Source organism: Dendrobates tinctorius, unplaced genomic scaffold (assembly GCF_039654945.1).
Source record: "Dendrobates tinctorius isolate UK_male_01 unplaced genomic scaffold, ASM3965494v1 ptg000073l, whole genome shotgun sequence".
Lineage (NCBI taxonomy): Eukaryota > Metazoa > Chordata > Amphibia > Anura > Dendrobatidae > Dendrobates > Dendrobates tinctorius.
Window position 1 is genome coordinate 10,801,644 of NW_027361741.1, and position 1,153,433 is coordinate 11,955,076.

The 1,153,433-nt window shown below is 44.3% G+C and overlaps 4 protein-coding genes and 1 long non-coding RNA gene across 12 annotated transcripts in view; 2 read left to right on the forward strand and 3 right to left on the reverse strand.

Annotated features, from left to right (window-relative positions):
- Positions 1 to 66,057: 66,057 nt before the first annotated feature.
- Positions 66,058 to 254,672, reverse strand: LOC141096185 (sodium-dependent serotonin transporter-like). Its single transcript, XM_073582648.1, has 13 exons — positions 254,380 to 254,672; positions 191,103 to 191,237; positions 189,713 to 189,932; positions 174,789 to 174,927; positions 140,092 to 140,226; positions 99,497 to 99,600; positions 98,115 to 98,242; positions 84,136 to 84,248; positions 83,585 to 83,716; positions 78,535 to 78,634; positions 72,695 to 72,795; positions 69,578 to 69,745; positions 66,058 to 67,592 (listed from the first exon to the last, which is right to left on the reverse strand). The coding sequence occupies exons 1-13, from the start codon at positions 254,585 to 254,587 to the stop codon at positions 67,512 to 67,514; spliced, it is 1,764 nt and encodes a 587-aa protein (XP_073438749.1). The 5' UTR covers positions 254,588 to 254,672; the 3' UTR covers positions 66,058 to 67,511.
- A 37,812-nt stretch (positions 254,673 to 292,484) lies between these two features.
- Positions 292,485 to 433,018, reverse strand: LOC141096307 (uncharacterized). Of its 3 annotated transcripts, XR_012233640.1 has the most exons (7): positions 432,937 to 433,018; positions 416,111 to 416,194; positions 335,596 to 335,730; positions 314,751 to 314,841; positions 314,457 to 314,639; positions 300,036 to 300,181; positions 292,485 to 293,238 (listed from the first exon to the last, which is right to left on the reverse strand). It is a non-coding gene; the product is annotated as an uncharacterized lncRNA (long non-coding RNA). The 3 variants fall into 3 exon arrangements; XR_012233642.1 differs by lacking the exon at positions 314,457 to 314,639; XR_012233641.1 differs by lacking the exons at positions 314,457 to 314,639; positions 314,751 to 314,841.
- Positions 433,019 to 434,290: 1,272 nt separating this feature from the next.
- Positions 434,291 to 878,655, forward strand: SGSM1 (small G protein signaling modulator 1). Of its 2 annotated transcripts, XM_073582650.1 has the most exons (26): positions 434,291 to 434,487; positions 434,567 to 434,610; positions 550,833 to 550,908; positions 635,038 to 635,200; positions 636,739 to 636,891; positions 655,088 to 655,155; positions 666,028 to 666,173; positions 686,659 to 686,790; positions 710,203 to 710,327; positions 738,246 to 738,313; positions 741,628 to 741,791; positions 742,172 to 742,313; positions 748,975 to 749,076; positions 754,953 to 755,091; positions 756,357 to 756,421; positions 759,166 to 759,311; positions 761,505 to 761,633; positions 762,008 to 762,190; positions 765,475 to 765,546; positions 790,034 to 790,630; positions 797,600 to 797,724; positions 805,926 to 806,008; positions 817,824 to 817,933; positions 864,670 to 864,766; positions 864,862 to 865,029; positions 877,874 to 878,655. In XM_073582650.1, the coding sequence occupies exons 1-26, from the start codon at positions 434,472 to 434,474 to the stop codon at positions 877,960 to 877,962; spliced, it is 3,402 nt and encodes a 1,133-aa protein (XP_073438751.1). In that variant the 5' UTR covers positions 434,291 to 434,471; the 3' UTR covers positions 877,963 to 878,655. The 2 variants fall into 2 exon arrangements, with proteins under 2 accessions (XP_073438751.1, XP_073438750.1); XM_073582649.1 differs by lacking the exon at positions 748,975 to 749,076 and having other exon boundaries at positions 434,292 to 434,487; positions 742,172 to 742,301.
- A 71,946-nt stretch (positions 878,656 to 950,601) lies between these two features.
- On the reverse strand, positions 950,602 to 967,726 carry LHFPL7 (LHFPL tetraspan subfamily member 7). The gene is made up of 3 exons (XM_073582846.1): positions 967,517 to 967,726; positions 963,029 to 963,167; positions 950,602 to 951,073 (listed from the first exon to the last, which is right to left on the reverse strand). Exons 1-3 carry the CDS (start codon positions 967,724 to 967,726, stop codon positions 950,814 to 950,816), a joined length of 609 nt encoding a protein of 202 aa, XP_073438947.1. The 3' UTR covers positions 950,602 to 950,813.
- A 35,756-nt stretch (positions 967,727 to 1,003,482) lies between these two features.
- Positions 1,003,483 to 1,153,433, forward strand: part of LOC141096188 (beta-crystallin B3-like) — a 368,074-nt gene continuing 218,123 nt past the window's right edge. Inside the window, exons 1-5 of one of the 5 annotated variants that reach the window (XM_073582654.1) lie at positions 1,003,483 to 1,003,696; positions 1,078,613 to 1,080,112; positions 1,084,869 to 1,084,953; positions 1,100,729 to 1,103,509; positions 1,111,308 to 1,111,430. In XM_073582654.1, coding sequence (XP_073438755.1) covers positions 1,078,662 to 1,080,112; positions 1,084,869 to 1,084,953; positions 1,100,729 to 1,103,509; positions 1,111,308 to 1,111,430 — 4,440 coding nt within the window. In that variant the 5' untranslated portion in view covers positions 1,003,483 to 1,003,696; positions 1,078,613 to 1,078,661. The remainder of the gene's footprint in view (positions 1,003,697 to 1,078,612; positions 1,080,113 to 1,084,868; positions 1,084,954 to 1,100,728; positions 1,103,510 to 1,111,307; positions 1,111,431 to 1,153,433) is intronic. The other 4 variants (XM_073582655.1, XM_073582656.1, XM_073582651.1 and 1 more) reach the window with 4 other exon arrangements.

Consider the following 1,153,433-nt stretch of genomic DNA (forward strand, 5'->3'; position numbering starts at 1 on the left):
ATAATCTAACGTGTTTTTCTTATCTTTCAGGTTACAATTGGGGCTTATCTACAGAATTACAGAAATGCTGTAGATAAGCCCCTGATGTCAATGCCGGCAGCTGATAGGGCAAAAAAAAGGGTGACAGATTCCCTTTAAAAAAAATGCAGCTTTGCAAATAGGGCAAAAGTATAAAGAAAGTTAAGTATAAAATAACAAAAAATTGCAGTATTGTACGTGATGTCGTAAATGCGAGTCTCTAGACACTGTTACAGTACAATTTCTACATTGTAGCAGCTAATTACATTTATTTATTAATTTAAGTTAGATATATTTTTCATCCCCAGAAAATGTCAGCCATGTCTTACATGTAACCCCACATAGGTGTCAGTGGGCATGTTCATATCGTTGTGTTCCAGCTAAACTATTTCAGTAGGAAACATTTAAAAAAAATCCAGTCTTGAAAAGATGCTACATTAGGGATTTGTGTATTAACATTCTAAATATTTTCAAGCCTGCCAATAACTGATAAGGGGTTTTAACTTTGTAAAATAATAGTATGATTGGAGTTTCTCTTTTGGACTATTAAATGGCTGCAAAACGCACTTGGGTTTCACAAGCCAATTTTGCATTTTTGAAGTTTTTGACCTTGGTGAAAGCTGTGACATGTTTCTGAACTATTAGACATTTAGTTTTGTAATAACTTTGCTAGAGCAAAGCTATTGTGGTGTACATACAGTACTGAATGTTACATTATTGTGACTGCCAGGCCAAAAGAACAAATGTCACATATTTCCACCACTATTTTTACAGATAAATTTTGGTCATTTTTGTATTTTATGACATGTTGATACATAAATCTAAATAATCTTTAATCCATTATATGTAATATATGATCACTCCATGGCTTAAAAAAAATTAAAATATACAATTTCTTCCAAACTCTTTTCTATATTTTCTTGCATTTGAATATGTGGTGTGTATATATGACTTTTTTATTACTGCAGGATTTTTTTTTTTTTTTTTTTTTGAAAGTAACAAAACTCATGTTTGTTTTTTTAATAAATATATGCAAACGATTTACTGCTGATTAGTTCAGCCCAAATATTTATGGCCATGGGTTAGATTCCCATGCAGGAAAGAAGCTCCAAGGCCTGCTGTCGTCAGAGAAGGAGATGAAATGTCCAGGGCTTCTGTTGTGTTGTATAATGAGTGTACACTGTATGAATAAAGCAGAACACACAAAATCTTTTTTTTTTTTTTTATTCAATTTTTGGTATGTTTAATCTTGTGCTAAAAAACAGCTATGGATTCTTCTAAGCAGCTGCCTTGCACTCTGGAAATGGTGGAGGCCTACAAAACAGGAGAAGTCTATAAGAAGATACCAAAGCGTTTTCAAGTTTACCTTTCCTCAGTTCGAAATGGCAGTTAACAGGAAAAGTAGAGGTCAAAATAAGGTCTGGAAGACCATCAAAATTTCAATGAGAGCTGCTTGTAGGATTGCTAGAGAGGCAACTCAGAACCCACGCTTGACTGCAAAAGTCCTTCAAAAAGATTTAGCAGACTTTGGAGTTAATACCTTGTTCTACTGTTCAGAGACACCTGCATAAATATGGCCTTCATGGAAGAATCATCACACGAACACATTTTCTGTGTCCTCACTGTAAAATTCTGCTTCAGAAGTATGCAAAAGAACATCTAAACAAGCTTGGTGCATTTGGGAAAAAAGTAATGTGGACCGATGAGGTTAAAACAGAACTCTTTGGCCACAATGCGCAAAGGTATGTGGAGAAAATAGGGCACAAAATTTAAGGAAAAGAACATCTCACCATTAGGCATGTGGGTGGAGCAATCATGCTTTGGGGCTGTGCTGCAGCTAATGTCACGGGAAACATTTCATGGGTAGAGGGAAGAATGCATTCAATGAAATTTCAACAAATTAATGTTGCAAACAACGCTAGCTGTAAAAAAAAAAAAAAAGCAGAATTTGAAATGAGGTTGGCTTTTACAAATGGATAATGATCCTAAACACATGTCAAAAACCACAATAGACAATCACAAAGGGTGGAAGCAAAATGTTTTACAACAGCCCTTACAGTCCCCTGACCTGAACATCATTGAAAATCTGTGGCTAGACCTCAAAATAACAGTGCATGCCAGACGACCGAGGAATCTCACAGAACTGGAAGAATTTTCTATGGAAGAATGGATGAAAATCCCTCAAACGAGAATTGAAAGACTCTTGTCTGGCTACAAGGTCCTAACCATGCAGACTACCTGACAATTGTTCATGGCCCTGATCTGGCCCCAGGAACCTCAACACCTCGTGGACATGTCGTCTTGGAGAGCTGGCTGAAGACGGACCCAGAGCAGGTATCTTCAGTCTCTGATAGGTCTGGTGAAGAGAACGTCAAGGTGATAGTATCTTACAAGTCTCTGCAATCCACCAACCAGAGGAACTCCAGTCGGTCCTTCAATCCTTTGGGGTGGTAGCTGTTCTCAACATACGGAAAGAGACTATCCTATGCCCAGTTCCTGGTAGTACGCTTGCTTTGTCCTATGCTGAGGATGGCTTAATGGGGAGAAGCATCCTAGTCGGGAAGATGGTGAGAGGTCACTTTTCTTCTAGTTGCACTTCCTGTTAATTCAAATCGCTAAAGTACACCACTTTTTTACATTTTTGGTTGAATAAATTAACAATTTCAATTAACAATTCTAGTGTAAGTGGTCATCAGAGTTTGCTAGGTAAACCATTGGAGCAGAAGAGGGATTAGTATTAGGGGTTCTGTTACCTTAGTCTCTGAGTCTTTGCTTTGGGATGGTGTGGGAGCCATTGGCTTCATCTGCCTGGGGCACCAAATACTTTGTCATGGCCCTGCCAATGGTCGCCTTAAAGGCAGCCAGGCCTTTGCGTAGGCCTTGAGGAAAAACAAACAAGGAATCCGAATGGAGAACTGCCTGACAAATAGCTCCATACCACACTCAAGATGTCCAGCTTGTGCAAAGCTTTCTCCTCAGGAAGAGAGGGCAAACAGCAAAAGGAAGGTAAGACAATATCCTAGTTAAAGTGGAAAGACAAGACCATCTTAGAAAGAAATGACATAACTGGCTAAAACACCAGGTTGTCTAGGTTCATAAGAAGTTAAGTAGCATGACAGGAGATGACGGTCTGCTCCAAAACCTGACGGATGTAATGGCTATTAGATGTATCTAATTATCTTAAAAAGTGGGTACTGAGGCACCTCCTAAACAAGAATGAGGACCCAAGGATCAATGGGGGCTGATATTGTGGCCTAGCATGTGCCATTCTCTGGAGAAAAGTCAAATTGCTGCTTAGATATCAGATCCTTCTGAAATAAAATAGTCAAGGTGGACACCTGCCTCTTGAGACAAATAAGCATCAGTCACAACTTTGGACCAGACTGGCAAGGAGAAGGACATTGGAGCAACATTAATAGACTCACACCAGGGAAAATAGGTCTTTAAGTGCGATTAAAAAAAAAGGGGGGGAAGCCAGCGCTGCCTATGGTCAGAACGCAATACATAAAGTGCATATGCACATATTGATTTCTAACTGTACTTTAATATGAGATATTAAGCAAATAATTGATCAGTTCTTTGACCCACCCCACCAGGTCACGGCATTCTCATATGGGGCAGTCCTACTCTACGTTTTTTATATTCGCTGTGCCATTGCGGCCTCCTAAATGTATTAAAAGCAAGACTGTATAAAATGCAAGTGTACCTGAAGAATTTCTGAATCACTCCCATGGCGCCAGAAAGGGTGAGCGCAGATAAAGGCTGACCAGGTCTGAACATGGACATATCAGATCTAACCTCCACACTGCCAAACCAGCAGTCCGGGAAACCTTGGAGCTATGCTTAACAATTCTATGAATAAATGTACTCCGTCTTGGATCTAAAGGGACCGGTTCACTGCACAATGACAGATCTAACATATTTATGTATAGGGATGTCCAACTCCCGTCTCAGATCCCATATACGTACAGTATCAGTCAACTGCTCCATAACCTAATAGAAGGGACGGTGCTGATGTCAATATACCTTGGATAGTATAAAATACGATACGTGATTTACTAACACACACACTGTGATGATGTTTATAGGTTTAGTTATTAAAAAATAATCCTTTTTAGAAGGGGTTAAATAGTTTACAATGAGGACCGGTGCTAATGCGACCAGCCCCACTGTAAACTACAGAATGAATTCAGCTCTGCACAGCCTCACTGGCTGCCCGGAGATGAACTAATTAGCGTGGGAAAGTTTCTGACTTTTTTCCCACGCTCGTCAGTTCACCTCAGGTCAGCCGCTACAGACCAAAAGTTTGGACACACCTCATTCAAAGAGTTTTCTTTATTTTCATGACTATGAAAATTGTAAATTTACTCTGAAGGCATCAAAACTATGAATTAACGCCTGTGGAATTCTATAATTAACAAAAAAGTGTGAAACAACTGAAAATATGTCTTATATTCTAGGTTCTTCAAAGTAGTCACCTTTTGCTTTGATTACTGCTTTGCACACCCTTGGCATTCTCTTGATGAGCTTCAAGAGGTAGTCACCAGTAATGGTTTTCACTTCACAGATGTGCCCTGTCAGGTTTAATAAGTGGGATTTCTTGCCTTATAAATGAGGTTGGGACCATCAGTTGTTGTGCAGAAGTCTGGTGGATACACCGCTGATAGTCCTACTGAATAGAGTGTTAGCTGCTTTTTTCTTGCCATAAAACAAATTCTAAGTAAAGAAAAACGAGTGGCCATCATTACTTTAAGAAATGAAGGTCAGTCAGTGCTCAGATATCGCAGGTTAACAGCAGCTCAGATTAGAGACCGGGTGAATGCCACACAGAGTTCTAGCAGCAGACACATCTCTACAACAACTGTTAAGAGGAGACTTTGTGCAGCAGGCCTTCATGGTAAAATAGCTGCTAGGAAACCACTGCTAAGGACAGGCAACAAGGAGAAGAGACTTGTTTGGGCTAAAGAACACAAGGAATGGACATTAGACCAGTGAAAATCTGTGCTTTGGTCTGATGAGTCCAAATTTGAGATCTTTGGTTCCAACCACCGTGTCTTTGTGCGACGCAGAAAAGGTGAACGGATGGACTTAACATGCCTGGTTCCCACCATGAAGCATGGAGGAGTAGGTGTGATGGTGTGGGGGTGCTTTGCTGGTGACACTGTTGGGGATTTAATCAAAATTGAATGCATACTGAACCAGCATGGCTACCACAGCATCTTGCAGCGGCATGCTATTCCTTCCAGTTTGCGTTTAGTTGGACCATCATTTATTTTTCAACAGGACAATGACCCCAAACACACCTCCAGGCTGTGTAAGGGCTATTTGACCAAGGAGAGTGATGGGGTGCTGCGCCAGATGACCTGGCCTCCACAGTCACCAGACCTGAACCCAGTCGAGATGGTTTGGGGTGAGCTGGACCGCAGAGTGAAGGCAAAAGGGCCAACAAGTGCTAAGCATCTCTGGGAACTCCTTCAAGACTGTTGGAAGACCATTTCTGGAGTAGCTCATCAAGAGAATGCCAAGAGTGCCTAAAGCAGTAATCAAAGCAAAAGGTGGCTACTTTGAAGAACCTAGAATATAAGACATTTTCAGTTGTTTCACACGTTTTTGTTACTTATATAATTCCACATGTGTTAATTCATAAGTTTTGATGCCTTCAGAGTGAATCTACAATTTTCATAGTCATGAAAATAAAGAAAACTTTTTGAATGAGATGGTGTGTCCAAACTTTTGGTCTGTACTGTATATCCATGTGTATTCTATGTGTATATATCCTTTCTATTCTTTATTAAACCTGTCAGTGTGATTTTACTGTATCATGCACTGAATTGCCGGCTTTTCTAAAGGACACCGAATACATATTTCTCGCAAGTCACACATCTGGTCCGTGTGTAATGCGTTGTTTTTGCGTACCCATAGACTTGCATTGACGTACTACGAGAGTAGTACGCTGACAATCGCAGCATGCTGCGATTGGCACGGACCGTAAAATACGCGCAAGAAATATACGACTGATGGGAGCTATCCCTTAGAGAATCATTGGTCCGTGGGCAATGTGTGGTTTTTACGCCTCTCACTCGTCCGTATTTCTCTCTAGTGTGACCCCTGCCAAAGGGACAGGTACCTGTCAGTTTGGGGCACTTAATAAAGATTTTGCCATTAAGTATGGGACTGGAGGTGGGACTCTAAAAGAAATGGGGATCACATTACCATATTATAAATCTAATACATAAGATGAGGCAGAAAATCAAGCAGTTTAGGGGGGTAACTCACTTCACTAGGTTTTCACCTATTTGGGATAACATCTATTTTCAGGAGTTCAGTAATATGAAGGGATTTGGTGAGCGGAAAGAGGTGGGAATTGACCTTATCTATCAGTTCATTTACGGAGGGAAGCCTAAATCATATGAAATGTTGCAGGAAGAATTTCAATTCCCAAGGCTAAATCTCTTTCAATATAGACGGGTTCAGCACACATTTCAGACACAAGGCAGAAGAGGGCCTATAGAAATACCAATAGACCTCACATTATTATTATTGTGCATTTGTATAGCGCCATTTATTCCATGGCGCTTTACATGTGAAAAGGGGAAATATAGACAAGTATAATAAACATGTGTAAGACAAGGGACACACAAGTACATAAGGAGAGGGGACCCTGCCCGCGAGGGCTCAGTCTACAGGGGATGGGTGAGGATACAGTAGGAGAGGGTAGAGCAGGTCGTGCGGTGGTTCAGTAGACCGAGGATCATTGCAGGCTGTAGGCTTGTCGGAACAGGTGGGTCTTCAGGTTCTTCTTGAAGGTTTCCGTTGATGGTGAGAGTCCGATGAGATTTTATATTTAGAAACAGTGGAACGAATGGGGCGATATCTGAAGTGTATAGAGACCTGCTACAAGCCTTTTTGGGAGGACACCCTATCAAAGCTAGAAGGAAGTGGGAGTCAGACTTGGGACAGATAAACTACGATAGGTGGGAGTCTATTCTAGAATATGCACCCAAGATATCCATGAGCGAGCCCAGGAGAACTCAAAATCGGAGAAGCAATTTTTTCTTTATTGTGCATCCAGACAAAAATAGACTCATATCATATGAACGTTTTCGGTCCAACAACGGACCGAAAACATTCATATGAGTCTATTTTTGTCTGGATGCACAATAAAGAAAAAATTGCTTCTCTGATTTTGAGTGCCAAGTAATTTTGTATATGTCTATGGGTTGGAAACATTACTTGAGCACCAATTCGCCTGTTTTTCTCTGGAGTGCCATGTTTTTTTGTATACGAGCCCAGGAGAACGTCACAGCTGTATATGATCCACAGGGTGTATAGAACCCCTGATATGTTATTTAAAGCAGGGTTAAAGTCTAACTCCGACTACCCAAGGTGCTCACAGTCTCAGGCAGGCATAATGCATATGCTTTGGCATTGTCCCAGATTGTCCTCCTTTTGGATCGTAGTGTTGAACCGTATTGGAATGGTGTATAGGTGCATTGTCCCTAGGGACCACTGACATGTATATTGGGGTACATTTAGGAAATAAAAACAGATAACATGACCAAAATAGCAATTGCGAGATTATTGTATATTGCCAGAAAATTGATTGCAAAATACTGGATGAGAGGAGATTCCCATCCAGACACGTATTTATTGTCCAAACTATATAGTTCAACTTGAAAGAAATATTTACATCAAGAGGAATAAACAAATATTTTCATAAATTATGGCAGCCATGGTTGGATAGAATTAGAGTAACACCAGTATATACAATTGCAACGTAAAACTCACGGCAAACTGTATCGCGGAGTGGGGGGGAATGGATGAAGTGTTGATTGCACTGGGAAAGGTCTCCATGGAAGGGGGGGGGGAATTACTGTAATATTGTAAAGCAAGTACAGTCATGTAATATCTGTCCTGTTGGTTATGTTGACGTCAAATTTATCTGATTAAAAAAGAAAGAAAACACATTTAATGTTTATTTTAAATACATAGCAAAATGCATAAAACTTAAATTTAATACTGCACATACATTATAGAAATTTAGTCCTAAAGAAATATAACATAGAAGTTGGGACACAAACTCAAATAGGGATTGAGGTCGCACAAATACAATTGGATCTGTCAGTAGATCATTTCAGCCCTTTTAATTACTTTGTTTCCAACCTTACTGCTATACACTGAAACTATCACTGTATTTATGGTCACATACATTGAAGCTGAGCATTGTTTTGAGGACAGTTATGTACAGAATAATAAGATAATTATTAGAAAAAAATCACTATAAGCAGCATAGAGAAGAGAATTAGAAATCTTTTTGTCCATCCTGATGAAAAGAGGGCACCCACTCCCTGGGACCAGAAATTGACGATGGAGGGGTGCTGGTCATCCTTCTTTTCTGTTTAGCCCATATTTCTGTTACCGTCTTCTTAGAGGTTTATACACACAGACAGCCAGGAGGATCATAGCAATGAACAGGACACTTAGGACACTTCCAAGGAGCACTGGAAGAAAAGATATAATAAGTTTAAGTATTGCAGTGAATATGTTCGGATGATAATGGACTAAAGTTTAGAAAAACATGGCTGCTTTCTTTTACAAACAGAGCCACCCTTGTCAACAGTTTGCGTGTGGTATCGTAGCTCGGTCCAATTTATTTCTATGGAGATGAGTTGTAATAACAGAGACAACCGGTGGAAAGGTGTGGTTCCTTTTTGAAAAAAAGCAGCCATGTCAGACTGTCCCACTGTAAAACTTCATAGCTCTATGGCAACTATGGTACTAGGTCTAGCTTCAGAGCCAACGTAAGACAAGGCAACCCCCTTGTGGGGTTACTTGGTACCAGCATCAGTTTTTTGGATGTTTCAGGCATAATTTAACCCCTTTCTGACATCTGACGTACTATCCCGTCCATGGGACCCGGGCCCCTATGCCCATGGACAGGATAGTACGTCATAGCAATCAGCAGCACTCACGGGTGGAGCGCCGCTGATTGCGGCCGGGTGTCGGCTGATTATCACAGCTGACATCCAGCACTATGTGTCAGGGGCGGTCACGGACCGCCCCCGACAAGTTAACCCCTGGCACACTGCGATCAAACATGATCGCAGTGTATCGGGGGTTTAGGGAAGCATCGGCAGGGAGGGGGCTCCCTCCGTGCATCCCTGGGACCACAGCAGCAGCGCGATGAGCAGCGTGATGTGCAGGGGCTGCTGCGGGGGCCTCCTTCCCTTCCGGTCCCCGGATCCAATATGGCAGTGGGGGCCTGCAGGGAGCCGGCTTCCTCATGCCTGCAAAGCGCCGGCATGAGGAAGCCTCCAGCACTGCCTGTGACAGATCGCTGATCTGTCACAGTGATCTGTGATGTGACAGATGAGCGATCTATCATAAGACAGTGATGTCCCCCCTGGGACAGTATAATAAAGTTAAAAAAAAAGTGTAAAAATAGTTTATAAAAAAATCGCTAATTAAAAAAAATAATATTCCCTAATAAATTCATTTTTTGGAAATAAAAAAAAAAACAATATAAGTACACATATTTAGTATCGCCGCGTCCGTAACGACCCACCCTATAAGACTGTCCCATTAGTTAACCCCTTTAGCGAACCCCTTAAAAAATAAAAATAAAAAACTAAGCAAAAAATAATACATTATTATCATACCGCCGAACAAAAAGTGCAATAACGCGTGATCAAAAAGACAGATATAAATAACCATGGTACCGCTGAAAGCGTCATCTTGTCCCGCAAAAAACGAGCCGCCATACAGCGTCATCAGCGAAAAAATAGTTATAGCTCGCAGAATAAAGCGATGCAAAAATAATTATTTTTTATATAAAATTGTTTTCAGTGCATAAAAGCGTCAAAACATAAAAAAAGACATAAATGAGGTATCACTGTAATCGTACTGACCCGAAGAATAAAACTGCTTTATCAATTTTACCGCACGCGGAACGGTGTAAACGCACCCCCCAAAAGAAATTCTTGATATGAAGGTTTTTGTTCATTCTACATCCCAAAAATCGGAATAAAAAGCGATCAAAAAATGTCACGTGCCCGAAAATGGTACCAATAAAAATGACAACTCGTCCCGCAAAAAATAAGACCTCACATGACTCGGTGGGTCAAAATATGGAAAAATTATAGCTCTCAATATGTGGTGATGCAAAAACTATTTTTACAATGAAAAGCGTCTTTTAGCGTGCGACAGCTGCCAAAAATAAAAACCGCCATAAATAGTAAATCAAACCCCCCGTTATCACCCCCTTGGTTAGGGAAAAATAATAAAATTAAAAAAAGTATTTTTTTCCATTTTCCGGTTAGGGTTAAGATTAGGGGTGTGTTGTGGTTAGGGTTGGAGTTAGAATTGGACTGTTTCCACTGTTTGGGCACATCAGGTGCTCTCCAAATGCAACATGGCGTCTGATTTCAATTCCAGTCAATTCTGCGTTGAAAAAGTCAAATGGTGCTCCTTCCCTTCCAAGCTCTGCCATGCGCACAAACAGTGTTTTACCCCCACATATGGGGTATCAGCCTACTCAGGACAAATTGCAAAACAACTTTTGGGGTCCAATTTCTCCTGTTACCCTTAGGAAAATAAAAAATTGGGGGCAAAAATATAATTTTTGTGGAAAAAAATGATTTTTTTATTTTCACGCCCGGGCGTTATAAACTTCTGTGAAGCACTTGGGGGTTCAAAATGACTGCTCACCATATATCTAGATAAGTTCCGAGGGGGGTCTAGTTTCCAAAATGGGGACACTTGTGGGAGGTTTCCACTGTTTAGGCACATCAGGGGCTCTCCAAAGGCAACATGACACCCGCAGACCATTCCATCAAAGTCTGCATTCCAAAACGTCACTACTTCCCTTCCGAGCCTCGACATGTGCCCATACAGTAGTTTTCTCCCACATATGGGGTATCGGCGTACTCAGGACAAATTGGACAACAACTTTTGGGGTCCATTTTCTCCTGTTACCCTTGGCAAAATAAAAAAATTGGGGACTAAAAGATCATGTTTGTGGAAAAAATGATTTTTTTATTTTCACGCCCGGGCGTTATAAACTTCTGTGAAGCACTGGGGGGTTCAAAGTGCTCACCACACATCTAGATAAGTTCCTTGGGGGGTCTAGTTTCCAAAATGTTGTCATTTGTGGGGGGTTTCCACTGTTTAGGCACATCAAGGGCTTTCCAAACGCGGCATGGCGTCCAATCCCAATTCCAGCCAAAAAAGTCAAATGGAGTTGCTTCCCTTCTGAGCTCTGCCATGCGCCCAAATAGTGGTTTACCCCCACATGTTGGGTATCAGCCTACTCAGGGAAAGTTGCACAATAACTTTTAGGGTCCTGTTACCATTGGGAAAATAAAAATTGGGGGTGAAAAGATCATTTTTGGGGAAAAAATATGATTTTTTAATTGTACCGCTGTACGTTATAAACTTCTGTGAAGCCCTTGTGGGTTCAAAATTCTCACCACATATCTAGATAAGTTCCTTGGGGGGTCTAGTATCCAAAATGGGGTCACTTGTGGGGGGTTTCCACTGTTTAGGCACATCAGGGGCTCTCCAAACGTGACATGGCGTCCGATCTGAATTCCAGCCAATTTTGCATTGAAAAAGTCAAACGGCGCTCCTTCCCTTCTGAGCTCTGCCATGTGCCGAAACAGTGGTTCCCCCCACATATCAGGTATCTGCGTACTCAGGAGAATTTGCACAATAACTTACCCTTGGTAAAATAAAAAAAAATTGGAGTAATTTTTTGTGAAGCACCTGAAGGGTTAATAAACTTCTTAAATGTGGTTTTGAGCACCTTGAGGGGTGCGGTTTTTAGAATGGTCACTTTTGGGTATTTTCTATCATATAGACCCCTCAAAGTGACTTCAAATGTGATGTGGTCCGTAAAAATAAAATGGTGTTGCAAAAATGAGAAATCGCTGGTCAACTTTTAATCCTTATAACTTCAAAAAAAATTTTGGTTCCAAAATTGTGCTGATGTAAAGTAAACATATAGGAAATGTTACTTTATTAAGTTTTTTTGTTTGCCATATCTCTGTGATTTAAGGGCATAAAAATTCAAAGTTGGAAAATTGTGAAATTTTCAAAATTTTCGCCAAATTTCCGTTTTTTTCACAAACGCAAGTTATTTGAATGAAATTTTACCACTAACATGAAGTACAATATGTCACGAGAAAATGTCAGAATCAGTGGGACCCATGGAAGCGTTTCAGGGTTATTACCTCAAAGGGACAGTGGTCAGAATTGTAAAAATTGGCTCGGTCATGAACGTACAAACCACCCTTGGGGGTAAAGGGGTTAATAATGGTTCATGCAATGGCAAAAAAAAAGTTCCACCACCATAAAGTGATCTATCATGAAAATTAGTTGCCTAAGGTCTATTGACGTAATACACCAATTGGCACAAAACAAGTTAGAAGGTTGATTCCAATTTTCAGTCTGGTACTGTCACGCCTCAATAATGATTGACTTCCTCTAAGAATGTTGCCAATTTACATTGTGGTTGTCAGTCATTGGTGAGATGGGGGGCCGGAGGACACAAATTACAGCAATTCTAATGTATTAACCCCTTAGTGACAGGGCCAATTTGGTACTTAATGACCAGGCCAATTTTACAATTCTGACCACTGTCACTTTATGAGGTTATAGCTCTGGAACACTTCAACATATTCCACTGATTCTGAGATATATTCGTGACATATTGAACTTTATGTTAGTGGTAAAAATTCTTCGATTTAACTTGCGTTTATTTATGAAAAAAACAGAAACTTGGCAAAAACGTTGCAATTTTCAAACTTAATTTTTGTGCCCTTAAATCAGAGAGTGGTGTCACACAAAATAGTTAAAGGGAACCTGTCAGCACTTTTGGCCGATATAAGATGCGGCCCCTGCCTTTCAGGGCTTATCTACAGCATTCTATAATGCTATAGACAAGCTCCTGGTCTGACCTGAAAGATAAGAAAAATAAGTTTTATTATGCTCACCCAGGGGGCGGTCCGGTCCGATGGGTATTGCAGGTCCAGTTCCGGCGCCCCCCATCTTCTTGCGATGCCGCCTTCCTGCTTGCTTCATCGCTCCCCAGCATCGCGCTCCTGCGCAGGTGTACTTACCTGCTCTGTTGAGGGCAGAGCCAAGTACTGCAGGGCACAGGCGCCGGTAAGGGTCATTTGGGAATTTGCCCCAATTTTTGTATTTTCACAAGGGTAATAGGAGAAATGGACCCCAACATTTTTTGTGAAATTTCTCCTGCGTTCACTACTTTTGAGGCACAGTGCAAAGCTCAGAAGTGAAGGAGCGCCCTATTACAGTGCAGATTTTGCTGCAATGGTTTGAGGATGCCATGTCACATTGACAGAGCCCTTGAGATGCAAGAACAGCAGAGCCCCCCATAAGTGACTCCATTTTACAAACTTAACCAATTAATTAATCTAGGGGTGCAGTGATCATATTGACACCACAGGTGTGTCACAGAATTTTATACCACTAGGCAGTGTAAAAAAATAAATTAATTTTTTACCACCTAGATTGTGTGTTAGCCCCAAGTTTTATATTATCATACTGGGAAATGGGTAAATATTGCACCAAAATTTGTCCCATAAATTCTGCTGAATGTAGAAATACTCCATATGTGGCTGTACAGTACTGCTTAGCCACATGGCAAGACTCTGGAGGGATGGTGCGCTATTTGCCTCTAGGAGCAGTTTTTCCTAGAATAGTTTGCAGACTCCATATAAAGGGCTCCTAAGTGCAAGATAAGCAGAATCCCCCTCAATGACCCCATTTTGGAAATTATACCCCTTTGGTAATTTATCTACAGGTGTACTGACGATTTTGACTCCATGGGTGTTTTCCAGAAACAAGCAGTAGTGGATGATTCTGAGCGCAAATTACAAACTGCAATCGGAGTGACTAGTATGTTGAAGTGACCAGTACGTTATGCCCAGCTCATGCTTCTGGAGACACTCACCCGTAAATTAGGTGGGCTTTCACCACTACAGAAATGCCAAACGTGTGGGAGCTAAACGTGGTTTGGACACACTGGGACTCGGGAGGAGGCATTTGGATTTGGGAGCGCAGAATTTGCCGAATTTCTTTTGAGGGGACAAGAGCCAATTTGCTTTTCCAGAGCCTTTGTGATACCAGTATTTGGAACATTTAGGAATACATTTATCCAGTGCTCTACGCTGAGCACTTACTTATGTGTTTCCATCTAAATCTCCGAGTGATGTAGCTCAGATGAAACCGAGGGATCTATTTCACTATAATGAGGTAGCAGAGTTACTCTGGACTTCGCTGGCCTCTGTTCCGCGTTTTCCTTCTTTTCAGAAGTGCACAAAAGTATGGTTCACAGCGCTTTTACCCTTGCCTAAAAAGACACCGCCGGATCACAGGTCCTATGGCGTCCACAGTGACTCCATCTGCCTCATTAGAGAGAATCCTATGTGACGTCGGCGCGAGCGCCTTCGGAAATTTTCTCACAGCGCTCGTGCTGACGTCAGAAAGGTGAAGTGAGTTCATTGGCTGTAAACTTGCAGGACCTGTCAATGTCTACTGGATAACAGGCTGTATGGACACATCATGCATCCATGCAGCCTGCCATCTAGATGTAGCAGAGCTAGACGAGTCTTGGGACAAATGGATTAAAAGCATCTCTGCGGAAAGGTGAGGAATTTTGTTGCTTTGGTTTTTTTTTTACCTCTTTTGCAGATGATTAGGACGTAAGTATGGTTTAATTAAGATTATTAAAGGAGTCTGTGTCTTTCTTTCAATTAAAGGACTAAGTTCCTCTGTGCTCCTACTGGGCATGCTCACGAGACGAATTCCCATTGGAGATCGGGAGTCATGTGCCCAGGTCCTGCTCCAGATCTCATTGGTCCATCTCGGAGATCTGGTAGGTCCCGCATTGCTATAAAAAGCGCGCATGACCGTTCGGCCATGCGCTAGTATAGACTATACTTGCTATGTGTGAATGGTGACGGATGTATGGTTCTGGTGACTGACTCATTATAAAATCCCTTCCCTCTGATATTACGCATGTGGATAGGGAATTAGTTTAGCAGTTAGCGCCAGTCAGTGGCAAGCCTTAAGCCACTCTGCACACCGCACCACTACGCTAGCGCCCGACATTGTGCTTGCTTTCTGGCTTTGTCGTCTAGCGGCAGTGTCCTACGCCGCGCTGCAGTTGCAGCCCTTCTTGGCGTTCGCTGAAGCGACGCCGCACACACGGTAGGTCTAGAGGGACGCAGCTCCTCTGTCTTAGGTCCTGCTCCTGTGACCAGATACTGTGTGTGCATGTACCTGAGGCCTGTGTCTCTAACAGGTTCAGCATTTTGTATGTTTTTGTTGCGGCACCTCTGTGTGTGAACAGAGCCCGCTCTGCGCACTCCGGGTGAAGTTGAACTCGTGCGCATCATACCGCCATATTGCTCCTCTGTCATTACCTAGCAGCGGTGTAACACCTACTGCACGGTGGACCCTGAGCGGTGAACGCACTTTATTATTTATTTTTATTTAGTGCATTCCGCCGTTCCTAACAATATCTACTTAGTCTATTTGAATTTACTGTATGTAATCCATCGCCTCTATCCTGTCAGCTCCTGGAGTTATTTCACAGTACATGGCACATGAATTGCCGGCTTTTCTTCTACGTAATAAATATATATATATATATATATATATATATACACATACACACACACACACATATATGTGTGTGTCACTGATATCTATATATCTATGAATTCTGTGTGTATATACATTATCTATTCTATGCTGTCAGTGTGATTTTATTGTATGCAGCACATGAATTGCCAGCTTTTCAAAGGACACCGGTGGGTAAAAATTGGACAGCACTCGCATGGTCCGAGTGCTGTGCGATTTTTTTCTTGCACCCATAATAGGCTTTTATTGGCGAGTCTTGGCCGAGCCTCGTTGACAATCGCAGCATGCTGCGATTTTACAAGCACACTGCATACGCACGAGAAAATGAACGGTGATGTGAACTACCCCATAGATTAATACTGGTACGGGTGCTATGCGATGTTTTCTCACATAGCACTCGGCCGTATTCTAAGGTAGTGTGATGCCGTCCTTAAGCGATTTATATGACCATATAGCGCTATCAAAGACAAGTCCAGCAAGACTTTTACATGGTCAATCCATTCCACTGAGAAATCAGAGTTTGAATTAATATGTAAATGAGGCTGAAGGACTGAAAAAGCTCTAAAAAACTATAGGGAGAAAAATACTTTACGATTCCAAGAAAGAAGAAATAGACGGCACTCCCCGATCTTGTGGAAAAAGTTCTTTTCTTTCTTTATTGGCAACGGTAAAACCTTATGGCCGGGAGAGTGAGGATAGGGATGATGACATTGACAAAATTCCGATAAGTGACTTTTTTTTTTTTTTTTTTGGGGGGGGGGGCATGTTTGTGCCTGCAATCTGGAATTCTTTATTTTCCTATGTATGGAACTGCAGCATCTTCTGTGTCTTATTATAGCAGAGAATATGGGCTATTTAGCATGCCTTCATTATATGTACAGTGGGGCAAAAAAGTATTTAGTCAGTCAGCAATAGTGCAAGTTCCACCACTTAAAAAGATGAGAGGTGTCTGTAATTTACATCATAGGTAGACCTCAACTATGGGAGACAAACTGAGAAAAAAAAATCCAGAAAATCACATTGTCTGTTTTTTTTTTTCATTTTATTTGCATATTATGGTGGAAAATAAGTATTTGGTCAGAAACAAGCAATCAAGATGTCTGGCTCTCACAGACCTGTAACTTCTTCTTTAAGAGTCGCCTCTTTCCTCCACTCATTACCTGTAGTAATGGCACCTGTCTAAACTTGTTATCAGTATAAAAAGACACCTGTGCACACCCTCAAACAGTCTGACTCCAAACTCCACTATGGTGAAGACCAAAGAGCTGTCAAAGGACACCAGAAACAAAATTGTAGCCCTGCACCAGGCTGGGAAGACTGAATCTGCAATAGCCAACCAGCTTGGAGTGAAGAAATCAACTGTGAGAGCAATAATTAGAAAATGGAAGACATACAAGACCACTGATAATCTCCCTCGATCTGGTGCTCCACGCAAAATCCCACCCCGTGGGGTCAGAATGATCACAAGAACGGTGAGCAAAAATCCCAGAACCACGCGGGGGGACCTAGTGAATGAACTGCAGAGAGCTGGGACCAATGTAACAAGGCCTACCATAAGTAACACACTACGCCACCATGGACTCAGATCCTGCAGTGCCAGACGTGTCCCACTGCTTAAGCCTGTACATGTCCGGGCCCGTCTGAAGTTTGCTAGAGAGCATTTGGATGATCCAGAGGAGTTTTGGGAGAATGTCCTATGGTCTGATGAAACCAAACTGGAACTGTTTGGTAGAAACACAACTTGTCGTGTTTGGAGGAAAAAGAATACTGAGTTGCATCCATCAAACACCATACCTACTGTAAAGCATGGTGGTGGAAACATCATGCTTTGGGGCTGTTTCTCTGCAAAGGGGCCAGGACGACTGATCCGGGTACATGAAAGAATGAATGGGGCCATGTATCGTGAGATTTTGAGTGCAAACCTCCTTCCATCAGCAAGGGCATTGAAGATGAAACGTGGCTGGGTCTTTCAACATGACAATGATCCAAAGCACACCGCCAGGGCAACGAAGGAGTGGCTTCATAAGAAGCATTTCAAGGTCCTGGAGTGGCCTAGCCAGTCTCCAGATCTCAACCCTATAGAAAACCTTTGGAGGGAGTTGAAAGTCCGTGTTGCCAAGCGAAAAGCCAAAAACATCACTGCTCTAGAGGAGATCTGCATGGAGGAATGGGCCAACATACCAACAACAGTGTGTGGCAACCTTGTGAAGACTTACAGAAAACGTTTGACCTCTGTCATTGCCAACAAAGGATATATCACAAAGTATTGAGATGAAATTTTGTTTCTGACCAAATACTTATTTTCCACCATAATATGCAAATAAAATGAAAAAAAAACAGACAATGTGATTTTCTGGATTTTTTTTTCTCAGTTTGTCTCCCATAGTTGAGGTCTACCTATGATGTAAATTACAGACGCCTCTCATCTTTTTAAGTGGTGGAACTTGCACTATTGCTGACTGACTAAATACTTTTTTGCCCCACTGTATGCTGATGCAGAGTAGATGCATGACACTTTGGTCCATTAGGACCACTGCATATTTGCACTTTATTATTGAGCAATATATTACAACACTGTAGGGAAAGCTCTTCGCTATTTAACAATATCTAGGTAGCGGAAATCTTGGCCAACTAGTACCGTATTTTTCTGACCATAAGACGCACTTTTCCCCCCCAAAATTTTGGGGGAAAGTGGGGGGTGTGTCTTATGGTCGCAATACATGGTACTAACCTGGTGGCTGGTGGCAGCGGGCGGGGCTCTGCGGTGGTAGCAGCGGGCGGCGCTCTGTGGTGGTGGCAGCGGGCTGTGCTCCGGTGCAGGGGCGGCGGCTCCGCCGGCATTTCTTCGCAGCCCGGAGGCCCCCGCAGTTCCCTTGATGGCCGTCGCCATGTTGCCGTGGCCTCCGGGAGCATGGCCTCCGGGAGCATGGACGCCGGAAAGATGGCCGCCGGTCCGGGGACGGTGCATGTGCGGGATCAGATCTCGTCCCGAGATCTCGGGGGACGAGATTCAAATCTCGGCAACGAGATCTCGTCCCCCGAGATCTCGGGACGAGATCTGAAGCTGCGCATGCGCCGTCCCTGGACCAGCGGCCATCTTCCCGGCGTCCATGCTCCCGGAGGCCACCGCAACATGGCGGCGGCCAGCAAGGGAACTGCGGGAGCCTCCGGGCTGCGAAGAAATGCCGGCGGAGTCGCCGCCCCTGCACCGGAGCACAGCCCGCTGCCACCACCGCACCGCAGAGCGCCGCCCGCTGCCACCACCGCAGAGCCCACCTGCCCCAGCCCTGCTGCACCTGCCCCTGCCTCAGCACTGCTGCCCCTGCCTCAGCACTGCTGCCCAGCCCCAGCACAGCTGCCCCAGCCCCAGCACTGCTGCCCCTGCCCCAGAGCAGCTGCCCCTGCCCCAGCACAGCTGCCCCAGCACCAGCGCAGCTGCCCCAGCACAACCAACCTGCCCTAGCACAGAGCCGCCACCGCACGAGCCTGGACCACTGAATGACCCCTGTGACTACTTCTCCACCTGTGCCGGATCCCTTCCCAGGTAAGCTGAATTCGGACTGTAAGACGGACCCCCATTTGACACATTATTTTTTTTTCCCCTATTTTCCTACTGAAAATTGGGGTGCGTCTTATAGTCCGAAAAATACGGTATTTCATATGGCCCAGTATACGAGATAACTGGTTGGCTCAAGAATACCTTCCTGTGAGGGTTAGTTTGAACATTTACAGTACATCTATTTTGCGACTAATATCCCTACAAAAAAATTAGTGTGTTATATACCATACTCAAATTAAGGCATTTTTCTTGACTCATTCTAGGAGCATTAAAGAATGTTATTTTTACAAACAATTTTATTTGCCATTGGTTATTCAGCATCACATGTGTGTCAGTTCTGTGGTTTTGTTAAGTTTTGTCTTTTTGTGTTATGTGTTAGCCCTTTAAGGGACTATTTTAGATATTCACGTATAGATAGAGGAGAAAAAATAATGGTGGGAAATTATTCTCACTTGTGGTTATTTGTTTCAAAACCTACCTGACAAATAGGTGCTTTTGGTATTTTTCTTTTGTAATATATCTAGATAATTGAGTAAACAATAAAGTTCATTTTTTATGGAGGTTTTCTCTATGGTGTTATAGGGAAGTACAACACCCAGAGGGATTAGCAAAATTAGGATTATTTAGTCTAGAAAAAAGACGACTGAGGGGCGATCTAATAACCATGTATAAGTATATAAGGGAACAATACAAATATCTCTCTATTGTTTATACCAAGGAAGGTGACGGTCACAGGGGGGCATTCTCTGCGTCTGGAGGAGAAAAGGTTTTTCCACCAACATAGAAGAGGATTCTTTACTGTTAGCGCAGTGAGAATCTGGAATTCCCTGCCTGAGGAGGTGGTGATGGCGAACTCAGTCGAAGAGTTCAAGAGAGGCCGGGTTGTCTTCCTGGAGCGTAACAATATTGTATCTTACAGTTATTAGATTCTTTAGATTAGAAGGACGTAGATCTGGGGATTTATTCTGATGGAACATAGGCTGAACTGGATGAACAAATGTCTTTTTTCGGCCTTGCTAATTATGTTACTATGACTATCGTAGATCTGAAGCCTCTCTCACTCTAGCTCTATTGCCAGCCCAGGGCCAACTTGTCCTGCTTAATTGACAGCCTCTATGCTGTGTGACTCAGGCAAAATAGTCAATTAAGTACTTTCCTCAATAAATAAATATAGTGAGATAAGTTATGAATAATCCATTAGAAATTTTATTATCTCACAAATATGCAAAACTGGGTAATAATGACCCTGAACACAATATACAGGAAAAGTACACTGCCCAAGAAAAAGCCCGCCACATGAAACGCGCGTCGGGGCAACCGATGCACATGGCTCTACACGTCACTCTCTCCCACATGGGTAAGAAAATTGTTGTCTCTCCTTTTGCACTATTACTGGCACTTTAAAACTACTTCATGGACGGTGTTGACACTGGGTCCCTTATATATATAGTCCACTCTCTCTTTGGATTATATATATTTTTAGAGGTGATTTTGCTTTATAAGTTAGGCTAGGTTCACATTTGCGGTTGAGTCTGCAGCGTATCGTCCGTAACCTCATGCAAAAACACATGCTAATGCGTTTGATAGGCCAATGCTATTTCCAGGCAAATTTTTTAAAACACAAGCCACGCCCAATGGGCATGGCTTATGTAAATTCTGGCGTACGCTTGCGTTCCCATAGATAGTAATGCACTTTTTTTACGCACTTCATTCGCAGTTATCTGCATGCAGATGACTGTGGATATTTTCCGCCACAAAAAATGCAACATGACAGAAAGCTGCTGGCGAGGAAGAGGCTGCCGGAATGTGCTGCTGCTGCGGGGAGGTGAGCTGTGCTGTGTGCCTGTATGTGTGTGTGAGAGGGGTGATGGGGAAGGACAATTATATTGGTGGGGAGAGGCAATGATGGAGGTCGGGGAAGCAATGATGGAGGTGATGGGCAATGATGGAGGTGATGAAATGGGCAATGGTGGTGGGGGAGGAGGCAATGAATAGGTGGTGGAATGGGCAGTGATGATAGGGGTGGAGGGGGAGAAGGCAATGATGGAGGTGGTGATGAGGACGAAGATGGGGGTGGAGAGGGGCTGCATTATACTTTATGAGGGGGCTACATTATATTCTATGAGGGGGCTACCCCTCTATGATTCTTCCCCAACCCCTGCTACATAATTAAGATGTGTACTACCTTATATTATACCTGGATATTAGCGTGTTTTACTGCACAATTACTGGTCTTGTATTTATTGTTCTGTAGCTACATCGTGGGCCACAAGAATGATTTCTCTGGTGGGCCCAAGGTGCTCCCGTCCGACGCTGCTTACACCTTCTTCTGTACATCCACTTTAAAAACTGGTGTCTAGCTAAATCCATTGATCATTCACGAGCCTTACAGCAGGATACTCAATGGCATTTGCTTCACCTGTCAGCGGTTTTAATGTTGTGGCAGAATGTTACCTATTGCTCTGGTATCATCAGATCAGCCATTACACAAAGCATACGCCGTAATGGCCCCCTTTTTGGAATCTGTGGCCCTATAGACGCATCAGCCCCGATAAAGACGGAATAATGGCTGCACACCCGTCCCGCTGCCCTGCTGAGGGTGCACACTCCCGCCCGTCCTTCCTCCCCCCTGCACATGGACAGAGCGCTGCCTTCCCGGGACTCACCCAGGTTCTGTTTGAGCAGCACATGGTAAGGGCGGCTGTGCTCCGGCGTGCTGTCAGTCTGGGCATGGCCGCTGTGTGTGTACAGTGACAGGTGCAGGACGAAAAGCAGCGGGGTCAGCGCGCGCACAGTCTCCATCCTGCTCAGCAGCACCCGGCCGTTCCCCATCTCATCCATCACCCCCTGCGGTAGGAGGGCGGGCCGAGATTCTGGAGGAGGAGCTCTACTGACCTGACTGGGAGGAGCTGGGGGATGAGTGGCCCGAGCGCTCGGCAGCGATTACCTCAGGAGCGGGACGGGTCCTGCATTGGGTGGAGGGATGATGGTGGGGGGTGACTCTCTGAGCAGTGTGTAGAGGTGCTCCTGTGTGTGGCCCTCTCTGCGGTGCGGTGTGCTCCTGTGTGTGGCCCTCTCTGCGGTGCGGTGTGCTCCTGTGTGTGGCCCTCTCTGCGGTGCGGTGTGCTCCTGTGTGTGGCCCTCTCTGCGGTGCGGTGTGCTCCTGTGTGTGGTCCTCTCTGCGGTGCGGTGTGCTCCTGTGTGTGGCCCTCTCTGCGGTGTGCTCCTGTGTGTAGCCCTCTCTGCGGTGTGCTCCTGTGTGTGGCCCTCTCTGCGGTGCAGTGTGGTCCTCTCTGCGGTGCAGTGTGCTCCTGTGTGTGGTCCTCTCTGCGTTGTGCTCCTGTGTGTAGCCCTCTCTGCGGTGCAGTGTGCTCCTGTGTGTGGTCCTCTCTGCGGTGTGCTCCTGTGTGTGGCCCACTCTGCGGTGCAGTGTGCTCCTGTGTGTGGTCCTCTCTGCGGTGCAGTGTGCTCCTGTGTGTGGTCCTCTCTGCGGTGCAGTGTGCTCCTGTGTGTGGTCCTCTCTGCGGTGTGCTCCTGTGTGTGGCCCTCTCTGCGGTGCAGTGTGCTCCTGTGTGTGGTCCTCTCTGCGGTGCAGTGTGCTCCTGTGTGTGGTCCTCTCTGCGGTGCAGTGTGCTCCTGTGTGTGGTCCTCTCTGCGGTGTGCTCCTGTGTGTGGCCCACTCTGCGGTGCAGTGTGCTCCTGTGTGTGGTCCTCTCTGCGGTGCAGTGTGCTCCTGTGTGTGGTCCTCTCTGCGGTGCAGTGTGCTCCTGTGTGTGGTCCTCTCTGCGGTGTGCTCCTGTGTGTGGCCCTCTCTGCGGTGCAGTGTGCTCCTGTGTGTGGTACTCTCTGCGGTGCAGTGTGCTCCTGTGTGTGGTCCTCTCTGCGGTGCAGTGTGCTCCTGTGTGTGGTCCTCTCTGCGGTGCAGTGTGCTCCTGTGTGTGGCCCTCTCTGCGGTGCAGTGTGCTCCTGTGTGTGGCCCTCTCTGCGGTGCAGTGTGCTCCTGTGTGTGGCCCTCTCTGCGGTGCGGTGTGCTCCTGTGTGTGGTCCTCTCTGCGTTGTGCTCCTGTGTGTAGCCCTCTCTGCGGTGCAGTGTGCTCCTGTGTGTGGTCCTCTCTGCGGTGTGCTCCTGTGTGTGGCCCACTCTGCGGTGCAGTGTGCTCCTGTGTGTGGTCCTCTCTGCGGTGCAGTGTGCTCCTGTGTGTGGTCCTCTCTGCGGTGTGCTCCTGTGTGTGGTCCTCTCTGCGGTGCAGTGTGCTCCTGTGTGTGGTCCTCTCTGCGGTGCAGTGTGCTCCTGTGTGTGGTCCTCTCTGCGGTGCAGTGTGCTCCTGTGTGTGGTCCTCTCTGCGGTGCAGTGTGCTCCTGTGTGTGGCCCTCTCTGCGGTGCAGTGTGCTCCTGTGTGTGGCCCTCTCTGCGGTGCAGTGTGCTCCTGTGTGTGGCCCTCTCTGCGGTGCAGTGTGCTCCTGTGTGTGGCCCTCTCTGCGGTGCTGTGTGCTCCTGTGTGTGGTCCTCTCTGCGTTGTGCTCCTGTGTGTAGCCCTCTCTGCGGTGCAGTGTGCTCCTGTGTGTGGTCCTCTCTGCGGTGTGCTCCTGTGTGTGGCCCACTCTGCGGTGCAGTGTGCTCCTGTGTGTGGTCCTCTCTGCGGTGTGCTCCTGTGTGTGGCCCTCTCTGCGGTGCAGTGTGCTCCTGTGTGTGGTCCTCTCTGCGGTGTGCTCCTGTGTGTGGCCCTCTCTGCGGTGCAGTGTGCTCCTGTGTGTGGTCCTCTCTGCGGTGTGCTCCTGTGTGTGGCCCTCTCTGCGGTGCAGTGTGCTCCTGTGTGTGGTCCTCTCTGCGGTGTGCTCCTGTGTGTGGCCCTCTCTGCGGTGCAGTGTGCTCCTGTGTGTGGTCCTCTCTGCGGTGTGCTCCTGTGTGTGGCCCTCTCTGCGGTGCAGTGTGCTCCTGTGTGTGGTCCTCTCTGCGGTGTGCTCCTGTGTGTGGCCCACTCTGCGGTGCAGTGTGCTCCTGTGTGTGGTCCTCTCTGCGGTGCAGTGTGCTCCTGTGTGTGGTCCTCTCTGCGGTGTGCTCCTGTGTGTGGCCCTCTCTGCGGTGCAGTGTGCTCCTGTGTGTGGTCCTCTCTGCGGTGCAGTGTGCTCCTGTGTGTGGCCCTCTCTGCGGTGCAGTGTGCTCCTGTGTGTGGCCCTCTCTGCGGTGCGGTGTGCTCCTGTGTGTGGCCCTCTCTGCGGTGCGGTGTGCTCCTGTGTGTGGTCCTCTCTGCGTTGTGCTCCTGTGTGTAGCCCTCTCTGCGGTGCAGTGTGCTCCTGTGTGTGGTCCTCTCTGCGGTGTGCTCCTGTGTGTGGCCCACTCTGCGGTGCAGTGTGCTCCTGTGTGTGGTCCTCTCTGCGGTGTGCTCCTGTGTGTGGCCCTCTCTGCGGTGCAGTGTGCTCCTGTGTGTGGTCCTCTCTGCGGTGCAGTGTGCTCCTGTGTGTGGTCCTCTCTGCGGTGTGCTCCTGTGTGTGGCCCTCTCTGCGGTGCAGTGTGCTCCTGTGTGTGGTCCTCTCTGCGGTGTGCTCCTGTGTGTGGCCCACTCTGCGGTGCAGTGTGCTCCTGTGTGTGGTCCTCTCTGCGGTGTGCTCCTGTGTGTGGCCCTCTCTGCGGTGCAGTGTGCTCCTGTGTGTGGTCCTCTCTGCGGTGTGCTCCTGTGTGTGGCCCTCTCTGCGGTGCAGTGTGCTCCTGTGTGTGGTCCTCTCTGCGGTGTGCTCCTGTGTGTGGCCCTCTCTGCGGTGCAGTGTGCTCCTGTGTGTGGTCCTCTCTGCGGTGTGCTCCTGTGTGTGGCCCTCTCTGCGGTGCAGTGTGCTCCTGTGTGTGGCCCACTCTGCGGTGCAGTGTGCTCCTGTGTGTGGTCCTCTCTGCGGTGTGCTCCTGTGTGTGGCCCACTCTGCGGTGCAGTGTGCTCCTGTGTGTGGTCCTCTCTGCGGTGTGCTCCTGTGTGTGGCCCTCTCTGCGGTGCGGTGTGCTCCTGTGTGTGGTCCTCTCTGCGGTGTGCTCCTGTGTGTGGTCCTCTCTGCGGTGTGCTCCTGTGTGTGGCCCTCTCTGCGGTGCGGTGTGCTCCTGTGTGTGGCCCTCTCTGCGGTGTGCTCCTGTGTATGGCGCTCTCTGCGGTGCGATGTGCTCCTGTGTGTGGCCCTCTCTGCGGTGCGGTGTGCTCCTGTGTGTGGCCCTCTCTGCGGTGCGGTGTGCTCCTGTGTGTGGTCCTCTCTGCGGTGTGCTCCTGTGTGTGGTCCTCTCTGCGGTGTGCTCCTGTGTGTAGCCCTCTCTGCGGTGCAGTGTGCTCCTGTGTGTGGTCCTCTCTGCGGTGTGCTCCTGTGTGTGGCCCACTCTGCGGTGCAGTGTGCTCCTGTGTGTGGTCCTCTCTGCGGTGTGCTCCTGTGTGTGGCCCTCTCTGCAGTGCGGTGTGCTCCTGTGTGTGGTCCTCTCTGCGGTGTGCTCCTGTGTGTGGCCCACTCTGCGGTGCAGTGTGCTCCTGTGTGTGGTCCTCTCTGCGGTGCGGTGTGCTCCTGTGTGTGGTCCTCTCTGCAGTGTGCTCCTGTGTGTGGCCCTCTCTGCGGTGTGCTCCTGTGTGTGGTCCTCTCTGCGGTGTGCTCCTGTGTGTGGTCCTCTCTGCGGTGTGCTCCTGTGTGTGGCCCTCTCTGCGGTGTGCTCCTGTGTGTGGCCCTCTCTGCGGTGCGGTGTGCTCCTGTGTGTGGCCCTCTCTGCGGTGTGCTCCTGTGTGTGGCCCTCTCTGCGGTGTGCTCCTGTGTGTGGCCCTCTCTGCGGTGTGCTCCTGTGTGTGGCCCTCTCTGCGGTGTGCTCCTGTGTGTGGCCCTCTCTGCGGTGTGCTCCTGTGTGTGGTCCTCTCTTCGGTGTGCTCCTGTGTGTGGTCCTCTCTGCGGTGCGGTGTGCTCCTGTGTGTGGTCCTCTCTGCGGTGCGGTGTGCTCCTGTGTGTGGCCCTCTCTGCGGTGCCGTGTGCTCCTGTGTGTGGCCCTCTCTGCGGTGCCGTGTGCTCCTGTGTGTGGCCCTCTCTGCGGTGCCGTGTGCTCCTGTGTGTGGCCCTCTCTGCGGTGCCGTGTGCTCCTGTGTGTGGCCCTCTCTGCGGTGCCGTGTGCTCCTGTGTGTGGCCCTCTCTGCGGTGCCGTGTGCTCCTGTGTATGGCCCTCTCTGCGGTGCCGTGTGCTCCTGTGTATGGCCCTCTCTGCGGTGCCGTGTGCTCCTGTGTATGGCCCTCTCTGCGGTGCCGTGTGCTCCTGTGTATGGCCCTCTCTGCGGTGCCGTGTGCTCCTGTGTATGGCCCTCTCTGCGGTGCCGTGTGCTCCTGTGTATGGCCCTCTCTGCGGTGCCGTGTGCTCCTGTGTATGGCCCTCTCTGCGGTGCCGTGTGCTCCTGTGTATGGCCCTCTCTGCGGTGCCGTGTGCTCCTGTGTATGGCCCTCTCTGCGGTGCCGTGTGCTCCTGTGTATGGCCCTCTCTGCGGTGCCGTGTGCTCCTGTGTATGGCCCTCTCTGCGGTGCCGTGTGCTCCTGTGTATGGCCCTCTCTGCGGTGCCGTGTGCTCCTGTGTATGGCCCTCTCTGCGGTGCCGTGTGCTCCTGTGTATGGCCCTCTCTGCGGTGCCGTGTGCTCCTGTGTATGGCCCTCTCTGCGGTGCCGTGTGCTCCTGTGTATGGCCCTCTCTGCGGTGCCGTGTGCTCCTGTGTATGGCCCTCTCTGCGGTGCCGTGTGCTCCTGTGTATGGCCCTCTCTGCGGTGCCGTGTGCTCCTGTGTATGGCCCTCTCTGCGGTGCCGTGTGCTCCTGTGTATGGCCCTCTCTGCGGTGCCGTGTGCTCCTGTGTATGGCCCTCTCTGCGGTGCCGTGTGCTCATGTGTATGGCCCTCTCTGCGGTGCCGTGTGCTCATGTGTATGGCCCTCTCTGCGGTGCCGTGTGATCATGTGTATGGCCCTCTCTGCGGTGCCGTGTGCTCCTGTGTATGGCCCTCTCTGCGGTGCCGTGTGCTCCTGTGTATGGCCCTCTCTGCGGTGCCGTGTGCTCCTGTGTATGGCCCTCTCTGCGGTGCCGTGTGCTCCTGTGTATGGCCCTCTCTGCGGTGCCGTGTGCTCCTGTGTATGGCCCTCTCTGCGGTGCCGTGTGCTCCTGTGTATGGCCCTCTCTGCGGTGCCGTGTGCTCCTGTGTATGGCCCTCTCTGCGGTGCCGTGTGCTCCTGTGTATGGCCCTCTCTGCGGTGCCGTGTGCTCCTGTGTATGGCCCTCTCTGCGGTGCCGTGTGCTCCTGTGTATGGCCCTCTCTGCGGTGCCGTGTGCTCCTGTGTATGGCCCTCTCTGCGGTGCCGTGTGCTCATGTGTATGGCCCTCTCTGCGGTGCCGTGTGCTCATGTGTATGGCCCTCTCTGCGGTGCCGTGTGCTCATGTGTATGGCCCTCTCTGCGGTGCCGTGTGCTCATGTGTATGGCCCTCTCTGCGGTGCCGTGTGCTCATGTGTATGGCCCTCTCTGCGGTGCCGTGTGCTCATGTGTATGGCCCTCTCTGCGGTGCCGTGTGCTCATGTGTATGGCCCTCTCTGCGGTGCCGTGTGCTCATGTGTATGGCCCTCTCTGCGGTGCCGTGTGCTCATGTGTATGGCCCTCTCTGCGGTGCCGTGTGCTCATGTGTATGGCCCTCTCTGCGGTGCCGTGTGCTCATGTGTATGGCCCTCTCTGCGGTGCCGTGTGCTCATGTGTATGGCCCTCTCTGCGGTGCCGTGTGCTCATGTGTATGGCCCTCTCTGCGGTGCCGTGTGCTCATGTGTATGGCCCTCTCTGCGGTGCCGTGTGCTCATGTGTATGGCCCTCTCTGCGGTGCCGTGTGCTCATGTGTATGGCCCTCTCTGCGGTGCCGTGTGCTCATGTGTATGGCCCTCTCTGCGGTGCCGTGTGCTCATGTGTATGGCCCTCTCTGCGGTGCGGTGTGTTGTTGCTGTGTGTGGCCCTCTCTGCGGTGCGGTGTGTTGTTGCTGTGTGTGGCCCTCTCTGCGGTGCGGTGTGTTGTTGCTGTGTGTGGCCCTCTCTGCGGTGCGGTGTGTTGTTGCTGTGTGTGGCCCTCTCTGCGGTGCGGTGTGTTGTTGCTGTGTGTGGCCCTCTCTGCGGTGCGGTGTGTTGTTGCTGTGTGTGGCCCTCTCCGCGGTGCGGTGTGTTGTTGCTGTGTGTGGCCCTCTCCGCGGTGCGGTGTGTTGTTGCTGTGTGTGGCCCTCTCCGCGGTGCGGTGTGTTGTTGCTGTGTGTGGCCCTCTCCGCGGTGAGGCTTTAAACTAGAAGAAGAGGGGATGGGAGGAAAAACAGCAGAGAAGAACATGCAGCAGAAGGACAAACTAATCAAGGATACTAGATGTGGTAAAGAAGGACCCAAGACAGGGAACTCAGAAGAAAGCTAAGAAAAAGGAAGCAAAACTTCTTTCCTGCATGCTGACCAATGCAAGAAGCCTGACCAATAAGATTGAAGATCTGGAGTTGGTAATGTATGAGGAAAAATACGACATAGTAGGAATAACTGAGACATGGTTAGACGACAGCTATGACTGGGCGGCTAACTTGCAAGGATATGATTGGTTTAGGAGGAATCGTAAAAAAAGGAAAGGGGTGGAGTCTATATATAAAGTCCACTTTAAAACCCACACTAAGAGAAGATATACAAGAGGGAAATGAAGAGGTGGAGTCTCTATGGGTGGAGATACAAGGAGGGAAAAGTAATAAAATCCTCATAGGGGTTTGTTATAAGCCACCAAATATAACAGAAACCACTGAAAATGTATTATTGAAACAAATAGACAAAGCAGCAAATCACAATGAGGTGATTATTATGGGGGACTTCAACTACCCCAACATAGACTGGGAAACTGAAGCCTGCGTATCTCAGAAAGGAAACCAATTTCTGTCAGTAACCAAGGATAATTATCTGTCACAACTTGTGCAAGGCCCAACTAGAGGGACAGCTCTTCTGGACTTAATTTTAAGCAACAGGCCAGATAGAATAACAGAAGTACGAGTCGATGGGCACCTAGGGAACAGTGACCACAATATAATACAATTCCACTTGTCCTTCAGTAAGGTGCCCTGGAAGGGGGTTACAAAAACGCTGAATTTCAGGAAAGCAAAGTTTGATCAGATCAGCTTAGAGAGGACCTTTGCCGAATTGATTGGGGCAATGTCCTCAAAAATACGAGCACAGAAAATAAATGGGAAATATTTAAATCAGTTTTACATACCCACTGCGAGCTAGCCATACCGTACAGAAATAAAAGGGCTAGGAACAGGAGAACACCAATGTGGCTAAATAAGGATGTAAAAAGGGCAATAAATAACAAGAACAAGGCATTTAGGAAGCTAAAACAAGAAGGCAATGAAGAAGCATTAAAAAGTTATAGAGAAAAAAATAAAATGTGTAAAAAAAACAAATACATTTAGCAAAAGTGGAAACTGAGAGACTCATTGCTAAGGAAAGTAAAACAAACCCCAAACTATTCTTTAATTATATAAACAGTAAAATGATTAAAATTGATGGTGTCGGCCCTTTAAAGAACAATGAGGGTGAAATCATAGAGAGCGATGTGGGAAAAGCAAATGTTTTAAATACTTTTTTTCTTAACAGTGTTCACAAAGGAAAAGGATTTGCCAGGGGAAATGCAGAGTGATAATGTAAACTCCCCATTAAGTATTACCTGCCTAACCCAGGAAGAAGTGCAGAACCGCCTTAGTAAGATTACAGTTGACAAATCACCAGGCCCTGATGGCATTTACCCTCGGGTATTAAGGGAGTTAAGTAATGTGATAGGCCTCTATTCCTTATATTTAAAGACTCTATAGAAACAGGGTCTGTTCCTTTTGATTGGCGGCAAGCAAATGTGGTACCAATATTCAAAAAGGAGTGTAAAAGGGAACCTGGAAACTATAGGCCGGTAAGCTTAACATCTGTTGTGGGTAATATTTTTGAAGGGTTTCTAAGGGATACCATTATGGAATATCTCAATGTTAATAAATGTCTAACTCAATATCAACATGGATTTATGAAGGATCGCTCCTGTCAAACTAACCTGATCAGCTTCTATGAGGATGTAAGCTCTCAAATGGACCAAGGAGAATCATTGGATGTCATTTATCTCGACTTCTCTAAAGTATTTGACACTGTCCCACATAAGATTGGTAAGTAAGATGAGAAAGCTTGGGCTAGGAGAAAATGTGTGTAGATGGGTAGGTAGCTGGCTTAGTGATGGAAAACAAAGAGTGGTTATTAATGGGGCATACTCAGATTGGGCCAGGGTTACTAGTGGGGTACCACAGGGTTCTGTATTGGGCCCCCTACTATTTAATATATTAATGATCTAGTGGATGGCTTGCACAGTAAAATATCAGTATTTGCAAATGATACAAAACTATGTAAGGTAGTTAACACAAAGGAGGACAGTTTGCAACTACAGACAGATTTGAGTAAATTGGAGAATTGGGCTGAAAAATGGCAAATGAGGTTTAACACAGATAAGTGTAAGGTTATGCACATGGGAAGGAGAAACAGATGCTATAATTACTTACTAAATGGGAAACTGCTGGGGAAATCAGACATGGAAAAAGACTTAGGCATCTTAGTCAATAAGAAGCTAAATTGGAGTGCCCAGTGTCAGGCAGCTGCCACCAAAGCAAATAGGGTCATGGGATGCATTAGAAGAGGTCTGTTATTGTACACTAAAAGGTTGAGACAAGAGCGCAATAGGGTCTTATCTGGGTAAAACGTATAAATAAAAAGGTATTTATACTCACCTTTTCAAAGAAAAAGTAAAGCCTGTATAGTCAGTATGTCAGCCTGCTGCACGTCCAACGGTCCACAGCGGTGACCGCAACAAAGATTCTTAGGGATAAATTCTTGGACTTTAGGTGCGCTGCCAGACAGATTCCATAGCCACACAAGGTTAAAAAGTTAACCCTTTAATCCCTACGCGTTTCGAAGCATAACACTTCTTCAGGGGTTGACACATGAATAAAGAGAGCTGTCTCCACATTTATACATGCAGGATTTAAATTTGGCGCCATGAAAGACATGTGATGCGCCACAAAGGTCAAAGATCAAAATAGTTCAAGTGTCATAGGTCATAAAGGTTAACTCATCTATGGATAATAAAGTCAATTGTACATTTATTTTATTTCGCAGGTAAAAATTAAAAGAAAATAAAAGGAGAAAAAAGGAAAGAAAAATGAACCCACATTGTGAGGAAAAACGAAAGGACCGCAGTCCAACAAACACACACCACCACACCAGGGAGAGTGTCCGGATCGAAAAAGGAAAAAACTAATTATAACTCCATATGAACACCAAAATAACCGGAATAAGATATGTCTTTAAAATGTATATATGTATGAAAAAAGATAATTAAAAATATGTATAGGGATCATGAAATATTAATAAAAGGACCATGAAAAAAATAATAAAAAAATAAAAAATAGTTAAGGTGTCCAAGTCTTTGTATTGCCTTTAATTCCAAAGGAAATCAGTGGCACAACTCGATGGGCGGAAAATGCTTATAAAAACAGCCCCACAGAAAATCGGATCGCTCACCATTCAAGACAAAAATTGATTTGATAGTAATAGAAAAAATTAATGAAAATCCATAAGATTAATATTATTATAAAAACGCATCCATTATTTGATTTATAGCAAGAACAATGGGAACATAACACAAATTAATAAAAGAAGATAAAAACTTTATGCCGAGAATCAAGTTAACCCATTGACTATATATCAAGGAAAAAACGCAAAAAAGGGGTTTAATTAAGGAACCACTGTTATAAAGAAAAAACTATATATATGTGCGCGCATAATTGTGGGAGTTTTGTAATTTATTAATATGATTAAAATGTGGAAAAATATAAAAATGAAGTGAAAAAATGAGAAATAAAAAACAAAAAAACGCATTAGTTATTTGATTCAGAAAATTCTGTGCATGTCCAAAATTGTAGGAGCATGAGACAGGGTAACATACCAAAAATAAAAATTAAAAATAACCCATTGTGTTTCGTATAAAAGGAAAGCGAAAATCCTGATGAATAGATTTAATAAGAAGGACTATCCTGAAAAATTAATAAAAAATGCCTATAATAGATGTTTAAATATGTCCCAAAATTCTCTTGTTAATGGAATAAAAAAAGCTAAAGCCGACGATAATAAATTTACCACTAATTTTATAACGCAATTTTGTATAGCGAACAAAGAAATTAAGAAAATTCTGTGTAATAATTGGCACATTCTACTGAATGACCCACTCCTGCAAAAAGTACTCCCAAATAATCCGAGGGTCACTTTTAGGAGGGCTCCTAATATCAAAAATCTTGTAGCCCCCAGTCGTCTAAAAAATGAGAAAAAAACCCTTGTAATGACCAGCAGTCCACTAAGAGGCATTTTCCGATGTGGGAAGAAAAATTGTGCTTGCTGTAGTATTATAACACATAGAATGAAATGTTTTAGATCAACCACCACGGATGAATCTTTTCCCATCCGAGATTATCTTAATTGTACTTCTGAATTTGTGATCTATTTAATTGAGTGCGACTGTGGGAGACAATACGTTGGCAGAACCACACAGCCACTACATCTCAGAATTAACTCCCATAGATATAATATAAAAAGGGGCTTTTTACAACATGGACTTTCCAGACATTTCACCTTGAAACATGATAAAAATCCTCAAGGATTGAGGACAAGCCCCATCGAACAAATTCCTATCAACCATCCGGATAGGATGGGGCAATTAAATAGGAAAGAAATATTCTGGATTTATAGGCTGAATACCCTGAAACCGAATGGGTTAAATGAAATTTCTGAAGTGTTTCTCTAATATTGGTGTTTTTTTGGTATTTCTAACCCCTACTAATGTGTTAATCCATTTGTGTCCTATCAATATCATTATCTAGTATAGGTACATATATATATATATATTTTTTATATGTATTTTAATCTTTTAATATGCATTTTTTATTATATATTTTTAATATATACTGTTCTAATATATACTGTTATATATGGACATATATGTATTTTCTTCCCCTTCTTTCCACTTTTCCATTACACGGGGTCCCTCATTAATATTCAGTTTTCTTCTCATTTCCTTTTATACGAAACACAATGGGCTAATTTTAATTTTTATTTTTGGTATAATGATTTTTCGTTTCTAACAATTTATTCTTGTTACCCTGTCTCATGCTCCTACAATTTTGGACATGCACAGAATTTTCTGAATCAAATAACTAATGCGTTTTTTTGTTTTTTATTCCTCATTTTTTCACTTCATTTTTATATTTTTCCACATTTTATTCATATTAATAAATTACAAAACTCCCACAATTATGTGCGCACATATATATAGTTTTTTCTTTATAACAGTGGTTCCTTAATTAAACCCCTTTTTTGCGTTTTTTCCTTGATATATAGTCAATGGGTTAACTTGATTCTCGGCATAAAGTTTTTATCTTCTTTTATTAATTTGTGTTATATTCCCATTGTTCTTGCTATAAATCAAATAATGGATGCGTTTTTATAATAATATTAATCTTATGGATTTTCATTAATTTTTTCTATTACTATCATATCAATTTTTGTCTTGAATGGTGAGCGATCCGATTTTCTGTAGGGCTGTTTTTATAAGCATTTTCCGCCCATCGAGTTGTGCCACTGATTTCCTTTGGAATTAAAGGCAATACAAAGACTTGGACACCTTAACTATTTTTTTATTTTTTTATTATTTTTTTCATGGTCCTTTTATTAATATTTCATGATCCCTATACATATTTTTAATTCTTTTTTCATACATATATACATTTTAAAGACATCTTATTTCGGTTATTTTGGTGTTCATATGGAGTTATAATTAGTTTTTTCCTTTTTCGATCCGGACACTCTCCCTGGTGTGGTGGTGTGTTTGTTGGACTGCGGTCCTTTCGTTTTTCCTCACGATGTGGGTTCATTTTTCTATCCTTTTTTCTTTTTTCTCCTTTTTTATTTTCTTTTAATTTTTACCTGCGAAATAAAATAAATGTACAATTGACTTTATTAACCATAGATGAGTTAACTTTTATGACCTTTCTATGACACTTGAACTATTTTGATCTTTGACCTTTGTGGCGCATCACATGTCTTTCATGGCGCCAAATTTAAATCCTGCATGTATAAATGTGGAGACAGCTCTCTGTATTCATGTGTCAACCCCTGAAGAAGTGTTATGCTTCGAAACGCGTAGGGACACATAGAAGAGGTCTGGGGACACGAGATGAAAACATAATTCTCCCTCTGTACAAATCACTCGTCAGACCACACTTGGAGTATTGTGTGCAATTTTGGACGCCGGTGCTCAAGAAAGACATTACTGAACTTGAAAGGGTTCAAAGGCGGGCTACTAAAATGATAAATGGAGTTGGTTCACTACAATACCCAGAAAGGTTATCAAAATTAGGTCTATTTACTCTAGAAAAGAGAAGACTTAGGGGAGACTTAATATATATATGTACAAGTATCTCAGAGGGCAATACAGAGATCTCTCCAATGAACTGTTTGTACCAAGGACTGTGACAAGAACAAGGGGGCATTCTCTTCGTTTGGAGGAAAGACAATTTCTGCACCAGCATAGAAGAGGGTTCTTCACGGTGAGAGCAGTGAGGCTCTGGAATTCTCTTCCTGAGGAAGTGGTGATGGCCAACTCACTGAATGAATTTAAGGAAGGAATGGATGCTTTTCTTGTGAGTAACAGTATAGAAGGTTACGAATAACAGAATATTATAGGTAGATGGTTGACCCAGCTTAGGGGAAGGAATTTTATTCCCTATGGAGAAAATTGGCTTCTACTCTGTGGGGGTTTTTTTTTGCCTTCCCCAGGATCAACAATGCACAACAGCTGCACTAAAAATAGTCTGAACTAGATGGACATAAGGTCTTCCTTCAGCCTTCAAAACTATGTTACTATGTACCAGAGGTAGTTACCTCATTGATGCAGTCCACAAACTTTTCCCCTAAACAGAAGTAGAATCCACTGTTCTGTAGGATTCCTTCAGGAGGACTCTAACTAGTAAACACTTTGCTTGATATATTTTGTACTTTGTCGTACATTGTTGATTGCACATTGTTTAACCTGTTTATTGTAACTTTTGAATTATTTACACTCCTAGTTCACAAACATCACGAGGTACACTCTCGATACATTTAGGTTAATCCAGAACAAACCTTTTATTCTGAAAACCACCATGAGTATCCAACTAATGACTTATAATGTAAGAGGCCTAAACAGCACCCAAAAAAGGTTCACCATATGGAGGGAAAATAACAATTCTCATGCTGATCTAATATGTTTACAAGAAACTAAATTTATGAAGGATAACCATCCCAAATTTTCCCACAAAAATTTTCCCCACATTTTTGAGTCTGCAAATTCCAAAAAGAAGGCAGGTGTTCTGTCATAAAATACTATCTCATTCTAGCTTACTGAAAAATACCACGACACTCAAGGCAGGTATCGCATATTAATTTGTCAACTAAACACCCAAACTTATACTATAGTCAAAGTTTACGCCCCCAACAAAGGACACAAAGTTCTTGGACAAACTATTAAAAATAGTCACCTCAGTCAGGAAAGGCGAACTTATCATGCTAGCGGATTTCAATATTGTCCCAGACGGCCACCAGGACTCTTCATCAGCAAATCAGCACCAGTCCACAATCTTCAACAACTGGTTTAAAAATGAACTCTGATATTTTCAGATGCATCAACACCACATCTAAAGAGTTTACACACTTTTCCGCCGATGTCCACCAGTCCGCTTCATGCATTGACCTATTGATCACTGATGTATTTACACTTCCTAAGTTTAAAAAAGTTACAATCAAAACCATATCTGACAACACCCCAGTTGCAAGCGAATTCATGTTAGGCCCCTCTTTAAAAAACTATTTCTTATGGAAGTGCCACTCTTCTCTCTTACATAATCCCACCCAAAAAGAAGCCATGAAATCTTCCCTAAAAAATTACTTTGAAGATAACAGCTCTGAAACAATCCATTTATTCGGTGGAATGCACACAAGGCCGTTTTAAGAGGCATCTGTAAGAAAAAGTTCTTACTGAGAGCTGGAAGTGCCGGAGAAAAATGCAGACGATCTTATCAAGCTGAGGTCGAAGTTTATTAAGAAATGCACGGCAGATCAGGTACAGATAGTCAGTGAAGTCAAAGCATGCGGGCACAAAAATAGGAATTCAGATGGGAAGAGATTCGCTGTGAAGTCTGGCGATGAAAAGGCTCCGTGCTAAACTATGGGTGCCTTTTTCTACATAATAAAAAACAGAAAAAAGCTGCATTTTGCCGCAGAGGGCGTTTACATGATAATTCTAGAGAAACGTGTGGTTCAGAACAAAGAATATAATGACACAATATGAAGACATTAATTAACGTTTCCCAAGCAACACTAAAACCCATAAAAGTCATTAGTATCTATAGCTACTCTCCTTAATCTTATCCCTGCTTCCAGGCTTGATCCATAAATTCATGCATTTGACATTTTAATGAGTTTGTTCTCTACCAACATTATCACGTATACACACATTGACCATATATTTGTTAACCCTATTCCCCTATTGATCCAATTTTCCTTTATGCTCGCCTGCCAGGTTTCATAGCAGACATGATCTCATTTCACATCCTCCATCTCAAGGTACATTTTATTACTTCTTTTGTAAAAGTTGAGTCTGTATCCTAATTTTCACAAGATGGCTACCTGGTTCATCATGGCCGCTCAGTATATTATAGCGGACCATTCTCTTACAAGTCCCCCTCTTGTACTCTATCCAGAGTACAACATACAGTGCTGTAATATTCAAGGGTGAATTATTCAAAATAAGAATTTTGAGGTAATTCAGCACTTTATGCACGTGTGTGTGAGGCAAAAGTCCCTAAAAATAGCACAAACACATAATAAAAAATAATTCAAATATTAGTCCAAAAAAATAAGTTGCACAATAATTAAGTCTATTGGTCTTTTCCTTCTCATTCTTTGGCTTCCGGATTTCCTGATCTTCCACCCCTCTCACACTATCAGAGTCCCACTGTATAGTGTGAAACATCTCCTGATCATCCAGTAGGTTCATGGTCCCAGGAGTTGAATATGAAAATCTTCAGCTGACCTGGAGAAAATAGAAAAAAAGTGGAGTATCAGTCCTTACCAGAAATCTTGGTAGAATTCTTAAGAAGTTTACATTGATCAATGTGAACAATTTTAACACCTTTGTAGCTTGAAATTTGAGAAAAGACTTAATCATTGTGGTTGGGATGTAAGGCACTAGCATGTCATTAACCCTTTTGTAGTACAGGCACTCCCCCTCAATGGGTAGGGACTCAAGGGAATTGAACAGGGATGAGTCTCCATCAGTCTCCTGTGCCTTTATGAGATCTTGAATAGGAGAAAGAACGAGGGGGGCTCTCAGGGTTTTTTTAGTGACTGCAGCGATGACTTCTTGGGGATATTTGTCATCGCCCGTAAGTGCTGCTTCCTTGGCTGCGTGGTCTACATATGCATTGCCAAGGATGTGGCAGTCAGGAGTCAACCTCTGGTGCCGTTTAATTTTACAGAAGGACCATAAATTCGGGAATTCTTTGCCCCGCTGCTCAATTTGTTTGAGAATGTCTGAATGTTGCAAAGGCTTATTCTGTGAGTCAACCATCCCCCTCAGGGCCCATACATTGAGATACAGGGTGAGGGAGGAAACAACATAGGCGCTGTCACTGAAGATATTCATTGGCTCTGTACATACAAGAATGACCTGTAAAGCTGCTTCCAATTCCGCTCTCTGAGCAGAGAAATGACCGGGGAGTTTACACTGCAGTAGCAGTGGCTTAGCTGGAAGCCACACTGCGAAGCCTGTGACGTAGTGCCTCCCTTTGCCAATATCGAGCTCCGTCGATATAGGCACAAGGGATTCTCTCCTGAAAATCTGCTTGGAAGGGAGAATGAGTGACATTAGCCTGTTCAATTTGACAATCGTGACTTTTTCCTGCATATTGCATCATGTGGGCTAAGTGATATTTCTCACCCACTTCGACTTGTAAGTCTCTAGTCTCAAAATCAATGATCCATTGGGCCATTCTCTGCGAATTAATACCTGAAGCTTTTCCTTTCAGCAAAGTTTTTAAAGTGACATGCGGGGTTTGTAAAATTAAAGGAGCAACCCCACTATATGTCTCACTTGATTCATAGTCCAGTGCACGCCCAGTAGGTGCTTCATGCACAAAGTGAATCCTTTTTCCACGGGGGTGAGCAACCTAGAGTAGTAACCTAGGGCATACAACTGACTAGACACTTCTGGGCTTTCTTTGGGCCATTTTTGTAGAGGCACAGAAGAAATAGAAACATCACCGGTGTGGGTCTGAATGTAGAAAGGCTGGGAAGGATCAGGGTTAACCAAAGCAGTAGCTGCCATAATGGCGTGCTTCAATCCCTCAAAAGACTAAGGTGGCTCCCTCTATATTGACAGGGGCAAAGTCATCATCAACAGATTTTAGTAAATCATACAGTGGTTTAGCCTGATAAGCAAAATCTTCAATAAATTCTCTAGAAAAATTGATAAGACCCCAAAATTTTCGGAGCTCAGTAATATTAGTTGGTATGGGGACAGCTTGAATAGCTTTATCCCTGTCATGCATGGGTTTCTTTCCTTCTGCTGAGACAGACACACCCAGAAATTTAACCTCTGATTTCATCAATTGTGCTTTGTCTAGACTCATTTTGAGTCCTGCATTTTGTAAAGCCTGACAAACATTTTCAAGGGTCTCTTTGTGTTCACATTCATCGACGGTTTGAATCAATAAATCATCCTCATACTGTAAGACTTTTTTCTCCATAGCCAAGGGGTTCTAACACCTGAGCCAATGCCTGAGGGAAATACACAGGAGAACTGTGAAATCCCATGGGCAACCGCATGAACAAGTATTGCACATTCTCAAAAGTGAATGCAAAGCGGAGAGCAGATTCAGGTGTTAGCGGTACTGAGAAAAAGCCATTTACAATGTCCAAACAAGAAAACACTTTACAATCACTCCTCAGCTGCGACATAACTTCAGGGACAGATGCAACAAGGTGAGCTGCTGAGGGAGTGTACTTATTTACAAGTCTCAGGTCTACCACCATTCAAAAACTGCCATCTTCCTTTTTTACAGGTAGAATAGGACTGTTACATGGAGAATTACCTTTTACAACAACACCTTGCTTTTCCAATTCACTGACTGCAACCCTTATGTAAGGGATTGCATCCTCAGGAATACGGTACTGATGCTGGAAAGGTGGCAGTTTTTCACCATCAATTTTAACCTGAGTTGCATTAACCCACAATCAGTTTTCTTTGAGATCCACAATTCAGGGAACCTTTGCTTCAATTCATTTTTCAAAGCATCATTGTCAGCATTTTCAACATTTTCCTCAGTACATAATCCAAAACTAGCAATGGGTAATTTGTGACTCTCCTCATCCGCCTCCACAGGTACAATTACAGAACAGATCTTTGCTTCTTTGTTCCGCCACAGGACTTTGTTACATAAGTCTACAATTCCCATTGCTCCCAAAACATCAGTACCCAAAATAGTGGACTGTAACTGTGGGTTTACCCAAAAAGCGCATCGAAGACCCCTTTGCTTAGATCCCCCTGTGTCCTGAAATCTCAGGTTTACTGGACGATTTTTTACTGCTTGAATACAGGAGCCCTCAAATCCTACCAAAGTGGTAGTCTCAGGCAGTCCAGGGGGTGACTGCATTTTGTGTCTTGTTAATGAAACTGAGGCTCCTGCATCGATGAGGACGTCTTCCCACGGAAGCCCCTCTATTCTCCCTTTGACATAAGATATCCCGTCCTTGCCCAGGGAAAGGTGGGCAAGGGGAACAGGGGGAGCACCCCAGCAATCAGTGTTAACCGGCTGTGGGAAGCCCGAAAAATCCATCATCCCCATCTGGACACGGCTTCCGTCCAACAGCTGCCACCTCCGCCCCAAAGAGATCCGTATTCAGGGTCCGGTCCTCATGTCATGTTCCCATAGCTCCATAATCAGTGGAGCATAGGTATGAGGAGTGACCCCTCCCTGAATAGCATGGACCTCTGGGCGTGGATGAGTAGGAGCTATCGGGGAAGGAGCAGGAGGCTCCTGTGAGACTGGGTTAACCATTTGAAGACCATTATACTGCTCATACTGCCTAGGATCATTCACTGCTGGATACGGAGGTCTAACTCCGAAAGGTGGTCTAGAGAACTCCCGGGGCCGTTGGGGGTTAAATGGCTCGCGGGGTTCTCGGGGTACAGTCCCTGGCACTAGGTTGGGACAAAAACGTTTAAAGTGTCCCAGATGTCCGCAAGAGTAACACAGGGGAGGACCTCTCATTGGACCCTGTGGGGGGATCTGCCGAACGGGACCTGCCCATTCTCGGCAGCTGGTCGTACCCCCCAGAATTCCTGGCCTCCCTGAATCAGCAGATACACCCCGAGGTGAATGGTATGCAAAAACATTGGACTCATCACCCTTCACCTCGGACTGCATCGTCCTAACATTGGTTAACAAAGCCTCCACAACATCTTCAATAGATTCAGCATTTTGCAAAACTCCTGATTTAAAACCCCTTCCAAGGGTACCTTTTTTTTACAAATTTTTCCATCATAGCAAATTTATCACCCTGGTCCATAGTGTCTAAGGTCTTATCAAACACAACACACCAGGCTGCAACCCATTTATCTGCCTCTATCCTGAGATCACTCCCCTTCCTAGTTTTAAAGGAATCTAACAATTCCGGAGAGGGCTTTCTTCCCCTAACTTCTGAGAAATCACAAACTTCATTCTGCCCTGGGGTTCTGTCAGATCATATTGAATCCCTTTTGCTTGCTAAGCTTTAAAATGGGACATGAACTCAGGAGGCACAAAAGACATGAAATAACGGGAAGATCCAATTTGGAATTTATCTAGCCATGATTCAAAACCAAGAACATTGCGAAACACTCCCTTACTTTCCTCACAATTAGGCAAATTTTTAACAAATTTAAGATGGACCAGGGACATTTGGCCAGGGATTTTTCTCGGGGTTGAAGCAGCAGCAGCGTTAAATTTAAAGTCTACCTGGGATGAATCATCTCTTTCCTCCTCTTCTGCCAACTCTTTATTCAACTGTGTCTGCATGTGCTGACGTTGTCGGGACAATCTATCCTGTGTGTTTGTGTTCTCTCAGCCAGTCTCCTAACATTGACTTCCATTCTGAGACTGTATTTACGTCAGCCCCGCACTTCTCCACTGCAGACTCCATCTGTGCTATAAGTGCTCTCAAAGGCTGCAACTCAACCCCCTCCCTCTGTGTTTCCTCTGCTTGCTTCAATGTCTCATTCAACTGTTCTAATCTCTCTCCATACGTTGCCCCACCCCAGGTGACCCCGTATACATACTGTGGTGTAGGCTGTCTATCAAGAGCCTGATCAAAAGTTATGACTGTCTTACACAAAGCCGCTACTCGGCTACTTGTCTTCCCTAGCGAATTCTTTCTATCTAATTCCCTGTTTTCTTTGGTAAACCAACGCATACAATTTAACCACGTGGTTTCCACATTAACCCCCTCCAGCTGGGGTGTGCCAGCATATTTCTCTGCCTGCTTCCATAACCACTCCATATTTACAGTGGTCTACAAGGATGAATTTTTCTCTGTTCTAGTATCAACAAATGCAATTTAAGCAGAGTTAGATACTCACACCTCTCTTGGATGGAAGACCTGCTGCAACTTTGGGTCAACCAAAAAATTTCAAAAGAGGTGCAGCCGTGATTCCAGCCTCACTCGATACGCTTGCCAAGCGTCTACCCATGCCCTTTTAAAGCTTCTTGCTACCCGGCACAAAAAAATTCTCACGTCCTTGTAGATAACTTCATCTTAGTTGCACATATATTTTTATAGTCTTTTTTTCTGTAATAATAATAATCTTTATTTATTTATATAGCGCCAACATATTCCGCAGCGCTTTACAGTTTAACAGTTTCAAAACACAAGTCATAAGTAACAGCGCTAACAATGCAATAATTAAAGCAAAATAAGACGACCCTGCTCGTGAGAGCGTACAATCTACAATGAGGTGAGGGAGATACAGAGTACAGGTGTGTATTTACAATGGTGTATTTACAATGAAGGTCCAGCCATCTTGCAGGAGTAAAGGATGGATGGAGATAGTGAATGGGCTACGCACGCACACTTACACAAAGAATGACTTTGATTAGTGAATGTGATAGGCTGCTCTGAACAGGTGTGTTTTGAGGGAGCGCCTAAAACTATGCAAATTGTGGATAGTCCTGATTTCTTGGGGTAGAGCATTCCAGAGGATAGGAGCAGCACGGGAGAAGTCTTGGAGTCGGGAGTGGGAGGTACGGATTAGTGCAGAGGTTAGTCGAAAGTCGTTTGCAGAGCGCAGCGATCGGCTAGGCCGATAGACAGAAATGAGAGAAGAGGTGTAAGGGGGTGCCGCACTGTGGAGAGCTATGTGGGTGAGAACAAGTACTTTGAATTGGATCCTATAATGAATGGGCAGCCAATGTAAGGACTGGCGAAGAGCGGATGCGTCCGAGTACCGATTACCCAGATGGACGATCCTGGCTGCTGCATTGAGTATGGACTGGAGAGGGGATAGTCGAGTGACGGGGAGGCCAATTAATAGAGCGTTGCAGTAATCCAGGCGAGAGTGGATCAATGCAACAGTGAGGGTTTTTGTTGTTTCCATAGTGAGAAAAGGGCGGATTCTAGAGATGTTCTTTAGGTGTAAGCGGCAAGAGCGGGCAAGGGATTGTATATGGGATGTAAAGGAGAGATTGGTGTCAAACATAACACCCAGACAGCGCACCTGCTGCCGGGGTGTTATTGTGGTACCACCCACGGAGAAGGAAATGTCAGATTTAGGGAGGTTAGTAGACGGCGGGAGCAGAAGAAGTTCAGTTTTGGAGAGGTTGAGTTTCAGATAGAGAGCGGACATGATATTGGAGACTGCGGACAGACAGTCACTGGCGTTCTGTAGTACAGCGGGGGTAAGGTCGTGGGAAGACGTGTATAGTTGTGTGTCATCAGCATAAAGATGGTACTGAAAGCCAAATCTGCTGATGGTCTGTCCAATTGGGGCCGTGTAGAGAGAGAAAAGAAGGGGGCCAAGGACTGAGCCCTGAGGTACCCCGACAGCAAGAGGAAGAGGAGATGACGTGGAGCCAGAGAACAAAACACTGAAGGAGCGGTCAGAGAGATAGGAAGAGAACCAGGAGAGTTCAGTGTCCTTAATGCCTAGTGACTGGAGCCTAGAGAGTAGGAGATGGTGGTCAACAGTATCGAAAGCTGCAGATAGGTCAAGAAGAATGAGCAGAGAGTGGTCACCGTTACGTTTTGCTGTCAGAAGGTCATTGGTCACTTTGATGAGTGCAGTTTCAGTCGAATGTAGGGGGCGGAAGCCGGACTGTGAAGGGTCTAGAAGGGAGTGAATGGAGAGGTAACGGGTAAGGCGGGAGTAAACTAGGCGTTCCAAAAGTTTAGAGATGAAGGGGAGATTGGAGACTGGTCTGTAGTTGTTTGTGCAGGATGGGTCGAGAGCAGGTTTCTTTAGTAGTGGAGTAACGATGGCGTGTTTGAAGGAGGATGGGAAAATGCCCGAGGAGAGGGAGAGATTAAAGATTGTAGTTAGGTGGGTTGTGACGACTGGAGAGAGAGACTGGAGGAGATGTGAGGGAATGGGGTCGGTAGTGCATGTAGTCGGACGAGAAGAAGAGAGGAGTCTGGAGACTTCTTCTGTTATGGGATCAAATGTGGAGAGTGAGCCAGGGGAGATGTAGGAAGGGATGGGAGTCACAGCACTTGGTGGTTGGGAGCAGATTTCTTGACGGATATTATCTATTTTTTCTGTAAAGTGGGAGGCCAGGTCATCAGCACAAATGTCTGTGATAGGGGCTTGTGCTTTTGGCCTGAGGAGGGAGTGAAAAGTGTCAAAAAGTTTCTTGGGGTTGTTGGCTACTGAGGAGATCAGGGTGGTGAAGTAGGTCTGTTTGGCAAGGTGAAGGGCAGCGTTATAGGTTCTTAACATAAATTTGAAGTGGATGAAGTCTTCTGGTGTGCAGGTTTTTCTCCATAGGCGTTCAGCACTCCTGGAGCATCGCTGGAGAAGTTGAGTTTGCGATGTGAGCCAGGGCTCTTTTACTCTGTGTTTGGAGGTTCTGAGGGTGAGGGGAGCTACTTGGTCAAGGGTGCTTCTAAGAGTGTCATTGTAGTGATGAACAGCCAGATTAGGACAGGAAAGAGAGGAGATTGGGGACAGAGATGAGTGTAGGGAATCTGAAAGTGTCTGAGGGTTAATAGCTTGTAGATTTCTGACTGTGTGGTAGGTAGGAATGAGCTGGGGTGGGCGAGGATTTGTGAGCGTGAAGGAGAGAATGTTGTGGTCAGAGAGTGGAAGCGGTGAGTTGTTTAGGTGGGAGATTGAACAGAGCCGGCAGAAGACCAGATCAAGGGTGTTACCGTCCTTATGTGTCTCAGAGGTTGAAAGCTGTGAGAGGCCTAGAGAGGTGTTAGTGATAGAAGCTGGGATGCAGATGTGGAATTAGGGCTGTTAATGGGGATGTTGAAGTCTCCCAGGATGAGGGTTGGTAGTTCTGAGGACATGAAGTGTGGCAGCCAGGCTGAAAAGTGGTCAAGGAAGAGGGTGGGTGAGCCTGGGGGCCGGTATATGACCGCTACCCTGAGGGAGAGGGGACAGAAGAGCCTGATGGTGTGGACCTCAAAAGAAGGGAATAAGAGTGATGGGACTGGGGGGATGACCTGGAAAGTGCATTGTGGGGACAGGAGTATGCCAACTCCACCACCAGGTCTGTTTGTGGGTCTCGGGGAGTGAGAGAATTGTAAGCCACCGTAGGAAATGGCAGCAGGAGAGACAGTGTCAGAATCCTGAATCCAGGTTTCAGTGAGGGCCAACAGATTAAGAGAGTTGTTCAGAAAGTAGTTGTGTAGGAAAGGAAGCTTGTTACAAGCAGACCGTGGATTCCAGAGGGCACAATTAAAAGATTGAGATGAGGGAGTGCAAGTAATGTTAATCAGATTATTGTGGTTTCAATATGAGGTAGGGTAGGGGTCGAGGTTAGGGGATGGTGGACCAGGGTTCGGGGAGATGTCCCCTGAAATCAGTAGGAGAAGGAAGATAAAGAGCCAATAGTTGTTGGAATTGTAAGTAGTTTTTTTCTGCGATGTGTTTGGGCAAGATGGGCTGAGGTTTCTCAGGAAGGTGAGGAGTGTGTGGGAGCTGTACATGGGAGAGGGAAGTATAGAGGGGCTGATGTGTATGAGTCGTGATGGAGGGGGGATAGGGTGATGAATGTGGATGGCAAGGGAACACAGGAGGATAAAAATAAAGCACATGTTTAAAGGGGAAGGCAAGGTGTGGGTTACCTGACTCCTGCCCTGACTAACTGCCATGTATAACTGCCGTTTTGCTGGATGCTTATCTTCTGTGATGCTTTGCTTATGGGATGCTTGCGTGCTGTACCCCAAACTGCGTGCTTCCCCTTAGCAACTACTACATATATAGGCCACACTACAGGGTCAGGAGAGAGGGATTGTGGGAGATGTTTGGGTATAATTTGGCAGCTGGGGCCAGCACACCAGGGGATGGTTAGATGATCAAAGGCACTAGACCAAGATGTGGCAAAATGCTATAGCACCTTCCACCTGATAAGATCTAGAAAGGCCCCAGTCACAGATCTAAAGCAGTAAGTATTACATACAGTGCAACAAATGAATTATACCAAAGCTTTAGCAAGCACATTTAAATATGCAGCAAAATGGTCAAGCAGCAGAAGTATGGAGTTGTACCATTTGGATATATTACAGCAGAGAAATAGAGGCAGCAGAGGTGGGAAGTTGTATCATTCAGGCTGCTTGCTGGCAGTGAATGGAGTAAATACATGCAGGGTGGCTCAGTTGATTACCATTTGGATATATTACAGCAGAGAAATAGAGACAGCAGAGGTGGGAAGTTGTATCATTCAGGCTGCTTGCTGGCAGAGAATGGAGTAAATACATGCAGGGTGGCTCAGTTGATTACCATTTGGATATATTACAGCAGAGAAATAGAGGCAGCAGAGGTGGGAAGTTGTGTCATTCAGGCTGCTTGCTGGCAGTGAATGGAGTAAATACATGCAGGGTGGCTCAGTTGATTACCTGTGTGAAGAGAGAAGATGAATGTTAATTCCATGCCATGTATAACTGCCGTTTTGCTGGATGCTTATCTTCTGTGATGCTTTGCTTATGGGATGCTTGCATGCTGTACCCCACACTGCGTGCTTCCCCTTAGCAACTACTACATATATAGGCCACACATTTTGATATATTACAGCAGAGAAATAGAGGCAGCAGAGGTGGGAAGTTGTATCATTCAGGCTGCTTGCTGGCAGTGAATGGAGTAAATACATGCAGGGTGGCTCAGTTGATTACCATTTGGATATATTACAGCAGAGAAATAGAGGCAGCAGAGGTGGGAAGTTGTATCATTCAGGCTGCTTGCTGGCAGTGAATGGAGTAAATACATGCAGGGTGGCTCAGTTGATTACCTGTGTGAAGAGAGAAGATGAATGTTAATTCCATGCCATGTATAACTGCCGTTTTGCTGGATGCTTATCTTCTGTGATGCTTTGCTTATGGGATGCTTGCGTGCTGTAGTTTTCTTATAAAAATCGGGCAGGCGGACTCGGAGCGATCATGAGAGGTTCTCCTTCAGGCTGGCTTCCTTTGATCAGTTTCACGTGTGGCCACATGCATTTTTTTGTTTTTTCTTCACTCTTCCAACTTCCAAGCCCTCACCTACAAATTCTTCCAATGGTTCTTCTGGAGGCAGCTCTCCGGAGCCGCTCCTCCTGGCTGGCAATAGCCACTTGTAAGAGAAAGTTCTTATTGAGAGCTGGAAGAGCCGGAGAAAAATGCAGACGATCTTCTTATCAAGCTGAGGTCGAAGTTTATTAAGAGATACACGGCAGAACAGGTACAGATAGTCAGTGAAGTCGAAGCATGCGGGTACAAAAATAGGAATTCAGATGGGCAGAGCTTCGCAATGAAGTCTGGCGATGAAAAGGCTCTGTGCTAAATTATGGGTGCCTTTTTCTACATAATACAAAACAGAGAAAAGCTTAATTTTGCCGCAGAGGGCATTTACATGATAATTCTAGAGAAACGTGTGGTTCAGAACAAAGAATATAATGACATAATACGAAGACATTAACGTTTCCCCAAACAACACTAAAAACCATAAAAGTCATTAGTATCTATAGCTACTCTCCTTAATCTTATCCCTGCTTCCAGGCTTGATTCATAAATTCATGCATTTTACATTTTAATGAGTTTGTTCTCTACCAACATTGTCACATATACACACATTGACCATATATTTGTTAACTCTATTCCCCTATTGATCCAATTTTCCTTTATGCTCGCCTGCCAGGGTTCATAGCAGACATGATCTCATTTCACATCCTCCATCTCAAAGTACATTTTATTACTTCTTTTGTAAAAGTTGAGTCTGTATCCTAACTTTCACAAGATGGCTACCTGGTTCATCATGGCCGCTCAGTATATTATAGCTGACCATTCTCTTACAGCATCTTGATACAACTCTCCACCAGAGAAAAGAAATTGAGAAGAGCAAGAATTACGGAACTTCAATCTCAAATATAAAACAAAGAATCAATACAATCCAGTCTACCTTCTCTCTCATCACCTATACAACTAGAATTACTCAAGCTTAGAAAAGACTTAAAATCTGAGATTTTCTCATTTCATGATTCCGCCATTAAAACATCCAAACACAAACTTTATACTTTTAACAAACCAATGAGATTCATGATGAACCGACTAAAGACAACACAATAGAAAAGATAAAATCATTTCTACAAATGGTACATCCCCAGGATTGATTTTGAAAAAACTCCACACCGCGTGTCATGTTCCTGGGTCCCTGAGTGTTACTGAGAGGGAGGCAATCCGTGATTTGGAGGATTTGCTTGCTGAACAGAATGGTCCATCCACTAGTAAGTTCCCTCCTTCGGTGTGGCCTAAATCCACTAGATTCCCCCCCTTGTCGCTCAGTCCTTCTGTGGACATTTTCACTAAATTAGTGAGTGAGTACTTTAAGAAGCTGTCCTCACGGCGGAGATTGGACAATCTAACCCAAAAACAACGCTTGGCGATCTCCCAATTACAGGTATTGGGGGATGTGGTATTTAAGCCAGCGGATAAGGGGGGGAATGTAGTGGTGTGGCCTAATTGTAAATATGAAAAAGAAGCCTTCCGCCAACTGAGGGACCCAGCAACATACCAAAAATTGCCCTCAGACCCTGGGGTTCGTTTTTCACACGAGCTCAGATTAATCTTGGAGAGGGCATTTAAAAGTGGAGTTATTACCAAAAAGGTCTTGGATGGTTTGGTGGTGAGATTCCCCAGAACCCCCACATTCTACCTCCTACCTAAGGTCCACAAGGATGCCCTCGACCCCCCGGGGCGTCCTATCATGTCAGGAATTGGCAGTATATGTGAGCCTGCATGCCGATTTATAGACTTTTATTTAAAACCATTGGTGGAAACACTTCCATCTTATATCCGTGACACGACGGACGTCCTGGCACGGGTCGATGGCATCCTTGTGGAACCTTCTACTATCTTTGTCACTGCAAATGTTGAAAGCCTCTATACTTGTATTGACCATTCGGTGGGTGTTGATGCTGTCCGCTTGTTCTTGGGGGCCTCCGGCCTGGATGGCCCTCTATGTGAGCTGGTTCTCGAGCTGGTTGACTTTATCTTGACCCACAATTTTTTTGTTTTTAAGGATCAATGTTATCTACAGAGGCGGGGCACAGCCATGGGGGCGGCCTGTGCGCCTTCGTATGCCAACCTCTTCCTGGGCGCTTGGGAGAGGAACCTGTTTGGCGACGGGGCCCCGCAGGGCGTCTCCCATGTGCTGTGCTGGTACCGCTTCATAGATGACATTATATTTTTGTGGGACGTACTGTCGACCAGCTCGGGAATTTCATGAGGTCTTTGAATGACAACAATTGCAATATACATCTGACATACAAGTATGACGACAGAGGTGTTGACTTCTTGGACGTCCGTCTGGAGTTAGACGCCGATCGGCGCATCCAGACGGACGTCTTCAGAAAGCCCACCTCTGTGAACTCTCTACTGCATGCATCTTCGGCCCATGATCCGGCCACGGTGAGGGCCATCCCGGTCGGACAGTTCCTTCGCATGCGGCGCATCTGCTCCACCGATGATCGATTCGAGAGGCAAGCCCTTGATTTGAGTGATCGTTTTTTCAAGAGGGGCTACAGTCGCAGGTGTGTTAAGATGGGTTATAATAGGGCTAGACGCACCCCCCGCAGTGGTCTCCTACGGTCAACTAAAAAGAACATTAGACAGGATGGAGACGGACCTATACGCTTTATTTCAACGTATAATCATGAATGGCGCAATATGTGCGCCATTCTACAAAAGCATTGGCCCGTCCTGGAGACAGAACCGGCCCTGAGGACCGCCCTGGGGCATTCCCCTTCCATGACACCCCGTCGCTCTAGTAATCTAAGCGACCTCTTGGTTCGGAGCCACTATGTGCCTACCCCCAGAAATTTCTTCGGGTCGAGTGGTCCGGTTTGTGGATCATTTTCATGCGGTCATTGTCTGGCCTGCGTCAATGTCCTGCGTTGCTCCACCTTCAGCTCCTCGGATGGTATGAGGGAATTTAAAATCAAACAACGGATATCATGTGGCACGTCAAATGTCATCTACTATGCCACTTGTCCGTGCCCTAAAATCTATGTGGGTTTAACCACGAGGGAGCTGAGGGTGCGAGTACGTGAGCATGTGCGGGACATTGACGCGGCCAGGACTGCACTTGATCCCACGGAACTTAAAACTATTCCCCGACATTTTCGGGCGCATCATAATTGTGATGCGGGGCTGTTGAAAATCAGGGGGATTGATGTGCTACATATGGGTATAAGGGGTGGGGACTATAAAAAGGTACTTGGGCAAATGGAGGTGAAATGGATTGTCCGATTGGACACTATGAGTCCTAGAGGACTAAATGAGTTCTTGAGTTTTACCCCATTTCTGTAATCTTTTGTTTAACCTGACTGCTCCCTTTTTCCTTTTTCCATTTTCTACCCTCCGCCTCCTTTCCCTCCTTTTCCCTGTCTTCTTCCTCTATCCCCCCTCCTTCCCCTCTTGGTTTACGCGACATTCCTTTTCCTCCTTTTACGCCTAGGTATGGGTAGTAGAGATACGTGTGATATATGTTTTACATACATCTTCTCTCTTCCCTGTTGTCCTTGCATGACTTCATATTTTCCATGTTGCTCAACAGTGGTTGTTTTTAATTATGTTTTTTCTTGTTATATATTTTTATTTATTGTTTTTATTTAATATTTTTTTCTATGTCTTTAGCCATTTTCCAACATGTCCCTGTCTGGTCTCAAATTAGCCATATACAACGGATCGGATGCACCATCTTCTCAATCAAGCATATCTATGGATGCCTGTATACCTTCGCTATTGGGCCGCACATCCTACTCGTGTTATATTTGTATTTATGGTTTTCTGGCCCTCTATTATGTATATGCCTTAATGAACCTGCTACGTAGCGGTTCATACACCTATCTTGTGTACTTTCTACCTTATTGTATTTTTATACATGTTCTGAGGTGTTTAAATTATAAAATTAACATTTGAGTTTTTTGATTTAGATTTATTACATTGTATGCGGCTTTTTACCCTAGATGCATGTGGGATTGAATTGTGACATGGGGTTAATTAGTTACATTACATTGGCCCTTTATTTGATCTCTTTTGATCCGGTGTTATATATATCTGTTTCTTCTGACCCGCTGCCCTTTTATCCATTCATGGCCGTACGCATCGTTGTGTTGTGTGTGGCTCCATTCTGTGGTCGGCGTCTGTTAGCATGGTGCGCTCTGCCCGGATCTTCCGGCGCGTGCGCAGTATGTGTGATGCCGTACCACAGTCTAGGACCTGCAGACGCCACTGCGCATGCGTCGCAAGCGCCATTATTATTGGTGAACGCCGGTCATGTGACCGGGGTCAGGGGCTATTTGAAGGCCCTACAGGGGCTCTTTGTTATCACTTTCCTCCTTGATAAAGCGGCGGGGACGCCGCGAAACACGCGTCGGAGGTCTCACTGCTGTACTCCCTCTCCCTCCCCTCCCCGGTAAGTTTTTATACGGGTCTTTATCTACAGCTTTAGGGTCAATTAGCATTGGGCACACGCTATCTCTATCATTATTTGGCACTTGCTTTATTACATTTTGTGACCGCTGCTGTAGTGATTCACCCTTTAGGTGTCAGTGTTTCACCTTGTTAGGATTAAGATATGTTTCCCATTATTGATGCTTACCTGGTCCTCCATCTGGGGGAGTGTGAGCGGGTGTTCCATGGGATTTATTGTCCACATTTATTCATGAACATTTCTTTGTTACCTGCTTTTTTGTAATTTAGCAATAAATAAAAATTTTTTTTTTGTATTTTTCTATATTTGATTGACTGCGTGCTCTTTTCTTCTCTCCGTTTTAATATCTGTTTTGAGCTGGCGCTTAGGGTGTTGGAGCTGGGTTGTCCCTTGTCTCCTCACCATCTTGTATTTATGGGATTCTGGTTGTTAATCCCCAGGATATTGTAGATACATTCACCAAATTTTACCATAATCTATACAATATTAACCTACCAACCATCCTCCCCTCAACCAGATAAAACTTCTATTAAATCTTTTCTTTCATCCATTAATCTTCCCAAGATAACCCCGGAAGACTTAGATTTACTGACATCCCCTTTCACAACTGAGGAAATAGCCGAGACCATGCAACACTTAACTTTTCAAATCCACAGGCCTGGTCGGTTTTAGCAACGAATATTACAAAATTTTTAACAAGCTTTTATCCCCCCATTTATCCCAAATTTTCAATCTGGCATCTTCAGGCTCTTTCGCCACAGAGATTTTAGAAGCCATTATTATTCTGATCCCCAAACCAAAAAGGGACTTGGACAAGGTAACAAATTACAGACCAATCCCTATAATAAATTCAGACATAAAAATATATTACAAAAATCCTAACAGATTGAGTCACATAACTCTTCCAAACTACCATCAACCACATGGAAGTATACCTATATGTCATCTCTGTATATAGTATATACCTGTATGTCGTCTGCTGTATATAGTGTATACTTGTATGTCATCTCCTCCTGTATATAGGGTATACTTGTATGTCATCTCTCTTGTATATAGTATATACCTGTATGTCATCTCCCCTGTATATAGTATATACCTGTATGTCATCTCCCCCTGTATATAGCAACCTATATGTCATCCGTCTCCAGGTTCCCTCCCTTCTGTACACGGTGGAGGCGCAGTGTCCCCGCAGCAGAGAGCGGTTCTGTGCACCTGAGGCTGCGGTGTGAGGAGCAGATGTCGGAGCTGCCGGGCGCAGTACAATCTGGGGATGCTCGGGGGGCGAGGAGCCCAGGATGTTCTGAGGGGCAGGGAGCCCAGAATGTGCTTGATGCTCGGGGGGTGGTGAGCCTGGGATCTGCTCTGGGCCGGTATTTCTCTGCTCTATTTGTCTGCTGAGGGAGAGACAGCAGTCGAGATACCAGGATGGATAGTGTGGGATATTAGGGGTTCCATTTCTTTACTCTTCTGTAAGTCTTGGCTCCCTTTCTTCTTTTTCTGTAAGTCTTCCTTATTGAGGAGTAATACAGCTTTTCTCTTCTAGAAAGCATATATCAACCTTGTGGGGAGTGTAATACCATTTAGTTAGAAATTGTAAAGAAGGACTAATTTATAGTGGCATTAGTTGTAGCTGTATAAATAAGTTTAAAGCGAACCAGGCATTGTCAGGTTGGTGCTGTTACACCAATTAAAATGATACCTGGGTTGGAGAAATCCGTCTTGTGTTTCTTTTTTAAATCTGTGTTTGAATTTTTAAGTTAATGAGATGCTTCATGCCAGACAAAGAGAAGTTCCTGATTCTGAGCTCCCCTGCAGTCCGTGTCAGAGGGTGGTCTGTGACGGCACGGTAATAAATTGTGTTATTTCCGGTTTTACAGAAGGACGATAACACTATAGAAATGATAAGAATAATAGTCCTCAGTTACAACAACTCTCTACAAGGAAAATTGCTGCTCATAGCAACCAATCACAGCTCAGCTTTCATCTTTTAAACAGCTCTGGTGAAATGAAAGATTCTTAGTGATTGCTTGCTATGGGTAACACAGGCAGTGTAACCTGTTGCGGTCAAGAAGATGTGCCTATGATATATATATATATATTAGATATATATAAGATTAGATATTTATTATACCGGGCTTTGCATGTGGAGTGAGTGTGGCTGTGCGGAATGGGCATGGCTTGATACACACGTAAGCAGGTTGCGGGATGCAGTGACGGACAGGAGGCAGAACAAGGGTTAACAATTTCCCTTAACAGAGGGAAACTGCACATAGGGAGGCAAACGGTTCAGATGCAAAAAAGATGTGCAGAGGGAAACGGGAAAAAATAGCAGTTCGTTTTAGATCAACTTAGCCTGTTAGGTGTCTTCCATTCCATGGCAGTTATGGAGCAGGCAATGACGCCAACAACGGCTGGTGCAGGGTTGTTCCGGTGGGGTCCTGTAGTAATGATGGTCCGTCTTCTGGCGGCAGCAGTAGGTGTCCGGTACCTTCCACTGAAACCCCAGTCCATATGCTGCAGTGGCTGACAAGGTGCGGACCACAGCACTGTACAAGCCCAACGTGGCTCGTCAAATATACACTAGCAGAATCAGGGCGCAAGTGTCTGTCCCGTACCTGGTTCTCTCCTTGTGGCACGTGCACTGTACTCATGGTCACGAAGCACACAGCACCTCGCTCTCCGCCAGCTATCGGGCGCGCTGCACACATCCTTGTGCTGCGCACAGCCTGTTCCCGCCAAGACTGAAGCGCCGTCAACAGCTAGCGCGATGTTTCTCCAACAAGCAAACAAAAAAGGAAGCACACTGTAGCGCCACAACATGCAAACATGAAATATGAGAAATGAATTGCATTACTGCATTAGAAATAAGAAAAATTGAGAAAGTTTAGTGCATAAAATGGGCAATTTTATGTGTAACTGGAAGCCACAGTAAGGCATTTCTCGTTTTCCAGGACCCTATCTATGCCAATCCTCACTTATACTGAAGTCCTCATCTGAATGGGAACCTATACAAATCCTCTGTAGGATATCTATATCTCTGTGGAGGGGTAGTGGCCCTGCTTTAATTAAAAATGCTTGCGGCTAACAGATGGAGTGCGCAGTCAGAAGGTTAATGAATACAGGTTTCAAAAACTGACCATCACATCCAAGCATAAGCATAGTGTGAACAGGTGCTCAACCTAGAGTCACCAACTCATATACATTCAAACAAAAAAGGAAGCACACTGTAGCGCCACAATATGCAAACATGAAATACAAAACATGAATTGCATTACTGCATTAGAAATATGAAAAATTGTTTTTTGTTTGAATGTATATGAGTTGGTGACTCTAGGTTAAGCACCTGTTCACATTAGGCTTATGCTTGGATGTGACGGTCAGTTTTTGAAATCTGTTTCTCCAACAAGGTCCTGCAGACCATGGTCTGACGACGAGGGCAGTAGCGAACAGTCCTGAACTCTGTCCTGGCTCTTAGGCTGGCGTGCAACGCTTAGCTAAACAGGGCTCCCGGCTCTTTCCTTATTACTGCAGTGGGCTCAGGCAGCATCCCGGCATCAGATCGGCCAAGTGTCATTGCGGCCAGACTGCGCATCCCCCGGATCCCGCTGCAAATGCACCTTGCCTCTGTCACCGCCGGTGGGAAACTGCCTGACGCTGAACGTGCTTTCCCTTTTAACCACGCCCCAGATTATGGGTCAGAGCACAGGTCCGGGCCTTTTTGCCTTCCCCGGGGAAACAAGGGACGCAGTCTCAACAATTCCAGAACAGGCACCGCACAGGTACCTGCGGCCCTGTCTTCCTCCTTACACATACATACACTCAGTTTTATATATATAGATATGGAGAATGAAGAGAAGCAGACAGGAAGCTGAAATGGAGGGTACTGTTTACAGTATACTTTAGGGCCCTGATTTATCAAGAGTGGCAATTTTCTCAAAGGTTTCAATGAGGGGATGTGGTGCAAGTCTCTTCATGAATCAGGAGTGTCTGACGAGTGGTGTGTGCTTGTGTGTGTCACACCAGAAATCTTACACCATTCCCTGACTGGAGTAAGATTTCTGGGGTAGGGAATGCCACAGCTCACCATGAATTAGACAAGACGTTGCATCACACTCCCGGTACGCCAAAGTTCCACCCAGCTCTGCCCATTTTGGCTTAGCCGGGAGAAATGGCATGAAAACATGAAAAGTTTTGCGCAACTACAAGTTGCGCCAACATTTCAAAACAATTTATGCCAGAATTCAGAAGAAATTGCTGTGATGAAAAAGCTAAAGTGTGAAAAAATCAGATGGAGGTTGCAATGATGGAAAAAAAATGCTGGAATGCTTCTGTTAGAACATCTAAATGTTAATATAGTGTAAACAGGGTCAGATTGGAGCATCGGGGCACCGGACAATTATCCATTGGGCCAGCGTTCTTGGCGGGCCCCCGAGCAGCATGTAGAGAGGGCCCGTTGGCTTCAGTTGAAACGTATTGCAGTGCAAAAAGTCTACACCGCAATAATTAGCATGGCCGCCGACCTATCAGAGGCCGGCTGCTGATATCAGTGCACCCAACGCAGTATTAAAGTGACCTTGACGGGCGCTCTGACGTCAGCCACCAGCCATTGATAGGTTGGTGGCCATTTTAACACGACGGTCCCGGATCGGGAGGGAGACAACCCCTGCAGAACAAGCAGGTAAGAAGAATCTTTTTTCATTTGTTTCTTCTGTGGATGTGGCATGATGCGTGGCCAGGACCAGGGACATGAGACCAGGGGCACGGGGACAGCATAAGGGAAAAGAGCCCAGGATCAGGGAAATGGGGCCAGCACCAGGGACATAGAGGCTAGCATCAAGGACATAGTGGGCCCGAGATGGGGGACGTTATTAACTAAAGAGGCTAGGTTGAGGAACTTAATTACTGTATGGAGGCCAAAATTAGAAACCTACATTACTAGTTTATGGTGGCAAGTGGACGGACATAAGTACTGTACGGGTCAATTAGAGAACATTACAGCTGTAATTTTATTTACTTTTTAGAATACTATTTTCCATAGGGGGGAACAAAAGGGAGGTCCTGTTACTGTGCAGGTCAGCACTATGTCGCCTTTTTTCTTCATCTGGTGTAGTGTATAAGTCAGGGAATACATGTGGAATGCATTCTAGAAGTGATCAACTATTGTCTGCGCTGGATGAAGAAAAGCAAAGTTGAAGGACTTCAAATAGAGACATCATTGGTAAGTCAGTGTGTTATCTGTGCACTGACACTATATAGAGAGCTCCTGTGTATAATGGCCTTGGTGATCACTGTATTATCTGTACACTGACACTATATACAGAGCTCCAGTGTACAGTATATAGACATTGGTGAGTCAGTGTATTGCCTGTACACTTAAGGTACTGTCACACTTGGCGAGGCACCAGCGATCCCGACCAGCGATATGACGCGGTCAGGATCGCTGGTGCATCGCGAAGTGGTCACTAGTGAGCTGCCACACAGGCAGATCTCACCAGCGACATAGCAGCGGTTGGGGGTCGTTACCTGTCAGACGAGGTGATCCTGACGTCCTCCCGCCCACGTCCACGCGTCGCTCGTCGGCGCCACAGGAAGCCCATCAGGAAGCTGACGACGAGAAACGGCCCAGGACGTTCTAGCGCGATCAGCAATAACGAGCGGGGGAGCGGTCGGAGGTAAGTATCAGACATAGCGATATCGCTAGCAATATCGCTATAACGTCACAAAAAACAGTGACGTTATAGCGATATTGCTAGCGATATCACTTAGTGTGACAGGCCCTCTACAGTATACACTGCATACTATATAGAGAGCACCTGTATGTAATGTAATAGGTGGTGTTAACTGTTAGTATTGTGATTTTTATTAATGATCAATATTATAATGTTCAGTCACTATTCTAATATGTGGTCCGATCGTGGTGTAGCGGTATTTATCCCTGAGTGTGGTATTATTCGGTCTCTATATAGTCTGGTCACAGTGTGGCAGTATTTCTCCATTGTATGTGGAATTATTTGGTCGCTATGTGCTGGTAATATCTGGTATAGTTACGGTGTGCTGCTATTTCCCCCTTGCACAGTATGCGTTATTATTCTATCACTGTGGTGGTAATATGTAGTCCAGTCATGGTTTGCCAGTATTTATCCCTTGTATGGGGTATTATTCAGTCACTATGTCGTGGTAATATGAAATCAAGTCATGGTGGGCCAGTGTTTGTCCCTTGTATGTGGTATTATTATGTCACTATGTCCAGTCTCTTGTATGTGGAATTATTTGGTCGCTATGTGCTGGTAAAATGTGGTCTGGTCACGGTGTGGCAGTATTTCTCCCTTGTTTGTGGTATTATTGGTCTGGGAATAGTGGATTGTGTTGTGTATGGCGATCAATTGTTCTCTCTGATATAAATTATATGATTCTTGATTTCTATTAGTGTTTAAATACTTGGAACAAAATGTACTTACAAGGCTTTTCCTGTGGAAACAAGTTGTGGAGACACAGCATTGTATTTTAATTAACCAGATGCCTATTTTTAGCAAGACAGAAAGAGCAGACTGTTATCTAAATGTTGACTTTTCTGGTTGGTCAAGAAAACAGACTTTTGCTTGTGCAAGCCTATAATATTGACTTGTGAGTTGACATTTGATATAAGATATAAGATATTGTGCTCTTATCCTTTGATAACTAGTGATGTTTGCTGATAAGTTAATTATGCATTGTCTAGGCCAGCTAGTTTGTTGACTTAGAAAACAGAGGAGGAAAAACTATGCAAATAGATTAAATAATCAAGTAATGCTACTTACTCTCATCTCCATTCTTACTCTTTATGTAAATAGTGAAGGACACTTGTTAATGATAAAAAGAGGTTACATACCTCTATTGAGAGACAGCCAGAGATTCAGCCAAGACATCCAAACATCCAGGAACTCTACAGGACTGCAGCCAAGACATCATGGATCCATCACGAGGGACACAGATTTATCATTCTACATGATGCCAACCTAGGGGACCTCGGCGACGACCGGAATAATACAGATCTGCTTTATTGACCATCTCTAAGCCACGGATACGTTTGGAGAAAGCCAGAATTGGGAACTGCCGGTCACCTGGATGCATGGAGATGTTTGGAGAAGCTAGGTTGTGACCCTTGGATAAATTGGCCTTGTACCTCAATGGATTGTCATCTTCCTAAGCTTGTCAATACCTCCTCTCTGTGTGCGTGCCACAGGTGACGTAGTCGACCCTGAAAGATGAAGCCAGGTTGTGACCCTCCAGTCAGCTGACCTGGTACCTGAATTTACTGTCATCTCCCTATGCTTATCGTTACCTCCTCATTGTTCATGCCACAGGTGAGGTAGTTAACCCTGGATGCTCTGAAGTAACAACTGCCATTATGCTGGCGAGTCAGCAGAAGGGTGAGACTCTGTAATGTGCACCATCTTGGGGTATTTTGCTGGGACTGTTCTACGTGTTATCTGCCTGTTTTGTGGCTCAATAAAGCATTGCCACGCTGTTTTACCCTCACTCTGTGTTGTCTGAGTAGTGTTGTGCCCACGTTAAAAGGAGAGCAGGTGTTCAGTGAGATGATCACTGGTCCATGCGGTTTTGGCTAGCAGACCAGGGCGCTCGCCAACCCCCTGTGTCTCCACACAAGTGATCACCTATCCACAGAATAAGTGATAAGTTATTGATTAGTGGGGGTCTAACTGCTGGGACTCACACTGAAGGGCAAAATGTCAAGCTTTTATCCACATTAGACTGAAGTGGCATGACTTTATCCATTCATTTTCTCAGTGGTTGCGAGCACTGCACTTGTTTTTGTTTTTTTTTGGAAGACCCAAATGGAACTGTGGTCAGACATTCCACATGCTGCTCCATTTTTAAAATAGGGATAAAAGTGTCCTGTCAGGGATAAAACTTCCCAATTCTTCTGATCAGTGTGGTTTCCAATGATTGGACCAAAATGATCAAGAAGTTATCATCATCTATCCTGTGAAGCCCATGGATCAGTGTGTTTTAACCAAAGAACCCCTTTTAAAGTAAACTACAGTAATAGTATATCCCAGTTAGGGTGGCACACAGTAAAGAGCAGGAGATGCCTCTGTTTCACAGTCGATGCTCCACTATAACGGGGATAACGGCTAAGGCTGGTTTCACATTAGCGCTTTTTAAGCGCACGCACGGCCGGGGGTAGCTCCGCCCCCGAGCCGGCTCTCTGCCCGGCGTGCCCGCCCCTTGCTTGTAGCGCCGCCTCCTAGCGCACAGCGGCGCCTGCGATCGGCGCACCCTATCTTTAGCATAGGGTGCGCAGATCGTGCGCAGGCCATGCGCTAGTTGCGCTTTGACCTGCGCTGCGCACTTTTGACGGTGCGCCGTGCGCACCAAAATCCGAAAAGTTTGATGAAGTTTGGTGAATACTGTGTTGGGGTCCTCATACACTATGGGGGATAATGAGGCGGACATCATACAGTGTGGGGACTATTATGGAGGCCCTCAAAGTGTGGGTGCACTCAAAGTGTGGGGACTACTGTGGGGTCTTCATAAAGTGTGGGCGCTAATGTGGGGGTCCTCATACAGTTTGGGGCTCTCAAAGTATGGGGACTACTGTGGTAACCATCATAGAGTGTGAGGACTATTGAGGGGGCCCTCAAATTGTGGGGGCTAATGTGTTGGCCATTATACAGTGTGGAGCCATTATGCAATGTGAGGACTACTGTGAGGGTAATTATACTGGGATTTGGGGACTAGTGAAGACATAAAATGTATAGGAGAATTGTGGGCCCATCATACTGTGTGTAGGGGAGTTGTGGGCCCATCATACTGTGCATAGGGGAGCTGTGAGCCCATCATACTGTGTATAGGAAAACTGTGGGTCCATCATACTGTGTATGGGGGAGCTTGGAGCCCATTATACTGTGCATAGGGGTGCTGTAGGCCATTATACTGTGTACAGAGGAGCTGTGGACCCATACTGTGTATAGGGGGGCATTATACTGTTTATGGAGAAGCTGTTGGCCCATTATACTGTGTGTAGGGGAGCTGTGGGCTCATTTTATCATACTGTATATAGAGGAGCTGTGGGTCAATCATATCATATACTTCTTGTAAGATGAAAGATTTTAATGTACCAGTTGTTTTTTCTAAATTAAAACCTCAGTTTTCTAAACTAAAACCCACATATTTGTCACAAAGTGCCAACACGGCAATTTAACCTCAGGCAGGTTAAATTGCCATGTTGGCACTTTGTGATAAATTGTGGATTTTGGGTTGCAGTTGAGCACTCGGTCTCTAAAAGGTTTGCCATCACTGCCCTAGAACATACAATGTCTGCATATTGTTAGCATATCTATAACTGTATATTTATCGACACTGAACCTAATTTGTCAAATGCTAACTTTGTCCAAGTTTGTTTGTAACTTATGAACATCCTCCATCCTATACTGTAGCTTAATGACATTTGCAAGATAGAAACAAAACTACTAATCCTCCTTTCTATACAATTATTAAGAACGTTAGATAATAGTGGAGTGAGCACTGAACCTTGGGGGGACTACACTTATAACCGGAGACCATTCAGAATAACAGTCTTTTACTATAACTCTTTGGGTGAAGTCTTTGAGTCAATTTTCAAGTCAATTGCAAACCTCACTTTCAAACCGAATTAGGTATCTAAAAACATTATTTACAAAGTCTAAAAACACTATATCCAGAGCTTCCCCTCTGACCAGGATTCTACTCATTTCTTCATGAAAAACAAATCAGGCTGGGTTGACAACTTCTATTCTTAGTAAAACTGTGCTGTGAGATCACTTATAATGTTGTTTGATACCATATACTTCTGTATATAGTCTCCTAAACTAATGTTTTATACAATCATTGTTACCTAGAAAAGACCTAGAGCCCTTTTTGAAAATAGGCACAAACTTAGTTTTGTGTAAGTTGTGTGACATTGTAAAAGTCATTAAAGGGTCTCTATAAATTATGAACAGGGGCACATGAATAACTGAACTGAGTTCTTTAATAACTCTTGGAAGAAACCCAAATGAGCGCCCTAACAGAGGGAATGGAGAATTCAGGAGTGGCTACTGTACATATAGACATAGCCACAAAAGCAGAGACTGGAAGGCTAACACTAAATTTTTGTGGCCTGTTTGGACTAAAATAGGCATGGCTATGACGATAATTTAATAAACGATTGCTGAGCTAGTAACTTACTTTAACCTAAGGTATATTGGGATCCTTACATAAAGGAGAAGACAGCAATTACTCATAAGGATAAAGTTTAGTTTACTTTATTTTGATTGCACTTAATATATTAGTTACCATATAATTTGAACTGTTTAAATAGGGTAAAACAATAATTTAACACTCAAAACATATTATTACAATGTGACAGTCAATAAAAATGAGAAACCTTGTGCAATGCCACTTATTTTGCAGTTCTGTCTTAAGTACGGTAAATTATTTGTGCTATTTAATTTGCTATTCTTCACTATCTGTTATCTCAAAATGTTATAAAAATTCAGTATTTGATAGCAAAATTCACTCTATTTTTATGAAACTCATAGACAGTTTACAAGAACTGTATAAACATAACCTGTTGCAAGAATGCATTTGACTTATTATGCATTCTTACCATCTGAAATGTCATATATCCATATTTAATATAATTGTATTCTATAGAACATCCATACTTGAATTTGTTGATTATATATTTTCATTTAGTATAGTTTTTGTATATGCCACAATACAGTAGGTACGGAAAGTATTCAGACCCTTTTAAATTTTTCACTCTTTGTTTCATTGCAACCATTTGTTAAGTTTAAAAAAGTTCATTTTTCTTATTAACTTACACTCTGCACCCCATCTTGACTGAAAAAAACCCCAGATATGTAGAAATTTTTGCAAATCTATTAAAAAAGAAAAACTGAAATATCACATGGTCATAAGTATTCAGACCCTTTGCTCAGACACTCATATATAAGTCACATGCTGTCCATTTCCATTTCCTTGTGATCCTCCTTGATATGGTTCTACTCCTTCACTGTGTTTAATTAAAACTGATAGGACTTGATTTGTAAAGGCACACACCTGTGTATATAAGACCTCACAGCTCACAGTGCATGTCAGACCAAATGAGAATCATGAGGTCAAAGGAACTGGCCAAGGAGCTCAGAGACAGAATTGTGGCAAGGCACAGATCTGGCCAAGGTTACAACAGAATTTCTGCAGTACTTAAGGTTCCTAAGAGCACAGTGGCCTCCATAATCCTTAAATGGAAGAAGTCTGAGACCACCAGAAGTCTTCCTAGACCTGGCCGTCCAGCCAAACTGAGCAATCATGGGAGAAGAGCCTTGTGAGAGAGGTAAAGAAAACCCTAAGATCACTGTGGCGGAGTTCCACAGATGCAGTAGGGAGATGGGAGAAAGTTCCACAAAGACAACTATCACTGCAGCCTTCCACCTGTCAGGCCTTTATGGCAGAGTGGCCCGAAAGAAGCCTCTCAGTGCAACACATATGAATGCCCGCATAGAGTTTGCTAAAAAACACATGAAGGACTCCCAGACTATGAGAAATAAGATTCTCGGGTCTGATGAGAGGAAGATAAAACTTTTTGGTGATAATTCTAAGCGGCATATGTGGAGAAAGCCAGACACTGCTCATAACTTGCCCAATACAATCCCAACAGTGAAACATGATGGTGGCAGCATCTTGCTATGGGGGTGTTTTTCAGCTGCAGGGACAGGACGACTGGTTGCAATTGAAGGAAATATGAATGCGGCCAAGTACAGAGATATCCTGGATGAAAACCTCTTCCAGAGTGCTCTGGACCTCAGACTTGGCTGAAGGTTCACCTTCCAACAAGACAATGACCCTAAGCACACAGATAAAATAACAAAGGAGTGGCTGAAGACCAACTCTGTGACCATTCTTGACTGGCCCAGCCAGAGCCCTGACCTAAACCCAATTGAGGATCTCTGGAGAGACCTCAAAATGGCTGTTCACCATCCAACCTGACGGAACTGAAGAGGATCTGCAAGGAAGAATGGCAGAGGATACCCAAATTCAGGTGTGAAAAACTTGTTGCATCATTCCCAAGAAGACTCATGGCTGTACTAGCTCAAAAGGGTGCTTCTACTCAATAGTGAGCAAAGGGTCGGAATACTTATCACTATGTGATATTTCAGTTTTTCTTTTTTAATACATTTGCAAAAATTTCTACATTTCTGTTTTTTTTTTCAGTCAAGATGGGGTGCAGAGTGTACATTAATGAGAAAAAAATGAACTTTTTTGAATTTACCAAATGGCTGCAATGAAACAAAGAGTGAAACATTTAAAGGGGTCTGAATACTTTCCGTACCCACTGCATATCATCTAGGAACATAAAGAATCATCCTCATGTTGATGATGTAGACATTCTAGAGCTTCAGAAGACAAACAAGAATTTATAGATTTTAAAATGTTACATTGTGAATTTCTATAGTTAGTATCTTCCATTAACATTAATTATTAACAGACATATGTTGTTTCATACATACACACGTGGTCAAAATTGTTGGTACCCCTCGTTTAATGACAGAAAAACCAAAAATGGTCACAGAAATAACTTGAATCTGACAAAAGTAATAATAAATCAAAGATCTATGAAAATGAACAAATGAAAGTCAGACATTGCTTTTCAACCATGCTTCCACAGAATTAAAAAAAAAAAAAATAAAACTCATGAAATAGGCCTGGACAGAAGTGATGGTACCCCTGAAAATAATGTGACAAAAGGGGCATGTTAATCAAGATGTGTCCACTAATTAGCATCACAGGTGTATACAATATTGGAATCAGAGAGTGGGCCTGAGAGGGCTACAGATACTCACTGTGCTGTTTGGTGACATGGCATGTATCACACTCAACATGGACCAGAGGAAGCAAAGGAAAGAGTTGTCTCAGGAGATTAGAAAGAAAATTATAAACAAACATGCTAAAGATAAAAGTTATAAGACCATCTCCAAGCAGATTGATGCTCCTGTGACTACAGTTGCACATATCATTCAGAAATTTAAGCTCCATGGGTCTGTAGCCAACCTCCCTGGACGTGGCAACACTAGGAAAATTGATGACAATCAAAAAGATGGATAACACGAATGGTAACAAAAGCCCAGAAAAACTTCTAAACAGATTAAAGGTGAACTTCAAAGCTCAAGGAACATCAGTGTCAGATTGCACCATCCGTCGTTGTATGAGCCAAAGTGTACTTCATGCAAATAAAGTCCGTGGAGCCTCATTTAAGAGTCTCAAACGGGACTAGCCAGATCTTCCTCCAGGGAGGGACCCAGCCAAGGAGTGGCTCCTTTCAGAAACCACCATTACCACCATATTAAGTGGCCCTTTAAGTCAATATCCAGCTCTTTACGAGTTTACAGAAATGACAAGGGAAACACCAAGGCCAGGTATCCATCCACAGACAGCTGTTTCGGGGTGTTGCCCCTCATCAGTGTGGAGTAGGATTCTGGCTAGATGGGAGCAATGCCTAGTAGACCAACATCACGAAACAATCACTGACCTCAGGGAGAGCAGTCAAAGAAAACACTGCGGCAGCCGGCAAAGGCGCTCAATCAGTGAAATCCTAGGTGAAGTGTACTTCATGGGAGATGACCAAGGAGGACTGCATTGTTGAAAAAAAATTATCAAAAAGCCAGATTGGAATTTGCCCAAACTACATGTTTACAAGCCACAAAGCTTCTGGGAGAATGTCCTATGGACAGATGAGACAAAAATTGAACTTTTTTGGCAAGGCACATCAAGCTCTATGTTCACAGATGGAAGAATGAAGCATATCAAGAAAAGAACACTGTCCCTACTGTGAAACATGGAGGAGGCTCTGTTATGTTCTGGGGCTGCTTTGCTGCATCTGGCACAGGGTGTCTAGAATCTGTGCAGGGTACAATGAAATCTCAAGACTATCAAGGGATTAGATAGAAATGTGCTGTCCAGTGTCAGAAAGCTTGGTCTCAGTTGCAGGTCATGGGTCTTGCAACAGGACAATGACCCAAAACACACATCTAAAAACACCCAAGAATGGCTAAGAGGAAAACATTGGGTTATTCTGAGTGGCCTTCTATGAGCCCTGATCTAAGTCCTATTGAGCATCTTTGGAAACAGCTGAAACATGGGGTCTGGAAAAGGCAACCTTCAAACACGAGACAACTGAAGCAGTTTGCTCTTGAGGAGTTGGCCAAAATATCTGTTGAGAGGTGCAGAAGTCTCATTAACAGTTACAGGAATCGTTTGATTGCAATGATTCCCTCAAAAGGTTGTGCAACAAAATATTAAGTTAAGGCTACCATCATTTCTGTCCAGGCCTATTTCACGAATTTCATTTTTTCTTTAAATTCTGTGGAACCATGGTTGAAAAGCAATGTCTGACTTTCATTTGTTCATTTTCATAGATTTTTGGTTTATTATTACTTTTGTCAGATTCAAGTTATTTCTGTCATCATTGTGGGTTTTTCTGTCAACAATTTTGACCAAGTGTGTAAATTTAGAACATACTGAAGACACAAGTAATTCTGTAAAGCAAGTAAAGTTCCTTCAAGGTTCCTCTTGTCATGTACAGTGCTTTTCAAAATACTGTAGATCATAAATATATGCTTAGAAGTAATTATCTATTCTATGTACATATTGACAACTATATTCTATAATTTGAGTTATTTTATCTTCTCATCGGTCAAGGAGGAGGCAAGAAGGCAAATAGTGAGGAAGAGCCCAAATGATTCCAGCTTCTATCATTGGTTCGCATACTTTTATTTTATTTATACATTGCTAAAGAATCATCTAAATCTACAACCTTGGCATTTAGGTTATGGCACATTCCCATATTAGTAGAATTAGTTTTTGAGAATTAATTAGCAATGATAATATACAGTATGTTTTAGAGGAGTTTGGGACAGACATTTAGATATTATGCCTCATATTAAAGGGGTCGTCCACTACTAGGACAACCCCTTCTCATTCACTGCGCTTGACCCCTATACAATAAAAAAGCCTATACTTACCTCCCTTGCCTGCACCGTTTCAGTGGTGTCGGCACTCGCGTTACCGGGGCTCTCGTGCAGTTGTATGACACATGGCGCCTTGCACCCAACTAGTGCTGCTGTCACTGTCTGAAGTTGGGTATCCAGTACTGATTGGGTGCCAGGCATCGCACAAGAGCTCCGGCCACGAGTGCCGACACTGCTGGAGCGGTGCCGGCACTTGACGTCAGCATATGCTTTTTTATTTTATCGGGGCCAAGTGTGGGTATGAGAAGGGGTTGTCTGAGGCTATGTGCACACGGTGCGGATTCTGCTGCGGATCCGCAGCGGTTTTGGCCCTGTGGGTCCGCAGCAGTTTCTGCTGTGTTGTACAGTACCATTGATTTCAATGGTAAACTGAAAAACGCTGTGCACATGCTGCGGATTTTTCCGCACGGATTTGCTGCGGGTTACAATCTACAGCATGTCAATTCTTTGTGCGGATTCCGCTGCGGTTTCACACCTTATCCATTATGAGGTGTGAAACCGCAGGGCAAAACCGTAGGCTAATCCGCAGATAAACCGCAGGACTTTTGTCCTGCAGATTTACCTGTGGATTTTTCAACAAAATCCGCACAACCTAAAAACTACGTGTGCACATACCCTTAGTTGTGGACAACTCCTTTATTACCCTCTGTATTGCTAGCAGACAGAGACTAGACACATGTTTTTAATAAATACATCTTAGTGACAAATTCTGCGCCATAATTTAACTGTTATCATAGAAAAAAAAACAAGACTGTGTACATTTCTCCAGTTGTACCAATAGCAGTAGCTTCTGACTTGGCAAAACCCTCCAAGAGGAGTGAAGACTGTTTTAAAGCACCATTGGCTAATTCCCTGCCACATGTCAGGTTAGTCTGCAAAACCATTTGGCTAGAGATGTGTAACTAGGGTGCCATTGCCATACACAAGGAATCAGATGGCTGATCCTTCCCAACATTTTCAGGTCGAATACAAATAGCCAGCCTCTAAAGATAAATGAAAAAAAATAAGAGATCAATCAGGATCAGGCAACAAAATACAGAAAACCAAATTATTTTATTTATATTTAATCCCTTTTCTAAGTGATTACTTCATATTGCTGATAGCATATTATTTGAGCAGGAGAGTGGCTCAGTGGTTAACACGCTTTGCAGCGTTGGGGTACTGAGTTAAAAACTGAAGATGATGACATCTGCAAGGAGCTTGTGTGGGTTTCCTCCCAGACATACGGATAGGGAATTTAGATTGTGGGCCCCTTTGGGGATAGCATACAGTATATGTATAGCACTGCAGAATATAATGGTGCTACATAAGAATAGCATAATAAATAATATTATTAACCAACATCGATTAATAATGGGAATTTGATTGTTTTAGTGTATCAGATTATAACAAGGGTTTATCTAGGGGTGTCAGGCTGGGCATTTGCCCTGGGCGCTGTTGGGCCGCCTGACATGGTGGTCCGAGGTTTCTCCCAGGCGGCCGCCAATTTTTACAGGGACAGCTGTGAACTGCCCTTCTAATGGCGGGAGTTTAGTGGGATCCTAGGGAGAGACAGTACCTGGTTTGAGGGATTTTTAGGGCCTTTAAGTTCCTCTGAATGCCTCCAAGGTGACTGGAATTCATATATCCCGACAATCAGATCAACCAAATGGGTGAGATTGTTTTATTTATTCTTATATACCCAGTCTTTTTCAATAGAGGGATTACTTTGTGTTTCACAATGGCATCTAGTGACACCTTGTCATGTTTGTGGAACCACTGTGCCATGAACCGCGGAGAGCCTGGAGGGGCGTGACTTAGCGTTCACCTGACTATTCACTAAAGCCTCTGATGGTGAGGTTAGACTTGGCTCCCATTGAACGCCAGGTACCACTCCAGGGCAGACCAACAGTCACGCAGCCGCTGGACCCGAAGAGCAAGCTGGATGGAGCAGCATGCGGAGCTTGTATCAGTGTGCAGCACACAGAGTTTGTGTCAGAGACAGCTAGCAGGATTTGCTTCAGAGTGCAGCAGGCAGAATTGGCTTCCGAGTGCAGCAAGCAGCAAGCAGGATTTGCTTCAGAGTGCAGCAAGCAAGATTTGTACTTTAAGTACAGCAGGCAGGGCTTGCACTTGAAGTACAACAGACAGGATTTGTACTTAGAGTACAGCAGGCAGGATTAATACTTAGAGTAAAGCAGGCAGGATCTGCCCTGATATGCAACCTCACACAACATAGACTAACAGGAAGGTTGCTCCGGCACCTCCCCAGTGGAAAGGAAGCAATATATACATAATGCCTCAAAATCATTGGCTGGGGAGGAAATAGCAAGTGCATGCACTGGCACTTTAAGAGGACGGGAGCGTGCGCACCCTTAGAACATGGCCAGAGGCCCAGCTGGAACTGCTGCTGGGAGCATGCGGAGCATGAATGGGATAGGGGCCAACTGCAGCGCGGGAAGTGGACTGACACGCCGGGAAGCCGGCGTGGTGCTAACACACCTGAATTACTGTTGGGTATCATTCTTTTCTTGTTGAATTTGTATGTGGCAGATACATTGAAATTGGGGTATATTAATATATAGTATTGACCACTGTCGCTATTTAACTGTACAGTATGTGACTACCCTGACTTAGATACCTGACAACCGCATACATAGTAGTGTTTTTAATTTATTTATATTAGATCAATTGGGGTGTGTCCAATTGGGTCATCTATAGATAGAAATTTATCGGATATTCAGTTGGATTAGTAGACTAATCACTATTTTATTTGTAACGTTTTTGTAGCTAAATGACACTTATTAAAAGTTAGATTTAAATACCTCTCATTTTTTTGCTTTGTTCCATTATCTATATTGTGATTTACAGTATATTCATGGACCTATATAAAGTATACAGTGCTGTTTTGGATCCCATGAGAATTCAGTTTAATGAAGAAAATATAACAGTTTAATTTAGAAAGCATTTTCTATTGCACACGCTTTACCTGTTTGAGGGATCCTGGAGTCCATACTAGTTTGTACACCATGTATATTGGAATCCAGATAAAGGATGATGCTCCAATTAGGTATCCAACCCAAATGGTCCATTCTGGATATTTGTAGTCAAACAGCATCAGAGGAGGTTGATCCATAAATGAGCTTACTATGATAAACTAAACAGATAGGCAGCTGATATGAGAATTCACATAGTGATCTGTCTACAATGGTGCTTTCACACTGTGTTTTGGCACCTGTTCGTTGGTCCCGTCGGGGCTTACAACCGAACCTCCAGAAAAACAGGATTCAGGAGTATGCGCCGATGGGGCCATAGAGTATAATGATGCCGCTAGAGCGAATGTACACTCTGACGTGCATCATTTTCGGGAGTGTACACCTACTGGAGGCAGACACTCAGACCTAGTAGACTGTGTCTGAGTGTCTTTATACAGTAGGCGTATACGCTCGAAAATTAAGAAGGCAGAGGGCACGTTTGCTCTGTTGGCACCATTATAGTCTATGGCCCCATCGGAGCATGCACCCAAATGCAGTTTTGCGGGGAATTCTGATGTAAGCCCTGACTAGACCATCCAACAGGTGCCAAAACTCAGTGTGAAAGCACCCTAAGTATTTCCTGTGGGAGGCAGTATTGTACATAAAATAAATATGTAGCCTAGAGAACTGGATATTTTGTGGTCAAACAATATATTACAGTTGTACATATTGTACACCTATGTGCGTGATGTGTAATTAAATACTGGCATACTATTATTCAATGATATACAGGACAACTAACCCCTTTCTGACTGTACAATTTTTCATTTTTGCACTTTTCATTTTTGTTCCCCCTCTCCCAAGATGCCATCATTTTTTTTTATTTTTCCATTGATACGGCTGTATGAGGGTTTGATTTGTATGGGACAAGTTGTACTTTTGAATTATATCATTCAAGTTATCATGGGATGTACTGGAAAGCAGGAAAAAAAATTCCAAATGCAGCAAAATTGCGAAAAATAAGTAGTTCCGCAATTATTTCTTGGGCTCTGTTTTTAAAGCATAAATTATAAAGTAAAAACATGATCTGACAATATGATTTTTCAGGTATTATTATGCTAACACCAAACATAATTTTTTTTTTATTTAAGTGGTGAAAAATATTCAGGAAAGGAATTCGTCTAGAAAACTTTTTACTTGTGTCGGCATTTTTCGAGACCTATAACGGTTTTAATTTTTGGATGATTTAGCTGTGTGAAGGCTTGTTTTTTACTCCTTGAGCTGAAATTATTATTTATACTATTTTGGGGTAGATATGATCTTTTGATCGCTTCTAATTGCCTTTTTTGCAACTCTGTAGTTGCTGAAAAAGCAATTTTTGATTTTTCTCCTCTCTATAGTGTTTACAGATTAGGTTAATTAATTTTATATTTTAATACATCAGACTTTTAGGGACATGGAGATGCCATATATGTGTAATTTATAAAAAAAAAATTATTTTAATGGAGGAGAAAGCAGCAATTTGAATTTATATATTTTTTATTTTTTTATATTTTTAAAAACTTGTTTTTACTTTTCACTATATTTTGCAGTCCCATAGTATTGCTGTATATTGCTAAAGTCATGCATGGTCTTCTATGAATGCCAGCCATGATCTGGCTTTCATAGGAGTACCATCATGCCAGGAACGGGGGTCTTTGGCAGGCCCCCGGCCATTATGGCAGCCCAATGGCACCCCGCAATGATATCACATGGGTTGCAATGGGCAGTTAAAACAGCGTGCTCCTGGGCATGTGCTGTAAATGCTGTTGTCAGAGATGGATAAAGGTATTTAATGGGTAACATTCGCGACTGTAAGAGGCAAATGGTGGCTGAATAATACAGCAATCATCTGTGAGTAAAAATGCTGGGTGAGCTTCTGAGCCTGCAACAAAGATAGGGAGACTACATATGATTTATATGTCAGTAAGGTGTTAAAGAGTAACTGTTGTTTTAATTTTTTTTTTCATAAATCATTAGTCCGGGTGAAAGCAAGAAACTTTGTAATATATTTAATATATTTTAACAAAGAAATACTCTTGTTTTCTCCTCCTAGACTCATCACTCACTGTCAAATTTCTCAATTCACTGGTAAAATCTGTCTTCAGTGAATTATACTCATGAATTGAGAGTGAAAAAGCATTCAAGGAGGTGAAAGAAGCAAATTTCTGTGAAAAGATACTTTACAAAGTTGATTATTTTCATGTGTACTCTTGATTTATGAAATAAATATTAAAACAACGGTTACTCTTTAAAGATGAGTTCCTGGCACACATAGCCAATCAGTTCCTTGGTAAACTCAGACTTGTATCTATTAATATAACAGAGTATTTTGTTTCCCTTTTAACACTTTTTTTTTTTTACTATATTCTGCAAGGATCAGCTTGTTTGTCTACCTGAGTCTAATGTTAAAAAAGGCCCTGTATAGACTGCAATAAAGCATAAAGGGCCTGTCACACTAAGCGATATCGCTAGCAATATCGCTATAACGTCACTGTTTTTTGTGACGTTATAGCGATATTGCTAGCGATATCGCTATGTCTGATACTTACCTCTGACCGCTCCCCCGCTGTCCATCGCTGATCGCGCAAGAACGTCCTGGACCGTTTCTAGTCGTCAGCTTCCTGCTGGGCTTCCTGCGGTGACAAGCGACGAGCGTGGACGCGGGCGGGAGGACGTCAGGATCGCCTCGTCTGACAGGTAAGTAACGACCCCCGACCCATGTGATGTCGCTGGTGAGATCTGCCTGTGTGGCAGATCATAGCGACCACTAAGCGATGTACCAGCGATCCTGACCGCGTCATATCGCTGGTCGGGATCGCTGTTACATCACTAAGTGTGACAGTACCTTAACAGGTTTAGTTGATAAAGGTTTCTGTCAACGAAACCTGTTTGCTTTCCCCTAGTGATAGGCTCACAACAATGTAACAAGCGTGCCTAGGTCTACTTCCTTTTGCTCCATCACTTTTAATTTAATTGGTGGTGGTTTTGTAAGCTCATTGTTCTAAGACCAAATGTAACCTCCAGGTGTCTGCCTTGACTTTGCACTGAAATGTAATTACGGCAGTGTAATTTAAAAGACATATACTTACTGCAAGAAATGCGGGACTGATTGCCACCCAGCAAACTCTCCAATATAACCCAGGAGTAAATCCCAGCATGGCCTTCACATCATTACAGAACCTTTGTATTCCTGCAAATTGAGGACAAAATGAATTAAAGAGTATCTTTCAGGAGATTTTTGCTATATAACCTGAGAGCATAATATAGAGCTAGAGAGCCTTATTACAGGGATGTGTCACTTATTAGGAATCTTTCACACGTCCTGGTGATTTCTGTACAGGAAAAAACAGTACTGGTGAGATCCGTGGTCCATATCTGTGACATTCATTTATCTGTGTTTGCTGTCCGTGTGTTACATCCGTGTGCCGTCTGTGTCCGTGTGACAGGTACTGGCGCCTGGTAAAAGCAGTACAGTTCGCGCTGTTCCCAGGCGCCGACTGCTGAAAGCAGCTCTCATGGTCTCCCACTCAGGCAACAATGATGGGAGTTGTATTCAGCAGTAGCTGTGTAACTTCTTTGTAAAATAAAGAATTAAATAAAATATCTCTTTTCTGGGGTCCTCCATAAATACACCAGGAAAGATAAAGCAAAGAGCAGTGAGCTTTTATTAATAGCTTGTTAACCATATGGGATATTGTCCCATGTCCTGGATTATTAACACCAGCCCCCAGCCGTCAGCTTTCCCTCTGCTGGTTATGAAAATTGCACGGGAGCTCACGCTATTTTTTTAAATTTAATTTTTTATTATACACAAGAGTGACACAACTGCTGAATACAACTCCCATCATTGTTGCCTAGACACGCTGATATCAGAGCTAGCAAGAGTCAATGGTGAGAGCTTCTTTCAGCAGCTGGACGGCGCCTGGGAACAGCGGGAACTGTAAGACTTCTTACCAGGGGCCGGTACGTATCACGCTGATGACACACGGATGTCATCCATGAGCACGTACATTTTGTCCGTGCTGCACAAAAAACTGACATGTCTGCGGGTTTTTTTTACATGGACTCACGGTCCGTGCGAAAAACCTGACGTGTGCACCACCATTGAATACAATGGGTGTGTGTGTGTCCGTATTTGCAGACCTTAAAAATGGACCGCATACTGACATAAGAAACGGATGTGTTTGTCCGTTGTAGTTTCAATATAATCAGTGTTTTATCAGAAGGGAATTGTCACTGCATGACTAGGTCTCATGTGCAACTAATCCGTGTAACTCCATCAGTGATTAACAGTTTGCTATTAATGTACACTGTGCACATGAAGGTGCCAATCAGGCAGCACAGTGGCTCAGTTTTTAGCACTGCAGCCTTGCAGCGCTGAGGTCCTGGGTACAAATCCCACCAAGGACAACATCTGCAAGAAGTTTGCATGTTCTCCCCGTGTTTGCATGGGGTTCCTCCAAGTTCTCCGGTTTCCTCCCACATTCCAAAGACATACTGATAGGGAATCTAGATTGGGAGCCCCAGTGGGGACAGTGCCAATGTTGTTTGTAAAGCACTGTGGAATTTAAGGCGCTATATAAATGAGTAAATAAATCAATAAATCAGTGGTGTGGGTAAGGTCATACATAGATCAGCATTATAACCACTGCCTCATCTGCAACAGATAAAACAGGGATTCTATAACAACTACACCAAGCAGTCTAGGAATACCTTGCTTTAATCAGGTTCTCTTGCCCTATATTATGCTGCACTTAGATTACATAGCACACACAAACCTAGCTATATAATCATAGCCCCATTTTTTTTTAGTTGGGGACAAGGTATGGTTTTCAACAAAAAATATTAAGCTTAAGGTACCTTCTGCCAAACTGGGTTCCAGAATTTTTGGTCCTTAAAAAATAATTGAAGTTATTAACCCTGCAGCTTTCTGCATCAAACCTCCTCCATTTTTAAGATTCCCACTGTGTTTTCCAAATACCTCCTTAAGTCATATCTTTCCCTCAATTCACCCAGACAGAAATCTTTTTCCTACTGTGGTAGTTAAAGGCAATTTGGAATATTAGCTGTAGAGAATCTTGGACTCTTGTAGGGTTTAAGGACAATTACAAAATGTGGGTCATTGGAAGGGTTATGGCTAGAAATTAACGGACACCTGGATGTCCGGCAGGTTCGGCCGAACAGTTACAAAAAGTTTGGGTTCAGGTATCAGAACAGTATCCAGACCTAAACTTGAACCCGGACACCACTCACTTGAATGGGGGGGCAGAACATCCAGTGTTTGCCATGCTGTTGTGTGCATGACAGCGCGGCAAACAGTGCTTCTGATTGGCGATAAAATCATCACCGCCGGTCAGACACCCGCAGTTCCCACGCTGTCAAATTACAGCATGAGCATGCAGCTGTGATCGGAGGTATAAAGTTTACCTCCAGTCACTGATGTCAGCTGATGAGACTACTGCTCCCATCAGCCGACGTATGCTGCTGCTAAAAACAGTGATAGCAGGAGCTGCTGATGGGGGTATTCATCAGCCGGCGCCTGCGTTGTAAATAAATATTTTTTTTTAAAAATGGCATGGGTTCCCCTGTATTTTTGATAACCAGCCAGACAAAACTCACAGCTGGGGGCTATAACCCTCAGCTGTCAGCTTCAGCAAGGCTGGTTATCAAGAATAAGTAATTTAAAAAAAAAACAGCGTGGGGTCCCCCCATTTTTGACAACCAGCTTTGTGGAACCAGACAGCTGGTGGCTAGTATTCTCAGGTTGGTAAGGGGCCATGGATTTTGGCCCCCCAAGCCTACAAATAGCAGCCTGAAAAAAACTTGATGTGGAACTTTCGTCTTCTGTATCCAAATAAACTTGGTCCTAAGGCCCCTTGTTAAAGGGGCGTACTGTCATATCTCCACCAGAACCTGCTCCTGCGATGTCTTCTTTTTTCACCAGGTGCCACCATATTTACTCTGTGGGTGGCACTGGTGATAGAACAGAGTTTGAATTCAGAGGCTCTGGACAGCGCAGGCTCTGTTCAGCCACTATGGTTAGTAAGGTGGCTGGAACCTGCAGTGCTGTCTAGTCTGACAGTATGGGTGTGTGTTCTGTCCTGCTAATGTTATTAGCTCCTTGCTTCAGCCAATAGGAAAGCACCACATCATACTAAAGCTTCCAGCTTACTGCTGGAAACTGCAAAGTAAAGCTTTATACATCACTGGTTAAGCTCAGTATTTTCTTCTCCTGGTTAGTATTGTGTTTTCCTGTTTTGACCTCAGCTTGTTTATTGATGTTTCTCCTGCCTGAATTTTGTACCCTTACGGCACTTTTGGTTTTGACCAGGCTATCTGACTATACTGGATCCACACCTGGTTACTATGGTAAACTGACATGCTGTGGGGTGGTTGAGCTGATGGACAGGTCTGTCTGTAGTAAGAGACAGAGAGATAGTGAAAAGAGTGTCATGTGGCAGTTTGACCATTAGAGGGCAGTGGGGAGTATAGGAGAGGGTGATTGTGTAACTGCCGTGGGTCAAGGTAACTGCCATTGGTCAAAGGTAATTGTCAGGTGATAGTGGGCGGGGCTACTGGGACTGGGAGTATAAGAGGTCAGGGAAGGTTCTGGAAAGTCCAGTCAGCCAAGAGAGCTCACTAGAGAGGAGGACCTGCTGTAGGGAGGAAGGTGGAAAAAACCTACAGAGAGTAACTGACAGTGGAAACGGTCACGGGGGTGACCCAAAAGGACAGTGGTCGCGGACAGAGACAGTCTGTGAGTACCAAGTGTTCGGTGTACTTTGAAGGGTGAAACGCCGTGGTGGATGTGCCTAGGGCAGCCACGGTGGGAAGAGCCACGAAGGACACCACAACGGTGACAAACTAAGAAGTTAAGATACTTGGGCCTGCGAGCAAGAGAGCAGTGAAAAATTCCTGTCAAGAATTGTGCTGGTCGTCAGAAAGGCGGCCAATAAAAGCGGAACCTGTTGAATATAACTCTTGTCTCTGTCTCGTGTCTGTCCGGCGCCAAGAAGTGGGTCACCCCCCATTCCTGTTGGATCAGCATCCCTCTATCACCATATACCTACAATGCAACTCTAATGTCTTCATCTAAGGTCTTTTAAGACTGGCTCAGGTGGTTGTGAGCAGCCTGTGTGTTCCGGTAGTAGCGCAAGCTACTACAATGCTGTGATTTCTAGGGAGCTAGCCACACTTCACACATGGATGTGGTACAGCCAGGAACATTATTATTTTACTCAGCTGCTCATGAGCACTATTTAACATCCACCTCTACTACCAACTCAGCTCTGCTGTTCTATATGCTGTCTGCACCCTCAACAATGCTGCTTTGAGAAACCTGCGAGTCAACTCATCTCTACTATTCCAATGTGCTGTCTGTAATGTGCTGCTGCAGTGCAGTATAGTGCAATTTTCACCAGGGGGTTCTGGTGAAGGAAGAGAGGTCACACACAGAGTAGTAACACAGAGCAGCAGCACAGGTGTGACAGGTAATGAAAGAGTGGTCAGAAAAGCCGAAGTCAGAACCTACTGGGAACGTAGTGTCAAAAATGTGAGACGTAAGATGTAATCGGAGTACGAGCCAGAGTCAAAACTGGTCAGCGAGCATGGTATCAGAGATGGAAAACAAGAGGCAGAGTCCAGAGATCAGGCCAGGTCATACACAAGTCGGGAAGTCAGAGGCAGAAGGATCACCAATATAGGGTCAGAGGTTCTAGTCAGGAAGCATGAACTATATCTGACACTGGCCCGCAGGTTGTAGGGGACTGAAATAGCCCCGCCAGCTCCAAAACGAGGCAGAGGAGATTAACCCACGCATAACCAGTCCAGAGAGAAGACAGCAGAAAACAAACTCAGGACTGGATCATGACACTGTCCACATATTTAAATGGAATCTGGCAGCAGGTTTTTGTAATGTAATCTGACAGCAGGATGATGTAGGGTCAGATTCCCTGATTCCAGCCATGTATCACTTAATTTACTGGGTGTGATCGAATCAAAGTTTTCTCTGCAAATCTACCAAAGCTCAGCATGCTGAGCTGTGTCTAATTCCAGCACACCACAGATTGCTGCTAATCAGTGTTGAGTTATGGTTGGACCAGGAGGCACGAGACACATAGTCCACTAGTGATAATCTCCTGCTGATAAATCACAGCAAAACACAGCCTAGTATGTGATACATTGCTGGAAGCAGGGTTTCTGCCCCTACATCATGTTGCTCTAAAAAAAAACTGCTGACAGATTCCCTTTAACTGCTGCATCAATATACCTGTATACATACTCATCTCTGTTAATCCAAGGTTGCAGCAACATACTTAAAGGGGAGGTCCTGTACCTAAAATGTCCTTTCTAATGATCTATGTTTACCCTACCCACACTTGTAATTAGCGTTATTACACAATACCCTACACTTCTCCCAATGTATCTAAACCCCTATATATGTATTTTTGTACTGTACTTCACATCCTGTGACGTTTCACTTGAGGCTAGTCTCAAACAGGACATCACAGGAGGCTAGGGCAGCTCTCATTTCTCTGCAGCGTCTATCGCCCCTTGTGGAACAGGAGGTCATCAGGGGGAGGCGCTGCAGTTGCTTACTAAAGTTTCTTGCATCACCGCCTTCTAAAGATTTCCTGAATCCATTGTCATGGTCGATAGATTCCATGGGAGATGTGAGTGCAGTGTCTGCACTCTGCTTCTATCTCTGCCGCTGATGCTTTTAACTGTGAAAGAAGACGTTACAGTGAATGACACCAGTAGCGCCCAACATCTTCTAGCACTGCCCTCAAACAAATCGTCATCAGACAGCAGTGATAGAAGCAGCGAGTGACACCAGTGCCTCCCAAAAAAATTAAAAACAAATACTGTACAACTAAATTTTAAAATGTGACATATTTAAAATTAAATCACTAGAGGATGTTTTTCTTACCATAGAACCAAGACACAGCAATTGCTTCTAAGAATACAACTGCGATTATAGAACAGCCAGCCCCAAATTCCTCCAGAAGCTTCACGACATATGCTCCTCCCTAATAAAATTACATGATAATTGCAGTGGACATTATCATCAGTAATATAGATATAAGGCAATAGAATACAGCACAAAATTATGAATATTGGAAGGGAAAATGGTATACAGGATAAAAATATACATATATTTATGTATATAATTTCTAACATATGTAAAATGTCTTATTATTGAACATAATTTCACACAAAACCCCAAAAATGGGCTAGACAAAATTGTTGGCTCCTTTCCAAAATTGTGAGTAACCAACTTTGTTAAAAGCATGTGCTGCTTGTTCAAACTCAACTATGGAAAGTAACAGGTCTGGGCAATATGAAAATCACACCTGAAACCAGATAGAAAGGGAAGAAGTTGAGTCAATCTTTGCATTGTGTGTCTGTATGTGCCACACTAAGAATGGAAAATAGAAAGAGGAAACAAGAACTGTCTGAGAACTTGATGACCAAAACTTTTGAAAAATATCGACAATCTCAAGGTTACAAGTTTATCTCCAGAGATCTTGATGTTCCTTTGTCCACATAATTAAGAAGTTTACAAAGCATCTTGTTTACAGATGACACCAAGAGAAAACTTTTATTTGGTACAGCACATCATTCTACTGTTTATCAAAAACAGAATAATGCCTAAAAAGAAAAGAGCACATTACCTACAGTCAAATATGATGGAGGATCAAAGCTGTTTTAGGGTTGTTTTGCTGCCTCCGGCACTGGGTGCCTTGACTGTGTGCACGGTGACATGAAATTTGAAAATCACAGATTTTGAGTTTCAGTATAGTGCCTTGTGTCAGAAATCTGGGTTTCCAGAAATGGATGGAAACAAAGCACTGGAGAGTTCTCAAATGGCCACCAGTGATCTTAAAATTGCTGTTGGGAGAGGACACCCTTCAAATATGAGAGACCTGGAGAAGTCTGCAAAAGAAGAGTGGTTTAAAATTCCAGTTGAGAGTTGTAAGGCTATGTGCACACGCTGCGGATTGGTCTGCGGAATTTTCCGCGCGGATTTTGCAAAATCCGCAGGTCAAAAGACCTGCGGATTAGCCTGCGGGTTTGACCTGCGGTTTATCACCTCTACAATGGAGGAGATGGCAAACCGCAGCGGAATCCGCAGAAAAGAATGACATGTCAATTCTTTCTGCGGATTAGAAACCGCAGCAAAAACCGCGCGGAAAATTCCGCACCGTCTGCACTGCGGTTTCCATTTTCCATAGGATATAATGGTACTGTACAACACAGCAAATTCGGCTGCGGCCCGGAAGGGCCAAATCCGTTGCGGATCCGCAGCAGAATCCGCACCGTGTGCACATAGCCTAAGAAGCTTGCTGATGGTTATAGGAAGCGAATGATTGTGTGTGTAAGTGCTTCTCACTAAATTAGAAGATCATCAAAAAGTTAATTTATTTCAGTTCTTCAATACAAAAAGTGAAACTCACATATTATTAGAGTGATTACAAACATAGTGATCTATTTCAAGTGTTTATTCTGTTAATGTTGAAGATTTTGGCTTACAGCCAATGAAAACCCAAAAGTCATAATCTCAGTAAATTTGAATAATTAACAAAAAACACCTGCAAAAGCTTCCTAAGCATTTAATTACATTTCAGTAAGCGTGTTCAATACTTTTTCTCATTATTACACATAGCTTAATTTATGGACATCTACGGTTTGATTTACTTGCCTATGTCGATTGGATGGGGTGTAACCAACATGTGGTGAGAATTTCATTTCAATAGCACCTTTAGAAATATATTTACGTAGAAAATTGGTGACATGTTCAATTCTTATTTCACCCACTGTACAGTATGTGTGTGTGTATATACAGCTCTGGCAAAAATTAAGGGACCACTGCAAAATTTTCAGTTTGTTTGATTTTTCTCTTTATAGGTATATTTTTGAGAAAATGTAAATTGCTGTTTTATTCTACAAACTACTGACAGCATGTCTTCAAATTTCCAAGCACTAAATGTATTTATTTTCAGAAAATGAGAAATGGTCAAACGGACAAAAAAAATGCAGTGTTTGCAGACCTCAAATAAAGCTAAGAAAACAAGTTCATAATCATTTAGAAACAACAATACTAATGTTTTAACTCATGAAGAGTTCAGAAATCAATATTTTGAGGAATAACCATGATTATTAATCACAACTTTCATGCGTCTTCGCATGCTTTTCACCAGTCTTTCACACTGCTTTTGGGTGACCTTATGCCACTCCTGTTACAAAAATTTAAGCAGTTCTTTGTTTTATGGGTTGTGACTATCCATCTTCCTCTTGATTACATTCCATGGCCATGACAGGGATTTGATGCAGTGGTCCTTCATCCACACATTGATTCACCTAGCTGTGTGGCATGGCGCATTGTCCTGCTGGAAAAACCAGTCCTCAGAGTTGGGGAACTTTGCCTGAGCAGAAGGAATCAACTGTTTTTCCAGGATAACCTTGTATGCGGCTTGATTCATACATCCTATGCAAAAATTAACATGGCCAATTCTAGCTTTGCTGAAGCATCACCAGATCATCACCTATCATCTGCCAAATTTCACAGAGGGTGCAAGACACTGTGGCTTGTACTCCTTTCCAGGTCTCCGTCTAACTATTAGATGACCAGGTGTTGGGTAAAGCTGAAAATTAGACTCATCAGAGAAGATTACCTTACTCCAGTCCTCTATGGTCCAATCCTTCTGGTCTTTGGCAAACTTCAGCCTGACTCTCCATTGCTTCTCATTGATGAAAGAATTTTTTCTACCTTGACATGACTTGAGCCCTGCCTCTAGGAGCCTGTTACGAACTGTTCTTGCCATGCACTTCACCCCAGTTGCCATATTCCATTCCTTTTGTAGGTCACTTGATGTCATCCTGCGGTTGCTGAGTGACATTCGAATAAGATGACGGTCATCCTGGTCAGTGGAGAGTAATTTTCGCCCTCTGCCATTCTGTAGCTTTGTTGTCCCCAATGTCTGCTGCTTGACCTTGTTGTAATGGACTGCCATCTTAGAAATTTTAAGGATGGAGGCAACATGATGCTCACTTTTTCCCTCTGCTAGTAAAGCCAGAATTGAGCCCTTCTTTTCCTCACTCAAGACTTTTCTTTTCAACTCCTTTGGCATGGTTAAAAGTAATTGTTTCATTCCTATTACTTTTGGGATATTCCTAGCACTTGTTTTGCCATCCAGCTTGTCCTATTGCAAGAGTATTCTGAACACCACAGCAGGGTTTTTTTTATACTTTCCTTTGTTAAATAAGATTTGGTTCAGGTGATAACCTAATCAGAAGCTCATTAAGTAGAATGATGTGTACTCTGGTTGGAATTCAACTGACACTGGAATGGAATGGCTGTCAGACATGTAGAGAAGCTGATTTTTATAAAACTGTGCAGTGGTCTCTTAATTTTTGCCAGAGCTGTATATATACACCGTATTTTATGGATTATAAGACGCACTTTTTTTCAACCACAAAATAGAGGGGGAAATGGGGGTGCATCTTATAATGCGTATATACCTTACTGGTACCATTGTTGCAGGCTGGGATAAGGGGGTGCCCATCCCGGCGGTGCTGCTGTGGGTGTCTGGTGGTGCTGCTGGGTTCACTGGCGGCGCTGCTGGGGTCTCCAGTGGCGCTGCTGGGATCTCCGACGATGCAGGGGGCTCTGCCGACATTTTGTGAAAGCCAGAGCCTCCTGCAGTTGAGTGGATTCTTGATGCTGACATCTCCATCTGCGCATTTGCCGTCCCCGGGCGGCCATTTTCCTGGAGTCCACAGCACAGGAAACCAAGGAACTGCGAGGGGCTCTGGCTTTCACAAAATGTCAACAGATCCCCCTGCACCACCGGAGACCCCAACTGCACCGCTGGAGACCCAAGCTGCACAGCTGGACACACCCACAGCACCGCCGGATACCTCCACAGCACCGGACACCTGCAGCGGTGCGCTGCATATCGGACATCCCCTCATCCCAGCCTGCGGCCTGCAGCATCACCCCAGTCCTACCTCCACTGGTAGCAACCCTGTGACCCCGCTTCACAGCAGCCACCACCCCCGGTAAGTAATAAGACGCATGGATTATAAGAAGCACCACCATTTTATTAAAAAAAAAAATTTCCTATATTCCTCCTCAAAATTTGGGGTGTGTCTTAATCTATCTATCTAAACACACAAACACAATCTATAATAATTATTCAGTGTTTTTCAATGGGACAGAGCAAATTAACGATTTTTTTTTTCACTGACCAATGTGGCGTTTGCAAAAAATTGCACCATGTGCGATTTTCCTCTGGAAATCGATGAGACTCACCCATTCATGGCTAAGTTGCAGTATAGCATCCAATTTCTACGGATTTATTGCAACTTTGTAACATAGGAAACTTTAAGTGGTCGTGTAAATGATTAATACCTGCTGCTGTAATAAAACAGATTGCATACGGATGACAAGTGAGAAAAAAGTCCTCCCACATTTCTAGCTAAAACGATGAACGATTTTTATACGGTCATGTGAACCTACCCATACAGTTCCCTATGCTACAGAATTGTAATGTCTTCCTAAAAGTCGGATGCCATGCCATTGCAGTTGATTTTATTTTTACAGACAGATTCTGTTAGTGAAGAAAAGGCCATCAGCACTGCCCCATTGAATAACATTTGTCAGTATGCTATCTGATAAAAAAAAAATTGGATAGTATTCATCCGATTTGTGCAGTGGCGTGATTGAGCCCTTAAAGTTGATAACTTCCAAACATGAGGCATCCCCTTTAATCCCGATGCATTAGTTATGGCTTTATTTAGATTTTGAAATGCAAAGTCTTCTTGGTTCATAGTGAAATCTTCCCCGTCATTTTCCATAGTTTGCATATTGGAGAACAATTTCATATAATGCAGCAATTTGCGTTACATTTAGTAGTATCATTGCATCTAACCCACAGTACTGGAATGATGTCCGTTTTCTCAGAATCCCATCGTACCTGAGTTAAAGTGCTGAGTGAACCAGTAAAGCACACTGTGACCAATCCAAGGACAAACAGCTCCCTCCTCTTACCCAAAATGTCTGGATATTCATCCATGATCGCAGTGATAACAGCTTCAAGGCCTCCAAACTAAGCATGACAGATATAGAAAGGGTGTTGCTATTAAAGCTGGAATGGTGTTATATGCAAGTTTTTCTTGAAATTAATGGACAATTGGTGCACAAACAATTGAAAGTCTTCTATCATATATTGAAAGGCTGCTGTTAGAAATCACCTCTTGAAATTGTATTAAAGGGATCATTTGGTATTTTAATATTGGCAGCTGATTGTCTGGGGTTACGAGTGACCCCCACCAATCTGATATTGATGTCCTATCAATATCATTATGATAGCCATCAATATTAAAGTATCAGGCAACCACATTTTCTAAATTATTCCGTTCAATAATATTTGTTTACTGTCAGTATAAATCTATTTTGATTGTTTTAGAACGTGTGTATGGAAGGGATAGGCAGAATATGAATTTGATGGAACATGAGTTGACTTACTGTACTATCCAAACCGAGAGTGATCATCATCAGGAAAAATATAATAGCAAAGAAAGTTGAGCCGACCATGTTAGCAATTGCTTCTGGGTATGTTATAAATAGAAGGCTAGGTCCTATCAAGAAAACAGACAAAATAATGCAAAGCATATTAAACCATGTTGTCACTTCATAGTTGTTAAATAGCACATTGTGCTGCAAGTCATGATAAATAAAGGTCCCACTTTTGAGTATTATTGATTATATAGCTACACATTACACATGCAAAATCCAACATATTTTCAATTTTTCTATATAACCTTTATGTTGCTTTTATTTTTTCAGCTTGTTTTTATTTTGTTTGTGTAAAGCCAAAGCCAGCACTGATTGGATGCAGGGATTCAGTGACATAACGATGTAACTCAATCCTCGGGACCGACACTACTGGAACGGCGCTGGCACCAGAGGCGAGTATATGTATAATTTTTTTTCTGGGGGGAAACATTCACAAGGGGTTTCCCAATTAGTGGATCACCCCATTGAAACCTGAAAACTGTTAACAAATTGGTGTTGACAGTTCTGATATTTTATCATATGTCTGTGTATATATCTTTCAGTACATAATATACCAGTGTAAAACTAGAGCCACTAAAGTATCCTACAAACAAAACCAACAACATTAAAGACAACAATCCATGAAGTAATATAGATGCCTTTCTTTAACCCCTTTCGGATAGCTGACGGACTATACCATCCATGTGCCCTGACACAATTTGACCATGGATGGTATGGTACATCATAGCGATTGGCAGCGTACACGGGTGGTGTGCGGCCGATCGCGGCCGTGTGTCAGCTGATTCACACAGCTGACACCGGGCACTAAGTGCCAGGAGCAGTTACAGACCTCTCCCGGCACTTTAACCCCCAAAATGCCACAATCGAACACGATTGCAGCATTCCGGGAGCAGGCAGAGGGCTGACAGCCCCTCTGCCCTTGGATCGGAGACCCCGTGGCACGTCGCAGGGTCCCGATCGCTGTCATGGTAGCCTGATGTCGTCGTGACAACATCCGGGTTACCAGAGCTGAGAAACTTCCTATCAAGCGCAGTGCATGTCAGGAAGTCTCTCAGGTCAGTGTGCACAGAGTGCAGCACTGACAGCTTTTTATAGCATGCAGATGCTGCTTCATCTGCATGCTATAGAAGCGATCAGCCTGCAAAAAATGATTGTCCCATAGTGGGACAAAGTGCAAAAATTAGAATGATGTAAAAGAATTTTTTTAAACTAATTGAAAAAATATTAAAAAAGGCTGTGTGCCCACATTGCGTTTTCTAACCATTTCCGCCGCATTTTTGCCACTGCTGAAACGCTTAAAAAATGCTATCAAAACGCATCACATTGATTTTCAATGCAATCCGCAATTGCTGTGCCTATGCTGGGGATTTTTCCGCTGTGTAATTGCATTGCGGAAAAATCTGCAGCATGTCCATTAATTTTGAGGAATCGCAGCGATTCCGCTACCATAGGATTGCATTGAAACGCTCATTTTACGCATGTGGCCATGCCCACCATGCGAAAAGTGAGCGTTTCATGTGCAGATGGTACCCAGGGTCTGGAGGAGAGGAGAGGGCGGGGAGTTGCAGAAATGCTGCGGACAATAACGCAGCATTTCTGCAACGTGGACACATAGTCTAATAATAAAAAAATCAATATTTATTCTATCACTAAATAAATATTTGAATGAGAAAAAATCTAAACATTAAAAGTACACATATTTGGTATCGCCGCATCTGTAATGACCCGACCTATAAAACTGTCCCACTAGTTAAACCCTTTAGTGAACACCATAAAAAAACAAGGCAAAAAACAATGGTTTATCATCATACTACCGAACAAAAAGTGGAATAACACGCGATCAAAAAGACGGATATAAATAAACGTGGTACTGCTGAAAACGTCATCTTGTCCCGCAAAAAACGAGCCACCATACAGTGTCATCAGCAAAAAAATAAAAACATTATAGCTGTCAGAATATAGTGTTGCAAAAACAATTATTTTTTCTATAAAATAGTTTTTATTATATAAAAGCGCCAAAACATAAAAAAAATATAAAATGAGATTTCGCTGTCATCGTACTGACCTGAAGAATAAACCTGTCTTATCAATTTTACCACACACAAAATAGTGTAAATGCCTACCCCAAAAGAAATTCATAAATTACTGGGTTTTGCTCATTCTGTCTCCCAAATTCGGAATAGAAAAGTGATCAAAAAATGTCTTGTGCCCGAAAATTATACCAATAAAAATATCAGCTCATCTCGTAAAAAACAAGACCTCACATACAGTAACTCTGTGGGCCAAAATATGGAAAAATTATAGCTCTCAAAATGTGGTGATGTAAAAACTATTTTTTGCAATAAAAAGCGTCTTTAAGTATGTGACAGCTGCCAAACATAAAACCCCGCTATAAGGCCTATTTCACACGTCCTGATATTTCCGGTACCGGAGGTGTCAGTGTCCGTGTGTGTAAATTAAAACTTGCGGCACATGTGTTGCATGTGTGTGCCGCATCAGTACCACAAGGACGGGTGCCAGAAAAGAAGCATTGCAGTAAGCGATGTTCCCCGGCTCCAGGTGCTGAGCACGGCTCTCATCATTCTCCCCTGCTCTGCCGGCAATTAGCACAAGCAGGGGTGAATGATGAGAGTTACATTTAACCCCTTAACGACTGCCGATATACCTTTTAACGGAGGCAATTCAAGGTACTTAAACCACAGCGTCGCTTTTTAATGGTGCAGAGGTTTAAGGATATAGCGCCCCCCAGCGTCGGAATGTCCCTGGGGTCTCGACTGCCGGGGGGTAGTCGAGACCCCAGAGAACATGATTCGGGTCAATTTTTACCGACCCCGGTGTTGCGATCACCGTTATTAATGGTATAACGGCGACCTCAAAAAAGTTCTGATTTTCCATTTAAGTACCTGGCAACAATAGGAGATTTTTTTCCCATTGCTTCATTTTAATCATTGTCATAGACCCTATCTCAGTGATCAAAATAAAAGAATAATAAATCAAACCCCCCCTTTATCACCCCTTTAGTTAGGGAAAAATAATTAAAAAAAAAGTATTTATTTCCATTTTCCCATTAGGGTTAGAGTTGAGCTAATGTGAATTGGGCTAAAGTTAGGGTTAGGGTTGTGGCTAAAGTTATGGTTAGAGCTGTGGCTAAAGTTAGGGTTAGTGTTGGGGCTAAAGTTAGGGTTAGGGTTGGGGCTAAAGTTGGGGTTAGGGTTTGGATAACAGTTATGGTTGGGATTAGGGTTAGGGTTGGGATTAGAGTTAGGGGTGTGTTAGGGCTAGGTTTGTGGTTAGGGTTGCGTGTTGTGAAGTCTCTCAATTTGACTTCTGAGTCGGGGCTCCCTCTGGTGGTTACTGTGGGTAGTGGAGCTGGCCGAAGTATGCCACCTGACGACGATGATTGGAAATCAGGGATTACTGACTGGAGTATGTAAGTGAGCAGGCTTCCTCCAGTGGCTGCTGGTGATTAGTTTCTTCCTGTGCATTCTGAGGTCTGCTGTCTCCTGCCTGATCCTGCATTTTTCAGTTAAGTTGTTCATTTGCTAATCCTTTGCTTCTGATCTGATTTTGCCTCTTTCTGCTTTGCTGTGAGGGTTCAGTGAGCTCCCTGCTGGGGCTGTGCTGGACCCCGCTCCATATGTTACAGCTTGTGTCAGTTTGTTCAGTCCCCTGTTATATTAGTCTCTTTTGCTTTGCTGCCAGTTCCCACCAGAAGGCTGATATAGTGGGGGAGAGGTCGTGAGACCTCAGTGTTTTTTTGTACATTAGACGTGTTGGATTTTTTAGGGTTTTTGCGTGATTGCAGACAGTGTCTTTCCTTTCCTATCCTATCTAGTCAGTTTGGGCCCCATCATTTGCTCAGTCTATTTTCTGCCTGCATTTGTGTCTCATCTTGTCTCACCGACAATATATGTTTGGGGGCTATCTATTCCTTTGGGGTTCTACTCCGGGGTAGTTTAGATTTCATCTTTCTTGCTTTAGGTTTAGTTAGCTCTCCAGCTGTGCCGAGGCATCTAGGGCATCGTAGGTACGCCCACGGCTACTGCTAGTTGTGTTCTTAGGATTAGGGGTCTGCAATCCGCTAAGTTACCAACCATTCTGGTTTCCTGGTGGCCTAGCCTATTCCTGCCATCCTCCTCGGTGACCAGTTCATAACAGTTATGGTTAGGGTTGGGATTAGGGTTAGGGGTGTGTTGGGGTTAGGGTTAGAGTTAGAATTGGGGGGTTTCCACTGTTTCGGCACATCAGGGGCTCTGAAAAAGACAAACGGTGCTCCTTCCCTTCCGAGATCTGCTGTGCGCCCAAACAATGATTTACTCCCACATATGTGGTATCACCGAACTCAGGACAAATTGCACAACAACTTTTGGGGGCAAATTTCTCCTGTTACCCTTGTGAAAATTAAAAATTGGGGGGCAAAAATATAATTTTTGTGAAAAAAATATGATTTTTTATTTTTACGGCTCTACGTTATAAAATTCTGTAAAGCACTTGGAGGTTCAAAGTGCTCACCACACATCTAGATAAGTTCCTTAGGGGTCTACTTTCCAAAATCTTGTCACTTGTGGGAGGTTTCCACTGTTTAGGCACATCAGGGGCTCTCCAAACGCAACATGGCGTCCAATCTCAATTCCAGACAATTTTGCATTGAAAAGTCAAAAGCTGCTCCTTCCTTTCTGAGCTCTGCCATGCACACAAACAGTGGTTTACCTGCATATATGAGGTATCAGCATACTCAGGACAAATTGTACAACAACTTTTGGGGGCCAATTTCTCCTGTTACCCTTGGTAAAATAAAAAAATGGATGTGAAGTAAATTTTTTGTGATAAAAAGTTAAATGTTCATTTTTTTAAACATTCCAAAAATTCCTGTGAAGCACCTGAAGGGTTAATAAACTTCTTGAATGTGCTTTTGAGCACCTTGTGGGGTGCAGTTTAACTTTTAACCCTTATAACTTCCTAGCAAGATAAAGGTTCCAAAACTGCGCTGATGTAAAGTATGCATGTGGGAAATGTTACTTATTAAGTATTTTATGTGACATATCTCCTTGATTTAAGAGCATGAAAATTCAAAGTTGGAAAATTGCAAAATTTTCCAAATTTTTGCCAAATTTCTGTTATATTTTTACAAAAAAACACAAGTCATATCAAAGAAATGTTACCACTATCATGAAGTACAATATGTCACAAGAAAACACTATTAGAATCACCGGGATCCATGGAAGCGTTCCAGAGTCATTACCTCACAAAGGTATAGTGGTCAGAATTGTAAAAATTGGCCTGGTCATTAACATGCAAACCACCCTTGGGGGTTAAAGGGATATTCAAAACCAGAGCAGCAGTGCGAAATAGGTATAACATCTACAATGTCTGAGCTATAATATTACCAGAATATATTATTGTATAACTATTCTTGTGCATCATAATATTTGTATTCATGTAATATATCACAGTATACAGGTTCATAACTGAAGCTAAAAGTACTAATGTGTCATAATCCATCATATTCTGTGTCACGCTGGTAGCTTACATGCATTCTCAGTGCCGTTCTATTCACTGCGCTCTCTGCTCTGCTCCTCTCATTCTCAGGCCATCATGCTGAACTCCCTCTTGCAGCATTCCCGTCACTGATGTATCCTCCTCTTGCTGAGAGTTTCCACGTGCTGTGGTGTGAAGGGTGGTCGCGTGGTTAATGGGAGGTATATGTCACATGGATGGATGCTCCCTGCGATGCAACCCAGAGTATTTTGTCTATACTGTACATGAGCACTAAAGATGTCATTTAGTGCACTGGGTCCGGGTTGCAGGTAGCTATGAAGATGGGAGGTTCTGACTACCCATATTGCCTCACCTTTGGGTGAGGGTGCGGACTGTACCCCGTTTTCCCTGAAGATATGTGTATGCTCAGGACTTGTGGTGAGGGCCTGACCATGTGACCAGCTCATGTGATCCATACCTCACCTATGGGTGTGGTTAGAGGGCTATGTAATTGAGGCATTTAGCACATGTGAGAGAGTGTGAGGGTGTTGTGAGTTCATTCTCTGGTTCACCAGTTGTGAGTTCCCCTTCTGGACTCCCTCTGGTGGTGACGGGAGGTGGTGCGGCTGGATTGATTGGTGGAGATCTGCCACCTGAGAATGAGGATGACAATTGGATCTCAGGATTCTCAGATTGGATTTAAAACAGCCGACGCCCTATTCAGTTGCTGGTGATTCCTTCTGGCTTGTCAGCTCTTGGTTTTCAGCTCTGTTCAAGTCATCTAAAGCTAAGTTTTTCTGCTAATGTTCACACTTGATTTTGTGTGGTCTGCCAGCCCTGGCTGGGGGCTGAGCTGAATTTCCACTCTTATTTATCAGTATTTTGCCAATTGGCTTTTTGTTCCTTACTAGTTCGGTCTTTTTTTGCTCTGTGTCAGAATATTTCAGAGTGTTGATATAGTGGGAGAAGTCTACTGACTTCAGGGTTAATTTTGCTATCAGAAGTGTTGGACATTATTTTTGTAGGGTTTTTTGCAGGTTGCAGACAGTGTCTTCTCTTTCCTTTCCTGTCTAGTTAGTTTGGGCCCCATCATTTGCTTAGCCTATTTTCCTGCCTGTGTTTGTGCCTTCATCTTGTTTCACCGTCAATACATGTGTGGAGGCTATCTATTCCTTTGGGGTCTGCTCTGGGGCAGTTAGTTTTCCCTTTTTGCTTTAGGCTTATGTAGTCCTCTGGCCGTGACGAGGCATCTAGGTTCATCGTAGGCACGCTCCACGGCTACTGCTAGTTGTGTGGTAAGATCAGGGATCTGCAATCTGCATAGTTACCAACCACTCTGGTTTTCTGTGGCTTAGCTTGTTTTGCTTTTTTCTCCTCCATGACCCATTCATAACAGAGGGAGTCTGTCAGAGTGTGGACAGACTTCCATGTGTCCAGGTGGGACACTACAGAGTGGTCTGTGTTCTAAAGAAGGAGAAGCCTTCCTGTGTCTGCGGCTGCAGATAGAGCTCTGCTATGGACATTGCCCTGGCCTGTGTGTGCACAGGCCCTTAGGGAACCAAGCCCAGCTAAGGACTGTTTTTGTGTTGCTGTAAGACTGTTTGCCTTTTGTTCATGCTTCAATGGTTTATGGAGAAAATAAACCGAATGGACTCGTTTTAACCCTGCTTGTGCCAGTGTTTACCTCCAAGACCTGTAACCCCCGTCCACAGACAGTGTGGAACGTTACAGCGCCTATAGCGAGGCGCGGCCAGACTGCAGGAATTTAACCTCAATGTGTCCTACCGATTTTAACTTCCCTGGCCTATCCCCTGCTAGGGGATATATTAGGCGGTTCCACCCTCTACACCTTTCCTAGTGCAGTTCGTCTTCTAGTATCCTGGGGTTGTGGGAGAGAGAGTTTGTACTTAATTCGCATGGCCATAACACCATTATCTCATGGTCTTGTGATATAGATGATGGGTTCTAATGAAAAATATTCTCTCTAAGCACTGGCCCATCTTCCTCACTGATAGAGATCATAAACAACATCTCAGTAAATATCCACTTGTCACTTGGCGCAGGTCACTCAATTTGGGGGACATGCTGATCAACAGTCATTATGCCCCTCCAAAAAGTCACTACTTGTTTGGAGGTCTGCCAAGGGGTTCATTTCCCTGTGGTGGAAGTTTTGCCTGCAAACATACAGTATTTCAAGGACTATTGGATGCTATAATTCGCTTGTCGCTAGGCGACAAGATCTTCTAAATCGTTCATCACATTCCATGTGACACACAGGCCGTCATATATTATGCCATTTGCCTTTGTGGCCTAATCTATATAAGTATGACCACTTGAATCCTCAGGTTGTGTGTCCAAGAGCATGTGAGAGATATTAGAAATGCAGACAATTGTCATGATTTTGAGAAGTTAAAACAATTCTAAGACACTTTTATAACCATCATAATTGTAATCCAAAAGGTTTTCTTGTACGTGGTATTGACCATACTTACCTGGGTATTAGAAGTGGCGATATTACAGTAAGAGTAAGGAGACACTTTGGATAGTTAATCTTATAAACAGTCGCACAGCATGGCCTTATTTAAGCAGTCAGTTTCAAGTCTTTTCTTTAATTTTGCGCAATTTTAAAAATTATGGGGCCTTTAATTATATTCTGTATTTATTTTTGGGGTTTTTTTTGTTAATTTTTCAGGTTCCTCTGATTATATTGTTTTTCAGTGTCACTATTTTGATTTTGCGGAAATGAATATGTTCAGCACCCTTTCATCACCAATTGATGGCCTATTTATGTCTACGTTTTTAATTATTACTATTGTTTTTCTTTTCATTATTCCTTTTTTATTTTTCTTTCATAATTTTAATTTTAATTTTTACATTTTATAATTCATCTTTGATTTTTTTCATTTACTTGATTTACTTATTACTTTTCAATTGCCACTTTAAACTTTATTATTTATTATGGAGAAATTTAATGTTATTTCTTTTGTCCAAATGATTATATTTACTTTAGCCTAGTGGCTTAGTGTTCTCTCTTTGTATCACAATGTTCATTCATTCTTTTTTCTTCTACTTATTCACATATTCAGCACAGACACGGTGCATGCATGCGCTGCACTGACTCGCTGCGGTGGCATGGTTATGGCTTGTTGCTATGGTGATGTGGGGAATGACACCTGTCCTCCTTCACAACAAGAACGGCGCATGCTGCCTGTGTCATCGGGGGGCGGAGCGTCATTTGCGTCAAGGCAATGACTTGCTGTCCTCCCATTCCCTGGTAGTGTGGTTTGCCCATTGCCATGGTGATGTGTTGGTTCACCACATCCCTTTCCTATCTTTCGTGGCGCCTGCTGCCAGTGCAGTAATAAAGGATCAGGCTCCACATGTGTTCTGAACCTGGATTATTATTGTCTCACCTTTATAAAGTGCCCAAATTTTACTAAGCCATGCCTTCTGACAAAGCCCAGTTCGGTGAAACAAGTGTCAAAGTGCTTGTGCACCCCCATCCTTGTATCTCCCTAACGCCGGGGTCAGACTTGCAAGAAACTCGCACGAGTCTCACATCTTAATATGCGTCACTGCCGCCGGCACTCGGGACCGGAGTGTGCGACTGCATGTATTTCTATGCAGCCGCACATTCCGGTCCCGAGTGCCGGCTGCAGTGCCGGATATTAAGATGCGAGACTTGTGCGAGTTTCTCGTAAGTGTGATCCCAGCCTTATTCCATTATACTGGCCCATTATGTCTCAAGGGATTAGCAATTTATAACATTATTTATAACATTATGTTACTATTATAGGTAGATGGTTGACCCAGCTTAGGGGAAGGAATTTTTTTCCCTAGGGAGAAAATTGGCTTCTACTCTGTGGGTTTTTTGCCTTCCCCAGGATCAACAATGCAGAACAGCTGCACTAAAAATAGGCTGAACTAGATGGACATAAGGTCTTCCTTCAGCCTTCAAAACTATGTTACTATGTTACTAACATTCCTTCTATATGCACTTTATTTGATCTATGCATGTAGCCTGCAACATGATATTATATGGTAATATCTGGTATTTATTCAAATGTACCATTTTACATAGACTATATCTATGGGTGTCCATTAGAATACCATTATTTTATACAGTAGCTATACAAATACATTTAAAAACACATAGGCAGCATACCATAATGTAATAATTATGTGGCCCATGCAGCCCGCCCATATAATAATGAGAGCTATATTCCTCCTCGCTTGTATAGCAATATCACTATGCACTAAAATAAATGTGAATGACATATGCAAGAGTTGTAAATCAAAGTTTTAAAAAAAGTAAACAATGCCACATGATAAATGGCAAATACTTAAGTGCAAGTGAAGTCAGAGGGCTGCTGCAGAGGGAAGAGCTGATGCTTTGCGCTGCCACCGAGTCAATCAGAGGGCTGCTGCAGAGGGAAGAGCTGAGGCTTTGCGCTGCCACCGGGTTAATCAGAGGGCTGCTGCAGAGGAAAGAGCTGATGCTTTGTGCTGCCACCGAGTCAATCAGAGGGCTGCTGCAGAGGGAAGAGCTGATGCTTTGCGCTGCTACTCTGCTCTGGGCCACCAACACATAATAGTAGTCATAGACTAATCCACTCGGTACCAGGCGGCCATTCCGCTTCGACTAAGCTTTTTGCCTGGGAATTGTTTACCATGTTCTGTCGCCTTGGGCTACCGAAGGAGATCCTCATTGATCAGGGGACTCCTTTCATGTCCAAGGTGACGAGGGAACTGTGTGTCAAGGACTGCGTAACAGGTACCCACCAGTCAGTACGCGTCCTGTGCAGTGCAGACAAAGGGGGCTCGCAGTGTCCGGGGGAAGAGACGGGACGTCACGAGACCGCTGGTGTGCAGGACATGCGGCACATGACGGCAGGTGGAGGGACCGGGGCGGAGCCAACAGCAGGACGCCCAGAGGAACTAAGAAATAAGATAATCCTTTAATCGTCCCACCATGGGGAAATTCAAAACTAGCGGGACATGTCGAGGTCTGACCAGACCGCAGGATGGTATAGGGAGTTGGGGCCACCGGGTAAGAGCACGAGAAACAGGATAGTCAGGGCCAAGCCAAAGGAGACAGGAAACCGAGAGGGGCAATAACGGTACCAAGAGGACAGACAGAACAGATAGTCGATAACTACGCAGAAGTCAAAGAACCAGGCGAGCAAGCAGACTGTACCAAATCAGAAGGCAAATACACAGCGAGGAAACAGACCGGGTCAGAATCAAGATATCACACACGAGAACAGGCACAAGGCACAGGCACACAGGGGTCAACTAACTCAGCTGAGGCCATAGCCAAGTAAATAAAATTAAATCATCTTTATTACAAAATTCAAAAATTAAAAATGGAGATACAAATACAACAAATGTACTAGCCTTATATTTAGAGATCTATCTACCTCAGCAATTGAATTCTTTGCTAGTACATTTGTTGTATTTGTATCTCCATTTTTAATCTTTGAATTTTGTAATAAAGATGATTTAATTTTATTTACTTGGCTATAGCTTCCTTGTTCTGTTGGGATTTCTGCTAATTTTGGGAAGTGCCTATTTTTAAGTCGTTTATGTGTAGGTTTATATAACTCAGCCAAGGGCAGGAATATAACTGGCAAGAATTTGAGCTACCCAAGGCTATAAAAAGCCCTCCCAGATCCAGAGAGAGGTCACAGTGATTAACCCTTGGCGCATCAGTCCTAAACCTACCATAGGATCATGACACTGTGCAGGCTCCTCAAGATAAAACAGTTGCCCACGTCGGTGTACCACCCTCAGACCAACGGACTATTCGAGTGCTTCAACAAAACCCTGAAATCCATGTTGAAGAAGGTAGTCTCCAAAGATGGAAGGGATTGGGACATATTGTTGCCCTACTTGATGTTTGCCATTTGTGAGGTACCGCAGGCTTCCACGGGATTTTCACCCTTTGAGCTACAGTATGGCAGGCATCCTAGGGGTCTGCTGGATGTAGCCAAAGAGATGTGGAAGCAGGAACCTAAGCCACATAAGAGTGTCATTGAGCAAGTGGTCAATATGCAGAACCGAATTGCAGCGGTCATGCCTATTGTAAAAGAGCAGTTGGTGGATGCTCAGGCAGCGCAGGGCCGTGTATATAAGATGAAGGCCACAGCCCACTCCTTTAAAGCAGGAGATTTGGTGTTGGTTTTGGTGCCCACCACTGAAAGCAAGCTTCTGGCCAAGTGGCAAGGGCCGTATGAAGTTTGGGAAAAAGTGGGCGAGGTAAACTACCGAGTTTACCAGCCCAGAAAAAGAAAACCCGAACAAGTGTATCATGGTAATCTGTTAAAAGAGTTGAAGGACCAGGAGTGTATGCTTACAGAGGTGACTCCCAACATATCATCTGGGGACCCTCCGATATCAGCCTTGACGGAGGCTGAGGGAGAGGTAAACATAGGAGACACCCTCTCGAAACAGCAGCGGCTAGAGGTGCGGAAATTGGTACAAGGGAATACTGATGTATTCTCGGGTCTACCAAGTCGTACCTCTGTCATCCAGCATGACATTGTCACAGAGCCTCACGTAAGGGTACAAATGAAACTGTACTGGGTGCCTGAGGCCCAGAGTCAAGCCATCGCGAGTGAGGTGAAACCAATGCTTCAGCTAGGAGTAATTGAGGAATCCCAGAGTGACTAGGCTAGCCCGATTGTGCTAATGCTGAAGCCGGACGGGTCATTACGGTTCTGTAATGACTTCTGTAAGTTAAATGAGGTGTCAAAGTTCGACCTATACCCAATGCACAAGTGGACGAGCTGATCGAGCATCTGGGTCAGACCCAGAACTTCACCACGCTCGATCTGACCAAGGATTATTGGCAGGTGCCTCTTTTGGAGTCGGCAAAGGAAAAGACCGCCTTCATAACACCAGAGGGTCTTTACCACTATGTACAATAGTCTTGCACTTTGGACTACATGAGGCCCCTGCCAAGTTCCAGAGGCTGGTGGATATAATGCTGGAGCCCAATCAGAAGTATGCATCAGCATACTTAGATGACATCATCCTCTTTTGTGCTGAATGGCGTACTCACTTGTCCCAGGTACAAGCCGTAATAGACTCGCTCAGAGCCGCGGGCTTGACGGCGAATCCCAAGAAATGTGCAATAGGGCTCAAGGAAGCCCAGTCCTTGGGTTACGTGATTGGCCGTGGGGTTATTAAAGCCCAAATAAGTAAAATCGAGGCCATTCAGAACTGGCCCCGACTGTGACCACTAAACAGATGAGAGCATTTCTCGGTATCATTTGGATATTACCAGAGGTTTATACCTAATTTTTCAGGGAGAACAACACCCCTTACTGATCTCAAGGGAAAGAAGTCGGTCATGTTTGGTGGAACCCCCAGGTGGAGGAAGCGTACCAATCCATGAAGGTGATGCTGTGCGGACAGCCCGTCCTCATTAGCGCCAACTTTCAGAAATGCTTAATTGTGCAGACAGATGCCTCTAACGTGGGCCTAGGAGCGGTCCTGTCACAGAAGGTGGGTGGAGAGGAGAATCCGGTCTCCTACCTAAGTAGGAAACTCACCCTGATCGAGAAAAATTATAGCGTAGTGGAGAAGGAGCGCCTGGCCATTAAGTCGGCCTTAAAGTCCCTACGCTATCATTTGCTCGGTCGATCGTTTTGCTGGGTGACAGACCATTCACCCTTGGTCTAGATGGGGAATGCCAAGGAGAGAAATGTGCAGGTCACCCAATGGTTCCTGTCTTTGCAAAATGTCAATTTCACCGTGGAACATCGGGTGGGGAAGAGACAGGGAAATGCGGATGCCCTGCCATGGGCCCCCTATATGGTGATGAATGTTCAACCCCACAAGTTTGAACAAGGGGGGTATGTTAGGCAGCGATTGGTGTAATTTGCGAGGATCGCTATGTGTCCCCCAGGATGCGCTCAGAAGCGTATTAGTTACCCTCTAGAGTGACTTGTGGTCACAGCAGGACACCTGTGAGTCACAAGGCAAAATAAAAGTAAGCATGAACCTGGTCAAGCTATTTGGCCAAGGCATTATTCAGGAAAACCTGGTATCGGCTTCTATTTTCTAAACAGACTGCATGAAGTGGACCATGGCCACTGTTTCCAGTTTAGAAAAACCCTGCAGGAAGGGTTTGGGGGTGTCAGTGTGTAGTATGCAGCAAGCATAGCAGTCGGCTCTGCAAAAGCTCAGCCTGTGTGAGGGAACACAGAGCCAAGCAGAGCGAACTCCTGACACCCCGCAGCGTGATACGGTGGTGCAGTTGCCCTCAGCAACCGGTCACACTTATGGACTGTCTTGTTTCCCAGCTGCGATCCGGAGGATACCGTATGCTGTACACTGTGTGAGAGTGGACATTAAAACATGTTTGCCGTGAACTTTTCCTGTGGTCACTGTCTGTCACACTGAACCACCCCTGCTACACTACACACATAAGACTGATTGCCTACCTTTGTCCTTTGCAACATCCTCCACTTCAACATCACGCATTTCGGCCATATAACCCAGCACTGTAAAGATGACAAATCCGGAAAGGAAGCTGGTCAAGCAGTTGACCACACTGGTGATAATAGCATCTCTGAAAGGCAATAATACATATAAGGTCTGATTACTGTCAATCCAATACTACAAGTAGTTAATATATCAATTATTTTTCTAAATCACTAAAGGACCCATAAACAAATTATACATCATGACTGGCTGCCTGTTAATTCTCCTTGACTTACGGTACATTTGTCATAGAGATCTTGCATACTTTTAATTATTATTCTTGTGCCTGTACTGACCCAACTAGAAATATATGGCTATATGTAACTTGCACAGTCAACACTGAAATAAATAACAATGCCAGAATTGCTGTTAATTAAGTCACTTTGCTTCCCAAAAGACAGAATGAGAAAAGGTTCCAAATGTTGTACCAATGTAAATGTCAACTCAAAGAAAAAATAAAACAGTTATGGTTCTTAGAATGTGAGAGTGGAAAATCAAAAAATATTAAATTGACAGGTCCTTATGTGCCCAAAATAAACAGATTGTTAAGGGGTTATGTGGTTGAAACACAACAACTATTTTTTTATATAAGTCCTTTGTTCTAAGATTGTTTTTTCCTACATGAAGGATTGGTGTACTTTAGAAAATAGATATTAATACTTAAAAACAGTGGACACCACCGATAACTAAAAACAGTGCGCTGCCAATTTGTAACAAGTGCAACAAAAAAAGAAAAACCTGGTTTTGTGTTTAAGCTTTTCTTTTTGTGTCACTTTAGAAAATAGATGTTATCATAATAAAATGAGTGTATCTATAAATACTGAAGAGACAACACATCAAAGTATCAGCCTGCAAGTTGAGATGTGGCTTCAACTTGATATTTCAATGAGATCACAAAACCTTCAGTGATAAAATTTCTTATAGACAACAAAGTGAAAGTGTTAGAATGGACAATACATAGTCTGAATCCTAAAACTTGGAGGAGAGGGTAGCAGTGTGGGGGAAATATTGGCTATTGACAACCTGTCAGAAAGCTGCATGGAAAGCTAAAAAGCCAGAAAATGTCATGATGATGTTAAGCAATGAAGAGAGAAAGGTGCCCCATAGTGACAGCCTACCAAAGGATCGTCTGGAGATGGCAGATCAATAGAGAGAGAGTTCTGTAGAGGTAACCTCTAAAGACAGAGACTGGTTAGAGACTTGGTATAAGCTGTTGTCAAACCAGCAAATGACCACATCTATATATAGTATATTAGAACACTACAGCTTTCTGTAAGAATGATTGGAAATAAAATTAATTGCTGACTAATTGGTATTATCAGATAATGTTGTAGTATCCTACCTGTAGCAGTTGTTGTTGAACGGATTATAACTTGCTAGTGCTAGAAGAACACCAAATCCAGGTCCCAAGGAGAAAAAGATCTGAGCTGCAGCATCTATCCACACCTTGAGAACAAAACGGCAACACAGTATTTACAGAATGCATATAGCAAAGCATGTTTTATGACTTAGAGAAAGTCATGTGTGGACTGCAGCTTATCACTAACATGATTGTTAGATATTTACTGAATATATTGGTCACTAATTTTATTTATGATATTGAATTATGCTGTTTAATGACTGTGCAGCAGATTTTTTTTTTACTCCTTCTAAATGCAAAGTTAAGCGACTTTCTAGTTAGCCTTCAGTAAAAAAAAAAAAAAGATCATTTTGCCACTGAAGAGAGAACCTGTTAGGGTGCTTTCACATTGTGTTCTGTATCCCCATCATACATAGGTCTTAAATCCTCCGCAAAATGAGATCCAGGCATATGCGCCAAATGGGCCATAGACTGTGATGATGCAGACAGAGCGAACGTGTGCTCTGATGTGCATCATTTTCAGCAGTATACGCTTACTGGAGGCAGATACTCACACGTAGTAGACTCCGTCTGGGTGTCTGCCTTCAGTAGGTGGACAGTTTAAAAAATGATGCACATCAGAGCCCTCGATCGCTCTGTCTGCATCATCACAGTCTATAGCCCCATCGGCACATACGTCCAGACTCCGTTTTGCAGGGGATTTAGGACGTATGTCTCATGGGGATACAGAACACAATGTAAAAGCACCCTCAGTCCTTTTTTTGACCTGAGTGCTGTTGAAAACCTATTACAAATCAGTCAAAGCGCCTGCTCAGTCCTGATGCCTCTAGTGATAGCACTTGTACAGAGGTCTCCACAATGTGGACAGGATAAAATAATACTGTCAGGACTTGACCCCAGGCAGCAGCTCTTCCCTTTGAGCTACTCATCTCGCAGGACAGTTCCTTGCTAACCCAGATACTAATACCTGTGTTGCTCCTGATTGGCTCCACCCTGAGTTTCTGATTGGCTCCACCCTGTGATCTCCTTGTTGAAAACCCTACTTAAACCTGGCATTGCACTTCCTTCCTTGCGAGGTTATTGACCTCCCAGCCTTTTGTCAAGCTCTCTTTCCACCTGCAGATTATTCTCAAGACTAAACTGCTGCTACCATGTACCAGCCTCTGGCTACACAACCTGCTGATCCTTTAACTATACTTATGCTCCTGTGTACCGACCTCTGGCTAGGCTATTCCTGACTACACAGCCTGCTGATCCTTCAACTATACTGCTACTCCCCGGTACCGACCTCTGGCTATTCCTGACTGCGCTACCTGCCAGTGCTGTCCCTAGTGGTTGCAACTATAGTTGCAACTACTCCAACCCAGGTCAGTCCATAATAGAATAATCTTGCGTACAAAATGTAGTATGTTGCAGCCACCCTGAAGCAACAAGTTGCTGAGCTTTAGAATTTTGGTGCCACATATTAAGAAAAATGTTCTAAGTTGCAAACACAGGTGTTTAGTTAGCAAAAGGAAATTATTGAGCTACAGAAGCAACTTCTGGATTTGCACAACTCAGGCCCGGAATCAAACGCACGCATGCTGCTGCTCGCAAAGTTCAGTGGCAATCGTCATCATTACCTTGGATTCCTTAATCAATGTTGTATCTATTTCCAGATGCAACCTTCTCCGTTTACTAGTGACAGGAAAAAGGATCTTCTTTTCATTAATCTTCCGACTGATGAAGCTCTTGCATGTGCCTCACCTTATGTGGAAAAGAATTCTGGCCTCCTTAAAGACTTACTTTCCTTCATCACAGCTATAGAGCAAGTGCTTGATGACGTGAATCGTTTTACTACAGCTGAAACCAAATTGCATAATTTATGTCAAGGGCAGCGCTCGGGAGCTGAATATACCTCAGAATTCCACCACTGGGTGGCAGACACCTCATGTAAATTAGCTGCCCAGAGGAGTCAATTTCGATGAAGATTATCAGCAACCCCTGATAATTTAGAGGACTTTATTCAATTGTGCATCCGAATTGATCAGAGGCTCACTGAACGAAGAAAGGAAAGACTGAGTATTTGGAAACAACCAACAGGAAATGGAAAGTGTGCCTGAACCTATGCAAATTGATATAATCCGAAAACTTCTATCTATAGTAGAGGAGAGGTGATGTACAGAAAATATATGCCTCTATTGTGGGGACTCTGGACATTTTGCCATTAACTGTCCAAAAAAAAAGGACTATAGCCTTCACAACTGTCAAAACTGCAAGGGATTTAGACCTTTTTGAAATGCCAGATCCTGTTATGTAGACCATCTTATTTTTAATGCAGGATAAAGGCAAAGAGCTATCACCATCATCTCATTTTGTCGTTCCCATACAGGTCATAATCGGGAGCCAAAAAATACAATGCTCTGCCATGTTAGATTCTGGAACAGATGGAAATTTTATGGATTTACAATTTACACTTGATAATAACATTGCAAGTAGGACTAAATCCATGCCAATTGATATGGAAACTGCGGATGGATCACCTTTATCTTCTGTATTGAATCAAATCTTCATTAAGCTTTTAGTTTTCATCTTATTTCCTCTCCAAAATTTCCAGTTATTCTAGGAATTCCCTGGTTTTCAATCCATAACCCAACTATTCACTGCCCCATAAGATGCTCCATAGAATAGGCCCCATATGCTGCCCCATAAGATGCTCCATAGGTTATGCCCCATATGCTGCCCCTTAAGATGCTCCATTCATTATGCCCCCATATGCTGCTGCAAATGAAAAAAAAATGACATACTCACCACGTGTCACTGGGGCCCAGGTGCCGGTGTCGCCGCTGGCTCAGGACCTGGCACCTGAGATATTCACCTGTTCCCATTCCATCGCTGCTCACTGCTGTCTGCCGGGTCCTCTGTCAGTGACGTTCAGGCAGAGGGCGCAGCGTGCACTAATCACATCATCGCGTCCTCTGCTGCCTGAAAGTCACTGACAAAGGACCCGGCAGACAGCGGTGAGCAGCGTTGGAATGGGGACAGGTGAATATCTGCATATACGTACCCCCTCCTGGCGCGGTTTCTCCAGCCCCGATTCTCCCACGGTCTCCCTTCCTTCCTTCAGCGGTCACATGGTACTGCTCATTAAAGTCATGAAAATGCGCATATTCATGACTTTAATGAGCAGTACCACGTGACCGCTGAAGGAAGGAAGGGAGACTGAGGGAAAAGCAGGGAGGCTGCAGAGACGTGCCGGGGGGTAAGTATTATCTGACACCCCCGCTCCCCATCCTCCGCCGACCCCCTGGCTTATATGACTCGCGTATAAACCGAGAGGGGAACTTTCAGCCCAAAAAAATGGGCTGAAAATCTCGGCTTATACGCGAGTGTTGTGAGATCATTTTTCCCTTCACTATTGAGGTCTGATGAACTCCCTCCTCTGGTGAAGGAAGGTAGTGAGGCTGATTATTAGACACCTGGGCAGCTAGATGATGACTGGGTGGCTGGAATTGAGGACTGGATATAAGGCTGCCGACGCCCTTCTTCCTGGCTGGTGATTTTCCTACTGGATTCTTGGAGACCAGTCTGATTCCTGCATCTCAAAGCTAAGTTTTTCTGCTCTGCTTTGTACTCTTCAGTTTTGTTTTTTGTTTTGCCTTGTTTTTTGGAGTTCTGCCATCCCTGGCCGGGGGTGAGCTGAATTCCATTTTTGTCTCTGATCTGTTGATCTTTTGCTCTGTCTTCAGAATATACCTGAGTGCTGATATAGTCTTTTGAAGCCTAGCGACTTCAGGGCCTGTTTTTCCTATCAGTCGGTTGGCTCATTTTTATAGGGTTTTTGTGGATGGCAGACAGCAGCTTTCCTATCCTGTCCTATGTAGTTAGCTTGGGCCCCATCATTTGCTCAACCTATCTTTCCATCTGTGTTAGTGTTTTCATCTTGCTTCACCGTCATTATATGTTGGGGGCTGCCTATTGCTTTGGGGTCTTCTCTGGGGCAGTTTAGTTTTTCCCCTTTCTGTCTTTAGGCTATATAGTTCTCCGGCTGTGATCGAGGGGTCTAGAGCACCGTAGGAACCCCCCACGGCTACTGCTAGTTGTTGTGGATAGGTTCAGGGGTCTGCAATCCGATAGCTGCCAACCTCTCTGGTTTTTCTGGACTTAGCTGGTATTCTGTTTTTTCCTCCTTCGGTGACTCATCATAACAGAATCACCAGCCATACCGCAGATCCTAGGGTACTCAATAGCAGGAGAGAATTGTAAAAAAAAGAAAAAAAAAGGTTTCAGAATTTTTTTTTTTTTGTGTGTGCATATTTTTTCCTCTATATCTCTGAGGCTGTAGGGGGAATTTTTCTCTCAATGGAGATGAAGCAATTGTCTGATCGTGTGGAGCAGCTCGCTGCTGAAGTGCGGGGAATTTCCGCCTATCTTGCTCATTCACATGCTGCTGAACCAAAGATTCCCACTCCGGATGTGTTTTTTGGGGATCGGTCTAAATTCTTGAATTTCAAGAATAATTGTAAATTTTTTTTGCCTTGAAGCCTAACTCGTCGGGGAACTCCGCGCAGCAGGTTAAAATTGTCATCTCTTTGCTGCGCGGCGATCCCCAGGATTGGGCGTTTTCTTTGAAACCTGATGATCCTATTCTGAATAATGTGAACGCATTTTTTCAGGCCTTGGGGTTGTTGTATGATGAACCTAATGCTATTGATCAGGCTGAAAAGACCCTGTTGGCATTAAGCCAGGGTCGGGATTCGGCAGAGTTGTACTGTCAAAAATTCCGAAAGTGGGCGGTCCTTACTACCTGGAATGATGGTGCCTTGGCAGCCCTCTTTCGGAAGGGTTTGTCAGAAACTGTAAAAGATACTATGGTAGGATTTCCTGTTCCCTCTGGTCTTGACGATTCTTTGTCATTAGCCATTCAGGTGGATCGGCGTTTACATGAACGCAAAACTACACGAGAGATGTTGCCACCTGTTGAACAAATGTCTGAACCTATGCAATGTGATAGTTTTGTCTAAGGCGCAACGTCAGGAGTTCAGAAGGCGTAATAAGCTGTGTTTTCTTTGTGGAGTTGCCTCGCATATTATTTCTGTCTGCCCTAAACGAGAGAAACGTTGTGCACACACGTTTTCTGTGGGTGGTGTTCAAACTAAGTTTCTTCTGGCAAATACTCTGATCTGCTCCCTGTCCACATTTTCCGCCAAGGCTTTTGTGGATTCAGGAGCAGCTCTTAACCTGATGGACTTGGATTTTGCTAAACGTTGTGGATTTCCTATGACACCTCTGCGGATGCCTATCCCTTTGAGGGGTATTGATGCTACTCCTTTGGCAAAGAATAAACCTCAGTTTTGGACCCAGGTGGTAATGCGGGTCGCCCCAGACCATCAAGAAAATTGCAGATTTTTGGTGTTGCATAATTTGCATGATACCATTGTTCTGGGGTTTCCCTGGTTGCAAATCCATAATCCAGTTCTGGATTGGAAATCTTTGTCTGTGGTGAGTTGGGGTTGTCGGTGTGCCCTTAGTGATGCTCCTGTTTTCTCCACCTCTCCCCAGTCGCATGATGTTCCTGACTATTTGGCTGACTTTTATGATGTATTTAGTGAGAATGAGTCTGTGTCTTTGCCTCCTCATAGGAGTTATGACTGTGCAATTGAGCTGAACCCGGGGTGTAAATTCCCCAAGGGTCGGCTTTTCAATTTATCTGTACCCGAGCACGAGGCTATGCGATCCTATATTAAGGAGGCATTGGAGAAGGGTCATATTAGACCATCCTCTTCACCCTTAGGTGCTGTTTTTTTTTTTCGTGGCTAAAAAGGATGGTTCATTAAGGCCTTGTATTGACTATCGTGCCCTCAACAAAATTACTGTAAAATATCAGTATCCGTTACCCCTGATTTCTGATCTATTCTCCAGAGTTAAAGGTGCTTGCTGGTTTACCAAGCTTGACCTCAGGGGGGCGTATAATCTTATTCGCATTAAGCATGGGGATGAATGGAAGACGGCGTTTAATACTCCGGAGGGACATTTTGAGTACCTGGTGATGCCTTTTGGGCTCACTAATGCCCCTTCTGTCTTCCAGTGCTTCATGAACGATATTTTCCGAGACTTTGTGGATAAATTTTTGATTATCTATCTGGATGATATTTTGATCTTCTCCAAGAATTGGGACACTCATGTGGAACATGTTCGGACTGTGTTCCGGATTTTGAGGGAGAATTCCCTGTATGTCAAGGGATCGAAATGCCATTTTGGGGTACAGAGGATTTCATTTTTGGGATTTATTTTGTCTCCGTCAACTATTGAAATGGACCCGGCCAAGGTACAGGCCATTTATGATTGGGTTCAGCCCACTTCTTTGAAGGCCCTCCAGAAGTTTTTGGGTTTTGCTAATTTTTATCGGAAATTTATAGCTAATTTTTCTGGTATTGCCAAGCCATTGACGGATTTGACTAGGAAGGGTGCTGATGTGCTGAATTGGTCTCCGGAGGCTGTTTCTTCCTTTCAGGAGCTGAAGCGAAGATTCACTTCTGCTCCAGTTTTGCGGCAACCTGATGTCTCACTCCCGTTTCAGGTGGAGGTGGACGCTTCTGAGATTGGTGCAGGAGCGGTGTTGTCCCAAAAAGATCCTGTGACATCTAAAATGAATCCTTGTGCTTTCTTTTCCCGAAAGTTCTCTCCATCCGAACGTAACTATGATGTGGGGAATCGGTAATTGTTGGCCATGAAATGGGCATTTGAGGAGTGGAGACATTGGTTGGAGGGAGCCAAACACCAAGTCGTGGTCCTTACTGACCACAAGAATTTGATTTACCTGGAGTCGGCCAAGCGCTTGAATCCTAGACAGGCTAGGTGGTCCTTGTTTTTCACACGTTTTGATTTTGTGGTCTCTTTTCTTCCGGGCACTAAGAATGTCAAGGCAGACACCCTCTCTAGGAGTTTCCTTGCTGATTCTCCTGTTGTGACTAAGCCTGCTACCATCTTAGGCGAGGGGGTAGTTCTTTCTGCCATCTCGCCCGATTTGAGACGTGCTCTGGAAGAGTTTCAGGAGGACAAACCTGAGCGTTGTCCCAGTGGAATGTTGTATGTTCCTGACCAGTGGAGGAAGAGAGTGATGTCTGAAGTTCATTGCTCTGCATTGGCTGGTCATCCAGGTATTTTTGGTACTAAAGATCTGGTGAGTCGGTCTTTTTGGTGGCCCGCCTTGTCTCATGATGTCAGGAATTTTGTGCAGTCCTGTGGGACTTGCTCCCGGTCTAAATCTTGTTCTCGCTCTAGTGGCTTGTTGATGCCTTTGCCGGTGCCCAGGAGGCCATGGACCCATATTTCAATGGATTTTATCTCTGATATGCCTGTCTCTCAGAGAATGACTGTTATTTGGGTGATTTGTGATAGATTCTCTAAGATGGTCCATCTTGTACCACTCCCTAAGTTGCCATCTTCCTCTGAGTTGGTGCCCTTGTTTTTGCAACAGGTGGTTCGCTTGCACGGGATTCCTGAGAACATTGTATCTGACAGAGGAGTTCAGTTTGTGTCTAGATTTTGGAGGACTTTCTGTTCCAAGCTGGGAATTCAGTTGTCCTTCTCCTCTGCGTTTCACCCTCGGACCAATGGGCAGACGGAGAGAACAAACCAGACTTTGGAGTCGTATTTGAGATGTTTTATTTCTGCCGATCAGGATGATTGGGTTTCATTTTTGCCCTTGTCCGAATTTGCTTTAAATAATAGAGCTAGTTCTGCCACTTTGATGTCACCTTTTTTTTGTAACTTTGGTTTTCACCCTCGATTTTCTTCAGGGCAGGTGGAGCCTTCTGCCTGCCCAGGTGTTGACACTGTGGTGGAGAGAATGCACCAGATCTGGGACCAAGTAGTGGATAAGTTGTCTCTCTCCCAGGAAAAGGCCCAGCGGTTTTCCAACCGGCGTAGGACCGTTGGTCTCCAGTTTAAGGTGGGTGATCTGGTTTGGTTGTCATCAAAAAATATCGCTATGAAGGTGGCTTCTCCTAAGTTTAAGCCTAGATTTATTGGACCTTACAAGATTTTGGAGATTATTAATCCAGTCTCTTTTCGGTTGGCTCTTCCTGTCACATTTAAAATTCATAATGTGTTTCATAAGTCCTTGTTGAAGAGGTTTGTTGAACCAGTAGTTCCTGTGGTGGCACCTCCTGACCCTATATTGGTTGAAGGTAACATGGAATATGAGGTAGAGAAGATACTGGATTCCCGTCTGGCTAGACGGAGACTCCAGTATTTGGTTAAGTGGAAGGGTTATGGTCAGGAGGATAATTCCTGGGTCTCTGCCTCTGATATTCATGCCGAAAGATTGGTGCATGCCTTTCATCGGGCTCACCCGGATCGCCCTGGTGGCATGGATGAGGGTTCGGTGACCCCTCCTCAAGGGGGAGGTACTGTTGTGAGTTCATTTTTCCCTTCACTATTGAGGTCTGATGAACTCCCTCCTCTGGTGAAGGAAGGTAGTGAGGCTGATTATCAGACACCTGGGCAGCTAGATGATGACTGGGTGGCTGGAATTGAGGACTGGATATAAGGCTGCCGACGCCCTTCTTCCTGGCTGGTGATTTTTCTGCTGGATTCTTAGAGACCAGTCTGATTCCTGCATCTCAAAGCTAAGTTTTTCCGCTCTGCTTTGTGCTCTTCAGTTTTGTTTTTTGTTTTGCCTTGTTTTTTGGGAGTTCTGCCATCCCCGGCCGGGGGTGAGCTGAATTCCATTTTTGTCTCTGATCTGTTGATCTTTTGCTCTGTCTTCAGAATATACCTGAGTGCTGATATAGTCTTTTGAAGCCTAGCGACTTCAGGGCCTGTTTTTCCTATCAGTCGGTTGGCTCATTTTTATAGTGTTTTTGTGGATGGCAGAGAGCAGCTTTCCTATCCTGTCCTATGTAGTTAGCTTGGGCCCCATCATTTGCTCAACCTATCTTTCTATCTGTGTTAGTGTTTTCATCTTGCTTCACTGTCATTATATGTTGGGGGCTGCCTATTGCTTTGGGGTCTGCTCTGGGGCAGTTTAGTTTTTCCCCTTTCTGTCTTTAGGCTATATAGTTCTCCGGCTGTGATCGAGGGGTCTAGGGCACCGTAGGAACCCCCCACGGCTACTGCTAGTTGTTGTGGATAGGTTCAGGGGTCTGCAATCCGATAGCTGCCAACCTCTCTGGTTTTTCTGGACTTAGCTGGTATTCTGTTTTTTCCTCCTTCGGTGACTCATCATAACACGCGAGTATATATGGTAGCTTTGAATAATATGAATGGAAGACAGCTGCAATTTCAGGTGTGGTATGAACCAATTTATCTTGAGTATTCTTAACACAGGGAATATTTGTTTGGGTCTTTTTAGAATTAAGGACTTTAGCTAACATTCTTCCCGGTTTGCTACCAAACTCGTAGAATCTACTTTGACCTAACTGAAATAAACGTTTACATGAAGAATTGAGTAATTTTTTAGCTTCTAATCTTGCTTTGAGAAGATCTCTGAGGGTTGCAGTGGAGAGCGCCTTTTATGAATTAACTCCAGATTAGTGACTCTCTCTGTAAAGCTAGTTTGATTGCCTGACCTCTTTTTTTTATTCGGGACCCATGTTTGTTTGATAAATACCCCTCTAAGTACACACTTGAGGGCTTCCCATTTAATTGTGGGGGGCTGTATCATCATTTCCGTGATCAACAATAAAGTTAGATATGGAGGCTCATACGTCTGAGGCACATAATGTATCTAATAATAACAACTCACTGAGACGCCAAGACACTGATGTTTTGGTTAGGGATGGTACTTTTAGTGAGCAATATACAGGGGCATGATCTGACCAAAGTATGTTACCAATACTAGAATCTTAACCCCTTAAGTCCATTGACGTGGCTAGCCCATAATGGCAGGATGTAACTTCTCGCACTATGACGGGCTATCCCCGTCATACCTTTGAACTACCACCGCGTGTTTACACAAAATTTTTTTTTTTTTTTAAAAATAATTTTAAAAAATCCCCTAAAAAATACACAATTTTATGTAAAAAAAACAAAAAAAATACACGTTTGGTATCTCCGCGTCCGTAAAAATCCCATCTATAAAAGTGTCACCCTAGTTAACCCCTTCAGTGAACGCCGTAAAAAAGCACAAAAATTAGCAAATTATACTTTTTCCAAGCGGTATCATCATACCGCTTGGAAAAAGTGCAATAACACGCGATCAAAAAGAAAGATATAAATAAACATGGTACTGAAGAAAGCGTCATCTCGTCCCGCAAAAAAACAAGCCGCCATACAGCATCATCAGCAAAAAATAATAAAGTTATAGCTCGCAGAATAAAGCGATGCAAAAATAATTATTTTTTCTATAAATATCGCTGTAATCGTACTGACCCAAAGAATAAAGCTGCCATGCTAATTTTGCCACACGCGGAACAAAGAAAAAAAAAAAACATTCCTGAATTGCTGGTTTTTGTTCATTCTGCCGCCACAAAAATTGGAATAGAAAGCGATCAAAAACGTTATGTGCCCGAAAATGTTTCCAATAAAAACAACAGCTCGTCCCGCAAAAATCAAGCCCACACATGATTCTGTCGGCCGAAATATGGAAAAATTATAGCTCATCAAAGATCATTTTTGTGGGAAAAAAATGATTTTTTAATTTTCACAGCTCTACGTTACAAACTTCTGTGAAGCACTTTAGGGTTCAAAGTGCTCACCACACATCTCGATAAGCTCCTTGGGGGGTCTAGTTTCCAGGAGTGAAAAATCAGAGGAAAAGTGTATTAGAAACACATCTCCACTTCTGCATTTGTCACCCATTCCTGGTTTTGGCTTATAAATACTGGAGCAAAATACTGAACAAATACTGAATGTGTACACATACATACATGATTACTTGTTTTCACTGTAGAAGGCATATTTACTACTGTGTAATAGTCACAGGACAGGAAGGGGTTAAATGTATTTAATCTCTATTAGAAATCAAGAATCTTCTCCTTATTAATATCAGAGAGAACAATTGACCTCCATACACAGCACAATCAACTATACCAAGGCAAATAATACCACATACAAAGAACAAATGCCACCACACCATGACCAGATCACATTTTACCACCACATAGTGACCAAATACTACAAAACTGATCATTAATAAAAAACACAATACTAATAACAAAAATATTACCACTGGTGGCATTATACACAGGAGCTCTGTATGTAGTTTCAGTGTACAGGTAGTTCAGTGATAACCAGTGACATTATACACAGGAACTCTGTATATAGTATACAGGGTATTGTTTCAGGGTAGAGGTAATGCAGTGGTCACTATTGACATTATACACTGAAACTATTTATATATAGTGTCAGTGTACAGGTAATACAGTGATAAAGTAACATTATACACAGGAGCACTGCATATAGCATACAGGTAATACAGTGACCACTGTACAGATAATACAGTGACTTCTACACAGGAGCTCTGTATATAGTTTTAGTGTACATTACAGTATATACAGAGCTCCTGTGTATATAGTATGCCAGTAATACAGTGATCACCAATGTCATTAGACACAGGAGCTCTGTATATAGTATACAGTGTATAGAGTCAGTGAACAGATAACACATTGACTCATCAGTGAAATCCGTAGTTGAAGTAATTCATCTTCTCTCTTCTTCTTCAACCAGTGCAGACCGCCAGAACTTCTTCCAGCCAGGACTTGTCTCTGCTGAAAATATGACAGTTATCTATAGATGATTGCTTCCAAAGCATATTCCTCACTTTTTCCCCCAACCTCTACACTACATCAGATGAAAAAAAAGTGACATAGTGCAACCCTACACAGTAACAGGACCCCCCTTTTGTCTTCCCCCATGGAAAATAGTATTGTCAAAAGTAAATTAAATTACATCAGTAATAATGTCCCCTGATTGACCCCAACAGTAATAATGTGCACGCTTGCCACCATAAACCAATAATGTATGTTCCTCATCCAGACCCCCATACAGTAATTATGTTACCCCTTAATTTAATAAAGTCTCCTCAGCATCATCTAACTCTCTGCACAGAGGGCACGCTGTAGTGATGCCATTGCGCCCTTTGCCCTGACACGTCACAGAGAGTCAGCAGACACTGAAGACGCTTTAGCTGCAGGGAACGATAAGAGGTGAGTAATTGATAGGGATGGGGAGGTGCCAGTGTTGACATAGGGCTCCCCCGACTCACGGTCCCCATAGCGTTTCTCAGACAGCGAGTGAGCCCCCCCTCAGGGTGATGACACCGACCCTTGTCAATGCATCGAGTCAGGTAATGAACCCTGCATGCGCACGCCCCTGATTGTGCTTTTAATCGACCTGTGCCCCTGAAAATGTTAGTTTTTTTTACTTTTTCTTTTATCTCTTGGGCCCACGGAACATTTCACTGGTACACCGCCAGGCCAGTCCTACACTGCCTAATAGTATATGATCTCAGCAAACAATAAGAGACTGCTACAGCATTTATGAGCATTACATACGGACATCATATCGTATACTGATATGACTTGTTTTGGATGCTCCGATCAGGGTCCATATCCTGGCACCCTTTATTTAATGTCCCTATACCAGGCCCCTATGTTGCCCCCATCCTGGACCCCTATGTTCACTTTAATAAGATCCCAATCCTGGGCCCCTTTATTTAATAGTGTCCCTATCCTGGGCTCCTTTATTTAAGAATGTCCCCATCCTGGGCCCCTTTATTTAATAATTTCCCCATCCTGGGCCCCTTTATTTAATAATGTCCCCATCCTGGGCCCCTTTATTTATTAATTTCCCCTATCCTGGGTCCCTTCCAGTAATAATGTCTCCATTCGAGTAATTATGTCCCCATCCTGTGACACTTACAGTAATAATGTCCCCATCTTGGGCCCCTTCCAGTAAGAATGTCCCTATCCTGGGTGTTAGGCGTCGGGTTCCTGCAGTGGTTCAACAGGAATCCAGAGCCTCACATTCTGCGGTCTCCCATTATCTTTCGACCGCAGAGGACATTGCTCGGCAGTCCCGGCTTCCCAGGCGCTCTGCCTAGACCTGCTCTGTGGGGTTGGCTATTGCTGCCACCTTTGGGTCAGCAATGGCAATGCAGGCTGCTCAGCAGCAAATCACTCCAGAGGCTAAGTCCCTCCGTAGCTCTACTGAGCATGCTCACGAGACGATCTCCCATTGGAGATCGGGAGCCACATGTCCAGGTCCTTCTCCAGATCTGGTCTGCCATGCGCTCGGCCATGCGCTAGTATAGTCTCTAGTTGCTACTGTGTGAATGATGATGGATGCATGAACCTGCGAATGACTCATTAAGATCCCCTACCTCTGATATTACGAGTGTGTATAGGGACTTAGCTTTAGAGTCAGCGCCAGCCAGTGGCAAGCTATAGCCACAATAAGCATCTACACAGTACTAGCGTCCGACAGTGCGCCCCCTCTTCGGCATTGTCGACTAGCGGCAGTGTCTGTTGCCGCGCTGCAGTCTGTAGCTCCTTTTGGCGTCCGCAGTTGCGACACCGTACGCACGGTAGGTCTAGACGGACGCTGACCCTCTCCTAGGGCCCAGCTCCTGTGACCATATACCGTGCGTGTACTCCTCTGAGACCTGTGACGCTAACAGGCTCAGCCCTTTTGTGTTTTGCACCTAAGGCATCTCTGTGAGTAAAACAGAGTTCGCTCAGCGCACCTGGGTGACGTTCAACCGGCGTGCGTTATACCGCCATATTGTACGTCCGCCATCAGCTAGCAGCAGTGTTAACACCTTCTGCACGGCGGACCCCGGGCGGCGAACGCACTACGTTATTTTATATTTAGTGCGTTCCACCGTCCCTAACACTGGTCCCCTTCCAATAATAATGTCCTCATCCTGGGATCCTATGTTGCCCCCATCCTGGGCCACTATGTCAACTTTATTTTTTTTTTTTAAACTGTTTATTAATTTAACAAGGAAAAGGGGTACAAATAATTACAGTATGTTCATGACATTAAACCATAATCCCACCTTTTCCCACCCCCCCTCCCCTTCCTGCAAATGTCATCATTTAAAAAGATTCTTAAAATTGGTGCGTGTCCTCCAATGCTTTGTAGCAAGTACCATCTGCTGCTCTTGAATTGTTTCCTAAGTCTGTTCCTACACTCTGTATCCAAGAAGGGAATAAGAAACGACCATCTGGTGAAAAACTTCTCTGCTAACTTTTCTTTGTTAGTCAAGGTTTCCAACCAGTCCATTTTAAACAGAAAATGAATTTTTGTCAATATTAATGATTTCGACGGAACATTTGAGTTTAACCATTGATTTAATATACTTTTTCTTACTGCTGAGGCCCAAATCACTAACATGGCCTTGGTGTGCTTTGGTAATACTCTTGGGGTCTCCTCTAGAATATTAAAAATAGCCCATTGCGGGGTAAGAGGGAACACAAAACCACTCAATTGTTGTAACTCAGAGTGAATATCACGCCATAACTTTTGAATTTTGGGGCAACCCCACATATGATGGTAGATGTCAGTATTATGTAAACCACATTTAACACATTGATAAGAATTTGTAGGAGACATTCTGGATTGGACGTACGGGATAATATAAGCTCTATGTAATAATAATATGGCCATATGGGTATAACTATTATATGGAATAACTTTCCTTTGTGTCTCAGTAGCTTCTAATATATCTTCAACCTCCAACCCCTCCATATCCTTTATCCATCTCGCGGACCCGAGGTTTTAGCATCCCAAGACCATTCCTTCCGCAGAGTGGAATATATGGTGCTAGTTGACACCAAATGAGACCTACCCATTCTGAGAAGAGTGTCCAATTTATCGCCTGTTCTCTCTCTCTGTCTGCTAGCCACAAACCTAAGAACCAGACTACGGGCCTGCAGGAATAAGAACGGTCGTCCTCCAAATACAGGATAGCGGGATACCGCCTCGTCAAAAGTGATTGTAGAGAAACTATGGTCTAATAGATCCACCCCAAAAAACACACTTTTTTTGGGCCATAATTTCATAGATTTTAGGCGGTTTACCTTTCGAAAATAGTGGGTTACCTAGAAAAGGCTGGAATGGTGACAATCTACCTCCCAAATTACACAATTTCTTCCCTCTTCTCCAGGAAAAAATAGTTTGCCAAAGTATCGGATGATCTCTAATTTCATCAGAGAGTTCTTCATTAGTCAGATGTAGCAAAGCCATTAAAGATATATGTGGATAAATCTGCCCCTCTAGGTGAGCATTGGCGAAGTGGGATGTTCCCCGCATCCAATCTATTTCAAATCATAAGTTAGCTGCTAAGTTATATCTAGCAATATCAGGGAAGTTAATACCCCCCTCAGATCTTAGAAGTAGTAACTTACATTACCCAATGCCTGAATGGCCCCCCATTCCCCATATAAACTGTCGAAATGTCCTATGCATTAATGTCTGATTTGGATAATAGAAGTGGTAATGTTTGAATAAATATAATAATTTAGGAAAAATTATCATTTTAATTAAAAGACAAGATAAAATGTTTCCAGGAGTTGAGGAGACTAGTAACCTCATTAATAATTGGTCTATAATTAAGGCAATACAATTTATGTGGATCCGCTGGGAGTCTAATGCCCAGATATCCAATAGACTCGCTCTTCCATTGAAAGGGAAACCAGCTCTCAGCTATTCTGCCCGCCCTAAATATCGCTAATGCTTCTGACTTATTATAATTTATTTTAAAGCCAGTAAGATGTCCAAATTCTTCGATTGTCGAAATTATGGTTGGGATAGCTTGTGTTGGGTTGGCAATAAATAATAAAATATCATCGGCAAAAGCCAATAATTTTGTTTCCGTGTTCCCTGTAGGAATCTCATGAAAATCTGGCATATTTTGAAGAGTTCTCAACAAAGGATCTAATGCTAAATTAAACAATAATGGAGACAATGGGCATCCCTGCCTCGTACCCCTCCGAATGGCAAAGGGCACCGACAGGTTGTTGTTTATAAAAAGCCTAGATGTGGAGTCTCTATATAACAATTTAATAGCATTGCAGAACCATGACCCAAACCCTCTGAGCTCCAACAACTTATGTAAATAATTCCAGGAGACCCTGTCAAAGGCCGTATCTGCGTCAAGACCCACCACTATGTTCTTTTTGCCCTTATTGACTCTACAACTAGATATAGTACCTATTGCTGTTCTTATATTATAGGTTATCGATTTCCCATGTACAATCCCTGTCTGATGTGGTGAAATTAACTCAGGAATAATCTGCTGTACTCTAGTTGCCAATTTTTTTGTCAAGAGTTTAAAATCTGCATTGAGCAGTGAGATTGGGCAGTATCCCTACACCTGCAATGGGTCTTTCCCAGGCTTAGGAAGCATAATAATACAAGCCTCATTAAATCTATCTGGAATATAACCCTTTTCCATGATTCCATTAAATAACACAACTAGTTGTGGACCTACCCATGGGCCTAAGATCTTATAATATTCTCCACTAAACCCATCTGGACCCGGTACCTTAGAAATCTTAAGAGTAGAAATGGCTGACAGGACCTCCGTAATCAGCGTTGGACTGGAGCACCTTGGGCCCACCAGAGAAAATTATTCTTGGGGCCCACTATGTAGCTACATAGAAATAAATAGAAGACCACCAATTGTGTGGTAAAACGCGCTAATATCAGGATATAATATAAGGTAGTACACGTCTTAATTATGAACCAGGGCTTGGGGTAGCCCCCCTCATAGAATATAATGCATCCCCCATAGGGTATAATGCAGCACCCCACAAAATATAATGCAGCCCCCCATAGAATATAATGTAGCACCCTCATATGGTATAATGCAGCCCCCCTCAAAGAGTAATGCAGTCCCTTCACAGAATATAATGTAGCCCTCTCAGAGTATAATGCAACCCCCTTGAAAGGCATCCCCCATAGAATATACTGTAGCCCCCTCATAGGGCATAATGCAGCCCCCCTCATATAGTATGATGTAGCCCCCTGAGAGAATAATGCAGCCCCCACACTGAATATAATGCAGCCCCCCCACTGAATATAATTTATCCCCCTCATAAAGTATAACGCAGCCCACTCTTAGGGTATAATGTAGCCCTCATCCACCTCCATCATTGCTCTCCCTCTCCATCCTTTCATTGTCCTCATCACTACCTCCATCATTGCCTTCTCACCCATCACCCCTATCAGTGCTCTTTCCACCACCTCCATCATTGCTTCCTCCCCAACACTATTGTCCTTTCCACCACTACCATCATTGTCCTTTCCACCACAACCATCATTGCCTCATTGCCTCCCCCACCACCATGATTGTCTTTTCCATCACAACCATCATTGCCTTCTCCACCATCTCATCATTGCCCATTCTACCACCTCCATCATTGCTTCCTCCCCCACCACCCCCATTGTCCTTTCCACCACTCCCAACATTGTCTTCTCCCCCACCACCCCCATCATTTATCTTTCCATCACCCACATCATTGCGAATATCCAATACACACACAGTCAGCACCACTCACACACAGCACCACACTACTCTCTCACACACAAAGCACCACACTGCACCACATAAACACACGCACACACATTCCCCACAGCCGCAGCACATACCGGCAGCTTTCTCTCTGAAACAGCCGCGCTGAATGATGACATCATCCAGCCGCACAAACAGGAAGTGCCGGGCAGGAAGCAGGACGGCATCGGATCCCTGCAGATCTGCTCCGCTGACAAGCAGCAGGGATTGCTCCCTGCCCGGCCATTGCCCTCAGGGTTTGCTGCCCTGCAGGAGCCCAACTCCAGGGCCCCGATGCAGCCGCACCGGCTTTACATGCAGGCAGTGTTAACCTTAGCCTGCGGCTAACACTGCCCGCTATTAAAGTGAATTGAACATTCTCTCGTCGCCACACCCATGGGGGCGTGGGGAAGTGTGAATATTCATTTCTCTTTAGCAGTGGGCACAGGCTCCAGTCTCCAGCTGCTGCTCTGCTGGCATCGGGAGGGTCCCCCTAACTCAGGGGCTCTAGAGCAGCTGGGTGTACCGCTATTAGCGACACACCACTGCCTTTGGGCCCCTTGAGCAGTAGAGGCCCTAGGCAGCAAATGGCAAATATGCCAGCAGGTGTCAGTGCCTGGGCCCACCGGAGAATCCTCCAGCTCTCTGGTGGGCCAGTCCGACCCTGTCCGTAATGGTAATAGGTGAGTTAAGCAGGTTTCTCTGATCCTCCATAATGCCAGGAGCCACCCCATCCCCAAAGAAACATGATGCCTCCACAATCTCTTCTCCCCCTCCTGCATACAAAGATCCAAAAAAAGTCTAACTTCCTCTATTATTTGTTCATTGTCCATTGTGACCGTGCCATTTTGACTACGAATTCTGGTAATCCTAGTTTAAAAGGTTTAGTGAGAGAGGCCAGTAACCTTCCTGGCCTGTTCCCCCATTTAACACTAGAACTACCGGAGGGGTCATTTTGACCCTTTTGCTATTTCTTTTTCCTATAATTTCTAAAATTTTAACAAATGAGTTCTGACTTTTTGTGACTTTTATTTATTCATGGTAGTGTATATTTTAGGACACAAAAATGAATTGTAACTTTTTCAGGGCCCCGGATTTTACAATTCATACCTATAAGTACTGAAGGGGTCAATTTGACCCCATACATAAAAGTAGTAGTAGGCAAGACACCTAATATTACAGAGTACAGAAAATCACAGTACTTCTCCCCAGTTGTAGAGTGTAATTGTATCTTTGCATATCAGGGATGATTCAGCATTTTGTTTTGTCTAAACATGTTTGATCTATGTCTTATAGCGATTTCTGTCTGCACTTCAGTAGCAAACATTACAGTTGAAGCTACAACTCTGCATGTTTGTACAGTGTCGTTTTATTACTTCTGCGATCTTACAAGTTCCTTTTTGCGACGTATATTTGAAGCATGAGTAAGCAGAGGGGTCTGACAAGTGATGAAATTTTGAAATGTCTTCAGAATTTATCTGAAAATGAGTCAGAAGAAGTGGCCCATCATCCGCAATGTCTGAACCACAAACAAAAGGACAATAAATCCGCAAGCGTCGAAAATCTGGAGTTGGAAGTTGTGGAGATGCAACGAAAACAAAACAACTAAAACTTGCGTAAGCTGTAACAAACCAGTTTGTGGAAAATACACTGGGAAAGTGGAAGAAAGTACTGTTTGTGTTAACTGTTGGACACCGCATGCTATGACCATGTAAAAGGAAAATGCGTGCTGTACTTGATCTTAACACTGTTACTACTAAGTTAAAATAAATGTTCTTTAATTTGTTGGCAACAAAAAAGTTATTTTTACTCCAGAGTCCAAACTTTTGAATGGAGGTCAAAATGACCCCTAATGATAGTTATAGGTATTATGAAACATGCGGTAGTTCTAGTGTTAAAGTATTTGTGTTTTTGATAGTCTAGACTGTACAACACTCTCTCATGCTCTATATTTTTGGCAGTCTCTTTAGCCTCTATGAATTTTTGTTTATTTGCGGGGGTATTAGAACAATTAAAATTTGTATGTGCCTGGGTCAATTCTTCCTGAGCTGCTAATGTGGCCTCTAATAATTTTTTCCGTTTATTCCCAACATAGGAGATGACGTGTCCCCTTAAAACTGCCTTTGAGGCGGCCCAAAATAAATGAGGATCAGCACAGTGCTCCCTATTGTCTTCATTGTATGTGTTCCACGACATCTGCAAATAAGCCTTAAAACTATGCCAACTTTAATAATGTCCCCATTATGGGCCCTTATGTCAGCCCCTATGTCCACTACCCTACCCAATCACAGAGGGGAAAAAATAAAAAAGATTATTTTCATTTTTCTGTGCTCCCCTGGAGTCCTGTTGCGGCTTCATATTAAGCATAGTTGTCAAAATGGCAGCCAACTGCAGCTGTGACAGGGCGCTCTACTCTGTGACAAGCTGCGTGATGACATCACATAGCAGTAACAATGAAAGGCCGGTATTTTCCAGCGTGGTCTATGCCCCAGAAGTCTTCACATGCAGGACACACTTCCGGGGCATAGACCGCGCTGGAAAATACCGGCGCATGAGCAGTACCGCTTATATGCTTCGCCCACAGTTGGGCAAAACATACTGCGCAGGCGCCAGAGGCCTCTTTGAATGCGCAAGCGTGGCAAACAACGTTATCTGTGATATTCACAGATGAAGATTACGCTCAGCAAACCGAGGAGGGGGGAAAGAAGCTGACTAAGCCACGCCCATCGGACCGGACCGCGGCGATTTGCATACCTCTTTACCAACATAACAAAGGTATTTTTGCATCAAAGGTGCGGGGTCGGGGGGAATAAAAAATCCTAAAGGAAACCTTATGGGACACACAATTGGGTGATATCTTTACATGATATCACTAAAAAGGGGTGACAGATTCCCTTTAAGGGAGGAAGCAGTTGAGACCCTCAGTAGGGCTTGAAGATGCTGATCAGTAAGTCTGGACCTGTACTTGGACTTACTGAAGTTCAAGGTAGAGAAGAGCTTTTCGCACAAGTATGTGCTCCCAAAAAGACACATGGTCCGCTTGAACATTTGGGAAAGCTCAGGGAAGCTGGGGGGCAATGCTCTCAAAAATTGGCTGAGCTTGCTTGCTTTTCCACTCACCTCCCTGAACTTGGCTTTGAGTTCAGAGTTGCACTGCAGGTCAATGAGCTCCATTTGAAGCACAGGAGGGGAATCTTGCACATCAAAGGAGAAGGTGTCCGCAAAAATTTGAAATGTGGCCTGTGCGTCTTGAAGTCTACAAATCTGTGATCAAATTCCTCCTGTAGCTTCAAAATGACATCCATATACTCCTCCCCACTGAATGGTGTGCCTGCTTCCATGAGTGCCTGGCATGATGGGAAATGGCAAAGGTTTGTCTGAGAAAGCTGGGCTTTCCATAACATAAGTTTTGTAGAGAATGCTCTCACATTGTCATAGGCAGCACTGACAAGTTGCCCCTGGCCTTGTAACTTCTTGTTCAGTACATTAAGCTCATGTGTGATATTAACAAAAAAAAGCTAAGTCCATGAGCCATTTTGGATCACTTGGCACAGGAACAGCAGCCCCATCTTTCTCCATGAAGGCTTTCACTTCCGCTTTCAACTCAAAAATTCTCTTCAATATGTTTCCCCTGCTGAGCCAACGTACCTTGATGAAGTAGAGCACATATCCATATTCTGACTCCATTTCCTCTAAAAAAGCACGAAACCTTCTGTGGTTTAAGCCCCTGGATCTGATTTGGTTGATGCATTTCACAACAAAAGACATCACATTGTCAAACTTCAGGCATTTGCTGCAAAGGGCCTGCTGGTGGATAATGCAGTGCAGAGCAATGACCTCCTCCACACCTTCCTCTTCCAGTTTTTTTTTAACAAGTGCCACCAGTCCATTTTTCCTGCCTGTCTTTGATGGTGCTCCATCAGTTGTTATGTAATAACGTGCAGGAGGAATATATGTCACCATGGAGCAGACAGACCAACAGTAAAAGGGGAGGTTTATTTGCAGGGAGAATATATGGTGAACATATAATATAACAGAGAAAATGCTGTAACAGGTGATATCAGAGACTGAAGAAATAACAGAAGTGCAAAACAACAGACAGTTATTCTCTTATGGGGATGAAACTTATCAGTTCCTGGAGATCTTGCTTGTAGAGATCACTCTTCTCCCACATAGGCACCCAGGCACCAGGTGTGCTTGATGTCGTCTGTCTCTGAGGTCCTAGGTATAGTCCAACTGGCGTATGGGGGGTTAACGTGAGAGCTCAAGGGGTATGAGGATGGCGGTATCCCCCTGTATGCAAGGTTCTTCCCTCTGCTGCGGCAGCGGCGTTCCCTCACCAGGGTCAGGGGCTCTGCCTGGGACAGTGTCTCTTGGCAGGTCAGTGTCACGTTACAGTATGTTCCTCGGTCACAGGGAAGCGTCTCAGGATAAAGCAGGACCTCACTGCAGGGGAGCGTCTTAAGGCACGCAGTCTGTCGGTGTGACAAAGTCTTTAACAGGAGGGGAGTGACCAGCCCTCCAGGCATTGCATTGACAGGCTTCTTGTACTCAGTGCTCACTGCCTGTGTCTGCGGTCCCTCAGTGTTCAGTCGCTGCGCCTGTCTCCTGTCCTCTGTCAGTGTCCTCTCTGCTCCCGTCACTGCGCTGCTCAGCTGAAAGCGCGCCCAATTCTCCCGCTCTCCGTCCTGCCCTCTTCCTGATCCTGGTGCTCGCGCAGTCCACTAAAGCATCCCCCGGGGACCCTAATGCCCTGCTCGATGGTTCCGGGCACAGAGCTAGGAAGGCAACTCCCCCTTGACTCCTTCGGTGCTTCACCCCCTTACAGTTATTCCAACAAACCTCCTCCAAGGTAAACCGGCCTTCTCAATGGCATCACACAGCTGGTGAAATATCTCCTGAGCGGTGGTCTGGCCATGCATTGGAATCACTGTGAGCAACTCCTCTATGACTTCAAAATTGTCATCAACACCACGGACATAGATAGCGAGCTGGGCAGTGTCGGTGATATCTGTGGTCTCATCAAGAGCGACTGACTATACACTGAAACATTTTGCTTTCTCACACAGTTGATCATAAATGTCACTTGACAGGTCAGAAATGCGCTCTGCTACGGTGTTGGCAGAAAGGCTGATGTTGCTAAACTGACCTTTCTTTTCTGGACAGACAATACTTGCAGCCTGTAATATGCACTTTTTTACTAATTCACCTTCTTTGAATGGCTTTCCTGCTTTAGCGATCATCTCACTAACCATGTAGCTAGCTTCGACTGCTGCATCATTCTCTTTGGCTGCTTTCTTAAAAGATATCTACTGAGGCAACAAGATTTCTTTAAGATTAGCAACCCGGTTGGCTCTTTCATCTCCCTGGTATTTTGCATACTCCTCAGCATGTCTACTTATGAAGTTTCAAATTGTATTCTTTGTGCACTGCAACTTTCTCTGTGCAAATAAGACACTTCGTGATGTCCCTGTGCTCAACAAAGAAATATTGCACTTCCCACTTTTCCTGAAATTGTCTGTGCTCATCATCAACCTTTCTCTTCACTGCAGGCTTTGAAAAAGACATGTTTGGGGCTGTGTAATAGATAATTCCACTTGGTGTCACTGTTTCAGTGTTAGCCGATGTGTCTTTTCCGCTTTTTTTCTGTCCAACTGAACAGCAATTTCCGCGGCCGCCTCCGCTTCTGAGCCCGGGGTAATGGCGCAAGTTTGCAATAAGGCCGGCTGATATCCCGCCTCCGAGAGCAATATACCGCACCGCCCCACCACTCATTCTGAACCCGGCGCACCTGAGTCTGTGGCGCGCTCCGGTCCGGTCCCTGCTCGGCTGCTCCTGCTGCATGTGTTGTGAGTGTGACTTATACGCCTTGCCTGCTGACAGCAGGCTGCTGTGACTGTCTAGCCATCATCATATTTACCTCCTCCTGCTGCAGCTCCAATGGTCCAGGCCGACATCTTCTTCCTGTATGAGTGTGCGGTCACACGTCACATGGTACCGCTCATTAAGCTCATGGATTTGGGCGCCACGCCTATGAGAGTGGAGTCCATATTCATGACCTTAATGAGCGGTCCTACGTGTGACTGGAATTTCACATGCGAGACTCGGCCGTGTTTCTCGCATGTGTGATCCCTGCTGAAGTGAGGGCTAAACTATTGTTCCGAGGGCCCATGAGGTGAGGGCCGCAAACTATTGTCCCGAGGGCCGCGAGCTTGAGACCCCTGCTCTATACATTATTATGGGCCCATTATAAAGTTTCATACAGTATATTGGCCCCATATTATGCTCACGCAGAATACTGGTCCCCATATATTGCTCCAAACAATATAATGGGCCCCATATAATGCCCTATACAGTATAATGACCCATATTGACACATAGTGCTTCATACAGTATAAGGGACCCACACAGTGCTCCATACAGTATTGTTATGAATGAGTCACCGGAGGAGGAAAAAACAAAAATGCAAGCTAAGTCCAGAAAACCGGAGAGGTTGGTAGCTAGTGGATTGCAGACCCCTGATCCTATTCACAACAACTAACAGTAGCCGTGGAGCGTTCCTACGGTGGTCCTAGACACCTCTTCACAGCCGGAGAACTAAATAAGCCTAAAGAAAGAAAGGGGAAATCTAAACTGCCCCAGAGCAGCCCCCAAAGCAATAGACAGCCCCCAACATGTATTGTCGGTGAAAACAGACGAAAACACAAACACAGACAGAAAGACAGGCAGAGCAAACGATGGGGCCCAACTAACTAGATAGGAAAGGACAGAAAAGATACTGGCTGCAATCCGCAAAAACCCTACCAAAAATGTCCCAACACGTCTGATATGAAAAATGGCCCTGAAGTCACTAGACTTCAAAATCCCTGTATCAGCACTCCGATATATTCTGAAGACAGAGCAAAAGAGATTTAACCGATCAGGGACAAAAATGGAAATTCAGCAGAGCCCCAGCCGGGGCTGGCAGAACACAAAGCTAAGCAAATCAGACAAAATCTCATGGAACAATAAAAGAGCAAAACTTAGCTTTAGAAGACAGGAACTGAACTGGAGGCCAGAGCTCAGAGCAGATAAATCACCAGCAACCCTACAGGGCGTCGGCTGCCTTATATCCACTCAGAGATTCCGGATGTCCAATCGCAATCCACCTGTTCAGGTGACAGGTTTTTCCCATCCAAATTAGTTTCACCACCTCCTTTCACCAGCAGAGGGAGTTCATCGGACATCAAAGGTGAACGAGAAAATGAGCTCACAACAGTACCTCCCCCTTGAGGAGGGGTCACCGAACCCTCATCCACGCCACCAGGCCGATCAAGATGGGCCCGATGAAAAGCACGAACCAATCTTTTGGCATGAATATCAGATGCAGAGACCCAAGAATTATACTCCTGGCCATAACCCTTCCACTTAACCAAATACTGGAGTCTCCGTCTAGCCAGGCGAGAATCCATTATCTTCTCAACCTCATATTCCACATTACCTTCAACCAATACAGGGTCAGGAGGTGCCACCACAGGAACTACTGGCTCAACAAACCTCTTCAACAGAGACTTATGAAACACGTTATGGATCTTAAATGTAACAGGAAGAGCCAATCGAAAAGAGACCGGATTAAGAATCTCCAAAATCTTGTAAGGTCCAATAAATCTAGGTTTAAACTTTGGAGAAGCCACCTTCATAGAGATATTCTTTGATGACAACCAAACCATATCACCCACCTTAAACCGGGGACCAATGGTCCTATGCCGCTTGGAAAACCACTGGGCCTTTTCCTGGGAGAGAGACAACTTATCCACCACTTGCTCCCAAATCTGGTGCATTCTCTCCACCAAAGTATCAACACCTGGGCAGGCAGAAGACTCCACCTGCCCTGAAGAGAATCGAGGATGAAACCCAAAGTTACAAAAAAAAGGTGACATCAAAGTGGCAGAACTAGCTCTATTATTTAAAGCAAATTTGGCCAAGGGCAAAATGAGACCCAATCATCCTGATCAGCAGAGATAAAACATCTCAAATAAGTTTGTTCTCTCCGTCTGCCCATTGGTCTGAGGGTGAAACGCAGAGGAGAAAGACAACTGAATTCCCAGTTTGGAACAAAAAGTCCTCCAAAATCTAGAGACAAACTGAACTCCTCTGTCAGATACAATGTTCTCAGGAATCCCATGCAAGCAAACCACCTGTTGCAAAAACAAGGGCACCAACTCTGAGGAAGATGGCAACTTAGGGAGTGGTACAAGATGGACCATCTTAGAGAATCTATCACAAATCACCCAGATAACAGTCATTCTCTGAGACAGGCAGATCAGAAATAAAATCCATTGAAATATGGGTCCATGGCATCCTGTTCACCGGCAAAGGCATCAACAACCCACTAGAGCGAGAACAAGGTTTAGACCGGGAGCAAGTCCCACAGGACTGCACAAAATTCCTGACATCACGAGATAAGGTGGGTCACCAAAAAGACCGACTCACCAAATCTCTAGTACCAAAAATACCTGGATGACCAGCCAATGCGGAGCAATGAACTTCAGACATTACTCTCTTCCTCCACTGGTCAGGAACATACAATTTTCCAATGGGACAACGCTCAGGTTTATCCTCCTGAAACTCTTCCAGAGCACGTCTCAAATCGGGCGAGATGGCAGAAAGAACTACCCCCTCACCTAACATGGTAGCAGGCTTGGTCACAATAGGACAATCAGCAAAGAAACCCCTAGAGAGGGCGTCTGCCTTGACATTCTTAGTGCCCGGAAGAAAAGAGACCACAAAATCAAAACATGTGAAAAACGAGGCCCACCTAGCCTGTCTAAGATTCAAGCATTTGGCCAACTCAAGGTAAATCAAATTCTTGTGGTCAGTGAGGACCACGACTTGATGTCTAGCTCCCTCCAACCAATGTCTCCACTCCTCAAATGCCCATTTCATGGCTAACAGTGCCCGATTCCCCACATCATAGTTGCGTTCAGATGGGGAGAACTTTCGGGAAAAGAAAGCACAGGGATTCATTTTAGATGCTACCGGGTCTTTTTGGGACAAAACAGCTCCTGCACCAATCCCAGAAGCGTCCACCTCTACCTGAAACGGGAGTGAGACATCAGGTTGCCGCAAAACCGGATCAGAAGTGAACCTCCGCTTCAGCTCCTGAAAGGAAGAAACAGCCTCTGGAGACCAATTCAGCATAGCAGCACCCTTCTTAGTCAAATCAGTCAATGGTTTGGCAATACCAGAAAAATTAGCTATAAATTTACGATAAAAATTAGCAAAACCCAAAAACTTCTGGAGGGCCTTCAAAGAAGTGGGCTGAACCCAATCATAAATGGCATGTACCTTGGCTAGGTCCATTTCAATAGTTGACGGAGACAAAATAAATCCCAAAAATGAAATACTCTGTACACCAAAAAGGCATTTCGACCCCTTAACATACAGGGAATTCTCCCTCAAAATCCGGAACACAGTCCGAACATGTTCCACACGAGAGTCCCAATCCCTGGAAAAGATCAAAATATCATCCAGATAGATGATCAAAAATTTATCCACAAAGTCCCGGAAAATATCATTCATGAAGCATTGGAAGACAGAAGGGACATTAGTGAGCCCAAAAGGCATCACCAGGTACTCAAAATGTCCCTCCGGAGTATTAAACGCCATCTTCCATTCATCCCCATGCTTAATGCGAATAAGATTATATGCCCCCCTGAGGTCAAGCTTGGTAAACCAGCAAGCACCTTTAACTCTGGAGAATAGATCAGAAATCAGGGGTAACGGATACTGATATTTAACAGTAATTTTGTTGAGGGAACGATAATCAATACAAGGCCTTAATGAACCATCTTTCTTGGCCACGAAAAAACCCCAGCACCCAAGGATGAAGAGGATGGTCTAATATGACCCTTCTCCAATGACTCCTTAATATAAGATCGCATAGCCTCATGCTCGGATACAGATAAATTGAAAAGTCGACCCTTGGGAAATTTACACCCAGGGCTCAGCTCAATTGCACAGTCATAACGCCTATGAGGAGGCAAAGACGCAGACTTATTCTCACTAAATACAACATAAAAATCAGCCAAATAGTCAGGAACATCATGCGACTGGGGAGAGGTGGAGAAAACAGGAGTGTCACTAAGAGCACACTGACAACCCCAACTCACCACAGACACAGATTTCCAATCCAAAACTGGATTATGGATTTGCAACCAGGGAAACCCCAAAACAATGGTATCATGCAAATTCTGCAACACCAAAAATCTGCAATTTTCTTGATGGTCTGGGGCGACCCGCATTACCACCTGGGTCCAAAACTGAGGTTTATTCTTCGCCAAAGGAGTAGCATCAATACCCCTCAAAGGGATAGGCGTCCGCAGAGGTGTCATAGGAAACCCACAACGTTTAGCAAAATCCAAGTCCATCAGGTTCAGAGCCGCTCCTGAATCCACAAAAGCCTTAGCGGAAAATGTGGACAGGGAGCAGATCAGAGTAATTGCCAGAAGAAACTTAGGTTGTACACCACCCACAGCAAATGTGTGTGCAAAATGTTTCTCTCGTTTAGGGCAGACAGAAATATTATGAGAGGCATCTCCACAGAAAAAACACAGCTTATTACGCCTTCTGAACTCCTGACGTTGCGCCCTAGACAAAACTCTATCACATTGCATAGGTTCAGACATTTGTTCAACAGGTGGCAACATTTCTCATGTAATTTTACATTCACGTAAACGCCGATCAACTTGAATGGCTAATGACATAGAATCGTCAAGACCAGAGGGAACAGGAAATCCCACCATAGTATCTTTTACGGTTTCTTACAAACCCTTCCGAAAAAGAGCTGCCAAGGCACCATCATTCCAGGTAGTAAGGACCGCCCACTTTCGGAATTTTTTACAGTACAACTCTGCAGAATCCTGACCCTGGCTCAATGCCACCAGGGCTTTTTCAGCTTGATCAATAGCATTAGGTTCATCATACAGCAACCCCAAGGCTTGAAAAAATGCGTCCACATTAGTTAGAATAGGATCATCAGGTGTCAAAGAAAACGCCCAATCCTGGGGATCGCCGCGCAGCAAAGAGATGACAATTTTAACCTGCTGCGCAGAGCTACCCGATGAGCTAGGCTTCAAGGCAAGAAATAATTTACAATTATTCTTAAAATTCAAAAATTTAGACCGATCCCCAAAAAACACATCAGGAGTAGGGATCTTTGGTTCAGCAGCATGTGAATGAGCAAGATAGGCGGAAATTCCCTGCACTTCAGCAGCGAGCTGCTCCACACGATCAGACAATTGCTTAATCTCCATTAAGAAAAAATTCCTCCTATGGCCCCAGAGAAAAAGAGGAAAAAATATACATTAAAAAAAAAAATTCTGACACTTTTTTTTTTTTACAATTCTTTCCTGCTATTGAGTACCCTAGAATCTGCGGTATGGCTGGTGATTCTGTTATGAATGAGTCACCGGAGGAGGAAAAAAAAATGCAAGCTAAGTCCAGAAAACCGGAGAGGTTGGTAGCTAGCGGATTGCAGACTCCTGATCCTATTCACAACAACTAACAGCGTTCCTACGGTGGTCCTAGACACCTCTTCACAGCCGGAGAACTAAATAAGCCTAAAGAAAGAAAGGGGAAATCTAAACTGCCCCAGAGCAGACCCCAAAGCAATAGACAGCCCCTAACATGTATTGCCCGTGAAAACAGATGAAAACACAAACACAGACAGAAAGACAGGCAGAGCAAACGATGGGGCCCAACTAACTAGATAGGAAAGGACAGAAAAGATACTGGCTGCAATCCGCAAAAACCCTACCAAAAATGTCCCAACATGTCTGATAGGGGGAACGGCCCTGAAGTCATTAGACTTCAAAATCCCTGTATCAGCACTCCGATATATTCTGAAGACAGAGCAAAAGAGATTTAACCGATCAGGGACAAAGATGGAAATTCAGCAGAGCCCAGCCGGGGCTGGCAGAACACAAAACTAAGCAAATCAGAGAAAATCTCATGGAACAGTAACAGAGCAAAACTTAGCTTTAGAAGACAGGAACTGAACTGGAGGCCAGAGCTCAGAGCAGAGAAATCACCAGCAACCCTACAGGGCGTCGGCTGCCTTATATACACTCAGAGATTCTGGATGTCCAATCGCAATCCACCTGTTCAGGTGACAGGTTTCTCCCATCCAAATCAGTTTCACCACCTCCTTTCGCCAGCAGAGGGAGTTCATCGGACATCAAAGGTGAATGAGAAAATGAGCTCACAACACAGTATAGTGGCCTCATGTATTGCTCCATACAGAATAATGGCCCCACATAGTGCTCCATGCAGTATAATGGGCCTCATGCATTACTCCATACAGTATAATGGTCTCCATATAATGCTCTATATAGTATAATGGTCCAATATACTGTTCCTTACAGTATAATGGACACCATATATTGATCCATACAGTATATAATGGACCCATATATTGCTCCATACAGTATATAATGGCCCCATATATTGCTTCATACAGAATAAAGTCCCCATATATTGCTCCAAACATTATAATGGCCCCATATATTGCTCCATACAGTATAATGGGCCTAATATAATGCTCCATACAGCATAATGGGCCCCATATATTGCTCCATGCAGTATAATAGCCCCGCACATTTCTCCATACCGTATAGTGGCCGCATATTTATTGCTGTATGCCAAATAATGGCCCCATATATTGCTCCATACAGTATTATGGGTCCCATATATTACTCCATAGATTATAATGGGCCCCATATATTGCTCCATACAATATAATGGGCCCAATATAATGCTCCCTGCATTACATTGGCCCCATATAATGCTCTATACAGAATAATGGGCCCCATATACTGCTCCATACAGTATAATGGGCCCCATGTATTGAACCATACAGTATAAGGGACCCACGCAGTGCTCCATACAGTATACTGACCCCATATATTGCTCCATGCAGAATAATGGCCCCATATAGTGCTACATGCAGTATAATGGGCCCAATATATTGCTCCATACAGTACAATGGGTTCCATATAATACTCCATACAGTATAATGGGCCCTATATATTGCTCCATCCCATATAATTGACACCATATATCACTCCATACAGTATATAATGGCCCCATATATTGCTCCATACAGTATGAAATGGTCCCATATATTGCTCTATACCGAATAATGGTCCCATATATTGCTCCAAACATTATAATGGCCCCATATATTGCTCCATACAGTATAATGGGCCCCATATATTGCTCCATACAGTATAATGGGCCCCATATATTGTTCCATACAGCATAATGGGCCCCATATATTGCTCCATACAGTATAATGGGCTCCATATAATGCTCCATACAGTGTTTTGGGCACCATATATTGTTTTATACAGTATAATGGGCCCACATAGTGCTACATACAGTATAGTGGCCCCATATAATGCACCATGCAGTATAATGGATCCCATATATTGCTCCATATAGTATAATGGGCACCACATGGTGCATCATACAGTATGATGGGCCCCATATATTACTCCATACAGTATAGTGGACCCATATATTGCTCTATATAGTATTATAGGCCCTTTACATATATTGTTCCATACAGTATAATGTGCCCGATATAATGCTTCATTAATTATACTGGCCCCAGACAGAATAATTGGCCACACATAGTGCTCCATACATTATAAGGTCCACATACAGTGCTTCTTGCAGTATAGTGGTCCCATATATTGATCCATACAGAATAATGGCCCCAGATAGTGCTCCATGTATTATAATGGGCCCCATATATTGCTCCATATAGTATAATGGGCTTCATATACTGCTCCATACAGTATACTGGGCCCCCTATATCGCACCACTCAGTTTAAAATGGCCCCATATATTGCTTCAAACAGTATATAATGGCCCAATATATTGCTCCAAACAGTATATGATGGCCCCATATGTTGCTCAGTACAGTATAATGGACTCCATATATTGCTCCATACAGTATAATTGGCCACTTATAATGTTGCATACAGCATAATAGGCTCCATATATTGCTCCATACAGTATAATGGCCCCACATAATGCTCCATACTGTATAGTGGCCCCATATATTGCTGCAAACAGAATATTTGCCTCCATAGATTGCTCCACATGGCATAATGAGTCCCATACATTGCTCCATACAGTATAATGGGCTCCATATAATTCTCCATACGGTGTTGTGGGTCACATATAGTATTCCATGCAGTATAATGGGCCCACATTGTGCTACATACAGTATAATGGGCCCCATACAAAGTTCCATACAGTATAATGGGCCCCATATAATGCACCATACAGTATAATGAACTCCATATAATGCTCCATACAGTATAATGGGTCTATATTTCTCTATTCAGTATAATGGGCACATATAATGCACCATCTATAATAATAAATGCCCTAAGCAGCTACCGGTTGTAACAACTTCCGTCCAGTTGTAACCGGTGACGTCACCGCACACCTCTTTCCATGTTAACCCTCAACACACACACTCCTCTCACCTTTCACCATCTCCACTCACTCTTTAACTCCACATACGACCCTTTCTCTCACTCCGTCTCTCATACTCACGCCGTCATCGCCGCTGATCCACGATCCCCGACATCTTCTTCCGCCGGCGCCATCCTGGATCCAGATGTCCTCCATGCCGGCGACATGTTCTTGCGGCGACGCCATTTTGGATCGGCGAAATCCCGCGATAGTCAAGATGGCGTCGCCGCAAGAACATGTCGCCGGTGTGGAGGACGTCGGGATCCAAAATGGCGTCGGCGCCGACGCCATTTTGGATCCCGACGGCATCCACGCCGGCGACATGTTCCTGCGGCGACGCTATTTTGGATCGGCGAAATCCCGCGATACTCAAGATGGCGTCGCCGCAAGAACATGTCGCCGGTGAGGACGACGTCGGGATCCAAAATGGCATCAGCAAAAACTCGCGAGATTTCGCCGACGCAATTTTGGATCCAGACGTCCTCCACGCCGGCGACATGTTCTTGTGGCGACGCCATTTTGGATCGGCGAAATCTCGCGATAGTCAAGATGGCGTCGCTGCAAGAACATGTCGGCGGCGTGGAGGACGTCGGGATCCAAAATGGCGTCGGCGAAACCTCGCGAGATTTCGCCGATGCCATTTTGGATCCTGACGTCGTCCATGCCGGCGACATGTTCTTCCAGCGACGCCATCTTGAGTATCGTGGGATTTCACGATACTCAAGATGGCGTCGCCGCAAGAACATGTCGCCGGTGAGGACGACGTCGGGATCCAAAATGGCGTCGGCGAAAACTCGCGAGATTTCGCCGACGTCATTTTGGATCCCGACGTCGTCCACGCCGGCGACATGTTCTTCCGGCGACGCCATCTTGAGTATCGCGGGATTTCACGATACTCAAGATGGCGTCGCCGCAAGAACATGTCGCCGGCGTGGACAACGTCTGGATCCAGGATGGCGCCGGTGGAAGATGATGTCGGGGATCATGGAGCAGCGGCGATGACGGCGTGAGTATGAGAGACGGAGTGAGAGAAGGGGTCGTATGTGGAGTGAAAGAGTGAGTGGAGATGGTGAAAGGTGAGAGGAGTGTGTGTGTTGAGGGTTAACATGGCAAGACGTGTGATGCTATCGCATCCTCCCGATGCGATAGCATCGGGCCATAATCTAGTACAGTATAATCGATCAAATATATTGCTCCATACAGTGTAATGGGCCACTTATACTGTTGCATACAGCATAATGGGCCCCATATATTGCTCCGTACAGTATAATGGCCCCATACAGTGCTCCATATCGTATAATGGGTCCCATATATTGCTCCATACAGTATACAATGGCCCCATATAATGCTACATACAGTAATGGGCCCCATATAATGCATCAAAGAGTATAGTGGCCCCATATATTGCTCCATACAGTATAATGAGCCCCATATATTGCTCCATACAGAATATTGGTCCCCATAGATTGCTCCATACCGTATAATGGGTCCCATATATTACTCCACACAGTATAATGGGCCCCCATATAGTGCTACATACAGTATAATGAGCCCAATATATTGCTGCATACAATATATAATGACCTCCATATAATGCTCCATACAGCATAATGGTCCCAATATAATGCTCTATACAGTATAATGGGCACATATAATGCCCCATACGGTATAATCGGCCCCATATATTGCTCCATACAGTAGAGTGGGCCTAATATAGTGTTCCATACATACAAAAAAATCAAATACTCGCCTCTCCCATTCCCAGCAACTCAGGTCTCCTCAGCGTCTTCTGACTCTGCAGCGCTCAGCACAGAGGGCGTGCTGTAGTGATACCATTGCGCCCTCTGCCCTGACACTTCACAGAGAGTCAACAGATGCTGTAGCTGCAGAGAACAAGGAAAGGGTGAAATTTGAGGGGGGTGGTCTCAGTGTTGACTCTGGGATCCCCAACTCACGGGCCCCATAGCGTGCCGGTATCCCTGACGGTGAGTTAGGGATACCGGCACGCTATGGGGCCCGTGAGTCGGTGATGACCCGGTGATGACCTGGCCCTTGTCAATGCAACGAGTCAGGTAATAAACCCTGCGTGCGCATGCCCCTGCCTTCGCTTTTAAAGGACCCATGCCCCTAAAAAAAAAAAAATTAATTCTTCTTTTCTCTTGGGCCCACCAGGCATTTCACCGGTACACCGTCATGCCAGTTCAATCCTGTCTAACAGTGTATGATCTCAGCAAACAATATTAGATTGGCTGCAGCGTTCATGTGCGGTACATATAACATCATGTCTTATACTGATATGGCTTGTTTTGGCTTCTTCGATCAAGGACCTTCTGCACTGGAGTAGTGAAGGATTTAACAGTACTTTTTTGCATAGAAAAAATACAAAACTATTGAGAAAATGTCTATAAAATTTTCATACATATAAACACTACTTAAATATACGATATTCTATTTATAAATCAGATGGAAGCTGGATGTTACTTAACATGATAATTTGAAAGTATAAGCGGAATTGAATTTCAAATTTTTAAGAGAGATTCCTGGTCTGTAATTACAGACAGGAAGTCTATTGTAACCTGTGATTTGCAAAACAGAAGAAAAAGCATTAATACAGTATTGAGAAAAATGAGATGTGTAATTGAATGAAACATTTACATTTTCAAGGGTTTCTTCTGTCGCTACTCAGGAAATTACAATGCAATATTTACTATTCACATCTCTGATCTAATCAGCTCAACAAATACAAGCATGTCTGATGTTAAACCAGCTGCCCCTACATAATCAGACATGGAGCTCAATGGATGTGAATCTCGTTGGCTTCTGTCTTTCTGTTTCCATCTTATTACATAGATATAAAACATTTCAGAGCTTAAGAACATGTTCTGTATACCATTCAGCTATACTTCATATAATAAATCTAATTAATGAAAGATTAAAATGTCCTACCAAGATATAAGATTTGCTCAGATCTTGTCCAACAATAAGCATAGTACGCCACAACAAAGCCCTATTATATCTGAAACACCAACTAGAAATGTTGAAACAGTATGATGATTTATCTGGAATCTATGGAAAATTTAAATTAATCTTAAGTACATTTTCATGAAATCTAGTTAGAGTTTGTATTAATAGATTTCTCAATCAGAATGTAAGAAACCATACCGGAAGCTGTCATCAAATTCTTCCTTTAAAGCAAATGTCTTTTCTCATCTACAACAGTGTTTCTCAAACTTCCTTTTCCTAGTACCCCCCAGTATTCAACCGAGTACCCCTAAATCAATTTTTCATTGCAATTTTAACTTAACTGACAACTTATTACTGATGTTGTCATAAATGCAAATTCATGCATGAATAAATCACAAATAATGACAATATTGAAAAAAAACAAGAGAACGTTGATTTCACTTGTTTGGAGATCAACAATTTTACCCAGTTAATGCCATCATCCACGCATAGTACAATTAATGCCACCATCCATTCCAGTGCAATTATCATCACCCATCTCAGCACAGTTTATGCAGTCACAAACATAGTACTATCAGTACTATCAAAAAAAGAGCAAACTGAGATGTGTGAAACTAACTTATTTTTATAATGTACTAGCTGAAGAGCCCGGCGTTGGCCGGGCATAGTACTTAACTGTGGGTCCCACTGTCTTCCTTAACAGCCCCGGTCTCTTCATCCACAGCCCTGCTCTCCCGCTCTCTCCCTCTACAGCCCCGCTGTCTTCCTTCCTCCACATCCCCGCTCTCCATGCACCACACGCAGTGACGCTGGGACCAGGTGAGAGAGGTGCGCAGATTGTTAGTTTGGCCGGAGTGGGCGGAGCTGGGCAGAGTGGGTGGAGCTAGGGCGGAGCTGCAGCGCATGTGTTTGGGCGGCCTGTGGGGGCGTGTCCTAGCGGGCTGCCGGGGTGGAGCTTGCCGGAGAGGGCGGAGCTAGAGTGGAGCTGCAGCGTGTGATTGGGCGGTCTGCGGGGGCGTGGCCTAGCGCTGTTGTAGGCCGCTGTAGAAGCCGAGGACTACATTTAGGCCAGGAAGCTGCAGGGGAGAGGGGTTATAGCGCAGCTGGCAACGGGGAGCGCCGGCTGAGCCGGGACAGGATTGGGAGGGTGCCTGTACTATTCGGTCCCTGTCCTGAAGACTGTCTTCCTCCAGAGCCCCTCTCTCCATGCAATGTCCTGCTATATCCGTCCTCAGCCCCGCTCCGCTGCTTCGTGATTGGTTGGTGTCCCACTCTGCTGCTTCGTGATTGGTTGGAGATACACACACACACACACACATATTCAGATTTATATACAGAGACTAGCTGAAGAGCCCGGCATTGCCCGGGCATAGTAACTAACTGTGGTTAGTTATAACAAATTATAATGATTATATTGCACATAAAAACATTTCACATCATAGATTCAACACTACTGATTTGCAACACAAATTAACTAAATGGTTACCCAAGTATTGATAGTATTTTATTTTCAACTCATTCAAGAGCCTTTTGGTGCAAGGATGAACAGATTTTTGGCAGGTCCAACTCTTGAACAGGCCACATAAAGGTGACCATGAGAAAAGCATTGAGATTGCAAATCAATCCCTACTACTTTCAAGGACTGTCCCTGAGCATTGTTAATGGACATTGCAAATGCCAGTTGAACTGGAAACTGGAGGCATTTAACATCAAAAGGCAAATCAAATGGAATGAGTGGAATTCTTGGAATGAAAATGCCCTCTCCTTTGGCACATCCTGTTGCTGAGCTGTGTATCTAATCCTATCCTGTGTGATACTGTCTGCTGAGCTGTGTATCTAATCCTATCCTGTGTGATACTGTCTGCTGAGCTGTGTATCTAATCCTATGTGATACTGTCTGCTGAGCTGTATATTTAATCCTATCCTGTGTGATACAGTCTGCTGAGCTGTGTATCTAATCGTATCCTGTGTGATACTGTCTGCTGAGCTGTATATTTAATTCTATCCTATGTGATACAGTCTGCTGAGCTGTGTATCTAATCCTGTCCTGTGTGATACTGTCTGTTGATCTGTGTATCTAATCCTATCCTCTGTAATACTGTGTGCTGAGCCATGTATCTAATCCACTCCTGTGTGATGCAGTCTTCTGAGCTGTGTATCTAATCCTATCCTGTGTGATACTGTCTGCTGAGCAGTGTATCTTATCCTCTCTTGTAGGATACAGTCTGCTGAGCTGTGTATCTAATCCTATCCTGTGTGATACTGTCTGCTGAGCTGTATATCTAATCGTACCCTGTGGGATACAGTCTGCTGAGCTGTGTATCTAATCCTATTCTGTGTGTTACTATCTGCTGAGCTGTGCATCTAATCCTATCCTGTGTGATACTTTGTGCTGAGTCGTGTATCTAATCCTCTCCTGTGGGATACTGTCTGCTGAGCTGTGTATCTAATCCTACCCTGTGTGATACTATCTGCTGAGTTTGTATCTAATCCTACAGGATACTGTCTGATACTGTGTGCTGAGCCGTGTGTCTAATCCTATCCTGTGTGTTACTGTCTGCTGAGTGGTGTATCTTATCCTATGTGATACAGTCTGCTGAGCCCATGTATCTAATCCTATCCTGTGTGATACTGGGCTCCCCCTGCAGTCTGTGTCAGAGGGTGGTCTGGGTCGGCACGGTAATAAATTGTGTTATTTCCAGCTTTACAGAAGGACGATAACACCATAGAAATGATAAGAATAATAGGCCTCAGTTATCAAACCTGTCTACAAGGAAAACTGTTGCTCATAGCAACCAATCACAGTTCAGCTTTCATCTTTTACACAGCTCTGGTGAAATGAAAGATGCTTAGTGATTGGTTACAAGGAAAACTGTTGCTCATAGCAACCAATCACAGCTCAGCTTTCATCTTTTAAACAGCTCTGGTGAAATGAAAGATGCCTAGTGATTGGTTGCTATGTGGAGTGGGCGTGGCTTGATACACACACACACATTTATGCATACACTCAGTTTTATATCTATAGATTTCAAAATGTACAAAGACATGAACACACATGCACACACACCTATACAATGGGTAGCACAGTGTCTCAGTGATTAGCATTGCAGCCTTACAGCACTAGGGTCCTTGGTTTAAATCCCACCAAGAGCAACATCTGCAAGGAGTTTGTATGTTCTCCCTGGTTTCCTTTGGGTACTCTGGTTTCCTCTCGCACTCTAAATACTTACTGTTAGGGAATCTAGATTGTGAGTCCTAATGGGGACAGTAATGATGATGTCTGTAAAGCACTGTGGAATTAATTGGACTGTATAAGTGAGTAAAATAAATAAATACAGTAAATACACATGTACACTACTCATGCAAAAATGTGCAGGGAAAATATTAATAGCACAATCATAAGGGCGATGGGGAGGTAGTATCTCTTCATCTGAAAGTATATCTTCAAAAGTCTGTCAGGTACCCCGGCAGACCCTCCAGACTTGCTGAGCAAATTTGTACAGAACTAAGACATCTCTTATCACAATTGAGGCTCCATTTAACACTATCCTTCTGACATCTTTTCATAACAGGATTGTGAATAAGCAGCCATGGAAACCCCAATATCAACCCAGCAGGTAGATTATTCAAAACAAATCAGGAGCTGGACTCAGAGTTTCTACCTGCAATGTGAACTCCACCATTACTATATGGATAAAATTCTGAAGTAACGGTGTTCTGTCCATGGCAAAAATTTGAATGGGTCTATTCAATCTAACTGCCCAAATCCTAATTTCTGAACTAGTCCTGAATCGATAAAGTTGGCTGTAGTCACTCAGCCAATGGAAGCTAACGCTACTAACAACTGGTTATTGAAAAGTATTTCCATTTTTTCCATTTTTAGCAGTATGTGATCTGAGGAGTTAAAAGGTCCCTAGAAGTCTGGATGATCCCCTCAACAATCACAATCAGACAACAATCACCCAGACAAAGGCGTTTCACGACAACTTGCTTCTTTGGAGATGTATCGAGCTGTCCTTAAGAAAATGACCAGTGCGACCACAGTAGAGGCAAATTGCGAGATTTCACCAACATTTCCTCTCAACAGCCTGAGAACTGGCAGCTCCAAGTTCCATCGGTCCCGCCTCAGGTAAGTGAACAGATTCGGGGGGAATGACCAAAACACCCTGCCACTCACTACACCTCTCCTAAATTCTGTGATTTATCCAATGGACTTGGTCTTGGCCTCGCCAAAGGAAGAAGTTGGAGTAAGAACCAGAACCAGAGAGTCCTTTAGTATTTCAGAAAGGCCTCTATGAAACTGCCACCTGAGAGCTGCATTATTCTATAGAACTGCAGTGGACCATTGCCAGAACTCGGTACTATAGTCTTCAGTGGTGCGGACTCCCTGTGTCAGGCTCATGATCCTTACCTCTGCGACCTGGATCCTGTCAGGTTCATCATAGATCAACTCTAAGGCATCAAAAAAGGCATAAACAAAAGACCATTCTGGAGCTTGTGGGGACAAAGAAAAAGCCCTCGTCTGAAGGCCCCCTTGCAGTAGTGACATGATTGTTACCATCCATTGTGATTCATCTCCTGTACGAGTATGCAGGGTAAAAAATAGCCTACAGCTCACCTGAAACACCCTAAACTGGGTTTTCTCCCTTGAAAATTTGTCCGGAAGGGCCACTACTGGTTTGGGAGAGACGAATTGCACATGACAAGGTACAGACATCATAGTTACTGCCGGTAGCGGAGAGCACTGAGAAGCACTGAAGATACTAGAAAATTGACCCTGCAGCTGGGACTAAGACAATTCTAGATTCTGATGCTCTTTGGCTAGATCCTGAATCGCCACGTGATTCTAAAGTGTGTGAATTCGATCCATACTAGTGGGGAAAAAGTTTAAAGCCAGTCATAATGTGATGCAGAGTCACAAATGCTCAGGGAGATGCCATGAGACAAGGTGGTCAAGAGGTCAGATACCAAAATAGCTCAACATAAACAGAGGGATAAGATGAGGGCATAGTAGTCAGGTCACAGCCCAAGGTCAGAATTCCAGGAAATTAGCAGATCAAGGCAAATGGGTTAGGCAAACGAATGGTCAAAGGCAAGGTCCAAGGTTAGGCATAAAAAGATCAGAAGCAGATAACTGGAAAACAAGGCACACGCCCCCCTCCCCATGCTAAAGCTATTCCTGGCAATAAACAGTTGCTGATAGCCAGCTAAATAGCCAGGTAATCAGCCAGAACAGGAGACACCTGAAAGAACAATTTTGACAGCTCAGTATTGCTTTATTTTCTCTTTATGTCATTCTGAGGCTTTAAAAACTAGGGATCGCCAGACAAGCCGTATAATTCACAATGTACATCATCAATTGTGTGGCTGGATATTTTAGTATGGGAATTCTGAAAGCAGAAGACCTAGCTGATGAACTATTTGCTGTGAGCAAATAAATAAATATTTATATATATATATATATATACACGCTCTGTATATCTACAATATTCAATCATATTGCTATTGTTAAGAAAAATTACTTTGTGCATGGTTCAGCTAGAATAAGAATGTGTTGGTGCTTGGAACAGTATGTCAGCATTTGTAGCATTTTGTTCCTTACTGTAGTGTCCGTCAACTTCTGCCAGTTGGGTCTCAGGTAGAACAGGATTCCTCTCCATGCTCCAGGCAATGTGGCACCTCTGATCAGGAGTATGAGAAGGACCATATAAGGAAGAGTCGCTGTCACCCATACTACCTGGAAGGCAAAGCCGTGGGTGTAACTGTAGAACTGACATTTTACAGGACCATTTCTCTTTCTCTTCCCAGTAGTTTTTTCTATGGCACAAATATCAAGACATCTTTTGAGTTCTCAATTGGTAGGTCACTGCCTACTCCTCATAAGCTTCACATCAACCCTTCCTAATAGCTTTCTTATTACATTAGAGATTATATTCTCTTCATTTCGATTACTGAAGCTACATACACTACTTTGCAAAACTTTTAGACAGATGTGAAAAAAATGCTGTAAGTAAGAATGCTTTAAAAATTAAAATTGTTTTCATATTATTTCTCTGTATCAATTATTAAAACGGGAAATACGAAGTCTAAATCAAATCAATATTTGATGTGACCACCCTTTTTTGCCTTGAAAACAGCATCAATTTTTCTACACAAAACAGGGATATTTAAAAATTGTAGTCAGGTGTAAGAATAACCAATTATACCAAACAGATGATAATTAATGATCATCATTTTCATATCTAGCTTGAAACACAGGCATCAACAGAAACATCAGTTTAGGAGGCTTAAAACTGGGCTGGGAAAAGCCAAACTCTGCTACAAAAGATGAGGTTGTGGAATAACAGGTTCCTGTCAAAGGTCATAAACCATGGTGAGACTGAGCATAAGGCCGGAGTCACACTAGAGAGGAATACGGATGAGTGCTATGCTATAAAAAAATCACATAGCACTCGGACCAATGTTAATCTATGGAGCAGCTTCCGTCATCCGATTTTTTCTCGGCTGTATTATACATGCAAGAGAAATCGCAGCATGCTGCGATTTGCACCGTATCTTGGCCGAGACTCACCAATGCAAGTCTATGGGTGCGAGAAAAAAACGGATACCACACGGACCATAGGAACGACTTGCGAGAAATGCGCACCGGTGTCCTTTAAAAAGTCGGCAATTCATATGCGGCTATACAGTAAAATCACACTGACATGTTATAATATAAAAGATAGAATACATGTATACACATAGAATAGGTGTGTATATATATATATATATATTGTAGGGATTCGACTCGCTTAGGTGCGACGGGAGACAGTCAGGAGGCAGGTTCCCTTAAAGTTCATGCGGTTTATTATGTCATAAACCAAACAGCATGTCACCAAAATAAACAGCCTTCAGTTCAGGCGACAAAATAGCATCAAATGTCCTTTCCTTCAGGCTCAGTCCGCGAGCCTCAGCGCACACAGGAGGTGTATAACACCATCACATACAGCTCCTTGGTTCAGGAGCTGGCCACATTATAAGGGTATAGCCACACCCATGAACCCAGCAGCTGACTGGTCACATGACTGTGACCTCACCAAAGGTCCTTGCAAAACAATAATAATACAGTAATATCTGTTATGCCTTACATTATGGAGACAAGCCATTTATGAGACACATATCTCCCATCGATTACACGACCCTCAGCCCTGCCACAATATATATATATATATATATATATATATATGTCAGTGAGACACACATATATATATTTATATTTCATACAGAGCTAGATAGCAGAATAGCCGTTAATTCATTTGTTCATTTGTCGGCTTCTGTAAAATCATTGCAGAACCCGACAGGATAGGAGACATGGTTTACATACAGTAAACCATTGCAGAACAATTACATTTATATATGTCAGTGACTAATAGTGTTAGTACTATGTGGGTAAATTTGGGACCTGTAGGTATCTAATAAAAGAATTTTATTCAGGGGAAAAACTGGCTTGGGCTCCCGTGCAATTTTCTGTGCTAGAGAGGGAACGCCAGTGATTGAGGGTAGATATTAATAGCCTAGAGAGAGACCATGGTTATTGGCCCCCCCTTGGCTAACAAAAAATCTGCCCCCTGCCACCCCAGAAAAAGCGCATCTGTAAGATGCGCCAATTTCGGCACTTAGCCTCTCTCTTCCCATTGCCCTGTAGCAGTGGCATATGGCGTAGTAAGGGGTTAATGTCACTTCTGTATTGTAAAGTCCTTTTGGATAAATTAATTAGGCTTACTTGTGCGCTGCTGAGACCAGGATAAAGTCACCACATGAGAAACTTTTTAACTCTTTATTCCCAACGCGTTTCGAAGTGAAAAATCACTTCTTCATCAGGGGATGACATAGACTCTGACTCTATGTCATCTCCTGATGAAGAAGTGATTTTTCACTTCGAAACACGTTGGGAATAAAGAGTTAAAAAGTTTCTCATGTGGTGACTTTATCCTGGTCTCAGCAGCACACAAGTAAGCCTAATTAATTTATCCAAAAGGATTTCTCTCTGTGGTCACGGACGTGAACCTCGGGCGTGCAGCAGGCTGACATTGACCTACATGCTTTTATCCTTCCTGGAAAAGGTGAGTAGATTCTTTTGAATTTATTTCATCTGTTACCCAGATAAGACCCTATTGCGCTCTTTCTTTCCCCAGTTTTATCCTGTATTGTAAAGTGACATTTAGCCTGGCTTAAGGCCCCGTTACACTAAACGATGCACCAGCGATCCCTACAACGACACGACCTTGTCAGGATCACTGGTGCATCACTACATGAACGCTGGTGAGCTGCCAAACAGGCAGCTTCACCAGCGGGACGCTGGTCTCTAAGGTAAATATCGGGTTACTAAGCGGCACGCTTCACTTAGTTACATGATGTGTACCTTAGAAACCTGCGTGCTCGCGCCGGGAGCGGCCAGCACGCAGGTTTCTAAGGTACACATCGAGTAACTAAGTGACGCGCGCCGGTTAGTAACCTGATATTTACCTTAGAGACCAGCTCCCAGCGCCTGCTTAGAGCGCTGGGAGCCTCACTGATCATTGACTCCCGCTGCCACACGCAGCGATGCGCGCTGGCCAGCGGGAGAACAACGATCAAAAAATGGCCCTGCACGATCAGCGATACCCGGTGGGGGGGGCAGTCGCTGATCCCCGTCACACACAGCGATCTCGCTGGTGAGATCGCTGTGGCGTCACAAAATCAGCAATATCACTAGCGAGATTGATGTGTGTGACGGGGCCTTTAGTAATGGAGAGGTATCAATAAGACACCTATCCATTACTAATCCTGAAGTTTGTAAAGGGTTAAATAAGCACACACGCAGAATAAAGTATTTTAATGAAATAAAAAACACAGTTTTTCCATCTTTATTCTTCTGCTAAATCCAAATGAAGCCCTCAATCTCCTGTAAAAATTCAAAAATAAAAAACAAATAATATGCCATACCTGTCTGGAGTACAGTCAGTCCCACGGCGTAAATCCATATCTGGGGGTTTAATAGTCTACAACCGGGAGCGGTGCTAATATATGTTTGGACGAATATAGATCAGTTAGGCTATGTGCACACGTAGCCGAACTCTCGCGGAAGTTACCACGAGAATTCCGGAATTCCATTCCGCGGGAAAAACGCATTTTAAATTCCCGCGATTTTCCAGCGGAAAAACTAGCGATTTGCAAGCATAATTAGCTTGCAGAATGCTAGCGTTTTCTAAATGATCTGGAGCATCACTTGGAGAACTGATTGACAGTTTGGTCACACTCGTCAAACATAGTGTTTGATGAGTGTGACCAACTTTTTACTACTAAGGCTGCCTATGCGGCATCAGTAGTAAAAGATAACATGTAAAAAATGATAAAAAAAAAAAAAATATTGTTATTCTCACCTTCCGGCGTCCCGCGCAGCCTTCCCGCCTCTCTCCACGCTCCCGCTCCCAGTAATCCTTTGCGCGAATGACCGCGAGATGTCGCACTGCCACGACGTTATCGCGAATGACCGCGAGACGTCGCGCTCCCGTGAGATCTCGACGTCATCGCGGTCATTCTCACAAAGGATTACTGGGACCGGGAGCGTGGAGAGAGGCGGGAAGGCTGCGCAGGACGCCGGAAGGTGAGAATAACAATATTTTTTATTTTAATTCTATTTTTTACAGGGATATGGTGCCCAGTGCCCGGAGAACAGTCTCCTCTCCTCCGGACCGTGAGTACCATCTGCAAATGTTCTGCTTACTTTTCGCATGGTGGGCACAGCCACATGCGGGAAGTAAGCGGAACAATGCAATCCTATGGGTGCGGGATCACCGCGATTCCGCTAAATAAATGAGCATGCTGCGTTTTTTACCGCGAAGCGATTATGCCGCGGAAAAAAATGTAGCATTAGCACAGCATTGCGGAATCCCATCGGATTGCATGGGATGCTTATTTTTCTCGTTTTCGGCGCAAAAACACGCGTTTAAAACCGCCGCGAAAAGGAGAAAAAAATGCGACTTGTGAACTCAGCCTTAAATGTTCATTTTGCAAGACTGCGATAAAATCTCGCCATACGGATGTCACACGGATACTTAGATGCGAGAAAATCACATCCTCGCATTGCAAACGGATTACATATGAATCACTGTTTAGGGAACATTTGTGCGATTCTCGACCGTCAAAATCGGACCGATTTTTTATACGTTAAGTGTGACTCCAGACTAACAACAAGACAAAAGTTAGTTCTTCTGCATCAGTAAGGTCTCTCCCAGACAAAGATTTCAACATGTGATGTTCAAGCCCTTTTTAAGAAGCACGAAGGAATGAACAACTTTGAGGACCATAGGTCGGCTAAAGAAACTTATTGCAGCAGGCGAAAGGCACGTCATGCTTATTTCCCTTCTACATCAGAAGATGTCCAGCAATATAATTAGGTCTGAAACTGTCAGCAAGCAGTGTGTGCAAGCTACATCCATCTACTATTTGGCTAGAAGTGGTCTTCGACATAGAAACAAGACCATGAGACTCAACTATCCATGAAAAACAGGAATTGAGGAGCAGAAAAATAACAGCAAATGCTCTGATGTGTCAGTTTGTTTTGCGCGTGGCTGGAGAAGTGGACAACAGACAACACTGAATCATGGAGAGGTTCCTTGCAAGTTTGGGGCTGCATTACAGAAAATTTCTTTAAAAACAAATTTCTTTAAAAACTGTGCAATTGTACCTAGAAGAATTGATGCGGTTTTGAAGGCAAAGTGCGGTCATATCAAATATTAATGTGACTTAGATTTCTCTTTTGTTCATTCATTTTGCATTTTGGTAATCGATAAATAATAAACTATCAACACTATTTTAAGGAATTCTTATTTTACAGCATTTTTCCATACCTGCATAAAGCTTTTGCACAGCATTTTATATGTTATGTCAATAAACACTTACAATTTTAATGATAGGGCTCCACAATGACACAAGGTTGCCTTTAGGTTACCTTAAAAAAATTCCTATAATTATTTTCTATTTGTCCACATCCACTAATTCTAAACCATTTATAAAATTAGTATTATTTCATTTTTACGTTATATTGTCAGATTCTCCAACCAGACTCTGGAGCCCTTTGTTAATACTTTCAGTCAATTTTGTTATAGGGACTCTGCTTAGATCCAAGTCACCATTAGGGGTGTACAACCCTTTTTTCGGTACAAGGGCCACATTGTCATTCTGAACCAATCAGGGGCCACACTTAATATTAAGGGGTATCACCTTCTGTGACATTTATGGCATATTGAAAGTACCGTATATACAATTAATGTCTAATAGGTGCAAATTCTTCTTCACCAATCAGCAGTCTTAAGGCCCTTTTACATTTAGCGATGCACCAGCGATCCGACCCGGTCAGGATCGCTGGTGCATCGCTAAATGATCGCTAGTGAGCTTTCACACAGAAAGATCTCACAGCGATGCAGCAGCGACGCAGCGCACGATACTCACCTTTCACACTCAGCGATCCCGACGTCCGCCCGCGTCCAGCGTCACTCGTCGTCACAGCAGGAAGCCCAGCAGGAAGCTGACGACGAGAAAAGGAGCCGCCCAATCTCGCGCGATCAGTGACAGACAGCGGGGGAGCCGGTCGGAAGTAAGTATCACACATAGCGATATCGCTAGCAATATCGCTATAACGTCACAAAATCAGTGACGTTTTAGAGATATTGCTAGCGATATCGCTATGTGTAAAACCCCCTTTAGGGTGCAGTCAAACTGTCGTATTACTCACCTGAGGATCGCATCGCAATCCTTGGACTGGCCATGAGCTCGCCTGACCCGAGTGTGACAACATGCAATCCTCAGAATATGGTAGTCTCACTGCACCCTAATGGTATATTCAGGTTTTTTTTTACAAAAATTTAGAAATAGATTCTGCTTCTAAATCCACATAAAAAAATTCGTCAAATACTTTTTGAATAAGCTTCTGACTGATTATAATGGGAAACCTCCTTTAGTGCACAATACTGTGTTTTTCCATGTTATTTTGAACTTTTCCCAGTGTGAGGGATCTCACAGGGGAAGGGGGGCGTCGACTTTGCTCACCTCGGGGGAGGGGAGAGAAGGACCCCCAGGGATCTGCTCTCTGGTGCCACCACTTGCTGTAGGTCAGTCAGGGAACTACACCAAGGGCAAATAGTCGCCAGAAAGGCTTCCCTTATAGGTACGAGTTAGTGAGGAGCACCCAATGAGGTGGGATATATATCACCAGCTCAGGCTGGGGTTATATATTTAAACCTCCCGGCCATCACTGCCAGAGTTCCTCACTAAAACAATACGACATTCTGCCACCAGTTCCTTGTTCGACATGAGCCCCGTCCAACAACAGGCTTATATCGGGTCAGAAACCAACTCAGGTAGCATACAATTGATCAACCGAGCGTGCGGACGTGGGAATTCGTGAATCGAGATAAAAGAGCAGCCCAAGATTAATTTTATATTTAATCGTCTAAAAGGTGCACTAGAGATATACAGGTATATATTTACAAGAACAATATACAGGTATACAGTCACAACTGTAGTACAAGGATAGGGTATACATAGGTTGCAATTACCGTGTTATGTTGCATGTGACCACAGGGAGGTGCTGATCGATCACAGGTCCAAATCTTACAGGCTTTCCTGGCTGCGTCAGCTAACGTATCCTCCGGCCATTAGAAAACTCAGTTCAAAATGAGGGTCTGCCTTATATCTATCAGGCTGTTCCCTCCCACATTCTGCTGCCTCCCCTGGATTGGGCTGCCTCCCTCCTCCCATGTATGAGAACATGATTTTTTGCCCAGAATCGTGGATGGCTCATAACTTTCCGCCCGAAACTCTGAATGGGGCGGTGGCGCCGCCAATGGGTTCCGCTGGATTTTGTCTGTGCATAGAGACTAAATATGCCTACCATATGTACTTCCTGTTAGCTATGCTTTATAACTCCCTAAAGCAGGATTCTGGAGGTGGCTAAATAATATGGGGAGTGGGGAAAGGAATGGCGATTCCGATATTGTGCTTGGCTAGGCTCAGAGATATTGCATTCTGCTATTTTAGGTCATTTTCCAGATTCAATACATCAGAGCCTGCTGTGACTTGTTGTATGACGGTGTCTCCATGTGCTTCAGTTGGTTTGCCAATAGCTGCAGGAGCTCACTCCTTGGTGCTAATTGGTGGGGATAAAACTTCAAAGAACCTGTTCCTTAATTAAAGATAAACATTGCATTGCTTTTTATGGCCTGTGGGAATACCAAGGTGGGGGCACATTCCAGGAGGGACATCTCCGCCATCCCTCACACAGTAAAACCAATAGGAAGCTTATTCAGAATATTTGAAGCAATTCTTAATGTGGATTTGAAGTAAAGTCCTGCTTCTAATTCCTAGTAAAAAACTGTCTGAATTTGCCCTAAGAGGAAAATTTGATGAATGCACATTACTGTCTTACAATAGGTTCTGCATTTTGAATTTACTGCCCAATGTTTCACAATTCTCAAACTACAGTGGAGCAAAGGCCACCTGTCTCATTCCTACTCTTTTCTGAAGGGCAAAACTGGTAGAGACCCCATTCTCCTGATGTGGGAGACATCCAGAGATGTCTACACAGTGCACCATTAGTACTTGCCAGTCCTTGCTCCTCAGCTGCCGGCCACTGATCTCCTGTGTGTGGTTGCTCACCTAGTCAGTGAAGCATTTTTCTATCCATATGGTTGGGAGCTGCACAGAGTGGCATTGCGAGCCACTTGTGGTCCCTGGGCCACAGGTTGTGCATCCCTCATCTACATCAATAACCACATAAACAACCAGAACTATTAGTATTCAAACCAATGAAGCCACTGTCCCATGAAAATACAATCCAATCCTCAGGTCTCCTGTTACAGAGCAGGGGGAGCGGAGTAGGTTGATATATAGCTTTGGGAGAAAAGATTACGCATAACCTGTGTTGTAATCATTAAACCACCCCGCTTTGATTTTTTGGTCCAATGGGTGATCCTATCGGTGACTGACAGCTTTCTTTGTGTAAGTGAGCATACAGAGATGTTGTGAGTTCATTTTCCCCTTCGTCACTGAGGTCTGGTGAACTCCCTATTCTGGTAAAGGAAGGTAATGAGCCTGATTATCAGGCACCTGAGTCTAATGATGATGACTGGCTGAGTGGAGTCACGGACTGGATATAAGGCTGCCGACGCCCTTCTGCCCTGCGGGTGATTTCTCTGTGGACTTCTAGGAAACCAGTCTGATTCCTGCTCCTCTAAAGCTAAGTTTTCTGCTGTGCCTTTTAGCATTTGTGTTTTGTTTTTGTTTGCCTTGCTTTTCTGGATTCTGCCATTCCCTGCTGGGGTGAGCTGATTCTTCTTTTGCCTGTTGCTCTGTCTTCAGAATATTCCTGAGTACTGACATAGTCTTTTTGAAGCCTAGCGTCTTCAGGGCCTTTTTCACTGTCAGTCTGTTGGCTCTTATTTTCATAGGGTTTTTCACGGATTGCAGACAGCAGCCTTCCTGTCCTTTCCTATCTAGTTAGCTTGGGCCCCGTCTTTGCTCAGTCTATCTTTCTGTCTGTGTTAGTGTTTTCATCTTGCTTCACCGTCATTATATGTTGGGGGCTGCCTATTGCTTTGGGGTCTGCTCTGGGGCAGTTTAGATTTCCCCTTTCTTTCTTTAGGCCTATTTAATTCTCCGGCTGTGATCGAGGGGTCTAGGGCATCGTAGGAACCCCCTACGGCTACTGCTAGTTGTGTTGATAGGTTCAGGGGTCTGCAATCCGATAGCTGCCAACCTCTCTGGTTTTCTGGACTTAGCTAGCATTTCTGTTTTTGCCTCCTACGGTGACTCATTCATAACAGAACACAGAGAGCTGTCAATCACTAATAGGACCGCCCACTGGACCTAAAATCCCAGAAAGAACAGAGGATTAAGGCAGGAATCAGAGGAGCGCATGGCATCCGATGTGATATGCTAATGACATTCGGCTCCAGCTCTGCTGTGAGAGTGAGCCAAGTGTCAGTGCTCTGTGCTCTGATCCTTGCATGCGAGAATTGCAGCACAGGCGCGGAGGAGACGGAGAAAGTACAGTGCCTTGCGAAAGTATTCGGCCCCTGGAACTTTTCAACCTTTTCCCACATATCATGATCCAATGTTGTCCTAAATGACTAATGATGATAAATATAATTTAACTGTGTGTAATCAAGTCTCCGTATAAATGCACCTGCTCTGTGATAGTCTCAGGGTTCTGTTTGATGCACAGAGAGCATCATGAAGACCAAGGAACACAACAGTCAGGTCCGTGATACTGTTGTGGAGAAGTTTAAAGCTGAATTTGGATACAAAATGATTTCAAAAACTTTAAACATCCCAAGGAACACTTTGCAAGCGATCATATTAAAATGGAAGGAGTATCATACCACTGTAAATCTACCTAGACCCGGTCATCCCTCTAAACTTTCATCTCAAACAAGGAGAAGACTGTTCAGAGATGCAGCCAAGAGGCCCATGATCACTCTGGATGAACTGCAGAGATCTACAACTGAGGTGTGACAGTCTGTCCATAGGACAACAATAAGTCGTACACTGCACAAATCTGGTCTTTATGGAAGAGTGGCAAGAAGAAAGCCATTTTTCAAAGATATCCATAAAAAGTGTTGTTTAAAGTTTGCAACAAGCCACCTGGGAGACACACCAAACATGTGGAAGAAGGTGCTCTGGTCAGATGAAACCAAATTTGATCTTTTTGGCAACAGTGCCAAACAATATGTTTGGCGTAAAGGCAACACAGCTCATCACCCTGAACACCCCATCCCCACTGTCAAACATGGTGGTGACAGCATCGTGGTTTGGGGCTGCTTTTCTTCAGCAGGGACAGGGAAGATGGTTAAAATTGATGGGAAGATGGATGGAGCCAAATACAGGAGCATTCTTGAAGAAAACCTGTTGGAGTCTGGAAAAGATCTGAGACTGGGATGGAGATTTGTCTTCCAACAAGACAATGATACCAAGCATAAAGCAAAATCTACAATGGAATGGTTCACAAATAAACGTATACAGGTGTTAGAATGGACAAGTCAAAGTCCAGACCTGAATCCAATCGAGAATCTGTGGAAAGAGCTGAAAACTGCTGTTCACAAATGGGTTTCCTCCGGCTACTCCAGTTTCCTCCCACATTCCAAAGACATACTGATAGGGAATTTAGATTGTGAGCCCCATCGGGGACAGCGATGATAATGTGTGCAAACTGTAAAGCGCTGCGAAATATGTTAGCGCTATATAAAAATAAAGATTATTATATTATAAAAAAAACCTCACTGAGCTCGAGCTGTTTGCCAAGGAAGAAGGGGCAAGAATTTCAGTCTCTCAATGTACAAAACTGATAGAGACATACCCCAAGCGACTTGCAGCTGTAATCAGGGCCGGTTTTAGACAAAGTGGGGCCCTAGGCAAAATTTTAAAGTGGGGCCCCAAATGCTAACATTGTAAAATCACACATTTAGGTTACATTACATGAGCAGAATGTGGATACAGGTGGCAGAGAGGCCTGTGCTGGCACTGTGGCCCCCATATTCAGGGGCCTTATATCAGCCAACGGGTCTGCACTATTAGCATTACACAGGAGCGTTTCTAGGGTCAGAAAAGATTGGGGGGCCCAAGCCCCAAGACAAAGAGTTGTCCCCCAACCCCCTCTTAATTATTTTTTTTAACACTGCAGATAACAAAGCAGGACTCCCAACTGTCCTGGATCCAGCAGGACAGTCCCGATTTTGACACTCCCACCCGCTATCCCGGCCGGGATTGTAGTTATCCCGCACTGTAAATCAGCCACCACGCCCATCTGTCATTTAAGAAGGGGCTGTGTACCGATCGCCATACAATTCCCTCTGTGCACAGCACATTCCAGAACAGAAGCCCTCCCTGGCTCACGTGACCAGTCACATGACTGTGACCTCATCCTATGTAACACCAGAGAGAGCAGTAATAACTCTGAGAACAGATAATGTGGTAGATGTCACCTGCAGTCCTATGTAACACCACAGATAGTCTTACTCTAAAACGCTATGGCTATGTTCATATGCATTTTTTTCAGTAGCCAAATCCTGTTCTATTGGCAGTAAAAATGTTGCATTCAAAACACCTGTTTTTCAGCTTGTTTTCTGGTGTTCTTTACACTTTTTTCAGCTTTTTTTAAAGTGAGGATGTTTGCTTTGTCTACATTATGTTTAAGGCCACGTTCAAACGTTGAGTATTCGGTCAGTATTTCACATCAGTATGCGCAAATCAAAACCAGGAGGGTGAGAAATCCAGAAGTGGTGATGGGTTTCTACTATACTTTTCCTCTGATTGTTCCACTGCTGTTTCTGCATTACAAATCCTGATGTGAAATACTGACCAAATGCTGAACGTGTAAATGAGAATTAATAGTTTAATTCACCAAAACCACATAAAAAATTGCAGCGAAAAATGCCGTTGCAATATCTGCATGTCATTTATTTGTGGAATACCTATATAGGATATGTTCTGGGTATAACCACTTGCCCCTGACGAAGCCTCCTTGGTGTGGCGACACGCGTTGGGCATTTCCACAAGCCCCCCCTGCAATAGATATGCCTATTTGATCATATTTAGCTTCTACTTGGTATTTGTCACATTCATGCGGTTCTCTGTATGTATATCTTCTGTGATTATTACATCTTGCATTTTTTGGGAATGCTTTCCTTCCCTCCTTGTGATCTCCTATAGGATTTCACATAGCGATTGTAGCTATTGAGGCATATTCATGGTCGCATGTTTACAATTTATATCAGTATGTTGGTGACTAATGAATAGGTATTGCTCTTTCTTTTTATAAATGGAGTTGACTTACTTTGCTTATATTTAATTATTTATATGTATTGAGCTATTATCATTGACTTCTATATGTATTGTTCTGCTCAATATATTGTCTTTGTGATATGAGCCAACATTAACCATTTGTGTACACCATGTGTTTCTTTGGGGGAGTTTTCTAGCCTTATTTTTGACCAGCAGGGTTTATTGTCATATCCATGACTTTTTAAATATTTTTAATGGGTTATGTCCTCTTTTTGTATCCAATAAAATGATTGTGTTTATTTAGGTGATCCTGGCTTAAGTCTGTAGCTTTTCTCTTTTTCTTATGGTTGTTGTTGTACAGACTTCTTGTGTATCCCTTATATGTGGTGCCCTCTAATTTCTCTATATTTTCAGAGATCTCCTCACACCCTTTTACTTTCTCCTGACTGAATTTCACAACTGCACTATTTTTTAAATCTGCAGCGTGTCACTTCTTTCAGCAATTTTTTTCACCCGTAGAAAGCATTGAAAAAGTTTTAGAAAAGCTGCAAATGTTGCAACTCTGTTTTTCGCTGTGTTTTTGGTGAATAAAGCTAACTTTATTAAACATGTACTGTAGACAAAATGCATACTGTAAAAAAACAAGCAGCAAAAGCTCTAAGTGTATGTGTCCACAATCAGTAAACTCTGGATGCTGCGTACATCCGCAGCGGCCAGATGTTACAGCATAGTGGATGGGATTTCTAGAAATTCCCTGTCCACTATGCGTCCACATACGCCCGCACTTCACCTTTGAGATGGACATGCAGCACGACTCTCCAGACCGCAGCATGTCAATTTATCTTGCATAGATGCGAGTCTCCGCAAGAGAAATCTCACCCCTACGATATATTGGGTGCGGTGACTCCGCACGGTTCAGTGACCACACGTGGAATCACCTGCGTTCAACACATGGCAGCACTTTGGACAGAGCACATGTCCGCTGCGTCCAAAGTGCTGCCATTTCCGGATCGTCTGCACATACCTTAAAAAATGGGCGTTTTGAAAGCAGTGTTTTTACTGTCAAGAGAGAGGCTTTGGCTGCAAAAAATGCACCAAAAACGCTGATTCCTATGCACACCTGTACTGTATATGTGTATGGTTTACCCTTATTATTTCACATGGGAATTCATTTATTTCTATGTCATAAATCCCCTGATTCAGCAGACAATATCCCTGTACTGTGCCATCCAGACAGTAGTGACAGGAGGTCGCCCTGTCACATTACAAGCAGTGATTAGTGACTGTGGTCAGAGCTGATGCTGATCGCTGCTGTATGTGGCTGTGAATCCTGATCCTACAGCAATCAGCACAGAGCTCTGGGACCACAGTGAGGAAATCACTGCACTCTGACCTGTTATTGCTGCTCTTACCAGGTTATGTGGCTTCACTTAGGCATAGCAGCCATGATCAGGACTCAGGTGGAGACATACAGAGCTGCAGGCATCATCCTGCACTATCACTGTGCTGTAATCGGCCCCTCCCCCCCACTCTCAACTTTTAACTTGACTGCAGGGAGAAAGAGACAGGGGGGCTCAAGGGGCTTTGCAAGAGACAGTGAGACACTCTAAGACTTCAGAGCAATGCACAGCATTTTTCACTGCTGTACACCCTCTGGGCACTTCATAAATGGACTGCAGATGCAGGGAGCCCCCTTTGTAGGTGGGGGGCCCCAGGCATCTGACTTGTGTGTCTGGTCCATACACCGGCCCTGGCTGTAATCGCAGCAAAAGTAACGCAACAAAGTATTATGTTAAAATGGCCGAATAATATTGCACGCCCCACTTTTCAGTTTTTGAATTTCCACAAAAATTTTAAACAACCAATAAATTTCGTTCAACTTCACAATTGTGTCCCACTTGTTGTTGATTCTTCACCAAAAATTTACATTTGGTATCTTTATGTTTGAAGCATGATATGTGGGAAAAGGTTGAAAAGGTTCAGGGGGCCGAATACTTTTGTAAGGCACTGTAATTTCTCCATCTCCTCCATTGGCTGTCTCGGTGTGTATGGCACTGCACTGGGATGACATTTGAGTGCTGTCCGATGTTTCACACGCACCTATAGACTTTTGTGGGTGTATGTGAGCCGAGTCTCTTTGTCAGTCTCAGCATGCTGCCAATTGTTCTCTCATTTCAGATCGGCATGAGACAACAATCACAGATCTGAGCTGCCCCATAGTATAATACCAAGTGCTATCTGATGTTTTATCGCATAGCCCTCGTCCGTATTATACGGTAGTGTGACCCCGGCCTAAATGATAAACACAAGTAATACTGAATCTTTTCTGGTGACAGGTTCCCTTTAATATGTATGCTTCTTTCCATTTACACAATATTCATATGAGAAGGGTGAGAAGACAGACCAGAAAGTGTTACCAGACAGATTTAGCAGAAACCAGTATGAGTCAAATAGGGGAAAACAGGATATTTAAATCCATCAGACACTGAAGGAAAGTTTATTAACAGGTGATTATTTTCTTTTACAGGTAATCTGTCATCTGGTTTTAGACACCTAATCTGAGATAGTCACAGCAAACATGTGAGGGCGAAATAAAACGTAACTTTTAGTAAATACATTTAAAATATGGTGTTGAAATAACCAAAAAGTTTATATACCACCTAAAGAGATGCAAGGATTATATTATCCCTGAATCTAATACAAGAAATGTCAACAGGGTAATCTAATTGGACCACAGTGTGTGCAGATGTTCAACAAACAGTTAATGTGGTATTCACATCTATTCCAATATGTAGTAGTAGGTATAACAATAATTAAATTAGCAAATACCCCCAATTAGAAATGTAGTCTTGTTATTCTGATTCGCTATGTTCCTTAACCCATGTGAAGGGCATTGCAGTAGCTAAAGGGCCCTTTACACATAGCGATATCTCCTAGCAATATCGCTAAAGCGTCACCGATTTCGTGACGCAGCAGCGAAATCACTAGCGATATCGCTACAAGTGATACTTACCTCCGACCGGCTCACCACGCTGGTTATCGCTGATCGCGCGAGATCAGCCTGGTCCATTTCTCGTTGTCGGCCTCCTGCTGGCGCCAGCGAGCGAGCCATGGACGCGGGAGGAAGAAGACAGCATCGCTGCGTCTGACGGTAAGTATCGACCGCCGACCGCTGCTGCATCGCTAGTGAGATCTGCCTGTTTGGCAGCTCACTAGCGACCATTTAGCGATGCACCAGCGATCCTGACCGGGTCATATCGTGGTCGGGATCGCTGGTGCATCGCTAAATGTAACGGGGCCTTTAGTTATCCGTAGTTATGACCACTAGCAGTTAACTGTCACTATATGATTGGTCAACTCGTAACCATAGATTCCTAAGCTACTGCAATGCCCTGCACATGAGGTAAGCGACACAATGAATCAGAAAAACTATACTACATTTCTAATTGGAGATATTTGCCAATAGTATTATTATTATTATTACTATTGTTATTACACCTACTACATATTGGGATAGGATCTTTGAGATGGGAATACCCCTTTAAGGATCATATAATTGACTCAAACATTAAAGATGGTCATGACAGTAATCATACTATATACAAATCAATATACCCCAACAAAGTCAAAACAAATTGGTGGTATCTAACAGTGGGTAATTATCACCAGATCTGTTACTATCCTTTAACCCCTTCATTTTCATTTTTGCATTTTTGTGTTTTGATCCCCTTCTTTCCAGAGCCACAACTTTTATTTCTTGGTCAAAATGGCCATGTGAGGGCTTGTTTTTTGCGGGACAAGTTGTACTTTTGAACGACACCATTAGTTTTACCATATTGTGTACTGGAAAACGAGAAAATAATTCCAAGTGTAGTGAAATTGCAAAATAAGTGCAATTCCACAGTTGTTATTTTTTTTTTTACCATGTTCACTAAATGCTAAAATTGACCTGCCATTATGATTCTCCAGGTCATTACAAGTTCATAGACAACAAATATGTATAATTTATTTTTTATTTAAGTGGTGAAAAAAAAACCAAACTTTGGTAAAAAAAAAAAAAAAGTTTGGTGTAGATACGTTCTTTTGATCGGACGTTATTGCATTTTATTGTAATGTAGCAGCGACCAAAAAAGCTTTTAAAGGTTTTTAATTTTTTTCTTGTTACGCAGTTTAGCGATCAGGTTAATTTTTTTATATTGATAGATCGGGTGATTCTGAACGAGGTGATACCAAATATGTGTATATTTGTTTTTAATTGTTTTTATTTTGAATTGGGCGAAAGGAGGGTGATTTGAACTTTTATATATTTTTATTTTTTTAATATTTTTAAAAACATTTTTTTTTTCACTTTTTGCATGCTTCAATAGTCTCCATGGGAGACTAGAAGCTGCAGTTGTCTGATCGCTTTTGCTACACACAGGTGATGATTAGATCGCCTTTGTGTAGCAGAAATACTTGCTATGAGCACCAACCACCGGGCGTTGCTCATAGCAATCCTGGAATGACAACCATAGAGGTCTGCTTCAGTCCTCTAGTTGTCATGCCCAAACATCTGTGACCCCTGACCATCATGTGATGGGGTCACCGATGGGCGGGATTTCCGATACTCTTCCAGTAAGTGCGAGTTAAATGCTGCTGTCAGAGAATGACAGTGGCATTTAACTAGTTAACAGCCGCTGGTGGATCACGATTCCACCCACGGCTGTTAGAGGCACATGTCAGCTGTATAGATCACCTGACATGTGCCCGGAAAGGTGTGGGCTCAGCGCCGGAGCGCACATCAAAGGGAGGGATTCCGACGTGGGGTTATTATTACGCCCGACGTCGGAAAGGGGTTAACATTTAACACTGTAATCATAAAACAAAAATCATGCATATAAAAAGGAACGATTTCACACAATCATGGGATCAAGATGCTTGTGAAGCACATAGGAAACATGTAGGGCAATATTTTCTGCAGGGATAGCTGTGGACTGTCCTGATTGGGGTGGAAGTCTAAGGGACCTTATGACCATACAGTACCTTGTTTTCGGGACTTATAGGGCACGCTATTTGAATGCCCCTGGATGATTCCAATGTTATTGGCACCCACATATCCCATCATCCTGATCAAATGAATGGGTGAGATTGTTCCCTTTTTACATATGTGATTTTTCCTTTATTGTCATGACCAAAATGGTCGGTTCAGCAGACGGCACAACAGACACCAACAATGGGATGGGAAAAGGGGGAAGAAGGCACCTCCTAACTCAGCCTGTGCCTATCCCTAACGTCCTATATGGGTCCTACCCCCTGCCTCCATCACATATCTGGTCCCTAGCTGTCACCTCACTAAACCCTGGCTAGTGCACTGGCCATCAAGAATGCTAGCATCACCACTGCAGATAGTAAAAACACAGGGGATAGTGACAAGCGTGAGACAGACAAGGTAAATAATCAAGCATCTTAGCTCCAGGCTCCGCTGCCAAGCTCCACACCGCAGAGGATATGGAAACAGGACCCTGAACTCCCCAGAAGTAGCAGATTCAGCACTGACACCAGAGAGCTGCAACTCCAAGGCTGGCTTACATAGAAAACTCTATTACCAACAGTCAGCTGATGCACCATGTGACTATTTAAAGAATGGTGGGAGTGGTCACCACCCACATCAGCTGACCTAGAAACACAGCAGCTTTAAGCAAGCTGCCAGCAAGGAAAATGACATTAACCCTTCCTGGCACGAAAGCAAAAAAGCAACATTTAAATTAAAGCAGAGCCAGAGCTGTCACAAATCCAAAAATGGATTGTGACAGTACCCCCCTTTCAACGAGGGGCCTCTGGACACTTAACACCGGACCTCACCGTAAATAACGTATGATGAGGATTCCTTAACCCTAGAAGGGTAACTACAGGACAAAGTAACCAAGGGGCATAGACAGGGACATAAACCAGATCAGGCCGGGGTCAAAGCATGAGATAGCACAACATTGCCAAAGGATTAGACAGAACGGATAGTCAGGACGTAGCAAGAGATCAGTAAACCAGACGGTACTGAAAAGGCAGGCAAGAATCACAACGGGGATGGAACCAGATCGGAAACCAAACAAACAGACAGTAGTACTTGCACGAAGCAGAGGCACACCATGGTCAGACACACTCAGCCAAGGGTCAAGTATAAACAACAAAGATTGGTCTCACAGTGAGGCTATAAAAAGCCTCACAGGACCCAGAAAGAGGCCATCTGAGTTAACCCTGCAACAACCTGACCTGAGAACCCAGTAAACCATGACACCTACCCATTCTTCTCCAGTGGAGGCAGATAAGGTGCTACTAGGGAATAGGGGCAGGCTTCAACCATCACCACAAGTAAACCCTGAGTCTTGGTGTCCTCTCAGGAGGAGAGATCAGGGGAGGGTGGCTGTTCCCCCTGAATGTATTGAGGGTATGAGATTGGTGACAAGGGGGAGCACCTCTGTGGTCTGTTCTTCAGGGAAATTACCATCTGTTAGCAAACGTGCCCGTGGAAATTAACGTTCAGATCCGAACCTGTGTGTGAATGAGTATGTGTGGGCATTCACTAATAGCAATAAGTGGAAATATGCATCTGGGACCTGGAGTTCTACGGTGATCAGGTCATATCGGGTGTCGGCCATTCTCAGCCGGGGACTTTACAGATGGAGTTAATCGCAGTGATGCATGTACATGACGTATTCCACAGGTCGTCGCTGGAGATTTGTTGCGCCTCAGGAGCCTATGTTATTTCCGTCACCATCCAGCTGCGTTTGCCGTGGGCCTGAGGATCAGGTGACTGTGAATCCTAGAGGAGTTTTCTTTCAGCTCCTAGCTCTCAGTAGCTTAGGCCACACCCCCAGCAGTCAGGTGCTTCAGGTCCTATCAGGCCTGAAGCAATCTCTCTCTGCTACTGCTTCCTCTGAGAGACCTGTGGCTGGCTCTGCCCCTTGGTAGTCACGTGCTTCAGGTCCTATTTGTTAGGCGTCAGATTCCTGGCACTGCACAGCGGGAACCCAGAGCCAGACATCCTGCGGTCTCCCATTCTCCTCTGACCGCTTGGACTCCTACTCAGCAATCACAGCGAGCCAGGCATTCTCCTCAGACTCGTTCTGTGAGCCTGGATGTTGCTGCCACCTCTGGTACAGCAATGGTAGTGCAACCTGCTTTGCAGGGAACCGCTCCAGAGGCTAAGTCCTCGTGCCGTGCTACTGGGCATGCCTGCAACGTGCTCTCTCAGTGGAGAGCAGGGGTCACATGTGCAGGTCCTGTGTCAGATCTGATTGGTCCTTCCTAAAGTATTGGAAGGTCCCGGAAGCGCATGGCTATAAAAGCCCCGCATGGCGGCTCGGCCATGCGCTAGTGTAGCATATTATTCTGTGTGTGTATGGTGATGGATGCATGGACTGGTGTCTGACTCATTATGAAACCCCTACCCTCTGATATTACGAGTGGTGACTGAGTGTGTATAGTCAGCTCCAGGGTTGGGGCAAGCTACACGCCACTTGCTCCACGCCTACACTAGCGTCCGTCGGCGCCCGGTTCTCGGCGCCGATGCTTGCGGCTTTCTCTGCCGCTGCGCTGTAGTAACAGCAGCTATTGGTGTTCGCGGCTGCGACGCCACACGCAGGCCTCTGTGACGCTAACAGGGCTCGCGCCTTTGCTTTAGTGTTCACCAAGCGACTCTGTGTTTGTACGGAGCCGCTCTTAGCGTTCGGGTGACGTTAACCCGAGCACAGTACCGCACATACTAGGTGCCTCTGCCATTGTTCAGCAGCGGTCTTGTCACCTACCACACGGTGGACCCCGGCGGCGAACGCACCTACTATTATTTATATTTGGTGCATTCCGCCGACCCTAACATTACACTAGCGCCAGGGTCTGGCTGGCAATGGCAGACGTGCAGCAGCTGCAGCGCTACATTCGGCAGCTGGAGAGCAGGTTGGCGGCTATTGAGAGCACCAACTCAGCTGCGAATGCTGCGCTAGCTGCTGCTCAGACAGTCGCCGAGGCTGTCTCACGTGCGCCCACACTTTTGCCCTCGCCGACAATTTCTCGCCACCCGCTCCCCGATAAGTTTTTGGGTGACAGCGCCACCTGTAGGGGATTCGTTAGCCAGTGCTCCATTCAGCTGGAGTTGCTGCTGCACGGTTTCCTACAGAGCGGGCTAGGGTGGGGTTTATTGTCTCCTTGTTGTCTGGCCGGGCATTACAGTGGGTCACGCCATTGTGGGAACGTGATGATCCCGTGGTTCAGGGACCTGCTCAGTTCCTCGCGGCTCTGAAGCAAGTCTTCTTGGGACAACGAGTCACACACGATACGGCTCTCCAACTGTTATCCCTAACACAAGGCTCACTCTCGGTTAGCCATTATGCTGTCTGGTTTCGGACACTGGCTTCCGAATTAGAGTGGCCGGACAAAGTCTTAGTCCCGGTGTTTTGGAGAGGCTTGGCTGAGCATGTCAAGGATGCTCTAGACACTAGGGAGATTCCCACAAGTCTGGAGGAATTGATCGCCGTTTCCACCCGCATCGATCTCCGCTACACGGAGCGCGGGTTGGAACGAGCGCAATCCAGACGTAGGGTTAATTTGGCCCCCACCTTTACCATGCCACTGGAGGACCCCGCACAAGAGCTCTCTTCCTCTGAGCCTATGGAGGTGTCTCGCACCGGCACTAAGCCGCGTCCGATGCGAAGCTCTGTGCGCTGTTATCAGTGCCGACAGTTTGGCCATTCGGCTGGCACATGTCCTCAGCGACCGAAAAGACGACCACGTCCAGTGGTCGTAGGTGGTGGTCAATCCAAAATGGGACCCTTTTCACCCAAACCGGTGTTCCGGGGTACTTTAGATAGTGGGTCCTCCACCTGGGAGGCAGAGGTCACCCTGGATTCCGGAGCCAAGGGGAACTAAGTCCTCGACTTTTGCCCAGAGTCACGCTATCCCTCTGGTGCTACCCTCACAACCTCTGTCCATTAGGGTGGTAAATGGGGCACCGTTATAGTCTCAGGTGACCCATCAGACAGTCCCACTTGGACTCTTTCACCCTCACATCAGGAGACTCTGTCCCTGCTTATCATGCCCAATGGCATCGATCAGGTGTTCCTCGGAGTTCCCTGGCTTTGTTGCCACTCCCCTCACGTTGACTGGGTTTCGGGGAGGATACTGGGCTGGGGCAAGGACTGTGAGGGAAGGTGTCTGAGGGGCAGTGTTCAGGTGGCTTCCACTGAAGTGCCTGCGGATCTCTCCGCGCTCCCCAGGCCCTACCACCAGTACGCGGACGTCTTCTCAAAGAAGTCTGCGGAGACGCTCCCGCCGCACCGTTCCTATGATTGCCCGATCGATCTCCTGCCAGGTACAGAGCCTCCCTGAGGCTGTGTTTATCCGTTATCACTCCCTGAGACGGAGGCTATGTCTCAATATATCCGGGAGAACCTGGCTAGGGGTTTATCAGGAAATCTGTGTCACCGGCTGGTGCAGGGTTCTTCTTCGTACAGATGTCTCAATGCTATCACGGTTAAAAACAAATACCCCCTACCGTTGATCCCGGAGTTATTTGACAGGTTGCGGGGGGCCCAGATCTTTACTAAATTAGATCTGCAGGGGGCATACAACCTAATCCGCATTCGCGAAGGAGACGAATGGAAGACAGCTTTTAATACCAGGGATGGCCATTACGAAAAGCTGGTTATGCCCTTTGGCCTTTGTAATGCACCAGCTGTCTTCCAAGATTTTGTCAACGACGTCTTCCGCGACATGCTCTCTACCTCGGTGGTGGTCGTCTATCTGGATGACATACTCATCTTTTCGCCAGATTTGACCACCCACCGGAGAGACGTCTGCAGGGTCTTCGGGCGAACTCGCTATTCGCCAAGCTGGAGAAGTGCCAGTTTGAGCAAGAGTCCTTGCCATTCCTGGGCTATATCATCTCGGCCCAGGGGCTGGCCATGGATCCTGCCAAACTACAAGCGGTAATGGACTGGCAAGAACCCCATTCCCTCAAAGCGGTGCAGCACTTTTTGGGGTTCGTGAATTACTACCGCCAGTTCATACCACACTTTTCCACACTGTTGGCTCCTTTGGTTGCTCTCACCAAGAAAGGAGCTAACCCCAATGCTTGGTCGGAACAGGTCTCCAAAGCCTTCTCGGCTATAAAATCGCATTTTGCTGGCGCTCCCATATTACATAGTCCCGATGTGGATAAGCCGTTTATCCTTGAGGTAGACGCTTGTTCCGTCGGTGCAGGAGCAGTCCTTTATCAAAAGGATGCTCAAGGTCGAAAGCATCCCTGCTTCTTCTATTCCAAGACCTTCTCACCGGCGGAGAAAAATTACTCCATCGGCGACAGGGAGCTGCAAGCCATGAAGTTGGCTTTTTCCGAGTGGAGACATCTCCTGGAAGGAGCCCGGTTCCCCTTTCAGGTATATACAGACCATAAAAACCTGGTCTACCTACAGACGGCCCAACGCCTGAATTCCCGTCAGGCCAGGTGGTCGCTCTTCTTTTCCCGATTCCGCTTCACCCTGCATTACCTCTCTGGAGAGAGGAACGTCCGTGCGGATGCTCTCTCACGCTCGGTGGTTTCAGCGGAAGGAGAAGCTGAGCCTCGGTTAATTCTCCCGCCGGAGAGTTTTACGACCGTGGCTCCAGTCGCTCTCGAATCAGTACCACCGGGCAAGACCTTGGTGCCTCCTCAGCTACGGCCGGAGGTCCTCGCCTGGGCACATGCCTCCAGGGTGGGTGGCCATTTTGGCAATAAACGAACCACCGAACTCCTGGCAAGGTCATATTGGTGGCCACATATGGCTCAAGATGTCAAGGAATACGTGCAAGCATGCGTCTCGTGTGCTCGGAACAGACCCTCTAGACAGAGGCCGGCGGGGTTGTTGTTTCCCCTGCCAGTGGCGGATAGACCATGGGAGATGGTTGGCATGGATTTCATAGTTGGCCTGCCCAAGTCTGGTGGCAGTACGGTCATCTGGGTGGTCACCGACCATTTTTCCAAAATGGTGCATCTGGTGCCACTCGCACGCCTGCCTTCCGCTCGAGGTCTGGCCACCTTGTTCATTAAGCACGTATTCCGTTTACATGGCATGCCAGACAAAATCGTGAGTGACCGAGGTCCTCAGTTTGCGTCTCGGTTTTGGAGGGAGCTCTGCAGTTTACTTAGTATCGAGCTAAATCTATCCGCCTATCATCCCGAGACGAATGGCTTGGTCGAGAGAGCCAATCAGACCTTGGTCACCTATTTACGGCATTTTGTCTCTGCCAGGCAGGATGACTGGGCATCCTTGCTACCTTGTGCTGAATTTGCCCTAAACAATGCGGTGGCTGATTCCACTGGTCAGACGCCCTTTCTCCTAAACTATGGTCAACATCCACGTGTCACTGTCCCGATGCCAGTGTCCTCCACTGACTTCAGGGTGGCAGACTGGGCAGTGGAGGCCCGGGACATTTGGGATCGCACTCAGGATGCTATCCGGGCATCTAAAGAAAGGATGAGGGCGTCCGCCGACATGCATCGGCGGCCCGCGCCAAGCTTCTCCCCTGGCGACATGGTATGGCTCTCTACCCGAAATATTAAACTGCGGGTCGAGTCTCCCAAGTTCGCACCGCGATACATTGGACCATTCAAGGTCCTCGAGCGACTTAGCTCAGTGGTCTACCACCTGGCTCTTCCTCCACATTTGGCCATTTCGGCCGTGTTCCACGTGTCCCTCCTCAAACCAGTTCACATGATCCGGTTTTCTGAGTCATCTGCCAGGTCATCAGACTTATCGTCTGACGAGTTTGAGGTTAACGCCATCGTGGGGCGCAGGTTTGTCCGTGGCAAAAAATTTTATTTGGTGGACTGGAAGGGTCATGGTCCCGAGGCTCGGACCTGGTGGAAAACATTCATGCACCGCTCCTGATCGCGGCCTTTGAGCGCAGTGGGGCTCAGAGGGGGGGACCCTAGGGGGGGGACCCTAGGGGGGGTAATGTTAGGCGTTGGATTCCTGGCACTGCACAGCGGGAACCCAGAGCCAGACATCCTGCGGTCTCCCATTCTCCTCCGACCACTCGGACTCTTGCTCAGCAATCACGGCGAGCCAGGCATTCTCCTTAGACTCGTTCTGTGAGCCTGGATGTTGCTGCCACCTCCAGTGCAGCAATGGTAGCGCAACCTGCTTTGCAGGCAAAGTCCTCGTGCCGTGCTACTGGGCATGCCCGCAACGTGCTCTCTCAGTGGAGAGCAGGGGTCACATGTGCAGGTCCTGTGTCGGATCTGATTGGTCCTTCCTAAAGTATTGGAAGGTCCCGGAAGTGCATAGCTATAAAAGCCCCGCATGGCGGCTCGGCCATGCGCTAGTGTAGCATATTATTCTGTGTGTGTATGGTGATGGATGCATGGACTGGTGTCTGACTCATTATGAAACCCCTACCCTCTGATATTACGAGTGGTGACTGAGTGTGTATAGTCAGCTCCAGGGTTGGGGCAAGCTACACGCCACTTGCTCCACGCCTACACTAGCGTCCGTCGGCGCCCGGTTCTCGGCGCCGACGCTTGCGGCTTTCTCTGCCGCTGCGCTGTAGTAACAGCAACTATTGGTGTTCGCGGCTGCGACGCCACACTCAGGCCTCTGTGACGCTAACAGGGCCCGCGCCTTTGCTTTAGTGTTCGCCAAGCGACTCTGTGTTTGTACGGAGCCGCTCTTAGCGTTCGGGTGACGTTAACCCGAGCGCAGTACCGCACCTACTAGGTGCCTCTGCCATTGTTCAACAGCGGTCTTGTCACCTACGCACGGTGGACCCCGGGCGGCGAACGCACCTACTATTGTTTATATTTGGTGCATTCCGCCGACCCTAACACTATTTGTCTGAAGCAAGCATCTTCACCGCTGCTGCCCCGCTCCACAGGTATCTTTGAGCACAGTTTGTTTTACTCAGGACACGCACACTGGCTCAGTAAGCAAGTGCAGTGCGGTGTTCCTGACAGTAGGTTTCAGGGCGGCAGAGACAGTAGCTCCTAGGCAACAGTCTTTTCAAGACTGGTTCCAACTCACCACTTCCCTGGACTGCCTATCTATGACTGGATTGTGTCTCTTCAGCTATGGAAGACCTAAGATGATGGGCAGGGGCTGACATACCGCATGTGCAGCCGGTGCGGCTGCACCAGGGACCAGAGGTAGAGGGGGGTCCTGAAGGATGGCTAACACTGAGGGCAATCTGGCCTGTTTATCCAGCCCCGAGGCTCCAGAGGCCCCCTGGCCAGATTGCCCTCATGTGCGGCGGGCAGGGAGCACTGCCAGCAGTGGAGCGGAGCTGCAGAGATCCGTTCTCTTCTTCCTGCCCACGCTTCCTGTCTTACACAGCAGCGCGGCTGGATGACATAATCATTCAGTGTGGCTGTATCAGAGAGAAAACTACCGGCGACTAAGATGCTGCAGCTGTGGGGGAGTGTGCAGAGGGGTGAGTGGTGTGTGTGCCTGTCTGTCTGCCTGCCTGTATGTGTGTGTCTGTATATGTCTTTGTGTGAGTGTGTGCTGCGGCTGCCGGCGAACATGCAGAGAGGTAACTGGTGCTGTGTGTCTGTGTGTGTTGTGTGTGTGTGTAGGTATTGGAGAGGGCAATGATGGGCGTGATTGAAAGGGCAATGATGGGAGTGGTGGGGGGAAAGCATTGATAGAGGTGGTGAAAAGGGCAATGATGGGGCTTATGGGGGAGAAGGCAATGATGGAGGTGGTGAATAGGACAGCGATGTGGGTGGTTGGGGAGAAAGCAATGCTTGAGGTGGTGGAAAGGGCACTGATGGGGTGGTGGAAAGGGCAATGATGGGGGTGGAGGGGGAGAACAATTATGAAGGTGGTACAGAGGGTAATAGTGGAGGTGGTGAAGAAGGCAATGATGGAGTTGGTGGAAAGGGCAATGATGGGGGTGGTGGAAAGGGTAATGGTGGAGGTGGTGGAGAGGGTAATGATGAAGGTGGTGGAGAGGGCAATGATGAAGGTGGTGGAGAGGGCAATGATTGAGGTGGGGAGAAGGCAATGATGTGAGTGGTGGAGAGGGCAATGATGGGGGTGCTGGAGAAAGCAATGATGGGGTAGTGGAGAAAGCAATGATGTTGGTGATGGAGAAGGCAATGATGGAGGTGGGGGGGGAAATGAGGGATGTTGGAGATTGGGATGGGAGGAAGAGGGATTTATAATGGACTTACAAACAGGGGGAGATGGAGGAAAATGTTACACATGGATGTAAAATGAATTGGGTGGTGGAGGATGCTAAGTCCCTGATAGAGTCCTCCCCATCTCACAATTCATTGTGATGCTATCAGGGACTTAAAATGTATTGGAGAGTGGAAGAGGAGGGGGTACAGTGCATAGGACCCTTTATAATGAATCGAAAGGTGGGAGAAGAGGCTGCCAGGGACTTCTAATGAATTGGGAGGTGGCAGAGGATGCTCAGTACCTGATAGCATCATAATGTACTTATCAAGTACTTATAGTAAATGATGGGGACACAGTACAGGGACTATGGCTATGTGCACACGATCAGGATTTGCAGGAGAAAATTCTGTTGCATATCCTAATGTGTTAGCAGGAAGAAAGTTGAGTAAAAATTATTTATTTTCCACATTTTTTCCATGCTTTTGTTATGTATCTTTCCGCATTAGTACGGGAGAATTTTGCTGCAAGAATTGAGATTATGCAGATTTTAATGTGCTGCAAATCTGCACAGAAAAAATAAGCAGCATGTGCATGAGACTTCAGGGATCTCATTCACTTTTCCTGTACTGCAAAACCTTGCGTAGTTTCCGTGCGCACATAGCCTTGCAGGTAATTGGGGATTCGGTGTACAGGGATAGGACGACTTGTTGCAATTGAAGTAAACATGAATGCGGCCAAGTACAGAGATATCCTGGATGAAAACCTCTTCCAGAGTACTCTGGACCTCAAACTTGGCTGAAGGTTCACCTTCCAACAAGACAATGTCCCTAAGAACACTGCTAAAATAACAAATGCGTGGCTTCAGAACAACTCTGTGACCATTCTTGACTGGCCCAGCCAGACCCCTGACCTAAACCCAATTGAGCATCTCTGGAGAGACCTGAAAATGGCTGTCCACCAATGTTCACCATTCAACCTGATGGAACTTGTACCCCAAATCCAGGTGTGAAAACTTGTTGCATCATTCCCAAGAAGACTCATGGCTGTACTAGCTCAAAAGAGTGCTTCTACTCAATACTTAGCAAAGGGTCTGAATACTTATGACCATGTGATATCAGTTTTTCTTTTTTAATAAATTTGCAAAAATTTCTACATTTCTGTTTTTGTTTTCAATCAAGATGGGGTGCAGAGTTTACATTAATGAGAAAAAAAATGAACTTACCAAATGGCTGCAATAAAACAAAGAGTGAAAAATTTAAAGGGGTCAGAATACTTTCCATACCCACTGTATGTCTCTCCCTGAGGTGTCTATCCACACAGAATGCAAGGGCCATGGCGCCTTCCAACAACCCGTGTGTAGCATACTGCACCAGAGTATCCTGAAGCCTAGCTGTCAGACCCTGACAAAAAAGGCTCCTAAAAGCAGGGTCATTACACTGCGTGTCAGTGGCCCATATCCGAAACTCTGAGCAGTACTCCTCAGCCGGCCTGCTTGATCTTACGGAGTTGAGACTCAAAAAACTCATCCACTGACCGCAAAGATTGGTGAATTGGTCAGCAGGAAGAAGGCCCAGGTTTGGAGATCACCCTTGAGAAGGGAGACTATAACCCCCACACGCTGTTCCTCACTCTCTGAAGAACGAGGGCGAAGCCTGAAATATAACTTACAGGCTTCTTTAAAGACCAAAAATGTATCTCTCCCTCCAGAGAACCTGTCAGGGAGAGATATCTTGGGTTCCGGTTGAGCCAAGACATTAGCCGAGACCCTGAACTCAGACACCTGCTGAAGCTGCTGTACCACCTGAGACCGCAGCTCCATTAACTCATCTGTCAGGGTCTGGATCAGGCGAGCCAAAGCCTCTGCTTGTGCCATAGGTTCACCAGAAAAAAAGTATGGTTGGTAATAATGTCATGACCACAAGGGTTGGTGCAGCGGATGGCACAACAAACACTAACAACGGGATGGGAAAAGGAGGAAGAAAACCCTAATAGTAGGGAACGAGGGATGTGACATCTCCTAATTCAGCCTGTGCCTATCCCTAAGCTCCCCTAATGCCCTATGTGGGTCCTTCCCCCGCCGCCGTCACATACCTGGTCCCTAGCTGTCACCTCACTAAACCCTGCAGGTGCACTGGCCATCAAGGATGCTAGACTCACCACTGCAGATAGTACAAACACAGGGGATAGTGACAAGTGCGAGACAGAGAAGGTAAATAATCAAGCAACTTAGCTCCAGGCTCTGCTGCCAAGCTCCACACAGCAGAGGATTCGGAAACAGGACCCTGACCTCCACAGAAGTAGCAGATTCAGCGCAGACACCAGAGAGCTGCAACTCCAAGGCTGGCATACATAGAAAACTCTATTACCAACAGTCAGCTGATGTGTCATGTGACTACTTAAAGGATGGTGGGAGTGTTCACCACCTACAATAGCTGACCTGGCAACACAGAAGCTTCCAGCAAGGAAACTGACATTAACCCTTGCTGGCAAAAAACAACGTAAAACCAGCGCTGTCACGAATCCAAAAATGGATCGTGACATTTCTGATAACTACTAGATGTGTGCCCGATGCTATCACATTGGGAGGGCAGTAACATCATGATGGGGGCAGCTTTGTGGCGCTGGAGGTGGTGTTTTGCGGCCTGTGCTGGAGATGGTGTGCGGCGCCACCAGAGGGTGGCCGCACCCAATCTCCAGCACAGGACTCAAGCCACGGTCTTTCCTGCCGGCTGTGGCTGCACGGAGGTGAGTGGGCAAGAAGCGGCGGTATCCGGCGTGTGTAGTCAGGCAGTGGGTCCTGGCGGGGGTCCGGCGGCGGCATCCCTCTCATTACTCCCCCTCATTACACTCTCTCATTACACCCCCTCATTATACCCCCTTCATTACACCCCTCTCGTTATATCCCCTCGTCACACCCCTTTCACAGCCTCGTGATCGCAGCGCCGGTCTGGATCCGAGCGGCAGCTGGGATCTGAGCGGCTGGGATTCAAGCGGCGGCCAGGCCAGGATAGCAGCGGCTGTTGGGATCGCAGCGGTGGCTGTTGTGAACTCCCTTGCTCGGATTTCTGAGCCAAAGCTCCCTATGCTCCCTCTGGTGGTTACTGAGAGTAGTGGAACTGGCCAGGTGGATGGAGGTTCTCCACCTGATGATGATAACTGGGAATCTGGGATTGCTGGCTGGGAGCATATAATGGAGCTGGCTGCTCTTGAAGGTTGCTGGTGATTTTTTCCCCAGTGTGCATTTGGAGCTCTTTGTCCCCTGCCTGATCTGCATGTTCAGCTAAGTGATTCTTTTGCTAATCCTTTGCATCTAATCTGGTTGTGTCTTTTTTTTGCTTTCTGTTTTGCTGCTAGGGTTCAGCGTGCTCCCTGCTGGGGGCAGCGCTGGGCCCTGCTTCATATGTTACAGCTTGTTCAGTCCCCTGTTATGTTAGTATCTTTTTGCTTGCTGCCAGTTTATACCAGAGTGCTGATCTAGCGGGGGTGAGATCGTGTGATCTCAGGTTTTTTGTATGTCAGAAGTGTTGGACTTTGTCAGGGTTTTGTGCGTGATTGCAGACAGTATCTTTTTCTGTCCTGTCCTGTCTAGACAGGTTGGGCCCCACCATTTGCTCAGTCTGTTCTCTGCCTGTGTTTGTGTCTCATCTTGTCTCACCGACAATATATGTTTGGGGGCTGTCTGTTTCTTTGGGGATCTGCTCCGGGGCAGTTTAGATTTCATCTTTCTGTCTTTAGGCTTAATTAGTCCTCCGGCTGTGATGACGCATCTAGGGCATCGTAGGAACGCTCCACGTCTACTGCTAGTTGTGCGGATAGGATCAGGGGTCTGCAATCCGCTTAGTTACCAACCTCTCTGGTCTTCTAGTGGCTTAGCCTGTTCCTGCCATCCTCCTCAGTGACCCATTCATAACAGGTGGCCTGGATCCGAGCGGCAGCTGGGATCCCAGCGGCGGTTGGGATCGTAGTCGTGACCTGGATCCGAGCGGCAGCTGGGATCCCAATGGCAGTCAGGATCGCAGCGGCTTTCGGGATCGCAGCAGCGACCTGGATTCGAGAGGCCGCTGGCATCCCAGCGGCTGTCGGGATTGCAGTGGCGTTCGGGATTTCAGCGGTGGCCTGGATCCGAGCGGCGGTCGGGATCGCAGCAGCTGTCGGGTTCGCAGCTGCGTCCTGGATCCGAGCGGCATCACTTGGGTGTTCCAAAATAGAGGTCAGCGTACTTCCGGTGCGGCGCAGTGGATTGTGGGATTCGGGGACATCCAGACAGAAGTGGATGACAGACAGTTTAAGGAAATTATATATATAGATGTTATATGTTAACGATATTAACAGATGTGGTGTTAACCAACATCTGTTAGCTGCCATCAGGATATTATAATTCCTGTGTCTTGTTAGGTGGGGTTTGGGTTCTGGATGAAGTTCAGGTACAGTTTTGGTACCAGAACCAAACTTTGGAATAAAGTTCAGGTCGGGTACCAGAACCCAAACTTCCATGGGTATGCTCATCCCTAGTTGCTTGGTGTAGTTTTGATAAAATCACTGTTTTATCAGCAGCAGATTATCATTAGAGGACTAGTAAACCTGCTGCCAGGTAGTCAGGCATATTCATAAGCTCTATATAACCCCGCCCTCATCACTGATTGGCAGCTTTCTGTATACACTGTGCATGGGCAGAAATCTGCCAATCAGTGCTGTGGGCGGGGTCACAGAGCTCAGCATTCAGAGCAGGGGTGGGATTCGGCCGGTTCTCCCTGGATCAATGGAACCACTTGTTAAAAAAGCAGCCGGTTCCCCTAACCAGGGAGATTCAGAGACGTGATCCGGTACTTGCTATTAACTTCTCTCAGTCTCCGCCCCTCCTGCCCCCAGCGCCGACTTCCCACGCCACCACATTGAAGGAGGCAATGATGGAGGAGAGAGCGTCAGCTGATGCTCCCTCTCCCATCATTCCCCACTCTGCCTCTGACACAGCGGGTGCGCGATGACGTCATCTCACACTCACTGTGTGCCAGGCAGTGCAGGAGACAGAAGGCAGGAGCAGCGCGGGCACTAGGAGAGGTGAGGAGTGTGTTTTTTTAATCAGTGTGAGTACTTGAGTATGGGGCCATTCTGGGGGCTATATACCATGCCGGGCTGTATTCCATGCTGGGCTGTATACCATGCCGGGATGTATACCATGTTGGGCTGTATACCATGCTAGGCTATATACCATGGTGGACTGTATATCATGGTGGGCTGTATACCATGCTGGGCTGTATACCATGGGGGGGCTGTATACCATGGGGGGCTGTATACCATGCTGGGCTATATACCATGGTGGGGCTGGGCTATATGCCATGGTGGGGCTGGGCTATATGCCATGGTGGGGCTGGGCTATATACTATGCGGCTGTGTTATATACCATGGGGGGTACATTTTACATTATATTCTATGGGGGAGGCTGTGTTATATAATATGGGGGGCACATTATATTCTATGGGGAGGTGGGCTGTATTATATTCTATTTGGGTCTACATTATATTCTGTGGGGGGGCTGTATTATTTTTATTATATTCTATGGGGGGTGATTGCATCATACTTTATGAGGGGGCTACATTATACTATATGAGGAAGCTACATTGTATTCTATGGGGGCTGCATTATATTCTATGGGGGCTAGATTATATTGTATGGGGGCTTCATTATACTATGAAGGGGCTACATTATATTCTATGGGGGCTGCATTATACTATATGAGGAGGGCTACATTGTATTCTATGGAGGGGCTACATTATAGTATATAAGGGGCTGCATTATATCCCATGAGGGGGTTGCCATATATTCTATGGAGGGGCTGCATTATATTCTATGGGGGGTTACATTATATTCTGTGGTGTGGCTGCATTATACTCTGGGGTAGCTGCATTATTCTCTAAGGGGTGGCTGTATTATTCTATAAGAGAAAGGCTGCATTATATTCTATGGATTATATTCTGCATTATATTCTATTCTATATATATTATATTGTATGGTGGGGCTGCATTATACTCTGTAGGGTGGTTGCATTATGCTCTATGGGGTGGCTGCATTATACTATATGTGAGCTGCATTATACTGTATCGAGGACTATGGTAAATACAGTATATGAAGAACTATGGGGTGCATTATACTATGGGAAGTGAATTGTTCTACATGGATGACTATGGTGGTGCATTATACTATATGTAGAACTATGAGGAGTGTATTATACTATATGGAGGACTGAGCAGTATATTTTAATATATGGAGGGCTATGAGGAGTGTATTATACTATATGGAGGACTATGGGGAGTGTATTATACTATATTGAGGACTGAGGAGTGTATTATAGTATATGGAGGACTATGGGGCAAATTATATTATATGGAGGACTATGGGGTGTAAACTGTAGATATGCTGCTGATAACATGATACTGTATGGTGATCTGTTAGTGATCCATTAGTGATCGTTCTGTCCCCATCAGTCTTTCTCAGATGGTGGAAAAAGTCCCGGAAACAAGTGTTGAATGACTTCAATAAATGCTTCTGTATGATGTGCAATATGTTAGCATTTGGGGCCCCATTTTAAACTTTGCTTAGGGCCCCACTTTGCCTAAAACCAGCCCTGCTCCTCTCATGTTGTCCGCATCAGTACTGACTACTCCGCCCACGGCCCACACACAAGTCTGGACGTGACGGTGACGTCCCTTAAACTAGCATAACCACGCCTTCTAGCCTGGCAGAGCTGGATGGTTATGGACCTCACCGGTTACATCATCAATGTGCGCCGTTGGATTGCGTGCATCCTCTTCCCAGTGCAAGGATAGGCCTGCTGGGCCATAGCTAGGCTGAGGTGATCAGGAGAGCAGAGCACGGGTCACCTCACCTGTCACCAGTGTCACAGACTCACAGTGTATGTGTCAGTGTGTCTACCGGTGTAGACAGGGTCACTGCAGTCATGGATGCGGCTCCTCCTGTGTATATAGTGTATTTATATACTGGACTGGTGACAATCTGTAGTCATGTAAAGTCAATGAGAGCTCAGCTTTTATTTTCCCAGTGTGGATTTGGAGATGAGAGCTGCTCTCTGACTGGTTGTGTGGTCAGTGATGCTTGTGGCCTCCTGTCCTTCCTTACAGAGCAGGTTGTCATACCAAATCATGATAAACAAAATTTTATTTGGTTCTCACTCTCATTAGCGCAGCATTGGCATGTGACGGATGGCGAGAATGGATCAGAGCGTTATCAGTGACACATTAAGCCGCATTTTTAATTTACCTGCTGATCAGACGCCGATCATTCCCCATAAATGTCTTCAAATCCCCCACACCTGTGTCCAGCAGCCGTGTATAGTCCCAGGGGTGTGATTCGGTTGGTTCTCCCCGGTTTGATGGAACCGCTTGTGAAAGAGCAGCCGTTTCCCCGAACAGGGGAGATCCAGAGCCGCGATCCGGTTCAGTGTATACTCTCTCTTTTCATGCTGGCCGCATTGTTTTTGTCTGCTGCTCCTGCTCCTGCCACTGATACACCTGTGGCAGGAGTCTGGACAGCCAGGAGGGGGCGTTGCTGGGGAGTTCCCTGTGCCACACTGTCCTGCTCTGTGCTGTGCCATGTACTTGGGGGGCGCTGTGCGCCTATACCCTGCACTGTGCCAGCTGCCAGGCAGGACCCCAAACTTCACCCGAGCCAGGAGTCGACCCCCCATGCGGATGAGCCCCCAAACCTCGCACTGCTACTGGTGCTGCTTCCACAGTGGCCACATGATGGTCGCTGCTATTACTGCGCGGTGGGAGCTCCTAGCTGGCCAGACTCCTGTCCCAGGTGTATCAATGGCAGGAGCAGCAGACAAAAAGTGCTGCGGCCATCATGAGAAGAGAGAGTAGTCACTGAACCGGATCGCGGCTCTGGATCTCCCTGGTTCGGGGAACCGGCTGCTTTTTTAACAAGTGGTTCCATTGAACCGGGAACAACCGGCCGAATCCCACCCCTGGTTCTGATCTCATTCCAATTTATTTTTTTTCAACTGTTTTACTGCGCCTCTACTTGTATATGTTTGAGGAAAAGGTGTGTGTAAATGGGTGTGGCTTAAAAATGGGTGTGGTTTTGCTACACACAAACACAGAACCTGTTGTTAAAAATTTGAATCCCACCCCTGATTCAGAGAACTGGTAGATCTGATTCAGATGAAACTGATTTTTATCAAAATGACCACAAGCAGCCCAGTAAGTGACACATAGCTGGAATCAAGGTCTCTGTCCCTACATTATGCTGCTCTCAAATGGGGTAGAAAAACCTGGTGACAGATTCCCTTTAAAAGAAAATGTTCCTTGTACACACAAACAAAGGTTTTGTAGAAGTATATAATACACCTTACCTTTCCAGATGTTTTCACACCCTTCCACAAACTGAAGTAAACAATAGTAAAAATGAGAAACAGACAGAGAAGAAGCTGCCACCGCATCCCTCCAACGTGATCTAAACCATCTGCTTCATGGATGCCCAAAACGTGCCTCCTGCAACAACACAATGATACACAATAAGTAAGCCACACACCACTACACAATTACAAATTTGGCTTTTTTCTTGTGTTTTAGCTACTAATATATAAAATAATAGAGTGAGACATGGCATTTTTGCTCTATTTTAATGGATACACACATGTTCAGTTTGATCATTTTTGAGCACTCATAATAACAAGATCAATTATAAAATTATTTGCCAAAATAATATGTATAGAGGCCACAATTGATAAATGAGATTTCCCCTCATAGTCCTGTTTATACTCCGTATCTCCAGGGGCACAGCCAGCTCCAGCTCCTATTACTCTGTGGTGTGGACTGCGCTCCCTTAAACTCATGTTCTGAAAGGAGAAATACAAGGCACACAATACTTTATGAGAATCTGCAATCTGTATGGATAGATCAGCCATAGCACCAAACCATAATACATACAATTACTAAATATCAGATAAAAACCGCCATACTTTTACTAAATAACTTCACCATATGGAAACTGGACTGTGCCATCATACTGGTAGTAAATTACACCACTTATGACAGGATAACATCCCCATTCTATGAAATGAATAATACTACTCTACATTGACAGAGTAATACCATTGGATCATGACTGGAAAATACCACCTGTGATGTACCAACTAGTGGTATCGTGAGAGACAGGTATGTATCGCACAGACAGGACAGGTTGCTGGGTCTTGTGGTCACACAAACCTGTATATTTGAAAAGGGCGGGATTTAAGGGTTAACCGGAAAGTGATGGGTTGGTCTGGTTAACCACATACCTCCCAGGGGGTGTGCTCCTGTGAGGTCAGAAAGTTCCTAGATGCTTCCTGGTTGTAGCAGTTGGAGAGAGAGTAGGCCATGTGCTCTGGAGCTGGGTGTGGAGCTCCTGAAAGTCCAGGAAGCTACTGAGGGTCTGGACTGGGGACAGGACCCATGTGAAGCCAGTCTGTGAAGCCTGCAAATCTGTTAAGCAGGTAACCCAGACCATAGGGAAGGGTGTGAACTGACGGGTGTCAGTTATTGAACTGTGCAGACATAACCGGAGTTGAAATGGATTAATAGGGCAGATAAATTTCTGTACAGCGGGCAGATGTATCCACTGAAGAGAATGTATGGTATGTCAGGGCTGTGATGTTTTCATTTCCTACAGTGGTTTATGATTGTGAAATAAACCAGAACTGGACTTACTGAAATGAAGAAATGGTTGCTGTATGTTTGAATATCCCTGCCAAGTGACAGTTCCCCAACCCGCTTAGTGATCGCTACGTCACACACCATACAGAAAATAAATACCACCATCATACATCAACTGGATAACACCACAATACAGTGAATTGGATAATACCACGATGTAGGTACCGAATACCACTAACACACTGTTGCGGATCAAAAAAATTACAGGATCACCAAAATGAGCACATATTGTCCGTGAATATTACCATCATACAGAGACATTTACCATCACAATTTATCATCACTCTGCAGGCTGAACTAATTAAAAGAATAGTAAACAGACACAAATACTGAAGCCCTGTGAAGTGAGGCTACCAAGCGACAGAGGTGATGCAGCAGCTTCATAAACGTCACGGCGGATTTTAGCTGCTTAATTAGAAATTGATTGCATATTGATTACATATTGTTGATGGCTGCGCGGATTCTGCACACTTACACAGTCAATAAGAATAAGCATTGTGAAAAGAGATTGTAGTACTAGAGCTGAAGGATGCTGCAAATTTTATAAAGCTGCAGCAACGCACCTGCACCTCAGCCACTCAATCGCCATGCACCAACTGCTTTGTAGGACCCAGCCAGAGACAGAAAAAGCATTTACATCTAGTGACTCATTATCTGGCAGTGTGAAAGACTGGAGTCAAGACACTCTGTCATAAGGTTGAGTGTAAGGCCAAATTCAGACGTCCGAACATCATGATCCAGGTATGGACCGCAAAGTACACACTGGCCATGGGTCTACTGACCAGGCCCATATAAGCCTATATTATTTGGACTATAATATAACTAAGTCTGAATTTGAGATACTCCAAAAATGGTCTAAAAGTCAACACTTCAGAAAATTATGGAAAAATAAATATATATTTTTTTAATCTAGTAAAATATATATAAAAAAACCCTAATGCATATTTTCTATTGCCATAGTCACACTGACTCACAGAATAATGGGTAAATTTTTATCACACAGTGAATAAGGTTCTTTTTTATTTTCAATATTTCATATCCAAGAATTTATTTTTCAGATTTTCAGAATTGAAACCACAACTTGTTCCGCCAAAGAAACAAGCCCTTGGCTGTGTTGGTGGAAAAAAAGAAAAATAGCCATGAGGGAAGAGGGTAATATGTCATCACATATGCATCTTACCTCTCGCCTTAGTGTTATACAGCTCAATTATTGATTTAATTACTGTTTAATTTTCCTTTTACTTTGTTTGATACTTAGTTGTTATTTGTAATCTTTTATTGTAACTTTTCTTTTAAATTCTTAAGTAAAATAGTAATTGATCACTCAGTTAATGCAAATCATTTATTTTATCCATAACAATCTTACAAATTATAAACCCATATAAAGAAAAAGCTCCAAATATACATTTCAAACACATAGGGTTTAGTCCCAAAGTTATGCCTCATACAGTAACCAAAGCAGCGACTCTAATAGAATATGTAAAACTGGAGGAAAGGAGTCAAGCAAATATTATATTACATATAAATTTTATTAGTCCATAAAAAGACACATGTGAGATACAGGACATGTAATATGAAGTGGAATGATCAAAGGGTAAATTGACCTGGAACAGAGATAAAGTCCTGCGACAGGTACAGTGTAAATGGCCAAACATAGCAATGACATTAGGGTACGTAAATGTGTCATGTGTATAGTAACTTAATTGTTATGTATATTAAGGTGTACAAAAATGACGCAGACCGCAGACCACCGCAAACCTAAGATAACCAAATAATCTCATGTAAATGCTGGCATGTTGTCATGCATACAGTCACTGCAGGGGTAGTTATCCCCATGAAGAAAGGGTACTGTTTTGTTACAATCTAAATAAGAGTTGCCCAAGGTAAAAGCAGCTGGCTGTAAACATCACTGCCACAATGATGAAGTGCACTTGCAAAGGAGAACTGCGGTGTGCTGCAGACCTGACACGTCAAATTAACACTAATATAACGAGTAATATATTACACTATGCCCACACACTACTAAAAAATCAACACATACCCATCATGTCCAAAGCCTGTCGCAGGTCAGAAGCCCCAATTATAAACCCATTACAATATACCCTGAGATCCTTAGGCTGTGTGCACACGCTGCGGATTAGGTGCGGATTCATCCGCGCGGATTTTGTAAAATCCGCAGGTGAAACCGCAGGTCAAAAGACCTGCGGTTTTACCTGCGGATTGCTCTGCGGTTTTGCCCTGCGGTTTTCCCATCTCCTCAAATGGAGGAGATGGCAAACCGCAGGAGAATCCGCAGAAAGAGTTGACATGTCAATTCTTTCTGCGGATTGAAAACCGCAGATATTCCGCACCGTCTGCATTGCGGTTTTTGATTCCCATAGGGAATCATGGTACTGTACACCGCAGCAAAAACTGCTGCGGGTCCGCAGCGGCCAAAACCGCTGCGGAACCGCAGCAAAATCCGCAGCGTGTGCACACAGCCTTATAAAGCTCTTTGATCTTGCCCATGTGAAGCGATGGCCGGGGGACCACCACAATGCAGGGAGACTACGGTACACAAGATGAGGTGCAAACAACAAAGGGTTAATTTATTTACAGGCAAGGAATGCAGTGATAGGAAGGTGTAAACAGGGGTATGCAATGACATAAAACAATTTACAAAAGTGATATTCTCTAGCTGGGCAGGTAAATGGCACGGTGCACCAACTATTACAGATCAGTGTATTTTTCAAAATGCAAAACAATGCAATAAAGTACAGTATGCTGCTACTCTAACTATAGTCTAACTGGCCACTGCTACACCGGTAGCACGGCTACCGTGCTCTGTCTATTGCAGCCTATCCTAAGCCCTAAACATGTGCGCACACAGGGTTAACACTGACATTAAAGTTGGTCTCTCAGTTCCTTCCCGGGGGCCCCCTGCAGTTCTCTGCAAGATGATGCAACGTCTTCCCTGGAAGCTCTGTGCAACGTGGTCTTGTCCTTGTGTGAAGATTCCGAGCCTGTTCCTAGGAACGGTGGATTCCCTGCTCTGGATTCCTTCCTTGTATATCTTCGTGGCTCCTCACAGCAACACAGGAAAACCACCTTTGTTATCCCCAGAAGGGTCTACACAATCCCACAAGTTCAGTCAGTTAGAAGCTGCACGTTTTCTCCTCACAGCTCAGAACACTCACAGGAAAAACAGCCCCTCCCCTCTCATAGCTGGCAGAACAAACCAAACCAGTCTTATTGCAGGGAAGATCCGAATGTCCCATTGCTCTAGCCACAGGGGTTCTGTCTCTTAAAGTGGGACTTTGTCTCTACTGTCCATAGCAATGCCACCCCCTTACACATGTTGTAGAGGTTAGAGTCTGACTGATTAATTGAGCCTGTGGAAAGGAGTCTTTTATAAAGGGGACTATGTAAGACAGTTGTCTTTAATACAGGTAATGAGTTGATCAGGAGTGTCTAACTGGTCTGTAGGAGCCAGAACTCTTAATGGTTGGAAGGGGATCAAATACTTATTTCTCACTGCAAAATGTAAATAAATTTATATAATTTATACAATGTGATTTTCTAGATTTTATTTTTGATATTCTATCTCTCAATATTAAAATTAACCTACCCTTAAAATTATAGACTGTTCAGGCCTCATTTTACAAAATAAAGCACACCCAGGAGAGGCGATATGGTGAGCAACTGTCTCTCCCAACTCTTCAGCAGCTCATAATCAACTTTTCATGAACAATTAACCCCTTTTAGTACTATATGTACCAAATCATTACTCCAGGTTTAACTCCCATTCACTATGTGTATAACAGCCACATTAAAATATATACCGTATATACTAGTGTATAAGCCGACCCCCCTAATTTTGCCACAAAAAAACTGGGAAAACTTACTGACTATAAGCCTAGGGTGGAAAATGCAGCAGCTACTGGTAAATTTCCAAAATAAAAATAGATACCGATAAAAGTAAAATTAATTGAGACATCAGTAGGTAAAATGCTTTTGAATATCCATATTGAATCAGGAGCCCCATATAATGCTCCATACAGTTCTTGATGGCCCCATAATATGCTCCATACAAAATACACCCCATAGAATGCTGCACAAAGGTTAATAATGGCCCAATAAGATGCTACATAGAATAATATGCTCCATATGCTGCTCCATAAAGGTTATGGCCCCATAAGATATTCCATAGATTATGCCCCATATGCTGCCCCATAAGATGCTCCATAGACTATACCCCATATCCTGCCCCATAAGATGCTCCATAGATTATGGCCAATAAAATTCTCCATAGAGTATTCCCCATAAAATGCTCCTTAAAATGCCCCATAGTTTATGTCCCATATGCTGCTCCATAGATTATGCCCCATATGCTGCACTGTTATGAATGGGCACCGAGGAGGATAGCAGACCCAAGCTAAGCCACAGAAAACCAGAGGCTGGTAACTAAGTGGATGCAGACCCATGATCCTGTCCACACAACTAGCAGTAGCCGTGGAGCGTGCCTACGATGATCCTAGATGCCTCGGCACAGCCGGAGAGCTAACTAAGCCTAAAGCAAGAAAAGGGGAAATCTAAACTGCCCCGGAGCAGACCCCAAAGGAATAGATAGCCCCCAAACATATATTGTAGGTGAGACAAGATGAAAACACAAACGCAGGCAGAAAAATAGGCTGAGCAAACGATGGGGCCCAAACTGACTAGACAGGACAGGAAAGACACTGTCTGCAATCACGCAAAAAAAAAACCCTGCAAAAAGTCCAACACGTCTGATGCACAAAAAACACTGAAGTCGCAAGACTTCGCCACCACTATATCAGCACTATGGTATATTCTGAAAGCAAAGAAAAAGAGACCAATATAACAGGGGACAAAACAAACTGGCACATGCAGTAACATATGGGCTGTGATTCAGCACAGCCCCAGCCGGAGCTGGCTGACCCGCACAAAGCAGACATCAGACCACAGAATGCACAGGAAGAAAATCACCAGCAGGGATAGAGGGTATTATGATTGGGTCACCGAGGAGGAAAACAAGACCAAGCTAAGCTACAGAAAACCAGAAAGGTTGGTAGCTAAGCGGATTGCACACCACTGATCCTATCCACACAACTAGCAGTAGCAGTGGAGCGTGCCTACGATGATTCTAGACTCCTCAACACAACCGGAGAACTAAATAAGCCTAAAGCAAGAAAGGGGGAAATCTAAACTGCCCCAGAGCAGAACCCAAAGGAATAGACAGCCCCCAAACATATACTGTTGGTGAGACAAGATGAAAACACAAACACAGGTAGGAAAATAGGCTGAGCAAACGATGTGGCCCACACTAACTAGAAAGGACAGGAAAGGAAAGACACTGTCTGCAAGCAAGCAAAAAACCCTGCAAAAATGTCCAACACTTCTGATAGCAAAAACGCTGAAGTCACTAGACTTCTCCCACTATATCAGCACTCTGGCATATTCTGAAAGCAGAGCAAAAAGAGGCCAATCTAATAAGGGACAAAAAACAAACTGACACAAACAGTAACATAAGGATGGAAATTCAGCACAGCCCCTGCCGGGGCTGGCTGACCACACAAAACTGAATAGACAAAACCAAATCAAATGTGAACAATAGCAAAGAACACTTAGCTTGAGCATGCAGGGACTGAACTGGAAACTAAGACCTCAGGAGGCAGGAAAAATCACCAGCAGGGATAGAGTGAGTCGTCTGTCTTAAATCCAGTCAGAGACTCCAGATGTCCAATCGTCATCCTCATTATCAGGTGGCAGGCCTCTGTCAATTAGATGAGCTCCATTACCCCCTGTAACCACCAGAGGGAGCCCGGAAAGAGAACTCGCAACTCCTCTGTCAATACAACCAGCTCCACTACCTTCACTAGCAACCAGAGGCAGGCCAGAAAGTGAATTCACAACAGTGTTGTATGTTCTAAGCATAAACTTATAATGGATAAAATCTTCGTGTAGACTGGATTTTCTCCACAGACGTTCGGCTCACCTGGAGCACCGCTGCAGGAAACATGTTTACAGGGTGTGCAAGGGTTGTCGCCGTCTGTGTCGTGTTGTTCTATGTAAAGGAGGTGCAAATTCATCAAGGGCACTTTGAAGTGTTTCATTGTAATGCTTCAGTGCAGAATCAGGACATGAGAGGGAGGAGATAGGGGCCAATGAAGACTGCAAGTTCTTCATAAGTTTCTGGGTGTTAATGGCCTGTATGTTTCTATAAATATGGACAGTGGGGGTGACCTGAGCAGCTTGGCAGTTTTTGATAGAGAATGAAAGAAGGTTGTGGCTGGAGAGGGGAGTTTGTGAAATCATCCACTGCACAAAGCCGAGAGAAGAACAAGGGAGTTTCTGTCTTCATGCGTTGGAGAATTAGTAAGCTGTGAAAGATCAATGGGGATGTTGAAATCACCCATGATGAGGGTAGAGATGTCACAGGAGACAAAATGTGGAAGCCAAGTGGCAAAATGATCCAGGAACTGATGGGAGAGGCCGGGAGGACGATATACCACCACCACTCGCATGGAGAAGGGGGTGTAGAGTCTGACGGCATGGACCTCAAAAGAAGGGAAGACAAGTGAGGGTAGTTGAGGGATAACCTGAAAGGTACATTTTGTTGATAGGAGCAGACCAGCGCCTCCACCTGATCTGATTGTGGGGTATGAGAAAAGTGTAATCCACCATATGAAAGGGCAGCAGCAGCGGTAGTGTCTGACTGCTGGATCCAGGTTTCAGTAAAAGCCAGAAGGTTAAGAGAATTTGAAAGGAGAAAGTCATGTATGAAGGAGAGTTTATTAAACACTGAGCGAGAATTCCAAAGGTCACAATTAAGAGAGACAGGAGGCATGCAGGGAATATTAATAAGATTAGAGGGGTTTGTGAGTGTAGCAGTTGGGGGTCTGGCTTTCTATAACATGGGGGACCAGAGTTGGGAGCAATGGCTCCTGAGACTAGGAGAAAGAGGATAAAAAGAGTGAGCAGATGGTTAAGTGATTTGTGAGAGCGTCTCTGATGTTGAATGGATCTGTGCTGTGTAGCAATGTGAAAAGAGCGCGAGTGCTATACATAGGACAGGAAAGGACTGAAGGGCCGATATGGATGGAGTGTAAAGGGTTAGTGTCAGGGTGGTGGATGTGTGTGAATGTAGCGGCCAGGATATAAATTATACAAATGCATATGGTAAATATTTGTTACAATACAGATGAACAGGAAATAGATGTCTATAAATGTCTTACCTGTCTCCTGCCCTGTCTAACTGCCATGTTATAACTGCCTCATACTTTGATCAAATGTACTTCGATTAAATGTACGTAAATGCCCTGCACTTTTTATCATTTTTGCAGGATGCAGCTAGACCTCTTCATGTTGGCTTGGTTTTTTCTGTGTGATGCATATACATAGTGCTGATCAGCCCGCCTTCTAATACTATGGGCATCATTAATAGGCTGTTCAGACACTTTGCATCACACTTATCTGTGTGACTGATGTCCTATGCAAGCTCTATTTGTGTGCATTTTTTCCACTAGGCAGTCAGACCCTCTTGGGTTACTGGCTGTTTTCATCAGTGGTTTGCACCTGTGCTTCCCCAGCCTTTATCAATGGAGGTCTGCTGCATCCTGCTAGTGCATTAGTCAGGGTTTTGGTGAGTCAACCTTTCAAATGTGTTTTTTTGAATTTTTGGGAATGTTTTCCTTATGTGCGCTGTTCAGATTTAGTGGTAGGTAATTCACACTCTGCTTTGCCCACCAGTTCTTTACAAGGAACGTGAAGCAACTTGTTGGCCTTTTAGACAATTTGGTCCAGAGTTGCCATCTCCTAGTCACTGGTTAGGTCTGTCTCTGCACCTGCAGGTACCACTAGGTATTGCAGAGTCAGGGTATCTAGTCTGTACAAGGACTGGCAGGGTCAGTTGCAGTTTTTAGTGTTTAACCTATTTTTGAGAGTGAGTTGCTGCACAGGCATAGCTATGCTAGGTGCTGTTAGGAGCATTTAGGGTGAGCCGCCTTGAATGGGGGCACAGTTGCGCTATCTTAAGGTGCCAATCTCTGTGGCCAGGTAGTTACAGACCATTGTTAGAGTACGGTTTTTACCAGTCTGAACAAGGATCTGTTAGTATCAGGTATTTGTCCCCCTTGCTTGTACGCTACCAGTGTGCATCTGCTTGAGCAGTCATAACAATCAGTCAATTTAGCAAGGCCTCTGCTAAAATGCTGAAGATGAAGAGGAATTTCAATAGAATGACGATAACCCTAAGGATACTTTCAAATCAACAAAAAAATGGCTTTGCCTAAAAAACAGCAAAGCTTTGGAATGGCCCAGCCAAAGCCCAGATCTGAATTCAATTAAAAATCTGTGCGTGGACCTGAAGCTGGCTGTACACAGCAGATGTCCTCAGAATCTTACAGATTTTGAGTGTTATTGCATGGAAGAGATTGCCATTTCTAGATGTGTCATGCCAGTCCTACCCAAAAAGACTAAATGCTGTGATAAATTCAAAGGCACTTCAACAAAGTATTAGTTAAGGATTTCAATATTTATGCAGCCATATTAGTTAAAAAAATCCACCCAAAAAGAGATTACAGTTGTTTTTCTTTTTTCAAATCAATTGTACAGATTTTAAGTGACAAAAGTGGCAACAATTCTGATACAATTCTACAATTCATAAGAAATACAGTACCTGGAATTTCAACAGGAATGTAGAATTTTTTTTATATTGATTCAATATATATATTACACTATACACAAACATATTCAGTACCAATCAAAACCTTGAAGGAGCACATATGAAAAAAAAAAAACACATATAAAGCAAACCAAAATAGGTGTTAAATCTTGCATCATTCCTCAAAGTATCCTCTTTTTATTCTGATGACAGCGTTAGCCTCCATTGGCACTCTTTCTAACAGCTTTATCAGGTAATTGCCTGGAATGTTTTTCCAACAGTCTTGAAGGAGTTCCCAGAGGTGCTGAGCACTTGTTGGCTGCTTTACATTTACTATGCGGTTCAACTTATTCCAAATCATCTTAATTAAATTGAAGTTGGGCAACTGTAGAGGCCATGCCATCTGATGCAGCACACAAACCCATTCACTCTTGATTTCATAGTCCTTACATAGCTTGTGTTTTGGGTGATTGTCCTGTTTCAACACAAATGATGGTCTCACTAAGTGCAAACCAGATAGGATGGCATGTCGTGGCAGAATACTGTAATAGACATGCTGGTAAGTGTGCTTTGTATTTGGAATAAATCACCTACAGTATCAAAGGCAGAAAAGCACCATCACCCTATTACTCCTCTTCCTCCATGCTTCATGGCGTGTACCACACTTGTAGAGACCACATACTCACTCACACTCTTGTGTGAGGTGTACAAAAGAGCTGTCTCAGACCATAAGCCCACACTGTGGAGCAGCCTGTCTGAATCCTGTTCATGTCAAGACACTGTTCAGATGTTCAGGTATTAAATACAATAGATAGGGACTGCTTCGACACGGGTTACCTTGACGTTGGTGAGGCAGCTTGGTATACGTTTTTTTGCAAAAAAACATATCGACTAAATACCCTGTATTTGTTGTTCAGCACTTGCTGATTACTGCCATATTTTTGGCTGCAGAGAATTTTTGCAAATTTTTGCAAATCTGCCATTCTATGTTCTCTTGTTATATCTTAGTTAATGGGTGGTGTGAACACTGTCTGACCGACGTGTTCACATTTGTGCACTTCACATGTCTTTTTAATCCATTTTTTCCTTGCTTAGCATGGTTTGGGAGACCCCACTCCTCTCTTGTGTGAGGTGTACAAAAGAGCTGTCTCAGACCATAAGCCCACACTGTGGAGCAGCCTGTCTGACTCCTGTTCATGTCAAGACACTGTTCAGATGTTCAGGTATTAAATACATTAGATAGGGACTGCTTCAACACGGGTTACCTTGACGTTGGTGAGGCAGCTTGGTATACGTTTTTTTGCAAAAAAACATATCGACTAAATACCCTGTATTTGTTGTTCTGCACTTGCTGATTACTGCCATATTTTTGGCTGCAGAGAATTTTTGCAAATTTTTGCAAATCTGCCATTCTATGTTCTCTTGTTATATCTTAGTTAATGGGTGGTGTGAACACTGTCTGACCGACGTGTTCACATTTGTGCACTTCACATGTGTTTTTAATCCATTTTTTCCTTGCTTAGCATGGTTTGGGAGACCCCACCCCTCTCTTGTGTGAGGTGTACAAAAGAGCTGTCTCAGACCATAAGCCCACACTGTGGAGCAGCCTGTCTGAATCCTGTTCATGTCAAGACACTGTTCAGATATTAAATACATTAGATAGGGACTGCTTCGACACGGGTTACCTTGACGCTGGTGAGGCAGCTTGGTATACGTTTTTTTGCAAAAAAACATATCGACTAAATACCCTGTATTTGTTGTTCAGCACTTGCTGATTACTGCCATATTTTTGGCTGCAGAGAATTTTTGCAAATTTTTGCAAATCTGCCATTCTATGTTCTCTTGTTATATCTTAGTTAATGGGTGGTGTGAACACTGTCTGACCGACGTGTTCACATTTGTGCACTTCACATGTGTTTTTAATCTGTGCCGAAACTTGACTGAAAAAAAAACAGAAATGTAGAAATTTTTGCTAATTTTTAAAAAAAGAAAAACTGAAGTATCACATGGTCATAAGCATTCAGACCCTTTGCTCAGTATTGAGTAGAAGCACCCTTTTGATTTAGTACAGCCATGAGTCTTATTGGGAATGATGCAACAAGTTTTTCACACCTGGATTTGGGGATCCTCTGGCATTCTTCCTTGCAGATCCACTCCAGTTCCATCAGGTTGGATGGTGCACAACCATTTTCAGTCCTCTCCAGAGATTCTCAATTGGGTTTAGGTCAAGGCTCTGGCTGGGCCAGTCAAGAATGGTCACAAAGTGGTTCAGAAGCCACTCCTTAGTTATTTTAGCTGGGTGCTTAGGGTCATTGTCTTGTGGGAAGGTGAAACTTCGGCCAAGTCTGAGGTCCTGAGCACTCTGCAAGAGGTTTTCATCCAGGATATCTCTGTACTTGGCTGCATTCATGTTTCCTTCAATTGCAACCAGTCATCCTGTCCCTGCAGCTGAAAAACACCCCATAGCATGATGCTGCCACCACATGTTTCATGTTGGGATTGTATGGGGCAGGTGATGAGCATTGCCTGGTTTTCTCCACACATACCGCTTAGAATTATCATCAAAAAGTTCTATCTTTGTCTCATCAGACAAGAGAATCTTATTTCTCATAGTCTGGGAGTCCTTCATGTGTTTTTAGCAAACTCTATGTGGGCTTTCATATGTCTGGCACTGAGGAGAGGCTTTTGTCGGACCAGTCTGCTATAAAGGCCTGACTGGTGGAGGGCTCCAGTGATAGTTGACTTTGTGGAACTTTCTCCCATCTACCTACTTCATCTGTGGAGCTCAGCCACAGTGATCTTGGGGTTCTTCTTTACCTCTCTCACTAAGGCTCGTCTCCCACAATTGCTCAGTTTGGCTGGACGGCCAGGTCTAGGAAGACTTCTGGTGGTCCCAAACTTCTTCCATTTAAGGATTATGGAGGCCACTGTTCTCTTAGGACCCTTAAGTACTGCAGAAATTCTTTTGTAACCTTGGCCAGATGTGTGCCTTGCCACAATTCTGTCTCTGAGCTCCCTGGCCAGTTTCTTTGACCTCATGATTCTCATTTGGTCTGACATGCACTGTGAGCTGTGAGGTCTTATATAGACAGGTGTGTGCCTTTACAAATCAAGTCCTATCAGTTTAATTAAACACAGCTGGACTCCAATGAAGATCAAGGAGGATCACAAGGAAATGTACAGCATGTGACTTAAATATGAGTGTCTGAGCAAAGGATCTGAATACTTATGACCATGATATTCCAGTTTTTCTTTTTCAATAAAGTTCCAAAAATTTCTACATTTCTTGTTTCTTTCAGTCAAGATGTGGTGCAGAGTGTACATTAATGAAAAAAATGAACTTTTTTGCATTTACCAAATGGCTGCAATGAAACAAAGAGTGAAAAATATAAAGGGGTCTGAATACTTTCCGTACCCACTGTATATCCATATATAGTGCACAGCAAAATCTTTTCTAGTCCTCTCAGCAAATGATTCTCACCTCTTTTCCTTTTCCAGTGTGCCATGATGAGTTTCCACCCCCACTGTGTCCCTATCTACCTTCAGCTTCTGTCCTCAAGCCATATTCTTGCTTCCTATCTTTACTCCTAAGTTCCGTCGGACCACTGGGATATTGTATGTAGGTGTGTAGCAGGCAGATGATCAACTGACTCCTTGGTGGAAAGCATTAATTCTTCCTTACTCTGTTTCTTTGTTCACTTTACCTTCACACTGACTGTAGAAGAGAGAAGGGAGCATTGCTTGTCTTCCACCCTCTCTCTGCTGTGCATCTTGTAATTTCACCTCTCCAAACAGATGTCGGTATTACTAGCAAGTTCAACAGCACAGATAGGGCTTAGAAAATAAAAATAAAGATTTTACTGCTTGGAGTTTTTGACACCCCCAGTGTTGAGTGGCAAATCTGGTCCTGAATCTAATTACAGAAAATATTTTAGCCCAAAATACATGCGTTTGGTTAAAAAATTTCCCCAAAGATGTCTGTATCCATGCCCATATCCTAAAGGTCTACAAAGATGTTCCAATATTTTGCCAACTTGTTCACTCCATGCCTAGAAGACTTGGAGCTCTGCTTAAAAAATCATGAAGGTCATACAAAATACTAGATGTGAGTCAGGATAGTCAAGAAGCCCAAGGTCAGAAGACTGGAGGGTATATCATAAACAGAAGGAAGAGACAAAAGCGTAGTCAGGTAAGGTTCCGAGGTCACAATACCAGGAGGATATTGGATCAGAGCAGAAGGGAAAGATCAGCATACAGAATACAAGGCACAGAGAGAACTAAACCACACTTAGCTAATCGTCCGTCTACAAGAGGTCTGGGAGAAACAGCTCAGTTAAGTAGCCTGGCAATCAACTGAGATAATGAACACTTGGAGAAAGCCAGCGCCTACCAGTCTCAGAATGGATGGCCGAGCTGTCAATCAACACACTGACAGCTCAGCACGCCCCTGCAGGAAACTGACATTAACCCTTGCTGGCCCAAAAGTAAAAACCACGTTTAAATAAAAGCAGAACCAGAGCTGGCACCACTCCAAAAATGAGTCGTGACAAAATCAGGAATGGGGCAAAATCTTTTTCACACAACTGTATAAAGCATATGTGAGTAGATAATCAGTTATTGTATTGTTTTAAAATATATAGTAAACCATCTGACTCTAAGGCTGTGTGCACACGTAAACGCAGCATGCTCATTAATTTTGCACAAAAATCCGCATTTCTAACTATTTTCTATGAGACTGGGGACGCTCCGGAAAAAAGCACATAAAAAACGCACGGAAAACGCACGGGAAAAAAACACGCGTTTTCTGGGAAGAAGTCCGGTTTTCAGTCAGGAATTTTTGCATACGTGTGCACATACCCTAAGTCTTAACACAACAATATTGTAAATCTAGACCATCTAAATCCACTTACATGCACTTACGTATAAAACTCTTCTGCCGGAGATTTGGAGCTATTAGTCCAAGAGATGTTGCTCTTTCCAAAATAATTAGTGCAGTTTTCTGTATTCCAGGGATTGTCACAACTTGTCCATGGTAAGGTTGTGGAAAAAGAGGAGTATAAATAGTACAAGGCCCAGGCGATTATGGTATTGTAGTAGAAGGACACATACAATCCAATGATGCATATAGCGAATCCAATGCCTAGAAACAAAGCACTGATTATAATGTTTTATTTGTGTTAGTAAAACACCTTAAATCTGACAAACAAAACGTATATTCTACTTTCGTAACCGTAATAGGTCAGATTCAATTTTGTAGGAGTTCAGTTTTTCCATTTCTATAGAATGCAGAATGCTGGTATAAACTTAGCCTAACCTGTGATGAACAAATAGATTAAACAAAAACTTCCACCGATAATGATGGCAGACTTTTTTTTTGGAAGTCAGCATTAGTGGCAAGGTAAATGGAGGTCAATGCCACTCATCAGACTCTCCTGATTCATTAAAAGGCTTTCGACATTTAATTGATCACGAGCATCTGACTCCAACACGGCCCCTCATCATGGCCGGCGAGAAGGTCTTGATGAATGGGGGCCAGTGTTTTATGGAGTAGGACTTAGAAACAACCAGACATGACACCCAGTAAGGTTATGATGAGAACTGAATAATGGCACGTATATTGAGAAACAACCAGACATGACACCCAGTAAGGTTATGATGAGAACTGAATAATGGCACGTATATTGTTTTCTAATAAAAAAAAATCAAACTCTCAAAAATATGACGATTTATAAATTATTTTAGGGTAATTAATGAAGACAGGCTAATTATATATTTTACCCAAAAAATGAATAGTACATACGTGAATAAGAGGATCTTCTAGTGGGCACATATTTTGACAAATTACAAAGGCCTAGACAAATCAAGGTCCAAAAATGGGTTCATCATAGTTTTTTCTTATTTTACAAATAAGATATCCTCGCTATCTGATTATATGAAATGTGCATCCATCAGACATAGCACAGTATACAAGGCAATAAGTTGTGTACATTTTTGTATACATCATGGTTGATGGGAAGCTCCTAAAAATAATTTCATCTTCTTGGGCTAAAGAATAACGTAAATTTTCACACTAAATTATTTTATTGGTCCATTCTGCTCAACTTTGCATTATTTCAGACAAGTGTTATTCTGTTTTCTTGGTAAAATGCAATCTGTTTATTGGCATTCACCAATCTGAAATACATATTTTCAATCTTCAAAATGATTCCCTGTAGCCTACAGACCTCCTGAAAAATTAATTCAAAATGCAGATTTACATTAGAAAGTGCATGTTCTAGAGACATAAGTATAGAAACTAGAAAAATGTTACCTTTAAATATAGGGCAGATGCATTTCCATATGGGGATAGCACCTGTTCTGTGAAACTGTCCTAAAGCCAACTCCATGAAAAAGAGAGGGACGCCACCAAATAGAGCCATAATGGTATATGGAATCAGGAATGCTCCTAAAATAACAGATAATTCATACAAATCATTATATACATAGCTTGTCTTTTTTAGGTATGGAAAAAGCTCATGCTAGAAAACACTGATATTACAGGTCATTGGGCTATCACAGCACAAATTAGTTAAATTTGGCAACTTTCTTCATATAGGTCAACTTTTTGTGCAATTGTAATGCAGGTATCTGGATGCAACGCACGGAGGCACGAGGCGGAAACCGTCAGGGATGATTATAGCTCTATTTTTGAATTTCTATTATATACAGTAATTTAAAGTAACTCTAAACAATTAGTGTTAGCAACTAGGCAGATTAACATTTGAACAAAGATCACAATAAATTTGGAAAAGCAAAGGAAGTCTTTCTCTATCTAACGTCAATTTTCTGTTCACAACAGTGGTGCACCCAGTCGTTTGAATCACCATGTAAGCTTTCTCGCTGCAATTCTGACCTTAGCGGGGTCACTGGGTTTTCCCGCGAGACCGCAAGTCTCTCTCTGACATAGTCTATCAAAGCCTGTTGAGCTTCTTACGCATCAATCTAAGACACTATTCCCAGCCGATCCCAGTACCGTAGAGGATAGCTGCAACACTGCTCACACACACTCTCCCTCCACAGTCGTAGGCGCATTCCACCTGTTGCAGTCTCCTTACAGATCTTCTTGGCATGATACTCAAAGGAAGTCTCTCAGGATTGGACAGAAGTGGACCAGGCCATGGCTCCTGATCGGCGACTTCCAAACTCTTGAGCTTTGCTGCCCTCGGGCATGGATCCTGATCCCGACTAACGCAGGCAGAATTCAAAGTCCTTCTGTGTGGAATCTGGGCCTTGTCAGGCAATGACTGACACCTTGCTGTTGTAGGCTTTCCACTGAGGCCTGTTAAGCTGGTCTTAGCAACATCCCTGGAGCATGTCTGCTCCGCTCTCCTTTCTGGCACTCAATCTGCCTGCGGTTTGGTGTGCAGGGCTTTTATATCTAGGAAGTCATTCCTGTGGGTCACCTGATCAGGTCCAGCAGCTGAAGTTGCTCCCCATGCAAATCTTCCAGCACCATTTGGTTCTGCTTGATTTAGCCTGGCCAGCAGATGGCAGTCTCTAATCATTAATGGCACATCTTGCAAGGGATCTTCAGGGATTTCATTGCTTCTTATTACACAATATTGGATTATCTTCTGTGACCAGTAATCAACATGGTCTGCTTTCTCATGATAACCCTTTCTACATCTATAGATGTACATACAATATTTTATATATGTACAAGTGATTCTCACTAAATTAGAATATCATCAAAAAGTTAATTTATTTCAGTTCTTCAATACTGAAACGTGAAACTCATATTATATAGAGTCATTACAAACAGAGTGATCTATTTCAAGTGTTTATTTCTGTTAATGTTGCAGATTTTGACTTACAGACAATGAAAACCCAAAAGTCTTTATCTCAGTGAATTAGAATAATTAACAAAAAACACCTGCAAACGCTTTCTAAGTATTTAAAAAGGTCCCTTAATCTGTTTCAGTAGGCTCCACAATCATGGGGAAGACTGCTGACTTGACAGATGTCCAGAGTGAATACATCCCTAAGTGAAAATGGCCAAATTGTACACATAGCGTGAATATTTTGTGTGGCCACCATTATTTTCAAGCACGGCCTTAACTCTCTTGAGCATGGAGTTGACATGTTGCAAATGGAATTCTCTTCCACTACTCCATGACATTGCAAAACTGGTGGATGCTGGAGACCTTGCGCGCCTACAGATGTTCAATAAGGTTTGGGTCTGGAGACATGCTAGGCCAGTCCAGCACCTTTACCCTTAGTTTCTTTTGCAAGGCAGTGGTCATCTTAGAGGTGTGTTTGGGGTCGCTATTATATTGGAATACTGCCCTGCAGCCCAGTTTCCGAAAGGAAAGGCTCATGCTCTGCTTCAGTATGTCACAGTACATTTTTGCATTCATGGTTTCCTCATCACAGCCGACAGCACTCATGCAGCCCCAAACTATGACACTCCCACCACCATGCTTGACTGCAGGCAAGACACACTTGTCTTAGTACTCCTCACCTGGTTGCCGCCACACACACTTGACACCATCTGAACCAAATAAATTTATCTTGGTCTCATCAGACCACAGGACATGGTTCCAGTAATCCATGTCCTTAGCTTGTCTTCAGCAAACTGTTTGCGGGCTTTCTTCTGCATCATATTTAGAAGAGGCTTCCTTCTGGGACGACAGTCATGCAGACCAATTTGATGCAGTATCCGGTTTCGTATGGTCTGAGCACTGACAGGCTAACCCCCCAGCTCTTTAACCTCTGCAGCAATGCTGGCAGCCCTCATACATCTATTTTGAAAAGACAACCTCTGGATATGATGCTGAGCAGGTACACTCAACTTCTTTGGTCAACCATGGTGAGGCCATTTCTGAGTGGAACCTGTCTTGTTAATCCACTGTATGGTCTTGGCTACTATGCTGCAGTTCAGTTTCAGGGTGTTGGGAGTTTTCTTATACAGTTGTGGCCAAAAGTATTGACACCCCTGCAATTTTGTCAGATAATACTCAGTTTCTTCCTGAAAATGATTGCAATCACAAATTCTTTGGTATTATTATCTTCATTTAATTTGTCTTAAATGAAAAAACACAAAAGAGAATGAAGCAAAAAGCAAAACATTGATCATTTCACACAAAACTCCAGAAATGGGCCAGACAAAAGTATTGGCACCCTCAGCCTAATACTTGGTTGCACAACCTTTAGCCAAAATAACTGCAACCAACCGCTTCCGGTAACCATCAATGAGTTTCTTACAATGCTCTGCTGCAATTTTAGACCATTCTTCTTTGGCAAACTGCTCCAGGTCCCTGATATTTGAAGGATGCCTTCTCCAAACTGCCATTTTTAGATCTCTCCACAGGTGTTCTATGGGATTCAGGTCTGGACTCATTGCTGGCCACCTTAGAAGTCTCCAGTGCTTTCTCTCAAACCATTTTCTAGTGCTTTATGAAGTGTGTTTTGGGTTATTGTCCTGCTGAAAGACCCATGACCTCTGAGGGAGACCCAGCTTTCTCACACTGGGGCCTACATTATGCTGCAAAATTTGTTAGTAGTCTTCAGACTTCATAATGCCATGCACACGGTCAAGCAGTCCAGTGCCAGAGGCAGCAAAGTAACCCCAAAACATCAGGTAACCTCCGTCATGTTTGACTGTAGGGGCCGTGTTTTTTCTTTGCCTCTTTTTTCTCCTGTAAAATCTATGTTGATGCCTTTGCCCAAAAAGCTCTACTTTTGTCTCATCTGACCAGAGAACATTCTTCCAAAACATTTTAGGCTTTTTCACGTAAGTTTTGGCAAACTCCAGCCTGGCTTTTTTATGTCTTGGGGTAAGAAGTGGGGACTTCCTGGGTCTCCTACCATACAGTCCCTTTTCATTCAGATGCTGACGGATAGTACGGGTTGACACTGCTGTACCCTCGGACTGCAGGACAGCTTGAACTTGTTTGGATGTTAGTCGAGGTTCTTTATCCAACATCCGCACAATCTTGCGTTGAAATCTCTTGTCAATTTTTCTTTTCCGTCCAAATCTAGGGAGGTTAGCCACAGTGCCATGGGCTTTAAACTTCTTGATGACACTGCGCACGGTAGACACAGGAACATTCAGGTCTTTGGAGATGGACTTGTAGCCTTGAGATTGCTCATGCTTCCTCACAATTTGGTTTCTCAAGTCCTCAGACAGTTCTTTGGTCTTCTTTCTTTTCTCCATGCTCAATGTGGTACACACAAGGACACAGGACAGAGGTTGAGTCAACTTTAATCCATGTCAACTGGCTGCAAGTGTGATTTAGTTATTGCCAACACCTGTTAGGTGCCACAGGTAAGTTACAGGTGCTGTTAATTACACAAATTAGAGAAGCATCACATGATTTTTCGAACAGTGCCAATACTTTTGTCCACCCTCTTTTTTATGTTTGGTGTGGAATTATATTCAGTTTGGCTTTAGGACAATTTTTATTGTGTTTTTACATTTAAGACAAATTAAATGAAGATAATAATAACAAAGAATTTGTGTTTGCAATAATTTTCAGGAAGAAACTGAGTATTATCTGACAAAATTGCAGGGGTGTCAATACTTTTGGCCACAACTGTAGCCTAGGCCATCTTTATGTAGAGCAACAATTTATTTTTCAGATCCTCAGAAAATTCTTTCCTATGAGGTGCCACGTTGAACTTCTAGTAATAAGTATGAGAGAGTGGGAAAGCGATAACTCGAAATTTATCACACCTGCTCCAAATTCATACCTGAGAACTTGCAACACTAATGAGTCAAATGACACTGGTCACCAGGGAGGGAAAATGGTTAATTTTGCATAATTTAGCCATTTTCATTTACGAGTGTACTTACTTTTGTTGCCAGCGCTGTAGACATTAATGACTGTATGTGGAATTATTTAGAGGGCACATCAAATTTACACTATTATACAAGTTGTACACTGACTACTTTACATTCTAACAAAGTGTCAAATCTTCAGTGTTGTTCCATGAAAAGATATAATAAAAAGTTTACAAAAATGTGAGGAGTGTACTCATTTTTGTGACATACTGTACACACTGATGAGCAAAAGGATAGCAATGTTTTGAACTTTTGGCTCTAAGGCTCCATATCTTACAATCCACTACTGCTTCGAACATGAGATGACTACCATAATTTTGTAGACAATCACCTTGGCTATCTCTTATATAAATTTGACTTGCAACTATTTTGCATATGATATGATTAGTTATGCAGATTATTGTCATATCACTGCATTGTTACTCTTTTGCTACTGATGGTAGAAACATTTTTTCCTCCTGTATATAAAATACAAAGTGCTCTCACATTCCCTAATAGATCGATGTTTTATTAGGTTGATTCCAAGTGAAAGGTCACTGGTTTGAATTGAGGAGCAGCCATGAAGAAGATTTCTCAAGAAAAGAGAACAAACATCACCCAGCTCATCAATAGTGGTCTCTCAGTCAAGAAAATTGTCAAATTGCATCATCTGAACGCCATAACCGTTGGAAGAATACGAAATGAAGTCTGTCCACCTATTGAAAAGCCAAAAGGTGGACTTCCAGGTAAAATATTGGTAAAATCACAAGGTCTATCAGTTCTGGAGCAACAAACACGGTAGTGGAGGTGGCTTGTATGCTTCATAATAGACCACAGACATTCATGCAAGCACCGCGTAATGCACAATATCCAAGTCTGCAATGGTGGCTCTAAAAAAGATTTTTCAGCGTCAGTATTGTCATAAGAAGCATCTGCTCGAGATTGCAGAAGATGGAAAATGGATGATTTGGAACGAGGAGATATAAGTCAATAGACTAGGCTCTGATGGGTGCAGACTGGAATAAATAAGGGAAAAAGGGGCTAACTGATCGAGAAATTGAAGAAACTGTCAAATTTGGTGCAGGAAGCCTAATGATATGGGATTGTTTCCCAGTCAAAGGCATTGAATACTTGACCAGTATTGATGGTGGTCTCAAAGCTGAGCTATAAGTGAGTATCCTATAATAAGAGCTACTTCATAAGAGAGAACTATGAGTATGAAAAGGATGACATAGTGTTCCAGCAGGAAAATGACCCAAAGCGTACGCTGAAATTTGAAAAGAAATGGTTCAATGACAATCAAAGCAATGTGGCTCAGTGGATAGCACTGCAGCCTTGCAGCGCTGGAGTCCTGGATTCGAATCCCACCAAGCACAACATCTGCAAGGAGTTTGTATGTTCTCCCCGTGTTTGTGTGGGTTTCCTCCGGGTACTCCGATTTCCTCCCACATTCCAAAGACATACTGATAGGGAATCTTGATTGTGAGCCCCATTGGGGACAGCGATTATAATGTGTGCTGCGGAATATGTTAGCGCTATATAAAAATAAATATTATTATTATTATTATTATTATTATTAATGAAACAAAGGTGCTGGATTGGCCCCCACAGCCCCCAGATCTCAACCCAATCGAACACATATAGGTAGAGTTGAAGAAAAAACTGCATACATACCCAAGTGAGGCAATCAGTATGCACCAAAATTGGGAACGTATAGAAGAGACCTGGGATCAGATTTCGGTCGAGACATGCTTGAAACAGATAGAGAGCAAGCCCTGAAGGATTCAGGCATACTTGAAAGCAAAAGGTGGATTTGCAAAATAATAACAATTAAAATTTAGATTTTTGGGACAGTAACAATACAGTGACATGAGAAGAATCTGCATAACTAATCATATGCTAAATGTCGTGCTGCTGCAATGCAGGTAGGTGCAGGCTCCACTGGATGGCAGTAGAGTGGAAGCAGGACTGCACCAAAACAGAGCAGGCCTGCAGTGCAGCAGTGAGGCTACCACGGGTGGCAGCAGAATAGTCAAACAAGACAGGTCAAATCCTAGAATGTAGCGCAGTACCAAAGGAATATGCAAACTCACGGTCAGACAAGCCAGGAAATCAGTAATGGTCAGGAGAGGATAAGCTGAAAGAAGCAGGTCAGGATACAAGCCAGGTCAAAACCAGGAAGTCAGCACACTAAAGGGAAATACTGAGCCAAGACGGGAATGGGGGAAAACAGAGACACGGGTTCAGACAGCAAACTCAGCAGGACAAATCAGAGCAATCAGAGTCAGCTACAGCAGCCCTAGGCAAAAACTGTAACTGACATCCGGAATGAGGAAGGAGGTTCAGGAGGTGATATCAGATCCAAGCTGTGAGATAGAGCATTCGCCTTCACATTCTTGGAACCAGGCCAAAAAGTGATAGAAAAATTAAAGCGTGAAAAAAAAGCGACCAGCTAGCCTGTCTGGGAGTCAAACATTTGGTTCGACTGGATATAAGACAGATTTTTGTGGTCCGTAGTCACCGTGATCCTATGAACAGCCCTCTCCAAAAAGTGCCTCCATTCTTCAAAGGCCAACTTGATAGCTAAAAGCTCCCGATTCCAACATCATAATTCCTCTCAGCAGGAGAGAATTTTTTTGAGAAGAAGGCACAGGGCCTCAAGTTAGTCAAGGTGGCGGGTGCTTGGGACAACACCGCCCCACCCCCACCGCCGACACATCCACTTCAACGATGAACAGTTCAGACGGATCAGGCTGGACCAAGACAGGGGCAGACATAAAGCATTTCTTTAATAAAACAATGCCGCCCCTTACGAGTCAGATCTGTGAGGGGCTTGACCACCTGAGAAAACCCCTTAATGAATTAACTATAATAGTTAGCAAACCCCAAAAAACGTTGAAGATCCTTTAAGTCTCTGAGTTGCACCCCAATCCACAATGGCCCGTACCTTCCCAGGGTCCATATGAAACTCCTTGTCAGACAATAAACCCCAGAAAGGACAATTATTGGGCAAAGAAAGTGCATTTTTCAGGTTTCGCAAAAAGCGAGTTCTCCCGTAACCTCTGGAGAACCGCACGTAGATGATCCATGTGGACTTGTTTGTTAGATGAAAACACAAGGATATCGTCTAAATACACCACCATAAAGCGCCCAATAAAATCAGAAAATACATGGTTAATAAGATTGTGAAACACAACTAAATTCTCAAATAACCCATCAGAAGTGAGAAATGCCATTTTCCACTCATCCCCCTCCCGAATACGGATTAGATTATATGCTCCACTGAGGTCCAATTTAGAAAACCATTTGGCCCCCGACAATTGATTGTACAAATCAGGGATGAGGGGAGGGGATAGGTATTTCTCACTGTGATCTTATTTAATTCCCGAAAATTGACGCACCAGTGCAAACCACCATCTTTTTTTTTTACAAAAAAGAATCCAGCCACCACAGGAGAGACCAGAGGGATGGATTATTATATTATTATTATTTATTTATATAGCGCCATTAATTCCATGGTGCTGTACATGAGAATGGATGTGCCCTTTACATAGGCTTACGGAAATATACTCCTTCATAGCAATTCACTCCGGGCCGGAGAGGTTGTACAAATGGGCCTTTGGCAATTTAGCACCCGAAACCAGATTAATAGCACAGTCAAAAGGGCTGTGTGGTGGTAAAACCTCAGCCTCCTTTTTGGAACAAACATCCTCAAAATCCTTCAGGTACTCCGGAATACCTTCCAGATTAACGGATGACACAAGTACAGTAGTAAGGCAACTTTTAACACAATTAGGACCCCATTCGACAATGTCCTGAGATTCCCAGTCTATCACAGGATTATGTAAGTGTAACCAGGGGAACCCCCAACATCAGTCCCGCAGGCAGATTGTCCAGAACAAAACATGAAATACGTTCCTGGTGCAAGGAACCCACTTTAAGGAGAAACTCCTCCGAGACAAATTTAATGACATTCTTCGCCAGCAGTGATTTATCAATGGCAACAATATGAATAGGAGTCGCCAGCCTAACTGTCCCTAACTAACACTTGGTCACCAAGTTAGAGTCAATAAAGTTCATGGACGACCCGCAGTCCATGAAAGCAGAAGTGGGCGTGATGCAACTCCCACAACTAAGTTCCACTTCCAACAATACTTTAGAAAATTAGGAAAAAGTTACCTGAGAGTCTGGGTGACCTCCTCGACAATCACCCAGACTCAGCCGCTTATTAGTCGGTGGGCAGGAGGGGCAGTCCTTTTTCCAATGTCTAGGATCTCCACAGTAAAAACACAGCTTTCCTTCACATCACCGTCACCATCTCCTTTCCTTTTCCTTGAGGTTGAATGCAATGCAATGTGAACCCGGCCTAACACCTCTCTCCCGCAGCCTCCGATCTATACGTATAGCCTCCTCCAATGAGCTGGGTGGTGGATGGAGAGCCAGAGCGTCCTTCAGGTGATCCGACAGTCCTCTCCTGAACTGACATCTCAGCGCAGAGTCATTCCAGGACACCTCCGTGGACCATTGCCGAAACTCAGAGCAATACCATTTGGCCGAAAGCTTACCCTGAAAAAGACACATAATTGTGTCCTCTGCCACTCTGATCTGGTCAGGCTCGTCAAAAATAAGTCCTAAGGCCTCAAAGAACCTATCCACAGACACACGTTCAGGGGCAGAAGCAGGTAAAGAGAAAGCCCACGATTGAGGTCCCTCCCGAAGTAAGGAAATGATTATCCTCACCCGCTGACTCTCATCTCCAGAATATCAGGGTCTAAGAGAAAACAATAGCTTGTAACTCTCCTTGAACATACAGAACGTCTCCTTTTCCCCGGAGAAAGTATCTGGGAGCCTGACCATAAGTTTAGGAGAGTGCAATGAGACATCAACAGTGTCAGAGTTCTTACAGGCAGACTGGGAAGAAGATCTCTGCAAAGATTTTACTGTGTAAGAAAGCTCTCTTTGCAGGTGGTTATGAGACATGGCCAAGGCCCTATGTTCCACAGATCCTGCATCATTTGTGTCAAACTAGCTATTTGATCCGCCAAAGTACTGAGAGGAGCCATAGAAAGCAGAGCACACAAAAAAATTTGTTTCTGGTCAGTTATAATGTCATACTGCTGCAATACAGGTAGGTGCAGGCTCCAGTAAATGGCAGTAGAATGGAAGCGTGACTGCACCTAAACATAGCAGGCCTGCAGTGCAGCCGTGAGGCTACCACGAGTGGCAGCAGAATAGTCAAACAAGCCGGGTCAAATCCTTGATGGAATAGCGCAGTACCAAAGTAATAAGCAAACTCATGGTCAGAGACAAGCCAGGGAATCAGTAATAGTCAGGAGCGGATAAGTTAAAAGACAGAAGCAGGTCAGGATACAAACCAAGTCAAAACCAGGAAGTCAGCACACTAAAGGGAAACACTGAGTCAAGACGGGAATAGGGGAAAACAGAGACACGGGTTCAGACAGCAAACGCAGCAGGACAAATCAGAGTAGTCAGAGTCAGCTACAGCAGCCCTAGGCAAAAACAATAACTGACATCGCCTGCAGGAAGAAGCCATGATAAATAGCCATCCTGAACCCAGACTGAGGCTGGGAAAGGTTAACTCTTGACATGACCAGACCGTAAAAACAGGGAAAACAGAACTGAAAACCCGCTCTGGTTCATGACACTAAATACAGTGTGTCCGTAAAGTCATGGTGCACTTTTGGTGCCCTTTTTCTGGCCCAATCATATCAGACCTGTTCATGAGAAAAGATAACAAGAACCAATCAAACACAAACTCATTTAAGCTGTTGCTGAGCCCCCAGTCAGATTAACCCCTGATAAACTGAACTCTGATTAATACACCGCATCTGTGACATCATGCACTTCACTATCGTTTGGATGTGTGTAGGGCAACAAATGGAGCCCACAACGAACTGTACTGAATAGGTATGAAACTGGGAGAGTTTTTCTTTTATTTGGAGCAGATTTCACTTTTCTATCGTCTTTTGTTGCTTTCCAGTGACTGGACAAAAGTGGGCCATGACTTTACGGACACACTGTAGCTGCAAGTTAAATTTATGTATGAGATAGTCAAGATGATTGTCTATAAAATGATGGTAGTCTCACGTTCGAAGCAGTAGTAGATGATAAGATATGGAGCCTGAAAGTCAAAAGATCAAAACATTGCTACCTTTTGCTTGGTAGTGCATATATCATATATACATACACAGACTAGGCCATGTTTATGTGTGTGTGTGTATATGTATGTATATATATATATATATACATATATATATATATATATATATATAGTGAGGTAGCGCTGTCATCTAAGTAGGGGTAACTCGCTCAGCAGCCTCAAAAAAAGCAGATCCGGCATGGGTTTTCCATAAAACCATAACTCCATGCGGTTTATTATGCAGCATAAACCGTGACCAATAACAAAGTTCATATCACCAGCATAGCGTCCATTACAGAGCTTCCCTCTATTAAGCCTGTGGTCACACAGGTTGCTCAATGTCCAGTACTCAGGCTCTTCAGCCTCAAAGTTATCTCACCCATCAGGGTTCTCTCACGGCTGTTCCTCCATGCTGCATGCGTCCATTCCCTCCAGGGAACTAACAGGCACACGTCACCATTAATCACAGCCACTTCACACGTGCTGTCAGGCAGGAAGCTCCATCTCAGCGGGACATTCCACACTGGACCAACCAGGTCCCAGCATTCACCCCTTGTGACTCACCCTGGCTACATTATATTGTTCATAGCCACGCCCACTGGGTCACATGACTCTGACCTCATCACAGGTCCTTCAGGCATTTTCACACTCTTTATAACAGTGCTTTAAACACACCCCCTGGGTGGGTTTGTAGGTAACCAGGCTCGCCCATCTCTCTAGTTACCTGGAGACTTCTCCCTTATACTCAACAGTATCACTGCTGGTCAATACATGCATCAGTCCCCATCTCAAGGCCACCCACCTTCAGATACCTAACGGTCCTTCATGGTTCTGCCATTCATCCTTTCTCCTAGGACATCCGCACAGTGCCCCCTAGTGGACACAGTGGTCATTACACCACATATCTCCCCCCTATGTTCAAACCTGTGGGGTTGAACACACAGCATAGCCCCCGGCTCTCGAGACCGGGCACTCACTACACCTTGCCCCCTGGGTCAAGAGAACCGTCTCCATTTGTCATACGGCCTCATCTCTACGTTAGGCCCCCCCCGCTCCCAGCGGTCATAATACCGGTCATTGTCTTTGACCTTCCAGTAACGGTTTGTCTGCATCATCAGACACTGTTTAGTCACTACACTCTTATAGTGCGCTTCGTCATCTGACCTTTCTCTCACTGACCGGCTCTCCCGGTTGGTACAGTCATCAGCCTTAATCGGGCCTACTGTCTGGCCTAAGTCTGACCCATTCAGCGTCTCACAGGAACTACGGTCTTTCAACGTCATCCTGCCAGTCGAACTACCCCTTGCTGACACTCTTCGGCCATCTGCCATGTCACTTCTTGGAGGAACCGTTCTGGTCCTTACATCTTGGGTTGGAGGCGGCCGCCACCTTGTATCCCGTATTTCTTTATTAATTCGCCGACGGTCCAGCCTCAACTGCTCAATTTCTTGTAGGTACTCCACTCGATACTCCACGAGCATCTGAAAGTCTCTCAGGCTTTCCACGGAGCCAACCACCATGATGGGAATCTTATCTACTTCACTGGACACCTGGTCATCATCAGGAGGGATCCTCACCCTCACCACACCGGAGATATTCACAAGGTCCTGCATTACCTTCCCGGATCTTCCAATGATTCTTCTAATCAGAGCTTTGGGTACCGGAACCACACCTTTCCGCAAACCCAGCCGATCATAGCCTCCTTCGCTAACTCTAGGCGTCGAGCAGCCTTCATATTACTCCACCTGACCAGCTGTTTGGCGTGGAGACATTGTAAATGCATTTCTTTCAGGACAGCCACTCGGTTTGATGTATCTTCTCTGGCTGATATTACCTCCAACTGCTGAGTCTCAGGTGCCCAGTGCACCTCACACGCTTTGACCGCCTCTTTGAAAGCCTCATGTACACCTTCCTCTGCACAGGCTTCTTGCATGACTTCGGGTACCTCAATCACAGACTGGAAGGTCGTGGTCTTGCTTTCTTCCTGGACCGAAGGCTCTAGCTTTACCATGGACACTTCACTCACTACCGTTGACCTGACCGGGTGACTGTCTTCTTCAGTTGTTAACTCACCAACTTCACATGATGTGATCACTTCATGAACCTTTGCCAGGATGGCTACTGGCAGTTCTGTCTTATTATCACTCGCGCTCACCCGCGGTAAGTCTTCGTCCAACTTCTTCTCCCGCAGAAGACCTTTTACTACTCCTCTGAGTTCTTCCATCTCTTCCTTAAGGCTCTTGTTCACACTTTGCCAGGCGGACAAGTGACCTCTGAGCTCCAAGACTTCTTTATCGAGCTCCTCAACCCTGTGCTCGGCCATTTGTCTCAGGACTTTTTCTCTTTCGAGATGTTCTTCCACTGTCTCTTTTATCAACTGTATCTCATGGTCTTGTTCTTTTTTTGCCATCACTTGTCGCACCACTACTTCTTTAATTATATCTTCAAGGGGTACCACTGGGTCAGCCCTATCAGTCGAGTGAACCCTCCAGTTACCGTCCACCAATGTGTCTAGTCCAGACGTCTCATCTCCCAGCCCACCATCCGTCTTGTCACGAGACATCAGGTCTGTCAGTTGGGCAGATGTACTTCTTCTTCTGGTCTGTTCGGCCTCTGACCTGTCCACGTCAGGAGCCGTCACTGTCTCAGTGTCTACTGGCCCCACAGTCGAAACGTCTCCATCATCCGACCATACGTCATCAAACAAAACAAAGTCCTGGCCCCTCACCAAGGCATAGACTAAGTCCTGTGGTATCCCGCCCCCTTGGCATGCACCACCTTTGGTCCCCTCGAACAGTACTCTGTTCACCAACAGTTCACCGTGACCCCGTGTTTACAGCAAATCCTGACGTTTTTCTCGGTCAGAGAGAAAACGAGAGGAATTCCTGTCAGAGTCACCTGACTCTCTGAGTCCAGCCGACCAGAGGCTCCTTCCTGTTGCAGCATCACAGTACACACCTGTGGCCTGTCATTATCCAGAAAAACCATGCCGCACTCCTCAAAACTCATACAGACACACTGCGGGTCTCCAGACCTACCCACTGAGTCAACCAGTGCTGCCATTTTCTGAACCACCCCAATTTGGGTCACCGCCCCCTCCCGGGACTTCACTTCTTTTTGGGTTACCACACCCTTCTGGGACTTCACCCCCTTTTGGGCTACCACCCCGATTTGGGCCACCGCCCCCTTTCAGGATTTCCTCATGTCCGGTATACCGGTCTTCTCAGACCACAGTTCACACAACACAGTTTGTCTCTTTCACGATACCATACAAGTCCTTGTTGGCACCACCACAGCTCCTGCTGTCACTGATCACTGACACCACACCAGTTCCTTCTGGTGCTGCCACAGCTCCTGCTGTGCCGTCTTCGTGGACCCGCCAATCAATTGGAAGCCGCTTGTCCCCTTCGTAACCCCGCCGAGTTACAGGAAGCCGCTTGTCACCTTCTTGACTCCCACTGAGCCACCGCAGGCTGAGTTAAGAAAAGAAGAAAAAAAAACACCACACAAAAAACTCATGTCCTGGCTGTGTGCTATTCAGGACGTACCGTCTCCGCCTGAGACCGTCCAACACACATGGCGCACCGGGTGCTATACAGGGAGCCGACCCTCCTCCCAGGGTTTCCCAACACAGCGGCCCCACCAGGTCCAGGGCTCAGCGTGTGCTATTCAGGATATCCATCTCCGCCTGAGACTGCCCAACACTCACGCCTCACCAGGTCCAAGGTCATACCACGTGCTCCAGGGAGACGATTCTTCTCCTAGAACCTCCCAACACTGACCCTCCAGGACCTTGCTCACTGAACCCTCCAGGAAAACCGTCTTACTCACTGACCCAGGTCAGTACCACACAAACACCAATCCGTTACCTGTGTCGGCCACACAGGTCCTCGGATACCTCTTCTCCAGAGAGGCACCCTATAGCAATCACCAGTCTCTTTCTCACTGAGCCCGGTCAGTATAACACGGTTTTCACGACCGTCACCTGCTGGCCGTGCAGGTTCTTGGACGCCTCTACCGCAGAGGTGTCCTATAGTCTTTTCCACTGACTCCAGTCAGCATATCACATGGCTTTCCATACTGTCAGCCCTCCTGGCTCAGCGTTGCCCTTAGCAACCGACTTTGCAGTCCTCTTCCGTTGCTCCTAGCAACAAGGTTACAACAATGCCCATAGCTTTCTCCACCATATGTGAGGTAGCGCTGTCATCTAAGTAGGGGATACTCGCTCAGCAGCCACAAAAAAGCAGATCCAGCACGGGTTTTCCATAAAACCATAACTCCATGCGGTTTATTATGCTGCATAAACTGTGACCAATAACATAAAGTTCATATCACCAGCATAGCGTCCATTACAGAGCTTCCCTCTATTAAACCTGTGGTCACACAGGTTGCTCAATGTCCAGCACTCAGGCTCTTCAGCCTCAAAGTTATCTCACCCGTCAGGGTTCTCTCACGGCTGTTCCTCCATGCTGCATGCGTCCATTCCCTCCAGGGAACTAACAGGCACACGTCGCCAATAATCACAGCCACTTCACATGTGCTGTCAGGCAGGAAGCTCCATCTCAGCGAGACATTCCACACTGGACCAACCAGGTCCCAGCATTCACCCCTTGTGACTCACCCTGGCTACATTATATTGTTCATAGCCACGCCCACTGGGTCACATGACTCTGACCTCATCACAGGTCCTTCAGGCATTTTCACACTCTTTACAACAGTGCTTTAAACACACTCCTTGGGTGGGTTTGTAGGTAACCAGGCTCACCCATCTCTCTAGTTACCTGGAGACTTCTCCCTTACACGTAGAAACGACACCTCAGCAGTATCACTGCGGGTCAATACCTGCATCAGTGTTGTGAGTTCATTTTCTGGTCTACCAGTTGTGAGTTCTCCTTCCAGGCTCCCTCTGGTGGTAACAGGAGGTAGTGAAGCTGATTTAATCAGTACAGATCTGCCACCTGATAATGAGGATGACGATTGGACCTCAGGAATCTCAGATTGGATTTAAGACAGCCGACACCCTACTCTGATGCTGGTGATTCCTTATGCTTGTCAAGTCTTGGTTCTCAGCTCTGTTCCAGTCAGCTCAAGCTTAGTTTTTCTGCTAATGTTCACACTTGATTTTGTTGTTCTATTCAGTTTTTTGTGTGGTCAGCCAGCCCCGGCTGGGGCTGTGTTGAATTTCCACTCTTATTTATCTGTATTTGCCAATTTGCTTTTTGTCCCTTATTAGATTGGCCTCTTTTTGCTCTGTCCCAGAATATTTCAGAGTGCTGATATAGTGGGAGAAGTCTAGTGACTTCAGGGTTATTTTTGTTATCTGAAGTGTTGGACATTATTTTGTAGGGTTTTGGGCAGATTGCAGACAGTGTCTATCCTTTACACTCCTTTCTAGTTAGTTTGGGCCCCATCGTTTGCTCAGCCTATTTTCCTTCTTGTGTTTGTGTTTTCATCTTGTTTCACCGTCAATACATGTGTGGGGGCTGTCTATTCCTTTGGGGTCTGCTCTGGGGCAGTTAGTTTTCCCCTTTTCTTGCTTTAGGCTTATTTAGTCCTCCAGCCGTGGCGAGGCGTCTAGGTTCATCGTAGGTACGCTCCACGGCTGCTGCTAGTTGTGTGGTTAGGATCAGGGATCTGCAATCTGCATAGTTACCAACTTTTCTGGTTTTTCTGGGGCTTAGCTTGTTTTAGATTTTTTCCTCCTCGGTGACCCATTCATAACACATCAGCCTCCATCTCAAGGCCACCCACCTTGAGATACATAACGGTCCTTCATGGTTTTGCCATTCATCCTTTCTCCTATGACATCCGCACAGCACCCCCTAGCGGACACAGTGGTCATTACACCTATATATATATATATATATATATATATATATATATATATATATATATATATACATACACACACATACACACATACTTATAAACACACACCTCGACCACAGATAGCTTATTATTAAAACACAGATTTAATACAACTACTTAGACATTTGGAGAAACATAAATTACCTGAATATATATTTAAGTATGAATTTAAAGAAAGTTTAAATAGAAAATATCACTTTTATGGTTTTGCATATATATATCTATACGTATATATATATATTTTTTTTTAAATGAAATGAAATACCATCAAAGTCTTCTAGCAACAAATAGGTTAATCCCCTAGTGTAAAACAACTTTGAAGGGAAATAAGTGCACAAGGAAATTGTGTGATAATATGTGCTCAAATGTAATTGATTAATTTACATAAGTACAGGAGTAAAGTACTAATTAAGATTAAATTATAATATATGGTGATAGCTTTGCATACTTTTACAGTTTACATCTGGGATTATTTCACTTGTGCCTAAAGGCCCCGTCTCACTAAGCAATCTCGGTAGCGAGATCGCTGCTGAGTCACAACTTTTGTGACATAACAGCGATCTCACCAGCGAGATCGCTGTGTGTGACAGCGATCAGCGAGCGGCCCCCCTGCCGGTATCGCTGATCGCTGCAAGAAACCTCTGGACTAGAGCTGAGCGAAACGGGTCGAAAAAATTCAAAAGTCGCCGACTTTTGGCAAAGTCGGGTTTCATGAAACGAAACCCGACCCTAGGATGAGGTCGGCCACGAGGTCGGCGACTTACGCGCCAAAGTCGCGTTTCAAAAGTTTGTTTTGCGCTCTTTTTCAGCCAATCAGGATCCACGGACACTGTGGGCAACGTGATGACATAGGCACGGGTCACCACCATCTTTCAGAAGGGCATGCAAGTGATTGGCTTGCTTTGGTGGGCGTCACAGGGGGTATAAAAGGGCATGCACGCCGACCGCCATCTTACTTCTGCCGATCTTAGTATAGGGAGAGGTTGCTGCTGATTCTGTAGGGAGAGCGTTAGGCAGGGAAGAAGACAAAAAAACTGCTTCTGCTGCTAGCGATTTGGCCTGCACAACACACAAGTCACTGTGTGTGCAGTGCAAGGGGAGGCTATATAGTGGTGTATCAGTGGTGTTGGTTGTTGGGCTGCCTTTTAAGGCTTCCTGACACGCTGGCATTGCTGTTTACCCACTGCTCCGCAAACTGCTTTTTTAAAAGCAATCCAATCTCCCTTATCCTCTCGTCACTTTGGTCACAGGCAGCTGTGCCATCGAGCGTGTCACATAGCGCTCAGATATTGTGACGGCCGTCTGCGAATCTGGGCTGCAGTGGGGACAGCACCCCGAGTAACCCCGAGACCCTTAACCCCTATACAGGGATCTGGAATTGTAGCAAGGCCCAGGAGGTAGCTGTCTAGATTAGCAGTGGACCAGAGCAGGACGGCCACCAAGGGGTCAAAACTAAAACCCGTAATCAAGGTCAGGATGCAGGAGTCTGAGACCAGGGCGCCGCAGAGGCACAAAATCAGCAGACAGAGGGAGAGTCAAAAGTCCAGGCCAGGGTCAGTAAAACCAGGAGGGCAGCGAGGTACAGAATCAGCAGGCAGAAGGAGAGTCAGGAATCCAAGCAAAGGTCAGCATCAAAAAGTCGGAAGAGAGGCGGAGGTACAAAAATGGCAGGCAATAGAATGGTCAAGAATCCAGGCTGAGGTCAGAGTATACACTATAGAAATTCACACAGTAACATGCAGGGGAACCAAGAATATATCCGGCGGCTTGCAAGACCAGTCCCCAGGTATTTGAGGGATCAGGTCCTCCCTCACAGGTTCCCGGCCCGATGATGTAACCAGGACCGCCCCCGGACCAGGCCAGATGGACATGCAGTAAGCCCTACATGACTGACAGAGGGGCGGAGCCTGCGCCCACCAGATGCCTGTGCAGGAGCCCCCTCTCTGCCACCACCCTCACCCTGGAGCGAACCACGGCGCCTCCCAGTGGCTGAGACAGGAATAGCCGTCCCCGAGTCCGACGGCGATGTGACGGTCCGGCGCCCCCGAGTGGCCGAGACCGGAACTGCAGGCCCTGAGTCTGGCAGTGACGTCCGGCGCCTCCTAGTGGCAGACGCTGGAACAGCAGGCCCCGAGTCCGACGGCGACGTGACGGTCCGGCGCCCCCGAGTGGCCGAGACCGGAACTGCAGGCCCTGAGTCTGGCTGCGACGTGACAGATATCAGTGGGCCGCACACAATCCACAAGTGTCCAGTGTCCAAAAGTGTACGCAGAGATTCAAAATCTCCATTATCCTCTCGTCACTTTGGTCACAGGCAGCTGTGCCATCGAGCATGTCACATAGCGCTCAGATATCAGTGGGCCGCACACAATCCACAAATGTCCACTGTCCAAAAGTGTACGCAGAGATTCAAAATCTCCATTATCCTCTCGTCACTTTGGTCACAGGCAGCTGTGCCATCGAGCATGTCACATAGCGCTCAGATATCAGTGGGCCGCACACAATCCACAAGTGTCCAGTGTCCAAAAGTGTACGCAGAGATTCAAAATCTCCATTATCCTCTCGTCACTTTGGTCACAGGCAGCTGTGCCATCGAGCGTGTCACATAGCGCTCAGATATCAGTGGGCCGCACACAATCCACAAGTGTCCAGTGTCCAAAAGTGTACGCAGAGATTCAAAATCTCCATTATCCTCTCGTCACTTTGGTCACAGGCAGCTGTGCCATCGAGCGTGTCACATAGCGCTCAGATATCAGTGGGCCGCACACAATCCACAAGTGTCCACTGTCCACAAGTGTACGCAGAGATTCAAAATCTCCATTATCCTCTCGTCACTTTGGTCACAGGCAGCTGTGCCATCGAGCGTGTCACATAGCGCTCAGATATCAGTGGGCCGCACACAATCCACAAGTGTCCACTGTCCAAAAGTGTATGCAGAGATTCAAAATCTCCATTATCCTCTCGTCACTTTGGTCACAGGCAGCTGTGCCATCGAGCGTGTCACATAGCGCTCAGATATCAGTGGGCCGCACACAATCCACAAGTGTCCACTGTCCACAAGTGTACGCAGAGATTCAAAATCTCCATTATCCTCTCGTCACTTTGGTCACAGGCAGCTGTGCCATCGAGCGTGTCACATAGCGCTCAGATATCAGTGGGCCGCACACAATCCACAAGTGTCCACTGTCCAAAAGTGTACGCAGAGATTCAAAATCTCCATTATCCTCTCGTCACTTTGGTCACAGGCAGCTGTGCCATTGAGCGTGTCACATAGCGCTCAGATATCAGTGGGCCGCACACAATCCACAAGTGTCCAGTGTCCAAAAGTGTACGCAGAGATTCAAAATCTCCATTATCCTCTCGTCACTTTGGTCACAGGCAGCTGTGCCATCGAGCGTGTCACATAGCGCTCAGATATCAGTGGGCCGCACACAATCCACAAGTGTCCACTGTCCACAAGTGTACGCAGAGATTCAAAATCTCCATTATCCTCTCGTCACTTTGGTCACAGGCAGCTGTGCCATCGAGCGTGTCACATAGCGCTCAGATATCAGTGGGCCGCACACAATCCACAAGTGTCCAGTGTCCAAAAGTGTACGCAGAGATTCAAAATCTCCATTATCCTCTCGTCACTTTGGTCACAGGCAGCTGTGCCATCGAGCGTGTCACATAGCGCTCAGATATCAGTGGGCCGCACACAATCCACAAGTGTCCACTGTCCACAAGTGTACGCAGAGATTCAAAATCTCCATTATCCTCTCGTCACTTTGGTCACAGGCAGCTGTGCCATCGAGCGTGTCACATAGCGCTCAGATATCAGTGGGCCGCACACAATCCACAAGTGTCCACTGTCCACAAGTGTACGCAGAGATTCAAAATCTCCATTATCCTCTCGTCACTTTGGTCACAGGCAGCTGTGCCATCGTGCGTGTCACATAGCGCTCAGATATCAGTGGGCCGCACACAATCCACAAGTGTCCAGTGTCCAAAAGTGTACGCAGAGATTCAAAATCTCCATTATCCTCTCGTCACTTTGGTCACAGGCAGCTGTGCCATCGAGCGTGTCACATAGCGCTCAGATATCAGTGGGCCGCACACAATCCACAAGTGTCCAGTGTCCAAAAGTGTACGCAGAGATTCAAAATCTCCATTATCCTCTCGTCACTTTGGTCACAGGCAGCTGTGCCATCGAGCGTGTCACATAGCGCTCAGATATCAGTGGGCCGCACACAATCCACAAGTGTCCACTGTCCACAAGTGTACGCAGAGATTCAAAATCTCCATTATCCTCTCGTCACTTTGGTCACAGGCAGCTGTGCCATTGAGCGTGTCACATAGCGCTCAGATATCAGTGGGCCGCACACAATCCACAAGTGTCCACTGTCCAAAAGTGTACGCAGAGATTCAAAATCTCCATTATCCTCTCGTCACTTTGGTCACAGGCAGCTGTGCCATCGAGCGTGTCACATAGCGCTCAGATATCAGTGGGCCGCACACAATCCACAAGTGTCCACTGTCCAAAAGTGTACGCAGAGATTCAAAATCTCCATTATCCTCTCGTCACTTTGGTCACAGGCAGCTGTGCCATCGAGCGTGTCACATAGCGCTCAGATATCAGTGGGCCGCACACAATCCACAAGTGTCCAGTGTCCAAAAGTGTACGCAGAGATTCAAAATCTCCATTATCCTCTCGTCACTTTGGTCACAGGCAGCTGTGCCATCGAGCGTGTCACATAGCGCTCAGATATCAGTGGGCCGCACACAATCCACAAGTGTCCACTGTCCACAAGTGTACGCAGAGATTCAAAATCTCCATTATCCTCTCGTCACATGGTCACAGGCAGCTGTGCCATCGAGCGTGTCACATAGCGCTCAGATATCAGTGGGCCGCACACAATCCACAAGTGTCCACTGTCCACAAGTGTACGCAGAGATTCAAAATCTCCATTATCCTCTCGTCACTTTGGTCACAGGCAGCTGTGCCATCGAGCGTGTCACATAGCGCTCAGATATCAGTGGGCCGCACACAATCCACAAGTGTCCACTGTCCACAAGTGTACGCAGAGATTCAAAATCTCCATTATCCTCTCGTCACTTTGGTCACAGGCAGCTGTGCCATCGAGCGTGTCACATAGCGCTCAGATATCAGTGGGCCGCACACAATCCACAAGTGTCCACTGTCCAAAAGTGTACGCAGAGATTCAAAATCTCCATTATCCTCTCGTCACTTTGGTCACAGGCAGCTGTGCCATCGAGCGTGTCACATAGCGCTCAGATATCAGTGGGCCGCACACAATCCACAAGTGTCCACTGTCCAAAAGTGTACGCAGAGATTCAAAATCTCCATTATCCTCTCGTCACTTTGGTCACAGGCAGCTGTGCCATCGAGCGTGTCACATAGCGCTCAGATATCAGTGGGCCGCACACAATCCACAAGTGTCCACTGTCCAAAAGTGTACGCAGAGATTCAAAATCTCCATTATCCTCTCGTCACTTTGGTCACAGGCAGCTGTGCCATTGAGCGTGTCACATAGCGCTCAGATATCAGTGGGCCGCACACAATCCACAAGTGTCCAGTGTCCAAAAGTGTACGCAGAGATTCAAAATCTCCATTATCCTCTCGTCACTTTGGTCACAGGCAGCTGTGCCATCGAGCGTGTCACATACCGCTCAGATATCAGTGGGCCGCACACAATCCACAAGTGTCCACTGTCCACAAGTGTACGCAGAGATTCAAAATCTCCATTATCCTCTCGTCACTTTGGTCACAGGCAGCTGTGCCATCGAGCGTGTCACATAGCGCTCAGATATCAGTGGGCCGCACACAATCCACAAGTGTCCAGTGTCCAAAAGTGTACGCAGAGATTCAAAATCTCCATTATCCTCTCGTCACTTTGGTCACAGGCAGCTGTGCCATCGAGCGTGTCACATAGCGCTCAGATATCAGTGGGCCGCACACAATCCACAAGTGTCCAGTGTCCAAAAGTGTACGCAGAGATTCAAAATCTCCATTATCCTCTCGTCACTTTGGTCACAGGCAGCTGTGCCATCGAGCGTGTCACATAGCGCTCAGATATCAGTGGGCCGCACACAATCCACAAGTGTCCACTGTCCACAAGTGTACGCAGAGATTCAAAATCTCCATTATCCTCTCGTCACTTTGGTCACAGGCAGCTGTGCCATTGAGCGTGTCACATAGCGCTCAGATATCAGTGGGCCGCACACAATCCACAAGTGTCCACTGTCCAAAAGTGTACGCAGAGATTCAAAATCTCCATTATCCTCTCGTCACTTTGGTCACAGGCAGCTGTGCCATCGAGCGTGTCACATAGCGCTCAGATATCAGTGGGCCGCACACAATCCACAAGTGTCCACTGTCCAAAAGTGTACGCAGAGATTCAAAATCTCCATTATCCTCTCGTCACTTTGGTCACAGGCAGCTGTGCCATCGAGCGTGTCACATAGCGCTCAGATATCAGTGGGCCGCACACAATCCACAAGTGTCCAGTGTCCAAAAGTGTACGCAGAGATTCAAAATCTCCATTATCCTCTCGTCACTTTGGTCACAGGCAGCTGTGCCATCGAGCGTGTCACATAGCGCTCAGATATCAGTGGGCCGCACACAATCCACAAGTGTCCACTGTCCACAAGTGTACGCAGAGATTCAAAATCTCCATTATCCTCTCGTCACTTTGGTCACAGGCAGCTGTGCCATCGAGCGTGTCACATAGCGCTCAGATATCAGTGGGCCGCACACAATCCACAAGTGTCCACTGTCCAAAAGTGTACGCAGAGATTCAAAATCTCCATTATCCTCTCGTCACTTTGGTCACAGGCAGCTGTGCCATCGAGCGTGTCACATAGCGCTCAGATATCAGTGGGCCGCACACAATCCACAAGTGTCCAGTGTCCAAAAGTGTACGCAGAGATTCAAAATCTCCATTATCCTCTCGTCACTTTGGTCACAGGCAGCTGTGCCATCGAGCGTGTCACATAGCGCTCAGATATCAGTGGGCCGCACACAATCCACAAGTGTCCAGTGTCCAAAAGTGTACGCAGAGATTCAAAATCTCCATTATCCTCTCGTCACTTTGGTCACAGGCAGCTGTGCCATCGAGCGTGTCACATAGCGCTCAGATATCAGTGGGCCACACACAATCCACAAGTGTCCAGTGTCCAAAAGTGTACGCAGAGATTCAAAATCTCCATTATCCTCTCGTCACTTTGGTCACAGGCAGCTGTGCCATCGAGCGTGTCACATAGCGCTCAGATATCAGTGGGCCGCACACAATCCACAAGTGTCCACTGTCCACAAGTGTACGCAGAGATTCAAAATCTCCATTATCCTCTCGTCACTTTGGTCACAGGCAGCTGTGCCATCGAGCGTGTCACATAGCGCTCAGATATCAGTGGGCCGCACACAATCCACAAGTGTCCACTGTCCAAAAGTGTACGCAGAGATTCAAAATCTCCATTATCCTCTCGTCACTTTGGTCACAGGCAGCTGTGCCATCGAGCGTGTCACATAGCGCTCAGATATCAGTGGGCCGCACACAATCCACAAGTGTCCACTGTCCAAAAGTGTACGCAGAGATTCAAAATCTCCATTATCCTCTCGTCACTTTGGTCACAGGCAGCTGTGCCATCGAGCGTGTCACATAGCGCTCAGATATCAGTGGGCCGCACACAATCCACAAGTGTCCACTGTCCAAAAGTGTACGCAGAGATTCAAAATCTCCATTATCCTCTCGTCACTTTGGTCACAGGCAGCTGTGCCATCGAGCGTGTCACATAGCGCTCAGATATCAGTGGGCCGCACACAATCCACAAGTGTCCACTGTCCACAAGTGTACGCAGAGATTCAAAATCTCCATTATCCTCTCGTCACTTTGGTCACAGGCAGCTGTGCCATCGAGCGTGTCACATAGCGCTCAGATATCAGTGGGCCGCACACAATCCACAAGTGTCCACTGTCCACAAGTGTGTGCAGAAATTCTAAAACTCCCCTGTCCTATAGACACCTTGTACCTTGTTTTACATTACTATATAGTTTGTTGGATTTTGTCTACATTTCTACCAAAAATGAGGAAGGCTGGTGGAAGAGGCCGTGGAATTGGGCGGGGGTTGGCAGCTGGTAATGATGGTGTTGGTGGTGGATCTGATGGTAGTGGCAAGAGCAAAATAGGACCGAATGCAGGAGGTGCTGACCCTGCGTCATCATCTGGCTACATAAGGCCTCGAACGCTTAGTTTTCTAGGAGTTGGCAAACCGCTTTTAAAGGCAGAGCATCAGGAAAAAGTTTTGTCTTACATTGCTGACTCAGCCTCCAGCTCTATCGCCTCCTCTTCTTCAGTTGTAAAAAGTAAAAGCACTGAGTCGTCATTGGAGGCTCATGTTCATGAACCACACCTTTCCTTGTGTCCTTCACCCCAACCAAGATTGAAGGATGACGCAGGCCATACTACTGATTACTCCATGGAGCTGTTTTCACATACCATGCCTGGATTATCAAGTGAAATGGTGAATTACCCAGGCCAAGATGAATCTGACATGGAGTGCACTGATGCACAGCCGCTGATGGATGATTCTGCTGGTACATTCACTCAGAGCACTACATTGTCCTCGCAGTGTACAGAGCCAGATTTTGACCCTGATGAGACTCAGGTGCCCCTTCCCGCACACTATACCACCATACACGGTGACACAGAGAAAGGTGCACATGACATAGAAGAGGAGGTGATGGATGACCCAGTTGTTGACCCAGATTGGCATCCATTGGGGGAAGAGGGTGCTGCTTCCAATAGCTCAGATGAGGAGCATCCACAGCAGACATCGACATCGCAACAGCTGTTATCTGGCAGGCCCGGAGCACTCCAAAGACAGGTTCCAAACATCAAAAGAGTTGCTGGACAGCTTGTCCAGAGGGTCAAAAGATCACAGCGTGCTAGGCCGCAAAATGTCTGCCAAAGTAGGAAGAGTGCAGTGTGGCAATTTTTTGAACAAAATCCTCATGATCAGGCCAAGGTTATCTGTAAGAAGTGCGCAAAGACCTTTAGCCGAGGGAAAAATCTGAAAAATTTGAATACCAGTTGTATGCTTAGACATTTAACCAGCATGCACTTGCAAGCGTGGACACAACACCAAACCTCAAGTGCCACATGTGCAACTGATCACAACAAAGGTAGTCAGCAACGCTACATTGTTTCCCCCACTGTAAGCCCACCGGTTAGCACAGCAGCAAATGTTGGGTGTCGTTGCAAGGCCACAGCAGTCAGGGAATCCCACTGTTATATCAACGAAAGACTGATTCTAGGCCATCAGAAAGAACACCAACTCCATCACCATCATCAACCCTCTCTCAGTCCGCCCTGTCCACCGCTACTTCCACCATATGCAGCTCTCAAGTCCAGCTCACCCTCCCAGACACTATGAGTAGGTCAAGAAAGTACTCAGTCTCTCATCCGCGTACACTGGGTTTGAACGCCCACATTGCCAAACTAATCTCGTTTGAGATGATGCCCTTTCGGTTGGTGGAAAGCACAGCTTTCCGCAAACTCATGGCCTATGCAGTACCACGCTATGACCTACGCAGTCGCCACTTCTTCTCTCGCAAAGCCATCCCAGCCCTCCACCATCATGTGAAAGACCGCATTGTCCATGCACTCAAGCAGTCAGTGAGCAGAAAGGTGCACCTCACAACTGATGCATGGTCCAGTCGGCATGGCCAGGGCCGTTACGTGTCCATCACTGCGCACTTGGTTAATGTGGTGGATGCAGGGTCCACAGGGGACAGCGGTGGTGGGACAGTGCTGCCTAGCCCACGGTATATGAAACAGTTGGCTGTAGGCGTTCGACCCTCCTCCTCCTCCTCCTCCTCCAGAAGCGACAGCTCGTCCACAGAGCGCAGTCGTACGAGCACTCCATCTGCAGCTGCCACTGTTGCACACGATGTGTCCCCCTATCGAGCAGCTAGTGGAAAGCGTCAGCAGGCTGTGTTGCAGATGATGTGTTTGGGCGACAGACACACCGCCGAGGTGCTGGCCGAGTACTTGAAGCGACAAACTGAGTCATGGCTGGGCAGTGTACATCTTGAGGCAGGCAAGGTAGTTAGTGATAACGGCCGTAATTTTGTGGCAGCCATAGCCCTTTCAAAACTCAGCCACATACCTTGCTTGGCTCACACCTTGAACCTGGTGGTGCAGTGCTTCCTCAAAAATTATCCGGAGTTAACAGCCCTGCTCCAGAAGGTGCGAAGACTGTGCGCGCACATCCGCCGGTCGCCTGTACACTCCGTTCGTATGCAGAAGCTGCAGCGATTGCTCCACCTTCCCAACCACCGCCTCATTATCGACATTGCAACAAGGTGGAACTCCACCCTGCACATGGTGGAGCGGCTGTGCGAGCAGAGGCAGGCCATAATGCATTTGTGGGAGGATACACGGCCAGGCACTTTGAGAGCAGACATGGAGTTGACAGGCGTGCAGTGGTCGAAGCTGAAAGACCTTTGTAAAGTCCTTCAGTGTTTTGAGGAATGCACACGGCTGGTAAGCGCAGACGACGCCATCCTAAGCATGAGCATCCCACTTATGCGTCTGCTCATGCAAACTTTGACGCACCTTAAGGAGCAAGCGTCTGCAGCCAATGTTGATGAGGAGGAAGAGGAGGAGGGAATCCTTGATGACATTCAGCCATTGTCTGCTCAGGGACCTCTCCTGGACGAGGTGGAGGAAGAAGAGGAGGAGGAGGAGGATGATGGGGATGATTACTTAGGGGAGGAGGATGTATCTCGTGGGGCAAGTGAAAATGTTGGCGTGGCAAGGTCTGGTACAGGGTTTGTGCGTGACTGGAGGGATGTGGATTTGCCAGAAAGTGCTCCTCCACCCAGCACTCGCAGTGCATCATTGACACCGGGAACATTGGCCCACATGTCAGATTATGCCTTGCGGATCCTAAAAAGGGACCCCCGCATTGCCAAAATGATGAACGATGACGACTACTGGTTGGCCAGCATCCTGGATCCACGCTATAAAGGCAAATTACAAAACATCATGCCACAGAAGAACCTTGACCTAATATTGGCTAATAAACAAGCAACTCTGGTAAATCGGTTGCTTGAGGCATTCCCAGCAAACAGCAGCGGTGATGGTTCTCACACGAGCCGTACGGGCCGGGGGCAGCTTGGCAGAGGTGTTCGTGGTGCACACAGCAGAAGTGGCGTTGGAGACAGGGGTTTCATGACAATGTTGTGGACTGATTTTTCAAATACCGCTCACACAACTGGTAATACTGCATCGATGGAAAGTGACAGGAGACAGCAGTTGTCAACTATGGTTACAAACTACTTTTCCTCCCATATCGATGTTCTCCCACACAGGTCATTCCCCTTTGACTATTGGGCCGCTAAACTGGATACCTGGCCTGAATTGGCCCAATATGCCTTACAGGAGCTCGCTTGCCCAGCTGCAAGTGTGCTATCGGAAAGAGTCTTCAGTGCAGCTGGATCAATCCTGACAGAAAAAAGGACCCGTCTGTCAACCCAAAATGTGGATGATCTAACCTTCATTAAAATGAACCACGCATGGGTTTCCAAGGATTTTGTCCCACCTTCCCCTGATGACACATAGGGTGACAGAAAAATGGCTTGCTTTGGTCCACCTCTTCCTGGTACTTCACCTATTTCGCCTTTTGCATCAGCTGAATGTCCAACATCAACATATGCCACTTTCTAAAACTCCCTAACTGTGCTGCCTCCCCCCCCATGGCCGGGGTCACCACCTACCGCACGACACCGTGCGAGTGCCGTTGCCCTGGACAGGTGGGTAGGCCGACTCTTGGGCGCGGCCACTGGCACAGGGTCCCTCATAGTGCAATCAAGTGTCTCTGACGGTGGTGGTGCACACCCGCCGTCAGACACACCGCTGTACTATGAGGGGCCCAGTGCCAGTACCAACACCCACGAGTGGGCCCCCCTTGCTTGGCCAGGGCCCCAGCATTTGCAATCTTTACCTCTCCCTGCTCCTCCGCTGTGTAATCTGGGCCGTCAAATCCATACTGTGCCTGACACCGTCTGAGCCTGCCTCCTGAGACATATATTTTGAATGTGTACGCTATCCATACATGTTATCCAGGGATACGGTACCCTTTCTAACCTTTGTGCAATGACGTGCAATCCATACTGGGCCTAACACCGTCTGAGCCTGCCTCATGCTGTATAGACATATATTTTGAATGTGTACGCTATCCATACATGATATCCGGGGATACGGTACCCTTTCTAACCTTTGTGCAATGACGTGCAATCCATACTGGGCCTAACACCGTCTGAGCCTGCCTCATGCTGTATAGACATATATTTTGAATGTGTACGCTATCCATACATGTTATCCAGGGATACGGTACCCTTTCTAACCTTTGTGCAATCACGTGCAATCCATACTGGGCGTGAGAACGGCTGGCGAGCTGTTAAGCAAGCTACAGCACCTGTCCAGACAAGTACAGGGATTCCCTAGCGAGGAGACTTATTTGATTGTTTTCTATGTTGGGACAGCAATTTTTGGGGAGCACTATACTCTGGAGAATGATAGATGGGGCCCACCATACACTGGAACATTCCAAAGGTGGACATCAGACACTGGAGCAGCATTTACAGGGCCCATTATACACTAGAGCATTAGAAATGGGGCCCATTATGTTTGGAGCATTATTTGGGCCCATAAGACAGTGGAGCTTCATCCATGGGGACCAACATATACTGTAGCATTATGTGGAGCTCATCATATACTGTTTCAAACATTATATGGGACCAATGATTTTGTATGGAGAAATAGATGGGCCTCGTCATGAGATGTAAAAAGTGAGGTATTTTTCATTGTACTATACCGCTATTTCTCTGCCGTATCGGAGCATGATGAGTTGTGGTATGTGTTAAAGGGGCGCTCTTTCGCCCAGGGCACATGAAAACCTGCAGCCAGCCCTCCCCCCCACAAATTTAGTCAAATAACCCCCATTTTTCAGTGCGTAACTTGTATTATGAAGTTAATTAAGGTTGACAAGCTTAAGTAAGAAGAATTGATGCTTTTGGCATTCAAATGGGCACTGTAGGTGTGTTTCCTGTCCTCCTCTCACTGCCGACTTTTATTCCCCATTGACTTACATTGGGTTTCGTGTTTCGGGACGACCCCGACTTTTCCCTATAATCGGACGATCTTGCTCGACCCGACTTTTGGAAAAGTCGGGTTTCACGAAACGAAACGCGACCCTAAAAAACCAAAAGTCGCTCAACTCTACTCTGGACATTTCTTTGGTCGCTGGTCTCCCGCTGGCCAGCACGCATCGCTGTGTGTGACAGCGGGAGACCAGCGATCAGGTGTAAAAAAATAATAAAAAAAAATTAAAAATATAGTTATTCTCACCTTCCGATGTCCTGTTCAGCCATCCTGCCTCTCTCCACGCTCCGGTCCCAGTGATCCTTTGCACGAATGACCGCGAGACTTTGTTATCCCGCGAGACCGTGACATCTCGCGGTCATTCGTGCAAAGGATCACTGGGACCGGAGCGTGGAGAGAGGCAGGATGGCTGAACGGGACATCGGAAGGTGAGAATAACTATATTTTTTATTTTGATACTTTTTTCTACAGCGATAGCCAGTGATGCCGGGCGCTCGGCATCGCTGTGCTGATCGCTGGTGAAGCTGTCTGTGTGACAGCTCACCAGCGATCACATAGAGACCTACCAGCGATCCTGACACCTTCATATCGGTGTCGGGATCGCTGGTGAGTCGCTTAGTGTGACGGGGCCTTAAGGCGCCTTTAAATAAATAAGTTGATTCAATTAAAGTGGGATGCAAAAAATGTATATTAACCCCTTCGCAAAGGAGCTAATTTTGACTTTAATGACCAGGGCAAAGTTTCGGAGAGGCCCTGATGTGCCTAAACAGTGAAAACTAACACAAGTGACCCCATTTTGGAAACTACACCCCTCAAGGATTTTATCCAGAGGTATAGTGGGGATTTTTAATCCAAAGTTACTGAGCAGAATTTGATAACATTAGGTCATCATATTGAATATGTCATCATTAGTGTTGAGCGAAAGTGCTCGCTACTCGAGTTTGCATTGGGGTGCTCTGGTATGCACCAAGTATCACGGGTGCTCGAGTAGCACCGATGCAAACTCAAGTAGTTGGCACTTGCGCTCAACACTAGTTGTCATATTGTCAGCATTTTTTTTAACTTTTTGAAAAAACCCTAACCCCAAGCTAACCCTAACCCTAGCCCAAACCTAACCCTAGCCCAAACTTAACCCTAGCCCAAACCTAACCCTAGCCCAAACCGAACCCTAGTCCAATCCTAACCCTATCCCATCCCTAACCCTAGCCTAACCCCAATCTCAACCCTAACCCCAGTGGCAAAGAATGAAGGAAATTAAAATTATAAAATTAAAAAATGTAATCTGACTAGTGATTAGCAAGCGTGCTCGTCAATGCTCCTTACTCGCTCGAGCATCAGTGTGCTCATAATGCTCTTAACTCAGCGAGTATTTTTGAATGCTAACACTCAAGCTTGAGTCCCTTCCCTGTATGTTTGGTGCATGTTAGACAACCAATAAACATGCGGGGATTTCCTGCCAGTCACTGTAATACCATAGCCTTCTTGGTTGCCCACATAGCATCTTTGTGTCTATATTAGACCCGTGATGCCATGCTCAGCGCAGTGTACTATAGCTGTGTATATAGGCAGAAATTAGACACCTGTAATACAGTATTTTTCGGATTATAAGACGCACTTTTGTTCCCCCAAATTTTTGGGGAAAGTGGGGGGTGCATCTTATAATCCGAATCTGTGTGCTGCTGTGCTAAAGAGTAGGGAGTAGGGGGGGCCGCTCTGGCGTGGTGTCAGGGGGCTGGGGTGGGCTGGCAGTGGACTGCAGAGACAGTGGGTGGTCACGTACTCCCGCTCATTAGGCTCATGTAATATTCACTGCACCCGCTGTCCATTACCTCGGTGCTAAAGCCGCGCTGAGTTGGTAGACAGGGGAGCAGCGCATATTACATGAGCCTTCACTCTACCCCCCACCCCATCACTATATTCACCTTCCGATGATCGCTCCTGCTTCCAGCATCCCTGTGGCTCATGTGTCTGTGCTGACATCCTCCTCCTGCTAGGGCACGTGGCAGGAGCTGCTCATTCAGGCAGTTCATTGTAGCTTTAGGACCTGGGAGTCACGTGACCGCAGGTCCTATTGGTCACGTGATGGAAGGGGGGAATATAGGGACGGGGGGGCCGTGTGAATGCTAGCAGGGGGAATATAGGGACGGGGGGCCGTGTGTATGCCAGCACGGGGGCATATTGAGAGAGGGGGGCCATGTGCGTACCAGCAGGAGGGCATATTGAGAGTTGAGAGAGGGGGGCCATGTGAGTGCCAGAAGGGGGGCATATAGTGACCGGGGGACCATATCCAGTAAGGGATGGGGGGGCTATGTGCCAGCACAAGGGGGCAATGTGCCAGGATGGGGGTTATATAGATACCAGGATGAGGGACATATATATGATTTGAAAGACGGACCCTGGCATTATAAGATACACCTCTATTTAACATAAAGCGAAAAATACGGTAATTCTTTTAACTGCAACAACAGCCCTTATTAGGGCTAATTATAATTAATATTCATACTGCTATTAGCAGTGCTTACGGAGATGTTGTGCTGAAAGGATAGGGTAGGACATGATAGGTTTAATTGCATGACCTTTCTGCTGCAACACATACCAAAAGCCCTTCTCATAGCTAATAATATTATTTTTGCTCTTAGTCCTGCTAATTGTTCTGAGCAGGGAAATATTATATGCCATTTATACTGTGCCAGTTATGCGTCAAAGCATATAACCAGAAAAGAACACATGAAAAAAATGACAAAAAAAGTTTAAAAAAAAACATGAAAAAAATGACACAAAAAGTTAAAAAAGAAAAAAAAATGTAAAAAAATATGAAACAATAACAAAAAAGTTAAAAAAATATAAAAAAAATGACAAAAATTACAAAAAAGTGAAAAAAATTACAAATAAATTAAAAAAACATGAAAAAAATGACAAGAAGTTAAAAAGTCAAAAAAGTAAAAAAAAACATGAAAAAAATGACAAAAAAAGTAAAAAAAAGCATATAGCAAGACTTGGTTGGTTAGCAGTAGCATCCCTATATTGCTCCTGCACTGTAACAAGTCCATCTGAGGTGGGCAAATGTTTCTGTGATACTAATCCTGGAAAGTTTTTTCAGCAGAGAAATATTATACGCCATTTATACTACACCAGTTTTGCATCAAAAGCATACAGCCAGACTTGGTTGGTTGGAAATAGCATCGCTATATTGCTCCTGCACTGTAACCAGTCCACCTGACATGAGCAAATTTTCCTGCGATACTAATCCTACCAATTTTTTCAGCAGGGAAATATTATACACCAAATGCATACAGCCAGACTTAGTCAAGGTGAACCTGTGCCTGCTGCGGGAGCACAACAAACACACACATCATGTCGACCTAGCTTCCTATCACACTAGGGGGGCATGGAACACCACGCCTAAAGCCATACCAGTGTGAAAAGGTTGTTGGATGGATAGCAGATAATGTTTCCAGTCAGTTTGCCAGCACCACCCTGTCTTCTACACGGTCCAGTCTCTGTAGCTGTGATTCTGGACCACATATTCCTCACCCTGATCCTTCTTCCTCCCACCATGCCAAGTGCCTGGAAACAAGTGATCCCACACATGGACACTCAGAACAGATATTTACATTTCCATTTATAGATTCTGACCTATTGCCATGCCCATTTCAAGTGGGACATGAGGAGATCACATCTAGCGATGCCCAAATATTTGAGCAGCCACTCTCACAAGATGATGACAGTGGGAAAATGCAATTACTGTCGCAAGAGGTGGATGATGATGAGACACAATTGCCAACAACTGATGTTGTTAAGGCCTGTTTCACATTTCAGTTTTTCGGCGTCAGTCAAAATCCGCCAATTTTTGAAAAAAAGCGGATCCGCCTTTTTTTTACGGATCCGCCCTTTTTCCCATTGAATTACATTAGTGGCAGATTTTGGCGGATGGCCTTCTGTTACATCCGCCATTCGGCAGATCCGCCAGATTTCTGGCGGATCTTGTCTGAGGTGGACGGATTTGTAATGTTTTTTGTCTGCGTCAAAATGGCGGATCACTGCGGATCCGCCGCCGTCCGCCATTTGATAGAATGGCCGCCTATGGGCCATTTAGCAGAATCCGCCGGCGGAATCCACTTTTTCGCACTGAGCATGCTCAGAAGAATTGATACTTTTCCAGACAGTCCAAAAAGTATATAAGGTGGCCTTATTACTCATTGGGCCCAGACATGCAGCACCAGCATCAAGATGGAAGAGACACAGCCTGCCAGCATCTGCCAGCACCTGTCCAGCACCAAGAGGCCTGCCACCACAAGCCAGGAACATGAGGCCTGCCACCACCAAGCCAGGACCAAGAGGCCTGCCACCACCAAGCCAGGATCGAGAGGCCTGTCAGTGCCAGCACAAACAGCCTGCCAGCAAAGAGGCCTGCAAGTGTGAGTATAACCTATTTGTGTGGGGAATGTCTGTGTGTGTCTGTGGCTTGCCTGCCTGTGTGTGTGAGTGTGTGGCGTACCTGTGTGAGTGTGTGGCCTGCCTGTGTGAGTGTGTATGGCCTGCTTGTGTGTGTGGTCTACCTGCCTGTGTGTGTGTCCTGCCTGTGTGTGGCCTGCCAGTGTTGCATGTCTGTGTGTGGTTTTTTATTCTGCATTTTTTTTCATACTTTACTTGTTTTTCTGTTGCTGCATGTGTACTGCATTTTATTTTCATACTACTGTAATTTTATTTGAATATTTCCAAGTGTGCTGTGATTGTGTGTTATGTGTGTATTGTATGTGGTGTGACTGTGGTATTGTATGTGGTGTAACTGTGTAGCATGTGTTCAGCCATTTTTTTCATCATGTACAATAAATAAATCTATTCCCTGTTCATTTGGGCAACCCCAAATATTTACCATATGCATTTATCTAATTTATATCCTGCCGCTGCATTTACACACATCCACCGTCCTGGTATTAACTCTCTACACTCCGTCCATATTGGCCCCTCACTCCTTTCCTCTCCTATGTATAGCACTCACGCTCTTTTCACATTGCTACACAGCACAGATCCATTCAGTCCCACCATTCAACATCAGAGACGCTCTTACAAATCACAACCATCTGCTCACTCTTTCTATCCTCCTCCTAGTCGCAGGAGACATTGCTGCCGCTAAGCTCCGCCCCTGGCCACACCCCTTCCGGTCAGCTCCTCCTATGGTCTCATGACGCTGCATGCGATCAGCGTACCCTATATTTAGCGTTGGGTACGCTGGCCATGCTCTGCTATGTTTTTGCCGGCGCATGCGCCCTTTTTGCGCTGCTCCAACGTGCGCCAAACGCACCTTGTTGTATTTTTGTGCGCTCGGCGCAGCGCAAAAAGGGCGCATGTGCCGGCAAAAGCATACCAGCGCATGGCCAGCATACCCAACGCTAAATATAGGGTACGCTGATCGCATTCAGTGTCATGCGACCATAGGAGGAGCTGACCGGAGGGGGCGCGGCTGGGGGCGGAGCTTAGCAGCAGCCGAGTTCTGCGCCTGATAACGCAAGTCTGAAAGTAGCCTTAGATGTATATTTCATCTGAATATATGTAAGAGGTACAATAAGTAAGTGTCAGTGTAACATGAATATTTGGACCCAATGTCCAGAAAATTATACTGAATTCTATAGTATATAGTATATCCCGGTGCCATGTTTTCTTCAAGTAAGTGATGTACACACAGATCACCATCCAAATGATGTAAAAGAAAACATAGTGTCACGTCGCCGTCAGACTCGGGGCCCGCTGTTCCGCCCTCAGCCACTAGGAGGCGACGGACTGTCACGCCGCCCTCGGGCTCGGGGCCTGCTGTCCAGGCCTCGGCCACCAGGAGACGCCGGACTGACATGTCGTCGTCGATCTCGGGGCCTGCTGTTCCGCCCTCAACCACTAGGAGGCGCCGTGGCTCGCGCCCGAGTGAGGGCGGCAACAATGAAAGGGCTTCTGCGCAGGCGTCTACTGGACGCAGACTCCGATCCTCTGTCAGTCATGAAGGGGCTGGTGCATCATCATCAGGTCTGGTCCTGGGGGCGGTCCTGATGACATCACCAGCCCGGGAGCCTGTGAGGGACGACCTGATCCCTCAAATACCTTGGGACTGGGCTTGCAAGCCGCCGGATATATTCTTGGTTCCCCTACGTGTTACTTGTGATTGCCTATCGTTAACTCCGACCTCAGCCTGAACTTCTGACTACTCTGTTGCCTGCCGTTTTTGTACCTTGCATTTCTCCTGATTACTGACGCTGACCTTGGCCTGGATTCCTGACCCCCTCTACTGCCTGACGATTTTGTACCTCCACTGCTCGCCTGGTTTCCGACTCCATTTTTGGCTCCCTTCCTGCTGTTCTATTGCGACCGTTCTGCTCTGGCACTCTGCTCCTGTTCAGACAGCGCTTCCTGGGCTCTGCAGTGAATCCAGATCCCTGTATAGGGGTAAAGGGTGTCGGTGCTACTCGGGGCGCTGTCTGTCTGCAGCCCAGACTTGCAGACGGACGCGACATTATATCCGGCCCAAATAAAACTGTCTCTTGTGTGTATATATATATCACACCTATATAAAAACAGTTTCACTGAATTTTTTTTTCCTTTCCTCTCTTGCCTGAGCTGATTGTTGGCCTAAAACACCTGTTACTAAGCCTCAGTATACAGCCTGGAGGATCAGTCTCACCTTCTTGCTCGAGCATGCTGCAGTTAGGAGACTCCAGGGACAAAGCTGAACGTCAGAGATCCGTACCCCGGGAACATCAGCCTCTGAGCAGCTCTGGCTATGGTTGCGCAGAGGCTCAGGTATTGCCCGCAGATGCGGCCAAAGTTTTACTACCTATTTCATTGTATTTTGGTCAGGATTCTCTGTGTTTAAAAGCCTATGTCGATAGCGGGTCTGAAGGGAATTTTATGGACTCTTTTGCTGCTAAAAAACTTGGTGTCCCACTACTGAAACTTAATATTCCAATTAAAACCACGGCTATTAATGGCACATCCATTATTCAGGAGGGGGTTAAATTTGTTACTGCTAAGATAACTATGTCAGTAGGAGCACTACATACTGAGCTTATTTCCTTTTTTGTGTTGGACAATCTATCTTCTGCAGTCATTTTGGGAATGCCGTGGCTACGTCAACATAACCCTGTCATTGACTGGCACCTGGGTGATGTGGTGCGCTGGAGTTCGCAATGCCAGGATAATTGCATGTCTGTAGCAGTAAATCAAACCAAGCTAAAAAAACACCCCTTCATACCGTTTGCTCTCAGGGATTATGGAGATGTCTTTTCCGTTATAGAGTCTGAGAAACTACCGCCCCACAGAGAGTATGATTGTCCTATAGACCTAATTCCAGATGCCCATCTTCCAAAAGGGAGAATATTTAATCTCTCTGGTCCAGAGCGTCAGGCCATGAATGAGTACATAGCGGATAGCTTAAGAAAGGGGTTCATTAGACCATCTATTTCACCAGTTGGAGCTGGGTTCTTCTTTGTAGAGAAGAAAGATGGTGGTCTCAGACCCTGCATTGACTACCGGGAATTAAACGCAATCACTATAAAGAACCAGTACCCGCTTCCACTCATCCCTGATCTTTTTAATCAGCTAATTGGAGCCCGTTGGTTTACTAAACTTGACCTCCGGGGGGCATACAATCTAATCCGCATAAGAGACGGCGATGAGTGGAAGACAGCGTTTAATACACCTCTTGGTCACTTTGAGTACCTAGTAATGCCTTTCGGACTCAGCAATGCTCCTGCAGTGTTTCAGCACTTTGTTAACGATATTTTCAGGGACATCTGTGGTGTGTATGTCGTTGTGTACTTGGATGACATTTTAATTTACTCCACTGACCCTGTGACACATGCTCAACACGTCCGTTCAGTACTACAGAGACTGCGGGAGAACTCCTTGTTTGCTAAGTTGGAGAAATGTGTCTTTTTCGCTGAGGAGGTACAATTTTTGGGGTACATGGTCTCAGGCAGGGGGTTCCGCATGGATCCTGCCAAGATCCAACCTATTAAGGCGTGGGTGCAACCCAAATCGCTGAAAGCACTGCAGCGATTTTTGGGATTTGCCAATTACTACCGTAAGTTTATCAGGAGTTTTTCTGAGATTGCCAAGCCACTCACGGATCTAACCCGGAAGGGGGCGGACGTGGCCAACTGGAATCCCGAGGCCATTCAAGCATTTTCTACGTTAAAAGAATGCTTTGTGGCCAACCCGGTTTTAGTACAACCTGACTTAGACCGCCCATTTATTGTGGAGGTGGATGCCTCCGAAGTCGGAGTGGGAGCAGTGCTATCGCAAGGCACTGCAGCCCTCACTCAGCTGCGCCCATGTGCTTTTTTTTCCCGAAAGTTCTCTGCCACAGAGAAGAACTATGATATTGGGAATCGGGAATTACTAGCAATCAAATGGGCCTTCGAGGAATGGCGTCACTTTCTCGAAGGCGCCAAACACAAGGTCACCGTCATTACAGACCACAAAAACCTGACCTACCTGGAGTCAGCTAAAAGACTGAATTCCAGGCAGGCCAGGTGGGCCTTGTTCTTTTCAAGGTTCGATTTTTTAATCACCTTTCGCCCTGGCACGAAAAATGTGAGGGCCGATGCCCTCTCTCGCAGTTTTTGCCCCACACAAGCCGAAGACTGTGAACCCGTTCCGATATTAGCCAATGGGATCGTCGTGTCGGCAGTTTCCTTGGACCTTCTGGAGGAGATCCGCAGGTCTCCGGAACGAGCTCCTGACACTACACCCCCACAAAAATTGTTTGTTCCGAATTCCTTTCGCCTTCAAGTTCTTAAAGAGTCACATGACTCTGTTCTGGCAGGTCATCCTGGGCTCAATAATACCACCAGGTTGGTAACTAGGAACTTTTGGTGGCCGACGGTGGTTAAGGACTGTAAGAACTATGTTTCAGCATGTGAAGTCTGTGCCCGCGCCAAATCCACCCATAATCGCCCTGCTGGCTGGCTTCAGTCCTTGCCCACCCCTGAGAGTCCATGGACCCACATTTCCATGGACTTCATCACAGACCTGCCGACCTCAGATGGGAAAACATGTATCTGGGTGGTGGTAGACAGGTTCAGCAAACAGTGCCATTTTATTCCCCTGTCTGGCTTGCCTAACTCCGAAACCTTGAGCAAATTGTTGCTTGTGCACATTGTACGTCTTCATGGTGTTCCGTCAAATATTGTGTCCGACAGAGGTACCCAGTTCGTCTCAAAATTCTGGAGGGCGTTCTGTAAACGCATCGGTGTTGAGTTATCCTTCTCCTCGGCCTACCACCCCGAAACCAATGGGCAAACCGAACGTGCTAATCAAGCTCTGGAGCAATACCTCCGTTGTTACGTGTCAGGACACCAGTCCGATTGGGTAGAACATCTGCCATTGGCTGAGTTTGCCTTAAATAATCGCTACCAGGACTCCATTAAAACTACCCCTTTTTTTTGTAACCTTGGACTGCATCCGCGCTTTGGGTCGTTCTCGGCTAGGATGTCGGAGCTCCCTGGGGTAGAGAAAAACATACATCGCTTGAAAACAATATGGTCTGAAGTAAATACGAATTTGAAAGGGGCTCAAGTTAGACAGGCTTCAGCTGCAAACAAACGACGGTCCAAGGGGCCACACTTGGGGGTTGGGGACAAGGTTTGGCTTTCTACTAAAAACATCAAACTGAAAGTACCGTCTGCCAAACTGGGTCCCAGATTTATCGGCCCATATGAAATTATAGAAGTGGTTAACCCGGTAGCCTTCCGTTTGAAACTTCCGCAGTCATTTAAATTACCTAACGTGTTCCACAAGTCTCTCCTCAAACTGTATCGCTCCCCAATTCACCCTGTCCAGTCCCCTCCTCCTCCTGTTTCGGTCGGAGGGTCCTTGGAGTATGAAGTCCAGGGTAACCTTGACTCCCGCCTTGTGAGAGACTCCATACAGTATCTTATACACTGGAAGGGCTACGGCCCGGAGGAGAGGTCCTGGGTCCCCGCAAGGAACATCCATGCCAAGGCATTAATTAGGAGATTTCATCTCCTTCACCCTGACAAACTGGGTTTTGAGGGTCCGGAGGCCCCTCCTGGAGAGGGGGGTACTGTCACGTCGCCGTCAGACTCGGGGCCCGCTGTTCCGCCCTCAGCCACTAGGAGGCGACGGACTGTCACGCCGTCCTCGGGCTCGGGGCCTGCTGTCCAGGCCTCGGCCACCAGGAGACGCCGGACTGACATGTCGTCGTCGATCTCGGGGCCTGCAGTTCCGCCCTCAACCACTAGGAGACGCCGTGGCTCGCGCCCGAGTGAGGGCGGCAACAATGAAAGGGCTTCTGCGCAGGCGTCTACTGGACGCAGACTCCGCTCCTCTGTCAGTCATGAAGGGGCTGGTGCATCATCATCAGGTCTGGTCCTGGGGGCGGTCCTGATGACATCACCAGCCCGGGAGCCTGTGAGGGACGACCTGATCCCTCAAATACCTTGGGACTGGGCTTGCAAGCCGCCGGATATATTCTTGGTTCCCCTACGTGTTACTTGTGATTGCCTATCGTTAACTCCGACCTCAGCCTGAACTTCTGACTACTCTGTTGCCTGCCGTTTTTGTACCTTGCATTTCTCCTGATTACTGACGCTGACCTTGGCCTGGATTCCTGACCCCCTCTACTGCCTGACGATTTTGTACCTCCGCTACTCTCCCGGTTTTTGACCTCTGCCTGGACTCTCGACTCTGCCTCTGCCTGCCGTTTCTGTACCTCCACTGCTCGCCTGGTTTCCGACTCCATTTTTGGCTCCCTTCCTGCTGTTCTATTGCGACCGTTCTGCTCTGGCACTCTGCTCCTGTTCAGACAGCGCTTCCTGGGCTCTGCAGTAAATCCAGATCCCTGTATAGGGGTAAAGGGTGTCGGTGCTACTCGGGGCGCTGTCTGTCTGCAGCCCAGACTTGCAGACGGACGCGACACATAGTACATCACACCAATCCACCTTCTTCCATTGCACCATGGTCTCGTTTTGATGTTCGTGTGCCCATTGTATGTCTTTTTGGTGCCCTGGATGGTGGATATCCTGATTTATTATATCACTCGGGATTTAATTCTAGCATCAAAGAGACAACCCCTGGGATTTCTTGACAAACTGCACATGGCATGAGTGTGAAGGACATGGGTTAGAACATTTTTGTTTTATTTCTGTGGGGAGAAAGTACAAATGTAAGCAAAAAATAGTACTTTAAACTCTGAATGGGAGAAGCAGTGAGCCTCAATTGAGATAATTGAAATCAGCATGTCTATCTTAGTCTAAATCAGCATAAAAATTGAACTCCAAAAAAATTATGTTCAAAAATGTTCCCCAGTGAAATAAGAGAACCATTTTAATTAATTGGTATCAATGACGAGGCTTCACACACCACTTTATCAGTTAAACCAATATATTTTTTAACAATTCCTTACTCACTCTGCACTCCATTTTTAAAGTTTCTATTTCATTTTTCTCTAGTCACCTTCCACGACAGCCTCCTTGGAGGTTGCCTCCCCGCCCTAATAGGGGACAGGAACACAAAGAGGTTAAATAACCCTCCCCTTCCTGCTACCTCAGTGTTTTTCCTGTCCCCTATCGGGGCATGAAGAGGTCACAAGGGGCTGCCGTGGCCAGCGAGCGGAGCCCTAGATACTTACCAGAAGCTTGGCAGCCGAGGTCAGGGGGTTCTCCTCTCCTCCATGTGCAGCTTCCGTCTCCACCACCGGTGTGACTCGGGACATGACCGCCCCTCCCGCGCCCTCCGGGATAAAGCGGGGCGGTATGGTGCCTGCCGGGGTCCTGCACAGCTCCCCGGCGTCCTTCCTCCTTCCAGTGCTGCATGGGGAAGCCGGCGCGCGCGCCAGAGGGGGCGGGCAGTAGACAGGAAGTAGTGATGACTCGCACTTCCGGTTTGCGGCCTCCAGCGTCCTGCAATGGGGAAACGCGCGCCGGCGCCCGGGGGACACGGGAAATGGCTCCAACAGCGGCGGGGGTCGACCAATGTCCTCCCCAGGGACAGAGGAGGAGGGAGGAGCACCAGAGAACGAACGCCAGCAACACCCTTAAAAAGGGTGCAGCAGCTCCAGGTAAACGCAGTGTGTCTGTGGTGTGTACGGACATGGATGGTGAGAAGCACTCAGCGGCAGCATCTGCGGAGCCCAGCGTTCCCCCTCCTACAGTGAGTAGCAGGGCCAGGTCCCTTGGCTGTCAAAATACGGTGGCACAGGTCTGAGTAAGCCTTCTCTTCTTCTTGCAGGAAGACAAGGCCTCTACCCCTAAAAACCCCTGCAAGTATGGTATTTGTGGTGCCAGGTTTCCTTCTGACTACAGAAAGATGTTATGCCAATCCTGTACGCAAAATAACCTGCGTACCGAACAACCCTCCCTGTTTGACAGCATAAAGACTCTCATTAGGCAGGAGGTTCAGGCCTCCATAGCAGCCCAGACCCCCGAGGCCCAGGGCCCGGCCTCAAAAAGAGGGAAAGGGCACCCGTGGAGGCTGACTCAGACTCGGGAGAGGTCCGTTCCTCCGGATTGGAGGATATTTGGGAAAATGAGGGCTCCACGTCCACCTCCAGTCATGATGCGAAAAAATATTATTTCTCCTCGGAGGATATGGAGGAGTTAGTATCCATGGTGAGAAATACCATGGGATTAGAGGAGGAGGAGATCAAGCTCTCAGTCCAGGATGAGATGTTTGGAGGGTTGAAACCCAGAGGTAGAAAGGGCTTCCCAGTTCATGAGATTATAAAGGATTTAATAGCTCAGGAGTGGTCCTCCCCCGAGAAGGCACTTACTGTGCCCTCTGAGCTGAAAAACCGTTTTCCACTAGAGGGTGATAGTTCTGTTTGGGAGATCCCTAAAATAGACGTCCAAGTATCTAGGGTCACTAAGAAGACGTCCTTACCCTTTGAGGATGCCTCCCAATTGAAGGATCCAATGGATCGCAAAATAGAGAGCCATCTTGAAAAGTCCTGGGAGGCCTCTACGAACCTGCTGAAAGCAAATATTGCATCCACCTGCGTAGCCAGATCTTTGTTTTTCTGGCTACGCACGCTGGAAGATCACCTATCGGGGGGCACTCCAAGAGAGGAAATCCTAGACTCCCTATCAATCCTCCAGAAGGCAACGGGGTATTTGGCTGATGCCTCAGGAGAAACAGTACGGGTAGCAGCAAGGTCCCTTGTCCTTTCGAACTCAGCCAGGAAAGCCTTGTGGCTGAAGTCATGGGGGGGTAATATCACCTCCAAGATGAAACTGTGTGCTATCCCCTTCCAGGGACACCATGTGTTTGGGCTGCTCCAAGATGATAGCCTGGAGAAGGCCTCAGACAAGAATAAATCACTGTCGGAACAGAAATCCACCAAAAGGCGGTTTTTTACTCTTCGCCATGACAGCACCCACTTGGAGAGAGGGATCCGCCCATAGGAACAGGAAACCTACAGAGATAAAAGAGGGCGGTCCGCCTCTCCTCCTCAGTTGGTTTCCTGTTCCTATAGGAACCACAGGATTTCTACAGAGAAGACATACCTGGGCCAAGGAACCGCCTGTGCAGTGTCTGTGCGAACGGCAGGGGTTCCGGTCCAGAAGCAGCATCGGGGGAGTGCTGGAGTCCAGCTCCCTCCTCGTCTGAGACAGCGGTAGCGCAAGGAGAAACACCGGTACCGGGTGGAGCCGACCGGGGGTTTTCTGGTATATTATGCACGTCACCGGGATTTTGGAGACAGCCATCCTGGTTCGTATGGGAGTGCAGAGCCGAGATGAAGTAAGCATCCACGGCGTTCTAGGCCTCAGCGTCAGGAAGGACGCACATACAGCGCTGGGAGGAGGTAAGGAGGAACTTCCGGGTTAACGGAGGTTCCTCAGTCGACGGCGCATGCGCGGTGTCACACAGCCGCGCGAGATCAGAGGGAAGAGCACTCCCCGCCCCCTCCAGGAAAAAAAAAAAAAGATGGTTTAATGCAGCAGCGCCGGCGACTGTATTTCCAGGCCGGTCGCAGGTTAATGAGCGCGCCGCAGGCAGGCGCACCTGGGAGGGGGAGGTACCAGGTATTGAAGGGGATATAAAAAAACGGTGGGGATATGGATAGAGCGTGCAGACATGTTTTCCCCAAGACAGGACACGCATCCCCAGGGAGGTGACACAGCGGCAGCCAAGGATCACTCACATCGAGGCTCCTCGGATAGGAGCCACAGAACCCATGCCAATAGAACCCCTTCTCAGCCTCCTGAGCCGGTACCTACAGCTTCTCTGGGTGAATGGACGACTCTCTGCCTATCAAGCTGTTAAAGAATCTCTCTCTCCTCTCTCTCTCTCTCCCTCTCTCTCTCCCCAAAAAAAAAAATCTGCTACGTCCACCGTAGGCTAAGAAGAAAGAAAAATCAAAAAACAAAGAATGTGTCCTCTGTACACGTCCCTTACCGGACTCTTATACAAAGAGGCTGTGCAAAAAATCTATAACTGAGACCGCAAAACAGGCTTCAACACCAGTCACAGACGTAAGGGCTATAATAAGAGGAGTTACAGGCCCTAACCCAGTCTAGCGGCATATCTAAGAAAACTAAGACTAACAAGCCAACTGCGGTTAGCTTAGATACGGATGAGGACGAAGCAGTAGTCTCAGACAGCTCCAATACGTCTACATCATCATCTTCCTCGGATATCGAGGGACGTTCATGTTTTCCGTTAGATAACATGGACAACCTGGTGAAATCAGTGAGAAACACCATGGGATGCGCAGACACTAAAGAACAGCAGACGACACAAGACATTATGTTTGCGGGATTGACACATAGGAGGAGAAGGGTTTTTCCAGTTATACCAGCGATAAAAGCCCTAGTGAGGAAGGAATGGGAGAAGCAGGACCAGAGAGGTTATCTTCCCTCGACGTCAAAAAGAAGGTATCCCTTCAGAGAGGGCATGGGAGGCAGCTACGGGCACGTTTAAGCCGGCAATAGCCAGTACATGCACAGCTCGCTCTATGCTGGTCTGGATTGATCAGCTAGACCAACAAGTAGAACAAAAAGTCTCCAGAGAGAAGCTACGAGCTGCGATACCACTGATTCGTGGCGCAGCGGCATACATAGCAGATGCATCGGCTGACTCACTACGCATGTCAGCCAGAACAGCAGGCTTGCTTAATAACGCCAGGCGTAGCCTGTGGCTTAAGAGCTGGAAAAGTGACACCCAATCCAGGGCAAAGCTCTGTGCCATACCTTGTGAGGGTGAGTTTTTGTTTGGAAAGGCTTTGGATGAAATCCTTGCTAAAGCAAAGGAACGGAAAAAAGGATTCCCTAACCCCTCTCTCCCATTTTATAGGAGGGCATTTAGGAGACGACCATTTGGTAGGGGAAGACCAACAGAGCAAAATCGCTGGACCACGAAGGAAGGGAAAGGCAAAGGTGCTATGTTTAGAGGATCCTCCTTCCGCAGAGATCGGAGCTAAAGAACCAGTCCCTCCAGTAGGAGGGAGACTAAAATTTTTCCTTCAGGAATGGGAGAAAATCACGGCCAGTCCTTGGGCCCTAGGCATTATTAGGGAAGGACTAAAATTAGAGTTCCATCATGTGCCCCGTAACTCAGTCATCGTAACGTCCCTCAGCTCCCCAGTCCAACAACGGGCCTTAGAGACTGAGATTTTCAGTCTGCTGAACAAAAAAGTCTTGGTCCAGGTGCCTAGAGGACAGGAAGGGAGAGGATTTTACTCCCCTCTCTTTCTGATACCTAAACCCGATGGTTCCTTCAGGATGATAATTAACCTAAAGAAACTAAATTCATTTATAATAAATCATAAATTTAAAATGGAGTCTATTAGATCTACAATTAAGCTCCTTTTCCCAAATTGTAGGATGGCAGGCCTGGATCTGAAAGATGCCTATTATCATCTTCCCATCCATTACAGATTCCAGAAATACCTCAGAGTGGCGGTCTTCCTCGAGGGCACCATACAACACCTTCAATTCACAGCCATGCCATTCGGCCTTTCCATCGCACCAAGAGTCTTTACAAAGGTGATGCTGGAAGTAATGGCTTTCTTACGACAAAAGGATACACTGATAGTTCCCTATTTGGATGATTTTTTGACAATAGGAAACTCAACTAGACAATGTAATGAACGAGTGGCTGATGCAATTTTGTCCCTACAGGCTCTTGGTTGGGTAATAAATTTCAAGAAGTCCAGAATCGAACCACAATCAGGTCAGTCCTTCCTGGGTCTTCAGCTAGACTCCATAAGCCAAAAATGTCTGCTGCCACAGGTAAAGATTACAGCAATTAAAACGAATGTCAGGTCAGCAATAGACAAACCACACATATCTTTAAGAGAGGCAATGTCCCTCCTGGGGTCCCTTACTTCCTGCATCCCGGGAAGTGGGCCCAATTTCACGCAAGAGAATTACAGCAACAAATCCTCTTGGAGGAAACTCAGGACCATGGGAATTTGGGGAAAAAAAATCGCCTTATCTTAGACGGTCCTAACCTCCCTAGCATGGTGGCTAGAGGAGCATAACCTATCGGGAGGAGTGCCATGGGTGATAACACCCTCCCGTATAATTACTACTGACGCCAGCCCCACAGGATGGGGAGCTCATATGGGAAGCACCTTCACCCAAGGCTTATGGGGTATAAGGGAAGAGCAGGATTCATCATTTCCTTCCACAGTTACAAGGACAGAACCTGAGAATCCTGTCAGACAACACCACAGTGGTCACATATCTGAACAGGCAAGGCGGGACTCGATCAGTCACATTAATGTCTTCCCCAGATAGATCTCTTCGCCACCAGGGGAAACAGGCAGGTGCGGAGATTCGCCTCTCTGAATACGACAAACAGTCCAGAAATCCTGGATGCCCTCCAAGCCCCATGGCAGTTCAAACTAGCATACGCCTCCCCCCCAATCATACTACTACCGCAGGTGATCAGGAAGATCAGGGCGGAGGAAGCGCAAATAATCTTAATAGCGCCATTTTGGCCCAGGAGGCCGTGGTTTTCATGCCTGCAAGCAATGTCAGTGACAGACCCTTGGGTGCTTCCTTCAACCCCCAGGCTCCTCTCGCAGGGGCCATTCTTCCATCCTCAAGTGGACAATCTCCACTTGACGGCCTGGAACTTGAAAGGGAAATGTGGAGAGCAAGAGGATTCTCGGAGGGGTTAGTCAAAACTCTCTTACAAAGTCGGAAACTGGCTACGACGAAAATTTACACCAGGGTGTGGAAGAAATTCCTAGAGTTTCACACAGCTCCTGGCTCCAGAGAAATCCCGATAACAGCAATCCTAGAATTTCTACAGAGGGGGAAAGATTTAGGACTATCGGTTAACACACTAAAAGTCCATGTGTCGGCTTTAGGGGCCCTCTATAGTTATAACGTGGCAGGCAATAGATGGATAACCAGATTTATCTCGGCCTGTGAGCGAAGTGAACCGGTACACATACCTAGAGTCCCTCCTTGGGACTTGAACCTGGTGCTGGAGGCCCTTACACTCCCTCCATTTGAACCATTAGACTCAATATCCCTTAAGCATCTATCTCTCAAAACAGTACTGCTAGTGGCACTAACCTCAGCCAGAAGAGTTAGCGACATACAAGCACTTTCAATAGAACCCCCTTTTCTGTTGACAATCCAGGACCAGTTAAAATTAAAACCAGACCCCTCATATTTACCAAAGGTAGCAAGGAAGTTTCATAGATCACAAGAGATCCACCTCCCCTCATTTTTTAGTAACCCTTCTACTCCAAGAAAAGTTCCATACGCTAGATGTTAGAAGAGCAGTACTACAATATATCGAGAGGTCTAGCAGCTGGAGGAAGAGTAGGGCTCTGTTTATTTCCTTCCAGGCCAAAAGAAGGGATATGAGGTCACAAGGGGTACTCTGTCTCAATGGATCAGAGATGCGATCAGCCTGGCATACTCCGCGAGCAATGAAGATCCTCCGGAGGGTATCAAGGCACACGCCACCAGATCTATGGCCTCCTCTTGGGCGGAGAGGGGAGACGTCGCAATCGAGTCTATATGTAAGGCTGCTACTTGGTCAATGCTCTCTACCTTTTATAACCACTATAGGCTTGATTTATCATGCTCATCGGACATAGCCTTTGGTAGAGCGGTCCTCGGCACGGTGGTCCCTCCCAAGTGAAGGTCTCTGAAAGTCTCTCCAAGTGGGTGCTGTCGTGGCGAAGAGTAAAAAGCCGGATTACTTACCGGTAATGCTCTTTTAATGAGTCCACGACAGCACCCGTTCACTAACCCTCCCTAGAAGTTAACATAATGGATATACACCATCTTAGTTGTAAAGTTAATAAATTTAGAATATTGAATAATATAATGGCCTAATAATTGGCGGTCCTCCGGGTACTCTGAAATCCAACTGAGGAGGAGAGGCGGACCGCCCTCTTTTATCTCTGTAGGTTTCCTGTTCCTATGGGCGGATCCCTCTCTCCAAGTGGGTGCTGTCGTGGACTCATTAAAAGAGCATTACCGGTAAGTAATCCGGCTTTTTCGTCCCTCAAGAGAGCAGACCTCCCAGAGGCCATTCAGGGGAAAGGGCAAGATGGGTCGATGGAGCTACCCGAAAGGGGGTAAAGGAAGAAACATCCTTGTGCCCCAACAGCAGCAGCCCCCGGAGAAGCAGTGACTCCCGGGTAGGGGGTCGACTCACACAGTTTCTCACCCAATGGCAGGCCACGACCTCTAACCAGTGGGTCCTGCACACTATACAATATGGGCTGAAGCTGGAGTTCGAGCACCCCCCCAAACGCCCTAAGAATTACCCCGGCACAGTCCCCAAGTCTGCAGAAAATATTGTTCCGTCAGATAGAAGAACTCCTACGGGAAGAAGTGGTCTCATATGTACCTCCGCAAGAGGAGGGCAGGGGACATTATTCTCGCCTGTTCCTGATAAAAAAAACCCTCAGGAAAACACAGGCTCATAATAAACCTAAAGCCCCTGAACCACTTCATCAAGTACCGAAGGTTCAAGATGAAATCGGTGAAGTCAGTGATCCCGCTCATTGGGCAAAACTGGCAAATGGCTACGAAAGATCTAAGGGACGCGTATTACCACGTGCCCATTCATCCAGATCACCGGAAGTTTCTGAGGTTCGCGGTTTCCCAAGACCGAGGAATCAGCCACCTCCAGTTCAAAGCCCTGCCATTTGGGGTATCCCCAGTACCAAGGGTATTCACAAAGATCATGAGGGAAGCAGTCATCTCTATCCGGCTTCAGGGGATATGTATTGTGCCGTATCTAGACGATCTGCTGATCATCGCACCATCGGTAACCCGGCTGAATCAGGACGTATCAAGAACCCTACAGATACTCGAAGGCCTAGGCTGGATACTGAATCTCCTGAAGTCGGCCCTCTATCCTTCCCCGAGGAGGAAATTCCTGGGGATCCTCTTGGATTCGGAGAAAAGAACCTCCTTTCTCCCCGAAGATCGGCAAAAAGACCTTTGGAAAAAAATAATCAGGTTCAGAGACCAAAGGGCGCTAACATTGAGGGACGCCATGTCCATCCTGGGTTCCCTGACAGCGTGCATTCAGTTGGTATCCTGGGCACAAGCTCATACACGAGTCCTCCAATCACATGTCCTGATGAACGTGACGAAGTATCCCAACAACCTATCAAAAAAGGTTCTGCTTCCAGGACATGTAAAAGCGACTCTTTGGTGGTGGCTGAGTTACCGAAACCTGAGACGAGGAGTAAGTTGGGATCAACTTCCTCTAAAAGTACTATGTACCGATGCCAGCCTGGGGGGCTGTGGTCGAGGATTCGTATTTTCAGGGGCAGTGGCCCCAGAACATAAGATCTGTATCTTCAAACCTAAGAGAGTTGACGGTGGTGGAAGAGTCACTGAAAGCCACATCAGCCCTGGTCAAGAATCATCATGTTCGGATATACTCCGACAACATGACCACTGTGGCATATCTCAGACACCAAGGGGGCACAAAGTATGCCAGTCTAAAGAAAGTAGCAACAAGAATCTTCCTGTGGGCAGAGAAGCACCTGTTATCCATTTCCGCAGTACACCAGAAGGGGTCGGAAAACATCAAAGTAGACTTCTTGAGCAGGAAGGACATCCATCCAGGAGAATGGTGTCTGAACCAGAAGGTCTTCCAGACCCTAGCCTCAAAATGGGGAGACCCAGAAGTCGACCTGTTCGCGAATGCGCAGAATGCAAAAGTAGCGACTTATTTCTCCCTCAGTCCCAAGTACGGAGCCCTGGGGACGGATGCATTTGCCCATCCATGGGTCTTCAGACTGGCCTACGCTTTTCCCCCAATCCCGATGCTGGCAAGAACGTTACAAAAAATAAGAGCAGACGGAGTCACAACGATCCTAGTAGCTCCCATGTGGCCAGGGCGGAGCTGGTACAGCGCTCTGTTGGACATGGCCCAAGTGGGTCCGTTGCTTCTACCCCAAAGGACCGACCTCCTGTTTCAGGGTCCCTTACTACACCCGAACCCGACCGGCAGGATTCGCCCTTCACTCCCTAATCGGGTTCCCCCCTGGGATCTAAATTTAGTACTCAACAGCCTGACACAGGCCCCGTTTGAGCCCCTGTCAGAAATCTCATTAAAGATTCTTACACTCAAAACAGTGTTTCTGGTGGCAATCACATCGGCTAGACGGGTGGGGGAGCTACAGGCCCTATCAGTACAGGAACCTTACCTCCTACTCAATTCAGACAGTATAATACTACGTCTAGACCCCTTCTTTTTGTCCAAGGTGGTGTCAGACTTTCATAGAAGCCAAGATATCGTGTTGCCCTCATTTTGCCCAAATCCTTCTAATCCGAAGGAGGGAAGGTTTCATACCCTGGACGTTCGCAGGGTAGTTCTCCGCTACCTCTAGGCAACCAGGGATTGGAGAATCGATCAGAACCTGTTCCTCCAGTATTCAGGAAGAAACAAAGGGAAGAAAGCGGCAAAGAACACGATAGCGGGCTGGATCAAGCAGTCCATCTCTCTGGCATATTCTGCAAGACATCTCTCTCCTCCTGAGTCGTTAACAGCCCACTCCACTTGATCAGTCGCTACGTCCTGGGCAGCAAGGGGAAATACGTCTTCGGAGCAGATATGCAGAGCTGCCACCTGGTCCTCTGTGCACACCTTTACTAGGCACTATAGACTTGATTTCAATAGGGATCTAACGTTCGGCAGACGCTTCTTGCAAGCCGTAGTCCCTCCCTAGAAAAATTAACGTTGGCATGACTCCAAGGTGGTTGTCGTGGAAGGTGACTAGAGAAAATAGAATTAGACTTACCGGTAATTCGGTTTCTAGGAACCTTCCACGACAGCACTAATTTCCCTCCCTATATGATATGTTTGCCTGATGATTCCTGCTCTACTGGCGGTAACTATTCATGCTAGTATGTCAGAAAAAACACTGAGGTAGCAGGAAGGGGAGGGTTATTTAACCTCTTTGTGTTCCTGTCCCCTATTAGGGCGAGGAGACAACCTCCAAGGTGGCTGTCGTGGAAGGTTCCTAGAAACCGAATTACCGGTAAGTCTAATTCTATTTTTTTTAAAGGTAACCACATTTGCTGTGCTCCTGTTGTCTATCCTGTTTCCAGCTATCTAATTTGTTTGAAAATTATTCTTCAGAAACAAGGCACTTAAACATTAAGTGTAAGTAATGACAGAATTTCCTGCTCTATTGTATATAAAACAATTATTTGGGCTGTGTTGTATATTTCTATTAAGCACAACAAATAAGACTGTTCCACATGTCTAATAGTAACAACAACAAATCCCATTAAATAATTGCCACATTATGGAAATGTATGTATTTTTAATATGTTTATAATTTTAATACGCTTACAATAATACATATTCTCAAATTGTTAAGAACAATTCTATGAGCAGTGATTTGGCCAATGTGGAAAGTAGTGTGTATTTGTAAAATTTATTTATATATTAGTATGTGTTTTAGTGCAGTATATACTTATATGTAATGAGCAAGAAAAAGACAACTAATAAAACACTTAAGGTACCATCACATTTAGCGATGCACCAGCGATCCCGACCACGATACGACCCGGTCAGGATCGCTGGTGCATCGCTAAATGGTCGCTAGTGAGCTGCCAAACAGGCAGATCTCACCAGCGATGCAGCAGCGGTCGTTACTTACCTGTCAGACTCGGCGATGAAGAAGTCCTCCTGCCCGCGTCCACCCGTCGCTCGTCGGCGCCAGCAGGAAGCGGCCGACGAGAAACGGCCCTGGACGTTCTCGCGCGATCAACGATAGAGAGCGGGGAGCCGGTCGGAGGTAAGTATCACACTTAGCAATATCGCTAGCAATATCGCTGCTGCGTCACAAAATCGGTAACTCTTAAGCAATATCGCTAGCAATCTCGCTTAGTGTGACGGGCCCTTTAGAAACATAAAAGATTGACAGCAGAAAAAGCCACATGGTGTATCTATTCGCCACTTTTGTGAGTACTTTGTTGCATAGCGATAGCATGAAATAAATCTACATGTAAGAACAGCACCATGGACAGCTCGTACCATATTGCAGGAAAAATACAAATGTAACACTTTACCAACTCATATGACTATATTGAACTCATTTTGAACTATTTAATGCAAACACAACCTTATTAATCTCCAGGTAACCCAACCTATCTTGCTAGTGAAAAACAGTTGGTAACTGGTGGTAACCAACGGCAGTATTTGGATGGCGTGTAAGGCTCTGATATTGTACTATTGGTTTGTCCTGATGAAGAGAAACTCGTTGACTAGTAAACCTGTTCTTATAAACAATTTGATTTATAGGATTCTATCTCAGCAGTGCATGAGTAATACCTCCCGTCGTTTTTCCTTCTACCTGTGGTCGTCCTCTTGACCAGTATCTGTGCACCTGCTGCTACATGCCTTTCATGTGTTGCTATTAAGCAACTCAGCAAGGTGAGTGTATCTCACTTTTTCCCTACTCTCTATCGTCACTGGATAAGACCCTATTGCGCTTTTTCTTCCCAGTTGTATTCCTGATGTTTAAATAAGGAAATACCTGGATGTTAGTAGAGTCCAGCAGACTGTATGGTGCTCACGCCAGGGTACTCTACTAATATCCAGGTATTTCCTTATTTAAACATGGCTCTCATATATGAAGTCAAATATTGTGGTGATGGACTATGCACACCAGATATATAGGGCATGTGTAGTATCACAGTCAACCTTATACACTCTTCACTACTCACATATGCCAACCTGATGCACTCTACACTACTCACATAATCTAACCTGATGCACTCTTCACTACTCACATATGCCAACCTGATGCACTATACACTACTCATGTAAGCCAACCTGATGCACTCTACACTACTCACTGATGCCAACCTGATGCACTTTGCAAAACTCACGTAAGCCAACCTGATGCACTATACACTACTCACATATGCCAACCTGATGCACTTTACAACACTCACGTAAGCCAACCTGATGCACTATACACTACTCACATATGCCAACCTGATGCACTTTACAACACTCACGTAAGCTGACCTGATGCACTCTACGCTACTCACGTATGCCAACCTGATGCAATTTACAACACTCACGTAAGCCAACCTGATGCAATTTACAAAACTCACGTAAGCCAATCTGATGCACTCTGCACTACTCACATAAACCAACCTAATTCACTCTACACTACTCATGTATGCCAATCAATGCACTCTACACTACTCATGTATGCCAACCTGATGTACTCTACAATACTCAGGTATGCCAACCTGATGCACTATACACTACTCACATATACCAACCTGATGCACTTTACAACACTAATGTAAGTCGACCTGATGCGCTCTACAACACTCACATATTCCACTACATTATTAAATTCACATACCAGGAAACACTATATCAATTTCAATATAAGGTCACTTGTGGGAAGGATTTCACTGTTTAGGCACATCGGGGGATCTCCAAATGGGACATGACACCTACAGACCATTTCATCAAAGTCTGCATTCCAAAATGTCACTCCTTCCCTGCCTAGCCCTGCCCTGTGCACAAGCAGTAGTTTTCCCCAACATATGGGGTACCAGCGTACTCAGGAGAAATAGCACAACAAATTTGTGGGGCCATTTTCTCCTATTAATATTTTCAAATAAAAAAAATGAGGCTAAAAGAAACTTTTTGTGGAAAAAATGTAATGTTTTTATTTTCATGACTCAACGTTATAAATTTCTGTGAAGCAGCTTGGGGTTCAAGGTGATCACCAACCATCTAGATAAATTCCTTGGAGGTCTACTTTCCAAAAAGGGGGCACTTGTGGGGTGTTTCCACTATTTAAGCACATCATGGGATCTTCAAACATGACATGGCGTTGCTCTTGATTCTAGCCAATTTTGCATTCAAAAAGTCAATTGGTGCCCCTCCTCTTCCAAGCCCTGCCATGCACCCAAACAGTAGTTTTTCCCAACAAATGGGGTATCAACATGCTCAGGATAAATTGTAGAACAAATTTTGTGGTCTATTTTCTCCTGTTACCCTTGTGAAAATAAAAAATTGGGTCTAAATAAAAAAAAAAAATTATGAACAAAATTAAATGTTCATTTTTCCTTGCACAATGCTTCAGTTCATGTGAAACATTTGAAGAGTTAATACACTTCTTCATTATGGCTTTGAAAACCTTGAGGGGTGCATTTTTTAGAACAGTGTCACTTTTGGCTATTTTCTGTTATATAGACTCCTCAACGTTGCTTCAAATGTGTTGTGGCCCCTTAAAAAATGGTTTTCTAAATTTTGTTGAAAAAATGAGAAATTGCTGGTTAAGTTTTAACCCTTCTAACTCCCTAACAAAAAAAAAATATGTTTAAAAAATAATGCTGATGCATAGTAGACATGTGGGAAATGTTATTTATTAACTATTTTGTGTGTCATAATTCTCTGGTTTAAGGGTATAAAAATTAAAAGTTTAAAAATTGCAACAATTTTTAAATGTTTGCCAAATTCCAGATATTGCCACAAATAAATGCAAGACATATCGAACAAATTTTAGCACTATCATGAAGTACAATATGTAATGATAAAACCTTCTGAGGATCAGTGCGATCTGCTGAAGCGTTCCAGAGTTATTACCAAAAAAGTAACACTGGTCAGAATTGTAACATTTTGGCTGATCATGAAGGTGAAAACAGGCTTGAGGGGTGAAGGGGTTAATATTAATCAAAATGTATTTCAGCTTATGGAATAGTTGTCAAACCGCAGCAGAATCCGGCAAAAGAATTGGCATGCTGCGGATTTCAAACCACAGCTTTTCCGCAGGGAAAAATCCGCAGCATGTGCACTGCGGATTGTAAATCCCATAGACTTACATTGTACTGTACCCTGTCTGCGGAACTGCTGCGGATCCGCAGAGGCGAATCCGCAGCAGAATCCGCAGCGTGTGCACATACCCTTAAGCTCCTGCTGCTCCTGGGGGATTTAATGGCCATGGACAAAGCTAAACACTGCAAAAAAGAGCTCTAGGACATCAGGCATCGAGTAGCAGTAAAGGAGAGGTGATGAGGATGAGCAGCTGTGTATTTGCGGTGATGGGGAAGCCTGTGAGAGGAGAGAGAAGAGGCCCGTGTGTCTTCAAGCTTGCAGCAGAGCAAGATCTCTCCTGCTGAAACTGTCATGGTCCCCTTGGGACAGATATACTGCAGCCTACTGTGTGGAGAAAAGCAGGTAGTGAGCTGCATGTCTGTGCTTCAGTTCCCCATGTGCTCCCTCCTGGCAATGCTTATCAGGGCTGTCCCAGGATGGCCACACAGAATCTGAGAAAGTGTACCCTCACACAGAATCTGAGAAAGTGTACACTCACACAGAATCTGAGAAAGTGTACCCTCCCCCTGTCAGCACTTAACAGGACGCTCTGCTCTCTGGCTGGCCACATCAAGTCTTGGGACGCTGTGAATAGGGCTGGACAGCATTCCTCCCATCCTCAATCTTGTCAGTGCTTATCAGAACGTTTTCTAGTTGCCACATAGATTCTGGGACTCTGAGAAAAGTGCATGTCAGGCAAGAAGGCAAGGGGGCAAAAGAGAGATGATTGTTTCTACACTGGAAGCAACAAATCCTCCCTGCTGAACTCTGGCAGAGCCCCCTCTGTATGAACCAAGGGAAGTGTATATGTAAAATCCACTGGGCTCTTTATAGCTAAGAGTAAACTGCATCCTGTGTAACTGAGGGGTTAAGAAGTAAAACTAAACATTGTGCCCTAAAGACACTGTTAGGCTCCGCAGTCTGGAAGACCAGTGTGTATGGGATATGGGCAGGAAATGCAGGAAACCCTCCCCTGCTCATCATTAACACCAGCTTCTTTCAGATCTGGCAGCATCCAAATATACTTAACAGACAAGCCAGGCTCTGCCCCAGATCAAGGTTCTAAAATAGCGTCTGATCCTCCCTCTCACATAGCCTTCCCTTCCTCAGAAGAGGAAGAGGATATCTCCAGAGAAAATATGAAAGAAGATGAGGAAGCAGAGACACCCACTCCAACACCTCTTCTATACCTTCACCAAGCTCTGCTAATGCCCCTGCGGTGACACCATCTCAGAATCTGGCATTGATGATGGAAGAAATCAAAGATCTCCATTCTCAAAGGAGGAATATTCTGACCAAAACAGATATGGAAAGTTATATTACCCGCTTGGAAAATCTATATACGTCAGAGATACAAGGCCTGAATGTGTCAATCTCACAAGTCGCCGATAGAGTGACCCAGTTGGAATCTTCCTCTGCCACAGAACAAAAGGTGCAAAGTCAAATAATACAACGTCATTCTACACAGATTGACTCATTATTTTTTGTTATGATAGAGGACCTTGAGAATTGAAACCACTGCAATAATATTCGCATACGGAGTTTACCTGAGGCAACTGGCACAGACGATCTTATTCCCACCCTTTGCGGCATCTTTAACACGCTCTTGGAAAGGCCACCTACCGAAGAAATACTTATTGACAGAGCACACTGAGCCTTAAGACCCTGCAACAATGACTCAGGCATCCCCAGAGATGTAATTTGCCAAGTTCATTGTTTTAAAACCAAAGGAGAAATTATGAGACAGGCTTGGTCCAAAGGACCTATGGATTTTGATGGAGCCCATTGACATTTTATGGTGGATTTATCCAAGTCAACCTTAATAAAACGTAGGGCTCTGCGCCCACTGTTGGAAGTTCTCAGAGAAAGATATGTCCCCTACTCGTGGGGTTTTCCCTTCCAATTTCAAGTGCGCAACCAGCATGGAACTTTCTTTCTGATGAACCTACACGGATTGTGGTCATTACTAGAGGACCTGGATCTGCCAGAAATTACTATCTGATTGGCCCACAAACCCATTGACTCCTTCAGACTCCTACATGTACAGTGGGGAAAAAAAGTATTTAGTCAGTCAGCAATAGTGCAAGTTCCACCACTTAAAAAGATGAGAGGCGTCTGTAATTTACATCATAGGTAGACCTCAACTATAGGAGACAAACTGAGAAAAAAAAATCCAGAAAATCACATTGTCTGTTTTTTTTTCATTTTATTTGCATATTATGGTGGAAAATAAGTATTTGGTCAGAAACAAGCAATCAAGATTTCTGGCTCTCACAGACCTGTAACTTCTTCTTTAAGAGTCTCCTCTTTCCTCCACTCATTACCTGTAGTAATGGCACCTGTTTAAACTTGTTATCAGTATAAAAAGACACCTGTGCACACCCTCAAACAGTCTGACTCCAAACTCCACTATGGTGAAGACCAAAGAGCTGTCAAAGGACACCAGAAACAAAATTGTAGCCCTGCACCAGGCTGGGAAGACTGAATCTGCAATAGCCAACCAGCTTGGAGTGAAGAAATCAACTGTGGGAGCAATAATTAGAAAATGGAAGACATACAAGACCACTGATAATCTCCCTCGATCTGGTGCTCAACGCAAAATCCCACCCCGTGGGGTCAGAATGATCACAAGAACGGTGAGCAAAAATCCCAGAACCACGCAGGGGGACCTAGTGAATGAACTGCAGAGAGCTGGGACCAATGTAACAAGGCCTACCATAAGTAACACACTACGCCACCATGGACTCAGATCCTGCAGTGCCAGACGTGTCCCACTGCTTAAGCCTGTACATGTCCGGGCCCGTCTGAAGTTTGCTAGAGAGCATTTGGATGATCCAGAGGAGTTTTGGGAGAATGTCCTATGGTCTGATGAAACCAAACTGGAACTGTTTGGTAGAAACACAACTTGTCGTGTTTGGAGGAAAAAGAATACTGAGTTGCATCCATCAAACACCATACCTACTGTAAAGCATGGTGGTGGAAACATCATGCTTAGGGGCTGTTTTTCTGCAAAGGGGCCAGGACGACTGATCCGGGTACATGAAAGAATGAATGGGGCCATGTATCGTGAGATTTTGAGTGCAAACCTCCTTCCATCAGCAAGGGCATTGAAGATGAAACGTGGCTGGGTCTTTCAACATGACAATGATCCAAAGCACACCGCCAGGGCAACGAAGGAGTGGCTTCGTAAGAAGCATTTCAAGGTCCTGGAGTGGCCTAGCCAGTCTCCAGATCTCAACCCTATAGAAAACCTTTGGAGGGAGTTGAAAGTCCGTGTTGCCAAGCGAAAAGCCAAAAACATCACTGCTCTAGAAGAGATCTGCATGGAGGAATGGGCCAACATACCAACAACAGTGTGTGGCAACCTTGTGAAGACTTACAGAAAACGTTTGACCTCTGTCATTGCCAACAAAGGATATATCACAAAGTATTGAGATGAAATTTTGTTTCTGACCAAATACTTATTTTCCACCAGAATATGCAAATAAAATGAAAAAAAAACAGACAATGTGATTTTCTGGATTTTTTTTTCTCAGTTTGTCTCCCATAGTTGAGGTCTACCTATGATGTAAATTACAGATGCCTCTCATCTTTTTAAGTGGTGGAACTTGCACTATTGCTGACTGACTAAATACTTTTTTTCCCCACTGTATCGTTAACAAGTACAACAATCCCAAAGACCAAGAAGACGACCATCCTCTTGTTCTCGTCCAGTTGAACAATGATATCTCTGTTTGTTTCTGTTTTATTCTAGGAGATTCACTGAAAGCTTGTCTATTGAATTTTATATATCACCCACCAAGTATCTTTTTTTTAGTGTTTATATTGTGGACTTAGGTGTAACTGGACCTGTTAGAATCATAAGACACTTTATTTCATATAATGTGATCCGTACTGTGGATATCCGAGGGTGATGTCATTCGATCTATCTTGCCTTTGAAGGAGAATCTACTGATCCCTTAGACTAATAATTTAGACACAAATATACGATCTACATCATGTGAATGTGAGAAGATTTATGAACATACAAGTAGATACCAATAGTTAGTATGATAGACTAACACAACTTTCAGAAACACCTAACAGTCAAGAATGAACACTAGGATATGTTCTAATAGGGTTAATTACTGCATTTTATTTTCCTTACAGATTGCCTAGTGTTATGCATCTTTAAATGGGCATGATCCTTGTGATAGTTGGAACATGGGGTTCTTGGTTTTTTTTTTTTTTGTTTTTTTTGGTTAGCGTTTTTATATGCTTGCTATAATCTTTTGTCCAGGCCAAGATCCCCAGGAGTTATTAAATGTTACCTTGAAAGACACTACCCAATTAGGGTGAATTGTTTCATACAAGTTTTCTTGGGAATTACTCTGCTACCGCAGGGATTCCTTTTCCCTTCTTTACATCCTTGGCCTAGGATCGAGGGTTTGGCCTATTCTCTATATAGACTTATTTCAACCTCTTCTATCTTTATTCTTTACCTATATCTTCTCTATCTCTGTCCTTTCTTCCTTGTCCATCCACTTGTACTAAGCTGAAATTGGTAATATCAGACATGGCATCAATTAAGGTAGCTTCTCTAAATGTTAAAGGGTTTAATGTCCCTCAAAAACGTTCTCAAATACTATATGGGATGCATAAAATGGGAGTGCAAATTCTTTTCTTACAGGAGACCCATTTTAAAAGTAACCACCTCCCAGAAATGAAGAACCAGTACTACACAACCTGGTATCATAGTTTGAATCTGATTGCTAAATATAAAGGGGTCAGCATTGCTATTCACAAAAATTTCCCTTTCACCCTACTAGGGCTTGAAACTGATGATAACAGACTTTTTTTGTTATTGACAATCTCTTTTTTTTTTAATCAGATCTACGCACTAACTAAGTTTTATCTTCAAAGCAAAGAGCAGGTGAGGACCGGGCTGAGATACCTGCGGTGACTGGAGGGTTTTATGGACGGCCTTTTGATTTTGGATAAGATGTGGGACTCCTCAGTGGGTAAGTCTAAGATTCCCCCTATCCTATTATCCCCCTTGAAAAAACAATCTCTTCAAATTGCAGGCAGTGTATGTGTGGCATGTCTTACATCCTAAAGATAGAGATTACATCCACTACTCATCAGTTCACAACTCATATAGTAGAATCGACTACTTTTTGGTTAGTTATCACTTGCTTAGCTGGGATCCCTCCACTTCTGTGGGCACTATGACCTGGTCAGACCATGCTCCCATCTTCTTTACTTTTCAGCCACATATCTCTGTACCACGCCAATGTCATTTAAACGCAAACCTTCTTGAAGACATTAACACCAAAAATGCTGTAAAACAAGCCATCTGAGTTCTTGCATAATCATGGAATGGATGATACCCCCCTCCTCATCGAATGAGAAGCTCTAAAATGCGTAATTAGAGGAGTCCTAATCACAGAAGGCACTAGTCTTAAGAAAGCAAAAACCCATGCGATAGAAAATCTTTTGAAGCAAATACATTCCCTCGAACAATCCCATAAAAAAATCCATCTGCTGATATCTTGATTAACTTGAACAAGGGAGTGTGCTTTGGGGTGCAAGAGTACGGAGAACTTCATTCTTTGAATTGGTGAGATGTCTAAAAAAAACTCCAAAAACTAGGGCCAGTAGGTGAAGCTTTCCTGGGTTTGAGTGGACATCCTTCACCGCTGACTCTGAACTTATCTGTGTCCTTTGGAGGTATCCAGTTCATCCAAGCTGTTTATCTGGACTCCATTTTGGCAGGAAATTTCTTACAGCAGGCCGTGGGTAGGTATCAAATTCCCATCCAATGCCTACAGAATCCACTGGAATATCAACCATTGAAGGAAAGGATCTATCTAAAGTCGTTCAAGTCACCACAGAACCAGTAAAGCTCCAGATAGGAGCATTACATGGCTGAGAACTCATGAGTCTGTGCTAGACTGGAGGTCCAGAGAAGTGCTTCGTTCGTGACAGTCGTGTCACAAGAGGTGTCAGGTCCCTGTTTGTCCAGCTTGGCCACCAGTGTTACCATCTTCTCCTCCAGGTCTACTAGTTGCCTGTCCGTTATGTACTGACGTCTCCGAGAGAAGGGAAGCGCAGGCGATATCTCGACCCTGTTTGGTTGATTGTTCAGATGACCTTTTTCCTGGAACCCCCTGCCTCAAGGATATATCCTCGATGAGACTAATTTGAAGATTGATCCAGAGAGGTATCCTTTGTTTTAAGTTGGTCACAGGATCAGAACATCATGGAAAAGGCATCTGCAGAGTCTATTCTATTCTCCAACCAGGAGGAGGAATCCCAGTCCATCTTTGTTTCTTCTAAGGATATAACTAGTCTTGTCGGGCTAAGAGAGACTCAGCAATTCGAGTAATTCCTGTTTTCTCATTCGCTCCATTCTGATCCGAGGATGTCCGGTGGGTGAGAAGAATCCTGGCCAAGATGAAGGTAGGAGATGTAACCTTTCTTCCAATGGCTTGGGGAGAATGTAATCCTGATGAGAGGTTGTGGGAGTTCAATAAGAAGAATCTGGCTCTATCTTCTCTGCAGGGAGTCCTCGCAGGCCTGAAGAAGAGGGGGCATAAAAGTGGTAGTGTAACACATATTGCCGGCGCCCTCGCTTGTTTCTCCTCCTCCTTGCATGTGGGAATGTTGGCATACTCACCACCCCGGCAGCCAGAGTGTCATCATGCTTTTCTGTCTCGTCCTGTGCATGCCACACGGGGTTTCAGTGGCAAGCCTAGTGCGCACACGCTCCCCTACTCTTAAAAGGGCAACATGTGCATCTGCATAGATGCCCCCAGCCACACTGTCCAGTCTGTCAGTCTCCGAACCCTTCCAGTCTGTGTCTTCGCTCCCGTATTCTCGTCCAGTGAACCTGATGCCTGGGATCGGCAACTGTGGTACTGGGAACTGCCTAGCTGTGGTATCTGGTGGCTACCTGCAGCTTAAGCCTGACTTCAAGTTCAGGAGCTCTGGTGAACACCAGATAGCCACTTAGCTATGCTCCTCCTAGACAAGCCCAGCCGGGTGGCACAGTGAGTCCACGAAGCACTTGCGCCACCGGCAAGCATGACACAAGCTACTTTAAAAAAAAGACCAATTATATTTTATGATTATTGATGTATGCTGAAAATACTAGAATTTGTTACATGGAAGTAAAATGTTAGACAAGACTAAGCTCTTGTAAACAACACAACTAGAAAAAAAATATAAAAACTACAATAAGTTATATTACGAACACGGATGGAAAAACGTTTCAAAGGTTGAACAAAAGCAAAGAGTCTCTTATTTACTGTAAATAAGAATATGTATTAGCTTTAGAAAATTATATCATAATTGTCATTTATATAAAATAATTTTCAATTCTTGTACCTGAGTGTGCAGACTACAGTTTTACCTGAGTCCACCATGCATACGACACTACCAAATAGGCCAACTTTTACAGCTGGTTAGACTTGCTTACAAGTTACATGTCTTTTCTATAGCTAACTTTCTGTAGACAGTATGATGTAATGCACATTTATGTTCCGCTAACTTTAAAATTCTATTGTATCCTGCAAAATGTGGTCAAAGTGTAATAATAATTAACTATATAAAGGGTGTGATCACTTAAAATATATTAAAATGTGTTAGTGAATATATCCATCTTGTCCACAAATAATCTAAAAAGTACTAAAGAGTATTGGAAGTAGTAGCATACCATACCATTCAAAATGTTTCATAATTGTTTAATTTTGTATAAAAGTGATTAATAAATCAAATTAATTGCATTACTTTTTCCTTAAGTAACACTATAATTAAACACTGTAATAAAAAATTGCAGCTTCTGTAAAAATATGCAGTATTACAAAAGCAAACTTCAGACTCTCCATGGTTCTATTGAACCAAATTCAGGATACTGAAAAGATCTGACCTGTGACTGTAAAATATATATTAAAATAGAAAAATGTTTTTACATCGTTTAATTCTAGGGTTATGCTTATTTTAAACGTAAATATTCTGTTTTCCAATAAACACATGCACAAAGTACGATAACAACGATCAGTTGTGTTTGCTTTAAAAAAAAATAAATTGAAAATCAATATAATAAATATGATTCTTAAAAAAACATGCTTGCAAATCACTGGGAATTGATACATTAATAATTGCATTAATATATTAATAATATTATAATATTAGACATTAGTATTGTCTAATTTTTGATTAGTCTTTATTCAAAACTATGCAATTAGTAAATAAAAAGTGACTGATGCTAACAAATATTTTAAGTTGCAGTGACAAATAAATAACCTACCTCCACCATTCTGATAGCAGATATACGGGAACCTCCATACATTTCCCAAGTCAACTGCAAATCCAATGACAGAGAGTAGAAAGTCCATCTTTTTGCTCCACTTGTCCCTTGAATCAGTCTGAGAAATTGAAAGTGGTAAAGTGTTGGAAGGAACTGCATCATGTTTGGAGTGTTTGTCTCCAGAAGCTGTGGAGTTCTGCTCAGACATGATGTCTCTCCGGTAAACCAGGCAGGATTTCAGCTGAATAAGTGTAAGTCAGGGAGAATTTCTTAATCCGATTGACGGGAGGCAGAGAGTGAAAGGAGGAGGGCACAACATAAAGTGGATTCTCCATCCAAAAGCATAGTTCCAATTGACTAGAGGAGATGAGATATAACAACTATATACCTTTTTACTACTGTGACTGCAATTTTAGTGAACTTATTTCGTTTACCACTAATTTGACTAAAAACAGTAACAACTTGACGGTTTCATTGAGTAAACTATTTTTTTTCCTCTAAAGGTTTTCCAAAATCTTCAAGAATGATATAAAGTATCAGGCTTAACATTTGTTTGCAACTTTAACATATACTGGTGGATCTCTCAAACGTAAAAAAAAAAAAAAATCAATCATATATGAATTGTGCTGGCAGACGCTGTTGTAATTACCTAATTGCCTTATGCAGGCTTGTCATTCATGTCAGGAAGCAATTGAGTATGTGTACCAAATGTTGATGTACAACCATAAAAAAAATTAAACCGGTACCACGTAAACTACAAAAATCTGTGTGGTGTTAAATACATTTGTTAACAAAAGACAACATTTATTATTGTAGCAATGATTTACTCTAGCTGGATGGCAAACACGTCCATACTGCCATACTGAATGACACTACAGGTCTCCGCCACCCTAATCTTAGTGGCTAAACAGTGTCTGCGCCACCTAAGGCTATGTGCACACGGTGCGTATTCTGCTGCGGATCCGCAGCGTTTCAGGCTCTGCGGGTCCGCAGCAGATTTAGGTGCATTGTACAGTAGCATTGTTTTCAATGGTAATCTGAAAAACGCTGTGCACATGCTGCGGATTTTTCCACGTGGAATTGCTGCGGGTTCAAATCCACAGCATGTCAATTCTTTGTGTGGATTCCGCTGCGGTTTCACACCTTCTCCATTGTAGAGGTGTGAAACTGCAGGGCTAAACCGCAGGCTAATCCGCAGGTAAACCGCAGGTATTTTGACCTGAGTATTTACCTGCGGATTTTTAGATATCCGAGCGGAAAAATCCGCAGGACCAAAATCTACATGTACACATAGCCTAAAGCTTCTGGTTCTGACATCACCACTGCCACTGGTGCTGTCCACAGAATGAATGCAGCAGTGCCAGGTTACAGAAATAAAAGTTGCAGGAGCAAGTCTTAGGCCATGTGCACACGCTGAAGTTTCTGCTGCGTTGTACAGTACCATTATAATCTATTTAAAACAAAAAACGCTGTGCACATGCTGCGGATTTGCTGCGGGTTCAAATCCGCAGCATGTCAATTCTTTCTGCTCCATTGTAGAAATGTGAAACCACAGGCTAATCCGCAGGTAAACCGCAGGTCTTTTGACCTGCGGATTTACATGCGGATTTTGCAAAATCCGCGCAGAAAAATCCGCAGACCAATCCGCAGCGTGTGCACATAGCCTTGGAGGAAATGTGACTATGATTTTGTGGCACTAATTTTTCTGCCACCCATATGCATAAGGAATGTGAACATGGATCTCTGTACAAGCAATGGTAGGTAGATTACTCACTATCCACTCCTCTCTAACCTGACTAGCTGCATGTCGATAAACTAGGGAGGCAGATATAGTGGGCAAACTTTTAGGCTGTGTGCCCACGTAGCGAATTTTAATCATTTTTGCCACGATTTTCGGTGCGAAAACGTTTAAAAATCGTGTACAGAACGCCCCCCATGCATTCCTATGGCAATCCGCACATGCTGTGCTAATGCTGCGCTTTTTTCCGCGGCGGAATCGCATTGCGGAAAAAATTGCAGCATGGTCATTCTTTTGTGCGGAATCGCAAAGAATTGCCGCGATTCCGCACCCATAGGAATGCATGAGAATCACTTACTTCCCGCATGTGGCTATGCCCACCATGCGGGAAGTTAAGTGTCTCATGTGCGGTTGGTACCCACAGTATGGAGTAGAGGAGACTGTCCTCCAGGCCCTGGGTACCATACCCCTGTAAAAAAAAGAATAAAATAAAAAAATTGGGGTATATTTACCTTCCGGCATCACACGCAGCATTCCCGGCCTCAGCGTTCCCAGTAATGCCTTGCGGCAAGGTCCTGTGATGACGTAGTCTCACGAGATCGCTATAGCAACGCGAGACCAACGTTATCACAGGTCTCGCAAGGCATTACTGGGAACGCTGAGGCCGGGAATGCAGCGCTGGACGTCGGAAGGTAAATTTACCCCAATTTTTTTTTTTTATTTTTTTTAGCATTTTAACATTCTTTCTTTTACTATTGATGCCGCATAGGCAGCTTCAATAGTAAAAAGCTGCTCAGACTTGTCAATCACTTTCCAAGCGATGCTTCAAATCGCTTGGAAAGTGCTTGAATATCGCCCGCGAAAATCGCGGCAAAATCGCGAACATAATCGCGGTGAAATCGCGCGGAAAAAAATGCGCGATTTCTGGGAAGGAGTCCGGTTTTTAGTGTCTGGAATAAAACGCTACGTGGGCACATAGCCTTAGGCAGTTTATTAATTGTAACTTGATATGATGAGGTACAGATGTCTAGACAATATGAAGGGACAAGTATTAGGGCTAGAGGATAGAAGACAGAGGATAGAGGATGTATTATAGAGGATAGATGTCATGGTATCTGGAATTTTGGTCTGACAAGTGAAGGGTTAATGGTTGGAGCCTCTCTTTGGTCTCAGGGAGGGTATTTATGGCCACAGGCGAGCAACCTTCCCTGTCGTTTATACTTCATACTTGAGTGTGTCCGACCCTGCCTTTGCTAAGTGCCTCTCTCCTGTTTCCGTGTTTGTGGTGTGTATGACCTGGTCTGGATTTTGGTTTTTGTCTCTTGGCTTCCTGATTTGGTACCATCCTGCTCGACCCGTGTTCTGACCTTTGGCTCCCCTAGACTACTCTCTGACTTTCTGATTTTGTACTGTGCAGCCCGACCCGTGTCTGACCTCCTGCTTCCCTGACCATTCTTGCTCTGCCTGACTCTGTACCGCATTGATTCTCCTGTGTATGACTTCTGGATTGCCTGACTATCGCTACTGTATAAACCCCTGGCTCTCTGACGTCACAGGTCACGTGGTGCTAGGTCCTGCAGCCTCTGAGTGCTTCTGCAAGCGCTCCGCCCCCTCCACAGGTCCTGCGACCTCCCAAGCTGTGCTCCTGGTTCCTCTGACAGCCCCGTGGTCTGAGTTCCTTCCCCAACGCCGGGACCGCTGACCAGTCACGCTACACTCCTGCAGATAAGGGTAAGCGTGATAATAGATTTAACCTAAAAAAAAATCCTATCTCCAGCTTTGTTACCCATTACTGTCAAGATGCGCTGACCAGAAACAACAGGATGTAAGAAAACAAGATAGGAGGAGTTTAAGGGGAAGGTGCCATCCAAAAAATTTTTTTTCAGCAATTGAAAAAATGTAAAGAATTAATGTTTACATTTTCTTAAAAAATATTATCATTTGTTTTTAATTTTGCAAAATATGAAAAATAATTTTAAAAACTTTGGCATTTCCACTTGTTAACACTAGGGGGAGCAGCTACTGAAATTTGGCACAAAACCTAGTGTACAACTAGCTCACATTACTGCACTGCAGTAATTATGGGCAGAATCTGCTGACATGGGTGTGATGTCACTCCTCTCCTCCCCTTCTGGGTGTTTGCTAAGTTAAAAGAGAGGATGACATCTAGGAACACAGTGAGCAGCCATTTTTATGGGGCCTGCAAATTTACTGACTGTCTTTGCATGCGAAGTCTGGATCAGAACAGGCCATCAATCAGCAGAAATGTGTCCTGGATTTCTGTGGAGCAGACAGTCCATCCATGTGTATAAAACACAGCACTCTATGTACAATCCCTGGCACCGAACAGGGTGCCCCCCATAGACCAGCACACTGCACTCCTAAAATACTCTGTGCTGCTGTCACCCTGCTCCTTCCACCATATATCAGGCCCCTGTCGCCTCGCTTTCACACATCGCCAGGACAGGATCTGAGGAGAGGAATGGGGTCTTTGGTCACTGAGCATGGCAGGCAGCAAGGATTCTGGGAGCAGGGTGACAGCAGCACAGAGTATTTCAGGAGAGCAGTGTGCTAGTCTATGGGGGGCACAGAGGGAGATATATGGGGAGGAGCAGGGTGACAGCACCACAGAAATCCAGGAAACATTTCTGCTGATTGATGGCCTGTTCTGATCCAGACTTTGCATGCAAAGACCACATTCCCTTCCTCAGATACTGTTCTGGCGATGTGTGAAAGCGAGGCGATAGGCGCAGTCTGGGGTGATGCTGGGAAGCAGGATGGGGGAAATGTAGCCATTCAGTAGCGATAAAAATGAGACCCCTCTCTTCAGCTGCCTCACCAGCCCTCCCCTGACTGCACCTAACTATTACCCCTGACCCGTGTGCAGGTGCTCAGTCAAAACCACCCTAGAATGGGTCCCCTTTTAGCAGATAATACTGCTATAGTGTTCTCACATAATACCACCATATACTTCACACATAATACCGCCATATAGTTCATACTCAATACCACCATGTAGTTCACACATAAATCCAGCAGGGTGACAGCAGCACAGAGTATTTCAGGAGAGCAGTATAAAACTGGATAGGATTAGATACACGGCTCAGCAGTCAGTATCACATGGGATAGGATTAGATACACGGCTCAGCAGTCAGTATCACATGGGATAGGATTAGATACACGGATCAGCAGACTGTATCACACAGGATAGGATTAGATACATGGCTCAGCAGACAGTATCACACAGGAGAGGATTAGATACACGGCTCAGCTGTCAGTATCATACAGGATAGGATTAGATACACAGCTCAGCAGTCAGTATCACACAGGATAGGATTAGATACATGGCTCAGCTGTCAGTATCACACAGGATAGGATTAGATACACAGATCAGCAGACTATCACACAGGACAGGATTAGATACACGGATCAGCAGACTGAATCACACAGGATAGGATTAGATACATGGCTCAGCAGACAGTATCACATGGGATAGGATTAGATACACGGATCAGCAGACAGTATCACACAGGAGAGGATTAGACACATGGCTCAGCAGTCAGTATCACACAGGAGAGGATTAGACACATGGCTCAGCAGTCAGTATCACACAGGAGAGGATTAGATACACGGCTCAGCTGTCAGTATCACACAGGATAGGATTAGATACACGGATCAGCAGACAGTATCACACAGGAGAGGATTAAATACACAGCTCAGCAATTAGTATCACACAGGATAGGATTAGATGGCCAGTAGATGGTCAAGTGTTTTGAAACAGTAGGGAGCAGCTCCTCCTATATTTTGCAAGAGTAGGGGCTGCTGCTGGTCGGGTGTTTTGGAAAGAGCAGCTCGGTCTCCAGCAGCTCGTCCTGGTTCCTCTCCTGCAGCTGGTATGTGCAGAGTGAACATCCAAGCCGTTATGCTGGAACAGTACAGCATCCAGGGCTTGCAATGGAGTGTAAATGGAGCTAAAAGGAACGCACTGAGCTCTAATAAGTTGGCGCCTGGCCACACCTACAGCTGTGAATTGAGCTGCCCACAGAGGCGTGCCCAGTTCACTCCTGATGCAGCTGCAATGAAAGAGATAGGGTCGGGAGCCGACTGTTATGTCTTATGCCCAGGGACTGCCGTAAATAAGCATGGAAAGTGTCGTTCAGCAGCCAGCAAGGTAAGATGGCAGCCCCCAGTGGCTGCATTAATACCGTACAAAAAACAAACCATACACACCACTGAGTCAAGCTAGGGGACAATATCTTTTTATACTATTTTCTTTTTTACATTAAATTATGAAAAAACATGGCACCTTCCCTTTAAGAGAGAAGCATGGTAGGAAATTACAACTACAAAAACATGTAAACATCTTATTACACTGGCCAGTAGATAGCAGCAAAGGAATACAAACACATCCAGCATAAGGACTAGAATCAAGACATATTATATTTGGCATATGTCTCTGCAATGGCAGTAAGTTGTGCAGAGGATGGCTGAACAGCATGCTTATTAATGCAGTATATTAGGGTGATAGCAACCTTCCCCACAGACTTCACAGTTGTCCTGTTTTCAAACTCACAGCAATGAATGGACATGTGACCAGACCTGTCCATCAACTTCCTTAAAGCACACTTCCAGTTTTTTTTTATTTCCGTCCTGAAGTGCTATAATGTAAGTTCTTTGCCCCTAGTAATATACTTACCAGACATCGTCTTCATCTATTCTCAATGCCACTACAATCAACTTCCTTCATTTGTGACCTGCTGGATTGCTAAAGTGTTTGCTGGAACGAGGCTCTCAGAGACTTATAGTGATTGATTTACACATCCGATCAGCCAGAAGTTGCTGTCATAAGATGACGGAAAGGGACCAGTGAGGAAAAAGAACAGCTGCAGACGGAGGCTGATAAGTATATTACTGGGGCAGATAACATGGATTAGTTATACCACTCCAATGCTGAAATAAAATATTAAAGCTGGACTAAAACTACTCATAGGAAAGCGTTTTTTCATTGGATGATGCTGCCACAAAATCATGTCCCCATCAAATTTTCTTTAAAAGAAGAAACTAAGCAGACAAGAAAAATTTTTCCAAATATACTCTAATGGAAACAATTGAAAAACTTTGCTTTAAATATCTAAAGAATATGTAACATCAATACAAACATTGTTATATAATGAAATTTAATTTATTAATGCTGATAAATAAAGACTACAGGATAAATGATCTACAAATTGAACTTTCATTCTATTATTTCTCCATATTAAACTTGTGCAATACACAGGCATATCGCTATAACAATTTCAAAGTATGTAGAAAAATGAAACATCAGGCTTATGCCTGCCCTGAGGCTGCTAGTCAACCGTAGAAGTGGAATCCTCGTTATGAGCATATTTTTTGTGTCAGTTTGAATAAATAAAAGTTTTGTGGACTTTCCTTCCTTGAAGGAAAATTTCCCTGGGGGTGTTTATGCTTAGCAAGCTAAATAGGGGAGTAGAAACAGAGTTTAATCTAATCTGAATATATCTGTGCTTACAAAATCGGCCCCTGTATTGGTTAATATGTGATACCTTTTCTTCACTCTGGTCAAGATTTCAATTGCCAAGGTAATAGTGGGCAAATCTCGCAGTCTAAAAACATCACAGTTATATCTCTGCCCTGAAATTGAGTAAAGGGCCTGTCACACTAAGCGATATCGCTAGCACGTCACTGGTTTTGTGACGTAGCAGCGATATTGCTAGCGATATCGCTGTGTCTGATACTTACCTCCGACCGGCTCCCCCGCTGATTATTGCTGATCGCGCGAGAACGTCCTGGACCGTTTCTCGTCAGCTTCCTGCTGGGCTTCCTGTAGCGTCAACGAGCGACGCGTGGACACGGGCGGAAGGACGTCAGGATCGCCTCGTCTGACAGGTAAGTAATGACCCCCGACCGCTGCTATGTCCCTGGTGAGATCTGCCTGTGTGGTAGCTCACTAGCGACCACTTAGCGATGCACCAGCTATCTTGACCGCGTCATATCGCTGGTCGGGATCACTGGTGCATCGCTAAGTATGACAGTACCTTTAAAGGAGTGGTGTTTAATGAGAAACTAAACTTATTTAATCAACTAAAGCAAAACAAAATCCACAGAAAAATAAAGTGATTTCCTAAGAATGTAACTGTGAAGAGTTATTAATACTCTATGGTATTTCAAACTCTGTAAAGGAAAAAGAGGGAAAGCAAATTACTGCATTCACAGACAATTGCTGTCACAGAGAAGAGTACAAATTATTTGAGGTGAAGGCTGAGACATGCATAGCTCCAAACCTCTCTGACCTTTCCCGACGCCTGTGCATTGCAGTACTTTGCTCTGCCCTCAACAGGGCAGATAAAGTATGCCTGCGCAGGAGCCGCAACAGGCAGCAAGGAAGAGGACGTCATCGCTAGAAGATGGGAGGCGCCGGACCAGACTGCGACACCCATCGGACCGGACCCCGGGTGAGTATAATGTAATTCGTTTTTCTTTCAGGTTACATCGGGGACTTATCTACAGCATTACAGAATGCTGTAGATAAGCCCCTGATGGTGGTGGCTGCAGCTTATATACGAAAAAATAGGCGACAGATTCCCTTTAAGAGTTGTGACGGAGCACAAAGTGCCTGACTCTGTCACTTACCCCAGACGGCTACGGGTATCATTAGAAATACGGGCCTTGTAGTAAATCTTGCTTTCCTCCTTCCAGGATATTATTAGTAATATATTCCCATCTGGTGCTTGGGAACGAGGACAACATGGGCCTGTGTGATTTCAAATGCCAGGGCTGAATTTCAGCCCCAGTCTGTACCTGGTTTGCATTAAAAGGGATTGTTACGGTGTTGCTGGTACAAAAGAAGAAAGCAAAAGTACCCGGAAGTGGACCCTCTGGGTCACGGCTCCAGAGCCCCCGAGGGCGAGCGCCCAGGTGAGGACCACCCCCTATACAGGGAGTGTTAGGGACAGACCCCCAGGGGATAGAACCGCGACAGCCGGAACCAAAGGGTCGACTGGGGCAATAGACAGGTAAGGAGGCACAGACGTATCCATATAGTTGGACACCGGGAAACGCAGAGACCAAGCGGGGCACCGGACCGGAGAGCCGGGGGAGACGAGGACTGGAGGCTGCAATAGAGAAGAAGCACGATGATGTACTTAGGCGAGAGGAAGGCGAACAACAGGGAAGGAAACGGAGTGTGATGAGAAGGCGGCAGGAGCAGGTCAGAGGAGGTGAAGCAACCAGGGAGACATGGAATGCAGAGCACAGGGGGGACTGACAAAGACGGCGCAGGCAGAGGACAAGGGTGCAGAACACAGAGACACAAAACACAGCGCAGACGGAGGCAAAGGAGAAGGGCCTGAGAACACAGTGAACGCCGCGCAAGACAGCGTCACCGCATTTGATAACCAGGCATCTTACCTGTCCAGACGCCGAGCACACTACCCAGGAGGCTGCACGCCAGGAGTCAAGCAGTGCGCAGGTGCCCGACGCCGAGGGAGCCGGAGGCCGGGCGCGGGAACGCGCCGAGAAGCAGGAGCGCTCCGGGAGGAGCGCGCAGCGAGGTAAGTAGAGACTGGAGCTGAAGCCGGGACTGGAGCTGTGACAGTACCCCCCCTTTACACCCCCTCCTCCTAACGTTGGTGAGAAACCGTCTCATAATGCGAGGAAGCATCAATATTCACCTGGGGTTCCCATGATCTCTCCTCGGTACCGAAACCCTTCCAATCAATCAAAAACAGAGTTTTTCCTTTAACAGTCTTCATAGCCAAAATATCCCGTACCTCAAAGGTGTTATCCGAGCTACACGATTGGGAGGTTTGGGAAGGCACAGAGTGGAAGTGGTTAAATACTGCTAGTTTCAGGAGAGATACATGGAAGGTATTGGGAATCTTTAGTGAGGCGGGTAATTTCAACTTGTAGGCCACGTCGTTGATGCAACTTAAGACCTCAAAGGGGCCAATGTAACGTGGACCTAACTTGTAGGAGGGAATTTTCAACCTGATATGCCGGGAAGCTAACCAAACCTTATCCCCAGGGCGATACGTCTCTTGTCGGCATACCACTTCATTCTGAGGCTGGCACTCTCAAGTCAAGAGCTACTTTGGTCTCTCTCCAAATCTGAGAGAAGTCCACAGACAAGGAATCCGCTGCCGGCACACCCAAGGTAGGGGACACGGGAAGGGGAATGCCGGGGTGTTGACCAAAAACCACAAAAAAGGGAGACTTGGAGGAGGCTTCACTTGGATGATTGTTGTAGGCGAATTCCGCCCAAGGAAGAAGAGAGACCCAGTCGTCCTGATGAGCATTGGAAAAATGCCGAAGGTAAGAAGTTAGTGCCTGGTTGACTCGCTCAACTTGACCATTCGACTGGGGGTGATAAGCTGAAGAGAAATCCAATGTTATCTTCAGCAATCCGCAGAGAGCTCGCCAAAAACGGGAGGTAAACTGGACCCACGATCTGAGACAATATGCTGAGGGGAAACCAAAGAAGACAAAGAAGACAAATGAGGGATAAATTGCCTGTAATAATTGGCAAAACCCAAAAACCGCTGAATTGCCTTAACTCCGTGGGGACGTGGTCAATTGAGAACTGCCGAGACTTTCTCAGGATCCATCGCTAATCCTGCGTTCGAGACGATGTAACCAAGAAAAGACAATGAAGTTTGCTCAAAGAGGCATTTCTCCAACTTGGCAAAAAGGTGGTTCTCTCTGAGATGTTGGAGGACTTGGCGGACGTCTCGGCGATGTGTTGCCAGATCAGGGGAGAAGACTAAGATGTCGTCAAGGTAGACTACGACACAGGAGTAGAGGAGATCTCGAAAGACATCATTAACGAGTTCCTGGAATACTGCAGGTGCGTTGCAGAGCCCAAAGGGCATAACCAAATACTTGTAGTGCCCATCTCGCGTGTTAAACGCAGTCTTCCACACGTCCCCAGAGCGTATGCGAACCAGATTATAGGCCCCTCGTAAATCAAGCTTCGTAAACATACGTGCTCCCTTCAAGCGATAAAAAGGCTCAGAGATGAGAGGCAGTGGATATTTATTCTTCACCGTGATTCGATTCAGGCCACGATAATCGATGCACGGGCGCAGGGATCCAGCTTTCTTCTTTATGAAAATGAAGCCTGCTCCTGCAGGGGACGGAGACTTCCGGATGAAGCCTCTGGCCAGGTTGTCTTGGATGTATTCAGACATGGCTTGGGTCTCTGCCGAGGAGAGAGGATAAATCCTTCCACGAGGCGGAGTGGTACCAGGAACGCGCTCAATGGGGCAGTCGTAGGGACGGTGCGGAGGAAGAGTCTCAGCCTCTTTCTTGTCAAAAACATCCAAAAAGTCACAGTAAACCGACGGCAATCCATAGGGAACAAGGGAAGAATGAGGGGTACCTACGGGACGTACCGACAGCAGACACCGAGCCCGACAAGATTCCCCCAGCGCAAGACGTTGCCGCTATGTCAATCTAAGGTGGGCTCGTGGAGCCGCAGCCAGGGAAGGCAAAGCAGGATAGGATGAGAAATACCTGATAAAATGTAAAAAGTAATTTTCTCCTTGTGCAGAGCCCCTACTTGCAACTCTACCTCATGAGTGACTAGAGTAACTGTCTCTAGCAGTGGTTGACCATCTACGTAGGCGAGAACTAAAGGATTTTGCAAGACCCTCACGGGAACAGAAAGTTATTAACCTCCTCTAGCCTAATAAAATTCCCGGCGGCACTCGAGTCCACATAGGCCACTAGAGAAGCCCGCTTCCCACCAACATGCAAGAGGAGAGACAAAGTGAGGGGGAGAGAGGTATCACATACACCTAGGGAGGCCTCTCTTACCTGGCCTAGGCGGAGAAGTTTTCTGGACGAACCGGGCAAGTTCGGATGAGATGGGAACCGCTACCGCAGTAGAAACACTGACCGTGAAGGCTCCTCTCCCTACGACGCTGATCAGAGAGCTTCAGGCGGTCCACCTGCATAGGTTTGGGTGCCGGAGATGAAGGGAGACTCCTAGGTCGAGGACTGGGTGGTCTGCAGACAGAAGAAAATGGACGAGAGACCCTTCTCTCCCTGGCCCGTTCTTGAAACCGGAGATCAATCCGAGTGGCTAAAGAGATTAAATCCTCCAGGTCTGTTGGGGTGTCGCGACCAGCGAGCTCATCCTTTATACGACTTGAAAGGCCTCACCAGAAGGCGCCCACCAAGGCCTCGTTATTCCAACCTAAGTCGGAGGACAGGGTCCTAAACTGTATAGCGTACTGGCCCACAGTTAGAGAACCTTGGCACAGGTTAAACAAAGCCTCAGTGGTGGAGGCTAAACGACCCGGTTTGTCAAAAACCCGACGGAAAGTATCAAGAAAAACAGAAAGCTGGGTAACTACCGGGTCATCGCGCTCCCAGAGAGGATTGACCCAAGCCAAAGCATCCCCCTCCTGATGAGAAATGATGAAGGCCACTTTGGCTCGATCAGTGGGGTACTGCTGGGGCAGCAGTTCAAAATGGAGGCGGCACTGATTTATAAAACCCCGGCACAATTTAGCATCACAGCAATACCGGGGTGGTTTGGCTAACCTCGGAGGAGGATGGGAATCCACAACAGGAGGGGCAGATGCGGCCGAGTGCAAAGAAAGCAACCGACCATCCACCGAAGCCATGTAGCTGAGGATATGTGACTGTGTGTCTCGCTGCTGAGCCAATTCCTGTTGCAAGCCAGCCAACTGGGTGGCGTTACCAGGGTCAGAGGACTGGAGAGCGGAAAGGCGCGAGTCCATTGTTTTCATAAAGGACATCATGCGCGTTTGGTTCTCCCAAAGGAAAACTAACTCTTTTTGGGCAGCCGTGGCTCCAGCGGGGTCCATGGCCTGGTTATGCTGTTACGGTGTTGCTGGTACATAAGAAGAAAGCAAAAGTACCCGGAAGTGGACCCTCTGGGTCACGGCTCCAGAGCCCCCGAGGGCGAGCGCCCAGGTGAGGACCACCCCCTATACAGGGAGTGTTAGGGATAGAACCGCGACAGCCGGAACCAAAGGGACAACTGGGGCAATAGACAGGTAAGGAGGCACAGACATATCCGTATAGTAGGACACCAGGAAACACAGAGACCAAGCGGGGCACTGGACCGGAGAGCCGGGGGAGACAAGGACTGGAGGCTGCAATAGAGAAGAAGCACGATGATGTACTTAGGCGAGAGGAAGGCAAACAACAGGGAAGGAAACGGAGTGGGATGAGAAGGCAGCAGGAGCAGGTCAGAGGAGGTGAAGCAACCAGGGAGACACGGAATGCAGAGCACAGGGGGGGCTGACAGAGACGGCGCAGGCAGAGGACAAGGGTGCGGAACACAGAGACAGAAAACACAGCGCAGACGGAGGCAAAGGAGAAGGGCCTGAGAACACAGTGAACGCCGCGCAAGACAGCGTCACCGCATTTGATAACCAGGCGTCTTAGCTGTCCAGACGCCGAGCATATGTAGCGGTGGGCGCCGCCATGTTGGGGGCGGGACCAGCGCGTCACACTACCCAGGAGGCTGCGCGCCGGGAGTCAAGCAGTGCGCAGGTGTCCGACACCGAGGGAGGCGGAGGCCGGGCGCGGGATCGCGCCGAAAAGCAGGAGCGCGCCGGGAGGAGCGGCCAGCGAGGTAAGTGGAGCTGAAGCCGGGACTGGAGCCGTGACAGGGATCTTTGGTTAAAACAAGTTATCACCGATCCATGTGCTCTACAGGATAGGTGATTGCTTACGTCAGACCATTAGAAACTGCATCAATCACAAGCATGATGTTTTATCCCTGACAGAACACTTATCCTCATTTTAAAATGCTGCGGCAGGTGGGATTTGTGACCGCAGCTCCATTCATTCTCTTTGGGGCTTCCAGAAAAAAAAACAAGCGCAGTGCTCGCAGCCACTGAGGGAACGAATGGATCAGTGGTCAAGTTGCACATGACGCTCCAGTCTAACAGGGATAAAAGTTCCACATTCTGCCGATTGGGTCAAAGCAGTCAGACCAATCCATGTTATCACTAATCCTGTGGGGAGGTGATTGCTAGGGTTTGCGGATCAAACAAAATCTAAATTAAAGTAAAGTGCGATCACAACCCGGGGTCCAACGTGCGGTGATGGGAAACCACAGCTAGTATACAGTACAATGGCGGAGTGAAGCTGTGAGCAAGCACCGTAAACACAGAGTTAAAAGGTCACTCAGTGTGAAAAGAGTGCTAAGTACTGACTGTTACTCCACATAGCGGTACTACAAGAGAGCACTCAAGACTATACCCTGTTAGACTTCACAGAAGTATAGTGGTAATGGCGTTAGTTGGGGTCCCTATAGCTACCTCCCAGAAAAGTCTAAGCTGGTGGTTGCGCTTGCTCTGACACTTGGTTGTGCGATGCACGTACGAACACGGGTCGTTCGGAGTCAGATGCTAAAGCCAAATGGGAGTTCCCACCCTACACTGCCTGCCTAGACACACACTCGCAGTGCTAGTAGCTGCACATGTGCACACAGGGTGGTAATTTGGTAACGTATATGTAATAACCCGCAGGTACTGAGGATGTCGCCATGGATCAGAGACAGACCAAGAGTTAAAGGGTTTAATTACAGGAGATAGATTCTCCTCACAGGGAGGAGCAGTCAGGGGATTAAATGAGTAAGAGTAACAATATAAAACTACTGAACAGTTATGCAGAGTTGAGACGGTTCGACTGGAATCAATATGACTTATCAGTCTGGGGAAAGCTTGATTGCAAGGTCTCTCTCTACCACGTTGGCACCATCAACAGCAGAGCTCACAGTCTCTGTAGTCTCCTCTGGATGTAGCTGGTACCTCAGGGGTTAAGTCTCTGCAGTCTCTTCTCAGTGTGAAGCTGGGACCTCAGGGGTTAAAGCAGGAGCATGGAGATGCTGTGAACCTGAGTCTCCCCTGCTCTAAGTCTCTGTATGGTACGCTGACAGTCTCTCTGCAGTAAAGATGCTGCACACACTGGGAAGTCTCTTGGCCACACTCAGGGGCCCCGGCTTGTCACTGCGGTCCGCAGTCCTGCGCACTCGGATCACTGTCTTTGCACTGTCAGGGGGAAGATCTCCTCTGGTCACGGAGGCTACCGAATCCACGTACTCACATAGTGCGTGCTGTATGTCTCGTACTTCAGTCCCAGAACTCTGACGGGGAGTTCTCTCTTTTTCTGGGGTGCGGTGCTGCAGCCTGCTTTCTCTCTGGCATGCTCTCCCCTGTCTCTGGCATGCTCTCCTCTGTGCCTGGCGTGCTCTGCTTTCGCGCCCTCTGCCTACACACCTTCCGGTCAACTGCCCCTTCCTCTTCCTCCCTACCCCTTGCAGTCACATGGTCCTGTCCATCCAGGGCGGAAAATCTTCCCCCCGCCAACCCTGCTGTCTGGCTAAGTGGTTCCGGATAAGGGGCAGGGAAGGTAACCTCCTTTGGGCTCTTCACCCCCTTACATATCCACCAACACACCAAACACATATGATCTTAGCACACTACAGAGAACCTTTTATATGTTCCATTTAAGTCCAGTCAGACAGGACCTTGTTCGTGGACCAATCCGGACTTGCCACATCTCCTGAGCAGCTGACGACCATCCACCAATGAGAGGTTGCCACCTCACTAGCATGCTCAGTAGGGTGATTTCCGGACTTAGCCTCTGGAAAGTCTGTTCACTGCTGCCTGTTGCTAGATACTATAGCTTTGGAGAGCCAGCACTAACCAAGTGCACAACACGAGTCTGAGCAAGACGCTGAGACCGAATCGACATCTCTGCTGAGCATCACCCACTGCGGTTGAAGCTGAATGGGAGACCGCAGAAGGAGACAAAGCTTGAGATTCACCCTGTGCATCACTAATGACAGTATACACAGGATCTCTGTGTATAGTGTCTAGGTAACACAGTGATCACCAGTGATATTATACACAGGAGCTCTTATAATGTCAGTGTACAGGTAATACAGTGATCAATAGTGACAATATAAACAGAAGAACATTATATAGTCAGTGTACAGGTAATACAGTAATCACCAATGACCTTATACACAGAAGCTACAAATACCACACCATGGCCGGACAACATATTACCACTACATAGTGCCGGAATGCTACATTACTGATCATTAATAAAAAAAAAACCAATACTAATATCACCATAAGTGCCATTATACACAGGAGATCTGTACTTAGTATACAGTTTCTGTGTACAGGTAATACTGTGATCACTGGAGACATTATACACAGGAGCTCTGTATATAGTGAGTGTACAGGTAATACAGTGATCACCAGTGACATTGCACACAGGAGCTCTGTATATAGTGTGAGTGTACAGGTAATACAGTGATCACCAGTGACATTATACACAGGAGCTCTGTGTATAATGTGCGGGTACATGTAATACACTGACTTACCAGTGACGTCTCTAGTTGGAAGTCCTTCATCTTCACTTTTCTTCTTCTTATGGCGCTGTTATGATTGGGTCACCGAGGAGGAGAGCAAGCCCAAGCTAAGCCACAGCAAACTAGAGAGGTTGGTAACTAAGCGGATTGCAGACCCCTGATCCTATCCACACAACTAGCAGTAGCCGTGGAGCATGCCTACGATGATCCTAGACGCCTCGGCACAGCCGGAGAGCTAACTAAGCCAAAAGCAAGAAAGGGGAAATCTAAACTGCCCCAGAGCAGACCCCAAAGGAATAGATAGCCCCCAAACATATATTGTCGGTGAGACAAGATGAAAACACAAACACAGGTAGGAAAATAGACTGAGGAAACGATGGGGCCCACTCTGACTAGACAGGACAGGAAAGACACTGCCTGCAATCACGCAAAAAAACCTGCAAAAAGGTCCAACACATCTGATGCAAAAAATACTGAAGTCGCACGACTTCGCCCACTATATCAGCACTCTGGTGTATTCTGAAAGCAGAGCAAAAAGAGGCCAATCTAATAAGGGACAAAAACAAACTGGCACAAGCAGTAACATATGGATGGTGATTCAGCACAGCCCCAGCTGGAGCTGGCTGACCAACACGAAACTGAAATAGACAAAACCAGATCAAATGTAAACAAAATAGCAAATGAACACTTAGCTGAACATGCAGGGACTGAGCTGGAAATTAAGACCTCAGGAGGCAGGAAAAAATCACCAGCAGGGATAGAGAGAGTCGGCTGTCTTAAATCCAGTCTGAAACCCCAGATCTCCAATCGTCGTCCTCATTATCAGGTGGCAAGCCTCTGTTAATCAAATCAGCTCCATTACCTCCAGTAACCACCAGATGGAGCCCAGAAAGAGAACTCACAACCCCTCTGTCAATTTGACCAGCTCTACTACCTTCAGTAGTAACCAGAAGTAGGCCAGAAAGCGAATTCACAACAGACCACCATCACTTCTTCCACTCAGGACTCGTCTCTGTAGAAAATAGCACAGTAATCAATAGCTGATCGTTTCCAGAGCACATTCCCTACTTTTTCCCCCACTTGTACACTACATCAGATGAAGAAAAAAAGCAACTCTGCACAGTAACAGGACCCCACCCCCTTTGTCCCCCCACCCTCATGGAAAACAGTTTCCTAAAAAGTACAGTAGTAATAATTTCCCTTTTTGGACCCTAAAGAGATTATGTTCCTCACTTGTCATCATAAACTAATAAAGAATGTTCCTCATTCTGGCCTGGCCCCCTTTATTTAATAATTTTCCCCAGCCTAGGCTCCTATGTCCCTTGTCCAGCATGGCCCCCTATATACCTTGTCAAGCCTGGTCCCCATATGTGCATCTTGGCCTTTATATGCCCCTTGTCCTCGGCCCTATATGTGCATCTTGGCCCCCATATATCCATCCTAGCCCTCATATGTGCATCCTGTCCACCATAAATCCATCCTGGATATATTGTCTCTTGTCCTGCCCTCCCCCCTCCATATAACCATCCTGGCTCTCATATGCACCTTGTCCTGGTGCTCCCATATATCCATCCTGGCCCCCATATGCCCCTGGAACTGGCCCCATATATATGCATCCTGACTCCACCATGTATCCATTCTGGCCTCCAATGTATCTGTCCTGCCCCTTTATATCCATCCTAGCCTCCTCATATATCCATCCAGTCCTTTCTATATATCCATCCTGGCCCCACCATATATCCATCCTGGTCCCCTCATATATCCATCCTGGCCCCCCATATATCCATTCTGGCTCCTCCATATATCCATCCTAGCCCCTAATATTTCCAACCTGTCCCTCCATATATCCATCCAGATTCCCCCATAGATCTATCCTGACCTCCAATATATCCATCCTGGCCCCTCCTTATCTCCATCTTAATCCCCCCATATATCCACCCTGGCCCCCCCATATATCCATCTTGGCCCTATCATATAACCATCCTGGTCCCTTGTTCTGGCCCCCCATATATCCATCATGGCTCCCCCATATATCTATCCTGGCCCCCCATATATCGATCATGGCTCCCCCAAATATATCATGGCTCCCCCAAATATATCCATCTTGGCCACCCTACATATCCACCATGGCCCCCACATCATGCCACATCCTCAGAGGGAAAAAAAAGGTTCCACTTACCGCCGCGTGGCATCCTCCACCTCTACAGATCCAGTGCGCTCATGTACAATTGGCTGCTGACCTAGCAGAGGCCGCCGGCTGACGCAAGTGCGCTCATCGCAGGTGGCACATGACAGTGATGTCATACGCCGGCGACATCACTGTCATACACCACCAGCGACGGATGCGTGCACACAAGTCAGCTGTATGCCTTTGCTGCATCTACGGCCTATTGCAAAGTTCACACAAATGTGCTCCCTCTGTATCCTACTCGGGGACCCACCAAAGGCCCACAGACCACTAAAGAATTCTCCCATGTACCGGTGGGCCAGTCCGACTCAGGCAGAGACACTTACCTGTCCGTGGAATCATGGATAACGATCAAGATGAGAGAGAGAGAGAACCCAGACAGAATTGCGGGTTAAATCAGTGTCTGGAGAACAGGAGAACAAGGGCTTTTAGAGGAGAACAAGGGCTTTGATTGGATTTGGAGTTTAATAAAGATGGCAAAAATATGTTTAATTGAAATACTTTATTCTTAATGTGTGTGTTTTATTAACCCTTTCATATTATAAGATTAATAATGGATAGGTGTCTTATTGACACCTCTACATTATTAACCAGGTTTAATGTCACCTTACAATAGCAAGGTGACACTAACCCCTTATTACCCCATATGCCACCGCTACACGGCAATGGGAACAGAGAGGCTAAGTGCCAGAATTGGCGCATCTTATAGATGTGCCTTTTCTGGAGTGGCTGGGTGTTGGTATTTTTAGCCAGGGGGGTTAATATCCATGGCCCCTTCCTATGCTATGAATATCATCCCGCAGCTGTCTGCATAGCCTTTCTGGCAATTAATTATTGGGGGACCCCACGTCAATTTTTTGGGGGGGTCCCCCTATTATAATAGCTAGTAAAGGCAAAATATACTGCTGCGGGCTGATATTCATAGCCTGGGATGATCCATGGGTATTAACCCCTTCCCAGGCTAGAAATATCGGCCCCGGCTGTCGGCTTTCCCTCTCTGGCGAAGAAAATTGCGCGGGAGCCCACACAATTTTTTTTAACTGGGAGGACGGAACTTGTGGAGCCAATAAATAGGCTTCCACATTATTTATCCATGCTTTTTAGGGCCGGTGTCCATTATATGACCATTTTGCAAGCCGGCGAGAAAATCTCACCACACGGATGCTTAGATGCAAGAAAATCGCATCCTCGCATTGCACACGGATGACATACTGATATTTGTTCAGGGAACATTTCTGCGATTCTCATCTGTGAAAAACGGACCGATTCTTTTTTTTTTTTATTATACGTTGTGTGTGACTCCAGCCTTATAGAGAGCACAGCTTGTCTACCTGTTTCTGCGTATATATACAGTGGGGAAAAAAAGTATTTAGTCAGTCAGCAATAGTGCAAGTTCCACCACTTAAAAAGATGAGAGGCGTCTGTAATTTACATCATAGGTAGACCTCAACTATGGGAGACAAACTGAGAAAAAAAAATCCAGAAAATCACATTGTCTGTTTTTTTTTTCATTTTATTTGCATATTATGGTGGAAAATAAGTATTTGGTCAGAAACAAAATTTCATCTCAATACTTTGTGATATATCCTTTGTTGGCAATGACAGAGGTCAAACGTTTTCTGTAAGTCTTCACAAGGTTGCCACACACTGTTGTTGGTATGTTGGCCCATTCCTCCATGCAGATCTCCTCTAGAGCAGTGATGTTTTTGGCTTTTCGCTTGGCAACACGGACTTTCAACTCCCTCCAAAGGTTTTCTATAGGGTTGAGATCTGGAGACTGGCTAGGCCACTCCAGGACCTTGAAATGCTTCTTACGAAGCCACTCCTTCGTTGCCCTGGCGGTGTGCTTTGGATCATTGTCATGTTGAAAGACCCAGCCACGTTTCATCTTCAATGCCCTTGCTGATGGAAGGAGGTTTGCACTCAAAATCTCACGATACATGGCCCCATTCATTCTTTCATGTACCCGGATCAGTCGTCCTGGCCCCTTTGCAGAGAAACAGCCCCAAAGCATGATGTTTCCACCACCATGCTTTACAGTAGGTATGGTGTTTGATGGATGCAACTCAGTATTCTTTTTCCTCCAAACACGACAAGTTGTGTTTCTACCAAACAGTTCCAGTTTGGTTTCATCAGACCATAGGACATTCTCCCAAAACTCCTCTGGATCATCCAAATGCTCTCTAGCAAACTTCAGACGTTTTGGAATGCAGACTTTGATGGAATGGTCTGCCGGTGTCATGTGCGTTTGGAGAGCCCCTGATGTACCTAAACTATTGAAACTCCCCACAAGTGATCCCATTTTGGAAACTAGACCCCCCACAGAACTTATCTAGATGTGTGGTGAGCACTTTGAACCCCCAAGTGATTCACAGAAGTTTATAACGCCCGGGCGTGAAAATAAAAAAATCATTTTTTCCACAAAAATGATATTTTTGCCCCCAATTTTTTTTTCCAAAGGGTAACAGAAGAAATTGGACCCCAAAAGTTGTTTTGCAATATACCTGAGTAGGCTGATACCCTATATGTGGGGGTAAAGCACTGTTTGCGCGCATGGCAGGGCTTGGAAGGGAAGGAGCACCTTTTGAGTTTTTCAACGCAGAATTGGCTGGAATTGAGATCCGACGCCATGTTGAATTTGGAGAGCACCTGATGTGCCCAAACAGTGGAAACCCCCAATTCTAACTCCAACCCTAACCCCAACACACCCCAAACCCCCCTAATCTCAGCCCTAACCCTAGCCCTAACCCTAGCGGGAAAATGGAAATAAATACATTTTCTTTTAATTTTATTATTTTTCGCTAACTTAGGCTGTGGGCCCACGTAGCATTTTAAAACGCTCACTAAAAACCGGACTCCTTCCCAGAAATCGCGCGTTTTTTTCCCGCTCGATTTCACCGCGATTTTACCGCGATTATGATCGCGATGTTGCCGCGATTTTCGCGTGCGATATTCAAGCACTTTCCAAGCGATTTGAAGCATCGCTTGGAAAGTGATTGACAGGTTGGTCACACTCGTCAAATATAGTGTTTGACAAGTGTGACCAGGTTTTTACTATTGAGGCCGCCTATGCGGCCTCAATAGTAAAAGATAGGATGTTAAAATGCTAAAAAAAAATAAAAAAATCGGGGTATATTTACCTTCCAGCATCCCGTGCTGCATTCCCGGGCCTCAGCGTTCCCAGTAATGCCTTGCAAGACCTGTGATGACGTAGTCTCGCGTTACTATAGTGATCTCGCGAGACCGCTAGAGTCACGCGAGACTCCGTCATTACAGGGCCTTGCCGCAAGGCATTACTGGGAACGCTAGCCCGGGAATGCAGCGCGGGACATCGGAAGGTAAATATACCCCGATTTTTTTTTTTTTTTTTTTTTTTTTTTTACAGGGGTATAGTACCCAGGGCCTGGAGGACAGTCTCCTCTCCTCCACACCGTGGGTACCAACGGCACATGAGACGCTTAACTTCCCGCATGGTGGGCATAGCCACATGCGGGAAGTAAGCGATTCTCATGCATTCCTACGGGTGCGGAATCACGGCAATTCTTTGCGATTCCACACAAAAGAATGAGCATGCTGCGATTTTTTTCCGCGATGCGATTCCGCCGCGGAAAAAAGCGCAGCATTAGCACAGCACGTGCGGAATGCAATAGGAATGCATGTGGGGCGTTCTGTACATGATTTTTAAGTGTTTTCGCAGCGTTTTCGCGCCGAAAATCGCGGCAAAAACGCTTAAAAATCGCTACGTGGGCACATAGCCTAAGGGGGTGATAATGGGGAGTTTGATTTACTATTTATGACGGTTTTTATGTTTGGCAGCTGTCACACGCTAAAAGACGCTTTTTATTGTAAAAATAGTTTTTGCATCACCATATATTGAGAGCTATAATTTTTCCGTATTTTGACCCACAGTCATGTGAGGTCTTATTTTTTGCGGGACGAGTTGACATTTTTATTGGTATCATTTTCGGGCATGTGACATTTTTTGATCGCTTTTTATTTCGATTTTTGGGACACAGAATGAACAAAAACCAGCGTTTCATGAATTTCTTTTGGGGGGTGCGTTTACACCGTTACGCGTGCGGTAAAATTGATAAAGCAGTTTTATTCTTCGGGTCGGTACGGTTACAGCGATACCTTATTTATTTTTTTATGTTTTGGCGGTTTTATGCAATGAAAACTATTTTATATAAAAAATAATTATTTTTGCATCGCTTTATTCTGCGAGCTATAACTTTTTAATTTTTTCGCTGATGACACTGTATAGTGGCTCGTTTTTTGCGGGACAAGATGAGGTTTTCAGCAGTACCATGGATATTTATATGCATCTTTTTGATCACGCGTTATTGCACTTTTTGTTCGGTGGTATGATAATAAATCATTATTTTTTGCTTCGTTTTTTATTTTTAATTTTTAAGGTGTTTGCTAAAGGGGTTAACTAAAGGGACAGTTTATAGGGCAGGTCGTTACGAACGCATCGATACCAAATATGTGTACTTTAATTGTTTGTTTTTTTTTATTTCCAAAAAATGAATTTATTTGGGTATATTTTTTTTTTTCTAATTTATTTAGCGATTTTTTTAAAATTATTTTTACACTTTTTTTAAATTTTTTTAACTTTATTAGGTTGTCCCAGGGGGGACATATCTGTCATGTGACAGATCGCTGATTTGTCACATCACAGATCACTGTGACAGATCAGCGATCTGTCACAGGCATAGACGCAGACTTCCTCATGCCTGCGCTTTGCAGGCACTGAGGAAGTCAGCTCCCTACAGGCCCCCGAAGGTGTCCGTCGCCATCTTGGATCTGGGGACCTGTAGGGATGGAGCTCCCCGCAGCAGCGCTGCACATTGCGCTGCTGTGGGGGGCTCAGGGAAGCACGGAGGGAGCCCTCCAGTAAAACTTGAAAGCTCCCTCAAAAAAACAATACACATGTGTGTGTTTGTGGCGTCGTCACATAAAGATACAAATAAATCAAGATATTGTGCAAAATAACAAAATATAAGTTTTATTTTACAAAATTTAACAAACAGGGTGGGATGGGTTGGACCTTGGGGGTGTGGAGCTGTGAGAATTGGGTGGTAGTTGATGAGGAAGGGGTTACAGGGGAAGGGTCTACAGGGGAAGAGGCAACAATTTGAAGTATTTGATCAAGAATGGCAGTGGAGACAATGGGAATAGATGACAAAGTGGAATCATGGGAATCGATAGACAAACTTGAAAGTACAAAGACACAAGGGAAGGTAGTGACAAATTGGTAGGTGAGGGTGGAGGTGGTGGGTTCAATGTGCAAATGTTTTTTTGGCTCTGGGTTTTTGTTCTGGAGAAAATATTTTTTTGTCCTCTGTTTTCTTGGCTGAGTGGAAGTTGAGGCCTCTGTAGCAATCAACTGGAATAGTGCTGGACTGGGCTGCATTGGGGATACTGCTGGATGAAGGGGTGCTGGACTGGGCAGGGTTGCTGGACAGGTCAGGGGTGCAGGACTGGGCAGCGTCCTGGATACTGCTGCTGCATGAGTGCTGGACTCTGGAGCATGGTGGATGCTGCCGGCTGCAGGGTTGATGAACTCGGCAACGTGGTCGACCTTTGAACTGGAGGCAGTGGTGGTGGAGGATAGTTTGGTGCTGTGGGAGTTGGAAAATAGATGGCCTGCTGGTAATATCCTCCTGCCTGTTGATTGTAGCTTTGTGACTGCTGCTGTAATGCGTGTCTGTAAGCAGCCTGGCAGGCCTACATGACGTTCAGCTGGAGTTGAGGCGTAAGGTTTTCCGACATGCTCTGCTCTATTGCAGAAAAAAAATGTCTCGCCAGTCTCTCAAGGTTGGCTTTCAGGAGGTCAAGGCATCTGTTGACATCCTTGAACTCACACTTTACTCTGTCAGCAATCAACCTAATCCCATCCTGGAAGACCGAGCTTAAGTGCATAAACTCGGGCATGCCTGACCTCTCCCAGGCCCTCTGCCGCTGACGAGAAGAGCCAACAAAAGCAGTGGCAGAAGGCTGGAAGAGGGGAAAATCTGATGGACCAGCTGCCTGTTCCCCAGCCTGTGATGCCTGCAAGGTTGCTCCATCGCTGGTGAATGATTGGGACTGCTTCTGTTCAGATGCTGGTAGATGAGGGGCCGCTTAAACAGAGGATGATCCGGATTGTGATGTGCTGCACTAGGTTCTGTGCGGAAAAGAAGAGAAAAACATTAGTGAAAAAATCCAGGCTGTGTTGTGCAGCTCCAGGTTCTGTGTGGAAACAAAAATAACATATTATTAAAAAGAAAATAAAAACCAAAAATAAAAAAAAAATATATACTTATGTTCGCTGAGCAAGTGCAGGCCTCACAAATGCAAGGTTCCGGTGGTACTTGTATTTCCGGAACCTTTGAGCAACACCACTTTGAACCCAAATCTCCTCTCTCATGTCCTTGTTGAAGCGGTCCTTCATCAAACGCCAATGGATTTTAATTCTCTTCACTGTGAAGGGGGGAACAAAAGAAAAAAATAATTGGAAAACAATGCACATACATTAACAGGTTCACTGCCACGTCAGACCACATTGCAATACTTACCAAAATCATTTCTGGCACGTGATGTGGCACGGTCCCAATCAGCCAGCAGCGAAGTTGCCACTTCTGCCCAGAGGCATCGAATCACCACATTGTCGGAGTGCTGACGATCATGGATTTCCCACAACGGTACTCGCTCTTGCACAAGGTGGATTAGTTGCTCATTGTCTATATCCAGTGTGGCTTCTTCCCATTGTGAAACCTATAGATAAAATAGAAAAAAAGAATTTTAAGTGAAACTGAAAAAAATTCTATCACAACTCTGATGAAAAGAATACTTACACCCCTCCTGAGACACATGGGCCAGACAATCTTGGGAAGAATAATTTCCACTCGACTGTTCCTGCTCTTCATCACTGGAAGGTACCTGTAAATAAATTACATGATTTAACACATGTGTAGTATTGCCAGTCACTACATACCGATCAGTATAGCAAATGTGATTACATAATCGGTGTCATGTCTACCCTGGGAAGAAGTCTGTTCTTTGCTTGAGGACATGTTTGAAAAGCAGGCAGCAGTCTAGTGAAACACTACAGAAAAGAACAGAGAAGAAACATTAAACTTGTTAAGATCCAAACACAATGTAGACAAAAAATAAATCCATGGACACCAATACTTAGATTACAGGCAGTAGTCCAACAGCACAGGTCAGGGACAGACAGCAGCACCAGGAGACAACCATAGCACCAGGACAGTCAACCAGTCTACAAGGAACAGAAAAAGCATTGAGAGAGACAGACATTTTCAAAGCTTCTACACTTACATAGAGAGTGTTGTCCAAGGACAGAAAGCACTATTGCAAAGAAAAGGAGACACAAAAGCGCAATATGGTCTTATCCACGTTACAAGGAGAGATTACACCAAGAAACTTGCTCACCTGGTTAGGAAGAAAGAAAGCATAAAGGCTGGCGGCTGCTGCAGATCCACAGGTCCTCAACGACCAGAAGTAATCACATATTCAGGGGAATTTGTAGTTATATTCCGCGCTGCCGCAAGAAAGGATTCCAGGAGATAATGTCAAAGATTCACCGTGGTTTATTCAACGCGTTTCGGGGGTCTCGTGCAGATTTCATACTCCTAATGTGTTTGTCGTCCACAGCCCCCACACAGTTGGGAAAATTACAAATTTCCTGGAATTTCTCAGCATTTTCCAGCCAGAGTTCAGTTGTGGGTTGAGGGAGCAATTCTTCCCACAGAACGTCACGTAAAGCATGACAGGTGTCTCCAATAATCCCAGACAGTGAGGACACTTCAATCCTTAATTGAAAATTGAGTGATGAAAATGTCTCTCCGGTAGCCAAGAATCTGCAGAACAGAAAATTAGAAAAAAAATCAGTACATGGCTTTTATAGCAATTATATTAATGCCAGGTGTTTCTTTTTCCAAATTATGTACCTCAGGGTGACCAAAAGGCGTTCCTCAGCAGGAATTGCTCGACATAGCTGTGTGTCCTGCCTGGTGATGGATCCTTGGACACTTAGCAGCAAGTCATGGAAGCTCTGTTCTGACATCCTTGTGTAGTCAAAAAACTTCTCCGGGTTTTGCCACAGCTCTGTGTACAAAGAGTGGTAGGCTCCACGGCGCTCTCGGAGTTCAAGGATGGGGTGTTGCTAATAGGTACGACGACATCTTCTCCATTTTCTGCCTTTGCTTTTGCTTGTCATGAACAAAGAAGAAGAGAAACTTCTTCTTTGTTCATGACAAGCAAAAGCAAAGGCAGCAGCCAATTTCAGTTGTAAATCCAGATCTTCATAGAAGCTGTCCCAGTCAAGATTCATCTTGCAGCTAGATACGGCAGCCAAAGACGAAGATTTCATCAGTGCAGTGTGTCTATATGTCGGATGTCAAGGAAAAGCTACTGCAGAACATTGGAAATTTCTAATGCACACTCATAAACAAAGCAAACACATGCAAAAACGCTTGCAAACGCAGCATTTTTTTGCATCATGCGTAAGATTGTGTGGATAAACGCTGCATAAACATTCGTTTGCAAGCATTTTTGCATGCGTTTGCGCAAGCAGTGGATACGCTGCACACAGAAACGCTAATGTGAACCTAGCCTTAAACAGCATAAATGGAAAAAGATGTTGGGAGATAAAGGGTTAGACGGGAGATAAACAGTACATTAAGACAAAGGATATCTTGAGGTGAATAACAACGGTTCAGATAGCAGCAATTCATTAGCACAGATGTCAGGCAGTACTTAAACTGCAGCTCCTGCTGCAAAGTCAATGGCGCCGGCAACGGCCGACGTGGTGTCCCTATTAATGGGATCCAGCAAACAACAATACCCCGTCTTCTGGTGACAGTGATCGATCTCCGGTACCTTTCACTGCCCCTAGTCCATATACTGTAGTTGCTAAACAACTGTGAGGCCACAGTCCTGTACGAGCCCAATGTGGCTTCTCAACTATCTTCACTGGTGAAGTCTGGTTACAAGGGACAGGGTAACTAACAGCTGGCAAAGTCAGGGTGCAAGTGTCAGTCACGGATTCGGTCCCTCTTGGGCAGGGCGTCTGCGATACTCAGTCCCGTAGTATACGGCATCAGGTTCTCTGGTTGTTATTGGATGCACACTACACGTCCCGCTCTCCCTGGTCCCCGCTGTTGACAGCGGGTGATGGCAGACGTTGGTCTGTGTAGGTGCTGGTACTCACAGGATGGAGCACATCTCTCTTTTGCTGCTGCCACTCCCAGCTTGGCTTGTCTCTGCTGGCACGGCTCTGCTCTGCACGGCTCTGCTGACATGGCTTTGCTCTGCACGGTTCTGCTCTGCTGGCATGTCTCTCTCTCTACAGGCAATGGGGGCTCCTTCTATAAGGCCCGTCTCCTTGCCAGTCCTCTCAGGTGGGGGAAGCAGGACCTGCCGCTCTCCACTCTGCACGCTGCTCTCAGCGCTGTCTTCTGCACTGCTCTCTGCTGGTGCCAGACAGCCCCGCTTTGCATGCTTTTTCTTTTTTTCCCCCTGCTGCTGTTGCGCACTTTTCTATCTCTCCCCACCCTCCTGGGACTGCAGGAAGGTCCGCTTCACTAGCACTTCCCCCATGCCATAGGGGAAGGTCCTCCTTACTTGGGCTTCCCCCCGGGAACAGTGGATGCAGCCTCTTCAGTTCCAGACCCAGCATGCAGGTACCCACAGCCCGGTTAACCTCCCTACATAGTGTCAAGCTCACGCCCTGACAGGTAGGGGTGAGCCAAGGGGTTGTGGCCCCACTGGGCCACAAACCAGACTCCCCTGTAAGGGGCATGACTAAGACAGCTGCCTTGGTTTTCACTGCAGCCTCTAATGGTGAGGTCAGGCTTGTGTGGCAGGCAGCTGTCAGGTGCCACTCCAGGGTGGTGTCTGGCTGTGGCTGCTGATCCCACTTGGGGAGACAGTATGGGCGACAGGCACAAGTAGCAGGTGGACAGATGAGCATGGCGGGCACGACTGAGACACTGGCAGGTGGGCACGGCAGAGACACAAGTAGTCAGGCACGGCAGAGACACAGGCAGGTGGGCACGGCTAAGGCACTGACGGGTGGGCATGGCTGAGGCACTGACATGCGGGCACGGCTGAGACACTGGCAGGCAAGCACGGCTGAGATACAGGGCAGGTAGGCACGGCTGAGACACAAGGCAAGCACAGATGAGACACAGGGCAGGCAGGCATGGCTGAGACACAGGGGCAGGGACCAACTGGAAAGGTACAAGGACACGGACAGGAAGGAGTGGTGTGTGGAATAGGTAGGGTCCTGTTCACACAGCGGGTGCAGGTACTGGTACAGGCAGGAAGGAATGGTGTATGGAGGAACAGGTAGAGACCTGTTCACACAGCAAATGCAGGTACTGGTACAGTGAGGAAGAAAAGGAGTATGAAGGAACAGGTTTGGACTTGTTCACACAGGAGGAGAACCCCAAGGCTGCGGAGAAGAGGTGTAGAGCAGCAGAACTGCAAGAGTACGGAGCACAGGCAGAGCCACAAGAGTACAGAGCAGGCAGAGCCGCAAGAGTGCAGACCACAAGCAGAGCCGCAAGAGTGCGGAGCACAAGTAGACAGAGAGGACACGAGGAAAGACACAGCAGGGAAAGAAGCCAAAGACAAGGAGACTGACAGACCGAGGTAGGACAGAGTTCATACAAGGTAATGTTGTGAGACAAGGTACAGGACCAAGGACACAGGGACCACAGTATACACAGGTACAAGGCAAGGCTAGGAGCAATAGCACAGAGACCAGGATATTCTGCCTCCTGGAGGGCGGCAAGACAGGTTCAAGACAAGTCTAGAACAAAGACACAGTGTTTGGCATCAGATTCCTGCAGCTGCACATCAGGAAACCAGAGCCATACATCCAGCGGTCTCCTACTCTTTCCGACCGCTCAGGAACCTGCACAGCAATCTTGGCGATCTAGGCGCCCTGCTCAGACCAGCTCTCTGGGTCTGGATGTTGCTGCCACCTCTGGACCAACAATGGTAGCGCAACCTGCTTTGCAGGAAACCACTCCAGAGGCTGTCCTCTCGCCGCACTACTGGGCATGCCCACGAGACAATCTCCCAGTGGAGATCGGGGGTCACGTGCTCAGGTCCTTGTCCTGATCTGATTGGTCCATCTCAGAGGTCTGGAAGGTCCCGGAAGCGCATGGCTATAAAAGGCCCGCATGGCCACTCGGCCATGCGCTAGTATAGACTATACTTGCTGTGTGTGAATGGTGACGGATGTATGATTCTGGTGACTGACTCATTATAAAACCCCTTCCCTCTGATATTACGCATGTGGATAGGGAATTAGAGTTATAGTCAGCGCCAGTCAGTGGAAAGCCATATGCCACAGTGCATACCACACCGCTACACTAGCGTCCGATAGTGTGATGCTTCTCAGCACTGTTGTACAGCGGCAGTAATTACCACCGCGCTGCAGTTACCGGCGTCCGTGACCATATACCGTGTGTGCACGCCAGCTGAGACCTGTGAAGCTAAGAGGCTCGGCGTTTATGCTTTATTTATACTAAAACGCCTCTGTGAGTTTAACAGAGTCCGCTCTGCGCACCTCGGGTGACGTTTAACCCGAGTGCAGTATACCGCCATATAGCGAGTCTGCCATTACTCAGCAGCGGTTGTTACACCAACTGCATGGTTGACCCCGGGAGGCGAACGCACTTCCTATTATTTATATTTAGTGTGTTCCGCCATCCCTAACATTATACTAGCGCCAGGCTAGTAATGGCGGACCTGCAGCAGCTGCAGCGGTACATTCGGCAGCTGGAGAGCAGGTTGGCGGCTATCGAGAGCTCCACCTCAGCTGCTCAGGCAGTCGCAGAGGCTGTCTCACGCATGCCCACACTCACGCCTATGCCGACAATATCTTGCCTCCCGCTCCCCGACAGGTTTTCGGGTGACAGCACTACCTGTAGGGGTTTCGTGTGTCAGTGCTCTATCCAGCTTGAGTTACTGGCTGCATGGTTCCCTACAGAGCGGGCTAAGGTGGGGTTTATTGTTTCTCTTTTATCTGGCAGGGCATTAGAGTGGGCTACGCCATTGTGGGAGTGTGATGATCCCTTGGTTCGGGGCGCTGCTCAGTTCCTCACGGCTCTGAAGCAGGTATTTTTGGGACCACGGATCACGCACGACACCTCTCTCCAATTATTGGCCCTAACACAGGGGTCTCTCTCGGTCAGCCATTATGCCGTCCGATTCCAGACATTGGCTTCCGAACTAGAGTGGCCTGATAAAGCACTCATCCCTGTGTTTTGGAGAGGGTTAGCTGAGCATGTCAAAGATGCTCTAGCAACCAGAGAGGTCCCCACAAATCTGGAGGAAGTGATTGCCATCTCCACCCGCATTGATCTCCGGTTTACAGAGCGCAGGCTGGAACGTGCACAATCCAGACGAAGGGTTAACTTGGCTCCCACCTTCACCGAGCCGCTAAGATCTCCCACTCAGGAGCTTACATCCTCCAAACCTATGGAGGTGTCTCGCGCCGCCCCAAGCCACGTCCGGTACGAAGCTCCGCACGTTGTTACCAGTGCCGGCAGTTTGGTCACTCAGCTAGCACGTGTCCTCTGCGGTCGGAAAAACAATTACGTCCAGTGGCCGTAGGTGGTGGTCAGACAAATATGAAACCCTTTTCTCCCAAACCGGAATTCCGAGGGACCTTAGATAGCGGGGCCTCCACCTGGGAAGTAGAGGTTACCTTGGATTCCGGGGCTGAGGGGAACTTTATGTCCTCGACCTTTGCCCAGAAACACGCTATTCCACTGGCGTTACTGCCCCAACCTCTGACTATCAGGGTGGTTAATGGTGCACCTTTACCATCTCAGGTGACCCACCAGACAGTCCCACTCGGGCTCTCAATCTCACCCTCACATCGTGAGATTCTGTCCCTGTTCATTTTGCCAGATGGCATCGACCAGGTGCTTCTCTGAGTTCCCTGGCTCCGTTGTCACTCCCCTCATATTGATTCGGCTTCGGGGAATATATTGGGTTGGAGCAAGGACTGTGAGGGAAGGTACCTGAGGGGCAGTGTTCAGGTAGCTTCCACTGAAGTGCCCACGGATCTCTGCGCCCTTCCTAAACCTTACTACCAGTATGCGGACGTCTTCTCTAAAAAATCAGCGGAGACGCTCCCACCGCACTGTCCTTACGATTGCCTGATAGATCTTCTGCCAGGCACGGTACCTCCAAGAGGCTGTGTATCCGCTATCACTCCCTGAGACAGAGGCTATGTCTCAATATATCCGGGAGAACCTGGCTAGAGGTTTTATCAGAAAGTCGGTGTCGCTAGCTGGTGCAGGGTTCTTCTTCGTGCAGAAGAGTGGAGAGTTACGTCCCTGCATTGACTACAGAGGTCTCAACACCATAACAGTTAAAAACAAATATCCTCTCCCGTTGATCTCTGAGCTATTTGACAGGTTGCGAGGGGCCCGGATCTTTATGAAATTAGATCTACGGGGGGCGTACAACCTGATCCGCATTCGCGAAGGAGACGAGTGGAAGACAGCCTTTAATACCAGGGATGGCCACTACGAATATCTGGTCATGCCCTTCGGCCTTTGTAATGCGCCTGCTGTCTTCCAGGATTTCATCAACGACGTCTTCCGCGATATGCTCTCCACCTCGGTGGTGGTCTATCTGGATGACATCCTCATCTTCTCGCCAGACCAGATTTGACCTCCCACCGGAGACGTCTGCAGGGTCTTCGACCGTCTGCAGGTGAACTCTCTTTTCGCCAAGCTGGAGAAGTGCCAGTTTGAGCAGGAGTCCTTGCCGTTCCTGGGCTACATCATCTCGGCCCAGGGGTTGGCTATGGATCCGGCCAAACTGCAAGCGGTAATGGACTGGCAGGAACCACACTCACTCAAAGCGGTGCAGCGCTTCCTAGGGTTCGTCAACTATTACCGCCAGTTCATACCTCACTTCTCCACACTGTTAGCTCCTTTGGCTGCTCTCACAAAGAAAGGAGCTAATCCTAACGCTTGGTCTGAACAGGTCTCCAAGGCCTTCTCGTCTCTAAAATCCCATTTTGCTGGCGCTCCCATCTTACACCGTCCCGATGTGGATAAACTGTTTATCTTGGGGGTAGATGCCTCTTCCATTGGTGCAGGAGCAGTCCTTTTCCAGAAGGATGCTCAAGGTCGGAAGCATCCCTGCTTCTTCTTCTCTAAGACCTTCTCACCGGCGGAGAAGAATTACTCCATCGGGGACAGGGAGTTGCTAGCAATGAAGCTGGCCTTTTCCAAGTGGAGACATCTCCTGGAGGGAGCTCGGTTTCCCTTCCAGGTGTATACGGACCATAAAAATCTGGTCTATTTACAAACTCTCATCAAGCTAGGTGGTCGCTCTTCTTCTCCTGCTTCCGCTTCACCTTGCATTATCTCTCTGGAGAGAAAACGTCCGTGCGGATGCTCTCTCGCGCTCGGTGGTCTCAGCGGAGGAAGTGGAGGCTGAGCCATGGCTAATTCTCCCTTTGGAGAGCTTTACGACCGTGGCTCCAGTTGCTCTCGAGTCAGTGCCACCGGGCAAGGCCTTTGTGCCTCCTCAGCTATGGCCGGAGGTTCTCACCTGGGCACACGCGTCCAGGGTGGGTGGTCACTTTGGCAATAAGTGGACCACAGAACTCCTGGCAAGGTCGTATTGGTGGCCGCTCATGGCTCGAGACACTAAGGAATACATACAAGCATGCGTCTCGTGTGCACGGATCAGGTCTGTGGGACAGAGGCCAGCTGGGCAATTGTATCCTCTGCCGGTGGCGGATAGACCTTGGGAGATGGTTGGCATGGATTTTGTGGTTGGCCTGCTCAAGTCTGGTGGCAGTATAGTCATCTGGGTGGTCACCGACCATTTTTCTAAAATGGTGCATCTGGTGCCACTTGCACGGTTGCCTTCCGCTCGTGGTCTTGCCACACTGTTCATAAAACATGTATTCCGTCTGCATGGCATGCCGGACAAAATTGTTAGTGATCGAGGTCCCCAGTTCGCGTCCCAGTTTTGGAGGGAGCTCTGCAGCCTACTCAGTATTGAGCTAAACCTGTCCTCCGCTTACCTTCCCGAGACGAACGGCTTGGTTGAGAGAGCCAACCAAACCTTGGTCACGTACCTGCGGCATTTCGTCTCTGCCAGGCAGGATGACTGGGCATCCTTGCTACCATGGGCTGAATTTGCCCTGAATAATGCAGTGGCTGATTCCACTGGTCAGATGCTGTTCCTTCTAAATTACGGCCAACATCCGCGCGTCCCTGTCCCGATGCCGGTGTCCTCTGCTGACTCCAGGGAGGCAGACTGGACAGTGGAGGCTCGCGACATTTGGGATCGCACTCAGGATGCTATTCGTGCCTCTAAAGAAAGAATGAGGGAATCCGCCGACACACATCGGTGACCCGCTCCTACCCTTTCCCCCGGCGACTTGGTGTGGCTCTCTGCTCGAAACATCAAGCTGCAGGCCGAGTCCACCAAGTTCGCGCTGCGATACATCGAACTTTTAAGGTTCTCGAGTGAATCAGCTCGGTGGTCTACCGCCTGGCTCTTCCTCCACATTTAGCCATTTCTGACGTTTTCCACTTGTCCCTTCTCAAACCTGTTCACATGGCCCGGTTCTCTGAGTCATCTGCCGGGTCATCAGACTTGTCTTCGGACGAGTTTGAGGTTAACGCCATTGTGGGACGCAGGATTGTGCGTGGCAAAAAGTTTTATTTGGTGGACTGGAAGGGTCATGGTCCAGAGGCCCGGACCTGGGAGCCAGTGGAGAACATCCACTCTCCGCTCCTGATCGCGGCCTTTGAGCGTAGCGAGGCTCAGGGGGGGGGGCCCTAGGAGGGGGGGTAATGTTAGGCATCGGATTCCTGCAGCTGCACAGCAGGAATCCAGAGCCATACATCCAGCGGTCTCCCATTCCTTTCCGATTGCTCAGGGACCTGCACAGCAATCTCGGCGATCCAGGCGCCCTGCTCAGACCAGCTCTCTGGGTCTGGATGTTGCTGCCACCTCTGGACCAACAATGGAAGTGCAACCTGCTTTGCAGGAAACCACTCCAGAGGCTAAGTCCTCTCGCCGCGCTACTGGGCATGCCCACGAGACGTTCTCCCAGTGGAGATCGGGGGTCATGTGCTCAGGTCCTTGTCCTGATCTGATTTGTCCATCTCAGAGGTCTGGAAGGTCCCAGAAGCGCATGGCTATAAAAGGCCCGCATGGCCGCTCGGCTATGCGCTAGTATAGACTATACTTGCTATGTGTGAATGGTGACGGATGTATGATTCTGGTGACTGACTCATTATAAAACCCCTTCCCTCTGATATTACACATGTGGATAGGGAATTAGAGTTATAGTCAGCGCCAGTCAGTGGCAAGCCATACGCCACAGTGCATACCGCACCGCTACACTAGCGTCCGATAGTGTGATGCTTCTCGGCACTGTTGTACAGCGGCAGTAGTTACCGCCACACTGCAGTTAGCAGCACTTACCGGCGTCCGTGGTAGCGACGCCGCACGCACGGTAGGTCAAGACGGACACCGACCTCTTCCTTGGGCCGTGTCCTGTGACTATATACCGTGTGTGCACGCCAGCTCAGACCTGTGAAGCTAACAGGCTCGGCGTTTATGCTTTATTTATACTAAAGCGCCTCTGTGAGTTTAACAGAGTCCGCTCTGCGCACCTCGGGTGACGTTTAACCCGAGCGCAGTATACCGCCATATAGCGAGTCTGCCATTACTCAGCAGCGGTTGTTACACCTACTGCACGGTGGACCCCGGGCGGCGAATGCACTTCCTATTATTTATATTTAGTGCGTTCCGCCGTCCCTATCACACAGAGACCAGGATATTCTGCCTCCTGGAGGGCAGACAGACAAGTACAAAGCAAAGCTAGGAATAAAGCCTCCAGAGAAGGCGAAACACAGAACAAGGCCTGGCAGCTCAGCAGCAAGACACTAACTGAGTTAGGACATTGCACAGGCAGGGTCCACTGGGTGGAGCTGCCCTAAATACCAGAGACCTCTTGATGATTGGCCGGGAGCAAATTAGGCATGTGCACACTGATTCCATAAGAACCAGAGAGTGTCGGCGCCGCCCCCCTATGCACACAGCCAGGAAGCATGCAGAGAGCAGACAGGAAGCAAGAGGCAAAGCGTATGAAGCTGGCAGCAGACAGAAATCACAGCATGACCTGGAGCATTGAGTAAGTTAGTGTGTGGAGGATGGGAGGCCATGCAGTGATGCCAGCAGGGTTGTTACACATAGCATTTCTTAATTAACCAATTAAGTTTAATGGACAACCTGATCTTAAAAACAGATGAAAGTAGTGCACTCACCCATTGATCTCTTTGTTAACCATCCCATTGACTTACATTGGTCCATGTGCTGTCTGTATGCTATCCGTTTGCTTATGGGCTGTGCAAGGAAGTAAAATATACTTGTCCTGACCCTTTGAGGTGGGCAAGTACTAACTATTCGATATATACTTCGTGTATAACTCTGAAACGTTGTGTTCACACATAGCAAAACAAATATTCAGATTTTTGCAATTATGTGCAAATAAGTCCTAAGGGCCCCATGATACAGTTTTTGTTGTAAGGATGCATACGGAAACTATATTAGGCATCCGTGTGTCTCTTATTTTACATCAAAGTACACAGAGTAATTTTTCTTCTACATTCCGTATAAATTGGACCTTTTTCTGCATTGAGATTTAAGCTGCCTGATTTACGTTAACCTGAGCTCTGCATCTGTATGCCCTCTTTGCAATCAATATTTAAACATACAGAGATCAAATGGACAATGAAATCTTATTTTTGCTGTGGTATCAATAAGGAGACTTAATTAAGAATGTGTAAATTATTTATCTTTTAATTAAAATGTGCTTTGTATTTACAAGTTGGCTTGGCTTGAAAAGGACGAATGCACATATATGCATCGCCTCAGGCTCATTTTTTTTTTAAAACTTGATGCCACCCTATCTTGATCTCAACTTATGCACAAATGTAAAATTACCTTCAGGCTTTTTCCTATATACTCCTAACCATTATTCCTATTCACAAGGTTACTTTTAACGCTGTGATCTGGCCTCTGCACTTGCATCTGTCTGACACAAAAACTGATCCCCTGGACAGGTGGGAACAATTCTATTTAAAACAATGGGATCTTTTCCTCCCCTTAATAAAAAAGGCAAATTGAACCCAGGTGTATATGAACCCAGCCTAACATTTAGAAATAGCCATGTAAAAACAGACATATCATGGAGAGAGTAAAATCCATGTTCCTTTTTGTGTGCCATTCACAGCCCCGATTGTATTATAGTGATTCACATAATTAAAAACTTGTTACTCAGTTTGATCTTTACTTTTAGATTAATCAGTTTATTTCTGCAGGACATAAAATGCTAAAATGAATGGAAATATACAAACAGGATGTTTCGTACTGCTGAAGATGCTTTTCTAGTTCGAATTTAATTGAAACGCATTGCAGATTAGGGAATTATCATCAAACAACATGCCGCAGTGCCCTGTCCTAAAAATGAAATAGTCTAATGACAAACTTAAAACAAACCAGCAAACACAGCATTAAGCGCTCAATGGCCCCAATTCTTCAATCAATTTTTTCCAGTTTAAAATTGATTGAAATGTTTAAAACTTTTTGTGAAATGCAATGCTGTGAAAAAAGGGTTTCGACTTTTGGTGTTTTTAGTCCCAGGTAGCTCTGCATGTTTTGCAAAAGGACAATGACCCTAAGCACCTTCTGGCTATATAAGGGCTATGTGACCAAGAAGTAGAGGTATGGAGTAATGTGTAAGATGACATGTCCTCTACAATTATATCAGTTCAGTAGTGGAACACAGCACCTCATAACAAAATAGGGTCAACTTTACCCATAGATGAAGCAGACGTCCTCTCCAAGGAGTCTCTCTTGGAAAAGTGTCCAATGTCTATAAGCAAAAGAGACAGCGCCTCACAAATTGGTGAAAAAGAAATCACATTTTTTTTCTGCTTTCTGTGATGACGTTTCGATCCCAACAATCATTATGAAGTGGTTTGGGATTAGTTGGACTGTAGACTAAACGCAAAGAAGCCAACAAGTGCTCAACACCATTGAGAACTCCTACAGGACCGTTGGAAAGCCATTCTGGTTCTCTACCTGATGAAGCTGCTTGAGAGAATGACAATATGGTATACATTGTTTTCTGAGTAAGAATATTTAATTTTTAACTCCTTCCCTACATTTTCAATTTCCATTTTTGCATTTTGTTTTGTCCTCCATTTCTTCCAAGAGCCATAACTTATTTTTATTTTTCCGTTCAGACGTATGAGGGATGGCCTGTTTTTTGTGGAACAAGATATACTTTCGAATGACATAATTCATTTTACCACATACTGTACTGGAAAACTGTGGCAAAATGGCTAACCCCTATTCTCCCACACCGCCTGAAAATCTGACATTGCTTTTGGTAATTGTGTTTATGGTGTACATGTGTGCGTTATGTGGTAAAAATGATCTGGCAGTATGATTCTCCTTGCAAGTAGGATTACAATGATACCAAAATTGTCTAATTTTTTTAATTGTTTTAATGGTGAAAGAAAAATCTGAAATTTATGAAAAAAAAGATTTTTTGATATTGTTGTCAATTTCTAAGACCCGTAACATTTTTATTTTTTGGTAAATAGACCTGTGTCAAGGCTTATTTGTTGCAGGGCAAGACGACTTTTTCATTGATACCATTTTAAGATAGTGTGAGCAGTTTGCAAGATGCAGTGATGGACAGGAGACAGAACAAGGGTTAATGCTTTTAATTAACAAAGGTGTTCTCCACTCAGGGAGACAACTGATTAAATGGGGGAAAACTGACAGTTCGGATGAGAAGGATATACTGACTTAAAGAAACAACGATCATGGTAACAGTATGGTTCTGTAAGGTGTAACTTATCCAGTCAGGTGGTCTTCAGGCAATAGGGAACACGAAGCAAACGATGGTGCCAGCAACAGCGGGGTTAGTCCGGTGAAATCCTGTAGATGATGATCCAGGTCCTGGCGGCAGCGGTTAGTCTCTGAGACATTCTGTCCTCAGTCCATATGTTGATGTGGCAGAAGGGGTACAGGCCACAGCATCATCTGAGCCCACCGTGGCTCGGTAAACATACACCAGGGGGTCAGGAAACAGTTCACGGTCACTCACCCAGTCTCTCTTAGATGGCACACGTGCAATACTAACGGGCCCAGAGCGTTTGGCAACACGTCACGTCTATGCTCACAGTCTCTGTGGATGTCAGCAGGGTGCTCGGGTGTGGGTCTGCGCTGCTACGGTACCCAAGGGACGGAGCGCTCACTTATCCCCGCTGTGCACTGTCTGTTCCCGCCAAGTCTGAACGCTTCCGCATGCGCTGTGTCCCCAGCAGCTTAGCCATGCCCCCTACTTCCAGAGGCAAAGGTCGGTCCGGTCCTCTAAGCTTTCCCCCGGACAACAGAGGAGACAGCACCGACAGTTCTGGACCCGGTGCAGGGCAGATACCCACGGCCCGGTCCTTATTCCTATAATAGATACAAGATTTTTATCACGTCTTCCATCATATTTGCAGTGAACTATAAAAAACAGCAATTTTATTTTTTTTCTTTTTATGGTGTTTACTTTTCTGGACTTGACAATACCACGTTTATTTATTTTTTATCTTTTTAAAGAGAGATAGAAGGCGCATAATGTGAACTTTTATATTTTGGGGGTCTTTTAATATATTTTTTACAGCTTTTATTTCTTTTACTTTTCACTGTATTTTTTAGGGGACTGGAACCTACCATCGTCAGATCGCTTGTGCTATATACAGGAATACCACAATATTGCTGTATATAGTAAAAATAATGGTCTACTTTGAAGCCCGGTTGGATTTCAAGGGAACTCTGACTGACAGGCATGGAGGTCTTAAATGGACCCCTATTTGTCAATTAGATCACTGGGGCGCTGCCGATGCACAGAATGATTTGCCCCCATTCCAGGGAACTATTAATGCTGCTGAGTTTGACAGTGGTGTTTAACAGGTTAACAATAATGGGCGGAGCAAAGCTCCACTCCCAGCTGTCAAAAGCAGGTCCTGGCTGTGTGTCACAACCATTATCTGCTTTGTATGGATCCACATACCTACTACCAAGTTGCGCCAAACATGTATGGCAGATGTCGGTAAGGAATCTAAGGTGTAACTCAGATTATGGATTGTTTCACATGTGTTTCTTTAGCATTTTTTTACCATATATATTCCTTCATGGTTTTGTTGCAATGAAAACCATTGTATTCAAAATTTTTGCCCTTACTGTATGTGACCAAAGAAAGCAAATTCATTTTCAGAAGTGTTCTGGTTCAGATTTTAATCAGTGTTTGGACAGTGTGTCAGTTTTTACCATCAGAGGCTATCCATAATTTTCTAAGACCGAAATACTTGTATACAAGGATGGACATGTGCTAAAAGTTAGCCCTGGCATTTGAAAGCAGAAAGGCCCATGCCGGCTCGGTTCCCTTTCCCAGATTGAGGGTCTCTATGACTTATATAACTCTGCCTATAAGAAATCAAGTTTTACTAAATATTTCTAATAAAACCATGTAAATGTAATAATAACAATAATAATAATATTGCAATATAACACCAATGATGTTCTTATTGATCATAGTCATTTTCCCTTTTCTCTTCCATTCAACACTGACCACCATGATCACCTATTCCTTCCATAACTCGTCTCTAGAAAATATAACACACAGACATCTTTAGCTTATTGTTTTTCCAGCACTCTCCTCATATTCTTCCACCTCTACACAAACTATACAGTGCTATAAGCAATGCCCTAGACCGTAATAGTGTCCACTCTGTGTGCTGTATAGTAATAGTTACCGTCCTGCAGTGGGCACTCCACAGTAAATAACGTTCCCTTTGTACTTCCTCGTAGTAATATTGTTTTCCTGCACCTTCTTAAGCCAGTTTCACACGTCCAGGTAATTCCGGTACCGGTAAACACTGTCCTGGAGCAATCCGTGTCCGTGTGAATGTGTGTACACATAGAACATCCGTGTGTCATCCACTTGCGATCCGTGTGTCCGTGTGTTTCGTCCGTGTGTCATCCGTGTGCTGTTCGTGTGAATACGTATCCAAACCTAAGGTTTCTATGTCCAAATGAAGGATTAATGCGTCAATTTAATGGTTTAAACTGGGAAAGGTGTGAGCCATTAGTGATTAGTGTTTAAAACATTGCCCAAAAGGTTTACTCCAATGACATATTAGCTTAGGGTTGTGTGTTATTATTCCAGGGCTGCCTTTTTTTCCCAGTCCGGCCCTGTGCCAGGCCTACTATTGCCATTAATGACCCTTGTTCTGGATACTTCTGTGTTGTTCTTGTATGTGCGAGTGATGGCGCTGACATCCTTGTGTTTGGACACCTTTTTTTTTCTATTTATCTAAATCAAAATGTCCACTATTGTACTCAGTTTTACAGGATAGATATAAAAATCTACTTTGTGTGCGGGGGGGGCGTCATTTTGCTGTTCGCATCAGGCAGCAGAGAGGCTAAGTTCACCCCTGTATATATCTGCACATTATATATGTTTTAACTGTGTGCAAAACATGTCTTCTATCCTGTCATCGCCTGATGTAATTGTACCCAACACACCAGACTAAAGATTGCCTTGTGACTGTAGAAAATATACACATACAATACATACATATATCTCAATGGTAGTGCAACCTATCATTGTGCTTACTATATGTGGCACATGATTTGGCAGCTTTTATAATGCAATTGGTGTGTCCAATACCAACTGCACTCGCATAATACAAGTGATGGATTGCTGAACTTGGTTGAGCCATGAAGTTCTATTGTGTGTTGTCATCTTCTTTAAAATTACTATTGCAGCATGCTGCCACTTAGTTTCAGTCGGATCATAAGCCAATGCGAGCTAGCTAAATAATACATTCACACACTATCATAGAGCAACATAGGTGTAAATGCCAATACATTTGGATTTGGGTAGCATTTCACAAGTTTACACTACAGTGGGAATGAGCTCTAAGTAACAGTATGACAAAGTGGGAAAAAACTGTATGCCCGTGATTGTACCTTCTTTAATTATAGTATATTTCAAGTAATATATGTTGTTGGCCATGTAAACAAAACTTACACACATTTAATAAAGATGATCTGTTATGTCTACATTGTTAGCAATTGCTGTGTGCCATTACATTTTCTTTTTAACACAATAAACTATGTACTAAATGTGAATGCTTGGATGACCGTTTGATGTAACATATTCATTTTTTATTTAAAAAAAAAAACACATATGAACAATTAACCAAGTTATTTATTTTTGGTTCCAACATATGTCTTCAAAATGTGTTTTACATTCCAAAAATGCAAAATACAAAGCTATGTATTTAGCTTACATTACAACAAAAGAGCATCACCTCCAACCCCTCCCCACACACACACACACACACACACACACACACACACAGACATATGCAAAACCTTTAGGCCGATATACAAAAACGTATAGATAATGAAAGGCTTAACATGAGCCAAAACCTCAATGTGATGGCCTATTAAAACTAAGCACCTTTATAATTCTTTGGAATGGTGTTGTCATGATCCAGGTTGGATATGACAGAGAAAATGCACAAGTAACCTTTTTTTTTCCTTTAGCTGTGTGCTAAAGTTTGGTTTTTGCCCCCAGTGGTCATTAGGATTATTGCACTTGGTGTCGTTTGTTCTAAGTTCCCCCCGGTGGCCATTAGGGTCATTGCACTTTGGTTACTTTAGTTTTGTGCACGTAATTATAAAACAGGTGTGATTGCTCTATAAAAGAGTGTCAGGTGTGGCAATCAGTGTTGGTGATAGTCCTCAGTTACAAGCAAGCCTGGGTGAAGGATGGGGCTGAAGGAGAGTCCCGGGCAGCTCAGTGAGAGTCATGGAGTGGCAGCTCTGGTGTCTGCGAGGAGGGCTGGCATGGCTTGGTGGAGTGGCAGCTATGGTGTAGAGCTGCACTCATGATGCTGGACTCGGTTGCTGGAAAACTGGACTCATATGCTGGACTCTGTTTCTGGACAACTGCATGCAGGTGGTGGACTCTGTTTGCTCCAAGGCTGCACTATGGTGTTGGATCCAGTCGGAGGAAAAGATGGACGCAGGTGGTGGGCTCTGTTGCTGGGAGCATAAGCAACAGAGCAAAGCTAAGTGGTGTTTCCCTGTTTTGTCTCTTTTCCTTATGTGTGTTTTAGTGCAGTGGTGGGATTAGTTTCCGCACCATCCACTTCACTAGTGAGGGTTTAGGTGCAGTGCAAGTCAGGGTTTTTAGGTTCCTGATCGGCGCCCGGTGCGGAACCGGCCTAGGGAACATTAGGAGTGTAGAGACACTGACTCAGGGGAGTGCAGGAGGTCTCCACATCCCCGTTCCCTATCGCAGGGCCACCATTGTTATTGTTACCCAGGTTTTCCCTTTTATTGTTTAAATACACCTGTTGGAGGCGGTGTATCCAGCTGCACATTTTATTTAAATTCGCCCAACTGGAGGCAGTGTATCCTGGGTCACGCGTGTCATCTAAATCCGCCCTGCTGGAGGCGCTGTGTCCAGCCACGCGTGACCATGACAGGTGTGCTGGCTGCTTTTTTTTGGGTACTCTACATATTTAGCTAGATTAGTTACAATCAACTAACTCACTCTGACTAGAGAAAGACTCATCGCTGGGATTGAGTGCGCTTTCATGTTCTGGACTGGAGGAGTGTGTGCCCATTTGTCCTCTAGACATTTGGCCCTGGAGAGTTGGTGTTTGATGAGGTGTGGATGTGAACAATGTAGGGGAAACAGATGGAGATGGTGGATAAGGTTGGGGTTCCAAAGACACTCCCAAAAAGGATGACTGGACACGTTGTTGAAATGAAGTACTTTCTGACTCAGAAATCTGGCTGACATAGGAATGTGATTTACTATTACCACCTCTTGGCAGATGGCTGTGTGTAACAAATTGGTCAAACACAGGTGTCTGCTGCCTTGATGGAAGAGTGTAGGGCTGTGGATGGGCAAAACTAACAGCACTACTATCCCCCACAGATATGACGGAAGCCATGTTTTCAGATTGTTGGCTGTAGGTGCTGGTGGGGGCAGACATTTGGCCATAATGATGTCTGGAGGCACGGGAAGGAGGAACCAAAAAAGTGCCAGACATTTTTTGAGAAGAATGTCTTGAGGCAGGAGCTAAAGACCCAGAAGAATGGCCAGCCATTTGGCCATAATGTTGGCTATAGGCAGGAACAGGAGGCCCAGAATAAGTGCCAGACATTGGCCCATAATGTTGGCTAGAGGCAGGAGCTGGAGGCACAGAAATGGATGCAGCATGCTCTCAGCTTGTTGTGTTGCTGTGATAGGTTCGGCCCGTGAGGATAGTGCTCCAACATTTTGGGTATCTCTGATGTTGGTTTCAGATGGCATTTGTATTGTAAGCTGGCCAGCTCGCCATTGTTCAAAAGGCCCTAGAACATGGTTGGGTTCCTGCTCTCCCTGTCATGCAGCAATGAGGGTCAATATTGCAGCCCGTACACGTTCCTGCCGTTCATCAGGAACTTTGGCTAGGCAGGGGGAGAGGAACCTACAAAACTACTCAACTGAATTTTCTGGTGTCAGGGAATTAATGATGGATAAAACTCGCGCATCAATGAGCTCAGGCATCATACGTGTGTCTTCATGTCGCCTGGTTCGTCAATCTCTGAGAGTGTGAGCAAGATAGCGAGGGACATTGGCTGTTGATATTGCCTGTGTTGCTGGGGCTGATGATGTTGATGCTGCCTGTGGCACTGGGGCTGCTGCTTATGTTGTTTCGCCAGATTGTTGTGTGCTTCCCTGAGCAGCATCAGTGGAGGCTTCACCGGCATCAGACACCTGTTCAGGCTGTGTTGTTGGAGTGGGTCCGCTAGGGGTTTGGTCTCAGATGCTGAGGTACATGCCAATGATCTGTCTGGGGTGGGCGAATCATCAGAGTCATCTAGGTTGTCATACGTCCAAGGAGAAAATACACTGTGGCATAAATATAAAGTATTTACAACAAAGACTAAATAAACAAACTAGTTACATTGTGCTAATTTGTGACAACATATGAAGGTAGGTGTTGACCATATTAAATATTCAAATTTTAGCTTACAGTATCCACGTGTGTATGCATAAAATTTAGACATTCTTTATGTAATCGAACTATTGTTCCACAAATTTTTATTTTGCTTTTTACATATTTATGTAAAGAATTTTTTTTCCAACATGTTTTATTGATTTAAAGAGCATTACAATAAAAGATAATCATACAAGTCTTGAAGTAACAAGCTATTTGAGAGGTGTAAAACTCACAATATTGGTATAAAGAGCATTACCAGAAAGTAAGTCATACAGGTTTGAAGGAATCAAGCTTATTTGATGCTTATTCGACAGGCATAATACTCATACATGACCCCTACCTCCCTTAACCCTCCCCCCAACATATAAACCCCTTAAACGACTTTGCATTTGGTTAACGATCAACAAGCTCAAGGAATAGGATTACGTCCGCTGATTTTCTGAAGAAGGTACCACTGGATGTTTTCAAAATGTGTCCTTATTTTGTCCCTGGTGTCTTGAGACAGTGATGGGATGAAAAATAACCATGTACTCAAAGACCTCCCAGTCAATTTCTCTTTATTTGTCAGGGTATCTAACCAGTCCATTCGAAAAATATACATTATTTTGGAGTATATGAGAGATTTGGATTGTGGCAAAGGACTCAGCCAGTGCTGCAAAATACTTTTCCTGGTAGCTGAGGCCCATATTATCATCATGGCCTTAAGATGTTTTAGGAATTTGTGTTGAGAGCTGTCTAAAATATTAAAATTGCCCATTGCAGCATCAAAGGAAACAAAATGCCACCAAGATTCTGCAGTTCAGTGTGGATAGACTGTCACAGTTTTAGCACTTTGGGACATCCCCACATGTGATGAAATATGTCTGTGTTTCCTGTCCTGCATTTGGAGCATGTGAATGTGCCCACTGGAGACATCCTAAACTAAATGTGTGGAGTAATGTAAGCTATAGAGTAGTAGGCGTAATAAAGACATGTCAGCATAACTGCTGGAGGGGATCACCTTTCGTTGCATCAGAGTGGCATCTAAGATTTCCCCGACTGTGATGTTCTGTATATCATCAACCCATCATACTGGGCCTGTCTTTTTGCCCTCCCATGACCATTGCTTACGCAACAATGTGTAGCTGCTTAAAAAAATATTTTAAATAAAAACATTGTTGTAGTAAGGTTATTATGTTTTGGAAAACAGTCACTTACGGATTTAGCTCCATGATTGGCCTTAGGAAAGCTAAATTGCGGTAGTAAACATATTGCCTTTTTTTGGCAGCACCGGAGGTGGAGGGGATTAAATTCACGCCTGAACTGGTCTCTCGCTGAGCGCCAACGCCGTTTGACCAAATCAACTGTTGGGAAAGTGTTAAAACAAAATATTTTACATAAAGGCCAACATTAAAATATTAAATAAATAACAACAGAATAGGTTCAGCTATGTTCTATTTCCTAAGTTGTTTGTTTATTATCAGGATGCCTTCAAAATATAAAAAAACTTTTGGGCTTGACATTAAGACTAAGAAGTGTGTGACCACTTTCATCCATGCTTTCACCCAAAATGTGATGTTTGTTCACCATGACCATGTCTAAAATTTGGTTAGAAACAACACAGCCTGCCAAACTTGGGGTGTGTAGAACAACACAAACATTCACACAATTAACAATTACCAGCAGACATATGTAAGGGCTTGTAGTGTGTAAAACATTTTGTGTGGTGTCAAGAATATAAATATTCAATTTAGACAGAATCAGTGGTGAAATACAAACCCTACAAGGGTGTTCTTTTTTTCAGTATGTTGTGTATGGCCGATTAATAATAGCAGGCAGCACCTGATGATCCTTACATGTAAACTAAGTCATTGGCGATCACGTTATAATTTAAACAACGTCATTTACACTTGCAAGGCAAACATTTGGTTTAATTTTCTATCAGGAAATTAACACATTGCAAAATATGGCAGCCTAGTTAGGCCTAAGCCCCAAAAATGTGAGACATCTGTACAGATATGGTTTTATACAGTACAGACTGTAAAATATTATCTAACATATTTGTTAGGCCATGGAACATTGCAAAAGTTCACATTCTTAACACATGTCTGACAAGTATCCCTTGATTTAGCAAGGTAAATGGATTATTTTTAAAATTTGCTATCCCTAAAAAAATTGGGGACAGACATGAAGCTACTGAGCACCACAAAAATACTGCCACAGACACACACTGCATGTTTTTGAAATTTTCACCAAGCATGCTTAATGATGAATTAGTAGATTAACCCCTTCACCCCCAAGGGTGGTTTGCACGTTCATGACCGAGCCAATTTTTACAATTCTGACCACTGTCCCTTTATGAGGTTATAACTCTGGAATGTTTCAACGGATCTAGGTGATTCTGAGAATGTTTTCTCATGACATATTGTACTTCACTTTAGCGGTAAAATTTTTTCGCTATAACTTACGTTTATTTATGAAAAAAACAGAAATATGGCGAAAATTTTGAAAATTTTGCAATTTTCAAACTTTGAATTTTTATGCCCTTAAAACAGAGAAATATGTGACACAAAATAGTTACTAAATAACATTTCCCACATGTCTACTTTACATCAGCACAATTTGGGAAACAACATTTTTTTTGTTAGGAAGTTTATAAGGGTTAAAATTTGACCAGCGATTTTCTAATTTTTACAACAAAACTTACAAAACCATTTTTTTAGAGACCGCCTCACATTTGAAGTCACGTTGAGGGGTCTATATGGCAGAAAAAACCCAAAAGTAACACCATTCTAAAAACTGCATCCCTGAAGCTACTCAAAACTACATTGAAGAAGATTATTAACCCTTCAGGTGCTTCACAGGAGCAGAAGCAACGTGGAAGGAAAAAATGAACATTTAACTTTTTAGTCACAAAAATGATTTTTTAGCAATAATTTTTTTATTTTCCCAAGGGTAACAGGAGAAATTGGACCCCAAAAGTTGTTGTCCAATTTGTCCTGAGTACGCTGATACCCAATATGTAGGGGGAACCACTGTTTGGGCACTTGGCAGGGCTCAGAAAGGAAGGAGCCCCGTTTGACTTTTTCAACCTAAAATTGGCTGGAATTGAGATCGGACGCCATGTCGCGTTTGACGAGCGTCTGATGTGCCTAAACAGTGGAAACCCCCCACAAGTGACCCCATTTTGGAAACTAGATGCCCTAAGGAACTTATCTAGATGTGTGGTGACCACTTTGAACCCTCAAGGGCTTCACAGAAGTTTATAACACCCGGTCGTGAAAATAAAAAATCATATTTTTTCCATAAACATGATCATTTAGTCCCCAATATTTTGTTTTCCCAAGGGTAACAGGAGAAATTGGACCACAAAAGTTGTTGTCCAATTTGTCCTGAGTACGCTGATACCCAATATGTGGGGGGGACCACTGTTTGGGCACACGGCAGGGCTCAGAATGGAAGGAACCCCGTTTGACTTTTTCAACCTAAAATTGGCTGGAATTGAGATTGGACGCCATGTCGCGTTTGACAAGTGTCTGATGTGCCTAAACAGTGGAAACCCCCCACAAGTGACCCCATTTTGGAAACTAGACCCCCTAAGGAACTTATCTAGATGTGTGGTAAGCACTTTGAACCCCCAAGTGTTTCACTAAAGATTATAATGCCCGGGCGTGAAAATATAAAATCCTGTTTTGTTCCCACATAAATGATCATTTAGTCCCCAATTTTTAATTTTCCCAAGAGTAACAGGAGAAATTGGACCCCAAAAGTCGTTGTCCAATTTGTCCTGAGTACTCTGGTACCCCACATGTGGGAAAAAACTGTTTAGGCACACGTCGGGGCTCGAAAGGGAAGTAGTGTTGTTTTGGAATGCAGACTTTGATGGTCTGCTGGTGTCATGTTCCGTTTGCAGAGCCCCTGATGTGCCTAAACAGGAAAAAAAATCCACATGTGACATCATTTTGGATACTAGACCCCCAAAGAACAAATCTAGATGTGCCCCCAACTAATCTAATGTAAATTAGTAGTGCATGGAGGTGTGGTACAATTTGAAGCAATCTTTCATACACAGGCCAGGTTTTTTGGGGCAGGTGTCGCATTGATAAGTGGTGTCGCTGCGTATTCCTTTTTTGTAACACACTCGACACCTTTTTAGCGGCTTACCTTTTCTTGGGGTTGGCGGGACCACCCCCGGAAAATGCTGACCTGGTACAATACGAGCATCTTCAGTTCCAGAAGTACTGGGGCCCGCTCCTTCCTGAGCGCCAAACATCAGAGCCTTAACCACTACCTCCTGGAACTGAAGGTACGACGTATCGCTGGGGCATGCACATTGTGACAGCAGGAATGCGTTGATCATTTCCATTTGGATGATGTGCATGGCCAGCTTTTTATACCACACCTTGGCCTTCCTCAATGCATTGTACAGTTGGAGGAGTTGATCGGAGAGATCAACGCCCCCCATGTTTTTGTTGTACCCCACTACACATGTCTGTTTGCAGACCTGTGTAGAGGTACCCCGTACAGTGCAGAGGGTACTGCCATCACCGTGTATGGTGGTCAAGAGATGGACATCTCTCTTGTCCTTGTACTTGACCACCAGCAGGTGGTCGCTACATTGGGCTCTGCTCTCACCTTTTCGGAGCATCTGCCCAAGTAGCGTCTTCGGGAGGCCTCTCTGATTTTTGCGGACAGTACTGCAGGCTGCGGTACGTCGCTCAGAGAGGGATTTGTAGAGTGGGATGCTGGTATAAAAGTTATCAGTTTAGAGGTGATAACCTTTATTCAGCAGTGGGTGCACCAAATCCCACACAATTTTCCCACTCACTCACAGGAAAGGAGGACACTCAGGGGGTTCAATCCTGGTGTCCTTCCCTTCGTAAACTCTAAACCTGTGGATGTACCCTGAGGTACTCTCACACAGCTTATAGAGTTTGTGTAACGGTCAACGTGTGACTGGACACAGCGCCTCCAGCAGGGCGAATTTAGGACACACGTGACCCTGGATACAGCGCCTCCAGCAGGGCGAATTTAAATAATACCGGGACGTGCAGCCGGATACACCGCCTCCAGCTGGCGAATTTAAAGTACACGTAAAACTGGATACCCCGCCTCCAGCTGGCGAATTTAAACAATAAGGGGAAACACAGGAACAATTACAGTGTTGGGCCCTGTAATAGGGAATAGGGACATGGAGACCTCCTGAGCTCCCCTGAGGCAGCATCCCTGCACTCCTTACAATCCCTATACAGGCTCCGAACCTGTCGCCGCACGCGAACCTTATGCCTTGACTCGCCCTGAACCTAGTCCCTCGCTAGGGCATTGGCCGGTGCCGAAACTAATCCCACCACTGCACTAGATCACACATAAGGAAAGTCACAAACAGGGGAAATAGAAAACTTAGCTCTCTCTGTGCAAATGCTCCAGCACAGAGTCCAGCAACCGACTGCAGCCTTCCTCCTGAATAGCTGCCACCAAGTTCAGTCAGCGCTGCAAAGAACTCCCTTCTGTGACTCCTTCCACACCAGGACTCAGATTGAGCTGAGCAATCTCTCCAGCTCCTTCCACCACCAAGGTTGGTTGCAAATGAACAACTATCACCAACAATGATTGCATACCCTGAGACTCATTTATAGAGCCTAACACCTGATTTATAATTACCAATTAAACCTAACACTAAGGTGCGATACCACTCCCCACCACCGGGCAACTTAGAATGAAAGACACCACGTGTGATAATTCTAATGGCCACCGGGGGCAATCACGTCACACTTTGCACTTGACAAAGTAAAAAAAATTCACTTTGTCAAGTTTAAAACTGTCAGATCATGACAGTTTGATTCCGTACCTGGCCCTCTTACTTAATCGCAGCCTTCCCTTGAAGTGAACCAAGGACTCTTCCACGCAGATATCCCTTTGGGGCGCGTACACTTCACCAAACTTTTTGTTGAAGTGTTCGATGACCGGCTGAACTTTGAAAAGATGGTCAAAGTTGGGGTCATCTCGTGCGGGACACTGTGCATTATCAGTATAATGCAGAAACTTGTGGATGGCCTCAAAACGCGTCCGGGCCATGACCATTCGGAACACTGGAGTGTTGTATAAAATATCAACACTCCAATATTGCCGAATTTCCGGCTTCTTCAGTATCCCCATATGGAGGATCAGGCCCCAAAACTGTGTCATTTCAACTGCGTCTACAGGAGACCAGTTTGAAAATGATGAATGCGGGTTTTGCTCCAAAAATTGACGAGCGTACAAATTAATTTGCTCCACCATGAGGTTAACAAAATCCTCAGAGAAAAAGACTTTGAAAAAGTCAATTTCTGTGAGGCTGGTGGTGTCAAACTTGATTCCTGATTCTGCCACAAAATCAGGAATCAGTGACTCGTAATTTTCGGGGGGCGAGGTCCATACGGGGAGCACTGGGTCAACTGTGGGCATGGTGGGCGCTGCCTCATCTTCTATTCTGGAGCGTCTGCGTGGCAGTTCTGCAGGACCTGAGGAGGAAGATGAGGAGGAGGAAGAGGATGAAGAATCCGAAAAATAAAGAAAAGTGGGATCGCCATCATCGCTATCAGTGTCGGAGGCAAGTATAGCATATGCTTCCTCCATTGAATAGCGCTGTTGGATGAATTTGATGACATTTTTGTGTAAATATGGTGCTTGGGTGTACACTTTATTGAAAACTGTATGTGTATGTGAGGGGGGGGAGTGATTGGTGTAAACGCTGTGGAAAAAAGTCTAAAACAGCAGGCACTAGCTGATAAGTGTCACTTATCAAAATTAGGCTGCTGGATGTGCGCATGGGGTGGCGCAAGGGGGCTAAAAAAAAAAAAAAAAAAAAAAAAGGAAAACGGCAGGCACAAACTCTGATAAGTGAACTGTGTCACTTATCAAAGTTTGCCAGCTGGGAGATGTGTGTGCGGAGTTGGCGCTAAGGGGGCTGAGAAAAAAAAGGGAGCACGAGTGTTGCTCGATGAACTGCATCACCAATCAATGCTCGGCAGCTGCGCAAAGGTGGGTGGAGGGGGGTACAAAAAAGGGGGGATGGGGTGGATGAAGAGAGATTGGGCAGGGATCAGTTAGGGTTGTAGTTAGGTGGCACAAAGGGGGGGTGAAAAAAAATGAAAAACGGCAGGCACAAGCTTGGATAAGTAACGTGTGTCACTTATCCAAGTTTTGCGGCTGCGGGATGTGTGTACGGAGGTGGCGCAAAGGGGGCTAAGGAAAAAAAAGCGAGCACGAGTGTTGATCGTGAACAGTGTCACCGATCAACGCTCGGCGGCTGCGCACGGAGGTGGTGCAAAAGTGGGGTGGAGAGGGGTAAAAATAGGGGGAAGGGGGATGGGGGGATTAGGGTGGAGGGATGGGGGGAAGAAGATAGATGGGGGGTGAAGATAGATTGGGCAGGGGATCAGGAACACTTACGGTTGGCGTTTTTTTCTTTCTTTTCTGCAGGGATTGTAATGCTACAAGTTGTGGCACCACAATACTCAGCACAGGAGCTCTTGCTGCGTCCGACCTCTCTGCAGGAATCCTCAGCTAGAGTGAGGACCCCTGCAGACAGGTCAGAGGCAGGTCAGGGGCAGGTCACAGAGCGGTCACATTGCTGCTGTGACCTGTTATTGGTGGGATCGAATGATTACATCGATCCACCAATCCCTGATATGCCTGGTGACCATGGCAACTGCCTAGGATCGGCACTCACAGCTCCGATTCCTAGGCAGGTCATGCCCAGGTCACCAGCAGGGCACAGAGCGGTCACATGGTAACCGCAGCTGTGCCCTGTGGTTGGCGCGATCGCCGATCTAATCGATCACGCCAGCCAGCTCCTGCAGGCCCTGCTGGGCCTGCATCAGGCTCCAGCCTAGGATCGGTGCTAATATAGCACCGATCCGGGTCGGTACTGGCAGGGCACAGCGGCGATATAGCAGAATTGAACAGCCAATCACAGCGCTCTGGATGCCGGGGGGGCGGGATCGCAGGCGGGGAGGCCGACGCCATCTTCTGTAAGGTGAGATGGCGTTGGAATTTTAATGCGATCACCGAGACTTAAGTTGCGGTATCGCATTAAAGGGCCCGACGTATTATCCCGTCCACGGTCATACGGGCCCGGGTACCGTGGACGGGATAGTACGTCGGATGTCAGAAAGGGGTTAAATAGAAGGATCATACTATAAGCCTATGAATAAATGTAATATGTATGATAATGTGATTAAACATACAAATGCAAAAAACACATCAGCTAATGTGTGTTTTGGTTAGACATGTAATCAGGCAAATATAAATCACTATGTCAATTCTTTACATATTGAAAAATTTTTGAAGTTGATTGTTAAAAAGGAACATATATGGGGTAACTTACCAAACTTTGCCTGCTTGGCTGGTGAATAAGTGGACCAGCCAGGTCTGGGGTAGTGCTGTTCAGCTACAGTGAACCAAGCACGTTCTATGGCCAGCCTGACATGGTATCCGTTGGATCGAGTGTCCCAATGTTCGGGATGTTGCTCCACCAGACGTATTAGCTGTTCTGTGTCCACATGGGGGCGCATAATTTTGTGAAAAATTACCACACTTCAAACATTCAACCACTGTGAGAAGAGTCCAACTTCACCTTACTCCAAAAAATGCTGTCCAGACTGTGAGCAAAGTTTTTTGCATGCAATGTCTAGACACCTGGCTAGTATTGATACAATTGGTTTCAACTTTAACCCCTTTACTCCCAAGGGTGGTTTACATGTTAATTCCCGGGCCAATTTTTACAATTCTGACCACTGTCCCTTTATGAGGTAATAACTCTGGAATGCTTCCATGGATCCCAGTGATTCTGACACTGTTTACTCGTGACATATGGTACTTCATGTTAGTGGTAAAATTTCATTCATTTAACTTGCGTTTAATTGAGAAAAAAATGGAAATTTGGCGAAAATTTTGAAAATTTCGCAATTTTCCAACTTTGAATTTTTATGCTCTTAAATCACAGAGATATGGCACTCAAAAACTTAATAAATAACATTTCCCACATGTTTTCTTTACATCAGCACAATTTGTGAACCAAAATTTTTTCAACTAGGAAGTTATAAGGGTTAAAAGTTGACCAGCGATTTCTCATTTTTACAACACCATTTTATTTTTAAGGACCACGTCACATGTGAAGTCAGTTTGAGGTGTCTATATGATAGAAAATACCCAAAAGTGACACCATTCTAAAAACTGCACCCCTTTAGGTGCTCAAAACCACATTCAAGAAGTTTATTAACCCTTCAGGTGCTTCACAGGAATTTTTTGAATGTTTAAAAAAAAAATGAACATTTAACTTTTTTTCACAAAAAAAAATTACTTCAGGTTCAATTTTTTATTTTACCAAGGGTAACAGGAGAAATTGGACTGGAAAAGTTATTGTGCAATTTGTCCTGAGTACGCCGATACCTGATATGTGGGGGAACCACTGTTTGGGTGCATGGCAGAGCTCGGAAGGGAAGGAGCGACGGTTGACTTTTTCACTGCAAAATTGGCTGGAATTCAGATCGGATGCCATGTCACGTTTGGAGAGGTCCTGATGTGCCTAAGCAGTGGAAACCCTCCACAAGTGACCCCATTTTGGAAACTAGACCCCCCAAGGAACTTATCTAGATAGGTGGTGAGCACTTTGAACCCCCAAGGGCTTCACAGAAGTTTATAACGTACAGCCGTACAATTAGATAAATCATATTTTTTCCACAAAAATGATCTTTTCACCCCCAATTTTTATTTTTCCAAGAATAACAGGACCCCAAAAGTTATTGTGCAATTTGTCCGGAGTACGCTGATACCCCATATATGGGGGTAAACCACTATTTGGGCACATGGCAGAGCTCAGAAGGGAAGCAGCACCATTTAACTTTTTTGGCTGGAAATGAGATCGGACGCCATGTAGCGTTTGGAAAGCCCCTGATGTGCCAAAACAGTGGAAACCCCCCAAATCTAACTTCAACCCTAACCCTAATGGGAAAATGGAAATAAATAAAAAAAATTAATTTTATTATTTTTCCCTAACTAAGGGGGTGATAAAGGGGGGTTTGATTTACTATACATGGCGGGTTTTTATGTTTGGCAGCTGTTATACGCTAAAAGACGCTTTTTATTGTAAAAATAGTTTTTGCATCACCACATATTGAGAGCTATAATTTTTCCATATTTTGACCCACCGAGTCATGTGAGGTCTTATTTTTGCGGGATGAGTTAACATTTTTATTGGTACCATTTTCGGGCACGTGACATTTTTTGATCACTTTTTATTCCGATTTTTGGGACGCAGAATTAACAAAAACCAGCGTTTCATGAATTTCTTTTGGGAGATGCGTTTACACCGTTCCGCGTGCGGTAAAATTGATAAAGCGGTTTTATTCTTCGGGTCAGTACAGTTACAGCGATACCTCGTTTATGTTTCGGTGCTTTTATGCAGTGAAAACAATTTTATATAAAAAATAATTATTTTTGCATCGCTTTATTCTGCGAGCTATAACTTTTTTATTTTTTTTCTGATGAAACTGTGTGGTGGCTCGTTTTTTGCGGGACAAGATGATGTTTTCAGGGTACCGTGGATAGTTATATGCGTCTTTTTGATCGCGCGTTATTGCACTTTTTGTTCGGCGGTATGATAATAAATCATTATTTTTTGCTTCGTTTTTTATTTTTATTTTTTAAGGGGTTTGCTAAAGGAGTTAACTAATGGGACAGTTTTATAGGGCGGGTCGTTACGGACGTGGCGATACCAAATATGTGTACTTTTATTGTTTTGTTTTGTTTTTATTTTCAAAAAATGAATTTATTAGGGAATTTTTTTTTTTAATTCAGCGATTTTTTTTAAAATTATTTTTACACTTTTTTTTTTTTTTTTACTTTATTATAATATGTCTGATAATATCGCTGATCTGTCACATCACAGATCGCTGTGACAGATCGCTGATCAGTCACAGGCACTGCTGCAGGCTTCCTCATGCCTGCGCTCTGCGGGCAGTGAGGAAGCCAGCTCCCTGCAGGCCTCTGAAGCTCCCCGTCGCCATATTGGATCCGGGGACCTGCAGGGAGGGAGGCCCCCGCAGCAGCGCTGCACATTGCGCTGCTGTGGGGGACTCAGGGAAGCACGGAGGGAGCCCCCTCCCTGCCGATGCTTCCCTTAACCCTGGTACACCGCGATCATGTTTGATCGCGGTGTGCCAGGGGTTAACGTGTCGGGGGTGGTCCGTGACCGCCCCTGACACATGGTGCCGAGTGTCAGCTGTGATAATCAGCTGACACCCGGCCTCGATCAGCTGTGCTCTCCCGTGAGCGCAGCTGATCACACTAGACGTACTATTCCATCCTTGAGACTTCGGTCCCAGGTCACATGGACTGAATAGTGCGTCTAATGTAGGAAAGGGGTTAACCCTATATTTTGAAATACGCACATGGACCGCACACGGACAGCATCCGTGTGCAGTACGTGTTTACACAGACCCATTGACTTGTATGGGTCCTTGTGATCCGTGCTGTTGCATAAAAACGGGCATGTCAGCGTATTTTGCACACAGACACACGGTCTGTGAAAACACGCTGACATGTGCATAGACCCACTCATTTGAATGGGTCTACATGTGTCAGTGTCTCCGTTACGTGAGGAAACTGTCACTACACGTACCGGAGCCACTGACGTGAGAAAGAGGCCTAATGTTGAATCTTTACCACTGACCTGATTCTTTGTATTGCAAAGGATGATATCGGTGGTGAATATCCGCAGCATAAATTGACACATTGTTCATGTTAAATCTGCAACGGTCAATTCTCGCCGTGGATTTTCTCAGAGTATAGATGAGATGTCATAAAATCCCCTCCACTACACTGGTGCTATAACATATTAACTTAGTGGTTAATAAAAACCAGGGGACATTTATCATTGAGTTTGAACCAAAATGTGGGTGCCAAGATGTGTCCTACCTTATGTTACACCCTGATATTAGCATGTTATATCGCACAGTTGGTAGTCTAGTATTTATTTCTATGTAGCTACATAGTGGCCCAAAGGTGCTCCAGTCAGATGCTGAAGAAATCCAATGGATCTTTGATCTCAGTACCTTAAGACCAAATAGCCTAAAAAATGACGTAAAACGGTTTGGATTTTAATTAAAAAATCACTGGGATGCCATACTATTTTTTACTACATGGCACTTATTAAGCTGATATGTAATTCATGTTACTCTCGAAAAGGAATTAGCTATATACAATAAGAATAAAAACAGAATTGGGATAAATTATTATGTTACTCTACCAAATAACTCCTCTAAATAAAGAAAATCTTTTGAAAAAATTCATTTTAAAAAAAGTTCCTTAAAAAACTCCTTGAAAAATTCTTTACTTAATTCCTTACTTAAGTACATATCTAATAAACTCATTATCAAATAATACCTCACTTCATAAATATATAAATCGGTTATTCCTCCTAACAGGAATTAGGAGTTTATTTGACCTGACTTATATCCTTCACTTGCGCATCCATTTATTGCCACATTAAATAATCAGCCTACTATCTACTTTGCATAATCACCTTTTCATTAAAAGTGCTTTTATCTGTGGGAGAAGCGTGGCACAACTGTCAGTTACATGATCAATTATGCAGATCAATCCTGCTATTTAAAGTTCATTCGATCTGGACTGCAAAATCTTTGATGAAGAAAGCCGCAGCTTTTGAAATGCATTGGATATCGCTTCCTTACCAGCCCGACTTTGAGTCAGGTCTTTAGTGACGTCACGTTCTATGATCTGTTAGCAGTGTACTACTGCTCAGGTCATCCGGCAGTAATCCCTCAGCGCACGCCACCGGCTGGGGCTGCACTGTGTTAGGCATCGGATTTCTGCGTTTACTCCGCAGTCTCCTGCTGTTTATCTACTGCAGAGGAGATTGATTGCCTTGCAGCAAATCTCTCCTGAGGCTAAGTCCTTCTGCCCTCCTACTGAGCATGCTCATGGGATGATCTCCCATTGGAGATCGGGAGTCATGTGCTCAGGTCCTGCTCCAGATCTCATTGGTCCATCTCAGAGATCTGGAGGCTTGCAGAAGGTCCCGGCTGCTATAAAAGGCGCGCATGGCTGTTCCGCCATGTGCTAGTATAGACTTACTTGCTGCTGTGTGCATGAGGACGGATGTATGATTCTGGTGAATGACTCATTATAAAACCCCTTCCCTCTGATATTACGTATGTGGTTAGGGACTGAGTTAGAACCAGCACTCCTCTGCTGCAACATCCACAGCTGCTAGCGTCCGACATTGAGCTTGCGTCATAGCTTTGTCGTTTAGCGGCAGTGCCCACGCCACGCTGCAGTAGCAGCTCTCCTTAGCGTCCGCAGCTGCGACGCCGCACACACGGTAGGTCTAGACGGACGTAGTGCCGCCGTCCTGGGCTACTCCTGTGACCCGATACCGTGTGTGTATTTATACTGAGTACTGTGACCTCAATAGGCTCTGTCTGTGTATTTGTGTTTATTTGGCATCTCTGTGACTTAATAGAGATTGCTCTGCGCACCTGGGTGATGTTTAACCCTGTGCGCATTACCGCCATATTGCTCCTGCCACCACTTAGCAGCGGTTATATCACCTACTGCATGGTGGACCCCGAGCGGCGAACGCACTTTATTATTATTTTTATTCAGTGCGTTCAGCCGTTCCTAACACACTGCTGCACTTTGATTGTCTTATTTACTCCAGTCAGCAAGTACTCATCTCCTGGACCAAGCTTGATACCTTGCGATCCCTTGGTATCCAACAACTGGATCTGTGCACCATGGCACCTTCTTCCATTGTTTATAGTATCAGAGAACACGGACTTCGCATGTCTCCCACAGAGTGACACAGCAGTAGGATTAGTGCATCATGGCACGTCCTCTCACCGCTCCCAAGGACTGAAGGCAGCGAGCTTCATGCATCTTCTATGCAGTCACTTAACAACAGGTAAAAACCTTCCTTTCCTTCAGATTATCTTTCCTCATATATTTACTTATATTATATTATGTGTGAATGACACCTGTCATATCAATCTACTGAGCAATAACTTATACCACTATTTACTAGGGACCGCATCTGAACACTTGTCTCACCTTATACTATATGTGTGTAAGGGGGTGGCAGTACTATGGACAGTAGAGACAAGCTGCCCCTTTAAGAGACAGCACCCCCTTGGTTAGAGCAGTGGGACATTCTGCGCTTCCCTGCTGTAAAGTAAAGGCTGTTTGGTGTCATCTGCCAGACTACAGAGGGGAGGGGCTGATTTTCTGTGTGTAGAACAGACCCAAGATTTCTGCAGGAGCCTGCGTGAGCTGTGAGGAAAAGAACGTTCAGTCTGTGACTTTGTAAACTATTCTGGGGATTAAAGGGTGGCTTTCCTGTCTTGCCATGAGAAGCCACGAAGAAAGGACAAGAGAGGAAACCAGAGGAGGAATCCATCATTCCTAGGAGCATCATTGAACTTGCACACAAGGAAAACAGAGCTTCCAGGAAGAAGTGCGCATCATCTTGCAAAGCTTCAGGGGCCCCCCGAATGGACTGAGATACTAACTACTGTGAGTGTTAACCCCGTGTGCGCACATGTTTAGGGCTTAGGATAGGCTGCAATAGACAGAGCACGGTAGCCGTGCGGCTGGAGTAGCCGGTTAGGCTATAGTTAGAGTAGCAGCACACTGTACTTTATTGTATTGTTTTGCCTTGTGCAAAATACACTGGTCTGTAACAGTTGGTGCTCTGTGCCATTTGTACGGCCCAGCTAGAGAATATCACTTTTGTAAATTGTTTTATGTCATTGCATACCCCTGTTAACACTTTCCTAACACTGCATTCCTTGCCTGTAAATAAATTAACCCTTTGTTATTTGCACCTCATCTTGTGTACCGTAGTCTCCCTGCATTGTGGTGGTCCCCCGGCCATCGCTTCATGTGCACACACTAATCTGCCCAAAGCGCCATTTGGACTTCTTCAACTTTAGGTATTTTCTGTCATATAGGTCCCTCAAAGTCACTTCAAATGTGATGTGGTTCCTAAAAAAAAATGGTTTTGTAAATTTTGTTTGAAAAATGAGAAATCACTGGTCAAATTTTAACCCTTAAAACATCCTAACAAAAAAAAGTTATTTTTAAAAAGTTGTACTAATGTAAAGTAGACATGTGCTAAATGTTACTTGTTAACTATTTTGTGTGACATAATGTTCTAATTTAAGGGCATAAATATTAAAAGTTTGTAAATTGCACAATTTGTCAACTTTTTACCAAATTTCCATTATTTTCAGGCAGAAACACAAGTCATATCTAAAAAACTTTACCACTAACATGAAGTACAATAAGTCACAAAATAAATTTGCAAAATCAGTGTGATTCGTTGAAGTGTTCCTGAGTTATTACCTCAGAAATTGACACTGGTTAGAATTGTAAAATTCGGCCTGGTCATTTAGATCAAAACAGGTCGCAATGCTGTCCTTTTCTTCAGCTTCCGGCTGGATTCCCGGGGATCACAGTGCTCAGGATGTTGGCTGGTGGCTGCTTTTTGCCGGCCGTGGGGTCTATAACTGCTCCTGAGACTGCGAGCACATGCACACAGCATATAGAACAGAATTTTGTCACCAATGACCTACTAACCGCCAAGAGCAAGCGACGCTACTCTGTCCTCCTTCTCCTGGACCTGTCTTCTGCCTTTGACACTGTGGACCATTCCCTCCTGTCAGAGGTGTAGATAGGGTTTTGGTTCAGGGGGGTGAAACTTCTGAGTGGGCCCCTAACCAGAGAACCTCAGCAGATGACCGCGCTATTGCCAAAAATAATCTATATATAAAAAGACCAATATTGATATTAACGCCATATGGTCAGTGGTAAATAATACCAGTCCTACAGAACATATAAGAGATTACAGCACTGTTACAGATAATGACTTACCGCTGACGTTGTTTCTGATGGAATCGTTCACTTTTCACGTCTTTTCCATCTGGCCCAGACCGACATGACGACTCCTCCTGCCAGGACTCGGCTGCAGAGAATACAACAAAGACACATTTCATTTCTCATATTTTCAGCACTGTCAGCAAAGGGACTATTCCTAACCTGCACAAACTCCTCATCCTGCTGATACCCTGATATTGAGCCGCTGCTGCCGTATGTGTCCCTATTACTGCACCTATTGTGTGGTTCTGTGTGACCTCTAAATTCTAAAGCAACTCTCTAGAACATAGCAATGCCTGGTGCAAGTGCCCTAGAAAACAGTGCCCACATTTTGTCCCATAGAATGTAATATTGCCCTGTGTGTGCCCCTTTGACAGTCACAGTAACCCGAGTTCCCCTATAACAATAAGTGCCCACTTTACATTTAATAATGTCCAAAGTTTCCCCCCTGTTCAGCTCCTCTATACACAGTATAATGCCCACTCACTGTATATACACTGACCCCTTAATATCCCCAAACTATTTAATGGCTCCAGCACTGTTTGATGGCCCTGCCACTATAATCCCTACACTGTATGATGGCCCCCTAGATAGCATCCATATAGCACAGTGGTCTCCAACCTTTCTGACCTTGAGAGCCACATTCAGCTTAGACAGAGGGTCGCAAGCCACATCCAGCTCCCATCTCCTTCAAAGTAGTGTCAACCAAAGCCCCCATTCAGGTATAATGATAACCAAAGCTTTTCCACAGAGATCACTCCAAAGCAGTACACTGAGATCCAGGGGTCCCCACAATGCCCCCATTCAGTATTCTCCCATCAAGGACTCCCAACATACTGTCTCATCCAGCTTTGAGCACCTCCTCTAACAGGTAGTACCATCCTCCAGCATACCATACCTAATATATCTCTAAACCCCTAAGACCAGTAAATGTGCATCCACATCTGCACTTCTGTGCAGGGCTACTCACTAAATTCACCATTTTGAGATGCAGTCTTCATACCTGTTTGCTAGACCTGGACCTAAAGCCACATGTGTCTCCCGAGCTACAGGTTGGGGACCCCTGATATAGCATAATACACCAGATAGTCCTCAAAATAGTATAATGCACTCCCCATAGGCAGAGTCTATAGTATAATGCACTCCCCATAGGCAGCCTCTCTATTATAATGCACCCCCATAGGCACCCCCTGTATTATAATGCACCCCCATACATAGCCTCTGTATTATAATGCACTCCCCAGAGGCACCCTCTGTATTATAATGCACCCACATAGACAGTCTCTGTATTATAATGCACCCCCATAGGCAGCCTCTGTATTATAATGCCCACCCCCATAGGCAGCCTTTTTATTATAATGCACCCCCATAGGCAGCCTCTAAATTATAATGCACCCCCCCATAGGCAGCCTCTGTAGTATAATGCACCCCCATAGACAGCCTCCATATTATAATGCACCCCCATAGGCAGCCCCTATATTATAATGCACCCCCATAGACAGCCTCTATATTATAATGCACCCCCATAGGCAGCCTTTTTATTATAATGCACCCCCATAGGCAGCCTCTAAATTATAATGGACCCCCATAGGCAGCCTCTAAATTATAATGCACCCCCATAGGCAGCCTCTGTAGTATAATGCACCCCCATAGGCAGCCCCTATATTATAATGCACCCCCATAGGCAGCCTCTATATTATAATGCACCCTCATAGGCAGCCTCTAAATTATAATGCACCCCCAAAGGCAGCCTCTATATTATAATGCACCCCCATAGACAGCATCTGTATTATACTGCACCCCCATAGGCAGCCTCTATATTATAATGCGCCCACATAGTCAGCCTCTATATTATAATACACCCCTATGGGCAGATTCTATATTATGATGCACCCCCATTGGTAGCCTCTATATTATGATGCACCCCCATAGGCAGCCTCTGTATTATAATGCACCCCCATAAGCAGCCTCTATTATATGATGCACCCCCATAGGCAGCCTCTATTATATGATGCACCCCCATAGACAGCCTCTGTATTATAATGCACCCTCATAGGCAGCCTCTAAATTATAATGCACCCCCATAGGCAGCCTCTAAATTATAATGCACCCCCATAGGCAGCCTATATATTATAATGCACCCCCATAGGTAGCCTCTATATTATAATGCACCACCATAGGCAGCCTTTGTATTATAATGCACCCCCATAGGCAGCCTCTATATTATAATGCACCCCCATAGGCAGCCTCTGTATTATAATGCACACCCATAGGCAGCCCCTATATTATAATGCACCCACATAGGCAACCTCTATATTATAATGCACCCCCATAGGCAGCCTCTGTATTATAATGCACCCCCATACTCAGTCTCTATATTATAATACACCCCCATGGGCAGATTCTATATTATGATGCACCCCCATAGGTAGCCTCTATATTATGATGCACCCCCATAGGCAGCCTCTGTATTATAATGCACCCCCATAGGTAGCCTCTATATTATGATGCACCCCCATAGGCAGCCTCTAAATTATAATGCACCCCCATAGACAGCCTCTAAATTATAATGCACCCCCATAGGCAGCCTCTATTATATGATGCACCCCCATAGGCAGCCTCTGTATTATAACGCACACTCATAGGCAGCCTCTAAATTATAATGCACCCCCATAGGCAGCCTCTAAATTATAATGCACCCCCATAGACAGCCTCTGTAGTATAAAGCACCCCCGTAGGCAGCCACTATATTATAATGCACCACCATAGGCAGCCTCTTTATTAAAATGCACTCCCATAGACAGCCTCTGTATTATAGTGCACCCCCATAGGCAGCCTCTATATTATAATGCACCCCCATAGGCAGCCTTTATATTATAATGCACCCCCATAGGCAGTCTCTGTATTATAATGCACCCCCATAGTCACCCTCTTTTTTATAATACACCCCCATGGGCAGATTCTATATTATGATGCACCCCCATAGGCAGCCTCTATATTATGATGCACCCCCATAGGCAGCCTCTATATTATAATGCACCCCCATAGGCAGCCTCTGTATTATAATGCACCCTCATTGGTAGCCTCTGCATTATAATGCACCCCACCCCCATAGGCAGCCTTTGAAGTATAATGCACCCCCATTACAAAAATAATAAATCCAATACTCACCTCTCTTCCTCCCAGCTCCTGTGCTACTCCCTGCTCTCGTGCTCATCTCCTGACAGCGGGCGCCGGGCAGTGACGTCAGCGTGACCGCTGTCAGACGCTGAGAAGGGGATGATGGGAGAAGGAGCTCTCGCTCCTTCTCTCATCAATGCAGTCAGCTGTATTGGCTAGACGCCGATACAGCTGACCCTGCGATGATGGACACGGGCCCACTGCTGGCACAGGACCCCCCACCTCCTGCTCAGGGGTCTCATAGCGGCCGGGCGGCAGAGCAGGGAGATCGATTCTCCCTGCTCTGCCGCAAAATGTAACTGAATTGGAGCACTGTGCACGCCGATACAGTTACAGTAGCGCAGCTCCGGTTGGGCCCCCTCAGAGTGTGGGGTCCGGGGCCACCACCCCCTCTGCCCCCACCCGGTAGCTATGCTACTGCCTCCTGTTGCAGATTCTCTCATCTCTTGGTATCACAGATTTGGCCCTATCCTGGATCTTGTTATATCTATCAGATCGGACATTCAGTGTCTCCCTCTCCCATACCACCTCCTCACCTCACCCCTGTCTGTCGGTGTTCCCCAAGGTTCAGTTCTAGGACCCCTACTCTTCTCCATCTACACCTTCGGCCTGGGATAGCTCATAGAATCCCATGGTTTGCAGTATCATCTCTACGCCGACAACACACAGAACTACCTATCTGGACCTGACATCACCTCCCTACTGACCAAAATCCCACAATGTCTGTCTGCTATTTCAGCTTTCTTTTCTGCTCGCTTTCTAAAACTGAACATGGACAAAGCAGAATTCATCATCTTTCCCCCATCTCACTCTACCCCTCCACCAGACCTATTCATCAATGTCAATGGCTGCTCACTTTCCCCAGTCCCGCATGTTCGGTGCCTCTCTTTTAAGCCACATATCCTTGCATCCTCCTGCCGACTCCAACTCAAAAATATTTCCCGGATCCGTACATTCCTTGTCCAAGAAACTGCAAAAACGCTAGTGCACACCCTCATCATCTCCCACCTTGACTATTGCAACCTCCTACTCTCTGGCCTCCCCTCTACCACTCTTGCACCACTCCAATCCATCCTACACTCTGCTACCCGACTAATCCACCTGTTTCCCCATTAGTCCCCAGCCTTTCCTCTCTGCCAAGCCCTTCACTGGCTTCCTATTGTCCAGAGGCTCCAGTTCAAAACCCTAACTATGACATACAAAACCATCCACAACCTTTCTCCTCCATACATCTGTGACATGGTCTCCCAGTACTTACCTACACGCAACCTTTGATCCTCTCAAGATATCTTTCTCTACTCCCCTCTTATCTTTTCCTCCCACAACCGCATGCAAGACTTCTCCCATGCTTCCCCTATACTCTGGAACTCTCTACCCCAACACATCAGGCTTTCACCTGCCACGGAAACCTTCAAAAGGAACCTGAAAACACACTTCTTCCGTCAAGCCTACAACCTGCAGTGATCCTCAGTCTACTGAACCAACGCATGAAGCAAAACACAAAACAAATATCCTGGAATAAAAAAGTAAAAAAACTGCTCAGACCCAGTTTCTCATTTGAACCAACGCATGGCCTACTCTACCCTCACCTAGTGTATCCTCACCCATCCCGTATAGATTGTGAGCCCTCGCGGGCAGGGTCCTTTCTCCTTCTGTACCTGTATGTGCCTTGTATTGCTCATGTTTATTGTACTTGTCTATATTTGCCCCTTTCACAAGTAAAGCGCCATGGAATAAATGGAAATGAAAATGTATAATAATAATAATAATAATAATAATAATAATAAATAATAATAACTTTGTGGCATGTGTACTGAAGATGCTGACGTACCTTGGAATCAGCCCCCAATCCATCCTGTGATGTCTATATGCTCCCAGCCCATCCTGTGATGTCTATATTAAACTAGCCTGTTCTGTGATGTCTATATGCTCCTAGCCCATCCTACGGTGTCTGTTTCCCCAACCTGTCCTGAGATGTCTACAGTTGTGGCCAAAAGTATTGACACCCCTGCCGTTCTGTCAGATAATACTCAGTTTCTTCCTGAAAATGATTGCAAACACAAATTCTTTGGTATTATTATCTTCATTTATCTGTCTTAAATGAAAAAACACAAAAGAGAATTAAGCAAAAAGCAAAACAATGATCATTTCACACAAAACTCCAAAAATGGGCCAGACAAATGTATTGGCACCCTCAGCCTAATACTTGGTTGCACAACCTTTAGCCAAAATAACTGCGACCAACCGCTTCTGGTAACCATCAATGAGTTTCTTACAATGCTCTGCTGGAATTTTAGACCATTCTTCTTGGGCAAACTGCTCCAGGTCCCTGATATTTGAAGGGTGCCTTCTCCAAACTGCCATTTTTAGATCTCTCCACAGGTGTTCTATGGGATTCAGGTCTGGACTCATTGCTGGCCACCTTAGAAGTCTCCAGTGCTTTCTCTCAAACCATTTTCTAGTGCTTTTTGAAGTGTGTTTTGGGTCATTGTCCTGCTGGAAGACCCATGACCTCTGAGGGAGACCCAGCTTTCTCACACTGGGCCCTACATTATGCTGCAAAATTTGTTGGTAGTCTTCAGACTTCATAATGCCATGCACACGGTCAAGCAGTCTAGTGCCAGAGGCAGCAAAGCAACCCCAAAACATCAGGGAACCTCCGCCATGTTTGACTGTAGGGACCGTGTTCTTTTCTTTGAATGCCTCTTTTTTTCTCCTGTAAATTCTATGTTGATGCCTTTGCCCAAAAAGCTCTACTTTTGTCTCATCTGACCAGAGAACATTCTTCCAAAACGTTTTAGGCTTTTTCAGGTAAGTTTTGGCCAACTCCAGCCTGGCTTTTTTATGTCTCGGGGTAAGAAGTGGGGTCTTCCTGGGTCTCCTACCATACAGTCCCTTTTCATTCAGACGCCGACGGATAGTACGGGTTGACACTGTTGAACCCTCAGACTGCAGTGCAGCTTGAACTTGTTTGGATGTTAGTCGAGGTTCTTTATCCAACATCCGCACAATCTTGCGTTGAAATCTCTTGTCAATTTTTCTTTTCCGTCCACATCTAGGGAGGTTAGCCACAGTGCCATGGGCTTTTAACTTCTTGATGACACTGCGCACAGTAGACGCAGGAACATTCAGGTCTTTGGAGATGGACTTGTAGCCTTGAGATTGCTCATGCTTCCTCACAATTTGGTTTCTCAAGTCCTCAGACAGTTCTTTGGTCTTCTTTCTTTTCTCCATGCTCAATGTGGTACACACAAGGACACAGGAGAGAGGTTGAGTCAACTTTAATCCATGTCAACTGGCTGCAAGTGTGATTTAGTTATTGCCAACACCTGTTAGGTGCCACAGGTAAGTTACAGGTGCTGTTAATTACACAAATTAGAGAAGCATCACATGATTTTTCGAACCGTGGCAATACTTTTGTCCACCCTCTTTTTTATGTTTGGTGTGGAATTATATCCAATTTGGCTTTAGGACAATTCTTTTTGTGTTTTTTCATTTAAGACAAATTAAATGAAGATAATAATACCAAAGAATTTGTGTTTTCAATCATTTTCAGGAAGAAACTGAGTATTATCTGACAGAATTGCAGGGGTGTCAATACTTTTGGCCACAACTGTGTATGCCCCCAGCATGTCTTGTGATGTCTATATGACCCCAGTCCACCTGTGATGTCTATATGCCCACAGCCCATTATGTGATGCCTATATGCCCCCAGCCTGTCCTGTGATGTCTATATGCACTAGCCCATCATGTGATGTTCATATACCCGCATTCCATGGTGTGATGAATTGTTTGACCAAATAGAATAGAATAAATTGAGTTGATAATTTTGTAAGGCCTGCAAATGGTCTTTGGCAGTAAAAAGGTTACCTACACCTGGTCTAGGGTGTCTTGATTTGGACTGGACAGAATGAGAGGTATTCTTGTGCAAAAAGGTTCTATTTTGAGGGCGGTATCAACAAGATGCCAATGATCAATTAGAGAAAACCTGGTCCTTTTGTAGGAATGATGGGACTGCGCTGAAATAAATACATTCTCAGGAAAATCTAAGATGGGATGCATATGGGCAGTAATCTGTAAGAACCAGCGCACCAGAGAATCAACCATAGTTTTAGTCTGGTGAGGTTACTCAAAACGTTGGACATGGATATGACCCAGTCATGGGAGATTTGATTCTTAAAAGAGGTCTTGATCGGGCCTGTGTTTTAAGGTGCTGAGAACAGAGGGCATCTCACTGATCACATGGCAGAAGGTTTTTTTTGCACTAAAAGCATATAAGATCATGAAAGGGATGTCCCATTGGGACTAAAGGCCCCGTCACACTAAGCGACTTACCAGCGATCCCGACACCGATATCAAGGTGTCAGGATCGCTGGTAAGTCGCTATGTGATCGCTGGTGAGCTGTCACACAGACAGCTTCACCAGCGATCAGCACAGCGATGCCGAGCGCCCGGCATCGCTGGCTATCGCTGTAAAAAATAGAATCAAAATAAAAAATATAGTTATTCTCACCATCCGACGTCGCGTTCAGCCATCCTGCCTCTCTCCACGCTCCGGTCCCAGTGATCCTTTGCACGAATGACCGCGAGATGTCACAGTCTCGCGGGATAACAAAGTCTCGCGGTCATTCGTGCAAAGGATCACTGGGACCGGAGCGTGGAGAGAGGCGGGATGGCTGAACGCGACGTCGGAAGGTGAGAATAACTATATTTTTTATTTTTTTTATTATTTTTTACACCTGATCGCTGGTCTCCCGCTGTCACACACAGCGATGCGGGAGACCAGCGACCAAAGAAATGTCCAGAGATTTCTTGCAGCGATCAGCGATACCGGCAGGGGGGCCGCTCGCTGATCGCTGTCACACACAGCGATCTCGCTGGTGAGATCGCTGTTATGTCACAAAAGTTGTGACTCAGCAGCGATCTCGCTACCGAGATTGCTTAGTGAGACGGGGCCTTTAGTGCTCTTTATTTTTGGACAATATGTAAGAGAAAACACGGGCGGCACCGCTATTACCGTAGTTAATCCGAGCTGTGATCAGTTATCAGGTTGCTGGCTTGCCTTCAGCCACGGGTGCTCTTCCTTGGGAAACCACAGCAATATCCATAATCCAATGAAGAAAAGAAGGACTGCGCTCACTGGGCTAATGAAGAAAAACTTGCTGCTTTATTGGCACATGTAGAACATTCTGGCCGGGGGAGTGAGAGCAGGAGTGAACAAGGAGCTCTTTATTTTTGTATCGTTAAACTTGGCTCTGTCAAGCATATGTAGCTGCTTCTTCAAAGTTAATCTTTGGAGAGAAGTTTTTCTCCATCAATGGAGTAATTCCATTCTTCCAGATAATTCAAGTATTTTGTAAAAGAATTGTTCCTACACCTGTAGCATAGACATCCACTTCAAGGAATAATCCACTGTTGACATCTGGATGATGTAATACTGAAGCAGAGGCAAACTTGAATCAAGAAGCTTGGAGGCTTGAATTACAGAGTCTGGCTGGTTCTCAGAATCAGTGCCCTTCCAAATGGGACCATAAAAGGAACTAAACTTGAGAATATTCCTGATGAACTACTTGTGGTAGTTTTTAAAGCTAAGGAATCTTCCATGGGCTTTGAGGCCCACTGGCTGTGGTCAGTCCAGAATAGCAGAAACGTTTTCTGGATCCATAAGCAGGTAACCAGATGAAATTATATATGCCAGAAATGGCAGTTCATAATGCTCAAAGAGTTATTTTTCAAGTTTGGTGTAAGCTACATGAATTTGCTTTGACTCCAGATCTGTGTAGAAGCTCATTATGTCATCCAGGTAGACTAGAAAATACTAGTATAGTGAGTTTCATTAACAAAATGTTGGAACACATTTGGAGTTTTGCATAATCCAAAAGGCACGAAGAGACCATCTGAGATACGAATGAGGTTTTCTATTCATCACCCTCTTTAATGTAAATTAGACTGTAGGTTCAACACAGATCTAATTTAGTAATGACACTAGCACCCTTAAACTGATCTAAGAGTTCAGAAATGAGAAGTACGGTAGATTATGGTCCTTTAAGGAGTTGTACCAAGTTTGGAAGTAATTTCTTATTCATATAATAGGGGATAACTTCCTGTTTGCTGGAGGTCTGACCATTAGTACCCTGACTGATTCTGAGAGCAGAGCACAGAAGAGCCCTGTCTGAATGAAGTGGAGGTTGAGCACCTCGGCTTCATTCATTCTTAATAGGAGTGCCAAAGATCAGGCAAAAGCATTGCTCAGCCATCTTCAGCGGTCTCTCTGAAACAAAGCTCTTCTATGCCTGCTCTCAAGTTTTGTGGGGGTCCCAGCGGTCAGACCCCCAGCTTTTGGGGAAGATAACGCTATTCTGATAGGGAATATTTTGTAAACTTAGTACACTCCTGTGAAGAATATTGGAGATATAATTTTATGTCAATCATCTGTATTCTATTGGGCATGGAATTATAAAAAAAAAAAAACCTTCAGCCAGTGCAGTGGTAACATGACACCTGGCCAGCTTCAAGCAAAGGGATTCACCCCCCCCACTAGCGGCTGGTATGCAACCTTCTACAGGAAGACCCCCTGTGGATACAAGCCATGCGGCCTGCGGCCTTGGTTCAGCCAGCTAGGATTTCATAAAGGAGTTATGGAAATACTATAAGTCCTACCTGTGCATCGTGAATATTTCCGAGATCCCCACAACAGGAGAAGCACCTGTGTTATGATTGAGTCACCGTAGGAGGCAAAAACAAAAATGCTAGCTAAGTCCAGAAAACCAGAGAGGTTGGCCGCTATCGGATTGCAGACCCCTGATCCTATCACAACAACTAACAGTAGCCGTGGGGGGTTCCTACGATGCCCTAGACCCCTCGATCACAGCCGGAGAATTAAATAGGCCTAAAGAAAGAAAGGGGAAATCTAAACTGCCCCAGAGCAGACCCCAAAGCAATAGGCACCCACAACATATAATGACAGTGAAGCAAGATGAAAACACTAACACAGACAGAAAGATAGACTGAGCAAAGATGGGGCCCAAAACTACCTAGATAGGAAAGGACAGGAAGGCTGCTGTCTGCAATCCATAAAAAACCCTATGAAAATAAGAGCCAACAGACTGACAGTGAAAAAGGCCCTGAAGATGCTAGGCTTCAAAAAAGCTATGTCAGTACTCAGGAATATTCTGAAGACAGAGCAACCGGCAAAAGGAGATTCAGCTCATCCCAGCAGGGAATGGCAGAATCCAGAAAAGCAAGGAAAACAAACACAAAACATAAATGCAAACAGGCAAAGCAGAAACTTAGCTTTAGGGAAGCAGGAATCAGACTGGTGTCCTAGGAGTCCACAGAGAAATCACCCGCAGGGCAGGAGGGCGTCGGCAGCCTTATATCCAGTCAGTGACTCCACTCAGCCAGTCATCCTCACAAGACTCAGGTGCCTGATAATCAGGCTCATTACCTTCCTTTACCAGAATAGGGAGTTCCCCAGACCTCAGTGAAGAAGGGGAAAATGAACTCACAACAGTACCTCCCCCTTGAGGAGGGGTCACCGAACCCTCAACCACGCCACCAGGGCGATCAGGGTGAGCCCGATGAAATGCATGCACCAATCTTTTGGCATGAATATCAGAGGCAGAGACCCAGGAATTATCCTCCTGACCATAACCCTTCCACTTAACCAAATACTGGAGTCTCCGTCTAGCCAAACGGGAATCCAGTATTTTCTCTACCTCATATTCCATGTTACCTTCAACCAATACAGGGTCTGGAGGTGCCACCCCAGGAACAACTGGTTCAACAAACCTCTTCAACAAGGACTTATGGAACACATTATGGATTTTAAATGTGACAGGAAGAGCCAAACGAAAAGAGACCGGATTAATAATCTCCAAAATCTTGTAAGGTCCAATAAATCTAGGCTTAAACTTAGGAGAAGCCACCTTCATAGCAATATTTTTTGAAGATAACCACACCATATCACCAATCTTAAACTGGGGACCAATGGTCCTATGTCGATTGGAAAACCGCTGGGCCTTTTCCTGGGAGAGAGATAACTTATCCACCACTTGGTCCCAGATCTGGTGCATTCTCTCCACCACAGTGTCAACACCTGGGCAGGCAGAAGGCTCCACCTGCCCTGAAGAAAATCGAGGATGAAACCCAAAGTTACAAAAAAAAGGTGACATCAGAGTGGCAGAACTAGCTCTATTATTTAAAGCAAATTCGGCCAAGGGCAAAAATGAAACCCAATCATCCTGATCAGCGGAAATAAAACATCTCAAATACGACTCCAAGGTCTGGTTTGTTCTCTCTGTCTGCCCATTGGTCTGAGGGTGAAAAGCAGAGGAGAAGGACAACTGAATTCCCAGCTTGGAACAGAAAGTCCTCCAAAATCTAGACACAAACTGAACTCCTCTGTCAGATACAATGTTCTCAGGAATCCCGTGCAAGCGAACCACCTGTTGCAAAAACAGGGGCACCAACTCAGAGGAAGACGGCAACTTAGGGAGTGGTACAAGATGAACCATCTTAGAGAACCTATCACAAATCACCCAAATAACAGTCATTCTTTGAGAGACCGGCATATCAGAGATGAAATCCATTGAAATATGAGTCCATGGCCTCCTGGGGACCGGCAAAGGCATCAACAACCCACTAGAGCGAGAACAAGATTTAGACCGGGAGCAAGTCCCACAGGACTGCACAAAATTCCTGACATCATGAGACAAGGTGGGCCACCAAAAAGAGCGACTCACCAGATCACTAGTACCAAAAATACCTGGATGACCAGCCAATGCAGAGCAATGAACTTCAGACATCACTCTCTTCTTCCACTGGTCAGGAACATACAACTTTCCACTGGGACAACGCTCAGGTTTGTCCTCCTGGAACTCTTGCAGAGCAAGTCTCAAATCGGGCGAGATGGCAGAAAGAACTACCCCTTCGCCTAAGATGGTAGCAGGCTTGGTCACCACAGGAGAATCAGCAAAGAAACTCCTAGAGAGGGCGTCTGCCTTGACATTCTTAGTTCCAGGAAGAAAAGAAACCACAAAATCAAAACGTGTAAAAAACAAGGCCCACCTAGCCTGTCTAGGGTTCAAGCGTTTAGCCGACTCTAGGTAAATCAAATTCTTGTGGTCAGTGAGGACCACAACTTGATGTTTAGCTCCCTCCAACCAATGTCTCCACTCCTCAAATGCCCATTTCATGGCCAACAGTTCCCGATTCCCCACATCATAGTTACGTTCAGATGGAGAGAACTTTCGGGAAAAGAAAGCACAAGGATTCATTTTAGATGTTACAGGATCCTTTTGGGACAAAACAGCTCCTGCACCAATCTCAGAAGCATCCACCTCTACCTGGAACGGGAGTGAGACATCCGGTTGCCGCAAAACCGGGGCGGAGGTAAATCTTCGCTTCAGCTCCTGAAAGGAAGCAACAGCCTCCGGAGACCAATTCAACACATCAGCACCCTTCTTAGTCAGATCAGTCAATGGCTTGGCAATACTAGAAAATTTTGCTATAAATTTCCGATAAAAATTAGCAAACCCCAAAAACTTCTGGAGGGCCTTCAAAGAAGTGGGCTGAACCCAATCATAAATGGCCTGTACCTTGGCCGAGTCCATTTCAATAGTTGACGGAGACAAAATAAATCCCAAAAATGAAATCCCCTGTACTCCAAAAAGGCATTTTGATCCTTTGACATACAGGGAATTCTCCCTCAAGATCCGGAACACAGTCCAAATATGTTCCACATGAGAATCCCAATCCTTGGAGAAGATCAAAATATCATCCAGATAGATAATCAAAAATTTATCGACAAAGTCTCGGAAAATATTGTTCATGAAGCACTGGAAGACAGAAGGGGCATTAGTGAGCCCAAAAGGCATCACCAGGTACTCAAAATGTCCCTCCGGAGTATTAAACGCCATCTTCCATTCATCCCCCTGCTTAATGCGGATAAGATTATACGCCCCCCTGAGGTCAAGCTTGGTAAACCAGCAAGCACCTCTAACTCTAGAGAATAGATCCGAAATCAGGGGTAACGGATAATGATATTTAATAGTAATTTTATTGAGGGCACGATAATCAATACAAGGCCTTAAAGAACCATCCTTTTTGGCCACAAAAAAAAAACCGGCACCTAAGGGTGAAGAGGATGGTCTAATATGACCCTTCTCCAACGCCTCCTTAATATAGGACCGCATAGCCTCGTGCTCGGGTACAGATAAATTGAAGAGCCGACCCTTGGGAAATTTACACGCCGGGCTTAGTTCAATTGCACAGTCATAACTCCTATGAGGAGGCAAGGACGCAGACTCATTCTCACTAAATACATCATAAAAGTCCGCCAAATAGTCAGGAACATCATGCGACTGAGGAGACGTGGAAAAAACCGGAGCCTCACTAAAGGCACACCGACAACCCCAACTCACCACAGACACAGACTTCCAATCCAAAACTGGATTATGAATTTGCAACCAGGGAAACCCCAGAACAACGGCATCATGCAGACCATGCAACACCAAAAATCTGCAATTTTCTTGATGGTCTGGGGCGACCCGCATGACCACCTGGGTCCAAAACTGAGGTTTATTTTTAGCCAAAGGAGTAGCATCAATCCCCCTCAAAGGGATAGGCGTCTGCAGAGGTGTCATTGGAAATCCCCAACGTTTAGCAAAATCCAAGTCCATTAGGTTTAGCGCTGCTCCCGAATCCACAAAAGCCTTGGCGGAAAATGTGGACAGGGAGCAGATCAGAGTAATTGCCAGAAGAAACTTAGGTTGAACACCACCAACAGAAAACGTGTGTGCAAAGCGTTTCTCTCGTTTAGGACAAACAGAAATAATATGCGAGGCATCTCCACAGAAAAAACACAGCTTATTACGCCTTCTGAACTCCTGACGTTGCGCCTTAGACAAAACTCTATCACATTGCTTAGGTTCAGACGTCAGTTCAACCAGTGGCAACACCTCTCGTGCAATCCTGCGTTCACGTAAACGCCGATCGACCTGAATGGCTAATGACATAGAATCGTCCAGACCAGAGGGAACAGGAAATCCCACCATAGTATCTTTTACGGCTTCTGACAAACCCTTCCGAAAGAGAGCAGCCAAGGCATTATCATTCCAGGTAGTAAAGACCGCCCACTTTCGGAACTTTTGACAGTACAACTCTGCAGAATCTCGACCCTGGTTTAATGCCAACAGGGTCTTTTCAGCCTGATCAATAGCATTAGGTTTGTCATACAACAACCACAAAGCTTGAAAGAATGCGTTCACATTAGTCAGAATAGGATCATCTGGTTTCAAAGAAAACGCCCAATCCTGGGGATCGCCACGCAACAAAGAGATGACAATTTTAACCTGCTGCATGGAGCTCCCTGACGAGTTAGGCTTCAAGGCAAAAAATAATTTACAATTATTTTTGAAACTCAAAAATTTAGATCGATCCCCAAAAAATACATCAGGTGTAGGGATCTTTGGTTCAACAGCATGCGAACGAGCAAGGTAGGCGGAAATTCCCAGCACTTCCGCAGCGAGCTGCTCCACACGATCAGACAATTGCTTTATCTCCATTGAGAGAGAAAAAAAAATTCCCCCTACAGCCTCAGAGATATAGAGGAAAGAATATACACACACCCTTTTTTTTTTTTTTTTTTAAACACAATTCTTTCCTGCTATTGAGTACCTAGGATCTGCGGTATGGCGGGTGATTCTGTTATGATTGAGTCACCGTAGGAGGCAAAAACAAAAATGCTAGCTAAGTCCAGAAAACCAGAGAGGTTGGCCGCTATCGGATTGCAGACCCCTGATCCTATCACAACAACTAACAGTAGCCGTGGGGGGTTCCTACGATGCCCTAGACCCCTCGATCACAGCCGGAGAATTAAATAGGCCTAAAGAAAGAAAGGGGAAATCTAAACTGCCCCAGAGCAGACCCCAAAGCAATAGGCAGCCCACAACATATAATGACGGTGAAGCAAGATGAAAACACTAACACAGACAGAAAGATAGACTGAGCAAAGACGGGGCCCAAAACTACCTAGATAGGAAAGGACAGGAAGGCTGCTGTCTGCAATCCGTAAAAAACCCTATGAAAATAAGAGCCAACAGACTGACAGTGAAAAAGGCCCTGAAGACGCTAGGCTTCAAAAAAGCTATGTCAGTACTCAGGAATATTCTGAAGACAGAGCAACCGGCAAAAGGAGATTCAGCTCATCCCAGCAGGGAATGGCAGAATCCAGAAAAGCAAGGAAAACAAACACAAAACATAAAGGCAAACAGGCAAAGCAGAAACTTAGCTTTAGGGAAGCAGGAATCAGACTGGTGTCCTAGGAGTCCACAGAGAAATCACCCGCAGGGCAGGAGGGCGTCGGCAGCCTTATATCCAGTCAGTGACTCCACTCAGCCAGTCATCCTCACAAGACTCAGGTGCCTGATAATCAGGCTCATTACCTTCCTTTACCAGAATAGGGAGTTCCCCAGACCTCAGTGAAGAAGGGGAAAATGAACTCACAACACACATGCCTGGTTCTTGAGTCATTCTAACTTGCATGGGAAGAGAAATACATAGAACAGCTACTAGCAGCTAGGTAGCAAAATTCTGTTTAGTCTCTATGAGTAGCAGGGGTCCGGTCAGATCCGATGGCACCAGAAACGCTGCCCTAGGACCGTCCGGAAAGGAGTTATGATCTTTCCTAGGTTTTTGGAGATTTATATCCAAACCTCCAGGGGAGGGGATTTAAGTTCAGCCCAGAGGGCAGGAGGGGAGTGACCTAGAGGGTTAAATGCTTGTGTGAATAATATCCTATTGCTTTTTCTCTGGGAGGTCGCGAGGACACATCGTGTGAGAAGTCACACATAAAGGGGACCTCAGGCCTCCCATGTCGCAGCCCCTCCCACGCAAGCCAGTCCTTTCATCTAACTGTTAACTGACTATGTTCTGATTATACCTCTTGTCCTAACACTATCGTACTTGCATATCTGACTGTTATATATGTATAACCATTGTGCATATATAGTGTATTGTCTAGTCTTGCTCTTAAGGCAATAATATATATAATTTAACCTTGGGCTGCTCTTTTATCTCGATCCACGAATCCAAACATGTTTCTTGGCCTTAACTCACATGCTACTAGCATCTTGGAATGCAAGTGTGACGACTCCTGGAGTGGACCCTCTGGGTCGTGGCACCAACCCACCAAGGGCAAGCTGACCTAGTGAGGACCACCCCCTATACAGGGAGTGTCAGGGGCAAGCCCAAGGGGGTAAGGTACCATGACTGCTGGCACCAGGTGGCCGACTCACAGGAGACACGAGTGAGTGTGTCTGCAGGAAACAGGAATGTGCAAAGCGAGGACACAGGGGCACGCAGGGTACAGGACGGTACAGGGCGAGTGTACGGGAGCACGGAGGACACAGAACAATACAAGGCGTGAACATGGGAGTGCGCTAGATACTGGGTAGTGCAAGGCGAGTACATGGGAGCACATATGGCGTGCACAGACAAGCACTCCCGGGAGTGGGCAAAGCAGGACGCATGCAAGGGAGCACGCAAGAGCACAGGGTTCGGCACAGCACGTGCTTGGAAGCACACCCTAGTACAGAGCAAGGTAGGAGGTGTGCCAAGAGGCATGACAAAACACAAGGCAGAGCATAGGTACGGAGCATGTGCTAAGAAGCACGGCAAGTCAGAGTACAGAAGCGAAGCACAAGACAGAGTACAGGCATGAAGCACAAGGCAGAGTACCCGAGTACAGCGCGCAGCCAGGCAAGGAAGAAGCAGACCAAGCCAGGAAGCACAACAATAATCAGGCATCTCCCATAGGAAGAGGTAGCCTGATATAGCGCATGAGCATTTGGACTTCCAGGTCAAGTCCTCCAGGACCATAGAGAGGAACAGACTGGAGACAGAGCTGAGAAGAGCGCACATGTGCACTAAGAGCACTGCACAGCCATGGGACTAGGTACAAGAGGTGCGCGCGTGCACCCGACTGGACCCCCGGAGCAGCCGCGGCACTGGAAGTGGTGATGTTGGGCCCGAGGTCCCGCCCCCAGGTGAGAGCGGCGTGACAGGCAGCGTGACAGCAAGTCTATTTTGTTGGCAGGAGAAATCATGTAATAAAGAGAGGTCAGCAAATCTCTACCAGTAAGTTTATTCTTTATTAGACTAGGCAAATTAGAGTAGAAGATTGCTAGAAATACTGCCTTGTTTCAGGCCAATTCTGTTGATGGGGTTTGGAAAGGGATGGCATAATATCCCACAGCATTGGTCCCTGTCTTAATCAAGGTATAGAATCAGCAGCAGAGAGAATTCAACCTAGTTCATCAAACAATCTACAGAATGCAGAAAGGAAGGATGAAAAATAACGCATCAATGGATCACCTCGTTCCTATAAAGGTGTGGCCCAGGCCTTGGCTTTATCACAAAGCAAAAAAATACCAGCCACTTTTGACTGATCAGAAAAAAATTGCAAGCAAAGTTCAAGATGCACAGTGCATTGGTTAGGCCTGTTTCACACTTCCGCTTTTTGACATCAGTCAAAATACGCCAATTTTTGAAAAAAACGGATCTGCCAAAAAAGGGGCGGATCCGTTTTTCCCCCCCATAGACTTACATTAGTGGCGGATCTTCACTGACGTTAGTCCGTCCCACCCGTTTTTTTGACGGATCCGCCAAGATTTCAGCGTCTCCTGGGCGGATGGGACTACACTGCAACGTTTTTTTTCTTTGACGGTCCGCAATTTTGCTGTGCGCATGCCCGGAAGCTTCATGCCGGGAAGCTTTTTAACTATGAAATGCCGTTCCGGGTAGCAGCGAAAATTCTCTCTCTCTCTCCCCCAGGCTGCGGTTCCTTTAAAATGCAGACTTCAGCAGATCCGTCAAAACAACGGTCCGGTGGCACCCGTTAGTTTCTCAACGGACACGGATCCATTCTCCACCTTTTTCACGGATTGCAACTGACAGAAAAAACGTAAGTGTGAAACAGGCCTTAACAGAACATATCACCAAAGAAACCTCCTATTGACTCACAGCAAATTGGAAAACTAGTCCAGATAGATCTTCATTAAACAACACCAATAATGTTGAAGCTGCTGCACTTTTGGGTTTCATGACCTGAATATTCTGCTATGGCTAACCTGGTGAGGTGGATTTGCTAAACTGTATGTTAAGAATGAGACGCACACATTACAGATGCCACAGAGATAGGACCGGATGGTATGTGGAACAGTGAGGATCGGTAGAGTCGAAAATGCAGTATGGCATGTGGATCAGCAAACCTAGATATGCTAGATGGCATGTTCAGTGCTCAGCATAAATGAGTACATACCCTTTGAAAAGTAGGATTTCAATCAATCGCTCACTGAATACAAGAACAATTCCCAAAATTTAGACAAGAATAAGTTTAATAGAACATTTTTTTAACCCATAACATGAAAGTAAGGTTAATAATCTAACTTTCATTACAAATATTCAGTTTTACTGAAGTTAGTTGATGCAAAAATAAGTACACTCCATACCTCTTTTATGGAATATCATGCAAAAATATCATTCAATTTAGAGCCACCTCTTCATTATACAAATACTTTTGATACCCCTTGACTCCCGACTAATGATACATAAATACCGTTTTTATTCTTACCCCAGTGCATGTAAATATGCTTGGTCCGGTCCAATAGGCGTGGCTTATTTTCTATCTCTCCCCCCGCTCCTCGCTTGCTCTATGCATTCCTTTCAGGTAATTCCTGTGTTCGCGTAGAGTTACCGCGCGTGCGCATTCAAATGGTCTCTCGCGCGTGCGCAGTATGCTTTGCCCAACTGTGGGCAAAGCCAAAAAACAGTATTGTGCATGTGCTGGCATACGCGATTGCGCTCTATGGCCCGGAAGTATACTTGTTTTATACCTGTTTTGTCTTTGTGCCTTGTTTACATTATATTTCTCTCCCAGGTCTCTTGGGGTGGGAGATGGAACAGATCAGGGGTTAACAGGATCACAGTAAGGTAGGAGACTATGGCCTTTCTACCTTCAAGAGTACCGCCGGGATAGGATAGGGATAGTTTGGTTCCAGTTCCAGGGACAGTTTGAGGCCTCCCTTCCTTACCGAAAACAGATATGCAGTGACAAGGATGTACCGCTTTTGAGCCTCCAAATCCACTTTGCTTCAAGTTGTGACAAGCTTTTCTTAACATCACCAATTCTGGAATTAGTCAGGATCCGGTCACTGCCAAATGCCTTTAGTAAGGTATGGTCGCAGTTGTGAACGTCTTTATAATGCTGGGGTATAGGCTTCAATTGTGCAGTGTATTCAACTTTGAGGGCATTCATAATATCCAATACATGCTCCCGAATATGGACTTTTAACCCCTTCGTGACCGGGCCAATTTTTTAAATTCTGACCAATATCACTTTCTGTGGTCATAACTCTGGAATGCTTCAACAAATCCCAGTGATTTTGATACTGTTTTTTCGTGGCACTTTATAATTTATGATAATAGTAAATTTAGATTGATATGTTTTGTGTTTATTTATAAAAGTATCAGAAACTTGACAAAAATGTAAAAAAAATTGCAGTTTTCAAACTGAATGATTATCCCTTTAATCCAGATAGTCATACCACAGAAAAACATGAATAAACCACATTTCCCACATGTCTGCTTTACATCAGCATGATTTTTTAAACTGTAATTTATTTTGTTAGCCTTTTAGGAGGTTTAAAAATGTAGCAGCAATTTTTCATTTTTTCAAGGAAATTTACAAAATTTATTTTTTTGAGGGACCTATCCAGGTTTGAAGTGACTTTAGGGGTGCTATATATTGGAAAACCCCAAACGTGATACCATTTTAAAAACAGCACCCCCTGGCATATTGAAAACCACTGTAAGGTAGTTTATTAACCCTTCAGGTGATTTTTAGGAATTAATGCAAAGTGGTATAGCCTGAATGAAAAAGTGTTTGTTTACCACCTAAATGTCGCTAACTTCTGAACTGACCGCTATAGCCGGGAGACTCTAAGGCCGCATTTGGCCATGAACAGCTATGGCAAACATCAGGACCACACAATCATGATCTCGGTGTGTCCATTAGATTAAAGTGCAAGCCCCCACAATCTTTTAACCATTTATTTGATGTAGTCACTTTTGACAGCAGCAACTAAGGGGTTAAACAGATATGGACGGTGTCAACACCGATAATTTGTGATACGGCAAGTTGTCAGATATAGTGGACAGCCGAAAACTGCTGGATTGTCACCTTTATGGGGATGATATTCTCTTATATCTCAGGTCAGTATATATACGTATTGCGGTCTTGAAGAGGTTTTAAATTCCTGGTTGTCAATCCAAAGTAGATTATATTGCATGAGTAGATTGCATAACATATTACCCTTTTAGTCTCACACGTAATGTGTTGGGTTATAGACTTTTTTTTTCACCATCGCTGAAAAGAAAAGATGTTCTTAACATATTGGGACATGCTATGCATTTCTCACAAGGGAAAAAAAAACATTTTGGTCCATTTGAACCAAAGAGGTTATAGATCGTGTTCCCTTGGAAAATAAACTCCTCACCGGGGAATCCTTCAGATTGCAGGACCTTTTATAAGTAATAGAGGGCCCATCTGATACATAATCCCTTAAGACGGGATCAGTCAATATTGTGAGATGAATCTTACCTCCTAATTCACAGGTGGTTGTCATTTTGGTTGGAACAGATCCTTTCTTGGGGTCTCCCGGGGCTTTTGGAATGCCTTCCTGATAACTTTTCAGCTCTATCCCCTCTCCCGAAACCTAGTGGATAGGTCCTGTGCCTGTTCAAGAAAAACAGTGTGTTCTGAGGCAATTTTTTTGTAACCTCAGGAATTGACCAGTGGGGATATTATGGACTAACAGTCATGGATGCGAGGACTGGGCACAAAGTAAACCATTGTCTCTTTATGAAAAGTTTTCGTCTGTAGCATATTGTTTTTGTCCTTGTAGATAGATAATAATAATAATAATAATATACAATAAATTTTATTTTTATAGCGCCGACATATTCCGCAGCACTTTACATTTCAGAGGGGATTTGTACAGACAATAGACATTACAGCATAACAATAATCACATACAGTAGATTATAACAAATAACAAGAGGAGTGAGGGCCCTGCTCGCAAGCTTACAGTCTATGAGGAAAGAGGTAGACACGAAAGGTGGGTGGTAACAGTTGCTCTGATTGTATGGACCAGCCATAATGTTAAGTGTGTAACAGTACAGACACAGAGGGCTAATGGATGCATAAAGCATGTGGGAACATGATGCTGGGAACCTGGTTATGGTAAAACTTTTGGCTCTGCCACACAGGGATAGGTTAGGTTAATGTGTTGAGGCGATAGGCCAGTCTGAATAAATGCGTTTTCAGGACACGCTTAAAATTGTGGGGATTGGGGACTAATCGTATTGACCTGGGAAGTGCATTCCAAAGAATTGGCGCGGCACGTGTAAAGTCTTGGAGACGGGAGTGGGAGGTTCTGACTATTGAGGATACTAACCTCAGGTCATCAGCAGAACGGAGGGCGCGGGTAGGGTGGTATACTGAAACAAGGGAGGAGATGTAGGGTGGTGCTGAGCCATGGAGGGCTTTGTGGGTGAGGGTAATAAGTTTATACTGAATTCTGGAGTGGATGGGTAGCCAGTGTAATGACTGGCACAAGGTAGAGGCATCGGTGTAACGATTGGTGAGGAATATGATCCTGGCTGCAGCATTCAAGACAGATTGGAGAGGGGAGAGTTTGGTAAGAGGGAGACCGATTAGAAGAGAGTTACAATAGTCGAGACGAGAATGAATAAGAGAAACAGTAAGAGTTTTTGCAGAGTCAAAAGTAAGAAAAGGTCGAATTCTAGAAATGTTTTTGAGGTGCAGATGACAAGAGCGAGCCAGTGATCGAATGTGGGGGGCAAAGGAAAGCTCGGAATCAAGTATGACCCCAAGACAGCGGGCATGTTGCTGGGGAGTAATAGTGGAACCACACACAGAAATAGCAATGTCGGGTATAGGTGCATTAGTAGCGGGAGGAAACACCAGGAGTTCAGTCTTTGACAGGTTCAGTTTCAGATATAGTGAGGACATGATATTAGACACAGCGTTTAGACAATCGCCAGTGTTTTCTAGAAAGGCTGGCGTGATGTCAGGAGAAGAAGCATATAATTGGGTGTCATCAGCATAGAGATGGTACTGGAAACCAAATCTACTGATTGTTTGACCAATAGGGGCAGTGTACAAGGAGAAGAGGAGGGGGCCTAGAACCGATCCTTGAGGAACCCCAACAGTAAGGGGAAGGTGAGAGGAGGAGGAACCGGCAAAAGAAACAGTAAAGGAGCGGTCGGAGAGATAGGAGGAGAACCAGGAGAGAACGGTGTCCTTGAGGCCAATGGAATGGAGCATAGTGAGGAGGAGCTGATGATCCACAGTGTCGAATGCTGCAGAGAGATCCAAAAGAATTAGCATGGAGTAATGACCATTTGATTTAGCTGTTAGCAGATCATTAGAGACTTTAGTGAGGGCAGTTTCAGTGGAGTGTAAAGAGCGGAAACCGGATTGGAGAGGGTCGAGAAGAGAGTTTTCTGAGAGATAGCGGATAAGACGGGAGTGGACCAGGCGTTCCAGGAGTTTAGAGATGAAGGGAAGATTAGAGACAGGTCTATAGTTAGCGGCACAGTTTTGGTCGAGGGATGGTTTTTTAAGTAGTGGATGTATGATGGCATGCTTAAATGAGGAGGGAAAAATACCAGAAGAGAGAGAGAGGTTAAATATTTTAGTTAGGTGAGGGGTGACAGCAAGGGAAAGGGACTGGAGGAGATGTGACAGAAATGGGTCACTGGTGCAAGTAGTTGGGCGAGAAGATGCAAGGAGCCTGCTTACTTCTTCTTCTGTGACTGGTTCAAAATCAGAGAGTGAGTTAGATGCAGTGGGGGAGGGAGGACGGTGCATGGTATGAGGGGATTTGGAGATAATTTCCTGTCGGATCTGGTCAATTTTTTCTTTGAAGTAATTGGCCAGATCGTCAGCTCGGAGCTCCGTGGTTGGGGCCTGTACTCTTGGATTGAGTAGAGAATGAAAAGTGTCAAAGAGACGTTTCGGGTTATTGGACAGTGAGGTGATGAGGGTGTTGAAATAGGTTTGTTTGGAGAGGTGAAGGGCAGTGTTGTATGTTCTAAGCATAAACTTAAAATGGATGAAATCTTCGTGTAGATTGGATTTTCTCCACAGACGTTCGGCGCACCTGGAGCACCGCTGCAGGAAACGTGTTTGCACCGTGTGCCAGGGTTGTCGCCGTCTGTGTTGTGGTGTTCTATTTATAGGGGGTGCAAATTCATCCAGGGCAGTTTGAAGTGTTTCATTGTAATGCTTCAATGCAGAATCAGGACATGAGAGGGAGGAGATAGGGGCCAATGAAGACTGCAAGTTCTTTATAAGTTTCTGGGTGTTAATGGCCTGTATGTTTCTATAAGTCTGGACAGTGGGGGTGACCTGAGCAGCATGGCAGTTCTTTATAGAGAATGAAAGAAGATTGTGGTCAGAGAGCGGGAGAGGGGAGTTTGCAAAATCATCCACTGCACAAAGCCGAGAGAAGACCAAGTCGAGGGAGTTTCCGTCTTCATGCGTTGGAGAATTAGTGAGCTGCGAAAGGCCAAATGAGGAGGTTAGAGATAAAAGGTGAGTAGCAGATGGGGAGAGGGGAAGAGCAATGGGGATGTTGAAATCTACCATGATGAGGGTAGGGATGTCACAGGAGAGAAAATGTGGAAGCCAAGTGGCAAAATGATCCAGTAACTGATGGGAGGGGCCGGGAGGACGATACACCACCGCCACTTGCATGGAGAAGGGGGTGTAGAGTCTGACGGCATGGACCTCAAAAGAAGGGAAGACAAGTGAGGGTACTTGAGGGATAACCTGAAAGGTACATTTTGGTGATAGGAGCAGACCAACGCCTCCACCAGCTCTATTGTCTGATCTTGGGGTATGAGAGAAGTGTAGCCCCCCCATATGAAAGAGCAGCAGCAGCGGTAGTATCTGACTGCTGGATCCAGGTTTCAGTAAGAGCCAGGAGGTTAAGAGAATTAGAAAGGAAAAAGTCATGAGTGAAGGAGAGTTTGTTACACACTGAGCGAGAATTCCAAAGTGCACAATTAAGAGAGACAGATGGCATGCAGGGAATATTAATAAGATTAGAGGGGTTTCTGAGTGTAGCAGTGGGGGGGTTTGACTTTCTATAACATGGGGGACCAGGGTTGGGAGCAATGTCTCCTGCGACTAGGAGAAGTAGGATAGAAAGAGTGAGCAGATGGTTAAGTGATTTGTGAGAGCGTCTCTGGTGTTGAATGGTGGGACTGCCTGGATCTGTGCAATTTAACAATGTGAAAAGAGCTTGAGTGCTATACATAGGAGAGGAAAGGAGTGAGGGGCCAATATGGATGGAGTGTGGAGAATTAATGCCAGGGCGGTGGATGTGTGTGAATGCAGCGGCCAGGATATAAATTATACAAATGCATATGGTATATATTTGTTGTGCTCCAAATGTAGAGGGAGTAGATGTATATAAATGTCTTACCTGTCTCCTGCCTTCATAGATAAATCTATGAAGTCCATACTCACTTGACTCAAGTGGCTTGTTAATTTTATGTTGATTATCAATTGAGAGAAGCAGTCGACACATATCCACAAGTTCCCAAATCGCATAAGAGCTATCAGGATTTCGCTCTACAGTACTTGCTGCTTCGAAAGGTCATCACATGATCACTCACATGCGATTCGCTGACTTGTGTACATGTACTGACTGACGTCTCCTTCTGCTTTTCAATTGAGAGAAGCAGGAGCAAACGTCAGTCGGCTCATGTCCACATGTCTGGAAATCAAATGTGAGCGATCACGAGACAAGTGCTCAAATTGGCAAGCAGTGCGAAATCTTAACAGAGTAAAAATTGCACACCTATAGGATTCGTCATGTCAGTGTATACTTGCAGAATTACAAACACAGGGTGACCTGTCAGCTCAGGGTCGCAAAGCAGGGAGAGGCTGCCAGTGACCGGCCTCTTGGGCGAATCATCCTGATCGCATTGTACACGGCCAAATATTAAATGTATGTTTTCTCTGAAATGCAGCCGCAACCCAGAGAAAAACATACATGGCTACAATTATGGTGCAAATTTTAGATTTATGGGGCCCGGGGTTTGTGCCTTAGGAATCAGCTGCTAGTTTCCTTATGTTGTGGCTAAACAGTATTTGAAGCCTCATACATTACATGGTGTCACTGCTGTCTACATATCACATGTAATGGTTTAATGTGGAAATAAAAGACATTCTGTCAGTTTAATGCAACAATAGTAGCTGAGGTGTATTATGAAATTCTGCAGCAGCTGAGGTATACACTTTTAAGCAGTTCTGCAAGAGTTGAGGTCTGTAAGACTATGAGGTTCTGCAGGAGCTGGTGTTTTACTATGATGTTCTACAGGAGCTGAGGTTCTGCAGCAGCTGAGATGCATATTATGTTATTCTGCAGCACCTGAGATGTGTATTATGAGGTTTTGCTGCAGCAGAGGTGTGCACTGTGCTGTTCTGCAACAGCTGCGGTGTGTATTATGCTGTCCCGCAGCAGCTGAAGTCTGTATTATAAGGTTTTGCGGCATCCGAGGTGTGCATTTTGCTGTTCTGCAGAAGTTGAGGTTTGTATTATAAGTTATTGCAGCAGCTGTGGTGTGTATTATGGTATTCTACATCAGCTGATTACGAGGTTCGATAGTAGCTGAGGTATGTATTATGAGCTTCTGCAGCAGCTGAGGTATTTTGAGGTTTTGCAGCTGCAGAGGTTTTATAAGGAGGTTCTGCAGAAGCTGAGGTGTATTATGAGGTTTTGCAGCAGCTGAGGTGTATTATGAGGTTTTGCAGCAGCTGAGGTGTGTTATGAGGTTCTGCAGCAGCTGAGGTGTGTAGTATTATGATGTGCTACAGGAGCTGAGGTGTGGACTGTGAGGTTGTGCAGCAACTGAGGTGTGTATTATGCCATCTTGAAGCAGTAAAGGAGTAAAGGTGTACAGAATTAGGAGTGAAACAGAAAAAAAAATAGCATCCACAGCATAGGGTTTGGATAATTAAAACATGAGTTTTATTGTGACATTAAAACAACAAATAATGTGTTAGGAGGGGGGACCCAGGAGACACAGGTCTACTTGTTTCGAGCTCACATGCTCTTAGTCCTGATAGTCCTTAGTCAGGACTAGGAGCGTGTGAGCTTGAAATGTGTAGACCTGTGTCTCCTGGGCCCACAACCCCTTTAATAACTGCAGACTACCCTTAAGACGGCTGCACTTCCTCTTCCTGAGCAATCAGTCTAAAAAGAAAATCTGGTTTCAGCAAATAAAGGTTTTTCATTGTGTAATGAAAAGCTATACTATTCTCCACAATATTGACAGGGGAAAATTAAAAAATCTTAGCACACGCGCTTTAAAAACTGATATAGAAACCATATAGAAAGAATAGTGTAACGTTAGACAATCAATACCTTGTATTGTGCTAAAATTATTATTTTTCTCCTTAGGCTACTTTCACACATCAGTTTTTTGCCGTCAGGCAGGATCCGGCTATTTTTAGAAAAAACGGATCCGGCATAAATTTTGGAGAACTGTAGAAACGGATCCGTTTTTTTGCTGGATCCGTCTAGCAGGTTATATCTGTTCCTGGGGGCTGGCCAATTGGATCTGAGCATGCGCAGACTTAAAAAACCGGATCCGGTGGCTGGATCCATCTTTTTCTGGATCCGGCGCATTCCGGCGCCCATAGACTTTCATTGTAGCAAAAAGCTGGAAGCGCCGAATCCGGCGCTTCCGGCTTTTTCGCCGGAGACAAAAAACGTTACAGTAGCCGTTTTTTCCAGACGCCGGAATGAGACAAGTTGCCAGATCCAGCAAAAAACGGATGAAACGCAATGCCATCCGGCGCGATCCAGCGCTAATGCAAGTCAATGGGGAAAAACTGGATCCGGCATTGCATTTTGCCGGATCCGGTTTTACAAAAAAAAGCCGGATCGCGCCTGACGGCAAAAAACTGATGTGTGAAAGAGGCCTTACTCTGCTTACTCATGGAGGGCAAGGATAAAGCCCTTTGCAAAGTCCCAAAATTATATACCACATATCAACTAACATAATACTATTCATTTGAAAACTAGCATGACATAGTTCAAAATAGGTGACCTTGCAACAATAAACATAGATGATCATTCTTAATCAAATGAATTTTATATATAGTTTATTTGCTAACACTTATCACAAGTGTTAGCAAATAACGCAAGTGACAGCAGCAATGCCATGCAGCAGAGATGTACATGGTTTTTTACACGGTCTGAAGAGCCCTCTAGTGGTAAAAGGAAATATATTGTTGATGTTGATAAATTGTTGATACATTTCCGAATTTCCATCTAGGCCTGGATCACACTTCCGTTTTTTAAAATCCATCCAAATCCGTCGTTTTCCGTTAAAAAACGGATCTGCCATTTTTTTGGAGGATCCGTTTTTTGGTCCCATAGACTTCCATTAGCGGTTACCGCGGATCCGTCAAAAAAACGGATCCGTTTGCGGTAAAACGCAAACAGATCCGTTTTTTCACACAAAAACGGATGCAAAAAACGGATGGCGGATGCCAAAAAACGGAAGTGTGAAACAGGCGGGAATCTGTCACCAGGGAAAGCAAATGTTGTGAGATATCCATCAGATGCCCAAACTTTAACAGGTGAGTTTACGTTCGGCAGATTTTTTCTGTATCATTGCATTTTAAGCTTATGTTGCAATGATGAGCTTTTGGTGAGTTTTTTCACCAGCATTTCTGTACCACGTAATTAAATTAGTTTACTTGCGTTTTTATTAGGTTTTTGATGCTGTGGTTTTTGTCTCTTTATGGTGTGTCATGTTTTAAATAAAACTGCTTTATTTTTGACACTTCCAGGTATTTGGCTTTGACCAAACTTTATTGGGACAGTCATGTTCAAGTTACAAGCGTTTTTAATGCAGAAACGCACTAAAAACACACGTTTGTTTTTTACTTGCGGATTTTCTGCATCTAATGTAAGTCTGTGGACGAAATCCACACATAAAGCTCAGCTAGAGAACTTGACATGTTGCGGATTTGAAACCTGCACCGTAGGTTAGTTTACAGTGAATAACAAAGAAGCACAGTGGACATGAGATTTCTATTGGGTCGCCCTCGCACACCCAGGGCAGAGGGGTACTCGGTACCGGGCCGGTGTCAAGGCAGGAATGTGTCACAGCAGCGGTGACCCAGTCCGTGGCCCTGGGCGCCCAATATCAATGGCGGTGTTGTTAATGGTGTTAAAGTTTATATGAATAGTTTGTGACGCCACCCGTGGTGTTTGGCAAGTAAGATGGTAAGCCAACGCTGCATACAGATCCGCTGGGACTGATGGTGTGGTGCAGCAGAGATGGTATAGCTCCCCACAGGTGGAGCTGTAGTCCCAGGGCAGTGTAGGTGCAATGGATGAGGAGAGGCGCAGAATGGTATGGATGATGTTACCCAGTTGTAGCAGTGCTGGAATAACTGGAGGACACCAGAGTATGCAGTTCCAAAGCTTTACTCACTGTTTGCAGTTCACACAACTGCCTGCCTCCGTACTGTGTTCTCCAGGTCAGGGCTCCAGCCAACCTCCAGGCAGGGTAGGATTCTCCCTTCCAAACTCCGCCAACATGTACCTTACTGAACGACTCCTCCAATGCGCCTTTAGGTGCGAAGCACTCCAGTACTTAGTTACCCTGGAATGCCTCTCTCTAGGTGTTCCTAGTCTTTACTTGTATGACAGACAACTGTAGCCTGCTTCGGGGACTCATCACTGCGTCCCGGCTATCTATTCAGTTGCTGTTGTGTCCCAAGTCTATGATGGGAGCAAGGCGTTAGCGGCTCACTACTCCTCCAGTGTCTGTTGCCGGACATAAAGATCCAATCAACCTCAGGGACCGGGCCCCGGCCTTTGCGCTCTCTGGACTGGAAGGGTTCTCTCTCTTTCTCAACCTGCTTCCCACCGTCCTTCTGTTCTCCTTCGTTCCGATCTGTTCTATCTCTCTTATGGAAGGTTAGGTTATCAATCTTATCAGTCTCTTTCTCTGGTCTTTCCCATGCCAGCAGCCCAGATCACTGGGACCTGCTGCAGCACGTCCCTCAGACACCCATCTTCTCTCTTCTCTCTCCTCTAACCAACTAGCCTCCAATCCTACACCTTCCCTCTCTTTTATATCTAACTCCACCTGCCTCCCCAGCACCTCTCGTGTTACGAAGCCAGAGACCACAAAAGGCACCCTATGACCTTTCCAGCATAAAGCATGGATGAGTCCCTGCTGAACTATCCTGTGTGTGGGGTGCAGGTGTTGGAATGCGGAAAGGAGTTCCCAGCCTACCTGGATGGTGGGGCACTACACCTTAGGAGAAGGTGCAGTACCTCTGTGGCGACTGAAGCCTCAGGGGCGCCACACTATTAATCCCATCCACTTTCTGGAACTGTAAGATGATGCATTTTTGATTCAGCGAAAATATGCAGAGTGAAAAACTCACCGAAAGCTCATCATGGGTACACAGCCGCCAAAGGTTCAATCTGCTTTGAAAATCTGCAACATCAATACATAAGATGCAGACCTTTTTTTTTTTTAAAACAATTCTTGAATTACTGTAAATTTGTTCATTCTGCACATGAAAAAACGATCTTAGGCTACGCGCATATGTTCAGTTTTTGGTGAGTTTTTTTACCTTAGTATATGTAAGCCAAAACCAGGAATGGGTGATAAATACAGAAGTGGTGACGTGTTTCTCTTATATGTTTCCTCAGACAGTGCCACTCCTGGTTTTTGGCTCACACATACTGAGGATAAAAAATTCCTCAAATACTCAATGTGTGCACATGGACTTAGGGAATTTGCACTTTTTCAGGCGACTATGTTTTGTAACCCACCTTAAAAAGCGCTCAATAAATGTGAAAAGAAAAGAATGAACATATGCATTGCTGTCAATATGTTTAGTCTTTCCAAAGACGTGAAGCTGTTGAGAGAATTGACCTGTCCATTCTTCAGGCATCAGTTAAAGAAGACATCGGTGACAAAGTCTCCACAAAAATGCCAAACAAGAAGCTTCAGAAAAACACCACCAGCATTTACTGTACCTGAAGCGTCTTCCCATTGCAAAACTCTGCTGGCATTTAAAAGCTGTTGTGTGCACGTACCCTTAACCCGTTTCTGACACCGGACATAATATTCCGTCTATGTGCCCTGGGCCAATTTGACCGTGGATGGAATATTACGTCCGAGTGATCGCCCACACACACGTTGGGTGCATGTGCGATCACCGCCAGGTGTCAGCTGATTCTGACAGCTGACACCCAGCACTAGGTGCCACGAGCTGTCACAGATCACTTCCAGTACTTTAACCCCCGAAATGCAGCGATTGAACGCGACTGCAGCATTCCGGAAGCCAGCAGAGGGCTGACAGACCCTCTGCCTTTGGATCGCAGACCCTGCAGCGTAACGCTGGGTCCCAATCATTGCCATGGTGACCCAATGTCTTCATGACGACATCCGGGCCACCAGAACTAGGAAACTTGCTGATCATGTGCAGTGCATGATCAGCAAGTCTCTCTGTCAGTGCAGAGCTGACAGTTTCTATAGCATGGGGCGATTAGAAGCCGATCAACCTGCAAAAAATGATTATCCCATATTGAGACAAAGTAAAAAAGTTAGAAAAAAGTTAAAAAAAAGTAAAATAATTGTAAAATATTTTTTTAAAAATTAAAAAAACTAAAAAAACAAGATATTTATCTCAAAATAAATATTTGAATGAAAAAAATATAAACAATAAAAGTACACATATTTTGTATTGCCGTGTCCACAATGACCCAACCTATAAAACTGCCCCACTAGTTAACCCCTTCAGTAAACATTGTAAAAAAATAAATAAAAAACAAGGCCAAAAAGCAATGCTTTATCATCATACCTCCAAACAAAAAGTGGAATAACATGCGATCAAAAAGACGTATATAAATAAAAATGGTACAGCTGAAAACTTCATATTGTCTTGCAAAAAACAAGCCACCATACAGCTCCATCAACAAAAAAAATAAAAATGTTATAGCTCTCAGAATAAAGTGATGCAAAAATAATTATTTTTTCTATAAAATAGTTTTTATTGTATAAAAGCGCCAAAAACATTAAAAAATGAAATAAATGAGGTACTGCTGTAATCGTACTGACCCAAAGAATAAGGGTGTGTGCACATGATCCATGGCGGTTTTGGTCATGTTTAATGGTACAGTACCATTAAAATCAATGAAAAATGAAAACAAAATATCAGCTAATACTCCACATTTTTTAATGTGTTTTTTGCACTTTTTATTCAGGATGCAGTTGGGCCCATTTGGTCTTGTAAACTACGGTGTCTGTTCACATGGCATGCATTTTGATAGCGCTGGGCAGCCCGCCTGAGCTAATAGAAGGGTGTCACTACTAGGCTGTTAACCTGGATGCTGTGCATTGCCAAAGTGTGAACAGTGCCGCATACAAGTTTTTTGTTGTGCATTAGCATACCAGGCAGCCGCCCCCTCCATGTATTGGTAGGCTGTGAGCGGTTTCATCGGTATTCTTGCACTTGTGTTGCCATCTTAATTATATAGGTCCACTGCATCCTGATAGTGCATTTGTCTGGAGGCCTGGACGGGTAAACCTTTCTGCTTTTTTGCTGTTTTCTTCTATTGGAGGATCTTTAAGGCTGTGTGCCCACGTTGCATTTTTTTAAGCATTTCCGCAGCGTTTGTGCCGGCTCAGATGCTGCAGAAACGCTTAAAAGAAGCTTCAAATTAATTTGCATGCGTTTTTGGCTTTTTGTGCCAATGCATGCGTTTTTAAACGCTCAGGAATCGCTTAGCGGCTAAAAACGCAGCATGCTCATTAATTTCCGCATTGCTGAGCGTTTTTAGCCTTCCCCAATGTTCCCAGAAAACGCTCGTCAAAAACACGCGTCTTTTGTGCAAAAAATGCGCAAGAAACGCGCTGAAAAAAGACGTGCATTTTCTGGGAAGGGGATCAGTTTCCTGAGCGTTTAAAAACGCTAACGTGGGCACATAGCCTAAGTCCTCTTTTTGTGCAATTTCAGTTTTCTATAATTAGCCAGGCAAAACTCACAGCTGGGGGCTGCAACCTTCAGCTGTCAGCTTCAGCAAGGTTGGTTATCAAGAATAAAGGGGTCTCAACGCTGTTTTTTAAAATTATTAAATAAATAATTTTTAAAAATGGCATGGGGTCCCCCCTCATTTTTGACAACCAGCCTTGCTAAAGCTGACAGCTGGGGACTGGTATTCTCAGGCTGGCAAGGGGCCATGGATATTGACCCTCCCAGCCTAAAAATAGCAGCCCACAGTCTCCCAGAAAATGCTGGCGCTTTGCCCTGTAGCGGTGGCAAGTGGGGTTCATATACGTGGGGTTGATGTCACCTTTGTATTGTCAGGTGACATCAAGCCCAAGGCTTAGTAATGGAGAGTCGTCTATAATTCTATAGTTGTACGGTAAAGACACAGCCAGAATAAAGTCCTTTATTAAAAATAAAACAAAACACAGCTTTCCATTTTTATTTAAAAGGCCCCCAGACGTGGATTATGGCGTGGGACAGAACAACGGAGAGGTGAGGGATATTGTTGTTTTTTTATTTTTGGTTTATTAAAGGAGACCAGGGCTTCCATGGAATTAGGTGTTAGGTGAGTATAACTATGTTTGTTATCTATAAAATATAAAACTGAATGTATGCATGTGTGTATCACCAACCAATTACGAAGCATCTTTCATTTCACCAGAGCTGTTCAAAAGAAGCTGAGCTGTGATTGGTTGCTATGAACAACAGTTTTCCTTGCAACCAATCACTAAGCATCTCTCATTTCACCAGAGCTGGTTAAAAGAAGCTGAGCTGTGATTGGTTGCTATGAGCAAGTTTTCCCACTTGACAACACCTCAGCAGGCACTGATGGGGTGGGAGAAATCTGGCATCCCTGGGAACATAAGCTCCCAGCCAGTGTCTGCCCCACAGAAAGGAGCACAGAGCACTTTGGCTTTGACTCCAGGCCTCTCTTAAAGGGATCTCCGGTATGGAAGTCAGGGCAATTGCCTTCAGATGCTCTGGTACTGACCCCAGGCTCTCTTAAAGGGATCTCCTGTATGCAAGTCAGGGCAAATCCACTCAGCGCTCTGGTTTTGATCCCAGACTCTCTTAAAGGGATCTCCGGTATGGAAGTCAGGGCAATTGCCTTCAGATGCTCTGGTACTGACCCCAGGCTCTCTTAAAGGGATCTCCTGTATGCAAGTCAGGGCAAATCCACTCAGCGCTTTGGTTCTGATCCCAGGCTCTCTTAAAGGGATCCCCGGTATGGAACTCAGGGCAAATCCACTCTGTGCTTTGGTACTGACCCCAGGCCTCTCTTTAAGGGATCTCCGGTATGGAAGTTAGGGTAAATCCCTCAGCACTCTGATTCTCACCCCAGGCCTCTCTTAAAGGGATCCCTGGTATGGAAGTTAGGACCGTTCCACTCAGCGCTCTGGTTCTGACATGGAGGTTGTCCAGCTCCACGAAGTAGTGAAAACAAATTTCTTTTATTCACTTCAATCGATACAGGGTAGCTGTTAAAATGCCAGCATAGAAGATATAGATGCTTGCGTTCTCAATGCGTTTCTGGTGTCTTAGTTACTATGCCCGGGCAGCGCCGGGCTCTTCAGCTAGTTTTTAAATAAAAATGGAAAACTGTGTTTTGCTTTATTTCTAACAAAGGACTTTATTCGGGCTGTATCTTTATTTACCATACAACTATACGATTAGTAATGGAGAGGTGTCTCTCCATTACTAAGCTGTGGGGTTGATGTCACCTGACAATGCAAAGGAGACATCCCTCAGGGGTTTCATCTGAATCACATCACTCAGAGGTTCCACTATTACTCCCCAGCAACATGCCCGCTGTCTTGGGGTCATCTTGACTCCGAGCTTTCCTTTGCCCCCCACATTCGATCACTGGCTCGCTCTTGTCATCTGCACCTCAAAAACATTTCTAGAATTCGACCTTATCTTAATTTTGACTCCACAAAATCTCTTACTGTTTCTCTTATTCATTCTCGTCTCGACGATTGTAACGCTCTTCTAATCAATCTCCTTCTTACCAAACTCTCCCCTCTCCAATCTGTCTTGAATGCTGCAGCCAGGATCATATTCCTCACCAATCGTTACACCGATGCCTCTAGCTTGTGCCAGTCATTACACTTGCTACCCTTCCACTCAAGAATCCAGTACAAACTTATTACCCTCACCCACGAAGCTCTCCATGGCTCAGCACCACCATAAATCTCCTCCCTTGTTTCAGTATACCACCCTACCCGCGCCCTCCGTTCTGCTGATGACCTGAGGTTAGCATCCTCAATAATCAGAATCTCCCACTCCCGTCTCCAAGACTTTACACGTGCTGCGCCAATTCTTTGGAATGCACTTCCCAGGTCAATACAATTAGTCCCCAATCCCCACAATTTTAAGCGTGCCCTGAAAACGCATATACTCAGACTGGCCTACCGCCTCAACACATTAACCTAATCTATCCCTGGGTGGCACAGTCATAAGTTTTACCATAACCAGGTTCCCCGCATCATGTTCCCACATGCTTTATGCATCCATTAGCCCTCTGTGTCTGTACTGTTACACACTTAACATTATGGCTGGTCCAAACAATCAGGGCAATTGTTACCACCCACCCTTCGTGTCTCCCCTTTTTCCTCATAGATTGTAAGCTTGCGAGCAGGGCCCTCATTCCTCTTGGTATTTGTTATTATCTATGTGATTATTGTTATGCTGTAATGTCTATTGTCTGTAAAAATCCCCTCTGAAATGTAAAGTGCTGCGGAATATGTCGGCGCTATAGAAATAAAATGTATTATTATTATTATTATTATTATTATTATTATTATTATTATTATATTAGATGGAAGCCCCAAAGTAAGTGGTCAGTGTAGAGCACTGGATAAATGTGTTCCCTAAACGTTATGTAAAATGTTCCCAATAACCGCTTCAACTCAATCCACAAAAAAAGCAAGTGCCCATTCAGGTCTGACATACGTTAACAGAAATAAAGGGGGCTTCCACGTTACTAGTACTCACCCGACAAAAGAAATTCAGTAAATTCTCCGCTCCCAAATCCACATGCCCCCTGGTGACTGCAACGTACTGGTCACTACAATGACGGTTTGCAATTTTCACTCAGCATTCATTGCTGCTTGTTTCTGGAAAATTCCCATGAAGTCAAAATTGTCACTATACCTGTAGATAAATTCTCCAAGGGGTATAGTCTCCCAAATGAGGTCACATGAGGGGGGATTCTGTGTATGGAGTCTGCAAACTGTTATAGGAAAACTTCCGCTCCAGGAGGAAAATTAGTGCTCCGTTCCTACCAAGTCTCTCCATATGGCTAAGTAGTCCTGTACAGCCACATATGGGGTATTGCCACGTTCAGTAGAAATTGTGGAACAAATTTCGGGGCCATTTTTACCCACTTCTTGTATGAATATGTAAAATCTTTCACTAAAACAAAATTTTCATGGTAAAAAAATGTAGTTATTTTGTGTTCACTGCCCAATGGTGTAAAATTCTGTGATACACCTATGGTATCAATATGATCACTGCATCCCTAGATGAATTCATTGATAGGTATAGTTTGAAAAATGGAGTCACTTGGGGGGGTTCTGCTGTTCTGGCACCTCATGGGCTCTCCCAGTGGGTAATGGCACCTGCAAACCATAACAGTAAAATCTGGCGCTCCTTGTCTTCTGAACTTTCCACTGTGTACCTGAAAAATATTTCACAATTACATGTAGGGTATTGGCACACTCAGGAAAAAATGGACCTCAGTTTGTTGTAAAAAAAAATTTACTATTAGCCTTTAGAAAAATTAAGAACTTGGGGCTAAAACAACATTTTAGTGGTAAAAATGTAATTTATTCTTTCTTCACCACTCAGTGGTGTAAAATTCTGGGAGGCAAATGTGGTGTCAATATGATCATTGCAGCCCTAGATGAATTCATTGGGGAGTGTTGTTTGTAAAATGAGTTCACATATAGGGGGTTTCTGTTGTTCTGGCACCTCAGGGGCTCTGTCAATGTGACATGGCACAATGTTGTGAGTTCATTTTCCCCTTCACTACTGAGGCCCGAGGAACTCCCTCTTCTGGTAAAGAAAGGTAGTGAGCCTGATTATCAAACACCTGAGCCTGATGAGGATGACTGGCTGAGTGGAGTTACTGACTGGATATAAGGCTGCCGACGCCCTTCTGCCCTGCGGGTGATTTCTCTGTGGGATCCTTGGAGACCAGTCTGAATTCCTGCTCTTCTAAAGCTAAGTTTTCTGCTCGGCTTTTTGCATTTGTGCTTTGACTGTTTTGCTTTGTTTTTCTGGATTTCTGCCATTCCCTGCTGGGGTGTGCTGAATTCCTTTAGCTCTGTCTTCTGAAAATACCTGAGTGCTGATTTAGTTTTTGAAGCCTAGCTGCTTCAGGGTCTTTTTCCATATCAGCTTGTTGGCTTATGTCTTTGATAGGGTTTTGGCAGATTGCAGACAGCAACCTTCCTTTCCTGTTCTGTTTAGTTAGCTTGGGCCCCATCGTTTGCTCAGCCTATCTTTCTATCTGTGTGAGTGTTTTTTCATCTTGCTTCACCGTCATTATATGTTGGGGGCTGCCTTTTACTTTGGGGTCTGCTCTGGGGCAGTTTAGATTTCCTTTTCTGTCTTTAGGCTATTTAGCTCTCCGGCTGTGATCGAGGGGTCTAGGGCATCGTAGGAACCCCCCACGGCTACTGTTAGTTGTGTTGATAGGTTCAGGGGTCTGCAATCTGATAGTTGCCAACTTCTCTGGTTTTCTGGACGTAGCTTCTATTTTTGTGTCTGCCTCCTACGGTGACTCAATCATAACAGACTCACCCGCCATACCGCAGATCCTAGGGTACTCAATAGCAGGAAAGAGTTGTAAAAAAAAAAAAAGTGTGTATATTTTTTCCTCTATATCTCTGAGGCCGTAGGGGGAATTTTTTTTTCTCTCAATGGAGATAAAGCAATTGTCTGATCGTGTGGAGCAGCTCGCTGCAGAAGTGCGGGGAATTTCCGCCTACCTTGCTCATTCACATGCTGCTGAACCAAAGATTCCTACACCTGATGTATTTTTTGGGGATCGGTCTAAATTTTTGAATTTCAAAAATAATTGTAAATTATTTTTTGCCTTGAAGCCTAACTCGTCAGGGAGCTCCGCGCAGCAGGTTAAAATTGTCATCTCTTTGCTGCGTGGCGATCCCCAGGATTGGGCGTTTTCTTTGAAACCAGATGATCCTATTCTGACTAATGTGAACGCATTTTTTCAGGCCTTGGGGTTGTTGTATGACGAACCTAATGCCATTGATCAGGCTGAAAAGACCCTGCTGGTATTGAACCAGGGTCGAGATTCTGCAGAATTGTACTGTCAAAAATTCCGAAAGTGGGCAGTACTTACTACCTGGAATGATGATGCCTTGGCTGCTCTCTTTCGGAAGGGGTTGTCAGAAGCCGTAAAAGATACTATGGTGGGATTTCCTGTTCCCTCTGGTCTTGACGATTCTATGTCATTAGCCATTCAGGTTGATCGGCGTTTGCGCGAACGCAAAGCTGCACGAGAGGTGTTGCCACCTGTTGAACAAATGTCTGAACCTATGCAGCGTCAGGAGTTCAGAAGGCGTAATAAGCTGTGTTTTTTCTGTGGAGATGCCTCGCATATTATTTCTGTCTGTCCTAAACGAGAGAAACGCTTTGCACACACGTTTTCTGTTGGTGGTGTTCAACCTAAGTTTCTTCTGGCTATTACTCTGATCTGCTCCCTGTCCACATTTTCCGCCAAGACTTTTGTGGATTCGGGAGCAGCCCTAAACCTAATGGACTTGGATTTTGCTAAATGTTGTGGATTTCCGATGACACAGGGGTTTGTTATAAATCTCCAAAAATAATGGAAGCTACAGAGAATATCCTCATTAAGCAAATAGATGAAGCAGCGACTCAAGGAGAAGTCATTATTATGGGGGACTTCAACTACCCTGAAATACATTGGGGAACCGAAACCTGCAGTTCCAGCAAGGGTAATAGGTTTCTGACAACGATGAGAGACAATTACCTTTCACAAATGGTTCAGGACCCAACAAGAGGGGGGGCACTGCTAGACCTAATATTAACCAACAGGCCAGACCGCATATCAAATGTAAGGGTTGAGGGTCACTTGGGTAATAGTGATCACAAATTAATAAGTTTTCATGTATCCTTTAATAAGATGTGTAGTAGAGGGGTTACAAGGACACTAAACTTCAGGAAGGCAAATTTCCAACGGATGAGAGATGATCTTGGTGCAATTAACTGGGACGATATCCTGAGACATAAAAATACACAAAGAAAATGGGAGACGTTTATTAGCATCCTGAATAGGACCTGTGCACAATATATACCGTATGGGAATAAACATGCGAGAAATAGGAGGAAACCACTATGGCTAAATAGAGCTGTAAGGGGCGCAATAAGAGATAAAAATAAAGCATTTAGAGAATTAAAGCAAGTAGGTAGTGATGAGGCATTAAATAAATACAGAAGATTAAATAAATTCTGTAAAAAGCAAATCAAGACAGCAAAGATTGAGACAGAGAGACTCATTGCCAGAGAAAGTAAAAATAATCCCAAAATATTCTTTAACTACATAAATAGTAAGAAGCTAAAAAATGATAGTGTTGGTCCCCTTACAAATAGTCTGGGTGAAATGGTGGATGAGGATGAGGAAAAAGCCAATATGCTAAATGACTTTTTTTCAACAGTATTTACACAAGAAAATCCCATGACTGATAACATGATCAGGGATAAAAATTCTCCATTAAATGTCACCTGCTTAACCCAGCAGGAAGTACGGCGGCGTCTACAAATCACTAAAATTGACAAATCCCCGGGCCCGGATGGGATACACCCCCGAGTACTGCAGGAATTAAGCACAGTCATAGATAGACCACTATTTTTAATCTTTAAAGATTCCATAATAACAGGGTCTGTACCACAGGACTGGCGTATAGCAAATGTGGTGCCAATATTCAAAAAGGGGACAAAAACTGAACTTGGAAATTATAGGCCAGTAAGTTTAACCTCAACTGAGGGTAAAATCCTGGAGGGTTTTCTAAGAGATACTATACTGGAGTATCTGGAGAAGAATAACCTTATGACCCAATATCAACATGGGTTTACAAGAGACCGTTCCTGTCAGACTAATCTGATAAGCTTTTATGAAGAGGTAAGTTCCGGACTGGACCAAGGGAATGCAGTGGACGTGGTGTACATGGACTTTTCAAAAGCTTTTGATACGGTGCCACACAAAAGGTTATACATAAAATGAGAACAATGGGGATAGGGGAAAATATGTGTAGGTGGGTTAAGAGCTGGCTCAGGGATAGGAAACAAAGGGTGGTTATTAATGGAGCACACTCGGACTGGGTCACGGTTAGCAGTGGGGTACCACAGGGGTCAGTTTTGGGCCCGCTTCTTTTTAACATATTTATTAATGACCTTGTAGGGGGCATAGAGAGTAGAATTTCAATATTTGCAGATGACACTAAACTCTGCAGGGTAATTAATACAGAGGAGGACAATTTTATATTACAGGAGGATTTATGTAAACTAGAAGCTTGGGCTGATAAATGGCAAATGAGCTTTAATTGGGAAAAATGTAAGGTCATGCACTTGGGTAGAACGAACAAGTTGTATAATTATGTGCTTAATTGTAAAACACTGGGCAAAACAGTCACTGAAAAAGACCTGGGTGTATGGGTGGACGACAATCTCACATTTAGTGGCCAGAGTCAAGCAGCTGCTGCAAAGGCAAATAAAATAATGGGATGCATTAAAAGAGGCATAGATGCTCATGAGGAGAACATAATTTTACCTCTATATAAGTCACTAGTGCGACCACACTTAGAATACTGTGTACAGTTCTGGTCTCCGGTGTATAAGAAAGACATAGCTGAACTGGAGCTGGTGCAGAGAAGAGCGACCAAGGTTATTAGGGAACTAGGGGGTCTGCAATACCAAGACAGGTTATTACACTTGGGGTTATTTAGTTTGGAGAATCGAAGGCTTAGGGGTGATCTTATTACAATGTATAAATATATGTGGGGACAATACAAAGACCTTTCTAATGATCTTTTTACTCTTAGACCTGTGACGGGGACAAGGGGGCATCCTCTACATCTGGAGGAAAGAAGGTTTAAGCATACTCACAGATGCGGATTCTTTACTGTAAGAGCAGTGAGACTATGGAACTCTCTGCCATATGATGTTGTAATGAGTGATTCACTACTAAAATTTAAGAAGGGACTGGATGCCTTTCTTGAAAAGTATAATATTACAGGGTATATACACTAGTCTCCTTAATATTGCGTTGATCCAGGGAGCTAGTCTGATTGCCGTATGTGGAGTCGGGAAGGAATTTTTTTCCCCAATGTGAAGCTTACTGTTGCCACATGGGTTTTTTTTGCCTTCCTCTGGATCAACATGTTAGGGCAAGTTAGGATAGGATATGGGTTGAACTAGATGGACTTAAAGTCTCCCTTCAACCTTAATAACTATGTTGCTATGTTACCTCTGCAGACGCCTATCCCTTTGAGGGGGATTGATGCTACTCCTTTGGCTAAAAATAAACCTCAGTTTTGGACCCAGGTGGTAATGCGGGTCGCCCCAGACCATCAAGAAAATTGAAGATTTTTGGTGTTGCATAATCTGCATGATACTATTGTTCTGGGGTTTCCCTGGTTACAAATTCTTAATCCAGTTTTGGATTGGAAATCTGTGTCTGTGGTGAGTTGGGGTTGTCGGTGTGCCTTTAGTGAGGCTCCGGTGTTTTCCACCTCTCCTCAGTCGCATGATGTTCCTGATTATCTGGCGGACTTCTATGATGTATTTAGTGAGAATGAGTCTGCGTCTCTGCCTCCTCATAGGAGTTATGACTGTGCAATTGAACTGAGCCCAGGGTGTAAATTTCCCAAGGGTCGGCTCTTCAATTTATCTGTACCCGAGCACGAGGCTATGCGATCCTATATTAAGGAGGCGTTGGAGAAGGGTCATATTAGATCATCCTCGTCACCCTTAGGTGCCGTTTTTTTTTTTGTAGCCAAGAAGGATGGATCATTAAGACCTTGTATTGATTATCGTGCCCTCAACAAAATTACTGTTAAATATCAGTATCCGTTACCCCTGATTTCTGATCTATTCTCCAGAGTTAAAGGTGCTTGCTGGTTTACCAAGCTTGACCTCAGGGGGGCGCATAATCTTATTCGCATTAAGCATGGGGATGAATGGAAGACGGCGTTTAATACTCCGGAGGGACATTTTGAGTACCTGGTGATGCCTTTTGGGCTCACTAATGCCCCTTCTGTCTTCCAGTGCTTCATGAACGATATTTTCCGAGATTTTGTCGATACATTTTTGATTATCTATCTGGATGATATTTTGATCTTCTCCAAGGATTGGGATTCTCATGTGGAACATATTCGGACTGTGTTCCGGATCTTGAGGGAGAATTCCCTGTATGTCAAAGGATCTAAATGCCTTTTTGGAGTACAGAGGATTTCTTTTTTGGGATTTATTTTGTCCCCGTCAACTATTGAAATGGACCCGGCCAAGGTACAGGCCATTTACGATTGGGTTCAGCCCACTTCTTTGAAGGCCCTCCAGAAGTTTTTGGGTTTTGCTAATTTTTATCGGAAATTTATAGCAAAATTTTCTAGTATTGCCAAGCCATTGACTGATTTGACTAAGAAGGGTGCTGATGTGTTAAATTGGTCTCCGGAGGCTGTTTCTTCCTTTCAGGAGCTGAAGCGAAGATTCACCTCCGCCCCGGTTTTGCGGCAACCTGATGTCTCACTTCCGTTCCAGGTAGAGGTGGATGCTTCTGAGATTCGTGCAGGAGCTGTTTTGTCCCAAAAGGATCCTGTAACATCTAAAATGAATCCTTGTGCTTTCTTTTCCCGAAAGTTCTCTCCATCTGAACGTAACTATGATGTGGGGAATCGGGAACTGTTGGCCATGAAATGGGCATTTGAGGAGTGGAGACATTGGTTGGAGGGAGCTAAGCATCAAGTCGTGGTCCTCACTGACCACAAGAATTTGATTTACCTAGAGTCGGCTAAGCGCTTGAACCCTAGACAGGCTAGGTGGGCCTTGTTTTTTACAGGTTTTGATTTTGTGGTTTCTTTTCTTCCTGGAACTAAGAATGTCAAGGCAGACGCCCTCTCTAGGAGCTTCTTTGCTGATTCTCCTGTGGTGACCAAGCCTGCTACCATCTTAGGCGAAGGGGTAGTTCTTTCTGCCATCTTGCCCGATTTGAGACGTGCTCTGGAAGAGTTCCAGGAGGACAAACCTGAGCGTTATCCCAGTGGAAAGTTGTATGTTCCTGACCAGTGGAAGAAGAGAGTGATGTCTGAAGTTCATTGCTCTGCTTTGGCTGGTCATCCAGGTATTTTTGGTACTAGAGATCTGGTGAGTCGGTCTTTTTGGTGGCCCTCCTTGTCTCGTGATGTCAGGAATTTTGTGCAGTCCTGTGGGACGTGCTCCCGGTCTAAATCGTGTTCTCGCTCTAGTGGGTTGTTGATGCCTTTGCCTGTCCCCAAGAGGCCATGGACCCATATTTCAATGGATTTCATCTCTGATATGCCTGTCTCTCAAAGGATGACTGTTATTTGGGTGATTTGTGATAGGTTCTCTAAGATGGTTCATCTTGTACCACTCCCTAAGTTGCCGTCTTCCTCTAAGTTGGTGCCCCTGTTTTTACAACAGGTGGTTCGCTTGCACGGGATTCCTGAGAACATTGTATCTGACAGAGGAGTCCAGTTTGTGTCTAGATTTTGGAGAACTTTCTGTTCCAAGCTGGGAATTCAGTTATCCTTCTCCTCTGCTTTTCACCCTCAGACCAATTGGCAGACAGAGAGAACAAACCAGATCTTGGAGTCATATTTGAGATGTTTTATTTCTGCTGATCAGGATGATTGGGTTTCATTTTTGCCCTTGGCCGAATTTGCTTTAAATAATAGAGCTAGTTCTGCCACTTTGATGTCACCTTTTTTTTGTAACTTTGGGTTTCATCCTCGATTTTCTTCAGGGCAGGTGGAGCCCTCTGCCTGCCCAGGTGTTGACACTGTGGTGGAGAGAATGCACCAGATCTGGGACCAAGTGGTGGATAAGTTATCTCTCTCCCAGGAAAAGGCCCAGCGGTTTTCCAACCGATATAGGACCATTAGTCCCCAGTTTAAGGTTGGTGATATGGTGTGGTTATCATCAAAAAATATTGCTATGAAGGTGGCTTCTCCTAAGTTTAAGCCTAGATTTATTGGACCTTACAAGATTTTGGAGATTATTAATCCGGTCTCTTTTCGTTTGGCTCTTCCTGTCACATTTAAAATCCATAATGTGTTCCATAAATCTTTATTGAAGAGGTTTGTTGAACCTGTTGTTCCGGGGGTGGCACCTCCAGACCCTGTATTGGTTGAAGGTAACATGGAATATGAGGTAGAGAAAGTACTGGATTCCCGTCTGGCTAGACGGAGACTCCAGTATTTGGTTAAGTGGAAGGGTTATGGTCAGGAGGATTATTCCTGGGTCTCTGCCTCTGATATTCATGCCAAAAGATTGGTGCGTGCCTTTCATCGGGCTCACCCTGATCGCCCTGGTGGCGTCGTTGAGGGTTCGGTGACCCCTCCTCAAGGGGGAGGTACTGTTGTGAGTTCATTTTCCCCTTCACTACTGAGGCCCGAGGAACTCCCTCTTCTGGTAAAGAAAGGTAGTGAGCCTGATTATCAAACACCTGAGCCTGATGAGGATGATTGGCTGAGTGGAGTTACTGACTGGATATAAGGCTGCCGACGCCCTTCTGCCCTGCGGGTGATTTCTCTGTGGGATCCTTGGAGACCAGTCTGAATTCCTGCTCTTCTAAAGCTAAGTTTTCTACTCGGCTTTTTGCATTTGTGCTTTGACTTTGTTTTGCTTTGTTTTTCTGGATTTCTGCCATTCCCTGCTGGGGTGTGCTGAATTCCTTTAGCTCTGTCTTCTGAAAATACCTGAGTGCTGATTTAGTTTTTGAAGCCTAGCTGCTTCAGGGTCTTTTTCCATATCAGCTTGTTGGCTTATGTCTTTGATAGGGTTTTGGCAGATTGCAGACCGCAACCTTCCTTTCCTGTTCTGTTTAGTTAGCTTGGGCCCCATCATTTGCTCAGCCTATCTTTCTATCTGTGTGAGTGTTTTTTCATCTTGCTTCACCGTCATTATATGTTGGGGGCTGCCTTTTACTTTGGGGTCTGCTCTGGGGCAGTTTAGATTTCCTTTTCTGTCTTTAGGCTATTTAGCTCTCCGGCTGTGATCGAGGGGTCTAGGGCATCGTAGGAACCCCCCACGGCTACTGTTAGTTGTGTTGATAGGTTCAGGGGTCTGCAATCTGATAGTTGCCAACTTCTCTGGTTTTCTGGACGTAGTTTTTATTTTTGTGTCTGCCTCCTACGGTGACTCAATCATAACAGCACCCTCAAACCATTCCAGCAAAATCTGAACTCCAATGTGGTGCCTCTTCCCTTCTGAGCTTTGCACTGTGCCTCAAAAGTATATTCCCCTACATATGGGGTTTCGGTGTACTCAACAGAAATTGCACAACAAATTGTAGGGTGCAATTTCTCTTGTCACCCTTATGAAAATGTAAAATTTGGTGCTAAAATAACTTTTTTCTGAGGAAAATATGATTTTATTATTTTTACACAACAATCAAGGAAAAACGCGGATGGCATCAATGTTACCGTATATTCCAAGAAGTTGTGCGGTATGCAGGAAGCAGACGGCTGGTGAACTCAGGTGCTTGACCTGAAATAGACAATCCTCGGAATCCACATGAAGAAATGGTCGCTCTCATCGAGTTTGAAGAAATTCACGGGTTTATTGACACGTACATCACATGTCAGGCCGGGGGAGTGACATAAGGAGTGCAAAAAGGCTGACAACGGCCGTTTCGTGCTTCTCGGGACCCGTTGAACCGCTCGAGTAGCGCGAAACGGACCGACATGTGATGTACGTGTCAATAAACCCGTGAATTTCTTCAAACTCGATGAGTGCGACCATTTCTTCATGTGGATTCCGATTATTGTTTTTACGGCTCAAAGTTATAAACTTCTGTGAAGCACCTGGGGGTTCAAAGTGCTCTCCACACATCTAGATAAGTTCCTTTGGGGGTCTAGTTTCCAAAATAGGGTAACTTATGGGGGGTTTCCACTGTTTAGGGACATCAGGGGCTCTCCAAATGCGACATGGCGTCCGATCTCAATTCAAGCCAATTTTACGTTGAAAAAGTCAAACGGCGCTCCATCCCTTCCGAGCTCTGCCATGCGCCCAAACAGTGGTTTACCCCACATATGGGGTATCCACATACTCAGGACAAATTGCACAACTTTTGGGGTCCAATTTCTCCTGTTACTCTTGGAAAAATAAAAAATATTATAAAGTGAAGTAATTTTTTTTGTGAAAAAATGTTAATTGTTCATTTTTTTTAAAGCATTCCAAAAATTCCTGTGAAGCACTTGAAGGGTTAATAAACTACTCAAATGTGGTTTTAAGCATCTTGATGGGGTGCAGTTTTTAGAATGGTGTCACTTTTGGATATCTTCTACCATATAGACCTCTCAAAGTGCCTTCAAATGTGATGTGGCCCCTAAAATAATGGTGTTGTAAAAATGAGAAATCGGTCAACTTTTAACCTTTATAACAAAAATAATGCAGGTTCCAAAATTGTGCTGATGTAAAGTAGACATGTCGGAAATGTTATTTATTAAATATTTTGTATGACATATCTCTGTGATTTAAGGGCATAAAAGTTCAAAGTTGGAAAATTACAAAATTTTCACCAAATTTCCGTTTTTTTTCACAAATAAATGCAAGTCATATCAAAATTTTTTTACCACTAACATGAAGTACAATATGTCTCGAGAAAACATTCTCAGAATAACCAGGATCCATTGAAGCATTCCAGAGTTATTACCTCATAAAGGGACAGTGGTCAGAATTGTAAAAATTTGCCTGGTCATTAACATGCAAACCACCCTCGGGGGTAAAGGGGTTAAGCTAGGTTCACATTTACACTGTGCTCTATGCTGACGACTTACATTCAGGTTTCTATGTAAAGTCGCAAAAAACTGTTACACCACCCGCTGCCACGCTCCTCGCTGCTCCCGCTGTGCCGCTCGCAGCCGCATCCTCTGCCCCGCCTCCCAAACACCGGCTCGCTCACCTCTCCCGGCGCGCTCCCGGAAGGCGCGAGCATCATCCTGCGTCCTCTCCTCCGCCGCCGCTGCCGGCCTTCCGTGCCCGTCGGGTGCGCCTGCGCACTGCGCGCCACTAATCCTGTTTCCACTGCTCCACCTCCTGGCCCCTCCTGACCCGGAAGCGCTGCCTGCAGCCCTATATCTGGCAGTCTCGCCTCCTGCCCGGTGCCTGACTATCCATTGTGCCTAGCACGGCTGATTCAGGTCCACTCTGCTCTGCACTTCTCCAGCCTAGCGCTCTGTCCTGTTTTCTCTGTGTCCCAGTGTCCTCTTGTGATTGCTCCCTCTGTTTTTTCCTAGTGTCTGCTTCGTCTCCGGTCTCCAGCCCGCCGCCGCAGGGTCTACCTCTGTCTGCCTGGATCCGTACCTGCCTAGCGTAACCCTTGTGGCTATCCCTGGTCTCTCCCTACTGTGTCCCTCGTGTTCCAACCGCTGCCCGCAGCCCACCTCGCTCACGCCCTGCTCTGGCGTCGGCATCTCCCGCACCTGAGCCCATGCAAGTAGATCGCCTCAAGCCAGTGGAGCAACGCCGCCAGGAGAGGTTCACTCAGGGCCTTTGTCTGTATTGTGAGAGTGCATCACACTTCTTGCGTTCCTGCCCTGTGCGTCCGGGAAACGCCTCCGCCTAGGACAGGTAAGAGAGGCCTCCCTAGGTACCTATGACTCCTCTCTACCCTTGACTCTTTCTGTTCTCTTGCACCTAGGTTCCAAGTGTTTCTCCGAGTGGGCTTACATAGATTCAGGTGCGGCTGGAAATTTTATTCAGCTTGAGGCACTCAGGAGGCTTCGTATTCCGGTCAGATCCCTGGAGACTCCTCGGCAGATTGCGTCGGTTGACGGTCAACCCCTGCGGGTGTCCGTTACACAGGTCACCGAAGAATTGGACCTTCAGATCGGAGCCTTGCATCTAGAGAAGATTGCCTTCTATGTGCTGCCGACCCTATCACACACTATCCTGTTGGGTCTTCCTTGGCTAAGAAAACACGAGCCAACCTTGGACTGGCGGTCTGGTGACGTCGTACGGTGGGGACAGTTCTGTCACAGAGGGTGTTTGCTTTCCGTCCAGCCAAGTAACTTCTCTCGGCCAACATCGGTATCCCCAGATTTACCTTCGGCCTATTGGGCCTATGCGGATGTCTTCAGTAAGAAAGAGGCAGAGACTCTGCCCCCTCACCGTTCCTACGACTGTCCTATCGATCTCGTTCCCGATTCTACTCCTCCCCGAGGTCGGATTTATCCGCTGTCGCCGTCAGAGACCCAAGCCATGTCCGAATATGTTCAAGAAAACTTGGCCAAAGGCTTCATTCGCCCGTCTTCCTCGCCCGCGGGTGCAGGTTTTTTCTTCGTCAAGAAGAAGGACGGAACCCTTCGTCCCTGCATTGACTATCGGGGACTCAACGATATTACAATTAAAAACAAATATCCGCTTCCTCTCATCCCGGAGCTATTTGATCGTCTCCGAGGGGCGCAAATCTTTACCAAATTGGATTTGCGGGGAGCCTACAACCTAATCCGCATCCGTCCCGGAGATGAGTGGAAAACGGCTTTCAACACTCGCGATGGCCACTATGAATATCTGGTTATGCCTTTTGGTTTATGCAACGCACCCGCCGTGTTTCAAGAATTTGTCAATGATGTCTTCCGAGACCTTCTCTATTCTTGTGTGGTGGTGTACCTGGATGATATTCTGGTATTTTCCTCGGACCTGTCTACTCACAGAAAGGACGTCCGTCAAGTCTTGTCGCGCCTGAGAGAGCATCGTCTCTATGCCAAACTTGAAAAATACGCCTTTGAACAGTCTTCTCTACCGTTTTTGGGCTACATCATTTCTAATACTGGTCTACGGATGGATCCGGGAAAATTGTCGGCCGTACTAAACTGGCCGCGTCCCCAGGGAGTGAAGGCCATCCAACGATTCCTGGGGTTCGCCAATTATTACCGGCAGTTTATTCCACACTTTTCCTCCCTGACCAGCCCTATCTCCGCTCTGATCCGTAAGGGGGCTAATCCCCACTTCTGGTCACCTGAGGCCGAAGACGCATTCCGCTCCCTGAAACAAGCTTTTGCAACGGCTCCCGTACTCCATCGCCCAGAGGTCAACAAACACTTCACCCTGGAAGTAGATGCCTCTACCATCGGAGCCGGTGCAGTACTTTCCCAGACGGCACCCTCTGGACGATTGGTCACCTGTGGCTTCTTTTCAAAGTCGTTCTCCACCCCGGAGAGAAACTATACCATTGGTGATAGAGAACTGCTCGCCATCAAGTTGGCCTTGGAGGGATGGCGGTACCTCCTCGAGGGAGCGGTCCACCCCGTCAGGATCTACACTGACCACAAGAACCTGGCGTACATCCGGACAGCGCAAAGACTCAATCCCCGTCAAGCCAGGTGGTCTCTGTTCTTCGCTCGGTTCGATTTCGAACTCCATTTTCGCCCCGGCGATAAGAACCTCAAGGCAGATGCCCTATCCAGATCCTTTTTGGTTACCGACTGTGAGGAAGAGCCTTCGCACATCGTGGATCCTAGCAAGGTCATGGTGGCTGCTCCTGTAAACCTGACTTCATTGCCTCCGGGTAAGACGTTTGTTCAAGAGAACAATAGGAGGCGAGTCTTACAGTGGGGTCATGCCTCCAAACTAGCTGGCCATGGTGGTCTCAAGAAAACCCTCTCCTTCGTCTCTCGTTATTATTGGTGGCCCTCTCTTGCTCAAGATATCCGAAGTTTTGTCGCCTCTTGTCCGTCTTGTGCCAAGAATAAAGTTCCCCGACACCTACCCGCTGGTCTTCTTCACCCGCTCCCGATTCCTTCGGCTCCCTGGCAGCACATTGCGTTGGATTTTATTACCGATCTACCTCGGTCTTCGGGTCACACAGTCATCCTCGTGGTTGTAGATCGATTTTCCAAAATGGCACATTTCATCTCCCTGCCTGGGTTGCCCTCCGCTCCTGAACTGGCGAGAATTTTCATTTCCCATGTCTTCCGGATTCACGGTTTTCCTCAGCATATCGTTTCGGATAGAGGAGTTCAGTTCACCTCACACTTCTGGCGAGCCCTGTGTAAACGCATGGATGTCACTTTGGACTTCTCCTCAGCCTACCATCCCCAAACTAATGGTCAGGCTGAGCGCACGAACCAAATTTTGATAACCTATCTTCGCCACTTCTCCAACGCCCACCACAACGACTGGTCCCACCTGCTCCCGTGGGCCGAATTTGCCTACAACAACCACATTAACGAGTCTTCGTCTAAGTCTCCTTTCTTCATCGTCTACGGGCAACATCCCAGTGTACCTCTGCCGGTACCCCCTGTCTCGGGTGTGCCGGCAGCCGACCTTCTGACCGAGAAGTTCTCCAGGGTCTGGCAGGAAACCAAGTCTGCACTCGAGCTAGCGCAGGATAGAATGAAGAGACACGCAGACAAAAGGCGTCTGGATTCTCCGTTGTACCATCCCGGAGATAAAGTGTGGCTGTCCTCCAAGTTTGTCCGCCTCAAAGTCCCCTCATATAAGCTAGGCCCTCGGTATATCGGGCCTTTTGAGGTCATGGCCCGCATTAATAACGTTGCCTACAAACTAAAACTTCCCCCCTCGCTGCGAATCCCCAATTCTTTTCACGTGTCCCTCCTGAAACCTGTCATTTTTAACCAGTTTCATGCCTCTGTTGGTCACTCTCCCCAGCCAGTCTCTGGCCAGGATGTCTTTGAGGTCCAGGACATCCTGGCCGTAAAGAGATCTAGAGGGAAGACCCTCTTCTTAGTTGATTGGAAAGGTTTTGGTCCCGAGGAGAGGTCTTGGGAACCCCGGCAAAACATCCAGGATCCCCGCATTCTAGCCAGGTTCCTTGCCAGTCTCAAGAAGAGGGGGCGTAAAGAGGGGGGTACTGTTACACCACCCGCTGCCACGCTCCTCGCTGCTCCCGCTGTGCCGCTCGCAGCCGCATCCTCTGCCCCGCCTCCCGAACACCGGCTCGCTCACCTCTCCCTGCGCGCTCCCGGAAGGCGCGCGCATCATCCTACGTCCTCTCCTCCGCCGCCGCTGCCGGCCTTCCGTGCCCGTCGGGTGCGCCTGTGCACTGCGCGCCACTAATCCTGTTTCCACTGCTCCACCTCCTGGCCCCTCCTGACCCGGAAGCGCTGCCTGCAGCCCTATATCTAGCAGTCTCGCCTCCTGCCCGGTGCCTGACTATCCATTTTGCCTAGCACGGCTGATTCAGGTCCACTCTGCTCTGCACTTCTCCAGCCTAGCGCTCTGTCCTGTTTTCTCTGTGTCCCAGTGTCCTCTTGTGATTGCTCCCTCTGTTTTTTCCTAGTGTCTGCTTCGTCTCCGGTCTCCAGCCCGCCGCCGCAGGGTCTACCTCTGTCTGCCTGGATCCGTACCTGCCTAGCGTAACCCTTGTGGCTATCCCTGGTCTCTCCCTACTGTGTCCCCGGGTATCAGCTTCCGCGGCGATAGTCTCTCTGAGACTTGCCCCAGACGCTCCCTGTATAGGGGGTGGTCCACTTGGCCAGCTCGCCTCGAGGAGGTTCGTCGTCGCGGTCCTGCGGGTTCACTTCCGGTTCCCCTCAGTCCTACAGCATAACAGTAACGTAATTTACACAGAACCACTCACTGTAATAAGCTAGATGGAGTCACTTTGGGCTTGCTCACTACATCTAGCTGAATTCCTTGTGGAGTTTAGTGTCCTAAATGGGGTCACGCGTGTGATTCTGCTTTTTTTGGGACGTCAAGCGATTTGCAAATGCAACATGGCATCCAAAATTGTGCTCCAAGAATCAAATAGCACTCTTTCTTATTCGAGTGCTGCCATATGGTCAAGGATTAGTTTTTGACCTGATATGTGTTATCTAGTTTCCTCTAATATATACCTTGTGAAAATACAAATTTGGGGATAAAACAACATGTAACTGATTTTTTATTTTTTTTCATTTTTACATCTTTATGTTAAAAAGTTCTGTGATAGAATTATAGGTTAAAATGCTAGTTTAAAGGTATGTTTCCAAGTTAAGGAAACATTGTGGAGAGGACGCAGCTCCGCCCAGAGCACTACCCCCTTTTCTACCCACGGTGATTCCGCATGTGTTCAATGAACACATGCGGAATCACCGCATCCTATACATAGTGCCCAAACTTTAATTTTTTAGCACATACAGGGTATCATAATATTGGAGAGAAAATACATGACAAATTTTGCAGTCCATTTTCTCAGATTATCCCATGTGAAAAGTACAAATCTGGTGCTAAAAGATTTTACTGCAAAAAATGTAATATTTAGTTTTTACATTTAAATGTTATAAAATTCACACCAATAGATGGATCCCTTGAGGGGTCTATTTTCTAAAATGGGATTATTTGTAGGGGGTTTCTGTTGTTCTGGTTCTTCAGGGACTCTGCAAATGCAACATGGTTTTCACATTCTAATCCAGCCCTATTTGGGGTCCTAAACTCACCTTTTACTTTTTGTGCCCTGCCATGTGCCCAAACGTTATCTTTTGACCACATTTGGGGTACCACTGTGGGTCGCCCTCGCACCCAGGGCGGGGTACTCGGTACCGGGCCCGCGGATCTCCACGAGAGGGGTTGTTGTCACGGTAATTGTGACCCGGTCCGTGGCCCTGGGCGCCCATTGTAAATAGCAGAAATGTTCATTGAATGATTCGTGACGCCACCTGTGGTGTTCGGCAAGAAAGGTGTAAAGCCGATGCTGCAAGCAGATCCTCTGGGATAGATGGTGTAGTGCAGCAATGATGTTGTGGCCCTCCACAGGTAGGGCAGTAGTCCCAGGGCAGTGTAGGTGAAGAGATAGGGGAGAGACATAGATGGTGCAGTGTCAGGCACAGAGATGTAGCAGTGCTGAGGGTGTTGGCGCAGGAATAAGCGGAGGACACCAGGGCATGTAGTTCCAAAGCTTTACTCAGTCTGTTGTGCATACAGGTGCCCGCATCCGTGCCGTGTCCTCCGGGTCAGGAGCTCAGCCAACTTCCAGGCAAGATGAAGTACTCCGTTCCAACACTCCGCCAACATATGTGCCTTTTCTGAACGTCTCCCTTTTGCGTCTATAGTGAAGTACTCTCAGTACTAAGTTACACTGGAGTTCCTCCTGTCAGATGTTCCTATGAACTCTACTTGTACGGCAGACAGCTGTAGCCTGCTTCGGGGACTCCTTGCTACTAAGTCCCAGCTCACTCTCGTTGCTGTTGTGCCCCCAAGTCTTGTGTGGGAATAAAGTGGTGACAACTTCTATTCCTCCGGTGTCTGCTGCAGGACCATTAGTATCCATACAACCTCGGGGACCGGACCCCGGACTTGCGCTGTGAAATTGGGAAGGGTTCTGCTCTAACCCTAATCCTCAGTCCTCCTCTTCTCCTTACGTTCCGTTCAAATCTATCTTTCTTATAAAGAGTCAGGCTTTCCATCAATGTCTCTTTCCTGTGCCAGCAGACCCAGGTCACTGAGGTCCGCTGCAGCACTTCCCTCCTCCATCCCTCTCCGGGGATCTTCTCTATCAGACTCTCCGAGTCAGACTCACTAAATCCTAAACTCTTCCCAATCTTTTGTGCAAACTAAGCTCCACCCACCTCCCAGCACTCTTCGTGTTCCAAGCAGGGAGCCACCAAAGTGTGCTTTGCTACACTACTATGTTGTGTGGGATGCAGGTGTTGGAGTGTTGTCAGGTGCCTTCACCTTACCTGAATGGTGGGGTACCACACCTCAGGAGGAGGTGCAGTACCTCTGTGGCGACTGAACCCTCAGGGGCGCCACAACTGCATTCAGGGTAAATTGCTAAACAAACACCTTTTGTGCAAAATAACACATTTGGGCTAAAACAAAATTTCCCTGGATAAAAAATGTACTTTTTAATTTTCACATCCAAATGTTATAAAGTTCTGTGAATCACCTATGGGTATAAAATGGTCAACATACACATAGATGAATTCCTTGAGGGTTCTAGTTTCCAAAATGGGTCACCTGTGGGGGTTTCTGCTGTTTTGGCATCTGAGGAGCTCAGCAAATGCGACATGGCATCCACAATTTATTCCAGCCAAATGGTGTTCGCTCCAGAACTCAAACAGCACACTTCTACCCTTCAGAGCTCAGCTGTGTGTAGTTTTTAACCGAATATGGGGTATTGCCACATTTGGGAGAAATTGCATAATACATTTTGTGCTCCATTTTTTTTAAATTACACCTTTTGAAAATGATAAATGATTTGCTAAAGTAATATTTTAGTGGAAAAAAAGTAATTTTTCATTTTTTTTTCATTACAATTAATTAATTCCTGTGGAGCATAAGGATTACAAAAATTCACAAAAGCAGTTTAGAGTAGTTTAAGGGGTGCAGTTTTTAAAATTGTATCACTTCTGTAGGTTTTCAACTTTGTAGGTCCCTACAATTATCTTCAAATCTTAATAGATGCATAGAAAATAAAAAAATGTAACTCTAACATCTTAATGAAATAAAAGGAAATTTTAGAAAATATGCTGCTTCAATAGTAGACTTTTTTTGTCGACATCTCTTCAGCTGACAAGCACTGTGATATGCATTTTAAGGACAAGCAGGATATATTGCAGCACTTATCAACTGAAGGGAGTGGTGCTCCAAGATATTGGCAGGATCAGTGCAGAGGGTAACAGTGAAGACAGTGGTCTGAAAGGACCTTTGTCATTCATTGAAAGGCAGCACCATCCCATCAGTGAGGTCCTCTTGTCATTCCGTTCTTTTCTGGACACAGTCAGCTATTGGAAGGCAGCTCCACCCCAATCAGTAACATTCCCTTTTCATTTTGATTTTTGAGCCCAGATCAGAAGTATCAGACAGCTAGCAGTGAATTCATGACACCAAAGTGTAATGTGAGCCACACAGAGGTATGCTCATAGAAGCAGCTCAGGTAACAAAGGTATATTTGAAAAGAGATTGTTAGTAGAGATGAGTGAATATTTCAATGTTCGGTTCGGATTACAATCGCCGAATTTGCAATATTCGCCGATTAATTTGTCGAATATTCACTGAACGCCATTCACCTCAATGGGAGACAAAAACAAATGCATTCACAACACCTAAGAATGGCCCCCAAATACTGACAAAACACATCCAATTAGGGACTGACACCAAGAAAGTGGCCTCAATTCACCCAAAGTACAAATTGCATCATGGAACTGCAGCAATCAGCCAGGCATGAGTTATCAGGGTCTGGGACAGCATTTACAGCTTTCCAGTGAACATCACAGTAAGACTATGTGGGTGAGGGATCGGTGTAGGGTCCCTTTGCTGGGAGCCCTGATACCACATGCAAAACCTCTACCTGCTTTCATGCTGAGCCACACTCAGGTGGCACAAATATCAATTTTGTAGACTACTATTGTCAGAAAAATTGTAGACCAGCCATAACACTAAAGATATCACAGAATGCTGTTACGTGACATTAATGCATCACACTAAAAAATGCAATATCACCTCGTCTGTACAGTTTGCAATTTGGGTGCAAATGTCCTTGGAGATCCATGACTTGTTCATCTTAATGAAAGTTAGGCGGTCTACACTTTCAGGAACAGCTGTATGGGCTTATCCATCAGGACATCACCAGGAGCGCCGAAGAGAGAATGCTGGCTGCCGGGCATGATTAAACCTGCAAGGCATGTGAGGCGAGCTCAGGCCACGCCTCCATTTTGGAAGACCAAAATGTGAAAGGGTCCAAACTCTCACTGATGGTATTGATATTTAGTTCTAGATAATCCTGCACCATCCTATCCATTTGTTCACCACGTGTAAGACTTGGACTCTGTTGTGCTGGTGCACGAGTTGGTCTAAAAAAAGTGTCAAAGGACTCAAAGAAATTGCTTCTTCCACCACTGCTGCAGCTGTTGCTAAAATTTTGGCGTTGACGAATTAATGGGCTGGATATTAGAAGTGTAGAGTTGCGAAGTGAACTGTGCGCTTCACTGCTGTCTTGGGGAAAAGCTCTCTTAAAGTTGTATAAAAGTGTGTTTCGATACTCCAGCATTTGCGGGTCCTTTTCTAGGGCTGGAATCATCTGGCAAAATTTGGTTTTATAACGTGGATCTAATAAAGTGGCAACCCAGTAGTCAGCATTATTCTTAAGGGGGTTTTACACTAAGCGATATCGCTAGCAATATCGCTAAAACGTCACTGGTTTTGTGACGTTATAGCGATATTGCTAGCGATATCGCTATGTGTGATACTTACCAACGACTGGCTCCCCCGCTGTCCATCGCTGATCGCGCGAGAATGTCCGGCTCCATTTCTCGTCGGGCGCTTCCTGCTGAGACTTCCTGCTGTGACGACGAGCGACGCTGGACGCGTGCGGGAGGACGCAGGATCGCTGTGTGTGAATGGTAAGTATCGTGCGCTGCGTCGCTGCTGCATCGCTGTGAGATCTTTCTGTATGAAAGCTCACTAGCGATCATTTAGCGATGCACCAGCGATCCTGACCGGGTCGGATCGCTGGATGGATCGCTGGTGCATCGCTAAATGTAAAAGGGCCTTTAATCCTAACTATACGGTAATCATGTTGCAGATAGTGCAGCAAGGCGGCACTCATATGTCGGGCTCTACCATGAGCCTATGTTATGTTGGTGGCTGGGTAACAATGAGGCTCGTTTACTCCGTCCCCTCCCGCCAACCATGAACAACAGAGAGGGGAGGATTATCCTCTTCATCCGACAGTTGCTTGTCCATCACCTCTTCCTCCTCCATTTGTTCCTTGGATGTTGCACTTTCGATAACAGTTTGTCTGTTATCACTAGCCCCCTCAATCGCAGTAATCCATCCTCTCTTGGCACCCGCCTGTGTGACAGTCTTGAACTCGAGACATTGTTATCCCTTCCACAGCCTCATCTGCTTCCTTCTCTTCTGGGACCACCATCTCCTCCCGCAGGCTGTTCAAAGTCTGGTCCAGCATATAAATGACCGGAATAGTCATGCTGACGATGGCGTCAACAGCGCTAACCATCTTAGTAGCAATTTCAAAACTGTGCAGGAGGATGCAGAGGTCCTTAATCTGTGCCCACTCTGTAAACGTGATATGCGCCACGTCCGTACTGCGTTGGCCCAGGCTATACAACATGACATACTGCAACAGGGCTCAATGCTGCCGCAACATTTGCAAAGTGGAATTCCACCGTGTTGGCACATCGCATATCAACCTGTTAACTGGTATGGACAAAGACCTCAGTATCGATGTAAGTCGATGAGCAGAGGGGTGCGAACAGCGGAAATGAGCACATAGCTTTCTGGAGCAGGTCCCCCAGGCCAGGATAGTGGCTGAGAAAACGCTGTACCACCAGGTTGAGAATGTGAGCCATGCAAGACACGTGTGTGAGCTTGCCTTGCCGTAGGGCTGCCACCAGGTTCACATCGTATCGGACACGGCCTTCCCTGGATGCAGGTTCTGCGGAGACAGCCATTGATCAAAATCAGCCTGGAGAGCTGTATGACTGTGATCTCCAAGGCATATCAGTTTTAAAACTGGCTGATTGCAGTGAGCCCTGGCTGTATAGTACTGAGGTGATGGGGGTTCACTATGCACTGTTGGAACGAGTGTCTCATGAAGGCAGAGGTTGAGAGTGCAGGTGGAGGCCCTAGAGTATATAGAAAAGGTAGAAGCAGTGGAAGAAGTGTTAAATGTAAAGGTTTGGCCTGCAAGCCTTGGGGATTCCAAGACTTGTGGAGGAGCACCTGTCCCCACAGCCACCAGAGTCACCCAGTGCCCAGTCAGCGAGATGTAACACCCTTGGCCATGCTTACTCATCCAAGTGTCTGTGGTAAAATGCACACTGGCAGACAGAGATTTTGACAAGGAACGGGTGATGTTGTCTGCTACATGCTGGTGTAGCATAGGCACAGCTTTCTTAGAAAATTAGTGACGACTGGGTAATTGGTACTGGGGGACTGCGACAGCCATCAGCTTTCAGAAACCGTTGATATCTACCAGGTGGAAAGTCAGCCTCTTAGCTGTGACATGCGTAGGAGGAAACAATCTTTTCTGTGACTACAACTGCAGAACCGTGGGCTGGCTCCAGTGCTGTGAGAGGGTTGAGTACAGTGAACCAGACAAACTGCTGGAACATGAGAGAGGTGCAGGCGGAGATGTTACTGTGGATTGAGAAACTTGTGGTGTGATTGTTCTGAGATTGGTCAAAAACAGCAAGCATGTCCATTTCCGTTACAGCTGAAGGCGGCCTCTCAGTCAGCGTGACTCGATCGAGAAGAAGCAGAGGTTCTGCTGTCAAAGACCTGCGTCTCAATAGTTGGCACGGTAACAGAGGAGGAGGAAGGGGCAGCTGATGGTGGTTGATGTCCGCTGGTCTGCATTTTTGCGCAATGGAATTCCCACAGTAAAGCATACTGATTGTGCATGTGAAGGTTCATATATGTAGTAGTCAAATTATTGAACTTTTCACCTCGACTCAGTTTTTTTTGCAACGTTGGCAGATTACGTGAGTTGGCTCATCCTTTGCAGTGTCAAAAAAGGCTCAGGCTAGGCAACCCTTTCCACCCCTGCGAGCTGCAGACCCGCGGACGCTGCTGGTCAGAGGCACAGTTGTGGCTGAGGATGCATCGCTCGTTGTGGCTGCACCACTACGTGTCTGTGACGGACAGCACAACGTAACCTCCCCATCTTCTTCAGATGACCTACTCAGCTATGTGCCTCTATGTTAACGCCAACTGGGATCTAACACCTCATCATCATCCTCTGTGTTATCACATTCCTCGGCATTGGAGTCACCCTTCTCCTTTTCTTGCCCTGACAGCACAGTGCAGTCCGTGTGAGCCTCAGATATCTGAGTCTCATCAGAATCACCTCCCCCCAGGGGTTAACATCTGATGACGAGGATCAGGATACTGTTGGGCCGTAGTTCTTCCTACCCCTGACCTAAGCTAAAAAAATTTTGGGCATCGGTGCAGATTTCCTCCTCTTGTCACTGTGAAACTTTGAGTACACTTCTGATGAACATGGCATAGAATGTGTGATCAGCTCTTCAGACTCACCCTTCTGTGGTTCTGTACAGTTGAACGTTTGGATAGTTGGGATGCGGGGGGAAGCAAGGGGAATTTGGGTGCCACATCTCTGGACTGTACTGGGTGTGATGTTGAGGTGGAGGCAGGGCCGGTTTTAGGCAAAGTGGGGCCCTAGGTAAAGTGGGGCCCCAAATGCTAACATATTGCACATCACACAGAAGCATTTCACTTGTATTTACATGCACTGAGTTCAGGCCGCTAAATGATCGACAAAATTGAAGAAGTCGTTTAATACTTGTTTCCCGGCCTCTTTCCACCATCTGAGAAAGAATGATGGGGACAGAACGATCACTAATGGATCCCTAAGGGTGTGTGCACACGTTGCGGTTTTTGCTGCGGATCCACAGTGGATTTGGTCCTGCGGATCCGCAGCAGTTTCCATGCGGTTTACAGTACCATGTAATCCTATGGAAAACCAAATCCGCCGTGCACATGCTGAGGAAAATTCCACGCAGATTTGCTGCGGTTTATTTTCCGCAGCATGTTACTTCTTTTTTGCGGAACCGCAGCTGCAGTGTACGTTCCGGGACATACAGATCAATCAATCTCTCTCTCATCCGCACTGCCAAACCTCAGTAGAATCTGCATCAAATCCGCTGTACACATGCTAGGAATCCGCAGGAAAAATGCATGTGTTTTACCCTGCGGTTTCTGCCAAAAGATATGGATTCTCTGCAGAAAAAGCCGCAGACTAATCCGCAACGTGTGCACCCACCCTAACACATCACCATACAGTATCATGTTATCAGGAGCACACTCTACAGTTTACACCCCATAGTCCTCCATATAATATAATCTGCCCATAGTCCTCCATTTAGTATAATACACTCCTCAGTCCTCCATATAGTATAATACACTCCTTATAGCCCTCCATATATTAAAATACACTGCTCAGTCCTCCATATAGTATAATACACTCCCCATAGTCCTCCATATAGTATAATGCTCCGCCATATTTTCCCATGTAGTACAATTCACTTCCAATAGCATAATGCACCCCATAGTGCTTCATATAATGTATTCCCCATAGTCCTCGATACAGTATAATGCAGCCCACATATAGTATAATGAAGCCACCCAATATAGCATAATTGTTAGGGACGGCGGAACGCACCAAATATAAATAATAGGAGGTGCATTCGCCACCCGGGCTCCACCGTGCGGTAGATGAGAAGACCGCTGCTGACTAATGGCAGACTCGCCAGGAGGCGGAGTACTGCGCTCGGGTTACCGTCACCCGAGGCACCTAAGGCAGGCTTCTATTAAAGGCACAGAGAAGCCCTAATATAAATTAGTAGTACACGCTGGGCCTGTTGACTTCACTGGGCCAGCCAGCGTGTGGCGTCGCGAACGCCGAGAGGTGCTGCTGAGCGCAGCTCGGCAGTAACTGCAGCCGCTTAATGACAGTGCCGGGAGATCAGACACCGTCGGACGCTAGTGATAGGCGTGGTAAGCACAGTGGCGCATAGCTTGCCACAACCTGGCGCTGACCAATACCAACACTCTGCCACCATTCGTAATATCAGAGGGAAGGGGTTTCAAATAAGTCAGTCTCCAGACACATGCTTCCGTCACCATACACACATAGCAGATAAGTCTACACTAGCGCATGGCCGAGCCGCCATGCGGGCTTTTTATAGCCATGCGCTTCCTGGACCTTCCAGTACTTTGGGAAGGACCAATCAGATCCGACGCAGGACCTGAGCATGTGACCCCTGCTCTCCACTGAGAGGTCACCTTGCGGGCATGCCCAGTAGCACGGCGAGAGGACTTAGCCTCTGGAACGGTTCCCTGCAAAGCAGGTTGCGCGAACATTGCTGCACCAGAGGTGGCAGCAACATCCAGACTCACAGAGCGGGTCTGAGCAGGACCCTGAGCGGTCGGAGGGAAATGGGAGACCGCTGGATGTAGGGCTCTGGATTCCTGCTGTGCAGAGTCAGAAATCCGACGCCTAACAATAATGCAGCCACCCAACAGAGTATAATGCAGCCTTGCCATACAATATAATGTAACCCCCATAAAATATAATGCAGCCCCCCTCTTATAGTATAATGCAGCCACCTCTTAGAGAATAATGCAGCTACCCCAGAGTATAATGCAGCCACTACACAGAATATATTGCAACCCCCTCATAGGATATAATTCAGCCCCTTATACAGTATAATGTAGCCCCTCCATAGAATACAATGTAGCCCTCATATAGTATAATGCAGCCCCCATCGAATATAATAAATATAATACAGCCCCCCCATAGAATATAATGTAGCCCCCCATATTATATAACACAGCCTCCCCCTATAGAATATAATGTAAAATGTGCCCTCCATGGTATATAACACAGCCGCATAGTATATAGCCCAGCACAGCATGGTATATAGTCCACAATGGTATAATACAGCCCACCATGGTATACAGGCTGTATACCATGATGGGCTATATAATACAGCCCAGCATGGTATAATGCAGCCCAGCTTAGTATATAGCCCCCCAGAATGGTATAATACAGCCCAGCATGGTATATAGCCCCCCAGAATGGTATAATACATCCCTGTTATGATTGAGTCACCGTAGGAGGCAGACACAAAAATAGAAGCTACGTCCAGAAAACCAGAGAAGTTGGCAACTATCAGATTGCAGACCCCTGAACCTATCAACACAACTAGCAGTAGCCGTAGGGGGTTCCTACGATGCCCTAGACCCCTCGATCACAGCCGGAGCGCTAAATAGCCTAAAGACAGAAAAGGAAATCTAAACTGCCCCAGAGCAGACCCCAAAGTAAAAGGCAGCCCCCAACATATAATGACGGTGAAGCAAGATGAAAAAACACTCACACAGATAGAAAGATAGGCTGAGCAAACGATTGGGCCCAAGCTAACTAAACAGAAAAGGAAAGGAAGGTTGCTGTCTGCAATCTGCCAAAACCCTATCAAAGACATAAGCCAACAAGCTGATATGAAAAAGACCCTGAAGCAGCTAGGCTTCAAAAACTAAATCAGCACTCAGGTATATTCAGAAGACAGAGCTAAAGGAATTCAGCCCACCCCAGCAGGGAATGGCAGAAATCCAGAAAAACAAAGCAAAACAAAGTCAAAGCACCAATGCAAAAAGCCGAGCAGAAAACTTAGCTTTAGAGGAGCAGGAATTCAGACTGGTCTCCAAGGATCCCACAGAGAAATCACCCGCAGGGCAGAAGGGTGTCGGCAGCCTTATATCCAGTCAGTAACTCCACTCAGCCAGTCATCATCATCAGACTCAGGTGTATGATAATCAGGCTCACTACCTTTCTTTGCCAGAAGAGGGAGTTCCTCGGGCCTCAGTAGTGAAGGGGAAAATGAACTCACAACCGTACCTCCCTCTTGAGGAGGGGTCACCGAACCCTCAACCACGCCACCAGGGCGATCAGGGTGAGCCCGATGAAAGGCACGCACCAATCTTTTGGCATGAATATCAGAGGCAGAGACTCAGGAATTATCCTCCTGACCATAACCCTTCCACTTAACCAAATACTGGAGTCTCCGTCTAGCCAGACGGGAATCCAGTACTTTCTCTACCTCATATTCCATGTTACCTTCAACCAATACAGGGTCTGGAGGTGCCACCCCCGGAACAACAGGTTCAACAAACCTCTTCAACAAAGATTTATGGAACACATTATGGATTTTAAATGTGACAGGAAGAGCCAAACGAAAAGAGACCGGATTAATAATCTCCAAAATCTTGTAAGGTCCAATAAATCTAGGCTTAAACTTAGGAGAAGCCACCTTCATAGCAATATTTTTTGATGATAATCACACCATATCACCAACCTTAAACTGGGGACCAATGGTCCTATGTCGGTTGGAAAACCGCTGGGCCTTTTCCTGGGAGAGAGATAACTTATCCACCACTTGGTCCCAGATCTGGTGCATTCTCTCCACCACAGTGTCAACACCTGGGCAGGCAGAGGGCTCCACCTGCCCTGAAGAAAATCGAGGATGAAACCCAAAGTTACAAAAAAAAGGTGACATCAAAGTGGCAGAACTAGCTCTATTATTTAAAGCAAATTCGGCCAAGGGCAACAATGAAACCCAATCATCCTGATCAGCAGAAATAAAACATCTCAAATATGACTCCAAGGTCTGGTTTGTTTTCTTTGTCTGCCCATTGGTCTGAGGGTGAAAAGCAGAGGAGAAGGACAACTGAATTCCCAGCTTGTAACAGAAAGTTCTCCAAAATCTAGACACAAACTGGACTCCTCTGTCAGATACAATGTTCTCAGGAATCCCGTGCAAGCGAACCACCTGTTGTAAAAACAGGGGCACCAACTCAGAGGAAGACGGCAACTTAGGGAGTGGTACAAGATGAACCATCTTAGAGAACCTATCACAAATCACCCAAATAACAGTCATCCTTTGAGAGACAGGCATATCAGAGATGAAATCCATTGAAATATGGGTCCTTGGCCTCTTGGGGACAGGCAAAGGCATCAACAACCCACTAGAGCGAGAACACGATTTAGACCGGGAGCACGTCCCACAGGACTGCACAAAATTCCTGACATCACGAGACAAGGAGGGCCACTCACCAGATCTCTAGTACCAAAAATACCTGGATGACCAGCCAAAGCAGAGCAATGAACTTCAGACATCACTCTCTTCTTCCACTGGTCAGGAACATACAACTTTCCACTGGGACAACGCTCAGGTTTGTCCTCCTGGAACTCTTCCAGAGCACGTCTCAAATCGGGCGAGATGGCAGAAAGAACTACCCCTTCGCCTAAGATGGTAGCAGGCTTGGTCACCACAGGAGAATCAGCAAAGAAGCTCCTAGAGAGGGCGTCAGCCTTGACATTCTTAGTTCCAGGAAGAAAAGAATCCACAAAATCAAAACCTGTAAAAAACAAGGCCCACCTAGCCTGTCTAGGGTTCAAGGGCTTAGCCGACTCTAGGTAAATCAAATTCTTGTGGTCAGTGAGGACCACGACTTGATGCTTAGCTCCCTCCAACCAATGTCTCCACTCCTCAAATGCCCATGTCATGGCCAACAGTTCCCTATTCCCCACATCATAGTTACGTTCAGATGGAGAGAACTTTCGGGAAAAGAAAGCACAGGGATTCATTTTAAATGTTACAGGATCCTTTTGGGACAAAACAGCTCCTGCACCAATCTCAGAAGCATCCACCTCTACCTGGAACGGAAGTGAGACATCAGGTTGCCGCAAAACCGGGGCGGAGGTGAATCTTCGCTTCAGCTCCTGAAAGGAAGAAACAGCCTCCGGAGAACAATTTAACACATCAGCACCCTTCTTAGTCAGATCAGTCAATGGCTTGGCAATACTAGAAAATGTTGCTATAAATTTCCGATAAAAATTAGCAAAACCCAAAAACTTCTGGAGGGCCTTCAAAAAAGTGGGCTGAACCCAATCGTAAATGGCCTGTACCTTGGCCGGGTCCATTTCAATAGTTGACGGGGACAAAATAAATCCCAAAAAAGAAATCCTCTGTACTCCAAAAAGGCATTTAGATCCTTTGACATACAGGGAATTCTCCCTCAAGTTCCGGAACACAGTCCGAATATGTTCCACATGAGAATCCCAATCCTTGGAGAAGATCAAAATATCATCCAGATAGATAATCAAAAATTTATCGACAAAATCTCGGAAAATATAGTTCATGAAGCACTGGAAGACAGAAGGGGCATTAGTGAGCCCAAAAGGCATGACCAGGTACTCAAAATGTCCCTCCGGAGTATTAAACGCCGTCTTCCATTCATCCTCATGCTTAATGCGAATAAGATTATACGCCCCCCTGAGGTCAAGCTTGGTAAACCAGCAAGCACCTTTAACTCTGGAGAATAGATCAGAAATCAGGGGTAACGGATACTGATATTTAACAGTAATTTTGTTGAGGGCACGATAATCAATACAAGGTCTTAATGATCCATCCTTTTTGGCTACAAAAAATAAAAAACGGCACCTAAGGGTGACGAGGATGGTCTAATATGACCCTTCTCCAACGCCTCCTTAATATAGGATCGCATAGCCTCGTGCTCGGGTACAGATAAATTGAAGAGCCGACCCTTGGGAAATTTACACCCCGGGCTCAGTTCAATTGCACAGTCATAACTCCTATGAGGAGGCAGAGACGCAGACTCATTCTCACTAAATACATCATAAAAGTACGCCAAATAATCAGGAACATCATGCGACTGAGGAGAGGTGCAAAACACCGGAGCCTCACTAAAGGCACACCGACAACCCCAACTCACCACAGACACAGATTTCCAATCCAAAACTGGATTATGAATTTGTAACCAGGGAAACCCCAGAACAATAGTATCATGCAGATTATGCAACACCAAAAATCTGCAATTTTCTTGATGGTCTGGGGCGACCCGCATTACCACCTGGGTCCAAAACTGAGGTTTATTTTTAGCCAAAGGAGTAGCATCAATCCCCCTCAAAGGAATAGGCGTCTGCAGAGGTGTCATCGGAAATCCACAACGTTTAGCAAAATCCAAGTCCATTAGGTTTAGGGCTGCTCCCGAATCCACAAAAGCCTTGGCGGAAAATGTGGACAGGGAGCAGATCAGAATAATAGCCAGAAGAAACTTAGGTTGAACACCACCAACAGAAAACGTGTGTGCAAAGCGTTTCTCTCGTTTAGGACAGACAGAAATAATATGCGAGGCATCTCCACAGAAAAAACACAACTTATTACGCCTTCTGAACTCCTGACGCTGCTCTCTGCAAAAAACTCTATCACATTGCATAGGTTCAGACATTTGTTCAACAGGTGGCAACACCTCTCGTGCAGCTTTGCGTTCGCGCAAACGCCGATCAACCTGAATGGCTAATGACATAGAATCGTCAAGACCAGAGGGAACAGGAAATCCCACCATAGTATCTTTTACGGCTTCTGACAACCCCTTCCGAAAGAGAAAAGCCAAGGCATTATCATTCCAGGTAGTAAGTACTGCCCACTTTCGGAATTTTTGACAGTACAATTCTGCAGAATCACGACCCTGGTTCAATGCCAGCAGTGTCTTTTCAGCCTGATCAATGGCATTAGGTTCGTCATACAACAACCCCAAGGCCTGAAAAAATGCGTTCACATTAGTCAGAATAGGATCATCTGGTTTCAAAGAAAACGCCCAATCCTGGGGATCGCCACGCAGCAAAGAGATGACAATTTTAACCTGCTGCGCGGAGCTCCCTGACGAGTTAGGCTTCAAGGCAAAAAATAATTTACAATTATTTTTGAAATTCAAAAATTTAGACCGATCCCCAAAAAATACATCAGGTGTAGGAATCTTTGGTTCAGCAGCATGTGAATGAGCAAGGTAGGCGGAAATTCCCCGCACTTCTGCAGCGAGCTGCTCCACACGATCAGACAATTGCTTTATCTCCATTGAGAGAAAAAAAATTCCCCCTACGGCCTCAGGGATATAGAGGAAAAAATATACACACTTTTTTTTTTGTTTTTATACAATTCTTTCCTGCTATTGAGTACCCTAGGATCTGCGGTATGGCGGGTGATTCTGTTATGATTGAGTCACCGTAGGAGGCAGACACAAAAATAGAAGCTACGTCCAGAAAACCAGAGAAGTTGGCAACTATCAGATTGCAGACCCCTGAACCTATCAACACAACTAGCAGTAGCCGTGGGGGGTTCCTACGATGCCCTAGACCCCTCGATCACAGCCAGAGCGCTAAATAGCCTAAAGACAGAAAAGGAAATCTAAACTGCCCCAGAGCAGACCCCAAAGTAAAAGGCAGCCCCCAACATATAATGACGGTGAAGCAAGATGAAAAAACACTCACACAGATAGAAAGATAGGCTGAGCAAACGATTGGGCCCAAGCTAACTAAACAGAAAAGGAAAGGAAGGTTGCTGTCTGCAATCTGCCAAAACCCTATCAAAGACATAAGCCAACAAGCTGATATGAAAAAGACCCTGAAGCAGCTAGGCTTCAAAAACTAAATCAGCACTCAGGTATTTTCAGAAGACAGAGCTAAAGGAATTCAGCACACCCCAGCAGGGAATGGCAGAAATCCAGAAACACAAAGCAAAACAAAGTCAAAGCACCAATGCAAAAAGCCGAGCAGAAAACTTAGCTTTAGAGGAGCAGGAATTCAGACTGGTCTCTAAGGATCCCACAGAGAAATCACCCGCAGGGCAGAAGGGCGTCGGCAGCCTTATATCCAGTCAGTAACTCCACTCAGCCAGTCATCATCATCAGACTCAGGTGTTTGATAATCAGGCTCACTACCTTTCTTTACCAGAAGAGGGAGTTCCTCGGGCCTCAGTAGTGAAGGGGAAAATGAACTCACAACACATCCCAACATGGTATATAGCCCCCCCAGAATGATATTATTCCGCCCAGCATGGTATATAGCCCCCCCAGAATGGTATAATACAGCCCAGCATGGTATAATACAGCCCAGTATGGTATATAGCTCCCCAGAATGGAATAATACAGCCCAGTATGGTATAATACAGCCCAGCATGGTATATAGCCCCACAGAATGGTATAATACAGGCCAGCATGGTATATAGCACCCCAGAATGGAATAATACAGCCCAGTATGGTATGTAGCCCCCTGTTATGATTGAGTCACCGTAGGAGGCAAAAATAGAAATGCTAGCTAAGTCCAGAAAACCAGAGAAGTTGGCAGCTATCGGATTGCAGACCCCTGAACCTATCAACACAACTAGCAGTAGCCGTGGGGGGCTCCTACGATGCCCTAGGCCCCTCGATCGCAGCCGGAGGACTACATAGCCTAAAGACAGAAAGGGAAATCTAAACTGCCCCAGAGCAGACCCCAAAGCAAAAGGCAGCCCCCCACATATAATGACGGTGAAGCAAGAAGAAAGAACAAAACACAGACAGAAAGATAGACTGAGCAAAGATGGGGCCCACGCTAGCTTAGATAGGAAAGGACAGGAAGGCTGCTGTCTGCAAGCCGTGAAAAACCCTATGAAAATAAGAGCCAACCAACTGACAGTAAAAAAGGCCCTGAAGACGCTAGGCTTCAAAAAAGCTATGTCAGTACTCAGGAATATTCTGAAGACAGAGCAACAGGCAAAAGGAGATTCAGCTCACCCCAGCAGGGAATGGCAGAATCCAGAAAAGCAAGGAAAACAAAACACTAATGCAAAAAGGCAAAACAGAAATCTTAGCTTTAGATGAGCAGGAATCAGACTGGTTTCCTAGAAGTCCACAGAGAAATCACCCGCAGGCCAGAAGGGCATCGGCAGCCTTATATCCAGTCATTAACTCCACTCAGCCAGTCATCATCATCAGCCCCAGGTGTTTGACAATCAGGCTCACTACCTTTCTTCACCAGAAGAGGGAGTTCCTCGGGCCTCAGTAGTGAAGGGGAAAATGAACTCACAACAGTACCTCCCCCTTGAGGAGGGGTCACCGAACCCTCAACCACGCCACCAGGCGATCAGGGTGAGCCCGATGAAAGGCACCCACCAATCTTTTGGCATGAATATCAGAGGCAGAGACCCAGGAATTATCCTCCTGACCATAACCCTTCCACTTAACCAAATACTGGAGTCTCCGTCTAGCCAGACGGGAATCCAGTACTTTCTCTACCTCATATTTCATGTTACCTTCAACCAATACAGGGTCTGGAGGTGCAACCCCCGGAACAACAGGTTCAACAAACCTCTTCAACAAAGATTTATGGAACACATTATGGATTTTAAATGTGACAGGAAGAGCCAAACGAAAAGAGACCGGATTAATAATCTCCAAAATCTTGTAAGGTCCAATAAATCTAGGCTTAAACTTAGGAGAAGCCACCTTCATAGCAATATTTTTTGATGATAACCACACCATATCACCAACCTTAAATTGGGCACCAATGGTCCTATGTCGGTTGGAAAACCGCTGGGCCTTTTCCTGGGAGAGAGATAACTTATCCACCACTTGGTCCCAGATCTGGTGCATTCTCTCCACCACAGTGTCAACCCCTGGGCAGGCAGAGGGCTCCACCTGCCCTGAAGAAAATCGAGGATGAAACCCAAAGTTACAAAAAAAAGGAGACATCAAAGTGGCAGAACTAGCTCTATTATTTAAAGCAAATTCAGCCAAGGGCAAAAATAAAACCCAATCATCCTGATCAGCAGAAATAAAACATCTCAAATATGCCTCCAAGGTCTGGTTTGTTCTCTCTGTCTGCCCATTGGTCTGAGGGTGAAAAGCAGAGGAGAAGGACAACTGAATTCCCAGCCTGGAACAGAAAGTTCTCCAAAATCTAGACACAAACTGGACTCCTCTGTCAGATACAATGTTCTCAGGAATCCCATGCAAACGAACCACCTGTTGTAAAAACAGGGGCACCAACTCAGAGGAAGATGGCAACTTAGGGAGTGGTACAAGATGAACCATCTTAGAGAACCTATCACAAATCACCCAAATAACAGTCATCCTTTGAGAGACAGGCATATCAGAGATGAAATCCATTGAAATATGGGTCCATGGCCTCTTGGGGACAGGCAAAGGCATCAACAACCCACTAGAGCGAGAACACGATTTAGATCGGGAGCACATCCCACAGGACTGCACAAAATTCCTAACATCACGAGACAAGGAGGGCCACCAAAAAGACCGACTCACCAGATCTCTAGTACCAAAAATACCTGGATGACCAGCCAAAGCAGAGCAATGAACTTCAGACATCACTCTCTTCTTCCACTGGTCAGGAACATACAACTTTCCACTGGGACAACGCTCAGGTTTGTCCTCCTGGAACTCTTCCAGAGCACGTCTCAAATCGGGCGAGATGGCAGAAAGAACTACCCCTTCGCCTAAGATGGTAGCAGGCTTGGTCACCACAGGAGAATCAGCAAAGAAGCTCCTAGCGAGGGCGTCAGCCTTGACATTCTTAGTTCCAGGAAGAAAAGAAACCACAAAATCAAAACGTGTAAAAAACAAGGCCCACCTAGCCTGTCTAGGGTTCAAGCGCTTAGCCGACTCAAGGTAAATCAAATTCTTGTGGTCAGTGAGGACCACGACTTGATGCTTAGCTCCCTCCAACCAATGTCTCCACTCCTTAAATGCCCATTTCATGGCTAACAGTTCCCGATTCCCCACATCATAGTTACGTTCAGATGGAGAGAACTTTCGGGAAAAGAGAGCACAGGGATTCATTTTAGATGTTACAGGATCCTTTTGGGACAAAACAGCTCCTGCACCAATCTCAGAAGCATCCACCTCTACCTGGAACGGAAGTGAGACATCAGGTTGCCGCAAAACCGGGGCGGAGGTGAATCTTCGCTTCAGCTCCTGAAAGGAAGAAACAGCCTCCGGAGAACAATTTAACACATCAGCACCCTTCTTAGTCAAATCAGTCAATGGCTTGGCAATACTAGAAAATTTTGCTATAAATTTCCGATAAAAATTAGCAAAACCCAAAAACTTCTGGAGGGCCTTCAAAGAAGTGGGCTGAACCCAATCGTAAATGGCCTGTACCTTGGCCGGGTCCATTTCAATAGTTGACGGGGACAAAATAAATCCCAAAAAAGAAATCCTCTGTACTCCAAAAAGGTATTTAGATCCTTTGACATACAGGGAATTCTCCCTCAAGATCCGGAACACAGTCCGAATATGTTCCACATGAGAATCCCAATCCTTGGAGAAGATCAAAATATCATCCAGATAGATAATCAAAAATTTATCGACAAAATCTCGGAAAATATCGTTCATGAAGCACTGGAAGACAGAAGGGGCATTAGTGAGCCCAAAAGCCATCACCAGGTACTCAAAATGTCCCTCCGGAGTATTAAACGCCGTCTTCCATTCATCCCCATGCTTAATGCGAATAAGATTATACGCCCCCCTGAGGTCAAGCTTGGTAAACCAGCAAGCACCTTTAACTCTGGAGAATAGATCAGAAATCAGGGGTAACGGATACTGATATTTAACAGTAATTTTGTTGAGAGCACGATAATCAATACAAGGTCTTAATGATCCATCCTCTTTGGCTACAAAAAAAAAAAAACGGCACCTAAGGGTGACGAGGATGGTCTAATATGACCCTTCTCCAACGCCTCCTTCATATAGGATCGCATAGCCTCGTGCTCGGGTACAGATAAATTGAAGAGCCAACCCTTGGGAAATTTACACCCCGGGCTCAGTTCAATAGCACAGTCATAACTCCTATGAGGAGGCAGAGACGCAGACTCATTCTCACTAAATACATCATAAAACTCCGCCAAATAATCAGGAACATCATGCGACTGAGGAGAGGTGGAAAACACCGGAGCCTCACTAAAGGCACACCGACAACCCCAACTCACCACAGACACAGATTTCCAATCCAAAACTGGATTATGAATTTGTAACCAGGGAAACCCCAGAACAATAGTATCATGCAGATTATGTAACACCAAAAACCTGCAATTTTCTTGATGGTCTGGGGCGACCCGCATTACCACCTGGGTCCAAAACTGAGGTTTATTTTTAGCCAAAGGAGTAGCATCAATGCCCCTCAAAGGGATAGGCATCTGCAGAGGTGTCATCGGAAATCCACAACGTTGAGCAAAATCCAAGTCCATTAGGTTTAGAGCTGCTCCCGAATCCACAAAAGCCTTGGCGGAAAATGTGGACAGGGAGCAGATCAGAGTAATAGCCAGAAGAAACTTAGGTTGAACACCACCAACAGAAAACGTGTGTGCAAAGCGTTTCTCGCGTTTAGGACAGACAGAAATAATATGCGAGGCATCTCCACAGAAAAAACACAACTTATTACGCCTTCTGAACTCCTGACGCTGCTCTCTGGAAAAAACTCTATCACATTGCATAGGTTCAGACATCTGTTCAACAGGTGGCAACACCTCTCGTGCAGCTCTGCGTTCACGTAAACGCCGATCAACCTGAATGGCTAAAGACATAGAATCGTCAAGACCAGAGGGAACAGGAAATCCCACCATAGTATCTTTTATGGCTTCTGACAACCCCTTCCGAAAGAGAGCAGCCAAGGCATTATCATTCCAGGTAGTAAGTACTGCCCACTTTCGGAATTTTTGACAGTACAATTCTGCAGAATCACGACCCTGGTTCAATGCCAGCAGGGTCTTTTCAGCCTGATCAATGGCATTAGGTTCGTCATACAACAACCCCAAGGCCTGAAAAAATGCGTTCACATTAGTCAGAATAGGAGCATCTGGTTTCAAAGAAAACGCCCAATCCTGGGGATCGCCACGCAGCAAAGAGATGACAATTTTAACCTGCTGCGCGGAGCTCCCTGACGAGTTAGGCTTCAAGGCAAAAAATAATTTACAATTATTTTTGAAATTCAAAAATTTAGACCGATCCCCAAAAAATACATCAGGTGTAGGAATCTTTGGTTCAGCAGCATGTGAATGAGCAAGGTAGGCGGAAATTCCCTGCACGTCCGCAGTGAGCTGCTCCACACGATCAGACAATTGCTTTATCTCCATTGAGAGAAAAAAAATTCCCCCTACGGCCTCAGAGATATAGAGGAAAAAATATACACTTTTTTTTTTTTTTTTTTTTTTTTATACAATTCTTTCCTGCTATTGAGTACCCTAGAATCTGCGGTATGGCGGGTGATTCTGTTATGATTGAGTCACCGTAGGAGGCAAAAATAGAAATGCTAGCTAAGTCCAGAAAACCAGAGAAGTTGGCAGCTATCGGATTGCAGACCCCTGAACCTATCAACACAACTAGCAGTAGCCGTGGGGGGCTCCTACGATGCCCTAGGCCCCTAGATCACAGCCGGAAGACTACATAGCCTAAAGACAGAAAGGGAAATCTAAACTGCCCCAGAGCAGACCCCAAAGCAAAAGGCAGCCCCCCACATATAATGACGGTGAAGCAAGAAGAAAGAACAAAACACAGACAGAAAGATAGACTGAGCAAAGATGGGGCCCACGCTAGCTTAGATAGGAAAGGACAGGAAGGCTGCTGTCTGCAAGCCGTGAAAAACCCTATGAAAATAAGAGCCAACCAACTGACAGTAAAAAAGGCCCTGAAGACGCTAGGCTTCAAAAAAGCTATGTCAGTACTCAGGAATATTCTGAAGACAGAGCAACAGGCAAAAGGAGATTCAGCTCACCCCAGCAGGGAATGGCAGAATCCAGAAAAGCAAGGAAAACAAAACACTAATGCAAAAAGGCAAAACAGAAATCTTAGCTTTAGATGAGCAGGAATCAGACTGGTTTCCTAGAAGTCCACAGAGAAATCACCCGCAGGCCAGAAGGGCGTCGGCAGCTTCATATCCAGTCATTAACTCCACTCAGCCAGTCATCATCATCAGCCCCAGGTGTTTGACAATCAGGCTCACTACCTTTCTTCACCAGAAGAGGGAGTTCCTCGGGCCTCAGTAGTGAAGGGGAAAATGAACTCACAACAGCCCCCCAGCATGGTAGCCCCTCCATAGAATACAATGTAGCCCTTATATACAGTAGTATAATGCAGCCCCCATTGAATATAATAAATATAATACAGCCCCCATAGAATATAATGTAGCCCCCCATATTATATAACACAGCCTCCCCCTATAGAATATAATGTAAAATGTACCCCCCATGGTATATAGCACAGCCGCATAGTATATAGCCCAGCACCACATGGTATACAGCACAGCATGGTATATAGCACACCATGGTATAATACAGCCCACCATGGTATACAGGCTGTATACCATGCTGGGCTGTATACCATGATGGGCTATATAATACAGCCCAGCATGGTATATAACCCCCCAGAATGGTATAATACAGCTCAGCATGGTATATAGCCCCCCAAGAATGGTATTATACCGCCCAACATGGTATATAGCCCCCCCAGAATGGTATAATACAGCCCAGCATAGTATAATACAGCTCAGTATGGTATATAGCCCCCCAGAATGGAATAATACAGCCCAGCACGGTATAATACAGCCCTGCATGGTATATAGCCCCCCAGCATGGTATAATACAGCCCAGCATGGTATATAACTCCCCCCCAGAATGGTGTAATACAGGCCAGCATGGTATAATACAGCCCAGCATGGTATATAGCCCCCCAGAATGGTATAATACAGCCCAGCATGGTATACAGCCCCCCAAAATTGTATAATACAGACCAGCACGGTATAATACAGCCCAGCAAGGTATATAGCCACCCCAGAATGGTATAATACAGCCCAGCACGGTATAATACAGCCCAGCACGGTATATAGCCCCCCCAGAATGGTATAATACAGCCCAGCAAGGAATAATACAGCCCAGAATGGTATATAGCCCCACCAGAAAGGTATAATACAGCCCAGCAAGGTATAATACAACCCAGAATGGTATATAGCCCCCTCCAGAATGGTATAATACAGCCCAGCACGGTATAATACAGCCCAGCATGGTATATAGCCCCCCCAGAATGGTGTAATACAGCCCAGCACGGTATAATACAGCCCAGCATGGTATATAGCCCCCCAGAATGGTGTAATACAGCCCAGCACGGTATAATACAGCCCAGCATGGTATATAGCCCCCCAGAATGGTGTAATACAGCCCAGAATGGTATAATACAGCCCAGCATGGTATATAGCCACCCCAGAATGGTATAATACAGCCCAGCATGGTATATAGCCCTCCCAGAATGGTATAATACAGCCCAGCATGGTATAATACAGCCCAGCATGGTATATACCCCCCCCAGAATGGTGTAATACAGCCCAGCATGGTATATAGCCCCCCCAAAATGGTGTAATACAGCCCAGCACGGTATAATACAGCCCAGCACGGTATATAGCCCCCCAGAATGGTATAATACAGCCCAGCATGGTATAATACAGCCCAGCATGGTATATAGCCCACCCCAGAATGGTATAATACAGCTCAGCAAGGTATAATACAGCCCAGCATGGTATATAGCCCCCCAGAATGGTATAATACAGCCCAGCATGGTATAATACGGCCCAGCATGGTATATAGCATTCCCCAGCATGGTATGATACAGCCGAGCATGGTATAATACAGCCCAGCATGGTATATAGCCCCCCAGAATGGTATAACACAGCCCAGCATGGTATATAGCCCCCCAGAATGGTATAGTATGGCCCAGCATGGTATATAGCCCCCCCAGAATGGTATGATACAGCCGAGCATGGTATAATACAGCCCAGTATGGTATATAGCCCCCCAGAATGGTGTAACACAGCCCAGCATGGTATAATACGGCCCAGCATGGTATAATACAGCCAAGCATGGTATATAGCCCCCCCCAGAATGGTGTAATACAGCCTAGCATGGTATATAGCCCCCTCAGCATGGTATAATTCAACCGAGCATGGTATATAGACTAGTCCCCCCAGAGTGGCCCCACATTCCAGTACTCACACTGATTTAAAAAAAAAACACCCCTCACCTTCTCCTCGTGCCTGCGCTGCTGGCTGCTCCTGTCTCCTCCTGTTCTGTCTGGCACACAGTGAGAGCGCGATGACGTCATCGCGCCCCCGCTGTGTCAGAGGCAGAGCAGGGAATGATGGGAGAGGGAGCGTCAGCTGACGCTCTCTCCTCCATCCCTGCCTCCTTCAGTGTGGCGGCGGCAGCGGGAGTTGGCGCTGGGGGCAAGCGGACCCCCCTGCCTCACAGGGGCCTCATAGCGGCTGTGTGATGTGCTGCTGGCTGGAGGCCCCTGGAGGAGAGGGGACCCTAGGCAGCTGCCTGGTCTGCCTGCCCATAACGCCGACCCTGGGTTGGAGGAAGAGGAGGAGAGGCCACTTGAAGCTGCACTTGCCATCCATTCGAGTACATGCTCTTTCTGGGCATCAAGGTGTATCGCTGTGCGGCTGCCAAAGAAAAGTAGTGGTGTAGCCTGTCCAGTAACATAAAGTAAGTTGTCAGTTGTCTCTGCATAGGACGTGACATTGCTTCACTAGCGCTTTCACAAACATTACCACCTACCCCACGTACATCTTGAACACCAAGCCTAATTCCCCTTTCACCACAGCCTCGCTTTTTCCCAGTCATGTTGCTCAGATAATGTGGTAGGAGCACAGTATTAGCAACAAAAAATTAGATTTTAAACTCTACACCACTTGTGCAAACAGCTGAATTTCAGCGACAGTAAATTCAAATTTGAAATATGGCGTGCTGTGTCATGTAAGTCACAGAAAAAAAGAATTGTTTGACTGTGGATAAGGCCTCTATAACACACTAGATGCTACAAATTAGTTTTAAAGTCAGGTCCCTTACTGTATGACGTTAATAGCAGAAGAATTTGTTTGTGGCCTATGGATCAGGCCTCTACAGCTTAATTTCAACCCAAACAAAGTGTGATACAGCGGGTTGTCTAACTTTTTGCATCTGAAAAATTATATATTTTTTTAAAGTGTCTTAGGTCTGCAGACAGTTTTATTTCACCACAGCAGTAAATGACAAGGTGGGATGCAGCAGGCTGTTTAATATTTTTTCACTAGCTAGTAGCTACATGTGAATTAGAATGCAATACTCGTGCATGGATCACAATAGAAGCGGTGCACGACACGTACCCTGCTGGATTTGTTTGTGCACCTCAGTATGGCCAAAAAATAAAAAAAAAGTGCTGGAAGGTAAATTTAACAGCCACACTGGACACTAGCTACCTACAGTATCTGACTGATATACAACCACCTAGCTAACTAGCTAAAATGTGGCGTACAGCAAGCTTTTTCACATTTACCTACTGAAAAAAATATTATTTTGAATGCTATACTTGGGAATGGAGCACTGTAGAAGCAGTGTACAACACACTTGTAGGATATGTGCCCTGCCGGCTTTGTCTGTGAACCTCATTAATGCTCCCCCCGAAAAAAAATTCGGAAGGTAAATTTTACAGCCACAGTGAACACTAGCTAGCTACACTATCTGACTCATATACAACCGCCTAACTAACTAGCTGAAATCTTGCTGTTAACAGTGGCAGCGCCAGGAGCAGCCTCTCTCCGCTGTTACAGTGTCAAAATAGTGCTAAAACAAGATGTCAGCTATTTATATGGAGAGGGACATGTGATTTCAGCAGCCAATGACACAAGCCATTGTGTCAGGACATTGTGGATGTTTCCTGCGCCCTGATTGACTAGCCGCAATGTGCACACATAAAGTTTAGGGGAAAAAATGACTGTTGTGCTGTGCTTACAAGAATGCTGCGCCTCTGAGCTCTGCAAACCCTCTCCCCTCATCAAACACATGCAAAACACTCAGAAAACACCACCATTATCGTGGCTAAAATGCTGAAAATATTTTTGTGGCAATGCAAATATTTTCTCCCACTTTTACCGAATGTTGCCGATTTTATAAAATTTTGCTCGGGTTTCCGATCACGAATCCAAATGTGCCATATTCATGCCGAATTTATGTTTGGCGATCATTTTCCGAACACATTCGCTCATGACTAATAGGAAGAATAAGGATTTAGAAATTTGCCAAATTTTAGTGGAATTCTCCTTTACGCCAGTTTCACACGTCAGTGGCTCCGGTACGTGTAGTGACAGTTTCCTCACGTACCGGAGACACTGACACACGTAGACACATTAAAATGAATGTGTCTCTGCACATGTCAGCGTGTCTCCATGGACACACGGTGAGTTTCGGGGGGTTGTTACAAATATAAGGCGGACTCCACGTCGTTTTTTTTCATTCTTCTCTCCTGCTCGCTGTTGCCGGCAGAGCAGGAGAGAAGAATGACAGCCGCGGTCAGCACCAGTTGCCGGGGAGCAGCACTTACAGTAGGGCTTCTTCTCTGGTGGCCGTCCGTGAGCGTGGAGGACAGTGTGAACTGTTCTCCATGTGCACGTGTTCAGCACTTTTGCAGACCATGCGCTGCCACGAACACTGACATGTCTCCATGTTTTTCACACAGACCGTGTGTCCATGAAGACATGCTGACATGTGCAGAGACACATTCATTTTAATGTGTCTACGTGTGTCAGTGTCTCTGGTACGTGAGGAAACTGTCATTTTTTTTCATTCTTCTCTCCGGCTCGCTATTGCTGGCAGAGCAGGAGAGAAGAATGACAGCCGCGGTCAGCACCAGCCGCCGAGGAACAGCGCTTACTGTAGCGCTTCTTCCCTGGCAGCCATCCTGATTCGGCACACGTGCGGCACATGGTTGCCACACGTGTGCCACACGGAGGTACCACGTATCCACACGGACTCACGGACACGGATAGCTCCGGTACTGTTTTTTCCGGTACCGGAATTATGTGGACGTGTGAGACTGGCCTTAAGAGCAGTTTCACTGATCGAAACATGTAGGTCCACTTGCTTTGTGATCATTATGTTTTTCCTGTCAGGATTTTAATGACCGTTTCAAACAATAAAGAAGATTTCAATTTTTTTTTAATATTTAATTTTTATTGAAAGTTTTATTACACAATAAAATACATACATATACCATACATACTGTACATAACCACACACATACACACACATATACATACACATATACCATATGTAGAGTGACAAAGTCACTGGCAAAGTGCTGGAGGGGAAATATGTTTCACTGAGGCTATTAGCTTTAGTGATCGAAACCCAGAAGTTTGCTCCAGCACATTATGTGTTGAGATGGGTTAATCGGCCATTATGAGAGATGGGTTTTTGTGGACAACCAGCCTCCTGAGGCATTTTACATAGTAACATAGTTAGTAAGGCCAAAAAAACACAATAGTCCATCCAGTTCAGCCTATAAAATTCTGTCAGAATAAATCCCCAGATCTACGTCCTTCTAAAGAACCTAACAATAACTGTAAGATACAATATTGTTACGCTCCAGGAAGACATCCAGGCCTCTCTTGAACCCTTCGACTGAGTTCGCCATCACCACCTCCTCAGGCAGGGAATTCCAGATTCTCACTGCCCTAACTGTAAAGAATCCTCTTCTATGTTGGTGGAAAAACCTTTTCTCCTCCAGACGCAGAGAATGCCCCCTTGTGACCGTCACCTTCCTTGGTATAAACATCCTCGGAGAGATATTTGTATTGTCCCCTTATATACTTATACATGGTTATTAGATCTCCCCTCAGTCGTCTTTTTTCTAGACTAAATAATCCTAATTTTGCTAATCTCTCTGGGTATTGCAGTTCCCCCATCCCCTTTATTAATTTTGTTGCCCTCCTTTGTACCCGCTCTAGTTCCATTATATCCTTTCTGAGCACCGGTGCCCAAAACTGTACACAGTACTCCATGTGCGGTCTAACCAGAGATTTGTACAGGGGCAGTATAATGCTCTCATCATGTGTATCCAAATCTCTTTTAATGCACCCCATGATCCTGTTTGCCTTGGCAGCCGCTGCCTGGCACTGGCTGCTCCAGGTAAGTTTATCATTAACTAGGATCCCCAAGTCCTTCTCCATGTCAGATTTACCCAGTGGTTTACCGTTCAGTGTGTAATGGTGATATTGATTCCTTCTTCCCATGTGTATAACCTTACATTTATCATTGTTAAACTGTATCTGCCACCTTTCGGCCCAAGTTCCCAACTTATCCAGAGCCATCTGTAGCAGAATACTATCTTCTCTTGTATTGACTGCTTTACATAGTTTTGTATCATCTGCAAATATCGATATTTTACTGTGTAAACCTTCTACCAGATCGTTAATAAATATGTTGAAGAGAATAGGTCCCAACACTGACCCCTGCTGTACCCCACTGGTCACAGTGACCCAGTTAGAGAATATACCATTTATAACCACCCTCTGCTTTCTATCACTAAGCCAGTTACTTACCCATTTACACACATGTTCCCCAAGACCCAGCATTCTCATTTTGTGTGCCTACCTCTTTTGTGGCACGGTATCAAACGCTTTGGAAAAATCAAGATATACCACATCCAATGACTCACCTTGGTCCAGTCTATAGCTTACCTCTTCATAAAAACTGATTAGATTGGTTTCACAGGAGCGATTCCTCATAAACCCATGCTGATATGGCCTTAAATTTATCTGTAGAGGCTAACTCCAGAGAAGTGTTCCTGTTTGTGTTAAACTGAACTGTGTATTTTTTTGATAGCCTTGAGCGGGCGAATCCCCGCTACCACAAGGACTGTGTTTTGTGTTACCACTTTGTTTTGTCTTCCTATTTTTGTCCAAAGGTTTATATAATAAATAGGGTATAACTTACAATTTTAAAAATATGCCTTTAAATGTGACAAACTAACAAAAATAGATGGAGAAATTGGTGGACAATTACTGTTTGACAGCATTGCATACAGCAGCAATAACATAACTTTGGTAACTAGGGGGTATTTATAAGGATAGAGAATCCATGCTAACTAATAGCAACCATTAAAGAACAAGATACCGTATTTTTTGGATTATAAGACGCACTTTTTTCCCCCAAATTTGGGGGGTGGGGTGTCTCATAATTCAAATATACCTTACCGGTGCGGTGGAGTCCCAAGGTCGCTGCTGGAGGAGGGAAGAGTTGCGCGTCGCTGAAGGCTGAGATGAGGGGGTGTTTGGAGGTGCGACACTGCTGGTGTTCGGTGGTGCAGGGACTTCACCGACATTTTGTGAAAGCCCAGAGCCCCCGCACTTCCATGGATTACATTGCAGTGGACTCCAGGAAAATGGCTGCCTGTGGCAGAGCATGCACAGATGGAGATCTCGGCACCAAGATCTCAGCGCCAAGTTCTCCATCTGCGCATGCGCCTCCCCTGGCGGCCATTTTCCCGGAGGGGGCTCCGGGCTTTCACAAAATGTAGGCGGAGTCACTGCAACACCGAACACCCTTTCTCCCAGTCTGGGGTCCACAGCATCGCCTCTGCCAGCAGAGACCCTGGGACTCCACTTCACCGCAGTCACTAACCCCAGTAAGCAATAAGACGCACGCATTATAAGAAGCACCACCATTTTATTAAAAAAAAAGGTTTTCTTCCTATTTTTCTCCTCAAAATTTTGGGTACGTCTTATAATCTGGTGCATCTTATAAACCGCAAAATGCGGTAGTTCAGAAATAACAGTGGGGACCATGTAATATTAGAACTTTTATGTAAGAGGGCAGGGGAGGGGATCATTTTTAACCTTTTTACATCGTACTATGTTTGCCTTGTATAAATAACTTATCATTCCAGTATGAACCACTTTCAGAATGAGTCATGTAGTAACACTGACCTGTTTTAACTACGACAAATACTTATGCTAACATTATCTACAAGCAAGAGTTTACATTTTATAGATAGAACACCATGGTATGCAATGTGATAGCAAACAATGTTGACAACTACACCCAATAGTAAAGAACCTTAGAAGTCTTGAATTTAAAATTTGAGTTATAATATTTACACCCACAAACTCTTAGGCTTTGTTGACACTGTCTTTTTGCTACAGGTAAAAACCTGCTCGAAACTGCTACAACATTTTTTTTTTCACTTTTTGCTGAGTATTTGCTTCGTATTTATCTTTAAGTTTTTTGCACCAAAAATGCAGCAAAACTGTAAACCTGCATTTTTGCTGTGTTTTTGCTGTGTTTTTCTACTTACTCATTATTTCCTATGGGTGAAAAAACGCTGCAAATACGCTGAAAAACGCTGAAAGAAGTGACATGCTGCAGTTTAAAAAATGGAGCAGTGTTCCAAATCAGTCAGGAAAATAAAACCAATGTGTGTCCATGAGATTTCTGAAATATCATAGACGTTGCTGGTACAGTAAAATGCAGCTTAAAATTTGCATAAAAAGTGTGAACATAGCCTTATAATGGTAAGCAACTTCTTAGTTGCCATAAAGTTACCAGACCCACATTTAGATTTTACAATGCAGTAAGGTATGAATCTGTAGAACCGGTTTCAAATATGACCTGAAACAAATGGTACTTAAATGGAGTGTATCATCCATAAATCGCTTGTTAAAATCAGGTTTTTATGTTACATGCAAAAAAGTTGCAATGTTTTTCTTTTTTTGATCTTAATTGTTTAAAACAATAAAAACTACAGTTAGAAATACATAAATAAATACATAAATAGTCATTGAACTTTGACACTGCATCATTTGACTTGTTGGTGCTCATTTTTTAGAAACTCATTGTCCTCTCAAAACTATTTATGTCTGTGATGCCTGTATATACTGTGTGGTATTTCCTGATGAAGGGGGCATGAGACCCCTGAAACGCGTTGAATAAAACCACTGTAATTCTACAATAATCTCCTGGAATTTATCCCAGCAGCAGCGTGCAAATTTAACTACGAATTCCCTTTGAATACATCATTTCTTCTGGTCATTGAAGACCTGTGGATCTGCAGCAGCCAATACCTTCATGCTCCTATCTCATCCTAACCAGGTGAGCAAATTTTAAGATATAGTCTATTTTTTGTCTCCCCATTTTTTGCTACAGTGAGATGTCGGCGTTCCTCAGGAGCGTGAAGGTGAATTGGGTGAAATGCCGAATTGGATCCAATGGTCTCATCTATGAAACTCAATCCGAAGGAGGGGAGAAAGTGCCAAGTGTCCCTGAAATGTTCACTCCCACAGTTCCTGAGTGTGATAAGGAAGAACCACTTGCTTCGTTCTCTGAAATGGATAGTTTGCCACAAGCCAGCCCAAGGGTAGTACGTAGGTCTGAAACTCCAGAGATAGCTGCTCCATTGAGCCTGGACGTATTCCCGTCCTCTAAGACCCAGCCTGATCTATGCTGTACTGAGCGGACGATGGCTGGAATACCTTCTACTCGTTATGACCAATACTAATTTATTTGGCAGTATATGATGCGAGAAATGGAGGGGTGTGAACGTCTGATGAAGGAACTCTCGCCCGTGGAATAGCGAACTAAAGGAGAGGGGGAGAGTGTAAGGGAGAAGACTGGGCTGCGGGTACCTGTTTGCCAGGACCGGAACTGTTGAGGCTGCCTTCGCTGTTTCCTGGGGGAAGGAATAGGGGAACAGACAGGCCCCAATGCCCAGGAAGAGGGGGCGTGTTTAGTCAGAGAAGCCGGCCGGAAGCTGATGTATAAAGCGCGCAAAGCTGCGGAGAGGCACCCGCCATCAGCGTGTGAGCATCAGGGCAGGCAGAGCGCTCTGCACCCAAACCGCCGGCGCTGCAACGGACTGCAGGAGACAGACCCAGTGGCCTAGAGACAGTTTTGGCACGGGCAGGTGAGGCGTCGTGCAGCAGGCTGAAAGGAGTGCTCCGTCCCTAGAGTACAGGTGCTGCGCAGGACTGCGTCCGTTAACCCCCGCTGTCAACCTCGGGGACTTGAGAGAGAGAGAGGTGCAGGGTGCCCGGTGACTACCAGAGAGCAAGGTGCCATACTTTCCGTGTCTATGAGTACAGTGCACGTGCCACATAAGAGAAACCAGGTACAAGACAGACACTTGCACCCTGATTTGCCAGTTGATACTTGCCGGTCTACATTGGACCCGGACAGCGCTGCAGCCTTAATTAACTTGGCCACATCAACTTATGGACTAGGGGCTCAGCGGAAGGTACCGGAGACCGACCGCTGCCGCCAGAAGACAGATCCTCGTTGCCTACAGGACCTTCCTGGATAAGCAATGCACCAGCCGTTGTTGGCACTATTGACTTCCCAGCAGGAGACACAGTCTGAGGAACTTCTGACATATTAAGTGGTTCACAAGAACTGCTGTTACCTTATTAATTGTTCTTTAACTCTACATATCCCTTGCAAATTGGACCGTTTATTCCCTCATTTAACTGTTTACCACTCTGCCTTCTGTCTGTCACTGCATCCCGCAACCTGCTCACAGGTACACTTCAACTGTTAGAGACAGAATCTAAAAAAAAAAAACCAGAAAAATCACATTGTATGGTTTTAAATAATTAATTTGCATTTTATTGCATGAAAAAGTATTTAATATAATAGAAAAACAGAACTTGATATTTGGTACAGAAACCTTTGTTTGCAATTACAGAGGTCAGACATTTCCTGAGGTTCTTGAACAAGTTTGTACACAACAGCAGGGATTTTTGCCCACTCCTTCATACTTATTTCAGGTTTCGGGGCTGTCGCTTGGCAACATTGAATTTCAGCTCTCTCAAAAGATTTTCTATTGGGTTCAGGTCTGGAGACTTTCTAGGCCACTCCAAAACCTTGGTTTTATGGTTATTATTTTTATTTTCTGTCTCTCACAGTTGAAGCGTACCTACGTTAAAAATTATACAGACCTCTCCATTCTTTGTAGGTGGGAAAACTTGCAAAGTTGGCAGTGTATCAAATTATTTTCCCCCTGTACATGCTCATTGGACACTTCAATACAAAAGCTAGGGTTTGGATCTAACTATTGTGGGTATGTAGTATATTTTTTGGACTATAAGACTCACCTTACCATAAGAGGCACCCCAGGTTTAGACAACATAAAATAGGAATAACATTTTTTCTTATTAAAACTTTTCTGATGATTAAAATTGAGGGGTTATTATCACTAATTTTAATGTACTAGGGTAGAATATGGAGGTAATAAATCGTCTCTTAACAGTGTTATGCAAACTACACAAATACATACTCGCACAACTCTGCTACATACACATACAGACACACAACTCTGCTACATGCAAATATAGACACGTACACAGCTCTGCTACTTGTGCACTCATAAAAAAAACCCAAGACAAATGGAAGCAAATGCAGCTGTATAAATAATCATAATCTTTATTAGAAATATATTCGCATTGAAAAAAGGGGGGAGATGTGTGACAAAGACCTCACCAATCCATGAAGCAACATATAGAAAAAGTACAGTGTGGGACATGTATATGGATACACCTAAATAAAATGGGAATGGTTGGTGATATCAACTTCCTGTTTGTGGCACAGTAGTATATGGGAGGGGGAAAACTTTTCAAGATAGGTGGTGACCATGGCGGCCATTTTGAAGTTGGCCATTTTGGATCCAACTTTGTTTTCCAATGGGAAGAGGGCCGTGTGACACATCAAACTTATCGATAATTTCACAAAAAAAAACAATGGTGTGCTTAGTTTTAATGTAACTTTATTCTTTCATGAGTTATTTACAAGTTTCTCTTTGTTTACAGCCATTGACATGTCGCGGAGGTTAACACGTGAGGAGCGGATATAAATTGTGTTGATGTCTGGTGAACGCAGTGCCCGGGTCATTGCAGCAGATTTCAATGCAAGACACCCTACGCAAGAAAACTGTCACCATTCCCATTTAATTTATGTGCATCCATATAAATGACCCACCCAAAAAAGTTTGCCTCATCACTGAACATAATGTTCTGTGTAAACTGAGGGTCCTGTTCCAATTTTTGTTTTGCCCATTCTGCAAATTCAGCGCGCAAGATTATTCTGTTATGGACTGACCTGGGTTAGAGTAGTGGTATTGCAACCACTATGGGCAGCACATTGCGTAGTCAGGGATAACCAAGAAGTCTGTACACAGGAGCAGCAGTATTATTTTCTACATTCAAACCATAAATGTTATTTTTTGCTTTTTTATTTTAGTTATTTCCCCGGTAAAATGGTCTGGACAGATAGAGCTGTCACCATCAGATCTACACTGGCTGTCATGGACTGACCTGGGTTCGAGTAGTGGTATTGCAACCACTAGGGGCAGCGTAGCATAGTCAGGGATAGCCAAGAAGTTGGTACACAGGAGTAGCAATGTAATCTTAGAATGAAGGAGCAGGTGAAAGGAAGCTTGATTAGAGGCTAGTAGCTCAATAATCTCACAAGGAAGAGAGTGATGTGCCAGGTTTAAATAGGGTGTTCAATCAGGGTGGAGACAATCAGGAATTCAGGGAGGAGGCAATCAGAAACTATACATGTACAAGTACCTCAGTCAGAACAGAACTGTCTAGTGAGTTGAATAGCTCAGAAGGATTTGAGCCCTGAAACTGGATTTAGTTAGGCCCAGAAGCATGGTCATGTAAACCAGTCATCCAGAGAGCATTTGATGTTGGGAGCCAATGAAAGTAGCTGCCATGCTACTGCTTTCATGATATGCATAGTGCTCATTTGAGTACTCTATTTATGAAAATCTGGAAGGCAGAAGCAGTAAAATTATTATTATTATTTATTTTTATAGCGCCATTTATTCCATGGTGCTTTACATGTAAGGAGGGGTATACATAATAAAAACAAGTACAATAATGTTAAACAATACAAGTCATAACTGGTACAGGAGGAGAGAGGACCCTGCCCGCGAAGGCTCACAATCTACAAGGGATGGGTGAGAATACAGTAGGCGAGGGTAGAGCTGGTCATGCAGCGGTTTTACTGTATCCCAACTCTATTGAGTGAGTGGCTGTCCTTGGCCCATGCCTGCAGAATTTCCCAATCATGATATTCTGAAACAACACATATCCATTGCACTAGAATGAAGCTAATGTTTGTTACTTTTTCATATCGTCAGAACTTTTTTATTTATTTTTGCACCAACATGTCCATATGAGGGCTTTTTTTTGTGGGATTGGTTGAAGATTTGAATGACCATTCATTTTGCCATATAGAGTAAGGGAAAATGACAAAAAGAAATTCCAACTGCGGTAAAATGGTGAAAAACACTTTTTTTTTATGGGGAGGTATTATTTTTATAGCACGCAGTAAAAATAACCTGGTAAGGCTAGTTTCACACTAGCGTTTCACTGACCTGCGTCGGTCTGCACACAGCCACCGCTAAGCTCCGCCCCCAGCCGCACCTCCTCCTGGCCGCTCCGCCTATGGGCGCATGATGCTGCATGCGACCTGCGTACCTTATCTTTAGCATTGGGTATGCAAGCTGAGTATGTGTTTGCCGGTGCATGCGTCCTTTTGACGGTGCGCCGAGCGCACCAAAATGCAACATGGTGCGTTTAGCGCAGTTCGGCGCACCGTCAAAAGGACGCATGCGCCGGCAAACGCATACCTGCGCATGGCCTGCGTACCCAATGCTAAAGATAGGGTATGCAGGTCGCATGCAGCGTCATGCGCACTTAGGCGGAGCAGCCGGGAGGAGACGCAGCCGGGGGTGGAGCTTAGCGTGGCCGTGCGCAGACTGACGCAGGTGAGTGAAACGCTAGTGTGAAACTGGCCTAATATGATTCTGCAGATCAGTATGATTACAGAGATGCCAAATATGTATTTTTTTTTATTTGTATCTAAAAAAATCTGAATTTTAAGAGATCCGTAACTTTTTTATTTTACCATCAATGGAGCTACATGGGGGCTTGGGTTTTTTTGCATGATGAGCTGGTGTTTTAATTTATACAATATTTGGATACATATGTTTTGATTACATCGGATTGCATTCTTTTATGTGTTATTGGGGCATCTGAAAAATGGCAACTTTGGCCATTTGCTGATTTTTCTTTTTACAGATTTTACCAATTGGGTTAATTCTTTTTATATTTTCATAGATAGTGGATAGGGCATTTCTAGATGCAGTGATTCTAAATATGTATATTTTTTAACATTTCTTTGTTAATTGAGCTTGTAAACCTGTGATCGTCTTATCGCTTGCACTGTGCACATTGATACTACAGTATTGTTGTATTTTATAACAAAATCACAACTTGGCTTAAGGATAACAGTGAATGTTTTGGAGTGGCCATCACAAAGCCCTGATCTCAGTCCTATTGAAAATATATGAGCAAAGCTGAAAAGTCATGTGTGAGCAAGGCGACCTACAAACCTGGATCAGTTACACCAGTTTTGTCAGGAGGAATGGGAGCAAATTTTGATCAACTATTGTGAGAAGCTTGTGGAAGGATATCCAAAACGTTTGACCCAAATCATTCAGTTTAAAGGAAATGGTTCCAAATACTAATGAAATGTATGTAATCTTTTGACTTTGCAGTATTTAATAAAAATGCCTTTAAACATTTTCTCTCTCTCTCATTATTCTGGCATTTGGAAAATATTAATCCAGGTTTGTAGGCTGCCTTGCTTGAACTTGCCTCTTCAACTTTATCCATAAATTTTCAATAGGATTTGTTATTCTTAAGCCACTTTACCATTTTTGCAGTCATTGTCCATTTGGAAGACCCATTTCTGCACAAGCTTTAACTTCCTGGCTGATGTCTTGAGATGTTGCTTCTAGGTATGGGCGAACCCGAACTGTAAAGTTCGGGACTGTACCGAACATGTGTTCCGTCACAAGGTCCCGAACACGGGTTTCCATGGGAGAGCCTTGTTTTAGTTCGGGTCCGGGTCTAGGGCCATTCTAATTATACTTACCTGTCCAGTTTTCAGCATTCAAAATTTCTGTACAGATATACAAGAACTATCAAAAATGAGCCACACCTAATTCAAAGTGGTTAAAGAAGTCTGTTGCCAGGAAATTAACCTTAGATAGTTAAGACTATATCCTGGTGGTAGTAGGTAAGGTCCTGGCCGGTAGCATCCCTGGAGACAGAAGCAAGGCACTGAGCCTTGACAAGCGTGTGATGTGACACAGTCATTAAGAATGAAATCTGATTTGGTTCGCAATTCCTTACTTGTTTCAGAAATCCTGATTTTCTTTATCAGAGAATGAGTACGCCACTGAATAGAGCTAAAAGTACCTGCCATGATCTTAAGTGCTTAGCAACTCAATTATTGATCAGAATAGAGGCTCCTTGGAATCAATAACAACTCAAACTCTTTGTGAGTGTGACCCATATCTGTATGTGTGGAACTCTCTAATATTAAAATATATATATTACTTTATTAAATCAATACTTTAAAAACTGTAATAAATGAGACACACATCATGATAAAAGCTAAGCAGTAAATCCTAAACAGATAAAAATAAAAAATGATGAAAAACTATGAAAATGAGAATGCATGTCCCGATAGGTAGCAACTAGTGATGAGTGAACGTGCTCGAATAAGGCATTATCCAAGCATGTTCGTGTGCTGAGTGTCTACGGCGTGCTCAAAAAAATATGTTCGAGTCCCTGCGCCTGCATGTCTCGCGGCTGTTCAACAGCAGCAATGCATACAGGGCTTGCCTAACAATCCGGCACTTGAGGCTATGTGCTCACAGAGTTTTTTGCCTCTGCGGATTTTGTAGTGAAAACCGCAGATAAATCCGCAGGACTAAAGTCCTGCGGTTTATCTGCGGTTTTGCCCTGCGGTTTTACACCTCATAATGGATGAGGTGTGAAACTGCAGCGTTTCTGCACTAAAGAATTGACATGCTGCGAATTGTGAACCACGGAAAAATCCGCAGCATGTGCACTGCGTTTTTTATTTCCATAGGAAATAAAGGTACTGTACAACGCAGCAGAATCTGCTGCGGACCCGCAGCTGCAGAAACGCTGCGGATCCGCAGCAGAATCTGCACTGTGTGCACATACCCTGATACATGTAAAAACACAAGAAATACTGAAAAAAAGGCATTTTCTCATAACTTGGGAAAATGTGCGTGCTTATGTAGGGTCGGTGGGCCGGGCTGGGTGGTGGTCCCTCTGGATACCGCGCAGTGACGTACAGACACAAGCTGGAGGCAAGTTTCGGGTGCAACAGGTCCAAGTTTATTCTCTCTCGCCGTCCGCCAGACGGCCTCACAGCACACCGCACTTTTCTTCACAGCTCTCCGGTTACAGAACACCTTGCGACACCGTACTTTCTCCGGGGACGTATATGTACGTACCTTCCCCTTTTACACTCTGCGACACTTCTGACAGCTCCGTCACTGTGGCCGCCGTAGGCCTGTGCACCAACAGGAATTTTTACTGGTCAAACGTCGTTCCAAATACGGTGTCCTACACCCGGAGCCTCGTCTATACTGCGGTACTTTGTCAGGACCACCCCCCTGACTTCCTTTCACCTCAGTCCCCCTGGTTAGGTTTTCCTCACAGTGCAGCAACTGTCACAGTCTCCTCGTCACTTGAGCTCCCCCTGGGGACTGGAATCTTCTGGAACCCTCCTGTCAAATTTATAGCTTTCCCGATTCCCTGTAACTCCGCCCCCCATGATCAACGGTTTCTTAGCCCTAAGCTGATGTCAAGTCCTATGCTCACACTCCTCCCTGCCCTCTGATGTCAGTTCAAGGTACTGCACGTCACCTACACTTTCCTAGCTGTTTTCCCTTTTTAAATCTGACTAGTCAGTCCGTCCGTCAGGTCACCTTCCCTACACTTACACATACTTAAATGGCATATAACATAACCACAAATTTTTTTTTTTTTAAGTAGACGTGGCTCGTTAACTGTTGTCTTACCCCCAAGAAAGAAGTTAATTAGACACTTATTTTTTTCTATTGTTACCTATGAATTTTTGCCCATTGTTGTTACCAAATTGCCTATATTTTGGGATCTATGGAAAACAAATGTATGTTTATCAGGTAGATTCACTAATAACAGGTCTTGTTTTATTAGGCCCCTTTCACACAACAGTTTTTTTGGCGTCAGTCACAATCCGTCGGCTTGATGGAACGACGGATCTGTCGCAGATTGTAAAAAACTGATGCAACAGATCCGTTGAAAAAACGGATCCATTGTGTCATTTTTTTCATCCGTTTTTTGATGGATCCGTTTTTTTTAAATAGAGAAAGAAAGAATAGATAGAATAGATAGTGTGGCAGGGCTAAGGGTCGAGTAATCGATGGGAGATATGTGTCTCATAGATGGCTTGTCTCCATAATATAAGGCATAACAGATATTATTATTATTGTTTTGCAAGGACCTTTGGTGAGGTCACAGTCATGTGACCAGTCAGCTGCTGGGTTCGTGGGTGTGGCTACACCCTTATAATGTGGCCAGCTCCTGAACCAGGGAGCTGTATGTGATGGGGTTATACACCTCCTGTGTGCGCTGAGGCTCGCGGACTGAGCCTGAAGGAAAGGACATTTGATGTTATTTTGTCGCCTGAACTGAAGGCTGTTTATTTTGGTGACATGCTGTTTGGTTTATGATGTAATAAACCACATGAACTTTAAGGGAACCTGCCTCCTGACTGTCTCCCGTCGCACCTAAGCGAGTAGAATCCCTACAATAGATAGAGAGAGAGAGAAAAATTAGATAGAAAGAAAGAATAGAATACATAGAATAGATACAGTAGATAGATAGACAGAAAGAATAGATAAAAAGACTAGATAGATAGAAAGAATACATAGAAAGACTAGATACAGTAGATAGATAGATAGAAAGAATAGGTAGATGGATAGATGGATAGACAGACAGACAGATAGAATAAAGAATAGATAGCGATAGATAGAAAGCGAAAGAAAGAATAGATAGATTGATAGAATAGATAGATGTAGATGATAGAAAGAAAGAATAGGTAGAAAGAATAGATAGATAGAAAGGATAGATAAATAGAAAGAATGGAAAGAAAGGATAGATAGATAAAATAGATAGATGGATAGAAAGAAAGAATAGATAGAAAGGATAGATAGAAATAAAGAATAGAAAGAAAGAATAGATAGAATAAATAGATGAATAGATAGATAGAAATAAAGAATAGATAGAAAGGATAGAATAAATAGATAGAAAGAATAGATAGACAGAATAGAAAAGGATAGATAGAAAGAATAGACAGCTAGAAAGAAAGAATAGATAGAAAGATTAGATAGAAAGAACAGCTAGAAAGAATAAATAGATAGATAGAAATAATAGATAGAAAGAATAGGTAGATGATAGAAAGAATGAATAGAAAGAAAGAATAGGTAGAAAGAATAGATAGAAAGAAATAAAGAATAGATAGAAAGAATAGATAGAATAAATAGAAGTAAAAAATAGATAGAAAGAATAGAAAGAAAGGATAGATAGAAAGAATAGACAGCTAGAAAGAAAGAATAGATATAAAGATTAGATAGAAAGAATAGCTAGAAAGAATAAATAGATAGAAAGAATAGATAGAAAGAATAGGTAGATGATAGAAAGAATGAATAGAAAGAAAGAATAGCTAGAAAGAATAGATAGATGAATAGAAAGAAAGGATAGATAGATAGATAGATAGAATAGATAGAAAGAAAGAGAAGAGATAGAAAGAATAAATAGATGGATAGAAATAATGAATAGATAGAATAGATAGAAAGAAAGAATAGATAGACAGCTAGAAAGAAAGATTAGATAGAAAGATTAGATAGAAAGAATAGATAGAAAGAATAGACAGAATAGCTAGAAAGAATAGATAGATAGAAAGAAAAGATAGAACAGAGAGAAAGAATACTGTATATACTCGTGTATAAGCCGAGATTTTCAGCCCATTTTTTGGGGCTGAAAGTCCCCCTCTCGGCTTATACACGAGTCATATACCGGGGGTCGGCCGGGAAAGGGGGAGCGGGGGTGTGAGATCATACTCACCCTTCTCTGCAGCTCCCCTGCTTGTTCCATGTTTGTCGGCGCTGCTCTCTTCCTGCTTCAGCTGTCAAATGGCACCCGCTCATTGAATATGCGCATATTTAATGAGCGGGTACCACGTGACCGCTGAACCAGGAAGAGAGCAGCGCCGACATACATGGAACAAGCAGAGGAGCTGCAGAGACAAGCGCCAGGACCCGGTGAGTATGAACGGGGGGTGGGGAGGCATATTCACCTGTCCCTGCGCTCTGCCGTCTTGCGTCCTCTGCAGTGACATTCAGGTCAGAGAGCGCTATCGCGCTCTCTGCCTGCACAGTCACTGCAGAGCGCAACGCTGATGAGCAGGTGGCAGCGAAGGAGGTGAGTATACAGTTTTTTGTTTTTTTTTGTAAGGGAGTCAGGGGCAGCAGCAGCATAACAGGGGGCACTCACTGTGCAGCATAACAGGGGCCACTCACTGTGCAGCATAACAGGGGCCACTCACTGTGCAGCATAACAGGGGCCACTCACTGTGCAGCATTATCTGGGGCCACTCACTGTGCAGCATTATCTGGGGCCACATACTGTGTAGATAACTGAGGCCACTCACTGTGCACCCTCGGCTTATACACGAGTCAATAAGTTTTCCCAGTTTTTTGTGGCAAAATTAGGGGGGCCGGCTTATACTCGGGTCAGCTTATACGCGAGTATATACGGTAGATAGATAGAAAGAATGAGAATAGTTTGAAAGAAAGAATAGATAGAAAGAAAGAATCTTATTGACACGTCTCCATTACTAACCCGGGCTTAATGTCACCTTACAATAGCAATTATTATTACCCCACTTGCCACAGATACAGCGCAAGTGGGAAGAGCCGGGCAAAGCGCCAGAATTGGAGCATCTAATAGATGTGCCTTTCCTGGGCAGCTGCAGGCTGCAATTTTTAGGCTGGGGGGGCCAAGATCAATGGCCCCTTACCAGCCTGAGAATATCAGCCCCCAGATGTCTGCTTTAGCAAGGCTGGTTGTCAATATTGGGGGGACTATTATGAATGAGTCACCGTAGGAGGCAAAAGCAGAAATACAAGCTAAGTCCAGAAAACCAGAGAAGTTGGCAACTATCAGATTGCAGACCCCTGAACCTATCAACACAACTAGCAGTAGCCGTGGGGGGTTCCTACGATGCCCTAGACCCCTCGATCACAGCCAGAGAATTACATAGGCCTAAAGAAAGAAAGGGGAAATCTAAACTGCCCCAGAGCAGACCCCAAAGCAATAGGCAGCCCCCAACATATAATGACGGTGAAGCAAGATGAAAATACTAACACAGACAGAAAGATAGACTGAGCAAAGATGGGGCCCAAAACTACCTAGCTAGGAAAGGACAGGAAGGCTGCTGTCTGCAATCTGCCAAAACCCTATCAAAGACATAAGCCAACAAGCTGATATGAAAAAGGCCCTGAAGTAGCTAGGCTTCAAAAACTAAATCAGCACTCAGGTATTTTCAGAAGACAGAGCTAAATGAATTCAGCACACCCCAGCAGGGAATGGCAGAAATCCAGAAAAACAAAGCAAAACAAAGTCAAAGCACCAAAGCAAAAGGCCGAGCAGCAAACTTAGCTTTAGAGGAGCAGGAATTCAGACTGGTCTCCAAGGATCCCACAGAGAAATCACCCGCAGGGCAGAAGGGCGTCGGCAGCCTTATATCCAGTCAGTAACTCCACTCAGCCAGTCATCATCATCAGCCTCAGGTGTTTGATAATCAGGCTCACTACCTTTCTTTACCAGAAGAGGGAGTTCCTCGGGCCTCAGTAATGAAGGGGAAAATGAACTCACAACAGTACCTCCCCCTTGAGGAGGGGTCACCGAACCCTCAACTACGCCACCAGGGCGATCAGGGTGAGCCCGATGAAAGGCACGCACCAATCTTTTGGCATGAATATCAGAGGCAGAGACCCAGGAATTATCCTCCTGACCATAACCCTTCCACTTAACCAAATACTGGAGTCTTCGTCTAGCCAGACGGGAATCCAGTACTTTCTCTACCTCATATTCCATGTTACCTTCAACCAATACAGGGTCTGGAAGTGCCACCCCTGGAACAACAGGTTCAACAAACCTCTTCAACAAAGATTTATGGAACACATTATGGATTTTAAATGTGACAGGAAGAGCCAAACGAAAAGAGACCGGATTAATAATCTCCACAATCTTGTAAGGTCCAATAAATCTAGGCTTAAACTTAGGAGAAGCCACCTTCATAGCAATATTTTTTAGTTACAAAAAAAAGGTGACATCAGAGTGGCAGAACTAGCTCTATTATTTAAAGCAAATTCGGCCAAGGGCAAAAATGAAACCCAATCATCCTGATCAGCAGAAATAAAACATCTCAAATATGACTCCAAGGTCTGGTTTGTTCTCTCTGTCTGCCCATTGGTCTGAGGGTGAAAAGCAGAGGAGAAGGACAACTGAATTCCCAGCCTGGAACAGAAAGTTCTCCAAAATCTAGACACAAACTGGACTCCTCTGTCAGATACAATGTTCTCAGGAATCCCATGCAAACGAACCACCTGTTGTAAAAACAGGGGCACCAACTCAGAGGAAGACGGCAACTTAGGGAGTGGTACAAGATGAACCATCTTAGAGAACCTATCACAAATCACCCAAATAACAGTCATCCTTTGAGAGACAGGCATATCAGAGATGAAATCCATTGAAATATGGGTCCATGGCCTCTTGGGGACAGGCAAAGGCATCAACAACCCACTAGAGCGAGAACACGATTTAGACCGGGAGCACGTTCCACAGGACTGCACAAAATTCCTGACATCACGAGACAAGGAGGGCCACCAAAAAAACCAACTCACCAGATCTCTAGTACCAAAAATACCTGGATGACCAGCCAAAGCAGAGCAATGAACTTCAGACATCACTCTCTTCTTCCACTGGTCAGGAACATACAACTTTCCACTGGGACAACACTCAGGTTTGTCCTCCTGGAACTCTTCCAGAGCACGTCTCAAATCGGGCGAGATGGCAGAAAGAACAACCCCTTCGCTTAAGATGGTAGCAGGCTTGGTCACCACAGGAGAATCAGCAAAGAAGCTCCTAGAGAGGGCGTCTGCCTTGACATTCTTTGTTCCAGGAAGAAAAGAAACCACAAAATCAAAACGTGTAAAAAACAAGGCCCACCTAGCCTGTCTAGGGTTCAAGCGCTTAGCCGACTCTAGGTAAATTAAATTCTTGTGGTCAGTGAGGACCATGACTTGATGCTTAGCTCCCTCCAACCAATGTCTCCACTCCTCAAATGCCCATTTCATGGCCAACAGTTCCCTATTCCCCACATCATAGTTACGTTCAGATGGAGAGAACTTTCGGGAAAAGAAAGCACAGGGATTCATTTTAGATGTTACAGGATCCTTTTGGGACAAAACAGCTCCTGCACCAATCTCAGAAGCATCCACCTCTACCTGGAATGGAAGTGAGACATCAGGTTGCCGCAAAACCGGGGCGGAGGTGAATCTTCGCTTCAGCTCCTGAAAGGAAGAAACAGCCTCCGGAGACCAATTTAACACATCAGCACCCTTCTTAGTCAAATCAGTCAATGGCTTGGCAATACTAGAAAATTTTGCTATAAATTTCCGATAAAAATTAGCAAAGCCCAAAAACTTCTGGAGGGCCTTCAAAGAAGTGGGCTGAACCCAATCGTGAATGGCCTGTACCTTGGCCGGGTCCATTTCAATAGTTGACGGGGACAAAATAAATCCCAAAAAAGAAATCCTCTGTACTCCAAAAAGGCATTTAGATCCTTTGACATACAGGGAATTCTCCCTCAAGATCCGGAACACAGTCCGAATATGTTCCACATGAGAATCCCAATCCTTGGAGAAGATCAAAATATCATCCAGATAGATAATCAAAAATTTATCCTCAAAGTCTGGGAATATATCGTTCATGAAGCACTGGAAGACAGAAGGGGCATTAGTGAGCCCAAAAGGCATCACCAGGTACTCAAAATGTCCCTCCGGAGTATTAAACGCCGTCTTCCATTCATCCCCATGCGTAATGCGAATAAGATTATACGCCCCCCTGAGGTCAAGCTTGGTAAACCAGCAAGCACCTTTAACTCTGGAGAATAGATCAGAAATCAGGGGTAACGGATACTGATATTTAACAGTAATTTTGTTGAGGGCACGATAATCAATACAAGGTCTTAATGATCCATCCTTTTTGGCTACAAAAAAAAAAACCGGCACCTAAGGGTGACGAGGATGGTCTAATATGACCCTTCTCCAACGCCTCCTTAATATAGGATCGCATAGCCTCGTGCTCAGGTACAGATAAATTGAAGAGCCGACCCTTTGGAAATTTACACCCCGGGCTCAGTTCAATTGCATCATAACTCCTAACTCCTATGAGGAGGCAGAGACGCAGACTCATTCTCACTAAATACATCATAAAAGTCCGCAAAATAATCAGGAACATCATGCGACTGAGGAGAGGTGGAAAACACCGGAGCCTCACTAAAGGCACATCGACAACCCCAACTCACCACAGACACAGATTTCCAATCCAAAACTGGATTATGAATCTGTAACCAGGGAAACCCCAGAACAATAGTATCATGCAGATTATGCAACACCAAAAATCTGCAATTTTCTTGATGGTCTGGGGCGACCCGCATTACCACCTGGGTCCAAAACTGGGGTTTATTTTTAGCCAAAGGAGTAGCATCAATCCCCCTCAAAGGGATAGGCGTCTGCAGAGGTGTCATCGGAAATCCACAACGTTTAGCAAAATCCAAGTCCATTAGGTTTAGGGCTGCTCCCGAATCCACAAAAGCCTTGGCGGAAAATGTGGACAGGGAGCAGATCAGAGTAATAGCCAGAAGAAACTTAGGTTGAACACCCCCAACAGAAAACGTGTGTGCAAAGCGTTTCTCTCGTTTAGAACAGACAGAAATAATATGCGAGGCATCTCCACAGAAAAAACACAACTTATTACGCCTTCTGAACTCCTGACGCTGCATAGGTTCAGACATTTGTTCAACAGGTGGCAACACCTCTCGTGCAGCTTTGCGTTCGCGCAAACGCCGATCAACCTGAATGGCTAATGACATAGAATCATCAAGACCAGAGGGAACAGGAAATCCCACCATAGTATCTTTTACGGCTTCTGACAACCCCTTCTGAAAGAGAGCAGCCAAGGCATTATCATTCCAGGTAGTAAGTACTGCCCACTTTCGGAATTTTTGACAGTACAATTCTGCAGAATCACGACCCTGGCTCAATGCCAGCAGGGTCTTTTCAGCCTGATCAATGGCATTAGGTTCGTCATACAACAACCCCAAAGCTTGAAAGAATGCGTTCACATTAGTCAGAATAGGATCATCTGGTTTCAAAGAAAACGCCCAATCCTGAGGATCGCCACGCAGCAAAGAGATGACAATTTTAACCTGCTGCGCGGAGCTCCCTGACGAGTTAGGCTTCAAGGCAAAAAATAATTTACAATTATTTTTGAAATTCAAAAATTTAGACCGATCCCCAAAAAATACATCAGGTGTAGGAATCTTTGGTTCAGCAGCATGTGAATGAGCAAGGTAGGCGGAAATTCCCCGCACTTCCGCAGCGAGCTGCTCCACATGATCAGACAATTGCTTTATCTCCATTGAGAGAAAAAAAAAAAATTCCCCCTACGGCCTCAGAGATATAGAGGAAAAAATATACACACCTTTTTTTTTTTACAATTCTTTCCTGCTATTGAGTACCCTAGGATCTGCGGTATGGCCTATGTAATTCTCCGGCTGTGATCCTGTTATGAATGAGTCACCATAGGAGGCAAAAGCAGAAATACAAGCTAAGTCCAGAAAACCAGAGAAGTTGGCAACTATCAGATTGCAGATAGCAATAGTTGAACCTATCAACACAACTAGCAGTAGCCGTGGGGGGTTCCTACGATGCCCTAGACCCCTCGATCACAGCCGGAGAATTACATAGGCCTAAAGAAAGAAAGGGGAAATCTAAACTGCCCCAGAGCAGACCCCAAAGCAATAGGCAGCCCCCAACATATAATGACGGTGAAGCAAGATGAAAATACTAACACAGACAGAAAGATAGACTGAGCAAAGACGGGGCCCAAAACTACCTAGATAGGAAAGGACAGGAAGGCTGCTGTCTGCAATCTGCCAAAACCCTATCAAAGACATAAGCCAACAAGCTGATATGAAAAAGGCCCTGAAGCAGCTAGGCTTCAAAAACTAAATCAGCACTCAGGTATTTTCAGAAGACAGAGCTAAATGAATTCAGCACACCCCAGCAGGGAATGGCAGAAATCCAGAAAAACAAAGCAAAACAAAGTCAAAGCACCAAAGCAAAAGGCCGAGCAGCAAACTTAGCTTTAGAGGAGCAGGAATTCAGACTGGTCTCCAAGGATCCCACAGAGAAATCACCCGCAGGGCAGAAGGGCGTCGGCAGCCTTATATCCAGTCAGTAACTCCACTCAGCCAGTCATCATCAGCAGCCTCAGGTGTTTGATAATCAGGCTCACTACCTTTCTTTACCAGAAGAGGGAGTTCCTCGGGCCTCAGTAATGAAGGGGAAAATGAACTCACAACAGGGGACCCCACGCCATTTTTTTAAATTATTTAAATAATTTAAAAAGCGTGCGAACCCCTCTATTCTTGATAACCTTGTTGAAGCTGACCGCTGAGGGGTGCAGCCCCCAGCTGTAAGTTTCGTCTGGCTGGTAATCAAAAATAATGGGAAACCCACGCCATTTTTGTAATTTTTATTTATATTCAGCGCAGGAGCAGCAGATGAATACTCCCATCAGCCGCTCCTTCTCTCACTGCAATTCGTTGTAGTAGGTGTCGAATGATGGGATCAGTTGTCCCATCAGCTGACACCAATGACCAGAGGTAAACTGAGCATGCTCAGTTAAAAAAAACGGAATCCATCGCCGGATTCCGTCATGTGACGGACTACGATGAATCCGTCGCCCATAGGCGTTCATTCTAGCAGACGACGGACGCCGATGGATCCGTCGCTGTCCGACTTTTCGACGGAGACAAAAAACGTTCCTTTGTGCGTCATCTCTGGCCGACGGACAATGAATTTCCGACGGATCCATCGAACGACTGATGAAACGTGCGGCCATCCATCGCAATCCGTCACTAATGCCACTGGATTCTTTTTTTTTTTTTTTTAAATTCGACGGATTATGACTGATGGCAAAAACTGATGTGTGAAAGGGGCCTGATTGGCCAAAATAGTTCAACCATATTCATAAAAAGGGGTGGTTTGGGCATTTTATTGGGTAATGATGGGGATAAAGACTAGATCCTCTTTCAATGAAATCCTACGTATTTCTACAATTAGGCCCTTAGAGATGTTAGTCAGCCAGACTGTAAGATGGCAACTTGTGGTAGCAATATAATTGTTGGAATCCATTGGTTTGCGATAAAATGTAGTTGATACAGATTGCTTAGCATTAAAAATATTTAAATCTAAAAAGTGTAGACTGGAATCACTGTATGTAATGATTAATTTAAGAAAAGATGCATTTGAGTTGATTCACTAAAGAAGTCTAGGATGGCTTCTTCAGACGATTTTTGATTAAAAATTATGTAGTCTATGAAACTCCGCCACAGGATCAGGTCCACCCATAGCTCACCTCCTTGATAGGGGGTCTGGAATTTCCATTGGCTCATATAGAGGTTGGCATAACTAGAGGCAAACCTAAATGACACTTTTGAAGATAAATACTGTTATTGTATGAGAAGTAATTGCGGGATAGAATGAAACAATTTTTTTTTTTTTGTCCAAAGGTGACATGGTGTTTAGGTGATTTGTGGATCTGGGACCATTTACATTCTTATCCACCTTATAAGGAGTACTGGGTAGTGTTGGATCGCTGCCAAAAGTAATTTGGGCCCATGTAGCACTCTGACAAACCCCTTGATGAGATAGATAGTCACACTCAACAAATATAACACAGGTCAACGAAAAAAATTTTTTTTTCTGGTGTCCAAAATATTTTAATGAATTTGGGGTATTTTTGGGGTGCTGATTCTGAATATGTCATCAGTTTTGCCAGATTGGCTCAAGTTTTTGAGATTTTTGGTATCTTATTTATAGCACTTGTTGGTAAATGCGACGCATCATCTCATTAATTTCTTTGGATTAGTACTTGAACTGAGCAGTTCTCAATATAGTTTTGTGTTAATTAGTGTTCTAAAAGTTTGTTCATAGCTTGATTTTTGCACTAACTTTATGTTGTTGTCTGTTTTCCAGTGAAAAGCATGAACTCATCATGAAGAAGTTGTCTTAACGATCCAGACTCATTCTGTTACATTTGTGGTGAATATACACTGCCAAAACATAGAAGAAACATAACAGACTTCGTAAAAAAAGTGTATTTTGCCTATTTTGGGGTTATGCTTGGGGACCAAGACAAGTTTTGGGCACCACACATAGTGTGCAAAGCATGTATCGAATTATTACGAAAATGGAGCAAAGGACAAAGAAAAAGCTTCAAATTTGGTGTTCCAATGGTGTGGAGAGAGCCAAAAAATCATCATGATGACTGTTATTTCTGTGCAGTGCAAGTGCAAGGATTCAATAAGCATAAGAAACGAAAATGGGAGTAACATGGAATCTGCAAGAAGGCCTGTCCCTCATTGTGAAGATGTGCCTGTACCTGTGTTTACCATAAATAACAGTCATCATGATGATTTTTTGGCTCTCTCCACACCATTGGAACACCAAATTTGAAGCTTTTTCTTTGTCCTTTGCTCCATTTTCGTAATAATTCGATACATGCTTTGCACACTATGTGTGGTGCCCAAAACTTGTCTTGGTCCCCAAGCATAACCCCAAAATAGGCAAAATACACTTTTTTTACGAAGTCTGTTATGTTTCTTCTATGTTTTGGCAGTGTGTATTCACCACAAATGTAACAGAATGAGTCTGGATCGTTAAGACAACTTCTTCTTGATGAGTTCATGCTTTTCACTGGAAAACAGACAACAACATAAAGTTAGTGCAAAAATCAAGCTATGAACAAACTTTTAGAACACTAATTAACACAAAACTATATTGAGAACTGCTCAGTTCAAGTACTAATCCAAAGAAATTAATGAGATGATGCGTCGCATTTACCAACAAGTGCTATAAATAAGATACCAAAAATCTCAAAAACTTGAGCCAATCTGGCAAAACTGATGACATATTCAGAATCAGCACCCCAAAAATACCCTAAATTCGATGAAATATCTTTGGCACCAAAAATGCTGTTGACCAGTGTAATACATTTATTCCTAGTTGGATCCAGGTTACCCTTGATAGATTTAGAATTGACAGCACGTCTCCTGTTAGATAAGATGATCTGAGAAGAAAGAGGTAAAAGATTTGATGGACGACTATTGTTCTCCACTCATAAAGCAGCAGTCCAGCATACACTATTGGAACAACCCCAGTTTGATCACTTGAAGGCGCCAGTTAAAATAAAATCAGTTTCAATGAGTGGAAAGATTTTCCTTAGGCTAAATGCACAGGTTGAAGGCTAAATACAGCCAAAACACGTTGTGCTACTGACCTTAATAAATACCTTTCAATTTTTGGTGAGTTCTCTACTCTCTATTTTATCCATATGGGAGTGGCGATCACCTGGTTTTGTTTCCTATGAAAATAAAAGCAATGGATACTCACAATGTGCAGCTGCTCTGTTCCAGTGATGTCAGAACGCTATTCCCAGAGTGTCACGTGACATTGTTGTGTCACAGTAAAAGAAAGTGGCTTCAGCATCCCAAAATGATAAACTTGCTTTATTATGGCATCATAAATACAGAAACAGCAGCAACGCTTTGACCCCTTAGCTTTAACCCCTTAATGACCAAGCCAATTTTGACCTTCAACGGATTCCACTGATTCTGAGACTGTTTTTTTCGTGGCATATTGTACTTCATGATAGTGGTAACATTTCTTCGACATGACTTGCGTTTATTTGTGAAAAAAAACAAAACGGAAATTTGGCAAAAATTTAGAAAATTTAGCAATGATCAAACTTTTAATTTTTTATGCCTTTATCTCAGAGCTATGTCAGACAAAATAGTTAATAAATAACATTTCCCACATGTTAGAAGTTAGAAGGGTTATAGGTTGACCAGCGATTTCTCATTTTTCCAACAAAATTTACAAAACCATTTTTTTTAGGAACCCCCATCACATTTGAAGTGACTTTGTGGTGCCTATATAAAACAGAAAGTACCCAAAAGTGACACCATTCTAAAAACTGCACCACTCAAGGTGCTCAAAACCACTCACAAGAAATGTATTAATCCTTCGGTTGCTTCACAGGAACTGAAGCAATGTGGAAAGAAAAAAAGTAACATTTAATCTTTTTTTCATCAAAAACGTTATTTTTACAAGGGTAACAGGAGAAAATGGACCCCGAAATGTATTGTGCATTTTCTCCTAAGTACACCAATACCTTATTTGTGGGGGAATGTACTGTATGGGCGCACAGAAGAGCTCGGAAGGGAAGGAGCACCATTTGATGGCCACAGTGACAGGTTCAAACGGTGCAGACTGGACGGCCACTGGGACAGGTTCATAAAGTGCGGACTGGACGGCCACAGGGACAGGTTCACAGTTCTGGCATGGGTATTCATCCCCCAGGGTGACAAACCAGTACTGCAGATGCGGTCACAGTACAGATACAACAGACGCAGTTTCAGGATTCGAACACCGCCTAAACAGTCACAGGAAACAAGGACTGACTATGGCGGACTAACAGGAACACAGGATGCAGGATACTAACAGACTAGAGTTGGGGGACCTGAAGTCACACACTTGCATACACACCAATCACCTAATACAAAACTATAGGGGTTGCTCAGGCACATCCCAATAGGAGAGGGTGCCTTTTATACAAGATGTCTCTCAGCAATTGGCTGGGAGACAAATTGCAAGTGAACACACATTTCAATAAATGCTTCCCAGCAGCTGCTAGGAGCATTTACCATGTGTGCACGCTGCCCTTTTAAGAACTGGTGCCCTGCCATGTGCCCAAACAGTAGTTTTCTGCCACATATTGGGTATCAGTGTACTCAAGAGAAATTGCACAAAAAAAAGATTGCAGTACATTTTCCCATATTGCTATTGTGAAAATGAAAAATTTGGGGCAAAACCAACATTTTTGCATGAAACTAGTATTTTTTCATGAATGAATGTTAGAAAATTCTGTGAAGCACCTGTGGGTTCAATGTGCACACCATACCTCTAAATAAGTTCCTTGAGGGGTGTAGTTTCCTAAATTGGGTAATTTGTGGGGGGTTCCACTGTTTAGGCACATCAGAGGCTCTGTAAATGAGACATGGCGTCTGCTATCCACTCCAACAAATTTTGTCAGTCAAAGCCCTGCCATGTGCCAAAACAGTAGTTGTCTGCCACACATGGAATATCGGAGTACTCAGGAGACATTGTACAACCATTTTCTTCTGTTACCTTTGTAGAAATGAAAAATTGGGGGCAAAAACAACATTTTTGTGGGAAAAATTAAACTTAATTTTTTCCTTCTACATTGCTTTAATTCCTGTGACGCAACTAAAGCAGGGGTGGGGATCATCTGGTGTGGCCTGCAGCCAATTTGCCATTTTTTGGCCACGGGCCCTTTAATTCTAATAGTGGCCTGACGCCGCCCCCATTGCTCATTCAACTTATTGGCATCATAGATGCCGATACAGTTGAAAGCAGTGATGGAGGAGAGAGTGTTAGACGCTCCCTCTCCCATCACTCCACCTCTGCTTGTGACTCAGCGGACGTGCGATGACGTAACTTCATCGTGCACCACGCTGTACCAGCAGTGGAGCCTATGAAACCAGAGCAGAGCCTGGAGTAGCGACAGGAAGAAGGAGGAGGGGTGAGTATTGTGTGAATATGTGTGTGTATTAATTCATGCTACATCTGCTCATAATCCAACCACCATTAGGGCCGTCCCGGTCGGCCAGTTCCTAAGGATGAGGCGGAGTTGTTCCTCTAATAAAAGGTTTGAAACACAGGCTTTAGATTTACAAACACGCTTTCAAGCCCATGGATACAGTCGCAGGTGCATAGAATGGGGGTATGAAATGGCCAGAAAGACCCCTCGTAGCAGCCTACTACATTCTAAGAAAGGCTCTTCTGATGGTAGTGATGGACCTAATAAGTTTATTTCAACTTATAATCATGAATGGGAAAATATGAGATGAATCTTGATAAAATATTGGATGATTCTTGGGGCTAAGCCTTCCTTGGGGACCGTGCTGGGGAATTTTCCCTCAATGACCTCTTGTAGGTCTAAAAATGTGGACACCGCATCTGGAGGCACGTTTGCCCCTCTCCTATATACTGACAAGCTCATTACCTTAGAGAGATCATTCTCCTCATAACTGAAGAAGGTCACATTGACCGAAACGTCTTTTTTCGTGTACTACAATAAACCGCCTTACAAATACCTTTAAGTTGAGTGCTAGGTTCATATTTGTTGCTTTAACGGTTTGGGAACCTAACCTTAGCACCATCTTGAGTTGTGCTCACGGTGTTCTTTCTAAAAATGTAAATGATTTGCTGGTCAGGAGCCGTTATACTCCGGCTCCTTCTAATCCATTTGGCTCTAGAGGGCCCATTCCGGGATCTATACCCTGCAGCCACTGTGTTGCCTTAACAAATGTCCTGCGCTGCTCTACCTTTCAATCTTCGGATAGTGTAAAATAATTTAACATTTGACACCCTATTTCTTGTGTCAGTACTAATGTCATTTATTATGACACGTGTGGGTGTCCCAAAATTTATATTTGTCTCACCAGAGAATTGAGGGTATGGGTACATGAGCATGTGCCAATCCCTCTGACCTTAAGACCATCTCTCGCAATTTTCAGTAATACCATAATTGCGAGGTTAAGACCTTTGCGGTAAGAGGGATTGATGTACTACATATGGGTATTAGAGGGGGTAATTATAAAAAAAAATCCTTGCTCAAATGGAAACAAGATGGATAGGGCCCTTAGACACTATGACCCCTAGAGGTCTTAATGAGTCTTTGAGCTTCTCCCCCTTTTTATAGGAATCAGTATTTCTCCTTATTCAAATTTATGTCCTGCGGTCTCTCTGCTCCTCCACTACATCTCTATATCCAGGTGTTTTATAATATTTTTGTTTTTATAATTGTGTTTTTAACCTTATTATTTTTTGCTTTATGTTCTATTTTTATTCTTGTGACTTTCTGACTTATTGCGCTCAATGGACCTCATAGCTCCATCTTCCTGGCTGACCTCATTCCGATATGTGTTCCTTTAGGATGGATCCACGTATCATGGAAATTCTTAATGTGCTGTATGTAATCGATTCTGCTTTTTATGTTTGCTATTTACTAATAATGTTTTAGGATCATGTATTTATTTGCACTATCCCTTTAAATTTCTTTGATTTTGATTTAGTATTGGCAGCTGTGCGCTTGCGTGTTGCTTCCCTTGGTGTCCGGCTTGTGGCCGGGTGTCCTTCTGCCTCCTGTGCTCGCTTGGGGTTAATTCCCCCCTCCTCGCGCAAGCACAGTGATGCTGGACGCCTGTGCTGCAATTACCAGGACCTGGGGAGTGCAGTGCACAAGCGCCAAGAGCGCTGCTGCCATTGGTCAATTCCGACCATGTGAACTCTCACATGGATTTTAAGAAGGTCCTGCTTGCTCAAAGCAGCATATCCCCTTGAGAAAGCTGCGTCATACACACGCGAAACGCGAGTTGGGTAATAGTTGGGGAATTACCACCTGGCCAGGGGCTCTACTCATCTTGTCTGGGTAAGACTCCTTCGTCTTCGTCAGGAGGACGAAGGAGTCTTACCCAAACCTCGCGTCGGGATGTGCGGTGCATGCTAATCACCACACTACAGGTATATGGTTTTTATTGCTATGTATGGATGTTTTATTTGCCTCGTAATATCAACAGTATGTAATGTCTATGGGCATTATTTGGTGCAATTTCACTTTACTGTGGTTCATTTAGTATGATTGCAATTTATGCACTTTTGTTTAAATATCTTTATGCGGATTAATTACTAGCACTCTTTGGATCAGCTGTTTTTTTGCATATAATTGTTTGCTTATATATGCTCTGTTGCACTTTAGCATGCATCACTTTATTTTTCTACTTTTTTGCACTTTAGCACTTTTTCATGCCCTATATAACTGCTGTGATGCCTGGCAATATCTTTCTATAGACCATTTAAAGCAATATATGATTATAATGGTGGTTATTTTCCTCATCTATATATATAATTGCCTTAAATTATCCGTCATCCAATTCTGTCTGGATGTCCTCGAATCCCACAATCCACCGCGCCGACCGGAAGTATGCCGACCACCATATTGAAATACCCAAATGATGGGTATTTCAATTTGGCACCCGATGGTGGTACCAGGCCCTTCCATAGTACCACCAGTGGGACACCGCCGGGACCTCCCCACCACCGCCGCTGCTGGACCTGCCGCCGACGCCCCCCCCGCCGGACCCGCCGCTGCCTGCCCACCCACCTCCGTCACAGCCTGCAGGAAAGACCGCGGCTTGCGGCCTGTCCACAGGCCGCAAGCCGAAGTCTTTCCTGCCGGCTGGCCGCCGCCAGGACCCCCCCCGCCGCTGGACCTGCCGCCACTGAACCCCCCCACCGCCGCCGCCGGACCCCCCCACCAGACCCTCCGCTGCCTGCCTTCCATGTACATACACACATACATACACAAACATGTACTCACATACACACACACGTACTCACATACACACGTACTCACATACTCACACGTACACACATATACACACACACATACGTACTCAGGATCCCCCCCCCCGCCGCTGGACCTGCCGCCGCTGAACCCCCCACTACCGCCGCCGGACCCGCCGCTGCCTGCCTCCATGTACATACACACACATACATACACACACATGTACACACACACGTACATACTCACACACACACGTACTCACACACACGTACTCACATACACACACAAGTACTCACATACACACACACACGTACTCACATATACACACACACGTACTCACATATACACACACACGTACTCACATATACACACACGTACTCACATACGCACATGTACTCACATACACATACTCACATATACACACACACGTACACACACCTACACACGTACTCGCATACACACACACGTACGTACTCACATACACACACATGTACTCCTATACACACATACTCACATACATGTACTCACATACACACACACGTATTCACAAACACCCACACATGTACTCACATACACACACACACGCGTACTCACATACACACATACACGTACTCACATACACACACACGTACTCACATACACACACGCACTCGCATACACACACGTACTCACATACACACGTACTCACATACACACACGTACTCACATACACACACACATGTACTCACATATACACACGTACTAACATACACACACACATGTACTCACATACATGCACACACGTACTCACATATACACACACATGTCCTCACATCTCCAGCACAGGCAGCAAACCACCCTCTTTCCTGCCGGCTGTGACTGCACGGATGTGGGTGGGCAGGCAGCTGTGGGACACACAGACACGTACACACACACATGTACGTACACACACACACGAATGTACACACACATATGTACTCACACACACACATGTACACACACACACGTACTCACACACACTCTTCCCTCCCGATGCGATTGCATCGGGCACACCTCTAGTTTTATTATAATATTTTGGATTATATTGATTTTTTTATTTTTTGTGCAAGCACTTTTAAATGTATAGTACTATTTACCATTTATAATTTAAGGTATTTTAATTCACTTCTTGTTTTTAGCATTTTTTTTTGTATGTTCAGGTCCCCCCCTTACCACCCCTTTTTTTGGTTGTACTATACTGTGTGTGTGTCTGCACTATACTGTGCATTGGGGGAGCTGCACCTGCACTATACTGTGTGTTGGTGGGGAACTGCACTGTACTGTGTGTTGAGGGGAGCTGCACTATACTGGGTGTATGGTGAAGCTGAAGTATATTGTGCATTGGGGGAGCTGCGCCTGCACAATACTGTGTGTTTGGGGTAGCTGCACTATAGTGTGTGTGTGGGGGTGCTGCCCTATACTGTGTGTTTGGGGGGAACTGCACTATACTGTACTGTGTGTGTGGGGAGCTGCACTATACTGTGTGTTGGGGGGAGCTGTGCCTGCACTATATTGTGTGTTGGGGAGCTGCACTATACTCTGGGCCAGCGTTAGGGGCAGGCAGACCAGGCAGCTGCATAGGGCCCCCGCTCCTCCAGGGGCCCCCAGCCAGCGGCACATCACACAGCCGCTATGGGGCCCCTGTGAGGCAGGGGGGCCTGCCTGCCCCCAGCGCCGACTCCCGCCGACTTGAAGGAGGCAGTGATGGAGGAGAGAGCATCAGCTGATGCTCCTTCTCCCATCATTCCCCACTCTCACTGTGTGCCAGACAGAGCAGGAGGAGACAGGATCAGCCAGCAGCGCAGGCATGAGGGAAAGGTGAGGAGTTTTTTTTTTTTTTAAATCAGTGTGAGTACTGGACTGTGGGGCCACTCTGGGGGGACTATATACCATGCTCGGTTGTATCATACCATGCTGGGGGAGCTATATACCATGCTGGGCTGTATTACACCATTCTGGGGGGCTATATACCATGCTGGGCAGTATTATACCATGCTCGGCTGTATCATACCAAGCTGAGGGGGCTATATACTAAGCTGGGCCGTATTATACCATTCTGGGGGGCTATATACCATGCTGGGCTGTATTATACCGTGCTGGGCTATATTATACCATTCGGGGGGGCTATATACCATGCTGGGCTGTATTATACCATTCTGAGGAGGCTATATACCATGCTGGGCTGTATTATACCATGCTGGGCTGTATTACACCATTCTGGGGGGGCTATATACCATGCTGGGCCGTATTATACCATACTGGGCTGTATTACACCATTCTGGGGTGGCTATATACCATGCTGGGCTGTATTACACCATTCTGGGGGGCTATATACCATGCTGGGCAGTATTATACCAAGCTCGGCTGTATCATACCAAGCTGAGGGGGCTATATACTAAGCTGGGCCGTATTATACCATTCTGGGGGGCTATATACCATGTTGGGCTGTATTATACCGTGCTGGGCTATATTATACCATTCGGGGGGGCTATATACCATGCTGGGCTGTATTATACCATTCTGAGGGGGCTATATACCATGCTGGGCTGTATTATACCGTGCTGGGCTGTATTACACCATTCTGGGGGGGCTATATACCATGCTGGGCCGTATTATACCATACTGGACTGTATTACACCATTCTGGGGGGGGCTATATACCATGCTGGGCTGTATTATACCTTGCTGGGCTGTATTATACCATTCTGGGGGAGCTATATACCGTGCTGGGCTGTATTATACCATTCTCGGCGGGGCTATATACCATGCTGGGCCGTATTATGCCATGCTGGGCTGTATTATACCATTCTGGGGGGGCTATATACCATGCTGGGCTGTATTATACCATTTTGGGGGGCTATATACCATTCTGGGCTGTATTATACCATGCTGGGGGGCTGTATACCATACTGGGCTGTATTATTCCATTCTGGGGGGCTATATACCATGCTAGGCTGTATTATACCATGCTGGGCTGTATTATACCATTCTGGGGGGCTATATACCATGCTGGGCTGTATTATACCATGCTGGGGGGCTATGTACCATGCTGGGCTGTATTATACCATATTGGGCTGTATTATACCATTCTGAGGGGGCTATATACCATGCTGGGCTGTATTATACCATGGTATTATACAGCCCACCATGGTATACAGCCCAGCATGGTATACAGCCTGTATGCCATGGTGGGCTGTATTATACCATGGTGGGCTATATACCATGCTGTGCTGTATACCATGGTGGGCTGGGCTGTATACCATGGTGGGCTGGGTTGTATACCATGGTGGGCTGGGCTGTATACCATGGTGGGCTGGGGTATATACCATGTGGTGGTGGGCTATAAACTATGCGGCTGTGTTATATACCATGGGAGGTACATTTTACATTATATTCTTTAGGGGGAGGCTGTGTTATATAATATGGGGGGGGCTACATTATATTCTATGGGGAGGTGGGCTGTATTATATTCTATTTGGGGCTACATTATATTCTATGGGGGGCTGTATTATATTTATTTATTATATTCGATGGGGGCTGCATTATACTATATGAGGAGGGCTACATTGTATTCTATGGAGGGGCTACATTATACTATATAAGGGGCTGCATTATATTCTATGAGGGGGTTGCATTATATTCTGTGGAGTGGCTGCATTATACTCTGGGGTAGCTGCATTATATTATAAGAGGGGGGCTGCATTATATTCTATGGAGGTTACATTATATTGTATGGTGGGGCTGCATTATAGTCTGTGGGGTGGCTGCATTATGCTCTATGGGGTGGCTGCATTATACTATATGTTGGCTGCATTATACTGTATCGAGGACTATGGGGAATACATTATATGAAGAACTATGGGGTGCATTATACTATATGGAGGGTGGGGCTGCATTATATTCTATGGGGGGGTTACATTATATTCTGTGGAGTGGCTGCATTATACTCTGGGGTAGCTGCATTATTCTCTAAGGGGTGGCTGCATTATATTATAAGAGGGGGGCTGCATTATATTCTATGGAGGTTACATTATATTGTATGGCGGGGCTGCATTATACTCTGTGGGGTGGCTGCATTATGCTCTATGGGGTGGCTGCATTATACTATATGTGGGCTGCATTATACTGTATCGAGGACTATGGGGAGTACATTATATGAAGAACTATGGGGTGCATTATGCTATGGGAAGTGAATTGTCCTACATGGGTGACTATGGCGGTGCATTATACTATATGGAGAACTATGAGGAGTGTATTATACTATATGGAGGACTGAGCAGAGTATTTTAATATATGGAGGGCTATGAGGAGTGTATTATACTATATGGAGGACTGATGAGTGTATTATACTATATGGAGGACTATGGGGCAGATTATATTATATGGAGGACTATGGGGTGTAAACTGTAGATGTGCTGCTGATAACATGATACTGTATGGTGATCTGTTAGGGTGTGTGCACACGTTGCGGATTAGTCTGCGGCTTTTTCTGTAGAGAATCCATATCTCTTGGCAGAAACCGCAGGGTAAAACACATGCATTTTTCCTGCGGATTCCTATCGTGTGTACAGCGGATTTGATGCAGGTTCTAGTGCAGTTTGTCAGTGCGGATGAGAGAGAGATTGATTGATTTGTATGTCACGGAACGTACACTGCAGCTGCGGTTCCGCAAAAAATAAGTAACATGCTGCGGAAAATAAACCGCAGCAAATCTGCGCGGAATATTCCGCAGCATGTGCACGGCGGATTTGGTTTTCCATAGGTTTACATGGTACTGTAAAACACATGGAAACTGCTGCGGATCCGCAGGACCAAATCCGCTGCGGATCCGCAGCAAAAACCGCAATGTGTGCACACACTCTTAGTGATCCATTAGTGATCATTCTGTTCCCATCATTCTTTCTCAGACGGTGGAAAGAGGCCGGGAAACAAGTGTTGAACAACTTCTTCAATTTTGTCGATCACACTCATTTAGCGTCCTGAACTCAGCGCATGTAAATACAACCGAAATGCTTCTGTGTGATGTGCAATATGTTAGCATTTGGGGCCCCATTTTAAACTTTGCCTAGGGCCCGACTTTGCCTAAAACCGGACCTGACTATACTGTGTATTGGGGTATTTTATGTCATTTAGGTCCTTCAAAATAACTTTAAATGTGGTGTTCCCTAAAAAAATTGGTTTTGTAAATCTTGTTGGAAAAATTAAAAATTGCCCTTCTAACTTCCTAGCAGAAAAAAATATGTTTTAAAAATTATGCTGATGTGAAGTACACATATTAGAAATGTTATTTTCTATCTATTTTGTGTGATATAACTATCTGGTTTAACCCCTTCCTGACATCCGACGTACTATCCCGTCCACGGTACCCGGGCCCGTATGACCGTGGACGGGATAGTACGTCTACCGCGATCAGCGGCGCCCACGTGGTGAGCGCCGCTGATCGCGGCCGGGTGTCAGCTGATTATCACAGCTTACACCCGGCACTATGTGTCAGGGGCGGTCACGGACCGCCCCCGACACGTTAACCCCTTGCACACCGCGATCAAACATGATCGCGGTGTACCGGGAGTTAAAGGGAAGCATCGGCAGGGAGGGGGCTCCCTCCGTGCTTCCCTGAGCCCCCCACGGCAGCGCAATGTGCAGCGCTGCTGCGAGGGGCTCCTATCCTCCAGGCCCCCGGATCCAAGATGGCGACGGGGGCCTTCGGGGACCTGAGGAAGCTGGCTTCCTCAGTGCCTGCAAAGCGCAGGCAAGAGGAAGTCTTCTTCAATGCCTGTGACAGATTGCTGATCTGTCACAGTGATCTGTGATGTGACAGATCAGCGATCTGTCACAGGACAGTGATGTCCCACCTGGGACTATGTAATAAAGTAAAAAAAAAATTAAAAAAAAATGTAAAAATAAATTAAAAAAAATCGCCAAATAAATTAGAAAAAAAAAAAAAATATTCCCTCAATAAATCCATTTTTTGGAAATAATAAAAAAAAAAAACAATAAAAGTACACATATTAGGTATCGCCGCGTCCGTAATGACCCGCCCTATAAAACTGTCCCATTAGTTAACCCTTTTAGCGAACCCCTTAAAAAATAAAAATAAAAAACGAAGCAAAAAATAATGATTTATTATCATACCGCCAAACAAAAAGTTTAATAACGCACGATCAAAAAGATGCATATAAATATCCATGGTACCGCTGAAAACATCATCTTGTCCCGCAAAAAACGAGCCGCCACACAGCATCATCAGCGAAAAAATAAAAAAGTTATAGCTCACAGAATAAAGCGATGCAAAAATAATTATTTTTTATATAAAATAGTTTTCATTGCATAAAACCGACGAAAATATAAAAAAGACCTAAATGAGGTATCGCTGTAACCGTACTGACCCGAAGAATAAAACCGCTTTATCAATTTTACCGCACGCGGAACGGTGTAAACGCATCCCCCCAAAAGAAATTCATGAAACGCTGGTTTTTGTTCATTCTGCGTCCCAAAAATAGGAATAAAAAGCGATCAAAAAATGTCACGTGCCCGAAAATGGTACCAATAAAAACGTCAACTCGTCCCGCAAAAAATAAGACTTCACATGACTCAGTGGGTCAAAATACGGAAAAATTATAGCTCTCAAAATGTGGTGATGCAAAAACTATTTTACAATAAAAAGCGTCTTTTAGCGTGTGACAGCCGCCAAACATAAAAACCGCCATAAATAGTAAATCAAACCCCCCCGTTATCACCCCCTTAGTTAGGGAAAAATAATAAAACTAAAAAAAAAGTATTTATCTCCATTTTCCCGTTAGGGTAAGGCTGTGTGCACACGCTGCGGATTAGGTGCGGATTCATCCGCGCGGATTTTGTAAAATCCGCAGGTGAAACCGCAGGTCAAAAGACCTGCGGTTTTACCTGCGGATTGCTCTGCGGTTTTGTCCTGCGGTTTTTCATCTCCTCAATAGAGGAGATGGCAAACCGCAGGAGAATCCGCAGAAAGAATTGACATGTCAATTCTTTCTGCGGATTGAAAACCGCAGATAATCCGCGCGGAAAATTCCGCACCGTCTGCACTGCGGTTTTTGATTCCCATAGGGAATCATGGTACTGTACACCGCAGCAGAAACTGCTGCGGGTCCACAGCAGCCAAAACCGCTGCGGAACCGCAGCAAAATCCGCAGCGTGTGCACACAGCCTTAGGGTTAGGGCTAGGGTTAGGGCTAGGGTTAGGGATAGGGTTAGGGCTAGGGCTCAGATTAGGGTTAGGGGTGTGTTGGGGTTAGGGTTGGAGTTATAATTGGGGGTTTCCACTGTTTGGGCACATCAGGGGCTCTCCAAATGCAACATGGCGTCTGATCTCAATTCCAGCCAATTCTGAGTTGAAAAAGTCAAATGGTGCTCCTTCCCTTCCAAGCTCTGCCATGCGCCCAAACAGTGTTTTACCCCCACATGTAGGGTATCAGCCTACTCAGGACAAATTGCAAAACAATTTTTGGGGTCCAATTTCTCCTGTTACCCTTAGGAAAATAAAAAATTGGGGGCAAAAATATCATTTTTGTGGAAAAAAATGATTTTTTTATTTTCACGTCCGAGTGTTATAAACTTCTGTGAAGCACTTGGGGGTTCAAAGTGCTCACCACACATCTAGATAAGTTCTGTGGGGGGTCTAGTGTCCAAAATGGGGTCACTTGTGGGGAGTTTCAATAGTTTAGGTACATCAGGGGCTCTCCAAACGCACATGACACCCGCAGACCATTCCATCAAAGTCTGCATTCCAAAACGTCACTGCTTCCCTTCCGAGCCCCGACGTGTGTCCACACAGTAGTTTTCTCCCACATATCGGGTGTCAGCGTACTCAGGCCAAATTGGACAACAACTTTTGGGGGTCCAATTTCTCCTGTTACCCTTGGGAAAATGAAAAAATTGGGGACTAATTGATCATGTTTCTGGAAAAAATACGATTTTTTTATTTTCATGCCCTGGCATTATAAACTTCTGTGAAGCCCTTGGGGGTTCAAAGTGCTCACCTCACATCTAGATAAGTTCCTTAGTGGGTCTAGTTTTCAAAATGGGGTCATTTGTGGGGGGTTTCCACTGTTTAGGTACATTAGGGGCTCTCCAAAGGCAACATGACACCCGCAGACCATTCCATCAAAGTCTGCATTCCAAAACGTCACTACTTCCCTTCCGAGCCCCGACGTGTGCCCATACAGTAGTTTTCAACCACATATGGGGTATCAGCATACTCAGGACAAATTGGACAACAACTTTTGGGGTCCAATTTCTCCTGGTAACCTTGGGAAAATAAAAAAATGGTGACTAAAAGATCATGTTTGTGGAAAAAATACGAATTTTTTATTTTCACGCCTGGGCGTTATAAACTTCTGTGAAGCACTGGGGGGTTCAAAGTGCTCACCACACATCTAGATAAGTTCCTTGGGGGGTCTAGTTTACAAAATGGTGTCATTTGTGGGGGGTTTCCACTGTTTAGGTACATTAGGGGCTCTCCAAAGGCAACATGACACCCGCAGACCATTCCATCAAAGTCTGCATTCCAAAACGTCACTACTTCCCTTCCGAGCCCCGACGTGTGCCCATACAGTAGTTTTCAACCACATATGGGGTATCAGCATACTCAGGACAAATTGGACAACAACTTTTGGGGTCCAATTTCTCCTGGTACCCTTGGGAAAATAAAAAAATGGTGACTAAAAGATCATGTTTGTGGAAAAAATACGAATTATTTATTTTCACGCCCGGGCATTATAAACTTCTGTGAAGCACTGGGGGGGTCAAAGTGCTCACCACACATCTAGATAAGTTCCTTAGGGGGTCTAGTTTCCAAAATGGTGTCATTTGTGGGGGGTTTCCACTGTTTTGGTACATCAGGAGTTTTTCAAACGCGACATGGTGTCCGATCTCAATTCCAGCCAAAAACGTCAAATGGCGCTGCTTCCCTTCCGAGCTCTGCCATGCACCCAAATAGTGGTTTACCCCCACATGTGGGGTATCAGCGTACTCAGAACAAATTGCACAATAACTTTTACGGTCCTGTTACGAATTGAGGGTGAAAAGATCATTTTTGTGGAAAAAATATGATTTTTTAATTGTATGGCTTTATGTTATAAACTTCTGTGAAGCCCATGGGGGTTCAAAGTTCTCACCACACATCTAGATAAGTTCCTTAGGGGGTCTAGTTTCCAAAATGGTGTCATTTGTGGGGGGTTTCCACTGTTTTGGTACATCAGGAGTTTTTCAAACGCGACATGGTGTCCGATCTCAATTCCAGCCAAAAACGTCAAATGGCGCTGCTTCCCTTCCGAGCTCTGCCATGCACCCAAATAGTGGTTTACCGCCACATGTGGGGTATCAGCGTACTCAGAACAAATTGCACAATAACTTTTACGGTCCTGTTACGAATTGAGGGTGAAAAGATCATTTTTGTGGAAAAAATATGATTTTTTAATTGTATGGCTTTATGTTATAAACTTCTGTGAAGCCCATGGGGGTTCAAAGTTCTCACCACACATCTAGATAAGTTCCTTAGGGGGTCTAGTTTCCAAAATGGTGTCATTTGTGGGGGATTTCCACTGTTTTGGTACATCAGGGGTTTTCCAAACGCGACATGGTGTCCGATCTCAATTCCAGCCAAAAACGTCAAATGGCGCTGCTTCCCTTCCGAGCTCTGCCATGCGCCCAAATAGTGGTTTACCCCCACATGTGGGGTATCAGCGTACTCAGGACAAATTGCACAATAACTTTTAGGGTCCTGTTACCCTTGGAAAAATAAGAATTGAGGGTGAAAAGATCATTTTTGTGGAAAAAATATGATTTTTTAATTGTATGGCTTTATGTTATAAACTTCTGTGAAGCCCATGGGGGTTCAAAGTTCTCACCACACATCTAGATAAGTTCCTTAGGGGGTCTAGTTTCCAAAATGGTGTCATTTGTGGGGGGTTTCCACTGTTTTGGTACATCAGGGGTTTTCCAAACGCGACATGGTGTCCGATCTCAATTCCAGCCAAAAACGTCAAATGGCGCTGCTTCCCTTCCGAGCTCTGCCATGCGCCCAAATAGTGGTTTACCCACACATGTGGGGTATCAGCGTACTCAGGACAAATTGCACAATAACTTTTAGGGTCCTGTTACCCTTGGGAAAATAAAAATTGGGGTGAAAAGATCATTTTTGTGGAAAAAATATGATTTTTTAATTGTACCGCTGTACATTATAAACTTCTGTAAAGCCCTTGTGGGTTCAAAGTTCTCACCACATATCTAGATAAGTTCCTTGGGGGGTCTAGTTTCCAAAATGGGGTCACTTGTAGGGGGTTTCCACTGTTTAGGTACATCAGGGACTCTCCAAACGTGACATGGCGTCCGATCTGAATTCCAGCCAATTTTGCATTGAAAAAGTCAAACGGCGCTCCTTCCATTCTGAGCTCTGCCATGCGCCGAAACAGTCGTTCCCCCCCACAAATCAGGTATCAGCGTACTCAGGACAAATTGCACAATAACTTTTGCAGTCCAATTTCTCCTGTTACCCTTGGTAAAATAAAAAAAATTGAACCTGAAGTATTTTTTTTGTGAAAAAAAGTTAGATGTTCATTTCTTTTTAAATATTCAAAAAAATTCCTGTGACGCACCTAATGGGTTAATAAACTTCTTGAATGTGGTTTTGAGCACCTTAAGGGGTTCAGTTTTTAGAATGGTGTCACTTTTGGGTATTTTCTATCATATAGACCCCTCAAAGTAGCTTCAAATGTGATGTGGTCCTAAAAATAAAATGGTGTTGTAAAAATGAGAAATCGCTGGTCAACTTTTAACCCTTGTAACTTCCTAACAAAAAAAAATTTTGGTTCCAAAATTGTGCTGATGTAAACATGTGGGAAATGTTACTTATCAAGTTTTTTGTGTGCCGTATCTCTGTGATTTAAGGGCATAAAAATTCAAAGTTGGAAAATTGCGAAATTTTCAAAATTTTTGCCAAATTTCCATTTTTTTCACAAATAAACGCAAGTTATTTGAATGAAATTTTACCACTAACATGAAGTACAATATGTCACGAGAAAACAATGTCAGAATCACCGGGATCAATGGAAGCGTTCCAGAGTTATGACCTCATAAAGGTACAGTGGTCAGAATTGTAAAAATTGGCCCGGTCATGAACGTGCAAACCACCATTGGGGGTGAAGGGGTTAAAGGGCATAAAAATTCAGTTTGAAAATTGGGACATTTTAACATTTTTTGTAACATTTTTGTTCTTTTCATAAATAAACGCAAATTATATTGACCAATATTTATCACTAACATGATGTACAATGTGTTACGAAAAAACATTCTCAGAATCACCGGGATTCATTGAAGTGTTCTAGAGTTGTTACCACATAAAGTGACACAGGTTAGAAATGTAAAACCTGGTCTGGTCAGGAAGGTGAACACAGACTTAGGGATGAAGGGGCTAATTTGAACACAGCAAACACATCATGGTCCTTGTAATAACACAAACCATAGTTCATGTCTGAATAAGGCCTGAAAGGTGTAGTCTTATACCTATAATGCCCTGCATATACATGTATTTTTCAAGGAGTTATCTACTACAGCCCCTTCTCAATCTAAATGCTTGCTCCGTTAAAACAAAGAGGAAAAAGGGGAAGGAGATTGTCAGCTCACCCCTAGTAGATGCACCTTGTTCAGCAGGCAACTCGTACGGAGTCGTCACAGGCTCAGACGTCAGCCATGTGTTTCAGCAAACAGCCTTAATCCTCATTTTTGGCCTATCAGCTGTCGGCACAGCCGTCAGGGGCTTATCTACAGCATTCTGTAATGCTGTAGATAAGCCCCCGATGTAACCTGAAAGATAAGAAAAACAAGTTAGATTATACTCACACGGGGGTCCGGTCCGATGGGTGTTGCGGTCCGGTGCCTCCCATCTTCATACAATGCCGTCCACCTTCTTACTTCTGCCGCGGTTCCTGCGCAGGCACACTGCTCTGCCCTGTTGAGGGCAGAGTAAAGTACTGTAGTGCGCAGGCTCCGGACCTCTCTGAAATTTCCCGGCGCCTGCGCACTGGAGTACTTTACTCTGCCCTCAACAGAGCAGAGCAGTGCGCCTGCGCAGGAGCCGCGGCAGGAGGATTGCATCGTATGAAGATGGGAGGCGCCGGACCACGCTTCCCCGGTGAGTATAATCTATCTCGTTTTTCTTATCTTTCAGGTTACATCGGGGGGCTTATCTACAGCATTACAGAATGCTGTAGATAAGCCCCTGATGGCGGTGGCCACAGCTTATAGGCCAAAAATGGGGTGACAGATACCCTTTAAGGTTGTGTGCTGCAACACGTTGGTTTGCCCATATAGGTGGCGGGTGAAGTCCAGTTTTTATGTCCTTGTATAGTTCCAATAAAGTTTTTTCATTTTTATATCCGCTTCACTGGTTTCATCGCTGTAGGATCCCCTTTTTTTTTTGTTGCAACAAAGCAGTTATACTCACCTCGGGTGCCATCGCCGTTACAGAGGTGTTAGCGGGGTTCATGTGAGGCCACCCGAGCCCTGCGCCCTATCAGTACTCGCTCCACTGTCCCTGCCATTGGACAAAACCGAAGATCAGGAGGCCATCAGAGCGCAGCCCAAGCCTTGACTTGCTGTTGACGTTGGGTTAGTCCAAGTCTAATGACAATTCTGAGCACAGTGATTGGGTGCAGCGATGCCCACTGGCAATGTAACCAATGTGCCAAAACAGCAAGCCCAGAGAGAGCAATGGAGGGAAGCCAGCACTGGACCAGGAAAGGGTGAGAACAGTCTTAGTTTATTATTTTAGGTATTTTTCTAGCATTTGCAGTTCACTTTCTTGGAAGTGAAAAACCTCTTACTAATTTGATAGGCTGTGACCTTTTGGGGCGGGAAGAATTGTGTGAGGTTCCTCTGCACTTTCTTTAACAGACAACACAGCAAATACTATAGAACCATATTTCTGTATATGGTATATAACATGCCACCACCATGCAGCGTTTAGCACACAAATTTTCCCTTTGTGGCCCCTCCAAGCAGCACCTAGAATAAACAAGCGCGAGAACTTCCTCTCAGGTGCGCGCCCCCGAGAACGCGGGAAAGCGCTCTGACGTCACGGGAGGCAGAGTGCACGCGCAGGGGCAGCTGTGCCTCCTAGAGCCGAGCCCGCAGAGGACAGGAACGGGGAAGCTGCAAACATGGCAACGGGGACAGGTGAGCAGAAAGCAGAGAGCGTTTATGATATGGCGTCACATAAAGAGAGCAGAATAACCTACGAGCTTGTCGTCCACAGAGGCAGAGACCAGGCAGCGGCTGCTGAAGACTGTCAAGAAGGAGGTAGGTGACCCCATGGCATCATCTCTGCGAGGCTGGTGGACGTGTAGGAGATGTGCACAGTGCAGCCTGAGAGGGTGTGTTACCCTACACAGCTGCCAGCTCTGCTGCCCTATGGGTGCAATGGGGGCTTGGTGGAGGCAGTGCTGGCACTGAGATATCAGGGTTCCACGTCTCTAGGATTGGGGACCCTGCTACTGACTGTGCGGGCGATATTTATTACATTGGCGGGCATCAGTCGCTGGGCTCATGTAGCCAGCTACAAATCTTGTGCAGGTAGGTTACAAAGAATAACATCAGATCCGCATATTATATTTATCAGCGCACTGATAAGTCGGGACATGGCGAAGTAATTGCATTATTAGGGTACTTATCTCTACATCACGCCAGGGATTACAGAAGAATAACACGTATACTACATACAACCACACTCGAAATCAACGCAGGGGCCAATCCAAACGTATATCTAACAGACTGAGTGGGTTGTTATTGATAAAAGTGCTGCAGATGATCGTCAGTTCTTTTCCTTCAAGATTATGTTACTCTTTGACACACAGATTATTCCATCCAGGTATAACAGGGTTAAGCTAATGGATTTTAAGGCCAAAACAATGTGTTGCTAAATGGATCATATTGGGCCAGAGTAAAAACCGGAGTGTATTGAATTTATTCATTATGCATTGCTTGTATAGCCCGATCTTATTCTGCAGCGCTTTCCATACATTACCATCACTAGTGGGGCTCACAATCTATATATGAGTGAGACTATTCCTAGAAAGGCCACATTTTGCTTTTCCTGAAGATGTCCGGTTCATTTGATGTAGTGCATCAACTGAAATTGGGGATATATCGTATGTATTATGTGACCGCCATGATTTTTAAGTACAGCACCAAGTCTTCTAGGCATGGAGTGAACAATCTGGCGAAATATTGCTACATCCATATTTTACCATTCTTGAACAGAGAGCTCTTTAGAGCAGAGATGCTGGATGCAGAGTGATGCTCAACTTTACTCTTCAGAATTCACCATAGGTGGCTTTTGGTTGGATTCTAGATCGGGAGACATTCTTGGCTTCTGAACCTCTTTCACCCTGTTCTTCAGAAAGCAACAGATGTGTGTTTTGGATTATTGTCATGTTGGAAAAGTGCACGTCTACAAAGGGCATGGAGTGATGATAGCATCTTTTCTTTTAATATAGAGCAATACAGCTGCGAATTAATGCCATCAATGAAATGTAGCTCCCCCAAACCAGCAGCACACATGCAGCCCCACATGACACTGCCACCACAATGTTTCACTGTAGGCACCATGCATTTTTAGAAATGCAAACTATCATTTTTGGTACTAACATTACAGCATTTTGCTAACATAGCATCAAAGTCTGACCACTTGTAATCTGATTATTGTGAATCCCTACCACCACTAGAATAGAGTTTCAGTGGTGGTAAGATACCGCAGTGCTGCCTTATCTCTTGTTAGTGCCCTAGGTCAGTTTCCAGAGGTTGCTTGATTGGTTGGCCTATAACTTTGTGATCCACCTATTTATCAAAGTAAACTTGCATACCAATTTTGAGAGCTATTATAAATAATTAAAGGGAACCGTGCAAGTCTCCCATGCCCCCCCCAGAACCACCTGGAGTTGTCTGCATATATAAATACCGTGCCTAAGGCCGGAGTCTCCCTACGGTATAACATGGCCGAGGGCTATGCGATAAAACGTTGCATAACGCTCTGCCCAGTGTTATTCTGTGGGGCAGCTCAGATCTGCGATTATTTTCTCATGCTGATTCGGCATGAGAGAACAATCCCAGCATGCTGAGATTGGCAACAAGACTTGGCTCACTCGCACACAAACAAGTGTATGGGTGCGAGTGAAATATTTGACTGCGCTCGGATGTTAAACCAGTGCTGTCCGATATACACCGAGACAGGTAATGGAGTCGATGGAGAAATTACTTTCTCTGCCTCCTCCGCACTTGTGCTGCGGTCCTCTCATGCGAGAGAATCGCAGTAGAGTAGCATGACACTCTGCTCCCGTTCGCAGCAGAGCTGGCGCCGAGGGCCATAGGCATATCGCATCCGATGCTCTTGCATTGGATGCCATACGCTAGTTTGATTATGGCCTGACAGTCCCTGTATTACATACATAAACAGATCTTTAGAAAAATTACAGCTTCAGAGAAGCGTACTGCGCATGATTGGAAGTACAGGAAATTTCCGATCATGCACATTGCGCCTCTCAGGCTGGTTTCACATTTGCGTTTTTTTTTCGCGGTATTTTAGCGCTAAATAGCGCATGCGTTTTTTTCCCCTATACTTTGCATGGGATGCGCTTATGTGTGCATACACATGCGTTTGTACGCGTTTTTCCGCGCATGCGTTTTTTTGCGGTATGCGCTTGGGCGCACAAAATGCAACCTGTTGCATTTTTTGGGCGTCCGACTTGCCTCAAAAAAACGCATGCGCGCGCAATGCGTTTTTTTACAGCAAGAAAACCAATATAAGTCTATGGTGAGCATATGTGCGCATTGGCATGCTTATGTATGCGTTTTTTTGCACATGCATTTTTTTTTTTACCATTAGTTTAGACAATGGAATTTAGGGGTTTGGGTTAGAGTTAGGGTTAGTTAAGGGGGGTTAGGGTTAGGATCAGGGTATGGTTTGGTTAAGGGTTAGGGTCAGGGTTAGGGTTAGGATCAGGGTATGGTTTGGTTAAGGGTTAGGGTCAGGGTTAGGGTTAGGATCAGGGTATGGTTTGGTTAAGGGTCAGGGTTAGGGTTAGGATCAGGGTATGGTTTGGTTAAGGGTTAGGGTCAGGGTTAGGGTTAGGATCAGGGTATGGTTTGGTTAAGGGTTAGGGTCAGGGTTAGGGTCAGGGTATGGTTTGGTTAAGGGTTAGGGTCAGGGTTAGGGTTAGGATCAGGGTATGGTTTGGTTAAGGGTCAGGGTTAGGGTTAGGATCAGGGTATGGTTTGGTTAAGGGTCAGGGTTAGGGTTAGGATCAGGGTATGGTTTGGTTAAGGGTTAGGGTTAGGATCAGGGTATGGTTTGGTTAAGGGTTAGGGTCAGGGTTAGGGTTAGGATCAGGGTATGGTTTGGTTAAGGGTTAGGGTCAGGGTCAGGGTTAGGGTTAGGGTATGGTTTGGTTAAGGGTTAGGGTCAGGGTCAAGGTTAGGGTTAGGATCAGGGTATGGTTTGGTTAAGGGTTAGGGTTAGGGTCAGGGTTAGGGTTAGGGTATGGTTTGGTTAAGGGTTAGGGTCAGGGTTAAGGTTAGGGTTAGGATCAGGGTATGGTTTGGTTAGGGTCAGGGTTAGGGTTAGGGTATGGTTTGGTTAAGGGTTAGGGTCAGGGTTAGGGTTAGTAAAGTCATGGTTTGGGTTAGTGTGAGGGGGCACCTAATGTTTGGAAAAAACGCAAACGCGGTAAAAACGCATACAAACGCTGCGTTTTTTTCATGCATGCTCATAAAAATGCTTGAAAAAAATGCAGCAGTTGTATGCTTTTGTATGCGTTTTTTCAATGCGTATTTTTGCGGGAAAAACGCGCTGCAAAAAAAAGCAAGTGTGAAACTAGCCTCAGGCTGTGACATGTACATCCGGCTCCAGAGGATAATTGCATTGAGGGAAAGAAGCTGTGCATGGTAAGTATAGCACTAGTTTCTAAAGATCTGTTTATGTATGTAATGTAATTAGGGGACTGTTAGGCTATGTGCTCACGCTGCGGTTTTTGCTGCGGTTCCGCTGCGATTTTGACCGCAGCAGAACTGCAGCAGTTCTGCAGACAGTGTACAGTAGCATGTTATCCTATGGGATTAACATTCTCCTGTGCACATTCTGCGGATTTTTAACTGCGGAAAAGCTGCGGATTTGAATCCGCAGAAACAATTGACATGTCAATTGTTTCTGCGGATTCTGCTGCGGTTTGCCACCTATTCCATTGTCCAGGTGGCAAACCGCAGGCCATTTTACCTGCGGTTCTGCAGATAAAAATCCACCGACCAATCCGCAGTGTGTGCACATAGCCTAAGGCAGCATATTTACAGACACAACTCCTGGTGGTTCTGGTGGCATGGGAGACCTGCCAGCTCTCTTTAACGCATATTTGTCATCTAAGGGGACTTTTTAGAATAAACTTGTGTGTGTGTGCGTGTGTTTGTGCATGAGGAATAACACTTATTTCTGTGCATTATATGCTTTCTGCATTTTTCGCCAGCTATCTCTCTCGGCAGATTTTCTGTTGTCTTTGAAATGGTGGATTGAATTGCTACGATGTTTCCCATGCACTGTACACAGAGAAAGTGGTTCCTGACGTACTGTTCCTGTAGCACATAGAAAGAATGGTAAATTTTTTGGCTAATGAAACTTGAGACCAATAAATATAAATCACATTAGCTTAGTATTAATACAAAACATGGAAGACTGAAGTGTCACAAGGACATGCTAAAGGGATGTAGGAGTTAAGTATCCAAGAGTGGAGGGGAAAAAAGGGAATGGGGTGACTCCATAAGTAAAATAATGTAATTATATATAAAAGTAAATGTCAATTTATCTTATGAGTGTATTACTTTCAGATCAATTGCAGAGTCCTTAGACTCTATAAAGTCCGAGAACATTGCTTAAGAAAGCCAAGTGGATTAAATGGCAGTTGTGAGATCTTCCCTGTGTCTGATGTAGTTAATCTTGTTAACTACTTCTGCTAGAGATGGAGGGGACTCTAAAGGTATTGTCACACTTAGCGATGCACCAGCGATCCCGACCAGCGATATGACGCTGTCAGGATCGCTGGTACATCGCTAGGTGGTCGCTAGTGAGCTGCCACACAGGCAGATCTCACCATCGACATCGCAGGGGTCGGGGGTCGCTGCTTACCTGTCAGACGAGGCGATCCTGACGTCCTCCCGCCCGCGTCCACGGGTCGCTCGTCGTCACAGCAGGAAGCTGATGACGAGAATCTGTCCAGGACGTTCTCGCGCGATCAGTGATAACCAGCGGGGGAGCGTTCGGAGGTAAGTATCAGACATAGCGATATCGCTAGCGATATCGCTATAACGTCGCAAAAACCAGTGACGTTATAGCGATATTGCTAGCGATATCGCTTAGTGTGACAGGCCCTTTACTTTCACCGTCTGGATGTCACCTGTCCCTTTTTAAACAAAGTTGGACTTAGGGTTCGCTCAAATGTGCATGTAAAATAAGCGAGTGCAATGTGAAAAAAAAAAAATCGTGTTCCACTCACCAGTGTTGTTCAGTTAGGCAGTGTTCATCTGCAAATTTTTCCTCACCTGGAATTGGGGTATGGAAAAATTTGCAGCATGCTGTGTATGGCGCGTAAAGGTGCCAATACTCACCAATGCAAGTCAATTGATGTGAGAAAAAAAATCGCATGGTCCATGCGTGTGCCATTCGATTTTTACACACCCATCTCATTGGAAACCCAACATTTCATCATCCACGTACAGTAAATTAACATCATGAACCATCAGAATATATATAAATAGAATAAATGGAAAGATGTCACTGAGATATAGAATTAGTGCAGTGCATGTGTAGCTTATTGTACATATATTTAGCTAATAAATAAAATAAAATAATGATGTGGGGGTCCCCCTTATTTTTCTTAACCAGCTGAGGGAAAGCTGACTTGCCCTTTTGTGTTGGCAGGTGGGTTAATGGTTTTGGGGTTGATATCAGCCTTCTAATGTCAGCTGACTTAAAGCCCAGGGGCTAGTAATAGAGACGCGTCTATAAGACACCCCCACTACTAACCCCGTAAGTTTAAGTAAAAAGCTCACACACAGAGCAAACGCCTTTATTTGAACTGTAGACTCACCGATCCTATTTTAACCATTAAGATTCAAATAAAAAAAGTAGTCCTCGAATGTCCTCAGATAATTCCTATTGATGCTGTCCCATGACAAACCCCAGCTCTGCTACATCTGGATAGTGTGTTTAGCGGTGGCATGATGCGACCACTCAGCCCGCCATCCATAACACACTGACAGTAGCGTGAGAACTCGCCTGCAGTGACGAGCGCTAATATCAGTAACGTGACCAGAGTTCATAGCCAATGACATACAGTAATTCTCTATGTAAAACCTGATGTTAAAAACGCTTTGCATACGGATTGCATACACGTGTCATACGGATGCTAGGTGAGAAAAAAAAAATGCCTGACACTCCAACTTTTGTGGCTGAGAATCTAAGCTACTTTAAATATGCAGATGTGAGCGTATCCTTAGGGAAAGAAAGACAGCTGCACAGATATATATATTCGAGGAAGAAAGATAAATATATAATGAAAATGCATCTTCTAAAAGAGGCTTTGTTTTGCAAAGCTTCACCAGATGAGAAGGAAAGACTGGACGCAGTAAGGCGGCATATAACATGAACAACAATCGAATCGCAGTGCAAGGAGCTTCATAGACATTCTGTCAAGCTCGGGTCAGGAGAGCCGCGGGCCAGTCCGAGAATTGCGATGTGATTGTCATCCATCTTATATGGCCGTCTGACTGCGCATGTTGAGAGAAACACATTCAGCAAGTTGTATTATTAGTTACAGTCTGGACCGAAAGTGTTGGCACCCTTGAAATTGTTCCAGAAAATGAAATACGGTATTTCTCCTCGAAAACTACTGCAATTACACATGTTTTGTTATTCACATGTTTATTTCTTTTGTGTATATTGGAACAACACAAAAAAAACAGAGGGAAAAAAAGGTAAATTGGACTATCCAGAGTTGCAACCTTTCAACAATTTTCCTCTGCTGTCCAAGTCTTGGGAGATTAGCTACAGTGCCATAGGTTATAAACTTCTTGATTATGTTGCGCACCTTGGAGAAATAAACATCAAGATCCTTGGAAATGGATTTGAGAACCAAAATTGTTGAACAATTTCATCAATCTCAAGGTTACAAGTCCTCAGACAGTTCTTTTCTCATCGTTCTGTTCTTTTATTGACCATGCTGCTGCAGGAGAGGGAGCATTCATACTCTTGAGTTGTTGAAAAGTAGTTTTTTTCCGTGTTTCTGGCTTGGAGCAAGCCCTTTTTCAAATATAAACTTCACGTCATTCTATTATCTATTTAGGCAATTTAGGCAAAAAGCCAAATATTAATTAAATTTCTACTGAGCATAGCCTAATATGAAAACCTAATTACTAAGAAAAAATCTTGCATAGGTCCTCAGGAATGAGACAAATTTTCTGCCATTTGTAAAAAAAAAATAAAAATTAGGGCTACAAGGATTTCTCTGCTTTGCCTTGCTGCAGTCTGTACAGTGTCACTCCCGCAGGTGGCGCATATGGTTCGTGGACCCACTGTGCCACAGGGGCCAGTCTTGCCTAGGAAGGGGCGTTGCTAAGCGGCTACCTGGTATTCATTGGAGCTCCTGATGGTGCAGACAGACAGGGCTGCAGGTAGCCGCCAGGTACCATTCCAATGCAGGCGTCGGTAATGTAGCTGCCGATCCCAGGGGTTAGGTTCGCTGACACAGAAAGATGTGACAGAGGTCACTGACTAGCCGGAAACGGAGACTGACGGACTCTACGGACAACTTTTATATTGAAGAAAGGTTCTTGGTCATGCACATAGTTATTATTAGGAAACATTTCTCAAACTGGCCACACTAGGACAAGGGAAAGCAGACTCAGGATGGCCGCACCAGGACAAGGAGATCGGGTATAGGTACTGCAGGCGTGGTTTCAGGAACAGGATACCGCCGAAGCAGTCATTGGAACAAAGACAAACTATACTAGACTAATGGGAACACAGGATATGAAAACAACTTTAACAGCCTAAGGACGGGAGGGACCTGGGAACATACAGTTACAGTGACACAAAACCACTAAGGCTGTGTGCACACGCTGCGGATTTTGCTGCGGTTCCGCAGCGGTTTTGGCCGCTGCGGACCCGCAGCAGTTTTTGCTGCGGTGTACAGTACAATGATTCCCTATGGGAATCAAAAACCGCAGTGCAGACGGTGCGGAATTTTCCGCGCGGATTATCTGCGGTTTTCAATCCGCAGAAAGAATTGACATGTCAATTCTTTCTGCGGATTCTCCTGCGGTTTCCCATCTCCTCCATTGAGGAGATGAAAAACCGCAGGGCAAAACCGCAGAGCAATCCGCAGGTAAAACCGCAGGTCTTTTGACCTGCGGTTTCACCTGCGGATTGTACAAAATCCGCGCGGATGAATCCGCACCTTTTCCGCAGCGTGTGCACACAGCCTAAGACTAAAGGGATTGCTCAGGCACCACACTATTGGGGAGGGTGCCTTTTATACAAGATGCCTCACAGCTATTGCCTGGGAGACATCTTGCAGGTGAACACTTTAACTAAATGCTGTTAGCTGGGGGCATTTGCCATATGCATGCGCTGCCCCTTTAAGAGGAGGGGAGTGCGTGCACTAGATGTGCCACTGGATGACAGTGCAGAATGCACTGAGGAAGGAAGAGGATAACTAGGGAGCTGCTGTAGCCAGGGCGGTGAATACATCAGTGTCCCCGCTTAGATGGAGAAGAACCATGCGGAGGCACCAGCCACAGTTGTAACAGTATTCTCTTCTTCAAGCCCCCGAAGACTCATTGTGGAAGATCGAGCCAGCTTCTTCCTGAACTCCCATGGCTTTTCATCAGTACCACGTTCTCTCCAAGCTGATGGAAGAAAGATTACATCTCCCATCACCTTCTTGGCCAGGATTCCTCTCACTGGCTGGATATCCTCTGAGCAGAACAGTGTGGATTTGGAAATAGGGAACTTAATTTGCGGAGTCCCTCTAATCTGGCAGGAAAATGGACTGGGACTCCTCCAGGTCAATGGAGAGTAGAGACTCGGAAGATGCCCTCTCCTTGACGTTTTCATCCTGCGACCACATGGAACTAGAAGATAACTTGGGGTTGATCTTCACATTGGTGACACCAGGATAAGTCCTTAAGGAGGAAGGTTTTCAGGAAATAGGCCATTGGAACCATTGCCTGCCAGAGAGGAACGCAACACTGGCGACTCAGGTGGAAGCGCAGGAACCAGACACACGTTGAGACACGACTCCCCATTGAAGTCTCCCTTTACATGCAGGCTTTAGGAGTTTAGACCTCTTAGGACAGTCAAGAATAAAGTTCTCAGTGCTACCGCAGCCAAAGCACACTCCCTTGGCACGACCACACTGCCTTTGCACAACCATTTTCTGGCTGCCTCTCTGCCATCCTCACACGAGCAACCTGCATGGGTTCCACGTGGACGGCTGTTTCTGGAGGCCGAGGGAAGAGTTTCCTTTCATGCGTCAGCTCTTTGAAACCTGAGATAGATTTGGATTACCACGGAGATTAATTCGTCAAGAGTGGCTGGGATGTCACATCCAGCCAACTCATCCTTGATCTTTCTGGCTAATCCTTCCCAGAAGGCGGCTACCAAAGCTTCATCGTTCCATCCAAGTTCGAAAGACAAGGTGTGATACTGGAAGGCGTACTTGCTGACTCAATTGTCCCTGACGCAGTCTGAGCAGGAAAGATGCAGTGGAGGAAACACGACTAGGTTCATCAAAGTCCTTTTGAAAGGCCATCAGGAAGGCCTGTAGGATCATGGTCACACTATCCCCTCTCTCCCACAAGGAGTTAATCCATGTTAGGGCTTCTCCTGCAAGGTGGGACATCAGGAATCCCACTTTAAACCAGTCAGAAACTGATGGGCCAAAAGTTCATAGTGCAGGGTGCATTTGGTTCATGCGTTTGATATGATGCGAACTCCAACGCTAATGTGAACCTAGCCTTACATGTGAAATTTTGGTATTGAAGATAGGTTCTTGTTCACACACATAGTTATCAGCAGGGCTGTGGAGTCGGTAAGCCAAACCTGCGACTCCGACTCCTCAATTTCCCTTACACCGACTCCGACTCCAACTCCGACTCCACGACTCCGACTCCCACACATATTGCTTATATTTAAGTGAAAAATTTATTGTAGTACAATGTGAACCTCAGACATTTAATCATTTTTATGATCCCATAATCAAGATATTTAGATAGAACAGAATATATATTGGTGTACTACCCGGTTTTCATTCTTTTTGGTACAGATACGATATGGATAGACAGATATGGATAAATGGATAGATAGAGCAGATTTCTAATCTGCTTTTGCTATTGAAAACATCTATGAGCTCAAAAACCTTTCAGGTGATGCGGTTTTTTAAAAAGATGATCAGCTTTTGCAGCTGAAAAAAGTATCCTCAAAAAACACAGGAAAAACGCTGTGTGTGAATGTAGCCTTAGATCAGGAATAGAACAGCCATTTATAGGACATTTCATAACTTTCCCAAATTCCTATGAAAAAATATTCAGCACATTCTGCATTGAATTACTGTACCCAATTTATTATATATTTTAGGAGTCGGAGTCGGTCCATTTTATACCGACTCCAACTCCGACTCCGACTCCACCAAAATGAGCACCGACTCCGACTCCACGACTCCGACTCCGACTCCACAGCCCTGGTTATCAGGAAACAGTTCTGGAGCTGGCCACACTAGGACCAGGGAAAATGGAGTCAGGATTGACTAAGGCGGGACCAGATCGGGTATAGGTGTTGCAGAAGTGGTTTCAGGAATAAGATGGATAAACTATCCTAGGCTAATGGAAACCTTGGATACAGGATTAACTTTATCTATGGACGGAGGACCTGCCAAAATAGTTGAAAGCACACAGACCTTATAATACTGATTATAGGGGTGGCTCAGGCACTTCCCTATTGGGAAGGGTACCTTTTTATACAAGATGCCACCCAGCTATTAGCTGTAGGTGCACACTTTAACTTAACGTCTCCAACCTGTTAACTGGGGGCATTTACCAGATACGTGTGCTGCCCCTTTTAAGAGCGGGGAGTGTGTGCACCAGATGAAGTGCTGGGAGACAGTGTGTCATGCACTGAGGAAGGAAGATCACTAGGGAGCTGCTGCAGAAAGGGCGATGAGTACCATATTTTTCGGGCTATAACACCCCCCCTAAATTTTCGGAAGGAAAATGGGGAAAAAATTAATGCATCAAATGGGGGTCCGTCTTACAGTCTTGAATTCAGCTTACCCTGGGGGGATCAGCAGCGCTGTTGGAGTGGAGTCATAGGGGGGTGTTTGGTGGCCCTGCGATGATATGACCCAGACTGGTGCGGCAGGTTCAGCAGTGCTTGGTGGTGCGGGGTGCTCCAGCAACATTTTGTGAAAGCTCAGAGCCCTCGCACATCCATTGTTTCGATGCGGTTGTCTCCGGGAAATCCCATCCCAAAGCTGGTGCGGCAGGTTTGGCGGTGGTTTGGCAACTCCGGCGACATTTTGTGAAAGCCCGGAGTCCCAGGCACTTCCATTGCCTTGATGCTGTGGCCTCCGGGAAAATGGCTGCCGGGAGACAAGATCTTGTTGCCGAGATCTCAATCTGTGCATGCACTGCCTCCACGGCCATTTTCCCGGAGGCCACAGCATCGAGGTAATGGAAATGCGTGGGGCTTCAGGCTTTCACAAAATGTCGCCAGAGCCCCCGCACCTACTGCACCGGGATGGGAGTGAGATAATCGCCCTGCAGCATCGGACCACAGGAAAAATCACCTGACTCCTGCTGCCATCTTTCTAATTGTAAGTATAGTATATTCCGACTGTAAGATGCTCCCCCGTTTCCCCCCAACTTTTTTTTGGGGAAAAAGTGAGTCTTATAGTCTGAAAAAATGTGGTATTTTGGTGTTCCCACATGGAGGCAGGAGAGGAACCATGCGGAGGCACCGGCCACAGACGTAACAGAGTTAAAGGGAATCTGTCACCTCATTTTTTGGCCTATAAGCTGCCGGCACCGCCATCAGAGGCTTATCTACAGCATTCTGTAATGCTCTAGATAAGCCTTTGATGTAACCTGAAAGAGAAGAGAAACTAGTTAGATTATACTCACCAGGGCGCGTGGTCTGGTGCGGTGGTGTCACGGTCCGGACTGGCGCCTCTCATCTTCTAGCGATGTCCTCCTCCTTACTTCAGCCGCTGCTCCTTCACAGGCATACTTTATCTGCCCTGTTGAGGGCAGAGTAAAGTACTGCAGTGCGCAGACACCGGACCTCTCTGGCCTTTCCCAGCGCCTGCGCACTGCAGTACTCTGCTCTGCCCTCAATAGGGCAGATAAAGTACGCCTGCACAGGAGCCGCGGCAAAAGTAAGGAGGAGCACATTATCGCTAAAAGATGGGAGGCACCGGACCGCGACACCAATCGGACCGGACCCCGGGGTAATTATAATTTAACTCGTTTTTCTTATCTTTCAGGTTACATCGGGGGCATATCTACAGCATTACAGAATGCTGTAGATAAGCCCCTGATGGCTTTGCCGGCAGCTTATAGGCCAAATATGAGGTGACAGATACCCTTTAAATCCTAGAGTGCAAAGTAGGATGCTCTCGACCCATAACTGTTCAAGTGGATGCAAGAAAATTATATCTTTGTAGCCAGTGGATAGAAAAATATTAAAATTTGAGAGTCATCAGTGGTTGATGGAAGAGACCTGAGTAGTTTCGAAAGTTTGCTATTTAGTGCCATCTTTTCAATTAGCCATTAAAAGTTATCAACCACTGCTGACAACCAAATTCTAATATTTTTCTATTCATGTGGAGTAACTATGGTCATGGTAGATTTGTGTGTGAGGGTTGAGAAAACAGTAAACGCTTTTAAGTTTCCAATACAAGTATCAAAGTCCTGAGACACCTGATGGTGATTTGTTGAAATTTGATGCATAGTACTTTTGAGGCTGTTGGATGAAATTAAATATATGTTTGTTTTATATATTTTTTTTTTCTTAATCATACCTGAAAAGGTGTTCCTTCCTACCTTTGCAAGCTAGAAAGCAATTACGGTATTGCCTGGAATAGGGGTTGGAGGACTGGATTTCAGTGGAGAGATTGAAAGAGGCTTCTAAACAGCATTGATACATGTTATTCTGTGTGTCTGTTAGTAGACTTAGTAGAGAATTGAATTGTAGATATTTGAATTTAGTAACAACCTTATTGTTTTTCTATTGTATGCGGTCGAAGTCGGCCATCTTGCACATCAGCTGATGTATGCATTGTATAGAAGTGGGATGTGTTCACATATGTGTACTTTATGTCTGAGTTTTATACCAACTTGTATGTCTGTATGCAAGTAGGTAGAACAGCACCTAACCGCCAGTCATCAAATGATGTTCAAGTGTGCAGGTATGCCAATAACAGGACAACCCTTATTCCTCAATGAATTCCTAGATAAGCATTGGAGAAGTAGCATCTAATCAAGATTCATTTGTGATGACTGTTATGATTCGTTTTTGGTAAGCCTTCAGATTACTGGCTTTAGATGCAGTATTTCCTTATTTAATAGTTTTCCTATTTAGGTAGACAAATATCAATTCATATGCTATCTTGTAGGTGGAGGATAATATTCAGTATGTGATGTTTTTACAGATCTGTTTGTGATTGGTTAATCCTTTGGTATTGTTGGGGGTTTAAATATGTGGGTTGTGCAATGCCTCTGAAATGGGTTGACAAAACCCCATCTGTTTATTGGGGTCGAAATGTCGCTGCCTCTCTCTGTGTGATGGAAGAATAAAAAAAATATTTTGTCCTCTGGTGCTGTTACCACTCCTTACTTGCAGTATTTGCTGGACATGTCTGTCTATGGAGGCCTGTAGACTTGATAATGTAAAACTAAGCTGTTAGCATCCTAATGTGAATGAGGCCATGCCCTTTATATGGCAACAATATTTAAATATGTAAAGTGTGAATCATTAAAAAATTGTGACTGTTTCGGAGCATTTAGAAATAATTATATCTTGAGAACAAGCAGAAGAAAAGACTGACTTGCATAAACTTTAGGTACATGTGCTGCATCATTGAGACAGATGTTTCATTCAAGGCTTAGAGCATGGATGCACTATATGTCCAACTTCGCTGTCAACACGGCTAATGACTTGCCATTTACTGTAACAATAGCATAGCATGGTTGGTTGATCTGGCATTAAAGCGTGGTCAGTGAATATTATGCAACCACTGTGTACTTTCTCTTTACACAATGATGTTCATTCTTTTGTATAAAAATAAAAGCAGACTGAACCAAAAGGTACTGACATTGAAATATCAATTCTCCAGATGAATGTGGATTGTCCGATAAGTTATTTCTCTCCTCAGATATACAACTTTCCCATAATGTATTACCTGACTTTACATTTAATATCTATTCTAGATCTGATGCATAGTTATTGGTCATAAGTTACAACTGTCATTTTTTCTGATAGTGGTTTTTAACGCACGATTTTGCCGCGAAAACGCAAAATAACAGCATCCCATGCAATCCTATGGGATTCCGCAATGCTGTGCTAATGCTGCGGATTTTCCTGCGGCGGAATCACATCGCGGGAAAAATCCGCAGCATGCTCATTATTTTGAGGAATCGCGGCAATTCCACCCACATAGGAATGCATTGTTCTGCTTACTTTCTGCATGTGGCTGTGCCCATTATGCGAAAAGTAAGCAGAACATTTGCGGATGGTACCCACGGTCCGGAGGAGAGGAGACTGTCCTCCGGGCTGTGGGTACCATATCCCTGTAAAAAATAGAATTAAAATAAAAAAATCAGGTTATATTCACCTTCCGACGTCCCGCGCAGCGTCCCCAGGCTTCAGCGATACACGCGGCAGGTCCCGTTCCCAGTAATGCATTGTGATAATGACCTTTGCTGACGTTGCTGTCTCGCGATACTGTAGCGGTCTCGCGAGACCGTGACATCATCAAAGGTCATTGCCGCAATGCATCACTGGGAACGGGACCTGCCGCAGCATCACGGAGGCCTGGGGACGCTGCGAGGGACGTCGGAAGGTGAATATAACCCGATTTTTTTAATTTTTTTTTTTTATTATTTTTAACATTAGATCTTTTTACTATTGATGTTGCATAGGCAGCCTCAATAGTAAAAAGTTGGTCACACTTGTCAAACACTATGTTTGACGAGTGTGACCAACCTGTCATTCAGTTCTCCAAGCGATGCTATAGATCACTTGGAGATCGCTAGCATTCTGCAAGCTAATTATGCTTGCAAGTCGCTAGTTTTTCCGCGGGAAAATCGCGGGAATTTAAAATGCGATATTTTTCCGCGGTATGGAATTCCGGAATTCTCGCGGTAACTTCCGCGAGAGTTCCGCTACGTGTGAACTTACAAAAAGAAATGGAACAATTTTGTTTATATCTCTTCAGTATGAACCACTGCCCAAACAAGGTTGAGCAAAAATATTGCTATTTCATGATAGAATGTAATCATAGTCTATGTTTAAACTATTTGAAATGAATAAACCACTTAATAAACCAGCTCAACGTTACAGCACATTTACTATGCTATGCTAGTATATTCTTTGTTTAAATCGAGTAAACAATTACCATACTTGAGATGCTCAGTGAGTGGCAGGAAGCCATATCCCTTTATATTCTGTTTCTTTGGTAAATTTGTAGTGTGAAAAGACAGACTTCTCGTTGCCGTGACTACCATCCTTAAATTGGAAAGACACAATATGTTTTTACAAATTTAAAACTTGACAGTAAGCAGATGTGCTGATTTGTAGGCTCTATAATACCATCCTCAGACGTGCATATTACTAGAAAATAAATGCTTTGGTGTTCTGGTCTTGAGACTGTAGCTTAAGAAATAGCATGGTCTAGTGATTCCTTCTTGTGTGTTTCTTTTTGCAACTTGTTGACAAATTTGATGCTCAAATCACTGGTTCCATACATTTAAAATTAGGAATTGAGACTGTATATGATATACATATACCATAATAACAATAAGGTACAGTATCTGTAAAAACTGCACTTTTGCTTCCTTGGATCCCAAATTTATTGTGCAGTTTCCATTCTGTATCAGTGGACCGGGGTCAGCTGGTGAGGAGCCCCACGACGCCAGCCCTTCACCTGGATCTGCACTCCTCAGACACACATCCAGCTGAAGTGTATTGCAGCGCACAAACTTACCAGGTACATGCACCTCAGTACATACTGCTGGCCATTCAGAGGCCAGCAGCTGACGTTTGCATACACGTGACTGGGCGCATGGCAGTGACGTCATGCGCCTGCCGTTGATTGGATGCCGAAATCAACTGCTAGCTTCAGAACACAATGCAGCAGGGGAGAGGAAGGAAGGTGAGTAGCATTGTTTTTTGTGTTTTCTTTTTATGCGCGGACAGTGGCGCCGGCAGGATGGGGGCGCATATACAATGATGGTGTGACATCTACGTAGATGGGGTAACATATCAGGATGGGGGTAGTATATGCCAGGATGAAGAACATATAAATGGATTGGGGGAGCATAAACCAGGATGGAGGGATATACACGGATATGGGGAGCATAAACAAGTATGGGGGCATCATATGCATGGATTGGGGAAGTATATACTAGGATGTTGGAGCATATACCAGGATGGGGGCGCATACATGGATTAAGAAGCATATACCAGGATGTTGGGGAATATCCCAAGATGAAGGTACATATACCAGGATGAGTATGCATATATAAGGATGTGGGTGCATATATCAAGGTGGGAGGCATATACAAGGTTGTGGGTACATATACCAGCATATGGGTGCTGTAGTAATTTTACTCATTTGGGTGTGAGAGGAAGAAGACTGGAGGCTTGTTTCATTAAAAGTTCATGTGGGTTTATTGCTTCATAAACCCAGAAGCCAAACAGAAAACAAACAGCCTTCAGATCCATCAAACAAAATACAAATGTCCATAGCAGGGCTCTGCTCCGCCAGGCCTGTGAGTACACAGGTTGGGGTAGCGTCCAGTATTCAGGCTCAGTCTGGAGCCAAATACACACAGGAAGCCTTATCCCTCCCCACATACAGACCATGTGCCAAACAACAGCCTCCAGTATATAGGCTGTAACCACACCCAGAGTTTAGGTATATGGGTAGCTAGACCCACCTATCTTTCACAGTTACCCTTAACCTAGTCTCAGGTGCAACAAACGAACCTCTTAGTGCTTTCATGCACTAGAGAAAATACACCGAGTTACATCTCAGAGACCAGCCATCTCTCTGACACATATCTTCCATGGACTGCGTGACCATTAGCTACATTACAGTGCATATATCAGGATGAGGGGTATATACCAGGATGTGGGTGCATATACCAGGATGAGAGGTATATAACAGGTTAGGAAGCATATTCCTTTCATATCTGCTGTCTGGGACCCTTGCTCCTGTCTGTGCCTGCTTTCTGCTGCCCCCACATCATTTCTGCCTGAGTTGTTTGTTTCTAAACTAAAACCTCAGTATTCAGGTTAAAATGCCATGTTGGCACTTTGAGATAAATAAGTGGGTTTTGGGTGGCAGTTTGGGCACTTGGTCTCTAAAAGGTTCGCCATCACTGCCCTAATACATTAGTGTTTTTTTTCATGTGTTTAGTGATAAACTGTTAATTTCTATTATTGGAATTACATTTTTTACATTTTGATAACTGTTCTGCACTTTCCACCTTAGAAATTTTAATACACGGTAGGTCTATTTTATTGGCTCTGAATGTGCAGACTGTAAGTGCTGATTCGGCTCTTGTATATCACTTTTGTGCTGGATAGCGTGCATAGCATATAACATCTGTCTGTTTGGCGCCTCATTATCAGACTGTGAATGAAAATGTTTCTCTTTTTCTGCCAGCCTCTTGACTTTGAATTTTAAAAGGGTTCAGAAATAGGACATTCAGTTACTTGCTCCTTTTGCTTGGGGTGGCTACATTGTCTAGGGCAGCTACTTTTACTTGGATCTTTTTTACCTTGGAGATACTTTTTACATTGTTTAAAAATGTCAACATTAAATATATTATTTTGTGTGTATGTTCAAACACTAGCAAATAATTTGAAGGTAGTAGACAATATTGCTGCACTTTCATTTGTCTCTTTTGAGAAAATAATTTATTCTGCATCTCATTAAAAGGTCAAGTTTGAATAAAACATTTACTACTTTTTTATTAACAGATGAGCATTGATAAAACAAAAGTGAAGTTACACATTGTTGTCATTTTTTACAGCATTCCTATTTGGTAAAAAAAGACCTTGTAACTTTTATTTTGCAGGGCTGTATCTTTGTTGATACCCAATTGATTGTCTTCTTTTATATTTTACCATTCTTTAACAATTAACTGTAAAACATTTTGTGTTGCCATTTTCTGAAACCCATTACTTTGTTTTTTTTGTCAATTTTTTGGTATGAGCTTGAGCTGTCGTCTAACCACATAAATTCTGTGGTTGCTTTTGGGCTACTGGCATCTAGGGGGTAAAACTGCCTGCAATTGGCGCATAATGTATTCACTGCAAGTACAGGCAGGTTTTTTCTAACACTGGTGGCACTCACTGTTTATGAAGTGGGCTCAAGTCTTAACTCTCTAAAGTCTATCCATACATCAGGATCTAACCTGTGACATTTGGGAAAGGCGTTAGAAGGGATGTCTGTCAGTATTACGATAACATGCATAGTTACTCAACAATGGACTGTAGTCTATTTTATGCTAGGACAAATTAAAGTTAATCTGCCACTAGAATCAACCTTCCTAGGCCGATTATATGGACATGTAGGTCATAGAAAGCTGAATAAAATGATACCTTGATATCTGCGATATGATGTCTTATTCCAGAGCTTCCACATTTTTCTTATGTGTAAATGAGCTTTTAAGATCTATGGCCCAGATACACATCTGCATGGAAGCTTATTTTAATTGAAAAGGGGCATAACCAATGTGAACCAAGTAAGGACTGACAGTTTCCTCTCATGCTGACACAGTACAGCAGAGCTAACCCTAATGAGACAAAGTTTACTACATTATACTAACAAATTTTCACTGCAGGTATCCACATAATGCTTGAGCTTCCATCTCACAGGCAACTAGTGTGTGGGAGAGAGGAAGGACAGCAGAGCTGACATAATGCAAATGTGTCTACAATGAGACAAGGTTCAACTCTGCTGTACTGTTATTTATAATCAGACAAGGAGGGTTGATCCTACTGACAGATTCCCTTTCACCCTTTTCGACATAATGACATAGATGTTAAGACCACATACACATTAAAGTTGTCAGGATCGCCATACCATAAAATTTGTACAGCGTTTAATAGTTTGAGAGCGCTCTCTGTGTCAATCATGGGGTGCCAATGAGTTGCTATGGTCACTTCAGGCCTATGTATGGCTTCCATTTCTACCATGTAGTGATGCCTATCAAAGCCTGCCATAGGCAGGATTTAATGGGCTGCTTATCAGTATAACAATGACAGGCAGGTGGTATAATACACAGCACCACATAGTAGTGCAGTATATTATCAAAGGAGTGCATGTGTGAATCTACTTGGGGACTAATAAATATTGTTAAAAAAAATTAGTTTATCCTAAATATAAATGTTTTAAATAAAAATGAACAACAATCCAGAATTGTTGTTTTGAGTTCAAATTGCACAAAAAAGATCAAATGTGTATAAACATATACCGAAATGCCTGATCAGCTCAGTTGACAGCAACATTTAAAAAATATAAGTATCTGAATATGGCAACTAAAAAAAAAATTTTTTCTAAAGTGATTTTTTTTTTTTTTTGTACAAAAGTAATAAAACATTAAAACAAAGTATAAATTGTGCAACTCCATAATTGTCAACCTGCAGAATAAAGTTAACATGTCTAACATGTTAATTACCGTATACTGGCAAGTAAACACTGTAAAAAATTCCAAATCTATAGTTTTTTTTTATTTGTGCTTTTTATAGAAAAAGAAATAAAAATTGAACAATTGATCTAAATGCTATTTGTTACCAAAAATGGTACCAGTGAAAACTACCTCTTTTTCTTGCAAAAAAACAAGCTTTGGCTAGTTTCACACTTGCTTTTTTTTGCAGCGCGTTTTTCCCGCAAAAAAACGCATTGAAAAAACGCATACAAAAGCATACAACTGCTGCGTTTTTTTCAAGCATTTTTATGAGCATGCATGAAAAAAACGCAGCGTTTTTATGCGTTTGTATGCGTTTGCGTTTTTAGTGCGTTTTTACCGCGTTTGCGTTTTTTTCCAACATTAGGTGGCCCCTCACACTAACCCAAACCATGACTTTACTAACCCTAACCCTGACCCTAACCCTTAACCAAACCATACTTAACCCTAACCCAAACCCTAACTAACCCTAACCCTGACCCTAACCCTAACCGTGACCCTAACCCTTAACCAAACCATACTTAACCCTAACCCTGACCCTGACCCTAACCCTAACCCTAAACCCCCTTAACTAACCCTAACTCTAACCCAAACCCCTAAATTCCATGGTTAAAAAAAAAAAACGCATGTGCAAAAAAACGCATACATGAGCATGCCAGTGCGCATGTATGCGCATCCATAGGCTATAATGGCCATTTTTAGCGCAAAACGTGCGCATATGTGCGCATGCGCTTTTTTGCAGGGCCAAAAAATGCAACATGCTGCGTCTGGAAAATCCAAACGCACACCCCAAAAAAAAGCAGCGCATGAAAATCGCATACATGCGCTTACCAGCGCGCAGGTATGCGCACCCATGTTAAATATAGGGGGAAAAAACGCATGCGCAGGTATGCGTTTTTTTCCAGCGCTAAAAAACACAAATGTGAAACCACCCTTTCACACAGCTTTATCTACCGATCTGTATAGCCACAATGTTATCAACTCTCAGAAAGAAAAAAACAATTTTACTTAATGAACAGCTTTGTAAAATAAAAGTCCACAACCATTTTAACAAACTTTGTGTAAATCAATAACGTGAGTGACCATAAGAAACTTTACAATATATCTTTTCAGAGAAATATGCTTTTTCTGTACTTATGAGCCAGTTTTCTTCCCCTCCTCTCTTCTAAACTAATCCATTTGAAAAAAGAGCTCGAACCCATCTTGGTCAATGTAAGATTGACTGAAAGCACAGTGATGTGTTTACAATACATTTGTAGATTTCAATAAATGTAACTTTCAGTTCTGGATGCCCAGCCACACAGCTTAGTAGTGTATATACTGTCCATCATGCTCCTTCTATCTGTTGTGACGTTCTAGAGTGGATAACGCCCGAGAGTGGACCCTATGGGTCACGGAATCGGAGCCCCTGGGTCGAGCGCGCCAGGTGATGACCGACCCCTATACCGGGACCGTTAGGGGGAGGACCACAGAGGACGGAACCGCGACAGCCGGTACCGAGAGGGACGGCTCAAAGGACTAAGTAGACCCCAGGAAACTATACAGTACCTGAGCGGGGTAGCGGTGAGGAAGAAGCGAGGCAGCAGCCACTAGTAGGGACAGCAGGAGTGGCCTCTGGAGAAGAGGGTGTGCAAACGTGGTGACCCCAGCGAGAGATATGAGGGCAGACAGGTAAGGGGCAGGGGAGCCAGGGGACAGGAAACGGAACAGGTAGACAGAATACCAACGGGCCAGCTATGGGAACGAGGAGAGGAATAAGAGGCAGGACGAGGCGGAGGCAAACTGAGGAGAACAGGGAGGAAGACAAAACGGAGAAACTATAGAGTAACTATAGCGGCCTGAATAACGAGTGAGTATCACACAATCATCCGGCGTCCTCTCTACAGAGAGGACGCTTGAAATACCTTAGGGCCAGGAAGTGATCAGCTAGCACCGCCCCTAGTGACGCCCACTCCCAGCAGAAGAGGCAGAATGGGCGCGCGCCCGCGGCCTAAGGACGACGCGCAGGGAGGCAGCAGAGCGGGAGACCGGGTGAGAGGACGCGCAGACAGAGGCGCGCGGGCGGAAGGAGGCAGTGGCGGGCGCCGCCGCAGGCGAGGTGACGGCGGGCACCGCCGCCGATGTTACATCTGTGTTCTACAAAGAGCATGAATCTGTTTGTGCTTTCTGTGTATGGCAGACATCACAGCAGTTATTCTCCACCCGTCAGGTCAGAAACAACTGAAAATTAGATCTAAATCATGCAGAGAAAAACACAAACAAAAAAAAAGAAAAATACAGTATACAAGTCATATAATGACCATAAATAGTATAATTCCTCATGTACACGGCATGACTAGAGATGAGCGGGCCTTTCAAGGTTCATTTCCCATTGAATTAAATGGGAGGCAAAAACAAATGCACACCCAACACCTTCGGAGGGAAGGGGGGGGTGTCAAAAAGATGCCAAAGCAGCAAGCAGCTCAGTTAGGGGCAAACACCAGGAAAAGTGGCATCAATTGACCCATAGTACAAATAGTATATTTGCGCAGCATGGATGCATGGGACAAGGCTTGGACCAGCATTTGTAGCTGAAGCATTGATCAGTAACAGGTGGCTGAGTGAAAGGTGTAGGCCTGGTGCTCTAAGAACCCTGTCAAATTCAGGCAACACACATGGAGGCCCTAACTTGGAGTCCAAACATTTCCAAAAATTAGGGGCAAGACACCAGGAAAAGTGACCTCAATTGACCCACAGTAGAATTTGATAATGGCTCAGCAGCAGTCAGCCATGGGCCATGCATGCGGTATCAGGGTCTGGGGCAGCATTTAAATTTTTTAACCCCTTCATGACCCAGCCTATTTTGACCTTAATGACTTGGCCATTTTTTGCAATTCTGACCAGTGTCCCTTTATGAGGTAATAACTCTGGAACGCTTCAACGCATCCTAGTGATTCTGAGTTTGTTTTTTCGTGACATATTGGGCTTCATGTTAGTGGTAAATTTAGGTCGATAATTTTTGCGTTTATTTGTGAAAAAATCAGAAATTTGGCAAAAATTTTGAAAATTTCGCAATTTTTAAATTTTGAATTTTTATTCTGTTAAACCAGAGAGTTATGTGACACAAAATAGTTACTAAATAACATTTCCCACATGTCTACTTTACATCAGCACAATTTTGGAAACAAATTTTTTTTTTGTTAGGAAGTTATAAGGGTTAAAAGTTGACCAGCGATTTCTCATTTTTACAACAAAATTTACAAAACCATTTTTTTTAGGGACCACCTCACATTTGAAGTCACTTTGAGGGGTCTATATGGCAGAAAATTCCTAAAAGTGACACCATTCTAAAAACTGACCCCTCAAGCTACTCAAAACTACATTCTAGAAGATTATTAACCCTTCAGGTGCTTCACAGGAACTAAAGCAACGTGGAAGGAAAAATGGACATTTTCATTTTTCCAACACAAATTTTCTTTTAGCATCCTTTTAGCATCATTTTTTTCATTTTCACATGGGCAACAGGATAAAATGGATCCTAAAATTTGTTGGGCAATTTCTCCTAAGTACACCGATACCTCTTATGCGCTCATAAACCACTGTTTGCGCGCACGGCAGGGCCCGGAAGGGAAGGAGCGCCATTTAACTTTTTGAATGAAAAATTAGCTCCAATCGTTATCGGACACCATGTCGCGTTTGGAAAGCCCGTGTGCCTAAACAGTGAAAACCCCATACAAGTGACACCATTTTGGAAACTATACCCCTTATGGAACTTATCTAGATGTGTAGTGAGCACTTTGAACCCCCAAGTGCTTCACAAAAGTTTATAACGTAGAGCAGTGAAAATAAAAAATCTTTTTTTTTTCTTCAAAATTGATTTTTTTAGCACGCTATTTTTATTTTCACATGGCTAACAGGACAAACTGGACAAGAACTTTTGTGGTCCAATTTCTCCTGAGTACGCTGGTAACCCATATGTGGGGTGAACCACTGTTTGGGCGCACGGCAGGGCTCAGAAGGGAAGGAGTGCCATTTGACTTTTTGAAATAAAAATTAGCTCCAATCGTTAGCGGACACCATGTCGTGTTTGGAGAGCCCCTGTGTGCCTAAACTTTGGAGCTCCCCCACAAATGACCCCATTTTGGAAACTAGACTCCCTAAGGAACTTATCTAGATACATAGTGAGCACTTTGAACGCCCAGGTGCTTCACAGAAGTTTGAAAATAAAAAATAATTTTTTTTCCTAAGAAAAAATATTTTTTAGTCCGCAATTTTTTATTTTCACAAGGGTTACAGGAGAAGTTGGACCCCAAAAGTTGTTGTACAGTTTGTCCTGAGTACGCTAGTACCCCATATGTGGGGGGGAACCACTGTTTGGACACACGTCGGGGCTCGGAAGGGAAGTAGTGACATTTTGAAATGCTGACTTTGATGGCATGGTCTGCGGGCGTCAAGTTACGTTTGCAGAGCCCCTGTGTGCCTAAACAGTAGAAACCCCCCACATGTGACCCCATTTTGGAGACTAGACCCCATAAGGAACTTGCCTAGATGTGTGGTGAGCACCTTGAACCCCCAAGTGCTTCACAGCAGATTATAACGCAGAGCTATGAAAATAAAAAATCATTTTTTTCCTCCAAAAATGATTTTTTTTAGCTTGCAATTTTTTATTTTCACAAGGGTAACAGGAGAAATTGGACCACAAAAGTTGTTGTCCAGTTTGTCCTGAGTACGCTTGTACCCCATATGTGGGGGGAACCATTGTTTGGGCACACATCAGGACTCGGAATGGAAGTAGTGACGTTTTGAAATGCAGACTTTGATGGAATAGTCTGCGGTCGTCGTTACGTTTGCAGAGCCCCTGATGTGCCTAAACAGTGGAAACCCCCCACAAGTGACCCCATTTTGGAAACTAGACTTTCCAAGGAACTTATCTAGATGTGTTATGAGCACTTTGAACCCCCAAGTGCTTCACAGAAGTTTATAATGCAGAGACGTGAAAATGAAAAGATCATTTTTTTTTCCACAAAAATAATTTTTTAGCCCCCAATTTTTTATTTTCCCAAGGGTAACAGGAGAAATTAGTCCCCAAAAGTTGTTGTGCAATTTTTCCTGAGTACACTGATACCCCATATGTTGGGGTAAACTACTGTTTGGGCACATGTTGGGGCTTGGAAGGGAGGGAGCACCGTTTGACTTTTTGAACGCAAAATTGGCTGGAATCGATGGCACCATGTCGCGTTTGGAGACTCCCTGATGTGCCTAAACAGTGGAAACTCCTCAGTTCTATCTCCAACCCTAACACAAACACACCCCTAAACACAACCCTAACCCCAACACATCTCTAACTCTAATCCCAACCCCAGCCATAACCCTAACCCCAACACACCCCTAACCCTAATTCCAACCCTAACCACAAGCCTAACCCTAACACACCTCTAACCCTAATCTTAACCCTAATTGCAACCCTAACCCTAATTCCAACCCTAACCCTAATGGAAAAATAAAAATATTTTCTTTATTTTATTAGTTGTGCCTACCTATGGGGGTGATAATCGGGGGGGTTTATTTACTTTTTATTTCATTTTGATCACTGTGAGAGTGATCAAAATGAAAGAATGGAATCTGCAGCCGACAGATTCGGGCAGGCGCATGCGCCTGCCATTTTCTAAGATGGCGGCGCCCATGATTCGGACCCGCGGGACACCGGGAGCGACAGGGGGACTCAGGAGGTACCGGCGTGGTGAGGGGGGGATCGGAAGCTGGCGGGGAGCGGAGGGGGGGAGATGATGACAGTGGCGGCACATCACCGCTGTCATTCGGTGGCGGGGGGGCGATCGCCGGTGGGAGGGGGTCGGATCGGTGTCAACAGCCACGTCCGATACTACTGCAGCATCGGCCATGGCTGGATTGTAATATTTCATCAATTTTCATTGATGAAATATTACTATCGCTCTGATTGGCTGTTAAAAGTGAAACAGCCAATCAGAGCGATCGTAGCCACATGGGGGTGAAGCCACGCCCCCTGTGGTGAATTACAAAGCCCCCTGTATCTGCGGGTCAGGTGACCTTTCATTGACTCCGGTCACCCGACCCGCAGGAGGGCTTTGAAGTCATGACACAGGGTATGCGTCATGGGTCGGATTGGCACCGACTTTCATGACGCATACGCTGTCACAGGTCGTGAAGGGGATAATATAAATGCTGCCCCAGACCCTGATACCGCATGCATGGCCCATGGCTGACTGCTGCTGAGCCATGAGCCATGACAGTGAATAACCAACTGTTATTCACTGTCCTATTGAGGGAATAGAAGAATCCAGGATATCTATAAACAGAAAGATAGTGAGGAAACACTTAGCTAACCTAAATGAATTCAAGTCTCCAGGTCCAGATGAATTACACCCCAGAGTACTGAAGGAGATAGCAGAAGAAATTTCTGAACCACTCTCCATAATCTTTGAAAATTCTTGGAGAACAGGAGAAGTGCCAGAAGACTGGAGAAGAGCAAATGTTGTTCCTATCTTCAAAAAGGGGAAGAAGGTGGACCCAGGCAACTATAGGCCGGTGAGTCTGACTTCTATACCAGGAAAGATCTTTGAACAAATTATTAAACAACATGTATGTCAGTACCTGGATAAGAATGAAGTGATTAAACAGTCAGCATGGGTTTGTAACTAATAAGTCATGTCAGACTAACTTAATTTCCTTCTATGACGGTATCACTGATTGGGTGGATCAAGGAAATGCTGTAGATATAGTATATCTTGACTTCAGCAAAGCATTTGACAAAGTCTCTCATACAATCCTTATTGAAAAAATGACTAAGTATGGAATGGACAAGGCAACTGTTAGGTGGATTCATAGCTGGCTTAGTGATCGGACCCAAAGAGTGGTCGTAAATGGCTGCACATCCAGTTGGAAGAATGTCTCAAGTGGGGTACCACAGGGCTCTGTCCTGGGCCCTGTATTGTTCAACATCTTTATCAACGATTTAGATGAAGGAATTGAGGGTAAACTGATTAAATTTGCTGATGACACAAAGCTAGGAGGGATAGCTAATACTAGAGAAGAGAGAGAGAGGATTCAAAAAGATTTAAATAAACTGGAGAAGTGGGCAGTAACTAACAGAATGGTTTTTAACAGGGAGAAATGCAAAGTACTACATCTGGGCAATAAAAATGAAAAAAGCATATATAGAATGGGAGGAATAGGGCTAAGTGACAGCACATGTGAAAAAGACTTGGGTATACTAATAGATCACAGACTGAATATGAGTCAACAGTGTGATGCAGCAGCAAAAAAGGCAAATGCAATTCTAGGATGTATTAACAGAAGCATACAGTCTAGATCACGTGAAGTCATTATTTCCCTCTACTCCTCTTTGGTCAGACCTCATCTGGAATATTGTGTCCAGTTTTGGGCACCACATTTTAAAAAAGACATCAACAAACTGGAGCAAGTTCAGAAAAGAGCGACCAGAATGGTGACCGGTCTGCAAACCCTGTCTTATGAGGAAAGGTTGCAGGATTTGGGAATGTTTAGTTTGCAAAAGAGAAGACTGAGAGGAGACTTAATTGCTGTCTACAAATATCTAAAGGGCTGTCACATTGTAGAAGGATCAACTTTATTCTCATTTGCACAAGGAAAGACTAGAAGCAATGGGATGAAACTGAATGGGAGGAGACACAGATTAGATATTAGAAAAAACTTTTTGACAGTTAGAGTGATCAATGAGTGGAACAGGCTGCCACGAGAAGTGGTGAGTTCTCCTTCAATGGAAGTCTTCAAACAGAGGCTGGACAGACATCTGACTGGGATGATTTAGCGAATCCTGCTTTGAGCAGGGGGTTGGACCAGATGGCCCAGGAGGTCCCTTCCAACTCTACGATTCTATGATTCTATGATTCTATGATTCTATGACTCAGCACATGACTGCATGTATGTAAATCACTGGCACGAGAGAATCCTGACAGCGTGTAGTGAGCATTGAGAATTCTTGAGGTCTGCAGTCACGTAGAATGACTGCAAACTCAGCACAAACCTGGGCAACCCCTTTAATATTCCTGACATAAATAAAAACTTGAGAATTAGTCAGAATCACAAATATTTACATCCAGGTGCCTTATAGATGTTGTCTCTGGAGTCATTGTCTTCATCTTGTCCAGACCCCATGATGAGTTTTCTCATCCACAGTTTATCCCTGCAGACGTCCATCTTCTCCGGTCTTCTGCAGAAAATCTCCACATGATGCCCTTAAAGATAGAAGTGTCATTATAATGCTCCTGAATAAAATTGTCTGCACAAAATATGACCCCCCCCACTGTCTCTCTTATGATACATGCTCTTCACACTGACCTCTCCTTTCCATACCGGCCCCCCTCTTGACACTGTCCTCTCACACTGCATTCCCGCTATAGGACTCAGTCTTTATACTGTACTCTGTCATCACACTCTCCCTCTTTGGTATACTGGCCTCTCCTGGCTGTACCCTTACACTGTCTCCCCATGATACACCCCCACTACTCAGCTTCTGTTCTGTGTCCACTCACTTTTCTTCCCCCATACTGTCTCCTCACACTATTCCCCTCCCTCCTTATACTGTCTCCTCTCACATCCCCCCCGTTCATCATACTGTATCCTCATATATTTACCTCCTCACTTTCTATACTGCCTGCTCACACATACCCCCAATGTGTCTGCACACATCCCATCACCCTCACTCCCCCTACTCTGTCCACATACATTTTTTACATCGCTGCTCATACTGTGTCTGCATACATTCCCCCATTTGCTCCCCATACTGTCTGCACCCATCCCCACTCACCATACTGTCTGTACCCATCCCCCCTTAGTGTTTCCTCATACATGCACCCATTCCTGCATACTGTTTTCTCGTACCATGCCCCCCATTCCCCCATACTGTTTCCTCGCACATGCCCCCAATTCCCCTGTCCTGTTTCTTCATACATGCCGCCCATTCCCCTCTACTATTTCCTCATACATGCCCTGCATCTCCCCCTTTGCGCCTCATTTTGTGTCCTCAAATCTCCCTCCGCACATTAAATCCCCCATCCCCTTTCCAAATCTCCCCCACATATTAAATCCTCCATCCCCACTCCAAATCTCCCCCCACACATTAAATCCACCCATCCCCATTCCCAATCTCCTCACATGCATTTTATCCCTCCATCCGCACTCTAAATCTCCCCCCCCACATTAAATCCACCATCCCCCTATAAATCTCCACACACACAGTAAATCCCCCATCCCCACTCCAAATCCCCCCCCAAATCCTCCCCCCAATCACTTAATCTTCGGTGTCTTCAGCTCCATTGGAGCACTTACCACCCATCTGTGGCGCTAGCGACTGACATGAGCAGCGTGATCACATGATTTGATCGCTGCTGGCGTCGCTCTGACCCGGTGATCATAGCTTCAATTGTAATCGCGTCTGTAAGATGCGAGTACAATTGATCCGTGGGAACTGGCGCGCTGCAGCTTCTCTGTGCTGGCCGTCAGCTTGACAGCCGGCACAGAGAATGGCTGACTGCGCTCCCCTGTCAGCTGCGACCGGGGCACATGCCCTGGCAGCCCCCCCCAGATACGCCTCTGGATAGAAAAATATGGTATATTAGGGAAACTAAACGAAAATTACAAAATGGGAATGCCTCTGTCATCACTACTGTGTTGACGGTATGGCAATGAATTGCTATGAAGAATGTGGGTCTACTACAGACCCTCACTACTGCATGACAGCAGTCCTGTGAATGCCAGCTTTTGGCTGCTGTTCATTGGAGATTGTGATTTTTGCTATATACATGAGTACTATGCAAGTGGATGATTGCAGGTTCAAGTCCCCTAAGAGACCTAGCAAATGCCGTAGAAAGTGAAAATTATTTCAATTATGAAAAAAATAGCTGTTCGAATTGCACCCTTTTTCTCCCATTTAAAATAAATAAAAAATAAACATGTTTTATTGTTACTTCTGAAAAAGTCTGATCTATCATAATGTAAAATTAATTAACCCAATCGGTAAATAGTATACCGAGAACAAAATTGTAAGTGTTTTTTGGCCACCATAGTGCAAAACTGAGCAATAAGAGGCTAGGAAAACATAGTGGAGAACCAGAAGCGCAACACAAAATAACCCCTAAAATATAGCTTTTAATTCAATCATTAAAATCATTAATAGTAAAAATGACTAAATACCTAGGGAGGTAGAGAACAAAATCAAAAGTGGCAGAACTAATGTTATATTTCTAAGTAATATTCACAAAACATGGGGCAAAAGGCTAAATTGCCCTAGTCCGCCCTAAGTCAACCCTTCTTGACTGCGGAGGTTGGCACCCTAGTTGTTGACGATATGGCGCCCCTGCTCAACGTCGGTGTCCCTAGTAAACCCCTACTAGGGACACCGACGTTGAGCGGGGGCGCCATATCGTCAACAACTAGGGTGCCAACCTCCGCAGTCAGGAAGGGTTGAATTAGGGCGGACCAGGGCAATTTAGCCTTTTGCCCCATGTTTTGTGATTATTACTTAGAAATATAACATTGGTTCTGCCACTTTTGATTTTGTCCTCTACCGCCCTAGGTATTTAGTCATTTTTACTATTAATGTTTTTAATGATTGAATTAAAAGCTATATTTTAGGGGTTATTTTGTGTTGAGCTTTTCGTTCTCTTCTTGATCATATAATCCCATTCGAAAGTCTTTTGGAGGTTTGTTTAGGAAAACATAGTATTAACCCTAAAATAGTATCAATAAAAACGTGGGCTCAGGGCACAAAAAGTGAGCCCACACACAGCCCTATTGACTAAAAATTCAAAATGTTACGGCTAAAATGGTGACACAAGTTAATTTTTTAAATTTTTTTTTCGAATTTCATTACTTAAAAAAACAAAAACAAACCTATGCATATTTGGTATTGCTGTAATCCTACTAACCTGGAGAATCATATTGCTGGTAAATTTTACCATATACACTGTTCAAAAAAATAAAGGGAACACTCAAATAACACATCCTAGATGTGAATGAATGAAATATTCTCATTGAATACTTTGTTCTGTACAAAGTTGATTGTGTTTACAACAGTCACACAAAAATCATCAATGGAAATCAAATTTATTAACCAATGGAGGCCTGGATTTGGAGTTACACACAAAATTAAAGTGGAATGTAATGTCCTTAAAACAAGTCAAAATGAGGCTCAGTATTGTGTGTGGCCTCCACGTGCCTGTATGACCGCCCTACTCTACAACGCCTGGGCATGCTCCTGATGAGGCGGCGGATGTTCTCCTGAGGGATCTCCTCCCAGACCTGGACTAAAGCATCCGCCAACTCCTGGATAGTCTGGTGCAATGTGACGTTGGTGGATGGAGCGAGACATGATGTCCCAGATGCGCTCAATCGGATTCAGGTCTGGGGAATGGGCGGGCCAGTCCATAGCTTAAATGCCTTCATCTTTCAGGAACTGCTGACACACTCCAGCCACATGAGGTCTGGCATTGTCCTGCATTAGGAGGATCCCAGGGCCAACCGCACCAGCATATGGTCTTACAAGGGGTCTGAGGATCTCATCTTGGTACCTAATGGCAGTCAGGCTACCTCTGGCGAGCACATGCAGGGCTGTGTGGCCCTGCAAAGAAATGCCACCCCACACCATTACTGACCCACTGCCAAACCCGTCATTCTGAAGGATGTTGCAGGCAGCATATCACTCTCCATGGCGTCTCCAGACTCTGTCACGTCTGTCTCATGTGCTCAGTGTGAACCTGCTTTCATCTGTGAAGAGCACAGGGCGCCAGTGGTGAATTTGCCAATCCTGGTGTTCTGTGGCAAATGCCAAGCGTCCTGCACTGTGTTGGGCTGTGAGCACAACCCCCATCTGTGGATGTCGGGCCCTCAGACCATCCTCATGGAGTCGGTTCTAACCGTTTGTGCAGACACATGCACATTTGTGGCCTGCTGGAGGTCATTTTGCAGGACTCTGGCAGTGCTCCTTCTGTTCTTCCTTGCACAAAGGCAGAGGTAGCGGTCCTGCTACTGGGTTGTTGCCCTCCTACAGCCCCCTCCGCATCTCCCGGTGTACTGGCCTGTCTCCTGGTAGCGCCTCCAGCCTCTGGACACTACGCTCACAGACACAGTAAACCTTCTTACCACAGCTCGCATTGATGTGCCATCCTGGATGAGCTGCACTACCTGAGCCACTTGTGTGGGTTGTAGAGTCAGTCTTATGCTAATGTGGGGAGGAGGACCCCCACATAGTGATTGGGCCGGAACCAAGGGGACCGCCATCAAAGTTATTGAAGGAATCACAGGAGGATTACAAAGGGAGACATGTGACTGAAGTTGTCAGGGCGACAGGGGGCGGGGCTAGGGTAAAAGGAGCAGGGGACGCGCTGAAGTGGCAGTTGGGGAAGAGAGGGAGTGAAGGCAGGACGCAGGGTGACTGGCAGGGGCACCGAGAGGAGCCTGCGAGGAGAAAGCTGGACATTTACCGACAAGAGAGACGTGAGAGACTGTTCCCAGAGACTGCTCCCCGCTCCCGTTCTGAGAGAATTAACCCCCTACCCCCCGCCTTGGTGAGAGAGGAACTTTACCTCAGGTTGTGGCCATGAGTACCGGTAACCAGGCCACAGAGGCCTGGGCCCTTCCCCCCCAGCCTTCTCCCATCACGCCGACCCGGCCGTCACCGGCCTGTAGATACGCCACCTTGTCACAGGCAAGATAAAAGACTCACTACCCTGGCTTTGGGAGAGACTCCTTGATAAAGGTCGGCTACAGGTCATCTGGGGAACTGCGTCATCACCGCGCGCCACCTCCATCATTTTCTTCAGGGCCTGTTGCGCCCCAACGGCATCGCTTTCTTCAGGGCCTGTTGCGCCCCAGCGGCAGCGCTATCTTCAGGGCCTGATGCACCCCAGCGGCCTCGCTTTCTTCAGGGCCGGTTGTGCCCCAGCGGCCTCGCTTTCTTCAGGGCTTGTTGCGCCCCAACGGCATCGCTTTCTTCAGGGCCTGTTGCGCCCCAACGGTATTGCTTTCTTCAGGGCCTGTTGAGCCCCATTCCTTCCCGGGGAAGCGAGACTTACAGCCGCCTCAGCAACCTCAACGTGGCCATGCTCACGAAAGCAGCAGTCCCTGAAAGGCTAAGTGGCATTAGAAGTTGAATAAGATTGTTGAGTCCCTGCGTGGACTGTTTGTTTTGGTTCTTACTTGTATGTCTGTTCAAACAAGCCCAGTGGCTAACGCTAGATAAAAGTTATTTTGCAAACCATCAGTTGTCTAGTGTCTCGTCACTGCATCCTGTGAACCTGCCCGACCCTACACTTGGCGTAGTCGGCAGGATGCAGTCTCCGAGCGTAGACGGTGGTGGCGCAGGTCAGGGGGAAGCTGTAGACTCTGTAAATAATGAGGGCCCCCGTACTAGCATTTCATTGGGGGCCATGCTGAACAACCTGCCTAGATTCTCCGGCTCCAATACTATGCTATGGAGCTGGACAGAGCGAATGCGGGGGCTCTTTCGGATGCACCCAATGACCCCTGACCTGGAAGCTGACGTGGCACTTATGGCCCTAGACGGGGAGGTGCGGAGGTCAGTGATGTTGAAACCTCCGGGGCACCGCAACACTTTTGAAAAGGTGTTGCAGATAGTGGAACAGACCCACGGGGATCCCACTAATGTGGGAGAGTTAAGGACCCGTCTGTTTAGCCGGATGCAGGCCGAGGGGGAGACGATTACTCAGTATATGAATGTACTCCAAGAATTGCATACGGCTATTGAAAGAAAGGACGGGGTAGGACCTGTTGACATTACCCTACGTGACCTACTGGTGACTGGACTGCGAGATCCACTGATAAAGCAGGCATTACGGGAACAGATCAGAATGAATCCCCAAATAGACTTTTCAGAAGTGGGAAGTCAGGCACGGGTTGGGGAGCAAGAGCAGGGGATGGCGGTCCCCGTGGGGAAGGTCCGAGGTGTGGAGGCCTCCTCGAACACAGTTGAGGAACCTCAGTGGGTGGAGGAGATGAAGCGAGAATTGAAAAATATTAAGAGCGAGTTGGCTGAAGTAAAGAGAAGAACCGAACCGGAGACTGGACGACCCAGTGTTAATCCCGGTCCCTGGGGGTCACGCTCTCCGCGGGGTGGTCAATCTATACCGGCCCGGTGTTATGAGTGTGGAGAACCAGGCCACTTCGCCCGAGAGTGTCCGTGGCGTGGGAGATGCCCACCCCGGCGGCCATTAAAATAAAGGGCTCCGGGCTGGGGGGACGCCGCTCGCAGCCGAAAACCACAACTAGGGGTGGTGGAAGTCCCGAAGATTTGGTAGCAAAGTGTCCGGTAGTTTGGGCAGAAGTAGAGGGCCGGGCCGTCCGGTGTCTGGTGGACACGGGGTCACAAGTAACCACTATACCCGCAGCGTACTTTCAACAAAACTTTCCGGAGGCAGCAAGGCCTCAGTGGGGGCCCATAATTAGACTAGTAGCCGCCAACCAACTGCCGGTCCCGGTTGCCGGGGTGGTGTGGGTGCAGGTGACGTTGTGCGGTAAACCCCTCGGCCGCAGAGGGGTGGTGCTGACTCAAGGAGAAGCTGATCAACGACACCCCGTCACCCTAGGCATGAATATTTTAAAAGAGTTTGGTAACCTGTTGCTTAATGATCCCACTGAAGCAGTGGGGTTCTCGCACAGCTCAGGGACAGGTATTCCAGCAGCTGGTGCGAGGTGCGCGGGTGCATCGGGACTGCCAGGAGGGTGAGGTTCTGGGCAAGGTCATCGCGTCAGCGGCACCCCTGCTTGTGCTGCCTCCTGGACAGACAGTGGTGGCCCTGCCAATTCGGGCCCCAATACCTTTGGAGGGCGTAGAGGTGCAGGTGGAACCGTGTCACTCAGAGCACTTACCTCCTGGCATACTGGTGGCCCGTTCCCTCGCTACGGTGCGAAAAGGAACCGTCCTGGTCCGCTGCGTTAACCTTGAAGACCGAGATTCCATTCTGAAAGCACGGACTGTACTGGCCAAACTAGTAAAGCCTTTAGAAGAAGTGCTGCCCGCTCCTGCGGTTCAGTTACGAGTACACCCCGAGGATCCTTGGGAGGTAACAATACGAACCTTACAGGCCCACGAAGTCTCGACACAAAAGAAGGGCCAAAATATTTTGGAACAGATGCGGGCCGAGCTTTCTGGACTAACTGCGGCCCAACTCTCACAAGTAAAGGCATTGCTGGGACAGTACCATGAAGTATTTGCTAGCCATGAGGACGACTTTGGGTGTACCACCGCCATCACTCATGAGATCCCCACAGCAGGAGCGGCCCCTATCCGAGAACGATATCGACAGATCCCGCCACAACTCTATCAAGAGGTGAAAACTTTGCTGGCTCAGATGCTGCAAAAAGGGGTGATACGGGAAAGTCAAAACCCTTGGGCGGCCCCCATCGTGTTGGTCCGGAAGAAAGATGGTACACTACCATTCTGTGTGGATTATCGTAAATTGAATGCTTGCACTATTAAAGACTCATACCCACTGCCCCGCATAGAAGAATCTCTGTCTGCATTGGGCAAAGCAACATATTTTTCGACCCTGGACTTGGCCAGTGGGTACTGGCAGGTGCCCATGTCAGAAGAGGACAGAGCTAAGATGGCGTTCATAATGCCCATGGGACTGTTTGAGTTTAATCGAATGCCATTCGGGCTGGCCAACGCCCCCGGGACCTTTCAGCGATTGATGGAGCGATGTCTAGGGGATCTCAATTTTGAGGCCACGTTGATCTACCTGGACGACATCATTGTCTATGCCGCCTCCTTCGAGGACCACCTGAAGCGGTTGGGACAGGTACTCAGCTGGCTGCAAAAGTACGGGTTGAAGGTAAAGCCTCAGAAATGCCACCTATTTCGCTCCCAGATTGAGTATCTGGGTCATGTCATTTTGGCAGAGGGTGTGAGGCCATCCCGGGAGAAGATTGCTGCTATCCAGGAATGGCCTACCCCCGAGATGGTGAAAGACGTGCGGGCTTTTCTGGGGTTAGCTGGATATTACAGTCGTTTCGTAAAGAATTTTGCATGTCGAGCTCGAGCCCTGCATGACCAGCTGAAGGGGGCTCCCGCTGGGGCCAATGGGCGAAAAATCCAGTGGCAACACCCTCAGGAAGAGGCCTTCCGAGATCTCAAGGCTGCACTCTCGGATGCCCCAGTGTTGGCTTATGCGGATTTCTCTCAGCCGTTCATCCTGCACACTGACGGGAGTCTTCACGGGCTAGGGGCTGTGTTGTCACAGGTTCAGGATGGCCGGGAGAGGGTGATCGCATATGGAAGCCGTTAACTCCATGACTCCGAGCGTAACCCTGACATTTACAGCTCTTTTAAGCTCGAGCTCCTCGCAGTGGTGTGGGCTATGACTGAGAGATTCGCAGAGTACCTAGCGGGCTCCGAGGTGGTAGTGCGAACTGACAACAACCCACTGGCTCATTTGGAAAACGCCAAGTTGGGGGCTTTGGAGCAGCGATGGGTGGCCCGAATGGCGAAGTACAATTACAAGATTATTTACAAAAGAGGGGCCGAGAATGTTCATGCAGATGCTCTCTCCAGGATTCGACATACAACTCCCGGACAGAATCGAGACGAAGAATTAGGAGAGGAAATACTGTTCGCTCTTACCGCTGCCGTACTCACCAATGTTGATGCAAAAGTATCTTCCACAGGGGCATCCTGGAACAATCTCGGGATAAGTGGGTACAACAGCAACAAGAAGATGAAGAAGTTGGACTTCTCCGGACATGGGTCGCCGCTGGTCAATTACCCACTGATACTCAACGACAAACGTTGACCCAAGACCTGTCGCTGATGCTGCGACAATGGGAGAGACTGATTATCCGAAAGGGACTACTGTACCGTAAAATCACTTCGCAAACCATCTCAACGACTGTTTGGCACGTGGTTACGCCCGGAGCTCAACTACACGAACTGGCTCGAGAGGCTCACGAAAAAGGGGCCCACTTTGGGGTCAAAAAGACTTTGCAATGGTTACAACAGAAAGTTTATCATCCACGCTTGTCGGCTGTTGTGGACGAAGTTTGCCGTACCTGCCGCTTATGTGAATTGACCAAAACGCCTGCTCAGAGAGCCCCAACACAGACGATTGTGACTTCAGCACCCTTTGAGCTCCTGACGGTGGATTATCTGCACATTGGTCCCGCATTCCAGGGATACGAACACTGCTTCGTCATGGTGGATCATTTCACCAAGTTCGCTGTGGTCACCCCTACTCGAGATCAGGCCGCGGAGTCAGCCGCCTCCGCAATTTGCAGAAACTTTATACAAGTGTACGGCTGTCCACAACGTATACATTCCGACCAGGGAGCATGTTTTTTGGGGAAAGTTATGGAGGAACTACATCATCTTTATGGGATTGATAAATCCCGGACCACACCATATCACCCGCAAGGGAATGGGGCTTGTGAGCGATTTAATCGGACATTGATTCAAATGCTACGCACTCTGGAGAGTGACAAGAAAGCTCGTTGGCCTGAATGTTTCTGAATTAGTATGGGTTTATAATAATCGGGTACATCGAGTTACGGGCTATACTCCTTATTTCCTGCTGTTCGGACGAGAGGGTAAAGGTGTCACGGAGGTAGAGTTGGACCCCGAAGAGCCTCGGCCCTGGACCGGAGTGTCGTCTTGGGTCCGAAATCATCGCCACAGGCTGCAAACTCTTCACCGAATTGTACATACCAAACTTCAAGACTGGGAACACCCAGGGAAGAATACAACCTCCCCTCCCCATCTCCAAAGCGGGGACCGTGTGCTTGTACTAGATCAACGCCCCCAGAATAAACTGGAGTCACGTTGGGAAGAGATTCCTTATCGGGTACTACGCCGTATCCATCCAGAAGGACCTGTGTACGAAATACGGCCCGAGCAGGATGAAACACTGCCCACCCGCATTGTGCATCGTAATATCTTACGCCCGTGTATTTCCACTGAACCGAAGCAACTGGAACCCGTCCCGAAGACATCCGAACCGGAGTCCATATGCTGGGACTCGGACGACGAGGATTTCCCTCCAGTTCCCAAGGGCCCTCCACCCAATAATGAGCCAGTTGACACAATTAACCCACCGACATCATGCAGCCCACCAACGTCCACCACCCCAGAAGATTCCACCCCAGTCGAACTTAGACGCTCCGAGCGGTCAACAGCCGGCAAACCCCCCGAATGGTATGAACAAGACCAGTTCGTATGGCAACGAATATTGACACCTTTACAGGCCAATCTCAATAGACTAACTCCCTCGCCCGAGGACTGGCGAGCTTACAGGGTGGGGGAATGTGGGGAGGAGGACCCCCACATAGTGATTGGGCCGGAACCAAGGGGACCGCCATCAGAGTTATTGAAGGAATCACATCAGGAGGATTACAAAGGGAGACATGCGACTGAAGTTGTCAGGGCGACAGGGGGCGGGGCTAGGGTAAAAGGAGCAGGGGACGCGCTGAAGTGGCAGTTGGGGAAGAGAGGGAGTGAAGGCAGGACGCAGGGTGACTGGCAGGGGCACCGAGAGGAGCCTGCGAGGAGAAAGCTGGACATTTACCGACAAGAGAGACATGAGAGACTGTTCCCAGAGACTGCTCCCCGCTCCCGTTCTGAGAGAATCATCCCCGCTACCCCCCGCCTTGGTGAGAGAGGAACTTTACCTCAGGTTGTGGCCGTGAGTACCGGTAACCAGGCCACAGAGGCCTGGGCCCTTCCCCCCCCCAGCCTTCCCCCATCACGCCGACCTGGCCGTCACCGGCCTGTAGATACGCCACCTTGTCACAGGCAAGATAAAAGACTCGCTACCCTGGCTTTGGGAGAGACTCCTTGATAAAGGTCGGCTACAGGTCATCTGGGGAACTGCGTCATCACCGCGCGCCACCTCCATCATTTTCTTCAGGGCCTGTTGCGCCCCAACGGCATCGCTTTCTTCAGGGCCTGTTGCGCCCCAGCGGCAGCGCTTTCTTCAGGGCCTGTTGCGCCCCAGCGGCCTCGCTTTCTTCAGGGCTTGTTGCGCCCCAACGGCCTCACTTTCTTCAGGGCCTGTTGCGCCCCAACAGTATTGCTTTCTTCAGGGCCTGTTGCGCCCCACCGTCATCACTTTCTTCAGGGCCTGTTGAGCCCCATTCCTTCCCGGGGAAGCGAGACTTACAGCCGCCTCAGCAACCTCAACGTGGCCACGCTCACGAAAGCAGCAGTCCCTGAAAGGCTAAGTGGCATTAGAAGTTGAATAAGATTGTTGAGTCCCTGCGTGGACTGTTTGTTTTGGTTCTTACTTGTATGTCTGTTCAAACAAGCCCAGTGGCTAACGCTAGATAAAAGTTATTTTGCAAACCATCAGTCGTCTAGTGTCTCGTCACTGCATCCTGTGAACCTGCCCGACCCTACACTACCACAAGTGTGAAAGCACAACCAGCAGTCAAAAGTGACAAAAACATCAGCCAGAAAGCACTGGTACTGAGATGTGGTCTGTGGTCCCCACCTGCAGAACCACTCCTTTATTGAGTGTATATTGATAAATGACAATAATTTGCATCTGTTGTCTATTTCATTTGCACAACAGCATGTGAAATTGATTGTCAATCAGTATTGCTTCCTAAGTAGACAGTTTAATTTCACAGAAGTTTGATTTACTTGGAGTTATATTCTGTTGTTTAAGTGTTCCCTTTATTTTTTTGAGCAGTGTAGTAAACACTATAAAGAAAAAAAACAGATCTGGAATTGTGTTTTTTTTTTTTTTTTAAATTTCGAGGCACTTGAAATTTTTTTCTTGCCTTTCAGTACATCACATGATAAAATGGATAGTGTCATTCAAAAGTACAACTTGTCCCGCAAAAAAACGAGTCTTCATATGGCTATGATGACAGAAAAATAAAAAGTTATGGCTCTTGGAAGGAGAGGAAAAAACAAAACTGCAAAAGAAACAGAAAATAGGTGTCAGGAAAAGGTTAATATGATCAGATAAGTGTGTGAGAAGTTGGACATCTAATTTCTGGTGCCATAAATGTCTGAAAACCAAAAACTGTGTATACTCGTGTATAAGCTGACCCCCCCCAATTTTGCCACAAAAAAACTGAGAAAACTTATTGACTCGAGCATAAGCCGAGGCTGGGAAATGCAACATGCTCCATATTAATATATGCCCCATATAATGCTGCAGAAAGGTTAATGGTGGCACCATAAGATGTTCCATATTATTATACTGTATGCACCATATAATGCTGCACAGTTAATGGTGGCCCCATAAGATGCTCCAAATTAATATATGCCCCATGTAATAGTGCTGCACAATGGTTATTGGTGGCCCATAAGGCCACTTTCACACTTCAGGCTTTCGGTATCCGGCATGGTGCGGCGAAAAATCGGACTGCCGGATCCGGCGCCTGTTACGACCAAATCCGGCTTTTTCCCCGTGCTGTTTCATTGGTGCCGCATTGCGCCGGATGGCAATGCGGCGCGTCCGTTCTTTTCGGATCCGGAGAAAATAGCCGGTCCGGCGTCTGGAAAAAAAGTTGCATGCAACGTTTTTTCCCAACGCCGAACCGGTTTTTCGCACTGCGCATGCCCGGAAACCTCTGCCAGGAATATATCCGGCAGAAAGAAGGATCCGGTGTCTGCGTTTGTGGCCGGATCCGGTAGTCCGGTTTTTCGCCGCACCATGCCGGATACCGAAAGCCTGAAGTGTGAAAGCGGCCTAACTTGCTCCATATTAATATATGCCCCATATAATAATGCTGCTGTGATTTAAAAAAAAAAAAAAAAAAAAAAAAAGAAATACTCACCTCTCCTTGCTGCATGCTGCTCCTCAGCGTCGCCGGCTCTCTGCAGTGACTGTTCAGGCAGAGGGCGTGCACTAAACACGTCTTCATGCCCTCTGACCTGAAGTCACAGCCAGAAGACCCGGGAGTGGAGACATGTCCATATTCATGACTTTAATGAGCGGTACCATGTGACCAGCACAGGAAGAAGACAGGAAGGGAGATACAGACCCCCGGGACCGAGATGTAGCAGAGCCGGATATGCAGACGCCAGGAGGGTGAGTATCGTGTCTCCTGCTCCCCCTCCCTCGCCGGCTTTCACAGGTGTATGACTCGTGTATAAGCCATGAAAGTCTTTTTCAGCCCAAAAAAGGGGCTGAAAAACTCGGCTTATACACGACTATATACGTTAAGTTACTATTTCTTAAGCGTGGTCAGCTGAGATTTATGTGACAGTGTTCTTAGGACTTCATATGATTGCATGATGAGAAATAAGAGTTGATGTGTGCTTACAGTATATAACCTGCTTGTTACTGGTTTATTTCCATCCCAGATTTTTGTTATTACGCCTCAGAAAATTCATCAGAGGTTAGATTGTAAAGCTGCTCAGTATTACTTTCTAACTGGTGGTATTAAAAAAGCAATAACTTCTTTATTGAATTATGAAATGTATACAGACACATTCATCTAGTTAAGAGTGTTAGGCTATGTGCACACGTTGCGGATTGTATGTGTTTTTTTGCCACGAAAACGCATACAAAACTCAACCCATTGAATTCAATGGCATTCCGCACATGCTGTGCTAATGCTGTGTGTTTTTCCACTGCGGAATCGCATTGCGGAAAAATACGCAGCATGCTCATTCATTCTTAGTGCGGATTCGTGGAGATTCTGCACACATAGGAATGCATTGATCCGCTCACTTTACGCACGTGGCTATGCTCACCATGAGCAAAGTAATCGGAAAATGTTTGGATGGTACCCAGGGTCTGGAGGAGAGGAAACTCCTCCAGGCCTTGGGTACCATATCCCTGATAAAAAAAGAATTAAAATAAAAAATTGTGATAATCTCACCTTCCAGTGGTTCCCGCAGCCTTCCCAGGCCTCAGCGATGCTCCCGGCAAGTCCCGTTCCCAGTGATGCCTTGCGACAATGACCTGTGATGAAGTAGCGGTCTCACGTGATGCTACGCCATCTGGGGTCTTTGTCTCAAGGCATCGCTGGGAACGGGAGTTGCCGGGAGCATCGCGAGGCTTGGGAAGGCTGCGGGGGCCGCCGGAAGGTGAGAATATCATGAAATTATTATTTTTTTTTTTTTTTAGTATTTTTAACATTATATCTATTTACTATTGATGCTGCATAGGCAGCATCAATGGTAAAAATTTGGTCACACTTGTCAAATAGTTTTTCCAAACAATGCTACAGATCGCTTGGAAAACGCTAGTATTCTGCAAGCTAATTATGCTTGCAAAAACAAAACGCTAGTTTTTCGTGGGAATTCCGCATGCATATTTCCCGCGGCAGGGAGTTGCGGAATTACCACCGAAATTTCCGCGGCAATTCCGCACATAGCCTTAAGGTGGAAGGTTTTTAATTGCTGTACTACCATGGTTTTAATTATGCCGGCTGAGCGTGATTTCAGAAAAATACCTTTTAACCCCTTCGCCCCAAAGCCTGTTTTCACCTTCCTGACCAGGCCAATTTTTACAATTCTGACCACTGTCAATATATGAGGTTATAACTCTAGAACGCTTCAGTGCATCCCACTGACTCCGAGACTTGATTTGACTTGCGTTTATTTGTCAAAAAAACCCCTCAAATTTGGAAAAAAATTTGAAAATGTCACAATTTTCAAACTTTTTAACATTTTCCACATGTCTACTTTACATCAGCACAATTTTTGAAACTTTTTTTGGTTAGGAAGTTATAAGGGTTAAAAGTTGACCAGCAATTTCTCATTTTTTACAGCAAAATGTACAAAACCATTTTTTTAGGGAAGTCGCTTTGAGGGGCCCATTCCACAGAAAATACCTAAAGTGAAACCATTCTAAAATCTGCACCCCTCAAGGTACTCGAAACCACATTTATAAAGTTTATAAACCCTTTTGGTGCTTCACAGCAATTTTTGGAATGTGGAAGGAAAAAATAAACAATTACTTTTCTTTCACAAAATTTTTCCTTTTATACCTATTTTTTTTTTTTTTTTACTTTTGCAAGGGTAACAGTAGAAAATGGATCATACAATTTTTTGTGTGCAATTTCTCTGGATATACAGAGTGGAAACCTCCACAAGTGACACCATTTTGGAAACTAGACCACATATGGAACTTATCTAGATGTGTATTGAACCCCCAGGTGCCTCTGAAGTTTATAATGTTAAGCTGTGAAAATAAAAAAAAAAACATTTTTCCCAGATAAATCTTTTTTAGCTCCAAATTTTGCATTTTCATAAGAGTAACAGGAGAAATTGCTTCTTACAAGGTGTCGTACAATTTCTCCTGAGTGCGCAGAAACCGAATATGTGGACGAAAACAACTGTTTGGGCACACAGTAGGGCTTGGAAGGGAAGGAGCGCCATTTGACTTTTTGAATGTAAAATTTGCTGGAACAGTTAGCGGATGCCATGTCGCTTTTGGAGAGCCCCTGATGTGCCTAAACAGTGGAAACTCCCCCACATGTGACATTATTTTGGAAACTGGATCCCTTAGGGAATTTATCTAGATGTATATTGAGCACCTATTTATCTCTCAGGTGATTCACAAAAGTTTATAACGTTAAGCCGTGAAAATAAAAAAAAAAAAAATCACATTTTCCGCAAAAATCTTTTTTAGCTCCAAATTTTGTATTTTCACAAGGGTAACAGGAGAAAATGGACCTCAAAATTTGTTGAACAATTTCTCCTGAGTTCACCGATACCCCATATGTCGTCGAAAACTAATTTTTAGGCACAGTGCAAAGCTCAGAAAGGAAGAAACGCCATATTACAGTGCAGATTTTGCTGCACTTGTTTGAAGGTGCCATGTTACATTGGCAGAGCCCCATATGTGACCCCATTATAAAATCTAAAATTCTCAATTAATTCATCTAGGGGTGCAGTGATTATATTGACACCGTAGGTGTGTCACAGACTTTATACCATTGAGCAGTGAAGATAAAAAATGTTACATTTTTACCACCAAGATTGTGTGTTAGCCACAAGTTTTACATTTTCATACTAGGAAATTGGAAAAATGGCACCAAAACCTACAAAAAATGGTTTTGTAAATTTAGTTGTAAAAATGAGAAATCGCTGGTCAACTTTTAACCCTTATAACTTCCTACCAAAAAAATATTTTGTTTCCAAAATTGTGCTGATGTAAAGTAGACATGTGGGAAATGTTGTTCATTAACTATTGTGTGTCACATAACTCTCTCGTTTAACAGAATAAAAATAAAAAATTTGAAAATTGCGAAATTTTCGCCAAATTTGAGATTTTTTTTTTTTCGCAAATAAACGCAAAAATTATCGACCTAAATTTACCATTCACATGAAACACAGTATGTCACCAAAAAACATTCTCAGAATCGCTAGTATCCGTTGAAGCATACCTGAGTTATCTCATAAATGGACACTGGTCAGAATTGCAAAAAATGGCCTGGTCATTAAGGTCAAAATAGGCTGGGTCGTGAACGGGTTAACAATGTATAGAGTGTATTTCTGAATCATTTAATGTTAGCTTCATTGGAAATAACTGTGCATAAGGAAATGACCCTAAACTTTTGAACGGTAGTGTATATACATATTTGAAGACTTAAAAGTACATCTAAACAGACAAAAATATATACAGTCATACACATTGACATACATAGATATACACATCGTACATGCACACACAAACATGAAAAGACATTAGAAATATTTTAAGTATGGGGTAGCCGGCAACAAGCCTTGCTCACCCTCCCACTGGCTTGTCTCTTTTCCAGTTCCTCTGGTATGTGGCTAAGATAATTTTTTTGCAGTAATGATTATCAACCAACATAATTAAAGCCAAGCTATTACAGAGCCCCATAATATAGTGGTGGTTTATAGTCCAAAATTCAGCTGACAATTTCCCTTTATGTATTACTATTTCAAACTAGAGGAACAGAATGTTATAAGTGGGGAATGTTTAAAAAAAAAAAAAAATGTCAGTAAGATCAACCCTCCTAAGCCGTCTATATGGGCATGCAGGTCATAGAAAGTTGATTAAAATGATACATTGATATGTGTGATCTGATGTATTTTTCCAGAGAAATCCACATTTTTCTCCATATGTAAAAGGGCTGTTAAGATTTATGGGCCTGACATAGATTTCACTAACAATCTGCCTCCAGAACTTATTTTAAATGACCGTGTGAGAGATGTAGAGACTGATGCTCTCCTGATCTACATGTTCCACAATGGTAGCGAGTCCTTTAATTTAAAATCTTCTCTGGAGAGATTGGGGAGATCAGTGTCCAACCCATAGCTCTTAAGAGCTCATTTTAATATTAAGAATATTTCTCTGTAATGAGACATCGGATTGCAGATATCAAGGTATCATTTTATTCAACTTCCTATTACCTACATGCTGATATAGATGGCTAAGGAGGGTTGATCCTACTGACAGATTCCCTTTAAAGGGAATCTGTCACCACATCTGACCTATATAAACTATTAATATTGGCATACAGGTTATGGACTGCTGAAAAAAAAATCGTACCTGTATGCTTCATATCAGATGCCTTGTTGAAATCATCTTTTATCACTTTATGTAAATTACCTCTTCCAGGCTCTGGGGAGGATGTTGTTAGGAAGATAACTCTGCATCCAAAGCTTATTTTACGAGAAGCCCGAGGTTACTAGTGTGAGACGAGTAACTAACGAAGAACAGGAGAAATAAACTTATTGCAAACACATTTTTTGCTTGTTTCTGAGCTGTGCTGTATTGCAGCAATATTGCAACCCTGTCTGCCTGTGATATGGAAACTGAAACTCAGCAGAACCTGCAGATGTGTCAGGTATAATCACACACAGCTCTGCAGTGAGATTAGGAGAGAAGAGAATGGCCATTACACATCACACTGGTAACTTCACTCCTTCATGTAAAATAAGCTCTGGAGGCAGATATCTTCCAGCTCCCATCCTCTCCATAGACTGGAAGAGGTCATTGTTATGAAGTGATAAAAAATGATTTCACAGCAACAAGGCATCTGATTTGAGACACACAGGTAGGACTGTTTTCAGCAGTCTATAATCTTTATGCCCATATTAATAGTTTAGATAGGTTAAATGTGGTGGTGACAGATTCCCTTTAAGGATCTGCCATGTAATACTCAGTTTGCATGATTACACTTTTAGGTTTCACACTTGTAATTAATTCTTTTTCCTCATTCATTCATCTAAAATTGCATTTAAAGAGGTTGTCAGGTCAAAACCGATAAGTCTGTAGTCACTCTGTATGACTGCAAACTTTCGAATCCCCCCCCAGCACACAGTGGGATTCATCAGTTTCAGACCCACTTTTATGAAGCCAGGCCACGCCCTCTAGTTGGACACGCCAACTGACCGGCTGTGTCATTGGTCGGGGCGCAACCTCGGCACAATATAAGTGTATGGCGCAATGCCCCGCCCACTGGCCTGGGGTATGTATAATTCATACATAAATTCCATTCCTGGGTCTGAAACCAGCGAATCAGTGCATGCGCTGGGGGCGATTCATAAGTCTGCAGTCACACAGAGTGGCTGCAGACTTATCGGTTTTGACCGGACAACCCCTTTAAAAGAGCCTGCAACCTCATGACTCCCTACTGTGTTGTTATAACCTTTTGGTTTGAGACAAGAAAGATGAATTTGCATATCTTCTCTTTTGGTTGTATGAATGTGTTAAACCCCTTTGCCAATACGGCACATGTCGCTTTTCCCCCTTTGAAGTGGGCTCCGGTGGTGACATGTGCCTGCAATAGCCGCAGGCGGAATCTAACAAGCGCTTCCGGCCTTCAGGCCGGAAATACGCGCACCGCCAACCACGGTCAAGTGATCAGGGGTCATCGGTGCGTCTGCATAACAACTATGGTTGTTGATGCCGGATTGCTATGAGCGCCACCCGGTGGTCGGCGCTCATAGCAATGCAGTAATTCAGCTACATATAGGCAATCTGCTCATCGCCTATATGTAGCAGAGCCGATCAGGCTATGGCAGCTTCTAGCCTTCCATGGAGCATGCCTAAAGTAAAAAAAAAAAAAAAAAAATTTACAAATATTTAAAGGGAATCTGTCACCTACCCTTTGGCGGCCGATGAAAATGAGGTCGGTCCGGTCCGATGGGCGGTGTTCCCGATGTGTGCCGCCTCCCCATCCTTGCCCGCCGTCCGCAGGTTATTGCTTAATTGGAGTAGGTGTACGCCATTTTTTGCGCGTGCGCTAAGCATTCATAGTTAGCGCACGCGCAGTATGCTTTGCCCAACTGCGGGCAAAGCTGAAAAGCCGGACTGCGCATGCGCCGGTTAACTAAGCCCCGGAACACAAAGCAAAATACTTCCGGGGCTTAGTTAACCGGCGCATGCGCAGTCCGTGCGCTAGCTATGAATACTTAGCACACGCGCAAAAAATGGCGTACACCTACTCCAATTCAGCAATAACCTGCGGACGGCGGGCAAGGAAGGGGAGGCGGCACACATCGGGAACACTGCCCATTGGACCAGACCGACCTCGTTTTAATCGCCCGCCAATGGGTAGGTGACAGATTCCCTTTAAAAATAAATATATAAAATAAAAATATAAAAAAAATAAAAAAGATACAAAAGTTGTAAATGGCATATAAAGGCTTAGAAATCAATATTGTATGAAGGCCCAAAAGCTTGGCTTTCAAATTTAGCAAGGCTCATGTGTTTCTAAATGCAATATCTGTAGTGCAGCCATTCATTTAAAATTAGGGAGTAGCCTACAGAATTTTCTTCCTGGATCTGTAGGGTCTGGAAATGGGGCTGCAATGATGTCAGAATAGTATCAGAAGCAAAGAGCACAGTCTGTGCCTGGCATATTTCCCGGCACATCCCCTCTTAACAAAACAAAAGTTTTATTTCTTCATATTATCACCCTCCTTTACCAATAAGTGAAGGTTTTGGTGCTAATTGTCACATTTAGCATGGTCCTTTTTATTTTTAGCAATGGAGTGAGAAGGTGAGCAATTGCACATCTAATCAAACCTCGTGTCTAATTAGGACGTTAGTTATCCATTCTTTCTTCCAGCTGGACAAACGATGTAATGGTGGCTGCAGAGCGAAAAAAAACAACTTTTTTTGTTCTGTTTGCTTTTTCACTTTTCTGGTGCAGAGATATTAGCAATCAAATGAGTCAACTTTTGTTAAGTCCAAGTGTGTACTATCTGTTTTCACTGGGAGTGTGTACTTCTCCGAGTATGATGCTGACCAGTCATAAACATTGTGGGAAAAGAAGAATACGTCCCCACAATAACTTAGAGCGGGTTTCTACGTTGTGTGAATTGTAATGATACATCTCTGATCTCCTGGCGTAACCTGCATGATTAGAAAGTTCTGGGAGTAGAGCATACACACATAGTCAAAATTGTTGGTACCCCTCTTTTAATGACAGAAAAACCCACAATGGTCACAGAAATAACTTGAATCTAAGGAAAGTAATAATCAAAAATCTATGAAAATGAACAAATGAAAGTCAGACATTGCTTTTCAACCATGGTTCCACAGAATTAAAAAAAAAAACAAAAAAAAAACTCATGAAATAGACCTGGACAGAAATGATGGTGCCCCTGAAAATAATGTGACAAAATGGACATGTTAAATCTCGGTGTGTCCACTAATTAGCATCACAGGTGTCTACAATCTTGGAATCAGTGAGTGGGCCTGTATAGAGGGCTACAGGTAGTCACTGTGCTGTTTGGTGACATGGTGTGTATCACACTCAGCATGGACCAGAGGAAGCGAAGGAAAGAGTTGTCTCAGGAGATTAGAAAGAAAATTATAGACAAACATGTTAAAGGTAAAGGTTATAAGACCATCTCCAAGCAGCTTGATATTCCTGTGACTACAGCTGCACACAGTGGCGTAACTACAAAGTTATGGGCCCCTGTGCGAACTTTCAAATGGGGCCCCCCCCACCATGCCAAAATACACACGCACCTCGTACACGCTCCGCGTACACCTCGTACACGCTCCACGTACACCTCGTACACGCTCCTCACCGCACACCTTGTACACCATCCTGAAGTAAAATATGTCACGAAAAACAGTCTCAGAATCAGTGGGATCTGTTGAAGCATTCCAGAGTTATAACCTCATAAAGTAACAGTGGTCAGAATTGTAAAAATTGGCCTGGTCATTAAGCTGCAAAATGACTGTCACTAAGGGGTTAATAAAACCAAAGAAGGGAGGAGTTTGAGGTAAAAAAGTAGGGGGGAAGATGTGTGTAAATGATTGGCCCCTCCATGATGCACCTAGCACCTGTACTTGAACAGCCATTCTTTGCTGACAAAATCCCTTTAACAAAAGTTAACTCATTAGGTGCCAAATACTTTATTAAGACCTCTGCAATAGAGAGGCAAAAATAAAAAAAAGGGTTTAATTCCGCTCTGCAGCTGCCATTACATTGTGTGTCCAGTACAACATGAAAAATTTGGTGAAAGGTTCTCTTTAAGGGTATGTGGACACGTTGCATATTTGCTCCTGCGGATCCACTGCAAATCCGCAAGTGATTTACAGTGTAATGTTATTCTATGGGGAAAAAAATACGCTGTGCACGTGCTGCAGAAAAATCCACACAGAAATGCAGTTTTTTTTCCGCAGCATGTCAATTCTTTTTGCGGATTCTGCAGCGTTTTTACACCCATTCCATTATAGGAATCCGCAGGTGTAAAAACTCATGCCAAATCTGCACAAAAGCTGCAATAAATCCACAGAAAATCCGCATAAAAAACACACAGATTTTGACCAGCGAATTCTGCCGAAAGATGCAGATTCTGCTTGGAAAATTCCGCACAGCAATCTGCAACGTGTGCAAATACCCTAAACGTTTATTTTTTTTTTTTTAAGAAAAGCTATTCCCTTTCTTTAATGATAGGAGGGGTGCTCTGCAGACCCATCAGAGTTTGTGAGCCTAGTGTCAACATAGTGTGATGTGATTTTCTCACATGAAAGAATTGCAGCACAGATGTGGAAGAGATTGAGAACTTAATTTCTCCATTGTCTGAGCCTGTAGATGTCTGACTACTCTTGGATGACATGTGAGTGCAGTTCTATGTTTCACATGCACTTATAGACATATATAGGTGCGTGTGATCCAAATTTCGGAGCCACTCGCAACATGCTGTGATTATTTTCTCCTGCCAAATCAGCCCTCTAGTATAACATTGGACTGACTGCGATCCGATAAAACATCAGATATCACTCTTTAGGGTACGTGCCCACGAACAGTAATTTCTGCGGTTTTGACACTGTGTATTTATGCAGCGTCAAAACCGCAGTGGCCAAATGTTACTGCATCGTGGATGGGATTTCCAGAAATGGCACTTCATATATGAAGTGCTGTTTCTGGGGCAGCTAAGGTCTGGTGTTTTTAGGCTATGTGCACACGCTGCGGTTTTTGCTGCGGTTTTGGCCGCTGCGAATCTGCAGCAGTTCTGCAGACAGGGTACAGTACCATGTAAGTCTATGTGATTTACATTCTGCTGTGCACATGCTGCGGATTTTCAACTGCGGAAAAGCTGCGGTTTTGAATCCGCAGAAAGAATTGACATGTCAATTCTTTCTGCGGATTCTGCTGCGGTTTACCATCTCCTCCTTTGTCCAGGTGGCAAACCGCAGGTCAATCCGCAGGTAAAACCGCCGGTCATTCATTTTACCTGCGGATCCGCAGATACAAACCCACGGGTGCATCCGCAGCGTGTGCACATAGCCTTAGCCTGGGATGGGGCAAATAAGTATGGAAATAAAGGTGATGAACAAGGAATTTATACTTCAAAACTTTTTTTTTCCCTTTTATTCAAAATCTTTAGCTCCAAAAAGTATTCATTGTGTTTTTTGCTGCCAACAGATTCCTAGAGATGCAGAAACATTGCAGAAATGTCTGCAAATACTCAACGTGTGCACATAGCCTAATTGTCGCAGATATCCTTCACAACTGGAGATTGTGCTGCCACCAATTGTTTTTCTCTTCCTGCAACATGTGAAAGCAGGTCTGTAGCAGTGAGGATTATTTTATTTTAAATGACATAGTGATCGTCCTGAATTGCCTCTTACTGGCTGCTGTCTGAGGTTTAGAATTAATAATAATAATAATAATAATCTTTATTTTTAAATAGCGCTAACATATTCCGCAGCGCTTTGCAGTTAGCACACATCATCATTGCTGTCTCCGATGGGGCTCACAATCTATATTCCCTATCAGTATGTCTTTGGAATGTGGGAGGAAACCAGAGAACCAGAAGGAAGCCCACGCAAACATGGGGAGAACATACAAACTCCTTGCAGATGTTGGGATTTGAACCCAGGACTCCAGCGCTGCAAGGCTGCAGTGCTAACCACTGAGCCTCCATGCTGCCCGAATTATAGTATTGTGCTACGTAATCTGTCTGTTCACTACTGCGCAATGTGAAATGGCTCACGGGCTTATGTACAGTAATTGAATAAAATATCCCCTCGAGAAAATAATATTGAGAACTAAAAAAGTGGCAGGGGCTCTATAATTAACACCGCATGTAGTGCTTTCACATTGATATATTGCTATAGTGGGGGCAATTCCTAAGATTGGAACCTTATCAGTCTCTGACGGTAGAGCAGTGTGTACCGCATTGCTCCACTTCGGGGTGCGCCTTGTAATTTTCACCTATTATAGTTATCATCTGTTTGGAAACTGGTCCCATACTTTATCTCTGTTTAAAACAGGAATAATGTAGCAAGGTCTTTAATGTGAGTTTAAGGAAACATTTGGTTGCAAACTGTGTGGAAATTCTTAAAATATCCACTAGAGCTCTGGAATCACAGTTTCCTTAAAGGGGTTGTTCACTACCAGGACTATGCCTTCTTGATCTTAATGTTTGGCGCCATCCTGGTAGCTGGCAGACAGCTGCCGATCACATGTGGCTTCTGAGTTGCAGGTGGGGACCCCTGCACTAGAGCAAAACATCTTTGCATGGGAAATTACTGCAAAAACGTGACCGTTAACTCTCCACGTAATTGAAGCCATGCGAATGCAAAATGCTACCGTATATGCTCTCAAATGCTTCTGAGATGTTAAAATGTGAGCACTCCGCTACGAAGAACGTCACTGGTTGCTGTGCAATTGAAGAGGACAGTGGAAGCCTCTTTCTTGTAGTCAGGATCTGCGTGTGAATGAGAGAATGCTGAATACTGTTGGTATACTACTAGTATGGTTAATATGGGAAGATAAATCATACATTTGTATTAGCTATCCATGCTGTGCTTGTTTTTTACATTTCAGTTTGTGAATGAGAAGAATGTAGATTTTCAAGCCGAGCTCCATGGTGTGCTGCCTCACAGCATGGATACAGTTCACCCGTGTAATCATCTGAGTGACTCATGCCTTGGGAGCCTTTGTTTCTCTTCTTGCCTTCCTGTGGGCAGGGTTATGATCACACCTTTTTATTTTTAATGCTCTGTCATTTGTGACGCCTGTGGATTATTACGCAACACTGTGGGAGCAAGAATGGCTGATTCATTTTCTGCTGATGGAAGAAATCCATCATTCCTTATATTTTGATTTTACATTCGATGTTGTTGTGTATTAACCATACATTTCCTCAACATCTTGTCAAGACCGTTCTGAGCCAGGGAATTGTGCACACTATGAGCTGTGTCAGCATTAGCATGTATGACCGCTTACTGAAAAAAATGATAGCTGGATCATATAGAGATCTCTGGTCTATATGAATAAACAATGGTGCATACTCCTATTACAAAAGAAGAAGAAACAGCCTGTACAAGTGCTTCTACTCTCTAAAGGTTACCATACACGTGTGGCTAAAGTCAGATTGCCCTGCCATTTTAGCCAGCTGACTATCTATTGTATATTATCTGTTCTTCTGACTTATTTAGCAAATGTTTGGGTGGAAAATATCTTTTCTATGTGTATTTACTGTATGTAGTCCATCTATTCTATTCTGTCAGCTCCTGCAGTGATTTTGCAGTACATGGCAGAAGAACTGCTAGCTCTTCTTCCATCTATCTATGTAATATATATACATATATATAATATATGAAAAAGGTCCATATCCTTGGGACTGAAACGTCACCAGATGGGCAAGTAAACTGCACCTTAGCTAACTTTACCATGGTGTGCTGCTTTCATCTTTGAAGGACTATATATATATTTTCCTAAGCGTTTTTGCCCATACAATTTATGGTATGCGGAATCGCGGGCGATTCCGCAAAATTAATGAACATGCTGCGTTTTTTACCGCTAAATTCAGCAGCGGTAAAAAGCGCACCATTGGCACAACATGTGCGTTTTCCATTAGGAATGTATGGAATGCTTTTTTTTTTTAAGCGTTTCTGCGGCAATTTTAAACGCACGATTCTGCCGCGGAAACGCTTAAAAAAAAAAAAACGCTACGTGGGCACACAGCCTTAATCCCTTCATGACCCAGCCTATATTGACCTTAATGACCTGGCCATTTTCTGCAATTCTGACCAGTGTCCCTTTAGGAGGTAATAACTCAGGAATGCTTCAACGGATCGTAGCGATTCTGAGATTGTTTTTTCGTGACATATTGGGCTTCATGTTAGTGGTAAATTTAGGTCAATAATTTTTGCGTTTATTTGTGAAAAAATCGGAAATTTGGCGAAAATTTGAATTTTTATTCTGTTAAACCAGAGAGTTATGTGACACAAAATAGTTAATAAATAACATTTTACACATGTCTACTTTACATCAGCACAATTTTGGAAACAAAATTTTTTTTTAATAGGAAGTTATAAGGGTTAAAATTTGATCCGCAATTTCTCATTTTTACAGCAAAATTTACAAAACCATTTTGTTTAGGGGACCACCTCACATTTGAAGTCAGTTTGAGGGGTCTATATGGCTGAAAATACCCAAAAGTGACACCATTCTAAAAACTGCACCCCTCAAGCTGATCAAAACCATATTCAAGAAGTTTATTAACCCTTCAGGTGTTTCACAGCAGAGAAAGCAACATGGAAGGAAAAAATGAACATTTAACTTTTTAGTCACAAAAATGATCTTTTAGCAACAATTTTTTTATTTTCCCTGGGGTAAAAGGAGAAAGTGGACCCCAAAAGTAGTCCAATTTGTCCTGAGTATGCTGAAACCCCATATGTGGGAGTGAACCACTGTTTGGGCGCACGGGAGGAGTCGGAAGGGAAGGAGTGCCATTTGACTTTTTGAATGGAAAATTAGCTCCAGTCGTTAGCGGACACCATGTCTTGTTTGGAGAGCCCCTGTGTGCCTAAACTTTAGAGCTCCCCCACAAATGACCCCATTTTGGAAACTAGCCCCCTAAGGAACTTATCTAGATGCATAGTGAGCACTCTGAACCCCAAGGTGCTTCACAAATTGATCCATAAGAATGAAAAAGTACTTTTTTTCACAAATTTATTTTAGCCTCCATTTTTTCATTTTCACATGAGCAACAGGATAAAATGGATCCTAAAATTTGTTGGGCAATTTCTCCTCAGTACACCGATACCTCATATGTAATCATAAACCACTGTTTGGGCGCACGGCAGGGCTCGGAAGGGAAGGCGCACCATTTGACTTCTTGAATGGAAAACTAGCTCCAATCGTTAGCGTACACCATGTCGCTTATGGAGAGCCCCTGTGTGCCTAAACATTGGAGTTCCCCCAACAAGTGACCCCATTTTGGAAACTAGATCCCCCAAGGAACTTATCTAGATGTGTGGTGAGCACTCTGAACCCCCAAGTGCTTAACAAAAGTTTATAACGCAGAGCCGTGTCCTGCGCTCTTCGCTGAAAGTTTACACTGGGGTTTCCAAGTAAATTTCTGAAATGCATGATTCAGATTGAACCCTGGACAGAAGATTCCCTATATTGAGGTGGATGGAGGCACTGTGGAAGCCGTCTAACCTGTGATCCGGCAGTGCCCGTCTTTTTAGGATTGCATAAATGTGACGTCGGCCACAGTTTTGTGTACCTCTGAAGAGGACACCGCTGAACAGAGTCCAGAGTAACTCTGCTTCCTCATTATAGTGAATGGATCCCTTGGCGGTTTCATCCGAATCGCGTCACTCAGAGTTAGATGGCAACCCCAAAGTAAGTGCCCCCACATTCGATCACTGGCTCGCTCTTGTCATCTGCACCTCAAAAACATTTCTAGAATTCGACCTTTTCTTACTTTTTACTCTGCAAAAACTCTTACTGTTTCTCTTATTCATTCTCGTCTCGACTATTGTAACTCTCTTCTAATCGGTCTCCCTCTTACCAAACTCTCCCCTCTCCAATCTGTCTTGAATGCTGCAGCCAGGATCATATTCCTCACCAATCGTTACACCGATGCCTCTACCTTGTGCCAGTCATTACACTGGCTACCCATCCACTCCAGAATTCAGTATAAACTTATTACCCTCACCCACAAAGCCCTCCATGGCTCAGCACCACCCTACATCTCCTCCCTTGTTTCAGTATACCACCCTACCCGTGCCCTCCGTTCTGCTGATGACCTGAGGTTAGTATCCTCAATAGTCAGAACCTCCCACTCCCGTCTCCAAGACTTTACACGTGCCGCGCCAATTCTTTGGAATGCACTTCCCAGGTCAATACGATTAGTCCCCAATCCCCACAATTTTAAGCGTGTCCTGAAAACGCATTTATTCAGACTGGCCTATCGCCTCAACACATTAACCTAACCTATCCCTGTGTGGCAGAGCCAAAAGTTTTACCATAACCAGGTTCCCAGCATCATGTTCCCACATGCTTTATGCATCCATTAGCCCTCTGTGTCTGTACTGTTACACACTTAACATTATGGCTGGTCCATACAATCAGAGCAACTGTTACCACCCACCTTTCGTGTCTACCTCTTTCCTCATAGACTGTAAGCTTGCGAGCAGGGCCCTCACTCCTCTTGTTATTTGTTATAATCTACTGTATGTGATTATTGTTATGCTGTAATGTCTATTGTCTGTACAAATCCCCTCTGAAATGTAAAGTGCTGCGGAATATGTCGGCGCTATAAAAATAAAATTTATTATTATTATTATAAGTGCTCATCATAGAGTGCCAGGTAAATGTAATCCCAAACATTATGTAAAATGTTCCCACTCAAAGCTTCAGCTCAATCCACAAAAAAAGCAAGTCCCCACTCAGGTCTGTCATCTGCTAATGGAAATATAAGGGGCTTCCACATTACTGGTAGTACAAAGGCTCTAGAAAGCGAAATCGCTCCTCATCTGCCAAAAGAAATTCAAATTCTCCCCTCCAACTCCAAATGGCTCCTCCCTGCTTTGCCCCACAGTGTACCTAAACCACATATAGCGTTCTCATGTTTAGCTTTTCTGAAGCGATGAGAGCTTACGGGTGCATGTCTTCAGAAGCACAGGCTGGGATTAACGTACTGGTAGCTACAACTTACTGGTCACTACAGTGTAGTGGTCACTACAACAGCAGTTTGCAATTTTCACTTGGCAACATTCATTGCTGCCTTTTTTTTCTGTGAAGCATATGAGGGTTCAAGGTGCTCACCACACATCTAAATATATTCGTTGAGGGGTTTAGTTTCCAAAATGGTGTCACTTGTGGGGGATGGTTTCACTGTTTAGGCACATCAGGGGCTCTCCAAATGGGACATGACATCCGCTAATGATTACAGGAAATTTTACATTCAAAAAGTCAAATGGCGTTCCTTCCTTTCTGAGCTCTGCTGTGCACCCAAACAGTGGTTTTCTCCCTCATATTAGAGGGAGGCAATTTTTGTGTGAAAAAAGTTAAATGTTCATTTTTTTCCACATTTAATAAATTCCTGTGAAGCACCTGAAGGGTTAATAAACTTCTTGAATGTGATTTGGAACACCTTGAGGGGTGCAGTTTTTAGAATTCTGTCACATTTGAGTATAATCTATCATATAGATTGAGATTCCTCAAAGTGACTTCAAATGTGATATGGTCCCTAAAAAATGGTTTTGTAAATTTTGTTGTAAAAATGAGAAATCGTTGGTCAACTTTTAACCCTTATAACTTCCTAACAAAAAAAATTTGGTTTCAAAATTGTGCTGATGTAAAGGAGACATGTAGGAAATGTTACTCATTAACTGTTACTCATTAACTATTTTGTGATTTTAAGGGCATGAAAATGCAAAGTTTGAAAATTGCGAAATTTTTGCCAAATTTCCATTTTTTTCCACAAATAAACACAAGTCATATGAAAGAAATTTTACCACTATCATAAAGTACAATAGGTCACGAAAAAACAATATCAGAATCACCAGGATCCGTTGAAGCGTTCCAGAGTTATTATTTCATAAAGTGACATTGGTCAGCATTGTAAAAATTGGCCTCGTAATTAATGTGCAAAACAACTTGGGGGGGTAAAGGGGTTAATTAATGTATGGTGTTCATGCAACACAGATTATTATTTTTAATGGTTTCATAGATTGTCAGGGAGATCTGTGTTCAGCCCATACATCTTAACAGCTTAACAGTTCATATACATTTTAAGAAAAACATGGATATTACTGGAATAAGGCATATTAGCACAGATATGAGGATATAATTTTTTTCAGCTTCATATGACCTACATGTCCCTATGGTTTAGGAGTGTTCTGGTTCATTTTTGGTGTTTTTTGTCATTTGTTAGACCACCTTCCTTTTACAGGAATCCACTTCTCGTTTAGAGAGGCCACATCTTTTGTTGGAAAAGGCTCAAAGTATCTAAATCACATATATTTTTAATCTTTTACATCCGTTTAGCTAAAAAGTCTGCATGGGATTGTACTGTAAAAGACAAAATAATTTTATCAAGCACATTCAACAGTGAAGTGTGTTATGTATTTAGCTCCAGGTGGACAGTTTCCCATGGGAATTATAGGATTCATGCTATTTTTTTTTTTTTTATTATTCACTATACAAGTTTTCAAACATTTCTCAACACAGCATACTATTATTGTAGAAGACCCAAGTCCCAACATGTATTCCTAATGTTATAGAACATTCCCTTACAGTATATGTCTAAATGCTGAGTTGATAAAAAAAAAAAAATGGTACTTTGGTAAAGAAAAAATAGGCATCTGAATAGCCTTAGGGTATGTTTCCACATTCATTGAACCATGCGGAGTCACCGCATCCTATACATTGAACTGTGATATTTATCTTGCGGAGACTGAGCGTCTTCCCTAGATAAATAGACATGCTGCGGTCTGGAAAGACGCGTCACTTGTCCGGTCACGCAGGGCCGCCGCGGGTGGCCCTGCACGCATAGTAGAGATGGGATTTCATAAAATCCCCTCCACTGTGCTGCAACATCTGGCCTCTGCAGGTTGAACGCTGCGGCTGTACGCAGTGTCCAGTCCGCAGCGTTTACTGACTGTGGAAACATAACTTTATAGAATATGAGCACAATGTGCAAGAACACTGATGTTTAACAAAACAGCATTGATGGTGCTGACCCCTACTTTAAATGTAAAACTTAATGCATACCTCCCAACCCTTTTAAGAACAGAAAGAGGGACAGATCATGCTGCGCATCCCATGGCAAATTTTGGCCACACCCCAATCCACACCCACTTAGGCTACTTTCACACATCAGGTTTTCGGCGTCAGGCGCGATCCGGCGTCGTGCCGGAACGCCGGATCCGGCAAATGTTTTGTAAAACCTGATGTGCCGGATCCGTCTTGTTCTTGACAGACAAAACCGGATCCGTCTCATCCGGTTCATCCGTTTTTCTATCCGTTTTTCGACGGATTACGCCGGATCCGGTTTTTAAAATTGACCCTTGTGGCCTTCCGAACGGGATTGGCTACTGGAAAACTATATATAGCGTGTTCCTACAGCCCTTCTTTGACAGGTTGTAGAGGAGAAAGTGCAGGTTGGAGAGAAGAGCAAGTTACTGGCGAAGATGGATGTTGTGATTGGAAATATTTTGAAGAATTTGGCGGATTTTATAGCGGAGGCGAATCGTTTGAGGGTGATTGTTCTGGAGAAGGAGAGAGCGAGACAGCAGCGCATCAGGCATCGTAGACGACGTTTGTGGATCCACCCCATCACAGCCAAGAGAATGACGCGTGGGGTCTATTCTACACTCTGCATGGACCTTCGACGAAACCCGGATAAATTTTTTGGATATGTTCGGATGAAAATGGAGAATTTTGATTACTTGGTGGAGCGCATTGCACACCTCATAAGAAAAGCGGACACCTATTGCCGCTTCTCTGTTTCACCCGCAGAGCGTCTGATGTTGACTTTAAGGTAAGCCACATTTATTGGATGTGATCGCATCAGAGCACACTTTCACTGCAATCTTGTTGGTGGTAGTTTGTATCTCCAAGTGTTATAGCTGAGTTTTGGTATGTAATGCTGTGATTTTAAACTAATTGATTGTTTTTTAATTCCCCACAGATTTCTTGCAACTGGAGAATCCCTTTCGTCACTGCATTTCCAGTACAGACTCGGGATTTCCACCATATCTGGAATAGTGAAGTACACATGCCGTGCACTGTGGGACTCCTTAGCTGAAGAGTTTTTACCAGAGCCCACAACAGAGAGGTGGATTGAAATTGCTGACAAGTTTCAACAGATATGTCAGTTTCCCAACTGCTTGGGCGCTGTGGACGGGAAACATATCCGCATTGTAAAGCCAGCCGGATCGGGATCGGAATATTTCAATTACAAGAAATATTTTTCAATTGTCCTCATGGCCATCGCTGACGCGGAATACAAATTTATTGCTGTTGATATTGGGGCCTATGGCCGCTCCAATGACTCTCAATTTTTCAAACTGTCTGCCATGGGGCGTAAACTGTATGGAAACACCTTCCAGTTCCCACCACCTAGACCGCTGCCGCAAACATCTGGTCCACCTATGCCATTTGTCTGTGTAGGGGATGAAGCCTTCCAGCTGTCAGAACACCTTTTGAAACCGTACTCTAGCAGAGGATTGACAAGACCAAAACGCATTTTTAATTACCGCCTCACAAGAGCAAGAAGAATGGTTGAATGTACCTTTGGTATTCTGACAGCCAAATGGCGGGTCCTATTGACTGCGATCAACCTCAAGACAGAAACTGTTGACGAGGTGATCAAAGCTTGCGTGGTACTCCACAATTTTGTTATCTGCAAGGAACCCATTTCCATTGAGGACACCTCTGAAGAAACCACCTTGCAAGATTACCATGACATTACCACTAGAAGTTCTGTGACGGTTTCAGTAATGAGGGACAATTTTGCACTATACTTTATATCACCTCAAGGCAGAGTACACTGGCAGGATGACAGAGTGTGAAAGATTTGTGCCCTAACCAAACTTGTGTACCTTCTGTACCAACAGTATATACCTTTGCCAACCAAAGTTGGCTATCTTGTCATGGTCTCTATTTTTAGCTTTAGGCCACAGGTGTGTACCTGGTTGTGTTTTATGCAAAATATTTCACCTTTAAACAAAAGTTGTGTACATTGTTAGGAAATCACCAACAATAAACACAACTTTTTAGGTGAAATACTTTGCTTCAAACACAACCAGGAACACAACTGTGGGGAAAAAGCTAAAATTTACCCACAGTTATATACCTGGTTTTGAATACCTTTTTACCTTTTAAATACCCTGTATTTAACCTTTTTTTTAAACATTTCGCCGCAGAAAGAAATGACAGACAACCAGTGTAAACAATAATTTAACTTTTATTTAAAATGTTTTTTTTTTGTAAACTGTTTTTAAAGTTAAAAAAACTTTTTCAAAATAAAGGTTTGAAACCAACAGGGCATTTTTATTACAAAACACATCATAAATCTGTGTAGTGTGGGGTGGAAATACTGCTGGAGGGGCTGCGGGACACTTCGACAATGGGAGTGTGGAGAGAGGACTGGGATCGTAGTGGGGAAGGAACAGTTAGAGGTGATGGTGTGGAAAAAGCTACAGAATGGGTGGACATGTGGGAGGCAGAAGAGGTGGTGGGCGGTGGAGGGGAGGGTTGGGCAGGGACTGTAGGAGCAGATGATGTTGATGGAAAGTTGTACGGGGAAGGAGTTTGGTACGGGGAAGGAGTTTGGTACGGGGAAGGAGTTTGGTACAGGGAAGGAGTTTGGTACGGGGCAGGTTGCTGGAAGTGGGGAGATGTCTGGTACTGGGGAGGTTGCTGGTACTGGGGAGGTTGCTGGTACTGGGCAGGTTGCTGGTATGTAATAGGAGGGGGAGGATGGAAAGTGGCTGGAGGGGTTGCAGATGTAATAGGAGGGGGAGGATGGAAAGTGGCTGGAGGGGGTGCAGGTGGAGGAACTACAGTGGTGGGAGGTGGAGGTTGGGAGGTAACCTGCTGTAGAGCACCGTGGCACGAATGCATTACATGCATCTGCTGGGTAGGAGATAGTGTTGCCATGCGCTCCACAACAGACCTGAAAAAGGTGTGGTTTGGCGAAGATCTTGCTTCTGAATGCATGGTTTGCAGAAGTGTCTTCACCTACAGAATGCTGGAGTTGATCTGCTGAAAGCCTGCGGAGATTTGCTCTGACAAGACTTTTAGACAGTTCTGGAAAGATGCATTCAGATGCAAGAACTCTTGCACATAACTCTTTTCCTGACCCCTCTGCCGCTGCCGCCCAGTACCCGCAGGTGTACTAGAGGTGGCAGGGGCAGAAGGGTGGGGTAAAGGGAAAGCGATCTCCTCACCAGCAGCTTCATGTAATGTAGGCGGCCACGATGCTCCTGTGCTGGTGGATGGGACAGATGGGTCGAATGTGTGGGAAGGCTGGGAAGGTGCAGATGTACCGGGGCGGTCGAAGTGTCCCTCGGTGCCGGTCTCCTCAGGGATCGCCTCAGAAGGGTCCAATCGTGGAGGCTCCCGAGTGCTGCTCACCGTGCTGTGGAATAAAGAGGAAAAAAAAACAATTAAAATACTGACATTTATGGCCCTGGCTGAAAAAAAAAAAGTTACATCTAACATTTTTTTTCACATGTGGGTAATATTTACCTTCTAGTGACCATTGTTTCCCGGAGGAACGACAGGGCTTGTGCGTACTGGTACTTGCTCCTGCGTCCTCCAGATCCACTCGGGGCCCGCATCTTTTTATTGAACTCCTTGTTGAAACGATCCCTCAAAGACCGCCACCGCTTCACAATTCTCTCCCCTGAAGCGAGAAAGGACAATGTGGTTAGTATACAACATCAGTGTTTCCCAAACTCCAGTCCTCATGGTCCCCAGGGGTCATGTTTTCAGGATTTCCAAAGTAAATAGAAATCCTGAACACATGATCCGTGGGGACCACGAGGACTGGAGTTCGGGAAACACTGGTTTAAATCAAGCAACCGGTACTGTATATACTTACGCTCTTTAATCTGGGCCCGAGCTTCGAGGTCTTCCCAGCGGTCCACAAGGAGCGAACAGATTTCCTCCCAGAGTCGTCGAGTAACGATAAGGTCAGCGTGGCGGCGGTCAGCCATATTCCAGAGCGGCTCCCTTTCTCTGACGAGATCGATGAGGTGGTCCACATCAATCCCTCCATCCTCACCGTCAGAGTCGGGAGCACGCTGTGAAGGCTGTTAAAGAAAAAGACAAAAATAACATAATTAGCCTCCACAAAAGAAATGAAATAAAAAGTGCATAAAAAACAAAGCAAAAATATTTATACTTACACGCTGGTGACCGCCGCGTTGCTGTCGCCGACGACCCCGAGAGGCACTGCGAGGACCTCTTGGCCGAGCACCAGATTGGGAAGACTAGAGAAGAAAACAACAAATGTTATGTCTTTGGATGTAGGCATTTGTTTGCTGTGTGTGGTCTGCAGAACATTGTTTTCTATGTGTTGTGTGTAGTGTGATGTTGTGTTTCTGCGTTTGATGCAAAAAACTTACCAATTGTGAGCCCACTCCAAGTGTCTGTCCACCCCTTCCTTCTTCTTCTGGGAGCTCCTCTTCATCTTGTGATTCCTGTTTTGAAATAAAAGGCAATGAATAGACATATATTACAGAGATGATGGATTTTGGAAATAAAAACTTACCGTCAAACGCTGACGATGCGAGGGAGGGCTCCCAGAAGATGATGTGCTGTCTTCCTCATGGCCAGACTCCATGGCTGTGGGTGGTGTTCCTGCTGCTGCCGCCATTGCTGCTGCTGCTGCATCTATTGGGCGGCTGTTGAATAAAGAGAAACAAAGGGCCAATGAATATCTTGATATTCCTTAGCCCTAGTTTGGAGGAATGGGGGATTTGATAATTACCGTCTCTCATCTGCTGCTGGACTCCCCTCCCGTTGTTCAGCATGCTGCTCCATTTGGGGTGGTGCTGATGGTGCTGCTGCAGATGTCTGCTGCCTTCTCCTGCTCCTGGTTTTTGGCTTGGGTGTCATGTTGGGTGTGGCTGAGGGTCTCACTGTCTTGCTTTTATATATGTCTTGTGGGCAGAGCTACGGAGCATGCTCAGACCAAAAAAACCGGATCCGGCCACCGGATCCGGATGTCGCCGGATCAGGCGCATTGCGGCGCTCATAGGCTTTCATTGTATGAAAAAGCCGGACACGCCGGATCCGTCGTGTCCGGCTTTTTCGCCGGAGACAAAAAACGTTACAGTAGCCGTTTTTTCCAGACGCCGGATCGCGTCACATTGCCGGATCCTGCGAAAATCGGATGAAACGCATGGCCATCCGGCTCGATCCGGCTCTAATGCAAGTCAATGGGGGGGGAAACCGGATCCAGCATTGCATTTCTCCGGATCCGGTTTTTGTCAAAAGCGCCGGATCGCGCCTGACGGCGAAAACCTGATGTGTGAAAGAGGCCTTACCATTTCTTTCTACTCTGGCAGGAGGAGTTGTCAGAGGGGGCACTGGTAGTGAGGGAAATTCAGCAGATGCCTGAGACTGCAGTGCGCAGACCCAAATCTGGGACTGTCCGCTGTATCTGGGACAGTTGGGACTAGAGATAAGCAGATGGATTCACAGGTGTCTGGTCCAGCGTAAAGGTCAGTGTTACCTGGCAGCTGGACCGGAGGCCAGTAACCTCTAACCTTCCGGCAACCCTGGTGTGGCTCTTGATCACCCTGGGCTCGCGGGACGTCATCTGTGCGTCCTGCTCAACTCTAGTTGGGACCTGTGGATTTATTTTTTGTTCCTTTATTCACAGTTGGAGCCGCCAGAACTTTTTCATCTTTATGTTGTGTGACTATACGACATCCTGGTTTTTTGTCTTCTCTAAAGCCGTGTTCACACACTGCAGAAATACTGTTTTTTTGTTTTCTGCAGATGTCCACACCAAACTACACATTAACCATCTTCTCTCCCATATTTGATGCGTTAGTGCAGATTTGAAGCCGCGTTTTTAATGTAATTTTTATAGTACAGAAAAGCATTGATTTTGCACTTAATCATTGTTTTTTACATAAATGGGGTAAAGAAAAAGGGGGAAACGTTTATTATGTATACACAGTAATATAGATGCAAACAAGAACCAAATAAAAGCAAAATAGCAAATTTTGAAAGGATGAAAGATATAGGCAAATTAAAGGGTTGAAAGACTTAAGGATGATATGGGGGAAGGAAAAATATGGCTTAAGCAAAATGGGGAAAAAGAAAAATTAAAGAAATAGAAGGAAAATGAAAAAAGAGTTTTATGTACTGGATAGGCAAGGGAAAGGGGTTACGATACATATATAAAATACCTTATATATAAAACATTTAAAGGGAAACTGTCACCTATTTTTTGGCATATAAGATGCGGCCACCGCCATCAGGGGCTTATCTACAGCATTCTGTAATGCTGTAGATAAGCCCCCGATGTAACCTGAAAGATAAGAAATACGAGTTAAATTATACTTACCGGGGGGCGGTCCGGGTCCGGCGCCTCCCATCTTCTAGCGATGACGTCCTCTTCTTTGCTTCCCATCGCGGCTCTGGCACAGGCGTACTGCTCTGCCCTGTTGAGGGCAGAGCAGAGTCCTGCAGTGCGCAGGCGCCGGGAAAGGTAAGAGAGGTCCGGCGTCTGCGCACTGCAGTACTGTTTTCATGAAATCACATCCACTTTTGTTTGACAGTTAAACGCAGCAGAATTTTTGTGCAAAAATAGCAGCAGCATTTATGCTACATATGAGCACGGTCTAAATTTCAAAGCAAAGTGGATGTCATTCCATGAATCTCTGCTCTATGTGGTTTGAAGATGCTGCTGGAATCTCCAGTTTTGGTGCATTTTTTTTCTGACAAAGTATGGAAAAAAAAGCCGTTGCATTTTTAAGCGCAGAATCAAAGCTTTTCTGTACTATTAAAAATGCATTAAAACTCTGCGTCATAGCTGCTCAAAAATTGCATGAAATAAGGGGAAAATGCATAAAAGAAACACACCAAATATTCAATAGTCAGAGAAGATTGTGACTGCATCATCTAGTGCAGACACCTGTTGATAAAAGCAGCAGAAAGAAAGCGGCATTTAAGCTACGTGTGAACACGGCCTCAGCATTACAGTTTTATAACATTTTTGTATTGATTTAATTGAGAAAAATATTAATTGCAACATTTTTTTAAGTCATTTACAGATTGCTGTAAATCTGACCGCTGTTCTGTGCAGGTCGTTACAGTTTATAGGGACACCATAGATGTCTGTGTTTATCATGTTATGTGCTGATTTGTGATGTTTATTATTTAAAAAAAGCATTAAAAAATAACATTATTTTTTCATTATCAAATGTTTTTCATTAATATTTTTTAGTAATTTTATAGGATGAAAAAATCTCTTATTATCCCTCTACAATATAAATACATCCATTGTACACAGCAGTGTATTTCTATCAGTATAATTTGCCTGTCGATCTCTGCAGGATCTGACAAGTGCGCAAATTTCTGCCAGCAGCCTAAACTCCCCGTGTGTATGTAATGTTAAAGTCGTGAGTTCAAGCAGGTCTTGAAACTCACAGAAAAAAAAAATGGTATTTGCTTATTATTTTTAATACTTTTATAGGAACAAAAAAAAAAATTTCTTTACCTCAGTATACAGGCACCATAAAAATACATTGTTATATACCCGTTGTTTTTCTATGGATATGTATACTCTGCTTCTGGGTTCATTGACTGCAATATAAAGGTCAAGATAACCAAATTCTCGCAACTTATGCATTGTGAGCTGTGGCTCACTGGTAAAGCAACATCCTGTGGGCACGGAGTTTGATTCGCGGGCATACCCAGAGAGAAGTGGCCCCGCCCCTGAAGAGCTATGGGAGCGATGAAAACATCGGAGAGGTGAGTTTAGAAATCGGGAGAACAGCTTAGACATATTGGGACGGTTTTGCCAAATCCGGGACCGTTGAGAGCTATGTTAATGGGCCAAGGTGGTAAAAAAAACTTGTAAAAGAAAACCTATACTCACTATTTGGAGCTCCGTTACTCCTCTGCATTTGGTACTGTGTCCGCAGTTGGTCTCCTGACATCCACATTAGTGATGAGCGAGTATGAATGCATCATCAATATTAGGTTGTTGGGTTTCCAACATTTGGCACCCCCCAAGATCATTAGTTACCAGGTCCTGCAGCAGCTGGAAGTATAAATTTTTGGAGCTGTGGTGTTCTTATCATATAACAAATCTTTTTCTTCTGATATCTTTACCTTAAAGGTAAGTTGACACTTGGCGTTTTTTCACCTTTTGTCTTTAATGCTTTTTTTAAATGCAATTTTTCAGCTGCGTTTTAGGCTGTGTGCCCACGTTGCGTTTTTAAGCGTTTCCGCCACTGCGGAAACGCTTAAAAACGCTAGCAAAATGCATTCCCATGCAATGCTATGGGATTCTGCAGTTGCTGTGCCCATGCTGCGGATTTTTCCGCTGCAGAATCGCATAGCGCTAAAATCCGCAGCATGTCCATTAATTTTGCAGAATCGCGGTGATGCCGCTGCCATAGGAGTGCATTGAAACGCTCACTTTACGCATGTGGCTATGCCCACCATGCGTAAAGTGAGCGCTTCATGTGCGGATGGTACCTAGGGTCTGGAGGAGAGGAGACTCCTCCATGCCCTGGGTACCATATTCTTGTAAAAAATAGAATTAAAATAAAAAATAGGGATATACTTATCCTATGTCGACCCCCGGAGTCCTCCTGGCTCTCACCGGTGCTGCCTGCAACTTCCGTTCCCAGGGAGGCATTGCGCGAATGACCTCTGATAACGTCGCAATCGCGTGACCACTACGTCATCAGAGGTCATTCGCGCAATGCATCCCTGGGTACGGAAGTTGCTGGCAGTACCGCTGAGAGTCGGGAGGACTCCGGGGGCCGACAGAGGGTAAGTATATCCCTATTTTTTATATTTTTTTTATTATTTTTAACATTCTATAGTTACTATTGATTCTGCATAGGCAGCATCAATAGTAAAAGGTTGGTCACACTTGTCAAGCACTATGCTTGACAAGTGTGACCAACCTGTCAGTTACTTTTCCAAGCGATGCTTCAAATCGCTTGGAAATGCGCTAGCTTTCTGCAAGATAAAAACGCTCGCAAAACACTTGCATTTCTGCAACGTGGGCACATAGCCTTACAGTACCAGCTATGTCTGAGATTTCAGAAATCTCACGTACACACCTTGGTTTTTTTGTCATCAGTATTTTGTGCTTTGCATGTTTTTTTTGCACAATAGAGCATGTCACTACTTGAATGGGTGGTGAAAAAACGCTGAAAATACACAGCAAAAAAGCAGTTATCAGGTTTTTGCTGCATTTTTTTGTGCCAAAACCTGATTCTGTAGAATAGGATTTTTTTTTTTGCACAAAACTTTATGCACAAGAGACGACTGTAACAGGACAAAAGCACAGCAAAAAACGTGGCAGAGATGCTAGAAGAACCAAGCAAAATCTGCTTTTTACTCTTCGCCACGACAGCACCCACTTGGAGAGCGGGATCCGCCCATAGGAACAGGAAACCTACAGAGATAAGAGGGCGGTCCACCTCTCCTCAGTTGGTTTCCTGTTCCTATGGGAACCGCAGGATTCGCTACAGAAGACATACCTGGGCCAAGGAACCGCCTGTGCAGTGTCTGCGGGAACAGCAGGGGTTCCGGTCCAGAAGCAGCGATGGGGGAGTGCTGGAATCCGGCTCCCTCCTCGACTGAGACAGCAGCAGCGCGATGAGAAACACTGGTTCCAGGTGGGGCCGACTGGGGGTTTTCTGATAACATACACGCCACCGGGATCTTGGAGGACAGCCATCCCTGTTATGATTGAGTCACCGTAGGAGGCAAAAATAGTAATGCTAGCTAAGTCTGGAAAACCAGAGAAGTTGGCAGCAATCGGATTGCAGACCCCTGAACCTATCAACACAACTAGCAGTAGCCGTGGGGGGCTCCTACGATGCCCTAGGCACCTCGATCACAGCCGAAGGACTACATAGCTTAAAGACAGAAAGGGAAATCTAAACTGCCCCAGAGCAGACCCCAAAGTAAAAGGCAGCCCCCCACATATAATGACGGTGAAGCAAGAAGAAAGAACAAAACACAGACAGAAAGATAGACTGAGCAAAGATGGGGCCCACGCTAGCTTAGATAGGAAAGGACAGGAAGGCTGCTGTCTGCAATCCGTGAAAAACCCTATGAAAATAAGAGCCAACAAACTGACAGTAAAAAAGGCCCTGAAGACGCTAGGCTTCAAAAAAGCTATGTCAGTACTCAGGAATATTCTGAAGACAGAGCAACAGGCAAAAGGAGATTCAGCTCACCCCAGCAGGGAATGGCAGAATCCAGAAAAGCAAGGAAAACAAAACACTAATGCAAAAAGGCAAAGCAGAAATCTTAGCTTTAGATGAGCAGGAATCAGACTGGTTTCCTAGAAGTCCACAGAGAAATCACCCGCAGGCCAGAAGGGTGTCGGCAGCCTTATATCCAGTCATTAACTCTACTCAGCCAGTCATCATCATCAGCCCCAGGTGTTTGACAATCAGGCTCACTACCTTTCTTCACCAGAAGAGGGAGTTCCTCGGGCCTCAGTAGTGAAGGGGAAAATGAACTCACAACAGTACCTCCCCCTTGAGGAGGGGTCACCGAACCCTCAACCACGCCACCAGGGCGATCAGGGTGAGCCCGATGAAAGGCACGCACCAATCTTTTGGCATGAATATCAGAGGCAGAGACCCAGGAATTATCCTCCTGACCATAACCCTTCCACTTAACCAAATACTGGAGTCTCCGTCTAGCCAGACGGGAATCCAGTACTTTCTCTACCTCATATTCCATGTTACCTTCAACCAATACAGGGTCTGGAGGTGCAACCCCCGGAACAACAGGTTCAACAAACCTCTTCAACAAAGATTTATGGAACACGTTATGGATTTTAAATGTGACAGGAAGAGCCAAACGAAAAGAGACCGAATTAATAATCTCCAAAATCTTGTAAGGTCCAATAAATCTAGGCTTAAACTTAGGAGAAGCCACCTTCATAGCAATATTTTTTGATGATAACCACACCATATCACCAACCTTAAATTGGGGACCAATGGTCCTATGTCGGTTGGAAAACCGCTGGGCCTTTTCCTGGGAGAGAGAGAACTTATCCACCACTTGGTCCCAGATCTGGTGCATTCTCTCCACCACAGTGTCAACCCCTGGGCAGGCAGAGGGCTCCACCTGCCCTGAAGAAAATCGAGGATGAAACCCAAAGTTACCAAAAAAAGGAGACATCAAAGTGGCAGAACTAGCTCTATTATTTAAAGCAAATTCGGCCAAGGGCAAAAATGAAACCCAATCATCCTGATCAGCGGAAATAAAACATCTCAAATATGACTCAAGGTCTGGTTTGTTCTCTCTGTCTGTCCATTGGTCTGAGGGTGAAAAGCAGAGGAGAAGGACAACTGAATTCCCAGCTTGGAACAGAAAGTTCTCCAAAATCTAGACACAAACTGGACTCCTCTGTCAGATACAATGTTCTCAGGAATCCCGTGCAAGCGAACCACCTGTTGTAAAAACAGGGGCACCAATTCAGAGGAAGACGGCAACTTAGGGAGTGGTACAAGATGAACCATCTTAGAGAACCTATCACAAATCACCCAAATAACAGTCATCCATTGAGAGACAGGCATATCAGAGATGAAATCCATTGAAATATGGGTCCATGGCCTCTTGGGGACAGGCAAAGGCATCAACAACCCACTAGAGCGAGAGCACTATTTAGACCGGGAGCACGTCTCACAGGACTGCACAAAATTCCTGACATCACGAGACAAGGAGGGCCACCAAAAAGACCGACTCACCAGATCTCTAGTACCAAAAATACCTGGATGACCAGCCAAAGCAGAGCAATGAACTTCAGACATCACTCTCTTCTTCCACTGGTCAGGAACATACAACTTTCCACTGTGACATCGCTCAGGTTTGTCCTCCTGGAACTCTTCCAGAGCACGTATCAAATCGGGCGAGATGGCAGAAAGAACTACCCCTTCGCCTAAGATGGTAGCAGGCTTGGTCACCACAGGAGAATCAGCAAAGAAGCTCCTAGAGAGGGCGTCAGCCTTGACATTCTTAGTTCCAGGAAGAAAAGAAACCACAAAATCAAAACGTGTAAAAAACAAGGCCCACCTAGCCTGTCTAGGGTTCAAGCGCTTAGCCGACTCTAGGTAAATCAAATTCTTGTGGTCAGTGAGGACCACGACTTGATGCTTAGCTCCCTCCAACCAATGTCTCCACTCCTCAAATGCCCATTTCATGGCTAACAGTTCCCGATTCCCCACATCATAGTTACGTTCAGATGGAGAGAACTTTCGGGAAAAGAAAGCACAGGGATTCATTTTAGATGTTACAGGATCCTTTTGGGACAAAACAGCTCCTGCACCAATCTCAGAAGCATCCACCTCTACCTGAAACGGAAGTGTGAGACATCAGGTTGCCGCAAAACCGGGGAGGAGGTGAATCTTCGCTTCAGCTCCTGAAAGGAAGAAACAGCCTCCGGAGACCAATTTAACACATCAGCACCCTTCTTAGTCAAATCAGTCAATGGCTTGGCAATACTAGAAAATTTTGCTATAAATTTCCGATAAAAATTAGCAAAACCCAAAAACTTCTGGAGGGCCTTCAAAGAAGTGGGCTGAACCCAATCGTAAATGGCCTGTACCTTGGCCGGGTCCATTTCAATAGTTGACGGGGACAAAATAAATCCCAAAAAAGAAATCCTCTGTACTCCAAAAAGGCATTTAGATCCTTTGACATACAGGGAATTCTCCCTCAAGATCCGGAACACAGTCCGAATATGTTCCACATGAGAATCCCAATCCTTGGAGAAGATCAAAATATCATCCAGATAGATAATCAAAAATGTATCGACAAAATCTCGGAAAATATCGTTCATGAAGCACTGGAAGACAGAAGGGGCATTAGTGAGCCCAAAAGGCATCACCAGGTACTCAAAATGTCCCTCCGGAGTATTAAACGCCGTCTTCCATTCATCCCCATGCTTAATGCGAATAAGATTATACGCCCCCCTGAGGTCAAGCTTGGTAAACCAGCAAGCACCTTTAACTCTGGAGAACAGATCTGAAATCTGGGGTAACGGATACTGATATTTAACAGTAATTTTGTTGAGAGCACGATAATCAATACAAGGTCTTCATGATCCATCCTTTTTGGCTACAGAAAAAAAAAACCGGCACCTAAGGGTGACGAGGATGGTCTAATATGACCTTTCTCCAATGCCTCCTTAATATAGGATCGCATAGCCTCGTGCTCGGGTACAGATAAATTGAAGAGCCGACCCTTGGGAAATTTACACCCCGGGCTCAGTTCAATAGCAGTCATAACTCCTATGAGGAGGCAGAGACGCAGACTCATTCTCACTAAATACATCATAAAAGTCCGCCAAATAATCAGGAACATCATGCGACTGAGGAGAGGTGGAAAATACCGGAGCCTCACTAAAGGTACACCGACAACCCCAACTCACCACAGACACAGATTTCCTATCCAAAACTGGATTATGAATTTGTAACCAGGGAAACCCCAGAACAATAGTATCATGCAGATTATGTAACACCAAAAACCTGCAATTTTCTTGATGGTCTGGGGCGACCCGCATTACCACCTGGGTCCAAATCTGAGGTTTATTTTTAGCCAAAGGAGTAGCATCAATCACCCTCAAAGGGATAGGCGTCTGCAAAGGTGTCATCGGAAATCCACAACGTTTAGCAAAATCCAAGTCCATTAGGTTTAGAGCTGCTCCCGAATCCACAAAAGCCTTGGCGGAAAATGTGGACAGGGAGCAGATCAGAGTAATAGCCACAATAAACTTAGGTTGAACACCACCAACAGAAAACGTGTGCGCAAAGCGTTTCTCGCGTTTAGGACAGACAGAAATAATATGCGAGGCATCTCCACAGAAAAAACACAACTTATTACGCCTTCTGAACTCCTGACGCTGCTCTCTGGAAAAAACTCTATCACATTGCATAGGTTCAGACATCTGTTCAACAGGTGGCAACACCTCTCGTGCAGCTCTGCGTTCGTGTAAACGCCGATCAACCTGAATGGCTAAAGACATAGAATCGTCAAGACCAGAGGGAACAGGAAATCCCACCATAGTATCTTTTACGGCTTCTGACAACCCCTTCCGAAAGAGAAAAGCCAAGGCACAATCATTCCAGGTAATAAGTACCGCCCACTTTCGGAACTTTTGACAGTACAACTCTGCAGAATCACGACCCTGGTTCAATGCCAGCAGGGTCTTTTCAGCCTGATCAATGGCATTAGGTTCGTCATACAACAACCCCAAGGCCTGAAAAAATGCGTTCACATTAGTCAGAATAGTATCATCTGGTTTCAAAGAAAACGCCCAATCCTGGGGATCGCCACGCAGCAAAGAGATGACAATTTTAACCTGCTGCGCGGAGCTCCCTGACGAGTTAGGCTTCAAGGCAAAAAATAATTTACAATTATTTTTGAAATTCAAAAATTTAGACCGATCCCCAAAAAATACATCAGGTGTAGGAATCTTTGGTTCAGCAGCATGTGAATGAGCAAGGTAGGCGGAAATTCCCTGCACTTCCGCAGCGAGCTGCTCCACACGGACAATTGCTTTATCTCCATTGAGAGAAAAAAAAAGAAATTCCCCCTACTGCCTCAGAGATATAGAGGAAAAAATATACACACTTTTTTTTTTCTTTTTTATATACAATTCTTTCCTGCTATTGAGTACCCTAGAATCTGCGGTATGGCGGGTGATTCTGTTATGATTGAGTCACCGTAGGAGGCAAAAATAGTAATGCTAGCTAAGTCCAGAAAACCAGAGAAGTTGGCAGCAATCGGATTGCAGACCCCTGAACCTATCAACACAACTAGCAGTAGCCGTGGGGGGCTCCTAAGATGCCCTAGGCCCCTCGATCACAGCCGGAGGACTACATAGCCTAAAGACAGAAAGGGAAATCTAAACTGACAGTAAAAAAGGCCCTGAAGACACTAGGCTTCAAAAAAGCTATGTCAGTACTCAGGAATATTCTGAAGACAGAGCAACAGGCAAAAGGAGATTCAGGTAACCCCAGCAGGGAATGGCAGAATCCAGAAAAGCAAGGAAAACAAAACACTAATGCAAAAAGGCAAAGCAGAAATCTTAGCTTTAGATGAGGAGGAATCAGACTGGTTTCCTAGAAGTCCACAGAGAAATCACCCGCAGGCCAGAAGGGCGTCGGCAGCCTTATATCCAGTCATTAACTCCACTCAGCCAGTCATCATCAGCCCCAGGTGTTTGACAATCAGGCTCACTACCTTTCTTCACCAGAAGAGGGAGTTCCTCTGGCATCAGTTGTGAAGGGGAAAATGAACTCACAACACATCCCGGTCCGTGTGGGAGTGCGGAGCTGAGAGAAAGCGGTAATCTCCGGCGTTCCCGGGGCTTCAGCGTTCAGGAGGACGCATATGCAGCGCTGCCAGGAGGTAATGAGGAACTTCTGGGTTACCAGAGGTTCCTCAGTGTACTGCGCATGCGCGGTCTCATAGAGCCGCGCGAGATTAGAGCATGGAGCAGCACTCCCCGCCCCCTCCAGGGAGAGAGAAAAAAAACAAAAGGAGGAGTTGTTTAATATGGCGGCGCCTGTGGCTGTATTCCAGGCCGGTCGCATGCTAATTAGCCGCGCCGCAGGCAGGCGCACCTGGGGGGGGGGGTTCCAGGTAATAAAGGGGCAATAAAATACCTGTGGGGATATGGATAGAGCGTGCAAGCATGTCTTCCCCAAGACAGGACACGCATCCCCAGGCAGGTGATACAGCGGCAGCCAAATATCACTCACGTCGAGGCTCCTCGGATAGAAGCCATGCCAACAGAACCCCTTCTCAACCTCCTGAGCCGGTACCTACAGCTTCTCTGGGTGAGTGGATGACTCTCTGCCTATCAAGCTGTTAAATATCTTGTCTCTCTCTCTCTCTCTCCGTCCTCCGCTATGTCCACTGTAGGCTAAGAGGAAGGAAAAATCAAAAAATAAGGAATGTGCCCTCTGTACACATCCCTTACCGGACTCTTATACACAGAGGCTGTGCAAAAAATGTATTAATGAAACCGCAAAACAGGCTTCAACACCAGCCACAGATATAAGGGCTATAATAAGGGAGGAATTACAGGCCCTAACCCAGTCTAGCGGCTTACCTAAGAAAACTAAGACTAGCAAGACAGCTACCGTTAGCTTAGATACGGATGAGGACGAAGCAATAGTCTCTGACAGTTCCAATACATCCACATCATCATCTTCCTCTGATATCGAGGGGCGTTCATGTTTTCCGTTAGATGACATGGACAACTTGGTGAAATCTGTGAGAAACACCATGGGATGCGCAGAGACTAAAGAACCGCAAACGACACAAGAGATTATGTTTGCGGGATTAACAGATAGAAGGAGGAGAGCCTTTCCCGTTATACCAGCTATAAAAGCCTTCGTGAAAAAGGAATTGGAGAAGCAGGACCAGAGTGGTTATCTTCCCTCGGCATCAAAAAGAAGGTACCCCTTCAGCGACGAGGAGTTGTCAACGTGGTCTAAAGTCCCGAAGGTCGATGCGGCAGTCGCCTCAGCCTCAAAACAGTCGGCCTTACCGGTGGAAGACGCAGGGATTCTAAAAGACCCACTGGACCGGAAAGCAGATGCTTCACTAAAGAGGGCATGGGAGGCAGCTACGGGCACATTTAAACTGGCAATAGCCAGTACGTGCACAGCTTGCTCTGTGCTTGTCTGGATTGATCAACTAGACCAGCAAATAGAACAGAGTCTCTAGAGACAAGCTACGAGCTGCTATACCACTGATTCGTGGGGCAGCGGCATATATAGCAGATGCTTGGGCCAATTCCCTACGCATGGCGGCCAGAACAGCAGGCTTGCTTAATAACGCCAGACATAGCCTGTGGCTTAAGAGCTGAAAAAGTGACACCCAATCCAAGGCAAAGCTCTGTGCCATACCTTGTGAGGGTGAGTTTTTGTTTGGGAAAACCTTAGACGAAATCCTTACAAAAGCAAAAGAAAGGAAAAAAGGGTTCCCTAACCCCTCTCTCCCATTTTATAGGAGGGCGTTTAGGAGACGACCATTTGGCAGGGGAAGACCAGCAGAGAATCAAATTCGCTGGCCCACGAAGGAAGAAAAAGGCAAAGGTGCTATGTTTAGAGGATCCTCCTTCCGCAGAGATCGGAACTAAGGAGCCAGTCCCTCCAGTAGGGGGGAGACTAAATCAGGAATGGGAGAAAATCACGGCCAGCCCTTGGGTCCTAGGCATTATTAGGGAAGGATTAAAATTAGAGTTCCATCACGTACCCCGTAATTCAGTCATTGTAACATCCCTCAGCTCACCAGTCCAACAGCGGGCCTTAGAGACTGAAATTGTCAGTCTGCTGGACAAAAAAGTTTTGGTCCAGGTGCCTAAAGGACAGTAAGGGAGAGGATTTTACTTCCCTCTTTTTCTGATTCCTAAACCAGATGGCTCATTCAGGACGATAATTAACCTGAGGAAACTAAATTTGTAATAAATCATAAATTTAAAATGGAGTCAATTAGATCTGCAATTAAGCTCCTTTTTCCCAATTGTATGATGGCACGCCTGGATCTGAAAGATGCCTATTATCATCTTCCCATCCATTACAGATTCCAGAAATACCTCAGGGTGGCGGTCTTCCTTGAGGGCACCATACAACACCTTCAGTTCACAGCCATGCCATTCGGCCTGTCACGCCATGCTCACCTGGGGGCGGGACCTCGGTCCCAACGTCATCTCTTCCGGAGCCGCGGTCACTCCGGGGGTCCCGTCGGGTGCGCACGCGCAGCTCTCGTCCCCGGGTCTCGTTTGCGCTTGCGCGCTCCTGTCAGTGCTGTATAGGGCTCGGTCCTCTCTATGGTAATGGAGGACCTGACCCGGAACCTGCAGTGGTCATGTGCTTTCTGGATAGGTCCTGACCCGGAACCAGTAGTAGTCATGTGCTATATCAGACGACCTCCCCCTAGGGGAGGTGCCTGATTATTATTGTGCTTCCTGGCTTGGTCTGCCGTGTCCCTGCCTGGCTGTGCGCTGTATTCAGGTCCCCTGCCTTGCACTCTGTTGTGCCTCTTGGCACACGCTCTGAATCTGCACTCTGCTTTGTACTCGGTTGTGCCTCCTGGCACACGCTCTGACCCTGTGTTCTGTCTCGTACTCGGTTGTGCCTCCTGGACATGCTCTGACCCTGTACTCTGTCTCATACTCGGTTGTGCCTCCTGGCACACGCTCTTACCCTGTACTCTGTCTCATCCTCCGTTGTGCCTCCTGGCACACACTCTGATTCCGTGCTCTGTCTTATACTCGGTTGTGCCTCCTGGCACACACTCGGACCCTGTGCTTTGTCTCATACTCTGTTGTGCCTCCTGGCACATGCTCTGATCATGTACTCAGTCTCTTACTCTGTTGTGCCTCCTGGCACACGTACCAATCCTGCGCTCTGTCTTTTATGCTCAGTTGTGCCCTCTGGCACACACCCTGCTCCTGTACTCTGTTACACCTCCTGGCACACCTGCTGCCTGACTCAGTGCTCTGACGTGCCCCTTGCACGCATCCTGCTTCACTCACACCCGGACGAACGAAGTCTCTGTATACCACGTGTTCCCGTGTCCACGCTTCACACGTTCCTGCAGACACACTCACCCACTCGTGTCTCCTGTGAGCCGGCCGCCTGGTGCCAGCAGTCGTGGTGCCTCACCCCCTGGGGCTTGCCCCTGACACTCCCTGTATAGGGGGTGGTCTTCACTAGGTCAGCTCTCCCTGGAAGGGTTGGTGTCACGACCCAGAGGGTCCACTCCAGGAGTCATCACACGGCCTTTCTATCGCACCAAGAGTCTTTACAAAGGTGATGCTGGAAGTGATGGCTTTCTTACGACAGAAGGACACACTGATAGTTCCCTATCTGGATGATTTTTTGATAATAGGGAACTCAACTAGACAATGTAATAAACGGGTAGCTGATGAAATCTTGTCCCTACAGGCTCTTGTTTGAATAATAAACTTCAAGAAGTCCAGAATCGAGCCACAGTCAGTTCAGTCCTTCCTGGGTCTCCAGCTAGACTCCATAAGCCAAAAATGTCTGCTACCACAGGTAAGGATTACAGCAGTTAAAACAAAGGTCAGGTTAGCTATAGACAAACCACACATATCCTTAAAGGAGGCAATGTCCCTCCTGGGGTCCCTTACTTCATGCAGTCCGGTGGGCCCAATTCCACACGAGAGAATTACAACATCAAATTCTCTTAGAGGAGACTCAGGACCATGGAAATTTGACGAAGAAAATCACTTTATCTCAGACGGTCCTAACCTCCCTAGCATGGTGGGTAGACGAGGATAACCTATTGGGAGGAGTACCATGGGTAATAACACCCTCCCGTATAATTACTACTGACGCCAGCCCCACAGAATGGGGAGCTCATATGGGAGGCACCTTCGCCCAAGGCCTATGGGATATAAGTGAGGATCAGGATTCATCAAACTTGAAAGAGCTAAAAGCAGTTGGTCATGCATTATATCATTTTCTTCCACAGTTACAAGGAGAAAACGTGAGGATCCTGTCAGACAACACCACAGTGGTCGCATATCTGAACAGGCAAGGCGGGACTCGATCAGTTGCATTAATGTCTTCCGCAAGAAAGATCTTGTCCTTGGCAGAAAAACGTTTTTCGTCTCTCAGCCCTCCACATAAGAGGGAAAGACAATTCGGAAGCAGACTTTCTAAGCCGCCATACACTACGGCAAGGAGAGTGGTGCCTAAGCCGGCAAATATTCACACACATCGTGTCACTATGGGGTTTTCCCCAGATAGATCTCTTCGCCACCAGGGAAAACAGGCAGGTGCAAAGATTCGCCTCTTTGAATTTGACAGACAGGCCAGAAATCCTGGATGCCCTCCAAGCCCCATGGCGATTCAAACTGGCATATGCATTTCCCCCAATCATACTACTACCACAGGTGATCAGGAAGATCAGGACAGAGGAAGCACGAATAATCTTAATAGCGCCATTCTGGCCCAGGAGGCCATGGTTTTCATGCCTGCAAGCAATGTCAGTGACAGACCCTTGGGTGCTTCCTTCAACCCCCAAGCTCCTCTCGCAGGGGCCATTCTTCCAACCTCAAGTGGACAATCTCCTCTTGACGGCTTGGAACTTGAAAGGGAAATTTGAGAGCAAGAGGATTCTCGGAGTTAGTCAATACTCTCTTGCAAAGTAGAAAATTGGCTACGACAAAAATTTACACCAGGGTATGGAGAAAATTCCTGGACTTTCACACAGCTCCTGATTCCAGAGAAATTCCTATGACGGCAATCCTAGAGTTTCTACAGAAAGGGAAAGATTTAGGACTATCTGTTAACACACTAAAAGTCCAGGTGTTGGCTCTAGGGGCCCTCTATAGTTATAACGTGGCAGGCAATAGATGGATAGCTAGATTCATTTCGGCCTGTGAGTGGAGCGAACCGGTACACATACCCAGAGTTCCTCCTTGGGACTTGAATCTGGTGCTGGAGGCCCTAACACGTCCGCCTTTTGAACCGTTAGGTGCTTAAGGGATATTGAGTCTATCTCTCAAAACAGTACTGCTAGTTGCACTAACCTCAGCCAGGAGAGTTAAGCCCCCATTACACACTGCTAAGCCCCCATTACACACTGCGATATCGCTGTAAAGTCACCGATTTTGTGACGTTGCAGCGATATTGCTAGCGATATCGCTGCATGTGATACTTACCTCCGACCCGCTCCCCCGCTGCTCATCGTTGGTCGCGCGAGAACTCCCTGGACCATTCCTCGTCGGCCACTTCCTGCTGGGCTTCCTGTGGCGCCGACGAGCGAGGGGTGGAGGCGGGCGGGAGGACGCCAGGATCGCCGCGTCTGACAGGTAAGTAGCGACCCCCGACCCCTGCGATGTCGCTGGTCAGATCTGCCTGTGTGGCAGCTCACTAGCGACCACTTAGCGATGCACCAGCGATCCATATCGTTGTCGGGATCGCTGGTGCATCGCTACGTGTAACTGTACCCTTAGCGACATACAAGCACTTTCAATAGAACCCCCTTTTATGTTGACATTCCAGGATCAGCTAATATTAAAACCAGACCCCTCATACTTACCAAAGGTAGCAGGGAAGTTACATAGATCACAAGAGATCCACCTCCCTTCCTTTTTTAGTAACCCTTCTACTCCAGAGGAAGAAAAGTTCCATACACTAGACATTAGAAGAGCAGTATTACAATACATTGAGAGGTCTAGCAGCTGGAGGAAGAGTAGGGCTCTATTTATTTCCTTCCAGGGCCAAAAGAAGGGATATGAGGTCACAAGGGGTACTCTGTCTCGGTGTATCAGAGACTCGATTGGTCTAGCATACTCCGAGAGCAATGAAGATCTTCCGGAGGGTATCAGGGCACATTCCGCCAGAGCTATGGCTTTCTCTTGGGCAGAGAGGGGAGACGTCGCAATCGAGTCGATTTGTAAGGCTGCAACTTGGTCTACATCCTCTACCTTTTATAACCACTATAGGCTTGATTTATCATGCTCATCTGACCTAGCCTTTGGTAGAGCGGTCCTCAGCACGGTGGTCCCTCCCAGGTGAAGGTCTCTGAAAGTCTCTCCAAGTGGGTGCTGTCATGGCGAAGAGTAAAAAGCTGGATTACTTACTGGTAATGCCCTTTTAATGAGTCCACGACAGCACCCGTTCACTAACCCTCCCTAGAAGTTAACATAATGTATATACACCTTAGTTGTAAAATTAATAAATTTAGAATATTGAATAATATAATGGCCTAATAATTGGCGGTCCTCCGGGTACTCTGAAATCCAACTGAGGAGGAGAGGCGGACCGCCCTCTTTTATCTCTGTAGGTTTCCTGTTCCTATGGGCGGATCCTTCTCTCCAAGTGGGTGCTGTCATGGACTCATTAAAAGAGCATTACCGGTAAGTAATCCGGCTTTTTTCTGCTGCTCCTTTCCTGCTAAGTGGTCAGGTTTTGGTGCAGAAAAAAAAGCGCCTTGTGTAAACTTACCCATAAATATGCTAGTATAACCAGATTACTAACAAAGCCATCTCTTGACCTGTTATTGACTACTAAATGCTGACCACTCCTTAATCTTCCCTTCATTCTTAGGCTATGTGCACACGTTGCGGAATTCCCGCGGTAACTTCCGCGGGAATTCCATTCCACGGGAAAATCGCATTTTAAATTCCCGCAATTTCCCGCAGAAAAACTAGCGATTTGCAAGCGTAATTAGCTTGCAGAATGCTAGCGTTTTCCAAGCGATCTGGAGCATCGCTTGGAGAACTGATTGACAGGTTGGTCACACTCATCAAACATAGTGTTTGACGAGTGTGACCAACTTTTTACTATTGAGGCTGCCTATGCGCATGTTTATGAGTTTAATGATATTGATGTCACCGCTAGTCGCTGATGCTGCGCTCGCTGTTTATCCCCTAGACATGGATTACGGCGTGGGACAGAACGGCAGACAGGTGAGGGATATTGTTGTTTTTTTACATGCGCTGCGTGCAAAGCGCTGCCAGTTTCGGATTGTCTGCACATACCCTAAGAGACGATGAAACAGACTGTGTATTATCCTGTTGATTGTCTACTTAAAGGGAATCTGTCACCTATATTTAGTGATATCATGTAAAGATATCACTAAATTGTGCGTCCCATAAGGATTCTAGTCGGGCCTTTGACTCCCCCCCGGCCCTGCATCTTTGAGGCATAAATACCTTTTTTAGCTTGTTGTGGGTGCATGCAAATTGCTGCGGTCCGGTCCAATGGGCGTGGCTTAGGAGTCTTTTCCCCCCCCCACCTCATCGACTTGCTTCACGTAATCTTCGTCTGTGAATACCACAGACACCGTTGGTTTCCGCGCTTGCGCAATATGAAGGCCCCCGGCGCCTGCGCAGTATGCTTTGCCCGACTGTGGGCGAAGCATATAATCGCTACTGCGCAAGTGCTGGTATTTTCCAGCGCGGTCTATACCCCGGAAGTCTTCACATGCAGGACACACAAAACAAGCACTTCTACCTTCTAAATCCTCCTTTGTTCCTCATAAATTGTAAGCTTTAGTGAACAGTGCATTAATTTATGTTCTTTGACTTAGTTCCTATCAAATGTATTATATGTAATGTTCTAAATACTAAAAAATTTTTGTAAATAGACTAATAAATATTTTGGCATGCTGTTTGGAAGAAATGTTATAACTCTTACAGACACCTATAAATGTGAAACATTCATAAGTAGTGCTCCCTAGCAACAATCATCATTGTTATTAAATCTAACACACATCCGCCAAGCACTGAAAGACCACCAGTTGCCTGGTGACGAACAGGTAGTTATAATAAAAAATTATTGCATAAGACATCTACCCCACAGACGCCTTATCTTGTGTTCAGACCTTGGGTGAGGTATTAATTTCTGGATTTACTATATGCCGCTAGACAGGAAACTGTATTTTACAGTAAGAATATAAAAGACATGTTTCAAAGTCAACGGTAACATTGGGGTAAATGTGATCTTACTTTTGGGTTTTAGCTGAAGGCGCTTTCTGCAATCAGACATCCTGTTTATTAGTCACACCTTCATACCCCACTTCAACTTTACAATATACTTACATTACTGTAAGTGGTTCCTTATCACTCTTCCTATTAACCCATCACATGACTGTGTAGCTTTGCACAGACTTGAAGCCCTGTCAACAGGGTGTCATCAGATATCATTATAGATTGATGTGGGGCATGGAGGGGACTAACCAATAAAGGTGAGATCTGATGGCAGAAAAACCTTTTAAGGTGAGTTTATCAGTAGTGATGCCTCAAAATTGTTTACACCGCTAGATACGTGAGGAATAAAGCAGTCTAAACATGGTTGATGATCATAGTAGTTGCATGATGGAGTAATACAAGTTTTATTTAAATTTGAGCTGTTACCACAACATTCCAGCAATGTCACACTATTTGGTGACAGCTGCTGGGTACTGCAGATAATCTGTTATTATATGAAAAGGGGCTGAGCCACAATACCTTGCAGTAGGCACTACACTGCCTGCTCCGCACACTGCATCTGGCCTCTGTTGCTTTGTAAACTGCTGATTGGTGGTGGTGCCGGATGTCTGACCCTTTTTTATCTGATATTTATGACCTACTCTCCAGAGCTCAGAAGCCCTGTATTCAGAAGTGAAGTGTACCTATACTGTTTATTAGAAAAAAAGCACAGGTGGAGTCCATGCACATAATTTGAGTATTAGATAATCAGAGGCATCAATCTGTTGACAATATGTTTTTGTCTGTATCAGCACAAAGCATGGTTCAGGTCAGCTTCGTGAGTTGCAGATGGGTATTATCCGCTTGTAAGAAATCTGTCAGCTCAAAAGTGGGCTTACTTGGGCAGAGCTTGTGCAACCAAGTTTAGTTAGCAGGGAACAGACGCACTATGGTATTCACCCTTTAACCCCTATATAGGAATCTCTGGAAACAGAGTAGTGAGAGTTGAGTATGTAACAGGGATGTGGCCTATTTATGTAAAACTTCAGAATCAGAGGAGGTCTGACTAAATGATGCTGAGAATGAATGGGAAGCAGAGCTCATTTAGTGCACGGTTGTCTCGCTCCCACCTCCTATTTGTGCAGGGAATTCCAGCTGGCAGTATTCACTTCCTCACTTTGTTTTGCACAGCTGAGGGATTAACCCCTCTGTGAAGGGAAAAAGCGTGAAGAGGGTGCAGCAAAGAGGTGGTCCACAACAATCTTTATTGTGCACATCAATTTAAACCATTGAAATAACTATTTTTTCAACTACATTATTTTTTCACATTTGCCTGTGGAGTCACAGTTGAGAGCTCCTGGAAGTTTTCTTGCATTAAGACTTATTGCTGTGCACTGTTAGCCACTCCCATCTCCTATATAATCTGGGCCCTGGCAAGCTCATTGCCAGAACTGGTTTTTTTTTGCATAGTTGGAGGTTTTTGGTTGGTGGTTGTTTGAGAAGGCGTTTGGTGTATTTATCTGTGACTGTTGCTAAGTTTTAGGTGTGTGCTAATTTCCTCTTCTCCTACTTCAGTTTTACCCCATCTTCCACTCCCTGGTGCATTCCTCTGTTGTATGTGTGAGTATATTTGTATGATTGGTGTTTTTCTTTCCCTGTTTTTATTGCCTTATTAGTCTGGTTGGCAGGGCTGTGGAGTTGGAGTCGTGGAGTTGGTATAAAATGGACCGACTCCTAAAATATAGAATAAATTGGGTACAGTAGTTCAATGCAGTTTGTGGGGAATATTTTTTTTCATAAGAATTTGGGAAAGTTATGAAATGTCCTATAAATGTCCTATTCCTGATCTAAGGTCTAGACTTTTAGCTGAGATGAATCTGTGCTGCAGTTTATGGTTATGATAAGTAGTGAAGCTCCTCCTCTACAGATAAGGGGAAAAATAAACACACAAGGAAGGAATGCCTGCGTTCATTTCAGAACTTCTGGAGTGAACAGGAAAACAGGATGTTATGAGTGGCCGAAGGCACTAAAAAAATAAATAATTAAAGTGCCTTCGCCACTCGGGGTCCATCGTGCGGCAGATGGCAAAACCGCTGCTAAGGGAGGCAGAGCACTACAGTGGTAGTGTGCACAGGGTTGAACTGCACCTAGTGCACTTAAGCAAGATCTGTTAGGACTCTCAGAGCTGCACAAATAACATAAATACAAAAACGCTGCAACAGGTGATGCTTGAGTGCGCTGGCGCTAGCGCAATACTGGCTGTACCCAATCACTCACACAAACGTAATATCAGAGGGAAGGGGTTTCATAATAAGTCATTCACCAGACCAAGCATCCATCACCAAGCACACAGCAGCAAGTATAGAAAATACTAGCGCATGGCATAGCGGCCATGCGCACTTTTTATAGCGTACGGGACCTGCCAGAAATCTCCAGAGCCCTGAGCTGAACCAATGGAATCAGGAGCAGGACCTGAGCACCTGACTCCTGAACTCCAATGGGAGCTCATTCCATGAGCATGCTCAGAAGCTGGCTGAAAGGACTTAGCCTCTGGAGACAAATGTGAGGATCTGGATCTCTGCATATGTATGGCAGGACACAGATTCCTAACACAGGATTAAGGTAAGTACTTCTTAAAGCATATCTAAATTTTCAATAAACTGCATAAATCAGTAGTCCAGTATATGTTGTCTCTGCTTGAAGTTTTAGTTTGTTTTTCCTCTTAGCTCATGTTTGGAGAAATTAGCTGCTCTGATGACTTATATACACTATACATAGAATATAAAGGGAAAAACTGTTTTCTCAAGTTCAGAAATACAGTAACAGGATCGATGAGGACACATATATTTTGTGTGTGTGTTCTGGAATATGGTAAAGCACAAACATCCTCCCTCTCTCCTCCCCTCTTCATTGACTGTGAAGAAATATGATGTGAAGCATTTATTGAGCTGTACCCTGAGACAAGCCTGACATTGAAAGTTCAGAGTAAAACTATGCAACAACATTTTTTTACAAACTTTATATTTTATCATCTATCCTATTGATTTATGCAAAGATGATTTTATTTCTATCCTAAATTATACAGTGTATGATTCCATATTCTTGCAAGAATTACAATATACCTTATTTTTTTACAGGACAAAATTATTTTGAGTGAATTTATATTATTACAAAATGTCTAAGAAGCATCTTATAAAGTCAGCTGTATTTGAGCATTAAACAGTGACTCAAGATAAAAAAACATTGTGTGTAAGTGACACAGATGAAAAATGCTGTAATGCCTAAATCAGTGCATACTCAGGCAGTGATAAAAGTGCTCCTTCAAGAGCTTCCAATCTAAAAAGATATTTACAACGCTGCCACCCAGAAGTTTACAAATCTATGATTGAAAAAGGTAGCGGCACAAAGAAACTAGAGCCCAGCACTTCCCGTCAGACAAAGGAGGAGGAAAGAGTGTCTCAAACAACAGTTACAAGATATTTTGTCAGTGACAAAGTTACTTTAACAATGACAGCAGATGTGTTTAATAGACAGCTCATCGAACTTGTTGTGAAGGACAGTGTACCATTATCTTTATTTGCACGACCAGCTTTTACAGCTCTTAATGGAGAAATGGCCCGCAAACATGGAGTTTCTCTGGAAAGAGAAAGTATTAGAAAATTAGTGATAGAAGAAGCCCTTAACCAAAAGGAAGACTAAAGACTCTCAGGACACTTTGTGTTTCTTAAAATCGATGCCTGCACACGTCACAGAGTGAACTATTTTTTGCTATCAACTTTCAATATGTTTGTGGCAACAAAAAATTGTTACTAAGACACTGGCAGTAAAAGATACTAAAACTCATCACAACAGCCAGTTTCTCCAGACCTTAGTGGAAAAAGTTCTGCAAGATTATGAACTAAAAAAAAAACAGGTTCTTGCTATTGTAACTGAATGCTTCAAACATAAGTACAATTAAACTGATTAATGAGAATAATGAAGGTGAACAGCAGCTAGAAGAACATTTCACAATTTCACAATCTGTATGTTGGAGTTGGAAGGCCACAGTCCTGTTCTCATAACGGAGGAACAAACAGATATTACTGCAGAAGAACATTAAAATGATTCTTTACAATTAGATGATCTTGTTGAAGCTGCTTCACACCTCTTTCCTATTCATCACATGCTCTGTGTTGTGCACACGCTGCAGCTGGCAATAAGAAATAGTCTGCAAGAGGGACATGCTGGAACTCTGATTAGCTAAGTGCGGAAAATGGCTATTGTTGCCAGAACTCCTAAAATTGATTCCATTTTGAAGAGACTAGCTGGAAAAGGGGCAATTGTGGATCAAGCCACTCAGTGGGGCAGCACCTATTTAATGATTGAGCAGTTGCTTTCGCTGAATCCCTTCCTTGTTGATATGGCCAACCTTCAGGTAACGTTACATGAAGGTCAATTGACACAGTTGGCTGAATTGAAGGAATTGCTTCATCACCCATTTACAGTGACTAAAAAGTTACAAACTGAGAATTTAACTCCTGGCATTTTTATAAAGGAGTTGAAGAGTTTGTTGTTTTGCTTGTCACAAAGAGGAGGTTTAATCGCAAATGACATTGCTGCTTCAATGAAACGGAGAGAGACACTGCTATTAGAAAATAAAATTCTTCTCGCAGCTGTTTATGTGGACCCGAATCATTGTATATTGCTGGATTATCCACAGCTTACTAAATGAAAGGAAGCTATGATTGCGGTAGCAGTTAGGATGAGTGGGCTACAGGACAGCCAAGAGCAAGAGGACTCAGGTCCTGCCAGTGCTGCCGTTTCGTCATCCTCATCTGATGGGGAGTTTGATTCAGGCTAGTTTCACATTAGCATTTTTTAGCGCTGTGCTTCGTGCGCGATAGAAATGCATGCAAAAAACGCATCATGCGTTTTGCATGCGTTTGCGTTTTTTAGGCGCATGCGTTTTAACCAGTTTGTAGCCATGTTAACTCTTAAAACGCATGCGATTTTAAACGCAGGTGTGCGCATGTTCATGCGCACGCCTGCGTTCCCATAATAATAAATTTTATTTCTATAGTGCCGACATATTCCGCAGCACTTTACATTTCAGAGGGGACTTGTACAGACAATAGACATTACAGCATAACAATAATCACATAGATCATAACAGATACCAAGAGGAATGAGGGCCCTGCTCGCAAGCTTACAATCTAGGAGGAAAAAAGGTAGACACGAAAGGTGTCCCATAGACTGCAATGTGTTTTTGTTTGAGCATTCTGTGCTCTAGCGTGCGCATGCGTTTTTTTGACGGCGTTGGACGGACCCAAAAATGCAACAGGTTGCGTCCGGCGCGCCTAAGCGCACACTACAAAAAACGCATGCGCACGAAAACGCATATGTGCGCGTGCAAACGCTAGATCATGCGCCCACCTACGCTAATGTGACACCAGCCTTAGAAAAGTATTTGGAAGACATGGAACAGGCGAAGCGTTGCCGCAGGGAAAAAGATTCCACTCCCATAGAAAACAGATTGACCATATTTCAGCAACATTTTTCACTTGCTCTCAAAGAAGTAGAAGAGTTCTATCGTTCATCAAAGCTGACTGTGCACAAGGCAATTCTTTTATACCCTTAAAGATGTTGCCCATGTGGTTACTGCTTTGCCACCAACCCAAGTTAGTTTAGAGAGGTTCTCTAGCCTTAAAATAATTAGGTCAGATTTGAGGTCATCTATGAAGGAGAATTTGATGGAGGTGATATTATTTACTCAGAACAAATTATTAGACTGTATAAATGTTGTTCAGTACATTTTTGTTGAAAACTTTTTTTTTTCCACTTGCTGCATATTGTGTAATAAATTGTAACTATGCAAAAGTTTTTTGTTCTAAAGTTTTATTTCAATAAATATACTTTATTTTCCATCTAAATGGCTTGATTATTGTATCATAATAATGATTAAAAGCCTGATGTTGCCATTTTACTACAGTAAATTTATCACTTAAACTCCTTCCCTGGGTGGTGGAAGGGTACAGACTGAGGGTGGATTAAAGGGGTTGTCCGGGCTTTTCACATAATCTCAGTACATATCTGGGCTGCAGAATTATGACAATAAGTAATTTACTTTCTGTCACTAGTTTGCACGGTTTTCTAGATATTCTGAACAGAACGTCCAAGGGGTGTGTGTTATGGCTTTGAAATGAGAACTGGTCTTAACCTCCTACTCTACTCCAAACATGCCCTCTATTGCAACAACCCCACCCTCCATAGCTACAGGCCCTCCCTGTCCACATGAAGAAGCCCTCATCACACAGTAACAAATCCTCCCCCTCTAGCAGCCTCACTGCAGAGAGCAGACCACCCAACTACTCCTCCCCCAGACACACGCTGAACAGTGATCTATGGAAAGTGAAACTAGTGAGGAGGGAAAATCGTCCTAGCACGCCCCTAGCATTAGGGACAGGGAAGGCACCCCTGGTCCCGGGATATCGACAACAGAGCCATGATACTGATCATGAAGAGGAAGTCCGGGCTGCAGCTGATCCCTGTCTACCGCTTCCCTGTTAAGTTCATACGAAGTTGGAGACGCTGACACCAGCTCTGATTGGGCACCGGCATCACGTGTCACAACACTGCATCATGTTTTCTTGTGACATATTGTACTTCTTGATAGTGGTAACATTTCTTCCATATGATTTGCATTTATTTATAAAAAAAAAAAAATTTAGCGAAAATTTAGAAAGTTTCACAATTTTCAAACTTTTAATTCTTATGCCCTTAAATCAGAGAGTCATGTCAAAGAAAATAGTTAATAAATAACATTTCCCACATTTCTACATTAGTACAATTTTGGAAACATAATTTGTTTATTAGAAAGTTAGAAGGGTTAAAAGATGACCCGTGGTTTCTAATTTTTCCAACAAAAATTACAAAACCATTTTTAAAATGACTTTGAGGGGCCTATATGACAGAAAGTACCCAAAAGTGAGATTCTAAAAACTGCACGCCTCAAGGTGCGGCGCTCAAAACCACATTCAAGAAGCTTATTAACCCTTCAGGTGCTTCACAGAATCTGAAGCAGTGTGGAAGAAAAAATGAACATTTCATTTTTTTCACAAAAAATTTACTTTAGACCCAAACTTTTTTTTCATAAGGGTAACAGGAAAAAAATTGCTGGAATAATTAGCAAAAGCATTGTTGCGTTTGGAGAGTTCCTGATGTACCTAAACAGTGGAAACCCCCCACAAGTGATCCCATTTTTGAAACCACACCCCTCAAGGATTTTATCCAGGGGTATAGTGAGCATTTTGAATCCACAGGTACGGCACAGAATTTGATAACATAAGGTCATCATATTGAATGTCGCCATTAGTGTTGAGCACAAGTGCTCGCTACTCCAGTTTTCATTGGGTGTTTGGATATGCACCGAAAATCGTGGATGCTCGAGTGACAAGCTCGAGTCCCTGCCCCGCATGTTTTGTAGCTGTTAGACACCCAAAAAAATACATGTGGGGATCTGCAATGCTCTTTGCATACCTGACCACCCGATGCATACTCGAGTAGCGAGCACTGGTTCTCAAAACTAACCATCATATCATCATTTTTTTCACTTTTGAAAAAAAATCAACTCTAGCCTTAACAATAACTGTAACCCTCAGCCCAACTGCAAAGAACGGGAAAAAAATGTATTTTATAATTTTTATCTAACTACGGGGGTGAAAAAGGAAGATTTGACTTTGATTTATTTTGATCACTGTGATAGACCATATCACAGTGATCAAAAGGAACCAATAGAAAAAATTTCCTATTGTCAGGTACTGGCCGGCAGATCTCGGCAGGCACACTGTGCATGCGCCCTCCCATTTTTTTCCCAGGAAGATGACGCCGGACTGAGGGAGGGATCAGGATGGACTGGAGGATGGAGGAGGGTCGTGCGTGGCATAATTTCAGCGGGCACACTTTTTTTTTTTTTTTTTTTTATGATCACCGTTACTCACTGAATAACAGTGATCACGTCACCGAGAAGTGCTACAGCCTCATTCCCAATTTTAAAACGGCAATGAGGGAATAAGTACCCTTAGGCCTGTTTCACACTTCAGTTTTTTGACGTCAGTCAAAATCCGCCGTTTTGCAAAAAAAACGGATCCTCCATTTTTTTGGCGGATCCGTTTTTTTCCCATCGACTTGCATTGCAGCGGATTTTGACGGATGCATCCGTTTTTTTGACTGATCCGTCATAATTTTGGCGTCCACTGTGTTGAGTGGACGGACAATGAAACGTTTTTTTGTGTGCGTTAAAACAGCGGATAGCAACGGATCCGTCTCTGTCAGCCATGTGTTATAATGGACGTCTATGGGCGACGGATCCGTTGCCAGCCGTTAATTGATGGGATCCACCAACGGATCCACCTTTTTATACTGAGCATGCCCGGGAGAATTGCCTTTCATGATCTTTAACCCCAAATCCCGTTCTAGCAGCTAAAATTCTCTCTCTCTCTCTCTCTCTCTCTCTCTCTCTCGTTACTTTACATTTCATGCACTAGCGACTAAAGCGGATCCGTACAAATAACGGATCCGTTTGTCACAAAACGGAAACGGATCTGTTTTCTCACACTCTGCCGGATTTTGATTGACGTCAAAAAACTGAAGTGTGAAACAGGCCTTAGCGGCCAATGTTTTAATGCGTATCGGCGGTCGCTAAGGGGTTAATTTATTTCCAGCAGTTCAAGATTTCCCACTTTATGTAAGAATTGTCCTTGTTGGGGTGTCAACTGGGGTAATCGGCTAATCTTTTAATTGTAAAGTGCTACGGAATATGTTGACTCTATATAAATAAAAATAATGTTATTATGTACTGTTGAGTGATGAAGCATTTTTTAATTACATTTTGAGTGCATTAATCACAATTAGTTAATTTGTGTCAGTCTGTCAGTTTTTGCTTTCATAACTAAAGGCAAATTAATGAAAATTTGCTGAGAATTATTTTTCTAAGACACCATAAGGCTTCCTTTACACAGTTTTTTGGCATTTTTTTTTTCTTTAATGTGTTTTTATTAGCTTATGTTCGTTCACATTTTTTTTTTTTTTAAATGTTCTTTTTTTCAGTAAAAACCTGAAAGAAATGACATAACTAGAGCATATTGTGTTTAATAAAAAATTACCAGAACTTGTGCTGCCGAGAGCAATAGCAGCTTGCTGACAGTTGGAAGTCACTGAACACTGGGTATCGCACAGTGTAAATGAACATATAGAATAGACAGTATTAAATACTCTATATTTTTCAAACAGCATGGACCACTGCAATAAATTTGAGGCATTTTAAGATTGTCCTAAGTTTGAACCATCTAAGAATTAGACAATATTAATAAATCTGTCTAATGCGGCGTATTCCTTCTTAACGCATTTGATTATTTACTCTTGGTGGTTTTACTTGAAATAATTATGAAAGAGAAGTGGTTGTGAATCTCAATCATAAGGGTAAATTCAGTTTGAACCATATTTTGAAAGTGATCATGTGAGGGGTATATTACTGAAGAATACAAAGGTATCACCTTAGCAATATTTGAAAATGATGAAAACATTTATTAAAGAAATTGGTTTATATGATGAGTTTTAGACTTCTCTTTTTAGAAGAGTTTCAGGATTACTTGTCTACTTATAAATGTGAGATTATTTTTTTGCTAATCATCATCTGCCCATAAACAGCGCTCCAGTCCTGCTGACCTGTAGAAAAGCAGAGATGCTGTAGTAGAAACGTGCCTTATATTTGAAAAGAGAAACAGTTCCAATAGAACCTTATGTTAAAACATTGATCATAATACATTTACAGGGCCTTCACTTTACATTTTCTGATTGAAAAAGTCACTTTTTTTTTTTATTTTTTTTATTTTTTTTAGAGCTTTCTTCTTTTTAAGTAGCCGGTAAGATTAAGTCTTCTATCATTTTGTGATTCTTCATTGTTAGGCTGGTTTCACATTTGCGTTTTTTTTCGCGGTATTTTAGCACTAAATAGCGCATGCGTTTTTTTTCCCTATACTTTGCATGGGATGCGCTTATGTGCGCATACACATGCGTTTGTACGCGTTTTACCGCGCATGCGTTTTTTTTGCGGTATGCGCTCGGGCGCACAAAATGCAACCTGTTGCATTTTTTGAGCGTCCGACTTGCCTCAAAAAAATGCATGCGCGCGCAATGCGTTTTTTTACAGCAAGACACCCATTATAAGTCTATGGTGAGCATATGTGCGCATTGGCATGCTTATGTATGCGTTTTTTTGCACATGCGTTTTTTTTTTACCATTAGTTTAGACAATGGAATTTAGGGTTTGGGTTAGAGTTAGGGTTAGTTAAGGGGGTTTAGGGTCAGGGTTAGGGTTAGGATCAGGGTATGGTTTGGTTAAGGGTCAGGGTTAGGGTTAGGATCAGGGTATGGTTTGGTTAAGGGTCAGGGTCAGGGTTAGGGTCAGGGTTAGGGTATGGTTTGGTTAAGGGTTAGGGTCAGGGTTAGGGTCAGGGTTAGGGTCAGGGTCGGGGTTGGGGTTAGGGTTAGGGTCAGGGTTAGGGTTAGTTAGGGTTTAGGGTTTGGGTTAGGGTTAAGTATGGTTTGGTTAAGGGTTAGGGTCAGGGTTAGGGTCAGGGTTAGTAAAGTCATGGTTTGGGTTAGTGTGAGGGGCCCACCTAATGTTGGAAAAAAACGCAAACGCGGTAAAAACGCACTAAAAACGCATAAAAACGCTGCGTTTTTTTCATGCATGCTCATAAAAATGCTTGAAAAAAACGCAGCAGTTGTATGCTTTTGTATGCGTTTTTTCAATGCGTTTTTTTTGCGGGAAAAACGCGCTGCAAAAAAAAGCAAGTGTGAAACTAGCCTTAGCCGTAATTTCAGTTGTGTACCATAAAAGGTGAGCTGCGTGCAGTAATTTATTCAAATGTCAGTTTGTATTCGACGCATTAAACCATATTGATTGTATAAAGTTTAGTTCTACTGCCAGCTCAATTTTATTTTATTTTGTGTGACAGCAGCCTAACTAAAACAATTTAATTGGCTTTTAATGGATTTAATTAAATGCATATATCGCCTTTCCACCAAACCACTGAGATCGCCCAAAATCCCAAGAGGTCCCTGAGGTCCCGAAGCCCATGCTCTGATTGGAATAGTAGTGCTAAGCTCCACACATTTTTATGGGAATGTCTGAGCAGCTACTACTTAATGTCCCATTGAAGCAGATATGCTATGGTACCCTATTTTCATGATTTGGTGAGCGTTTCAGGCGTCAGACACTAAGCAATCATAGTTGTTTTTTTTTTTTTTTTTTTAAAGGAAATCTGTCAGTAGGATCCACCCTCCTAAGCTGTCTGTATGGGCATGCTGGTCATAAGAAGCCAAATAGAACTATACATTGACATCTCTGATCCAATGTTTTATTCCAGAGAAATCCATGTCTTTCCTTAAATGTAAATGAGCTGTTCCAGATTGGGCCAGACAGACATCTGCATGAGAATCTGACTCTAGACATTATTTTAATTGAAAGTATCTCAGCTTGTAAATGCTTTTTGTAGCCAGCCAAGAGTCTTTCAGTTCTTGTTTGAGAGATTTTCCTCAATTCTTCTGTGGAAAATTCTTCCAGTTCTCCTGCTATTTTGAGGTTTTGCATAGATGTTCAGATCAGGGGACTGTGAAGGCCATTGTAAAACCTTCAGCTTGCACCTTTTGAGATAGATGGATTGGCGGCTGTGGATTTTGATTTGTGTTTAGGATCATTATCCATTTGTAGAAGCCATCCTATTTCCAACTTCAGCTTTTTTACAGATGGTGTTATGTTCGCATCAAGAATTTGTTGATATGTCATTAAATTCTTCCCTCTACCCGTGAAATGCTTCCTGTGCCAATGGCTGCAACACATCCTCAAAGCATGACTGATCCATCTCCATGCTTAATGGCTAGCTAGATGTTCTTTTCCTGAAACTCTGTGCCATTTTTCTCCACACATCTTTGATCATTGCGGCTAAAGAGTTCTATTTTAACTTCATCATTCCACAGGACTTATTTCCCAAATGCATCAGGCTTTAGATATTGTTTTGCATAATTCTGCCCCTCTAGTAGTCGTACCAGCAGCTCTCACTGAAACTTTGCTTGGCCTTCCTGACCTTATCTTGACCTCCACTGCTCCTGGTAACTGCCATTTCTTAATTACATTTTGAACTGAGGAAAAGGCAACTTTGCCATCTTCTTATAGCCCTCTCCTGCTTTGTGTGCCTTCACCATTTTCATTTTCAGAGTGCTAAGTCAGCTGCTTAGAAGAACCCATGGCTGCTGTTTTTTTGATACAGGGTTAGGAGAGGCTGTGTTTTTGGAAAGTTGGGAAATTTGCATCACCTGGCCTTTCCTAAGGATGATGGTAAACAAGCCATTAACCCTAACAGGCTAGCTAAGGTGTAAGGACTCTGTGTACCTGTTTTGTCTGCTCTTGCCCTTAGTTCGGTTGGATTCTGCCCTTAACCAAAATGGAGTTGCTGGCTTCACGGGGGGGCCATCTTGTTTCCTGTCTGCGGTGTATATAAAGGAGCTCTGCACTCTGTACCTTGCTTGTGTATCTTGTTCTCTACTTGCTGTCAAGCTGAAAGGACCTGTAACCTGTTGCTTCTTCTAATCTTCGGGATACCCTGCCTGCTTTTGGATCTACGTACCACGGAAGGACTCTGTTGCTTTACATCCGCTCTGCACCCACCTCCGCTACGGTCTGCTTTCCTTTAGGAGCTGGCCCGGGCTTTAGGCCCTGGACCCTGCATTGCTGGACTGGTACTTGCACCCTGGTCTGTACTACTACATCTGCACTCTTTGAGACTGTCTTATTTGCCTGCCTATCTGTAGAGTCGCAGTTTGCATCTCTCAATAGATATATACATCTTGAACTGTGATATACCGTGTTTGTCTTCATTTCTGACCCACGTCATCGGGCTTCTTAGACGTTATTATAAACTTATAACAAGGTTTGAAACATTGGTCAACGTTATCTGAGCACACAAATCTCCAAGGGTGTCCAAACTTTCACATCAGCCCATTTTCTCTAGTCACCTTCCACGACAGCCACCTTGGAGGTTGTCTCCCCGCCCTATTGGGGGACAGGAACACAGAGGTTAAATAACCCTCCCCTTCCTGCTACCTCAGAGTTTTTCCTGTCCCCTATCGGGGCATGAAGAGGTCACAAGGGGCTGCCGTGGCCAGAGAGCGGAGCCCCTAGGTACTTAGAGCTGGGCAGCCGAGGTCGGGGGGTTCGCCTCCTCCTCCATGGGCTGCTCCCGTCTCCACCGCTGGTGTGACTCGGGACGTCGGCCGCCCCTCCCGCGCCCTCCGGGGTAAAGCGGGGTGGTACGGTGCCTGCCAAGGTCCTGCACAGCTCCCAGGCTTCCTCCTTCCTCCCAGCGCCACATTGGAGCCAGGGCGGGCGCGCGTCAGAGGGGGCGGGCAGTCGACCGGAAGTGGCAGTGACGCGCACTTCCGGTTTGCGGCCTCCGGCGTCCTGTACAGGGGAAACGCGCGCCGGCACCCGGGGAGACCCGGGAAACTATCGCAATGGTGGCAGGGGTCGAGCATATCCTCCCCAGGGAGGAGGGAGGAGCACCAGGAATGAACGCCTCAATCAACCTTAAAAGGGTGCAGCAGCTCCAGGTAAGCGCAGAGTGTGTGTGCAGAATGGACGGTGAGAAGCCCTCGACTGCAGCATCTGCGGAGCCCAGCGTTCCCCCTCCTACAGTGAGTAGCGGGGCCGGTCCCTTGCCTGTCAGATGACTGGTGGCACAGGTCTGGTGGCAAAATATACTGCGTACCGAGCAACCCTCCCTGTTTGACAGCATAAAGACTCATTAGACAGGAGGTTCAAACCTCCATAGCAGCCCAAACCCCGGCTCAGGGCCCTGCCCCAAAAAAGAGGAAAAGGGTACCTATAGAAGCCAACTCAGACTCGGCAGAGGTCCGTTCCTCGGGGTCGGAGGAGATTTGGGAAGATGAGGGCTCCACGTCCACCTCCAGTCATGATGCAAAAAAATACTATTTCTCCTCGGAGGATATGGAGGAGTTAGTTTCCATGGTAAGAAATACCATGGGATTGGAGGAGGAGGAGGTTAGGCTCTCAGTCCAGGATGAGATGTTTGGAGGGTTGAAACCCAGAGGTAGAAAGGGTTTCCCGGTTTATGAGGTTATACAGGATTTAATAGCTCAGGAGTGGTCCTCCCTCGAGAAAGCACTTACGGTGCCCTCTGAGCTAAAAAATCGGTTCCCCCTAGAGGGAGATAGTTCCATTTGGGAGATCCCTAAAATAGACGTCCAGGTGTCTAAAGTCACTAAGAAGACGTCCTTGCCCTTTGAGGATGCCTCCCAATTGAAGGATCCGATGGATCGCAAAATAGAGAGCCATCTTAAGAAGTCCTGGGAAGCCTCTACGAACCTGCTCAAAGCAAATATTGCATCCACCTGCGTAGCCAGATCGTTGTTTTTCTGGCTACGTACGTTGGAAGACCACCTGTCGGGGGGCACTCCAAGGGAGGAAATCTTAGACTCCCTGTCGATCCTCCAAAAGGCAACAGGCTATTTAGCTGACACTTCAGGAGAAACGGTACGGGTGGCAGCAAGGTCCCTAGTCCTCTCAAACTCGGCCAGGAGAGCCTTGTGGCTGAAGTCATGGGGAGGCGACATCACTTCCAAGACGAAACTTTGTGCCATCCCCTTCCAGGGACACCACGTGTTCGGGCCGGTCCTCGATGACATCCTTGAGAAGGCTTCTGACAAGAATAAATCACTGCCAGAACAGAAACCCACCAAAAGGTGGTTTTTTTTGTCCCTCAAGGGAACAGACTTCGCAAAGGGCTTTCAGAGGGAAGGGCAAAACGGGTCGATGGAGCTACCCGAAAGGGGGTAAAGGAAGAAACATCCTTATGCCCCAACAGCAGCAGCTCCCGGAAAAGCAGTGACTCCCGGGTAGGGGGTCGACTCACACAGTTTTTTGCCCAATCGCAGGCCACGACCTCGAACCAGTGGGTCCTGCACACTATTCAGTTTGGGCTAAAACTGGAGTTTGAGCACCCCCCGCATGCCCTAAGGATTACCCCAGCGCAATCCCCAAGTCTGCAAAAAGTTCTGTGGCTTCAGATAGAAGAACTGCTACGGGAACAAGTTGTCTCATATGTACCTCCACAAGAGGAGGGCAGGAGACATTATTCTCGCCTGTTCCTGATAAAGAAACCCTCAGGAAAGCACAGGCTCATTATAAATCTAAAACCCCTGAACCACTTCATCAAGTACCGAAGGTTCAAGATGGAGTCAGTAAGTTCAGCGATTCCTCTTATTGGACGAGACTGGCAGATGGCGACAATAGACCTAAAGGATGCGTATTACCACGTATCCATTCATCCGGACCACCGGAAGTTTCTGAGGTTTGCGGTCACACACAACCGAGGAATCAGCCACCTTCAGTTCAACGCCCTGCCGTTTGGGGTATCCCCAGCACCAAGGGTGTTCATGAAGATTATGAAAGAGGCAGTCATCTTCATTCGGCTTCAGGGGATATGCATTGTACCATATCTGGACGGTCTGCTGATCGTCGCCCCATCAATAGACCGGCTGAACCAGGACGTATCAAGAACCCTACAAATTCTCGAAACTCTAGGGTGGATACCAAATCTCCAGAAGTCGGCCCTCTGTCCTTCCCCGAGGAAAAAATTCCTAGGGATTCTCTTGGATTCAGAGAAGAGGACGTCCTTTCTTCCCGAAGATCGTCAAAAAGACCTTCGGCAGAAAATAATCCGGTTCAGAAACCAAAGGGCGCCGACGCTGAGGGACGCCATGTCCATCCTGGGTTCTCTGACAGCGTGCATTCAGGCGGTATTCTGGGCACAAGCTCACACGCGAGTCCTCCAGTCATATGTCCTGAGAAATATCAAAAACAACCTGTCAAAAAGGGTTCTACTTCCAGGACATGTAAAATCGATCCTCTGGTGGTGGCAGAGCTACAGAAACCTGAGGCGAGGAGTAAGCTGGGATCAGCTTCCTCTAAGAATACTATGCACCGATGCCAGCCTGAGGGGCTGGGGGGCTGTGGTAGAAGATTCATACTTCCAGGGGCAGTGGCCCCAGAACGTAAGGGCCGGATCTTCAAACCTAAGGGAGCTGACGGCGGTGGTAGAGTCACTGAAGGCCGCAGCAGCCCTTGTCAAGATCCATCATGTTTGGATATACTCCGACAACGTGACCACGGTGGCATACCTCAGGCATCAAGGGGGCACAAGGTACGCCAGCCTAAAGAAAGTAGCAGCAAGGATCTTCCTCCGGGCAGAGAAGCACCTGTTATCCATTTCCGCGGTACACCTGAAGGGGTCGGAAAACATCCAGGCAGACTTCCTGAGCAGGAAGGACGTCCATCCAGGAGAATGGTGTCTGAACCAAGAGGTGTTCCAGGGTCTAGCCTCAAGATGGGGGGATCCAGAAGTTGACCTGTTCGCGAATGCACAAAATACTAAGGCTGCGACCTACTTCTCCCACAGTCCCACGTACGGAGCCATGGGGACGGATGCATTTGCCCATCCATGGGTCTTCAGACTGGCCTACGCCTTTCCACCAATCCCGATGCTGGCAAAAACCCTACAAAAGATCAAGGCAGACGGAGTCAAGACGATCCTGGTGGCTCCAATGAGGCCAACATTTTGAAGGCCAAAGGGTTATCGGATGAGGTAATTCGAACCCTTCAAAAGAGTAGAAAGCAGATAACGAATGCAATTTACGGCAAAATATGGAAAAGATTTTCCTCCTGGTGCCTCCCGCGGGTCCCTGACCCCGCCCATCCAAATATTGCCCAAATACTAGACTTCCTGCAGAAAGGGTTAGATCTAGGGCTTACTCCGAGTACGTTAAAGGTACAGGTGTCTGCTCTAAGTGCCTTTTTTGACCAAGACCTAGCCAAACACCGCTGGGTCAAGCGGTTCATGATAGCAGCAGGCAGGATTCGCCCTTCGCTCCCTAGCCGGGTTCCCCCTGGGATCTTAATTTAGTGCTTAATAGCCTAACACAGGCCCTGTTTGAGCTCCTGTCAGAAGTTCCATTAAAAATGCTCACATTCAAAACAGTGTTTCTTTTGGCGATCACATCGGCTAGACGGGGGGGGAGCTACAGACCCTTTCAGTACAGGAACCTTATCTCCTACTCAATTCAGACAGTATAGTACTACGCCTAGACCCCTCCTTTATGCCCAAGGTGGTGTCAGACTTTCATAGAAGCCAGGATATCGTGTTGCCCTCATTTTGCCCAAATCCTTCTAACCCGAAGGAAGTGAAATTTCATACCCTGGATGTCCGCAGGGTAGTTCTCCGTTACCTCGAAGCAACCATGGATTGGAGAATTGATCAGAACCTGTTCCTTCAGTATTCAGGAAGAAATAAAGAGAAGAAGGCGGCAAAGAACATGATAGCGGGCTGGATCAAGCAGTACATCTCTCTGGCATATTCTGCAAGACATCTCTCTCCTCCAGAGTTGTTAAAGGCCCACTCCACTCGATCAGTTGGCACGTCCTGGGCAACAAAGGGGAAATACATCTTCGGAGCAGATATGCAGAGCAGCCACCTGGTCCTCTGTGCACACCTTTACTAGACATTATAGACTGGATTTCAATAGGGATCTGATGTTCGGCAGACGCGTCTTGCAAGCCGTAGTCCCTCCCTAAAAAATTAACGTTGGCATGACTCCAAGGTGGCTGTCGTGGAAGGTGACTAGAGAAAATAAAATTATACTTACCGGTAATTCGGTTTCTAGGAACCTTCCACGACAGCACTAATTTCCCTCCCTATACGATATATTTACCTGATGATTCCTGCTCTACTGGCGGTAACTATTCATGCTAGTATGTTCAGAAAAAACACTGAGGTAGCAGGAAGGGGAGGGTTATTTAACCTCTTTGTGTTCCTGTCCCCTATTAGGGCGGGGAGACAACCTCCAAGGTGGCTGTCGTGGAAGGTTCCTAGAAACCGAATTACCAGTAAGTCTAATTCTATTTTTCTTCTTGTAATTTGTAAGATAAAAAAGACATACAGCTCTGGCAAAAATTAAGAGACCACTGCAAAATTTTCAGTTTGTCTGATTTTTCCCTTTATGGGTATGAGCACAAGTTGCGGATTTGCTTTCGTAAAAATCTGCGCAGATTCTTCCTCTCGGCAGAAAACGCAGAGGGAAATCCGCGTGGATTTGATGCTTATTTTTCATATGGATTTGTATGCGGATTTGTAAGCTAAATAAAGATATATTATTTAACAAAAAAAAAATAATTGTGATGTCATTTCCTTGTCCAACCTCTTTTACATTCTCCATTGAAGACCATAATATCATTACATACCATGTTCAAATATAATGTTTACTCACACAAAACAAATATAAGTGAATATACCGTATATACTCTAGTATAAGCTAAGATTTTCAACCCTTTTTTAGGCTGAAAGTGCCCCCTCTCGGCTTATACTCGAGTCATTGTCCCAGGGGGTAGGCGGGGGAGGGGGAGCACAGGAGTCGGCGGCTGTCAGATCATACTCACCCCCATCCTGGAGTGGTCTCTGCACTTCCCTGCTTCTCAGATGGTCCCTGGCGCCGCAGCTCTTCCTGTGTGTGGTACCGCTCTTTAAAGTAATGAATATGTACGTGACTCCACTCCATAGGCGTTGAGCGCATATTCATTACTTTAATGATCGGTACCATGTGATCGCTGAACACTGGAAGGAGCTGCCGGCGCCGGAGACCATCGGAGAAGCAAGAATTGCAGAGACCGCGCCAGGAGGCGCTGAGTGTGACGGGGAGGACGGGGGGAGCCATGGAATATTCACCTGTCCCCGTTCCACGGCCGCGCGCCGCTCTGTCTTCCGGATCCTCTGGCTGTGATGTTCAGATCAGAGGGCATGATGACGTGGTTAGTGCGTGCCCTCTGCCTGAACAGTCACTGCAGAGACCCGGAAGACAGAGCGGCAGTGGAACGAGGACAGGTGAATATCGCAGGTGCTGGGGCCCTGAGCCAACGCGACACTGGCACGTGGCCCCCATAGCGCACCGGTGTCCTCGCCTGCTCAGGACACTGGCACCTGTCCCCCTGCGAGAGGTCAGTATGTAATTTTTTTAATCGCAGCAGCAGCATATGGGGCATATATATCTATGGGACATCAACCTTTATGGAGCAGCATATGGAGCATCTTATGGGGCCATCAACCTTTATTGAGCAGAATATGGGGCATATATATCTATGGAGCATCTTATGGGGCCGTCTACCTTTATGGAGCAGCATATGAGGCATATTCTATGGAGCATCTTATGGGGCCTCAACCTTTATGGAGCAGCATATGGGGCATATATATCTATGGAGCATTGTTGTGAATTCGCTTTCTGGCCTCTCTCCGGTTATTGCTGAAGGTAGAGGAGCTGGTCAGATCGACAGAGAGGTTGCGAGTTCTCTTTCTGGGCTCCCTCTGGTGGTTTCTGGAGGTAATGGAGCTGATCTGATTGACAGAGGCTTGCCACCTGATAATGATGACGACAATTGGAGATCTGGGGTTTGAGATTGGGATTTAAGACGGCCTACTCCCTCTATCCCTGCTGCAAAAAATAAAGAGAGGGGGAGCGCACTAAGGCGGTAAATGAGGGACACCAGCATGTTTAGCAAAGGTAATCCACTCACCTGATGTGGTTGTGAAGGGTCACAACCACCTAAGGAAGTTTTGGCTGCTGCAGATCCTGGGATGCAGATAAAACAGTAGAGAAGAAAAAGCCGGAGTTCGTCCGTGCTAGACCACAAGGAACCAACCGAAGATGCAAGCAAACCTTTATTCACACTCAAGCCAACGCGTTTCATGGCCTCTTGGCCACTTCATCAGGACAGCAATGTTACAGTCAGTTAACAATAAACCATTACATACATTACACGGATGACATCTGAATGATGTCAGTTCCTGTGGGACCGCCCACATTGAACTGAAACCCCTAAAAGTTATCTTCCTGATGAAAAATATTATAAAACTGTAGATAAAAACATTTATGTAATATAAGATGCTAAAGCTGATATCAGGGCAGCAATATTAGTCAGTTAACAAGAAACCATTATTACATTACACAGATGACATCTCAATGATGTCAGTTCCTGTGGGAACACCCACGTTGAACTGAAAACCCTGAAAGTTATCATCCTGATGAAAAAATATTATAAAACTGTAGATAAAAACTTTTATCTAATCTAAAATGCTGAAACTGATATTTAAGGCTGGTTTCACATTCGCGCTTTTTAAGCGCACGCACGGCCGGGGGTAGCTCCGCCCCCGAGCCGGCTCTCTGCCCGGCGTGCCCGCCCCTTCCTTTTAGCGCCGCCTCCTAGCGCACAGCGGCGCCTGCGATCGGCGCACCCTATCTTTAGCATAGGGTGCGCAGATCGTGCGCAGGCCGTGCGCTAGTTGCGCTTTGACCTGCGCTGCGCACTTTTGACGGTGCGCCGTGCGCGCCAAAATCAAACTTTTCGGATTTTGGCGCGCACGGCGCACCGTCAAAAGTGCGCAGCGCAGGTCAAAGCGCAACTAGCGCACGGCCTGCGCACGATCTGCGCACCCTATGCTAAAGATAGGGTGCGCCGATCGCAGGCGCCGCTGTGCGCTAGGAGGCGGCGCTACAAGGAAGGGGCGGGCACGCCGGGCAGAGAGCCGGCTCGGGGGCGGAGCTACCCCCGGCCGTGCGTGCGCTTAAAAAGCGCGAATGTGAAACCAGCCTTACATATATAAAAATATAAAATTATGTAAATCGATGTGCAATTCTGCAAAAATGATTGGAGCTTAGAACCCATATTTCAGCGGCTAAACAATGGATTAAGAACATAATTACCAATTCTAGCTGCTTTTAGCTTCTGCAGTCATCATCTAAGGTAACTTTAAAGCTTCAGCACCATGATTACATCATCTAGGTAAAAGAACATTGGTGGGGTTTGAACTCATATAAGAGAGCCCACACTCCAATCTACACTGACACCGCTAACCCGCGGCTCCACTAGAACTTCATCTGATTTGACACCACCAAAAAAGTGATATCTATTAGAACACCCATATGACGAAGAAAAGTTTTATTACCAGTTGGACCGGCACAGGGAGTAAAAGGATCAACGGCGAAAAGGATAAAGAGAAGGGAAAAAAGGTAAAGATAACAACGGAAGAGATCAGTTGAAAGAAGAGGGCACCCACCTAGAAAAGGAGGAGAACCAAAAAAAAATTTTAAAAAAAATTTTAACTGTGAAATTGAAAGAAAATGATGACGAACTAAACACACACAGCGCTAAGGGGAGCTGCACGGAAATTACAACCTTTACTACAAAAAGATGCCAGATTACAATCCATTGTTCCAGACCCCCCACTACTGTGCTTTAGGCAGCCCCCAAATCTAAGAAGCCTCATTGTCAGAAGCTCCCTGTCCTCTCCAACAGCTGCAGGAACCTTTCCTTGTAACCAGAAAAAATGTAAAACCTGTCCATTTATAATGACCACGGACCCGATAAAGACCCCCAATTCACATCAGGACTACAAGATCCCAGATACTTTCAGCTGCATTACATCTAGTGTGGTGTACTAAATTATTTGTACTAAATGTCCAACTGGGGGTCTGTGTGGGGTAGACAGGGCAAAAGCTTAGAACAAGGATGAATACTCATCGTCACACAATAAGAGAACAAAGAATGGATCTACCTGTGGCAAAATATTTTTGTATGCCTGATCACAACAACACCATGGATATGAAATTATTGGTATTGAAAAGTAACTTCACATCTCAGAGAGACCGGAGGGTCTGGGAGTATAAATTTACGACAACCTTTACACTCTCAGTGCTGTAATGAATGTGTCGCATGGATTTGTCTTTTTACATCAATTAAGGAATTTGCTCCTAAGACCTTGTGGGGGCATCACAACACATTAGGAGACCCCAATCAGAGGACAATAAAACATCCAGACTCCTTATCTATGAACTGGTCCAATATTTATGTTTCTCCCTATCCCATAATGATAATTCTGCTTCACGTCACTTGTCTTATCTATTGCATTTTTTCTGTGCTGTGTTGTGCATATGTATGTGATTCTTCAGATGTTGTACTAGTAAATGCCTGATGAAGAGACCTGAGTAGTCTCGAAAGCTTGCAATGTGTTACCATCTTTTCAGTTAGCCATTAAAAGGTATCAACCACTGATGTTTTATAATAGTAATGTAATGAATGTCTGTACAATGGATGCAAGATATTTTATAACCTAATTGCTACCCATTGTATATTCTGTATTCTATTACGGTAATTGTTTTTAACACTAATGATTAAGACTAATAATAGTTCTTTCACAAGAAATCACAAATCTCGTTTGTAATGAAAAATAGCAGTTTTAGTTTGAATGCGGCTGAGAAGACACCTGTGCTATAGACCTCTTCTAGATAATTTTGTTTATACAATGTAAAGCCTTGATGTGCATAAATAATTGTTACATGAAACAGACCTAAAAACAGAACATTGCCGTCAGAAACAGGTCACATGGTTTATCTAGCTCTTTTTCTACTATTTTTTTCATAGAATTTCTATGTATAAGTATTAAATAAATTCATATTCTCTCAAATACATATTTTTTTGCAATTCACTCTGCAAATTTAGCAAACTGGCGGGCATTTGTGGTTGGCATTTTGCTGAACCAAAGATGGCTGGCAAAAGGTTAATAATAATAATAATTTCATTTTACATGTGCCTCACGGCCTGTCATCTGGTTCTCTACTTCTATCATGTACATTCTCTACATCGGGACTCCTGGCGCTATGCATTATGACTTTACAGTAGGCGCCCCCCAAGGCCAATTCAGCATTTTTGTGATTTTCCAAAATCGGGGAAAAATTATACAGTTTTACAGCAATTTTTGAACAATTTTAGCAAAAAAAATGCAGTGCAACCCCTTCATGTGAACCTTTCAATGAAAACGGTGATCAAGTAAAAAAAAAAATGTGATCCGGTTAAAAAATAATTTCTCCTCTGACATTAATATACAGTAGTTACAGAAAGTATTCAGATCCCTTTTAAATTTTTCACTTTCTTTTTTAATAAATTTGCAAAAATTTCTACGTTTGTTTTTTTTTTTTTTTCAGTCAAGAATAGGGTGCATAGTGTACATTAATGAGAAAAAAATGAACTCTTTTTTGAATTTACCAAATGGCTGTAATGAAACCTTGAGTGAAAAATGTGAAGGGGTCTGAATACCAATTGTAAGTAAGGAGAGAGAAATGATGTCCCTGAGAACCACTTGGTACCTTTGTACTGGATCCATGATTCCCCGGCCAAGATCTGCCTACCTGCACTGTCAACAGCAGGTATTTTTTTCATTGGCTGATCATTTTCGATTACTATGATCGGGTCTATCGCAGTAATCAAAAGCCCTCAATAGTAGTAAATATGACAGCACTTGGGCTGTGCCTCTCTTTTCTGTTCTTGTAGTTGTTTTGGGAGAAAACAGAGATACACTTCTTCCAAGTGCTGTCCTGTTAGAGAAAATAAACAAAACAAATTTACAACTCTGTTTCTGTAAATCCTTCTGCAATCTCCTTACCCCCTCCCCCTTTGTCATCCCCCTTGTCAGGTTAAATTTTTTTAAAATTTTTATTCCATTCTTTGCAGTTAGGATTAGGCTTACTAGGGTTAGGTTTGTTAGTTAGGCCGGGGTCACACTGGCGAGGAATACGGCCGAGTGAGAGGCGCTAAAAGCACGCATTACACACGGACCAATGATTCTCTATGGGGTCCCTCGCACCAGCCGTATATTTCTCATCCGTATTCTACGCTCCGTGCCAATCGCAGCATGCTGCGATTGTCAGCGTACTACGATCGTAGTACGCCAATGCAAGTCTATGGGTGCGCTAAAAATACGGATTACACACGGACCACACATGTGACTTGCGAGAAATGCGCACCCGGTGTCTTTTAGCAAAGCCGGCAATTCAGTGCGCTATACAGTAAACTCACACTGACAGTTTTAATAAAGAAACGAATGAATAGATATATACACATAGAATACATATACATACATATATATATATATGTATATATATGTATATATATATGCATTCTATGTGTCTATATCTATTCTTTGGTTTCTGTTATAAACCCTGTCATAGGGCTCCATTATATGTCCATTTTGCAAGCCTGCGAGAAAATCTCGCTATACGGATGGCATACGGATTACATACGGATGCTTACATGCGCAAAATACGCGACCACACCTTGATTACGGATGACATACGGAGCACTATTTAAGGGTCTGTCATCCGTATTACGCATGTAAAATACTGACCGTATTTTGCGTCGGTAAGTGTGACCCCGGCCTTAGGCTTACATAGTTTTTTCAAAAGTAAAAAAATGAAAAATTTTTAGAAAGGTCTGTTACTGTTAGATTATGTTTAGTAATTTTGTTAGGCAGGCATATACAATATAAAAATGGCCCACAGAATGTTCACCGCAGAGCAGGCGTTCACCTCTGAATCATAGCAGTTTTCAGGCAGTGACGATAACTCTTCCTCCACAGGATCCTACAGCCCGGTTGTAGTGGAGTCGGTTGTCACTGCTGAAACGTCAGAGGCAGGACTAAGTTCCGCAGTTCCCCTTTCACTGTGGTATCCCGTCTTGTGTTGCTTAATTTTTTTCAGTTTTGAGTTAATGATATGCTTGTGCTTCGGGGCGGGCCTGTGGGGGGGGGGGGAACTTCATGTGGTGCTCTGATTAGCCATTCACCTAGTAAGATGGCGTCTCCAGCATCTGCTCAATAGCAGCTATCGGATCACCTCTATACACAACAATAGCTGCTACTGCGCAGGCGCAGCAGGTGCCATTTTCAAATGCTTTTATCAGGATAACCTCAACCACATTCATTATTAACAAAGTGCACTTGCGATTATGCTGCAGCTCAGGTGTCACGACTTGCCTGCAGAAGGTTTTTTTTTCCAGTATGTATCTATATTCATTATTTTAACTAGGGGGCAGGTCACTGAGGGATTAGTGACTTGTCAGCAGCCTGCATTCTGAATACCTAAGGCCTTTATCACATTTCCGTTTTTTGATGTCAGTCAAAATCCGCCAGTTTCTGGAAAAAAACCAAAAAACTGATCCACCCCTTTTTTGGCAGATATTTTTTTCCCCCATAGACTTGCATTAGTGGTGGATGTTGACTGACTGTCGTCCGTTGGATCCGTTTTTTGAGGGATCCGTGAAAATTTTAGCAGTTCCCGGGCAGACCAGCCGGACCCTGTAATGTTTTTTTTCGGTTGACTGTCCGCAATTTTTTAGTGCTCATGCCCGGACGCTTTGGTCCGGGAAACATTTTAACCCTGAAATACCATCCTGGAAGCGGTAAAATCTCTCTCTCGCCGCGGTCGCTTAAAATTTCGGCACTTTGCATCTTCCGCGGATCCGTACTGAAAAGTGGTCCGCTGACATCCGTACATCACTAAACGGAGGCGGATCCTTTGTTTTTTTTTTTTTACCTTTGGCGGATTTCAGTTGACCGCCGACAACGGAAATGTGAAACAGGCCTAAGCAGAGTACCACATGTAGACCCCCCCTACAGACCGCCTCGAAGCACGAGAATATCATTAACTCAAAGCTGAAAATAAAACCACAAGACTGATTTCATCAACCAAGGTATCATCTTAATCAGTATAACGGTGCTTTCCTCACACTGTAGGTTACTGTGCTGATTCCGGCTGACAGGGTTCTCTTTAACCCCCCTCTGACATCGGACGTAATGATCTGTCCATGTGACCTGGGCCAATTTGAACATGGATGGATCATTACGTCATCGCGATCGGCCACGCTCACGGCAAAAAAAGCAAATGTTTTATCATCATACTGCCGAACAAAAAGTGGAATAACACGCAATCAAAAAGATGGTTATAATTAATCATGGTACCGCTGAAAACGTCATCTTGTCCTGCAAAAAAAGCGAGCCGCCATACAGCTCCATCAGTGAAAAAATAAAAAAGTTATAGCTCGCAGAATAAACTGATGCAAAAATATTTTTTCTATAAAATAGTTTTTGTTATATAAAAGCGCCAAAACATAAAAAAATAAATGAGGTATCGCTGTAATCGTACTGACCCAAAGAATAAAACCACCTTATCAATTTTACCACACACGGAACGGTATAAAACCCCTCCCAAAAATAAATTCATGATTTGCTGGTTTTTGCTCATTCTTTCTCCCAAAAATCGGAATAGAAAGCGACCAAAAAATGTCACGTGCTCTTAAACTTGCACCAATAAAAACATCATCTCGTCCCACAAAAAACAAGACCTCACATGACTCTGTGGGCCAAAATACGGAAAAATTATAGCTCTCAAAATGTGGTTATGCAAAAGCTATTTTTTTTACAATAAAAAGCGTCTTTTAGCGTGTGACAGCAGCCAAACATAAAAACCCGCTGTAAGACCTCTTTCACACGTCCTAATATTTCTAGTACCGGAAATGTCAGTGTCTGTGTGTAATACTTGCGGCACACGTGTGACGTGTGTGCTGCATCAGTACCACAAGGACGGGTACCAGGGAAGACGCGTTACAGTAAGCGATGTTCCCTGGCGGCAGATGCTGAACACGGCTCTCATCATTCTCCCTTGCTCTGCCGACGATCGGAGACTGGCTGGGAACGGAGCCCAGTGACCGAAGGTAACATCTATGATGCCACCCCTGGTCACTGACGCTGCGTTCCCAGGAGCTCATTCACCAGTGGTTGTCAGCCGAGACAGTCTCATCTTGGTACCATACAGGTTGAAAACTAATTATCCCCCAGACATGGATTACTGACTGGGACAGAACGACGGACAGGTATGATATATTATTGTTTTTTATTTTATTTTTATTACAATAGATCGAGGGCTTCGCTGGGATTAGGTGTCATTGAAAGTATGGTTTAATTGAGATTAATAAAGGAGTCATTTTTTCAAATAAAGGACTTTAGGCTGAGTGCAGACGGTCTTTTTGGCCCTGCGGATTTTTCCGTGCAGAATGGAAGAAATCCACAGGTCAAATGACCTGCATTTTTCCTGCGGATTTCTTCCATTTTTCATGCGGTTTTTGTGCGGTTTTCCATTGCGGTTTTCCCCCTGCGGATTTGGTGACAGGGGAGATGGAAAACCGCACAAAAGAAGTAACATGCTGCAGATTTTGTACTGCGCAAAAATCTGCAGCGTCTGCACAGCGGGTTTTTTTCCATTGATTTTAATGCTACTGTACATCACAATGCGGATATGCAACGTTTCTGCGCGGTAAAATCCGCTGCGGATCCGCTGCAAATCTGCATCGTGTGCACACAGCCTTATTCTGGCTGTGTCTTTATTTACATTACAACTATAGGATTAGTAATGGATGGGTGTCTTATAGACGCCTCTCCATTGCTAAGCCATGGACTTGATGTTACCTGACAATACAAAGGTGATATCAACCCCACAAATATTACACCACTTGCCACCACTACAGGGCAAGTAGTAAGAGTCGGGCAAAGCACCAGAATTGGTGCATCTAATAGATGTGCCTTTTCTGGGCAGCTGCGGGCTGCTATTTTTAGGCTGGGGGTTCAATATCCATGGCCCCTTACCAGCCTGAGAATGCCAGCCCCCAGCTGTGAGCTTTAGCAAGGCTGGTTGTAAAAAATAGGGAGGACCCCATGGCATTTTTTTTTAAATGATTTATTTAAATGATTTAAAAAACAGCGTGGGAACCCCTCTATTCATGATAATCAGCCTTACTGTAGCTGACAGCTGAGGGTTGCAGGCCCCAGCTGTGAGTTTTGACTGGCTGGTTATCAAAAATAGGGGGAACTCACTCCGTTGTTTTTTTTTTTAATTACTTTAAATTACCGTATTTATTTACAGTGCAGGAGCGGCAGATGAATAATCCCTTTTGCCGCTCCTGCTGTCACTGTTGTTCGCAGCAGCAGGGGTAGGCTGAAAATGTAGCACTGCACAGCCACATATGGGGTGGAAACAAAGATTGAATCCCTAGCAAATAATGCTTATAGTAATCTAAATAATTATATAGCCCAAAAGGACAAGGAAATTAAGCATAAAAGTTGGACTATGTAATAAAGGGCTGTTCTACGCTATAACGGAGATAACATATAAAAAGGGGCGTAAAATGAACAAAAGTATAATACTTTATTAGAAATGGAAGAATCACAAGATTGATATTCCAGCTCCATAAAATTTCTTGCTATATTCTGAATATTTTAAAGAGGAGGTGACATGCGTAGACGTTTGCTAACCAGAGAAGCGTTCTGGATCTACAATCTGAATACAAGGTATCCTAAAGGTTTAAACAAAAGAAATGAGCTAATGTTTCATTATTAATTTTCATGCTTTATTTATATGTTGTCTATATATGTGCATGTTTTATTTGTAGGTTTAACAGCACCTTATCTGTTGTATCTTGTGCAATAAGTTCCGATTTAGGACCTTAAATGAAATAAGTCACCTGATACATTCCTGCTGTTCTGTTGGTCACTGCTACGTTTATATATCCTACTCTGTTAACCTAAGGTCAGCTATGATAAAGATCCACCTGTGATCAAAACGCGTTGCATTATTACTAGCACTTCTGTGCGCATTTCTTTATTATGGAGGATTTTTTCTGCCTTTTCACTATGTTTTAAAATATTCAGAATAAAGCAAGAAATTTTATTTCTTTTGATTCTTCTATTGTCTCTATGTTTTATCTGAGCGGAGTTCTGAGCACCTGTGGCAGATGGTGAGCTGGCTTGGGCTCTAGCCCATTGTTATTACTTTTATTAGAAATGGTTAAAAAGACAAACCGTAAATTAAAAATGCCAATATGGTGCATGGTGATGAGTCAAAGATGATGGGTGTTACTACCAGATGGCAGGCAAGAGCATTATATAATCCCAATACTGATGAACAACAGTCTAAATGAATAACGCAACTAAGCACCAACAATAGTAAAAATTGTATTCAGAGGAAAGAAAAAACATTTAGTGTATTAGCCATATTCTTGTATCTCTACAAATTATGGCTACAGTGCCTGCAATTCACACTGGATAAATTGCTGGAACATAGGTGTGGAAACCATTAAATACTACATTGACATAATGAGTGTAATAAAAATACCTTACCTAAACCATGCGATGATGCCACTTCCCCAAAGCCACATATTGGGTATTGCCACGTTCAGTAGAAATTGTGGGACAAGTTTTCAGGATCCTGTCAGCACCGGCGTGCAGCCTCATGTGAAAAGGGACTCACCCGCACTGTAGGGGGGCCCGGGGTCAGGTACAGCCGGAAAGTACAGATACACAGGACCTGTGGAGGCTGAGTTTAGCAAGCAGTCACAGGACCTAGGGTCCTGTGCTGCAAGGTGGCGGGGCTTAGCGCACTGCTTTTAGAGATGGCAGGACACTATACAGAAATACTCAGAGTCAGGCAAAACGGAGGTCATACACAGAGATATCAGTAAAGCACCAGGGATGAGACAGAACGGATAGTCAGGGCCAAGCAGAAGTCAAAACCAAACAGACATAGAAGGTACCAAGCAGAATCCAAATCAATATCCAGAGAACAGACCGAGTCGTACACCGATAATCAAGCAACCAGAACACAGCACAAACACACTCAGGGGTCACCACACAATGCCAAGGGCGAAAGTATAACTGACGGGTGATGGGAGCTTCCTGAGGCTATAAGAAGCTTTCCCAGAACCAATGAGAGGCCACCATAATAGGTCCCAGGTGTGCAGGTAAGAGTCTGCACTGAGATCAAAACATTAACCCCAGAAGTGCCGGTCACCCAGCACTGGTATCATGACACAAGTTTTGTTGACATTTTTACCCACTTCTTGTGTGAAAATATAAAATCTTTGGCTAAAACAAAATTTTGGTGGTAAAAATGTAGTTATTTTGTCCTCACTGCCCAGTGATATAAAATTCTGTTTCACACCCATGATGTCAATATGATCACTGCACCCCTAGATGAATTCATTGAGGTGTAGTTTGTAAAATGGGGTCACTTATGGGGTGTTCTGCTTTTTTGGTACCTCATGGGCTCTCCCAGTGAGTCATGGCACCTGCAAACCATAACAGTAAAATCTGGCTCTCCTTCCCTTCTGAGCTCTGCCATGCACCCAAACAGTGGTTTACCCCCACTTATGGTGTATCAGCATACTCAGGACAAATTGCTCAACATCTCTTGGGATCCAATTTCTCCTGTTACCCTTGGGAAAATAAAATAAAAATGGATCTGAAGTCATTTTTTGTGTGAAAAAAACTTAGATGTTCATTTTTTTAAAACATTCCAAAAATTCCTGTGAAGCACCTGAATGGTTAATAAACTTCTTGAATGTGTTTTTGAGCACTTTGAGGAGTGCAGTTTTTAGAATGGTGTCACTTTTGGATATTTTCTATCATATAGACCCCTCAAAGTGATCAAAGTGACTTCAAATATGAAGTGGTCCCTAAAAAACAATGGTGTTGTAAAAAGGAGAAATCGCTGTTTAACTTTTAACCCTTATAACTTCCTAAAAAAAAACATTGGTTCCAAAATTGTGCTAATGTAAAGTAAACATGTGAGAAATGTTACTTATTAAGTATTTTATATGCAGGATATTGGCGATAAATTCAGAGGATTGGATAGCCCAATTGTTATCCTAGTAGTATATACCCACTAACTTTTGCAGATTTTAATTTTACAATTCCTTAATACTTTAACCCCTTAATGTCTATGGACATGCACAGTCCGTCATGGTAGGAGGTAACTTTCAGCACCATGACGCACTCTGCACGTCCTGCCTTTGAACTGTTACTGCGTGTAAACACACGGTTTCAGTTCAGTGCCGACAGCTGTCTATGACAGCTGAGAGGCACAGGAAGGGGGGCAGGGACCCTTGCACTCGGTCCCTGCGCCCACAGATCAGCAAGAGAAGCTGAAATTTGAGCTTCTCCTTGCCTGATCAGTGTAGGAGCCCAGCTCTGCAGTGGCTGAGCCTCCTGCACTGACAGCTATGAGCGGAGCCCCCACCGCCCCTGGCTGTTAACCCCCTCACTGCTGCGATCGAGCGTGATCGCAGCGTTCAGAGAGGGAGGCAGAGGGTAGGGGGCTCCCTCTGTCTCGGGTCGGCGTCCCTGCGATGTAATCGCGGGGCCCGACCTGTGCCATGATGACCTGGAGGTGTCATGACAACCTCCGGGTCATTTACCTACGGAGAGCTGGTGAGATCATGCTCACAGCATGGTGTCAGCAGCTCTCAGCATTGGTATAATGCACTACAATGCTGAAGCATTGTAATGTATTATACCTAAAGTGAAAGTGAAAGTCCCATAAAGGGACAAGGTTAAAAATTTTTTAAAAAAAATGTAAAAAAAAAAATTAAATATAAAAATTCCCTAAAAAATCCCCTAAAAATTACACATTTATGTAAAAAAAAAAAAGGAAAAAAAACACGTTTGGTATCACCACGTCCGTAAAAATCCCATCAATAAAAGTATCACCCAGGTTAACCCGTTCAGTGAATGCTGTAAAAAACAAAACAAAAAACAAAGTAGCAAATTATACTTTTTCCAAGCAGTATCATCATACCGCTTGGAAAAAGTGCAATAACACGCGGTCAAAAAGACGAATCTAAATAAACATGGTACCGCTGAAAACGTCATCTTGTCCCACAAAAAAGCCGCCATACGACGTCATCAGCAAAAAAATACAAAAGTTATAGCTCGCAGAATAAAGTGATGCAAAAATATTTTCTATAAAAGTTTTTATTGTGTAAAAAACACCAAAACATAAAAAAACGATATAAATGAGGTATCGCTGTGATCGTAGTGACCCGAAGAATAAAGCTGCCATACTAATTTTACCACATGCGGAACGGAGGAGAAAATAAAAGCATTCCTAAACTGCTGGTTTTTGTTCATTCAAAAATGAACAGAAAAATAAGAATAGAAAGCGATCAAAAAACGTTATGTGCCCGAAAATGGTACCAATAAAAATGTCAGCTCTTCCCGCAAAAATCAAGCCTGCACATGACTCTGTCGGCCGAAATATGGAAAAATTATAGCTCATTGAAGATCATTTTTGTGGAAAAAATATGATTTTTTTAATTTTACGGCTCTACGTTATAACCTTCTGTGAAGTCCTTGGGGGTTCAAAGTGCTCACCACACATCTAGATAAGTTCCTTGGGGGGTCTAGTTTCCAAAATGGGATCACTTGTGGGGGGTTTCCACTGTTTAGGCACATCAGGGGCTCTCCAAACGCGACATGGCGTCCGCTTAAGATTCCAGCCAATTTGACATTCAAAATCTCAAACGATGCTCCTTCCCTTCTGAGCACTGCTGTGCGTCTAAAGATTGGTCTTCCTCCACACATGGGGTATCGGTGTACTCAGGAGAAATTGCACAACAAATATTGTGGTTCATTTTCTCCTGATACCCTTAACAAAATAAAAAAAAATTGTGTCCAAATAAAAATTTTGGGGAAAAAAAGTTAAATGTTCATTTTTTCCTTCCACATTGCTTCAATTCTTGTGAAGTACCTAAAAGGTTAATAAACTTCTTGAATGTGGTTTTGAGCACCTTGAGGGGTGCAGTTTTTAGAATGGTGTCACTTTTGGGTATTTTCTGTTATATTGACCCCCCAAACTCACTTCAAATGGGAGGTGGTCCCTAAAAAAAAATGGTTTTGTAAATTTTGTTGGAAAAATGAGAAATCGCTGGTCAACTTCTAACCCTTATAACTTCCTAAGAAAAAAAAAATTTTGGTTCCAAGATTGTGCTGATGTAAAGTAGACATGTGGAAAATGTTATTTATTAACTATTTTTTGTGACATATCTCTCTGATTTAAGGGCATAAAAATTAAAAGTTTGAAAATTGCAAAATTTTTAAATAATTTTGCCATATTTCCATAAATAAACGCAAGTCATATCAAAGAAATTTTACCACTAACATGAAGTACAATATATCACGAGAAAACACTCTCCGAATTAGCGGGATACGTTGAAGCATTCTAGACTTATAACCACATAAAGTGACAGTGGTCCAATTTCAAAATTAAGGCCTGGTCTTTAACCTACAAAATGGCTTGGTCGTTAAGAGGATAATTAAAAGTTATGTTTTGTGTTAACCTTTAGTTAGGGTTTAGCTGACTTCTAGCAAATTGAGGCTATTTAAATATGGGGATAAACCATACACTATACCAGTTAAGTAAGCAAATCATGTACCAGTGCATAAGAAAACCTAATGTGTTGATATATATCACAGTAGCTGTGAAAGTGTGCAGTCTCCACCTGCCCAAAGCACGTTTCACCCTTTCTTCATCAGGGAGCTTCTGTGTGAGATTTACATTCAGTGGTTAATATTTTTCTGCATTCCTTTTTATCACGTTATTAATGCTTTTTTTGTCTCTTTTTGGTATGTATTTTTTAAGTTAGACTGCTTTGATTTTGATGCTTCCTGTTTCTCTTTCATAAAAGTTTATTGATATAGTCAAGTGTGAATTACATGAGTTTTTAGTGCGTTTAAGCAGAAACTCATTTTATTTTTGCTTCAGTTGTTTCAAAAGTCGAGTGTGAAGCATTTTCAAACAAAGATTCCTTTTGGAACTGTCATGTTGCTTCTTTTTCCGTGTGGAGAAAAGAGCACATGTGCATTATTGGCTTGTATTCCTTTTGAAATGAATAAGAAGCCTATTCAAAGAATATTTTAAGTTCTTCATGTGTGGATTTTTAATCAGAAGTTAGTAATTTAGGTTCAGATGGCTGTGTTAAATTGGGGCTCTTCATGGGGCAAATATTTTCTGAAAGTTAATTTTTCTTTAGAAGGGAGTCGCTGTCAGACTGATGCGATGCTACACTTTTAGGGCATGGACATATGGTTTGGATGACAATCATTCCTCCTGACTCCCTATACACACGTCCTCTTGAGATGGCCTAGCATCTTTGTGCTCTAAATGTGTGGAATGCACTTTAGCATACATCTTTGGGAGTTTATCCTCAGTGAGAACAAATAAGGGATAACCTTCTGATTTCTGGCAATCCGCTTGGACCCCCAGCTATCCTGAAATCTTGTCTTCAGTAGAGTATCGGTTTGCGCGATCAATCTCTGCTCCATTCATTTTGTGAGGGACTGACTGAAAAAGCAGAGTGCTTTACTCGGCAATACCGTAGACACTTCACCTCTCTGCTCAATTCAGGACGAGTTTCGCTGTGGGTTTTAGTGATCATATCCTCAGCAAGATATACCTCATCCTATAAATAGTGGATTTTTTTGGGGGGTGACGATAACCCTCTAATTGCTAGACATAAGGAAAAATTACAAATATTACTGAAAAGAGAGAAGAGTGAGGTTCTTGTGGTACATCGGGTCTATCTACCGCCTTGTATTTGAAAAATTCCTTGGTCATAAACTAGAGAAATGATTACCTCAGTTTAGCAATCTGTACCAGTGCGAGCCCATGTGCTGAATGTTTAGGAATCGATTGAAAAGATATGGTTACGGCATGCTGAATATTTATAAGAAAATATTGTGATTCTGCTACGTGTCACCATTGCTGCACAGATGCATTGTCCAACAGTACCAAAATATTTATTTTCCTATCTATTTTCAATTTTTTTCCTTGTCATTTGTAGGTTAAGCAAATTATGGAAGAAGCCGTTACAAGGAAATTTGTGCATGAAGACAGCAGTCACATCATCTCTTTCTGTGGTAAGGTGTCAATCCTGTGCTGCATAAAACACATTTTTAGATGCTCCAAACACTAATTATGTAGATTTGTAATTCAGCTATTGACCTGTGTAACTGCCTCGCTCACATTTTGGATTTGTGGTGCATTTTTTTTTGCGGTAAAAACACTTTTTTTTTTACTTGATTTTAGAAAATCGCTGCAAACAGTGAGCTTTTTTGGTTGCAACTGAGCAAATGATACACATCTACACAACCTAAAACTTCATTCAGGCACTAGTAGTGTTTTTCGTGTAAAAAAACAAAAAAAAACAAAGAAAACTTGATTTTCTTCAATGTTTCGGATCCATTTTTCTGCAGTGTTTGGTTCCTGAATTTTCTATTCTGAAGAAAAAAGTGCTGTTGGTGTATTTCATGGACACATAGACTTGTATGGGTAATTTTTAATCTCAGACTCGTGTCAAAAATGGACATGTCTCAATGTTTTGGAGGATTTTTTGTGGACACACGGTTCACAAAAAAACACAAATATTCTAACAGATCTACCGTATATGTTATAATTGGTGATGGGCGAACCCCTGGATCTTCGGGTTCGGCCGAAAAGTAAAAAAAAGTTTTGGTTCGGGTACCAGAGAAGTACCCAAAACCTGGACCCCATTCACTTGTATGGGGAGCATGAACATCCACTGTTTGCCACGCTGTCAATTGTATGTCAGCACGGTAAACTCATTATTGCCAGGCAGAGAGCCGCGGCTCCCACTGTCAGTTGACAGCGTGAGTCCACATCTGTGTCCGGAGGTAAAAAGTGGCTTTGGCTGATGGGACTACTAGTCCCATCAGCCTACGCCTGCTGCCACTAATAACAGCGAGAGTAGGTGGCGGCTGATGGAGTGTAGGTGTTTGGTACGGACCCCGAACTTTACTATTAGGGTTCACCCTTCTCTAGTAATAATGGATGCATGTTTTATCCTTGAAAAACGCGGATAGAACATATATGTGAAAATGAATGTTTGAATTAGGTCTGAGTGTGTGTTTTTTTTTTTTTTTTTTAAATTCGTATTGAAGATTTCTCATTGCTCATTAATAATGTCTGTCAAAGTTAACCTTTCCCTTAACATACCATGGGTTTAACATCTTAAACCAAAACATTAGACACCAATGTTAGGCACAAAATATCATATACTTTAATCATGAGAGAATACTCAACATCACCTGGGGACTGATGTGAGTCAAAGGAGAATAAAAATAAGGCATTCATACCTTATCAAAATTTTGAGGACAGTTTATTTTTATATATCACCCACTCATGGGCAGCTACAGAATTTACCATATTTGCCATATTGACACAGTGTGAAATTCACTGGGGTCTTCTACTCATCAATCTCATGGCGATAACCTTGCTAGCCAAAAACAAGGATTCCCTAAGAAGAGTGTGAGGCCAGGTCTCCTCATCAAGGTGGTTTCCTAATAAACGTACCTTAGGGCAGAATGGCAGAATGGGTACAAGGGGTCTGTATGCACTCTGAGGATAGCTATGACCGCCTTCCAAAAGTCTGCAATAGGAGTGCAATACCACATCAAGTGTATAAAATCTGCTGCCTCTTCCCCACACTTGTGGCAATCTTCAGTGGTAGATCTAACCATTTTACAGTGGGTACAGAAAGTATTCAGAACCATTTTAAATTTTTCACCTTGTTTCATTGTAGCCATTTGGTAAATTCAAAAAAGTTCATTTTTTTTCCTCATTAAAATACACTCTGCATCCATCTTGACTGAAAAAAACAGAAATGTAGAAATTTTTGCAAATTTATTAAAAATAAAAACTGAAATATCACATGGTCATAAGTATTCAGACCCTTTGCACAGTATTGAGTATAAGCAGCCTTTTGAGCTAGTACAGCCATGATCCTTCTTGGGAATGATGCAGCAAGTTTTTTACACCTGGATTTGGGGATCCTCTGCCATTCTTCCTTGCAGATCCTCTCCAGTTCCATCAGGTTGGTTGGTGGACAGCCATTTTCAGGTCTCTCCAGAGATGCTCAATTGGGTTTAGGTCAGGGCTCTGGCTGGGCTAGTCTAGAATGGTCACAGAGTTGTTCTGAAGCCACTCCTTTGTTATTTTAGCTGTGTGCTTAGGGTCATTCTCTTGTTGGAAGGTGAACCTTCGGCCAAGTCTGAGGTCCAGAGCAGTCTGGAAGAGGTTTTCATCCAGGATATCTCTGTACTTGGCCGCATTCATGTTTCCTTCAGTTGCAACCAGTTCTGTCCCTGCAGCTGAAAAACACCCCCATAGCATGATGCTGCTACCACCATGTTTCTCTGTTGGGATTGTATTGGGCAGATGATGAGCAGTGCCTGGTTTTCTCCACACATACCGCTTAGAATTATCACCAAAAAGTTCTATCTTCGTCTCATCAGACCAGAGACTCAGACCAGATTGTATATAACCTGCTAGGTGTCAGGTAGCATTAATGGACTATATACATTTGGACTAGGTTGCTATTGTTGATTAAACACATTGTGGGGCGGTCAAGGCGTTGCTCCAGTCCTCTGTTAGCAAAATGTTTCTAGGGAGAGTATGACAAGTGATCAGTTTAAGGGTTTAAGCACCAAATTTTGAAGCACTTTTACCAATGTAGCAGGCAATTGCATCCTCTATTATTCCAATGCAGAGCTATGCAAAAACAAGGAAAAATTAGTTTCACTATAATGTATATGAAAAGAAAGTCAGCACTCACCCTTCTTTCACAAGAGACTTCAGTCCTTTTTAATTTTCATTATTGGACACCTATCAAAAAAGTGCCAAAGTGTCTAGCATCGTGGTGACAGGTGCAGAAATTTCGTATGAAGAGACATGACTGACAATGACCGTTTTGCGCTGGTTTGCTCTTCTACTGGTCCATGTTAAAAATTGACCTTTTTAAATGCTCAGGAAGCCTTTGCAGTTGTTTTTTTGTTAATTATAATTCACTTGAGATAATGACTTTTGGGTTTTCATTGGCTGTAAGCCATAATCATCAACATTAACAGAAATAAACACTTGAAATAGTTCACTCTGTTTGTGATGACTCTATATAATATGAGTTTCACTTCTTGTATTGAGCTGAAATAAATGAACTTTTTGATGATATTCTAATTTTGTAAGAAGCACCTGTATGGCATACCATAATTACAATATTTGTTTTTTCTTAAACATCTTTAAGGATCCGACTACTTTCAGGGTATGAGCCGCCTTCAGAGTTGTTAATCTTTCTATTAAAATGTCGTTATTTTGGACTAAATATCATGTTTGCTATTGAATTTAATTGAAACATTTGAATAATATGTCGTCTTCAACCTGTTTCACTGTATATAGATGACTGCAGAATAAGCCTCAATCCCCATGTTTGGCCCCTTTAAAAACCCTTATACTCACTTCCTGTGTCGGCACTTATATTCCCGGGCCTCACGTGTCATAAAAAACCTCACTATTAGCGCTGAAATCTCTGTACCCACCTTTGGACAAATCAAACATCAAGAGAAAGTCACAGAGATTTTCCTTCATCCCCTTTGTCCTTTCCTTGTTTCTTACCTTTTGAAATGTAACCCCTCCTCTCTCATTTGTCTTTTTCTTTTTTTCTTTTATATAAAAATTAAATTGTACATATTATTGAGAGTTCAAAACCCTGGACATGTACCTGAATTTTGTTTTTGAATTTAATTCTTGCAAAATTTGAGTGAAACTCATTTGGAAAATGATTTTTGTTCAAAGTACGTGTATATAAAAGGAACATGTCAGATTTGTGATGTCCAAACTGCACTGTGGACAGTATGAATCATTGCTTGGCTGCACGATTGTAGAAAGTTATATTATTTTCTAAAATGCACGTGTGTTTCAGAGAAAAGATAGTTTGAAGATCTGTCTGGAGGACCAAAGCCGGATATGAGACTAATGTGGCTCTGCTCGGAACATTTCTCCCAGTGCCGTTGGAGTGGACTGAATGGTCTCTCCCTGACATTACATAAGGATAGGCCAAGATAGGCCTGTCAATTTGCAGATGCAGCTCTACACAAATCCGGCCAGGGGTAGCATCATACTAGTATCTCAAAAGTATATTTTCTCTGAAAAAACAGAGTGTTCCAGAGAATGCTATACCTGCTGAAATCACACAGTCAGGCTGCAATTCATTCTGCCAAGAAGATGGGGCAGAAGTAATTGTCTGACAGGTTCCTTTTAAAGGGAGTCTGTCAGCCGGTTTTACTATGTAGTCTGAGGACAAAATGACATAGCTGTTAAAACACTGGATTCAACGATGCATCACTTATCAAGCTTTGTGTTTACTTACAGTGGAGGTTTTATCACTAGGACATTATCATTGCTTAGACTAGCTGACACACACTTGCTAGTCCAACTCCGCCCTCTCCTTTGATAAGCAGCTCACTGTCAATAGACAATTTAAATACAGAACCTGATGTGGGCAGGGTCAGCTTTCTAAGCTCTGCTTCATACTGCATCTAAAACCTCTGATTGTGTCAGAACTGCTGCACCCAGTAGTAAATTATGCGATCTTTAGTTTCCGGGTAGCTTTGCCTTTATCATCCTGCTCTTAGATGAGGTACCAAAAACCTGGTGACAGGTTTAAGTAAAAAAAAATTACCCTAAACATGTTTATACTGTTATCCTGACATTGTTACTGTATATGAAGAGAATAAATGCAGTCCTGGCTGAAAGTGTTGGCACCCTTGTTACAGAAAATGAAGTATTTCCACCACAAAATTATTGCAATTACACATTTTGCTATACACCTGTTTTGTTTATTTCCGTTGTGTGCAACTCAAAAAAACTGAGAAAAAAGGCAAATTGGACATAAATTCACCCACAACCCCGAAAATGGGGTTGGCAATATTGTTTGCAGCTTTCCAAAATTGTGGGTAAACAACTTTGTTTTAAGCATGTGATTCTCGTTCATACTCACCTGTGGCAAGTAACAGGTGTGAGCAATATGAAAATCACAATTGAAACTAGATAAAAAGGGGAGAAGTTGACTCAGTCTTTCCATTGTGTGACTGTATGTGCCACACTATGCATGGAGAACAGAAACAGGAGAAGAGAATTGTCTGAGGAATTGAGAGCCAAAATTGCTGAACAACATCAACTTCAAGGTTACAAGTTCATCTCCAGTGATCTTAATGATGTTCCTTTGTTCATGGTGCGCAACATAGTCCGAAAGTTAACAACCCATGGCACTGTAGCTAATCTTCCTGGACGTGGACAGCAGAGAAGAGTTGCAAGGCAGGATAGTCCAGATGGTGGATAATCAGTCCCATTCTTGTTCCAAAGAAATTCAAGCTGTCCTGCAGGCCAAGAGTGCAGCAGTATCAGCATGAACTATCCGTTGATATTTGAATAAAGTGAAATGCTATGACAGGAGACCCAGGAGGACCCCCAGTGCTGACACTGAGACATAAAAAAAGCTACACTGCAGTTTGCCAAAATGTACCTTAGTAAGCCAAAATCCTTCTGGGAAAGCAATAATTGCAATAATGTTTTGGGAGAAATGCTTCATTTTCAAGGGTGCCAACACTTTTGGCCGTGACTGTATATGTTGTGACAGCATCAGATACTGTACCAATAAAATTATTTCAAGTGAAATTCTTATTCATTGTGTTCATGTAATTGTAATGATATTTACCCATTATATAAATCCGGCTTTGTCAGTGCTCATTATAATTCTTTCACTGCCAGTGCACAAGGACAATTGTGATAATCATCTACTGTATGCAATCAAATATCATTCAGTAGACAGATCTTTGTAATTGTGACATTATTTCCTTTTCATTTTTTTTTATCTACTGAAAACAAAATGTTTCTGTAGCAGTATTAAGCTACAATTTATACGGTAGCACATCTTTGGCATACTACAAGATGGACTCTCCATTTTCTTATAACTAATACAGCAGACATGTACATTCTTTGGTAATGATAGACTTTATTAAATTGGCTTAATATCAACTGATGGGAAACCATTGCTTTGTTCTTGTTAACGACACATTAATAAAATTGTAGTTGGTCAACATTGTCAACATTGTCAATTATTGTTTCAGAAAATGACACAACCTCTAAGTGAAAAATCATAGTAGTCAAATATCAAAAAATAAATATGCAATTTTAGTATTTATCAATGCAGTAAGAGTTATCAACTGCCTAATTATGCAAGATAAAAGTGGGTCTGTTTTGAACACTAGTACCATAGATCAGTTTAATATCTACTATTACATTGATTTTATAATAAATAAAAATTAATTTATTGTACATCTTTTATGAGCCTGTATACCATTCTGCTAACCTTTCTCAGAAGAGCCAAGATAAGCCAAAGATAAAGCAGTATGATGCTCTGCTGTTGACATATGAACAGAGGAGGCTCCAGCTGTTTTCAGAACTGCCATAGAAGTGAATACAGAGATATACCCATATATCCAGTTGCAGTGGTGTGGCACCAATCAGACCCCCATTCTGGACATAGATTCAAGTTTTAGAAGAGGAACTTGAATCTATTAGATATTTATTACATATACTGTGAATATGCCTTGTATATCTGTGATAATTCCTTCAATTGGAACTGCAATGAACAGAAGAGTGTATTCAGTACACTGAATGTGACTGGTCGCTCATACAAGAACTGTGTGGCCTCCACAAGTGTGTTCCGTATGTGCTGGAATGGTATGTAGATCTTAGTTCTTCTTTAGAATCAGTGTATCATCTTTGATGGAGCATGCTACTTAAAGGAGTTGTCCGGGCTTTTCACATAATCTCAGTACTTATCTGGGCTGCAGAATTATGACAATAAGTAATTGACTTTCTGTCACTAGTTTGCACGGTTTTCTAGATATTCTGAACAGAACGTCCAAGGGGGGTGTGTTATGGCATTGAAATGAGAACTAGTCGTAACTTCCTACTCTACTCCAAACATGCCCTCTATAGCAACATCCCCACCCTCCATAGCTACAGGCCCTCCCCGTCCACATGAAGCAGCCCTCATCACACAGTAACAAATCCTCTGCCTCTAGCAGCCTCAGTGCAGAGAGCAGCTGCTCCTCCCCCAGACACACGCTGAACAGTGTTCTATGGAAAGTGAAACTAGTGAGGAGGGAAAATCGTCCTGTATTCTGGGACAGGCTGCTCCCATCAGTATTTGTGTCATTAGAGATGCAGTGCTCACACATACACTGCACCAAATCTGCTGCTGTGTGAAGACATCAGTGACACAGCTGTCACCTAACCTCTGCCTTCTTACTCTGTCCAAATCTACACACCTAAGTTTAGACAGGAGCTACAGACAACAGGAAGTGTCAGATTTAATGTGAAAACTGGAATATTTAAAAAAAAATGTTTTAAACATAGTCTTATGGAAACAACAGGTACTAAAGGCTTCTGACAGAACTCTAATTTAAAAAGAATGTTTTTAGACCATACATCTCATTTACAGTTTGTGGCATTAGCTAATCCTGCATCATTGGAAATAATCATTAACGTATTTTTTTCTGATGGTTTCTAATAGAAACTGTTCCCATTTTGTTTTTTTTCTCTGAGTATTTCAGAAAACAAAGAATTTGGGAAGAATAGGTTTGACTTTTCTAACTCCATTAAAATTAGCCTAGCGCTGAAAGCTGAAACTGAGCCAATGAAATCAATTTCATGCCTTCTGAAGCATAAATACAACCCTGCAGAGTTTTTGATGTCAATTACAGTTATCAACACGGACTAATTAATGATAAACCTGGCAGACAGATGCAAAATGCATGTGAAAACTCAGATAGATGGTCAATTCAAATTTTGAGGCATGATAAAGTATTTCTTGCAAAAGTAAGTAACTCTTATGATTTATCTTTGTTTTAAAAAAAAAAAAAAGTCTCAAAGGGTTTCACATACCTGTCTTGGACCTATTCCCCTCAAAATTGAGGCGCAACAAATTTATTATTGTGTGTGGTGGGTTTTACATGTTGTTAAAGATTTTTCCAGAAACCGCTCAAGAATGGGATTCTATCTGTGTTGAGTGTTGCAGCTCATTCTTATTCAAGTGAAATTGCATTTATAGTTTGGTATTGCAACTCATGAGTGGGGCTATTTCTGAAGAAAAAAAATCCAAAAACATTTTTTCCAACCCCTTTACCATCTTTCTCTTGGCATGATCTATTTGGCTGTTAACCCCTTTACTCCAAGCCTGTCTTCACTTTTCTGACCAGGCCAATTTCTTTAAATTCTGACCAGTGTCATTTTAAGTGGTAATAACGCTAAATTCTTCAACCTAACCCAGTGATTGAGATTGTTTTTGTGCTTTTTTTTTTTTTTTTTTTTAAGATACATACATATACTTTTTTATTGATTTAATCACAAAATGTGTCCTTTATATAATCTATCAAAATTATACTTCTCATATAAATCATGAAAATTTTGTTAACAATGATTCACCATATTAAGCTAACAAATAAGCATGTAAATAATTAAATGTTTATCTTTTGTTAAACAGCAATTTTTTATAGGAGATAAAATAACCCAGATAACACCACTTAGTGAGCTGTTAGTAGCACGACCATGGAGTCCCTCTGCCCCGACGTGCATTTCGCTTCTTCGGGAGACGCTACTAACAGCTCACTAAGTGACAGGTATTTTTAACAAAATTAATTTTATGCTTTTGTTCTGGTGATAATTCACATGCATAGGCGTTATCTGGACATTGGAGATGTACTTTTTGAATCATCAGGACTCACTTTACTTTATAATGACCTGTTGCTTTTGATAATATTAGTACTTAGATGGGAGGTTTAGTCACAAAACCTTGCAAGCACATATGAGGCCGCAATAAAATGTGGGTTATATTATCTCCTATATGGTATACAATTTTTTGAAATTTAAAACATTCATTCTTGAGTTGTTTTCATATTTAATGCACAACCATAGGATTTGTTCCCTCATTTCACTTTGTTCTGTCTATATCCTTTTAAAATTGTTGTTTAATAAAAGATAAACTTTTTAAATTATTTACATGCTTTCTTATCTGTTACGTTAATATGGTGAATCATTGGTAACAAAAAAGTTTTCACGTTTTTATTGATACAGTATTTTCCTTTTTTATTTGGGGATTTTTTTTTAGTTTTACTTAAATGTTTTTACTTAGTCTTTCTATGGGACTTAAATTTTATTACTCTGATCACTGGTATAATGCATTGCAATGTGTTACAGTTGTCAGTGTTACACTGACAGAATGCCTTATAGATCATGCTCCTGTCATGGTCTAACAGGCCACCATAGCTGTCAGTCCCAGTCCCGGAGGTAGTCATTTGACCTCCAATTTTCATGACTACCATTGGCAGCCCGTGATTACATGGGATGCCATTTGGGTGGGAGCCACAAGCAACTTCGGGGCAGTGCTGGTTTCTGCATGCCAGGTACCCAGACACAGTGGTAACACAGAACGAACTGTGATTGTACACATCGCACAATGACAGTGTGCCAGGATAGAGAAGAAACTAAATCCGCACTGGAAATGAGTGTCACTGATGTCACTTTGTTTCAGGGAGAGAGCAGACACTGTGAAAGTGACCACCTTTGCCCCCTGCTTTGATAGCGAAGTATTCAAGCATGCACTGGGATTTTAAAGCAAAGTGTCATCACACTGGAAGTAGGGAAAAAAAGTACAATAACCGTTAGATAGTGTAGTTAGGGAACAATTATAGGCATGAATAATACTGTCTCACTCGGACAACTGGAATTACCACTATGTAAGTGTAGTAAGTAATTGCAGTGGGTGGAATAAATATTGAACAAGTCAACAATTATCTAATAAAATATGTTTCTAATGGTGCTATTAACATGAAATTCTCAACAAATGTCATTAACAACCCATCCAGTGCACACAAGGGCAAATAGAATTAAACCATAGATGTCCATAACCTAAGTTGTGTAATACTGAGAAATGACCCGGAAAAAGTATTGAACACATGAAGAAAGGGAAGTAAAAAATGCCCTGGAAAGTCATAACACCGACTGAAATATATCCGTAAAAAGAAAGCAATCCTGCCACTTAGTGAAAAATATCAGGTGGTTCAACTGATTCCCTATAAAAAGGTGTCCCATTACCAAGGTGCCACACAAGAAACATTTCATGATGAGAAAAAAAAACAGTGAGCTGTCTTAAGACCTTTGCAACCTTATTGTTGCAAAATATACTGATGGCATTGGTTACAAAACCATTTCGAAACTACTGAAGATTCCAGTGAGCGCTGTTGGAGCCATTATCCCAAAGTGGAAAAAGCATAATTTCACCATAAACCCGTCATGTCCAGGTGCAATATGCAAGATTTCAGAAAGTGGAGTTAAATTCATTATCAAAAAAGTTGTCCAAGAGGCAAGGACCCCCTGTGGGAGAGCTACAGAAAGACGCGGCAAAAATTATGGAAGGCACAAAAGCTCAGCGATCGTAAAAGGAGCTCACGGAACCTTCAGGATATTGAAGTGTTTGTGTGGAAGAATGGGCCAAAGTCACACCTGAGCAATGTAAGCGACTAGTTTATCCATACAAGGAGGCATCTTAAAGTAGCCATCACCAACAAATGCGTTTGTACAAAGTATTACCGTATTGTTCAGATAAGACGCACTTTTCTCTATCCCTCATGACGGCACCACGGATTCATTAGAGCCTCAAGTAGGTCCAGGCCGATCCCTCTACACACCACCCCACCCTGGGATCTAAACCTGGTGCTAAACGCACTAACCAAATCTCCCTTCGAACCCCTAGCGGAGGCTCCCTTAAAAATATTGTCAATTAAGATTTCCCTCCTCGTAGCCTTAACTTCTGCCTGCCGTATTAGTGACATGTAAGCTCTGTCTGCCCACGCACCCTTCACACAAATTCTGGATGATAGAGTAATTCTTAAAACCGACCCAGTATATCTCCCCAAGGTGTCGTCACAGTTTCATAGGACCCAGGAAATTTCCCTACCCTCTTTCTGCCCCAATACCAAAAACAAAACAGAAGAGGTGTTGCACACTTTAGATGTAAAAAGATGCCTGGTCCAATATTTAACAACCACGAGGGAATTTAGGAAGGGTCAAAAAGCATCGAAGGCCACACTGGCGAGGTGGTTAAGAGAAGCCATCACCCTATCCTACTCCTCTCGTGGGGCGGCCATACCGGAGGACGTAAGGGCCCACTCAACCAAGGCAGTGGCATCATCCTGGGCAGAGAAAGCCGGTGCTTCAATAGATCAGATATGTAGAGCTGCCACTTGGTCTTCCCCCTCTACATTTTTCAAACATTACCATCTAGACTTGACCTCCTCTTCAGACCTCACCTTTGGGAAAAGGGTTCTGGAGGCGGTGGTCCCTCCCTAGATGTACAATCTTTGTAATTCTCTCCGTGGTGCCGTCATGGGATCAGAGAAATACCGTTATCTGTAACTACGATTTTTTTCCCCAAAATTTGTAGGGAAAATTGGGGTGCATCTTATAATGCGGATATACCTTATCTATGTGCCGCTGTGCTGTGTCCCGGTGGTGGTACTGTGCTGTGTCCCGGTGGCAGTGCTGCACTGTGTCCCAGTGGCGGTGCTGCCGTGGGACTCTGCCCACATTTTGTGAAAGGCCAGAGCCCCTGGCAGTTCCATGGTTTCCTGTGCGGTAGACTCTGGGGAAAATGGCCGCTGGGGGGCGGCACATGTGCAGATGAAGATCTTGGGAGATGAGATCTCAACGCTGAAATCTCATCTCCCGAGATCTTGGTGCCAAGATCATCTGCGCATTAATTTATGGACGTCTATGGTTTAATTTTTTTTTGCCTGTGTGGATCAGATGATCTTGTGAGACATTCATGGCACCTTTAGAAATATATTTACTTAGGCCTGTTTCACACTTCCGTTTTTGTGTCCGCCAAACGGATCCGTTTCCGTTTTTTTGACGGAAACTGATGCAAACGGATCCGTTTTTTAAAAACGGATCCGTTTTTTTGACGGATCCGCGGTAACCGTAATGGAAGTCTATGGGACAAAAAAAACGGATCCTGCAAAAAATGGCGGATCCGTTTTTTTACGGAAAACAACGGATTTTGACGGATTTGAAAAAACGGAAGTGTGAAACAGGCCTTAGAAAATTGGTGACGTATTCAATACTTATTTCACCTTCCGTATACAAAATAAAACATACTATACAAAAATCCTATACCATAGGCTTCTATATACTATATGCCACTTCAGAGTGAATAAACTGCACCACAAAACTGTTAAATAAATCCGTCTGCAATCCCTCTAAAGAACAAACAAAAAACTGTAGGCAAAAACATTATAAAACAGACCGCTATTACCACCATGCAGTGCTATATAGTGGTAGATACTAGTTCAACAGACCATAAGTGACAAAAGACAGTTATTGTATATACTCGTGTATAAGCCGACCCCCCCCTTCCTGTCACAAAAAACTGTCAAAACTTATTGACTCGCGTATAAGCCTAGGGTGCACAGTGAGTGGCCCCAGTTTTGCTGCACAGTGAGTGGCCCCAGATAATGCTGCACAGTGAGTGGCCCCAGTTTTGCTGCACAGTGAGTGGCCCCAGTTTTGCTGCACAGTGAGTGGCCCCAGATAATGCTGCACAGTGAGTGGCCTCAGATAACGCTGCACAGTGAGTGGCCCCAGTTTTGCTGCACAGTGAGTGGCCCCAGATAATGCTGCACAGTGAGTGGCCCCAGATAATGCTGCACAGTGAGTGGCCCCAGATAATGCTGCACAGTGAGTGGCCCCAGATAATGCTGCACAGTGAGTGGCCCCAGATAATGCTGCACAGTGAGTGGCCCAGATAATGCTGCACAGTGAGTGGCCCCAGATAATGCTGCACAGTGAGTGGCCCCAGATAATGCTGCACAGTGAGTGGCCCCAGATAATGCTGCACAGTGAGTGGCCCCAGATAATGCTGCACAGTGAGTGGCCCCAGATAATGCTGCACAGTGAGTGGCCCCAGATAATGCTGCACAGTGAGTGGCCCCAGATAATGCTGCACAGTGAGTGGCCCCAGATATTGCTGCACAGTGAGTGGCCCCAGATAATGACAGTGAGTGGCCCCATCATGTTGCTGCTGCTGCCGCTGCCTTTGTTACAAAAAAACTGTAAACTCACCTCCTGCTGCCTGCTGATCATCAGCGTTGCTGGCTCTGGAACGGGGACAGGTGAATATGGCTCCCCCGTTCATACTCACCGCCTCCTGGCTCTTCTCTGCAGCCCCTCTGCTTGTTCCATGTTCTCAGCTCTCCTGCTCTTCCTGCTTCAGCGGTCACGTGGTACCCCTCATTAAAGTCATAAATATGCGCATATTCATCAGTTTAATGAGCGGTACCACGTGACCGCTGAAGCAGGAAGAGCAGGGGAGCTGCAGAGAAGAACCAGGAGGGGGTGAGTATGATCTCTGACACCGCCGACCCCCCAGTATATGACTCGTGTATAAGCCGAGAGGGGGACTTTCAGCCCCAAAAAATGGGCTGAAAATCTTGGCTTATACATGAGTATATACGGTATATACTTTGAAGTTGAAGTTCTTTCTGGTTGGTATTGTCTACTTTTGTTTCTTTCATCTTTTCCAACTGGCGTAGACCATCATGATGATTTCTGTCTGCAGAGTTTGTAACATTAGACAAACTTTACTTCTCTTATTTCCAACACATCCACATTTATTACCAACTAACACAATATCCTCATCCTGCTCTACCCTCAGTTCTGTGGCTTAAGTAATAATGCCCCCTCCAGTAATATTGGGCAAGAATAGGTAGGTGATTTTTATTTTATTTTCTCTGATCGACAGGGAGAAATAAAATTCTAAACTTTAGCTGTTTCCCTTTCTTTCATCTACATCATCTTTTTCTCCTCGCTGCCCTGCATGGACAATATTGTATGTCTGTTTTTAGCTTAAAAAAAAAAAATGTAAAAAAAAACCGTGTGAAAAGCATTCCACAATGAAGAGTGATGGGTAAAAAAAAAATCTAAATTGTTCGGAAAACTGCAAAGCCTGGCTACAAGGCTCTGATTTGCCATTGCTTGCTATATTAAGCATAGGCTGACAGCAAGGCCAAACCTTTGTATTATTATTTTCACTTTGATAAATTCAGCAATAAAAGTAAAAAAAAAAAATAAAAATATCTGACTAAAGTTTAGTGCCTGCAGCGGATGTGTTAATGCGAAGTCAATCGAAGACACATATAAATTTGTGAGTTCGGCTATGTTCACACTGGCCATTTTTGCTGCGTTTTTTATGCTATTTTTCAGCTGCATTTGACAGTACCAGAAATCTCATTCATACAGCTTATTTTTTTTTCGTCAGTATTTTGTGCTTTGCTTGGTTTTTTGGACATAGAGCATCTCACTACTTTCAGCGTTTTTTCAGCGTTTAACATTTAATTGAATGGAAAAAAATGCATGAAAAAAACGCACCAAAACCGCTGCAAAAAGCACCAAAACCTGTGTGTTTGCCGCAGCTTCTTTCCTACCAAGCACTCAGGTTTGGCTGCTGTAAAAAAAAAAAAACAGCGTAAAAACGTCCAGTGTGAACTTAGCCTAAATGTTTTTTGTTCTCGTAATGTTTACTCATATCTGAAGCTGGGGACTGACTAACGATTATGTACATCTTATTGCTGTCTATATTCTGTAAGTAACTATCGTACAGAATGCTGCCCACTCATTTTTGTCTCTAGAGATTGTGTACTGCCTTATGCGTTTCCTTTTACACAAATCTTGAATGAGAAGAGCCGCTCAGTAGTCCTTGCCCTCGTGGATAAGAAATATTAGCATTTAGATTGGGAAGTCCTTGGTGACCAGGCCTTGCATATTCTGAATCATTGGCAGCAAAGATGCTTGGACACAGTTTATTATGAAAGCTTCGTAACTGTTCAAGAAGGTGGATAATAATGATAACAATTATTTCAAGAGCATGTGTCTCACTGCCTCAAACCGAGTTCAGCTGGTGGATTCAGATTTAGAAAATAAAATGTATTCCAGTATGTAGGTCAGCTATTTATATGCCTAGCTCTTAGGGTATATTCATACAGATTTTTGCTAATTGTCTGTGCTTGTCCTATTCATCCCAAATTGGGTTTGTTTTAGTGACAAACACATATATCTGCAAACCCTATTCATATTACTTGGTCAGGTGCATAAATGTCTGCTAAAAATCTGTTGACTGTGAATATTCCCTTAAGTAATGTGGCAAGAAATGTAAAAGGTAATCTGTCAGCAGGTTTTTGCTATGTAATCTTGAGAACAACATGAGGTAGGGGTTGAAATACAGAATTCATCAATGTGTTAGTTATCAAGCTGTGTGCTGTTGTTTACTTGCAGTCAAGACTTTGTCACCAGGATGTTATCATTTCTATGACTAGCTGCACATTGTCAATAGACAATGTATTGTGGTGCAGTGACCGCTGTGTCCGCTAGGGGGCGCTGTGTGGGTGTCCCAGGACAGCCGTATAAGCATTTCCATTACCCTGATAGGTGTAGGATACTGAAAGATCATAATGATCAGCAGATGTACTGCTGAGTAGTACGTTCCGTTACAATGTGTCAGGGAAGCCTGTGTGTGGCTGTGTGCAATAGGACCTTGGGTGAGGTCATAGTCATGTGATCACCTGTGGGTGTGGTTATGGACCATATAAGGTACCTGAGGTCTGGTCACAGGGGGTGAATGCTGAGACCTGATTGGTCCAGTTTGGAAGGTCGCGTGTGGAGAAGGATCTCCTCACTAACAGCACGTGTGGACGCTGTGACTAATGGCGATGTGTGCCTGACCGTTCCCAGGGAGAGGGAAGGAACGTTTGCAGTGTAAAGCAGCATGCAAGGTAACCCAGAGATGGGACTGCTACTGAGAGACTATATAGCCTGCTGGCTAGATGAAGCACAGCCTGTGTGACTAGGAAGGCTATAGGGGAGCAGAGCTCCAGTGTGAAGATACCCTGCTGTCTGCTATAAGACCGTTGCATGTTACTGCTGGAGGTTTATGAAGGATGAATAAACCTCATGGACTATGATTTGTTGGAAAATCCTGTGCTGGATGTGTTTTTGATCGCTGCGAGTGTCCCCCAACCCTGAATGACAGCGCTACCTCACAAATGGTGGAGAATTGCTAAGGGCAATATAGTAGCCTTGTTGCTGGGGGCAACGGAAAAGGACTGCGAAAAAAAAACTTTGTTGCTAAGGGCTGCGGTTCCAACAGCACATGTTGCAGTGCTGGCAACGCTGAGCCAGGAGGGCTGAATGTTGTGAAAGTCGTATATTGACAGCAGCTCAGTGAAAGAGACTGATGATTGCTAGGGTGCCTCTGCTGATAAGAGGTACCCGAGGACCTGTGTGGCCGACACAGGTAACGACAGGTGTTCGTTGTTGTACTGACCTGGATCAGTGAGCAAGGTCCTGGAGAGTCAGTGTTGGGAGGTTCTGGGAGAGGAATTGGATCCCTGGAACACGTGATATGACCTTGGACCTGGTGAGGCCGGTGTGTTGGGAGACCCTGGGAGGAGGGTAGGTTCCCTGAATAGCACCCGGTGTGCCCTGTGTGTTGGATGGTCTCAGGTGGGAGACGGTACATCCTGAGTAGCGCACAGACAAGATACGTGAGTTTTTTTGGAGTTTTTCGTGCATGTGTTTTTCTTCTTCCTCTGCAAAACCTGAAGGTGCTTGCTGTGGCTCAGTGGGGTCACGAAGGTCTCGCAGCACAGGGACCTGGTGTTTTCCTTTTTTGGTATCTCCTCTTGGAGCATTGGTAGCAGACGCTGTCTGTCTACACCATCCTGCTGCAGCTTTATTGCATGTGACTAAGCGGATACAGTAGTTGTGGCTTTACACAACTATTAAGGGTGAGTACCCTGTATTATTTCTTTATACCCATTATACCTGCACTGGTAAGGCCCTATGGGCGCGCTTTTGTGGTTTCTTTTATCTTCGAGGGTGACAAGCGGCTTCCGGTAACCCGGCGGGGTTACGAAGGGGACAAGCGGCTTCCGGTGGATCGGTGGGTCCACGAAGACGGCGCAGCAGGAGCTGCAGTGACACCAGCCGCTGTGTGTGTGTGAACAGCAGCCGGTGGTGCCGGTGATCGGTGACAGCAGGAGCTGTGGAGGTGACAACAAAGACTTGTGTGGTATCGCAAAAAAAAAAAAAAACTGTACTATGTGAACTGTGGCATAAGAAGTTCTACAGAACGGACATGGGGAAATCCCGAAAGGGGGCGGTGACCCAAATTGGAGCGGTAACCCAAAAAGGGGTGGAGTCCCGGGAGGGGACGGCAACCCAAAGTGGGGTGGTGGTCCAGAAAGGGGCCAAGCTTGAAGAAATGACAGCACTGGATGGCTCAGTGGGTATGTCTGGAGTACCGCAGTGTGTGTGTATGACTTGGTCAGAATGTGGGATATCCTTTCCGGATAGTGACGATGGGCTGCAGGTGTGTACCGTGATGCTGCATCGGGAAGGAGTCCCTGGTAGGCTGGACTCAAGGAGTCAGGTGACTCTGACAGGAACTCCGCTCGTTTTATCTCTTACCGAGAAAAACGTCAGAGTTCGCTGTGTCCACGGGGTCATTGTGAAATATAAAGTGGACAGAGTCCTGATTGAGATGACAAAGGGGGGGTGCCAAGGTGGTAGTATGCCACCAAACTTAGTGCATACCTTTGAGAGGCGCCGGGACTTTGTCATATTTAAAGATGTGGGGCAGGATGATAGAGATGTTTCTACGGTAGTGCTAGCAGACACTGAGACGCTGACGCCTCCTAACGTGGACAGGCCAGACGTAAGGGCGACCGGAGAAAGAATTGCGTCAGACGAATTTACTGACCTGGCGTCACCTGAAGCGTACCACAGTGTGAATGAAAATGGTGTGGTAAACGAAAAGAGCGGAGCTGACACACGGATAGAGAGTGTCTTGGGGGTTCACCGTACAGTGTGGTGTGACTGTGACGTGTTATTGCCAGCAGCCACCACTAGGACAGAATCTAATGCTGTGCTGACTGAAACTCATGACAGGACTGGTGGTAACCTGATCGAGAAGATAACGGGAATAGAAACACAGTCAGAGGGTAACCGGGGGGTTCACTCGACTGATAGGACTGACTCAGTGGTACCCTTTGACGATATAATTAAAGAATTAGTGGTGCGACACATGCTGGTCAAAAGAGAACAAGATCAGGAGATACAACTAATAAAAGAGACAGTGGAAGAACATGTCAAACAAGAAAGAATCTTGAGACAATTGGCCGAGCACAAGGTGGAGGGGCTCGAGAAAGAAGTCTTGGAGCTCAGAGGTCACCTGTCCACCTGGCAAAGTGTGAACAAGAGCCTTAAGGAAGAGATGGAGGAACTCAGAGGAGTAGTAGAAGGTCTTCTGCGGGAGAAGAGCTTGGACGGAGATGTGCAACGGCTGGGTCCGAGTGATAACAAGACGGAACTGCCGGTACCTATCTTGGCAAAGGCTCACGAGGAGATAAAATCTCCTGAAGTTGGTGAGCAAAGAGCCGAAGAAGACAGTCACCCGGTCGGGTCAACTGTAGTGAGGGAAGTGTCCGTGGTAAAGCCAGAGTCTTCTGTCCAGGAAGAGAGCAAGACCACGACCTTCAAATCTGTGATCGAGGTACCCGAAGACATGCAAGAAGCCTGTGCGGAGGAAGGTGTACATGAGGCTTTCAAAGAGGCGGTCAAAGCGTGTGAGGTGCACTGGGCACCTGAGATTCGGCAGTTGGTGATAGTATCAGCCAGGGAAGGTACATCAAACCGAGTAGCTGTCCTGAAAGAGATGCATTTGCAGTGTCTACGTGTCAAATAATTGGTTAGGCAGAGTAATATGAAGGCTGCGCGACGCCTAGAGATAGCAAAAGAGGCTATGGAATCGGTTGGGTTTGAGGAAAGATGTGGTTCCGGTACCCAAAGTTCTGATTGGGAGAATCATTGGAAGGTAATACAAGACCTTGTGAATATCTCCGGTGTGGTGAGGGTGAGGGTGAGGATCCCTCCTGATGATGAAGACCAGGTATCCAGGGAAGTGGATAGGATTTCCATCATGGTGGTTGGCTCCGTGGAAAGCCTGAGAGACTTTCGGATGCTCATGGAGTATCGAGTTGAGTACCTGCAAGAAATTGAGCAGTTGAGGCTGGACCATCGGCGAATTAATAAAGAAATACAGAATACCAGGTGGCGGCCGCCTCCAACCCAAGATGTAAGGACCTGAACGGTTCCTCCAAGAAGTGGCAGAAGAGTGTCAGCAAGTGGTAGTTCGACTGGCAGGATGAGTTGAAAGACCATAGTTCCTGTGAGACGCTGACTGAGTCAGACTCAGACCAGACAGCAGGCTCTACTAAGACTTATGACCGCACCAACCGAGAGAGACGGTCAGTGAGAGAAAGATCAGGTGACGAAGCGTACTGCAGACAGGTGGAGACTAGAGAGTGTCTGATGAGGCAGACAAACCGTGACTGGAGGGTCAAAGACAATAACCGGTATTATGACCGCTGGGAGCGGGGGAGGCCTAACGTAGAGATGAAGCCGTATGACAAATGGAGACTGTTCTCTCGACCTGGTGGGCAAGGTGTAGTGAATGCCCAGTCTCGAGAGCCGGGGGTTATGCTGTGTGTTCAACCCCACAGGTTTGAACATAGGGGGGAGGTATGTGGTGCAGTGACCGCTGTGTCCACTAGGGGGCGCTGTGTGGGTGTCCCAGGGCAGCCGTATAAGCATTTCCATTACCCTGATAGGTGTAGGATACTAAAAGATCATAATGATCAGCAGAGGTACTGCTGAGTAGTACTTTCCGTTACAATGTGTCAGGGAAGCCTGTGTGTGGCTGTGTGCAATAGGAGCTTGGGTGATGTCATAGTCATGTGATCACCTGTGGGTGTGGTTATGGACCATATAAGGTACCTGAGGTCTGGTCACAGGGGGTGAATGCTGAGACCTGATTGGTCCAGTTTGGAAGGTCCCGTGTGGAAAAGGATCTCCTCACTAACAGCACGTGTGGACGCTGTGACTAATGGTGATGTGTGCCTGACCGTTCCCAGGGAGAGGGAAGGAACGTTTGCAGTGTAAAGCAGCATGCAAGGTAACCCGGAGATGGGACTGCTACTGAGAGACTGTATAGCCTGCTGGCTAGATGAAGCACCGGAGATGGGACTGCTACTGAGAGACTGTATAGCCTGCTGGCTAGATGAAGCACAGCCTGTGTGACTAGGAGGGCTATAGGGGAGCAGAGCTCCAGTGTGAAGATACCCTGCTGTCTGCTATAAGACTGTCGTATGTTACTGCTGGAGGTTTATGAAGGATGAATAAACCTCATGGACTATGATTTGTTGGAAAATCCTGTGCCGGATGTGTTTTTTGATCGCTGCAAGCGAGTGTCCCCAAACCCTGAATGACAGCGCTACCTCACAGTATACAGAGAGCCTGGTGTTGGCAGGATTGGCAGGGTTAGCTTTCTCAGCTCTGCTGCATGTTAACCCCCTGACTACCGCCGATACGCCTTTTATCGGCGGCAGTTAAGGGTACTTAATCCTCAGCGCCGCTTTTTACCGGCATTGAGAAATAAGGTTATGGCGCCTCCATCGTTGGAAAATCTCCGGATTGGTTTTTACTGTCCAAAGTGTTGCGATCACCGTTATTCACCAAATGAAAAAAAAGTCAGATTTACCATTTATTTCTCTCATCTGATATGATCTAGCCCATCAGAAGATAGAAAAATGGGGTCCCCCGAGCCCCCCCTGGTACCTTCGGTCCCTCTGGCTCTGTCCCCCGACCCTCGGTGTCTTCTTCCGGGAAGAAAATGGCAGGCGCATGCGGCAACAATAGAAGATTTCTCCTATTGGTTCATTTTGATCACTGTGATAGACCCTATCGCAGTGATCAAAATAAAAAAAATACTGAATCAAACTTCCTTTTATCACCTCCTTAGTTAGGTAAAAATAGTAAAATAAGAAAATGTATTTCTATTTTTCCGTTAGGGTTGGGGCTAAGGTTGGGATTGAGGCTAGGGTTGGGTTTGTGTTGGGGTTACGGTTTTGGTGTTGAGGTTAGGGTTGGAATTAGAGTTAGGGTTGGGATTAGGGTCAGGGGTAGGGCTGTGTTAGGGTTGGAGTTAGAATTGGGGGGTTTCCACTGTTTATTTGCATCAGGGGGTCTCCAAACATGACATGGTACCCTCCAGTGATTCCAGCCAATTTTGGGTTCAAAAAGTCAAATGGTGCTCCCTCCCTTTTAAGCCCTGCCATGCGCCCAAACAGCGGCTTTCCCCCACATACGGGATATCGGTGTACTCAAGAGAAGTTGCAAAACAAATTTTGTGGTTCATTTTCTCTTGTTACCCTTGTAAAAATAAAAAAGTTTGGGTCTAAAGTAAATTTTTTGTAAGAAAAGTAAAATATTCATTTTTTTCTTCCACATTGCTTTAATTCTTGTGAAGCACCTGAAGGGTTAATAAACTTCTTGAATGTGGTTTTGCGCACCTTGAGGGATGCAGTTTTTAGAATGGTGTCACTTTTAGGTATTTTCTGTCATAATGACCCCCCAAACTCACTTCAAATGTGAGGTAGTCCCTAAAAACAAAAATGGTTGTGTAAACCTTTTGTTAGAAAAATGAAAAATTGCTGGTCAGCTTTTAACCCTTTTAACATCCTAACAAAAAAAAAACTATATTTCCAAAATTGTGCTGATGTAAAGTAGACATGTGGAAAATGTTATTTATTAACTATTTTGTGTGATCTGACACTGATTTAAAGGCACAAAAATTAAAAGTTTGAAAATTGCAAAATTTTTAAATTTTATACCAAATTTCCATTTTTTCATAAATAAATGCAAGTCATATCAAAGAAATTTTATTACTAACATGTAGTACAAAATGTCACAAAAAAAATTCTCAGAATCAGTGGACTCCGTTGAAGCATTCCAGAGCTATAACTTTATAAAGTGACATGTGTCAGAGTTGTAAAAATTGGCTTGATCATGAAGTACAAAATTGGCTCTGTCACTAAGGGTTAAAATCTAAATACTCTAATTCTGATTTGTGATATGTTATTCGTCTAGATTACTCCTTGTGAAGTGAACTATGTTTACAATATGATCACTTCATTCATTGGATATTATTTTGGGAAATTGTATGTATTTATAATACATGAGAAAACGACAAGTCCAGCAACCAAAAAACTCCTTTAAAGGGAACCTGTCACCCCCCCCCCCCAGGCGTTTAGTTGGGGTCCCTTCCACCGCTGAAAGAATTGTTTTTATAATTTGTCACTCATACCTCTAGTTTGTCCGGGGGCAGGTCTTTCCCCCCGGACACAGATGCCTCACACCCATCAGTCATTTCCTCCATTCTTCTGGGCACCGCCTCCTCAGCGTTCAGTTATTTACCTGGCGCCTGCGCTGTAATCTTGTTTCTTGGGCATGCGCAGTTAGCGCTGCCCGTCCACTGACATCACTTGATGTCGTCTTTCTCGCATCTGGGTGGACGTGCGACCTGAGACCCTGCCCCGCAGTGTGATCAGAATCAGAAGAGACTGTGGGGCGGGATCTCTGGCTGCGCGTCCACGCAGGCGCGAGAAGGAAGACATCAAGTGATGTCAGTGGATGGGCAGCGGTAACTGCGTATGCCCAAGAAACAAGATTACAGCGCAGGCGCCGGGTAAATAACTGAACGCTGAGGAGGCGGTGCCCAGAAGAATGGAGAAAATGACTGATGGGTGTGAGGCGTCTGTGTCCGGGGGGAAAGACCTGCCCCCCGGACAAACTAGAGGTATGAGTGACAAATTATAAAAACGATTCTTTCAGCGGTGGAAGGGACCCCAACTAAAAGAGCCACCTTGACAGAATGCAGCATTAGTGCTGCACAAGGTGGCTCTTTTAGTTAAAAACGCCTGGGGGGGGGGGGGGGGTGACAGGTTCCCTTTAAGCCTATGTTGCTTTTTTTTCTGTGTGTCTTTTTAACGCAAATTTTAAGCTGCGTTTTACAGTACCAGCAAAAGCTATGAGATTTCAGAAACCTCATGCACACACAGTGTTCTATTTTCTGACTGATTTGGAAAACTGTTGGGTTTTTAAAAACTGCAGCACTTCACTTCTTTCAATGTTTTTGCAACGTTTTTTCACCCATAGAAAGCAATAAGTAAGTGCAAAATGGGAGCAAAAAAACACAGGTACCAGGTTTTGCTGAGTTTGTGGTGCAAAAACCTAAGGAGGTTGCATCATGTTTTTTATTGGCACTAAACTTTATCAGCATGCACAAGCGACAACATAAATGCAGAAAATCTGCATTTTTAAGCAACTTTTTAACCTTTTTACCTTGAAGAGAGCAGGTTTTGCCTGCAGAAAAAAAAAACACAGTAAAAGCGTAAAAGGCCTTTTACACCGATTTTGTGACGCAACAGCGATATCTTTATCGATCTCGCTACATGTGACACTTACCTCCGACCGGCTCCCCCACTGGATATCGCTGATTGCGCGAGATCGGCCTGGTCCATTTCTCATCGCCGGCTTCCTGCTGGCGCCGACGAGCGACGCATGGACGCGGGCAGAAGACGTCATCAGAGCTGCGTGTGACAGGTAAGTAACGACCGCCGACAGCTGCTGAGATCTGCCTGTGTGGCAGCTCACTAGCGACCATTTAGCGAGGCACCAGTAATCCTGACCAGGTCGTATCGTTGTCGGGATCGCTGGTGCATCGCTAAAGGTAACGGGACCTTAACTTTTGTACATTGCCTAAAAGTACATGTTTATTTAAAAAATTATGTACCGTAATTATATCCATGTTGGTGCCATATAAAACATGAGTAAAAATAGAACAGACAAACAGACGCATTTCGATCTATACGATCTTAAGCATTGTTAGAAGTAAAGGGAAAAGAGTTTCCCAGTGTTAAGTCACATCTCATGTTACTTTTAAATGTATCCGCACCAATACCTGTCCTTGTTCAAGACCGCACTGGCTGTAAGAAAACAGCACTAGGAATACCTATTAACCCTATTGTGACGGCACTAGAGAGAGCCATTAACTCTTATTATCAATAATATTTAAATTGGAAAAAGCCATGACTATTCATAATAATAAATTAAGCTTTGACTAAGGTTCATGCCCAAAGGGGATCCAATCTTCAGTTCATAGATCCACCACGTTTCCCGATTTAGCAATTCCCGCTTCATATCACCATCTCTTAAAGGTTGTTTTACTCGTTCCAAACCTATTATCTCCAAGCCTAAAATACTATTGTTGTGAACCTGTGCAAAGTGTTTAAAAGCCGCAAAGCTTTTATGCAGCAATTTGCTGACTGCATCCGATAGATGCCTCCTAATTCTTACTTGCAGTGGACCCTCAGTGCAGACTTTTTACAATGTCTGTTATCTTGTAGAAATCCAGGTTGAAAGTTATGAAAAAAACATTTCATTCTGACCTATTCCTAAAATGTCCTTAACTTTTAGGATAGATTGTCTCTTTCCCATCCGCTATATCCTTCTCCCTACTCAGCATCCGCTTTGGATATTGCCTGTGTCTCATCCTATTACTGCACACTTTTCCAGCTTCTAATTTGTAATGTGATTCCTAAGTAGAATTTATTTTATGTCTGTACAGTTCACCTATGGGAATATTTTCTAATTCTATGCCGGTGGTGGCAGGAGATGGCACACATGATAAAGTTAGTTGCTGTATTCTTCCTAAAAGGGATATGAATACCCATTTCAAGTCATCAAATCAATATTGTGAGGTAGCGCTGTCATTCATGGTTGGGGGACACTCGATTGGCAGCAAATAAATCACATCCGGTGCGGGTTTTCCATAAAACCATATCAGTCCGTGAGGTTTATTCACCATCATAAACCACAGCAGCAATATACAACAGCTTAGCGTCCATTATATAGCTTCACATTACAGCATAGCGTCCATTAAACAGGCTAATCAGCCCCAGTGTTATCTCACCCACGTCAGGGTTCCCATATGGCTGTTTCTCCAGGCTGCAGACATCCACTCACTCCTCAGGGACTCTCAGACACTGGCCGCCGCTCCACAGGCTGTTAGTGAGGAGATCCTTCTCACGGGACCTTCCAAACTGGACCAATCAGATCCCAGCATTCACCCCTCGTGACCTACCCTGGCCACCTTATATGGTCCGTAGCCACGCCCACTGGATCACATGGCTATGACCTCATCACAGGTCCTTCACACACTTACAAAGCCTTTTACTATAGGCGTTTTCAGACACACCCCTGGGTGGATTTGTAGGTAACCAGAACCCGCCCATCTCTCTAGTTACCTGAAGACTTCTCCCTTACACTTAGAAACAACACCTCAGCAATGATATTGCTGATCACACATACACAAGTCTCCATCTCAAAGCCACCCACTTTGAGATACATAACTATCCTTCAGGATTCTGCCACTCATCCGTTCTCTTGGGACATCCACACAGCGCCCCCTAGTGGACACAGTGGTCATTACACCACAATATCTAAAAATGTATTGCTTTGTCCTCCACATTGTTTGTAAAATTTAGATTCATGTTATTACTATTAATGTACTTTAACCCCTTCCCGACATGCGCCATACATGTACTGCTCTGCGGGAGCTGCGTTCCTGCAAACAGCAGTACAGGTACGGCGCACCGATTGCGCAGCCACAGAGATCGGGTGCGGGTGTTAGCTCTGTGTGAGAGCTGACACCCCGCAGCAACGCCCACGATCGGTGCTAGCACCGATCGTGGGAAATTAACCCCTCTGATACCGCTGTCAGTAGTGACAGCTCCATAGAGGAGCATCGTGTTGTCCTGATAGAACTACGCAGGGAACTCTTTCCCTGCACGCTTCCATCAGGTCAACACGATGCGATCGCGTTGTCCTGATTGTCTCTATGGAGACCCCCAGCCCCAAGATGGCCATGGGGTAATTCCGGGTCCTGCAGGGAAGGTGGCTTGTGACTTCTTCACTGCCTGTCAGATGCTGATGTGATACTCTGCAGTGCAGATTATCAGATTAGCGATCTGACACCATACAGTGATGGGACAATGTAAAAAAGGTTGAAAAAAAAGTGTAAAAATTCTATTTAAAAATCCCCAATTAAAAAAAAATCAAATATTTTTCCAATAAATAAATACATTTATGTAAAAAAAAAAAAAAAAAATGAAAGTACGCATCTGGTATCGCCGTGTCCGTAACGACCTGCTCTATAAAACTCTCCCACTTGTTAACCCCTTCAGTGAACACCGTAAAAAAAAACATGCAAAAAACAATGCTTTATCATCATACCGCTGAACAAAGACTAATGTAAATGAAAATAGTACCATTGAAACCTTCATCTTCTCCCTCTAAAAACAAGCCCCCATACAGCTCTATCAGCATAAAAATAAAAAAGTTATAGCTCTCAGAATAAAGCGATGCAAAAATAATTTTTTTTCTATAAATTCGTTTTTATTGTATACTCCAAAACATAAAAAATATATAAATTGGGTATTGCTGTAATCATCCTGACCCGAAGAATTAAGCTGCCTTACCAATTTTACCACACGTGGAACCGTATATATATAAAAAAAAAATTCTGTCTCCCAAAAATCGAAATAGAAAGCGATCTAAAAATGTCATGTGCCCGAAAATGGTACCAATGAAAACGTCAGCTCGTCCCGCAAAAATGAAGCCATAACATGACTTGATCGGCCGAAATGCAGAAAAATTATACCTCTCAAAAAGTGATTCAAAAACTAGTTTTCACAGTAAAAAGTGTCTTTTAGTGTGTGACAGCAGCCAAACATAAAAACCCGATTATAAATCTGGTATTGCTGTAATTGCACCGACCCAAGAATAAAGTTGCCTAATCACTTATACCGCACATGGAACAGCGTAAAAATAAATAAAACCAATTCTTCACATGCTGTTGATTTTTTTTTTTTTTTTTCATTCTGCCTCCCAAAGATCACAGTAAGTCTCAGCGCACATTTATCCTGCTCTGAGCGCATACACCGGGGTTTCCATGTAAATCTCTGAAATATGTGATTCAGACGGAAGATTCCCTATAATGAGGCAGATGGAGGCACTGTGATCTGTCAGTGTTCATCTTTTTAGGATTGCATAAGTGTCATTATAGTGAATAGATCCATCGGGGGTTTCATCTCAATCTCGTCAGTCAGAGATTTTGATGGAAACCCCAATGTAAGTGCACAGCGTAGATCGCCGGATAAATGTGATCATAAATGTTATGTAAAATGTTCCCAATAAAAGCGTCAACTCAATTGACAAAAAAGCAAGTCCTCACTCAGGTTCGTCATCTGTTAATGGAAATTTAAGGGCTTTCACGCTACTGGTAGCACAAAGACTCTGGAAAAGCGAAATGACTCCTTGACCCCCCAAAAGAAATTCAGCTAATTCTCCATTCCCAAATCCAAATGCCCCCTCCCTTCTGAGCCTCAGTGTGCATAAACCACATTTTTGGCAATTCTGTAGTGTTGAGAGCCCGTCTAATTTACAGGGGAGAGTCTCCAGAATCACGGGCTAGGCATAACGTACTGGTCACTACAACTGCACTTTGCAGTTGTTTTCACTCGGCAACATCCACCGCTGCTTGTTTCTGGAAAACACCGATGGAGCCAAAATCGTCACTACACTTGTAGATAAATTCCCGATGGGGTATAATTTCAAAAATGGAGTCACTTGAGGGGGGATTCTCCTTTTCTAGCACTTGGGCTCTGTATATGGAATCCGCAAACTGTTCTAGGAAAATCTTCACTCCAGGAAGCAAATAGCTTCCCTCCCATGTCTCTCCGTATGGCTAAGCAGTAGTGTACAGCCACCTATGGGGGTATTTCTAGATTGAGCAGAAATTATAAGACACATTTTGGTGCCATTTTTACTCATTTCCCAGTATGAAAATGTGAAATTTTGACCTAGCACAATTTTGGTGGTAAAATTGTAAATTATTTTTTCTTCACTGCCCAGTGGTATAACATTATGTGACACACCTGTGGTGTCAAAATAATCACTGCACCCCTAGATGACTTCATTGAGAGGTTTAGTTTTTAAAATGGAGTAACTTATGGGGGGGGTCCTGCTGTTGTGGCATCTCAGGGGCTATGCCATTGTGACATGGCATCCTCAAACCAGGGCAGCAAAATCTGCCCTGTAATATAGCGCTACTTCCCTTCTGAACTTTGCACTGTGCTGTGAGGTATTGGTGAACTCAGGAGAAATTACAAAACAATTCTAGGGGTCCATTTTCACCTTTTACCCTTGTGAAAATACAAAATTGGAGCTACAAAAAAGATTTTTTTGCGTAAAAAATTTGATTTTTTTTTTTTATTTTCATGGCTTAACGTTATAAACTTCTGTGATACACCTGGGGGCTCAAGGTGTTTAATACACATCTAGATAAGTTCCCAAAGGGGACTAGTTTCAAAAATGGTGTCACTTGTGGGGGGTTTCCACCGTTTAGGCACATCAGGGGCTCTCCAAATGCGACATGGCATCTGCTAATTATTCCAGCAAATTTTACATTCAAAAAGTGAAATGGTGCTCCTTCCCTTCCAAGCCCTGCCCATGCGCCCAAACAGTAGATTTCCTCCACATATGGGGTATCGGCATGCTCTGGATAAATTGCACAACAAATTGTAATGTCCATTTTCTCCTGTTACCCTTGCGAAAGTATAAAAAAATTAGGTCTGATGGAAAACTTTTGTGAAAGAAAAGTAATTGTTTATTTTTTCCTTCCACATACATTCCAAAAATTCCTGTGAAGCACCTGAAGGGTTAATAAACTTCTTGAATTTGGTTTTTGAGCACCTTGAGCTGTGCTGTTTTTAGAGTAATGTAACTTTTGGGTATTTTATGTATAGCAGAAATCAAGATCTCTTATGAACGCCAGCCACGCTTTCACAAGAGTATCATAATGACTAGCGGTCATGACAACCCATCAGTGCCCCGCAAGAATGTGACAGATGTGCCGATTTGTGACGTGCTTCCGGCTGGCACGTTAATTCCCGCTCTCAGTAATTGACAGCGGAATTTAACAGGTTAAAACCTGTGGGTGAAGCTCCTATCCACCCGTGGCTGGTAGAGGCACCTGATGGCTGATTAAAACAGCCATCAAGTGCAGGGAAAGATGTGAGCTCTGCATGCGAGTGTGTCATCAGTGCGTCTCTTTTTACCATCGGTTTATAATCAGTGTTTTTCATGGGTGGATAAAGAATGGATAAAGAAATAAATTACAAAGTTTCTCCTATACTTTGCAATGCTAAACACGGACGGCACATGGATGCCATCCTGGCGCTGTACATTCACGGACACATAGACTTATATTGGCCCTTGTCATCCTTGCTGCATGAAAAAAACAGACATTACTCCTTGTGATTTGCATGGACATGCGTTCCACACAAAAACATGGATATGTGAGCTCTGAATTTCCCCATGGTGGGACGATTAAAGGATTATCTTATCTTAACCCCATAGGTTACAATATGTGTGGTATGCATGAAAAGACAGATACCACATATACTGAAACACGGACGTGTGAAAGAGGCCGCAGACAGGAAATTATGGTATAAGAGATCATGCTTTACAATCATCAACATTTTTGGTTGTCAGAGCCAAATACTTTAAATGAAAATAATCCTATACAAAGATTAAAGTTGCAGTGCGTGGTTGTCCATGTAGAAAATGAAGGCACCTACTCTTGCATTATCTGTTACTCTGAAACCTAGTGGAAAACCCTGTAAATGAAATAGTTTCCATGCCTTCTTAAACTGCACAGCATCTGTACAGCTAATCCTGTTTGCCGATGGGATTTGCAGGAGCACTGGAAATATCACAGGAGGCAGGAAACAAAGAAAGCAATTAAATGCAAGAGTCGTGATAATGAGAGGAGTCATGTCATTGTACTCCTTGCACGCGCAAATGTGCCATATAGAAGTGTGTCAAAAATGTTTTTAGCTTTTTTAATATTGTAGAACCGGGAATTTATAACAAAGTGAACCTGTCTATTTTAAAGTACCTTTTATTTTGGTAATTATTGATATGGTAATATATAATAATAAAATATTGGGTTGGCGTCTTGATTTCTTGCTGAGCCTTGCAAGAAAAAAAAAAAGTACAAGTGGCTGCAAAGTGCCATGGTGCTCTTTTAGCAGTGACTGGCTTTATTACTGAACATTTATTACACAAGGCTGCATGTCTCCCGGATCCCAAGGCTGTAAAGATTAATCAAAGCAGCCAAGCTTTTCTACAAATGTGATTACTGGAAAATGCTATTTTAAAGCTCCAGTGCCTTAAAAAAACTGTTTGACAGATGTCACATTCAAGGTCATGTATTGTCATGTGCCAAGAAAAGAAATACATCTGCATGTGTAAAAAGATTATCAAGGTAAATTTTATAAATTTGTAATCATAATGCAATAATTTGATAATGCTGATTATTACTAATATTTTTAGATGTCATGGATAGAGATGGGAGAAACCCTGGATGTTCAGGTTAAGCTGAAGAGTTAAAAAAAAGGTCTGGTTTTGGGTATAAGAACAGTATCAGGACCCCATTCACCTGAATGGGGAGGCGCTGAATATCCAGTGTTTGCCACGCTGTCATGTGCATGATTGTGTGGCAAACACTGTTTCTGATTGACTGTAAAATCATTAACGCCAGTTTGACAGCCGTGGTTCCCACGCTGTTAAATGACAGCGGTGAGACTGCCGCTATGATTACAGATAAAAGGTTTACCTCTGGTCACTGGCGTTAGCTGATGTGACTACTGCTGCCACTAATAACAGTGAGAGCAGGCGTTGGCGGATGGGTGTATTCATTACTCATTAACTAAATAATTTAAAATGTAATCGCCACCCCCCATTTTTGACAACCAGCTAAGCTAAAGCAGACAGCTGGGGGCTGGTATTCTTAGGCTGGTAAGGGGCCATGGATATTGCCCCCAGCCTAAAAATAGCAGCTTGCAGCTGCCCAGGAAGGTCGCATCTATTAGATGCATCAATTCTGGAGTTTTGGCTGGCTCTTCTCACTTGCCCTGTGGCTTTGGCAAGTGGGGTTCATATTTGTGGGGTTGATGTTACCTTTGTATTGTCCGTTGACTTCAAGCCCACGGCTTAGTAATGGAGAGGCGTCTATAAGACTCCTAACCATTACTAATTCTGTACTTAAATCGTAAATAAACACACAGCAAGTATAAAGTCTTTTATTTGAAACAAAAACAAAGTACACTTTTCCTTTTATATTTAAAATAGGAAGCACAGTTATACTCGCCTAGCGCCCCCATTTCATTGAAGCCTTGTCTCCTGTAATAAGCTAAAAAAACAACCATATCCTTCACCTTTCCCACGCCATAATCCGTGTTTGGGGATAAAACATTTTAAACCTGGATGGTGCCAAGATGTGGCCGTCGAGGCTGAGAACCACTGAGGAATGAGCTTAGCCTCCGTGACTAGCGGTGACATCAACAAGGTTACCGTATGTCATTGCGGCTGCATTCCCAGCTGGACCAATAAACTGTGGTGAAATTTCTCACGGTGAACTGCAGTGAAGTCACCTCTGCACCGTGGGACGTTTTCTTATTTTGCTAGTGGTGTTTACTGTAGTTCAGGGGCCTGCTCGCTGCAGCTCATTTTTCCTTTCTTCTCAGCATGAACTTTCACATAATGCCACCATTCATGCTGAAAAGCACATCGCACAGATGGATTACAGTGTGGGACACTATAGATTCCAGTCATCCCTCTTCTAGCCATCCCTCATTCATCCATCCAACCATCCATCCATTCTTCATCCCTCAGGCAGCTATCCCTCCATCCATCCCTCATTCCTCCATCCCTCATCCAGCCATCTATCCATTCCTCATCCATCCATCAGTCCAGCCATACCTCTATACATCCCTCCATCCCTCCATCAACCATCATTCCTCATCCATCCAGCCTCATTCATCCATCCATCACTCCTCCATCCGTCCCTCATTCATCTAGCCATCACTCATCCATCTATCCTTTTGTCCATTTCTCATCCAGCCAGCCAGCCATCCCACACAGCCTCAGTGTCCGACGGTAACCTTGATGGCGTCACCGCTAGTCACTTATGCTGTTCACAGCAGCTCATTCTCCCAGTGGTTCTCAGCCTGGACGATCACATCTTGGCACCTTCTAAGTTGAAAACTGTTTATCCCCAGACATGGATTATGGCGTAGGACAGAAGGACGGACAGGTGAGAGATATGGATGTTTTTTTTTTTTTTCCTTTTATTACAGGCTTCAATGGAATGGGCGTTAGGTGAGTATAACTTTGTTTATTTTAAAATAAAGAAAAGTGTGTTTTGTTTTTATTTCAAATAAAAGACTTTATACTTGCTGTGTGTTTATTTATAATACAACTATAGGAATAGTAATGAATAAGTGTCGTATAGACGCCTCTCCAATACTTTTCCATGGGCTTGATGTCACCGGACAATACAAAAGTGATATGAACCCCACTTGCCACTGTGCAAGTGGGAAGAGCCAGGCAAAGCACCAGAATTGGCTCCTCTAATAGATGCGCCTTTTCTGGACTACTGCGGGCTGCTATTTTTAGGCTGGGGGAGCCAATATCCATGGCCCCTTACCAGCCTGAGAATACCAGCCCCAAGCTGTCTGCTTTAACTTGACTGATTGTCAAAAATGGGGGGGACCCCACGCCGTTTTTTAAATTATTTATTTAAATAATATAAAAAAGCAGCGTGGGGGACCCCTCTAGTCTTGATAACCAGCCTTGCTAACACTGACAGCAAAAGGTTTGCCTGGTTGATTATCAAAAATACAGGGGAACCTACACTGTTTTTTTTTTTTTTTATTTTTATTCCAATTATTTATTTAGAGCACAGGCATGTGTTGATGAATTCGCCCATCAGTCTCCACCTGCTCTCCCTGTTATTAGCGGCAGCAGGCATAGGCTGATGGGAGGCAGTAGTCCCATCAGTTGACACCAGCAACCAGAGGTAAATTTTTTTATCCCCGACAGCTGCGCACTCACGCTGTAAATTCATCAAGTACATTGTAGCATGACTGGGTAACAGGATTGCTTTATCCTGACCCATATTTGTGCTTATCTTTTTAACCTATCTCCTCCTCGTGGTAAGCCAAACAACTGAATTATACGGTAATTAAACTAAAATTAACGAAGGACCATGATGGACATGTCTGCACAAAATTCTGCATTCACTTGAGCTTTTTTCAATGGCTTTTCATGACATAACTGGAACCAGCATTCTCTGCTGATCCAAACCCACAATTTCTCACGAACATGCAGTACTGAAAATATATGCACATATTTGCAAATATGTGTTTGAAAACCACTGTGCTGGAAGGGAAGGAGCGCTGTATGACTTTTTGGCCACAATTTTGTGAACGCCATGTCACAGTAACAGAGCCCGTGAGGTAAAAAAAAACACTTTAGACCCCCAAAGAGTGACTGTATTTTTTATTAAACAACCTCCCTTAAAAGGAACCTGCTACATTTGTATTCCATATGTAAATAAAAGCAGGCAAGTTGGAGGTGATAATTAGCATCCATTGCATGTTTCTGTCATGGGGAAGTCATTCGTGAAAGGAGAAAACCATGTTATAATTGTGCTGCACCCTGCACCTTTCCACTCATTGGGCAGGTCACAGCAATATGCAGTCTCAACTCATGCCCACTAATCAATAGATAAACGTTCCACTAAGCCTGTAAATATGCCGAGCAGGACCTTAGGCTAGTTTCACACTAGCGTTTTTGAGCGCAGCGACGGCCTGCGCACGGCCGCCGCTAAGCCCCGCCCCCTGCCGCGCCTCTGCCGGTAGCTCCGCCTACCGGCGCATGACGCTGCATGCGCCCTGCGTCCCCTATCTTTATCACTTGGGGCGCAGGCCGTGCGCAGTATGCGTTTGGCGGCGCATGCGCCCTTTTGACGGTGCGCCGGCGCAACCAAACTGCATACTGCGCACGGCCTGCGCCCCCAGTGATAAAGATAGGGGGCGCATGCAGCGTCATGCGCTGGTAGGCGGAGCTACTGGCGGAGGCGTGGCAGGGGGCGGGGCTTAGCGGCGGCCGTGCGTAGGCCGTCGCTGCGCTCAAAAACGCTAGTGTGAAACTAGCCTTAGTCAACTGAACACTGGGCATAATTGGAGAACAGTCATATCTGCTCAGTGTTGCGCCCTGACGACAGGAAAGGAGCAGTGCACAGAGCGATTTCACCATGGAGACTATTCTGCGATCATCCACCACTGTTGTCTTCCGTGGGCGCCCAGGTCTTTTGGCATTGATGAGTTCACCAGTGCTTTCTTTCTCAGGATGAACCAAGCTGTAGATTTTGCCACTCCTAATGTTGTAGCAATTTCTCGGATGGGTTTTTTCTGTTTTTGCAGCTTAATGATGGCTTGTTTCACCTGCATGGAGAGCTCCTTTGGCCTCATGTTTCCTTCACAGCAAAACCTTCCAAATGCAAGCACCACACCTCAAATCAACTCCAGGCTTTTTATCTGCTTAATTGAGAATGAGATAACGAAGGAATTGCCCACACCTGTCCATGAAATAGCTTGGAGTCAATTGTCCAATTACTTTTGGTCCATTTAAAAACAGGGTGGCACATGTTAACGAGCTGAAACTCCTAAACCCTTCATCCAATTTTAATGTGGATACCCTCAAATGAAAGCTGAAAGTCTGAACTTCAACTGCATCTGAATTGTTTTGTTTAAAATTCATTGTGGTATTGTCTAGAACCAAAATTAGAAAAATGTTGTCTCTGTCCAAATATGTGACGACAAAAGCAGCGTAAAGCACGCCCTGTGCCACCAATATGTCACGATCCCACCACTGACACCATTATGTCAGCGGATGGAGGGACGCGACACACTGCCGGCACACGGCTATCACAGGCACGGTCGGGGCTTATCTTAGTTATCCCACCACCGGCACCATGTGACAAAAATATGCAGCCAAGCTAATCTCGCCCTAACAATTTACCACAGGGGGTATTTTGGATGCCCCACCACTGCTAACAACCTTCCAAGAACTGCGGGGATTTATGTATATCCCACTTTCTATGTTCCACTTAGGAATTCGCAGCTCTCCGGCGGCCTCCTTACCCTCAGGTCAGTCAGGGAACTGCACCTAGGATAATTAGTCGCCGGATGGGCTGCTTGTTGTGCACAGGCAATTAGACTACTGCAGTAAGGGAATTATCAATGCTGTGGCCGCAGCCCCCCTTCAGCAATATAAGACCCTTCCGTACTGCCAACCAGCCTAGCCAACCGCACACAACACGCTGCCACCAGACACGATTCACTTAATCAAAGAGTTAATTAAGAGGGTCCGTGGCAAACCCCCAAATTAGTAGCGATTATCTAACAAAGGTGCATAGTTCGTTTCTTGGAGCATGAAGGCAGACTGATAGATTTTATCATTTATTCCCAAAATGTGGGCAGTGATTACACAGATAAAAATTGTTATAAATTGAGACATTAAATATGTACAATGCAAATATGAAAATAACAAGGATTAAAAGTCAGAAATTACACTTACAGTTGCTTAGTTGGTATTAGGCATCCCATGTGGCTCGGGGGATGGGCCGCAGCCAGACATCCCAAGACATCGGCAGATCTTTCTTGCATGGCATCTGCAGCTCAAACTGAGGCACTGTAAGGGAGGGGTACCTTATAGCCTAGGGTCGGTTACGTCACGAAAGGGGCAGTCTGCAGAAGTTCAGCCCCCCTTTCTCCAAGTTGCCAATTAACTAAAAAACTTATGATAACCATATCTTAACGAGGGAAGCTCGTATCAACACACTAAGGGCCTCATTGGTTGTAGTTTATCGAATACAATAAAACAACATCACACATGCCATAATTAAGACACTCCATTTGGGAGCAATCCATATCTCAGTTTCTGGAGGGATCAGAGCCGTGAAAATTAGAGGTTAGACAAGCTGGTTTCGTGCCTGTCGCAGAAATGTAATTATATCTCTGTGATGTATGGTTTTTGCAATATGACTTGTTTTAATACTTCCCATATACTTGCATCCAGCCTCGTGGCCAGAACAAAGGAATCCTTTCCCTTAACTAATTAACATTCTTTTCTGTGGAGAGGGGCCAAATGCTTGTAGCAGGAAGTGTCCTATTACCAATGTGGACACAGAGCTGTTAAGGGGGGATGCTGCAAGCTATGTGACAAGATTTTCTCCTAGAATGGAGGACTCTGGCAGGTTCCAACAGAATCATGCCTTACAGTACATTTTACATTACAGGAAGATTCTAAAAGTCATACCTTACAGACATTTTACATTACACCTCCCTTTTAGAGGGTGCTACGGAGGCATTACCTGTCGGTATTCGGCCATGCGCTCCTCAGCGAGTTTGCCCCGGCGAGACAACCCATCGGTTTTTGTGTCATACCGTAAAGTCGTACTGTTGAAGGGCAAGGCTCCAGTGGAGCAACCTTCCATTGGTTCTGGACACTGTGCAACCAGCTCAGAGGGTTGTGGTCGGTTACCACCGTGAACATGATAATGCCGATGGGTTGTCCTGCCGGGGCGAACCCACTGAGGTGCGCATGGTGGATTACCGTCAGGTAATGCCTCCGTAGCGCCCTCTAAAGGGGGGAGGTGTAATGTTAAGATATGTCTGTAAAGTATGATGTGTCTGGAACATTCTAGAATCTCCCATTGCTACTCTTCTGATGACATTGTAGACTGTCAGCTCCTGCAGCATTCCCTTTGCCCCTCCTTAGCAGCTGTGTGTGTATCTGCTCAGCCTGCATCTGAAACAGGACACCGATCATTTCCTGTGGAGCTAGGAATGTTAATTAAGCTGAGTGGAAAAAATGTCTTTGTTTGGAGGCCATGAGGCCAATCTAGCTATGAGTAACATTAAAAGAAGCCTAGCGTACACTTCGCTTGTGCCAGAGATATAATAATCACATTTCTGTGATCTGAGTGGACCCGGCTTCGCTACGGACCTCCAGAAACTGAGATAGGACACTCCATTTGGGAGCAATCCATATCTAGTGCATGATTGATGTTGTTTTTTTTGTATTCGATAAACTACAACCAATGAGGCCCTCGGTGAGTTTATTCGAGCTTCCCTCGTTAAGATATAGTTATTATAAGTTTTTAGTAAAATTTCAACTTGGAGAGTAGGGGGGTTGGACCTCACCAGACCGCCCTGTTATGAGTTCATTTTCCCCTTCACCATTGAGGTCTGATGAACTCCCTCTTCTGGTGAAGGAAGGTAGTGAGGCTGATTACCAAGCACCTGAGCTGGGAGAGGATGACTCGGCGACGGGGATCTCTGACTGGATATAAGGCAGCCGACGCCCTTCTGCCTCGCTGGTGATTTCTCTGTGGAATTCTAGGAGACCAGTCTGATTCCTGCTCCTCAAAAGCTAAGTTTTCTGCTTTGCCTTTTTGCATTTGTGTTTTGGTTTTAGTTTGCCTTGCTTTTCTGGATTCTGCCATTCCCTGCTGGGGTGAGCTGAATTCCTTTTTGTCGGTTTGCTCTGTCTTCAGAAAATACCTGAGTACTGACATAGTCTTTTTGAAGCCTAGCGTCTTCAGGGCCTTTTTCCCTGTCAGTCTGTTGGCTCTTATTTTGATAGGGTTTTTCGCAGATTGCAGACAGCAGCCTTCCTATCCTGTCCTATCTAGTTAGCTTGGGCCCCATCATTTGCTCAGTCTATCTTTCTATCTGTGTTAGTGTTTTTTCTTCTTGCTTCACCGTCATTATATGTTGGGGGCTGCCTATTGCTTTGGGGTCTGCTCTCGGGCAGTTTAGATTTCCCTTTCTGTCTTTAGGCTAGGCAGTTCTCCGGCTGTGATCGAGGGGTCTAGGGCATCGTAGGAACCCCCCACGGCTACTGCTAGTTGTTGTTGATAGGTTCAGGGGTCTGCAATCCGATAGCTGCCAACTTCTCTGGTTTTCTGGACTAAGCTAGCATTTCTGTTTTTGCCTCCTACGGTGACTCATTCATAACACTGCCCCTTTCGTGAGGTCACAGACCCAAAGGGAAAAGGTATTCCCTCCCAAAATTCAGTGAGTTTTGAGCTGCAGATGCCATGCTAGAAAGATCTGCCAATGTCTTGGGATGTCTGGCTGCGGCCCATCCCCCGAGCCACATGCCTAATACCAACTAAGCAACTGTAAGTGTAATTTCTGTCTTTTCATCCATGTTATTTTCATATTTGCATTGTACATATTTAATGACTCAATTTATAGCAACTTTTACCTATGTAATCACTGCCCACATTTTGGGAATAAATGATAAAATCTATTAGTTTGGCTCCATGCTCTAAGAAACGAACTATGCGCTTTTTTAGATAATCGCTACTAATTTGAGGGTTTGCCACAGACCCTCTTAATTAACTCTTTGATTAAGTGAAGTGTGGCTGGTGGCAGCGTGGTGTGTTCAGTTGGTTAGGCTAGTTGGCAGTCTTGAAGGGTCTTTTATTGCTGGATGAGTGGCCGGAGCATTGATAATTCCCTTACTGCAGTAGTCTAATTGTCCGTGCACAACAAGCCGCCCATCCGGAGACTAATTATCCTAGGTGCAGTTCCCTGACTGACCTGAGGGTAAGGGGGCGCCGGAGAGCTGCGAGTTCCAACAAGAAGCTGAGAAAGTGGGATATACATAAGTTCCCGCAGTTCTTGGAAGGTTGTTAGCAGTGGTGGGGCATCCAAAATACCCCCCTGCGGTAAATTGTTAGAACAAGATTAGCTTGCTGTAATTTTGTCACATGGTACCAGTGGCGGGATAACTAAGATAAGCCCCACAGTGCCTGTGATAGCCGTGTGCCGGCAGTGCGTTGCATCCCAGCGTCCGCTGACATACTGGTGTCAGTGGTGGGATCGTGACATATTGGTGGCACAGGGTGTCCGTTGGTCACAATTTATCATGTATCAAAGTACTGGCAGTTATAACATGGCAGTTAGGGCAGGAGACAGGTAAGACCTTTATATACATCTACTCCCTGTACATTTGGAGTACAACAAATATATACCATATGCATTTGTGTAACTTATATCCTGGCCGCTACATTCACACACATCCACCGCCCTGGCATTAACTCTCTACACGCCATCCATATCGGCCCCTTGCTCCTTTCCTCTCCTATGTATAGCACTCACGCTCTTTTCACATTGTTAAATTGCACAGATCCAGTCAGTCCCACCATTCAACATAAGAGACGCTCTCACAAATCACTTAACCATCTGCTCACTCTTTCTATCTTTCTTCTCCTAGTCGCAGGAGACATTGCTCCCGACCCTGGTCCCCCATGTTGTAGAAATTCAAACTCCCCAACTGCACTGCTATACTCAGAAACCCCTCTAATCTTATTAATATTCCCTGCATGCCATCTGTCTCTCTTAATTGTGTACTTTGGAATTCTCGCTCAGTGTGTAACAAACGCTCCTTCATTCATGACTATTTCCTTTCTAATTCTCTTAACCTTCTGGCTCTTACTGAAACCTGGATCCAGCAGTCAGACACTACCGCTGCTGCTGCTCTTTCATATGGTGGACTACACTTCTCTCATACCCCAAGATCAGACAATAGAGCAGGTGGAGGCGTTGGTCTGCTCCTATCACCAAAATGTACCTTACAGGTTATCCCTCAACTACCCTCACTAGTCTTCCCTTCTTTTGAGGTCCATGCCATCAGACTCTATACCCCCTTCTCCATGCGAGTGGCGGTGGTGTATCGTCCTCCCGGCCCCTCTCATTAGTTCCTGGATCATTTTGCCACTTGGCTTCCACATTTTCTCTCCTGTGACATCCCTACCCTCATCATGGGAGATTTCAACATCCCCATTTGCTCTTCCCCTCTCCCCATCTGCTACTCACCTTTTATCTCTAACCTCCTCGTTTGGCCTTTTGCAGCTTACTAATTCTCCAACGCATGAAGGCAGAAACTCCCTCGACTTGGTCTTCTCTCGGCTTTGTGCAGTGGATGATTTTGCAAACTCCCCTCTCCCGCTCTCTGACCACAATCTTCTTTCTTTCTCTATCAAGAACTGCCAGGCTGCTCAGGTCACCCCCACTGTCCATACTTATAGAAACATACAGGCCATTAATACCCAGAAACTTATGATGAACTTGCAGTCATCATTGGCCCCTATCTCCTCCCTCTCATGTCCTGATTCTGCATTGAAGCATTGCAATGAAACACTTCAAAGTGCCCTGGATGAATTTGCACCCCCTATAAATAGAACACCACAACACAGACGGCGACAACACTAGCACACCCTGCAAACATGTTTCCTGCAGCGGTGTTCCAGGTGCGCCGAACGTCTGTGGAGAAAATCCAATCTACACGAAGATTTCATCCATTATAAGTTTATGCATAGAATATACAACACTGCCCTTCACCTCTCAAAACAAACCTATTTCAACACCCTCATCACCTCACTGTCCAATAACCCGAAACGTCTCTTTTACACTTTTCATTCTCTACTCAACCCAAGTGTACACGCCCCAACCATGGAGCTCCGAGCTGACGATCTGGCCAATTACTTAAAAGAAAAAAATGACCAGATTCGACAGGAAATTATCTCCCAATCACCTCATACCATGCACTGTCCTCCCTTCCCCACTGCATCTAGCTCACTCTCTGATTTTGAACCAGTCACAGAAGAAGAAGTAAGCGGGTTCCTTGCATCTTCTCGCCCAACCACTTGCACCAGTGACCCATTTCCGTCACATCTCCTCCAGTCCGTTTCCCCTGCTGTCACCCCTCATCTAACTAAAATATTTAACCTCTCTCTCTTCTGGTATCTTTCCCTCCTCATTTAAGCATGCCATCATACATCCACTACTTAAAAAACCATCCCTTGACCAAAACTGTTCCGCTAACTATAGACCTGTCTCTAGTCTTCCCTTCATCTCTAAACTCCTGGAACGCCTGGTCCACTCCCGTCTTATCCGCTATCTCTTTGATCAGGGGTCCCCAACCGCCGGTCCGCGGCCCAGCACCGGGCCGCTGCAGTGCCCTTGCCGGTCCGCGGACACAAGGTGAGCCAGGGGCGGTCAGTGGCATAGCGGGGGCTGGGGCGGCGCGCAGCAGCTCTTAGCGGCGGCCAGGGAGCGATCAAGCAGCTCCGCTGCCTGCAAGAGGGAATAGCAGGAGCGGAGCTGCAAGGACCCGTCCAGCTTCCTGTCCGCCGCCCGCGCTTCCTGTCTCTGACTGACACAGAGAGGAGCGCGCCGCTGCTGTGTCAGAGCGAGGAAGCGCGGGCGGCGGGCAGGTGAGAGGAGAGAGGTGGTGTCTGTGTGTATATGTATGTCTGTCTGTGTGTGTGTGTGTATAATGTGTGTACATGTATGTCTGTGTGTGTGTTGGTCTGTGTTTGTGTAGCCTGGCCCTGGAGGAGATGGGGACATGAGGAGAAGGCCATGAGGGGAGTGATGGGGTGAAGGCAATGATGGGGAGAGGGGAGTGATGGGGTGAAGGCAGTGATGGGGAGAAGGGAGTGATGGGGTGAAGGCAATGATGGGGAGAAGGGAGTGATGGGGTGAAGGCAGTGATGGGGAGAAGGGAGTGATGGGGTGAAGGCAATGATGGGGAGAAGGGAGTGATGGGGTGAAGGCAATGATGGGGAGAGGGGAGTGATGGGGTGAAGGCAATGATGGGGAGAGGGGAGTGATGGGGTGAAGGCAATGATGGGGAGAAGGGAGTGATGGGGTGAAGGCAATGATGGGGAGAAGGGAGTGATGGGGTGAAGGCAATGATGGGGAGAGGGGAGTGATGGGGTGAAGGCAATGATGGAGAGACGGCAGTGATGGGGTGAATGCAATGATGGGGAGATGGCAGTGATGGGGTGAAGGCAATGATGGAGAGACAGCAGTGATGGGGTGAAGGCAATGATGGGGAGACAGCAGTGATGGGGTGAAGGCAATGATGGAGAGATTGCAGTGATGGGGTGAAGGCAATGATGGGGAGAGGGGAATGATGGGGTGAAGGCAATGATGGGGAGAAGGGGGTGATGGAGCACTTATTCAAAACCTATGGTGAGTTGAGTCACATTATAAATGTTATTTAATTATAAGTATGCACTGCTACACTACAACCGTGTCCATAGCCCCGCCCCCTTATGACCAAAGCCCCTCCCCTGCCACACCTCCATCCCCGCCCTGCCGGGCCATGGAAGAATGGTCTTGCTTGAAACCGGTCCCCGGTGCAAAAAAGGTTGGGGACCACTGTCTTTGATAACTCTCTTCTCGACCCTCTCCAATCCGGTTTCCGCTCTTTACACTCTACTGAATCTGCCCTCACTAAAGTCTCTAATGATCTACTAACAGCTAAATCAAATGGTCATTACTCTATGCTAGTTCTCTTGGATCTTTCTGCAGCATTCTACACTGTGGATCATCAGCTCCTCCTCACTATGCTCTGTTCCATTGGCCTCAACGACACTGTTCTCTCCTGGTTCTCCTCCTATCTCTCTGACTGCTCCTTTACTGTATCTTTTGCCGGTTCCTCCACCTCCTCCTCTCACCTTCCTCTTACTGTTGGGGTTCCTCAAGGATCAGTCCTAGGCCCCCTCCTCTTCTGTTTGTACACTGCACCTATTGGTCAAACAATCAGTAGATTTGGTTTCCAGTACCATCTCTATGCTGATGACACCCAATTATACACTTCTTCTCCTGACATCACGCCAGCCTTTCTAGAAAACACCGGTGATTGTCTAAACGCTGTGTCTAACATCATGTCCTCACTATATCTGAAACTGAACCTGTCAAAGACTGAACTCCATGTGTTTCCTCCCTCTACTAATGTACCTATACCCGACCTTGCCATTTCTGTGTGTGGTTCCACTATTACTCCCCAGCAACATGCCCGCTGTCTTGGGGTCATACTTGACTCCGAGCTTTCCTTTGCCCCCCACATTCGATCACTGGCTCGCTCTTGTCATCTGCACCTCAAACACATTTCTAGAATTCGACCTTTTCTTACTTTTGACTCTGCAAAAACTCTTACTGTTTCTCTTATTCATTCTCGTCTCGACTATTGTAACTCTCTTCTAATCAGTCTCCCTCTTACCAAACCCCCCCCTCCAATCTATCTTGAATGCTGCAGCCAGGATCATATTCCTCACCAATCGTTACTCCGATGCCTCTACCTTGTGCCAGTCATTACACTGGCTACCCATCCACACCAGAATTCAGTATAAACTTATTACCCTCACCCACAAAGCCCTCCATGGCACAGCACCACTTTACTTCTCCCTTGCTTCAGTATACCACCCTACCCGCGCCCTCCGTTCTGCTGATGACCTGAGATTAGCATCCTCAATAATCCGAACCTCCCACTCCCATCTCCAAGACTTTACACATGCTGCACCAATTCTTTGGAATGCACTTCCCAGGTCCCCAATCCCCACAATTTTAAGCGTGCCCTGAAAACGCATTTATTCAGACTGGCCTATCGCCTCAACACATTAACCTAATCTATCCCTATGTGGCACAGCCAAAAGTTTTTACCATAGCCAGGGTCCCCACATCATGTTCCCACATGCTTTATGCATCCATTAGCCCTCTGTGTCTGTACTGTTACACACTTAACATTATGGCTGGTCCATACAATCAGGGCAACTGTTACCACCCACCTTTCGTGTCTACCTCTTTCCTCATAGACTGTAAGCTTGCGAGCAGGGCCCTTATTCCTCTTGGTATTTGTTATAATCTATGTGATTATTGTTATGCTGTAATGTCTATTGTCTGTACAAATCCCCTCTGACATGTAAAGTGCAGCAGAATATGTCGGCGCTATAGAAATAAAATTTATTATTATTATTTAGTATTGTGGTAATGTCTAGAACCAAAATTAGAAAAATGTTGTCTCTGTCCAAAAATATATGGACCTAACTCTGTGTGTGTGTATGTATGTATGTGTGTATATATATATATATATATATATATATATATATATATATATATATATATATATATTACATATAAATTATCTCTATCTTATTCTATGTGTATTTATAATGTAAATATATGTTATATATATATATTACCTATATTTATATGTATATATATTTTATATATTATATTACATATACATGTAAATATATATATGTATATAATATATACTATATGTTACATATATATTATGTATATATATTACACATATATATGTGTGTGTGTATATATATAATGTATGTATTCTGTGTGTATATATATATCTAGTGTTTTGTGAGCTGTCAGTGTGATTTGACAGAAGCCGACAAATTAATTATCACCTAATCTACTATTTATCTGTCTATGAAATATAAAGGTGTGTGTATATATATATATATATATATTCACCTATTCTATGTGCATACATGTATTATATTTTTTGTATTAGAACATGTCAGTGTGATTTTACTGTATAGCTGCATATGAATTACCGCCTTTTGTTCTATCGATCTATCTAATATAAATACATATATGTGTGTGTGTGTCACCAGGGCTGTGGAGGTGGAGTCGGAGTTAGTTTTGGTTGGAGTCGGTAGAAATGTACCGACTCCGACTCCAGCTTTTAAAAAAAATGTATTAATATTTCATAATTGAACTTTCATATGAATTTTATAAATGTTACTCAAATATATATGTTCTATCAAACTATGAACAACAGTGATAAGCAGTTCTGCTGGAGATAGAGACATTTCTTACTTCTTGTGTGTCACTGTTCTCCACTGCCCTTATCTAATCTTATACTTGGTTAACCTCATGCTGCCCCAACACCCTACTTACAATGTATGAAACTGAAAGTGAAAATGTGTTGCAAATTCTTAGTAGTAAAGCTCCTCCTCTAGACTAGATCATACTAGATGTGCGTCTTCCAAGCATCTCACAGCTGCCTGCTACTCAGAAGAGGAAGACTGTAAGAAGTATTATCCTTTCAACAAACTTTGCATCAGTTAACTGTGAGTACATGAGGAATAATAACAGTATTACTGACCACTATATCAGTTGTACAACCTGGCAATAATTTTGTACAATTGTTTTTAGGAAAAACAATTGTCATTTGGATTGTGAATGCAGAATTAAAAACCTGAGAATGTCAAAGAAGCATCACATTAAATCAGCTGTATTTGAACATTTCACCATCACTCAAGATAGAAAACATTATGTTTGTCAGTGTATGACAAATGATCCAGACGAAAACAAATGCTGTGAAGCCAAGATGAGTGCATATTCAGGCAAAGATAAAAATGCTCCTACCAGAGCTTCTAATCTAAAGAGACATTTACAGCGCTTTCATCCAGAAGTACTGAAAGCAGTGGATGAGAAAGACTGCATCCAAACCAATGAACCAGTGCCCAGCTCTTCCAGCCAAACAAAGGAGCAGAGAACTTTGCAGCCATCAGTTGCAAGATATTTTGTCAGTGACAAAGTTACTGTGACAATGACAGTAGATACATTTAAAAAACAGATCATAGAGCTTGTTGTAAAGGATAGTGTGCCTATTTCATTATTTTCACGACCAGCTTTTATGTGTCTGAATGGGGAAATGGCACGCAAGCTTGGTGTTTCTCTGGAGAGAGAGAGAGTATTAGAAAATTAGTAATCGAAGAAGCTTTTAAACAAAAGGAAGAACTTAAAAAATCTCTCAAGGGACGCTTTCTGTTTCTTAAAATGGATGCCTGCACACATCACAGAGTGAACTATTTTGCCATCAATGTCCGATTTGTTTGTGACAAAAATGAAATAGTTACCAAGACATTGGCAGTAAAAGACACCAAAGCTCATCACACCAGTGAGTTTCTCCAGGTCTTGGTGGAAAAGGTTCTGTAAGACTATGAACTTAAAAAAGAGCAAGTTCTTTCTGTCGTAACTGACAATGCTTCAAATATGATAAGTACTATTAAGCTAATGAATGAGAGTAATGATGGTGACCAGCAGCTAGAAGAACATTCTGGGTCCACAGACACAGAAATGTTTGAAATAGAGGAACACAGTATTGTAACTGAGGAGCAAACTGAAGTTGCTTCAGATGAACAGCAACATGATAGTTTAGATGATCTTGTTGAAACTGTGTCAATATGTTCTTTCATTCATCACATGCGCTGTGTTGTGCATACGCTACAGCTGGCTATAAGAGACAGTCTGCAAGAAGGACATGCTGCTGCACTTATTGGCAAGGTGAGAAAATTGGCTACTGTTGCCAGAACCCCTAAAGTTGACTCAATTTTGAAGAGACGTGCTGGAAAAGGGGCAATTATTGATCAAGCCACACGATGGGGCAGTACTTAATGATTCAGCGCTTAGTTGAACTGAAAACCTTTCTTGTAGACATGGCTAACCCTCAACTGACGCTAAATGAAAGTCAGTGGAATCAGGTGACTGAGCTGGAAAAATTGCTAGAGCACCCATTTACAGTGACTAAAAAATTACAAGCAGAGGACTTAACTCCAGGTATTTTCTTAAAGGAGTGGAAGAACCTGATGTTTCGCCTGTCCCAAAGAGGAGGGTTAATTGCAAGTGGCATTGCTACATCAATGAAACGGAGAGAGGAGCTACTATTACAAAATAACATTCTTTTGGCAGCTGTTTATGTAGACCCAATGCATCGGATTCTTCTAGATGATCAACAGCTAAGTAAAGGAAAAGAAGCTCTGTTTGAAATAGCAGTAAGGATGAAAGGGTTGCAGAACAGTCAGGAGGAACAAGAAGAATTTGGTCGTCCTGCCACATCTTCACCCTCATTCTCATGAAGAATTTAATTTCGAAAAATATTTGGATCACAAGGACCGTGCAAAGCGTTCCCGCATAGAAGAGTCATCCCCATCAAGGAACACAGCCAGTACATTTCAGCAGAATTTTTCATGTGCACTAAAAGAAATTGAGAAATTTGACCGTTCATCAAATATAACAGTGCAACAAGCGATTCCTCTGTATCCTGACATTGTCAGAGATGTTGCCCGAGTGGTTACTGCTTTGCCACCAACACAAGTTAGTGTGGAGAGGTTGTTCTCTGCTCTCAAAATAATTAGATCAGATTTGAGGGCATCCATGAAGGAGGATCTGACAGAGGCAATACTTTTTCTGAGGACAAATTTATAGATTTCTTCTTATTAACTGCATAAAAGTGTTTATTGCATATTTACTTACAGTTTAGAAAAGTTTATAAAAGTTATTTGCTATATTCTAATTGTATTCTAATAAATGTAGTTTTTGCTCTAAGTGGTCTGATTACTTATATGATGGTGAGAAACTGAATAAGCACAATGTTTAATATTTTACAACAGTAAATTTGTTGTTATGAATTGGCCATTTATGAAGGAGTCGGAGCCTGATAAAATCCAGGAGTCTGAGTCGGAGTCGCAACTGTGGCTTACCGACTCCACAGCCCTGTGTGTCACTGACATGTATATATCTATGTATTCTATGTGTATATATCTATTCTCTCTATTCTATTCTAACATGTCAGTGTGATTGTACAGTAGCCGGAGATGAATTGCCAGCTTTTTTCACACGTAGCGAAACTCTTGCGGAAATTACCGCCGGAATTCCATTCCGTGGGAAAATCGCATTTTAAATTCCCGCGATTTTTCCGCGGAAAAACTAGCATTTTGCAAGCGTTATTAGCTTGCAGAATTGCTAGCGTTTTCCAAGCGATCTGTAGCATCGCTTGGAGAACTGATTGACAGGTTGGTCACACTCGCCAAACATAGTTTTTGACGAGTGTGACCAACTTTTTACTATTGAGGCCGGCTATGCGGCATCAATAGTAAAAGAATGTAAAAAATAATAATAAAAAAATATTGTTATTCTCACCTTCCGACGTCCCGCGCAGCCTTCCCGCCTCTCTCCACGCTCCCAGTAATCCTTTGCGACAATTATCGCGATGACGTCCGTTCTCGCGGGATTGCGACGTCTCGCGAATGACCACGAGATATCGCGATCACGCGAGAACGGACGTCATCGCTCGCAAAGGCTTACTGGGATCGGGAGCGTGGAGAGAGGCGGGAAGGCTGCGCGGGACGCCGGAAGGTGAGAATAACAATATTTTTGGTTTTAAATTCTATTTTTACAGGGATATTGTACCCAAAGCCCGGAGGACAGTCTCCTCTCCTCCAGACCGTGGGTAACATCCGCAAATGAGTTCACACGTGGCGGTTTTTTTTGCGTTTCCGCGGTGGTTTTAACTGCGCGATTTTGCCGCGAAAAATAAGCATCCCATGCATTCCTATGGGATTCCGCAATGCTGTGCTAATGCTGCGGTTTTTACCGCGGCGGAATCGCTTCGCGGTAAAAAACACAGCATGCTCATTAATTTCGCGGAATCGCGACGATCCCGCACCCATAGGAATGCATTGTTCTGCTTACTTTCCGCATGTGGCTGTGCACACCATACAAAAAGTAAGCAGAACATTTGCGGATGGTACCCACTGTCCGGAGGAGAGGAGACTGTCCTCCGGGCTTTGGGTACCATATCCCTGTAAAAAATAGAATTTAAAATCAAAAATATTGTTATTCTCACCTTCCGGCGTCCCGCGCAGCCTTCCCGCCTCTCTCCACGCTCCCGGTCCCAGTAAGCCTTTGCGAGCGATGACGTCCGTTCTCGCGGGATCGCGAAGTCTCGCGGTCATTCGCGCAAAGGATTACTGGGACCGGGAGCATGGAGAGAGGCGGGAAGGCAGCGCGGGACGTCGGAAGGTGAGAATAACAATATTTTTTTTTTTTAGTATTATTTTTTTACATTCTATCTTTTACTATTGAGGCCGCATAGGCGGCCTCAATAGTAAAAAGTTGGTCACACTCGTCAAACACTGTGTTTGACGAGTGTGACCAACCTGTCAATCAGTTCTCCAAGCGATGCTACAGATCGCTTGGAAAACGCTAGCAATTCTGCAAGCTAATAACGCTTGCTAAATGCTGGTTTTTCTGCGGGAAAATCGCGGGAATTTAAAATGCAATTTTCCCGCGGAATGGAATTCCAGAATTCTCATGGTAATTTCCGCAAGAGTTTCGCTACATGTGAACCCAGCCTTAATCTGACAGCACTCGCATGCTGCGATTTTTTTCTCAGTCTGATTTCGGCTGAGAAAAAAATCGCAAATGAGATCTCACACATTGTCTAACATTGGTCAGAGTGCAATCCGATTTTTAATCGGATTGCACTCCTCCGATTTTCGCACCAGTGAGTATGAGCCCTTATACTGATTTTGTATTAGGTATCCAGGTGTATGGCTTCTGACAGGTCACTGATCCCTCAGTGCCCTCCACCCTAGTTTTACATAATGAATATTATATATATCTTGGGGGGGAAAAAAAAACCCCTTCTGCAGGCAAGAGCCAGCGGTGGCAGCTGTGCTGCAGCCTGATCACATATGTACTGTGTGTGTAATTAAAGTTTGCTGTTCTCTTGATATTCATAAAAAAAAAAAAAAATCTGTTTGAAAATGGCACTGGCCGCGCCTGCCCAGTAGCTGCACATTAGCGTTTGAGTCTGCATTGTGGTGCTGCGGACGACTTTCCTTAAGCTCCGCCTACTTACGCATGCATCCTATCTTTAACATTGGGTACGCAGGGACATGCGTTGTATGTGGATGCATCCGCGTGCGTCGTTTTGACGTGCCCGCCGAACTCAAGAAAATGCAACATGTTGCATTCGGAGGGCACTTCAAAACGACACACGCGGACGCATCTCATACAGCGCATGCCCCTGCGTACACAATGTTAAAGATGGGTACACAAGACGCATGCGGAAGTAGGCGGAGCTTAAGGAAAAGTATGCAGCACCACGCTGCGGACTCAAACGCTAATGTAAACCCGGCCTAACAGAGATTCGATAGCTGATACTGCCAGGCGGCGCCATCTTGCTAAAGAAAAAAAAATTTCCTCCTGCAATATGGCGCCACCTGCGCAGTAACAGCTATTGGGGATTTTTTTTTAATTTATACCAGGAGAACAGCAAACTATATGCCCAATAGATATGGTTTTTCTTTTTCCCAAGGTATATGTAATATTCATTATGTAAACTAGAGGGTAGGTCACTAAGGGATCAGTGACCTGTCAGAAGCCATACAGATGAATATCTAAGCAGAGCACCACATGAAGACCCCCCTACAGACCGCCCCGGGGTACGGGCTTATCATTAACTCAAAACTGAAAATAAAGATTACACAACAACCACAAGATGGATTTCATCAACCAAGGTATCATTTTATTGAGTATAACGGGACCAACCTGACACTGTGTGTAGGTTATTGTGCACAGTCCTTCAGACACCATCTGCAGTAAGATGATGCTGCCGGTCTTTGGAGGTGGTCTGTGGATTGTCCTTGACTGTTCTCACCATTCTTCTTCTCTGCCTTTCTGATATTTTTCTTGGCCTGCCACTTCTGGGCTTAACAAGAACTGTACCTGTGTTCTTCCATTTCCTTACTATGTTCCTCACAGTGGAAACTGACTGGTTAAATCTCTGAGACAACTTTTTGTATCCTTCCCCTGAAAAGCTATGTTGAATAATCTTTGTTTTCAGATCATTTGAGAGTTGTTTTGAGGAGCCCATGATGCCACTCTTCATAGGAGAATCAAATAGGAGAACTACTTGCAAGTGGCCACTTTAAATACCTTTTCTCATGATTTGATACACCTGGCTATGAAGTTCAAAGCTCAATGAGGTTACAAAACCAATTTAGTGCTTCAGGAAGTCAGTAAAAAGTAGTTAGGAGTGTTCAAATCAAGAAAATGATAAGGGTGCCCATACTTTTGCACCGGTCAAATTTTGTTTAAATGCAGATTGCACATTTTCTGTTAGTACAATAAACCTCATTTGAATCCAGAAATATAACTGAGTCCATCAGTTATTAGATATATGAAACTGAAATACCTGTTGCAAAAACCAAAATTGTTATAAAGAAAAAAGGTTAACATTAATAGGGGTGCCCAAACTTTTACATATGACTGTAGCTGCAGACTCTGTGACTGAGTTTTTTGAAAAACCTAGACAACCCCTTTAAAATATTCAAAGCTGCTGTCAGGATATTCAAAGAAATTAACACAAGGTAGAGTGAAAAAAATAAAAAATCACATTTTTTCCACTAAAATATTGTTTGAGCCCCAAATTGTTCAATTTCACAAGGGGTAATGGGAAAAAAAACCCTCAGAATTTACGCAATTTTTCTCGAGGCAATATTCCATATGTGGTTAAAAACTGCTGTTTGAGACCAAATATGTCAGGAATACATTGCATGTCATACATTGCAGAGTTCTTGTGGTTCCAAAACAGCAGAAACTAGAATCCTCATGGAATTGATCTAGAGGGTATGATAAACATTTTGAATTATGGTAAATGATGCCTCATAGAACTTTATACTAATATTTGGATTGTACGAATGGAATTTTTTCTCTAATGAAATATTTTACTATTTTAGATACGAATTTGTAACTTTTACAAGGGGTAATAGGAAAAAATGGACCCCACATTTTTTTATTTCATTTCTTTTGAATATGGTGATTTTGGGTAAATGTAAAAAAACTAATGTTTGGGCATATGGTGAGGCTCGGAAAGAAAAGAGCGCTACTTGTTTTTTTAAAGTGGAAATTTGAGTGTAATAGATTGCAAATACAATGTCTCATTTTCTGAGCCCATAAGGTGCCGAAACAGCAGAAGCCCTAACAAGTGACCCCCATATCAGAATCTATCGCTACTGGCACTCAACCCATTAAAAATAAAGAAATGAAAAATGTTTTTAAAAATAAGAATGTTTGGTTTTGCCGCATGTGTAAAGCTCTACCAAAATATGATTAACCCATATGGTTACAACTCAAAATGCCAGAATTGTGGGTTATTTTTTGGTCACCGCACCTCCTAATAAAAAGTAGAATAAAAGTGATTAAAATATCATATTTATCCAAAAATGATATCCAGGAAACTTTCAGCTCACCACACAAAAACAAGCGCTCACTTAGCTTAATTGACTAAAAAATAATGGGATTTGGAAAATGGCAACACGAAACAATATTTTTTTTGTTCTACAAAGTTTTTAATTTTATTCACAACTTAAAAAAATGCAGGTTATTGCTATAAACATACAGACCAGTACAATCATGTTAACAGGTCATTTTTCACGGTAAAATGAACACCGTAAAACATTCCTCTCCCAATTGGCAGGAAGGCATTTTTTTCACAAAGTCACGGCACTACATTTTATGATACAACAATTCAGTCCACAAAAAAGCTAGCCATCTTATGGCTATGTCGATGGAGGAAAAAAAAGAGGAGAAAAAGCATAAAAGTAAAAATTGCCTTGTCCTTAAAGCACCATTCCAGCATTTTTTTATTGCAGTAGTGGAGTGGTACTACTAATGTAAGGTCCCTGCACTTATACTTACCTGTTGCAGTCTTCATCATCTTTTATCTGCGTCACTCCAGTTGGTGACCTGACAAATCGTTCCAGTGTTTGCTGGAGCGAGCCGGAGGTCAATTTTTAATGCAAGTCAAAAGAACCTCGTTCATGCTCTCATAGACTTACATTGCGAGCTTGTGACCGTAAGTTACTTCGGACTTCTGGTCAGTCAGAGGTTGCGGTCACAAGAGGGCAGCGTGGGACAGGAGTGGCATCGGGAAGAGCTGAAGACGGGGGGTGGTAAGTATAACATTAGGTGAATGGATCTTATGGTAGTAGTACCACTTCAGCGCTGAAATAAAGAAAACAAAAACGGAGTAGTGCTTTAACCCCTTTCCGACAGTCAGTAATAATACGTCCATGCATCCTGGTACTTATTGACATTGGATGAATTATTACGTCCTTGCAATCGTGCGCATGCACTAACTGTGTACGCGCAATTACCGCCGTGTGTCAGCTGATTCTGACAGCTGACACACGGCACTAAGTGACAGGAGCGATTACGCACTGCTCCTGACACTTTAACCCCCTAAATACTGCAAAAATCAAAACATAGTAAAAAAAAAATCAAATATTTGTATGGAAAAAAAAGCTAAGCAAAAAAAGTACACATATTTGGCATTGCAGCGTCTGGAACGACCTGACCTATGAAACGGTCCCACTAGTTAACCCCCTTTTTAGTGAACACCATAAAAAAAAATAAAAAAAACCCCAATGCTTTATCATCATACCGCTGAACAAAGAATACAGGGTAGGCCATTTATATGGATACACCTAAATATAATGGGAATGGTTGGTGACCCAGATCGGCGCGCTGAATTTGCAGAATGGGCAAAACACAAATTGGGACAGGACCCTTACTTTACCCAGAACATTATGTTCAGTGATGAGGTAAACTTTTTTGGGTGGGCCATTTATATGGATACACCTAAATAAAATGGGAATGGTGACAGTTTTCTTGCGTAGGGTGTCTTGCATTGAAATCTGCTGCAATGACCCGGGGACTGCGTTCACCAGACATCAATACAATTTCTATCCGCTCCTTCCGTGTTAACCTCTGCGACATGTCAATGGCTGTAAACAAAGAGAAACTTGTAAATAACTCATGAAAGAAAAAAAGTTATATTAAAACCAAGCACACCATTGTTTTTCTTGTGAAATTCTCAATAAGTTTGATGTGTCACATGACCCTCTTCCCATTGAAAAAAATAAAGTTGGATCCAAAATGGCCGACTTCAAAATGGCCGCCATGGTCACCACCCATCTTGAAAAGTTTTCCCCCTTCCACATACTAATATGCCACAAACAGAAAGTTGATATCACCAACCATTCCCATTTTATTTAGGTGTATGCATATAAATGGCCCACCCTGTAGATTTAAATGTGATCAAACAGAAGGCTATAAATAGACATGGTACCTCTGAAAATGTCATCTTGTCCCGCAAAAAAACAAGCTGCCATACATTTCCATTAGCGGAAAATATAAAAGTTGTAGCTCTCATGATAGTGGCGCAAAAATAATTATTTTTTCTCTTAAATAGTTTTACTATGTAAAAGTGCCAAAACATAAAAAAAAATATAAATGAGGTATCGCTGTAATAGTACTGTCCCAAAGAATAAAACTGCTCAGCGTAGACCGCCAGCTAAATGTGATCCCAAATGTTATGTAAAATGTTCTGACTAAAAACTTCAACTCAGTCCACAAAAAAAGCAAGTCCCCCCTCAGGTCTGTCATCTGTTAACGGAAATATAGGGGGCTTCCACATTACTGGTAGTACAAAGGCTCTGGAAAAGTGAAATGGCTCCTCACCCTCAAAAAGAAATTCAGCAAATTCTGGGTTTCCTAAATCCAAATGCCACCTCCCTTCTGAGCTCCACAGTGTACCTAAACCACATATAGCGTCCAAATGTTTGGCATTTCTGAAGTGATAAGAGCCCGTCAAACTTACGGGTGCATGTCTCCAGTAGCACAGACTGGGCATAATTTACTGGTCACTACAGCGTACTGGTCACTACAATGGTAGTTTGCAATTTTCACTCGGCAACATTCATTGCTGCTTGTTTCTGGAAAATACCCATGGAGTCAAAATTGTCACTACATCTGTAGATAAATTTCCAAAGCAGGGTCACTTTAGGGGGGATTCTGCTCTTCTAGTAATTAGGGGCTCTGTCCACAAACTGTTCTAGCAAAATCTGCGCTCCAGGAGACAAATAGCGCTCCTTTCTTCCCGAGTCTCTCCATAGGTTAAATGTGGGACAATTTGTGCCATTTTTACCCACTTCTTGTGTGAAAATGTAAAATGTGGGGCTAAAACAAAATTTTGATGGTAAAAATGTAGTTATTTTTTAACCACTTTACCCCCAAGGGTGGTTTGCACGTTCATGACCGGGCCAATTTTTACAATTCTGACCATTGTCCCTTTATGAGGTAATAACTCTGGAACGCTTCCATTGATTCCGATATTGTATTCTCGTGACATATTGTACTTCATGTTAGTGGTAAAATTTCATTGATATAACTTGCGTTTATTTGTGAAAAAAATGGAAATTTGGCGAAAATTTTGCCATTTTCCAACTTTGAATTTTTATGCCCTTAAATCACAGAGATATGGCACACAAAAAAACTTAAGAACATTTCCCACATGTTTACTTTACATCAGCACAGTTTGGGAACCAACATTTTTTTCTGTTACATAGTTATAAGAGTTAAAAGTTGACCAGCGATTTCTCATTTTTACAACACCATTTTATTTTTAGGGACCACATCACATTTGAAGTCACTTTGAGGGGTCTATATGATAGAGAATACCCAAAAGTGACACCATTCTGAAAAATGCACACCTCAAGGTGCTCAAAACCACATTAAAGAAGTTTATTAACCCTTCAGGTACTTCACAGGAATTTTTTGAATGTTTAAAAAAATGAACATTTAACTTTTTTTAAAAAAAAATTCGGGTCCAATTTTTTTATTTTACCAAGGGTAACAGGAGAAATTGGACTGCAAAAATTATTGTGCAATTTGTCCTGAGTATGATGATACCGGATATGTGGGGGAGAACCACTGTTTCGGCGCATGGCAGAGCTCAGAAGGGAAGGAGCGCCTTCTGACTTTTTCACTGTAAAATTGGCTGGAATTCAGATTGGACGCCATGTCACGTTTGGAGAGCCCCTGATGTGCCTAAACAGTGGAAACCTCGCACAAGTGACCCCATTTTGGAAACTAGACCCTCCAAGGAACTTATCTAGATGTGTGGTGAGAACTTTGAACCCCCAAGGGCTTCACAGAAGTTTATAACGTACAGCCATACAATTAAAAAATCCTATTTTTTCCACGAAAATGATCTTTTCACCCCCAATTTTTATTTTCCCAAGGGTAACAGGACCTCAAAAGTTATTGTGCAATTTGTTCTGAGTATGCTGATACCCCATATGTTGGGGGTAAATGACTATTTCGGCGCATGGCAGAGCTCGGAAGGGAAGCAGCGCCATTTGACTTTTTTTGGCTGGAATTGAGATCTGACGCCATGCCGCATTTGGAAAGCCCCTGATGTGCCTAAACAGTGGAAACCCCCCACAACTGACACCATTTTGGAAACTAGACCCCCCAAGGAACTTATTTAGATGTGTGGTGAGTAGAGTTGAGCGAAACGGGTCGAAAAATTTCAAAAGTCGCCGACTTTTGGCAAAGTCGGGTTTCATGAAACGAAACCCGACCCTAGGATGAGGTCGGCCACGAGGTCGGCGACTTACGCGCCAAAGTCGCGTTTCAAAAGTTTGTTTTGCACTCTTTTTCAGCCAATCAGGATCCACGGACACTGTGGGCAACGTGATGACATAGGCAGGGGTCACCACCATCTTTCAGAAGGGCATGCAAGTGATTGGCTTGCTTTGGTGGGCGTCACAGGGGGTATAAAAGGGCGTGCACGCCGACCGCCATCTTACTTCTGCCGATCTCAGTATAGGGAGAGGTTGCTGCTGATTCTGTAGGGAGAGCGTTAGGCAGGGAAGAAGACAAAAAAAACTGCTTCTGCTGCTAGCGATTTGGCCTGCACAACACACCAGTCACTGTGTGTGCAGTGCAAGGGGACGCTATATAGTGGTGTATCAGTGGTGTTGGTTGTTGGGCTGCCTTCTAAGGCTTCCTGACATTCCTGCATTGCTGTTTACCCACTGCTCCGCAAACTGCTTTATTAAAAGCAATCCCAATTTTTTTTTTTTGTCCTGCTGAGAAGAAAAAAAAACTGCTTCTGCTGCTAGCAATTTGGCCTGCACAACACACCAGTCACTGTGTGTGCAGTGCAAGGGGAGGCTATATTGTGGCGTATCAGTGGTGTTGGTTGTTGGGCTGCCTTTTAAGGCTTCCTGACAGGCTGGCATTGCTGTTTACCCACTGCTCCGCAAACTGCTTTTTTAAAAGCAATCCAATCTCCCTTATCCTCTAGTCACTTTTGTCACAGCTGTGGCATCGAGCCTGTCACATAGCGCTCAGATATTCATTGGGCCTCACACAATCCAAAAGTGTCCAGTGTCCAAAAGTGTGTGCAGAGATTCAAAATCTCCCTTATCCTCTAGTCACTTTGGTCACAGCTGTGCCATCGAGCCTGTCACATAGCGCTCAGATATTCATTGGGCCTCACACAATCCAAAAGTGTCCAGTGTCCAAAAGTGTGTGCAGAGATTCAAAATCTCCCTTATCCTCTAGTCACTTTGGTCACAGCTGTGCCATCGAGCCTGTCATATAGCGCTCAGATATTCATTGGGCCTCACACAATCCAAAAGTGTCCAGTGTCCAAAAGTGTGTGCAGAGATTCAAAATCTCCCTTATCCTCTAGTCACTTTGGTCACAGCTGTTCCATCGAGCCTGTCACATAGCGCTCAGATATTCATTGGGCCTCACACAATCCAAAAGTGTCCAGTGTCCAAAAGTGTGTGCAGAGATTCAAAATCTCCCTTATCCTCTAGTCACTTTGGTCACAGCTGTGCCATCGAGCCTGTCACATAGCGCTCAGATATTCATTGGGCCTCACACAATCCAAAAGTGTCCAGTGTCTGCAGAAATTCAAAATCTCCCCTGTCCTATAGACACCTTGTACCTTGTTTTACATTACTGTATAGTTTGTTGGATTTTGTCTACATTTCTACCAAAAATGAGGAAGGCTGGTGGAAGAGGCCGTGGAATTGGGTGGAGGTTGGCAGCTGGTAATGATGGTGTTGGTGGTGGATCTGATGGTAGTGGCAAGAGCAAAATAGGACCGAATGCAGGAGGTGTTGAGCATGCGTCATCGTCTGGCTACATAAGGCCTCGAACGCTTAGTTTTCTAGGAGTTGGCAAACCGCTTTTAAAGCCAGAGCATCAGGAAAAAGTTTTCTCTTACATTGCTGACTCAGCCTCCAGCTCTATCGCCTCCTCTTCTTCAGTTGTAAAAAGTAAAAGCACTGAGTCGTCATTGGAGGCTCATGTTCATGAACCACACCTTTCCTTGTGTCCTTCACCCCAACCAAGATTGAAGGATGACGCAGGCCATACTACTGATTACTCCATGGAGCTGTTTTCACATACCATGCCTGGATTATCAAGTGAAATGGTGAATTACCCAGGCCAAGATAAATCTGACATGGAGTGCACTGATGCACAGCCGCTGATGGATGATTCTGCTGGTACATTCACTCAGAGCACTACATTGTCCTCGCAGTGTACAGAGCCAGATTCTGACCCTGATGAGACTCAGGTGCCCCTTCCCGCACACTATACCACCATACACGGTGACACAGAGGAATGTGCACATGACATAGAAGAGGAGGTGATGGATGACCCAGTTGTTGACCCAGATTGGCATCCATTGGGGGAAGAGGGTGCTGCTTCCAATAGCTCAGATGAGGAGCATCCACAGCAGACATCGACATTGCAACAGCTGTTATCTGGCAGGCCCGGAGCACTCCAAAGACAGGTTCCAAACATCAAAAGAGTTGCTGGACAGCTTGTCCAGAGGGTCAAAAGATCACAGCGTGCTAGGCCGCAAAATGTCTGCCAAAGTAGGAAGAGTGCAGTGTGGCACTTTTTTGACCAAAATCCTCATGATCAGGCCAAGGTTATCTGTAAGAAGTGCGCAAAGACCTTTAGCCGAGGGAAAAATCTGAAAAATTTGAATACCAGTTGCATGCTTAGACATTTAACCAGCATGCACTTGCAAGCGTGGACACAACACCAAACCTCAAGTGCCACATGTGCAACTGATCACAACGAAGGTAGTCAGCAACGCTACATTGTTTCCCCCACTGTAAGCCCACCGGTTAGCACAGCAGCAAATGTTGAGGTGTCGTTGCAAGGCCACAGCAGTCAGGGAATCCCACTGTTATATCAACGAAAGACTGATTCTAGGCCATCAGAAAGAACACCAACTCCATCACCATCATCAACCCTCTCTCAGTCCGCCCTGTCCACCGCTACTTCCACCATATGCAGCTCTCAAGTCCAGCTCACCCTCCCAGACACTATGAGTAGGTCAAGAAAGTACTCAGTCTCTCATCCGCGTACACTAGGTTTGAACGCCCACATTGCCAAACTAATCTCGTTTGAGATGATGCCCTTTCGGTTGGTGGAAAGCACAGCTTTCCGCGAACTCATGGCCTATGCAGTACCACGCTATGACCTACCCAGTCGCCACTTCTCTCGCAAAGCCATCCCAGCCCTCCACCATCATGTGAAAGACCGCATTGTCCATGCACTCAAGCAGTCAGTGAGCGGAAAGGTGCACCTCACAACTGATGCATGGTCCAGTCGGCATGGCCAGGGCCGTTACGTGTCCATCACTGCGCACTGGGTTAATGTGGTGGATGCAGGGTCCACAGGGGACAGCGGTGGTGGGACAGTGCTGCCTAGCCCACGGTATAGGAAACAGTTGGCTGTAGGCGTTCGACCCTCCTCCTCCTCCAGAAGCGAAAGCTCGTCCACAGAGCGCAGTCGTACGAGCACTCCATCTGCAGCTGCCACTGTTGCACACGATGTGTCCCCCTATCGAGCAGCTAGTGGAGAGCGTCAGCAGGCTGTGTTGCAGATGATGTGTTTGGGCAACAGACACACCGCCGAGGTGCTGGCCGAGTACTTGAAGCGACAAACTGAGTCATGGCTGGGCAGTGTACATCTTGAGGCAGGCAAGGTAGTTAGTGATAACGGCCGTAATTTTGTGGCAGCCATAGCCCTTTCAAAACTCAGCCACATACCTTGCTTGGCTCACACCTTGAACCTGGTGGTGCAGTGCTTCCTCAAAAATTATCCGGAGTTAACAGCCCTGCTCCAGAAGGTGCGAAGACTGTGCGCGCACATCCGCCGGTCGCCTGTACACTCCGTTCGTATGCAGAAGCTGCAGCGATTGCTCCACCTTCCCAACCAACGCCTCATTATCGACATTGCAACAAGGTGGAACTCCACCCTGCACATGGTGGAGCGGCTGTGCGAGCAGAGGCAGGCCATAATGCATTTGTGGGAGGATACACGGCCAGGCACTTTGAGAGCAGACATGGAGTTGACAGGTGTGCAGTGGTCGAAGCTGAAAGACCTCTGTAAAGTCCTTCAGTGTTTTGAGGAATGCACACGGCTGGTAAGCGCAGACGACGCCATCCTAAGCATGAGCATCCCACTTATGCGTCTGCTCATGCAAACTTTGACGCACCTTAAGGAGCAGGCGTCTGCAGCCAATGTTGATGAGGAGGAAGAGGAGGAGGGAATCCTTGATGACATTCAGCCATTGTCTGCTCAGGGACCTCTCCTGGACGAGGTGGAGGAAGAAGAGGAGGAGGAGGAGGATGATGATGGGGATGATTACTTAGGGGAGGAGGATGCATCTCGTGGGGCAAGTGAAAATGTTGGCGTGGCAAGGTCTGGTACAGGGTTTGTGCGTGACTGGAGGGATGTGGATTTGCCAGAAAGTGCTCCTCCACCCAGCACTCGCAGTGCATCATTGACACCGGGAATATTGGCCCACATGTCAGATTATGCCTTGCAGATCCTAAAAAGGGACCCCCGCATTGCCAAAATGATGAACGATGACGACTACTGGTTGGCCAGCATCCTGGATCCACGCTATAAAAGCAAATTACAAAACATCATGCCACAGGAGAACCTTGACCTAATATTGGCTAATAAACAAGCAACTCTGGTAAATCGGTTGCTTGAGGCATTCCCAGCACACAGCAGCGGTGATGGTTCTCACACGAGCCATACGGGCCGGGGGCAGCTTGGCAGAGGTGTTCGTGGTGCACACAGCAGAAGTGGCGTTGGAGACGGGTTTCATGACAATGTTGTGGACTGATTTTTCAAATACCGCTCACACAACTGGTAATACTGCATCGATGGAAAGTGACAGGAGACCGCAGTTGTCCACTATGGTTACAAACTACTTTTCCTCCCATATCGATGTTCTCCCACACAGGTCATTCCCCTTTGACTATTGGGCCGCTAAACTGGACACCTGGCCTGAATTGGCCCAATATGCCTTACAGGAGCTCGCTTGCCCAGCTGCAAGTGTGCTATCGGAAAGAGTCTTCAGTGCAGCTGGATCAATCCTAACAGAAAAAAGGACCCATCTGTCAACCCAAAATGTGGATGATCTAACCTTCATTAAAATGAACCATGCATGGGTTTCCAAGGATTTTGTCCCACCTTCCCCTGATGACACATAGGGTGACAGAAAAATGGCTTGCTTTGGTCCACCTCTTCCTGGGACTTCACCTATTTCGCCTTTTGCATCAGCTGAATGTCCAACATCAACATATGCCACTTTCTAAAACTCCCTAACTGTGCTGCCTCCCCCCCATGGCCGGGGTCACCACCTAGCGCACGACACCGTGCGAGTGCCGTTGCCTTGGACAGGTGGGTAGGCCGACTCTTGGGCGCGGGCACTGGCACAGGGTCCCTCATAGTGCAATCAAGTGTCTCTGACGGTGGTGGTGCACACCCGCCGTCAGACACACCGCTGTACTATGAGGGGCCCAGTGCCAGTACCGACGCCCACGAGTGGGCCCCCCTTGCTTGGGCAGGGCCCCAGCATTTGCAATCTTTACCTCTCCCTGCTCCTCCGCTGTGTAATCTGGGCCGTCAAATCCATACTGGGCCTAACACCGTCTGAGCCTGCCTCCTGATGTATAGACATATATTTTGAATGTGTACGCTATCCATACATGTTATCCGGGGATACGGTACCCTTTCTAACCTTTGTGCAATCACGTGCAATCCATACTGGGCCTAACACCGTCTGAGCCTGCCTCCTGAGACATATATTTTGAATGTGTACGCTATCCATACATGTTATCCGGGGAAACGGTACCCTTTCTAACCTTTGTGCAATCACGTACAATCCATACTGGGCCTAACACCGTCTGAGCCTGCCTCCTGAGACATATATTTTGAATGTGTACACTATCCATACATGTTATCCGGGGATACGGTACCCTTTCTAACCTTTGTGCAATCCATACTGGGCCTAACACCGTCTGAGCCTGCCTCCTGAGACATATATTTTGAATGTGTATGCTATCCATACATGTTATCCGGGGAAACGGTACCCTTTCTAACCTTTGTGCAATCACGTGCAATCCATACTGGGCCTAACACCGTCTGAGCCTGCCTCCTGAGACATATATTTTGAATGTGTACGCTATCCATACATGTTATCCGGGGATACGGTACCCTTTCTCACCTTTGTGCAATCACGTGTAATCCATACTGGGCGTGAGAACGGCTGGCGAGCTGTTAAGCTACAGCACCTGTGGTTTGCACACGTAAGTTTTTCATTTTTTCAGGAATGACGGTTAGGCCTAATTCCGGAACTGCGGTTGACCTGCACTTACTGGGAAATCATTGTTCGCGGGTAATAATTGTAATCAGTGATCCCCATCACTAACGTTGTTTAGCGGGTTATCTGCACCTGTAAGCGACAAACGCTGGCCTTTTCAGTGTAGCGCACATGCAGCCACGGACATGTAAGGGCATGACACACCAGTTATTGGCCAATCTCATGTGCCAGAGCCTCACGTGTCCCTCTAGTAAGCCGGACTCGGACCGCGGGGCATGATGGAGTCTCGTTCGTTAACGGAATTAAGCTTGCAATGTGTGCATCTGTTCTGTAGCTGGCATGGTTGAGGTTTCCCAGGTGGAGTCGAATTTAACCGTAGGCTCCACTCCTGGTGGTGCCCTTCTGGACATTCCTTTAAGGTTCAGCTTTGCAACCATACTGCCCACGTAAAACAAACACTTTGCCTTCATGAACGCTGTTTGGAGGGTCATGACTCGTGGGAATAACGCCGCCCAATCAGTTAACCTGCTAGAGAGATCCTTCGTTGCTCCCAAGCATGACATCACACTCCCTAGGAAGAAGGTAATGCCACTGTGGCGACCGTACTCCTGGGGGCGACACAAGTGCACTGATGCCCAGCCACTGCTCGATGAATCTGCTGGTACATTGACCCAGACCACTACATTCCCCTCGCACGCTACCCGGCCTGAATCTGACCCTGATGAAACTCAGGTTACCCTTCCCATATACAGTTCCATCTTACACGGTGACAAAGAGGAAGCTGCAGATGAAAGTGCAGGTTCGGCCCACCCGCCATCAGACACACCACCGTACTATCAGGGGCCCTGTGCCAGTGCCGTCGCCAACGAGTGGGCCCCCCCTGCTTGCCCAGGATCACAGCACTTGCAAAGTTGAAATACTGTGCAGTGAGATGGAAGATGGGGACGACGAGGAGTCTAGACTAGTACAGGGATTCCCTAGCGAGGAGACTTATTTGATTTGTTTTCAATGTTGGGACAGCAATTTTTGGGGAGCACTATACTCTGGAGAATGATAGATGGGGCCCACCATACACTGGAACATTCCAAAGGTGGACATCAGACACTGGAGCAGCATTTACAGGGCCCATTATACACTAGAGCATTAGAAATGGGGCCCATTATGTTTGGAGCATTATTTGGGCCCATAAGACAGTGGAGCTTCATCCATGGGGACCAACATATACTGTAGCATTATGTGGAGCTCATCATATACTGTTTCAAACATTATATGGGACCAATGATTCTGTAAGGAGAAATAGATGGGCCTCGTCATGAGATGTAAAAAGTGAGGTATTTTTCATTGTACTATACCGCTATTTCTCTGCCGTATCGGAGCATGATGAGTTGTGGTATGTGTTAAAGGGGCGCTCTTTCGCCCAGGGCACATGAAAACCTGCAGCCAGCCCTCCCCCCCCACAACTTTAGCCAAATAACCCCCATTTTTCAGTGCGTAACTTGTATTATGAAGTTAATTAAGGTTGACAAGCTTAAGTAAGAAGAATTGATGCTTTTGGCATTCAAATGGGCACTGTAGGTGTGTTTCCTGTCCTCCTCTCACTGCCGACTTTTATTCCCCATTGACTTACATTGGGTTTCGTGTTTCGGGACGACCCCGACTTTTCCCTATAATCGGCCGATCTTGCTCGACCCGACTTTTGGAAAAGTCCGGTTTCACGAAACGAAACGCGACCCTAAAAACCAAAAGTCGCTCAACTCTAGTGGTGAGCACTTTGAACCCCCATGGGCTTCACAGAAGTTTATAACACCCAGGCGTGGAAATAAAAAAAAATCATATTTTTTACACAAACATGATCTTTTAGTCCACAATTTCTTTATTTTCCCAAGGGTAAGAGGAGAAATTGGACCCCAAAAGTTGTTGTCCAATTTGTCCTGAGTACGCGGATATCCCATATGTGGGAAAAAACTACTGTATGGGCACACGTCGGGGCTCAGAAGGGAAGTAGGGAAGTTTTGGAATGCAGACTTTGATGGAATGGTCTGCGGGTGTCATGTTGCCTTTGGAGAGCCCCTGATGTGCCTAAACTGTGGCAACCCCCCACAAGTGACCCCATTTGGGAAACTAGACCCCAAGGAACTTATCTAGATGTGTGGTGAGCACTTTGAACCCCCAAGTGCGTCACAGAAGTTTATAATGCCCGGGCGTGAAAATAAAAAAAATCATATTTTTTTTCCACAAAAATGATATTTTTGCCCTCAATTTTTTATTTTCCCAACAGTAACAAGATAAATTGGACCCCAAAAGTTGTTGTGCAATTTGTCCTGAGTAGGCTGATATCCTATATGTGGGGGTAAACCACTGTTTGGGTGCATGGCAGAGCTTGGAATGAACGGAGCACCATTTGGCTTTTTCAACTCAGAATTGGCTGGAATTGAGATCAGATACCATGTTGCGTTTGGAGAGCACCTGATGTGCCTAAACAGTGGAAACCCCCCAATTCTAAATCCAACCCTAACCCCAACACACCCCTAACCCTAATCTCAGCCCTAACCCTGGCCCTAACTGTAACCCTAATGGGAAAACGGAAATAAATAAAAAAATTTTTTTAATTATTTTTCCCTAACTAAGGGGGTGATAAAGGGGGGGTTTGATTTACTATTTATGGCGGGTTTTTGTGCTTGGCAGCTGTCATATGCTGAAAGACGTTTTTTATTGTAAAAATAGTTTTTGCATCAACACATTTTGAGAGCTGTAATTTTTCCATATTTTGACCCACCGAGTCATGTGAGGTCTTATTTTTTGTGGGACGAGTTGACGTTGTTATTGGTACCATTTACAGGCACGTGACATTTTTTAATCGCTTTTTATTCTGATTTTTGGGACGCAGAATGAACAAAAAAAGCAGCATTTCATGAATTTCTTTTGGGGGGTGCGTTTACACCGTTCCGCGTGTGGTAAAATTGATAAAGCGGTTTTATTATTTAGTACGATTACAGCGATACCTCATTTGTCGTTTTTTTTATGTTTTGACGCTTTTAAGCAATGAAAACAATTTTATATAAAAATATTTTTGCATCGCTTTATTCTGCGAGCTATAACTTTTTAATTTTTTCGCTGATGACGCTGTGTGGTGGCTTGTTTTGCGGGACAAGATGATGTTTTCAGTGATACCATGGTCCTTTATATCCGTCTTTTTGATTGCGCGTTATTGCACTTTTTGTTCTGCAGTATGATGATAAAGCATTGATTTTTGCTTTGTTTCTTTTTTAAGGGGTTCACTAAAGGGGTTAACTAGTGGGACAGTTTTATAGGGCGGGTCGTTACGGACGCAGCGCGGCAATACAAAATATTTTATTGTGTTTTTTTTTTACTTCCAAAAAAAAAATTATTAGGGAATATTTTTTTTTAATTTATTTAGGGATTTTTTAGAAATTATTTTTACACTTTTTTTTACTTTATTTTATTGTCCCGGGGGGGGGGGGTACATCGCTGTAATGTGTCAGATCGCTGATCTGACAGTTTGGACAGCACTTTGTCAGATCAGCGATCTGACAGGCGCTGCACAGGCTTCCTCCGTGCCTGCTCTCTGAGGAAGCCGCCTCCCCAAAGGCCCCCGCGGCCATCTTGGATCTGGGGTCCTGCAGGGCAGGAGGCCCCCAGAGCAGCGCAGCACATCACGCTGCTCCGAGGGTCTCAGGGAAGCATGAGGGAGCCCCCCTCCCTGTCGATGTTTCCCTAATCCCCCGGTGCACTGCAATCATGTTTGATCGCAGTGTGCCAGGGGTTAACTTGCCGGGGGCGGTCCGTGACCGTCCCTGGCACACAGTGCTGGGTGTCGGCTGTGATAATGTACTGTCAATATGATCAATGCACCCCTAGATGAATTCAATGAGAGGTGTACTTTGTAAAATGGGGTCACTTATGGGGGGTTCTGCTGCTCTGGCACCTCATGGGCTTTTTCAGTGGGTCATGGCACCTGGAAACCATAACAGTAAAATCTGTCGCTCCTTGCCTTCTGAGCTTTGCACTGTGCGTAAAAAATATTTCCAGATTACATGTAGGGTATTGGTGTACTCAAGAAAAAATGGACATCAGTTTGTTGTAAAAAAAAAAATAAATAAATAAATGTCCTATTAGCCCTTAGAAAAAATAAAAACTTGGTTCTCAAACAATATTTTAGTGGTAAAAATGTAATTTATTCTTTCTTCACCACTCAATGGTATAAAATTCTATGAGGCACATGTGGTGTCAATATGATCACTGCTTCTCTAGATTAATTGGGTAGTGTAGTTTGTAAAATGAGTTTACATACAGGGGATTTCTGTTGTTATGGCACCCTTTAACCATTCCAGCAAAATCTGAACACCATTATAGTGCCTCTTCCCTTCTGAGCCTTGCACTTTGCCTCAAAAGTAGTATTAACCCACATATGGGGTATCGGCGTACTCAGGAAAAATTCCACAACAAATTGTATGGTGCAACTTCCCCAGTTTCCCTTATGAAAATGCAAAATTTTGGGCCAAAATAACATTTTTGTGGGGAAAATTAGATTTTTTTTTTTCTCTGCTCAACGTTATAAACTTCTGTGAAGCACTTGGAGGTTCAAGGCGCACACCACACATCTAAATGCATTCCTTGAGGGGTCCAGTTTCCTAAATGGGGTCACTTGTGGGGGGTTTCCACTGTTTAGGCATATCAGGGGCTCTCCAAATGGGACATGACGTCCGCTAATGATTCCAGGAAACTTCCCTTCCGAACCCTGCCGTGCGACCAATTAGTAGTTTTCTCCTTCATATGGGGTATAGGCGTACTCTGGAGAAATTGCACTACAAATTACGTTATTCAATCTTGAATTGCCAACTTTCATGGTTTTTGCTAGAAACCGGTAGCCACCACCTGCTTTAATATTCTTTTATCCTCATGCAGGACCGGTACAAGGGGTAGGCACCTGCCTTGGGCGCCACCTCCTACCTACCCGAAAGGGGCACAGTTTAAAAATATAAATATATATACAGTGGGTATGGAAAGTATTCAGACCCCTTTAAATTTTTCAGACCCCAAGCACACAGCTAAAATAATAAAGTAGTGGCTTCAGAACACCTCCATGACCATTCTTGACTGGCCCAGCCAGAGCCCTGACCTAAACCCAATTGAGCATCTCAGGAGACCTGAAAATGGCTGTCCACCAACGTTCACGATTCAACCTGATGGAACTGGAGAGGATCTGCAAGGAAGAATGGCAGAGAATATCCAAATCCAGGTGTGAAAAACTTGTTGCATCGTTCTCAAGAAGACTCATGACTGTACTAGCTCAAAAGGGTGCTTCTACTCAATACTGAGCAAAGGGTCTGAATACTTATGACCATGTGAAATTTCGGTTTTTCTTTTTTAATAAACTTGCAAAAATTTCTACATTTTCTTTTTTACCTGTCAAGATGGGGTGCAGAGTGTACATTAAAGAGAAAAAATTGAACTTTTTTGAATTTACACTTTATTAGTTTCCATAACTATCCTTGGGTTCTACATTTAAAATATAGGATGTCAGGGATGAATATCGCAGTTTTTTTGCCTGAGTAGTGTAACAGCGAACGTCTCGATGTATGCCAAACGATTCGTCGAATATGTTTGGCGAACGGCTCGAGAAATGTATTCAAACCCCATTGAATTCAATAGGGGGCAAAACCAAACACATAAACAACACCTTCAGGGGGGCTAAAAAGCTACCAAAACAGTTCAAATTATGGGCTGACACCAGGAATAGTGGCATCAATTGTGCTGTAAATAAATAATTAAAAAAAAAATGTGGGTTCCCATGTTTTTTTGATAACCAACCAGGCAAAACTGACAGCTGCTATCTGTAAAGCTCAGTTGTCAGAGTTAAGGCTGGTTGTAACAACCCTGCCGGCATCATGGCCTCCCATACACCAACTTACTCACTACTCCAGGCCTTGCTGTGTTTTCTGTCTGCTGCCGGCTCTATGCTGTGTGCGTCTTGCTTCAGTTAGTGTCTTGCTGCTGAGTTTGAGTTACCAGGTCCTGTCCTATGTTTCGCCTTCTCTGGAGGCTTGATTTCTAGTCCTGTGTTTGTGTATGTCTTGCCGCCCTCCAGGAGGCAGAATATCCTGGTCTCTGTCCTTGTTCCTAGCCTTGCTTTGTACCTGTCCTGTCCACCCTCCAGGAGGCAGAATATCCTGGCCCCTGTGCTATTGTTCCTATCCTTGCCTTGTACTTGTCCTGTCCGCCCTCCAGGAGGCAGAATGTCCTGGTCCCTGTGCTATTGTTTCTTGCCTTGCTTTTTACCTGTCCTGTCCGCCCTGCAGGGGGCAGTATATCCTGGTCCCTGTGCTTTTGTTCCTTGCCTTGTCTCGCATCTGTCTGCTCTGCCCTTCAGGAGGCAGTATATCCGGCTCTTTGTTTCAGTACCTTGTCTCGCACCGTTACCTTGTCTGAACTCTGTCCTACCTCTGTCTCTTGGTCTCCTTGTCTGTGGCTCCTTTCCCTGCTGTGTCTATCCTGGTGTCCTCTCCGTCTGCCTGTGCTCCGCACTCTTGCACCTCTGCCTGTGCTCCGTACTCTTATGACTCTGCCTGTGCTCCGCACTCTTGCGGCTCTGTCTGCTTCGTACTCTTGCTCTGCCGGTGCTCTGCACTCCTGTGGTTCTGCTTTGATCTGCTTTGTTCTGCTGCTGCAGAACCACTAGCTACTAACTGCAGCTCCTCTCCTCAGCTTTGCAGTTCTTCTATTCCTTCATACACCATTCCTTCCCGCTAGTATCAGTACCTGCACTGGTTGGACTTAGGGTTGGGGTTATGCTTGTGTTTAGAGTTAGGGTGAGTCTTAGATTTAACTTTTTTTTTTTAATGTTTAAAAAAAACAAAAAAAACAAGATGACAACATATTCAATATGACAACCTTAGGCTAGTTTCAGACAAGCATTCTTGGGCGCAGCACAGGGCCACCACTAAGCCCCGCCCCCGGGCCATGCCCCCTCCGGTCAGTTCCTCCTCTGATAGCATGAGGCTGCATGCGATCAGCGTATCCTATGTTTAGCGTTGGAGACGCTGATCGTGCGCTGGTCTGATTTTGCTGGCGCTGTGCCCTTTTGGCGCTGCGCCCAGCACACAAAAATGCGAAATGCGCTGTTGCATTTTTGTGCTCTGGGCGCAGTGCCAGCAAAATCAGACCAGCGCACTATTAGCATATCCAACGCTAAATATAGGATACGCTGATCGCATGCAGCCTCATGCGATCAGAGGAGGAACTGATCGGAGGGGCATGGCTGGGGGCGGGGCTTAGCGGCGGCTCTGCGCTGCGCCCAAGAACGCTAGTGTGAAACTAGCCTTATTTTGTCAAATTTTGTGTCTAACCTTTGGGTTCAAAATGCTCAATATACCCCTGGATAAAATTCTTGAGGGGTGTAGTTTCCAAAGTGGGGTCGCTTGTGGGGGGGTTCTGCTGTTTAGGCACCTTAGGTGCTCTCCAAATGTGACGTCACTCGCAATTTATTTCAACAAATTTGTGTTCGAAAATTAATATAGTGCTCCTTCGTTCCAAGCTCTGCCATTTATCCAAACAGAACTTTTTGACAGCATGTGGGTTATCGCTGCATTCGAAAGAAAGTGGGAAACAAACTTTGGGGTCCACTTTTTGGTGTTGCCTCTTGCAAAAAGTGAAAAAAGTTGGGGCTAAAGCAACATTTTAAAGGTAAAATTTATAGATATTTTTTTCATTCCACTTTGCATTAATTCATGTGCAGTAGGTGAAGGGTTAAAAAATTTCCTAGTAACAGTTTTGAGGTATTTGAGTTTTTTTTTTTTTTAATACTATCCCTTTTGGGGAGTTTCCAGCAGGGCTGTGGAGTCGGTAAGCCAAACCTGCGACTCCGACTCCTCAATTTCCCTTACACCGACTCCAACTCCGACTCCACGACTCAGACTCCGACTCCCACACATATTGCTTATATTTAAGTGAAAAATTTATTGTAGTACAATGTGAACCTCAGACATTTAATCATTTTTATGATCCAATAATCAAGATATTTAGATAGAACAGAATATATATTGGTGTACTACCCGGTTTTCATTCTTTTTGGCACAGATACGATATGGATAGACAGATATGGATAAATGGATAGATAGAGCAGATTTCTAATCTGCTTTTGCTATTGAAAACATTATCTATGAGCTCAAAAACCTTTCAGGTGATGCGGTTTTTTAAAAATATGATCAGCTTTTGCAGCTGAAAATCGTATCCTCAAAAAACACAGGAAAAACGCTGTGTGTGAATGTAGCCTTAGATCAGGAATAGAACAGCCATTTATAGGACATTTCATAACTTTCCCAAACTCCTATGAAAAAATATTCAGCACATCCTGCATTGAATTACTGTACCCAATTTATTATATATTTTAGGAGTCGGAGTCGGTCCATTTTATACCGACTCCAACTCCGACTCCGACTCCACCAAAATGAGCACCGACTCCGACTCCACAGCCCTGGTTTCCAGTATATAGTTCCCTCAAGGTCAATTGAAATCTCAATAGGTCTCTAAAGAAGCAGATTTTGTAAATGTGTTGAAAAAATTAGAAATTGCTGCTAAACTTTTAACCCCTCTAACTTCCTAACAAAATAAAATGATTGAAAAATGATGCAGATGTAAAGTAGACATGTGACAAATATTATTTAGTAATAGTTTTGTACAGCATGACTAACTGGTTTAAGGATATAAAGATTGAAAGTTTGAAAATTACAATTTTTTTTTTCAAAATTTTCACCAAAATTGTGATATTTTTACAAATCAATGCAAGTCATATGAAATAAATTTAACCACTATCATGAAGTACAATATGTCACGTAAAAAAAAGTCTCAGAATCAGTGGAATCCGTTGAAGCATTCCAGAGTTACTACCTCATAAAGTGACAGTGGATAAATTGTAAAATTTGACCTGGTCATGAAGGTCAAAATTAGCTCAGTCAATAAGGGGGTTAATAAATATAAAAGCAAGATGTGTAAAGATAAACTGCTGCTTGTTCATTTTCTGAGTATATTGATCCCATTCCAATGCTGGTACATTGCTCAATTGTCATTTATTTGCAACTAGCTGAAGAGCCCGGCCATAGTAACTAACTGTGGTTAGTTATAGCAAATTATAATTATCCTCCATCCCATAGTCCCGTGCCCATATACCCATCACACATATCCTCTATCCCATAGCCCCGTGCCCATATACCCATCATACATATCCTCCATCCCATAGTCGAGTGCCCATATACCCATCACACATCCTCTATCCCATAGTCCCATGCCCACCCATCATACATATTCTCCATCCCATAGTCCCATGCCCATATACCCATCATACATATTCTCCATCCCATAGTTCCATGCCCATATACCCATCATACATATTCTCCATCCCATAGTTCCATGCCCATATACCCATCATACATATTCGCCATCCCATAGTCGAGTGCCCATATACCCATCACACATCCTTCACCTCATAGTCCCATGCCCTGCCCATATACCCATCATACATATCCTCCATCCCATAGTCCCGTGCCCATATACCCATCATACATATTCTCCATCCCATAGTCCCATGCCCATATACCCATCATACATATTTTCCATCCCATAGTTCCATGCCCATATACCCATCATACATATTCGCCATCCCATAGTCGAGTGCCCATATACCCATCACACATCCTTCACCTCATAGTCCCATGCCCATATACCCATCATACATATCCTCCATCCCATAGTCCCGTGCCCATATACCCATCATACACATCCGCCATCTCATAGTCCCGTGCCCATATACCCGTCTTACATATCCTCCATCCTATAGTCCAGTGCCCATATACCCATCAGACATCCTCCATCCCATAGTCCCGTGCCCATATACACATCCGCCATCCCATAGTCCCGTGCCCATATACACATCCGCCATCCCATAGTCCCGTGCCCATATACCCGTCAAACATATCCTCTATCCCATAGTCGAGTGCCCATATACCCATCACACATCCTCCATCCCATAGTCCCGTGCCCATATACATATCCGCCATCCCATAGTCCCGTGCCCATATACCTGTCATACATATCCTCCATCCCATAGTCCAGTGCAAAAATATACCCATCACACATCCTCCATCCCATAGTCCCGTTCCCATATACCCATCATACATATCCTCCATCCCATAGTCCGGTGCCCATATACTCACACACATCCTCCAATCCATAGTCAGCCATTATGACATCATAATGAGCGGCGGCGGGGCTTGCAACCTTTGATGACATCAGCGTCGCCATGGCAACCATTGTGACATCATAATGAGGGGCGTGGCTTGATACGCACACACTGCTTCCCCAGTATGCAAATAGGGGCATTGTGACATCATAATGAGGGGCGGGGCTTGACACGCACACACTTTTCCCCCCAGTATGTAGATAGGGGCAAAATTGTTTGGTGAATTGGAACGTGCGGGGTTAAAATTTCACTTCACAACATAGCTTAGGACGCTCTCGGGGTCCAGACGTGTGACTGTGCCAAATTTTGTGGCTGTAGCTGCGACGGTGCGGATGCCTATCCCGGACATACACACACATACATACATACACACATACATACACACTTTGAGCTTTATATATATTAGATTAAATATATCCATTTTTTCCAATCTAATAGCATCAGCAGATGTGATTACCATATTTTTCGGACTATAAGACGCACCTAGGTTTTATAGGAGGAATTTAGAAAAGAAAATTGAAGCAAAAAATATGGTGTATTCTGTGCTTAACCCCTTTCTGACATTAGACGTACTATCCCGTCCATGTGACCTGAGACTTAATGCCCACAGACGGGATAGTACGTCATAGCGATCAGTGGCGCCCCCGGGGGGGAGCGCCGCTGATCGTGGCTGGGTGTCAGCTGATTATCACAGCTGACACCCGGCACTATGTGTCAGGGGGGATCAGGGACCGCCCCCGGCACGTTAACTCCAGGCACACTGCGATCAAACATGATCGCAGTGTACCGGGGGATTAGGGAAGCATCGGCAAGGAGGGGGCTCCCTCCGTGGTTCCCTGCGACTCCCAGCGCTGCGCTGCTCTGCGGGCCTCCTTCCCTGCATGTCCACGGATCCAATATGGCCGCGGGGGCCTGCAGGGAGGCGGCTTCCTCAGTGCCTGCAGAGCGCTGTGTGACGTGTTAGATCAGCGATCTGACACATGACAGTGATGTCCCCCACCCCCCCCCAGGACAATAAAACAAAGTAAAAAAAAAAGTGTAAAAATAATGTATAAAAAAAATCGCTAAATAAATTTAAAAAAAAAAATTCCCTAATTCATTTTTTGGAAAAACAAAACCATAAAAGTACACATATATAGTATCGCCGTGTCCGTAACGACCCGCCCTATAAAACTGTCCCACTAGTTAACCCCTTAAGTAAACCCCTTAAAAAAATAAAGCATTGTTTTTCGCTTTGTTTTTTATCATTGTACCGCCGAACAAAAAGTGCAATAACGCGCGATCAAAAAGACGGCTATAAATAACCATGGTACCGCTGAAAGCGTCATCTTGTCCCACAAAAAGTGTGCCATGGCACAGCATCATCAGCGAAAAAATAAAAAAGTTATAGCTCGCAGAATAAAGTGATGCAAAAATAATTATTTTTTATATAAAATTGTTTTTATTGCATAAAAACGCCGAAACATAAAAAAAAGACATAAATGAGGTATCGCTGTAATAGTACTGACCCGAAGAATAAAACCACTTTATCAATTTTACCACACGCGGAACGGTGTAAACGCACTCCCCAAAAGAAGTTAATGAAATGCTGGTCTTTGTTCATTCTGCGTCCCAAAAATCGGAATAAAAAGCGATCAAAAAATGTCACATGCCCGAAAATGCTACCAATTAAAACGTCAACTCGTCCCGCAAAAAATAAGACCTCACATGACTCGGTGGGTCAAAATATGGAAAAATCAAAAAGTTCTCAAAATGTGGTGATGCAAAACCTATTTTTACAATAAAAAGCGTCTTATAGCGTGCAACAGCTGCCAAACATAAAAACGCGCTTTAAATAGTAAATCAAGCCCCCCCTTAGTTAGGCATAAATAATAAAATTAAAAAAACTGTATTTATTTCCATTTTCCCATTAGGGCTAGGGTTAGGGCTGAGATTAGGGTTAGGGGTGTGTTGGGGTTAGGGTTGGAGTTAGAATTGGGGGGATTTCCACTGTTTAGGCACATCAGGTGCTCTCCAAACGCAACATGGCGTCTGATCTCAATTCCAGCCAATTCTGCGTTGAAAAAAGTCAAACGGTGCTCCTTCCCTTCCAAACTCTGCCATGCTCCCAAACAGTGGTTTACCCCCCACATATGGGGTATCAACCTACTCAGGACAAATTGCACAACAACTTTTGGTGTCCAATTTCTCCTGTTACCCTTGGGAAAATAAAAAATTGGGGGCAAAAATATCATTTTTGTGGAAAAAATAATTTTTATTCTTGGGTCTACGTTATAAACTTCTGTGAAGCACTTGGGGGTTCAAAGTGCTCACCACACATCTAGATAAGTTCCTTGGTGGGTCTAGTTTCCAAAATGGGGTCACTTGTGGGGAGTTTCAACAGTTTAGGCACATCAGTGACTCTCCAAACGTGACATGACACCCGCAGACCATTCCATCAAAGTCTGCATTCCAAAACGTCACTACTTCCTTTCCAAGCCCCGACGTGTGCCCATACAGTAGTTTTCTACTACATATCGGGTATCCGCGTACTCAGGACAAATTACACAACAACTTTTGGGGTCCAATTTCTCCTGTTACCCTTGGGAAAATAAAAAAATGGGGACTAAAAGATCATGTTTGTGGAAAAAATGATTGTTTTTATTTTCACTCCCGGGCGTTATAAACTTCTGTGAAGCCCTTGGGGGTTCAAAGTGCTCACTACACATCTAGATAAGTTCCTTGGGGGGTCTAGTTTCCAATATGGTGTCATTTGTGGGGGGGGGGGTTTCCACTGTTCTGGCATATCAGGGACTTTCCAAATGCGACATGACATCCGATCTCAATTCCAGCCAAAAGAGCCAAATGGCGCTGCTTCCCTTTCGAGCTCTGCCATGCGCCCAAATAGTCGTTTACCCCCACTTATGGGGTATCAGCATACTCAGGACAAATTACACAATAACTTTTTGGTGTCCTGTTATCCTTGGAAAAATACAAATTGGGGGTGAAAAGATCATTTTTGTGGAAAAAATATGATTTATTAATTGTACGGCTGTACGTTATAAACTTCTGTGAAGCCCTTGGGGGTTCAAAGTTCTCCACATATCTAGATAAGTTCCTGGGGGGGTCTAGTTTCCAAAATGGGGTCACTTGTTGGGGGTTTCCACTGTTTAGGCACATCAGGGGCTCTCCAAACGTAACATGGCGTCCGATCTGAATTCCAGCCAATTTTGCAGTGAAAAAGTCAAACGGCGCTCCTTCCCTTCTGAGCTCTGCCATGCGCCGAAACAGTGGCTCCCCCTGACATATCAGGTATCAGTGTACTCAGGACAAATTGCACAATAACTTTTGCAGTCCAATTTCTCCTGTTACCCTTGGTAAAATAAAAAAAATTAGACCTCAATTAATTTTTTTGTGAAAAAAAGTTGAATGTTCATTTTTTTAAACATTCAAAAAATTCCTGTGAAGCACCTTTAAGGTTAATGAACTTCTTGAATGTGGTTTTAAGTACCGTCAGGGGTGCTCTTTTTAGAATGGTGTCACTTTTGGGTATTTTCGATCATATAGACCCCTCAAAGTAACTTCAAATGTGATGTGGTCCCTAAAAATAAAATGGTGGTGTAAAAACTTTTAACCCTTATAAATTCCTACCAGAAAAAAATGTTTGTTCCCAAATTGTGCTGATGTAAAGTAAACATGTGGGAAATGTTGTTTATTAAGTTTTTTTGTGTGCCATATCTCTGTGATTTAAGGGCATAAAAATTCAGAGTTGGAAAATTGCGAAATTTTCAAATTTTTTGCCAAATTTCCGTTTTTTTCACAAATAAACGCAAATTCTATCAATGAAATTTTACCACTAACATGAAATACAATATGTCACGAGAAAACAATGTCCGAATCACCGGGATTCATGGAAGCCTTCCAGAGTTATGACTTCATAAAGGGACAGTGGTCAGAATTGTAAAAATTGGCCCGGTCAGGAACGTGCAAACCACCCTTGGGGTAAAGGGGTTATTATCACCTATCCTGGTATATATAGTCCCCTCATCCCCATCCTGTTATGCATGGCCCCCTCATCTCTAACCTGGTATGCACATCCCTCTCATCCCTATCCTGGTATTTAAGACCCCCTTATCCCTATCCTGTTATGCATGGTTCCCTCATTCCTATCCTGGTATGCATGTCCCCCTCTTCGCTATCCTGGTATTCATGGTCCCCTTATCCCTATCCTGTTATGCATGGTTCCCTCATGCCTATCCTGGTATGCATGGCCCCCTCACCCCCATCCTGATATGCACGACCCCCTCATTCCCATCCTGTATTCATGGCCCCCTCATCCCTATCCTGGTAAACATGGCACCCTCATTCCCATCCTGGTGTGCATGGCTGCCTCATACCTATACTGGTATTAATGGCCCCTTCATCCCTATCCTGGTATGCATGTTCCCCTCATACCCATCCTGGTATGCATGGTCCCCTAACCCTATACTGGTATCCACGCCCCCCTCATCCCCATCCTGGTATGCACGTTCCCCTCATCCTCATCTGGGTATGCATGGCCCCCCTCATCCCTCTCCTGGTATGCATGGCCCCTTCATCCCCATCCTGGTATGCATGGCCTCCTCATCCCTAGCCTGGGAGGCATGTCCCCATCCTTATCCTGGTATGATTGGCCCCCATCAGAACAACATACAAAAACCAAACCATTATACTTCTCCTCCCTGCGCGCCCTCGCAGCGTCTCATTCCGATGCCAGCAGCTGCTTTACTCTTGTAAGCAGCAGATGGCAGTGACATCATGTGATGCTTAGAAGCAGAGAACAGCTGCCTGAGTACTCACTGCTCTCCATGCCGGGACTATGTGCGTGGAGAGCAGTGAATATTCATTGCTTTTTAAAAGCGGGCACAGTGTTAGCCGCAGCCGTCTGGTTCCTGCATCTGACGGACTTTCACATGTGCTGCTACTGAAGGTAATGAATATTCACTTCATTCCTTGCCTTTGGGAGTGGAGATCAGTGACTATTCATTCTCTTAAGTAGCGAGCACACACGAACACCCTGCAGCTGCAGGACGCCGGCTACTGCGGCTAACATCTTGTTGATATGCAGTGAATATTCATTTTTCTTTAGCAGCGGGCACAGTAGTTGCCATAGCCGCCGACTCCTGCCTCTTGTGACCCGCTGCTTGCTCACCTCCCCACCACAGCTTGAACAGATAAATCCGAACTATAAGATGCACCCCCCATTTTCTTCCACATTTTTTGAGGACAAAAGTGTGTCTTATAGTCCGAAAAATACGGTAATTGTGGTAAATGTAATGTTGTATATAATATTCATTGTAGCATATTGATCCTATTTAGTTGCAGATATAATAGTCATGAAGCTTGACTAAAATAAAGCAAAGTATCATAACCTGATATTCTATACCATCCATGACATTTTTCAGCTGCAGGTCTCACTGTATTGCACTTACTAGCTGTACCTAGATTTGAAATGTTTTATATTTAATGTTTAGCATTATTAAAAAGCCCTACGGCTTGTATTTCAGAACATTTGTATTAAATTACCATTTAGTCTTGCATTGGTCAATAAGCACCAGCTGACAAATAAAGTGCATGTGTTATTGTAATTTCTGAAATGCCCGGAGATGCTGAGATATTGCATCATGTATGGGGATCAAAATTATAAAATTTCTTCACAAGTGAGAATATTATGCCCAAATAGAATGGACTCTCCATTAATTTTTCACATGCAGTAAACTGGTACAATATAGCTATAAATGATTAGTCAGGCCATGGGACTCTACATAAGCTCTATGTAGGGCTGTGTTTTCACTTTTTCTTAACTGTTCGCTTTCGAGGGGCAGAATCACATGGTAAAAATGCAGAAGAAGAGTGAAAAAAATAAAGCTTTATAAACTATTTTAAATCAATGCGGGTTTAGGTTTAAAAAAAAACTTGATCATGAGGGATCTATCAAAATTATAAGCCATAATTCCAAGGTAAACAGCCAATCTAAACAAGCAGAAAATAATGGTTTATTACATTTATAATTACCTTGAAAAAAAAAGCAATTTGTTTACCCTTTATTGGGTCTCATTATTTGTGTTCTGTGTTTATTGTGCTCACTCTGTAGTTAATTGTCATGTTAACTTTACGTATTTAATGGACAGGTCAATACCAATGTACTTTAATATTTTCCTACTTTTTGTGCTATAGAAACAGTTTGGAGGAAAAGCATTGATGTGCTTTTGTGTTGTAATTTTATGCAATATCTAATATATAAAGCTCAATGTGTGTGTCTGTATACAGTGGGGAAAAAAAGTATTTAGTTAGTCAGCAATAGTGCAAGTTCCACCATTTAAAAAGATGAGAGGCGTCTGTAATTTACATCATAGGTAGACCTCAACTATGGGAGACAAACTGAGAAAAAAAAATCCTGAAAATCACATTGTCTGTTTTTTTTTCATTTTATTTGCATATTATGGTGGAAAATAAGTATTTGGTCAGAAACAAGCAATCAAGATTTCTGGCTCTCACAGACCTGTAACTTCTTCTTTAAGAGTCTCCTCTTTCCTCCACTCATTACCTGTAGTAATGGCACCTGTTTAAACTTGTTATCAGTATAAAAAGACACCTGTGCACACTCTCAAACAGTCTGACTCCAAACTCCACTATGGTGAAGACCAAAGAGCTGTCAAAGGACACCAGAAACAAAATTGTAGCCCTGCACCAGGCTGGGAAGACTGAATCTGCAATAGCCAACCAGCTTGGAGTGAAGAAATCAACTGTGGGAGCAATAATTAGAAAATGGAAGACATACAAGACCACTGATAATCTCCCTCGATCTGGTGCTCCACGCAAAATCCCACCCCGTGGGGTCAGAATGATCACAAGAACGGTGAGCAAAAATCCCAGAACCACGCAGGGGGACCTAGTGAATGAACTGCAGAGAGCTGGGACCAATGTAACAAGGCCTACCATAAGTAACACACTACGCCACCATGGACTCAGATCCTGCAGTGCCAGACGTGTCCCACTGCTTAAGCCTGTACATGTCCGGGCCCGTCTGAAGTTTGCTAGAGAGCATTTGGATGATCCAGAGGAGTTTTGGGAGAATGTCCTATGGTCTGATGAAACCAAACTGGAACTGTTTGGTAGAAACACAACTTGTCGTGTTTGGAGGAAAAAGAATACTGAGTTGCATCCATCAAACACCATACCTACTGTAAAGCATGGTGGTGGAAACATCATGCTTTGGGGCTGTTTCTCTGCAAAGGGGCCAGGACGACTGATCCGGGTACATGAAAGAATGAATGGGGCCATGTATCGTGAGATTTTGAGTGCAAACCTCCTTCCATCAGCAAGGGCATTGAAGATGAAACGTGGCTGGGTCTTTCAAAATGACAATGATCCAAAGCACACCGCCAGGGCAACGAACGAGTGGCTTCGTAAGAAGCATTTCAAGGTCCTGGAGTGGCCTAGCCAGTCTCCAGATCTCAACCCTATAGAAAACCTTTGGAGGGAGTTGAAAGTCCGTGTTGCCAAGCGAAAAGCCAAAAACATCACTGCTCTAGAGGAGATCTGCATGGAGGAATGGGCCAACATACCAACAACAGTGTGTGGCAACCTTGTGAAGACTTACAGAAAACGTTTGACCTCTGTCATTGCCAACAAAGGATATATCACAAAGTATTGAGATGAAATTTTGTTTCTGACCAAATACTTATTTTCCACCATAATATGCAAATAAAATGAAAAAAAAACAGACAATGTGATTTTCTGGATTTTTTTTTCTCAGTTTGTCTCCCATAGTTGAGGTCTACCTATGATGTAAATTACAGACGCCTCTCATCTTTTTAAGTGGTGGAACTTGCACTATTGCTGACTGACTAAATACTTTTTTTCCCCACTGTATGTATGTATGTCCGGGATTGGCATCCACACCGTCGCAGCTACAGTCACACGTCTGGACCTCAAGAGCGTCATAGGCTATGTTGTGAGGTGACATTTTAACCCCGCACGTTCCAATTCACCAAACAATTTTGCCCCTACCTACATAATGGGGAAAAAGTGAAAGGAAAAGTGTTGGAGGCAAATTGACAGCTGCCTGATGTGAACAAGGGGGAATTAAAGAATGAGAGCGATGGCGCCAAAGAGTATATACCGTACAGTTGCTAAGGTGGGGCCCTGACATGGGGTACTCACCACACACAGGGATATGAACACACACACAAGATGCGCCACACACTACCACGTGCTTCAACACATATACCACCCTCAGCACACATTTCACCATACATACACCAACCTCGCCACATAAAAGTCGAAACACAAAAGTCGCCACTCAAAACTCGCCACACTGTCCCAGAGCTGTTTAAAAGATGAAAAATGAGCTGTGATTGGTTGCTATCAGCAACAGTTTTCTTTGTAGACAGTTGTGGTAACTGAGGCCTATTATTCTTATCATTTCTATGGTGTTATCATCCTTCTGTAAAGCTGGAAATAACACAGTTTATTACCGTGCCAACACAGACCACCCTCTGACACAGACTGCAGGGGGAGCCCAGTATCACACAGGATAGGAATAGATACACGGCTGAGCAGTCAGTATCACACAGGATAGGATTAGATACACCGCTCAGCTGTCAGTATCACACAGGAGAAGATTAGACACATGGCTCAGCAGGCAGTATCACACAGGATAGGATTAGATACACAGCTCAGCAGTCAGTATCACACAGGAGAGGATTAGACACATGGCTCAGCAGGCAGTATCACACAGGATAGGATTAGATACACAGCTCAGCAGTCAGTAACACACAGGATAGGATTAGATACACAGCTCAGCAGTCAGTATCACACAGGATAGGAATAGATACACAGCTCAGCAATCAGTATCACACAGGAGAGGATTAGACACATGGCTCAGCAGGCAGTATCACACAGGATAGGATTAGATAAAAACCATCCCTCGACCAAAACTGTGCCGCTAACTATAGACCTGTCTCTAATCTTCCCTTCATCTCTAAACTCCTGGAACGCCTGGTCCACTCCCCTCTGATCCGCTATCTCTCTGATAACTCTCTTCTCGACCCTCTCCAATCTGGTTTCCGCTCTCTACACTCTACTGAAACTGCCCTCACTAAAGTCTCTAATGATCTACTAACAGCTAAATCTAACTGTCACTACTCCATGCTAATTCTCTTGGATCTCTCTGCAGCATTCGACACAGTGGATCATCAGCTCCTCCTCACTATGCTCCGCTCCATCAGCATCAAGGACACCGTTCTCTCCTGGTTTTCCTCCTATCTCTCTGACCGCTCCTTTACTGTATCTTTTGCCGGCCCCTCCTCCTCTCATCTTCCCCTTACTGTTGGGGTTCCTCAAGGATCGGTTCTAGGCCCCCTCCTCTTCTCCTTGTACACTGCCCTTATTGGTAAAACAATCAGTAGATTTGGTTTCCAGTACCATCTCTATGCTGATGACACCCAATTATACGCTTCTTCTCCTGACATCACGCCGCTGTGTCTAACATCATGTCCTCACTATATTTGAAACTGAACCTGTCAAAGACTGAACTCCTTGTGTTTCCTCCCTCTACTAATGCACCTATACCCGACACTGCCATTTCCGTGTGTGGTTCCACTATTACTCCCCAGCAACATGCCCGCTGTCTTGGGTTCATACTTGACTCCGAGCTTTCATTCACCCCCCACATCCAATCACTGGCTTGCTCTTGTTATCTGCATCTCAAAAACATTTCTAGAATTCGACCTTTTCTTACCTTTGACTCTGGAAAAACTCTTACTGTTTCTCTTATTCATTCTCGTCTGGACTATTGTAACTCTCTTCTAATCGGTCTCCCTCTTACCAAACTTTCCCCCCTCCCATCTGTCTTGAATGCTGCAGCCAGGATCATATTCCTCGCCAATCGTTACACCGATGCCTCTACCTTGTGCCAGTCCTTACACTGGCTACCCATCCACTCCAGAATCCAGTACAAACTTATTGCCCTCACCCACAAAGCACTCCATGGCTCAGCACCACCCTACATCTCCTCCCTTGTTTGTCTACCACCCTACCGTGCCCTCCGTTCTGCTGATGACCTGAGGTTAGCATCCTCGATAATCAGAACCTCCCACTCCCGTCTCCAAGACTATACACGTGCTGCGCCAATTCTTTGGAATGCACTTCCCAGGTCAATACGAGTAGTCCCCAATCCCTACAATTTTAAGCGTGCCCTGAAAACTCATTTATTCACACTGGCCTACCGCCTCAACACATTAACCTAACTATCCCTGTGTGGCACAGCCAAAAGTTTTACCATAACCAGGTTCCCCCGCATCATGTTCCCACATGCTTTATGCATCTATTAGCCCTCTGTGTCTGCACTGTTACACACTTAATATTATGGCTGGTCTAAACAATCAGGACAATTGTTACCACCCACCTTTCTTGTCTCCCCTTTTTCCCTCATAGATTGTAAGCTTGCGAGCAGGGCCCTCATTCCTCTTGGTATCTGTAATGATCTATGTGATTGTTATGCTGTAATGTCTATCGTCTGTACAAGTCCCCTCTGAAATGTAAAGTGCTGCGGAATATGTCGGCGCTATGGAAATAAAATGTATTATTATTATTATAAGTGGAAAAGTGTTTTTAAAACATTGTTTTTCAGGTTTTCATTTTTTTTATAGTTCAGCTTTGAAACAAGCTTGATCTCTCATCATGCACTACAATATGTCTGCATTACAGTGTAAAAGGGCCAAACTTGCCTTAAATATGGTTCATTTATTGATTTATTTTAATTTATTAGTTTGAGGAGTTGCTTGAGGTGTAGGCACTTGTTATAATGTTAAGCAGGACCTGTCATCAGGTAACTAGTGGCCAGTCTTGCTCTTATTTTATTTCCACTGGTTTCCTGAGAATTTTTTTTTTTTTAATTCACCTTATGGTTCCAAACATATAGGCCTTTTATTTTGTGCTAATTTTTATTATCTTTACCAAAGGGGTTAGCTCACAGGGTAATAATGAAAAGCAGCCTGTGGGCACGCCCCCAGAGATTCCTGTGAGCATGCAGAGCAGCCTGTTAACACGCCTCCAAAGAATCCTATGAGAATGCAGAGCAGCCTTTGGACACACCCCCAGAGATTCCTGTGAGCATGCAGAGCAGCCTGTGAACACGCCCCCAGAGGTTCCTGTGAGCCATACTCCATTGCTGAAGAACATAAAGTTCTCTGGTACCATGTGGGGGATATAAAGCAAAAAAGGCATACTCGGGGGAGCAGTGAGAACAATATAGAAGCAAAAACTGGCACCTTTTGATTTGGTGACAGGCCGTCTTTAAATTGTACTTTGCTCTGCCTCTATTTTTTTTATTGTGACCACAAAATTTCCATATGACAAATGGTAATACAAATTTATGAATGAATCATAACATTAAAAAGTTGTTCTGATTCATAATTTTCTTGACTAGTGCATAATTAAGATGTGGGTGTCCGTATCTGTTTGAGGTATATAAGTGAGAGTTTGTGAAAGCATGGGTGTTAAAATTCTCCAAATAAACTCTATCTGAACATATGGAACTGGTATTGCTTCTTATTGGAGTTTAGAAACAAGCAGGCTTTCCGTTTGCTGCTCAATTACATCTTTTCTTTTATTTTGCATGTAGATTGCCTACATTGAAAATTGTACAAAATCTCAGCAAAAAAAATTAATTGATGTAAAGTATAGTATTTTTCCGTACATTATACTGACGTAACTCTCTGAAAGTTTCCCTTTTGTGTGATTACAGCTGCAGTGGAAGCCTGCGTTCTTCATGGTCTGAGACGCAGGGCTGCTGGATTTTTGCGCAGTAACAAGATCGCCGCATTATTTATGAAAGTGGGAAAGAGCTTTCCTCTTGCAGATGAGCTTTGCAGGAAGGTACAGGATCTTGAACAGCTTTTAGAGAGCAAGTAAGAAATTTACATTTCCAGAAAATCTTTTAGTATAATTATTATTTTCACCCAATTTATATAGATGAAGCAATGCCGCAATCACTAAATTGTAGGTTTTCGGCTGCTTTTATTATAATTCTAGTTCAAGTTTCTTTAATGCCATAACAGCAAGCTGAGAGAATGGGATTTTGTCCACTGTTAAACACTTTTATGGTTAAAATAATACCAAATATATCTGTAATACTTGGTGTCTCAGAACCTAACTTATTTCGGAGTTTGTTTCATTTTATTTTGTATTTTATTTTGATTTTGTTTATTTTATCTGCTGTAGATCTTTGAATGCTGAGCTTTGTATTACCTCCTCCCCCACCACCAAGTGGCAGCTTTCTGCCTATGCATAGCGTACACAGAAAGCTGGGCGGGGTTATGCAGAGCTCCGCATTGAGAGCCGCAGCATACAAAACTGGGATTTTATCGAAATTGAACCAAGTAGCTCAGTTAGGATATGTGCAAATGTCTTCCACACTTGGGCAAATCCCCCGAATATACCAAGAGCAAGACGCTTCAGGAAACGCTGGCATTTCTTTCATGAAGCATCTTTTTTGTCGGTTCCAAATAACTTTTTCTTAATTTTTGGCCATGATTTTTTGAGCCATCCCATTTCCTTGAATTGTAAAGTATAGAGCATCTTCAGAATGGAAAATGTCTGAAGAATGATCAGCTCACTCCTTTAGACCACTTGGTGTCTTGGAAACCTGGAGTGTTTAAAGGGAATCTGTCACCCCTTTTTTGAGATATCATATAATGATATCATTCAATTGTGTGTCACATAAGGATTCTCTTAGTACTTTTGCTTCCCCCTGACCCTGCACCTTTCATGCATAAATAGCTTTTTTATATCGGTTCAGATGTATGTAAACTGCTGTGGTCCGGTCCGCTGGGCGGGGTTATTCACCTCCCCCCCCCCTCCCTGTCTTGCTCTATGCATTTCTTCTTGTTGAGAGCAAGACAGGGAGGGGGGAGCAGTTGAATAAGCCCCGCCCATCGGACCGGACCGTGGCAGTTTACATACATCTGAACCGATATAAAAAAGGTATTTATGCATGAAAGGTGCGGGGTCAGGGGGAAGCAAAAGTACTAAGAGAATCCTTATGTGACACACAATTGAATGATATCATTATATGATATCTCAAAAAAGGGGTGACAGATTACCTTTAAAAGACGCTCAAAAAACGGAACATATGCACAGCAATTTGTTTTTACATGGAAATGCATATGGTCACTGGTTTAGGCATTGTGTGGGAGATTATTCAAGTGATTTTCACCGCAGACCTGCTTGAAATGATGTGTGCACATTCCCTAAGTGACACATTGCTGGAATCAGAGTCTCTGCCCCTATATCAGGCTGCTCCCCAATGGGGTAGCAAAAACCTGGTGGCAGATTGTCTTTAAACCATAAAACAATGTCATGATGCGCTCTATTCTGTCTGATGCAAACTGTTCCTCATTTGTCTAGCTCTTTTACTCTCACTGACCTGCCTGACATTTATTTCTAGGAAGAATCAAATGCAAGGTGCCCAGGAAACTGTTCGCAAGAACCAGAGACTTCCTAATCTATCACCGCAGGCCATCAAGCATCTATGGATTCGTACAGCACTTATTGAAAAAGTGTTAGATAAAATTGTTCTTCACTTAGTGGAAAATTCCAGGTAAACGCATGATTTTTCTCTGACCTAGCTAAATACTGTTACTGTGTATTCAGTTGATTTCTTTGTCGTTGCTGGACACAGATTTAAATGTGATTTTTATATATACAGTCTATTGTAGCTTTTACATAATTTTGGCTAATTGATTTGTTAAGACTTTGATCAGTCTTACATTTAAAACCTGCATAATTTGTTTTCTTAACCCTTTCAAGACATTGTATGTACCAGTACCTATTTTGCAGTGCGTTCCCGCAAAGGAACGCATTGGTATTTTCTGACGATTGTGTGGGCACAGGAGCGGTGCCTGCGCGATTGCTTCTGGGAGCTCAACTTAAGTCATTGGTCCCCAACCTTTCTGACCTTGAGAGCTACATCCAGCCCTGAGTGAGGGTCGCGATCAGCATCCAGCTCTGAGAGAGGGTCTCGAGCCATGTTCAGCTTTGAGAGATGGTCACGAGCCACATCTGGCACCCACATTCCCTCACATTAGTAGCAACCAAAGCCCCTATTATGGGTATAATGACAGCCAAAGCTTTTCCACAGAAGCAGTTGTAAGACAGCACTTACTGCATGTGTTGGGGGACACTCGCTTGGCAACAGGATTAAGGCACACAGGAGCATTTTTTTTCGCTTAAACAGTCCATGCAGTTTATTATGCACTCATAAACCACTTGAGGCCATGTTACATATCACAGGCCTAACATATAGTCCACTGTCAACTTCATAGTACACGTTGTTATGATTGAGTCACCGAGGAGGAGAGCAAGCCCAAGCTAAGCCACAGAAAACCAGAGAGGTTGGTAACTAAGCGGATTGCACACCCCTTATCATATCCACACAACTAGCAGTAGCCGTGGATCGTGCCTACGATGATCCTAGACGCCTTGGCACAGCCGAAGAGCTAACTAAGCCTAAAGCAAGAAAGGGGAAATCTAAACTGCCCCAGAGCAGACCCCAAAGGAATCGATAGCCCCCAAACATATATTGTCAGTGAGACAAGATGAAAACACAAACGCAGGTAGGAAAATAGACTGAGCAAACGATGGTGCCCACACTGACTAGACAGGAAAGGAAAGACACTGTCTGCAATCACGCAAAAAACCCTGCAAAAAGGTCCAACACGTCTGATGCAAAAATACTGAAGTCGCACGACTTCGCCCACTACACTGGGTGCAGAATTATGAGGCAAATGAGTATTTTGGTCACATCATCCTTTTTATTCATGTTGTCCTACTCCAAGCTGTATAGGCTTGAAAGCTAACTGCCAGTTATGTAAATCAGGTGATTTGCATCTCTGTAATGATGAGGGGTGTGGTCTAATGACATCAACACCCTATATAAGGTGTGCTTAATTATTAGGCAACTTCCTTTCCTTTGGCAAAATGGGTCCGAAGAAAGATTTGACGGACTCTGAAAAGTCCAAAATTGTGAAATGTCTTGCAGAGGGATGCAGCAGTCTTGAAATTGCCAAACTTTTGAAGCGTGATCACCGAACAATCAGGCATTTCAGCAAATATCCAACAGGGTCGCAAGAAGCGTGTTGATAAAAAAAAAGGCACAAAATAACTGCCCATGAATTGAGGAAAAGTCGTAGTTACTCACCGGTTAACGGTATTTTTCGGAGTCCATGACAGCACCACCCGAGAGAGGGGATCCGCCCTTCAGGAACAGGAAATCCTACAGATACATAAGGGCGACACCTCTCCCACGCATCAGTTGGTTTATAGAGCACAAGAGGACCACCGAGGTTAATAGCATAAATTATGTACAATACTTTACACAACTACTAATTACCAGTGTACATATAAGAGGAAGAAGTGCACACCCAAATTAAACTAAAGGGAGGGAATATACAGGTGCTGTCATGGACTCCGAAAAATACCGTTAACCGGTGAGTAACTACGACTTTATTCGGTCGTCCATGACAGTACCACCTGAGAGAATTACAGAGAGTAATAATTACTTTAGGGAGGGACTGTAGCCTGCAGAACCCTGACACCAAAGGAGAGGTCTGAGGAAGCACCCAGGTCTAGTCTATAATGGTTGTAAAAGGTGCTCGGAGAGGACCAAGTAGCTGCCTTACGTATCTGGTCGATCGACACCTCCGATCTCTCTGCCCACGAGGTTGCCATGGCCCTGGTGGAATGCGCCCTCAGCTTGCCAGGAGCCAGTTTGCCCTTTGAGGTGTAGTGTATGCTAAAGAAATTGCCTCCCTAATCCACCTCGCTACCGAGCTTTTTGAAGCCCTAAGGCCCTTCCTAGTGCCCTGATAGGAGATAAACAAGGCATTATCTTTTTTCCAGGGGTCGGTAACTGCCAGGTACTCTAGGAGACATCTCCTAACGTCTAGAGTGTGTAATTTCCTTTCCTTATCGTTCCTGGGATTAGGGAGGAAGGTTGGAAGGACTATCTATGGAAACTGGAGGCTACTTTAGGCAGGTATGCTGGATCGGGTGTAAGAATTACCCTGTCGTCCCTGAATTGTATGTAATGTGGAAGTCTAGATAACGCCTGGATGTCACTTACTCTACGGGCTGATGTCAATGCTACCAGAAGAGCCACTTTAAGTGACAGGTTTTTGGTGGAGGCTGATGAAATAGGCTCAAACGGGGCCTCCGTCATGGCCGTGAGGACTAGGTTTAGATCCCATGGCACAAATTTATTTGTTACTACCGGTCTGGACCTGCCTGTTGCCTTAATAAATCTATTGATCCAATAGTTTCTGGTGATGTTGCAGTTAAAAAGCGCCCCTAAGGCCGACACCTGTACTTTAAGGGTGCTGGTGGAGAGCCCCATGTCCAGACCTCTTTGTAAGAAGTCTAAGATCTGCGCTATGGGAGTGGACTGCCCAGCTACTACCCCTGAACCCTGAAGGAATCTTTTCTAGATCCTAACGTAAATTTTGGTTGTCATTGGCTTTCTGCTTTTGAGCAGGGTGTTGATTAGGGCTGGGGAGAAACCTTTCTCATTTAGCTGTGTCCGTTCAAAATCCACGCCGTCAGATGTAGGCCAGCCACCTGAGGATGGTAAACTGGGCCCTGGGATAGGAGATCTGGGATGTTTGGTAGGACCCAAGGGCCAGATGCGGACATGGTCCTGAGACATGAGAACCATGCCCTCCTGGGCCAAAACGGGGCGATCACTATAATCCTCGCCTTGTCCTTCCTGACTTTCCTCATCACCAGTGGTAGTAGGGACAGGGGAGGGAAGGCATATGCTAGCCCGAAGTCCCATTTGATCAGAAGAGCATCTACTGCCAGAGGGCTTTCTCTTGGATTTAGCGTGCAGAACTGAGGCACTTTCCTGTTCTCTCTGGTGGCGAAGAGGTCCACTTCTGGCTGCCCCCATTTTTGTACGATCAAGTCGAAGATGGAGGTTTTTTAAGGACCATTCCCCTTGCCTTAAAAGGTTGCGGCTTAGGAAGTCTGCTGTGGTGTTTTCTTTTCCTTTTATGTGCAGAGCTGTTAAGGACAGGAGATGTTGCTCCGCCCATTGAAACAGCCACTCTGCTACCTTCATCAGGGGTCTGGAACGAGTCCCACCTTGGTGGTTGATGTAAGCCACGGTGACCTGATTGTCGGAGACTATTCGAACATGGTGACCCTGTAGATACATAAGAAGGTTTTTAACTGCCTGCTCCACGGTGGTTAGCTCTTTCAGGTTGGAGGACATTTCCAACTGATGGTACTCCCATAGGTCCTGGATTAAGACCTCCCCCATGTGGGCCCCCCAACCCATAGGGCTTGCGTGACTACCTGGGTTACATTATATTCCCAGGGCACCCCTCTGGCTAGATTGTTTTCGTCTAGCCACCAATCAAGGGACTTCAAAGTATGTTGGGACAAAGTCAACTGGCCTTCTAGATAACCGCCCAGGATTTTTTGATGACGTAAAACCTCGCCCTGTAGCACCCTTGTATGGAACTGGGCCCACCGAACCGCAGGGATGCAGGACGAGAGAGAACCTAGGAGGGACATCGCCTTCCTAAGGGACATGGTGGGGTTATTGGAGGCGTTCGAGACCTGATGACGTAGGCAAACTCATTTTTCGTGTGGAAGACGACACTCCTGATTCCGCGAATCTAGGGTTAGGCCCAAGAACTGCTGAACTCTCATGGGCTGTAGACGGGACTTCTTAATGTTTAGTAGCCACCCTAACTGTTCCAGAGCTGATTTTGCTTTTTGCAATTGATCCCCACAATGGTCTGCTGTTCTGCCTACAATAAGGAAGTCATCCAGGTAGGGGATTACCAGGATGTCTGATTCTCGTAGATGGGCCATAACCTCCGCCATAACTTTCGTGAACACCCGGGGGACGACTGCTATACCAAAGGGAAGGGCGACATATTGGAAATGCTGCAACGACCCCTCTAGATGAATCGCCACTCTAAGGAAACGCTGATGAGACGCATGGATGGGTATATGGTAGTCCAACACCACCATAAAGCAGTTTTCAAACAGTAACTTTATTGTGGAATTGATCGTTTCCATTTTAAATGGACGAATGACCAGGTATTTGTTGAGTGCCTTCAGGTTGATTATGGTCCTGTAAGAATTATCCGGTTTACGGACCAAAAATAGGGGGGTTTAAAAGCCTTCACCCTTCTCCGCCTCTGGTACCTTTATCAGTACTCCTTTATGGCATAGGTCATGGATTTCGGTCTCTATGGCAGCCTGTTCCGACAGGGAAGACCTGAGCTATGCCCGCGCCGCCGCGCCCGTCGACGCCCAGGGGAGAAAAGCCGGCCGGCATCTGACTTTCGGCCCGGCGCTACCGGCCCCGCCCCCCGCCGGCCGTGTCACTTCAGGCCTCCGTGAACGCACGGGGGCGCGCAGGCCGCCAGCGACACGGCGCCACCCGGCACGGCGCTCTCCGCACGCCACCGAGCCACAGCCGCCGGCCCCCGACCGCAACCAGACCAAGGGAGACCGCACCAGGAGGATCGGGGTCCAGGGGGGATCCATACTCACCTGTCGGCACAGGCCCTGGAGACAGGCATCCACCGGACCCCGCTCCCACCTGCTCCGCACACTGTTGTGTAGCCCTGCCCGGTCCCACCGTGGCGCTTCCAGGGGACCCCGCACTGCCCGAGGTAGGAGACGCCCCCCGCTACCTGAGTCGGACAGCCGGCCTGTGGATTCCATGATGGTACGATCTGTAGGGAATCCTGTCCTCCAGGAACATGAAATCAACTGATGCGTGGGAGAGGTGCCGCCCTTATGTATCTGTAGGATTTTCTGTTCCTGAAGGGAGGATCTCCTCTCTCAGGTGGTGCTGTCATGGACGACTGAATAAATCAAGCTTGAGGCTGCCAAGATGCCATTTGCCACCAGTTTTGCCATATTTCAGAGCTGCAATGTTTCGTTATCAAAAAGCTCAAGGTGTGCCATACTCTGGGACATGGCCAAGCTAAGGAAGGCTGAAAAATGTCGTCCACCTTTCAACAAGAAACATAAGATAAAACGTCAAGACTTGGCCAAGAAATATCTTGACTGATTTTTCTAAGGTTTTATGGACTGATGAAATGAGAGCGAATCTTGATTGACCAGATGGATGGGCACAAGGTTGGATCAGTAAAGGGCAGAGAGCTCCACTCCGACTCAGACGCCAGCAAGGTGGAGGGTGGGGTACTGGTATGGGATGAACTTGTGGGACCTTTTCGGGTTGAGGATGGCGTGAAGCTCAACTCCCAGACCTACTGGCAGTTTCTGGAAGACACCTTCTTCAAGCAGTGGTACAGGAAGAAGTCGGTATCGTTCAAGAAAAACATGATTTTCATGCAGGACAATGCTCCATCACATGCATCCAAATACTCCACAGCGTGGCTGGTCAGTAAAGGTCTAAAAAAAGAAAAAATAATGACATGGCCCCCTTGTTCACCTGATCTGAACCCCATAGAGAACCTGTGGTCCCTAATAAAATGTGAGATCTACAGGGAGTGAAAACATTACACCTCTCCGAACAGTGTTTGGCAGGCTGTGGTGGCTGCGGCGCGCAATGTTGATCGTAAACAGATCAAACAACTGACAGAATCTATGGATGGAAGGCTTTTGAGTGTCATCGTAAAGAAAGGTGGCTATATTGGTCACTGATTATTTTTTTTTTGTTTTTGAATGTCAGAAATGTTTATTTCTAAATTTTGTGTTGCTCTATTGGTTTTCTTGGTGAAAATAAACAAGTGAGATGGGTATATATTTGTTTTTTATTAAGTTGCCTAATAATTCTGCACTGTAATACATTAGTTACCTGTACAAACAGATATCCTCCTAAGATAACCAAATCTAAAAAAAAACACTCCAACTTCCAAAAATATTAACCTTTGATATCTGAGTCTTTTGGGTTGATTGAGAACATGGTTGTTATTCAGTAATAAAAAGAATCCTCTCAAATACAACTTACCTAATAATTTTGCACACGGTGTATATCAGCACTCTGGCCTCTTTTTGCTCTGCTTTCAGAATATACCAATCTAATAAGGGACAAAAGCAAACTGGCACAAGCAGCAACATATGGATGGTGATTCAGCACAGCCCCAGCTGGAGCTGGCTGACCCACACAAAACTGAAATGGACAAAGCCAGATCAAATGTGAACAGAATAGCAAAAGAACACTTAGCTGAGCATGCAGGGACCGAGCTGGAAACCAAGACCTCAGGAGGCAGGAAAAAATCACCAGCAGGGATAGAGGGAGTCGGCTGTCTTAAATCCAGTCTGAAACCCCAGATCTCCAGTCGTCGTCCTCATTATCCGGTGTCAAGCCTCTGTTAATCAGATCAGCTCCATTACCTCCAGTTACCACCAGAGGGAGCCCAGAAAGAATACTTGCAACCACTCCGTCAACCTGACCAGCTCCACCACCTTCAGCAGTTACCAGAGGTAGGCCAGAAAGCGAATTCACAACAACACGGCTTTCACTCACGGTCACTAAAAACACCGGAATTCTTCTTGTCCAGTTACCGTGGGTGACCGCACGCCGTGCCAATGTCTCTCACAACTTTACTCCACTACACACGACTGTTGTGAATTCACTTTCTGGTCTGCCTCTGGTTGCTGGTGAGGGTGGTGGAGCTGGTTGTATTGACAGAGGAGTCGTGAGTTCTCTTTCCGGGTTCCCTCTGGTGGTTGCAGGAGGTAATGAAGCTGATCTAATTAACAGAGACTTGCCACCTGATAATGAGGACGACGATTGGACATCTGGAGTCTCTGACTCCCTCTATCCCTGCTGGTGATTTTTCCTGCCTCCTGAGGTCTTAATTTACAGTTCAGTCCCTGCATTCTCAAGCTAAGTGTTCTTTGCTATTGATCACATTTGATTTGGTTTTGTCTATTCAGTGTTGTGTGGTCAGCCAGCCCCGGCTGGGCTGTGCTGAATTTCCATTCTTATGTTGCTGTTTGTGCCAGTTTGCTTTTTGTTCCTTATTAGATTGGCCTCTTTTTGCTCTGTTTTCAGAATATGTCAGAGTGCTGATATAGTGGGTGAAGTCTAGTGATTTCAGGGGTTTTTTGCTATCAGAAGTGTTGGACATTTTTGCAGAGTTTTTTTGGCGTGATTGCAGACAGTATCTTTCCTTTCTAGTTAGTGTGGGCCCCATCGTTTGCTCAGCCTATTTTCCTACCTGTGTTTGTGTTTTCATCTTGTCTCACCGACAATATACGTTTGGGGGCTATCTATTACTTTGGGGTCTGCTCTGGGGCAATTTAGAATTCCCCTTTTCTTGCTTTAGGTGTTGTGAGTTCATTTTCCTCTTCACCATTGAGGTCTGATGAACTCCCTCTTCTGGTGAAGGAAGGTAGTGAGGCTGATTACCAAGCACCTGGGCAGGATGATGATGACTGGGTGACGGGAATTACTGACTGGATATAAGGCAGCCGACGCCCTTCTGCCTTGCTGGTGATCTCTCTGAGGGATTCTAGGAGACCAGTCTGATTCCTGCTCCTCAACTCTCTGAGGGATTCTAGGAGACCAGTCTGATTCCTGCTCCTCAACTCTCTGAGGGATTCTAGGAGACCAGTCTGATTCCTGCTCCTCAAAAGCTAAGTTTTCTGTTCTACTTTTTGCATTTGTGTTTTGGTTTTGTTTTGCAAAGGTTTTCCATGATTTCTGCCATTCCCTGCTGGGGTGAGCTGAATTCCTTTTTGCTCTGTCTTCAGAAAATACCTGAGTTCTGATATAGTCTTTTTGAAGCCTAGCGTCTTCAGGGCTTTTTTCCCTATCAGCTGTTGGCTCTTGTTTTGATAGGGTTTTGGCGGATTACAGACAGCAGCTTTTCTATCCTGTCCTATCTAGTTAGCTTGGGCCCCATCATTTGCTCAGACTATCTTTCTATCTGTGTGTGTGTTTTCATCTTGCTTCATCGTCATTATATGTTGGGGGCTGCCCAGGGGTGGATTAAGGGTAGCCAGGGCCCGGGGCAGTTCAGACTCTGTGGGCCCCCCTCGTCACGTGACGGGGGTCACGAATCGTAGAGCCACACTCTACATAGAGAATAATGGGGCCTCCAGCACCGACCTCCACCCGCAGAGCCGCACTCCACATAGAGAATAATGGGGCCTCCAGCACCGACCTCCACCCGCAGAGCCCCACTCCACATGGAGAATAATGGAGCCTCCAGCACCGACCTCCACCCGCAGAGCCGCACTCCACATAGAGAATAATGGAGCCTCCAGCACCGACCTCCACCCGCAGAGCCGCACTCCACATAGAGAATAATGGAGCCTCCAGCACCGACCTCCACCCGCACTCCACATAGAGAATAATGGGGCCTCCAGCACCGACCTCCACCCGCAGAGCCCCACTCCACATAGAGAATAATGGGGCCTCCAGCACCAACCTCCACCCGCAGAGCCCCACTCCACATAGAGAATAATGGAGCCTCCAGCACCGACCTCCACCCGCAGAGCCGCACTCCACATAGAGAATAATGGGGCCTCCAGCACCTACCTCCACCCGCAGAGCCGCACTCCACATAGAGAATAATGGAGCCTCCAGCACCGACCTCCACCCGCAGAGCCGCACTCCACATAGAGAATAATGGAGCCTCCAGCACCTACCTCCACCCGCAGAGCCGCACTCCACATAGAGAATAATGGAGCCTCCAGCACCTACCTCCACCCGCAGAGCCGCACTCCACATAGAGAATAATGGAGCCTCCGGCACCGACCTCCACCCGCAGAGCCGCACTCCACATAGAGAATAATGGAGCCTCCAGCACTGACCTCCACCCGCAGAGCCCCACTCCACATAGAGAATAATGGAGCCTCCAGCACCGACCTCCACCCGCAGAGCCGCACTCCACATAGAGAATAATGGGGCCTCCAGCACCGACCTCCACCCGCAGAGCCGCACTCCACATAGAGAATAATGGAGCCTCCAGCACCGACCTCCACCCGCAGAGCCACACTCTACATAGAGAATAATGGAGCCTCCAGCACCGACCTCCACCCGCAGAGCCGCACTCCACATAGAGAATAATGGAGCCTCCAGCACCGACCTCCACCCGCAGAGCCACACTCTACATAGAGAATAATGGAGCCTCCAGCACCGACCTCCACCCGCAGAGCCGCACTCCACGTAGAGAATAATGGAGCCTCCAGCACCGACCTCCACACGCAGAGCCGCACTCCACCTAGAGAATAATGGAGCCTCCAGCACCGACCTCCACCCGCAGAGCCCCACTCCACATAGAGAATAATGGAGCCTCCAGCACCGACCTCCACCTGCAGAGCCGCACTCCACAGAGAATAATGGGGCCTCCAGCACCGACCTCCACCCGCAGAGCCGCACTCCACATAGAGAATAATGGAGCCTCCAGCACCTACCTCCACCCGCAGAGCCGCACTCCACATAGAGAATAATGGAGCCTCCAGCACCGACCTCCACCCGCAGAGCCGCACTACACATAGAGAATAATGGGGCCTCCAGCACCTACCTCCACCCGCAGAGCCGCACTCCACATAGAGAATAATGGAGCCTCCAGCACCGACCTCCACCCGCAGAGCCGCACTACACATACATGGCTGCTCTCAGTGCTCTGTGCTGTGCGCACAGGACCTGTGATGAGGTCACAGGAGGGGAGGAGACAGGGGTCACATGATCGGGGGCCCTGACACCTTACCTCCTGTGATCTCATCACAAGCCTTTGCACGCTACCAGCAGCATCAGCGTTCACGCTACTTGTAGATGCTGCTGGTAGCAGAGCACATAATGCCGCCCCCACGGTCACTCACTTTTAGGTGGGGAGAAGATGGAGTGCCATTGCAGCAGCCAGCAGGAATGTGGTGGGGGCCCCCTTAGAAGCTCTTGTGGTGGGGGCCCCGGGGCTGAAGCCCCGCCTGCCCTGCCTATAATCCGGCCCTGCGCGGTGGCGGATTATAATGGGGCAATTTACTGGCCTGGGCTGTGGGCCCCTTAACCCCACTGGGCCCGGGGCAACTGCCCAAATTGACCTCATTATAATCCGCCACTGGGGCTGCCTATTGCTTTGGGGTCTGCTCTGGGGCAGTTTAGATTTCCCTTTCTGTCTTTAGGCTATGTAGTTCTCCGGCTGTGATCGAGGGGTCTAGGGCACCGTAGGAACCCCCCACGGCTACTGGTAGTTGTTTTTGATAGGTTCAGGGGTCTGCATTCCGATAGCTGCCAACTTCTCTGGTTTTCTGGACTTAGCTAGTATCTCTGTTTTTGCCTCCTACGGTGACTCATTCATAACATTTAGGCTTATTTAGTCCTCCGGCTGTGTCGAGGCGTCTAGAATCATCGTAGGTACGCTCCACGGCTACTGCTAGTTGTGTGGATAGGATCAAGGGTCTGCAATCCACTTAGTTACCAACCTCTCTGGTTTTCTGTGGCTTAGCTTGGTCTTGTTTTCTTCCTCGGTGACCCAATCATAACACACGACATTAGGTTGCAGTCTCTAAACAAGCTGTACCTTACTTCATCCAGTTACCGTGGGTGACCGCACAGTTCATTAACATACACGGAACAGAGCAAGCACCAACAGCCTTTTCCAATGTCAGTTACTTGTCTGCTGTTACCATAACCTACTTGTCTGGAGTTACCTTACAGGAGCTCCTGCTCCACACGCTGACTCCTTGTCAGTCCTCTCTCCCAGGGAAGTTGCCTTACTGGGATCACCGTCCTTGCGACCAGGGCACTCCCGAAAGTTCCAGACCCTCAGAAGGTTGGTAGCTTCCCCAACGCAGTGCAGTCACAGACTCTGCACACGCGTGGTCTCAACCTGTGCTCTTCAGGAATCCAGTGCCATCGTAGGACCTTCCAAAACAGACCATCCGGGTACACTTCCTTCTATGTGCTATTCAGGAAGTCTGTCCACTCATAGGACCTTCCAACACACAGGCCTTCCAGGTACACAGCCTCTCTGTGTGCTATTCAGGAAGTCTGTCCATTCATAGGACCTTCCAACACACAGGCCTGACCTCTGGCAGGACCTTACAACCTCGACCATGTGACCAAAACCATGGTCACATTATGTAGCTGAAACCACCCCCATAGGTGGGAGGTGTGTGTGGTTAGCCAGTCCTGCCCAGCTCTCCGGCTAACCCTGTAAGCCTTCCTTTATAAACCAAAATAAAGGCTCGTAGAACTACAGAACCCAGAGCAACATTTCAGGCTTACAGCGCAGAGGATCTCTTACGCTGCGACACATACCAGCCATTTACAACAATGCCGGTCACTGTCTAACACAGTATACCAAGATCCAAGGGTTCCCACTCTCCCCCCTTCAGTATTCTCCCATGAAGCACTCCCACCACACTGTTGTATCCAGCTTCCAGCACCTCTTGTGACCGGTAGTATCAGCCTGTCGTGAGCACACCATCCTTAAATTATCTCTAAACCCCTAAGACCAGTATATGTGCATTCAGATCTGCTCTTCTGAGCCGGGCTACTCACAAAATTCACCATTTTGAGATACGCTCTTTATGGCTCTGTGCTAGATCTGGAGCTAATCCACCAAGTTAGCAGACAGCCGCGAGCCATGTGGCTCCCGAACTACACGTTGGGGACTCCTGACTTAAGTGATAGCTGAGATCCAGCTATCACACCTCCCAGGCTGTTTAAAATGCAGCAATCGATAGTGATTTGCAGCATTTAGAAGAGAGGGAGGGGCCTCCTTCTCCCATCTGATCAGCGCCCCCGTGGCGTATCGCGGAAGCCTGATGGTTGCCACCACTTACCACCAATGCTGTCTGCATTGGCGAGTGACGTCAGCAGTGGGATGACATGACCTGATCACGCTGCTGACGTAGCTCTGACCCGGCAGTAAGAGCTCCAATTGTACCTCAACCTCTACCTGCAAAGCCTGAACTCCAATATGGAGCTTCTTTCCTTTTGAGCTTTGCACTGTGCATCGAAAGAACTTTCGACCACATATGGGGTATTTGCGAACTCGGGAGAAATTGGTATCAAACTGTAAGATTAATTTTCTCCTAATATCCCTGATGAAAAAACTTGGGGCCAAAGCAACATTTTAGTGGAAAAAAATTCTAATTTTCCATTTACTCAGCCCAATGTTATACAATTCTTTGTATCATCTAAGGGTTAAAAATGATCACTAGATGAATTTGAGGTTTAGTTTCTAAAATGGGGTCACTTGTGGGATTTTTGGCTGTCTTGGCATGTCAAATGTGACAGGGCATCTACAATCTTTTCCAGCCAAAATTGCACTCCAGAATTCAATTGACGCTCCTTCTGTTCCAAGCCCTGCCGTGTGCCCAAACAGTAGTTTTCCGCAACATATGGGGTATCGTTATACTCGAGAGAAATTACACAACAAATTGTACTGTCCATTTTCTCCTGTTACGCTTGTAAAAATGAAAAACTTGGTGCTAAAGCCACCTTTTTGTGTGATTTTTTTTTTTTTTTTTTTTTTTCATTTTCATGGCTCAGCACTCTAAAATTCTGTGAAGAATAACCGTTTTAATTTTTATTTCATAAATCAATAATACACATAAAAATCAGCACCTATGTAGTATATCTTATCAGAAAAACATGCTTCTTTCTCTGCCAGAATTGATCAGTTATTAAAATTCTCAATTCTGAAGTAAAATCTGTATTTAGTCAAGACTGATCTTCTCTTTACGGAGATAGGAGATGGCAGGTACTACTGATAAGATTCTACAGTCATATGTAAAAGTTTGGGCACCCCTATTAATGTTAACCTTTTTTCTTTATAACAATTTTGGTTTTTGCAACAGGTATTTCAGTTTCATATGTCTAATAACTGATGGACTCAGTTATATTTCTGGATTCAAATGAGGTTTATTGTACTAACAGAAAATGTGCAATCTGCATTTAAACAAAAATTGACCGGTGCAAAAGTATGGGCACCCTTATCATTTTCTTGATTTGAACACTCCTAACTACTTTTTACTGACTTCCTGAAGCACTAAATTGGTTTTGTAACCTCATTGAGCTTTGAACTTCATAGCCAGGTGTATCAAATCATGAGAAAAGGTATTTAAAGTGGCCACTTGCAAGTAGTTCTCCTATTTGATTCTCCTATGAAGAGTGGCATCATGGGCTCCTCAAAACAACTCTCAAATGATCTGAAAACCAAGATTATTCAACATAGCTTTTCAGGGGAAGGATACAAAAAGTTGTCTCAGAGATTTAACCTGTCAGTTTCCACTGTGAGGAATATAGTAAGGAAATGTAAGAACACAGGTACAGTTCTTGTTAAGCCCAGAAGTGGCAGGCCAAGAAAAATATCAGAAAGGCAGAGAAGAAGACTGGTGAGAACAGTCAAGGACAATCCACAGACCACCTCCAAAGACCTGCAGCATCATCTTGCTGCAGATGGTGTCACTGTGCATCGGTCAACAATACAGCGCATGCATAACGCCTTTTTGTATGACCAAACAACTCAATCTTTGTTTCATCAGTCCACAGGACCTTCTTCCAAAATGTAACTGGCTTGTCCAAATGTGCTTTTGCATACCTCAGGAGACTCTGTTTGTGGCGTGCTTGCAGAAACGGCTTCTTTCGCATCACTCTCCCATACAGCTTCTCCTTGTGCAAAGTGCGCTGTATTGTTGACCGATGCACAGTGACACCATCTGCAGCAAGATGATGCTGCAGGTCTTTGGAGGTGGTCTGTGGATTGTCCTTGACTGTTCTCACCATTCTTCTTCTCTGCCTTTCTGATATTTTTCTTGGCCTGCCACTTCTGGGCTTAACAAGAACTGTACCTGTGTTCTTACATTTCCTTACTATATTCCTCACAGTGGAAACTGACAGGTTAAATCTCTGAGACAACTTTTTGTATCCTTCCCCTGAAAAGCTATGTTGAATAATCTTGGTTTTCAGATCATTTGAGAGTTGTTTTGAGGAGCCCATGATGCCACTCTTCATAGGAGAATCAAATAGGAGAACTACTTGCAAGTGGCCACTTTAAATACCTTTTCTCATGATTTGATACACCTGGCTATGAAGTTCAACGCTCAATGAGGTTACAAAACCAATTTAGTGCTTCAGAAAGTCAGTAAAAAGTAGTTAGGAGTGTTCAAATCAAGAAAATGATAAGGGTGCCCATACTTTTGCACCGGTCAAATTTTGTTTAAATGCAGATTGCACATTTTCTGTTAGTACAATAAACCTCATTTGAATCCAGAAATATAACTGAGTCCATCAGTTATTAGATATATGAAACTGAAATACCTGTTGCAAAAACCAAAATTGTTATAAAGAAAAAAGGTTAACATTAATAGGGGTGCCCAAACTTTTACATATGACTGTATCTAGATGGAAGGAGGGAGGAGCTAGAGGCAGAGCTCCTCCTCTCCTTTTAATTAGATAGGAAATTGTTGTGATCACTTGTGACCTGACTTCTGAGTTTGGGCTCCCTCTGGTGGTTGCTGCGGGTAATGGAGCTGGTCGGGTTGACAGAAGTCAATCACCTGAAGAGGATGAGTGGAGATCAGGTGTTACAGCCTTGGAAGATTTAAGTCAGCAAGCTTCCCTCAGTTACTGCTGGTGATTTGGTTTTCTTCCTGTGCCTTTTGAAAGCCGCTTGCCCCTTGCTTGGTCCTGCATCGTTCAGATAAGTGATTTGTTTGCTGGAATCTTTTTGCTTTTAATCCAGCTTTTGCCTTACACTGCTTTCTGCTTTGCTGTGTGGGTTCAGCATTGTTCCTGGCTGGGATCAGTGCTGGACCCCGTTCCATATGTCACAGCTTATGTCAGTCTGTTCAGTATTGCTAGTCCCCTGTTATATCAGTATCTTTTGTTTTGCTTCCAGTTCACACCAGAATGCTGATCTAGTGGGGGAGAGGTCGTGTGGCCTCAGTATTTTTGCATATCAGACGTGTTGGATTTTTCTTAGGGTTTTTTGCGTGATTGCAGACAGTATCTTTCCTGTCCTGTTCTATCTAGACAGTTTGTCTCACTGGCAATATATGTTTGGGGGCTAGCTATTCCTTTGGGGTTCTACTCCGGGGCAGTTTAGCTTTCCCCTTTCTTGCTTTAGGCTCAGTTAACTCTTTGGCTGTGCCGAGACATCTAGGGCATCGTAGGTACGTCCCACGGCTAATTCTAGTTGTGTTGTTAGTTTAGGGGTCTGCAATTCGCTTAGTTACCAACCTTTCTGGTTGCCTAGCTTATTCCCCGGCTATCCTCCTCGGTGACCTAATCATAGCAGCAAATGGCAGTTACTACTGATTAGATTCTATCTCAGTAATGCGGAAGTCTGTCTTCACTGGATACAGATTTTACCTGTGAATTGAGACTTTTGAAAATTAATGATAAATTCTGGCAGAGAAAGAAGCAGTTTTCTCTGATAAAATAGATTACATACCGTATTTTTCGGACTATAAGACGCACTATTTTCCCCAAAACTTTGGGAGGAAAATGGGGGGTACGTCTCATAGTGGGAACGCAGGCTTACTGGGAGGTTGTGGCAGTGATGTAGCAGCAGAACCGGCGGTGGCAGAGGTGTATTGATGGTGCAGCGGTGCGCAGTGCACCTGAGCATGGTCCCTTCCTCAGGATTCCGGCGGCTGAAATGTTTAAACGCGTGGTCCGGTGTCCATGCCGAGCAGAGCCAGGTGCATCACCGGTTTTCCTGCAACCATTTTCCTGAAGCCATGGGCCACCGTAGGCTTCAGGAAAATGTCACCCGGAGGCCGCACGTGCACAGATTGAGATCTCGGCGGCACTCTGCTGAAGCCTACGGTGGCCCACGGCATTGACACATTCCTGCTGCTGGCATCCTGAAGAAGGGTCCCTGCTCCATGCGACACTGGACCCGCAGTATTGCACCCCGGGACTGCAGCATTGCCGTACTTCTGCCACCGCCGGCTTCCTGAGGAAGAGACCATGCCTCCTGTGACTCCGCTGTACCATCGGCGGCCCCTAGGTAAGATACCTTAAATTCGGACAATAAGATGGACCCCCATCTTATAAAAATCTTTTTTCTGTTATTTTCCATCCCAAAATTTGGGGTGCATCTTATGGTCCAGTGCGTCTTATAGACTGAAAAATACGGTAGTTGCTTATATTTCATGTGTACTATTAATTTATCAAATAAAAATTATAACGACAACTCTTTATCTTTTATCTTGTATAAACAAATGGAAAAAGCAGAGAACCGTTCAGATGGTACCATTGTGGTATAGGGAGTATAAAACATTGTGTAAGGCTGGTTTTAGATTTGCAGATGTGAGAGCTGCGGAGGGCTGCGTTATTCCTCTGTGAAGCTCCGCCCACTGCTGCACCTCCTCCGTTCAGCTCCGCCTACGTCTGCATGCGGCCTGCGTACCTATCTTTAACATAGGGTACGCAGGCCATGCGGATGCCTCTGCATGTATCGTTTTGACCACAGCGACCTGCGTCGAACGCAACATGTTGCATTTTGTTGCTGTCGCCGCATCGTCAAAACGACACATGCGGAGGCATCCGCATACATCCGCATGGCCTGCGTACCCAATGTTAAAGATAGACAAGCAAAAAGCACAGAATGACAAATGTGCAAAAATAACTTGCAATAAGACATATAGCAGTAATCAGCAAGTGCTGATAAAAGGTAATAACAAACACAGGGTATTTAGTCGATACGTTTTTTGCAAAAAAATATATACCAAGCTGCTTCACCAACGTCAAGGTAACCCCGTATTGAAGCAGTCCCTATCTAATGTATTTAAAACCTGAACATATGAACAGTGTCTAAATGAGCAGGATTAAGACAGGCGCTTTCTGGTATGGGCACGTGGTGCTTTTCCAGACCATAGGGACTACTTCAATACAGGTTACCTTGACGTTGGTGAAGCAGCTTGGTATATATTTTTTTGCAAAAAAACGTATCGACTAAATACCCTGTGTTTGTTATTACCTTTTATCAGCACTTGCTGATTACTGCTATATGTCTTATTGCAAGTTATTTTTGCACATTTGTCATTCTGTGCTTTTTGTTTGTGTTTCAGTCAGGGTGGTGTGAACATGGTCCAACAGACTTGTTCACATTGTGCATGTCACATGTGTGTTTTTAATCCAGTTTTTTTCATGCTTATGCATGATTTGAGAGACCCCACCCCTCTCTTGTGTGACATGCACATAAGGAGCTATCTAGCACCACGTGCCCATACCAGAAAGCGCCTGTCTTAATCCTGCTCATTTAGACACTGTTCATATGTTCAGGTTTTAAATACATTAGATAGGGACTGCTTCAATACGGGTTACCTTGACGTTGGTGAATCAGCTTGGTATATATTTTTTTTGCAAAAAAACGTATCGACTAAATACCCTGTGTTTGTTATTACCTTTTATCAGCACTTGCTGATTACTGCTGTATGTCTTATTGCAAGTTATTTTTGCACATTTGTCATTCTGTGCTTTTAGTTTGTGTTTCAGTCAGGGTGATGTGAACATAGTCCAACAGACTTGTTCACATTGTGCATGTCACATGTGTGTTTTTAATGTTAAAGATAGGTACGCAGATCACATGCAGATGTAGGCGGAGCTGAATGGAGGAGGTGTGGCAGTGTGCGGAGCTTCACTGAGGAACTACGCAGCCATCCGCAGCTCTCACATCCCCGAATCTGAAGCTAGCCAAATGAATTTATGAAGCAGTATTCAGGAATGTGCTTTCTGAGTTTTATGATTATGGTACCACAGGAGTTTTGAGTGAAATTGTGTTAGTTTATTTTGATTTGTAGTAACTTTTTGATTAATTTAATTTTTTAATTCACAGCAAATATTATGAGAAGGAAGCGCTTTTAATGGATCCTGTGGAGGGACCGATCCTTGCTTCTTTGCTGGGTAAACAATTTGAGATTTTTAAAAATACTAATAAGATGGCTTCATGAAAATATGTGCAACGAAATTGTCAGAATGAAGTGTATTGAGGCTGGTAGGTGACTATTACAACTTGCTATGTTATCTTCTCCCTAGTTAGGGCTTGTTTTTTCATTGGATAAAAATCCGAAACTTACTTCCAGAATAGAGATCCAAGGTTATTCCATTTGGATTCTGACAAAAATTTTCTTCACGTGTTTGCCATTTTATTAGCCAAATCCTTGGCATTTCTAAAGGAGTAGATGCCACACATGTATAGCCAAAAATCTGCAGTGAAATTCTCTGATGCGTCCAAAAAGGTTCACGGATACCTCACTCACATGAATAGGATGCAGATTGTTAGCAGAATTTGCAATGAAATTTTAGAAATATGAAGGAGCATTGCACGGCGAATAAGTCTCCTTACCTTGACAAGCCACAGCTGGCATGTCACTCTCCGCAAGGAGAAACCTTACTTCTTAGACCCTAGTCCAGAGCCTCTCACCTTGCCAAATCAGATCTCATACTTTGCACTGACGAGAGCCAACAGCTCGAAACACCGTGTCTGCAAATTGAGATTCTGATTTGGCTTGTATCCTAAGTCATACTACAAGACTCGTTAAAGGGTTGATTGTGACTTGTAGGATCGCTACTACCAATAGGTGGCGCTGTAGAGTAAAAGTCCACTTTCTTTCTGAAGAGGCAATTTGCATATAAATATGAACACACCCGAACATATTTTACCTATATGTATTAAATAAAAGACAGATTAATGACTGAAATTTAGTAAAATTAGCTGATTTGTGCATTCTGAACTTTGTGAATTAGACGATTAATAGCTTTCCAGTGAAAAAAAGTTGCCATATCAACTGCTAGACAATATCCCAGGTTGGGTTGTTTTCATATTGGAATCAGAGTTTGTGTCGTCAGAAAGACTGTTGGAAAGACTAGCATCATGGACAACAAGCTATTTTCCCTGTCAAAAGATGTCTGACATCTTCATGAGTGCTATTATATGACATTGGGATCATGCTGCCCCTGTGCTGTGTGGTGCAATGAATGCCCTGGGTTAAATTATAAATGGAAACCTCAAAGTTAAGGTGAAAAAAAAAAATCAGTCCAATTGAAAAGAGGGAATACAATGAAAGGATTTAGTATTCCAGCAGAAATCACAAACAAATAAAATAAAAAGCACATCAATAGACTACACCAGAGATGATAAATACTAAATTAATGTAAACTTCAGACTGAAAGGCATGAATTTGTGGAAAAATCATATTTTTATTGAACACAGTGAAATTATAGAAAATATGAAGAAATTGCTACATTTTCAAATCTACACTAGCTCTGATTACGATTACGAACATATAACACGGCCGAGTGCTATCTGATGTTTTATCGGATAGCAGTCACTCCAATGTTATACTATGAGAAGAGCGCACCGCAATTCAGATCACTCGCATCCATACAATTCTATGGGTGAGTCTGAAACATCCGAGGATTCGAACAACGGAGATGATTAGAAATTAAGTTACCTTGGCCGAAACGACCGAAGTCCTCTCGTTGTCTCCACCTCTTCTCCCCACTTTGTGTTGTATTAATCCGCTGTGAATAAAGTATCACAACCGTTAGGGTGAGTGCTGCCTTTTCTTTCTATTAGACATTCTCGTAGCACTTTCTATCTGGCAAGCACCCAGATTACCACTGTTTCACCGGACTCCTGAGTAGCTGTCTAGTAAAGTACATTGTGACCGACGTCTCGGACCTGGTGCTGGGATCCACTGTTTTCTTATCCACTGACAACACAGTTGTGTTCAGAAATATTGTGAGGTGACCAGGGTGGTAGTCATGGCGATGGGCTGCTGTTCTGTTACACCCTGGTACCCCGCAAAGAAATTATAAAGTCCCAACAACTTTACTTAATATATCCAGTACAGTCACATACATGGCACAGTAATTCTCAAGAATCAAAGATCTTTTCCTTTGTGCTGTCCATTGCTCTCCTGCAATCTGTGTTCCTGTACCGTACTCTCCGTTACAGCAGTGTCCTGACCAGCCAAACTAGTTCGTGCCTGGGGCTCCCCACCTATTTTCCCTCAGAGGGTGAAATCAAGGATGGCGCTCTCCAGCTTTTTCCAGACCATAGGTCCCTGACGTTTTGGGATTTCCCGCTGAACCTAGCTGCTATTCTTCTCTTGCTGCACTTGTCCCTTTGAGTCAATGTGACTTTCAGCCCCAAGGCCCTGGACCACTGGACTCCTCTTGAACTTGTTATCTCAGCAACCTCACTTCACCTCATCTCACACTCTGACTAAAACCAGAAAGTGTCTCAACTGTCACTACTCTGGCCCCTTCCAACTCGGAAATCCCCTATTTCTCCTTCGCCTCATTGGGGGACACAGGTACTGTGGGTGTATGCTACTGCCGCCTGGAGGCTGACACTAAGTGAAAAAAAGAGGTTAGCTCCTCCTCCACCGTATACACCCTCGCTCCGATTGCGAGCGGAAACCAATGTCTGTTGGAGGCACACGTCGGTCTGTCTCAAGACTGATTCTTTTTTTTTTTCCCCATGAAGATAAGACAGGGCCGACGGACCCTATTGAAAGGGTCCGATCTCCCCAAACCAACAATGGATGAGCACGTGTGAGTGTCCCTCCACGTATCCTCTTCCGCAACGGGGATTTGTTTCCGGATGTTCCATTTTTTCACATGAAGATGAGATAGGGGTAACGGATCCTATTGAAAGGGTCCGATCTCCCCAAACCAACAACGGGTGAGCACATGCGAGTGTCCCTCCACGTATCCTCTCCCGCAACGTGGGATATTGTCAGACCACGGAGGTGAGATACAGGCGACGGACAATATGGAAGGGGTCCGATCTCCCCAAACCAACAATGGGGGCCGGCCTGCAGTGGTGGCGTGCAGATTGAAGCGTCGCCTTGCACACTGAGGACACAGGACTGGGGTAAGTGCTGCCCCCCTGCCCCACAGAGAGGCCACGCTAACAGGAACAAAGCGCCCTCCCCCGGCGTTTTTTCAGCACGGAGCCCTGACAGGTACAGCATGTCAGGAAAATCTAAGACGCATACGTTCTTATACGCTGCATGCATCTCCTGTCAGTCTGCTTTTCCGCGGGCGCAGACCAAGCGAGTATGCGAAGCCTGCGAGTCCAAACATGCTCAGGAGCCCTCCCCTGCGACCGAGCCCAGTGTACCAAGTCCCCCAGATTGGTCGTATATCACAGTCGCAATCTATGGCGTCCCTTAAAAGAGCAATCGAGTCCCTTCGGGCCCCAGATAGAGGCAGGGACAGGGGCTCACCTGTCTTAGAGGGGTCCTCTACCTCACAGGAGCCTCCGGCCTGCAGGGGCCGCTCTCACTCCAGGCAGACGCGAGGGAAACGAACCCACACGTCGTCTCCCGGGCCATCCGGTGCCTCGGCATCCGTGAGCTCTGCTTCTCGCTCCCCATCACCAGCAGTCGATAGCGAGCAAGGCTAGAACTATGACTCAGACATACCCCTTGACCTAGATACGCCAGGGGGTCAGGAAACAGTTGACAGTCTCATAGAAGCCTTTAACCAGACTCTGGGGATTGAGGATGATTCCACTCTGGCTGCGGGCCATAAGGTGTCATTTAAGCGAGTCAAGCGTCCCCATAGAGTATTTTGCACTCACCCTGAATTTGAGGACATAAGTGCAAAGACACAGAGAACAACTGGACAGGAGGTTCTCGGGCCAGAAGGCACTCGAGGCGAAGTATCCCTTTGCCCCGGATTTCCATATAAAGTGGACAGAATCCCCAACGGTGGGTCCACCTGTGTCGCGCTTGGCTACAAAAACTCTACTATCCGTGCCTAGTGGTTCTTCTATTAAGGATCCCACTGATCGTCTCATAGAGAACTTGGCTCGCTCAGTGTTTGAGGCATCAGGATCAGCACTCTCTCCCTCGTTCGCAGCAATGTGAGTAGCCAAGGCCATGATTTCTTGGTCAGAAACTTTGAATAGAGCCTTGCAGGACATAGACCTACCAGCGGAAGTATCACAAATCAGATAGCCATGGCGGGGGACTACTTGATTAATGCATCTTTAGGTACGGCCAACTGCACGGCACTTTCGGCCGCAAATGCAATCTCCATTAGAAGAGCGCTATGGTTAAGGACATGGCGGGCCGATTCAGCCTTAAAAAAGTCCAGTGTGGCCGCCTGTTCGGAGAGGTTAGATCAGCTCATCTCCGACTCCACAGGAGGCAAGAGCGGTTTTCTTCCTCAACAAAAGGTCAAACCGTCGTCTCGTCACCAGTTTCAGGCGCATTTTCGGGCCTTTCGCAACCCCGGGTGGACGACAGCGGCTAATTCCGCCGCATCAGGGCGCCCCAACCAGAATAGGGACTGACAGGTCTCATATAGAGCCAACCCATTGGGGAGGGTGCATGCTAACCAGTCCAGGTCGAGGGGAATCCAGGTCCCAAAGATCTTCAGCCAAATGACTCGGGGCATTTGTCAGGCGGCACCAGCAAGGTAGGCGGCCGCCTACTCCGGTTTCACCATGCCTGGCTCAATGTCGCACATGACACATGGGTGAGAGAGCTGGTGTCCACAGGGTACAAGATAGAATTTGTCAGGTACCCCAAGACGATTTTTTCATTCCCAACTTCCCAAAGTGGATACCCGGGCAAAGGCTCTACTAGGAGCCATCGATTTGCTCAGCCACAACGGAGTTATCATTCCAGTACCGGAAAACGAGAAGACGCAGGGCTTCTATTCCAATATGTTTGCAGTCCCCAAAAAGGACGGGACTGTCAGGCCCGTTTTGGATCTAAAGCTCCTGAACAAATTTATCAGGATCAGACATTTCCGGATGGAGTCTCTCCGTTCAGTCATATCGGCAATGGGACAGGGAGAGTTCTTGGCCTCTATCGATATCCAGGACGCCTATCTACATATCCCCATTTTCCCTCTGCATCAAAGGTTTCTACGCTTCGTCATCAACGGTCTACATTTTCAGTTTGCAGTGCTGCCCTTCGGGCTAGCCACTGCCCCCAGAGTGTTCACAAAGGTCATGGCAGTCTCCATGGCCATCCTGCACTCCCAGGGCATAGTCGTATTCCCCTACTTAGACAACCTCTTGGTCAAGGTCCCTTCAAGGCGGGCATGCGAGGAAAGTGTCAGCATTACGCTAGATACTCTTGCCCGCTTATGATGGTTGGTCAGTGTAAAGAAGTCATCCCTTGTTCCAGCTCAGAGAATTTCCTTTTTAGGGATGGCTTCGACACTTACCGAGCGTTGGTAATTCTCCCTTGAGACCAGGCCCTAGCCCTTCGGCAGGGAGTGCGGGTACTGTGCCAACCAGTCCCTCACACCATCCGTTTGTGCATGAGGATTCTAGGAAAAATGGTGGCAGCGCTGGAAGCAATCCCATTCACCCAGTTCCATCTTCCATCTCTTGTCAACCTGGGACAAGAACCCATTCACGCTCGATCACCGGTGCCAATTGTCCTCTCAGGTCAGACAGTCACTAGAGTGGTGGACAATCAGTTCCTCCCTTCTTCAGGGGTAACCCTTTCCCCCGGAGCAGTGGCTGGTGGTCACAACCGACGCCAGCCTTCTCGGCTGGGGAGCGGTTTTTCGCCACCACACGACCCAGGGATGGTGGTCGCCGCAGGAGGCACGCCTCCCGATCAACTTGTTGAAAGTACGGGCGATCCGGCTGACTCTGCAACGGTTTCATCACCTTCTAGCAGGCCGCCGCGTCCGGATTCAGTTAGACAACGCCAGCGGAGGTGGCTTGCATAAATCACCAAGGGGGCACCCGCAGCAGGGCAACCATGCGCTAGGTAGGGCAACCATGCGCTAGGTAGTGCAAGCGCTTCGCTGGGCCGAGAGGAACCGCTCGCTGACATCGGCGGTCCACATCCCGGGGGTAGAGAACTGGGTGGCATACTTCCTCAGCCAGCAAGGGCTTGCGTCCGGGGAATGGTCACTACACCCAGAGGTCTTTCAGCAGATTTGCCAATGGTAGGGAACACCGGATGTGGATCTGATGGCCTCCAGGGTAAACGCCAAGGTATTTGTCGTATTTGTCGCTCGGTCCCGGGACCCGCAGGCAATCGCCGTGTATGCGTTGGTTCTGTCATGGAATCAGATTCACCTCCCATACCTATTCCCCCCCCGCTGCCACTGCTTCCGAGGGTCATCAAGAAGATCAAGGCAGAAGGGGTGCCAGTGATTCTGTTGGCCCCAGACTGGCCTCGTCGGGCGTGGTACGCAGATCTATTGCAGCTGCTCGTCGACGTGCCATGGTGACTGCCAGAGCGCTCATATCTACTTTCTCAAGGGCCGATCTGCCACCCGAACTCAGGGGCCCTGTGTTTGACTGCTTGGCCATTGAGTCTTGGATTCTGACGCAGGCGGGGTTCGGGCGCAAAGTGGTTGCTACGATGGTTAGCGCCCGGAAGCCTGCCTCAGCACGAATTTACCACCACACCTGGAAGGTTTTCTTTGCATGGTGTCCAGGCAACGGTTGTTCGCCACTGAGATTCTACATTCCTAATATCTTGGCTTTTCTCCAGTCTGGCCTAGACTCAGGCTTGGCCCCCAGTTCTCTCAGGAGACAGACATCGGCTTTATCCGTCCTTTTTCAGCGCAAGATTGCTACCAACTTGCAGGTAAAGACTTTCATCCAGGGGGTCTCCCACTTGGTCCCTCCCTATAAGGCACCTATGGATGCCTGGGACCTTAACCTGGTCCTAAGTGTTCTGCAGGAAGCTCCATTTGAGCCGCTACAGGATGTCTCTTTGTCATACCTTTCCTGGAAGGTGGTGTTCCTGGTAGCTATAACATCAATCAGGCGGGTCTCTGAGCTGGCAGCGCTATCTTGCCGAGCCCCGTTTCTGACCTTTCACAAAGACAAGGTGGTTCTTAGACCAGCTCCTACTTTTTTTTGCAAAAAGTCGTTTACTCATTTCATATTAATGAGGATATTGTCTTGCCCTCTTTCTGTCCAGCACCGGTGCACCGTGTGGAAAAGGCCCTGCATACGTTAGACCTGGTGAGAGCACTCAGGAGGTACGTGTCGCGGACGGCACCCTTTAGTCAGTCAGATGCGCTGTTCGTTTTCCCTGAAGGACGCAGGAAGGGACTCGCTGCCTCAAAATCGACAATAGCCAGATGGATTCGTTTGGTTATTCAGGAGTCCTACCGCATCAGAGGCGCACCGATTCCAGCAGGGATCAGAGCACACTCTACTCGGGCAGTGGGCGCCTCTTGGGCGCTTCGGCACCAGGCTTCGGCAGAACAGGTTTGCAAGGCAGCAACCTGGTCCAGCCTGCAGACGTTTACTAAACATTACAATATCCATACTCAGGCTTCGGCGGATGCGAACCTGGGTAGAAGGATTCTCCAAGCAGCGGTGGCGCACCTTTAGACAGGAGGTGCATGTAGCTTGAATCGGTGAGTCAACTTCCCACCCAGGGACTGCTTTAGGACGTCCCACAGTCACTGTGTCCCCCAATGAGGTGAAGGAGAAACATGGATTTTTGTGATAACTGACCCGTGAAATCCTTTTCTCTGAGACGCTCATTGGGGGACACAGCACCCACCCTGTTAGCCAAGTTGGCTTCTGTTTATTTAATTAATATGCTCTCTGTATGAGGTTAGGGTGGGTATTTTCTAGACATGTTGTTACCTGCATTAAGGTTGATATCTGATTTTTGTTTGATCTCCTACTGCTTATGCAGCAAAATGGTTTCCGCCCGCAATCGGGGCGAGGGTGTATACGGCGGAGGAGGAGCTAACCTCTTTTTTTTTTTTCACTTAGTGTCAGCCTCCAGGCGGCATTAGCATACACCCACAGCACCTGTGTCCCCCAATGAGCGTCTCGGAGAAAAGGATTTTACAGTGAGTTATCACAAAAATCCATGTTTCTTAACCAGTTCTTATCCTAACCTTATCTTATCTTCTATTCTACAGTGCCCCCCACTGTACTAAACCGTATATTACCCATTACTATTGCTAAACCTTACTCTAACACTGTATCTCCCTATCTCTATCCCTAGTCCACAAAGATACATAACTTGCACAGTACACAAACATCATAACATTGTTTAGCATATTACTACACGATAAAACAGTACCATATAACACACCATTCTGCACATAAAATGTACCCGTTTTATTAGGAAAGAACGTGAAGGGATGCAGGGCATAATTTAGCACCCCCCCCAACACACCCCTTACAATATTACAACAGTGGCAGAATTTTCAAAGTGTAGCTTCTGTAAATCAGTGCAATGGATTTGAGACAAAGCTATCAGGTTGCGATCAAAGTGTAGCAACTGAGATAGACAGAGAGGCAAGGTGGGTCATTAGGCTAATATGTTCTAGTTTACTTAAGGCCACGTTCTCACGGTCAGAATTGTATACATATTTCACATTAGAAATTGTAAGCCCAAACCAGGAGTGGGTGATAGATACAAACTTCTCTTTGTATTCTGCCCCTATTGGTCAAACAATCAGTAGATTTGGTTTCCAGTACCATCTCTATGCTGATGACACCCAATTATACATTTCTTCTCCTGATATCATGCCTGCCTTTTTAGAAAACACCGGTAATTGTCTTACCGCTGTCTCTAACATCATGTGCTCTCTCTATCTGAAACTGAACCTGTCAAAAACTGAACTCCTTGTGTTTCCTCTCTCTGCTAATGTACCTATGCCCACTATTGCCATATCAGTGTGTGGTTCCACCATTACTCCCCAGCAACATACCCCCTGTCTTGGGGACATAATGATTCCAAGCTTTCATTCACCCCCCACATGAGATCACTGGCTCACTCTTGTTATCTGTACCTCAAAAACATTTCTAGAATTCGACTCTTTCTTACTTTCAACTCTGCAAAAGTCTTACTGTTTCTCTTATTCATTCTCGTCTGGACTATTGTAACTCTCTACTAATCGGTCTCCCTCTTACCAAACTCTCCCCCTCTCCCCTCTCCAATCTGTCTTGAATACCTCAGCCAGAATCATATTCCTCACCAATCGTTACACCGATGCCTCTATCTTGTGCCATTCATTACACTGGTTACCCATCCACTCCAGAATCCAGTGCAACCTTATTACCCTCACCCAAAAAAAACTTGATGGCTCCGCACCACCCTACATCTCCTCCCTCGTCTGTCTACCACCCTACCCGTGCCCTCCTTTCTGCCAATGACCTGAGGTTAACATCCTCAATAATCAGAACCTCCCACTCCTGTCTCCAAGACTTTTCACGTGCTGCGCCAATTCTTTGAAATGCAGTACCCAGGTTAATACGATTAATCACCAATCCCCACAGTTTTAAGCGTACCCTAAAATCGCATTTGTTCAGACTAGCCTACCATCTCAATGAATTATCCTAACCTGTGTTGCCCATTCATAATTTTTTACCATAACCAGGTTCCTCACATCATGTTCTCACACGCTTTATGCATTTAATAGCCCTCTGTGTCTGTATTGTTACATACTTAAGCTGAAACCGGTTCATGCAGCATCACAGGAACACCCGATTCTTACACTTTGGCTGGTCCAAACAACGAAAGCAATTGTTACCATCTACCTTCCGTGTCTCCCCTTTTCCTTATAGATTGTAAGCTTGCGAGCAGGGCTTTCATTCCTTTTGGTATCTGTTTTGATCATTGTGTCTATTGTTATGCTGTAATGTCTATTGTCTGTACAAGTCCTCTCTTTAATGTAAAGTGCTGCACAATATGTCGGCGCTATAAAAATAAAATTATTATTAAGTGGTGACGTGTTTCTATTATACTTTTCCTCTGATTGTTCTACTCCTGGTTTTGACTTACACATACTCATGGAAAATACTGACCAAATACTGAACGTATGAACATACCCAAAAGGGTATCAGTCAGCAACATTTCATACCCCAAACTATTTATATGTGCATGTAGCTCTTTCAAAGACAAGTCCAGCAATAACTTTACATGGCCAGTCTGTTCCTTTATTACTGAGGAATCGACTATTACATTGATATGCAAATGAGGCTTGACAGATTATAGTAGATCTGAAACCCTTGCCACTCCAGCCCTATTCCCCACCCAGATCTCCCTGCAGAAACTTCATATTTACCATAGCCCTTCAGCCTCATTTGTATATCAATTCAATTGACAATTTTTTTTAGTAATGGAGGAACGGACTGGCCATGTAAAGGTATTGCTGAACTTGTCTTTGAAAGAGCTAAATGTACATACAAATAGTAAATGTGGTCAAATCCTGCTGATATCTAAAGGATTTTCCACTACTATGATATTGATTACCTATTTTAGGATAGGACATCAATATTATGTGCAGATTTTTCCCATAAAATTGCATGTAATCAACTCATGATGGTATCAATGTAGTTTTCTCAAAGTCAAATACCAGATAGTGTCAAAAAGAAAGCAGCTTTATTTAAAACATGACCTACAAAAAAGACAAAAACTGTAGTGACAAAAACGTGATAAAATCACAAAAAAATACTCAAACGCATTGAAAATTTTTTTCTAAGAGGTGCAGAAATGCTTCAACTTCAGAAACTCTAATAATCCTCATAGGAATGTAGCCGAATAAGAAGAATCTCTTAAAGGTAACCTGAAATTGAAGAGCCAAGGTTACATTATGCAGCAAATGAGGCACTGATGTTCCCAACAATTTTCATAACAATAAATGTCAAATTATGACACAGATTACGGCTCTAAAATGAGCATTTTTCATAATGTTTTACACTCTCTTATCACGCACTAGGTCTGATTTTAAAAGGGTAGTGTTACTGACAGGTTCCCTTTAATAGCTTTTTATATTATTATCCCATCATTTAATTTCTAGTTGGCCCATGTGCCCTGGAGTATACAAAAATGAAAACAGCAGACCATTTCTGGACCGATCCATCAGCAGATGAACTTGTTCAGAGACATCGCATCCATAGTTCTCACTGTCGACAGGATTCCCCAACAAAAAGGCCTGCCTTGTGTGTGAGTATGCTCAGCTCTTCCGCTTCTTGAACTCAATCTAAGGCTAGTTCTACACTTAACGCATTTTTTGCGGCCCGTTTTTACGGGCCGCAAAAAAGTTTGCGGAGTGCCGTTCTTCATTTTTCCAATACTACGGAGCGCGATCTTGCGGCCCCATAGAAATGTATTGGGGCTGCAAAATTGGCCTGCAAAAACACGGTAAGTGTAAAACCAGCCTTAGACCATATTAACACAGGTGTACTTCACGATTTTTATGCACAATTCCCAGACTGACCGCAGATCTTCTGACCCAAACTTACAGGCTCATAGGCTCATTCACACATATGAGGCTGTAGACTCGGGTTGGGAGGCTGTAGACTCTGGTTGGGAGACCCGTGGTAAGTCCAGCGTTATGGTGCCCATATATACAGATCGTGAGATAAGTCCGACTGAACCCATCCTAAATACTTTTGGTTATGTCAAAACAGTAGCCAGCTATGTGGATAGTCCAATCTAAGACATTTGCAATTTATCCACAGAATATGCTATATATAACTGATTAATATCTGATGATAGAAACATATTTGACTATTTTCAGAATTCTCATAGAAGTTAGTAGGTAGAGCCAGAAAAGATATATATCTTTGTACCGTGTTAGCCAGTAGATAGAAGAATATTTAGAATTGAGAGTCCTCAATGGTTGATATCTTTTAATGGCTAACTGAAAAGATGGTAACAAGTTGCAAGCTTTCGAGACTATGTAGGTCTCTTCATCAGGCATAGACTAATACAAAATCTGAAGGATAACATATTTATACAAAAGACAGCACAGAAATAACCCAATAGCTAAGACAAGTGATGTGAAATGGAATAGTCATTATGGGGGAGTGATAAGCATAAATATTGCAACAGTTCATAGATAAGCAGTGTGAAGGTTTTATTGCCCTCTGTCTGGTTCTGTGTTGTGATGACCCCAGAAGGTCTAAAGAGCAAATTCCTTAATTGATGTAAAAAGACATAAATCCATGCGACACATTCATTCCTGCACTGAATGTTTGGAAAGTTTTCATAAATTTGTACTATGAGATTCTTCTTTCTCTCTGAGACTTGATGTTACCTTTTAACCCCTTCCTGACATCCGACGTACTATCCCGTCCACGGTACCCGGGCCCGTATGACCGTGGACGGGATAGTACGTCTACCGCGATCAGCGGCGCCCACGTGGTGAGCGCCGCTGATCGCGGCCGGGTGTCAGCTGATTATCACAGCTGACACCCGGCACAATGTGTCAGGGGCGGTCACGGACCGCCCCCGACACGTTAACCCCTTGCACACCGCGATCAAACACGATCGCGGTGTACCGTGGGTTAAAGGGAAGCATCGGCAGGGAGGGGGCTCCCTCCGTGCTTCCCTGAGCCCCCCACGGCAGCGCAATGTGCAGCGCTGCTGCCGGGGGCTCCTTTCCTCCAGGCCCCCGAATCCAAGATGGCGACGGGGGCCTGAGGAAGCTGGCTTCCTCAGTGCCTGCAAAGCGCAGGCATGAGGAAGTCTTCTTCAATGCCTGTGACAGATTGCTGATCTGTCACAGTGATCTGTGATGTGACAGATCAGCGATCTGTCACAGGACAGTGATGTCCCACCTGGGACTATTTAATAAAGTAAAAAAAAAATAAAAAAAGTGTAAAAATAATTAAAAAAAAATCGCCAAATATATTAGAAAAAAAAAAAAATATTCCCCCAATAAATCCATTTTTTGGAAATAATAAAAAAAAAAACAATAAAAGTACACATATTAGGTATCGCCGCGTCCGTAACGACCCGCCCTATAAAACTGTCCCATTAGTTAACCCCTTTAGCAAACCCCTTAAAAAATAAAAATAAAAAACGAAGCAAAAAATAATGATTTATTATCATACCGCCAAACAAAAAGTGTAATAACGCGCGATCAAAAAGACGCATATAAATATCCATGGTACCGCTGAAAACGTCATCTTGTCCCGCAAAAAACGAGCCGCCACACAGCATCATCAGCGAAAAAATAAAAAAGTTATAGCTCGCTGAATAAAGCGATGCAAAAATAATTATTTTTTATATAAAATAGTTTTCATTGCATAAAACCGACAAAAACATAAAAAAACCTAAATGAGGTATCGCTGTAACCGTACTGATGTGAAGAATAAAACCTCTTTATCAATTTTACGCACCCCCCCCAAAAGAAATTCATGAAACGCTGTTTTTTGTTCATTCTGCGTCCCAAAAATCGGAATAAAAAGCGATCAAAAAATTCCACGTGCCCGAAAATGGTACCAATAAAAATGTCAACTCGTCCCGCAAAAAATAAGACCTCACATGACTCGGTGGGTCAAAATACGGAAAAATTATAGCTCTCAATATGTGGTGATGCAAAAACTATTTTTACAATAAAAAGCGTCTTTTAGCGTGCGACAGTCGCCAAACATAAAAACCGCCATAAATAGTAAATCAAACCCCCTGTTATCACCCCCTTAGTTAGGGAAAAATTAAATAAAAAAAAAAGTATTTATTTCCATTTTTCCATTAGGGTTAGGGTTAGGGCTAGGGGTGTGTTGGGGTAGGGTTAGGGCTAGGGTTAGGGTTAGGGCTAGGGTTAGGGCTAGGGTTAGGGTTAGGGGCGTGTTGGGGTTCGGGTTGGAGTTAGAATTGGGGGTTTCCACTGTTTGGGCACATCAGGGGCTCTCCAAATGCAACATGGCATCTGATCTCAATTCCAGCCAATTCTGAGTTGAAAAAGTCAAATGGTGCTCCTTCCCTTCCAAGCTCTGCTATGCGCCGAAACAGTGTTTTACCCCCACATGTAGGGTATCAGCCTACTCAGGACAAATTGCAAAACAATTTTTGGGGTCCAATTTCTCCTGTTACCCTTAGGAAAATAAAAAATTGGGGGCAAAAATATCATTTTTGTGGAAAAAAATGATTTTTTTATTTTCACGTCCGAGTGTTATAAACTTCTGTGAAGCACTTGGGGGTTCAAAGTGCTCACCACACATCTAGATAAGTTCCGTGGGGGGTCTAGTGTCCAAAATGGGGTCACTTGTGGGGAGTTTCAATAGTTTAGGTACATCAGGGGCTCTCCAAACGCACATGACACCCGCAGACCATTCCATCAAAGTCTGCATTCCAAAACGTCACTGCTTCCCTTCCGAGCCCCGACGTGTGTCCATACAGTAGTTTTCTCCCACATATGGGGTGTCAGCATACTCAGGACAAATTGGACAACAACTTTTGGGGTCCAATTTCTCCTGGTACCCTTGGGAAAATAAAAAAAATGGTGACTAAAAGATCATGTTTGTGGAAAAAATACAAATTTTTTATTTTCACGCCCGGGCGTTGTAAACTTCTGTGACGCACTCGGGGGTTCAAAGTGCTCACCACACATCTAGATAAGTTCCTTGGGGGGTCTAGTTTACAAAATGGTGTCATTTGTGGGGGGTTTCCACTATTTAGGTACATTAGGGGCTCTCCAAAGGCAACATGACACCCGCAGACCATTCCATCAAAGTCTGCATTCCAAAACGTCACTACTTCCCTTCCGAGCCCCGACGTGTGCCCATACAGTAGTTTTCTCCCACGTATGGGGTATCAGCATACTCAGGACAAATTGGACAACAACTTTTGGGGTCCAATTTCTCCTGGTACCCTTGTGAAAATAAAAAAATGGTGACTAAAAGATCATGTTTGTGGAAAAAATACGAATTTTTTATTTTCACGCCCGGGCGTTGTAAACTTCTGTGAAGCACTGGGGGGGTCAAAGTGCTCACCACACATCTAGATAAGTTCCTTAGGAGGTCTAGTTTCCAAAATGGTGTCATTTGTGGGGGGGTTCCACTGTTTTGGTACATCAGGAGTTTTCCAAACGCGACATGGTGTCCGATCTCAATTCCAGCCAAAAACGTCAAATGGCGCTGCTTCCCTTCCGAGCTCTGCCATGCGCCCAAATAGTGGTTTACCCCCACATGTGGGGTATCAGCGTACTCAGGACAAATTGCACAATAACTTTTAGGGTCCTGTTACCCTTGGGAAAATAAAAATTGGGGTGAAAAGATCATTTTTGTGGAAAAAATATGATTTTTTAATTGTACCGCTGTACGTTATAAACTTCTGTAAAGCCCTTGTGGGTTCAAAGTTCTCACCACATATCTAGATAAGTTCCTTGGGGGGTCTAGTTTCCAAAATGGGGTCACTTGTAGGGGGTTTCCACTGTTTAGGTACATCAGGGACTCTCCAAACGTGACATGGCGTCCAATCTGAATTCCAGCCAATTTTGCATTGAAAAAGTCAAACGGCGCTCCTTCCATTCTGAGCTCTGCCATGCGCCGAAACAGTCGTTCCCCCCACATATCAGGTATCTGCGTACTCAGGACAAATTGCACAATAACTTTTGCAGTTCAATTTCTCCTGTTACCCTTGGTAAAATAAAAAAAATTGAACCTGAAGTATTTTTTTTATGAAAAAAAGTTAGATGTTCATTTTTTTTTAAATATTCAAAAAAATTCCTGTGACGCACCTAAAGGGTTAATATACTTCTTGAATGTAGTTTTGAGCACCTTAAGGGGTGCAGTTTTTAGAATGGTGTCACTTTTGGGTATTTTCTATCATATAGACCCCTCAAAGTGGCTTCAAATGTGATGTGGTCCTAAAAATAAAATGGTGTTGTAAAAATGAGAAATCGCTGGTCAACTTTTAACCCTTATAACTTCCTAACAAAAAAAATTTTTGGTTCCAAAATTGTGCTGATGTAAAGTAAACATGTGGGAAATGTTAGTTATCAAGTTTTTTGTGTGCCGTATCTCTGTGATTTAAGGGCATAAAAATTCAAAGTTGGAAAATTGCGAAATTTTCAAAATTTTCGCCAAATCTCCGTTTTTCTCACAAATAAATGCAAGTTATTTGAATGAAATTTTACCACTAACATGAAGTACAATATGTCATGAGAAAACAATGTCAGAATCACCGGGATCCATGGAAGCGTTCCAGAGTTATGACCTCATAAAGGTACAGTGGTCAGAATTGTAAAAATTGGCCCGGTCATGAACGTGCAAACCACCCTTGGGGGTGAAGGGGTTAATACAAGTAATTTAATGTCCACCATGCTATGGCCAGGGATACAAAAATGTTTTGCCACAGGTAGATCCATTCTTTTTTCTCCTTATTGTGTGACGATGAGAATTCATCCTTATTCTCAGTTTTTGTCCTGTCTCACCCACATACAAAATATAATGACACGTAACTCCTCAAATTATGGTGGTGCCCGGATAAGGGTAACCAATCCTTAATCAATGTAAAAAATTAATCTGGCACTCAAAAGATCAATGGTAATAATGAATATTTTATTTTATTTCAGAGGGCATAATCCAAAAAACTTGACGTTTCGGTCTATTCATTGACCTGCATCAGACTAGGATAAATAAAATATAATAATACAAATCAATATAAGGTATATATCATTGTCTTTTAAAGAAATCAGATACATCAGGGAATTATCATTAACAAATTCATATACAGTAGTTGTAATATATGTACATATAGTCATAAAGAGATATATAATATGCAATCCTGATCGATGTCATAAGACATATATTGAAAAAATGCTATATAAATTCCTGGCACATAAATAGTGTGTCATAGGGAATCATTGTGTTATATTATGGTAATGGAGGTTTTTACAGCAAATCTGATGCTAAAAGAAATAATATAATGAGTTAACTATGAAAACCATATGTAATAATTTGTTTACAATGAAAACTACATGTAATAAATGAAAAGATCTGTCCTGATTAACCACAGAAAGAGACGCTTACCGGTTTAAGATTGAAGCCCATTAGAAGAGAGGAATCACTGGAGAATCTACAAGTGAAAGTAAAAAGGCCCCCTGTGTAACTGACTTGGGATATGCAGCATCAATAGAAAGGAGAAAGCAGAGCGCAGCAGGATGTCAGAAAGATTATTACCATGAATGGGTCATAGGAGACAATCTGATGCAGAAGCGCTGTGCAGTAACGGGTGGGAGCCGATGAAAAATGCGCTCTGAAGGACAAGTGAACAGGTGTGCTCTGATATAGTAGCGTGTCCGGATATGAAGTGCTGGAAATGACATATGAAACTTCTATGGAGCGCAAGTGAAACGCAGGTGAATCAGCTGACCGGAAGTGCATCACTGAGACATCTAGGAAGCAGTAGTGCTCAGTGGAACGCTGCTGTGGAACACAGACAGGAAGAAGATGGCGCAGGATGCGGTCCATAATTACTAATATGGGCTGGCTCATCGCTGGATCGTGTTTAACCCCTTCACCCCCAAGGGTGGTTTGCACGTTCATGACCGGGCCAATTTTTACAATTCTGACCACTGTCCCTTTATGAGGTCATAACTCTGGAACGCTTCCATGGATCCCGGTGATTCTGACATTGTTTTCTCGTGACATATTGTACTTCATGTTAGTGGTAAAATTTCATTCAAATAACTTGCGTTTATTTGTGAGAAAAACCGAAATGTGGCGAAAATTTTGAAAATTTCGCAATTTTCCAACTTTGAATTTTTATGCCCTTAAATCACAGAGATACGGCACACAAAAAACTTGATAACTAACATTTCCCACATGTTTACTTTACATCAGCACAATTTTGGAACCAAAATTTTTTTTTGTTAGGAAGTTATAAGGGTTAAAAGTTGACCAGCGATTTCTCATTTTTACAACACCATTTTATTTTTAGGACCACATCACATTTGAAGCCACTTTGAGGGGTCTATATGATAGAAAATACCCAAAAGTGACACCATTCTAAAAACTGCACCCCTTAAGGTGCTCAAAACCACATTCAAGAAGTTTATTAACCCTTTAGGTGCGTCACAGGAATTTTTTTGAATATTTAAAAAAAAATGAACATCTAACTTTTTTTCATAAAAAAAAATACTTCAGGTTCAATTTTTTTTATTTTACCAAGGGTAACAGGAGAAATTGGACTGCAAAAGTTATTGTGCAATTTGTCCTGAGTACGCAGATACCTGATATGTGGGGGGAACCACTGTTTCGGTGCATGGCAGAGCTCAGAATGGAAGGAGCGCCGTTTGACTTTTTCAATGCAAAATTGGCTGGAATTCAGATTGGACGCCATGTCACGTTTGGACAGTCCCTGATGTACCTAAACAGTGGAAACCCCTACAAGTGACCCCATTTTGGAAACTAGACCCCCCAAGGAACTTATCTAGATATGTGGTGAGAACTTTGAACCCACAAGGGCTTTACAGAAGTTTATAACGTACAGCGGTACAATTAAAAAATCATATTTTTTCCACAAAAATGATCTTTTCACCCCAATTTTTATTTTCCCAAGGGTAACAGGACCCTAAAAGTTATTGTGCAATTTGTCCTGAGTATGCTGATACCCCACATGTGGGGGTAAACCACTATTTGGGCGCATGGCAGAGCTCGGAAGGGAAGCAGCGCCATTTGACGTTTTTGGCTGGAATTGAGATCGGACACCATGTCGCGTTTGGAAAACCCCTGATGTACCAAAACAGTGGAAACCCCCCACAAATGACACCATTTTGGAAACTAGACCCCCTAAGGAACTTATCTAGATGTGTGGTGAGAACTTTGAACCCCCATGGGCTTCACAGAAGTTTGTAACATAAAGCCATACAATTAAAAAATCATATTTTTCCACAAAAATGATCTTTTCACCCTCAATTCTTATTTTTCCAAGGGTAACAGGACCCTAAAAGTTATTGTGCAATTTGTCCTGAGTACGCTGATACCCCACATGTGGGGGTAAATCGCTATTTGGGCGCATGGCAGAGCTCGGAAGGGAAGCAGCGCCATTTGTCGTTTTTGGCTGGAATTGAGATCGGACACCATGTCGCGTTTGGAAAACTCCTGATGTACCAAAACAGTGGAAACCCCCCACAAATGACACCATTTTGTAAACTAGACCCCCCAAGGAACTTATCTAGATGTGTGGTGAGCACTTTGAACCCGCCAGTGCTTCACAGAAGTTTATAACGCCCGGGCGTGAAAATAAAAAATTTGTATTTTTTCCACAAACATGATCTTTTAGTCACCATTTTTTTATTTTCACAAGGGTACCAGGAGAAATTGGACCCCAAAAGTTGTTGTCCAATTTGTCCTGAGTATGCTGATACCCCATATGTGGGAGAAAACTACTGTATGGGCACACGTCGGGGCTCGGAAGGGAAGTAGTGACGTTTTGTAATGCAGACTTTGATGGAATGGTCTGCGGGTGTCATGTTGCCTTTGGAGAGCCCCTAATGTACCTAAACAGTGGAAACCCCCACAAATGACCCCATTTTGAAAACTAGACCCACTAAGGAACTTATCTAGATGTGAGGTGAGCACTTTGAACCCCCAAGGGCTTCACAGAAGTTTATAATGCCAGGGCATGAAAATAAAAAAATCGTATTTTTTCCAGAAACATGATCAATTAGTCCCCAATTTTTTCATTTTCCCAAGGGTAACAGGAGAAATTGGACCCCCAAAAGTTGTTGTCCAATTTGGCCTGAGTACGCTGACACCCCATATGTGGGATAAAACTACTGTATGGACACACGTCGTGGCTCGGAAGGGAAGCAGTGACGTTTTGGAATGCAGACTTTGATGGAATGGTCTGCGGGTGTCATGTGCGTTTGGAGAGCCCCGATGTACCTAAACTATTTAAACTCCCCACAAGTGACCCCATTTTGGACACTAGACCCCCCACGGAACTTATCTAGATGTGTGGTGAGCACTTTGAACCCCCAAGTGCTTCACAGAAGTTTATAACACTCGGACGTGAAAATAAAAAAATCATTTTTTTCCACAAAAATGATATTTTTGCCCCCAATTTTTTATTTTCTTAAGGGTAACAGGAGAAATTGGACCCCAAAAATTGTTTTGCAATTTTTCCTGAGTAGGCTGATACCCTACATGTGGGGGTAAAACACTGTTTGGGCGCATGGCAGAGCTTGGAAGGGAAGGAGCACCATTTGACTTTTTCAACTCAGAATTGGCTGGAATTGAGATCAGACGCCATGTTGCATTTGGAGAGCCCCTGATGTGCCCAAACAGTGGAAACCCCCCAATTATAACTCCAACCCTAACCCCAACACACCCCTAACCCTAATCTGAGCCCTAACCCTAGCCCTAGCCCTAACCCTAACCCTAGCCCTAACCCTAACCCTAATGGGAAAATGGAGATAAATACTTTTTTTTTATTTTATTATTTTTCCCTAACTAAGGGGGTGATAACGGGGGGTTTGATTTACTATTGATGACGGTTTTTATATTTGGCAGCTGTCGCACGCTAAAAGACGCTTTTTATTGTAAAAATAGTTTTTGCATCACCACATATTGAGAGCTATAATTTTTCCGTATTTTGACCCACCGAGTCATGTGAGGTCTTATTTTTGCGGGACGAGTTGACGTTTTTATTGGTACCATTTTCGGGCACGTGACAGTTTTTGATCGCTTTTTATTCCTATTTTTGGGACGCAGAATGAACAAAAACCAGCGTTTCATGAATTTCTTTTGGGGGGTGCGTTTACACCGTTCTGCGTGCGGTAAAATTGATAAAGCGGTTTTATTCTTCGGGTCAGTACGGTTACAGCGATACCTCATTTAGGTCTTTTTTTATGTTTTTGTCGGTTTTATGCAATAAAAACTATTTTATATAAAAAATAATTATTTTTGCATCGCTTTATTCTGTGAGCTATAACTTTTTTATTTTTTCGCTGATGATGCTGTGTGGCGGCTCGTTTTTTGCGGGACAAGATGACGTTTTCAGCGGTACCATGGATATTTATATGCGTCTTTTTGATCGCGCGTTATTACACTTTTTGTTTGGCGGTATGATAATAAATCATTATTTTTTGCTTCGTTTTTTATTTTTTAAGGGGTTCGCTAAAGGGGTTAACTAATGGGACAGTTTTATAGGGCGGGTCATTACGGACGCGGCGATACCTAATATGTGTACTTTTATTGTTTTTTTTTTTATTATTTCCAAAAAATGGATTTATTGGGGGAATATTTATTTTTTTTTTCTAATTTATTTGGTGATTTTTTTTTTTTTAATTATTTTAAGTTTTTTTTATTTTTTTTTTTACTTTATTAAATAGTCCCAGGTGGGACATCACTGTCCTGTGACAGATCGCTGATCTGTCACATCACAGATCACTGTGACAGATCAGCGATCTGACACAGGCACTGCAGAAGGCTTCCTCATGCCTGCGCTTTGCAGGCACTGAGGAAGCCAGCTTCCTCAGGCCCCCGAAAGCCCCCGTCGCCATCTTGGATTCGGGGGCCTGGAGGAAAGGAGCCACCCACAGCAGCGCTGCACATTGCGCTGCCGTGGGGGGCTCAGGGAAGCACGGAGTGAGCCCCCTCCCTGCCGATGCTTCCCTTTAACCCCCGGTACACCGCGATCATGTTTGATCGCGGTGTGCAAGGGGTTAACGTGTCGGGCGCGGTCCGTGACCGCCCCTGACACATTGTGCCGGGTGTCAGCTGTGATAATCAGCTGACACCCGGCCGCGATCAGCGGCGCTTACCACGTGGGCGCCGCTGATCGCGCTAGACGTACTATCCCGTCCATGGGCATAGGGGCCCAGGTCCCATGGACGGGATAGTACGTCGGATGACAGAAAGGGGTTAAACAGGTAAGTATCAAAGAAAAATTAAGATGTGACCTAGGAAACATCAGAAAGAATTCATTAAATAAACTTTGTATACAAAACAAAACATTTTCCTCAATCTGTATTATAGTTATACTGTATATGTGATTATTAAAATATAAAGATGATACTTATAATGCATACAATACATATTCAACCTTATATCTGGAGAATTAAGTGAACCATGGGTATATGGGACATTTTAATAAACTATATGCAAATGAAATACTAAAGATAAAATATCCTCCTATATATTTTTCCTTTTTTGAAAAAAGAAAGTTAATAGATTAGAATAGACTAGTAATGTCATATTCTCTATTAAGTCCCTTGGGTTCTAACGTTTGCAAGTAATGAATCCAGTACGCTTCTCCCCAATTGGACATTTAGTACAAATAAGTACAGGCTGGTAACGACGCCACCCATGACAGACTCCTGGTGGCGGCAGAGAAAGCAACGGAGCGTGAGCAAGCGGCGGCAGAGAAAGCAGCGGAGTGTGAGCATGCCGAACGTGTGCTGTAGGTTGCAGAACGCCATGAAGCTGCGGAGTGCCGGCACCAACTGGATATGGCTCAGCACGGGCTCCCGCTGAACTCTCCAGCCCCACCGGGGACCAAGGCTTCCAAGGCCCCGGCGGATGACTTCCCCCTGCTTGAAAAGGATGGAGACCTGGATTCCTTTCTGATAGCCTTTGAGAGAACCTGCCTCCATCACCATCTGGCCCTGGATTAGTGGGCACGGTACCTGACCCCCCATTTGAGGGGTAAGTCCCTGGAAGTTTTGGGGGACTTACCTGCCTCGGAGGAGCAGGACTACAACAGCATCAAGTGGGTCTTGATCCAGCACTACAACCTCACCCCGGAGTCGTACCACAGGAAGTTCCAGAGCCTGCAGCGGGGCTCAAAGGACACCTGGACCGACCACATGCGGGCACTGCTGAGAGTTGCGGAGCACTGGACCTCGGGTCTAGAGCTTACCACCCGCCAGGAGGTCCAGGAACTGTTAGTCATGGAGCAGTTCTTGTGGAACTGCCCAGAGGACCTCCAGCAGTTCCTTCGTGACCGGAAACCAAAGGGGGCTTCTGCTACAGCCGCCCTGGCAGACGAGTATGCCAACAACAGGGCGTCTGAGCCAAAGATGCCTGCCAGCAGCACCTGGAGAGGTGGTAAGCCCAATCCTGCCCCTGTCCCCCCAGCCCCCAGAGTGCAACGGGTGTACCCCCCTGCTACCCTCTCCAGGCCAGGAGCAGAACCCAGACGTTGTCATCATTGCAACCAGCCAGGACACTTTAAGGCTGCGTGTCCCCAGCGCCATAAGGCCCCATCCCTGTCCCAGAAACCATCCACTGTTTTGTGTGTGGGAGGGGGTGGTGGGAGGTCCCTGGACAATTACCAACCCGTCACCATTGGCCACTCAGCGGTCATGGGACTGCAGGACACAGGCGCTTAACGAACCCTGGTACGTCCTGAGGTGGTGTCCCCTCAAGACTTGGTGCCTGGGAAAACCCTTTCCGTCTCCGGAATTGGAGGCGTTGAACCGACGCTGCCCGTCGCCAAGGTGTTTTTGGACTGGGGCGCCAGGAGGGGAATGCGGGAGGTGGGAGTAACGCCAAATATTCCTGCCAATGTGTTGCTTGGGACCGATTTGGGGCGGCTAGTGTCTCAGTATGTGGCTACTGAACCCCCAAGTCCGGCTCCCCAAGAATGTCATGACTCTACTGTGAATGCTAATGTTAATGTGTTGAATGTGCCTCCAACAGTGGAGGAGGGAGTGAAACCTGATGGTAAGCCATGCACTGACACTACACACACAGGGCTTACAGTGAGGACAGGCGGGAAGACTACAGGGGAGAGCTCAGAGGTGGAGGGAGGGGCTGCTATGGGCAGTGTAGGGCCCCTAAGTGAATCCAGCCTGCTGAGTCTAGGGCTTCTGCAGAAAGAGGAACAGGCCATGGGGGGAGGGGGCGTCCCGGTAGAGGAGCCACCAGGTAATACCCCAGGGCAGGAGTTCCCCGCATCCGGGATGTCAGGAGGCCAGGGAAGTCTGCCTGACCCAGCGACTTGGTCAGGGGCCGAGGGGAAGCAGGCACTACCTGTGGTCTCTGCGGTTGTGGCCGCTGTTACCAGGAGTAGGAGCGCAGGAGCCCAAGGGGCCTTGCGGAGGTCCGACGGTTTCCCCCCTCCGACCAAGTGGCTGCCGAGTCAGACAGCGGCCAGGAGACAGATCCCGGGGAGCTGACAGAGGATGTGGCAGTTTCGTCAATTCTTGCCACATCGAGTCAGGGATTTCAGGCAGCGTTGGAAGCTGACTCTAGCCTGAAAGCTCTCAAGGAGCAGGCGGCACAGGCTCCCCTGGAGTCCGACCGTGAGCGAGTGGTCTGGGAACAGGGACGGCTGTACCGGGTAACGGTCCAGTAGGGTTCACCGGAGGCGTGGCCCAGGGACCGACAGTTAGTGGTACCCTATCCGTTCAGGGCAGAATTGTTGTGGATCGCACACGAGATTCCCATGGCCGGACACCTAGGGATCACTAAAACCAGGGCTAGGCTAGCTCAGCATTTCTACTGGCCGGGAATGAGGACCGAGGTGATTGCCTACTGCCGTTTGTGTGACACCTGTCAGAGGGTGGGGAAGGTGGGGCGGCGCCCCAAAGCCCCACTGGTAACTCTGCCCATCATCGAAGAGCCTTTCTTGAGGGTGGCTGTGGATCTCATTGGACCTCTGTCCACTCCGGGAAATTCTTCATACTAACGGTAGTGGACTATGCTACCCGGTACCCGGAGGCGGTAGCTTTGTCGTTCATTCAGGCCGACAAAGTGGCCATTGCCTTACTGGAGATTTTCTCCAGAGTGGGGTTCCCACAGGAAATGCTCACCGACCGAGGGACCCAGTTCATGTCGCAGCTGATGGAGTCTCTCTGTAAGCAGATACAGGTGCAACATCTGGTAGCCAGCCGGTACCACCCACAGACCAATGGCCTGTGTGAGCGGTTCAATGGCACCTTAACGCAGATGCTGAAGATGTTGGTCGACTCCCACGGGAGAGACTGGGAGCGATATCTCCAACACCTGCTGTTTGCCTACCGGGAGGTCCCACAGGCCTCAACGGGGTTCTCCCCCTTTCAGCTCTTGTACGGGCGACGTGTACGGGGGACCCTTGCTCTGGTGAATGAAGCATGGGAAGGGGATTTGGCCACCCCTGGAGTATCGGTCATTGAGTATGGCGTGCGCTTCCGGGACAGAATGATGGCCTTGACACGGCTGGTGCCTGACAATATGGCCCAAGCCCATGCTGACCAGAAGCGGTGGTACAACCAGAATGCTTGTGAGCGGACCTACCAGGTGGGTCAAAAGGTGTGGGTACTGGTCCCCGTACCTCAAAACAAGCTTCAGGCGGCCTGGGAGGGTCCATACCTCGTGCACCAGCGGCTCAACGCTGTCACCTATCTGGTCACCCTGGACCACGCTCGTGGAAGGAGGAAGGCCTTCCACGTGAACATGATGAAGGCCCATCGTGAGCGGCAGGCTTGTGCCCACCCAGTGTGCAACCTTCCCGAGGAAGGAGAGGTAGAAACCCTCCTGGATCTGCTCACCCAAGCCAAGGCGAGTGGATCCATCGAGGATGTGGGGGTTGGCCACCAGCTCTCGGAGGACCAACGTTCCCAGCTGGGGCTCACCCTACACTCCTTTCGGGAGCTGTTCAGCAGCCTGCCCGGAAGGACTGAGACAGCCGTCCATGACGTGGACACCAGCAATCACCCCCCGATCCGGCGTTCAGCATATCGGGTCTCTCTTGAGGTGCAGCAGCACATGCGCCAAGAGATAGACGAGATGCTGAAGCTGGGGGTGATCCAAGTGTCCAACAGCGCGTGGGCTTCGCCTGTAGTCCTCGTCCCTAAAAAGGACAGAAATACGCGGTTCTGCGTGGACTACCGGGGGCTCAACGCTGTGACGGTCACTGATGCGTACCCAATGCCGCGCATCGATGACCTGCTCGATCAGCTGGCCGGGGCCAAGTACCTGACCATCATGGATCTGAGCAGGGGGGTATTTGCAGATTCCCCTGACCCCTGGGGCACGGGAACGCTCTGCCTTTATCACCCCTGTACGAGTCCACGGTGATACCATTCGGCATGAAGAATGCCCCTGCCACTTTTCAGAGGATGGTCAACACGCTGCTCGAGGGACTGGAAGGGTATGCAACCGCGTACCTAGATTACATTGCCATCTTCAGTCCCACCTGGGAGGATCACCTAGAGCACCTGGCACAGGTGCTCAGCCGGATCCAGCGAGCAGGCTTGATCTTTAAGCCGGAAAAATGCCAGCTGGGTATGAGTGAGGTCCACTACCTGGGACACCGGGTAGGTGGGGGAGCTCTGAAGCCAGAGCCTGGAAAGGTGGATGCCATCGCATCTTTGCCCACCCCCAGGAACAAGAAGCAGGTGATGTCCTTCTTGGGGACTGCCGGGTACTATAGGAGGTTTGTTCCACACTACAGTGCCCTGGCCAAGCCCTTGACGGACCTCACCAAGAAGAGGCTGCCCGTCGCTGTCGACTGGACTGTCGCCTGCGAGACAGCTTTCCAGGTGCTCAAGACCGCCCTTTCTAGCTCTCCTGTACTACAGGCGGCCGAATTCATGCGGCCGTTCGTCGTGCAGACTGACGCCAGCGACTTCGGCATCGGTGCTGTGCTCAGCCAGGTCGACACTACGGGCCATGAACACCCCGTTCTGTACCTGAGCCGGAAGCTTCTGCCGAGGTAAGTGGCCTATTCCACGATGGAGAAGGAATGTCTGGCATTTGTGTGGGCCCTGCAGTGTCTGCAGCCATACTTGTACGGGCTCCAATTCACCGTGGAAATAGACCACAACCCCCTCAGCTGGTTACACACGGTCTCTGGGACGAATGGGAGGTTGCTACTCTGGAGCCTCGCTCTCCAGCAGTATCACTTCACCATTCGCCACAAAAGAGGCAGGGACCATGGTAACGCTGATGGCTAAAGGGTGGAGATTATTAGCCCACCCTCTGACACAGGGGGAGGAACCCGGCATGTTTAAGAACTAGCATCACATGGCAGAGACTCTCACTCTCTCACAGGAGAACCAGACGATGATGATCTAAGAAGGAACTGGGGACAGATCTGCCAAGGGGAGCAGCGGTCCGCGCTTTGAGGTCCGGCAACTAAAATTCTTGTACCTGTGGACTGCAGAGCTCCTGGCACCCACATGCAACCTACAATCTGGTAAATTGACCTCCAGCTTAATATCTCTAAGTCTTGTACCCTTATTGTTATATTTTACTCTGACTGCAAATTCACTGTAATTCCACTGTATAGCTTACTGTATATTTCTGTAATTATCTAGTGCGCCCTTAAGGCAATTAAACCATAAAATTAATCTTGGGCTGATGCTTTTACTCTGATTGCAAATCTTAGAATACCCAGCGGGTAACAGGACATCCTCCCCGGCGGCCATTTGCTCTAGGTGCAGTTCCCTTACTGACCTGAGAGACAAAGGGGGCGCCGGAGAGCTGTGCCTGTATAGTTACGTTGCATTGATGATGTGGGAGGAACTGGTCTTTCCTCCACAGTTGGGGATCTTTATCTTGTCCGTGGTCATTATAAATGGACAGGTTTTACATTTTTACTGGTTGCAAGGAAAGGTTCCTGCAGCTGTTGGAGAGGATAGGGAGCTTCTGACAATTATGCTTCTTAAATTTGGGGGCTGTGGGGGGTCTGGAAATATGGATTGTAATCGGGCATTTTTTTGTAGTAAAAGTTGTAATTTCCGTGCAGCTCCTCTTAGCACCTCCAGATAGTGGTCACCTACAATCCAAATCTAGAGGTGCTAAGAGGAGCTGCACGGAAATTACAACCTTAACTACAAAAAGATGCCAGATTACAATCCATATTTCCAGACCCCCCACTGCTGTGTTTTAGGCAGCCCCCAATTTAAGAAGCATAATTGTCAGAAGCTCCCTGTCCTCTCCAACAGCTGCAGGAACCTTTCCTTGCAACCAGAAAAATGTAAAACCTGTCCATTTATAATGACCACGGACAAGATAAAGATCCCCAACTCACATCAGGACTACAAGATCCCAGGTACTTTCAGCTGCATCACATCTCACGTGGTGTACTTAATTATTTGTACTAAATGTCCAATTGGGGGTCTGTATGTGGGTGAGACAGGGCAAAAACTGAGAACAAGGATGAATTCTCATCGTCACACAATAAGAGAAAAAAGAATGGATCTACCTGTGGCAAAACATTTTTGTATCCCTGGCCATAGCATGATGGACATTAAATTACTTGTATTAAAAGGTAACTTCAAGTCTCAGAGAGAAAGGAGAATCTCAGAGTACAAATTTATGAAAACTTTCCAAACATTCAGTGCAGGAATGAATGTGTCGCATGGATTTATGTCTTTTGACATCAATTAAGGAATTTGCTCTTTAAACCTTCTGGGGTCATCACAACACAGAACCAGACAGAGGGCAATAAAACCTTCACACTGCTTATCTATGAACTATTCCAATATTTATGCTTATCACTCCCCCATAATGACTATTACATTTCACATCACTTGTCTTAGCTATTGGGTTATTTCTGTGCTGTCTTTTGTATAAATACGTTATCCTTCAGATTTTGTATTAGTCTAGCCTGATGAAGAGACCTGAGTAGTCTCGAAAGCTTGCAACTTGTTACCATCTTTTCAGTTAGCCATTAAAAGGTATCAACCATTGAGGACTTTCAATTCTAAATATTCTTCTAGGTAGAGCCACATATTCACAACCAAATCTCTATTTACAGCAGATGTTGTCCTCGCTTTCACAAACCCTTCATGTTCGAGGTATGGCACATTTGTTCTATTTGCTATTAAAATGATTGTCCAGGTTTAGCACAGCGCACGCTGTCGAGATTCTCCGGTGCTGTCGCTGGAAGTGGGCTGTCATGTGACAATAAGTAGGCAATATGCATTCTTTCAGTCAAATTCAACTTTACATGCACTGATTGTTCAATTGAGTTGTACTGAGCGCAGCCTCTCACATCTAGTCAGAATATGGCCTAGAGTATCCTGACAGTACAGTTTGTGAGTGACTACAGACTTAAGTGCCAAACCTTGACAGGCCCTTCAATATCTGAGATTGGAATTACCCTTTAACATGTACAGTAATTACATTCAGGTATATTTCAGCAACCTCAGCTTAAAGCAGAATAAATAAATTATGTAAATGGTAACAATTTGGGTAAATTAACTCATGAGATTTGACATATTCAGTCAGAAGATTAGCATGTGAAGAATTTTTATTGTATCACAGTACTTTTTTACTTCAACTGGACTCAAGTAGCTTTATGTCATGACATAAACATGCTAATTTAGGCCTCATTCAGATGTCCGTGAATCACATATGGTAGATGTTCTGTCTGTGTATTTTCCAGATAGAATATGTACATATTAAAGTCTGTTTGCTGTTCACGTGTAAACAGGTTTTTTGCAAACCATTTGTCCATTGAAAAATCACGGTGACTTGTCTGTGTTTGATTAGAGTTATGAATCACAATGACTCATAATTGTCTACGAGTCCGTGAAAATCACGGATAGCACACATTTTCATCTTTGTGGACTCTGTGTGCTATCCATTAGCAATCCGTCAAAGTGTGAAAAAGATTGATCCTGGACAGTTTGTGAAAAACTGATGCGACAGATCCGTTTTTTTTTTGAATATTTTTAGGTGCCAGACTGGAAAATGCAGCTGTAGGGGTTAAAATAAAGGAAGATATATTATTCCGGGGACGCTCAGTTTTACAAAACGGAATCCGTCTTTTGACAGACAGCGACAAATCCTGCGCCCTTAGGCTTCCATTATAGCCAGCGACGGACGGCGCTGGATCCGTCGCTGTCCGACTTTTCGACGTACACAAAAAACGTTCCTTTGTCCGTCGTCTCCGGCCGACTGACAAATATTTTCCGATGGATCCGTCAAACAACGGATGAAACGTGCAGCTATCCGTCACAATCCATCGCTAATACAAGTCTATGAGAAAAAAACGGTTCCAGCAGCATCAGTCGTTGGATCTGTTTTTTTCAAAAAACGACGGATTGTGACTGATGGCAGAAAACTGATGTGTGATAGAGGCTTTAGCCATGATTATTTTGAATCCTCCCCAGAGTAAAAATTTGTGTGTTTGAGTACCTTCTCACACAAGTCCTATCTTTGGAGGCATTGCCCTACTATGTGTGTCCATCATCCTTCAATTTATATGTTTTCATTTTTATTAGGGAAGAACTGTAGCACATTGGCTGCTATTCATCAAGAGTGGTGTTTTTCTCACCAGTCTTGAGGCACACGATCAGATGAGGCACTGAGTAGTGTGTGCCTTGCTGCAAATCTTACTCAAGTTTAGTGGAGGAGCATTTGACTCCAGCTGAAATACGCAGTCAAATTGGGGCAATTATCCGGATCTATTGTACAACGCTAGAAGTCTAACTTAGACTTCAGTCACAACATTGGAACACCTTTTTAACCCTTTCTTAATAATAATAATAATTAATAATAATAATCTTTATTTTTATATAGCGCTAACATATTCCGCAGCGCTTTACACACATTATCATCTTAACATAATGATTTTCCGTTTTTTTGCTCTTTCATTTTTTCCACCACTTGTTCCAAGAGCCTTGGCTTTTTTTCTACTTTTTTCATCCACGTAGCTGTATGAGGGCTTTGTTTTTGTAGGATAAGTTGAATTTTTGAATGAGACTCTTCATTTTATCATACACACGTGGTCAAAATTGTTGGTACCCCTCGTTTAATGATAGAAAAATCCACAATGGTGACAGAAATAACTTGAATCTGACAAAAGTAATAATAAATAAAAAATCTATGAAAATTAACAAGTGAAAGTCGTCAGGAGGGTCAACGAGTTCATGGAAATGGTTTCCCACCCCTCCACCGGTCCGCTTGCTTTAATTGCCACAAATCAACAGCAGCATTTAAATGTCTAACAGCAGCGGGCAGAACTCAACGCCACACGCTGCTTTCAGAAGCAGATGATGGCTTATGACAGAGCCAGTTCCTGCTGGGAATGAAGCAAGCTTCAAAGAAGGGGACCTAATATATGACGTAAATGTACGTCATATGTCAGGAAGGGGTTGCTGACTGCGTAGGTCTGTCCTTTCACTACCCATGACTAAACATAACCTTTGCATTATGTTACTTACATTAGAGGCAATAAGAATTTGCATTTTTTTTCCAAGTATGTGCTGTGCTACATTTTTAATTTCTTCTGGGATTCTTTCCAATAGATTCCCTAAGATGTGCACCACATACACCACATCGATAAGATGGAATAGTGCTGCTATCTTTGAAGTGCGACATTTACTTTGGGTAACAAGTGTTTCTCTAGTTCAGTGTTTCCCAAACTCCAGTCCTCAAGGCCTCCTACAGGTCATGTTCTCAGGATTTCCTTAGTATTGCACAGGTGAGAGAATTCCTGATGCCTTGATGATACTTCCATCACCTGTGCAATACTATCATCAAGGCATCAGGAATTCTCTCACCTGTGCAATACTATGGAAATCCTGAAAACATCACCTGTGGGGGCCGTGAGGACTGGAGTTTGAGAATCATTGCTCTAGTTTTATCATAGACCTGCTGACTATAATTTTTATTAGGTACCGTACCTTGTTATGCAACACATTTTGTCACACACACAGACACTACAGGGGCAGGCCCACTTACGGTATATCTACTGTATGTATTTGTATGCTTTTGTACTTTAATTATGTGTAACTGTATACATTGCTACACAGATCCAGAAAAGACACTCAAGTGGGAGCATGGATGATAGACCATCTATGTCAGCAAGAGACTATGTGGAGTCATTACATCAGAATTCAAGAGCAACCCTTCTTTATGGCAAAAACAATGTGATGGTACAACCTGTAAGTAAAGCACTTTGTATTATGAAAGTTTAAGATCACCATACATTTTATAGTAGTAATCAGTGTCAACAAAGGATATTTATAGTCGGTTTATGCTCACAATATAAAATGTGCGCTATCTGAATTTGGGGGTTCAGGAAGAAATTAAAAAGTAATGCATTTTATTATTTTGCTTTATGGGTGGAAGACATATTGAGACCTACTTTTCACTTTTCAAATAGTAAATATCAATTTTATTAGTATGGCGGCAACATATTCTGCAGCACTTTACAATTCAGAGGGTGTGGAAGTACAAACACTTCCAGACATTACTTAGTTCAACAATTTAAATAAGCGGAGTCAGAACTCTAATTCCAGTGTATGGTCCAGTAATCATTGTAATAATGAGGATATTAAAGTAAACCTGCATGAACCAGTCAAAAGGCCAGTTTCTGTTTTACCCTTCGCCACGACAGCACCCACTGGAGGTATCGGATCCGCCCCATCTGGAACAGGAAACCCTACAGGAAGATAAAAGGGGCGGTCCGCCTTTCCTCCTCAGTTTTTGGTTTCCTGCTCCCAGGGAACCTCAGGCTAATCCTTCAGGAAGACGTACCTGGATTAGCACGCCGCCTGCGCAGTGTCCATGAGAACGGCAGGGGCTGCTATCTGGAAGCAGCGTCGGGGGAGACTCCGTTAGACGGCTCCTCCCTCGTCTGATGGCTGAGAGGTGATGACCGGGTCTGGGAGGGGCCGCCCGGTCTAACCTAGGAGCGCGCCAGGGGCACCACCGCAGGAGCCGCCACTGCAGGGATTGTTAAGTGCACCAGTGGCGCGAAGAAAAAAAAAAAAAAAAGAAAGAGCAGCGGTGGCGGCAGCGTGGGGAGAAGCGCGGGCCGCATACAGGAGCGGTGGTGCGGTAGCCGGCCGGCGCAGAGGCTCCTGAGCCCCGGAAGTAATGAGGAGCGCGACGGCGCATGTGCGGGAACCCAGGGAGGAGGAGCGACTTCTGGGGGCAGAGAAAAAAAAAAAAGGAGCAATCTATTTAAACAAGCGCCGTAGCTGAGCGGCAGGAACCATGTCGTCCCCAACAGATGTGCATGCTCCAGCAGGAGACTCTGCGGGGGGCAGCTCCTCCAGGGACCACACCACCAGGACAGACACTGCCCGCAGGAGCGAGGTGGGAGAGTCAAGACCTAGGACGGGATCTCAGCCATCTGATCCGGTAATATAAAGCTTCACTGGGTGAGTGTGCAATCTATATACTCTGCCTACTAAGCTGACCTCTCCACCCCCCCCCTCTCCTTTCGCCATGTCTCCCCTCTCCAGGCGAAGAAAAAACAAAAATCCAAGCATAAAGAATGCGCTTTATGCGCTGAACCTCTCCCTGACTCCTACCCCAAAAAGCTCTGTAAACTGTGCACCAGAGAGACTAGGCAAGGGTCAGCAGTATCATCAAAGGACATTCGAGCCATAATTAGGGAGGAAATACAGGCTTTTACCCGTGCAAGTACTCCCTCAGAGACTAGGAGCAAAAAACAGGTGACCCTCAGCTCAGAGTCAGAGGAAGAACAGGGGTTAATCTCCGATTCCTCACTCACATCCTCGTCATCATCATCAGACATGGAGGGACGGTCATGTTTTTCCCTGGATAGTGTGGATAACCTGGTCAAATCCGTGAGGAACACTATGGGGTGTGAGGAAGCAAGGGGTGCCCAAATCGCACAAGAAATAATGTTTGCGGGGTTGGCAGAAAAGGAGAGCGTTCCCAGTAATACCGGCAGTTAAAGCCCTAATAAAAAGAGAGTGGGAAAAACACGATTAAAGAAGTTTTCTCCCATCGGCCTCAAAGAGAAAATATCCATTTAGTGATGACGAACTATTAAAATGGACCAAAGTGCCAAAGGTTGATGCCGTTGTAGCCTCTACCTCGAAACAGTCTACTATTCCGGTAGAGGACGCAGGCTTGTTGGCAGACCCGCTAGACCGTAAGGCGGAGTCGTCATTGAAAAGGTCTTGGGAGTCTACTACGGGAATTTTTAAGCCAGCAGTAGCCAGCACATGCACCGCCAGATCTATGCTCGTATGGTTGGACCAATTGGATCAACAAATCAAGCAGAAAGTGTCGAGAGAAAAACTACGGGCCGCTATTCCACTAATCAGAGGGGCAGCAGCCTTCATGGCCGATGCATCGGCAGACACTCTGCGGCGGGCACTGTGGATGAAGAGCTAGAAGGGGGGCGCGCAATCAAAATCTAAGATTTGTGCAACTCCGTGCGAGGGTGAGTTTCTCTTTGGGAAAGCCCTAGACGACATACTCGCCAAAGCAAAAGAAAGGAAGAAGGCCTTCCCTGATTTTTCTATCCCTTTCTACAGGAGAACCTTTAAAAGGCGACCGTTTGGAAGAAGGAGACAAGCGGATAGATCAAATAGATGGCCCACAATGGAGGAAAAGCAAAAGGGTAGCATGTTCAGGGGTTCAACATTCCGGAAGGAAAATAAATATTAAAGAATTAGACCCACCAGTAGGGGGTAGATTAAAAATTTTTTATTCAGAATGGGAACAAATAACTTCGAGCCCATGGATTCTAAGTATTATTAAAGAAGGAATGAAAATAGAATTCCTTCAAACCCCTTATGATTTCTTTATTATAACCCGCCTTAACTCTATAGTTCAACAAAAGGCCCTCGAAGAAGAAATTCGGAGCCTACTATCCAAGGGGGTTTTAGTAGAGGTCCCAGAGGGACAGGAAGGTAGAGGATTCTACTCTCCTTTATTTTTAATTTCCAAACCAGATGGTACGTTTAGGACAATTATAAAAGTAAGGAAGCTTAATACGTTTATAAAAAATTATAAGTTTAAGATGGAATCAATCAGATCCACCATAAAGCTTCTCTTTCCAAACTGTGTAATGGCGGGGATTGACTTGAAGGATGCTTACTATCTTCTTCCTATTCATGATAGATACCAAAAGTACCAAAGGGTCGCGGTGGTATTCGAAGGCAATAGCCGTCATTTTGAGTATACAGCCATGCCCTTCGGCCTCTCTACAGCACCAAGAATCTTCACCAAGGTGATGGCAGAGGTGATGGCCTATCTTCGTCAAAAAGACACTGTAATCGTGCCTTACCTAGATGACTTCCTAATTATCTGGAACTCGGTCAGCCAGTGTACCAGACGTGTCGCTGACGCAATCTCATCTTTGCAGGATCTAGGCTCGATCATCAGTGTCCAGAAGTCCAGACTCATTCCGAATTCCCTTCAGATGTTCTTAGGGTTCCAGTTAGACTCCACAACCCTGAAATTTCTACTCCCTCAGGTAAAGATTGCACTCACAAAAGAGAAAGTAGAGACAGCCATAAGTAGACCACGCATGTCTCTGAGAGGGGCGATGTCGCTATTGGGGTCGCTCAGTTCTTGTGCCCCGGCAGTCCGGTGGGCCCATTATCATATCCGCAAATTTCAGCATCAGATCCTCTGAGAGGACAGGCGACATGGTGGTCACCTCGAGAGCAAGATGACCTTATCACAGGAGGTCTTGACTTCTCTAGCATGGTGGCTAGATGATAACCATCTATCCTCAGGAGTCCCATGGGTTATAGTACCATCTTGTATCCTAACCACGGATGCTAGCCCCCACGGCTGGGGAGCCCATATGGGCAGTAGCTTTTGTCAAGGAAGGTGGAATAGAGATGAATGGGGATACTCGTCTAATTTGAAATAACTGACGGCGGTATATTATGCTCTACACCATTTTCTTCCGCAGCTCCAACAGAAACATGTCAGGATCTTGTCAGACAACACCACTACAGTGGCCTATATAAACAGACAGGGAGGTACTCAGAGACTCTGATGTCTTCTGCGGCAAGAATCTTAAACTTAGCCGAAAGCTATTTGTTGTCCCTCTCGGCTCTTCATACAGGGGAGTGAACAACCAAGAGGCAGACTTCTTAAGCCAACACACACTTCGACAAGGGGAGTGGTGCCTCAATCGCCGAGTCTTCAAGGACATAGTAGCCTTATGGGGGCAACCTCAGGTGGACCTCTTTGCCACAAAGGAGAACAGGCAGATAAAGGTGTTTAGTTCCCTGTCTCCGTCAGATCACCCAGACATAATGGATGCCCTCCAGGCCTCATGGAAGTTCAACCTGGCATATGCCTTCCCTCCGATAATTCTCCTGCCACGGGTCATTCGGAAAATCAGAGAGGACAAGGCGAGAGTGATTTTGATAGCACCATTCTGGCCCAAGAGACCGTGGTTCTCATGGCTACGAATTATGTCGGTGACAGATCCTTGGGTCCTCCCTTCGATTCCCAACCTACTCTCCCAAGGCCCTTTTTTCCACCCCCAAGTGGACAGCTTACAATTGAAGGCGTGGAATTTGAAAGGTAGCTACTAAGATCAAGAGGGTTTTCTGAAACACTAATTGCTACGCTCCTACAGAGCAGGAAGCAGTCCACTACCCAGATTTATACAAGGATATGGAAAAAATTCCTGCAGTTTCATACAGCGCCTCATACCACAGAAGTCCCGATAGTTCCTATCTTAGAATTTCTACAGAGAGGGAAGGACTTGCGCCTGACAGTAAACACACTGAAAGTCCTGGTGTCCGCATTAGGGGCACTGTACGGCCATAATATAGCAGGAAATAAGTGGATTTCACGATTTATTACAGCTTGCGAACGGATAGCTCCAGTTCACCTACCTACAATCCCTGCATGGGACTTAAATCTGGTCTCAGACGCCCTGACAGAAGAACCCTTTGAGCCAATAGACACGATATCCCTCAAATACTTGTCACTCAAGACGGCCCTCTTAGTAGCACTAATATCTGCTAGGAGAGTGGGTGATATCCAGGCCCTATCCATAGATCCACCCTTTTTTCAGGTATACCAAGATAGGTTGTTATTAAAACCAGACCCCCATACCTGCCTAAGGTATCAACAAAATTCCATAGATCTCAAGAGATTCTTCTCCCAACCTTCTTTAAATTAATAGCATGCTAATGACAAATTGTCATCCCATCAAACATAGTGAAACAATATATAGGGGAGACAAATGAGGATAATACGACCTATCGCATACTAAGACGAAAATGAACATAAGCGAAGCTCCAAAAAAACGCGATAGAAGGTCCACACATAATAACATAAAATATACATTTATTAATATACTTCATTACACATAACAACAAGTAGATAATAAGGACAGATAGGGATACAGGACCGTGTAGTGTCACAACCATACCAAGTGGGCAAAGCAGCAAAGTGGCTGGAAAGTGGAAAGCCGAGCAAAGGTGGTAGACTAATAGTATCTTAGTATATACAAATCACCAAGGCCCTCAATTAAATATAACTGGCAAATATGGCACACATTCCCATAATTGTACAAATATACCATGAATGGCACCACAACATTAATAAAGGTCCAATTTAAATATACCTGAGGACAACACCCAGCGGCTTCCAGAGTCCAAGCACCCACCCCGACACGCGTTTCGGATGGTTAATCCTTCATCAGGGGGTATAGTTAATGGAATACACATGCCAGTTAAATATCGGAGAAACCGGAAATAGCGGCACCGTCTGACCGGAAGTGACGCGTCCGCGTTCGCGACAGCCGCGGTCACGAGCGGCGTCGGCGTCAAGTCGCAGGGGAGCACCATGGCAACCACTGAGGCTGTGAGACGCCGAAAGCCGCGTGGGAGCCGAACGCGCACGCTCCACGTCAGCGGCGCAGCCTGTGAAGTTCATAGGGAGATGTTGAAAAATGGTAACGCTGTGAAGGATAGAGGCTACAGGTCAATAATCATGGCAAAAAAGAAGAAAATTGCATAGGTATATATATGAAAATATATGGTGTCAAAATACAATATAATGTCCTATGAACAGTGACATCAAGAAAATACCACTTCACATACATATCAATGAATTACATAGCATGTATATAATATATACAATTGAACATAATTCAAAATAGCATATTTTAAATTTAACAAAATTGGATCAAAAAACAATATAAATCCAATATTAATGGAAAAAGAAAAAAGGTAGGGGAGGGGGGAGGAGGGAGGGGGAAGGGGAGGGAGGGGGGAGGGAAAGGGAAGGGGGAGGGAAGGAGAACACAAGGAAACACACAATCAGCATCTCAACCGGATGGTAGGAATCATCAGGCAACCGATATGGAGTAAATAACATCAAAATGTGCAAAACTAGAAAAAAGGGATAAGAAAAAAGAAATTAGTAAAACATTAAAAACATAATAAAACCACACCACTGGTAATGGAAGCGGCACAAATATGCAGCAAACCAGGCAGTCACAAAAAGGGAGCAAAGCTGAGACTCTCATTCAGCCCATTGGGATGGACAGTATTAAGCCTCCAAATCCAATGTGTCTCCATTTGGGCCAGGCGTCGTGAGACTCTACCTCCACGTATGCCCACCTCCAAAGCATCAATACCCTTAATCCTCAAGCCACTAGCATCACAATGATGATGCGATTTAAAATGACGGGGTAGAGTCTTCAGGGTAGAGGCGTCCTCGTGCTCCACAGCAGCCTGAATACCTAGTACATGCTCCCTGATACGAACCTTAAGCTGTCTAGTGGTCAAACCTATATATATCAGGGAGCATGGACAGGTAGCGAAATAAATCACGTTCTTAGTAGTGCAAGTTATGAACTTACGTATATCGAATTCACGTGATCCGGAGGAATCAGTAAATACCGAACTACGTTCAACGTTGACACAGGCTACACAGTGGCCACAAGGAACGCAACCCCGTCTAGGGGTTAAATGGCTAAAAAAGTGAGACGGAGGAGTGGGGGCATAGTGGCTATGTACCAGCCGATCACGAAGATTTCTGGCACGACGATAGGCAATAAGTGGTCGATCAGGCAGAATTTTAGATAAAACAGGGTCAGCCATTAGAATAGGCCAGGATCTCGAGAGGACCTTACGTAATCCATCAAACTGACTATAAAAGTTAGTTACAAACCTAATTGGCTGTAAAGCATTGTCCTGTTCAGAATGTCTGTATAAAAGTAAATTTCTGGAGTTGTATTTGGCCTTATGGTAAGCTTTTTTGATTAACCGATGACTATAGCCACGTTCGCTCAAACGTTTTTTAAGTTCCCGTGACTGCAACTCGAAGTCATCATCTGTAGAGCATATGCGCCTCAGACGGAGGAACTGGCCAGTTGCTACTGCCCGTATCATATGGGCAGGATGCGATGAATCCGCATGAAGTAACATATTAGTCGAGGTAGGTTTTCTATAAATGTCCGTCTGGACCCTTCCCAAAGAGTCTCATCTCAATTTAACGTCCAAAAATTCTATATGGTCTGGATCCGATTTAACAGTGAGATATATATTCAGGTCATTGCTATTAAGCTTCAAAATAAATTGTGCAAGGGAAGCAGGTGTATCCTGCCAGATCAAGAGCACATCATCGATGTAGCGCGTCCACAATAGGACACGCTCCATCGACATCTCATGATCTGACAGGAAGAGGTCCCTCTCCCACAGCCCCAGGAACAGGTTAGCATAGGCCGGTGCATAGGCCGCGCCCATGGCTGTCCCCTGGAGCTGCAGGAAGAAGGACCCCTTAAAAGTGAAAAAATTGTGAGTCAATGTAAATTCAAGCAACTCGAGTATGAGAGCCCTCATACCCCTGCTGAATTTAGACATTTCCAAAAAATAACTAGTAGCATGTAATCCATCCCTATGTCTTATATTAGTATACAGTGACTGTACATCGGCCGTGACAAATAGAGTCCCCGCATCAAGTGATAGACCGTCCATCCTACGAAGTAGCTGATTAGTATCCTTCAAATATGAAGGGAGGTCCTCAACCAATGGCTGTAACATTGAGTCAATCCATCGATTCACACATTCAAGATAGTTACCCCCACCAGATACAATGGGGCGACCGGGAGGGTTGGTGGAATCCTTGTGAAGTTTAGGAAGTAAATAAAATGTTGGTATCGTTGGCTCAACAACAGTTAGTGCAACTGCCAACTCTTTGGTGATGATGTTGTTATCCATAGCCCTAGTAATAATCTCCCTGAGTTGGACCTCAAAGGCGGACAAGGGGTTAAAAGTAAGTTTTTTATAGCAGATAGTTGTTTAACTGCCTATAGGCCTCTTTTTCATACATAGTCGTTGGCCATACTACTATATTTCCCCCCTTGTCCGCCGGTTTGATGACCACATCAGGGAGATTTTGTAGATGTTTAAGGCATTGACGTTCATCACTAGTCAAATTGTCATGCATAATATTCTTATTGAGCCGTAACACCTCCTGGGAAACTACCTTAACAAATAAATCGATGTTACTACAAGTAGAAAGTGGAGGGAATTTTCTAGATCGTGGCCGAATGGATAAAGGTATCTTACCTCCCTCCACCAAATTATGTTCGCAGGATAGATCCTCCAGAATCCTTAGAGCTGCTTGCTCCTCATCTGTAGGGAACATTTGGTAAGAATTGTCATCAAAATAAAAACGCTTAAATAGCAATGACCGCGCAAAGAGATGCAAGTCTTTTATCACTGTGAAAGTATCCAGACCAGTGGCAGGAGAGAAGGAGAGACCTTGTGACAATAAAGACATATCAGTAGTGGATAATTCATGGCTGCTTAAATTGATTACCTTATTGTCGTCAATAGTAGCAGCATCAACGGAACTTTTATTATGTCGTTTGTACGGATGGTATCCATAGTTTCTCTTTTTCTTATTGCCTGCCCTAGTGTTCATGGACGACATAGAAGCCTCAGATTGTGTACTTAATGAAGAAACCGAGGTAACTGATGTAGCTCGATGTAATGAGTTGATACCCCTCTCAGACTTCTTGCGCCATTGATATACATTTTTGAGAAGGAAATCCTTGTTATCTCTACTAATTTTGGAAGATTGTGATTCCTGTATCCTTCTGACAGTCTCATCAAGAACTTTTTCCAATCGTAGTTCAAATTTATTTAATGTGTCAGGAGGGCAACCAGTCTTTAACTCAGCCTGTGCTGCATCAATGGTTTTATCCAGCTCCCCTATCGACTTCGAGTTCAGGCCAATCAATAGCTGCATAAGAGTCAGTGAACAATTATTACAAGCTTCTTCCCAGTTAGTCCTGAAATCTTCGTCATTAATTGGAAAAGCAGGAATCACACGAATCCTAAGCCCCCTAGGTATAATTTTTCGGGTCACATATTTTTCTAAAAAAGCCCGGTTCCACCAAATTTTAGTGCGTTTAGTCAATAAGGCCTGAATAGACTCACACAATGCCTCCCATCTATGACTACCTGGCTGCTGCACAACAGCCCCACCATCCCCAAACACTTGGTCAACCTGTCCAAGCCAGGATTGATCCCTGGCTCTAAAATCCATGTTGTCAAGAGCGAGACCTGTGCATAACACAGAAAGAACATAAATTAATAGCAGGTTGATTGGCCTGAACTCGAAGTCGATAGGGGAGCTGGATAAAACCATTGATGCAGCACAGGCTGAGTTAAAGACTGGTTGCCCTCCTGACATTAAATAAATTTGAACTACGATTGGAAAAAGTTCTTGATGAGACTGTCAGAAGGATACAGGAATCACAATCTTCCAAAATTATTAGAGATAACAAGGATTTCCTTCTCAAAAATGTATATCAATGGCGCAAGAAGTCTGAGAGGGGTATCAACTCATTACATCGAGCTACATCAGTTACCTCGGTTTCTTCATTAAGTACACAATCTGAGGCTTCTATGTCGTCCATGAACACTAGGGCAGGCAATAAGAAAAAGAGAAACTATGGATACCATCCGTACAAACGACATAATAAAAGTTCCGTTGATGCTGCTACTATTGACGACAATAAGGTAATCAATTTAAGCAGCCATGAATTATCCACTACTGATATGTCTTTATTGTCACGAGGTCTCTCCTTCTCTCCTGCCACTGGTCTGGATACTTTCACAGTGATAAAAGACTTGCATCTCTTTGCGCGGTCATTGCTATTTAAGCGTTTTTATTTTGATGACAATTCTTACCAAATGTTCCCTACAGATGAGGAGCAAGCAGCTCTAAGGATTCTGGAGGATCTATCCTGCGAACATAATTTGGTGGAGGGAGGTAAGATACCTTTATCCATTCGGCCACGATCTAGAAAATTCCCTCCACTTTCTACTTGTAGTAACATCGATTTATTTGTTAAGGTAGTTTCCCAGGAGGTGTTACGGCTCAATAAGAATATTATGCATGACAATTTGACTAGTGATGAACGTCAATGCCTTAAACATCTACAAAATCTCCCTGATGTGGTCATCAAACCGGCGGACAAGGGGGGAAATATAGTAGTATGGCCAACGACTATGTATGAAAAAGAGGCCTATAGGCAGTTAAACAACTCTATCTGCTATAAAAAACTTACTTTTAACCCCTTGTCCGCCTTTGAGGTCCAACTCAGGGAGATTATTACTAGGGCTATGGATAACAGCATCATCACCAAAGAGTTGGCAGTTGCACTAACTGTTGTTGAGCCAACGATACCAACATTTTATTTACTTCCTAAACTTCACAAGGATCCCACCAACCCTCCCGGTCGCCCCATTGTATCTGGTGGGGGTAACTATCTTGAATGTGTGAATCGATGGATTGACTCAATGTTACAGCCATTGGTTGAGGACCTCCCTTCATATTTGAAGGATACTAATCAGCTACTTCGTAGGATGGACGGTCTATCACTTGATGCGGGGACTCTATTTGTCACGGCCGATGTACAGTCACTGTATACTAATATAAGACATAGGGATGGATTACATGCTACTAGTTATTTTTTGGAAATGTCTAAATTCAGCAGGGGTATGAGGGCTCTCATACTCGAGTTGCTTGAATTTACATTGACTCACAATTTTTTCACTTTTAAGGGGTCCTTCTTCCTGCAGCTCCAGGGGACAGCCATGGGCGCGGCCTATGCACCGGCCTATGCTAACCTGTTCCTGGGGCTGTGGGAGAGGGACCTCTTCCTGTCAGATCATGAGATGTCGATGGAGCGTGTCCTATTGTGGACGCGCTACATCGATGATGTGCTCTTGATCTGGCAGGATACACCTGCTTCCCTTGCACAATTTATTTTGAAGCTTAATAGCAATGACCTGAATATATATCTCACTGTTAAATCGGATCCAGACCATATAGAATTTTTGGACGTTAAATTGAGACGAGACTCTTTGGGAAGGGTCCAGACGGACATTTATAGAAAACCTACCTCGACTAATATGTTACTTCATGCGGATTCATCGCATCCTGCCCATATGATACGGGCAGTAGCAACTGGCCAGTTCCTCCGTCTGAGGCGCATATGCTCTACAGATGATGACTTCGAGTTGCAGTCACGGGAACTTAAAAAACGTTTGAGCGAACGTGGCTATAGTCATCGGTTAATCAAAAAAGCTTACCATAAGGCCAAATACAACTCCAGAAATTTACTTTTATACAGACATTCTGAACAGGGCAATGCTTTACAGCCAATTAGGTTTGTAACTAACTTTTATAGTCAGTTTGATGGATTACGTAAGGTCCTCTCGAGATCCTGGCCTATTCTAATGGCTGACCCTGTTTTATCTAAAATTCTGCCTGATCGACCACTTATTGCCTATCGTCGTGCCAGAAATCTTCGTGATCGGCTGGTACATAGCCACTATGCCCCCACTCCTCCGTCTCACTTTTTTAGCCATTTAACCCCTAGACGGGGTTGCGTTCCTTGTGGCCACTGTGTAGCCTGTGTCAACGTTGAACGTAGTTCGGTATTTACTGATTCCTCCGGATCACGTGAATTCGATATACGTAAGTTCATAACTTGCACTACTAAGAACGTGATTTATTTCGCTACCTGTCCATGCTCCCTGATATATATAGGTTTGACCACTAGACAGCTTAAGGTTCGTATCAGGGAGCATGTACTAGGTATTCAGGCTGCTGTGGAGCACGAGGACGCCTCTACCCTGAAGACTCTACCCCGTCATTTTAAATCGCATCATCATTGTGATGCTAGTGGCTTGAGGATTAAGGGTATTGATGCTTTGGAGGTGGGCATACGTGGAGGTAGAGTCTCACGACGCCTGGCCCAAATGGAGACACATTGGATTTGGAGGCTTAATACTGTCCATCCCAATGGGCTGAATGAGAGTCTCAGCTTTGCTCCCTTTTTGTGACTGCCTGGTTTGCTGCATATTTGTGCCGCTTCCGTTACCAGTGGTGTGGTTTTATTATGTTTTTAATGTTTTACTAATTTCTTTTTTCTTATCCCTTTTTTCTAGTTTTGCACATTTTGATGTTATTTACTCCATATCGGTTGCCTGATGATTCCTACCATCCGGTTGAGATGCTGATTGTGTGTTTCCTTGTGTTTCCTTGTGTTCTCCTTCCCTCCCCCTTCCCTTTCCCTCCCCCCTCCCTCCCCTTCCCCCTCCCTCCTCCCCCCTCCCCTACCTTTTTTCTTTTTCCATTAATATTGGATTTATATTGTTTTTTGATCCAATTTTGTTAAATTTAAAATATGCTATTTTGAATTATGTTCAATTGTATATATTATATACATGCTATGTAATTCATTGATATGTATGTGAGGTGGTATTTTCTTGATGTCACTGTTCATAGGACATTATATTGTATTTTGACACCATATATTTTCATATATATACCTATGCAATTTTCTTCTTTTTTGCCATGATTATTGACCTGTAGCCTCTATCCTTCACAGCGTTACCATTTTTCAGCATCTCCCTATGAACTTCACAGGCTGCGCCGCTGACGTGGCGCGTGCGCGTTCGGCTCCCCCGCTCCCGCGCGGCTTTCGGCGTCTCACAGCCTCAGTGGTTGCCATGGTGCTCCCCTGCGACTTGACGTCGACGCCGCTCGTGACCGCGGCTGTCGCGAACGCGGACGCGTCACTTCCGGTCAGACGGCGCCGCTATTTCCGGTTTCTCCGATATTTAACTGGCATGTGTGTTCCATTAACTATACCCCCTGATGAAGGATTAACCATCCGAAACGCGCGTCGGGGTGGGTGCTTGGACTCTGGAAGCCGCTGGGTGTTGTCCTCAGGTATATTTAAATTGGACCTTTATTAATGTTGTGGTGCCATTCATGGTATATTTGTACAATTATGGGAATGTGTGCCATATTTGCCAGTTATATTTAATTGAGGGCCTTGGTGATTTGTATATACTAAGATAGTATTAGTCTACCACCTTTGCTCGGCTTTCCACTTTCCAGCCCCTTTGCTGCTTTGCCCACTTGGTATGGTTGTGACACTACACGGTCCTGTATCCCTATCTGTCCTTATTATCTACTTGTTGTTATGTGTAATGAAGTATATTAATAAATTTATATTTTATGTTATTATGTGTGGACCTTCTATCGCGTTTTTTTGGAGCTTCGCTTATGTTCATTTTCCCAACCTTCTTTGTAGATCCCTTCACTCCAGAGGAGCGGAAATTCCACACTTTGGATGTTAGAAGAACTGTCCTAAAGTATATTGAGAGGTCCAGGAGCTGGAGGCAATGTAGGGCTCTGTTCATATCTTTTCAGGGCTGTAAAAAATGGTATGGAGTCACGAAGAGCACCATTTCCCGATGGATCAGGGATGCTTTTCGCTTAGTCTACTCCGCGAAAAAGGAAGATCCTCCGGAGAGCATCAGAGCACATTCCACTAGAGCAATGGCAACCTCCTGGGCCGAGAGGGGAGACGTTCTAATTGAAACCATATATAAGGCAGCAATTTGGTCAACACCTTCTACCTTCTATAATCACTATAGACGTGACCTTTCATCTACTTCTGACCTAAGCTTTGGCAGGACTGTCCTTGGCACGGTGGTCCCACCCAGGTGATGGTCTCTGGAATCTCTCCAGTGGGTGCTGTCGTGGTGAACGGTAAAAAGCCGGATTACTTACCGGTAATGCTCTTTTAATGAGTCCACGACAGCACCCACTCACTTCCCTCCCTGGTAAAGATATCGATAATAAAGTATATCTGCTAAAAATGAATAAGTGAAGTTTAGAGATGCAAAGACATTGCCTAATCCTTGGCGGTCCTCCTGGTACTCTGAAATGCAAAACTGAGGAGGAAAGGCGGACCGCCCCTTTTATCTTCCTGTAGGGTTTCCTGTTCCAGATGGGGCGGATCCGATACCTCCAGTGGGTGCTGTTGTGGACTCATTAAAAGAGAATTACCGGTAAGTAATCCGGCTTATATGTCCTAGAACCAAAGTGCTACTGAGTGCATGGAGGCTGTGGGAACTGATGTTACAAGAGACCAGATTCTGAGAAAATTTGTGTATGGAGAACAGAGAGCAGTTATATTTGCAAAATGAGGTGATAAGCCTTTCTAAAGACGTGTTTTTAGGGCTGAAAACTGTGGAAGCTAGAAATTAACCAGATTCTTCTGGACAGTGCATAATATAGAATTGGCGCAGCATGAGAAAAGAGGGAGATTTGTATTATGGTTGATGTTAAGCTTAGAACATTACCAGAATGGAGAGAATGGATAGGGTGGTATACTGAGAAGAGGGAAGAGATGAAGGGTGGTTCAGCACTGTGGAGATTTTTCTGGGTTAGAGTGATGCATTTGTATTATACTCTAGCGGATGGGTAAGCGGTGCATTGACTGTCGCGGGGTGGAGGCATCAGTGTAGCACCTGGGCAGAAATAAATGTCTTGCTCCTGCAGACAGGATAGATTTAGAATCATTAGAATGTTACACTAGTTCGGACGAGAATGAATAAGAACAATATTAAAGGGAACCTGCCAGGTATCATTTTAATCAGTATAACGGCGCCAACCAGACATTGTCTATAGGTTACTCTGCGCAATCCTTCTGACAGGTTCTCCTTAAGAGTTTTTGCAGTTTCAGTGGCAACAAAAATGTGGATTCTGGAGATATTTTTGGCATAAGCAAGCGTGTGATTGGAGTGAAGGAAAGATATGAATCAAATTTAACCCCAGATCAGTGGCATGCTGCTTGAGAATAATGGTAAAACCACACATGGAAATGGTAATATCAGTTTCAGGTAGGTTAGTAAAGGGTCATAGGCTCATAGCACAAGAAATTAAGTTCTGAAAAGATTCAGTTTCAGATAAAGGGAAGACATGTTAGAGCCAGCGGACAATTACTTGTATTTTTTAGTAGTGTAGGGGTGATGTCAGGAGTAGATGTGTGTAATTGGGTGTCCAAACATAGAAAAAGTGGCTTATTTAACACTAAAGTCCCACACCTATAATAACCGCATAGCACCAACTGGCTATAGTCCATACAAAACAGAAAATGGTGCAAGTTATTTTTCCTCATAATTTATTCAAAAATATTTAATCCAGTATGTATATACAAGTAATAGAACTAACTTTGCAGTATATTCACCACTGTAAACAAATCATCCAGACTTTCGGCATGGGTTTGAGCAAGCTTCTGATGGGCAGACAGATCCTGGGTGTGTGTGATCTCTGGGCAGACATAGATTGAGCAGGAGAGCAGAGAAACTGACCAACGATGAGGGAAACACACCTGCGGCGACATTTTGGGGGACCTCTAGCTTTCTCAAGCCTGCAATCTTTCTTCCATTCCTTCCTTTTAATGATGCACACCATGTGACCTAACGCCAATCCTGACCCCAGGTGCTAAAATATATGAAACCAATACAAATAAAATATCAGCAGTACATTAACATAAACTGAAAATAAAGATTAGAAAACAACCAGAAGACGGATTTCATCACCCAGGTATCATTTTAATCAGTATAACGGCGGCGACATGAGACTGTCTGAAGGTTTCTGTGCACAATCCTCCTACAGGTTTCCTTTAACTGTGTGAATTGTTCCTTGGGTATTCCTTTAAACACCTGAAAAGCATGATGACTATGTCTACTTAATAGACCATTTTTAGCAGTTTCCTTAGTATAAATACTTATTTCCAAAGAACCATTCTTAATCATAATTTTAACATCTAGAAACTTTTTAGTTCACTCTCAAGTTTTATAAATGTAAATTTAATCAGTTGATGGTATTCATTAACCCCTTCATGACTGGAGCTTTTTTCGGTGTTCGTTTTTCGCTCCCCTTCTTTTTAGAGCCATAGCTTTTTTATTTTTCCGTCAATATGGCAATGTGAGGGCTTATTTTTTGTGGAACGAGTTGTACTTTAGAACAGCATCATTGGTTTTAGCATGTCTTGTACTCGAAAACGGGGAAAAAAAAATTCCAAGTGCGGTGGAATTACAAAAAAAGTGCAATCCCACACTTGTTTTTTGTTTGGCTTTTTTGCTAGGTTCACTAAATGCTAAACTTACCTACCATTATGATTCTCCAGGTCATTACGAGTTCATAGACACCAAACATGTCTAGGTTCTTGTTTTTATCTAAGTGGTCAAAGGAAAAAGTTTGCTTAAAAAAAAAAAAATGCGCAATTTTCCGAGACCCGTCGCGTATCCATTTTTCGTGATCTCGGGTTGGGTGAGGGCTTATTTTTTGCTTGCTGAGCTGACATTTTTAATGATACCACTTTTGTGCAGATAGGTTCTTTGATCGCCCATTATTGCATTTTAATGCAATGTCGTGGTGACAAAAAAAACGTAATTCTGGCATTTGGATTTTTTTTTCTCGCTACGCCGTTGAGCGATCAGGTTAATCCTTTTTTTTTTTTTTTTTTATTGATCGGGTGATTCTGAACTCGTCGATACCAAATATGTGCATGTTTGATTTTTTTTTTTTATTGTTTTACTTTGAATAGGGCAAAACGGGGGTGATTAAAACTTTTATTTTTTACATTTTTTTTTATATTTTTAAAACTATTTTTAAATTTTGGCAAGCTTCAATAGCCTCCATGGGAGGCTAGAAGCTGCCACAACTTGCTACATAGAGGGGATGCTCAGATCGCCTCTATGTAGCAGAATTACTGCATTGCTATGAGCGCTGACCACAGGGTGGTGCTCATAGCAATCCGGCATCAACAACCATAGAGGTCTCAAGGAGGCCTCTGGTTGTTACGTCGGCGAAACGATGACCCCCGATCACGTGACGGGGGTCAGCGGTGAGTGTATTTCCGGCACAATGGCCGGAAGCGCATGTTTATGCCGCTGTCAAACTTTGACAGCGGCATTTACCTTGTTAATAGGGATCGCGATCCACCCGCGCCTATTGTGGGCACAAAACAGCTGACATGTACCGGCTTTGAGGCGGGCTCACCACCGGAGCCCTAATCAAAGCGGGAGTTCTGCCAATGGACGTGTTATCCCGTCCAATGACAGTAAGGGGTTAATATACCGATCAAAGGCATAAGTATTTTCAACAGAACCTGACCAAAAAATTAATATATTGTCCACATATTTTGTTTCAAAACCTGCAATAAAAATATTATTGAAACTTGCGGCTGCAGGCCCATCAAAGTCCCCTGCAGCTGCAAGTAATAGTCATTACTAAGGCTGAGTTCACACGTAGCGTTTTTTTCGCGTTTCCGCGGCGGTTTTAACTGCGCGATTTTGCCGCGAAAACGCGAAAAATAAGCATCCCATGCATTCCTATGGGATTCCGCAATGCTGTGCTAATGCTGCGGTTTTTACCGCGGCGGAATCGCTTTGCGGTAAAAACCGCAGCATGCTCATTAATTTGCGGAATCGCGGCGATCCCGCACCCATAGGAATGCATTGTTCCGCTTATTTCCCGCATGTGGCTGTGCACACCATGCGGAAAGTAAGCAGAACATTTGCGGATGGTACCCACGGTCCGGAGGAGAGGAGACTGTCCTCCGGGCTCTGGGTACCATATTCCTGTAAAAAAAAAAAAGAATTTAAAATAAAAAATATTGTTATTCTCACCCTCCGACGTCCCGCGCAGCCTTCCCGCTTCTCTTCATGCTCTCGTTCCCAGTAGTCCTTTGCGAAAATGCTCGCGATGACGTCCGTTCTCGCGGGATCGCGAAGTCTCGCGGTCATTCGCGCGACGTCATCGTGAATTACCGCGAGACGTCGCGATCCCGCGAGAACTGACGTCATCGCGAGCATTTTCGCAAAGGATTACTGGGAACGGATGCGCGGGACGTCGGAGGGTAAGAATAACACCATTTTTTATTTTTTTTTACATCCTATCTTTTACTACTGATGCTGCATAGGCGGCCTCAGTAGTAAAAAGTTGGTCACACTGTCAAACACTGTGTTTGACAAGTGTGACCAACCTGTCAATCAGTTCTCTAAGCGATGCTCCAGATCGCTTGGAAAACGCTAGCATTCTGCAAGCTAATTACGCTTGCAAAATGCTAGTTTTTCCGCGGGAAAATCGCGGGAATTTAAAATGCGATTTTCCCGCGGACTGGAATTCCGGAATTCTCGCGGTAATTTCCGCGAGAGTTCCGTTACGTGTGCACTTAGCCTAAATCTAAACTAATTTTTACTCAAAATCACCTACAATAATGACAAAATAAATCCAAGTTTTTGATGACGAAGTCTAAGATCTTCACGCAACCAATCCGTCACTGCTTGGATCCGTTCATCATTGGGAATGTTAGTATACAGGCTAGATACATCAGGTGAGTATAATAACTTCACCTCTGACACGTCCACCTCCTCTATTCTGGATAGAATGTCTTCTCAATCTTTAAAAACAATTTGGAAGTTTTTTTTTTGCAATTTTTTGAAGGAACCCATCCACATAAATTGCAATCTGATGAAAAACTGAATTCACCTCTGAAACAATGTGTCTCACCGGGGGAGCACTCAAATGTTTATGGATTTCAGGTAACAAATATAATAATGGTATCCTGGGGTTCTCAGTAGTTATCAATTTTTAATATTGATGCTGATAACACCGTTAACTATTCCATTTTACCTTTTACTTAGCTATTGCTGCATCCTGAAAGCACTGCAGAAGCCCCACACTATTACAGGATCAAGGGAACTATCATACTTAGTTTTAACCTTCCTGGTATATCTTCTCTTTCCTCGTAGTTGTTTTATCATTAAAGAACATTTTAACATTTTAACTTTGATCCCCAGACAAAATCTATAGGAATCTGCCACAAAGTCAAACAATTCATTAGCATGAGCAGTGGCGGATTATAATGAGGTCAATTTGGGCAGTTGCCCCGGGCCCAGTGGGGTTAAGGGGCCCACAGCCCAGGCCAGTAAATTGCCCCATTATAATCCGCCACCGCGCAGGGCCGGATTATAGGCAGGGCAGGCGGGGCTTCAGCCCCGGGGCCCCCAGCACAAGAGCTTCTAAGGGGGCCCCCACCACATTCCTGCTGGCTGCTGCAATGGCACTCCATCTTCTCCCCACCTAAAAGTGAGTGACCGTGGGGGCGGCATTATGTGCTCTGCTACCAGCAGCATCTACAAGTAGCGTGAACGCTGATGCTGCTGGTAGCGTGCAAAGGCTTGTGATGAGATCACAGGAGGTAAGGTGTCAGGGCCCCCGATCATGTGACCCCTGTCTCCTCCCCTCCTGTGACCTCATCACAGGTCCTGTGCGCACAGCACAGAGCACTGAGAGCAGCCATGTATGTGTAGTGCGGCTCTGCGGGTGGAGGTCTGTGCTGGAGGCTCCATTATTCTCTCTGTGGAGTGCGGCTCTGCGGGTGGAGGTAGGTGCTGGAGGCCCCATTATTCTCTATGTGTAGTGCGGCTCTGCGGGTGGAGGTCGGTGCTGGAGGCTCCATTATTCTCTATGTGGAGTGCGGCTCTGCGGGTGGAGGTAGGTGCTGCAGGCTCCATTATTCTCTATGTGGAGTGCGGCTCTGCGGGTGGAGTTCGGTGCTGGAGGCCCCATTATTCTCTGTGGAGTGCGGCTCTGCGGGTGGAGGTCGGTGCTGGAGGCTCCATTATTCTCTATGTAGAGTGTGGCTCTGCGGGTGGAGGTCGGTGCTGGAGGCTCCATTATTCTCTATGTGGAGTGCGGCTCTGCGGGTGGAGGTCGGTGCTGGAGGCTCCATTATTCTCTATGTAGAGTGTGGCTCTGCGGGTGGAGGTCGGTGCTGGAGGCTCCATTATTCTCTATGTGGAGTGCGGCTCTGCGGGTGGAGGTCGGTGCTGGAGGCCCCATTATTCTCTATGTGGAGTGCGGCTCTGCGGGTGGAGGTCGGTGCTGGAGGCTCCATTATTCTCTATGTGGAGTGGGGCTCTGCGGGTGGAGGTCAGTGCTGGAGGCTCCATTATTCTCTATGTGGAGTGCGGCTCTGCGGGTGGAGGTCGGTGCCGGAGGCTCCATTATTCTCTATGTGGAGTGCGGCTCTGCGGGTGGAGGTAGGTGCTGGAGGCTCCATTATTCTCTATGTGGAGTGCGGCTCTGCGGGTGGAGGTAGGTGCTGGAGGCTCCATTATTCTCTATGTGGAGTGCGGCTCTGCGGGTGGAGGTCGGTGCTGGAGGCTCCATTATTCTCTATGTGGAGTGCGGCTCTGCGGGTGGAGGTAGGTGCTGGAGGCCCCATTATTCTCTATGTGGAGTGCGGCTCTGCGGGTGGAGGTCGGTGCTGGAGGCTCCATTATTCTCTATGTGGAGTGGGGCTCTGCGGGTGGAGGTCGGTGCTGGAGGCCCCATTATTCTCTATGTTGAGTGGGGCTCTGCGGGTGGAGGTCGGTGCTGGAGGCCCCATTATTCTCTATGTGGAGTGCGGGTGGAGGTCGGTGCTGGAGGCTCCATTATTCTCTATGTGGAGTGCGGCTCTGCGGGTGGAGGTCGGTGCTGGAGGCTCCATTATTCTCTATGTGGAGTGCGGCTCTGCGGGTGGAGGTCGGTGCTGGAGGCTCCATTATTCTCTATGTGGAGTGGGGCTCTGCGGGTGGAGGTCGGTGCTGGAGGCCCCATTATTCTCTATGTGGAGTGCGGCTCTGCGGGTGGAGGTCGGTGCTGGAGGCTCCATTATTCTCTATGTGGAGTGCGGCTCTGCGGGTGGAGGTAGGTGCTGGAGGCCCCATTATTCTCTATGTGGAGTGCGGCTCTGCGGGTGGAGGTCGGTGCTGGAGGCTCCATTATTCTCTATGTGGAGTGGGGCTCTGCGGGTGGAGGTCGGTGCTGGAGGCCCCATTATTCTCTATGTGGAGTGGGGCTCTGCGGGTGGAGGTCGGTGCTGGAGGCCCCATTATTCTCTATGTGGAGTGCGGGTGGAGGTCGGTGCTGGAGGCTCCATTATTCTCTATGTGGAGTGCGGCTCTGCGGGTGGAGGTTGGTGCTGGAGGCTCCATTATTCTCTATGTGGAGTGCGGCTCTGCGGGTGGAGGTCGGTGCTGGAGACTCCATTATTCTCTATGTGGAGTGGGGCTCTGCGGGTGGAGGTCGGTGTTGGAGGCCCCATTATTCTCTATGTGGAGTGGGGCTCTGCGGGTGGAGGTCGGTGCTGGAGGCTCCATTATTCTCTATGTGGAGTGCGGCTCTGCGGGTGGAGGTCGGTGCTGGAGACTCCATTATTCTCTATGTGGAGTGGGGCTCTGCGGGTGGAGGTCGGTGCTGGAGGCTCCATTATTCTCTATGTGGAGTGCGGGTGGAGGTCGGTGCTGGAGGCCCCATTATTCTCTATGTGGAGTGGGGCTCTGCGGGTGGAGGTCGGTGCTGGAGGCCCCATTATTCTCTATGTGGAGTGGGGCTCTGCGGGTGGAGGTCGGTGCTGGAGGCTCCATTATTCTCTATGTGGAGTGCGGCTCTGCGGGTGGAGGTCGGTGCTGGAGACTCCATTATTCTCTATGTGGAGTGGGGCTCTGCGGGTGGAGGTCGGTGCTGGAGGCTCCATTATTCTCTATGTGGAGTGCGGGTGGAGGTCGGTGCTGGAGGCCCCATTATTCTCTATGTGGAGTGGGGCTCTGCGGGTGGAGGTCGGTGCTGGAGGCTCCATTATTCTCTATGTGGAGTGCGGCTCTGCGGGTGGAGGTTGGTGCTGGAGACTCCATTATTCTCTATGTGGAGTGGGGCTCTGCGGGTGGAGGTCGGTGCTGGAGGCTCCATTATTCTCTATGTGGAGTGCGGGTGGAGGTCGGTGCTGGAGGCCCCATTATTCTCTATGTGGAGTGGGGCTCTGCGGGTGGAGGTCGGTGCTGGAGGCCCCATTATTCTCTATGTGGAGTGGGGCTCTGCGGGTGGAGGTCGGTGCTGGAGGCTCCATTATTCTCTATGTGGAGTGCGGCTCTGCGGGTGGAGGTCGGTGCTGGAGACTCCATTATTCTCTATGTGGAGTGGGGCTCTGCGGGTGGAGGTCGGTGCTGGAGGCTCCATTATTCTCTATGTGGAGTGCGGCTCTGCGGGTGGAGGTCGGTGCTGGAGGCTCCATTATTCTCTATGTGGAGTGCGGCTCTGCGGGTGGAGGTCGGTGCTGGAGGCTCCATTATTCTCTATGTGGAGTGGGGCTCTGCGGGTGGAGGTCGGTGCTGGAGGCTCCATTATTCTCTATGTGGAGTGCGGCTCTGCGGGTGGAGGTCGGTGCTGGAGGCTCCATTATTCTCTATGTGGAGTGCGGCTCTGCGGGTGGAGGTCGGTGCTGGAGGCTCCATTATTCTCTATGTGGAGTGGGGCTCTGCGGGTGGAGGTCGGTGCTGGAGGCCCCATTATTCTCTATGTGGAGTGCGGCTCTGCGGGTGGAGGTCGGTGCTGGAGGCCCCATTATTCTCTATGTAGAGTGTGGCTCTACGATTCGTGACCCCCGTCACGTGACGAGGGGGGCCCACAGAGTCTGAACTGCCCCGGGCCCTGGCTACCCTTAATCCACCCCTGAGCATGAGTAGTCACAAAACTGAGTCCTTTGTTATTCACTGACTTCTCAGATTTAGTCAATTCAGTACACAAAATATTTACTAATAAGTCTATTTTTTTCTCGTCTGCTTCCTTTACCTTCCTCGTGGATTCCTTCTGTCCTCCTTGTCCAGGCTTCCACTATTGCTTGATGTATCAGTTTTTCTTCTGTAGTAGTCCCTCCAAAAAAATAAGTATCATTTCTCTTATTAGTATCTGATCGTAACAACATATGGTTGCTGTTCACATTAGTACAATCATTATATGATACTTCTAAAACATTTTGTTGGAGACCTTTTTTTACTTTTTGAAGACCACAATATTAACTGTGCATGCGCTGACGGTTCATTGACCTGTCATTTATGCCCAGAATGATAACAATGAGGCCAAAGCACCAAAAAAGACGTGCCCACACCACTGATCGGCAGCTTTCTGTGTACTCAGTGCATAAGCAGATTTACTGCCAAACCATATTGGGGGTGGTTTTGGACTACCTGGCAGCAAGCCAAGTAATCCTCTAGTCATTATTTCTAATTTCTCCAAGCTCCAGTAAGTTTCACATCGCTGGAATAATGGTCTCTGCTACTACTTTATACTGGTCTCCAATTGGGTAACCAAAGCGTGGTGACAGTTTCCCTTTAATGTTTGAAGGGAAATAAAGTAATGGTCAGTCTAAATACCTTAATTCATTTCCTTAGAGAGATGATATGGAAGCAATCCCTGGATATTTGTCTCTTCATCAAACTGCGGATACAATGACCTTAAAATGGACCCCTAACCAACTTATGAATGGCTCAGTTGGTGACTTGGATTATGAGAAAAGGTGAGTGCATTTTATTATGATGTTATGAAGTTTTGTAACTTTACTTTAGTAACAGTTAGTAAATGTGAGATATGCTATAATTACACAGTGTATGCCAACTGTGCAATGCAATATTGTATGTTTTCTATTACTAATCATGTCACATCACCTTCCTATCATGGATAATATTTCCATTTGACAGGCCAGTTGTTACGTCTGTCAGAGGCCACAGGCTCAAAAAATCTACCTCTGACAGACTTGGCACAAGCCACTCCAATCGGGCAGGCACCAGAGGAACTCCATCCTTTACCCTTTAAACCCAACCCTGTACAGGGATCTAGTACTACAATGGGGTCCACTGGATTGCTTCCACCGAAGGGCCTACTGGTCGAGAGAGCAACAGAGGCAAGAAAGGTAGTCATGCAGGGTCAATACCAGGAGGTCAAATCAAGGATAAAATCAGAATACAAGGAGGTGGCCAGAATACAAGCAGAGACCAGGAAATGGAATAAATCAGGAGACTCAACAAGAGCAAGGACTAGGACTGTAGACCAGGTAAATAGAACGTATTGACTGGCTGTGAAGGTCAGAGTCCCAAGGGTTTAAATTGCTGAAAGACCCCCCCCCTAGAGCTCTCGGAAAGGAGTAATAAAACCCAAACAGTTAACCCCATAGTTCTCTGATCTAGCGGTACCAAAATTACCAGGAATAAACAGGACTTTAGCAGTCACATGTCATCTGCAACAGAGGTACCCAGCAGCTTAAGCAGAAACAGAGGGGACATGAACCAGCACAGATGATAAACAAGCGCAGTTAGCATCTTGTTAGACCAAGATTCTTATGGCATCATTGCAGCCAAAACTAAACATTTCTCTTGCTACAGAACCCAAATGTGGTAAATGTGTGATTTATTTTTCTTTAATGTTCGGCTATTTCATATTCATTCAAGATCATATATTGTGTGCCAGATTTGGTAGTGAACCAGACTTGGTCTCCTTGTGACCTAGTTAGCGTGTGCTTTTATTCCATCTTCTTCCTTTTGGGTGCAACAATGCAATTACAAGCAATAATTGTACAAAAAGAGGCAGTGATAGGTGACACTATACAGAAATGGCTGCACCAGCAGCCTAAGGATTGTAGAAATAACTCATCATTTTATTGTGTTTGAGGAGGAAAGACCTGGTATTGCTGGACTTAGACAGACCACATGGCCAAGCGTTTTGTGGCACTTGCAAATAACATTTACAGAAGCTTCTATGACGTTCCATTCTAAATTTACAGACATTAATATGGAGTTGGTCCTCACTTTACATTAATAATAGCTTCCAGTCTTCTGTTACAGCTTTCTACAAGATTATGGAATGTGTCTACATTTGTGCCTATTCTTCTAGAAGAGCATTTGTGAGATCCGATATGGATTTTGGATGTGAGGGCCTGGCTTGCCATCTCAGTTTTAGTTCATCCCAGAGATGTTCAATTGGGTTGCACAATTTTTGTGCTGATGTTGGCCACTTTGTAATTTTTGAATCAGAAGAGAGTTGGCAGCTCTCATGCACTATGCTCTTCAACACTCATTGCTCCCCCTATGTATCTTTACGTAGTCTTCACTTTGTGTCTGAGCTGATGTGGTGCCTAAATGCTTCCATTTTTCAGTAATGCCACTTTCAATTAATCATGGAGTATTTAGGAGGGAAGACATTAACTGACTCATTACACCAGTGACATACTATTAGGCTGACTGCACACATTGCATTTTTGTTGTGTATTTTTTTGTGTTTTTTTTCTGTGCAGTTTTGTCCAAAACCTGAATAGTTTCCTGATGCCAGCAAAGTGAGTAAGAATCCTGAAGTCTCTTGCACACCTTGTTTATTTTTGATTTGTAGATTTTGTTCAGATTTAATTCTCAATTCAGTGTTTTTGCTGAAGATTTCATCCACACTAATGAGTTGGGAAAAATCTGCACCAAAAATGCATATGAAACACGCATGTCAAAAACGTGGCATAAATGTGTTTATTTTGCACTACCAAGACATGCAGAAATTTCTGCATCAAATACTCAGCATGTGCACATACCGTATTTTTCGGACTATAAGACGCACCAGACCATAATACACACCTAGGTTTTAGAGGAGGAAATTAGGAAAAAAAATTGAAGCAAAAAATGTGGGCAATTCTGTACTTGATATCCCCTGTCCTGGTATATATGGTCCCCAAAACCCCATCCTGATACACATGGCCCCCTGGCCCCCCTCATCCCTATCCTGATATGCATGGCCCCCTTATCCCTATCCTGGTATGCATGACCCCCTTATCCCTATCATGGTATACATGACCCCCTTATCCCTATCCTAGTATGCATAACCCCCTTATCCTTATAAGGTAGGGTGTTTGGGGAATTTACAGTTTACAAAATGTTTTGTATGTTCAGGAGTATTGTATGTTCTGAATCTGTTAGGAAATATCCTGCTTTTAATTTCTGTACGATATTGAAACCAATAAAATATATTTTAAAAAGAGAAACCATTATACTTCCCTTTCCAGCGCTCCCTTGCAGTGTCCTGTTCCGATGCCAGCAACTGCTTTATGCTTGTAAGAATCGCATGGCAGGGACGTCATGCGCTGCTTGCAAGCCGAAGCGCAGCTGCCGGAATACTCAATGCTCGGCATGCCAGGACTGTGTGTATTCATTGCTCTCTAGCAAGCACAGTGTCAGACGGAGACTTCCTGCTGCTGCGGGCTGTCACGTGTGCCGATACTTAACAGAAATTAATAATCATGGAATGGGGTGAATATTCATTTTTCTTTCGACACTGTTCCCCCAACACAGCCAGAGTCGGTACATCCGGACTGTAAGATGCACCCCCCATTTTCCTCCACATTTTTGGAGGAAAAAAGTGTGTCTTATAGTCCGAAAAATACGGTACTAAGGCTGGTTTCACACTTGCGTTTTTTATCGCTGCGCCTCGTGCGCTATTGTGCGCATGCGCATTGCTCTCCTATCTTTAACATGGGTGCGCATGGTCTCGCGCATGCACGCGTTCCTTTGTGTTTTCATGTGCATGCGTTTTTTTGTAGTGTGCGCCTAGGCACGCTGTACGCAACCTGTTGCATTTTTGGTCCATCCGACCTGTCTAAAAAAAACGCATGCACAAGGAATGCGCAAAACAACAGCATTACAGTCTATGGGAACGCACGCGTGCGCTAGAACATGCGCACGCATGCGTTTAAAATTACATGCGTTTTTTGAGTTAACATGGTGACAAACTGGTTAAATCGCCTGCGCAAAAAACCAGCAAACGCATGCAAAATGCACGATGCGTTTTTTGCATGCGTTTGGTATGCGCACGAGGCGCAGCGCAAAAAATGCTAGTGTGAAACTAGCCTTAAACATGACCAAAGAACAAGCCGTTTGGTCACAAATAATGGAGAAGACACACTGCATGGCTAAGTGCCTTGTTTTATACCCCTGTGGTATAGGGACTGAAAGAAAATCCTGAATTCAGTGATTAAGATGTGTGCCACAATACTCTTGTTCTTAAATTATATCTTACTGCAGTATGTGGAAAAAATGCAGGTGTCACGACTATGTTGTCAGATATCCCAGAGCCAGGGGCTCCCACCCTGTCCCTAGCTCTAGGTGGCGCCCTAGCTATCCCTGCTCCCCAGATTACTACTTATGGTGAAGACACAGGGACCACGTACCTTGCTGAGCTCCCGAATCCGCCCTTAGTGTGTTCCCTCCCCACACCCAGGGAAAAGGGGAGTAGTAGTGTATGAAAATGCACCAACCAGACTAACAAGGGAATATGTACAGGGATAAAGAAAAATACCAATCACACAAATATGCACTCAAAAACAACAGAGGGGAACGCCAGGGAGTGAAGGAAAGGGAAAACCAAAGTAGAAGAGGATTTGCACACAACCAAAACCAAGCAACAGTCTTTAGATAAATGCACTAAATGCCTCCTCAAACAACAAAACTCCTCCAGCTCCTGAACCATGCAGCTTGAAGCTACGTCTGGCAATACCTGCTTTGCCAGAGGCAAGTTTATATAGGAGAGGGGAGTGGCCAGCATAGAACAGCTGAGAGCATCAACTCAGAAGAGCTTCCAGGAGCTCTCAACTGAACAGATTAACTCCTGCAATGCTAGAACAAACCTGCACTTTTTAATATGAAGGTGAAGTGCTTCTAATCTGTGCAGGAGTAGGAGAAATCAGACAGTGCGGTCTTCTGGCTCCTACCTGTCACTGCAAACCCGTGACAGCAGGTTTGACGCAGAATTTTCTTTAAGTGAACTTTCCTTTTTATAATCTTTGTGGGTCTGCTTTAATGTCACTAGAGACATTTCTAAGAATGAAGTGGTTAAAAAGACCTCCTTTCCAAGCAAAATATATCACTTACAAATATACAGTTTATGACTTAAGTGCTGTGGCCAGAGCTATAATTCCTCAATATGTAAACCACCCATCAGATACTTTATACTTCTATAGCCACTATTCTATCTGGCTCAGGCTAAAGATGTGATGCATACGGCCTAGGTGTTTTAAGGCGAGACCTTTACTTTCTTCTGGAGACAGATTTCTTGCTTTATTATTTAAGGACTGATGCTGTACTTTCTGTACGTTTCTGTGATCGTCCATTTTATCTTTAAACTACTGGCCAAGAAATGAAAACTGCTGTTGGTAAGAGTGAATTGCTTAGGCCGGTTTCACACTAGCGCATTTTCAACGCGCGCACGGCCGGGGGTAGCTCCGCCCCCGATCCGGCTCTCTGCCCGGCGTGCCCGCCCCTTCCTTGTAGCGCCGCCTCCTAGCGGACAGCGGCGCCTGCGATCGGCGCACCCTATCTTTAGCATAGGGTGCGCCGATCGTGCGCAGGCCGTGCGCTAGTTGCGCTTTGACCTGCGCTGCGCACTTTTGATGGTGCGCCGTGCGCGCCAAAATCAAACTTTTCGGATTTTGGCGCGCACGGCGCACCGTCAAAAGTGCGCAGCGCAGGTCAAAGCGCAACTAGCGCACGGCCTGCGCACGATCGGCGCACCCTATGCTAAAGATAGGGTGCGCCGATCGCAGGCGCCGCTGTCCGCTAGGAGGCGGCGCTACAAGGAAGGGGCGGGCACGCCGGGCAGAGAGCCGGATCGGGGGCGGAGCTACCCCCGGCCGTGCGCGCGTTGAAAATGCGCTAGTGTGAAACCGGCCTAAGGTAGTCTTTTTTTTTTTTTTTAAATTAAAAGTGAGAAACGGTAATTTTTTTCTGGAGACAGTAGATATCATGGGACCTTGTCATTCTGAGTCTATACCATTATATGTTCAAGCATTTATCATGTTTTCCTTTAATCTCCTTTTTTCTCCCCTTTTTTTCATTATCTTACGATTGGTAATATATAGTTCACTAGAGGTGACTCCCGCTACCTGCTTGATTTGCATTGTCCTATTCTAAGAATAATTTGTTTCTCATTTGAGTTGGGTCATATAGTCTAATAATTCTAATATAGGTGTATATCCTCTTTTGTGTCTATTTAACCCATTCGCGCCGCAGCCCTTTTTTCTTTTTGCGTTTCTGATTTTCGCTCCCCTTCTTCCCAGAGCCATAACTTTTTTATTTTTCCGTCAATATGGCCATATGCCGGCTTGTTTTTTGCAGGACAAGTTTTACTTTTGAACGACACCATTGGGTTTACCATATTGTGTACTCAAAAACGGGAAAAAAAATTCCAAGTGCGGTGAAATTGCAAAAAAGTGGTCACCAGATGCTAAAACTGACCTGCCATTATGATTCTCCATGTCATTATGAGTTCATAGAAACCAAACATGTCTAGGTCCTTTTTTTTTTTTTACTTAAGTGGTGCTTAAGTTTGTTAAAAATAAATAAATAATTGCATCATTTTCTGATTCCCGTAGCGTCTCCATTTTTCGTGACCTCGGGTTGGGTGAGGGCTTATTTTTTTGCGTACCAAGGTGACGTTTTTAATGATACCATTTTGGTGCAGATAGTACGGCGCATGTCGCAAAGGGGTTAAATATCAGGTTGATTAGATTATATCTGAATAATAAATTATAAAATTATGCATTATATACATCTGTTCTGACACATAACAATATCATATGGACGCATTTTTTCCTAGCAATAGAGTATTGTGTACACTACTCTAGGATTGTTACCGCACCTAGTTGTTTTTCTTTATTTTCTTTGATATGTTCTTATACACTTTTTTTAATAAAAATATAGGCCAGTATGAAGTTTACAGAGATTATGTATTGCTTTTCTGCTCTTATATTTTTTCACTGTTCTTATGTCACACAGAGTTTGAAAAAGGCCCATGTTGTAGGGTCGAAATGTTACTACTATTTTTTGGATTGCCTTACGTATAAAAGCATATTTTTCCTGATTTTATAGTGCTGAGTATTTATATAATAATGCCTACTCAGATAGATAGGGAGAGACTTATCAATCATCTGGAATCTACATAAATGAATAAAGATCTCTAAGGGAAGGCTGCTTAATATTGGAATGGCCATATACGGTACTCCTTTTTATAGTCTTCCTGTCTCATATTAAATAATACATCTACAACTGGCCTGTAGATTACATAAAATCCAGTTGCTTGCTTTTGAAACGATTTTAGCTGCTTATATCAGGTAAAACCAACAATTTTTCTAACCATGAGTATTTAAAGGAAATCTGTCAGCATTATTTCACCCCCCAAACTATTTATATTCACATAGCTTTTTCAAAGACAATACCAGCAATACATTTAGATGGCGAGTCCGTTCTCCATTACTGAGAAATCAGTGTTTGAAGTAATATGCAAATAAGACTGAAGGGCTATGGTAGATCTGAAGCCTATGTCACTCTAGCTCCACTCTCCGCCCAGCACCTCATTCTCCTGCTTGACTGAAATCACATTGCATACTTCCAATCAAGAAGGAGAAGGGGGCACTGGTCGTCAATACATTTCTGAGGCCTCAGATCTACAAATAGTTCTTCTGAGTTATTTGCATATCAGTTCAAATGCTGTAAAGGAGGAACAAGCCAAACATGTAAAAGTATTGCTAGACTTGTCTTTTAAAGAGCTACCTGCACATATAGTTTTGGGGGCGAAGTTCTGCTGAAAGATTCACTTTAATACAGAGCAAGGTTCTTTGTACCATAAAAGTTTGATTTTTTTTTTTTGCACACAAAGTATGTTCAAGAAAAGATAGTTTAATGTTTCAAAGATGTTATCCAGTTTCCGAAAACCCCAGGTTCAGTATGTTTTAAAAACGAACAAACAATGCTTTATTCGGTTTACCTAGATGTAGCACTGAGTCTCCGTCAGTGTCTGTTACTGTCTGCAGCGTTTAAGTCATGTCGACAGTTCTGCAGTCAATCAGTGAGCTCAGTGGCTGGTGCCGTGTACTTGGACAGAGCCCAGGTATTGCCTGCATTACTGTTGACGTTACATTAGTGCTGCAGACAATAGCAGACAATGGGAGCAGCTGGGGAGACTGCACTGGAAAGTTTTACTTTGTTTTGTTTTTTTTAAATAAATTACAACTGGGGGGCAACAGTTTTCTAAAACCGTAAAACCCCTTTAAATCACCACTCCAGCATTTTGTTTTGTTTTTTTAAGCTGGAGTTATGCTTCTAAACTAAGGTCTCTAACCTTGGTATTATACTTACCCACCGCCATCTTCAGTTTTTGATGGCGCCGATTTGGTGCTGCAACGCCATCTCTTGATCACAACGTCTGACTCCCCGGAAGTTTGAAGTAACGGTCACAAGCTCTCAATGTAAGTCTATGAGAGCCAGGACTTTAAAAAGTGACCTCCGGCTTGTTTCAGCTAACATTGGAGTGATCCAGCAGGTCAGGACCTGCTGGGGACCAACCAGTGCAAAGCCGTCAGAAGACGGTGGCGGGTAAGTATAACTATTGTCAGGGACCTTAGATTAGAAGCACTACTGAAATAAAAAATAAACGTTGGAGTGGTGCGTTCAAGTAAGTCTCTATTGTAGTTCTTTCAAAGATAAGGTTAATGAAAGTTTGAATGAGTAGTGCTCATCTAAATGTTCAATGTTGATGTTAATGAATAATAACCACATGTTAATGCTGAGGAAATGCAGTCAAGATCTACATTTTGTCAATTTCTTGACCTTATCCTGGTACAGACAGGCAGTATGAGTGAAAATGTTAATAAGGAGGAAAAAAAGAAACCATGATCTTTTGTGATTCACTAGTTTTGTGAACACTATAATTTTCCTTGAAGTAGAAGCACAGTAGATGGATCCATATTTGAAGGCAAAAGCTTTTCCATAAAATGTAATGGAAGCAAACCTTATTACAGCCCTGATAGCAAAAAATCATGCTTTCAATAAAACAATTATTGTAAAAAAGACTGCTGCAGAACATATCTCATAGGCTTCTGCTTCGAGAATCCATCCTGTAATAAAATACTTATTGCCTTTGATATGTCGTAAATTACAGTTAAGTTCCATAAAGTTTAATTATCTTATATAAAAAAAGGTCTCAGAATGTTGGATTGTCTTGTGCTGGTAATGGAAAGTTATACAGCAAGCAGAAAACCTCTAATATTACAAAATAATTGCTCTTTACATTTTTAATGGGAATGTATCATCTAAATTTATTTTTTACTAACAAAAAGATACTGATACATATTTTTTGTCTCCTTTTATTTTTGAGATTACTTTTTATTCAATTTTGTGTACATAATTATGATGGTAGTGATTTGCCCAAGATGCTGTTATTGCTTTACAGCAGTTACATGGACATTGGAAACTAGAGTACAGATGCTTCTGGACTTCTGTGGGAGAATCTTACTCTTATACACGTGATCTGTGTCGAGTTTGGTCATTGTAAAGGGGGGAAAGCTGTGACTATTGCGCTTTGTGAATAGTGTTATTCTGTGCTATGTATTGATGTGTTCTATTTTATTCTATTCCCACATGTGATGATAATGGATACTGAAAACTGTTCTCTACAGACAGTTAAAATGGAAAAATGTGTGTGTGTGTGTATATATATGTGTGTGTGTGTGTGTATATATATATATATATATATATATATATATATATATATATATATATATATATATATATATGTAATGCAGTTGTGGCCAAACGTATTGACACCCCTGCAATTCTGTCAGATAATACTCAGTTTCTTCCTGAAAATGATTGCAAACACAAATTCTTTGGTATTATTATCTTCATTTAATTTGTCTTAAATGAAAAAACACAAAAAGAATTGTCCTAAAGCCAAATTGGATATAATTCCACACCAAACATAAAAAAAGAGGGTGGACAAAAGTATTGGCACTGTTCGAAAAATCATGTGATGCTTCTCTAATTTGTGTAATTAACAGCACCTGTAACTTACCTGTGGCACCTAACAAGTGTTGGCAATAACTAAATTACACTTGCAGCCAGTTGACATGGATTAAAGTTGAGTCAGCCTCTGTCCTGTGTCCTTGTGTCTACCACATTGAGCATGGAGAAAAGAAAGAAGACCAAAGAACTGTCTGAGGACTTGAGAAACCAAATTGTGAGGAAGCATGAGCAATCTCAAGGCTACAAGTCCATCTCCAAAGACCTGAATGTTCCTGTGTCTACCGTGCGCAGTGTCATCAAGAAGTTTAAAGCCCATGGCACTGTGGCTAACCTCCCTAGATGTGGACGGAAAAGAAAAATTGACAAGAGATTTCAACGCAAGATTGTGCGGATGTTGGATAAAGAACCTCGACTAACATCCAAACAAGTTCAAGCTGCCCTGCAGTCCGAGGGTACAACAGTGTCAACCCCGTACTATCCGTCGGCGTCTGAATGAAAAGGGACAGTATGGTAGGAGACCCAGGAAGACCCCACTTCTTACCCCGAGACATAAAAAAGCCAGGCTGGAGTTTGCCAAAACTTACCTGAAAATGCCTAAAACGTTTTGGAAGAATGTTCTCTGGTCAGATGAGACAAAAGTAGAGCTTTTTGGGCAAAGGCATCAACATAGAGTTTACAGGAGAAAAAAAGAGGCATTCAAAGAAAAGAACACAGTCCCTACAGTCAAACATGGTGGAGGTTCCCTGTTGTTTTGGGGTTGCTTTGCTGCCTCTGGCACTTGACTGCTTGACCGTGTGCATGGCATTATGAAGTCTGAAGACTACCAACAAATTTTTCAGCATAATGTAGGGCCCAGTGTGAGAAAGCTGGGTCTCCCTCAGAGGTCATGGGTCTTCCAGCAGGACAATGACCCAAAACACACTTCAAAAAGCACTAGAAAATGGTTTGAGAGAAAGCACTGGAGACTTCTAAGGTGGTCAGCAATGAGTCCAGACCTGAATCCCATAGAACACCTGTGGAGAGATCTAAAAATGGCAGTTTGGAGAAGGCATCCTTCAAATATCAGGGACCTGGAGCAGTTTGCCAAAGAAGAATGGTCTAAAATTCCAGCAGAGCATTGTAAGAAACTCATTGATGGTTACCGGAAGCGGTTGGTTGCAGTTATTTTGGCTAAAGGTTGTGCAACCAAGTATTAGGCTGAGGGTGCCAATACTTTTGTCTGTCCCATTTTTGGAGTTTTGTGTGAAATGATCAATGTTTTGCTTTTTGCTTCATTCTCGTTTGTGTTTTTTCATTTAAGACAAATTAAATGAAGATAATACCAAAGAATTTTTGTTTGCAATCATTTTCAGGAAGAAACTGAGTATTATCTGACAGAATTGCAGGGGTGTCAATACTTTTGGCCACAACTGTATATATAGAGCAAAAGTTTGCACACTCTTAGCATTCTCTTGATGAGCTTCAAGAGGTAGTCACCGGAATGGTTTTCACTTCACAGGTGTGCCCTGTCAGGTTTAATAAGTGGGATTTCTTGCCTTATAAATGGGGTTGGGACCATCAGTTGTGTTGTGCAGAAGTCTGGTGGATACACAGCTGATAGTCCTACTGAATAGACTGTTAGCTGCTTTTTTCTGGCCATAATACAAATTCTAAGTAAAGAAAAACGAGTGGAGATCATTACTTTAAGAAATGAAGGTCAGTTAGTCCGAAAAATTGGGAAAACTTAGAAAGTGTCCCCAAGTGCAGTGGCAAAAACCATCAAGCGCTACAAAGAAACTGGCTCACATGAGGACCGCCCCAGGAAAGGAAGACCAAGAGTCACCTCTACTGCGGAGGATAAGTTCATCCGAGTCACCAGCCTCAGAAATCGTAGGTTAACAGCAGCTCAGACTAGAGACCAGGTTAATGCCACACAGAGTTCTAGCAGCAGACACATCTCTACAACAACTGTTAAGAGGAGACTTTGTGCAGCAGGCCTTCATGGTAAAATAGCTGCTAGGAAACCACTGCTAAGGACAGGCAACAAGCAGAAGAGACTTGTTGGGGCTAAAGAGCACAAGGAATGAACATTAGACCAGTGCAAATCTGTGCTTTGGTCTGATGAGTCCAAATTTGAGATCTTTGGTTCCAACCACCGTGTCTTTGTGCGACGCAGAAAAGGTGAACAGATGGACTCTACATGCCTGGTTCCCACCGTGAAGCATGGAGGAGGAGGTGTGATGGTGTGGGGGTGCTTAGCTGGTGACACTGTTGGGGATTTATTCAAAATTGAAGGCATACAGAACCAGCATGGCTCCCACAGCATCTTGTAGCGGCATGCTATTCCATCTGGTTTGTGTTTAGTTGGACCAATCTTTTATTTTTCAACAGGCCAATGACCCCAAACACACCTCCAGGCTGTGTAACGGCTATTTGACCAAGAAGGAGAGTGATGGGGTGCTACGCCAGATGACCTGGCCTTCACAGTCACCAGACCTGAACCCAATCAAGATGGTTTGGGATGAGCTGGACCACAGAGTGAAAGCAAAAGGGCCATCAAGTGCTAAGCACAGTAATCAAAGCAAAAGGTGGCTACTTTGAAGAACCTAGAATATAAGAATATTTTCAGTTGTTTCACACTTTTTGTTAATTATATAATTCCACATGTGTTAATTCATAGTTTTGATGCCTTCAGAGTGAATCTACAATTTTCATAGTCATGAAAATAAAGAAAACGCTTTGAATGAGAAGATGTGTCCAAACTTTTGGTCTGTACTGTATGTATTGTACATGTATCCAATAGCAAAAAGGACAGCACCGCTGATACAGCTCCAGCTACATGCATGTGATGTTATACAATACTGCAGGCATATATCCCGAGACTTTAGCCAGAAAAAAAACAGTATCACAGATCCAAAAAAAACAGAATGGGTAGCACTCGCCAATCTTGAAATTCCACACTTTATTGGTAACGATTAAAACATCTTCACCGGGAGAGTAGGAAAAGGAGGAGTGTGCAAGTGACGACGGTCGTTTCACGCTGTGGCGCTTCTGCGGTTTTTGACCCGTAGAAGCGCCACAGCCTACTCTCCCGGTGAAGATATTTTGATCGTTACCAATAAAGTGTGGAATTTCAAGATTGGTGAGTGCTCTCCATTCTGTTTTGTTGGGATATATATATATATATACACATATATATATATATACACACACACACACACACACAGTATATATATATATAGTTGGATAGATGAATAGAAAGATGTAGATTTTAAAAAGGATGGGAGAAAAAAAGCTACCTGTAATCATGTGCATACTCGCAAAGGTGATGAAATAAAAAATACAATTTTATTAGACACCAAACAAGAACAAGCACAAGAATAATAAAAACAATTAAAAGCTATTGAACCTGGGTAGCCCATTCCACAAAAAATGCCCCATGATAAATCAATAGATAAGTGCAGACAATGCATACAATATCAATGAAGAAAAAAAAAAGTCTAAGAACACGTGAGTGTTCGAAACGCGTTCAGTTTCATACAGGCACTTTTTCACCGGTATATCCGGTACCAGCATGTCCTATGGCCTATTTTGTACAATTTTATATACATGAAACTGAATAAAGAAAATTGATTTTATTCCTTGGAGCTGGATTCTCTTTTTTTTTTTCTTTTTTTGTTCTTCAATGTACTTGCAAGGCGTCTGGCATAGAGGTGAATCTGTGCTCAAGGTCCGTGGAATCTAGGACATTTTCTATGGAGAGGGTGAGCGAATGTCTCCTTGTTCTTTGCATACAATATCAATTCACAAGTCCCATGTTAATATAAAACAACAAATGATAATCTAATAGAACATGACCATATGGATGATAGCACACAGACACAAGCCTATGAATGGTAATGCCATGCGGCATGGACTGAGAAAAAGCAACCAATTAAGAAAACACGAAAATAGCGTGTAATCCTTCATTAAAGAGTGACCAGGATAACATGGATACTCTTAAAGCAAAATATAGAACAAAAATGAGCATAGAATATAGTATAACAACCGTACAAAAATGAAAAAGCTGGAATATAAATGCCTGGGTTACCTACATGTATCTGGCACCCAGAAAACAGCAACCCTCAGAAGGAGGAGAGCAGGCCAAGATTGCCAGGGCGAATGCGGCGATGAAAATGTTCAGTGGCCTGGGGTCTGACCCTGGGCAACTGCACTTAGAGAGACCTAAGGTATATGTAATCATTGAGTATATTAATTTTGAACTGCATTTAAAGGGGTTACACGGGACTTTGCTTATTTTTTATGACGTGAACTTATAGGCAGGTAGTTGCTAACCACATGCCTGTTCTGCCCAGCGCCGATCTCTGCCAGTTTAGAATCGTCACGGACTGCTCCTGATGGCGATTCTTCAGCTTCCAGTGACGCCATGTCAAAAGAGAAGCTCCTTCTTTTCTGCTCTATTGATGGGGTATATACAGTATATCAGCTAATATCACATTTTTCCCTTCACCCATGACAGCACACCTGAAAGAGGGATCCGCCCCGCCAGGACAGGAACCTACTGAGATATAAGGGGCGGCACCTCTCCCCTGCTTCAGTTGGGTTCCTGTCCTGGAAGAAACCCCACTGTCGGCAGTGCCTGTCATGGGCGAAAAGGAAAGAAAAAGAAAGCCCAGGCCCGTCCCGGGAAGAACAGGTACCTTACCTGTAGCGCCGGCCGTCGGGTGCTGGAGGCACAGTCCCCGGGGTCCTCCGGGGCTCCGGGTTCGTGTGGGCGCAGGTGAGATCTCGGTGGCTTCTGGGAGCCCCTACCGCGCCACCCTCCCCTCGCGCGTGCCCACATCTCGATCCCCCAGGCATCTGACAGGGGAGAGACGCGGGCATCTTCCGGCCGCTGACAGCGGCGCAGAGGATTGTGGGTGCGCCGGCTGACGTCAGCAGAAGGCGCCGGTGTCATGGCGCCGGGTGCGACGCCGGCCACCTGTCTGAAGCGGTGGGCCGGTGGTCGCAGGGGGGAGGGGTGGAGATCACTCACCAGAATGGAGGCCACATTTAAACGAGGAAGCGCGACAGGGCAGGCGGTGCATGAATGGAGTCAGAGCAGGGGAGGTCCTTGTCTCTGCCTCCCTCACAGCCCTCCGGCTGCAAGCATGAAAGCCGCTCGAGCAGCAGCCCCAGCCGCAGGTCAGGAGATTCCTCAAGGTCCAGAGAGCACAGGTCACGTGCTCTGACGCAGCGTCTTAGTCCGGTACTCTTGATTACGGGTGGTGAGTGATCTTCGTGAATGTTAGCATTTATGTTAATAGGGTTTCTGTTGTATGTTTGACCCCGTAGGAAAGGCCCAAAAAAGCGGGAAGTAAGAAGAATAATAGGGACTGTGCCATATGTAAAACGGCCCTAGCAAGAGACTGGCAGAAAGACCTCTGCGCCAGTTGCATTCAGCGGACCATGGCGGAGGAAGCGCCTAGTTTCGCTGCTAATCTGATATCGGCCGTTAGGTTGGAAATGGAGGGTTCAATTAAGACCCTATTGAAAAAAGGGAGGAAAGGTAGAAAGAATCCCCCTAGTTCTCCCTTATATTCCTCTTCGGCATCATCCCAAACAGAACAGGCGTCCTCCTCAGACTCCTCAGATAGCGACACTGGGGGTAAGCCATGTTTCCCGGTAGAAGACACAGATGCTCTCCTAAAAGCCATTAGAACAACGATGGGCCCTACAGGAAGAGAAAACGGCTAAAACCCTAGAGGACGTTATGAGAGGAAAAAACTGACTTTTCCAGTGAACGAAAAGATCCAAGCGCTTATTGAAAGGGAATGGAGGAAACCCGAAAAATCAGGGGCTCTTCCCTCCACCTCTAAAAGACGATACCCCTTTGAGCACAAGGATGCGGAAATATGGGACAAAGTCCCAAAAATAGACGCAACAGTGTCCAGATCTTCTAAAAAATCGGCCCTGCCCCTGGAAGATTCAGGGGTTCTTAGAGACCCGCTAGACAAGAAAGCGGATTCATATTTGAGGCATGCATGGGAAGCGACAGCGGGAGGATTAAAGCTGGCGATTGCAGGCACCTGCACGGCATGCTTCCTTGATGATCTGGCTGCAGCAGTTAGAGGAGAAGCTGGCATCAAAGGTCCCAAGAGAGAAGATATTGGCAGATATGTATCTCTTGCATGGGGCAGCAGCCTTTTTAGCAGATCCTAAGGCATATTCTATGAAGTTGACAGCTAGGGCGGCAGGATTATCAAATGCTGCCAGACGTGCACTATGGCTTAAAGGCTGTCCTGGTGACCTGCAGTCTAAAGCTAAACTGTGATCCCTCCCCTTTGATGGTCGGTTCTTATTCGGGAAGAACTTAGACGATATCCTGGAAAAGGCAAGCGATAGGAAAAAATAGGAAAAAAGGCTTCCCCAGGTTCCCGACAGAGCAGAGAAGACAGCCCTTTCGGAGGGGTGGAAGATTCAATAGGGGGCGTCCTCCGTCCGACTGGAAAAGATGGGAGGATAAAAGGAAAAAAGAGTCGGGATTTATGTTTGGTGGGGGTACCTCCACCTCAAAAAAATCGCCACAATGACGCCAGTATTCCAGTAGGGGGGAGATTGGCACTCTTTTCCCAGGCCTGGGAAAAGATCTCCTCCAATACCTGGATCCTGGGCGTCTTAAGAGAAGGCCTGAGAATCCCCTTTGTTCGCCAGCCAAAAGCCGTGTTTGTCATTACCCCTATCAGAAAGGCGACCGAAGAACAGTTGGCCTTGGAAGCGGAAATCCTGAATCTGATAGACAAGCAGGTCCTTTACGAAGTCCCAGACACACAGAAGGGAAGGGAGTTCTATTCACCCCTTTTTCTGATAAAAAAAAACCGGAACAATCGTTCAGGACAATTATAAATCTCAAGGGCTCAATCGGTGGATAAAGAATCAGACCTTCAAGATGGAGTCGGTGACTATGGCCATAAAGTTACTACATCAAGATTGTTTTATGGCCGTAGTCGATCTGAAGGATGCATATTACCACATCCCTATCCATCCAAATTAACAGAAATACTTGAGGGTAGCGCTTTATATCCAAGGCGTGCTGAGGCATTTCCAATTCAGAGCTCTTCCGTTTGGCATATCCATAGCCCCGAGGGTTTTCACCAAGGTCATAGCGGAGGTAACGGCCTTCCTCTGGATTCACGATACGGTCATAATACCCTACCTGGACGATTTCCTTATAGTGGGCAACTCAGAGGACCACTGTACAGCACAGTTGAGTCGGGTGACCGACACCTTACAAGAATTAGGGTGGATAATAAATTTAAAAAAGTCAAAACTACAACCCCTGAAGCAACAGACCTTCCTGGGGTTTATCCTGGACTCAGGGCAGCAGGAGTGTCTGCTTCCGGATACCAAAATAGAGAAAGTGCAGAACATGGCTTTGGCTGTCCGAAACCAACCTCAGATGACGTTGAGGAAGGCGATGTCTCTACTAGGTACCCTGACGTCCTGTATTCTGGCGGTCAGGTGGGCTCAATTTCACACCCGTCAACTCCAGTGGAGATACTATCAGCACAAATATCGCTAAGAGGGCATTTAGAAGGAAGGCTGGAGCTTTCCATAGAGACCAGAGACTCTCTCAACTGGTGGCTGGACAGTACAAACTTGGTCTTGGGAATACCTTGGGACAAGCAGACGACAGACGTGATTCTAACAGACACAAGCTCCTCGGGGTGGGGAGCACACCTAAGGGGTCACGTAGGTCAGGGTTCCTGGACGCCTCAAGAAATGGGGCATCCTTCAACCTGAGAGAACTCTGGGCAGTGAACAAAGCCCTAATCCACTTTATTCGCCTACTCAGGGGTCGCAATGTCTGCATCATCTCGGACAACAAAGTAACGGTGGCATACATCAACCACCAAGGGGGGACAAGATCACACTCCCTAATGAAAGCAGCAGACGACATCCTTGGCAGAGCGGAGCAACACTTACACTCCTTAACAGCCTTCCACATAAAAGGGGCAGAAAACATGGAGGCCGATTTCCTGAGCCACAATACGATGAGACAAGGAGAATGGACTCTAAATCTGTCCGTTTTTCAAAAGATAACGCAGCTTTGGGGAAAACCAGTGATAGACCTCTTTGCCAACAAACAGAACAGGCAAACAGAGAGGTTTTGCTCACTAAATCTGAGGGAATATCCATGGGCAGTGGACTCTTTGCACATTCAGTGGAACTTCAGGCTAGCCTATGCGTTTCCCCCAGTGGCTCTGATCCCAACAGTTGTCAAGAAGATCAGGAGAGATCAAGCCAGAGTGATTCTAATAACCCCATTTTGGCCAAAAAGGTCCTGGTTTACTCTACTGCGAAGAATGTCCCTCTCTGATCCATGGGTTCTGCCAGAAATCCTGGACCTATTAGCTCAAGGCCCAATATTCCACGCTCAAGTCAAAGGATTCCATCTGACGGTGTGGAATTTGAAAGGTCGCTTTTAAAGGATAGAGGTTTCTCTCCCGGGTTGGTGGCCACCCTGCTTAAGAGTAGAAAACCGGTGACGACTAGTATCTACGGCAGAACATGGAATAAATTCTTACAGTTCATAGGTAAGCCGTTAGAACAAGAACCCCCGATTAGTGCCATCTTGGAGTTTTTACAATCGGGGTTGTAGCTAGGGTTAGCGGTAAATACGCTTAAAGTTCAGGTGTCCGCACTAGGGGCGCTCTATAACTGCAACTTGGCAGCAAATAGATGGATAGCCAGAGTCATCAAATCCTGTCATAGGGCTAGGCCGATTCCAATAGCCAGAATAGCTCCCTGGGATTTAAACCTAGTTCTAGAGGCCGTTAAAAAAGAACCTTATGAGCCGTTACATCAGCTCCCCATAAAATTTCTGACTCTAAAAACCATCGTGTTAGTGGCCCTTACATTGGCCCGTAGAATAAGCGACCTGCAGGCTCTCTCGGTGAATCCACCCTATACACAAGTTTTTCAGGACAGGGTTGTACTAAGAACAGACCCAGCTTATCTGCCTAAGGTAGCGTCAGATTTCCACCAGAGTCAGGAGATTATCCTCCCATCCTTCTGCGACAATCCAAAAAATTCAGGGGAGGAAAAATTCCATAGTTTGGACGTCAAAAGAGCCCTGCAAGAGTACATATCTGTCACTAGCCAGTGGAGGAGGTCCCAGTCCCTATTCATAGCTTTTCAGGGTGCCAGGAAAGGCTATGGGGTTTCAAAAGGGACTATTGCTAGATGGATTAGGGAAGCCATTAGTGTAGCCTACTCAGCTAGTGGTGTTCCGATTCCTGACGGCATTAATGCTCATTCCACCAGAGCCGTGGCGACCTCCTGGGCTGAAAAGGCAGAGGTATCGATTGATCAAATCTGTAAGGCCGCTACCTGGGCCTCACCTTCAACCTTCTTTAAGCACTATAGATTAAACCTATCCTCCTCTGCTCACTTAACCTTTGGTAGAAGGGTGCTGCAAGCGGTGGTCCCTCCCTAAGGTGTTTCGAAGTCTCCAAAAATCTCTCAGGTGTGCTGTCATGGGTGAAGGGAAAACCATGGTTACTTACCGGTAGCTGGTTTTTCCGGAACCCATGACAGCACCCGTATATGCCCCCCCCCCCCCCCCCTTTTTCACCGTATGGGTGTGCACGTTTAGTAGGGTGCTTTTGTGTGATGTGGTGTTGGATTAACATGTACTAACCGGGAAGTCCTCTCAATGCTCTGTAACCCAACTGAAGCGGGGAAGAGGTGCCGCCCCTTATATCTCAGTAGGTTTCTGTCCTGGCGGGGCGGATCCCTCTCTCAGGTGTGCTGTCATGGGTTCCTGAAAAACCGGCTACCGGTAAGTAACCATGGTGGTATTTCCAAAACCAAAAATGAAATGGGCTAGATATTTATTAGCACTTCCACAATTGCCATACACCTATAAATAGTGATTGCCAAAATTTTAAAAAGTAATAAATCTTTATTAAACATTAACTCACATACCATTTTAACATTTTTCAGTGGGTAAACACAAAAATGGACTTGCAAACACAGGGATAGTTACACCCAATATTGTGAGCAATAGACCAAAAAACCTTTAAAAAAATACTCTTAAGAATAGACTAAAAAAAGGAGATCAAATAAAGATGAACTTTGTTCTTATATAGAACCAACATATATACAGTTAGTGCTTATAAGCTTCGATGCAGAAAAAAATCATTATTTTTTTAATCCAAAATTTTAAGGCTGAGTTCACACGTGGCGTTTTTTTCGTGTTTCCGCAGCGGTTTTAACCGCGCGATTTTGCCGCGAAAACGCGAAAAATAAGCATCCCATGCATTCCTGTGGGATTCCGCAATGCTGTGCTAATGCTGCGGTTTTTACCGCGGCGGAATCGCTTCGCGGTAAAAACCGCAGCATGCTCATTAATTTGCGGAATCGCGGCGATCCCGCACCCATAGGAATGCATTGTTCCGCTTACTTCCCGCATGTGGCTGTGCACACCATGCGGAAAGTAAGCAGAACATTTGCGGATGGTACCCACGGTCCGGAGGAGAGGAGACTGTCCTCCGGGCTGTGGGTACCATATCCCTGTAAAAAATAGAATTTAAAAATAAAAAAATATTGTTATTCTTACCTTCCGACGTCCCGCGCAGTCTTCCCGCCTCTCTTCACGCTTTCGTTCCCAGTAATCCTTTGCGAAAATGCCCGCGATGGCGTCCGTTCCCGCGAGAACAGACGCCATCGCGGGCATTTTCGCAAAGGATTACTGGGAACGCCTGCGCGGGACGTCGGAAGGTAAGAATAACACCATTTTTTATTTTTTTTTTTACATTCTATCTTTTACTACTGATGCTGCATAGGCGGCCTCAGTAGTAAAAAGTTGGTCACACTCGTCAAACACTATGTTTGACGAGTGTGACCAACCTGTCAATCAGTTCTCCAAGCGATGCTACAGATCGCTTGGAAAACGCTAGCATTTTGCAAGCTAATTACGCTTGCAAAATGCTAGTTTTTCCGCGGGAAAATCGCGGGAATTTAAAATGCGATTTTCCCGCGGACTGGAATTCCGGAATTCTCGCGGTAATTTCCGCGAGAGTTCCGGTACGTGTGCACTTAGCCTAAGTCCAAATGCAATTAGACCAATGAAAATAAAATAAAAAGTTAAATAATTTCTATTGCCAAGTAGCAAAACAATTTTAATAGCAAATTTTAATCAAAGGTTAAATAAAAAAAAAAATATTTCTAGCTAATATTGAGAAAAAAAGGTTTACAATCAAGATGAATATTAATGCATTAAATGCTCAGATCAAAATATAAAGAATATACTCCTCACAAAGTGATTGTTCAATAAGGTATCAATATAATTCAGGTACAATTATCCATGCCCAATGATTCTTAATGAAGTTACTGGCAATAAAATGGTGCCTAAATAAGTCTCATAGTTACACCAGAATGCATAGTGTTAACGTGCATAGTGCCATTAATATATTCAACAGTTAAATGGAGAGATATATAAAGTTCTATTGTTTGGGGGTATACATGACCTGGTTGCAAGATGGCTCTTCGACGCGCGTTTCGTGTTTGCTTCTTTCTGTAGGGGGTCAGTAGTAGCATTTACTTCCGTATATTTAGAAGTGTATATCACATTATTTAGCTCTTCCTTTCTGACTGGAAATTCATGGTATACGTTTTCTAGTTATGACAATCACATGATGACCCCCATTTTTTTTTAAGGGTGGCACAAATTCAATTACAAGTACATATTATGTGATGAAACTGCATAGCTTATTTGACAGAAGTTTTCCAAATTTCCATTTATTTTATAACCTCAATTGCGGGCCTTGCTAAATTTTTCAACGTTGTTGTGTTTGATATTAGGTGATATTGATTATATTGCTACTTTCCACTGATTTTCCCCATTTGCCTTGAGTCTCGAGCGAGCGCAGTCGTCTTCTTAGTCATGGTAGTTTTGAAAAGAACTGCTGCAGATGCATATTTCAATGCATGTTTCCTCAAAGTGGGAAATTAATGTTTGCTCACGTAACATTTATATAATTCAAGCTATGGAGGGTCTACAGTATACATTACATAGGAGACACTAAGATTCTGCTGTATATACAGTGGGTATGGAAAGTATTCAGACCCCTTTAAATTTCTCACACTTTGTTTCATTGCAGCCCTTTGGTAAATTCAAAAAAGTGCATTTTTTCCTCATTAATGTACACTCTGCACCCCATCTTGACTGAAAAAAACAGAAATGTAGAAATGTTTGCAAATTTACTGAAAAAGAAAAACTGAAATATCACAGGGTCATAAGTATTCAGACCCTTTGCTCAGAAACTCATTTAAGTCACATATTGTCAATTTCCTTGTGATCCTCCTTGAGATGGTTCCACTCCTTCATTGGAGTCCATCTGTGTTTAATTAAACTGGTAGGACTTGATTTGTAAAGGCACACACCTGTCTATATAAGACTTCACAGCTCACTGCATGTCAGACCAAATGAGAATCATGAGGTCAAAGGAACTGGCCAAGGAGCTCAGAGACAGAATTGTGGCAAGGCACAGATCTAACCAAGGTTACAAAAGAATTTCTGCAAAAATTTTGCAAAAATTTCTACATATCTTTTTTTTTTTTTTTTTTTCAGTTAAGATGGGGTGCAGAGTGTACATTAATGAGAAAAAAAATGCACTTTTTTTTGAATTTACCAAAGGGCTGCAATGAAACAAAGAGTGAAAAATGTAAAGGGGTCTAAATATTTTCTGTACCCACTGTACATCACATGGGAGACACAGACTGTTGTGTAGATCACATAGCATGCAGATCATTCTGTATATACAGGCCAGTGTCGGGCGAAAGCGAGACTTGTGTGCACCCCAACAGCGTTCAGTAGTGAATAAGGATGGGCGAAACCAAATAGTAAAGTTTGGGGTCCGTAATGGACACCTAGTGTCAGTACAGCCAATCAACAAGATTTTCCATTGTGGGTACTTCGGCTACATTACAGACATGCTATCGGAGAGAGCAGGCAACGCTGATGATAGTAGTGGTCATCAGCCGATGCCTGACTGGCAGTAACCTTTTCATCACCGGTCACAGCTGCTCGCTCACACACTGTCTTCTGTGTGACAGCATGGGAACCGTGATACCTCCGGTCACCAGCACTGGGTGACTTCAGAAAGATTACCACCAGTCAGAGCCGGTGTTTCCCATGCTGTCACACAGATGACAGCATGGGAACCACTGGATGTTCGGGCCCCCTACTCACTAGAATGGTGTTCAGGTTCGGGATTAAGTCTGGGTACCGTTCTGGTACCTGAACCAAACTTTTTTATAAAGTTCAGCTGAATTCGTTGGACCCAAACATTCACGGGTCCGAAGAACTCTAAAAGTCAACACTGTGAGTGTGCACCCCCCAGAAAAATTGAAGGGTCAGGGCCAGTGCACAAGAATTGTGTTTGAGGGTTGGATCAAGTGGCCCACATGCTGAAAGGAAACCTACCCCAAATGATTGAACTTAAAACCTAATGCGAACCCCTTATCCTTCCCTTCCCTTTGTTTCATTGTAACATCTATATTTAAACGTCAATGTAAAAATATTACTGTTATTCTAAAAATTTAATAAAGTTATTTGAAAATGGAAAAAGCCAAAATATATGATATAAAAGGACACTCGACTAGAATATGTAACCTATAAGAGACTTGGAGTCAAAGTCCAGAAAAGTTTTTGAGAAAAATGTAAATAAGTTTAAAAGATCAAAGATAAGGCAGACAGAAAGTAATAAAACAGTCCATGGTGATGGCACAGGATATCGATATGCAACACCTCCATACAATAGTAATGCGTACAGGCAAATAGATGAGCCAATACATGTATATCATACAAAAAACATAGTGTCTGCAGTAAAGAGACATGAATCTCCACATAACACAGATCCTATGCAATAAATTGCTGAAGTGAAGCCTCATACAAGATTGAAAAAGGGAACTGAATTGCATGTAAGAGGACCATCTTACCCATATTGCCCCGTGGGGAAATGTGCAATAGCTTGAAGCCTAAACATGTGTTTCACGTTGGCTTTTTTATGATTTTTGATCTGTGTTACGTGGATATACTGTACATGTCTCTTTACTGAAGACACTATATGTTTTTTGTATGATATGCATGTATTGGCTCATCTATTTGCCTGTACCCATTACTATTGTATGGATTTATCGCATATTGATATCAGGTGCCATCACCGTGGATTACTTTATTACTTTTTCTGCCTTATCTTTGACCTGTTTTTGTAATGAACTTGTTTACATTTTTTCCAAAAACTTTTTTGAACTTCGACACAAATATGAATAAGCTGCACAATGAAAGCTGAGAATCCATGCAGAATCCATAGAGAAGTATGGTAAATTCAGGGGAGGGAGTACTCCTTGTATGAAAGAAAAGTCCAGAGAAGGAGGGAGTAATAAGTGGTGCGAGGATTGAAACAAATAGCTGGAAGGCTTCCTTAAAGAGGACCTGCCAACAGGTTAAAAGTGGATGGTTCTTAACTCTTATTATATTATCCCTTCTACTCGGAGTATGCAATTTTTTATTTTTTTTTAATCCACCATATGGTTAGAGATATGGGACTTTTTACTTAGTGCTAATTACAACAAATAAATCAACGTATCCCTGCAACCATGTGGTTTAGTTTAAAAAGCAATAAGTAAACAGAGGGAATAAAATAAGAGCAAAAACTGTCCGTTTTTAACCTGTTGACTGATTTAAATGGGTTGTCCACATGACAACCCCACCCCAACTTAATCAGTTCAGTACCATAACTAAAATAAAAACAGCAGATACTCATCTCATTCAGCAGCACCTTTCCAGCAATTTTCCTGGAGAGTGATGTCACTTATGTCACGTGCAGGCTGCAGCGAAAGTCTACTGCTGACGAACAATCACTGATTGGTTGCGCTCAGCACCTGAGACGATGTCACATCACCACCAGTCACAACGGCGCTGACATCAGTGGAATGGTACAGCTTCAGGAGGTGAGAATACACAATTTTAATTAGGGTCCTGAATTGATTATGCTGGAGTTGTCCAGTAATTGCGTCATTGAATGTATGACCTCTTTAACAGTTCATATGATCTAGTTATACCATAATTTATTTTGTAATTTTGTTATGATGTTTATGGTATATAATATTGAGACTTTTATATCTCCTACTTCTTTTCTGATGACTCTCTACAAAGGTGGCAAAAGCATGAATAGATAATGACTGCTAACGGCACACTAGGGCTTCATGTTAGGCCTGGATCACACTTCCGTTTTTTAAAATCCGTCCAAATCCGTCGTTTTCCGTTAAAAAACGGATCCGCCATTTTTTTGGAGGATCCGTTTTTTGGTCCCATAGACTTCCATTAGCGGTTACCGCGGATCCGTCAAAAAAACGGATCCGTTTGCATCCGTTTGCGGTAAAATGGAAACGGATCCGGTTTTTCACACAAAAACGGATGCAAAAAACGGATGGCGGATGCCAAAATACGGATGTGTGAAACAGGCCTTACAAAGCTTCAGTGCAATGATTTGTACATTAAGTGTCCCTCTTATGTGTAGAAGCTTGTTAAATGAAAACACTAATCTGAAGGTGCTATTCTGGCTTTTCAGCCTTATGATAGTCCATCAGTGAATAATGTGTATAAATTGCCATGCATTTTGACAGCAGTTTTATTACTTTTGAGATTCTTTATTTGGATATTTTATAAGCGGTTTTAAAATGGCTCACAGATGAAGCAGAGCTTTTCAGCGGGGATTTAAAAGTGACAGCTTGATAGTTAAACAAAAGCAACGTTTTTGGGTCAGTTTATATGCCTTTCTCATGCGATTATTATCATGTTCGTGCTTTTTGCAGGGCTTAATGGAAATTCTGTGATCACAGTGTGTCCTATTTGAATGCAGACCTAATTTTGCAGTGCCTAACTTTTTTAACAATATTGAGTAATAAACATTTAAGGAAGACTGTTGAAATCACATTTTGGGCTGAATCACAGAGCATAAGCCAGGGAAACATCCCTGTATAAGTGTGTGTGTGTGTGTGTATATATATATATATATACTGCTTACAAAAAATAAAGGGAACACTAAAATACCACATCCTAGATATTGCTGAATGAAATATTCCAGTTGCAAATCTTTATTCATTACATAGTAGAATGCGCTGAGAACAATAAAACATAAAAATAATCAATGTAAATCGAAATTAATATCCCATGGAGGTTTGGATTTGGAATCATACTCAAAGTGAAAAATCCAATGATTTGGATTCAGGTCTGGGGAACGGGCAGGCCAGACCATAGCATCAATGTCTTCATCATGCAGGAACTGCTGACACACTTCAGCCACATGAGGACTAGCTGTTATGAATGGGTCACCGAGGAGGATAGCAGGCCCAGACAAAGCCACAGAAAACCAGAGAGGTTGGTAACTAAGCGGATTGCAGACCCCTGATCCTAACCACACAACTAGCAGTAGCCGTGGAGCGTACTTACGATGATCCTAGATGCCTCGGCACAGCCGGAGAGCTAACTAAGCCTAAAGCAAGAAAAGGGGAAATCTAAACTGCCCCAGAGCAGACCCCCAAAGGAATAGATAGCCCCCAAACATATATTGTCAGTGAGACAAGATGAAAACACAAACGCAAGCAGGAAAATAGACTGAGCAAACAATGGGGCCCACACTGACTAGACAGGACAGGAAAGGAAAGACACTGTCCGCAATCACGCAAAAAACCCTGCAAAAAGTCCAACACGTCTGATGCACAAAAAACACTGAAGTCGCACGACTTCGCCCCTACTATATCAGCACTCTGGTATATTCTGAAAGCAAAGCAAAAAGAGACCAATATAACAGGGGACAAAACAATCTGGCACAAGCAGTAACATATGGGCGGTGATTCAGCACAGCCCCAGCCGGAGCTGGCTGACCCGCACAAAGCAAAGATAGACAAAACCAGATCAAATGCAAACAAAATAGCATATGAACCACTTAGCTGAACCATGCAGGGACAGAGCAGGAGAAATCAGACCTCAGAAGGCACAGGAAGAAAATCACCAGCAGGGATAGAGGGAGTCAGCTGTCTAAATCCCAATCTGAAACCCCAGATCTCCAATCGTCATCCTCATTATCAGGTGGCAAGCCTCTGTCAATTAGATCAGCTCCACTACCTCCAGTAACCACCAGAAGGAGCCCAGAAAGTGAACTCGTAACCCCTCTGTCAATCTGACCAGGCTCCTACCTTCGGTAATAACCAGAGGGAGACCAGAAAGAGAATTCACAACACCTAGCATTGTCATGCATCAAATGGAACCCAATGCCCAATGCACCTGCATATGGTCTCACAATGGGTCTGATGATCTCCTACTGGTACCTAATGGCAGTCAGGGTACCTTTGGCTAGCACATGGAGGTCTATGCAGCGCTCAAAAGAATTACCTCTCCACATCATTACTTACCCACTGCCAAACTGGTCATGCTGTAGGATGTTTCAGGCAGCAGAACATTCTCCATAGCTTCTCCAGACTCTGCCACATCTGTCATGTGCTCAATGTGAACCTGCTCTCATCCATGAAGAGAAGAGGGCGCCAATATTGAATTTGCTAATCTTTGTGTTCTCTGGCAAATGCCAATCGCCCTGCACGGTATTGGGCTGTTAGCACAACACCCACTTGTGGACGTCAGGCCCTCATACCACCCTCATGGAGTCTGTTTCTGTCAGTTTGAGCAGGCACATGGATGTTAGGGATCTGCTAGAGGTCAATTTGCAGGGCTCTGGCACTGCTCCTCCTGCACAAAGGAGGCAGTAGTGATCCATCTGATGGGTTGTTGCCCTTCTACGGCCTCCTCCATTTCTCCTGGTGTACTGGCCTGTCTCCTAGTATCTCCTCCATGCTCTCGACACTCTGCTGACAGACACAGCTACCCTTATTGCCACAGCTCACATTGATGTGCCATTCTGGATGAGCTGCACTACATGAGAAAATTCTGTGGGTTGTAGACACCGCCTGATGATACTGTACGGTACCTCTAGGAGTGAGAGAAATGACAAAATGCAAAAGTGACCAGAAGAACAGCCAAATACGATGAGAACAGAGAAATAGTCTGTGGACACCACCTGCAGAACCACTTCTTTATAAGGGTTGTCTTGCTAATTGGCTATCATTTCTACCTGTTGTCTGTTCCATTTGCACAGCAACAGGAGAAATTGAGTCACAATCGGTGTTGCTTCATAACTGGACAGTTTGATTTCACACAAGTATGATTGACTATTGTGTTGTTTAATAGTGCTCCCTTTATTTTTTGAGCAGAGTATATCTGTCATCCATAGTCTTCCATTTAAAAAAATGTATACTGACCTGTATTCATTTTGTTTTCTACAGGGGGCGACCATATAATAAAGCCCAGTCAGCTGAGTAAAAGTGGCCAGTGTATGCCACAAGGACAGTCTTTTGGCTTCTGTTGAGTAAAGGAGTCTATGGACCTCTTTTAGTGTATGAGATCTAGTTGTATGCAACATGATAGAGACAGGGAACCTAGAAGAGTAAATATTGTATATACGGCTAGACCAAATTGTTAAACATTTCCCTGTATTATTTCTCTCTTTTTCTCTTTAAAATTTTTCCAGTGTTTATTGGGACTATGCAATGACTATTCGTCTTGAGGAAATTGTGTATCTCCATTGTCACCAACAAGGTATGCATTCAAATTCTTTTTTTGTGGGCTTTGTAAGACTAACGTTTCTAATTTTTTACGGTTCGGCAAAGAAAATTTTTAGTAAAAATATAGAAGATTGCATCGTGCATTTGCCAAGGTTTGTCACTTTTGTATTGTAAATTTTTCATTCTATTGTAACCTAAAAATATTCTAATAAGTGAGATCTGTAAGTCATTGCCATAATTTGGATTCATTGTCATTCTTGGGGCTTGTTCAGGCGAGCAGGTGATACATCTGAGTGCTGTCTTTATGTAAAAGTGATATTGTACGAACAGCACAAGGACCAATGCAAGTTTACATGAATGTTTGTACACATGCTCTGATGGTCTGCGTTCTAAAAATTGAAGCATATACTACTTTGATCTATATTCCGGGACATTATACAGTACGTCCATTATACGTCAATGGGTGCTCAAAAAAAAGGATCACATTTAGAGTACCTTCAGTATGTTGCGCATTTTTCATGGGTCCATTGCAATTATTACGATAGGAAACTATATTTGTCATTTATTATATATTAATTTGTTCATGTAAATATTGTATGCCAAATGCATGTAAAAAACTAACATGTGGATGGCACACGGAGGTAAATATGGATATACTGATTCAAAACGGTTTTGAAAAACTGACATATAACACAATACGGATCCAGAAATATATTTTTTTCTTTACAAATTAAAACAATTTTTCATCCGCTCATGTGAACTTAGCGTAAATCTAACCAAAGTGGTGCATGCTTTATGACATGGTGCATTATCTTTCTGGAAGTAATCATTGGGAAATAGAGAGAATGTGGTCTTGAAGGAAACCGGTAGGCCAATTCATGCTGCCTACACTATGCGAAGAAAAAACACCAGTCAGGCTCCCTCAACAGAGAATACTTGTTTTTCTAATTTCGGAAAATAATACAGGGTGGGCCATTTATATGGATACACCTAAATAAAATGGGAATGGTTGGTGACCAAGATCGGTGCGCTGAATTTGCAGAATGGGCAAAACAAAAATTGGAACAGGACCCTCAGTTTACACAGAACATTATGTTCAGTGATGAGGCAAACTTTTTGGGTGGGCCATTTATATGGATACACCTAAATAAAATGGAAATGGTGACAGTTTTCTTGCGTAGGGTGTCTTGCATTGTAATCTGCAATGACCCGGGTACTGCATTCACCAGACATCAACACAATTTCTATCCGCTCCTCCCGTGTTAACCTCTGCGACATATCAATGGCTGTAAACAAAGAGAAACTTGTAAATAACTCATGAAATAATAGTTATGTCAAAACCTAGCACAAGAAAAACAATAAGTGTGATGTGTCACATGAAAAAAATAAAGTTGGATCCAAAATGGCTGACTTCAAAATGGCCACCATGGTCACAACCCATCTTGAAAAGTTTTCTCCCTCCCATATACTAATGTGCCACAAGCAGGAAATTGATAAATGGTCTACCTTGTAGTTTACAAATTGATGCAGACACTGGGAGATGAGTTAGCTGAACAGTTCAATCTGGCTTCTTACAAATTAGGGAGAGATCTGTCAATCAAGCCAGAGGAAACAACTTTTAAGTGTTTTGGACAACTGCTGAACGTAAACTTAGTTTCAGTTTAGTGGCTGCCGCACGTTATTGTAAATAGATATTATCTTATTGGACTGTAATATAAGTGGGTCTAATTTTGTAGACATTGAATCAAAATATTTAAAGATGCTTTCCACCTTTAAAAGGTGTCTCACTCCCAAAACACAATTTTATTTGAACACACACTCAGATTTATACAGTAAAGGTATAATTTTTTAAGGTGCGTATAAAAATCATACCTTTATGGTATACTGTAAATGTGTCCTTCGGTTGTCCAAAAAACACTTTTTATTCACATATGCAAATTAGGGTGCTCAGTGCACCCTTGGTGTAGTCATGCAGCTTCAGTGCACCATTCTGCCTCAAGAATTTGGACGTTCCTCGCCTCTTTCTCTGCTTATGGTCAGAGTCCTCTTGTTCAGACCCTACGCTGTATCAGGAGACTGCTGGTTCCTGTTCTCACTTACTGTAAAAGCTCCTAGATTTGAATGTGTATGCTCACCACTTTCTCCTCTCGACTGCAGCTGCTCAGTTGTACTGTGTAGTGTGCAGTCACAGCAGAGAGGAGAGAGTTGTGTGCACTCGCTATCATCTGGCTACTCTGACAGTGAGAAGCCACAGGCACCAGCCTACTCCTGAGACGAGCTGACTCTGGGCAAGCAAGCGTTGTCAATCAACAGAGAAGGCAGGGTTATCCAAATTCAAGAGCTACGACAGTGCACTGAAGCTGTTTGGCTACACCAAGGGTGCACCCAGCAACCTATTTAGTTTATAGAAATAAGGAACATTTTTTTGCACAACACAGGGACAGATTAATGTGGTAAAGGTATGATTTGTATAGGGACTAAGTCCCATAAATAAATATATGTTTATTTTAAATTGTGTTTTGGGGGTGACATACTTTTAACCTTTTTCTCAGTCCTAAGGTGGACTCTGTGCAACAACAAATCATCATTACCCCCACCGCTTTAGCACTGCCTCTCCACTGCTGCCACCAGTCATTGCTAACTTGACTGCATCAGTGACATCACGATTATAGCCCTTGACCATTGCCACCAAGCCCTAAGATCATCAACTTGTGCTATTTACAAAGGAATGATGTGTGAGCCCAATAATTGGCTTCAACAGTCACATACAATTGTAACGACACAGCAGCGAACAAGCAGCCCTGAAGAAGCACAGGTTGAATAAGATTGATTTTTTTTATGGTTATGCAGAGCAAGTCTTTGGAGTAAAAAAGTTAATGTTGGAAAATCCCTTCAATATAAAAATAATTTAAGGTAGGTATATAGGAGAAAGGCATTTTTCATATTCTGTATCTCATGCCCAATGGCAGGAGTAACTATTAAATGCAATCACACTTTAAATTAAGGGTAAAGTAAGTTACATAATTTAAGGAGTATACTGACCTCTTAAATGTATCTTTTGCATTGGATTTTTTCTACCAATAGTCACCATAAAATATTGTTTACAACTGACCATTTAAAGAAGTGGACATTTTCTTCCTGCTTTTTGCAGAATCGGTTCATTTTTTTATGTATGTTTGTAATGGCTTCAGCCAAAACAGTTGCCATTTTTAGCCACTTGTGGTCGCATGTCTTTGGCCAGCTTTAGCATCGAACCAAGTAAAACAATATTTTTTTATCTGCTGCAATCGATTAGTAGAACCTCAGATCTAATCTGTTGTCAATTGTATATTTCTGTTTTATATTCAGTGGACAGTGGTGGCACCGTAGTTTTAGTCAGCCAGGATGGAATACAGAGACCGCCCCTCAGGTTTCCCCGTGGCGGGCATCTCCTCCAGTTTCTCTCCTGTCTGGAAAATGGTCTGCTTCCACATGGGCAACTTGATCCTCCATTGTGGTCCCAAAGAGGAAAGGTATTCCAGATATTAGTGCATTGTTGAGATTTTCTTATCTATGGTTTAAAGGGCAGATCGGCTCAAAAACGTATAGCACGTTTTGCCATCTCAATGATATCTGCTGGGCTCTTTTCATATCCCCCTCAGAGGCTCTATTTGGGGGACTCAGCAGAACCCAATGACTCCATTATGCCTCTTGGGTGATTCAATGAAAGTTATTGGATCACACTCATTTTTTTATCTTTGTACTGTATTTTATGATATTGATATATTAGAAAACAGTAAAAACATTCACACTTTCTTGAAGCCTGAAATCTGCATTTACTGAATCAAATAATAAACTTTTTTTTTATTTTGTTAATTTTTGCCTAATGTTTATTCATTTTTATATAACATAGGGTAAAGTATTTCCCAAGCTGAGAAAAAGAAGTCCTCAGGGTTCTTCAGAGTCCACCTCTGATAAGGAAGAAGACGAAGCAACAGACTATGTATTCAGAATAATATACCCAGGGAGCCAATCTGAGTTTGGTATGGAGAATAATATTTTATTGTGATAATCTGATAAAGCTAGTATGTTTAACCCTCTGATAACCCTCTAGTAGACTCCATATTAAAGGGGTTTTCTACCACTGATTTTTCAGTACACCGAAAGTGGTACATTGTGTACTGCAAGCCCTCTCCTATTCATTTTTATGATAGAGAGCGTGCGGTATTCATAGTCTCTGCACAATGTATAGAGCTGTGCTACTTCCAGTGTGCACCAGCATCTTCCTTCAGTTAATCATAGGGGGTGTCACAATTCTAACAAACAAACACCAATTTTTTATTGCTGACTTATCCTTAGAAATGGTCATTAATATTACAGTCCTAGAAAACCCCATTAAGGAATGGAAGTATCATACAGTAACCTGATTACTGGATTTATTTTTAACATTTAATTAGCCAAAAGTCAAAAATGTATAGACATTGGCCCCCAAGTCATCGTTTGCATTTTTTTTTTAAGTTCTTTTTTTTCTCGTGGTGTTAGTTGCTGTTTTTGACACTAAATTCATCAAAATGGCACATGAGATTCATGAATTTGGCGCATAGTAAAAAAAATTGGGCTTCTTTCTTATCTGAACTGTTCTTGCAACTTTTGGCATGAAAAGTCGCAAAAATTGTGCCAAAATTTGGATGTACTTGAAAACACACCGGGAGGGGGACTAGAGTGAAATTGTAAAATTTTGAGACTTTTTAAAAAGTCGCAATTGATGAACCAGGCAAAAACAAGTGGAATTGCTAGACTTCATCCAGCTGAGGAGGGGCGTGGCCTAGCAGCATGTGAGGAGGACGTGGGTCTGCTGAGCTCCCACACACAGCTACTGATTACTGCCATTATATCCCCACAGCACGGTCAGTAACTAATCTGTGTGCATTCCTGAGACCTGCGGGTGCCGCTGGACAGAGACATTCAGCCTCTAGCCCTAAATCATGCGAAAAAAAGGTCAGAGAAGAGTGACTAATGAGCTGGGGCCTGGGTCCCAAGATGGAGCTGCTAACACAGTGCGTGCTCTGGAGGAAGCAGCTGCAGACAGTGAGGCCAGGAACAGGGAGGTGGCAGCCCGGCTGAGACGCTTTGCCAGAGTGGAGGAGGCAGAGCGCGAGTCCCTCCAGGAGACAGATGAAGAGCTGGAGTCTGCAGGTGAAGGTATGGATCCGGAGGTGGGAGAGAGGGGAGAGGAGGAGGCCACAGGCTCTGGAGGTCGGGAGAAGCAGGACGCTGCAGCCAGCTGGGGAGAACTAGTGGAGCAAAACAAAAGCCAGCTCCAAGCACTGCAGCTGCAAATGCCAACTGAACCTACTATCAAAGATGTGCTGACAGCAGTTATGCAGTGTGGGTCTGCTATTTCTTCTGTGCTCACTCAGCTGGGTTATTTACAAGAATCCATGCAAAATGTGAGGCATGAACTGCACACCGTTAAAGACAGAACCGGGCAACTTGAGAAACGAGTCGGAGTTGTGGAGGGTACTGTGTCTAAGTCAGCGCAGCATCATAAAGAACTTAAAAGAGATATGGTTGCTGTGTGGGCCAAAACTGATGACCTAGAGAACAAGTCTAGACGGAACAACGTCCGCATTGTTGGCATGCCTGAACGTTATGAAGGCAAAAATCCTACTGTTTTTATCGAAGCCTGGATTAAGGAGAAAATAGGAACTGATAATCTAACTCATTTATATGCTGTGGAACGTGCTCACAGGGTTCCTACCCGCCCTCCTCCTCCTGGTTACCAACCGAGGCCTATCTTGGCTAAAATTCTCCACTATAGGGACAGGGATAAAATCCTTAGATACTCAAGGGAACATCCTGACCTTTCTATTGATGGCTCCAGAGTTTCTTTTTACCCTGACTTCTCGCCAGAAGTCCAAAGAATGAGAGCTAAATTTAAGAACATCAAAAAACGTCTAAGGGCCATAGGTATCCGATATTCTATGATATTCCCGGCCAAGCTGCGGGTCGAGGCCCGGAACAAAATTCACTTTTTTCTGGATGCTAAAGATGCTATGAACTGGCTGGATCTGAATAAACAGCAGCTGAGGAAGGATGAGGAAGACCGGGAATGCGGCTGATGATGTATTTGCTACTTTGGACACTTCTGCGCTGTCTGGTGTCTTGACTTTCGGTTCTGTTGCAGGAAACTGCTCGACATGTTGTCGTTTTGCTATAGATGGTTGCCATGTGCTGTGGGGACTCATCCTGTTATGTGTGGGCAGCAGTTAGGAAGTGAAACGCCCGTTGACTGATGTGGAAGGGAATAACATCGCCCTTGTTTGAAATACCCTTGGCGCTGCCGGGGGACATGTTGGGAAGAGTTCTTGGGGGGGGGGGGGGGTTCTGGGGGTTTGTCGGGTCCTATGTAACTTTTGTGCACAACAATGTAAGCTCTACTATGACACGGTGGATATTGGCACCGACTGTATATTGACTTGAGAATGGGTGACGTTAAAATACTTAGCTGGAATATTAAAGGGCTAAAGTCCCCAGTAAAAAGACAGGCCATATTTTCCTTTATAATGGATCAAAAAGCCAACTGTTGTATGCTTACAAGAGACGCATCTTACTCCTGAGACACTTGGTATATTAAATAAGAGGTGGATACAACATGGGTATCATTCCACGTACTCTCAATACTCCCGGTGAGTTAGCATACTGGTCTGTTCAGGCGCCCAGTTTACATGCAATCAGGTGGTGGTGGACACGGAGGGGCAATTCGTCTTTCTATTCTGCAAACTCTTTGCTGAGATAATGATACTCATTTCTATATACATCCCCCCGCCTTATAGCAGCAAAGTTATATATAAAATTCATACCATGTTGAGGGACTTTCCGGGGGTCCCGTATATGTTGGTGGGGGACTTTAATAATGTTTTGGACTCCCACTGGGATAGAGGGAATCATGCACCCCTGAAACCGGGAGGTAATCGTACGCCTTTCGGAGTTTTGTTACATGAGCTAGCCCTGACTGACTTATGGAGAAGTCGTAATCCTGATGTCTACCAATATTCATGCTTCTCCTCTACCTTTGTCTCAGTGTCACGCATTGATTTGGCTATGGGTGATGATTTGATGCTGAGAAAAATTTTAGACGTTAATTATTTGCCGAGAACAGTGTCAGATCACTCGCCCATGTCCATTACAATCAAGGGGGGGGATAATAGATTGAAAACTAAACCGTTATGGCGATTTAATCCGTTTTGGCTGCAGCTAGTGGATAAGAATGATAGCTTTAGCTTTGAGATACAGGAACATCTCCGGTTTCATTTGGGTTCAGCATCTAGTTTGACTGTTTGGGAGACTCTGAAGGCATACCTGCGGGGCATGTATATACGTGAGATTTTAAAGCTTAAATCTAATTCCAGAGCAGAATCTCAGATTATACTTCATGAGCTGCTGGATGTGGAAAAGGCTCTCTCCATGCGATTCATTCTCGCCAGTCAGAAAAGGCTAAAAGAGGCACAGTTGAAGGTGACTAAAATGACGCTAGAAACTGCAAAACGAAAACGTATGTTTCAGTCAGTTCAATATTTTGAAAATGCGGAGAGTGTTGGTCATTTGCTCTCGGTTATAACTTCAGCACAGGGGGGAGTCCTCGTTTATAGCCGGCCTTTGGGATGTGGGTGGGCAACTTTTCAATGACACACCGGGTATTTTGAGAATTTTGGAGACTTTTTATACCGAGTTATACTCCTCACACACCAGGGCCTCGACTGAAGACTTTGACAACTTTTTGGGGCCCGCTAAACTCCCACGTCTGACTGACTAGGCGAGACGTATGCTTGATGAGCCGCTGGACTTGGGGGAGCTTGAAGAGGCTTTGGGATCTATGTCCAATGGTAAGGCGCCGGTGGTGGATGGCTTACCGGTTGAGGTGTACAAAAAGTATAAATCTGTACTACTCCCTACCTTGCTGGCTGTGTTCAATGATAGTCTCAGTTCTGGAGCTCGCCCATCTTCTATGCGGGAAGCTATTATTACTGTGCTGCCAAAAAAGGACAAGGACCCGACACTCCCGGCGTCATATAGACCCATTTCCCTCCTGACGGTGGACATTAAGCTCCTGGCGAAGGTTTTGGCCACTCGACTTTCGAAGGTGGTGGAATCGTTAGTACATTCGGATCAGACGGGTTTCATGCCTCGTAAGTCTACGGCCATAAATATTAGGCGACTGTATTTGAACATGCAGGTGAGGGCGGATAATGCGGGGGGGAGGGTGTGGTCCTGTCTCTGGATGCCGCCAAGGCATTTGACAGTGTAGAGTGGACCTACCTCTGGGCAACACTTCGCTGTATGGGGTTTGGTCCGGGTTTTATTAGTTGGATCAGGCTCCTATATTCCGAACCAAAAGCACGAATACGAGCAAATGGATCACTGTCTGACCCTTTTCCTCTTTATAGAGGTACGAGGCAGGGCTGCCCTCTGTCCCCGCTACTCTTTGCTTTAGCGATAGAGCCTCTGGCCTCCAGAATAAGATATGATAAGGGCATCGAGGGGTTCAGATACGGAGGACTGGAGGAGAAGGTAGCACTCTGTGCTGATGACTTGCTTATGTTCTTGGCTGACCCTGATAGATCATTACATAATGTGATGCTGCTCCTTAATTCTTTTGGTGCTGTCTCGGGACTAGTTATTAACTGGGAAAAATCTGCGATTCTCCCTTTAGATCCGATCCCAATCAACGTCACACAGGTGCCGGTTGTAACGACTTTCAAATATCTGGGTATTATGATATCTAATTAATGGATTTTGAATATTTGAATCTCTCGCCACTGATGGCCAGGATTAAGGGAAAGGTTAAGGCCTGGGCTAAGTTGCATCTTTCTGTGGTGGGGAGAGTGAACTTACTGAAAATGGTGATCATGCCGCAGCTTCTGTATGTTCTTCACAACTCCCCAGTCTGGCTCCCTCAAAATAGGTTTTACAAAATTAATGCCATATTTGGAGAACTTATTTGGTTAAAAAAGGGTGCAAGGATCAAATTGGAACATTTACAAAAATCTAAAGAGGAGGGGGGGCTGGCGCTGCCCAATCTATGGCTCTACTTTCTCTCCTCTCAATGTCAGCACATGGCGGGGGGAATGGAGGGCTTCCCAGCGGAGACAGCGGGGGGCCAGTTGATTTTACGGTTTCTTGTGGGTCAGGGGTCGCTGTTATCCAACTTAGAGGCGGGCAGATTTAGACCTTGGGCGTCTAGATATCCTACGGTCCTTCTCATGATTAAAGTGTGGGATAAAATTAAACAGTTAAGAGGAATCACGGGTTTCACAAAATACTCCCCTATTTGGGATAACCTGTATTTGCCGCAAATGAGGTCGCTTAAAGATTTTGCGCAATGGAGGCGAATAGGTATCTGGTGGCTGTCGCAATTAGTGGAGGATGGGGTTTTTAAGTCCTTTGACACACTGAGATGGGATTTTCCGCTCCAACACTCTGTTCTTCCAGTATCTGCAGTTGCGGCATGCCTACACAGTGCAGGACCAAATGAATAGCATAGCTGCAGGCATCCACTAGGGGTTTAATCTCGTTTGTGTACGGTGGACTTCTTTCAATGGTTTTGGTGAAGCATCCGATAGGAGCGCTGGCGAAGTGGGAGCAACAGTTGGGCGCCATTTCAGGGGATCAATGGGAATCTATTCTGCAGATGGTCCCCAGGCTGTCTCTTAGTGAACCCAATCGTTTGTCCCAATTGTATATTCTTTATAGAGTTTATAGAACCCCTAAATGGTTATTTGATATGGGGATGAGGAGGGATTCGCAGTGCCCTAAATGTACGCTCGAGAATGCTGATATCTTGCATATGTTGTGGACGTGCCCCTGCCTGCAGGTATTTTGGATTCTGGTCCTTAATTTGATCCATGTGACTACAGGACAGGATATCCCGAGAGATCCTGTTGTCTGTGTCTTGGGTTATGTGGAGGATGTGGGGGGAGATGAATACCTTCAAACCGCAGTTGCCAGAATGCTTTATGCTGCTAGGAAGCTGATAGCATACCATTGGATTTCTGATAAGGTGCCATCTCGGACAGAATACATCAATAAATTAAACTATATACTCTATAGAGAAAAAGCCATATACCTTAAGAGGGGACGACCGAATACTTTTGAGCAAATTTGGGCTGGTTGACTGGACACCCCAGGTCTGCCAGCAGCGAACCTATTCGTCTAATAGCTGATTTTGGTCGACATTGTTATCCACTGTTATCCACTTTTATGTGCATGTATTTTATATTTTCATAAGATTTGTGCTTTTTGTGTATAATTTTCTTATTTCTTTTGTGGACCAGGCGGGGGTGTGGGGTGTTGGGAGGGGGGGATGGATGGTGATACAGTTGTTTTTTACTTGTTAGTTTTTATTCACATTTTCATTATAACAATCTGATTAAAAAAATACTTCATCCAGCTGAAAACAAAACTAAATAGACAAAGTAGACTTCAAAAAAGGTGCAAATAGAAAAATGAATTTGGGTACAAAGATAAAGGGTACAAAACTAGCAAATTGTCACAATGGCAATGATAGATCAGGGCCAATATGTACCGGTAAATGCTAAAATGCTCTTTCAACATACGTCATTGAGTATTAATGATGGTATAACTGTATAGTATTCTCATTATGCTTCTCTTTGTTTGTAGTTACAGTGCACCATCATTTTCATCTTTCATTAACACATTCCCCATGTTCCACCTCCACCTACTATTTGAGGCCTGAAAGTCAAACTTCAGTGATCCAAACACATGCTGAGGAGTGTTGCCATATCCGTGACATCCCGGGTTTGCTTTAACACACTTTGTTTGATTTTGTATGTGCTGGCGCCAACATCTTTTCAAACAAATCTGATGACTTTCCTGAACATATGCAGGTTGTTTTCATCAATCAGCATTGTGTGTGTGTGTGTGTGTGTGTGTGTGTGTGTGTGTGTGTGTGTATACAGTATCTCGCAAAAGTGAGTACAACCCTCACATTTTTTGTAAATATCTTCTATCTTTTCATGGGACAACACTGAAGATATGCCGCTTTGAAACAATGTAAAGTAGTCAGTGTACAGCTTGTATAACAGTGTAAATTTGGTGTGACCTCAAAATAACTCAACACTCTGCAACTAAAGAGAGCTTGTCAGCAGGATTTTGCGAAGTAAACTGCAGGCATTGTCATGTTGGGGCTGTTACACTGATTAAAATGATACTCCCAGTGAAGAAATCATTTTTGTGGTTCGTGTGTAATATTTGTGTGAAGTTTTCATTTCATAATATACTCGTGCTTTCGGGCGGGCCTGTAGACAGGTTTTATCTTGGTGCTCTTCACCAGAGCAGCAAGAAAAGACCTGCCCACAGTCCCACCCCCAAGCACAAGCATGTTCATCATCATAGATACAGACACAGACAGATACACAGAGAGAGAGACAGACAAACAGAGAGAGAGGTGCAGAGAGAAAGACAGAAGAGAGATGCTGTGGCGGGGTCGCAGACATACTCTGTGATGCTGTGGCGGGGTCTCTGGAAGGGGCTGTCTACATATGAGTGGTATATATATGAGAGTTTCTGTCTCTCTTTTTATGTCTGTCTCTCTGTCTGTGTCTCTCTGTCTGTCTCTATGATGACGAACATGCTTGTGCTTTGGGGTGGGCATGTGGGCAGATCTTTTCTTGGTGCCCTGGCCTAGAACACCAAGATAAGACCTGCCTACAGTCCCGGCCCAAGGCACAAACATAATTAAATGAAAACTTCACACAAACATTACACAAGAACCACAAAGCGGATTTCTTCATCGCAGGTATTCTCTTAATCAGGGTAACAGCACCAACATAACAATGCCTGTAGTTTACTTAGCAAAATCCTGCTGACAGGTTCTCTTTAATGCCTAAACCGCTGGCAACAAAAGTGAATGCACCCCTAAGTGAAAATGGCCAAATTGTGCCCAATTAGTCATTTTCCCTCTCCAGTATCATGTGATTCATTAGTATTACAAGGTCTCAGGTTTGAATAGGGAGCAGGTGTGCTAAATTTGGTGCCATCATTCTCATACTTTCGCATACTGGTGTTAGTGATTGTGGTTCTGTGCACTCAACTGGGAATGATTCGGGTCCGGTGTGACGCTGCTCCGGTCGCAAACGCAGCCATTGTTCTGACCCTGGAGATGGAGCTACCATGCGCTCAGGAAAACCTTTCCAATCTCTTGGAGTGTTGCATTCTTGAGTAGTTGGATGTGTGAGGAGGCGAGATGTATTTCACTGCCCGGGGAACATGGAACGCTGTGTTCCTGGGTTGCCATGCAACGCAGGACGCTGCTGTTTCTGGTACTAGGCTGTGTTGGGATTTTGTCCATTTTACTGTGCAAGTTAGCAGGGAGTGATTTTCTAGGGATGATTGAAAGGTAGTCAACACCTGATCAATTCCTTCAGCATCAGGCGTGCTATTTAACCCTGCTCAGGTCTTTGCTGTTTATTACAGTTTCCATGTGCCTTGGAGGTGATTGGTGCAGGCAATATTGATAGCTTCTTTTCAGGGCTTTCCTTAGGGTTCTTTCCCTGGTCTTTTTGTGCTACACTCCTAAGGGTTCTTGCAGAGGTACCGACCTGGTTCTAGACGAGGCACAGGCTGCATCGCCTGCTGCCAGGCAACAGTGGGCCTGGGAAGGGCTCTGCCAAAGTCTCCCATCTCTGAGAGCTAGTTGAAGAGTATTCCCGGCCCTCAAGGGCACGCCTAGCTGGTCTGCTTGCGCCATGTGCGCCTGGGGCTGCGCCTTTGCTGATTTGGTGCCAGTCTTGCTGGGTTTCTCTGAGTAGCTCATAACAACTGCAGCCTCAACCCCCTGACGAAGCCAGTTCGCTGGTGAAACATGTTGGGGAGGCTTAGGAGCAAGTATATAACACTTGACAGTGGTTGGTTAGTGGGAATGAGTAGCTATAAGTAGCGGCCGCACCATATTCCATACCCTTAAATGCTGAATGTTACTATATAGGAATAGGACTGCTAATTACTAATGAGATACGGCCTACTACGTAAGAAGATTGCCAACACCCTAAAACTGAGCTGCAGCACATTGACCAAGACAATACAATGGTTTAACAAGACAGGTTCCACTCGGAAATGGCCTCGGTCGATCAAAGAAGTTGACTGCATGTGCTTTGCATCATATCCAGAGGTTGTTGTGCAGACACAGGGGTTCAGCGGATGCCCAGGTCTGCTAGCCGAAACCGCGTGGACCAGGTATCGTCCCGCCGAATGCCTGCTGTCCTTTTAATGTGGGCATAACGCTACTCAAACAACACAGGGTGAGGGTAAAACAGTGTGGCAATGCTTTATTGAACCACAAAACAGGCAGAAAACATGTAGAACATCCCCAGCAAAATACCCCAAGATGGTGTACATTAGAGTCTCACGCTTCCGCTGACTCGCCAGGATAATGGCAGCTGTTACTTCAGAGCTCCCAGGGTCGGCTACTTCACATGTGGCACGCACAGAGAGGAGGTAACGACAAGCTTAGGAAGATGACAGTAAATTGAGGAACTAGGCCAGTTGACCCAAACATCTCCATGAAGCCAGGCGACCAGCGGGTCCCAATCCTGGCTTTCTCCAAACATATCCTTGGTTCAGCGATGGTCATTGGAGCAGATCTGTATTCTTCCAGCCGAGGCCGAAAACCCCTAGGTTGTTTCCTGTAGAATGATAGATCTGTGTCCCTCGAGATGGAGCCATGATGAACTGGCAGCAGTCCTGTAGGATCCCCTGGATGTTGGGATGTCTTGTCAGAATCTGTGGCTGTCTCTCTGTCTGTCAGTCTATACCGATGCATGTAACCTATTTTTATACTTAGTAAGTGTCCTTCACTCAGTTTTTACATAAAAGGTAAGAAAGGAGATGAGATCAATTAGCATTGCTTGACTATTTAATCTATTTGCATAGTTTTTCATCCTGTTTTAAAAATCAGCAAACTACCTGGCCTAGAGAATGATTCATTAGCATATCAGTAAACATGACTAGTCATCAAGGATAAGCCCACAATACAAATCGATATTACAGGCTAAAGGGGCCTTTACACATAGCGATATCGCTAGCGATATCGCTAAAGCGTCACCGATTTTGTGACGCAGCAGCAATATCGCTGTGTGATACTTACCTCCGACCGCCTCGCCCGCTGTCTGTCGCTGATCGCGCAGCTCCATTTCTCATCTGGCGCTTCCTGCTGGCGCCGACGAGCGACGCGTGGACGCGGGCGGGAGGACGTCAGGATCGCCGCGTCTGAAAGGTAAGTAACGACCGCTGCTGCGTCGCTACATCGCTGTGAGATCTGCCTGTGTGGCAGCTCACTAGCGACCATTTAGCGATGCACCAGCGATCCTGACCGGGTCGTATTGTTGTCGGGATCGCTGGTGCATCGCTAAATGTAAAGGGGCCTTAACACAATCAAAAGTCTGTTTTCTTGACCAGCCAGAAAGAAATGTTTAAATTCTAAAGCCAGCATACAAATACAGCCTATTCTTTTTGGTTTGCTAAAAATATACGTCTGGTTAATTGAAATACAATGCTGTGTCTCCACAGTTGTCTTTTCAAAATAGACGTATGAGTGCTGCCAGTATTGCTTCAGCGGTTAAAGAGGTGGGGGGGGGTTAGCCTGTCAGTGCTCAGACCATACATCGCACACTGCATCAAATTTATCTGCATGACTGTGATCCCAGAAGGAAGCCTCTTACTAAAGATGATATATGAGAAAGCCCGCAGGATGCTGAAGACAACTAGACTAAGGCAATTGATCACTGGAACCATGTCCTGTCCTCTGATTAAACCAAAATAAGATTATTTGGTACAGATATTGTCAAGCTTGTGTGGTGCAATCAGGTGAGGAGTATAAAGACAAGTGTGTCTTGCCTACAGTCAAGCATGGTGGTGGGAGTGTCATGGTTTGGGGCTCCATGAGTGTTGTCGGATGTGGGGAGCTACAGTTCATTGCGGGAACCATGAATGCCAACATGTAATGTGACATACTGAAGCAAAGCATGATCCTCTCTCTTTGGAAACTGGGCCACAGGACAGCATTTCAGCATTATAATGTACCGAAACACACCTCTAAGATAGCCACTGCCTTGCTAAAGAATTGTCTCCAGACCTAATCCCTGTTGAGCATCTGTGGAGATCTTCAAATGGAAGGTGGACGAGCGCAAGGTCTCTTAACATCCACCAGCTTCTTGATGTCTTCATGGACTAGTGTAAGAGGATTCCAGTGGCAACCTGTGAAGCTCTAGTGAACTCCATGCCCAAGAGATTTAAGGCAGTGCTTTAAAATAATGGAGGCCACACAAAATATTGACACTTTCGGCCTCAATTTGGCCATTTTCACTTAGGGGTGTACTCACTTTTGTTGCCAGGCGTTTAGACATTAACAGCTGTGTGTTGAGTTATTTAGAGGGCACACCAATCATATCTTCAGTGTTGTCCCACGAAAAGATATAATAAAATATTAACAAAAATGTGAGGAGTGTGTATGTATGTGTGTGTGTGTGTGTGTATATATATATATATATATATATATATATATATATATATATATATATATATATATATATACACACACGCATTCTCTGCAGCTGTTGCCAGCTCATACTGCCTACCTTCTCCTGTTACACAAACTCATTTCTAAGTGCTTAGAATTATGGGTAATTAGGTGTACTGCCTTTTGATCAATACAGGTTGTGCAGATTCTCTCAATTACTGTCCAATCATAACTGTTATAAATGAGCATGAGACGCCTGCTTTCCAGCACTTGCCACTTCTTTTTCTCAGTTGGGGTAGAGTCACACACATAGCAGTCGACACTCAGGTTCATTACAGCTGAAGCGGATGTCAGATGGATTCTAACAAAATGACTCTAGATCGCTTGCATATTGTTAATGTCCACGTGATCATGCAGGAACTGTGCAGGCATGAGCAATAAGCATACAATACGCACTGTGACTTTGATGAAGAAGCCGCATTGCGCTTGCATCTCGGCTGCCCTCTGAGTGACCCTGCCTTCAGCATTTAATCGGATCATATTTTTCAAATTCTAATAATTAAATTCTATTGATTAAAATCTGCCTTTGTGTTCCTGATGGTATGTGGTACAGATATCTTCTTGGCTACGTCTTCGAATGTGCACTTCCAGACATGGTTATTCTCTATCCCCCAAACAGCGCAGATAGTTTAACCCTTTTGTGACCATTGTCATCAATGTCCTGAAAACACTTAAATTAAAAAAAAAAATGCGATTACGGTACTTGAGTAAATCAATTCAGTGTGGTCAGATTATACTTAGCACTTTTAGTAGGGAGTGTGTCGCGCACTTCCTATTTATGAATGTAAGTCTAGCCTACAATTGCAAGTCCCTCTTACATTATGACAAGCCTGACCTCTTGTTGAGAATTTTAACTTGTTGAAGGTGCCATGGGTTTACGCAGTGTTGTAAAGATTAACTCACTTCCCAATTCAGTCTGTTGCATAAAAGACACTGGATATATTTCCTGTTTCCCGTGGTGAGTGCACATTCGTGACTGTATAGCAAATTGCTTTATTAAATCAAATCTATCACCAGCAGTGATTTGCTCCAGATTCTGAAAAAAATTGTTTTTGATCAGTATATTCGGTACATTTTCTAATACTGTGTTCCTCTTTAGTGCCTCAGGATTTTATAGATCCTCAGGGGGTTGGGTTACCTTCAATGTGGCAGCCCAGTACTCGCAAATCCTCCTGCTCCTCATGTTCTCAAAGTGGATCTTCAGATGGAGGTCCATCCAATGGATGCAATCATGAGAGGTAAGTGCATAAATTAATTTGTCTTGACTTTTGCTAAAAAAAAGTGCAACTTCTGATGCAACACCAATAGTGAATTTGGGCCATTGCTTAGTGCTCATATAATAAAAATAAGTTTAATTTGCTTCAGACCCTCTTATAGCAACATCCTGTGGGAAAGAAAAGAAAAAATTACTTTTTTAGTGGGATTGTTTGGGTGTTTAATGTGTAAGTGGGCATCAAAGAGAGCGACAATGATCTGGCAGGTTGGATTTCCATTGGCTGTTCCTATTGTTGTCTGGGAGATAAGCCGCTACCAGCTGAGTTTGTATATAATTCAGAACTGTATTTGCGCACTCAGGTTGGTTTCACATTTGCGGACGGAGGGCTGCGGACTTCCTCCGTGAAGCCCCGCCCCCCACCGCATATCCTCTGGTTAGCTCCACCCATTTCTGCATGCGGCCTGCGTACCCTATCTTTAACATTGGGTGCGCAGGCTGTGCCGCAGTATGCGGATGCCGCCGCATGCGTCGTTTTGACAGTGCGGTGACCCACGTAGAACGCATCATGTTGGAATTTTATGCGGGCGCCGCATCGTCAAAACGACACATACTGCAGCAAGGCCTGCGCACCCAATGTTAAAGATAGGGTACGCAGGCCGCATGAAGCCACATGCAGAAATGGGTGGAGCTAACCGGGAGAGGCGCGGCGGGGCTTCACGGAGGAAGTCCGCAGCCCTCCGTCCGCAAATGTGAAACTAGCCTTAAAGAGGACCTGTCACCAGGTTATATGTAGCCATTGTTTGCTCCTCTTTTATTCCCACTACTACCCTGAGCAATCCAACACCTCAATCTTTATCTCTGTCCTTGGGATAGAGTTGGGAAACCCAGATACATTTGTCAGATGTACATCTAATGTATACTGTCATCTTTAGTTTCAATGTGCATCAAATTACTGTACAGTGCTTGGGGTTACACTTCCCTGACTGCAATTTACTGGTGTAAACTTGTGAAGACATATAGCCAGTAAACCATTCTGGAAGATTGCTGCTCTGAAGTGCGCAGCTCAGAGATGAGTACAAAATAAGTATCGCTATGCAATTTATTCACCAAGTTACAATTTTTAGGAAGACTAAGTATATGTATAAATGAAAAAACTGTTGTAAAGAATAAATCTAAACTTTTATTCAGAATATAAAAGTGGCCATGTATTCAAAAATCAAATGATAAATTGTATGCTAATAATTTTACCATGGAAATATTTTTAACCTGAAACTACTTTTATTTAAGAGCACCTCTTAAAATGTTATGCGACAATATGAAGTATCAAATTGTCTCCAGAGCCTTCTATGGATGTAAGTACATCTTTCCATCTATCTGCCTATCTCACTATTGATTTATTCATCAGATTATTCATCTGTCTATCCACATGTTACACATATGATGATTATCTCCACACCAGTAATGTTTGGAATTAAATCGTATTCCCTGAAACTAGTAAATGATTCCCAAATCATACATGATCAGGACTACAGGTGCAGCAGATGGCTAAGCTCTGATGTTTCCATAACACCTGTAGAAGACGTACTGATGGAAACAGTTAGTCACTGTTTCACTTCTTCCTTAACTCCCATTTACAGTTAAGCTCAGTCCATGATTGTTTCCATGATCCCTACAGTTTGAGTCTCCTGTATAGAGACAGATTTTCCCATCTCAACCATGAAAAACTGGCATGGGAATACAAGAAGTATATTCTATTGTTTTTAAGATCAGTGTCTCTCAATTCCACCTAGATTCTGCTGACATCTCTTAGATATATGATCATATAAGATCACTTTGTTGGAGTAACAGTTTCCAAATCGATAACGCACCAAAACCCATTTAGTAGCACCGCTCAAAGATTTTCATCACTGGATCTCTCTGACACAGCAGCTATACACACAGCTATTCAAGTCAATATATCTTTGCTTTGAATTTTGTGACAGATTTTCAGTAATTAAAGGGGATTTCTGGGACTTTTATTTTTTAAGTAAAGGCGTGTAGTTGCTAACAGAGGCAGCTACCTGTGTGTTGTACCCGGCTTTGGTCATTGACCGCTCCTGACAGAGATTCAGCTACTCCTTGTCAACAGAGCTGCAGATTCTCTTCTTGTTGACAAGGTAAGACTACTGGTGTTATGCTGATTGACAGCCGACTCTCCGCTGCCTAATTTAGAGAAGCCGGCTGTCCATTAATATGACACCAGTAGTCCTGCCCTGTCTACAGGAAGAGAAATTGCTGCTCTGTCGACAAGGAGTAGCTGAATCTCTGGCAGGAGCGGTCAGTGACCGGCACTGGGTACAACAGGCAGGTAGTTGGTTGCCTCTGCTAGCAACTGAAAGCCTTTTTTTTTTTTTTTTCTAAAGTTCCGGATATCCCCTTTAAAGGGAATACTGTATATATATCCTCCTTCACTAAGACTTGCCTGAGTGGAAGCTTAGAATCTGATAGAAGCTAGCACTGCTGATGTGCATGTGAAAGTGAGCGTTTACATTTAGTTTGCTATTATGCATTTTTTTTTTCTGTTATTTCTAAAAAGTTTACCAATAGCCAACGCTTAAACCAAGTAAGCAGCTACCACTTGCAGTGAAAAGGTTTTTCTGTATTGAAGATAATTGGTGTTTCAACATATGTACAGGGCATGCTGCAAAGCAAGTTGCACTGTGAGCATCACTTTTGTAAATGTCTCCTCATATCACCACAGTAAATTGACAAAATTCAGCCACATATTCACAATATGTAGACTCGACCTCATGTAGTTTAATCCTTTAGAGAAGATGCAAAATAAAAAAAACTCCCAGCAATTCCTCCCTTAAGGGCACTCTGAGGGCCTACTTACATTATGAAGTAAGCACATATCCATGTAGTGCAGCTTTCCCCTAGAAGAAGCTTACCTGTAGTTACAAAATGCATATGCTTCTTTTCAAGAAAACAATCTTCGAAGTAAAATACAAACTAGTGACTTACTGAGCCTGTGTAGTCTGGAATACCATACCTCAGTCAGACAGGCCACCCAGCTCCTCCACCTGCTTCAGTAAATGAAGCCTGTGCTGTCAATCATTAAAAAGAAAGGCGGAGTTAGGAAGGCATATTCACTGTGGAATGGTGATCCCGTCCTCCCACTAGGCAATTCTGCTGTTTGAATATTTTTTATTTATGCTGTTTACCATGCAGTATACACTATTTGTTAACTTTACTCCTTGTATTGTTACGTTTTTTACTTTTTACAAATTTTCATGAATTTTATTTAACTTTTTTATACCACTATAAGGCTATGTGCCCACGTAAGCAGATTTTTCCAAAGCAAAACCGGACTCCTTTGCAAGAAATCCGCATTTTTTTTTTCTTGTTTTTTGTGCGGTTTTTTCTGGAGCATCCTAATACAATGAACATAGTGGCAAATCCGCAGATTTTCCGCAAAATTAATGAACATGCTGCGTTTTTTTCCACGATGCGTTTTTTTTTTGCGGGGAAAAAAAACGCATCATGGGCACAAAAATTGCAGAATGCATTCTAATAATGGGATGCTTAATGTATGCGTTTTTTAAGCGTTTTTGCCGTGAAAAACGTGAAAAAAAAGCGAAAAAAACCTGAACGTGGACACACAGCCTAAGACTTGATAATTATTTTACTTGTAAGAGTTAATACATTATATTACCACAGTAAACTAATAGATTTGGTGACTCTCAGTGGAAAAACTGACCTGGTCAACTACATAGGGCAGTGTCCTTTGCTGCCATATTTAGCCAATGACCCCTGCGGGAGGCCCCATACTTTTGATTACATAGAATGCCGTCACTTGATCACTTTTGACCACTGCATCTGACTTATTGAACAAAGAATGTTATAAATTGCTCCTATTTTGTCCAATACCACTGAAAGACAGCTGTCAATCACAGTTGTTCTTCTAAGGGTAATCATTGTACAACCCTGTAATATGCTAGTGTTGCTGAGTTTTCACTTTAAAAAAAAAAATATAATATGTGTGTGTGTGTATATATAATATGAGATGCGTGTTTTTCCTTTTTATTTTAAAGAAAAATCTAATTTTTTATTGTAGGGCTTGCCTACTGCAGACACTTGTCTACTGTTAGAACACATTTATCTGCATTGGTAAATCACAAAATAGTCTATCCTGATGTCCCAGTTGATGCAAGCTTCGGCCTTACTTTAGATATGTGGCAAAAATATTTGGAAGATAGTACGGTGAGTTAATATTTTTTATGGCAAATCCCTTCTTAATACTTTATTACAATGTAAATTGTTAATTAGAAAGCCACATTGCATTTAACTGCTCCGTGGGGATTTATCTACACTTTGTAAAACAGGAGTCAACAACCTTTATTTGGTCATATTCCACATTATCAGCGCTATATGATGGTGCCACATCAAATCTTAATGGCGTCTTCCTACAAACAATATTTAAATGTTAGATAGATGGCACTTGTTCTGCTAGTACAGAGCACCCAAACCCACTGTCACCATATGGAAAACACAACAAGACCCAGTCAAAGTCCAGACCTAAGTCCCATTTAGAGTCTGTGGCAAGACTTGAAATTTGCTGTTCACAGATGCACTACTTGCAGTCTTACTGACCTAGAGCTGGTTTGCAATAAAAGAACGGGCAAAGATTTCAGCCTATAGATATGTAAAGTTAATAGAAAAATACCCCATAAGACTTGCTATATTAATTGCAGAGAACCGTGGTCCTACAGAGTATTGACTCATGGGGGCGTCATACAATGCACGTCACAATTTTCAGATTTATATCTTTTAAATATTTAGAAAACCACATATCATTTCTTTTAGACTTTACAAATACTTACTATTTTGGGTTAAGGTTTATCATATGTAATCCCAATAAACTAAATTTAAGTTTCTGAGTGTAACATGAAAAAATATGGAAAAGTTCATGGGGTATGAATACTTTTTCAAGGCACTGCAGTAGCAGAAAAGAGGATATACTTGAGAGGAAATTAGAACATAATGGATTAAATAATAAACGTGGAGGGAAAACATAAAGGATAAAATGGAAGCGAATAAGACAAATTAAAATGGAGACACATAGTACAAAAATGACGTAAATAGCCAAATACATTAAAAATTAGAATATTTATGTAGAAATACATTTTAATGTATATTTTATATTTTCAAGTTGCATTTGTTTGGTAATCAAATGCGGCATCCAAATGGCTTAAAGGATTTGTCAACTACTTTAAATTAACCCCCCAATGTATCACCCCGGGGCCCCTAATGAACTTTGTAAATACCTCATGTTGCTTATACTGCATGTGAGCGGCGCTATAGCTGGCTGCTCACAGGCAGCACGGGACCCCCAGCTGTAGCCACCTCTTGCTTCCTCTGACGTCTGACAAGTGCTGGCAGCAGCCAGGGGTCCCTTTTCCGCCTTCCACGTTGGCTGCCAGGCTGTGGGCGAGGTTATCCCCCCATGTCACACTCGGCATCCACCGTGCGACCATTCATTGAGAAAGCGTGCGGTGGATGCTGGGTGTGATGCGGGGGATAACCCTGCCCACAACCCAGCAGCCACCACAGGGACCCAGCACTGAGTCACGCCTCACTTGTCGTGACGTCAGTGCTGGGTCACGTGCTGCCTGTGAGCGGCCACGGATAGCGCCGCTCACAGGCAGTATAGGCAACATAAGGTATTTCCAAAGTTCATTAGGGGCCCCGGGGGGATACATTGGGGGGTTAATTTAAAGTAGTGGCAACCCCTTTAAATAAAGGATTATGAGATATACATGTTACAGTCATGTGTGTGTTTATCGTACATGTGGACAAAAATATTAAAAGTAATAGATAATTACATGGTCCATGAAGGCAGACAGACGCTAGAAATCTCTGCCGAGAACCTCTCCAGAAGTCCACTCAATCTCACAGTGAATGATGGATATATAAGAAAGACTAAAGGCGCACCTTAAATACACATAATAACTACAATAGTTTTATTAGCATATAATAAAAACAGGTAAAAGGGAGAGGAAAACTCAGGGTCACACCTGAAAATCTAGAAGATGTTAAACCTACAAAAAACAGTCATGCTCCCTATTTAAACCTTTCGGAGAGAGGGTTTGCAATTTATGAATCCAAAAGGACTCGGGTAGTTTAAATTGACCAGAAGGTAAAAACTGTTCCAAAACTTGGAAACAAAGTGAGTTAATATTGTGGTTGTTAGAGCTAAAATGTTGTAGAATAGGTAATTAACTAAGATTTCGCCTAATTGATTCATAAAGTCCAAACCCTCTCTCCAGAAGGTCTCAGTTACTTTGCTTGCTGATTATGTAAAGTGCAGCATTTTTCTTCAGAATTATGCTATTTGTAGAAAAATAATATAAGCATAAGGAGTATTCAAAATGTCTTTTTTTTCTCTTCAATCAGAGGTATGAAGAGCAAGAACTTTTGCGTCTTATTTATAATGGGGGAATTCCGCATGAGATCCGTAAAGAAGTCTGGCCTTTTCTTCTTGGGCACTATAAGTTTGGGATGACAAATGCTGAGAGGAGAGAGGTACCGTACTTCTCAGAGTAAACCTTCCATTCCAACGAAGAATTGCAATGATATGTATTGCACCATGTTCTTTCAAAACATGGCATAATATTCATTTTACTTTACCGTTCTAATATTAGACACAGTCTACTTATAACCGGAAGCTTCAGCAGACATTTGATTAAGCAGTGCCGGTTTGGCATGGCTCCATATAGTATTATTACACTGTGGGAATCTTCTAAATGTTATGATACACAGACCTGATCATAAGAAAATCATTAGGCTTTAATAACCCGTGGTGATCGTATTGCATGCAGTCATCTGTGTCATACTCTGATGTTATTGTGAATTCACGGCAGACATTTTGTCTTGCCTTTGCTTTATCCTTGGGCTAGGTGGACGATCAAATCCGGGCCTGCTATGAACAAACTATGGCAGAGTGGCTTGGTTGTGAGGCTATTGTGCGGCAGAGAGAGAAGGAATCTCACGCAGCGGCTCTCTTGAAGTGTTCTTCTGGAGCCAGTCTAGACATACAAATCCAGAGAATGATGCATAGGGACTCCACAGTCAGCAATGAGGTTGGTTGCAGCATTCAAGATGCAATTTAATAATATTACTGTGAAGCTGTGAGTTCCAACTCCTATCTTTACAGGCTCCATCGCCAGAAATGACCATTATTTATTTAATATACAGAGATATTTTTAACTAAAGACCTTGGAGCAGCATAAATATCTAGTATAAAGGTCAGGAGGAAAAACCGACAAGGTGATAACTGATTTTTCTATCACCAGTAGAACACCCTTGTTATCACAGTTATTTTTTTGTATACATAGGGACCCTAAAATTGATAAAAAAAAAATAGTTATTAAAGTTAAATATAGAATATTGTACAAGGTTGTGCTTTTACACTGCCATAGGACTCCAAAAGGATTTTCCCTCTTTTCTTTAAAGAGATTAGCAACTTTCTAATGTGGGCTGTTTACTCTGTATATACTGTCAATTTATATGTAAGCTTTTTCAACTTTGTAACTATGTAATTGACATCAGGGCTTCCACAATGCACTGCTCTTTGGTAACAGGTATCTTGCAAATTATGAATCTACTTTTCTGTATGAATGGAGAATAACATCAGATTATTAAAGGGAATCAATCAGTCGCCAGGTTTTTGCCACCTAATTTGAGACCAACATAGTGTAAAAACAGAGATCCCTGATTCCAGTGATGAGTCACTTACTTGGCTGCTTGCTGTAGTTTTGATAAAATCACTATTTATCAATAGAGAACTAGTTGTTTTGTGCCATTTAGTACTACATATTCATGAGCTCTGTATAGCCCTTCTTTCTGCTTGTGCACAATGTGAAAAGAAAGTAGCCAATCAGTGGTTAGGGCAGGTTATACAGAGCTCAGCTGTCACAATGTGCCAGTCTGAAGTAAGGGAGAGGGAGGGCCTGCAACTGTCCCTTGAGCTGAGACCCTCACTATCCCTTTTCCAGAAGTATTCTTGAAGGTAGAGAGGCCTGGGTCTCCAACTTTACTGTGCTCCTGAATGCACACTGAAACTACTCCCTCCCCCACTCTGGATGGTATGGGACTGACGTGAAACGGATAGCACAAACCGGGCAGACAGGGGTAACAGACTGGGATGAAAGGAAACTGCAATCATACAAAGAAACAACAAAGTGGAAAACAAAGGAACAGTAGGGGCGACCAAGCAAATGGGAGAGAATAAGGAAATACACACTACCAAAACCACACAGTTATCTCCTAGAGAAGACACAAACAGATTGTCACAAAAGGATCACCAAACTGGGTAGTTGTAAGCTATCACCAGCAGGGAACAGAAGTAACACTGAGGTTCAAATAAAGGCCCCTGCGGAGTGATAGGATAGGCCAAATAGTATTTGGAAAACACCTGCTATAAGACAGGAGTGGCTCAAAAGGCACATGGTAATCAGCACTTGACCAGCAACCGGATCTCCAGTGGCTCAGTGGATAGAGACGCCGGTAGACAAACACAAAACTGTTGGGTCGAATCCTGAGACATCACATCAACATTCAGACAACTGCAAGATCTGCAGCAGATAAAACATTGATTTTATCCAATCTAGAGCAAGCAGCAGTGTAAGGCTGGTTTCACATTGGCGTACCTACGGTTAACATGGCGTACGCATGGTCTTGCGTTTGCATGCGTTTTTCTAGGTGTGCATCTAGATGCGCCGCTCGCAGCATGTTGCCTTTTTGGGTCCGCCCAAAGGCGTAAAAAAACCGCATGCGTACGATTGTGCACGGAATGCGTCAAAACAACGCATTACAGTCTATGGGAACGCAGGCATACGCTTGGATATTTTTTGAGTAGACAAATCTAGACACTGGTTTAAACCACCCCCTACACAAAGAAACATTGTTTGGGGGGTAGTGTATATAAAAATAAGGTGTTGGCACTGGCAGTCCACTTTGACACCTAGAGAATGCATGCAAACGCTGCGTTGTTTTTTTTCGTCATGCGTACGCTGATGTGTATAAAACGATGCGTTTGCTTGCGTTTTTGCATGCGTTTCTACTTGCGCATGATGCACTGCGCACAATGACGCAAATGTGAAACTAGTCTAAGGCTAGTTTCACACTAGCATTTCTCAGAGATGCGCAGAGCTGCGGACGTCCTCCGTGTAGCTCCGCCCATTGCCGCACCTCCTCCAGTCTGCTCCGCCTACGGCCGCATGCAGCCTGCGTACCTATCTTTAACATTAGGTACGCAGGCTGTGCGGATGCGTCTGCATGCGTCGTTTTGACGATGCGGTGAAAAAAAATCCAACTCGTTGCATCCAATGCAGGTCGCCGCATCGTCAAAACGATGCATGCAGACGCATCCGCATACATCCGCACGGCCTGCGTACCTAATGTTAAAGATAGGTACGTAGGACGCATGCGGCCGTGGGCGGAGCAGACAGGAGAAGGTGCGGCAATGGGTGGAGCTACACGGAGGACGTCCGCAGCCCTGCGCATCTCTGAGAAACGCTAGTGTGAAACTAGCCTAAGTGACACATTGCTGGAATTACAGTCACTGCCCCTACATCATTCTGCTCAGATGGGGTAACAAAAACCTGGTGACAGATTCCCTTTAAAAACAGAACATGATAAATAAAACTATTTACAGGCATTTGTAAGATGTACATAGAAGTGTATTATGCTTCATTTAAAGGGAATACTTCAGCTGGATTTCACTTCCCACACTATGTATTTGTGAATGCAGACAAGTCCAGCAATACCTTTACATGGCCAATCCATTCCTCTGTTACTGAGAAATTAACATTTGAATTGATATGCAAATGAGGCTGTATATCACAAGCCTACCTCACTTGAGAGAGAGAGATTGATTTGTATGTCCCGGGAGGGAAACTGCAGCAGCGGAACCGCAAAAAAGAAATTACATGCTCCAGAAAATAAACCGCAGCAAATCTACGCGGATTTTTCTGCAGCATGTGCACAGCGGATTTGGTTTTCCATAGGTTTACATGGTACTGTAAACCTCATGGAAACTGCTGCGGATGCGCAGGAACAAAACCGCTGCGGATCCGCGGCAAAATCCGCAACGTGTGCACACACCCTTAAACTGCTCAGAACAAGCTGCAGCTGCCAGTCAGACTTGGTGGGCAATAAAATGCTCATCTTACTGTCAGGTTTATAATTGTATCAGCCTCCTCTGGATAATTTAATAATTTATGCCACGTGAATTCTGAAATCTGGTGATAGATACATTTGAAGGTTTCAGTTTCTAAAACTACAATGATTATATCGAAAAATGTCAATGAAGTACAACTTTGATGCTCATTACAATACCATTGCATTTAAATTGTATTTTCAGTCTTCCCAGAGCTGTAGTTCTGATCGACAAAATCATGCTCGTCTGCAAAGTGACTCCAGCACAAGCACACAGGTAAGGAAAGGTTTGCTGGATATTGTAGCAGACGTGTTATTATGCCAATAGCTAAACATGTTCATATGCATATACTGTAATTTATGCTTGATTTGAATGGGAGGAAGGACGTGTTAATTTCCTTCAGATACAAAACTTTCTCACATTTTTCACAATTGTAGCTTGTAATTGAATAATGCATTAATATTAGTATAATTTCCGTTGCTGAACTTTTGCACAGAATTGACTCTATTGTGCTTTGGATTGACATTCACTCTAGTTGTAGAAATTTTGTAGGGTTTTCTTATAAGATTTTCCTAAAGACAGATTTTGGAGAGTGAGTTCTCACTTTACTCGACCATTATGCTCAGTCTCCAGGTAGATACATTTTCATGGAGTGTAGATATGTGTTCCCCACACCAAAGAAACTTTTTTTTTTTTTAAAGTTTTCACAAGTGCAGACGTAAACTAATTAAAGAACCACTATTTGGACATCTTTTTCTCATATGCCTCGCTTAGCCCGTATAAAATAATAAAGCCTATATTCGCGTCCCATGCTGGAGTCGTTCCCTCAGTGTTTGGTACTCGCTCTCCCCAGGGCTATCGTGCAGTGTTGACATGTGACCGCTGCGTAGTGATGGGCAGTCCGGCTCTTTTTGGTGAACTGGCTCTCACGGCTCCGTTCACAAAAAAGAGACGGCTCTTTTTGGATCCTGAATGGATCCCTATTGCGTACATGTTCAGGCGTCCAAAACTACGCCCACCTACCACATAAACCCCGCCCACTTTCTAGGAACCAATTAAATTGCGGAGTTTTGTTTGGGTGGGCGGAGTTAGGCCTGTTTCACACTTGCTTTTTTTTGCAGCGCGTTTTTCCCGCAAAAAAACGCATTGAAAAACGCATACAAAAGCGTACAACTGCTGCGTTTTTTTCAAGCATTTTTATGAGCATGCATGAAAAAAACGCAGCGTTTTTATGCGTTTGTATGCGTTTTTAGTGCGTTTTTACCGCGTTTGCGTTTTTTTCCAACATTAGGTGGCCCCTCACACTAACCCAAACCATGACTTTACTAACCCTAACCCTGACCCTAACCCTAACCCTTAACCAAACCATACTTAACCCTAACCCTGACCCTAACCCTTAACCAAACCATACTTAACCCTAACCCAAACCCTAACTAACCTTAACCCTAACCCTGACCCTAACCCTTAACCAAACCATACTTAACCCTAACCCTGACCCTAACCCTTAACCAAACCATACTTAACCCTGACCCTAACCCTTAACCAAACCATACTTAACCCTAACCCTGACCCTAACTCTTAACCAAACCATACTTAACCCTAACCCTGACCCTAACCCTAACCCTTAACCAAACCATACTTAACCCTAACCCTGACCCTAACCCTGACCCTAACCCTTAACCAAACCATACTTAACCCTAACCCTGACCCTAACCCTAAACCCCCTTAACTAACCCTAACTCTAACCCAAACCCCTAAATTCCATGGTTAACAAAAAAAAAACGCATGTGCAAAAAAACGCATACATAAGCATGCCAATGCGCACCCATAGACTTATATTGGGTGTCTTGCTGTAAAAAAACGCATTGCGCGCGCATGCGTTTTTTTGAGGCAAATCGGACGCACAAAAAATGCAACAAGTTGCATTTTGTGCGCCCGAGCGCATACCGCAAAAAAACGCATGCACGGTAAAACGCGTACAAACGCATGTGTATGCGCACATAAGCGCATCCCATGCAAAGTATAGGAAAAAAAAACGCATGCGCTATTTAGCGCTAAATTACCGCGAAAAAAACCGCAAATGTGAAACCAGCCTTACGTCTGCCAAACACCGGGATTTTACGCCCATTGAGAGCCATTCAGGGATTTTAGTGGCTGTCACTGGGGTGCCGGCCCCCATCGTTCACAGCAGGGAGCCGGCTCTTTGTGTCGGATCGTTCGCGAATGACACATCACTACCCCTGCGCCCAGGGATGCCAGCGCTGATTGGGCACTGACATCATATGTAACAACACCGCATGAGAGCCCCGGGGAGAGCTAGTGTGAACACTGCAGGAACAGCATCGGCACAGGAGGTGAGTATAAGCTTTATTATATTATCGGGGCCAAACATTTTGATCAAGAAGGGGTTGTCCTAGTAGTAGACAACCCTTTTATGGTCCAATGCACAATTATCGTGAACAAACATTCCTAGGAATTCTCACTTCAAAATATTTGTGCAGTCTGAATAGGATGGTGATCACACAATAAGCAAGAAAAACGCTTGTTCATCGAGTGAAATTATCTTTTGGGCTGCACAAAAGATAATCTTTCTCGGCAGCAGTGCATTGTCCTGTATAAACAGGACCTGCACTGATGAGAACAATGGCAGCCTCAGCGCACTGTATTATCTATTACTGAGCGTTCTTTGGACATCAGAAACAGAAGGCATATTGTTTTGTAATTTTCAAACTTTTAATTTTAATGCCCTTAAACCAGAGAGTTATATCGCACAAAATAGTTAATAAATAACATTTCCCACATGTCTACTTTACAGCAGCACAATTTTTGAAACATATTTTTTTTTGTTAGGAAATTACCGTAGATGGGTTGAAAGTTGACCAGCGATTTCTCATTTTTCCAACAATAAAGTCTACCAAACCATTTTTTTAGGGACCACGTCACATTTGAAGTGACTTTGATGTGCCTAAATGACAGAAAATATCCAAAAGTGACACCACTCTAAAAAATGCACCCCTGAAAGTACTCATAACCACATTTAAGAAGTTTATTAACCCTTCAGGTGCTTCATAGGAATTAATGGAATGTGGAAGGAAAGAATTAACATTTTTAACTTTTTTTCACAAAAATGTTACTTTAGACCCAATTTTTTTTCACAAGGTTAACAGGAGAAAATGTAGCCCAAAATTTGTTGTACAATTTCTCCTGAGTAAGGCGATACCCCATATGTGGGTTAAAACTTCTATTTGGGCGCACGGCAGGGCTCGAAGGGAAGGTGCAACGTTTAGATTTTTGAAACCAAAATTGTCTGGAATCAAGAGCGAACGCCATATCGCATTTGGAGAGCCCTTGCTGTGCATAAAGTTGAAGCCCCCAAGTGACCCAATTTTCGAACCTAAATCCATCAAGGAATTTATCTAGATGCGTGGTTAGCACCTTGAACTCCCAGATGCTTCACAAAAGATTATAAATTAAAGCCATGAAAATAAAAAAACTTTTTCCCACAAAAATGTTTTTATCCCCAATTTTTTTTATTTTAACAAGGGTAACAGAAAAAATTTACCCCAAACTATGTTGTGCAATTTCTTTTGAGTACTCTGTGGGGGAAAACTATTGTTTGAGTGCATGGCTGGACTCAGAAAGGAAGGAGTGACGTTTTGGAACACAGACTTTAATGGAATTGTCTGCGGGTGTCATGTTGCGTTTGGAGAACCACCGATGTGCCTAAACAGTAGCAACCCCCCACAAGTGACTCGATTTTGTAAAATAGATCCCTCAGGGAATTTATCTAGACATGTGACAGCTTGAACCCACAGGTTCTTCAGAGTTTTACAATGTTGATCTGTGACAATGAAAAAATATATATATTATTTCCCACAAAAATTTTGTTTTAACACCGAGGTTTTGCATTTTCATAAGGATAGCAATATAAAATGGACCCCAAAATTTGTTGTTCAATTTCTACTGGCACACCAAAACCCCATATGTGGACAAAAACTACTTTTGAGGCACAGTGGAAAGCTCAGAAGGGAAGAAGCGCCATGTTGGATTTCACATTTCGTTGGACTGGTTTGAGGGTGCCATGTCACATTGGCAGACCTATTGAAGTGCCAAAACAACAGAAACCCCCCTATAAGTGACCTCATTTTACAAACTACACCCTTCAATGAATTTATCGAAGGGTGCAGTGATCATATTGACTCGACATGTACCTCACAGAATTTTATTCCACTGGGCGGTGATCGAAGAATAATTACATTTTTACCACAAAAATGTTGTTTTAGCCCTAAGATTTTAATTTTTCTAAGGGCCAGTAGGAAAAAAATGGACCACAGTTTGTTGTAAAAATTTCTCCTGAGTGCGCCAATACCCTACATGTAATTGCAAAATACTTTTCAGGCACAGTGAAAAGCTCAGAAGGGAAGAAGCGCCATATTATAGTGCTGATTTTATTGTTATGGTTTGCGGGTGCTGTAACCCACTGGGAGAGCCCCTTAGGTAACAGAACCCCCCATAAGTGACCCAATTTTACAAACTACACCTCTCAATGAATTAATCTAGGGGTGCAGTGATCATATTTACACCACAGGTGAGTCACAGAATTTTATACCATTGGGCAGTGAAGAAAAAATAATTGCATTTTACCACCAAAATTTTGTTTTATCCCCAGATTTTACATTTTCACCCTGGGAAATGGGTAAAAATTGCACCAAAATTTGTCCCACAATTTCTACTGAATGTAGAAATACCCTATATGTGGCTGTACAGTATTGCTTAGCCATACGGCGAGACTCGGGAGTGACTGGAGCACAGATTTTCCTAGAATAATTTGCAGACTCCTTATACAGAGCCCATAGGTGTCAAAAGAGCCAAACATCCTGTCAGGTGACCCCATCTTGGAAATTATACCCCGTTAGGAATTAATCTAAAGGTGTAGTGATGATTTTGACTCCATGGGTGTTTACCAGAAACAAGCAGCAGTGGATGTTGCTGAGTGAAAATTGTAAGCTGACATTGTATTCACCAGTTCGTTGCAGTGCCCAGAACATTGCAGTGGCCAGTACGTTATGCCCAGCTTGTGCTTCTGGAGACACGCACCTGTAAATTAGGCAGGCTTTCATTGCTACAGAAATGCCAAACATGTGACCGCTAAATGTGATTTAATCACACTGGGAGTCAGAAGGGGGAGGGGGGCCTTTGGATTTGGGAGCACAGAATTTTCTGGATTTCTTTTGGGGGGTGAGGAGCCATGGCGCTTTTTCAGAGCCTTTGTGCTACCAGTGGAATACACCTATATTTCCATTGATATATTATGGACCGTAGTGGGGACTTACTTTTTTTGTGCGTTGATTTTAAGCTTTTGTTGGGAACATTTTACTGAAAATTTTGGATCATATTTATCACGCACTCTATGCTGAGCACTTACTTTGGGGTTTCCATCTAAATCTCAGAGTGACCCGATTCAGGTGAAACTCTCGAGGGATCCATTCACCATAATGAAGCAGCAGAGTTAATCTGGCCTTCATCTGGCCTCTGTTCAAAGTTGTATTCTTTTCAGAAGTGTACAAAGCTGTGGCAGACTGCACTTTTATGCACTCCTAAAAAGATGGACACCGCAGGATCATAGGCAGACAGCATGCAGTGTCTCCATCTGCCTCATAGGGAATCTTCCTCTGGGGGTTCTGTCTGAATCATGTATTTCAGAGATTTACTCGGAAACCCCAGTGTAAGTGCTCAGCGTAGAGCGCAGGATAAGTGTGAGCCAAGTCTTAGGCCGGTTTCACATTTGCGCTTTATAGCGCAGAGACGGCCTGCGCACGGCCGCCGCTAAGCCCCGCCCCTGCCGGCTCCCTGCCTGCCCCTTCCGGTCATTGCCGCCTACTAGCGCACATGGACGCTTGCGATCTGCGCACCCTATCTTTAGCATAGGGTGCACTGGCCGTGCGCTAGCAGGATTTTTCCGTGCGCTGCGCACTTTTGAAGGTGCGCCCGTGTGTGCCGAACGCAGCATGTTGCATTTCGGCGCGCACGGCGCACCTTCAAAAGTGCGCAGCGCACGGCAAAATCCTGCTAGCACACGGCCAGCGCACGATCTGCGCACCCTATGCTAAAGATAGGGTGCGCAGATCGCAAGCGTTCATGTGCGCTAGTAGGCGGCGATGACCGGAAGGGGTGGGCAGGGAGCCGGCAGGGGGCGGGGCTTAGCGGCGGCCGTGCGCAGGCCGTAGCTGCGCTATATAGCGCAAATGTGAAACCGGCCTTACAGCGATCTTTGGAAAACAGATTGAACAAATCAACTGCAGGTTGAAGAATTGGTTTTATTTATCCTTTACGCCGTTCCTCATGCGGTGTATTTGATTAGACGACTTTATTCTTCAGGTTGGTGCGATTACAGAGATACCAGATTTATATAAATTTTGTTATGTTTGGCTGCTGTCACACACTATTGCGCATATCCATATTTTGAGAGCTATAATTTTTCCACTTTCGGCCAACAGTCATGTGAGGGCTTGTTTTTTGTGGGACAAGTTGACGTTTTTTTTGGTACCCTTTTCGGGCACACAAAGTTTTTTAATTGCTTTCTCATCCAATTTTTGGAAGGCAGAATGAACAAAAACTAACCATTCTGGAAATTTTTTTTAAGCCGTTCCCCGTTTGCTAAATTGATAAGGCAGCTTTATTGTTCAGATCAGGACGATTACAGCAATACCATATTTATATTTTTTTTCTTATGTTTTGGCACTTTTACACAATAAAAACTATTTGATGGAAAAAAATATTATTTTTGTGTCGCTTTATTCTGAGAGCTATAACTTTTTATTTTTCCGCTGATGGCGCTGTATGGCAGCTTGTTTTTTGCAGGACAAGATGATGTTTTCACCGATACCATTTTTATTAACATTCATCTTTATCGTGTTTTAATCTACTTTTTGTTCGGCGGTATAACGAAAAAGCTTACTCCTGTGCATCGTTTTTTCTTTTTTTGGTGTTCACTAAAGAAGTTAACTAGTGTGACTTTTATGTGGCTGGTTGTTCTGGATGCGGCAGTACGAAACATGTACTTTTTTTTTAAATGAAAATACAAATTTATGGGTATAATATATTTTATTTTTTTATTATTATTTTGGAAATTTATTTAGAAAAAAATTTACAATTTTTTGTTATATTTACTTTCTCTTTCATGTGACTGATCAATGTTATTAACCATTGCAGTGCACAGGCATTCCAGTGTTTAATAATTGTCAATTTTGCACTTATACAAGCCCCTTAGACCATGCTTGCCATAGCCTGGTGACCCGGATGTCATCATGACGACGTCTGGTCACCATGTCAAAGATCAGGAGGTCCCCACGATGACGTTGCGGGGGCAGCGATCGGAGAGCAGATGGTGCCCCCTCCCTCTCACTGCCTTCTAAATGCGGAGATTGATTGCAGTATTTAGGGGGATAAACTGCCGGGAAGGGTGCAGCCAATGCTCCTGGCAGTGAGAGCTGGGTGTCCGCTATGATTTTAGCTGAACACCTGTTGACGATTGTGCGCTCACAGCTGCTGTGCACGCAAAATTTCCAGGGTGTACCCAGTACGGCCGAAGTCGGGAAGTCATTCCTAACCAGGACATAATGGGGTACGTCCAAGGTCAAGAAGGAGTTAATACCAAGCATCACGCTTTGTAAATGCACCTTTATCTAAAATAAATCAGAAGGTAACTCTGTATACTTGGACTATTCCAACTACTTCTGAGACTATACCCTTCTCTTTCAATCATGGCCTTATAAATATTATCTGCTGTAGTTGTGCAAACACTTTTGATGTTTTTACTCCAGGCCCACCACTTTTATTTATAAAAAGTGACGTGTGGAAGGTGCTTAAAGGGAGGGGATATGGTCATTGCAGCCTGACAGATTAACTATAATTCACATCATTAGAAAACTCCACCAGTACATGAGTAGCATAGATATAAAAAAAAAGATAAGCAGCAGATTTTGAGTACCGTATATAGATCCTAATACTTGATTCTTAGGGTCCCTAAATTCAAGAAATATGGATAAACAGTTAAATTCAGTGGTTTGCGCAAGTATTCACCCCCATTTAGCTTTTTACCTATTTTGTTACATTAAAATCTGTGTTTAAATATTTTTGCAATCCGATTTGTGTGTGATACATCAGCACCAAATAGTCTAAGTTGGTGAAGTGAATTGAGAAAAATATAGGCATAAATTAAATGTATGGGATCAAACAACTAAAAATTGGCAAATGCACATGTATTTACCCCTTTTGTTCTGGAGCCACAAAAATGTATGGTTCAAGCAATTAACGTATATACTCGTGTATAAGCCGAGTTTTTCAACACATTTTTTGTGCTGAAAACGCCCCACTCGACTTATATACGAGTCAATTGTTCCAGAAGGCCGGTGGGGTAGGGGGCTGTGGAGCAGCGGGTAACAGAGGCAGGAGCTAGTGGCTGTGGCTAAACCCTGTGTCGCTGCTGTAATAGCGCACAGTTCCAGCCACAGGATTCCAGCACACATACTCACCTTCCTGTGCGCCCATCGTTGCTGGCACTGCATCTCGTTGGTTCCGACGTCAGCAGCTCTTCCAGACTATTACGTGACCCCACTCTTTAAAGTAATGAATATGCGCTCAGCTACACTCCCATAGCCGTGGAGTGCATATTCATTATCTTAAAGAGCGGGGCCACGTGATCGCTCGGCAGGAAGAGCTGCTGGCGCCTGTGGCCAGAACAAGATGCAGTGCCAGCAACAAGATCGTGCATGCAGGCAGGTAAATAGGATGTGTTTTTTTGTTGATTTTTTTTGGGGTTTTTAACAGGAGTTATGCACACAAAGATAGGGGATAAAGAGCCACACATACAAGGATAGGTGATAAAGAGCCATATATATCAGGGGAGCCATGCATACAATGGCAGGGATGGGGGAGCCATGCATACAATGACAGGGACGGGGAGCCATGTATTCAGTGACAGGGGAGCCATGTATTCAATGACAGTGACAGGGGAGCCATGCATACAATGACAGGGACGGGGAGTCATGCATACAATGACAGTGACGGGGGACAATGCATACCCGGCTTATACTCGAGTCAGTAAGCTTACTCAGCTTTCTCTTTCCTCCATGACTGCAACACGGAGAGAGAGGGATCCGCCCTCAAGGACAGGAAACCTACAGATGAAAAAAGCGGTACCCCTCTCTCACATCAGTTGGTTTCCTGTCCCTGATGGGGAACCTACAGCACGTACCTGCAGATCGGCGCGGGATGCCGGGAGCTGAACCAGTGCGGTAACAGGCAGTGGGGCTCCCTGCCTCGGCTGGGTCGGGATCATTCTCTCGCTTCCCCCGAAGCACCACCGCCGGGGTCGGCGGACCTTGTGGGTGAGTGGGGAGAGGCAGAGAAGACGCAGAGGGAAAACAAGCCTGCCGATCCAGAGAGAAAAAAGAGAGATGGTGCCTCCTCCAGGTATAGTGGTGACGGTCACTAAAGAGGAGCCTCCCGCCGAACGCTGGGCCTTGGAGTGGTAAGTGGAGGGTGGCGGCGGCCACCGGGAACCGCGGGATACAGGCCTCTGTAGGAGCTGGGGAGGACGCGGGACGCCAGCAGTGGCGCAATCGCGCAAGCACAGGCCCCTTGAGAAGGGGAAGCACAGTGCACTGCTGGGAAATTCGCAGTGCACATGCGCGGGTTCTCACTTCCGCCGGCGGTGTGGGGCACCACGGGGAGGGGTGATGACGCGACGCCATGTTAAAAAAAAAAAAAAATGGAATCCATATTTAATCACCACTAAAGGGGCAGAGGGCAGTCACCATGGGTGACAAGCCACAGAAGGAAAAAGAAACGCGGCGGCAGTCCCCGAAGCAGGGGCAGCGACAAACGCAAGAACAGCGCCAGCATTCACAGCGCCAGCGCACCTCTTCCCAACAGCGCAGCAGCAGCGGTCACCCAGGATCACGGCGCAGCCAAAGCTCCACCATGGCGGCACAGCCAGAAATGGATTCAGCGGTAGAAATAATCCCTACGCCCGAGACGGTATCTCTCGTTCAACAAGGAGGGGGTGAGTGATCTCCGTGAAAGTCCGCTCGCTAATGTGTGGTTATTGATTTCTTTCAGGGGCTTAAATGCACAGCCAAATCCAAACACATGATATGTGTCATCTGCACGGAAGAGCTACCCCCTACGTGGGAGAAAAAGCTCTGTGCGGCGTGCATAGAACAAACAATCCAGGAGGCATCCCCGAGGTTCACTTCAGACCTCAGTACACTGATATGGACCCAGGTCGAAGACACCCTTAAAGGGCGCTAGAATCTCAAAGAAAAAACATAGGTCTCCAGAGTCCAGTGTTAGCGAGTCAGAAAGTGAACTATCTGACTCAAGTAATTCGTCATCCTCCCAGTCCTCCTTATCATCCTCAGAAGGGGGACGCAGCTGCTTCCCTATTGAAGAAACAGACGCCCTGGTAAAAGCTGTAAGGACAGCTATGGGGCTGGTAGACGAACGCCCTAAGAAAACAGCCCAAGATTTAATGTTCAGTTGAGTGGAACAGAAAAAGCGGAGGGTGTTTCCAATAAATGAGAACATCCACTCCCTAATTAAACGAGAAAGGAAAAAGCCAGACAAGAAAGTCCTACTAACACCTAAGAGGAAGTACTCCTTTGATGATCCGGCCTCCCTATGAAGTAAAGCACCTAAACTAGACGTAGCGATTGCAAAAGCTTCGAAAAAATTCGCCCTGCCCTTTGAGGACATGGGCACCCTGAAGGACTCAATCGATAAAAAAGCAGAAACTTTTTTAAAAAATGCCTGGGAAGCTGCAGGAGGGGGGCTAAAGCCAGTCATAGCAGCCACGTGCATGGCACGCACCCTGATGGTCTGGCTGGATCATTTAGATTCCCAAATAAAAGAAAAAGTCTCAAGAGAAACAATACAAAGATCGGTTTCTATAATGAAAGGAGCAGCAGCTTTTCTGGCGGATGTGTCAGTGGACTCGACTAGGTTGGCAGCCAGAGCAGCCTCCTTCTCAAATGCCGCAAGACGCGCCTTATGGCTAAAATGCTGGCCAGGAGACCTGCAGACAAAAACCAAATTGTGTTCAATCCCGTGTGAAGGCGAATTCTTATTTGGCTCAACGCTAGACGACATCTTGGACAAGGTGGGGGACAAGAAAAAGTCCTTTCCCGGTTTCCCTAGTCAGTCATACAAATGGCCTTTTCAGAACAGAAGATTTATGCGATGAAGGCCCCCAAAAGGGAACAAAGAAGGATGGGAGGATAAAAGAAACAAAAACAAAGGCTTTACGTTTAACAAAGCCGCCGACAACAAAAAGCCACAATGAAGGTGCTCCCCGGGTCGGGAGAAGGTTGTCCTACTTTCTCCAGGCCTGGGAAAAAATATCCATGAGTCCGTGGATTCTGAGCATAATAAAAGAAGGTCTAAGACTAAAATTCAATACCCTACCAAACAATTACTTTGTGATAATGCCCCAAAAGACATCACACGAGCAGTTGGCTCTTCAACAAGAAATCGCAAATCTAAGGAAGAAGGAAGTATTACAAGAAGTACCCTACCAGGAAAGAGGCAAAGGCTTCTACTCCCCTCTCTTCCTTTGCAGAAAGTCCGACGGATCGTACAGGGCGATCATAAATCTGAAAAGGCTGAACAAGTTCCTGGAAATTCAGCATTTAAAAATGGAAACAATAAAATCTTGTGTAAAAATACTTTCTCCGTCATGCTTCATGACCGTATTAGACTTGAGAGACGCATATTACCATGTACCCATTCACAGAGACCACCAGAAATACCTTAGGATAGCGGTGACGATCCAGGGGGAGATAAAACATTATCAGTTCAGAGCTCTCCCCTTCGGGCTAGCTATTGCCCCAAGGGTATTTACAAAGATAATGTCAGAAGTAATGGCCCACATAAGAGAGCAAAACATCCTGATAGTCCCATACCTGGACAATCTCTTAGTGGTAGGCGTCTCCTTTCACCACTGCAAACAGCAATTGGACATGGTCATGAGATCTCTAGTGAGTCTAGGATGAATGCTGAATTTACCCAAATTCAGACTTGTACCAAGTCAGGTACAGGAGTACTTGGGGATAATACTAGACTCAACCAAACAGAAATGTTATCTTCCACAGACGAAGGTGTCACAAATAATAGCTTCCCCGGTCACTACCCTGAGAAAAGCAATGTCTCTACTGGGATCAATGACAGCCTGCATGCCAGCGGTACAGTGGGCACAAAGCCATACTCGAGACCTACAGTGAGAAATATTAGACACAGACGTTTCCCTTCATGGGAATTTAGACATGCAATTAGACATCTCACAAGACATTCCTTAACATGGTGGGCAGATCCAGCCAATCTAACCAAGGGGGTTCCTTGGGAGTTACCAGCGAAAAAGATCCTAACCACAGACGCAAGTCCCTGGGGGTGGGGTGCACATCTAGGCAGCCAGGTGGCTCAGGGACCCTGGACTCAGGGAGAAGTGTCAGCTTCCTCAAACATGAAAGAGTTGCTGGCAGTAAAACTAGCTTTCGTTCATTTTCTGGATTCACTTCACTCCCAACACACACGGGTCTTCTCAGACAACCAAGTAATGGTATCCTATCTAAACCACCAAGGGGGCACCAGGTCTCGAGCACTGGTGGAGGTAACAAAATCCATTTTCCATTTAGCAAAACAACCTAGCATCGCTGACATCCCTCCACATAAAAGGTTCGGAAAACCGAACAGCAGACTTTTTAAGCAGAACACGCCTAAAACAAGGGGAGTGGGAACTAAGCCAGTTAGTCTTCAACCAGATTGTGAATCTCTGGGGCCGGCCAGAAATAGACTTATCCGCGAACAGTCAGAACCGGAAGCTGGAAACCTTCTGCTCGATCGATCCCCGAGGGGGCCCAGTAGCTCTAGACACCTTCACGATACCCTGGGATCACCAACTAGCTTATGCTTTCCCACCAATATCTCTCATCCCCTTAGTACTGAGAAAAATACGGGTGGACAAGGCAATGGTAATTGTGATAGCACCCTTCTGGCCTCGGAGAATATGGTTCCCCTGGCTGAGAAAAATGTCCGTTACGGACCCCTGGGTCCTACCAGAAACTCAAGACCACCTATCCCAGGGACCAGTGTATCACCCCCACATAAAAAACTTACTCTTGACAGCTTGGCTTTTGAAAGGAAACTCCTAAGCAATAGGGGCTTCTCAGCAAACTTGTTATCCACGCTACTACAAAGTAGAAAGCCAGAAACCACTAAGGCATATGGGAAAGTATGGAAAAACTTCATTTCAGTATCAGGTTCTGACCCAACGGGAGAAATCCCAATAGACAGAATTCTGGAGTTCCTACAGAAAGGGTTGGAAAAGGGGATAGCCACCAGCACCTTGAAAGTACAGGTGGCGGCCTTGGGCGCTTTGTATAACCACTACTTAGCCAAAAATCGGTGGGTTATGAGATTCATTAGAGCCTCAAGTAGGTCCATGCCGATCCCTCTACGCACCCCCCCCCCCGGATCTAAACCTAGTTACAAACGCACTAACCAAATCTCCCTTCGAACCACTAGTGGAGGCTCCCTTAAAAATATCCCTTAAGACCTCCCTCCTCGTAGCCTTAACTTCTGCCCGTCGCGTTAGTGATATGGAAGCTTTATCTGCCCACTCACTCTTCACTCAAGTACTGGAGGATAGGGTAATTCTCAGAACCGACCCAGCCTATCTCCCCAAGGTCTCGTCACAGTTTCATAGGACTCGGGAGATCTCCTTGCCCTCCTTCTGTCCCAATCCCAAGAATAAAACAGAAGGGGGTACTGCATACTTTAGATGTAAAAAGGTGCCTGGTCCAATACTCGATAACCACAAGGGAGTTTAGGAAGGATAGGGCTTTGTTTGTCTGCTTTCAGGGTCCACGGAAGGGGCAAAAAGCATCGAAGGCCACACTGGCGAGATGGATAAGAGAGGCCATCACCCTATCCTACTCCTCTTGCGGGGCGGTCATCCCGGAGGGCGTAAGGGCCCTTTCAACCAGGGCAGAGGCGTCATCCTGGGCGGAGAAAGCAGGCTCTTCAATAGACCAGATATGTAGAGCTGCCACTTGGTCTTCCCGCTCTACATTCTTCAGACATTACCGTCTTGACTTGACCTCCTCCTCAGATCTCACCTTTGGGAAAAGGGTTCTGGAGGCGGTGGTCCCTCCCTAGATGTACAATCTTTGTAATTCTCTCCATGGTGCCGTCATGGGGGAAAGAGAAAATCGTAGTTACTTACCGATAACGGTATTTCTCTGATCCCATGACGGCACCCGTACATCCCCTCCCTTTCACACACACACAGGTGTGTGCACATTAGAGTGAGTTAATTAGCTTTAGTACTTAGCCACGCGGTGCCTCTATTAAGCTTAATTTGATTAATTTTGGATTTTTTATAACCATTTGAGTTGCAGCTGAAAGTTCTGTATAATGCTCTGTAAACCAACTGATGTGGGAGAGAGGTACCACCTTTTTCATCTGTAGGTTTCCTGTCCCTGAGGGCGGATCCCTCTCTCTCCGTGGTGCCGTCATGGGATCAGAGAAATACCGTTATCGGTAAGTAACTACGATTTTCCGTGGCAAAATTAGGTGCCTTGGCTTATACTCGGGTCAGCTTATACTCTTATATACGGTTCCTAGATAAGTCACATACCTAAGTGAAAGGAAGTTCACCTGTGTGCAATCTAAGTGGCACATGGTCTGTCAGTATATACACACCTTCTCTGAAATGCCATAGAGGCTACAATACCATTAAGCAAGAGGCACCACTAACCAAACAACATCATGTAGACCAAGGAGGTCTCCAAACAAGACAAGGACAAAGTTGTTGAGAAGTAAAAATCAGAGTTGGGTTATAACAAAATATCCCAATATCTGATGATCCCCGGAGCACCATTAAATCCTTTATCATCAAATGGAAATAACATGGTACCACAAAAAATCTGCCAAGAGAGGACCAACTGCCCACCAAAACTCTCAGCATGGGCAAGGAGGTCATTAATCAGAGAGGCAGCACACAGACCAAAGGTAAACCTGAAGGAGCTGCAGAGACCGGAAAATCTGTCGATATGACTACAATAAACCATACATTCCATAGAGGAGGTCTTTATGTATGATTGGGCAGAAAAAAAAATTCTAAGACTCATTTTGAGTTTACCAAAAGACATATGGGAGATTCACCAAATCTTTGACGGAAGGTGCTGTAGTCAGATGAGACCAAAATTGTTCTTTCTGGCCACCAAGGTAAATGCTGTGTCTGATGTCAAACCAACACAGCTCATCTCCCCTAGAACCCCATTCACACAGTGAAACGTGGTGGCAGCATCATTCTGTGGGGATGTTTTTCGAAAGGAGGGACAGGGAAAATGGTGCAAGTCGAGGGGAAGATGGATGGTGCGAAGGAATGTTCTTGAGCAAAACCTGTTTCAGTCTGTCAGTGATTTGAGACTGGGATGGAGGTTCACTTTCCAACAAGACAATGACCAACCAAAAGCAAGCATACTGCTAAAGCAGAACTCGAGTGCTTTTGGAAGAAATGTGTAAATGTTTTGGAGTGGTCTAGTGAAAGCCTAGACCTTAATTTAACTGAGAATCTGTGATCAGACTTGATTTCTGTTCACCAGAAGAAACCATCTACTGTATATATTCGAATATAAGCCGAGATTTTCAGCCCATTTTTTTGGGCTGAAAGTCCCCCTCTCGACTTATATTCGCGTCATATACCTGGGGGTCGGCGGTGGTGTCACAGATCATACTCACCCGCCCTGGCTCGGTCTCTGCAGCCCCCCCGCTTCTCCACGGTCTCCCTTCCTGCCTTCAGTGGTCACATGGTACCGCTCGTTAAGCTCATGAATATGCGCGTGTTCATGAGTGTAATGAGCGGTATCACGTGACCGCTGAAGGCAGGAAGGGAGACCGTGGGAGAACGGGACTGCAGAGACCGAGCCAGCACGGGGTAAGTATAGGCTATATTCACCTGTCCCCGGTCCATCGGTGCTTGCTGCTGTCTGATGTATCCTCTTGTCAGTTGTCAGTGATATTCAGACAGCAGAGGGCGCGGTGACGTGGTAAATGCGCGCCGCGCCCTCTGCTGCCTGAACGTCACTGACAGATGACGTGGCAGATAGCGGTGAGCATGAGAGATGGATGCAGGACAGGTGAATGTCTCAGGTGCCGGGTCCTGAGCCAGCAGCGACACCGGCACCTGGCACCCAGCAACGGAGAGGTGAGTATTTATTTCTTTTTTTTTTATTTGCAGCAGCAGCAGTATATGGGGGCATGATATGTGGAGCAGCATATGGGGACAACATATGGGGGCATGATATATGGAGCATCTTATGGGGGCACCATATGAGGACATAATATATGGAGCAGCATATGGGGGCATAATCTATGGAGCAGCATATGGGAGTATAATTTATGGAGCATCTTATGGGGGCATAATATATGGAGCAGCATATGGGGCATAATCCATGGAGCAGCATAGGGGGGGCATAATCTATGGAGCATCTTACGGGGCATAATCTATGAAGCAGCATATGGGAGCAGCATATGGGGGCATAATCTATGGAGCAGCATATGGGGCATAATATATGGAGCATCTTATGGGGGCAGTATATGGGGGCATAATCCATGGAGCAGCATATGGGAGCATCATATGGGGGCATAATCTATGGAGCATTTTATGGGGGCAGCATATGGGGGTATAATCTATGAAGCATCTTATGGGGCAGCATATTCTATGGAGCATCTTATGGGGCAGCATATTCTATGGAACATCTTATGGGGCAGCATATGGGGCATAATCTATGGAGCATCTTATGGGGCCATAACCTTTATGGAGCAGCATATGGGGCATATTATTCAGGGGGGCATCTTATGGGGCCATTATTAACCTTTGTGCAGCATTATATGGGGTGTATTTTGTTTGGAGCATCTTATGGGGCCATCATGAACTGTATGGAGCATTATATAGGGCTCCTGATTCAATATGGATATTCAAAAACATTTATCCTACTGATGTCTCAATTAATTTTACTTTTATTGGTATCTATTTTTATTTTTGAAATTTACCAGTAGCTGCTGTATTTTCCACCCTAGGCTTATACTCGTCAATAAGTTTTCCCAGTTTTTTGTGGCAAAATTAGGGGGGTCGGCTTATACTCAGGTCGGCTTATACTTGAGTATATACAGTAACTTAAAGTTGCTAGAGCAGTTTTGCCTAGAGGAATGGGCATACATCTCGGTGGCAAGGTGTGGAAAGTTCATAAGAGACTTATCCAAAGCAACTTGCAGCTGTAATTGCCACAAACGGAAGCTCTACAAAGTACTGACTTTAGGTGGGTGAATAGTTATGCACACTGAAGTTTTCAGTTATTTTTGTAGTATTTGTTTGCTTCACAATAAAATGGAAACCAAATGTTCATAGTTGTAGGCATGTTATTTACATGAGCTGACGCAAACCCTCAAAAAAAACGTGAAAAATGCCTGGGGGAGTGAATACTTTTGCAAGCCACTGTAGTTTTTAGAGTTGAAGCTAGACTTAAGTGCATCAAGTTCAACCTATGACCTCACATGTTAATCCAGTGGAAGGCAGAAACTGCATGAGGCATATTCCCATATATTGGGGAAGAATTCCTTCCGGACTCCACAGTTGGATCAACGTCCCATCACAGAATCTAGTACCCATAACCTGTAATATTATAATTCTCAAGTAATGCATCCAGGGCCTCCTTGAACTTTTTAGTGAATTAACAATTAGAGCATCATCTGGCAGAGACTTCCATAATTTCACATCTTTTACAGTAAACAATCACCGTCTGTGATGATGATTTATCATTCTTTCCTCTATATGTAGATGATACCCCCTTATTATCGTTGATGACCTAGGTGTTAAAAGATCATAAGAAATGTCTGTACTGTCCCTTCATATATTTGTAAATTCTACTAAGTAAGATTGTTTTTTCAAACTAAAAAACGTAAAATTTGATTACCTGTCTTGGTTCTGCAGTTTACCCATTCCCTTAACAACTTGTGTTTCCCTTGTGTCCACCTTCTGTAGTTCAGTTATGTCCTCCTGATAAACTGAAACCTAAAACATTGTACAGTATTCGAAGTGTGACCATACTAGTGACCTTCAGAGAGGCAAGACAGTGTTTTTGTCTTGAGTATCGATGCCTTGTTAGCAGCTATTGGCTTACGCTGATCACATGAGGCAAGTTTGTTGTCCACCCATACATTCAAGTCTTTTATGATGACCATTTTACCCATTGTTTTATAATTTATTACATAACTGTATACTTTGTGCAGTTTGGCCCAATTCCATGACCTTATATTTATTGCATTAAACTTGAATTGCCTTTTCCCAGCCAACTTACCGGTACATAAATGCTTCAAAATAATAAATTATCCTCCTCTGTAATGATTACTTTGCAGAGTTTAGTATCATCTGTACTTGTTGAAAGTTTACTCTGTATGCCCTCTAGAAGGCCATTTATAAATATGTTTAAAAGAAGAGAGCCAATACTGCCCCCTGTGGTACCCCACTGTTAACTGTGACCCAATCAGCCTGTGTTCGATTAATAACCACTTTTTTATTGATATCACTGAGTCTGTTAACCCAATTGCACAATTTTTCCCCTAGTCCCATCGCTCTAATTTTATGTACCAGTCTTTTATGTGGCCACATATCAAATGCCATTGGAATGTCCAGATAAACAACATCCCTATACTTACCATGGTCCTGTATGGAACTTACCCCCTTATAGAAGCTTATCGGATTAGTCTGACAGGACAAATCCCTCATTAACCCAAGTTGATGCTGCGTTATTAGGTTACTTTTAATGAGATATTCCAGGATAGCATGCATAGAAAATCACCAAACATTTTGCCCTAGTAAAGGTTAAGCTTATAGTTTTAAGGCTTAGTTTTTATTATCTGTTTGAATATTGGCTCCACCGCCTGTAGTACAGACCCTGCTATTTTGGAATCCTTGGATATTAGAAATAGTGGTCTGTCTATCATGGTACTTAATTCCTGCAGTACTCGGGGGTGTATGCCATCCAAGGCCGGTGATTTGTCTAATGTAGGCTATGTTCACACGTTTATTTTCTGCAGCTAAAACCTGAACTCTTGGCCTTAAAACATTTTTGGGAAAAAAGGCAATTAGCTCAAATTATTTAGTGGAAAAAGGTTTTTTTTTTATGTCTGAAAAAAAGATTATTCTGGCGAAAAACCTGGTTTTGAGTATTAAGTGCAGCCATGAACTAAGGTTTCATAAATTCATGAAAAAATACACAATTGCAAATGTGAAAACAGTGAGGGTGAAGTTGAATTGGTAGGGCATTGTTTACTTAACACATTCGTAGGGAACTGAGTTAGTAGGACACTGTTTACTGTCACACATTGTTAAGGCATTTAGCTGGTTGGGCATTCTTTAGTTTAACACATATTAAAAATGTAATTAAAGTGTACTAATGCTAACATCCATGCTAATGTAAGATACCAATACATTATGGTTTAAACTTGGGAAAATCACAAAAATAAATGGGTTTCACACCCTGCTGTACTTGCATTTATTTCACCAAAAACGCTGCTACAACAGAGGGCGGTGTTTTTGCTTTTTTGCACTACTCATTGCTTTCTATGGGAGAAAATATATTACAAAAATGCTGGAAGAGTTGACATTCTGCAGTTTTCAAAAATTGTGGGACACATCCTGGTGCCAATTTTACCCACTTCTTGTGTGAAAATGTTAAATCTGGGGCTAAAGCAGAATTTTTTGGTACGGTAATTTTTTTCTTCACTACCCAATGGTATAAAATTCTGTGACACACCCTTGGTATCAATATGATCACTGCACCCCTAGATTAATTCATTGAGAGGTGTAGTTTGTAAAATGGGGTCACTTATGGGGCGTTCTACTGTTCTGGCACCTCAGGGGCTCTCCCAGTGGGTCATGGAACGCACAAACCATAATGGTAAAATCTGAACTGTAGTATGGCGCTCCTTCCCTTTTGAGCTTTGCACTGTGCCTCAAAAGTAGTTTTCACCAACACATGGGGTATTGGCACACTCAGGAGAAATTGCCATTTTCTCCTGTTACCCTTTTGAAAATAAAAAATTTGGGGCTAAAAGAAACATTTTGTGGGATTTTTTTTTTTGCTCTGTTATAAACTTCTGTAAAGCACCTGGTGGTTCAAGATGCTTACCGCACATCTAGATAAGTTCCTTGAGGGGTCTAGTTTACAAAATGGTATCACTTGTGGGGGATTTCCACTGTTTATGCACATCAGGGGCCCTCAAAAAGTGACATGGCATCCGCTCGCGATTCCAGCCAATTTTGTGCTCAAAAAGTCAAACCTTTCTCCTTCCCTTCCGGGTCCTGCCATGTGCCCAAACAGTGTTCTTCCTCCACACATGTGGTATCGGCGAACTCCGGAGAAATTGCACACCAATTTTTTGGGTCCATTTTCTCCTGCTACCTTTGTTAAAATAAAAAATTTGGTTCTAAAATATGATTTTTGAGGAAAAAATGTGAGTTTTAATTTTCACAGCTCTACGTTATAAATTTCTGTGAAGCACCTAGGGGTTCAAAGTGCTCACCATGCATCTAAATACATTCCTTGAGGGGTCTAGTTTCCAAAATGGGGCCTCTTGTGGGGGGTTTCCACTAATTAGGCACATCAGGGGCTCTCCGAATGTGACATGGCGTCCAATCTCAGTTCCAGCCAATTTTGCATTAAAAAAAATCAAACTTCGCTCCTTCCCTTCTGAGCTCTGCCATGCGCCCAAACAGTGGATTACTCCCATATATGGGGTATCCGCATACTCAGGACAAATTGCACAACAACTTTTAGGGTCCAATTACTCCTGTTACCCTTTGGAAAATAAAAAGTTGGGTGTGAAAAGATTTTTGTGGAAAAAATATTATGTTTTATTTTCACGGCTCTACGTTATAAACTTCTGTGAAGCATTTGGGGGTTCAAAGTGCTCACCACACATCTAGATAAGTTCCTTGGGGGTTCTAGTTTCCAAAATGGGGTCACTTATGGGGGGGTTTCCACTGTTTACGTACGTCAGGGGCTCTCCAAATGCTACATGGCATCCGCTCTCTATTCCAGCCAATTTTACGTTCAAAACCTCAAATGGCGATCCTTCCCTTTCGAGTCCTGCCGTGCGCATGTCTTACACAACACATAGGGTATCGGTGTACTCAGGAGAAATTGCCCAACAAGTACTGTGGTTCATTTTCTCCAGATACCCTTGACAAAATAAAAAAAATTGTGTCTGAAGTAAAATTTTTCTGAAAAAAGTTAAATGTTCATTTTTTCCTTCCGCATTGCTTCAATTCTTGCGAAGCACTTGAAGGATAATAATCTTTTTGAATGTGGTTTTGAACACTTTGAGGGGGCAGTTTTTAGAATGGTGTCACTTGTGGGTATTTGTCATATAGGCCCCCAAAGTTACTTCAAATGTGAGGTGGTCCTTAAATTAAAAGGTTTTGTAAATTTTGTTGGAAAAATGAGAAATAGCTGGTCAAATTTTAACCCTTATAACGTCCTAACAAAAAAAAAATTATGTTTCTCAAATTGTGCTGATGTAAAGTAGACATGTGGGAAATGTTATTTATTAACTTTTTTTGTGACATAACTGATTTAGGGACATAAAAATTAAAAGTTTGAAAATTGTTAAATTTTCACAATTTTTGCAAAATTTACATTTTTTTTCACAAGTAAGCACAAGAAAAGTTGAAGAAATTTTACCACCATCATAAAGTACAATATGTCACGAAAAAACAGTCTCGGAATCAGTGGGATCCGTTGAATTGTTCCAGAGTTTATAACCACATAAAATGACAGTGGTCAGATTTCAAAATGAAGGCCTGGTCAATAACCTACAAAGTGGCTTGGTCCTTAATAGGTTAAACTGTCCATCCATTCTTTCCCTTGGCTTAGCTTTTGCACCTACTCCATTGACATGCAATACTATAGAAATTGTAAGCAACAGACAAGTCAGCCCAGTTCTCCATGAATCCAAAACCCTCTTTCCTACACCAATTCCTGAGCCACTTATTTACCTCCCTAATCTGCCCTTGCCTTTCTGCTGTGGTATGTGGTATTTCAGAGAAGACTACCTTTTGAGGTCCTTGACTGAAGCTTACAGCCTAATTCCCTGAAATAATTTTTAAATACCTTCCATGTGCCTCTAACTTTTGCAATTGGTGCCAAGGTATACCATTACTACTGGGTACTCATGAGCCCCCTGAGCAATCTGCCAACCCAAGCTGACACCATTTGACAATCCCAGGCATTGTGACAAATTACCCTGTCTGTTACCATAATATTTTAATTCTCCACTACCAGCACTTATCTGGCTTGCACTGCACCCATAATCCCCTTTTTACTGGAGAAGACATTCCCCTGGCTTTCAGATGACATCCATTACTGACATTCCCCTCTTCTGCTAATTTAACAAACTTGTTAGTGTGCCAGATCAGGACTTGCCTCCATGACACTTTTCCCTCAACCCTACTTTTTAACTCATTCCAGATAGCCGCCTTATTGTCCTGAACTTCCATTCTACCATCCTTTCCCATATCTACCCCAGTGAACACTTGCTCAATGTGTAGCCAACATCTTTCTGTATTAACAGCATAATGAAGTTTTGCAAATTGTTCATTTACATCCGGTGCCTGGGCTTCCAAATGTTAATTGTGTACACATCCAGCAAGCAGTAGGCACCCTCAAAATTGTTGGTCAAGGATTGCATAAACGCAACAAGATGTACACGGGATGGCACTGTTAAAATTGGAGCTCATTTATTTTACTAATGGAAATGGCACAAACACAGGAATGTAAGCAAGTAAATACAAAGAGTGAATTACAGACTCTAAATTTGAAGTCACTTAAACTTAAATCACGCACTTAAGACAAACCACACTAACAGCAAACCACTTGCAAGCTCATTCACAAAAAGGGTTTCAGATGCTTTTAAAGATATTTTCTTTTCCTTAGCTGAAATACAACCTGCAGCACAATGCAATGTTTTCAAAGGGAGATACACTTCAAGCACCCAGGCTGTATGTAGCTATATTTTACATGGGTGAATAAAGAAGGTTTCAACTCTTCTTTAAGTGATGCTCTGTTTCCATATTTGGCATAAATTTTAGATACATTTTGCATGGATAGCATAAAAGATGCTCTTTGTAATTAATTTCTGTGCATATTACTCCGCTAGACTTTTGATGAATATGCACCATGGTGTTTGGAAAATGATTTGAACAAACTTGATAATTAGGATACACGTTCAAGATCTGTGCGATAAGGCAACATTTCAGAGAAAGGTTGTAGCCCCAAAAGAAGCCAGAACTGGAGAAACTTGAAGTGGGCAGTAATGTTTTGGTGTATCTCACATTTCATTTTAGATATCTATGCTTTAGAGATTTTATAGCTTGAGAGAGATTTCTCCACTATATTTATTTATTTAATTTACTCATTTATATAGCGCCATTAAATCCACAGCGCTTTATTGGCACTGTCCCCGATGGAGCTCACAATCTAGAATCCCTATCAGTATGTCTTTGGAATGGGGAAGGAAACCGGAGAACGCGAAGGAAACCCACGCAAACACGGGGAGAACATACAAACTCCTTGCAGATGTTGTCCTTGGTAGGATTTGAACCCAGCGCTGCAAGGCTGCAGTGCTCTCCACTGTGTCAGCGTGCTGCCCTCATATATGGAGATTTCTCTGTCTGAAGATTGAGCCAAGCAATGGAGTGAAATGTAAATTTAGTACATATGTACATGTGCATTCACTGCAACATTTACTGTTGCTGAGAGCATTGTGAGAATGAAATTATGCTCTGTAGATATATTATTGGAAAACTCTTTAATTTATCTACTTCTCAAAGTATTTTTAATGCAGTTGGACATATACTGTGATTTTTCTATGTTTTAATATTTCCTAGTATAATGCATTGCAGTGATTAAATATCGAGGCCTTGGAGCTCCTCTGTCCTAAGACAAGTTCAGTGCACATGGATGATGATATCCTAATTAAGGAAGTTTTTATACAGCATGTTGACAAGTGTAGTCAGAACACGTTTGCCCACTGTTTCTGATGTGCCTGGGATGCATTCTGCGCACTCCTGCACATGAAGAAATATCGACAAATTGTGCTTTCTCCACTGTTCTATCCTAAAGAAAAAAATACTTATTTAGATAGTGGAATCTTGTTTTTGCATTGCTCGATAAAAACTGTCTGGTCTGAGGATTGCAAGTTATAACAGTCCACCCTCCTCACATGGTCATGGTAATATATTGTGAATATGCCATCGCCTTCTTTATTAAAGAAATACCGACATTCTTGGGAGATCATGATACCCTGTATTGTGTAACTACTTTTCATAGCCCATTATCATATTTGCAGTCTACTTTTAGCGTACCACAATGTACTGAAAGTTGAAGTTTATATAGATATTGGAGTGACCCCATGTTTGAAGGTCATTAGTGGGGAATTATTGTGGACTGTCAAGAAGGAACAATATTCAGCAGCCTGCTTCAGCGTTTGAACCTGCATTTACATCTTTTTTGTCATAACAAATACTCCCTAATTCAATAGTTGTTGCATTTCTGTACTACTTAAAAAATTAATACTCAATGCTATATCTTGGTTGATTTGATAATCAAATAATGCTAACACAGTACTGTCTTCACTGCAGGTTTTTGAATCTGTAGAAGAAGCTGATCAAATAGACACTAGAAGTGAGGATAGTAAACAACCAAAAATAACCAATGGAACAGTTCCAAACGGGACTTGCTCTCCAGACTCGGGCCACCCTTCTTCCAGGAACTTCTCTATCACGTCTGGCTATTCGGACCATAGTTTCAGCACTGATGACAATGCCTCAATGGAGACTACTAAAAATGCACTTTATATCCACATGAAGTCAGGACTGGCAAGTGGAAAGAAACAAAGCAGCTTGGACAATACGTTGGATAACAAAAACGTAGAAGAGGAGCTTGCAGTTCAGGACAGCATGGACACAGAAGCAAACGCTAATGAAAGTTTAGATGACTTTTTATCAATTACTGAAAGCACAGAGGACATCTTGCCTGACAAGGAAAGCACAGTTCTCTCAGTAGTGGAAGCTTGGCCAGACAGTGAGGCTGAGAAAGAGAGTCTAGTGGGAAGTGAAGACAACTTATCTGAAGAGCCAGAGATGGAGAGTCTTTATCCACAGCTTGATTCATTGGTTGTCATTGATGCAACGATGGCTGAAATGTCTCCAGTCTCTTCTACTGGAGTGACATACTCAGTAAGTATTGGGCAAAGGTGCACTAGTCTGGTATTTGTTTGGTTCTTTAAATGGTTTTAATAGTCTGAATATATGATATTCTCCAATCACTGAGTTAGCAGAGAAGAAAAGTGTCTTTTTATCATTCATAGCAAAATACAACCAAATCAAGAGTTTTTTCATATGTTTTATTAGACTCATTTTTGTTTCACCACCTGAGTACAGACCACAATGCATTGATTGGCCACAGGTTTCCTGACCTGAGATGTCGACATATGAGGCAGGCGAATTTGAGTTAGGAGATCCTGGCCTGTCTCTGTCTCAAAAGATGAAACATAAATGTGTGAATCCTAAATGCGCAACCATCGTTTTAGGTGAACTTGTATTGTGTTTGCTTTTATCTCTTTCTCTCTTTGCTCACCCGTTCCCCATGTGAAGTGTTATGAGTGGAAAATATCATCATAAAAATGCGAAAATCTGTCCTCAATGAAGACAGATTTTACCAGTGAATTGAGAGTGAATTATTAGTCCAGGAGGAGAGAGTATAACAATCTTTTAACTACTGCCAGGCTGCCATTAACCTTACTTAAATGTCACTCTATAGTGGAGCAGCTGTATTCGATCATACAGCTGTGGGAACTACCAGCCAGACACAGACCAGCTACCCATAGAGAAGGCACAGATGGTTTGTTATCTCTGCCTTCTTGATCACTACCTACACATCACTGAAAATGCTTTATGTATACAGTAATAGGAAGCGCACGCAGCGCTTTCTCCTCCTGGCACAGCGATCATGTGATCACTGGGTGAAAGGAGGGAGCCGTAGCTACTGGGTCTTGGAGACCCGGTTATCTCTGCAGCATTTCCACTGTATCTAGGAATACTATACTAGCCCCAGTTACAGCAGAAATCATATGAGCAAAAAAAAGATCTAAATGTTGAAATGTCCCCAAAGGTCTTTTTCAACTTTATCAGGGATACAATATGTGAAATAAAAAAAGTAGGTAAAAATAAATAAAAACCCACTGCCAATCCAAATTGTTGTTACTAGCCTCTCCCCATAAAAAACTCTCCTTGTCCTATATACACAAATTGTTACAGAAAGGGGAGTAGATTGTAAAGTGTATTTAAAAAAAATGTGAAAAACAGACATATATTTCCTTTCTTTCAAACGATATAGCCTTTATACTGGCAAAATCATAATATAGGAGAGTATTAAAATAACAAAAATTAAGTCCCATGTATCTCAAAAAATGCTAAACTGCATTTGAATATCTGAATGAGAAAAATTGTACAGTAGCTTAATCCACATGTACGAACCCAAAAATGTGCATGGTCACAAATAGTGGTAAATTGCCAGAACTATTTTAATCAGTCTCATACCTGTTCCGTTACTCCAATACACATCTTATATGCTTAATGGATCACCCTAAGTGTAATGTGATTACATAATGTGTGCAATTTTAGCTACTAACTTTCTTAAGCCAGTTTCAAAATAATGAAGGAAAAAAGTTGCTAAAAATATTACGCCAATAAATACATACATACACACACATACAGTGGCTAGTGAAAGTATTAACTCCTCCTCCCTTGGCTTTTTACCTATTTTGTTACATTATAACCTGTATTTAAATATTTTTGTAATCCGACTTGTAATGCATCAGCACTAAATAGTCTAAGTTGCGGAAGTGAAGTGAGAAAAATATAGGCATAAATTAAATGTATGGGATCAAGTAAATAAAAATTGTCATGTTCATATGTATTCACCCCTTTTGCGTTGAAGACCCTCTAAATTTCTGGTGCAAGCAATTACATTAATAAGCCACATGCTTAGTGAAAGGAAGTCCACCTCTCTACAATCTGTCACATTGTATTCAAGTATATACACTCCTTTTCTGTAAGGCCACAAAGGCTGCAACACCATTAAGCAAAAGGCACCACTGGAGTATCTGTCCATATGACCACAAAAAGCTATTCACTCCGTAGAGGTGACTCTTATGGAAGAGTAGGCATAAAAAAGCCTTTACTTACACACAAAAATTGTAAGCTCGTTTTGAGTTTGTCAAAAGACATGTGGGAGACTCCAAAAATGTATGAAGGAAGGTGCTGTGGTCAGATGAGACCAAAATTGAACTTTTTCGCCACCAAGGTAAATGCTTTGTCAGGCGCAAAACCAACATAGCTCATCACCTCAAGTACACCAACCCCACGGTGAAAAATGGTGGTGACAGCATCATTCTGTGGGGATGTTTTTCGGCAGCAGGGACATGGAAAATGGTCCTAGTCAAGATAAAGGTGCATGGTGTGAAATACAGGGATATTCTTGAGCAACACCTCTTTCAGCCTGTTAGTGATTTTAGACTGTGACGAAGGTGCACTTTTCAACAATGCAATGACCCATAACGTATTGCTAAAGCAACACTCGAGTAGTTTTAGGGGAAACAGGTAACATAGTTTTGAACATAGTAACATAGTTTTGAAGGCTGAAGGAAGACCTTATGTCCATCTAGTTCAGCTTATTTTTAGTGCAGCTGTTCTGCATTGTTGATCCTGGGGAAGGCAAAAAACCCACAGAGTAGAAGCCAATTTTTTCCATAGGGAAAAAAATTCCTTCCCCTATGCTGGGACAACCATCTACCTATAATATTATGTTATTCGTAACCTTCTATACTGTTACTCACAAGAAAAGCATCCATTCTTTTCTTAAATTCATTCAGTGAGTTGGCCATCACCACTTCCTCAGGAAGAGAATTCCAGAGCCTCACTGCTCTGGTAATTGTTATAGAGTGTCCTCGGAAAAGGCCAGACCTTAATCCAATTGAGAATCTGTGGTCAGACTTGATAATTTCTGTTCATTGGAGGAAACCAACTAACTGTAACAGTTTTGCCTTGAGGAATGGGCAAAATGTCAGTGGCTATATACAGAAAGCTCAGAGAGACTTATCAAAAGCGTCTTGCATCTGTAATTGGCACAAAAGGAGGCTCTACAAAGTACTGACTTTTGGGGGATGATTATTTATGCACACTAAGTTTTTAGCAATTTTGTCCTATTGTTTGGTTCACAATAAAAACAAAGCCAAATGCAAACTCTCAAAAGAAAAAAAAACAGTGAAATTCCAAGTTGTGAGATGGCAAAGCACGAAACATCCTGTGGGGGGGTGAATCCTTTCACAACCAACTGTATATATTTATAAACAAAAGCGATTAAAAAATAGCAGATATGTTATTGTGTTACACCGTTCCATCATACTCACCCGGCCTCTGCTCCCACGCCGCAGCCGACCTCTGCTCCCACGCCGCAGCCGACCTCTGCTCCCACGCCGCAGCCGACCTCTGCTCCCACGCCGCAGCCGACCTCTGCTCCCACGCCGCAGCCGACCTCTGCTCCCACGCCGCAGCCGACCTCTGCTCCCACGCCGCAGCCGACCTCTGCTCCCACGCCGCAGCCGACCTCTGCTCCCACGCCGCAGCCGACCTCTGCTCCCACGCCGCTGCCTCTCTCCACCCGACAGCCACCTCTGACGGGCTCGCGGCCGACGCCATCCCTGCATGCAATGCGCATGCGCCATAGGCCGCGCCTCCCTGCTGCTTCTTGTGCTTCGGCTGTGCCCTGACCCGGAAGCACCTTCGGACCAATGGCAGACCAGACGGGGCTATATCAGGCCGCTTCCCCCTGAGGGAGGCGCCTGATCGTTGTGTTACCTTGCACACTAGGCCCTGCTTCCTCCTGTGCTCTCTACAGTCTCTCGGTGCCGTCCTCAGTGTTTCCTGCAGCAGCCTGTCTTCTGTGTTCGCTAACAGTTATTCCCAGTCCTGCTCCAGTGCTCCTGTTTCCTCCGTCTCCTGCCTCCGGTGTTCCTGATCCATCCTGCTCCAGTCCTGCGGTCCTACTCCAGTCCTGCCTCCGGTGTTCCTGTTCCATCCTGTTCCAGTCCTGCCGTCCTACTCCAGTTCTGCCTCCGGTGTTCCAGTTCCATCCTGCTCCAGTCCTTCCGTCCTCCTTTATTCCTGTCTCCTGTGTTCCAACTCTGTCCTGTCATCTACACTTCAGTTCCTCCACGTTCCAGGTTATAGTCTTAATCCATTCCTGTCTCCTGTGTGCCAGCCCTGTTCTGTCATCTACACTTCAGTCCCACTGTCCTACTCCAGTCCATCCTGAGCCGCCCCTCTCGGTACCGGCTACCATGGTACTCGAACCCCTGGGCCTGCTCCTAACGGTCCCTGTATAGGGGTCGGTTCCACCTGGCAGCTCGCCCGGGGCCCCTCGGTGCCACGGTCCAGAGGGTCTACTCCTGGATATTCCGACTCCTGACCACCCACACTAACATATTGCCACTTCTGGAATGACTTGATCTATAAACTGGCACACTATTTAATCTCTACAGTGGATACCATAAACAAAAATCACTGGCAAAAACCGTTTTTTCATCATAATGTTGAGCAAAAAGTGAAATAAAAATTTGTATGTAAATAAAACTGATATTCTTGAAAACGTCATCTTGTCCCTCAAAAACAAGCTCCCATTGAACAAAAAAAAAAAAAAATTATAGCTTTCAGAAGATGGAGATTCAAAAACTGTTGTTTTTTTTATTACGAAATAGTTTTTATGTAAAACATAAAAAAAAACAAGAAAATGTGACATCACTGTAATTGTAGTGACCCAAATAATAACATTTTCTAATCACTTTAGCACATGGTGAATGGTATATAAAAAAAAAAAAAAAAAGAAAAAAAAACTGTCCCGCATCTGATACCTGTTCTGACACCTTTATATTGCAATTTAACACATATAGTGGTTATAAGACCAAGTAGCAGACCTCTGCTGACCGGGCCCCATACGCCAATCAGGGCAGTAATGCCCTGATGGCACCCCTGCCTTTAACTATACAGTCGTAGGCTGTGTGAAATTACGAGCTTGTAAAAATGGTACATAATCGTACCATATTTCACAGAGCATATGGTGCATGTGTCATAATAAAATTTGTGCAACTTGTTAGATACTTTTCTCTTTGTTATGCATTATATGTACACCAATAATTTGGTGCTAAGCAAATGGCTTTTTGAAATTGTTGCGTACTTTATCTTTTGTATATTTGTGGGTTTTTTTTTTTTTTTTCTTTTTACTGGCAGAAATGGGGAAAAATGTAAGCTAGCCTTAAAATAAAAGAATTGTAAAATATATAATATATATATATATATATATATATATATAGTACAGACCAAAAGTTTGGACACACTCTCTTATTCAAAGAGCTTTCTTTATTTTCATGACTATGAAAATTGTAGATTCACTCTGAAGGCATGTGGAATTATATAATTAACAAAAAAGTGTGAAACAACTGAAAATATGTCTTATATTCTAGGCTCTTCAAAGTAGCCACCTTTTGCTTTGATTACTGGTTTGCACACTCTTGGCATTCTCTTGATGAGCTTCAAGAGGTAGTCACCGGTAATGGTTTTCACTTCACAGGTGTGCCCTGTCAGGTTTAATAAGTGGGATTTCTTGCCTTATAAATGGGGTTGGGACCATCAGTTGTGTTGTGCAGAAGTCTGGTGGATACACAGTTGATAGTCCTACTGAATAGACTGTTAGAATTTGTATTATGGCAAGAAAAAAGCAGCTAAGTAAAGAAAAACACGTGGCCATCATTACTTTAAGAAATGAAGGTCAGTCAGTCCGAAAGATTGGGAAAACTTAGAAAGTGTCCCCAAGTGCAGTGGCAAAAACCATCAAGCGCTACAAAGAAACTGGCTTACATGAGGACCGCCCCAGGAAAGGAAGGCCAAGAGTCACCTCTGCTGTGGAGGATAAGTTCATCCGAGTCACCAGCCTCAGAAATCGCAGGTTAACAGCAGCTCAGATTAGAGACCAGGTCAATGCCACACATATTTCTAGGAGCAGACACATCTCTACAACAACTGTTAAGAGGAGACTTTGTGCAGCAGGCCTTCATGGTAAAATAGCTGCTAGGAAACCACTGCTAAGGACAGGCAACAAGCAGAAGAGACTTGTTTGGGCTAAAGAACACAAGGAATGGACATTAGACCAGTGGAAATCTGTGCTTTGGTCTGATGAGTCCAAATTTGTCTTTGTGCGACGCAGAAAAGGTGAACGGATGGACTTTACATGCCTGATTCCCACTGTGAAGCATGGAGGAGGAGGTGTGATGGTGTGGGGGTGCTTTGCTGGTGACACTGTTGGGGATTTATTAAAAATTGAAGGCATGCTGAACCAGCATGGCTACCACAGCATCTTGCAGCGGCATGCTATTCCATCCGGTTTGCGTTTAGTTGGACCATCATTTATTTTTCAACAGGACGATGACACCAAACACACCTCCAGGCTGTGTAAGGGCTATTTGACCAAGAAGGAGAGTGATCGGGTGCTACGCCAGATGACCTGGCCTCCACAGTCACCAGACCTGAACCCAATCGAGATGGTTTGGGGTGAGCTGGACCGCAGAGTGAAGGCAAAAGGGCCAACAAGTGCTAAGCATCTCTGGGAACTCCTTCAAGACTGTTGGAAGACCATTTCCGGTGACTACCTCTTGAAGCTCATCAAGAGAATGCCAAGAATGTGCAAAGCAGTAATCAAAGCAAAAGGTGGCTGCTTTGAAGAACCTAGAATATGACATATTTTCAGTTGTTTCACACTTTTTTGTTAATTATATAATTCCACATGTGTTAATTCATAGTTTTGATGCCTTCAGAGTGAATCTACAATTTTCATAGTCATGTACAATAAAGAAAACTCTATGAATGAGAAGGTGTGCCCAAACTTTTGGTCTGTATGTGTGTATGTATGTGTATGTGTGTGTATATATATGGACGTTTTTAGTGTGACTGCTTCTTTGTATCTCTATCCTCTCGTATGAGCGTAAGAGCAAGGCCTTCTAGTGCGCAACACTATTCCAGAAGTTACAAGATTTATTGTATTGATTCATCTCAATTTTTTTGATGAAATTCTTTTTTGTTTCTAAAACTAACTAGCAAGAAATACTGGATATGTATACTATCAATTTACACCGTATTGAGAAGGATGTCCAGAGGTGTGATCGTAACTATTGGTATTTCACACCTACCAACTTGGAGAAGCTTCGGAATGTCATGTGCAGGTAAGGCCAGTACATCATAAAAAGACTCCATGGTCATTTTTATATTTATATCTTCTTGTTTATCAGGAAGTGAAGCATGGATTTCTGATCTCATATATGCCAATACATTAGTTTTTCTCCTTCGTCTCATTGGGGGGCAAAGGTACTGTGGGTGTAGGCTACCGCCATCTGGAGGCTGACACTAGGCAAACAACACAAGGTTAGCTCCTCCCCCGCCGTATACACCCTCGCCCTAACTGCGGTCGGAAACCAGTTTTTTGCTTATTGTCTATGGAGGCACACGTCTGGTCTTTTTTCTCCAGACTTTTTTTTTCCATGAAGATGAGACAGGGGCAACGGATCCTATTGAAAGGGTCCGATTTCCCCAAACCAACAACGGGCGAGCACGTGTCAAGTATCGTCTCCATGTATCCTTTCCCGCACCGTGGGACAAATCTGGGAAATTACCCAGAATTTTTTATTTTAGTTTGTTTTTTTTCTTTCTTTTATTTTTTCTAAGAAGATGAGACAGGGGCAACGGATCCTATTGAAAGGGTCCGATTTCCCCAAACCATCAACGGGCGAGCACGTGTGAGTGTCCCTCCACGTATCCTCTTCCACGACATGGGACATTATGCCGGACCTAGCCCTATCCACCCCTAGGTACAGAAGCCATGGGCTATACAGAGGCACAAGACGGTCCGAGCTGCCCCCACTGCTCCACCAATGCAAGACGGAGGTGCTGCAAGGCGGCGGACGGTCCCTCTCCTCGGCCTGGCTGGATGGAGTTTGGGTGTCTGCACCGTCCTGGATCCCCCCACCACCCCCAGTCTCCCTGGTTTGCCTACCTGTGGAGTTATTCAGATGAAGGTACTGGGCGTGGGGGGGTCTCGGCTCCTGCTAGCTGAGGGCATTCGTCAGATGCGGGGGCTCCTGGGCAGCAGCAGGCAGTGGGGGTTTTCCCTGCCCCTCAACTAGTGGGGCCGGAGAAAGAACGGAAAAGAGCGCTGGCGTCGCTATCTGCGCCGCATCGCACCGTCGCTACGGCGACACCGCGACCGCCGTGGGCAGTGTTAAATTTAGGCCCCGGTTTTTGGTCAGGCTAGGCCGTGGCGGAAGTTCCCGCCCCCGGCCGCGCGGCGTCACTTCTGGGGATCCGCCCCCTGGAGCTTGGCGGGCGCCGGATTAAATTTAGGCCCCGGCTTCAGATCGGGGTAGGCCGCGACCAGAGAAGTGGTCGGCCTGCCCCACGGAGGATCGTTTTTGCTGCGGTCCGCTTTAACTGTGCGGGGGACGCAGAACAGGTGAGTGCAGCTTCGCTGCGGAGGCCCACTAGAGACCAAGGGGGCTCCTTCCCCCTCCCCCCCTCTCCTTTAGAGAGGGAAAAGAAAACAAAAAAAAAAAAAGTTTATTTCTCTTATATATATATACCAGCGCCTGGCAGCAATATGGCTGGAAAAGGGAAGACGCACACCTTTCTATATGCTGCATGCATTTCTTCTTGGGCTGCGTTTCCGCGAGCGCAGAGCGACAGATTGTGCGAGGCCTGTGACTCTGAACGCGCCCAGGAGCCCCCCCGGCGTCTGAGCCCAGAGAGCCGAATCCTCCCGAATGGGCTCGGTCATTGTCACAGTCTATGGCTTCGCTTACAAAGGCGATCGAGTCCCTTCACGCCCCAAAGGGGGGCAAGGATAGTGGCTCGCTTATTTGGGAAGGGTCCTCCTCCTCACATGAACCTCCGGCCTGCAGGGGCCGCTCCCATGCCAGACAAGTGCGAAGGAAACGAACTCGCACAAGGTCTCCTGACCGATCCCGTGCCTCGGCATCCAGGAGTCCAGCATCACGCTCCCTTAACCAGCGAGCGAACAGAGATCAGATCATGACTCAGACGAGCCATTTGATCTAGATACACCAGGGTGTCGGGAGACAGTGGACAGTCTCATTGAAGCTGTCAATCAGACCCTGGGGATCGAGGATGGGGCTACCTTGGCCTCGAGCCATAAGGTAGCCTTTAAGCGGGCCAGGCAACAGCATAGAGTATTTGGCACTCACCCAGAATTTGAGGACATAGTGCAGCGGCACAGAGAACGCCCAGATAGGCGCTTCTCGGGCCAGAAGGCTATAGAGGCAAGATGTCCCTTTGCCCCGGAACTCTGTATGAAATGGGTGGAATCCCCTGTAGTGGACCCCCCAGTGTCACGCCTGGCCTCGAAGTCTCTGTTATCGGTGCCTAGTGGCTCGTCCATTAAGGACCCCACTGATCGGCTCATAGAGAGCCTGGCGCGATCAGTTTTTGAGGCATCAGGCTCAGCGCTCGCTCCCTCGTTCGTGGCAACGTGGGTAGCCAAAGCCATGATGTCATGGTTAGAGGCTTTGAGTAAGGCTTTGCAGGGTAGAGACCTGCCTGCGGAGGTGTCTGAGGTCGCAAGTCAGATTGCCATGGCGGGAGACTACTTAATTAATGCTTCTTTGGATGCAGCCAATTGTGCAGCATTTGCAGCCGCTAAGACGGTAGCCATTAGGAGAGCCCTCTGGTTAAGAACCTGGTAAGCAGATTCAATCTCCAAGAAGTCCTTGACTTCCTTGCCCTATCAGGGAGGCTGCCTGTTCGGGGAGAAGTTGGATCAACTCATCTCTGATGCTACAGGAGGAAAAAGCAGCTCCCTTCCGCAGCAAAAGGTTAAACAGCCTTTTCGAGCCTTTCGCAACACCGGGTGGATGGCATCAGCCAGCCTGGCTTGTCCAGCTCGCTCCAATCAGGATAGGGAGCGACAGTTTTCATATAGACCCAATCCAGGGGGAAGGATGCGCGCTCGCCAGCCCAGGTCGAGAGGGGCCAGGGCCCAGAGGCCCGCAGCCAAATGACTCGGAGCCCCTGGGAGGCGACACCAGCAGGGTGGGCGGCCGCCTGCTCTTTTTTCGTCATGCTTGGGCCGAGGTAGCACACAAATCATGGGTGACGGAACTGGTGTCTTCGGGGTACAAAATAGAATTCATCAGGTACCCCCAAAATGTTTTTTTCTCTCCCGACTTCCCAAGGTAAGGTGCTGCAAGGGGCCATCGTTGCACTCCAATACAACGGAGTCATTATTCCCGTACCAGAGCATAAGAAAGCTGAGGGGTTTTATTCCAATCTGTTCGCGGTCCCCAAAAAGGACGGGATAGTCAGGCCGGTTTTGGACCTGAAGTTACTGAACAGGTTCATCAAAATCAAACATTTCAGGATGAAATCTCTCCGTTCGGTCATATCAGCCATGGAGCGGGGAGAGTACTTGGCCTCGGTTGACATCCAGGATGCCTACCTGCACGTTCCCATTTTTCCTCCATCAAAGGTTTCTTCGTTTTGCCATCAGTGGCCAACACTTCCAATTTGCAGCACTGCCCTTCGGGATAGCTACTGCCCCCAGAGTGTTCACAAAGATAATGGCGGTCGTGATGGCCGTCTTACACTCTCGGGGCATAGTCGTCTTTCCTTAATTAGACGACATCTTGGTGAAGGGTCCCTCATTTCGGGCATGCGAGGAGAATGTCAGCATTACGCTGGATACTCTCTCCCGCTTAGGTTGGTTGGTCAACAGGAAAAAATCATCTCTGGTTCCAGCCCGGAGGATTGTTTTTCTAGGTGTGATCTTCGACACCTCCCAAGGGTTGGTAATTCTCCCTCAAGACAAAGCCCTAGCGCTCAGGCAAAGGGCTCAGAAGCTCCAGCAGCCAGTCCTGCATACCATTCGCTTTGGGATGAGGATTCTAGGAAAGAAGGTGGCAGCAATAGAAGCAATTCCGTTTGCCCAATTTCATCTTCGCCCACTACAGCACGCTCTCTTGTCAGCTTGGGACAAGAACCCGTTCACCCTCGATCGTCGGTGCCGGCTATCCCCTCAGGTCAGACAATCGCTGGAGTGGTGGACGTCCAGATTCTCCCTTCGGGGGAAACCGTTTCCCCCAGAGCACTGGCTAGTGATCACAACCGACGCCAGTCTCCTTGGTTGGGGAGCAATTTTTCACCACCACACGGCTCAGGGCCAGTGGTCGCAACAGGAGGCTTGCCTCCCGATCAACTTGTTGGAAATACGAGCGATCCAGCAGGCGCTCCAGCATTTTCAGCACCTCCTAGCAGGACGGCCCATTCGGATACAGTCAGACAACGCCACGGCGGTGGCTTATGTAAATCATCAGGGGGGCACACACAGCAGGGCAGTCATGCGCGAGATAGAACATGTGTTGTCCTGGGCCGAGAAAAATCAGTCAGCAATATTGGCAGTCCACATCCCAGGCGTAGAAAATTGGATGGCAGATTTTCTCAGCCGTCAGGAGGTCGTGGCTGGGGAATGGGCCTTGCATCCCGAGGTCTTCCAGCAAATTTGCCAACGGTGGGGAACACCGGATGTGGATCTAATGGCATCCAGAATGAACGCCAAGGTAACCGCGTTCGTTGCTCGGTCACAAGATCCGCGAGCGTTCGCGGTAGATGCGCTGGTTCTACCATGGAACCAGTTTCGCCTTCCATACTTGTTTCCGCCGCTGCCACTGCTTCCGAGAGTTGTCAGGAAGATCAAAACAAGGGGTTCCAGCGATTCTGCTGGCCCCAGACTGGCCCCGTCGGGCGTGGTGCGCAGATCTGGTGCAGCTGCTCACCGACGTTCCATGGCGACTGCCAGAGCGTCCATATCTGCTGTCCCAGGGGCCGATCTTCCACCCGAACTTAGGGGCCCTGTGTTTATTGGCATGGCCGTTGAATTTTGGATTCTAACTCAGGCAGGGTTAGACCCTGAGGTGGTTGCTACTATGGTTAGCGCCTGGAAGCCGACCTCGGCGAGAAGGTTTTCTTCGCTTGGTGTCGAGAGCGCGGGTTTTCTCCTCTGACATTCTCTATTCCTAACATCTTGGACTTCATCCAGTCAGGCTTAGACTCAGGACTAGCCCCGAGTTCCCTTAGGAGGCAGATTTCGTCGTTGTCCGTCCTTTTCCAGCGAAAGATTGCAACCAGGATACAGGTGAAGATTTTCATCCATGGAGTCTCGCATTTGGTACCGCCCTATAGGGCGCCAATGGACGCCTGGGATCTTAACCTGGTCCTGAGTGTCCTGCAGGAGGCTCCTTTTGAGCCACTTCAGGCTGTCTCTTTGTCGTACCTGTCCTGGAAGGTGGTATTTTTGGTAGCCATTACTTCCGTTAGATGAGTCTCGGAGCTGGCGGCTCTGTCTTGCCGAGCACCTTTTCTCGTTTTCTTCAAGGATAAGGTGGTCCTTAGACCTGCTCCCCCCTTTCTGCCGAAGGTCGTGTCTTCATTCCGCATCAATGAGGACATTGTCTTGCCTTCGTTTTGTCCAGCGCCAGTACATCGTGTGGAAAAAGCCCTTCACACATTAGACCTGGTGAGAGCACTCAGGAGGTACGTGTCGCGGACGGCACCCTTTCGTCAGACGGACACGCTGTTCGTGCTCCCTGAAGGGCGAAGGAAGGGACTTGCTGCCTCGAAATCGACCATAGCCAGATGGGTCCGTTCAACTATTCAGGAGGCTTATCGTATCAGAGGTGTGCTGATTCAATCGGGGATCAAAGCGCACTCTACTCGGGCAGTGGGCGCCTCTTGGGCGCTTCGACATCAGGCTTCGGCGAAGCAGGTATGCAAAGCAGCAACCTGGTCCAGCCTGCACACGTTTACTAAACATTACAATGTCCATACTCAGGCCTCGGCGGATGTGAGCCTGGGTAGAAGGATTCGCCAAGCAGCGGTGTCGCACCTTTAGACAAGAGGTGCATGTAGCTTCGATCGGTGAGTCAATCTCCCTCCCAGGGACTGCTTTAGGACGTCCCACAGTACCTGTGTCCCCCAATGAGACGAAGGAGAAACATGGATTTTTGTGAGTACTCACCGTAAAATCCTTTTCTCCGAGACGCTCATTGGGGGACACAGCACCAACCCTGTTAGCCGGTTGGCTCGTGTTTATTTAATTAATGTGCATTTTTTCATGAATGTCAGGGTGGTCCCTTGCCAGACATATTGTTTACGGCATTAAGGCTGATTGTTATTGTTCTTCTACTGCTTTTGCACTAAACTGGTTTCCGCCCACAGTTAGGGCGAGGGTGTGTACGGCAGGGGAGGAGCTAACCTTGTGTTGTTTGCCTAGTGTCAGCCTCCAGATGGCGGTAGCATACACCCACAGAACCTGTGTCCCCCAATGAAAGTCTCGGAGAAAAGGATTTTACGGTGAGTACTCACAAAAATCCATGTTTTCTTCACCTAGTCCTCAGGACTGTATTTTTCAGAAGACTGACTAGGTTGGAGCCTAGGAAAATGCTTTGGGCACAATCTGAGTGCAATAAGGTTTTATCTACATAACAATAATTATTGTGGTTGTCCTGAAAAAGAAGTTTTAGAACTTTGAAACATGTTGAGAAAAAACCGCACTGCCACCTTTTACCACCTTTTTTCTATATTGGAATTATTTGTAGACACCGTATCAGTAGCATCGGTTACCTACAGCTCCGGTTGCCTGATTACTTGGTTGGAGCCTAGGGTCCCAAGATGAACAAAGGGTCTATAAATAGTTTTTTTCTGGTGCAGTGTTACTTGTTCCCTAGGACTCCAGTGATTAAAGATGCTCAGTGCCTTAATAAAATATGTACATATACATTTATCAGCTCAGACCAATAGAGTACTAATGACATGCGTGCATATAGGGTTTTATCCGGTGGTGACAAGTTGATGTGGGGTACTTGCTCACTTGATGGAGTTGCAATTGCAACAATAACTTAAGGCATCAGTGCTCGCTGCTGCAAACCGATGGGTCACAGGACCCGGAGAAATGTTGTTATGGAAATGAGTGGTTTTCTGCTCTGCCGGTGAGGTACCACGGAAAAGCTCCTGGAAACACAAGATGAATAAATGACAGTGTCATGTTGGCTCCTCCCGTCTTACAGCTCTGCGAGCAGTACAGTCTAGCCGAAACCTTGATCCCTTGTTCTTGACTGCTCCCATGGTGGCAAAGACTAGACAAACATACATTTTTAAAAAGAACAAATATAGCAAATATGTACAAGCACAAGTCAGGATTTCAAAAAAGGAAAGGAAGATTGTACTGTGTGTAAAGAGTTCAGCAGGGCAATTTCAACACGGTTTTGGTGTCCTTTTGAATTCTGAAAGTGTAAATCATGGCATTACCTCTGCTTCCCAAACATCTGCCATGGATTTTGACATGGAAATGGACACTGATCTAATTGACAAATACTTTTTGCACAAATGCAAAGCTATATTGGGGTGAAAGATTGAGCAGCCAAAAGGGTCCCCAAAATATCTGAAAACCTAAAGGGCTCCGCTATAGGTTAATATCACCCTGCTTGTACTATGTAAAGTGTAACGAGAATTGGTGGCATTTCATGTATAAAAATAACCTGTGATTGTCAGCACAAAATGGGGTAGAAGCCAAGCATAGCTTTGTGTTCCATTGAGTGGACTAGAAAAAAAAGTAAGTAAAAAAGTAGAGTGCATCTTCATTTAAAGGGGTTTTCCGGGGCTTTGGGTTTTTTAATTGCTAACTACCTGCCTGTCCTGATCAGCAACGGTCTTTTCCAGCTGAGGCGGCAATTCTCCGTCTTCAATTGACCTCAAGTCAACAGAGCAGCTCTTTCTATTCCAGTCTGCTCTGTGGATGGGGTATCATTGCAGACCTAATGTTGATTGACAGCCAGCTCCCTGCAACTCAGTAGTGGGAAATCGGATGTCAATCTGTGACTGTTCTGAACCAGAACACATAATCGCAGGGCAAAACAGGTAGCTAGTTAACAACTACCTGCTGGTAAGGATTAAGCCCAGTACTTAAAAATCTCAAAGTCCCAGATAACCCCTTTTACGAATCCACATTCTAAGCATGCTAATTCCATTTAAGGCCTCTTAATGAAAGTTTGGGGTGCTGAAGGTTTTATTTTTATTTATAACTGTTGCAAAATATTTTTTGTAAAGTTTTGACAAAAAATTTGAGTTAATTCTTTCCACTGTGATCACCATTTTATATAGGTTGTTTGTTAAATGATGATAGTGTTATAGACACACAGACACACACATTTAAACACTTGTATAATATCAGAAGTTAACAAATTACCTGTTCAAAATGGTAATTACATTGAGAAACTTGCGTTTTGTCAAAACGTTCCCAAAAAATTCTTCTTCCTCAATGATTCTCATGTTAAAGTCTTTTGCTGTGTATATTTTTTTTTTCCAGCTACGTGTGGCAACACATTGAGATTGGCTATGTACAAGGGATGTGTGATTTGCTGGCTCCTCTTTTGGTAATATTGGATGATGGTATGATATGTTTTTGCAATGTTCAATTTTTATCTGTAATGCGTTCTGTTACCTCTATTGTACACTTATAATACTATAAATTTGCATAAAAACTGTTTTAAGTGCAAATATCGTTATTATAGCAGGCAATCATATTTCATTAAAGGGGTTGTTCACTACTTGGACAACCACTTCTCAATCACTATATTTCCCCCCATGTAAAATAATGACTCCTTCAGGTGCAAGTGCCATTCCAACGTTCTTGGCGCCTGGTATCCCAGGGCTTGTGTAACATTTGTTAAACAATCCCTGCAGCCAATGAGCAGCCACTCACTTCAGACAAAACTAACACTTGGAAGAATTGAGAATATGCTGCTTTCTGACCGCCTTTGGATATCCGTTACGTTCAAAGGAGGTGGGAGTGAGGTGGCCCTGGTTAGAGCAGGCGTTTAATCGACGGAATGGTACCTGCGCAGGAGCTCAGTATAGTTATGGGGTATATAGTGCTTGAGAAAGGCTTGTCCATGTTGTGGACAACCCCTTTAATTTTCTGAGCAGGTTTGCTAATGACATAAGTGACTACACTGTTTTTAATAACTTAAAGGGGTTATCCACGGCTAGGACAACCCTTTCTTCATCTAAATGTTTTGCCCCAATAAAATAAAAAAGCCTATACTCCCCTCCCATATTGATGCTGTTCCAGCGGTGTCTGCACTCGTGGTCCCTGGGCTCCTGTTGTATGACACGTGCCCGACACTGAATCAGTGCTGGCAGCACTGTCTCCGCCTTCGGACAAATTGAGCATGAAGAGATAGTCAGGGCTGCAGCTGATCTCTGACATCCTCTTCAATGTTCAATTCTTACGAAGAAATCAGAGATCAGCTGCATCCCTGACTTTCTCTTCATGTTCAATTCGTCCGAAGGCGGACACCGTGACGCCAGCCCTGATTGGGCTCCAAGCACCACTTGTCATACAACTGCACAAGAGCCTTGGGACCGCGAGTGCCGACACTGCTTGAGTGGCAGCTGCACGGGAGGTGAGAAAACGCTTTTTTATTTTATCGGGACCAAACATTTAGATCAAGAAGAGGTTGTCCTAGTAGTGAACAACCCCTTTAAATGCTGAACAACCTGTGAAGTTCTTTTTCGTTGCATTTGCTGTGGAATATATGGAGATGGCTTAGGAGCTTAGCCCACTTCATACGTAGTAAATGCTGACTGATATACATAGCTTGCATCTTTCTGTAAGAGCAGGAGCTAGTTCTGAACTGCAGTTAACCATTTAGATTCCACTGTCAGTCACTGACATAAATGCTTAAATGGCAAAATTGCTGGAAAAGCAATGAAAGAATTTAATATTCAAGTCCTCTACTAGGATTAAATAATCAAAAGACTTAAAAAAATAAATAAAACATTCCCTATATTATAATTAATGTTATCAAATAACCATTCCTTTATAAAATAACTGTACGACCCATACGATAAAATCAACACACAAAATCAAGAGCAGAGTGGCAAGTACATGACAACTTAAATTGCAAGTGGCATAAAAATAAGTATTCAAACAGTTTTGTCGTTGGAAATATAAAAATTGTCTGGGTAAATGGGCAGATGCTAAAGTTTATGCACCCTGCATAGTTAGTACTTAGTAGCAGCCCCTTTTGCAATTATCATAGCTTGTAAAGGTATATGCACATGTGAATATGCTCTTGTAAAAATCTGTGTGGCGTCTTCCTCTCTTGCCAGAAAACGCAGTTGAAAATCCGTGTGTTCTTGATGCGGATTCTCATGCGGATTTTTCATGCCGATTTTGATGCGGATTTGTAAGCTAAATAAAGACATATTATTTAACAAAAAATAAAAAGTTGTTTTGTCATTTCTTTGTCCATCCTCTTCTTTTACATTGTCCATTGAAGACCTTAATTTCATTACATGCAGTTAGGTCCATATATATTTGGACAGAGACAAAATGTTTCTAATTTTGGTTCTAGACATTACCACAATGAATGTTAAACAAAACAATTCAGATGCAGTTGAAGTTCAGACTTTCAGCTTTCATTTGAGGGTATCCACATTAAAATTGGATGAAGGGTTTAGGAGTTTCAGCTCCTTAACATGTGCCACCCTGTTTTTAAAGGGACCAAAAGTAATTGGACAATTGACTCCAAGGCTATTTCATGGACAGGTGTGGGTAATCCCTTCATTATGCCATTCTCAATTAAGCAGATAAAAGGCCTGGAGTTGATTTGAGGTGTGGTGCTTGCATTTGGAAGGTTTTGCTGTGAAGGAAACATGCTCAAAGGAACTCTCCAGGAGGTAGGCGTATCAATATCCAAATCTACCATAAAGAGAAGACTGCAAGAAAGTAAATGCAGAGGGTTCACTGCACGGTGCAAGCCACTCATAAGCATCAAGAATCAAAAGGCTAGACTGGACTTTGCTAAAAAAAAAATCTAAAAAAGCCAGCACAGTTCTGGAAGAACATTCTTTGGACAGATGAAATCAAGATCAACCTCTACCAGAATGATGGAAAGAGAAAAATTGGCAAAGGCGTGGTACAGCTCATAATCCAAAGCATACCACATCATCTGTAAAACACGGCAGAGGCAGTGTGATGGCTTGGGCATGCATGGCTGCCAGTTTCACTGGGTCACTAGTGGTTATTGATGATGTGACACAGGACAGAAGCAGCCGAATGAATTCTGAGGTATTCAGAGCCATACTGTGTGCTCAGATGCAGCCAAACTGATTGGTCGTCGTTTCATACTACAAATGGACAATGACTCAAAACATAAAGCCAAAGCAACCCAGGCGTTTATTAAAGCAAAGAAGTGGAATATTCTTGAATGGCCAAGTCAGTCACCTGATCTCAACCCAATTGAGCATGCATTTCACTTGTTAAAGACTAAACCTCAGACAGAAAGGCCCACAAACAAACAGCAACTGAAAACCACCGCAGTGAAGGCCTGGCAGATCATCAAAAAGGAGGAAACACAGCGTCTGGTGATGTCCATGAGTTCAAGACTTCAGGCAGTCATTGCCAACAAAGGGTTTTCAACCAAGTACTAGAAATGAACATTTTATTTACAATTATTTAATCTGTCCAATTACTTTTGGTCCCTTTAAAAACAGGGTTGCACATGTTAAGGAGCTGAAAGTCCTAAACCCTTCATCCAATTTTAATGTGGATACCCTCAAATGAAAGCTGAAAGTCTGAACTTCAACTGAATCTGAATTGTTTTGTTTAAAATTCATTGTGGTAATGTCTAGAAACAAAATTACAAAAATGTTGTCTCTGTCCAAATATATATGGACCTAACTGTATTATGTTCAAATATAATGTTTACACACACAATACAAATATAAGTGAATATTATATACACACACACACATTATATATATATATACTAGCTGAAGAGCCCGGCGCTGCCCGGGCATAATAACTGATTGTGGTTAGTTATAGCAAATTATAATTATCCTCCATCCCATAGTCCCGTGCCCATATACCCATCATACATATCCACGATCCCATAGGCCTGTGCCCATATACCCATCATACATATCCTCCATCCCATAGTCGAGTGCCCATATACCCATCACACATCCTCCATCCCATAGTCCCATGCCCATATACCTATCACACATCCTCCATCCCTTAGTCCCATGCCCATATACCCATCATACATATTCGCCATCCCATAGTCGAGTGCCCATATACCCATCACACATCCTTCATCTCATAGTCCCATCCCCATATACCCATCATACATATCCTCCATCCCATAGTCCCGTGCCCATATACCCATCATACATATCCGCCATCCCATAGTCCCGTGCCCATATACCCGTCATACATATCCTCCATCCCATAGTCCAGTGCCGATATACCCATCATACATCCTCCATCCCATAGTCCCGTGCCCATATACCCGTCATACATATCCTCCATCCCATAGTCCAGTGCCCATATACCCATCATACATCCTCCATCCCATAGTCAACCATTATGACATCATAATGAGGGGTGGGGCTTGATGCACACACACTTTTTCCCCATTATGTAGATAGGGGCAAAATTGTTTGGTGAATTGGAACACGCGGGGTTAAAATTTCACAACATAGCCTAGGACACTCTCAGGGTGCATACGTGTGACTGTGACAAATTTTGTGGCTGTAGCTGCCACGTTGCGGATGCCAATCCCGGACATACACACATGCGTGCGTACATACATACATACATACATACATACATACATACATACATACACACACACACTTGAGCTTTATATATTAGATATATATACATATATATATATATACAGTGGGGCAAAAAAGTATTTAGTCAGTCAGCAATAGTGCAAGTTCCACCACTTAAAAAGATGAGAGGCGTCTGTAATTTACATCATAGGTAGATCTCAACTATGGGAGACAAACTGAGAAAAAAAAATCCAGAAAATCACATTGTCTGTTTTTTTTTTCCTTTTATTTGCATATTATGGTGGAAAATAAGTATTTGGTCAGAAACAAAATTTCATCTCAATACTTTGTGATATATCCTTTGTTGGCAATGACAGAGGTCAAACGTTTTCTGTAAGTCTTCACAAGGTTGCCACACACTGTTGTTGGTATGTTGGCCCATTCCTCCATGCAGATCTCCTCTAGAGCAGTGATGTTTTTGGCTTTTCGCTTGGCAACACGGACTTTCAACTCCCTCCAAAGGTTTTCTATAGGGTTGAGATCTGGAGACTGGCTAGGCCACTCCAGGACCTTGAAATGCTTCTTACGAAGCCACTCCTTCGTTGCCCTGGCGGTGTGCTTTGGATCATTGTCATGTTGAAAGACCCAGCCACGTTTCATCATCAATGCCCTTGCTGATGGAAGGAGGTTTGCACTCAAAATCTCACGATACATGGCCCCATTCATTCTTTCATGTACCCGGATCAGTCGTCCTGGCCCCTTTGCAGAGAAACAGCCCCAAAGCATGATGTTTCCACCACCATGCTTTACAGTAGGTATGGTGTTTGATGGATGCAACTCAGTATTCTTTTTCCTCCAAACACGACAAGTTGTGTTTCTACCAAACAGTTCCAGTTTGGTTTCATCAGACCATAGGACATTCTCTCAAAACTCCTCTGGATCATCCAAATGCTCTCTAGCAAACTTCAGACGGGCCCGGACATGTACAGGCTTAAGCAGTGGGACACGTCTGGCACTGCAGGATCTGAGTCCATGGTGGCGTAGTGTGTTACTTATGGTAGGCCTTGTTACATTGGTCCCAGCTCTCTGCAGTTCATTCACTAGGTCCCCCCGCGTGGTTCTGGGATTTTTGCTCACCGTTCTTGTGATCATTCTGACCCCACGGGGTGGGATTTTGCGTGGAGCACCAGATCGAGGGAGATTATCAGTGGTCTTGTATGTCTTCCATTTTCTAATTATTGCTCCCACAGTTGATTTCTTCACTCCAAGCTGGTTGGCTATTGCAGATTCAGTCTTCCCAGCCTGGTGCAGGGCTACAATTTTGTTTCTGGTGTCCTTTGACAGCTCTTTGGTCTTCACCATAGTGGAGTTTGGAGTCAGACTGTTTGAGGGTGTGCACAGGTGTCTTTTTATACTGATAACAAGTTTAAACAGGTGCCATTACTACAGGTAATGAGTGGAGGAAAGAGGAGACTCTTAAAGAAGAAGTTACAGGTCTGTGAGAGCCAGAAATCTTGATTGCTTGTTTCTGACCAAATACTTATTTTCCACCATAATATGCAAATAAAAGGAAAAAAAAACAGACAATGTGATTTTCTGGATTTTTTTTTCTCAGTTTGTCTCCCATAGTTGAGGTCTACCTATGATGTAAATTACAGACGCCTCTCATCTTTTTAAGTGGTGAAACTTGCACTATTGCTGACTGACTAAATACTTTTTTGCCCCACTGTATATATATTGTGTGTATATGTATATATATATATACTGTGTGTGTGTATATAGATAGATAGAGATATATATATATATATACTGTGTGTGTGTGTATATATATATATATATATATATATATATATATATATATACACAGTGCCTTGCGAAAGCATTCGGCCCGCCCCCTGGAACTTTTCAACCTTTTCCCACATATCATGCTTCAAACATAAAGATACCAAATGTAAATTTTTGGTGAAGAAGCAACAACAAGTGGGACAGAATAGTGAAGTTGAACAACATTTATTGGTTATTTTAAATTTTTTTGGAAATTTAAAAACTGAAAAGTAATCTTCTCTGATGAGTCTACCTTTCAGCTTTACCCAACACCTGTTCATCTAATGGTTAGAGGGAGACCTGGAGAGGCGTGCAAGCCACAGTGTCTTGCACCCACTGTGAAATTTGGTGGAGGATCGGTGATGATCTGGAGATGCTTCAGCAAGGCTGGAATTGGGCAGGTTAATCTTTGCGAAGGACGTATGAATCAAGCCGCATGCAAGGTTATACTGGAAAAACAGTTGATTCCTTCTGCTCAGGCAATGTTCCCCAACTCTGAGGACTGTTTTTTCCAGCAGGACAATGTGCCATGCCACACAGCTAGGTCAATCAATGTGTGGATGAAGGACCACCACATCAAATCCCTGTCATAGCCAGCCCAATCTCCAGACCTGAACCCCATTGAAAACCTCTGGAATGTAATCAAGAGGAAGATGGATACTCACAAGCTATCAAGCAAAGAACAAATGCTTAAATTTTTGTACCAGGAATGGCAATATCTGTTCATTTTACAAAAAAAATTTAAAAAAAAATGCGTGGGCTCCCGCGTAATTTTCATATCCAGCAGATGGAAAGACAGCGGCTGAGAGCTGATGTTAATATTCTGGGAAGTAGCCAATAGCCATAAAGGTTCCCAGGCTATTAATATCAGCTCTCAAATGTTTGCTTAGCTTTTACTGGCTAGTTTACAGGGGAACCCCAGAAAAAATTGACATGGGGATCCCCTATAAAATCGAATCAGCAAAGTCTAGGCAGACAGCTACGGGCTGATATTAATAGCCTGGGAAGGGGTCATGTATATTGGCACCCCCCCAGACTAAATACATCAGCTCTCAGCCGCCCCAAAAATGGTGCATCTTATAGATGCGCCAATTCTGGCATTTACCTTTGCCCTTCCCACTTGCCCCGTAAAGGTGGCAAGTGAGGTAATATTAGTGGGGTTGATGTCACCTTTGTATTGCCATCAAGCCCACGGCTTAGTAATGGACAGGCGTCTATAAGATACCTATCCATTACTAATCCTATAGTTATATGGTAAAGATACAGCCAGAATAAAGTCCTTTATTTGAAATAATCACACAGACTCCTTTATTGAATCTTAATTAAACCATACTTCATCGCCTAATCCCCGAATCCCTCATCTCCTGCAACAAAAATAAAGTAATAAACCAGCACAAATACTCCCTAGCCTGCTGTAGCCCTAAATAATGAGTGTCTCACGACGATCTCACATGTAGAACAGTTACATTGGCAGATGTGACCGCTCTACACGGCTCCTGTGATACACTGACAGGAGATAATCGCTCCTGCAGTGCATCACTGAGAGGTCACCAGAGTTCATGCTGTCACTTACGGCACCACAGCTGTGTGAGAATTTTCTCGCACAATGGTGCCGCAAGTGACCGCATTTACTCCAGTGACCTATCGGACGGCGGTGCAGTGATACACTGCGGTAGGATACCTCCTGTCACTGTATCACCGGAGGCATGTAGAGCGGTCACATCTCCCGATGTGACTGTTCTACCCATGAGATCATTGTGGGAGGACCATTATTTAGGACTATGGCAGACCAGGGAGTGTTTGTGTTGATTTATTATTCTATTTTTGTTACAGGAGATCGAGGGTATCGGGGAATTAGGTGTTTGGTGAGTATGAATGCTTTTTGTTTTTTTTCATTTTACAATTGAACACAGTCGCCTGATGATGGGACTGCTACTTTCCCATCAACAGCTCATGCTGTGATTCTTATATTTGACACCAGACATAGCCGGATGGGAGTAGTAGTCCCATCAAACAATGCCTGGCTACACACAGACACCCGCAGACAGACCAGCACATATTCTCTGCTCACACACATTATTCCTTCACACATAGTCTTCGACCACACACATATACTCCGGCCACACACACTTCCTCCTTTTCCGCAGCGTTTTTGTCACACAAATCTGCAGCTAAACCATAGATTTTTTTACACCTGTGGTTTAGCTGCAGATTTGACTGACTCAATGTAAGTCAATGGGTTCAGAAACGCTTCAGATCCACAAAAAAAATTGACATACTGAGTAAAATAAAACTTTGCAAATCCATGCTCAATTTTCCACAACATGTGCACACCAATTCTGGATTCCCATTGATTAACATTGGTTGGACAATACATTGCGAATTTGGTGCAAATCCATGTGGGAAAAACACTGCAGATCCGCATAAAAATCCGCAACGTGTGCACATAGCCTTAACGCTTTTAGTAGCCAGCCAAAAGACTTTCAATTCTTGTTTGAAGCATTTTCATCCATTCTTCCTTAGAAAATTCTTTCAGTCATGTGAGATTTCTGTGGCGTCTTGCATGCACTGCTATTTTGAGGTATAGCCACAGATTTTCAATGGTGTTGAGATCAGGGGACTGTGATTGTCATTGTAAAATTTTCAGCTTGCACCTCTTGAGGTAGTCTATTGTGGATTTTGATGTGTGTTTAGGATCATTATCCATTTGTAGAAGCCATCCTCTTTTCAAGTTCAGCTTTTTTACAGATTGTGTTATATTTGCATCAACAATTTGTTGCAATTTCATTGAATCCATTCTTCCCTCTACCCATAAAATGTTCTCCGAGCCATTGGCTGCAACACAACCCCAAAGCATGATTGTTCCACTTCCATGCTTAATGGTTGGCCAGATGTTCTTTTCCTGAAATTCTGTGCCCTTTTTTTCCACACATGCATTTGACCATTGTGGCCAAAGAGTTCTATTTTAACTTCATCGGTCCACAGGACTTGTTTCCAAAATATTTCAGGCTTGTTTAGATGTTCTGGTGATTTGTTCCTGGTGATTCTTCCTTGAAAGCCATATTTTTGAAGGAGTCTCTCAACAGTAGAACAATGTACCACAACTCCAGAGTCTGCTAAATCTTTTTGAAGGTCTTTTGCAGTCAAGCATTTGTCTCTCTAGCAATCGTACGAGCAGCTCTCACTGAAATTTTGCTTGGTCTTTCAGACTTTATCTAGACTTCCATTGTTCCTGTTATCTGCCATTTCTTTATTACTTTTTCAAACTGAGGAAAGGGCAAATTGAAAATGCTTTGCTATTTTCTTATAGCTTTCTCCTGCTTTGGGGGCCTCCACCATTTTCATTTTCAGAGTGCTAGGCAGCTGCTTAGAAGAACCCATGACTGCTGTTTTTGGCACAAGGTTAGAGGAGGCTAGTTTTTTTATAAAGCTGGGAATTCTGCATCATCTGGCTTTTCCTAACGATGATTGTGAACAACCCATAAGCATAACAGGCTAATTAAGGTCTGAAACCTTGGTCAAAGATATCTGAGAACACAACTCTCCAACCTTGCCCAAACTTTTACATCTGTCTACAGGACACAGACATGTCTTATTTGTATTGTCACCAACAACATTCTTAACATCTACCCACTGGTTTGTGGTTATGCATCTGCTTTTTTATATATATAATGCATTATAGATGACCTGTAGGCAGGGACCTCCCTTTAAAGGGAATCTGTCACCCCATTTTTGGCCTATAAGCTGCGGCCACGGACATCAGGGGCTTATCTACAGCATTCTGTAATGCTGTAGATAAGCTCCCGATGTAACCTGAAAGAGACGAAAAACAAGTTAGATTATACTCACCCGGGCGTCGGGTCCGGTCTGATGGATGTCGCGGTCCGGCACCTCCCATCTTCATACGATGATGTCCTCCTTCTTACTTCTGCCTCGGCTCCGGCACAGGCGTATTTTCTCTGCCCTTTTGAGGGCAGATTAAAGTACTGCAGTGAGCAGGCGCCGGACCTCTCTGACCTTTCCCGGCGCCTGTGCACTACAGTACTTTACTCTGCCCTCAACAGGGCAGAGAAAGTACGCCTGCGCAGGAGCACAGCATGAAGCAAGGAGGAGGACGTCATCTCTAGAAGATGGGAGGCGCCTGACCGGACCACGACACCCACCGCACCCAACCCTGCCCTCCCGGTGAGTATAATCTATCTTGTTTTTCTTCTCTTTAAGGTAACATCGTGGGCTTATCTACAGCATTACAGAATGTTGTAGATAAGCCCCTGATGTCGGTGGCTGCAGCTTATAGGCCAAAAATGGGGTGACAGATTCCCTTTAATTTGAGACTTGCCAGGATTGCATATAGCCACTAAATGGGAATCTTGCTCTATGTTTTAACTTCGCGTGCGCCATAAACTCCTTTTCCATGTCACATTAGTGATGTAACTGCTCTCAAAGACAACCGGTGTTACAATGACAGGAGGTAATCTCTCCCACAGTGTATCACTGAGCTGCAGTGAGAGAGGTCACTGGAATTCATCAGCTGATCAGCTCTGGTGATCTCCCTTATGACACCACTGCTGCGTGAGAAAGTTCTCACGCAGCGGTGCTGTAAGTGAGAGCACTGGAGCTGATGAACTTCAGGGAACTCACGTCAGCTCAGTGATACACTGCAGGAGTGATTACCTTCTGTCAGTGTATCACAAGCGGCCGGTTTGAGCGGTCACATTTCACTATGTGACTGTTCTACATGTGAGATAGCCGTGGGACACTCGGGATTACATGGACTACGGCGGACAGGGAGTATATGTCGGTTTATTATTTTACATTATTTCTAGGAGACGAGGGCATCCGGGATTGGGTGTTATTTTTATTTGAATATTTATGTAATTTTACTTTAAAAATAAAAAAAACTGAGCATAGGCGCCGGCAGTTGAGACTACGTCTCCCATCAGCGGCACCTGCTGTCACTGTTATCTGTTTTGACGATGGGAGCAGTAGTCTCAACAGCTCATGCCTGTGGGTCGCAGTTACAGCTGCGTGGTCACGCTGACATCTGACAGCATGGTCCCACAGCACTCTGACTGACAGTCTTCAGTAGCATTACCACAGGTGACGGTCACAGCTGCGGGGTCACTCTGACATCTGACAGCGTTACCCTGCAGCGCTCTGACCAACGATCTTATCACAGATGACAGCGTTGGAAACACCAGGAAGACGGTAAAATGCAAAACAAAAACTCAGCAAATCCGCAAACATTTTTATACCTGCGTTTTTGCTGTGGATTTGACTGATACAATTAAAGTCATTGGGTGCCCAAATGCCACAGGAACACAAAAAGAATTGACATGCTGCAAAAAAGCGCTCTGCAAATACGCACACAGAGATTTACTGATCATCTGCACAACACTTCAGGATTGTCATTGAATTACCTTGCATAAGGATTCTATTGTGTTTTTCAACCATTTCCACTCGGAAAAAACTCAGCAAAAATGCATCATGTGCACATAGCCTTAGTTACCTTGAATGGCTTTCTAACAGTCTTGAAGGAGTTCCCAGAGGTGCTGAGCACTTGTTGCTGCTTTGCCTTCACTTTGTTGTCCCAACTCATCACAAACCATGTTAGTTGGATTGAGGTTGGTTGATTGTGGAGCCCATGTCATTAGATGTAGTACTCCATACCTCTCTTTTTGGCTCATGTAGCCCTTATATAAAAGGAATAATATAATTATATAAAATGAAGTGTGTTTTGCAGAGAAAATATGTTTGTTTTTTATTGTAGTCCAGTGTGGATAATAATGGGCATCTTCACATTTCTATCCCACAGAGGCTCTGGCATTCAGCTGCTTTACAGAACTCATGAAGAGGATGAACCAGAACTTTCCCCATGGAGGTGCTATGGATACACACTTTGCCAACATGAGGTCTCTTATACAGGTAAACTGAAGCCATTATCTAACATTTCATAGGAACAGCAAATCATACAACTACACTGCTCAAAAAAAATACGGGGAACACTTAAACAACAGAATATAACTCCAAGTAAATGAAACTTCTGTGAAATCAAACTGTCCACTTAGGAAGCAACACTGATTAACAATCAATTTCACATGCTGATGTGCAAATGGAATAGACAACAGATGGAAATTAATGGCAATTATCAAGACACCCTCAATAAAGGAGCAGTTCTGCAGGTGGGGACCACAGACCGCGTCTCAGTACCAATGCTTTCTGGCTGATGATGTGGTCACTTTTGAATGTTGGTTGTGCTTTCACACTCGTGGTAGCATGAGACGGACTCTACAACCCACACAAGTGGCTCAGGTAGTGCAGCTCATCCAGGATGGCACATCAATGTGAGCTGTGGCAAAAAGGTTTGCTGTGTCTGTCAGCGTAGTGTCCAGAGGCTGGAGGAGCTACCATGAGACAGACCAGTACACCAGGAGATGTGGAGGGGGCCGTAGGAGGGCAACAACCCAGCAGCAGGACCACTACCTTCGCCTTTGTGCAAGGAGGAACAGGAGAAACACTGCCAGAGCCCTGCAAAATGACCTCCAGCAGGCCACAAATGTGCATGTGTCTTCACAAATGGTTAGAAACCAACTCCATGAGGATGGTCTGTGTGCCCGACGTCCACAGATGGAGGTTGTGCTCACAGCCCAACACCGTGCGGCCCTCCAAAGAAATGTCCCCCACACCATTACTGACCCACTCCCAAACCAGTCATGCTGAAGGATGTTGCAGGCAGCAGATCGCTCTCCATGGTGTCTCCAGTCTCTGTCACGTCTGTCACATGTGCTCAGTGTGAACCTGCTTTCATCTGTGAAGAGCACAGGGAGCTAGTGGCGAACTTGCCAATCCTGGTGTTCTGTGCCAAATGCCAAGCGTCCTGCACGGTGTTGGGCTGTGAGCACAACCCCCCTCTTTGGACGTCGGGCACTCAGACCATCCTCATGGAGTCGATTTCTAACCGTTTGTGTAGACACATGCACATTTATGGCCTGCTGGAGGTCATTTTACAGGGCTTTGGCAGTGCTCCTCCTGTTCCTCCTTGCACAAAGGCTGAGGTAGCTGTCCTGCTGCTGGATTATTGCCCTCCTATGGCTCCCTCCACGTCTCCTGGTGTACTAGCCTGTCTCCTGGTTGCACCTCCAGCCTCTGGACACTACGCTGACAGACACCGCAAACCTTCTTGCCACAGCTCGCATTGATGTGCTATCATGGATGAGCGGCACTACCTGAGCCACTTGTGTGGGTTGTAGAGAAAGTCTCATGCTACCACGAGTGTGAAAGCACAACCAACATTCAAATGTGACCAAAACATCAGCCAGAAAGCATTGGTACTGAGATGTGGTCTGTGGTCGCCACCTGCAGAACCACTCCTTTATTGAGGGTGAATTGATAATTGCCAATAATTTCCATCTGTTGTCTATTCTATTTGCACAACAGCATGTGAAATTGATTGTCAATCAGTGTTGCTTCCTAAGTGGACAGTTTGATTTCACAGACATTTGATTCACTTGGAGTTATATTCTGTTGTTTAAGTGTTCCCTTTATTTTTTTGAGCAGTGTATTTAAGAGACTTATTTATTCAGTGTGCGTTCATCATGTGAGATTTTAGTCTGGAGGACCTGTGCTACGAATAACCTACTGATTTTGGAAGACTGCTGTGTATTGCCTAATTACCCAAGTGGTAGAACTGCATGAAAATTGAACACTAGTGGCTGGTTTTCCTAAAGATTGCAGTGGGGTTCCACAGAATGTTAGTGTAATATGCATGTGTTCCTAACTCCAAAAGACTAAGGGCCCATTTCATCAAGACAGGCACTGTTCATCCCGATGTTGATTGGGAGATGGGCTGGAGTCGAATGCTCCTGATCCTTTTCAGTAATCAGGAGCGCCAGACAAGTCGCGTATACCTCTGTGTGTTCCTCACCACAAATTTTACTCCAACCTCTCGTGAATTTGAGGAGCTGCGCTCATCATGCTCTTAGACCACCCCAGCTCTGCCCACTTTGTTAAGCACATCAATTATTTGGCACCTAAGGTATTAACTGTATTTACATCCAGATGGAGGTTATTATATACTTTTCAGTTGAGGCTTGTAGTTCTTCTCACTCTGAGTTGCTCTCTGATAGCACCTACTTTAACTCATTAAGAGTCAAATGCTTGCTAATATCTTGGCAACAGAGAAGCTAAATTAAAAAAAAACAAACAAATAAAATTTTTATTCCATTCTGCAGCCACTATAACCATATGTACTTGAGTATAAGATAACCGAGTATAAGCCGAGGCACCTAATTTTACCACAAAAAATTGGGAAAACTTATTGACTCGAGTATAAGCCAGGTACGCATTGTCCCCTCATCCCTATCCTGGTATGCATGGCCTCCTCATCCCTATCCTGGTCTTCATGGCCTCCTCATCCCTGGTCTGCATGGCTCCTCATCCCTACCCTGGTATGCATGACCTCCTCATCCCTATCCTTGTATACATGGCTCCTCATCCCTATTCTTGTATACATGGCTATTCATCCCTATCCTGGTCTGCATGACTCTTCATCCCTATCCTTATATTCAGTGCTCCTCTTCCCTATCCTGTTCTGCATGGCTCCTCATCCCTATTCTTGTGTGCATCACTTTTCATCCCTATCCTGGTCTGCATAGCTCCTCATCCCTATTCTTGTATGCATGGCTCTTCATCCCTATCCTTTTCTGCATGGTTCTTCATCCCTATCCTTGTATGCATGGCTCCTCATCCCTATCCTTGTGTGCATGGCTCCTCATCTCTATCCTTGTCTGCATGGCTCCTCATCCCTATCCTTTTATGCATGACTCCTCATCCCTATCCTTGTAAGCATGGCTTCTCATCCCTATCCTTGTATGCATGGCCCCTTCATCGCCAGCCTTTTTGCATTGCCATCTCATCCCTATCCTTGTATACATGGTTCCTCTTCCCTATACTGGTCTGCATGGCTCCTCATCCCTATACTGGTCTACATGGCTCCTCATCCCTATCCTTGTATGATTGACCCCCATCCACAACCCTGTATGCATGGCCCCCATCAAAAAACATAAAAAAATAAACCATCCTACTTGCCTTCCTGCATTCCCTCGCAGTGTCTTGTTCCAGTGCCAGCAGCTGCGTTATGCTTGTAAGCAGCGCATGGCAGGGACATCATGCGGTGCTCACAAGCAGAGCACAGCTGCCGGAATACTCATCACTCCCCACGCCAGGACTATGTGCGTGGGGGGCAGTGAGTATTCATTGCTTTTAAATAGCGTGTGCAGTGTCAGCTGCCGGCGGTCACGTGTGTCCGTTACTTAATCCCTTAATGACCGCCGATACGCCTTTTAACGGCGGCAGTTATCTGTTCTTATTCCTCAGCGCTGCTTTCTAACAGCACTGAGAAATAAGGGTATAGAGCCCCCCAGAGTCGGAATTTCTCTAGAGTCTAGGCTACCGAGGGTAGCTGAGACCCCAGAGAACATGATTCGGGTCGGTTTTCACCGACCCCAGTGTTGCAATCGCCGTTATTAACGGAATAACGGCGACTGCAAAAAAAAGTCAGATTTCCCATTTAATTTCTCTCTCCTCTGATGTGATCGCACATCAGAGGAGAGAGAATTGAGGTCCCCCGATTCCCCCCAGTTACCTCCGGTGTCCATGGACCTTCCTGCATCCCCCGGTCCTGTCCCCCGGCCGCCGGCGTCTTCTTCCGGGAAGAAAATGGCTGGCGCATACCCTTTGCGCTCGCCGAGATCTGCTGGTCGGCACCCGGCAACAATAGGGAGATTTTTTTCCATTCTACAAAATGGCACCACTAGAGGGGATCCGCCCAATGAGGACAGGAAACCTTCAAGATAAAAGGGGCGGCTCCTCTCTCCGCATCAGTTGGTTTCCTGTCCTCGATGGGGAACCCTCAAGATGAAAACCTCTTGAAGATTCTAGAAGAAAGAAGAGGATGCCAGGGCCTGGGTCGGGTGATTACTGGCAGGCACCGGTCTGCTACACCTGTCGCCAGGTACCGATAGACACCTCGGGGGCCATATATTCCTATGCCCCCCCTGAGCGAGTGCATGGCCACAGCCCGCAAGGCAATTGCCCGGGTGAAGTTTGATGCCTCGGAGACCACATTGGGTGTACCCTCCCAGATGCCAACATACCCCATAGAAGTCCACGGAGGCCACTTTTGTGCTCCCTCCCTGTTGACGTGTGGTGGCCATGCAGTCCATGAAGCACATTGGTGCCCGGGCAGAGGTAAGACTCCTTGGAGGACCCCCTCGGAATCCCTCTCTGTTGAGCCCAGGACGCCGATCACCGTTTGGGCCATAAAGAAGAAGCAGTACCTGCAGAACAGTGGTAGCCAGCGGCGTGATCGCTCCCTCCAGGTAAAATCCAGCACAGGTATGGAGGAGGTGGAGGTGACCGGGCGTCTTGGTAGCCAGGGGTGGTGCAGCGTTATCGCCCCCTCCGGGCAGGTCCAGGTAGGGAGGGGGCGGCGGTGCCGGGTGTCATGGCGGCCGGGTGTCAGAAGACCGCCGGGAGCCGGGCGTGCAGCGGAAGTGACGCGCCCGATAGTGGCAGGACAGAGACATGCACCAGGAACTGGCCAGAAAGACTCCCCTAGCGTAGAAAGGGAACGCGCACCCGGGGGAAAGGCTGGCGCGCTCCGGGGCATGCACGGGAGGAGATCAGCGCACAACAGTAGTGGTTACTGGGGGTGCAAACAAGTCGGATGTAGTGCGCATGTGGATAACACCCATGAAGCGCAGGTGACCGGTAGGTGCAGGATCAACCAGGTGATCAGTTAATTAAAAAAAAAAAAAAAGGGGTAATACTGTCAGAAGTGCTGGCATGGGTCACCAACCATTCTAGGTTGAATGTGACTGTTCTCATCTGAAAGCGGCAGCAGCTAACTTGTTAAGATTGAGAGCCTTTATTTGCCAGAGCACTTACAGCCGCGCCAGGAGGTGCGGGAGTGACGGTCTCGCTCAGATGAGAGGAGTCAGACGCGCCATAACTACAATGGAAGCCGCTCGGAGAGCGTACGGGAGGATCGTCATGGTGTTAACAAGGAGGGGTCCATGGTCCCGATGGGAGTCATGTGTACAGACCAGTCAGCCTCCAGATCCGGTACCCGTCTTGTAAAGCATCCGAGTGGTGAGTGAGCTTCGAGAAAGTCCAGTACGATAATGTCTGTTCTCTCTCTCTCTCTTGTCTCCTCTCTCCCCTCTTCTTACATGCATTGGTGGGGTAGAGCATTGGAGGTCCCTAAAAAAGGGGTAAATTAAAAGCTAGGAATATTCCTTATGTTTAAAAAAAAAAAAAGAAAGTCTCTTAGGAATGAGGGGTTGTGTCAGACCTGTACTGTTAGAATAGTAGCGGAAGAGACACCCCCTCTGCTGAGAGCTGGAGATCCCTGATTGTCAGAAGTCTACAATCAGGAAGGGCTTTGCAGTCAACAAACATGGATAGCAAAGCAAGGGATAGACCAGCCCCTCATTGATCTCTCAGGAAGACCATAGGGATCAGAGGAGGACTCTGTTAAATCTCGCTACTGAGAAGGTAGCTCAGATGAGAATGATACGTTCCTAGTAGAGGATACAGTACGGACAAGCTTATTAAAGCAGTCTGACCTACCGTGAGGCTGGTAGATGCAAAAGCCATAGAACTTATGTTCGACAAGCTTGCTATGAGGAAAAATGTAAAGCCTTCCCTATTTTTGGCAATGACTCATTAAAAGGGAATGGGAAAAACCAGAGCGGAAGTCCCATAATCAATTCCCTGTAGAGGAGGTACCCTTTTGATGAAGAGGTATTCTCATCCTGGGATGAGGCTTCGAAATTGATGTAGTGATAGGTATCTGATAATCCCGGTGGAGACGATAAGGCCAGCAGTAGAATTCCTCCTTCCTCGAATGTTATATAACAGTTCCAAGATCTCATGAACACTTCTCACCAGATCCGGCAATAAGGCCATATATGTCTCAGAGTGACAGTCTGGATGGGTCTCAGTAGTGTCACTTCCAATACAGGGCCCTGCCCTGTGCAGTAGTGATAGCCCTCAAGTTTTCACAAGGCTAATCGCAGAAATCACAGCGCACCTCAGAGGGAAAGATGCTCTGATGATACCCTATTGGGACAACTTCTTGATAATAGGGAAGAAATCTCCCTTACTGTCAACATCTAGTCAGAATAGTGATGAAAACACTATAGATGTTAGGATGGCAGCTGCACCTCAAAAAAAAAAATCCAAACTGGAACCAGCAGTGATCTAGAAATTTTTGAGGTTAACAATGAACTCAGTGGAGCAGGAGCATCTCCTCCCAGAGGAAGACAAGGGAGATAAAAAAGCCAGAGATAGCTCTGTGGAGGACAATGTTGGTGTTGGGGTCCATCACCTCCTGCATACCAACAGTGAAATGGGCCCAGTGCCACAAAAAGGAACTGTAAAGGTGTGTGCTGCAGAACAACAAGGAACTGCAGGGAAGGTTAGAGGAAAGGCTCACCCTTCCGGACTCTGTACTCCAGTCACTCAGGTGGTGGTTACAGATAGTCCTCTCCGAGGGGAGTACCCGGCACACACACACACACACTACCTCCAAGGTGGTCACAACGGACACTAGTCCTTGGCGGTGGGGAGCCCACCTAGACACATTATGGCTCCAGGATCCCTGGGCCCAGGAGGAAAAGAATCTATCCTCGAACGATTGAGAACTTCTAACAATCGAAAAAACGTCCGAGGAATTGTTGCCGCACTTAAAGTGGACACCATGTGAGAGTCCTATCAGGACAACTAAGCAGTGGTTGCATAGGTAAACCACCAGGGAGACACCCATTCTCAGTCCTTGAGGCAGATAATCACCGACCCTTTCAGGCTGAAGGTGACTGCTCTTGTCAAAGGGCCTCCGCTAAACAGCTTGAGGCCGGATCATGACTCTGGCAGAACACCAGTCCCTCTCATTATCGGCCCTGCATATCCGAGGTATAGACAACCTGAAGGCAGACTGTCTGAGCAGGAACCACTTGAGGCAAGGAAAATAGTACCAAAAAGAATCCGTACTAGGACACATTTGGGAAAATCCCAGTATAGATCTCTCTGCCTCAGAAGTTCTGCTCCCTAAGTCCAGTGGACAGACCATTGGCAGTAGACGCCTTCAGGATAGAGTGGACATCAGGTCTCCTGTATGCCTTCCCTCCAATATGCCTCATACCAGCAGTTCTGAGGAAGATCAGAGAGGACAGAGCCAGAGTGATTTTGATAGCCCTTTTAAGGCCATGGTTCTATTGGCTGAGAGTAATGTCAGTGACAGAGGTCTAGGACCCTCTAACACAGCGTCCCTCAGAGATCTGGGCTGCAGTTGTCAGCCTGAAATTTAAAAGGTAACTACTAGAGGAAAAGGGATTCTCAGTAGCGTTAATATCCACCTTACTCAGTAGCTGAAAACCAGTGACTACAAAAATTTTTTGTAGGAGGATATGTGAAAATTCTTAACTACCTCAGACCCAATATGGGAAGGGAAAGTCCCAATAGTGCCAATACTGGAATTTTCTGCAGAAAGGTTTAGGATTAGGGTTAGCTGTCAGTACCCTCAAAGTACACATCTCAGCCCTGGCAGCCTTATTCAGCTGCGACCTGACAAACAATAGGTGGGTGGCCAGGTTTATCCAGGCCTGTACTAGACCTGACTGTCTGTCCTCTTCTCCTCCTCCTTGGGATCTAAATTTAGACCTGTCATCTTTGACAGAGTCCGTTGGAACCATTTAAAAACACAACATTAGATAAAGATTCTAACATTAAGCAGCCTTATTAAAGGCGCTCTCGTCGGCCAGTAGGTTGAGGAGTTACTCGCATTATCAACAAGACCCTCCCTACACTCAGGCTATAGATGATAGAGTTGTATTAAAAATTAGATCCAGCATACCTTCTCAAGGTGATTTCAAAATTCCATAGGGCTCAGGAGATAACCTTACCATCTCTTTTGTCCTGACCCTAACGACCAGAAGGAGGAGAGGCTTCATGGCCTAGATATGAGGAGATGTCTCCTGCAATATTTGGAGGTAACGAGACCTTAGAGAAAACGGGGCATTATTTGTCTCATTCCAAGGGGCAAGGAGGGGCCTTAAAAGCCTCTAGACAAACTATAGCTAGATGAGTGAGAAAGGTCATTATGCCAGCAGATAACAGTGCAGGCAGTGCTATTCCAGAAGGCCTAAAAGCCCACTCCACGAGGGCCGTGACGACTTCCTGGATGGAGAGAGCAGACGCTCCCATTTACCAATTCAGTAAAGTGGCCACTTGGTCTGCTCCGTCTACCTTTGTCAGACATTATAGGTTAGACCTATTTGCTACCTCTGATCTCATATTTGGGAGAAGAGTGTTACATGCAGTGATACCTCCCTAAGAGAATCCAAATCTCTGTAACCTCTCGTGGTGCCGTCATGTAGAATGGAAAAACACGGGTATTACATACCTGGTAATGTGTTTTTTCATGAGACATGACGGCACCCTTATATTCCCTCCCTATTGATCACATCATTAGTTGGGTGCATTATTAGCATTTTACACTCCCTTGGGTGTTGGAAATTCAGTAGTGTAAAGGATGTATTACTTATATGTACACTAACCTGCGGAGTTCCTCTCGTGCTCTGTAAAACAACTGATGCGGAGAGAGGAGCCGCCCCTTTTATCTTGAAAGTTTCCTGTCCTCATTGGGCGGATCCCCTCTCGTGGTGCCATCATGTCTCATGAAAAAACACATTACCAGGTATGTAATACCCGTGTTTTTTCCTATTGGTTCATTTTGATCACTGTGATAGACCCTATCACAGTGATCAAAATAAAAAAAAATAGTAAATCAAACTCCTATTTATCACCCCCTTAGTTAAGTAAGAATAATAAAATAAAAAAATGCATTTATTTCCATTTTTCCATTAGGGTTGGGCTAAAGTTAAGGTTGGGCTAGGGTTAGGGTTGAGCTAAAGTTAGCGTTGAGCTAAAGTTAGGGTTGGACTAAAGTTAGGGTTGGGTTAGGGCTGTAGTTAGGGTTGGGATTAGGTTTGTGGCTAGGGATGGGATTAGAGTTGAGGGTGTGTTGGGGTTAGGGTTGTGGTTAGGGTTGGAATTAGGGTTAGGGTTGTGCTGGGATTAGGGTTGGAGTTAGAATTGGGAGGGGGGTTCACTGTTTAGGTACATCAGGGGTTCTCCAAACACAACATGGCGCTACCATTGATTCCAGTCAATTTTGCGTTCAAAAAGTCAAACTGTGCTCCCTCCCTTCTGAGCCCTGCCATGCGCCCAAACAGTGGCTTTCCCCCACATACGGGGTATTGGCATACTCAGGAGAAATTGCACAACAAATTTTGTGATCCATTTTCTACTGATACCCTTGTGAAAATAGAAAAAAATTGGTTCCAATGTAAACTTTTTGTGAAAAAAGTAAAATGTTCATTTTTTTCCTTCCACATTGCTTTCGTTCTCGTGAAACACCTGAAGGGTTAATAAACTTCTTGAATGTGGTTTTGCGCACCTTGAGGGGTGCCGTTTTTAGAATGGTGTCACTTTTGGGTGTTTTCTGTTATATTGACCTCCCAGACTCACTTCAAATGTGCGGTGGTCCCAAAAAAATGGTATTGTAAATTTTATTGGAAAAATGAGAAATCACTGGTCAACCTTTAACTCTTTTTAATGTCTTAACAAAAAAATTGTTTCAAAAATTGTGCTGATGTAAAGTTGACATGTGGGAAATGTTATTTATTAACTATTTTAAGTGACTCCGCTCTCTGATTTAAGTGTGCAAAAATTAAAAGTTTGAAAATTGCAAAATTTAGAACATTTTTGCCAAATTTCTTTTTTTTCATTAATAAGCACAAGTTATATCAAATAAATTTTACCACTAACATGAAGTACAATATGTCGCGAAAAAACACTCTCAGAATCAGTGGGATACGTTGAGGCGTCCCAGAGCTATAGCCTCATAAAGTGACAGTGGTCAGAATTGCAAAAACTGGCTTGGTAAGTAACCCCTTTCTGACTGCTGACGGGATAGTACGTCAGCAGTCAGACTCCCCTGCTTTGAGGTGGGCTCCAGCAGTGAGCCCACCTCAAAGCCGTGACATGTCAGCTGTTATGAACAGCTGACATGCCCGCAATAGGCGCGGGCGGAATCGACATCTGCCCACGCCTATTAACTAGTTAAATCCCGCTGACAGTGGGCATTTAACTAGAGCTTCCGGCCGCCGGGCCGGAAGTGAGCTCATCGCCGACCCCCATCACGTGATCGGGGGTCGGCGACGCGTTGCCTGGACAACCAGAGGTCTCATAGAGACCTCTATGGTTGTTGCAGGCAGATCGCTCAAAGCACTGCAGTAAATCTGCTACATATGGACAATCTGCTCATCGCCCATATGTAGCAGAGCTATTGAAGCATGCCAAAGGTAAAAAAAAAAAAAAAAAGTTTAAAAACTAAAAAAAAAAAAAAAAAAACCCTAAAAGTTCAAATCACCCCCCTTTCGACCCAATCAAAATAAAACTATTAAAAAAAAAATCACATATACACATATTAGGCATCGCAGCGATCAAAATCGCCAAATCTATCAATAAAAAAAAAGCATTAACCCGATCGCTAAATGGCGTAGCGAGAAAAAAATTAAAAATAACTGCAGAATTACGTTTTTTTGGTCACCGCGACATTGAACTAAAATGCAATAACGGGCGATCAAAAGAATGTATCTGCACATAAGTGGTGTCATTAAAAACTTCACCTCGGCCCGCAAAAAATAAGCCCAGATCCCGAAAAATGAAGAGGCTATGGGTCTTGGAAAAATGTGCTTTTTTTTTTTTTTTTTTTTTTTTTTAGCAAACTGGAATTTTTTTTCACCACTTAGATAAAAGATAACATAGACATTTTAGGTGTCTATGAACTTGTAATGACCTGGATAATCATAATGGTAGGTCAGTTTTTGCATTTATTGAACCTAGCAAAAAAGCCAAGCAAAAAACAAGCGTGGGATTGCACTTTTTTTGCAACTTCACTGCACTTGGAATTTTTTTCCCGTTTTCGAGTACACAACATGCTAAAACCAATGATGTCATTCAAAAGTACAACTCGTCCCGCAAATAATTAGCCCTCACATGGCCATATTGATGGAAAAATAAAAAAGTTATGGCTCTGGGAAGAAGGGCTAATTTTTTGCGGGACGAGTTGTACTTTTGAATGACATCATTGGTTTTAGCATGTCGTGTACTCGAAAACGGGAACTTTAAACCTGTTACAAAATGAAGCTGTATGTTAGATACCTGACCGATGCTCCATTCATTCTTTATGGATCTGCCAGAAAAAAAAGAGTCCCATAGGGATTGAATGGAGCAGCGATTTAGCAATTCTTAGGCCGAGGTCAGACTAGCGTTTGGTATCCGATGCGAGAGCGTATGGCATCCGATGCTAATGACCCTCGGCTCCTGCTCTGCTGCGAGCAGGAGCCGAGTGTCATGGGTCTGTGCTCCGAGCCTCTCGCACAGAAAGGATCGGAGCACAGCTGCGGAGGAGGCAGAGAAATGAATTTCTCCATCTCCTCCGTTGCCGGAGTCAGCGTATATCTTACATCACTCGGAACGCAGCTTACTACACATGTGTACGAATTTAGATAATGATGAATCTTGTGACACAGCGGACATACATGACACAGGAAGTGGAGGAAAGCACAGAGAGCGGTCCCCTCCTTTTTTTAATAAATAATAATTTAAAAAAAGGAGCGTGAGGTCCCCTATATTTGTTAGCCAGCCAGAGTAAAACAGACTACTGGAACTGGTATTTCAGGCAGTTGAAACCAGAAGTTTACATACACTATTTAAAAAGACACATATATGCATGTTTTTCTCAATATCTGACATGAAATCAGAATAAACCTTGATTCTGATTTCATGTCACATGTTGGGTCAATTAGGATTACCATAAATGTTAATATTTGCCAAATGACAGAATAATGAAAGGGCGAGAGAGAATGTTTTAAGGCATTTTTATTGCTTACTGCAAAGTGAAATTTTTACATACACTAAGATTACTGTGCCTTTAAACAATTTTGGACTGCCCATATGATGATGTCATGTGTTTGGAAGCTTCTAGGTTTTTTGGCAGCATCTGAGTTAATTAGAGACAAACCTGTGGATGTATTTTTGGTTTGCACGTTAATTACCAGGTCAATTTTTACAATTCTGACCACTGTCCCTTTATGAGGTAATAACTCTGGAACGCTTCCGTGAATCCTGCTGATTCTGACATTGTTGTCTCATGACATATTGTACTTCATGATAGTGGTAAAATTTCTTTGATATGACTTGCGTATATTTGTGAAAAAAAATGGAAATTTGGCGAAAATTTTGAAAATTTCACAATTTTCCAACTTTGAATTTTCATGCCCTTAAATCACAGAGATATGTTACACAAAATACTTAATAAGTAACATTTCCCACATGTCTACTTTACATTAGCACAATTTTGGAACCAATTTTTTTTTTGTTAGGAAGTGTGATAAAACACTCCGGGATCAGCTTTGCTGGGGTCAAAGGTCACGTGCGTTCAGCATGAAACTCAGGCGCAGAGCTGGGATGCGGGTGTAACTGACCCAGGGTCAGGTTTATTAACGGTGAAAGCAATGCAAAAGGAAATAAAACATAAAACAAATCCTTGCCTGTCCGGTACTAACTAAACAATGGACAACCTAACTACCAACTGGCGGGCTTCTCCCGTCCAGCCAAACCACAGTTGCAGTGGGCACTGCTTCCACTCACGTGTGTCTCTCACACAGACAGGCTCTCTGTGTTCCCAGGCTGAGACACTCACACAACCACCTGGCATCCTTTTATATCCGCCTCCCATTATTCATTAGTAACCAGGTGCGATACTGACCAGACTAGGCCACATAGGAAAGGAATCTGGGCGAGATATACCTGCCCTCATCCACTATTCCCACATGATTCTCACATATCCCCCCCCCCTCTGCTCAGACCACTCCGGTCGAGCAATGACACCCGCCAAACAGTGCACTCGGGACAGGGCATCTGCATTCCCCATCTGTACCCCTGGGCGGTGCTCCACCGTTAAAGTGTAGGCCTGCAGGGCAAGGAACCACCGGGTCACCCGGCAATTCCGTTCCTTGTTCAAGTGCATCCACTTGAGAGGGGCATGGTCAGTGATCAGCCTGAAATTTCTGCCCACCAGGTAATATTTGAGGGCCTCTAGAGCCCACTTAATGGCGAGGCACTCTTTTTCTATGACTGCATACCTTTGCTCATGTTTATTCAGCTTCCTGCTGAGATAGAGGACTGGGTGTTCCACTCCGTCCCTCACTTGTGAGAGTACGGCCCCGATACCGGTATCAGAGGCATCCGTTTGTACCACAAACTCGCTGCGGAAGTCCGGAGTCACCAGTACGGGCTGAGAGCAAAGTGCCCGTTTTAGGCTATGGAAGGCTTCTTCAGCCGCTAAACTCCATTTAATCATGACGGAGTCTTTCCCTTTTGTAAGATCCGTCAGGGGGGTAGCGATGGCTGCAAAATTGGGTATGAACCGGCGATAATAGCCGGCGATCCCCAGGAAGGCTTGCACCTGCTTCTTGTTGACAGGTTGTGGCCAGTCCTGAACCGCCTGAATCTTATCAACCTGGGGTTTAACAACACCCCTCCCAATTACATACCCCAAATACCGGGCTTCTTCTAGCCCGATGTGACATTTCTTGGGGTTCGCGGTTAGACCTGCCTCCCACAGGTCGTCAATCACAGCTTGTACTTTCTGGAGATGAGTCTCCCAGTCCAAGCTGTAAATGACAATGTCGTCCAAATAGGCCGAAGCGTACTGCCTATGTGGCCTCAGGACTCGATCCATCAGTCTCTGGATGGTCGCCGGTGCTCCGTGCAGTCCAAACGGCATATACACATACTGAAATAGACCTTCTGGGGTAGCAAATGCCGTCTTTTCTCTGGCAGCCTCCGCCAGAGGGATCTGCTAATACCCCTTTGTTAGGTCTAGGGTCGTAATATACCGGGCTTTTCCTAACCGATCTATTAACTCGTCGACCCAGGGCATAGGGTAGGCATCAAATTTTGAGACCGCATTCAGTTTCCTGAAGTCATTGCAGAACCGGATGGTGCCGTCCGGTTTAGGAATTAGCACAATCGGGCTGGACCAAGCACTGTGCGATTCCTCAATGACACCTAACTCTAACATTGCCTTCACTTCTCGGGAAACGGCTTCACGCCGCGCTTCTGGGATTCGGTAGGGCTTTACGTGAACTGTGACACCAGGTTCCGTTACGATGTCATGTTTCATTAGCGTAGTCTGCCCGGGTTTTTCTGAGAAAAACTTTTGGTTGTGAAGTAGAAACTGCCTGACCTCAGTCTTTTGCCGCTCCGAGAGAGTCTCTGCAACCCGTACCTCCGGTACGGTATGCGAGCATACGGGACGGGCCAGCTCCGCTGACAAGGCAGACCGATCTTTCCAGGGTTTTATCAGATTTACATGATAAATCTGTTCAGGTTTCCGTTTACCTGCCTGGTATACTTTGTAGTTTACTTCACCAACTCTTTCAGCTGGGCCATCATCACCCGATTAGCTTCTTGCTGGACGGCGGTGGACTGTACCAGCGCTTTCACCACGTCCTCCATGCTCATGCTTGCAACGTGTTGCCCGCGTTCTCCACCACAATGTGATAAAACACTCCGGGATCGGCCTTGCTGGGGTCAAAGGTCACGTGCGTTCAGCATGAAACTCAGGCGCATAGCTGGGATGCGGGTGTAACTGACCCAGGGTCAGGTTTATTAACGGTGAAAGCAATGCAAAAGGAAATAAAACATAAAACAAATCCTTGCCTGTCCGGCACTAACTAAACAATGGACAACCTAACTACCAACTGGCGGGCTTCTCCCGTCCAGCCAAACCACAGTTGCCGTGGGCACTGCTTCCACTCACGTGTGGCTCTCTGTGTTCCCAGGCTGAGACACTCACACAACCACCTGGCATCCTTTTATATCCGCCTCCCATTATTCATTAGTAACCAGGTGCGATACTGACCAGACTAGGCCACATAGGAAAGGAATCTGGGCGAGATATACCTGCCCTCATCCACTATTCCCACATGATTCTCACAGAAGTTATAAGGGTTATGGCAGAGACACACTGTGAGAATCGCATCGTAAAACTCTCACCTGACCTGAGCTTGACAGCTGCATAGTAATCCGTCATGCTCAGGTCAGGAGAGGTGCCAGCCAGTCCGTGCAGTGTGATGTGACTCTGCCCTTAAAAGTTGACCAGCGATTTCTCATTTTTACAACAAAATTTACAAAACCATTTTTTTTAGGGACCACATCACATTTGAAGTTACTTTGAGGGGTCTATATGATAGAAAATATCCAAAAGTGACACCATTCTAAAAACTGCACCCCTCAAGGTGCACAAAACCACATTCAAGAAGTTTATTAACCCTTCAGGTGCTTCACAGGAATTTTTGGAATGTTTAAAAAAATTACTAACATTTAACTTTTTTTCATAAATCATTTACTTCAGATCCAATTTGTTTTATTTTACCAAGGGTAACACGAGAAATTGGACCCCGAACGTTGTACAATTTGTCCTGAGTACGCTGATACCCCATATATGCAGATAAATCACTGTTTGGGCGCATGGCAGAGCTCGGAAAGGAAGGAGCGCCGTTTGACTTTTCAATGCAAAATTGGCTGGAAATGAGATCGGACGCCATTTCGCGTTTGGAGAGCCCCTGATGTGCCTAAACAGTGGAAACCCCTCAATTCTAACTCCAACCCTAACGCCAACACACCCCTAACCCTAATCCCAACCATAATCACAAATGTAACCCTAATGCACCCCTAATCCCAACCCTAACCCTAACTTTAGCCCTAACCTCAACCCTAATGAGAAAATGAAAATAAATACATTTTTATAATTTTTGATAAAGGGGGATTTGATTTACTATTTATAGTGGGTTACTAAAAGACGCTTTTTATTGCAAAAATTAGTTTTTGCATCACCACATTTTGAGAGCTAATTTTTCCATATTTTGGCCTACAGAGTTTTGTGAGGTCTTGTTTTTTGCAGGACGAGTTGATGTTTTTATTGGTACCATTTTCGGGCACATGACGTTTTTTGATCGCTTTTTTTTCCCGATTTTTGTGAGGCAGAATGAGCAAAAACCAGCAATTCATGAATTTCTTTTGGGGGGGTGCTTATACCGTTCCACGCGTGGTAAAATTGATTAAGCAGTTTTATTCTTCGGGTCAGTACGATGACAGCGATACCTCATTTATATAATTTTTTTATGTTTTGGCGCTTTTATACAATAAAAATTATTTTATATAAAAAATAATTATTTTTGCATCGCTTTATTCTGAGAGCTAGATCTTTATTTTTCCGGTGATGGAGCTACATGGCGGCTTGTTTTTTGCAGAACAAGATGACATTTTCAGGGGTACCACATTTATTTATATCACCTTTTTGTTTTTTTGCCTTTTTTTAACCCCTTAACCCCCAAGGGTGGTTTGCACGTTCATGACCGGGCCAATTTTTACAATTCTGACCACTGTCCCTTTATGAGGTAATAACTCTGAAACGCTTCCATGGATCCCGGTGATTCTGACATTGTTTTCTCGTGACATGTTGTACTTCATGCTAGTGGTAAAATTTCATTCATATAACTTGCGTTTATTTGTGAAAAAAATGGAAATTTGGCGAAAATTTTGAAAATTTTGCAATTTTCCAACTTTCAATTTTTATGCCCTTAAATCACAGAGATACGGCACACAAAAAACTTAAGTAACACTTCCCACGTTAACTTTACATCAGCACAATTTTGGAAACAAATTTTTTTCTTGTTAGGAAGTTATAAGGGTTAAAAGTTGACCAGCGATTTCTCATTTTTGCAACACCATTTTATTTTTACTGACCACATCACATTTGAAGCCACTTTGAGGGGTCTATATGATAGAAAATACCCAAAAGTGACACCATTCTAAAAACTGCACCCCTTAAGGTGCTCAAAACCACATACAAGAAGTTTATTAACCCTTCAGGTGCATCACAGGAATTTTTTGAATATTTAAAAAAAAAATGAACATTTAACTTTTTTTCACAAAAAAAATAATTCAGGTTCAATTTTGTTTTATTTTACCAAGGGTAACAGGAGAAATTGGACTGCAAAAGTTATTGTGCAGTTTGTCCTGAGTACGCTGATACCTGATATGTGGGGGGAACCACTGTTTCGGCGCATGACAGAGCTCAGAAGGGAAGGAGCGCCGTTTGACTTTTTCCATGCAAAATTGGCTGGAATTCAGATCGGACGCCATGTCACGTTTGGAGAGCCCCTGATGTACCTAAACAGTGGAAACCCCCCCACAAATGACCCCATTTTGGAAACTAGCCCCCCAAAGGAACTTATCTAGATATGTGGTGAGAACTTTGAACCCCCAAGGGCTTCACAGAAGTTTATAACATACAGCCGTACAATTGAAAAATCATATTTTTTCCACAAAAATGATCTTTTCACCCTCAATTCTTATTTTTCCAAGGGTAACAGGACCCTAAAAGTTATTGTGCAATTTGTCCTGAGTACGCTGATACCCCACATGTGGGGGTAAACCACTATTTGGGCGAATGGCAGCGCTCGGAAGGAAGCAGCGCCATTTGACGTTTTTGGCTGGAATTGAGATCTGACACCATGTTTTCCACGTTTGGAAAGCCACTGATGTACCAAAACAGTGAAAACCCCCCCACAAATGACACCATTTTGAAAACTAGACCCCCACAGAACTTATCTAGATGTGTGGTGAGCACTTTGAACCCCCAAGTGCTTCACAGAAGTTTATAACGCCCGGGCGTGAAAATAAAAAAATCATTTTTTCCCACAAAAATGATATTTTTGCCCCCAATTTTTTATTTTCCTAAGGGTAACAGGAGAAATTGGACCCCAAAAGTTGTTTTGCAATTTGTCTTGAGTACGCTGATACCCGATATGTGGGGGGGAATCACTGTTTGGGTGCATGGCAAAGCTTGGAAGAGGAGGAGCACCATTTGACTTTTTCAACGCAGAATTGGCTGGAATTGAGATAAGACGCCATGTTGCCTTTTGAGACCACCTGATGTGCCTAAACAGTGGAAACTACCCAATTCTAACTCCAACCCTAACCCCAACACGCCCCTAACCCTAATCTCAGCCCTAACCCTAATGGGAAAATGGAAATAAATACATTTTCTTTTAATTTTATTATTTTTCCCTAACTAAGGGGGTGATATCGGGGGGTTTGATTTACTATTTATGGCGGTTTTTATGTTTGGCAGCTGTCGCACGCTAAAAGACGCTTTTTATTGTAAAAATAGTTTTTGCATCACCACATATTGAGAGCTATAATTTTTCCATATTTTGACGCACAGAGTCATGTGAGGTCTTATTTTTTGCGGGACGAGTTGACGTTTTTATTGGTATCATTTTCGGGCATGTGACATCTTTTGATCTCTTTTTATTCCGATTTTTGGGACGCAGAATGAACAAAAACCAGCGTTTCATGAATTTCTTTTGCGGGGTGCGTTTACACCGTTCCGCCTGCAGTGAAATTGATAAAGCGCTTTTATTCTTCGGGTCAGTACGGTTACAGCGATACCTCATTTAGGTCGTTTTTTATGTTTTGGCGCTTTTATGCAATGAAAACAATTTTATATAAAAAATAATTATTTTTGCATCGCTTTATTCTGCGAGCTATAACTTTTTATTTTTTTGCTGATGATGCTGTATGGTGGCTCGTTTTTTGCGGGACAAGATGACGTTTTCAGCGGTACCATGGTTATTTATATCCGTCTTTTTGATCGCGCGTTATTGCACTTTTTGTTCGGTGGTATGATAATAAATCATCATTTTTTGCTTCGTTTTTTATTTTTCTTTTTTAAGGGGTTCGCTAAAGGGGTTAACTAATGGGACAGTTTTATAGGGCGGGTCGTTACGGACGTGGCGATACCAAATATGTGTACTTTTATTGTTTTTTTTTTATTTCCAAAAAATGAATTTATTAGGGATTTTTTTTTTTTTTAATTTATTTAGGGATTTTTTTTAAATTATTTTTACACTTTTTTTTTTATTTTTTTATACTTTATTACATTGTCCCAGGTGGGACATCACTGTCCTGTGACAGATCGCTGATCTGTCACATCACAGATCACTGTGACAGATCAGCGATCTGTCACAGGCACCTCACAAGGCTTCCTCCTTGCCTGCGCTTTGCAGGCATGAGGAAGCCAGCTCCCTGCAGGCCCCCGAAGGTCCCCGTCGCCATCTTGGATCTGGGGACCTGCAGGGATGGAGCCCCCCGCAGCAGCGCTGCACATTGCGCTGCTGTGGGGGGCTCAGGAAAGCACGGAGGGAGCCCCCCTCCCTGCCGATGCTTCCCTTTAACCCCCGGTACACCGCGATCGTGTTTGATCGCGGTGTGCAAGGGGTTAGTGTGTCGGGTGTCAGCTGTGATAATCAGCTCGCCAAGCCAAGTAGTCTTCGTTTTTTGCCCGCTTTAACTTTCTTTTGCATTTCAGATCCGGTGACAAAGAATGTCAGAGCTGATGCCCTCTCTCGCTCATTTCTGTCTGGGAACCAAGAGGAGGATCCTCAATTTATCATTTATCAATTTATCATTGAACCCTCTTAGATCGTTACAATCGCCCCTGTCTCCCTGTCACAAATTCCTCCAGAAAAGACCCTTGTGGGTGAATCTACGAAGGATCGGGTTTTGTCTTGGGGTAACACATCCAAGGTGGCTGGTCACGCAGGACAAAGGAAAACATTACTATTGATCTCTCGGCATTACTGGTGGCCATCCATGAGGAGGGAGATATGTGCTTATGTGGCTGCCTGTCCGACTTGTGCCCACAATAAAGTTCCTAGATGACTTACTACCGGTTCTGTCCTGCCATTACCCGTACCATCCGTTCCTTGGTAGCATATAGCAGTGGACTTCATTACAGATTTGCCAGTTTCCAAGGGTAGCACCGTCATCTGGGTAGTCGTTGATCGCTTCTCTAAGATGGCGCATTTTACCTTGTTTTCTGCTCTTACGTCCGCTCCTGAATTGGCTGACAGCTTCATTAAGCATATTTTCCGCCTGCATGGATTTCCTTGCCATATCATATCCGATCGATGCTCGCAGTTTACGTCCAGATTCAGGTGAGCGCTCTGTAAACATCTGGATATCGTCTTGGATTTTTCCTCAGCCTATCACCTTCAGTCCAATGACAAGTGGAGCATGTCAACCAGGTCCTGGGCAACTACCTGCAACACTTCGTCAATGCCCATCATAATGATTGGGTGAAATTACTTCCCTGTTCTCGTACAACAATCATGTTGGTGAAGCCTCTGGAAAGTCGCCATTCTACATTGTGTTTGGTCGGCAACCAGAGGTTCCCCTTACGGTGACTGTTCCTTCTGATGTTCCTGCAGCAGTTGCCCTTTCCAAAGATGTTGTGAAGTTGTGGGAGGACACCAGAGTCACATTAGAAGCATCCTCGGTTCGTATGAAGAGACATGCAAACAAGAGGCGCCTGGATCCTCCCTGCTTCCGTCCTGGAGACCAGGTATGGCTTTTGTCCAGGTACGTCCAGCTGAAGATCCCTTCTTACAAGTTGGGTCCTCGTTTTATCGGGCCTTTCGAGGTGTTGAAGTGGATCAACGAGGTCTCCTATAAATTGAAGCTGCCTCCTTCTCTGCGGATTCCAAATTCCTTTCATGTATCCCTACTGAAGCCAGTCATCCTGAGTCCCTTCTTCAAGGATCCCAGTACCATGCCCATGCCAACAGCCTCGGATGATGTTTTTGAAGTGGAAAACATCTTTGCCATGAAGAAGGTGAGAAGCAAGACCTTCTTCCTCATTGACTGGAAGGGATTTAGCCCTGAAGAGAGGTCCTGGGAGCCCAAGGAGAATATCCAGGCTCAGATTTTTCTCCCGAACTTCCTCGATGGCCTGAAGAAGAGGGAACACTAAAGATGTGTTATTGTTAGCGCCATACCAGCTTCCCGGCTCGTCAGTTCACTCACCCATGCTGCAGTTGGTCTCTATTCCTCATGCTCCACTTTCTCCAAGCACTACTTCCAGCCGGGTCTCTGGCCATGTCCTAAGAGCACACGCGCGCACTCCCACCCTCTTAAATGGCAAGCGCGTGCACTTGTTATTTCCTCCCCAGCCAATGGTTTTGAGGCATTATGTATAATACTGCTTCCTCTCCACTGTGGTGGTGCCTGAGCAACCTTCCTGTTTCAGTCTATGTTTTGTTAGGTCGCATACCAGTGTAAGTCCTGCCTGTTGTACATTAAGTACAAATACTGCCCATAGTACTTCAAGTACAAATCCTGCCTGCTGCACTCTAAAGCAAATCCTGCCTGCTGCACTCTGAAGCAAATCCCACCTGCTGCATTCTGAAGCAAATCCCGCTTGCTGCACTCTGAAGCAAATCCCGCTTGCTGCACTCTGAAGCAAATCCCACTTGCTGCACTCTGAAGCAAAACATGCTAGCTCCACTCTGGCACAAACTCTGTCTCTGACACAAGCTCTGTCTGCTGCACTCTGATACGAATTTGGTCAGTTGAAAAAAAATTGAACTTTTTGGACATAATGACCATCGTCATGTTTGGATGAAAAAGGGAGAAGCTTGGAATCCTAAGAACACTATCCAAACTGTGAAACACGGGGGTGGCAGCATCATGTTGTGGGGTTATTTTGCTGCAGGAAGGACTGGTGCACTTCACAAAATAGATGGCATCATGAGAAAAGAAGATTATGTGGCAATACTGAAGCAACATCTCAAACCATCAGCCAGGAAGTTAAAGCTTGGTTGGAAATGGGTCTTTCAAATGGACAATGACCTGCCAAAATGTTAACAAAGTGGCTTAAGGATAACAAAGTCAATGTTTTGGGGTGGCCATAGCAAAGCCGTGATCTCAATCCTATTGAAAACTTATGGGCAAAGCTGAAAAGGCAGGAGCGAGCAAGGTGACATACAAACCTGGATCAGTTACACCAGTTTTGTCAGGAGAAATGGGCCCAAATTCCGACCAACTTTTGTGAGAAGCTTGTGGAAGGATATCCCAAACGTTTGACCCAAGTCATTCAGTTTAAGGGCAATGGTTCCAAATACTTATGAAATGTATGTAAACTTTTGACTTTGCAGTAAGTAATAAAAATACATTAAAACATTCTCTCTCTCTCATTATTCTGGCATTTGGCAAATATTAATAATTATGGTAATCCTAGTTGACCTAAACCGGAAAATCTTTATTCAGATTTCTTGTCAGATATTGAGAAAAACATGCATGTGTCTTTTTATATAGTGTATGTAAACTTCTGGTTTCAACTGTATGGGGTACTGCCAAGTTCTGTAAAAATTGCATAAAAAATGATGTGGTCCATTTTCTCCTATTACCCCTCATGGAAATTATACCTTTTCTACTTACCTATGATGAAGCTGCTCCACATCAGCAATACGTGTGGGGCTTGTCTCCACTGACATCCTTATTTTTTTACCTGTTTTCTCAAGATTCCAAATTATGAAACTGGTTTAAAAAAGGATGGTATATTGGTGACTTGTTTGGAGGCATGATTTATATGTATATACCTTTTACTGTATGCCTTCTCACATATTATAGACTAAATTGTCTAATTTTTACATTTACCTAATTTTTTGGATTATAAGACGCACCCCAAATTTTGAGGAGAAAAATAAGAAAAATTTTTTTAAAAAATAAAATGGTGGTGCTTCTTATAAGCCATTGCTTACCTGGGGTGGTGGCTGTGGTGAAGAGGTTTCCCAGAGTCGCTGCTGGAGGAGGCAGGAGTGGGGTGATGCTGCAAGGCCGCAGGCTGGGATGAGGGGGTGTCCGATGTGCATTGCGCTGCTGCGGATGTCGGGTGCTGCAGGTGTCTCCGGCAGTGCTGCGGGGGTGTCAGTCGCTGCTGCTTGGGTCTCTGCCGGTGATGCTGGGGTTTCCCGTGCTGCGGGGGGCTCTTATGACATTTCGTGAAAGGCCAGAGCCCCCCAACCTCCCCCTGCAGTTCCGTAATTTCCTGTGCGGTGGACTCTGGAGAAAATGGCCGCCAGGGGGTGGCACATGTGCCGATGGAGATCTCGGGAGATGAGATTTCAGCTAAATCCCTAAAGGGCACACTAGACAATACACAATGGTTATATATATATATAATGGTCAGATATTCAAATACAAATACTAGTGGTACAAAAGTATGCAGTTATTAAGAGCCAGTTACCAGATACATGAAAGGCCTGGCTTGCGGGGCAGGGGCTGCCACATGGGAGGCTTGTGATCCCCTTCATGTCTTTTTGACGTCCCAGAGAAAAAACACTAGGATAAGTTTTAGACAAGATTTTACCCATCTGCGTCACTCCCCTCTTGCCCTCTGGGATGAACCTAAATCCCTTCCACTAGAGGTTTGTAGCTAAATCTCCTAAAATCTATGAAAGATCATAACTCCTTTCTGGATGGTCCTGGAGTGGCGGTCCTGGCGCCATTGGACACCTGCTACTTGTACAGACTAAACACAGTTTTGCTACCTAGCTGCTACTAGCTGTTCTATGTGTCTCCATTCCCCTGGGTGTTAGAATGGGTTGAGAATGAGGGATATATTCACAATGTACAGCTAGGACGTATAGTATTTCCATAACTCCTTATGAAATCATACCTGGCTGAACAAAGGACTAAGACTGCATGGTTTGGATTCACAAGGGGTGTTCCTGTAGAAGGTTTTATACTAGCATCCGTACAAGTATGGCTGCAGATGCTGCAGAGCTCTCACAATTGCCAGACATTCCTTCTCCATCGTGGAGTAGGCCATCTCCCTCGGAAGGAGCTTCCGGCTCAGGTACAAAACGTGGTTTTCATGGCCCTTAGGAACGACTTGGCTGAGCACAGCATCGAGGCCAAAGTCACTGGTGTCGGTCTGTACAGCAAAAGGCTGTAGAAGATTGCATACTAGCTAGCTGGTGGGTGTGTGAATTCCTTGTTTGAAGCTGGCCTGGTATCATGCAATAACTGCACATGCTGAAGGGGTTTTTATAATCCCATGCCAAATAGGATACAGATGATTAACATGGAATTATATCTCCAATATTCTTATGCTCTACTTTTTCGTTATACCACTTGTAAAAGTTAAAAGTTAAAAACTTGAGTCTAAAAGAACACTTATGTGAAAAAAAATGACTATTTTCAATATAACAACCTAATGTTATCAAATTTTCTGTGGTATCTATGGGTTCATATTTCTCATTATACCCCTAGATAAAGGGGTGTAGTTTCCAAAATAGGGTCACTTGTGGGTGGTTTCTGCTGTTTAGGCACCTATGAGGCCCTGCAAATGCGACATGGTGCCCTGCCAGTTGTCCAAACAGAGGTTTCTGACCACATGTAAGATATCAGCACACTCAGAAGAATCTGAGTAACAAATTGAGAAGTCCATTTTCTCATGCAATATATTGTAAAAGTTAAAAAAAAAAAAAAAATGAGGCTAAAGCAACATTTTTGAGGAAAAAAGTACATTTTTTTTTCCATTCCCCTCTGCATTAATTCCTGTGCAGCACGAGAAAGGTTAAAAAATGTCCTAGCCAGTTTTGAAGTATTTGAGGGATGCGGCTTTTAAAATGGCATCACTTTTGAGGAGTTTCCAATATATAGGCCCCTCAAGGTCCATTTAAATCTGAATAGATCCTGAAATAAAAAAGTTTTCTAAATTTCTTGAGAAAATGAGAAATTTCTGCTAACTTTTTAACTCTTCTATTATCCTAAGAAAATGAAATAACATTTCAAAAATTATGTAAATGTAAAGTAAATGGTTTAAGATATAAAAAAAAATGAGTGTTTGAAAATTGTGAATTTTTCTAAATTTTTGCCTAAATTCCTATATATAGGAAATTTACCACCAGCAAAGTTCAATCTGTTAAAAAAAAACAGCAATATCAGAATCACTGGTACATGTGTAAGCGTTCCAGAGTTATTACCTCATAAAATGACACTGGTAAGGCCTCTTTCACACTTCAGTTTTTTGCAATCAGTCACAATCCGCCTGGTTTTGAAAAAAACGGATCCGCAATTTTCTTTTGAGGATCCGTTTTTTTTCCCCATTGACTTCCATTATAGGCGGATTGTGACGGATTGCTGTCCGTTGCATCCGGGTTTTTTTGCGGATCCGCCAAAAGTTGCTGTCCGTCACCATCCTCAAAGATTTCAAAACGGAGCTTGCAACGTTTTTTTCTCTGGCGGATCCTCCAGACACTGATTTAACCCGAAATTCTTTCTGGTTGCCGGACAAAAAAAAAATCTCTCTCTCTCTCTCTCTCTCTCTCTCTCGGGTTAAACGATGAATTAAATTATTGTAACTCGCGCCTAGCTAAGGCTGGTTTCACATTTGCGTCTCTGTGCGCAGCGTTTGATCCGCATAAATCCACATGCGTTATGCATACATATATTAACATGGTGTATGCTGGGACATGCTTTTGCGGTGTGCGGCGAACGCAACATGTTGCATTTTTTGAGGCGTCAAATATTCTCAGGCATGCGCCTTCGGATGAGTGCGTAAAAAAAAAAAGCAAAACCACATTACTGTCTATGGGAGCTCATTGGTACGCAAGGACATGCGTACGCATGCATTTGATTCGCCTGCATTCTTCAAAATGTATATAGAAATCCCATGAGACACTCCCATTTTTGTCTGGTGTCATATGGAACGCATGCGCATAAACAATGCAAACGCATGCACACGCAGCGTTTTTCCCGTCATGTGTAAGATGATGCGTATAAAAACCGCTGCGTAAACATGCGTTTGCGCATGCGGATGATACGCTGCGGACTCAAACGCTAATGTGAACCTAGTCTAACAAAGCCAGACAAATGTCTATACATGGCGGGTATAGTGAATTAAATGATTGTGCGAACATAGTGCACATTGTTCAGATAGCTATTTACAACTTGAATTTCCACTTCTCTTTTTGGTGGTCAATTTCTTCAATGAGCGGACAATCTCTATATACACTATACAATTTTCAAAGTTAGAACAAGTTTTTTTTTCACTTGCCTTGCCGATATCATGTATGGTGAGCAATCGTTTCTGTACACGTTGTTCAGTTACTCTACCCATTCATATTACACAATTATCATGAGCGTTAGGTCATTAGTGGTAGCATCTGACCGATTATTGGCCAGTGTAAATGGACCCTTAGGCGGGATAGCCATGTTATACACTCTGATAAGGTATCTGTATGCATCTGTTTTCTTATTCCCTTGTCTCTGAAATTGTACGTCTACATTTCTTTGAGCCTGTAAAAAAAGATTTCATTTTTATGTCAACTCGGCCCCATTCATACAACCATATTACTACTCTATTGCAAAAGTATCAGTTCCACATTTGGAATGTACCCATATATTAGCGACTCATCATGATATGATTACCAAGGAGAACCAGAGTCAAATATGCTAAAAAATCATTGCAAAGTTTATTTTTACAAAAAATACAATAAGGCTGTGTGCCCACGATGCGTTTTTTAAGCGTTTCCGCAGCGTTTGTGCCGGCTCAGACGCTGCAGAAACGCTTAACAGATACTTCAAGTTAATTTGCATGCTTTTTTGCTTTTTGTGCCAGTGCATGCGTTTTTAACCGCTCAGGAATCGCTTAGCGGCTAAAAAGGCAGCATGCTCATTAATTTCCGCATTGCTGAGCGTTTTTAGCCTTCCCCAATGGTCCCAGAAGACGCGTGTTAAAAAACGCTTCAAAAACGCGCAGCTTTTTAGCACAAAACGCGCAAGAATCGCGCGGGAAAAAAGACGCGCATTTTCTGGGAAGGGGATCAGTTTCCTGAGCGTTTAAAAACGCTAGCATGGGCACATAGCCTAACAATGGAAAAATATCAGTTATGAGTAGAGATGAGCGACTTTGCCTTTTTTCGGGTCGAGTCTTTCTTAAAAGTCGGGTCGAACGAAATCGACCGACTATAGGGAAAAGCCGGGGTCCGACTGAAACACGAAACCCAATGGAAGTCAATGGGGAAGCAAAGTCTGCAGGGAGTAGAGGACAGTAAACACCCCTTCAGTGCCCATTTCAATGCCAATAACATCAATTCTTATTACTTAACCCCTTAACGACCGCCGATACGCCTTTTAGTGGCGGTCATTAAGGGTACATAAACCACAGCGCCCTTAATTAACGGCGCTGTGATTTAAGTGAATAGCGCCCCCCAGTTGCGGATTTTCTCCGGGGTCTCGGCTGCCGGGGGTAGCCGAGACCCCAGAGAACATGAATCGGGTCGGATTTTACCGACCCCATTTTTGCGATCGCCGTTATTAACCCTAACGGCCACCGCAAAAAAAAAAAAAGGCCGCGATTTTCAATTAAATTTCTCTCTCCTCTGATGTGATTGCACATCAGAGGAGAAAGAAATAGGGTCCCCGATCCCCCCCTTATATTCACCGATGGTCCTGGGTCCCCTCCGATGGTCCTGGGCTCCGTCCAGGACTCCGGTGGGCGCCGCCATCTGGGAAAATGGCGGGCGGCTCATGCGCAGTGCGCCCACCTGGAATCTGCCAAACGTCAGATTCCATACATTTATTTTGATCACTGTGATAAAGTATCACAGTGATCAAAATAAAAAAAAAGTAAAAAAACGCACACACACACACACACACACACACACACACGCACCAATACATAATAATAAAAAAAAAAATTTCAAATTTTTCATTAGGGTTAGGGCTAGGGTTGGAGCTAGGATTACAATTAGGGTGTGTGCACACGCTGCGGATTCTGGTGCGGATCCGCAGCAAATTTTGTCCTGCGGATCCGCAGCAGTTTCTGCTGCGGTGTACAGTACCATTCTAATCTATCTAAAATGAAATCCGAAGTGCACATGCTGCGGATTTTTCAGCGTGGATTTGCTGCGGTTTCAAATCCGCAGCATGTCAATTCTTTGTGCGGATTCTGCTGCGGTTTGGCACCTGCTCAATGACAGGGTGTCAAACAGCAGGGGAAATCCGCAGGCAAAACCGCAGAAAAACTGCAGATAATCCGCAGGTCTTTTGACCTGCGGATTTACCTGCGGTTTTTCTCAAATCCGCGGGGAAAAATCTGCAGAGCATTACGCAGTGTGTGCACACACCCTTAGGGTGTGTGCACACACTGCGGATTCTGCTGCGTAGATTTGGCTAAATCCGCAGGTCAAATAACCTGCATTTTACCTGCGGATTGCAGATTAGCCTGCATTTTTCCCCTGCGGTTTGACACCTGTAATGGAGCAGGTGTCAAACCGCTGCGAATTCTGCATAAAGAAGTGACATGTGGCGGATTTCAAACCACAGCGAATCTGCACAGAAAAATCTGCAGCGTGTGCATTGCATTTTTCATTTTCCATAGAAAATGAAGGTACTGTAGAATGCAGCAGAAACTGCTGCGGATCCGCAGGGCCAAATCCGCTGCGGATCCGCAGCAGAATCCGCCACGTGTGCACAGACCCTTAGAATTAGGGTTAGGGTAAGGCTAGTTTCACACTAGCGTATGCCCGAGGTGCGGAGGGCTGCAGACTTCCTCTGTGCAGCTCCGTCCACAGCCGCAGCTCCTCCCGTCAGCTCCGCCTACCTCGGCATGCGTACCCTATCTTTTGCATTGGGTATGCAGGCCGTGCCGATGTATGCGGATGCCTCCGCATGTGTCGTTTTGACGGTGCGGCGACCACACCAAAATGCAACATGTTGCGTTCGACGCGGGTCGCCGCACCATCAAAATGACGCATGCGGAAGCATTCGCATACATCGGCACAGCCTGCATACCTAATGCAAAAGATAGGGTACGCATCCCGAAGTAGGCGGAGCTTACGGGAGGAGGTGCGGCTGTAGGCGGAGCTGCATAGAGTCTGCAGCCCTCCGCACCTCGCCCGTACGCTAGTGTGAAACTAGCCTTAGAATGATTTTTTATTTTCACGGCTCTGCGTTTATAAACTTCTGTGAAGGACTTGGGGGTTCAAAGTGCTCACCACACATCTAGATAAGCTCCTTGGGGGGTCTAGTTTCCAAAATGGGGTCACTTGTGGGGGGTTTCTACTGTTTAGGCACATCAGGGGCTCTGCAAACGCAACATGACGCCCCCAGAACATTCCATCAAAGTCTGCATTCAAAATGGCGCTCCTTCCCTTCCAGGCTCTCCCATGCGCCCAAACAGTGGTACCCCCCACATATGGGGTATCAGCGTACTCTGGACAAATTGCACAACTACTTTTGTGATCCAATTTCTCCTGTTACCCTTGTGAAAATAAAAAATAGGCTAAAAAAATCATTTTTGAGGAAAAAAAATGATTTTTTATTTTCACGGCTCTGCGTTTATAAACTTCTGTGTAGCACTTGGGCATTCAAAATGCTCACCACATATCTAGATAAGCTCCTTAGGTGGTCTAATTTCCAAAATGGGGTCACTTGTGGGGGTTTCTACTATTTAGGCACATCAGGGGCTCTGCAAACGCAACATGACGCCCCCAGAACATTCCATCAAAGTCTGCATTCAAAATGGCGCTCCTTCCCTTCCAGGCTCTCCCATGCACCCAAACAGTGGTTCCACCCACATTTGGGGTATCAGCGTACTCGGGACAAATTGCACAACAACTTTTGTGGTCCAATTTCTCCTGTTACCCTAAGGAAAATATAAAATAGTGGGGGGTTTCTATGTTCAGGCACATCAGGGCATCTCCAAACGCGACATGGCGTCCAATCTTAATTCCAGCCAGTTCTGCATTGAAAAAGTCAAACGGTGCTCCTTCCATTCTGAGCTCTGCCGTGCGCACAAAGAGTGGTTTACTCCTACATATGGGGTATGGGCGTACTCAGAACAAATTGCACAACAACTTTGGGGGTCTAATTTCTCCTGTTATCCTTGTAAAAATAAAAATTTGGGGGCAAAAAAAATCATTTTTGTGGGAAAAAAGGATTTTTTATTTTCACGGCTCTACGTTATAAACTTCTGTGAAGCACTTGGAGGGTCAACGTGCTCACCACACATCTAGATAAGTTCCTTAAGGGGTTTAGTTTCCAAAATGGGGTTACTTGTGGGGTGTTTCCACTGTTTAGGCACATCAGAGGCTCTCTAAATGCAACATGGCGTCAGATCTCAAATCCAGCCAATTCTGCCTTGAAAAAGTCAAGCGGCGCTCCTTCCATTCCAATCCCTGCCGTGCGCCCAAAAAGAGGTTTACCCCCACATATGTGGTATCGTCGTATTCAGGAGAAATTGCACAACAGATTTTTTTGGATTCGTTTTCTTTTCTAACACTTGTGAAAATAAAAAAAATTTGTTCTAAATTTTTTTTTTTTTTGCAAAAAAAAGTTAAATGTTAATTTTTTCCTTCCACATTGCTTCAGTTGCTGTGAAGAACGAAAAGGGTTAATAAACTTCTTGAATGTAGTTTTGAGCACCTTGAGGGGTCCAGTTTTTAGAATGGTGTCACTTTTGGGTATTTTCTGCCATGTACACCCCTCAGAATGACTTTAAATATGATGTGGTCCCTAAAAAAAAAAAATGGTTTTGTAAATTTTGTTGTAAAAATGAGAAATCGCTGCCCAAATTTTAACCCTTATAACTTCCTAACAAAAAAAAAAATTGTTTCCAAAATTGTGCTGATGTAAAGTAGACATGTGGGGAATGTTATTTATTAAGAAATTTGCATGACACATCTCTCTGATTTAAGGGCATAAAATGTAAAGTTTGAAAATTGCAAAATTTTAAAAATTTTCGCCATATTTCGTTTTTTTTCATAAATAAACACAAGACATATCGAAGAAAGTACAATATGTGACGAAAAAACAATCTGAGAATCAGCGGGATCCGTCAAAGCGTTCCAGAGTTTTAGCCTCATAAAGAGACAGTGATCAGAATTGTAAAAATTGGCCCCGTCATTAAGCTGCAAAATGGCTCTGTCACTAAGGGGTTAAGCTTGTCAACCTTAATTTACTTTATAATAATAGTTGCGCATTGAAAACTGGGGGTTATTTGGCTAAAGTTTTGGGGGGGATAGGGCTGGCGGCAGGTTTTCGTGTGCCCTGGGCCAAAGAGTGTCAGTGTGTCCTTTTAACATACCACAATTCAAAATGCTCTGATACGTCACAGAAATATAGGTATAGTACAATGAAAAATACTTCACTGCTTACATGACATGACTGATATCTATTTTAAATTCTACAATAGCTCAAAAACGGACAGTATATTACTCCATACAGTATGATGGCCACCACCTAGTGCGCCATTCAGAATAATGAGCCCCATATATTTCTCCATACAGAATAATTGGTCCCATATAATGTTCCATATAGTATATGATGAGCTCCACATAATGCTACAGTATATGTTGGTCCCCATGGATGATGCTCCACTGTCTTATGGGCCCAAATAATGCTCCATGGAGTCCATATATAATGGGCCCCATTTCTAATGCTCCAGTGTATAATGGGCCCCGTAAATGTTGCTCTAGTGTCTGATGTCCCCCATTTGGAATGCTCCAGTATATGATGGGCCAAATGGATGATGCTCCAGTGTATGATGGGCCCCATATATCATTCTCCAGTGTATATTGCTCCCCCAAAAATGCTCCCAACATTTAAAAAAATTAAATACCTCTCCTCTCTGGACACTGCTCTACTCTGTACTCCTCAGCATTGCCATTTTCAAGCTCTCTGCACTTGTACTGTTTCGGTAGAGGGCATACAGACGTGATGTCGTCGCGCTCTGTAACCTGAATGTCACTGTCAGGAAAGGCGGAAGACGTCACGGCGGTGGAGCAGGGAGAGGTAAGTATTGCAAGTGTTGTGGCCCTGAGCAGGCATGGGGGACCACTCGTGGGCGACGGCACTGGCACAGGGCCCCTCATGGTACGACGGTATGTCTGACGGCAAGTGGGCCCTCCCACCGGCAGAGACACTTTTGCGTACTATGAGGGGTCCTGTGCCACTGCCGTCGCCCACGAGTAGGACCCCCCACCTGCTCAGGGAATCGGCACTTTCATCTACACCTTCCTCAGTGTCACCGTGTAAGGTGGTATAGTATGTGGGAAGAGGCACCTGAGTTTCATCAGTGTCACATTCTGGCTCTGTAGAGTGCGAGGGGAATGTAGTGTTGTGGGTCAATGTACCAGAAGAATCATCTAGCAGTGGCTGTGCATCAGTGCACTCCATCTCCGATTCATGTTGGACTGGGGAATTCAGAATTTCACTTGATAACACAGGCATGGCCTGTGAAAAGAGCTCCATGGAGTAATCTGAAGTGTGGGCTGCCGCATCCTTCACTTTTAGTGGGGGTGAAGGAGACAAGGAAAGGGGTGGTTCCTGACCAGAAGCCTGCACTGATGCCTCAGTGCTTGCATTTTTTTAAACTTCAGAAGAGGAGACGATAGAGCTGTAGGCTTTTTCGGCAATGTAAGGCAAAACCAGTTCCTGATGCTCCGGCTTTAAAAGCAGTTTACCTATTCCCAGAAAAGGGAGCCTTAAAGGCCTTCTTGTGCCAGCTGTTGACGCAGGCTCAACACCTCCTGCCTTAGCTGCTATTGTGCTTTTGGCAGTACCAGCAGATGCACCACCACCACCATCAGTACCAGGTGGCCCCCCCACACCCACATCCGCGGCCTCTTCCACCATACGTAGGACTCAAAATACCAGCAGATATATGGTACTGTTTCAGAAGCGGACAGCTCTATACAGTCTAGGGATAATTGTAAATCTCCGTATATATTTAATGAGTCAGACACAGATGGTCACAGGCTCAGTATGGATTAGACAATAATATAAAAATTTACAAAAGGGTACAGTATTACTAGATACAAGGTATATATAGTATAGTTTAAACAGACTGAATCTCCGTATACATTTCAGGAGGTAAACACAGACGCTCTCAGGCCCAGTATGGATCCGATAACAATATAGAAAGTTGAGAAAGGGTACTATGGTGCCCCTGAGGGTACGGTCGCCACAGAGGTACTGCACCTCATCCAAAGGTGTGGTATCCCACCCTCAGGTAAGGAGGGATCACCACTCAGGACTCCTAACCCTGCACTCAACACACAATCATGTTAGTGCTTTCTGGGTGTACCCGGCGGGAAGATGGCCTCATCCCAGACTGACTAGGAAAGGGTGTTGGGTGTTAGTGTGGAAGGTAGGTACAGTGGGAGGAGCTTAGGTAGTGGAGTGATTGTGGGCATCCAATCGGAGAGAGCAAGCTGACAGTTGATGGGTGGAGCTAGTCTGAGGTAAATGGATCTTTCTAGAGAGTTGTCAGTCGGTGACAGGGCAGAGTAAGAGCAGGATTGCTGTGAGAGGGCTGAGGGTCAGAGAAGAGAGAAAAATCTTGTCCAAGCTCCTAGACTGGAAGGAAAGGTTCCTTGGGGCACGGGAAGTGCAATAAGCCACCTGTGAAGCCTGTTTCTGGAGAAGGAAGGACCAAGCCTCATTGGGGAAGGTGGTGTCAGGAACACCGCACTGCACTTGCTCACTGAGCCAGTGCGCGTGTCCTGAGTACAAAGACTGTGCACAAAGATACCTGTGGAGCGGGGTCTCAGTGGTGACGATGCATGCTCCAAGCTCGCACGACCTGAAGCACGTGACTGCTGGGGGCTGCAGGGAAACTCCTAGAAAGGTAACTAAAGGGCAATGTTACCAAGGGGCATAGACAGAGACAGAAAAAAGATCAAGCCAGGTCAAAGCACGAGATAGCAATACAGTACCAAAAGGTTAGACAGAATGGATAGTCGGGATGTAGCAATAGATCAGAAAACCAGAACGGGCAATAGACGGTACAATAGGGACAAACTGTAACAGAGTAACGATAGCCAAGCCAGGAGGTCAGAACCAGAAAAGACAATAGTACAAAAACGAGAGATGGAGTACAGAGTGAGGGAACGGACCGGATCATACACAGGAAGCAAACAAGCAGCGCAGAATACACGCACATCAGGGGTCAGACACACCAGAACAACAGTATAGCTGACAGAGAACCCTGGTAAAGAGTGAGTATAAATACCCCTCCCAGATCCAGAAAAGAGGCCTCGAACACTTAACCCTGTGAGTGCAGGACAAGAACCCTGCTCAAACCATGACAGGTGGCTTCTGAAGGTAGTGGAGAAATACAGGGCTCAGCTAGAAACACGGAGGCTGAGGTAACTTTAAGTGCCTCAGTCACAGCCGCATTCAATACTCAAAAAGGCAGCAGTTGGAATAAAGGACCCCGGAGCCTGACCCACGTCGCCCGGTGTGATCCGTAGCTGCCGGCTTGGGACACTGTTTGCGAAGGCGCACAGCAGGAAGGAAGGGACAGATCAGCGCAGAGACACGGCCTAGAAAGGATACACAAGGAGGAGTCTTGAACAGGTGTTCCTGATCTATCTTGGAGTTTGCCGGACCCCTCCCTCGGATGACACCTGCACCCAACTGTGTCCTTGGTGGCTTTTACAACTCTCCTGCTACACACGCTACACTCACCATCACCGTCAACGGCTCACAAACACCATCTCAACTGCCCTGGGATACAGCTCTGCCCGTGGAGAGCTTCATCATCTTGGCTGCTTTAACACCGGCACAGAGGATCTGCATTGCAGCGTCGGCTACCCTAGCCAAGTACCACGGGTGCGTCACGATTGATCCCCGTTTTCCAAGTTAATTATCATACCATCTTACCCCTCATCTGAACTCTCATCTTTATTGGACACCCAGGGCCACAGACCAGATCCCAATCACCACCATGACATACTTCCCCCTTAAAAGAGCCTTAAAGGCCCGGTACTGAGTAACCCCCGGCCCTGCGTGGCGTTTCATTTTAACACCAGATAACAGGGATATATTGTATAGTTTCAACATTATAAATCTACTTATATATTTGAGGAGGCAGACACAGATGCTGTCATGGCCAGTATGGATTCGACAACAATCTAAAAAGTAGAAAAAGGGTACAGTATCACCAGATACAAGGTGTATATAGTATAGTTTCAACATTCAAAATCTCTGTATTTATTTCAGGAGGCAGACACAGATGCTCTGAGGCCCAGTATGGATTACACAACAATATAAAAAGCTGTAAAAGGGGAATGGATCCCAAGTGTACTGCTGTATACAGTGTTGGGGTCATTTAACGATCTACATATATATTTCAAGAGTAACACTAAGCCTCTCACAGGCTCAGTGTGGATCACACCATAATATGAAAAGAATATACGCAAGAAATAATCACACATGTGGCCCAATGTTCCAGGTGTCAATGATGCTCTTTGAGTGGTGGGTGAAGGATGAATTTCGGGCACAAAGGGTACTGGATCAACAGATACAAGGTATATATATTATACTTAAAATACAAACAAATCTCCGTATGTATTTCAGGAGGCAGACACACATGCTCACACGCTCAGTATGGATTTGACAATAATGTAACAAGTTGAAAAAGGGTACAGTATGACCAGATACAAGGTATATATAGTATAGTTTAAACATTCTAAACCTCCGTAGACATTTCATGAGGCAGACACAGACGCTCTCAGTCCCAGCATGCATTAGCCAAGAATATAAAAAGGATACTGTATCACCAGATACAAGGTACATATAGTTTTGTTTAAACATTATAAATCTCCTTAGTTTTTCATGAGGCAGACACAGACGCTCTCAGGGTCAGTATGGATTACACAATAAAAAATGCAGTAAAAGGGTAATGGATCAGAAGTGTACAGCTGCATACAGTGTTGGGGTAATTGTAAATCTCAGTAGATATTTCCAGAGTCAGAAACACACACTCACAGGCTCAGTATGGATTACACAAGAATATAAAAACTTGAAAAAAGGTAATGTTTTACAAGCGTTCAGCTGCATACAGTGTTGGTGTCATTTTAAATCTCCTTATATTTTACCCGAGTAAGACGCAAACTCTCATGGGCTCAGTATGGATTACACCCGAATATAAAAATGAGAAAAAGGGAAATGTATTCTAAACGTACACCAGTATACAGTATTGGAGTACTTTAAAATCTTTGTTTATATTTCAGTGTCAGTCAGCCAGTCCAGACTCTCTGCTAGAGGAAGGCAGATGGATAAAAGTACAGACGTAAAGTTGAGTGATTTTAGATGTTTTGGAATTAGTAATCACGGGAAAACCTCCCGGGAGAATTCGCAGAGGTGATGCTGACCCTCAATAACTTTAACTGTGGATACAGCTAAAACGCAAATTAGTGACGAAAGGGTTGCTGTATCGCAGTAGCATCAATCCCATCCCCGTAACTCGTCTCCATCAAATTGTGATCACAGGGAGAGGTGTAGACATGCTCCTCACTGCCTATCATGATCTGTCTAGTCACTTTGGAGTGCAAAACACACAAGCCACAGGCCGTAGGGGATTCTATTGGATTGCCATGAGAGGAGACATTGAAAAATGGTGGCAGGAATGTCACACGTCTGTGACTATGAAAAATGTGAAAGGTGATCATAAAGCACCACTGCATCCGATTGGGAGTTGACATCCATTACAAATGGTAGCCATTGGTAATCTGAAGGTAGAGGCCAGCAGGACAGGACATAGCTACATCTTAACCATCATTGATCAGTACACCAAATTTGTAGTGGCCGTCCCTGTGACGGATTTAACTGGCCAGACTACACAGCGGTGGAGCAGGGAGAGGTAAGTATTGCAAGTGCTGTGTCCCTGTGCAACAGGGGGGACCCATTCGTGGGCGCCGGTACTGGCACAGGGCCCCTCATAGTACGCCAGTGTGTCTGACGGCGAGTGGGCCCCCCCTATCGTTAGAGACACTTTATTGTACTATGAGAGGCCCTGTGCCAGTGCCCTCGCCCAAGGGTGGGGCCCCACACCTGTTCAGGGCAACAGCACTTGCCCGGGTGCGGCAGGTGTTGACCCCGGGCCTGAGGTGGGGGGGCAGCCCATTTAGTGTGGTTTAAAAAATGGCATATGTTGATGTGTAGGCTGGACTTTCAGCTGCTGCAAATGGAGGAATTGGAGAAGTCCGAGGAAGAGGAGGAGAAAAGCGAGCCTTTTTTCTGGCAACCTATGTGTTATCAGGGGAGGGTGGGACAAAAACTTTTGAAACCCATGCATGGTTCATTTTAATGAAGGTTAGATCATCAACATTTTGGGTCGACAGACGGGTCCTTTTTTCTGTCAGGATAGATCCAGCAGCACTGAAGACTCTTTCAGATAGCACACTACCAGCAGGGCAAGCGAGCTCCTGTAAGGCATATTGTGCCAATTCAGGCCATGTGTCCAGTTTTGAGGCCCAATAATCAAAGAGGAATGACCTGTGAGATAGAACCTCGATATGGGAGGAGAAGTAGTTTGTAACCATAGTTGACAACTGCTGTCTCCTGTCACTTGCAATCGATTCTGTATTAGCTGTCGTGTGCGCGGGACTTGAGAAATCAGACCACAATATGGTCAGGAAACCCCTGTCTCCAACGCCAGTTCGGCTGTGTGCACCACGAACACCTCTTCCATTTTGCCCACTACGGCTCGTGGGAGAACCAGCTCCGCTGCTGTGTGCTGGGAATGCCTCAAACAACCTGTTTACCAGAGTTGCTTGTTTGTTAGCCAATATTAGCTCTAGGTTCTCTTGTGGCATGATGTTGTGTAATTTGCCTTTACAGCGTGGATCGAGGATGCTGGCCAACCAGTAGTCGTCATCCCTCATCATTTTGGCAATGTGGGGGTCCTGTTGTGAGTTCATTTTCCCCTCCGTCACTGAGGCCTGGTGAACTCCCTATTCTAGTGAAGGAAGGTAGTGAGCCTGATTATCAGACACCTGGGACTAATGAAGACGATTGGCTGAGTGGAGTCACTGACTGGATTTAAGGCAGCCTACGCCCTTTCTACCCTGCGGGTGATTTCTCTGTGGACTCTTGGACACCAGTCTGATTCCTGCTCTCCTAAAGCTAAGTTTTCTGTTTTGCCTTTTTGCATCTAAGATTTGTTTTTCTTTTTCTTTTTGGATTCTGCCACTCCCTGCTGGAGTGTGCAGTGTTCTGTGAGCTCTGTCTTCTGAAGGTACCTGAGTGCTGATTTAGTTTTTGAAGCTTAGTTGCTTCAGGGCCATTTTTATATCAGCTTGTTGGCTTTTGTCTCTGATAGGGTTTTGGCAGATTGCAGACAGCAGCCTTCCTATCCGTTCCTATCTAGGTAGTTTTGGGCCCCGTCTTTGCTCAGCCTGTCTTTCTGTCTGTGTAATTGTTTTCATCTTGCTTCACCGTAGGAGGCAAAAACAGAAATGCTAGCTAAGTCCTGAAAACCAGAGAAGTTGGCAACTATCAGATTGCAGACCCCTGAACCTATCCACACAACTAGCAGTAGCCGTGGGGGGTTCCTACGATGACCTAGACCCCTCGATCACAGCCGGAGAGATACATAGGCCTAAAGAAGGAAAGGGGAAATCTAACTGCCCCAGAGCAGACCCCAAAGCAATAGGCAGCCCCCCACATATAATGACGGTGAAGCAAGATGAAAACACTTACACAGACAGAAAGACAGGCTGAGCAAAGACGGGGCCCAAAACTACCTAGATAGGAACGGATAGGAAGGCTGCTGTCTGCAATCTGCCAAAACCCTATCGGAGACAAAAGCCAACAAGCTGATATAAAAATGGCCCTGAAGCAACTAAGCTTCAAAAACTAAATCAGCACTCAGGTACTTTCAGAAGACAGAGCTCACGGAACACTGCACACTCCAGCAGGGAGTGGCAGAATCCAAAAAGCAAGAAAAACAAAAACAAATCTTAGATGCAAAAATGCAAAACAGAAAACTTAGCTTTAGGAGAGCAGGAATCAGACTGGTGTCCAAGAATCCACAGAGAAATCACCCACAGGGCAGAAAGGGCGTAGGCTGCCTTAAATCCAGTCAGTGACTCCACTCAGCCAATCGTCTTCATTAGTCCCAGGTGTCTGATAATCAGGCTCACTACCTTCCTTCACTGGAATAGGGAGTTCACCAGGCCTCAGTGACGGAGGGGAAAATGAACTCACAACAGGGTCCCTTTTTAGGATCCGCAAGGCATAGTCACACATGTGGGCAAATGTTCCAGGTGTCAATGCTGCACTGCCAGTGGTGGGTGGAGGAGCACTTTCTGGCAAATCCACATCCCTCCAGTCATGCACAATCCCTGTACCTGACCTTGGCACACCCACATGTTCTCTTGCACCCTGAGAAGCATCCTCCTCCCCAAAATAATCATCCCCCTCATCCTCCTCCTCATCTTCCTCTTCTTCCTCCACCTCGTCCACACCAGTTCCCTGACCAGACAATGGCTGACTGTCATCAAGGCTTCCCTCCTCCTCCTCCTGTTGCTCCTCAGCTGCAGACGCCTGATCGTTTATCTGCGTTAAAGTTTGCATGAGCAGACGCATAAGTGGTATGCTTATGATGGCGTCGTCTGCGCTTACCAGCCATGTGCATTCCTCAAAACACTGAAGGACTTTACAGAGGTCTTTCAGCTTTGACCACTGCACACCCGACAATTCCATGTCTGCCCTCAAACTGCCTGCCCGTGTATCCTCCCACAAATGCATTACAGCCTGCCTCTGTTCGCACAGCCTCTCAACCATGTGCATGATGGAGTTCCATCTTGTAGCAACGTCTATGATTAGGCGGTGCTTGGGGAGGTTGAGTGATCGCTGCAGCTTCTGCATACAACTGGAGTGGACGTTTGAGCGACGGATATGCGAGCACAGTCTTCGCACCTTATGGAGCAGGGCTGTTAACTCCGGATAATTATTTAGGAAGCACTGCACCACCAGGTTCAAGGTGTGAGCCAGGCAAGGTATGTGTGAGTTTTGAAAGGGCTATGGCTGCCACAAAATTCCGCCCATTATCAGTGACTACCTTGCCTGGCTCAACATGTAGACTGCCCAGCCATGACTCAGTTTGTCGATGCAAGTAGTCGGCCAGTACCTCTGTGGGGTGTCTACTGTCGCCCAAAGACATCATTTTTAAAACAGCCTGCTGCCGCTTACCACTAGCTGTTCGATAGTGGGACACCTCGTGTGCAACACTGACAGTTGTGGATGGAGTGCTTGTGCGACTGTGTCCTGTCGATGAGCTTTCGCTTCTGGAGGAGGAGGAGGGTCGAACGCCTACAGCCAACTGTTTCCTATACTGTGGGCTAGGCAGCACTGTTCCACCGCCGCTGTCCCCTGTGGAGCCTGCATCCACCACATTAACCCAGTGCGCAGTGATGGACACGTAATGGACCTGGCCATGCCTACTGGTCCACGTATCTGTTGTGAGGTGCACCTTTCCACTTACTGATTGTTTTAGTGCGTGGACAATGCGGTCTTTCACATGCCGGTGGAGGGCAGTGATGGGTTTTTCGATAAAAGAAGTGCTGACTGGGTAGGTCATAGCGTGGGACAGCGTAGGCCATGAGCTCTCGGAAAGCTTCGCTTTCTACCAAATGGAAGGGCATCATCTCTAATAAGATCAGTTTGGCAATGTAGGCGTTCAAAGCTAGTGTACGCAAATGAGAGGATGAGTACTTTCTTGTCCTACTCAGAGTGTCTGGAAGGGTGAGCTGGACTTGAGCTGCATATGGGGGAACTAGCATTGGACATGACAGACTGAGAAGGGGTTGGTGATGGTGAGGGTGTTGATGGCCTAGATTCAGTGTTTTCTCACGAAAATATTGTGATTGCCTGACTGCTTTGGCCTAGCCACGACACCTCAACATTTCTTGATGGTGGTGTGCTTAGCGGTGGCCTTACAGTGGGGGAAGCGATGGAGCGTTGCCGGCTAACTTGAGTAGGAGCAGGTGCACATGTGCTACCTGAAGTTTTGTAGTCCGTCCACGCTTGCAAGTGCATGTTGGTTAAATGTCTAAGCTTGCAACTGGTATTCAAATTTCGTAGATTTTTCCCTCTGCTAAAGGACCTTCGGCACTTCTTACAGATAACCTTTGCGTCATCAGTAGGATTTTGTTCAAAAAAGTGCCACACTGCACTCTTCCTACTATGGTACAAATTTTCAGGGCTTGCACGCTGTGCTAATTGGACCGTCTGGCCAAGCTGTCCTGCAACTCTATTTTCTTGCCAAGTTTTTTGACAGCTACGGGCCTGCCGGATAACCGCTGCTGCGATGACGATGCCTGCTGCGTATCTTTCTCCTGTTCTGACCTATTGTCACCAGCACCCTCTTCCCCCAATGGATGCTAATCCTGGTCAACAACTGGGTCATCCATGACCTCGTCTTCAATGTCATCTGCACCTTCCTCTGTACCTTCCTCTGTGTCACTGTGTAAGGTGGTATAGTATGCCGGAAGGGGCACCTGAGTTTCATCAGGGTCTGATTCGGACTCAGTAGACTGCGAGGGCAATGTAGTGCTGTGGGTGAATGTACCAGCAGATTCATCTAGCAGTGGCTGTGCATCAGTGCACGCCATGTCAGATTCATCTTGGACTGGGGAATTCATGATTTGACTTGATAACCCAGGAATGGTATGTGAAAAGAGCCCCATGGAGTAATCTGAAGTGTGTGCTGCAGCATTCTTCACTTTTGGTGTGGGTGAAGGACACAAAGAAAGGTGCTGTTCCTGACCAGAGGCCTGCACTGACGACTCTGTGCTTGCAGTTTTTGTAACTTCAGAAGAGAGGAGGCAATAGAGCTGGAGGCTGTTTCGGCAATGTAAGCCAAAACCTGTTTCTGATGCTCCGGCTTTAAAAGCGGTTTACCTACTCCCAGAAAAGGGAATCTTCATAGAATCATAGAATCGTAGAGTTGGAAGGGACCTCCTGGGCCATCTGGTCCAACCCCCTGCTCAAAGCAGGATTCGCTAAATCATCCCAGTCAGATGTCTGTCCAGCCTCTGAAGACTTCCATTGAAGGAGAACTCACCACTTCTCGTGGCAGCCTGCTCCACTCATTGATCACTCTGTCAAAAAGTTTTCTCTAATATCTAATCTGTGTCTCCTCCCATTCAGTTTCATCCCATTGCTTCTAGTCTTTCCTTGTGCAAATGAGAATAAAGATGATCCTTCTACAATGTGACAGCCCTTTAGATATTTGTAGACCGCTATTAAGTCTCCTCTCAGTCTTCTCTTTTGCAAACTAAACATTCTCAAATCCTGCAACCTTTCCTCATAAGACAGGGTTTGCAGACCAGTCACCATTCTGGTCGCTCTTTTCTGAACTTGCTCCAGTTTGTTGATTTTTTTTTAAAATGTGGTGCCCAAAACTGGACACAATATTCCAGATAGGGTCTGACCAAAGAGGAGTAGAGGGAAATAATAACTTCACGTGATCTAGACTGTATGCTTCTGTTAATACATCCTAGAATTGCATTTGCCTTTTTTGCTGCTGCATCACACTGTTGACTCATATTCAGTTTGTGATATATTAGTATACCCAAGTCTTTTTCACATGTGCTGTTGCTTAGCCCTATTCCTCCCATTCTGTATGTGCTTTTTCATTTTTATTGCCCAGATGTAGTACTTTGCATTTTTCCCTGTTAAAAACCATTCTGTTAGTTGCTGCCCACTTCTCCAGTTTATTTATATCTTTTTGAATCCTCTCTCTCTCTTCTATAGTATTAGCTATCCCTCCTAGCTTTGTGTCATCAGCAAATTTAATCAGTTTACCCTCAATTCCTTCATCTAAATCATTGATAAAGATGTTGAACAATACAGGGCCCAGGACAGAGCCCTGTGGTACCCCACTTGAGACATTCTTCCAACTGGATGTGCAGCCATTTACGACCACTCTTTGGGGCCGATCACTAAGCCAGTTATGAATCCACCTAACAGTTGCCTTGTCCATTCCATACTTAGTCATTTTTTCAATAAGGATTGTATGAGATACTTTGTCAAATGCTTTGCTGAAGTCAAGATATACTATATCTACAGCATTTCCTTGATCCACCCAATCAGTGATTCCGTCATAGAAGGAAATTAAGTTAGTCTGACATGACTTATTAGTTACAAACCCATGCTGACTCTGTTTAATTACTTCATTCTTATCCAGGTACTGACATACATGTTGTTTAATAATTTGTTCAAAGATCTTTCCTGGTATTGAAGTCAGACTCACCGGCCTATAGTTGCCTGGGTCCACCTTCTTCCCCTTTTTGAAGATAGGAACAACATTTGCTCTTCTCCAGTCTTCTGGGACTTCTCCTGTTCTCCAAGAATTTTCAAAGATTATGGAGAGGGGTTCAAAAATTTCTTCTGCTATCTCCTTCAGTACTCTGGGGTGTAATTCATCTGGACCTGGAGACTTGAATTCATTTAGGTTAGCTAAGTGTTTCCTCACAATCTTTCTGTTTATAGATATCCTGGATTCTTCTATTCCCTTAATAGGACAGTGAAGAACAGTTGATTTTACATTTCCTTTCTGAGAGAAAACAGATGCAAAATAGGAATTTAAAAGTTCGGACTTCTCAACATCCTGTCTTACCATTTCATCATTTTCATCCTGTAAAGGCCATCTTGTACCGGACGACGCAGGCTCAACACCTCATGCCTTAGCTGCTATTGTGCTTTTGCCAGAACCAGCCGATGCACCACCACCACCATCAGTACCAGCTGCGCCCCCCGCCCACGTCCACGGCCTCTTCCACCAGACTTCCTCATGTTTGGGAAAATGTACCAAAAATACCAGCAGAGAAATGGTACTGTATGAGTAGCGTACAGCTGTGTAAGGTGTATGTAAGAAGTGAAATCTCCATTTATATTTTGTGAGTCACAGACGCTCACCCAGTATGTATTTCACCGTAATCCAACAAGCAGATATACGGTACTGTATCAGAGCTGTACAGCTGTAGACGGAATGTCACACACACGCTGACTCTGTGTAGATGTGACCGTAATAAGAACACCAGATATCCGATACTGTTTGATAATCGGACAGCTCAATACGGTGTATAGAGAAATAGAAATGTCCGTATATGTATTTATGGAGTGTCACACACACACGCTGACTCTGTGTAGATGTGACCGTAATAAGAACACCAGATATCCGATACTGTTTGATAATCGGACAGCTCTTATACGGTGTATGTATGGAAAAATGTTAATCTCCATGTATTTTTTACGGAGTCACACATATATAGCATGTATTTGTCCGTGATACCAGCCGGTACACGGGAGTGTGTGAGGAGCGTACACCTCTGTACGGTTTGTGAAAAAATTTACCCTCAGTATCTACTGTGCAGAAAAAAAGGAATAAAAGGATTTTTGCTTTTAAAAAAGCTGTCTGCACAGCAGTGTGCAAACAGCAATGCAGCTATCAGGGAGCCTTATAAGGCAGCCTAATCACCAACAGAGCTGCTGCACAAAAAAGTGTGAAAAAATGAAGGATTGGTAACTGTGCAGAAAAAAGGAATAAAAATATTTTTGCTTTTAAGAAAGTACTCTGCACAGCAGTGTGCAAACAGCAATGCAGCTATCATGGAGCCTTATAAGGCAGCCTAATAACCAACAGAGCTGCTGCACACAAATATATCCTCCCCTGTCACTATAGTGTTGTGTTGTACAGTGACATTCGCTATCAGCAGAAGCAATTTTTTTTTTTTGGCCTGCCTAAACACTCCCTATTGAGAACGAGCAGCAGCAACCTCTCCCTATGCTAAGATCGGCAGAAGTAAGATGGCGGTCGGCGGTCACGGCCTTTTATAGGCACTGTGACGCTACACAAAGCCAGCCAATCATTTGAATGCCCTTCTCTAACATGGTGGGGGCCGCTGCCGACGTAATCGCGTTGCCAACAGTGTGCGTCCTTGATGATTGACTGAGAAAAGGCGCTGGAAGCATTGTGGGTAACGCGACTTTGGCGCTCAAGTCGGCGACCTCATGGCCGACCTCACACTATGGTCAGGTTTCGATAGGCGAAACCAGACTTTAGCCAAAGTCAGCGGATTCTGAATTTGGCCGACCCGTTTCGCTCAACTCTTGTTTTGAGTATTATGGGTACATGTACAAATCCGTGATTAAGACCCTAGGTGAATAGGCTAAGGAATAGGTCAGGACTTAATAGTTTGTGTCAAACAAATAGAGAATATAGCTGATATATATGATGGAGCATAGACTAGTATCAATCACATAACAGGAGTCTCATATTTTGACAAATTGCATGTTGCAAAAAGGCTTAGCAGTAACTTTATGTGAGGTGTTTACCCATAGTGTATTTCCTGCCAGAACATAGGCCTCGTTCCCCTACGCGCATTTTGTGTGATGATTCTTCCTCACGGATTTGTACATGTACCCATAATACTCTTATACTGTTAACGTTTTCATTGTTATATTTTTTGTAAAAATACACCTTGTATTGATTTTTTTTAGTATATTTGACTTTGGTTCTCCTTATTAATCATATTACTGCTCTGTTTGCAGTATTTTGCAGCCTCTGTTTTTGAAGTACGGTATATGGAGCCCCTACTGTTTCACTATATGCTTTCTGTTTGATACATGACTTATTACATCAAATGTTGCCTGCTCAGTTTAAATTTACCAGCAGTGCGCTTCATTCATTCTTTATGATACTGCCAGAGATAACTAAGATATCCTTTGGCAGTCCCGTAGAGAATTAATAGAGCTAAGGTTGAGAATGCGCACTTCCGCTCCATTTAAACGAGGGTATAAAGTTCCCCATTTTGGCTGTTGGTTGGGGTCTCAGTGGTCATACCCCTAGCAATTAAAAATCAATAGCCTATCACAAGGAGAGGTGATAACTTCTTATTTAAAAACCTCCATAATACCCACTAATTTTTCTCTGTTAATTAACTTCCATTTATTCCGTCACCATAAGACACGGCCTGCTGCACTACCTAGGCAGATCATATAAGATATATTTATATATAAGATTTAAAAAGAAGACCTGAACAGAAGTTTGTATGTTCTCCCTGTGTTTGCTGGAGTTTCCGCCATGTATTCTGGTTTCCTCCCATACTCCAAAGATATACTGATAGGGAATTTAGATTGAGACACCCAATGGGGTCAGCGATTATATTGTCTAACGCGATCGCGTTATGCTATTCCGCTAGCGCAGATGGTTCATCTGCGCTAGCAGTGACGGACCCTCGGACACTGCAGACCGCGTCCAAGGGTCCGTCACAGAATGACGGCACATCGCAAGCGCATGCCGATTATGGCATGCGTTAGCGATGCGCCCGATAATGGGAGTGAATGGCTGCGTTAACAGATTGCGTTACATCGCGTTATGCAGCGGTGTAACGCAATCCTTTAAACGGACTGCATTAACGCAGTGTGACCCCAGCCTTGCACACGCAGCCAATTGTTGGGGATCAGGGTTCTGAGACAAGTGATTGCTCATATTAAACTCTGATACATGCAGACTGAGCGTGAACACCTAGCGGTGTAGTGACTTAATAGAAAGTCTGTTGTGCTGAGCCCATCTGCCTGATTAGCTGCACATTTTAGAGACTTTGAGTGATTGCAAGGCTCTAAGGATCCGGAATCCTACTGATCTACAGGATAGGTAATAGGAAGATTATATAAAAAAGCTCTAGGTGTACTTTAAATACACATGACACTTTTTCAATCTGTTGTTGTTCCACATATGCTTGCATCACATTGTTGTTTGAGTTGTTTTATTATTTGAGTTTTCCGACTAACTTTTTTTATTTTATTAGATTTTGGATTCTGAGCTGTTTGAACTTATGCATCAAAATGGTGACTATACTCACTTCTACTTCTGTTACCGCTGGTTTCTTCTAGATTTCAAAAGAGGTAAGCAATAAGCACAGATACTCAGTGCATTACACTGCATTATATCAGTGCACACAAAAGTAATATGGCTGTCTATATCTGCATCTGTTTCACAGAATTGGTGTATGATGATGTATTCTCAGTATGGGAAACCATCTGGGCTGCTAAGCAAGTGTCATCTTCTCACTTTGTCCTCTTCATTGCCTTGGCTCTGGTGGAAGTTTATCGTGATATTATCCTGGAAAATAATATGGACTTTACTGATATAATAAAGTTCTTTAATGGCAAGTAATATTAATTTTATTTACACTGTATGTTATAAGCTATCTTAACTTCCAGCAGATTGTGCAACAAGTAATGTGGCCGTTTGGGATATTATTATAAATGATAGAATTGTCATGGGTGGACAGGCACATGAATATTTGTGGCTAGAACAGCCTCCTTTATAATAGTGTATCTATTTATTAAGTATATATGGTAATACATACAGTATAGTGTATATAATGATTTCTTCCCAAATTCACATGAATCAAATATCCAAAAATGTTACGTGTTCAGTTAATTAGAGATAATGATGAGATATTTAATGAACCCTATTTAATAAAGTCATGTAGAACTCTAATACGGAAAAGGGGTGGGTCTGAAATTTATATAACTATAACTCCTTCCAGTATGTGGTTTGATTCCGGGCTGCACAAATGTTATAAAACTTTTTTTAGGCAACTCTTTCTCATGTAGAGAGACTTTTTTTCAAATCGGTACTCCTGGACTGAAATTCTTTTTCACATAGCAGTGAACACATTATATTTTACACAATATATTTCTTAGGCCTCTTTCACACATCAGGTTTTCGCCGTCAGGCGCGATCCGGCGCTTTTGACAGAAACCGGATCTGGCGAAATGCAATGCCGGATCCGGTTTCCCCCCCATTGACTTGCATTTGCGCCGGATCGCACCGGATGGCCATGCATTTCATCCGGTTTTCGCCGGATCCGGCAATGTGTCGCGATCCGGCGTCTGGAAAAAACGGCTACTGTAATGTTTTTTGTCTCCGGCGAAAAAGCCGGACACGCCGGATCCGGCGCGTCCGGCTTTTTCACACAATGAAAGCCTATGAGCGCCGCAATGCGCCGGATCCGGTTTTTTGGTCTGAGCATGCTCAGTAGCTCTGCCCACAGGAGATATATAAAAGCAATACAATGGGACCCTCAGCCACACCCAACATGCCACCCAAGCCAAGAACCAGGAGCAGGAGAAGGCAGCAGACATCTGCAGCAGCAGCAGCACCATCAGCACCACCACAAATGGAGCAGCAAATGGAACATGCTGAGGAGGGGAGTCCAGCAGCAGATGAGAGACGGTAATTATCAAATCCCCCATTCCTCCAAACTAGGGCCATGGAATATCAAGATATTCATTGGCCCTTTGTTTCTCTTTATTCAACAGCCGCCAAAGAGATGCAGCAGCAGCAGCAGCAGAAATGGCATCACTGGCAACAGCAGCAGCAATACCCACAGCCATGGAGTCTGGCCATCAACAGGACAGCACATCTTCTTCTGGGAGCCCTCCCTCGCATCGTCAGCGTTTGACGGTAAGTTTTTATTTCCAAAATCCATCATCTCTGTAATATATGTCTATTCATTGCCTTTTATTTCAAAACAGGAATCACAAGATGAAGAGGAGCTCCCAGAAGAAGAAGGAAGGGGTGGACAGACACCTGGAGTGGGCTCACAATTGGTAAGTTTTTTGCATCAAACGCAGAAACACAACATCACACTACACACAACACATAGAAAACAACGTTCTGCAGACCACACACAGCAAACAAATGCCTACATCCAAAGACATAACATTTTTTGTTTTTTTCTCTAGTCTTCCCAATCTGGTGCTCGGCCAAGAGGTCCTCGCAGTGCCTCCCAGGGTCGTCGGCGACAGCAACGCGGCGGTCACCAGCGTGTAAGTATAAATATTTTTGCTTTGTTTTTTTTGCACTTTTTATTTCATTTCTTTTGTGGAGGCTAATTATGTTATTTTTGTCTTTTTCTTTAACAGCCTTCACAGCGTGCTCCCGACTCTGACGGTGAGGATGGAAGGATTGATGTGGACCGCCTCATCGATCTCGTCAGAGAAAGGGAGCCGCTCTGGAATATGGCTGACCGCCGCCACGCTGACCTGATCGTTACCCGACGACTCTGGGAGGAAATCTGTTCGCTCCTTGTGGGCCGCTGGGAGGACCTCGATGTTCGGGCCCAGATTAAAGAGCGTAAGTATATACAGTACCGGTTGCTTGATGTAAACCAGTGTTTCCCGAACTCCAGTCCTCGTGGTCCCCACGGATCATGTGTTCAGGATTTCTATTTACTATGGAAATCCTGAAAACATGACCCCTGGGGACCATGAGGACTGGAGTTTGTGAAACACTGATGTTGTATACTAACCACTCCTTTCTCGTTTCAGGGAACAGAATTGTGAATCGGTGGCGGTCTGTGAGGGATCGTTTCAAGAAGGAGTTCAATAAAGAGATGCGGGCCCCGAGTGGATCTGGAGGACGCAGGAGCAAGTACAAGTACGCACAAGCCCTGTCGTTCCTCCGGGAAACAATGCTCACCAGAAGGTAAATATTACACACCACATGTGAAAAAAAATGTTAGATGTAATTTTTTTTTTTTTCAGCCAGGGCCATACCATGTCAGTATTTTAATTGTTTTTTTTTTCTCTTTATTCCACAGCACGGTGAGCAGCACTCGGGAGCCTGCACGATTGGACCCTTCTGAGGCGATCCCTGAGGAGACCGGCACCGAGGGACACTTCGACCGCCCCGGTACATCTGCACCTTCCCAGCCTTCCCACACATTCGACCCATCTGTCCCATCCACCAGCACAGGAGCATCGTGGCCGCCTACATTACATGAAGCTGCTGGTGAGGAGATCGCTTTCCCTTTACCCCACCCTTCTGCCCCTGCCACCTCTAGTACACCTGCGGGTACTGGGCGGCAGCGGCAGAGGGGTCAGGAAAAGAGTTATGCGCAAGAGTTCTTGCATCTGAATGCATCTTTCCAGAACTGTCTCAAAGTCTTGTCAGAGCAAATCTCCGCAGGCTTTCAGCAGATCAACTCCAGCATTCTGGAGGTGAAGACACTTCTGCAAACCATGCATTCAGAAGCAAGATCTTCGCCAAACCACACCTTTTTCAGGTCTGTTGTGGAGCGCATGGCAACACTATCTCCTACCCAGCAGATGCATGTAATGCATTCGTGCCACGGTGCTCTACAGCAGGTTACCTCCCAACCTCCACCTCCCACCACTGTAGTTCCTCCACCTGCACCCCCTCCAGCCACTTTCCATCCTCCCCCTCCTATTACATCTGCACCCCCTCCAGCCACTTTCCATCCTCCCCCTCCTATTACATCTGCACCCCCTCCAGCCACTTTCCATCCTCCCCCTCCTATTACATACCAGCAACCTCACCAGTACCAGCAACCTCCCCAGTACCAGACATCTCCCCACTTCCAGCAACCTGCCCCGTACCAAACTCCTTCCCCGTACCAAACTCCTTCCCCGTACCAAACTCCTTCCCCATATAACTTTCCATCAACATCATCTGCTCCTACAGTCCCTGCCCAACCCTCCACTCCACCGCCCACCACCTCTTCTGCCTCCAACATATCCACCCATTCTGTAGCTTTTTCCACACCTTCACCTCTAACTGTTCCTTCCCCACCACGATCCCAGTCCTCTCTCCACACACCCAGTGTCGAAGTGTCCCGCAGCCCCTCCAGCAGTATTTCCACCCCACACTACACAGATTTGTAATTTTTTTTTTCTTTAATAAAAATGCCCATTGGGTTTAAAACCTTTATTAAAAAAGTTTTTTGCACTTTAAAAACATTTTACAAAAAAAAAAATTTTAAATAAAAGTTAAATTATCGTTTCACAATGGTTGTCTGTCTTTTCTTTCTGCGGCGAATTATGTTTAAAAAAAAAAAAGGTTAAATACAGGGTATTTCAAAGGTAAAAAGGTATTCAAAACCAGGTATATAACTGTGGGTAAATTTTAGCTTTTTGCCACAGTTGTGTTCCTGGTTGTGTTTGAAGCAAAGTATTTCACCTAAAAAGTTGTGTTTATTGTTGGTGATTTCCTAACAATGTACACAACTTTTGTTAAAAGGTGAAATACTTTGCATAAAACACAACCAGGTACACACCTGTGGCCTAAAGCTAAAAATAGTAGACCATGACAAGATAGCCAACTTTGGATGGCAAAGGTATATACTGTTGGTCCAGAAGGTACACAAGTTTGGTTTAGGGCACAAATCTTTCACACTCTGTCATCCTGCCAGTGTACTCTGCCTTGAGGGTCAATTTTAAAAACCGGATCCGGCGTAATCCGTCGAAAAACGGATAGAAAAACGGATGAACCGGATGAGACGGATCCGGTTTTGTCTGTCAAGAACAAGACGGATCCGGCAGAAAACCGGATCCGGCACATCAGGTTTTACAAAACATTTGCCGGATCCGGCATTCCGGCACGACGCCGGATCGCGCCTGACGCCGAAAACCTGATGTGTGAAAGTAGCCTTACAAAGGTATTTCTTACAAATTACAACGTCTATACCTCATATTTCACTCATATTCCACTATTTCCTAGTTCAGATTTGTGAATGATGTCACTAGCTTCCACCTGCATAAAGGGGACTACAGATGTGTTCAACATTTATTGGTACCCGATTATTTCGTACCCCTTGTGTAATGTGTCCCGAAATAAAGCATTTAGTATAAATGCTCGGTTATTTTTGAATGCTTCCTTTTGATCCCAAAATACCACAAAAGTAAAAACTTGGCAGGAAAAAATATTATAAAATTGAAAACAATAACAGGACACGATTACTGTTAGCCTTTGTTTACTTTGAAACAAAGGGCAACATGAAACTAACCTGTGATAAGTTCCAAATTAGACTTCCCTGTCTCCACCTTGTCGGTGCTTTCATTATTTTAATATTCCTATGAAGAGTGGCATTAAGGTTTAAAGGGGTTCTCCTGGAAAAGAAAAGAGTTTAATAGCAAAGTAATTACATTTAAATTCCTAAGTAACTTTAATTAGCAAATCACACTCATTGTGACTAGGGAGTTAATCACTATAGTACTGTAAAATGGCCACCGTTCTGGTACACTAGAATGTAGTGATGAGCGAACGTGCTCAGATAATGTGTTATCCGAGCATTCTTGGGTATTATCCAAGTATCTTAGGCATGCTTGAATAATATGTGGCTCAGTGGTTATAACAACAGCCTATGAACGTGGAGACGTGAGTTCAAGTCCTAGTGGAGTCCTGATTACAGGAGAAAAAAGCAATATATAAATAAAATTATATTTTCTGAGGAGGTGGTGATGGCGAACTCATTCGAGGGGTTCAAGAGAGGCCTGGATGTCTTCCTGGAGCGTAAGAATATTGTATCTTACAGTGATTAGGTTCATTAGAAGGACGTAGATCTGGGGATTTATTCTGACGGAATATAGGCTGAACTAGATGGACAAATTTTTATTCGGTCTCCCATGACAGCACCACAAGAAAGGGGATCCGCCCTTCAGGGACAGAAAACCTGCAGACATAAAAGGGTGGCACTACTCTCCCGCATCAGTTGGTTTCCTGTCCCTGACAAGTAAACCTCTTCAGACATACCTGTCGATGGAAGAAGGTAGAAGATTGAAGATGGACTTGGGCCCGGAAGGCTGACTCAGGTAGCGGGGGTCCCATGCCTCGGTCTTTCCGGTGTGTTGGAAGCACCACACTGCAGGGAGACTGCAGTGTAGGCAGCAGCAGAAGAAGCAGCCCCCGGGAAGGGGAGCTGGCTTGGATGGTCCGTCGCGCTGGTGCGGGGTCAGTATGCTGCGTCCATCCTCCTGGGCTGCGGCCGGGCTAGCGGCGGTTTTTCCGGGCCTGGACCTGTGCGGTGGTGGTATCAGCGCCTCCATGTCTGGGTGGCTGCAGGGCGTCCAGGCGTGCTCTGCCGCAGGGCCGGGTCACGGCCTGTGGCGCGTCTGGTCGATGGGCGGCGCATACGCTGTCATGGTCTTGTGGCGTCGGGCAAGGCATGGTCTGGTGGCATCGGCAGATAAGCTTGGTGCCGCAGGCAGTCCCTGATGACACGGCCGGGCGCGCCCTGATGACGTCACGGGGTCGCCGGAAAACATGGCAGCCCCCGACGGAGAGGTGGCGCGGTCCGGGTGTAGTGGACAGTGCCGAGAGGCCATAATGGCAGGATGCTGCAGCGTGGGTCCGGGGCCAACAGGGAGGTAGCCGAGCGTGGCCTGGGGACGCTGTCACCGGGGTGGGGGACGTTCAGCAGGCCGCAAAGGAGCACTAGCCAGACCATTAGGATAACCTGCTGACCTCGACCAGGGGCAGTACCGTAAGGGGTCAGGGCTATTTAAAGAAACTAAATTGGACGCCAGGTGCTTCTAGGCCCATATCCAGTTATGGAGTTGCAGGAGCAACAAGTGCAGCAGTTACCAGAGCAGCAGCACCAGGTGGAAAAGCCCCATGTAAAAACCACCCAACAACGATCTCATAGTACAGCTTGTGGTAGTGGTACAAGAGCCAGTCAGAAGGCTGGACGAGATGACTCTCCAGCCCATAAGGATGACCCTTCAGCTGAGAGAGGGCCCCCGAGGACTACGGTATCATTCAGTTATCACTGGTAAGTGACCTCCGTGAAAGTACGTTTGGTGATGTAGCTCTCCTCTTGTCTCTCTATATTCTATTAGGGGAAGAAGTGTACCTCTAAGGCCAAACATAAGGTGTGTGCGGTTTGTGGCGTTCCGCTACCAGGCCACTATGAAAAAAAATTGTGCCGGCCTTGCATTCAGCAGATGATGGCGGAGGAGACGCCGAATTTTACATCTACATTGAGGGAGATGGTTAGATCAGAGGTCAGGGGTTCAGTCAGATCCCTGTCCCGAGATGTGTCCCTTAAAGAAAGAAGGCCCAGCTCTCCGGTGACAAGGTCTGAGAGTGACTCTGGAGAAGTTATTTCAGATTCATCAGCCTCTTCCTCCTCATCGTGTGAGGCCAGGTCAGGCCATTCCTGCTTGCCGCTTGACCAGGTGGATCGGCTAGTGAAAGCAGTTAACAATATGATGGGTATTGTGGAGTCCCAGACAGGGAAGTCCATGCAGGACGTCATGTTCGGAGATCTTGATCGGAAAGTTCGCAGGTCCTTCCCACTCATTGATAAAGTCTGTGCACTAATTACCCGTGAATGGAAAAAGCCTGAAAGGAAAGGCTCTCTGCCACCGGTCTTCAAAATGAAGTACCCATTCGAGGAATCAGCCTCGTCCTCACGGGATAAGGCACCAAAGGTGGACACAGCAGTTGCCAGAGCTTCCAGGAAAGCTTCTCTGCCGTTTGAGGACATGGGAAGTTTAAAGGACCCATTGGACAGAAAGGCGGAGGTCTTTCTAAAGGGCGCCTGGGAGGCATCGGCTGTTTCCCTTAAGCCCGCGGTCTCCCAGCTTTAAATTGACTCCCACTCCTTCACCAGCATAGCAGCAGACGTTGGAATCAGAGGTCCAGGAACTATGGCAGAAGGCAGTCCTGATAGACGTTCCTGCATCAGAAAGAGGTAAGGGGTTCTATTCCCCCCTCTTCCTGATTAAGAAACCAGACGGTTCCTTTCGGACCATAATTAACCTAAGGGGTCTAAATAAATTCCTGTTGATCCAATCCTTAAAGATGGAGTCGGTAAGGTCGGCAATAAAGCTGCTCTTTAAAGATTGCTTCATGGCAGTGTTAGATCTCAAAGATGCCTACTATCACATCCCAATACATCCAGCGTTCCAGCACTATCTTAGAGTGGCAGTATCCCTAGATGGGGCAATAAATCATTTTCAGTTCAGAGCCCTTCTATTTGGCCTCGCTATTGCTCCTCGGGTGTTCACTTAAATATTCGCAGAAGTGATGGAGCATCTACATGAGCAAGACATACTGGTGGTCCCCCATTTGGACGACTTCCTAATCGTTGGCCACTGCTTTCAGCACTGCGAGATTCAGTTGGGTCGAGTGATGTCGGTCCTAGAAGGTTTGGAGTGGATTACTAATTTCAAAAAGTCCCGCTTGCAGCCCCTAAGCGTGCAGGAGTTTCTTGGTTTCGTCCTAGACTCAGGGGTCCAGGAGTGTCGTCTACCGGAATCTAAGATTGTGGGTATTCAGCGTCAAGTGCAGAAAGTTATAAATAATCTATGTCCCTTAGGGGGGCAATGTCACTCCTGGGATCACTCACAGCTTGCATCCCGGCGGTACAGTGGGAAGTGTTACACAATCATCATCAGCTGGGAGGAAGGCTTGAAAAGAAATTGTTTATCCTCCTCTACCATAAACTCCTTGTGTTGATGGTTACAAATGGTGAACCTTTGTAAAGGGGTTCCCTGGGTAAACCATATCTCCCGAGTTATTACTACAGATGCTAGCCCCAGGGGTTGGGGGCGCATATGGGGGAGGTATGGGTCCAGGGGGTTTGGTCTCATGATGAGCAGGATGTGTCATCTAACCTGAAAGAACTGTTGGCCATGGAGCGGGCATTAACCTAGCTCCTTATATCCCTACAGGGTCGGCATGTCAGAGTGTTCTCAGACAATCAGGTAACTGTCGCCTATATCAACCACCAGGAGGGAACTCCGTCCGGGGCTTTGATGGAGGTCACGGATCGTATTTTTCAAATCGCCGAATCTCATCTTCTGTCATTAACATCCCTGCACATGAAAGGAAAAGAGAACATCAAGGTCGACTTTTTAAGCCACCACAAGCTCAGGCAGGGAGAATGGCGGTTGAATCAGTCCATCTTCAGCCAGATTGTGCAGACGTGGGGGTCCCTGGATATAGATCTGTTCGCCAACAGGGAGAACAGGAAGGTGCGACGTTTCTGTTCTTTGAATCCCAGAGAGAATTTATATGCAGTGGATGCCCTCCTGATCCTATGGGACTTCACGTTGGCGTATGCCTTTCCCCCGTTGCCCTGATTCCGATAGTTCTAAGGAAGATATGGGAAGGCAGATCTTCAGTATTTCTAATAGCCTCATTCTGGCCCAGAAGAACATGATTTCCCTGGCTAAGATAGATGTCTGTCGCCAGCCCGTGGGTTCTCCCAGAACTCCCAGATCTCCTCTCACAGTGACCAATCTAGCATCCACAAGTTTCCAATCTGCACCTGACGGAGTAGAGTTTGAGAGGGCACTGATAAGGGAGAAGGTTTAATCGTGGCTTAGTAAATACTTTACTGAACAGTAGGAAAGCTTCCACAACCAGGATTTACGCTAGTACCTGAAGAAAGTTCCTGTCAATCTTGGGGTCGGAGATTGGGGAAAAAGTCAAAATAAGCCACGAGTTGGAGCTCCTACAAAAGAAATTGGAGATGGGTCTAGCTATGAGCACCCTTAGTGTTCAGGTGTCAGCATCAGCATTAGCAACCCTATGTAACTGTGATCTAGCAGGTAATTACTGGGTATCCAGACTTATTAGAGCAACAGCTAGATCTAGGCCCATCCTTAAGCAGAGCTTGGTCCCGTGGGACTTGAACCTAATGCTGACAGCATTAACGGAGACCCCATTTGAGCCTAGTGAGGTAGCCCTGATATAGGTTCTGTCTCTAAAAACTGCCCTTTTAGTCACGCTAACGTCAGCTCGGAGGGTTAGTGATATGCAGGCCCTGTCTAGGCAGCCTCCATGTACCTAGTTTAGGGATGATAGGGTCATTTTAAGGCCAGATCCCCTATATCTACCGAAGGTCACTTCCAGATTACACAGGCTTCAGGAAATAGCCCTTCCTTCCTTTTGTGCTAACACCGCCAATCGGAAAGAAAGGAAACTACACTCATTAGATGTCAGGAAATGTCTTCTTGCCTATATCTCAGTGACCGAATCGTGGAAAAAGGAAAACTCGTTATTTGTCTCCTTTCAAGGGGTTAGGAAAGGGCTTAGAGTTTCCAAAAGTACCTTAGCTAGGTGGATTAGGGAGGCGAATTCCTTGGCATACACAGTAAGTGGCACGGCAGTTCCAAAAGGCTTAAAAGCGCACTCCACCCGAACCGTGGTGACATCCTGGGCGGAGATGTCGGAAGTGTTGATTGAGGACATGTGTAAGGCGGGTATGTGGTCTTCTCCGTCCACATTTTTTAAACATTATAGACTGGATTTGGGTGGCTCTGATGATCTCACTTTTGAGAGAAAGATGCTTAAAGCAGTAGTCCCTCGCTAGAAGCTTTACATCTCTGTAATTTTCTCGTGGTGCTGTAATGGGAGACCGAATAAATGCTTAGCTACTTACCGGTAGCGGTGTTTTTCGGATACAATGACAGCACCCTTATCTTCCCTCCCTTCACATGTGGGTGAACCTGAGGCTTTTTACTCATGTGTAGATTGTATTTAGTTAAAAATGTTGTATATATTTTGCTACTAACCTGGGAGGTCCTCTCAAGCTCTGTAATCCAACTGATGCAGGAGAGGTGCCTCCCTTTTATGTCTGTAGGTTTCCTGTCCCTGAAGGGTGGATCCCCTCTTTTGTGGTGCTGTCATGGTATCCGAAAAACACCGCTACCGGTAAGTAGCTAAGCATTTTTGGCCTTGCTAACTATGTTACTATGTTCGATTCCATGCGGCTGCTTGTTAGGCAAGCCCCGCATGTGTTGTGGCTGTCTCACAGCCACAAAACATGCAGGTGCATGGACTCGAACATAATATTCGAGCACACCCAGAATACTAGGATGACACCCAAGCATGCTCGGATAACACGTAATCCGAGCACATTTGCTCATCACTACTGGAATATTAATAGCACAAGTTCTTGTGAGCATGTACAGTAGGAAGCTATGCCCCCTTCTCTTAGTTTTAAAAAGATGTACTTCCAATGGATATTCTGATCCATTGCTATAGCTATCAGGGGAGCTGAAGTAAAAAGAGGCTGTTCACACGTCTATCCACCATGTCTTCCTGAATTCTGAGTGGCTGATGTGACGTGATAGTTTGACACTTCTTGGTTATTGTTATCTCCAATTAAAATTTAAGGACAGGTCTTTACTAGTGTGGGTAAACGTTGGCCACTTATTGTACTATAGTGATTACTGCCTTAGACAAAACAAACATTATTTGCTAAATAAAGCTAATTAGGAAATTATAGTATTTTTCTTATTTATCAGGTTTTTTCTAATCGATGAGAACCTGTTTTAAAATTGTGTTTTATTCAGTTTCTCGTTCACAATGGCAAAGACAAACGAGCTTTGTCTAGAATTGCTGTTATTATCATCCAGCAAAAGCAGTATAAATTGTTCAAAACTATTTCTAAAAATCTTGGCACCCTGACTTGAACAGTTTGATAATAACAAGATCATACTCATTAAAAGTCAGGAACATTCCAGAAAGTGGTGCACATAGAATATGATTGTTCTTGGAAGAACATGTGCAGACATTGTGCTGTCGAGAACAATGATTTTTAAGCAAGGTTAAAAATCATTTCACGACGAACGAGCATGATTGACTGCCTTCTCTTGGTACCCACATTCCTTAGTATCGACTAGCATAAATGCACCTTTACTTTCACTAATAATTTCAACTTCCTCCAAAGCTTTTTTTAATTAGATTGAGATCGGGACTCCTTGTTGGTCAGTTTCAGTCAGTAACTTTTTTCTTTTTAACCATTCCTGTCTACTTGTGTAGTTTTTAGTGTTGATGATAGGTTATCACTATAATAATAGTGGAAGAGCCCTTTAATGTTTTACCTAAGTACTGTACTGTTGAGGGAAAAATAGAACTGTACAGCTGAGAAAATCGTTATGAATAGCCTTATGCCTGAACATTAAAGGGAATCTATCAGAAGACTTTTGTAATGGAATCTGAGAGCATGATGTAGCGGCAAAGAGCTTGATCCAAGTGATGTATCACTTACTGGACTCCTTGCTGCATTTTTATGGAATCCCTGTTTTCTCTGCTGTAGGTGTAGCAGTGGTCAAAATGTTGAGGTCTGTATATACATGCCCACACCCCTTATTGGCAGCTTTCTGTTCACACTCTACATTATCAGTGATAAACTGCCAGTCAGTGGTGGGGCAGGGTTAAACAGAATAGCTGGACTGCCTGGCATGCGACCCTTATTTCTCTAGTGATAATCTCCTCCTGATAAAACAAAATATTTTATTGAAACTTCAGCACTTATCCTAGTAATTGACATATCCCTGGAATCGGGCTCTCTGCTCCTACATTATGTTGCTGTCAGATTAAGTAGTAAAATTCTGCTGACAGATTCCCTTTAAGGAGGTGGTAAGGGGTGGTCTAGTTGCCAGCAGGCTCAGAGTATAAAATACAAACTGTCACGATTCCTTCACTCAGTGAGTGATTGTTATGCTGTCCTATGGAAACTGGGTCATGCTGCGTTGTCAGTGTTCTGATTGACAACTCGGCTGCCCATTATTTGACTGGGAGGTGCTGGACTTTCTCCAGGTGTTGTGTTATGGAGATGGCCAAAGCTATTTAACTGAGCTGTCTGCCCCTGATCCCGGCTAGATGTAGTTTGTGTTCCTGATGAGTGTTTGCCTGATTCTGGTGCTCTGAGTTCTGATCTTCTGCTTCCTGACCCTTTGGACCTTGTTCTTACCTATCCCTTTGTCTTGCCCTTTTGCTTTGGTCTGCTATCTCCTGGTATTTTGACCCTTAGACCGTGACCTGACTGATGCCTTTGTCGTTTACCTTGGTTATCTATGTGCTCTCTTGGTACTGACCCCGGAACATCTGACGTCTCTGCTTCACGGCCTGTCCGTGAGTAGTGACTAGCATCACACACACACTTTTTAGCAACATCTTTTGTTCTATAAAGTGTCCACAATATATAAGGTATAAATGGTACTTTGATTACTGAACAAGCTCTGCTTGAAAATATTATCTATATTCTAAGGCTCAAACTTGTTTTCCCTCCTTGCACAGCTAACAGTTTGCCTTAATACCCAAGTATTAATTAAAATAACTACATACGGTAAGAGATGCCATGGCTGAAACATACCAGAAACTTTCCTCTGATCTGATGACTATAACTACAATGTAAATGCCAGTTGTTCATATTTACAATTCTTTCATTTTTGTTTTTTTAGAGATGGCAGAGAGACACAACATAAAGCATATCCTGAAGCTTGCCCGAGATCTTGTGTACAAGGTTCAGACACTGATTGAGAACAAGTAAAGGGGCCTCTGCTAAAAGAGAAGCACAGTCACATCCACCACAGCATGCAATCTCCCACTGCCATGGAGCCCTGGAAATCATTTGTTCAGCAATGCAATCAAGTCCCATCAGAAGTGAAAGGGTTATAAAATATCTTAATGGCCAGTTTATTTACTTTAATAAGTGCCAGGAACTGAAGCCAGTTCTAGTAGCAGAGGAAACCGCTACTGAAAGAAAGGGTTTCCCGTTATATCCTTGTTTAGTTTCTTTTTTTTTTCCATTTGGCCTTGTTAGTTTATTGTTAAACCAAAGAACTCAATACAAGGTGGATCTTGTTGATTTCAGAAACCCTTCAGATAAATATGTGAGTGTGAATGTGCTAGTGATCTTGTTAAAATATGATTTTAATTGGATTACAGTTCATAGATCTCAAGATCCACATTTCTGGAGTCACATGTTAGCACAAACAGAGCAGATTATTTTTCCTATCCAATGATTATAATTACCTACCTGCCAGGAGCAGCTACTTACTACTGTATGCAAATTCCCCAAAGTTGGGCTTGTGTTTTTCCCATCTGGAGTTTCTGGTTAGACATTTATTACGAAATTTACTTCCTACTATTTGACTGCACAGCTTTATCATTGCAGGGACTATTTATAGGCACAATCTAGTGAAGTTTAGCAGAGAAAATGTATAAATATATATTGATATTATTTATTTTTTATTGAATCTATTATTTTACATGGTTTATGTTGTTGAATTTACAGTGAGGATGATTGCCGTTACTAATACCTTGTCAGTTGCGTAATGCTTCTTAAGACCCTTTTCGCACAGCTACACCTCTATTGTCCTGTAGATGCAGACAGTGAAGTCCCTTTTCTACACTAATTAGGATGAGATGCATTTTAGCAACAGGGAACGTCGATGTGCAAGGCAAGTAATATTCAGGGTTATGTTAAGCAGATCAAATCTGATAAACTTACAATGCAGAGAATCATTTATATCTTCATGTAAACCAATTTGCAAAAATTTGATTGATATGGTTGCAAAATATAGAGAAGCTGAATTCCAGCAAGTCTGCATTTACACTGGTCGAAAATGGCCATTAAAGGAATGCTGATCGGCTCTATACAAACTGATCTGCAGTCATTTAAGGACACCCACACATCAGGACCCACACAAGAGGATAGAATTTCAATATTCTCGCAGCTTGTCTCCTGCTTACACAGGACGATGTGCTGGCGAGAACAATGATTTCTAAAAAAGATTACAAATCACTTCATCAGATAAATGAGCATCTTGCTCAATTGTCAAGTGATTGGGAGCCTGTTGAGAATGCATTTTCTAATGATCAGCCAGTGTGAAGGCACTCTAATCCATCTTACTTAGCTCTCTGCCAATATGTCAGACTACGTTGTGTGCAGAATTATTACACAGTTTGTATTTTTGATTATTAATTTTATTATTGAATAACTAGCTACTAAATTTTATCATCTCAATAGTTTATTTTCATCTGTTAAAAGTGAGAATAATAACCAGCAACTGAAAATGTACTTCTGGGCACTCCATGGAAGTTGCAGGTCTGAAATATGACAGCACTGGAGGATAATGGGCTCCTGGTTGCTTCATATTTGATTCTTCTCAAATCTTTGGCAGTTGATGTGCACCTTTTTTTCTTAGCACATTTGTTGCAACCCTGTTGACTATTTCCAACATTTTAGATGGTTCTGTGATTACACCCCAATATATTATCAATTTCAAGAGTTCTACAATTACATCCCTTTGTAAGACTAAGGGTGCTTTCACAATGCGTTCATTACGTCCAAACCTCCTGCAAAACTGGAGTCAGATCCACCGAGGGGACAATGGACTGTAATGGTGCCGGCAGAGTGATCGTGTGCTTTGATGTGCATAATTTTCTTGAGTGTACTCCTACTGAAGGTAGACACTCAGACGCAGTCTACTACATCTGAGTGTCCGCCTTCAGTAGACGTACACTTCTGAAAATGATGCACATCAGAGTGGACATTCGCACTGTCGGCACCATTACAGTCTATGGTCAGTCTACGTTTTGTGAGTGGTTTGGACGCAAGCCCCGATGGGGCCAAGGAACGGGTGCTTGAATTCAATGTGAAAGCACTCTTAACAATTTTTGACTTTTCAGAGTCAGTTAAATTAATTTTTTGGCCCATTTTGCCTGAGGAAAATAAGTTGCCTAATAATTCTACACACCTTGATAAAGGGTGATGATATCCTTATGGTCAAAATACTCACTTGCCTAATAGTTGTGCACACAGTATATGGACTGCACTTCTCCTCATGAGAAACCCAATTTGGTCTGCGCTGAATTAACCGGAATATTAATTGCCCAAACAATCATTGCCCATTATAAAGATACTCCATAATCAAACTTCAAGCGATAAATCACCTTTTTGTTGTTGATTGCATGTCTTCTGGTGACAATAGAACGTTTTGGTTTGTCATCAGCACAGTCCCCCTTGTAAACAGACATCTACTTGTAATGAAAACTGAAGGGTTGGATGGAGGGGACACAAATGAGCACAGAAAGATGTGTTCATATGAAAAGTCTCACAGTTATTGAAACATTCAAAAGAAAGCAAACAAGCATACTTGACTTGCTAGATCATCGCCCGTCACTTTTTACAGGCAGTTTAGCTGAATTTGAAAATACTGGCATTACTTTCCATGTCTCTATTTAGTAGCGATCATAATGGTGGTTTCATAACAAATTAAAAGATGCAATGGATTTCATGCCAACAATGGGCTCATTTATGAAAATTAGTGCACGAGAAAAGGAGTTGTCTGTATCAAGTAGGTCAATGCTTTCATTTTCTAACCTGCACTAGAAAAATTCTAGTCGCTGTCCTCAACAGAGCAGCTTTCTTTTTTGCATTGATTTTCATAATTAAGGTACATTATGTACTAACTATCACAGCAAGGCAAAAAAAACTATTCTAATACAACAGCCTTTTTTCAGTGTGAGAACCATTCATTATAACTTGCAGGATTAGATATATATGCTTTGTGGCATACCGCTATACTACGCAAAGTGCACTTCAGTGTAAGATCTTTTGTATTGTGGAATTGTCCGTTTCCTGATAAACACAGTTAGTCATAGGGATTGTCAGGCCTCACTGCTCAGCATGAAAATCTGCAAACCTTGCTCAAACTGCTCCTGCTTGGACTTCCGGCCATAATAAAAGATTGAATTTAGCCTGATAGTATCACCAATTTGTCTTAAATTAGTATTATTTACTTTTCTAAGTAGAATGGACACGTCGAAAGAAAAGCTTTAATATATCGCCACAGTAAAAGTATAAAATCGCTGCTGAAACAACTGTCTACAACTAGAACCTACATGCTACAATTAGTCAGCAGCTAATGGATTTGGAAACTTTAAGTAGCATTTCCCAGATAGGGTTTGTTATCTTTTTTTTAAATATCTGCCATGGGTATGACATTTTGATTTATGAATTCAGGGTCATATAGGCAAGGCACCTTGGCATAAACAGTGTTACAGAGTTTAATAAAGGCTCCATAAATTTAGAAAATACTATAACAGTCTGCTATTATCATAGGCTCTTGCTAAGAGTACATTTTGTGTCCTCAGATATCAGTGTTTTTAAATAACTTATACAGATGATGAAAAGTATTTATTTATTCTATCTACTGTACATTTCCGTGTGTCTTTGTACAAGTCAGTGTGTGTGAATCATTTTACCAGTAACAATATCGCTTAAATGTTGCCGACTTACCTTGTAAATGTGTTCAGAGAATTCTGTTTGTGTGAAGAGAAGACAACACATCGAGAGTGGCGTTATTTTTTCAAGGACAACTTTTGTTTTTATAAATGGTACAGATCATAAGACATATATTTATTGTATTGCCTTCATCTATGTGATGTCATTTTAGGTGTTTCTTTTGTTGCATCTTAAGAAGCTCTGCACAACATGTGCATAATTGTGTGCCCAAGATCTAAATAGCGCTACTATTATATTTTACATCTCACCATATCAAAAGGCTTGGGTCACACAGGTAGAGATTCCTTTTTCAGCTGCAGAGGTTTCTAATCATATTTTATCACATTTTATTGAAAAACTAGGGGACCCAAAACAGATTAGCTTCAAGTTGGATTAACCTGCTTAATATCTGTTGTATCGACAACCATCTAATATGTACAGGGGCCTCCTGACACACTTCCTAAGGGAGATAAGCATCCGGCAATTTGCATTCTAACATCCGACTCTTTTGATCTGTGGCAAAGCTCTCTGGCAGAGGTTTTCTTCAGGATCCCCACTGAAAACACATGAATGCTTAGCGAAACCTAAGATTATTGTATATGGATGAGTCGGGAGATATAGCTGTCAGCCAAACCATTGTTTGGTCAACAGCTATCACTTATGTATGGACATTTTTAGTGATTATCCGCTACTTAGGAAGAGATGTCTCACACATGATTATCTTTTTTTTTTTTACAAGGTAAATAAATGTTGTTTCTGTATATCTGTAGGGCAAACTAAAGCTGGCCATGCACACCAAATAGCTGTTGGCTAAACGATGTTTCGGATGAATGTTTGGCTGACAGCCAGCTCTGTTAAACAAAGGTGCTTGCTCGGCCAAGCACTCCTGTGTTTTCTAAGAAAAAGCCGCAAACTGATACGTAGGCCAATGACTTATCTCAGGAGAGCAAAGTGATTGGCAGTCCGAAATCAGACATGTATGATCGACACCTCTTCCGACCATAAGTCGGCCATTGCCCGCATACACTTTTGACAGTCGTCTGAACCTATCATCTGGTTTAGCCTATATACACTGTAAATCTGTTGTGTTTTTGGGGCCCTAACATATCTATTTTATTTGCTTAGGGGATGCTGACACTTGAAATTTTTTTGCATTCTGTCTGTACGGTTTCAGCCTTTTGCCTATCATTAGATCCTTGTCCAAGTATTGTTTCTAACACAAAGTTGTGCAAAATAACTTATACAGGTGAAATGTATCAATACTTCTGGTCCTTCCATGGTGTCACTGCCTGTTTGCTTCCCTACCAGAAGCCAGAATGCACCCGTCTCACATGGCATAAGGCCATGATTGGATCATGACCGCAATTGCACTGCTGTCATGCTTAGCATCATTCCCTTGTCAATAATATATTTTTTTCTATCTTGGTACATTTTCCTCATTTACTTTCATGCAGGGTGATGGTAAATGATCCAAATTAGACACTGTCCAAACAAAAGGCTGCAAAAAAAAGTTAAAAAAAAAATGCACAAATGCTTCCGGAAATTAAAAAATTCCTCTCTTTTTGATGGCCTCAAAAAACTCTGTGTAAGCATTCACAAAATTAAGATTTTTGGATTACATTTTAGAGGAATGAAATCTCACATTGCATTGTAGGTAGCAGCATTGTGTCCAGTCCTAGTGGATATCTACTCATCTGAAACCATTATGGGGTCTTCTTTTCTAAAAATTGATACAGTGACTAATCACACTTTGTCTGGTGTTGCAGCTAAAGTCCATTGAAGTGAATTGCAACATCAGATACAACCTATGGAAAAGAGTGCAGTTCTTTCTGGAAAAAGGATATATTTTTATCTTTAAAAAAAAAAGCAAAACTCTGATATCCCCTTTAAAATGTATTCATTTCATGACTAATATTAAATATCTCTAAATTATTTGCTTCTGTGTTTGAGAGATTTCTTTAATACATAAATGAGACACATTTTATAGGCAAGTCACTATGAGAGGTCACGATATCACTTTCTTTACCTGTGTACTAAAGCGAACATACATTGAGTACAGCCACCTAACGATTTAACTGTAAAGGCCTAATGATACCTAAGCATGAGTTTTAACAAGGTGCAACAAAATAAATACTGCATACTTGGCATTAATTGTGAAACATTTCAAAGTGGTAATTATGTTTTTTAAAGTGTGATGCTTTTAGAGGACATTATAAGAACCTGAACAAATTCATATGGAAATGCGTTCCCTTATTGAGCTTTTTTCATTACTTGGAAGTATAAATGTGTAATACAAGAAAAGTATTCTGCATGGTTTATATTTCAAGAGGACCTTTTTGCCAGTTTGAGCATGTTAAACTGGCCACTTTGTGGAATAGTTGCAGCAGAACTGACTAAAACATAGTTTTTATATTTCAATTTGTAATTAGATATTATCTTGAAAAAGTATAGATTATAATTTGATAGGCATTACTTTAGATTTTTCTCTGGCTGCGTACATTTCTTCCCCTGTATGACATTGACCAATCATAAGCAGGCAGTAATTTCCAGTGGAAAAAAGAACACTCCTCCACAATAGGTTAGAAGAGGCTTTCTCCTGTGTGAGACTTGTAATGATTGTCTGATGTCTCTGAACTCATTGCAGAGCTCTCTTTGATTACCAAGGTTGTGAGAAGAGTTGAGATAAGTGTGATTACTAACACTTCTTCAGTTTTTATCTCACTACCTGTCACTGTTGGGGGGAAGGGGCAGTACAGCAGAACAGAGCTTTGTCTCATTACAAACACCTCTGTAGCTCTCCTTTCATAGTGCTGTCAGGTCTCATGTATTCCCCTCAATCACACTGTCTCCCATAAGATGAAACCTGAAAGATGTTTGTAATTACACTCATCACTGCTCTACTCCAGGCACTTTGTAATCACCCACAGCTCTACAGTGAGATTAGTGAGGAGAGCAGACTGTCATTAGACGTTTCACAATAATACTAATAATGTGGGTGCATTTTTTTCCTCTGTATGTTGGTGTCTGCTTATGATGGTTCATTGCAATCCAGAGGAACAGGTATACACCTTGGAGACAAATCTCTGGTTATACCCAGGCGGTCTTATTATAAGTTGGGAACAGAATCCACTGATACATAATATATAGCTATTAAACTGGCCTTATGCCTGAGTCAAGGACCAGGAAAAGTATATATGGACACTCCAAATATCATAAATCCTACAGAACCTCATGGAGTCATTATCCAAGCACAAGAAAAATGTAACAAATTTTATTAAAGAAAAGTTACAGGGCATAATACATATATGAAATAACTGAAAAAAACAAAGTGCAAAGAGGGCACATGTGTAAAGGACAACAAACATTGATTATGTGGCAGGATGGGAACAAGTGAAAAAGCTGAGCAAGCACGACCTCAAAGGACCAGATTACTGTTGTACTCAAAGTGCCTGTAAGGTGCAGTATAAGAATACAATCAGAGGGTCTCCAAGTCAAAGAATTGGTATTACATGGGTGATGACTACTTGTAAAAGTAAATACCAGCTTCAGGTATCTCAAAACCCAAGGGAAATATCATATGTGACATAGGATGCTTAGCTTACCCATAGTGATGCCTGCCAACGTGTGTCCGGTGCAGCCCTGACGCACGTTTCGCATGGGCTTCCTCGGGGGGTTGTCCCCATCCTGTAATATAATCAACATTTGTTGTCCTTCACACAAGATCCCTCTTTGTGCTTTGTTTTTTCAGCTATTTCATATATGTATTATGCCCTGTAACTTTTCTTTAATAAAATTTGTTACATTTCTTACTATACTTGTGCTTGGGCTTATAAGTTGTAGCAAACTTTACAAGTTAATATCTCTGCAATGGAGAGGAAAAAATTTAAAGAAAAATTAACTCCGCTCTGCAGCCACTATTTTATGATGTAGCTAGTTTAACATGCTCAAACTGGTGAAAGGTCCTCTTTAAATTTTCTCCCATCCTTAGTCATGTGTCTTATTTTAGACACTTATATCAAGCTGTGTACATTTATCCTTCTCAAATGAGCATTTGTTTCTTGATATATATGTCGTACTAGTTACCACCAGGACTGCCTAGAGTATGACAGATATGCTTCAGAAATTTTTTGCAACTTTATATATGAACATATCTATTTTTATCTAGTTAATGATTTTAATTGTCAATTATAAGTATAGTCATTAGTGAGTGAAAGCTACAGTTTTCAATTGGGAGTTCTTATTAATGTGCATAAACAGATAGGTTGCATGTACAGAGGAGTTGTGGGCAGTACTGTCATATCTCTATTAATAACTATTCCTAATAGTATTACAATTCTTGAGCATCTTTTCTTTGAACTTTACATTTCTCTTTCCTCTCTTATTCCACATTTATGAATAAACTAATTTGGAAGCCAATGAATATCATAGGCGCTGAATGTGTAATTTAGCTTAGCCTTTATTTAGGCTTAATGTACAAATATGCAACACTATGCCATTTGGGGACAAATTTTGCCATTTGGGTAAAATTGCAAATTGCTTTTAAGAACAAGTATTTCTACAACTTACCTCTTATTAATAATTCCCTCTGTTCTAAAAAATGGAAGGGTTTGTAATTTTTTTGTTTAGTACTTGTTGCCTAGGTCAGATAGACTGATAGACTGCAGAGATGGCTAGTCTCATAGGCGAAGAGCATAAAACTGTAGTGTCCTTGATTTAGAGCTTGCAAACTGCTCTGAAGCTGGCCAAATCTCTGAATCCGACTAGTTTAAGTCCCTTCACATTCCTGTCATGCTATAGAGGCAAAGCTGCCTTTATTTGCAACACCGAAGAGCCCACAATTCAGGCCAATGGCACAGTTATGCCACCATCTGAACTGGGAAACTTTAGAAGCTCACTAATTCCTGGCACGCTATGAGGCTGAGGAGCAGTGAGCTCTTCAATGAAGTATGCAAGACAACCCCTTCAGCAATTGGTATTTACAGGTACCCTTATGAATGGAGCATGTTCCCGCTCTATTGCCAAAGGGATAGATTTCCAGAAGAATTAACTGAGGAACAGTACAATGCAGGGTTGAAAGAAAACATGCTCCAGATTACTTGTTTGTTTTTTTTATGTTAAAGTCTTATAAATGTCATTTTTTGTTTTTATTTATTTTTCTTTTGAATATTTAGAAAAATAGACAAGTCAGAAGAACTGAGAGGTCATCTTTGAAAGATGCGCTAAACCAAAATCTGTAGCTTCCAGAAATGTAGAATATAAGACAAGCAGGTGATGGATACAAATATTTTTGGAGATTTCTTAAGTTCCTATCAATATTCCTTTTGAAGAAAAATACAGTTTGGTTGCTTTTACACAGCATGATTATCTGAAATGAGCAATCCTCAGAGATCTTGTTACCGATAATTGTGCAGTGTAAACAGGCTGGCAATCACACAACTAACAAGCATAACGCTCATTCTTTGGGTGAAATTATCTTTTGGCTTGCTTAAAAATTAATAGTTCTTTGCAGTGCGTCGCCCTGTGTAAACATGCAATATTGTCAATGGAAATTGACCAACTTTCGCACAGAAAAATTATTATTATTATTATTATTATTTATTGTTCTAGCGCCATTTATTCCATGGCGCTTTACATGTGAGGAGCGGTATACATAAAAACAAGTACAATAATCTTAAACAATACAAGTCATAACTGGTACAGGAGGAGAGAGGACCCTGCCCGCGAGGGCTCACAATCTTCAAGGGATGGGTGAGGATACAGTAGGCGAGGGTAGGTTTATTTTTCTTTTGAATATTTAGAAAAATAGACAAGTCAGAAGAACTGAGAGGTCATCTTTGAAAGATGCGCTAAACCAAAATCTGTAGCTTCCAGAAATGTAGAATATAAGACAAGCAGGTGATGGATACAAATATTGCAACCAAACTGTATTTTTCTTCAAAAGGATTATTGATAGGAACTTAAAAATCTATTAAGATCTATTACTGATTGTTCTGTGCGCATTGTAAGGAGGACTCATTCAGACGTACGCGAAATTCATTCCGAGCATGGACCACAATCCACGGACTGGCCACGGGTCTCCTGACCCGGACTCAGCTGCCTCATATGGCTGTTGAGTTCGGTTCAGCAGATCTACAGACAGGCTGTGCTCAGACCGAGTTTCATGGACACTTGATTGAGCCCTAAGACTGCTAAATGACTACCGGTTGGCAAACATATGGCTGACTGGGTGCCTTTTAACCCCAACGATCATCTTATTTAAAGATTCCAAAGCCTCACTCCAGCCTGTCTGATTGCAGAAAAATATATACATTAGATTGTTTTCAACCTGAAACACCAGCGTGATTACGGAGGCCAGTGATTGGTTGCAGTAGTCTCATGTATTAATTTGGTTTTACCATTTGTATGAGTATACTGTATAGAACATGTTTGAGTGATGTAATAATTTAATCATCTGTAGTCAAACAATTTGCAAAGAAACATACTTTTAACAATTCAATATATATTCTGCAAGTGTGGTATTTACCATGCCAACAATGTAATGAATATTAAAAACTGTAGCAAACATACGTAAAGTCATATTTTTAATGTTATACATGTAATACTGTATTTTCACAACTCAACAGTGGTGAACGCTATTTATATGATTTTATTCACATTTTATTTTTTTTATGTAAATCTCTCTGTACTGTTGCTCAGAGAGGCAGACGAATATATTCTAAATGGTATATGTATTTTCCAACAAATAAAAAAATCTTTGTTGTTACCTAGGTGTTGCATGCCTGTTTATTATGGATATCTATTTTCTAATTTTCAGGATTGCTGACTCTGCTTACCTGTGTTCCATATTTTAGAAGTCAGTACCATAGGTAGTCTACACCCATGTAGCTCACACTATGTAAACCTGTTTTTACAGTAACTGTCAGGTAACTCGATTGACATGGGAGTGGTTGCATTCCATGAGCTAAAGTGCAGGTGAATGCTGTAGACGAGGGATTTACCTTTACACTATAAGCAAACTAAGAAACATCTCTTAACCAGGCTAAACTTTCCTAATAGAATTATACATATACACTTACTTTATTTGAATATTGCAAAGAATTTAAAAGGATCAGTATGCAGGATTTTTTTAAAATGCACATGAGAAAGAAGAATGCTACTTCGATGAAGCAGGGTAAGTATAAAACTTCACATTTATTGATACGTTAAAATATTATGTCAACCTCATATCACACACTAAACTTACGCGTTTCTGTTAGAGAGCCGTACTTATGGTCAAGGTAGCTGCTGATGACCCACTATTAAATACTATTGGCTGTTAGCCACATTTTGCTTATCAGCCATTGGAGAAAAAAAAATGCATATACGTAATTAGTTCACCTGCTGAAACAAATAAGTGTAAAACTGTTAAAAACTATGAACAGAGAGAAGCTACTCACACTCAATCACATATATTATATATAAGACCCTGTCTCACATTTAGTCCTAGTGGGGTTCTGGTATTTAACTTGAAGATCCAAAATGGTTCTCTGTTCAGGATTTTCCCTTTCAAGTTACCACCCCTAGTTGGTCTATAGACCCTTCCTATGTCTGCAAATTTTAAAAAAGATATACCATATATACTCGAGTATAAGCCGACCCCCCCCTAATTTTGCCACAAAAAAACTGGGAAAACCTATTGACTCGAGTATAAGCCTAGGGTGGAAAATGCAGCAGCTACTGGTAAATTTCAAAAATAAAAATAGATACCAATAAAAGTAAAATTAATTGAGACATCAGTAGGTTAAATGTTTTGAATATCCATATTGAATCAGGAGCCCCAATATAATGCTCCAAACAGTCCATGATGGCCCTATAAGATGCTCCATACAAAATACGCCCCATATAATGCTATGGGGGACAGGTGCCGGTGTTGCCACTGACTCAGGGCCTCGGCACCTCAGATATTCACATGTCCCCGTTCCACTGCTGCACGTCGCTCTGTCTTCTGGGTCCTCTGTCAGTGACTGTTCAGGCAGAGGGCGCGCAATAACTACATCATCGCGCCCTCTGACCTGAACATCACAGCCAGAGGACGCAGAGAACAGCGACGTGAGGTGTAATGGGGACATCGCATATACCTACCCCCTCCTGACGCGGTCTCTGCAGCCCCTGCTTTTCCCACGGTCTCCAGCGCCGCAGCTCGTTAGTCATGAATATGCGCATATTCATGACTTTAATGAGCGGTACCACGTGATCGCTGTACACAGGCGCCGGAGAGCTTGCGAGAAGCAGGGGCTGCAGAGACCACGCCAGGAGGGGATAATTATGATCTGACACCGCACTCCCCCGCCGACCCCCTGGCATATATGACTTAAGTATAAGCCGAGAGGGGCACTTTTAGATTTTAAAAATAGGCTAAAAATCTCGGCTTATACTCGAGTACATACAGTATCTGCTTTGTGTGTGTTCGTAAAATGCCTAGAAACCGCAAAGATATTAATGGCTGTTGGATTTACATCTGACATATGCCTCCTGATGCGTTTTTTAAGGGTCCAATTGTACAGCCCACATATTGTATTTGACATGTCATACATTCAATTAAATAGATAACTCTAGCAGTACTGCAGTTTATAAAAGTTTTTATATTAAAACTGTGACCCGTAACATATGAGGTAAAACTTGTGCATTTCTGGACGAGTTGACATGAGACACACCTGGAGTGGTCATAATTGTAAAAACCTTTTAGAGCAAGCCAAGTGTCTGGTTGCTCTTTTATATCTTTTTATATCTTTGATATAAAGGCTAGGAGATAAAATGGGAGCCTTTTTGGCTATATATCATATATTTTTATTACTAATAATACTGGCTAATTTAGAGTCTTTGTACAAAATAAGCAACTAGTTTTGTTTCTATAGTTAAAAAGTATAGTATTATGGGCTATATTGTGTAGAGAAAGTTATAAATTTATTGTTATTTCTATTGTTTTTGTACCAAGAGCGATTTTTGCCACGGTTCCTTGTATCCTCAAGTAGGTCTTGTCTTTCTATGTTTGCAACGATCCTTTTAGCACAATTTAATGTCCAATCTGTATAACTCCTGTCCCGAAGTCTAGTGAGAACTTTATTGGATTCAATGCAAAAGGCTCTGTTGTGTGCAGTAACGATTTATGCATATTCTCCAACCGGGATATTTTTTATAGTGTGGGGGAGGATGACATGACTGTGCTTTTAATATTAAATTGCTATCTGTGTAAGAAATGACAGAATTGCTAGAGGTATTTCCCATTAAGGTAACGTCTAAATATTTGATTTCATTATCATTTTAAAAATATGTGAACCTCAGATTGAATTAATTGTCATTAACCCCTTTCCTACATTAGACGTACTATTCCGTCCATGTGACCTGGGACCTAAGTCCCAAGGACGGAATAGTACGTCTAGCGCGATTAGCTGCGCTCACGGGGGGAGCGCAGCTGATCGCGGCCGAGTGTCAGCTGATTATCACAGCTGACACCCGGCACACGTTAACTCCTGGCACACAGTGATCAAACACAATCGCAGTGTACCGGGGGTTTAGAGAAGCATCGGAAGGGAGGGGGCTCCCTCCTTGCTTCCCTGAGACCCCCTCAGCAGCGCGATGTGCAGCGCTGCTGCGGGGGTCTCCTTCCCTGCAGGTCCCCGAATCCAAAATGGCGGCGGGGACCTTCGGGGGCCTGCAGGGAGGCGGCTTCCTCATGCCAGCAAAGCGCCGGCATGAGGAAGCTTGTAGCACTGCCTGTAACAGATCGCTGATCTGTGACAGCGATCTGTCACATGACAGTTATGTCCCCCCTGGGACATTGTAATAAAGTTAAAAAAAAGTGTAAAAATAATTTATAAAAAATCGCTAAATAAATTAAAAAAAACAAAAATGTTCCCTAATAAATTCATTTTTTGAAAACAAAACAAAAGTACACATTTGGTATCGCCGCGTACGTAACAACCTGCCCTATAAAACTGTCCCACTAGTTAACCCCTTTATTGAGCCCCTTAAAAAATAAAAAAACGAAGCAAAACAATGCTTTATCATCATACCGCTGAACAAAAAGTGCAATAACATGCGATCAAAAAGACGGATATAAATAACCATGGTACCGCTGAAAACGTCATCTTGTCCCGCAAAAAACGAGCCACCACACAGCGTTATCAGCAAAAAAATAAAGTTATAGCTCGCAGAATAAAGCGATACAAAAATAATTATTTTTTTATATGGAATCATAGAATCGTAGAGTTGGAAAGGACCTCATCGGCCATCCGGTCCAACCCCCTGCTCAAAGCAGGATTCGCTAAATCATCCCAGTCAGATGTCTGTCCTGCCTCTGTTTGAAGACTTCCAATGAAGGAGAACTCACCAGTTCTCGTGGCAGCTTGTTCCACTCATTGATCACTCTAACTGTCAAAAAGTTTTTTCTAATATCTAATCTGTGTCTGCTCCCATTCAGTTTCACCCCATTGCTTCTAGTCTTTCCTTGTGCAAATGAGAATAAAGTTGATCCTTCTACAATGTGACAGCCCTTGAGATATTTGTAGACAGCTATTAAGTCTCCTCTCAGTCTTCTCTTTTGCAAAGTAAACAATCCCAAATCCTGCAACCTTTCCTCATAAGACAGGGTTTGCAGACCGGTCACCATTCTGGTCGCTCTTTTCTGAACTTGCTCCAGTTTGTTGATGTCTTTTTTAAAATGTGGTGCCCAAAACTGGACACAATATTCCAGATGAGGTCTGACCAAAGAGGAGTAGAGGGAAATAATGACTTCACGTGATCTGGACTGTATGCTTCTGTTAATACATCCTAGAATTGCATTTGCCTTTTTTGCTGCTGCATCACACTGTTGACTCATATTCAGTTTGTGATCTATTAGTATGCCCAAGTCTTTTTCACATGTGCTGTTGCTTAGCCCTATTCCTCCCATTCTGTATATGCTTTTTTCATTTTTATTGCCCAGATGTAGTACTTTGCATTTTTCCCTGTTAAAAACCATTCTGTTAGTTGCTGCCCACTTCTCCAGTTTATTTATATCTTTTTGAATCCTGTCTCTCTCTTCTATAGTATTAGCTATCCCTCCTAGCTTTGTGTCATCAGCAAGTTTAATCAGTTTACCCTCATTTCCTTCATCTAAATCGTTGATAAAGATGTTGAACAATACAGGGCCCAGGACAGAGCCCTGTGGTACCCCACTTGAGACATTCTTCCAACTGGATGTGCAGCCATTTACGACCACTCTTTGGGTCCGATCACTAAGCCAGTTATGAATCCACCTAACAGTTGCCTTGTCCATTCCATACTTAATCATTTTTTCAATAAGGATTGTATGAGATACTTTGTCAAATGCTTTGCTGAAGTCAAGATATACTATATCTACAGCATTTCCTTGATCCACCCAATCAGTGATTCCGTCATAGAAGGAAATTAAGTTAGTCTGACATGACTTATTAGTTACAAACCCATGCTGACTCTGTTTAATCACTTCATTCTTATCCAGGTACTGACATACATGTTGTTTAATAATTTGTTCAAAGATCTTTCCTGGTATAGAAGTCAGACTCACAGGCCTATAGTTGCCTGGGTCCACCTTCTTCCCCTTTTTGAAGATAGGAACAACATTTGCTCTTCTCCAGTCTTCTGGGACTTCTCCTGTTCTCCAAGAATTTTCAAAGATTATGGAGAGGGGTTCAAAAATTTATTCTGCTATCTCCTTCAGTACTCTGGGGTGTAATTCATCTGGACCTGGAGACTTGAATTCATTTAGGTTAGCTAAGTGTTTCCTCACTATCTTTCTGTTTATAGATATCCTGGATTCTTCGATTCCCTTAATAGGACAGTGAAGAACAGTTGATGTTACATTTCCTTTCTGAGAGAAAACAGATGCAAAATAGGAATTTAAAAGTTCGGCCTTCTCAACATCCTGTCTTGCCATTTCATCATTTTCATCCTGTAAAAATCCTATAGCATCTTTGACTTTTCTTTTACTTTTGACATATCCCCAAAATCCTTTATTATTGCTTTTGACATCTCTTGCAAGCCTCAATTCATTGTCAGCTTTATCTAATCTGATTTGTGCCCTGCAGGTTCTGCAGACAGCATTATATTCTTCTTTAGATATGCCCCCCTCTTTCCATTTTATAAACATTTTTTTCTTCCTTTTTAGCATGTGCTTAAGTTCTGTGTTCATCCATCCTGGCTTCCTTAAATGCTTCCTATTCTTCCCTCTTTTCGGAATTGTTAACGATTGTGCTTTGAGAATTTCATTTTTCAAGATTTCCCATCCTTCCTGGACATTTTTGTCTTTTTAAGGATATCCAGCCATTGGATCCCTCCAATTCTCTTTCTGAATCCCTTAAAATATGCCTTTCTGAAATCTAACCTTGACGTCTGAGACTTCACAGGTCTTCCTCCTCTAGTTATCCAAAATTCTAAAATAGCATGGTCGCTACCTCCTAGGGTCCCAGCCACTTTTACCTCCTCAACCATTTCCTCCCTGTTTATAAGGATTAGATCCAAGGTAGCAGTTCCCCTTGTTTTCTCCCCTACCTTTTGGAAGATAAAGTTGTCAGCAAGAGAGGATAAGAATTTCCTTGACCTGTTAGTTTTGCCTGAGAGAGATTCCCAACAAATGTCTGGATAGTTGAAATCTCCCATGACAACTATGTCATATTTTTTGGAGAACTTGGCCATTTGATGCATAAAGAGTTCATCCATATCTTCAGCTTGCACAGGCGGCCTGTAGTAAATGCCTACAATGGTGTCCTTTCCATTGTTCTGTCCTTGTATTCTTACCCAAACAGTTTCCACAGAACTCCCAGTCTCTGAAGCTTCAATCTCTGTGCAGATATACGCGTTTCTAACATACAATGCGACACCTCCTCCTCGTTTATCAAGTCTGTTTCTTGCAAATAAGTTGTATCCTTCTAGTCTTGTATTCCAATCATGTGTATCGTTCCACCAAGTTTCAGTGATTCCAATGACATCATATTTCTTTTCCTGTGTTAGTAGTTCCAATTCTCCTTGTTTGCTTCCCATGCTTTGTGCATTAGTATAGAAACATTTTAGTTTGTGATAGGTTTCTCTTTCTCCAATATTTTTATTAATTAGATTCTTTTGTCTTTGTTCTTCCTTTCCACTTCTAATAAAACAAAACAGACTGCGAAAAACCTAACTGATATCCAAAAATATTTTATTGCTAAAACATATACAAAAGATGTATATATGTACACATATATATACAGTGCCTATAAGTAGTATTCAACCCCCTGCAGATTTAGCAGGTTTGATAAGATGCAAATAAGTTAGAGCCTTCAAACTTCACACAAGAGCAGGATTTATTAACAGATGCATAAATCTTACAAACCAAAAAGTTATGTTGCTCAGTTAAATTTTAATACATTTTAAACATAAAAGTGTGGGTCAATTATTATTCAACCCCTAGGTTTAATATTTTGTGGAATAACCCTTGTTTGCAATTACAGCTAATAATCGTCTTTTATAAGACCTGATCAGGCCGGCACAGGTCTCTGGAGTTATCTTGGCCCACTCCTCCATGCAGATCTTCTCCAAGTTATCTAGGTTCTTTGGGTGTCTCATGTGGACTTTAATCTTGCGCTCCTTCCACAAGTTTTCAATTGGGTTAAGGTCAGGAGACTGACTAGGCCACTCCAACACCTTGATTTTTTCCCTCTTGAACCAGGCCTTGGTTTTCTTGGCTGTGTGCTTTGGGTCGTTGTCTTGTTGGAAGATGAAATGACGACCCATCTTAAGATCCTTGATGGAGGAGCGGAGGTTCTTGGCCAAAATCTCCAGGTAGGCCGTGCTATCCATCTTCCCATGGATGCGGACCAGATGGCCAGGCCCATTGGCTGAGAAACAGCCCCACAGCATGATGCTGCCACCACCATGCTTGACTGTAGGGATGGTATTCTTGGGGTCGTATGCAGTGCCATCCTGTCTCCAAACGTCACGTGTGTGGTTGGCAGCAAAGATCTCGATCTTGGTCTCATCAGACCAGAGAACCTTGAACCAGTCAGTCTCAGAGTCCTCCAAGTGATCATGAGCAAACTGTAGACGAGCCTTGACATGACGCTTTGAAAGTAAAGGTACCTTACGGGCTCGTCTGGAACGGAGACCATTGCGGTGGAGTACGTTACTTATGGTATTGACTGAAACCAATGTCCCCACTGCCATGAGATCTTCCCGGAGCTCCTTCCTTGTTGTCCTTGGGTTAGCCTTGACTCTTCGGCCAAGCCTGCCCTCGGCACGGGAGGAAACTTTCAAAGGCTGTCCAGGCCGTGGAAGGCTAACAGTAGTTCCATAAGCCTTCCACTTCCGGATGATGCTCCCAACAGTGGAGACAGGTAGGCCCAACTCCTTGGAAAGGGTTTTGTAGCCCTTGCCAGCCTTGTGACCCTCCACGATCTTGTCTCTGATGGCCTTGGAATGCTCCTTTGTCTTTCCCATGTTGACCATGTATGAGTGCTGTTCACAAGTTTGGGGAGGGTCTTAAATAGTCAGAAAAGGCTGGAAAAAGAGATAAGTAATCCAAACATGTGAAGCTCATTGTTCTTTGTGCCTGAAATACTTCTTAATACTTTAGGGGAACCAAACAGAATTCTGGTGGTTTGAGGGGTTGAATAATAAATGACCCTCTGAATAAACTTTTCACAATTTAAAAAAAAATTAAACAAAGAAATAACATTCTTTTTTGCTGCAGTGCATTTCACACTTCCAGGCGGATCTACAGTCCAAATGTCACAATGCCAAGTTAATTCCGAATGTGTAAACCTGCTAAATCTGCAGGGGGTTGAATACTACTTGTAGGCACTGTATATAAGAAAGGGTGGTAATCCCAATACCCGAATGGAGGAATACCGGGAAACAATATGGCATTAATTATGATAAAGTGTCCCCAAATAGAATAATGTACTATAATTTAACAAAAATGTGTACAACATAGCATAATTGAATCGAATGGTGTAACCACCAATAATGTGTAACAGGTAACAGTACCCAAAAATATGGGCATGTATTATATTGCAAGCTAGTGCTAACATGAAAAAATGTATATAAATATATAAACGTACAGTTACATGTTACACATTTATATATTGTAAACAACTCGATAAGCACCAATGTGCTAAAGGCTAAATAGCCCTGCCATATTGCGCACACCTAAATCAAATGGAAAACACTGGAGTATATGATGCCACAATGCACTTAAATATATGTATCGATACCCCACAAGTAGAATAGCCGTGCCATGAGGCCTACAATTGTAATAGACACATATCCAAAGAGAAAGGCTATAAATACCTTGTAACTGTTAATGCCAAGTTCCCAGTATACGGCCGACCCCGACGCGCGTTTCGGCGTCTGCCTTCATCTCTTTTTCTCTTTCCACTTCTAATAGCAGAGTTCTCAATAGCATTTGTCAGGTGTATGGCTTTTTCTGGTCTTGCATATCTTGCATATCATTGCATAAAAGCGCCAAAACATAAAACCGACATAAATGAGGTATCGCTGTAACCGTACTGACCCGAAGAATAAAACCGCTTTATCAATTTTACCGCACGTGGAACGGTGTAAACGCACCCCTTAAAAGAAATCAATGAAACGCTCGTTTTTGTTCATCCCAAAAATCGGAATAAAAAGCGATTAAAAAATGTCACATGCCCGAAAATGGTACCAATAAAAACGTCAACTCGTCCCGCAAAAAATAAGACCTCACATGACTCAGTGGGTCAATATATGGAAAAATTATAGCTCTCAAAATGTTGTGATGCATAAACTATTTTTACAATAAAAAGCGTCTTTTAGCATGCGACAGCTGCCAAAAATAAAAATAAATAAATAGTAAATCACCATTATCACCCCCTTAGGGAAAAATAATAAAATAAAAAAAATGTATTTATTTCCATTTTCCCATTAGGGTTAGGGCTAGGGGTGTGTTGGGGTTAGGGTTGGAGTTAGAATTGGGGGGTTTCTACTGTTTTGGCACATCAGGGGCTTTCCAAACGCGACATGGAGTCTGATCTCAATTCCAGCCAAAAATGTCAAATGGCGCTGCTTCCCTTCCGAGCTCTGCCATGCGCCCAAATAGTGGTTTACTCCCACATATGGGGTATCAGCGTACTCAGGAGAAATTGCACAATAACTTTTGGGGTCCTGTTACTCTTGGGAAAATAACAATTGGGGGTGAAAAGATCATTTTTGTGGAAAAAATGATTTTTTTAATTGTACGGCTGTGCGTTGTAAACTTCTGTGAAGCCCTTGAGGGTTCAAAGTTCTCACCACTATCTAGATAAGTTCCTTGGGGGGTCTAGTTTCCAAAATGGGGTCACTTGTGGGGGGTTTCCACTGTTTTGGCTCATCAGGAGCTTTCCAAACTTGACATGGCATCCAATCTGAATTCCAGCCAATTTTGCAGTGGAAAAAGTCAAACTGCACTCCTTCCCTTCTGAGCTCTGCCATGCACTCAAACAGTGGCTCCCCCCCACATATCAGGTATCGGCGTACTCAGGACATATTGCACAATAACTTTTCAAGTCCAATTTCTCCTGTTACCCTTGGTAAAATAAAAGAAATTGAACCTGAAGTAATTTTTTTTGTGAAAAAAAGTTAAATGTTAATTATTTTTTAAGCATTCAAAAAATTCCTATGAAGCACCTGAAGGGTTAATAAACTTCTTGAATGTGGTTTTGAGCACCTTGAGGGGTGCAGTTTTTAGAATGGTGTCACTTTTGGGTATTTTCAATCATATAGACTCCTCAAAGTGACTTCAAATGTGATGTGGTGATGTGGTCCCTAAAAATAAAATGGTGTTGTAAAAATGAGAAATCGCTGGTCAACTTTTAACCCTTATAACTTCCTAACAAAAAGAAATTTTTTTCCAAAATTGTGCTGATGTAGACATGTGGGAAATATTATTTCTTAACTATTTTGTGTCACATAACTCTCTGGTTTAAGGGCATAAAAATTCAAAGTTTGAAAATTGCAAAATTTTCACCATACTTCCTTTTTTTTCATAAACGCAAGTTATAGCGAAGAAATTTTACCACTAAAGTGAAGTAAAATATGTCGTGAGAAAACAATCTCAGAATCGCCTAGATCCGTTGAAGCGTTCCTGAGTTATTACCTCATAAAGGGACAGTGGTCAGAATTGTAAAAATTGGCCCGGGAGTTAACGTGCAAACCACCCTTGGTAGTAAAGGGGTTAATATAGGATATAAATTTAGGGCAGCCTGATCACGATACAAAACTTACACTACCGTTCAAAAGTTTAGGGTCACTTTGAAAATTCCTTGTTTTTGAAAGAAAAGCACAGTTTTTTCCAATGAAGCTAACATTAAATGATTCAGAAATACACTTTATGGGGGGGCGTGGCCTGAACGAGATGTGAGTGGACGTCTGAGACAGAAGCTCCCGCTCAATATCAGTCATTATAAAGATTGCAGCCTTCAAAATCGAGGTTATATACCCACATTTACCAGGGGAAACCGCAGCCAGTGCGGTGCCTACAAAAGCTCATATCTGCGGAGTAATGACAGGCAGAAAGAGCTCCAGAAAGGTGGTGAGGGAGCAGGAGAGAAAGATCCAAGATGGCGATGACCGGGAAAAAATGCTGACAGCAGAGCTGGAGGAGGTGAGGGAGAATCTCAAAGGAGCTGACGCCGTGGCTAAGCTCTGGAAATTTGCACGTTAGGTGGATGTGACCTGGAGCCAGGCGGTGATTAATGAGACACAAAGCAGGACTGAAAGTTATGTGAAACAGAAGGAGGAGGAGGAGGAGGGAGCAGAAAGTGATGGTGAGAGCTGTGCTGACACGAAGGAGGGAGATGAAGGGGACGGTGGAGAGACTGAGAAAGACACTGTAACATGCATAGTCGGGCTTCAGATCCCTGAGGTGCCCACTCTGAAAGATATGTTTAAGGTAATCCTTGACAGTCATACTACTATCACCAATGTGACTGCGCAACTAGGGGTCCTGCAGGTGGACATGTCTAAACTGCAGCAGTCAATGCATGTAACTAAGGAGAGAATGGTAGAGGCAGAAAAGCGCATCAGTAATGCTGAGGACTACATAGCAAAAGCAGAAAAGGCCTTTAAACGCATAAGTGCTGTGATTTCTGCATACAAGTGAAAACGGATGACCTTGAAAACAGGTCTAGGTGCAATAATGTACGGCTGATTGGAGTGCCAGAAAATACGGAAGGAGCGGCGCCGACAGTTTTTTGAAAAATGGCTATTAAACATTATTGGCTCTGACAAGTTGCCTCGCATGTATGCAATTGAAAGGGCCCATCATGTTCCTATACATCCCCTTCCCCCTGGACGCCCTCCCAGACAAGTGCTGGTTAAGGTCCTGCACTATCGTGATAGAGTCTCAATTCTTAGGCACGCCAGAGAACATCCAGATCTCAAGATAAACAGCTCCAGGATCTCTATATTTCCTGACTTTTCCATAGAAGTGCAGAAACAACGAGCTAAATTTGTGACTATCAAAAGGAGGCTGAGGGTTGTATCCGGCTAATTTGAGAGTGGTTGCTGAGGGGCTAGTACAATTTTTCACGGAGGATAAGGAGGCACTCAGATGGCTGGACAGCAATGGGCAACACTTGCGCCAGGCAAAATCAAAGGATTCAGTTTTCAGTGGGTTGACGGGGTTGCTCCCCTTGCCTACTGCTACATTCTCTGGAGTGATCCAATGGCTCTTTTTTCCTTCTTGGTATTGGTATTTTTATTTTTAGGTTTTTGGGATCGTGTTCATAGATCCCTGTTGGTCCTGAGACCCTTTTTTGAAAGAATTGGAAACTGTGGTGATTTACCTGGCTGCAATCTACAAGTCATGTGGAAGTTGGGATAAGTGGCGGGACTGTTGGGTGAGACTGTTCTGGATAAAGTGCTCTCTCTTCTCCATGTTAGGAGATGGAAAGATGGGATGGGGTTTTGTTGGGGGATGTGTTTTGCTGTTTGGGGGAGGGGGAAAACATTTATACAATGTATGTCACTCTTATTATTGCTGTTATGGCTTCGGATGCACTTGGATGAAAAAATGTGGTGCAATATGTTCTGAGGAAAGAAAATGTCAGGAAGAATGAGAGTGATGAGTTGGAATGTCAGGGGTTTGGCATCTGGGGTGAAGCTGCAAGCTTTGTTTAAGTTTTTGTGCGATGTCAAGCCGTCAGTGATTTGCTTGCAGGAAACTCACATGATTAAAGAGAGAACACACTTTTTAGCCAAGAGATGGGTACAGGCGGGATATCATGCCATGTACTCTACATATTCCAGAGAGAGTGGTTAGCATTCTCATATGTGCTGGGGTACCTTTTGAGTATCACAGAGTGATTATAGACCAGCCGGGTAGATTTGTGTGCCTACTTTGTAAGGTGTATGGTTCCTTGATGTGGCAGGTCTCGATATATATTCCACCTCCATATTGTGGAAAACTGCTTTACAGAGTTCTAGAAATAGTGGAGGAGACCCCAGGGGTACCATTTCTGATTATGGGCGACTTTAATAACATTCCAGACACACACTGGGACAGGGGCAGACGAGAGCCATTGAAACCGGGGGGGGGGGGGTAACTATTCTGACTCTTCCTGATGACTGCGAGTCCCAAGTGTTCGAACTATCAGCTTCTTAGATAATTGTATAACTTGTACTCACAAATCCAGGCGTCCTCAGTAGTATTAACTCCACTGGCAATGCAACTGTAGAAAGGCCAGGAGAAATGATGCTGTTTTCTTCCAAAATCTTGTATTAGTTTACAATGAACAGTAGGTAAAAAGGGGTAATTTGTACAGGGGAGTACACATGCGTCTTGAGTAATGGCTGCTGTAGGCTAAACTGAAGAAGAAAGGAGTAACCTAATACAGAGCTCAACTACAGGAGGGACATAGGGACAATTTTCACAGTCTAATTCTACCTAGCAACAACAGGGAAATTTGCTGATTGGAGGAAGAACTAAACACAGAGAAATATACATTACAGGTTGTTCCCATTCGTGGGACACAACACTCCCCGTCTGAAATCATCAGATTTCATAAGTCCTTGTGCAAGATAAGGAGATGACTCTGTCCCTCAATATCGTGAAACCTGCAATGAGAGGAGAGAAGAAAAACAATGCAACATAATGCAGAAATCAAGTCCATACTTGTAGCAAAACGTAGAGCTTGAATAAAAATGAAAATTGAGTCAAATAGAAACCCATCTTGGATTGGGGAAGCCGCAACATGCCAACTCTTCCACCAACCCAACAGTAGAAGTTCCAGTCCATAAGGGGAAGTTAAAGTTCAGTTGGATGCTGATAATCCTGTGTCCTAGCACAGCAGTAGCATGTGAAGGTATGCACCCCGCCGTGGCAGAGTCCAGCAACAAAGTAAAGTTCATGTGACTCGTGTTTGATGGAGCCAGCAAACTGAAGCACTTGGAGAGGTTCCTGCAGCTGTAGTCTTCGTAGATGCGTCGTTAGAAATGTAGACTTGTCTCTTGATGACGGTTGAAAGAATCTTTAAAGAACTACGGTGCAGGACTTGGAGTTGCTCTAAGGCCTTTACGGACTTCTTCCTCATCTCCCACATTTGATGTCTCTGAGATGGTAACATAGTGTTTCTGTTGATGCCCTGAGTAGCGAGCTGTCTCAGTGATTCCCTGCCTTGAATTGCGATGGTTGTTTTGAACCCAAGAGGACCGTGGATGCTGTTTTGAACAGGCGAGGCTCCTTGTTCGATAGGAAGTTCATCACAGGGTGATACTTGGGAAGTGAACGTGTCTTGTTCGTCATCCGGCAGTATGCTGAGGCTGCAGTGCCTGGGGAGAACGCTAGCATCATCAGTAAGAGGTAGGCTGTTGAGAGAGGGGCTCTCACTCTGAGCACTGAAGTCTAGCATGGCTTTGGCTTGACCAGGCTTGTGATGGAGATAGGCGTCAAAGGTTGGGAACTTAGCAGATACTTGCTGTAAATCCCTTGGCAACTCAGTCTTTGCGGGAAGGGAGGGTGAGGGAGCTACCCAGCTGTTATAGTTGACATTGGTGGGTTTGATGCTCATGAACCTGATGATCACCATGTCTTCCTCTGTTGGTGGTGAGTTGTTGTTCTTTGTTGTAGGACCGAGTGTTGTTCTCTCAACAAAAAAAGAGAGAAGCCAGCGCTGCTTGTGGTTAGAACGCATAACATGAGGTGCATATGCACATATTAACATCTAACTGTATTCAAAATGAGACATTTGGCAAAATATTGATCAATAAATTGAGCCACCCCGCCGCGCCAAGGCAATCTCATGTGGGGGGGTCCTACTCTACATTTTTATTATTCACTGTGCCATTATGGCCTCCTAGATATTTAAAAGCAAGACCATATCAAATGCAATCCGTACCTGAGGCATATCTGCGTCACTCCCGTGCAGCCAGATGAAGCAAGTGCAGATAAAGGCCAACCAGGTCTGAACATAGACATCTCAGGTTTGACCTCCACACATTGCCTGACCAGCAAACACAGATGAAGGGCGATGCAGGCTTAGACTCAGATGCACAAATTGAATAAAGCCTGGGGCAGGGCAGGGCTGCTGTGTGTGTGTGCACAGCAGCCTAGATCCATCACAATGAACACAGCAAAAATGGCGAACGTAATCCAGCGCGCACGGCAACAGTGGTGGACAACCAGAAACCAATATGCAGCAAAAAAAAGAGAAGCCAGCGCTGCTTGTGGTTAGAACGCATAACATGAGGTGCATATGCACATATTAACATCTAGAGTTGAGCGACTTTTGGTTTTTTAGGGTCGAGTTTCGTTTCGTGAAACCCAACTTTTCCAAAAGTCGGGTCGAGCAAGATCGGCCGATTATAGGGAAAAGTCGGGGTCGTCCCGAAACACGAAACCCAATGTAAGTCAATGGGAAATACAAGTCGGCAGTGAGAGGAGGACAGGAAACACACCTACAGTGCTCATTTGAATGCCAAAAGCATAAATTCTTGTTACGGAAGCTTGTCAACCTTAATTAACTTCATAATACTAGTTACGCACTGAAAAATGGGGGTTATTTGGCTAAAGTTGTGGGGGGGTAGGGCTGGCTCCAGGTTTTCATGTGCCCTGGGCGAAAGAGCGCCCCTTTAACACATACCACAACTCATCATGCTCCGATACGGCAGAGAAATAGCGGTATAGTACAATGAAAAATACTTCACTTTTTACATCTCATGACGAGGCCCATCTATTTCTCCATACAGAATCATTGGTCCCATATAATGTTTGAAACAGTATATGATGAGCTCCACATAATGCTACAGTATATATGTTGGACCCCATGGATGAAGCTCCACTGTCTTATGGGTCCAAATAATGCTCCAAACATAATGGGCCCCATTTCTAATGCTCTAGTGTATAATGGGCCCTGTAAATGCTGCTCCAGTGTCTGATGTCCACCTTTGGAATGTTCCAGTGTATGGTGGGCCCCATCTATCATTCTCCAGAGTATAGTGCTCCCCAAAAATTGCTGTCCCAACATTGAAAACAATCAAATAAGTCTCGCTAGGGAATCCCTGTACTAGTCTGGACTCCTCGTCGTCCCCATCTTCCATCTCACTGCACAGTATTTCAACCTTGCAAGTGCTGTGATCCTGAGCAAGCAGGGGGGCCCACTCGTTGGCGACGGCACTGGCACAGGGCCCCTGATAGGACGGTGGTGTGTCTGATGGCGGGTGGGCCGAACCTGCACTTTCATCTGCAGCTTCCTCTTTGTCACCGTGTAAGATGGAACTGTATATGGGAAGGGTAACCTGAGTTTCATCAGGGTCAGATTCAGGCCATGTAGCATGCGAGGGGAATGTAGTGGTCTGGGTCAATGTACCAGCAGATTCATCGAGCAGTGGCTGGGCATCAGTGCACTTGTGTCGCCCCCAGGAGTACGGTCGCCACAGTGGCATTACCTTCCTCCTAGGGAGTGTGATGTCATGCTTGGGAGCAACGAAGGATCTCTCTAGCAGGTTAACTGATTGGGCGGCGTTATTCCCACGAGTCATGACCCTCCAAACAGCGTTCATGAAGGCAAAGTGTTTGTTTTACGTGGGCAGTATGGTTGCAAAGCTGAACCTTAACCCCTTCACCCCCAAGGGTGGTTTGCACGTTCATGACCGGGCCAATTTTTACAATTCTGACCACTGTACCTTTATGAGGTCATAACTCTGGAACGCTTCCATGGATCCCGGTGATTCTGACATTGTTTTCTCGTGACATATTGTACTTCATGTTAGTGGTAAAATTTCATTCAAATAACTTGCGTTTATTTGTGAGAAAAACGGAAATTTGGCGAAAATTTTGAAAATTTCGCAATTTTCCAACTTTGAATTTTTATGCCCTTAAATCACAGAGATACGGCACACAAAAAACTTGATAACTAACATTTCCCACATGTTTACTTTACATCAGCACAATTTTGGAACCAAAATTTTTTTTGTTAGGAAGTTATAAGGGTTAAAAGTTGACCAGCGATTTCTCATTTTTACAACACCATTTTATTTTTAGGACCACATCACATTTGAAGCCACTTTGAGGGGTCTATATGATAGAAAATACCCAAAAGTGACACCATTCTAAAAACTGCACCCCTTAAGGTGCTCAAAACCACATTCAAGAAGTTTATTAACCCTTTAGGTGCGTCACAGGAATTTTTTTGAATGTTTAAAAAAAATGAACATCTAACTTTTTTTCATAAAAAAAATAATTCAGGTTCAATTTTTTTTATTTTACCAAGGGTAAAAAGAGAAATTGGACTGCAAAAGTTATTGTGCAATTTGTCCTGAGTACGCAGATACCTGATATGTGGGGGGGAACGACTGTTTCGGCGCATGGCAGAGCTCAGAATGGAAGGAGCGCCGTTTGACTTTTTCAATGCAAAATTGGCTGGAATTCAGATTGGACGCCATGTCACGTTTGGAGAGTCCCTGATGTACCTAAACAGTGGAAACCCCCTACAAGTGACCCCATTTTGGAAACTAGACCCCCCAAGGAACTTATCTAGATATGTGGTGAGAACTTTGAACCCACAAGGGCTTTACAAAAGTTTATAACGTACAGCGGTACAATTAAAAAATCATATTTTTTCCACAAAAATGATCTTTTCACCCTCAATTCTTATTTTTCCAAGGGTAACAGGACCCTAAAAGTTATTGTGCAATTTGTCCTGAGTACGCTGATACCCCACATGTGGGGGTAAACCACTTTTTGGGCGCATGGCAGAGCTCGGAAGGGAAGCAGCGCCATTTGACATTTTTGGCTAGAATTGAGATCGGACACCATGTCGCGTTTGGAAAACTCCTGATGTACCAAAACAGTGGAAACCCCCCGCAAATGACACCATTTTGGAAACTAGACCCCCTAAGGAACTTATCTAGATGTGTGGTGAGCACTTTGACCCCCCCAGTGCTTCACAGAAGTTTATAACGCCCGGGCGTGAAAATAAAAAATTCGTATTTTTTCCACAAACATGATCTTTTAGTCACCATGTTTTTATTTTCCCAAGGGTACCAGGAGAAATTGGACCCCAAAAGTTGTTGTCCAATTTGTCCTGAGTATGCTGATACCCCATATGTTTGAGAAAACTACTGTATGGGCACACTTCGGGGCTCGGAAGGGAAGTAGTGACGTTTTGGAATGCAGACTTTGATGGAATGGTCTGCGGGTGTCATGTTGCCTTTGGAGAGCCCCTAATGTACCTAAACAGTGGAAACCCCCCACAAATGACACCATTTTGTAAACTAGACCCCCCAAGGAACTTATCTAGATGTGTGGTGAGCACTTTGAACCCCCCAGTGCTTCACAGAAGTTTATAACGCCCGGGCGTGAAAATAAAAAATTCGTATTTTTTCCACAAACATGATCTTTTAGTCACCATTTTTTTATTTTCCCAAGGGTACCAGGAGAAATTGGACCTTAAAAGTTGTTTTCCAATTTGTCCTGAGTATGCTGATACCCCATATATGGGAGAAAACTACTGTATGGGCACACGTCGGGGCTCGGAAGGGAAGTAGTGACGTTTTGGAATGCAGACTTTGATGGAATGGTCTGCGGGTGTCATGATGCCTTTGGAGAGCCCCTAATGTACCTAAACAGTGGAAACCCCCCACATATGACACCATTTTGTAAACTAGACCCCCCAAGGAACTTATCTAGATGTGTGGTGAGCACTTTGAACACCCCAGTGCTTCACAGAAGTTTATAACGCCCGGGCGTGAAAATAAAAAATTCGTATTTATCCACAAACATGATCTTTTAGTCACCATTTTTTTATTTTCCCAAGGGTACCAGGAGAAATTGGACCTTAAAAGTTGTTGTCCAATTTGTCCTGAGTATGCTGATACCCCATATGTGGGAGAAAACTACTGTATGGGCACACGTCGGGGCTCGGAAGGGAAGTAGTGACGTTTTGGAATGCAGACTTTGATGGAATGGTCTGCGGGTGTCATGTGCATTTGGAGAGCCCCTGATGTACCTAAACTATTGAAACTCCCCACAAGTGACCCCATTTTGGACACTAGACCCCCCACGGAACTTATCTAGATGTGTGGTGAGCACTTTGAACCCCCAAGTGCTTCACAGAAGTTTATAACACTCGGACGTGAAAATAAAAAAATCATTTTTTTCCACAAAAATGATATTTTTGCCCCCAATTTTTTATTTTCCTAAGGGTAACAGGAGAAATTAGACCCCAAAAATTGTTTTGCAATTTGTCCTGAGTAGGCTGATACCCTACATGTGGGGGTAAAACACTGTTTGGGCGCATGGCAGAGCTTGGAAGGGAATCAGCACCATTTGACTTTTTCAACTCAGAATTGGCTGGAATTGAGATCAGACGCCATGTTGCATTTGGAGAGCCCCTGATGTGCCCAAATAGTGGAAACCCCCAATTCTAACTCCAACCCCAACATGCCCCTAGCCCTAACCCTAACCCTAGCCCTAACCCTACCCCAACACACCCCTAGCCCTAACCCTAGCCCTAACCCTAATGGAAAAATGGAAATAAATACATTTTTTTTATTTTATTATTTTTCCCTAACTAAGGGGGTGATAACGGGGGGTTTGATTTACTATTGATGGCGGTTTTTATATTTGGCAGCTGTCGCACGCTAAAAGACGCTTTTTATTGTAAAAATAGTTTTTGCATCACCACATATTGAGAGCTATAATTTTTCCGTATTTTAACCCACCGGGTCATGTGAGGTCTTATTTTTTGCGGGACGAGTTGACGTTTTTATTGGTACCATTTTCGGGCACGTGAAATTTTTTGATCGCTTTTTATTCCGATTTTTGGGACGCAGAATGAACAAAAACCAGCGTTTCATGAATTTCTTTTGGGGGGGTGCGTTTACACCGTTCCGCGTGCGGTAAAATTGATAAAGCGGTTTTATTCTTCGGGTCAGTACGGTTACAGCGATACCTCATTTAGGTCGTTTTTTTATGTTTTTGTCGGTTTTATGCAATGAAAACTATTTTATATAAAAAATAATTATTTTTGCATCGCTTTATTATGCGAGCTGTAACTTTTTTATTTTTTTGCTGATGATGCTGTGTGGCGGCTCGTTTTTTGTGGGACAAGATGACGTTTTCAGCGGTACCATGGATATTTATATGCGTCTTTTTGATCGTGCGTTATTACACTTTTTGTTTGGCAGTATGATAATAAATCATTATTTTTTGCTTCGTTTTTTATTTTTATTTTTTAAGGAGTTCGCTAAAGGGGTTAACTAATGGGACAGTTTTATAGGGCGGGTCGTTACGGACGCGGCGATACCTAATATGTGTACTTTTATTGTTTTTTTTATTATTTCCAAAAAATGGATTTATTGGGGGAATATTTTTTTTTTTTTTTCTAATTTATTTGGCGATTTTTTTTTTAATTATTTTTACACTTTTTTTATTTTTTTTTTTACTTTATTAAATAGTCCCAGGTGGGACATCACTGTCCTGTGACAGATCGCTGATCTGTCACATCACAGATCACTGTGACAGATCAGCGATCTGACACAAGCACTGCAGACGGTTTCCTCATGCCTGCGCTTTGCAGGCACTGAGGAAGCCAGCTTCCTCAGGCCCCCGTCGCCATCTTGGATTCGGGGGCCTGGAGGAAAGGAGTCCCCCGCAGCAGCGCTGCACATTGCGCTGCCGTGGGGGGCTCAGGGAAGCACGGAGGGAGCCCCCCTCCCTGCCGATGCTTCCCTTTAACTCCCGGTACACCGCGATCATGTTTGATCGCGGTGTGCAAGGGGTTATCGTGTCGGGGGCGGTCCGTGACCGCCCCTGACACATTGTGCCGGGTGTCAGCTGTGATAATCAGCTGACACCCGGCCGCGATCAGCGGCGCTCACCATGTGGGCGCCGCTGATCGCGCCCGACGTACTATCCCGTCCATGGGCATAGGGGCCCAGGTCCCATGGACGGGATATACCGTCGGATGTCGGGAAGGGGTTAAAGGAATGTCCAGAAGGGCACCACCAGGAGTGGAGCCTACGGTTAAATTCGACTCCACCTGGGAAACCTCAACCATGCCAGCTACAGAAAAGATGCACACATTGCAAGCTTAATTCCGTTAACGAACGAGACTCCGTCATGCCCCGCGGTCCGAGTCTGGCTTACTAGAGGGACACGTGAGGCTCTGGCCCATGAGATTGGCCAATAACTGGTGTGTTATGCCCTTACATGTCCGTGGCTGCATGTGCGCTACACTGAAAAGGCCAGGGTTTGTCGCTTACAGGTGCAGATAACCCGCTGAACAACGTTAGTGATGGGGATCACTGATTACAATTATTACCCGCGAACGATGATTTCCCAGTAAGTGCAGGTCAACCGCAGTTCCGAAATTAGGCCTAACCGTCATTCCTGAAAAAATGAAAAACTTACGTGTGCAAACCACAGGTGCTGTAGCTTGCTTAACAGCTCGCCAGCCGTTCTCACGCGCAGTATGGATTACACGTGATTGCACAAAGGTGAGAAAGGGTACCGTATCCCCAGATAACATGTATGGATAGCATAGTGTACACATTCAAAATATATGTCTATACATCAGGAGGCAGGCTCAGACGGTGTTAGGCCTAGTATAGCTTGCACGTGATTGCACAAAGGTGAGAAAGGGTACCGTATCCCCGGATAACGTATGGATAGCGTACACATTCAAAATATATGTCTATACATCAGGAGGCAGGCTCAGACGGTGTTAGACCCAGTATGGATTGCACGTGATTGCACAAAGGTGAGAAAGGGTACCGTATCTCCAGATAACATGTATGGATAGCATAGCGTACACATTCAAAATATGTCTATACATCAGGAGGCAGGCTCAGACGGTGTTAGGCCCAGTATGGCTTGCACATGATTGCACAAAGGTGAGAAAGGGTACCGTATCCCCGGATAACATGTATGGATAGCGTACACATTCAAAATATATGTCTATACATCAGGAGGCAGGCTCAGACGGTGTTAGGCCCAGTATGGATTGCACGTGATTGCACAAAGGTGAGAAAGGGTACCGTATCCCCGAATAACATGTATGGATAGCGTACACATTCAAAATATGTCTACATCAGGAGGCAGGCTCAGACGGTGTTAGGCCCAGTATGGATTGCACGTGATTGCACAAAGGTGAGAAAGGGTACCGTATCTCCAGATAACATGTATGGATAGCATAGCGTACACATTCAAAATATATGTCTATACATCAGGAGGCAGGCTCAGACGGTGTTAGGCCCAGTATGGATTGCACGTGATTGCACAAAGGTGAGAAAGGGTACCGTATCCCCGGATAACATGTATGGATAGCGTACACATTCAAAATATATGTCTATACATCAGGAGGCAGGCTCAGACGGTGTTAGGCCCAGTATGGATTGCACGTGATTGCACAAAGGTGAGAAAGGGTACCGTATCCCCGGATAACATGTATGGATAGCGTACACATTCAAAATATATGTCTATACATCAGGAGGCAGGCTCAGACGGTGTCAGGCACAGTATGGATTTGACGGCCCAGACTACACAGCGGAGGAGCAGGGAGAGGTAAAGATTGCAAATGCTGGGGCCCTGCCCAAGCAAGGGGGGCCCACTCGTGGGCGTCAGTACTGGCACTGGGCCCCTCATAGTACGGCGGTGTGTCTGACGGCGGGTGTGCACCACCACCGTCAGAGACACTTGATTGCACTATGAGGGACCCTGTGCCAGTGCCTGCGCCCAAGAGTCGGCCTACCCACCTGTCCAGGGCAACGGCACTCGCACGGTGTCGTGCGCTAGGTGGTGACCCCGGCCATGGGGGGGAGGCAGCACAGGGAGTTTTAGAAAGTGGCATATGTTGATGTTGGACATTCAGCTGATGCAAAAGGCGAAATAGGTCAAGTCCCAGGAAGAGGTGGACCAAAGCAAGCCATTTTTCTGTCACCCTATGTGTCATCTGGGGAAGGTGGGACAAAATCCTTGGAAACCCATGCATGGTTCATTTTAATGAAGGTTAGATCATCCACATTTTGGGTTGACAGACGGGTCCTTTTTTCTGTCAGGATTGATCCAGCTGCACTGAAGACTCTTTCCGATAGCACACTTGCAGCTGGGCAAGCGAGCTCCTGTAAGGCATATTGTGCCAATTCAGGCCAGGTGTCCAGTTTAGCGGCCCAATAGTCAAAGGGGAATGACCTGTGTGGGAGAACATCGATATGGGAGGAAAAGTAGTTTGTAACCATAGTTGACAACTGCTGTCTCCTGTCACTTTCCATCGATGCAGTATTACCAGTTGTGTGAGCGGTACTTGAAAAATCAGTCCACAACATTGTCATGAAACCCCTGTCTCCAACGCCACTTCTGCTGTGTGCACCATGAACACCTCTGCCAAGCTGCCCCCGGCCCGTACGGCTCGTGTGAGAAGTATCACCGCTGCTGTGTGCTGGGAATGCCTCAAGCAACCGATTTACCAGAGTTGCTTGTTTATTAGCCAATATTAGGTCAAGGTTCTCCTGTGGCATGATGTTTTGTAATTTGCCTTTATAGCGTGGATCCAGGATGCTGGCCAACCAGTAGTTGTCATCGTTCATCATTTTGGCAATGCGGGGGTCCCTTTTTAGGATCTGCAAGGCATAATGTGACATGTGGGCCAAGGTTCCCGGTGTCAATGATGCACTGCGAGTGCTGGTTGGAGGAGCACTTTCTGGCAAATCCACATCCCTCCAGTCACGCACAAACCCTGTACCAGACCTTGCCATGCCAACATTTTCACTTGCCCCACGAGATGCATCCTCCTCCCCTAAGTAATCATCCCCATCATCATCCTCCTCCTCTTCTTCCTCCACCTCATCCAGGAGAGGTCCCTGAGCAGACAATGGCTGAATGTCATCAAGGATTCCCTCCTCCTCTTCCTCCTCGTCAACATTGGCTGCAGACGCCTGCTCCTTAAGGTGCGTCAAAGTTTGCATGAGCAGACGCATAAGTGGGATGCTCATGCTTAGGATGGCGTCGTCTGCGCTTACCAGCCGTGTGCATTCCTCAAAACACTGAAGGACTTTACAGAGGTCTTTCAGCTTCGACCACTGCACACCTGTCAACTCCATGTCTGCTCTCAAAGTGCCAGGCTGTGTATCCTCCCACAAATGCATTATGGCCTGCCTCTCCTCGCACAGCCGCTCCACCATGTGCAGGGTGGAGTTCCACCTTGTTGCAATGTCGATAATGAGGCGGCGGTTGGGAAGGTGGAGTAATCGCAGCTTCTGCATACGAACGGAGTGTACAGGCGACCGGCGGATGTGCGCGCGCAGTCTTCGCACCTTCTGGAGCAGGGCTGTTAACTCCGGATAATTTTTGAGGAAGCACTGCACCACCAGGTTCAAGGTGTGAGCCAAGCAAGGTATGTGGCTGAGTTTTGAAAGGGCTATGGCTGCCACAAAATTACGGCCGTTATCACTAACTACCTTGCCTGCCTCAAGATGTACACTGCCCAGCCATGACTCAGTTTGTCGCTTCAAGTACTCGGCCAGCACCTCGGCGGTGTGTCTGTCGCCCAAACACATCATCTGCAACACAGCCTGCTGACGCTTTCCACTAGCTGCTCGATAGGGGGACACCTCGTGTGCAACAGTGGCAGCTGCAGATGGAGTGCTCGTATGACTGCGCTCTGTGGACGAGCTTTCGCTTCTGGAGGAGGAGGAGGGTCGAACGCCTACAGCCAACTGTTTCCTATACCGTGGGCTAGGCAGCACTGTCCCACCACCGCTGTCCCCTGTGGACCCTGCATCCACCACATTAACCCAGTGCGCAGTGATGGACACGTAACGGCCCTGGCCATGCCGACTGGACCATACATCAGTTGTGAGGTGCACCTTTCCACTCACTGACTGCTTGAGTGCATGGACAATGCGGTCTTTTACATGATGGTGGAGGGCTGGGATGGCTTTGCGAGAGAAGAAGTGGTGACTGGGTAGGTCATAGCGTGGTACTGCATAGGCCATGAGTTCGCGGAAAGCTGCGCTTTCCACCAACCGATAGGGCATCATCTCAAACGAGATTAGTTTTGCAATGTGGGCGTTCAAACCCAGTGTACGCGGATGAGAGACTGAGTACTTTCTTGACCTATTCATAGTGTCTGGGAGGGTGAGCTGGACTTGAGAGCTGCATATGGTGGAAGTAGCGGTGGACAGGGTGGACTGAGAGAGGGTTGATGATGGTGATGGAGTTGGTGTTCTTTCTGATGGCCTAGATTCCGTATTTCGTTGATATAACAGTGGGATTCCCTGACTGCTGTGGCCTTGCAACGACACCTCAACATTTGCTGCTGTGCTAACCGGTGGGCTTACAGTGGGGGAAACAATGTAGCGTTGCTGACTATCTTCTTTGTGATCAGTTGCACATGTGGCACTTGAGGTTTGGTGTTGTGTCCACGCTTGCAAGTGCATGCTGGTTAAATGTCTAAGCATGCAACTGGTATTCAAATTTTTCAGATTTTTCCCTCGGCTAAAGGTCTTTGCGCACTTCTTACAGATAACCTTGGCCTGATCATGAGGATTTTGTTCAAAAAAGTGCCACACTGCACTCTTCCTACTTTGGCAGACATTTTGTGGCCTAGCACGCTGTGATCTTTTGACCCTCTGGACAAGCTGTCCAGCAACTCTTTTGATTTTTGGAACCTGTCTTTGGAGTGCTCCGGGCCTGCCAGATAACAGCTGTTGCGATGTCGATGTCTGCCGTGGATGCTCCTCCTCATCTGAGCTATTGGAAGCAGCACCCTCTTCCCCCAATGGATGCCAATCTGGGTCAACAACTGGGTCATCCATCACCTCCTCTTCAATGTCATGTGCACCTTCCTCTGTGTCACCGTGTATGGTGGTATAGTGTGCGGGAAGGGGCACCTGAGTCTCATCAGGGTCAGAATCTGGCTCTGTACACTGCGAGGACAATGTAGTGCTCTGAGTGAATGTACCAGCAGAATCATCTATCAGCGGCTGTGCATCAGTGCACTCCATGTCAGATTCATCTTGGCCTGGGTAATTCACCATTTCACTTGATAATCCAGGCATGGTATGTGAAAACAGCTCCATGGAGTAATCAGTAGTATGGCCTGCGTCATCCTTCAATCTTGGTTGGGGTGAAGGACACAAGGAAAGGTGTAGTTCATGAACATGAGCCTCCAATGACGACTCAGTGCTTTTACTTTTTACAACTTCAGAAGAGGAGGCGATAGAGCTGGAGGCTGAGTCAGCAATGTAAGACAAAACTTTTTCCTGATGCTCTGGCTTTAAAAGCGGTTTGCCAACTCCTAGAAAACTAAGCCTTCGAAGCCTTATGGAGCCAGACGATGATGCAGGCTCAACACCTCCTGCATTCGGTCCTATTTTGCTCTTGCCACTACCATCAGATCCACCACCAACACCATCATTACCAGCTGCCAACCCCCGCCCAATTCCACGGCCTCTTCCTCCAGCCTTCCTCATTTTTGGTAGAAATGTAGACAAAATCCAACAAACTATATAGTAATGTAAAACAAGGTACAAGGTGTCTATAGGACAGGGGAGATTTTGAATTTCTGCACACACTAGTGGACACTGGACACTTTTGGATTGTGTGAGGCCCACTGAATATCAGAGCGCTATGTCACAGGCTCGATGGCACAGGTGTGAAAAAAGTGACTACAGGATAAGGGAGATTTTGAATTTCTGCACACACTAGTGGACACTGGACACTTTTGGATTGTGTGAGGCCCACTGAATATCAGAGCGCTATGTCACAGGCTCGATGGCACAGGTGTGAAAAAAGTGACTACAGGATAAGGGAGATTTTGAATTTCTGCACACACTAGTGGACACTGAACACTTTTGGATTGTGTGAGGCCCACTGAATATCAGAGCGCTATGTCACAGGCTCGATGGCACAGGTGTGAAAAAAGTGACTACAGGATAAGGGAGATTTTGAATTTCTGCACACACTTGTGGACACTGGACACTTATGGATTGTGTGAGGCCCACTGAATATCAGAGCGCTATGTCACAGGCTCGATGGCACAGGTGTGAAAAAAGTGACTACAGGATAAGGGAGATTTTGAATTTCTGCACACACTAGTGGACACTGGACACTTTTGGATTGTGTGAGGCCCACTGAATATCAGAGCGCGATGTCACAGGCTTGATGGCACAGGTCTTAAAAAAGTGACTACAGGATCACAGAGATTTTGAATTTCTGCACACACTTGTGGACACTGGACACTTATGGATTGTGTGAGGCCCACTGAATATCAGAGCGCTATGTCACAGGCTCGATGGCACAGGTGTGAAAAAAGTGACTACAGGATAAGGGAGATTTTGAATTTCTGCACACACTAGTGGACACTGGACACTTTTGGATTGTGTGAGGCCCACTGAATATCAGAGCGCTATGTCACAGGCTCGATGGCACAGGTGTGAAAAAAGTGACTACAGGATAAGGGAGATTTTGAATTTCTGCACACACTTGTGGACACTTATGGATTGTGTGAGGCCCACTGAATATCAGCGCTATGTCACAGGCAGAAATTGGCTAGTGTATCACAAACTACAAGGTGTATGTAGAATTGGGCAGAATAGGAATCTCCCTAGAGTGTAGGTCTGTAAGAACGGAACAAGTCCTCCACTTATCCTTCCACAGTGACACACAGCTTCACTGTGGCCGTGATAACAGCCGTTACACGGTACTGAGAGGAGCGTGCACGTACACGGCTGTCCGGTGTACGTAAAATTGTCAAGCTCCGTGTTTTTTAAGTATACGGACTGACACACGCTGTCTCTCTATAGTTTTGAATGTGATCAAACAGCAAATATATTTAACTGTTTGAAAGCTAGACAAAACTAGTAGGTGCAGGTCTGTAAGAACGGAACATGTCCTCGACTTATTCTCACAGAGTGACACACAGATAGCTTCACTGTGGCTGTGATAACAGCTGTTACACGGTACTGTGTGAGGAGCGTACACCGCTGTATGGTGTGAAAAAATGCACGCTCAGCACTTCAGCAGGACAAAAAAAAAAGTTGGGATTGCTTTTAAAAAAGCAGTTTGCAGAGCAGTGGGTAAACAGCAATGCAGCTGTCAGGAAGCCTTAGAAGGCAGCCTAACAACCAACACCGCTGATCCACCACAATATAGCCTCCCCTTGCATTGCACACACAGTGACTGGTGTGTTGTACAGGCAATCGCTAGCAACAGAAGCAGTTTTTTCTCTTCTTCCCTGCCTAATGCTCTCCCTACAGAATCAGCAGCAACCTCTCCCTATGCTAAGATCAGCAGAAGTAAGATGGCGGTCGGCGTGCACGCCCTTTTATAACCCCTGTGTCGCCCACCAAAGCAAGCCAATCACTTGCATGCCCTTCTGAAAGATGGTGGTGACCCCTGCCTATGTCATCACGTTGCCCACAGTGTCCGTGGATCCTGATTGGCTGAAAAAGAGCGCAAAACAAACTTTTGAAACGCAACTTTGGCGCGTAATTTGCCGACCTCGTGGCCGACCTCATTCTAGGGTCGGGTTTCGTTTCATGAAACCCGACTTTTGAAATTTTTTGACCCATTTCGCTCAACTCTATTAACATCTAACTGTATTCAAAATGAGACATTTGGCAAAATATTGATCAATAAATTGAGCCACCCCGCCGCACCAAGGCAATCTCATGTGGGGGGGCCTACTCTACATTTTTATTATTCACTGTGCCATTACGGCCTCCTAGATATTTAAAAGCAAGACCATATCAAATGCAATCCGTACCTGAGGCATATCTGCGTCACTCCCGTGCAGCCAGATGAAGCAAGTGCAGATAAAGGCCAACCAGGTCTGAACATAGACATCTCAGGTTTGACCTCCACACATTGCCTGACCAGCAAACAAAGATGAAGGGCGATGCAGGCTCAGACACAGATGCACAAATTAAATAAAGCCTGGGGCAGGGTGGGGATGCTGTGTGTGTGCACAGCAGCCTAGATCCATCACAATGAACACAGCAAAAATGGCGAACGTAACCCAGCATGCACGGCAACAGTTTTGGTTAACCACAAACCAATATGCAACAAAAAAAGAGAAGCCAGCGCTGCTTGTGGTTAGAACGCATAACATGAGGTGCATATGCACATATTAACATCTAACTATTCAAAATGAGACATTTGGCAAAATATTGATCAATAAATTGAGCCACCCCGCCGCGCCAAGGCAATCTCATGTGGGGGGTCCTACTCTACATTTTTATTATTCACTGTGCCATTGCGGCCTCCTAGATATGTTCTCTCAAGGTTGTAGTCTCAAAGACAATGCAGACTTGAATTGGCAGATGGTTGTTGCTGACATTTAGTGTCATTTGATTTCTCCTTCATCCAGTAATGACGTGGGTCTGGCAAGGGGGACAAGTCATGGTGATCTGGCGTGATAAGCGTTTTGTAAGAGGAGATGTTGCTAGGATCCTGTGTCTGGTCGCTACAGACATTGCCGATGATAACCCAGCCTAGCTCGAGGCGCTGAGCATACGGTTCATTGAATAGTCCGTGGATTTGTTGGCGCATCTTGTGCAGTCGTATAATGTCTCTGCCGAGGAGAATTATGATGTCTGCCTTGTCGTCCAGGGGTGGCATCTCTTTGGCTATCATTCTGAGGTGAGGATGCTGAAGAGCGTCTTCTGCCGTTGTGATTTCTTCCCTGTTGAATGGAATTTGGTTACACTCAACAAGCGTAGGTAGTGGTATCTCCATGGCGTCCTTCTCAAGAGAAGTTATTATGAGGCCACTGGCCCTTCTTCCAGAGGTTTTTATAACGCCTCTGCAGGTGCCCAAAGTGTAAGGATAGACGTCTCCTTTTAAGTCGAACAAGTTGAAGATTTCTGACCTGGCCAGTGATTTGTTGCTCTGGTCATCAAGACTAACGTACACCTTGACTGCCTTCTCTGGATGACCCTTTGGATACACCCTTGCCAGGCAAATCTTCACGCAGGACTTGTCTCGAAGACCTCTGCAGACTTCGGTGCATGAAAAAGATACCGCAACTTGGCTTGTCACTTGGTCTGAACTCTCCCCGCCATGGCTTGTGGTGGGAGGTGTAGACGCAGAGTCAGGCTGTGATGGATGGAGTGCTTGAACGTGATCTTCGCTGTCGCACTCTAGACACTTGATGGCAATGACACAGTCCTTCGCAAGATGATCGGTAGAGGCGCAGCACCTGAAGCATACTCCAAACTTCCTCAAGAGCTCCTTTCGTTCTTGAAGGGGTTTCTTCCTGAAGCCAATGCACTTCTTCAGGGGATGTGGCAGTTTGTGAATTGGACACTGGCGGTTCGGATTTTCAACCTTCTCACCTTCACTGCCTTTGTCTAGCGCTGATGTCGGTGTAGGCAGAACTTCTGTCTTTTTTTGCAGACACCAAACCACTGCGGTTGCTGTCATGAGAGCATGAACTCTTGTACTTAGGAAATGGTGCAAAGCCACTAGGTTCTTCATAGCAGAAGCTGGGGTCAGTTTTGCACTCTGCAATTTCCTTGATGAAGTCACAGAAGGAAAATGGAGGAAAAGAGACTTGATTGGCTCTTTTGTACTTTGATCCAATAGTGGCCCACTTCTCTTGTATATTGTATGGCAGCTTAGAAACTATTGCGTTAACGCCCCAAGCAGTATCCAGGTAGCTGAGACCAGGTAGGTGCGTGTCTGCCTTGGCTAACTGGAGCTCTAGGAGTAGGTCACTGAGCTCTAGGAACTTTGAACTGTCATTGCCAGATATTTTGGGAAAATCCTGTAGACGCTTAAACAGTGCATTCTCTATGGCGTCAGGACTGCCGAAGCTATGTTCTGGTCTTTCCCATGCAGCCATGAGACCAGCTGCTGATTTACTGATGTGGACGAATCGGAGCCTTTTGACCCGCTCCGTGGATTGAGGTCCGAGCCACCTGATTAGCAGATCCAGCTCTTCAGCAGCAGTGATGCCAAGGTCAGTAATTGCGGCTTTAAAGGTACATTTCCAACCTCTGTAATTCTCAGGCTGGTCGTCAAACCTTGTGAGACCGGTGTTGGTGAGTTCTCGGCGTATCATGAGCCTCGCAAAATCGGCCATGTCTGTTCTTTCTGACTTTGGAGAAATATTTTCTGGCTGAGTGATGCTATTAGCATGGGTCGTAACTTCTTGGTTCAAGAACATGGGAAGATTCGGAGTGGCGTAGGCATTTAGACCAGCAACCGGTTTGTGGCATATGATCTCTGTTGTATGCGGGGCTGGAACCACACAGTTGTCGGGAGCATAGTGCCTTGGCTGCATGTTAGGTTTCATGTAGACTTTAGCGAATGGTGTTTGCTGAGGTGTAGGGTCAGGCTGTGTATTGACGCATGAAGGAGGTTCGGGTTTGAATGTTTGTGGTACATTGGACTGACCTTGAAAGCTGAGAGCTGCAAGCAGATTGACATCTTGATGCCTTAGAGAGGGATCAGTACTGACGGGAATGTTGATGGTGGTCAGAGGTTCGCTGGCTTGGCTTAGCACGTAGTCTCTTGTGCGCTTAAGTGGGTCCTCCATGTTGAATTCACATGAATTGAGGCTGCCTCCTTGGCTCCCACCTAGAGCCTGCTTGAAGACCTTTAGCTTTGCCCCAGCTGCTGCATGTTCGTATTCCTTCTGCAGCGCTTCTCTTTCCGCCTTCTCGCATGCAGATTCAGCTTCCATCTCTGCCTTCTTGCGTGCAGATTCAGCTTCCATCTCTGCTTTCTTGCGTGCAGATTCAGTTTCCACCTCTGCTTTCTTTTGGGCGAAAATGGCTTGCACTTTCGTAGATTCTGCTTCGGCACACGCTCTTATGAGCTGCTCACTGAGGGTTGATTACCTTATTGAGCTTGACTTGATTGAGTGCTTTGAGCTCCTAGCAGACCTGGATCTGTGTGATGTCACTTCTGACATTTGTGTAATTTTTGCTTCTGTTTTGTTCACGATGTCATGCACGGTGCTATCTCGTTCGGCATTGAGCTGTTGGAAGTCCTGACATTCCTTTATTGAATCTTGTGTATTTAATTTCAGCAGCGTGGAGATGTATTTTTTACAAGTGTCTTTATAAGACTGGTATGCAGAGTACCATTGTTCAAGGGCTCCCTCTGGTGGTAATTCGTGAGAGCTGGGCACAGTTAAGACAGTAGCTTGGTCTAGTACTCTTTTCCATAGGGAAGTTGTGTGATGGAGCAATTCACTTTTGGTGGATTCTAGGTTCTCTATAGCTTTCCTTGTAGGATAGATTGATCTTTTGGATATTTCACTGCGAACTGTGAGAAGTTCTGTTTCCATTTCTTGCTGCTGCAGGACTGGCAGTGAAAGGGTTCTTTTGGTCTGGGACATAGTGGCAGGTGTGAAGGGTGGGGGCTGTTCTGCTCCTGGTTGTCAAGGAGACCAAAACAAAGTTGCAACTAGACTGAGCTGAGAGAACACAGAATGATATAAGTCTATGTAAACTACACCTCAATAGTTTATAGATGGATCCTTTCTCTTGATTACAGGCTGTGAACTGTTCTGAACACAAACAAAGCACAGAATGAAAAATGTGCAAAAATACCTTGCAGTAAGACATATAATAGTAGTCAGCAAGTGCTGATAAAAAGATGACAACAAACACAGGGTATTTAGTCGATACTTTTTTTGCAAAAAAATGTATGCCAAGCTGCTCCACCACATCAAGGTAACCCCTATTGAAGCAGTCCCTATCTAATATATTTAAAACCTGAACATGTGAACAGTGTCTAAATGAGCAGGATTAAGACAGGTGCTTACCTGTATGGGCTCGTGGCGTGAGACAGCTCCTTTTGTGCATGTCACACAAGAGAGGGGTGGGGTCTCTCAAATCATGCATAAGCACGAAAAAAACTGGATTAAAAACACATGTGAAATGTACAAATGTGAACAAGTCTGTAGGACAATATTCACACCACCCACTGATTGAAACACAAAGCACAGAATGAAAAATGTGCAAAAATACCTTGCAGTAAGACATAATAGTAGTCAGCAAGTGCTGATAAAAAGATGACAACAAATACAGGGTATTTAGTCGATATGTTTTTTTGCAAAAAAAGTATGCCAAGCTGCTCCACCACGTCAATGTAACCCCTATTGAAGCAGTCCCTATCTAATATATTTAAAACCTGAACATGTGAACAGTGTCTAAATGAGCAGGATTAAAGGGGGTTTTACACATAGCGATATCGCTATAACGTCACCGATTTTGTGACGTTTTAGCGATATTGCTAGCGATATCGCTATGTGTGATACTTACCTCCGATCGGCTCCCCCGCTGTCCATCGCTGATCGCGCGAGAATGTCCGGCTCCATTTGTCGTCGGGCGCTTCCTGCTGGCGCCGACGAGTGACGCTTGGAGGCGGGCGGGAGGACGTCAGGATCGCTGTGTGTGAAAGGTGAGTATCGTGCGCTGCGTCGCTGCTGCATCGCTGTGAGGTCTGCCTGTGTGACAGCTCACTAGCGATCATTTAGCAATGCACCAGCGATCCTGACTGAGTCGGATCGCTGGTCGGATCGCTGGTGCATCGCTAAATGTAAAGGGGCCTTAAGACAGGCGCTTACCTGTATGGGCTCGTGGCGTGAGACAGCTCCTTTTGTGCATGTCACACAAGAGAGGGGTGGGGTCTCTCAAATCATGCATAAGCACGACAAAAAACTGGATTAAAAACACATGTGAAATGCACAAATGTGAACAAGTCTGTAGGACAATGTTCACACCACCCACTGATTGAAACACAAACAAAGCACAGAATGAAAAATGTGCAAAAATACAGTAAGACATATAATAGTAGTCAGCAAATGCTGATAAAAAGATGACAACAAATACAGGGTATTTAGTCGATACGTTTTTTTGCTAAAAAAGGATGCCAAGCTGCTCCACCACGTCAAGGTAACCCCTATTGAAGCAGTCCCTATCTAATATATTTAAAACCTGAACATGTGAACAGTCTAATTCTACCTAGCAACAACAGGGAAATTTGCTGATTGGAGGAAGAACTAAACACAGAGAAATATACATTACAGTAACTGTACAACATTTGGAGCGGTCCTGAAGGAAACTGGTCTGTATGATTTATGGAGGATTTCCCATCCTGGTGTGTATAAGTATTCCTCTTTCTCATCCTCCTTTGCATCTTTGTCGAGGATTGACCTGGCGTTGGGCAACACTCAGATGTTGGGCCTTGTTGTGGAAGTAACATACATGGTTAAAACAATATCGGATCATTCTCCCATGAGTGTGACACTTGAGGGAGTTGGATCTGCGCCTGCTAGGAGATGCATGTGGAGGTTGAACCTGTTCTGGCTACAACTTATTGACCTGGACGGATATATAGAGGGCAATATTAAAGAATATTTTAAAACTAATGCTGGGACGGCAACGGTTTTGGTGGTGTGGGAAGCTATGAAGGCTTATTTTAGAGGGCTTTGCATTAAAGAGGTATCCCGGGTAAAGGCAAAAACTGGCAGGAAGGATTAGATGCTGATTAGAGAATTAGAGGAGGCACTAATCAATGATCAGTCCCCGGAGGCACAGGGTAGGTGGAAGGAGGCGCAGACTAGAGTGGGTCAGATGGCAATGAAAGCGGTGGAATGCAAGAGAATGTTTCAAAATATTAAATACTTTGAGGAGGGGGACAGGGCAGGCCATGTCCTTTCTAGGATAGTGGCAGCACAGAGAGATTCCACACATATAGCTGTTCTGAGGGGAAAGGATGGGTGTGAACATACCTGTAGCGGGGCAGTGTTGAGGTGATGACTGAGTATTATTCAGATCTTTATAAATCAAAGGTGTGGCAAACAGAGGAGGAGATGGAAGTTATTTGGCAGAGTTGCAGATCCCCAGACTCAAAGCGAATGACCGGGGGCTTCTTTAGGAGCCATTTAATTTGGAGGAACTTGATGCCGCCCTGGCCTCTATGCCTAATGATAAGACCCCAGGGGTGGACGGGATCCCAGGAGAGGTATACAAAAATATAAAGAGGCGCTTCTTCCTGCTTTGCTGGAGATGTACGGTGCTTGTTTGGTGGAGGAGAAGATGCCACAGTCCATGCGAGAGGCAATAATAGTTGTCCTGCTGAAACAGGGTAAGGATCCGGCATATCCAGCCTCTTATCGTCCAATTTCGTTGTTGACGACAGATGTTAACATTTTGGCTAAGAGGCTGGCTAACCGCCTAAATAAGGTGATAGTAGTATTAATACATAGGGATCAATAAGCCCAATAGTTCTACGGCACACAACCTCAGGCTATTATTTTTTAATATGCAGGTAAAGGCGGATAATGTGGGTCGGAGGGTAGTGGGGTGTCTGGACGCTGCTATGGCATTTGATAGTGTGGAGTGGAGGTATTTGTGGGCGGTCTTGAGGGTTATGGGTTTTGGCAAGAAATTCATAAGTTGGGTGCAGCTGTTATACGCATCTCCGAGAGCTAGGGTATGGGTGATCGGCCTTCTGTCTGGGGATTTTCCCTTGTATAGGGGAACGCAGCAGAGGTGCCCTTTGTCTCCTCTGCTGTTTGCGATTGCTATAGAGCCTCTAACGGCGGCGATACAAGGGGATAGGGGTGTAAAGGGATATAGATATGGAAGGCACGAAGAGAAGATAGCCCTGTATGCGGACGATGTATTGTTATTTCTGGAAGATGCGCAGGAGTCTTTGAGGGTGGCTATGCATAGTATTACTAAATTTGGGGCTCTCTTGGGACTATCTATTAACTGGGATAAGTATGTGTTGCTACCCTTGGAAGTGGCGGCTCCCCTGACAGTGAATCCTGCGATTCCCCTACGGGTGGGTTCTGAGTTCAAGTATTTGGGTATTGTAGTTTCGGCTAAGATAGAGGATTATGTGCGGCTCAACCTGACTCCTTTGCTTGGAAAATTTCAGCAGAAGATTGGGGCTTGGAAGAAACTTTTTGTCGGTGGCAGGTAGAGTTAATCTGATCAAAATGATACTTATGCCTCAGCTTCTTTATATACCGCATAATGCTCCAGTGTGGTTGGCGCAGAGAAAATTCTATAGAAGTAATACTCTGTTTAGGGATTTAATTTGGAAGGGTGGACGGGCACGCATCAAATTAGAACATCTGCAGAGATCTAAGGATGAGGGTGGTTTGGCGGTCCCTAACCCTTGGATATATTATATAGCATCTCAATGTCAGCACATGGTGGGCTGGGGAGAAACTAGCCAAAATACATCAGCTGGAATAGTCCGTGAATTTATAGTGGGGATGGGTCCATTGTTAGCTAGTTTGGAAGCTGGTAGATTTAGACTGAACCCAGAAAAATTTCAAACCATAGTTATGATGGGGAAAATTTGGCAGAAAATTAAACAGTGGAGGGGGGTGACAGAATTTACTCGATATGCATCAATTTGGTTTGACCCTAGAATTATGGAGCTCATGAGATTGCGGGGGTTTAGTCAGTGGAGGCGTATTGGCATTTGGTTCTTGTCTCAGTTGCTTGATGGTGGTGTTAAGATGTTTGAAATGCTCAGTAATGAGTTTCCTTTGAGCCAGAAGATGTTTTTCCAGTATCTACAGCTGAGACATGCCCTAAATAAACAGAAGTGTCACGTGTAGTTTTGCAGTCAGATAGTTTGTTGAATCTCATAGGACCTTGGAGAGATTAGAGGGGGTTCATTACCTTGATGTATAGGGGCCTGTTGGACACTTTTTTACTGAAACATCCGTTAGCGGTGAGGGGAAAATGGATAGCAGATTTGGGTCCTTTATCAGAGTCTCAGTGGGAGTCCATATTACAATATATTCCCAAGATTTCTCTGAGTGAGGCTAGAAGGGTGTCACAGCTATATTTTGTCTATAGAGTATATAGGACCCCGCTACGGATGATGAAGGCAGGATTGAGAAGAGACTCAAAATGTCCAAGGTGTTCTGAGGAAGGAGACGATCTTCTACACATGATGTGGTCGTGTTCTCGTCTTCAGCCCTTTTGGGTGAAAGTGCTCAATCTGATTCAAGAAGTGATGGGGGTAAATGTTGTGTGAGACAGTAACCACCAGCGAGAAAAGAGATTGTGAATAAAATAATCTTTATTGTCCTAATGGAAAGGAATATATATGTCAAGAGAGGTCAACATACAAAATTTGAAAATGTGTGGGGTGGATGAATGGAGTGTCCGGGTGTGGCATCTTCTGAGCTATTGCGGACTAGGTTGGTAGCTGGTTAATTACATCAGTAGGAATCGTACTTGTGCGGCTGAGCCTATGTAAAACTGTGTTAAAATTTATCAAGAGGTGATGTATTAGCTTGACAATGAAGGATATGGGAATGAGGTTGGGGGGGATGTGGGGAGGGAGAGGAAGGGTTGGATAGTGGGTAAGGAAAATGTATTAATCTGCTTTGTTATTTTGGTGTATGTCTGGAGTGGTCAGAGTGTACTACATTTTGTATATATGCCTTAATAAAAGTACTTGATTTAAAAAAAAAAAAAAGAAATACACTCTATACATTGTTAATGTGGTAAATGACTTTTCTAGCTGCAAACGTCTGGTTTGTAATGCAATATCTTCATAGGTGTATAAAGGCCCATTTCCAACAACCATCACGCCAGTGTTCTTATGGTACTTTGTGTTTGCTAACTGTTTAAAGAAGGCTAATGGATGGTTAGAATACCCTTGAAAACCCTTGTGCAAGTATGTTAGCACAGCTGAAAACAGTTTGGCTGATTAGAAAAGCTATAGACCTGACCTTCCTTTGAGCTAGTTAAGAATCTGGAGCATTACATTTGTTGTCTCTATTAAACTCTCAAAGTGGCCAGAAAAAAAAGAACTTTCATGTGAAACTCGACAGTCTATTCTTGTTCTTAGAAATGAAGGCTATTCCATGCGAGAAATTGCCAAGAAACTGAAGATTTCCTACAACGGTGTGTACTACTTCCTTCAGAGGAGAGCGCAAACAGGCTCTAACCTGAGTATAAAGAGAAGTGGGAGGCCCTGCTGCACAACTGAGCAACAAGACAAGTACATTAGAATCTGTAGTTTACACTATATACACATTTTTGTATTTTCAATGTGGTGCACCACACCCGAGTTTTGTCTTTTTTTAGGGGGGGGGTTTTCATGGGATATTTTTTCACATATGTATTAGTGATCTTTGTATGAAATATTGTATTTTAAGAGGATTTGTACTGAGGAGATTATATCTAATGATTTTTTCCAATTGTATAGCGGCTTAATATCCCTTTTTTTGGTCTGTTTGGGGGGTTTTATTTATATCTAAACATAACCACATGAGATTAGTCTAGATATGAGGGTGCTGGAGAATATAAATCTCTAGATAGAGACCATTTATCATAGTATACATCTCAACTAAGAAGAGCCCCTGGGAAGAAATCCAAGAAGACTTCACTCATACATTTCTCCTCTTTCTCACCTACCTTTTTAACACCTTGTCACAACCCTGCCATTATAGGGCCCTATAGGGGTAGCAGGCAGAGCCATCAAGGACTGGGGGGGCCAATGCACAGGTCCAAGGGTTCCAACCTCCGCTGACAGGTAGGGACTCACAGGTCAGCATAGGGACAGGCACTTCCCTGTGGTGTTAATTCTTTTGTGTATGATGCATTACTAATTTTAGTATTCATTTTTTTGCTTAATTGATTATTAAAGGTTTGATATTTTTAGCAGGAATATATGAGATAACTGTGAGTTTCTGATTATAAAGCAGCGATGGGTGAATTGAAATGGGAGGTAAACATTCTTGGGGAACGCACGGGACATTTAGAACCTAAGATGGCTGAATATGCAGCATCACATAATGATCTCATAGATGCATGCCATGAGACAGAAGGAAATACAGCAATTGAGAATCAAGATATGGGATCTGGAGGATAGATCCTGCTAAAATAATGTCCGTATTAGAGGAATTCTGGAATCTATAGCCGACTCTGGTTTAGGCCTCTTTTTTCGTAGCCTCTTGCAACAGATCTGTCCTTGAAGTGCCGGATCTAGATTTGATGGTGGATCAGGGTTATAGAGTGCCCAAGCCTAAAGGTCTAAACCCAGTTCTATCCACGGATACATCATCAGAGACTACACGTGTCCAAAGACGTGCTGGGGAAACCAAAGGACTCCTGCAGTGGAATGTGAACACGGCTGGAAGTGTGCTGCAGGAGGAACAGGACCTGCAACACGTGACCACTGGGAGAGTGAATGGGGGCGGAGCTAGGTCCTGAACTCCTAGCAGGGATAGTGGGACCAAGCAGAGCCTGGAGAATAATCAGTAAAGCCGAGATCAGACCACAGGGCAATGCAGTAACAAGCAGGTAACACGAATATAGTGGTAAGAAGCAAGCCGGGAGTCAGAAGCCAGAGAGAGCACCGTAGTACCAGGGGAACATGCGGATGGGAAGTCAGGGACATAGCCGGGGTAGAACCAAGACTAACACAAAGTATAGAATCAGCAGATAACAGGAAACAGACCAGGTTATACACAGCAATCGTACAGAAGCAGGCAATATACACAGATATACAGTATACGGGTCAGCTACTCAGCCAGGAACGGACATATCACTGACAAAGCATAACACCAGTGCGGTTATTTATAGCCTTCCCCAAACCAAAGAGAGGCCACGTAAGATTAACCCTAAAAAGACCGTAACAGAAATTCCAAACAGACCATGACACTTAATTTCTTTAAAACAAGAGACTTCCTGCTGAGGAATAAAGCGGACCTCCTGAAACCATTTCAAGGGATTACTATCCAGATTTGTCAGCAGCCACACTTGCTAGAAGGCGGGAATTCGTGCCGTTTACTAAAGTGCTCTGAAACACCAATACTCCTTAAGTAGAGTTGAGTAAATTTGTTTGCATTCAGTCCCGAATACGATCAGCAGCGAATATTGTATTTGCAATATTCGTCGAACACAGCCAAACGTCATTAGTCAAAGGGAGTTGAAATTACCGAATATATTCGGAACCAATCATCAAACATAGATTCGGCATGAATAGGGTACCAATATGGCACGAATATGGTAAATTCAGATTTGGCAACCGAATCCAAACTAATTCGCTCAACTCTACTTATACAGTGGGGAAAAAAGTATTTAGTCAGCCACCAATTGTGCAAGTTCTCCCATGAGAGAGGTCTGTAATTGACATCATAGGTAGACCACAACTATGAGAGTCAAAATGAGAAAACAAATCCAGAAAATCACCTTGTCTGATTTGCCACGATTTATTTTGCAAATTGTGGAAAATAAGTATTTGGTCATTAACAAAAGTTCATCTCAATATTTTGTTATATATCCTTTCTTGGCAATGACAGAGGTCAAATGTTTTCTGTAAGTCTTCACAAGGGTGGCGCACACTGTTGGTGGTATGTTGGCCCATTCCTCCTTGTAGATCTCTGGAGCAATGATGTTTTGGCCCTGTCGCTGGGCAACACGGACTTTGATCTCCCTCTAAAGGTTTTCTATGGGGTTCAGATCTGGAGACTGGCTAGGCCACTCCAGGACCTTCATATGCTTTTTGCGAAGCCATTCCTTTTTTGCCCTGGTGGTGTGCTTGGGATAATTATCATGCTGAAACACCCATCCACATTTCATCTTCAATGCCCTTGCTGATGGAAGGAGGTTTGCACTCAAAATCTCACGATACGTGGCCCTATTCCACTCTTTCATGTACACGGATTAGTCATCCTGGTCCCTTTGCAGAGAAACAGCCCCAAAGCATGATGCTGCCACCCCCATTCTTCACAGTAGGTATAGTGTTCTTTGGATGCAACTCAGCATTCTGTCTCCTCCAAACACGACAAGTTTCGTTTCTACCAGACCATATGACATTCTCCCAATACTCTTCTGGATAATCCCAATGCTCTCTAGCCAACTTCAGATGGGCCCGGACATGTACTGGCTTAAGCAGGGAAATGTCTGGCACAGCAGGATCTGAGTCCCTGGCAGCGTAGTGTGTTACTGATGATAGCCTTTGTTACGGTTGTCCCAGCTCTATGCAGGTCATTCACTAGGTTCCCCCTTGTGGTCCTGGGATTTTTCCTCACCGTTCTTGTGATCATTTTGAAGCCACGGGGTGAGATCTTGCATGGAGCCCCAGATAGAGGGAGATCATCAGTCATCTTGTATGTTTTCCAATTTCTTATTATTGCTCCCACAGTTGATTTTATCACACCAAGCTGCTTGCCTATTGCAGATTCAGTCTTCCCAGCCTGGTGCAGGGCTACATTTTCGTTTCTGACCCCTTCAACAGTTCTTTAGTCTTCACCATAGTGGAGTTTGGAGTGTGACTGTGTGAGGTTGTGGACAAGTGTCTTTTATACTGATAACAAGTTCAAAGAGGTGCCATTACTACAAGTAATGAGTGGAGGACAGAGGAGCCTCTTAAAGAAGAAGTTACAGCTCTGTGAGAGCCAGAAATCTTACATGTTTTTAGGTGACCAAATACTTCCACCATAATTTGCTAAATAAATATTGCCAAATCAGACAAGGTGATTTTCTGGATTTGTTTTCTCATTTTGACTCTCATAGTTGTGGTCTACCTATGATGTCAATTGCAGGCCTCTCATCTTTTTAAGTGGGAGAAATTGCACAATTGGTGGCTGACTAAATACTTTTTCCCCACTGTAAGTGGGGGTTCCCTGTGAAAATGGTAGTGAATAAGGATGGCAGATCCTTTTCCTGGGCCTCTTCTGCCCATGCTGGAGACCTGTTGACACAATGGATCATTCTCCCTGACTCTTTCCAAGTTAATAAAGCAATCCCAGACCCAGAGAGGAAGATAATCCCAGACTGGACTTCCACTTGATTGGTTGGTTGATGTGCTAATATTTTGAAGGCTTGAGCAGCTTTCTCCTCATATGATAAATGTTGTTTGCTTATGGTGCTGTTAACCCCCAGCATATCACTATCGCAGGGACCTGTCACCCATGGTGACTTGATGTTTTTCAATATATGTTTGTTTTATATTTGTGTTTCATCCCTACTAAGGATATGCATTTTACTATCCAAGACACCAAGAACCTAGTGAAGAAATGTTACATTAGCACATTTTTGTGTCTTACAATATTTCTAGTAAGACACCATGGGTATCAAAGCATTATCTATTATTGTTAGAGGGCTGAACTCGCTCTTTAAAAGATCTTTACTTCGGAAGGAGGTGTTACAATCTAAATGTGATATTGCATGCATTCAGGAGACTCATTTACTGGTGCAAGATTTTTATTATTATTTATTATTATTATAGCGCCATTTATACTATGGTGCTTTACATGTGAGGAGGGGTATACATAATACATACAAGTACAGTAATCTTAAACAATACAAGTCACGACTGGTACAGGATGAGAGAGGACCCTGCCCGCGAGGGCTCACAATCTACAACAGGATGGGAGAGGATACAGTACGCGAGGGTAGAGCTGGTCGTGCAGCGGTTTGGTTGATCGGTGGTTACTGCAAGTTGTAGGCTTGTCGGAAGAGGTAGGTCTTCAAGTTCTTTTTGAAGGTTTATCTTTTTGAAGATAATCACAGACTATCCCACAAAAGTTTCCCAATAATTCTACACTCTAATGCCTCTGCTAAAAAATATGGAATGGCAATATATGTTAAGCAGTTGGTAGCATTTAACGTGATAACGTCAATATCAGATCCACAGGGTAGATTTTTGATAGTTGTTTGCTCTATAAAAAAAATGTCATACTGACGTTGGCAGCAATTTATGCTCAGAATAAATCTCATCTCAGATTTTTCAATAAGGTACTAAAAAAAAATTTGGCTGAAGGTCCTATAATGATCTCTGGAGATTTTAATATCCCAATATCTAAAAGTCTAGACTGTAAATCTAAATCAGCCTCAGGAAATTAGGAATTAAATGATTTAATTGCTGAGAAAGAATTACATGACATCTGGAAAATATCATTACGCAAATGAAAAGGACTACACATACTTTTCCACCAAGACATTCTACATACTCGCGTATGGATTATTTCTTAGTAGATAAAGCTGCCTTACTTCTTTCCACTTTACACATACTCAGAAATAGGATCTATCACATGGTCTGACCATGCTCCATTGCTAAATATATGAAAAATTTTGCCCTTCTCACTCAGCCATTGTCCTGGAGACTATATTCACCTCTCCTTAAATCCTAACAAAATAGAGAAATTATATCAGAACTCAATAATTTTGGACATAAATGATAATAAAGAGGTCTCTGATGATGACACTCTCTGAGCTGCCCACTAGGCGTATGTCAGAGAAGTGTATCTCAAAGTGGCATCGATAGGAAAACAAAAGAGAAGGCAAAACTAAGGGTATCCTATTGCAGAACTCCCTTTTGGAGAAAACCCATAAAAAACATGTCTCCTAACCCATAGAGTTAAAAAAAAATTCACTGTTAGATCTAGAATAGAATAATTGGAAGACCAACAGGGGGAAAAAATATCAAATTCAAGTGAGATTACTAATTGCTTTGCTGCCTACTGTGCTAAACTTCATAATATTTAAAAAGATTTGTCTGTTCCTCAACCACAAATTCAAGATATAGAAAAAAATGTTACGCTCAATCAATTTACCCGTGGTTAATGAAGCTCAATTACAAGATCTTAATGCTCCGTTTTCTATAAAAGAAATCATATTCATAATCAGAACTTCTAAAACCCTTTCCACTCCCGGCCCGGATGGACTCCTCATTAAGTACTGCAAAATCTTTGCATCACAATTGTCTCTTTTTTACTTAAGGGGGTTTTACACATAGCAATATCGCTAGCAATATCGCTAAAGCATCACCGATTTGGTGACGCAGCAGCGATATCGCTAGCGATATTGCTGTGTGATACTTACCTCCGACCGGCTCACCAGCTGTCTGTTGCTGATTGCGCAGCTCCATTTCTCGTCGGGCGCTTCCTGCTGGGCTTCCTGCTGGCGCTGACGAGCGACGCGTGGACACGGACGGGAGGACGTCAGGATCGCCGTGTCTGAAAGGTAAGTATCGACCGCTGTATCGCTGCTGCATCGCTGTGAGATCTGCCTGTGTGGCAGCTCACTAGCGACTATTTAGCGATGCACCAGCGATCCTGACCGGGTCATATCGTGGTCGGGATCGCTGGTGCATCACTAAATGTAAAGGGGCCTTTAGACTCTTCTCCTATTGACAAGAGCGTAATATTGCTCCCCCATACCTAAAAACGACTTTCACTACCCTACCAAAATGTGGTAAATCTCCTACCTAACCTGAAAGGTTTAGACCAATCTTAACTGTGATCTTAAGATGTACTCAAAACTATTAGCATGCAGAAATTAATAGGGTCCTTCCCCGCTTGATTTCCCCAGACCAAATTGGATTTGTCCCAGGAAGGCAAGTCAGGGATGGGACGAGATGCATGTTGGATCTGCTTTTTTGTTGATGAAAAATCTGGTGGCCCCAGTGCAATTCTCTCTCTGGATGCTGAAAAAGCTTTTGATAAGAGTGCACTGGGGTATCTGGCAGCAGTCTTCTTTATATTCAAAATAACCGTCAATATTAAGCAAGCTATTATGACACTTAAAGGTAATCATAGTGCGAAAGTCTTGGCTTCAACTCGGTTCAAAATAACAAATGGAGCAAGAAACCTGTCTTTTTTTTTTTTAAGAGAAAGAGGATCGTAAAATTGAAATATCCAAATCTACTTTGCCTGTTTTGTTACCTAAGACTTTCTATTTTCACACTCTTTCAACTCTGAGATTGTTGCAATCTGAATTTCTTGTGCCTGCTAATTGACTTAACCATTCTTTTATGACTAGTAACCTGTACTTCTACCCCATACAATCTTGACCTTCTGTCTTGGACCAATTTTAAGAATTGGCCGAAAGAGATCTGGTATTACTGGACATTAAATGTACCCATATACAACATGACAATTTATCTTCTGAGGAAATAATAGAGCTTGAAGAACTTAGAGACAACAAAGATGTTCTTATTCATCCAGAGGAGAAGGGGGTTATATTAGTTTTGAACCCCACTCTGTATCACAAATTGAACATGCAAGTCTTAGAAGATACTGATATATTAACTCTAAATTATACCGTGATCTTATGATCTGTTTTCAGAAGGAGTTGTACAAATTGTTAGAGAGTCACTTTGGGGGCAATAGATAAAAAATTCTTTGAATCATTCGCTACCAAAAATGCACAAAAACATCATCCCTCCTCCCTTCAGGTCTATTATTTTGGGCATAGGATTACTAGGCGAAAGGCTAGGTGCATGGGTAGACCACTACCTACAGCCCATAGTCCAAAAGATTCCCGATTACCTCAGGGACACAAAAACCATAGTTTCTACATTTCACAATTTTTGTTAGCAGTCCAATTTTAAATGGCTCAACTGCGATGTAATCTGACTTTACACTTCTACACCTTATCAGGTCACAATAACCAGTTTAATATTCTTTTTGAACAAGCACAGTACTTGTTAACCACAAAATTAGGAATCTTTTCTTTTCACACAATTTTTTTTTAGCTTGACAGTAATGTTTCTTAGAGAAACAAGGAGTGAGTATGGGGGGTAAATTCTCTCCTTCTCTGGCCAATCTAAAGGTGGCAGCGTTGGAGAAACAATTTTTAGTGACAGCAATCCTTTCCATAATTACCGTATTTTTCTGACTATAAGACGCGCAGGACCATAAATTGAACCTAGGTTTTAGAGGAGAAAATTAGAAAAAAAGTGAATTCTGTACTTATTATCCCCTATCCTGGTGTGCATGGCCCCCTCATCCCTATCCTGGTATGCCTGGCCCCATCAGAAAAACATAAAAAATTATACTTTTCCTGCGATCCCTTGCAGCGTCTTGTTCTGATGCCAGCAGTGACCGGTGGTTACCTCTATGACGTCACCCTCGGTAACTGACGCTGTGTTCCCAGCCGGGCTGAGCTGCAGTGACTTCAGTGAGATCCCCGCTAGACCGTGAGCACTGTGCTAGCAGGGATCTGATCGCAGCTCAGCCTGGCTGGGAACGGAGCTCAGTGACCGAAGGTAACCTCTATGACATTACCCCCGGTCACTAATGCTGCATTCTCAACAGCTCATTCACCAGTGGTTTTCAGCCGGGACAGTCACATCTTGGCACCATCCAGGTTGAAAACTGTAAATCCCCCAGACATGGATTACCGCGTGGAACACAACGATGGACAGGTATAGTATATTTTTGCTTTTTTATTTTTATTACAGGAGATTGAGGGCTTCGCTTGGATTAGGCGAGTGTTATGATTGAGTCACCGTAGGAGGCAGACACAAAAATAGAAGCTACGTCCAGAAAACCAGAGAAGTTGGCATCTATCAGATTGCAGACCCCTGAACCTATCAACACAACTAGCAGTAGCCGTGGGGGGTTCCTACGGTGCCCTAGACCCCTCGATCACAGCCGGAGAGCTAAATAGCTTAAAGACAGAAAAGGAAATCTAAACTGCCCCAGAGCAGACCCCAAAGTAAAAGGCAGCCCCCAACATATAATGACGGTGAAGCAAGATGAAAAAACACTCACACAGATAGAAAGATAGGCTGAGCAAACGATGGGGCCCAAGCTAACTAAACAACAGGAAAGGAAGGTTGCTGTCTGCAATCTGCCAAAACCCTATCAAAGACATAAGCCAACAAGCTGATATGGAAAAAGACCCTGAAGCAGCTAGGCTTCAAAAACTAAATCAGCACTCAGGTATTTTCAGAAGACAGAGCTAAAGGATTTCAGCTCACCCCAGCAGGGAATGGCAGAAATCCAGAAAAACAAAGCAAAACAAAGTCAAAGCACAAATGCAAAAAGCCGAGCAGAAAACTTAGCTTTAGAAGAGCAGGAATTCAGACTGGTTTCCAAGGATCCCACAGAGAAATCACCCGCAGGGCAGAAGGGCGTTGGCAGCCTTATATCCAGTCAGTAACTCCACTCAGCCAGTCATCATCATTAGGCTCAGGTGTTTGATAATCAGGCTCACTACCTTTCTTTACCAGAAGAAGGAGTTCCTCGGGCCTCAGTAGTGAAGGGGAAAATGAACTCACAACAGGCGAGGTTGTAAGTATGGTTTAATTGAGATTAATAAAGGAGTCTGTGTAATTTTTTTCAAATACAGTACTTTGTTCTGGCTGTCTTTATTTACAATACTACTATAGGATTAGTAATGGATAGGTGTCTTATAGACGCCTCTCCATTACCAAGCATTGCACACAAATATTACCCCATTTGCCATCGCTACAGGGCAAGTGGGAAGAGTCGGGCAAAGCGCCACGACTGGTGCATCTAATAGATGTGCCTTTTCTGGGCAGCTGCGGGCTGCTATTTTTAGGCTGGGGGGTCAATATCCATGGCCTCTTACCAGCCTGAGAATACCAGCCCCCAGCTGTGAGCTTTAGCAAGATTGGATGTCAAAATTGGGGGGGACCCCAAGCCATTTTTTGTAAAACTATTTAAATAATTAAAAAGCATGGGGACCCATTTATTCTTGATAAGTAGCCTTGCTGAAGCTGTGAGTTTTGTCTGGCTGGTTATCAAAAATAGGGGGAACCCACGCCGTTTTTTTTTTAATTACTGTATTTACATTACAGGAGCAGCAGATGAATACTCTCACTGTTATTAGCAGCAGCAGAGGTACACTGTTGGGAGTAATAGTCCCATCAGCTGCCGCCTGCTGTCTCTTTTATAACTTAAATGTAACTCATCATTCCACCCTGCTCGCGCTGATCACCGAATGATGAGAGCCATGTTCAGCACCCGGCGCCGGTGAACAGCGCTTACTGTAACGCTTCTTCCCCAGCGCCGATGCATGTCACATGGATGACATCAATGTGTGTTATGTGTATGCACGTGTGCGGGATGTTTTATGGCCCATGCTGACATTAAAAAACGGACATGTCAGCATGTTTTGGACACACGGTCCATGGAAACACACTGACATGTGCACAGACCCATTCACTTGAATAGGCAAATAGCGCTCTGTTCCTCCCGAGTCTCTCTGCATGGCTAAGTAGCACTGTATAAAATTCTGTGACACACCCATGGTGTCAATATGATCACCTCACCCCTAGATGAATTCATTAAGAGGTGTAGTTCATAAAATGGGGTCACTTATGGGGGTTTTGCTGTTTTGGCACCTCATGGGCTTTCCCAGTGGGTCATGGCACCTTCAAACCATAACAGCAAAATCTGACACTTCTTCCCTTCTGAGCTCTGCTATGCGACCAAACAGTGCTTTACCCCCACATATGGGGTATCTGCGTACTCAGGACAATTTGCACAATAACTTTTGGGGTCCAATTTCTTCTGTTACCCTTGGGAAAATAAAAATTAGGGGCAAAAAGATCATTTTTGTGGAAAAAATTATTTTTTATTTTTATGGCTCTACATTATAAACTTCTGTGAAGCACATGGGGGTTCACAGTGTTCACCACACTCCCTTAGGGAGTCTAGTTTCCAAAATGGTGTCACTTGTGGGGGGTTTGCACTGTTTAGGTACATCAGGGGCTCTCCAAACGCGACATGGTGTCCTATCTTAATTCCAGACAAGTTTGTATTGAAAAAGTTAAACAGCGCTCCTTCCCTTCCGAGCTCTGCCATGTGCCCAAACAGTAGTTACCCCCATATATGGGGTATCGGCGTACTCAGGACAAATTGCACATCAATTTTTGGTGTACAATTTCTCCTGTTACCCTTTGGAATTGCCGAGATCTCAATCTGAGCATGCGCCGCCCCCAGCGGCCATTTTCCCAGAGGCCACTGCATCGCAGCAATGGATATGTGAGGCCTCCGGGCTTTCACAAGTTTCCGGCGGAGTCCCCCTGAACCACAGAGCACCACCGCCGAACCAGCTGCACCAGCCTGGGATGGGATTTACCAGAGGTCCCCGCACCAGCCTGAGATGGGATTTACTGGAGGCCACCACACCTGCTGCACCAGCCTGGGATGGGAGTCTTATCACTAGATGACCGAACACCCACAGTGACCCTGCTCCACCAGCGCTGCTGATCCCCTCCGGGTAAGCTGAATTTATACTGTAAGACAGACCCCCATTTGACACATTATTTTTTTTCCCTTTTTTTCCTTCAGAAATTTTGGGGTGCGTCTTAAAGTCCTAAAAATACTGTACAAATTTCATAATCATTTTTTTTATAACAGGAAGTGGGAAAGTAGATTTTTATTATGAGAAGAGGTTTTGTTTGTGAACTAGCTAGATAAAAAATGGTGAAGAATGGAACATTGAAAATTAAATTTGTGAGTAGAGTATTAACGAATAGAGGTTTTTTTTAGCAAATTGAGATGCGTAAAAAAAAAAAAGGTTGTGAGGTGTCAAAGTGGGGTGGTGAATCAAGAGAATAAATGTTAAGCAGTGCAGCAAATACACATGTAAAATAAAAATGTATATTTGCTTCTCACAAAATTAAAATATCATCAAAAAGTTAATTTATTTCAGTTCTTTAATACAAACACTAAAACTCATATATTATATAGAGTCATTACAAACAGAGTGATCTATTTCAAGTGTTTATTTCTGTTAATGTTGACGATTATGGCTTACAACCAATGACAACCCAAAAGTCATTATGTCAGTAAATTAGAATATTTTATAACACCAGCTTGAAAAATGATTTTAAAATCTGAAATGTTTGCCTACTGAAATGTATGTTCAGTAAATACACTCAATACTTGGTCGGGGCTTCTTTTGCATTAATTACGGCATCAATGCGGTATGGCATGGATGCGATCAGCCTGTGGCACTGCTGAGGTGTTATGGAAGCCCAGGTTGCTTTGATAGCAGCATTTAGCTGGTCTGCATTGTTGGGTCTGATGTCTCTCATCTTCCTCTTGACAATACCCAATAGACTCTGTATGGGGTTAAGGCCAGAAGAGTTTGCTGTCCAATCAAGCACAGTGATACTGTTGTTTTTAAACCAGGAATTTTTACTTTTGGCAGTGTGAACAGGTGCCATGTCCTGCTGGAGAATGAAATTTCCATCTCCAAATAGCTGGTCGGCAGAGGGAAACTGTCATGGTTAGGACATGGTTAATGTCCTGTTCTCACAGGGTTAACTTTTACCGGCCTCTCTTTGGATCTGGGAGGGGTATTTATACTCACTCCAGACTAGGATTCCCTGTCAGCTATACTGTTATTCTGGCTGTGTATTTAGAAAATTAGGAAGGGGAAAGGGAAATTTGTGCTCACCAAAATAGTCCTGTAAGCCGGTCGTGCCTAGGGATCAAATGGCTGACCACCATGTGTTGCAAACATGAAGAGAGAAGGAAGATCCGGCACTGGAGACTTAATAAAATCCACGATAAGTTTTATTCACATAATTTCATGATAAAACCATAAAGGGGAAAACAGACCCCCCCACGCCTGACGCGTTTCGAACCTTACACCAGGTTCTTCCTCAGAGACAGATGTCGAGGAGGTTGTCCAAACTCCCAGGTACATTTTTTCTCACATACAAAAATGGTGCTCCAGGTTTAATTGGAATTTGCTGGCGGTCCTGTTATGACCACAGCCTTTGTTGACTATGGTTCCTTCATTAATCTGATGCCCAAGTTGTGACTCTTAATAAGATAGGGACAGTCAGGTTAAAAAGCCCTGTTAAAATTGTGGCTGTGGATTCATCCCCTCTTACCCGGGATAGAATTTGTTTTATGTCTGAAGTTTTTTCTATGAAAGTGGGTTCCACTCATGTGGAAAATTTTAGTTGTTTCATTATGAATAATCTGCCTGCAGGACTGGTATTGGGAATGCCCTGGTTGCAACGCCACAATCCTCTTATTGATTGGGTGAAGGGGGAGATCACCCGATGGGGATGTAATGATAATGGTCTGTGTTGTAACCCGGTTCCTTTGGACAATCCGATAAAATCTGTGTCTGTGCCATCTGTCGGTCTGGAGGGTATTTCGGAGTACCTGAGAGACTTTGAAGATGTGTTTTCCGAAAGTGAGGCTGAGGCGCTCCCACCACATAGACCATATGATTGTGCTATCGATTTAGTACCTGGAGCCAAATTACCCAAGGCTCGTTTGTGAAATTTGTCCGGGCCTGGGCACCAAGCTATGAAAGAGTACATCAAAGAAAGCCTTCGCAAGGGGCATATTCGGCCCTCGGTCTCACCCTTGGCAGCGGGGTTTTTCTTTGCAAAGAAAAAAGATGGTGGGTTGCGACCGTGCCTCGACTTTCCGAAACTGAACAAAATTACTGTTAAGAACACATACCCTCTCCCGTTGATTCCTGATCTATGCAATCAACTCACGGGGGCCAAATAGTTTTCTAAGCTCGATCTATGAGGGGCTTATAACCTTATAAGGATCCAGGAGGGACGAATGGAAAACAGCGTTCCTGACAACTGAGGGTCTGTTTGAAAACCTGGTTATGCCCTTCGGCCTCACTAACGCTCCTGCTGTTTTTCAGAACTTTATTAATGTTGTTTTTTCTGACTTGATTGGACGTTATGTAGTCATTTACCTGGATGATATTTTGATTTACTCTGAAGACAGTCAGTCACACTTACACCATCTACGTACGGTTCTTATGAGACTCCGGGAGAACCATTTGTATGCTAAGCTGGAGAAGTGCTCATTTTTTATGCAAGAACTATCTTTTCTGGGTGTAATTGTATCCGGGGAGGGATTCCGCATGGATCCAGGAAGGTTCAGGCCATTACAGATTGGGTGCAGCCTCATGACCTGAAGGGGTTGCAGCGATTTCTGGGCTTCGCTAATTATTATAGGAAGTTCATTAAAGGGTTCTCGCAGGTGGTGAAACCCTTGACGGACCTCACTCTTAAAGGGGCAGATGTAAAAAATTGGTCCGTGGCCGCAAAAAATTCCTTCCTTACATTAAAGTGTTTTACTACAGCCCCTGTATTGGTACAACCCGATTCGTCAAGACCTTTTATCGTCGAGGTCGACGCTTCGTAGGTGGGGGTGGGGGCAGTATTGTCACAGGGCCCCCCTACCCTGACTAACCTCAAACCCTGTGCCTTTTTCTCTAAGAAGTTCTCTTCGGCCGAGAGAAACTATGATGTCGGTAACATGGAATTGTTAGCAGTTAAATTGGCCTTTGAAGAATGGAGGCATTTTTTGGAGGGGGCCGCTCATCCCATTACGGTCATCACTGATCATAAAAATCTGGCCTATATCTAGTCTGCTAAGAGGTTGACCCCCAGACAGTCTCGGTGGGCACTTTTTTTTTCTCAATTCATTTTACCATCACGTTCCGACCAGGGTCTAAAAATGTAAAGGCGGAAGCCTTATCCCGAAGTTTTGATTCTGTGTCCCCTCCAGAACCTCCTTCCTCCATTCTTCAACAGGGAGTGGTTGTAGCCAAAATCTCCTCTGAGCTACAGATAGAGATTCTGGGAGCACAAGCACAAGCTCCCAGGAATAAACCCCCAGGTAAATTGTTTGTACCCGAACAATTCCGTCTCACACTCTTTCAAGAATTTCATGATTCTGTGTTAAGTGCACACCCTGGTATTGCAGCTACCTGGGGGGCAGTAGCTAGTGGTTTTTGGTGGCCCTCTATGGATACTGATATAAAAAGGTTTGTGAATACTTGTGGGGTGTGCGCTCGCTCTAAAAGCTCTCAGGTCCGGCCGGCCGGGGAATTGGTGCCTTTGCCAATTTCGGATAAACCATGGACACACCTGTCCATGGACTTTATCACTAATCTTCCATCTTTCAAGGGCAACTCAGTGGTATGGGTAGTGGTTGATAGATTTTCTAAGCAAGCCCACTTTGTGCCATTACCTGCATTACCATGTGCTGAAACCTTGGCCCATTTGTTTATACAGCACATTGTTCGGCTGCATGGAGTGTGTTGTGAGTTCATTTTCCCCTTCACCATTGAGGTCTGATGAACTCCCTCTTCTGGTGAAGGAAGGTAGTGAGGCTGATTACCAAGCACCTGAGCAGGATGATGATGACTGGGTGACTGGAATTGCTGACTGGATATAAGGCAGCTGACTTCCTTTTGCCTTGCTGGTGATTTCCCTGAGGGATTCTAGGAGACCAGTCTGATTCCTGCTCCTCAAAAGTTAAGTTTTCTGCTCTGCTTTTTGCATTTGTGTTTTGGTTTTGTTTTGCCTTGTTTTTCTGGATTTCTGCCATTCCCTGCTGGGGTAAGCTGAATTCCTTTTTGCTCTGTCTTCAGAAAATACCTGAGTACTGATATAGTCTTTTTGAAGCCTAGCATCTTCAGGGCTTTTTTCCCTATCAGTCTGTTGGCTCTTGTTTTGATAGGGTTTTGGCGGATTGTAGACAGCAGCTTTTCTATCCTGTCCTATTTAGTTAGCTTTGGCCCCATCATTTGCTCAGCCTATCTTTCTATCTGTGTGAGTGTTTTTTCATCTTGCTTCACCGCCATTATATGTTGGGGGCTGCCTATTGCTTTGGGGTCTGCTCTGGGGCAGTTTAGAGTTCCCTTTCTGTCTTTAGGCTATTTAGTTCTCCGGCTGTGATCGAGGGGTCTAGGGCACTGTAGGAACCCCCCACGGCTACTGCTAGTTGTTGTTGATAGGTTCAGGGGTCTACAATCCGATAGCTGCCAACTTCTCTGGTTTTCTGGACTTAGCTAGTATTTCTGTTTTTGCCTCCTATGGTGACTCATCTTAACAGTCTGCAATCCGCTGAAGTTGGGGGTCACGTTGTCATTCTCCTCTGCCTATCACCCGGAATCCAATGGACAAACTGAACGCACCAACCAGTCATTGGGGCAGATTCTGAGATGCCTGGCCTCCTCCAGACAGGAGGACTGGTGTGAAGTATTACCCATGGCAGAATTTGCATTCAACTGTCGGATTAATCAGTCTACCGGAAAGTCTCCCTTTCAGGTCAATTATGGGTTTGTTCTGCAGTTTGGGGAATTTTCCCGTATGGATTCGGATTGCCCTGGTGCCGAGGGGATGGTACAACAGTTAACCCCTTCACGACCTTTGACGCCACGTAGGCGTCATGAAAAGTCGTGACAATACGACCCATGACGCCTATGTGGCGTCATGAATTGATTGCCCCCCTGCGGGTTGGGTGACCGGGGTCACTGAAAGGTCACCCGACCCGCACACAAAGGACCCTTCAGAGTTAACACCTGCCTACGATCGCTCTGATTAGCTGTTAAAAGTGAAACTGCCAATCAGAGCGATTGTAATATTTCACCAATGAAAATTGGTGAAATATTACAATCCAGCCATGGCCGATGCTGAAATAGCATCGGACATGGCTGGACACCGAGGCCCGACCCCCCCCCCCACACCGACTGACGGCACCGATCGGCTGCCGCCACCGTCTGACGGCACCGATCGGCAGCCGCCGTCATAATCTGCCCCCCGCCTTCCCTCCGCCCCCCCAGCCCTCCGATCACCCCCTCTCACCCTCCGTTGTGCCTCCGATCTCCCGCTATCCGTCCCGGTGTCCCACCGTCCAGCGTCATGGGCGCCGCCATCTTGGAAGATGGCGGGCGCATGCGCAGTGCGCCAAATCGAATCTGCAATGCTGCAGATTCATTCATTTATTTTGATCACTATAATAAACTTTCATAGTGATCAAAATAAAAAAAAAGTAAATCACCACCCCCCTTATCACCCCCATAGGTAGGGACAAATAATAAAAAAAACAAAATATTTTTTTTTTTATTTTTCCATTAGGGTTAGGGCTAGGGCTAGGGCTAGGGTTGGAATTAGGGTTAGGGTTAGAAATAGGGTTAGGGTTGGACTAAGGGTTAGGGTTGGACTAAGGGTTGGAATTAGGGTTAGGGTTGGGTTGGGATTACGGTTAGGCTTGTGGTTAGGGTTAGAGTTGGGATTTCGTTAGGGGTGTGTTGGGATTAGGGTTGAGGTTAGGGTTATGATTAGGGTTGGGATTAGGGTTAGGGGTGTGTTGAGGTTAGGGTTGGAGATACAATTGAGGGGTTTCCACTGTTTAGGCACATCACGGGGTATCCAAACGCGACATGGAGCCACCATTTATTCCAGCCAATTTTGCGTTCAAAAAGTCAAACGGTGCTCCCTCCATTTCGAGCCCCGACATGTGCCCAAACAGTGGTGTACCCCCACTTATGGGGTATCTGGGTACTCAGGAAAAATTGCACAACAACTTTGGGGGTCTAATTTCTCCTGTTACCCTTGGGAAAATAAAAACCTGGGGGCTAAAATAATTATTTTTGTGGAAAAAAAATGATTTTTTACTTTCACGGTTCTGCGTTATAAACTTCTGTGAAGCACTTGGGGGTTCAACATGCTCACCACACATCTAGATAAGTTCCTTGGGGGGTCTAGTTTCCAAAATGGGGTCACTTGTGGGGGGTTTCCACTGTTTAGGTACATCAGGGGCTCTGCAAATGTAACATGATGCCCACAGACCATTCCATCAAGTCGGCATTTCAAAACGTCACTACTTCCATTCCGAGCCCCAACGTGTCCCTGAACAGTGCCCCCCCTCACATATGGGGTACCAGCGTACTCAGGACAAACTGGACAACAACTTTTGGGGTCCAATTTATCCTGTTACCCTTGTGAAAATAAAAAATAGTGGGCTAAAAATAATTTTTTGAGGAAAAAAAAATAATTTTTTATTTTCACAGCTCTGCGTTATAAACTTCTGTGAAGCACCTGGGGGTTCAAAGTGCACACCACACATCTAGCTTAGTTCCTTGGGTGATCTAGTTTCCAAAATGGGGTCATTTGTGGGGGGTTTGCACTGTTTAGGTACATCAGGGGCTCTGCAAACGTAACATGACGCCCACAGACCATTCCATCAAGTCTTCATTTCAAAGCCTCACTACTTCCCTTCCGAGCCCCAACGTGTGCCCAAACAGTGGTCCCCCCCACTTATGGGGTACCAGCGTACTCAGGGCACACTGGACAACAACTTTTGGGGTCCAAAATATCCTGTTACCCTTGTGAAAATAAAAAATAGTGGACTAAAAATCATTTTTTGAGGAAAAAAATATTTTTTATTTTCACAGCTCTGCGTTATAAACTTCTGTGAAGCACTTGGGGGTTCAAAGTGCTCACCTCACATCTATATTAGTTCCTTGGGTGATCTAGTTTCCAAAATGGGGTCATTTGTGGGGGGTTTGCACTGTTTAGGTACATCAGGGGCTCTCCAAACGTGACATGACGCCCACAGACCATTCCATCAAGTCGGCATTTCAAAACGTCACTACTTCCCTTCCGAGCCCCAACGTGTGCCCAAACAGTGGTCCCCCCACATATGGGGTACCAGCGTACTCAGGACAAGCTGGACAACAACTTTTGGGGTCCAATTTATCCTGTTACCCTTGTGAAAATAAAAAATAGCAGGCTAAAAATTTATTTTTTGAGGAAAAAAAAATATTTTTATTTTAATGGCTCTGCGTTATATAAACTTCTGTGTAGCACCTGGGGGTTCAAAGTGCTCACTATGCATCTAGATAAGTTCCTTAGGGGGTCTAGTTTCCAAAATAGGGTCATTTGTGGGGGAGCTCCAAAGTTTACGCACACAGGGGCTCTGCAAACACGACATGGTGTCCGCTAACGATTGGAGCTAATTTTCCATTCAAAAAGTCAAATGACGCTCCTTCCCTTCTGAGCCATGCCGTGTGCTCAAACAGTGGTTTCCCCCCACATATGGGGTACCAGTGTACTCAGGACAAACTGGACAACAACTTTTGGGGTCCAATTTATCCTGTTACCCTTGGGAAAATAAAAAATAGCGGGCTAAAAATCATTTTTGAGGAAAAAAAAATATTTTTTTATTTTCATGGCTCTGCATTTATAAACTTCTGTGAAGCACTTGGGGATTCAGAGTGCTCACTACACATCTAGATAAGCTCCTTGGGGGTTTTAGTTTCCAAAATGGGGTCACTTGTGGGGGTTTCTACTGTTTAGGCACACAGGGGCTCTGCAAACGCAACATGACGCCCGCAGAACATTCCATCAAAGTCTACATTCCAAAATGGTGCTCCTTCCCTTCTGAGCTCTCCCGTGCTCCCAAACAGTGGTTCCCCCCCACATATGGGGTATCGGTGTACACAGAACAAATTGCACAACAACTTTTGTGGTTCAATTTCTCCTGTTAGCCTTGTGAAAATAAAAAATAGCGGGCTAAAAAATCATTTTTGAGCAAAAAAAATGATTTTTTATTTTCACTGCTCTGCGTTATAAACTTCTGTGAAGCACTTGGGGGTTCAAAGTGCTCACCATACATCTAGATAAGTTCCTTCGGGGGTCTAGTTTCCAAAATGGGGTCACTTGTGGGGGAGCTCCAATGTTTAGGCACACAGGGGCTCTCCAAATGCGACATGGTGTCCGCTAACGATTGGAGCTAATTTTCCAATCAAAAAGTCACATGGCGTTCCTTCCCTTCCGGGCCCTGCCGTGCTCCCAAACAGTGGTTTATGGCCACATATGAGGTATCGATGTACTCAGGAGAAATTGCCCAACAAATTTTAGGATCCATTTTATCCTGTTGCCCATGTGAAAATGAAAAAACTGAGGCTAAATAAAATTTTTGTGAAAAGAAAAGTACTTTTTTTTTTACGGATCAATTTGTGAAGCACCTGGGGGTTCAAAGTGCTCACCATGCATCTAGATAAGTTCCTTGTTGGGTCTAGTTTCCAACATGGGGTCACTTGTGGGGGAGCTCCAATGTTTAGGCACACAGGTGCTCTCCAAACGCGACATAACAACCGCTAAATATTCAAGCATATTTTCCATTCAAAAAGTAAAATGGCGCTCCTTGCCTTCTGAGCCCTGCCGTGCGCCCAAACAGTGGTTTATGACCACATATGAGGTATTGGTGTACTCAGGAGAAATTGCCCAACAAATTTTAGGATACACTTTATCCTGTTACCCATGTGAAAATGAAAAAACTGATGCTAAAAGAAAATTTTGGTTGGAAAAATTAAAATGTCCATTATTTCATTCCATGTTGCTTTAGTTCCTGTGAAGCACCTGAAGGGTTAATAATCTTCTTGACTGTAGTTTTGAGTAACTTGAGGGGTGCAGTTTTTAGAATGGTGTCACTTTTGGGTATTTTCTGCCATATAGACCCCTCAAAGTGACTTCAAATGTGAGGTGGTCCCTAAAAAAAATGGTTTTGTAAATTTTGTTGTAAAAATGAGAAATTACTGGTCAAATTTTAACCCTTATAACTTCCTAACGAAAAAAAATGTTTCCAAAATTGTGCTGATGTAAAGTAGACATGTGGGAAATGTTATTTATTAACTATTTTGTGTCACATAACTCTCTGGTTTAACAGAATAAAAATTCAAAATTTGAAAATTGCAAAATTTTCAAAATTTTCACCAAATTTCCATTTTTTTCACAAATAAACGCAAAAATTATCGACCTAAATTTACCACTAACATGAAGCCCAATATGTCACAAAAAAACAGTGTCGGAATCGCTAGGATGCATTGAAGCGTTCCTGAGTTATTACCTCATAAAGGGACATTGGTCAGAATTGCAAAAAATGGCCAGGTCGTTAAGGTCAAAATAGGCTGGGTCATGAAGGGGTTAAAAACCCTCTGGAAGGAGGTGCAGGGGAACATCTCCAAAGCCCAGAAGAAGTTCAAACATTTTGTGGACAGAAGGAGGGGGGTGGTTCCTGCGTTGACAGTGGGGGAAAAAGTCTGGTTGTCCACTCGTGTCATCAAACTTAAAATACCCTCTATGAAGTTGGGCCACAAATTTATTGGCCCATACAAGATTGTAGAGGTGATCAACCCGGTGGCATACAGATTACAGTTGCCCACCTCCTTCAAAATCTCTATCGTCTTCCACAGGTCCCTATTAAAACCTGTGGGGACAGTTAGAGAAGATCCCTCATCTGTGGCTCCACCAGTGTTGGTAGAGGGTCAACTGGAGTACGAGGTAGGGCGCATCGTTGATTCAAGGTGGGTGCGCCGTAGACTTCAGTACCTTATTCATTGGAAGGGATATTCTGTTGAGGATCAGTCATGGGTTCCGGCCAGTTTGGTGCACGCTGATCAACTGGTGCGGGCTTTTCATGCCAGATACCCTGAGAAACCTGGGGGTCCAGTGGCCCCCCATTAAGAGGGGGGTACTATCATGGATAGGACATGGTTAATGTCCTGTTCTCACATGGTTAACTTTTGCCGGCCTCTCTTTGGATCTGGGAGGGGTATTTATACTCACTCCAGACTAGGATTCCCTGTCAGCTATACTGTTATTCTGGCTGTGTGGCTGACCCCACTGGTGTGCGTGGATACTGCATTGCTTGTTTGATTCCCGTGTATGACCCGGTCTGACCCCTCACTCTGAACTCGGTCTCTCGTTTTGGGACTATTGTCTTCTCCGGTTCTGACCTCCTGGCTTGGCTATTGTTACTCCATTACAGTTTGTCCCTATTGTACCGTCCATTGCCCATTCTGGTTTTCTGATCTATTGCTACGTCCTGACTATTCGCTCTGTTTAACCCTTTGGTACTGTCCTGCTATCTCGTGCTTTGACCCGGCTTGATCTGGTTTACGTCACTGTCTATGCCCCTTGGTAACTTGCCCCGTAGTTACCCTTCTAGGAGTTTCCCTGCAGCTCCTAGCTCTGTAGAGCTTAGGTCACGCCCCCAGCAGTCACGTGCTTCAGGTCCTGATAGTCTGAAGCACGCATCATCACCGCTGCTGTCCCGCTCCACAGGTATCTGTGAGCACTATTTTTGTACTCAGGGCACGCGCACTGGCTCAGTGAGCAAGTGCAGTGTGGTGTTCCTGACAGAAGCAGGAAGAGCACTAAAATTTCCTGGTAGACGGCTGTGCTTACTTTGGTCTTGTTAAAACACAGTGGACTTACACCGGCAGATGACATGGCTCCCCAAACCATCACTGATTGTGGAAACTTCACACTTTACTTCAAGCAGATTGGATTGTGTACTTCTCTACTCTTCCTCCAGACTCTGGGACTTTGATTTCCAAATGAAATGCAAAATTTACTTTCATCTGAAAACAACTCCTTGGATCGTTGAGCAACAGTCCAGTTCTTTTTCTCCTTGGCCCAGGTAAAACACTTCTGGCGTTGACTATTGGTCATGAGTGGCTTGACACAAGGAATGCGACACTTGTAGCCCATGTCCTGGATACGGAATGCGACACTTGTAGCCCATGTCCTGGATACGTTTGTGTGTGGTGGCTATTGAAGAAATTACTCCAGCAGCAGTCCACTCCTTGTGAATCTCACCCAATTTTTTGAATGGCCTTTTCTTAACAATTCTTTCAAGGTTACGGTTATCCCAGTTGCTTGTGCACTTTTATCTACCACACTTTTTCCTTAAACTCAGCTTGCCATTAATGTACTTGGATACAGCACTTTGTGAACAGCCAATAGCAATGACCTTTTGTGGCTTACCCTCCTTGTGGCATGTGTCAATGACTGCCTTCTGGACAACTGTCAAGTCAGCAGTCTTCCCCATTATTGTGAAACCTACTGAAACAGACTGAGACCTTTTTAAACGCTTAAGAAGCCTTTGCAGATTCTTTTTGTTAATTATCCTAATTTACTGAGATAATGACTTTTGGGTTTTCATTGGCTGTAAGCCATAATTATCAACATAAACAGAAATAAACACTTGAAATAGATCACTCTGTATAAATTAACTTTTTGATGATATTCTAATTTTGTACAAATTGCACAAATTGCTCTGGGCCCCCTGAAGAAGTGTGTTCGAAACGTGTCAGGTTGGTACAAGCCCTGGCTATTGCCTGGCACAAGACTTTAAAGGTAATCTAAAGATACTTTCTTTACACGATCATTTCGAGTAATACCTTCTCTATATGCACTGACACTTTATTGGGAGAAATACCTTGGTTTACCTTAATGCACTTGCACCTTATATAAATGTAATTCTCTGCATGTGTCTGATTTTAGGGTAGTATATTCCCAGCACCAGTATCCTTTCATCCTTAGGGTGATACTCTATATATTGACATTGTATTAGAAAAAATACTTGGAACTGCTGTGGAATAGAACATTGTTTACTTATTTCCTTTAGCCTTTATTGCATTTATGTATTTGGGCTGACCTCGTATGGGCTTCCTTGTCAGTCGATCCCCCACATTTGAGGCATCTCTGATGCTAATTTTTATTGCATTGTTTTATGTGTGATATTTAATAAAATTGTTTTTTTTTATATTTGAAGTGTTTACAAGTGCTTGTCTTCCTTCACGGTTGTGATTTAATGAGGTTAGCAAGGTTGATTTCATAGTTGAATAGTAACACTCCACATTTTATTATGGATTTTATTTTAATGATTTAATTTTAACAAAAAACCCTTGAATTTATAATATGATATAAAGTTTGTATTTTTTTTCTAATGTTTTTCTCTCTACATTGGTCATGTTTGCTCCTATGTCTCTTGCATTTGTAGCATAATAACATTACTGCACAATGAACTTTCGTTCACATTCATCACTGCAACCTATTGGACAATATGATTATATCCGCTGACCAAACGGAACATATGAAAATGGATGTATTAGGCTAAGTGCACACGTACCGGAACTCTCGCGGAAATTACCGCGAGAATTCCGGAATTCCATTCCGCGGGAAAATCGCATTTTAAATTCCAGCGATTTTCCCGCGGAAAAACTAGCATTTTGCAAGCGTATTTAGCTTGCAAAATGCTAGCGTTTTCCAAGCGATCTGTAGCATTGCTTGGAGAACTGATTGACAGGTTGGTCACACTCGCCAAACATAGTGTTTGACAAGTGTGACCAACTTTTTACTACTGAGGCTGCCTATGCAGCATCAGTAGTAAAAGATAAAATGCAAAAAAAAATAAAAAATGGTGTTATTCTTACCTTCCGACGTCCCGCGCAGCCGTTCCCAGTAATCCTTTGCGAAAATGCCCGCTATGACGTCAGTTCTCGCGGGATCGCGATGTCTCGCGGTAATTCGCGATGACGTCGCGCGAATGACCGCGAGACTTCGCGATCCCGCGAGAACGGACGCCATCGCGGGCATTTTCGCAAAGGATTACTGGGAACGAGAGCGTGGAGAGAAGCGGAAAGGCTGCGCGGGACGCCGGAAGGTGAGAATAACAATATTTTTTATTTTAAATTCTATTTTTTACAGGGATATGGTACCCAAAGCCCGGAGGACAGTCTCCTCTCCTCCGGACCGTGGGTACCATCCTCAAATGTTCTGCTTACTTTCCGATGGTGTGCACAGCCACATGCGGGAAGTAAGCGGAACAATGCATTCCTATGGGTGCGGGATCGCCGCGATTCCGCAAAATTAATGAGCATGCTGCGGTCTTTACCGCGAAGCGATTCCGCCGCGGTGAAAACCGTAGCATTAGCACAGCATTGCGGAATCCCATAGAAATGCATGGGATGCTTATTTTTTGCGTTTTCGCGGCAAAATCGCGTGTTAAAACCGCCGCGGAAATGCGAAAAAAACACCACGTGTGAACTCAGCCTCAAAGTGGTGACACATCATTTCACTTTCTGCCTCCTACAGACACACCGATTGGAGACAGTGGGCCAGGTTTAGCAATCCTGCCTTGCACATAACAACCAAAACCAACTTAGCTTCCATGAGTGGTTGTTATGGCCAACAAATGGGTCTTTTTAGGCAGTTTTGATAAGTGAGGTCCAGATACAGCAGAACTGAATGAAATTCTCTAACATTTATATTTTTGGCACTGATAAAATTAATACATGTGTTCTTCGCAAACTAGCATATGCTGTGTTAATTGGGACCTCAATACTGTTGTCTTCATTTCATTTATATTGTAACGGCCGATGATTGGAAGAAAGCAAGAGAGCATTATTGTAATAATAGCCATCATATAAGCCCAGCCAAGGGAGCAGGTGCCACTTCTGTAGGACAAGGATGAGTTGCAGATCTGATTGGCAAATGTAGAGCGAAGACTGATGGGAAACAGGAGCAGACCAAGAATTGTAATAGCCACTGTAAATGAAGAATGGAAAGAAATGATCAGAATACATGGTTATGGAAGGAGGGCAAATATTTGAAAACGTTCATCAGATAACTGCTTTGAAATATTGTAGACAAAAGTATAAAAAATGGTTAGCCTATTTACTATGAATGCAATATCACACCTATATACACTGATCATCCATAGCATAAAAAACACTTGCTTAATATTTGATGCCACCCAAACTCATCAGATCCAACATATCAAAAACTCCAAAAGACCTCTGAAGGTGTCCTGTGGTATCTGACACTGAGTCTCAGCAGCAGATAATGTCTAGATAGTTGGTACATGACAAAGTAGTGGAGCATCACAATGCCTTCTCCACCTCTTGCATAGTGAACCTGGTTCTTTATCTTCCCCAGGTGAAGGACACACATGCTCCTGGCTGTTCCCATGATATAAAGGAAAATGTGATTCATCAGACCAGGCCTCCTTCCATTGTCCAGTTCTGATGTCCCAATGCTCACTTTAGGTACTTCTGGTAGTGAACAGGAGTCAACATGTACACTCTGTGCACTCTTAGGGCTTGTTCATACGACCATGCTTTCGGTCCTTGAAAAAAACAGACAGCACTCAGACCAATATTATTCATTGGGAGAATGCAGATGAGCAATTAGAGCACTGTTTTAATCCTTAAGCCAGATGAGACTTGCTCATTCAAGTCTATGGGTGCACAAAAAATTGGATGTCATATGGAGCCACAGTATAACATCCGATTTTTACAGATACCTTGCAAATCTGTAATATATAAAACTGTCAATCATAGCTGATGCTGTAAAAAGACATATTGAATACAGATGACAAGTGAGAAAAAAAATTGCCTGAGTTTTCTGGATGAAAGTCTCAACAATTTTTTAAACACTCGCATGAACCCACCCTTAGGCTAAGCTCCCACAAGTTTTGGTGTGTTTTTCCTGCTGTATATTCTTGCGCTCCAGCTCCCATAAAATCGTAGATTTTTATTCTTCCATTAAAAGCATTAGACAAATGGCATGCTCATGTGAGGCAGCTCAGGGAACAAGCGACGCGTTTCGATCAATAAGATCTTTATCACAGCCTGCCTGCAGATGGCAACAATTAACTATTTAAGCTATTGAATGACCAATAGGTGAATTCATTTACATCACATGACAATCTCAAAGGTCCTATTCAGCAAAAATACATACAATGAACTATTCAAGCTAATTAATAGCCAATAGGTGAATTAATTTACATCACATGACAATTTCAAAGGTCCTATTCAGCAAAAATACATACAATAATAAAAAACAACAAAACAAAAAGAATAAACTATGTTTCATAATGGAACATCAATTCGTTTCTTTTGTTTAATCCATTTGGAAACCTAGAATTTAAATTGAAAATCCAAAAAGCCTCCCGCGTTAGAAGGCGCTGTCTAGCGTCACCCCCACTCACTCACAACCATGCTCATCACCTGCCCAATACAATCCCAACAGTGAAACATGGTGGTGGCAGCATCATGCTATGGGGGTGTTTTTCAGGACAACAGGCTGCAATTGAAGGAAACATGAATGCGGCCATGTACAGAGATATCCAGGATGAAAACATCTTCCAGAGTGCTCTGGACCTCAGACATGGCTGATGGTTCACCTTTCAACAAGACAATTACCCTAAGCACACAGCTGAAATAACAAAAGAGTGGCTTCAGAATAAATCTGTGACTATACTTGACTGGCCCAGCCAGAGTCCTGACCTAAACCCAATTGAGCATCTCTGGAGAGACCTAAAAATGGCTGTCCACCAATGTTCACCATCCAACCTGATGGAACTGGAGAGGATCTGCGAGGAAGAAGGGCAGAGGACCCCAAATTCGGGTGTGAAAAACTTGTTGCATCATTCCCAAGAAGACTCATGGCTCCACTAGATCAAAAGGGTGATTCTACTCATTACTGAGCAAAGGGTCTGAATACTTATGACTGTGATATTTCAGTTTTTCTTTTTTAATAAATTTGCAAAAATTTCTACATTTCTGTTTTTTTTCAATCAAGATGGGGTGCAGAGTGTACATTAATGAGAAAAAAAAAGTTTTTTTGACTTTTCCAAATGGCTGCAACGAAATAAAGAGTGAAAAATGTTAAGGGGTCTAAATACTTTCCATACCCACTGTACATATATAATGGTCAGATATGCAAATTCAGGTGATAGTACAAAGAAAAAAAGCATATGTATTATGTAAATTACCATCTTGATGTTTGGCTATTGGATGCTGGGCCGCATGGGGGAATGGGTTGCCAGCTGGTTCAGTTTCTTCCAACACATTACATGACATGGCCCCCCCCTTTAGAAGTGAACAGCAAGCATGACAAAGAGTGGGAGCACATGGCTGGGCACAATCATTTATCTACTTGGTTGATCACGCCTCTGGCTCCTGGGAGAGGCCTTATCACCCTCCCCTGGGTGTTTGAAGCTAAAACTCCCAAAACCCAGGAAGGATCATATCTTCCCAATAGCAGGTCATAGGATGGCGGTTTTGGTGCTATATGATCTAGCCGTGCCCCCCATTACAAACACAGCTTCGCTACTTGGCTTCTGCTAGCCGTTTTGCATATCTCTCTACCCTGGGGTACTAGAACGGATCGAGACCTTGGAAGGCATTCGGCCTGTTCCGGAGATCCAAAAATGTAATTGTAATCTACGATTATGCCATGTTCTCCTTAAATCTCCTCATGGAATTCCCTCTGACTGGACAAAGCAGTCATACAGTGTGGGTTCTGCAGGAGCTCGTCTTGTTTGACTTGGATACTAGCTGGTTTGGCTGACCACCTGCTGAGCCAGATGTCCAGTTGCAGCTACACATCCTGAAGGAGGATTGTAAGCTGCCAGTAAATCCCCCATATTCTTCACACATGCCAAAAAGAGAAACGGCATAAAACACACGCTAATTGGGGGGCGTGGCCTGGATCACCTGTAGGGAAGATGCGCTTTGCTGCAGCTCCCGCTGCCAGCCACGAAATATACCCTCTTCTGACCCCAATGAAAGCACCTATATGCCCCCCAGAGAGAGCGGGGCTTAGAGAAGGTGGTGAAGGACAGCGAAGACAGAACCGCGGCTCTCTGTGAGAACGGTCACGGGGAGAGGGCCTTGGCGCCAGAGACGGTCAGGCGCCATCTTTACTGCTTCTTCCTGAGGTGGCCCAGAAAGCAGTCTACAGAGAGCCGTTGGAGGTGGTGGAGGGCCCGTGGCCTCTGCAGGAAAAGAGACCGCTGACTGACAGGGAAGAGAAGCGGATCAGCTCACCGGAGGAGAGGGAGGTGAGCCGGTTGCACGTGCCTGGCTGGTGAGCAGAGGGTGACCACGGTGCTGGGTGCTCCTGGGGCATTGCCCAGGGAATCTGAGGCGGTCGCTCCTGCTGCATACAGGGAACTGGGGCGACCTGGGGTCTGAGGGTACCGCTCCCCCCTTTCAGAGGCGCCAAGACCGACCTAATTTTATGCCACGGCAGTGTGAGACTTTCTATATAGTGCACCACATTAGAGCGCTGATACCGCCCTATTCACTCATGTCAACGCATCACCTTTCAAGACGCATGGGGTTATCTTCATCTATGAACATGCATTAGTAGACTTTCCCTGAATGCACGAGGGGTGATTCAAATGCGCGCTTTAATTAAGCATTATGGTTAAATCTAATAAAGAGCATGCAAAACTGCTGGCTACTAGTGTACATCAGAGCAGACAAAGTGAAATGGAGAAATTTCTGAAAAATAAACCTGGGTCGGTTAGGTCCACACCTAAAAAGCTGCATGCAAATGCTGAGGTGGAAGAACAGGCCGAGGACTTGGACTCAAGTGATGATGTCTCAGGCAGTGATATTACCCACTCAGACTCTGGGAAGTTATCTAGATCAGTCTTTAAAAAACTTCTGGCACAAGCTTTAAAGCCTTTGGTTACGGAGATATCTGGTATGAGAGCAGACTTGTCACATATTGTTAATAGAGTGGAGTCCCTTGAATCATCTCAGTCCTCTCTCATTAGCCACTCCAACGCCATGAGAGTTCATTTGGACTACCACAGAACACAACTTAATAACTCTCTTCTGGCCTTAGAAGATCAAGAAAATAGGAGTCGCAGAAAAAATATAAGGATTAAAGGCTTGCCGGAAAGTGTCTCTACAGAAATATTAGAAAAATCAACGAAAGAGATCTTTGCCCTCCTAATCCCGCAAGAAAAATGCAACCAAATGGTAATAGAGAGGGTCCATAGATCGCTCAGACCCAAGCCTAAGCCTTCTGAACCCCCGAGGGATGTGATCTGCGGCTTGTTGAGCTATGTGGACACCAATATTATTTTGTCTGCCTCAAGAGACGTTAAAAATCTCACCTATGAAGGATCTGCTATCCAACTTTATCAGGACATTGCGCCGTCGACTCTTGCAAAAAGAAGGATTCTAAGACCCTTATTGGAAGTGCTACGCTCGCGTAAAATCCTTTATAAATGGCTATTCCCATTTGGAATATCGGTAAATGGAGACGGCAAACAAATAACAGTGAGAAGTCCTGAAGATTTAACCAAAATATGGGACACATTCGACATTGCTCCTATTGATATTCCTTCATGGTTACCTTTGGATATGGATCTTCGCACGCCTCCTCCTATTAATGTTTTTACAGGAGGTCAGGGGGACTGGGCCTCAGTGAAGAGACGCATGCCTCCTAAATGAGGGAAATCTGGGGCGAGAAAAGAGATGCCCCCCTGAGATCTATTGTGCTCTGTCTAGCCGTATTTTCTCACATATAGACCCGGAAATTTTTTTTTTTGTATAACTCTGTAATGTTTTAGATCACTTTAGTTTGCCTTGATTGGCATATGCTAATTTGTTGCTGCTTTCATTTAACTGCCTTATAAGCTAACATGTACCACTCGTGTATTGGTGATGTAATTCCCTGCTCTGTTATGGGGGGTATGTTTGACCCCCTATCCCTGCCACCGGCAGGCAGTTGGTTATTGTTATCTATCTGTTACTTTATTTTGTATTTTGTATTTTTTGTGGCTCGTCGGCATTGGACACTTAATCATTTAACCTCTTTTTTGCTCCATCTATTTTACTATGGGTGATAAGGTCAATTTCGCCACCATGGTAGTGGCTTCATACAATGTAAAAGGCTTACATTCCCAGTGTAAAAGGAGTCAGGTATTAAACCTTCTATATGCAAAAAAGGCTAGTGTGATCTTCCTACAGGAGACACATTTTAAAGTGGGGAGAGTCCCGGATATGTCTAGATCCCGTTACCCGAGCTGGTATCATAGTACGGGTGGGTCGGCGTCTAGAGGAGTGAGTATTGCTATTAAAAAGAATGTTCCTTTTGACCTGCACGATTGCCTCTCAGATTCCGAAGGAAGATATATTATACTAAAGGGCCTTATAGCCAATACTAAAGTTACTCTGTGTAACCTTTACGCCCCAAATAGGAATCAGATTGGATGGCTGTGCAAAACACTGAATACCTTAAAACTATTTACTGAAGGTTTGTTGTTGATGGGGGGAGACTTCAACGTATCACTCAATCCATCCCTAGATACTTCAACGGGTAAGTCGACCCTTTCTCAAAGGGCACTAAGAAAATTACACCTTTCTTTACAAGAATTGCAATTGATAGACCCCTGGAGGACACTCTTTCCTTCAGGCAGAGACTACACTTTTTATTCCCACCCGTGTGGTAGCTATCATAGAATTGATTATCTATTGACACAAACAACTAATCTCTCATTAGTTAAAAATGCGACTATAGACATTATCTCTCTCTCGGACCATGCCCCTATTTTTCTCGACATAGGCATAGTAACCCTTCCGCGGCCAGCCAAGTCATGGTCACTTAACGAGACATTATTAGATTCTGATTCCCACATTACGAAACTGACTGGCACTCTTGAATTCTTTTTCCAGACAAACTTACACTCTGGCCCGCCCCTACCTGTGGTGTGGGAATCACATAAAGCGGTAATGAGGGGAGAATTTATAGCTTTGAGTTCCCATCTCAAAAAAGAAAGAACAAAACAGGTTGTGTCTATTTTGCACCAAATTAATTCCTTGGAAAGATTACACAAGAGATCTCAAGTAAATAATATACAAACTGAACTGTCGGACCTAAGGAATTCCCTAAAAAATCTCCTAAATATTCAATCGGCCAAAACTTATATGAGAAGTAAACAGAAGTTCTATCTCCACGGCAATAAAAGTAGTAAGCTTATGTCTTCACTGCTTAAAAAGCAGCAGGATAAGACGTTCATTAGACAACTCAAAGCTCTGGACAGTTCTTCAATTTTCAAGACCGCAGACATTGCCGAGGAGTTCAGATCCTTTTATGACAGTTTATACAATTTAAGCATACCAGATAGCATGCAAGACCCAATAACAGCTATAGAAAAAATCAAAGAGTTCCTGATTCCATTAAACCTCCCTAAAATAACCCCGGAAGGCCAATCTTTACTAACTGCTCCGGTTACCCCTAAAGAAATTTTAGACACCCTCTCCACCATTCCAAATGGAAAGGCCCCAGGCCCGGATGGTCTCCCCATTATATACTATAAAAAGTTCATAAAATCATTCTTACCCCATCTGGTGACCTTGTTTAATTCCTATTTGGAGGGCCAGCTTCCCCCTAAGCAATCCCTGGAGGCATACATTACGGTTCTCCCGAAGGAGGGTAAGGATCCCAACTTGTGCACCAGCTACAGAGCAATCTCATTGCTTAATGCTGACATCAAAATGTGGGCTAAAATTCTAGTGGGCAGAGTAAGCAACTTTTTACCCAAATTAATTCACGTGGATCAAGCGGGCTTTGTGAGGGGTAGGGAAGGGAAGGATAACTCCACTAGGGCCATACAGTCTATAATGTTTGCCAAGACCCAGCAGGTCCCCTTAGTACTCCTGTCAACGGATGCCGAAAAGGCTTTTGACAGAGTGTGCTGGAGATTTATGGAACAGGTATTGATTAAATTTGGCTTCCCTCCTCAATATATAACAGCAGTTCTCTCTCTCTACTCTCAACCGACGGCCAAGGTCAGGATTAATGGCACCCTGTCAAACAGTTTTGAGACTCACAACGGGACTAGGCAGGGATGCCCTCTGTCTCCATCCTTGTTCATTTTAGTCATAGAAACTTTGATACAAAGCATCAGACAAGAACAACGCATAGAGGGGTTGTCAGTGGGTCCGGGGACACTCAAAACGCTAGCTTTCGCAGACGATCTGCTTTTTCTCATATCCAACCCGTCTCAAGCATTTCCGACCATCCTCCAAATTTTTCAACAGTTTGGCTCCCTTTCCAATTTTAAAATTAATTTAACCAAATCCGAAGCGTTAAATATTACTCTCCCTCATTCTCAACTCTCCACTATTCGTACACAGACTCCCTTCTCTTGGGCCAATAGCTCTATTAAATATTTAGGAATATTCATAACTAGAGACCCCACTAACTTATTTCAAAGTAATTTCATTCCCTTAATTAAAAAAGTTACAAACCTGATGCATAAATATAACCTACCCACTTTATCCTGGATGGGTCGCATCAATGTGTTTAAGGCGTATATCATGCCTATCATATTGTATGCCATGAATATGGTTCCAATTCAGATACCCCTGACCTTTTTCGGGTCGATAAAGTCATTAATAGGAAAATTCATCTGGAAATATAAACCGGCTAGGTTGCCTTATAGGCTTCTCACTTATCCAGTCTCCTCTGGTGGATTGGGAGTCCCAGACCCCTTTTCATATTATAAAGCAATCCATCTTAGCAGATGGTTAAAGGTGGTGTCTTGCGCTGAAGGTGGGGAGGGAACTTGTGTTGACCTGGCTCTATAGGGCCCGAGGGGTTTGCCTTATCTCTGGACTAAATTAGACCACCGGTCGCTCTTAGGCTAGACGAGATAACTTCTACCACATTACGTATCAATAAAAAACAAATCTGAACTGAGAAAAGTAAGTTAATGTGTATGCACAATGTAAGTGCATATTAACACATGACCATTAACCAGAGAAAACAAAAAGCAAAAAACACAAATATCCTGAACTAAAAGTAAAAAATATACTGCAAATAATGCATAAAGGTAATAATAATAATAAGGGTATTTAGTAAACATAATTTTGATCAAAATAATGTACAAGCCATCCCGCCACGTCACGGCAACCCTTGTGGGACAGTCCCTACTCTAGTATTTAAAACCTTTTCACTTGCCAAGTGGCGTGAATGTGAATAAGGGTCGAGCGGCTGAACCACTTGTAACAGCTTAGGCCAGACTGGATGGCTTTCCCAGCTCAGAAAGAGGGCGGTCACACCCATATATGCACTGAATGCACAATGAAATGAATAAAAAACAAATCTGAACTGAGAAAAGTAAGTTAATGTGTATGCACAATGTAAGTGCATATTAACACATGACCATTAACCAGAGAAAACAAAAAGCAAAAAACACAAATATCCTGAACTAAAAGTAAAAAATATACTGCAAATAATGCATAAAGGTAATAATAATAATAAGGGTATTTAGTAAACTTTCTGAGCTGGGAAAGCCATCCAGTCTGGCAAAAGGTTTTAAATACTAGAGTAGGGACTGTCCCACAAGGGTTGCCGTGACGTGGCGGGATGGCTTGTACATTATTTTGATCAAAATTATGTTTACTAAATACCCTTATTATTATTATTACCTTTATGCATTATTTGCAGTATATTTTTTACTTTTAGTTCAGGATATTTGTGTTTTTTGCTTTTTGTTTTCTCTGGTTAATGGTCATGTGTTAATATGCACTTACATTGTGCATACACATTAACTTACTTTTCTCAGTTCAGATTTGTTTTTTATTCATTTCATTGTGCATTCAGTGCATATATGGGTGTGACCGCCCTCTTTCTGAGCTGGGAAAGCCATCCAGTCTGGCCTAAGCTGTTACAAGTGGTTCAGCCGCTCGACCCTTATTCACATTCACGCCACTTGGCAAGTGAAAAGGTTTTAAATACTAGAGTAGGGACTGTCCCACAAGGGTTGCCGTGACGTGGCGGGATGGCTTGTACATTATTTTGATCAAAATTATGTTTACTAAATACCCTTATTATTATTATTACCTTTATGCTTTATTTGCAGTATATTTTTTACTTTTAGTTCAGGATATTTGTGTTTTTTGCTTTTTGTTTTCTCACATTACGTATCAAAAGATTGATGTTGGGAGAACTACCGGAGGATACTTTTCCCTCGACATTAACGCCGATTGGCTCAATACCCTATCTAATAGATCTTGATTTTCAAGATCCATACAATCTATGGTCTGCCCTCCCTAGAGAAACACTAAATAGCTTTTATGGTAATAAAATATTACAGAGAGGAGTTTGGCCACCAAGTGCAACGATTCAACCAACTAATTTTCTTCAGAGCCAGCACATTCAACGTACGCTCCTACAGTTTAAGAAGAAATTCCCAACCAAATCCAATTGGTCCTGGCTAGATATTATGGTCAAACTTCCGCCTCCACGGCTAAAAATTTTATCTCGTATTTACTCACACCTTATCTCTCCGAAAGCACATTCTAAACCCTCATTTATTTACTCTTGGGAAATGGAACTCAACACTACATTCACAGAGAAACAAATATCTAGAATGCTATCTGGTGCACGGGGATTCTCTAGGTGTGTACTTTTGCAGGAAAATTCTTATAAAATATTGACCAGGTGGCATTGGACTCCCGCGAACCTCTTTCAGATGGGTCTTGCTGATAATGATGCTTGTTGGAGATGCCTCAACTCTGGAGGACATCACACGCATATATTCTGGGATTGTCCCAAACTGAGACATTTTTGGGATGGTGTTGAGCTAGTCCTCAAAAAACTACAACTAATAAAGACTAATCTTAAGGCTACGGAAGTTCTTCTTTCGTGCCCGTCAAAAGATTTCTTACCAAAAAAGCATGGTCTACTACCACTGATGCTAAGTGCTGCAAAACAGCTGATAGCTGTACACTGGAAAGATGTTGCCCCCCCACATTGGAGGAGTGGCACGTTAAGATAAATCAGGTTTCTCGCCTGGAGGAGCTGTCTAGCTGGGAGATTTTTAACCACCAATCTTATGTGTCGACCTGGGCCCCGTGGACTAGATATCTAGAGGATAATCCTCTCGGTGAGAAATCTAATATCACGTAAAGTCTTACTTGACCTGATGACCTTTATGCTGGGGTAGCTGATCCCACGGTTGCTTGCAGAACAGCCCACCTACTCTATTTTTTTTTAAATACACCCACCAATTGCTAGTGTCCATGCCGATGGTTACTTTTTGTTGTTGTTGTGGATATTGTTCATTATTATGTATCCCTCTTTACCCTTCTCTTCCTTCTTTTTTTATTTTTGTTTCCCACCCACATTTCCCCCCCCCCCCTTTTTTTTTCTTCCTTTCCACCGTGGACCGACTTCTAAGCAATACTTCGCTAACTATACTTGTAAAATGGTGTTGTGTCTTATGGTGTGGTTTAAATTTGAAAATAAAGAATTAAAAAAAAAAAAAAAAAACACACGCTAATTGGTGCAGAAATGCTCAATAAAATCTGTAGCTTCAAAAATGCTGCAAATACGAAGTGTGGGAATTTAGCCTTATACAAAGCAAGCTGATATGCATCGTGTATTCTCAAACAGCATTAGCCGATTGAGCCAATCAGACTCAGAGAAGGTACATTTAGTGTACACTTTAATAATACTTTTACCCTTTTATAAATATTCTTCATTATGTGTTTTTTAAGTACTATATTTTCTTTAAACCTTTTTTCATCTCAATCTCTCAATCTATTGTGGAGGTCTTACTAGTGAGAATTTAGCTGCATGAAATAATACAGAATACCTACATATAACATTTCAAGTATATTTTGTGCGGTGCTGATGAATCCACACAGGGATACAAAGCTATGTCCATAGAAAGAAAGTTTTATCAAGGACTTGCCCCAGTTTTCTGACACCAAAACATTTTGTTTTGCGTTCCATACTTGAATTTAAAGCAATTGTACATTTTTGAGATTTTATGCCTTTCTTACCACTTTTTAAATACATGAATTCACAATTTAAAGATGCATCAAATGTATCATTTAAGCGCAAATAACGATGATGCAACATCCAGCAAAACTGAAACTTACAAAAAATTACTCTCATCATAAATTTCCCCCAATGTTTGCAAAGCCACAATTGAAGCATCCTTATTATTAAAGCACTTCCTCATAGGGTAACTAGGTACAGATGTGTAGAACCTTAACTTTCAGGTTTCAGAAACCCCTGTCTCCCAACCTGCAGTTTGATTTTAAAAAATAAACTGCGCTTGACTCACTCTCCCTGGCTCCAGTACTGAGTCTCCACACCACTGCTCCCGGTGTCTGCTATTGTCTGCAGCGCTGATGTCACGTCGACAAGAGTTGAAGCCAATTCCTTAGCTGAGGGGCTTTCAGCAGCTCATGGTGTCTACTCGCGCACAGCCGCTGAACTCAATTATTGCCTGCAGCACTGCCGACACCGCACTGGATCTGGGGAGGGTGAGTGAAACGTTTGTTTTAAATCAACTGCAGCCGGTGCAGCCGTTTTCCGAAACAAAAGTAAAACCTTTAAGTATTAATGATTTTTTTTAAACATAGTACAGTACAATATGAGTGTCAGATATGAAGTCGACTGAATGATTTGTCAGATGTAGATGCCTTTTTTTTCAGATGTGTTTAAAATTAACCCAATACATCTTGGGATATGCTAAGAAATTAAGGACACATTAGTAAATGCTTTATCTTTGGTAGCCTGTGTAGCCGATGGCTGTTGAAGCATATGACAAATGTACAATATATGTTTTTTTTTTCATTTTTAACATCTGGCGCCGTCCATCTCTGAATCAGGACATGACAGGAAATAAGGGCACATCTGCAGATGCTTTATCTTAGGAAATTATTAGTTTTGTACCTGCAATGATCTGTGTATGTCTGGCCGGTGTGCAGACCCTTCTCTGACATAGACCAGCTGGAATAACAGTCCATGACAGGACAAGTAAAGCTCCAAAGCTTAACAGCAGCCAACCAGCAAATAGTATCACCGCTGAAATCTAGAGGTAAAAGAAACAATTTACAGAATGTGCGATCTACAGTGGGGAAAATCAGTATTTAGTCAGCCACCAATTGTGCAAGTTCTCCCAATTAAAAAGATGAGAGATCACTGCAATTGATATCATAGGTAGATCACAACTATGAGAGTCAAAATGAGAAAACAAATCCAGAAAATCACCTTGTCTGATTTGGCAAGATTTATTTTGCAAATTATGGTGGAGAATAAGTATTTGGTCATTAACAAAAGTTCATCTCAATAATTTGTTATATATATCCTTTGTTGGCAATGACAGAGGTCAAACGTTTTCTGTAATTCTTCACAAGGTTTGCACACACTGTTGGTGGTATGTTGGCCCATTCCTCCCTGCAGATCTCCTCTAGAGCAGTGATGTTTTGGGCCTGTCGCTGGGCAACATGGATTTTCAAATCCCTCCAAAGGTTTTTTATGGGTTTGAGATCTGGAAACTGGCTAGGCCACTCCAGGACCTTCATATGCTTCTTAAGAAGCCACTCCTTTGTTGCCCTGGCAGTGGACTTGGGATTGTTATCATGCTGAAAGACTCATCCATTTTCATCTTCAATGCCCTTGCTGATGGAAGGAGGTTTGCACTCAAAATCTCACAATACATGGCCCCATTCATTCTTTCTTGTACATGGATCAGTTGTCCTGGTCTCTTTGCAGAGAAACAGCCCCAAAGCTTGATGTTGCCACCCCCATGCTTCACAGTAGGGATGGTGTTCTTTGGATGCAACTCAGCATTCTGTCTCCTCCAAACATGATGAGTTTTCTTTCTACCAAACAGTTCTACTTTAGTTTCATCAGACCATATGACATTCTCTCAATACTCTTCTGGATAATACAAATGCTCTCTAGCAAACTTCAGATGGGCCTAGACATGTACTGGCTTAAGCAGGGGGACACATCTGGCACTGCAGGATCTGAGTCCCTGGTGGCGTAGTGTGTTACTGATGGTAGCCTTTTGTTACAGTGGTCTCAGCTCTATGCAGGTCATTCACTACGTCCCCCGTGTGGTTATAGGATTTTTGCTCACCATTCTTGTAATCATTTTGACCCCACGGGGTGAGATCTTGCGTGGAGCCACAGATTGAGGCAGTGGTCTTGTATGTCTTCCATTTTCTTATTATTGCTCACACAGTTGATTTCATCACATCAAGCTGCTTGCATATTGCAAATTCAGTCTTCCCAGCCTGGTGCAGGACTACAGTTATGTGTCTGGTGCCCTTTGACAGCTCTTTAGTCTTCACCATAGAGGCGTTTGGAGTGTGACTGTTTGAGGTTGTGGACAGGTGTCTTTTATACTGATAACAAGTTCACACAGGTGCCATTACTACAGGTAATGAGTGGAGGACAGAGGAGCCTCTTAAAGAAGAAGTTACAGCTCTGTGAGAGCCAGAAATCTTGCATGTTTTTAGGTGACCAAATACTTATTTTCCACCATAATTTGAAAAATAAATTTTGCCAAATCAGACAAGGTGATTTTATGGATTTGTTTTCTCATTTTGACTCTCATAGCTGTGGTCTACCTATGATGTCAATTACAGGCCTCTTTCATCTTTTTAAGTGGGAGAACTTGCACAATTGGTGGCTGACTAAATACTTTTTCCCCACTGTATGTATATAAGTGTCAGGCAATATAACAGAAGCAGAGAAGCAATTTAGCTACATTTAAAGGGGTTGTCTGGGAGTTTTATATTGATAATCTTTCCTTAGGATAGGTCATCAATATCAGATTGGTTGGGATGTGACAGCGGCCATCACCACCGATCAGCTGTTCACGAAACTGGCGGTGGGCAGAAGTGCTCAGTTGCAGAGCTGTACAGCACAGCTCCCTCAACAGTATAGTGGTCGCAGCTGGGTACTGCACATTCACCCCTATTTGCTATTTACAGTAATACTGTGACAATGCTGTATATAGCAGAAGCAATCGGATGACCACAGGTTCAAGTCCCCTAAGGGAACTAATAAATACAGTGAAAAAGTAAATAAGTTTTAAAAAAATGGGGGAAAAAAATAAAAAAATATGACTTCAAATCACTCTACTTGTCCATCTTTAAAAATTAAGACATAAAAAATACACCTACTGATATTGCTGTGTTTGTAATAGTCCGATATTTCAAAATATAAAATAAATTAATCCAATTGGTAAACGGCTTAACGAGAAAAAAAATCTAAATGCCAGAATTGGGGGGAGGTTCAGGTGTCGCAACAACAGGAAAAAATGTAATATGAGGTGATCAAAACATCTTATTTACCCCAAAATGATATTGATAAAAACCCCTGTTGGGGGGCGCATAAATCAAGCCCTCACATAGCTCCATATCCCAAAAATGTTAAATGTTACGGCTCTTAGGCTAGGTTCACATTGCGTTAGGGCATCCATTTAATGGATCCGTTAAACGGATGCGCTAACGCTATTGTCATTTTTGGTATCTTTAGCGCCATAGCGCTAACGGTATGCGTTAACACATGGTAGCGCTCCGGTACCTAGCGCTAACATGCGTTAGCCCATACATTCCTATGCACAGCGAACGGGTTAGTTCGCTGCGCGTTAATGCCAGCGCACCCAAAAATGCTGCGTTTGAGCGTGCATCAGGAAATAACGCATACTTGCTAACGCATGCCGATTTCGGCATGCGTTAGTATGCATTATTAACATTGCGGGCAATGGGTGCGCTAATGGATCTGTTGGATAGCGTTAGCGCCGCTATCTAACGGATCCCGCTAACGGATTGCCCCTAACGCAATGTGAACCCAGCTTTAGGAGATGGCATCACAATATTTTTTTTTTTTTTTTTTACAAATTTCTGGTTTTTGTTTTCCACAACTTGAATAAAACAAAAACTGTATGTTTGGTACCTGCATAATTGTACTGACCTGGAGAATCATACTGCAAGGTCATTTTTAACATAAAATGAATGCTGTAAATAATAATGGAAATAGAAAAAGAGAAAGCCCACCAACAATGAGGATTAGGTGCAGGGAACTCCGTCTGGTCAGTCAATTAACTCAAGTAGAAAAAAAAGTAAATGTTCCAGCTCCTTAAAAATTGGAAATTCTTTATTTAATAATAATGTTCTTCATAAAAACATCAATCACATGATATGCAGAGGAAAGGTCCTGATCTTACCAAAGGAAAATATAATAAAAAACAGAAATGAATAATGCAAATAATATATATGTATGCAAAAAAAAACAAAAAAAATCAATAATGAAACAGGATTTCAGTTTGTTTGTTCAATCCATCTGGAAACCTTGTGCCCAAGTTATAAATCTAGATTGCTTCTCTGGTCATTCTTGATTTATAACTTGGGCGCATACATATATATTATTTGCATTATTATATTTTCTATTGGTAAGATCAGGACCTTTCCTTTGCATATCATATGATTTAATGTGTAATTCTGATAGGTTCCTGAACTGTATAAATATGTGGAGTATTGTGATGTCTCATAAGCTTGGACAAAGATCACTCTTGTGATCGAAACGCGTCGCTGTATCATCCTGTCTTGCTTGCTGATCTGTCCCAGAGCATTGATATTTTTATGAAGAACATTATTGTTAAATAAAGAATTTCCAATTTTTAAGGAGCTGGAACATTTCCCTTTTTTTCTACTTGTAAATCATAATAATGAAAAAAAAAACAATTGCGGTTTTGTTTTTTTCTGCAATTTCGCCGCACTTGGAATTTTTTTTCCCACTTTCCGGTATACCACATGATAATATGGATGGTGTCATTCAAAAGTATAACTCGTCCTGCAAAAAATACAAGCCTTCACATGGGTATGTTGATGGAAAAAATATATAAAAAAAAGTTATAGCCCTTGGAATAAAGGGAGGAAAAAAACGAAACCGCAAAAACGAAAAATCGCTTTGTCCTTAAGTGATTACCTAGACACACAGTCAAATTCTGATGAAAGCAACAAAACCTTCTGCATTACTTGATATAATGTGAGATAAAGTTATATTTACCCTTTATATCGTGTACAGAACAATAGCATACCTCCGAGTCATGAATTAATAAAGCAGTATAAAAGATAAGTGGTAAGCGCAATTCTTATACTTACAAATTAGAATGATCTAATCTGTTTTACACAAAGGAGGTTAAATCTATGTTCTAGTTTATAGGGAGATTATCCCAAATAAAGTACTACTTATTCCTAATAACCCAAGAGGCACGAGCAACTTCAGGTTTGTACAGCAGTCATATACGCTCTATGTATTCTACTGTTTCGGAGGGAAGAATCTGGCACTATTCTAATCTATCGTGGCTTTACCATACCGGCAGACGCTTGTGTGAACTAAACCTAGAAACGATTCTCGGCTTACCTTCCAAGACGTATCTGGAATTTCCTCTAAGGTTCGGAAAGCTATACAAGTCTGATTACATGGGTTGCTGATTTTCCCTTCACACTGGACAAACACGCCAAAAGAAGTGTTCTTATTCTTAAACCATGCAGAAGACATTAGGTTGAATCCTAAGATAAGTGATAAGATGAAGGACAAGGCCACCCAGAGAGATCCCATACACGACACCATCGGGATAACTGATCATGCCGCTTATTAAAATCTGCCCAACCGGAGACCTTTCCTACCAGAGTAGGTGCCTTTATCAGATTACGACTGACGTCGGTTTACTTTAGCCCAGGAACGTTAATAACATTTGCTTACAAGGTTTCCTTGAAGGTTATTTAATGTCAGTGATTTTATAGCACGCTTTTTATTCACTTTTCACATTTTTTAGGTTTGCAAATTGCTATTAGAATTCCACTGCAACATACAAGGCTTCATATAATACTTCCTATCCTTAGCGCTGCTTTCATAAAGTGCTCAAGGTTCTGAATGATGGAACTTATTAAAGGAAATTTGTCAACAGGTTTCTGACAATTAATCTCAGATCAGCATTATGTAGGAGCAGAGACCCTGATTCCAGCAATGCATCATATACTTGGCTGCTTGGTGTAGTTTTGATAAAATCATTGCTTTAAATAGTAAGAGATTATTATTATAGGACTAGTTGGCCTGTAGTCAATTATTCCAACCATGTCCTCCCCGCTGATTGGCAGCTTTCTGCATATGCACAGCGTACACTGAAATATGCCAATTAGTGATGTGGACGGGGTTATACAGAGCTCGCTTTCAGCATTGTATGTTTTAACCCCTTCATCACATGCTCTATACATGTCTAGCGATGCTTTTTCCGGTCATAGCCCTGCATTGTGCAGTGACCGAGTTAAGATGTCTGCTCACTCTGACAGCAGACCATCCCTGCACGTCGACATTGGCGATCACTGGGACTGGCCAATCATTTCTGATTAGCTAATCTCAGCGATATGACAAAGTAGAAAAAAAATTAACGTGACCCGCTGTGATTGGTGGGTCTGAAACAGCACCAATCACAGCAGCCACAATGGACGGGATGATTGTGACGTCACCTCTGCTGATTAACACTTTTGGTGCTTATTGGCTGAACAATAGTTCAAGTATGGTATATTGTTGGTTTATTATTTTATGTTTATTACAGGAGATCAAGGGCGTCGCATGGATTAGCAAAACAATAAAGATGGCAAACCGTGTAGTTTGATTTCATTATAAGACTTTATTTTGGCTGTATGTCTATTTAACCCTTTAACAACTATAGGATTAGTAATGGATAAGTGTCTTATTGACACCTCTCCATTACTAAGCCAGGCTTATGTCACCTTACAATACAATGGTGGCATTAACCCATATGCCACCACTACAGAGCAGTGGGAAGAGACAGGCTAAGTGCCTGAATTGGCGCATCTTAGAGATATGCCATTTCTGAGGCGGCTGTGAGCTGGTGTTTGTAGCCAGGGGGGCAATCTCCACTGTCCCTTCCTAGGCTATGAATATCCGCCCACAGCTGTCTGCATAGCCTTTTCTGGCTATTAATTATAGGGGACCCCACGTAGTTTTTTTGGTGGGTCATCCTATTTTAATACCTAGTAAAGGCTAAATATACAGCTGCGGGTTGATATTCATAGCCTAGGAAGATCCATGGGTATTAACCCCTTCCAAGTCTATAAACATCGCCCCCCCAGTCACTGGCTCTCCCGCTCTGGCGCAAAAAGTTGCGCAAGAGCCCACGCCATTTTTCCCAAAAAATAATCTTTTATTAATTACATACATGTCCCACAATTTGCAAACACACTATACTAATTGGATTGGTCACTGACATCTATATATCTACCTATTCTCCATCTATTTACTGTAGGTAAACCATGTCTTCTATCCTGTCGGCTCCTACATTCATTTTACAGAAGCCGACAATTGAATTACCAGCTATTCTTCTATCTCTGTATGAAATATAAAGACATATATATGTGTGTCATTGACATATATATACACCTATTCTAGGTGTATATATCTATTCTATCTATTCTATTCCAACCTATTCTATACTGTACGCGGCAGATCATTTGCCAGCTTTTAACCTATCTATTATACAGTATATATGTATGTATATATACACTGCTCAAAAAAATAAAGGAAACACTTAAACAACAGAATATAACTCCAAGTAAATCAAACTTCTGTGAAATCAAACTGTCCACTTAGGAAGCAACAACGATTGACAATCAATTTCACATGCTGTTGTGCAAATGGAATAGACAACAGATGGAAATTATTGGCAATTATAAAGACACCCTTAATAAAAGAGTGGTTCTGCAGGTGGGGACCACAGACCACATCTCAGTACCAATGCTTTCTGGCTGATGTTTTGGTCACTTTTGAATGTTGGTTGTGCTTTCACACTCGTGGTAGCATGAGATGGACTCTACAACCCACACAAGTGGCTCAGGCAGTGCAGCTCATCCAGGATGGCGCATCAATGCGAGCTGTGGCAAGAAGGTTTGCTGTGTATGTCAGCGTAGTGTCCAGAGGCTGGAGGCGCTACCAGGAGACAAGCCAGTACACTAGGAGATGTGGAGGGGGCCGTAGGAGGGCAACAACCCAGCAGCAGGACCGCTACCTCAGCCTTTGTGCAAGGAGGATAACTGCTAGAGCCCTGCAGGCCACAAATGTGTATGTGTCTGCACAAATGGTTAGAAACCGAGTGCAGTCTGATTTTTATGCACCGGTGTCCTTTGAAAAGCTGGCAATTCATGTGCCGCCTACAGTAAAATCACACTGACAGGTTAGAATAGAATAGATATATACATATAAAATACATATATATATAGATGTCAGTGACACACACACATATATATGTATGCATTTATATTACATAGATAGAGATGTCAGTGACATACACACACATATATATATATATATTTATATTACATAGATAGATACAGTAGATAGAAGAAAATCCGGCAATTCAGCAGTCACGGTAGTGTGAAATCACAGCAGGAGCCAACAGCATAGAAGGCATGGATTACATACAGTAAATACAAATAGAATAGGTAGATATACAGATGTCAGTGACAAATACAATTATTACAGTGTGTGTGCAACTTACTGTATATGTATTTAATTAATAAAAGATTATTTTTGAACAAAAGTGGCATGAGCTCCCGAGCAATTTTTGTAACCAGCAGAGGGAAAGCCGATGACTAAGGGCTGTTTTTTATAGCCTGTCAGTGATCTGACATTACATAGTACAAAGTGTAAAAATATTTTTTTAAAAATCCCTAAAAAAATGTTTCCAATAAATACATTTATTTATGTAAATATTAAAAAATTAAAATTACACATATTTGGTATCGCCGCGTCTGTAACGACCCGCTCTATAAAACTGTCCCACTAGATAACCCCTTCAGTGCACACCTTAAAATAAATAAATAAAAAATGAGTCCAAAAACAATACTTTATCATCATACTGCTGTCTTCCAATTGACAGTATAGCGCAGTGGTTAATTGTGCTGGCTTGTAAACAGGTAGTTTTGAGTCCAAATCCCAGCAATGGAACTTAATCTTTTTTGTTATTATTTTTCTTATTATTTTAAACCAAACCTATGTGTGATTCAGATGCTTCACTCTTAGGCTATAGATTATTTTATTAGAACTCCGGAAGATAATAAGAATGTCAGATATTAAAAGTGGAACAGAACTGGAGTTTGTGTGGTAACCTGCATAACCTAAAAAAAAAAAAATTAAACATGGGATTTGAACCCAGAAAAAGCTCCACTTTAGAGAAATCAGCATTACCAATGTAACACAAGCGATACCAAACATGAATTTTCTTTGGTAATGAAATCTGCTCTATAAACTCAGTGAGTTGAAAAATCATTAGGATTTTCATTTTTACATATATGTGACTTTCTTCACTCAGCACAGCGAAACAAGAGAAACCAAAGAGGAGTTTGTGTGCATAAGTTACAAACACAAAATTTACTTTCAACTGTGTTTGAACTCACATTTTTTGGTCCATAAGCCAGGCATTTAACTACTCAGCCATTAGCTCAACTGGCAGTGAATGAATCTCTTTTCTTCACATATGAGATGATCCATTCAAGTAATGCATTATGGGTATCAGAAAAACCTTCTGATTTTGATGTTTGAATGTTTCATGTATTAAAATCAGGTATCAGAATCATGTATCAGAGTCAGGTATCAGACTCAAGTATCAAAGTCAGGTATCAGAGTCAGGTATCAGACTCAGGTATCAAGTATCAGAATCAGGTATCAGAGTATTTCTGATGTTTGACTCTAAGGGTATGTGCACACGTTGTGGATTCTGCTGTGGATCCATAGCGGATTTGGCCCTGCGGATCCGCAGCAGATTCTCCTGCGGTGTACAGTACCATTATAATCAATGTAAAACTAAAAACGCTGTGCACGTGCTGCCGATTTTTCCGCGCAGATTTGCTGTGGATTTGAATCTGCAGCATGTTAATTCTTTGTGCGAAATCCGCACCGTTTTTACACCTGCCACATAAAATCTGCACTAAATCCGCATGTAAAACGCAGGTCATTTTACCTGCGGATTTATCAAAATCCGGCAGAAAAATCCACAGCAGAATCCGCAACGTGTGCATATACCCTGATATATGATCATATCCTAAAATGGACACTGTACACTTGAGCATTTTAGTGCTCGCTCTTCACTAATCTTCAGTGTAAAGAAGAACAAGGAGTCCTGGAAGTGATGATATGGCTATCACAGGATCCTGATGTCAACATCATCCAGTCTGTATGAAATTAAATGAAACGACAGAAAGATTTGCACAAGCCTACATACGCAGAAGATATTTGGTTAGTTCTCAAAGATGTTTCTGCCAAGTTCCTACGAATTTCCTTTATAAACTATATTCAAGAGCTGATGCTTTGATGCGGTTTTGAAGGTAGAGGGTGATCACATCATATATTGATTTTATCTAGATTTCTATTTTGTTAATTGATTTAGCTTTTTGTTAATTGATAAAAAATAAACTTTTTATGCTTCTAGTTTTTTAAAGCAATTTTAATTTGCAGCATTCATTCCACACATGCCTAAAACTTTTGCACAGTATGCAGTAGATCAAGTGCTTCAAAGAAGCAGACAAACTGCAGTCACGATCATGTTGCACTGGCTGAATGTTATGACAAGAGAAGTGGTTCATGTAGAACACTGCACATGGAAAATATTACAAGTATGCTGGTTGCCATAACTGGTTTGCATATGGCTGTTTATGTCATTGATCATATGGCTTCATCAAACTATACATTGCACGTTCAGCCTTATAAGATGAAACAGGACTGTCATTTTAAACCTCCATAAGACTCCCATATTTATTATGGTCTCTTATGGCATTGTTATTGCATAAATAATTGTGTTTTACCCCTTAACGACAACTGACACGCATAAAAATGGCAGCCGCTAAGGGGCCTTATTTCCTCATCACTGTTTTAAAAAGGCGATTGGGAATAAGGTAATAGGGGGTGGAGAATATCCAGGGTTTCAGATACCGGGTGTAGTTAAGACCCTGGACAGCACGATGAGGGCTGTTTTTTTTTTGGTCCCCAATCATGTAAAAAAGAAAGTAAGAAAAAAGAAAGATCTGGTGTAAAAATAATTTCTCTCTCCTCTGACATGATCTGATTTTGAGAGCAAATGCTGAATTGGAATTGGGGAAAGAAAATTATAAAAATGGGATTGGGGTGGGGGAGATCAAATGACGAATCGGGAGTGGGGGGTGGGAAGAGCAAATGATAATGAATTGAGGGTGGGGGCAGAGCAAATGATGTATTGAGGGTGGAGGAAAACAAATGATGCCGAATATGTGGTGAGGGTAAATGATGATGAATAGAGGGTAGGGGTGGAAGAGAGAGGGGACATGACATAATGATTTTGGGCAGAGGGGTGCATGTAAATATAATGAATCGGGGGAGCAGGACGTACAGAGAGGGGGATGTTGAGGACGATGGTAATGAATTGGGGGAAAGAGTACAGGTGTTAATTAATTTATATATTTATTGGGTGGGGAAAGAAGCTATGTATAGTTAGTGGGGCAAAGTGGTGGATTACAATTTATATTTGAAATGGTGGGTTGCATAATAACTAATTACCGTATATACTCGCGTATGAGCCGAGATTTTCAGCCCTTTTTTGGGGCTGAAAATCCCCCTCTCGGCTTTATACGCGAGTCATATACCTCAGGGAGTCAGCGGGGGAGGGGGAGCAGGGGTGTCAGATCATACTGACTACCCTGACACGTCTCTGCAGCCCCCTGCTTGTCCCACGGTCTCAGGCTCCTTCCTTCAGCGGTCACGTGGTACCGCTCATTAAAGTCATGAATATGCACATATTCATGGATTTAATTAGCGGTACCATGTGACCACTGAAGGAAGGAGCCTGAGACCGTGGAGAAGTGGGCTGCAGAGATCGCGCCAGGAGGGGGTAAGTATATGTGATATTCACCTGTTCCGGGTCCATCGCTGCTTACTGCTGTCTGCCAGGTCCTCTGTCAGTGACGATTAGACAGCAGAGGGCGCGATGATGTAGTCAGTGCGCACCCTCTGCTGAACGTCACTGCAGAGACCCGGCAGACAGTGGCGAGCAGCGATGGACCCTGGACAGGTGAATATTGCAGGTGCTGTATCCTGAGCCAGCGGCGACACTGGCATCTATCCCCCATAGTGCGCCGGTGTCTCCGCCTGCTCAGGACCCGGCACCTGGCTCCCAGCGAGGAGAGGTGAGTATGTCATTTAATGTTTTTATTTGCAGCAGCAGCGGCAACATATGGGGCATAATGTATGTGTTAGGGACGGCGGAACACGCTAAATATTAAATAACACAAAGTGCGTTCGCCGCCCAGGGTCCACCGTGCAGAGGTGTTAATCTGCTGCTATATAATGGCAGACATGCTATATGGCGGTATAATTTGCACGGGTTCAACGTCACCCAATGTGTGCAGAGCGGACTCTGTTAACTCATAGAGGCGCTGTAACATAAACACCGAGCCTGTTAGACTCACAGGTCTCAGCGAAATTGCACGCACGATATCTGGTCACTGGACATGGATCCAAGACAGGGGACGGTGTCCGTCTAGACCTACCATGCGTGCGGCGTTGCTACTGCAGACGCCGGTAAGTGCTGCTGAATGCAGCGCGGTGGCAGACACAGTCGCTATGCGATAGTGCCGTGAGAGACGTGACACCACCGGACGCTAGTGCAGAGGTGCGGATGTGCACAGTGGCCTATGACTTGCCACTGACTGGCGCTGACTAATACTAAGTCCCTATCCACACATGTAATATCAGAGGGAGGGGAATCTTAATAAGTCAGTCACCAGAATCATACATCCATCACCATTCACACATCTAGCAAGAAGAGTCTATACTAGCGCATGGCCAAGCATGTGCCCACGCGAGAACCTTGGACCGCAGGTGAGGCGGAACAAAGGTCTTGCTCGGCGGCACTGGCTCAGGGATGACTGGAACCATGGACTCCGGATTCCCAGTGAGGGGCGCGGAATGATCCGCGGGCACCTCCGCAGAGGCTACTTGGACACTGCCCCACATGCACCTTCCCACACAGTCCTTGCTCCAGCCCAGTATACTCCCCGAGGACCACTCTATATGAGGGGAATGGCAACGGAGCCAGGGGAGTTCGAGAAGCACCTGGTCGATGCCCTTAGGCATAATGAGCAGGGACAACACCTCGTGATGAGACGGGGAGATTGAGAACCCCAGGGGTTCTGTGTGGTGGGTAACCTGAGACGGTAAAGTAGATCCGTTGACCACTCTAACGGTCACGGGGAGAGGAAGTGGCACCAGTGGAATGGCGTGTTTTTGGACGAAGGCTGAAGACATAGTTTCCTTCTGCCCCAGAGTCCACTGTGACCTCTACCTCCCAGGTGGAAGCACCGCTATCTAACGTCACTCGGAATACCGGTTTGGAGGAGAAAGTTTTCATGTTAGGTAGCTCTCCACCAACTGCCACTGGAGGTGAACGTTTTTTTCAACCGCTGAAGACACCTGTTAGCCAGGTGGCCCGAATGACGACACAGGTAGCAGCAAGTGAAGCCCTGTGCCGGATGCAGTTTCGGACCGGTATGAGACACGTCCATGGGCTCAGGAGGTAAAGCTTCAAGATCAGGGGATTCCAGAAATTCAGAGAAGTCGGGAGCCGACCTAAGCTGTCTGTCTGGATTGAGTACGCTCCAGCCCGCGCTCTGTAAAACGGAGGTCAATATGGGTGGAGATCGCTATCAACTCTTCCAGGCTTGTGGGGACCTCCCTGGTAGATAAAGCATCTTTGACATGCTCAGCCAACCCTCTCCAGAACACAGGGATGAGTGCTTTATCAGGCCACTCGAGCTCGGAAGCCAGTGTCCGGAAACGAACGGCGTACTGACTGACTGACAGGGATCCCTGTGTTAATGCAAGTAGCTGGAGAGAGGTGTCGTGAGTGACCTGTGGCCCCAAAAAGTCCTGCTTCAGAGATGTTAGGAACTGAGCAGCGGTCCGAACCCCTGGGTCACCACGCTCCCACAGTAGCGTGGCCCACTCCAACGCCCTGCCCGACAGAAGGGAAACGAGAAACCCCACCTTGGCCCGTTCTGTAGGCAATCATGCGACCAGTAGCTCAAGCTGGATGGAGCACTGGCTCACGAAACCCCTGCAGGAAGCGCTGTTGCCAGAAAATTTATCGGGCAACGGGAGGTGGGAAACTGTCCGTGCAGGCGTGGACGTGGACTCACGTGAGACAGCCTCTGTGACTGCCTGGGCAGCAGCCTCAGTAAATGTCGCAGCTGAGGTGGCACTCTCGAGAGTAGCCAACCTGCCCTCCAGCTGCCGAATGTACTGCAGAAGCTGCCAGACCCTGGCGCTAGTATAATGTTAGGGACGGCGGAACGCACTAAATATTAAATAACAGAAAGTGCGTTCGCCGCCCGGGGTCCACCGTGCAGAGGTGTTAAACTGCTTCTATATAATGGCAGACACGCTATATGGCGGTATAATGCGCATGGGTTCAACGTCACCCGATGTGCGCAGAGCAGACTCTGTTAACTCACAGAGGCGCTGTAACATAAACACTGAGCCTGTTAGACTCACAGGTCTCAGCGAAATTGTACGCACGATATCTGGTCACAGGACACGGGTCCAAGACAGGGGATGGTGTCCGTCTAGACCTACTGTGCGTGCGGCGTCGCTACTGCAGACGCCGGTAAGTGCTGCTAAATGCAGCGCGGCGGCAGACACAGACGCTATGCGATAGTGCCGTGAGAGATGTGACACCACTGGACGCTAGTGTAGAGGTGCGGTGTGCACAGTGGCCTATGGCTTGCCACTGACTGGCGCTGCCTCTAATACTAAGTCCCTATCCACACACGTAATATCAGAGGGAGAGGAATCTTAATAAGTCAGTCACCAGAATCATACATCCATCACCATTCACACATGTAGCAAGAAGAGTCTATACTAGCACATGGCCGAGAGGCCATGCGAGCCTTTTATAGCCATGCGCTACCAGGACCTTCCAGATCTCTGAGATGGACCAATCAGATCTGGAGAAGGACCTGAGCACGTGACTCCCGACCTCCAATGGGAGATCGTCTCGTGAGCATGCTCAGTGGAGCGGCAGAGGAACTTCGTCTCAGGAATGACTTGCTGCAGAGCAGCATGTGAGGCTCTGGATTCTTGTTGTGCAGCTGCAGGAATCCGACGCCTAACATTATGGGGCAGCTTATGGGGGCATAATCTATGGAACATCTTATGGGGGCATAATCTATGGAACATCTTATGGAGCAGCATATGGGGGCATAATCTATCGAGCATCTTATGGGGGCATAATCTATGGAGCATCTTATGGGGCATTTTATGGGAGCATAATCTATGGAACATCTTATGAGGGCATAATCTATGGAGCATCTTATGGGGCATTATCTAAGGAGCATCTTATGGGGGCATAATCTATGGAGCATTTTATCGGGGGCATAATCTATGGAGCATTTTATGGGGGCATAATCTATGGAGCATCTTATGGGGGCATAATCTATGGAACATCTTATGGGGCATAATCTAAGGAGCATGTTATGGGGGCATAACCTTTGTGCAGCATTATATGGGGCAAATTCTATGGACCATCTTATGGGTCCATTATTAACCTTTGTGCAGCATTATATGAGGTGTATTTTGTATGGAGCATCTTATGGGGCCATCATGAAATGTATGGAGCATTACATGGGGCTCCTGATTCAATTTGGATATTCAAAAACATTTATCCTACTGATGTCTCAATTAATTTTACTTTTATTGGTATCTATTTTTATGTTTGACATTTACCAGTAGCTGCTGCATTTTCCACCCTAGGCTTATATACAAGTCTATATGTTTTCCCTGTTTTTTGTGGCAAAATTAGGGGGGTCGGCTTGAACACGAGTAAATATGGTATATATTAATGGTGGGTGCACGTATTCAGCTGAGTAATGTAGAAGTTGATGAATGTGTTCTGGAAGCGGTGCTCTAGATAACTGTGTGTTATTTTATGTAGAGACGAGTCCTGGCTGGAAGAAATGTTGGCGGTCTGTGCTGGATGAAGGAGAAAAGCGAAGATGAAGCACTAGAACTAGAGACATCACCAGTGAGTCAGTGTGTTATTTGTACACTGACACTATACATTATATACTGTGTACAGCGCTTCTGTGTATAATGTCCCTTGTGATCTCTATATTACCTGTACACTATATACAGAGCTCCTGTGTTTAATGTCACTAGTGAGCTTTGTATTACCTGTACACTGACACTATATATAGATTTCCTGTGTATAATGTCAATGGTGATCCCTATATTACCTGTACATTATATACAGAGTTCCTGTGTATAATGTCACTGGTGATCACTGCATTACCTGTGCACTGACACTATATATATAAAACTCCTGTGTATAATGTCACCGGTGATCCCTGTATTACCTGTACAACGACACTATATATAGAACTCCTGTGTAAAAAAAGAAAAGAAGCCAGCGCTGCTTAAGGTTAGAACGCATAACATAAAGTGAATCTGCACATAATATCTAACTGTATTCAAAATGAGATATTTGGCAAAAAAAATGGTCAATTCAATTGAGCCACCCCGCCGCGCCAAGGCAATCTCATGGGGGGGGTCCTACTCTACGTTTTTAATAAACACTGTGCCATTACGGCCTCCTAGATACATTAAAAGCAAGACCACTTTAAGTGCAATCCGTACCTGAGCATTTCTGGATCGCTCCCATGAAGCCAGAAAAAGCAAGTGCAGATGAAGGCCAACCAGGTCTGAATGCAGACATATCAGGTTTAGCCTCCACACATTGCCTGACCAGCAAACATAGATGAAGGGCAATGCAGGGTCAGACACAGGTGCACAATTAAATAAAGCTTGGGGCAGGGCGGGGCTGCTGTGTGTGTGCACAGCAGCCTAGATCCATCACAGTGAACACAGAAAAAATGGCGAACATAACCCAGCGCGCACAGCAAAAGTGGTGGTCAGCCACAAACCAACATGCAAAAAAGAAAAGAAGCCAGCGCTGCTTAAGGTTAGAACGCATAACATAAAGTGCATATGCACAATTAGGGGGGTCGGCTTATACACGAGTAAATACGGTATATATTAATTTTGGGTGCACGTATTCAGCTGAGTAATGTAGAAGTTGATGAATGTGTTCTGGAAGCGGTGCTCTAGATAACGGTGTGTTATTTTATGTAGAGACGAGTCCTGGCTGGAAGAAATGTTGGCGGTCTGTGCTGGATGAAGGAGAAAAGCGAAGATGAAGCACTAGAACTAGAGACGTCACCAGTGAGTCAGTGTGTTATTTGTACACTGACACTATACATTATATACTGTGTACAGCGCTTCTGTGTATAATGTCCCTTGTGATCTCTATATTACCTGTACACTGACACTATCTCTCTCTCTCTCTCTCTCTCTCTCCTTCCCGGCCAGCGATTCCTTTAAATTTCTTCATTTTCAGGATCCGTCTGAAAACGGATCCTATGACATCCGCATCCGTTCACATCACTTGAGATATCATTGGTGATCTTTGTACTACCTGTACACTTACACTATACACTGTATACTATGTACAGAGCTCCAGTGTATAATGACATTTATGGTAATATTAATAATGTTTTTTTTTATTAATTAGTATTGTAGTATTTGATCATTAGGTGGTGGAAATATATGGTCTGGTAACAGCCGGTATTTGTTCTTTGTATGTGGTATTATTCGGTAACTATGTGGTGGTAATATGTGGTCTCGTCATGGGGTGGCAGTTGTCGTGACCCAGCTGTCAGGTGACCTGGGACCAGAGACTCCTTCCCTGTCCCTACCACTAAGGGGTGCTCTTGCTCGCCCTATTCCCTGGGATACTTCTGAAGGTGAAGATGCCTGGGCCGCCACCCTTGCCTTATCTCCTGAATTAGTCATCCATCTGTTCTCTTCCCCCGCCGAGGGAAAAGGAGCACTACTGTGCACCGCTGTACACCAACCCGACAAACAAGGCAACACAAACAAAAGTAAACTGAAAACACCAAGCGTACGAATATTCACTCACATATAACAAATAAATGCACTGATGAGTGGAGAATGGGGGAATAACCAAAGTAAGAGGAGGGAAGAGAATTATCACACTTACAAACGACGCAACAGTCACAGATAACTCCTCCAAAACTCCTTCTCATACAAACAGCTCTTCTTCAAGCCATGCAGCAAAAGCTAGTTCTGATATGGGTTTGAATCAGGATCCAGATTATAAAGGAGATGGGAGTGGCTAATTGTGCTCAGCTGAGAGCTCATACTCCCAAAGTTTCCAACATGGCCGATTAATCCCTGTTCTGCCAAAATAAATAAATACCATTTAAAAAGAAGGAGCAGTGCTTCTATTCAGTGCAGGAGTAGGAGCAATTAGACGCTGTGGCCTTCTGGTTCTTCTCTGTTGTGGTAACCCCATGACAGTATCCCCTCTTCTACAAGGGACCTCCGGATCCTCAGGACGGGGTTTATCGGGGTGTGCCCACATCCTCTCCTCAGGACTGTACTCCCTCCAATGTACCAGATACTGAAGCAACTGATGAACTAGATAAGAATCCCTGATTTTCGCAATCCGAAACTCCAAGTTTCCATCGACAATAACAAGAGATGGTGGTAGTAGTTATGGTATCGAAGATGTAAAGTATTTTTTGAGGACAGAACGGTGAAATACATTATGGATCCTAAAGGTGGGCGGCAAAGCAAGGCAGAATGCTACTGGATTGACAATGGCTACGATCTTATAAGGGCCGATAAACTTGGGACCCAATTTCCAAGATGAAACCTTCAACTAAATGTTACTAGAGGACAACCACACCAAGTCACCAACACACAGGTCCGGACCCACCAAATGTCTCCGATCAGCAACACCCTTATATTTGTATCCAATCTTCCTCAACTTATCTGTAACTCAGTGCCATACGGATGTAATAGATGATGAAAAACGTTCCTCTTCAGGTAATGCAGAAGGATGATTTCTATTAAAAGAGCTGAACTGAGGATGGAATTCATACGCCTCGAAAAATGGGGAAATATCAGTAGATTCATAATGATTATTTACTGCGAATTCAGCTAACGGTAAATAGGTAACCCAATCCTGCTGATTCTCAGACACAAAACAGCTAAGGTAAGTCTCCGGATTTTGGTTAAACTGTTCAGTCTGTCCATTAGACTGCGGGTGAAATGCAGAAGAAAATGACAGATGGATCCCCGGACGGGTGCAAAATGCCCTCCAAAACTTGGAAACAAACTGTACCCCCAGTCAGAAACAATATCGGTCAGGATCCCATGTAATTTTACAATTTTCCTGACGAAAATATGTGCCAAGGACATGGTGTTCGTTAAAGCTGGTAATGCGATAAAATGAGACATGTTACTGAATCTATCTACCACCACCAGAATTACAGTATTCCCTGCTGACACAGGTAGATCCATGATAAAATTGACCGACATGTGAGTCTAAGGTCCAGATTTTGGATATCCTGTTCAGTCTGTCCATTAGACTGCGGGAGAAATGCAGAAGAAAATGACAGATGGATCCCCAGACGGGTGCAAAATGCCGTCCAAGCAAATTGTACCTCCCCCCCTCGGGTCAGAAACAATATTGGTCGGGAGCCTGTGTAATTTTACAATTTTCCTGACGAAAATATGTGCCAAGGATTTGGCGTTCGGTAAAGCTGGTAATGCAATTGTGGGGAAGGTGACCTGACGGACGGACGGACTTGTCAGAGTGGAGAAGGAAAGGTTTGCACAGTTTAGATAGGTGTCAGTTACTACAGTGGGAAACAGCTAGGAAAGTGTAGTGGACGTACAGTACCTTGGGTTGACCATTAGAGGGCAGGGAGGAGTGTGAGCAAAGGACTTGACAACAGCTTAGGGCTTAGGAAACCGTTGATCATGGGGGAGGAGTTACAGGGAACCAGGAAAGGTATAAATTTGAAGGAGGGTTCCAGAAAGTTCCAGTCCCCAGGGGGAGCTCAAGTGACAGGAGGACTACGACAGTTTGTGCACTCTGAGGAAAACCAAACCAGGGGGACTGAGGAGAGAGAACGTCAGGGGGGTGGTCCTGACAGGAAAGTACCGCAGTATAGATGAGGCACCGAGGTAAAGCATACCGTATTGAGCGAGACGACTGTTCAGTAAAAGTACTGTTTGTTACGGGCCTAAGGTGGCCACAGTGACGGATCTGACAGGAGCGTCAACAGGTGAAGAGGGGACAGTACGTATATGTACGTCCCCGGTGTAAAGTACGGTGTGCGGGAAACGGCCCTGAAAACGGAGGGCCGATAAGTGAAGTGAAGTGCGATGTACTTCGGAGGCCGTCAGGCGGACGGCAAGAAAATAAACTTGGACCTGTTGTACCCGACATTTGCCTCATTCGTGTCTCTGTTACATCTCTGCGCGGTAAGAGAGGGACCACCCCCCAGCTCAGCCCACCGAACCTACACTTGGCGTAGTCGGCAGGATCAACGCCGCTAATACGTCATCTTCTGCGGCAGGCCTGCCCTAAAGGATGGAGAAAGACTTGGACTACGCTGCTTGGATTACAAATACCTGTGGATTACAAATTACCCACCTGTGGATTACAATTTGGGAGCACTGTGGCGTATCTGCGTCGCCAGCAGAAGATCCGGGGAGGTACCAGGACTGGTGCAAGATGGCAGTGATGCTTAAGTGCAGAGGAGAGATCCAGGTGTTTGCTGTAGTTCTCAATGGACTGGGCCCCCCTCCTACGTACCCCAGGGACCAGCGCTGTGTCCCGGGAGGCCGATGCGCCCTCATACTGGACCCTGACAAGTGGGTGGAAAGGCCTGCCAATGCCCCACCCAGCAGAGGGAGTGGCACAGAGCAGAAGTTTGGCTGCGGCTGTCTGGCGCCATTCGAGTGCTTCCCACCGGACGGTATGAGACGTTGCGGGTGTCGAGGCATCGGCCGCCTGGAGTGGCAATGGCGGCGGGATATTGAGCTCCACCAGAAAGTGACATCTTCGGAGCCACGAGCAGGCAGCAGGATGGTGAGCTGGGAAGCGGTGCCTGTGCGGAATCAGCGGGAGCGGCCACCCAGAATACCGGCGGAGAATTTGACCGCAGAGCCCCAAATCCTGGAGGCTAGCCCCGTCGGACGGCAGGGTGAAGAGCAGAAACTGTGGAAGGAGCTGCGTGATGACGTAACGGAGGCCGCGGCGCCGGGGAAGGTGAGAGATCCTCCGGTCCCGCCAGTGGCTCCGCAAGCGGCCCCCACCATTCGGCTACAGCACGCGACAGCCTGTGCACCCAAGAAGCCTGTCACAGGAGGCCCTTCCCTCTATGCTGAACTGAGTGGGGCCTCCATTCCTGAAACACCCCGCCCGGAGACGCCACGCATGGTGCCGCCGGAGCGGAGCCTGATCCCAGAGGGCGCTGTTGCGCTTCCCCTGCCACCAGCAACCTCATTTGTCAAATCGGTCACTACTCCGGCCCCGGCTGAAACGTCGAGTGTGGCCTACCCTGCGGCCGCGGTTATGCCAGAGTTGGAACTGGCTGCAGCCTATTTGGCAGGCCCTGTGCCCCCACCCACCGAGAACCCGGCTGCCCCCATTCGCCATTCGGATCCAGCGGCTGCTGGGCCGCAGAAACCATCGGCTGCCTCTGCCCTGCCCTCTTCTTCGGCGGAGCCCCGCCCATCAGACTCTAGAGCCTGCTCTGTACCCTCCGTGTGGGTTGCAGAGGTTATTAAGGGGAAGAAGGCACGTGAGCAAGCGATTTGGAAACAGCTGCATGAAAAGTGAGAGTCAAGTATGGCGGCTAAGAGATCGAAGGGACGGCTGGTGTACACCAACGTGGCAAAAGGCTATGGTTTCATCCGAGATCAGACTGGTCAAAAGGTTTATGTTAACGTGGCCTCCATACGTCACGGCCGGGCTCTTAAGGAGGGGGACTTATTGTCAAATTATAAAGAATACTGCCCCCGCGGATATTATGCGGTGGCAGTACTGGCGGAGCCTGAAGAATGCGAACCCCCGTAAAGAGGACTGTAGCGGACACTCCTTACACCCCGGGAGTTCCACGGCTGTGGGACCCCTTGCTGCCAGCCACTAGGAAGTGGTTTGGACTTTCGAAGTTTCGTTTAAATGTTTTGTAAAATTACAAGGACAGTTTGCGTCCGAGTTAAAAAAAAAAAAAGGGGTTTAATATAGAAGTTTGGTTTTTTTTGTTTGTTTGTGGTATTAACCCTGGCAAAGTGGGGATGTCAAGAAGAGGGAGTGTCCTTGTCCAAGGAAGGGGGGCGGAAAGGAGAACGTGACGTTTTATTGTTATATGTTGATTTTAAAAGCAAAAGAAAATGAAAAAAAAAAATTATAAAAAATGGGTACTTGTGCTATTATAAAGTTGTTTGATGTATAATATGCAAAAGTAAAATGCAACAGATCCGGGTGAGGGAAGGTCTGAGGAACCAACGGGAAGTGTGAGATCCGAAGAGGGGTCTATGTGTGAAGAGGGTCTGGGAGACCAAGGCGCCGACCATGACATGTAATTGAAAGAAAGGTACAAGAGGTGAAAGATGTGAAAAAGACAACCGTCCTAGGTCAGGTCCCTGACACCACGGACACCCCTGAAGGAGAAAGATGGACGCCGGCAATGATCTGGTAGGTGTGAGGCCTCGATCATGGCGTAACAGACTGTGGAAGGTAACAGAAGGGGAGAGTAGGGGAAGGTGCACGACATAGAGAGAATATGGGTGTACCTAGCCCAGTTTGAAAGACGTTGTCATGTGGCGTGCGCGCTGGTGAGTAGCAGTAGGCTACTCAGAGCATGGTGCTCCCAGTATGGTTCGGCCCCCGCAGGTAGTGGGTTTGGCCCAACAACTGGTCCGACAACAGAGTGTAGGTGAAGCTTCAGAACGACGAAGGCAGGGATGACGATTGTCGAGGGCGACAATAGACAAAGGAAGGGGGAGTGTGGGGAAGGTGACCTGACGGACGGACGGACTTGTCAGAGTGGAGAAGGAAAGGTTTGCACAGTTTAGGTAGGTGTCAGTTACTACAGTGGGAAACAGCTAGGAAAGTGTAGTGGACGTGCAGTACCTTGGGTTGACCATTAGAGGGCAGGGAGGAGTGTGAGCAAAGGACTTGACATCAGCTTAGGGCTTAGGAGACCGTTGGTCATGGGGGCGGAGTTACAGGGAACCAGGAAAAGTATAAATTTGAAGGAGGGTTCCAGAAAGTTCCAGTCCCCAGGGGGAGCTCAAGTGACAGGAGGACTACGACAGTTTGTGCACTCTGAGGAAAACCAAACCAGGGGGACTGAGGAGAGAGAACGTCAGGGGGGTGGTCCTGACAGAAAAGTACCGCAGTATAGACGAGGCACCGAGGTAAAGCATACCGTATTGAGAGAGACGACTGTTCAGTAAAAGTACTGTTGGTTACGGGCCTAAGGCGGCCACAGTGACGGATCTGACAGGAGCGTCATCAGATGAAGAGGGGACGGTACGTATATGTACGTCCCCGGTGTAAAGTACGGTGTGCGGGAAACGGCCATGAAAACGGAGGGCCGATAAGTGAAGTGAAGTGCGGTGTACTTCGGAGGCCGCCAGGCGGACGGCAAGAAAATAAACTTGGACCTGTTGTACCCGATATTTGCCTCATTCTTGTCTCTGTTACATCTCTGCGTGGTAAGAGAGGGACCACACCCCAGCTCGGCCCACCGACCCTACACAATAACATGAGACATCTCACTGAATCTATCTACCACCACCAGAATTACAGTATTCCTCGCCGACACAGGTAGACCCGTGATAAACTCGACCGACATGTGAGTTCAAGGTCACCTTACCTTTTGACACCAAGCAGACTCCCCTCTGCCCTTTCCTACCTGGTGCCTCTGCGCCACATCATACTGCTACGTCACCATTAGACTCTTCCAGGACCAATACTAAAGACGGCATCTGTTCTTACAGGCTCCCAGCCTGGAAAGTATTATTCCTGCCGCTCGGATATGCTGATGGAATGGCGCTACTGCAGTATACTACGGCCCACGGTACTAAAATACAAAAAGAAGACACAGAATAACAAATGTGCAGAAAAACCCTGCAGTAAAACATATAACAATAATCAGCAAGTACTGGTAAAAAGATGACAACAAATACAGGGTATTTAGTCGATACTTTTTTTGCAAAAAAATGTATGCCAAGCTGCTCTACCACGTCAAGGTAACCCTTAATGGAACAGTCCGTATCTAATGTATTCAAAACCTGAACATGTGAGCAGTGTCTAAATGAACAGGACCCAGACAGGCGCTTTATAGTATGGGCACGTGGTGTAAGACAGCTTTTTATGTGCATGTCACACAAGAGAGGGGTGGGGTCTCTTGTGACAGACAGCATCTCTGCATGCAATGCGCATGCGCCATAGGCTGCGGCCGTGCCTCCCTTCTGCTTGTGCTCCGGCTATGCCCTGACCCGGAAGCACCCCCTGACTAATGGCAGACCAGGCAGGGGCATATCAGGCCGCTTCCCCCTGAGGGAGGCGCCTGATTGTTGTATTTCCTAGCACACTGGGCCTCGCTTCATCGTGTGCTCTCTGCAGTCCTGCAGTCCCGTTTTCGGCTGCTCCCTGCAGCAGCCTCTCTGTACTATTATCCGAGTTCCCTGCTGTATTCCGCAGTCCTGCCCCCGGTGCTCCCTCTGTCCTTCTCCAGTCCTGCCTGCGGTGTTCCCATACCTCCCAACTTTTGAAGAAGGTAAAGAGGGACAAAGGCTGCGGCGTGCTAACCTTGCAGCGGCAATTTTTGGCCACGCCCCCTAGCCACACTCATTTTAGTAGTCACGCCCATATCCACGCCCCAACCGCACCCATTTAGCACTGCTGATCACACTGACTGGTACCGAGGGCACAGTGGCTAGCATTATGGGTACCGTGGCTGGCATTATGGGCACAGTGGCTGGTACTGTTGGCACACTGACTGGTACTAAGGAAAAGAAAGAACAGAGAGCGAGAAAATAGAGAGAAAGAAAGAAGGGAAGAAAAGAACAGAGAGAAAGAAAGAGAGGGGAAGAAAGAGAGAACAGAGAAAGAAAGGGGAAAGAAAGAAGAAAGAAAGAGAGTGAAAGAAAGAGAGAAAGAAAGAAAAGAGAGAGAGAAAGAGGGGACAGAAAAAAGAACAGAGAGAGAAAGAAAGAACAGATAGAGAAAGAGGGGAAAGAAAGAGAACAGAGAGAGAAAGAAAGAACATAGAAAAAGAAAGAAAGAACAGAGCAAAAGAAAGAACAGAGAGAAAGATAAAGAAAGAGGGGAAAGAAAGACCAGAGAGAAAGAAAGAACAGAGAGTGAAAGAAATAACACAAAGAAAGGAAGAACAGAGAGAGAAAGAAAGAGGGGAAAGAAAGAGAACAGAGAGAAAAAGAAAGAAAGAACATAGAAAAAGAAAGAACAGAGCAAAAGAAAGAACAGAGAGAAAGATAAAGAAAGAGGGGAAAGAAAGACCAGAGAGAAAGAAAGAACAGAGAGAGAAAGAAATAACACAAAGAAAGGAAGAACAGAGAGAGAAAAAGAAAGAACAGAGAGAAAAATTAAGATAAGAGAGAAAGAAAGATTAGAGAGAGAAAAAAAGACGGGGAAAGAACAGAGAAAAAGAAAGAACAGAGAAAGAAAGAGGGGAAAGAAAGAACAGAGATAGAGAGAAAGAACGAAAGAATAGAGAGAAAGAATGAGGGGACAGAAAAAAACAACAGAGAGAGAGAAAAAAGAACGAGGGGAAAGAAAGAACACAGACAGAGAGAACAAGAACAGAGAGAAAGAGAGAACAAAGAAAGAAAGAGAGAAAGATTAGAGAGAGAAAGAAAGAGGGGAAGGAAAGAACAGAGAGAGAGGAAAGAAAGAACAGAGAGAGAAAGAAAGAAAGGGGAAAGAAAGAACAGAGAGAAAGAGAAAGAGAAAGAAAGAAAAGAGAGAAAGAAAGAACAGAGAGAGAGGAAAGAAAGAACAGAGAGAGAAAGGGAGAACAGAGAGAGAAAGATTATAGTGAGAAAGAGGGGAAAGCCCGGCTCACATTTTAGTGCCCACCTGAGCCTCCTGATGCAGGACATATCATGATCCGCTCACATGGCCAACATCCCTGTGTCCAAGACGATCCCGCTGTCTGCACTGTCGGAGGAGGACACGGTGATGGATCTGAAGCATTCCCTGAAGTGCCTCCATGGTTCCGTCACAATCTCCACTCGAAAATTACCTCATTTCCGGTCAACTTCCAGCACGTAATTTCCGGTGGAACGTCACGTGCGAATTTTAAAGTGCTCCTCGGGGCTCTGACGTGTACTCCTGTGTCTGCGGGAAAAGTAACCTCCCGGCCGGGGCAGTGGGGCAGATTTAAAATCGGGACTGTCCTGCTGGATCTGGGACAGTTGGGAGGTATAAATGCTCCCCACCATACACCTTGTACACACATGGCTCTGCACACCTCATACACACACGGCTCCGCTCCGTACACCTCACGCACACACGGCTCCACTGAGTACACACATGGCTCCACTACGTAAACCTCGTACACATGCGGCTCTGCTCCGTAAACCTTGTACACATGCGGCCACGCTCTGTACACCTTGTACACACATGGCTCCACTCCGTAAACCTTGTACACACAAGGCTCAGCTCTGTACACTTCGTACACAAGCGGTTCCAATCTTTACACACGCGGCTCCACTCTGTACACCCTGTACACACACGGCTCAGCTCTGTACACTTCGTACACACAGGGTTCCATTTTGTATGCCCCGCACACACGTGGCTCCGCTACGTACAACCCGTACACAGGGCTCCGCTCCATACACATGCGGATCCACTTAGTACACCCCGTACACACACGGCTTGGCTCAGCACACTTTGTACACACAGGGCTCCGTTCCGTACACCTCGTACACTCGCGGCTCCGCTCTGTACACCTCGAACACACGCGGCTCTGCTCCGTACACCTCGTGCATACGCGGCTCTGCTCCGTACACCTCGTACACACGTGGCTCCGCTACCGTACACACATTGCTCCGCTCCATACACACACGGCTCTGCCCCGTACACCTCGTACATACACGGCTCCGCTCCGTACACACATTGCTCTGCTCCAAACCCCTCCTGACCCCACACACAAACTTCACTCATCCAGCACCATGACAACCAGCACAGCAGAGTCCTGCACACATATCACTGCGCTCTTATAGACATCACTGCGCTCTAATATATAAATCACTGCACTCTCATAGACATCACTGCGCTCTCATAGACATCACTGCACTCTCACAGACATCACTGCACTCTCACAGACATCACTGCGCTCTCATACATATCGCTGCACTCTCATAGACATTGCTGCGCTCTCATAGACATCGCTGTGCGCTCATAGACATCACAGCGCTCTCAGACATCATTGCGCTCATAGACATCACAGCGCTCTCATAGACATCGCTGTGCTCTCATAGACATTGCTGTGCTCTCATAGACATTGCTGCGCTCTCATACATATCACTGCACTCTTATAGACATCACTGCGCTCCAATATATAAATCACTGCGCTCTCATAGACATCACTGCGCTCTCACAGACATCACTGCACTCTCACAGACATCACTGCACTCTCATAGAAATCCCTTCGCTCTCAGGAAGATAACTGATCACACAGGTGTCTCAGCTCAGGATCACTGCGCTCTCATAAAATTCTCAAGAGAAAATCACTGCCCCGTAACATCCATTGCACTCTTGTAAAGCTCACTGTGGCTTCATTCAATAAATTCCAGCATCACTGTGCTCTGCTAAAAATCAGGTAGGATTTGATCAACAAATGAAGGAATTAGAAAATGTGCAGCGCTCCCAGCCTTCATATCTGTCACCTGCCCTGAGACACGGTGCAGACACGGCGCAGATATGGTGCAGCCAAGGTGCTAATAAGGTGCAGACACGGTGCAGCCAAGGTGCTAATAAGGTGCAGACACAGTGCAGCCAAGGTGCTAATAAGGTGCAGACACGGTGCGATTAAGGTGCAGACACGGATTGAGGCATCTGATCACCGCAGCCCTGCCTGCAATGAACGCTAGGCTGTAATGAACTTCTCTTCTCTGCGCACAGGACCTGTGAAGAGGTCACAGGAGGAGAGGAGTCAGGAGTCACTTAATGATCATGTGACCCCCTGACTCCTCCCCTCCTATGACCTCACCACAGGTCCTGTGCGCACAAAGAACTAACTACACCCTAGCATTCATTGCAGGCTGACTGGCTTCCACCGCGTTTCTGGGAGGGCGAGTATGGGGAGGGGCGTGCGGCTTGTCTCCCTGCAGTGTGGGACAAATAGTATCGCGGGCGGGACAGCGGGTGGGAGGGGCAAAAACGGGACTGTCCCGCGGAATCTGGGACACTTGGGAGCTATGGTGCTCCTGTTCCATCCTGCTCCAGTCCTTCCGTCCTACTCCAGCCCTGCCTCCGGTGTTCTTGCTCCATCCTGCTCCAGTCCGGCTGTCCTACTCCAGTCCTGCCTCCGGTGTTCCTGTTCCATCCTGCTCCAGTCCTGCCGTCCTACTCCAGTCCTGCCTCCAGTGTTCCTGTTCCATCCTGCTCCAGTCTTGCTGTCCTACTCCAGTCCTGCCTCCAGTGTTCCTGTTCCATTCTGCTCCAGTCCTGCCGTCCTACTCCAGTCCTGCCTTCGGTGTTCCTGTTCCAGTCCTTCCGTCCTTCTCCAGTCCTGCCTCCGGTGTTCCAGTTCCATCCTGCTCCAGTCCTTCCGTCCTCTTCTAATCCTGCCTCCTGTGTTCCTGCTCCAGCCATCCCTCCACGTTCCAGTCTACTGTCTTACTCCATTCCTGTCCCGTGTTCCAGCTCTGTCCTGTCATCTACACTTCAGTCCCACACTCCTATTCCAGTCCATCCTGAGCCGCCCCTCTTGGAACCGGCTACTGTGGTACTCGAACCCCTGGGCCTGCTCCTAATGGTCCCTGTATAGGGGTCGGTTCCACCTGGCAGCTTGCCCGGAGCCCCTCGGTGCCACGGCCCAGAGGGTCCACTCCTGGAGATTCAAGCTCCAGACCAGCCACACTAACACCATTACTGACCCACTGCCAAACTGGTCATGCTGAAGGATGTTGCAGGCAGCAGATCGCTCTCCATGGCGTATCCAGACTCTGTCACGTCTGTCACATGTGCTCAGTGTGAACCTAGTTTCATCTGTGAAGAGCACAGGGCGCCAGTGGCGAATTTGCCAATCCTGGTGTTCTGTGGCAAATGCCAAGCATTCTTCATGGTGTTGGGCTGTGAGCACAACCCCCATCTATGGACGTCAGGCCCTCAGACCATCCTCATGGAGTCGGTTTCTAAACGTTTGTGCAGGCACATTCACATTTGTGGCCTGCTGGTCATTTTGCAGGGCTCTGGCAGTGCTCCTCCTGTTCCTCCTTGCACAAAGGCTGAGGTAGCGGTCCTGCTTCTGGGTTGTTGCCCTCCTACGGCCCCCTCCACATCTCCTGGTGTACTGGCCTGTCTTCTGGTAGCGCCTCCAGCCACTACGCTGACAGACACAGCAAACCTTCTTGCCACAGCTCGCATTGATGTGCCATCCTGGATGAGCTGCACTACCTGAGCCACTTGTCTGGGTTATAGAGTCCGTCTCATGCTACCACAAGTGTGAAAGCACAACCAACATTCAAAAGTGACCAAAACATCAGCCAGAAAGCATTGGTACTGAGATGTGGTCTGTGGTCTCCACCTGCAGAACCACTCCTTTATTGAGAGGGTCTTGATAATTGCCAATAATTTCCATCTGTTGTCTATTCCATTTGCACAACAGCATGTGAAATTGATTGTGAATCAGTGTTGCTTCCTAAGGCCGGGGTCACACTAAGGCTGGTTTCACATTAGCGCTTTTTAAGCGCACGCACGGCCGGGGGTAGCCTCCTAGCGCACAGCGGCGCCTGTGATCGGCGCACCCTATCTTTAGCATAGGGTGCGCAGATCGTGCGCAGGCCGTACGCTAGTTGCGCTTTGACCTGCACTGCGCACTTTTGACGGTGCGCCGTGCGCGCCAAAATCCGGAAAGTTTGATTTTGGCGCGCACGGCGCACCGTCAAAAGTGCGCAGCGCAGGTCAAAGCGCAACTAGCGCACGGCCTGCGCACGATCTGCGCACCCTATGCTAAAGATAGGGTGCGCCGATCACAGGCGCCGCTGTGCGCTAGGAGGCGGCGCTACAAGCAAGGGGCGGGCACGCCGGACAGAGAGCCGGCTCGGGGGCGGAGCTACCCCCGGCCGTGCGTGCGCTTAAAAAGCGCTAATGTGAAACCAGCCTAACCGGCGCAAAATACGGTCTATAGTTTACCGGCATAATACGGATGAATGACCTCTAAATAGTGCTCCGTAGGTCATCCGTAAGCAAGGTGCGGTCGCGTATTTTGCGCATGTGAGCATCCGTATGTAATCCGTATGGCATCTGTATGCAATCCGTATGGCGAGATTTTCTCGCAGCCTTGCAAAATGGACATTTAACGGTTTTGAGGCCTGCAAACTATTTAAATCATTAGCCTGCACCCTATTTATTGGCTCAGGAACAGGTGGCTGCCTCCATTCTGTCCATTAGTGACCTTGCCTTCACTAGGTGTGTTGGTGTTGTATGTGCAACATGGCAGAGGGTCTGAGTTTCAATACAACTGAGCAGGTTCTCTTCAACTGGCTTTTGTCACGGCGCTTTGGGCAACCATACCCAGTGATAGTGGATCCGCGGAGGAGGAGACGCATGTGGGTACATCCACTTTTGAGGCAACAACTCACAAGAGGTCATTTTCACCGCCTCTATTCTTCTATGCGGGAGCATCCTGTTAAATTTTACCAATACTGTCGCATGAGCATTGCCACTTTTGATCTACTCTTGGAGATAGTGCGCCCTGGGATAACCTTTCAGGACACAAGGATGCGCAAAGCTATATCTACAGAGGAGCGACTTCTACTCACATTACGGTATGTACTACAAATCCACATTCTCTACGTTCATAATGTGTGGGCCAAAGTATGTATTTTTGGCTTTTTGGACTAAGTTTAATGCCCTCATCTTATTCCACATATGTTTAAACTTACAGACCAGAATGTTAGGTCTAATATGTACTGAATGTTACTTACTCATTGTGCAACCAAATATGTGTGTGCTAGTCTATCTCAATTCCTACCAAGTTTGGTCGGCATGTAAATGATTTTTTTTTTCTTTCTGCATTCTAAAATTATCCATTTCTGTCGTTCTTCAGCTTCCTGTCCACTGGCCTGTCTTATGCTGCCCTCCACCATGAGTTTTTCATTGGAAGATCTGCCATTTGTATTGTTGGCTCTGGCCGACCCTCAATACAAGTTTATAATTGTTGACATTGGGGCCTATGGAAGGACGGGAGACTCTCGAATCTTCAATACTTCCATTATGGCTCAGAGGCTACGCACCAACCAGTTGGATCTACCAGCACCACGCCAGCTACCAGGTTCCACTGAAGAATCAGTCCCTTATGTCCTTGTGGCAGATGAGACGTTTCAGTTAACGCGCAATGTCATGAGGCCATATCCCTGCCGCAACCTTGACCACAGGCGCAGAATTTTTAACTTGCGCCTATCACGTGCTAGGCGACTGGTGGAGTGTTCCTTTGGCATTCTTTGTGCCAAATGGCGGGTACTCCAGTCTGCCATTCAGCTGAGTGAACAAAATGTTAAAGAAGTTGTTAAAGCGTGTGTGGTTCTTCATAACTTCACCAGGATACATGATTGTTCCTCCTCTGCTGGTGTTGTGCGTAGGCCGGACAATGTGCGTAGGGTGAGACCACCTATCTACCCTCAACGTAGACCGCTCTCTGGGCTGAAAGTGGGTGATATTTTCACAAATTACTTTATCTCACCTGAGGGGGAAACTTCTTGGCAAGAGCATGCTGTGTCAATGTTATAATTTTGTTTTTTCTGTGTGTCTAAATATATATATTTATGCCCCTTCGGATTCTATGACTGTTTCATTGCATTGGTAAGTATATGTTAGTATGCTGACACTGTTTTAGAGAAATCGCACAGATACGTAAAGTGTAGTAGACAAATTTTTACTTTTGCCTTTTTTTTTTTTCGTTTTAAAGGCAAACATAATATTGCCATATGCAAACTATGGCAATGGGCCAAATTGCCCTTTTTGCATAATAAAACTTTTTTGAAAAGTAACATTTTCAAACAAACCAAAAAAATGAAATATGCAATATCAACATTGCTACATGAGAAAATTTCCCTAGAAAGGAAAGCAGAGGTAGTCTCCAGCCCCAAAATTATTGCTAACAGATAACACTCACATTTCTTCTGAATGTTTTCCAATCATATTAATATTCCACCATGACAGGCAAGGCTACCTTACGCCTTTCAGACAGATATTACATGCCTGTACAAAAGAGAATATTTCACCGCGCTATACTGTAAAGTGAATGGATGACAATACACTACTCACTTGCTAATGCCTAGGAAAGGCGTGCTGGCCTTAGTGATGTAGTCACCTTTTTAGCCAGCTAGGTATAGTAACAAATCAAGGCGAACACACTTAATAACATCACGCTCTCTCTATGTCTTAAAACAAGTGAGTAGTGTATTTTCATCCTTTCACTTGACCAGTATAGCGTGGTTAAATATTCTGTGTTCTACACACATGTAATATCTGTCTGAAAGGCGTAAGGTAGCCTTGCCTGTCATGGTGGATTATTAATGTGATTAGAAAACATTCTGCAAATATGTGACTTTTCACATTTTTAACAAAATTTGGTGATGGAGACCACCTGTTTTTTCCTTTTGATTGGTATTTGTCGCATCAGTCAAACCGCAATGGACATCTCCTGGCATCAGACAGATTGTGTAAAGAGAATTATAAATTCTCATACGTTGGGGAAGGAGAACGCGGAAGAGCAGCCTGTGGTTGCTGCTGGCTACTGTGCCCAACATCGCCCTGTGTGGGGCCATACTGATGCCCATGATGTTGGAAGTGTTCTGCCTCCTGTGAATGTTGGGGGTACTGGCCAGAGTAATAATGGGGAGGGGCATCTTGTTGGCTGTGGTAGGCACGTGTCTCATACCCCCCAACATAGCCATATCGTCCCCAACCAGGTTGGGACCAGCCTCCAACACTGGGTGGTAACAAGTGGCCATATTGGTGGGGTTGGCTAGAGGCAGACATTTGTGGCTGCTGTATTGAAGGTTGGGTAGTGGGAGGAAGGGGGTGAGGTGTAGGCCGCGTATTTGAGGATCCTCAGATCCTGCTTGAGCATGCATTTGTGGGGGTGCCTAAGGCGCATGAGATTTCTTGGGGAAAGTTGCCACCTCTCAATATATTCAAATAATTCATAGGGCGTATTGGGGTATGTGCACGCATCAAGCAGGATCTGAAAACATCCTCTAATATGGAGCCTGACCTCACGGGAAAGGGCACGGAGATAATTCGCCAGGCTGCGTGAGTATGCCTCCTCCCCATCATCACTATTTACTCTGGCTAAATAATTTAGGACCTCAGTGTCCACATTAGTGCGGGTATCAGTGGCAGGTATTTGCCGCCTTCGGCTTCTTCCTCGCCGGGATGTGGCAGCAGGCTGTGGGGAGCCCCGGATGTGGTCAGTTGGGCTGCTGCTGATGTTGCCCTGCTCCTCTGCTCTTGCTGAGGCTGCAGCAGCACCAGATGGTCCTGGTGGTGGGCTTTGGGGCGCAGGCAATGGCACATCCTGACTCGAATCTTCACCCCTGCTCCTAGTAGGGGGAGAAGATGGGCCAGCCACCTCTTCCCCTGCAGACCCAGGATCGATGATGGGGTCTGTTTCCGAGCCAGTTCCTCTGTCCGTAAGGTTGGACTGAGTTCTGTTATGAAATAGAACAGAGCCAAAAATAACTACATATTTTTGGCCCTGTAAATTATCTGTGTAATGTGGTGTGAGGTATCTACTTACGGTCTGAGATCCAGAATTGGGGCGAGGAAGGAGAGGCGGTCATAGTAGATGTACTTTCTTTTCACATAGCCCGCATCCCCACTCCTGGACTGCTGCTGACGTTCCCGGCGGTATTGGTCCCGGATGCTTCGCCAGCGTCTCATGACATCTTCCACTGCAATGTGACAGGAAATATTGTCAAATTCACATATTTGATAGGTCAAATTTGCTACCAGTAGTCTAGGCATGGGGCCTTCTGGGGTGTGCTTTCTACCCATGGTGGCATATCTAATTGGGGCATACAGGCCAGATACACAGGGTCACATTATCTACACTTAAAATAACTTGTTTGGCTAGGAGGATGAGGAGCTTGTGGCCTGGCCCAAATTATGGCAGTGTCAAACCACGTGTCACATCAAAATCTAACGGCCTCATGAGGAAAAAAGTTCAAGCACAGGAAGGGGGGTGCTGAATCTATATTCATTTTTTGTTCTGCGTTAATTTTAATCATTTTTTGGGTTGTACTTACTAATTTTCTGCTGCTCCTCACGTGGCCGATCACCAAAATCATGGAACATCTGCCTACATATGCGCCTCCATGACGCCTCCTTTCTTGCCTGGTTGGCATAATGGGCATCACGTTGGTCCCATAGTTCGGGCCGCTCCTACACCAGGACAATTAGCATTTCCACATTAAGATAAGTGGACGCCATGATGCTGCTGTACTCCGTGGAGGCGTACTTCCTGGATGTCTGGAGTGCTTTTTGAGCTCATTTGCATGTCTCAGCTTCCTGATGATGGATTGGGCCATTTCCTGGCAGCAGCCAAAAGACCTGCGTATTTTTCACAAGTCACACGTGTGCTCCGTGTGTAACCCATATTTTTTACGCACCCATAGACTTGCATTGGCATACTACGGCCGTAGTACGCTGACAATCGCAGCATGCTGCGATTGGCACAGACCGTAGAATACGGCCGAGAAATATACGGCTGGTGCGAGGTACCCCATAGAGAATCATTTGTTCATGTCTAATGCGTACTTTTTATGCCTCTCACTCGTCTGTATTCCTCTCTAGTGTGACCCCGGCCTAAGGGAACAGTTTGATTTCACAGAAGTTTGATTTACTTGGACTTATATTCTGTTGTTTAACCCCTTACCTACAATGGACGTAATATTCCGTCCATGTGACCCTGGACCTAATTTCCATGGACGGAATATTATGTCACAGCGATCAGCGGCGCCCACGTGGTGAGCGCAGCGGATCGCGGCTGGGTGTCAGCTGATTATCACAGCTGACACCCGGCACAATGTGTCAGAGGCGTCACGGACCGCCCCCGACACGATAACCCCTTGCACACCGCGATCAAACACGATCGCGGTGTTCCGGGGGTTAAAGGGAAGCATCGGCAGGGAGGGGGCTCCCTCCGTGCTTCCCTGAGCCTCCCACGGCAGCGCAATGTGCAGCGCTGCTGCGGGGGGCTCCTTTCCTGCAGGTCCCCGGATCCAATATGGCGGCGGGGACCTCCGGGGGCCTGCAGGAAGCTGGCTTCCTCAGTGCCTGCAAAGCGCAGGCATGCGGAAGCCTTCTGGACTGCCTGTGACAGATCGCTGATCTGTCACAGTGATCTCTGATGTGACAGATCAGCGATCTGTCACAGGACAGTTATGTCCCCCCTGGGACATTGCAATAAAGTAAAAAAAAAAAAAAAGTGTAAAAATAATTTTACAAAAATCGCTAAATAAATTTAAAAAAAAAAAAAATATTCCCCAATAAATTAATTTTTTGGAAAAAAAACCAAAAACAAAACAATAAAAGTACACATATTTGGTATCGCCGCGTCCGTAACTACCCGCCCTATAAAACTGTCCCAATAGTTAACCCCTTAAGTGAACCCCTTAAAAAATAAAAAACGAAGCAAAAAATAATGATTTATTATCATACCGCCGAACAAAAAGTGCAATAACGCGCGATCAAAAAGACGCATATAAATATCCATAGTACCGCTGAAAACGTCATCTTGTCCCGCAAAAAACGAGCCACAATACAGCATCATCAGCAAAAAAATAAAAAAGTTATAGCTCGCAGAATAAAGCGATGCAAAAATAATTATTTTTTATATAAAATAGTTTTCATTGCATAAAACCGACAAAACATAAAAAAAAGACCTAAATGAGGTATCGCTGTAACCGTACTGACCCGAAGAATAAAATCGCCTTATAAATTTTACCGCACCCGGAATGGCGTAAACGCACCACCCAAAAGAAATTCATGAAACGCTGGTTTTTGTAAATTCTGCATCCCAAAAAACAAAATAAAAAGCGATCAAAAAATGTCACGTGCCCGAAAATGGTACCAATAAAAACATCAACTCGTCCCGCAAAAATAAGACCTCACATGACTCGGTGGGTCAAAATATGGAAAAATTATAGCTCTCAATATGTGGTGATGCAAAAACTATTTTTACAATAAAAAGTGTCTTTTAGCGTGTGACAGCTGCCAAACATAAAAACCGCCGTAAATAGTAAATCAAACCCCCCGTTATCACCCCCTTAGTTAGGGAAAAATAATAAAATTAAAAGAAAATGTATTTATTTCCATTTTCCCATTAGGGCTAGGGTTAGGGCTAGGGTTAGGGCTAGGGTTAGGATTAGGGCTAGGATTAGGGCTAGGATTATGGTTAGGGGTGTGTTGGGGTTAGGGTTGGAGTTAGAATTAGGGGTTTCCACTGTTTGGGCACATCAGGTGCTCTCCAAATGTAACATGGCGTCTGATCTCAATTCCGGCCAATTGAAAAAGTCAAATGGTGCTCCTTCCAAACTCTGCCATGCGCCCAAACAGTGTTTTACCCCTACATATGGGGTATCAGCCTACTCAGGACAAATTGCAAAACAACTTTTGGGGTCCAATTTCTCCTCTTACCCTTAGGAAAATAAAAAATTGGGGGCAAAAATATCATTTTTGTGGAAAAAAATGATTTTTTTATTTTCACGCCCGGGCGTTATAAACTTCTGTGAAGCACTTGGGGGTTCAAAGTGCTCACCACACATCTAGATAAGTTCCATGGGGGGGTCTAGTGTCCAAAATGGGGTCACTTGTGGGGAGTTTCAATAGTTTAGGTACATCAGGGGCTCTCCAAACGCAGACGACACCCGCAGACCATTCCATCAAAGTCTGCATTCCAAAACGTCACTACTTCCCTTCCGAGCCCCGACGTGTGCCCATACAGTAGTTTTCTCCCACATATGGGGTATCAGCGTATTCAGGACAAATTGGACAACAACTTTTGGGGTCCAGTTTCTCCTGGTACCCTTGGGAAAATAAAAAAATTGGGGACTAATTGATCATGTTTGTGGAAAAAATATAATTTTTTTATTTTCATGCCCGGGCATTATAAACTTCTGTGAAGCCCTTGGGGGTTCAAAGTGCTCACCACACATCTAAATAAGTTCCTTAGGGGATCTAGTTTCCAAAATGTGGTCACTTTTGGGGGGGTTTCCACTGTTTAGGTACATCAGGGGCTCTCCAAAAGCAACATGACACCCACAGACCATTCCATGAAAGTCTGCATTCCAAGACGTCACTACTTCCCTTCCGAGCCCCGACGTGTGCCCATACAGTAGTTTTCTCCCACATATGAGGTATCAGCGTACTCAGGACAAATTGGACAACAACTTTTGGGGTCCAATTTCTCCTGATAACCTTGGGAAAATAAAAAAATTGGGGACTAATTGATCATGTTTGTGGAAAAAATACAATTTTTTTATTTTCATGCCCGGGCATTATAAACTTCTGTGAAGCCCTTGGGGGATCAAAGTGCTCACCACACATCTAGATAAGTTCCTTAGGGGGTCTATTTTCCAAAATGGGGTCACTTGTCGGGAGTTTCCACTGTTTAGGTATATCAGGGGCTCTCCAAAAGCAACATGACACCCGCAGAACATTCCATCAAAGTCTGCATTCCAAAACGTCACTACTTCCCTTCCGAGCCCTGACATGTGCCCATACAGTAGTTTTCTCCCACATATGGGGTGTCAGCGTACTCAGGACAAATTGGACAGCAACTTTTGGGGTCCAATTTCTCCTGGTACCATTGGGAAAATAAAAAAGTTGGTGACTAAAAGATCATGTTTGTGGAAAAAAATACGATTTTTTTATTTTCACGCCCAGGCATTATAAACTTCTGTGAAGCCCTTGTGGGTTCAAAGTTCTCACCACACATCTAGATAAGTTCCTTGGGGCGGTCTAGTTTCCAAAATGGTGTCATTTGTGGGGGGTTTCCACTGTTTTGGTACATCAGGGGTTTTCCAATCGCGACATGGTGTCCGATCTCAATTCCAGCCAAAAACGTCAAATGGCGCTCCTTCCCTTCCGAGCTCTGCCTTGCGCCCAAATAGTGGTCTACCCCAACATGTGGGGTATCAGCGTACGGACAAATTGCACAATAACTTTTAGGGTCCTGTTACCCTTGGTAAAATGAAAATTGGGGTGAAAAGATCATTTTTGTGGAAAAAATATGATTTTTTAATTGTACCGCTGTACGTTATAAACTTCTGTGAAGCCCTTGTGGGTTCAAAGTTTTCACCACATATCTAGATAAGTTCCTAGGGGGGTGTAGTTTCCAAAATGGGGTCACTTGTGGGGGGTTTCCACTGGTTATGTACATCAGGAGCTCGCCAAACGGGACATGGCGTCCGATCTGAATTCCAGCCACTTTTGCATTGAAAAAGTCAAACGGTGCTCCTTCCCTTCTGAGCTCTGCCATGCGCTGAAACAGTGATTCCCCCCACATATCGGGTATCAGCGTACTCAAGACAAATTGCACAATAACGTTTGCAGTCCAATTTCTCCTGTTACCCTTGGTAAAATAACAAAAATTGAACCTGAAGTTTTTTTTTTGTGAAAAAAAGTTAAATGTTAATTTTTTTTAAATATTCAAAAAATTCCTGTGACGCACCTAAAGGGTTAATAAACTTCTTGTATGTGGTTTTGAGCACCTTAAGGGGTGCAGTTTTTAGAATGGTGTCACTTTTGGGTATCTTCTATCATATAGACCCCTCAAAGTGGCTTCAAATGTGATGTGGTCCGTAAAAATAAAATGGTGTTGCAAAAATGAGAAATCGCTGGTCAATTTTTAACCCTTATAACTTCCTAACAAAAAAAAATTTTGGTTCCAAAATTGTGCTGATGTAAAGTAAACATGTGGGAAATGTTACTTATCAAGTTTTTTGTGTGCCATATCTCTGTGATTTAAGGGCATAAAAATTCAAATTTGGAATATTGCGAAATTTTAAACATTTTCGCCAAATTTCCGTTTTTTTCACAAATAAACGCAAGTTATTTGAATGAAATTTTACCACTAACATGAAGTACAATATGTCACGAGAAAACAATGTCAGAATCACCGGGATCCATGGAAGCGTTTCAGAGTTATTACCTCATAAAGGGACAGTGGTCAGAATTGTAAAAATTGGCCCGGGAGTTAACATGCAAACCACCCTTGGGGGTGAAGGGGTTAAGGGTATGTGCACACATTGCGGGTTCTGTGGCGGATCCACAGCGGATTTGCCCCTGCGGATGCGAAGCAGATTCTGCTGCGTTGTACAGTACCATTAAAGTCTATGAGAAATGGAAAACGCTGTGCACATGCTGCGGATTTTTTGCCGATTTAAATCCACAGCATGTCAATTCTTTGTGCGGATCCGTAGCATTTTGACACCTGCTACATTATAGGAATCCGCAGGTGTAAAAACGGAGGGGAAATCTGCACAGAATCTGCCTAAAAAGCGCAGGTCATTTAAGGCTGGTTTCACATTAGCGTTGAAACAACGCTGCGCACTGTCGGTAAGCCCCGCCCCGATCCGGCTCCCTGCCCGCCCCATCCGGGATCACCGCCTACTATCGCATTTGCACGCATGTGATCGGCGCACCCTATCTTTAGCATAGGGTGCGCAGATCATGTGCTGCCAGTGTGAAAGTAGCGTGCTGCGCACTTTTGACGGTGCGCTGTGCGCGCCGAAATGCAACATGCTGCAACATGATGCTAAAGATAGGGTGCGCCGATCGCATGCGTGCAAATGCGATAGTAGACGGTGATCCCAGATGGGGCGGGCAGGGAGCCGGATCGGGGCGGGGCTTACCGAAGCAGTGTGCAGCGTTGTTTCAACGCTAATGTGAAACCAGCCTTACCTGCGGATTTAGCCAAATCCACGCGGAAAAATCCGCAGGGTAATCCACAACGTGTGCACATAGCCTAAGTGTTCCCTTTATTTTTTTGGACAGTGTATTTAGTTTGAATTTTTTGCAAAGTGTGTAAAACCCCACCACAAATATAGAAAGAATCATCAAAAAGTGCCCACTTTAATGCAGAATTGGCGCTGCATCTTTCTGGCCATTGCTGTCCTCCTCAGGTAAAACACACTGCGTGGAAACACTGGTAAATCTTTTACACAAGGGGCATATTTAAAGAAATATTCCAGTTTAAAAAAAAAAACCCTCTCTCCTCCAGCTTAAAACAACAACCTCTGCTTTTCTCACCCTCCCCGGGTCCAATGCTGAGTCCTCTGTTATTGTCTGCAGCGCTGACATCACATCAGCAGCGCTGCAGCCAATCAGTGAGCAGAGCGGCTGCTGGCATCAGCTCGGACGGAGCTGCTGAGCTCCCTGATTGGCTGCAGCGCCGGTGATCTGACTCTAGCGCTGCAGACAGTACCAGACGCCGGGAGCAGCGGCAGAGACTCAGTGCTGGACACGGGGACGGCAATATGTCTTTTTTTAAGCAAACTGCAGCGGGGGATTTCTGGGAGCAGAAGAGCGCTTCAGGCTGTGCCCACGGTGCGTTTTTTTAAGCGTTTGAGCCGGATCAGACGCTGCAGAAACGCTTAAAAGAAGCTTCACATTAATTTGCATGTGTTTTTGGCTTTTTGTGCCGATGCATGCGTTTTTAACTGCTCAGGAATCGCTTAGCGGCTAAAAACGCAGCATGCTCATTAATTTCCGCATTGCTCAGCGGTTTTAGCCCTTTCCAATGTTCCCAGAAAACGTGCGGAAAAAATCGCGTCAAAAACGCGCAACTTTTGTGCAAAAAACGCGCAAGAAACGCGTGGAAATAAAACGTGCGTTTTCTGGGAAGGGGATCAGTTTCCTGAGCGTTTAAAGACGCTAGCGTGGGCACATAGTGTTTCCCCCTAGTGTTAGCAGCAGCGGACAGCGCTGTGGTGATGCTGCCGAAGTTTCACTAGAACACCACAGACAGAATCCCCAAGCACAAGAACAACACCAGGGAGAAAGTCAGCACTGGGCGTGCAGTGCGCTGCACAGCCAGCAGGTGGCGATAGACGGCAGCGATACCCTACTCCCTTATCTCCAGCCACAGGTTGCCATGCTAACAAAGCAGCTTCCAAGCCTTGGCCACGCCCACATAGCTGACAAACAAACTAGGTTGCGCGGCCTTTGTCCCTGCTGGGGTTCCCTGTGGAAGGCACGGTAGGGCAGGGGGCGTGGCCTGGGCGCTTTCGCAGCAGGTTGGGTTGGTCGGGTGGAGCTGCCTCTGTTCAGGCAGGTGGAACATGGAGAAAGAGGAAGGAAGGCGGTGAGAGCGGACACCGGGGGACAAAGGGGACGGGGCGGCCGGCCAGGTGAGTGCTCCGGACCAGGGCACGGGAAACTTTCCTGCAGAGGGGGCGGCTGCACAAGAGATGAGCGCGGGCATGCTGGGACTTGTGGTGGGGCCACAGGTGGCAGCAGCTCTCTGCCGTGCCGCATGGTGCCAGGGGCCAGTAGTGACTTTTCTACTCCATGCTCTCAGTTGTCAGCCAGGTCCCACTGACTGTGGGGGGCATTTAGGGGCTAGGTCCCCGGCTGCCCCAGAAAGACTGCCATTGCAGGTTTGTGGTGGACGGCGGCTGTGTGGTTGGCCCTGTAAGTATGGAGTGTGGTCTGGGGGTCCCGCTGCTGCCCATCCATGGCTCTGTCGTCATAGCCTGTATGGGACCACGGTGTCCCTGTGTCTGCGCTGTGTGTGCCCCCTTTGGCCAGCATACCTGCATATAGCATCATCTACTATTAAAGGGATATTCCAGCACGTCCACATCGGAGACAAGTGGTGCCAACCTGCCCAGACGCGACAGGTATAGAACACATGTCCTATTCTAATGAGTATTGTGGATGCGATCGGCAGGCGTGTGGGGCCGTAACGTCAATGGCACAGCTTGCCTCCGACGTACAAGTGAATGGGGCAGGAAATCCCCTACAAAACTAATTTTCCGATCTGATCCTTTTACTGTCAGTCTCAAGTACTGAAGGTTAGGATACCTGGTGATGGAGAGCAGGGCATGGGTTCATAGTAACATCCCTGGTGGTGTAGGGCAGTGAGCAAGTTGGTAATCACATCCCTGGTGGTGGGGGTTACTCATTGTATGACCTGGTGAGACCGTGTAATCTGTGAGACCGTAAAGGGGTTGAAGAAAAGTAGCACTTTTTGGGACTTCATCAAGATCTATCGTCTATATTTATATCTGGGCAAATATTCTAACGGGCTGATGTAATCAGGGCTGTGGAGTCGGTAAGCCAAACCTGCGACTCCGACTCCTCAATTTCCCTTACTCCGACTCCACGACTCCGACTCCGACTCCCAGACATATTGCTTTTATTTAAGTGAAAAATTTATTGTAGTACAATGTGAATCTCAGACATTTAATCATTTTTATGATCCAATAATCAAGATATTTAGATAGAACAGAATATATATTGGTGTACTACCCGGTTTTCATTCTTTTTGGTACAGATACGATATGGATAGACAGATCTGGATAAATGGATATATAGATAGAGCAGATTTCTAATCTGCTTTTGCTATTGAAAACATTATCTATGAGCTCAAAAACCTTTCAGGTGATGCAGTTTTTTAAAAAGATGATCAGCTTTTGCAGCTGAAAAACGTATCCTCAAAAAACACAGGAAAAACAGTGTGTGTGAATGTAGCCTTAGATCAGGAATATAACAGCCATTTATAGGACATTTCATAACTTTCCCAAACTCCTATGAAAAAATATTCAGCACATCCTGCATTGAATTACTGTACCCAATTTATTATATATTTTAGGGGTCGGAGTCGGTCCATTTTATACCGACTCCAACTCCAACTCCGACTCCACAGCCCTGGATGTAATAATCTTTATTTTTATTTTTTTATATAGCGCTAACATATTCCGCAGCGCTTTACAGTTAGCACACATTATCATCGCTGTCCCCGATGGGGCTCACAATCTAGATTCCCTATCAGTATGTCGGAGGAAACCCATACAAACTCCCTGCAGATGTTGTCCTTGGTGGGATTTGAACCACCGTGCCGCCCGTGTGTGTAAACCTTCTCCAGCACTATTGGGCCACGTTCACACCTTCAGTATTTTACATCATTATGTGTAAACCAAAACCATTAGTGGAACAATCAGAGGGAAAGTATAATAGAAACCCGTCACCGTTTTTGCTTACAGATACTGCGGTAAATACTGACCGTGGCCTTATATGAGGCATCGGCCCTCGCTAGACTGTAACTACATTAAGGCCCCACGTATACGATAGACTGCATAGCTGGCAGTAATTTAGGTGTTATTGCTAACATCCCTCATCGCCAGTATATGACTTTAATAGAGCAGGGCACGGCGCCCTCCATGATCCTCTCTCCTCCTCGGCAGTCCATATATCTGATGAAGGTCTGTTGTGGCTGAAACGTCGTGTATTGTCACATCGAATAGAAATGTACATGGATACTTCAGTGCCCGGCTCTTTGCTATGCAGCATGGCTGCAGTGATACTTTTTATTTCTCTTCTGTGTTTACAAACACAACAAACCTCTCTTCCTAGCGACTTTGCACTTGGTGTCTGCTGTGTCGGTCCGGAGTTCTCATTTCCCTAGGATAGGTGGCCCTTCTTCCCTTATTAGGCTATTTCAGTTGCAATATTCCCATGTACAGTAATATGAGTGGTATCCAAAGGTCGGAGCACTCCTACTGCGCCTATCCCGCATTCTGCAAATCCTGACTGGGAGAAGAGAAAAAAAATAAAGTAAGCAGACTCCCTCCCTATTGCACCCCCTCGTATCAAAACATGGACCATTGGGAGAAATGCGAGCAGGAAAGGGAAATTCCCATCCCTCCCCCCAGCTGTGTGGAAGAACATGGACCCCACTGTTTATATGGGAGGTGAATCCTTCTTTGTAGCTGGAGGTGTCATGGTGTCTAAATACAGAGGAATAACAAAACTTTCCAAAGGAATTCACTTTCAGGTTGGAGCTGTCATGTGCAATGATGTCTGGTGTGAGGCAGCAGTGTTCAGGCGTGTGGGTCCGGGCTGGGGGCTTATATACCGAGCGAGCAGCTGCGTGATGGTACACAGGCTGCTGTTTGTCATGTGGAGTAAACCCTGTAAGCTTCCTGCAGTCATTAGAAATCGGTCTGGAAGGAGACTTCCTTAGTTATTTACTGACATGCCGAAGCTGCCGATCTTTGTGCTGTGACCTTCATGTATGATTGGTACCTGCAACAGATTAGTCCCCGGTGAGGCCACGTCCCCACGTAGCGTAAACGCATCACTTTCTCCTGTTGTTTCTGTCTGTGCTAGTGGCCGTACCAGCATTCGCAATGGTAATGCAATCTGTTGTGATTATTGCGTTTTTTTTATTACCCTTTTTTTGTGTTTTTGGTGCAGATTTGAAGCCAAGTTTTTAATACAGAAAAGTTTGATTCTTCACTTAAAAAACTTGTGTTTTTTTTCAGGCTTCCCATCGAATCGGAAATAAATGCACGAGAAAGCACACAGGTCCAGATGGTGGCCATGAGTTTTCATGAGATCACATCTACTTGGCTTGAGTTGTAGAACGCAGCAAATTTTCGGCACCCCCAAAAAACGCAGTTTTTACAGTTCGTATGACCATGGCCTTTTATCAGCCAAAAAAATCGCGTGTGTTACTAATCGATTTAAAGGAGTTATCCAGGACTTTTAATCTTTATTTCTATGGGGCTAGACATTTGTCGGTCTGTATTTGCTAACTACCCTGCTGTTCTGCCATGTGACAATCTCATCCTTGGTCGCAGACCACTCCTGCCATTGATTCTCCCTCTTCCTGTGATGTCACATCGACAGTACAGTTCCTTCTCTTCTTCTCTGTCGACAGAGTAAAGCAGAAGAAAAGGGAACTGCTCACAGAAAGTGATTGAATCACTATCAGGAGTGATCCGTGAATGCTCTGAGCTGGGAGAGATCCTCGCAGGTCAGAGCAGGCAGGTAGTTAGCAACTACTCGCCAATAAGCGCCCCCATAGAAAATAAAAATTAAGTTCCGCATAACCCCTTTAAATGTTTTTTAGTTGCTGAAGTGGTGAAATATCCAATAATTCCGCAACCAATTTGTAGTAGAAACCATATGTAGCATGTACGTCATTTGCTTTTTTTGGGGGCGAGGGGTGGGGCGATTCAGGTTGACAATCTGTCGACACATTGATGGCTCATGTAAACGTAAATCCACAGATTTATACTGATTTTATAACCTGATTTCTTGTTTTCTGTGCCAGAAGCTCTGGTAAACTGCCCACAAAACAGCTCCCCATTAAATGGTAACTATGTTGCCATTCATACAGATGCGGATTTCGGTGGCGTCACTTATTGCGCCCATAAAACCGCAGCAGGTAGACATGCGCTCCACTAAAACAATTTCTCTGGCAGCTTCTTGTTGTTTGCACCCCATAGTAGGAGTCACTGGACTTGGTGTCTTGCAGATCTTCACTGTGTGATGTGGCAGTGACTGGAGATAAGATCCCATGGAAATCACCTGTATATTTACCTTTCCGTGTTATCGATCGCTCATCCACGATAACTGCACAGTGTAAATGGACCTGTACTGAGAACCGCTTGCTTTATTGTTTGCCTCTGCTTTGATATTCGTAATGAATCTTCAGTGTCGTGTTCCCCAGGCTCCATTCCTCGAAATGAAGAACTAAACAGAGAAGTCTCATTGCCGTCTGTATTTGATCACCGCTCACCATCACAATACCATGTTTTACTTTTATGCCTGGATGTTTAAGGAACCCGACACTGGAGAATTCATTGTTCTGTGTATTTCAGTAATGACTTTTGTTCTGATCATAATAGGCTGGATTGTCTCTGCCATTGCCTTTTATAGCAGTTATACAAGACTTCAGGCTCAGGGACTATTCAGCATGGGTTGTATGCTACAGGAACGAACACGATGCTTCCGCAATGGCAAATATGTGCACAGAAGAGTTGTTAAATATGTAGTTAAAATATGCTGTCCATATATTATTGTGCATTTTCTTTCCACTTGCTGAGTAATGGTGGTCGCATTATAGATGGACAGTACTTGGAGGGATTGTTATAAACAGTCAGTACTAGTATGCTCTGCAGATCTTTTACAGCCCATGCACACTGAGATTTGTAGTTAGCCTCTCTTATTTTCTTTAAGAGTATATATAGGTTTTATAGCCTTTAACATGTTTGTCTATAATTTTCTTTCTAATTTCGTGAGGCAACTCTCTCCTCGGCTTTCTTTTGTCCACACCATGATGCCAAATAGCACAGTGACTACTTTTCACCCTCTAAATAGGCAGACACAGATTACAAGTTTTTGAAGACACCTGTCAAACTAAGGTGTACCCTATAGTTCGCATAACATGTCTCTTTGGTCAAATTATTTTCAATCTCTTTTCCAGGGGTACCTTTGTTTTTGTGCCACGATTTTCATTAGTTTTTTTTTTTTTTTATATATATATATATATATATATTTTTTTTGAACCTCAAATCAAAAGTAATGTCTGATGTTGTTTTTTTTTTTTTTTTTTTCATTAGTTGATATTCAGTAAATTAAATAGAAAATTACTTTTCAGTTTCAAGTTATTTCACCATTGTGGGTTTTTTTTCTTTAATAGAAGGGAACCAACAATTTTGTCCCATGTGTGTTTCGTATGAGATATGTTTGAAATATGTATATATTTTAAGGAATATATACAGAGTCTTAGGCTAATTTCACACTTGCTTTTTTTTGCAGCGCGTTTTTCCCGCAAAAAAACGCATTGAAAAAACGCATACAAACGCATACAAATGCTGCGTTTTTTTCAAGCATTTTTATGAGCATGCATGAAAAAAACGCAGCGTTTTTATGCGTTTGTATGCGTTTTTAGTGCGTTTTTACTGCGTTTGCGGTTTTTTCCAACATTAGGAGGCCCCTCACACTAACCCAAACCATGACTTTACTGACCCTGACCCTGACCCTAACCCTGACCCTAACCCTGACCCTAACCCTTAACCAAACCATACTAACCCTAACCCTTAACCAAACCATACTAACCCTGACCCTAACCCTTAACCAAACCATACTAACCCTGACCCTGACCCTAACCCTAACCCTTAACCAAACCATACTAGCCCTAACCCTAAACCCTAGCTAACCCTAACGCTAGCCCTAAACCCCTTAACTAACCCTAACTCTAACCCAAACCCCTAAATTCCATTGTCCAACTAATGGTAAAAAAAAAAAACGCATGCGCAAAAAAACGCATACATAAGCATGCCAATGCGCACATATGCGCACCCATAGACTTATAATGGGTGTCTTGCTGTAAAAAAAACGCATTGTGCGCGCATGCGTTTTTTTGAGGCAAGTCGGACGCCCAAAAAATGCAACAGGATGCATTTTGTGCGCCCGAGCGCATACCGCAAAAAAACGCATGCGCGGAAAAACGCGTACAAACGCATGTGTATGCGCACATAAGCGCATCCCATGCAAAGTATAGGAAAAAAAAACACATGCGCTATTTAGCGCTAAAATACCGCAAAAAAAAACGCAAGTGTGAAACCAGCCTCAGAAGAGTCTTCAGGGGTACGCTGCAAACAAGTCCTCCCTACTTTTGCTTTCCAGTGGTTGGTGCACATATGATGATTAGCAGTTCGGGTAGGTGGTATGGTTGGGCTGCAGAGGCAGCATTGGATGAGAGTAAGGGCACTGAAGCTTGATTCGGCCAGCTTCAGGCTATCTGCATATTGTTATTTTTAGGTTACGGTCAATGGCTACATCCGGGCTAGTGTCTGAAACCTGGAGACCTGGATTCAGATGTTTGCACTGATGGACATATTAAGGCCACTTTCACATGTTTAGTGTTTTGAGGTTTTTATACCTCAGTATTTGTAACCAAATCCAGGAGTGGAACAGTAAGGCTATGTGCACACGTGTGGAATTGCCGCGGATAAACACCGAACACGGACTTTCGAGAGAGAGACTTTTCCAGCTCAACGGTCGGGGTCCCTATTGTTTTCAGTGGGGTATTGGTTGAAATTCGGGTCGAGTACCAGAACCCAAACTTACACACGTCAGCTCATTCCTAGTGACTGACAGTAGTCTAAAACCAGGCCTGTGGGGTCAGTAAGCCAAACCTCCAACTCCTCAATATCCCTGACTCCAGACTACACAGCACTGCCTCACTACTGAGCCTGTACATAAAGTGCAGCACAGATTCATCTCAACTACGATCCCACAGCACTGCCTCACTACTGAGCATGTACATAAAGTGCAGCACAGATTCATCTTGGCTACGACTCCACAGCCCTGCCTCACTACTGATCATATACTTAAAGGACAGCACAGATTCATCTCAGCTACGACTCCACAGCCCTGCCTCACTACTGAGCCTGTACATAAAGTGCAGCACAGATTCATCTCCGCTACGATCCCACAGCCCTGCCTCACTACTGAGCATGTACATAAAGTGCAGCACAGATTCATCTCAGCTACGACTCCACAGCCCTGCCTCACTACTGAGCCTGTACATAAAGTGCAGCACAGATTCATCTCCGCTACGATCCCACAGCCCTGCCTCACTACTGAGCATGTACATAAAGTGCAGCACAGATTCATCTCCGCTACAACTCCACAGCACTGCCTCACTACTGAGCATGTACATAAAGTGCAGCACAGATTCATCTCGGCTACGACTCCACAGCCCTGCCTCACTACTGAGCATATACATAAAGGACAGCACAGATTCATCTCAGCTACGACTCCACAGCCCTGCCTCACTACTGAGCTGTACATAAAGTGCAGCACCGATTCATCTCCGCTACGATCCCACAGCCCTGCCTCACTACTGAGCCTGTACATAAAGTGCAGCACAGATTCATCTCAGGTACGACTCCACAGCACTGCCTCACTATTGAGCATGTACATAAAGTGCAGCACAGATTCATCTCAGCTACGACTCCACAGCACTGGTCACTACTGAGCATATACGTAAAGGACAGCACAGATTCATCTCAGCTATGACTCCACAGCCCTGCCTCACTACTGAGCTGTACATAAAGTGCAGCACAGATTCATCTCCGCTACGACTCCACAGCACTGCCTCACTACTGAGCATGTACATAAAGTGCAGCACAGATTCATCTCAGCTACGACTCCACAGCCCTGCCTCACTACTGAGCATGTACATAAAGTGCAGCACAGATCCTTAGATCAGGAACAGAGCAGACATTTTGAGAACATTTTCATAACTTTCCCAAATTCTTATGAAAACATTTACAGCACATCCTGCATTTAAATACTGTACCTAATTTATTATATATTTTATTAGTCGGTCAATTTTATTCCGACACCGACTCCACTACAGCTCTGGCTCAAACACAATATGAACATGGCAGCTCCCAGGATATGTAGCAGAGAGATTGGATGCACAGTGCTTCTTGCCTAGCAGACCGACCACTACTGATTAGACTGCAGAAGTGGTCAGTAACCTAGGTAACCAGCAGTAAATAATGAATAATTGAAAATCCCTCCATTGTTTTGAATAGAGGGTTTTAAAAAACAAGTACAAATCAAAGTTGATTGTTTTTACAAGTTCTAGATTAGGCATCATCATGTTTACTGGGAGGAACCTAGCTAGAGAACATATGGCTGATGTGATTTTATGCTGCTGTGTATCCATTACTTTGCCCTGAAGGCTTTTCCTGGTTAGTGATTTCTCATTCCCATCTGCTGTGTCCTATTTGTGCTAGACAAGGCCTGTCAGTTGGGTGGGCTGGGCCCATGTGTCTCAGGATCATACACTGGCCATCTGGCCTTTACTGATCATTTCACCTCCACATCTCTACTGCCATTCATTTTAGTTTTCAGGGCTAATTTGTTACTCTAGGGAATATGTAAGGGAGTATGTAGTATAGGAGTAGCCCGCTTTCAGCATTTCCTTAGGAGTTATGTTGTGATGTTCTTCACATGATCATACAACATCACGATCTCTGTAATGGGGTGATATGTCCGGGGTCTTGTGGTAGAGCTGTGCACATGGTAATGTCACATGCACAAGGGAGTGTATTTTTTTATATAACCAAATAGCCACATTTAAAGGGATACTGCCTTGCTTCACAGAAGTGCCTTATTAACTCCTTAAATCCCATCGCTTAATAACATTAGTTGTTCTCTCTTCCTGTCACTTTCTATATCTGACTCCATACGGCCATGTTTTTCATGTCTGGCACTGATGAAGAAGTCTGGAACAGTATGCATAGTTGGGAAATCTTTAGCATGTCTCCTCACAGTGTCCCCAAATAAGGAATAAATCCAGTTATTTTGGATATTTGACAGAAGAGATGACATGAAAATCTCCCTTCTGTTTAGTGGGGAAATGTTGTACTGGAATGGATCATAATAAAAAACTGACGTGGGAAAGCAGATGGAAGTGTGTTAAGAATCAAAGCTCACTCCATGAGATCTGGACTATGGCATGACTGTGCATTATGCAGGATTGTAAGTGGGGTTTTTGTTCATTGTTTATCTTACATTTTTGGTTGTTTTAACCACTTGCATTAATGTGTCTTAGTCCATTGGGATAATGCAAGGCTCACACAACTCATCCGAGAGAATCGGACCGGGTGTGTGGGATCAGGGTCTCTCAAATGAGGAGAAGATAGAATGAAGAAGATGGAGATTTTTTTTCCCTCTGTCCATGAAAATTTAACTTCACTCAGATGTCATTTGAGTGCAGTCTGTTTTTTTTTTTTTTTTTCCCCCCCCATGGCTCATTGACTTGCATGCCTGAGTGCAATCTGAATATCCAATCCAACTCGGGCATGCTGCAATTTTTTTTTTTTTTTTTTTTTTTTTTTTTCCATTGGACTGGCTTGGTCAGAGGCAAAAATCAGACGTGCATGGCCCCATAGAATCGCATTGGTCCAAAGCACAATCCGATGTTTTTGTTAGATCGCACTCGGGTCGAAAATACTGTCATGTGCACAAGACCTAAGGCAGGGGTCCTCAAACTTTTTAAACAGGGGGCCAGATCACGGTCCCTCAGACCACTGGAGGGTCGGAATATAGTTTAAAAAAAATTAGGACCAAAATCATATGCACACTGCACATATCTTATTTAGAAATAATAAAATAAACTAGGAACAAATACAATATTAAAAATGAAGAAGTAGTTAAATCATCAAACTTACCGATTTTTTTTTTTTTGGGGTTCTTCGAATATCCTACACTTCGAGTCAATTTTTTCTCTATCTTGATATCATTGTTTCCTAGGGATTCAAAATTGCTATTAGTAAAATACCAACGTATATACAGCGCTACAAAAACAATATACCAGCAATAAAATTTCCCACACAGAGACATACAGACTGCACTGCCCATCGATGCGGCCTGATCAGTGCCCATCGATGCGGCCTCACCTGTGCCCATATTGGTGGAACTCCACTTTTACCACAGGCTCAGACTAGTGTGGTGGAAGAATCCCCAATAGGCAGCATTGGTCCCTAAAAGGCAGGTAAATGTCCCCAATAGGTAGCACAGGTCCCCAATAGGCAGGTAAATGTCCCCAACAGGCAGCACAGGTCCCCAATAGGCAGGAAAATGTGCTCAATATGTAGCACAGTTCCCCAAAAAGGCAGGTACAGTTCCCCAAAAAGGCAGGTACAGTTCCCCAAAAAGGCTGGTACAGTTCCCCAAAAAGGCAGGTACAGTTCCCCAAAAAGGCAGGTACAGTTCCCCAAAAAGGCAGGTACAGTTCCCCAAAAAGGCTGGTACAGTTCCCCAAAAAGGCTGGTACAGTTCCCCAAAAAGGCTGGTACAGTTCCCCAAAAAGGCAGGTACAGTTCCCCAAAAAGGCAGGTACAGTTCCCCAAAAAGGCTGGTACAGGTCCCCAAAAAGGCTGGTACAGGTCCCCAAAAAGGCTGGTACAGGTCCCCAAAAAGGCTGGTACAGGTCCCCATTAGGCAGGTACAGGTCCCCATTAGGCAGGTAAATGTCCCCAATAGGCAGCACAGGTGTCAAATAGGCAGGAACAGGTCCCCAATACGTAGCACAGGTCCCAAATAGGCAGGAACATGTCCCCAGAAGGTAGCACAGGTCCCCATTATGCAGCACAGGTCCCCAATAGGACCCGGAGTTAAAAAAAACCAGTACTCGCCTATGTCCCCTGCTGCTCTGAAGAGGCGCCCGCTCATCGCCATCTTCTTCCAGCACAGGCGGCGTGATGGTAATCACGTCGCCTGTGTGGTCTCTGCTGCATACAGAGGGCTGCCCAACGCCTTTCCTCGGCGCCTCGTCCTGCCCGCGATTACAGGGCCCGTCGGCCCTGTAATCAGTGCAGTTTAATGTTGGCCTGGCCAGGGGCCGGATAAAAGTCCTTCGCGGGCCGCAGTTTGAGGACCCATGACCTAAGGTCTCATTCACGCGTCCATGTTGCTCATATGCGTTGTATCTATTTTTTTTTTTTTAGCGTCAACAGTATGGTGCTATTCATATGTCTGTGCTTTTTCAAGGACCGTGTGCCCTTATAAAACTTACGTAGACATGTCTGTATTTTTCTGGTAGCACGGATGACAAAGGCCCACACAAATCTATGGGTCCGTGAAATACACATACCGCATTCGAGTGTATAACACTTCAAAGTATAGGAGAATCTTGGTAATTTATTTTTTTATCCATCCATGAAAAGCACTGTTGATAAAAAACGGACACACTGATGACACCATTACCATTTATTCACGTACACACAGACGTGTGAATGAGGCCTAAGGCTACTTTCACACTTGCGTTTTTTTGCTGCGCGTTTGTTGCGCACAAAAACGCATGGGAAAAAAAAGCATCATGCGTTTGTTTGCTGGTTTTGGTGCATTTTTTTAAAAACGCATGCTTTTTTTGCGCATACGTGCGCATTACAATGCGCACGTATGCGCACCCATAGAGTACAATGGGGGTTTTGCTGTAAAAAACGCATTGCGTGCGCATGCATTTTTTTGGGGCAAGTCGGACGCACAAAAAATGCAACAAGATGCATTTTGTGCGCCCGAGCGCACACTACAAATAAAGCATGCGCATACAAACGCATGTGTATGCGCACATAAGCGCATCCCATGTAAAATATAGAAAAAAAACGCATGCGTTTTTTGCGCTAAAAAGCAGCGCAAAAAAACCGCAAGTGTGAAACCAGCCTAAGGGAGCAGTTTTTAGTTGACCCTGTACATTATAGTTCCCCTCAGATTAAAAACATGTCATTTCAACGGTTGATGGCACTTTTTACATTCATTTTTTAAATTTGTTTTGGAATATTTTTAACATTTCTGTAATTTTTAAAAACTTACACGCAAGTGTAAAAAAATGTGCTGCATTTTTGGGAGAAAAATGCCACCAACCTAAGTGCGTTGTAGACTTTTTATCATCTGGATGACATTTTTAACGTGTTTTTTTTTTTTTTTAATGGTGTGAAAATACCAAATGTTTGCTATGTGAGTGGAGGACAGGGGAACAAACATGAGAGTATCATGTTGTGCAAAAAAAAACCCCTGAAATGACTTTTATCTGCTCCCACTCCGTGGACCATGCGATCACTTCATTCATTCTCTGGACACTAATTTTACTATCGTCCTGAAGGCAGTGTCATAACTGTCTGATGTCCTTGAGCAAAAACATCCTCTAAGGAGTCCTCCGCCGATCATTATGATACTTGAGCGCTATGACAGTCTGTCTTCTGTGGGCGAATCAATGGAAATATACCATAGTGAGGTTGTAGAGAGAAATGGAAAGAGCAGCACGCAAGCGTATTCATAGGGGTCATCTTCCTTCTGACTCCAATAGGAATATATCTATACCCTTATGAATAATATATAATAACCCTTCTGAATATGCAGAGAACATACAAACATACGTTAATAGTTGCCTAGTCAGGCAGGCGTTCTATGGGCTGCAAGGCAAGGTTGCGGCTCAAAGGCTGGTTTCACACTTGCGGTTTTTTTGCGCTGTTATTTAGCGCTAAAAAACGCATGTTTTCCCCCTTATATTTTGCATGGAATGCGCTTATGTGCGCATACCCATGCGTTTGTATGCGTTTTTGTGCGCATGCGTTTTTTGTAGTGTGCGCTCGGGCGCACAAAATGCATCTTGCTGCATTTTTGTGCGTCCGACTTGCCCCAAAAAACGCATGCGTACGCAATGCGTTTTCTTACAGCAAGACACCCATTGTAAGTCTATGGGTGTGCATACGTGCGCATTGGCATGCGCATGTATGCATTTTTTTGCGCATGTGTTTTTTTGTTGTACATTGGTTAGACAATGGTTAGGGTGAGTTAGGGTTAGTATGGTCAGGGTTTAGGGTTAGGGTTTGTAGGGTTAGGTTAAGGGTTAGGGTTAGGTTAAGGGTTGGGGTTAGTAGGGTTAGGTTAAGGGTTGGGGTTAGGGTTAGTACTACTAACAAGACAATGTTGAAAAAAAACGCAAATGCGCTAAAAATGCATACAAACGCATAAAAATGCTGCGTTTTTTCCTGCATGTGCATAAAAATGCTTGAAAAAAAAGCAGCGTTTGTATGCATTTTTTCCATGCGTTTTTTTGCGCAAAAAACGCGCAGCAAAAAAACTGAAGTGTGAAAGTAGCCTTAGTCTACTTTCACACATCAGGTTTTCGGCGTCAGGCGCGATCCGGCATCGTGCCGGAATGCCGGATCCGGCAAATGTTTTGTAAAACCTGATGTGCCGGATCCGGTTTTCTGCCGGATCCGTCTTGTTCTTGACAGACAAAACCGGATCCGTCTCATCCGGTTCATCCGTTTTTCTATCCGTTTTTCGACGGATTACGCCGGATCCGGTTTTTAAAATTGACCCTTGTGGCCTTCCGAACGGGATTGGCAACTGGAAAACTATATATAGCATGTTCCTACAGCCCTTCTTTGACAGGTTGTAGAGAAGAAAGTGCAGGTTGGAGAGAAGAGCAAGTTACTGGCGAAGATGGATGTTGTCATTGGAAATATTACCACTAGAAGTTCTGTGACGGTTTCAGGGACAATTTTCCACTATACTTTATGTCACCTCAAGGCAGAGTACACTGGGATGACAGAGTGTGAAAGATTTGTGCCCTAAACTTGTGTACCTTCTGTACCAACAGTATATACCTTTGCCAACCAAAGTTGGCTATCTTGTCATGGTCTTACTATTTTTACCTTTAGGCCACAGGTGTGTACCTGGTTGTGTTTTATGCAAAGTATTTCACCTTTTAACAAAAGTTGTGTACATTGGTAGGAAATCACCAACAATAAACACAACTTTTTAGGTGAAATACTTTGCTTCAAACACAACCAGGAACACAACTGTGGCAAAAAGCTAAAATTTACCCACAGTTATATACCTGGTTTTGAATACCTTTTTACCTTTGAAATACCCTGTATTTAACCTTTTTTTTAAACATAGTTCGCCGCAGAAAGAAATGACAGACAACCATTGTGAAACGATAATTTAACTTTTATTTAAAATTTTTTTTTTTTTGTAAAATGTTTTTAAAGTGCAAAAAACTTTTTTAATAAAGGTTTTAAACCCAATGGGCATTTTTATTACAAAAAACACACATTACAAATCTGTGTACTGTGGGGTGGAAATACTGCTGGAGGGGCTGCGGGACACTTCGACACTGGGTGTGTGGAGAGAGGACTGGGATCGTGGTGGGGAAGGAACAGTTAGAGGTGAAGGTGTGGAAAAAGCTACAGAATGGGTGGACATGTGGGAGGCAGAAGAGGTGGTGGGCGGTGGAGTGGAGGGTTGGGTAGGGACTGTAGGAGCAGATGATGTTGATGGAAAGTTGTATGGGGAAGGAGTTTGGTACGGGGAAGGAGTTTGGTACGGGGAAGGAGTTTGGTACGGGGCAGGTTGCTGGAAGTGGGGAGATGTCTGGTACTGGGGAGGTTGCTGGTACTGGTGAGGTTACTGGTATGTAACAGGAGGGGGAGGATGGAAAGTGGCTGGAGGGGGTGCAGATGTAATAGGAGGGGGAGGATGGAAAGTGGCTGGAGGGGGTGCAGGTGGAGGAACTACAGTGGTGGGAGGTGGAGGTTGGGAGGTAACCTGCTGTAGAGCACCGTGGCACAAATGCATTACATGCATCTGCTGGGTAGGAGATAGTGTTGCCATGCGCTCCACAACAGACCTGAAAAAGGTGTGGTTTGGCGAAGATCTTGCTTCTGAATGCATGGAATGCAGAAGTGTCTTCACCTCCAGAATGCTGGAGTTGATCTGCTGAAAGCCTGCGGAGATTTGCTCTGACAAGACTTTTAGACAGTTCTGGAAAGATGCATTCAGATTCAAGAACTCTTGCGCATAACTCTTTTCCTGACCCCTCTGCCGCTGCCGCCCAGTACCCGCAGGTGTACTAGAGGTGGCAGGGGCAGAAGGGTGGGATAAAAAAGGGAAAGCGATCTCCTCACCAGCAGCTTCATGTAATGTAGGCGGCCACGATGCTCCTGTGCTGGTGGATGGGACAGATGGGTCGAATGTGTGGGAAGGCTGGGAAGGTGCAGATGTACCGGGGCGGTCGAAGTGTCCCTCGGTGCCGGTCTCCTCAGGGATCGCCTCAGAAGGGTCCAATCGTGCAGGCTCCCGAGTGCTGCTCACCGTGCTGTGGAATAAAGAAAAAAAAAACAATTAAAATACTGACATGGTATGGCCCTGGCTGAAAAAAAAAAGTTACATCTAACATTTTTTTCACATGTGGTGTGTAATATTTACCTTCTGGTGAGCATTGTTTCCCGGAGGAACGACAGGGCTTGTGCGTACTTGTACTTGCTCCTGCGTCCTCCAGATCCACTCGGGGCCCGCATCTCTTTATTGAACTCCTTCTTGAAACGATCCCTCACAGACCGCCACCGATTCACAATTCTGTTCCCTGAAACGAGAAAGGAGTGGTTAGTATACAACATCAGTGTTTCCCAAACTCCAGTCCTCATGGTCCCCAGGGGTCATGTTTTCAGGATTTCCATAGTAAATAGAAATCCTGAACACATGATCCGTGGGGACCACGAGGACTGGAGTTCGGGAAACACTGGTTTACATCAAGCAACCGGTACTGTATATACTTACGCTCTTTAATCTGGGCCCGAACATCGAGGTCCTCCCAGCGGCCCACAAGGAGCGAACAGATTTCCTCCCAGAGTCGTCGGGTAACGATCAGGTCAGCGTGGCGGCGGTCAGCCATATTCCAGAGCGGCTCCCTTTCTCTGACGAGATCGATGAGGCGGTCCACATCGAGTCCTCCATCCTCACCATCAGAGTCGGGAGCACGCTGTGAAGGCTGTTAAAGAAAAAGACAAAAATAACATAATTAGCCTCCACAAAAGAAATGAAATAAAAAATTCAAACAAACAAAGCAAAAACATTTATACTTACACGCTGGTGACCGCCGCGTTGCTGTCGCCGACGACCCTGGGAGGCACTGCGAGGACCTCTTGGCCGAGCACCAGATTGGGAAGACTAGAGAAGAAAACAAAAAATGTTATGTCTTTGGATGTAGGCATTTGTTTGCTGTGTGTGGTCTGCAGAACATTGTTTTCTATGTGTTGTGTGTAGTGTGATGTTGTGTTTCTGCGTTTGATGCAAAAAACTTACCAATTGTGAGCCCACTCCAGGTGTCTGTCCACCCCTTCCTTCTTCTTCTGGGAGCTCCTCTTCATCTTGTGATTCCTGTTTTGAAATAAAAGGCAATGAATAGACATATATTACAGAGATGATGGATTTTGGAAATAAAAACTTACCGTCAAACGCTGACGATGCGAGGGAGGGCTCCCAGAAGAAGATGTGCTGTCCTGTTGATGGCCAGACTCCATGGCTGTGTGTAATGCTGCTGCTGTTGCTGCTGCCAGTGATGCCATTTCTGCTGCTGCTGCTGCTGCTGCTGCATCTCTTTGGCGGCTGTTGAATAAAGAGAAACAAAGGGCCAATGAATATCTTGATATTCCATGGCCCTAGTTTGGAGGAATGGGGGATTTGATAATTACCATCTCTCATCTGCTGCTGGACTCCCCTCCTCAGCATGTTCCATTTGCTGCTCCATTTGTGGTGGTGCTGATGGTGCTGCTGCTGCTGCAGATGTCTGCTGCCTTCTCCTGCTCCTGGTTCTTGGCTTGGGTGGCATGTTGGGTGTGGCTTTCGCCGGATCCGGCGCATTGCGGCGCTCATAGGCTTTCATTGTGTGAAAAAGCCGGACGCGCCGGATCCGGCGTGTCCGGCTTTTTCGCCGGAGACAAAAAACGTTACAGTAGCCGTTTTTTCCAGACGCCGGATCGCGACACATTGCCGGATCCGGCGAAAACCGGATGAAACGCATGGCCATCCGGCGCGATCCGGCGCAAATGCAAGTCAATGGGGGGAAACCGGATCCGGCATTGCATTTCGCCGGATCCGGTTTCTGTCAAAAGCGCCGGATCGCGCCTGACGGCGAAAACCTGATGTGTGAAAGAGGCCTTAGCCAGAGTCCCGTTCTTTTGATAATGAACATATGACTTGAAATCAATTTTTTGTTAAAACCCATAAATAGAAATTTTAAACACATTTCTCATGGCTGTTAAGAAATATACACTTCGATGAAAAAAACCTTAGTCCCATTGGCCGTGGTTTTAGCGTGAGCCCATGTTGAACCTTTTAGCGGCCGGTTTGTTTTAGCTCTGTTCTGTTGCTATATTGGATGTACTTGAGCAGAACAGTTGGAGTACGGTCCTGACCTCTTCGTCCCTCTCCAGCATGGAGTACACACACCCTCTCTTGAAGGCTGCACGATATTCTATATAATTGCTCTGCATTGCTTCATCCTGTAATGCCATTGATGACATTAGTGGTAGCTAAGGAGGTTGCAAAACACATTTTGGTTGTCATTTCTTGCTAATCCAACCAGCTCAAACTGGTCCTTTTACATTTATTCTTCGGCAGATGGGTGTGAGTGGAAATAACTTAATACTGACTTTTAATGTCCCCAAGGCTAAAAAGTATTGGTTGCCACATGGACCTGTCAGAAGTCTGACCCGGTGCAACGGACCTGTTCATGGAAGTTAGCGCTATGTGTGAGGCTGTAAGATTTACGTTGTATTTTTATTATAACTTTATAGCGGCAGTGCATTCATTGTTCACCAGTTCATTATAGGTGGTGGAAGGGTATTGGACAGCTGCTGTCTACATTTGTGCAGGTTAAAGGCCGCAGCGTGAAAGTAAAAGTAGTTTTCTGTCTTAGGAAGTTGTCATGATAGAGTGGGGAAAATAAGTATTTGATCCATTGCCGATTTTGAAGTTTTCCCACCTACAAAGAATAGCGAGGTCTGTAATTGTTATCATAGGCACACTTCAACTGTGAGTAACCGAATCTTAAAAAAATCCAGACAGTCACATTGTATGATTTTTACATACTTATTTCATGCAATAAAATGCAAATTATTTGATACAATAGAAAACAGAACTTAATATTTGGCACAGAAACCTTTGTTTGCAGTTACAGAGCTCCGACGTTTCCTGTAGTTCTTGACCAAGTTTGCACACATTGCAGCAGGGATTTTGGCCCACTCCTCCATACAGATCTTCTCCAGAACTTTCAGGTTTCGGGGCTGTCGCTGGGCAACATTGAGTTTCTGCTCCCCCCAAAGATTTTCTGTTGGACTCAGGTCTGGAGGCTGGCTAGGCTGCTCCAAGAGTTTGAAATGCTTCTTACGGAGGCATCCCTTAGATGCCCTGGCTGTGTGTTTCGGGTCATTGTCATGCTGGAAAGCTAGCTACGACCCATTTTCAATGCTCTTCATGAGGGAAGGAGGTTGTTGTCCAAAATCTCGCGATACATGACCCCATCCATCCTCCCTTCAATACGGTGCAGTCGTCCTGTCCCCTTTTCAGAAAATCACCCCCAAAGTATGATGTTTCCCCACCATGCTTCAAGCGCCAGCATATTCCACAGCACTTTACAATTAACCAGGGACATGTAAAGACCATAAAAGCAATACAATGTAACACATTTCATCAGTTACAGAAGCAGTGAGGGCCCCGATCACAAGCTTACAATCTATGGAAGGTGTTGTAGCTGGCGTACATGACGGGTTTTAGGCTGCTGTTCTCTTAGGCCTGTTTCACACTTCCGTTTTCAGGCTTCAGTCAAAATCAAAGTGTTGAAAAAACGAATCCGTTGCAGTTTGCAAAAAACTGATGCACCGGATCCGTTTTTTAACGGATGCATTAAAGCAGTAGTTGGTGGAATTTTAAAGAAAAAGAGACAGAGAGCAGAACGGGTTTTGGGGTTAAATTTCAGGAAAGGAAATTCTTCTTGGCATGCTCCGTTTTAGGCTCTGTGCCCACATAATCGGTTTTTTTTTAGCGTTTTTGAAGCGTTTGTCCCGGTCAAAACGCCTCAAAAACGCATACAAGAAGCATCCCATTCATTTTAAATGAATTCCTCACTTTTTGTGCACATTGATGTGTTTTTTTCCGGGAAAAAAATGCTTTGCGGTAAAAAACACAGCATGCTCATTAATTTTGCAGAAAAGCCCGTGTTTTTAGCTGTTTTCTATGAGTCAGAAGACGCGCGGGAAAAAAACGCATCAAAAACGCGCGTTTTTTTGGGAAGGAGTCCGGTTTTGAAGCAGAAATTTTCTGCATACGTGGGCACATAGCCTAAAGAAACGGAATCCATCAACTGATTTCGTCATGTGACGGACGGGGACGGATCCGTCGCCCGTAGGCGTCCATTCTACCACACGACGGACAGCGACGTTCACCAGACGATCCGCCTTTTCGATGCAGGCAAAAAACCGTTCCTATGGACGTTTTTTTTTCCAGACAACCCAATTTTATGACGTATCCGCCGCACGACGGATGCAACAGAATGCCATCCGTCACAATCTGCCGCCAATACAAGACTATAGGGAAAAAAAAACGGATCGGCCAGGCAAATCCGTCAGATCCGTTTTTTTCCCCGAACTGTGGATTGTGACTGACTCCTGAAAACGGTAGTGTGCAACAGGTCTTAGCGATTTGTCAGTCAATTGTTCTGTGAAAGTTTTTGTCTGCGGCCTACTCTGGTCTTATAATGGTGAGATATCGATATTCCGCATAATATGGCATGAACGACTTTTCAACTGACACCTGACCCCAAAAAATCCAACATATGCGCTGTACGAGATGTAAAGAGAGCCTAAGGCTAGTTTCACATTAGCGTTTTTTTGCGCAGCGCATCGGGCGCATAAAAAACGCAAAGAAAAACGCAAAACAAACGCGCGTTTTTTTACGTCATGCGCACGCTGATGCGTCAAAAAAACGCAGCGTTGCTTGCGTTTTACATGCGTTTTTGCATGCGTTTGCGTTTTTTTATGCACATGCGTTTTTAGGTGTGACATTTTTTCCATTGTCTAGAGAACATTCTAGACTTGTTTAACTCAAAAACGCATGCGCAAAAAACGCAACCGTGCGCAAGACCATGCGCACGCATGCGTTCCCATAGACTTCAGTGTGTTGTTTTTGCGCATTCCATGCGCAAGCGTTTTTTTGCAGAGATAGGGCGCACCAAAAAATGCAACATGTTGCTTCTGGCGCGAAAGACAAAAAAACGCATGCGCACGAAAACGCAAGTGTGCGCAAGACCATGCGCACGTCATGTTAAACATAGGTGCGCAATGCGCACGGGTGCGCACGATGCGCTGCGCACAAAAGCGCAAATGTGAAACCAGCCTAACGCCACGGCCAAATGTAATCCTATGTAGTTCTTTTGCTTGTCACCATATATCCTCTGCTTTATAAAACCTGAGTTCACGATAATGTTCCCAAACAGTTGATGACTTAGGTATAGATGGTCTGTGATGTCAGATGTACTTTCTGATTCCAGAGTCAGGTATGTTCCCTATGTAGTACTTATCCCATACACACAGCACGGTAGTGAAAATGGTGGTTCCTTCCTGGTAGGCAGCATAGGAACAACATCAACCAATCAGCAGATGCTCACACAAGCAAAGACATACATCACACTGTTTGCTGTGACAGGCTGGCTCATTAGTATGCTGAGGATCAATGCTCTTCCAAGGTCTGGAGGTAAGCTCTTGATGTACGAACACCATACTCTTAAGCATTTGTTTCATATCCCTCTTCACGCCTGATGATTCACATCTACAAACTACTATGGAGTCAGCTCTGCATCATTTATCTTCCATGCCTGGATACATTTACAAAAGTAAGCTTGGTGTGGAACTAGAGTGCAGAAAATCCTAAAATTGCCCCTAACAAGTGTTCAGGTGTCTCTAGACATTAGAAACTTTCATGGTTGTGTTGCCCTTCTTGTCACAAGGTTCTTGAGACCAGACCACCTTTTTCCATTACTCCTTGGTCCAGTTCTGATAGTCATGTGCCCCTTGTAAGTGTTTAAGTGTTTTGGCAAAATGTGTGTCTAACATCTTTTTATCATAGGCAGGATTAACTTTTTCTACAATTACTGTGGAGATTCGGGGTTTCGACGGGCGCCCCTATCCTGAGATTGTTTCACCTCTTGTTCTTCCACTTTTGGTAGGTGCTGTCTAGAAGGCCTGTCGTTTTGAGATGTTCTCACCTAGTTGTGCATAATTTGGACCTTCTAAAAGTTGTATTTATATCTTGGGTTACGTCCATGCTTGTTAGATATATTAGAAATATGTATTGTACGTATTTTCTGGATGGATAACCACTAGCCTAACAGAGTAGTAATGTCATAGAAGAGATTTTACAAAATGGTATAATATGTTGAGAAAAGACGTGTCGCACATTGAAAACTCCTACTCTGGTCTATTATGGCTAACCAACAATTTACAGAACAGACCATGGGTTTCTTGGTTCACATTATGATCAGACTGCATGAAATCCACTACCACATCACGACAAACCAGTGGATCCTAACCATAAAAATGTGATGTTGTGCTCCAACCACTGTGGAAGCAAATACCACACCAGAACTGCTAAGAGGTTCACCATGACGTGGTCCGCAATAAATCACTGCAATGTATTTGGATGTTGTGCAGGCTTTTTCCACTGCTATTGTATGGTATATTGCAAATATACATTTAGGCTGTGTGCACACGATGCAGATTTGCAGCGGTTCCGCAGCGGATTTTACCGCCCAGAAACGCTGCATTTCTGCATTGTGATGTACAGTAGCCTTAAAATCAATGTAAAAAAAAACCGCTGTGCAGACGCTGCGGATTTTTCCGCAGTGCAAAATCCGCAGCGTGTTACTACTTTTGTGCAGTTTTCCATCTCCCCTGTCACCAAATCTGGAGGGGGAAAACCGCACAAAAACCACATGAAAAATGGAAGAAATCCGCAGGAAAAATGCAGGTCATTTGACCTGCGGATTTCTTCCATTCTGCGCGGAAGAATCCGCAGGGCCAGAAAGTCCGTCTTCACTCAGCCTTATATGCTGTAGATCTGCAGCATTACTCCAAAAAACACTATTCTGTGTGGATTTTTCCACTGCGGATTTTGCTGAGAAATGTATTTTCGTTCTGAATGCGATCTGTCAAAAAATCTGATCCCACTCACACTTGGACCTGTGTTATTCAAATAGGCAGTGCAGATGAGAGATTTTTTTTTTTGCTGACTAAATCTTCATGTGAAAAAAATGTACGATTTTCCTCTGAAAATTGGATGGGACTCTCCCATTCAAGTCTGTTTGCCAAGAAAAAAATTGGATGCCATACGGAGCCACCGTATAGCATCAGGTATTTACAGATAGGAAACTGTAGATGATTAATAGCTGCTGTAAAAAATTGATTGTATACAGACTGCACACGGATGAGGAGAGAAAAATATTGTCGTACTTTTTCTGCATGAACTCTGATTTTTTTTTTCTAAGGTCGTGTGAACCTACCCTTAGGGTGACACCACTAAAGGTTGCTGGCCATATACTTCGGGAACTTCACCCATCCCTGGTGGCCAATGGCCACATCATTTTCTTTGAAAGCCGTGTCACCAGTGGCCATGTGCGGCCAGCCTGCTAATATGGCTTTGCCCCCTCCTATTCTCCTGTTGCCTAACATATCCCTCCTTTGACAAAGTGATATTGTGGGAGATAATCAATGGTATTCGCTTTACATCTCAGTGGTTTACTCTTATGATTGGTCTGTGTATATTTGGGATTGAAATGGTCAAAATAGGATTTGTTGAAGTTCATGGATTGAAGAGTTGAGAAACTGATACAGAAGGCTCTAATTATAGACCTGTGTGTGTGTAAGCAAATGACACTGACTTGTGATGTCTGCCGCATTTTACTAACTTGTTTCTTGTTTGCATTGACTGCACTTTGCAAGCCAGCGCATCTGTTGATGGACCTTCTCCAAATGCCAATATAAGGGTGTTCCACTGAAAACTAGAGTGATGCATGTCTGTGGAATCACACCCTGCATGTAACCTTTCCCCACGTGTAGCTGGCTAGCTGCCCATATCTCAGACTCATTAATTTAAAAAAAATGTTGATAAATATAAATTCCAAGCTTGTGAATCACTGCGCGTCCGCCTAGTCCAAAGCATGAAGGCTACATTTCATGGCTAATGTCGGTATCAGCCTGGGCGTACAAGCATGGGTGTTTCATCTCCTTTTTGGTTTTCATGCGCTTGCTCCATTGGACACCAAGCTTTTACATCAAATTGTGTTCTCAGCTTGACCCAAGACCTTGTAAGAAATTATACCACTGAATTTTCCCAAGTACTATACCCACCCCTAAGAGGGTGTAGATACAAATCATGGGACTTCATAACGAAAGTCCTAATAGGGACCCCTCGCACCTGCCCAAAAAATGTTCAGTGGTGTAGGCGGGGTCATGGTACATAGTTGTAGCCGCGCAAGACCTTCCAACATTTAATGACCAGGAGGTGGACATGTATTGACGCAGTTGCACACTAATTTTGCCTTTAATGAAGCCCCTAAAAGAACCACTGGGGCTTGTTTTTTTTTTTCAGCGCTGGAATGGTGCTTCTAATCTAAGACCCCTGCCCCAGTCTTATACTCACCAGCCACTGTCTTCACCTTCTATCTCCACTAGTGATGAGCGAGTATACTCATTGCTCGGGTTTTTCCGAGCATGCTCAGGTGTCCTTTGAGTATTTTGGTGTGCTCGGAGATTTAGTTTCTGTCGACGCAGCTGCATGATTTGTGGCTGCTGGACAGGCTGAATACATGTGAGGAATGCCTGTTTGTTAGGGAATCTCCACGTGTATTCAGGCTGTCTAGCAGCCACAAATCATGCAGCTGAGGCGACGAAAACTAAATCTTCGAGCACACCAAAATACTCGGAGGACACCCGAGCATGCTCTGGAAAACCCGAGCAACGAGTATACTCACTCATCACTAATCTCCACCACTCCGGTACCGCGACGCCATCTTTTAACCACAACGTTTGACTGACTGGAAGTCACAAGCTCTCAATGCAAGTGTGAGAGCCAAAAGGAGGCTCTCATAGACTTGTATTGAGTCCGGCAAACACTTGAGTGATCCAGCAGGTGACAAATTGCCGGACACAGACAGGAAGGGGGAAGATGGCGGCAGGTTAGTATAAGAGTAGGGGCAGGGAGGTTAGATTCAAAGCACTACTCCAGTGGTAAGATAAAAAACAAAACAAAACGCTGGAGTAATACTTTAATGTTCTCATCCACTACAATATCCTCTCCATGGCTCCCATAGAGCATGCATGATGTCCCCCAAAGGAACTCCCCTCCTTTTTTTTTTTTTTAATTTTTTTTATTTTAATTTTTTTTTTTTAGAAAAAATAACAGTGATAGGCCATTTTTTATTGGGATAAAATTGTGTAGCACCACAGAGTCCTGGGAACGCCGCTCTTTTTTAACATAAGGGATTGAGAGGAAGGGTGGCTACTGTTTAGCACAGACATCTAATGGATTACTACTATCATTGCTTGTGGCAGTGCTCCAGTTGGAGGTAGTAAGGTGACCAAGAACAGGCGACTTTCTTGGGGGTCTCGTAATTACTTGTGATGCCTCCCCTATAGTGTATTTGACTGTAATAAGATATATATATATATATATATATATATATATATATATATATATATATATATATATATATATATATATATATATATATATATATAGTCAGTACTTTTTTTGGCTACCGTAGCTCTCCATTCCTGAGATATGGCCCCCATTGACTGTGTATGTGTATATAAACTTGGTCTTTTTATCCCAAGTGTGTGTTATCATCATCTCTTCTCTGTTAGAGTCAACATAAGGTGAAAAAAAATGACATGTTATTTCTGGCAAGTGACGGGTCCCGTTTAAGGGACCCTATTGTCTTATGCTGCGGAGGTGAGTGTCTCAGTGACAGCATTCTAATAAAGAGTTATTTAATGCCCAGACTACACACTGACTGATATTGACTGTTACTGGCTCCATGTGATGCAATTTGTGAATACAGTCTGATGTCTGTGTCTTGTGACTGGTTTACAAATTAGTGTTCTGTAAAAACTGGTAAGATCCAGCTTAGGAAAAGTTGTTTGTTTTTTTTGTTTTTTTTTTTGTAAATTCGAAAGTGGGGGAAGTGTACTTTTTTGACTTATGCTGGGATCTAGTACTAATTTTCAGAAAAAATCAATTTAAGTAATTAAATAAAAATTAAAGAAGAATATACATATGAAAAAGTATTAAATATAAGACAACAATTTTGATCTAATTATTATTCAGCGCTGGTCTTGGGGATGTTTCACCTTTCCTTCCATTTGCATAAGCGGGTGCTGCTGGGGCTCAGGTGCCACTTCATCCATAATTTGTTAAAGGGAATCAGTCACCAGGTTTTTGCTACCCCATCTAAGAGCAACATAATAGCAGAAATTCCCTGATTCTAGCAATGTGTCAGTTAACTGGGTGCAGCGGTTGTAATAAATTAGTTTTCTCTGCTCTAGATTTAGCAGTGCACAGAAAGCTGGTTGACCAGAAAGCACACAGGCAGCTAGTCCGGCAGTGATAATCTCCTGCTGATGAAACACTGATTGTATTGACACAACAGCACACCAACCTGTAAGTGACACATTGCTGTACTTAGTGTCTCAGCCCCTACATTATGCTGTCCTCAGATTACCTAGCTAAACCTGCTGACAGATTCCCTTTAATTTCCAAGTGCTATTTAGATTCCTTTATGGCAGTGATAATTGGGTTATGTATGCTGCACTATTAGTTGGGGGGAGCAATAATACTGCACATCAATCCACCCAGGTTGTGTGAGATTCTTACATTATAACATATACCTGTTTTAATAAGATTTGTGGAAGAATGTTAGCTTGTTTGGCTATTAAATGTGGCCACCGACTGTAGAAATAGCATGTTTTATGAACCTTCCCCTGTGTTTTTTCTACTGGCTCAACTGTTTTTACTTCAGCCCTGGCCATCATTTTTCTGCTGTTCTCAGATTCTTAACGTTGTAATCCTCGATCCTCTGATGGTGAGAGATGAGCGGGATGCCTACTTGCCATATCTCCACCTCAAGGGCGTGGCTGGAGAGTAAAGGCCCCCGTCACACATAGCGATCTCGCTAGCGAGATCGCTGCTGAGTCACAATTTTTGTGACACAACAGCGATCTCACCAGCGAGATCACTGTGTGTGATAGCGATCAGCGACCAGCCCTCCTGCCGGTATCGCTGATCGCTGCAGGAAAGGCCAGGACTTTTCTTTGGTCGCTGGTCTCCCGCTGGCCACCACGCATCGCTGCGTGTGACAGGCGGGAGACCAGCGATCTGCTGGTAACTAATGTAAACATCGGGTATCCAAGGGACGTGCGTCCCTTAGATACCCGATGTCTACGTTAGTTACCAAAGCGCGGATGCAGGGAGCTGGTAACTAACGTACACATCGGGTATCTAAGGGATGCACGTCCCTTAGATACCCGATGTGTACGTTAGTTACCAGCTTCCTAACTAAAAGGGATAAACGGGCACCATCCACAATATATACTCAGGTGGGATCACCTAGTGCATATAAATAAATTAACACAGTAAAAAATAAAGAGAAAAGTATATGCACACAAATAGGGATCACCACACACTAATATAATCAAGAATCAAATTTTATTATAGTGAACACAACAAGCAAACACTTAGTTTAAAAACAATTAAAATGTCTGAACTCACAGACACACATAGACAAACAAAAACAATGGGTCATGTCATGTTAATAGACAGTTAAATACTGTGGGCCCCAGAATTAACCATTTAATCAAATAACAAATATCTACTGAATTTCAGTATCTGGAATCTAACACCACAGGTTAACAATCCCAATCTTATTCATTGTCATAATATCATGGTGTTAATACAAATATACCAGAATATCTACATATCAAGTCCTATAGGGAAACACTGTGATTGCATAAGGGATACACAGGCAAAATAAACGCCATGTGTATGCATCAAATTCTCAACATGTTACCACTAAATCAAATACAAGAAAATAGGGACAACATAGCCCCTTTCCCTAACATGATATCACCTGGTTTCTGAGGACAAGCAGACCAATGGTTAAATTGTATGGGACCCCCAAACCCACGCGTATCGACTCTATGAAGTGTCTTTCTCAAGGTCAGTGTAGTGCTCTGTTAGAGTCCTTAGTATAAATACACAGCAAATTGATAGTAACTCTTAGGCCTCTTTCACACTTCCGTTTTTGACAATCAGTCAAGATCCGCCAATTTTGAAAAAAAACGGATCCGCCATTTTTTTTTTGCGGATCCGTTTTTTCCCCCATTGACTTTCATTATTGGCGGATCCTGACTGATTGCCAAATTCTGTCTGGGTGCCGGACAAAAAATTTTCTCTCTCTCTCTCTCTCTCTCTCTCTCTCTCTCTCTCTCTCTCTCTCTCCCTTTACATTTCCTCATTTTCAGGATCCGTCTAAAAACGGATCCTGTGCCATCCGTTCACATCAGTTGAGAACGGATCCGCTTGTCCGCCTTTTTGGTGGATTGTAACTGATGCAAATAACTGAAGTGTGAAAGAGGCCTTAGGCCTCTTTCACACTTCAGTTTTTTGCATCAGTCAAAATCCGCCAAAAGGACGGATGGCGGATCCGTTTTAGTACTGATGACAAAGGATGCCACCCGTCCGTTTTTTTGACGGATCCGACAAATGACGAATTTTAACCCCTTCACCCCCAAGGGTGGTTTGCACGTTCATGACCGGGCCAATTTTTACAATTCTGACCACTGTACCTTTATGAGGTCATAACTCTGGAACGCTTCTATGGATCCCGGTGATTCTGACATTGTTTTCTCGTGACATATTGTACTTCATGTTAGTGGTAAAATTTCATTCAAATAACTTGCGTTTATTTGTGAAAAAAACGGAAATTTGGCAAAAATTTTGAAAATTTCGCAATTTTCCAACTTTGAATTTTTATGCCCTTAAATCACAGAGATACAGCACACAAAAAACTTGATAACTAACATTTCCCACATGTTTACTTTACATCAGCACAATTTTGGAACCAAAATTTTTTTTTGTTAGGAAGTTATAAGGGTTAAAAGTTGACCAGCGATTTCTCATTTTTACAACACCACATTCAAGAAGTTTATTAACCCTTTAGGTGCGTCACAGGAATTTTTTTGAATATTTAAAAAAAATGAACATCTAACTTTTTTTCACAAAAAAAATACTTCAGGTTCAATTTTTTTTATTTTACCAAGGGTAACAGGAGAAATTGGACTGCAAAAGTTATTGTGCAATTTGTCCTGAGTACGCTGATACCTGATTTGTGGGGGGGAACGACTGTTTCGGCGCATGGCAGAGCTCAGAATGGAAGGAGCGCCATTTGACTTTTTCAATGCAAAATTGGCTGGAATTCAGATCGGACGCAATGTCACGTTTGGAGAGTCCCTGATGTACCTAAACAGTGGAAACCCCCTACAAGTGACCCCATTTTGGAAACTAGACCCCCCAAGGAACTTATCTAGATATGTGGTGAGAACTTTGAACCCACAAGGGCTTTACAGAAGTTTATAACGTACAGCGGTACAATTAAAAAATCATATTTTTTCCACAAAAATGATCTTTTCACCCTCAATTCTTATTTTTCCAAGGGTAACAGCACCCTAAAAGTTATTGTGCAGTTTGTCCTGAGTACGCCGATACCCCACATGTGGGGGTAAACCACTATTTGGGCGCATCAGAGCTCGGAAGGGAAGCAGCGTCATTTGACGTTTTTGGCTGGAATTGAGATCGGACACCATGTCGCGATTGGAAAACCCCTGATGTACCTAAACAGTGGAAACCCCCCCACAAATGACACCATTTTGTAAACTAGACCCCCCAAGGAACTTATCTAGATGTGAGGTGAGCACTTTGAACCCCCAAGGGCTTCACAGAAGTTTATAATGCCCGGGCATGAAAATAAAAAAATCGTATTTTTTCCCCAAACATGATCAATTAGTCCCCAATTCTTTCATTTTCCCAAGGGTAACAGGAGAAATTGGAACCCAAAAGTTTTTGTCCAATTTGTCATGATTACGCTGACACCCCATATGTGGGAGAAAACTACTGTATGGACACACGTCGGGGCTCGGAAGGGAAGCAGTGCCATTTTGGAATGCAGACTTTGATGGAATGGTCTGCGGGTGTCATGTGCGTTTGGAGAGCCCCTGATGTACCTAAACTATTGAAACTCCCCACAAGTGACCCCATTTTGGACACTAGACCCCCCCCCCCACGGAACTTATCTAGATGTGTGGTGAGCACTTTGAACCCCCAAGTGCTTCACAGAAGTTTATAACACTCGGACGTGAAAATAAAAAAATCATTTTTTTCCACAAAAATGATATTTTTGCCCCCAATTTTTTATTTTCCTAAGGGTAACAGGAGAAATTGGACCCCAAAAATTGTTTTGCAATTTGTCCTGAGTAGGCTGATACCCTACATGTGGGGGTAAAAAACACTGTTTGGGCGCATGGCAGAGCTTGGAAGGGAAGGAGCACCATATGACTTTTTCAACTCAGAATTGGCTGGAATTGAGATCAGACGCAATGTTGCATTTGGAGAGCCCCTGATGTGCCCAAACAGTGGAAACCCCCAATTCTAACTCCAACCCGAACCCCAACACACCCCTAACCCTAGCCCTAACCCTAGCCCTAACGGAAAAATGGAAATAAATACTTTTTTTAATTTTATTATTTTTCCCTAACTAAGGGGGTGATAACGGGGGGTTTGATTTACTATTTATGGCGGTTTTTATTTTTGGCAGCTGTCGCACGCTAAAAGACGCTTTTTATTGTAAAAATAGTTTTTGCATCACCACATATTGAGAGCTATAATTTTTCCGTATTTTGACCCACCGAGTCATGTGAGGTATTATTTTTTGCGGGACGAGTTGACGTTTTTATTGGTACCATTTTCGGGCACGTGACATTTTTTGATCGCTTTTTATTCCGATTTTTGGGACGCAGAATGAACAAAAACCAGCGTTTCATGAATTTCTTTTCGGGGAGTGCGTTTACACCGTTCCGCGTGCGGTAAAATTGATAAAGCGATTTTATTCTTCGGGTCAGTACGGTTACAGCGATACCTCATTTAGGTCGTTTTTTTATGTGTTGTCGTTTTTTTGCAATGAAAACTATTTTATATAAAAAATAATTATTTTTGCATCGCTTTATTCTGCGAGCTATAACTTTTTTATTTTTTCGCTGATGATGCTGTGTGGCGGCTCGTTTTTTGCGGAACAAGATGACGTTTTCAGCGGTACCATGGATATTTATATGCGTCTTTTTGATCGCGCGTTATTACACTTTTTGTTTGGTGGTATGATAATAAATCATTATTTTTTGCTTCGTTTTTTATTTTTATTTTTTAAGGGGTTCGCTAAAGGGGTTAACTAATGGGACAGTTTTATAGGGCGGGTCGTTACGGACGCGGCGATACCTAATATGTGTACTTTTATTGTTTTGGTTTTTTTTATTTCAAAAAATGAATTTATTGGGGAATATTTTTTTTTTTTTTACTAATTTATTTGGCGATTATTTTTACACTTTTTTTAAATTTTTTTTTAACTTTATTACATAGTCCCAGGTGGGACATCACTGTCCTGTGACAGATCGCTGATCTGTCACATCACAGATCACTGTGACAGATCAGCAATCTGTCACAGGCATTGAAGAAGACTTCCTCATGCCTGCGCTTTGCAGGCACTGAGGAAGCCAGCTTCCTCAGGCCCCCGTCGCCATCTTGGATTCGGGGGCCTGGAGGAAAGGAGCCCCCCGCAGCAGCGCTGCACATTGCGCTGCCGTGGGGGGCTCAGGGAAGCACGGAGGGAGCCCCCTCCCTGCCGATGCTTCCCTTTAACTCCCGGTACACCGCGATCATGTTTGATCGCAGTGTGCAAGGGGTTAACGTGTCGGGGGCGGTCCGTGACTGCCCCTGACACATTGTGCCGGGTGTCAGCTGTGATAATCAGCTGACACCCGGCCGCGATCAGCGGCGCTCACCACGTGGGCGCCGTTGATCGCGGTAGAGGTACTATCCCGTCCATGGGCATAGGGGCCTGGGTCCCATGGACGGGATAGTACGTCGGATGTCAGGAAGGGGTTAAAGGAATCGCAGCCTGGAAAAGGAGAGAGAGAGCCAAGTCCGGCTCCCCAAGAATGTCATGTCTCTCTCTCTCTCATCAGTACTACAACGGATCCGCCATCCGTCCTTTTGGCGGATTATGACTGATGCAAAAAACTGAAGTGTGAAAGAGGCCTTAAATGAGTGTCTGGAGGATCCGCCAGAGGAAAAAATGTTGCCAGCTCCGTTTTGAAATCTTTGAGGATGGTGACGGACTTTTGGCGGATCCGCAAAAAAAACAGATGCAACGGACGGCAATCCGTCACAATCCGCCAATACTGTAAGTCAATGGGGAAAAAAACGGATCCTCAAAAGAAAATTGCGGATCCGTTTTTTTTTCAAAACCTGGTGGATTGTGACTGATTGTAAAAAACTGAAGTGTGAAAGAGGCCTTACCAGCTGAGCGTCTTTTTGATGCGGAAGAAACAAATCAGTCATGGGTTTAGTGAGACAGCGTTCTAACTATGCCATTGCGCAGGTGCCTGAGTATACCGGTGGAAGTTTCAACATGAATGATGAATCAAATATCGCACACAAGTTGTTCTGTGTGTGAACACACCTCTATTGTTTAACATCAGTTCCCTCATTGCCCAGTCGCCTGGATTTAATGGTCACAAATCCAGTCACAGTCTCTCAAGAGACCCAGCACACCTTCATCCTTCAATGCACAGGCACCTGGACTTAATATCTTAAAATAGCCGCACTAGAAATGGTGCACTAATGCGAAAACGCATATATAGAGAGTTCCATGTCTCTGACGCAAATAACAGTGCAACATATCATCATAACCCATATAAGCTTTTTATATACTACTGCAACCTCATGCTCTGCGGCCTCCCCTCAAACACTCTCGCACCCCTCCAATCTATTCTAAACTCTGCTGCCCGACTAATCCACCTGTCCCCCCGCTATTCCCCAGCTTCTCCCCTCTGTCAATCCCTTCACTGGCTCCCAATTGCCCAGAGACTCCATTACAAAACCCTAACCATGACATACAAAGCCATCCACAACTTGTCTCCTCCATACATCTGTGACCTCGTCTCCCGGTACTTTCCTGCACGCAACCTCCGATCCTCACAAGATCTCCTTCTCTACTCCCCTCTTATCTCCTCTTCCCACAATCGCATACAAGATTTCTCTCGCGCATTACCCCTACTCTGGAACTCTCTACCACAACATATCAGACTCTCACCTACCATCGAAACCTTCAAAAAGAGCCTGAAGACCCACCTCTTCCGACAAGCCTATAACCTGCAGTAACCACCGATCGACCAAACCGCTGCACGACCAGCTCTACCCTCGCCTACTGTATTATCACCCATCCCTTGAAGATTGTGAGCCCTCGCGGGCAGGGTCCTCTCTCCTCCTGTACCAGTTATGACTTGTATTGTTTAAGATTATTGTACTTGTTTTTATGTATACCCCCCTCACATGTAAAGCGCCATGGAATAAATGGCGCTATAACAATAAATAATAATAATAATAATAATATAAGCTTCCTGCATCAGCGCGCTGGTACTAACCTGCACAGCGATGCTGGGCATCACTGTGCTGATCGCTGGTGAAGCTGTCTGTTTGACAGCTCACCAGCGATCACATAGCGATTCACCAGCGATCCTGACACATTGATATCGTTTTCAGGATTGCTGGTGAGTCGCTATGTGTGACTCCAGCCTTAAATGTTTAGCTACTGTTTTGTTTTTTGTTCTTTTCGTTTTTTTTTCTCTGTGTGTGTTTGGAGAGGAAAGTGTCCCGACGTGGCTCCAGGAGGAGCTGAGGACTTTGAGAGAATCCTGCAGGAAAAAGGACTCTTGGGCTTTATCTTTGTTTTATTATGCCATTAGTTCAGAAAAAGCCACTTTTACTTTGGTCAACCCTGATATAGTTTAAGCTGTGCTCTAATAAACCAGCAGGTGATTTAATGTACCACAAGAAGTATTCCTCTTGCAAGCAGCCGAGTTTGTTAACCGCTCATTGTAACATATGTATACACTACTCAAAAAAATAAAGGGAACACTAAGATACCACATCGTAGATATTACTGAATGAAATATCACAGCTGCAAATCTTTATTCATTACATAGTGGCATGCGTTAAGAACAAGAAAACATAAAAATGATCAATGTAAATCAAAATTAATATCCCATGGAGGTCTGGATTTGGATACTCAAAATCAAAGTGGAAAATCAAATTACAGGCTGATCCAACCTCAGTGGAAATTGTTATGATTAGGTAACCGAGAAGGATAGCAGAGGAATAGACTAGGCAACCAGATAACCAGAGAGGTTGGTAACTTAGCGGATTGCAGACTCCTAAACTGACAACACAACTAGAATTAGCTGTGGGGCGTACCTACGATGCCCTAGACTCCTCGGAACAGCCAAAGAATTAACTAAGCTTAAAGCGAGAAAAGGGAAAGCTAAACTGCCCCGGAGTAGATCCCCAAAGGAATAGATAGGCCCCGAACATAGTGTGAACCTGCTTTCATCTGTGAAGAGCACAGGGCGCCAGTGGTGAATTTGCCAATCCTGGTGTTCTGTGGCAAATGCCAAGCGTCCTGCACGGTATTGGGCTGTGAGCACAACCCTCATCTGTGGATGCCAGGCACTCAGACCATCCTCATGGAGTCGGTTTCTAACCGTTTGTGCAGACACATGCACATTTGTGGCCTGCTAGAGGTCATTTTGCAGGGCTCTGGCAGTGCTCCTCCTGTTCCTCCTTACACAAAGGCTGAGGTAACTGGTCCTGGTGCTGGATTGTTGCCCGCCTACGGCCCCCTCCATGTCTCCTGGTGTACTGGCCTGTCTCCTGGTAGCGCCCCCAGCCTCTGGACACTATGCTGACACACAGCAAACCTTGCCACAGCTCGCATTGATGTGCCATCCTGGATGAGCTGCACTACCTGAGCTACTTGTGTGGGTTGTAGAAGTCCGTCTCATGCTACCATGAGTGGACAGCACAACCAACATTCAAAAGTGCTGAAAACATCAGCCATAAAGCATTGGTATTGAGATGTGGTCTGTGGTCCCCACCTGCATAACCACTCCTTTATTGAGGGTGTCTTGATAATTGCCAATAATTTCCATCTGTTGTCTATTCCATTTGCACAACAGCATGTGAAATTGATTGTCAATCAATGTTGCTTCCTAAGTGGACAGTTTGATTTCACAGAAGTTTGATTTACTTGGAGACATATTCTGTTTAAGTGTTCCTTTATTTTTTTGAGCAATTTTTGTGTATGTATGTGTGTGTAATAAATATATATATATATATATATATATATATATATATATATATACACATTTTAATTTTGTAGCACCAACTTATTCCGTGGCGCTTTACATTTCAGAGAGACAAAGACATTATAGAATAATACAGCTCATCAGATACAAAGAGGAGCGAGGGCACTGTGCTCCTGCTCAGGCGTACTTATCTTCCCTGTTGAGGGCAGAGCCAAGTACTGCAGTGCGCAGGTGCCGGGAAAAGTCAGAGAGGCCCAGCGCCTGTGCACTGCAGGAATTTGCTCTGCCCTCAACAGGGCAGGTAAGTACACCTGCGCAGGAGTGCGATGTCGGGGAGCCATGAAACAAGGAGGGCGGCAATCATAAGGAGATGGGAGGCGCCCGTCTTGGAACTGCAACACCCATCGGAATGCCCCCCCTCCCGGGAGAGTTTAATAAAACTTATTTTTCTTATCTTTCAGGTCGGATCGGGGGCTTATCTACAGCATTATGGAACGCTGTAGATAAGCCCTGAAAGGCGGTGGCCGTATCTTATATTGGCCAAACCTGGTGACTTGTTCGCTTTAAACATCATCTTTCTCGCCAGCATGTCATCCTTTCTGAACAGGACAGGTGTTGCTGAGAACAACAATATTCTATGCCTACAGAACGATTGTATTAAAGAGAATATGAAGTTTTTGCTATGTCATCTGAGGACAGCATGAGGTAGCAGCTGAGACAATGAATTCAACAATGTCAGTTATCAGAATTTGTGCTGTTGTTTATCTACAATGAAGGTATTATCACTAGGAGATAATCACTGCTGGACTACAGGGCGTTAGCCCAGTCTGACTCCGCCCTCTTCTGTGATGAGCAGCTCAATGTCGATAGACAATGAACATAGGGATCCTGGTGTGGGTGGGGGAAGCTTTCTCACTGCTGCATCTAAAAACTCTGTCACAACTGCTACACCCACAAATCTAAGTGATATATCGTTGGAATCAGGCTCACTTGCACTGTATTATGCTACTCTCAGATTAAAAAATCCGAAATAAAATCTGCCTATTAAAAGGTATTACTTCCAAAAAAAACCATATAACCCAAAAAAGAAAAGGAAAGCAAATTATTGCTGTGTATTAAAAAAGTTAATGTTTATTAAATACATAAAGCACAATTAAAAGAAGGATAAAATACAAGAAGTGGCAAAAGAAAGACCTTTCAGGTCCAGATGGCAATCATAACACCAATGTTGCAGAGGAGTAGGTAAAATGTGTGGAGGGCATACAATAGGGATAAAAAAGGTATAAAGATTGATCAATCAAAGAACCAAATAATGCAGAAATACATAACAAATGTCACATACTCAGCTGAGCCTCCTGCAGGAGGTTATACTCTCAGATTAAACAGCAAAAACCTGCTGACAGATTCCCTTTAAAGGCCCTTTTACATTTAGCGATGCACCAGCGATCCGACCCGGTCAAGATCGCTGGTGCATCGCTAAATGATCGCTAGTGTGCGGACGATACTTACCTTTCACACACAGCGATCCTGGCGTCCTCCCGCCCGCGTCCACACAGCTGGAAGCCCAGCAGGAAGCTGATGGCGAGAAATGGAGCCGGACATTCTCACGCGATCAGCGATGGACAGCGGGGGAGCCGGTCGGAGGTAAGTATCACACATAGCGACATCGCTAGGAATACCGTTATAACGTCACAAAATCAGTGACGTTTTAGCGATATTGCTAGCGATATCGCTATGTGTAAAACCCCCTTAAGTGTCATTGGACTGTCTTAACCGGTTCCCGACCTGTGACACAGCGTATGCGTCATGAAAGTCGGTGCCAATCCGACCTGTGACGCATACCCTGTGTCACAGAATGATCGCCCTCCTGCGGGCCGGGTGACCGGGGTGAATGAAAGGTCACCCGGCCCGCAGGTACAGGGGGACCTATACTTGACCCCAGGGGGGGTGGCTTAGCCCCCCGGGTCTACGATCACTCCTGGTGACCTTTTTGTCACCCCCCTCATATCTGATTGGAGCTAGCGTCCATGTGACGCTAGCCCTCCAATCAGATGTGGAGGGGCGGAGAAAAACAATGTCTGCCTCGCTCCTCAGCTTCATCCCATCTGTGGAAGCCGAGGAGCGAGGTGCCCGACCGCTGACCTGCCCCCCAGAGACCGCGATCGCCGCCGCCGCCTGCTGCTGCCGCCGCCGCCCGCCGCCACTGCTAGCTCCACCGCTGCTTGTTCTGACAGGTACTCCCCCCTCCTGTCCTCCACTCCCCCCGACCTCCCCTCCCTCCCCCCTGCCCCCCCTGATCACCACTTGATCGGCTGATCACCCCCTCCACCTCCAATTACCTGCTGCATTTTCTCACCTCCTCCAGCAGGCTCGATTTGCTCCCCTCCTCCCTCCTGCCCCCCCTGCGCCTGACAGCTCCATTTCTCTCCTTCTCCCCTTGTGATCACCCCCTGATCACCCCCTAATCACCCCCTAATCACCCCCTGCCCCCCCAATCACCTGTTGCTGGTCCTCTGCTCCCCTCCTGCCCCAAACCGCATCTGACAGCCCCATCCTCCCCTCCAATCACCCCGTGCCCCCCTGATCACCCCCTGCCCCCCTGATCACCCCTGATCACCCCATGCCCCCCTGATCACCCCCTGATCATCTGCTGCCGGCTTCATCTACAGCTGGTCCTCTGCTACTCTCCTGCCCCCCCCCCCGCACCTGACAGCCCCATCCTCCTCTGGTGATCACCCCCCCACTGATCACCCCAATCACCCCGTGCCCCCCTGATCACCCCGTGCCCCCCTGATCACTCCCTGATCACCCCCTGATCACTTGCTGCTGCTGCTGGCTCCATAAACAGCTCGTCCTCTGCTCCCCTCCTGCCTCCTCAGCGCCTGACAGCTCCATCCTCCCCTGGTGATCCCCCCACTCAGTAATCACCCCAATCACCCCGTGCCCCCCTGATCACCTGCTGCTGCCGGCTTCATCTGTAGCTGGTCCTCGGCTCACCTTCTGCCCCCCCAGCAACTGATAGCCCCATCCTCCCTTGGTGATCACCCCCCTCAGTGATCACCCCCTGCCCCGCTGATCACCCCCTGATCACCTGCTGCTACTGCCGACTCCATCTGCTGCTGCATCTTTCTGCCCCGCCCGCGCCTGACAGCCCGCGCCTGACAGCCCGCGCCTGACAGCCCGCGCCTGACAGCCCGCGCCTGACAGTCCCGTCCTGCAGTAGAAAGTTTTTCACCAAACACTCGCACATACACACGCACACTATAATAAAGCTTTTTTACACACGCACACACCACACACAATGTCCCGCTCATCCCGGTCATCCCAGTCACAAAGGGTCTACTCAGTTGAGGAGGCATATGAAATTATTGCCTCCGAAACTGATAGTGAGGAGGACCCCACCTTTCTCTATACCTCCCACTCTTCCTCTTCCAGCGACATAGACTTGCCACGACCAAGATCTCGCAGGACGAGAAATCGTCCGGAGCCCAGGGAGGAAGAGTCGGAGGCCTTAGAGGAAGAGTCGGGTACCTTGGAGGAAGTCCCACAGTCAAGTGTGAGTTTCCCCCAACCTAGTGCTAGTCACGCCCAACCTAGCACTAGTGCTCCCTCCTGGACCCCCGTCCCTGAAAATTTTGCTCCACGGATTCCTGATTTTGTTCCCCAATCAGGAATCCAGTTTGAGACTGCCAACTTAAGGGAAATAGACTTTTTCAAAGTCTTTTTCTCGGAGTCAATCGTCAGTCTCATGGTGGAGCAAACAAACTTGTATGCCCAACAATTCCAACAATTTTTAGCGGAACACCCAATTTCTTCATTCTCTACTTGGAGTCCCGTGGACTCTGTAGAAATGATTAAATATTGGGGACTGGTCCTTCACATGGGGATTGTGAAGAAACCAGAAATTCGCCAATACTGGAGTACCGATATTTTATATCAAACTCCAGTATTTGGCATGGTTATGTTTCGCAAACGTTTTGAGGCGATTCATAAATTTCTCCATTTCAGGGACAACGCTGAAAGCCTTCCCCGCGATGACCCGAATTTTGATAGACTGTTCAAAATTCGGCCGCTCGTCGAACACTTCAGCAACAAGTTTGCTGAAGTGTACATTCCCGAAAGGGAAATTTGTGTGGATGAATCCCTCGTCCACTACAAAGGGAGGCTTCATTTCCGTCAGTACCTGCCCAGCAAAAGGGCGAGGTACGGGATAAAACTACAAGCTGTGTGAGAGTTCCTCAGGGTACACTCTCAGCTTTAGAGTTTACCAAGGAAAGGACAGTAGGATCCAGCCCCCAGAATGTCCACTTGCTTTGGGGGTGAGTGGGAAAATAGTGTGGGATTTGGTCCACCCAATGCTTGATAAAGGTTACCATCTGTACGTTGATAACTTTTATACAAGCATCACACTATTTCAATCCCTCTCTGCCAGAGCTACCGTCGCTTGCGGTACCGTGCGCAGAAACCAGAGGGGTCTCCCTTTGCCGCTAATTGAGCAGCCTCTCCCAAAGGGTGAGAGCCGAGCCCAATGTAGCGGCAACATGCTTGTTGTCAAGTTCAAAGACAAAAGAGAAGTCTTTATCTTGACCACAATCCATGGCGCCGGCACCACGGCCACCACCGAGGTACTCCAGCACCAGTCCACAAACCGGACTGTGTCCTGGCGTACAACCATCACATGGGGGGAGTTGATCTTTCTGATCAAGTCCTCCAGCCCTATAATGCCATGCGGAAGACGAAGGTGTGGTACAAAAAACTGGCTGTGTACCTCGTACAAATGGCACTGTATAATGCATGCGTGCTATCACGATGTGCAGGCCAGAACCACTCCTTCCTTGAGTTCCAGGAGGCGGTGATAAAGGCCATGATTTTTGGAGAGGAGGACGGAGCGCGCCCCAGCACCCCTGGAACTCAAGTTTCCCGTATGGTACCAGGGCAACATTTTCCCAGTGAGGGGACAACAAGAAAAAGGTGCCGGGTGTGCTATAAAAGGGGGACAAGAAAAACGACTCGTTTCCAATGTGAAACGTGTCCTGACAAACCTGGACTGTGTTTGAATGAATGCTTCAGAACTCACCCACACTAGGCTGACATACACAACACCACACACATCAACCTGACGTACACTACACCACACACACCAACCTGACATAGTGTGTCAGGTTTGTGTGTGTGTGGTGTAGTGTACATCAGGTTGGTGTGTGTGGCCTAGTGTACGTCAGGTTGGTATGTGTGCTGTACACTACACCACACATACCAACCTGTCGTACACTACACCACACACACTAACCTGACGTACACTACACCACACACACCAACCTGACGTAGTGTGTCAGGTTGGTGTGTGTGGTGTAGTGTACATCAGGTTGGTGTGTGTGGCGTAGTGTACGTCAGGTTGGTGAGTATGTGTGCTGTACACTACACCACACACACCAACCTGACGTACACTACACCAAACACCAACCTGATGTACACTACACCACACACACCAACCTGACGTAGTGTGTCAGGTTGGTGTGTGTGGTGTAGTGTACATCAGGTTGGTGTGTGTGGCCTAGTGTACGTCAGGTTGGTATGTGTGCTGTACACTACACCACACACACCAACCTGTCGTACACTATACCACACACACTAACCTGACTTACACTACACCACACACACCAACCTGACGTACACTACACCACACACACTAACCTGACGTACACTACACCACACACACCAACCTGACGTAGTGTGTCAGGTTGGTGTGTATGGTGTAGTGTACATCAGGTTGGTGTGTGTCGCCTAGTGTACGTCAGGTTGGTATGTGTGCTGTACACTACACCACACACACCAACCTGTCGTACACTACACCACACACACTAACCTGACTTACACTAGACCACACACACCAACCTGACGTAGTGTGTCAGGTTGGTGTGTGTGGTGTAGTGTACATCAGGTTGGTGTGTGTGGCCTAGTGTACGTCAGGTTGGTGAGTATGTGTGCTGTACACTACACCACACACACCAACCTGACGTACACTACACCACATACCAACCTGACGTACACTACACCACACACACCCACCTGACCTAGTGCCAGGTTGGTGTGTGTGGCGTAGTGTACGTCAGGTTGGTGTGTGGTGTAATATAGTGTACATCATGTTGTTGTCATGTGTGTCGATGGTGTATACTACACCACACACCAACCTGACATACACTACATACTTTCCATAAGCGACATGGTGTCCGCTAACGATTGGAGCTAATTTTCCATTCAAAAAGTCAAATGGCGCTCCCTTCTGAGCCCTGCCGTGCACCCAAACAGTGGTTCCCCCCACATATGAGGTATCTGTGTACTCAGGAGAAATTTCCCAACAAATTTTAGGATCCACTTTATCCTGTTGCCCATGTAAAAATGAAAAAATTGAGGCTAAAAGAAAATTTTTGTGAAAAAAAAAAAGTACTTTTTTATATTTACGGCTCAATTTGTGAAGCACCTGGGGGTTCGGAGTGCTCACTATGCATCTAGATAAGTTCCTTGGGGGGTCTAGTTTCCAAAATGGGGTCACTTGTGGGGATGCTCCAATGTTTCAGCACACAGGGACTCTCCAAACGCGACATGTCAACCACTAAATATTGCAGCATATTTTCCATTCAAAAAGTCAAATGGCGCTCCTTCCCTTCTGAGCCCTGCCGTGCGCCCAAACAGTGGTTTATGACCACATATGAGGTATCGGTGTACTCAGGAGAAATTTCCCAACAAATTTTAGGATCCATTTTATCCTGTTGCCCATGTGAAAATGAAAAAATTGAGGCTAAAAGAAAATTTTTGTGAAAAAAAAGTACTTTTTCATAATTATGGCTCAATTTGTGAAGCACCTGGGGGTTCAGAGTGCTCACTATGCATCTAGATAAGTTCCTTGGGGGGTCTAGTTTCCAAAATGGGGTCACTTGTTTGGGTGCTCCAAACTTTAGGCACACAGGGGCTCTCCAAACGCGACATGGTGTACGCTGAGGATTGGAGCTAATTTTCCAGTCAAAAAGTCAAATGGCGCTCCTTCCCTTCTGAGCCCTGCCGTGCGCCCAAACAGTGGTTTATGACCACATATGAGGTATCGGTGTACTCAGGAGAAATTTCCCAACAAACTTTAGGATCCATTTTATCCTGTTACCCATGTGAAAATGAAAATATTGATGATAACACAAAATTTTTGTTGGAAAAATTAAAATGTCCATTTTTTTCTTCCATGTTGCTTTAGTTCCTGTGAAGCACCTGAAGGGTTAATAAACTTCTTGAATGTGGTTTTGAGTACCTTGAGGGGTGCAGTTTTTAGAATGGTGTCACTTTTGGGTATTTTCTGCCATATAGACCCCTCAAAATGACTTCAAATGTGAGGTGGTCCCTAAAAAAAATGGTTTTGTAAATTTTGTTGTAAAAGTGAGAAATCGCTAGTTAAATTTTAACCCTTATAATTTCCTAACAAAAAAAAATTTTGATTCCAAAATTGTGCTAATATAAAGTAGACATGTGGGAAATGTTATTTATTAACTATTTTGTGTCAAATAACTCTCTGGTTTAACAGAATAAAAATTCAAATTTTGAAAATTGTGAAATTTTCAGAATTTTCACTAAATTTCCATTTTTTTCACAAATAAACGCAAAAATTATCAACCTAAATTTACCACTAAGATGAAGCCCAATGTGTCACGAAAAAACAATCTCAGAATCGCTAGGATCCGTTGAAGCGTTCCTAAGTTATTACCTCATAAAGGGACACTGGTCAGAATTGCAAAAAATGGCCAGGTCGTTAAGGTCAAAATAGGCTGGGTCATGAAGGGGTTAAACAGACTATTAAACGACCACTGACTGGCTTACATCTAACTAATTGACTGTGGTTTAATGGTCGGCGGTAGGTTGATATGAGTGCACCCTAACATTGTGTGGTCTGGTAATATTCATCAGCCTCTTGGCAGGGCACAGTTCTACTGCCACTAAGGGGTTAGTCAGTCAGTGGCCTATTCCCGCAGGGATGTGATGAGCAGTGGCCACTCTCATCCCCTTCCATCAATATTGCACCTAGTCTTTGTATTTGCGAACCCAGGCCACTGGCTAATAATGTCCGAAACTTCCAAGTCTACAGTGAGTATTGATTTCAGCGCCTTCCCTTCTTCTGTCACATCTGTGATTTTGTGGGTTTTTTTCTGTCTTTTTCTTTACACTGTTATTTTGTTGCCACCCTAATCTGTCAGCTCACAAACTCCAAATACTGACGTTCTTGTTGGACTACATTAGGTCTGGATAGAATCTGCACCATATTGCCTCACTACTTTGGATTCGGGGCGTGAGAAACTTGGAAGTGTTGGCTCTTTCCCCAAAACTCGAGAGTCCACATTCTGATAAATGAATCCATGTGGCTGTCCGATATGCACTCGATTAGCCCCAAATTAGCTGTTTATTTCCCACTCTCCTTATTTAGGACATAGTTCTCTTCTTTATTATTCTCAATGTAACTTGTGGACTTTTAACTCTTACTGGGTAGAAAGGGTGTTTTATATAAGTGTTCCTGTGATTGAATGTAAATATGGACTCACAAACAATGTATACAAGTATTAAATTCCAAAATAGATTTGCTGCACATGGTGGCAGTACAGATTACTAAGGAGCGGATACTATTCGAGACGTCTTTTGTGCTTCTCCGGAAGTCAGGGGGCCAGGAGCCGGGCTTCGGTTTTCACCCTTGCTTGCTTACAATTATGATTAATTTGCGTCATTTTACTTTTTATGTTTCCCTTTAAAAGTTTGCTTTCTTAAAGATAAGACTGGATGTCAGCAAAAGGGAAAAAAAATATGGATCTAAATATATGCATGTGCAATCAAACTTGTATGCACACAACAAAGGAAACCTGTCATGTTGGAAAGGGTATCTGACATAGATGTTATAGAGGAGCTGATCAGATGGATATACGGTTTTGTGGATAAATTGTCAGCAAAACTCACATTATTCATTGAAACCCTGCTGTTTGTATGTATGAGTCCAGTGGGCGGTCCTACTAGTGATTGCCAGTCTTTTCTCTATGACTATACATGCAGAGATAGCTTAAATCGAGCAATATTCCGGACTAACATAATATCTACTGCCGGAAAAAATGAAGAGATCCAGAAAAAATATTTAAAATAATCAATTTATTAATAATACATTAAAAACAGAGAAAAATGCCCAAAAGGAGGCGCAAAATACCCTACTGCAATCATATATGAACAGGTATAATAATAATAAGGCACCTAATCACCCCAACAAAAATCATACAAATGCAGGTATTGCACAATATAAGGGGTTAATATAAGTTACAAATAATTCACAACAATCCTCAAAATGGTCTACTATATATAAATGGTTAAATACCTAAATGAGTCTAAATCTAAGAGCCCTAGGCAGCCCAATGCATATAAATGGTGAAATACAGCGGCAACATGATGGTGAAGTCTAAGTCCCCATATTAATCCACCTAAATTGCAGGGGTGTCAATACTTTTGGCCACAGCTGTACATGCTGTCCATGGCTAAGGCAGCATGTAACAACAGTCACACTCACTTTTTAAATAATTTTTCCATAAATGTTGGCAATATTTTTTTTACAGTAACATAATTTATATTAAAAATATAAATGAGAAATTTAGCATTTTTCACACAGTGCTATATTAGACTTGTACTACCATGTACATTAGCAGCCATAGACTGTCTTAGACCCAATCATTTATATTGAAGCACCTATTGAGCAGTGGATCCTCTGTTTTCAGCTGTCTTATGCCCTTGTTCTCCAGCCTGTGATAATAATGAGCATAAGTAAAGCTCTTCCCCCAAGCCCCCTCCCAAAAAAACAGACAACTTAAAAAAAAGACATAGTTTATTGAAAAAGGCTCAATTACTAAAGCCACAAAATAGATTGATGTTACTCCAGAAAACTTTAGAAGCAACAATGATACATCAGGGCTGTTGTGACTTTTGTACTTGGTAGCATACTAATAAATTGCTGTATTGCCCTCTCCTAGACATTTATGTAGGAAACAACTGGGGGCTGATTAATTAAAGAGGACCTGTCACTGTCTCCAAAAAATTGAATTAAATACTTTGTAGAAATCTTTGTGCTTCCCTGATTCTGCCACTTTACACTGCATCACTCTATTGCAGGGTTATCCACATTTGTTGTCTGAAGAGCGCATTATATGTAGTTTCTTCTTGTAGGCCAAATGAGTTTCTTCAGTTTTCTTTGGAGACGTGTGCTTTATGTCCTGCATCCCTGGCACAGCCTAGCCATCAGAGGTGCTGACGAAATGTGTTTGATAGTATCTGGGATGGAGGGGTGAAGGCTCATGTCCCCAGAGAAGACGTTAAAGAAACGCTCAGTTGCGCTACAACTAGAGATTTCACATACCTCCCTTCAATAGCAGCTTATGTGAAGATCACTGCAGTAGGACTTTTGCAGATGACCGTATTTTCAATCCGGGAGCGATACGATAAAACATCAGATTGCACTTGGACCAATGTTAATCAATAAGGACAATACACAGGTCTGATTTTTTTTTTTTTTTTTTTTTTCCCCTCCGACCGAGTCTGTCTGAGGAAAAAATTGCATCATGCATGATCTGTGTGCGCTAATCTGATCGCACTCAGCCATGCAAGTCAATTGGTCTGTCAAAAAATTCGGACTTGACTTGGATGTCATCTTCCATGCATTATTAGATAAAAAAAACTGGAAAGGTATTGAATCCATCAAATATTTTCTATATATTTGCTATTATTACTATGCATTGCTTATATTGCGCCATCATATTCCGCAGCCTTTATGCTGTATGTTTGTTCATGCATATGGTGTACGTACGAATGTAGTCACTGCTGAGCCAGGCAAATATGTGCTTTGCTTATTTTAAAATGCATGTCTCATTTTACTTTGTACTTGCCTTCTTTGTCATTTTGTGGTGCCTTCCTCATTGTATCTTCATCACATACTTAAGGGGGTTTTACACATAGCGATATCGCTAGCAATATCGCTAAAACGTCACTGATTTTGTGACGTTATAGCGATATTGCTAGCGATATCGCTATGTGTGATACCTCCGACCGGCTCCCTGCTGTCCATCGCTGATCGCGCGGCTCCATTTCTCGTCGTCAGCTTCCTGCTGTGTGAGACGAGCGACGCTGGATGCGGGCGGGAGGACGTCTGGATCGCTGTGTGTGAAAGGTGAGTATCGTGCGCTGCGTCGCTGCTGCGTCGCTGCTGCATCGCTGTGAGATCTTTCTGTGTGAAACTCACTAGCGATCATTTAGCGATGCACCAGCGATCCTGACCGGGTCGGATCGCTGGTGCATCGCTAAATGTAAAAGGGCCTATATTGAAACAGCATACTTTGTAGCACCTATTCTATTGTATCATGTTTACGATCTTATACAGTTAGGTCTATATATATTTGGACAGACAACATTTTTCTAATTTTGGTTCTAGACATTACCACAATGAGTTTTAAACAAAACAATTCAGATGCAGTTGAAGTTCAGACTTTCAGCTTTCATTTGAGGGTATCCACATTAAAATTGGATGAAGGGTTTAGGAGTTTCAGCTCCTTAACATGTGCCAACCTGTTTTTAAAGGGACCAAAAGTAATTGGACAATTGACTCCAAGGCTATTTCATGGACAGGTGTGGGCAATCCTTTCATTGCGTCATTCTAAATTAAGCAGATAAAAGGCCTGGAGTTGATTTGAGGTGTGGTGCTTGCATTTGGAAGGTTTTGCTGTGAAGGAAACATGCGGTCAAAGGAGCTCTCCATGCAGGTGAAACAAGCCATCCTTAAGCTGCAAAAACAGAAAAAACACATTGGAGAAATTGCTACAACATTAGGAGTGGCAAAATTTACAGTTTGGTACATCCTGAGAAAGAAAGAAAGCACTGGTGATCTCATCAATGCAAAAAGACCTGGGCGCCCACGGAAGACAACATTGGTGGATGATCGCAGAATAATCTCCATGGTGAAGAGAAATCCCTTCACAACAGCCAACCAAGTGAACAACAATCTCCAGGAGGTAGGCGTATCAATATCCAAATCTACCATAAAGAGAAGACTGCATGAAAGTAAATACAGAGGGTTCACTGCACGGTGCAAGCCACTCATAAGCATCAAGAATCAAAAGGCTAGACTGGACTTTGCTAAAAAACATCTAAGAAAGCCAGCACAGTTCTGGAAGAACATTCTTTGGACAGATGAAACCAAGATCAACCTCTAGCAGAATGATGGAAAGAGAAAAGTATGGCGAAGGCGTGGTACAGCTCATGATCCAAAGCATACCACATCATCTGTAAAACACGGCAGAGGCAGTGTGATGGCTTGGGCATGCATGGCTGCCAGTGGCACTTGGTCACTAGTGTTTATTGATGATGTGACACAGGACAGAAGCAGCCGAATGAATTCTGAGGTATTCAGAGCCATACTGTGTGCTCAGATCCAGCCAAATGCAGCCAAACTGATTGGTCGTCATTTCATACTACAGATGGACAATGACCCAAAGCATAATGCCAAAGCAACCCAGGAGTTTATTAAAGCAAAGAAGTGGAATATTCTTGAATGGCCAAGTCAGTCACCTGATCTCAACCCAATTGAGCATGCATTTCACTTGTTAAAGACTAAACATCAGACAGAAAGGCCCACAAACAAACAGCAACTGAAAACCACCGCAGTGAAGGCCTGGCAGAGCATCAAAAAGGAGGAGACACAGCGTCTGGTGATGTCCATGAGTTCAAGACTTCAGGCAGTCATTGCCAACAAAGGGTTTTCAACCAAGTACTAGAAATGAACATTTTATTTACAATTATTTAATCTGTCCAATTACTTTTGGTCCCTCTAAAAACAGGGTGGCACATGTTAAGGAGCTGAAACTCCTAAACCCTTCATCCAATTTTAATGTGGATACCCTCAAATGAAAGCTGAAAGTCTGAACTTCAACTGCATCTGAATTGTTTTGTTTAAAATTCATTGTGGCAATGTCTAGAACCAAAATTAGGAAAATGTTGTCTCTGTACAAATATATATGGACCTAACTGTACATTATGTAGATGTCTCTCATCAGTTTTGACAATCTTGTGCCTTACGTTTTATGCAATTTTAATCACTATTTAACTATATTTTTTATGATCTTACTATGCCTTACACTCATCCTTCATAGGTTTTCTTTCTATTTGTATGTGCTCATTGGCCTATCACTCTGTGCTCATCATACATGTGTAGGTTTAACTTTTACATTTTATAGTTTATCCCTAGATTAAAGGGAACCTGTCAGCAGGATTGTGCACAGTAACCTACACACAGTGTCAGGTTTGCCTTTATACTCAATAAAATGATACCTTGGTTGATGAAATCCGTCTTGTGGTTGTTGTGCAATCTTTACTTTCAGTTTTGAGTTAATGATATGCTCGTGCTCCTGGGTGGCCTGTGGGGGTCATCATGTGGTGCTCTGATTAGGTATTCACCAGTATGGATTCTGACAGGTCATTGACCCCTCAGTGACGTGCCCCCTAGTTTACATAATGAATATATGTACATACTGAAAAAAAATACCCTTTTGCAGGCAGGTCATGCGCTGCAGCATGATTGTGTCTATAATGTGTATATAATTCATTTGTTTGGGGTTATTCTGAAATTCTAAAATGAAATTAAAAAAAAAAATATCCGTATGAAAATGGCGCCGGCCGCACCTGCGCAGTAGCCGCTATCGCTGATCCGAAATCTGCTACTGTGCAGGCGGCGCCATCTTTGTAGAGAAAAATATGTGGCAGGTCACTGAGGGATAAGTGACCTTGTCATAAGCGATCAGTATGAATACCTAATCCGAGCACCACATAAAGCCTTCCCCAAAGGCCGCCCCGTAGCACGAGCATATCATTAACTCAAAACTGAAAATAAAGGTTAAACAACCACAAGACAGATTTCATCAACCAAGGTATCATTTTATTCAGTATAACGGCGCCAAACTGACTCTGTGTGTAGGATACTGTGCACAATCCTGCTGACAGGTTCCCTTTAAGACAACAATATTACATTGGTAGGGGGGTTCTATATTAGCACCCCCTTGGATCCGCTGTTTGAAAAGGCTCTGCAGTTTTCTGCAATCATTGTTTTCTACAGCTTCCTGGCTGGTTTGTACTTGGCAACCATGTAAGATTTTGCATTTGTTCAGAATGGCCTTGCCACTGCCTCTTCAAATAGGTGATCGGAAGGAGTGCTAATAGGCGGCCCCCCATCAGTCTATTTTTAAAAGTAATTATTTTTAAATTCAGGGATAGCCCCTTTAAGGTGCGTCTTCACTAGTAATGTAGTTCATTTCAGATGCTCCTGTCTGTAAACCCCGTACTGGCATTGTAACTTGCTTACAGAGAGTGCTGTAACGTTAAATCCTTTTTTCTTGTGTAGGTAGAGGAGGGAGCAGTACTTCACAATGTGCAGGTGGAAAAACAGTCAGTGGTGCTTCTTTACTATCCAAACAGATCTGGTGGCCTAGTTAGCTCAGCTGGATCTATGACCTCTGCAGGAGAGGCAAAATGCAAAGGCAGCCTGAAAAGTCTGAATACTTGTGCTTTTAGGCAGTTTTCTTCCCATCATGTATATCGCTTTCTTCACTAAGTGCAAGGTATATGAGCGTGCACTACTACTCATGACTTAAACAGGTTATATCATATTAAAAGTGTAAAATTGTAAGCGCTGAAGAGGGCTGGATTGTTAGCTTCCATGCCGCTGTGCTCCTTTGATGCTACAGAAGCTAAAAAAATCAAGGAGTGCACAGCTTGGGCCAATTGTCAGTCTGCAAGAGCCCAATTCTCACTGGCAAGCAGGACAGCTCCTGAAAGTAGGAACACGAGACATCCCCTCCCCTTTAATTTAGCCATTAATGTTACCAGAAACTGACAACTTCCACTGCCTTTCTTGACTAATGTCCATTTTTTTTATTCTAATATTTTTTTTTCTTTAGGCCATGTGCACACGATGCAGATTTGCAGCGTTTCCGCAGCGGATTTTACCGCGCAGAAACGTTGCATATCCGCATTGTGATGTACAGTACCTTTAAAATGAATGAAAAAAAAAAACGCTGTGCAGACGCTGCGGATTTTTCCGCGCGGTTTTCCTGCGGTCCAAAATCCGCAGCATGTTACTTCTTTTGTGCGGTTTTCTATCTCCCCTGTTACCAAATCCGCAGGGGGAAGACCGCAATGGAAAACCGCATGAAAGCCGCGTGAAAAATGGAAGAAATCTGCAGGAAAAATGCAGGTCATTTGACCTGCGGTTTTCTTCCATTCTGCACGGAAAAATCCGCAGGGCTCAAAACTCCGTCTGCACACAGCCTTAACCATCAACCAACATCAATTAAAAAATATAACCTTTTTTTTTTCTTTATAACTTGGCATCGTATCATAACTAGGGATGAGCCGACCCCTGGAGGTTTGGGTTCTGGTACATGACTGAACTTTAGTCAAAACTTCGGTACGGGTACCAGAACTTTAACCAAATTTGAACATGAACCCAAACCCCATTGAAATGTATGGGACCTGAACTTTGGATCTCAATGCCTCCCTCTCTGCTTCTCCTTTGTATCTGGAGCTTTGAACATTAAAATGGACTTCCGGGAGAAGTTTGTGTTTGGAGACCAGCATCAGACACTAAGTGTTCGGGTTCGCTCATCTCTGATCATAACTTGACGTTTTTAAGTGAAGGCTGCATGCAGTGCTATTCTTCCTATTAGTGAGATTGAATCTGAAATGCATGCTCGCCTGCCCATGTGTATAGAGTCTAAGGGTTTTCTGAGACTTAATATTGACGATTTTTCCTAAGCATAGATCCAGTGATATTAAAATCGCTGGGGATATGACCCTCACTGATCAGATGATTGAATGAGCCATGGAACACTTACATACGTTACCCCTGAATTAGCCGACATGTATCAGCTGTCAGTGTCACATTTCCTTTAAAGGGATCCTGTTGTGTTCAAAATAGTAGCTGATCTGCAGGCAGGATGCTAGGCCTGGTTCACATAGCGTTAGAGCAGTCCATTCAACGCATGCGTTAAACGGACTGCGCTAACGCTACTCCTTATTTTGATCGAGTTATGCGATTGCGCTAGCGCAGCTGCTCCATCTGCGCTAGCAGTGATGGACCCTCAAACGCTGCAGACTGCGTCCAAGGGTCCGTCACAGCATGACGGCACATCGCTAACGCATGTCGATTATGACATGTGTTAGTGATGCGCTACGTTATGGCAGTCTATAGCAGCATTAACGTATGCATTAGATCGCGTTAATGCCGCTTTGTAACGCAATCCGTTAATCAAAATGGCCTTAAAATGTTTAGTCTTGGATCATACTGTCTATTTCTTAGCCTCTTTGACATCCGGTGACAGCGATGTGACCTCTTTCATCATCTGGACTCAGGATTTTTTTAGCTGATCTATTGCACACAACAATCTGAAGATTGATATTAACACTCACATGTACATATGTTTACATAAGGCCATAATATTTCTCCAAAGATACATGTTAGCAAGTATCGTACTTTTCTTTTTTTGTTTTTCCATGCCCAGTATGTTGTTTTTTTTTTTTTTTTTTTCATTCAATTTTTGGATTTTAACAAAATTACCTTTACTATATCCAAAGGCAAAGTGGAATGTGTGATAGGCTTTTATTATCCAAGAAGTATAATTTCTCCTTGCGGAGAATGACATGCTAAGCATGATTTTGTGACACATCAGCGATCTCTCCAGCGAGATCGCTGTGTGTGACGGGGATCAGCGACCGCCCCCCCTGCTGGTTATCGCTGATCGTGCTGGATCATCCTGGGCCGTATTTTCATCGCTGGTCTCCCGCTGGCCAGCGCGCATCGCTGCGTGTGGCAGCGGGAGCCAGCAATGAGTGACGCTGCACGCTGGTTTCCAAGGTAAACATCGGGTTGCTAAGAGCCGGGGGGCTCTTAGCAACCCGATGTTTACCCTAGATACCAGTGGGCACTGCAGGGCGGGAGTTGGAGGCAGAGCATGCACAGAGCTACTCCGGTCTGCAGACCGGAGTAGCAGATAACAGAGCTACTGATAGCAGAGCTACTCCGGTCTGTGCGCCGCTCTGCCTCCACCTCCCGCCCTGCAGTACACGCTGGTATCTAGGGTAAACATTGGGTTTCTAAGATCTTAGAAACCCAATGTTTACCTTGGAAACCAGCTTGCTCGCTGGTCCTGATCGCTGGAGGGGCTGTCTAACATGTCCCAGCGATCCCATCCATGTCGGATCGTTGGTGGGATCGCTGGGACATCGTTATGTGTAAAGCCCACTTTAAAGCCGCAGTGCTCCTCTAGGAAATATGCTAATTATGCAAATTGTCTCTTCAGAGAGGAAGTGGACTAGAACCCTAGTGCATTTCGACATGCTTAGCATGTCATTCTCCGCAAGGAGAAATGATACTTCTTTGATATTGGTCAGATGCCTCTCTCACAGCCAAACCAGATCTCACACTTTGCACTAACGAGGGGCAGTACCCCGAAACACAGTGTCTGCAAATTGAGATTCTGGCGTGGCTTCTATCCTAAGTCATGTTACAAGGCTCGTTAAAGGGTCAACATTGAGTTTTAGGATTGCTAATTCCAATAGGTGGCACTAGAGTTCTAGTCCTCGCTCTCTCTGAAGAGACAATTTGCATAATTAACAGGCTTTTATTAAAACCACTCTGTTTTGTCATGTAGGGTGTTATTGACCGATGGACATCGGCTGCTTGGCTTTAGGGCCATGATGGTGCTATTTTAGGGCTCATGCACATTACTGTGTTTTTGGGCTGAGTGTGATCCTACAAATCTTTGGATCTCACTCAGACCAGTGTTCGTCTATGGACTCTGAACGTGTCCAAGGAAAAAAAAAAATAGCAGCATACCCTTGCGCTCAACATTGCAAGTCAATGAGTCCTTGGAAAACATCGGACTGCGCTCGGATAACATCTGAGTACAGTCTGATTTCTAGGGACTGAGAGAATGGAGAAGGTGAATAATTTTTTTTTCCTATTTTCTCTTTCGACAGGATCGAATCTCACTCGGATCAGAGTATGATTTGCATAATCTGCATGATTCTCTGGGATGAGCGAATGTACTCTGGTGGGACCCTAGCCTCAGGATGTAGTTATTGTGCAGATTTATTGTAAAAATTCCTGGCCTACTCCCTGTGCATGAATTTCTATAGACCACTCCCTTTCATTTGAATGGGATAAGATCTGCCATTTCTGCAATGATTCTGCTAGGTGCGTGTTTCCCATTCGAGTAATGGTGGGTGGAGGCTCAAGTTTCTTTGCTTTGGTATAATTCACTCTAGTATACCACGAGGAAGAATCACGGACTCTGGCAGACAAAGAAAGGTCAGGACTTCACAAATACATGGAACGTGATATCTTGCGACTTTGGATTTTGTAGGCTTCCAAACATATGGGTTTTCAGTGGAATGAATGGCACACATAAGGTTAGGGTAAAAGCAGTTCTAGAACTCTAGGCAAAGCCATGTTAGCAGCTGTTCTACCATATGCTCCCACTTTTGTTCCTTTACTGGGTACTTCATCTAATATGGGCTTCATATTAAAGGGGTGTTCATTAAAAGAAGATGCTTAAATAACAAGTTTGACAACTTACTGGTACACTTCAATTATCTTAGGTGCCCCAATGTTCAGATATCCCCACTGGTCCTTTGTTCAGCAGCTCCATTTATGATCCTGGGGGGATAGAGCTTCCTCTCTGAATGCTCTTTCTAGATGCTAAGCCAAACCCCTCTTCTGACATGGTATATGTGTAGACAGTAAAAGGTGCTTAAAGGTAATTAAAAGGAGCCAAACTCTACTGTATATAGGACATCACCAATTCCCACTGAATGCGTGTGAAGAGCTTGGACACCCATAGCCCCACATATTTTGTACAAAAGAAATCAAGTAATGCTTCCATAATTATATTTTTCCATTTCATTCCCTTCCATATAAGCAGCATAAAGTGCAGGTGCAAAATTTTGACCCTTTGACGCAGCTGTGCCTTTTTTATGCTTTATGAATAACATGGTGATTAAATTAGGCAGCCAGCCAGCCCCCTTCACACACAGTGCTGATGAGGTGCAGACACGGGAAGCTCTTCTGTTTCTAGCACACTGTTGGAAATAGAAATGCTGAACCCGGGACCAGGGACCCCTTTAAGGTCTTGTTTATGTGGTGCAGTTGGTATCACAAGTGGTGCTATGTGATATATCAGTAGGGATTTGAGAATAGTAAGGCTTTCCAGCTTTAACGGTTTCAGTCATTTCTAAACTGTTTTCAATCCTTTCCAATAATGTTTTCCGACCTATTGGACACAGAGTTCTGTGAGTGATTGACAATAACTGCTGCTCGCTCGATGCCACAAGGTTGCCAATGTCAGGTGCACTTTCTATTGGTTCCATGTGCACATGTCTGAGTACACAGTGATTTGTCAGCCTGAATGTACAAATCACTTAATTCACATGAATTTTAGTTTTTCTTTGAATATGTATAAGGTACTACATGGATAAGTCATAGAGTGAATCACTGCACTGCAGTCAATAAGAGTTACATTAGTATGCCAATATTGTACTAGGGGTTAGGAGAATTGTGCCATTTTTCTAGGCAAGTTCAAACATCATGTAAAAATGACACTGTTAAACTGCCCAAAAAATCTGTACCAGAATCGCAGTTAATTCAGCATGTGTAAGAATTGTACTATAACTTATATGAATGGGCATTTACATATTTACATCCGTATTATTTAATATATATATATATATATATATATATATTTATTTTTTTTTTTTTTAATTGTTACATGTAAACAAGGATTAAAAGTGTGTCCACGATTAGAGAAACTGTCCGCTTCTTCCAGGAACAGTTTGGTATTGCAGCTTGGCTCTATTTAGTTAACTCAAGTAACTCAACTTATAATTTCATTAAATTATTTTTTTATATTACCTTGAGTCCCCTGTATCAATGCCAGGTAGGCCAGGGTGAAATCCTAGCTTTGCATACCATAATTTAATACACATGGCTAGCCCTGCATATAAATGGGCTAAGTCTTCTTCTAAGGCCCCTTTCACACATCCGGTTTTTGCCATCAGTTGCAGTCCATCAAATTTTGAAAAAAAACAACGGATCCGGCGACTGATGCCGCTGGATGTTTTTTTTTCTCATAGACTTGTATTAGCGACAGATGGCCTCAAGTCTCATCCGTCGTTCGATGGATCCATCAAATTGTCCATCAGCCGAGACAACGGACATAGGAACGTTTTTTTTTGTCTACGTCGAAAAATCGGACAGCGATGGATCCGTCGCCGTCCATCGTTTTCTAGAATGGAAGCCTATGGGCGCAGAATCCGTTGTTATCCGTCAAATGACGGAATCCGGCAACGGATTCTTTTTTTTTTTTTTTTTTAACTGAGCATGCTCCGATTACTATCTCTACCCCAAACTATCTTAATTTATAATTCTTTAATAAATTAAAAATATTTTTTTTTGATAAAAAGCTTTATTGTCTTTTCATTTATTTAATGTAAAGGTACAATACTTTGGGTAAGGGACAATACTTTGGGTAAGGCCGGAGTCACACTAGCGAGAAATAAATCGCATAACACTCGTCCCAATGTTAATCTATGGGGCACCTCCCATCATCCGATTTTTTTTTTTTTTATAAATTCTTTGTTTTTTTTCTTGCCCGTATTTACACCCAAGACTCGCCAATGCAAGTCTAGGGGTGCGGGAGAAAAACGGATTACACACGAAGCATACGTGTGATGTGCGAGAAATACGCATCGGTGTCCTTTAGGCTATGTGCACGCGTATGCAGAAAATTTCTGCATAAAAACCAGACTCCTTCCCAAAAACTGCGCGTCTTTTTCCGCGCGTTTTTTGCGCAAAAAAGCGCGGTTTTTATGCGTTTTTTTTCCGTGCGGCCTCAGACACACAGAAATAGCCAGAAATGCGGAAAAATCCGTGAAATTAATGAGCATGCTGCATTTTTTACCGCGAACGCATCAATATGCACAAAAAAGTGCAAAATGCATTAAAATGAATGGGAAGCTTCTTTTAAACGTTTTTAAGCGGATTTTTTGGCAAAACCGCGAAAAAAACGTGTGTGAACACAGCCTTAGAAAAGCTGGCAATTCAGTGTGCGATACAGTAAAATCACACTGACATGTTTAATAAAGAATAGAAAGAATAGATATATACACATAGAATATGAAAAAAAAAAATTATATATATATATTTTTTCATATTCTATGTTAATGCATGCGTTGAACGGACTGCCATAATCCAATGTGAACCTAGCCTAAACCATTGCAGAATGAATGAAATCATATCTGCGCAGGCTCCCTGGCTTACCAGAGATGAACTGATTAGCGTGGGAAAGTTTCTGAACTTTAAAGTTTAACATGCGCCTCCAGCAATTGCGCCAGATATCCGCCCATCGGTGACCCCCGTCACGTGATCACGGGTCACTGATGGGTTGGCATGACAACCAGAGGTGTCCTGCAGACCTCTATTGTTGTCTCTGCCGGATTGCTCTGAGCCCCGCTTGGTGGTCAGCGCCCATAGCAAGTCAGCAATTCTACTACATACAGGTGATCTGATCATCGCCTGTATGTAGCAGAACCGATTGGACAAGCGCAGCTTCTAGTCTCCCATGAAGACTAATGAAGCATGCAAAAAGTAAAAAAAAAGTTTAAAATTTTTTTAAAAAAATGTAAAAGTTATAATCGCCTCCCTTTCGACCCATTAAAAATAAAACAATAAAAAAACATATTTGGTATCGCTGCGTTCAGAATCGCCCGATCTTTCAATATAAAAAAGAATTTATCAGATCGCTTAACGGCGTAACGAGAATAAAAATTAAAAACGCCAGAACTACGTTTTTGGTCGCCGCAACATTGCATTAAAATGCAATAATGGGGGATCAAAAGATCGTGTCTGCACCAAAATGGTACCATCAAAATCGTCAGCTCGGCATGCAAAAAATAAGCCCTCACCCAACCCGAGATCATGAAAAGTGGAGACGCTATGGGAATAGAAAAATGGCACCTTTTCTTTTTTCTTAAACTTTGGAATTTCTTTTCACCAATTAAATGAAAAAGAACCTAGACATATTTGGTGTCTATGAACTCGTAATGACCTGGAGAATCATAATGACAGGTTAGTTTTAGCATTTAGTGAACATGGTGAAAAAAAACAACAACTGTGGGATTGCACTTTTTATACAATGTCACCACATTTGGATTTTTTTTCCCGTTTTCCAGTACACGACATGGTAAAGCCAATAGTGTCATTCAAAGGTACAACTCGTCCCACAAAGATCAAAAAAATAAAAGTTATGGCTCTGAGAGGAAGGGGAGCAAAAAATGAAAATGCAAAACCACAAATATCTCTGGTTGTTAAGGGGTTAATATCAGCTCACAGCTGTCTGCTTTGCCTTTACTGGTTATATATAAGCTCCATGGTTATTGGCACTTCCCAATATAATAAGACCCGTTCACAGCTGTCTGCTTTCCCTTGATTAGCTATTAAAAATAGGGAGACCCCATATAATTTTTTTTCATTTATCTAAAGACATGTACAGTAAATGCGCACCACACTAATTATATAGCCCACGGACAACTGTCAATTTATTGCATTTTTTTATCCATATCTGTATATAAGCTTGCTTTATTAGTTTGAAAACCATTGATTACATAAAGATTTACTATGTGTAAAGGATGTTAAAAACGCATTGCATATGGGATATACATGTAATACACTGTAAGGAGGCTAATGGCCGCATAATCAATGGGAGGTATGTGTCATAAGAGATGGTTGCGCTTTGTGATGTAACCTGGAGTATTTTCTTTAGTACACGTATACTAAGCACTAAGATGTCGTTTGGTGTACCTGGGTCCAGGTTGTGCGTAGCTATGAGAGATAGGCGGGTCTGGCTACCCACATAACTCACCTGTGGATGTGGTTACAGCCTACGTAATGGAGGCTGTTGTTTGGCACATGGTCTTGGGATGGAAAAGCCCTCCTGTGTGTGGCTCCAGTGCAAGCAGTGGCGGATTATAATGAGATCAATCTGTGCGGTAGCCCAGGGCCCAGTGGTGTGGGGGGGGGGGGGGCCTACCAGCCCAAGGAAAATTGCCCCATTATAATCCGCCACCATAGCGACCCGCTCCCCCCATGTATTGACCCCTTCCTCCCCCTCCCAGACCCACCGGCCACCGCAGCGCCAGCCCCTCACTGATAAATCCCTGCTCTGTGCGTACAGGACCTGTGATGAGGTCACAGGAGGGGAGGAGTCAGGGGTTATATGATCAGGGGCTTCAGTCGGAGGCACCTGATCATGTGACACCTGACTCCTCCCCTCCTGTGACCTCATCAAAGGTCCTGTGCGCACACACAGCCCTCAATGTATTATATGCGGGACTCTGCAATGTATTGTATGCTGGACTCTGCTGTGCAGGTTGTCATGGTGCTGGATGAGGAAATTGTGTGGGGTCAGGAGGGGTTTACAGGGTGCATGTAGCTGTGTGTGTGCGCACGTGCGAGGTGTACGGAGCGGAGCCGCACGTGTATAAGGTGTATGATGGGGAGCATTCATACCTCCCAACTGTCACAGATTTTGAGAGTCTGCCCCACTGCCCTGACCGGGAGCTTACTTTTCCCGCGGACACAGGAGTATATGGCGGAGCACTTGAAAACTCGCACGTGACATTCCATCGGAAGTGACGTGCTGGAAGCTCACCGGAGGAGATTGTGACGGAACCATGGAGGCACTTCAGGGAATGCTTCAGATCATCACCATGTCCTCCTCCGACAGCGCAGACAGCGGGATCGCCTTGGACTTAGGGATGTCGGCCATGTGAGTGGATCATGATATGTCCTGCACCAGTAGGCTCAGGTGGGCACTACAATGTGAGCTGGGCTCGTATAGTATCTTTATAGAATCTTTCTTTCCCCTCTTTCCTTGTCTTTCTTTTTCTTTATTTCTTTCTCTTTCTTTCTTTTTTTCTTTCTGTTCTTTCCCCTCTTTCTTTCTCTCTCCCTCTCTGTTCTTTCTTTCCCCTTTCTTTCTTTATTTCTCTCTTTGTTCTTTCACCTCTTTCTTTCTCTCTCCTCTCTCTCTGTTCGTTCTTTCTTTCCCCTTTCTTTCTTTCTTTTTTTCTTGTTTTCTTTCTCTCTCCTGCTCTATTCTCTCATTCTTTCCCCTCTTTTTTTCTCTCTATTCTTTTTCTGTCCCCTCTTTCTCTCTGTTCTTTCTTCCTTTCTCTCTGTTTCTCTTTCTTTCTCTGTTCTTTCTTTCTCTCTCCTTTCTCTTTTTTTCTTTTTTCTCTCTCTCTCTGTTCTTTCTTTCTTTTCCTCCGTACCAGTCAGTGTGCCCACAGTACCAGCCACTGTGCCCTCAGTACCAGTCAGTGTGATCAGCAGTGCTAAATGGGTGTGGTTGGGGCATGGACATGGGTGTGACTAGTTGTGAAATGGGTGTGGTCGGGCGGCTGATAACCAATCAGTTAAGTCATCTGTTTCCATCAACTTTGTTATATGTGGGCAGTGGGCAACTCTAGTAAGGTGGGCAAGAGATGGCGGGTCTTGTCACCTCTGCCTCACCCATAAGTTACTATGAGGTGTACTTTATTCCTGCCACAAGTTATACAACCTGAGGATTGTGCATGTGTGCGCTGCCCATATATATATATATATACTTACTCCGACCGCTATATAAACCCTGCCCCTCCGACCGCCGTCCACTTTCCCATGCTCCTGTTCCAATCCTGGGGTCTTTTTTGGTCCCTCCTTGGTCGTCCACATGCTGAACCTCTGGGACATGACTAACATTGTGCAATGTGCGCTTGTTCGTCACCAGATGCAGCATCGTGTCCACTGTGTGAGGAGACGGCGACTTGTCTGTGGCGTTAACCCCTCTTCTGACATGTTGGGCACAGCCTGTGACAAGGAGCGTCTCTTCCTGTTTATCGGGCCACAGGCTGCACATCGGAGGCTGCTTCTTCTATCTGGGGAAGTTCATGAAGCAGAAACCTCTGTGTGACTCATGGGAAGTAACTTGTCTGACAGGTCATGGGTCCAAGTCAGCAGGTGATTGCAGATTATTAGCTGGTTTCGATGTTAGGTACACGTGAGTCAGGACTAGATGTCGGCTGGAAGCCTTCCAGTATTTGTAAGGCCTCATGCACACGCTGAGTATTTGGTGAGTTTTTCACTCAGTACTTGTAAGGCCTCGTGCACACGCTGAGTATTTGGTGAGTTTTTAACTCAGTATTTGTAAGGCCTCATGGACACGCTGAGCATTTGGTATTTTTTACCTCAGTATTTGTGAGGCCTCGTGCACACGTTGCATATTTGCAGAGGTTTTCTTACCTCGGTATTTAACCCCTTCCCGCCCCTTGATGCACTGTATGTGTCATGAAAACTAGTGACTTCCCGACCCTGTCACATGACCGTGGGGCCCACAGAGTCTGAACAGCCCGGGGCCCTGGCTACCCTTAATCCACCCTCGAGTGCAAGCCTGCGTGCTGGATATTGCCCGGCCTGTGTGCACACAGGCCTGAGGAAGCAAAACCCGGCTGAGGACATTTTGTGTTGTTTTGCCTGCTCTAAAGGCTGTTTAACCTTTTGTTTTGGCTTAGGGGTTTATGGAGCAAATATACACCCACAGACTTTTTTTTTTTTTCAAAGAAACGAGCCTCCTGTCTTCCTACTGCCACACCTGAGGAGTGAGTACGAATATATATATATATATATATATATATATATATATATATATATATATATATATATATATATATATATATACACATATACATACAGTGGGGCAAAAAAGTATTTAGTCAGTCAGCAATAGTGCAAGTTCCACCACTTAAAAAGATGAGAGGCGTCTGTAATTTACATCATAGGTAGACCTCAACTATGGGAGACAAACTGAGAAAAAAAAATCCAGAAAATCACATTGTCTGTTTTTTTTTCATTTTATTTGCATATTATGGTGGAAAATAAGTATTTGGTCAGAAACAAAATTTCATCTCAGTACTTTGTGATATATCCTTTGTTGGCAATGACAGAGGTCAAACGTTTTTTCTAAGTCTTCACAAGGTTGCCACACACTGTTGTTGGTATGTTGGCCCATTCCTCCATGCAGATCTCCTCTAGAGCAGTGATGTTTTTGGCTTTTCGCTTGGCAACACGGACTTTCAACTCCCTCCAAAGGTTTTCTATAGGGTTGAGATCTGGAGACTGGCTAGGCCACTCCAGGACCTTGAAATGCTTCTTACGAAGCCACTCCTTCGTTGCCCTGGCGGTGTGCTTTGGATCATTGTCATGTTGAAAGACCCAGCCACGTTTCATATTCAATGCCCTTGCTGATGGAAGGAGGTTTGCACTCAAAATCTCACGATACATGGCCCCATTCATTCTTTCATGTACCCGGATCAGTCGTCCTGGCCCCTTTGCAGAGAAACAGCCCCAAAGCATGATGTTTCCACCACCATGCTTTACAGTAGGTATGGTGTTTGATGGATGCAACTCAGTATTCTTTTTCCTCCAAACACGACAAGTTGTGTTTCTACCAAACAGTTCCAATTTGGTTTCATCAGACCATAGGACATTCTCCCAAAACTCCTCTGGATCATCCAAATGCTCTCTAGCAAACTTCAGACGGGCCCGGACATGTACAGGCTTAAGCAGTGGGACACGTCTGGCACTGCAGGATCTGAGTCCATGGTGGCGTAGTGTGTTACTTATGGTAGGCCTTGTTACATTGGTCCCAGCTCTCTGCAGTTCATTCACTAGGTCCCCCCGCGTGGTTCTGGGATTTTTGCTCACCGTTCTTGTGATCATTCTGACCCCACGGGGTGGGATTTTGTCTGCATTGTGATTCCTATAAGTGTGTTCTAGAAGTGTGAAGATTAATTTAAGAATTAAAACCAGAAGGATGTATACAGACTGTGCCCTGCTACCTGCCACCATCGCACTCTAACAAGCATCTCTATTCTTCCGACAGGTATGTCCATCCACCCAGCTCTCCTGCTCTCCTGCTGTCTGTCTATGAAGAACACACAGTGCATCACCCAGCTTTGCACATAGACTTGCCTCTGCACCTAGCATTCACATGGTATGTCCATCCACCCAGCTCTCCTGCTCTCCTGCTGTCTGTCTATGAAGGACACACAGTGCGTCACCCAGCTTTGCACATAGACTTGCCTCTGCACCTAGCATTCACATGGTATGCCTTTCAGCTAACCCCAGCTTACCCCAGTGTTATTTATGACCTTGTTTACTCTGGCTTGATCATATACATCTGGTCCACTCTTAATTGTCTGACCAAGAAGAGCAGAGACCACTCCTCTCTGCTTCACACCTGACTGCACTTAGTTGTACATATATTGCAGAGCACAAGTCTGCATAGACTTCAGTCTGCATTGTGATTTCCTATAAGTGTGTTCTAGAAGTGTGAAGATTAATTTAAGAATTAAAACCAGAATTGAACCAGAAGGGAACTGAAGGTAACTGTACACAGTCACTGTAAACAATGTTTCTGTTTGTTTTCACTTTCACCCCTATAATCCTTCACTTTCTGCTAATTCCCCAAATCCCTACTCCTAGTAAGGAACTGTTAATCTCTTCTTCAATCCTCCCCATCCACCTCACCTCTGCCTCAAAACTGTTCCTTAACATACAATCCTCTGTCTCCAAACACAGACAGCCCCCTCATGCCCTCTCCTGCTCCCACCTGCTAACACTTTCTCTGCTCCTTTTCACTGCTGGTGATATCTCTCCAAATCCTGGTCCTCCTCACCACATTCCCACAGTCATTTCTACCTCCCATCCACACTCTATCACAACCTTCCGTAACCTCTCCAACCTTATACCCATTCACCCAGCCCCCGCTTCCCCAGTCCCACTAACAGGAGCTCTGTGGAACGCTCGCTCTGTCTGCAACAAGCTTTCCTACATCCATGATCTTTTTGTTACTACCAAACTCTCCTTCCTCGCCATCACCGAAACCTGGCTCACCCCTTCTGACACAGCCTCTCCTGCTGCACTTTCGTATGGCGGCTTCCACCTTTCTCACACCCCCCGCCCCAGCTGCAAACGTGGTGGAGGAGTTGGTTTTCTCCTGTCAGATACCTGCTCCTTCACCCCAATCCCACTGCCACCCTCTGTTACCCTCCCTTCCTTTGAGGTGCACTCTGTGCGCATCTACTCCCCCTCCAACCTCCAACTGGCTGTCATCTACCGCCCCCCAGGGCCAGCCACCACCTTCTTTGACCACTTCACCACCTGGTTACTTCATTTCCTTTCCGCGGACATCTCTACTATCATCATGGGCGACTTCAACATCCCCATTGACACTTCCCTCTCAGCTGCCACTAAACTTCTATCTCTCACTTCCTCCTTCGGCCTCACTCAATGGTCTTCTACAGCCACCCACAAAGATGGCCACACACTGGACCTCATCTTCACCCGCCTCTGCTCCCTATCTAACCTCTCTAACTCACCTCTTCCTCTCTCTGACCACAACCTGCTCACATTCTCTTCCCTCTTCACTCCATGTCTACAATCCCCACCCCACAAACTTTCACACCCTCGCAGGAATCTTAAACACCTTGACCTACACTCATTCTCTGAATCCCTCCTCCCTCTTACAGATATAAGTTCCTTACACAATGCGGATGACGCTGCCGCTCTATATAACACCACAATAGCTGTAGCTTTGGAATCCGCTGCCCCACTTACACATACCAAAACTCGCAAAATCAACAGACAGCCCTGGCACACCAGCCTGACCAAAGAGCTGAGGCGAGCTTCCAGGGCTGCTGAGCGCAGATGGAAAAGATCCCACTCCAACGAGCACTTCATCGCATTCAAACAGTCCCTCACTACTTTCAAGACCACACTCGCCACAGCTAAACAAACCTACTTCTCATCTCTCATATCCTCCCTGTCTCACAACCCTAAACAGTTATTCAACACCTTCAATTCTCTCCTCCGCCCCCCAGCACCTCCTCCCTCCCCACTCATCTCAGCTGAAGACTTTGCCTCATTTTTCAAGCAGAAAATTGGTAACATCAGGGACAGTTTTGGTCAACAACCCCCAGAGCCCTTCCTCCCGACTTCCCAGCCCTCCACCTTCAAAACCAACTTCTCCACCATTACAGAAGATCGACTCTCCACTCTACTCTCAAGATCACATCTCACCACCTGTGCACTCGACCCGATCCCATCCCACTTCATCCCAAACCTCACCACAGTCTTCATCCCAACCCTAACCCATCTCTTCAACCTATCACTAACAACTGGTGTTTTCCCCTCAAGCTTTAAACATGCCTCCATCACACCTATCCTCAAAAAGCCCTCTCTTGACCCATCCTCTGTATCTAGCTATCGCCCTATATCACTTCTCCCATACGCCTCCAAGCTACTGGAACAACACGTCTACCTTGAACTGTCCTCCCATCTCTCTTCTTGCTCCCTCTTCGACCGCTTACAATCTGGCTTCCGGTCACACCACTCCACTGAAACTGCCCTTACTAAGGTCACCAATGACCTCTTAACTGCCAAGAGCAAGCGACACTACTCTGTCCTCCTCCTCCTGGACCTGTCGGCTGCCTTTGACACAGTGGACCATTCCCTATTATTACAGACCCTCTCATCCCTCGGCATCACAGACTTGGCCCTCTCCTGGATCTCATCATACCTAACAGACCGGACATTCAGCGTCTCCCACTCACACACCACCTCCTCACCTCGCCCCCTATCTGTCGGAGTCCCACAAGGTTCAGTCCTTGGGCCCCTGCTGTTCTCTATTTACACCTTTTGGCCTGGGACAGCTCATAGAATCTCATGGCTTTCAGTATCATCTTTATGCTGATGACACACAGATCTACATCTCTGGACCAGATATCACCTCCCTACTAACCAGAATCCCTCAATGTCTGTCCACTATTTCATCCTTCTTCTCCACTAGATATCTGAAACTCAACATGGACAAAACAGAATTCATCATCTTTCCCCCATCTCACGTGATCCCCCCTACGAACCTATCAATTACAGTAAATGACTGCCCACTCTCCCCAGTCCCACAAGCTCGCTGCCTCGGAGTAATCCTTGACGCTGATCTCTCCTTCAAACCACATATCCAAACCCTTTCCACTTCCTGCCGACTTCAACTCAAAAATATTTCACGCATCCGTTCATTCCTCACCCAAGAATCTGCAAAAACCCTAGTCCATGCCCTCATCATCTCTCGCCTTGACTACTGCAACCTCATGCTCTGTGGCCTCCCCTCAAACACTCTCGCACCCCTCCAATCTATTCTAAACTCTGCTGCCCGACTAATCCACCTGTCCCCCCGCTATTCCCCAGCTTCTCCCCTCTGTCAATCCCTTCACTGGCTCCCAATTGCCCAGAGACTCCATTACAAAACCCTAACCATGACATACAAAGCCATCCACAACTTGTCTCCTCCATACATCTGTGACCTCGTCTCCCGGTACTTTCCTGCACGCAACCTCCGATCCTCACAAGATCTCCTTCTCTACTCCCCTCTTATCTCCTCTTCCCACAATCGCATACAAGATTTCTCTCGCGCATCACCCCTACTCTGGAACTCTCTACCACAACATATCAGACTCTCACCTACCATCGAAACCTTCAAAAAGAGCCTGAAGAACCACCTCTTCCGACAAGCCTATAACCTGCAGTAACCACCGATCGACCAAACTGCTGCACGACCAGCTCTACCCTCGCCTACTGTATTATCACCCATCCCTTGAAGATTGTGAGCCCTCGCGGGCAGGGTCCTCTCTCCTCCTGTACCAGTTATGACTTGTATTGTTTAAGATTATTGTACTTGTTTTTATGTATACCCCTCCTCACATGTAAAGCGCCATGGAATAAATGGCGCTATAACAATAAATAATAATAATTTTGCGTGGAGCACCAGATCGAGGGAGATTATCAGTGGTCTTGTATGTCTTCCATTTTCTAATTATTGCTCCCACAGTTGATTTCTTCACTCCAAGCTGGTTGGCTATTGCAGATTCAGTCTTCCCAGCCTGGTGCAGGGCTACAATTTTGTTTCTGATGTCCTTTGACAGCTCTTTGGTCTTCACCATAGTGGAGTTTGGAGTCAGACTGTTTGAGGGTGTGCACAGGTGTCTTTTTATACTGATAACAAGTTTAAACAGGTGCCATTACTACAGGTAATGAGTGGAGGAAAGAGGAGACTCTTAAAGAAGAAGTTACAGGTCTGTGAGAGCCAGAAATCTTGATTGCTTGTTTCTGACCAAATACTTATTTTCCACCATAATATGCAAATAAAATGAAAAAAAACAGACAATGTGATTTTCTGGATTTTTTTTTCTCAGTTTGTCTCCCATAGTTGAGGTCTACCTATGATGTAAATTACAGACGCCTCTCATCTTTTTAAGTGGTGGAACTTGCACTATTGCTGACTGACTAAATACTTTTTTCCCCACTGTGTGTGTGTGTGTGTGTGTGTGTGTGTATATATATATATATATATATATATATATACACACACACACACACTTGCATTTATATACACACACATATATACAGTATATACACACATTATATATATATATACACACACGCGCATATATACAGTATATACACACACAAACGCGTGTGACCCCTGCCTTAGACTCTTGTATTAGATAACATCTTTTGCAATTTAATGTGCATGAGAGCTAGAAGAAACCTACATAGGAACTGGTTTCCCTGTCCCCATCCTGCCTTACACCCCAAAAATTGTACTTTGAGCCTCCCATTAACGGGACTCCATCGCTCGGGAATATTTGTCTCTTGTTTATTATTACCTGACAGCAAGTGCAAGTTTCTTTTGTTGTCAAGGTCATTGAGTCATGTGGAGCTCGGCTCAGCATTCTTCACCACACCTCACTTGCTTAAAGTTCAGAGAGTCCTCACAGCAGCGGCTCAAGTTCAAGTTGTGCAACAAGCAATTTGTAAGCCGATCACAATATACTGTGACTTTTTGGCAGTGGTCACATTCTTTGGCCAGGATATTTGCCCAGACGTATGTTTTATGTGCAAGTCAAATTATTCCAAATGTTATGTATCTATAAGAGTGTATTCAGGGGGGCAAACGCATGCAAATACTGACTCATGCTTTACAGGCTTTTTTGCATACTGTGCAGCCTATTGCACCATTCAATTCTGCACAAACAAATATACTATTAAGAATGTATTTTTAGAAGGGTTGTCACTAAGCAGGCACTGTATGGCAAAATAATTTTGTAAATTGCCCTTTAAATTGTGGTAATAGTTTATTTAAAATGTGTCTCTGTTGCAGGATGATGCATATTGTTACCTTTTATGTTGCATTTGGTAATCGTGCATTTCTAAGCTCATGATACTTAAAGGCAATAAAAGGGTCAGATGGGTTGTTAAATGAGTAAAATGGCAAAGTGCTTTTAAAAACAAGTGACTTTGCTATTTACTCCTTATTGAAATTCCTGTCCATTTTTGTTGTCTAGTTTATCAGCCACCTCTATCGGCTTTTAGAGGTTCCCGGTGGTTTCCTTGTCAGTGTGTGTGCTTGTAAGCACTTTACTTTAAAGGGAATCTGTCACCTATTTTTTTGGTATATAAGCTGTGGCCATCGCCATCAGGGGCTTATCTACACATTCTGTAATGCTGTAGATAAGCCCCAATGTAACCTGAAAGAGAAGAAAAACGAGTTAATTATACTCACCCAGGGGCTCCGGCGCAGGCGCACTGCTCTGCCCTGTTGAGTGCTGAGCAGAGTACTGCAGTGCGCAGGCGCTGGACCTCTTGTTGAGGGCAGAGCAGCGCGCCTGTGCTGTGTGACGGGAAGCAAAGAAGAGGACGTCATCGCTAGAAGATGGGAGGCGCCGGACCGGACCGCAACACCCTCCGGACCCAGACCGGACCCGGACCGCTCCTGGGTGAGTATAATCTAACTCGTTTTTCTTCTCTTTCAGGTTACATCGGGGGCTTATCTACAGCATTACAGAATGTGTAGATAAGCCCCTGATGGCGGTGGCCGCATCTTATATACCAAAAAATAGGTGACAGATTCCCTTTAAGTCTTGAAAGTGCTGCTCTAAAGCTGGCCGAATTGCTGGATCTTTCCAGCTTCGGTACCCCTGCACTCCTCAGATGCTGCAGAGGCGACGCTCCAGTACCCCTGCACTCCTCAGATGCTGCAGAGGCGACGCTCCGGTACCCCTGCACTCCTCGGATGTTGCAGAGGTGACGCTACAGTACCCCTGCACTCCTCGGATGCTGCAGAGGCACGATGCTGCAGCACCCCTGCACTCCTGGAACGCTGCAGCACCCCTGCACTCCTGGGACGCTGCAGCACCCCTGCACTCCTGGGACGCTGCAGCACCCCTGCACTCCTGGAACGCTGCAGAGTGATCTGATCTAGTGTGATCTGATTCTCTCTGATGAGAGAATCATAGCACAGGTGTGGAGAAGATGAAGTAAAATGTCTCCATCTTCTGTATTCTGTGAGAAAATTGGACTGCACTCTGTCATCCCAGTGCATTCTGATGTTTTCCATGCACTCATAGACTTAAGTGAGTGTGTGTGTGTGTGTGCGTGCCTATTTGCGGAGCCACTCACAGCCTGTTTCCATTTTTTTTTCTTTTGCTGGATAGGCATGAGAAAAACGACCACTGATTATCACTGTCCCATAGAATAACATTCGTCTGAGAGCAATCTGATAAAACATCGAAGAACACTCGCCAGACATATAGGCTCTTGTGACTGAGCCCTTAGTTAGACACTCTGTGTGTCGCCACATGGTGCCTCAGTCAATTCCCATATTATATTGCATGCATTGGGGCATATAGCATCCTCACAGATTTATATAGAAGGTGTACTAACCTCCGCCCACCAAAAAAAACACAAAACAAGCCTAGTGTCCTTTGTATAAAACCAGTGACTTGACAGCACAGCCTAAACCAATTTGTGGTATAATCCATCCTCACAATAAACTTTTGTAATACGGATGCGTGAATGAGGCCTATATTGGGTTCTGGGCCTAATACCTGTCCTAGGTGAATGATGGTGGAGGAGGATTTAATTAAACAATAGAATTAGACATTGCTGTGACTTTTTTTGTTTCTTGCAGTGTATGTCTGTATAATATATATATATATATATATATATATATATATATATATATATATATATATATATAATATATTATGAATTCCGGTGCATCCGATGTCTGCTCATACCTCTGTGGGTGCAGTGCATTGGCTTCTCATTCCTCATGCAAGCTTGAAGCTCCAGTCAGCAGACTTGGCATGTTATCTAACCTGTTACGGCTCATACTTTGCTTTATTGGACATAGGCTGTACTGTAGAAATGTCTCTAAAGTGAGTGATTAATCCTCTGGCCCGCACACCCTCTCCGTGTTCAGATCTAAAGTTCATGTTTTCAGTGCAGTTCCCCATTGCAGATCATTCTTCGTAAATAATAAAGTTATAAAGATATGGCAGGGCCAAAAGTCAATGACAAGCTAATTATATTTTACTGTTATATACAATAGATTTGTATCACACATGTATCTATAGAAGGTGATTCTGCTTTTACTTGTATCTACCCTACCTGTTTTGAATTTGTTGGGTGTCCGAATATGATGTTGTCCAAATGTTTTTATTTCTATTTTACGTGTATAATTATAGTAGCGGCCTTCTTGTCAGTGCTGCTATTAGAGGTACTTCAGAGAAGCTACATGGACCGTAGGAACTTGTAGATTGAAGAGGAATTCTTGACGTTAGTTTTCTAGGTATGTCCGGTGTTCTGTGCAGGCTGAGGGAGGGGTGTACTGTGATAGTCACCTATAGTGTACAGTCTTATCTTGTGTTTTCTGTATATAGGTGTCATCTTTTATTGTAATTCCGCCTTTGATAATGAGATGACCACTGAAATGTGATCTCCACAGAGCAGGATGTGATGGTCCAAAAGCCCCAATACACATTAGACTAATGTCTTAGGAATCTTCCATTAACATCGGGTTCTACTGACAGTCTAGCATGCATGGGGGCGCCAGACAGTCAGGATGGAGAAAGTCCCATTGTTCTCCTGGAGATGGGGCGCTGGCTGATGTGTCACTTGGTGGCTGTCTCGTAGAAAACACAGGAGCACTGAGATGGCCGTTAGCCGAGCGATCGCCTGAGACATCGTTTTGGCAGATGGCCATCTAATGTGTATGGCCAGCTTAATATTCGGCTTGATGGACAAAGATAGAATGGCAAGATTTGTTTTACATCTAGTCAGTAATTTCATTTAAATAATGTCCTTTTTTGATGACACTTTGCATTTACATATTTACCAAATGCCATACAAAAAGACCTTTTTTTTGCTATAGGATTTCTTATTGATGATCTATCCTACTTCTTATGAGCTATGTTCTGGCTTCTGCAATGAGAAAATGTAAAAGTAGTAAGGCCAGACTTTCACATCCCTCGCTGTTGTGAATAGCCCAATGGCATATTGTTACTACATTCTAGACCTGGCTGACATTTGTCAAGGCCCCTGATAGAGCTGTAGCACTGTGGTTATGAACTTAAGGAATATTTGTGTACGTTATTATAATTAGATTGACGGTAAAAATTGAATCTTTCAAAGCGAGAAGCTCAAAATTACAGTGTCTATTCACCACATTGATTTTGATCCCTCTCTCTAGGATAGGTCAACAGTATGAGATCAGTAGTTGTCCTATACCTGGCAATTTCATGAATTAGCTGATTACAGCACCCAGATGTAAACGGTGTACAGAGCAATGTGCACTGCCGTTCCATCACACGGTTCAGTGACCACTGCTGGGTACTTCACATCAGCTGCTGTTATTTGAATAGGAGCTGATCTGCACTACCTTTCAGTGTAATCTAAACATTTGATGAAGCAGTGGTGTTTGGCAGCATACACTGTCAACACCACGCTCTGCCAACACTGCAAGCAGCTGATTGGGGTTGGATCCGTAACAGTTGATCTGTCACTCTTGACCTTTTCTCAGGGTAGGTCAAAATTCTTAAGCGTTGGAAAATTCCTTTAATATTAAACTGGTTATTAATTGGTTATAGGGAAGGTTAACTACGATTTATCTTTCTCAAATGATGCCGCATTAAGCTATTGCATTGACGTACTACATTAAAGCTGCAGTTCCTATGTGGAGTCTGTGGTAGTCAGAGACACGCCTCCTGTCTCGTGATTGATTCATGCTGCTGCTCTCGCTCCTCCCCGCAGTTCTGCCTCATCAGATTGGCTGTCCCCGACTCACCAGGAACCCTGCATTGAGAACTGACTTCTGTTACAGAAAGGAAAGAATTAGAAAAATAGTAATTATAAAAGACCGAATACTAAACATTAATTTTAGTGCTGTTCAATTTTTATTATTTTGTGTTTGCTTTATACCTTGCAATGTCGATGTGAAACTTGCCAGAAAGCTTCATAAGAATGTTTCCTTTTTCTTTACGCAACAGAAAAGCTTTGGTTGTATAATAAGAACACAACAATAAGGTCAGGATTAAAAATAATTCACAATCCTGGCACCTGACTGATTGCTGGGCACAGCCTCACTTTTGCCTTTTGTTAGTTTTTTTTATGCATGGCATGAGTGAACGCATTTGGCATTATCTAACATTAAATTTGGATGAGGTGAAGAGATTCTCTGTAAAAGACTAGAGATCTGATGTGACAGCGCAATAAAGATAGCGAACATAAAAAGTCTTCTGTGGCCAAAATCTGGACCACTTTTCTCATGACGTTTTCTGAGTAAATTGAAGAGCTTGCCAGTAGTGATCTTCGGCACTGGATTCATCCCATCATCACGCTTTCATCTACAGAGCCTCCTTATGTCAGAGTCACGTCCATAGGATGCTTTATTCTACATACACTAAGCGTGATTGAATTTCCTCGAAATGGGAAAGAAAATCAATTACCATTATAAATAGTGCACTTAGCCTAAGGCAGCCAATATGTTTTAAGATCGTACGTGCCCACTTCTCCCTATTAAGTGATGGGATGTAAAATGTTGGTATGTGGTGCATTGTTTTGACAGATGAATTCGTAATTGTAGATTCAACATTGGTATGAGTTTTGGGTAGTATCTCTTGATCCCTCAAAGAGTTATTACCATTTTGTAATTTAGGCAAGGGATGCATGGCAACTTGGGGCGCGATACTTGTCATGCAGCCTAAGTTTCTAGGGGTGCCACAAAACAAGTGAATCTGTCACCAAGGGTACAGCAAGTTGCAAAAAATCCAACGTGACTGGACTTCATGGCCTTGCATGTTAATGTCGCAGTATCCTCAGGGTCTCAATACACCCCATTGACTTATACTGTACTGCAATGCTTTGACCGCTCTAGACTTGAGGCACATTCTCACAATATGCCAGAAATGTATAGTAGATGTGGTGGATACCTCCAATATGACCTGCCTCTATCCTGAGAACAAGGTCCTGGTGTTCACCATAGTGAATGGAGAGAGACATTGTCAGAATTGTCATTTGTTTGATGCAAACTCCAACCATCTCTACAATGAATGGAGCGTGTGATGGACTCAAGTTAGATGCAGGTCCCATTGGTGGGATCTCCATCTACTGCACATTTCTGCCATTTCCTGTGGATATGCTATAAATGTACAAGGTGTGAATGCCGTCTAAGCCTCAGACACTGGTGGGACTTTTATAGTTCGGTGTTGCAATGTAGAATATATGGGGCAATATTGTACTGATATCTCTAGTTTTAGCCATTTTTAATACAATCCGTAGTTACTTTCTGCGTCACTGGAGTCCTCGTATTCATAAGTCTTTTTACATGCTGTGGTAAAATGACATAAAAGTGCACTGTACATTATTCGCTGCTGGCTTAGGTGTGGCTTCTTTATGTGTTTCCACCTGTACTTTAGCCTTTATACTTGCTGATTGAGACAGGTAATGTGTCTATTTGTCACAATATTTTAAATCTACCTTGTTAATTATATGTAAATTACACAATGTTTGTCTGTTGGGCATAATGATAATTTACAGGCCATATTGCCTTAATAAGTGAACTTGTAAAAATGGCGTTTAGCAATGTATAAACTGTAATGAATGCGTGGGTTGTAATACCTGGTGGATTGTTGTATTTTCTTTCTTTGTTCTTTAGGTTATAACTAAACCTTCAGGCATTTTGTTTCTTGCTTTTTTGTTTGTTTAGGTGGCCCCTTTCTATAAGCCCTGAAAGGTCTTGCTGAGACGTATGTAGTATTGATATCAGAGAGTTTCCTGCATTGCTTTGTCTTTTTTTGCAGTTGCACTTCAGAGAAAATGAGTTCAGACATAGTGGTTTTACTGGTTATTCCTGCTGATCACAGAATCTCTCAGAAGTGGGACCCTGTGAGATCAGAATGATCTTGGGAGACAAACGGCTAAGATTCTCTTATTCAAATCAAACAACCCTTTCATATTAGCTGGAAGCCAGATTGTTCTTTGGATTTTTCTTTAAATTATAATACCGTAAATCATTTTTATATTTGCACACAAAGGACATAAAGTAGTAATGATGGGAGATACCACGCCCTGTATATACAGTATTTCTTTGGCTGAATCTACTGTTGCTAATATGCATTGCACGTCTTTGCTTTCCCTCGATGGCAGATCGGGTTGTTGGATTGCAGTATTTGCTATCCTCTTATGTTTTTTTAGGACAGTTCAGTTGAGCATGCTTTCAGTCTCTGCTCTGTCTGTCCATATGCACAATGGAGTGCAGCAGAACAGAGCAGGACATTGTGCTAGTTCACATGAGAATTTTTCACAAGACCCAATGGTCAAAGTGGAAAAACTTGCAGCGTGAACATAACCTAATGGAGAGCATTTTCATTGACTTAATGCCCTATGCACTCTAAATTACTTGTGTCTGAACCTGCCAATATCGACAGGTTCAATTAACAGTCTGATGTGTATGAGGGCGCTGGCCGACTGATCGGGGGAGATGTAAGCATGTCCGATTTCGGACTGCCAACTGCATTGTTCTCCCAGAGATAACATAAGCTGCTGGCCAACATATCAACTGGAGTCCATTTTCATTGTGCTCTCCTGTGCATGGGAGTGTTGGCTGAGATGGCTGTCGGCCAAATGATCAGCTGAAGCATCATTCGGCTGGCAGCCATCTAATGTGTCTGGCCAGTTATAGACCCCAATCTTTTCTGAGAACACATTTGTGTTTATGGGGCTTGGGAAGAATAGCGGTTGGCTATCAGTCTTCGAATTTTCTGACCACTCTTTAAAAAAAGAAAAAAAAGCCTTTCTGGGATTTGCAGTGTTAGGCTGTGTGCACACGCTGCGGATTTTGCTGCGGTTCTGCAGCGGTTTTGGCCGCTGTGGACCCGCAGCAGTTTTTGCTGCGGTGTACAGTACCATGATTCCCTATGGGAATCAAAAACCGCAGTGCAGACGGTGCGGAATTTTCCGCGGTTTTCAATCCGCAGAAAGAATTGACATGTCAATTCTTTCTGCGGATTCTCCTGCGGTTTGCCATCTCCTCCATTGAGGAGATGAAAAACCGCAGGGCAAAACCGCAGAGCAATCCGCAGGTAAAACCGCAGGTATTTTGACCTGCGGTTTCACCTGCGGATTTTACAATAATCCGCAGCGTGTGCACACAGCCTTAGGGTTAAGGGGATATTTGTTCCTTCACCTAATGTTAAAAGTTAAATAAAAATTGCAAAAGTGCAATAGGGTCTTATCCAAGTAATAGAGAAAACAAGGGATAGGTATGTTCACCTTATGGGGTTGTGTGAGACACAACCCCTAAAATTGCATAAATTACAACCACTGCAGCTTCAAATGAAATCTATACAAATGTGCCAAAGGTGAAGGAAGTATCCTGTGCTGCTGATTACGGTAAATGAGAAGCCACGATGAGATGAAGAAATGCTGGTTTAAATGTCAACGCGTTTCGGAGACACTGTCTCCTTCAGGACAACCACAAAAATCAATTGCGGTGGTCCTGAACAAGGAGTTGGAGTGACTCCAAAACGCATTGACATTAAACTAGTATTTCTTCTCATTGTGGCTTGTCATTTAAGCAGCCGCACAGGATACTTATATCGCGCTTGGCACATTTGTATAATGTTAAACGTTAACATCTACAGTAATTTTATGCAGAGCTGCTGTTTAAGGTACATAAATTATTCTCATGGAGTTATATTTTTTAATTCTGCATGTTTTTTGTTTTTTTTTAAATTTTTTAAAATTTTTATTAACTATGCACAACGAAGAATGGAAAGGAACTTGTCATGACAGAATAATCCATGTAATTTCTCTATTTTGTTTTACAGTATCGTTCCTGGGTCTCTTTCCTGCTTCAAAAATGTTGCAATTTAACTGATGTCAGCCATGGCTACAAAGGTAGAACTGTCAACCAGAACTACCCGGAGTGATATTTTAAATGAGGCTAAACCATCAAGGACATATATTAGTCCTCTATCAGATGCAAGCAATAAGGCCACTGATACAAATATATCCACTTCCCTAATTACTGATGATATAAGAAATATTTCCAAAACAGTAAGCATGCTTAACACTGGTATGAAGCCGAGACTGTCACCAAAGCCTTTTTCAAGGGACAAACCTCCAGAAAGCAGAAAGTCAATAGGAATGCCCTTCACTTTGCCTGGAGATGTGAAGCAACACAGTGATGTGCCATTTCAAGCCACTACCAGCATATCTCTATCTGGTAGTCCAAAAAGTAATGAAAGTGAAAGAGTAGGTCTTCGCATATTCACATCACCCCCTCAAGCTAGCACTGATGAAGACCAAGGAAATAAGTTGGAAATGTTTTCGTCATCTGCAGCAGGAAGAAGACAGAACACTAGTTGGCTTCTTGGAACAAACAGTATAGGTGAATCCAAGCCTAATCCACAGACTGAAGATGGTAAAGTCACATCTAAGCCCCCGATCATGTACAGGAAACCTGAGCTTTCTCAGCAGGAAAAAGTCTTTTCGAGCTACTCAAGAAGAACTCTTTCAGATTCTGTGGAGGAAACGAGAGAGTCTGGAGGTAAAATTGTAGAAGCAGGTAAACCTGATAACATTGATAGCTTAACTGTCAGAGCTCAACTAAGGCAAAAACGTCGTCCAGTGTCTGCTGTGTTTCTAGACTCAAATGAGCCCACGAGTGACCAAAAAATAGTTGATGAACCCAGAAAATGGAACAGAAGACCTCTTTCTGAAGATCTTACCTCATTGTTTGAAAGCGGAGGCACTGGTAACAAAAAAGAAAAACCCTCTGAAGAAACCAAGGAAAATAGACCTTTCAAGAAAAGTTTTCTTAACAGTGTCAAAGACGAGCCGTCTAATCCTGACACCAAGGAAGGAGATTACACTAATGATAAAAGCTTTTCCAGTGACACTAGAACAGGCATAAGCGGAAGTTCCATAAGAAAAACCTATTCTGTGCGCATGGAAAAAGACAAACCAATGGAAATGCCATCTAAGAAGCAGCAGCAAATCGCTGACGTTGGTGAAAATGAAGGAGTTATGAAGCTGTCAGCAAATATTAATAATCAGTATTCAAAATGTCTCCCTGATGGTTCATCTGGGGACGTAAAGAAATTAGATGACAGTAGAATTGCCCCTGGAATAATGAGCCGACGAATTAGTCTTTCTATTGCCAATACCAGCTCTTCTGAGGATACAGAAGTGACCTCAAACACAGAGGACAAGAGTACTGCCAACACCGAGAGAAAATCTAGAGGTCTGGTCTCTGATAAGGGGGCAAAGTCTGGAACAGAATGGACAACCTCACTATCTCCGACAGTGAGCACAGATTTGACAAAGTAAGTGTAAAAATGTTTAGGAAATGTATACATTTACATGAATCTCTCTCTCAGGAATGCCCATAATGGTAATTTCCTGCCTGGCATATCTCCGCATGCCCAATACGGAAATGGAGCTGAAAAAGTCTTTCAATGTGAAAGCAATGTTTACATTTTTCTGTCCTAAAATGGAGAAAAAAATCTTTCACTCCTAGTTTGGCTTAAGAGAAACAATGAAAGGCTGGCTTAAAAATGGGGATGGTAACAATTTTTTATATCTGGCCCCTAGTTCAAAGCATCCTAGTAAGACAATAGAAACATGTCCCTGCATTGCAATCCATTTCTTGACGTTGTAGGGGTGAGACAAATCACTTCACATACAATAAGCTAAACAAGCTTCTGTCAATCATTAGCCAAGTCATAAAAATAAACTTAAAGCGGTAATAAAAATATTAACAGCTTAACAACCGTGTAACAAACATTTGGTTCATGGATATCCATGTTTAGTGGACATTAATATGTTTCTGGAGGCTTGCAATAATGTGAAGTTTATAAAAAACTCTTTTTGGAGCAGGGGTTTTAAGGGGTAACGTCTCTCCTTGTGGAGAATGACGTGCCAGTGTGAGGAGTCCTGTAGGCCATGCAATGCTCCTCTGAGGAGTACGGGTAAAATGCATTTCTTCATACATTTTATCCCTAAAAAATGTTGGAAGAAAATAAAGTTGTGAAATTCTTTTTTTTTTTTTTTTTGGTATAGTCATTTTGATATATGACCTGTTCATGTTTTAATGGGAGTCTCCCCTACAAAACACAATTTTATACTCAGCACATTCTCCTATAGTGGACTTAGTCCCTATAAAAACCATACCTTTTATTGTATAAATCTGTCCCTCTCTCATGCAAATATTAAGGTGTTTGGTGAAACTTTGTTATTTAGGGTTCTCTGTGCACTCTTGTTGTGGCCACCCAGCTTCAGTACATTTTTGTGCCCTTAATTTGGGTATCCTCATCTCGCTTTAGTGATGGATAGCTTTGGCTTTCTCAGAGCCCGTGTTGTCACGGGAGAAAGCTGACCCCCGCACTTGCTCATTGTTGGAGTTCCTAGATCGGAACGCACACCGCTCTTTCCCCAATGTGGAGTATGCAGCCGCATTAGAGAGGAGAAGCTGTGTGCAGGTATGCTCAGATTTATGAACTCCCAACAATTAGTTAATACAGTTAAGGCAGGCACCAGTTTTCTCCCATGACTGTTCGGTCTCTGGGAAAATCTGCCCTGTCGATCACCAAAAAGAGGAGGAATAGTTTACAGAAGCTACTCGCCCATGCCAAGGGTGCACCGAGCCCTTAAACTAGTTTAAGAGATTAAAGAGCATTTTTTGCTCCACACGGGGTAACAGAAGTAATACGGTAAGGATATGATTTGTAGATGGGATAAATATGTGCTTTGTTTAAATTATGTTTTAGAGGTGACATTCCCTTTGAGACCTTGTAGAGAGGTCTGGACTATTCTTTATCTGGCAGTGGCATTTTTTTCTTGGGATGTTGTAATGTTATGAGATGTACCGTATTTTTCGGACCATAAGATGCACTTTTTTTCTCCAAATTTGGGAGGAAAGTGTGGGGTGCGTATTATGTTCCGAATGTAACAAGTGGGGAGGGGGCAGCGGCAGAGTGGGATTGCACTGGCAGGAGGCAGAAAAATGTCCCCGCTGCAGGAATCCGGCGGTGGGGAAACCACATGGTCCCGATGCTTAATGTGAAGGAATATTGATTAGCTGCTTCCCCGCCCACCTGTCAGCGCCGAGCAGCGGGCGGAGAGCAGCAAATGAATATTCCTTCACTTAAACAGCAGACCCGCATGGTTTCCCCAGCGCCGAATTCCTGCAGCAACTGGGGAGATGTGTGTCCAGTTTAGGAGGAGACAGCAGGAGCAGTGTGCTCATGAGAGATCACAGTTGCATACCTGACAGCACAGCGAGGGCTGTGCGGATGCTGAGTGCTCCCGTATAGGACCTGTGGTGAGGTAATTAAGAGGGCGGACTGGAGCATCACATGACAGTACCGAGCCCTCTCTCTTCATTATGTCACCACAGGACCTGCAGACCCTGCACTAGAAACAATGCAGCTTCCTCTTTCAGGATCTGTGGTGAGGTGGTAAGAGGGAGGGCTCGGTACAGTCATGTGATGCTCCAGCCCTTCATTACCTCACCGTAGGTCCTGTAAGCTGTAGAGAGAGAATTTCGGTTTTCAAGCGTGGCTGGCTGCAGGACCTGCACTGATGTGATCACTGCTTGTACAAGTAAGAATGAATTAAAAGTTTAGTAATTGAAAAGCACTCTGCCACTCCATTGGTGAACTAGAGCTCCCAGCATGCCATAGGATCTGCAGGATATGCTGGGAGTTATAGTTCTCCCATGGTATCTTAAAGCGGCACTCCAGTGTTATTTCTTTAGTGCTGTAGTGGTGCTTTAAATATAAGCCCTGTGCCCCCATTCTTATACTCACCCTCCAGCGTCTTCATATAGTACTTTACAGACACCACACTGATCCCGCAGCACCATCTTCTACCAGGAGCTTCCAACATAATAACATACTATTATATTTAATAACACCACATATAATAGTATGTTATTTGTTATTAAATATTTTACCACATTTTTTGCCTCAAATATTTTTTCCCTATTTTCCACCTCTAAAACCTGGGTGCGTCTTATAGTCCGAAAAATACGGTAGTTGGGATATGCCAACACCTATCGTGAACAGGCTGGCAACTTTAATCAATTCACATTTCAGCAGGGGTCTCAAACTCGTCTGACTATGTGGGTCATTTTTTAAAATTTTCTCTACACCTTTTGAGATTTTTTTTAAAAATATTTTTGGCATGATGTTTAATTATTTTAAATGGAATACATTGGATGGGTGATAGTACAGTTTTAAAGATTGGGTCTGCGATAAAAAATGTGCGCTTTTATTGTTTACTTTAGTTTGTAGATAAAGCAGCATTTTAGTGACAAAATAGTTTTTCATACTTTGATTTTCAATTTTTTTTGCCCATTAATTAGCACTACACAATAATATTGTCTTACAACTAGCACCTCGATCTTGGTCCTCGATCTTGGTCCCCATATTGCAGTAATGTCCCCATCCTAGTCCTTATCCTGTACCTTATCCTGTAGTAATGTCCTCCATCATTGTCCCCAAATGGCAGCCATGGTCCCCATCCGAGGACGCACATTCAGTTGAAGAGTAGCGCTGGCGTCGCTTTCCCTCTGGGCCGGGCCACATCATTACGGGAGCTCACGTGCCTGCGGACCGCATAAAGCAGCCTAAGGGGCCGCGTGCCTGAGACCCCTGAGTTAGAGGAACTGTGTTTGTTTCCTGCCAGCCAGTGGGTGGTAGCACTGAATAAAATGGAGAAACTATGAATTAGTCACCAGCGCTATGGCTCCTCCATTCTGAGGATTAGTAGGGACTCCTTTACTCAGATCTAGTGGTAACATTCCTAATTGTAACACAAAGTCTTTTGGAGAACAGTCACAGTTTACATTGCGGGGTGGCACATAAACCTCAGCAAGCCATTTCTACTGTGAATAATGTGACTGACCCTGGACTGAGTTTAAAGCCCCCGTCACACATGGCGATCTCGCTAGCGAGATCGCTGCTGAGTCACAAGTTTTGTGTGACACTTAACAGCAAACAGCCCCCCTGCCGGTTATCGCTGATCGTCCTGGAATGGCCAGGACATTTTTTTGATCGCTGGTCTCCCGCTGGCCAGCACACATTGCTGTGTGTGACAGGCGGGAGACCAGCGATCAGCGAGCAGGAGCTGGTAACTAAGGTAAACATCGGGGTTTTAAGCAGCGCACAGTGCTTAGAAACCTGATGTGTACCTTAGTTACCAGCGCTGGTGTAGGGAGCTGGTAACCAAGGTACACATCGGGTTTCCAACTGCTGCGCGCCGCTTAGAAACCCGATGTGTACCTTGGTTACCAGCTCCCTGCGCCAGCGCGCTGGTAACTAAGGTACACAGTGGGTAACTAAGCGACGTGCGTCGCTTGTTACTCGCGTGTCGCTGGTGCTGATCACTGGTGAAGCTGCCTGTTTGGCAACTCAACAGTAATCATGTAGCGACACACTAGCGATCCTGACAAGGTCATATCATTGTCGGGATCGCTGGTGCATCGCTATGTGTGACGGGGCCCTAATTCACATTTTTGTAACATCTGGTCTTTTCAATACAGAGATAGTGATTCACAAAACTCTTAAAACTATATTCACTCATCAGTATTTTTGATCAGTATTTCTATGTGCCCGCGATCCGGAATTGCAGCGTTTGGACGTAGCTCACCTGCGCTGCTTCCAAAACGCTCCGTTCTATATTAGAAACGCAGTGGGTAGCATTTATAGGAACCTCATGCCCACCGTGCTTCTATTTACCGCTGCGTAAACTCATCCGCAGTGCCGTTTTACGAGCCGCACCATGATAATTATCTGCAGCGGAGACACTGGTCTCGCCCATAACCATTCACTAGATGAGGTAAATCCGCATGGTTCATTCAACACATACGGATTCACCTTCATGATTAGAATGCCGCATTTTCGATACAGCGACAATACGATGCGTCCAAAGCGCTGCTATGTCCTGATCATGGGGACATAGCCTAACTCATTTCATTTACTTGGCGGCACAGACATGGCATGGTTTAAGTATCAGTTTCTTAAATATTTCTCTGTTTTCTTATTGTGATTTTCTATTTTTTTTTATTTTTCTTTAAAGGTTTCCAAATTCCCCTTTGAAATCTGAGAAACCAAATGAAGAAAGGAGGGGCAGTTTTTCCTCTCAAGGATATATTGCTCAGAAGGTAAGAAGTATTAGCCTCTGCCTTTGTGTATGTGAAAGGGAGCACTAAAGATTAGTTGTAAAATGTATCTGCAGTTTTGATAAAGTGTTCTGGTTTAGCAACATCTGATCGTAAGCCAGCCTATCTTTCCCGTCCTCCTAAACCTCCGATTCCATTCTCTCACTTGTTACATTCGTAAGTGATATCAGCAATTGTAAGAATCCTATATTTGCAATGTCAACTGGATGGAAAAGATGGGCGACTATTTCCAGGAAACAATTGTATCAACGATAATTGTTGTCTATGACTGATCCATTTTCACCAACAATAAACAGCACATATGTATGAATCCTTCTACACAATGGACATAACCAAGAAGTAGACAGGTACATGTATTACGTGATTTTTACTGTAACCCAAGCTGCAGTTCTTGTCCGGCAGCACACTTCCTGCTTTCACGTGGCTGGGCCATCAGGGCATCCACTGTCCATCTGCCTTATTGGGGCATAAGATGTCATACATGAATGTCTGAATCCTCAGCACGTATAGCTCATGTCTTCCGTTGGCTTACATATGCAGTTCACTATAGTAGTTTAAAATAGCTGATTTTGTGGCGGATCTCTGAGATTAAAAGGGTTGTCTATGATGAGACCTTACTTTTACATATCACAAGAATTGTTTTTGTTAGTATTTCAGATTTATATCCAGCTTGAGGAGGCGAACCCCCAAACTTTTACGCTAGTAATTCTTATCACTAGTCAGTATATCATTATATTATGTTTGCTATATCTACATCAAAACATTTTACTATATTATTATTGCACATACAGTTGAAAAATGCTATATGTTCATGATGTGCTGGTACATCTGTGTTCCACCTTTGTTACATAAGAAGGGTGGTTATAAACATGCCCTAAAGGTGCCCCAATACCTAGCTTCTAGTTAGGGGTCTCATTCATGGAATCATAGAGCCAAATGCCTCATAATTATTTTCCAACCTGGAAGTGGCATCCCTTATTACACAGGCCACACATCCACACGAAAATTGCAACTGGTTGTTAGCTGAATTTTGTGTCTTTCTGACCAGACCAAGATATCCTCTAACTCCACACTTGGGCATATACCTTCACCTACACCTTCCATATTGCAGAACATTAGTAAAGGGCTAATAATAGTATTGACATGACAGAATTACCCATACAATTACCCCCACTTCACAGAATTACCTATGTTGGCCTAATGACACAGCACAATGGGTGGATTCAACATTTATTGCATTCAACATTTAAAGGGAATCTGTCACCCCATTTTTCAACTATCAGCTTCCGGCACAGCCATCAGGGGCTTATCTACAGCATTCTGTAATGCTGTAGATAAGCGCCTGATGTAACCGGAAAGATAAGAAAAATGAGTTCTATTATACTCACCGGTGGTCCGGTCCGATGGGTGTCGCGGTCCGGCGCCTCCCATCTTGTAGCGGTGACGTCCTCTCCTTTGCTTCCCGTCGCGGCTCTGGCGCATACGTACTTTACCTGCCCTGTTGAGGGCAGAGTAAAGTACTGCAGTGCGCAGGCGCCGGACCTCTCTGACCAGTACTCTGCTCTGCCCTCAACAGGGCAGAGCAGAGTGTGCCTGCGCAGGAGCCACGGCGGGAAGCAAAGAAGAGGACGTCACCGTTAGAAGATGGGAGGCAGCGGACCGCTACACCAATAGGACCAAAATCGGACCCGGATCACCCCTGGGTGAGTATAATATAACTCATTTTTCTTATCTTTCAGGTTACATCGGGGGCTTATCTACAGCATTACAGAATGCTGTAGATAAGCCCCTGATGACGGTGCCGGCAGGTGTGATAGGGCAAAAAAAGGCGACAGATTCCCTTTAATATTTGGTGCAGAAACCTTTGTTTGCAATTACAGAGGTAAGAGGTCGAAAAATTGGGTGACAGATTCCCTTTAAAGCATAAAACTATCAGTTAAGGACTGGTCACTTGAAAATGCTGTGCAGCTTGCAACCACAATTTTGCTTCTAGTTATACAGAGGCATAATGCTGCTCCTCCACCATGTGATGCCCTAGGTCTGATTCCTCGTCATGGCTGCTGTGTAATGTTGCTTGAAGTAAAGTGCAAAGTGTTGTGGACACTACATTGTAGAATAAAGGTCTGTCTGATAGTCTTTTCTGGAGAGACACATTGTGATGGGACAGGTAGCGGACTAAGTACATTCATTAGGTAAACCTGATGAAAGGATGTGTCCAGTCATCATTTATGCTGCGTTAGTTGCATTAAGGCTGGGGCTACAAGGTGACGTGTTGCACATCAATTCTCTGAAAAGTAGAACAACAACAACATTCGTGCAATCTTTATGTGACCATGCTGTTGTGCATCTAGCTTTGACCTTTGATTTTGCTCTGTAGTGATGATGATTTTGGTGATATATTCATCACCAGAACTATCATCTGTTCATGAATACAAAATTAAAATCATCATCAGTACATAATTGGAGCACCAGAGCCATCAATAGTATATGAATATGGCACCAGAAACACCATCAGTAAATAAGTACATCGCCAGAACCACCATTAGTACCTGAATACATGACCAGAACCAAAAGTACTTGAACGATCAATTGTAATGTCAAGTCAGCCCCATAAACAATTGTGTTGGTTGAACCTAAAGCCCTACAACTCCAAGTATGTTCTTAAAGGCCCTTTTACACATAGTGAGATAGCTAGCGATATCGCTAAAGTGTCACCGATTTTGTGACGCAATGGCGATATCGCAAGCGATCTCGCTTTGTGTGACACGTACCTGCGACTGGGCCCCCCCCCTGCTGGATATCGCTGATCTCGCTCGAATTTCCTGGGCCATTTTTTCCTCGTTGGCGTCCCGCTGGCGCCGACTAGCGACGCATGGACGCAGGCGGAAGTCATCATCGCTGCGGTGTGACAGGTAAGAGCGACCGCCGACGGATCGCATATCGCTGCTGCGTCGCTGGTGAGATCTGCCTGTTTGGCAGCTCACTAGCGACCATTTAGCGATGCACCAGCAATCCTGACCAGCTCGTATCGTTGTCGGGATCGCTGGTGCATCGCTAAATGTAACAGGACCCTAAGAATGATAAGGAGATACTGGGCGTTGTTGTTATCAGCGATTATCAGACTGCGGACCATACAGGAACCACCGTACTGATGAGACGCAGTCAGTATCACAAATAAACATGTACCTTTTCAAGAATACATCTTCTTTGGAGTTGTCTTTCTTTTTCGCTCCATCTTGTCTAGGTGCCAGGATGTCTTTTCAGAGCCACAGCTTGTCTCTGCAGACCTCCCTCTTATCCAATCTTTTGCTGCACATCCCCACACAGTGCCTGTAAAAATAAGTGTTATTAAAATGCCCTCTGCCTGAAAATACCTCTCCATACTGTACCCTAAATACGCCTCCTATGGTAACTGGCCTCCACCTGTCTACCCTTATCCACTATAACCATCACACCATCGATCCTATGCCGTTTTGTGGTCCTCTGTCCATTATACGGTACTTTCTTTATCTCCACACTAGTCCCCCCTACCATGGTAATCCATCTCCATTTTGTTCCCCCCTTTTCACTCTTTGCCATCTGCATATCCTTTCTGTTCCCCCTCTTCAAACTTTGCCTTCATATTGCCCACCACGCTGCCCTCTTCAAACGGTAACTACTCCTCACAAGCCACGTCACAGCATCGCACTATCAGGTGTCCCCTTCATGCGCCTTCTTCCACAAGGAGCAGACTGGAAATAGCCGGCTTCTTGCTGGAGATCCTGGCGGACCTGGGGAGATTACAGCTCCTCTGCTCTTGTGCTGAGCGGTGATCAGAGCAATTGTATTCATGTCTGATAGACGTGAGTACAATTGAGTGTGGGCGGGAGCGACGGCAGAGACGGGGTGCAGGCAGAGAAAGGGGTGAGCTGTGTCAGTGACCGACAATGCTCCCCTGTGTGCCTGTGCTCCGTTCGTCAATATGGCGACTGGCGAGTGCCTGCAGCAGAAGGAAGGTGTCGAGCGGCCACAGTCATTCAACATTTTTTCCCCCCAAAGTGTGACCCCTCGGGTAGGCAAGAGATAGCGTCCTAGGCAGGTGCCTACACGGACTACCCCTTGTACCGGGCCTGGTTGGGATTACTCAGACAAATCATTAGTGCTGCATGAGACAAAGAGCAAGAAACCACTGTATATTATACATTAGTTTTCTTTTATGTCTGCTTGCTGTTTATAAAGTTATTTCAAAGTGAACTCCCTTAAATATTCTGGTAATGTTTTTTGTTTACAAGCCAAATTGCTCACCCTTGGTATATATTTCTTCTTTATCCATTTGAACTTACTAAAGAGAATACTTTATGGAGGTCACGGGAATGAAAATTTCTCGCTGCAGGATATTTTTGGTTGTGGTTAATTAATAAAGGATGTTTGAAATGTTGAGTTTATTATTTCACGTGGTTTAATAAAACCGTTTCCTGCTTTCTTTCCCGAGATGATAGGGTTTACGGAAACAATGTGGGTTAAGATACACTGAGGGTTGCTTTGTTGTAAAAATGTTAGGGAGATGGAAGAGACGTTTTAGTTTGCTTTTGTTAACTGCACATTCCACTAACTGTGTAGGAGGTGGTGGACGGCACCGAGAGTGCATACAGCCAGTAATGGAGTCTTCGTTCTGAAGTAGAAATGAATAGCTGTAAGTCAAGAGCTTTCGAAAAAGGACACTACACACTATTTCAAGTGGTGTGTAATGGGTTTATGGACCGGTCAAGCTTTTTGCAAAACGTTCAGCAGCTTTTGTGGCAGTGACATCAGTTTTGGAGAAGGTTAAATGAAACTGGTAACAACACTCAGTGAGCAACAGATAAAATAAAAAAATCCTCCAACTTCATTGAATAATATAACCATGTAAAAAACTTTTTAGTGTAGATAGACTGATGTTGATTAAAGGGGAGCCTATCACCCTGTTTAAAGTAGGGCCTATACTTATAATCCCTTTACAGTATAATATATAAACGGACGAGCAAATGGGTAACAATGTTTTCAACTTTTGACTTTCAGGTTCAATATTTCACCATCCTATGCTGCTTTGAATGTGAGACTACCGTCATTTTATAGACAGTCATCTTGGCTAACTGATAAATAAATTTGACTTGCAACTATTTAGCATGTGATTAGTTATGCAGATTCTTGTCATGTCACTGCATTGTTACTGTTTTGCTCCTTGTGGTGGAAAAAGTCTTTTTCTACCTGAATACTACAAAATGCAACCTGTTCTCACATTCCCTAATAGATCACCCCATCACTCCCTTCTCCCCATCATTGCCTTCACCCCATCACTGACGTCTCTCCATCACTCCCATCATGGCCTTCTCCCATTACCCCCTCATGGCCTTCTCCCATCACCCCAGGCATCATGGCCTTCTCCCATTACCTTCTCATGGCCTTCTCTCCCCATCATGGTCTCCTCCAGGGCCAGGCTCCACCTACATAAACACAGACAAACAAACAAACACACACACACACACACACACACACAGACAGACATGTACACACACAGACATATTATATATATACACACACAGACATACATACACACACACACACATTATATATACACACACCACCTCTCACCTGTCCGCAGCATCGCCCGCACTTCCTCGCTCTGACACAGCAGCGGCGCACTCCTCTCTGTGTCAGTCAGAGACAGGAAGTGCGGGTGGCGGGCAGGAAGCTGGACGGGTCCTTGCAGCTCCGCTCCTGCTATTCCCTCTTGCAGGCAGCGGAGCTGCTTGATCGCTCCCTGCCCGCCGCTACACGCAGTTTAAGAATTGCTGCGCGCCGCCCCAGCCCCCGCTACGCCACTGACCACCCCTGGCTCCCCTTGTGTCCGCAGACCGGCAAGGGCACTGCAGCGGCCCGGTGCTGGGCCGCGGACCGGCGGTTGGGGACCCCTGCTTTATGGCACTACAGACACAATACTTGGGGTGGCTCATATGCTTCGTAATAGTGAGATCCCAGACGTCCATGCAAGCACCGTGTGATGCATGTTACACGAGTCTGGATCGGTGGCCCGCAAAAAGGTGAAGAAGCCTTGACTTGTATATCGTATTAAGAAGCTTAGGCTTGAGTTTGCAAAAAAGAATGAAAAGTGGATAGTAGAAGATTGCAAACGTGTGATTTTGGGCAATGAAAAAGTCAATAGGTTAGGCTCTGATGGGTGCAAATGAGTCTGGAAGAAATAAGGGAAAATGGGGCTAATGGATTGAGAAATTAAAAAAACTGTCAAGATTGGTTGTGGGATCCTGATATGGGGTTTTTTTCATAGACAAATGCGTTGGATACTTGACCAGGTTCGATGAACTATATGTGAGTATCCTACAAGACGAGTTACTTAATATACCCGAGTACTATGCATATGAAAAGGACGACATAATGTACCAGCAGGACAAAGACCTGAAGTATACGTCCTGATTGGCAAAGAAATGGTTCAGTTACAATTAAGTAGAGGTGCTGGATTGGACCCCCAATCGAGAGCATGCCCAGAAGGATTCAGGCAGTGTTCCAAGCCAAAGACAGATTTACCAAATACAAATAAAATATGAAAAATTTGAATTTAAGATTTTTTGGAGTAAAACAGTAACAAGGCAGTGTAGAGGTCTATCTAGGTTTTCTGACACCCAGGGTAAGAATTCAGTTTGGTGCATGTAATAAAAGCTATTTTTTGTGTTATGCAGAGTAGATTGGGGACATTTATAGAACAGTATGCTGTCATAGAGGGCTTACAGGTGCTGGCCCTACCTTTTTTGGGGAGAAAAACCTGGTGACCGATTCCCTTTAACACACTAGAATTAAAAGATTATTCCCATCTTCATAAATGGAAACTCTTAAATAGTGCTTGAAAACGTACAGTTGTGCTCAAAAGTTTACATGCCCTGGTAGAATTTTTGCTTTCTTGGCTTTTTTTCAGAGAATAATAACACCAAAATGTTTCTCCATTCATGGTTAGTGGTTGGGTGAAGCCATTTATTGTCAAACTACTGTGTTTTCTCTTTTTAAATCATAATGACAACCCAAATCATCCAAATGACCCTGATCAAAAGTTCACATACTCCATTTCTTAATACAGTGTATTGCCCCCTCTAACATCAATGACAGCTTGAAGTCTTTTGTGATAGTTGTGGATGAGGTTCTTTATTTTCTCAGATGGTAAAGCTGCCCACTCTCCTTGGCAAAAAATCTCCAGGTCTTGTAAATTCCTGGGCTGTCCAGCATGAACTGCTGGCTTGAGATCTCCCAAGTACGTCCCATGTACAGCTTCCAGGCTGAAAAGTGCAAATTTTCCACCAGTATTTGCTGATAAACGTGCTGCATTCATCTTTCCTTCAACTTTGACCAAGTTTCCTGTGCCTTGGTAGCGCACACATCCCCAAAACATCAGTGGTTCACCTCCGTTTTTTACAGTTGGAATGGTGTTCCTTTCATCATAGGCCTTGTTGAACTGTTGTGAGTTCATTTTCCCCTTCGTCACTGAGGTCTGGTGAACTCCCTATTCTGGTAAAGGAAGGTAATGAGCCTGATTATCAGGCACCTGAGCCTAATGAGGATGACTGGCTGAGTGGAGTCACGGACTGGATATAAGGCTGCCGACGCCCTTCTGCCCTGCGGGTGATTTCTCTGTGGACTTATAGGACACCAGTCTGATTCCTGCTTCTCTAAAGCTAAGTTTTCTGCTTTGCCTGTTAGCATTTGTGTTTTGTTTTTGTTTTCCTTGCTTTTCTGGATTCTGCCATTCCCTGCTGGGGTGAGCTGAATCTCCTTTTGCCTGTTGCTCTGTCTTCAGAATATTCCTGAGTACTGACATAGCTTTTTTGAAGCCTATTGTCTTCAGGGCCTTTTTCACTGTCAGTCTGTTGGCTCTTATTTTTATAGGGTTTTTCACGGATTGCACGAGAGGTGTTGCCACCGGTTGAACAGACGTCTGAACCTATGCAATGTGATAGAGTTTTGTCTAAGGCGCAACGTCAGGAGTTCAGAAGGCGTAATAAGCTGTATTTTTTCTGTGGAGATGCCTCACATATTATTTCTGTTTGTCCTAAACGAGAGAAACGCTTTGCACACACATTTTCTGTTGGTGGTGTTCAACCTAAGTTTCTTCTGGCAATTACTCTGATCTGCTCCCTGTCCACATTTTCCGCCAAGACTTTTGTGGATTCGGGAGCAGCGCTAAACCTAATGGACTTGGATTTTGCTAAACGTTGTGGATTTCCGATGACACCTCTGCAGACGCCTATCCCTTTGAGGGGGATTGATGCTACTCCTTTGGCTAAAAATAAACCTCAGTTTTGGACCCAGGTGGTCATGCGGGTCACCCCAGACCATCAAGAAAATTGCAGATTTTTGGTGTTGCATGGTCTGCATGATGCCGTTGTTCTGGGGTTTCCCTGGTTGCAAATTGATAATCCAGTTTTGGATTGGAAATCTGTGTCTGTGGTGAGTTGGGGTTGTCGGTGTGCCTTTAGTGAGGCTCCGGTTTTTTCCACCTCTCCTCAGTCGCATGATGTTCCTGACTATTTGGCGGACTTTTATGATGTATTTAGTGAGAATGAGTCTGTGTCCTTGCCTCCTCATAGGAGTTATGACTGTGCAATCGAACTAAGCCCAGGGTGTAAATTTCCCAAGGGTCGGCTCTTCAATTTATCTGTACCCGAGCACGAGGCTATGCGGTCCTATATTAAGGAGGCGTTGGAGAAGGGTCATATTAGACCATCATCTTCACCCTTAGGTGCCGGTTTTTTTTTGTGGCCAAAAAGGATGGTTCTTTAAGGCCTTGCATTGATTATCGTGCCCTCAATAAAATTACTATTAAATATCAGTATCCGTTACCCCTGATTTCGGGTCTATTCTCTAGAGTTAGAGGTGCTTGCTGGTTTACCAAGCTTGACCTCAGGGGGGCGTATAATCTTATCCGCATTAAGCAGGGGGATGAATGGAAGACGGCGTTTAATACTCCGGAGGGACATTTTGAGTACCTGGTGATGCCTTTTGGGCTCACTAATGCCCCTTCTGTCTTCCAGTGCTTCATGAACGATATTTTCCAAGACTTTGTGGATAAATTTTTGATTATCTATCTGGATGATATTTTGATCTTCTCCAAGGATTGGGATTCTCATGTGGAACATATTCGGACTGTGTTCCGGATCTTGAGGGAGAATTCCCTGTATGTCAAAGGATCGAAATGCCTTTTTGGTGTACAGAGGATTTCATTTTTGGGATTTATTTTGTCTCCGTCAACTATTGAAATGGACCCGGCCAAGGTACAGGCCATTTATGATTGGGTTCAGCCCACTTCTTTGAAGGCCCACCAGAAGTTTTTGGGTTTTGCTAATTTTTATCAGAAATTTTTAGCAAAATTTTCTAGTATTGCCAAGCCATTGACTGATCTGACTAGGAAGGGTGCTGATGTGTTGAATTGGTCTCCGGAGGCTGTTGCTTCCTTTCAGGAGCTGAAGCAAAGATTTACCTCCGCCCCGGTTTTGCGGCAACCTGATGTCGCACTCCCGTTCCAGGTAGAGGTGGATGCTTCTGAGATTGGTGCAGGAGCTGTTTTGTCCCAAAAGGATCCTGTAACATCTAAAATGAATCCCTGTGCTTTCTTTTCCCGAAAGTTCTCTCCATCTGAATGTAACTATGATGTGGGGAATCGGGAACTGTTGGCCATGAAATGGGCATTTGAGGAGTGGAGACATTGGTTGGAGGGAGCTAAACATCAAGTTGTGGTCCTCACTGACCACAAGAATTTGATTTACCTAGAGTCGACTAAACGCTTGAACCCTAGACAGGCTAGGTGGGCCTTGTTTTTTACACTTTTTGATTTTGTGGTCTCTTTTCTTCCTGGAACTAAGAATGTCAAGGCAGACGCCCTCTCTAGGAGTTTCTTTGCTGATTCTCCTGTGGTGACCAAGCCTGCTACCATCTTAGGCGAAGGGGTAGTTCTTTCTGCCATCTCGCTCGATTTGAGACTTGCTCTGCAAGAGTTCCAGGAGGACAAACCTGAGCGTTGTCCCAGTGGAAAGTTGTATGTTCTTGACCAGTGGAAGAAGAGAGTGATGTCTGAAGTTCATTGCTCTGCATTGGCTGGTTATCCAGGTATTTTTGGTACTAGAGATCTGGTGAGTCGCTCTTTTTGGTGGCCCACCTTGTCTCATGAGGTCAGGAATTTTGTGCAGTCCTGTGGGACTTGCTCCCGGTCTAAACCTTGTTCTCGCTCTAGTGGGTTGTTGATGCCTTTGCCGGTCCCCAGGAGGCCATGGACCCATATTTCAATGGATTTCATCTCTGATATGCCGGTCTCTCAAAGAATGACTGTTATTTGGGTGATTTGTGATAGGTTCTCTAAGATGGTTCATCTTGTACCACTCCCTAAGTTGCCATCTTCCTCTGAGTTGGTGCCCCTGTTTTTGCAACAGGTGGTTCGCTTACCCGGGATTCCTGAGAACATTGTATCTGACAGAGGAGTTCAGTTTGTGTCTAGATTTTGGAGGACTTTCTGTTCCAAGCTGGGAATTCAGTTGTCCTTCTCCTCTGCTTTTCACCCTCAGACCAATGGTCTGACAGAGAGAACAAACCAGACCTTGGAGTCGTATTTGAGATGTTTTATTTCCGCTGATCAGGATGATTGGGTTTCATTTTTGCCCTTGGCCGAATTTGCTTTAAATAATAGAGCTAGTTCTGCCACTTTGATGTCACCTTTTTTTTGTAACTTTGGGTTTCATCCTCGATTTTCTTCAGGGCAGGTGGAGCCTTCTGCATGCCCAGGTGTTGACACTGTGGTGGAGAGAATGCACCAGATCTGGGACCAAGTGTTGGATAAGTTATCTCTCTCCCAGGAAAAGGCCCAGCGGTTTTCCAATCGACATAGGACCATTGGTCCCCAGTTTAAGATTGGTGATATGGTGTGGTTATCATCAAAAAATATTGCTATGAAGGTGGCTTCTCCTAAGTTTAAGCCTAGATTTATTGGACCTTACAAGATTTTGGAGATTATTAATCCGGTCTCTTTTCGTTTGGCTCTTCCTGTCACATTTAAAATCCATAATGTGTTCCATAAGTCCTTGTTGAAGAGGTTTGTTGAACCAGTTGTTCCTGGGGTGGCACCTCCAGACCCTGTATTGGTTGAAGGTAACATGGAATATGAGGTAGAGAAAATACTGGATTCCCGTTTGGCTAGACGGAGACTCCAGTATTTGGTTAAGTGGAAGGGTTATGGTTAGGAGGATAATTCCTGGGTCTCTGCCTCTGATATTCATGCCAAAAGATTGGTGTGTGCCTTTCATCGGGCTCACCCTGATCGCCCTGGTGGCGTGGTTGAGGGTTCGGTGACCCCTCCTCAAGGGGGATGTACTGTTGTGAGTTCATTTTCCCCTTCGTCACTGAGGTCTGGTGAACTCCCTATTCTGGTAAAGGAAGGTAATGAGCCTGATTATCAGGCACCTGAGCCTAATGAGGATGACTGGCTGAGTGGAGTCACGGACTGGATATAAGGCTGCCGACGCCCTTCTGCCCTGCGGGTGATTTCTTTGTGGACTTCTAGGACACCAGTCTGATTCCTGCTCCTCTAAAGCTAAGTTTTCTGCTTTGCCTGTTAGCATTTGTGTTTTGTTTTTGTTTTCCTTGCTTTTCTGGATTCTGCCATTCCCTGCTGGGGTGAGCTGAATCTCCTTTTGCCTGTTGCTCTGTCTTCAGAATATTCCTGAGTACTGACATAGCTTTTTTGAAGCCTATTGTCTTCAGGGCCTTTTTCACTGTCAGTCTGTTGGCTCTTATTTTTATAGGGTTTTTCACGGATTGCAGACAGCAGCCTTCCTGTCCTTTCCTATCTAGTTAGCTTGGGCCCCGTCTTTGCTCAGTCTATCTTTCTGTCTGTTAGTGTTTTCATCTTGCTTCACCGTCATTATATGTTGGGGGCTGCCTATTGCTTTGGGGTCTGCTCTGGGGCAGTTTAGATTTCCCCTTTCTTTAGGCCTATTTAATTCTCTGGCTGTGATCGAAGGGTCTAGGGCATCGTAGGAACCCCCCACGGCTACTGCTAGTTGTGTTGATAGGTTCAGGGGTCTGCAATCCGATAGCTGCCAACTTCTCTGGTTTTCTGGACTTAGCTAGCATTTCTGTTTTTGCCTCATACGGTGACTTAATCATAACATTGAACTCTCCCCAAATGTAACGTTTATGTTTGTGGCCAAAAAAATTCAATTCTGGTCTCATCACTGCAAATTACCTTGTTCAAGAAGTTTTGAGGCTTGTTTATGTGCTGTTTTGCATTTTGAAGGCGAGATACTTTGTGGCATTTGCGCAGTAATGGCTTTCTTCTGGCGACTTGACCATGCAGGCCATTTATCTTCAAGTGCCTCCTTATTGTGCATCTTGAAACACAATAGTTTTCAGAGAGTCGAATATTTCAGCTGATGTTATTTGTGGGTTCTTCTTCTTCTTTGCATCTCAAACAATTTTCCTGGCAGTTGTGGATGAAATTTTTGTTGGTCTATTTGACTGTGGTTTTGTTTTTACAGAGCCCCTGATTTTCCATTTGTTAATCACAGTTTGAATGTTGCTGACTGAATTCCTTGGATATCTTTTTGTATCCCTTCCCTGTTTTATACAGTTCAACTACTTGTTCCCGTAGATCTGTTGACCATCCTTTTGCTTTCCCCATGACTTACAATCCAGAAATGTCAGTGGCTGGATGAAAGATGCAAGAGTCTGTCTGGATCCCAGAAACTCACTCAGTTTTTAAGCACACACTGATTACAATCAAGCAGGTCACAGGTGAGGATGTTACCTTTAGTAGTCATTTAAACCCATTTGTGTCAACTTCTGTGCATGTTATCAGGCCAAAATCACCAGGGTATGTGAACTTTTGATCAGAGTCATTTGGATGTTTTGGGTTGTCATTATGATTTAAAAAGAGAAAACACAGTAGTTTGACAATAAATTGCTTCACCCAAGCACTAACCATGAGTGGAGAAAGTTTTGGTGTTATCATTCATATTCTCTGAAAAAAGGCCAAGAAAGCAAAAATTCTGCCGGGGTATGTAAACTTTTGAGCACAACTGTATTAAAATCCAAATACTTTTCTTTTCTTAAACTTGTTGCTAAGGATACAGACTATTGCTGCTAGATAGCAGAACTTGCTCAGTGCTTACTAGTTCTTTTCTATTGAGCTTGTTAGCACTGTTTTGTAGCTGGCAGGTCGGTTCCTGTGCATCAATCGATAAACACAAGAAAATTGATATCTGAAGAACAGCTGAAAATTTTAATAAGCCCAAAATTGCAAACAATCTTGTTTCTTGCAAGCACAATCTGACAGTATCTATTTATAAAGATGGGAATAATCCTGTAAGTTAGCACATTTGATATAATACTTTTAAATAAGTTATGTGATGTACCCATTCAGTTTCTGCCCTAGGGCCCCAATCTTTCTGTTCGGTTCACAATAGCATTGTAGTTGCTTTTAACAATGGGGTCATGACTAAGGTAATGGCTCCATATTATAACAGATCGTGACAGATTTTTTTTTTTATGCATAAAAAATGTTATTTTCATTAGATAGAATAAATAATCTCAAATATTGATATCATCTCTTTTCTACTTTAAATGTAATTCTAGATTGATTCAATCTATGCATTGCACTCCCCATTTCCCCTGGTTGCACACAGTGTATTCCCTATGTTTCCTATTAAGTTTTATGATGTGGACTTCGCACTGACCTAACAGTAACTTGTGAATTATTTGTGCAGATCTCTTTAATTGTTCTTAAAATAATAATAAAGACGCGTAAAGGGAACCTGTCACTTTATATAAGTTGTCCAGTCTGAAGGATCATGTTGGATGTGAGTGGCTAAGCAGATTGCTGCAACATTTTGTTGCTAAACCCATAGTATAGCTTATGTTTTAACCATTTAATTGCCTCTTGGATTATGTGTCCAGTAGGTGGTCCTACTCGGGGAGTGAGACATGTCTATGTATGCTTATGCTTTCGAGAGTATGAATAATTGAATCAATATTCCCAATGGACTCCGCAGCTGCAGATCTTTCAGTCAATACACTGATAGTTACACTAGTTTCTCACAACACACCGTTACTGTTTTCTGCTTCTCCTGCTCTGGGTCATGATACCTGCAGATTACCTGCTGCCTGATCAGACAGTGACATTTTGCACATGTAGGCTGGTATGGAATACTTGTCCATGGGAATCTGTCAGAAGGTCTTTACTTTCCCTGATTCCAGGGATGTGTCACTTACTGGGCTGTGTTTTGCTGTTATAGAGTCTGTGTTTTATCATTAGGAAATTATCACTAGAGGACAAGCTGCCTTGTTCTTCAAAGCCCATCCACTCCCCCAGCACTAATTAGCAGATTTCTGTAACTATACAATTTACACAGAAAGCTGTGGTGTTGGGTTATGCCGCCCTCCGCATTCCGAGCTCTGCTAGATCTGCAGCAGACAACACTGTAATTCTAATTACACAACAAATACCTGCTGACGGATTCCATACCAATACTAGTTCTGTTTTTGTATAGTGACAGAGGGCCAGAGAGATGACATTTTAATGAATGTCTAAAATACATTTAATGCAGTGCTTAATTTACTAATTATAGATTAATCCATAACAGCCCACCAAGCACTTAAAGCTGTAATAGTTTCCCTAATGAAAATTGTATTTGTTCATGTAGACATCCACATCAAATCCATCTTCTTATCTGTATGAAATGGTAGCTTGCATTGAAAATGTATGACACTGATTTATGGCTCTAGGAATTGCATGTCATTTAGCCTTGTCTAGCATCTTAGTACAGACAGTTGATCTCCTTTATGACTTGAATATATATCGTACGTGTTAAACTTTTGTAATGTTTGTGTTCCTGTTGCAAAACATCGCTCCTCTGAAATATGGAGCCAGATGTTATCCTATTTAAGGAGTGGTCAGGTCATATAGATAGTTATATAGATAGTTATAGTGTGTGGAGATGTATAGCTCCACACACGGAATCTCGCTACAGTGGCAAGGGGACCACAGTTTCTATATAAAATTGTCCATTGAGCCATGCCATGACAGCCATGGCTCAAATAATAGTTTAGCTGACTTTCAGACTCCACTATAAACCTACCCAACTAGCTCTGCTAAGCGGTGCTTATATTATCTGTGGCAGCAGAGTAGTCACTAATGTCAGGAACCTCAGGTTAAACAATAAACTTGGTGAAATTAAAAGCTGTTATCTGGGACTTAAGGTTATTTTTCCTATTGAGCTAAGAACTTGCCGGTAATTTCCCTACTTCTTTTGACATCATGTTAACGTGGGAAACGCCTTCTCTTCCAGTTTGCTAAGTTGGCGGGGAGTCACTACCAACATAATGCTGATTGCCTAACTGCGGTGAGCCGGCTATCAATGGGGTGCCAGCTGTCAATCAGCATGACATCGGCAGTGGCGCCCTGTCAACACAGCAGAGTGGAAAAGAAGACACTGCTCCTTAGAAATAATAATGATTATTCTAGTTCAGATGACGCTAAATATCCTCATAGTGGGTGTGTTATTCCACCGAAAGGTAAATTGAAATTCTACAATGTGTTTTAAACATCGTATAAAGTTTAAAAAATGAAAAATGTGCACATTCTATGCTATAGATTATTTTTCAAAATAATTTGAGTGGGAATTGACCGTTTCATAGCATTTTTTGAAAATAATAAGTTATTAATATACAGTATATATTTTTTTTCTCTCAGGAAAAAAAGGAACTGGAAAATAGTTCAATATTGGAAGAAAGAACATTCAGACCAAGAAGGTCATTCAGAAGAAATGATGAACCTATAAGAATAGAAGGCAGTGTAGATATTCCAAAAGACAGAAGACAATATAATTACAGAGAGAGATTATATAATGCTAAAACTGAAGCATTTGAAGAAAACAATATGACTTCAACCCAAGTGGACAAAAGTGTGAAAACTGTGAAGGCAACCTTATTTGAGCACAATGTAGAACGGCATAATGCTCCTGAAATATATCACTCAGGAAATCTTATATCCACTCAGCCTTCCAAAAGTGCGGTCATATCTGAATGTCTACTGGCCAAACCTGAATCATCAAGCTGGTCAGACTGGTTAACTGGTGATAATGTTCAATCTGTCTCACAAAGTCGAAAGGACCTCAAAATGAAAGATAATAATTTGGGTGAAAAGTATCTTGACACCGCTTCCTCTACTGATGTTGGAAATTTATCAAGAATGACACTTCAAAACTTTAAACCTCATGAGAACAAGAGAGTAGAGCCAAGGTATGAAGTTGTCCAAGCCGTCACTGAAAGAGTTTTAAGTGAATCTATTAAAATGGCACCAGAAGACAAAGCGGTGACTCTTCGATCTCGACGATCTTTTCACAACAGAGATTGGGATCTAGGCAAAGATATGGATGAACGTGAAGGGATTAGTCTGCAAAGAAGTAAGAGTGAATATTGGAAGAAAAATGCCCTTAATAGTCCTACGGAAAATTCCCAAGGCAAACTTTATTCTAGAGGCACTGATTTTTCTTTTGAAACAAGAAATTCCTCTACAACAGAGAAAAATGAAACGCTAAATACACCATCCGATGGTTTTTACAAAATGGAGAGCGTTTTTACCAGAAAAAGCAAAACAAAAAATAAGGACACAGACTTTGAGGGTGTTCAAGAGAAATCTTTTGAATCATACAACCAGAAAGAAAAGCAAGAACATACATTTGAAAATAATTGTCCAGAATATTCACACTTTGGAACTGGTTCAAAAAGTAAGGGAGAAATAAAAACCTCCTTCAGCAGTTTCAGTCAGCAAAGTGACCAGTCAATAGGTTCTCGCAACTCAATAAGAAAAGATTCAGAAAAAGACATTAAATCTGTGAAGGAGGATCCATCCACTGTAAGTGTAAGAGATGACGTAAATACCCAAATTAAAGGCTATAAAAAACAGCCGTCATTTAATGAATTTCATCCTCAAGGATCATCAACCAAGAACATCAGTAAAGAGTCAAATGACTTTACGAATATCATGTTAAATACGGAAATTGAGCAAATAAAGAGAGAATTAATCACTCGTAGGGCTAAGAAAGAACCTGATGGCTTTTCCAAGAAAGACTTCAAGGAAGAATCTAAAGGAGATATGTTACTAAAAAGTAATGATAATTTTCAAGATAAGGAAAAAATTGGTGATAGAACATCTGAACTATATAAATTTGAGCATGATGACATGATCACTGCTGCTAAAGACTCTTCTCCAATGGATAAAAAAGCAACATATTTTGCAGTAACAGGTGTGGATGGCAAAAGGCAGGGAAAAGATTCTGAGAGTCAGATCAGCAGTAATACTAGTTTCACATCTGAAGAATCTTACTTTAAGCGCAGTGGGAAAATGGGTATAACAAACTCAAACTTGGATTCTTTCACTCAAGAAGTAAAAAATGCAGAGAAGGATATAGGTACCTCACATTTATCAAAGGGATTTAAAACAAACAAAAATGTGCTAGTTCTTCAAGAAAATTTGATAGAAAAGCCAGAGAAGGCACCAGAAAGACACCGTGTTATTGATATCGATGCTTTGCTCAAGAGACAAAAGCAGAAGTCAAGTATAGATGATAAAGGTCCGTCATATCTAGATGACCAAACAAGACCTTTGCAGAAATCATATTTGATAGAGTCCGAGAAGACGCAAGAGTCAATTGCCAAAGGATCTTATGTTAAACTTGATGACACATACAAGTCTAAAGTTTTGGACATTGATTCTTTTATGGCAGACTATAATGCCAGTCAAAGAAAGGATAAAGAAAACAAGGCCAGAGATGATGATCATGATATTAATAAATGGGAGAGGTCAAGATCTTTTAGTGAGAATGTCTCAAAAGGTTGGAGAGATCCTTCAGTTAGACATTTTGCTAATGATGAATGCAATAAGTATGAGGCTGCTGCATCACGATATACGTCACCTCAGGAAACTACTTCAATAAAGGATGGTCGTAAGCAAGGTCTATCAAAATATTCTACACTTTTAGATAATTTTAATAGTTTTTCAGAAGGAAGACATGAGAAAGATGAAAATATAAAAAGAGAAAGTGATGGCATTCCACCATGTCCAAATGACAGTCAGACCACCATGACTTCCCCTGGAAGAACCTTTAACTATACAGCACAGTCAACACAGTTCTTTGAATCAACGGTTACAGACCCATGGACAATTTCACATACGCAAGGCAAACAAATGCTAATAAAAGTGAGTGGTGATGATCAAAATGAAAATAGGGTAGTAGCGTATGAATCCAGAAGCTTTACACATAGGGGATTTTTTTCAGAAGAAAAAACGCAGCCACTTTCTGAAGGTAAAAAAGCAGCAAAAGCCAGTGATTTAATTAACCTTATGCTGGAGAATAAAGAAAAGGGAATGGAACGGCATCGCTCTAGGCAAAGTGTTCCAGTGGACTATCCGCAAGAGCCCAAAAGGCACCGATTCGTGAGTCAGCAAGAATGGTCGCATAGTGAAACCAAGGTATGAATTAAAATTGTTGCCATAGTCTGTTAGGTTCAAGTGTGTACATGTCCTACATTTTTTGTGGAAATTAAATTCTAAAACTAAATTCTATTTTTTCTATGATAAAACTGGAAAATGCTCTAATTTTTTGTGTAAGTCAGTTAGGCCTCTTTCACACATCAGTTTTTTGCCATCAGTTGCAATCCAGCAGTTTTGGCGGACATTGACGGATCCTGCGCCCATAGGCTTCCTTTATAGCCAACGACGGATCTGTCGCTGTCCGACTTTTCGACGGAGACAAAATACGTTACTTTGTCCGTCGTCTCCGCCTGACAGACACAAAATTTCCGACGGATCCAGTGAACGAAGGACGAAACGTGAGGCCATCCGTTGAAATCCGTCGCTAATACAAGTCTATGAGAAAAAAACGGATCCAGTGTCATCAGTCGCTGGATCCGTTTTTTTCTAAAAGATTGTGACTGATGGCAAAAAACTGATGTGTGAAAGAGGCCTTACTGTTTTGTTAGGAGTACTAGGTTTTGGTCGCACATTTGTTTTCCTAAAATGTATCCAAAGTGTATTTATAAAGTGTTCTTCAAATGTAGTCATATAATTGATTTACTGTATCAACCTGCTGGTAATGGGAATGCTTGTTGAGTATTTGGATGAAGTTGAGAAGAATTGAGTTAAGCAATACATTTTAGCATTGTATAATTAGAGGTCTTAAAGCAGACTTGTCAAAAGTGGCCAGTTTTTGCTCTTATTTTATTCAGGCTGCTGCACTGGGTATTTTTTTTTTTTATCCAAATCCAATTTAATTTTTAGTCCTAATTTTTATGGCTTTTACAAAGAGGGTGTTCCTCAAAGGAGTCTCTATGGGCATGTATTGAGGCTGCTCTGCAAAACTCACTCTGAGCAAGACCTTCTTGGTAAAGGCCAGTGGTTTTACACAAAATAAAAAAAAGGCTCATGTCTCTGGAATTTTAAGGTGGATTTACAAAAGAAACAGAAAAACACAATCACGGGAAAAACTGGCTTATTTTGACTTGATAACAAGTCATCTTTAAATGTTAGGCCACGTACACACATTGAGTATTTTGTGAGTTTTTTACTTCAATATTTGTAAGCCAAAACCAGGAGTGGAACAGTCAGAGGGAAAGTATAATAGAAACACGTCACCGCTTCTGTATTTATCACCCACTCCTGGTTTTGGCTTGCAGATACTGATGTAAAATACTGACCAAATGATCAATTTGTGCATGAGGCCTTAATTTTGCTAAATACATCATGGCAACTGGCCTGTAGCTTTTTAATCTGGTTTGCTCGACTTTCCTTGGTACTGGGAATCATACCATACAATGGGATAGAAAAGCAGAGTTGAAAGCTACAGACCTTAAAGGGTTGTTCCAGTATTTTTTACTGTTGACCTACCCATAGAAAAGATCATCAATATCAGGTCGATGGAGAGCCGGCACCATCACACTCTTTCGATCAGATGTTCCTAATGCTAGCCGTGATTGAATGTTATTACTTGCATAGCTGGACCACACAGCTCCGTAAGCTGTGATTTGGTCACTCCTGAGAATTAGTCCTCACTATAAGGGCTCATTCACACCACCATATACATCAGATGAGTGGTCTTGAAATTTTTTTTATCTGATAGCACTCTGACCAAAGTTATTCAATGGGGCAGTGCTGATGTCAGATTCTGTCAGTGAAAAAATTGCCTCATACTGCAATTTCACTCTCAAATTGGATGCCACTCACCCATTCAAGTCTATGGGTGTGTGGCAAACATCAGATGACGTCCGAGTGTAGTCTGATTTCCGCTGAGTCACACAATGGAAAAGATGAAGAAATGTTGTTCTCCATCTTCTCCTTTGTTCTTCATCTTCTCCTCACGGTCTGCTATAAAGGCCCCGTCTCGCATAGCGAGATCGCTAGTGAGATCGCTGATGCGTCACCGATTTTGTGATGCAACAGCGATCTCACTACATGTGGCACATAGCAGCGACACCCCCCCCCCCCTTGCTGGATATCGCTGATCGTGCTCGAATGTCCTGGGCCATTTTTTCATCGGCATCCCGCTGGCCAGCATGCATCGCTGTGTTTGACGCCGACCTCGTTGGCGACGCAGAACTCAGGATGCAGGCTGGAATCATTCAGAATAGCTGTGTAACAGCGCCCCAGCGATCTAGGTTGTATCGTTGTTGGGATCTCTGGTGCGTCATTGAAGAGATCTGCCTGTCTGGCAGCTTACTAGCGACCATGTAGCGACGCACAAGCGATCCTTACCAGGTCGTATCGTCGGGATCGCTGGTGCGTCATTGAAGAGATCTGCCTGTTTGGCAGCTTACTAGCGACCATGTAGCGACGCACAAGCGATCCTTACCAGGTCGTATCGTCGGGATCGCTGGTGCGTCATTGAAGAGATCTGCCTGTTTGGCAGCTTACTAGCGACCATGTAGCGACGCACAAGCGATCCTTACCAGGCGTATCGTTGTCGGGATTGCTGGTGCATCGCTATGTGAAACGGGACCCTAATTCTCGCATCTGAGAGTAGATTACACTCTGCTGACACTCGGATTGATCGGAGTGTCATTTACATAATCTGCCCAATTCTTTCAGATGAGAGAATCTATGGTTTTGTGACCCTGCCCTAAAAGTAATGGAATAACTCTTTAACCCCTTCACGACCCATGACGCCTACGTAGGCGTCATGAAAAGTCGTGCCCAAACGACCTATGACGAAATAGCATCGGACATGGCTGGACACCAAGACCCGACCCCCCCCCCACACCGACTGACGACACCGATCGGCAGCTGCCGTCATAATCTGCCCCCCCGCCTTCCCTCCGCCCCCCCAGCCCTCCGATCACCCCTCCGATCACCCACTCTCACCCTCCTTTGTGCCTCCGACCTACCGCTATCCGTCCCGGTGTCCCGCCGTCCAGCGTCATGGGCGCTCGCCATCATTTATTTTGATCACTATGATAAACTTTCATAGTGATCAAAATAAAAAAAAAAGTAAATCACCGCCCCCCTTATCACCCCCATAGGTAGGGACAAATAATAAAATAAAAAAAATATATATATTTTTTTTTTTCATTAGGGTTAGGGCTAGGGTTAGGGTTATGGCTAGGGTTATGGCTAGGGTTATGGCTAGGGTTATGGCTAGGGTTATGGCTAGGGTTGGGGTTAGGGTTGGACTAAGGGTTAGGGTTGGATTAAGGGTTAGGGTTGGACTAAGGGTTAGGGTTGGACTAAGGGTTAGGGTTGGACTAAGGGTTAGGTTTGGACTAAGGGTTAGGTTTGGACTAAGGGTTAGGGTTGGACTAAGGGTTAGGGTTGTACTAAGGGTTAGGGTTGGACTAAAGGTTAGGGTTGGACTAAAGGTTAGGGTTGGACTAAAGGTTAGGGTTGGACTAAAGGTTAGGGTTGGACTAAAGGTTAGGGTTGGACTAAAGGTTAGGGTTGGACTAAAGGTTAGGGTTGGACTTAGGGTTGGACTTAGGGTTGGACTAAGGGTTGGACTTAGGGTTAGGGTTGGACTAAGGGTTGGACTAAGGGTTAGGGTTGGACTAAGGGTTAGGGTTGGACTAAGGGTTAGGGTTGGACTAAGGGTTAGGGTTGGACTAAGGGTTAGGGTTGGACTAAGGGTTAGGGTTGGACTAAGGGTTAGGGTTGGACTAAAGGTTAGGGTTGGACTAAAGGTTAGGGTTGAACTAAAGGTTAGGGTTGGACTAAAGGTTAGGGTTGGACTAAAGGTTAGGGTTGGACTAAAGGTTAGGGTTGGACTAAAGGTTAGGGTTGGACTAAAGGTTAGGGTTGGACTAAAGGTTAGGGTTGGACTAAAGGTTAGGGGTGGACTAAAGGTTAGGGTTGGACTTAGGGTTAGGGTTGGACTTAGGGTTGGACTTAGGGTTAGGGTTGGACTTAGGGTTAGGGTTGGACTAAGGGTTGGACTTAGGGTTAGGGTTGGACTAAGGGTTAGGGTTGGACTAAGGGTTAGGGTTGGACTAAGGGTTAGGGTTGGACTAAGGGTTAGGGTTGGACTAAAGGTTAGGGTTGGACTAAAGGTTAGGGTTGGACTAAAGGTTAGGGTTGGACTAAAGGTTAGGGTTGGACTAAAGGTTAGGGTTGGACTAAAGGTTAGGGTTGGACTAAAGGTTAGGGTTGGACTAAAGGTTAGGGTTGGACTAAAGGTTAGGGTTGGACTAAAGGTTAGGGTTGGACTAAAGGTTAGGGGTGGACTAAAGGTTAGGGGTGGACTAAAGGTTAGGGGTGGACTAAAGGTTAGGGGTGGACTAAAGGTTAGGGGTGGACTAAAGGTTAGGGGTGGACTAAAGGTTAGGGGTGGACTAGGGATTAGGGTTGGGTTGGGGTTGGGATTACGGTTAGGCTTGTGGTTAGGGTTAGAGTTGGGATTTCGTTAGGGGTGTGTTGGGATTAGGGTTGTGGTTAGGGTTATGATTAGGGTTGGGATTAGGGTTAGGGGTGTGTTAGGGTTGAAGATAGAATTGAGGGGTTTCCACTGTTTAGGCACATCACGGGGTCTCCAAACCCGACATGGAGCCACCATTTATTCCAGCCAATTTTGCGTTCAAAAAGTCAAACGGTGCTCCCTCCATTTTGAGCCCCGACGTGTGCCCAAACAGTGGTGTACCCCCACTTATGGGGTATCAGGGTACTCAGGAAAAATTGCACAACAACTTTGGGGGTCTAATTTCTCCTGTTACCCTTGGGAAAATAAAAAAATGGGGGCTAAAATAATTATTTTTGTGGAAAAAAAAGATTTTTTATTTTCACGGTTCTGCGTTATAAACTTCTGTGAAGCACTTGGGGGTTCAACGTGCTCACCACACATTTAGATAAGTTCCTTGGGGGGTCTAGTTTCCAAAATGGGGTCACTTGTGGGGGGTTTCCACTGTTTAGGTACATTAGGGGCTCTGCAACCGTAACATGACACCCACAGACCATTCCATCAAGTTGGCATTTCAAAACGTTACTACTTCCATTCCAAGCCCCAACGTGTCCCCGAACAGTGGTCCCCCCCCATATATGGGGTACCAGCGTACTCAGGACAAACTGGACAACAACTTTTGGGGTCCAATTTATCCCCCTTGTGAAAATAAAAAATAGTGGACTAAAAATCATTTTTTAAGGAAAAAAAAATATTATTTTCACGGCTCTGCGTTATAAACTTCTGTGAAGCACTTGGGGGTTCAAAGTGCTCACCACACATCTATATTAGTTCCTTGGGTGATGTAGTTTCCAAAATGGGGTCATTTGTGGGGGGTTTGCACTGTTTAGGTACATCAGGGGCTCTGCAAACGTAACATGACGCCCACAGACCATTCCATCAAGTCGGCATTTCAAAACGTCACTACTTTCCTTCTGAGCCCCAACGTGTGCCCAAACAGTGGTCCCCTCCACATATGGGGTACCAGCGTACTCAGGACAAGCTGGACAACAAGTTTTGGGGTCCAATTAACCTGTTACCTTTGTGAAAATAAAAAATAGCAGGCTAAAAATTTATTTTTTGAGGAAAAAAAATATTTTTATTTTAACGGCTCTGCGTTATAAACTTCTGTGTAGCACCTGGGGGTTCAAAGTGCTCACTATGCATCTAGATAAGTTCCTTAGAGGGTCTAGTTTCCAAAATGGGGTCATTTGTGGGGGAGCTCCAAAGTTTACGCACACAGGGGCTCTGCAAACATGACATGGTGTCCGCTAACGATTAGAGCTAATTTTCCATTCAAAAAGTGAAATGACGCTCCTTCCCTTCTCAGCCATGCCGTGCGCTCAAACAGTGGTTTCCCCCCACATATGGGGTACCAGTGTACTCAGGACAAACTGGACAACAACTTTTGGGGTCCAATTTATCCTGTTACCCTTGGGAAAATAAATAGCGGGCTAAAAAATCATTTTTGAGGAAAAAAAAATGTCTCTGCATTTATAAACTTCTGTGAAGCACTTGGGGATTCAGAGTGCTCACTACACATCTAGATAAGCTCCTTGGGGGTTCTAGTTTCCAAAATGGGTCACTTGTGGGGGTTTCTACTGTTTAGACACACAGGGGCTCTGCAAACGCAACATGACGCCCGCAAAACATTCCATCAAAGTCTGCATTCCAAAATGGCGCACCTTCCCTTCTGAGCTCTCCCGTGCTCCCAAACAGTGGTTCCCCCCACATATGGGGTATCAGTGTACTCAGGACAAATTGCACAACAACTTTTGTGGTTCAATTTCTCCTGTTAGCCTTGTGAAAATAAAAAATAGCGGGCTAAAAAATCATTTTCACTGCTCTGCGTTATAAACTTCTGTGAAGCACTTGGGGGTTCAAAGTGCTCACCACACATCTAGACAAGTTCCTTCGGGGGTCTAGTTTCCAAAATGGGGTCACTTGTGGGGGAGCTCCAATGTTTAGACACACAGGGGCTCTCCAAATGCGACATGGTGTCCGCTAACGATTGGAGCTAATTTTCCAATCAAAAAGTCACATGGCGCTCCTTCCCTTCCGGGCCCTGCGGTGCGCCCAAACAGTGGTTTATGACCACATATGAGATATTGATGTACTCAGGAGAAATTGCCCAACAAATTTTAGGATCCACTTTATCCTGTTGCCCATGTGAAAATGAAAAAACTGAGGCTAAATAAAATTTTTGTGAAAAAAAAAAAAAAAAGTACTTTTTTTTTTTTTTTTTTTTTTTTACAGATCAATTTGTGAAGCACCTGGGGGTTCAAAGTGCATACTATGCATCTAGATAAGTTCCTTGGAGGGTCTAGTTTCCAAAATGGGGTCACTTGTGGGGGAGCTCCAATGTTTAGGCACACAGGTACTCTTAAAACGCGACATGGCAACCGCTAAATATTCAAGCATATTTTACATTCAAAAAGTAAAATGCCGCTCCTTGCCTTCTGAGCCCTGCCGTGCGCCCAAACAGTGGTTTATGACCACATATGAGGTATCGGTGTACTCAGGAGAAATTGCCCAACAAATTTTAGGATACATTTTATCCTGTTACCCATGTGAAAATGAAAAAACTGATGCTAAAAGAAAATTTTGGTTGGAAAAATTAAAATGTCCATTTTTTCATTCCATGTTGCTTTAGTTCCTGTGAAGCAACTGAAGGGTTAATAATCTTCTTGAATGTAGTTTTGAGTAGCTTGAGGGGTGCAGTTTTTAGAGTGGTGACACTTTTTGGTATTTTCTGCCATATAGACCCCTCAAAGTGACTTCAAATGTGAGGTGGTCCCTAAAAAAAAAATGGTTTTGTAAATTTTGTTGTAAAAATGAGAAATTGCTGGTCAACTTTTAATCCTTATAACTTCCTAACGAAAAAAAATGTTGTTTCCAAAATTGTGCTGATGTAAAGTAGACATGTGGGAAATGTTATTTATTAACTATTTTGTGTCACATAACTCTCTGATTTAACAGAATAAAAATTCAAAACTTGAAAATTGCAAAATTTTCAAAATTTTCGCCAAATTTCCATTTTTTTCACAAATAAACGCAAAAATTATCAACCTAAATTTACCACTATCATGAAGCCCAATATGTCACGAAAAAACAGTCTTGGAATTGCTAGGATGCGTTGAAGCGTTCCTGAGTTATTACCTCATAAAGGGACATTGGTCAGAATTGCAAAAAATGGCCAGGTCATTAAGGTCAAAATAGGCTGGGTCATGAAGGGGTTAAAGACTTTTTGGCGGTGAGAACACGTTAGTTGTTGCTGATGTAGGGTGTATATATCCACAATTGTATGTGGTTCATTGTTTTATGTAATAATTTACATTAACATGTGCTCCATAGGAATTTTACCAAAAGGAAGAGCTAAAACCACATTCAGCAAGAATACAGGAGAAAGAGCTTACAACGGATCTGTTTAGGATAAAGAGTCTAAATCGGCACAGAGAATACACAGGATTAAATGAGGTGAGACGATTGATTTTTTTTTTTTTTCTTACTCTTTGTCTAAAAAACTAAACACATAATAATTTGGGCGGCGATAAGAGCACTGACTGTGTGAATGACACGTGGCTGGGCACCTGCAGTTTTGTGCGTTCTAATCGCTGACTCTTGCCTGAGGTACAGTACTATGCCCTCGCACTGACTAACAGCCGCCTGTACTTCTGAGCCGGCTGTCAGTCAGTGCCACGGTGTGCGTACTGTTGACGATCTCTATGCACTGAGCGGTGACTGAAGCCATGCCGACCCACCCATATGACTTAAAGCCCAAGACTGACGGGAAGAATAAAGTTCATTTCCTCCCTGCAGTGGGGCTCTCAGTGCAGGCGCTGGGCAGGTTCAGACAGCTACTCACCTATAGGTTAAACCCATATCTTCAGGTTAATAGTGTTTGTTTGGTTTTTTTTTTTACAAGACCTGTTCCCTTTTACGTAAGAGAGGCTGAGCTAAATTAGAGATACCGTCCTTAGGGCAGGTTGACCTTGATTTTAGAAACAAGAAGAACAGTCCGTTACTTTTTCTTTTATATAACCCCTTTTCACTTGCTATGGTCAGATTTTTTTGATATTCAAAATAGGCTTTTCATATAAGATCATCTTTTACTTGCAAAAGCTTTAAGATTATTTTTAGTGCAGGTCTTGGTGTAATGTATGTGGAGATACACCATAGCATGATAAGACTAGTTACTGGTCATTGGTAGAGCAGATCGTGGTGGTTCCCAGCTAGATGAACTACTGGCAGGAGTACCCACAGTTTGACAAGGGATGGTTTAAACTGGATAACCTATTTAAGGGCATTCTACATATTTAGTTCTTTGGTTTACATGCTAGCTTATTGGGATCTACTTCTACCTCTGTATCGCTTACATTTGTCAGCCTGAATAGACATCATCTATAAGGAAATCAAAGACTGAATCACCCATGACCGAGAGTAACAGGAAGGTTAAAATGATTTCAAGTTGCTTAAAAGAGGTAATCCCATCTCAAAAATCCTATCCCAATATGTAGTAACTGTAATAATAATATTAGAAAATACCTTCAATTAGAAATGTATAGTTTTTCTGATTCGCTATGTCGCTTACCCCATGTGCAGGGCATTGCAGTAGCTCAAGTATCCATGGTTACGACCACTAACTGCTAAATAACTATCACTATATGAGTAGTCTCAACCATGGATACCTAACCTTCTGCAATGCCCTGCATGTGAGGTAAGCAACAGAGCGAATCAGAAGGACTATGCTACTTTCTAATTGCAGGTATTTAATTATATTATTATTACACCTACTACGTATTGGGATAGGATCTTGGAAATGGTAATGCCTCTTTAAGTAGAAGGAGGACAGTTTCACTTTAGTTTCCTTCCTTGCACTCTACTTGCTGCAGGGAATTAGGGCTTGTTCTCATTAACAGATCATCCTTTGAACTGTGATTATAAAACCAGGTCATAAATCAGAAGTCATCAGCTCACAGGCTCCCTGCGGATCACACACATCTGGCCTTCAGGCTTTATCTGGCTGAAGATTTTAAAGTTCACAGCCAAGCCCTTTCTTTAACACTAGCTAGGTTGCTGATTTTCAGAATATGTACTGACCCAATGTATAGTGTATAAAGGATATTTCATTTATATATTACGACCACTGAAAAATGAGAAATGAACCAAGATGGTGGCAGATTGGCCCTCATGTAACTATTTGGGCTCCTTTTAGGAATGTCCCCATGTTGCATACAGTATAGCTCTCTATTACATATCCCTGGACAGTAAACTATCTAGAAATCTGATTAACCAAGGAATATGTAAAAGTGAGAAATAGTATGAAATCTATCTGAATTGGTTAAATTCTAGACTGAGGCGACTAATTGAGAAATCCTGTTACTCTTAGAGTTTAGATTAATGATGACGCTTAGTTCGTCCCCTAACTTTCTATAGCGATCAACACTAGAGGGGACTGTTCACTATCTGTGATGTAGAGGAAAATGATGACGTTATAATAAGATTGAACACATGTGTTCTTCTGATAAGTTTGCTAATATATTCTGATTTCTGAAATTACTCCCAACTGCTCATACACATGCATGCTCAGTTCAGCTGAGGGTGCATGTGTTTTGTATGGGGAGTGGAGAATAACCTGCCGCCTGTCTCCTCCATCTCCAGAGACAGAAAAAAGATTGTGTGTTTAAATTCAAAATGACTGATCATTCCCTACTCTGACTTATGAAGTTGGGTGAGAGTAGGGTGGCACCCAGACATGATGGTTGGTTGGATGGTTCTGTCAAAATCAGCAGGTTTATCACTTACTAAGCTGCTTGAGTGCAGTTTTCATTAATGCTAAATATTGATTAAATAATTTGTCTACTGCAGATCTATCAATTCTTTGAATGCTGAGGTCTGTATAACTCCGCCCACACCACTGATTGGCAGCTTTCTGCCTATGTACAGTGTACACAGGAAGATGTCAATCAGTGGTGTGGGCGGGATTATACAGAGCTCATGATTATGGAGTACTAAATATCGTGAAGTTTTCTAGTCACCTAGTGATGATCTCCTTCTGATAAAACACTGATTCTTATAAAAGCTACACTAAGCAGCCCATCAAATGATACATCACTGGAATCGGAGTCTTTGTTTCCACACTATGCTGCTCTCACGTGAGAAAAATCATGGTCACCAATTCCCTTTAAGACCATACAAAACATTGGCTAAACCTACCATGTATGATTGTGGGTTGTTGGCGGGAGATGGCTGTTGCCTGAGCGTGCGTTATACATTGGATAGCTGTTGTCTAGAGTGTTTGGAGATAAACATATTTATCAGATAAAACAAAAAGCAAAAAGCACAAATATCCTGAAATAAAAAGTAAAAAATAAACTGCAAATAATGCGTAAAGGTAATAATAATAATAATAAGGGTATTTAGTAAACATAATTTTGATCAAAATAATGTACAAGCCATCCCGCCACGTCACGGCAACCCTTGTGGGACAGTCCCTACTCTAGTGTTTAAAACCTTTTCACTTGCCAAGTGGCGTGAATGTGAATAAGGATCGAGCGGCTGAACCACTAGTAACACCTTAGGCCAGACTGGATGGCTTTCCCAGCTCAGAAAGAGGGCGGTCACACCCCTATATGCACTGAATGCACCATGAAATGAATAAAAAACAAATCTGAACTGAGAAAAGTAAGTCAATGTGTATGCACAATGTAAGTGCATATTAACACATGACCATTAACCAGAGAAAACAAAAAGCACAAATATCCTGAAATAAAAAGTAAAAAATAAACTGCAAATAATGCATAAAAGTAATAATAGTAATAAGTAAACATAATTTTGATCAAAATAATGTACAAGCCAGATAGTCGGCTGTTCCCCATGAAATCTGCTGGCTCAGAAGATTTGAGGATCTGTTTTTCTCCAGTTTAATTTATGATTTAAGTCATAGAAGCAAAATCCCTGTAAGCTATCCTGTCTCTTGTTGACCGAATTAAGAGTTAATGTTGTCTTTGGGGCCATGCAGCAGTTTGGATAGCGACTGTAATAATAATAATAATAATAATAATAATAAATTTTATTTTTATAGCGCCGACATATTCTGCAGCACTTTACATTTCAGAGGGGATTTGTACAGACAATAGACATTACAGCATAACAATAATCACATAGATCATAACAGATACCAAGAGGAATGAGGGCCCTGCTCGCAAGCTTACAGTCTATGAGGAAAGAGGGAGACACGAAAGGTGGGTGGTAACAGTTGCTCTGATTGTATGGACCAGCCATAATGTTAAGTGTGTAACAGTACAGACACAGAGGGCTAATGGATGCATAAAGCATGTGGGAGAATGATGCGGGGAACCTGGTTATGGTAAAACTTTTGGCTGTGCCACACAGGGATAGATTAGGTTAATGTTTTGAGGCGATAGGCCAGACTGTACCTTGCCAAGTCCTAACAGTGTGTAATGTAAAGGATTCTGCTCTGCCTGCCTGTTCAAGAAGTCAGTACATGACTGCTCCCATATGATTGGCATACTTGGCGGCGCCATGTGTCGACTGTTAGGGTTCAGCTTGGAACAGTCGCTGCCTGGTGTGGGAAACCCTGTAAATGTAGTTTTGCCTGCATTGGGGTTTCAGCGCCCACTCTGTGCATTCATTTAAAAACTCCCCCATTTGCAGAGATCTGACTCTAACTAGTACCGGTTTGAAATGGCAAGTATTATTTAACAACACTCGTTAGGCCAGCTCAGTCCTTATAATGGCAATCTTATGCACCGAGGAGTTTGGTGGTAAAATATTAATGGAACTGTGGGTTGTGTGACCTAGTTGTGTCCACTGTGCTGACAGTGTTGTGAGGATAGCACATAGGCCTTGCTTACAAGTGTACATGCTCATTGCCAGAGGACAGAAGGGTCCCTTCTTACGCCTATGTGGTCCTGCAGCAGTTGTGGTTTAGCCCGCTCTAAGCATATTTTGTGGTCTGATGTGCGGTTGCCCTTTTCCAGTTGCTGCAGCTGTTAGGAGGACATTGCAGCAGGGGTTTTGTTAATAGTGGGAACCACTTTGTGAGTCACTACCTGCAGTATCCACACAGTGGCAGTCTAAGCTGCAAAATGCTTACATAACGCAAAGCTCTCCGGCCAGATCAGAGCATGCCACTGCATTAATGGGCAGTAACGTCTCATGCTTTGTGCCGTATTTTGGAAAACCTATCATTTTCATGTTGCTTTTGACCAAAGATTAATGTTTAAGGTCAATTAAATTGCATTTGTGAGGTTTTTTACTTACAAAATGGTCTGCAACGGGTACGCCGCAAATAACCAAATTGTTTTTTAAAACGCTTATATGTGAAAAACTAATAATGCCCACATTTTTTGTTCAACCTCCGGAAAGGAAAATGTTCTTTAGGCTTAAAGAGGTTGTCTCATGTTATGCCTCCCGAATTCCTGCTTACCAGGGGTTAGTGCACTGCTTGATGGTCAGCTGGACCGACATCTTGATTTCATCACTGGCCCAAATGGCGCAGTCTCCGATGCTGCGAGCAGAGGGGTATTTAGCTCTGTAGCATCTGCGAGCAGCGCTTACAAGCCTTCCCTGCCTAGGAGACCGACCACCTGTGATGGACAGCAGAAATGGCTGGAGACCTAGGCAACAAGCAGTAAACAATAAGATTAAAAATCTTTCTGTTCTTGAGAGCGCAGACTATTTTTAAATTGCAAAGTTTCTTCTTTTTTTTTTTTTTTGCCAATGTTACAATATTATTCATCTTGATAATGCGAAAAACCGCCTTGAAAGCTACTCGTATAGAATGCAGAGTAGAAGAAAAATTTTGCTGAAAAATGTTTGTAAAGGCAAAAATCGGATGCTAACAGAGGTTTTATAATTGGCGCTGCCCAACTCCAAGGTTCTGGTCTTATGAAATTCAAGATTACGGTACTTTGCGGTTATTTGTTGGATTGTCATAATTTTCCAGATTATTGGATGCCAGATCAAAGGTTCTCCATTAGCCAATGATGCATTTAAATGGTCTCATTATCCAAACCCTTTCTGAGATGATGATAAAGATGGTCACTGAAACACTCCGTCCCCTGGATTTTAGTTGTGAAGACAGCGACTCGTTTGTGTTAATGTACATTGTTCTTCCTTTCCTGCTGATGTGGCTTTCTATGGCCCATTTCTGTGTTTCATATCACCATTGTTTATTTTTGTACTGTAGAATAGGCTAGAGAAAAATTAAGGACACCCTCGTTGAATTCTATGGTCTTGCATATCGGGACATAATGATAAACATCTGGTCCTTAGAAGGTCCTAAAATTAGGTAACTACGACATCACATGAACATAACACATGGCACACTACACTGAATCATTATTTAACAGAAACTAAGTCAAAATGCAGAAGCAATGTGTGAAATATTAAGGACACCCTTACTGCTGTCATAGAAATGAAGAGGGTAAGTAGCAGGCAGGTGTGACAGCAACTGGGACCCACCCCTATAAAAGCCTACGGTTTGGCAGATTCCTGATCTGATATATTCATGGAGAGAAAAGATCTCATCATAGAGAAGTATTTGTTGCCCATCAATCTGGAAAGAGTTTAAGGCCATTTACAATCTATTTGGGAGTCCCATCATTCTACAGCGAGAAAAAAAGGCCAAGAGCTACAGCTTAGACTCTAAAGGCCTTAGTTGGCATGAAATGTTCCAGTCCTTGATATTACAATTGGAAATGGACTTTTCAATATGGGAGGGAAGCTAGATGAAAATGTTGTTTTTTTTTTTTTTGTTTTTTTTTCCTAAAACGAACATGGCAGATCTTTTAACGTGTCTAGAATTGTATCTAAACAAACCAATAGACATTTGAAACAACGTTCTGTGTGCAGAGGAGACCATAGTGAAGATATTTGGCCAGTATTTGGCGAAAACCATAACGCAGCGTATCTGCAGAACCTCATACCGAATGTCAAGCAGTGAAGGGGTGATGATTTAGACTTGGTTTATAGTCACAGGACCGTAGCACCTTGTAGTCATTGAATCGATTGAGGATCATTATATATTCTAGAGTAAAATGTGATGACGTCTATCCAAAAGTTAAACATTGGCTGAAGCTTAGTCATGCAACAGGACTATGATCTCAAGCTCAGTGATGCTGTATGATTTCCTCCATAATATTACTGTGCATGTCAGGAAGCAGTGAACTGCAGCGATCCCTCTTTGTGTTGTGGATCTTGGACAATACTAGCTGGTCTCCTTCCACCAGCTAAGTCAATTACAAATTAAAGATGGAGTTTGTGGAGGGAAACTGATCGGAACTGGCACAAATATTTACGGATTCTCACAAAAGTCAGACGTGCTTCTCTTGCGCCAAATCTATCTCGCAGTTTGCTCCTTTGTGATGAATGTAGGCAGCCTTTACAGCTGTGCGGGAATATGTATAGACTCGGCCAAAGTCTCCTTCTCAGAACTCACATTACAGGCTCCTCTAATATACTGTATGTGGCACATCATTAGCGGAGCTACATAGATACGCAAGTGTGTGTCACTCAGTAATTCCAGCACTACTATTTTTCTCTTTCCAATTAGCAAACCATTAGCTCCCGACCAACCTAAATGCAGCTTCCAGGCTTGTCTTCATTACTAATTGCTTTCCTAATGTTGCAACTCTCTATATTTACGCTGGATGGCTATTTCTTCCAAATTGTAATTAAAGTGTCTAATTCTTGTTTCTAAAGTAGTGCTGGCGCTCCTGCATTTTCTTTTAGGCCTCTCAATTTCTCAATTCTCTTTTTTCACTTTTTTTTTTTTCTTTCTAAATGCAGACTCTGAAGACTAAATATGAGTACCTTTCTAATAAAGTTGGATATATGCAGTCAAGAATGATGTGTGTGTGTGTGTATATATATATATATATATATTATATAACTAAACACAGACCAACAACTTTAGAAGCAGTTGTGATGTTAGTGTTATTACTTTTTGTATAAAATACCGTATATGGCGACTGTTCCATATCTTATGTGCTGCTAATTCTTGTACATGACTCCAGATGGCAGAACAGCGCTCACTGTAGATTATACTGATATTTAGTTTCTCCTAGGACACTATAGCAGTTTCTTGTTACATGCCATCACCACCTACATGCAGAGTTCCCCTGGCTAGCGGTCTAAGCAAGGTCGGTCATATGAGCAGCCTGTGGTTTGCTGATGAGGGAAGGAAGTGTCTGTGTACTGCGGGGGAACCTGTGAATTATACATGTCACTCCACAAACTGAGTCTAGAGTATAATGACCTGTTCAGTGTAGTGCCCCAAGAACATGGATTACTACTACCTGCCTCAAATGTTCAAATGCTTCCAGGCCACATGGGTAAGAGAACAAAGGAGACTATTTTCTGTTGCATTCTTGATATTTTTTGCTCATTGTATTCTTGATATTTTTTGCTCTTCTGAGTTGCTAGTTGTATGCATGTACATATTCTAGGAATGAATACTGCGCAGTATGTAATGTGGATCCGCGCTATTGTGCAGCTCACCTTGTAATCAGAGAGTTGATGAGCGCTGACATATTGCTAACTATGGTGTTCTTTGTCTAGAAGTAACCTGCACTAAAAGGCATTTAGGGTTCCGAAGCCTTGGTTCTCATTTTTTTTTTGTTTTAAGTTTATTTGCTTATGGGCTTGCATGGCAAGTACTGGATGCTTTTATGTTCCCCACTGCCCTGAGTAGTAGTAGCATATCTCTCACATCGCTGAAGGCAGTGTTTTTATATTTAATTTATACTAGCATTTTGTACTTTTATGCTTCTCTCCACTAATTTAATTTGGTATTAAAGATGTAATTACCCTTTAAATTACCTGTTACAACGCACCAGTAAAAAAATGCCATAAATTTGTGTAACGCAAATATGAGTATTATTAGCTGGAGGATCTGTAGCTGGAATCCAAGAGTGACACATATGTGCTACAAATGTGTAACGGACATTGGATTAAAGGCCCCGTCACACTAAGCGACTTACCAGCGATCCCGACACCGATATCAAGGTGTCAGGATCGCTAGTAAATCGCTATGTGATCGCTGGTGAGCTGTCACACAGACCGCTTCACCAGCGATCAGCACAGCGATGCCAAGCGCCCGGCATCGCTGGCCATCCTGTAAAAAATAGAATCAAAATAAAAAATATAGTTATTCTCACCTTCCGATGTCCCGTTCAGCCATCCTGCCTCTCTTCACGCTCCGGTCCCAGTGATCCTTTGCACGAATGACCGCGAGATGTCACAGTCTCGCAGGATAACAAAGTCTTGCGGTCATTCGTGCAAAGGATCACTGGGACCATTTTTTACACCTGATCGCTGGTCTCCCGCCTGTCACACACAGCGATGCGTGCTGGCCAGCGGAAGACCAGCGACCAAAGAAATGTCCAGAGATTTCTTCCAGCGATCAGGGATACCGGCAGGGGGGCTGATCGCTGTCACACACAGCGATCTCGCTGGTGAGATCGCTGTTACGTCACAAAAGTTGTGACTCAGCAGCGATCTCGCTACCGAGATCGCTTAGTGTGACGGGGCCTTTAGTCCAATTCAATGGGGCTGATTAGTATTCGTATATGATTGCTGTTTTCATTGTGGGTAGGGGGCAAAACAGTGTTTTAAATGCATCTGAACTAGATTACAAACCTCATCCTCCACCCAAAGATAGTCACTTGTATTGGACACGGATTGTAATCCAATTCATTTAGCATTTTGGAGTGGGATTTGCTCTGAAATCCTTACTAAATGTGTAACATGTGAAGGGGCACGAAGGATAGTCATTTGTCAGAAATGCTGTTTACTACATTATGTAAGGGCCTATTCCGCTTGCTTCAGTTTATAGGTAGGTCTTGTTTTGGAGTGTGACTGTGGTGCGACTGAATTTTGTGTCACAAATCTTACCTTGCCAACAATAGCACTGCATCTATTGACAGGTTCAATTTAAAGCACCGCTCCAGCTTTTTTTTTATCTTGTTATTTTGGCGCTGGATTGTTGCCACTAATCTGTTACCTGCCCCTAGTGTTATACTTACCAGCCCAGTCTTCAGCTCTTCCCAGTGCCGCTCTAGGCCCGTGCTACCATCTTGTGACCCCAACTTCTGATTGACTGGAAGTCAGAAGTAATTCACAAACTCTAAATCTAAGTTTGGTGAGAGCCTTATTCTGGCCGTAATAGATTTACATTAAAGAAAAGGTGGTCAATGAGTTCTGACACCCAGGTCCCTTGCCTGTCAGCTGTTCTCAGTGTCGGCAGAGGTGGCCAGGACTGCTCAATTGCAGAGCAGCTCTGTCTTCTGATAGTGGCTGCGGCACGGTACTGCACGTCCCCCTCCCATTCAAATCAGTAGGAGTCGGATGTGTAGTACCCTCCCGCGGCCAGTATCAGAAGACTGCCAGCTCCGCAATTGAGCAATTCCAGCCACCCGAGAACAGCTGATTGGGGGGAATGCCAGGTGTTAGACCCCAGCCGATTAGACATTGATGTCCTATCCATGATAAAGTTATCAATGATAAAGTAGTCTGCAACCTCTTTAAGTTGTGACATCTAGATCATCCAGCAAACACTGACGCTTTCCAGCAGGTCAAACTCCTGAAGACTGTCCAGAGCAGCACTGATAACAGATAAGTCAACAGCTGGTAAGTATAAGACTAGAGATATGAAACTTAGATTAGTAGCACCACAACAGTGCTGAAATAAAAAACCAGCTAGAGTGGTGCTTTAATGTATTGCAATGTTGAGATGTGCCGCCACTTAGTTCCAGGATGGACTATGACTGTTATTTTTGTTCCAACAGCTGTTGTGGTGGTGGGAACGTTTCTTCATAATCATATTAATCATGGGCCAAAAATATGGCCTTACTGACATATGTTCATTATTGTATGTGTCATGTGTCTGAGATCAAACCCTTTAATCTGTGCTTTGTCGTCGGCTTCTCTATCTGCCGTGCCATAGCAGATGCACCTTTTCTGTGAGTTTTCTGTTATCCTTGCTTCATTTTTTTTTAGGGTAACAGGTGTTTTTCATTTACTCATTTGTCTGCCTTATCACCTTTCGGGTGCAGCTTTATATACTTTCCCCCTGCTGGTATTTCCTGCTAGTAATAATCTCATTTAGATGTGCAGCTATACTGCTGTAGTTTAAGCCAGTCAGTGAAAGACAAACTATTGATTCTCTCTCTGATGTTTATGTTCTTTACCCTGCACCTATCTTCTATTTCTATAGGCAGCATAGGTCCAAGTTGCCATCCTCTAGTCTGTGGTTAGGGCTATCTCCGCTCACACAGGAACCACTAGGCACTGCGAGGACAGGATCGCTAGTCTGTACAGGACCCAGCTTGGCCATTTGCAGTTTTATTAGTGTGTTACCTTTTTCCTGAGTGAGTTAATACACTATCATAACTGTTTGTCTCCACTTCTCACTGTACGAGGCTGCCAAACCTCTTAGCACGCTGTATATTAGGTGTTTTCTCATGATACCGACTTTAGAGTGGAACACATGTTTAGTACAGACTGATATCGTGTGTAATACAGGCAGACACAGTGGACCATTTCTCATTTCTTACTTTGTCCTTTTCTATTAATAGTGAGTTTCTTCTGTGTGTGAAGATGGTAACCTTTACAGGATGTCTGCTCCTGTAATCTCTTTAGTTCTTGTAATCGGTGCTGCGAGGGCCCTATTTCTATTGTGGAAGAAACCTGCCTAACTGGTTGGGAGAAATCTGAGGAGCTCGGCATAATCTGCCAGTGGCCTGCAGCAGGTATGCGCATTGTCCTGCTGATGAACTGCTATGGAATCAGAATACCAGTGCTTGCTTTTCTTTACCTGACCATAGGATTGAAGGTGGTCATAAATGTAGCTTGCCCCATGCTGGGTTACACTATACATTCATGCTGTGGTATAGTTTATTTGCTGTGCATTATGGGTCAGCAGGCTGCAACACTCCTGCTGTCACAATGCTGCAACTCCCTGCCTGCTCTGACGGCCGCTTGGCAGCTGGTGTCTGTCGGGGATACTATGTTCAGTAGTTTCACAACAGTCTGAGTGCTGCAGATTACTAATCCCTGCATTGGTTAGTCCAGAACCAGGGCAACTATGCTTTACAGCAAAATCCAGTGAACTCTATTGCCTCATGGGGTATTTAGAGTGCCAGTTTTATAGAGCAAGGGTAACACTAGATTGCATTTTTCTTGTTGAAATCACACCCAAAAATGTGAATATAAGAAAGATAAAGGGGTTTTCTACAGAACTAAAGTATTGAAGACCTATGCTTAGGATAGGTAATTGGTCTTAGGTCGGGAAGGGGGGGGATGACATACTTTTCTCAAATCAGCTGTTACCTGGTCGCTTGGCTGCCAAAAAGTACACCGTATATAGACGAGAGCGCACCAGTTCCATATTCTACATACAGTGGGGGAAATAAGTATTTGATCACTTGCTGATTTTGTAAGTTTGCCCGCTGACAAAGACATGACTAGTCTATAATTTTAAGGGTAGGCTAATTATAACATTGAGAGATAAAATATCAAAAATAAAATCCAGAAAATCACATTGTATAAATGCATTTGCATTTTGCAGTGAGAAATAAGTATTTGATCCCTCTGGCAAGCAAGACTTAATACTTGGTGGCAAAACACTTGTTGGCAAGCACAGCAGTCAGACGTTTTTCATAGTTGATGATGGTTTGCGCACGTCAGGAGGAATTTTGGTCCACTGTCAAGCATGGAGGTGGAAACATTATGTTTTGGGGGGTTTCTCTGCTAAGGGCACAGGACTACTTCACTGCATCAGTGGGAGAATGGATGGAACCATGTACCGTAAAATCCTGAGTGACAACCTCCTTCCCTCCGCCAGGACATTAAAAATGGGTCGTGGCTGGAGCTTCCAGCAAGACAATGACCCAAAATATACAGCCAAGGCAACAAAGGAGTGGCTCAAAATGCAAATCTATATAATTCATACAATTTGATTTTCGGGATTTTATTTTTGATATTCCATCTCTCAATGTTAAAATTAACCTACCCTTAACCCCTTACTGACATCGAGCGGTATAGTACGTCCGATGTCAGTATCCCCCGCTTTAATGTGGTCTCCGGCGGTGAGCCCGCATCAAAGCCAGGACATGTCAGCTGTCTTGAACAGCTGACATGTCTCCTTGAGACTTCTATGGTTGTTGATGCCGGATTGCTATGAGCGCCACCCTGTTTTCGGCGCTTATAGCAAGTCGGTAATTCTACTACATAGAGGCGATCTGAGCATCGCCTCTATGTAGTAGAGCCGATCGAGCTATGGCAGCTTTTAGCCTCCCATGGAGGCTATTGAAGCATGCCAAAAGTTAAAGAAAAATGTTTTTAAAAATATATTAAAAAAATTAACTTTCAAATCACCCCCCCCTTTAGCCCCATTCAAAATAAAACAATAAAAAATATCAAACATACACCTACTTGGTATCACCGCGTTCAGAATTGACCGATCTATCAATAAAAAAAGATTAACCTGATCACTAAATGGCGTAGCGAGAAAAAAACGAAACGCCAGAATTACTTTTTTTTGGTCGCCACAACATTTTATTAAGATGCAATAACAAGCGATAAAAAGATCGTATCTGCACAAAAGTGGTATCATTAAAAACAACAGCAAAAAATAAGCCCTCATCCGACCCATGATCATGAAAAATGAACACGCTATAGGTATCGGAAAATTGCACAATTTTTTTTTTTTTTTTAGCAAACTTTGGAATTTTTTTTCACCACTTAGACACCAAACATGTCTAGGCTCTTTTTATCTATGAACTCGTAGTGACCTGTCGAATCAGAATGGCAGGTCAGTTTTAGCATTTAATGAACCTAGCAAAAAAGCCAAACAAAAAACAAGTGTGGGATTGCACTTTTTTTTTGTAATTTCACCGCCCTTGGAATTTTTTTTCGCGTACACAACATGCTAAATTCAATGGTGTTGTTTAAAAGTACAACTCGTCCCGCAAAAAATCAAGCCCTCACATGGCCATATTGACGGAAAAATATAAAAGTTATGACTCTGGAAAGAAGGGGAGCAAAATACGAAAACGCAAAACTGAAAAAAAGCTCCGGTCATGAAGGGGTTAAAATTATAGACTATTCATGTCTTTGTCAGTGGGCAAACTTACAAAATCAGCAAGGGATCAAATAATTATTTCCTTCACTGTAGTGGTTGCTGCTCTCAGGTACTGCAGCTTAGCTTCTATTGAAGTGAGTTGTGCCTTTAACTTCAGTACCTGCGATCGGCCATTGCACAGCTAGGAGATGGGATGGACATTTGTCAACTGGCATCATTATTAGAACATGGGGTTGTCTGCTTTCTTCTGGTCTGTCTCTTTATGGATTCCTCCGTGCCATAAATTCCACTTTTTTGATGCCGATTTGGACTTGGTTTACTAGTTTTTCCCTCTCCACTCCCTTTCACATTGAGAAGTGATTGAGGCCGGTGACATCACATCTCCTGATTCTCGCTGGGCCGCGTTTGCTTCGGACAGGTGTCATCATGTCCTATTCTAATGAGAGGAGCAGGTGCACCAATCCTGATGGTCGCATATGCAGCCCTGCCGTTATCTATAGACATGTCACCTTCTCTGTCACTTCTCAATACAAAGATGAGGGGAAGGGGACGAGCCCCTTTAAGTGATGCATTTGGGAGAATACCGTAGTTACGTCAGGCATTTGACAATAGAAGGCAACTTTGTAGGGTACTAGTTCGGCAGTCATGGTCTTACCTGATGAATACTAGAGGCTGCGGTTTATAGTGAAGTAAGTGGACTAGTCTGCTAATATCATTCACAAGCTTCATTTTCAGACATTTAAGGACAGATCTGCAGAATTGTAATTACTTGAGCTTTTCCAATTCTCTAAATATAGCATTGCATTGGTGTGGTTTGTAAGTAATCAAACAGGTTCTCCTTTTTTAGTTCACTTTTCTGTGAATTGGCAAATTTAGAAGACTTCTTTCAGCCAAAGGAAAATGTTTACTGAATGCTCTCACTATATATGAATCACTTGGGAACATGGGTGGGCTCCCAGATTAGCAGGGTGTTGGTGCCTGTGCAACCTCTGATAAGGCCACTTCATGTCACATTGCACTGCACAGGACACGGGCAAGTGCTAGCATCCTGTGCCTTTCCTAGATCTTGATCACGACGCCTCCGCCCATCCAGGAGAAGGTTTCTCCCCCACATTCCTTTTTGACGATTGCCTGACACTGATCAGTACTCCTAATATGGGGAGTAAAGGGTTTCATGGCAGGATGTGCACAGCAGGAAGCAGTAAATGGCTTTTGTGTTATGCTGCTAGTGGAGCTCATTTACAGAAAAGACTTCTTGCTCCAGGTCCCTAAGGTGGTAGGATAAGAATAGCTTCATCAGGATCAGACACACTATTGGTGGAGTCTGTGGGGCCCAGGAGCCATTGGGCCAACCACCTCCTCTAAAGCAGGTGAATTTGTGCATTATGATGAGCTATTGGACTTCAAAGAGCCCATATACTGTTCTTGCTCAGGGGCCCTTTTCTGCCCGTGTCCTCTCCTGAGCTTCAGTTTTTCCACTAGCGGACAAAGCGCAGACATTGCTGGAACGGCGCTGGTCCGTTAGGCGAGTATGGTTTTTTATTTGGAGCACTGTAGCAATTAATGAATTGTCTAGTAGTGGAAAGTCCCTTTAACTAAAGGGTGCGCCACAATTTTTGCAGTGTGCTAATTTGTGATTTTTCTTACTAATCATTAGCAGACTTAAGTTTGGATTTGTTTAGCGTGATCGGGATCCTTGTGCCAGGCTGCCCATAAATCTGTATTTAATCGAAGCTACCTATAGGTTCAGACATTTTCTGTTTTGCAGGATATGTTTTAAATATTACAGTAGGTGTCAGTCAGGTCCTATTGGATAACCAAAGCGAGATCCCCTAATAAAGTGTCTTATAACTGGAGTGTCTGTTGTCTCTTTGTGTTATGTTCATATCCTAGTGACAAGTTTCGGTAATGTTCTGACATCTCTTCTGACATCAGTGCACTGGGGAGCCACATGTCGAGGGCTCGAGCCATTTTTCTGGGATCACTGGTACACTGTATGGACTGTGACATACATAGACATTACCACTGGGTGGTGCTGTAATCACAACTTCTGTCCTTATTTAATTTTGTGCTTTGTGGAGGAGTTACTTTATTATTATTCTTCATTGCTTATGTAGCGCCATCATATTCCGTGGCGCTTTACAGACCTTATCATCACTGGAGCGCACAATCTAGATTCCCAAACAGTATGTCTTTGACGTGTGGGAGGAAACCCAAGCAAACATGGGGAGAACATACAAACTCCTTGCAGATGTTGTCCTTGGTGGGATTTATACCCAGGTGGCTTATGTTTAAGTGGAACATACAGACCAGATGCTTGCAATGTCACAATTACAGCCCTCATCACCGCTGCAGCCAATTGCTTAGTTCATTGGTCATGGAGTGTACACAGGCTGAGCCACTTAGCTCCGGGATTGGCTGCATTGGAGGTATGCGTTGTAATGAAATCACTGATACACCCAATACACAGAGACTAGATCCCTTCCCTGGTAAAAACCCAAAACGGTTAATAACAGCTCAAGCATTTAGGACCAGGAATTATGATGGTTGGCGCTATAGAAATAAGGTTGTTTTTTTTTTCATTTTTATTTAGATTCTGTAGCATAGTTCATTGCCATCGTGAACCTTTTATTACTAATCGCATTCTGTTTACCTGAGATGAGTATATCAACGTTCCAAATACAAATCTGATAGTCGCCTAGGGGGGGCACAATACGTCCAAAACAAACAAAGCTTACTGTGTAGATACCAGGTTTACAAAACTAGGTTTACCGCATATTGGAACAGTACCAAGCTTACTGCATGCATACTATACGAGAATTAGGCTTAGTACATAGCTAAGCTTATTACATAGATCTGGTAACAAAACCAAGCTTACTAAATAGATATGGGGACAAGCTTACTACATAGCTGCGGAGTATATACAGATAAGAGAAGGGATAGTGGCGAAGGATGTTGTGAGTATGTGGTATACAGAAGTCACCTCTATTTGGAATCGCAGCACTTGCTCCTTCCTGTTTAATCTTCTGATCAGCTTTGGGTAAGTGGAAAACTGGGCTTTTGGGATTTTAAGGTACTGTCACACTTAGCGATGTACCAGCGATCCCGACCAGCGATATGACGCGGTCAGGATCGCTGGTACATCGCTAAATGGTCGCTAGTGAGCTGCCACACAGGCAGATCTCACCAGCGACATCGCTGGGGACGGGGGTCGCTACTTACCTGTCACACTAGGCGATCCTGATGTCCTCCCGCCCGGCTCCACGCGTCACTCGTCCTCACAGCAGGAAGCTGACGACAAGAAACAGTCCTGGACGTTCTCGCGCGATCAGCGATAACCAGCGGGGCAGCGGGTTGTAGGTAAGTATCACACACAGCGATGTCGCCAGCAATATCGCTATAACGTCACTAGTTATAGCGATATTGCTAGCGATATCACTTAGTGTGACAGGCCCTTTACTGTGTGATGTCACAGTAACATCCTGATAGCCCAGCTTTACATTTACATAGATACTGTAAGGCTAGGTTCACATCGCGTTAGGACAGTCCGTTTAATGGATCCGTTAAACGGATGCGCTAGCGATCAGCCCCACAGTGTCTTTATTTTTGCAATCGCGTTAACGCATGGTTGCATTGCGTCAGCATGCGTTAGCAATATAGTTCTATGCAGAGCGAACGCTTCCGTTCGCTGTGGGTTCGCCATAACACACCCGGAAACGCCGTAGTCCACGTTCCAAGGTGCGTCCCAAAATAAAGGACCATCGCTAACGCATGCCGATTTTGACGTGATTTAGGATGCGTTATTCTAATGTAAGTCAATGGGTGCGTTAACGGATCCGTTACATTGTGTTAGTGCCGCATAGAAACGAATCTGTTAAACGGATTGCCCCTAACGCGATGTGAACCCAGCCTTACAGAACCAGGCTTACTTTATGGATACCACACGAGAAGCTTACTACATAGATACAGGAAAAGAGCCATACTTGCTACATAAATATGGTATCCATTCAGTAAGCCAGGTTCTGTTTGAGTACCTATGTAACAAGTCTAGTAGTGTTGTAGTATTACGCTTGGTTCTGTTACGGTACCTATTGCGCAAGCTTGGTCTAACTATTATGTAAATTACAGGCCTCTCATCTTTTTAAGTGGGAGAACTTGCTCAATTGGTGGCTGACTAAATACTTTTTTTCCCCTACTGTATATCGAATAGGAAACCGCTTTTGTAGCCCAGGGCTCATATTAAAATGTGGCTTTTTTGAATAATCAGTATCACCACTTATTAACCTGCCTTTATGATTGGCAGTATATTCCATACAACAGGCATATACTACCTTCTCCTTGAGTCTCCCACCACCTGGTTCTCTGCAGAATCTTAATACTTTCTTGTTTTCTTGCTCATCAGTCGCATACTTAAAACCATCTCTGTAAGCATTCTAGTTTGTATATGGTCTATTTATGAAAAATTGAAAACCTAGCAATCCTGGGCTGTATATAGAATAACTGTGATATCGCTGAAGATGAAGTAATGTTCCCTTTTTGCTCTGCTTTCAGTAGAAAGTAATTATAACGATCAGGCCTGGCCTCTTACACTCCACAACGTTACCCCATGGATAGTGTTAAGCCTCCCACCAAGCCAAATCAAATCTCATACTTTGCACTGAAGAGGGTGTGGTGTAGTGACCACTGTGTCCGCTAGGGGGCGCTGTGTGGATGTCCTAGGCGAGAGGATGAATGGCAGAATACTGAATGACCGTTGTGTATCTCAAGGTGGGTGGCCTTGAGATGGAGACTTATGTGTATGTTCATCAGCAGTGATAATGCTGAGGTGCTGTTTCAACATGTCCGGGAGAAGTCTTCAGGTAGCTGGTGAGTTGGGCAGGACTAGTTACCTACAAATCCACCCAGGGGTGTGGTTAAGAACGAGATTGTAAAGAGTGTGAGAATGGTTCAGGGACCTGTTATGAGCTCATAGCCATGTGACCCGGTGGGCGTGGCTACGGACCATATAAGGTGGCCAGGGTAGGTCACATGGGTGAATGCTGGGACCCGGTTGGTCCGTTGTGGAAGGTCCCGCTGGGAGATGTCTCCTTTCGTGACAGCACGTGAATGCTGGGTTGAATGGCTGCATGTGCCTGATGATTCCCTGGAGGGAATGGATGTCTGCAGCATGATGAAGGAACTATGAGGAAACCCTGACGTGGGTGAGATAACTGAGGCTGAAGAGCCTGTGTATGCATAACCTGTGTGACCACAGGGATTACAGAGCTGAACTCTGTCATGGACGCTATGCTGATGTGAGAACTTTAAGTTACTGCTGTGGGTTTATGATGCTGAATAAACCACATGGACTATAATTGTTTTATGGAAAACCCGTGCCGGATCTGGTTTTGTGGCGGCTAAGCGAGTATCCCCTACTTGAATGACAGCGCTACCTTACAATGGGCAATACCCTGAAACACAGTTTCTGCAAATTGAGATTGTGGTTTGGCTTTTATCCTAAGTCATATTACAAGGCTTGTTAAAGGGTCCATGGTGACTTCTAGGATTGCTGCTTCTATTAGGTGGCGCTAGAGTTCTAGTCCTCTTTCTCTCTGAAGAGACAATTTGCTTTTTTAACTTCCCAAAGGAGCATGCATGGTGTATAAGTGTAATCACCTTGCAAGGAGAAATCTTTGCCCTCAGATCCCAGTCAGAAGCTTCTCACCTAACCAAATCAGATCTCATACTTTGCACTAATGAGGGGCAACACCCTGAAACACCATGTCTGCAAATTGACGTTCTGGTTTGGCTTTTATCCTGTCGTATGTCATGGCTTGTTAAAGGGTCAATACTGGCTTTTAGAATAGGTGGTGATAGTTAAAATCCTATTCCTCTCTGAAGAGGCAATTTTCATGAAAAGGTGAAACACAAGATTTGGATGACCTAAATTACTGTTTCGAGGCACATTGAATCACACATAGTCCAGTATGAATTCTGCATGTTGCATTTCTTTATTATACTGTAGTAATTGCACATTTTCTTTTTATCCTATTTATGCATTTGCCGCTGTCAAACTTATGCTGGATGAAAAGGTTCACAGCATTCTTTTTATAGAACAGCTTTAATTTCTCCAGTAAGTGTTTACTATGTATAAAGGAAATTGTGGTGCTGTATCAGGAAAACGTTCCATTGTGGAATATGACTTTTTAAGTTTGTGCCCATTGTTATTCACATGTCGCCACTGTGTAAACACAGTCATTAGCTTCTACCCTGCCATTGTCACATGCAGCAGCTGCAACATTGCTGCACACAAGCAGAGCTTACATACTGGAGTGGAACATGTGGTATATACCATTTTTAAGTGTGTTTTTTTTATTTCATGGCATTTGTCTGTTGTGCCATAGTTAATCTAATAAGCATATGTTCAATGTGCCCTAACATTTATTACTATATTTAGAAGCGAATTCATAATTAGTCCATGGCTTCTTAGCTAAAGACAATGTGTCAAGAATTTCTTTTTGTTAGCCCTCTTATTAAATAATGTCTTGTATGGGTTCTCTGTTTATACGGTTCTGTTTCCTAAAGGCCTGCTCTGGGTTAATACCAGTGCCTGTAAGTGTGGGTATTTTTGCGCATGGCACTCATGCTCAATACTCAATAAATCGAGGTATGACTTCTTTGTGTGTGTATGTATGTATATATGTATATGTATATATATATATATATATATATATATATAATTATACATACACTAGATGTTGATGAAAACAGAAACCCTTTAGTCATTATATGGCGTATGGAGGGAAGAAAAAACTATCCTCCAAGGCCAAAAAGATGCATAAACTCAAACAATAGAATAAATATCAGGAGAAAACACAGAGCAAGCGATAAAAAAATTATATTCAATTTTATTCAAGTAAAGTACTACAAAAAACATATATGTATAGTAATGTGCAATTATGGACAAAAACAGATAGTATCCACATACAGTACCCCAATCCTCCAAATAGATGGAAAAAATTCCCAGACCATGTCCCAGGGAAGTGCAAAAAATTTCCCACGGTAAGAAATTGTAACCCCCAAGCACAGTGGCCTAAACTAGACATAAGTAAGGGGCATCGTTATAATGAAACAAACCGCAATAGATAAGCGGCGAAAAAAGGGGGGAAAAAACCAGAACCCCGAGGGGCACTTACCAGGAATGGAGGAGAGGGGAAAGGCTGTACCACCCCCGACGCGCGTTTCGCGGCGTCTCAGGCCGCTTTCTCAAGAGGGATATGGTAGAAGGTCCAATTAGGACCTTAATATAGCCCCTGACCTCGGTCATGTGACCAAAACTGGCAAATAGAAAGAGCGCAACCAGCGCATGCGCCCGCAGTGATACAAAGTCCAAAATAGGACCTTGGAGTAGCCCCTGACCTCAGTCATGTGATCTTCAACAGGCCAATAGTAAGGGCACAGTCGGCGCATGCGCCCCAGTCACCGCAAGTCCCGCAAAGCGCCACAAGCATCATGCATCAGCGCACACAGAACCGGAGAGAATCCCCGGGGATGTGTGCACCGCACATGGAGATGCCGAGCGCAGAGCGGGACCACGGAGCACTGAAGGCGATGCGCACGGCCAAATACCATAAGGCCAATGCACAGATTGAAAAATTCAATGGGGCAAAACAATAATATAGGGGCTTACATTTAAAAATATATATATATTTATATATATGCACGGATCTTATTATTCCAGCCATTAAATATAGATAACCTATTATAAGATCCATCTCTAACGATACATACATTGCAATATAAAACGCCACATAAATATGTATATCAAAATACAACCAAATAACATGTACACGATATAAATATAATATACATGCAATAAAAAATACATAGTATAGTGTATTGAAATACAAAATCATGTCACAAGTAGAGATAAATATACTTTAAACATTATCAAAAGAAGGCATCCAATATTGCAATGTAAACACTGCAGGCATTTGAAGATGAAAGTCCAGTAATGTAAACGGTCACATCACAGATCCACGGACAGGGGAGATATTATATGCAGAAAAGTGAATCTATATGAAAAAAGGAATAATTTAAAAACAGAAAGTTAAAAACAAGGTTAAAACAAAAAAAGGCAGCCACAAAAACCATAAGAAGATATGGAATGTGTAGACAAGCAAAAAAGGAAAAAGGAGTAAATCTACCGCAGTAATGAAACAAGACAGTTGCCAATACTATATGGACAAACAGTGGAGGGAGGCAGCAAGAGAAATTAATATATTGCCAATATTATAAAAAAGAGGCAAAACTAAGATGTTCATTAAGTCCCTTTGGGGTCATGGTATCTAGTTCCACAATCCACCTTGCTTCCATTTGTGCTAGTATTCTCTTGTTGTCACCGCCCCTGATGCCCATATGCAATACATCAATCCCCCTCACCTTCAACATACCAGCATCGCTGTTATGATATAATCAAAAGTGTCGGGGGATAGTTTTTAAGTCAGCCGGATCAGACGCCGAATTAGCCGCGCCAATGTCCCGCACGTGCTCCCGAACCCGTATCCTCAATTCCCTAGTGGTCAAACCAACATAAATTTTTGGACACGGACATGTGGCGTAATATATCACGTTGGATGTGCCACATGAAATCCGATTTTTGATTTTAAACTGTCTAGTACCACTAGAGGAGGAAAAGGCAGAGCAGCGCAGGACATTGGCGCAGGAAATACAATGTCCACAGGAAAAAGATCCAGTGGTCGGACCACTAGAGCCGAAAAAATTCTTTAGGGTGGGAACATAATGACTCCGCACCAGAATATCATTGAGATTTTTAGATCGGCGAGGTGTCATAGAAGGAAAGTTCCCCAGAGCAGCCCCCAGGGAAGGATCTGTCTCTAAAATGGACCAATGTTTGCGCAAAATATTGCGCATGTTTTGCCACTCATGGTTATATGTTGAGATGAATCTGACGGGCCCATCACCAACACTACCTCCACCCTTCTGAGCTGAATGTAAAAGACTACTGCGTGTGGTGTATCTAGCCCTATTATAGCCGGCTTTAATACATCTCCGGCTATATCCTCTATTGAGGAAACGGTTCGTCAGATCACTGGCTTGTTTTTCAAATCGGTCATCGGTGGAACAGATGCGTCGCATACGGAGAAACTGTCCGACCGGGATGGCCCTCACCGTGGCATAATCATGGGCTGACGTGGCGTGCAATAAAGAATTCACGGATGTGGGCTTCCTGAATACGTCCGTCTGGATGCGCCTGCCAGCATCGACCTCCAGGCGGACGTCCAGGAAGTCCAAGCACGCCTCGTCAAATGAATATGTAAGATGAATATTTTTAGTATTGTCATTTAATGTCCTCATGAAATCCCCGAGCTGGTCGACCGTTCCATCCCACAAAAACAGTACATCATCTATATAGCGGAGATGTATTAAAGCCGGCTATAATAGGGCTAGATACACCACACGCAGTAGTCTTTTACATTCAGCTCAGAAGGGTGGAGGTAGTGTTGGTGATGGGCCCGTCAGATTCATCTCAACATATAACCATGAGTGGCAAAACATACGCAATATTTTGCGCAAACATTGGTCCATTTTAGAGACAGATCCTTCCCTGGGGGCTGCTCTGGGGAACTTTCCTTCTATGACACCTCGCCGATCTAAAAATCTCAATGATATTCTGGTGCGGAGTCATTATGTTCCCACCCTAAAGAATTTTTTCGGCTCTAGTGGTCCGACCACTGGATCTTTTTCCTGTGGACATTGTATTTCCTGCGCCAATGTCCTGCGCTGCTCTGCCTTTTCCTCCTCTAGTGGTACTAGACAGTTTAAAATCAAAAATCGGATTTCATGTGGCACATCCAACGTGATATATTACGCCACATGTCCGTGTCCAAAAATTTATGTTGGTTTGACCACTAGGGAATTGAGGATACGGGTTCGGGAGCACGTGCGGGACATTGGCGCGGCTAATTCGGCGTCTGATCCGGCTGACTTAAAAACTATCCCCCGACACTTTTGATTATATCATAACAGCGATGCTGGTATGTTGAAGGTGAGGGGGATTGATGTATTGCATATGGGCATCAGGGGCGGTGACAACAAGAGAATACTAGCACAAATGGAAGCAAGGTGGATTGTGGAACTAGATACCATGACCCCAAAGGGACTTAATGAACATCTTAGTTTTGCCTCTTTTTTATAATATTGGCAATATATTAATTTCTCTTGCTGCCTCCCTCCACTGTTTGTCCATATAGTATTGGCAACTGTCTTGTTTCATTACTGCGGTAGATTTACTCCTTTTTCCTTTTTTGCTTGTCTACACATTCCATATCTTCTTATGGTTTTTGTGGCTGCCTTTTTTTGTTTTAACCTTGTTTTTAACTTTCTGTTTTTAAATTATTCCTTTTTTCATATAGATTCACTTTTCTGCATATAATATCTCCCCTGTCCGTGGATCTGTGATGTGACCGTTTACATTACTGGACTTTCATCTTCAAATGCCTGCAGTGTTTACATTGCAATATTGGATGCCTTCTTTTGATAATGTTTAAAGTATATTTATCTCTACTTGTGACATGATTTTGTATTTCAATACACTATACTATGTATTTTTTATTGCATGTATATTATATTTATATCGTGTACATGTTATTTGGTTGTATTTTGATATACATATTTATGTGGCGTTTTATATTGCAATGTATGTATCGTTAGAGATGGATCTTATAATAGGTTATCTATATTTAATGGCTGGAATAATAAGATCCGTGCATATATATAAATATATATATATTTTTAAATGTAAGCCCCTATATTATTGTTTTGCCCCATTGAATTTTTCAATCTGTGCATTGGCCTTATGGTATTTGGCCGTGCGCATCGCCTTCAGTGCTCCGTGGTCCCGCTCTGCGCTCGGCATCTCCATGTGCGGTGCACACATCCCCGGGGATTCTCTCCGGTTCTGTGTGCGCTGATGCATGATGCTTGTGGCGCTTTGCGGGACTTGCGGTGACTGGGGCGCATGCGCCGACTGTGCCCTTACTATTGGCCTGTTGAAGATCACATGACTGAGGTCAGGGGCTACTCCAAGGTCCTATTTTGGACTTTGTATCACTGCGGGCGCATGCGCTGGTTGCGCTCTTTCTATTTGCCAGTTTTGGTCACATGACCGAGGTCAGGGGCTATATTAAGGTCCTAATTGGACCTTCTACCATATCCCTCTTGAGAAAGCGGCCTGAGACGCCGCGAAACGCGCGTCGGGGGTGGTACAGCCTTTCCCCTCTCCTCCATTCCTGGTAAGTGCCCCTCGGGGTTCTGTTTTTTTCCCCCCCTTTTTTCGCCGCTTATCTATTGCGGTTTGTTTCATTATAACGATGCCCCTTACTCATGTCTAGTTTAGGCCACTGTGCTTGGGGGTTACAATTTCTTACCGTGGGAAATTTTTTGCACTTCCCTGGGACATGGTCTGGGAATTTTTTCCATCTATTTGGAGGATTGGGGTACTGTATGTGGATACTATCTGTTTTTGTCCATAATTGCACATTACTATACATATATGTTTTTTGTAGTACTTTACTTGAATAAAATTGAATATAATTTTTTTATCGCTTTCTCTGTGTTTTCTCCTGATATTTATACACTAGATGTTGGCCTGATTCTAATGCATCGGGTATTCTAGAATATGTAGAGGACTGTGCCTGTGTAAGGCCTGTTTCACACATCCCTTTTTCTGCTCAGTCGAAATCCGCCAAAATGGAGAGAGAGAATTTTTTTTCAGCCGCCAGAACCAGAAAGGTAATTTTTCCGGGCATGCGCTGTGAAAAATGCGGATCCGGCCAGGCAAAAAAAAGTTTCATGGTCCGTCCAGTCATGTCAGCGAACGCCAAAATTTTTGGCGGATCCGTAAAAAAAGGATCCAACCGATGACCAGCCGTCAAGATCCGCCGATAATGCAAGTCAATGGGGAAAAAAAGGGATCCGCCAAGAAAAATGGCAGATCCGTTTTTTTGCAAAACGGCGGATTTTGACTGATGGAGACAAACGGATGTGTGAAAGAGGCCTAATGAGCGATGCAGCAGTGATGCCTTTAACGGCTGTAATGTGCCTGTACAATAAGAGATGCGGCCGTGTTGCCGCGACGACTAAGCGACTGTCGGTGATTGGTCGCGGCCTAACTGCTGCAACCATTCAGCGAGACGGGATTTCTGTTAGACAGAATTAGACAATTATATAGTGTGTGTATGTGTGTGTGTGTATGTATATATATATATATATATATATATATATATATATATATATATATATATATATATATATATATATATATATATATATATATATATATATATATATATATATTCGTAATGATAATAATCATAGTAGTTTGTTTCTCATAGAATCATCCCAGACAGATGTCTGTCCAGCCTCTGTTTGAAGACTTCTATTCAAGGAGAACTCACCACCTCTCGTGGCAGCCTGTTTCACTCATTGATCACTCTGTCAAAAAGTTTTTTCTAATATCTAATCTGTGTCTCCTCCCATTCAGTTTCATCCCATTGCTTCTAGTCTTTCCTTGTGCAAATGAGAATAAAGATGCTCCTTCTACAATGTGACAGCCCTTGAGATATTTGTAGACAGCTATTAAGTCTCCTCTCAGTCTTCTCTTCTTCAAGCTAAATATTCCCATATCCTGCAACCTTTCCTCATAAGACAGGGTTTGCAGACCGGTCACCATTCTGGAAGCTCTTTTCTGTACTTGCTCCAGTTTGTTGATGTCTTTTTTTTAAAATGTGGCGCCCAAAACTGGACACAGTATTCCAGATGAGGTCTGACCAAAGAGGAGTAGAGGGCAATAATGACTTCACGTGATTTAGACTGTATGCTTCTGTTAATACATCCTAGAATTGCATTTGCCTTTTTTGCTGCTGCATCACACTGTTGACTCATATTCAGTCTGTGATCTATTAGTATACCCAAGTGTTTTTCACATGTGTTGTTGCTTAGCCCAATTCCTCCTATTCTGTATATGCTTTTTTTCATTTTTATTGCCCAGATGTAGTACTTTGCATTTTACCCTGTCAAAAACCATTCTGTTAGTTGCTTCCCACTGCTCCAGTTTATTTATATCTTTTTGAATCCTCTCTCTCTTCTCTAGTATTAGCTATCCCTCCTAGCTTTGTGTCATCAGCAAATTAAATCAGTTTACCCTCAATTCCTTCATCTAAATCATTGATAAAGATGTTGAACAATACAGCGCCCAGGACTGAGCCCTGTGGTACCCCACTTGAGACATTCTTCCAACTGGATGTGCAGCCATTTACGACCACTCTTTGGGTCCGATCAGTAAGCCAGTTTGAATCAGTTGCCTTGTCCATTTCATACCTAGTCATTTTTTCAGTAAGGATTGTGTGAGATACTTTGTCAAATGCTTTGCTGAAGTCAAGATATACTATATCTACAGCATTTCCCTGATCCACCCAATCAGTGATTCCGTCATAGAAGGAAATTAAGTTAGTCTGACATGACTTATTAGTTACAAACCTATGCTAACTCTGTTTAATCACTTCATTCTCATCCAGGTACTGACATACATGTTGTTTAATAATTTGTTCAAAGATCTTTCCTGGTGTAGAAGTCAGACTCACTGGCCTATAGTTGCCTGGGTCCACCTTCTTCACCTTTTTGAAGATAGGAACAACATTTGCTCTTCTCCAGTCTTCTGGGAATTCTCTGTTCTCTAAGAATTTTCAAAGATTATGGAGAGGGGTTCAAAAATTTCTTCTGCTATCTCCTTCAGTACTCTGGGGTGTAATTCATCTGGACCTGTAGACTTGAATTCCTTTAGGTTAGCTAAGTGTTTCCTCACTATCTTTCTGTTCATAGATATCCTGGATTCTTCTATTCCCTGAATAGGACAGTGAAGAACGGTTGATGTTACATTTCCTTTCTGAGAGAAAACAGATGCAAAATAGGAATTTAAAAGTTCGGCCTTCTCAACATCCTGTCTTACCATTTCATGATTTTCATCCTGTAAAAATCCTATAGCAGCTTAGACTTTTCTTTTACTTTTTACATATCCCCCAAATCCTTTATTATTGCTTTTGACGTCTCTTGCAAGCCTCAGTTCATTGTCAGCTTTAGATAATCTGATTTGTGCCCTGCAGGTTCTGCAGACAACATTATATTCTTCTTTAGATATGCCTCCCTCTTTCCATTTTATAAACATTTTTTTCTTCCTTATTAGCATGTGCTTAAGTTCTGTGTTCATCCATCCTGGTTTCCTTAAATGCTTCCTATTCTTCCCTCTTTTCGGAATTGTTAACAATTGTGCTTTGAGAATTTCATTTTTCAAGATTTCCCATCCTTCCTGGACATTTTTGTCTTTAAGGATATCTAGCCATTGGATCCCTCCAATTCTCTTTCTGAATCCCTTAAAATCTGCCTTTCTGAAATCTAACCTTGACGTCTGAGTCTTCACAGGTCTTCCTCCTCTAGATATCCAAAACTCTAAAATAGCATGGTCGCTACCTCCTAGGGTCCCAGCCACTTTTACCTCCTCAACCATTTCCTCCCTGTTTATAAGGATTAGATCCAAGGTAGCAGATCCCCTTGTTTTCTCCCCTACCTTTTGGAAGATAAAGTTGTCATCAAGAGAGGATAAGAATTTCCTTGACCTGTTAGTTTTGCCTGAGATTCCCAACAAATGTCTGGATAGTTGAAATCTCACATGACAACTATGTCATATTTTTTGGAGAACTTGGCCATTTGTGCATCTATAGCATGGGAACCTGCTGTAATAAAAATGTCATGATCTCACTGGCAGCATAATATAGGCAGGAGGAACTGAGCTGGTTGATAAGTCTCAATACAATTGGTGTTTTATTGAATAAAATCTGTTTCTCTGCTTAGGATTCCAGTAGTTTTGTGTATCTCAGTAATTGACAGCCTTCCTATATAGAGTAAGGGTACCATTACACATAACGATGTCCCAGCGATCCCACCAACGATCCGACGTGGATGGGCTCGCTGGGACATTGTTAGCTGATCGCTGGTGAGCTGTCACATAGACAGCCCCTCCAGCGATCAGGACCAGCGAGCACGCTGGTTACCAATGTAAACATCGGGTTTCTAAGGGCCGCGGGGCCCTTAGAAACCCTATGTTTACCCTAGATACCAGCGTGCACTGCAGGCAGGGCGGGAGGTGGAGGCAGAGTGGCGCAGACAGGCCGGTGTAGCTCTGCTATCTGCTACTCTGGTCTGACAGACTGGAGTAGCAGATAGCAGAGCTACTCCGGTCTGTGCGCCGCTCTGCCTCCACCTCCCGCCCTGCCTGCAGTGCACGCTGGTATCTAGGGTAAACATCGGGTTTCTAATGGCCCCGGGGCCCTTAGCAACCCGATATTTACGTTGGTAACCAGCGTGCAGCGTCGCTCATCGCTGGCTCCCGCTGCCACACGCAGCGATGCGCGCTGGCCAGCAGGAGACCAGCGATGAAAAAGCGAGCCAGGACGATCCAGCACGATCAGCGATACCCCGCAGGGGGGGCAGATCGCTGCTGGATGTCACACACAGCGATCTCGCTGGAGAGATCGCTGATGTGTCACAAAATGTGTGTAACGGGCCCTATATACTGTGAATCACTGATTAGAACTAGAATAGACAAAGGGCTGATTCATTAAAACTTAAATGCTAGAATTCTGACATTAAAGTTTTGTAAAGTTGCAAAATGTAGGCGCAACTCCAAGTTCTGCCTAATTTTTGCGACGTTTGTTGTTTTCATGCCAGTTTCTTCCAGCTCTGTCAAAATGGGCGAAACATGGGTACAACACTGATACTCATCAAATTCATGACAAGCAACGCACTGATATTCATCAAACTCATGACAAGCATCCTTTGCTACACCAAAAATCTTACTCCAGCAGGGACTAGAGTGGGATTTGTGGCATGGCACACACAGACGTGTAAGCTGCTTGTCTCTTCATGATTCTGGAGGGTTTAACTCCAAAAATGATATATGAATTTGTTCAGCTCCTCCCACTCTATAACATGCTGTCTGCAGGACAGATTGAATGGTCAGTGTGTGACGAGTTTTCTTTTAATAAGTTAGAAGGTTACCTGAAAGAAAATAATAATGGCCTCGGACAATTCCTTTAATTGGTAAGTTTAGAGGAACCTTTATTGTAGCAAACACCGTAAGGATTCAGTCACACAGCAATACTGTGAACAAAGGCTGCACGAGCGGTCAGTTAAGAGGACCTGTAGGCACTCTATGTTGTAGTGTCGTGCCTAAATGAGATTCTGAATTTCCGAATTGATTTTATGACCCTGTCGACCATCGCTTCAGGTACTCAAAACCCAATTAACCATGGTAGATCATTCCTACGTGCAGCATGCACAGCTGTACAAGAGCCCTATAGAAAATAGGCCACCTTAACCTTGAAAGACGTCACCTTGTTGATTCCCAAGGTTAAGTATTACTGATGAATTGCAGTCTACCCGAGAAATTGGCACTAATAGGGGATTTGCTGGAGAGCCTTGAGGGAGCCACGTAATGATGAATGGTAGAATAGCTGTTTGATAGAAGAGGTCCAATATTCTGTTTTGCACGGAGGCCTTTTTTTGTTTTATTTTTATTTATTTCTTTTTGCTTTTACTGTTGTAGATGGATAATCAAACTGTTAAGTACGCTAATATTACCGCAGTCGAACTCCAAACATCTGATAGATTTTTATTTCTTTCCCATTATTTATTGGGGTGAAACATTATTGTGGAGTTCTCATAATCATTCAGATCAGTCCTGTTTCCCACCGACAGTGGGTAGTTTTCTTTTCCATTTTCACATAAATCTAATGTATGTACAAAAAATATCCTACTTCATAAGGCAGCCATCCAACAAGTTTGTTTTAATTTTTTTTGATAAAATATCAAAGAAGGATGATAATTTTTTCATGCCGTGTTTACGGGCAGGAGCATTGCTATAAGGCCACGTTCACACGATCGAGCTGTGCTGAATGCTTCATGTTGCATTTTGTTGCTGTCGGCGAAGCGTCAAAACGACGCATGTGCTGGCATCCACATACATTCGCATATCCTGCGTACCCAGTGTTAAAGATGGGGTACGCAGGACGCATTCCTACATAGGCGGAGCTGACTGGAGGAGGTGCGACAGTGGGCGGGGCTTAACAGAGGAACTACGCAGCCCTCCGCAGCTCTGCCCAATGCTTATGTGAAACTAGCCTTATACTCAGCCGCACCCCCACAACACCCATACAAGATCCAGGACTGACTGACGGCCATAACTATCTACAAACATGATCACAGGGCACCCTTGTAACAATGATTTCCTGTGTGTGTGTGTGTGTGTGTGTGTGCATGTATATGTGTGTGTGTATATATATATATATATATATGTGTGTATATGTTTCTCTATAGGACATGATTTGCAGATATTACAGTATATATTTATAAAATTAATCACAATTGTATACATACCACGAGATAGTACATAGATATTACAGTGATCAACACAAAATGAGGCCTCGTTCAGCAAAAATAGGAATTGGCGATGGCTTGTCTACATGTCAAATTACTTAGTTCTTAAAGGATGTTGTAGGAAAGAAAAAATAATGCTGAAAAAAGGCACTGAAAATCATGTAAAGGATCCATATGGAAAAACATCAATTGCACATACGTTAAAATCAATCAAAAAATGAGTTCCTAAAGGAGTTCTCTATTAGGGCATATGAATATTAAGTGGACCAAGCCTGCCCAAGGCATCCATTCATTCGTGGACATCCATTCACGTTAATGTCTTCTTCCAGGCAATGTTACATTTTTTTTTTTTTTTTTTTTACTGCCGAAACCCTGCTGAAGCGGCACTGTCTGCCCACATGTCTTAAGCCCTAACATATTAGACTAATGTTGGCTGCACCTATCAATATCAAGGGGTTCATCTGACACTTTAATGTGTGTGGGTGCATCCGCTAATTGATTGTCGGTGGAGATGGTGGTCGGGCATGTCCGATTTTTTTTTTTCAGACTATCGATTTTTCTAGAGCTAATCAGCCGGCTTTCTCCTAGAGAATACATGAGCTCTTGACCGAACGAGCGCTATTGAAACGGATTTTGGCCGAAACATCGTTCTGCCAACAGCCATATAATTTGTATGGGCTTTACTCTAACAGTTGACCACCATGGATAAGGGAGGCTTCTTTCCACCAAAATAAACACAAAAACAAAACATTTCCTTGATGAGAATCACATTTGGTTTAATCCCGTGGGGGTTAAAATGGGTGTAGTATTGCTTGCTACTATGTCACTTTTTATCAGTTAGTCTAGTAAAGCTTTCAGCTTTTGTGAACTATTTTTCCTGACTGGGGGAAAGGGCGCTATGCCAAGAAATAATACATGCTTTTATGGAGCTCCACTAGTGAAATAATTCACATCCCATTGTATATAGGCTGTATATTCTCACTTTCAATTACAAAAAAACATGTATAGGTTGCTTGATGTTTAGGCTGTGTGCTCACGTATGCAGAAAATTTCTGCATGAAAACCGGACTCCTTCCCAGAAAACGCGCGTTCTTTTCCTGCGCGTGTTTTTGATGCGTTTTTTTTCCGCGCGTCCTCAGACACACAGAAAATAGCTAAAAACGCAGACTTTTCCGCAAAATTAATGAGCATACTGCGTTTTTTACCGCAAAGCGTTTTTTTTGCGGAAAAAAACGCATCAATATGCACAAAGTGCAAAATGCATTACAATGAATGGGATGCTTCTTTTGAGCAATTTTTAAGCTTTTTTGCCAGTAAAAACGCTTAAAAAAACTCAAAAAAACGCTTACGTGGGCACACAGCCTAAGGCTAGTTTCACACTTGCTTTTTTTTGCAGCGCGTTTTTCCCGCAAAAAAACGCATTGAAAAAACGCATACAAAAGCATACAACTGCTGCGTTTTTTTCAAGCATTTTTATGAGCATGCATGAAAAAAACGCAGCGTTTTTATGCGTTTGTATGCGTTTTTAGTGCGTTTTTACCGCGTTTGCGTTTTTTTCCAACATTAGGTGGCCCCTCACACTAACCCAAACCATGACTTTACTAACCCTAACCCTGACCCTGACCCTAACCCTAACCCTGACCCTAACCCTAACCCTGACCCTAACCCTGACCCTAACCCTTAACAAAACCATACTTAACCCTGACCCTGACCCTAACCCTAACCCTGACCCTAACCCTGACCCTAACCCTTAACCAAACCATACTTAACCCTAACCCTGACCCTAACCCTAACCCCCCTTAACTAACCCTAACTCTAACCCAAACCCCTAAATTCCATGGTTAAAAAAAAAAACGCATATGCAAAAAAACGCATACATGAGCATGCCAGTGCGCACATATGCGCATCCATAGGCTATAATGGCCATTTTTAGCGCAAAACGTGCGCATATGTGCGCATGCGCTTTTTTGCAGGGCCAAAAAATGCAACATGCTGCGTCTGGAAAATACAAACGCACACCCCAAAAAAACGCAGCGCATGAAAATCGCATACATGCGCTTACAAGCGCGCAGGTATGCGCACCCATGTTAAATATAGGGGAAAAAACGCATGCGCACATATGCGTTTTTTTCCAGCGCTAAAAAACGCAAATGTGAAACCAGCCTAAGTCAGTTTTTGACGCACAGAAAAATGTTGTTGAATATTTTTGACAGAAGAATGTATTTCATTCTACTGCACTGATGATCTGGTATTTTAGCATTTAGGTGCGGTTCTCGTCCTAATATAAGTGTGCAAGTGAGAAATCTAGCTTAGAGTAGAGGAATCAATCCGTGGGAACGCCTTGCCTGCTTCTATGGCCTCTTGGAATTTGTAACATATCAAGCAAAGAACAAGTCAAGACTGGTCCCAGGGTTCAACAGATATCACCGTTTCATTCCATTGGCTCCATTCTTCCTACCGGTGTAGTGTCTGGACATTGTGATGGAGAGTGCTATAGACGTATGTATAAAATCTGAATCGTTGACAGATGTATCCCTGTAAGAATTATTCTGACACCTACTTGTCGGGTTTGCTCGGAACTGACCTTGTCAGTAACACAAATAGGCTGTTCTGCTTTAAAATGAAGAATATTAGCTCGCAATAGCCTCACAGAAGAAGCTGCGGGACCACAAGATGTTTATCATCTTGACATTCTAGTGTTACAAAATAGTGTCTTCAATCATATTATTTTCTATATACTTGTGTGCGATTGTGTAGGTTTATGTGCAAGCTTGTGTATGTATGCGTGCGTATGCACCAAAGAGCCATAACAATAAAGTCTAATATTGTGCAGTGCACATCTTCACAATGTATTTACAACACTGTGTTCTGACACCTTACTATCATAGCCAGCCATAACCTGCATGTGTCTGGACCAAACTGGCAAGCCTTTGCTACCTTTGTGTGTGTTTTATTGTATGTTTTCATGAATTTATCATGTTATTCTCAAAAGAATGTCAAAATCTATTATTAAATAATAATGTACCTGTTAAATATCTAATTTCCAAATCATGGCCAATACTTTGTTCCGTTGCTCCTTTCCTGCTACATCAGCATCTTACATTAAGCTTGGAGTTGTTGTACAACTACAGGCTTATGGTTTTTAGGGGCTGTGCTAATTGTTTGGGTTTGTTTACACTGTGATGTGTGGCTTTTTTTGTGTTTGTTTGCGTGCCCCATAGCAGAAGTTCTAATTGCCAAAAAAAAAAAAAAAATTACAAATAAAAAGTAAATAATGGGTCACAGAAGCGCTTATCTCACAACTTTACAACCCTAACATAGTAATTTTCCTCATTTTGAAGTCCTAGATACCTCTTTCATTGCGTCCATAAAGTAACAACAAAAGTGCCCCTCAAAGCACAGTATATACCCATATGGTGAAGTCCTCCATCTTAGCCTCTACATGCACAGTATTATGACCCTTATGTACCCCACCTCAACTTCCAAGGCTAAGTATAGTGACCCCAACACAGTATGATCCTTCACACATCCCTCAACGCAATATAATGGGCCGAAATACAGTATAATAGCTCCTCGCTGTATAATTACCCGTACTAGCCCTCAAAATAGTATAATGGCCCCCACACAGTATGATGGACTCCACATAAACCTTCACACTGTGTAATTGCTTGCATACAGTGTTATGGCCCCCCACATAGACCTCCAAATATTATAATGACTCCCCATAATCTTCCACATCGTATCATTTTCCCCCATAATCCGGTTGCTGACACCGGGCCTCACCCACCCCCAGCTCACAGGCCACATAGCAGTGGCATGTCCTGCCACCATTGGCGGGATGCCACTCCATGAAGATAACAGTTGCTATATGTCCTACAATGTCTGAGTTCCCAATGATTCTGCTTAACGTTGAATGAACATGATTGTGTTAATTGTCCCTATTCCACAATGAATGCATGTTTATGAAAGTTGTTGGTAAATGATGGCATATGCCCTAAGAATAATATTCAGAATCGAGAGTCCTCAGTGGTTGATACCTTTTAATGGCTAACTGAAAAGATGGGTCAGATCCTGATGCGGGCTAGTGAAGCTTACCTAGAATTAAGTTTTACAGGCGTTATTTTGTGAGGTAAACAACTGTTATGTAAAGGCAAAAATATTAAAATTAATTCAAAAGGCCCAACTAAACCATGTAAAGCAGCATCAGACCTTTATTTCTGATGTATTAAAATTTTGTGGAACCTTCTAGATTAAAAAGTACGGTGCACATTTTTTTTCTTACCATCTGCCAGTGTTACATTTATATACCAAGGTCTGATTAGAAATCCTGATTTATTCCTCATGCTTTTATTACTGCTGGTCTCCATTGGTGATATACTATTCAGGTTTGGTCATTGAGATACAATCCATGAAGCACTAGATAGACCGTCACTTATGGCGCATCCAGAGGCAATTTAGAGCTTTTAGTGTTGTAACTAAGGACTGCTGATTCTTACTGTGGTAAATGTTCTGTGAGCTGGCCTGGGTTATTGCTTGGCAGCTGAACTGTTGTTGCTGAGTCACTGATCTCAGTACAAGACTTTCTATTGCTGTTCTGTGTCGATGGCAGTGAGCTTGGTTGTTGATATGGCATAAGGAGTGGCCACACATCTGACTGAGTGGCATGGGACCACTTTTTGACACTGTTCAATGCTATTTTCCTACTTTTTTTTTAAAAGGAATCTGTCACAAGTTTTTTGACACTTAATCCAAGAGCAGCATAATGTAGAACCAAACACGGATTCCACTGATGTGTCACTTACCGGTCAGCTTGCTGTAGTTTTGGTAAAATAATTGTTTCGTCAGGCAATTATCACTAGAGGCTCACTAAATCTAATGCCATGTAGTCTTTCATATTCATGAGTTACTGTATGTATAACTCTGCCTCACCGCTGATTGGCAGCTTTCTGTCAATGCACAGTGTACACTGAAAGCACCTATTCAGTGATGTGGGCGGGTTATGCAGAGCTCAGCATTCAGAGAACTGCTAGATCTGCAGCAGAGAAAACTGAATTTGTAAAAATGATACAAGATGCAGCCCAGTAAGTGACACATCGCTGGAATAGGGGTCTCAGGTTCTACACAGTTTCGTCTGTTGATCTAAAAGTTTTAGGGATATAAGCATTTAAAGAAGTTGTCCACTTCTCATACCCCACACTTGGCCCCGATAAAATAAAAAAATCTTGTACTTGCCTCCTTTGCCTGCACCTTTCCCGTGGTGTTGAGCTCCTCCCATAAGGTTGTTGTGACACGTGACCCTGGCGCCAAATCAGTGCTGGCGCGTTCTCTCCTCCTTCATACGAATTGAACATGAAGAGGAAGTTGGAAATCGGCTTCAGCCCTGACTCCTCTTCATGTTCAATTCGACAAAAGACAGGGACAGTGACGCCAGCGCTGATTGGCTGCTGGAGTCATGGGTCACAACAACCGCAAGAGGGCTCCAATGGAACGGCGTCGGCACAGGAGGTGAGTATAAGCTTTATTATTTTATCGGGGCCAAACATTTAGATCAAGAAGGGGTTTTCCTAGTAGTGGACAACTCCTTTAGCAATTAAACTCTTAATTTTACATTTTCCTTTTTAGGCTACTTTCACACATCAGTTTTTTGCCGTCAGGCAGGATCCGGCTTTTTTTTAGAAAAAACGGATCCGGCATAAATTTTGGAGAACTGTAGAAACGGATCCGTTTTTTTGCTGGATCCGTCTCTGTTCCTGGAGGCTGGCCAATTGGATCTGAGCATGCGCAGACTTAAAAAAACCGGATCCGGTGGCTGGATCCGTCTTTTTCTGGATCCGGCGCATTCCGGCGCCCATAGACTTTCATTGTAGCAAAAAGCTGGAAGCGCCGGATCCGGCGCTTCCGGCTTTTTCGTCGGAGACAAAAAACGTTACAGTAGACGTTTTTTCAAGACGCCGGAATGAGACAAGTTGCCGGATCCGGCAAAAAACGGATGAAACGCAATGCCATCCGGCACGATCCGGCGCTAATGCAAGTCAATGGGGAAAAACCGGATCCGGCATTGCATTTTGCCTGATCCGTTTTTTCCAAAAAAAGCCGGATCGCGCCTGAAGGCAAAAAACTGATGTGTGAAAGAGGCCTAATCCGTTTTTATAATAGTACAGTCATGGCCAAAAGTTTAGAGAATGACACAAATATTATATTTTCACATGATCTGCTGCCCTCTGGTTTTTATGTGTTTGTCAGATTTTTTTTATCACATACAGAAATATAATTGCAATCATATTATGAGTAACAAAAGGTTATATTGACAGAATGAGTTAATGCAGCAAGTCAATATTTGCAGTGTTGACCCTTCTTCTTCAGGACCTCAGCAATTCTCCCTGGCATGCTCTCAATCAACTTCTGGATCAAATCCTGACTGATAGCAGTCCATTCTTGAAAAATCAATGCTTTTATTTTGTCTGAATTTGAAGGTTTTTGTTTGTCCACCCGTCTCTTGATGATTGACCACAAGTTCTCAATGGGATTAAGATCTGGGGACTTTCCAGGCCATGGTCCCAAAATCTCTGTTTTGTTCCCTGAGCCATTCAGTTATCACCTTTGCTTTATGGCAAGGTGCTCCATCATGTTGAAAAAGGCATTGTTGATCGCCAAACTGCTCTTGGACGGTTGGGAGAAGTTGCTCTTGGAGGACATTCTGGTACCATTCTTTATTCATGGCCGTGTTTTTAGTCAAGACTGAGAGAGAGCCCATTCCCTTGGCTGAGAAGCCACCCCACACATGAATGGTTTCAGGATGCTTGACAGTTGGCATGAGACAAGACTGGTGGTAGCGCTCACCTGGTCTTCTCCGAATAAGCCGTTTTCCAGATGTCCCAAACAATCAAACGGGATTCATCAGAGAAAATGACTTTACCCCAGTCCTCAGCAGTCCACTCCCTGTACCTCTTGCAGAATATCAGTCTGTCCATGATGGTTTTTCTTGAGAGAAGTGGCTTCTTTGCTGCCCTCCTTGAGACCAGGCCTTACTCCAAGAGTCTCCGCCTCACAGTGTGTGCAGATGCACTCACACCTGCCTGCTGCCATTCCTGAGCAAGCTCTGCACTGCTGGTAGCCCGATCCCGCAGCTGAAACACTTTTAAGAGACGGTCATGGCGCTTGCTGGTCTTTCTTGGGCGCCCTGGAGCCTTTTTGGCAACAAGGGAACCTCTCTCCTTGAAGTTCTTGATGATGCGATAGATTATTGACTGAGGTGCAATCTTTCTAGCTGCGATACTCTTCCCTGTTAGGCCATTTTTGTGCAGTGCAATGATGACTGCACGTGTTTCTTTAGAGATAACCATGGTTAACAGAAGAGAAACAATGATGCCAAGCACCAGCCTCCTTTTAAAGTGTCCAGTGGTGTCATTCTTACTTAATCTTGACAGATTGATCTCCAGCCCTGTCCTCATCAACACCCACACCTGTGTTAATGGAGCAATCACTGAAACGATGTTAGCTGGTCCTTTTAAGGCAGGGCTGCAATGATGTTGAAGTGTGTTTTGGGGGATAAAGTTCATTTTCTAGGCAAATATTGACTTTGCAAGTAATTGCTGTTAAGCTGATCACTCTTTATAACATTCTGGAGTATATGCAAATTGCCTTTAGCAAAAATGAAGCAGTAGACTTTGTAAAAATTAATATTTGTGTCATTCTCTAAACTTTTGGCCATGACTGTACACATTGTTTTCTAGTGAGATCGCATGAATGTCGCTATTGTTTAGAAATTAGACTATATATCCATCAAGAATGGAAACTTCTAGCCCTGGAGTTTGGTGTATCGCGGTAACTCTGCTGGAGTGTCGCCACCTGTGGCTGGTACCATGGTGGTCTCTTTTTACTGGTGGTCTCCCAAACATTCTGGGACAGTAGGTAAACATGGTACCTGATAAAATGATGGGTGCAACCCTTTTTATTTTTCTGAATTTTTTTTGTCAGGTGTGTGTTATAAAGTGCCTCGTAGTAAGTAACTTTGTGTTGTGTTATTATTTGTCATGCCTGTTAAATTGAAACGCACAAAAATGTAAGTATATGTCAGTGTAGAAAAGAGGTAATACATGTAATTGTGCATGTTCCTTAATCTGATATTACCAAATAGCTGCACCCAGTTCTAATAAAATATTCCCGCTTCATGCTTGTGCCTGAAGCCTGCAAGTCATGTAATGTTTGTGATAAACCTCACTGCTGCACATTCATTGGTCTTCTGGCTACATTCCATGTTACCGGGTTAGCCATTACTGGGCGTGTTACTCTGTACATTGGTTAAACAATCGAGGGTGAACAGAAGATTCTAGTAGATAAAACATACAAAAATGAAAGTGGGGTCAAACACTTGCACATTACAATGCAGTTTCCCCATGCACCATGTACCTGAATGCACTGTGTACATAGCACTATAATGCAATAGTGGCTACAGTAAAGAGGATTTGTCACCAGATTTCACAATACAAACTACATAAATTATTGAATAGATTTTAGACTTGATATTGCAGGCGTACTTACTTTGAAAACTCATATTGTGTCAATGCTTCTGTATAGTCCTCAGTCCTACTTGAGTTGCAAAATAAAAATGCTAAATTTATTCTTGGGTAGGGAAACATTCAAAAGGAATTACACAGCCATTTAGACATGGGTTTTCATAGTAAGAACACCAGCCTCATAAGGTCAAAAATATATTTTTAATAACTAGCAACACCTTTACGCTGCTTACCGTCAGGGACTGTAAGCAGGACTGCAACAAAGACATCCTTTTTACAGCACATGGTCGCTGTAGCTAATCACCGGAATTGTATTCTGAACATTTGTCTACAAGGAAAAGTATGAACTTTTGCTTTCTTAGTCACCTACCTAGCCTTCCTTTAAAGATAACATGCCTGTGTAATGTGTATAATCAAGTGTGGTGCATAGGGCCCAGTAACCTTCGCTTTGCAATTATGTAATACCTATGGATAGTTTTGCTAGAGGCATGTTGTTGTCATTTTTGTCTCTCACTGTGTATTCTGTCCTCATTATTACTTTGAATATACCATCTTTGTGGAGATGCTTTTATACTGCAGTGTGAAAGTTATTTCATATTTTTACCTGCTTCAGATTGTAAAGATGTCACGGAAGTGACTGACCCGGTATGAAACGACCCACCAGTAGGTCGGTCTCCAACAGCACAACAAACAAGAGAACATCGGGGACACAATTAAAACGGTGGGCCCTGCGATAGGGAAAGGTGGAATGGACACTTCCTGCACTCTCCTAATGATTTGCCCTGATCTCCTTGACATCCCTATACTGTTTCTTTCAAACTGTCGCTGAGCAGGATACCTTAGCCCTGCCTTGCCCTGCGCTAATCCCTGAATAGGGAATTGGCAGGGGTGAACACTGGTCCCACCGCTGCACTAATACAACACAAAGGGAAGGTATGACACACAAGGTAAAGGAAACAACACTTAACTCTCAGCTGCAAAGAATTGCACAGCAGGAAAGTAACACCAGACACACCTGATTCAGTTGAGGAACAACTGGTCCCAGCAAGCTCCTTCTCCAAGCAGGATCGCTCAAGAATGACCTCTAACACCGACGGTCAGCAGATGCATCAGGTGACCTTTTGAAGGTAGGTGGGAGTGGTCACCACTTGCACCAGCAAACTCAGCCGCAATGTAATTACACCAGCGGCCACCAGGGGGAAAAACTGATATTAGCCCCCGATGACCTGGCGGTTGAAGAGTTTTTCTTGAGGTAGCTGCGTGGAGTTGGTTTGTGTGTTTTTCCTTCTTTCACATTTTGTTTTGCCCTTCCTATACCTCTCCCGTTTCCCACTCTGTTGTTTTGTGAGTGTATTTGTATAATTCTAGTTTTATTTTATCCCTGTCTGTCTGGTGAGTGTTTTACTACATGCTTCAGCCCTTCAACTCCCTGGGTGGGGGAAGGATCAGATAAGGGTTAAGTTAGGAGCATAGATAGGTATGAGAACCCGGCGCCTCCACCTTCACGGATAATCCGGGGGGGACAGGGATAGACTAGGGCACCCCTAGTTCGAGTGATCGGGTAGGTGCCCATAGTCCCAAGGCACTACATGACACACAAAACATACACAACAGTTGTGATGCAGCTTGGCCTCACAAACATTGCACACACAGGTCTGCTGCAGGGACTCTCTGATCTCATGTATATGGGGTTACTATACTTCCCCCAGTGATGTGATATAAGACCCTGCTCTGTGACATGAGCTGGCACTTCTACTCCAGCACAGCCCTGCGTCTGACTCCTCCTTTCAAGCACATGACTCGTCAAATGGTCGTGACATCATCACAGGTCTTTTAGCTGTCGAGGATCTCGCATCTACTGAGAGTTCAGCCAGGGAAGAGAGGAACCCTCTCCGGAGTTTCACTCTGTCTGCACTGTTCGCCACCACAAATGTGCTGATTGCCACATAAAGCCCAGAAACTCTCTGGACCCGGGAATGGGTCTGTGCACCAGCTGCTGGCCTGGCAGGAAGGAGGAAAGAAGAAACCCACCACACACAGACGGAGCCCCTCGCTGTCAGTCTGCACTGGAGAAGAGCAGCGACATGAACACCAACATCATCCGCAATCTGTACCGCCAACATGGCAGCCACTGCAAGAGTTGTCGGGAGTTGTAGTTTTTCCCTGATGAGAGCGGGCAATATACCCAGGATCAAAAACAAAACGAGAGCAGGGAATATACCCAGGCTCAGAGAAGACAGCGGTGAATATAACCGGTATCAGACGAGAGCGCGGAATATACCTAGGATCAGAGACGAGAGGTGGATCACAGATGAACGAGGAAAATATATCCAGGAAAAACTAAACGAGAGCCAGGAATATACC

Excerpts from the sequence above, each read along its gene's own strand:
- SGSM1 (XM_073582650.1), top strand. Across the intron at positions 741,792-742,171 it reads TGTGGTCCCAAAGAGGAAAG|GGTAAAGTATTTCCCAAGCT; the intron begins GTATTCCAGATA and ends TATATAACATAG. Across the intron at positions 797,725-805,925 it reads CTTCGGAATGTCATGTGCAG|CTACGTGTGGCAACACATTG; the intron begins GTAAGGCCAGTA and ends TTTTTTTTCCAG.
- LOC141096185 (XM_073582648.1), bottom strand. The coding sequence starts at position 254,587 with ATGTCTGAGCAGAACTCCACAGCTTCTGGAGACAAACACTCCAAACAT. Across the intron at positions 99,601-140,091 it reads AGAAGTTGACGGACACTACA|GTGTGGATAGATGCTGCAGC; the intron begins GTAAGGAACAAA and ends TTTGTTCTCAAG. Across the intron at positions 78,635-83,584 it reads CACTCAGCACTTTAACTCAG|GGAGGAGCATATGTCGTGAA; the intron begins GTACGATGGGAT and ends TAATTTTATTAG.
- LHFPL7 (XM_073582846.1), bottom strand. The coding sequence starts at position 967,726 with ATGGTGTCGTGTATGGGATCTCTCTGGGTGGCCTTGTCCTTCATCTTA. Across the intron at positions 963,168-967,516 it reads TTCCAGATACGTCTTGGAAG|ATTTCAGCGGTGATACTATT; the intron begins GTAAGCCGAGAA and ends TTTTACCTCTAG. Across the intron at positions 951,074-963,028 it reads ACATACACAGATCATTGCAG|TGGCTATTACAATTCTTGGT; the intron begins GTACAAAACTAA and ends CTTCATTTACAG.